At 37.3% G+C, this 1,153,433-nt stretch overlaps 2 protein-coding genes, 2 long non-coding RNA genes, 1 other non-coding gene and 1 pseudogene across 5 annotated transcripts; 2 read left to right on the forward strand and 4 right to left on the reverse strand.

Moving 5' to 3' along the window:
* Nucleotides 1-48,229: 48,229 nt before the first annotated feature.
* Nucleotides 48,230-49,363, reverse strand: LOC100990894 (non-histone chromosomal protein HMG-17-like). The gene has a single exon (XM_034937368.3). The coding sequence runs from the start codon at nt 49,330-49,332 to the stop codon at nt 49,060-49,062; it is 273 nt and encodes a 90-aa protein (XP_034793259.1). The 5' UTR covers nt 49,333-49,363; the 3' UTR covers nt 48,230-49,059.
* A 164,729-nt stretch (nt 49,364-214,092) lies between these two features.
* On the reverse strand, nt 214,093-215,819 carry LOC100991224 (glycerol-3-phosphate acyltransferase 4-like). Its single transcript, XM_034937366.2, is given in 1 exon segment — nt 214,093-215,819. A coding segment is annotated over 1 exon segment (867 nt). The 5' UTR covers nt 214,960-215,819.
* Nucleotides 215,820-391,032: 175,213 nt separating this feature from the next.
* LOC117975783 (uncharacterized) lies at nt 391,033-657,020 on the forward strand. The gene is made up of 4 exons (XR_004666116.2): nt 391,033-391,118; nt 549,260-549,356; nt 655,948-656,137; nt 656,904-657,020. It is a non-coding gene; the product is annotated as an uncharacterized LOC117975783 (long non-coding RNA).
* LOC112437102 (small nucleolar RNA SNORD37) lies at nt 579,847-579,911 on the reverse strand. Its single transcript, XR_003025764.1, has one exon. It is a non-coding gene; the product is annotated as a small nucleolar RNA SNORD37 (small nucleolar RNA).
* LOC134728883 (uncharacterized) lies at nt 599,608-919,362 on the reverse strand. Its single transcript, XR_010109741.1, has 7 exons — nt 917,778-919,362; nt 902,125-902,375; nt 900,786-900,844; nt 611,643-611,713; nt 610,313-610,395; nt 609,033-609,158; nt 599,608-602,089 (listed from the first exon to the last, which is right to left on the reverse strand). It is a non-coding gene; the product is annotated as an uncharacterized LOC134728883 (long non-coding RNA).
* Nucleotides 919,363-982,955: 63,593 nt separating this feature from the next.
* Nucleotides 982,956-983,425, forward strand: LOC100991556 (cytochrome b5-like; annotated as a pseudogene).
* The last annotated feature ends 170,008 nt before the right edge of the window (nt 983,426-1,153,433 follow it).

The raw sequence follows: 1,153,433 nt of genomic DNA on the forward strand, positions 1-1,153,433 counted from the left end.
GGAGGCTATCTGTGAGCCTTCCTGGAAGTTGGCTATCGCACTTTCTACAATTTTAATACTTTTTCTTGGTTGAGAATTGGGAAAAACGTCTTCCATGAATTGTCTTTTTGGGCAGCTTTTGCCCGCTTCTTCCATGATAATATTTAAAGGTTATCTAATTTGATCATTCTCTTGTTAGCTTAGTATCAAGCACATGTGCTGGAAAGAACTTTGATTATTACTTTTGTAGGGACTATTCAGGCTTCATATCCTGAACACTCTTTATAGAAAGAGATACGGAATTCTTATCCTGTATCTTATTTTAGCTCTAACCCCAACCCCAAACCTAAGCATCATATGCCTGCAAATTGCCTTAATAATGTTTAAAAAATCCAATCATATCTGATCAAATATAGGGCCATCTTTCTATTCTGGAGTATCTTTTCTATTACTCTTTGACTGCGGCAATTTTTGTTTTATCTCCAATTGTCTCAGAGTTGAAGCTGGCAAAGTGAGAGTAAATATTCTTCCCCAGTGCAATGCACTCTGCTATTTAGACCATGTGCATTTGGTTTAATACATAAGTGCCCAGTGAATAAACATGAGTTGATTGTCTTTAAATGACAGCTCCATCTTCTCAGGACATCCAAGGTCCAAAAGACCATCTGTGTCATTGTGGTAGACGTTGTAGCTTCTCCCTTCCCATCTTAAGTGCAAGTTTTTACACCTCAGCTCTTCTCTACTCAGGTTGAGCCCCTTCCCTAATCCAAGGTGACCATTATCTCTCAGCAGCTTAGATAACTCACTCTAGGGATTCTAGTGTCAGCTTTTTATAAAGCTCTCTGGCCTCTCAATCAAAGTAGTCCAGAAGCCCATATCAAGAATATTTTATCTTATTATTTGTCAAAGTTCTACCTTTTGGAAGGTGGGAAAACACTTGTTAAAAAATGCACATTTCTAGGCCTTCTCCAGATATTCTGAATCAGAATCTCTGTAATTGGGTGGGTAGGGAGACTCAGACTACATCTGTGATTTTTTTTTTTTTTTTTTGAGAAAGGGTCTCTCAGTATCACCCAGGCTGGAATGTAGTGGCATGATCATAGCTCACTGCAGCCTCAACCTCCCAGGCTCAAGCAGTCCTCCCACCTCAGCCTCCTGAGTAGCTGGGATTACAGGTGCACACCACCACTCCTGGCTAATTTTTGTTTTTTTGTAGAGATGGGGTTTTGCCATGTCACCAAGGCTGGTGGTTTTTAATTTAAATAATACATTTATTAAAACGAAATTTCATACAAATAATTTACCTTTTTAAAGTATACAATTCAGTGGTTTTCAGTATATTCACAAAGGTCGGCAACCATCACCAGTAATTAATTTCAGAACATTTTTCATCACCCCCAGAACAAATCTTGAACTCATTAGCAATCACTTTCCATATTCCCTCTCCCTAGCTCCTGGCAACCATGAATCTACTTTACTTTCCGTTTCTATGATTACTAATTCTGGTTATTTTATATATGGAATAATACAATATGTGTGGCCTTTGTATTGATTGGCTTCTTTCACTTAGCATAATGATTTCAAAGTTCATCAATGTTGAATCATAAATCAGTATTTCATTCCTTTTTATTGCCCAATAATAATCCATTGTATGGATATAGTATACTATGTTTACCCATTCATCAGTTGATGGACATTTGGTTTGCTTCAACTTCTAGCCATTATGAATGCTATGAACATTCATGTATAAGTTTTGTGTGGACATGTTTTCAGTTCTTTTAGATATTGTTATGGCCTAAGTTATGCCCTCCCCACAAATTCATATGTTGAATTCCCAACCCCAATATCCCAGAATGTGATTACATTTGGATACAAGGGTTTCAAAGAGATGATTAAATTAAAATGAGGCCATTAGGATGGACCCAAATCCAATCTGATGTAAGAAGAGATCATGACTACAGAGAGATACCTAGGGTACACATACACAGAGGGATGAACACCTGAAGAGGTGGCAAGAGGGCAGCCAGCTGCAAGGCAAGGAGAGAGGCTCCAGGAGAAAGCAGCCCTGGTTGGCACCTTGATCTTAGTTTTCCAGCTTTCAGAACTATGAGAAAATAAATTTCTGTTGTTTAAGCCACCCAGTCTATAGTATTTTGTTTTGACAGCCCTAGCAAATGAATATAGGTGTACAGCTAGAAGTGGAATTGCTGGCTCATATGGTAACTGTATATTTAACATTTTGAAGAATGGCCACACTGCTTTCCAAAAAATTACACCATTTTACAATCCAATTCCTTCACATCCTTGCCAACACTTGTTGTCTGCTTTAATTTTTTTTAGCTATCTTAGTGGGTATGAAGTGGTATCTCATTGCAATTTTGATTTGCATTTCTTGAATGATTCATGATGTGTGCATTATTTCTTGTATGCTTGTGTTTTAAAACAAAGTTCACAAATAATTTTTATTCATTCCAAAATTTGAGAACTGCTGTGCAGATTTATCATAATTCAAAGTTGTTACCCAGCTTAAACTCTTTATCTGGGACTTCAGTTGTCCAAATTAAAGTGACCTATGCTATAGTATGGTCAGTAGAAAATATCTATGTTAAAGTTAATTTATGAGTAGGCCAATCAATCCTTAGGAGTATATGTGATGTGACCTCAGAAACTTCACACCAGCTTGTTTTCTTGCCTGCATCTGTGACATCTAACCTCTGAGAGCAGTAAGTGGCAAAGTCCACTTTGTCTTGGGAGCTAGTTAGTGGGAAAGAGAAGCCATCCTTGTGTGATATCCTGGGTGTGACCCTTGTTACCACTAGAGACACAACCATCACTGTGCCTCCTCATGGATTAACTGTAGGGTGGCTGAGCCTTTAGAAACAAGTTCAGCATCCCCTAGTTTGGACTTACTGCTTTATCCAGGTCTAGCTTCTGCTTTTGGCTTCACTCACCTTTTGAATTTACATTCTTTTTTGTCCAATTCTGAGAAACGTAGGTGTTTCCAAATTTACACTCTCTAAATGTAACTGAGTGTTGATATAACGTGGCTCTGAAATACTGTTTGAGAGTCTGGGAAACAAAAAGTTGGGCAATCTCTTTGAGGAAATGCTGGGCGGTAGTTTTTACTTGTGTCTCTATTATAAGTCACATGTTCTTATAAATAAGCAAGAAAATTGCTTTAAAATTAAGTGCTGTGTAAGAAAACTGGATGGAAATATGTCACTTTTATTCCTCCTTACCATTGCTAGATTAAAGTGTGTCACTTAACTGCATGTTGGGGCCTTGAGATGCTGAGAATAGAAATCAAGTTCTGCTCTCTCTCCATGAACTTTTGGATCAGTAGGCCACCACTGTTAATAGCAGTAATACTAAACCCCTGAAAATGCAGTATTATTAGCTTGAAATTTCTAGGCAAGTTTTTTTTTTAAAGATTTAACAATTTTTGGCAATTTCTACACATTTATATTATGTGGATTGTTATTTCTAATTCCTGCTATTAAATATCTGGCACAAAAGTAGGGATGTTAAATCTTTGCATTTCAGAGCTCAGCTCAACACACGTGGTGAAGTTTCATAACAACAAGTGGGATGCTAGTCTGTCAGTTTTCAGCAAAATGCTATCTCTCTTTGTTATGATGCTTCTTAGTGATGATAGTTTCTCTGTAAGGCAGTCCTTGGTATTAACTGAACATAATTAAGCTTTACTTCCGCATTGTAGCAATTAAAGTAAAACAGAAGAAAAATCTGGCCTGATGCATGTTAGAGTTGTTAGATTTTCATTTCCATCCTCTATTTCTATTTGTGGAAAATTCTCCATTCTCCCACCATTCTCCTTCTAAAGAAGCTTCAAGGGCCCTTTCTTCCTTTTCCCACCCTCTGGCATTGAGGATAAACTAGATCCCAAGATTCAGCAGCTACCTCAGCTGCCTAGGAGCCACCTCAAGATTTTTGTACATGTTAGATTGAAATGCTTAATGGACTCCCAAGGGGGAGAGATCTAACAGGCAGTTGGACACATGGACAACACATTTATTTGACAAAGTTGGACAATGAAAACAATATATCAACTCAATGTTTCTGTTTCAGTAGCAAAATATTTGCAAGCATTATATAATAAAATATGAAATAATATAGAAGTAACCTGATAGATAATTTGTACATAATGTCCTAGTAATATCTAAGGAAAGTGGTAACATCAATCCAAATTACAGAATTATCATAATGGTTTAGTTATATGAAAAGACTGTTAACATTTCATTGGTCACCACTGATAATCTCTTTTTATTAGATTTATATTTAACAGTGATTAAGTACCACAATGTGCTGGCAACAGAATAGAATAAGGGCTCAGAAATTGTTCCTCTCCAGTGATCTTATAATCTTGCCTTATGCCCATGAATTTTCTTTTTTATTTCTTCTGTATGGACCATGGAACAGTTTGCATTATTACTGCTCATAAATTCTGCCCTGATGAGATTAGTTTTATAGATGTAGAATCAATAATACTTGAACACATTTGCAGCTGTGTACTGCCCAGTATTGCTCATTAATGGCTTTAAAAGAATCAGTGCATTTTGCTAGAAGCAAAGATAATGAGCCATTGATTATCCCTGCACAGCACAATTTACAGCCCATTTTATTTTTAATGCAATGTTAAATTAATTTGTAAAAGATCAGAAGCATTGCTTTATTTTCAAGCTGTGATTAAACAGTTATTGAACTTTTCATGGAGAGCATTAATCAATTCTCATCTCTTCTGATTTCCCAGAGTTCTCTGAAAATAAAGATGAATAGCTTGTGATTACCCACAGTTATTGTGAGGCAGCAAACATGGAGGAGAAAACATCCTTATGGGGTTCATCTCTATGTGATGGAATTTGTCAGGAAGGGTTCTAGTCCATGTATTTTTCCTTAAGTTCAGATTATGGATATATTCTAGATCAACGAGTGGGGATGGAAATTTCACTAGGGTTTTAACTAAAAGCACCTTGAAGAGTATGAAGATACATAGAAGTTAAGGCATGCACGTGTATTAGTTAATTCTTGCACTGCTATAAAGAAATACCTGGTCAGGCACAGTGCCTCACACCTGTAATCTCAGCACTTTGGGAGGCCAAGGTGGGTGGATCACTTGAGGTCAGGAGTTTGAGACCAGCCTGGCCAATATGGTGAAACCCTGCCTCTTCTAAAAATACAAAAATCACACCTGAGTGTTGTGGCACACACCTGTAATCCTAGCTACTTGGGAGGCTGAGGCAGGAGAATCAGAACTCAGAGGCAGACTTTGCAGTGAGCCGATATCGTGCCACTGAACTCCAGCCTGGGTGACAGAGTGAGACTCCGTCAAGACCTGAGACTGGATAATTTATAAAGAAAAGAGGTCCACAATTCCACAGGCTCCACAGGAAGCACGGCTGAGGAGGCCTCAGGAAACTTACAATTATGGCAGAAGGTGAATGGGAGGCAGGCACATCTTGCAAGTTCAGAACAGGAGGAAGAGAGTGAAGGGCAGGTGCTACACACTTTTAAACAACCAGATCTCATGAGAATTCACTCACTATCACGAGAACAGCAAGGGAGAAATCTGTCCCCGTGATCCAGTCTCCTCCTACCAGGCTCTGACTCTTAACACTGGGGATTAAAATTCTGTATGAGATTTGGGTGGAAACACAGATCGAAACTATATCAGCAAGAGTCATGCTTTTGCTTTGGAATGGTGTATGATTTAACTATGCTCACCTACCTGTATTCTTTCTTCTTAAATGTCTTTTAAGCTCACTTTAAAAATATTTACAAACTCATATAGCTTTTACCTTCTTATCATTTATTAGCAAACTTCTATCCTTAACCGAGTCTAGCTAAATTAGATATTAATTGTACAGAAGGACTAACATCATTGTGGTGAATTGCTTAGGCCACTAAAATGACCTTCAGACACCTGTTTGACTTCAGAAGTAAAGGACTGATTTACATTCTCAATGAAGTACTTCATAGTAGATACTAGGGAGAAATTACAGGAAAATGAGATGAACAGAGTAGAAGAAAGTGCTATATAGAGTCAGATGTCACAATTTTTGATTAGATGGTGATAGAACTCTAATAGGAAAGACAAAACTGTTCTATCTGGGAATTAGCAGGATGTAGAGGCTTCTTAATTACAGTGGGAAGAATAGATTTAGAGGGGCTAAGAACAACAACCAGACTTTCCTATTAAGGGAAGGGCAAGTTCTAGAATGGTTGGGATAAGAAAATTATCCTGTAAGGGCTGGAAGAAGGTCCACGTTAAAGTTAGTATCCACGGAATAAAGTCAATCAGGCAAGCAGTTACATTAGGGGCCCAGAAACAGGCTATAGAAATCCAAGTAGTTTGTCAAAACCCAGAAATGGGGAATGAGGGACAAATTGATCTTACAGGCCCCGCAGGACAGTTAGGGAGAAACTATGAGCTCAGGATTCCAATCCCTACTTATCAGAACTAAGTAGCAGTCCTGTTTAAAGTTAGAATAAATTTAGTGGTGATGTTCACCCACCATCAAGTATCTACGACACATGCTTTGGCAGGTCTGATTTGTTGGATTAGATAACGGCAACATAGGCTGAACTTTAGGGACCTAGAGATGACCTATGGAGAGTGAAATGCCTTCAAATAATACTAACAGGGAACACTAATGAAAGTGTTTACAGGCTGGCCCAGTAAGCAGGTAGTCATCTAAAGATGTGGTTCAATGACTGATGAAAGGATGATCTGCTTCAAAATGGCTCTTTGACTGGCTTGTTGTCTGATTCAGTATCTTCAGACCTTCCCCACTCCCCGCCACTTGCTTTCTCTCTCTTTCTCCTAGATTTTATTTACTCTTTGAATTATTGTTTCTGAAATATAGATATGTTGCTTGGGTAAAAAGTCTTAATGATTTGAGGTTGACATGTTTTAGACTGAGGCACAGAGAGAGTAAGACACAGAACAAATTTGCTTTGTGTAGGGTAGGAGAGGACAGAAGAAATTAGACACTTAGATAGATATCTCCACAGATTGCAAGCCTGAGTTAAAAGTAGTGAGTGGTGCTGAACATCTGGGGAATTGTGAAGGCTCTTGTTGCTCTGAGGGAGTGGAGAAATTCCAATAAAGGAATGCAGAGATTTGGTAAGGGCAAACTTCAGTTACCTTAAAATGTTGTCCGCGACTGTTCTGTACAGCAGTAAATCAACAGGTTAAGTAAGGTTTACATTGGAAGGAAGGATGGGTTGTGACTCTTTCTTGCTTGTGTATGTTTTTGTGTGTGTGTTGTAGTTCAAAAAAATACATAAATAAATGAAATTAGATTGAAATCCACAAATGGGAAGGCAGTGGGATGCACTAACATGAGAGGCACTAAGTGGTCACATGGGAACTGTTCAGGTAGTGGTGTTGTCAGAGTCAGATGTGTAGATTCCTAGGTAAAGGGAAGGCATGGTTAGACAAAGAAAAATGAGGGACACATAGGTTATATGCATTAAAAGGATGTAGTGAGGTGTGCCTTAAGGAATTGTAATAAGTGACTTAAGGAGAAATTGATATAAGATTGAGGAGGTGTTCAGTATTTATAGATTCAGGATATGGGGCTATAAAGTTACATAAAATATTTGTAGCAGCAAAGAGCTTGTGTGAAATCATTGTACTTGTTCAGCTTTGAACCCAGATCATTGCTATTATCTTTTCTGTGTCAAAGAGAGGTGTATGCTGTTTTGGGAAAACTGAATATACAAAAGTATATATTCATATATATAAAAATACATGTTGGAAGTGATTTGTTACGTTAGAAAAGGGTTCATTTCAGCATGACCATGCATTCTTGGGGGACTATTGCCTTTGAACTGGCATGGCCATAGGGGAAATCTGATCCAAGCTTTTACCAAGGCAGGGAGCCCATCCATAGCAAATCTGTTACACAGGTATTGCCTTTGTGTTAACACTTCACAGTATGCAGTAAAGAAATCACTGTCTCAGTTTTACAGATGGGAAACTAAAGTAAGAAGATATCTAAAGTTATTTAGCAAACTACCCCCGATTTCTAATTCAGAGCTTTTCCCAGCCGGCTCTCCAGTTGCTCATCTTCCACCAATATTATCAGATGCCTCTTTGCTCTGAGACTTTCCATTAGGTGGGGTATTATTGAGACAACTGGAAGATGATGCAGCTTTGGGCTCAGCCCTGGGTTTAGACATTGGCTCTGTCATCTATTAGCTACAATTAACTAAACCTCTTTGAGTCTATTTGCTCACTTTTAAAAGGGAATCAGATGTCTACTTTATTTTTTTCTACAAGGATTAAGTGAGATACTGAATATAAACTGCCTAGGACAGTACCTGACACTTAGTAGGTGCTCAAAAAATGTTTGATTGCTTGCTCCACATATGCCTCAGTTGTTCACTTTGTCTATGAATATATGCAGAGCTATCTTAATGACAGACTAATTTCTGCAATGACATGTCCTTTCTAAATATATAGTTCATTTCTTTTTAACACATGCCATTCATCTAAGCCTCTCTGTGGGCTGTAAAAGATTCATAAAATTCTTGATTTTGACATATTTCTAGTGATCGTTTTGAATTAGAGATTAAAGTTTGAACTACTGCAGAACTTTGCATAGGAATTTGACTTATTTGTCTTATACCTTAACTGAAATAAACTTGATATTAGACCTTTGCTTAAGTTAGCTGAATTAATTCTGCTTTAATTCAAGTTCATCTCTGCAGTGGAAAATGACAGGCATTATTGAGTTATATACACTTCTCATCCTTGCAGGAGCAATTTAATACACTGCAGAGCCTGTCAAAATTCAGTTCAAGGTTGAATGACTAATACATAAAAGTCAATTCCATATCCTATCACAGATAAAGCCAGTTATTTCTTTTTATCAAGTAGATGGGGATGCTATTTGGATCTAAGGTAGTAAAGGTTTGAAACTCCAAGCTTTGCAAAGTTAGAGGAGATGTGAGTGTGTGGAAAACTAGGGAGTTTCAGGAGTAACATCTGCCTAAAGAAATGAATGAACACAGACAGAGTTTGACTTGGTCATTTTGTCCTTTATGCAAGTACAATTTCCATAGATTTTGAATTTAGGAGTAAACTTAACACAAAGCCAAGAGCTGGAGGAATAAGAAAAGTTTTCTAAGGCTCTTACTTTCTAGCAATGCTGCTGTAATCTAAATTTATATGTGGGTATGTATGTGCATGTGTACATATGCATGTATATGTGTATTGGGGGAACCTGCCCCTGATAGTCACGTAGGTTCTTTTCTATTTTCCCTAAGTGTCGACTGGTCTGAGAAATAAAGGGACAGAGTACGAAAGAGAGAAATTTTAAAGCTGGGTGTCCGGGGAGACATCACATGTCGGCAGGTTCCGTGATGCCCCCTGAGCCTTAAAACCAGCAACTTTTTATTAGTGATTTTCAAAAGGGGAGGGAGTGTATGAATAGGGTGTGGGTCACAGAGATCACATGCTTCACAAGGTAATAAGATATCACAAGGTAAATGGAGGCAGGGGGAGATCACAGGACCACAGGACCAGGGCGAAATTAAAATTGCTAATGAAGTTTTGGGCACACATTATCATTGATAACATCTTATCAGGAGACAGGGTTTGAGAGCAGACGGTCTGACCAAAATTTATTAGGTGGGAATTTCCTCCTCCTAATAAGCCTGGGAGTGCTACGGGAGACTGGGTCTTATTTCATCCCTACAGCTGTGACCGTAAAAGACAGCTGCCTCCAAAGCGGCCATTTCAGAGGCCTACCCTCAGGGATGCATTCTCTTTCTCAGGAATGTTCCTTGCTGAGAAAAAGAATTCAGCGATATTTCTCCCATTTGCTTTGGAAAGAAGAGAAATATGGCTCTGTTCCACCCAGCTCACTGGCAGTCAGAGTTTAAGGTTATCTCTCTTGTTCCCTGAACATTGCTGTTATCCTGTTCTTTTTTCAAGGTGCCCATATTTCATATTGTTCAAACACGCATTCTCTACAAACAAATTTGTGCAGTTAACTCAATCATCGCAGGGTCCTGAGGTGACATACATCCTCCTCAGTTTACGAAGATGATGGGATTAAGAGATAAGAGTAAAGACAGGCATGGGAAATCACAAGGGTATTGATTGGGGAAGTGATAAGTGTCCATGAAATCTTCACAATTTATGTTCAGAGACTGCAGTAAAGACAGGCGTAAGAAATTATAAAAGTATTAATTTGGGGAACTAATAAATGTCCATGAAATCTTCACAATTTATGTTCTTCTACCATGGCTTCAGCTGGTCCCTCCATTCGGGGCTGCTGATTTCCCACAACATATGTGTATGTGCATACATGTATGTCTGTGTGTGTATGTATGTGTGTGCATGCACATTAGTGTGTGCAAAAAGGCACAAGCATGAGCATAGGTCCTGGCACTGCAGGCAACCTGCCTGACATTTTTCTGGATGCTGAAGGTATAGGAGTGAAGAAAAATTCCTACCCTATGGAGCTTATATTTTAGTGGAGGGAGAAATACAATAAATAATAAAAATAATAAGTATATTATGTTGTATGTCTGATACTGGTAAGCGCTACAGAGAAAAATAAAACAGGGGCAGAGGAAAAGGAATATTGTGGGAGGTACAGCTTTGTTAAATAGAGTGAGCATGGAAGGCTGAAGTGAGCCATGGAATTATTTTGGGGAAAAAGCATTGTAAGTAGAAAGAGCAGCAATTACAGAAGCTCTGAGGCTGGGCATGCTGGCATGTTGGGAGAACACCAAGAAGGTCAGGGTTGTTGAAGAAAAGTGAGTGAAGGGGAGCAGTAGGAGATGAGATGAGGGAAAAACAGGAGTCTAGATCCTGTCCGCCTATAGATGTGACTTTATGGACTTTGTCTTTCTTTTGGAGTGAGATGAAAGCCATTGGAGGGTTTTGCAGGAAGAATATGATCTGAATTCTATTTCTGTGGCTTCTGTGCTCAGAATAGACTTTAGAGGAACATAGAGAAGCAGGGACACCAACTAGAAGGCTAGGATATGACAGTAAGGTGACAATTTTTTCATAATGCCACTGTTGAAGCATGGCTACAGGAGGAGAGGCTGAAGTAGGAGGAGGACAAGTTAACTGGAGGGGAGGAGGTCAGCCCACGAGGCCATGTTATTGTAAGGGTCATCTACATGTGTGAGGCTAAATGTTACCTCTTGAGGAGATTTGCTGGATATGACTTGGGGCTATACTCCTAAGTCTTAATGCCTGCTGTCATTGGGCCTGCAGAAACCATCAAGAACTTTCATTGGAAAAGACTACAGCAGGCTGGCTGGCATTTTACCTTTGTTGATATGTACCCACAGTCCTTCTCATTAGCCATTTGGCCAGATAATACCCAAACTCAGAGTTAATACAATGTCGGTGCATTTATTTTTTGTTATACTTTAAGTTCTGGGGTACATGTGCAGAATGTGCAGTTTTGTTACATAGGTATACACTTGCCATGGTGGTTTGCTGCAACCATCAACCCATCACCTACATTAGGTATTTCTCCTAATATTCTCCCTCCTCTAGTCCCCCATCCCCTGACAGGTCCCAGTGTGTGATGTTCCCCTCCCTACGTCCATGTGTTCTCATTGTTCAACTCCCACTTACGAGTGAGAACATGCGGTGTTTGGTTTTCTGTTCTTGTGATAGTAATATCAGTGCATTTATGATGAAATATTCTCTTCCACCAATATTCTCTATGTCCTGTCTTGGAGATTCTACTGATTAAATACATTTCTCATTCTCTTGGCATTGCATTTTCATTTTATTTCTTTTGATGAGAAATTCACTTTTAATAGGGAAAGTGAGCCTTATGCAGGCACATTTTTAGAAGTAATTTATATGGATAATTGTGTGTCTTTAAAAATTTTTGCATCATACAAAATGTTCTTATGTGATAAATATAAGCCAGGGTTTCTTTTATCAGTCAGCAAATCAAAGCATTTAATTAATTTTTGTGTGTGGAGAGCAAAATATAGAACTCAGGGAAGAGAGCTACAAAGGGAACAGAAGATATAATTTTTTCCCATGAAACTTATGGAATAGTTTCAGCGTATACAGAGAAATCGAGAGAACAATAATTTTCAAAGGAGCCCACCAAGAGGTCATCTAGCCAAATTCCTGGTAGAGGTGTGAACAGAATTAGGCTTAATCACGGAAGCCTTCTTAGAAAGATGGACATTGATGGGGCCAGATTTTTATAATGAGCTTCTATCTTAGAGGTACAAAGGGAGAGGAAATTCCAAGGAGAGAATGAAATGAGTTCCATGCAGAAGATCCAAAGTCAGTATGTTTGGGGTAGAAAAATGCATGGAAGGAAAAATTTAGAAGTGAAGTTGGTGAGTCTTCACTGCTGCACTGGGGATTTGATATGAGAATCAAATAATGCTGGATAAGTAGTGTCATATAATGAAAAATGGTGCTGTTGTTTTTTTTTTGGAGACAGGGTACTCCAGACTGGAGTTGTAGTGGCCCAATCAAGGCTCACTACAGCTTCAAAGTCCTAGGCTAAAACCATTCTTCTGAATAGCTGGGATTACAGGTGTAAGCCACCACTCTTGGCTAGTTTTTTATTTTTTATTTTTTTTTCTTTTAGACAGAATCTTGCTCTGCCACCAAGGCTGGAGTGCAGTGGCACCATCTTGGCTCAGTGCAACCTCTACCTCCTGGGTTCAAGCAATTCTCGTGCCCCAGACTCCTAAGTAGCTGGAATTACAGGTGTGTGCCACCATGCCTGGCTAATTTTTGTATTTTGAGTAGAAATGGGGTTTGCTATGTTGGCTAGGCTGATCTCAAACTCCTGGCCTCAAGTGATCCAGCCTCCTCAGCCTCCCAACATGCTGGGATTACAGACATTAGCCACTGGGCTGCTTTATTTTCTTTGCACATTTATAATCAAACACAGTCTGAATGAGCTGTTTTAAAATTCCCTATATTATGCATCATTTTACTAGGATGTGAAGCCTGTGAGGCAGGAATTTCATTACTTTTTGTCATGGCCAGCATCTAGAACATTGTCTGCGCATAGTGGGTCCCAGCAGACACCTGCTAAATGAATTAGTGAATGAGCTGCAGAGTTAGCCAACAAAGGGAAGCACGTTAAGCCATAGGCCTGGTCTACAATGGATTAATGGATTTCCCATTGAACTTTCAGAATCTGCTGGCCTTCTATCACAGTTGCTCTGCTGCAGAGCACCATTTTTGCTATTATAGGCATTAAGCCAGCTAGCAAACAGCCATGCTGGGGTACTTGCCAAACTCAACAAATGCCATTTAGAAACAAAAGAACCTCTAATGGAGACATCAGCCGTTTGTTAAACAAACCATTAGTTTGGAAGCAGAAGCTGCACATGTGATGAATCTACTAATTTACAGAGCATTATTGGACATTAGTTAATTGCCAGACAACTTCATGTCCCAGGATACATTGAGGAAGCCTCTATCACTAAGGAGAGATTGGATGTCTTGCCTGTTAATGATTACAGGACACATATACAAGAATGAACGAGTGAGTAGCTCCTGCATCATCCTAGTGTTTCACTGCCACTTCTAGAATTATTTCTGAGTTTTTATTTTTAAATAAAAGTTATACTTACGTGCTGAATATTTATTGATATTTATTTATTTATTCGTTTATTTCTTGAGATGGAGTCTTGCTCTGTCCCCCAGGCTGGAGTGGCCTGATCTTGGCTCAGCACAACCTCTGCCTCCTGGGTTCAAGCAATTCTCCCACCTCAGCCTCCCGAGTAGTAGCTGGGATCACAGGCATGCGCTACTGCTCCTGGCTAATTATATATATATATATATATTTATTTATTTTAGTAGAGATGAGTTTTCACCATGTTGGCTAGCCTGGTCTCAAACTCCTGACCTCAGGTGATCCACCCGCCTCGGCCTCCCAAAGTGTTGGGATTACAGGTGTGAACCACCGCACCTGGCCTTTGCTGAATATTTAAATGGAACAGAAAGATAAACAATTAGAATTAGTCTCTCTACCCGAAGTCCCTTTCCAGATGCATATTTTTAGTCATTATCCACATATAAAATGTCACAAGCACTCCTCTTGAGATTTTACTTAATGCCACATTTAGGAGATTTTTACAGCACAAACAAATATAACCAATTCTTATTTAGTGGTTGCATAGTGCTCTATTTTGTGTGTGTTTAATAATTTAATTAATGGGACAGTACTGATAGTTGGTATTTAGGTTTTTTTTTTTTTAACTATTATGCAAAGAACAAGATAAATGTACCTGTAATATCCCATGACATAATGTCATGAGTATATTTGTAAAGCAAGTTCCTGACAGAAGTATTTCTGAGACAAGGAATATTTGTGTTTAAAAATATGAAACTGCTATATTGGCATCTTGAATAGAAAGTGGCCATGAGAGTGCCTATTTCTCTTCACTGTTGCTAAACTTACATATTGTAACATTTCAGTTTGTGCCAATTTGAAAGTTAAAAAATTATGTCTAATTTTTATAGTTTGCATTTCTTTAATTCTGAGTAAGTTTGAATATCTTTTCTGTATACCAGTTGGTCTTGTATCTCTCTCTCTCTCTCTCCCCCTCCCTGCTTCACTCCCTCCCTCTCTCCCTCTCTCCCTCTCTCTCTCTCTCTCTCTCCCTCCCTCCCCCTCTGTGTGTGTGTGTGTGTGTGTGTGTGTGTGTGTGTGAAGGCAAGGTTAATATGCCATTCAAAAGCTTTGCCCATTTAAAAGGTGTGGTTGGCCTTTTCTAATAGATATATATCTGTGGGTAGGACTTAGGTTCCATCCCTCCCCGCTGGACTGTGACTCTGTAATGAAAGGACTATACTGTATTTATCCCACAGTTTGGTAAATGGGTAGATTTCTTTTATGTATATGGATGGCGTAAAAATTTGACAAGAAGTCATTTGGTATAGTAAGCATCAGGAATAGTAAGGCTAATGGATAGAAAAATAATGAAGGAAATCAAGTAGCTTAAAGGAAGTTTGCAGCCAGTTGAAATGCAATTTGCTAAAAACTTAATGCAAATAAATAATTATATCTGCATAGTTTATGATGCTGCATCACATTTTCACTTTCAGTTTCTGACATTTATAGGAAAATAATAAAATTTTAAAATCTCCTTATTATTCATTTGAGATCTGTTACTATTTTTAACAGTAGTCTAGCAATGTTGATATTTTCTTTGTAAAGGGTAGTAAGCTCAGTGTGAGTTCTTAAATATCTAGGAACCCATTTTTTCCCTCTGTTAAAGCATGTATTTAATTTTATGAAGTAAGCAGAAATATAGAAATTATATGGAAAACAGAAAAATAGAAATTATATACTAGAATTTTATTTAACTTTCTGGGGAAATTTTTTAACATGGGTAGTGATGCAATCATTACTTTGAATAAACTTATGTATGTATTTAAATATTATTTATAATATTTAGAATACTTTTTCAGACCAAATACATGTTGGAATTAAGTGTATTGTACATATTCTCTGCTGTTGAGTGCATAGCTGCAACATAGATATTAAAATCTTCTTTTCAAGCAATAAAAAACTTTAAGCATTGCCAACATAATTTAAATGCATATGTATGTTTCATTCTTTTCTCTATCATAAAAGTAATCGAGAGTGTTAGATACCATATCAATTGTTTCAAAATCATGACTGCCCTCATTTTTGTTTGTGGTCTTAAAGTATAAATACGTGAAGGCTACATGTAAACATAAAGAGAGCCCCTTTGCAACCAATAGTCCTTAAAGTAATATACTGGCACATCAAAAACCTGACACAGTCTTAAATCTTTACCGAAGGTGTTGTAAGAAAAAGCAAACAGAAGAATGAAGTCGTATATATAAGAACATATGAGGTAGGTAAAGCAATCAGCATTGGTTCAAGACAATAAATCAGAGCAGGTTACATTATTTCCTGGCCACAATCCTTTTGAATGAAAAGCAAAGGAAAAGAAAACACAAAGCCGTGGAAGCATAGTTGTTTTGGGTTGAAAGTGAAAGTTGGTGGACCTAAATAAATGTGAACCTGCTTGGTAGACAGGCCTCTCAAGTGTGACTTATCTGCAGTAAATTTAACTTTTAACCGCATATTCTTTCCCAAATCAATGAGATATTTGTTTGTTTTATGGGCTGGAAAAACAAAATGATTGTTTTCTAAAAGCCAAAATATTTTATTTCTTTTCTGGATTATGGAAAGTAAAAAGCAAAAAGATGCAAAACTGAGAAAAAGCCCTAGAGCACAATGCTGATTAATTACTATAGCTAAGTGCTCTTTCTTCTTTCTTTCTTTCTTTCTTCTTTTTTTTTTTTTTTTTTTTTTTGAGACAGAGTCTCGCTGTGTCACCCAGGCTGGAGTGCAGTGCTGCAATCAATACCCACTGCAACCTCTGCCACCTGGGTTCAAGCAATTCTCCTGTCTCAGCCTCCCAAGTAGCTGGGACTACATGCACAGGCCACCACACCCGGCTAATTTTTGTATTTTTAGTAGAGACAGGGTTTCACCATATTGGTCAGGCTGGTCTCGAACTCCTGACCTCAGGTGATCCACCTGCCTCAGCCTCCCAAAATGCTGGGATTACAGGCGTGAGCCACCTTGCCCAGCCTGCTAAGTGCTCTTTCTATTCACGTTCTAAGTAGTTTTATTTAGAGATTATTTTCCCTTCTGCAATTTCTCTGTCTAGTCTTCCCTGTCATTCTTTAGCAGCCAAGATCACTTTTTGTCTAGGGCTCCAGGCCCTCTCAGTCATTTGGACTGGTCTCTGTGGGCCTTTGTTTCCAATGGTCAACACTTTCAATGACTTTTTTGCCTGATAGGTCTTCAAAGAGTTCACAGAAAATGCATATTATTTTAAAAAATGTTGTTCTTTGCCCATTTTTAAAATGAGGTTGCTTTTTGCTTGTTGACATGAAGAGACACTTCTCAAAAGAAGATATACGGCCGGGCGCGGTGGCTCAAGCCTGTAATCCCAGCACTTTGGGAGGCCGAGGTGGGCGGATCACGAGGTCAGGAGATCGAGACCATCCTGGCTAATACGGTGAAACCCCGTCTCTACTAAAAATACAAAAAATTAGCCGGGTGAGGTGGAGGGCGCCTGTAGTCCCGGCTACTCGGGAGGCTGAGGCAGGAGAATGGCGTGAACTCTGGGGGGCGGAGCCTGCAGTGAGCCGAGATCGCGCCACTGCACTCCAGCCTGGGCGACAGCGAGACTCCGTCTCAAAAAAAAAAAAAAAAAAAAAGACATACAAGTGGCCAATAAACATATGAAAAAATGCTCATCCTCACTAATCATCAGAGAAATGCAAATCAAAACCACAATGAGATACCATCTCATATCAGTCAGAATGGCTATCATTAAAAAGTCTAAAAACAACAGATGCTGGTGAGGCTGTGGAGAAAAGGGAATGCTTAAACACTCTTGGTGAGAATGTAACTTAGGTTAGCCACTGTGGAAAGTAGTTTGGAGATTTCTCAAAGAACTGAAAACAGAGCTACTGTTTGACCCAGCAATCCCATTACTGGGTATATATCCAAAGGAATATAGATCATTATACCAAAAAGACACATACTTGCAAATTTATTGCCATGCTATTCACAATAGCAAAGACATGGAATCAATGTAGGTGACATCAATGGTGGATTGAACAAAGAAAATGTTGTACACACACAACATGGAATACTACATAGCTGTGAAAAAGAATTAAATCATGTTCTTTGCAGCAACATGGATGGAGCTGGAGGCCATAATTCTAAGTGAATTAACATAGGAGCAGAAAACCAAATACCACATGTTCTCACTTATAACAGAGAGCTAAACATTCAGCACTCATGGACATAAACATGGGAACAATAGACACTGTGGACTACAGGAAAGTGGAGGAAGAAGTGGGAGATGGGTTGAAAAACTACCTACTTGGTACTTTGCTCACTACCTGAGGTCGATATACCCATGTAACTAACCTGCACATGTACCACCTATATCTAAAATAAAAGTTGAAAAAAAACCACAGCTATGCATAGATTTCAAAAAAAATTTTGTGCCAAAATTAACTTGTACTAACTTATAACACTGAACAGAATCTAGTTTGAGGTACTAAGAAAGATAAGACATGAGTTTGAAAAGAGCTCCTATCAGAACAGCATGACTTCTTCGAAAATTGAAGAAAGAACAAACACCAGACTTATTGTGAAGCTTGGGTGGAAGAAAGAATGGTAAAATCATTGATCCTTTATGAAAAGTTTATGGGGATAATACCCCAAAGAAATCAGCAGTTTATAAATGGATAACTCATTTTAAAAAGGGATGAGATGATGTTGAAGATGAAGCTCACAATGTCAGACCATCCACATAAAGTTTCCAGGAAAAAATTAATCTTGTTTGTGCCCTAATTGAAGAGGATTGATGATTAACAGCAGAAAAAATAGCCAACACAACAGACATCTCAACTGGTGTGGCTTACACAGTTCTGACTGAAAAAGTTGAGCAAACTTTCCACATGATGGGTAGAGAACTGTTCCACCCAGACCAGCTGCAGACAAGAGCAGAGCTTTCAATGGAACTTTTAAATAAGTGGGATCAATTTCCTAAAGCACTGGTTCCAAGAATTGCAACAAGAGATGAAACATGGCTTTACCAGTACAATCCTGAAGCTAAAGCACAACCAGAGCAATGACTATCAAACGTTAGAGGTGGTCCAGTCAAAGCCAGAGCAGATCAATCAAGAGCAAAGGTCATGACAACAGTTTTTTGAGATGCTCAAGGCATTTTGCTTGTTGACCTTCTGGAGGACCAACGAATGATAACTTCTGCATATTATGAGAGTGTTTTGGGAAAGTGATCCCAAGCTTCAGCAGAAAAACCCCCAGGAAAGCTTCACTGGAGTCTTTCTCTACTGCGACAATACTCCTGCTCCTTCCTCTCATCAAACAAAGGAAGTTTTGCAAGAATTTTGATGGAAAATCATAAGGTATCCACCTTACAGTTTTTATTTGATGCTTTCTTACTTATTTTGTTTCCTAATCTTAAAAAAAACTTTAAAGGGAACCAATTTTTCTTCAGTTTATAATGTAAAAAAGTCTTCATTGACATGGCTAAATTCTCAGGACCTTCAGTTCTTTAGGGATGGACTAAATGGCTGATATCGCTTATAAAAGTGTCTTAAACTTGATGGAACTTATGTTGAGAAATAAAGCTTATAGTTTTAATTTTTATCTTCTAATTCTATTATTCTATAACCTTTTTGAAGTTCCTTGTATTTGGAGTACTAGAAGTGCTTTATGCTGCCTGTAGCATTCGTTGCATGTGTATGTGGATGAGGGCGCATACACACACACACACACACACACACACGAGCTGAAAGTGAATCCATACATGCATATGTGCATGAGGGTACACACACACACACACATACACACACGAGCTGAAAGTGCATCCATGCATGTATATGTGCATGAGGGTGCACACACACACACACAAGCTGAAAGTGCATCCATGCATGTATATGTGCATGAGGGTGTACACACACTGACACACAAACACAAACACAAGCTGAAAGTGCTTGGAGTTGTATGTCCTCCAGGACGTCATGGGCTTTCATAGCCTTATGTGATGAGGGCTTTGAAAGTCCAGCTCCCTTACCTTCAGCTGAGACAAACTTTATACCCCAGAGCTGCCCTGAGAATCTGGCAAAGCCTGGGACTTGGCTTGTCCTCTTCCCCTTTCCTGTCCTGTTTCCTCATTCTTTTCCTGGTTTCTCTGGGAGCAGTTTCTTAATAAATCACTAGCACAGAAATCTCCCTCTCATGTTTACTTTTGGGGAATCTGATTAAGAGAGCTGGGTATATTGGAGCTTACCCTGAGTCAATGAACAGTAGCACAAGACAGTACATCTGAATGAGTCTGAACTACAATTTCAGGTTTTCTTCTTTGTGGTCTTATTTGGAGTATCACAGAAAATTTGTGAAATGTGCCAGACATAGTTGTGCTCCCAACTCACAGATGGGAAACAAAGGGCCAAATGACTTGATCCAGCTCGTGGAGCAATCACGGCCCGGGATGCCTGTTCTTCAATGTTTCATCTTGTGCTTGCTCGGCTTCACTGTTCAGCTTCTTCAAGTTAGAGCTTTTGTTCTCTCCCAGCGCCCCCATGAGGCACTGAAAGAAAACTAGGTCCCTTTTAGCTTCTCGACCCTGTACTGTCCAAAATAACAGCCCCTAACCCCATGTGGTTATTTAAATGTAAATAAAGTTAAAAACTCAGTCAGACTAGCCACATTTCAAGTGATGAATACTCACAACCTTGCAGAAAGTTCTTTGGATAGTGCTGTCTTAGACCCTTTACTCCTCAGAAGTTTTAAGTATTTTTCTCTTTGCGTGTATCTGCTAACTTGATACGTTTTTCTTTTTTTAAAACGATCTTGGGACCAACATCAGGGTGATTGCTACCTTGAATTCACCATTACAGGCATCTGAATCTGCATAAACACATGCTAGATGGGCTTTGGGTAAAAGAGAAGGGGAGTGGCCACAAATACACATGTAATTAGGAAAGAAAATTTCATAAGGACCCCATTTTTCTCTCCCTGAAATACTAGTGAAATAATTCCTGCTTTTGCCTACTACACAGATGTAGAATTGAGGTGAAATTATAGAAATAAATTAGAGCACCGAGAATGAATTAGAACAATTCTAAAACTTATCTTTGAGCTTATTTATGTAGGCATAATGTCAGTATATGGGATCATTAGATTTTAATTAAATGTTATCTGTTAATTAACAGAAGACTGCTATTTTCTACAAAATGAAGAATACATTTTTTAAACAGTAATAAAAAGATTTAGAAAAAAATGACAAACTTATGATTTTAACCTTTGAATATGTATTATCAACGAAGACAGTCAATTTTTTTGTGCTCTGGAGTAGAGTGAAAAAAACAACAGCATCAAACAATGGTAAAGAAGTGAAATGATAGGGATCATAAAATTCGGCAGGATGGTGACGCTTGCTGTGAGAATTTGAAGGCTGCCATATACCACCAGAGGCTGAGGAGGCTTTGTGAGATGATGGGAAGAATTAGAGAAGCTGCAAGTGGTAGGCATTTTTGGAAATGGAATTAAATTTAGAAACCAGTGTTTTTACAATTTAAGGCTAGAATGAAAATAAAGTGTTTATGCAAAATTTAAATAGAAGTTCTTTCTTTCCTCTTTATAAGTACTTTTAAAGCAAGAGACATCGAATTGATAGCAATAGAACAGAAAGAAAACATTACATATTTTGGAAAAAAATTAAAGATTTATTTTCAGAAAGCCCACATTACCCGCCAAAATTTCCAATACATAATTTCAACTATAGAGATAGAGATTTATCTTTTGGGCAAATTATTTTTTTCTAAGGCTTGGCAAATATTGCATAATAAGTCACAAAATGCTAAGACAAATGAAGGTAATTGAAATCACATTTCTCAGTATAATCACATACTCAGTTGAGTATAATGCTGGATAATGAGGACACACACACAAAATATGTATATGATGAAAAAGTCTTCATGTTTGTTAACATTTTAGTTTCAATGAGATGGACTCACTTGTTTATTTACTTTTAAATTTGATTTAATGAGGTTTTAAAAGCAGAACTATTCCATCTAAGTAAATTTGAGAACTAAAAGTGCTAATGACACCAGATGTCAGTCTCAATTTCAAAAAGTAAGATCAAGACTTCTGTAGGTAAAAGAAAAATAGTTACTGGGGAATTATTTTATATTATTTAAAAGAAAGGGCGCTATTAAGAGAAAGCGTAGCTATGTCTACTGAAAGGAATAAGAGAACATGAGAAAGCTAAATTGTTCTGCATAAAAAGGCCAAGGGGGTTGGGGGGATGGGGAAAGAGGAGTGGCATTACCTCTGATGATTCAGGAGGTAGGAAAGGTGCCTCTAAGCCATATAGAGAAAGGATGAAGAGGTAGGTGGCAGCTAGAGAGGAGAATTGGAGATGGGAGGTGTTCAGTCATTCAGTGTTGCATACAAATTACCCCCAAACTTAGTGACATAAAATGAAAATTTACTATATTCACAGATTCTGTGAGTCAGGAGTTCTTAGATTTGTTTGGGCAGTCTCTCATGTAGTTGCAGTCATATGCTGGTTGGGGCTTCACACACCTGAACATTTGATGAGGGTGCTGGAGAACTCACTAGCATAGCTGGTAAGTTAGTACTGGCTGTTGACTTGAGGCCTCAGTTCTCCATGTGGGCCGCTGCATGGAGCTGCTTGAGTGTCCACATAACACAATAACTGGCTTTTCCCAAAGCAAGCAATCCAAGAGGGCAAGTTGGAAGCCATGCTTCCACTATATACTCTTGATCACTCAGAGCCAGTGCTGATTCAGTATAGGAGGAGATTACTCAAGGTCATAAAAATCAGGAAACATGGATCAGTGGGGTCCATCCTGGAGGCTAGCCACCACAGAACAAGGCCACAGATATATTTATTAGAAATTTGAAAATTATTTTTACACATAATGTGCCATTAACCATTCCTCAGCCTCCTCACCCAATTTTCAGTAAATCTAATACACTCATTAATGTTTTGTGGAGTTGGATTTGCTCCTGAGGTCTGCTTTAAGTGGGCTTGAGACAAGAGGAGAGGACATCTACAGTTTTGGACACATCTGAGTTACGTACATATTTTGACATTTTTCCCAAATGAAGCAGGGAGTCTCTGAATTACGTTATAAAAACTCCTGTAAAAGTGATAGGAATATCTAAGGTTTCTTTTTCTATTCTTCTTGCAAGTGACAGATTACTCTCATTTTGTCACCACAATTACAGTGAGAACATCTAATTATTTTCCTTCCCCTAGGCAACATATACCTCAGGGTGAAGAGAATAGCTTTCTTCTATATTTGACCTTTTATATTGGCTTGAGACCAAAAAGCTCATGTAGGAGATTCCACCTAGTCTGATTTTTGCCATATACACATCCTCAGAGGGTCACTTAAAACTCTCTCCTTCCATGCAAGAGCACCTTCCCTCCCACCTCTCTTTTCCTGATACCTTCACAAGGAGAAACAAGAGCCATGAGGATCCAGAATGAGAAATAGGAAGACTTAGGGAGGAAATGTCCTAATCCCAGAAGTTCTGGGAAGTCAGAACTTCTCTTTTCAGTTCAGCTCATCTTCTGTTTCACAGGGAAAATGATTAGTCCTGAAGAATTAACTGTTCATCAAAAATAAAATCAAGTAAAAACAAAGGTAAAGGAAATTGACTCTTTACCATTGTGGAAAGGGCTGAAGATCTGTCATTCCTATTTCAGATTTAGTCAGAGAGAATTTGGGTAAGCACTGGCTTTCATAAATGCACTTCATGGCACACAGCTCCATGAATGTTCTCTCACAAATCGTCAATGTGAATTGATGTAATACTCAATAGCATTTCCCTTTGGAACCTGTTTTAAAAGAGCTATTATTGTGATGGCAAGAATATGCTAAGCACACAGACTATTATCCATTTGATTTTCTGCTGAAGAGAATTATTGCAAAGGTACCAAAGCAGTTTGATTATCACAGGGAGAGTTTTTATTTTCAGCTTTTTCAAGCTGTGTATTGAGTTGCTTTGCCTTCATTTAAACATTACATTCTATAATTAATTTACAATACACTCAGGGAAAAGACTCCTTGGTGTAAAGCAAAAAGCTACAAAAAAGTAGAAGATTTAATTCCCTCAAAGCCTTCAAATTAAATTTCAATTCAATGCAATTAACATTTATTGAATGTCTGCAGGGATCATGGCACTGTGTGGGTACTAGAATTCAAACTATGCAGAAGTTCAAGAGGGTTTCAAAGTTAATTTTATAAATATAGGTAGAGAAAAATCAGAATCATTTAAACTATATTCTTTTTGAAGTCTAGATTTCCTTTGACAGATTCTCAAAATGGTGTGTAATCTGATTGGGAGCTCCCTTGGAATACGGCAAAGAGCACAAAAAACATTCTTTCTTGAGTCTTAAATTTGGAGTAAATAAATTTTTATTACTACCTCAAGAAATGGCTTAAATGATAGAAGAAACTAGTTTAAAATATTTTAACTGTAATTAGTGAATGATAGTGTTGCTTTCAGAAAGATACCATAAAATAAAAAGACTCCTGTTATACATGGAATTTAACATTTCAGATTTGGAACATATTTACTCTTTAAGTGTCATTGAAAAAATAACAAGTAGTAGTCTGGTTATCACCAGGAACTAGGAATAATTTGGAAAAAGAGTAGAGATACTTTTAGAACTGCTGGAATTTTTCAAAAGACCTACCAAAATCTAGCAAAAGAAGTCCATCAAAATTTCTCCAGAGCCCTCCTTACCTAAGAATGTTTCATATATCTGCCAGCCCTTTTCCTGCAAAAGTCAAAGATGGGTCTAGATACAAAGCAGATGCAATGAGTTCCTTTCTTAGGATCAAAAACCACACCTCATCTGCAGACGAGATCCTGAACACAAAAACACTGTTTCTTTGTCTATGTTTTATTATCAATTTGTCCTGTTTATCCTGTGAGATTCTTTCTTAAAATTTTGTTAATGTGATTCTATGCAGCCATAAAAAAGAATGAGATCATGTCTTTTGCAGGGACAGGAATGGAGCTGGAGGCCTTTACTCTTAGCAGACTATTGCAGGAACAGAAAACCAAATACCACATGTTCTCACTTATAAGTGGCAGCTAACCGATGAGACCCTGTGGACACAAAGAGGGGAATAACGCACACTGGGGCCTATTGGAGGAGGGAGGGTGGGAGAAGGGAGAGGATCAGGAAAAATAACTAGCGGGTGCTAGGCTTAATACCTGGGTGATGAAGTAATCTGTACAACAAACTCTCATGACACAAGTTTACCTATGTAACAAACCCACACATGTACCCTTAAACTAAAAATTAAAAAAAATTAATTTAATTTTGAGTCAGTACTGTTTACTGAAAAGTACTTCCTTTCCCCCTGCCCTATGGTGGAAAGTGCCACCACTTTCACTGTATATTAGCCAACTGTATATTTGTGAGTCTGTTTCTGCACTCTATTTTGTGTCATTTTTCTATTTGTCTATCCTTGCATCCATTCCATTTTAACTGTTATTTATTGACCGTTGCAATCTGAAAATCCTCTAACTTTATTTTTCTTTTAAGTTTGTTTTGGGTGTTCTTAAGAGTTTTTATGTCCATACAAGTTTCAGTTCAGCATCAGCTTGTTAATATCAACAATTGAAAACAATAGCAACAACAATAACAACAACAACAACAACCAAAACCAAAAACCAACCAACCAGACAAATAAACCTCTTGGGATTTTATTTGAAATTGCATTTAATCTATGGAGCAATTTGAGGAGACCTGAAGCTTTACAGTATTGAGTTTTCTAGTATGCAGACGTGGTGCATTTTATCATTTATATGGGTAGCTTTAATTTTTCTTATAAATGCTTTCCAGATAGAAGTCTTGTGTAAGTTGCATTAGATTTATTCCTGTATTTGACTGATATTTTTGAAGCTATTATAAAGGGTAGAAGTAAAAAAAAATCCAATTGTTTGTTGCTAGCATGTAGAAATACAGTTGATTTTGTATATTGATTTTGCATCTAGAGACGTTTAAAAATCACTTATTTGTTCTAATATTTCACCTGTAGACTCTGCTGGATTTTCTAAGTACAAAACTATGTTGTGTGCAAATAATGGTAGTAATCGTTTTTCCCTTAAAATCTTTATAGTGTTTCTTTCATTTGCATTACTGTACTAGCTAGGATATCCAGATCAAAATCGAATAGATGAGGTAAAAGCAAACATCTCTATATCGTTCTTGATTTCCGGGAGAATGATTTTAATGCTTTACCATTAAGTATGGTATTTACTATAAGGATTTTTGTAGATAAGGATTGATTTTTATTATATCTATTTTAGTTGTTAATAATTGTTAATCGTTGTTTCATTTCTTTTTCTTTAGCCTACTTTCTTTCAGCCTGAGACTGGGTCCTCCTACACCCTCCAACAGCTTTGTAAACAGTTTTGTAAAATGCCTCTTGATTTTCCACATTGTCAAATCTGCCAGTTAATCAGATCCATTCCTTTTTTTCCTTTTCTGGAGACATGTAGATTGTTTGCACTCCACCTGGGTGCTTCTAGGACTCCCTTTGCCATCATTCTGGGAATTTCAGTTGCCTTTTTGTGATTTCCAGGGGCTGTTCTTGGTTCCTTCATTTTCTTTCTTCTTGGCTTCTTCCCATGTTTCCGTGGTAAACAACTTTAGCCATTTCCTGTAGGCACCCAAGCTCACAGTGCAGCATGGAGCATCAGGGTAGGTCTGTGGGAGACTGATTTGAGAAAACTCAAATGAGCAGAGGGGCTTTAGGACAGAAAGTGAGGAGGGGAAAATGGGAAGAAACAGCTGCTATGCTTCAATCCATGACAATAATGAGGCCATTTTGAGTAACACAAAATTTGGTCAATACCATATCTAAGAATGTATTTTCCATACCATTTATCAAAATGGCTAAAGCACATTAAAAAAATTCAAGTAAAATATTCACAGAATTCCTGAAAACCACTAAGATTTATTAAAATTTGAAATTAATTACCAAAGATTCCAATGAACTTTTCTGTAAATAATTAATATTCATTCAATAAATATTAAAAAATATTCAGTATTTTTATATGCTCCTAGATGTTTGAAATGCATAATTGAACAAAATAGACAAATCTCTGCTTTCATGGGGGAAGATAGGCAATAAACATAGTAAGTTACTTTGTAGCATAATAGAAAGTGATAAGAGATGTAGAGAGGATATGGATGACTAGGAGTCCTGGGCAGGATGAAAAGTGCAATTTTAAATAAGGTTGTCAGAGTAGGCTTCATGGAGAAGGTGGTATTTGAGCAGAGATTTGAAGAGGAGCACTGCAGGCAGAGAAAATAGCCAATGCAAAGGCCCAAAGGTAGGCACATATCTGGCATGTTCAGCAACATGGGGGGCCAGTGTGGCTGAAGTAGAGTGAATGAGAGACAGCATAACAAGAGGTTAGGTCAGAGAGATGATGAGGGCTAAGCCATGTTGAACCATAATGGCCATCATAGTACTTGGGCACTCACTCAGAATGAATATAGGAGCCCTGAGTAGCGTAGATTTGGAGCAGAGTGACATGATCTGGCTTGTATTTTGAAGCAATCACTTAGGGGTGGTGTTGAGAAGAGGCTGTAGGGGCCAAGGACAGGAGGAGGAAGGCCAGGCAGAAGCTACTGAAGTGATTCCGGCTGGTGGCTCCAATCAAAATGGCAGCAGTGCAAGTGGCAGTGCAGGTAGTGAGAAGTGAACATCATCACTGCTGGGTAACACTGCCCTAAAACCAAGTGGCTTAAAATAATTTATTATCCTCATTCTGTGGGCTGGCCAAGTGGTTCTTCTGATGGTTTCTTCTGGACTCATTCATGTGGCTGCATCTGCGGCAAGGCTGGATCCCTCACATGGCCAGGGGACCTTGGTTCTCCTTCATCCAGCCTCCAGCCTTTCATCCCCCAGTGCTAGGCCAGCCTCCTTATGTGGTGGCCTTAGGGAGTATTCCAAGAGCGGGAGTGGGGATGCTACAAAGTACCTACCTTGAAGTCACATAATATCATTTCTGCCACATTCTACATTTTTAAACCAAGTCACAAGGGCAGTTTAGATATAAGTGGTGAGGGAAATAGACTCCATGTCATGATGGGAGGAATAGCAAAGTTAATTGCAAAGGAACCTGCATCCTGGGGTAGGAGGAGTTTTTATCCAATTTTTTAATCCACCAAAGAAGTACTTAGCATGCTCTTTTTTTTGTTTTTGTTTTTGTTTTTGTTTTTTTTTAGACAGGGTCTTACTCTGTCACTCAGGCACAATCATAGCTCACTGGAGCCTCGAACATCAGGGCTCAAGTCGTTTTCCTGCCTCAGGCTCCTGAGTAGCTGGGACTATAGGCATGTACCACCATGCCCAGCTAATCAGTTAATTTGTCAGTTTTTTGTTTTTTTAAAGAAGGGGTATTTTTATATTGCCTAGGGTGGTCTTGAACCCCTGGGCTCAAGGGATCCTCCTGCCTCAGCCTCCCAAAGTGTTGGGATTATACTTTGTAAACCCAAAGTGTGAGCCATCACGTCCAGCCAAAAAGTATTCAGTATTTTGAGAGTATAAGTTGGATATGTGATGTGAGAGAAAGAGAGGAATCAGGGATGACTTTGAGATTTCTGGCTTAAGCAACTGGCAAGTAGGAGTTTTTAATCAACTGAGGTGGGGAAGACTGTGGGTAGACTAAGTTTTGGGTGACAAGAGCAGGATTCAGTCAGGGGAACCGAAGGGCAGGCTCTCTGTACCAGCACTCAGTATGCAGTTTCATATCAAGTCAAAGGCTGTCTGAGGCCAACACTGGTCTTTGAGAGTGGGAAGTCCAAGCAAGCAGAAGATGACAAGTAGGTGTCACTGGCTCTAATGGAAGATGGGCAAGAGAAGACCTCTACATTCTAGAAAGTGAACTTGCTATGTGGTTTGCCTGGCAACGGACAAGGTGAGGTAAATAATGCCACAGAAGTTCCAGGATGAAGGATTACAAGAGGTTTGTAAGAAAACTCAAGGGGTACGGTGGTTCAGAAATGGACATAACAGCCTAGAGGAAGACCTGGGAGAAGCCCTTGAATAACCATTGGTCCATTGTGCATCTAGGGTCCTTAACAAAAAGATAAAAGACAAGTGTATAATATGTTGGAAAAAAATTTCCCATTCCCACACAGGTAAGTGTCTACAGCAAAGCTATCCCTGGATCTTGTAAATGTGGAATATGGCCCACAATTTAAAGTCAGCTTCTTTTTTTTTGAGTGAGGAAAAATCTCATAAGGAAATGCCTGATCCTTCTTTAGGCATAAAAAGAGCATGATTCACACCCAAGGAAGAGAATGTTGAGGGGGAGTGCACCCACGCTGTGTGAAACTTCATTGTCATGCCTCTGTGTGAGGGTGTGTGGATACAGTGTCTGGGTATTTGCACACATGTTTATTTCGGCAAATATTGGTAACTGCCTGATTGACCTTTCTTTAGGGCAAGGACTCAGATGGTTAGGAGGGAGAAACAGGTTGCTCCTCAGGCTGGTGCACATTCTTGGCTACATTTTACAAATAAGCTGTAAAAGATGGAATATATTTGCTGGCTGGTTTGACAGTCTACCCAGAGGTAGGAGGATGGACTCTATGACCTTTGAAAGTCAATTTTCATCCCAAGATTTCATGTTCCAATTATGGCTGATGGACTATTTAAATAAATGATGGTTTTTCTATTAGGAAAGAAAATTGACTGGAATTCATTCTATTTGAGCCACAAAAATTTGAAAATAGGTCAACTCTTAATTACCCAGGGTAATAGGGAACATCTTGGATGGATTATCCCAAACCACAGGTAATTAACAAAATGTGCAAATTAGGCACTGATTCATAGCATTCATTAAAATTTACATTTAAACTACTACTTAAGCAGCATAGATTTATAGATGAGCAACTCAACATGGTAAAAATAATTTTAAGATGAATATACGCATTTTAAATAAAATGTAGAGTTGAAGATATTGCCAAAAGACTGGACAATCTGAAATATTTTCATACTCTAAAATTCAGAACATTTACCTAGTGCTCCATAAGACATTTGGCAGATTTAAAAAAAATCTCATTTTTATAAAAGGCAAGGGAGAGATCAACAGAGGTTTTTCACCCCCTGGAAACTCCTGTGCCCGCCCAATGCTGGACCCTTCCCTTTGTGCTGGTGTTCAGGCCCACAAAGCCACCTCTTTCTCTCCCCGACACACTTCTGTGAAAAACGTTGACAGAAGAACAAAGACTAGGGTGAGTCAGGAAGTGAGAAAAAGAAACTAGAGACAGGAATAATTATAGCACAATCCTTAACCGATTATGGAAACCAAAATTTTAGTGCCATTTCTATCTTACCCAAGGAAAACAATGAAATGAACTTTACTAAAATTTAATATGGGTTGGCACATAACACATACATTTATATATAAATTTACATACATTGGCTGCAGCTATTAAACCCTGGCTCACATAATCTTGGTCTTCCTTTGTACTCTATTGTATGGCATCCAGTCGTGCACAGGTGTGATCTGTCAGCCTCATGCTTCAGCTCCTCCATATCTCTATCATCTATTATTCTTTCTCTACCTCTCTCCAGCCATGCTCAAGCATGCACAAATATGGAAGTGTGAGAAACTTGACTCAATGGGAGCTGAGAGCCAATGGATAAATACTTACCTTTCCTGTGTCCTGGATGAACAATTCTAAAGTGCATTCTACATGGTTCTTCAGAGGGACCTCATTGGCCCTTATTGGCCCTTAATAGTAACCAGCCCAATGATGTCCCCTTTGAATTGGCCTCTGCCCTTCCCTGTTTTCCCTTTTCCAGCCCCTACTATCCTGTTCTCCTTGGTAGGATTATTCCTGCAAATAAACTCCCTTTATGGAAGCCATTGTCTTAGACTCTTTTTGAGTCTTAGACTCTGTTCTTTTGAGGAAGAAACCAGGCTATGCAAGATGTATACTAAAACATCTTTATGAAAGGGTATAAGACAAATATTTTTGAGACTACTAATCTAAAGCATCGATTGTCAATATATTTGTAAAAAATAAGCCCACAATATACTAATATTTGTATATGTGGCAAGCTATGTGCCACACATGTGCTGTTTTTATGAGCATATTAAGTATACCTCTACCCCTTTTTCTCCCACCCCATGCAGCATATTGACACAAATCAGAAAGAGTACTTCTATTATGGGGATGTTCTTACATTTACTCAAAGTTATAAATAAAGCTAATCAAGTGTAGGCTGTAGTACTTTATTATTAATACCAAATTTCTTTGAAGGCCTGGTAACTAATTGTGATTCAAAATGTTTTAGGTGGGATGCTTTGGTTGAAATCTCTAAAGCAAACAGATTCAGGTTTAGAACGTGGAACTCAATGCTAACAACTATTTTTCATATTTAAGCAACTTCTCAAGTTATTTACTTATAAGCTATACATATAACTTTACATCTTTATATAAGAGATTACATACAACTTTTTGCCATCTTAGTCCTCGCTCAAAAACAGCTCAGAGGTTTCCTTCATATATGCCAAGAATATTAAAAAATTAAGAGTAAGTTAAGAAAACAGCTCAGGGGTGTTATGAGAAGGGTACTTTACCTCTTTAGCATTTTTCGTCAAAATTTGTAACTTCAGTCTAATGAGAAAATATCAGACAATCCAAATTGAGGAGCATTCTACAAAATGTCCAGTACTCTTCAAAAGTGTCAAGATCCCCCAAAACAAGACAAGACTAGAAAACTGTCATAGATCAGAGAAGAATGGAGAGACCTGGTGACTAAATGCTTTGGGATATCCTAGATTGGATTCTAGAATAGCAAATAAGGTGAGTGGGAAAAGTGGTGAAATACGAATAAAGTCTATAGTTTAGTTTAGTATTGTTTAGTATTGTGCTAATATTCATTTCTTAATTTTCAAAAATGCAGCATGGTTTTATAAGTACTAACATCATGGGAAGCTGGGAGAAGGGTATAGGGAAATACTCTGTACTATCTTTGTAACTTTCCTGGAAATCTAAAATTATTTCAAAGATTAAAATGGAAATATATTTTAAAATAATGTCCAATTTAAAACAAACAAACAAAGCAACTCAGGTAGACAACTCTGGTTAATTTGGGCAGACTCTTGCCTGTAAGTCTTAATTAGGAAATACTTAAGGAGACATGGTCTATAAAAGCAGAAGTGTGTGTATAGAGAAGTGATGTCTACTCAGTCAGAAGAAAGTGCTCCCCTGAGCTTTAGAGAGCCTATTTGTACCATGAAGACCCAAAGTCTACTTTTTTCCTCATTTAGGGCATTTTTGTTACAGAATTATCTAATCACTTCAAGATGCCACTTGGCACAGCCAATAAATCCAGCTCTCTTTCTTCAGGGAGTTAAGTGGTAGCTCATCATTTTTTTTTTGTAATTATTTTTCTATTAGCAACTTTCAGTAAATACTTTTTTAATTGCCCATGAGTTGTCAAGCACTCATGAGATGAAGTTCCAACTCTACAGATGAAAGCCCTGTTTTTGAATCAAGCACTTCATGAGTAAGGATTTCACAAAGCTGCAAAATCTGCCCTTGAGAACCCCTGACAACTAAATATTCCATGGCTTCCACTGATAATCATGCTGTCAGTTAAGTATTTTGCTTTTTTTAAACAGCTGGGTATATTTTTTTCTCTATGAAATTCTGTGAAGAGAGTTTGATGTAGCAAATTTTTTTTTAAAAAAGGCTTGTCATATACCAGGAGGTATCAACAATCACCAAGCTCTCATGCATTAACTACCTGTTTCACCTCCATTGAGGGATATGTCTCATGTCAATAATTGGATCTATGGTGAGTTATACCAGCTGCATTTTTGGATTCATTTTTATATTTAACCCAAATATATGCTTAAACATTTTTGGTCATTTTTAACATCATAAAAAGCAACATTCTGAATCATAAAGTTATCTTTAATCAAAAACTAAACTTGGTTCAAATAAAATGTATTTCCATTTTAATCCTTTTCTTAGAAACCTGGCTGTGATAAATACCAAGGAATTCTATGCCAGTTCACAGCAGTAAGAGTGCAGAAGTGCCAGGTTAGTACAGCATGATCATTATGTTATATGACTAGATGTGTGTAAATAGATCCATCAAAATCTGTCTGTCCTTTGGTAGGTGACAAAATTAGATCAGGAGACCTGGTATCTATCCCAGATGATTTCCTTTTCTTTCTCTATCAGAAACTTGATATTGAAGCTTGAATGGATCTTGATTTTGGACAATTAAAAAATGAAATTGTGGGGAGAAGGAAAATCTTTCAACTTTGAATTCAGACAGAACCAATAGTGAACCAAAAAAACACTTACAATTTTGCCTATTATAACTTGCATTTTTAACATCTAATGGGCACTTAAAATTCATGAATTTAAATTTGTCATTTTGACTAACAGAAGGCCAGAGCAGAACTGCTGTTTTTGAGTACATCACATGAGTGGCAACCTAGATATGCACAACACAATGCTACTGCCCCAAAGGTCACGTCTCTCACATTTTATCAATGTGTTGAGGGATAACTTGGAGTCATGGGTTTTTAGGATGGTATGCAAGTTGACACCCTTTTGGCTGGTGAATATGCCATGCTTGCCACCCAGCAACTACATCTCAATTGACTTGTTATATATGCAGACAATATATTTGTAGATTATAAAAGTAAATTTACAGAGAAATCTGAAGCTGATAATAGTAGTGATGGAAGAGAAGATAAAGTTAATAAGCTGGAGGAAAAAAATGTAAAAATCAATTTTTCAGGTGTGTGAAAATCTCAGTTTTATGCCTGTCAAATGTCAGGAACTTCAGAACATAAAATTGCAGCCTGTCATTCCCTTTATTATCTAAGAAGGTAATCAGTCCATTAGTAAACACATCTTCAACAACTATTTTTTGTTTTAGCATGATTCTTGAGGCTTAAGACAAGTGAAAGAATGACCAGAGGTGATATCAATCATCAGTTCTTCAAACCTTTTTGAGAAGACAAAAGGAGCCTAGAGGAGACAGGAACAGTAACAGTGTTGTTATAAAAGCCTGTCTAGAAAAAAAAGAGCACTGATTGGGAGTCAGGAGAAGCAAATTTAAGTTCCAGTTCTCACAATAATTTTTCTCCACTACCTTCCAGAAGCTGACGTGCCCAAGAACTGAGCCCAAGTCTTAGCACAGATCTTCATCCATCACATAACTGTAATTTATCACCCAGACTGAGACATTTCTGAGAGTGAAAGGGAGCTTCATGAGTAATTATTCCAGAACAACTGGAGTATATTGGGACTGTCTTAGACAAACTAAAAGGCAAAGTCATTCTACTCCCAAACTTCTAGACTCTGGCTGATTCTCTCCACAGACCTCTTCCCAATGAAAATATCCTCCTCTTTGTAGCATATTTGTACTTCTACTGAATGATAAATGATTATATGCATTCCTTGTTTTTATGTAAGAAAATACAGTTTCCTGATATTGTTTGAGAATTTTAGAAATTATGTCCTCATTTTGGTATTTTAATCCATTAATGGGAAATTTCAGACTGGAAGAAAGAAAACCAGTGACCCTAGGGAGATATTTTTATCCAGACCAGTACCTTTGGTCACTTTCAAGTCTCCTGCCTAGGCAGCTGTCTGATCAGCCCATTTAAAATAATCACTGAGATAAGTACTAATAAAGTGAATTCAAGAAAATTGCTTTCTGGATGTTAAGTTGATAAGAATATATGCCTATTAATAAGTACCTGTGTGCTTACTCTGCACAGGGTTATGGTATATACAGTTTGTGCACATGGCATATATATGATCAATGAAAACATGAAACTTGTTTTAACAAAATCAGTAACAGGGAGTAACATATGCCAAATGTGTGTTGGAGAAAACAAGAACCACGGGACCCAGAAAAGGAGAGAAATTGAATTTGACATGTACCAGGAAGGTGGATGGAGCGTGTGTATGTAGGGCAGCTGGCGGGTGGGGGGGTGGGGGGTAGGTTCGGAGCATGCTGGCGGGAGGACAACCAGATTGTCTTTTAGTCTGCCAGTGGTGACATAAAAAAATTCTGCTCTTTAAATTTGGCTGACCAAATTCTATAAGATTTGAATCACATTTTCCCATCAGAAACTAATTCACATCACACCGAACTGTGAAAGTTCAATCTGCAAGACAGATTTGATTTAACAGTCCGTGCATTCCGCTTGTGTGTGTGACGTTATTGAAGTACGTGTGCTCTAAAGGCATTTTGTAGAAATGTCTTTGTCTAAACGGTGCTTAGGCACAACACGAGTGGCCTTGATGATGTACTTTACGCTAAGGTAAATGTGTAGAGAAGCCTCACGTGTGAATGTGTCGTAGTAAATCCACAGCAGACTGAAGATTTATGGATATCGTTATTCCGTTGTACAGACGGCACCTCCATTGAATTTAATGAGCTGAACTAGGTGAAAAGTTCATTCTAATCTCCTGGTGCCTGGAACTCAAGCACTCCCTGAAATCACAGAACATATGTCCTTCTCTTGTTTTAAAAACTGAAGGTGACTTTCTGATAAACAAGTCTCTCTTGAGGGTAATGACATAGGAAGTTATTTTGAAGACGTTTCCTTCAGTGTCTTGACTGAATATTAACCTACAACAGCTACCTGTTGCAAAGCTGAGAGGTGATTTGTCAAATTTAAGAACGATGGCAGATTTGCTTTAATTGATTTTTGTTCCCTAGAGTGAGTTTATTACTTTGAGAATGGCTTAGATTCTCTCACCCATGTTTCCTTTGCTATTCAGAATAAGCATTAGCAAGTGATTTCTCTTCTGCAGTCTTTTACATGGTAATTCTGAACTAATTCTAACATGTTTATCGTAATTAGGTAAAATGTTTATGAAAGATGTCTACAAAACTAACCTGATGTTCCCTCCATATTTAAAAAACACTCAACAATGAATTTAGGTAAAGAAGACTTTTTTGAGACAGTCTCGCTCTGTCACCCAGGCTGGAGTGCGGTGGCGCAATCTCGGCTCACTGCAAGCTCCGCCTCCCGGGTTCACGCCATTCTCCTGCCTCAGCCTCCCAAGTAGCTGGGACTACAGGCGCCCGCCACCACACCCGGCTAATTTTTTTGTATTTTTTGGTAGAGACGGGGTTTCACCGTGTTAGCCAGGATGGTCTCTATCTCCTGACCTCATGATCCGCCCGCCTCGGCCTCCCAAAGTGCTGGGATTACAGGCGTGAGCCACCGCGCCCGGCCTTTTTTTTTGACAGTCTCTCGCTCTGTCACCCAGGCTGGAGTGCATGATCTCGGCTCACTGCAACCTCTGCCTCTTGGGTTCAAGCGATTCTCCTGCCTCAGGCTCCGAAGTAATTGGGATTACAGGCACCAGCCACCATGCCCAGCTAATTTTTGTATTTTTAGTAGAGACAGAGTTTCTCCATGTTGGCCAGGCTGGTCTCGAACTCCTGACCTCGGGTGATCTGCCCACCTTGGCCTCCCAAAGTGCTGGGATTACAGGCGTGAACTACCATGCCTGATCAGAGAATACTTTTGTTGTTGTTATTGTTTGTTCTTGTTTTTTCCACTATCCTCCGCTAGAATAGAACTTTTAAGGTCTCTGATGGAAGCTTTGAATTCTCACAGTGCAGCATTCACACATGGGAAGCACATCAGTGAAGTGAAACAATGGGTGTATCTCAATGGGGAGGCTCCTGGCATTTTGTGGGTGTGGGGGATATTTTGTGTGTATGTGCAAGTCTGTCTACCTTATTAAAGGACTTTTACAATCACTGGACCCTACACTGTAAATGCCAGGATCACACTCCAGTTACTGCAACCACCAAAAACATCCCAACACAGCTATCTAGCAACTCTTAAGGTATAACTCATTGCAGATGGTAAAAGGGCAATGCTACCTAGATGTAAGTAATTTCTAACTTGAACAGTTTATGTTTTCAAAGATGACTTTGTTAAGTCAAAATGTAGAACACATCACTCTATATGTAATGCAGAATATAAATGGCGACTATGTCTCCAGGCTGGTGACACCTGCCTGGCTTCCATGACCCCTATTCACAATCCCTACTTCAAGTTCTCAGACTAAGACAACTTAATTCCAATCTTTCAGTCTCTTTCCCTCTTCCTAAAATAGGCTCTTCTTAAAGTCTCTTTGATCCAGGAGAATTTACGGAGCCATATTTCAGGAGTATATTGATTTCAGATCAGAGTTTTGCTTGATCAGAACTTGTTGTGGCTCTCACCGTATCCCCAGTGAGCTGGTTCTTTTCTTACATCCCAGTTACTGATGTAATCTCTATCTGGGTCTCATTCGCTTTATGTCCTGCTTTACTTCTCTCTTTGCTGCCACTGGCAGACTCCCGGATGGTTGTTCTTCATGTCCCACGGGGCCACTTGTTTGCCGCTTTTGTGGAGACTTTTTGTTATCAACACCTAATGGGGCATCTGATTATTCCTTCCTTCCAGGCTGAAGAGGCCATGTCCATCTGCTTATTGCAATTTCTTCCTGAAGATTGTTTTTGGGTGCTTTATCAATTGTCCACATTGTTCTGGGAGGTAGGTCTCTAGCTCCTGACTCTTTCCTAGGAAGGGCTTGCCTGAGCACCAAGCGTTAACAGCTATCTCACTCTGCTGCAGACATGACCCAGCCCAAATCAGGAAACTGGATAAAAAACATGGAAGCAATGCTATTGCAGTATGGAAATTAAATGAAACTGGAAACAAATCGAATAAGAGTTTCTAAATCTTTAAATCTGATGCATAAAGTAGTCTTAATTAAAGTAAAAGAGGAGATACCTGAGAATTTACTTTAAAAATTTGAATTTTCTGAGCCTTTAAGGCAAGGTCTTTAGAAACTGGTGGCAATGACTTTTTATTATGGTTAATTTCCCTTCAGAACTTGTGAATTTACTGTTCCTTCATATGGAAATATTAACACTACTCTTAGGCAGATCAGACATAATTAGGATAATTTTTTGCCACACAAGTGAAATGAAAAGATAGATTTCCCTATCCTTCCTACAAGATAATTGGGCAAAAAATGAAATAGTGAGCTAAATGAAGAAAAGTTTTAAAAATAAATGGGTGTGGGTAAGCAAAATGAACAGCTTGATGGGGAGATGGAAATAGCAGATAATGCACCTTAATACACCTTATTATTATTTTGTGGGTAAAATAATTTTGTCTTATTTGTTAAATAAGTCTGTATTTGCGAAATCAAAAGAGACAAAAAGATAACTACTGAAAAAAGTGAGTCTTCCTCATACCTCTTTAATCCTGCTGACCCAGTTGCTTTCCCTAGGAGAAGAGTGTACATTGTGGATTTATTATGTATCTTTCCAGAGATACTGTTAGTTTGTTTTTATTTCAATAGCTTTTGGGTTACAAGTGTTTTTTCAGTTATATGGATGAATTGTACAGTGGTAAAGGCTGATATTTCAGTGTACCAGAGATATTCTATGAATAGGCAAGTGTTTGTATGTATACATGCATTAACACACACACATATCTAAAAATCTGAATTACTTGGATAGATTTATGCGCAATTGGCATTGAAGTTGTTGAGGACCCGAAGGCTCTTGTCAAGAAGTTCAGTAAGATGGTTATGTCAGGCTTTATTAAAAACCTTTATTATTAGAAACATATTTTCTTTTTTTTTTTGAGATGGAGTTTCACTCTATCGCCCAGGTTCGAGTGTAGTGGCATAATCTCAGCTCACTGCAACCTCCACCTCCCAGGTTCAAGCAGCTCTCCTGCTTCAACCTCACAAGTAGCTGGGACCACAGGTGCCCACCAACATGCCTGGCTAATTTTTGTATTTTTGGTAGAGATGGGGTTTCACCATGTTGGCCAGACTGGTCTCAAAGTCCTTACCTCAAGTGATCCACCTGCCTCAGCTTCCCAAAGTGATGGGATTACAGGTGTGAGCCACTACACCCGGCTGAAACGTATTTCTTTATAATCTCATCTTTCAGTTGCAGCCATATGCCATCTTTAGTGTAGATAACATCAATAAAATGGTGGTTTGGTTGACCTTATCCACGTCTACTTGTTCCCTCTGAATGGATGGATGGCTATGATATGGTGCCTTGTGCTGTCCTTGGGCACAAATTTTCTAATATGTCCTGATCTAAACCAGTTTCCCTCTATCTTGGAATGCAGTGGTTAACCTGGATTCTTCCTTCCCCATTACCCTGGACATTCTCTTCACTGTTCTGTTTGGTTGAAGGCATTTTTTCTTACATTTTATATATTCTTCTTTCTTAGTTTGCTTCCTCATTTTGTTGGAACACATAACTACCAGTTATGTTTTGAGAAAGGATATGTGACAAATAAATTTGAGATGTTGTACATCAGTAAATATCGTTAGTTTACTTTTCCACCTGATTGATAATTTGACACGTATAGAATTCTATGTCGGAAGTAATTTCCTTTCAGAATTTTGCAGGTATTGCTTCACAATCCTTCAGCTTCCAGGGTTGCTGGTAAGTCAGAAGCCATTCTGATGCTGCATTTTGGTTTTGCAGTATATTATCTGTTTTTTGTTTTTTTAATTCCCAGGAGCTTTCAGTATCTTCTCCATGTCCTCAATGTTTTGAAAAGTTCCCACCTATTGTGTTGAGCAGTTGGTGGCTCCTTTCAACCTGGAAAATCAGGTCTATTAGTCCTGGGAAATTTTCTTAAATTATTTTATTTATGATATCCTCCCATCTGTTATTTTGCATTCTGGAACTCTTATTCAAATTAACCTAATATTTGAACATTATACTTTTTGCTTCCTTCTTCAATTTCTTTTTTTTTTTCTATTTGTTTATCTTTCTACTTTACTTTCTGGGAGATTTTCTCAAATTTATCTTCTAATCATTCTATTGATTTTAAAAACTTTTCTGTTACCGTATTTTTAATTTTCAAGAGCTTTAAAAAAAGGTAGCATCATACTTCATGGAAGTAGCTTCTCCTCTTATTACTCTGAGGGTAAGTATGGATTATTTTAAGTTTTTTTTTTCTAGTGGCATTATCTCTGTTTTCTGTAAATTATTATTTACAGAATAATAATTTGTTTTTGTCTTTATCTGTCTTATTAACTGATTTCTTCAAATGTTCCTTGACCCTTGGTTGTCTGCTTGGATTAAAAGTGAGAGCCTACAGTGCTCACAGAATGTGGGGTGATTTGAGTTTCACTTAGGATGATTTGGTTTTCTTTCCTTATCTTATTCTCTGAGGTTATTCAGGTAAATTTTTCAGCTCTTTCTAATGGGGTGAAGACTGGCTTCCAGAGTTGTGGGAAGTTAGGGCCAGGTGGCTAAAGGTCTCAGCACTTAGTGTAAAGCAATTAATAAGCATTTGATATCTTAATTTCCCTTTTATGTATGGCACCCAATTCTTCAATTATGACTGAGTTATTCCCTGGTTCAGAAACCCTGTTTTATCCTTCTGAAGGCAAAACTCTACGTTTCTCCTGGTGTTGGGAAAGACGGTCATCTTTCAGCATGTTGTGGGGAAAAGGATCTAACTGCTACACACACAACTATAATTAAATTTTCCTTATGTTAACCTCTTTGTCTTCATTGCTCACTCCTAGTTCTACAGGTAGCTGGAATTTACAGTGTAAATCATCTAATTTATCAGCTTTCTTAGCTGTTGGCTTTAGACATCTTTGCCTTGGGTTTGTAAGTCAGTTCCCTCTCATGATCTGCTTTCCATCTTCCAAAATTTTGTTGCTGTTTCTCCAGGACTTCCCATCTTTGTGGATTTATTTCTTTAAAAAATTCCTTTATTGTAGTTTAATTGTGTTGGATGAGGAAATAAAATATGCATTTTAATTATTAAATCACCTGAATGTGGGCAGCTCATTAGTGTTATCCTCTGTCAACCAGGCTGGAGGGTAGTGGCACAATCACAGTTCACTGCAGCCTTGACCACCTCAGCTCAAGGGATCTTCCCATCTTAGCCTCTTGAGTAGCTGGGATTACAGGTGTGGGCCACCATGCCTGGCTATTAGTGTTAGTTTGGATGGTGGGTTTAAATGTGATTTTTTTTTTTTTTACATTTTAAAATACTTTTACATTTTATCTTACTTTTTGTGATTTTAATTTGTGAATTCTATATATTCTGAATTTACTACACTTGTTAATATTTTACTTTGGTAAAAACAAAACAAAACAAAATACAAAATACAAGCTCATAGAATTATTTTGAAAATTCTAAACATTTTCTTGCCCCCAGAGATAGAAGTTACTTGAGGTGAAATAAACAGTTATGTGTAATGAAAGAGTGGAATCATTATTCAGTAGCATCCTTTTATCTGCAGGGCATGTGTTTCAACACGCCCAGTGGATGCCTGGAACTTTGGATAGTACTGGACCCTGCTGCCATAAATTAGAACACATTTCTGTTTATATCTTACCCACAAATTTAATGTGTTTTCTATCTTAACTAAGCACTTATCATTTACTGTGGCTGTAACTTTTGCAGTTTGAGGCAAGACAGCAAAACTAGCACAAATTTCTTTTTTCTTCTTTACAGTTTCATGGATGAAAGATTCATTCTTACTGTAGATCTCAGCAATTTCAGCATAATTTTTTTTTCTTTCTTAAGTAGAACATGTTCCACTTAATGAAAGCACTTGACAGCTTCTCTTTGGCATATCTGAATTGCCATTATCACTACTCCTGTGCTGTGGGGTCATTATTAAGTAAAATAGGGTTTACTTGAGCACAAACACTGTGATATGCAATAGCAGATCTGATAACCAAGACAGCTACTAAGTTATTAAGCGTGGACAGCATGAATACGCTGGGCAAAGGAAAATTCAGATCCCAAACTGGAAGGAGCAGGAAGGAGATTTCATTGCACTACTTAGAATGGCATACAATTTAAAACTTATGAATTGCTTATTTCTGGAATTTTCTATTTGATATTTTTGGACTGTGGTTGGCTGCAGGTAACTGAAACTGCAGAAAGTGAAACCACCAATAGGCTTGGGGACACTACTGTATGCACTTGATCTCCTGAGGAAGAAGGTGGTTTGGGCAGTCTTTTGTGGCAACCACCAGATGATGCCATTGACCAAGGTCAGCTTGGTTGTGGTTTAGCTTTGAGGGAGGGGGGTGGGGTATTGTTTTGAGATTCATAAGGATTGAGGAACATCATCTATCAACTTTCCATGTATGGTGTGTATGTAAGTTTGGCACGCTTTCATTCAGTATATTTGGTCTGTCCATTCTCAGATGTAGAATGAGTTTTGGTGGCAGTTTTTCAGTTGGTGTTTGTTTCAGCTGCTTTGAGATTTTGCCTTGAAGCTCAAGGGATCTAGCTGATTTAAATGATGTATTTTATTCAGTGAGAACCCTATTAAATGTATTAAGAGAGCTCACTTTTGATTAGTCATGGAGATAATGAATGAGGAAGAAAAAGCTGATGTAAATCCACCCACAATCCTAAAGTCTCATTTGTAAAGTCTGGTGTTTTCTTCCTTGATATTTTATGTATTTCTGCTAGGGAAACTAGTTTCTTGAATTGCATAATAATTGAAAAATAAAGAAAGTGAAATCAATAAAAACAATGCTACTAGCTGGTGCTAAATGTGACCTGAAGCTGATATCCTTTAGATAAACACGTCAGGGTTGGGAGCCCAACTCGTAACTATTTTTATAAATACTATTTTTTTAACAAAAAGATTCTTAAAAATCTTCTTCTTATTAAAAAAATTACTTTTCAAAAGGCAGCTCTTGATTTTTGTTTTTACCAGTTTTCATCTGGCTAAACACTGATTTACATAAATGTAACTAATGGTAATTTTACATAAACCTACAATGGGTCATTGGAAGGATTTAATACCTGCATAAATGAAACCATAACTGGGTCTGAGGGTTTCAGGCTCAATTTTATAGAAGCTGATAGTAATGAGCTTTATGTAGAATAATGAAGTTCTCTGAATTTCAACAATTTTTTCTTTTCCTTTTTCTTTAATTTTTTCCCCTTATCATACTTTTTATAGGAGAATGAGCTAATTCAGCTAATGAGAAACATATTAGCTAAAAGGACTGGAAAACAGGTTGTGGCCAGGTGTGGTGGCTCATGCCTGTAATCCTAGCACTTTGGGAGGCTGAGGCGGGTGTATCACCTGAGGTCAGGAGTTCAAGACCAGCCTGACCAAACATGGAGAAACCCCGTCTCTACTAAAAATACAAAATTAGCCAGGCGTGGTGGCACATGCCTGTAATTCTAGCTACTTGGGAGGCTGAGGCAGGAGAATTGCTTGAACCTGGGAGGCAGAGGCTGCAGTGAGCAGAGATCGTGCCATTACACTCCAGCCTGGGCAACAAGAGAGAAACTCTGCCTCAAAAACAAAACAAAACAAAAAAAAGCAAAAACAACAACAAAAAACGAAAGTAGATTGTAAGAGTTAAAGTGGTTGGGTGTGGTGGCTCACACCTGTAAATTCAGCACTTTGGGAGGCCAAGGCGGAAGATTTCTGGAATCCAGGAGTTTGAGTTCAGCTTGGATAACATAGGGAGACCCCATCTCTCACACACACACACACACACACACACACACACACACACACACACACACTGGGTGTGGTGGTGCATTTCTGTAGTCTCAGCTACTCAAAAGACTGAGGCAGGAGGATCACTTGAGCCCAGGAGGTTGAGGCTGCAGTGAGCTGTGGTTACACACTGCACTCCAACCTGGGTGACAGAGCAATACCCTGTCTCAAAAAAAAAAAAAAAAAAAAAAAAAAAAAAGAAAACTTTAGGTAGTACTCAGGAACAGATACGACAAAAGGGGTTTAGGAATATACAGACCATATAACATAAAAATGGATTCATAAACTAAAATAATTTGAACACAACTGTTCTTATGAAGCTTCTTGAAATTATGATTTTAGGAGTTTATCATTTTTCTTGCTTCACCTTCTCTTTCACATTTATAATGGAAATTAAATAGGAATGAAAATCGGTTGGAGGCTAACTGCCCAAATGAATTAGGTTGAAAAGATGAGATAAAGAAATGCTTCCTAAGTATTTCTTGGTAAGGTTTAAAGGAAATGAGAACCAGAGAGAAGATTGGAAACAATATATTTTGCCTCTGGTATTATTATACAGATTATTTACAAACTATGTAGTTGTGGTTCAAAATGCAAAATTTTATCTCTGCAAATACTACTACTTGGTAAATATGCTTTATCTACCAAGACTGGAAAATAGAAATGGAAAAGTGAAAATGTAGGTGCATATGCCAGATATGTACCTGTATAACCTGAGGAAGGAGCAACAGTGGGGCACCCCGATTGATCCTTGAATTTTCTTAACATTTATCTATATATAGTTCATGTCTGTGTCATATTCTACTTTCTGGGAGACTATTTAAACTTTATTTTTCAACAATTCTATGGACATATTCATTACTCATATCATATTTTTAATTTTCAAGAGCCCTTCTTTAATTTATTATAGCATATTCTTCTCACTTCATCTGAAGATATTAAAGGAACTTTTTATTCATAAAATTTTCTTTGGATCCCTACATTATCTCTTTTTCACCTGAATTTTTTTATTTGGGTTTATCTACTCACTGTTATGAATGCCTTTTTTTTTTTTTTTTGATACAGAGTCTCACTGGAGACCCAGGCTGGAGTGCAGTGGTGCGATCTTGGCTCATTGCAACCTCCGCCTCCTGGGTTCAAGCGATTCTCCTGCCTCAGCCTCCTGAGTAGCTGGGACCACAGGCACGTGCCACCATGCCTGGCTAATTTTTTGTATTTTTAGCAGAGACGGAGTTTCACCGTGTTAGCCAGGATGGTCTCGATCTCCTGACATTTTGATCCACCTGCCTCGGCCTCCCAAAGTGCTGGGATTACAGGCATGAGCCATTGCACGTGAGCCACTGTGCCTGGCCTTATGAATGCTTTTTATCTAAAATCTCATTTAATCTTTACAACAACCTTATGAAGTAAAAATCTTATTCTATTTTACAGATATGAACATTGAGGTAAAGAAAGATTAATTAGATTGACAGTGGTCACACACTTAGTAAGCGTTGGAGTCAGGATATGAACCTAGGCTGTCTGTCTCAAACATCTTGTGTCTTGTCTACCCAACCATATTTTAGAGTGGAGCTCTAAACTACTGTGAGGAAATTCTGTGCGCATAGCTGGGGCCTCTCAGCTGCCAGACTTCTCTGTAGGGAACAAAGCAAGAACCAGACGATTGCTGATGGACCCTGACATGCTGCATCTGGAGATGTTTCCTCAGAGAGAAACCCTCTGTTCCCTTGTGCTGAGAGACTGTGAGTCTAGGGAAGGGGTTGGCATCTTCATCATTCAGTAAGCAGATGGTTTTCAGCCTGGTGCCTCAGCCCTTCCCTCCACTGTCCCAGATTTTATCAAATTTGGAGCTTCCCTGGTTCCATTTTTCTAGAACATAAAATACTCTGCTCCTGTGATGATGGGAGAGGAGATGTCACCTGGCTACATAAGGTAAGAGAGGAGAACTGGCGGTCAAAGTCCTCCTTATCTAGACTTCCTATTGACCTGTTTTTCTGCCTTTTTCTGACACCACCTTCAGAAGTGTCTGTGGCTTCCAATTCCTGAGTCTACTCAAGTTCTGTGGTGTGAATTGATGTGTAGTTTCCTGTTGCTACTGTAACAAATTACTATAAATTTAGTGCCTTAAAACAAGACAAATTTATTATCTCAGAGTTTTCAAGTCCAAAATGAGTTTTAGTGGAGCTAAAATCAAGGTGTTGGCAGGGTTGTGTTCCTTCTGGTGGCTTCTGGATGGAATGTTTTCTTTTTTTTTTTTTTAATTAAAAAAATTTCACTAGTTTGTGGAGGAACAGGTGGTTTTCGGTTACATGGATAAGTTCTTTAGTGATAATTTCTGAGATTGTGGTGCACCCATCACCTGAGCAGTGTACATTGTACCCAATGTGTAGTCTTTTATTTCTTCCCCCGGACCCTCTTCTACCCAGGTCCCCAAAGTCCATTGTATCATCGTTATGCCTTCGTGTCCTCATAGCTTAGCTCCCACTTATAGGTGAGAACATACAATATTTGTTTTTCCATTCTGGAGTTACTTTACGTAGAATAATGGTCTCCAACTCCATCCAACTTGCTGCAAAAGACATTCTTTTATTCCTTTTTATGGCTGAGTAATATTTGATTGTGTATATTTACCACATTTTCTTTATCTGCTCTTTTTTTGTTTGTTTGTTTGTTTATTAAGATGGAGTTTCACTCTTATTGACCAGGCTGGAGTGCAATGGCATGGTCTTGGCTCACTGCAACCTCAATCTCTGCCTCCCGGGTTCAAGGGATTCTCCTGTTTCAGCCTCCCCAGTAGTTGAAATTATGGGAGCCTGCCACCATGCCTGGCTAATGTTTGTATTTTTAGTAGAGATGGGGTTTTACCATGTTGGCCAGGCTTGTCCTGAACTCCTGACCTCAGGTGATCTACACGCCTCAGTCTCCCAAAGTGCTGGGATTACAGGCATGAGCTACTATGCCCAGCTATCCACTCCTTGGTTGATGGACATTTAGGATGGTTCCATATTTTTGCCATTGTGAATTGTGCTGCTATAAACATGTGTGTTCAAGTGTCTTTTTCATATAATGACTTTTTTCCCTCTGTGTAGATGTTCAGTAGTGGGATTGCTGGATCAAATAGTAGTCCTACTTTTAACTTTTTAAGGAGTCTCCACACTGTATTCCATAGTGGTGTACTAGTTTACATTCCCACCAGCAGTGTAAAAGTGTTCCATTTTCACCACATCCATGCCAACATCTATTATTTTTTGATTTTTAAATCATGGCCATTCTCGCAGAAGTAAGGTGGCATCTCATTGTGTTTTTTAATTTGCATTTCCCCTAATAATTAGTGATGTTAAGCATTTTTCATAGTTTTTTGGCCATTTGTATATCTTCTTTTGAGAATCGTCTATTCATGTTCTTAGATCACTTTTTGTATTTCTGTGGTCTCAGTTGTAATATCTCCTTTTTCGTTTCTAATTGAGTTTATTTGGGTCTTTTCTTTTCTTGGTTAATCTTGCTAACGGTCTGTTGATTTTGTTTATATTTTAAAAGAACTAGTTTTTGGCTGGGCATGGTGGCTCATGCCTATAATCCCAGCCCTTTGGGAGGCTGATGAGGGCAGATCATGAGGTCAGGAGTTTGAGACCAGCCTGACCAACATAGTGAAACCCCATCTCTATTAAAAATACAAAAATTAGCCAGGCATGGTAGTAATTTTTGTATTTTGTGCCTGTAATCCCAGCTACTCAGGAGGCTGAGGAAGGAGAATCGCTTGAACCCAGGAGGCGAAGGTTGCAGTGAGCTGAGATCGCGCCACTGCACTCCAGCCTGGGAGACAGAGCAAGACTTAATCTCCTAAAAACAAACAAACAAACAAACAAACAAAAAGCTAGTTTTTTGTTCCATTTATCTTTTGTATTTCTTATTTAATTTTGTTCTGATCTTTGTTATGTCTTTCTTCTGCTGGGTTTGGGTTTGGTTTTGGTTTGTTCTTATTTCTCTAGATTCTCAAGGTGTGAGCTTAGATTATCTATCTGTGCTCTTTCAGAGTTTTGATGTAGGTATTTAATGCTGTAAACTTTTCCTTTAGCACTGTTTTTGCTGTATCCCAGAGGTTTTGATAAGTTGTGTCACTATTATTGTTCAGCTCATATAATTTTTTAAATTTCCATTTGATTTCATTATTGGCCCAAAGATCATTCAATAGCAGATTATATAATTTCCTTGTATTTGTATAGTTTAGGGTATAGAATAAACCCTAAATTTATAAATACATATATATTTATATATTAAACTATACTATTTTATATATATAAATTATACTATTTATATATTAAACTAAACTAATAAACTATACTATTTGTATAGTTTAGGGTATAGTTTAGTGTATAGAATAAACCCCTTTGGAGTTAATTTCCAGTTTTATTCTACTGTGGTCTGAGAGGATATTTGATGTAATTTCTATTTTCTTAAATTTATTAAGACTTATTTTGTGATCTATCATATGATCCATCTTGGAGAATGGATCCATCTCGGAGAATGTTCCATGTGCTGAAAAAAGAATGTATATCCTGCAGCTATTGGGTAGAATGTTCTGTAAATATCTGTTAAGTCCATTTGTTCTAGGTTATAGTTTAAGTCCATAGTTTATTTGTTGACTTTCTGTCTTGGTGACCTGTTTAGTGCTGTCAGTGGAGTATTGAAGTCCCCCACTATTATTGCATTGCCATCCATCTCATTTCTTTGGTCTAGTAGCAATTGTTTTATAAATTTGCGATTGTCAGTGTTAGCTGCATATATATTCAGGATTATGATATTTTCCTGTTGGACTAGTCCTTTTCCATTATATAATATCCATCTTTGTCTTTTTAACTGTTGTTGCTTTACAGTTTGTTTTGTCTGATATAAGAACAGCTACTCCTTCTCACTTTTGGCTTCCATTTGTGTGGACTATCTTTTTCCACCCCTTTACCTTAAGTTTATGTGAATCTTTTATGTGTTAGGTAAATCTCTTGAAGACAGCAGAAACTTGCTTGGTGAATTCTTATGCATTCTGCCATTCTGTGTCTTCTTTTTTTTTTTTTTTCAAACCATATCCAGCTTTATTAAAGATACTGTCCATAAACAATCATGGTATTTCAGGCAGGACATGGGCAGACAATCATTAACAGTATACAACAACTTTCAAACTCCCTTCTTCAATGGACTACCAAAAATCAGAAAGCCACTATAAAACCCAATGAAGTCTTCATCTGATGCTCTGAACAGGGAAAGTTTAGAGTAAGGGTTGACATTTCACATTTAGCATGTTGTTTAACAACTTTTCACAAGCCGACCCTGACTTTCAGGAAGTGAAATGAAAATGGCAGAATTTATCTGAAGATCTACTATCTAGAAATGGAACCACTGCTCTTTTGACAGGTGCCATCTCAGTGGCATCACTGGAAAGTCCAGATTGCCTGACACACTGGTAACGAATGACTGGGGGTCAGGTCCCAACAGATGTCTCGGCTTAAGGGAGTTAAGTCTATGCTGAAAGATGGAAAAGGAGAAGAGGACATAAAAACGAATTTGTTTTTCTATACCACAAGGCTTTTGTGCCAAGGTGGCCATGTGTGTCAGAGTCAGGGAATCCCTCCTCCTGGGAGCCAAGAGGAAGTCTCTCAAAACTAGAAGGGAAAGGTGTTTTCCTCCCATCAATCCAGCTTCGGAGACTTTCTATTAGTGACATATGCCCCTTCCCCCAAAAACAACAATGAAGTGTTCTGTGTGCTAACAACATAGCTTAAAAAAAAAAAAAAGTAAAACAAAATTCTGCATTTTTATAAAACTTGATAAAAGTAATATTTCAAACTGTATAGTCACCAGAAGTACACAGTTATCAAAAATGCACACACTTCACTTGGCATCTCCAGCACCTTCAGCTTTCTGTGCCTGGTCTGTTTTGGCATCTCCATTTTCTGCAGGGTTATTCCCCTCCTTGCCAGCATCAGCTTTTCCCTTTTTCCCTTTGGGTACCTTCTCTCCCTTCTTTACAGGGGCCTTTTTAGGCTTGGGCTCTGGCTTTGGAGGAGCAGGTTTAGCAGACAACCTCGCGGATCTTCTCTGTGGTTCGTCCTTCACCTTGGCTTTATCTCCCTTAGCATCCCCTTCAGCCTTTCTCTTGGGCATTGTGGTGGCCACGACAGTGGCGGGATGTAGGTGCTGGATGCCGGATGCAGCCGCCCGCGGGCTTTGGTCAGTCCGGGGGTCGTTCTCGCCTCTTCTTCTTCACACTGCTTCTGTAACCTCTAAGTGGAGCATTTAGGCTATTTACATTCAATGTTAGTATTGAGATGTGAGGTATTGTTCCATTCATCATGTTAATTGTTGCTTTAATACTTTTTTTTTCTCTGTTGTGTTTAGGCCTTGTGAGATTTATGCTTTAAGGAGGTTCTATTTTTGTGTATTTTGAGGTTTTGTTTCAAGATTTAGAATTCCTTTTAGCATTTCTTGTAGTTCTGACTTAGTAGTGACAAATTCTCTCTGTTTCTTTGTCTGAAAAATACTTTCTCTCTCGTTTATTTGTGAAGCTTAGTTTCACTGGATACAAAATCCTTGGCTGACAATTATTTTGTTTCAGGAGGCTGAAGATGGGACCTGATCCCTGTGGCCTGTAAGGTTTCTGCTGGGAAGTCTGCTGTCAATCTGATAAGTTTTCCTTTATAGGTTATCTGATGATTTTTGTCTCACAGCTCTTAAGATTCTTTCCTTTGTCTTGACTTTAGATAACCTGATGACTAAGTGCCTAAGTGATTATCTTTTTGTGATGAATTTCCCAGGTGTTCTTTGAGCTTCTTGTATTTGGATGTCTAGATATCTAGCAAGGCCAGGGAAGTTTTTCTCAATTATTCCCTCAAATAAGTTTTCCAAATTTTTAGGTTTTTCTTCTACTTCGGCAACACCAATTAGTCTTAGGTTTGGCTGTTTAACATAATCCGAAATTTCCTGGAGGCTTGGTTCATTTTTTAAAATTCCTTTGTCTTTCTCTGGTTGGGTTAATTTAAAAGCCTTGTCTTTGAGCTCTAAAGTTATTTCTTCTATTTGTTCTAGTCTATTGTTGAAAGTTTCCAGTGTATTTTGTACTTCTCTAAGTGTGTCTTTTATTTCCAGAAGTTGTGATTGCTTTTTCTTTATGATATCTATTTCTCTGTAAAATTTTTCATCCATATCCTGCATTTTAAAAAAAAATTTCTGAGTTGGTTTTCACTTTTCTTTGGTATCTCCTTTAATACTTTAATAGTCAACATTTTAAATTCTGTATCTGGCAATTCAGAGATTTCTTCTTGGTTTGGATCCATTGCTAGGGAGCTGTTGTGATTTTTTGGGGTATTATGGAATCCTGTTTTTTCATTTTACCAGAATTACTTTTCTGGTTCCTTATCATTTTATCATTTGGGTAGACTATTTCAGTGGAAAGTTCTGAAACTCAAGGTCTGCTGTTCAGATTCTTTTGTTTCATGGGGTGATCCCTTGATGTGGTGCTCTTCCCATTCCCCTAGGGTGGGGCTTCTTGAGAGCTGGATTGCAGTGATTGTTATTGCTCTTCTGGGTCTAGTCACCCAGTGGGGCTTCCGGGCTCCAGGCTGGTGCTAAAGGATGTCTGCAGAGTCCCATGATGTGATCCATCTTCAGGTCTCCCAGCCTTGGATACCAGTACCTGCTCTGGTAGATGTGGAAGGAAAGTGAAGTAGACTCTGTGAGAGTCCTTGGTTGTATATATGTTTAGTGTGCTGGCTTTCTTGAATGCTGGTCATGCTAGCAGTGAAGTTGTCACATGGACATACTCAGAAGCTTGGATTTGTCAGGATGTTGCAGGCAGTGGAGTTAGATGTTATCTTCTTCCTGGGATCAGGGTTATTCTGTCATGAGTTGCTGTAATGGCCTGAGTTGGTTGGCCTTCAGCCAGGAGGTAGTGCTTTCAAGAGACCACTAGCAGTGGTGGTAGTAGTAGCAGGCGCTAAGATTGCCCTAAGATAGCCAGGGTAAGTATTTTGGTTTCTCAGGCAACGGGCATGGCCATAAAGGTCCCAAGAGTTTCTATCTTTTATATTTGGCTACCAGGGTGGGGAGGGAAATTCCATTAGGTGGGGGTAGAGGTAGGCAGTTCTGGGCTCAGCTTATCCTTTGGTGGGGCTTGCTATGGCCACTGTGGGGATGGAGGGATTGTGGTTCTTTGGCCAATGGGATTATGTTCCAGAGGGGGTTAGTTCCAGAGTGCTGCCTCTGCTGTATCATATAGTTTGCCAGGGAAGTAGAGGAAAGCGGGTAGCGAGAGGCCTCACCAAGCTCCCATGGAGTTGGTAAGGCTGGTCTCACTCCTGCAGTGTGTTGCTCAGACCTTACCCCAGGCCATGTGCTACCCCACTGAGAAAGCAGTTATGGCTTTCAGATCTCACCCTTCCCCACCTGCCCACTCTATCGGCTGCTCCTGCACTCATACCTGCAGCAGCTCCCACTCATCCCCCAAACTTTGCTCAATAAAATTTGTACACAGTTGAAACCACTACCAATTTCAGTTGGGAGCTTCCTTTGCCTTGTGAGCCCTCCCCAATTCCACTGGCTGCCTTTCCCAAGGGCCTTTGTTGTATATAGTCAAGAATGGCTTCCCTAGTCTCGAGCTGGATACTGGGAGTACCTGCAAGGCACTTTCCTGCTGCTACTTCTACTTTTATATTTCGCACGACTCTCTAAATTCATTTCTTCTCTAGATAAGGTTAAATCCTTCTCCCATAAGCTGGATTTTCAGATTCCCCAGGAGGAATGTGTATTTGGAGGCTGGTTTTCCCCCGTCACACTCTGGGAACTCACAGCTTTTCACCATTTCATGGAATTTGCATCAGTGTACTGCCTCTTTCAAAGGATCTGTGAGTTCTTTCGGTTTTCCTGGTACATTCCTCTGGTGGTTCTTGGAGCAAAAGATTACAGTGTGAGTCTCCACACGATCTTCCATCTGTCCATGTGGAAGCTGCATGTTAGCCCTGTCACCTAACCACTATCTTCCTATCTACCCATAGGGTGGGCTGTTTTCTTGCCTTTTCTAGCTTGCAAAGCTTGCTGCATACCTTAGCTCAGACCTCGCATCACTCCAGCCTCTGCTTCCATCATCATGTCTTTTTCTCTATATTTGACTTGCTTATTCCCTTCTTTTTCTTTTCAGGACCCTTATGATTATATTGGGCCCACCCAGATAATCCAGGACAACATCTCCATCTCAAGATCCTACTGAATCTCATCTGCCATGTAAGATTACATATTTACAGTGCCAGGGATTGAGATGTGGATATCTTGGAGGCCATTACTTATCCTACCACAGTTGGGTTGCTTCTTACTGACTTTCTCCTGTGCTGACAATTTGGTTGCAGTTGTGTGTCTCTGCAATTACCATCATCTATCTGCTATTCATCCTCTACAGTCTCTTATCTTCTGTTGTCTTTTCTCCCATTCCCTGTTTTTGTGGATTTATAGGTTTTACAAACTTTTACTATCATTTTGAAGTATGTTCAACTTTGGTTTTTAACAGGAACTCCTCACTTATGGGTCATTTCAGATGCATAGTGTCTTAGTCTGTTTGTGTTGCTATAACAAAATGTCTGAGACTGGATAATTTATGAAGAACAGAGATTTATTTCCTTATAAATAAATATGAGAGGCTGGGAAATCCAAGAATAAGTCAGTTATCTGGTGAGGGCCCTGCATCTTCTGGAGGGAAGAAATGCTCTGCTCTCACATGGTGAAAGGTGGAAGAGCAAGAGACAAAATGCTATATGAAGCCTTATAAAATAAGGGCCTTAATTCCATTCATGAGGAAGGAGCCCTTGAGACCTAACTTCTTAATATTATCACATTGGCAACACCTAAATTTTGGAGGAAATATATTCAAACCATAGCATAGATAATTTACGTGACTTGCTCAATGTCATAGAGATAATTAATGGCAGGAATAAAAAGCAGGTGTGCAAGACTCTCAGGTTATTTAACAGTCTTTTAAAAACTATATATGCTGCTTCCCCACCCCAATGGCCCAAGCTTTCTATGTATGAGCTAAAGAAACTATATTGATGCAACTAGGAGAAAAGATAAGAAATTTTTACTTATGGGCCTCCATGTTTGCAGACTCTCCAAGATAAGGGTCATAATAACTAATATTCACTGAGCGTTCATCATGTGCCATTCTGTCTTCTAAAAGCTCTATTTCTTGTGACAACCTTATGAAATATGTGCTTATATGATCCTTATTTTTCAGGTAGGCAATGAAAGCAAGAAGAAATTCATTTACTTGCATAGATTGTATAGGAATTACATAGAATGTATAGGAAGGATGTGACAGAGAACATATTTGAAGGCAAGCATTCTGGCTCCAGAAACTTTGCTTTTGATTGCTATCCAAGGTTGGAGCCCTAATAAAGGATGGGAGAAGTAGACAATGCAGTCTACTTTCATATACCCAGTGCTTTAGTAAAACTGGATTAGAAGTTCTTCCTGTACACATTTTGTAATTTCTCAACTCTATACCTTGAGTCATACATTTCTCTTTGCTCAAAATGCCTTTCCTTCCAAATACTATATATGCTTCTCTTTATATACCCTCCTCCCAATTAAAAAAAATAGCCAGTATTAGAAGCTTTTCTAAGATACTTAGTAGGAATTAATTGCTCCTTTCTCTGAACTCCTGAGGCATTTTGTTTTCCTGTTTAGTGGTACTTACTATTCTCTACTTTTTATTTATTGAATCTTCTCCATTAAGTAGTAAATTACTTGAAAACAGAGGCATTTACTTCTGTATCCTTTTAAATTCCAGATTTAGGCTGCCTACAAGTTTGTTTAATAACCATTGCTGATAGACATTTTCAAATTGCATGTCATTTTCTTGTAGGGAAAATCGAGACCCTGGGCAGTGGTTCACATACACTCTCTCTGTCTGTGCCTAGATAAAATTGCTTCCTGTGTAGTAGTCTCATTGGGGCAGTAATGTGATTTTCAGAAAGATATCCATGGATACAGTTAGAGGCCTAAAGTTTATTTAATTGCAAAAAGAATAGGTAGATTTTCAGAGATATTTACTTAAGGCAAGTGATAACATAGAGATTAGACAGAGATATGGTTTCCCCAGTCTTCCAAAATTTCCTATAGGGAACTATAGCTGTGGATCGTATCATATATAAAGAATGAAGATTCAGACATTTAACTGTTCTGGAGAAAGGCTGCATTTCAGCCTCCCTAATAGGTAAAATTTACCTTTGCAAACAGCCCTAGCATATTCCTCAGAGGATTGTGAGACTGGATAAAGCAAAGGCCAGTTTTTAATGAGATGCCTCAATATATTTCAGCTTTATCCAAAGTCACTGCTAAAAGATGTAAGTTCTGAGAGTGGGCCTCTCTTACCCTTGAGATTTCAAGACATGATTTTTCTAAATAATTTCAGGTGAGGTCTTGAATGCATATTGAAGACTTCTTAATTTAGCTGTCTTAGAAAAAAAACCCCACAGTAGTGCATGCTGTTTCAATTGTTTCTCTTAAGGAAGGTATTGCAATTCTTGACCAAAAATACCTTATCTGTTAGGGTGCCTGGTGTTTCTCATATTATCATCTTTCCTTAATGTTCTTTAGCCAATTTCTTAAAATTATGCCATTCCTCTTCCTTCGCTACAATTGCATGCAAACAAAGCTGAGTTGCCAATGTAACTGAAAGTTTTTCTGGGACAATGGGAAAGACTTTAGATATTTCTGTTTTCAGTTAGTAGAGAAAGCAACTTGGCATTTAATTCACAGCCCTTTCAGACTGCCAGCCATGAAGTATTCCTTACCAGTCTCCCACTGCTGAGTCTTGGTTCATCTGTCCCCTCCAGTTGAGTCTTTGTTTTCCTATAAATAAATTCATCTGGTTTACCTTTTTTTTTTGTAAATCTGCCTTACATTGGCTAGACCTAAATAAGGCCAGACTTCCTGAAAATGGAGGCAGTCTCAGCTCTTAGGCCACTCAAAGACCCCTGAGAGAACTTGGGCTGGACTTGGTGCATGGGCGTGGGGCTGCCCTTTCCTCCTTTCATCAGGAGCACTCAGAAGTGGGGCGGCAGCTCTTCTAGACAAGACAATTCTTAGTGCCTTAATTTTTTTTTAATTCAAGGAGTCAACTTTCATTGGAATTTCTAACACATTAGAGTAGAAATTAGGTTTAAAAGAGTAGTACCCAGAACTGAGAAATTGTGAGGGGTCAAAGAGGTCAGGATGAAAAGCCAATCAGGAAGCTGTAATGAAAGGGCACTGGTTGGGCGGGGGGTGGGATGTGGTGAAAGAAGGCATGGAAAAGAGGTAGTGAGGGACATGTGCTCAGCACAGAGAATCACCAGCTGTTCTCCTAGTCTTGGGGGAGTGTTGGGATCTGTGTGTACATGAAAGCCATTAATATTTGTAGCCAGGGGGACTTGCACTGAGGCTTAAATACAGATTTTATATATATATATATATATATATATATATACACACACACACACATATATATACACACACACATATATATACACACACACACAGAAATATATATCTATAAAGAACATATATATACACACATGCATAATATATATATATTCAACTTTATGACCCATTAAGAAGGCCAGGTTTTTTTTTTTTTATAAGGGGTAGGGAAAGAAAGACTTTTTTTTCCCCTAAGTACTACTAGGGAGTTAATGGTCTCCTGTTTGTTTGAACTCTTCTAGCTACAAGTCTAAGAGGAAAAAATGAGACAGCATGGAGAGGGGCCTGAGAGTTGAGCCAGCTGGCATTTACCTGACATGACACATTCATTTCCTTCCTGTCTCAATACTAAGGCTAGACCTGGAAAACCTTTTAAAGGAAGCAATACCCAAGAAAAGAAGTGTAATGCAAAAAAAAAAAAAATTATTTAGTGCATGCCAATCAGGATAGACTCAAAAAAATCCACTTTCAGATACGTCTATAATTAAACTGTTGAAAACCAAAGACAAAGACAAAGAATCTCGAAAGCAGCCACAGAAAAACGAAGCATTGCTTATAGGGGAACAATGATTGGAATGACTGTAATTCTTTATCAGAAAACCCAGAGACCAGAAGACAGTAGAACAACATTTTTTGAAGTGCTTCACACAGAATTGTATGCCTAGAGGTTCCAGAGGGAATGTGGTACAGGTGGCTATTTTATAATTTGACTGGAAGAGGTGGAAGAAGCAGCTCATGGAGACTGCTTAGTTGCTCTCTTGTTCTGCTGTTTTGCAGAGTGTTCCGCTCTTGTGTTTTGTAGAGTTAAAGCAGAGAAACAAATTTTACCAAATGATGAAACACTGGTAAATGTGAGCACCAACCCGCCTCAGCTGCTTGCTTCATTTCATCCAATCCATGTTTTTATGTAAACATTCTTTCTTTTAAATTTGCATCCGCTTTTCAGTTCTACTCTTCTCCCTCTTATTTTCTTATAGCAATTTATTTTCATTATAATTAACGTTCCTCCGGGTCCCTAGTGTCTATTCAAAGGTCTGCTGCTCTTATGCAATTTCATCTTTTCCAATATCCTGGGGACATTTTCATTCTCTAGTTTCCCTCCTGCTTCAGTTACTCTTTTGTTACTCCCATTTCACTTCTTTTTCTTTTTTTGCTTTTTCTCAGATTGTAGCTGGAACCAATAATGGAAACACTTTCTTCATTGTAGCATCCCTTCTTCCCTTGGGAAAAAAAATTCCCTGTATGACTATGAATAGGGTCTGCAAAGAAAGACCCATAACTTCAAAACATTCACGCAGTTCATAGGGGAGAGCAATAAGTTGGTAGTCAGGAAGGCAAGTAAACAACATATTATTCTGAAAAACCTTCAATAGTTTTGAAGCAAGTGCCTGCTTGGTGACAAATGATACAAAAGGAAGTAGGAGAGAGGGCACTTAGCTCTCAGATATTGCTGAATCTCCTTCCAAACCATCAAAAATAATGATAAACAATACAGTCTTGTCTGTGGAAGAGATATTATTTTGTTCCATAATGTTATATATATTTGTCAAGTGCTGTAAGCCTTCCATGCTTTAAAATGTTTTGGTGCTTTGGGGTAATTGTTTTGAATGGTTATGTTAAAAAAAGAATTCACATAACCAGCTTCTCCTTTAACTAGGGTCACTTTTCTACCATGATTAAGGTCTGTAAGCATCGCCTACAGTGAGCCTACCCCATTTTTCAAGATGGTAACATTCTTTACGACTTAGCTTATTACACGAAATTAGCTACAATTCAAAACACCCGCCTAAAGTGCCTAAAGTGAAACAATCCCAAATAGGCTGATGTTATACGACTGGCTTCTAATTATGCTCTGTATTTGGATTTGTTACACAAAACCATTTGGGAAGAATTATGGATTCCATTGTTTCAAGCATTCATTGGTTATTTTTCAGCATGTTTATTACCAGCTCTGCTGATACCCAGTGCCACATAGATGTCTTGCCCACAGTGATCAGTGGGACTGGAGAAGGAAGGAAAACATCTTTGGTTCTTTCTGTAAGAATTCTTTACAGAAATGGGCAAGTGTAACATCCCTAGGTGTGTCAGTTGACATTGCTAGTTGTAATTTTTTGATGTAAAAATTAGCAAACTGTGATGAAGAGATGGATTTCCCATGTTTCAGAGTGTATGCTTAAGTATTCTAGGAAAAGAAAGTTCTATTCATGTTCTGAGCCTGCCAGCTATATGGGGGCCTATATTCTAACTGGTAGGAACAGCACAGAGTAACTGAATAATAGAATGAAAGCATTTAGCACGGGCAGATGTATGTTTCCAGTCAGGCGTAAGATTCACAGGACTGCAGGTAATATTTTCAATGCAGCCAATGACTGGGGAGGCCTGGTATGAAATAAGGAAAAAGACCTCAAATGAGGATGATGAAGGGAAGTGTCTGTGCAGGGCTTTTAACCCTTCAGGGGTTTGGCCCAGTTCATCAGAGAGAAAAGGGTGTAGGTACTTGTCACAAAGTTTGGCTTCAGTATCAAGTTTTCATATGGCTGGCTAGAACCTGTATAAGGACCCAGGAATGGATAGAGCTACTTTGTAATGAGAGACTTTGACACAATTGACCCCACTTAAACTGAAGCTGGATGTCCTCTTAGTTGAAAAATACTCTAAAACATAGAAAACCCACTTCCAAGGTGGGTATCTTTAAAAAAAAGATACCTTTTTTATCTTTAGTGGGTATCTTTAAAAAAAAGATACCTTTTTTTCCCTAGAATTTTACATCATCATGCATATCTCAGAATTTGGAGAATCTTATTATCCAGATATTCAAAAATTTTCCTTCTAGCATTTAAAATTTTTTCTTGTGTGCATATGTTTGGGTATTTTATGTATTTTATTAATTATTCTTGGAATCCTTAAACATTTAAGTTGGTTTTGACTTTTTAGTATTAAAAATAATGTTGGTATAAGCAAATTTTACATAACGCTTTGTATTTAAAATTACTTTTCCTGGCAAGATAACTATAAAAAGAATTACTGATTTAAAAGCTATAAGCAATTTTAGGCTTTAGATGTATATTGCTATTTTTTCCCCAGAAAGAATGAATTAATTAACATGTCTATCAGCAGAAGAGAATTGCCCAGTTTATTGTATCCTCATCAGCATTGGGCATAATCTGTGCTAATTTAGTTATTGTTTTTTAATTTTGATTTTGGGTTATTACTTGCATTGAATATTCTGATATGTTTATTACCTATTAAAATTTTAGTTACTTAACTGAGATTCAAATATATATTATCTATTAAAATCTTAATAGATAATAAACATATTATGTACTTGAATCTCAGTGAATTAACTTTTTATATTTCCTGTTGAAATGTGGAAAAAATTTCCTGGCACATCTCATCTGACCATTAACATTTCTTGGATTTGTATTTTTTTTTAAGAATACAAAGATTGTCTATTTTAATAATTCTGCAACCTTCATATAATAAGAATTTTAGCTTTCTTAATTTTGACTGATGTTCCTATAACTCTTACTACAGGTAAAACTCAACTCATCAGGGTAACTAAAGTATTTATTAAATGCCTACTTTCATATGACATTGTGCTAGAGGCAAAACAGAAGCAGTTTTTCCAGCCACATGCCCTGTTAATTCCCAAGCTTGGCCCTTGTGGTAATAACAGCTGATGAATTCACGCACTTGTTTTGAAAACTAGTTATTCTGTGCCCAGTATTTGAAACTATTAATGAGTACTTTGGCCACCTTGGGATGCTAGTGACTTTAAATATTCTCTGTATTTATTTCCCCCCCACTTTTCAGCTTTGCCACACAAGCTGAAAACCATCACCAGGCATCTACGATTGCATGTCAGTTCCCCTCCAACCTTAAGATATATTACTCACCATCCAGAATGAATGAGGAACAACAGCTTTAAATAAAAGGGAGTTCCTTGTGTTAACTTTGACGGCACTTCCCCCCGTTAAATTTAAACATTCCTCAATACCCACAGGGATGAATACGTGTCTGGGTTATTGGAACATTACTGAGGCTCCAGCTCCTTGACCTTGGCATGCAAGCTTCTTCACCTTTGAACTAAAAGCTTTCTCTGGGTTGTGGGTGTGATGATGTCTTTCCAAAGCCATTCAAAGCAGTGCTGCCACTTGGGAGCTGTTTTAAGGTCTCTCATAGAGCCTGAGATGTATTTCTTTGCTTTAACAGTGACCTGTCAAAGCCTCTGTGCTGTGGCCAAAGACTTCCCTCTGCTCCTGGGATCCTGTGTTGCTACTGGAGGAAACAGGGGTACCAACCATCCCGAGGTGGCCACACTGGGTCACTGCCTTAGCAGAGGGCACACTGAGCCACATCACACCACGCTCTGATTCTTGGTGACTACACTTCAGATATGTCTCTTAGCCTCAGTCTCCTCATTTGTCAAATAACAGAACAGGAGTAGATAGTTACAAAGATTTCTTCAATCTGTATGAAAGAATCAATGAATGAGTTTATGAATGAATGAATCTAACTCTACCGGCCTCTGTAGTCTTAATTTAAAAAAAAAAAAGATTCACATCCTCTTACCGCAGAACATTAATTATTTTAATATACATTTCTTATAACCATGTACCAACCATGAGCATCAGTCAGGAATCTAGTTTTTACTCTCCCCCAATTATAGAATCAAATCAAATGTTTCTTAAAATATGTAAAGAACCAACAAGGTTGAGCAATCATACGGTGAAGTCATAGTTGTCAGATGTGGGCTGTGAGGCTGTGAGCCTAGATGATGGTGCATCCATGACGGTAGACACAGTCAGAGGAAGCTTAGGCAGGAAGGGACAGCGGTTATGGTAGAGAAGTCCTGTAGAAACTATTTCTATGATTAATACAAGACAGGTTTTGCATTGTAAGACAAGATATTCTGTGGAATTATAGGGCTGACAGCTCTCTTCCACAAAGCTATGAAGAAAGTAAATGTAGAAGTACAGATGAAACATTGGAAACCAAAGCAGCTCTGGGCCACAGAGCCAGTGGCTTGACAGCAGGACTTGAGAGCCTATTTTGAATGGTGTATGGAATGATTTGAAATGTTTAAGGTTTAACAAATTTGTAATTGGTTTATCTAAGTTGTGTTTTTTTTATTTTCGAATAATTTCCTTGTTTATAAAATTTCAATGAAAGTTTTAGTTAAATATAGTTGGAATTGAGAAATGTAATCTTAGGTAGAACCAATCATACATCTGATATTAAGTTCCAGTAGTATCAACAGACAGCAGGCACCCTGAGCATTAATGTTACCCTGACTAGGGACCCTGTTTAAACTGGCACCTGCAAAGATGGTCTTATGACTCTACCTGTAAGCACAGTTACTGGGTTTATTTGTTAATGCAATATTCGGAAATGTTATCAACTAAGAACAAGCCTTCAAAGTAAAAAGTAAACTAAATCACTTTCTTGAGCTGTCTTATTTTAAGTTTGATTGTAAATAAGTATAACTGCAAAAGATAAACACATGTTTAAGATTATAGTAAAAAAAATTTGGAATCCTACCAAACAGCATTTAAAAAATTCCTGATTGTTTTGAGTGTAAAGTCCACATTAAGTACATTTTGCTATTTAGTTGTACATTTAATATTGGTAGTTTGAAAGGAAATTTTTCACTGGGATTGAAATAATGAAAAAAATTAACTTAAATTTGTATTCCAAATGAATTAGGTATTGGAGTACTTGAAGTATAAAAAGCACTGGGAAAGCTTATAGCTCTGTATCCATACCCATACCTTTATCTATACTTTTAAAATAGTTATCAATAGTCCGTATGATCAGATAATAGAAATACTGTATAAAAATATTTCAAGGAAAATCAAACAGATTTCTACTTTTTAACTTTAAGTCTTTGGAGGAAGTATAAGTAGTTTGACCCAGGGTTAGAGCTGAGCTTGAGAGCATTAGGCTCACAGAAGTGAGGAAGTCTGTTGTCCTGGCTGGTTCTGCCTGTGTCAACCCTTTTGGTATTTATCTCGTTGAATCCACTAGTCTTGATCAGTTTGAAAAAGATGAAGCCATTTTATACAGCTGATTGTCCACTGCCAAAGTCCACTGTTCACAAAATTGACTAGAATTTAACGTCTTATATGGCATTTTGTACTACATTCTAACTTCTAGAGAATATAGTTCATTTATTTTGAAAGTATTATAAAATAAGAATTCTCAAATAAACTCTTTGTGGTATTCCACTTAGGAAATATAGAGCCCAATAGCTTAGAGATGCTCACATCTGGGGCTTTATTATTTGTGTTTTAGGTTCAGCAATAGTAACTGCCGAGCAACTCTTAAAAGTTTCGATGATTAGCTTAGCCAGTAAGTTCCCAGACAGCTTTAAAACACTGATCTATGATCTTACATCTTCTACATCAGCTCACAATTCTATGGCTATATTTTCTGTGTAGTAGGAATTAATGTTTAGAGAGAAATGTGATGGCCTAATTGATTCTGAACCTAGAACCTCAAGGTAGCTTTTGCTACAGTTATCTGAAAATGTCTCTCCCACTCTGTATTAGACAATTCTACCCCAGATTTTTACACACTGGGTAGAAAGCAGTGTCCACCTGCTTTCCCTGTTAGGCTCCAGGCCATCTGCCATGGTACTGCCCTGTCCCAATGGTACCACCACTTCTGCCCATTCCTGCTGCTGCTTTTCCAGGCACCACCACCAAAGCTCCCAGGCACCCCTGCTGATTCCACTGGGAATGGCTGTATTTGTTGGGGCTGTGATTGCCCTGGATCACTGGAGGGGCAGAGTCTCCATCATTTCATATGGTAAAACTTCCCAGCACTAAGCTCAAGGTTGGGTACAGAGCAGGCACACAATGCTTTACTCCTCTTCCTTATATATTACTCTGCTAAAGGTGTACCAAAGTATTTCCACCTTGAGGCCATGTTTTAAAGAAACTTTAGTGTAAGCAACTCTTTTGCTTTTCTCTAACAAACGACCTTCATTCCCATAGAAGTAGTCCGGAAGTTCCTGGGAAGACAGGTTGGGGCAGATCTGAGAGAGATTCTACCCTTTCTCAGAAGTATCCCTAATGCCTCATGACTAATTATTATTTCAAGCTGACTTACCTATCTCCCTTCAATATCATTTTTCTCCAGTGGGATCTCCAGCACCTTACGAAAATAAATTTATGTGAAATTTAACACACATTATGTGAAATGTAACAATATCAAAACAAATATAAAATTTGAATATCTTCCAGGGTATACAAGCAAATCATCTAAAGAAGACCAAGAATCAGATTGACATCAAATTTCTAACAAGAATCAGAATGATATCAGATTTCTCAATAGTAGCAATGCATACAAAAAGATAATGAAGAAATAATTTTAAAGAAGATAAGTAACACTGAATTTATTATTTTATATCCATCCAAACTGTTATTCAAATAAAAGGGAAGAATAAAAACATTATCAGGCATGAAGGACCTCATACAATTTGCTATGCAAAGATTCACATTAAAGACATTTGGAAGAAATACTCAAATAATAAGAGAAACGAATCCAGAAAATGATCTAGGAGATGTGAGACCACCAGTTAGAATGGACACTGGCCATAAACAACTGTCATGGCTAAACTGGGGCATGTTGGCAGAATATCAGCCTGGGCGTTAGGGAGATCAGATAACTTAGTAAGATTTATGATTGTCTTAGGGGAAAAAAGTTAGGACAAAAGAAGAGACATAGAGAAAGCATATAGAATGCCTATGCAAACCCAGAACTGCAGTTTTGGACTATCAGCATGATGGAATTTGGGGTGGGCAAGTTAAGTGAGCAAGTGATACAAGAGCTTGCAAAAGGAATTTTCTTGTTAGGGGAAAATATAGATATTGATTGACTTAACATATCTGTTTTTACCTTCATGAATCTCTCCTCCACTTTTTCTATCATTAACATTATTATTATTATTATTATTATTATTATTTTTTGAGACGGAGTCTCACTCTGTCACCCAGGCTGGAGTGTAGTGGCGCGATCTCGGCTCACTGTGTCATTAACTTATTTACTTTTTCCTTTCACCTGCATCCTTCTTTATTTCTTCTTTTCTTTATCTTTACCTTCTAACTACCATTCCCATTCAAAATTTCTACAATCAGAGGTGTTTATTATAAAATACAGAATGGAATATCAAAGGTATAGTTGGTGTCTTTGGAAAGAGTACAGAAAGGTGAATGTTTGATAAATATTAATCTAAAGTAGAGGGCTCCATAACCTATAGCCCATATAATTTATTTAAAACATAATGCCAGAAACAGCATGTATACTTTTATTCCCTTTTGTAATTATTGCTTCCTCTAACAATTACATATACTCAGTGGATATTTCCATCCGCAAAATGATTCTTAGATTTACTTTTTTTTTTTTTTTAAAGATAGGGTCTCTGTCTGTCACCCAGGTTGCTGAGATGCAGTGGCACAATCATAGCTTCAGCCTCCAACTCCTGGGCTCAAGGGATCACACCCCCACAACCCCCACCTCGCCAACACTCCTCTTCCTTACCTGCAGTCTCCTGAGTAGCTGGGATTACAGCAGGTACATTCCAACATGCTTGGCTCCAAATGTTTCTAAAGCAAAGGTTTGTTCAATCAAGTTTAGCCTAAAGCTGCCTCCCTGTGTATTTTAACCTCAGCCTCCCTGTGTATTTTAACTTCAGCCTCTGTACATAGTGAACTACAACCTAAATAGAGATGTAAACAGACTGTGACAAACTATTGTGCCAGTTACCGAGTTTTGGCCAATCAAAGGGGGCCGATTTTTCAAAATGTGTTCAGATAAGGCAAATGCCAAGTTGTAACCAATCTGGCTATTTCTGTCCCTCACTTCCCTTTTCTGTACCTCACTTTCCTTTTTCTGTTAATAAACCTTTTTCCACCATGTGGCTGTGCTAGAGTCTCTCTGAGCCTACTCTGGCTTGGGAGGCTGCCTGATTCTCAAATTGTTCTTTGCTCAATTAAATGCTGTTAAATTTAAGTTGGCTAAGATATCTCTTTTAACAGATCAAGCCTTAAATCATTGCCACACATCTATTAGGCTATGTATTATAGATCACCTTTTATTTGCCCATTAACATATAAAGAGAGCACATTGATTTTTCTTACAATATTAGCCCAATGTTTAGGCTAACCTTACTTACTGTAATCTTTCCTAAAACTAATATTTCAATGTGTCTCAGTGGCAACCACTATATTTTCAGAAAATCCACTTTGGCAGGGTTCTCTTAGAGGGACAGAACTAATAGGATATATATATATAGATCTCCTATTAGAGAGATACATATATATCTATATATCATATAGATATAAAGGGGAGTTTGTTAAGTATTAACTTACATGATCACAAGGTCCCACAATAGGCTGTCTGCAAGCTGATGAGCAAGGAGAGCCAGTCTGAGTCCCTAAACTGAAGAACTTGGAGTCCAGTGTTCCAGGGCAGGAAGCATCCATGTGATGCAAGGGAGAAAGATATAGGCTAGGAGGCTAGGCTTGTCTCACCTCTTCACATTTTTCTGCCTGCTTTGTATTCACTGGTGGCTTATTAGATGGTGCCCACCTGATTAAGGGTGGGTCTGCCTTCCCCAGCCCACTGACTCAAATGTTAATCTCCTTTGGCAACACCGTCACAGACACACCCAGGATCAATACTTGCATCCTTCAATCCAATCAAGTTGACACTCAATATTAACCATTACAAGTCCACCACTTGTCAACTTCAACCCATACACATCTCCTGAGATAACACACAGTCTTCAGATAAAGACAATAAGGTCAAAATTATGCCTAACACAATACAACTATCCTTCATACAACCAGAAACCCACCAATCCCCAACCCAAATACTATTACATAAAGTTAACAATACTTAAATGCTGATATGAAGTTAGTAAATCTTATGTCACATGATAAAGGAAAAGAAAATGAAGATATTTTCTTAGTACAGGTATATACACGCACAAACATGTTTTTAACAAAAGAAGGAGGAAATACTTATGGTAGTTACAGTCCTCGTTTCTGCAGCTGGTCATGTGGTCATAGCTGGTATTGATGACTACCTTCTTCTACTACCCATTCTGTATTCCCTTTGTTTTCAGCAAACACCCCAGCAGGTTGTGGTTTCTTTCCTGGTGGAGTGACCCAAACCTTCATTCCTTAGGGGTCTGGACCATTTGTAGTTCTGCCTGGATTGGGCTGTTGTAGTTTTCCATTGAGCTCAATCACAGGGCGTGGTAATAGTAAGAGACACCCTAATGGATCCCCTGTATTCCATGCATACTCTTCCTTAGCTCTGTTTTGGAGCAGTAGATTGATTTCATCTTGATAGTCTGGGTCAATCACCCCAGCAAACACTGTATTTCCCTGCTTAGCCTGTTGACTTAAAGGTAGGGGGAACCCAAAGTGTCCAGGTGGCAATCATAACTTTCAGTTTAATTGAATAGTTGTGTCTGCCGGTGGTAGCATTCCTCCCTCTGGAAGTAAGACCTCTAGGTCAGCAGAACGTAATGTCACAGGAACAGGAAGCAAAAATTTTGATAGTGGATCACTATGGGTGATAGTGAGTGGTGCCACTTCCACTTCTACCCCTTGATTCCTGACTTGTGAATTCTGGCTATGGGAAAAACGGTAGTGTATATTGGACCCTGATTCAGAGTATACATGGCCTTCTGGAGAACTTTGCCCCAGTCCGGCAAAGTATTGTCACCTAGTTGGCATTGTAATTGTGATTCCAAATGGCCATTCCACCGTTCTATCAACCCACCTGTTTCAGGATGATGGGGAACATGGTAAGATCAGTGAATTCCATGAGCATGAGCCTACTACCACACTTCTTTAGCTGTAAAGTGAACGCCTTGGTCAGAGGCAATGCTGTGTGGAATACCATAATGGTGGATAAGGCATTCTGTGAGTCCATGGATGGTAGTCTTGGCAGAAGCATTGTGTGCAAGATAGGCAAACCCATATCCAGAGTAAGTGTCTATTCCAGTGAGTACAAACCTCTTTCCTTTCTATGATGGAAGATGTCCAATATAATCAACCTGCCACCAGGTAGCTGGCGGATCACCCTGAAGAATGGTACCATATCAAAGGCTCAGTGTTGGTCTCTGCTGCTGGCAAATTGGGCACTCAACAGTGGGCGTAGCCAGGTCACCCTTGGTAAGTGGAAGTCCATGTTGCTGAGCCATGTGTAACTTTCATCCCTGCCACCATGGCCACTTTGTTCATGGGCCCATTGGGCGATGACAGGGGTGGCTGGGGAAAGAGGCTGAGTGTTGTCCACAGAACAAGTCATCCTATCCACTTGATTATTAAACACTGCCTCTGCTGGGGTCACCCATTGGTGAGCATTCACATGGGATACAAATATCTTCACAGGTTTTGACTATTCAGAGAGGTCCATCCACATACCTATTCCCCAAATTTCTTAGTCACCAATTTTCCAATCATGGTTCTTCCAAATCCCTGACCATTCAGCCAAACCACTGGCTACAGCCCATGAATCAGTATAATTCCACATGTGGCCATTTTTTCTTCCATGCAAAGTGCACAACCAGGTGCACTGCTCGAAGTTCTGCCTACTGAGGAGATTTCCCTTCACCACTGTCCTTCAGGGATGTCCTAGAAAGGGGCTGTAGTGCTGCAGCTGTCCACGTCCAGGTGGTGCCTGCATATTGTGCAGAACCATCTGTGAACCAGGCCCTAGTCTTCTCTTCCTCTGTCAACTGATCATAGGGAACTCTCCATGAGGCCATCGGTGCAGGGGAAGAGAAGGCAGGGTGGCAGGAATGGAGACCATGGGCATTTGAGCCACTTCCTCATGTAACTTACTTGTGTCTTCAGGACCTGCTCGAGCCAGATCACATATATACTACTTTCATTTGATGATGGAAGGCTGCTGTGCACAACCCACTTTATGATTAGGTGGGTCAGACAGCACCCAATTCATGATAGGCAGTTCAGGTCGCAAGGTGACTTGATGACCCATAGTCAAACGTTCAGTTTCCACCAAAGCCCAGTAACAGGTGAAGAGCTATCTCTCAAAAGGAGAGTAGTTATCTGCAGAAGAGATGGCAGGGCCTTGCTCCAAAATCCTAGAGGCCTCCGCTGTGATTCACCTATGGGAGCCTGCCAAAGGTTCTAAATAGTATCCCTATATGCCACTGACACCTCAAGCAAAGCACCATTGGATCTGCTGGGTCATATGGCCCAAGTGGCAGAGCAGCTTGCACAACAGCCTGGACCTGTTGCAGAGCCTTCTCCTGTTCTGAACCCAATTCAAAACTGGCAGCCATTTGGGTCACTTGATAAATGGGCCAAAGTAACACCTAAATGAAGAATGTGTTGCCTGTAAAATCCAAATAGTCCCACTAGGCGTTGCGCCCCTTTCTTTGTTGTAAGAGGGGCCAAACGCAGAAACTTATCCTTTACCTTAGAAGGAATATCTCGACAGGCCCCACACCACTGGACCCCTAGAAATTTTACTGAGGTAGAAGGTCCCTGAATTTTAGTCATTTATTTCCCATCCTCTGGCATGCAAATGTCTCACCAATAAGTTCAGTGTGTTTGCTGCTTCTTCCTCACTAGATCCAATGAGCATAATGTCATCATGCCATGCACCAGTGTGATATCTTGCAGAAGTGAAAAGTGATCAAGGTTTCTTCATATAAAATTATGACACAAAGCTGGAGAATCTATATACCCCTGAGGTAGGACAATGAAGGTATATTGCTGGCCTTGCCAGCTGAAGGCAAATTTCTTCTGGTGGGCCTTATGGACAGGAATGGAGAAAAAGGCATTTGCCAAGTCAATGCCAAGTCAATTGATGTGTTAATTTGCTCAAGCAATGAAACCACATCTGGTACAGCAGCTGCAATTGGAGTCACCACTTGGTTAAGCTTACAGTAATCCACTGTCATTCTCCAAGATTCATCAGTCTTATGCACAAATGGAAGAGTTGAGTAGGGATGTGGTGGGAATCACCACCCCTGCATCATTCAAGTCTTTGATGGTGACACTAATCTCTGCAGTCCCTCTAGGGATGAGATATTGTTTTTGATTTACTATTTTTCTAGGTAGGGGCGGCTTTACTGGCTTCCATTTTGCCTTTCCCAGCATAGTAGCCCTCACCCTACTATTCAGGGAGCCAGTGTGGGGGTTCTGCCAGCTGGTAAGTATGTCTGTGCCAATTATGCATTCTGGCACTGGGGAAATGACCACAGGATGAGTCCGGGGACCCACTGGACCCACTGTAAGTCAGACCTGAGCTAAAACTCCATGTTACCTGACCCCCATAAGCCCCTACATTAACTGGAGGACCACAGTGATGTTTTTGGTCCCCTGGAATCAACATCAGCTCAGAGCCGGTGTCCAGTAGTCCCTGAAATGTCTGATTATTTCCCCTTCCCCAGTGCTCAGTTACCCTGGTGAAAGGCTGGAAGTCTCCTTGGGGAAGGATGGGAGAAAGATTCACTGCATAAATTATTGGTAATGGGGTCCTTCCTCAAGGAGACCTGGCCTCCCCTTCATTCAACGGGTTTTGGGTCTGTAAACTGGCTCGAGTCTGGAAATTGATTGAGGGGCCATGATTCTCTGTTTTTATAATTCAAGTTAGTCTTTTTTCCATTCGACCTAGAAGTTTTGTTTGTATAATTAAAGTAGGAATGCAGTAAGCTTCCTATCAATTTCACTTCTAGGAACACTGTGATTAATTAGCCAGTGCAAGAGCTGTACATGATTCTGATTGATGCTTTGCCTCTGCTGTCCATTACAGTAGCTATGCCCACCTTGCTTTTGAAAGTTGAATACTGCCACTTGGCTCCTGTGACCTTGGGATCCAATTATTCCCATTGTATTTACATTTTGTAGTTGAGTGACTGTGGTTCCCACCATTAGATCTGACATACAGAGAAGAGCAATTATAGGGCTCTTCAAAGATGCAAGTGCTGCCCTCACAACTCTGTTTTGCAAGGCATTTGTCAAGAGTATATCTTCTGGACCCTCCCAGCTGGAATGAATAGGTCTAAAGTGACTAATCTATTCAGCCATCCCAATCTCTCTAAGCCTTTGGATCCCTTCCTCTACATTAAACCAAGGGATATTAGGCATTTCCAGCTCCTTCATAGTGGGCCATCTTTTAATCCATATTTCAGCTAACCAAGCAGATAAACTATTAGAACCATTTTTTAGCCCCCTAAGCTGCAACATTAAAAGCAGAGTCCCTACTTAGTGGGCTCCTTTTCGAGGGTAGCACACCTCCTCATGGGTCACACTCTCAACCTCACTTGTAGGGGCCCACTGGGATTTTATTCTAAAAGCAAACAGAGGTGTTGGGGGTGGCTTCTGAGGAGAATCAACATTTTCCTGCCTGGCAACTGCCTCAGGGGAGGCCATCACTGTTGCCTCAGGCAGCACAGACTCTATCTCCTTAGACAAAGGTGGAAAGTCTGATGGCAGCATGGGTCAGGGAGGGGATGTTGCCACTACTGGGGATGGGGAAGCTGTCCCATCTGGCAAAAATGTTTAATCAGAGTTTACAAACTCAGTGTCCCCAGTGTCATCAGGGTCCTCCCACACATCCCTATTCCAAGTTGCATGGTCCCATTCTTTTCCAATCAATGTTCTCACTTTAACAGTAGACACCTGGTGAGGCTGTGCATGCATCTTTTGTTGCAGGTCAGCCACTTGCATGATAAGAGCTTGTGTCTGTTTTTCCACAATTTCAGCTCTCACTCAAGGCAGTCTTAGCAGATTTGAGGCTCAGTATCTGCTTCTGAACCCGGGAGGCAGAATCCCTGAGTTCATCATTTTCTTTTCTCACTTTGTCCACTGAACTTAGGAGCAACCAACCAGCTTCATTATATTCCTTGGTTCTCCAAATATGGTCAGAGGTATTATGTAGAGGGTCACTAAACTCCTTGCCTCTCACGAGTGGTGAATCAGGAGTGTCAAATCATTTATTTTGCATAAGTCTCTAAACAGTTTCCACCAAGGACTATCAGTGTTCTCCATACAATTAGAAGTAGAGTCCTCTGTTCCTGTAGAACCACTCCTAGTACCAAAATCTGTATTAGTCAGGGTTCTGTTAGAGGGACAGAACTAATATATATATATCTATATGTGTGTATATATGTGTGTGTGTGTGTATATATATGTATATACACACATACACATACACACATACATACACACAAAGGGGAGTTTATTAAGTATTAACTTACATGATCACAAGGTCCCCCATAGGCTGTCTGCAAGCTGAGGAGCAAGGAGAGCCAGTCTGAGTCCCAAAACTGAAGAACCTGGAGTCCAATGTTCCAGGGCAGGAAGCATCCATGTGATGCATGGGAGAAAGATATAGGCTGGGAGGCTAGGCCCATCTCATCACTGCACGTTTTTCTGCCTGCTTTATATTTGCTGGCAGCTAATTAGATGGTGTCTAGCCAATTAAAGGTGGGTCTGCCTTCCTCAGCCCATTGGCTCAAATGTTAATCTCCTTTGGCAACACCCTCACATACACACCCAGGATCAATACTTGCATTTTTCAATACAAGTTGACACTCAGTATTAACTATCACACTTGTCAACCGTATGAACCACAAATTCAATGAAGTTTAATTCAACAAATACTTATTAAATATTATTATGCCCAGAGCATTCTGTTAGATACTATGGATTAATATGAAGAAGTCTTAGGTTTTGCTATTTTATTAGGAGAGACATATATAAAATACCATTTAGTTCAGTTTAATTGAGTAAATTTTACTGTGAATGAACCATATGGTAGGCACTGTTTGGTGCCGGAGACACAAACAGAGTCTATGTGCTTGAGAAATATATAGTCTAGCAAGGAGAAAACAGAAATCTGTGGAGAACATTGATTTTTCTCCATACATGGAGCAATGGTGGAGAACAGTAATTTTTGTCATGATTGCCATATCCATAAACATTGTAGACACGCACACACACATATACACACACACACACCACTTCAGACATCAGTATTGCAATTGAGACTAGGCTTAATCTTGTTACAGATTGGTGATAAACATACTAAGAGGAGGAGACAACATTTCATCTGAGCCTTGTGCTATGTCTAATACTGTGCTGACTGGACAAGAGAGAGAAGGACATTCTAAGTAGACTGAACTGCATGAGTTAATGTAAAAAGGCAGAAAATATATTACAGCCTCAATGCATGTGGTCTGAAATTGGTGAAATGGTAGAGCAGCAGACTGCCAGAAATCTATTTAGACAAAGAATTCAGGAGACTCCTGGGAGATAACTCATCCCAGGAGGAGAACATTGAATGGACAAGCTTGACTCAGGAATAAACCACTCCCTCAGTTATTAAAAAGTGACTTTGAATGCAGTTTCATGGATTGCTCTTGTCAAGGTTGACTCAGTAATAAAGCATTTGGAAAATGAAAATAAGTTTAATTGCTAAGATTGCAAGAGAGATCAGGCTTTAAAAGTTTTAACTCACAAACTTAAATATAAAGCGATTCTTTAAAGAAAACACTCTCTACAAGATTACTAAGGTGACCATGTTTATTAGCCAGCACTTATCAAAATGCTGTGTAACAAACAACTACAAAATCTGCTGGCTTAACAAGCATATAAGTACATTAGCTGAGGTGTATTAGTTCTAGTCAGGGTTTGGCTGGTGGCTCCAACCTTACGATTGGTCTTAAGCCTACTCCAAGTGTCTTGCATCCTGTCTTCCTTGGTCCAGTGGGCTAGCTGGGGCCTATTCTCAGGTGATGACTGAAGCTCAGGGATGAATAGATAAAGGTGATGTCTCTCAAGGAATGAGACCTAAACTAGCAAGCTGTCACTTTCACTTACTTCCCATTGGTCAAAACAAATTATGTGGTGAAGCCCAAAACCAATGGTGTGGGGAAGCATACTCACCTCCACTGGGTGAGACTGCAAAGCTACATGTCAAAAAGCAAGGTTGGAGGGAGGGTAAAGAACTGAAAACATTCTGCTATGCTGACAGTTCACGGTGGAGAACAGTAAGTTTTGTCATGATTGCTGTATTCATAAACATTGTAGACACACACACATATACCTTTCAGACATCGGTACTGCAAAAGTTAAAACGAACTTTATTTTTGTTTGGGAATCAGTTATGGGAAAGGCTTAAGGTGTCACTTATTTTGGAGACTAGAACTAGACAAGGCAACCCTGTTTTTTTTTAATTTTTTTTTTTTTTTTGCTTATTTGGGGATTATTGCTTGTTTGTTTTTCCTGACTGTGAGATGTGATGGTCATGCTTCTCCATGAAGGTAGCAGGTACCCTCTGTTCTGCATAAAGACCTCCTGCCTAAAGCTGACTTAGGGGTTGGGATAATATAACATGATATGAGGCTGGAAAAAAATTGGCTGGGATCAGGTTGTAAATTATATGTATATCAGGTTAAGGAGGTTGACTTTACCCTCTGAGGAGTCTTCAGAAAGCTTTGAATACATTGAATTTGAATATATCAGATTTATATTGTAGAAATTTGACCCTAATGATAATTGAATAAAGACACAAGGAAAAATACATGAATAGAGACAAATGTAATTTGGTGCAAGGTAGACAATAATTATTATTTTAAAAATACAGCAGAGGGAGAACAGAGAGTGGAAGAATTAATTCCATCGGGGAGATTTTGGGAAGATCAATAAATAAGATAGGCATCAAAATGACTTTCATAAATGGAAAACAAGTAATGGGGAGGGAAAGCAAACAAGAAAGACAGTAGAACATTCATTTATTTAGCAAATAGTTACTGAGTACTACTAGATTCTGGGTACTGTATTAAATATTGGGGGTGTAATTTTGGGCAAAACCAAAAATATTTTTTGCCGTTGAAAAGTTTATTTCTATTGGAGTCAAACTTTAACCAGACAATAACTAAAAATAAATGTAAAACTGCATATGTAGCAAGCCCTGTGAATGATAGCTATACAACGCTAAGACTTTTCAACAAAGAGTTTTCCATGGTAGGGTCAGGGAGATCAGGGAATTCTTCCATGAGGAAGCAACACTTAAGCTGAGACCTGGAGGATTAAAAGGGGTTAATTAGGTAATGAGTGGAGGGATGGTGTCTGACAATGTGGAGGGCTTACTCTGTACCAGATGTTTACTAAATGCCTTACATATAACCAATCTTTTCATTTTCTGAATAACTCTATGATATAGACTGTTATTATCCCCATTTTGCAGATATTAAAACTATGGTTTTCAGAGAGTTTAAGATTATACAGCTAGTACAGGGTACACCTGGCATTTGAACCCTTCTGTTTCAGTGATTCTGTTATCTCTGTTTTTATTATGTCATCTTTCCAGGTAAGGAGGAGAATTTCAGGCAGAAGAAATGACATGTTCCAAGGTCTAGAGGTAGTGTTTCTAAAATGAGGACCTGAAATGAGGCAATGTCAAGCAAGCAAAGGTAGTAAGCAGCAGGGAGTAATGGGGTCAGGCAGGAAAGGCAAATAAGGAGCATGGATACAAGCTCCGTAGTCCAGCTGAAGGAATCTTCTTCCCTCCCCTCTCGTCCTCCCTCCCTCCCTCCTCCCTCCCTTCCTTCCTTCATCTCTTTCTCTCTTTCTCTTTCTTTCTAAAGGAAATGTAAGATATTGAAGCATTTTAAACAGAGTTCACATTTTTAGATATTCATTTTGAAAATATTGTGGGGAGAGAGTGGGGGGAGCAGCAGAGATACAACTGGGCCATTTCAGGGCCATTGTGTCACGCCAAACAAGAAGTTATGGTAGTTTAGACAAGGCTGCTGCTGCAAAAAATGGGAGGTTGGCATGGATCTGAAAGCTTTTCAGCAGGTAAAATTGCAAGGACTTTGTGAATTGAATTTTAGAGAGGCAAAAGAAGTGTCAAGAATGACTTGGTTTCTGGCTTGTACAACTGGGTGGACGGTGACACTACTGAGGACAGACTTGCTTAATGGATTATTTTTGGGACTAGGTTAAGTCCACTCTGGCATGTTTGAGGATTGAAATAAGGGGAAAAGAAATGCAGTCTAGGATAACTAGCAGAGAGAGTCCTGTTTGTCTATGGCTTTTCCTCTTACTGTTGCAAATTAGTAGTTGTCAGTTGCCACAAAAATATAGATACAATTAAAAGTAGAGAAAGAAATTCACTTCCTCTGGTGAACAAAATTAAATATAGAGACAAGAATTACCTTATTAAGTTCAGGATTATTCTCATATCCATTATACAACATATGGCTTTATATATAATGTAAGTATAGAATATATAGATCATATAAATTATATATAGATTTTTTTACATAAATGGTAGAAGAATCATAAAGCTGGATAATTGTAAGTAGTTTTGATTCAAGATGAGTTGTATTTTTTCATTGTCTAGAATCTGATAAAATAGAGGGCCCTAAGATTAGATCACAGCTCAAGAGATTAAAGTGTACTCCTTTTCCTCCAAGCTCAAATGCATTCAGATTGCCACAAACTATTTTTCCCCTTAAACATAGCCATAGAAAACTAGCATTTATTTACTTATTTATTGGCAGAGTATTTGCTTTCCAAAAATGAGAAGAAAAAAATCTTGCTAGCTCCTTTCCATATGAAAACCAGATGGATTGAAAGCAATGCTTTGCCTTAAAGAACAGACCTACTCTGTTGCAAAAATTTAATTAAGCTTAAAAGTGCCATGAAATGCAATTGAACATTGCAAGCAAGTGGATTGGAATAGTACCTTCAGGTGATAAAAAGGGTAGTAAATGTATTTCAAAGTAAGGTTCAGATATAAAAGGAACTGCCTCACTAGAAGCTGTTTTTAATTAATGCTTTACTTTTGGCTCACTTGTTGTATAAGAGCTAATAAGGATACTTAAACACAAAAATTTAACTTTGCTTTTATGCCCTTTCTTGAGACACAAATTATCATGAACTGTAAAGCACATATGGGAGATTATTTTCAAACTCTTGATTACATTCATTGCAAGAACTTCACAGCTCAATCAAAAACATGGTCTAGGCAGTTTTTCAGTGAATTTGGGTCACACAGATAAGCAAGATACTTTAGACCACTGGTTCTCACAACAATGCCATTATGATCCTATGCAGATTGTTTTAGAAATTTATGGAAGTCTTCTTTTGAAAAGTGTCTGTTCATGTCCTTTGCCCTGGGTATATACCCAAAGGAATAGAAATCATTCTATTATAAAGACACACGCACACATATGTTCATTGTAGCACTATTTATAATAGCAAAAATGTGGAATCAACCTAAATGCCTAGAAATAATAGATTGGATAAAGAAAATATGGTACATGCACACCATGGAATACTATGCAGCCACAAAAAAGATGAGATCATGTCCTTTGCAGGAACATGAATGGAGCTGGAGGCCATTACTTTTGGCAAACTAACACAGGAACAGAAAACCAAATACTTCATATTCTCATTTATAAGTGGGAGTTAAATAATGAGAAACATTGACACATAGAGGGAAACAACACACACTGGGGCCTATTGGGGAGTTGAGGGTGGGAAGAGAGATATGATCAGGAAAAGTAACTAATGGGTACCAGGCTTAATACCTGGGTGGTGAAATAATTTGTACAACAAACCCCCATGATACAAGTTTACCTATGTAACAAACCTGAACGTGTACCCCTGAACTTAAAATAAAAGTTAGAAAAAACAAATATGTGGAAGTATTTTGGGCTGTCACAATGACTGTGACACTTTACTGCTGTTCGATGGGTGGGATCAAGATGTTGAGTATCCAGCCATGTGCAGGACAGTTTTATAAATCATGTAATTTTACCCTACATTGCACAATTTCTGAATATTCTATTCGTCATTCACATAGGTGAGAACCTCCTTTACACTTATTTGAGCCTAAAACCTAACTTGGTTTTACATATCAACACAAAGTCTTTTTTTTTAGAGCTTTAATATACACTGAATATTTCAGAATAACAGTTGCAATGTATACTGAAGAAAAATTTTATATTATTTTATTTTCAATTTTACAAAGATGTGTTTTCCGCTTTGATAAATCATGTCATCAGTGGGAATATGTGCTGCTTATAGTAGATATCTGAGTAACTAATACACTGCCTCTCATCAGTCTGCATTTACTGCTATTGTCCAGTTCATGGTGATTCTATATAGAGGTGTAAGAATCTGACTTCTTCATTATGCCTTCCAGAGTAGGTGCAGTATTGCAAATGTAGCTACCTGATAACTTATATCTCTAAATACCAATTATTTTAGTATTCATTGTTTAAAAAGTTTAATATATATTTATATATATTTGGTAATGATGAATATAGACAAGTTATATTATCTATGAGAGTGCTCATTACAAAATGTATGTTACAAAACAGGAGTTTTTGGTCTAAAAAGGTTGAGTTTTAACATTATGCAAACATATATGTGACATATATCAATTTTAAAAGGCCAAGGAGAGATATTTGAGCCCACTGCAGTCAGAGACTAGGTTATAGACAGTATAAATCAATACCTGAACTTTGTATATGGGTATTTGATTGAAATATCAAATTCAAGTAAAAAAATACTAGCAATTATTTACGTTATACTACACATATATACATCAGAATATTTTGAAGGTGAGCACATATTTGGCAAATCATGCATAAATCTATATGCATTTTAAATAAAGGCACTCAAATTTCTACTCTTAATTAGACACTATATTTAAATTTGGTTTGGACAGTTTCTCTGTCTTATTTTTAGAGCACTCCATTTAGAGGTAAAATAAAACTAATTTATAAAAAGTTAGTGTTTGACCTATTATATTGAAAATGTTAATATTGTTTCAAAAATGTACTATTGAGCAGTTAGAATATTTTGATTGACATAAATATTGCATGTACATGCCAAGATGATATAGGCACACTCTTTTTAGCCAAATTGTTCAAGTCTTGACTTCATGACTTTGATGCTTTATATGTATTATTTATATATAAAACAACACAACACGACAGAATATATTTTAGATGAGGGAGTAGATTTGGAATATCTGAGACAAAATCTCCACTTCTTATCACAGCTTTTTCTCCATTTAACCTCACTAATAATCTCAATATACACTTTGTTTGCCTAGAAGATTCAGGTCATGAACGAATGGGTGAGACAAATAAACTCTAAAATTTGGGAGCTGAATTATTATGTTAAATTCTGCCAGAGCTAATATTCAGACTGAGAATACATATCGCACTATAAAGTAACATGTTATAGTTATGTAAGAAAATATGCAGCTCTCAACTCTCATAATTCCACATTCTTATAATCAACATTGATACAATCAACATAAGCATCTTTATACTGTCTTATCTATACTAAATTCAGATTTTCACTACATCAGCTAGACAATACATTTTTAAAAATATTACACAGAAGTGACTAGCCATCACGCCATCTTACTAAATGTTTCCTTTGCTTACTAGCTATGAAATCATATGCAAATGACTTTAACTTGCTAAGCTTCAGTTTCAAATGGAACAATTGTGGCATCTTATAGTATTGCAGTATTAAATGGAATAATGCATATAAAGTTGTTTTATATAGTCCTTACATAAAAGAAACTCTTAGAAAAATTTAATACTAGGAATATTAACTATTGGTAGTAGCAAAGTTCACAACTATCTGAACATTTTACTTTATTTTCTTATTTTTTTAAGAAACATGAGGAATAATAAAAGTTAAGGTGCTTATATTATTGCTAAAATGCTTAGTCTCACAAAATTAAAATAACACAGAGTTGGAAATTATTAGCTAAAGGCTTAATGTGTCGAGTTGTTAGTATTCAACTCACACTCATTGAAGCTAAGCTCAAGTTTACATACACTGAGCTTATATATGAAGGAAAATATCAAAATTAGAGATGATGTATGAAATATGGAGGCTATATATTAGAAAAATTGTTTTGGAAAGATAACACATAATTTTATTTTTATAGTAGTTTTTAGCTCTTGGAATAAAAGTTTTATCCTTATAATATCTACTAAATGTTTTCACAGTAAATTTTTGTTTTAAAGAAATATATTATATATGAAAATAAAGAAAAGCCTGTATAGTAAATTCTAATTACAAATTTTTCTTTTCTTTTCTTTCTTTTTTTTGAGACAGAGTCTTGCTGTGTTGCCCAGGCTGGAGAGCAGTGGTATGATCTCGGATCACTGCAACTTCTGCCTCCCAGTTTCAAGTAATTCTCCTGCCTCAGCCTCCCAAGTAGCTGGGACTACAGGCCTGCACCACCACGCCTGGCTAAATTTTTTTGTATTTTTAGTAGAGATGGGGTTTCACAATGTTGGTCAGGCTGGTCTCGAACTCCTGATCTCAAATGATTCGCCTGCCTCAGCCTCCCAAAGTGCTGGGATTAAAGGCGTGGGCCACCATGCCTGATCTTATTTTCAGTTTTAACTCATGGCTATGCTCTAACAATAAAATTCTGTTGCTAGTAGATGTGAACATACAGAAGGAACTGAGATAATATGTATGTGCTAACAGAATTTCTTTCCTTTAAAAAATTGAAAAAAGAAGTTATTAATGTAACTATCTTCTTATATACTGGCTTCCCTTGCAGAGGATGCTGCATAGGACACCCTATTTCTCATAATCTTATAGCGTAGTTTTTGAAATTCTGTATTTTACATAATATATGGCTTTAAATTAAAAAAAATCTCTTTCTCAATTTACTTGTATCTTCCTGAGGGTCAAAGATGAAATGTTTTTGAAGAATATTACCATTATATTTCAAAGCAGCACATTTTCCCCCAGGAGTTTGGTTCTACATGGTTTCCAATGTGCCAAATTTTTAAAATATTTGCATGTACATTGTATTAAAAACCTATTACGTACCTCTCATATAGTGAAACTAAGAAATATTCTTATTCTTCAAGGCAAAATTGTTACATGGTAATTTAAAAAATTGCTGAGAGTGATAGTAAGAAATTATGTATATTACCTACTCGTTCTTTTCTTTGAGTGAAGGGACACAATTAATTTGGCCCATGGTCCCATTGATGATAATGTATATGGATCTAGAAAGTCAATGGTCAAGGTTTAATAAATGAGCCTATTTGTAAAGGCAATAAGCTAATAGACCGACTTAAAATACAGAACGTCTAACAAAGAGATGGAAGAACAAAAATTAGAGAAGTTAGTTATCTTCAGGGGATGAATAGTAGAGATCATATTGAAGTTGTCACCGACAATGTAATGATCAAATGCTGGCAGATACTTCATGGCACAAAAATGATAAAATCTATATATTTAATTGGCTCTGGTTTTAGGAAGTAATTTCTAAGTTCTGTATTTTAAAGCATAATTGACTTAGGGCAATTCTATAGAATGTACTATTTGTAAACTGTTGATGTTTTGGTAACGACTAAATTTTCCTGAACTTATTCTCTCCATTTTATCTTCATCTATAAGTGTGTGGGACCTGGGAGCCAATGTGGGGATTCTGCTGAGAGATGGGCATGTCAAATTTCAATTACCTATTCAGGAACAGGGGATGCAACCACAGGGACTGCACATGGAGACATGGGGCACACTGCAAATGTAAGAAGAGCCTGAGCTTAAAACTCCAGGTATCGCCAATTACTGGTATATCACCACAGGTATCACCACTTTGACTGGTGGACCACCTTTGTGCTTTGAATCCCTAAGGAAAGGCCAGGCTTAGTGGCTCATGCCTGTAATCCCAGCACTTTGGGAGGCTGAAGCCAGCGAATCACTTGGGGTTAGGAGTTCAAGACCAGCCTGACCAACATGGCAAAACCCCATCTCCATTAAAAATATAATTAGTTGGGCATGGTGCTGTACGCCTGTAATCCCGACTGCTCAGGATGCTAAGGCACGAGAATCGCTTGAACCCAGGAGAATCGCTTGAACCCAGGAGGAAGAGGTTGCAGTGAGCCAAGATTGTGCCACTGCACTCGTTTGGGCAACAGAGTGACATTCTGTCTCAAAAAATAAAATAAAGAATCCCTAGGAAACAGTTCATTGAGAGCCTGTGTCTAGAGACCTCTGAAAGATCTTGGTATTTCCTTTCTCCTGTGTGTGGTCACTTAAGAAAATGGGAAGTTACTTTAGGGAAGAAAAGTAAAAAAAGTCAGTATGCATTTGTATAGTGTTACACAGCCCTTCCTCAAGGGCTTCTTCAAACTTTTCTTCAGGTAAGAAACTTGAAGTCCATGAACTGGCTTCGTTGTGAAAACTGAATGGGAGGTTTTGGCTCTCCTGTGTGAAACTTAAAGTCCAGTTTCTAGCCCTGGGTTTTTCTATTAAACGCATCAGGCGACATTTTAGAACCTCCCCATCTATTTCCTTCCTTGGAAAAACATAATCAGTTAACAACTGTCAGCTCTATGAGGGTCAAAACATTCAGATTACCACATTATCTCTACTTTCTGCTGCCCCTTATGGAAATCATTTTTACTTTGCTTCCCATGGCTAACTATTGCCATCTGGTTTTTGCCACTTGGAGATCCCATCAGCTCCACTAAAACCAGGGACCACATCTCGCTACTGACACATCCTTCTTTCATCCTGGCCTACACAGACAAACCCCATAGAAATTTCCAAAGATATTGGTACTCCTATCACTGATGTATTTTTTCAATGTCTTCATAAAGTAAGTATTTTTTTTCCAGGAAGATATAGCGATCATGGGGATGTGCAGTTTCACAAGACAAATTTACTGCAACATCTCTATCTTCTTATCTTTTGGTTTCCTTCCTCTACATGATGTTAAGAACGCTATGGCTTCTCAACTCTACCAAATAAACTGTTACAGGCACTTCCAGCTGCTAGAGCTAGCACATGACATCCAGGATCTCTTGCAATGCCCTCACCAGTAAATTTAAACTTAATATTAAATTCCATTCTCCTTGATTTAACATTCTTAGAGTCCATTCACATGTATTTCTCAGATTTCTGCCAATACAAATTGGCATAGCCTTGCAATTCCTTTGAGTATAAGTTATTTTCTTCTGCTCGTACTTTGCAGTTTTCTTTCCAGAGCATGATGAGATCTGACTCTACTTATTGGTCTAATGGCCTTGAGGGATGATGGGGTCGACTTTGAGGAGAATGGGTATCCCTTTGTAGGATGGGACTGGAAAGTTAGGATCAAGATCACATGTGAAAGAGTTACTATCTTGTCTCAGCAGCTTCTTCCTCACCCTGGACAGAGGCCTGGGCCTCTGAGCTCACGTAAGCATCCCTGTGCTTGGAAAGGGAGTCTTACCACCTTGGGGTTCCAAATGGTTACCTAGATTGATGGGACCCTGAAATCTTTTGAAACAAAATCTAAAAGCCTGATGCCACTGGTACTGTCAAGGAAGATTTGTTCTTGTCTGCAACTAATTGGCTTTTACATAGCTTTGTATGTAAAATTCATCACGGTTTTATTAGAATTTGGGAAATGCTGAATCAGGGAATTGTTTGAATAAGAATGATGTAAAGGATGCTATCACAGAAGGATAATATCATTATCATCAACTAATGGTCAGGTAGTTCTCAGTGAATTAAAAGTACTGAGGCTGGGCTTAAGGAATATATCAAGGTTGCCTGACTCAGACACTGACTGGCTGTGACTTTGGGAAAATCATTTAATCTGAGCCCCAAGTATTTTTTATGTGAGATGGTAAAGTAATGCCACCTGACTACCCACAAGACAATTATAAGGATAAAATAAGGGTGAGGTTTGCTAGAATGGTACACAGTACAGGGCAAAGGATTTAAGGATAAAAATGTGGATATCTACACAAAAATAATCTGTTCTAATTCTTATTTTCTGTTGTGAGACAAGAATGAGATTGATATATGATTGCAGTGGTCATGCATTGATTTTATTTTATTTTAAGGAATATAACTCCCTGTTGAAGCATATGGGAATTTGTTATATTATTCTGTTTTTGTGTATGTATTGATTCTACATGATAATGTTAAGAAGTTAAAAAACTACAGGTCCATAATTTAGAATCATTCTATATTTGGAGTGGTGTTAAGGAATAAAGCTTTTGTTACACAAGAAAGATGATTAGAAACAATTATGAAAAAAGTAAAAGTGTAAGAAGGAGGGTGATGAAGATAATAATGAATCAAAAAGTAAGAGTTATGCTTGATGCTGGAAAGGAATTGAGAAGGGGCAAATGAAATCTATTTTTTTCTAAAGAAACAAAGGGTAGAAAATAGTAGTAAAAAGAAAAGAGAGGAAATCAAAAGACATTAAATACAATAATTTAGTGGATGGACAGGCAAGAGGCTCCCCATCCATGCCCAAGATTTCTGCTACCATATATGTGTGGAAGAGTTTCAAATCTATGAGACTTTAACCTGGACTAGTTTCCAGAAGCCTATGCCCAATGGGTTACTGGATATGTCTTCTTAAAGTCCTGCAGTCCTTCAAACTCGGCATGTCCGAGGCAGCAATTATTTCCAATTCCTCCCTGCCCCAAAATCACACACACTTGCATATGCACATGTGTGCACACACATGCACACATACTCACTTGCTCTTCATTCTTATTCTCCTTGTCCTGGCTAGTGCCACCCAAACATTCACTCACCCACACACTTTTTCTTCTCCATTCCTCCCCGTATCCAATTGGCTATCAAGTCTCACTGCTTCTGCCTTCTGAACATATTTGTCATATTTGAACAAATTTGTCATATACTTAATATGTATTCTTTTCAGATGTATTACAGAATGTTCCTAGCTGATCATCCTACTGATCATCCTTTCAGTGCTAACTTTGTCTAAAGTGTGGTCTTTCTAAAGCCCAGATCTGATAGTGCTACGCCTCTGCTTAAAAGTCAAACAGTTTTGCTTTATAGGCCCTCTATGATCGATTCCTTGCCTGCCTATTTAGCATTATTAGGTGCTAATTCACACTTGCCACCTTTCTACTGGTATAAGACTAATTGCAGTTTTTCCAACATGGCATGCATATTTATACTTATGTGTTTTTACACCTGCTTTTTTCTCCACATGGAGTGTTTTTCTGTCTAGTTGATGAACTTTTGCTCAATCTTTTAAGAGCAGATTTAATAACCCCTTTCTCTGTGAAGCCTTCATTGACACAAATACCATGCCAACTCAAGCATAACATAATTAATATTCCCTTTAAGCTAACCATTGTCTCTTGTACATACCACTGATATGATACCTGATGCCATGTGTTTTCATGTCTGTCTCATCTTATAGTCTGAACTTGTCGAGGTCAGAAATCTTGTTTTGGATATTTCTATATCCTCAAAGACCAGCTCAATACCTGGTACATAAAAGGCTTTCATTCAGTGTTTAATGAGGAATGAATGCATACCTTCAATATCTGATTACTGGAGTTTGACATTAGCAGATCCTATCGATGTTTTTATGTCCTGAGCATAGTGCCATTTGTAATGAGTCCACATGGCTGCTTTGAGACTCCAATGCCACCTGCTTTCATCACTGGTTATCTCTGGGTGCAGTTGCTCCATGGCAGAAATAACATATATTTCATGGACAACAAAGATATTTCAGAGTGAGTCCTCAAAGCCAAAGCCCTTTCACTGGTCATCCTACCTATCTTTGTGGTCACTGATTGGTAACTGTTTAGAGTTATTTCCAGATATGAATCCTGTGCCATTCTCACTTAGGAAGTGATATTTTGTCGTTTATCCTGGTTTTTGCCGAGGTAGGGGAAAATCTCTTGTTTAGCGAGAGAAAATGCAAGTGCTATAGATAGCCAGAAGAGAGATGACAGTCCTAGATCTAATAGTTTATAGTGCCTATTTCCCAGCTACCCTCTCCTGATAGTTGACCTCAGGTCTGGTGAAAATGTTTGGCTGCATTTTTCCAGCCCCATCACAAATGTTAATTTAATTATCAAACACCAGTGATGTCAGCATTGTCACTCATCCTGCTTAGGCTTAGGTGCTTTTTGAGTTACTTTTATAACACTTTTTCAAATGGTAGGTAAAGTAATTGGGGAAAGGGTTACATTTACAAGTTAGCTATGCTTCCCTCAGTATGCTTTCTCTGATTTGCTTGTATTTGACTTGAAAATCAAAAGTCAGTGTTCAGTGGTACTGCTATTCATTGGCTGTGATATTTATTTTATGAGATACTCATAAAGGGAGGGAGTATTTTGAAATAGAGCTATTTACCTTTAGTAGCTCCAATGCATGTGCTCGTTAATGGCACTTTCTCATTATCCAAGATAGGGCACTTGAATTGATAAACTGATGCTGCTTGGTTTGGATAATCAACTTCTGTGAACTGAGTGTGCAATACACTTAGCAAGCACAGTGTGGGAAGCTAGAATTTTGAGGAATATGCTTCCTAGGTAACTAGTTTTCAAAGCAGAATCACTACACTTCCTTAATAAAAATAAGACCATAGAGTATGCAAAACATACTAACATTTTAGTTAATGTATCCTTGCTTCTTGGAAATACAAAGCTAAAATTTACCTTTAAAAGTCATCTTGTAAAGAATTCTGAGATGGAAAATCTGTAAATGTTTGAAGGGCATGGAGAATTTGAGATATTTCCTAGCCAAGAGTTTAGATGAAAATCTAGGCAATTATGGTGGCCTTTTATAGCCTTCAAGCGTATCTAAAGACATATTAAGCACACAGTGCTTTGATGAAGCAGGGGAAAAATGTAAAATAATTTGTTGGAAAATGTTTTGTAACTAATGGATTGTGGTATTAAAAAGTGAGAATGGATTAATATTCATTGAAATCTCAAAGGAGTTTATAAAAATCCTATGGGACAATTGAGTGACAGCTACAGGATAATGACTTAAAGATGTGATTATTTCCTGTGAAATCTTAAACAAGGGGATCTTTGGAACCAAAGGATTCTAGGACTCTTGGTGCCAACAGAGCTACTCTACTATTTATTTGAAGCCAGTTGACTGAACCTACCTTATACCACAATCAAACCCCCAAGGGCATCAAATAGGATAAAAGAAAAAAGCACCCATCCAAAAGATAACAGCCTCAAAGCCTGAAGAAACATCAGCCCACAAAAATGAGGAAAAAACAGCACAAGAACTCTGACACTCAAAAAGTCAGAGTGTCTTCTTTTCTCTAAACAACCACAGTAGTTCTCCTGCCAGGCTTCTTAACTGGGCTGAGACGGCTGAAATGACAGAAATAGAATTCAGAATATGGATAGAAACAAAGGTCACTGAGATTCAGGAGAACATTGAAACTCAATCCAATAGGAACAAAGATCATAAAGATTCAGGAGAAAATTGAATCCTAATTCTTAGGAAGCTAAGAATCACCATAAAATGATACAGGAGCTGACAGACAAAATAGCCAGGATAGAAAAGAAGGTAACTGACCTGATAAAACTGAAAAACATAAGAATTTTATAATGCAATTGCAGGTATTAACAGCAGAATAACCAAGGTGAGGAAAGAATCACAAAGCTTCAAGACTGGTTTTCTGAAATAAGACAATCAGACAATAATTTTAAAAAAGAATAAAAAGGAACAAATAAAACCTCCAAGAAATATGGGATTATGTAAAAGACTAAATCTATGACTCATTGGTGTCCCTGAAAGAGGTGAGGAGAATGGAAGCAACTTGGAAAATATATTTAAGGATATAATCCATGAAAACTTCCCCAACCTAGCTAGAAAGGCCAAAATTCAAATTCAGAAAATGCAGAGAACCCCCACATGACACTTAACTAAAAGGTCACCTTCAAGACACATAATCGTCAGATTCTCCAAAGTCAAAATGAAAGAAGAAATGTTAAAGGCAGCTGGAGAGAAAGGACAGGTCACCTACAAAGGCAAATCCATCAGACTAACAGCAGACTGCTCAGCAGAAATTCTACAAGCCAGGAGAGATTAGGGGCCTATATTCAACATTCTTTTTTATTTTATTTTATTTTATTTTTTATTTTTAGAGACAGAGTTTCACTCTGTCGCCCAGGCTAGACTGCAGTGGCGCGATCTCCGCTCACTGCAAGCTTCGCCTCCCGGGTTCAAGCCATTCTCCTGCCTCAGCCTCCCGAATAGCTGGGCCTGCAGGCGCCCGCCACCGCGCCCGGCTAATTTTTTGTATTTTTAGTACAGACGGGGTTTCACCGTGTTAGCCAGGGTGGTCTCGATCTCCTGACCTCATGCTCCACCCGCCTCGGCCTCCCAAAGTGCTGGGATTACAGGCGTGAGCCACTGCGCCCAGCCCAACATTCTTAAAGGAAAGAAATTCCAATCAAAAATTTCACATCCAGTGAAAATAAGCTTCATAAGCATAGGAGAAATATCCTTTTTAGACAAGCAAATGCTGAGGAAATTTGTTACCACCAGACCTGCCTTAGAAGACTTTCTGAAAGAAGCACTAAATATGAAAGGAAAGACCATTACCAGCCATTACAAAACCACATTTAAGTACACAGACCAGTGACACTATAAAGCAACCACAGAAACAAGTTGGCATAATAAGCAGCTAAACATGATGACTGGATCAAATCCATACATACTAATACTAACCTGGGATGTAAATTGGCTAAATACCCCAGTTAAAAGGCACAGAGTGGAAAGCTAATTAAAGAAGCAAGACATAATGGTATGGTCTTCAAGAGACCCATTTCACCTGCAATGACAGCCGTAGGCTCAAAATAAAGAAATGAAAAATAATCTACCCAGGAAATGGAAAACACAAAAAAGCAGGGATTACAATCCTAGTTTCTGATAAAACAAACATTAAACCAAGAAGGATCAAAAAAGACAAAGAAGGGAATTACATAATGTTAAAGTATTCAATTTAACAAGAAGACATAACTATCCTAAATATATATGCACCCAATATAGGAGCACCCAGATTCATAAAGCAAGTTCTTAGAGACCTTCAAAGAGACCTAGACTCCCACACGATAATAGTGGGAGACTTCAACACCTTACTGACAGTATTGGACAGATCATTGAGGCAGAAAATTAACAAAGATATTCTGGACTGCACTTAACACTGGACCAAAGGGATGTGATAGACATCTACAGAACTCTCCCCACCAAAACAAAAGAATACATTCTTCTCATCACCACACAGCACGTACTCTAAAACTGACCACACAATGGAACATAAAACACTCCTCAGCAAATACAAAAGAACGAAAATCATAGCAACCACTCTCTCAGACCACAGCACAATAAAAATAAAAGGACCAAGAAAATCACTTAAAACCATACAATTACATGAAAATTTAACAACCTGCTCCTGAATGACTTTTGGGTAAATAATGAAATTAAGGCAGAAGTCAAGAAGTGCTTTGAAACTAATGAGAACAAAAACAAAACATATCAGATTCTACTGGACACAGCTAAGGCAGTGTTAAGAGGGAAATTTACAGCACTAAATGCCCACAATACAAAGTTAGAATGATCTCAAATTAACAAACTAACATCACAACAAAAAGTACTACAGAAGCATGAGCAAACCAACCCCAAAGCTAGCAGAAGACAAAAATAATTGAAGTCAGAGCTGAAATGAAAGCGATTGAGACACACAAAAGAATTGTCTAAAATATCAACAAATCCCAGCTACTCGGGAGGCTGAGGTAGGAGAATCGCTGAAACCCGGGAGGCAGAGGCTGCAGTGACCTGAGATCATGCCACTTCAGTCCAGCCTGGGCAACATAGTGAGACTGCATCTCAAAATAAATAAAATAACAAATCCAGGAGTTGTTTTTTTTTACTTAATAAGGTAAATAGATCACTAGCTAGACTAATAAAGAAGAAAAGCGAGAAGATCCAAATAAACGCAATTAGAAATGACGAAGGGGATATTACCATTGATGCGACAGAAATACAAATATCCATCAGAGACTATGATGAATACCTCTATGCACACAAACTAGAAAATCTAGAAGAAATTGATAAATTTCTGGACACATACACCCTCCCAAGACTGAAGCAGGAAGAAATGAAATCACTGAACAGACCAATAATGAGCTCCAAAATTGAATCAGTAATAAATAGCCTAACAATCAAAAAAATCCCAGGACTGGATGGATTCACAGATGAATTCTACAAGATGTACAAAGAAGAGCTCATGCCATTTCTACTAAAACTATTAAAAAGCAATGAGTAGAAAGGACGCCTTCCCAACTCATTCTATGAGACCAGCATCATCCTAATACCAAAACATGGCAGGGCCACGACAAAAAAAGAAAACTTCAGGCCAATATTCTTGATGAACTTTGATGCAAAAATCCTGTACAAAATACTAGCAAACTGAATCCACCAGCACATCAAAAAGCTTATCCACCATGATCAGTTAGGCTATATCCCTGAGATGCAAGGTTGGTTCAACACACTTAAATCAATAAATGTGATTTATCACATAAACAGAACTAAAAATAACCACATGATTATTTAAATAGATGCAGAAAGGCTTTAGATAAAATCCAACAACACTTCATGTTAAAACCTTACAACAAACTAGGTGTTGAAGGAACATACCCCACAATAATAATCACTATCTATGACAAAACCACAGTCAACATCATACTGAATGTGCAAAAGCTGGAATCATCCCCCTTGAAAACTGGCACAGGACAAGGATGCTCTCTCTCACCACTCCTACTCAACATAGTAGTGGAAGTCCTGGCCAGAGCAAACAGGCAAGAGAAAGAAATAAAAGGCATTCGAATAGGAAGACAGGAAGTCAAACTATCCCTGTTTGCAGATGACATGATTCTATATCTAGAAAACCCCATAGTCGAGAACAAAAAGTTCTGTAAGCTGAGAACCAACTTCAGCAAAGTCTCAGGACACAAAAATCAATGTACAAAAATGACTAACATTCCTCTACACCAACAATAGCCAAGCAAACAACCAAATCGGGACCACAATTTCATTCACAACTGCCACAAAAAGAGTAAAATACCTAGGAATACAGCTAACCAGGGAGGTGGAAAATCTCCATTATGAGTAGTAACAAAACATTGCTCAAAGAAATTAGAGATGATAACAAACAAATGGAAAAAACATTTTATGCTCACAGATAGAAAGAAACAATATAATTAAAATGGCCATACTGTCCAAAGCAATGTATAGTTTAAATGCTATTCCTATCAAACTACCAATGTCATTCTTCTCAGAACTAGAAAAAAAACTATTTTAAAATTTATATGGAACCAAAAAAGAGCCCAAAATACTGTTCAAACCAGAAATCCCATTACTGGGTATATGCCCAAAGGAATATAAATCATTCTATCATAAATACATGTGTACTTGAATGTTCAATGCAAAACTATTTACAATAGCAAAGACATGAAATCAACCTAAGTACCCATAACAATAGATTGGATAAAGATAATATGGTACATATACACCATGGAATACAATGTAGCCATAAAAAGAATAAAATCATGTCTTTCGTGTGCATGGATGGAGCCGGAGGTCATTACTTTTGGCAAACTAACACAGAAACAGAAAACCAAATACTGCATGTTCTCACTTATAAGTGGGAGCTAAATGATGAGAACACATGGACACAAAGTGGGGAACAACAGACACCGGGGCCTGCTTCAGGGTGGAGGGTGGGAATAGGAAGAGGATCAGAAAAAATAACTATTTGGTACTAGGCTTAGTATCTGGGTGACAGAATAATCCGTACAACAAACTCCTGTGAGTTTACCTACATAACAAACCTGCACATGTATTCCTGAACCTAAAATAAAATATTTTTTAATGAAGTGAGAAAGCTCAGGACCTTCCAATTATGAGACTGGTGGATTTGTTAATAAACTTGACTTAGTCATTTACAATGTATACATGTATTAAAACATCATGTTAAGACCATAGATATATCCAAATTTTGTCAATTAAAAATAAATAATTTTAAGAAGACATGTATGTAAAAAGTGAGAATGCAAAGATGTTACTTATGAATCTTATTTAAAGAAAAAGATAAGAATTTATAGTGCATATTCAAATTATGTTCAATCTTTTCTAAGTAAGAAATCCTGATTCAGTCCCATAGAAGTTGTAATAAAAGCTCAGTTTTATTATACTCTATTATGTTAATAATACCCTCTTGTATTATTTATGGTCTCATGATCCTGTCCACAGAAATAGAATAACAGGGTACTAGATCCAAGTTGAGACAGGATGGCCTTCAAGATTCCTGGTGAGGAGCAAGTACAAACGGAGATATTCCAGGAGCAAACCTAAAGAGAAAGCACTGTAGGAAATATAGCCAAGACATCAGTCCACAGGGGCTTCGCTAATTTCATAAGGGGCCTGGGCCCTTGATAAGCATGAAGGGTGAACAGTTAAGAGTCTTAAACTGGCTCAGACAGCAGTCAAATGTGTAGGAAATGTGTATAAATGGCATTTAAAAGAGAATTCTTGAATATCATATGTGACAATGATTTCAACATACAGTTAAGAAAAAAATAGAACATAAAGTTGTGTATGCAACATGATCCAGATTTTACACACACACACACACACACACACAAGTAGCCATAGGGAAAAAAAGCTAGAAACCATCTCTAGGTAGCATTATGGTTATTTTTTATGACTTCTTTGGCAGGTTCTGTGTCCCAAATATTCTATTACAAGCACACATTACTTTTGAAATCAATAATTAAAAAATGCAAGTATGGAAACTAATGGAAAAATGGCAGATAGGAGACAGGACTAACACACAGCTCCCACTTAGATGGACAGAACAGCAGGTGGAGACTCACACTATGAACTTTTGCTCCAAGAACCAGTGCAAGAACATACCAGGAAAACTGAAAGAACTCACAGTCCCTTTGAAAGTAGTAACTTGCCACTGCAAACTCTGCAAGAGAGCTGAAAAACTGAGTTCCCAAAATGTGTGAGAGAGAAAGTCTGTCTCTGAACACACATCCCCACTGGGGAACCTGAAAATCCAGATCGGGGAGAGGGATTTAACCTTACCTAAGATTTAGCGGGGCAAGTGAAATATAAAAGTAGGAGAAAAGGCAGGAAGAGCCCTGTAGGCACTCCCAGTTCCTAGCTCAAACCCAGGGAAGCCACTCCTGGCTTTATCACACAGGGGTCCTTGGGGAAGGCAGCCAGTGGAATAGGGGAGAGGGCCACAGGATGAAGGAATCTTCCAACTGAATTTTGTAATAATTTTGACTGTGCATGAACTTTCCTGAGCAGAATCTGGGAGGGCAAATTGGGAGTGCAGATACAAGAGTAGAAGCTACAGCCAATGGTACAGGCAGGCAGAGAGGAGTGAGGCCTGAGAGCCCTGCTTGGTTTCTCAGCTGGGAGGCTTATAGCCTAGGACAGGATCTCAGACCTGCTCCCAGCTGCTTGGATATAAACTCAGTGCTCTTGTTGGGCACTGGGGGAATGAGACAGGCCTTGCTGGCTGTCTGAGAGCTGGGCGAGGCCTGTCACTTCCGGCTTTCTCTCAATTCCCTGATAACCTGTATGCCCCAGCAGAGGGAGCCGTAATTTTCCAGGAAACACAACTCCATTGGCCTGAGAACTAGCCCTTCATCCCCAACAGTGGCTGCAGCAAGCCCTATCCAAGGAGAGTCTGAGCTCAGACCCACCTAACCCTGCCCCCACCTGATAGTTTTTCTCTACCTTCCTGGTAGCTGAAGACAACAGACATAAACTCTTGGGAGCTCTGTGGCTCTGCCCATCACCTGAGAAAACAAATACTTATCCTGGCCAATGTAGGGAAATATTATATCCTTCTTCCACTACTGTAGCTGGTGCTCTCTTGAAAGAACCACCTTCTGGTTGAAGGCCAACCAATTCTAGTCATTACAGCAACTCATAACAGAACAACCCTGCTTCAAAGAGGAAAAAAACACCATGGCTAACAAGAGGTCCTGAGTCTGTTCACGTGACAAATTCACTACTAGCATCACCAGCACACTAAACCAAACTACAACCAAGGACTCCCAGATGGTCCAGTCCACTCACCTGCCACCTCTACCAAAGCAGGTGCTGGTATCTACAACTGGGAGACCCGAAAACAGATCAAATCACAGGACTCTTTGTAGCCATTCCCTAGCACCAGCCCAGAGCCCAATAGCCCAGCTGGGTGGCTAGACCAGAAGAATAATAGCAATCACTGAAGTCTGGCTCTCAGGAAGCCCCATCCCTAGGGGAAGGGAAAGAGCACCAAATCAAAGGATCACCCCATGAGATAAAAGAATCTGAACAGCAGCCATTGAGTTCCAGATCTTTCCACTGAATCAGTCTACCCAAATGAGAAGGAATCAGAAAAGTAATTCTGGTAATATGACAAAATATGACTCTACAACACCCCTGAAAGATCACACTAGCTCTCCAGCCATGGATCTAAACCAAGAAAAAAAATATCTGAATTGCTAGGTGAAGAATTCAGAAGATTGATTATTAAGCTACTCAACAAGGTACCAGAGAAAGGTATAAACCAACTTAAATACATTTAAAAATATATAGGATATTGATTAAAAAGTCCATCAAAAAGTGGGCTAAGGACATGAATAGACAATTCTCAAAAGAAGATAAACAAATGGCCAATAAACATATGAAAAAATGTTCAACATTACTAATTATCAGGGAAATGTAAATTAAAATCACAATGTAATACTACCTTACTCCTGCAGAAGTGGTAATAATTTAGAAGATCAAAAAATAAGAGATGTTGGTGTGGATATGGTGAAAAGGGAACACTTTTACAATGCTGGTGGCAATGTAAACTTGTACAACCACCATGGAAAACAGTATGGAGATTCCTTAAAGAACTGAAAGTAGAACTACCATTTGATTCAGCAATCCCACACTAGGTATCTACCAAGAGGAAAAGAAGTCATCATGTGAAAAAGACTCTTGCACATGCATGTTTATAGCAGCACAATTCATAATTGCAAAAATATGGAACCAGCCTAAATATCCATCAACCAATGAGTGGATAAATAAAATGTGGTATGTATATACCATGGAATACTATTCAGCCACAAAAAGGAATGAAGTAATGGCATTCACAGGAACCTGAATGGAGTTGGAGACCATTATTCTAAGTGAAGTAACTCAGGAATGGAAAACCAAATGTTGTATGTTCTCACTTATAATTGGGAGCCAAGCTATGAGGACACAAAGGCATAAGAATGATATAATGGACTCTGGGGACTCAGGGGGAAAGGTAGGAAAAGGGTGAGGGATAAAAGATTACACATTGGGTGCAGTATGCACTGCTTGGGTGATGGTGGCACCAAAATCTCAGAAATCACCGCTACAGAACTTATCCATGTAACCAAAAACCACCTGTTTCCCCAAAACTATTGAAATAAAAAAAAAAAAAGCATGGAAGCTGAAATATCTAACATTTTGTGACACCATGGTTTGTGAATTTTAGGGAATGGTTCAATAGAAGATATAGACAAAAATGGAAATTTAATTAGAGAGCTGAAGAAAAAAATATGAGTTGCAAGTAAAGTAAGAATGTCTCATTAGGAGAGAGAAAATATTTGGTCATTTTGATGAGGACTTAATTACATAGAGGCTGTTAAAGAGGGTGATAGCTGCAAGTTTGTGGCAGTGGGCTATGGTGATTCACTGTTAGTTAAGATTATAGGAGGAATAAACTGTTTAAATATGCCATGACTTTTTCCACAGGTAATGAAGGCAAATTATAATGCTACATAAAAGGAGCAAATAGCATAATTTAAAAGTAATAGGAAAATAATATCAAGGTAGGTCACAAAATGAATATGACTGTATCTTTGAAGTAACAGCCATACATATGGGCACTGAAATGAGAGACTAGGAGCAAGTTTATGTGAGAAGAACACACTTTTCCTACTGTGCAATTTTGCCAGATATTGGCTCTAATAATGTCGAAACTAATGATACACCATATGACCCTAAAATCCTACTTAAATGAGTAATGTTTTCTTCCAAATCATGTAGCTAGCAATTTTCTCAAAATAGAAAACAACTCACTTTTGAAAAATATAAGAAATTAACTTAGAGATAATTTAAATTTCAATGAGGAAAAATAAAAGTCCAATAATGGAGAAAATACTGTTCTAACTTTGATAGGAGGAAATATGTTTTTTTTTTCCCCCAAGGAAGTTCCTCAGATAAATGTTTAAATGTGTTAAATTTTTCCTCCAGATACCTTCTTTTTTCAATCCCTTATCTGCTTGATAATTTTTAGTTTTTCTTCTTCCCACTTGAGTGGTTTCACTTTTGCCTCATCTTTCTTAGCTCACTCTTTGGAAAATGTCTACTGTTATTTACAATGCATCCTGAAATTAAGTTAATTATTTCAGTAGTATTTACTCTTTCGTCCTCAAAACTAATTTTTAAAAGAAGTATGTGGCCTTCACTCCTCATATTTTAAGTCTTAGGCAAAAGGAGGCTTGGATATGCAATGGTAACAAGAAATTCCAAAATCTCAGAGACTTGAAAGAACCAAGTTTATTTCTTGCTCACACTGCCGGTTGGTTCATTATGGGTTGACAGGGTATCTGCCCATTGTAATGAGCGTTGCAGGCTGACAGAAGCTCCATCTTAACCCATGCTTCCATAATAATGACAGGGAAAAGAAAATATACAGTGCGTTCTGTGTTCTTTTATGTGATGGTTAGTCAGGTGGGACCATGAGAGAAGATGCCGGATAGGCTGAGGAGAACAAAGTTTATTATACTCACAGGTCCTAGCAACAAGAGGCATGGCATACCACCTAGGGCCACATGTGAAAATACCTGGGTCAGTCTGGAGGCAGAAGGGATAGGCATGAGGGGAAGGAATCGGACACAGTCTTTATTGTAGTTTTAGAGGGAACAGCAAGGCAGGACAGGATAAACATCTTAGGATTGGCTAATTTAAAAGAATTCCAGTGAGCTCTAAGCTGTAAGAATGGTCCCTAGTTGCCTGGAACCTAGCCCTGGGATGGTTAAGGTAGAGGAATATTGCCCCTTGAGGTGTATGGAACAGATAAAGGAGGTATGCGTCTGGATTGGTTAGGTTGCATGTTGAAGGCATGCTCCCAGAGAAGCCCCTTGCTATCTCTAAGGATCGACTAGCCCTGGGAGGAGCAGACTTTCCAGCCAGAAAGGCTTTTAAGATGTCAAAACCTAATATACAGAAAATAAAAATATAAACAATACATAGGGAAATACACACTGGCTTTTAAAATTTCTGCTTGGAAGAGACCCACTTTATTATTCTCACTTTTTAATGGCCCAAGCAAGTCACAAGGCCATGCACGAGTTCAAGTGGACAGGATACCTTCCCCATGCATGTGGATATTGATGAACAATAAGTTTATCATAGAGGGGAAGTTGTATTTGTTGCAAGTGTTTTCACCTAACCCCTTGCTCTTTCTCCAGTGCAAGATTACCTGTTGCTTCAGTTAGACTGATCGCTTGAGCACAGACACAATGGATGCCATTTTACCCAGCATGGCCTCAAGAATTTATTAGGCCCATTACTTCTTTAAGAACTTGGAAGAGTGAGAATTTTTTTTTCTTGTGGGGCTTCAGTGGTCAATAGGAAGTTACTTGAATACTAGGCAGGATCTGTCCCTACTTTCATTTCTGACTTTATTTGAGTACTCCTTTTTGTTTTTATTTAGTCTAGCTAAAGTTTTGTTCATCTTGTCAATCTTTACAAAGAACAGGTTTTGATGCCATTAATACTCTCTTCTGTTTTTTATTCTCTATTTCATGTATCTCCATTTTAATCTGTAATATTTCCTTCCTTCTACTAGCCAAGTAAAATAAATTTCTAATTATTGTTTTATTCATTTTTCTTTTAAATTTTGTAGAGAACAAAAAGAGGAGTTACATAACAAAAATGCAATGTTAGTGGCTTTAATGTTTATCTATGTATTTACCTTTACGTAAGTTTTTTATTTATTCATATGGCTTCAAATTACTGTCTAATATTTCTTTAATTTCAGCCAGAAGGACTCCTTTTATCATACTTAAAGGGAAAGTCTACTATCAACAAACTCAGTTAAGGTTTATTTGGGAATGTCTTAACTTTCTTTTTCGTTTTTGAAGGATAGTTTTACTGAATATAAAGTTCGTGATTGATAGGTTTTTTTTTTTTTTAATCTGTTTCAGCACCTTCAACATGTTATCCTAATGCCTCTGGCCTCCATGGTTTCCAAAGAGAAACCAGATGTTAATCTAATCAAGGATCCCTTGCATGAGATGAATTGCTTCCCTCTTGCAGTTTCCAGGATTCTCTTTGTCTTTCAACAGCTATAGTGTGTTTCAGTATGGACCTCTTAGAGTTTATTCTGCTTGGAGTTCATTCAGCTTCTTGAATATGTAGTTTTATACCTTTTATTATGTTTGGAAAGCTTTTATTTATTATTTTTTCAGATGTTTATTCTCTTCTTTTTTGTCCCTTCTCTTTTTCTTCCAAGACTCCCATTATATGTATGTTAGATATGCAATGGTAACAAGAAATTGTATACAATTGTTGATGTCCTAAAGCTTTCTTCAACTCTGTTCAAGTTGTTTTTCTTTTTGTCTCCCTGCCCTCAGACTGAATAATTTCAACTGACATATTATCAAGTTCACTGGTTGTTTCTTTTGCCTACTTAAATCTGCTATTAGAATGTTCTCAGCTTTCCATTTCAGTTTATAGTACTTTTTAGCTTCAAATTTTCTGTAAGTTTTTTGTTAATGCTTTTAAAAAATTTGAAGTTCTTTTTTCTTATACCATTCTCTTGGTGTTTACTCCTGGTTTCATTTAACTCTTTGAACATGTTTAAAACAAAAGTTTTGAAGTTTTTGTCCAGTAATTCCAATGTCTGTGTTTCCTTAAGAGCTGTTTCTGTTCATTTCTCCTGTAAATGGGCCATACTTCCTTATTTCTTTGATGCTCTCTATTTTTTACTAAAAGCTAGATGTTTTGTTTTTATAGTGTGGTAACTCTGGATAAGAAATACTTTCCCCTCCTTGGAGTTTGTCCTTGTTTCCTGCTGTGTGCTGTAGCTATTCATTTATTGACTTGTCTAAACTATTTTTGTAAAATATGTATTTGCATGTGTGGTCTCTGAAGTCTCTGTTTCCTTAGCTTATGGTCAGCTTGTGTTTTGAAGGACTTTTCCTTGAATGCAAGGAAAAAAAATTGGGAAAGGAAGCAGTGAAGGAAAGAAGAAAAACAGAAAGAGTAAAATGAGAAAAATACTTAATTCTTGGTGATTGGTTTTCTTTTGGGACACCTTTTTGATACTTAACCAGGCTGTTTATAACTCTGCCTTAGCCCTCACTTGCTGATGGTGCTGAGTATAGAGATCAGCCAGAGGTTAAAACTTAGGGAATTTTTAGGAATTTTCTGAGCATGCCTCCTGTTCTGGTCATGCATGGGGCTTTCTAAATTCCCCAGCATACATGGGTATAATTGAACCCTAATTTCTTAAACCCCAGATTTTCCTGTAAGCCTTTCAGCAATCTGTTTTTTGCCTCAACTGTAATATTTGGCCCCAGGTGATAACTCGCTGTTTGTTTGGTTTACAATGTCTTTAAGAAATTTCTTTTGCGTTTTCTACCCAGAATGAGTTTAAGTTAGGTGGAACCAACTCGAGTGCCTTGTTTCAGTCCTTCTGGTAGTTTCTCATAGCATCCAGACAGGTAAAAATAGAGAACAACATTTATTTGAAAATAAGGTCTGCTTGGCTTCCTCCATAACTAGAGACCACACGGGGGAACATACGTTATCATTTCCATGACTGATGGTGAAACAGGGTGGTTGATGGGGTTAAGAACATATTAAAATAGCAAACGGCTTTAGTTTTAAACTTCCTTTATTTATGTTAAAAGTTGTACTCTATAAACATTTGACTGTGTTCCAGAGTACTTATGAAGGTGATGCTGACAGATTTTGATTTATATTTTGATATTTCTGTGGAGGGCAGACACTTAGAGCTACCTAGCCCTCCATTATTGCTGATGTCTTACCCTACATATGCCTTTATAAATGAGCATAAGACCTGCTAGGTTTGTAAACCAATAATGGTAACATTTTTAATACATTCTATGTAATGGATATATATCATATTATATAGTAGTTTAACTATTTAGAATCAATAAGATATGAGATGAATACACCCCACCAGCAACAAGCAAACAAACAAAACCCATCAAAATTGTGCAAATATGTAAAATCTTCTTATCTCCCAGGGCTTTGCTGAGGACTTGTCAGCTCTTTTCTAGTTTTCCTCCAAATGCAGATCAGAAACAGCAAATTAAAAGGTTAAGAACTGGAAGCCTTAAGAAGGAGAAAAAATCTGCACTAATGGAAGAAGTATACAGATAAGTTAAAAGCAGACATGGACTCAAAATACAGGAATTTGTTCAATTTTGTGTTTTAATTTTTGTGGGTACAGAGTAGGTGTATAGACTCACATCAGGTTAAATGGGGTATCCATTGCCTCAAGCATTTATCCTTTGCGTTATAAAAAATCCAATTATACTCTTTCAGTTATTTTAATATGTACAATTAAATCATTTTTGACTACAATTGCCCTGCTGACCTAGAAAATACTAGGTCTTATTCTTTCTATTTTTTTTTTTGTAACCATTAACCACCCCACTCTCTCCCACCCTCTACTATCCTTCTCAGCCTCTGGTAACTGTCCTTCTACTCTATCTTGATGAGTTCAGTTATTTTAATTTTTACTTCCCACAAATAAGTGAGAACATGCTAAGTTTGTCTTCTGTGTCTGGCTTATTTCATTTAACATTATGACCTCCAGTTTCTTTCCTTTTTTTTTTTATACTTTAAGTTTTAGGGTACATGTGCACAACGTGCAGGTTTGTTACATATGTATACATCCGCCATGTTGGTGTGCTGCACCCATTAGCTCGTCATTTAACATTAGGTATATCTCCTAATGCTATCCCTCCCCCCTCCCCCCACCCCACAACAGGCCCTGGTGTGTGATGTTCCCCTTCCTGTGTCCATGTGTTCTCATTATTCAATTCCCACCTATGAGTGAGAACATGCGGTGTTTGGTGTTTTGTCCTTGCGATAGTTTGCTGAGAATGATGGTTTCCAGCTCCATCCATGTCCCTACAAAGGACATGAACTCATCCTTTTTTATGGCTGCATAGTATTCCATGGTGTATATGTGCCACATTTTCTTAATCCAGTCTACCATTGTTGGACATTTGGGTTGGTTCCAAGTCTTTGCTATTGTGAATAGTGCATTATGGCCTCCAGTTTTATCCATGTTGTTGCAAATGACAGGATCTCATTCTTTTTTATGGCTGAATAGTACTCCATTGCATATATGTACCATATTTTCTTTATCAAGTCATGTGTTTATGGAAACTTAGGTTGCATCGAAATCTTGGCTATTGTAAATAGTGCTGCAATAAACATGAGAATGCAAATATCTTTTTTACATACTGATTTCTGTTCTTTTGGGTATATATCTAGGAGTGGGATTGCTGAATCATATGGAAGCTCTATTTTTAGTTTTTGGAAGCTCCAAGCTGTAGTGGTTGTAATAATTTGCATTCCCACCAAAAGTGAATGAGGATTCCCTTTTCTTTACATCCTCACCAGCATTTGTTATTGCCTGACATTTGGATAAAAGCCATTCTAATTGGGGTGAGATGATATTTCACTGTAGTTTTGATTTACATTTCTCTGATGATCAGTGATGTACAGCACCTTTTTCTATACCTATTTGCCATTTGTATGTCTTCTTTTAAGAAATGCTCTATTCAGATATTTTGCCCATTTTTTAATTGGATTATTAGATTTCTTCCTATAGAGTTGAGTTCCTTACATATTCTGGTTATTAAACCATTGTCAGATGGGTAGTTTGCAGATTTATTTTTCCTATTTTGTGGGTTGTATCTTTACATTGTTAATTGTTTCCTTTGCTGTGCAGAAGACTTTTAACTTGATATGATCCCATTTGTCCATTTTTGCTTTGGTTGCCTATATGCTGGTAGGGTATTAGTCAAGAAATCTTTGCCCAGTCCAATATCCTGGAGAGTTTCTCCAATATTTTCTTGAAGTAGTTTCATAGTTTGAGATCTTACATGTAAGTCTTTAATCCATCTTGACTTGATTTTTGTAAATGGTAAGGAATAGGGTCTAATTTCTTTGGCATATAGATATCCAGTTTTCCCAGCACCATTTATTGAAGAGACTGTTCATTCCCTAGTGTATATTCTTTGTACCTTTGTGAAAAACAAAATTACTGTAGATGTGTGGGTTTGTCTTTGGGTTCTTTATTCTGTTACACTGATCCATGTTTCTGCTTTTATGCCAGTTCCAAGTTGTCTTGGTTACTATAACTCTGTACTATATCTTAAAGTCAGGTAGTGTGATTCTTTCAGTTTTGTTCTTTTTGCTTAAGCTAGCTTTGACTATTCTGCATCTTTTGTGGTTTCACATAAATTTTAGGGTTGTGTTTTCTACTTCTGTGAAGATTGTCATTGGTACTTTGATAGAGGTTGCATTAAATCTGTAGACTGTTTTGGGTAGTATGAACATTTTAATAATATTAATTCTTCCAGTCCATAAATATGGAATATCTTTTGGTGTGTCTTCTTCAAGGTCTTTCTTCAGTGTTTTATAGTTTTCATTGTAGAGATCTTTCAATTATTTGGTTAATTTCTAACATGTTTTTCTTCATTTGTTGCTATTCTGAATATGATTACTTTCTTAATTTTTTTCTTAAGATGGTTGGCCGTTGGCATATAGAAATGCTCCTGATTTTTGTATGATGATTTTGTATTCTGTAACTTCACTGAATTTGTTTATTAGTTCTAATAGCTTTTTGGTGGAGTCCCTAGGTTTTTCCAAATATAAGATTATATAATCTATAAACAAGAATAATTTGACTTCTACTTTCCAATTTGGATGCCTTTTTCTTTTCTCTTGTCTGATTGCTCTAGCTAGAAATTCCAGTCCTATGTTGAATAACTGTGGTGAAAGTGTGCATTCTTTCTTTGTCCCCAACCTTAGAGGAAAGGCTTTTATTTTTTCATCATTCAGTATGATACTAGCTGTGCTTCTGTCATATATGGCTTTTATTATGTTGAGGTATGTTCCTTCTATACCCATTTTTCAGGGTTTTTATAATGAAGAGATTTTCAGTTTTATCAGATGTTTTTTCAGCATCAATTAAAATGATCATATGGTTTTTATCCTTCATTCTGTTGTTATAATGTATGACATAAATTGATTTACATATGTTGAGCCATCCTTGCGTCACCCACTTGGTCATGATGAATGTTTTTAATGTGTTTTTAAACTTGGTTTGCTAGCATTTTGTTGAGAATTTGTGCATCAATATTTATCAGAGATATTGGCCTATTGTTTAATTTTTATATGTATTTTTGTCTGGTTTAACTATCAGGGTAAAGTTGGCCTTGTATAATGAGTTTGAAATTATTCCCTCTACTCTATTTCTCAGAATAGTTTGAGTAGGATTGGTATTAGTTCTTCTTTAAATGTTTGGTGTCATCCATCAGCGAAGTGATCAGGTCTGGGCTTTATTTTATTTTATTTTTTTGCTGGGAGACTTTTTATTACAGCATCAACCTCATTTTTATTTATCTGTTTAGGTTTTGAATTTCCTTGTGAGTTCAATATTGGTAACTTGTGAGTGTCTAGAAATTTATTCATTTCTTCTGAATTTTCCAATTTACTGGCATATAGTTGTTCATAGTAGCCACTAATGATTCTCTGAATTTCTGAGGTATCAGTCATAATGTCTTCTTTTTCATCTCTGATCTTGTTTATTTAGGACTTCTCTCCTTTTTTTTCTTAGTCTGGCTACATGTCAATTTTATTTATCTTTTCAAAACACCAGCTTTTTGTTTTGTTGATCTGCTTTTTTCCTCATTTCAAATTTATTTCTTCTCTTACCTTTATAATTTCTTTTATTCTACTAATTTTGGGTTTGCTTTGCTTTTGCTTTTCTAGTTCATTAAGAGGCATTCTTAGGTTGTTTATGTGACATTTTTCTCCTTCTTTGATGTAGGCATTAATGGCTATAAACTTCTCTCTTAGTACTACTTGTATTATATCCCATAGATTTTGGGATTTTGTGTTTTTATTATCATTTGTTTCAATAAATTTTTCAATTTCATTCTTAATTTCTTTATCGAACCACTGATTATTCAGGAGCACATTGTGTAATTTCCATGTGTTTGTATAATTTTTAAAAATTCTTTTTGTTATTTATTTCTAGTATTATTCCATTGTGGTCAGAGAAGATATTTGGTATTTCAATATTTTGAATGTTTTTAGACTTGTTTTTTTATCTAGGATATGATCTATCCTTGAGAATGATCCATGTGCTAATGAAAATAATGTGTATTCTGCAGCTGTTGGATGAAATGTTCTGTAAATATCTATTAAGTCCATTTGGTCTATAGTACAGATTAATTGTGATATTTCTTTTTTTTATTTTCTGTCTAGATAATCTGTTCAATGCTGAGAGTGGGGTGCTGAAGCCTCCAGATATTATTTTATTGGGATAAATCTCTCTCTTTTGCTTTAATAGTGTTTGCTTTGATATATCTGTGTGCTCCAGTGTTGGGCGCATATATATTTACAATTGCTATACTCTCTCTTGCTGAATTGACCCCTTTATCATTATGTGATTACCTTCTTTGTCTCTTTTTATATTTTTTGTTTTAAAATTTATTTTTTTCTGATGTAAGTATAGCTACTCCCACTCTTTTTTGTTGTTTATTTCAATTGACATGGAATATCTTTTTTTTTTTTCAGTCTATGTGTGTCTTTATAAGTTAAGTATGTTTCTTGTGGGCAACAGATCATTGGGTCTTTTTAAAAAAATGTATTCAGCCACTTTAGTTTATTTACATTCAATGTTATTATTGATATGTAAGGATTTACTCCTGCCATTTTGTTATTCAGTTTCTCTTTTTTAATGGTCTTCTTTGCTCTTATTTCTTTCTTTCATTCCTTCCTGTCTTCCTTTCAGTGAAAGTGATTTTATCTGTTGGTATGATTTAATTTCTTGCTTTTTATTTTTTTGTATGCATTGTATGAATTTTAATTTGAGATTACTGTGAGACTTGCAAATAATACCTTATAATTCATTATTTTAAGCTGATAACACTGTTTTCATAAACAAGCAAGCAAAAAGAAAACTAATAAAAATGCTACACCTTAACTTTGTCCCCTTTCGGCTTTTTAACTTTTTGTTGTTTCTATTTATATCTATTGTACTATATCATGAAAAACTGTTGTTATTATTATTTTTGATTAGTTCATCATTTAGTTTTTCTTAAGATAAAAGTAGTTTACACACCATAGTTACAGTGTTATAATATTCTGTAGTTTTATGTGTACTTACTATTGCCAGTGAGTTTTGTAATTTCACATGATTTCTTCTTCCTTATTAATATCCTTTTCTTTCTGATTGAAGAACTCTCTTTAGCATTTTTTTAGGACAGGTCCTGTGTTGATAAAATCATTCAGTTTTTGTTTGTCTGGGAAAGTCTTTATTTCTCCTTCATGTTTGAAGAATATATTTTGCCAGATATACTATTCTAGGGTATAAGTATTTTTTTCTTCAGCACTTTAAGTATGTCATGGCACTCTCTCCTGGCCTCTACAGTTTCCACTGAAAATCTGCTGCTAGATGTACTGGAGTTCTATCATATGTTGTTTCTTTTCTCTTGATGCTTTTAGAATCCTTTCTTTATCCTTGATCCTTAGGAATTTGATTATTAAATGCCTGGAGCTAGTCATCTTTGGGTTAAATCTGCTTGATGTTCTATAACCTTCTTGTACTTAAATATTGATCTCTTTTTCTAGGTTTGGGACATTTTCTGATATTATCTCTTTGAATAAACTTTCCATCCCTATCTTCTTCTCTACTTCCTTTATAAGGCCTGTGAGTCTTAGATTTGCTCTTCTGAGGTTATTTTCTAGATCCTGAAGGCATGCTTCAGTTTATTTTTATTTTTTTCTTCTCCTACTGTATATTTTCAAATAGCCTGCCTTCAAGCTCACCATTTTTTTCTGCTTGATTAATTCTGCCATTAAAAGACTGATGCATTCTTTCTTATGCCAATTATATTTTTCAACTCCAGAATTTCTGCTTTATTATTTTAGATTATTTCAATTTCTTTGTTAAATTTATATGATAGAATTCTGAATTCCTTCTCTGTGTTATCTTGAATTTCTTTGAGTTTCCTCAAAAGAGCTATTTTTAATTATTTCTCTGAAAGGTCACATACCTGTTTCTTCAGGATTAGTCCCTTGTGCATTAGTTAGTTCATTTAATGAGGTGGTATTTTTCTGGGTGTTCTTGATGCAGGTGGGTGTTTACTTGTGTCTGGGCATTGAAGAGTTAGATATTTATTGCAGTCGTCACAGTCTGGGCTTCCTTCTACCCATCTTTCTGGGAAAGGATTTTTGGGTATTCAAAATGACTTGGCTGTTGTAATCTAAGCCATATCTCTATTAGGGTGCACCAAAACTCAGTAATGCTGTGGTTCTTGCAGACTCAGAGAGGTACTACTTTGGTCATCTTGGATAATATCTGGAAGAAATATCTGCATTACCTGGGAAAGAATCTAGTTCTCTTTCCTTACTTTGTCCCAAACAAGCATAGTCTCTTTCCCCGTTCTGAGCTGCCTGGAGCTGGGGCTGTGGTGTTACAAGTTCCCCTGTGGCCACCACCACTAAGATTGTGATGAATCAGACCTGAAGCCCACTACCTGTCCTTTGCCTATGTTTGTTAAGGCACTGGAGCTCTACTATCACCAAGTGGTGAAGCTAGCCAGGCTTATGTCCTTTGTTTCAGGGCAATGAGCTCTGTCAGGCCCTGGGTGCGTGTAGAAGTGCCATCCAGGAGCCAGGGACTGGAGTAGAAAACCTGGTGTTCTACTGTACTGCAACTGAGCTGACACTCAAACCATGAGATGCAGACCTTCCCACTCTTCCTCCCCTTTCCACAGGCAGTGGAGCTTCACTCCATGGCCACCAGTGTCACAGGCCCGTGGGGAGTATTGCCAGACTACCAGTGATGTTCCCTTCAGGCCCAAGGGCTCTTCAGTCAACTTTCAGTGAATGCTGCCTGTTCTGGGACTCGCTCTTCAGGGAAGTGGGCTTCCCTGTGGCACAGAGAAGGTCCAGAAATGCTATCCAAGTGTCACGGCCTGGAATCAGGGACCCCAGTAGCCTTCTTGTTCTTCACACCCCTGTGACTGAGCTAGTACCTAAGGTGCAAGACAAAGTCCCTTTTCTTTTTCCTCCTCTTTTCTCAAGCAGAAGGAGTCTCTCCCCATAGCTACCATGCCTTGGAATGTGCTGAGTCTCAGTTGAAGCCAGCAAGTCTCACAATCTCACCTAAGTCCCATGGTGTACTACCTAGGTATTGCTGCTGGTTATTCAGGGTTCAAGGGGTCTTTAGTCAGAAGGTGATGGGTCATCCCAGGGCTGGGTGATTCTCTTCAAGGCAGTGGGTTTCCTTTTGGCCTAGGATGTGTCTAGAAATGTTATCTGGGAGTCAGGGCCTGGAATGGGGGACTCATGACTCTGATTGTTGTCTTATCCTACTGTTGCTGAGCTGGTATCCAAGATGCAAGACAAATATCCTCATCATTCTTCTTTCTCCTCTCCTCAAGTGAAAGAAAGGGGTCTCTTTTGGAGTCATGAGCTATCCAGCCTGAGGTTGGGGGGTGGGTGGAACCCTGGAAGGTATCTGAGTATGTCTCATGCCCCTGAAGTCCACTATTTCTGAGCCCAATTCAGCACCAGAACTCACCTGGAAGTTGCAGTCCTTGTGGCCTAGGGTACCTTTCGAGTTTATAGGCCCTGAGCAAATTAGCCCACAGTGGCAAGGCTTGCTGGAACTCAAGTTCTGACCACTGGGATGTGCAATTTCCCTCTTGATAGGCCTGGTTTAAATAATCTTTCATGGACAGGCATCAGCTGAGTTCATCCAGGTTTTGCTTTCTGCTGTGACAAGGCAGCACTGAGTTTAATGTAATGTCTCACAGTTGCTGCACTTTTCCTCTCCCAAGAGCACAAATTCTCTGTGCTGTGTGGCTGTTGCCAGGAGATGGGGGAAGGGTGGCATTGGTGATTTGAGACTCTTTCCTACCATCTTCAATGCCTCTTTCATCGATATGAAGTTAAAACTAGGTACTGTGAGTGCTTACCTGATTTTTTGGTTCTTATAAAGGTGCTCTTGTGTGTGTGTGTGTGTGTGTGTGTAGATAGTTGCTAAATTGGTGTTTTTGCAGAGGGAATAATTGGTGTAGCCTTCTATTCAGGCATCTTGCTGTGTCCTGCTTTTCAAGATACAGATATTTGGGTGGTATATGTAATATATGAGTGAAAAATCAGTAGCCATCAAGGATATTATTATACAGTAGGGCTCAACTAAAAATTAAACAACTGATATCTTTTGCAATGTGAGATCTCACAGTAATAAGTATAGACTAATGATGTTAACAATAATAATAGCTTATGGTTTGATTTTCACTTTATTCCAGACTGTGATCTAAGAGTTCTATATCTATAAACCTATTTAATCATCATCAGGTGTACTGATAGTAGCCCCTGTTTACAGTGAATGCACAGACATGTCACAAGGTCACATAGCAATGTCAGAGAATGGCCAAGAAGGGATTCAGACCCAGGCTTTACAGCCCATGCTTCCAAACATTTCAGTGTGTCAATAAACATGGAATTTGAAATCTGATTATTATACCAATGACTACCAAGACCGAAGTATATCCAATTCTCAAATGAATTCTACATCCATTTATCTCTTGGTCCCCTTCCCTTTTCTCACTGCCACAGAAAAATTATAATTTTTAATAGTTATTAATAATCAAATTTTATCCTTAGTATTATACTTAGACCTCCTGGAACCTCATCTCCACTCCAAGACAATGCTTGAACTAGACCCTTTTATGCAGAGTGAGGTTACCAATAGACTGGGAAGATTAGCTCTGAATACAAAAAAGAGATGAAGGGTGGCTTCTGGGTCAATTGCATGGAGTATTCCAGAAAGTTAGAAACAAATCATAGTAGGTTATTCAAAGTCCTAAGTTATAATCTTTTTTTTTTAAAGTTTTTTTTTCTTTTATTATTATACTTTAAGTTTTAGGGTACATATGCACATTGTGCAGGTTAGTTACATATGTATACATGTGCCATGCTGGTGCGCTGCACCCATTAACTTGTCATCTAGCATTAGGTATATCTCCCAATGCTATCCCTCCCCCCTCCCCCCACCCCACAACAGTCCCCAGAGTGTGATGTTCCCCTTCCTGTGTCCATGTGATCTCACTGTTCAATTCCCACCTATGAGTGAGAATATGCGGTGTTTGGTTTTTTGTTCTTGCGATAGTTTACTGAGAATGATGATTTCCAATTTCATCCATGTCCCTACAAAGGACATGAACTCATCATTTTTTATGGCTGCATAGTATTCCATGGTGTATATGTGCCACATTTTCTTAATCCAGTCTATCATTGTTGGACACTTGGGTTGGTTCCAAGTCTTTGCTATTGTGAATAATGCCACAATAAACATATGTGTGCATGTGTCTTTATAGCAGCATGATTTATAGTCCTTTGGGTATATACCCAGTAATGGGATGGCTAGGTCAAATGGTATTTCTAGTTCTGGATCCCTGAGGAATCGCCATTACAAGAAAAAAACAAACAACCCCATCAAAAAGTGGGCGAAGGACATGAACAGACACTTCTCAAAAGAAGACATTTATGCAGCCAAAAAACACATGAAAAAATGCTCATCATCACTGGCCATCAGAGAAATGCCAATCAAAACCACAATGAGATACCATCTCACACCAGTTAGAATGGCAATCATTAAAAAGTCAGGAAACAACAGGTGCTGGAGAGGATGTGGAGAAATAGGAACACTTTTACACTGTTGGTGGGACTGTAAACTAGTTCAACCTAAGTTATAATCTTACACTATTTAATCAAGCTGTTCATTTGTGCAGGTTACTAAACCTCTTCTCTGATATTTCCTAGACAATAAAATGGGGATGCTAATACTTAACTAGTGGCTTAATTATTCATTTTATAAATGTATTTTGAGCATCTATTATGTCCAGGAGTACATTAAACCAATCATGTTTGGGCCCTCACTCAACTTACAGTCCAGTTGAGAAGACAGAAAAAGTATAAGCAAATCAATAATTTCAAAGAATGATAAGTACTCTGAAAGAAATTCAAGAACAATGGGATGAAGTGAATAGTGGGGGAGGTCAGGGATAACTTATTAGTTAAATGAAGTTTGGACTGACAAATAAATGATGTGATGGAACTGATACAATAATGATGAGAGAGAAGACAGCAGAAACAGAAGGAATAGCCTGGGGAAAAGCATCAAGGTGGGGATGCACTTTACATACAGAAAATACAAAAACAGGCCAGATAACTCAGATGACATGACCCAGAGGGAGTAAGGAGGGAGGTGAGGTTGAAGAGAAAGCCCAGAGCCAGACCATATTAGTTGGAACTTAGGGTAACATTTGCTGTGAAATCATGGTAGGCATCATTATGTTTTGAGAACATGGTAAATTTATCAACAATTTTATATAAAATTTATCTTGGAGAGGATGGGCTAAAGGTGGGTTGCACTAGCCTTCCTTATATGTGGTTATCCTCTGTGTAGCATCAGATGTTATTTTCTTGGCAGTCCCCATGTTTCCGCACATTGACTGTTGTTGCTGCTACCTATACTATCATGCTTATTTTGTGTATTCCCATTTTAGCACTTCACAGAAATCATATAATCTTAATGCTGGAAGGCCTCCAGGGATCAGGTAGGCCAATGTCTTAATTTTACAGATGTGGAGACAGAGACCCAAAAGAGGAAAAGTTTTCAATGCTTTTTGCAGAACCTCTGCAGTCTCTGTGAGAGTTTTTTTCTTCTGTTTATGAACTTTTAAATCCTTCAGTACTTCTGTGCCTTTAATGGTTCTGGTCATTTCCACATCCCCAGGGCAAGCATCCTGAATACTGATTCTTTCAGATATTTTGCAAACTCACTTCCCATTTTAAGATGGGACAAGAGCAGTTTCTCCCTAACAACTTGTTATTGTACCTGCTTCTGTTCAAATTTAGTTAATTTTCTCATGAATAGTAAAATTTCCAGCACCGTAAGCCAGCTCCTTTTCTCTTGCTCTCCTTCAGGTTATGGCTGCTTAGTGAAGCAGAACCCATTTTTTTTGTAGAGACCTGTGGATTTATCAACTGTCTGCAGGAAAAGTTCTTATTCACATTGCTCTTTTTGCCTGAGCTATAAGTTGTTGTAAATGTCTGAAGTCTCTTGCCTGGGTGGGAAAATAAAGTGATCTTTTCTCACTTGCTTAGTCTGACTCCAGCAGTTTGCACTTTTGAAGTGAAACATTGCTTAAATTGTTCCCAGTTTTCTTTGACATTTCCTGAAAGGCAGAGTTTAGGCAGGATTTTTCCATTATCATTCTTTCTTTGCTTGTGCCATTTCTGGTTGTGTTGAAGGAGATTGATAGATACCAGCATAATATCTCACAAATGGAACTGTTGTTGAAAGACTGTTTCTATGTGTGGCACTGGGCTCATTCTACCTGAGTAAACGTTTCTAAACCATTTGCTTCAGGCTTGATTCTCATGTTTGTCAAATAGAAAGTATTGTTCTACTAGCTCTGGATCTGAACTCAACTTTTATGAACTTCTTGAAAAAAGGAAATAAAGACTTTAGACATGACATGGTTTCTAGTTCACTTATTTATTAAAAATAAAACTTTATAGAAAATTTGCAAAAATGTAAATGATATAGAATAGGGAAAACATGATGGACCTATGTAGAAAACAAATTACTTAGGTACAACTTCCCAAATAATGCACAATGTCCCTTTGTATCTTTTCTTTATTGTTATTATTATTGTGTAAGTTCTGGGGTACATGTGCAGAATGTGCAGATTTGTTAAATAGGTATACACGTGCCATGGTGTTTTGCTGCACCTATCCACCCGTCATCTACATTAGTTATTTCTTCTAATGCTATCCTTTGCCTAGCCCCCCACACCCCAACAGGCCCCAGCATGTGATGTTCCCCTCCCTGTGTCCGTGTGTTCTTATTGTTCAACTCCCACGTATGAGTGAGAACATGTGGTGTTTGGTTTTCTGTTGTTCTGTTAGTTTGCTGAGAATGATGGTTTCCAGCTTCATCCATGTCCCTGCAAAGGACATGAACTCATCCTTTTGTACGACTGCATAGTATTCCATGGTGTATATGTGCCACATTTTCTTTATCCATTCTATCATTGATGGTCATTTCGGTCGGTTCCAACTGTTTGCTATTGTGAACAGTGCTGCAATAAACATATGTGTGCATGTGGCTTTATAGTAGAATGACCTATAATCCTTTGGCTATATACACAGTAATGGGATTGCTGGGTCAAATGGTATTTTTGCTTCTAGATCCTTGAGGAATCACCACACTATTTTCCACAATGGTTGAACTAATTTACACTTCCATCAGCAGCGTAAAAGCGTTCCTATTTCTCCACATCCTCTCCAGCATCTGTTGTTTCCTGACTTTTTAATGATTGCCGTTCTAATTGGTATGCAGTGGTATCTCATTGTGGCTTTGATTTGCATTTCTCTAATGACCAGTGATGATGAACTTTTTTTCATGTGTTTGTTGGCTGCATAAATGTCTTCTTTTGAGAAGTATCTCTTCATATCCTTCACCCACTTTTTGATGGGATTGTTTTTTTCTTGTAAATCTGGTTAAGTTCTTTGTCGATTCTGAATATTAGCCCTTTGTCAGATGGATAGATTGCAAAAATTTTCTCCCATTCTGCAGGTTGCCTGTTCACTCTGATGCTAGTTTCCTTTTCTGTGCAGAAGCTCTTTAGTTTAATTAGTATAATTTAGTTTAATTAAGTCCCATTTGTCAATTTTGGCTTGTGTTGCCATTGCTTTTGGTGTTTCAGTCATGAAGTCTTTGCCCATGCCTATGTCCTGAATGGTATTGCCTAGGTTTTCTTCTAGGGTTTTTATGGTTTTAGGTCTTACATTTAAGTCTTTAATGCATATTGAGTTAATTTTTGTGTAAGGTGTAAGGAAGGGGTCCAGTTTCAGTTTTCTGCATATAGCTAGCCAGTTTTCCCAACGCAACTTATTAAATAGGGAATCCTTTTCCCATTGCTTGTTTTTGTCAAGTTTGTCAAAGATCGGATGGTTGTAGATGTGTGGCATTTTTTATGAGACCTCTGTTTTGTTTCATTGGTCTATATCTCTGTTTTGGTACCAGTACCATGATATTTTGGTTACTGTAGCTTTGTAGTACTGTTTGAAGTCAGGTAGCATCATGCTTCCAGCTTTGTTCTTTTTGCTTAGAATTGTCGTGGCTACGTGGGCTCCTTTTTGCTTCCATATGAAATTTAAAGTAGTTTTTTCAATTCTGTGAAGAAAGTCAATGGTAGCTTGATGGGGATAGCATTGAATCTATAAATTACTTTGGGCAGTATGGTCATTTTCATGATATTGATTCTTCCAATCCATGAGCATGGAATGTTGTTTCATTTGTAGTTCTCCTTGAAGAGGTCCTTCACAGCCCTTGTACAAACTACCATCAGAGAATACTATAAACACCTCTATGTGAATAAACTAGAAAATCTAGAAGAAATGGATAAGTTCCTGGACACATATACCCTCCGAAGTCTAAACCAGGAAGAAGTCAAATCCCTGAATAGACCAAGAACAAGTTCTGAAATTGAGGTAGTAATTAATAGCCTACCAACCAAAAAGAGTCCAGGACCAGGTGGATTTATGGCTGAATTCTACCAGAGGTACAAAGAGCTGGTAGCATTCCTTCTGAAACTATTCCAAACAATATAAAAAGAGGGAATCCTCTCTAACTCATTTTATGAGGTCAGCATTACCCTGATACCAAAACCTCACAGAGACACAACAAGAAAAGAAAATCTCAGGCCAATATCCCTGATGAACATTGATGCGAAAATCCTCAACAAAATACTGGCAAACTGAAACCAGCAGCACATCAAAAAGCTTATTCACCACAATCAAGTCAGTATCACCCCTGGGATGCAAGGTTGGTTCAACATATGCAAATAAATAAATGTAATCCATCACATAAACAGAATCACTAATAAAAACCACATGATTATCTCAATAGATGCAGAAGAGGCCTTCAACAAAATTCAACAGAGCTTCATGCTGAAAACTCTCAATAAGCTTGGTATTGATGGAAGGTATCTCAAAATAATAAGAGCTATTTATGACAAACCCACAGCCAATATCATAATGAATGGGCAAAAACTGGAAGCATTCCCTTTGAAAACCAGCACAAGACAAGGATGCCTTCTCTCACCACTCCTATTCAACATAGTATTGGAAGTTCTGGCCAGGGCAATCAGGCAAGAGAAAGAAAAGAAAGCATATCCAAATAGCAAAAGAGGAAGTCAAATTGTCCCTGTTTGCAGATGACATGATTGTACATTTAGAAAACCCCATCGTCTCAGCCCAAAATCTCCTTAAGCTGATAAGCAATTTCAGCAATGTCTCAGGATACAAAATCAATGTGCAAAAATCACAAGCATTCTTATACACCAATGACAAACAGAGAGCCAAATCATGAGTGAACTCCCGTTCACAATTGCTAAAAAGAGAATAAAATACCTAGGTATACAACCTTTGTATCTTTTCTCTGCATCTTTTGTTTTAGTATCTGTACGACTTGGAAAAAGAAATGTTTATTTAGGAGGGGCTTCAAGATGGCTGACTAGATGTATCTGGTACTCATCTCTTGTATAGTGGGGACCAAAATACCAAGTAGATCATCACACTTCATATAGATCATCTAAGAGAGAACACTGGAAATCAACAAAGTGATGGGAAGTCCTAACAGCAAGAAAGGAGATGGAAACAAGGCAGCCTGTTTGACCAGGATCCACTGGGCATCTGAAGTGGCTCCCTAATAAGGGGGAAAAGTAAGTGAAAATCCCCCAGCAATCCATGTTCCTGCATGAACTCCTATAATATACACTGTTGGAGAGCCTGTCAACTCTCTTGAGCCTCTAGGGAACTGCCTGGAGACTGTGAGAAAGCTTTACTCCAGAGAGAGAGCTCACACTGGATCTCACAAACCCATAAGTCCTGAGCTGCTGCAGCACAGCACCATTTTGAAAGCACAGCCCCTGGCAGCCTACATCCTGCCCTGCGGCCAGGGTCAAGGAAGGAGCCATGGGCAGCAATCTCATTTCCCCCTACCTCCAGCAGAAAGGCAGCCATGCATTTTCATATGTCCTAAGGACAAATTCCACTGCCTGTGTAACACCAAGACTGCAGGGTGCTGCAGGGCTGAGGAGCAGCTGCCTGCCTATGGCTGCATCCAGGGATAACATCCCTCCTATATCTAGCAGCAGGGCTGCAGTGCAGCTGTGGCCGCCCCTACTTGAGCATTCCACTGGTTTCCTGGGGATTGCCCCATTCCTATCACAAGGAGCACCTGCATGGACCATGGGGGAGCCTGAAGGCAGGTTTGCCCAGCTTTGCTCCACTGCCTCCAGTACCTGAGCATACCATCCAGGGGTCTTACAATTACCCTCACACACCATCTAGGGGCTTGGGGAATCACCCAGCCCGGTTTACTAACAGTGGCACCTGAGAACTCCTCCAAAGGTTTGAAATCAGGCCCACTCAACGTGCCACTACCCCTGTAGGTGGCACCCACCCACATGCACCACCTATAGGTTAGAGAAATGGCCCACCCAACACATTGCAACCAATGCCAACTTCAGCGTGGGTTGCTTGGGTCCCTGAGGGTTGTCCCACCACTGTTACTGTCATTGCCCATGCCATGCTTGTTGCCCAGGGGCTTGAGAAACCATTCACCTACTTGACCCACCATATCCAATTTTCGTATCAAAAAAAGCCAGCTGGAGGCTTAAGAATTGACCTGTCTATACCTACCAATGCAAATTCCAGCATACACTGCCCTGGGTCCCATGAAAAGGCACTCTCAGTCCACAGCTGCCATTCCTGGGGCCTGAAGACTGGCCCACTGAGCATCCCAGTTCCCAGAAAAAATTCATCACAGCCTCCACTAACAATTATACCCTAAGCCACCAGGAAATCACAGACACCACTGACACTGTTTACAGCTAAAGAAAATAGAGACTACACTACTGAACACACCCAGAATAAAAACCAAAGTGCCCTACCCAGCTATCATTATAGATACATCATCAGGAAAAATTCTTCCCCTATGACAGAAATTTTTAAAAATTGGAAGAAGTTACTGTTACAGCAGGTGCACAGATATCAATTTAAGGAAACAAGAAACATGATAAAGCAAGAAAATATGACATCTCCAAAGGAAAATAATAATTCTCCAGTAACAGATTGCAACTAAAAAGACATTTAGAAAATCCTGGGGAAATAATTTGAAACATTAATAGTAAGGAAACTCAGTGAGATACAAGAGAATTGTGGAAAAACAATACAAAGAAACCAGAAAAACAATTCAGGATATGAATGAGAAATTTACCAAAGAGATAGATATAAAGATGAACCAAACAAATTCTGGAGCTAAATAATTCATTGAATAAAATACAAAATACATTTGAAAGCTTAAACAACAGACTAGATTAAGCAGACAAAGAATCTCAGAACTTGAAGACAGGTCTTTTGAAATAACCAAGTCATATAAAAAATAAGAAAAAATAATAAAAGAATGAGCAAAGCATTCATGACATCTGGATATATGGGACACTATAAAGTGATGAAATATTCAAAATTTTGGCATCCCAAAAGGTGAATAGACAACAAAAGGGTTAGAAAAACTATGTAACAAATAATAGCTAAAAACGTCCCAAGTCTAGTAAGAGATTTAGACATCCAGATACAAGATTTCCAAATAGATACAATGTAGAAAGGTCTTCTCCATGGCACATTATAGTCGAACTGTCAAAAGTCAATGACAAATAGAAAATTCTGAAAACAGTAATCAAAAAGTATCTGTCACCTATAAAGGAATCCTTATCAGTAACAGCGAATTTCTCAGCAGACACTTTAGATGCCAGGAAAGAATGAGATGATACATTCAAAGTGCTGAAGGAAAAACAAAACAAAACAAAAAAACACTGTCAGCTAACTTACTCTCTTCCCCCTTAGAAGAAACAGAATGGCTAAATAAATTTTTTAAAATGACCTAACTGTATTCTGTCTACCAGAAACTCATCTCACCTATAAAAACACATATAGAAAAATAATGAGATGGAAATAGATATTTCATGCAAATGGAAGCCAAATGTGAGCAGGAATAGCTATATTTATGTCACATAAAACAGATTTTAAGCCAAAACAGTAAAAATTGAAAAAGTCATTATACAATGATAAAGGAATCAATTCAACAAGAGAATATAATTCTGAATATATATGTACCCAATATTGAAGCACCCAGATATATAAAGCAAATATTATTGGATCTAAAGCAAGAGACAGATTCCAATACAAGAATATTTGGGGACTTCAACACTTCACTTTCAGCATTAGACAGCTCACCCAGACAGAAAATTAATGTGAAACATTGTACTTAAATTGCACATTAGATCAAATGTACCTAACTGATATTTATAGAATATTTTATCCAACAGCTGCAGAATATATATTCTTCTCTTCAGCACACAGAAATTTCTCCAGGATAGACCATATGTCAAGACACAAAACAAATCTCAACAAATTTTTTTAAGTTAAAATCATATCAGGTATTTTCTCAGACCATAGTGAAATAAAATTATAAATCAATACTGAGAAAAATTTTGAAAACTATAAGCACATGGAAATTAAACACTGTACTTCTGAATGACCATAGGGTCAAGAAATAAATTAAGGAGGAAATAAAAAAACTTGAAACAAACAAAAATGAAGATGCAACACACTAAAAACCAATGCAATACAACAAAATCACTGCTAAAGGTGTTTATAGTAATAAACACATACCAAAAAAGTAGAAAGAGTTAAACAATTTAAGGAGGTACCTCAAGGAACTAGAGAAGCAAAAACAAATCAAACTCAAAAATTACTGGAAGGAAAAATAATAAAGATCACAGTAGAACTAAACAAAATAGAGACTAAAAAAAGTACAAAGAATCAATGAAATAAAAGGTGTTTTGTGAAAAGATAAATAAAATTGATGAATCACTTGCTAGACTAATCACAAAAAGGGGATACGCAAATAAAACCAGAAATGAAAAAGGAGACACTACAACTGATACCATCAAAATACAAAAGACCTTCAAAGATTATTATAAACAACTGTACACTAACTAGAAAACCTATAAGAAATAGATAAATCACTAGACACATATAACCTGCCAAGATTGAATTAGAAAGAAACAGGAAACCTGAACAGACCAATAATGAGTAATGAGATTGAATCAGTAATCATCTCCCAAAAAAGAAAAGTCCAGGACCAGGTGGCTTTACTGACAAATTCTACCAAACTTTCAAAGAAGATCTAACACCAGTTCTCCTTAAATTAGTCCAAAAAATTGAAGATGAGGAGTTTCTTCCTAACTCATTCTATATGGCCAGCATTATCTTGTGTCTTGGTCTATTTGTATTGCTCTAAAGGATTACCTGAGGCTACGTAATTTATAAAGAAAAGAGCTTTATTTGGCTCATGGTTTTGCAAGTTGTACAAAAAGCATGACACCAATATCTGCTTCTGGTAAGGACCTCAGACTGCTTTGACACATGATAGATGGCGAAGGGGAGCCAGAATATCACGTGGCAAGAGAGGGAGAAAGAATGACAAGGGAGAGAGGTGCCAGGCTATTTTTATACCATCAGTTATCACAGGAAGTAAAAGAGTGAGAAGTCACTCGTTATGGTAAGGATGGCACAAAGCCATTCATGAGAGATCTACCCCCATGATCCAAACACCTCTTACTAGGCTCCACCCTAAACATTGAGGATTAAGTTTCAACATGAGATATTTGTGGAGGGACAAATATCTAAATTATATTACTTTGCAACCAAAACCAGACAAAGGATACAACAACAACAACAACAACAAAGAAAACTAATATCCCTGGCTAACACAGACTCAAAAATTCTCAACAAAATACTGAATCCAACAGCACATCAATAAAGTAATACACCATGATCAAGTGGGATTTATCCCGGGGATTCAAGGATAGCTCAATGTATGCAAATGAATAAATGTGATATATCATTACACAATGAAGGACAAAAAACACTATGATCATCCTAATAGATGCAGAAAAAGCATTTGGTAAAATTCAACATCTTTCATTATAAAAGCCTCAACAAACTAGGCAAAGAAGGAACATACCTCAACATAATAAAGACTATATATGACAAGCAATAGCTAACATCATACTTGCTGGGGAAAAGTTGAAAACCTTTCTCCTGAGAACTGGATCAAGACTAGAACGCCCACTTTTACCACTGCTATTCAACAAAGTACTGGAAATCTAAGCCAGAGCAATCAGGCAAGAAAAAAACGAATAAATAAAAGGTGTCCAAATTGGAAAAGAGAAAGTCAAATTGTCACTCTTGGCTGATGATTTCATCTTATACCTAGAAAAACATAAAGGTATTTCCGAAAAAAAACAAAAACCTCTTTGGTCTAATAAATAAATTTAGTAAGGTAGCAAGATACAAAATCAACATACAAAAATCAGAAGCATTTATATATACCAATAATATACTGTCTGAGAAAGAAATCAAGAAGGCAATCCCATTTACAATAGCTACAAATAATAAAATAAAATGCCTAGGAATACATTTAACAAAGGAAGTGAAATACAAAGAAAATTACAAAACCCTAATAAAAGAAATTGAATAAGACACAAACAAATGGAAAAATATCCCTTGTTTATGAATTAGAATAATTAATACTGCTAAAATGACGATACTGCTTAAAGAAATCTACACAGTCAATGTAATTTCTATCAAGATAGCAATGTCATTTTTCACGAAGTAGAAAACAATCCTAAAATTTGTGTAGAACCAAAAAAGAGCTTGAATAACCAAATCAGTATGGGCACTGTATTAATCCATTTTCTCACTGTTAATAAATACATACCCAAGACTGGGTAATTTATACAGGATAAAGGTTTAATGGACTCAAAGTTCCGCATGGCTGGGGAAGCCTCACAATCATGGCAGAAAACAAGGAGGAGCAAGTCATGTCTTATGTGAATGGATGGCAGCAGGCAAAGAAAGAGCTTGAGCAGGGAAACTTCCCCTTATAAAGCTATCAGATCTTCTGAGACTTATTAACTATCATGAGAACAGTATGGGAAAGACCTGCTCCATAATTCAATTAACCCCCACTGGGTCCCTCCCACAACATATGGAAATTCAAGATGAGATTTGGGTGAGGACACAGCCAAATTATATCGGGCACAAAAAACAAAGCTGGAGCCATCTTCACACTACCTGATTTGAAAATATGTTTCAAGGCTATATTAACCAAAACAACATGGTATTGGCCAAAAAAAAAAAAAAAACACAAAAAACAAACAAAAAACCCCCAGACACATAGAACGATAGAACAAAATAGAGAATCCAGAAATAAATCCATTGATTGCTCTTACAGCAATCTGTTTTTCAATAAAGACATCAAAAGCATACGTCAGGAAAAGGACATGCCCTTCAATAAATGTTGCTGGGAAAATTGGGCATTCATATTCAGAAGAATGAAACTGGACCCCATTTCTCATAACATAAAAAAAATGGACTAAAGACTTAAATATAAGATTTTATAAAACTATAAGCTACTAGATGAAAACATAGGGAAAACATTTTAGGACATTGGTCTAGGCAAAGATTTTATGGATAAGACCTCAAAAGTACAGAAAACAAAAACAAAAGATAAATGGTACTATATTAAAGTATTAATGTGGTGCAAATTAATTGCAGTTTATATTGTTACTTTTAATGGCAAAAACCACAATTTCTTTTGCACCGACCTAAGAAAAGGCTTATGCAAATAAAATTAGTCAACAGAGTGAAGAGACAGTCTGTTGAATGGGAAAAAATATTTGCAAACTATGCATCTGACAAGGAATTTATATCCAAAATATAAAATAAATTCGAATAACTCAACAGAAAAAAAAAGAATTCCATTAAAAAATGGGCAAAGGACATGAAGAGACATTTCTGAAAAGAGGACATACAAAGGCAAACAGGTATATGAAAAAAATGCTCAACATCTGTAATCATTAGAGAAATGCAAACCAAAGCTACAATGAGTTATCACCTTACCCCAGTTGGAATGGCTGTTATTAAAAAGTCAGAAAATTACAGGTGCTGTTGAGAATGTGGAGAAAAGTGAACTCATACACTGTTGGTGGGACAGTAAATTAATACAGCCACTATGGAAAACAGTGTGTAAATTTCTCCAAAACTAAAAGTACCATATGATTCAGCAATCCCACTATTGTTTATCCAAAGAAAAAGAAATGAGTATATTAGAGGGATACCTGCACTACCATGTTTATTCCAGCACTATTCACGATTGCAAAAATATGGAATCAACCTAAGTGTCTGTCAACAGATGAATGGATAAAGAAAATGTTGTATACACACACAGTGGAATATATTTGGCCATAACAAAATGAAATTCTGTCATTTGCAGCAACACAGATGGAACTGGAGATTATTCTGTTAAATGAAATAGCATAATATTTATGTTATGTTATTAGGCATAGAAAGCTAGGCAGAGAAAGACAAATTTCCCCCATGTTCTCACTCATATGTAGGAGCTGAAAAAAATTGACTTCATCAAGGCACAGATTAGAATGATAGATACTAGAGGCTGGGAAGGGTGTGTGGGTTGGGCCAGGTGCAGGCGGTGAAGAGAGATTGGTCAATGGCTACAAATACACAGTTAGATAGAAGGTATAAGTTCTAATGTTCGATAACAGAGTAGGATGACAATAGTTAGGACCAATATATTGTATATTTCATGGCAGCCTGAAGAGAGATCTTGAAATGTTTCCAACACATAAAAATGATAATTACTCAAGATGACAGATATGCCAAATACACTGACATTATCATTACACATTCTATGCGTGCAAGAAATATCACATGTACCCAATAAATATGTAAAGTATTTGTATCAATAAAAAGTATTATATAGTATCTCTATAATATATGTATCCATAAAAATAAGCTTATCAAATAAAAAATAATAAAAATATTTATTTGAATTAGTTAATTATGAATTAAAATTTTAATTCATCAGATCATCTCTTTTCCTTTTTTAATTAATTAATTTTTTTAACATTTAACAAATCATTTATTGGAAGTTTTTTAAAAAAATACTTTAAATTCTGGGATACATGTGCAGAACATGCAGGTTTGTTAAATTGGTATACACGTGCCATGGTGGTTTGCTGCACTCATCAATCCGTCATCCTCATTAGTTATTTCTCCTAATGCTATCCCTCCCCTAGCCCCCCACACCCCGACAGGCCCCAGTGTGTGTTATTCCACTCCCTGTGTCCATGTGTTCTCATTGTTCGACTCCCGCTTATGAGTGAGAACATGTGGTGTTTGGCTTTCTGTTCTTGTGTTAGTTTGCTGAGAATGATGGTTTCCAGCTTCATCCATGTCCCTGCAAAGGACATGAACTCATCCTTTTGTATGACTGCATAGTATTCCATGGTGTATATGTGCCACATTTTCTTTATCCATTCTATCATTGATGGTCATTTGGGTTGGTTCCAACTCTTTGCTATTGTGAACAATGCTGCAATATACATATGTGTGCTGTGTCTTTATAGTAGAATAATTTATAATCCTTTAAGAATATACCCAGTAATGGGATTGCTGGGTCAAATCATACTTCTGGTTGTAGATCCTTGAGGAATCACCACACTGTTTTCCACAATGGTTGAACTAATTTACACTTCCATCAACAGTGTAAAATTGTTCATATTTCTCCACATCCTCTCCAGCATCTGTAGTTTCCTGACTTTTTAATGATCACCATTCTAACTGGCATGAGATGGTATCTCATTGTGGTTTTGATCTGCATTTCTCTAATGACCAGTGATGATTAGCTTTTTTTTTTTCATGTTTGTTGGCTGCATAAATGTCTTCTTTTGAGAAATGTCTGTTCTTATTATTTGCCCACCTTTTTATGAGGTTGTTTGTTTTTTTCTTGTAAATTTGTTAAGCTCCTCATAGATTCTGGATATTAGCCCTTTGTCAGATGGATAGATTGCAAAAACTTTCTCCCATTCTGCCTGTTCACTCTGATGATAGTTTCTTTTGTTGTGCAAAAGCTCTTTAGTTTAATTAGATCCCATTTGTCAATTTTGGCTTGTGTTGCCATTGCTTTTGGTGTTTTAGTCATGAAGTCTTCACTCATGCATATGTCCTGAATGGTATTGCCTAGGATTTCTTCTAGGGCTTTTATGATTTTAGGTCTAATGTTTAAGTCTTTAATCCATCTTGAGTTAATTTTTGTATAAGGTGTAAGGAAGGGGTCCAGTTTCAGTTTTCTGCATATGGCTAGCCAGTTTTCCCAACATCATTTATTAAATAGGGAATCCTTCCCTCATTGTTTGTTTTTGTCAAGTTCGTCAAAGATCAGATGGTTGTAGATGTGTGGCGTTATTTCTGAGGCCTCTATTCTGTTCCATTGGTGTGTATATCTGTTTTGGCACAAGTACCATGCTGTTTTGGTTGCTGTAGCCTTGTAATATAGTTTGAAGTCAGGTAGCATGATGACTCCAGCTTTATTCTTTTGCTTAGGATTGTTTTGGCTATACAGGCTATTTTTTTGGTTCTATATGAAATTTAAATTAGTTTTTTCTAATTCTGTGAAGAAAGTCAGTGGTAGCTTGATGGGGATAGCACTGAGTCTATAAATTACTTTGGGCAGCATGGCCATATTCATGATATTGATTCTTCTCATCCATGAGCATGGAATGTTTTTCCATTTGTTTGTGTCCTCTCTTATTTCCTTGAGCAGTGGTTTGTAGTTCTCCTTGAAGTGGTCCTTCACATCCCTTGTAAATTGTATTCCTAGGTATTTTATTCTCTTGTGAATAGCAATTGTGAATGGAAATTCACTCATAATTTGGCTCTCTGTTACTGGTGTATAGAAATGTTTGTGATTTTTGCGAATGGATTGTGTATCCTGAGACTTTGCTGAAGTTGCTTATCAGCTTAAGAAGATTTTGGGCTGCAACGAGGGGGTTTTCTAAATATAAAATCATGTCATCTGCAAATAGAGACAATTTGACTTCCTCTCCTTATTTGAATACCCTTTATTTCTTTCTCTTGCCTGATTTCCATGGCCAGAACTTCCAATACTATGTGGAATAGGAGTGGTGAGACAGGGCATCCTTGTCTTGTGCCGGTTTTCAAAGGGAATGCTTCCAGTTTTTGCACATTTGGTATGATATTGGCCATGAGTTTGTCATAAATAGCTCTTATTACTTGGAGGTATGTTTCATCAATACCTGGTTTATTGGGAGTTTTTCACATGAAGGGCTGTTTAATTTTATCACAAGCCTTTTCTGCATCTATTGAGATAATCATGTCGTTTTTGTCATTGGTTCTGTTTAACTGATGGATTACATTTATTGATTTCCGTATGTTGAACCAGGGTTGCATCTCAGGGATGAAGCTGACTTAATTGTGGTGGATAAGCTTTCTAATGTTTTGGTGGCTTCGGTTTGCCAGTGTTTTATTGAGGATTTTCACATTGATGTTCATCAAGGATATTGGCCTGATATTTTCTGTTTTTATTGTGTTTCTGTCAGGTTTTTGTATCCAGATTATGCTGGCCTTATAAAATGGGTTAGGGAGGATTCCCTCTTTTGCTGTTGTTTGGAATAGTTTCAGAAGGAATGGGACCACCTTCTCTTTGTACCTCTGGTAGAATTCGGCTGTGAGTCCATCTAATCCTGGGCTTCATTTTTGGTTGGTAGACTATTAATTACTGCCTGCATTTCAGAACTGTTATTGGCCTATTCAGGGATTTGACTTCTTCCTGGTTTAGACTTGGGAGGGTGTATGTGTCCAGAAATTTATTTTTTTTCTAGATTTTCTAGTTTATTTGCACAGAGGTGTTCACAGTATTCTCTGATGGTAATTTGTATTTCTGTGGGATCAGTGGTGATATCCTCTTTGTCATTTTTTATTGCATCTATTTGATTCTTCTCTCTTTTCTTCTTTATTAGTCTGGCTAGCGGCCTATTTTGTTGATATTTTCAAAAAATCAGATCCTGGATTCATTGATTTTTTGAAGCATTTTTCATGTATATATCTCCTTCAGTTTTGCTCTGATCTTAGTTATTTCTTGTCTTCTGCTAGCTTTTGAATTTGCTTGCTCTTGCTTCTTTATTTCTTTTAATTGTTATGTTAGGGTGTTGATTTTAGATCTTTCCTGCTTTCTCTTGTGGGCATTTAGTGCTATAAATTTCCCTCTAAAAACTGCTTTACCCATGTCTGAGATTCTGGTATGTTGTGTCTTTGTTCTTATTGGTTTCTAAGAACTCATTTATTTCTGTGTTAATTTTGTTATTTACCCAGTAGTCATTCAGGAGCAGGTTCATGCATGTTCAGTTTCCATGCAGTTGTGCGGTTTTGAGTGAATTTCTTAATCCTGAGCTTGAATTTGATTGCACTGTGATCTGAGAGACTGTTATGATTTCCATTCTTTTGCATTTGGCCTCCAGACACTTTTAAGTTTTTCTTTTAATGTCTTCATTGACCCATTGGTTGTTCAAGAGTCTGTTGTCTAATTTCCATGTATTTGTGAATTTTTTGAAGTTCCTTCTGTTATTGAGTTCTAGTGTTATACCATTATAGTAAGAAAAAGTATTTGATATTGTTTCAATCTTCTTGAATTTGTTAAGACTTGTTTTCTGACCTAACATATAATCCATCTGTAGAATTTTCCATGTACAGTTGAGAAGTACTCTGCGGCTGTTGAATGGAATATTCTGTATAGTCTGTTAGGTTCATGTGGTCTAGAAGAGTGCTTAAGTTCAAAGTTTCTTCATTGATTTTCTCTCTGGATGGCCTGTTTGTTGCTAAAAGTGGGGTGTCAAAGTCCTCTGCTACTATATTGCACTCTCTGTCTTCAGATCTATTAATATTTGCTTTATATATTAAGGTGTGCTGGTGTTGGATGCTTATATGTTTTAAACTGTTATATCTTCTTGCTGAATTAACACCTTTGTTATTATATGATCTTGTCTCTTTTTGCTGATTTTGACTTGAAATCTATTTTGTCTGATGTAAGTATAGCCATTCCTGCCCTATTTTGGCTCAGTTTGCATAAAATATCTTTTTACATTCCTTCAATTTCAGTCTATTTGTGTCCTTGAAGGTGAAGTGAGTTTCTTAGAGGCAGGCAGCATATGGTTGGGTCTTTTTTTTATTCTTCTTCTTCTTCTTTTTTTTTTTATCCATTCAGTCACTCCACGTTGTTTGATTAAATAATTTAATCCATTTACATTCAAAATAATTATTGATAGATAAAAGACTTATTGTTTCTACTTTGTTAATTGTTTTCTATTTGTTTTGTGGGTTTTTTTGTTTCTTTCTTTTTTGTGGCTAAGTGATTTTCTCTAGTGTTGTGTTTTCATTGCTTGATTTTTATTTTTTGTGTATGTACTATAGGTTTTTTTCTCTGTGGTTAGCATGAGGCTTAAAAGTCATCTTAATAAACAGATTGTTTTAAGCTTATAACAAACTTAACTTTGATCACAAAAAACTTTATATTTTTACTCCATATCCTCACTAGCATTTTAATTTACAATGTTACAGCTACATCTTTTTATATTGCTTATCTCTTAACAAATTATTATAGTTATTATTATTTTTTGTAGTTTTGTCTTTCACTATTTATACTAAAGATATAAATGATTCATACACCATCATTACAGTATTAGAATGTTCCAAATTTGACTGTGTACTTACTTTTACTAGTGAATTTTATACTTTCAGCTATTTATCTTACTCATTAACTCATTAGCTCCCTTTAGCATTTCCTTTTTTTGTTGTTGTTGTTGTTGAGATGGAGTCTTGCTCTGTCACCCAGGCTGGAGTGCAGTAACCCAGTGGCTCACTGCAACTGTGTCTCCTGGGTTCAAGCAATTCTTCTGCCTCAGCCTCTGAGTAGCTGGGATTACAGGTGCCCACCACCACACCCAGCTAATTTTTGTCTTTTTAGTAGAGGCAGGGTTTCACCATGTTGGCCAGGCTGGTCCCGAATTCCTGACCTCAGGTAATCTGCCTGCCTTGACCTCCTAAAGTGCTGGGATTACAGGTGAGAGCCACCATGCCTGGATAGCATTTTTAGTAAGACAGGTTTAATGATGATAAACTTCCTTAGCTTTTGTTTATCTGGGAAAGTCCTTACCTCTCCTTTATTTTTGATGCACAGTTTTGCCAGTTATAGTATTCTTGTTGACAGGGTTGGTTTTTTTTTTTTCTTCTTCAGCACTTTGAATTTATCATCCCACCATCTCCTGGCCTGTAATGTTTCTAATGAGAAGTCTACAGCTAGCTGTGTCAAAACCCTTTTACATGTGATTTGCTTCTTTTCTCTTGCTGCTTTCAGAATCTTCTCTTTGTCTTTGATTTTTGACAGTTAGATTGTAATATGTCTTGTGGTAGTCTTACTTGGATCAAAACCGATTAGAGACCTTCTTGTACCTGGATACTTACATATTTCTGAAGGTTTGGATACTTTTCTGTTATTTTTAAAATTATATTTCTACTCCTTTATCTTTATTTTCTCCCTGTGACTTGAAAATTTTCTCCTTTATTTCCTCTTATGACTTGAAAATTTGCTCTTTTGATGCTGTACCATAAATCCTGTATGCTTTCTTCATTTCTTTTCATTCTTTGTTCTTTTCTCTCCTCTGACCATATATGTTCAGATAACCTGTTTTGGGGTTCATGTATTTTTTTCTTCTGCTTGATCAGTTCTGCTGTTGATGCTATCTATTGCATTTTCCATTTTAGTCATTGTATTTTCCAGCTGCATAATTTGTTTGATGTTTTACAATTCCAATATCTTGGTTAATTTTTTTGTTCTGGCCACTTACTCTTTTCCTCATTTGGTTAAACTGTTTCTTTGGATTTTCTTGAAACTTGCTGAGCTTATTTAAAGAAGTAATTTTAAATTTTTTGTCTAGGAAGTACATATATCCATTTTTATGGTGTAAGTCATTGGCATTTTATTTTGTTCCTTCAGTGATGTTATATTTCCCTGATTGTTCTAGATCCTTGTGACCATGCATCAGTGTCTGTGCATTTGAAGAAGTAGGTACTTATTTCAGTCCTTGCAGACTGGCTGTATCTGGAAAAGACTTTAAGTAGTTTGTCTAGCGGGACATGGTTGTGGGCGCCTGTAATCCCAGCTACTTGGGAGGCTGAGGCAGGAGAATCACTTGAACACAGAGGTGGAGGTTACAGTGAGACAAGATCACGCCACTGCACTCCAGCCCAGGGTGACAGGATGCGACTCTGTCAAAACAAACAAACAAAAAAAACAAAAAGAAAACAGTTTGTTGAGAGATTCTGGGCAAATCAAAATTCTCCTGTATCAGGGGAACCCGCCCCCAATATTTCAATGTAAGTTCTTTCTATTTTCCCTAAGTGTCAGCCGGTCTGAGAAATAAAGAGAAAGAGTACAAAGAGAGGAATTTTACAGCTGGGCCGCCGGGGGTGACATCACCTATCGGTAGGTCTGTGATGCCCACCTGAGCTGCAAAACCAGCAGGTTTTCATTAAGGACTTCAAAAGAGGAGGGGGTGTACGAACAGGGAGTAGGTCATAAAGATCACAAGGCAAAGGGCAAAGCAAAGATCACAAGGCAAAGGGCAAGATCAAAAACTCCTGATAAAGGTCTATGTTCAGCTGTGCATGTATTGTCTTGATAAACATCTTAAACAACAGAAAACAAGGTTTGAGAGCAGAGAACCGGGCTGACCTCAAATTTACCAGGGCTGGGGTTTCCCAATCCTAGTAAGCCTGAGGTTACTGCAGGATACCAGGGTGTATCTCAGTCCTTATCCCAACTGCATAAAACAGACACTCCCAGAGCGGCCATTTATAGACCTCCCCACAGGAATGCAATTCTTTTCCTAGGGTCTTAATATTCCTTGCTAGGAAAAGAATTTACCAATATCTCTCCTACTTGCATGTCCGTTTATAGGCTCTCTGCAAGAAGAAAAATATGGCTCTTTTTGCCCGACCCCACTGGCAGTCAGACCTTATGGTTGTCTTCCTTGTTCCCTAAAATTGCTGTTATTCTGTACTTTTTCAAGGTGCACTGATTTCATATTGTTCAAACACATGTGTTTTATAACCAATTTGTACAATAGTGGTCCTGAGGTGACATACATCCTCAGCTTACGAAGAGTAACAGGATTAAGAGATTAAAGTAAGACAGGCGTAAGAAATTATAAGAGTATTATTTGGGAACTGATAAATGTCCATATTAAAATGAAATCTTCACAATTTATGTTCAGAGATTGCAGTAAAGACAGGTGTAAGAAATTATAAAAGTATTAATTTTGGGAACTGATATATGTCCATATTAAGATGAAATCTTCACAATTTATGTTCCTCTGCCACGGCTCCATCTGGTCCCTCCGTTCGGGGTCCGTGACTTCCTGCAACACTCCTGCGGCCACGGGAGATGATGAGGTGTTGGAGAAGAGGATCCTGCAGCCTCTGAAGCTGTGGTGATGCTGGAGCATACCTGGGCTTGCTGCAGCTGGCAGAACCCTGAGGTGGGCCAGAGGTTGATTGTGCACTTCAAGCATGAAGCCTGGGACTGTGTGGTTCCACTTGGCATTGAGATTGGTCTGAAGGCTTTGTCTGCTGGTATCAGCCTGGAGTTTGGGGCCAAGAGGGGCTGCCTGGTGCTGGGTTTTACTGTGGTGGGCCTGGCGTTGAGGTCTGATACAATGTCCTGTGCTCATTTATCTCTCTTTTTTCCCATTGGATGGCCTGTCTTTGAGGTGGACAGAAGGGGAATATAGGTAACGTAAAACTCCTTCCTTCCCTCTTCAATGCATCTCTTATTATTGTGTTATGCCAGGTACTGTGATCTCTCACCTGATTTTCTGAGCTCTTATGAAAATATTTTTCTGCATGGATAGTTGTTCTAATTGATGTTTCTGTGGATGGACAATTGCTGGAGAGTCCTATTTCACCATCTTGCTCTACCCCTTTCTAATCTCCATTTAAAAGATAAAATTAAAGAATAGACTGATTAAATAGCTTGCCTGGGTCACATATTTCATATCTGCTGGGTGGCTACAATACCTGTGCTCTGAGTTTTAGATGCTTTTCTGAACTTTAATGTTTGTTGTTCTAAACACTTTTTAGACCACTTGAATATAGATTAAGCTCCATGTATTTAGAAAGGTTAAGGTTGACCTTTGTGCCAGTCATTCATTTGTTCACATGGTTTTGGTTTAAACTTGACCCTAATGTCATTTAAGGTGAAAGGTTGAACTGGAATGGCTTTTTTTCATTAAGGAATTAAAAGTAAGAAAATTATTGCATTTCAAATATGGCCATGTTTTAACTCTTCTATGGTAACATATATGAAGCCAGACTTTCTTTCTTTTGCAGAGGAAATTACTTCTATAGAATCTGCTTATCATTATGCTGTGATAAACCCAGCTACTGTGACAAATCCCAAATCACCATACACATCTGGTAAATGTCAACTGACTTTACTGGCTTTCTAGGTTTAGGAAAACATAAATTCATATGTAAGAAGAGAATTTTTTAAATAATTAAGTATATCTTTAAACTGCAAGGGTTCTAAGCTACAACATCACTAGAATGGAGTAACTGCCAGGAAAGCTTCTCTGTTTTATCAAAATTCTTCATTTGTCTGAAATTTAGAAGCATTTGCTATATCAAGTTCAGGCTAGGATCAGAGTTTATGATAGGAACATTTCTAAAATTGCAATTCTATATAAGTCAATCTGATTTATTAATAGTCCATTATTCAGTAAGACAACCCCAATATTAATGCTCTACAGGAATTTATGGAACCAATTACTCTTCAGAGATTGTCACTTGTTTACTGTGTACCATGCAGTAATGTTTGGTTAGGAATAATTCATAAGTCAACATAAATGTAGTATGCAAGTAAATCAGAGAGGAAAAGTTTTGGAATGAAGAGAGAAAACTTCCACGATAAAGGGTTACAATATAAAGTTGAAAAGACATGAGAGCCCAAGGCAGGAGGATCAGTTGAGACCAGGGTTTGAGACCAGCCTGGGCAATATAGCAAGATTGCATTTCTTTATTTTTACTTTTATTTTAGGTTCAGAGGGTACATGTGCAGGTTTTTTATGCAGGGAAACTTGTGTCATGGGGTTTGTTGTACAGATTATTTAATCACTCAGGTACTAATCCTAGTACCCAACAGTTATTTTTTCTGATCCTCTCCCTCCTCCCACCTTCCACCCTCAAGTAGGCCCCAGTGTCTGTTGTTCCCCTCTTTGTAAGACTCTATTTCTTAAAAAAATATATATATAGTCAGGCATGGTGGTGCACACCTGTAGTCCTAGCTGCTTGAGATACTGAGGTGGGAGGATTGCTTGATCCCAGGAGTTCAAGGTTATAGTGAGCTATGATTGTGCTGTTGTACTCCAGCCTGGGTGACAGAGTAAGACCCTGTATGAAAAAAAGATCGAAAAGAAGGTCAACCAGAATATTAGGGAATAGAATAGGATAATTACCTATAAAATCATTAGTATATGAATATTTTCTGTTTCTGATGAAATAGAAACTCTTTGGAAAGGTTGGAGACACATTGAGGCCATAGAAATAAAATAACAGTAAAAGAGTGAGAAGTAAATTAGTGTATTTCAGCCCTGGATGAACATTAGCATCACTTGAGGAGCTATTTAAAAATACTAATCAATCTGAGACAAGACTCGAGCACATTATTTGAAAGTCCCAGGTGAGTCTAATGTTCGTCTAGAGTTAAGAAACTCTAAATTAAATGATGCTTTGAAGGCTATTTATAGGTCTCTTACTTTTGAAAGATCAAAGATGTGAGCCATAAACAGCTTTATATCAAATTTTATCTTCATAACATTTCAAAATCTTTGTTTTCTGTGAAAGTTCTTAAAAAGAAATCTGACTTATTAGAACAATAAAAGCCCCTGATGGCTTATATTTCAGAAACTTTTATATTTTATACTTTTATTAGGGTGATATATTCTTTAAAATTTGTGGTAACCCTTTCTTATTCATAGTAGCTATGGAAGAAATTAAAGAAAAACACAACCCTCATTTTAGAAACAACTTTAAAAAGACTATAGCTCTGTTTCTTCATGTTGATTTAAACAACAGCTGCCCTGCTTTTTATTCTTCTTTCTAGAGAAATCATCAAAAATTCTGTTTGGTATTTATATGATATGAAACATCTATTTTGTGTAAACATAGAATAACTTTCTACATGACATTATACATTTGTCAAAACCCATAGAATATACAACTTAAGAGTAAACCCTAACATGAATTATAAACTTTGAGCTATAATAATGTGATAATATTAGTTCATCAGTTGAAACAAATGTGCCACTATGGTGGGAGATGTTGATAGTGGGGGTATGTGGGGATAGGGAGTATATGGAAACTCTCTGTACTTTATGCTCAATTTTGCTCTGAACCTAAAACTGCTCTAAAATTGAGTTTATTAGTTAAATTTTTTTCTTTACTTTTCTTAGGAATTTAAATAGTAGTAACCAGGACTATTGGCTTTTTAAACTAATTTACAGTCAGTTATAATTATAATGGCCAAAGATACTTTATTAGTTTTCTATGATTGCTGTAACAAATTGCCAATAAAGTTGTTGACTTAAAATAATATATATTTGTTCTTTCACAGTTCTGGAGGCCAGAAGTCCAAAATCTGTATCAGTAGGCTAAAATCAAGGTGTTGGCAGGGTCATGTTTCCTCTGGAGGCTCTAGGGAAAATCTGTTTCTTGCCTTTTCCAGTTTCTGGTGGCCGCCAGCATTCCTTGAGTCACGGCAGCATCATTTCATTCTCTGCCTCCATAGTCACTTTATGTGTGTGTGTGTGTGTGTGTGTGTGTGTGTAAAACCTCCCTCTGTTTTATTCCCATAAAGATACATGTGGTTGCATTTAAGGCCCACCTGGATAATCCAGGTTAATATCCCCATCTCCAGATCCTTAACTCAATCACCTCTGCAAAGACCACTCTGCCCCCAATTTTTGCCTTATAAGATAACATTCACAGGGTCCAGGGATTAGGAAATGAACATATTTGGGGGTGGGGAGGGACACATTTTTCAGCCTGTTGCAAACACCAGGTAAAAAACTTGACCTTAGGAAAGTTTACTTTAAAACGTGTGCCATGGACATAGATAATAGAAGGATGGCTACCAGAGTCTGGGAAGGGTAGTAGGGATTGGGGGGATGGTGGGGGTGGTTAATGGGTACCACAAAAATAGAAATAACAAATAAGACCTACTATTTGATAGCACAGTAGGGTGACTATAGTCAATAATAATATATTTTAAAATACAGAATGTAATTGGATTGTTTGTAACTCAAAGGATAAATGCTTGTAGGGATGGATATCCCATCTAAAACAATAAAAAGTAAATAAAATGTGTCCCAGGTTAGAATGCCACCTAGTATCCTTCCATCATTCCTGATGCATCAATGGGAAGCATTGGTAATGTTCTCTTTTTATCCATTGCCTGAGCTTGTCTGTCTCTTTACATGGAAACCAGAGTGTGTCCTCTCCCCATCTCCAGTGACAGCTTCTGAGGAAAGTATTATATTTCATAAATGCTTACCTTCTACTGTGTTTCCTAGGCACATGGTGGTTATATTTATAATAATCATAATTACAATAATACATATTTATTGCATTAATTAAATAACAAGATCCCCATCCTTATCCTGCCTTATTTAATGGAAAAGGCAAATCTTGATGAGGTATTCCTGTATGTATGATAACCAATGTAATAGAGAAGGCCTCAGGTTTGTAGGAAACAAAAGAAATGTTTCCATTTAGAGTAGCTGCAAGATAAAATTTAACGCAATTTCCAAGAACCCTGCCAATATGAGAGTTGCTGCTTGCCGGTCTTGTCAGTCTGTTGCCTCTATAATATAACTAGTAAAATTAATTAAAATAAAATGGACTTTCAACAGAAATCATTCGGGAATTAGAAACAAGTGTTAGCCATTGAGCTTTTTAGGTTGTTAAAGCATGACCTTAAAATGCATAAACCTGAGTGAATTTGGCAACTTGAAAAAGGCTTAGGAAACTTTTTGAAGCATCAGTAGCAGTCTGACCCTTGGTTTCAGAAGATACTATTTCCAGTACTTCAGAGGCGTGTGGGTGGACTGAGTCATTCTCATTCCCTCCCAGTGCAATCTCTCCTTTCCATCCTCCCCCAGCACCCATGAGCAATTGGCTCCCTTCTGTCCAGCAGAAGGCAATAACTGACTGAGAGTGCTTCTGAAAAAAAACTTAAAAAGCCAATCACACATATAAACATATAGCAAATCAGGATTCATTAATTTACCATTTATCAACTCTGCTTCCTTCCACTACTCTGATCCAAGCTGGAATATTGGCAAGAACACTTGGATATATCAACATCAATAATGCCAGGCCATTTTTCAGGTTAAACCCTACTGTAGGGTAAGAAGATGAATAATGAAGCATAGAACAAATGGTACTGGGTGCTCTGTTCTGTTGGCACTGTTGATTTTCTTTTGTGCATTCTCAAGAGTGGGATTTAATTCTGAAAGAGAGAACCTGAAGGTCTTTGCATCTGTGAATCATGAAGTCTCAGCAACCCACAAAGCCCCAGGCTCCTTTCAAAAATATTTGTTGGACACGCCAGGAGATTCTCTATACCAATAAGGGCATGGTTAGAGATGACACTTTGCTGTCAGTTTTGTGCTGCCGTCTCTGCATCTAGAAGTTATGCTCCTTGGGTAGCACTTGTGTCAATTAATTAGATATTAATAGTGGAACATATGTGCTGCTCTCCCCTGCTGCCTCTTGGCTTTAAACGGGCTGCTGAGGGTCGGTGAGAGATTACTGATATGTATGAAGACTTTGGAAGGATGTGAGAGGGGAAACATATTATGCTTCCAATAACTTCTAGATGCTTGTTCCCAGCTCCTGCTGCTCTGCTTTGCCAGAAGATGACTCCCTCCTGACCCTGCCTGTCATCATTTTTGTCCTTGAAACTCTCCCAGAAACAATTCATTGAATCAGAGATACTGTGGCTTTCCAGAGGCCTGCCTCTTGTAACATTCTTGAAGATAAATATTTAGGGGAAACAAGAAAGGCCATTAAGACTTTGTTTTCAGGGATATTGAGTTGGGAAAGCTAAAATGTGCCTCAGTGCCTGACAGACAATGGGACATCCTCCATTCTTGTGTTTCCTAATGCTTGCATGCCAAGTACAATCCCTTGAATGCAGCTTCCTAATCAGGGTTTTGAAGTGGAGGGACTTCTAGGGAAATACCTAAAGTTCCACTTTTCATTTGTTGTTTTGGCAACCCCTATTGTGATGGTTAGTATTAGGTGTCAACTTGATTGGTTTGGAGGATGCCTAGATAGCTGCTCAAGCATTGTTTCTGGTTGTGTCTGTGAAGGTGTTGCCAGAGGAGATTCACATTTGAGTCAGTGGACTGGGAGAGGAAGACCCACCCTCAATGTGGGTGGGCACCATCCATTCAGCTGCCAGAGTGGCTAGAATAAAACAGGTGTAAGAATGTGGGATACATTGGCTTGCTGAGTCTTCTGGCTTTTATCTTTCTCACATGCTGAATGCTTCCTCTCGTTCCTCCTGCCCTTGGATATCAGACTCGAGGTTCTTCTGTTTTGGACTCTTGGGCTTACACCAGTGTATTGCCAAGGGCTTTTGGCCTTAAGCCACAGACTGAAGGCTGCACTGTCAGCTTCCCTGCTTTTGAGGCTTTTGGACCTGGGCCGAGCCACTACTGGCTGCTTTCTTCCTCAGCTTATGGACAGCCTATCATGGGACTTCACCTTGTGGTTTTTTGAGCTATTTCTCCATAATAGACTCCCTTTCATATATACGTATACCCTATAAGTCCTGTCCCTCTGGAGAACCCTAACTAATACACCTATTCTGTTTATCTAAAAGTCTAGCTAGTGGTCAGATCACTCACTGTGCACTGCCTATGATTTACCCTGCCTGTTCCAATAGATGACAAATCCTCAGGATGATAGCCTATTCAAAAAAGAGCTATTTTGTCAAAATTTCCATAAGACTACTTTAAGTCTGCTGCTCATGGCGACTGGGACTGCCTCCTTTCATCACAAGCATACTTTTTCTCTTGCAGTATCTTTGCCCTGAGTGAAGCCTGTCTGCTCCAGTCTAGTCTGGGTGATTCAGATATGAGGACACTGGGAGTCATGTTGGCTGGTTCCGTTTCTGCACCACCTTCATGAGTTACTTGGGTGAGTCAGTTTTGAGTTCAGTCTTCTGATCTATTAGATGATTGGGTTGGATCAAATGATGTCTCAGGTTCCTTCCAACTTGATTACCTTTGGATCAAAAGAGCTTTTTGAGTTACTTGGTATATTCTCAATAACTGTTCACTTATTTGTTATACAGAAAGTTCTAGGAAAAGATCTAGGACCATCCCTATTCTTTAAAACCTGATATGTTCAAAAACTGGTGATGAACTACATGTTCATCACCATGATAATTCCTACATTTATACAGAGATAAGTAGTTTTGTAAAATGTGTTCACATTTATTATCTCAAATGGCCTGCTTAGGGCAGGCAAAGCTGGGGTTCAGAAAATTAAGGTGCTTATTCAAGACCTTGAGGCTAGTTGTTTTCATCTGTTTTGTGTTACTATAAAGGAATACCTGGAGCTTGGAATATATAAATAAAATAAGTTTATTTATCTCAGTTTTGTAAGCTCTACAGGTATGGCGCTGACATCTGCTTGGCTTCTGGTGAGGGCCTTAGGCTGCTTCTACTCATGGTGGAAGGATAAGGGGAGCCAGTGTGTGTAGATATCCTATGTCAAGAGGGGAAGCGAGAGAGAGAAAGGGGAGGTGCTAAGCCTTTTTTAACAACCAGCTCTCATGGGAACTAATGGTGTAAGAACTCATCACCGAGGAAAGGGCATTAATCTGTTCATGAGGGATCTTCCCTTGTGACCAAAACACCTCGCATTAGACCCTATCTCCAACATTGGGAATCAAATTTCAACATGATTTTTGGAGGGGTCAAACATCCAAACCATAACACTAGTAAATGAGCTGGGACTAGAATCCACTTTTTCTCACTTGAAGTTTGGCACTCTTTCCACCTCACTGTAATAAAATAGTACTGAAACAATGCAAGCCAGAATGCAGTAATATCATCCAAATGGTATAGACTATGCTCTGTGTATGTCTTCTGTAAAGAAGGTAACAAGTGAGTGGAAAAAGGTTACATTTTAGTTTCTCTTAAAAGATATTACAAGTGTCAATACTATTGCCATGGTGAACATTCCTGTTAGTTACATTTCTTAAGTACCATAGTCACCAGTGCAGCATTTATTTTGTTTTTATGAGCTAGACTTTATAGTGCTGGTTGTTTTCCTATTCTGGGCTGGTTTTTCCACCACCAAGGATCTTTATTTCTATACCATTTTCTTATTTTGGTGCTTGAAATTAATGTAAGTTACCTTGATAGAGAATGTTGATACCTGTACAAATTAGCTTTTCTCCTACTGTATAGAGGTCATCCTTATCAGAAATCTAATCTATAGCACTCTTCTTTGTTCTAAGAAATGGTATAGAATCAGATTGGCTAGATTACTATTTAAGTCTCATCAAAGACCAATTGGTAGGATATCTCTTAACTTGGCATGACTAAGCTTACAAGCACTAGAGGGTAGAAATTAATGAGCAATTTATAGTTGTAGAATATTTTTCTTATTAGAATTGACTCCTCTTCTAATACCATTTTTTATTCTGTGCCTTTGTAAATTTTAATTGAATTAAATTTTACCAAAGAAGGACAGTAGCATTTGAGGTATACAGAAATGTTTAATACATTGGGGATGGGAAAAGAGAAAAAAAAACAATACAGAGCCCAATTAATTTCTTCCCTGTGAACTCCCTATGAACCTTCTACAGTTAAGAGAGCAAACTGTACTCAAAACTCCATTGTTCAGGAAAGAGTCTTTGTTTAAAGAACTAATGCAAATTCCAAGACTTCAGCTTATTGAATTTACTTCAATGGCTTGTGGCCAAAAATTTAATGAGGACTGAAACAGCTGATATCTCCCAGCATTCAACTCTGTACCACCGGGACTACAGCTGAGAGAGAGAGTTGTCTTAAAGTTCAAGACAGAGTTAATATATTCTGTCTATTTGCAACTTTCATCAGACTGAAGTCACCTTCATAACAATGACTTGTAGCATTAGTTTGTCCTCATTTGCCACTTTTAGCTGAAATTCTGAGTGAAAATAAAGGAAAATAAATCACTCTGTCCTTTTCTTTCTCTTTTTACCTTACAGATTTGGGGACTGCTTTTAAATTTCACAGTAACAGGGATGAGAGCAAAGGAGAAAATATCTTTTTAGTAATTTGCAAAGCTAATTTGAGTGATTAGCTTCATGAATGCTAGAAGAGTAAACTTGAAATTCTTAGTCTCACTGAATAATTAATAAGTAATTCTGAGTGGACCAAACCAAGATGAAGAATGAAAAATGAGAAGGCAAGGAGCACACAGTTCTTAGATCTCCCTGTTTTATCTCTATAAGCAATACACTGCTTTCAACATTTTTCAGTATCTACCATTTATTGAATATTTAGAACGTAATGCACTACTATGTCATGCTTAGGGTATCTGAAAGACAAAGAGATGTGAATCCCAGTCCTTTCCATGTGGAACAGAGCTAGATTGATACAGAGAAATTAGGTTATTATTAGCCATTGTATGAGTCTGTGCATATGTGTTTATGTGTATGTATGTATTTATATGTGTGTATGTATGTGTTTATGTGTATGTATGTGTACATATTTTCCTTCTGGGATCTTGACAAGTATCTTGGGAATTACAAATTGTATTATTTTCTCTGAATCAAAAGTGAGTAGGAATATTAGCAATCAGCATCAAACTCTTGGATTTCATTTCAGCACAAGAACAGGCAGGAAGCTTCCTACCTTGCTCTTGCCTTACAGAATCTGGATAGGGTAAAATATTGGGCATTAGGTAACAATAGGAGATAAACCCGAGATTAGAATGTTACTTGGGATCTTCTAACTTTTTTCCTAGAGATGTATTTTTTCATGCTGAGCATACAACACTAACTCTAGTCAAATTAATACCAGCTTTTAATCTGAATTGAAACTCTAGAGATGATGGCTCTAATATTCACATGTAGAATAGCTGAACCTCAGGCACTGATGCTTTAACAAACAACACAGTTCAGCGGGAATAGACTTTTAGTGTATATTATCAAGCAGGTGAATTTAATGTGAAAGTTATTTCCATAATTAAGGCTATTGAGAGTGTCACTGTAATTATAGATACTTAAAAAAAGTTCCTTTCTAATTATCATCTGAGGGGTATGTGCTCTCAGTGGATTAATGATAGTATTACCCACTGCTGAGCTAGACTTAGGATTAAATAGACCTAACATCTGCTGCTGTGACATCTACCCAATGCACTCTATGGTAATATATTGGGTCAGGCCTCTATTGACTTGTCTTTAAAAGCTATGTGTGCTTCAATTAGCTAGAAAGTTCTAGCATAACTGGACTTAATGCCTGAATTAATGGGAAACCTCTTTCAGTTTTCCACTTTATTTTGCAAATAGAAATGGAATTTCAATGCATGGCACAGGGTAAATGCTAAATATTAACTTTATTGGGGATTTTATTTTAACTTCAAGCATTTCTTTTTTAATATCATAGAGTGAAATTGACTAGGATAGAGAATAGTTTTTAATCTTTAAAATTTTCATTGTGGAAAATATAAACTGACTGAGGGAAAATAGGGATTCCTTGGGGAAACGAGGTGGCTTTTTTGTAAATCAAGGCCATGAAACAGTGCGGCAAATTATCTCTGTACATATAGGTATTGTGAGTCATATTAATTAGAAAGTGACAGTTTTTGGGGCAGGTAGGTCTGAGTTTGACAGCGTCCTCAGAATAATTATTATATGCAAATCTATTTTTATTAGGTAATAAAATCTATAAAATATTCACTGTTTATTTTTAATTATTACATAAATGATTGTGTTTTTTCCGAAGCAGCAAGCTCAGAATGCAAAGAGCTGAACTTGATAAATAAGTTAGTCAATTGGCATGAGAATTTCTACCTAGAAAACATATTTTTTCCAATATGAATTTATTTTGATATAACTGGCTCTAATATCCTGCTGAGATAGGTTTTACAAGAGATGTTCCAGTGTGTGGCAAGGTAATGAGATAATGGAATCCTTGTGAGGTTTTATATGCTGGAAAGTCTTTTGGGGGTTTCCAGCCCAGCATGTAGGGAGCTTAGAAGTCACCACTTCTTCCTGACAACAACAGAAACACTCAACAAAATGAAAAATCAACAGCTCTTCTTAGTTTCATCAGAGAAGTGAGGTCACAGGGAAAACCAGTGTCTCCCCAAGTTGGAGAGACAGACAGTCAGATACAGAGGATTACAACTTACCAGAACAGAAACCCACAACCAGGAAATTCCTTCAGAAGCAGTGATGGGGTAGGACAATCTGAACTGCAATTGATGTATTACTAGGGGCTCGGTGTGAACAAGTCTGGAAGAGACCCCAGGGCGGGGGCTGAATCATGGAAGACTCTAATTTTTGTGAGTTTCACCTCCAGTAGCTCTACTAGGTCCTCATGTAAATATCCCTTTGTACTTCTGTCAGAGGTGTATGAACCAGCACAACTCCATCTTGAATAGGAGCTGGGTAAAATGAGGCTGAAATCTACTGGGCTGCATTCCCAGACGGTTAAGGCATTCTAAGTCACAGGATGAGATAGAAGGTCAGCACAAGATACCGGTCATAAAGGCCTTGCTGATAAAACAGGTTGCAGTAAAGAAGATGGCTACAACCCACCAAAACCAAGACAGCAATGAGAGTGACCTCTGGTCATCTTCACTGCTATACTTCCACCAGCACCATGACAGTTTACAAATGCCATAGCAATGTCAGGAAGGTACCTTATATGGTCCAAAAAGGGGAGGCATGAATAATCCACCCCTTGTTTAGCATATCATCAAGAAACAACCATAAAAATGGGCAACCAGCAGCCCTCCGGGCTGCTCTGTCTATGGAGTAGCCATTCTTTTATTCCCTTATTTTCTTTATAAACTTGCTTTCACTTTACGAACTCTCCTTGAATTCTTTCTTGTGTGAGATCCAAGAACCCTCCCTTGGGGTCTAGATCTGGACCCCTTTCCTATAACACTTCCCGCAGGTGGGAGGGAAAAAGGAATTATTTTAAAATATGCCAGAGCACTCTGCTCTTCTTAGTAAGGCCTACCCTCAGGAGAAATTATTTTACCAGAGTCTAATTTGCTGGAATTTAATTACAGTGGAATCCACCTGAGATGAGACTGTAGCCATTTTGTCCCACCTAATGGGGAAAAGAGACAGAGAAGCACTGATGGAGTTCACAATACAGAGGCACAGGCTTACCAAAAAATGCATACCCAATCAGAGTAGAAAATCTCACCTCTCTCCATACCATTAAATACCTATTTATTGGTATTCAACTTGTATTAATACATCACGTTCGGATTTGAAAGAAAAATTGGAAGGCATGTAAAAGGCAGAAACAGTTGGAAGAGACTGAACAAGCATCAAAACCAGCCTCAGATATGGCAGAGGTGTTGGAATTATTAGACTGATAACTTTCAACAACTATAATTAATATGTTAAGGGCTCTAATAGAAAAACATAAACTGGATGTGGCTGAGGTAAGAGTCTCTGAGCTTGAGGATATAACAACAAAAAACTCCAAAACTGAATAGCAGAGGAAAAATAAAACTGAAAAAGAAACCCAAACCCCAAACCAAAAATACCAGAATAGGATATTTAAGAACTGGGGAACAACTACAAAAGGTGTAACATACATACAATGAGAATAACAGAGGAGAAGAAATAAACAGAAGCAATATTTGATGTAATAATTACTGAGAATTTCTCCACATTAATGTCAGACACCAAACCACAGATCTGGAAATCTCAGAGAACACCAAGCAAGATAAATGCCAAGAACGACACATGAGCATATCATATTCAAACTTCAGAAAATCAAATATATAAAAGAATCTCAAAAGAAGCCATAGGGAAAAAAATACCTTACCTACAGAGGATCAAAGATAATAATTACATCTGACTTCTCCTTATAAAACATAAAACCAAGAAGACAGTAGAATGAAGTATTTAAAAGATTGAGGCAAAACCCCCCCCACCAAACTAGGATTCTGTATCCTATGAAAATATCCTTCAAAAGGAAAGGCATAACACTTTCTCATACAAACAAAAATTGAAGAAATTGGTTGCGAGTAGATCTTCCTTGCAAAACATGTTTTTTTAAAAAAAGGTCTTCGTAGAGAAGGAAAATGATACAAGTCAGAAACTTGGGTCTACATAAAGGAAAGATGAGTATCACAGAAGGAAATAAGTGAAAAATGAGTCTCAGCCACATGGGACCAAAGAATCTAACTCGTGTTTTGGAATTCTTCCTCCTCCACTTCTTAGATGACTTGAAACTGCAACCTTTCCTCTTCAGGCTGTCCGTGAACCATGCACCTAGTCACAGTGCTTGGGAACTTGCTCACATCCTTCTGATTGTCAGCTTTGCCCTCACCTCCACAACCCCATGAACTTCAACCTGTCCTTAGCTGACATTGGTTTCACCCCTGCCACAATTTCAAAGATAACTGTAGACATCCAAACTCACAGCAGAATCATTTTATACATGAGCTGCCTGAAATAGATGTCTTTTAAAATTATTTTTGGATGTTTGCACAATCTACTCATGACTGTGATGGCCTATGACCCATTTGTGGTGACCTGTCATCTCTTGTACTATACAGTGATCAGGAATCCCCACCTCTGTGGCCTCCTGCTTCTGGTCTCTCTCTCTCTTTTTTTTTTTTTTTTTTTTTTTGATCAGTCTTTTGGAAACCCAGCTGTACAGTTCAATGGTGTCACAAGTTCTCTCATGCAAATGTAGACATTCCTCATTTCTTCTGTGACCCTTCTCAGTTTCTCCACCTTTCCTGTTCTGACACTGCCACCAATAACACATTAATGCATTTTATTGGTGCCATCTCTGTGGTCCATTCTCAGGGATCCTTTACTGTTATACTCAAATTATGTTCTCCATACTCATAACCCTATAAAATGTGGGAAGTATAAAGCAAACCTTCTCCACCCATCGCTCTCATCTGTCAGTTTTTTGCTTATTTTATGGAACAGGCCTTGGAGTATACCTTAGTTTGGCTGTCTCACCTTCCCCAAGAACGGGTGTGGTGGCCTCAATGGTATATACCACAGTCACCCTCATGTTGAACCCTGCATTCACAGCCTGAGGAACAGAGACATCAAGAATACCTGGTGGTGGCTCCTCAGCATAACTGCCTGGTAGCAATACCTGTGCTATCCTTTATGGAGTGTAGTTAGAAAAAACAGCAAACTCAAATATCTGGAGCCAGAAACGCTGCATGTTTGGTTACATATTTTTTTCAGCTCTTGTGGCTTTCAATCCTCTTGTTGTTTCATATCTGGATATTGCTTCTTTTTGTAAATCTTTAATGGGATCAAGAGAGTATTCTGGAATCCTACCTACATTATAATCATGATTGAAACCTATTACAGCTGTAGAGCCCTCTTTATCTCTCTTTTGTGATCCAGGCATATTGGATAAATGTACAACTCTCTGTTCTAAGAAATACTATTTTCAGAGCAGTTTTAGGTTCACAGCAAAACTGAGAGGAAGATATAGAGATTTCCCATATACTCTCACACATGCATAGACTCTCAAATTTTCAACATCCTCCACCAGAGTGGTACATTTGTTACAACTGATGAATCCACATTGACACATCATAATCACCTAAAGTCTGGAGTTAGCTCAAGGGTTCATTGTTGGTATTGTACATTCTATGGGTTTGCACAATTGTACAATGATGTGTATCCATCATTCTAGTACATACAGTATTTTCACTACTCTAAAAATCCTCTATGCCCTGCCTGTCCATTCCTCCCCTTTTCCCCACCCCAATTCCTTGTAACCACTGATCTTTTACATCTCCAAAGCCATGTAGTTGTAATCATACAGTATATAACACATATAGTCAGTTGCGTGTAGTAATTTGACCAGCTGGTAGCTTAATAGTCTGTCACTAGGGGGAGTGGCATAAAGTAAGACAGATGATGAAGAGAGGCAGTTATTTATAAAGCAAATTTCTGGGAAAAAATGGCTAGTGCTCCATATTTAGATCAGATTGGGGTAAGTATTTCATATGGTTTCTGAGCAGTGATGGTACCAATCATTGCGAGGAGAACAGTGTGTAGGTTCTGTGACACTTCTGGATTAGGTGAGATCACAGCTAGTAACTGAAGATACAGGAACTGGTTCTAGTTTCAGAGAGGGCATAGATGAAGCTTAAACAGATTTCAAATGTCTTCTATTCCCAGGAGTCCATATTACTGGAATTGAGAAAAGGGAACAAATCTGGAGATTCAAAGGTCCTAATGTACATTTAGGCATTTTTTTCCAATCATTAGAGACCTGCTAGGCTGACCTGGTAGCTAAAGGTCTTCACTACCTGATGGAATTGGAGTGATTAGCATATGCAGATAAAGTAATACTATTAGCTACCATTTGTTATACTCCTACTATGTACCAGTTATCTGTATGTTTTAAGTCTCATAACAATACTGAAAGATGTTTTATTACTTCATTGGACGGTTTGTCTTTAAACTGTCCAATGAAGTAATGAAACACCTTTTTCTTTCTGCCTTCAAGAAAAAGAGAGCTATATTTTTAAATTGCTAATGATAAGCTCTCTAGGTATGTGGGACTACTGGAAGAATAAGAAAAGGATAGAATAATAGAAGAATAATATTAGAGGAAAAATATAGGAGGAAACAGGGCCTGTGAAGAAGGTAGAGGAAGGAGAGAAAAGATGTACTCTGGGCAAAACAAAGAAGGGCAAGAGCATTTTCACCTTTGGAAAAGAAAATAGGAGATTACCAGAGAAGAGTACTAGTGACCTCGGAGCTAATTCTGAGAGGTTGGTTGGAGAAATGTTTTAAGATTGGGCTGGGAAAACTGGCTAGGCATATGTAGAAAGCTGAAACTGGATCCCTTCCTTATACCTTATACAAAAATTAATTCAAGATGGATTAAAGACTTAAATGTTAGACCTAAAACCATAAAAACCCTAGAAGAAAACCTAGGCAATACCATTCAGGACATAGGCATGGGCAAGGACTTCATGTCTAAAACACCAAAAGCAATGGCAACAAAAGCCAAAATTGACTAATGGGATCTAATTAAACTAAAGAGCTTCTGCACAGCAAAAGAAACCACCATCAGAGTGAACAGGCAACCTACAGAATGGGAGAAAATTTTTGCAATCTACTCATTTGACAAAGGGCTAATATCCAGAATCTACAATGAACTCAAACAAATTTACAAGAAAAAAACAAACAACCCCATCAAAAAGTGGGAGAAGGATATGAACAGACACTTCTCAAAAGAAGACATTTATGCAGCCAAAAAACACATGAAAAAATGCTCATCATCACTGGCCATCAGAGAAGTGCAAATCAAAACCACAATGAGATACCATCTCACACCAGTTAGAATGGCGATCATTAAAAAGTCAGGAAACAACAGGTGCTGGAGAGGATATGGAGAAATAGGGACACTTTTACACTGTTGGTGGGACTGTAAACTAGTTCAACCCTTGTGGAAGTCGGTGTGGTGATTCCTCAGGGATCTAGAACTAGAAATACCATTTGACCCAGCCATCCCATTACTGGGTATATACCCAAAGGATTATAAATCATGCTGCTATAAAGACACATGCACACGTATGTTTATTGTGGCACTATTCACAATAGCAAAGACTTGGAACTAACCCAAATGTCCAACAATGATAGACTGGATTAAGAAAATGTGGCACATATACACCATGGAATACTATGCAGCCATAAAAAAGGATGAGTTCATGTCCTTTGTAGGGACATGGATGTAGCTGGAAACCATGATTCTCAGCAAACTATCGCAAGGACAAAAACCAAACACCGCATGTTCTCACTCATAAGTGGGAATTGAACAATGAGAACACACGGACACAGGAAGGGGAACATCACACACCGGGGACTGTTGTGGAGTGGGTGGAGGAGGGAGGGATAGCATTAGGAGATATACCTAATGCTAAATGATGAGTTGATGGATACAGCACACCAACATGGCACATGTATACATATGTAACAAACCTGCACGTTGTGCACATGTACCCTAAAACTTAAAGTATAATAATAATATAAAATAAAAAGATTGGGCCCTTTAGAAGCAGAGCCTGAGAAGAGGATTCTTATGCAAATATTTAGTGAAGGAGGGCTCTCCAGTAGTGGAACCTGTAAAGAAATGAGGAAAGCAGGGTAGAGCAGAAGAAACTAAGAAAAAATATGAGTTCATGTGAAGTGTAGTCTCATCCTGATTGAAATGAACCTTGGAGCTTGTGTGGCCAGCAGCAACTGGGCTTGCCTATTACGGCACGGTATTATCCACTGGCTATGAGCTACTGGGGGTTGGTGTGTGACCTCCCAGTGTCTCCAAGATAGGCAGGGTTCAGAAGTGAGCCATTTGCATCCAATACCCACAGACCAGGCTTATATAAGGGGATCACGCTGAGACACCAATAGCATCTGTTATGGGAAGGGGAGAGCCTGCTGCTTGGGAAGAGTCAAGTGGATGGGCCTGGAAAAGACCACAATAAGAGGCATCAAACAAGTTCTCAGGACCACATGGAAAGCAGGTCTTTACTTGCAGACCTCCTAGTCTTTCATTGAGCACTTCCCATTATCTGTATCTAGGAGCTCTTTCAGCTCTTGCCCTCATGCTGTCTGGTAAGGATCTTATTCAACTGCATCTAGAACTTTGCCTGTTGGTGGACCAGCAGGGCTAGTATCAGTCTGTTCCATAGGAATATACTCAGTGCTCATCACATTGCCCACTGTGGATATCCCTATACTTAGTGTCTAATAAAAACAAAGAATTGAGAACTAATGGTATAGTGGTAGGCAGACTCCTTATACTTGTAACTGGGGGAGGTGCTGAATTAAAGCAGCTTAGACAGCCTTTACATTGGAAAGTGATTAACAGTTAGTTCCCTTGTAGTTATTAATAGCTGCTCATGTAGCTCACACTCCTGGAAATGTAAGGCCTCTGGTAAACTGAGTCAGAGAATATGGCTTACCTGTGAGATCATGGAAGTCCTCTTTTTCTCACATTTAATGTAAATCCTAGAACACACATACTGGGACTATTGCCCAGAATTTCAGATTGTTAAAACTAGGTTGAAGAAGAGATGCCAATACTCTTGGCCAAACAGCAGCAGGCCACTAATAGCAGGCCTGTCTCACCACCTCTCACACTCCTGTGTAGGAAGATGGGACTTGGATAAAAAGTTTTTACTCCCAATGGCCCAATGCACAAACCAGAGGAAAGAGAGAGAAAATTGTTCTGTGTTCTGGTCATTGGGTAATGCATCTGAAATCCAGTTCAAAGTGTCATACTTACGGTAACTGGGTTTCTCCTTTTCTGTGAATAAGTAAAGAAGGCAATATAGACTTGGAAATATATCTCGTTAGACTGAAAGGTAGGAAACCTATTTTCTGTTATTGGTTTTGTCCTTGTGTAACCTTGAGAAAGTCATTGAACTTCTCCGTGCTTCTGCTTCTCCACTGTAACTGTGTAACTGTTTCCTAATCATCTTCCTAAATAAGAAATCAGGATGTGATTATTTTGCAGCCCAATTATTTTACTAATGATAAATGTGCTTGGGATGAGCTCAAAACGGGACATTCAGGTGGCCTGGTCAAGGTGTTATGGTCATGCTGGGCTGTCATTAGAAGCAAGGAGACAAAGACGACTATGTCAAGTTACTCAATTAGGCAATTGTGTAAAATAATTCAATCCACTCAACTGAGAAAGAAAAATAGTCAACAAATTACTGTCATAGAGATAACTATGTCTAAAATTTGTTTAAGTGGCTTTTCAATTTTTGACTAATTTTCTTGGCAGCAAGCAAACTTTTTGGAAAATATGTTAAAATGCATTTTTATAATCTTTTGAATTCTTAATTTTTCATTTTATGAAAATATTATGAAAATTATATATTTGATTCTGATACTTGATGCTAATAGCAATGATACAACTCCAGGTTTCTAAATTACATCTGTTTAACTTGACCTCACAGAATTTTACATTTATAACTATCACACAGGTGGTGGGTATGTGGTTTCAGAGACATTAAGTTATAAAGCACCTGGGGTGTGTACTAGTATTCACTCTCAAATTAGTTTAACGATGAACAGAAACTGCATATAAACTGTTTTGTTTTTTTATTGTCCTTTTCTTTAATCTGCTAAATTTCTATAAGTATCAAGAGAATATAAACGAGAGAAAAAAATAAGCAAACGCTCTGGATCAATTACCAATCATCTCTGAATTAATTCTTTTCTTAAGTTAGTTTTTCTTAGACCATTGCCCTTTTTATCCCTCTTTAAGATTCTTGAGGGCTTTCTCCTTCCTGACTTTTGTCCTCAAGCATTGTCATGAGGTAGACTTGGGAAGATGGTAACAATTGTATGTAACACTTGTGAAACATTTCTCAGTTCACCAACTCATACATATGGTCCCATTTATTCTTTCAGAAAATTGGTAGATTTGGTAGAATAGGAATTATTACTCCTTATCTAAATATGAAGGAATTGAAGGGCAGTTTTCCATGTGGATCAACCCGTGGCCCAGTGCACATGGATAAATTTGGAAAGTGGCACAATAAGGAATGCCCACAAATGCCAATGGGATATTCAAGAAAGGATTCTGTTTTTGCTGGTTTGCTCTGTTTCATATCCCTTTTTGAGTTGCATTCTCATTTAATTTTTTTAAATTTATTTCTTAGGAAATATTTGATACTTATAAAACAACAGTATAAAATACATATGAGGATTATGAAGCATACTGATAAGGTGAATTCCCATGAAACCAGCACCCTACATAAGAGTTAGAACAATACTAATAGAATTTTTTTCTTTATGTGTTACTCTCTTGCTTCTCTGCCTTCCTGATTGCCCCCTACCTAGAAATGACTACTTTAGATTTCGCATTTTTCTCTTAAAAAGTATTTAAAATCGTATATGTAGATACTCCTCAACAATTCATTGTTTAATTAGTTTTGCATTGTTTGATTTTGACCTTTACAAAAAATGACAACAGCTTATAGTCTTAGGAGATTTGCTTTTTTCATTCAATAGTATGTTTAAAGATTCATTTCTGAAGTTTTGTTTGATGTGGTTTATTCATTTTTATTGTGGAAGGATAGACTTTACTAGTTTATTCATTTGTTTATCCATATCCTTGTCAATGAATCTTTGGATATTTGAGTGGTTCCCCAATCTTTTTTTTTAAATTTTTAAAAAATACTTTAAGTTCTAGGGTGCATGTGCACAACGTGCAGGTTTGTTACATATGTATACATGTGCCATGTTGGTGTGCTGCACCCATTAACTCCTCATTTATATTAGGTATATCTCCTAATGCTTTCCCTCTGCCTCTTCCCCCACCCCACAACAGGCCCCAGTGTGTGATGTTCCCCTTCCTGTGTCCAAGTGTTCTCATTGTTCAATTCCCTCCTATGAGTGGGAACATGCGGTGTTTGGTTTTTTGTCCTTGTGATAGTTTGCTGAGAATGATGGTTTCCAGCTTCATCCATGTCCCTACAAAGGAGATGAACTCATCCTTTTTTATGTCTGCATAGTATTCCATGGTGTATATGTGCCACATTTTCTTAATCCAGTCTATCATTGTTGGACATTTGGGTTGGTTCCAAGTCTTTGCTATTGTGAATAGTGCCTCAATAAACATACGTGTGCATGTGCCTTTATAGCAGCATGATTTATAATCCTTTGGGTGTATACCCAGTAATGGGATGGCTGGGTCAAATAGTATTTCTAGTTCTAGATCCTTGAGGAATCGCCACACTGTCTTCCACAGTGGTTGAATAGTTTACAGTCCCACCAACAGTGTAAAAGTGTCCCTATTTCTCCACATCTTCTCCGGCATTTGTTGTTTCCTGACTTTTTAATGATCACCAGTCTAACTGGTATGAGATGGTATCTCATTATGGTTTTGATTTGCATTTCTCTGATGGCCAGTGATGATGAGCATTTTTTCATGTGTCTGTTGGCTGCATAAATGTCTTCTTTTGAGAAGTGTCTGTTCCTATCCTTCTCCCACTTTTTGATGGGGTTGTTTGTTTTTTTCTTGTAAATCTGTTGGAGTTCATTGTAGATTCTGGATATTAGCCCTTTGTCAGATGAGGAGATTGCAAAAATTTTCTCCCATTCTGTAGGTTGCCTGTTCACTCTGACAGTGGTTTCTTTTGCTGTGCAGAAGCTCTTTAGTTTAATTAGATCCCATTAGTCAATTTTGGCTTTTGTTGCCATTGCTTTTGGTGTTTTAGACATGAAGTCCTTGCCCATGCCTATGTCCTGAATGGTATTGCCTAGGTTTTCTTCTAGGGTTTTTATGGTTTTAGGTCTAACGTTTAAGTCTTTAATCCATCTTGAATTAATTTTTGTATAAGGTATAAGGAAGGGATCCAGTTTCAGCTTTCTACATATGGCTAGCCAGTTTTCCCAGCACCATTTATTAAACAAGGGTTCCTTTCCCCATTTTTTGTTTTTGTCAGGTTTGTCAAAGATCAGATGGTTGTAGATGTGTGGTATTATTTCTGAGGGCTCTGTTCTGTTCCATTGGTCTATATGTCTGTTTTGGTACCAGTACCATGCTGTTTTGGTTACTGTAGCCTTGTAGTGTAGTTTGAAGTCAGGTAGCATGATGCCTCCAGCTTTGTTCTTTTGGCTTAGGATTGTCTTGGAAATGCAGGCTCTTTTGTGGTTCCATACGAACTTTAAAGTAGTTTTTTCCAATTCTGTGAAGAAAGTCATTGGTAGGTTGATGGGGATGGCATTGAGTCTACAAATTACCTTGGGCAGTATGGCCATTTTCATGATATTCATTCTTCCTATCCATGAGCATGGAATGTTCTTCCATTTGTTTGTATCCTCTTTTATTTCATTGAGCAGTGGTTTGCAGCTCTCTTTGAAGAGGTCCTTCACATCCCTTGTATTCCTAGGTATTTTATCCTCTTTGAAGTAATTAGGAATGGGAGTTCACTCTTCACTCATGATTTGGCTCTCTGTTTGTCTGTTATTGGTGTATAAGAATGCTTGTGATTTTTGTACATTGATTTTGTATCCTGAGACTTTGCTGAAGTTGCTTATCAGCTTAAGGAGATTTTGGGCTGAGAGGGTGGGGTTTTCTAAACATACAATCATGTCGTCTGCAAACAGGAACAATTTGACTTCCTTTTTTCCTAATTGAATGCCTTTTATTTCTTTCTCCTGCCTGATTGCCCTGGCCAGAACTTCCAACATTATGTTGAATAGGAGTGGTGAGAGAGGGCATCCCTGTCTTGTGCCAGTTTTCAAAGGGAATGCTTTCAGTTTTTGTCCTTTCAGTATGATATTGGCTGTGGGTTTGTCATAAATAGCTCTTACTATTTTGAGATATGTCCCATCAATACCTAATTTATTGAGAGTTTTTAGCATGAAGGGCTGTTGAATTTTGTCAAAGGCCTTTTCTGCATCTATTGAGATAATCATGTGGTTTTTGTCTTTGGTTCTGTTTATATGCTGGATTATGTTTATTGATTTGCATATGTTGAACCAGCCTTGCATCCCAGGGATGAAGCCCACTTGATCATGGTGGATAAGCCTTTTGATGTGCTGCTGGATTTGGTTTGCCAGTATTTTATTGAGGATTTCTGCATCAATGTTCATCAGGGATATTGGTCTGTTATTGTTCTATTCAGATTCAACTTCTTCCTGGTTTAGTCTTGGGAGACTGTGTCAAAGAATTTATCCATTTCTTCCAGATTTTCTACTTTATTTGCATAGAGGTGTTTATAGTATTCTCTGATGGTAGTTTGTATTTCTGTGGGATCGGTGGTGATATCCCCTTTATCATTTTTTATTGTGTCTATTTGATTCTTCTCTCTTTTCTTCTTTATTAGTCTTGCTAGTGGTCTATCAATTTTGTTGATCTTTTCAAAAAACCAGCTCCTGGATTCGTTGATTTTTTGAAGGGTTTTTTCTTTCTCTATTTTGTTCAGTTCTGCTCTGATGTTAGTTATTTCTTGCCTTCTGCTAGCTTTTGAATGTGTTTGCTCTTGCTTCTCTAGTTCTTTTAATTGTGATGTTAGGGTGTCGATTTTAGATCTTTCCTGCTTTCTCTTGTGGGCATTTAGTGCTATAAATTTCCCTCTACACACTGCTTTGAATGCGTCCCAGAAATCCTGGTATGTTGTGTCTTTGTTCTCATTGGTTTCAAAGAACATCTTTATTCCTGCCTTCATTTCATTACGTACCCAGTAGTCATTCAGGAGCAGGTTGTTCAGTTTCCATGTGGTTGAGCAGTTTTGAGTGAGTTTCTTAATCCTGAGTTCTAGTTTGATTGTACTGTGGTCTGAGAGACAGTTTGTTATAATTTCCTTTTACATTTGCTGAGGAGTGCTTTACTTCCAACTATGTGGTCAATTTTGGAATAAGTGTGGTGTGGTGCTGAGAAGAATGTATATTCTGTTGATTTGGGGTGAAGAGTTCTGTAGATGTCTATTAGGTCCACTTGGTGCAGAGCTGGGTTCAATTCCTGGATATCCTTGTTAACTTTCTGTCTCATTGATCTGTCTAATGTTGACAGCGGGGTGTTAAAATCTCCCATTATTATTGTGTGGGAGTCTAAGTCTCTTTGTGGATCTCTAAGGACTTGTTTTATGAATCTGGGTGCTCCTGTATTGGGTGCATATATATTTAGGATAGTTAGCCCTTCTTGTTGAATTGACCCCTTTACCATTATGTAATGGCCTTCTTTGTCTCTTTTGATCTTTGTTGGTTTAAAGTCTGTTTTATCAGAGACTAGGATTGCAACCCCTGCCTTTCTTATTGTTTTCCATTTGCTTGGTAGATCTTCCTCCATCCCTTTATTTTGAGCCTATGTATGTCTCTGCACGTGAGATGGGTCTCCTGAATACAGCACACTGATGGGTCTTGACTCTTTATCCAATTTGCCAGTCTGTGTCTTTTAATTGGAGCATTTAGCCCATTTACATTTAAGGTTAATATTGTTATGTGTGAATTTGATCCTGTCATTATGATATTAGCTGGTTATTTTGCTTGTTAGTTGATGCAGTTTCTTCCTAGCCTCGATGGTCTTTACAATTTGGCATGTTTTTGCAGTGGCTGGTGCCGGTTGTTCCTTTCCATGTTCAGTGCTTCCTTCAGGAGCTCTTTTAGGGCAGGCCTGGTGGTGACAATATCTCTCAGCATTTGCTTGTCTGTAAAGGATTTTATTTCTCCTTCACTTAAGAAGCTTAGTTTGGCTGGATATGAAATTCTGGGTTAAAAATTTTTTTCTTTAAGAATGTTGAATATTGGCTCCCACTCTCTTCTGGCTTGTAGCGTTTCTGCTGAGAGATCTGCTGTTAGTCTGATAGGCTTCCCTTTGTGAGTAACCCGACCTTTCTCTATGGCTGCCCTTAACATTTTTTCCTGCATTTCAACTTTGGTGAATCTGACAATTTTGTGTCTTGGAGTTGCTCTTCTTGAGGAGTATTTTTGTGGCATTCTCTGTATTTCCTGAATTTGAATGTTGGCCTGCCTTGCTAGGTTGGGGAAGTTCTCCTGGATAATATCCTGAGGAGTGTTTTCCAACTTGGTTCCATTCTCCCCATCACTTTCAGGTACATCAATTAGATGTAGATTTTGTCTTTTCACATAGTCCCATATTTCTTGGAGGCTTTTTTCATTTCTTTTTACTCTTTTTTCTCTAAACTTCTCCTCTCACTTCATTTCATTCATTTGATCTTCAATCACTGATACCCTTTCTTCCAGTTGATCGAATTGGCTACTGAAGCTTGTGCATTCGTCATGTAGTTCTTGTGCCATGGTTTTTGGCTCCATCCGGTCATTTAAGGACTTCTCTACATTGGTTATTCTAGTTAGCCATTCGTCTAATCTTTTTTCAAGGTTTCTAGCTTCTTTGTAATGGGCTCGAACTTCCTCCTTTAGCTCAGAGAAGTTTGATCATCCGAAGCCTTCTTCTCTCAACTCGTCAAAGTCATTCTCCATCCAGCTTTGTTCCATTGCTGGCGAGGAGCTGTGTTCCTTTGGACAGGGATAGGTGCTCTCATTTTTAGAATTTTCAGCTTTTCTGCTCTGTTTTTTTCCCATCTTTGTGGTTTTATCTACCTTTGGTCTTTGATGATGGTGACGTACAGATGGGGTTTTTGTGTGGATGTCCTTTCTGTTTGTTAGTTTTCCTTCTAACAATCAGGACCTTTAGCTGCAGGTCTGTTGGAGTTTGCTGGAGGTCCATCCCAGACCCTATTTTCCTGGGTATCAGCAGCGGAGACTGCAGAACAGCGAATATTGCTGAACAACAAATGTTGCTGCCTGATTGTTCCTCTGGAAGCTTCATCTCAGAGGGGTACCTGGCCGTATGAGGTGTCAGTCTGCCCCTACTGGGGGTTGCCTCCCAGTTAGGCTACTGGGGGGTCAGGGACCCACTTGAGGAGGCAGTCTGTCCATTCTCAGATCTCAAACTCTGTGCCGGGAGAACCACTACTCTCTTCAAAGCTGTCAGACAGGGACATTGAAGTCTGCAGAGGTTTCTACTGCCTTTTGTTTGGCTATGCTCTGCCCCCAGAGGTGGAGTCTACAGGGCCAGGCAGGCCTCCATGAGCTGCGGTGGGCTCCACCCAGTTCAAGCTTCCCAGCCACTTTGTTTACCTACTCAAGCCTCAGCAATGGCGGGTGCCACCCCCCAGCCTCGCTGCCGCCTTGCAGTTTGATCTCAGACTGCTGTGCTAGCAATGAGTGAGGCTCCATGGGCATGGGACCCTCCGAGCCAGGCGCGTGATATAATCTCCTGGTGTGCCGTTTGCTAAGACTGTTGGAAAAGCGCAGTATTAGGGTGGGAGTGACCCAATTTTCCAGGTGCCATCTGTCACCCCTTCCCTTGGCTAGGAAAGGGAATTCCCTGACCCCTTGCACTTCCTGGGTGAGGCGATGCCTCGCCCTGCTTCAGCTCACACTCGGTGGGCTACACCCACTGTCCTGCCCCCACTGTCTGATGAGCCCCAGTGAGATGAACCCAGTACCTCAGTTGGAAATGCAGAAATCACCCGTCTTCTGCGTCACTCACGCTGGGAGCTGTAGACAGGAGCTGTTCCTATTCAGCCATCTTGGAACCGCCCCTTGTGGTTCCCCATTCTTAATGAATAGGAACAATGTTTCTATGAACTTGTGCTTGTATGCAAGGGTTCTGTACATATTTATGCAAGAGCATGACCATAAAATATGCATCTACTAAACTTCAGCAGGTTATGGCATGGTGCGTTCCAAAACGGTTGTATAAGTTACACTCTTACCAATAGTGTAAAAGAGTTCTAGTTGATCAACATTCTCACTATTTTATTGCTATTATCATATTTGTACATCTTTTCCCTCTTGTGGGTGTATATAGTGCTTTGTCTTGAAGTTTCAGTTTTAAATAGAGGTGGTATCTGCTTCTTTTAAAGTCCTTAATCTCACCTAGCAGTTGCCACCTCTCCTAATCCATTTGTTTGCAGAGAAATTGGACTGTGCTTCACGATTAAATAAAATCAGGGTCTGCTGCCCTACAGAGAAAACTTGAATTCTCTCATGCCTTCCTCCTGCTTCCTCATTAATACATTGTACCTTCACCAGAACACAGGAAGAAGACACAGCTTCTTAGTCTTAAGACTGTCTCTTCTGCCACTCTGCTTACTCAGATTGCACAAACAAACATATGTGAGGCACATCCAGTTTTTCTTGCTTTTGGTCTACTGCAAGCATGACTGCTCTGTTGAGCATATTAAGATCTGAAGCTGCATGGTTGGTAATATGTTGAGTGAAAGAGTCAGAAATTCGCAGTGGGGCATGAATGATGGATTTTCTATAGCAGCAGGGATAGAATCTGCTGCTCATCAAAGGCTGAAAAACAAGCCTCCCTTAGAAGTCAAGACAGAAGAAAAATGAGATTGGAATGAGAAAGTACATGATAGAAATGTGGATGTCTTCAAAGAAATATGAAAGTTAATGATTACGGGCATATGCGAGCTCCACACTGAGATATGCCTTTCCAGATAGCAATATTTTCATAGGTATTTAAAGACCCTGGAGATGTTCTTCAGCCCAAGAGAATATCAGCAGATATTCTGAAGCCTAGAAACGGTGAATGACTTGCTCAGGATTACACAGCTAGTTATTCACAGACCTAGACTAGACTCTGGGATATTTGAGTACCACATAAGCACGCTTTCCATTAAAACACAAACTATTGCTTCCTCTATTTGGCTCTCTGCTTTTCCTTCTCCTGATTAAACTGAAACAATGCCATAGTATACAAATTCACAAATTAGAAATATATATTGTATTCTGTTAGAATAAAAGTTCATGACAAAAATAAAATAATTTTTTAAAGAATTTATATTTGAACTCTCACAACCAAAATATCTTCTTCCTTTCTTACAAGCCAGTTGTGGTACAGGGACTTCTGTGAAGTGTGACTTGTTAGAAAACCTTCCCAGAACATTTTATTGGAATGGGAAATTGGTCAGGGAAAGGAAGGAGGCCAGGCAAGCAGGACTCACAGGGAATGATGGTCCAGCTCCACAGGGAATCTTGAAGATAGAGTAGACCACACCTTGGAGTTGTTTCCAAGAGGAAACAAGGAAGCTAGGGTATTTATATACACTTACAAGTCAGTCTTTGGTTAAGGTTATCCCTGTGGTGAGGGGAAGTGAATCCCCAAGCACTTATGGCTTTCCTTTTGCACAAAGCAGATTCCAGCAGCATGAAAGAAGCCCAACAAAGACTCACAGCTGGCTGTCAGGATTAAAAAGCACATCAGTAGTTGGCGTGCATGAACGTGGTAAAGAAATCCAAAGAGATGTAGCAGAGCACTGACTGCTTCCGTGGCTGCTTTAAACTAGATCTTTCCTATTAACAGAATTCTCTGAAGCAGGGTGGTGTAGTAAAACTCTACTACCTAATATATGTCCTTAGGCTGTCTCACACATGGCTGATAAAAAACCAAATTCATACAATATTTTTTGGGGAAAGTTTGGCAATATATCTCAAAAGTCTTAAATGTAGAATTTTCTAATAAAAATAAAACATATTACTTATCAAGTGTTTAATATGTTGCAGATATCATACTATGTGGTTTATTTGTAGGATCTTATCTAAAACTCTCAACTACCTAATAATATAGATATTATTACTATCCTTATTTTATAGATGAGGAAACTGAGTCTCATTGATTGATTGAATTGCCCAAGTCACACAGTTGGTAGGTGGTATAGCTAGAATTTGAACCAGGTCTGTTTAATTCCAGGTACTGTACTTGATTCCAGAACCATTTACATTAAATGATTAGGAATAGGTACACAAATTTTATCCATAGTAAATTCCTTACAGTGTTTTATATTAAAAAATTTGAAACTACCACAAAAACCCAAGAGGACAGGGTTCAGTGAGCTTCTGGATAGCTGAACATATGGAGGTTACTAAAGGTGGCACACTCAGGGAGGACATGGAAGCTTTGTACCCTTTCCCCCATATCTTGCCCTATGCATCTCTTCATCTGTATCCTTTACAATATCCTTTATAATAAAACAATAATGCATTAGTCCATTTTCACACTTCTATAAAGATACTACCTAGGACTGGGTAATTTATAAACAAAAGAGGTTTAATGGACTCATAGTTCCACATGGCTGGGGTGGCCTCAGGAAGCTTACAGCCATGGCGGAAGGTGAAGGGGAAGCAGGCGCCTTCTTCACAAGGTGGCAGGAGAGAGAGAACACATGGGAAACTGGCACTTTTAAAACCATCAGATTTCATGAGAACTCCTTCACTATCACGAGAACAGCACGGGAGGAAACTGTTCCCATGATCTGATCATTTCCCATTGGGCCCCTCCCTCAACACATGGGGATTACAACTCGAGATGAGATTTGGGGGGGATACAGGGCCAAACCACGTCAAGTAAACATTAAAAAAATCTGAAACTATTAATATTTACATGTCTAAAAATTGAGGTCTAGTTGAAGAATTTGTATTAGAACTATTTGATGGGATAATTTTTAACACAAAACTAATATTGAAAATCTGTATTTTGTTTGACATGAAAAACTGTTCGCTATACAATATTAAATGAAAAATCAGGTGAAAACAGCTATAGATTATGCTTCCATTTTTGTGAAAACAAAATAACAAAACAAAACAAAACAAAACTACACATGAATGGTTAGTGAGCTATGTGAAATAACAGATCTAAGCACTGGATGGTATTTCTGACCATTTTTTCTAAAGGTTTATGAAATGCACTCACCTCTTGCTATGGTTTAAATGTGTCCCTCAAAGTTAATGTGTTGGATCTCCAATGAATCGGTGTTGTGAGGTGGGGCCTAATAAGAAGTAATTAGGACATAAGGGCTCTTCCTTCATGAATGAATTCATGCTATTAAAACCAGAGTGGGTTAGCATTGTGGGAGTTGGTTAGTTATGAGAGTGGGCTTGTTATATAAACAAGTTCAACCCCTTCTTGCTCCCTCTTGCCCTCTCTTTGCCCTTCTTCCATGGGATCATGCAGCAAGAAGGCCATCACTAGATGTTTTGTTCTTGGACTTCTGAGCCTCCAGAACTGTAAGCCAAATAAATTCCTGTTCTAGAAATTGTCCAGTCTGTGGTATTCTGTTATGGTAGTGTAAAATGGACTAATCCACCTTTCTAATTCCTTTTCAAGGCATCTCCTCAAAGTAGTGAGGGGCTAGAATTTTTCTACAAATATTTTGAATTTGATAACCACAAATGGATGAAGAGGACCCTACTAAAACCTTGCCTATAGAGTAATTTAACCTGTTTTCATACTCACTTCCTAAGATTTGAGCACTGTAATCCTGGTAGCCTCTACTTGGAAAGTTCTTTCCCTCTAAACCACCCTATTAATTCATAACCATTTTTCATATCTCAGCCCCAGGAGGGTCAGCCATCCCTTCTTTTTCAGCATTTCTTTTCTCACTTAATAAAATATGTAAGCACAAGATACTATGCTGGGCACCAAATAGGACACCAGAAAAGAAATTAGCTTAGGGACTTGTGTTCATAATATGTCACAGAACATTTGGACAGGAAGAGATGTATGGATGAATGAGATTCAAAATGAGATTTTTCAAAGGCTTATTCTGAAATGAATGGAAGGGTCATGCGTGTATTTACAAATAACTCATAAGCTGTCATGCATATCCATTTTTAAATGACTATTAAACTACCAAAATAATAATAATAACAACTATAAGCTGTCATGCATATCCATTTTTAAGTGACTATTAAGCTACCAAAATAATAATAATAACAACTAAGACCGTAAAGGGCCCTGTATGGTTTACAATTCTTCACAAATATTACTCCAGAAATAACAGGATATTTGGAGGAAGATCTCCAAAAGATAAAGATTTTAGTCTTTGTTACTTATTTCCACAACTAAAGCAAATGGCTATTGAGTATAAGCATCTGCAAATATTTTCTTGAGCATGTTGTTTAAAGAAGGAGGACTTGGTTACTGGGCTAGTTTGAGGAAAGCACTTTGGGCAGAATTACTTACCTTATTACACTTGATAGATGTATGGTGACATGCATCACTTTGGGTACCACTCACACAACCATCCTGAAGGACAACCACAGAGGACAGCAGAGGAATAAATAGAACTTTAAACAGAGAACTTGGTGTTACTTCAATAAGTCTCACATGTGAATGAGTAGGAGGCTCTGAAAGTTGATGTTCAGAAGGATATCATAAATCAAAATTCATTTGGCTTTGAAAAGTTGTCTGGAAGAAATACATAATATAATTTATCCTTATTCTTCTTTTAAAAAGCCTAGAATATCATTTGCTCTTATATACTGTATTGGAATCTATTCAGATTATTCAAGTGTTATAGTTCAATAATCCTTGGTGAAAGGCCAGGAAAACCTGAATGACAACACTACATTTGTTTTACAGGTAAAAATGGAAATTGTACAATCAAAATCGAGCTTCAGAAATGCAATTCAGCATGAGAGAGTTATGCAGAAATTAGTGATCCCATTAAAAAGATGCACTTTAAGAATAAATATGATTTTTGTTAGTATTTAATTTTAAAAAGTTTAAATAAAATGTCAAAAATTGTGGTGTACATTGGTGCACTCATCCCATTTGAAGTTTTATAGACTTAAATTTCTGCTTTCTACTGAATTATTTTTTTGTTTACCCTATTTTTCTACTAACTTTGTGTTATTCACATCCACATATCCAAAGGTAATTAAAATATTGATGACTATTAATTTTATGAGAATATCTATACTGATATCTGTCACTTGTTCATTATGAAGACCTAATGGAGGAGCGATATCATTCCCTTTGATGTTAGGAGATCTAATTTCTAGGTCCAGTTCCATTTGTAATAAGCTCGATGACCTTGGGTAAGTCACATAATTATATGTTAATCTTCAATTTTCTCATCTATGAAATGAAGTTGGACCATATGATTTTGAAAGTCCCTTTTATCTCTGAAATTATACTGTCAGCTCTCATTTTTACTAATTTGGAGGAGCAATGATCTGCTGTTACGACACAGTAGATTAATCCCCACTGTATTTGCCTAATTGGCATGAAAAGCGACAGAGACTGAGGAATGGATGCAGCTGTCTTTGGTGCAAGTGGGTACAGGCTGAAGCTCCTCAGTGCTCACTCCTGAAGCTTTTCAGTGCCTTTCCATTTTTCATTAGCCCCACTGTCCACATGCTCTTGACCATTCTCAGAGTCGGGATCTGACCATGACTCTAGTGACCTTCAATATATATAATCATAAATTGATGTCCTTTGTCTTATAGTTGTTTCCTCAAGAATCGTCTCAAATGTATACAAATCCTGGCGTTTAATTGTGGGAATGGATCTGCTACTGTGCACAAAAGGGGAGTTGCTTAAGAATGCCTTATTTATTTCACATTGGAGTGCTATAGACTGTAAATCTATGGACATGATCTTGGGAAACCTCTCTGACCTATCTCAGAGTAATGTTTTTAAACACACAAAATACGCAGGATTGCAAAGAAATGAAATAAATAGAAATACAGTTTCATTAATAAATCAAAATTTAAGACCTGTATGAATATCATTTTCACCTAGACTGTAAACTCCCTGAGATCAGGAAGTATGTCTCATTCATTGATTTATCCTAAGTGCTTAACACAGTGCATAGTTCAGTCAGGTTGCTCTATAAATGCATGCCTACTTATTTAGTGACACTATTTCAAAAATCTTCTTTCTTTTAAGTCTGCATCCTCATCAGATTTAAGTTCCTTGGGGATAAGGGTAGACGCTTATCCACTATTGCCTTTCCAGGTCTTATATGGTGTTCCAAACTTAGTTGGTGCTCAACTAACATTTATTAAAAGGACATATAGATGAGCTAGCCCTGTACATTTTCTGCTCTCTTCTGGCTACTTTGAGTACTGGGTTATTGGCTTATTGCTGGCAATTCTGTTCTCTGGAGGTGCAGGTTGGCCTGAAGTCTTGAAGAACTAAGGAGGAGGGTATATTAGTCTGCTAGGGCTGCCATAACAAAATCTCATAGACGTGATGACTCCGACATCAGAAATTTATCCTTTCATAGTTCTGGATGTTGGAAAGTCCAGCATCAAGGTTCTGGCAGGGTATGCTTTTTGGTGAGAGTTGTTTTCCTTCCTAGCTTGCAAATGGTCACTTTCTCAGTTTCTCCTCATATGGTAGAGAGAGAAAGAGCTCTCTTGTATCTCATCTCATAAGGACACTAATTCTATCAGATCAGGGCCCCATCCTTATGTCCTCATTTAGCCTTAATCACTTTTATAAATGCCATATCTCCAAATGCAGTCACGTTGGGGGTTATGGCTTCAACATATGGATTTTGGAGTGATACAGTTCAGTTCACAGCAGAGAGTCAGTGTGGTGCACTGAAATATGAAGGAGACTTCAAAGTCTCATTCTGGCTGTGCCATTAACTAGCCAAAGAGAAAATCCACTGTTTTCTCACATGTAAACTTTTTGACTAGATAATCTGAAGTTTCTTACGTACATTCAAATTCTTTGCACCTGTATGAAGATCCCAGTGAATCTCAGTAGAACAAAGTTGCTGCCCAAACTGAAAATTGTCTTTTAGAATATTATCATACATCATTTCTGAAAATAACACACAATCAAGTTAACTTTTGATTGAAGTGCTTCAAAGCTTGTCAGTGAAGTTTAATACACAATATGGGTTGGTAAATTAATGCCAAATCAGTAGTTCAGAGATCTGTACGGCTTCCTGGAGAATGAAATGGCTTGAATTTGTAACTGGCATTAGGAAAGCTAGCAGTGCTAGAAAACTAAACTAACATTCACTTTTACTTCTTAAAGTTACTTCTTTAGATCTTCTCAGGGTCATATTGATTCCTTCTTTGTTGTTATTCAAATAGAAAGAGGTAACAAAATAACTTCTAGAGTGTATTTTTTGAAATAAACTTATATCTAGGAAATTAATAAACAAATATGATTAATAGAAGTGTTCATTAGACATTAATCAAATAGTGACTTCAACACTTTTAAAAATGTTTATTTCTGTCCACATGCTCTTCCCCTCTGATTTCTAATGTGTTTAATATTCTTCATAGTAGTATTATGCAAGCTAAACTAACTGATATGTACTGCTTTGCTGAGAATTTCAATATTTTATAGATTGATTAGAACCAGTGTTTCTTTTCTCAGAAAGAAAAAGGCTGACAACGTTTAATAATTTTTTATAGAGTGTTTCCATGATTATTAGTGTTTTAAAAAAGGTCAGACATTTGAATAGGTTTCATAAGTCTTAAAAGCAGCAAAAGCTTTTGAATTGATTAATTTGGGCTACTAATTTTACAGAGTACTAGAAATAAAAGGATTTTGAATGATAGTATAATCCAGCTTTGATGGTATAATCCAACTCTCATACATTACAATGCCCACAAATTCTCTATGACTTGAAGTTATACTTAGCTGCAGTTATTTAATCAGTCATTCAAACCACTCATTTATTTATGTTTTCATTTATTTATTCATTTGATGAATGAGGCAGTACAGCATAGTGGTTAATAGAATGGGCTTAAGTTAGAATCCTGGTTTCTCTATTATTAGTAGTGTGTGACCTTACTCAACTTCAGGAAAGCTTCGGTTTCCTCATTTTTAAGAAGGTGCTAATGGAAGTGCCGACTTCTCAAATTTGTTTCAATGATTAAATAAGATTGTATTTTTAAAACATTTAAAAAGAGTGCCTGACACATATAAATGGCTCAATAAATGTTAGTCCCTCATATATACACATAAGGCTCTTATAAGGATTAAATAGACGATGGGTATAAAGATTTCAGCCAAGTACCTGGCAAATAGAATCCATCAACAAAGGTGAGCTAGTATCATTAGGAAATATACACGTAGGTTTTGGGGACAAAAAGATGAATAAGTATCATTGACTTTTTAGAGTCCCTTCAGTCTTTATGTCTTATTTCTTTAGGAAAAACTAGGCTAGGAGAACACAATTCAGGTTCTCTCCAGACGCAGAAGATAACTAGAAAATGCCGAACAGAAAAATAACCAGAAGAGTTCATTATGGTTTTTTTCCAGAACGATTACTCAGTGGCTTGTCCCACAGATGAAAGATATTAACTCATCTTCATTTAGGAGCTTCAGACTAGGGGAAATAAAATTATGGAAGAGATGACGTGGAGATAGATAAATAGTCTTTGAAGATAGACTTTAAAATTTTAATTTGTTTTAGAAAGGTTAATACTTAGAAGGGAATTGACTAGAGTCTTAAATTAATGAGCAATGTGACTAAGGAGATAAAAGAAACACTAAATGCTACCAAGTCCCAAAAATTAAAAAGAGGGGTATCTTTGGAAATCTTGTGGAGTTAAATTTGAGCAAATTAAGAGCATAACTTTCATACATAGAAGCTAATATAGCATAAAATTGATTATTTAAAGAAGTAGTACTGCTATACAGGATTCTGGGAAAATAATGAAATGGTCATAAATAGTTATTCAGAGAAGCTGAGATAAAGGGTAATATCTTCCATATTCTCACAGGACTTCTCATGGGACTTTTGGCAACAAAGTCTATATTATATGGACTGAAAACCTAATCCAATAAGGTTATACTATGCTCCCATATTTTTTCCATTGCTAGTTAAGTGGATAATTGATTATTGTTATTATGATAAACCGGTGAGCTTTTATTGTAGTTTGGAGAATTTACATAGAAAAATTCTTTCTCCAGTTTAGCAATTCAGTATGTAAATCTCTCACAGGACATTCATGTTTAGGGTAAATCTAAAGCCTTCATAATGCAACTGAAGCCATTTTTTGCTTTTCTCTCAGAGGATGTTGAATTCTATTGCTCTAATATCTCTTAATGGACAAAAAAATAAGGAATAATATGATTTCTTCAGCCTTTTTTGCAAGGATGTTATTCTGTATTTATTTAATTATCTAGGTGGCTGTCAAAGGTTTCCATAGTTCTCAAATCAGAATATTCCATAGGGTTCTGAACTGTAGGTTTACATGGTCATTATTAAGTTCTGTAAATAAGCACATCTCATTGTACCTATGTCCTGAATCAGTAAACATGTACTGCAAGATTATGTATTCTTCCAGGTGTGCATCTTTTAATGCTTTCATTATACCTTCAACTGATGCATTATTTAAAACTTTAATATGCCTCTCATGTTCCTGTTAATACATCCATCTCAGTGCAATTTTTAAACCATTGCATCTCATTTTACATTTTTCTTCATGCATCTCTGTGCTCACTTCCATTTAGCCATTTCATTATACTTTCTCACTATCATGCTCCTTTTTATTAGTTTTGGATTTCTCCCTGAGAGTGGGGAGAGAGGTGTGCTTTCCTCCTCTCCTCTCCTCTTTAATATGACCTCAGTAAGATTTTCTAATTTTTTTGTAGCTATCCTCTCCTATCTGAGAGGATCTCCAGGGATCATTCTAGAAGTTTCTTTCCTGAGTGAATTTTCTGCTTTGGCTCTTTTTCATTCTTTACATGAACTGTTTGTTTTCTAAGGAAACTGCTCCTACATACTGTTTATTCAAAGCCCTCACAGACTATATTCTAGGAACTTCTGTGGCAGGAGAGGTGGGGGAGAGTGTTCACATTTATTGTTTTACCAGGTATTTTAAGTTTCCTTGTATTCTAGCATTGTTGAATAAAAACTGACAGTATAGACTCTCTGTGTACATTACTTTGTGTGATCTATATTAAAAGAAAAAAGTGATGAGAAGGCAGCTCTTATTTATTTTCCACAACATTTCAAGCCAATTTTATGTTTTGATTTGTCAGTCTTTTATTGCGTCCTAAATGGAACATATGAGGCAGAGAAAACACCTTTGCAATATTATTTGTTGATATTTTTCTCAAAGGCAGATGTCTAATGTTCATATTTCCCAGTAGACTTCTGGGAACCATCAAACGTGAATATGGGTGATAAGTAGGACCAAAGTGCTGCCCCCATTTTTTCCCCTTTGTAAGCCACCATGATTCTTGAAATTACCAAAGCTAGTTATTGGTGAAACATTTTCTATGGTATCAATTAAAGGTTCAGACAAAAATTAGCATTAAATGATTAGGGAAATATAGCTGATTTTAAACGGTATCTGTCTGGCAATCTTTGGAGCCATCTCTTCTAACTTTCTTTTTAAAGTTTCATTTATTCACTTATTTCCTTATTCATTCATACTCACTGAATGTGTGACACATGCCATGTCTGTGATTTCTACCCAAATTGAAAAAAGATAGAATTTATATTATAGCCTTCAGTATAGTCAAACAGACACTGAAAGTCATTCTACTGATGAAAATGAAAGAATTTCTATTATTTCGAAGGACAATGAAGTTGCACGCAGAAAAACACTTAGTGATCTGTGTCTGCTACCTGAATCAAGGCAGCCCTGTCAACCTGAAAGAAATTTGGAGGATATGTATTCTTCTGTCTATGTCTGCCTTTGGGTGAGGCCTGAGTTATCCTAAAGTTGGGCAGCTGTCCATCATCAGTAAGACACTTTTCAGTATCCATTTAGAAACAACATGCAGCTCAGGGTGTATTTCCCTCCTCCACAGTAGGGGTCGTAGACTCTATGATATAACTTGCTGGAGATTGTGGTTTTTGATGTGTTCCAGTGGAAACAGCAAATCATAAGATCCCAACGTAGCTAGAGAAGCTCTTCCTCCTGCAGAATGACTCAGAGTGAACACTGATCACCCCAACACTGGAGGCTATGTCACTGGAGTCTGGCCTGAAGTCAAAATAGACTTTTTTACTTCGTACTTCTAAGCATGTCAGCTTGCGTTTTCATTATTTTATTATAGTAAACATAATTGTTTTATAATCTTTCTGATAATTCCTATCTGACATCTGCTGCTATTTGTTTTGTTTTGTTTTGTTTTGTTTTTCCTTGCAGGTTCCTTGTTTTCTTTTGTGTGTCATTTTCATTTTATTTTTCTCAGTGTCCTTAAAAAATGATTTGCGGTGGTACTCCACAACCTAGAATTATAGCATCTTAGTTTGGACTGAATAACAAAATACCATAGATTGTGTGGCTTAAACAACAAATGTTTACTTCTCACAGTTCTGGAGGTTGAGAAGTCAAGCTCAGGGTGCCAACAGATTCACTGTGTGGTGAGGGTCTTCTTGGTTTGTAGACTAGCACCTTCTCACTATATCCTCACATGGCAAAGGGAAAGAGATCATCTCTTTCGTTTCTTTCTTCTTTTTTTTTTTTAACTTTCAAAGGTCCCAGCTCTAAATTCCATAATCTTGGGGATTAGAGCGTCAACATATAAATTTTGGAGAGAGTCAGTTCATAGAAGATGGTGTCTTCCTCTAGAAAGAATGTGGATTGCCTTTTGTTTTAGTGTCTTGAGGCTCCTATAATAAAATACCTTATCCTGAGTAGCTTATAAACAGCATAAATTTATTTCTCATAGTTATGAAAGCTGGAAAGTCTAAGGTCAAGGCTTAGATCTGGGGTCTTGTGGGGCCCCTTCTTCATAAACAGCACCTTCTTGCTGTATCCTCATTTGGTGGAAAGAACTAGCTAACCCTCTGGGGTCTCTTTTACCAGGGTACTAATTCTATTCCTAAGGGGGCAGCCCTTATGACCTAATCACCTCCCAAAGACCCCACCTTCTAATACCATTACCTTCAGAAGTAAAATTTCAACATACGTGTTTTGGGGGGATACAAATATTCAGACCATAGCAGTTTCTGCCAGATGCTGAGCGCACTCAGGGACCAGTTTAAACCAAGTTTACAGATTCAGGTTTCCTTGACCAGGCAGAATATGTATATATGAATGGCCAGCTTGTGTAAAGTTTGGATTATGGCCACTGCCACTGATTCTAAGGGATTTTTTTTCTCATTTTTGCATCTGTGACACAGCTATGTTTTTTGAGTGTCTGTGGCAGGAAGGAAACAAACAAAACTCCCCACAATCTTAATTTTTGTAAGCCACTAAATTTTGAGGTTGTTTGATTAACTTGGGCTAAGCTGAGAATAATGAGAATGCTATACAAAAATTTTTGTTCAGGGATTTTTACCTTTATTTTTTAGTAGTGTAAAAAGAGTTTCATTAAATTAACAAGAGGTTTTAAAATTAATTATTCATCAACAAGATAGAACACTAAACATTCATTAAAAATTCTGTGTTGGAAGAATAATTATGGAAGCAATGCTCATGATATTATTAATCAAAAGCACTTTACCTTGTAGTATGTATCACATGATTCTATCTGGGTAAAATGAAAATAAATTAAATGTATATCTCCTTTTCACATTTTTTTACATTTTCCAATTGTACAATAGTCATGAGTGACTTTTATGTTCAAAAATAAAATACCTTCTTTTTAATGCCATCTTCTATTTTCCTAAGCAAAATTTAGTATCTTTCCTCTCTGAATATATGTTGTTCTGTATCACTTTGTTTAGTGATAAGATTTTATTTTATCCTGTCAATCTCTTAAATAATAAAAACCATATCTATCTAACATTATTAGGAGAATCAAAAGAGATAATTCTTATAAAGCAATGAGCATAATGTCTTGCATATAGTAACCACTGAATAAGAATACTTTGTTTTTATGATCTTATTTTGTGTTTTGGCAGTTTTAGAGATGGATATAATTTTAAGTCGTTTGGCAAAAGTGGAGTGGCAGGATGATTTTTTGGGTGAGCACTTACTCCTCTTTGCTCCTGGAAAGTTATCATTTCTTGCAAGTGAGTCTTCATCTTCTCATCGGGAGTTTCAGAACCCAGATTCTTGAATACACACATGCACTACCCATTTCCAGTATGCTCCACTGGAAGGTGCTGCTAATGTAAAAGACACGATTAACATACGATTCATGGGAGATGAATCAAAAACAGTTTTTTGTTGTCTTCAATAGTCTCTTAAAAACGTATTCAGTAATAGCATCTTTTTTCTTGCCACTAGGTTACTTTTCTTCTTCCTCATAGATAATGAATAGTTTAAGTCTAGAAACATATTTTCAATTTAGAAACTTTCATTGTCCAATCCAAAACATAAATCAGCATTTCACTCTTCATTCAGAAGAATGACTTCTCTGTGTCCTCCTTTAGTTAATGCTGAAAGTTTGATTTGGCAATTGCCCACTTTTGGGGAAGGAGCTATATTTGTCTTTTTGTTTCCCCTCTGTACATGCTCACTGGCTACTTTTTAGACACCATCATGATCCACAATCTCCTCTTGGAAATTCCTCTTCACATTCTAATCACCTTTTAGATTCTTGGTCTAGCTGAGGGTTCCAAAAGTGACAGAAACATTTGTTGAATATTTCCTTGTAAATTCTGTATTTTGCCTTGGCACTTCACTTTGGTATGCAAGCATGATTGTGTCTTGGTGGCCGGATGAGCATTTCGGTGCTGACATCTTTTTATATGACTGTTTTAAGGAAATGGTAGAGCACAGCAGTGAGACAAAGGCGTTGGGAGGAGCAGAACTCTAGCAGTGCTGGAAAGCTGACGGGAAGTAGTAAACTTAGTGGTTTAAAAACACATATTTTAGAACTCAGGTAAGCTCTTCCACTGACTAGCTATAATTTTGGGCAAGTAAATTAACTTTAGATTTCTCATCTGTAAAATAGGATAATAATAGTACCTGTCCTATAGTCTGTTATGAGGATTACATGGGATAATGCATGTAAAGAATTAGCACAGTGTCTGGCATATGGCATGATAACAGGCCATAAACAGATTTAGCAAATATTGTCAAAATAACATCATGATGTCCTTGTGGCTTTGCAACTTTGAAGTTGTTTCAGGTAGTATCCTAAAGGCTGTCTGTTTCTGAAAGCCACCCTCTCCTCACACTTTTTACCTGACACTGACAACTATATTCATCTATAGTTCCCATTGCTATAGAAATAGAAAGTCTCCATCTATTAAAGCTTTTAGCCCAAGGAACACTTGAGACTTGGTTCAGGTAGAGTCTGAGACCTGGCTTGGTTATCTCAAGATCATTATCTCCCCATTAACATGACTTTAGGTGTGATTCTACACTTCCCCCTAACTCCCAGCTATAAACCATATGATTTTCTACTCAGCCTTGATACTAAAATGACCTTGGATAACTTTTCCTCTCTGCTTTCTTTTCTGAATTCTGCCTCATAGTCTAAAACCATACCACATTGATTTGACTAAAATGATAGCCTTTTCATTTAGAATATTTTTACGTGTTTCTATAATGCTCTTTCTAAATCACAAAGCAATTTTGTCATTAAATCATGCATGCTCTCTTTAGTTCCACTTCAAAATGGCTTTCCCAGAGTCAGATGAAAGTCTTCAAAATGACTTCTGACAACTATCAAAGAACAACGGCATTCTTGCCACCACGTTGTTTCTAATCTATGAGAAAAGGGTGACAGGCATTGAAGAAAGAATGTAACCACTTTCACTAGAGGATTGCTAATTTAGTAAAGTTATCAAAATTCCCCAAATCATCAGTTAAAATACTTTTTCAAGATTTTTGTCATCCAACTTGTTTCACACATACTTTGTGTGTGGAGGTGGGGGTGAGGTAGGGATTGGGGGGGTAGGGTAGGGTAGGGGTAGCTTCTTATTTCCAAATAATCAAGCCTAAACATCTATTGACACTAAATTAGAACACCGTATATTTGGATCAGAGGCATGGCATGGTGGTTCATTTTCACATTAAAAAATGTGTGGTGGTTAATGGATGTGATGATATGCATCTTTTTAACCACCTGAGAAAATGTCTTTAAGCTACTGTTTTCTTTCAACCTTAGCTGCTGGAAATATACAAAATTTTAAATTTTACAGGTGTATTAAAAGATACATTTAAGATTAGTATCTGTATAATAGGCCAAGATATTTGTAATTTTTCTCTCCAAGTTTTCTCCATTTTTTTCATTGATACAGTGGAGAAAGAACCTTGGCATTTGGGTGCATTGCAGTTGCCTCTATTATCTGATTCAGTGTGATCTAATAATAAAATATAGACTATGTTAGCCGCACCACTGTCATAGAATTTCAAGGAATAAGAAGTAGCAGGACTTAGGGAATATTACAATCTAATAGAGGCCAGTGAATCTTTTATAAATGAATGACTATTCATGTAAAAATATTTGCCTTAATTTTGTGTTAATAGTATGAGAAATGATGCTCAAAAACTCCTAATATTTGGGGAATCTGTATTCTAGGGTTCTGCCCTTGCCCTTGTGTCTCTCAAGCACGTGGGTTTCTGTAGCAAAACAAAGGGCGGCAAAATTGAGTAGGAGGTAACATGATACTTTGCAACTTTTTTCAGGGCAGTAATACTTAGAATGATTTTCCTCTATGATTTTGCTTCACTATGATGTGCTTAGGTATGGTTTACTTTGTATTTATCTTTCTTGAGTTTCATACTTTTTGAATCTTTGACTTGACATTTTTCTTCATTTTTGAAAAATTATTGGATATTGTCTTCTCAAATATTACCTCTACCTTTTTTTCTACCTGTGCCTCCTGGAACTCCAATTATGTTCATGCAACAACCTTTTCATTGTGTTCTATAAGTCCCTTTCCTTTTCTCTATAATTTCTAATCCCTTTTCTTTAACTGTTTCAATATGTATATCCAGTTCACTGATCTTTTCTCTGGCTGTGTTCAACTTGCTGGAAAAGGAATTTTTTCCAAATATTTGTTAGTTCACAAAATATGGAGAAACTGCTATATGTCAGGAACTATTTTAGGCATTGGGGGTGCATTAGTGAACAAAACATATAAATCCTGCCCTGGTAAAACTTATATTCTGTGGCGGGACACAGACTATAAATAAAAAGTATAAGTAAGTATTTTATGCAGTACTTTAGAAAGTGTTGATTACTGTGGAAAAAATAGAACATGGTAAATGTCACCAAATCAGGCCTCATCAAGAAGGTGACATTTGAGCAAAGGCTTGAAGGAGATGATAGAGTGAGCGACAACGGGACAGGCAGTACAGAGAGCCTATGCTTTAACAGGATCACTCTGGCAGCTGTTGAGAAGAGATTATGAGGTCAAGACTGAGAGCAATAGACAAATTAAGGGCTACTGAACCAGAAGTAGCAGCAGATATGGTGAGAAGAGACTGGATTCTGAAAATATTTTGATTGTAAGACTAACAGGATGTGCCAGTTGACTGGGTAATGTGAGAAAAAGAGAGATGTTGAGGTGGATTCCAAGCTTTTTTGCCAGTAGCTGATACAGAGAAGAAGTGTGACGGGAAGACAGGAGTTCACTTTGCAGCATGGTTATAAAACACTCAAATGCCCATGTAATTAGGCAAGTCATCACACTCTCAATCACTTTACCCAGTTTTATTGCTCATTAATCTTATTAATTTTTTCATTTGTTGTTTATTGTTTGTTTGACTATTAGAATGTGAGTTACAAGAAAGCAGGGATCTTTTCCAACTTGTGTACCACTGGATCTTAGGATGTTTCTTGGCAAAAAAGTATGTGCTTTATAAATATTTATTGAATTAATTAATGAATGCATACAGTTTTCCAAATTTGCAGTGGGTAGATTGATACTTGCGTTGCTGAATTCGTCACTGTAGTTGCGAAGGTTAAATAGCATATAAAAACACAAGCAGAATATAGAGATAAATGCCTCTATATCTCTGTGACTTTTAAAATTAATGTTGATTTCTGTATGGCTTAAAAAGCAGGCTGGCATAATGATTTAAAGCACAGGCTTTGGAGCCAGAAAGACCTTGATTTGAATCCTAGTGAAGCTATTTTCTAATTGAATAACTTTGGGAAAATTGATTAATTTTCTGTGCCCTTTGTTTCTTCTATAACTTGGGAATAATGATATTATCCTTAGTTTTTTGGTAACTATTCAATAAAATTATGCTCATAAAGGATATGTGAGACATAGTAATTGTTCAAAGTCAGTTATGATTATTATTATTATTCTGTCTCCTAGTTGATATACCTGACTGGGAATATTTATAATGTTTACAAGGCACCATTATATGTCTTCTATGCAGACCTCATGTTCTGTCTATCGCGTCTTGTTTTTTTTTTCTCCTATCTGGTAGAACTTTCCTTTTATCAGCCTCTTCATTCCAAAATTTACTCCATAATGCACAATTTTGGATGATGGCATTTTCTAAGGACTAAAGATTAATGGAAAGGACAGCTAGGGACAAAAGTAGCCAGACATGTTAGGCAGTAGAATTGAGCAAAAGTTAGTTACCTGACATTAAATTCAGGTGTACGGGCTTTTCATTTCAAAACCAGTAAACCTGCTAGAATTCTTAAGGAAAAAGAAGTCCCAAAGGTGAAGTTCTGTCTTCTTTGCTTTACACAGTTACAGGTGGGAAAATCAATGAGGTGGTATAATCACACAGAAAGGATTAATGCCACATGAATATTCTCCTATGATTGTATAGCTGGTGAGCCTCCTTATGCTTATTCTCGGAAGGCTGTCTTGATAACTTTGCCTTACAAACCTCTAATGAGTGAGTGACAGAGGATGAGGGAAAGTGGAGGAGAGGGCAGCAAGTGAAGGTTGATCTACTGCCAATAACTAGCCAGGCTCTGAGCAGGGATCTACCCATTGGGAGCAAGCCTGGAAAAGCGCATTAGGACTTTTTCTGGAGGGTAAGCTCTAAACTGTCAGCCATAGCTGTTTTAAATGACTAACAACCACCTCCAGGGTCTCCTTTGTCCTTTGAAGGAAGATTATTTTTGGTCTAAAGTTTGGAATAGTAAAGCCATGTACAATGTAGTGTGTAAATGAAACAGTAAAACTAACTTTGGCACTTTGGCATACAACAATTAAGTGGAAATTGATGAATATCACTAATGCTATTTGGTATCTTTTAAGAAGGTCCTTGTCAAGGGGCTTTATAATTTAAATAAAAAAGTGCTCTGTCCTTGTAAATTATATTCTGGTGAGCTCTCTAGTAAAATGCTAATTATTTTTCAGGTGCCAAAAAAAAAGACAGAATACAGGAGCCGGGATGGTATGCACAGCAGGGACAGAGGTGCTCTTAGTGGAGGCTGGATCTGGGGCTCATGGGTCTGCTTGTCCATCATGTTGACAGCAGTAATTAAGCTTTCTAGACACAATGCAGTCAACTAAGTGTGTTAATTTTTTAATGCAACACTGCATAATGATACAATGGAGGGCATTATAGCAAAGGATAAACTTCCTACCCTAAGATGCTGGTGCCCTGAGAGGAGTTAATGGCATAACAGAACAAATACCAGTTTGCTGTGTGCTCATTAAATTTTAAAAAACTTAACAGGGAATATAGAGATAGAAAGTAATAAAATGAGATAATTTTACCTTCTGAATTTTTTTTTAACTTTTCTTGTGTTGCCACAGGTACTCAGCATTACCTGCATGAAATACATCAAGGAATAGCTGCTCTGTTAGCTATGTAATTGGGCACTGTAATTCACTTGTCCTTTTCCTTCCTCCCTCTGACTCTTAACTACCCCATCTTACTAAGACAAAGGCAAATCATATATGGGTCCATTAATTTTGACACAGAAAAAGTTGGAAGTCTGGCATTTCTTCCATTTACTTCGGACAGTGATGGCTAACTTTCAGAGGTTCTTGCGCTCATGTTGTTTAGCTGGAAGAGACAAAATGATCATGCTGACTCAAAAGATTGAATGTGGGCCAAGGACCCAGGAGAATGCTCAGAGTTCTGTGACCTCTCCGAAATTACAGCAGTATTTCAATGTATGAACATGTTGGAATTTTTCTGAGAAGTTTTAAACTTTCAGCCCTTTGAAATTATATTCAGTATTTTGATGTATAGACATGTTTGAATTCTTCTGAAAAGTTTTTAACTTTCTGTATATTTTCAAATGTGTCCATAAACCTGTAACAGTTAATGCCTCTGGTTTGCATGCCCTTACACACTCCTTTCTACATATTCAAATTCCACACATCTTCCAAAATCAAATCTCATTGTTCATGAACTTTCCCTAACTATTCTGACTCACAATGCATACTTCCATCTCAGAACTTGAATGAAAAAAGTACAATTGTGGTAAGTGTCCCCAAAGAAAGTTATTTGGTGTGTGAGAGAAAGGAAATGGGGATGGGATGTGGTTAAGGGGTCAGGAAAGTCTTCCTGGGGAAGTGATGCTGGAGCTGAGGTCTGAAGGAAGGTCAGCAAGGAACTAGGAAGAGAGAGAGAAGAGTAGATGCTTAAGGCACATTTTAAACTGATGACTAGAGTTGATCTGGTGATGGTTGGTTGAAGAAAATTTTCAGATATTCATTATGAAAATGGTTGTTTCCCTTTCACATATAAATACTAGAGCTAGGGGCTAGGACTATGACAAGACAGTCTTGCACACAATTGTGTAGATTCTGCCTACTTGGGGTAACATCTCACTTTGCAATTGAGAATATTTTGTGTGACTGTGTTTTCTTCTAAATTTATAGTTTCTTTCAGGTGAACGTCTAGGTCTACTCCTGAGATTCTGAATTATGTCATTGATGGGGCCCAGGCATTGGCACTTTTCAAAAACTCCCCAAGTGATTTTAGTGAGAAGCCAATGTTGACAACTACTGTTAGAAAGCCACCAAAGAAACATTAACAGGATTTACAAATTATAATACCCAGTGTTGACAAGGGCATAGGACACGGATACTCTCTAACACTGCAGCTGAGAGTTTAAATCACTATGAACTTTCTAGAAGACTATTTGACAATACATTTCAAACACTATACAATTTCATATTTTTTTCCCCTAGGAATTCTGCTTAAGGAGTCTACACTAAAGAAACCATTTAGTATATGGACCAAGATTTTATACAAGGTTGCTCTTCAGAGTGTTTCTATGACAAAGGCTGATTGAAAACAATTTAAAACCCTGGCAAAAGGGGATTAGTTAAATTAGTCAATTCTTTTTAGCAGTTCTTTTTATAATGATATACAACTACTGGAGATGATATAGCAAAATGCTTAGTGATATGTGGAAGTGTTCAAGGTATAAAGTGAGGAAAGCAGTTACAAAGTAGTATGTATAATGCCTGTACTAAAGAAAGAATTGGAAAAGCCACAACAAAGTATTTAACTATATCACTGTTAAATAATATTTTAGGCCCGGGGCGGTGGCTCACGCCTGTAATCCCAGCACTTTGGGAGGCCAAGGTGGGTGGATCACCTGAGGTCAGGAATTCGAGGCCATACTGGCCAGTGTGGTGAAACCCTGTCTCTACTAAAAATACAACAATTAGCTGGGCGTTGTGGCAGGTGCCTGTAATCCCAGCCGCTTGGGAGGCTGAGGCAGGAGAATTGCTTGAACCTGGGAGGCGGAGGTTACAGTGAGCCTAGATCGCTTCCCCTGCACTCCAGCCTGGGTGACAGAGCGAGACTTCATCTCAAAATAATAATAATAATAATACTATTTCAGATGATTAAGTTTAAAAAATTTTTTTTTTATTTTCATAGATTCAGAGGATAAATGTACAGTTTTGTTACATGGATATATATGTATAGTGTTGGGGTTTGGGCTTCTAGTATACCCATCACCCAAATAGTGAACATCATACTGAATAGGTAATTTTTCAAACCTCACCCCTGCTCCACCAATCTCCTTCATTCTGGGATCCCCAGTGTTTATTATCTTCTTCTGCGTGTCTGTGTGTACCCATTGTTTAGCTCCTACTTGTAAGAGAACATGGAGTGTTTAATTTCCTGTTCCCGAGTTATTTCACTTAGAATAATGGCCTCCAGCACCATTCATGTTGCTGAAAACAAAACAAAACAAAACAAAACATAATTTCATTCTTTTTATGGCTGTATAGCAGTCCGTGGTGTATATATATCACATTTTCTGTATCCTGTCATCTGTTGATGGACACTTAGATTGCTTTCATGACATTGCTATTGCAAATAGTGCTGAAATAAACATACATATGTCTTTTTGATAGAACTATTTCTTTTCCTTTGGGTACATACCCAGTCGTGGAGTTACTGAGTCAAATGCTTGTGCTATTTTTAGTTCTTTAAGAGATCTCCATACTGTTTTCCACATCGACAGAAGTTGTACTAATTTACATCCCCACCAACAGTGTATAAGTGTTCCCTTTTCTCCACATCCTTGCCAATGTCAGTTGTTTTTTTACTGTTTAATAATGGCCATTCTGACTGATATGAGATGGTATCTCATTGTGGTTTTAATGTGGTTTTAACTGCAGGATTGTTAGTTTGTTGGTTACTTATATGTCTACTTTTGAGAAATGTCTGTTCATGTCTTTTGCCCACTTTTTAATGGGGGGTTGTTTTATTCTTATTGAGTTGTGTGAGTTCCTTCTAGATTCTGAATATTAGTCATTCATTGGAGACAAAGTGCAAAAATATTTTCCCCCATTATGTAGGTTGTCTGTTTACTGTGTTGACTATTTATTTTGCTATGCAGAAGCTTTTTAGTTTAATTAAGTCCAATTTGTCTGTTTTTGTTTTTGTTGCATTTGCTTTTGAGGTCTTAGTCATAAATTCTTTGCCTAGAGTTTTTCCTACATTTTCTTCTAGGATTTTTATAATTTCAGGTCTTACATTTAAGTCTTTAATCCATCTTGAGTTAATTTTTGTATATGTGGAAAAATAGGGGTTCAGTTTCATTCTTCTGCATATAGCTAGCCAATTTTTCCAGCACCATTTAGTGAATAGACTGTCCTTTCCCCATTGTTTATTTTTGTTGACTTAATCAAATATCAGTTGATTGTGGATATTTGGCTTTATCTCTGGGGTCTCTATTCTGTTTCATTGATCTGTGTCGTTTTTATAGTAGTACCATGATGTTTTGGTTACTAAAGCCTTGTAGTATAATTTGAAGTCAGAAAATGTGATACCTTTAGCTTTGTTCTTTTTGCTTAGGATTGATTTGGCTATTTGGGATTTCTTTTGGTTCTATAGGAATTTTAGGATTGTTTTTTCTAATTCTGTGAAACATGACATTGGCAATTTGATAGGAATTGCACTGAATTTGTATATTGCTCTGGACAGCATGGTTGTTGATTCAGTAACAATGTTGATTCTTCCTATCATGAGCATAAGATGTTTTTCCATTTGTTTGTGTCATCTGTGATTTGTTTCATCAGTGTTTTGTAGTTCTCCTTGTACCTCCTTGGTTAAATTTTTCCTGGGTATTTTATTTTTTTGTGGCTATCACAAATCAGACTGAATTATTGATTTGGTTCTCGCCTTGGTTGTCATTGGTGTATAGAAATGCTACTGATTTTTGGCCGGACACAGTGGCTCACACCTGTAATCCCAGCACTTTGGGAGGCTGAGGCGGGCAGATCACGAGGTCAGGAGATCAAGACCATCCTGGCTAACACGGTGAACCCCGTCTCTACTAAAAATACAAAAAATTAGCCAGGTGTGGTGGCACATGCCTGTAGTGCCAGCTATTCAGGAGGCTGAGGCAGGAGAATCGCTTGGACCCAGGAGGCAGAGGTTGCAGTGAGCCGAGATCATGCCCTTGCACTCCAGCCTAGGTGACAGAGTGAGATTCTGTCTCAATAAAATAAAATAAAATAAAATAAAATAAAATAAAATAAAATAATATAAAATAAAATAAAATAAAATAAATGCTACTGATTTTTGTATGTTGGTTTTGTATCCTTAAACTTTTCTGAAGTCATTTATGAAGTCTAAGAATGTTTCAGAGGATCTTTAGAGTTTTGTAGGTATAAGATTGTGTCATCACATAACAGAGATAATTTGACTTCCTCTTTTCCAGTTTGGATGCCTTTTACTTTTTTCTCTTGATTGATTTCTCTGGCTAGGACTTTCCAGATGCTTTTTAATTTTTTTTTTTTTTTTTGCTTCTCTGAATTCTGTCAACATCTTTATAATAAACATGCATTATTTTTATATAGAAAAATTACAAAATTTTAAGAAGAACATTGACAAAGGAATACACACATTATTAGAAGGATAAATGCCTTACCTCATGAGACATACTTCAAAAAATAATATGAAAGAGAAATCCCGACTGGGCTGAATACCAGACAACCTGGGATCTTGATTAAAAAATGCAGAATCCTGGACTCCTTCTTTATCAAATTCTCCAGGAAGTTCTGATGTAGACTTTAACTAATAGGGTTTTGGAAATTCCCAGGAGAGTTCAATCTTGTGGCATCTCTATGATTTTAGTTAATATTTTTCCCTTACCTAAACCTTTCATGTTTCCAGACATAGTTTCAGAGAATCTCATTTGATGTAGGTTTATTTTATGGAATCAAGAGAAAGTAAGTGTCAAATCCTTGTTTGGACTTCAGTGATAACTACACCATTGGGCCTCATGGATAACGAAAGCCATCAGGACAAAATGCATCTAGAGTGGCCTGGCCACACCTCAGGAAGCAGGTGTCTGAACACCCTCTGCTAATTCCCCTATGGTCTCCCAGTTACTCTGGGGAGGCTGCTATGTACTCACTTCACTCATTAAATCAGGCAGCTTCTGCTTGCTTATGTCTTCTCTCCCTCATGGCTTCCTGGGTCCCATTTGCTTGTGCTTTCTCTTTCTCTCCTTTTATCTTTCTCCTTCTGTTCCTTCCACTGAATCTCTTCTTCACTCTTCAGTGCTGAATGCTGGGCACCTTGCCAAAGGCATCTGCCTTTGGGTGAGACATTCACCCATGGTCCAGTCCTCTGTGGCAGTGCAGCCATGTGTTACAGAGCATGGACTATGCTGAAGAAACCACAAATGCCTTCATTCATTCATTCATTCATTCAAAAAAGTGCTATGGAACAATTACTGTGTGCCAGGCAGTATTATTCTCTCAGAAGCAGCTGTAGCTTTGGAAGGTCCTCAGAGTGTTTTAGAGCTTTCTCTGATTTTTTCTTGTATCTAGGTTTAGCATTTAGACATTAGTGGGAGTGGCTTATTGACTCAAGGGGGAAATGATCCTGAAGGAGAGGAGTCAAGTTTCTTTTCAGAACTCTCTTGTCCCTCTTTGTTGAGTCTGTCTGCTCTGATCAACTGATTTTTTTTTCCAGAGAGAGGCTGCTGAGCAACATCCTGCTCATTTCCACAGTAGCCTAATTTGATCCTGGGAACAAATACTCCTGCCTGTGGTTTCTTCCTTCCGACACTTCAGTGGTTTGATTATGGAACCAATTAAGGGATTTACCTCCTCTTGCCTTGCCTATTTAGTGTATTTTAATATAATGCAAATAAGTTTTAATTGCTCATTTCTGTTCAGCAGTCTAGCATGTCCCTAATCAGGTGGAGGGAGAAGGCACTGTTCTTTCTTTGGAGCTGTCAGGGCTGTCAGCACTAGCGTGGGGTGGGTGTGTGACAGACAGCCTGATGTAGTGGCTACACAGAAGAAGGAAACTGCCTACGGAGGACACATACCTCTCTCTACCCTTACCTTCCTCTTGTACCTTTTTGATTCTTTGAGACCGTGATACTCTTTTCATGTCATAGAAATTGGAGGCTCAGAGAATCAGTGTTTCATTATCAATTGTCAGCCCAGAATTTGGGCTTTTTGACCTTGAAGCTTAGAATCTTTCTAGTGAGGTTTCCTGTTGCTGCAAGGGAGGATCCTATGGAACTCGCCTTTTTTCATGAATAAATGAACAATGAGAGGCTTTAAATTAAGTAGTGTGGGTAAACAAAGGTAAATCTGTCTGGCTCCTTCTCCTACTCCTCATTTGAAGTGTATATTATTCTCATTGTGGGCTCAACTGAAATTCCATTTTTCCACTGAAGCTTTTCAAGACCTTTTTAGCCTATGCAAGGTTTACCTGATTTGAATTTTTATTTTTTTATGATCCATTCAGGGCTCGGATTGTATCTGTATTATTGTCACTTATATTTTTATCATATGTCCTATCACAATAGACAGTTGACAAACTATTTGAAGGGCAGAGTCCAGGGACCTCTTCCTGTGAATTCTAGCTGTATATATTTGCAAGTGATCATTACTCAATGTTGGTTGGTTGACTGATTTTGGAAAGCTGCTGAAAACCTCTCACAGAAAGTCCTTCTTTTCAACTTCTGGGCAGAATAGCTACCTCCAATTCTATTCCCTAAGAGTTTTGGGTGGACCTTGAAGAGCAAGTCCCTTTAGACATAGAATATATTTTAGAGTTAGGGGGCTTCACTTGTGTAGGAATTCATTTTATGAATCATGAAACTGAGGGCCAAAGAACTTGCTGCTTTCCCGATTCCTGGAGCTAGTTAGACATTCATGATGACATTTTGGACTTGAAAGCTTGAAAAGGATGTAAGACTTGATGTTTTACATTAGCCCAGGGAAATCTCCTGCTGGGAAGCCAACACACAAAGCATTTTGGATGCTCCTGAGGATAAATAATACTCTCACAGACCCTCTAAGCTATGAATATTACTAAAATGGCCCTTTTGACTAATAGAAGTCTATTTTTGGAATGTGAAGCTAGAAGAGAAATTTGGAGCAGAGATCTGAGTCATTCTCTGTTATTCTGGTTAATTACCACAACTCTGCTTGAGGGATACTGACTGTTGCTAAGTAATAAAAATAGATAAGGCCCACAAAGGAAAGTGGGTAATTGTTATGAAATTTGCAAGCACTTTAGAAAGATAAGACTGAGGTGGAAAGGAAAATCTTACTGAAATGGAAATCTAGTAAGAAAATGAAACTAATATTCTATACAGCCTATGCTTAGAAATCAGTCAAAGCAACTAAAGCAAATAATATCTTTATTTCCTTGTAATTCAGACATTTATTGCCATTCCATTTATTTCAACTTAAATAGCTTATTAGTAAATTTCTATTTGAAGGCTTTTAAAATTGCTAAATCTTCAGATTTGCAAATGGAATAGGCCAATTTTACCCATTAGATTAATAGGAACAAAAATTTAGACCCTTTAATTCTTTCCCAAAGAGTAGTTATTATAATGACAGCAGTTATGGACCAACCCACTGGACCTTCAAAAATGAGAAATCAGCAGATGGAGGATAAAAAGCAGTCATAGATCTGTGAATGATGGTTAGTTTAGTTATGATTAGTTTATGCTAAGTCTAACAAATTGAACTATATATGCTTGTACTAACACTGTTGTTTTTTCTTCTTCTATTTATTGCTTTCTTCTCTTTCTTTTTCACCTAAGCTATTTTTTTGCTTTACTTTTGTCTTTCTACTTCTAATTTTAACTGCATTTTTGTGTGAATTTCTCTTTTTTTCTATTTTCTCTCTTTACCTTTTATCTTGCTCTTTTTTTTTCGTTATATTTCCTTTCTGATTCTCTCCTTTATTCCCCTTTCCTTTCTCTTCTTTTCCTTCTATTTGCAAAGTTAGATGGCCATGGGTATTTAGGCATTAATTATTATTTAATAGAATTTGATTTTCCATATTTAAATTTTAAATCAATTTAGTTTATGGATACATATACATCTCATTTTGACCTCTTGAATTTGTAGAATTTTTATGCCTATCACATATGAGCATTTATGAGCAATTACCATTTTCCAGGGAATGCATTAGGTGCTGGAGCTAAGAAGATACAATATTTTCTAGTCCCAGGCCTTGAATTGCCCTTAAGGTATTGGGAGACTCAGACTTGTGAGCCAATAATACAATGCGAAAGTATCAAGTACTCTAGTACTAACAAAAGCTTGCCTTTGGGTAAGAAGGGAATGGATACTTATCTATGCCTAGGGATGTTGAGGGAAGTTTCCTAGAAAAGAATCTACTCAGGGGAGGGAAGTCTTGAAACAAGAACAGAGCTGCAGGTAGAAGACTGAGAAGAGGATATTGGGTTTTATTACCATGTGACCTTCCACAGATATTCTCTGGAAAGTTAGTGGCCTTTATGAAAATGCGTCCCAAAGGGTAAGCAGTGGACACACTCGATTGTGTGTGCTGGGAAAAAGGCATACAAATAACTTCTGACAGGAATAAGAGTTTTATATGTATATGTGTGTGTATGTATGCATGCATGTATGTATGTATGTATTTATGTATTTATTTATTGAGATGGTCTCTCACTGTTGCCCAGGCTGGAGTGCAGTGATGTGCTCTCAGCTCACTGCAACCTCCTTCTCCTGGGCTCAAGCTATCCTCCTGCCTCAGCCTCTTGAGTAGCTGGATTATAGCCATGCACCACCATGCCTGGCTAATTTTTGTATTTATTGTAGAGACAGCATTTTGACATGCTGTCCGGGCTGGTCTCAAACTCCTGACCTCAAGTGATCCACCCACCTCAGCCTCCCAAAGTGCTGGGATAACAGGCATAAGCCACCTCGCCTGGCCTGGAGTTCTGTTCTGGGTTACATGGCAGCTTCAGGCCATCATGAGGAGACAAAAATTAGCAGAACCTCCACTAGAGCAGAATTTCCCAAACTGCTCCAGAGAGATGTTTATAGATATTAAGAAAACTAACATTCTATGGTTTAATAGTTTGGGAAATAGTGAGGTTAAAAAAGTTTATAAGTGGCATTCAGGACTATTCTAATATGCTAATAACCACCAAAAGTCTTCCAGAGGGATATATACTAAGAAGATTTCCAAAGTGACTTGACCTTGGCCTTTTTTTTCATGGGTTAGAATGGAGGGTTCCTGACATAAAAGCCCACTTTTTTTTGCTCTAAGCACAGAGAGATGTTTTTCCTCTCTGCCTCTTTCCTGGAGATTCTGTTCTGAAGCAAATATGAATAGCTTTTTATACTATGTGCCTGCCTGCTTGCAGAGCCCCCCCAAAAAAGAAATATAGTCAAAGCTAGTTTCCTGGCTCATTCTGAAAGTTCACTCAGCACTGCAAGGATTAGCCACCTATAAGCTGAGTAACCATACACAAACCTCATTACCTCTCTGAATTTCTGCTTCCTTCCTTGACACTTCATCCAAAGCAGTTAAGGGAATGCAAGTACTGCTAATAAACCCTGACTGTTGGACCTTTCCTAGGGGAACTAGAAAAATAAGTCTTTCGTGCCAAAAGAAAAAAATCTTCTAGAGGTTGATTTTTAGGCATTTTGTCAGACAAGAATAAGCTTGTTTGAAAATAAATGGGTTAACAGAGAGTTCCAAATTCCCATAGAACAATATCACATAGTGAACTGCTTTATCTCTCTACTTTTCAACTGGGCCTTTGGTGAACTTTGGTTTCCTAGTCTCTTCTCTAGAAAGGGATGCCCAACAATATCTTGTTGACTAAAGAGTCAAACGAGGACATGCAAACCCAATTAGTACTCACCCCTTCCGAAAAGGGCCATCTGGAGGCTCAAATCTTGTGTCTTAAAAAATTGGCAGCTTTCTTCTTAGAAAACTACATTTGGTGGTGTTTAAAGAATTCATCCAATGTGGCTTGAGTTTTATGGAGCTCTAAACATTTGAGCAATATTTGGGAAAATGGCAAGCTTAAAATGTTTCTGAGTAAATCTACAGCTATAGTTTTTTCCCCCGACTCCTGAGTCCTAAGGATGAGTTTTCTGAGTAAAAATGGAATTATAGATGGACTAAACAACTAAATAAAACCTTCGGCTTTGTGGAAAACTTCCAGGGTAAGTTAAACAGTCCATTTAAATTATTTAATGCTCCTTATATAACTGAATTTTTATGTATGGCACCTATGACCTTTACTGTGTAATGTCTTGGCAAGATAAGCTACTAGAAAAATAACTCAGTGAGGAGCGAATGTTTATAAGAATTTTTAATTGCAAAGAAGCACAAGGGTCTTTGCTTTGAGGTCAAAGGGTTATTGAGAGGTCACCTGTGTATTTTCTTAAGAATCTTAAAAGTCCACCTGTATTGAATTTTTTAAAGCCCTCTATTCACATGGAGATCTATCTGCAAACCTCATGGTTAAGTCCAGATTTGAAAAATAGAATGCCTACATTTAGGATCAGGAGTTAAAATGAGATAAAGTGAAATAAAATAAATTTGAGGGGAGCACAAGTTTTTACTTTGTCATTCTCTGAAATACCTATAGTTACTACGGAACTATGAATTCTTGGAGACCCCTAAGGCATTTTAAAGTGTGTTCACTAAATTCATTTGAAGCATAAAAGGTAGAAATTTCATCAACCTTCCTCAGTTTTCTGCTCTACAACCAACACTCAAAACTTCTACATTTCCTCGTTACTGGTTACCATACTCATCCTAAGTGTGCCCATGCCACTAGTGCTTAAGTGTGTCCCTCTTCAAAGCATGAACAAGGTATTCCTTGTTTCCCGAGAACTCTGTGTGTTTATGGGGGAGAGGCAGCAGTATTTAAAGGACATGAGGGGACATTTCTCATTCATCCAGGGACTACTGTGTCTGGGAGGGAGGCGAAGGGTGCCACAACAACTTTAAGGTTCTAAGCTTCACAGAAGCATCCCTAGTGCCATCAGTGACGCAGGGAGACAAGTGTTATTGTTGAGGTCACCAATCCATTAGCTACAGAGATAGTCTTGTAGGTAAGAAGTTCAGCTACTTTTCACTTGACTCCAGTTTCTTCTGCTTCTAGCCACAGATACGGTGACTTTCACCCTCACTTAGCTCTTGTTGAGTGGTACGAAATTTAAGGAGGTAACCTGTCTGGGTACTAGATATGCTGATTTCCCTCTTCTTTTATTACTTTAGTGACATGGGAGGTAGGGTTGACGTGAGCTGTAAGAACTGAATAGGTCTGAAAGGATCACTTCCACATGGTAGAATGCTGGCTATGCAGGGTTCAATCGGGACAGCAGCAGAAAATGAAGTATTCTGGTGATATATGATTTTTTTTTTCCTTAAATCAAGACCACAATTTGCCGTTGGTGAGCTTTGACTGATGTGTTATGTAAGCATCCAGATTTCTATTAAGATGGCATAGGACAATTATATCAAATTATAAGAGGACCAATTTTAGTCATTTGATTGTTGTGAAGATAGGAAATAAAACTTCGCGTTGACTACTGATAAGAAAGAGTGCCATCTAGAGGCGCTGCCTAGAACTCCACTTTATTCTCAAGAATCATCCTTCGATGTGACCTTGAGCTGTGTTGCTCTATAACTGTGGCGCTGAAGATTGATAATGAGCGAAAGGGAGAAGTACGCGCTGCCATATGGCAATAGACTCAGATATTATAAGGACTAAATTGTGTTGACACAAAGTGAGGGCTTGGTCCTTACTTCGTTCCTAAATAATGCCCTTTCTCCATCTTTCCAGGGATGCATCTAGTCACTTGACAGCTTTTATAGTACGGTAGTTTGCTTTTAGTCTTTATATTTTAAAGTTTTTTTTTTCTATAACAGAAATAAAATGCTTAGAAATCATATTATTTTTCCTTTGTGTTAGGAAAAGTAAGTTGGTCAGGTGATTACATCGTCGTTTTTTTAAAGCTCTAAGAGGAGAAACTGGAAAATAAAGAGCAACATGGGAGGTGCAATGCCATCTCTAATTCTACTTTGACACATTTAATTTGACTAATTGTTAAGCCAGGCTCCTTAATCTTCCTGAGGATTAGTTTCTTTCCCCCATCCTGAATCATACTACTTAATAGTATTAAAGTAATTCCCAACCTAGTGCTGATGTTTGCTTTCCAATCTTCAGGCCCACAGTAAACCACAGATTTGGATAAGAGACCAGAAAGAGGTTCGAAGTCACACGACATGTCACCATTATCATGCTATAGATATGTGGCAGGATTTTCCTACGAAACCAAATAATACACCAATAATGACTTCACCATTATTCTGATAATACGATGGTTAACAACACGTGAAATAGTGGCCAAGGTAAAAATTAACCCCCATTCCCCGCGAAAGAAACACAAATGAAGTTGGCAGTAGACCCTGAAGTCTAGAGTCCTTGACTAACAAACTACTTCTAAAATGAATGGCTTTCTCTGCAACAGAGAAAACAGGCAGGTGTGTTTCAATTAAATATCTACAGTATTGGATGTTTCTGTTGTGACTTTCACATAAGAAGTTTGGACAAATGCCTTTGTTCTTTGGGAAAAGTCTGGTTCTTACGGTAGATATTTCTGGATTCTGCTATGATAGGTGAGCTAGAGTGAAGCAGTGCAGACTCCACAATCTTCAATGATAATCTTTTTGAAATTTGTTCAGGTTGATCCACACCCCTCGAGATGGTGATTAGTGGTATTTGGCTTACCAATGACACGTTAAAAAATGATTGTATCATTTGTCTCCAAACTTCGGTAACCAATTGTAAAAGCTCAGTTTGTTTGCCTCCTTCTTGCAGTTAATTAAAAAAGGATTTTTATAGCCTCAAGTGTAGTGTAATTTATAACAGGCATTTCTTCCTCCTGTTTTTAATTACCATCTTTGCATGGTGATGTTGGACCTTTTCCCTTTTATTGACTACTAATGCATAGTTTCCCGAGACCAGCTCTATGGCTGTTAATTAGAAAATAAAGAAATTTTATTTATTTTTAACCACTTTCAGCTAGGCAGAAGAGTAGAATTGTCTGATGGGGGTTCACTTCCCCTTTATTTTTCCCCATTAAAAAGGCTATCTTCCCTATCAAATAATGTTTTCTATTTCAAAATATGTTATGGATAAAAGTTTAAGAAGACTGGAATGTGTGTCCAAATCTAAGTTATAAATCTTTTGTCACCCTGACTATTGCATTGCGTAGGCAAAAACGCAGAGTTTTTCAGTGCTCCCAGAAGAACTCTTGGCATTTCTAATTCATTGAATAAATACATGAATGTATTTCTTTGCTTGCTGATCAATATAACCCGATTCATGGAGGAGTGGAGAAAAGAAAAGCAAGAAGCAAAACAATAGTTACTTAGATATTTTGGGAATCTAGAGTTTCAAATAATTGAAACACTGGAGTAAATTCCTTGGTGTCAGCTTTGTGCAGCAAGTGTTAAATGGGTGTGTGCAATCAGTAGAAAGGGGTACTGCCACAGCTTGGCCATTGGCCTGTCTATTTACTTCAGGTTTAGAAGTGGAGCTGGAAAAAGTTTCAGAGGAGAGAATAATAGCACTGTCAGTCCAGGATATAGGGCTGCAAGTCTCTGATATTTGTATGCTTTCTTTTTTATTCTTTCCTTCCTTTAGAAATAAAGAATAAACCCAAAATGGCAGAGGAATTTGCTTTTTATTCCCACAACCATATCCCAAAGCAATCTTATAAAAATAAGGTAAATTCATCTTTAAGTGATAAATGTAACTGATTACTAGGATAGAATTGCCCGTATTTCATGGAGCAATTGGAAAGAATACATTTTTAATTTAATCACTATAATCTACAGATACTATTTTTCCACTTTAGAGATTTTAAAAAATTAGTGAGTGGCAGAGCTAAAAGTCCAATCAGCCTTGTCTACTTGCAAGGCCTTTTCTTTCTCTTGCTGTACGGCTGAGATCACAGGTGTGAGCAAACCTTGAATGGCTTCATTTCCTTTCTCCTTGGGAAGGTAAAATCAAGTTAAGACTTCACCTTGCCTGAGCTTCATTGGTAGAGTCACAAATGTGAGCCCGACAATGGCAAGTGGAGCTGTTTGGAGCCCCCAAGGTAGAGCTAGGTGGCTTGGAACATCTCCACTATGCAGGTTTGCTCAGCAGCCATAGCGAGCTATAGATGGGAAGAGATGCTCGTCCTTTTCTCTTTCAAGCAGATCTTTAGGCCACATGTGTCTGTGGCAGCATTCACTTTCAAAAGCACATTCTTACTTTCTAATGAGAATAGAGAGCTTCAGTCTCTAAAATCCTGTGGATAGTTTTTATCTTAATGTTCTTAACATGTTGTATTCTGTACTCATGGTACCAGCATCCCAATGATGTCCTAACTCTGTGCTTCAAACATCAAAGGCAATGTAACTGAAATCTGATGCTTAGGTTTTAGGGATGCACTAAGATCTGTAGACACGATTAAACAAACTAATGGGCTTGGTGGGAAGAAATCCTGGCAATAGGGTTTTTGTCTTGTCCCAGGTCTTAGCAACATTTTGGAACATGAATTTTTTTTCAGAAAAAATAAAAGCTAGGATTTTGATAAGGATTGTGTTGAATCTGTAGATCAACTTGCAGAGTTTTGTTATTGTCTTATACTATTCAGGCTGCTATAACAAAATACCTTAGACTGGGTAGTGTATGAACAACAAAGATCTATTCCTCACAGTTCCGGAGCTGGGAAGTACAAGATCAAGATGCCAGCTGACTCAGTGTCCAGGGAAGGCCTGTTTCCTGCTTCATAGATGGCACCTTCTTGCTGTGTCCTCACATGGTAGAAGGGCTAGCCAGTTCTCTGAGGCCACCTTTATAAGGTTACTAATTCCAATCATGAGGGCACTGCCTTTGTGAACTAATCACCTTCCAAAAGCCCCATCTCCTAATACCATCACCTTGGGGGTTAGCCTATCAACATATGAATTTTGGAGAAACATATTCAGACCATAGCAGTCATCTTAATAATAAGTCTTTCAATCCATGAACTTCGAAAGTTCTTTCCATTTATTTAGGTCTTCTCTACTTTCTTTCAGCAATATTTTGCAGTTTTTAATATACTAATTGCTGACCTCTTTTGTTAATTTTATACCTATGTGTTTATTCTTGTAGGTGATATTGTAAATTAAATTGCTTCCTTTATTTCATTTTTGGATTGTTCATTGCTAGTGTATAGCAGTGCAATTGAGTATTGAACTTGTAACCTGCAATTTTGTTGAACTTATTTATTAGTCTCAATAATTTTGATTTTTGTGTGAATTCCTTAGAATTTTTTATATTATGAGACCATGTCATCTATTAGTAGTGATGGTTTCACTCCTTTCTTTTCAATATAAATACCTCTAAATATGTAATATTACTTGTCTATTTAAATTTACTCTTTCTTTTTTTATTATTATACTTTAAGTTTTAGGGTACATGTGCACATTGTGCAGGTTAGTTACATACGTATACATGTGCCATGCTGGTGTGCTGCACCCACTAACTCGTCATCTAGCATTAGGTATATCTCCCTGTGCTATCCCTCCCCCCTCCACCCACCCCACAACAGTCCCCAGAGTGTGATGTTCCCCTTCCTGTGTCCATGTGATCTCATTGTTCAATTCCCACCTATGAGTGAGAATATGCGGTGTTTGGTTTTTTCTTCTTGCGATAGTTTACTGAGAATGATGATTTCCAATTTCATCCATGTCCCTACAAAGGACATGAACTCATCATTTTTTATGGCTGCATAGTATTCCATGGTGTACATGTGCCACATTTTCTTAATCCAGTCTATCATTGTTGGACATTTGGGTTGGTTCCAAGTCTTTGCTATTGTGAATAATGCCGCAATAAACATACGTGTGCATGTGTCTTTATAGCAGCATGATTTATAGTCCTTTGGGTATATACCCAGTAATGGGATGGCTGGGTCAAATGGTATTTCTAGTTCTAGATCCCTGAGGAATCGCCACACTGACTTCCACAATGGTTGAACTAGTTTACAGTCCCACCAGCAGTGTAAAAGTGTTCCTATTTCTCCACAACCTCTCCAGCACCTGTTGTTTCCTGACTTTTTAATGATTGCCATTCTAACTGGTGTGAGATGGTATCTCATTGTGGTTTTGATTTGCATTTCTCTGATGGCTAAATTTACTCTTTCTATAGTAGGAAGATTCCTCAAAGAACTGAAAGTAGATCTACCATTTGATCTAGCAATCCCTCTACTGGGTACCTTCCCAAAGGAAAATAAGTAATTATATCAAAAAGACACCTGGATGTGTATGTTTGTTGCAGTAGAATTCACAATTGCAAAGATACAGAATCAACCTAGGTGCCCATCAACCAATGAGTGGATTTAAAAATGTGTATATATACCATGGGCTACCACTCAGCCTTAAAAAAATGAAATAACATCCTTTGCAATTCTTGGAATGAACTGGAGGCCGTTATTCTAAGTGAAGTGATTCAAGAATTAAAAACAAAATACTACATATTCTCACTTACAAGTGGGAGCTAAGCTATCTACTGGTATGCAAAAGCATACAGAGTGGTATAAGGGACATTGGATACTTCGAAGAAGGGACGTTGGGAGGACAACGAAGTACGAAAAACTACCTGTTGGGCACAATGTACACTGCTCAGGTGATAGGTGCACTGAAATCTTAGACTTCACCACTATACAATTCAGCCATGTAGCTCAAAACCACTCTTACCCTTAAAGCTATTGAAATAAAAAAAAAATTTTTTAAGCTACTCCTTCTTCTTCAGTAAGGTTTGATCATTTGTGTCTTTCTAGGAATTTGTTTGTTTCATCAGGTTATTTCATTTTTTGGCATACGATTTTTAATAATATTTTCTTGTAATTATTTTTATTTTTAAAAGGTCAGTAATGATGGCTCACTCTTTCATTCCTCATTTTTGAGCCATACTTTCAGCCTTTGCTTCTTTTCTCTTGGTTAGTCTATGCTAAACTGATTCTATAACCCATGAATAGATTTCAACCTGCAGTTTAAAACTTAGCCCTGGGTGCATTAAGTAATCTATCTGGCCCTCTAGCTCCCCTCCATAACATGAAAACCCCACAAAGGGCCTTTCAAGTTCTAACAGTTTAAAATTCTATAAAATTTTATTCTAGAGCATTGTGGGTTCTTGTTACATTGTTTCCCAGATGAAGTCCTATGTGAGTAGCTGGTGCATCTAGAACAGTGACGCCCCAAAATGTGATTCCCTGCCAACCGCATCAGCATTACTTGGGAACGTCTTAGAAATGTCAACTCTGAGGCTCAACCCCAGAATTGGAAACTCTGGGGTGGGACCCAACAACTCGTGGTTTTTATAAGCCCTCGCATTAATTCTGACATATGCGAAAGCTTGAGCATGACTGGTCTAGAACAACTATCTCCTCTGAAATAGATTCCCTACATCTCTAGTCTTCTGATTTTAGCGTCTCTGCTTCTATACCTCATCCCCTAGCCCCCAATATTCCTGGAGAAAACAGTTCCTACAGTATCTCTGGGTGCTAAGACAGTGCAGTGAGGCACTTCAGATAAAGTAAAAGTAACTCCAGCCTTTCCTGGCCCATTGTGCACAGAGTTCCTCTTCCTACAGAGATACCCAATGGTGAGAAGGGCATGAGTCCAATTTAAAGAAGAGTTTCTGCGCCCTCTAGTGGAAAAGACCGCAGTTTCTCTTCTCTTCCATCACATTTTATGTGCTGATGGAGGCGTCAAAATGCTGGGCTGCTTGATTGTTGCTGATTTTCATAGATATATAATACAAGGATTGTTGCTTTTTTGTTTTTATTACGTTTTTAATATTTTTGCCATGTCAGGTTTTTCCAGCATAGGTATTACCCATTCCCTGGGTCAGAAAAAGCCCTCTTGAGATATCTAGTTAGATATCTTAGCTATCTCCTACGTAAGAAGGGTCCTCCAGACTAGTGCACGCTCGTGATGGATTGCAGAAGAGGGAGGTTTCAATAAGGTACTTGATAATCCTCTGTGTGTTTGTCTCCATTTCACTTTTTTTATTGAAACATTATGTAGAATATAAGCGAAATTTTTATATTGAACAATCCTAAAGAGAAAAAGGAAAAGGATGATATTTAGCCCACAGTTCTTTTTCTTTTTCAAAAAGAAGACTGCTGTATCTGTGAATTTAGCCATTTTGATTTGTTTAAAGCTGTATTTCTAACTGTTGTCCCTGCCCTATGACATTATCACACAGTTAACAAAGTCAGCTGATCTACATGCTAATCCAAATATCAGAAAATGATAAATTAGCTATCTATTAACTTGCACTCTTGAACAAATTACAAATCATTCTGATTCTCAATTTCTTTATCTATAATGTAGAGGTGATACGTCCTCAAACCTACTCATAGCATTGCTGTTGGAAATTACTTGATCAATTAGTTTAACATATACAGCACCCCCTGTGTGCTAGGCAGTAGGGATAAAACAAAATTGGGGTGGGGGAACCCTGTCCTATTAGGACATAACGTAGAGTGGATGGACAATAAAAGACAAGCAAAAACTAGATAGTATATCACCTAGTGGTAAGTATTAGGGAGAAAAAATGTCTGACCATGGGGATAGAGAATGGTTCAGGGAGGAGATGAATATACTTTCTAAAGAGTCAGTCATGGAAATCCCACTGAGGACGTGACATTTGAGCAATGATCTGAAGGACATTAGGGAGTAGCTGTGATGATATCTGGGAGAAGAAAATTCCACATGAAGGGAAGAATAAGCCCTTGTTGAGGGCGTGCCTGTGGTGTCCAAGGAGCAGAGTAGGGGCCAGAGAGTCTGGTATGGAGTGAGAGGGGGAAGAGTGGCAGGAAGTTAGGTCAAAGAGGTGACAAGGGCAGGAGGAGAAGACATGTCGGGTCTTGGGGCCACTACAGGATGTTGGCTTTTACTCTGAGATGGAAGCCACTGCAGAATTTTTTTTTTTTTTTTTTTTTTTTTTTTTTTTTTTGAGACGGAGTCTCGTTCTGTCGCCCAGGCTGGAGTGCAGCGGCGCGATCTCGGCTCACTGCAAGCTCCGCCTCCCGGGTTCACGCCATTCTCATGCCTCAGCCTCCCACCACTGCAGGCTGTGGCACAGTCTCCTTTCAAATCCTGCAGTAGCTGGGACTATAGGCCACCACGCCTGGCTAATTTTTTGTATTTTTTGTATTTTTAGTAGAGACAAGGTTTCACCTTGTTAGCCAGGATGGTCTCGATCTCCTGACCTCGTGATCCGCCCTCCTCGGCCTCCCAAAGTGCTGGGATTACAAGCGTGAGCCACCGTGCCCGGCCCCGCCACTGCAGAGTTTTAAGCAAGGGACCACCATGATCTGATTAATTTTTAAAACGATTACCCTTGGCTTCTTTGTTAAGAACAAACCATTAGGGCACAGGGTGGAAGGAAGAGACCAATTAGAAGGATGATGGTGGTTTTCTTCAGAAAAGTAGCCAAGATCATGGTGGGAAGTGGTCAGATATTGGCTCTGTCTCTAAAGGTAGATTCAATAGATGTTGCTGATGGGTTGGATGTGTGCTTTGAGAGAAAGAGAGGAGTCAAGGATGGCACCAGGACATCCGGAGTGAGCGAATAGTAGGATAAAGTTGTCTCTCCATTTCTACGTTTTCCCTTAATCTGGACAACTAATTAGAGTGAAGATCTGTAGATGTCTTCTCTAAAGTGTCATCACGTGTCACTTGTTTTCTTCCCTAGTTCAGACCTTTTTCTCAGTCATCAAAAGTCTGTATCTCAGAGTGCTAGTTCCACCAGCTACATAACGGAAAAGCGGTTCAGTATTCAACTCAGTTGGAAAATGCTGTATTTCTGTCTCTTTTGTAGGTTTGGCATGAAGGCTCTGAGAAAAAATGCAACAAAACACATCTGTTTTACTTCATTCAATTTAGTATATCCTTTCTTTCTTTGACTTGAAATATCTTTGATTCACTTACCTTCTATTTATATCCCCGAAAAATTTAAGATATATGTTGGGAAATGTTGAAATAAAACAACCCCACCTCCAGGACATCCTCTAAGCCTCCTGTTAACTGTTACCACATTAATTTCTCTAAAATACACTTTTGCCATATCATTTTATCCTCGAAAGTCACATGGCTGTCCCCTTGTCTATAGGGTGAACTCTAGACTGTCTAACTCCACATTCACTCAGCAATGTTCATAGTTCAGTCCTGATATCTTCCACGTGCGATCCTAGTGCTCTGGTGCTCTCAATGGCCTCCAAAGCCTCTAGACATGTACTCTCACAACTTCTCCACTTAAATAATTTCTACTCATTAGCATTGCCCAGTGCAAGGGCTGTTTCTTCTAGGCAACTTCCCGTGACCACTGCAGGCTGTGGCACAGTCTCTTTTCAAATCCTGCAGCATACAGTGATCATGTTATTCATGTGCTTCTTAACATATATTACTGTGTGTTAATGTTAACACTTAAATTGTGTACCTTTGCTTCAAAATATATTCCTTTGAGAGCAACAATTATCTCTTGGTCTTCTTTGTATCACCTATGAAACCTAACACAGCAACTTATATAAAATACATGTTTAGGCCGGGCACGGTGGCTCATGCCTTTAATCCCAGCACTTTGGGAGGCCGAGGCTGGCAGATCACCTGAGGGCCGGAGTTCGAGACCAGCCTGGCCAACATGGTGAAACCCTGTCTCTACTAAAAATACAAAAATTAGCTGGGTGTGGTGGCATATGCCTGTAATCCCAGCTACTTAAGAGGCTGAGGCAGGAGAATTGCTGGCACCTGGGAGGCAGAGGTTGCAGTGAGCAGAAATCATGCCATTGCACTCCAGCCTGGGCCAACAACAGCGAGACTCCGTCTAAAAAAAAAAAAAAAAAAAAGTTTATATATATTTGCTGATTGATTTTAGTAATTTTGAAGCAAGTTACCTTGAATACGTTGTAGGAGTATAGTAACAGGATTTGCCATTTTCCAGTTTTATTATGCCATTATGCTACATATTTGCCCTCACTGTGACTCATGCTATTCTATTCTGTATCCTGGTGGGCTTGCATGGATTTCTGTGATGCATTTATTCTCATAGCGTGCTGGTAACGTCATGACCAGAGTAGACTTGGGTGTGAAGAACTTGGGGCCTTAGCAACTTAAGACAGTGGGAAATAAGAAAAATTGAAACCAGGAAAGAACAGATTGCTGGGAAAATTGAGTCAATTGTAAGCCTTATCTTTAAGGGAAGGGCAGTCAGTATATATGGTGTCTATGAGGCTTGGCACCTGTGGGCTTTTCTCCCCCACCTATGGTGTGCTTGAGGGAGGTGTATCCCAGGAGAACCTGCAGCAGAGTGCTCCTGGGGAGCAGATGAGCTGCCCTCTCACAGCTGGGGGATCCATCTGTTCAGAGCAGTGTATACACCAAGACCAAGTGATGTAGGAAACAGAATTCAGCTTCCTACGGAGGGACTTGCAGGTGTTAGACATGGCATCTCAGAGAAGCAGGCCAGTCTACTGTGCTAATGAGGACCTGGATGCTCAGCAGAACTTCCAGATGCACAAACTGAACCATCAGCGGTGGGTAAGTGGGCGACCGACAAGGCTCAGAGCTTATCAGAGGGAGTAATTCATTTTCTAGCCTTTGGAGTCACCAAAGGAAGTGTACCACTTGCAACTTTCCCTAAGACTCAGTTCTCTCCTTTCATTAAACTAGGGAACTTAATGCCTACCTTGGAGTGTTGTTGTATAAACTGAATGATATAATGTAAATAATGTGCCTTGTGCTGGGCACATAGTACATCCTTAAATGTCTCTATTGCTGGGTGAAGTGGCTCATGCCTGTAATTCTAGCAGTTTGGGAAGTGACGTAGGAGGATTGCTTGAGCCTAGGATTTCAAGACCAGCCTTGGCAACATAGGGAGACTCCATCTCTACAATATAAAATAAAAAAAAATGTTTCTGTTCATTCTGTATATCTACCCACTGGAGTACCAAAATTCCTATTTTGATCAGTATTACTCAGAAAATGGGTGAACCGAGCCTGTGGTTAAAATATATCAGTAAATAACAAGGGCTATATAGGCCTGGGGAAGGTAGGGTAGGCAAGTAATATGGCTAGCTGTGCCCAGCATGATCACTATATCTATTGAAACCAAGCAAATGAAAATAAGTGAGCTAAAAGAGCAGCCAGAAGACAGTAATAATACATGATAACACTAGTAACAAGCATTTTAGTGCTTACTAAGGGACAGGTAGTGCTCTAAGCACTTTACTTTCTCCAGTAAATCTACAGGGTAATACTGTCATATCCCCATTTATAGATGTGACACTGAGCTATTGGAAGGTTGGGTTATGCAGCTAATAAGTAACACAGCTGGGATTCAGAACAGCAAGAAATCTCTGATGCTTTTGAATTTTGGACACTAGAAGAAAAGACTAGAATAGATGTTTACAGCTTCTTTGGACTAGGCCAGACTTGCTGCATCAGAATCATCCAGAAGTCTTTTTAGAAATACCAGTTCTCAAGCCTTATCCCTGGAGGTTGTAACCCAAAGGGTTTTGGGGGTTTCAGAAGTCAGCTTTTAGAAGGCTGCCAAGGTGATTCTGAAAAGCAGCTGCACTCGGGAGCCCCTGAGCCACATGGTTTCCAAGCTAGTGTCCAGGTCACCTCCTTTATTCCCAGTTTGTAATTTAGAAAAGCAGGCTATGAGCTTGAGATTTGCTGAGATTGAAATAATAATTTATTTTAGCGCTGGTTAGTTTCCAGATTTAGAGCCTGCAGACTGCATTCTAGTGCTTTCCGTGGAGGCAGTGCAGTGGTGCCTGAGGATCTCACAGGCAGCAGGGCCACTGGCTGACCACTGGATGGCATCCCTGGCCTTCCTTTTCTTGCAAGATTCCTGCTTAGAATTCACAGCTCTTGCTAGAGTGCTCCTATGGCCTCTTGCCAGTGTCTGTTCTTACAACAATGAAATACAATCAGTGGAGCCCACCAAGCCCCTTGACCAGCAGGGATGTGATTTCAGACCCAGGTAGGCCCTGTGTGAATGTACAGAACAGGAACTTTTTAACGTGAGGGGAGGTTTTTCATTTACAAAAATAGCCTCCCCCTGTCTCATTCTGGAATATGTTTATAGGTTATGCTTTTAGTGATGGAGGATGACAATGCAAAAGAGAAGTCCAGGAGAGGTGATCAAATAAAGATTTTCAGCAATGAAAATCTCTGAACCTATAATGTTCAAATCCTGTCTCCTATAGGAAAATAAAATTTGTTTATATCTGATTTTAGAAGCAAGTGTGTTCTGTGAATAAGGATATTTATTTGTTTTTTATTTACTGCCCTCTAGTGGAAACACATTAGAAATTTAATTTACTTAAGATTTTCAAGATAGAGTAGGGTGGACTCCAGTAGGGATGTCTTTAAGACACAGAGTTCTGGGAAGTTAAATGAGTTTCTCATTAAAAAGTTATTTTGATACCAGGTCAATTGCTTTTCTCAGACAAACATTAAGCAGAATCTATCATTTAGTTTACATTTTTTACACCATTTATATGATCATAGGTCACAAAAAAGCTTGACCATAGAAAGATTGGACATTGAAATGTGCTTTTTAGAAACATGTATTCATGCTGTCCAGGCTTTTTCATTTCATTTAAATATGTGCTTAGTGAATATGCAGGAGCTTTTAAGTTATGTTGTATTTCTGACCTTTGCTTTTCCCCCTTACTGTTCTCATATTTTATTGAATGTTTAGCTTTCTTACAAAGTCCAAAATACTCTTTCCTGGGCAGCTTTGCTTTACTGGAAGATACTATGCTCCTGCTGGTCTTTCTTTGAGTTTGTCATGCTGACAGGCTGTAATTCTTATTGGAGTTTTGTTAATGTACTAGAAGGAAGGCCAAACCTGATTCTTGGAATTGAACCTCAGTCTTGCCATGGAGATACTTGGCTACATTCTGGATTCAGAGGAAATCTCAGCTCTCAGGACTGCTCCATATATTGGTGGGTACAGAGAGCTGGACAGCTCCCAGGTCTGCTGTCCATGCAACATTTTATAGTCTGCAGTTTCTTTAGTTGATGTTTTCAACTCCAGAATAGCAACAGAGAGAGCACCTAGCAACCAAGGGGAAATATTTAATCCCTCACCTTTTCTCTTCCTTAAAAAAATATTAAATTTTCTTGCCTTACCTTTCCTCTCTCTTTCTATTGCTGGGAATTTTACTTATTGCATTAGACTGCATACACATGCATGCTATAAAAACTAATCTTATTTGATATCCCCTTAAAAATGTAATCATCGACCCCTTTGCAATACCCAACACAATCAAATCACAATACAAACCATCCTATAGATTTCCTAGAGGATAAAGCGTCATTGGTTGTGTGTCTATTGCCTGCTGTGTCTTATTTTAAGCTCCTTGAAGCTGAACACAGTCTCATTTCCATCTTTGCGAGGGTACTAGCTTACCTCGTGTAACGTCTAGATGTGGTCACTTGGATTGCGTCTCTGTAGACATTTCTAGATTAGCGAATATGCAGGGGCTTTTAAATTATGTTGTGTTTCTGACCTTTGCTTTCCCCCCTTACTCTTCTCATATTTTCTTAAATTTTTAGCTTTCTTACACAGTCCAAAATACTCTTTCCTGGGCATATTTGCTTTACTGGAAGGTAATATGCTCCTGCTGGTCTTTCTTTGAGTTTGCCATGCTGACAGGCTGTAGCTCTTACTAGAGTTTTGTTAATGCACTAGAAGGAAGGCCAAACCTGATTCTGTCAGGTGACATGAGAAAAGCCACAACATTTTTTATCATAATGGGTATCGTTCAAACGTATTTGAAGGTTCAGAAACTTTGATACCAATTAAACAGAATGCTTGTTGAGGTTCTTGTGCCATGTAAGGTGTAATAGAAGAGACCTTGTATAAGATAATTCACAAGAATTATTGAGCACTTGCTATGAGCCAGACACTGTTCTCATTTAGTTCTCACCACCCTCCTTTGAGGCGAGGATGTTGAAAGAAGTTTTACCTTTATTGTGGTTCATGGAAGACATATAATACAGAAAATCAAGACTATCTTGCACAAGGAAGGACAATGAACCTCTCGGTTAGATGCCCATGGGGTGCCAGACTGTGGCCCTCCCATCTGCAGGCTTCGACATTTTGAACAAGGAATACCTGAGAGTAGATCTGAAGGTGACTCACATTTGCCATATTTGGGTACAGTTTTATGTACATCTACACACAATGAATGTCAAGTAATGATTATCTGTTTCACTTTGGCTCACCTGTCACCTTCCTTGAAACGAACTCTATGGGAAGCGGTGGTGCAGTGAGTCTGAGATTAGATCTGGAGGGAGTTTGATGATGGAGAAATGTTAAGGACACTTTGGGTCCCTTCATCCAGCAGGAAGTGAGTCTTACCAACTCTGTCTCTCTCAGACAGTGCTCGAATGAGAACTACAAATGTTTGTTCCTGCTACTCTTCTTTTAATTTCTGTCATACTTACAAGCCTCCTGCTGTTCACATGATCTTTCTTCAATTGTGGTTTAATGGAATTGCTTAGTTTTGTGCTTAACTAAATTAGAATCTCATTTTAACCTCACCTCACCTCCTTCTGATTCTCTCCAATCATTTAAGTTGAATTTTTGGATGTTCCCTGATTCGTTGTCACACATTTAGGCAATCTTTGTATCTGTTCCCTGGATGACTGACCATAATTCTCATCTGGGGATTTTGCTATTATTTTTAAACTATCATTGGAAAACTATATTTTTAAATTCTTAGGAGACAACTTGTAGTATATACCACGTACAAACAATAGGACTGTCATGCTATGCTGTCTCTTTTCTCATATTCTTATTAAAAGATAATGACTCCTTTAAAAAAGAACAGGCTGTATTCAGAGCAGTTTAATACTGCTATGTTCCAGAAACCTGGCAGAATCATTAATAAGGAAACCAGTTGTGTGTAGATTTAAATTAATCAGCAAGCATCTAGCAGCTAGTAACCTAAGGGGAGGGGAAATCTTTCTCCTTGAAAAGAGAAAATATACTCCCTTCTCATTGAGAAAACACACACAAGCACACAAGTGTGTGCACACACACATTTATGGAGAAACGGACATATGGTGTGACCATAATCTTTTCTCCTTCGTGGTTTCTGTCACACTGTATGAAAGAAAAAGTTTAATTCTTTAAAAGATGCACTGCACTCCCAGGAGAATGATTTCCTGAGGGATGGAGCAATCATGCTGGCTTATATTCACCATTGTGAAGAGACTTATTGGATGTCAACTCCAGTAGCACAGGGAGCCACATTCACGGTTCCACATCAAATTAGGTAAGAACAGAGATGCAGACGTAGGGAAGAGAAAGCATGGAACAGGCTGCAGGCAAATTAGGGCTTTCCTATCACCAAAACCACTGGCAAGGCCCTTTCTTGGAGTCTGGATTGATGATAGCTGAGATTAATTCTAACTCAGAAATTTTGTCTCTCTCTTTAATAAAGGCATATAAAAACCAAGAGCAATGAACAAATGGGAGTTTGACACTTGACAAAGTTGTTTAAGGCTGTAAATGTTTGAATAAATTCCATAAGAGCTAAAAGAGATTTAAAATAAATTGGAAAGCTGTTTATTTTGAGCTAAGCTATCATTAATTGAGAATTGAGGCACCCAATTTACCTCTTTACATTGTGATGTATCATTTAACCATACTACTTCTTTATATTAATGCTTAATTGTTAATATACTCCAGTTTTTGTTTTGAAGGAATAATTTAGTTGAAAAACATGTGGATATCTCTTCGACATTAGTAATTTGATACTTATGGGAAAATTTTTTACATGAATCAGAAGGACTTCACGCAATGGATAAAACATTGAACCATGTTCCAAGAGCCTGCATTCCAAAACCACCTCTACCCCTTACAAGAAAGTTTACTTGGGACAAATCTTCTTCCTCCTTGAGCCTCAGTTTATCATGAGTAAGCCTAGTATAAGGAAAAGACCCCACCTTATCTGAGCCATAAGGTGATTTTAATTATTGAATACAGTTAAATCAATTTAGAAGTTAGGAATTACCATAAAAGTTTAGTTTTTGTATCTTGAATTTTGTTTTGTTTTGTTTTGTTAGTGAATTCATAGCTCTGTTATCACCTCTGTGATCTTAGAGAAGCTGCTTCCATTCAAAGGACCTTAGTTCTTCCATCCATTAAATAAAAAGACAGGACATGGTGGCCATTTGGTGAGCTCTGGCCGTGAGGCAGGAGACTTGCTAGCTGTGATGTTTACACTGTGCTCCATTGCACCCTAGTTCAGCACTACCTGGAGAAAGACGTTGGTACCCTGTGTTCACTAGAATAGTTCCACCTTTATCTGATTTAATTGGTCTTCTAAATAAGCTTTTCTTTACTGAAATTCTTCTCCAGCCAAGCAGAAAAATAATATTTAGGAACCATTGGATTAGATAATCTATTATTTCATTTCACAAGTCCACAGTTATATTTCTATTATCATTTTTGCCATTGTTGTTAATACTACAGCACAGACATCACCCACACTGGTGGTAGCACATCTGAAGAGCAGTCATAGAACTTGAAAGAAAATGTCAGATCTTGGAAAGCTGGCTTGTTTTGCAAATCTAAATAAGCAGAATGGTAGAAAACATCCCAAGCCTTTATTTAGGTCTGTTTTACTAATCGTGGGCCACTACTTGAGTGAGAAGGTGTGTGTGGATTAGCATGCCCTGACTACTCTGGGTCTGCTGGTGACATGGTCACATTAAAGGAAATAATGCTTTCATTAAGGTACAAGCTCCTTCCTTCCTCAGGTGGCACTGACACATTCTCTAACACTTGCTCCTTTCACTGACTCTGTATGATGCCAATGTCCTGATGCTCCACCTTTTTAAACTAGCAAGGCATCTGATCTCTTTTGAAGATATTGACTTACTGGCCAGGCACGGTGGCTCACGCCTGTAATCTCAGCACTCTGGGAGGCTAAAGCGGGTGGATCACTTGAGACCAGCCTGATCAACATGGTGGAAACCCGTCTCTACTAGAAATACAAAAATTAGCCAGGCGTGGCAGTGGGCACCTATAATTCCACCTGAGACATGAGAAGTGCTTGAGCCTAGGAGGTGGAGGTTGCATTGAGCCGAGTTTGCACCACTGCTCTCCAGCCTGGGTGACAGAGCCAGAGCCAGACTCAGGTTCTCAGATTCTGTCTCAAAAAAAAAAAAAAAAAAGAAGAAAAGAAAAGATAAAAAGATACTGACTTATGTTTGTACATTTATAAAACAGAAAAGCTAATTGTGGATAAAATATTCCACAAATAAATGACAAGTTTGTGGATAGAGCCTGGTGGTAAAAGTAGGTAGAAATGTGACAAAAGGAATATTTACATCAAGTCTTATGTGATATGTGATTAATCTCATACCAACTTTCTTAACTAAAAAACAGCTGACATAAGAGCCTCACTTTTTAGGGCCATACTTAAACAAAAGCTCACTTTATGTCTCTCTCTCTGTCTCTATACCTATAGATATTTATATATATAGACATCTAGATTCATATATTAATATCTGTAGCTATTTATATGTCTAGATATCTCTATGTGGAGATCTATATATTTAGATAGATTTATCTATATGGACCTATACTAGCTCTCTCTATCTCTCTCTCTCTCTGTATATATGTATGTATATATATCCATACTATATATCCCTATTTATAGAGAGGCAGATAGAAAGGTAGATAGATATAGCTTGGGTTAAAATAATGGCAAGGCTGTTGGGGATTGAAATATATCTACCTATATAAATAAAAGGTAAAACAGTATAAGCTTAAAGAGTAAAACTGAACATATTACTACTCATTTTGGCCATATATTCTCAAACCATCAGCACCATTTCAGGTAGCATTAACTTTTTTCAGGTTAATTTCAGGTTAATTAAAAGATTCTTCAGATTCTTACAGAATCCTCCAAGAGATGTTCAACTTTCAGACGGAGTTCTCTTTTTCCCCTTTAAGGGGGAATTTACCTACATGTGATGTTCCTTGTGGTTTTTTCCTTCAGATTATTGTTCTCCATCATGTTTACTGCTTCTAATCCTCTAAGTTCACAAAGTTTTCCTCAGGCTGTTGTAGACAAAAATGACAAGCCTGACACTAATCTTATCAGTAATGGTTTAGCTATTGTGTTCATCTGAACCACAAAGAACATAAATACTCTAAACATTTAAACTGCATTTGATTTTTAAAAATATTACTATTCCATACAGTATAGCCCTGTCATACTATATTGAAGGTCTTTAATACAGTTTTAATGCAAAAAGACATTAAACACAAGTTAAAATAATGGCAAAACAGGTGTTGACATTCTCTGGTTTATTATGTTCGAATCACTCTTCTTCAGTCCAGTATAACCTATGAGGCTGACACGGTAGTTATTTAAAATTACTTCTTAGTGGCTCTTGTCCTAGACTTGCAATATCTATTAAAAATCTTAATGAGGGGATTAAAAACCTTTTTGGCAAAGGTAAATAATACAGACTATTTTATTAAAATGGATAAACTGAAATGAAATTTGAAGCTGGGATAACAACAGTGAGTAGGCTAGTGATTTAGCTCCTCTAAAAGACAAGCTTCCACCATTTCATTATGGAGTCTAGAAATTTGGCCCTAGACTATTTTTTAAAAAATGGGCCAATTTCATTGCATGGAGGGTTATTGACATATGTATCCCTTTAAGAAAATAACATCTCCTGTGTGCTCTGTGATGAGATTTCACATTAAAATCTTGTTTCTTATGTTGCTAAGGTTTTGAGACTTAATGTACTTGAAGTGCATATTTAAAAAGGTAATTAATGCTCAATAATTTTTATTTTCTTGTTGATTTTATTTTTAAAAAAGATCTTAAACTGCATAGCATGAAAAACAAGGCAGATGCAAGAAAAGCTCTGAATGGAACCAGTTTGAGTCAATATGTGTGTGTGTGAACACATGCACACATATAAAATATACCTATATGAATAGTTTAATACAAATAGAATGATATTTTATATGTTGTTTTTAACTTGATTTTTATCATTAGTTTATAGATTCTTCACATGCCAATAGAAAGAATACCACACCATTTTTCTCTTTTACATATTAAATATCCAATAAGTATGTTTTAAAGAAATTTATAGTGGTAGGATATATATTCAGTGGCCTGCATGATTTGACATTGTTATATCTTAAAAGAAAAATAGGAGTGTGTGTAGAATATGTGGCCTCCAACATTCTAGAATACAGGTGTTAAAAATGGACATATGTGTGTTAAATATATAATATGTGTGTGTGTATGTATATAATCACTGATATAAATAAAAACTGGTATCTATCTATCTACCTACCTACTTACCTTCTGAAATAGTCATTAGTATGGAAGAATGCTGAAGGATGCTTCAAAAATGTAGAAGGATCACGTGTAATTATATATAATATATATAAATATATATAAAGTTTTTATTAATATCAATGATATATTTAGATTTTTAAAAATCTGATATATATGATATAATTATCATGTATATATTTTATGATTTTTATGACTTATATGATTCATATAAAATGATAATATATTTATGAATCACATAAAATGATTTATATGATGCATATAAAATAATAAATTTATGAATCACATAAAATGATTTATATAATTCATATAAAATCCTTCCAAATCTTTGTAGCATCCCTCAGCATTCTTTCATACTAATGACTATTTTGGAATATATTCTCTTCTACAGATCTGGTGGTTAGGTACTTTGAGGACTATCTGAAGATCCAAAATAGATTTCTTGTGGTCTTTGTGGCAATTAGGTAATCAGTAAAGCAGGTTGCATGTGCATACCATCTTATTCTCAGCACTGATTAAGTACTGAAGAGGATATAGAAGATAAAAGACATGATGAGGACCGCCTTGGGTGATCTGTTTATGATAATCAATGTTACCCATTCTTCAGGGCTTAGCTTAGTCATATGTATTGATCCCATTAATCCTATTTTGTTCTTCTAAGACTTCAAACCAGCAATTCTTACCTCCTCTCCATGACTCTGTGATTTGACTTCTGCCTTATCATCCTCACACAACTTGCGTTTCAACCACATGAATCTATGTACAGTTTTCTAAAACACAATGTTTTCTCTAAGATTTTTTTTTCCTGGTTTTAATGACTTTCCTAACTCTCCTCTCTTTCTGGTAAGCTCTTAATTATGCTTCAAAGGTCAGCTCAAATATCATCTCCTTTGGAAAGCCTTCTCAGGACCTCTCTTAGTAAAATTAATCATTTTTTCCTCTTTCTATGTAAAATAGTATAAGCCTGCTTTTTTTAATTAACACTTATGGCAGTGCTGTGATTACTATTTGTTAGTGTTTGTCTCCTCACGTAGAATTCATCTTTCCATTTGTAGCACTGAGTACGGTTTCTGAAAAATAGGAAATACTAATACAACCAACATATGACCAGGTCTCCATGGAGAATCTTTGCTCTTGAAGCCAAACTCTGCATTCATGAAATCTTCAGAAAACATATTTAACTTCAGAAAGCATTAGCAGTAATATAAATTTTATAAATGATTTTGGGGAGAAAAGAGGATTAAGGCTTTGTATCAAACACCAAATCACTAACAACTTGATTAAAAACCTTTAGCTTTTTTCTCCCTATTTCTTTCTGTCAGGTTTCTCTTCTGCATCCTCCAAGGCAAGGGGCACATCAGAATCTTTAAGTGTGTATAATGGTGTTAGTGTTGGGGGCTGGTGCATGCAAGTTGTATGTCAAATGGATGCAGATTTAAAAAGTGTACAGGGTAAATATCCAGTCTGGTAATTATGCACAAGAATGTGAGACCCTCTATGACCTAATTTCTCCAACTTTCCAGCCCCATCTTTTGCAATTCCCTTCCTTGCCTATTCTGTTTGTAGTTTATGGTACATAACAGGACACTTCATGACAGAATTTCCTCACTCATGCACTTTGCTTTTTCAGTAGTGCGGTGTTTCGCATCTTTACCTGGATTATCTCAATTCACTCCTCAAATTCTCTAAGAATCCTTACTTAAAATGTTGCAAGTCCTCCTTCTCTGTGCACTAGTGGGAGAAACTGTTCTACAGAAAAGGAGAAGCACATGAGCAAGAAATCAGCATGACAAAGAGTATGTTGTGTGCCACAAATGAGAAAGAAGATTCGCTGAAAAAGGAGGTTCAAATATGGATGTGCTCTCTTTCATACTCCTGTTAGTCTATGAGCTTCTCAAAGGTGGACAGTAAATTATGGGTTTTTGCCTGACATATAATAACTGATTAATAAGTGTGTTGAAATGAACTATATTCTATCCCAAGTAGAATGTAGGCTTTTTCAGAGAGCATAGTTTGCATGTCTTTTAGCATATGCTGTACTGACCACAGTTCATTATTCGACAAATTAATTTTACAATTTCTCATTGTTTTGCTACCAAAAATTACAAACCATACTTACAGAGATAAATCTGTGAATTGAGTTTCCATAATGCAAAACTTATTGGAATAGTTCACAAGAAATTTAATTGTGATGGGTCAATTCAAAATGTGTAGCTTGCTAATGACAATCTTTGTCCTTAGTCTGACCAACTCAAAACTGTTAGTCAGACTAAATTAACTTCATCTTGATGTATTTTGGGATGATTATTTGGAGATCTGGCAGAGATCGTGATATACAATTTGGTGCAATTAGAAAGAAATTTTTTATTTATTCTTATTTCTATTTTATTATTTCTTTGAGACAGTGTCTTGCTCTGTCACTCAGGCTGGAGTGCAGTGGCATGATCATAGCTCACTGCAGCCTCAACCTCCTGGGCTCATATGACCCTCTGGCCTCAGCCTCCGAAGTAGCTGGGACTACAGGCATGTACCACCATGCCTGGCTAAATTTTTCATTTTTAAACAAATAGGAAAGCTGTTTATTCTGTTTGGCTGTAGTGAAATCCTTTAGTCACTTTGAAACTCTGTTGTATTATGTATAAAAATGGAGAATGTACAACTATAACTACATGAACCATATGACTCACTTAGGCTCCATTTAATTTGATACAGACACCATGATTATCTACATTATGGGTTGGTAAACTACATCCAGTGAGATATTTTGGGCTACCACCTGTTTTTTCAAATAGAGTTTTATGAACACTGCCAACCTCATTCTTTACATATTGTCTGTGGCTGCTTTCTTTTTCTTTTTTCCAACTTATTTTAAGCTCAGGGTTACATGTGCAGGATGTGCAGATTTGTTATCTAGGTAAACATGTGTCACGGTGGTTTGCTGCACAGATCATCCTATCACCTAAGTATTAAGCCAAGCATCCATTAGCTATTCTTCCTGATGCTCTCCTTCCTTCCACCTTTCACTTTCCAACATGCAGTCTTTGGTTTTCTGTTTCTGTGTTAGTTTGCTGAGAATTATGGTTTCCGACTTCATCCATGTCCCTGCAAAGGACATGAACTTATCCTTTTTTATGACTGCATAGTATTCCATGGTGTATATGTGCCACATTTTCTTCATCCTATTATTGATGGACATTTGGGTTGGTTCCAAGTCTTTGCTATTGTGAATAGTGCCACAATAAACATATATGTGCATGTGCCTTTATAGCAGCATGATTTATAATCCTTTGGGTATATACCCAGTAATGTGATTGCTGGGTCAAATGGTATTTCTGCTTCTAGATCCTTAAGGAATCATCACACTGTTGTCCACAATGGTTGAACTAATTTACACTCCCACCAACAGTGTAAAATTGTTCCTATTTCTCCACATCCTCTCCAGCATCTGTGGTTTCCTGACTTTTTAATGATCTCCATTCTAACTGGCATGAGATGGTATCTCATTGTGGTTTTGATTTCCATTTCTCTAATGACCACATAAACATCTACAGAACTCTCCACCCCAAATCAACAAAATATGCATTCTTCTCAACCCCACATCGCACTTATTCTAAAATCAACCACGTGATTTTAAGTAAAACACTCCTCAGCAAATGCAAAAGAACAGATATCATAACAGTCTGTTAGATCACAGTGCAATCAAATTAGAACTCAGGATTAAGAAACTCACTCAAAACCGCACAACTACATGGAAACTGAACAACCTGCTCCTGAATTGCTACTGAGTAGATAATGAAATAAATAAGTTCTTTGAAACCAATGAGAACAAAGACACAATGTACCAGAATCTCTGGGACATAACTAAAGCAGTTTTGAGAGGGAAATTTATAGCACTAAATGTCCACAGAAGAAAGCAGGAAAGATCTAAAATCGACATCATAACCTCACAATTAAAAGAACTAGAGAAGCAAGAGCAAATAAATTCAAAAGCTAACAGAAGGCAAGAAATAACTAAGATCAGAGCAGAACTGAAGGAGACAGAGGTACGGAAAACCCTTCAAAAAAAAAATCAGTGAATCAATGAAATGAGTTGTTTTGTTGTTGTTTGTTTGTTTGTTTTTCATTCACCAGTCAGTTTTATTTACTCACAAAAACAAATCCAAAGCCTGGTGCAGCAGCTCTGAGCTCAGACCTGCCCTGCCCTGTTTTGTGGGCCTGTACTTGAAACACTGAACATGACGTGTCCTTCATTCACCACAGCACTTTAATCCTCACAACAGCCCTGTGAAGTAGGAATCACCACCCTTCCCCCCGACTCATGTTACAGATGGGGAAACCGAGGCACACATTCAACAGAGTGCACATCACATGGGGAGTTCAGGGTTAGCCTGGAGTATGAACACATGTGACTCTTGGTTCTCACCACGGCCCAGTCAGTGGCCCACTTGGCCTCTTCCCCTCCCTTTGGTGGCCCCATCAGCAGCAGCATAAGAATCTAACCCTTCGTTTTGCTGAAAGCCCCTGCAGATGACAGTTTCCTTCCTATCATGTCTGCAGAGCTCCAAGGCTGGGGGTGACATTGAGGCCAAATTCAGCCACAGTGTCTCAGCTGTGCCTCTCCTCCAGAGTGGGTGGCCGCCCCAGCATGTCCCTGGCACATGGGTATGCATAACAGACTCCTGTCCCACACCCCTAGCACTTGAACGTGGCCACATCTCCCCAACCACTGAGCCCACACAGCGTGCACAGGTGGGGAGTTGACTTTAGTGGCATTCCTCCTGTCACACGCATCCATGTGAAGAGACCACCAAACAGGCTTTGTATGAGCAATAAAGCTTTTTAATCACCTGGGTGCAGGCGGGCTGAGTCTGAAAAGAGAGTCAGCAAAGGGAGATGGGATGGGGCAGTTTTATAGTATTTGGGTGGGTAGTGGAAAATTACAGTTAAAGGAGATTGTTCTCTTGCGGGCAGTGGCAGGGGTCACAAGGTGCTCGGTGGGGAGCTCTGGAGACTTATTGTCCAGGAGAAGGAATGTCACAGGGTAATGTCATCAGTTAAGGCAGGGAACCAGCCATTTTCACTTCTTTTGAGGTTCTTCAGTTGCCTCAGGCCATCTGGATGTATACGTGCAGGCTTGGGCTCAGAGGCTTGACATTCCTGTCTTCTTATATTAATAAGAAAAACAAAACAAAATAGTGGTCAAGTGTTGGAGCAGCAAAAATTTTGGGGGGTGGTATGGAGTGATAATGGGTGATGTTTCTTAGGGCTGCTTCGAGAGGGATTAGGGGTGGCTTGGAAACCTAGTGTGGGAGAGATTAAACTGAAGAAATATTTTGGGGTAAAGGGTGATATTGTGGGGTTGTTAGAAGGAGAATTTGTCATATAGAATGATTGGTGATGGCCTGGATACTGTTTTGTTTGAATTGAGAAACTAAACAGAAGACACAAGGTCTGAATAAGAGAAGGAGAAAAACAGGTATTGAAGGACTAAGAATTGAGAGGACCTAGGACATCCAATTAGAGAATGTCCAAGGGGGTTCAGTGTAATTATTTGTTTGGTTGGTGAGTTTTTGGGCTCTATCCTTGAGTTTTTTTATGTTGTCATATAGCAGGCCAGATTGATTTAGGTAAAAACAACACTCTTCATTTAAAAATGTACAGAGTCTTTCTTTTTCAGTAGTGAGTAAGTTGAGGACTATTCCTGTCTTTTTATATTAATAATAATAAAAAACAAAATAGTAGTGAAGTGTTGGTGTCATAAGGGGAATAGGAAGTTGTTCAGCCCTATTTGAAAATTGATTTTGGAGGGTAAAGTAAACTAGTGTACATGTGCCTGTCCAATTGATAGATAGACACATGTAGGTGGAGGAATCACAGAGGAAGAAGAGACCTTTGTAAGGCAAAACTGGAAATGTAAAGTGAAAAGATGAGAGGGAGCACCAAAAGGGCTTGACTGAAGTAATGGGGGCTGTCCCTGAAGCCTTGAGGCAGTACAGACCAGGTTAAGTTGCTGAGACTGATGGGTCTCAGGGTTAGTCCAAGTGAAAGTGAAGAGAGGCTGGGATGAAGGGTCTAAAGGAATAGTAAAGAAAGCATCTTTGAAACCCTGCACCCAGACTCTTAGGGATTTAGCGAGGGCAGCAGCCCTTAGAGGTTGTAATGGGGATTGATGGGGCAACTGGGTAGGGGGGAGGTTCTATTTTTATGGTGTATGAGAAAGCGCATAGTGTGTATGAGTAACCTTTCACTGCTATTCATGGGGCTGGGTATAAGCAAGCAAGGGGAGAGGCTAGGAGAAGAGTTCAAAGGAGAAGGGGAAGGTAGCCAAGGATGGAGTGATATGAAGGGCAAATGTCTTAAAGGAAATGAGAGGTTCTAAGAGGTGGGTTAGTAAGGCTTGTAACCTACAAGGTAGAGGTTATGAAAGGATGATAGAATGGGATGAGCCTGTGAGGCTGGAAAGAGGAATTTTTCTTGGTCCAAGAACCATTTGGCTTGTGTGGGAAGAGACTGATACGTGGAAGTTTCAGTGGGAGAGTAGGTGAGAGTGATAGAGGAGAAAGAAAAATACTGGCTGCTTCTTTAGCTGTCTTATCAGCATAATTGTTGCCTTGAGCAATGGGATCTGAGGCCTTTTGATGGCTTTGCAATGAAGGACTCCAGCTTCCTTTGGAAGTAATGCGGCCTTGAGATGCATTTTTATTAAAGAGGCATTAATGATGGAGGGCCCTTGTGTAGTGAGGAAACCTCTTTCAGCCCATATAACAGCATGGTGGTGCAGGATATGGAAAGCATGTTTAGAGTCAGTGTAAATATTGAGTTGGGAAAGGATTTAGGATCTATAGGGTCAGCTAGGTTTCCCTTTCTGAGTTTATATAATGGGTTTTTTAGGATAGCAAAACCAGGTATCCAAAGGCGAAAGTACCCAACCACGCCTGGGAAGGAAAGGAGTTGTTGCTTTGTAGAAGGGGTTGGGGTTTGGGAGATTAGCTGGACATGATCAGCAGGGAGAGCACATGTGTCTTTATGAAGAATTATGCTGAGATAGGTAATGGATGAGGAAGAAATCTGGGCTTCGGAGGGGGATATGTAATATCTTTTTGAGAATAGATGTTGGAGGAGCAGGAGGGTGTCCTGTTGGGAAGTTTCACAGGGGTGCTACAAAGTAGAAGGTCATTAAAATATTGAATAAGGTGAGAGGCAGATGGATGGAAAGAAAGTAAGTTATGAGAAAGGGCTTGACTGAAGTAATGGGGGCTGTCCCTGAAGCTTTGCAGCAGTACATCCCGGGTTAAGTTGCTGAGACTGATGGGTGTCAGGGTCAATCCAAGTGAAAGGAAAGAGAGGCTGGGATGAAGGGTATAAAGGAATAGTAAAGAAAGCATCTTTGAAATCCAGAATAGGATAATGGGTTGTGGAGGGAAGTATTGAAGATAGGAGAATATATGGATTTGGCACCATGGGGTGGATAGGCAAGATAATTTGGTTGATAAGTCAAATATCCTGGACCAGCCTGTAAGACTTGTCTGGTTTTGGAAAGGTAGGATAGAAAGGTTGTAAGGAGAGTTTGTAGGCTTTAAGAGGCCATGTTGTAACAGGCAGGTGATAACAGGCTTTAACCTTTTTAAAGCCTGCTGTGGGATGGGATATTGGCATTGAGTGGGGCAAGGGTGATTAGGTTTTAATGGGATGATAAAGGGTGCATGATCGCCAAGGAGGGAGTAGAGGTATCCCATACTTGTGGATTAAGGTAGGGAGATACAAGGGGAAGATACGAAGGAGGCTTTGAACTGGGGAAAAGGGTGGCAATGAGGTGTGACTGTAGCCCAGGAATAGTCAGGGAAGCAGATAATTTAGTTAAAATGCCTCAACCTAATAAGGGAGCTGGGCAGGTGGGGATACCTAAAAAGGAGTGCATAAAAGAATGTTGTCCAAGTTGGCACCAGAGCTGGGGAATTTTAAGAGGTTTAGAAGCCTGACTGTCAATACCCACAGTAGTTATGGAGGCAAGGGAAAAAGGCCCTTGAAAAGAAGGTAATGTGGAGTGGGTAGCCTCCCTATTGATTAAGAAGGGGACAGACTTACCCTCCACTGTAAGAGTTACCCAAAGCATCTGTGATGGTCCAGGAGGCTTCTGAGCTGATTAGGCAGTGTCAGTCTTCAGCCACTAAGTGGGAAGGAGTCAGTCAGAGAGCCTTGGGCCAGAGGTCCAGGGGCTCTGGGAGTGGCTGCCGGGTGAGTTGGACAGTCTGATTTCCAGTGGGGTCTTGCACAGATAGGACACAGCTTAGGAGGAATCCTGGGCTGTGGGCATTCCTTGGCCCAGTGGCCAGATTTCCAGCACTTGAAACAAAATCCTTGGGGAAGAGGTCCTGGAGAAATGCCTGGCCACTGCGGTTTAGGTGTTTTGAAGTTCTTGTGTGCTAGAGATGTGGCTGGAGTTTCTCTCACAATGAAAGCAAGTAATTGCAACTCAGAAATACATTGCCACTTGGCTGCCTCTTCTCTATTATTGTACACCTTGAAGGCGAGGTTAACTAAGTCCTGTTGTAGGGTTTGAGGGCCAGAATCTAATGTCTGGAGCTTTTTCTAATGTCAGGAGCAGATTGGATAATAAAATGCATATTGAGAATAAGACGGCCTTCTGGCCTCTCTGGGTCTAGGGCAGTAAAGCATCTAAGGGTTGTTGCCAAAAGGGCCATGAACTGGGCTGGGTTTTTATATTTGATAAAAAACAGCCTAAATGCTAATTGATTTGGGAGAGGTCGGATAAAGAAAAAGGAGCATTAATCTTGACTATGCCTTCATCTCCAGCCACCTCTGTAAGAGGAAATTGTTGGGCAGGTTGGGGGAGGGCTAGTTGCAGAAAGAAACTGTAAGCCAGACCGGGTGTGAGGAGGGGAGGTGATAGAAGGATTATAGGGTGGGGTAGTGGAGGCTGAGTAAGAATTGGGACCCGGCGCGGCTTGGTGAGGAGCAGCCTGGGGAGGAGGGGAGAGGTCAGATGGGTCCACAGAAAAGGAGGATTTTAAGGACTCAGAGCTTGGGGTGGAGATTGAAGGAACAGACAGGAGAGAAAGAAAGATTTGGGACGAGTCACATTGGGAGCAGAGACTAGGGAGGGACCGATGTGTAAAAGAATGCCTGGACATCAGGTACCTCAGAGCATTCGCCCATTTTTCAACAAAAATCATCCAGGTCTTGTAAGATGGAGAAATCAAAAGTGCCATTTTCTGACCATTTGGAACCATTGTCAAGTTTGTATTGGGGCCTAGCGGTATTGAAGAAGAAAATAAGGCATTTAGGTTTTAGGTCAGGTGTGAGTTGAAGAGGTTTTAAGTTCTTGAAAACACAGGCTAAGGGAGAAGAAGGGGGACTGGAGGATGGAAGCTTGCCCATAATGAAGGAGGTAAGTTTAAAGAGAAAAGTAGAGACACGGAGAAGGCGGTGGTGAGCAGCCCTGGGCTGTAATGTGAGTGAGCAGCCAAAGCGGGCATTCCCGCAATTGACTTGCCACCGAGGAAATGTGGATGAATGATCAAGGCAGGTGTCCTCGCGGTGATCAGACACCAATGGAATGTGGGTGAATGATCAAGGCAGGCATCCCCGTGATGATCAAACACTAAGGGAAGACTGTCTTCCTGAGTCCATGACCAGCGTGGGAGTTTGGGGTCCACAGATAAAATGTGTCTCCTTTGTCTCTACTAGAGAGGAAAAAGAACTGGAATTGGAAGGACAGGGAGACTGAAGGGTAGCGAGAGAGGCTGGAGAAGAGAGTGAAAAGACCACTTACCTGATTTGAAATTGGTGAGATGTTCCTTGGGCTGGTTGGTCTGAGGACCAGAGGTTGTAGGTGGATCTCTTCACAGAGTGAGGGCAAGGACAGGGGACCGGTGTCCCAGAGGAGTCCCCCGTCCTGGGTCTTCGGCACCAAATGTCACGCGCGTCTGTATGAAGAGACCACCAAACAGGCTTTGTGTGAGCAATAAAGCTTTTTAATCACCTGGTGCAGGCGGACTGAGTCCAAAAAGAGAGTCAGTGAAGGGAGATGGGGTGGGGCAGTTTTATAGAGTTCAGGTAGGTAGTTGAAAATTACGGTTAAAGACGGTTGTTCTCTTGCGGGCAGTGGGGCGGGGGAGGGGGGTGGGGGGTGGTCACACGGTGCTTGGTGGGGAGCTCCGGAGACTTGTTGTCCAGGAGAAGGAATGTCACAAGGTAATGTCATCAGTTAAGGCAGGAACTGGCCATTTTCAACTTTTGTGGTTCTTCAGTTGCCTCAGGCCATCTGGTTGTATACGTGCAGGCTTGGACTCAGAGGCCTGACACCTCCAACAACTTATTGTAAAAGAAACAAGGCATCTTATCCTGGGTCGCGACACCCAGCAGCATCCGTTCATACCGCCAAGGGCAGGTAGCTCCGGTGCACAGGGATCCCACTGTGCTTGGCGAAATCCAGAGTCCTGGGATCCAGAGCAGCCCAGGGAGCCCTGGATTCTGGAAAGGACGCAGCAGTGGAGGCAGCGGTGGCAACTCCAGCTCCTAGCCCAGGATCACTCCACACGGTGGCCCCAGCCAGCTCGAAGCAAGCTCATGAGCGACTCCTGTCCTCGTGGTTCCTCACAATCATCTTTCTGTATAGCTTCTGCTGCTCCTCCTTGAACATGTCCTTTACCTTCTCCCTCTTCAGGCCCCCATCCCACAGCAGGTCGACAAGTTCTCCCTGCCTGGCGATGGCGGATTTTACCATATTCACAAACTGGACGGCATCTTCATCTGCCCCTCTGGTCATGGAAGGCAGGTACCACATGCTGCAGATAATGGCCCAGCTGGTCATCATTCACAGCAGGCACGTCATCATCCCCTATTTGCTGCTGTTCCAGAAGGCATTGCCGAATTGATGGTCATACTTGATAGCATCAGGGTAAACTGTGGCTCCAATTTCAAAACTTCCCTTTTTGAACATCATCACCGATGTATTATTGATGCAGATTCCTTCTGGGAAGATGAGGATAGGCAGCTGGCTTATATCTTGCACTTGTTCAGTCAGTCTCTTAGCCAGCAGGTGGCGATCCTTCACTTCCAAGCGCTCAAACCAGATGTGTGGGCAAGTCTTCACCATGGCTCTCTGAATCAAACCTATGATTCCCCCATGCATTTGACCCACCGTGGCATAATAGCCATCACTGGCCAAGACGATCACATCGATTGGCAAGGTATGAAGCAAGTATCCCGCTACAGTCGTGCCCACCACTAGAAGGCTAATCCCTGTCAAGGCCAGCGCTATCCTGAGCAGCAGCAGGAAGCAGTACCAAATTAGCCCTGCTAACCCACACAGGACCGTGACCTGAAGGGTGATGTACCTGAAGTTATAATTGGTTCTGCTCAGCAGGTTCCAGGACTCCAGTTCTTCTGCTGAGAATCTCTTTGTCACCTCATCATCCATAATGGTCTCCATTCCTTTCCGGCAAAAGTAGAAAATGTCAGAGAGCTGGAACTCTGGAGTGTTGTCCAGAGCCTTACTACTGCCACTTCAACGAATCTCTTTGATCTCTTCTTCTAGTGAAGTGGGATCCTTTGCAATATTTCTGTTGGTGTAGGGCTGGTAAAGCTGGTGCTGCTTCTTGGCTCTTTGCCAGGAGCTGGTTTTTTGAAAAGATTAACAAAATAGGTAGACCACTAGCCAGACCAACAAAAAAGAAAAGAGAGAAGAATCAAATAGACACAATAAAAAAATGATAAAGGGGAGACCACCATTGATCCCACAAATACAAACTACCATCAGAGAATATTATAAACACCTCTACACAAATAAACTAGAAAATCTAGAAGAAATGGATATATTCCTGACACATACACCCTCCCAAGACTAGACCAGGAAGAAATTGAATCCTTGAATAGACCAATAACAAGTTCTGAAGTTGAGGCAGTAATTAATAGCCTACCAACCAAAACAAGCCCATGACCAGACAGATTCACAGCCGAATTCTACCAGAGGTACAAAGAAGAGCTGGTACCATTCCTTCTGAAACTATTCCAAGCAATAGAAAAAGAGGGAATCCTCCATAACTCATTTTATGAGGCCAGCATCATCCTGATACCAAAACCTGGCAAAGATACAACAAAAAAAGAAAACTTTAGGCCAATATCCCTGATGAACATAGATGGGAAAATCCTCAATAAAATACTGGCAAAGAGAATCCAGCAGCACGTTAAAAAGCTTATCCACAACAATCAAGTTGGTTTCATCCCTGGGATGCAAGGCTGATTCAACATATGCAAATCAATAAATGTAATCCATTACATAAAAAGAATCAATGGCAAAAACCACATGATTATCTCAATAGATGCAGAAAAGGCCTTCGATAAAATTCAACAACCCTCTTGCTAAAACTCTCAATAAACTAGGTATTGATGGAATGTATCTCAAAATAAGAGCTATTTATGACAAACCTACAGCCAATATCATACTGAGTGGGCAAAAGCTGGAAGCATTCCCTTTTAAAACCAGAACAAGACAAGGATGTCCTCTCTCACCACTCATATTTAACATATTATTGGAAGTTCTGCCCAGGATAATCAGCAAAAGAAAGAAATAAAGCATATTCAAATAGGAAGAGAGGAAGTCAAATTGTCTCTGTTTGCAGATGACATGATTGCATATTTAAAAAACCGCATCATCTCAGCCCAAAAGCCCTTAAGCTGATAAACAACTTCAGCAAAGTCTCAGGATACAAAATCAATGTGCAAAAATCACAAGCATTCCTAAACACCAATAACAGACATACAGAGAGCCAAATCATGAGTGAACTCCCATTTACAATTGCTACAGAGAGAGTAAAATACCTAGGAATACAACTTACAAGGGACGTGAAGGACCTCTTCAAGGAGAACTACAAACCACTGCTCAAGGAAATAAGAGAGAACACAAACAAATGGAAAAACATTCCATGCTCATTGCTAGGAAGAATCAATATTGTGAAAATGGCCATACTGCCCAAAGTAATTGATAGATTCAATTCTATCCCCATCAAGCTACCATTGACTTTCTTCACAGAATTAGAAAACAACTACTTTGAATTTCATATGGAACAAAAAAGAGCCTGCATTGCCAAGACAATCATAAGCAGAAAGAACAAAGCTGGAAGCATCACGCTACCTGACTTCAAACTGTACTACAAGGCTACAGTAACCAAAACAGCATGGTACTGGTACCAAAACAGATATAGAGACCAACGGAACAGAACAGAGGCCTTAGAAATAATGCCACACATCTACAACCATCTGATCTTTGACAAACCTGATGAAAACAAACAATGGAGAAGGATTCCCTATTTAATAAATGGTGTTGGGAAAACTGGCTAGCCATAAGCAGAAAACTGAAACTGGACCCCTTCCTTCCACCTTACACAAAAATTAACATAGATTAAAGACTTAAATGTAAGACCTAAAACCATGAAAACCCTGCAAGAAAACCTAGGCAATATCATTCAAGACATAGGCATGGGCAAAGACTTCATGACTAAAACACCAAAAGCAACGGCAACAAAAGTCAAAATTGACAAATGGGATCTAATTAAACTAAAGAGCTTCTGCACAGCAAAAGAAACTATCATCTGAGTGAACAGGCAACCTATAGAATGGGAGGAAATTTTTGCAAACTATCCATCTGACAAAGGGCTAATATCCAGAATCTACAAAGAACTTAACCAAATTGACAAGAAAAAAAAAAAAACCCATGAAAAAGTGGTTGAAGGATATGAAGAGACACTTCTGAAAAGAAGACATTTATGTGGCCAACAAACATATTTTAAAAAGCCTTGATTCTCTTCTAGGGTTTTCATAGTTTTGGGTTTTACATTTAAATCTTTAATCCATCTTGAGTTGTACATGGTGTAAGAAGAGGGTCCAGTTTCAATTTTGTGCATCTGCCTAGCCAGCTTTCCCAGCACTGTTCATTAAATAGAGAATCCTTTCCGCATAGCTTGGTTTTATCAGATTTGTCAAAGATTAGATGATTGTAGGTGTGTGGTCTTATTTCTGGGTTCTCTATTCTTTTCCATTGGTCTGTGTGTCTGTTTTCATGCCAGGACCATGCTGTTTTGGTTATTATTGCCTTGTAGTATAGTCTGAAGTCTGGTAGCTTGATGCCTCCAGCTTTGTTCTTTTCACTTAGGATTGTCTTGGCTATTTGGGCTCAGTTTTGGTTCCATATGAATTTAAAAAAATTTTTTTCTAATTCTGTGAAGAATGCTAATGGTAATTTAATGGGAATAGCATCAAATCTATAAATGGCTTTGGGCAGTATGGCCATTTTCATGATGTTGATTCTTCCATGATGTTGAACTTCCTGAGCATGGAATGTTTTTCCATTAGTTTGTGTCCTCTCAGATTTCTTTGAGCAGTGGTTTGTAGTTCTCTTTGAAGAAGTCCTTCACTTGCCCTGTTAGCTGTATTCCTAGGTATTTTATTCTTTTTGTGGCAGTTGTAAATGGAACTTCATTCACAATTTGGCTTTCTGCTTGCCTGTTGTTGGTGTATATGAATGCTGTAGATTTTGTATCCTGAGACTTTGCTGAAGGTGCTTATCAGCTTAAAGTTTTGGGCTGAAAGGATGGGGTTTTCTAGATGTAGGATCATGTCATCTGCAAATAAAGACAGTTTGACTTCCTCTCTTCTTATTTAAATATTATTTATTTCTTTTTCTTGCCTGATTGCCCTGGCAAGAAATTCCAATACTGTGTTCAATAGGAGTAGTGAAAGAAGGCATCCTTGTCTCGTGCCAGTTTTCAAGGGCCATGCTTCCAGCTTTTGCCTTTTCAGTATAATATTGGCTGTGGGTTTGTCATATATGGCTCTTATTAGTTTGAGGTATGTTCCTTCAATACCTGGCTTATTTAGAGTTTTTAACATGAAGGGATGTTGAATTTTATTGAAGGTATTTTCTGCATCTATTGAGATAGTCATGTGGTTTTTATCTTTAGTACTGTTTAAGTTATGAATCACGTATTGATTTGCATATGTTGAACCAGCCTTGGGGATGAAGCCCACTTGATCATAGTGGTCACGCTTTTTGATGTCTGGTGGATTCGGTTTGCCAGTATTTTACTGGGGATGTTTGCATCGATATTCATCAGGGTATTTGCCTGAAGTTTCCTTTTTTTGTTGTATCTTTGCCAGGGTTTGGTCAGGATGATGCTGGTTTCATTGAATGAGTTAGGGAGGCATCCCTCCTTTTTAATTTTTTGGAATAGTTTTAGTAGAAATGGTATCAGCAATTTGTACCTCTGGTAGAATTTAGCTGCAAATCTGTCGGGTCCTGGAGTTTTTTTTGTTTGGTAGGCTATTTATGACTGAATGGCTGCTTTCAATAGCAGAGTCGAGTAGTTGCAACAGAGATGCAAAGACAATATGGCTCACGAAGCTTAAAATATTTATTTTCTGGCCTCTGATCACATTCCAGTTTCATGTATAGTGATCAAATACAAAGAATAGGTGTCAAATATTTGCTTGGAGTTTTATAAGGTTTTCCTCTGGTCCACAATGGAAACTAAATATAATAAAGCAAAATGAAATTAATTTTAAAAACAAAATGTTTGATCTGTATAATATTGAATAAGAGAAAATTTTTAGATGATTTTATTTTTATTTCTATCTGGACACTTGTGCACCAATAGCTCTGGGATGCCATGTGACTTGATGTGAAATTTGAAGATCCAATAACAATGTTCCTTATCATTAATAATGAACATAGTCTCTCCTCTTATGCATGACAGCCATTACTTTACTATATTTTTGATTCCTGTTGTATTCTCGGTTGCTTTAGCCCTAAATGCATGGATGATCTCACAGGTAAACTAACAAAACCGAGAGATCCTTTTGCATGTTGGATTATAAATTAGATACAGAACATATCAATTGTGCCTCTTCTCCAAATTAAAATAAGCATGAAGAATACAGAGGAAACAATTAAAAAAATTGAATGCTGAGAAAATAGTTGATATTTATACCCCCAATCAATGACATCATTCAACTAAAATTATAAATCCACAGTCACACAACAAATGTCTGCTATGAGTTATCTCCTTTGGCAGAAGCATTATAGAGCTATTTAAGAACTTCACTCAGATGCATAATTTGTATATCTTTGAAAAAGTGTGATATTTATTTTCATTGTATTCTGACAGCCTACTCATATGATTATGCATTATGATTATTCTCCTTTTTGGAGCCTTCTCACACTTTACAAAATTAATGTGGTGTATCCTTCATCACCATTTTCTAAAAATGGAGTATTTTCAATCAATGGATCTAGCCAAACAAATAGCCTTATATTCTTTGACATTTTTTAAATCATGGCAGAATTGAGTGCTTTATTTTTTTCTTTTGATTTAAACAAACAAAACAGAAAAAAAACAAAAAAACCACCTGTCAACAAAAGTAATTAGGATGTCAAAAATAAAAGCTTTATTCATAATCATTACAGAAATGCTGAGGTGTGTTTAATTTAGAAGTCAGATATTTTGAAATGAAAAATCTTAGCATTTTGTGGAAATTCATACTTGCCTTGTGATTTTCCATTTATCTCCTTCCCTCTTGTGTTTGAGTCATAGAAGAACTATATGAGCTATCAGGCATTTCTTTCTGAGGCTTTTTTTTTTAATTGATTTGCTCTTCTTTTGGGTAAATAGGTCTAGAAATGAAAGGATCTAAGAAAAGAAATATTAGATTCAAGAAAAATACTGTCAAAAACTGAGTTAATATTTGAAATGTATTGCAAGTACAATTTGGAATTGGTCTTAATCCTCCAGTTGTTGCCTCCTGTTCAGCTCTGCCTGGGCAGGCTGGCCTTCGTTTGTTTAGAGACTGGCATGATGGATGAACTGGTGCTAGGCCAATGTGTTTAAGTAAAACCTGGGAGTTCCTGGGTTAGCGAAACACAATTCATGTAAAGCCTTGGGAACATCCAGCAGCTGTATTGCTATTTGCCTTATCAAGGAGACCGATTGACCCAAACCACGTCCAATTTTTATTTTTGAAAGAGGAAAAGAAATAATTTGAGGGCATTCTCCCAAACTTTGAACTTGATTCTCATTCAAGCAGAAAACTTTGAACATCTTTCTAGAAAATAGTAACAGAAACACATGGAGAATTTATGGTGAGGAATACTCTAGGCTCCAAACTCCTTACAGACTTTCCCATCTGGCCTGAAATGACAAATAGAATTACCTACATTTCACAGGCAAGAAAATAGAAGTAAGGAGAGAATAAATGGTTTGGGCAAATTGGAAAGGAAGGAAATCAAGCTTCAGTTTTCTGGCATTCTTTTATCTGCCCTAGAATAGTAAACTTTCAATTGTTTGAAGATGTTGTTTTGTTTTTGTTTACACAGTCCAGATGCTACAGAATACATAAATATTACAACATCCTCACGTGGACATCTAGTCAATGGTTAAAAACCTGTAGTGGGGCAACCCACTTAATTTTGGTATGCTTTTGACTATAAGAAGATTCCTCTTCAGATTAACTATGATTTCCCTCTTTTATCTTCCATTCACTTGTTCTAATAATTCTACTCTTTGGAGTCATATGGAACAAATCTAACATCTGTGTTACATCCAAGCCATTCAAATATTTGAAGATAGTAATCATACTCTCTTTGGATTAAAATGTCTTATGTCCTTTGATGTTTCTTCAACAAGTGTGGTTTTAAGGCCCATCCTTACTCTGATCTATCTTGTAGGTTTCGTTTTTTTCTTCTAACTAAAATCCGTTAAAATAATGCAAAGCCTAGAACAAAAATGCAACAATTTAGCTATGATCTGATCATGAAAGAGTTGACATAAATTCCTTAATTCTAGATTGTGTGCTTCTGTGAATTTAGCCTAGGCTCACTTTTTTTTTTTTTGAAGCATCACATTACTTAAACTCAGCTTATTGTAAATTAAAATCCTTAAGACCTTATGTATGATGTTGCTGGGTGATATATTACCTCATCTTTTCAGGTAGGGTTGCTTTTCCAGTCTAAAATGCACATACACCTATCTTTGTTAAATTTAATCTTATTAAAACCAATGTTTCAGGTTCAGTCTAACAGACATTTTGGAGGCTATTTTGTTTTTATATTTTAGAGTCAGGGACACACTATGTTGCTTAGGCTGGAGGGCAGTGGCTATGCAGATGTGCAGCCATAGAGCACTGCAGCCTTGAACTCCTGGGCTCAAGGGATCCTCCTGCTATGGTTTGGATATTTGGCCCCTCTAAATATCATGCTGTAATTTGATCTGCAATGTTGAAGGTGGGACTGAATGGGGGGTGTTTGGGTCATAGGGGGAGATCCCACATGGATAGATTAATGCCCTCCCTGGGGAAGGGGGAGTGAGTGGATCTATTAGTTCCCACTAGATTTCCCCTGAGAATTGGTTGTTGAAAAGAGCCTGACCCTCTTCCTTTCTGTCTTGCCATGTGATCTGTATACACCAGCTCTCCTTCTCCTTCTGCTACAAGTGGAAGCAGCCTTAGGCTCTCACCAGAATCAAATGCTGGTTTCATGCTTCTTGTACAGTCAGCAGAACCATGAGCCAAATAAACCTCTTTTCTTTTTAAAATCACCCAACCTCAGGTATTCTCTTATAACCACACAAACAGGCTAAAACACTCCCATCTTAGCCTTCTGGGCAGTTTGGACCACAGGCCTGTGCCATCACAGCCAGCTAAATTTTGCAGTTTGGTTGTAATATCTAGCATGCACTTTATCCATTTTGAGCCTTATCTGCAAATGTGATGACCATGCCCTCTATGTCACCATCCAAGACTTTGGAAATCATTTTGCATGCTACACAACTAAGGGAAAATGCTCTCCTTCCTAATGTGTATCCTTTGCTTAGTACCATTTTAGTCTGGATATTTAAAAATTGTAATTCTCCATCTAAAATGCCCTTATTTCCGAGTCCAAATCTCTTAATCTTTTGTTAAGGCCATTGTTAGTGACCTCATTAAATCCCTTGCTAAAGTCCAGGCATATTATGCTTATGTTTGCTATGTAAGATTATTCAATCTAATAATTCTTTTTAAGAAAGAAATTAGATGCATCAGCCATAACTTGTTGATAATGAACCTAAATTGAGTCTGGTAGTCCTAACTCTAGTGAAACTTTATGGCGTGTGAAATGCAGTAAAGACTCAGTGAAATGCATTAGTCATGGCTCAAATATGACCTGAAGCTTTGAGCTTTCATGGATTATTCAACCAACTACTAAAATATTTTATTTTACATGCTTTGAAACAGAAGAAAATTAAGCTAATAATACAAGTATTTTAAAATAATTTCAGCAAGTAGCTCACAGATTTTTCTGGGTATTGAAATGCTGTATTCCAATTATCCACAAATATAATATCAAGATCTAAATCGGAATTTCTTCATACTGAAGAGTCACACATCCATTAAGAAAGAACACACTGATTAAATCTAGGAAATCTATCTCACCCACAAGAAGTTTGTCAAATAATTTTTTGAAAAGAATAAGAGAAAATATATTAATTAGCCAGAGAAAGATTTCTATTGTGTCTGGAGTTGGTTCCTTCCAGTGAGTTCGTCCTCTTGCTGACTTCAAGAATGGAGTTGCAGACCTTCGCAGTGAGTGTTACAGCTCTTAAAGATGGCATGGACCCACAGACTGAGCAGCAGCAAGATTTATTGTGGACAGCAAAAGAACAAAGCTTCCACCGTACGCAAAGGGACCTGAGGGGGTTGCCGCTGCTGGCTGGGGTGGTCAGCTTTTATTCCCTTGTTTGTCCCCACCCACATCCTACTGATTGGTCCATTTTACAGAATGCTGCTTCGTCCCTTTTACTGAGCACTGATTGGTCCATTTTACAGGGTGCTGATTGGTCCATTTTACAAACCTCTAGCTAGCCACAGAGCACTGATTGGTAAGTTTTACAATCCTAGCTACAAAGTGCTGATTGGTGCATTTTACAATCCTCTTGTAAGACAGAAAAGTTCTCCAAGTCCCCACCTGACCCAGAAGTCCAGCTGGCTTCACCTCTCACTATTATCATCAGCTTTTACATTTCCAAAGGTATGGGGGGATTATTGTCTTTATTTAGATTTTCTTTGCTTATTTTCCTCTGACTCGGCAGATGATTGCTCTGTTCTAGCAAACATGTACGTCTTGAACTATCAAAGAAAAACAAAGAGCATACGAATTTCGGAACAATTCTTAGATGTCATGAAGTTCAATTTTCATCTAGGTGGCATCTTTCTCTATGATATTCTTGACAGATGGCCAGTCAGTCTTTACCTGAATGCCTGATTGATATAGTTTGGATGTGTGTCCCCACCCACATCTCATATTGAAATGTAATCCCCAATGTTGGAGGTGGGGCCTGGTGGAAGATGATTGGATCATGGCGGCAGATTTCTCATGAATGGTTTAGCACCATCCCCCTTGGTACTGTTCTCGCAATAGTAAGTTCTCTTGAGATCTAGTTGTTTAAAAGTGTGTAGCACCTCCTTCTCATGCTCTTATCCCTGCTCTGGTCGTGTAATGTGTCTTCTCCTTCTGCCATGATTGAATGTTTTCTGAGGCCTCCCCAGAAGCTGAGCAGATGCCAGCATCGTGCTTCCTGTACAGACTGCAGAACTGTGAGCCAATTAAACCTCTTTCATTTATAAATTCCCCCTTCTCGGGTATTTCTTTATTGCAATGCAAGAACAGCCTGATACATTCATGTAACAGGGAACTCATTATCAATAAAGAAACTACTCTAAACATGAAAAAGTTTAAAAGTTTTAAGTATTAAAAATTTTTAAAATAATATTTAGAAAATATACCTTCCCGTGGCTTTCAGCTTTTACTCTGGGTCTTGTCTTTTGTGTGAAAATAGAATAAGTGTAGTCTTTCCTCTACCTGGCAGCTCTTCAGATTTTAAAGGTGACTATCTAATTTAAAAAACTGTTTGATATTCGAGTATGAACTGTAGATCTTTTCCCTCTGCCTAGGCCAAGGAAAAGGGAGAAGCAGTGACATGAAACTCCCATGGGAAGGCATAGTCGTAAGATGGTTAAATTAGAAATCAAAGGACTTGCAATCTACTCTAAGTTCTTACTTTAAATATGATTTGAGAGTCTCTCGTATCTATGCCTCAGCTTCACCATCTGTAAAATGAGACCCATGATATTTTCCTAAATATAGAAGAATGCTATTGAGATGTAATGAGAGAATAAATGTTAAAGATCTCTGTAAAGATCACATATTTTGTAAATATAAACACTTAAGACTTTAGAGGAAAAAAATAAGCAACAGAAGAAGTTATATCTGCACCTCTGGTCAGTCATCAGCATTCTCTGTCCCCACTTTTTTTTTTTTTTTTTTTTTTTTTTGCTTTCTCAATGCCTGGTACAAAGGATTTGTTTGCTCTGACTCCCTCTTTCCTAACTATGAGTCCTCCCTTATTCTTTTCATCGACGAGTATCCTTCATTCAGTTTTTCTTTGACTCTTGGCCCAGATCCTGAAAGCCCTTCTTTTAATTGCTCTGCTCTTCATCCCCTTATCCCTAATCAACTGTCACATTTTTATTAGGAAAATAATTTTTAAAATTTCAAATCCTAACTGCTATTCTGTCTAGTTCTATTCTGCTTCCTTATAATTTCAATGTTCACAAATACATTAAATCCCTAATTAAAATGAAATAAAATACAAGCTTCTTTTGGGTTTGCCATATATCACCTTATTCTTTCTTCTCTTCAAACCGCTTACTCCTGCTTTATAATCCTTGCTCCAAATCCTCCTTTTATATTACCAAAAATATATATATATATATATCAAATACCTAGGCCTCCTCCTGCTAAGACCTTATTTCCAGTTTTTTAGCCTCTGTAACTCCTCAATACCTAGCTCCATTTCCAATTTAAATCAGTCTTTCTATAAGAATAATTCTGCACTCATCTTTTAATCTGCATGCTATGAATACAACCAAAGGGGTTTAAAAAATAAAAACCAAAATGCTTTTAGAATTGGTGGAGAGAAGGGACTGTATGTTGGGGATTATGAATCTTTTTGTTTAAGAAATGCCAAATTTGGGCACCTGGGTGTAACATTTGGGATGACCCCAAGTTATCCAGGTCTTACTTACTACAGTCACTTCAAAGGAAGAAACAAAGGCCAAGGCAAAAAGGAAAAGTGTGTGTCCTAGCAGACAATATATTTTTCCTCCCATAATATCATTACTTGTGATGGTAATCACATTGCTCCGAAAAGAAAACAGATTTCCATTTTATTTTATGGTCCTAATGAATAGATCTCCATTTATGCTGCCACAAAGTCGTTTCAGGGTATGGGCTCTTCTTTTTCAGAGTAGTTAGAATAATGGATGATCTTTTCTGCAATTACTCGGGTGTAATTAAATCTGTGGATTTTGCTGACTACTCTAACAGTTGAGCACTGAAGCTTATTCCTGGAGGTTTATCTATCAATTGAATGGCAACTCTCCTGCCTAGCTATGCCCCTGTAGATGGGTTTATGAATTTATGGTTCATAGTACCCTTTTCAGAACATACTGGGTACAGCTGAGATGAATGAGGAAGGAAAGGGGAAGCGTATTTCTATGGAGACGTACTCTAGTTGTACTTTTCTTATATCTGGGTAAGGCAGAGACCTGAAGAGGTTTTATGTGAGATGAATCTGCTTAGATAGGCTGAAAACAGGTGCCCCTCTAACGGGAAATAGAACATCTGACTGACAAAAAGCCACATGATGTAGAAACTTTGTCCCATTCATTTTTGTATAACTGATACCTAGCATGGAGATTGGCATTTAGAAGGTTCTCAGTAAGCAATGATTGACCTGAACATGGCCTGGGATAAATCACACTGAAACAGAATCTTGGTCCTTAAGAAATCTAGAGCTAAGGCCAACAAGAATATTTCCCTTCTGACTTTGTCCTGGTGTCTATTTTAACAACCAAATGATTGTTCAACACATTGATGAACACTATGCAAATATTAAGTTGCATAAATTTAATGTTCAATTTCTATTTTCATAGCATCATAGGATTAGAAGATTTCATGACCCTCTCTATTTGGGTATGAGTGTTCCTACGTGATACAGATGAAGTTTTCTATTGTAGCATTGAAAACTTCCTTGCATTGATACCCACAGTAGCAGTAAATATTTTTAATAGTTGTACAATTATTCCAAATATCTAATTCAAATCTTTAAATATGCATCAAAGCCATTATTTTTTGTTTCTTCTTCCCTCAGTAGAAAATCTTTCTCTTCATATAGAACACCTGCAAATATTTTTTGCTAGAAATTAGCCTATTGTCTAAAAGCCTTGTCACTTCTCTCCCCAGCTTCTTGGAGATCAACAACAATCCAAAGGCAGAAGGGAAGATAATTAGAAATTGAGGATGGGAAAGAGGAAGAGAGAAGAAATAATGACTTTCAGAGGACTTTCTCTCCCTTAGAACAAAATGAAAAGGAACCCCTAAAATACTCAGCATGTGGTACTTTTATCTCTGCTTTCTTACCTTGGGCCCTGTGATTCTTATTAAGAATAGTGATTGTCCTATATGTCCAGCTTCCTCTATTTATGAGGTAACAGAATTAATTTCTTCCTCAAGTCCCATTACTGGCATTGCTTTCTTCTTGACCAAAGCTGAGTTCTGCACCAATGCTGAGTCTTCTCATTTTGTAAAATATTTATGGTCATAATCCACAGTCATATAGGATAGTGGTCCTATAAGATTACAATACTGTATTTTTACTATACCTTTTCTATGTTTAGTTTTGTTTAGATATACAAATACTTACCATTATGTTACAGTTGCCTATAGTATTCAGGACAGTAGCATGCCATGCAAGTTTGTAGCCTAGGAGCAATAGGCTACACTATATAGCCTAGGTGAATTGTAGGCTATGCCGTCTAGTTTTGTGTAAATGTACTCTTTGATGTTGCCTCAATGATGATGTCACCTAACAGTGCATTTATCAGAAGTGCCCCCATCAATACACATGACTGTATTTGGTCTTCTTCCTAATTTCCTGATATATGACTACTAAAACCTTAAAATCTCTTAAGTTATAAGAGCGTCTTTTTTATGCTAATGATATGACTGGTGGCAGGAGACCCCTAGATAGCTTCAGGATGGGAGCTGGTCACCAGAAAGACCAAGGGTTGATTAGAGAGAGTTGGGGCTTTCAACCCCGCCCTCCAACTTCCAGGGAGAGGAGGGAGGCTATAGGTCACAGTGATCACCAATGGCAAATAATTTGATCAATCATGTCTACATAATGAAACCTCCTTAAAAACTCAAAAGAAGAGAGCTCAGAGAGCTTCCATATAGCTTTACAATGGAGGTTCCTGAAGGGTAGTGCACCAGGAGAGGACGTGGAAACTCTGCACCCTTTCTCCCATACCTTACCCTAGGCACCTCCTTCATCTGGCAATTCATCTGTATCCTTTGTAATATGCTTTATAATAAATGGAGTAACATAAGTAAGTGTTTCCCTGAGTTCTGTGAGCTGTTCTTACAAATTAATTGAACCCAAGGAGGGGGTTATGGGAACCCCAATTTCTAGCCAGTCAGTCGGAAGCACAGGCCACGACCTGTGCTTGCAATTGGCATCAGAAGTTGGGGGCAGTATTGTGGGACTGAGCTCTCAACCTGTAGGATCTGATGCTATCTCCAGGTAAATAGTGTCAGGATGGAATTAAATTACAGGATCCTAGCTGGTGTGCACTGCACAATTGTTTGCTTGGTGTTTGGGGAAAAAATCCCCACACATTTAGTCACAGAAGCATTCTGTGTTGGAAGAGTGTAGTAGGAGAAACAGTTTGTTTTTTCCACTCATACATAAATAGTCTAAAATAGGACAGAGAACACTAGAAGTGTACTTCCACATTACTACAACATATACATCTTGACCACTGGCTTATCTCCAGTTGTTATCTTGCCACTTTCCAATCGCTTACTAATTTTCTATTACTGAGTAGAACTCAGTAGACAAAAGTGACTATTCTTCAATTTGATTCATTTTTAAGGATTAAATTTTAACTCCCTTCCACGTTTTTGCCATGGTGATCTAAGAATTTGACAAAATTTAGAAATAGCACTTGCTTGCTCCAATAATGAGTTCTCAAGAGAAAGCCAACTTGTTCTTTCTTTGCTGGGCTTAATATCTATTCCTAGGTTACTTATGAAAGAGGAATGAAAGTAAAGACTATGGATGAGATATTTTATTGGCTATTCTCAGGTTTCATTTTGAGGTAAGTAAGTAGAAATCTAGTAAGGCAAATAATAGAGAAAATTTGAGCTTTGTGCCAGGAGAGACTTCTTTCTTAGTACCAGTTAGCTGCATTTTCTTTTTTCATCCCTTCTGGAAGGTATGAGTTTAAGTAGGTGTCTGACAAGCCTCTTTGGTAAGATCCTTCTTTTAGTTCAAAATTTATAGAAGTAATCATAACTTTTTATTGTCCCTACATTACAGTGGAAATATGGGAAAGGTTCAGAAAAGTAGTGCTATCGAAAGAACCATGATATAGCAAAGTGAGGGCATGGTAGACCAAAGTGAGGCTATTTACAGATGGTACTATGGGTGCAAATGTTTTTGGTGACCAAGTGTAGTCTCTGGGGCTGGGGTTCTCAAAGCATGGTGCTTGGGTCAGCAGCATTAGCAACTCCAGGGAGATTATTCAAAATACAAATCCCTTTTCCTGTCCTAAAAATACTGTCCCAGTAACTCTGAGGGTAAGGTAATTCTGATGTGAGCTTAAGTTTGAGAACCACTGGTCTGGTGCAAGAAAGAGTTTTTGCATCATGTAGATTTCAATAACATCTCATCACTTGCAGTGTACACAAGCTTGAGTAGATAACAAGACCTCTGGATCCTCAGTTTTGTTATCAATGAAAGGGGATAATAACACCTCCTTTTTAGAGTTGTTGTGATGATTATAGAGCCAGGTAAAGATACCATTTTATTTACTGCTTCTTGTATACCAAACATTGTTGAAAAGATTTTATGAGGAATGACTTTTATTCTTCAAAACAACCTGATGAGACAGTACATTTTACAGCTGAGGAAATGGAGACAGAGAGGTTAAACAACTTGCCCAAGCTCACACAGCAAGTGAGTGTCAGAGCCAGATGTGAACAAATTAGAATTAGAACCTTTGCTCATGACCACCTGCCATTTATAAGGTACCTGACACATAGTAGGAAATGTTAACTCTCTTTCCTACTTTATTCTCTTGGGATGTCCTGATATAATCTATGGAAAATTATTACTTACTGATTCAGTCTGGTTATACTAATAGGAAAAATTAACTTTAATTTAGTACAAATTGAAAATCAAATGAATGGAGATTCAAATTAAGGCTTACAATATGGGTAATTCCTGGACATTTGAGAAACCAGTATTAGTCTTAGTCTTATTCTTGCAATCTTGACCATTTCTTTCTCTTTCCCTCTTTCTCCTACATGAGTTTAATGTAGAAAAATTAGCAAGCTAAGTCACTGGTTGTCAAACTTCTTGGCTCAAGGTCCCCTTTACACTCATACAAATTATTGAAAATCCAAAGAATTTTGTTTATATGGGTTGTGTCAATCAATATTTACAGTATTAGAAATTAAAATGGAAATTGTTAACATGCTTAATTTATTTAAAACTAAATTACATGCTAACATAAATAACATATTTTTATGAAAAAAATCATATTTCCAAAACAAAACCATTATCGAGAAGTGTGGTATTTTTCTAATTATTAAAAATATGTTGAAAGAGTGGCTAATAGAAGACAACTGGATTCTCACACTTCTGCATTCTATCTGTTGCATTATCATGCCAGGTAGCCTCTGGAAAACTCCTCTGTATACTCACAGGAAAATGTTAGTGAATGGAAAATGATTTCCTAGTATTATTACAAAAATAGTTTTGACCTCACAGACCCTCTGAAGGGACCAGGGGTCATTGGGTCATATTCTGAGAACTCTCTGGGCTAGCTGATAGTCGAATAGAGGTACACAGTTAATCCAGAAATCTCATGCTCTAAGGGTTTCTCTTTCCTCTTAATAACAATTTTTTGGTTACTGATTTATCGACCAAGAATTAATCAAAGTGAATTCATTTATATGGAACTATGACAGAAGCCCCAAAGAGTAAGATATATGATAATGTATGTAGCACAACAATTGTAAAATAAACTTTATGTTGATTAACTTATTATTAACTTTGACAGCTGAGCAAAACCATTTTTAGCACCAATAGAAATAGAGCAGAAATAAGATAGTGGGAAAGTGGATAGGTGAGCTTCCATGACAAGAAATAGAACTCTGTTTGTGTGTTTTTATTGCTCACAAGTGGTTTAGAATGCCTGAAAAATACACTGTGTCTGCAGCATCTACTTGTGTTAGGAGATATGTATAAGTTTAGCAATCCTCTCTCTTATTTAACAATGTGTGCTTGAAATTGAATTTAAGGAATATCTGAAGTTTGCTAATAGTAAAATAGATCTACTACAAAGAGTAATTATTTCAGTGTCAATCTTTTGATAAATAGGCAGCATCCCTTAAGTTTCTGGGGAGTTTATTTCTAGTCAACAGGGATAGTGTGGAATAAGGATGACGTGATTAAAGTGAAAGAAACATTTAGTAACATTTATTTTATATCAAAGCAGTTCACAACAATTATTCTTTTACTTATTGCTTCAAATAACCAGGAATTGCACTGCTAAGAAAAAACTTTAAATAAATGCACTATAGGATCTCTGTTCTTTTATTTGCTGAGTTCCTTAAACTTCTTGCTTTACATATGAATGTGACATGCTTATCAACCTCAGTTTTGATGTTCTTAAGAAAGATAGAATACACTGGGTATAGTGGCTCATGCCAGCACTTTGGGAGGCCGAGGCAGGTGAATCACCTGAGGTCGGGAGTTCAAGACCAGCCTGGTCAACATGGTAAAACCCTGTCTCTACCAAAAATACAAAAATTAGCTGGGCGTGGTGGCACACACCTGTAATCTCAGCTACTCAGGAGGCTGAGTGAGGCAGGAGAATCTCTTGAACCTGGGAGGCGAAGGTTGCAGTGAGTTGAGATCACACTGTACTCCAACTTGGATGAAAGAGCGAGACTCTGTGTCAAAAAGAAAAAAAAAAGATAGAATACGGTTTTCTATATAAGGACGGAAAAAGTTCAAATACTCTGTACTATAAATATGTATATACATGATATTCTAATTCAATTTCAGTGGCACTATAGAATGTGGTAAAATTGCAATAGGTTAAACAGGATGACTCATGCTATAATAATGCATAGTTTAGCCAAAAGGGATACATAAAATATATACAATAAACATAATAAACATAATGTTTACTATACTATAGATTATATTTGGCATGTTTGCTAGGTATTTTAAAAGCGTATCTGAAATTTTATATCATCTCCAACAGATGGGAAATAAACAGTAACAGGAGTTGTTAATTTTTTTTATTATACATTGGGAGAAAAAGAGTAATAATGCTAGGAAAAACATATTGAGGCTAAAAAACTAAATAAAATGTTTTTAAGACCCATTTTAAAATCTTGTGGGGGAAAGGAATAAAAAGTAAGTTGAAATGCTTCAACATCTGTTATCAGTAATGGCAGCCCTAAAAGTCAGTTTCTGTTAGGTAAGAAAAACACTTTTTGGTTAAAATGTAGCCAGCTGGCCTTTGAGATACTGGGGACAGGTATTTGTGAAGTAGATGAATTAAAGCAGAAGGAAACTATAGGACTCAAGTGAGAGACAAATTAGAACGAAGTTGAAGACTCATTTAAATACTGGTTTAGATCTGAAAGCAAAGGGTAATACACGCACACAGATACACACATACATATTATCTTTTGTAAGCAGGGCATTTTGAGACATATTTGGTGCTGCTTTAGGTCTTGACAAAACCACGTGAGGAATACTTTCATCTTGTCACCTTTGTTCATGAGTATAGTTCAAGCTTTCACCCTCTCCCTGATTTTTGCTTCCTCCTAACTGGTATACCAGAAGCACGTCTTTTCCAACTGTGCATAACCCTCCATATTTTCTCCACGATAATCCTCTTAAAAATATATATGGTGAGCTGGACATGGTGGCTCACTCCTATAATCCCAGTATTGTGGGAGGCCGAGGTCGGCGGATTACTTGAGTTCAGGAGTTCGAGACCAACCTGGCCAACATGGCAAAACCCTGTCTCTACTAAAAATACAAAAATTAGCTGGGCGTGGTAGATAGAGCACCTGTAATCCCAGCTACATGGGAGGCTGAGGTAGGAGAATCACTTGAATCTGAGAGGCGGAGGTTGCAGTTAGCCAAGACTGAAACCACTGCACTCCAGCCTGGGAGACGGAGCAAGACTTCATCTAAAAAAAAAAAAAAAAAAAGATATAGTCATGTCATCCCCAAGTTTTCAAGCCTTTGTTGGCCCTGGCTGCTCACAATCTACACTCAAGCATGGCATGTATGGATCTTCAATTCTCTGACCCAACACATTTCTCCAGCCTCCTCGACCACCCTCACTGCATCGGCCTATAACCTCCAAGCTATAGTCACCATGCCTTCTACTCTTTTCCACATACTGAGCACTTTTCAATTGTTCTGTATTCTGTACATGCTCTTCCTCCAGCCTGGAGAGATGTGCTCCTCTTGAACTTCTCCATTTATGGAGGTTCTGCTCATCCCATAGATATTGATCCAGTATTTCTTCCCTTGAAAATTATCTCCAGGCTGCTCAGGAAGAGTTCCTCTACCTCAGTCTTATCTTAACAAGAACAGTCTATTCACAAATTTATGGGGGTATTTATTACATAATGTATTTATTACATGTTTACAGTTGTCCCTGGGTTGTGGGCTCCTTCTGGACAGAATCTCGTATTTTCATCGCTATAGCCCTAAGAAGGATATTTTATTGGTGATTGGGAAATATTGACTGATGGTAAGATTAGCTGGTGAGATCTCTGAAATACCTTTAACAGTCATGGAAGTTTACCACTTCACAAATGGAAATGAAGCTTGGAATGTTAATCTCCATGATATAGAATAACTCAGGTGGTAGTGGTGGTTGTCAGATTAAATTGAATGCAAAGGCCAAATAGCCTTTTTCTGAAAACTTCAAGAAGAAAGAGAGAAGCAAGCATACCTGGGAGAAAGAATGGCAGCAGAGTGGGGAAATTCTATAGAAAAGGGAGGCTGAAGACAAGCAAAGTATGAGAAAGACCTCTTGGTTCACATTGGATTTCCTTCTTCCCTGAAGGGCAATCTGATAGAACCTTTAGAATTGAAGGGGAAGCATTTCATTCATAAATTGTGCTTCAAATTGTTAAATGTTTTGTTTTTGCAAAAGATGATAGACCTGGCAAAGAATTAATGCCATTTTAGAGAAAGGTGATAAGAATAGATAACTCCCATCTCTTGTTTCATCAGTGAATACAAAACCCAGGGAGGGTTATTGAAGGCAGATAGGAGAGACTTCTGTTTGCAGGAGTCTTCTCTGGGTTTGGTCAGTGGCTCCTGCTTGGCCCATGTTGCCTTCTGTGGGACCACAGAAAGCAAAGAGCCTGACCTGTAGTCTTAGGATTTGAAAAAGCCTCACCACCTCCCACTTTCAGGGGCTGGCTGATGAAATTGTGGGTTAAAGGTTGTAGCGTCTTTAATCCCCTTCAGGCTTTCTAGCCCACCCTCTTAGTCTTTAAGCTCCCACCTTCATTGTTCTCTCTTTCCCCAAGGTTAGAAGGTCTAGCTCTACCTGCACTTGACCAAGCTAATCAATTAAGATATTAGAGATCCAGTGTGCTCAATCTCATTCCCCTCAAATCAGTTAATCTTTCTCAAACCAGATGCATTGGGAAGAAAACTGTGAGCAGAGAGGTATAAAGTACTCATAACAGGCTTTCAAGCATTAATTGGAGGAAGAATTTGCCCTTCCATTATGCCATGTGGGTAGTGGCTTATGTTGTCTGTGTATAAGGCTGACCTCGCCCATTATCTTTACATTGTCTTGGTGTATAGTTCATATGAGTACTGAAAATAATAAAAAACATGTTTGCATGTGGAAAAATACTGAATGGAACAAGCTAAAGTAAAATGTAATCCAGTCTTATACATCCAGGCTAATGGGATTCTACTTAACTAGGGTGAAAAGGGAGAGCATGTGGATGACTCTGTCAACACAACGGGGACAGAAGTTGGCTGACCTTGGCATATATGAGAGCCTCCTGAGCAGCCAGGGGGATAGAGCAGGGGCTTCTGCCCGCAGCCCTCTTCTTACTGAGGCCTTAATGAAGCTCAGAGCTGCTCAGCTCTGCACAACCAATTGAGCTGTGCCTCTCCCACCACTAATTCCTAAGAATGTTGGAAAGGTAGCTGGGGAAGCAATTAGAGAAGAAAAAAAAAAATTCAGTCTTGTTGCTTTTTGTACAAAATCAGGGTTTTGTTGTTTCTGTTGTTTTTTCTGGCACAGACCAAAGGAAATAAAGCAGTTCAAGACTTTTATGTCAAATCGTTGCTTTCAAATTGCCAGAGGAAAAAATAAAACATAGATAAAAGAGCATGTACACACACATACCCCAGACACATATATTTCAAATTACAGATTTGCATACCTTTTCATTTTGTTTTCCATCATGTCAGATTAATTCATTTTAATTTAACAAATATTGAGCATCTTCTATGTGCAAAACACTAAGTTGAGTTGTAGGTGTGAAAAGAAAAGAAATTAGGCTTACATTTCAAAACATCAGCATCTAATAGGAGAAAGAGCCATAGATAAGAATCTCAGATACAAGGATTTAGCATTTATCATATTAATAACTATGATAAGAAAGTAATTATCACATGTTTTGAGCTCATCTTATATTTTCTTGGCCCCACCTCTTCCCAGCCACTTTTGCAGGGACTCGTTCTGTACTGGTCAGTCTGCTTTGCACAGGGCCAATCTGATGGTGCCTCACTTTGGCCTCTGCTTCTTGCTTCATGTCCAGAGTCTTATCTGAAGCAATTGTGTAAAACACCTGCAGGAAGCTGCTCAACTCATGCTTTAGCAACCTGGAAATGTGGGGGAATTTAGTTGATGCAGTAGAAGGCATTGTATATCTCTGATCATTCAAGAATACGAGCTAATGGATAAATGTTTCCTCTTGTCATCACCTGGAACACCATTCTAAGGCAGATCTCATAATGTTTTCCTGAAGGTCCCCTGCAAAGCATCCCCAGTCACTTGCAGTGGCAAAGAATCCTAGTATTGCCTTTCCATCCTCCCTGTATTCCTGCGTCCTAGGATTACCTCCCAAATAATGGACCTGCACATGGGTGGTCCTTTGCTTCAGGCTGTCCTTTCAGGTGAACCCAGACCAATAAAAATAATAGTAATTAGTATTTTTGAGTATTTACAATGCATCAAAGATTACATTGAGCACTCTATATGTAATATCTCAATTGATTCTTCCCAGATATTTATTAAAGTAGAAAGAGGTATTGCTTTTCTCATTTTACAAATGAACAGTTAAAAAAACTTCAGTAACCTGTCCAAGGTCATATTGTTGGTGACAGTGCCAAAATTTAAGTGTAGGTTTGTTTAACATTAAGGTCCAAACTCCCCCAGCAACCACACAAAGCTTAAAGGTGTATGGTTGGTGTGGTGGCCATTGCGTGCTCCAACATCTCTTCCATTTCTCTGTGTATAGCCATGTGGGAGTTGGCCTTGCCTTCCTTCCCCCACAACTTCAGAGGTGACCTTTGGTTGGTCTAAACCTGATTAATGTTTAGTGATTGTGTTAGACATGTCAGGCCTCTCCCCATTTAGAACACTACATTTCCCAGGCCACAGTGATTGGTTCATGTAGGAGCATATGACTCAAGATGTTTCCATTAGAGGTGGTTAACTGCTTAACACTGGAGCTCTCAGAGGTCGGTCCTTGGATCTCTTCTGTATCTATACTCATTCACTTGGTGACCTCATGCAGTCTCATGTCTTTAAATACCATTTATATATCACAGTCTCCAAAGGTTTATATCCAGTGCAGACCTCTTCTTGGAACTCTATACTTAAAAGTATAGTTATTCATCACATAGCAATGGGGATACATTGTGAGAAATGCATCATTAGGTAATTTTGTCATTGTATGAACATCACAGAGGTACTTACACAAACCTAGATGGTATAGCCTACTACACACCTAGGCTATACGGTATAGCCTATTGCTCCAAGGCTTGCATGTTACTGTACTGACACTGTAGGCCATTGTAACACAATAGTAAGTATTTGCATATCTAAACATAGAAAAAGTACTATAAAAATAGGGTATTGTAATCTTATGGGACCACTTTCATATATTTTGTCCATCATTGACCAAAACATTATGCAGCTCATGACTGTTTATCAATTACCTCTTAGATGCTTCCACTTGCATATCTAATAGATGTGTAAAATTTAACACGTCTAAAAGTGAACTCTGGATCTCCTTTTATCTCATCTCAGTTAATGCTAATTCCTACCTTCCAGTAGCTCAGGCAGAAACTTCAGAGACATCCTTTACTTTGCCCTTTTGCTCACACCTACTGTTGTTCATTCACAAATGATTGGCTCTGCCTTTAAAGTGTTGGCAGAATCTGACCATGCCCGTAGTTTACTGCCTCCAGGCATTCAGGCCAGCACACTTTAAGCCTGGATTCTTACACCTGGCTCTTCTGCACTCCCATGACCTCCCTCTCCCCTACTCCTAATTTAACACTTACCTGCTTTAACACTTTTTTTTTTCACCTTTGGAAAATGCTTCCATTACTCACAGAGAACTAGGTGGTTATAAATTCAAGGCTGTTGGCTATGAATATCCATGATCAGCATTTCGATTAGGCCTTTGGGGCAATATAGTTTTTGGTGATTGTTAAAATGCTCTGGAGGCTTACAGAGCAATATTTTAAATAACATCTGCGACAGGAAAAGGGGGATGCTGTTACTTTCTTGAATTAACTCATATCTGGAGAGGTCAAGTCATTTCTTGGGACAATTTTTATGTCTTCACCTGTAACTTGGGTACCTTAATACAGGGAAAGAGCTTCAGGCCAGTAGTCAGGAGAGCTGGTATTAGTTCTGCCTAATTAGCTTTTTCCCTTAGATAAGTCACTTACGTTTTTTGAGGTAAAATCCCCTCTTGTATAAAATGGGATAGATAATACTTGCTTACCTACCTCACAAGGCTATATATCATTTTATATCAGTTTAAAATAATATATCAATGATAGGTTTTTAACATTTCCCGTGAAATCCTGTTAAAAGATGTATGTGAATTCTCATCTCTCATCTACCCCGAATTGTATGTAAAATTGTGTTTGTGTATGTATATAATACATTGTTTCTTTTTTCTGAAAATAAGGTCTATAGCTTTCATCACCTTCCCAAAGGGATCATGACCTAAGAACGATCAAAGTATTTTGGCAGAGGTGCTTTGTAAACTGTAAAGTACTATTCAATAAAAAGACCATCTATTGGACTAATTCTTACCCTCAAATGTCCTAAAAGACTTAATTATATGTAAAGACAGGAATTTTTTAGTAAAAAATGGTGACCTTGGCCTTTAGAAATCAGTGATGAATCAACAAGCTTTATGTGTCTATAGCTCCTTAGCAAGATTGGTAAACATGGCTTTCCATACAATTGTCTAGCATATAGAGTTCAGCAATCTTGATACTGCTGTAATCAAGACCTGACTATGAAATTTTGATGGAGGATGACGTAGCTACCACTAAAATATCTGAATAGCTCTCACTGCAATTCTCCAGACACAATAGGTTACTACATTGAAAATTTCCTTCCAATATACACCCTCCCTCCATTTCTTCCTTCCTTCCCTCTGATGTGGTTTGGGTTTCTGTCCCTGCCCAAATCTCAAATTGTAATCCAGTGTTGGAGATGGGGCTTTGTGGAAGTTGACTGGATCATGGGGGTGGATTTTCCCCTTTGGTGCTAGTCTCATGATAGAATTCTCACATGATCTGGTTGTTTAAAAGTGTGTATAGCACCTTCCCTGTTTCTTCCTCCTGCTCCAGCCATGTGAAATGCTGGCTCCCCCTTCACCTTCTGCCATAATTGTAAGTTTCCTGAGGCCTCCTCAGAAGCTGAGCAGATGCCTCCATGTTTGCTATACAGCCTGTGGAACTGTGAGCTAATTAAACCTCTTTGCTTTATAAATTACCCAGTCTCAGGTATTTCTTTATAGCCATGCGATAACAGACTAACACACTTCCTCGCTCCCTCCTTCTCTCCTTCCCCTTCCTTCCTCCCTCCCTCCCTCCCTTCCTTCTTTGCTTCCTCCCTTCCTTCTGTCCTTCCTTCCTTTCTTCTCCAGGCATCTATTGAATACTCAGAAAGACTTGAACAGCACCATGTTGACATCACTTCCTCCAAGTGACTTGTCCTGTGAGTTTGGAAAGGGAACACCCTTGTCCTAGGAAATAAGTTCAGGACTAGGAGACTGAAGCATGTCTGGGGGCCCAGGTCTGCTATTAAAATCACTTTGTGACCCTCTGTCGGTCACTTAACCTGCTGTGCTGCTATTTGCTCATCTGTAAAATTGCTCTCCCTCTTGGGCTTATTGTGAGGATAAAAGAAAATAATAGGTGCCGAAGTGCACTGAATGGTAAGAGTCTAATACTAAATCAAGTATTATCATTTTAGAAGTTTATCCCTGAGTAGTGCTGACACTGACATATGGAAGTTAAAGCTGCAATTAGGGGTCTGCTTCATCTTTAATCCACCAATAATAAAGCATTCTCCAAGCAATGACCCAATTTCAAGTGCCCTATGGTTATTTGCAACTTTGTCTTCTTATTTTTGGTATAAGTATAGTAGCTCAAAATTTTTGAGGACAAATCCAATATCAACTAGTCTGTAGTATTGCATCTTTAAGTATGCGTTCAAAAAATGTACCAATAAAGCTATTAGGAGCCTTATTACTGGGTTTAGGTCTGTGTGATGGTTTTGTTTAGTTCAACAAATCTTTACTAAGGCCTGTTATGTGACAGATGCTGGGGATACAGAGATGGATAAAGCATATCCTAAACCTGAAGGAGCTAACTGCCTGGTAAGAAAAGACAATTAAGAAAATGTGTTCTAAGCAATGGGGGGCTATAATTAAAGCATCTCTCCTTTAGTAAACACACATTACATGCTAGGCATAGTGCTAGAACTTTTCATAAGTTATTATTTTTATACATTCCAATAAAATAATGAGATAGGTAATTTTACATTCATTTTCAAATGAGGCCTTTGAAACCTCAGAAATGTTAAGTAACTTGGTCAAGATCTCACAGCTAATTGGTTTTGGCAGGATACAATTTGGCCTCCTGACTTATAGATGCTACAAGGAAACAGAGGAAATCCCCCAAGGAGGACCAGAAAAGCAACTAAAGAACTGCACTGAAGTTTAAATTGAACAATGCACTTGTCTAGTGCTGAGGGTTGGGACAGATTTTCTTTAATAGATGCAGTGGTATTACATCTTGATTTTGGAAAACAAACTAAATATTGATCAAAAAAGCTGTATCATCATCTTGGATATTTCTAAGACACAAGCAGATATAGGTAACTCTAAAATTTTCATAAACAAAATCTCAGATGTTTAAAATAAAAAATAAAATGACTTTTTTCATGAAAACCATACATTTGGTAAACCAAACTAATCAAGCATTTACTGAATGAGTAGGCGCCTATTATATATTCTATTCTGACCATAAAATTAACAAAGACCAGTTCAGGCTAGCACTGTCATTTGTGTATTTCTTGCATTTACAATATTCTTTACTGACAGTTTTGAGACTTGGGTAAATCAGAGATGTTTCCTTAGTCTCCCGATAATTACATATTCCCAAAACTCCACAGTGAGAAGTGAGAACTTCATTGCTTTACCTGATATCTTTATACTTTATTGTCATAAATGCACTTTGAAAAGAATAAGCTTTTAAATCAGGAATTGGCAAACAATGACTCATGGGTGAAATCTGGACTGTGACTTATTTTTGTATGGCCTGCTAGAGCTAAGGGGTGTTTTTATATGTTTAAAATATTTTTTTTAAAGGGAAAGCATAACAGAGACAATATGTAACCCATCAAACCTAAAATATTTACTCCATGTCCCTTTAAGAAGTTTGTTGACCTTGCTTTAAGTTATAATAAGTAGTTATTTTCTCAGGGAAGGGCAAGTTTTCAAGCAGAAGAGAGAAAGGCTTTTGGGCCCTGGGTATATATGTTTCTCACCCACTGAGTGTAAGGTTCTCCCCGGGGCCCGAAAGCTTAAGGAGATGAATAACTCCTCCCTTCTCAGGCCCAGTCCCAAGGCACAAGGCCACCTGCGTCAGCAGCATACGTCAGCAGTGTGCACCAGCAACATAGCAGGAGCAGGAAAAGAGCCGGCCGGAAGACACGTACCCCTGAAGATCCAGAAAGAGGCCATCCGGTTACAACATAGCAGTTATGTCAGACTAAGACACTTCCTATTTACAGGAGATTATAAAACCTTTGTCCCATCCTCACTTGGTGTTGATGCCATTTTAGGCCTCAGCCCGCCCGCACCCAGGCGCTCATTAAAACAGCATGTAGCTCCACACCACTTCGTGTTGTCTGTTGGCTCACTCTCAGGGTTCGAACCGATACAAGAACCTTACACTGAGGGGCAGTGGGAACCAGACAGGTGCGCCACTCAGCTGTCCCTCCAGAAGAGAACTTGCCCTTACATGGAGTGTAGTCTCTGCCTGGGACTCTTCCAATATCTGCCCTGGCTTTTAGGCTGAGGCCTTGCTCTTCCTGGGCAGCCTCAATGTCTGACATGACAGTGTTAAATGGGTTATCCTAGGATAAACGGCTTTACTCACAATTTAACATGAGACTAGACATAAGAGGTGAGCAAGAAAAGCAATAAGATATTAAGATAATTTGGGGAGAGTGAAGTACAGTTGTTTCTCAGTGGTATACTAAGGGTTTGGTTTCAGGACTTCTCCCATACTCAAATCCATGCAACCTCAAGTCCCTCAGTCAGCCCTGAGGAACCTGTCTATGTGAAAAGTATGGAGCTGCCTATCTTATGAATACTATATTTTTCAATATGCATTTGGTTGAGAAAAATGTACATATAAGTGAACCCACACAGTTCAAATCCATTTTGTTTAAGGGTCAACTGCATAATTTTGCTTGAACATTGTATAACAGTCAGTTGCATAAACTAAGCCAGGCTTGTCAGATTTGGAAAATAAAAATATGGGAAACCCAGTTAAATTTGAATTTCAGATAAACAAATCTTTTAGTATATGTATATTTCTTAGCATAATTTCTGAAAGGGGAGTGCTGAGTGTATATGGCATGTAAAAGGAGTTCTGTACTAATTAAAAAATATATTTGTATAAGTGTGTCCCAAATATTGCATGAGACATTCTTATACTGAAAAATTATTCACTATTTCCATGACATTTAAATCCAACTACATATGTCCTACATTTTGTCTGGCAACTCTAGCTATAGTGTTATCTGCTTAATACTATTAAAATCATTAAAACATGAATCATATCTTAATTCATCAGAAAAACTAGTCTTTTAAAGTTGAATGGGAATTTGATATTCTTTTGTCTATCATATTTATTTTAAATGAGGGAACTCAGGCCTGGAGTAGGTGTCTTGTTATGCGTAATAGAGCAAGTTAACTTCAGAACCGTGTTTAAATCCAGTGTGCTCTTGTTACCGGAAAGGGGTCCTGATCCAGACCGCAAGAGAGGGTTCTTGGATCTTGCACAAGAAAGAATTTGGGGCAAGTCCACAGAGTAAAGTGAAAGCAAGTTTATTAGAGAAGTAAAGAAACAAAAGAATGGCTTCTCCATAGAACAGGGTGTTCCCGAACACCCAACCTTAGGCACAATGCTTGTTTATACATAAGATAACAAAGCAAAAAAAAAAAAAAAAGTCATGGGGGAAATGTGCTCTATTAAAAGGGCTAGTGACAAAGGATTCTTAAACTTTGTGTAACTACTGACTTTCACAAGAATCTCTATTATTGTCTTTAAAGCAAAACTTAAACTACAAGTACTTTGTCCTTAAGATATTGGAACATCAGGACATTTCCTGGATCTGTGAAGTCTTGAGTCTGTTTAATAAACATTATTAATCTGTTACCTTTAAAATAAATATCTTGTGACTAAGAATGCCTAACCTTCTGGGAATGAAGCCCAGTAGGTATCAGCCTCATTTTCCGCAGCCCTTATTCAAGATGGAGTCACTCCAGTTTGAATGCCTCTGACACTCTAACTTCCAGTTCAGAGTTCTTTCTACTCCATTATCAGTCCCCTTCCAAAAGGACACATTTCGGGCACCTGTGATTCTTTTGAGCTTCATTTGTTCCCTTTTATTTCTATTCTCTTTCTTATCAAATAGGTCTTTATCATGAGCTGGCTTTTTTGTTTTTGTTTACACATAGAATATGAATAGTTAGTAAATTTCACAAAATATTATACCTGTCTGCTTGGATCTGTACATCTACATTTCTATTTTCAACATTACAATGGTTGTTGTAAAAAGTTCAGAAAATATAAAACAGTACAAAGAAGAAAATACAAACTACTTATAAGTTCTATGTTTGCAGATAGCGAATACAAACATTTTGGTGGGACTTTTTTATTTTGTATTAAAAAGAATATTGACATATTCGCTCTAAATAAATATAACCTATATAGCCACATATAATTATATAAAATATGCATTACATATTTTATATATTTAATGTTATATTTATTTTAATATATTTTATGTAAACCAAAAATAAAATTCTAAGCCCCAAAACCTTCTAAATGGACGCTTCTCTTGGCCAAGGGCATTGCAGAGTTAACCTGAAAAACTAGTTCAGGCCTTGATAGAAGAGGGGATCTCCTACATGGCTCATTATACCCTCCACCATTGACATCTACACAAACCTTAAGTCTGATGATAAATATTTACAATCTATTCTCTCTGAAGCCTGCTACTTGGAGGCTTCATCTGCATAACAAAACCTTGGTCTCCACACCCCCTTATCTTTCCTTTCTACTGATAATAACTCTTAACCAATTGCCAATCAGGAAATTTTTAAATCTACTTATGACCTGGAAGCTTCCTGCCCACCATTTTCAACTCAAAATTGTCCCGCCCTTTAAGATTGAACCAATATAAATCTTGGGAGTGACTGGAAATATGATAATGAGGTTCCTAGGCTTCCTGCTCCTAACCTGATACTAGTTGTGACTCCCAGGGCTGCTAATAAGGAAATGAACTGTATTGATCTTTTTGGGCAGTTATGTAACGTAGCAGGGACAGGGAGTTCTTGGTTTGGAGGGACAAGGTTAACTTTGGGGGTAAGGTAGACCAGGGTGCAAGTGCCTGTCTGGTTGGTAGGGAGACAGAAATAGGTTGTGGATCCACAGAGGAAGAAGATGCCTGAGGTGTTAATGCAAACAGACAAATGGATTGAGAATAGGTGTTGGAGTGTGTAGGTTCCTCACTGGAGAGTCTCAGTTCAGCCTTGGCAACCCAGAGTGAGGAGGAAAGAGGGAGTCCTTCATAACGGGGGTGACAGGTTAATTTAGTAACCTTCCAATCATCACTAGATGAAATCACAGACTCCATCACTCACCTCCAAAACCAACTAGATTCCTTAGCGGCAGTCACCCTACAAAACCACAGAGTCCTTGACTTCCTTACTGCCGAAAAAGGAGGCCTATGCCTCTTTCTGGATGAACAGTGTTGTTTCTACCCAACCAATCCAGGTTAGTACGAATGCTGTCAAAAAGCTCGAAGATTGAGCACAAAAACTTAAAGATAATCATCCCACCTGGCCCCAGTGGTTCCATGACTCCTGGGCACCCTGGCTACTGCCTCTCCTAGGTCCTGCCATAATCTTCTTCCTCCTTTTAGCATTTGGACCTTGTCTCTTACGTCTCCTTACCCAGTTTTTACAGGACTGTATTAGAGCGTTCAGCCATGGAACAGTACAAGATATGAGCTGCTCCAAGAATACTGGCGGCTCCAGGAATGGAAGTCCCTATGACCCAGCCTCTCCCGCATACTGTCACCCCTATCCAGCAAGAAGCAGCCAGATGACAATGGTGCTCCTCTTCTATTACCTATCAAAAGGCTGGAATGCTAGGGACAAGCTGCCCCAGGGCCCCCCTGCCCTCAATGCTGCTGACCCTTACCCTAAATACTCTGCAGCTGCATTCCTGAACCCTTATCTAGGCACCACAGCAAGGTCACCAGAATTGCAGAGCAAAACCCTGATTACAGCTCCCCCAAGTGGCACAGGGGAGGTCATGAGAAATGTGGATAAACCTAAGTTACACCCTCTTGTACATTCCTGTATTGTAAGCCAGTCACGAGATGATATGTGGTAAAGTTAACTGACAACCCGAGGGTCTCTCTCCCCCATATAAACCCCTCATTTTGGAAGCTCAAGGCTGCCTCCTCTGACTGTGGTAGAGCAGCCCGGCAGGTTAATAAACTTACTCGCTTGACCTTGGGTCTCTCTCTCTCATCCTTTCTCTCTGCCAAACTTACAATATTGATTGATGTATTATGTCCCCCTAAAATGTATAAAAACAAGCTGTACACTGACCAACTTGGGCATATATCATCAGGACCTCCTGAGGCTGTGTCACTGGTGTGTCCATAACCTTGGATAAATAAACTTTCTAAATTGATTGGGACCTGTTTCAGATACTTTTGACTTCATATTATATTATGTATAATAATCATATACATATTTATAAAATACATATTTACATATTTCTAATATATAAAAAACATATCTATATATCTTATAACCTGTTCTTATAAATTAACATCTATATATATTTTTTCTTTGTTATCAAATATGTTCTACCACACAAGGCAATTAATGGCTAGATAGGGCCTCTATTACATGATTACACCATGTTTTATTCAACTACTTTTCTACTGAAATACATAAATACATTGAGTTTCTTCTATTTCCCCTGATGGTGATTGATGCTTTGATGAACATTATTATAGATAAAACTTTGTACACTTTACTGATAATTTCCACATTTAAAGGGTAGACATAAATTTCTGAGTTATAGAGGGAGCTTGTTTTAAAAGCTATTGATTTATATTATCAAAATATTTTACAGAAAGTTTGGGCCAGTAAACAGCTGACAAGCAATGTAGAGTTGGCCTCTTTTCTGTACCTTTGTTAAGCATGGTTATTGGCAATTAAAAAAACATGTTCATAAGAAAATTAAAATGATTACATAGATTACTTAATTTTTCATTTTGTTTCCAAAAGACAGGTAGAATTTTTTCATACATTTTTAGACCATTTGTACTTTTTCTATAGTGAATTGCTTACTTTTCTTTTTTGTTGTTTGTATGTGTGTGTGTGTGTTTGTGGGTATATATATATATATATATATATATATTTTTTTTTTTTTTTTTTCTGTTAGAAAGACAATTTTCTTACTAACTGGAATTTAAAAAATATATATTAAGGTTATTAATAATTTGTTTTATCATATGCCAGAAATATTTTCCTCTAGCTCATCAATAATCTCTTAATTTTATTTGTGAATATTTTTATTATGCAGAAATTCTGAGTTTGTATGTAATCAAGTCTATCAATTTTTCTTTGAAGTTATACTGAAAAAAGTCATGCTGGGAAAGTTACACCCTCCTTCATTTGCAAAATATACTCATCAGTATTTTTCTTCATTTTTTAAATAAACAAATTGAAGTGTTTGCACTTAACTCTCTAACCCAGACCAAATTTATTTTGGTGTGCAGTTTTCTTCTTGATTTGTCTGATGTGAGCATTTTAAATGCAATTAAAGAAAAAAAAAGTCTGTAATAAAAAGAGTTTTTTCACATACAGTCATTTTCTCCATTCCTGCACAGAAGTACATATGCAAAGAATGTGTAAATGTTATGGCCCCCAGGGAGATCTCAGGAGAGAACACTTCTTTAATGTCTTAATGCTTCAAAGGATCTGTGAACAAAGAAGGCTTTTCTTTTTCTATTGACCTATTATATTTGCATAATCTTTTCTGATGTCACAGAGAAGAAGAGAGAAGACTTGTTCCGGCATCAGGAGGCAGAATTAGGACAGATGGGTGAAAGTTATACAGAGACAGAGTTCAGCTCAAAGTAGGGAAGACAATGCTGCCTAGAAGTCATTGTTCTTTTTACCTTCTCCAGTGCAGGTCTTCACTCAGAGGCTTGGTCTGGCATTCAGAGAGATGCCTTTAGTAAGGATGCTTTGTGATGTGAGTTAATGGATAGGTATTCTACCATCAAGAATCTGGCGTGGGAACAATGTCTTTTAGTTAAGTATTTTAAATCTTCCTGTTACTGTTGCTACTTATTATCCCAATAGCAGATACTTAAAACAAACATTTTACTTTGCTCACAATTTTGTGAGTCAGGAAGTGAGGGTAATTTTGGCTTGGGAGCTTTTGTGAAATTGCAGCTAGTTGTTGGCTGTTGCAGTTAGTAGTTAGTGGTTATGCAGTCATCTGAAGGCTCAAGTGGGCTGGATGTTTCAGAAGGTTCACTCATGACTGGCAGTGCATGCTGGCTGTTGGCTGGGAGCAGAGCAAAGGCTGTTGACCTGAGCTCCTGCATGTGGTCTCTCAAGCATATTGATCTCAGAGTAGCTATACTTCTACTTGGCACCTGGCCTCCCCCAGAGCAGGTATTCCAAGAGAATCAGGTGGAAGCTAAATGGTCTTGTCTGATTTAGCCTTGGAAGTCACATAGGATAACTTCTATCATACTCTGCTTGTCAAAACAGTCACAAACCTGCCCAGATTCAAGAAGAGAGAACATACACTCCATCTCTTATTGGGAAGAATGTAAAACAAATGTGAGAACATTTTTTAAAAACTGCCACAAATATTTATACACATTTTTACCCTGCCTCTTCTTCAACCATGGTTCTTGTTTTGTGGCTCCTCATCTGTGTGACTCTACCAGCTTTGTTCCAATGCAGAAATACAGTTGGGGGGTGGGAATTAGCCAAAAGCAAACATATAATTTTTGTCTACAGGGCATTTCAAGCAAACCATTTAAAGAATTTTTTATCATAATTTTGCATTGAGTTACTGTCTTTTTTGGATAGATTTGTTAGACATCAAAAACATAATTGCATCCTAAATTCATTATATATTCATTTGTTTCCAGACAAAAGCTAATTTGTCTAGGAAGAGAGAGAGCAAATACTTCACATTGCATCAGGCTCTATTTACCTTCTCTATGCCAGGGTTCTGAAGTTGACCCTGGTTGCTGGCCTATAACTCTCTGGAACGACCTGCTGAATCTACTGCCCCTTTATGGATTTCTGGGATTGACCCTCTGTGACCACAGGCTTGGTTCAGCTCCCTTTGTTCAACATCCCTGGTGGGCAGGCTATATAAGGAATGCTATAAGAGATTCCTTTCTTAGATGGTAGAATTAACTAAATGCCTTCTAAGATTTGATATCCCTTGTATATATACCTTTTAGAGCTTAGATAATACACTTATTTAAAGTGGAGAACACTGACTTGTGGATGAGTTTATGTAACTCACATAAGCATTGCCATAACCTGGCAGCTGAGGAATCAGGCAGGCAGCCCCTTCATTTGCTGTCTGGCTGCATCTGCAGAGCTGTGTGTCTGCTTTAATTAGGACACGTTTCCAGTTCCAAAAGGGTATGAATGCAGCATCTATTTGTTGGTTTATGTCCCAATAACATCACAATGGCCTAGGGTTTATTTGCATCAACTGCTCTGGGGAGCGGATGACTTTTTGATTGTTACCTTGCTCAGTTTAGCTTGTCAGGGACCCACAGCAGTGGAAAGGGGAAGGAGTGAAGTTGTATAACACAGGTGCAGTGCTGCTCTGTGCTGCAGCCTCTAAGGGGGTGGCAGCCAAGACCATGGGATTTGGTCTAATGAGACAGTGAAAACTAGATCCATACAGTGAGTTAAATCTCCCTTTTTTGACCTGCTTTAAAGGCCTTCCTGCTGTTCAAGTTAAAAAAAAGAGTTTATGGATTGGGTAGAAAACTCTAGCTATGATACATACACTGTAGGTTTAACATTCCATTTTAAAGGTCCATTTCTTTCAAATAAAACATATGTTTGTCTTTTTTTTTTTTTTTTTTTTTTTTTGCTCTATGATATGTGGTCATCATCTAGGGATCAGAATTTGCCTTTGTAAGCACAAATCCTTGTATTTACTCTTTGCTTCCTAATCTAGCCATTTGTTTTCATGCACTATCATACTGGGGCTCCCATGCTTCCCAGGCAAGGAGATTGGTTCTTGCCCAAAACAGAAAAGATATTCAAGGTCTCTGGCATTAGCCAATAATGGTCTGACATTAAGGTCCTCCTGAGGACCTCTCACAACGTTCTGAGTCACAGTTACCCAAACTACCTCTTAGTTTTGCTGTTGATCCTGCACTGGCACTGGAAGCATGCCTAAATCCTCCTGCCTTTGCCCTTCTTTCCTTGAATTTATGACTTACTGCCTCTTAAGTCTCACTGTGACACCCAGAGATGCAGCCATTGAACACTGTTTGGCTGAAAGAGGATTTTTTTTCTTAGCATAGCAACATTCAGGAATATTTTTCTACCAAAGTAATGAATAGCAGAGTCCAGCATATTTCTCCACAGAAGCCAGGGGTTGGGGGTAAGATTGTACTTTATATCCTGTTGAGGTCTACAGTTCATTAATTAGTTCAACACACGTATTTATTGAGTACTTAGTGTGTGCAAGGTGCTGGGACATAGCAAGAAAATTTCACATCATGAAAAGTGCCATGAAGAATATTTATGCAAGACAACGTGACAGAGAGTGATTGGGGCCACAGAATTTATGTGGCCAGGGGTTGAGAAAACATTATAAATTCTGTGGCCAGGAAGGAGTTTTCTAAGAGAGTAGAGACCTGAATAGCAAGGAAGATTAGCCAGGCAGAGATGTGGGGGAAAGAAAATTCCAGGTAGATGGGGTGTGTAAAGGTCCTAAGGAGAGAAGGATCCTAACAAGTGCAAATGGCCAGAGGTGAAGTGAAACAAGGTAGAGAGTTTGCAGGAAGATCTTTTAAGGCCTTGTAGGCTAGGGTAAGAATTTCAACGTGTATCCTTAATGGTTATGCTAAGCCATTGGAGGTTTTTAAGTGGGTAAATGGTACAGTGTGAATTTATGTTGGGGCCAAGACTGGAAGCACAGAAGCCAGCTAAAAACCTATAAGAGTTTTTTTGGGTAAGAGATAATGGTGAAATTCATGAGAGTATAGTATCCTCATTAGAAAGGAGTGGTTAAAGAATGGATGGGACTTGATGGATTTGGATGGTGAATGGTAAGAGAAAAAGCAGGATCAAGGATGGCTTCTAGGTTTTCAGTTTGAACAATTGAACAAGGTGGTGCCATTTACAGAGATGGGTGAGGCTGGAGGAGAAGCAAATTTGGAGAAAGCAAATACTGGCATTTAGAGTCTAGAGGAAAGACCAGATTTGGAAGTTTGCCATTATATATGGTATTTAAATCCATGAGATTATATGCAAATGGTTCTGCAATTGAAGTGTTAGAAGGAAAAGGCCAAGAGACAGGTAAGGAAATGATTTCTTAACTTAAAAAAAGAGGAGTCTGAGAAGTGGAAGAGCAAGAAAGAAATGGACTTCACCTGAAGCAGAAGGGATTATTGGAACTACACAGACACATGAACCAAACTGGACACCTGAGTGAAAACTAAAACAAACCTTATAAAGATCTTTTAAAATTACATGTAAATAAAAAGCTGAGTGCACATATCATGTGTGTAGCTCACTGGATTTCCACAATATGAAAATATTTGTCGTACCAAAAAAAATTCTGATTTGGAGGCCACTAGACTAGGGTGGCTCTGACACTTTAAATTCCTAGCATTGAAAATTTGGTATAGTGTGACTATACCAAAGCCCAATGTAAACAGTAAATTGAAAATGAAAACTGAAATTGAAATCAGAAACCACCAAATAACCTCTAACTAGGAAATTTTCATTGTAAACAATCATAATTGTTCTCTTTGTTTGGCTTCTACAACCACTTAATAAAAGTTCCCTATCTTGCCTCTTCTGTTAAAGTGCTAGCCACTTGAGGTCTGATGATACAATGAGTGCTCACATAAATTCTTTAAAATTTAAATATGCTGAAGTTTTTCTTTTATCATTGATCAACACTCAGATCAGATACATTTACCAGCATCATAGAAGTAACTTATGTTCCTCACTATTAAAAAAGTGACTTCTAATAGCATAGATTAATTTTGTCTTTCTAAATTTTATATGAATAGAATAGTACATACTATTTAGTGTCTTTCTACTTACTCAACATTAGGTTTGTGAGATTTATTCATATTGTTCCATGTTCATTCTCATCGATGAATAATATCCTATTGTCTCTTACCTATCTACTGTTGATGGGAATTTAGGGAGTTTCTATTTTCTGATCACTATGAATAATACTCTTATGAACATTCTAGTGCATGTTTTGGTGAGCATATGTGCATATTTCTGCTGGGTATATAGCTAGAAGTGGAATTATTCATTTGTAGTGTATACCTGTGTTCAGCTTTAGTAGATATTGTCGAATATTCTCCAAGTTGGTTGCAGCAATTTTTCCTTGCATTAGCAGTGTATGAGAATTAAAGTGTCTCAGAGCATCACTAACACTTGATATTGTTGATCTTTTTAACCATTTTAACCAAAGTGTTGATTTTAACCACTTTGATGGGTACCTAGGTGGTATCTCATTATAGTTTTAATTTGCATTTATCTGATGACTGATTAATTTGAGAACTTTTAAGTGTGCATTCACATCCCACTGAAGTAGAATGTTGCTTTTGTCAAAAGTTAGGTGACTCTAGGGGCCAGGCACGGTGGCTTACACCTGTAATCCCAGCACTTTGGGAGGCTGAGGTGGGGGCATCAGTTGATGCCAGAAGTTCAAGACCAGCCTGGGCAACAAAGCAAGATCCTGTCTATACAAAAACAAACAAAACAAAACGAAACAACCAGGTCATTCTAAATGTGTGAGTTTACAAAGGTTTTCAACATTGAATCCAAGTCTCTCCTTTCCTCTACCAAAGGGTAACTGTAAGAAACAGATATTTAAAGTCAAAATATAACAAATATCTTCTAGTGCAGTGGTGCTTGAAGTGAGGCCCCAGACCAGCAATAACAGCATTACACAGGACCTTGTCAGAAAGGCAAATTCTATGGCCCTACCCAGACCTAGTGAATTAGACACTCTTTAGAGTGGGGCCCAGAATCTGCATTTCAACAAACCCACCAGGTGCTTCTGATACATATTCAAGTTGAAGAAAAATTATTCTAACTTATCTCCTATTTACAGATGAAGGTACTGAGAGCAAAACTAGTTAGAATTAATGATGCAAATATATTCATTTTACTAATATGGAGCAAATTTAGGAACTTCAAAATACTTGACATTTCTAACCTGAACAAAATAATTATTTTGTTTAGTTTGATATGAATTTCTTGTGAGCAGAGATTTTTAGAGGAATGAATAACTGAAGGGGTTTAGAATCTCTTTCCTTGAGACTCCCCTAATGCCGCTGCATGCCTTCAAGTACTGTTTGGGCAATCAAGAGAAATATCCCAAGGCAGAAAAGTGATGGACTGGGAAAATTCTCGAGGATATTTCAAGCTTTTGTTTATAAAACTCACTTACCTCTTTTGAATTCATTATTCTTCTCTACTTATCTGAATATTAAATGAGTGCAGCTCCTACTTTTAGAACCACAAAGATGGAAGCAGCTCCTCTGTGCCAGGCTCTGTGAGTTGTTTGTCCCTCCTAAGCAAACCCTTGGTGAATTATGTATGGAGAGCTCCTGCTCTGGCCTGCCACCTGGATGATCACTACTGTGGTTTGAATGTGTCCTCTAAATTCCATGTGTTGGAAACTTAATCCCCAAATTCAAATGTGGATGACATTCAGAGATGGGGCCTTTGGAAGGTCACTGGGATTGGATACGGTCATCAGGATGGGGCCCCATGGTGGGACTAGTGGTTTTGTGAGAAGAGGAAGAGAGACCTGAGCTGACATGCTCTTGCTCTCTCACCATGTGATGCACTTCAGCATGTTATGATGCAGTAAGAAGCCCCCGCCAGATGCCAGCACCATGCTCTTGGACTTAACAGCCTGCAGAAATGAGAGAAATAAATATATCTTCTCTATAAGTTACCCAGTCTCAGGTGTTCAGTTGTAGCAACAGAGAACGAACTAAGACAGTTACGTTCTTCAGCTCCTGAAATGAGCCATCACCTCAGAGGTGCCTCCTAATTAGAAGAGGAGATTTAGCAGATAACCTAGAAAGGTCATATGAATTGTTGCCCATTACTCCTTCCGTTCTTGAAATCGCATGGTGAAATATGTGCCTGCTGCATAGAGGCTACTTTCTGGAATGTAGATAAGATGGTCTGGGCACTGTCTCTAAAGTACTTCTACATTTCCTCTCACTAGCATAAGCAGAGAAAAGAAAAGAATAGAGAGAGGCACTCAAGGCTGTTCAAACTGAACTCAACTTCAATTCTTCTGTTTGCTAGTCAAATGGTATTTTGCCACTGTTTTGCCTCACTCTCAGGGAAGGCAACCTAGGAAATATGAAAATCAATTAAAAAGTGCTGGATTTCTCTTCCTCCTGTTCTGAGAGTCTGGGGCAAGCATTCAAATTAGACAAGATTGTAACTATTTCTTTACACTCAGCTTTGTGGGACTTTCTAATGACAAATGAGTCAATATTTCCAAGACTGAAAATAAAAAGATCTTGAGCTATCAAGTATTATTAGTATCGTTATTAAATTTTGTCTTCTTTTGAAAATTGCCCTTTCGTTGTTTGCTTCTGTTTTAATATGTTAGCTTTTCATGACCTTCACATTATTTGTTTGCAGAGTAAGTAGAGTTAATGCTTCACACTTAACATAAAACTTTTCAACTTCAAAGAACTCTTTAAATAAGCTATTTGAAAGCAAGCTAACGGAGAAATACAAAGTTAACATTAAAGAGGGCTCTAAATATGAATCTGAAAAGATAATAGCAAAAAGCAAATCATTCAAAAATGTATTTATGAGAATGAATTGAACATATCTGGAGGAAAATGTGAGCAAAGTCTGGAAGTCTGGATGGAGGATCACTGCTAATAAGGACTGCATGCATGCCTCTGTGTGTGTGTGTGTGTGTGTGTGTGTGTGTGTGTATGTGTATACTCTCTTGTTACTTATCAAAGTTAGGCTGTACAAACTTTGAAGAAATTCTGCCTGTGCTACTTATTCTAAATTCTAAGATGAACCTATTGTCACTTTTTCACCCTCATGGTAATTGTAGTCACAATTGGGTAAGTGGAAATTCATTTTAAGGTTAGCGGTAGGTGCTTGAAGAATTTTCAAACACAACTTCTACATACAGTTAGGGCTCCATTTGGATGAACAACTGGCCTGGCTTTTGTAATCATACTTGGCCTTTTTGATTTGCTAGTTTGATTCTGTTGGCACTATTCATAGGTACCTTCCAGCTCATGATGAAGGAAATAGCATGTTTGAGTCCGAGAGCTCCAAGGATCTGTAGGTAATGTGAGGTCACATACCACCATTGCTCTATCCCAGTGTCTAGCACAGTGCTCAAATACATTCAACTAATATTTTCAGTGTGATTAAATCAATTAACAAATCACTTTGGGCTACTTGTAAAACTTTTAAATGGTTAGTGTGAGAGGTCACCCTTGCTTGCTTGGCTGTCCCTTTTTATGGGTCTTTTAGAAAATATAACCCAATCAGCAGCTAGCTTTCTTTCTTTGTAACATAACAACTGAGTATTATGAATAATATCTATAGTTCATTCAAATTCTCCTTCGCTTGAAGCTCTCTGACATATAGGTGCCATTTGGACTGTGGAGAAGATTTGCATATAACCTCAGTTATTTATTTTGCAACAGAAAACAAAAAGCACCAAACAAGATTACAAAGTGCAGGTGTGCTGTTAACTCCATATGAAATATTGATTTTTCATAGGGGTCTCTTCTCTACCTCCAAGCCACATAATTGGCCATGATACCTCATATGAGGAAAATAACATCTTCTTATTAATAAATCCTGGACTCTTAATGGTTGATAATGGAAGACAATGCAAAAGGTCTTCTAGGTCCTAATTCTTCTGTCTTAAATTTCCCCTGACTCCTGGAGATCTCAAGTTCATTTTCCTGCTACCTCCATGCTGGCATTCTGTGTATTTCTAAGTAACCTTCTGGCCTAATGTCAATGCTTGATTCCTTATTATTCCATAACAGAACAGAGACAAGGCCAACAGGGAAGGGTCGATTTTCTTTAGTCCAATAAATCAAGTAGTTAAGAGTGTTTCTGTTGTCAGAAAGACTCAAGTTACTGTTCTGCCCATTTTTGGTTGTCTGCCTTTAGGCAGGTCATTTTACTCCTGAGTCTCACTTTCTTCCTCTCTGGAACAGGGATTCATATAATACCCATTTCCTGGGACTATTGAGAGCATAGAGTTACCAGGAAAACTTAGCATAGTCCCTTCTACATAGTAAGTGCTCAGTAAATGTTAGCTATTATTTTTATTACAAAATACAGTCAACCCTTGAACAACATGGGTTTGAACTATGCAGGTCAACTCACACATGGATTTTCTTCTGCCTCTGCCACCCCTGAGACAGCAAGTCCAACCCTTCTTTTTTCTCCTCCTCCTCAGCCTACTCAACATGAAGACAGCAAGGATGAAGACCTTTATCCCGATTCACTTCCCCTTAATGAATAGTAAATATATCTTATCCTCCTTATATTTTTCTCAACATTTTCTTTACTCTAGCTTATTGTATTATAAGAATATAATATATAATACATATAACATGCAAAATATGTGTTAATTAACTTTATGTTACCCATGAAGCTTCAGGTCAACAGTAGGCTATTAGTAGTCAAGGTTTTGAGAAGTCAGTAGTTATACACAGATTTTCAACTGGTTGAGGGAGTCAGTGCCTGCAACCCTCACACTGTTCAAGGGTCAAATATACCGGGAAGTGGTAAAGAAGAGATAAACACAAAAAGGAACATGGATCCAGATAATTGGATTTTAAGAAAAAAATGGACTTTCTGGGCTTACAGGATTGAACTCACTCTAACTCCTAGTATATTTCAGAGAGGGGATCAATATCCTGGCACACAGAGCCTAAGAACCTGGGCCTGGACCCAAGGGGTGGAACCAGAGCATGACAGGCTTTCTTCTCTTCCCAGTTTTGTTTTCCTCACTGAGAAACTGTCTCTGTCAAGATAATGGGAACTAGAACTGACTTGGTTTCTGAGAGAAGTACTGTGCGACATGGGATATAAATGGCTGGCCTCAGCAGGAAAGTAACAGAATACAGCAAAACAAGCCTAGCACCCATGAGAAATATACGTAAATAGCAACAATGAGGACATTTTATTACATCTAAAACTTTTTCTCATTATTCTGTGATTTTCCTTATTACCTTCCAATGTTTTCACCCACATACAATTAAGAGTTATTTTGTGCTTCACTCTCTTAAAATTCCATCTGGGCAGCTCCTTTCCTGGCAGGATAGCCTGTGCCTCTCCAGCACTAATGCAGAACCAGAGGATGAGCATTGGTGAATAAAGAAGGGGACCTCCCTGGCATGCCAGAGGGGAGAGGGCAACTCCAGGAGATCAGTGAGCAGCCCCGGCTCCAGGCTCCAGAACCAACTCGGACTCTCAGAGGGTCTAAAGAAGAGGAAAGGTAGGTCCCTTTGGTGGAGCAGACACTGTGAGGATTTTTAGGAATCCTTTCACCATTACCCAGCTCCAGGAAAGGCCAGATCAGACTTCATTTGGAAAATTACTTTGTGCCAAGCTTGGGGACTACCATGGAAATAAGATAATAAAATAATTATGACCCATTGAGAGTTGCTCTATACAGTCAAGCCTACAGGAAAGGAAAGCCTATGGAGAGGTAGATTCCATAGTGGTTAAGGCAGAGATTTTGGCTTGCCTGGGTTCAAATCCCAGCTGTGCCTCTTAGTGGATGTGTAATCTTGGGCACATTAGTTAATGTCTCTAGACTGTAGTCTTTAAAAGGGTGATATTAATAATATTTACCGTATAAGTATCTATGAATTAAATAAAATAATGTACAAAAGGGCTGGGTGCGGTGGCTCATGCCTGTAATCCCAGCACTTTGGGAGGCCGAGGCAGGCAGATCACGAGGCCAGGAGATTGAGACCATTCTGAAGAACACGGTGAAACCCCATCTCTACTAAAAATGCAAAAAATTAGCCGGGCATGGTGGTGGGTGCCTGTAGTCCCAGCTACTCGGGAGGCTGAGGCAGGAGAATGGCATGAACCCGGGAGGCGGAGCTTGCAGTGAGTCAAAATGGTACCACTACCCTCCAGCCTGGGCGACAGAGCGAGACTAAGGATATGAACAGACACTTCTCAAAAGAAGACATTTATGCAGCCAAAAGACACATGAAAAAAGGCTCATCATCACTGGCCATCAGAGAAATACAAATCAAAACCACAATGAGATACCATCTCACACCTGTTAGAATGGCGATCATTAAAAAGTCAAGAAACAACAGGTGCTGGAGAGGATGTGGAGAAATAGGAACACTTTGACACTGTTGGTGGGACTGTAAACTAGTTCAACCATTGTGGAAGTCAGTGTGGCGATTCCTCAGGGATCTAGAACTGGAAATACCATTTGACCCAGCCATCCCATTACTGGGTATATACCCAAAGGATTATAAATCATGCTGCTATAAAGACACATGCACACGTATGTTTATTGAGGCACTATTCACAATAGCAAAGACTTGGAACCAACCCAAATGTCCAACAATGATAGACTGGATTAAGAAAATGTGGCACATGTACACCATGGAATACTATGCAGCCATAAAAAATGATGAGTTCATGTCCTTTGTAGGGACATGGATGAAGCTGGAAACCATCATTCTCAGCAAACTATCGCAAGGACAAAAAACCACCAAACACTGTATGTTCTCACTCATAGGTGGGAATTGAACAATGAGAACACATGGACACAGGAAGGGGAACGTCACACACCAGGGACTGTTGTGGGGTGGGGGGAGGGGGGAGGGATAGCATTAGGAGATATACCTAATCCTAAATGACGAGTTAATGGGTGCAGCACACCAACATGGCACATGTATACATATGTAACAAACCTGCACGTTGTGCACATGTACCCTAAAACTTAAAGTGTAATAATAATACAATTAAAAAATAAGTAAATAAATAATGTACAAAAGCACCTGACATGTTGTAGTGCTCATTAATATTAATCTTCCTCTTTACTTTCTATAACCAAGGCATGGAACATTGCTTCCCAACTCATCCTCTCTTTTTGGCATAGTAACCTTTTAAGTAACTTCATGTCAGAAAGGTATTTTAGGGGCATGTTTTCACGGGCAAAGTAAATAAACCCAGGCAAATTTATCTGGCTCTATTCATTCAAAAAGGCCTGAGAGTAATTTCTTCATTTGGACGATTAACATTACTTATGGGGTCACAGTAGCTTGAACTTGCCTATAAAACAAGGTTTGTAGAAAAGAGTTCTTCTCCAATATCAGAGCTCATCCTCCGTTTTGTGGCTCTGATAGCTCAGACTCTGAGCCTTGCATACCTAGATTGGTAGAGCTTTTTGTTCTTCCTGATTCATCAGTCCTGTGTGGGTCAACTTCTCATCTGCTAAGTTCTCTGGCTGTGTCATCTCTTGGTCCCCCTTTGCCCACAGAGCATGACCTCCCGGTTGACGTATCTGGGTATGCTTGGAAAGCAGAAACTACTGTATGTATTTTAAGCCACAAGTTATTTAAAACAGGGAATGAGATGCTCCCTGACCTACTGGGAGGCCTGGAGAACGGGTTCTAAGCTTCGTCTCCAGGGATGGCTTCCAGAACACTTGCATTGCCTCTGAGGCTTTCACAAGAATAAATGGTTCCAGAACACATTGATGAGATTGCCACCCAGGGATGGGGCAGCCACTACTGCCACCACCGCCGGTGATAAATGCCCCCCAACACCCTGGTGATGGGGTCTGACTACTGCTTATGCTACAATTCCCTCTTCACATCCACAAACCTGGAGAGTGGACATTGAAACAATGTTGTAGAAAAGCTTGACATTTCCATGGCTTGTGTGCCAGTAAGAATAGCCCCAGAGGACTCTATTCTGCCTTTGAAATCTCATTGAAGGGATCTAATAGGTGAATTCTCATTCACCTGTAGCACGCCCTTGGATGCACAGAAGACTTAGAAATGTATTTTTTAGCTTTCCTGCCTCTTTAATATAGGAAGGCACACTGAAGGGGTTCCAAAAGGTAATTAGCTAGTACCAACAAAGGAGGTTGAAAGACTTGGGTGGGCCAAAGGTTAGGTTCAGGTTGTTTATCAGCTAAAGAGGTAGAGTAGAATGGTTACCAGGGATCCAGAAGTTAGGAACTCAGCCAACAAAGATGAAAAACTAGCTTTGGGAAATTGGGTAGCAGAAGGTTGTGAGTATAGGCAAAGAGCGTGGTCAAAAGTTTTCACAATCCAAGCATGTGTAAGTTCAGCAAGAGTAATGGAATCTGATTAAAATCCAGTGCTTTAGGAGCTGTGGGCTTCTGGTATCCTCCCTGTTCAGAGTCTCAACTTACCTAAAGTATTGGTAGGCCTGAGCATGCAAGTGGAGGGATACAGGCCCATTCAGCTGGAACAGGGAAAAGGAAAGGCAGAGAGCAAAGCAGTGTGGATACCAAGTACCAGATTCCACCTGATTATCAGTGCCTCTCTGGCCTCCTCCTTGCCAAAATGAGTTGGTACCTGTAACCATATTTATCTCTCCTACTTTCTGCAGACTTGCTTCATATGTAAACACTTAAATATACTATTCTGAGCTTTGTGTACTTACTAAAAATCATGTAACTGTGTTTGAATGTATTAAGAGAAGGTATTAACTTAAGACTGGGTTGTATGTTTACCCAACTCATTGATAACATGCATTAATTACTTACTTAGTAATAGAAACAAAAACACTAAGCACTTTGACAAATGATTGTTATGTAAAAATTTCCAGATAATTTATACCAACTGCAAAACAAGAGTAAACATTAACATGAAAATTCAGGAGATAATGAAAAATAAATTCATATAGGCAGACATACACATATACACATGTGCATATATTTGTACACATATGTATGTGCATGCACACACATTCACATAAACCTATAAACATATACACAGGTAAATTTTTTTAAGACAAATAACAATGACAACAAAAATTTCACCACCTGAATTCTCAGGACTTAAAAAGTAGTGAGCAGTATTCACACACCAAAAATCACCTCCTTGGCAAAATAAGGTATTTTGTGAAAGGAGGCTTTCAGCAAACAGATTTTGACAATTGACACTCCATGAGCACCATTTATGAAAAAACACATTTTTGGGGCTGTAATTTGATGAAGCAGAAAGTGGAAATCAATAGGACATTGCCAAATGCATTCTTTGCCAGTGCCCCTGTCTTTCTCTCCTTTGCTCCTGTTCTGTAGTAGATAAGAGATAGGAGGAGCCCAGAACACAATATATGGATTTTTAAAAAACTAGCACAATAAAGGAAGCTACAGAATACTTTTAACTTGAGAAATATATTCAGCAGCATGTTGCACATTTGCTATGTAGCAGAACACACTGATTTCAAGCCCAAAGGTGGGTTGGGAGTTTATATGATCCCCCAGAACTTCAGGGAGAACCTTTCTCACCAGAGCTCTTATCTTTACCTCTCGGCACTGCTAGTTTCCATGACAACCAGGCCAATGTCTAGTTCAGTTTTGCAAATACTTTCCAAAGCCCATTAGGCCTAAAATCTTCTCTTTAGACTCTCAAATCTGCCTTATTCCATCCAACCTTTCTACTGCATCCTCTTCCTTTAATCTTCTCAACATATGGGATGAGAAACATAAGACTTTATAGTGGCAAATATACCTAATAGCCATACAATGACAGGAGTTAGAGAAAACAAAAGAAAAGGAGGCTAAAGTAGTTTCCAGATTACCCTAAGCTTGGCTGCCTGATTATTTCTCAGTGTCTCACCTTGTTTTAGACCCTGGCATGTTGGTTCTGTGCTTATTTGCTTGGCTCTTCTGAGTGGGGATGCTCTGAGTGGGTAAAATGAGAAATGATGATGCAATGTAGTAGCGGGAATACTGTTCCGGGAGTGGAGACCTCATCTCTGTCTCTGAATTTCTGCCTCTATGACCTTGAGCCACTGTAAAAGAAGGAATGGGACAGAGGGTCTATGGGGGAATTTCTAGCTCTATTATTTCATGACCTAGTATGAGCAGGATTCAGTCTGTCCACCTTTGAGTAAGTTGTGTTTGCCTAATTAAATATTCTTTCTGCTGGTTGGTGATTAAATAGAGTAATTCTAATCTAAAATTAAGAATATGACAGAAAAAAAATCTACTGCTGCTTAGAGAGAATGCTTGTAAGTATTCCATCCAAAGGTTTCACTTCATTCCATAGTTCTGAGTGGAAATGGAACTTTTAGGGGCATCTCTAAAGATAGAATATTTATCCTACATTAACTCTCTGCTCAGACACATGCCGGAATTTACCTGATGAATTCATTGCTGATTTAAATATTTCAAAATTGTTACATATCTGATAACTAGACCACTCATAAAAACCTTATTAAAAGTGATCTGTGAAACAATGCCATTTTCAGGAGTAGTTTGTCCAAAGTAAAGAACATTTATTTCTCCTCCTGCAATTCTGCTCACTCCCTCCTGGGTGTGCCAACATCGTAATTATCTTCAGCCATCCACCAAACTGAACACAAAAGCCAGTACAGTGAATGACCTCCTTGAGGGGCCCACCATCAGTCATTTGTCCACAAAGCAGTGCACATTTGTCAGAGCACTGTGAGAAGAACGTTTTCTTAAGACAACTTATAAAGGCTTTCATTTTCTTGCAGAACTCCATATATAATACATACAAACACATACACATGTAAATTGCTTTAAGTAAGACAAAGAACAACAGCAGCGACAACAAAAATCCCACCACCTGAATTCTTAGGATTAAAAGTAAAAAGTAGTAAGCAGTATTCACACACCAAAAATTACCTCCTTGGCAAAACAAGGTCTTTTGTGAAAGGTTTTCAGCAAACAGATTTTGCAGTACAAGAGAGAGTTTCATAGTAGATACAATAGAGATTAAACCTGGGGGTCCAGGAGAAGTGATGCTGTGATGGGGAAAGTTGTAGCTAGAGGACAGCTTGTGAGTGCTGGGTCCCTGGTACATGGCAGGAGGTCTTACTGAGGGCTTGTTTGCCCAAACTGTTTGTGGTGAATCCTGCTTTTTATTTTCCTCACAGTTGAGGAGTCTTGATTATTTCATATTTTGTGGTTTCTGACTTTTCAGTTGCAGTGTATTGTGACTAAGAGAGGAGATACTATGAGACAGGCAAATTATATACAAGTGTTTCAGAAAATGTGCTACCTATGGGCACTTGAAAGATGTTGTCTTAGGAAGGTCTAGATCAGTCTCTTCCTAAATCTAGACAACCTGCAGAATTTGATTGGATAAAATTTTGAGTCTCATGCAATCTTGATACGCCATGTTCAGATGGCTTCTGCAAAGTGTCACATTTCATCAATAGAAATGCTAGGTCATTGAGAGAGAAGAAAAGTGAGTAGATACAAAAAGAGAGTGGCCTTTGGAGTGTTGGTGATAAATGGACATCTTTTTATTTTCTTAAGGTTACCTGTATTGCCTGAGAAGTAAGAGGTATTTTTGTAAGGAAGATTAAGGACTTGGCTGAATGCCTCAATTTTTCATTGCACTAGGTCCCAAGAACAGCTATTTGATTACATTTAATTCAGCTTCTCTCAGTCTTGGTTAAAACACACACACATACACCCACACACACCTACCTAAAAATATGGTGCCTGCGAGCATTGTTGCTAAGCAAAATGAGATCTTTAAAAAATGAGCGAAAGCCTCAATAACTAATCAGTTTTCAAACAACTGCATTAATCCAAGAAAGAAGCCATTTTACTTCTAATGTCCCCAAAGGGCAGATGTTCAACATTCTGTCGCCATCTTGCAAACCTTTGCTTTGGAAGGTACTTTTGCAGTGTTACTCAATCCATTTGGAGAAAATTCAGAAAGAGGCTTATACATCAAAGTGCGGGAAAGCCAACTTAAGCTTTAGAATAAATACTCAAATCTCTTTTCATATCCGTTATTTGCTGTAATCCTTGCAAAGTAACCTCTAATAATCAGGGGAGGGGCTGGGAAAATGAAGAGGAAGGGAAACTATTGGATTTGAATGGCTGATTAAAAACAAATAAGAAAATTCCAACATTCTTAAAATATGAATTGGAGAGTAAAAGTAGGTAGAGGAAAGAAGGAAAGAGCATTCAAAATCTATATAAGCTTCTTATAATAAAAACATATCTCCCAGCAAGAATAATTCTCCACAAGGCTTACTGTAACTTAACGGGTGGGTTTCAATTACCCTCCCAGGAGAACTAGAGACTGAATCCTTGTCATTATACCTATACCCCTCATGTTTGCAAGATAGAGATACAAAATAGTACTGACCTCATAGTTTTTGTTTGATTTTTGCTTTTTGTGAAGATTAAACTTGGTTAATATATGTAGTGATTAGAATAGAACCTGGTACCTTGTCAGTGTTGTGCAAGTTTGTTGTTGTAATTGTTATTTCTCATTGTAATAGTAACTAACATTTAATGATCCCTTAACACAGGATTTCTCAGCCTCAGCACTATTGATATTCAGGATTTAATAATTTAATCATCAATAATTATTTAATAATTTAATTAATTAAACAATTTAATTTTGTTGCTTGTTTTTGGTGGGGATGGAGGAGCTGTCATGTACATGGCACTATTTCATTTAGTAGTTGATATGGTTAGGCTTTGTGTCCCCACCCAAATCTCATCTTGAACTGTAATCCCTATAATCCCCACCTGTAAAGGGAGAGACCAGGTGGAGGTAATTGAATCATGGGTGCAGTTTCTCCCATGTTGTTCTCATGATAGCAAGTGAGTTCTCATGAGATCTGATGGTTTTATAAGGAGCTCTCACTCCTTCACTCGGCATTTCTTCTTCCTGCCGCTTTGTGAAGAAAGTGCCTTGCTTCCCCTTTGCCTTCTGCCATGATTGTAAGTTTCCTGAGGCCTCCCCAGCCACACTGAACTGTGAGTCAATTAAACCTCTTTCCTTTATAAGTTATCCAGCCTTGGGCAATTATTTATAACAGTATGAAAATGGACTAATATAGTAGTATTTCTGACCTCTATCATTAGCCATAAGCACTCCCCACTCCATTAAGTTGAAACAACCAAAGACATCACTAGACATTGTCCAATGTCCCTTGTAGAGGCAAAGTTGAAAACATTGCCTTAATGTATACCAGGTAGTATTCTAAGTTCTTGGCAAATGTTATCCATTTGATGGGCATTATTTTAATTTCTATTTTATAGATGCAGTAATTGAGGTAGAGAAGAGTTAGGTAATTTGCCAAGGTCATATAGTTAAAAATGGTAGAGTCAGGATTCAGATTTATATAGTCTGACATAATCTACTGTATGAAAATGTGTGTGAGCTCTTGGCAGAGCAAACAATAATAATTATTTATTACTATTTCCAAGATAGTTTCTTATTTTAATCTTGCGATATTGATAAGGCAGTAGTTGAGTTCTGGAAAACAGAGAGTAACTCTCATTCCCTGTGTCTTGGTAGTAAGGGGCTCAGCTAAAACACTTTACTAGTAAATAATGATATGGATACATCAGAGCCCCTCAAGTTTTCTATTTAATTCAGCTGTCAAAATAATGTCATTTATCACAAACACTTATTGAGCATCTAAAAGTATGAGACACTGCTAGAAAAGATTTTTTTAAAAAATGAAAATGTCTTGTTTCTATAGTAGATACTTGGGAGAGTTTACCCAGTACCTGTCTGAAAATCACTCCTTTTCCTTCAATCTTCATCTTTAACCAGAGCCTGCATGTTACTATAGTGTGACCCTGCCTCTTGGGAAAACCTGTCCCAGGCTAGAGCAATGATTCTGCAACCTGAGAATTTGAATCAGGATATGAGAGAGCCTCTGGTCTCCCATTTCTGGGAATGAAGGTTTGAGAGTGAATCTTTGGGAATTAATGGTGTTAAGGTTTACATTATGTGGAGAGAGATCATCTGCAGTGACAGAGACTAAAGTTGATATGCAGAGAGGAGCAAAGATGAGAAACAGAATCTTAGAGGTTTCTAAACCCCTGGCTTCAGTTGTTTATGAGGCTAGACTGAACTCCTGATCCTCAGACAGCTGGACTGTTCAACCTATTCTGAGACATTCTGTGCCAATGAAGTCCCTTTGGACTGCTAGCAAAAAGTATTCTGTCCATTGCAACCAAGAGGGTCATAATTGATATTGCAGCTATTATCAGGAAGCTTAGAGGGCTCAGGAGGTAGTTGTTGGTGCAAACCACTGAGGGCTTTGCACACCTATCATAGACAGAGGATTTATGGAGTCCATTCATAGAGATTTGATTATTCCTGAAGCATTACAAAGGCTAGATTTGTGAAGTAATAGGCTGGATATGCAGAAGTTCAGGGAGAAAGAAATGGAGTCTTATAGGTAAGATCAACAAGATAAATTGGAGGACAGGAGAAGACATTGAGTAAGAGTCTCGAAGTAACTGGAATGATACATGAATCAGGTAGTCAATGTTAATAGCTGTGTTCCTTTGGGAGCTTGTGGTAACGTAGTAGCCAGCAAACTCTAGCCTAGCTGTAAGTAACTTGAGAGATTTTATTAATCCTTGTGTAGACAGAGAACCACACTGGAGATGAGTAATGCATTAATTCATTTAACAAATATTTATTAAGAGCCTACCACATGCAGATACTTTCCTGTTTGGATAAATTAGAAAACTAAGAAGACAAAAATCTGTATGTCCTTGATCTTACATTATAACTGGAGGAGAGATAAACAACATAGACTTGAAAGTATTAGGGAAGGAGTCAAGGAAAATTTGCAATTTTAAATAAGGTAAGTCCCTTTGAAAAGATAACATTTGTCTTCTCAAAGATGCATTTTTAACCAAACCTTTTGTAGACATCAGGAAATCTTTATCCGCAGCCCATACAGTTACAATTTTTTTTTTTTTTTGCAATTTCAGCCCCCTCTAAACATAGCATAAATACCCATTTTTATGGCTAAAAGGGAGAAGAGGGTAGAGCTAGGATATATCAGCTCACTACTTCAATCTTTGCCCTTTGTCCTGGAAGCCATCTCCATCTTTTTCACGTGATCTCCTGCCATTTTCACAAGCACAGAAGAGATCTATCTTGATCATCTATACTGGAACTGGGACCCCTCCATGATTTAGGGTCAGTAGGTACAAATAACCAGAATTATTCCAATCTTGCATAACCAGTAGGAGGAAGGAAAGGAAAAAGCACAAGAGAAATGCTGAAACCCAGACTGTCATTCAGTATCTTGATCTAATACATAAGAAATGCAGGCAGGAGCTCACATATTGCTGTATATCAGTACTGTACAACAGAAGTCTCTGCCATAATAAAAGTGTTCTCTATCTGGGCTGCACAATACAGTAGCCACTATTCATAGGTGTCTGTTGAGCATTTCAAATATGGCCTGTGTGACTAAAGAACTACATTTTAATTTAAATTTATTTTAATTAATTAAAATTTCAACAGCTGCATGTGGCTAGTGGCTACTACATTGGCCAGTACAGCTTAAGCTTTTGTCACACGAGGAGTCCAGACTATTCTCCTAATCCTAATTGAAGCCACTGTAACATCATTTACCATTTATGATGAAACTTGTGGGAGCTGAATTATACTTTTAGGCAACTAGAAGCATCTTTCTGCAGAAATGAGCTCTATAATTGGTCTTCTGGATTGAGTGCTAAGAACAAATGGGCTCAATTGTGTCCCCCAGTATATGCAGCTGCTAGAAAGGAAGCCACATTTGCAGTTCGACTAACAGCAAAGTTGCACTCTCTACAGAACCCCGTTTAGGAACAAGCAGGTTCTTGGTCCCACTTCTAGTGAGAACACGCTATGCCCCTTCTGGAGGTTCCTATTTGGAGAGTCCCCAAGTGTGAGGGATTTATCTGAATGGCTGTAAAGCAGAGTCTGTCTGTTCTTCCCCTGTTAAGTTGCCAAAGGCATCTCCCTAGCTTACGATAGATTCCCCTACCTCCTTTTTCCTTTCTCCTCTTCCCCTAGGAGAGATAATTGGACTGTGTGATTTCCATTAAATGTAATGTACCACATGCAGATGAAACACAATAGCAAAATGCATTAAGATCGAATCCCTTGGAAAAAATGGCCTGGGTGTTTTTCCATTTGTTAAAATTAGCTACCAAATTATTTTTGTTTTTGCACAATTAAATGCAAAGATTTCATTTACTCTTTTTAAGAGTTATTTGCATTTCATAGTCTTGTGAACAAATAATCTTTTTTAAAAAAAACAGGAGAAGCATCACATTTTCTGGTGTTTTTTCATGTGTGTGGCATATATATATATAGACACACACACACACATAAAAAATACACACACAGTTTCACATACTCACCAACAGACCACATAGTGGTGCTCTAAACCTGCTGTAATCACACATAAGAGCTTCGCAGTTGTTAGATGAAAATCCAGTGAGGCTGATTGCAGTTAGAATTCTTTCTGAAATGAACTACTGATAAATTTCTCTTAAAAATGTCTTCTAGCATTCATCATTTTGCAAGACAGATCCTTTGTATATACTCAAACATGATGAGTTGAGCAAATAGCTCCAAAGGAGAAAGTCATTTGGGGAAGCCCTACACCATCCAAAAATCTGAAATAATCATTACTTTTTCCTTCCATAACTAGCATTTTATAGGGTTTTAATTAAGTTCATGCCACAGCTCAGCGGTTAGGTTTAGGAATCACGTGCTCTGGACAAATGACAAAATGAATTCAATAGTATCTATTTCAGGTTTCTTAGATAATCAACCCTTTTGTCCCATCCTCAAACCATTTTAGCTGACACTTGTATTTGGTGGGCTATGAAACAGTTCAGAATATCAGGGTCAGAATGTTCTAGTAACAAAATGTGGTATCAGGAACTAGGCAATCTACTTTATTCTTTGAAGGTGCTTGGGTTTTACCAATTATATGAAGGAAATATACACAGTGAAATTTGTGACATAGCCTACATGTAAAAGTGCAGTATGTAAAAGTGCAGCTGCTTTTTCAGCTGGCCTGAATTGTGGAGATTACCTTATATGTCAAGCCAACTGTCTTTTTTTTTTCATGACTGGCCTTAGCTATTATGACTATATCCCTGTGGGGCACTATAATTCACATGTAATTTAGTTTTGTTTATAATTTTGGAAGTGTAGGATTGAGAATGACCACAGTAAACACACCCCTTTCTGGAGAGTCAGGAAATGTATGGAAACTGTACACCAGTAGACGTTGTACTTTGTGTCTTGGAAAAGCCTTTGTTTCATATTTTGTGTATTTCCAGATCAGATGGTCTATGTATCAGCAGTTTATTGCCACATTACTCTGTAGCAATTAACAACAATCAAGTGGCTTTAAAAATAAGCATTTATTTATGTTGTGAATATGCATGTATGCTGGGTGACTCTTTGGTCTTAGCTAGATTTCACGAATCAAATCTTGCTGGGCTCTTCTGTGCATCTGTAGTTAGATGCAAGTCAGCTGGCTGAAGGCTACTCTAGGATAGGACAGCTGATTTTTCTTCCACATGGTCTTACATCCTCCAGCCGACTTGTCCAGGCTTTGTTTCTGGCAGCAGCTGGCTTCCTAGAGAGGAAGAGAACAGATGCATGCAAGGCCTCTTAAAAGTGCAGGCTCAGAACTTGCACCACTCTTCTGTCACATTGTGTTCACTAGAGCAAGTCATAGTCCAGCCCAGACTCAAGGGATGGAAAAACAGACTTCACCTCCTGATGGAGGGAGAATCAGAGCCATTTTGGCAATGAATCTACCATAACGTGTGTGCCCTCACAAAGGCAATAGAGAGAACTGGGCTCTAAAATTAAATTGATACCAAGCTTGTGAGAGGTCTAACTTAGTATGAGATTTAAATTCTGCCCATTGCTACCACAGCATTTGGAACACTTAAGAAAAAATAATGAGTAATTTAAAGGAAAACAATAAAACTTGTCTTATTCATTATATTGCTCACCTTGATTACTAAACTAGAGCAATTTATTCACATCTGCACTGTATTTCATAGTATCCACAGGCTAGCTCAAAACCAGTAAAGCCAAAGTATTATCCATTGAAGACAAAAATCTCTGTGATCAATTAAAACCGTACAGTTGTAATAATGACTATTTATTGTGGTAAGGGCAAACCAGAAACAGAAAACCATTAAGCAAGAATATTTACAATGATAATACTCCTGGAGAAATTTTAAGAATCCTGCTGCATCAAACTTTATGTAACACAGTATGAAAGTCACATCATAACCTTTGTGTACCAACTATGATAAACGGAGTGATCTTAATACAGAACAGGGTTAATCTTTGTGGCAGGTGTTAGACCTATTTGCCAATGGGTGGCTTTTATTATAATATTCATTGCCCTTCTGTTCTCAACATACAGTTATCAGAATTGCAACACAGGAGCAAAACCAAAACAGACAGCTATGGCTTTATCAAGCCCTTTTTGTTGTTATCAGATCACAATTCTTCACACACAAGCTACTGGAGACTGGTTGGTATAAATGTGAGCTTCCACCTATTTGTTGTAATTTCTGGCTGTCTAAAATGAAGACAACTCTACGAACATCCCATTGGACACTGGTTTTCAAATGTGGAAGAAAAGTGTTTCTAATGTTAACTAAGGCTGAGAGCCACACTTTAGGTAAATGTTCAAAGGGTACCATATTAATTTGATTCAGGGTTCAAGCATACTCATGTACCTGTTTCTTATTTTTATTTTTTGTTTGTAACCACAATGTTTCTTGAATATCTAGAACACAAGCTAAAAATACAATCAATTGTCTTTATGTATAGATAATTAACCCTTTTACTTTTCATCTAGATGCTTAGGTCCTTGGATTCAGATATGTGAGTATATTCAGTACCTAGCGTAACTTATGAATTCTTATGTGGGAAGAATTTAGAAAGATTTGCTCTCTGACAGCCCCCTTTCAAAAGTGTAATTAAAATAATACATTATGATTTGTAGGCTGTGTAGATCTAGCGTGGCAGGCATGAAGGTGATGCAACTTTTCCCTTATTATTACTCAATATTCCTACAAAAACATGAATAGGAAAAAACAACCCAAAGACAACAGCAAAACTTTTCTTCTCAGCAGCCTATGACAAAAGATGAAAAAGACTAGAAACCTAGAGGAAAAGTTCGCTTTTCATTGTTTTGGTTTATTTAGAAAAGATCCGCCTGCCTTGGACTCCCAAAGTGATGGGATTATAGGCATGAGCCATCGTGCCTGGCCTGGAAAAGCTTATTTTTAAAATATTCTCTTTTCTGTTTCAATCTAAATGGGAAGGAAAGACAGAAAAATAAGTAAGCATGTTAGAGCTTTATTGTCACTGTACAAAGTTATTTTATTGAATTTATTTATTCATGTTTGAGACGAGGTCTCACTCTGTCACCCAGGCTGGAGTGCAGTGGTGTGATCACAGCTCACTGCAGCCTTGACCTCCCAGGCTTAAGTGATCCTCCCACCTTAACCTCCCAAGTTGCTGGGACTACAGGTCACACCACCATGCCTGGCTAATTTTTTATTTCTTGTAGAGATGGGGTCTTGCCATGTTGCCCAGGCTGGTCCTGAACTCCTGGGGTCAAGCAATCCTCTCATTGAGGGCCCCCAAAAGTACTGGGATTACAGACATGAGCCACTGCAACCGGTCCACTATACAAAATTATGAGATTGACAACCGTGCTTAACCACACGGCAGGTCCCAGAGTCTGGGACCAACAGCCAGGCTGGCAAGACACACAGCTTTTTACCTCCCAAGCAAATTGGAAGAGACTAACATCTACCCTTCTGGTATGGTATTGAGTGAACTACACGACACCTTCTTGCAGCCTCATTGTCTAACAGATTTCTTCTTCAAACACTTCAGGTACTATCCCAAGGTTGCTGTTTCTTCCCAATTACTGGCCATTTCTGAGTTCTTCAACATATTGCTGCATATTAATGGAAGTAGACATTAACTAAGTGATTATTGTAGGCTGAAACTGAAATTGTGCCAGATACTTTTCATAAATAATTTTATTCATTCTTATAGCAGTCCTACAAAATAGTTATTGTTATTATCCACCCCTTATTATCCAGCTATAAAAATGAATAATTAAAAAGATCAAATAACTTTCCCAAGTGATTTAACAACTCTTTCAGCTAGTTAATACATTAGCTGCCTTCACCTGTATTGCTTTAAAGCATTATACAAGATACCTGGTTGCAATTGGAAATCTAACTCCATTTAAAATCAGAGAAAATGTTAGCTGATGTGGTATGACTTCTTAAATATGTTCTTTTGGCAGTGAATATGGTACAGATTTATAACACACACACAAATACACACACGTGTACATGCACACACACATACATCCGTCTAAAAGACACTGAAGAAAGATATATTCTTCCCAGCACTCATTATTATGGACTAAAATTTAGGTATGTAAAATCTACACAACTTAAAATTTTCATGAAAAAATATATCTCTTTCTCTGTCTTTTATACTGTGCATGCATGTGTGCATGCACACAAAAACACAATTATACCACCTCTGCCTTTCAGTTTATTACTTTCCTCCCTATGACTAGGAAAGTTAAGTGAAACTGCTTTTATATACATTTTCAAACTCTCCATTATCTTTGTACTCTTCAGTAACATGATGTATTTCTTCAGGTAAACTCTGTTCCTTTTACCATCTTCGACTTTCAGAACTTGGAAGTTTGAGAGAAGTTGCTTTAAATATATAATATAAGACTTCAAAGTGTATTTCTAGACTTATGAATACTGTAGAAGCTTGGGTAATTAGTTTGGTTTAGTTTCTTCTTTTTCTCCTTAAACAAAACTGGTCCCCAGTAAAATGACCTTTCTCTGTCTTCCTCATAGTTCCAATACACTAAGGAATTCCTTTCAGTGAATCATACTTTTTCTCAGTTCTAAGGAAGGCTCTTGTTTTTAGATATCCTTCATGATTTCACTTTGGCCAACTCAAATGGCCCACCATACTAAATTGAACCTCCTAGAACAGAATTTCCTCACTAAGCTGTAATAACTGAAATTTGGATGTGTTTGCAAAATAACAAATGTGTATTTTTGGAGCCAATTTTTGAAAGGTCAATACATTGCATTTTCAAAATCTGGACTACACTTTTGTTTCTACACACTTGTTCTGGCACATTTAGTTGTTCGTAAGGATAAGCAAAATAGTTTAGTCATCTCCTTTGTTAAATTATATATGTATGTGTGTGTGTACATGTACGTACATATGCCAAGATATTTCTAAAATGCAGTACAGAAACCTTTAGATGGAAAAATATCAAACCAAATTGTTCAATAGTCAACCTTTATTTACAGTTGGAATACAACTAGCCTCTGCTAGTGAGAAATTATTTGGTATACATAATTTGGTGGAGCAGGAAATAGGCTTATTATCTATAAACCGCTGTTGGATTGGCTGCATATTATACCAAGTTCGATTCTCTTCAATGATCAGAATATAGTTCCTCTATTATACTGTAAGCTACTTTAACTCTACTACACAAAGATCTATTAAAGAAAAATTATTATATCAACATGCATCATTTGGTGCAACAGAAATTAAGCCACTGTATTAGAACATTTTCTTACAATCAATGTTTCTTAATTTATCTCGATATTTAATTTCAGTAAATGTCTAGCTTTACCTTGCCATTTATCTAGCAACAGGGAACTACTATGACAATGTTCTAGTACAATGACATTATCGCTTATATGTATATTTTTAAAAATATGTGCAGTAATGTGGAATATATTAGGAAGAAGCAAAAAATTAAATGAAATAGCTGAGGAAATGATATTATTATTAAGATCAATATTTAGCAAGATAAAAACAAAACATAAAAATACATTGTGAAATTTGCCCAAATGGCTCCTAACACCTCTTATTTAGGTCAAATATTTTCTTGTATTCCTCCTCCTTTTTGTCTTTCTCTTGGCCACCATCAATGAGAGCTGTGCAATTTTGATGAAAATCTTCAAATAATTAAGGATGAGATCCTGAGAACTTATGTCTCATCTCATAGTAGATACATTGCACAGGCATGTAAACACACATAAATATTTACTTATTCTTGGGGGAAAAGATCAATAATTCACTTGTTTTGAATGGACAAATATATAATAGCTTCAGGGGTCCGTCAACTGGAAGGGGGACTTGAGCTTCTGCTCATGGGCAGAGAAGCCTAGAGGCTGTTGATTGTAGGATTGCTGTTGCTTGTTCCATACCTCTGGCCAATTTTGTCTTTGTTTTCTTCTTCTTCTACTAATGCTATTTGATTATATTATCTTCTTTGAGGATGATGGATTTACTTTAGCATTACACAGTACATGCACAGTGGATATGTGATATCTGTGTCCTCAAATAACCCAATTTAGAGGACTAGGTAATAGATTCTAAGGAGATGTGCATGATAAGACATATACTCCACTATTGATAATTAGCTGTGAAATTTTTGAACAAGGCACTGCAGCTCTTTGGGCTTCATTTTCCTGATCCATTTCCTCAAACTGGAGAGCCCTAGTTTATTTGATATCTAAAGCATTTTACAATGTTATCACTCTGTGAGTATATGGCATACTTCTATAAGACATTAAAATATCAAAATTATACTGAGTCAATAACACTGACATTCTGATAAAGTAAGTTGTTATTTGAAGGACCTTTCTTGCATCTTTTCAAATATAAATCTGTGTATTTACTCATGTAGAGCTACTGTAGAGGTCAGACCAAAGTATTGTTGCTATTCCAAGGTTTTGTTTTCCATTTTTCATGTAAATTAACTATCTTTAATTATCATATATAACACTGTTTTGCTTGAAGGGTCATAGTCCATGTTTAGATGATCAGGTTGCTGTATTCTATATCTTGTGAATTTGATAGCTAGGTGTGTTCCCTTTTGACTAGTAACTTATTTTTATAGATAACTGGCAGTGCATATATGAGGAATAGAATGAAAACCAGGGTTTTTGAAACCTTCTCATTTTTCATGTAGATGCTCAATCATTGCTGTTGGGTGAGATAATCTGCCAAGTTAAAATAACAGTGCAAGTAATATTGATGGGCCTATGATATGATTAATATGACTCAAGGTATTAGGACATCATAAAATAAAGAGAAAAAAAGCATCCTGAGTTGAGCCAGTTTTTTCACATGTATTCCTTTTGGAAAACTATGCTTTGAATATTGGGCTTCTTTGATTAGATGGGAGTCATATACCAGATGTCTTGACCATGATTCATTAATACATAACTTGAGAAGAAATGTTACTGGAGCCAGTGAAATTAATATGAAGAGAAGTTTTGTTTTCTTAAATAGAGGTCTTTGGTTAATTAAGAAGCATTTCTAGAGGAGTCTACTGTTTTAGGATATTTTTTAAAAAGGTTCTTAAGTGATGAAGGTACCAGACGAGCTACCTAAGAACAGCTAAAAGAGCACACCCGTCTATGTAGCAAAATAGTGGGAAGATTTAGTAAGTTAAGCAGAGTGAGTATCATCAGTTAATTATCCTTTTGTTAAGACAAAATAATGCATCACTTCTGTACTCCTGTTTCCAGCATATATAATTCCACTGTATTTATGTAATCAAGCATATCGCATTACATACCTTTATAGTTTCATAATTTATCTTATATATAAAAACAATTAGAGTATAATAACAAAGACCAAAATAGTGTCTAATTATAAAAGGCTGAATTTGCTCTAATTTCAATCTCCTTCTATTTGTTTGATAATAACCATCAGAACAATTTTTGGAAAATAATTCTGTGGCTAATGACTTTGTAGGAAATTTAAGGTGAATCACCTAATAGCTTCATTAGCTCAAATCGCTGGCTAAAGCCACATTCAGATCATAAGGCTTATAGTATCTTACCCATTAATCTCAAAAGCAGTCAGTCTCTCACAAACCCCTAAATACAGTTTTAAATATGATTTGGTTTATTATTTTATGTAACTTGATGACATTTTAGCCACCATCATTTCAAGAATGATCTTTTTTTGATTGAGCAGTGTTATTAAGTTCAAAGGAAGAAACTAGCCACTGTGTTGATCTAGCCTGTGATGTGGTATGTGAGGATCTCAGGCTGTTGAGAGATGAGCACAGGCAAACTGCTGGTATACAATTTAGTTCTATTTGACTCAACTTGTCAAATATTTAAATTTGTTATTTTATTTGTAATACAATATTTATATAAAATATTTTATTCACCAAATATTTATTTGGTTTCCAGGCCTGTAAGAGATAGAAAAATATATAAATTCTACAGCATAACCTCAAATAATCTATAATCAGTTAGAGGGGATATGATGAGTCCATATATAAAATAACAATTCAAAGTAAAGTATAAATGCTATAAGAGCAATAAAAAATCAAACTAGAGTTGAAAGGAGAGAATCATGCCTTTTAGTTGGACAGGTCAGAGATATTTCAAGGACTAATAGGATATGATAGGCAAAAATGGGGCAACATTAGGAATGGCAAAAGTGTTGTGAATCATATGTGGGCAATTAGGTTGTAATTTTGGTTTGGCAATAGTCTAGAACAGGGGTCAACAAACATTTTTTATAAAGGTCCAGATAGCAAATATTTTGGAATTTGTGAAGCATATGATCTCTGTCATAACTACTAAGCTCTGCTTGTGTAGCATGAGAACAGTCATAGACTGTGTATATAAATAACAGTATACATATTAGTAGTAAACACAGACAATTGTATAGAAGGGTACGTTTGAAGCTAACTCACATAAATGAGTGAGTATGTCTGTATTCTAATGAAACTTTATTTATAAAAATAAGGGCAATGTAGCCTACCCTGTGGAGTGGGCTTTAGTTGCCCAACTCCTGGTTGGAGGCTCAAAGTGGGAGAGAAAATAATTTGGGCTATATTTTTAAGAATCTTGAATATCCCATTGAGGACTTTATGTTTCAGTCAGGGGTAAATAGAGAGCTATTGTTAGTTACTGAGCAACAGAAATTAAAAAAATATCATAGCTGGCTGGGCATGGTGGCTCAAGCCTGTAATCCCTTTGGGAGACTGAGGCAGGCGGTCAATGAGGTCAAGAGATCGAGACCATCCTGGCCAACATGGTGAAACCCCATCTCTACTAAAAATACAAAAATTAGCCAGCCATGGTGGTGCGCACCTGTATTCCCAGCTACTCGGGAGGCTGAGGCAGGAGAATCTCTTGAACCCGGGAAGTGGAGGTTACAGTGAGCTGAGATTGTGCCACTGCACTCCAGCCTGGTGACAGAGCAAGACTCCGTCTCAAAAAAAAAAAAAATCATAGCTAACATTTATTTCCTGCTTATTATATATCAGGTACTGTTGCATGTACTTTCTAAAAATGGAATTTGAGATAAAGTTGGCTGACTAGTGGGGGGGATTCCCCTTGAGTTGGCTTCTTTCTAACTACCCCTCGTTACATCATGCAACGTGAGCGAAAGGCTTATACACTGGAACTAAAGGCCATCTCTAAATCTGCTCCAAGAATCTTGTAGCTCATTAGCACAAAATAAATAAATTAAGTGAGCATTTATGATAATCTTATTATGTGCTAGAGAATGTACTAGATACAATGGATACAGAAGTGAATAAGGCATAGGTCATGCTTCTGAGGAGCTCATAGTCTAGGAGAACATAATAAAATGTAAATAAATAATTATAATATTAAGTGGCATAGAGCAGGATGTACCAACTGAAAATGTACTAATCATAAGGGAGTGATTCCGTTTAAGGAGGTCAAGAAAAGCATTACAGAAGGGATAATATTTAAGGTGGGTATTGGAGAATATTTGAGCATGTCTCCAAAGAACAGTGACAGTATTCCAGGAGAGTGTATAAAAACATCAAGTGTCAGAGCAGATTAAACATGGCTACTCCTTCAGTGTATTAAAGGTTTTTAACTAGGCATAAAGTTGTTAACTAGATAACTAAAAAGAAAAAAAAAGAGCAATAACATATTATAGAGACAGTAATTGTAGGAATTAGGATTAGATAAACAATGGAAAGAGACTGGAATTATTAAAACCTAGAAGTCTGGAGAAGACGCCTGTGGGGCTGAGACTCAGATATCTGAGGAGGGGATGAGCAAGGTGGTTGATGCTGGTATCTCTGAGAGGCCCACTGTGAGGCTGGTTCTGTAAGTGGTGGAAAAATTGCAATCAAAATTCAGCTAATTTTATGAAAAAAAATTGGACTTCTGGGGCAAAGAAGCATTGCTAGGGTGATGCTTATAGGGACAGGAAACAAATAGGAAGTAAACAGGAAGCACACAGGAAAAAAAAGGAAAAAGTAATTCCTTTCTTCCTTCTCTAGTTTTGAAGTCCCCATACATCGCCACCTATTGGCTGAACTTAACAGGGAGATGCTGGTAATACAGAAATGCTATTTGCAGAATCCCAGCCTCAGCATCACAAAGCTGAGTATGCAGAAGGGTGGGTTTGGAATGGAGAGTCAAAGGCTTAATAACTGGCACCTTCAGTATATATTAGAAAATTAGGCAGGTTATGTAGTTTGATGCCAGGTGAAGGGTCTGGACTTTGTCCCGTCGGCAATGGAAGCCCCACTGCAGTGGATGGGAGAATTAATATGCAGCTTCAGCCTGGTTTTATAGCACAGTGTATTCTCAGCACTGGCACAAGCTTGCCTAGTGTCCCCAAAATGATTTGATAATAGTAACAAGTGTTTTGTATGTCCTCAAACAGTTACCAATAATAAGTAATGCCAAAGATTGGCGTAACAATGGCTTACTCATATGTTTTGGAGCTATTAGTGACTACAGTATTAAATTTGTTTTTACTGAAGAGAGAGATCCAGTGCTGATTCACTGACATATATGCACAATGTTTCTTCCCAATTCAGCACTTGTTCTTCTATTTGTAAATTGAAGCTATTTTTAGTTTAACCGTGTTTTAGAAAATTGAACTTAACATTCTCTATGCAGGGAGCTCAAAGCTCAGGTTAGGCTGTGCTTTTTCTATACCAGACAGATGAATTATAAGAACAAAGGGCAGGAGGGGTGAGCAAGCCATGGCAGGAGAGTGCAGCAGAACCGAGATGTATGGTTAGTGAGTGTCCAAAAACATTTGTACTTTCTCTTGTCTTCTCCAGAAATGTTATACTGGGCCAAGAAAGACTAAAAAAGCCTTAAGAGTTAAGAATTGAGGGGAATTCAAAGGAGATCTGTTCTACATAATTCAGTGGATAGGGGTAAATCCCATTCTCACTCATTAACTTGATTTTTTTTAATACCTTGAGGACTTTGTATAATTTTAACAGGGACATTTAAAATGTGATGGGCTAGAGAAAGATTGAAACTAGTAAGTAAATTCAGAATTGTTAACACAGAGATACTGATGGTCTTTATTAGTCTCAAATGTTTGCCCTATTCTCTTCTGTGACAAATCTTCTGAAATAATTATTAATGCTTCCAAATAACTTTAAAAGAACTAAAAAATTCTGAAGCAAAGTGATTTTTTCAGTATAGAATATTTTTCTATACACAATGTGTCATCATTTAATAGACTTGATATTAATAAATTATTGCAATAGGACCTAATAACAGTGGATTCCTATGTGACAAGAGCAAATTTTCATTGAAAGCGAGAACATATATTGTAATCAGAGACAGGGTGCTTGAATTGAAGATCACCACTCTATTAGAATAAAAAATAATGAAAATGATATTTGAAAAGAAAAACATGTCAAGTAGAGGTATCCTACAAAGTATAGATTAACTTTTTAAATTTTTCTATTAACTCTTCATGCTACTGGGGAGTTAATGCACCAACATTTAGCCCTAAAATATGTGCCAGAGCTGGTTACATGACATATCTTGAAATCACAAGTAATTTGGCTTGCTTTGATTTGAAACCTATAATGTCCTGTAAACAAATGGATAGCAAAATCCATAAGCCCTAATTAAAAAGCAGCTAATGAAGCAACCACAATATTAAGCTACAGTATGAGGAGTGGTGGTGTATTAGTCCATTTTTACACTGCTAAAGAAATAACTGACTGGGTAATTTATAAAGAAAGGAGGATTAATTGGCTCACGGTTCTGCAGGCTGTACAGGAAGCATGATGCTTGCATCTGCTCAGCTTCAGGGAAGCCTTCAGGAAAATTTTCAATCATGGCAGAAGGTGAAAGGGAAGCAGGCACATCTTACCTGGCCACAGCAGACGAAAGGTGGGGGGAGGGGCTACACACTTTTAAACAACCAGGTCTTATGAGAACTCTATCATGAAAACAGCACTAGGGGGATGGTATTAAACCATTAGAAACCACCCCCATGATCCAGTCACTTCCCACCAGGCCCCATCTCCAGCATTGGGGATTGCATTTCATCATGAGATTTAGATGGGGACACAGATCCAAACCATATCAGGTTGGTAAGAGACATCAATGGGCTCTGGAATTGAGTAAGCAAATCAGAAGCAGTGTAGCTGAAACTGAGAAGGCATTCATCCATAATGTTGATAACTTCCTTGACAGTCAAAGCCAGGACCAGATAAGAGAGTGAAGCAGAAGCTTCTAGGGAACTTCAAAAGGCACTGGGTGGCAGGACTGGAACATTTGTGACTTAGTGAGACTGCATCTCTATGGGGGCCTCACAGCTGTTTCAGTATAAGCATCCCCATTTCTCAGGTCATTTCCTTGTGTTTACAGCTAGACAGTGTGAGAAACTGCATTCTCCAGTTCACTAGTATTAGTTACATATCCTGGGTAGGAAGACTGGTTAAATAACTGCTGGGCACAGGGCAACATGAAAATGTGGGGCTCCCTGTTCAAAAATGATTAAGAATATCAAGACAATGACCACAAAGCATTAATCCAAGCATGGAGTCCTTCTAAGTGTGGAGCCCTATGCAACTGCATGGGTCACATGCCCATGAAGCTGTCCCTAATGAGGATGAAGTTACGATTTGTTCATTCATTTCATTAATCCACTCATTTTAGAAGCATATATTGAGCATCTGTTATGTTAAGGCATTGTGATCAGTGCCAGAGATATAGCAGGGCACAAAACAGAGAAGTGCTCTGCTGTTATGAAATTTATATTTTGTTTCTGTGATTGGGAGTCATGTTGCAGATGTCTTAAGACTACTACAGTCAACACAGGGTCTAATACATATGGCTTTATTATGGATGTGAACAATACTGTCTGTTTCAGCAATTATTTCTCTACATTCATCCTAAAATCTGTCATCCTAAGAACAAAAGAAAAATTCCAAACCATGCTTCACTTTTTTGAGACCATATACCTTTACTTACCCTTTAGATATCTGATCATAGATTCCTTTTTCTATCAAAATCCCTTCTATATCTTAGAATAAGAAAGGTAACACATTCATTTGGTTTTAGTTTTCAGGTTCTTAAGAGTATTTACTTAGTTGATTAACCAACAGAGATTTTCTGAGTACTTGCTCTGTGTCTGGCACGTGGCTAGCTACTGTGGGGACCACTCAGCTAGTGTAAAGTCTTTTAAGAGGCAAGACAGAACCCCCAAAGGGGCAACATTTAGATGCAGTAATGCCCTTATTGGGCACTGACCCTGTAATAAACTCAGTCATAAATACTGTCACCTTATAGTCACATATTCAATCTTCATTTCAGTGAGGTAGTACTTGTTACTAAAGATTAGAGAGAAAAATAACTTTGGCGGGTGTGGTGGCTCATGCCTGTAATCCCAGAACTTTGGGAGGCCGATGAGGGCAGATCACGAGGTCAGGAGATCGAGACCGTCCTGGCTAACACGGTGAAACCCCGTCTTTACTAAAAATACAGAAAGATTGGCTGGGCGTGGTGGCGGGCGCCTGTAGCTCCAACTACTCGGGAGGCTGAGGCAGGAGAATGGCGTGAACCCAGGGGGCGGAGCTTGCAGTGAGCCGAGATCGTGCAACTGCACTCCAGCCTGGGCGACAGAGCAAGACTCAGTCTCAAAAAAAAAAAAAAACTTTCTCAAGGTCACACAACTAGTAAGTGTCAAAGTAAGTGGCATATACTTAAGTGCTAGGTGGAACATCTTTTTGAGCTGGCTTCACTGGGAAAGTACTCATGAATGATGTGCCAGGATAGTTCCCCGAAGGATATTTCCCTACCCAGTCCCCTTCATCTGAGAGCTGCTTCTGCTCTTCCCATGTGACCCTAAGACCATGCTTGTAGCAGGAGACTCTACGTACCCTTCCATGACCTCAGTTATTTGAACTAAATATATGTGCCGAATTCAACCTGGTTCCATTAGGTTGTTTCTTTTGGTTACCCGAAATCTGGACTCAATTTAATTAGCCTGTGTTGTCTGGGAAGTAATATAAACAAGGCCTAGGGCTTCCTTGTTTGCTTTTGTGCATTTGGAAGCAGAAAAGCCAGTCTGGGATAGAGACAGAGAAAAGGGGGGAAAGTAGAACCTTGTTTTGACAGAAAGAAAGAGAGAAAGAGCAAGGGACAGATAGACAAACACAGATGCACACCCAGAGAGAAAAGCATAGAAAGAGACACAAGAGAGATAAATAGAGTCTCTCAAGCAAGGCACAGAGAGATTAATACAGACACAGAGAGACAAAAGAAAAAACACAGAAGGAGGAAAAGGAGAGGGAGTACCCAGGGCAGGGGCCGGGGTGGGGGAGGGGGGATGGGGGGTGTAGGGGAGAAGGAGAGAGGGAGAGAGGGAGAGAGGGAGAAGTGACCTTTTCACTGATACAGACCCTGTGTACCTTATGTGACTCTACTGTCAACTATCTGTACAATGAAGAGTACAAGATTCTAATATGGCGCCAAGGAGTTTATTTCCATACCCTCTTAACACCACAACCCATTGTCTCCACTTTACAATCTTTTCTATTCATTTTATATTAATGAGGTAGCAGTGAATTCTTTTTCTTCTTTCCATATTTTTTTTCCGTTCCTAGATAAACCTGCACAGCTGGTATTTATTTCAGTTTCCTTTTATAGCTTGAAAAATATTTAGGCATGTTTACCACATGCGGGAATCTGGAGGCAGTTTATGTATACATACATATTGACACATTTCTTTTTGAACCTGGATTATAATAAACATATTGATTTAATTTTTAAAATATTGGCTGATTAATAGACTGTAGCAATTTGAAATAACTCATTTATTTCCATCAGGCTCTTTCTGCTTCCAGTCCCAGTCCTTGAAAACCAATGCTGTTTTTTGAAAGTAATATTTGGAATATGTAATTGTGAAATCAAATGTGGAATATCTCTGCAAACTCTTTAGTTTCTATGGAAATAACTAAGTAAAATGTAATTCCCTTATCAGGCACTAAAAGCTTAACATGATTTGTGTTAAATTGACAAATGCAGTAGTGGATGCCTCTTATCAGAGGAGAGCATCATCTAGCTTGTTGTTCCATTATTGTAATCTCTGTGCTTTGCATTAAGGGTGCATTCCCTCAGATACAAGGGATAGAGTTCTTTGTCAGTTGGGAGTGGCACACGACACTTCATGGCAAAGAGTATGGGAAGCATTTGCATGGCTCTTTATCTAGTAGAATGTTGCAAGTACGGTTTCCTTTAACAGCTAGAGATGGATCCGTGTGGATCTCAGAACAATAGTGTGAGTAGAGACTGTACTATTGGCACCATGATGTGCCTTTTGTGGGAACTCTATGTTTACTCCTTGCTTGATGAAACTCTTGTTCATCATGTCATTGTTGAAAATGCTCTGCTCTGGTCTAGGGGCCTGCTTTGTAATAAACATATTGTCAAAAGTTTTCAGAGGCATCCAGTTAAAGGACCAAATGTTTACAGAAGAGCAAGCAGGCCATCACCTCTACAGGGAACCAAACAATATTGCTGTGGCTTAGAGGAAACTCTGAAAGTCAAGGTGTCACATCTTGAAATAGACTGAAATAACTGACTGTTGGTAATCACACCAAAGTCAAGTGAACTTTGGAGTAGGTAATCAAAGGATAAATCCAAATAGCTCCAAAGAGACATGGAGAACAGAAATATTATATACAAATTTGATGTACAGATTCAAGAGTCTCAAAAGAGTTTTTTGCACATAATCCCAAAGAGCCCTTTTGGTGCCATCATTATTATCTGTTGTGCTGCAGTCTGGATTTCAAGAGCCAATAATGCTCTTTGGATAACTTTGAACATACTGGGTATTTGGGATCTGTTTCATTTCTACCAAATGTTACGTTTTTAGTGTTTGTCTTTCCCTCTTTGTAATAATTACAACCAACATATTTTAGAATAAAAGCCAGTTTGCTAAATTATATCTGCCTTCCCAATTGATATGAAGTATTTCAAGTATTGTTCAGAATCCACCTGTTTCTAGAAATTTTTTTCTTCTCCTTTTTGACATCAAACAGATGGTTTGACCATATTTGGGAGGAACCAGAAGCATAAATAAAACGATGATTTATAAAGTTAGATGTGAGAAAGAAAGGGAGAGCTCCACTGATTAGATAAAGCCTAGTCAAATCACTTTTACAGGCATCTGCAAATATTACAATTAACAATTGTTTAAAGTTGAGCGGGACTTAATTTTCCTTGTGTGGCAACCTCATAATCCAGTTCCTCTCCATAACTTTATATATGTTCTTCTCTCTGTCTAAAATTCTCATCCCACTCAGTTGCTCTTTTAACTTTTATTCACCTACAAAATCCATATCAATTGCTACTTCCCCTCTGAAGCCTTCCCTGAACTCTCTAAAATGATAGTCCCTCTCCTCTGAGATTGGCAATCAATTACACACAGTGTGGTTCAAATTATTAAGGATCATAGTGATCACTTTACTCCCTGAGGTCAGAAAATATTTCTTATTCGTCTTTGCCACATTAGCGCCTACAACATGTGTCACATGGCAAATGCTCAGTACTATTTGTTAAATGAACAAACGGATTTATTACATAAATTATTGTTTGGCTATTTAACAGAAAACTTTGCAGCTATTAGAGATTGTGTGAGAAATATTTCTAATATTAAGTGATGACCACAGGTTATAAAACAATATTTGGAATATGGTCCCAAATATGTTTTTATATGTGTATATGTGCACAGAAAGGGATTCCAGAAAGCTATAATTACACTAAAATATTGCAGTCTTTATTTCTTGGTAATAATATCAAAACGATTTCCTTATTTTCCAAATATTTTCGCTAAGCATGCATTTTATATGCTACAAAAAAATTAATTATAATTAGAAAAGCAGGTCATTTAATAGCATCACCTGTCCTTTTTGACAGAAAGTCCCTCAGTGTTCTTACTTGGTTGACATTTTTAATTCCATGTAGCATTTTTCTTTTCTTGATGGGCTAGTATTTAGGTATGGTGACTGTCACTACTGGCCTAGGAGCTAGTTGTACAAATAAATATCCACTTTGAATTTTCTCTAGTTTACAAATGGGTCTGCATATAAATATAAATTACAGTCGAATATAAAGATATTCAGTCTATGAGTGCAGTTTAAACTGAGAGATGAAACACGAGAGGGCAAAGAAGAGAGGCAGATGAGGTCATGGCATCACGCAGGTATTTAACACTTCTTTGATGTTTTAATTTTCAATTTTCCAGTGTAAAAATCCTAGAATAAATAGTAGCAATCTCCATCTTTCTATTTTGTGCTATTGTTTTACCGTTGCTGCTTTGATAAAAATTGTATTCTCGCCATTTCAGAGAAGAATTAATACCTTCAAACCTCATTATTGTGCAATTGTCCCCTAGTGGTTTTTTTGTTTGCACATTGTAATTATGGATAGCATTAATTGCTCACAAAACTACCATTTCTCCTTTTTACTTTTGCATATATTTCAAATACCCATTATACCTCCTCCGTCTCTTATATAGTGAATCTGTTTCATTGCAGTATGACAATGCGTTTGCCTTTTGCACTGCCCTGCACAGGGTTAGAACAATTTGTAATAATCCACACTATTATTTTGGAGCAGAGCTGACTGTGGGTTTCAGTGTAAATCTACTCAAAGCACTTCTTGCCATAGAAGCACATTTTTTTTCAGAGATACTATGATTCTGGGTTGTATTTGTTGCTTCCTTTGGCAACGAAATGTCCCATCACTGCAAATTGATGGCAGTAAAATTGACCTTTATTATGGCCTTTTTATTCGCTTAACTCAGAAGGATTTACAGCATTATATTTTGTTACCACATTGACTGTTAATGGGAACTATAAAAGAATGACTGAATTCTACATATCCTTTTTATTTTCTAACAGCCTTGGCATTATTTACCAACTAGACTTTCAGATTTAAGCTTTTTCTCTTGGACGGTTCTGAAAAGGTTTTGTAAAACCAAAGCATCTTCCTTATGTGAGATGCACATTTTGCTATATACTGTCAAAATAATTAAATGCTTGTTATAAATTTGGGCACTTAAAATGACAAAGCCATTGCATGTAGAATAATGGAAGAAACAAACAAAAATCTGAAAAAAAAAAAACCCTTCAAAACTACAAGGTAATTCAAACTGCTTCATCTGTAAATAATGAGAATTTAATGAGGCTCATATTCCAAAATCTCTCCTTTCTAAGTATATAAAACATTTATGTTCATACTAATTGTCTTTCCTGTTGCATTCTTAGGATAGTGTTCACAGGGGAAAGGTTAAATTTTTTAGGCTGAAAGTGTTAAGGCTCAGCCCAGGACTCCTTTCAACATGGAAGGAGGACACTTGGAGTTTGCAAATCTGCACTATAAGGGATGAGTCTCTCATGTCTAGTTATCAGAGTAAAGGAGAAGAATCATTCCTGAAGGCATGAGAGTGAATAAAACCAGGAGGGAGTTGCTGGAAGGGATGGGATAGGTTTTGTATCTTAGTTCCATGCAGCCTCTGCAATGGCCATGATAAAAACCTATTAGAGAGGCCTGAAGTGAGAATGTTGGTGACCATAGGGAGAAATAAGTGCCAATTTCAGTCCACAGACTCTGTCTTTGCTAAAAAATCCAAATTTCCCTGTCAATCTGCTGCCATTTTAACCAGCAGTGTTGTACTAACTATCCAAAATTTTATCCAGTTTCCAAAGAGACAGGTTTTTAAAAACCTATCTTTCTTTCACTCTCTATATAATGGGATTTTATTTTCTGAATCTTTTAATTTTTAAATATAGTCTGAAGTGCACTAGATTAATACTTTTTTATGCTTTTGAATTGGTCTTTAGCTATTTTCTTTTTTTAACAAGAAAGAATTGTTCTAATCTTTAGATATTTCATGTTACACACTTTATTTTTAACTTATAATTTTAGTTTTTAAAAGTCATATACTTTCATAGTTTAAAAAAATGGTCCAAACTCTTCAAAATTTAATGTTATAGAAAAATGCAAAAAGTCTCAAAACTCAAACAAAAAAACCAGAACAGTAGTCCACAATAAAAATTATTAAAACAATATAACAAGAGATGCACTGAGAACCATTAATCTCACCTTTTCCTCTTCTATCTCATTTTCCAGCTCCACACACTCTGGATATAATTAGTAGCTTATATTTGTTTATCTGTATATCCAGTGGTTAATTTAACTAGCTATGTACTAAAGAACAATTGGGCTATTTCCATACATTTGTGATTACAACCAATATTACAATGAATTGGCTTGTATAGACATTGTCATGTGTGCTGTTTTATCTGTAGGATAAATTTCCAGAATTAGGATTGCTGTATCAAATGCTAAATTTATTTGTCACTCTGTTAAATATGCCCAAAAAATTGTCTTCCACTGGGTCAAATGCTAAATGCATTTGTCATTTTGTGAAATATGTCAAAAAAATTGCCCTTTCTAGGGCACTCCCACCAGCAATGCAAGAAAGTGCCCTTTTCCTACAGCCTTGCCAATGGAGTAACTTGTCAAAATGTTGGTTTTGCAAAATCAATACGTAAAAATGTACGCCAGGACAGTTTTAATTTGCATTCTTTTATTATGAATGAGGTTAGACACATTTTATATATATGTTTATATTGTTTTTAAAACTAACTGTTCATGACTTCTGCCCATATTTCTATTGGGTTGCTGGTTCTTATTGATTTCTAGAATCTCTTGAAATATAATGAATATTACATCCTTGGCTGTGATATGAATTGTTAGCATTTTTCCAATCATTTGACATATGTCTTTGCTTACACTGTTTTATTGTTGTTATTGTTGTTTTGCCAAGCATAAGTTTTAAATTTTCGTGACTTCAAATTCCTTAAAACACATATTGTGTTTCCGGGTTACCAGGAGAAGGATTCTGTGGTGTAAGACTGCCCAGGTAGCTTTGAGAGTTTATACTTCGAGGACTCCCACCTCTGTTGCTACAGAAAAAGGGAAGGGCTCTCTTTACTATATGCACAAGCATTCGTCTCCCTGCTGCTTTTTGGATCAGAGCACAGACTTTGAAGCCAGACTGCTTGGGTTGAATATTGGTGAATCCGTTATTAGCTGATGATCTTGGGCAGGTGTGTACCTCAGTTTCCTCATCAGTAAATGGGCATAAAAAGAGGACCTGTATCTCCGGATAGTTGGGATTAAATGAGCTGCTATATGTACGTGTGCTTAGTACAGTGCCCAGCACATTGTAAATGTTTGCCCTTGTTCTGCAATGGTGAGAAAATGCTGATGAGCCCAATAATTTTCACCTGCCCAACGTTTGCTTTCACCAGCTACAATACCAGTTCCTGGTTCGTGAGAACCCTGGGCTCCCTTGCTTTGTACTGTCACAAGATACAGCCCTTGCCCATCAAGGGAAGAATGCAGTTTTACAAGGCATTTTTGAAAATTCTTGCAGAGATTTGCCCACATTGGGCCCCCTAGTCATTTTCTGAGCCTTTTCTCCCTGTTTCCCTCACTGATAATACCCTGAGAGACCTCATTTCTGCTCCCAGCAGTCCCTCTGGTGGAGGGATCTTCTCCTTTAGGAGATGCCATTTGCTGGAGCTTTCTGAACTCTGCTCTCACTAGATCTTCTCCAGACTCCCTGGAGCATGCTCATGACGTCCAGCAAAGGTTTGCTTGTCAAATAAAACTGGAGCAATGCCAATGCACAACTTGGAGTGTGTGGGTATTTCCTGAACCCCAGCTTTACTGATAATTTGTGGTTTTCCTCACTATCTTTGGATTTCCAGGATAAACAGTAGGAGATTCTAGATGACGCTTCCACGGTGCCCCACTGCAATTGGTCTTCGTTTGTTTTTCTGTGGACTTTCTTTTAAGGACTTGGATTGTAGTTTTAATTTTTTGGCATTCCTTACAGCATCAAGCATAGTATAAAATAAATGGGTGGTTGAGTGAAGGATCTTCCATGAGAATTTCTGACTGAGGTCATGCACTTCCTCCAAGTTCAGATCTGCAGCACGTGATTCTAAGGGGCCACTGGAGAGTCTGGGCACCCTGACCCTTTGCATTGAGTTCTTTCTGTACTTCTGGTATTGGCAGCCTTGTCCTTGTCTAGCTTCACAAAGTCCCACCACCACTACAGAACAGAAGTTCATGACCTGGAAGTGACAATAAATATTCTCTCTTAGTAGTTTATTCAGTTTTGAAAAACAGGAACTCCCAGGACGTTTGCTAGTCTGGGAATTCACTGGGTTTCACAGCAGAATTTGCATTTTTCATTTACTTTTTATCTCCATCTACAATTTTTGATCATTTACATTGTTTTAGGCACCAGACTACCGTGCTAAATCCTTTCCATAAATAACTATTGTTCTCTTCACAGCAATCTTCCGAGAGGTAGCTATGACTATACTCATTTTATAAATAAGGAAACTGGGATGCAGAAACATTTATATAAAATTTTCCCAAAGCCGTATGGCTAATAAATGGCAAAGCTGGAATTTGAATTTAGGCAATCTGACTCTAGGACTCTACTGCCAACCAATACTTTATTCTTCTGCTCTGTTGTTTTGATACTTAAGATAATTTAGGACTATATGAATAACTCTGCCATTAGCCTCAAAATTGCACTTTAAATTAGACAAGTGAACAGGAGAATGAGTAGGATTCTAGAAATCCCAAGAAAGGTCTGTTTGGGTTGGGAGTAGCTGTGGCAAGTGTCACTTGGTATGTAGTTGAGAAAACTAGGCTGGCAGAGAATAGTCAGTGATGATAATAATAACTAAGAGTTGCTAAGTGCTTACTATTTGCCTGACACCTTTCTAAGAACTTTGGGCATTTACTAAGTTGACCCTGACAATACCTGTATGAGGTGGGCTGTATTATTTCAGCCATATCAGATGAGAAATCTGAGGTCAGGGAGACTAAGTATTTTGCCCAAGGGCACAAGGCTAGTATGAAGTAGAGCTTAGTGTTTCTCAGCAATTGGCCTGGGGTGCACTCCCTCATCCACTGTGCTTTCTTTTTGTCCTATGATGGTGAGCAAATGTGAATGAACCCATGGGCCAGGCAGTTTGCATCCACCCATAACTAGATTGTCACTGGTAAGAGATTTGGTTCATAGCCTTGACTGGAATGAAACCACTCTTTTTGTATCAAAAGAGAATGATAAACACTTAGAAAGCCACAACATAGAAATGTGTGTATTTTTAGAGAACAAGAAGTAATCTCAGAATAGTAAGATCATAATTTCAAGTAGTGTTTAGGAACTGCTTTTGTTAAAGAGCAGCTTCACCTTTCAGAAAGAGTTGCATATACAAATGATAGGGATGCGGCCACTTGAGGTATGAGACAGTATACTCATACTTTATGATCCCCAACTGTCCATAACCTTTATCTCTAAAGCATGTTCTCAGGCTTTCAACCAGTACTGATTTTCTGTTTCTACAGCAATCATTTAAAAAGACAATATGCCTCACCAGGTGAGGTCAAGGAATATTAGCATAATTTCACTTCAGTCTTTTATTCTTTGTTGGTGTAGTTTCTAGTGATTTGTTCACACGTGACTCAGAGAATATCGGTAAAGGAAAACAAGAATCAGAAGATGGTTAATTACTAAAACAACCTGTTTCTTTCTACACTGAAGAGAGAATTTTACTCAGTGCAGGATGTCAAAGATTTTTTTTTTTTTAAAGAAGTATGAAGGCTGAACACATCTGTTTCTTTGTTTGCTTTAAGAATAGTATCCATTTTTTTTCCTGCTGATTTCACAAGATAAGGCAATGAAGGAATACAGAGTCTTCATAAAGTAATTCAAAATAACGACACGTTTCATCTTTCTCCATTATTGTCCTACTCTCTATTCAGCCTGCAACAATTAGAAAGAGCCTTTTGTGTGATGAGCACTCCACTTGGCCTTTGTAGATGTACAAAAGAAATATGGACTCTGTCCTAGGAGGCTTACAGTCTAAAGCTGTTCGAATTATACTTAACTAAAATGTAAAACACTCAGAATATATCCTATGATTTTTCTTTGCAAAACAAATAACCATCTAGACATGAAATTAAATTGGCTGATTTAAGAATGGCAGGTATGCATAATGCATAGATATGCATGTCTGTATGTATGCATGTTGTTATTTATTGCTGAATTGCATAGGGTATTATACAGTCATAACATCAACTGTGGATAAAGGACAAATTAATTTGGGAACAATATAATAACAATTGCATCACTATGTTAAAATTTTTAAACTAGATTATTCCAATAGTTGCAAAATTGTTGTTTTCTTTGAATTTTGGCTGATATATAGAGTGTAAGTTAGGTAATATTTGTCAGTAGTTCAGATATACTGAAGATGAACTTAAATACTGAATTTCTTATATATTTCATTTTCATCTATCAGAATGTTTTCTATCAGTTATCCCTTGTCATCTGAAACCTTGTTGTGATATTTAAGTAATCATTAATCAGCTTTTCCAACTTGTTTTAACCATGTTGCACATGTAGAAAATTGCTGGAAGATACCATTTGGCTATTGACTAGCAGAACCATCTATTCACTCCTTTAGCTTGCAAACACATTGTTTATACATGAACGAATAGAGTCCTCCTCCTCCTTTTCAGTATCTTTATCTTTGTCCCTACGCCAATCCCAAGTGCTCATTCAAAGAACAAGTAACAAAAAGATCTAGGATAAAATCTAATGAACAAACCAACCTTATTCTTTTTTTGGATCTGCTTCTTATTATTGTTATACTTTAAGTGATAGGGTACATGTGCACAACGTGCACGTTTGTTACATAGGTATACATATGCCATGTTGCAAACCAACCTTATTCTTATTCAAATGGTAGCATGTTAGGTTCTATAGGAACTTGAGTGAAATATATGCGTAATCTTTTACTGCTGTAATGTATCCAAAAAAATAAAAGTAGTTAGATAATAGAACTCTTAGCAAGTGAACTGGAGGCAGCAATGCAAGATGAAGCTACTATGCCAGCTGTGTGACATAAATGAAGTACAGGTTCAAGCTGCTCAGAAGGTCACTGCATTATGACTTGGGGACTGCAAGGCCAGGGGCAGCCTCTCAGAGGAATAAGGGCTTAGTCTAGATTGTGAAGGAAGAGTGAGATTTGCATGAGAATTATTTTCATTTAATTTAGGCAAAAGATTAAGTTATGATTTATGCTTGTAGATGATTCCGTCTAAATACAATTTCCAGTCCTTTAAATGTTCATATGCATTCTGTGTCCAGCCATACCAGCTTCCAAACAATATTGAATCAAAAGAAAGTTTCAATCTTTCTGCTCTTGCATTATTGAACACTTTGAATATTCCCCAGGCCTACTCTTTCTGAAAACACTTTCCTACCATATGCAACTGTCTGAGAAAAATCTACTTGTATGCAGTAGATTGCTGTTATTCATTATTCATTACAACATTATTTAGTTGAACAACCTACCAAAGAAAACTTGGTTCTGTACGGGGAAATGTACAAACTCAGAGAACTAAATTATTTTACTATAAATGCTTTAAAAGGAGCAAGCTTTATGGTCCTCATTATTTGGTCTGTGCTGAGGAAACTAGTTGTCGCCAATGGAAAATAAGCCACAAAGGACAGAAGCTATGTGATCCAGTGTATTCAGTAAAAGTTGGAGATGTAGATTCTGCCAGCAATGCACTAAATGGATAAGGAAAGATCATTAAAGGTTTTACAGTTCTCAGTCAAATAATAAGCATTTAGTGGGTAGTTACTGTTTGCCTAGGACTGTTTTAATTTCTAGAAACACACATTTTATCATAGAATATGATTGACATAGTGTATTGCTTTCTGACTTTCCTTAGCATGTTGGGGTGAACAACTTCTTTTTTATGACTGTCCCTGCAAACATGCTGTTGCTTGTTTCTCCTTACTCCAGGAGGAAATCTTGGGCAGATCCTTTAGCTTCTCTGTGTACTCTCAGGTAATGAAGTGTCCAGTTCTGTCTAATATCAAAACTTCAAGCCATCATCCAATATTAAATGTCTTCCATCTCTCAGCTCCCTTCACTGTCTTTCTCACCCCACCTCCTGCTCCCCTGAGATGTTCTTCTACCTCCTGTTGGCCCCCTGAGTTGGGTGCATCAGACGGGCCACTATTCTCTCAAGATGGTCTGATCTGTTCCATGGAAAATTCATGCGTCCTTTGCCTTGATGATTCAGGATGAGTAGACCACCATAAATTAGCCACCTCTCCTTGTTCTAACATCAGAGCATCTTTAATGTAGCATTACTAGTTCCTGGGTTTCTCAAAGGCGAGGAGACCCACATAAAGTGCTGAGCAGTTCTCTTGAAATATTCCTCACTTGGCTTACCTTGCCCTCTGGTAGGGGGCAGGACCTCATGAAACACTGACAGTTCTTCCCATAGACCTATTTTCTACCTGCCTTTTTAAAAAGGATTGGATTATTAAATAGTCTAATTGTAGATAAGGAACTAATGGTTACAGGGTTAGTTTTGAATCTCTTAGCATGTGTTTTATAGATGGGCTTGTGGCTCAATTTAGGATCCAGGAGTACCTGGCATGTGCTTTATTGTTCTCGCTCTTTGGGCCAGAGCAACAACAAAATACATTGCGTTTAGCATTCTTCTACACAGTTTACATTTTCTCTCAGGTTGATGGCTACTACCTTTATAAGTTAAATCTTTATAATTCCTTCCTAAAGAGATGGAACCTGACCATGGAAATATTTTGTACCAAAGTTCATTATATTTGTTATGTTATAATAAATACTTAATTCCTGTCTAATGTAAATATATTAGGCAGTTTTCTATTACAAAGAGACAAATGTACCATATTATTGATCATCTGTGAAAAGTGTCTGTCATTAATTTATGACCTTGGGGATATTTTTAAAAAGTCATCAAACTTAATGTGTGTTTCATGTAAAATGTGACATGTTAATCATTAGTAAGAAATTACTTTTGAAAGAAATTGCTGTGGGGAGAATACTCTGAATATGAAGTTTTTAATTTATATTTTCATTCATATTTTACATTCATGTTATAAAATATTTGATTAGAAGCAACCTGTGCCACATATAACAATCTTCACATCTGTTCACTTAAATATTTTAGAAATGAAACCTTCCAACTGGTTCTGCAAATCTTCCAAAGAAATCCATTTCTTTTTAATCTGAACACTTTGTTAAAAATATGCAAATGCTGTATCTTCCAATTAGTTTTTCAGTAGAACTGACTGATATCAAAGAAGATAAAAATTTACAAGATGAATTTCTCAAATATGAAATTGGTGGTTAGGATTTAAAAATGTGTCAGGATTCAGTAAGCATATCCAAAGGGGGCTTCTGTCTTGCCTCTATGTATCTTTGTAAGGTGTGGAGGTGTGTTTTCCAAGCTAAGACAGCCATTGTAGCTAATATCCAAATAAGATGAGTTTTGAATCAGACTTTTGAATCGCTGTCTCCGAAAATGTTAAACTAACATTTTTGAATTAATAAAATATTGAATTCATGTTTCTTTCACTAAAAATGTTAATGATAATTTTAAGTGGCTGCAGAAGGTTTTTGAACTGATAATGAAATAACTTACTTAAAATCATGATTAACTGTATATCACTGTTTCAAAGCTTTTTTATGTGTTATACATTGGTATAATATTAGTACAGTCATTTGTGGATAAAGGAAACATATAAATAAATGAATGTATATGCAAGCATTGGTGTATGTGCCCAATTTTCACGATGTGGCACATAATAAGAAAACATTTGAAGAGCGCTGGTCTTCATTAGCTGGAGAGACTGCTCTGAAATGTAAGCTCATGTAACTCTCCACGTAATTCTTTGTGGCTCCCCACTGCTTCCAGGATAGATGCAAACTCCTTAGCATGACACACATGGTTTTTCATGCCCCGACTTCTGCTTATTTTTTCTACCATTGTCTCTGGCCTCGTTCTCCCTAGATCCTTCCTTCTCAACATACTGAACAATTTGTAGTTCTCTAAACTGACAATACTCTCTCATATCCCTCCTGTCTCCATGTTTTTGCAAATGTTCCTGTCTCAACCTGAAACTCACACCTGTATCTTAACACCCCTGCCTCCCTCATACTCCCAGGGTCTTCCTGTAACGGATTAATGTTTATACATTCCTCAACGTGTGCTCACTTTTCCCAATTCTAATATGGCACCTTTCACCCTACATACATAAAACCTTTTGCTCGTGTTCCTTTCTCACTAGATTGCAAGTTCCTGTAGAAGCAATATATGTGCTGAGCCTTTGTATCTCTGGAACCTTGACTGCATATATTAATATTTTGTAGTAATGAACACTTGCTGATTATTTACTATGGGTCAGGCATTGTTAAGTGGTTGTACTTTAGGTTGGATTAGGTAAGCCTCACAATTGCTCTAGGAAAGACATTTTTATTAACTCCATTTTACAGGTGGTGAAACTGAGGCACAGAGAGGCTAAATAACTTAGCTGAGGAAACACTGATATTAAGTGGCAGAAGTGGAGTTTAAACTGGGCATTTTAGCTCCAGGGGCACGTCCTTAGTAAGTCTAACTATAACAGGCTGAATAGTGGCCCCTAAAAGATATATTCAAGCCCTATGCCCTGGTACCTGTGAATGTGAACTTATTTGGAAATAGGGTCTTTGCAGATATAATTAATGTAAGGTTCTTGAGATGAGATCATCCTGAAATCAGGGTGGCCCATAGACCCAATGAAGAGTGCTTTCATATGAGAAAGAAAAGAAGATATAGAGAGATTCAAAGAAGGCTGTGTGGAGATGGAGGCAAAGATTGGAGTGATGCTGCCACAAGCCAAGGAGTGCCAGGAGCCACTAGAAGCTGGAAAAAGCATGGAAGAGTTCTCCACAAGAGCTTTGCGGGGAGGATCTTTTAGGATTGAAAAATGGGTGTCGGGATTCAGTAAGCACAGGCGAAAGGGGTGTATTAGTCCATTTTCACACTGCCATAAAGAACTACGTGAGACTAGATAATTTATAAAGGAAAAAGGTTTAATTGACTGACAATTCTGCATGGCTGGAGAGGCTTTAAGAAACTTACAATCATGGGGGAAGGTGAAGAAGAAGAAAGACACATTGGGGTCAAACATGGCAGCAGGAGAGACAGAGAGAGTGAGCGAGGGGAGAAATGTCAAACACTTTTAAACCATCAGATCTCATGAGCACTCACTCACTATTACAAGAACAGAATGGGGGAAACTGCCCCCATGATTCAATCACCTCCACCAGGTTCCTCCCTCAACACATGGGGATTACAATTCAAGATGAGATTTGGGTGGGGACACAGAGCCAAACCATATCAGGGAGCTTCTGCCTTGGCTCCATGTATCTTTATGAGATGTGGAGGTATGTTTTTCAAGCTAAGACAGCCATTGTAACTAATATCCAAATAAAGAGCTTTGGGGACCCTGGCCCTGCTGACATGTTGATTTTGAACTTCTGGTCTCCATAACTGCAAGAAAATAAATTTCTCTTGTTAGAGGCCACCAAGTTTGTGGTAATTTGTTATGGTAGCCTGAGGAGACTAATATGCCAATTTATTTTGCTTTTTAAAGCCATTCAATAAATATTTTTGAATGAATGAATGAATGAATGGTGAATGAATGCAATTTTTGACTGTCTCATATTCCAGGCACTATGGCAGACATCAAAAATAGAAAGATTATAAAAACTCACTCACTTTTTCCCTCAATGATCTTACTGTCCACTATCTTCTGAGTCATTCTCTTACGCTACTACTTTCCTGGTTGAGCTTTCTGTTATCTTTTGCCTCATCCAATACAAGAGCCTGCTAATGCCTCTCTTTGTCTTTCTTTTCTTCTCTGCAAATTACCTTCAATATTTCTGCTAGAGTTATTTTTCTAAAAATTCTTTCTTGTATTTAAAATAATAAGGTCTGAAATTGTTAGCATATAATTCAAGGCCCCTTTAATCTGGTATTTCCATGACACCTCTTTCTACCTGTCTGCAGGCATCCTTGACAATTACTACATAAATCTAGTGCCCACCTGTATAAGCCACCCTCAACTTGGACTTCGATCGCCATAATTGCCTTCTAACTGGCCTCCTAACTTGTATGTGCAGACATGAATTCATGCCACGTTTCCTCTACCTGAAATCTTCTAGTGGGTTCCATCTCACTCAGAGTAAAGTTCTAGTCCTTTTTTAGGACCTACAAGCTCCTCCTCCTAAATGACCCTTAGTTCTCTCTGCTCTAATACTCTAGCCTTCCAGGATGTCCTGAGACAGTCACACTCAGAGACTTTTCACTGCTGTTTCTTTGCCTATAAGTTTCAGAGAAATTCCCTGTATTAGTTCATTCTCATGCTGCTATAAGGACATAACTGAAAATGGGTAATGTATAAAGGAAAGGTTTAATTGACTCACAGTTCTGCAGGGCTGGGGAAGCCTCAGGAAATTTACAATCATGGCAGAAAGGGAAGCAAACACATCCTTCTTCACATGGTGGCAGCAAGAAGAAGTGCAGAGCAAAGTGGGGGAAAAGCCCCTTATAAAACCATCAGATCTCATGAGAACTCACTCCCTATCAGGAGAATAACAAGGAGGTAACTGCACCCATGATTCAATTACCTCCCACTGTGTTCCTACCATGACACATGGGGATAATGGGAACTAGAGTTCAAGAAGAGATTTGGATGGGGACACAGTCAAACTATATTATTCTGCCCCTGGCCCCTCCTAAATCTCATGTCCTCACATTTCAAAACACAATCATGCCCTTCCAACAGTCCCCCAGTTCATTCCAGCATTAACTCAAAAGTCCAAGTCCAAAGTCTTATCTGAGACAAGGCAAGTCCCTTCCACCATTGAGCCTGTAAAATCAAAAGCAAGGTAGTTACTTAGTAGATACAATGGGGGAAGAGGCATTGGGTAAATACACCCATTCCAAATGGGAGAAATTGGCCAAAACAAAGGGTCTACAGGCCCCATGTAAGTGCAAAATCCAGTAAGGCAGTTATTTAACCTTAAAGTTCCAAAATGGTCACCTTTGACCCCATGTCTTACATCCAGGTCATGCTGATGCAAGAGGTGGCCTCCCACTGCCTTGGGCAGCTCCGCCCCTGTGGCTTTGCAGGGTACAGCCCCCTCTTCTGGCTGCTTTCATCAGCTGGTGTTGAGTGTCAGTGGCTTTTGCAGGCACACGGTGGAAGCTGTCAGTCGATCTATCATTCCAGGGTCTGGAGGATAATGGCCCTCTTTTCACTGCACCACTAGGCAGTGCCCCAGTGGGGACTTTGTGTGGGGGTTCTAATCCCACATTTCCCTTCTGCACTGCCCTAGCAGAGGTTCTCCATGAGGGCTCTGCCCCTGCAGCAAACTTCTGCCTGAACATGCTGACATTTCCATACATCCTCTAAAATCTAGGTGGAGGTTCTCAAACATCAAATCTTGACTTCTGTGTACCTGCAGGCTCAACACCACATGGAAGCTGCCAAGGCTTGGGGCTTGCACCCTCTAAAGTCACAGCTCAAGCTGTGCATCGGCGCCTTTTAGCCATGGCTGGTGCAGCTGGCATGGAGGGCACCAAGACCTGATGCAGCACACAGCAGGGGGGCCTGGACCTGGAAAACCATGTTTTCTTCCTAGGCTGGGGCCTATGATAGGAGGGGCTGCCATGAAGGTCTCTGACATGCTCTGGAGACATTATCCCCATTGTCTTGGTGATTAGCATTTGGCCCCTCATTACTTATGCAAATTTCCTTTGCAGGCTTGAATTTCTCCCCAGAAAGTGGGTTTTTGTTTTCTATTGCATTGTCAGGCTGCAAATTTTTCAAACTTTCATATTCTGCTTCCTCTTGAACACTTTGCCGCTTAGAAATTTCTTCTGCCAGATACGCTAATAAATTATCTCTCAAGTTCAAAGTTCCACAGATCTCTAAGGGAGGAGCAAAATGCCACCAGTCCCTTTGCATAGCAAGAGTGACCTTTACTCCAGTTCCCAACAAGTTCCTCATCTCCATCTGAGACCACCTCAGCCTTGACTTTATTGTCCATTCACTATCAGCATTTCGGTCAAAGCCATTCAATAAGTCTCCAGGAAGTTCCAAACTTTCCCACATGTTCTTGTCTTCTGAGCCCTCCGGATCTCTAGGAAGTTCCAAACTTTCCCACATTTTCCTATCTTCTTCTGAGCCCTCCAAACTGTTCCAACTTCTGCCAGTTACCCAGTTCCAAAGTCGCTTCTACATTTTCTGGTATCTTTACAGCAGCACCCCGCTCTACCAGTACCAATTTATTGTATTAGTCTGTTCTCATATTGCTATAAGGGCATACCTTAGACTGGGTAATTTATAAAGGAAAGAGGTTTAATCGACTCACAGTTCTGCAGGGTTGGGGCAGCCTCAGGAAACTTACAATTATGGTGGAAAGGGAAGCAAACATGTCCTTCTTCATGTGGCAGCAGCAAGGAGAAGTGCAGAGTGAAAGCAGGGAAAACGCCTTATAACCATCAGATCTTGTGAGAACTCATTCACTATCATGAGAACAGCATGAAAGTAACTGCTCACATGATTCAATTACCTCCTACTGGGTCCCTCCCATGACACATGGGGATTATGAGAACTACAGTTCAAGATGATAGTTGGGTGAGGACACAGACAAACCACGTAACTCCCCTAGCCACTTACTCATGTCTTTTGTATCTTTACTCAAAATTCACCCTCTCAGAGAGGTTTCTCTGGCCTTTCTATCTAAAATTTCAACATCCCATCCCCATGGCAATTTATATCCTCCTTTTCTGCTTACTTTTTTGTCGGCACTTACCACTATCTAACATACTATATATTTTACTTATTATCTGTTTTCTGTCTACCCCTCAAAAATGTCAGTTCCATAAAGGCAGGAGTTTGTGTGTGTTTTGTTCATGGTTATGTCCCCAAAGCCTAGAACATGGCCTGGTGCATGGCAAGGGGCAATGAATATTTGTTGGATGAATCATCTACTTGATGTTTTTAATAGAGCAAGTTTCATTGTAACTCAGAGAACTCCTCAGCAAAACTCTGTGAAAAATAGAAGAATATGTCTAAAGAGGAAAGGGCTGAGTCCTAGACCCCTAGATGTCCCCAGCTCTGATGGGATGGGCATGCTGTAGATGCTGAGGATGAGTCAGATGGGCAGAATTCTGCTACCCCAGTGTATGCCAACCAACAATGGGGGTGGTGCTGGCAGGAAGGTCTAGGGATATGTGCTTCCTGATGTCTGGTGAAGTGTAGCAGCAGGGAACCCACCACCAGCAGGTGGTATTCAGAAAGGCAGGATTCACAGGCAGTTGGCACCAGGGAAATCTGTCAGCAGATGGCAGCATTCACTCCACTGGGTTGAGACTTGGGGCACCACGGGCTCTGGGTAGAGAGAGCAGTACAAGGCTGAATGCTAATTCCAAATGGTCTATGTAACTGGCTGGGCTGAACTGCATGCCTGGCTGGTTACAAACCTAGGGATCTAAATAAGCATTAGGAATGCATTAGGAACTCTGTTCTAAAGCCTGGGATGCTTTGAGGGGTCATGAGTTCAGGGTAAAGTTCTGTTATCATTCCTAAGGGAGCAAGGCCAAAACCAATAGGAAAGAAGTTTGAATGTTGAGTCCTAATGTGTGGGACTCAATTGTTTGGTCTAAATCCCAGAGGTTACAGGATTAAGAATAAAAGCGGGCTGGGAGAAAAAGGATAACAGTTAGGGAGTAGACAGTACCTGGCACTTAGTGCATTCTGCTTCTTCATCATACAATGCTTTCTTGATCATTCTATTTCTAACTAAATGAAGTTCATATGACAAAGGTAGGTCCAATAAGACCCACAATTATAATTTTGTTTGCCAAGAAATAGATTTTAAAATTGACTTTCAGATCCTTTTGATGGACATGGATGGTATAATTTTCCTCAGGCTCTAACTCTCTTGAATTTCTCATATTTATATCGCCTGGCTGGCCCTGAAGGCATTTCATTTTTCCACCTTTAATTATTTTTCTCTCCCTCCAAGTCCCAGCCCCAAGCCTTTTCTGCCTTCTCTCTCTCAGAATTAATTGCTCTCATTACTTATTATTACAACTTTATTTGGCAGGTTGTATTGTTCTTTGCAATGTGAATACCTGTTTATGTACTTGTCTTCTGCTTAAGATCAAACATTTCAAGTGAGGAACTAGGTGTGAGTCATCTTGTGTTTCTTCGGTGTTTAATACAGAATCTTGAACTTGGAAATGCTTAATAAATTTTTCAAGTAGATTTATTACTCAGTAATCTTTGGTTATCCTGAAAAAACAAGAGTTCTTCGGAAAGTTACCAGTTTATCCATTTTTGCATCACATTTGTTATTTATGTCATCATTAAAGTTAATCACAGAGAAAAAAAATCAATTTTAAAATGCTCAATTCAATCTGTCTGCTTCATGATTCAAATAACTGAATCATACTGGTTAAGGTCAAATGATTAAGCTAATTGGATTGGATGACCACCTCTTAATTGAGCAATCCCTTTCTCACCAACAACCTTCAAATAGCTGATGCAATCAATTATGTGAAGGTACAGATAATTGCTACATAAAGTGACTGCAAAATTAGACAAACTATATTTTGGGAGTTGCGTAGATATGGTTCTAGATTTACTCACTATTTTCTATTGTTTAAGGAGGGCTTGGGGAATGGCATAGGCATAGAAAAGAAGGGTGTATTGACAGAGAAACTTCGCCCTGGTCCTAAATGTCTGCTAGCCTGGTGCTGGAATGAGTACATAAGAGGTTTTTGAAATAGAAGAAAAAAAATCTGTCTGCATTGATTGCAAGGTAAACCTACAAATCATAAGGAATGCCCCCAGGGGGCAGCTTTGATCTGCTCTCTGCTCTGTGATGGGGTGGGGATGGTGTGGGTTATGCTTCTGAGTCTGCACTTGCTGCTGCTTTGCTCTCTAAATCTAGTCTTTTCACTTACATTGTTCTGGTGACAAGTAAATGAGCCACCTTATTAACTGCAAGAGTTACACTAAGAGAAAGACTGACTTATTAGTTAATAGGATGGAGAACAATGGTATGTGTCAGTTACCATCACCCAAATCATTCAAGTTTTATTGAACCACTGATGACTCCCAACACCACTTTGGTTGCTTTAAATTAAGCAAGGAAAAAAAAAAAACAAAAAACCCTTAGAAATGTGAAGTCACATTGTCATCTTCTAAAGTGTCAGCACATAATATTCTGCATGACAAACTCTCAATTTTTTATCCAATGAATGGATAAACTGCAAATATTTGTTTGGGGGATGCATCATACCTTTTCTGTTAAAAGTTTTTCTACTTAAGTATGATAGGCTTAGATTGGTAATAAAATAAATTCAAATTCTCTGAGCTCATCTGCCATCTGAACATGTGTTAGGTAACAGGGAAACCAGCCTGGGATTAACACAGTGTGGCAATCCCATATTAAGGCATAGACAGTTGATTGTGTTCTTTTCATTCAAGTATGCCATGGTTAGCTAAGTTTTTAAATGTGTTTTATTACTATTTCTGTACAATTTTCATCAAGGTAACATTCTCTAGTGGGGAAAATTGTAGCCGCTCCTTTAATTGACATCTTGAAACATAATTTTACATTCCTGGCTAAAACAGACAAGGGTAACGTATTCCATTTCACTTATTTCCTTTGGATTTATTGGCTCTCTTCTGCCCTCAGGGATCTATATGAAATCTAGGCAACTGTAGTTACAAGGCTTTGGGGAGAAATCAGCAGTTGCAATGGTGATAATCACACAGTAAATAAAAGCAGAATTTGCCTTTTATGTAAATTTTGATTTGTTGTATGTGAATAAAGGTTTGAAGTAAGAGCCAGGAAATCAATTTCAAAGGTGACAGCAGCTGCTGGGACTTTTATTGTTCTAGGGGTTAATTCCATGTCTTTTGTACCAAAGTGGGACTACATTTAATTGAGAAAACACTATAAAATATTCTTTTATTGGAGGTCCTCAGATTTAGAAGCTGGGATAGATCTTGAAGATTTTCTAACTCAACTCCTTATTTTCAAATGAGCTTAAAATGACACTGAAAATAGTTTCTCAAAGTTACATGTATTAGAGAATATCAGGACTGCACTGGATGTCTTGACTCCAAGTCCAGTTTCATTTTCTCCAGACTATGTTAAGAGATCCTGCTATATTTCTCCTCAAAAAGAAACATATAAGGTCCAAGTCTAAAGGTAAGTTGACCTTGAATAAGCAGACGTTAGGTCAGAGGACCAATCCTGCAGTTCTATTCCCACCCCGCTTTCACTCCTGTGATAGTGTCTGAGCGCACTGACTATCTCCCCCTAGGGAGCTGGGTAGTTTGCTTTTTTTTTTTTTTTTTTTGAGACGGAGTCTCGCTCTGTTGCCCAGGCTGAAGGGCAGTGGCGTGATCTCGGCTCACTGCAAGTTGCACCTCCCAGGTTCACGCCATTCTCCTGCCTCAGTCTCCCGAGTAGCTGGGACTATAGGCGCCCACGACCACTCCCGGCTACTTTTTTGTATTTTTAGTAGAGATGGGGTTTCTCCGTGTTAGCCAGGATGGTCTCGATCTCTTGACCTCGTGATCCGCCTGCCCTCCCAAAGTGCTGGGACCACAGACGTGAGCCACCCCAGTAGGTCCTTGTTCCTATGAAGCTTCCCTTTAGGAAACACTGTCTTGAGGGAGAAGATGGGGATTCTAGGGGTACCACCTTTCCCCAGATTATGTGGAAATGCTGCCGGACTTTCAGATCTTGAAGTCCTATACCTGCCCTTCCCTTGGCCATACCTTCTGCTTTGCAATCTTCTATGCCTAGGGCATTAGCATTAAAAAAAAAAATCACTTCTAAGAGTTGTAGAGATAGAATCTGGAAGGTTTGCAAACCTTCTCCTTCTGGACTGCTTATTCTGCCAACTTCCCTTAACTGTTTTGGCTGGTGTAGCCATTTGACTTTTCTGCTGGGCAGGTAGTAGTAATTTGGGGGGCCCATAATTAGATTCCAGCAGCTCAATTCCCTGGTTCATTTACCCTGAGCCACCTTCAAATTGAATTGGTTTTTTCTCAATGCCAACCCAAGCAGGAGTGGATCCTGGGGAATTACACAGAAATAACAGCCTTCTTCTCCCCTTCCCCTGTTTCTGACTCATTCGCCTGCCCTTTTGTGCCTCTCTTCCATTATGCCTTCGCAACCACATGCTCTGCGCCTTCTGCTTAAGCTGTCTGAGCTCGTTTCCTCCATGAACCATCGTGATATACAACACGTACAGACCCAGGGCCAGATGAATGGTTTTCCATTAGAAGTACACTGTGCCATCTGGGGCACCTGGGAAGATAATGCCACAAAGACGCCCCCATCTTTCAAACGCTCAGAAGGGAAGATTTGTACCGCTCTGCCTTGCTCGCCTCTACTGCTGCAGTATAACGTGCTGCTCCTCGGTTCTGAAACCTGCATTTTCTCTCTTATTCTCTGCTGTGTCTCAGTGTGCTGTGTAGCTTGGGGTGGGCAGTCTTAAAATGGGATTCTGTATGCACCAAAAGGTAAAACACAATGACAATGTAAACTGTCTACACAGGTAAAAGGATTTCCCTCAATTAAAGCAATCAGGTGAAATATTTGCCTATAAAAAGGTCTTAAAGAACAAGAAGGCTGTTTAAAAAGAGCAGGGTCCTCCACTGGGCCACAAAATTAGTGTTTTCTTATTTCAGCACATTAGTTATTTCTTCTGTGATGGAAAGTGATTGGTAGGGAGAAATCTTGGTTGCTACATAAGCTTTCTTAACAAATTTCTTTTGTGTGTGTGCCTGTGTGCACCTCTATTTCTTTTGAAACCTGTTAAGACAATGCGGTTTCCTTAAAAAAAAACCTTGATTAGTATTCTGCATAAGGTGCAGTCTTCATTGCAGTAGATACACAAAATCTATCTTCACTTTCACCACCTGTCACCTGAGAATTTTAGAATGATCTAGCTTTGAGATTGCAGGAAGCAGCCTTTCTGATTCTCATCTTTACTTGCCACCTCCCCCACCCCCTCCTTTTTGTCATTGGCACTGCATCTACAGTGAACTCCGGTCCATTTTTATTCCTTTGTCAAATGCTTTTATTCACGGGAAACTGAAGGAACATGTTTACTAGGGATAGAAATAGAAACACAATAAAAACCAGTTTGATAGATGATCTAGCCTATTCTCCACACATCCCTGTTGTTTTATTGATTTACAGAACACAAAGACTAATCCAAATTTACATTGCTTGTATTTCCCCTGATCTCAAAGGAGTTGTTCCCCTTTGCTCAGATGAACCAAGCCAATTTTTTCTTTGTATCCAGTAGCCTCTGTGACAGTCAAATAGCCTGTCAACTCATCAATTTATGCTGCAAAAACTAATTTTTACTTTAAGCAAACACCCTAACATTGTGTTGACACAATTAAATGATTTCTGCGTTACACCATATATCTAACACACACCCTAGGGAGCAGGTAAGAGCTACAGCTGAAATCACACACACGTGCTCCTGCATCAAATTAAATATTTTCCCCTTAATCCTACCACCAGCAGCTGTTAGGTACTGTGGCTTATTGCATATGGCCTACATAATGAGACCGATCCAGGCGGTTCCGGCTTCTCCACCGAATGCTGAGTAGCTCTCTTCTCCCCAAGGACACTAAGAGTTACTGCTATTGAAAGTTCTCATGCCAATGAAGAGCCTCAGCATACATGTTTGGAGATGAGGAAAGAAAGCATTTAAAGCTGGGGCTTCTACCTTGATTAAAATAAAAGGCATTGGCACTCTGCAGTGACTTGAAGCTGGCAAACTCCCCAGAGTTATGGCGAGATGGAGAGGGAGTAAAGGGAGGTATGGTGAGAAAGGAAATCTTTGCTCTCTTCAAAACCTGTCAAAAAATTAGGTCAACATAATTTTATATTTTAATGAAATAACTTGAGGGTAAGCCTGAGACTTGGAGGCCACTAATACTTTTATGCTACAGTGGGTTGTCATGCTTGACGTAATGTCTGGCTCTGTCTAAGAAGTATGGAAGCTAATGTTCTCCATGGCTAATCGGCCTCTAGCTGCTCCTGTCCTTTTAAATTTTCAGTTGCTGGAGCATCAATATGGATGTTCCTATCTCGAACAGTATAAACACAGTGCAGGCTGCACATCATCATTTCAATTGTCAAAACAGATGAAAGGATTTCTGATACTCCAATTAAACTAACCTGGAAAAATCATTTTAAAATATGCTCCATAAAATAACCTGAATGTTAAAACACCAGAACCCTCCAACTGTTTCCTCTGGCTGCATCATTAGCATTCCCCCTCCCTCCTCAGTCCTTATCTGATTTGATTACTTTTAGAATGAATTCAGTTTAGGACATGAAAGCTGAGGAAGCTAAATTGGAAGAATAATGGCTTGGCATTTTATGTCATTTGGTTGAAATTGCAGGTGTGGGAGTCAGTCCTGCTCCTCCAACTCGTGCTTGGCTATTTCCCCTTTAATTTTTCGAATTTGAAATGGATTGCTGGTTCCAAATTATACCACACTTAAGGGACTTGCAAAGAATGCTTGTGATTTAGGATCCTACATTATTGCCTTGATGAAAAATTATGCAGACACACTCACGGTCCTACAAGAAAACTACTTCTTGTAAAACAAGAGTATTTGACAAACACCAGGAAGCTGAAGATGATAAAACACATTCTAAGCTCCTTTTGTTATTAATCAAGAAAGGGTATTGTGTTAGTGACTGCCCAAGATGCTGAATGGGAGTCAGTACAAGAGGGTATGTAATAGAGGATGATGATGGCCAGAAAGAGTAATCTGTTGTCTGGATGACCGTGATTAAACCCTCTCATTTCTAGCCACTTGGATTAAGAGATAGTTTCTAAATACCAGGATTGTAATTACTTTCAATTACCCAAAGTAACTTGCATTATAACCAACAGTATTTTAAAATAGAAGGGGCATCTTTAATGAATGGGTAATACTCATCTTGCTTTGCTTAAAAGAGATGTATAAATCTTTGCTTAAAAGAGATGTATAAATTTCAAGGGTTTTTGCTTTTTTACTCTGACTTTAGCTCATCTTTTTTTTTTTTTTTTTTTTTTTGAGACGGATTCTTGCTCTGTCACCAGGCTGGAGTGCAGTGGCACAATCTCGGCTCACTGCCAACTCCGCCTCCTGGGTTCAAGTGATTCCCCTGCCTCAGCCTCCCGAGTAGCTGGGACTACAGGCATGCACCACCACGCCTGGCTAATTTTGTATTTTTAGTAGAGACAGGGTTTCTCTATGTTGGTCAGGCTGGTATCAAACTCCTGATCTCAGGTGATCCTCCTGCCTTGGCCTCCCAAAGTGCTGGGATTATAGGTGTGAGCCACTGTGCCCAGCCTAGCTCATCTATTTTAATATTAATTTGTACCTGTAAGATTGATACACTAGAAAATGTTATATTTTGATAGTTCAGAAGCAAATTTGACTTTGAAATTGTACAAGTTACAAATTAGTCACTTAACCCTGCATAGTCTCTTCAAGCAGCCGTGTTCACCCTGCCCCACATCATGTGTGTTAAACATATCAAAGATGTGGTCAAAAAAATTAGAAGTGTGTTGTTTAATTTCAAAACATGGCCCAGAATATGGCCTATCTTAGTGAATTTGCTGAGTACACTTGAAAAGAATGTGTATTCTGCTGTTTATAGATAGGGTATTCCATGAGACAAATTAAATAAAGTGGTCTGATAATGTTTTTCAGGCCTTCCGTATCCTTGGTGATTGTGGATCTCTGTACTATCATTTACATGTGGGATGCAAGAGGAGTGTTTATGTCTCTAAGTATAATTGTGGACTTGTCTATTTTTCCTTTTAGTTCTACTGGTTTTTGCTTCATATATTTCAAGTCCTCTGTTGTTAGGTGCATACACATTTGGATTTGTTGTGTCTTCTTAGTGAATCAATCTTCTTATTGTTATGTAATGCATATCTTTATACCTGGCAATATTCCTTACCCTGAAATCTACATTTTCTCACATTATAGTCAGAGCAGCTTTGTTTTGGTGAGTGTTTACATGGTATCTTTTTCTGTACTGTTACTTTCACTATTTAACCGTAATTAAAGTGGCATTTTGTAGTAGAAAGCATATTTTTTTTTTCAAATTCAGTCTGGCAATCTCTGTTTCTTAATTGTTGCATTTAGATAATTTACATTCAAAGTCATTATTGATATATTTAGATATAAGTTTATCCTTTAAAAATTTTTTTCAGTTTGTTCGTTTTGAATTTTGTTTTTTTTTTAATCTCTTTAATATTCTCTTTCGGGTTACCTGAATATTTTTTTGAGTATTCCATTTTAATTCATCCATTAGCTTTTTGACTAAATCTTTTTGTATTAAGTTTTAGCTATTGCTCCAGGGATTAATGTGTGTATCTAATTTTCTAGTGTACTTATAGTTAATATTTTACTACTTCAAGTAAAATATGGAAGCCTTACAGCCATATATGTCCCATTTAACCTCCTTTAGGTTATAGTTATCATGCATGTTACATCTGCAGACGTTAAACCATTCTCCCTCAATGTTATACTTTTTTGTTTCAGAAGTCACACAATAAAGAACATAATAGGAGAAAAAGAGTGTATTTACCCAAATATTTACCATTTCTGTTATTTTTCCTTCATTCCTATAGTTCCAAGTTTTCCCTCTGATACCATGTCTCTTCAGTTGACAAACTTCTCTTAACATTCATAGCAGGTTTGCTGGTAACAAATTCTCTTGGTTTTCCTTAATCTCAGAATGTTTTTATTTCACTTTCATTCCGGAAGGATATTTTGACCACTGATTTCTAGCAGTTATGATTTCGGATGAGAAATCTGCAGTTATTCTACCATTTATTCTCTGTACGTAACATGTGTTTTCTTCTACTTTTTTCTTTTTGTGGCAGGGTCTTGCTCTGTCACGCAGGCGGGAGTGCAGTGGTGCGATCTCGGCTCACTGCAGCCTTCACCTCCCGAGTTCAAGTGAGTCTCCTTCCTCAGCCCCCAAGTAGCTGAGACTACAGGCATGTACCACCACACCCAGCTTGGTATTTTTAGTAGAGATGGGGGTCTCGCCATGTTGCCCAGGCTGCTCTTGAACTCCTGGCCTCAAGTGATCTGCCCACCTCAGCCTCCCAAAGTGTGGGATTGCAGGCATGATCCTCCATGCTCGGCCTTCCTCTGGCTACTTTTAAAAATGTTTCTTATCTTTGGTTTTCCTCTGTTTGATTGTGAAGTGACTGGGCATAATTTTCTTTGAGTTTATCCTATTTGGGATTCATTGAGCTTCTCGAATCTGTAGGTTTGTACCAGCATTTTACTTTCATATAATTCAGAAAAGTGTTTTGTATGGTGCTTGCAAATTTCTCTCTAAGTTTGTAGTTACATAAGAATAAAAAAATTATAAATAAGCATGCAATAGAATGGATATTATTATAGGCAGATGGTAGCCGTTGAGCACACAATACTGTTGAGAAGGGAATTCCATTAAATCAAAGAAAACAGTGATACATAAGTAAGAAAAATAACTTGAGTTATGTCATAAAATTTATGAAAAACTGAACAAGTTGATAAGATTTTGTGAGGTAACAGTATAAATAAGGATGAGACTACTGAGTCCTTATGTTCTTAGTACCATAAATGTGAGATCAGACAAGAACTCAGTTGGAGAATGACCAAAGGATACAGCTGAGTCCAAAGTGCAAATGCATCACTCTTGATTACTGGTATACGACAAGGTATACCAGTCGCATACACATTATGACATCATAATGTGAAGGAAAATGCAAATGAAATAAATAATAGTTATAGTTGGCATCATACATAGTTTAGATATTCTACCTTATAAAAGTCTGGAGAGAATATGGGAAGGAATTATGCAACTGACAAAAAATGAGATTATGTGAACTAGTTTAAGGAATACATACAAGGGTTAACTGAGGTTGTATGCTTAAGAATCTCTGAGTGGTGTAAGTGTCTTGTATTTTCCACTGACTTTGTGATATAGAATATAAATTAACAAACTGAGAGTTTTGAATCCATCATAATTCATGGAATACCAATGAAATGATTACAAAGAGGAAAACTCTAGAGGGAACAAGGTGGATAATTAAAAAACAGATGCCATTAATTGAGCTTTTACTATGTTCCAGGCTGTAGGCCAGAAGCATTACACAGATGGTTTTATCCAGTTCTTCTAACAATTGCATGAGACATGTATTGCTATTGTTCACCTTTAAAAAAAATGAGGACGCTGGGGCAAGGAATGTAATTTACCTATCACAGTCCACCTACAAGGTGGTAGGGACAGATAAGAACCTGAGTCTGCTTCCAGAATATATGCCTTTAATCACTAGATAATAGTACCTTTACAGCTACTGTGGACTTCCTCATCAGGATAAGAAATTAATACCATAGTCCTGACATTTAATTTTAAAAATTGGCAGAGATAAAAGATATACTTGTTGGGGACTTTAATTACTGGAATGTCCTTTACTGGATATCTCCATAGAGTAAAAGCACAACAAATTATGAGACATAGTTAATTGCTGACAAATATCATCGCCCATAAAATGATGTGGAAAAAACTTCTTTTCTGAATCTAAATTGGTTGATTGAATGGAAGTTACAGAAATCTTGGGAGAAGTAAACCAGTTCAACTTAGAGTTTATAATCTCAAGACAGAAAGCTAGATATAGAAAATTGTATACACTAGATTCTTTCAAGAGAGGTTTCAAAACATTCAGAGAAAATATTAGAATGGATTCATAAGTTCTCAAATGGACACTGAATCAAGAAAATAAAACATTTTTAAAAACTTAAATTAATTTGACTATAATGTTTATATTTTTAAGGAGGGTCAAGAGAACTATCTTAAAAAGTCACCATCTAATTAGTTCTGATTTTAAAAGGAACAAAGAATGTTAAAGACTAAAAGGTGGCAAAGACACAAGTAGTCAGAACAAAGGAGATAAAGTTTCAAGGCTGGGCGAGGTGGCGCATGCCTGTAATCCCAGCACTTTAAGAGGCCGAGGTGGGCGGATCATGAGGTCCAAGAGATGGAGACAATCCTGGCCAACATGGTCTCTACTAAAAATACAAAAATTAGCTGGGCATTGTGGTTCGCGCCTGTAGTCCCAGGTAATCTGGAGGGTGAGGCAGGAGAATCGCTTGAACCCCAGGGGAGGCGCAGGTTGCAGTGAGCAGAGATCGCGCCCACTGCACTCCAGCCTGGCGACGGAGCGAAAAATGTCTCAAAAAAAAAAAAAAAAAAAAGATTAAAATAAGCAGAGATTTACAAAACTTTGAAGGAAAAATTGAAGCACAACATGGAAGGCTGGGTTTACCTCAGGGTACCAAGGCAGAAAATTAATGATTAAATGAAAGGATTCTCACTTATTTTGTTAGTTTTGCTTTCTCTGACAAGGAGAATTATCTCTGAAAAAGAGCAATTGGGAACCCCAAGGAAGTAAAGAAATTATATTTTATATTTGGATACTTAATAAAAATGCCAGACACTGTACTGTATGCTATGCCTTTCTGTTTAGTTATTCTGTTTAAACTCTCATGTACATGTACAAGGCCTAAAAGTTAAAAATTATTACACCCGCATTTTACAAATGAGGAAATGGAGGCTTAAGTAACTTGCCCAATATCTCAGAGCAAGTGAAAATTTAAGTTAATTAATCAATAACATCAACACTGGTGCATAAAAAATGCATAAAAATGTTGTATCTACAAAGGTGTTCAAAGTGAATTCAAGCTAGCAATTTTATACGTAATCATTGATAATGGAAAGTGTCAGAGACCTGAAGATGAGGAAGTATACTTTTCAAGTTTTAAAAAATAAAGAAGAGAAGAGAAAAATACATAAAAAATTCACAGAATTTGTCTTTAGTCTTATGCAAGTTTAAAAAATTTATAGTTGTGAAGATGTTAGGTACAGAGTTAAAGGATCATCAAGACCAGCATAAATTCACTACGGAAAGTTATGTCAGATAAACCAATTTCTCTTTGTATTAGTCTGTTTTCACACTGCTGATGAAGACGTACTGAGACTGGGCAATTTACAAGAGAAAGAGGTTTAATTGGACTTACAGTTCCAGGTGACTGGGGTGGCCTCACAATCATAGCAGAAGACAAGGAGGAGCAAGTCATATCTTACATGGGTGGCGGCAGGCATCCAGCTTGTGCAGGAAAACTCCCCCTTATAATAACCATCAGATCTCGGGAGACTTATTCACTATCATGAGAACAGCATGAGAAAGACCTGTGCCCATGATTCAATTACCTCACACCAGGCCCCTCCCACAACATGTGGGAATTCAAGATAAGATTTGGGTGGGGACATGGCCAAACAATATACACTTTCAGACTTATTAGGCTGTAATATTGGATAACTGATTATAAGTAACATATTCTTCAGTAGCAGAACAATGAGTTAGGTCTTCCACACTATTCCTTGGTGCAATAAAGAAAAAATGGAGAAAATACTAGCACAATTAAAAGTATCATAAATGTATTGGTAACATATCAAAGGGATACTGGTTAGCCAATCTATTTCAGCCCCGAAGAACCATTTATTATGCACTTGTCATGTCTTCTATTCTAAATTTGTGATTGGGTGAAACTATGAAAGCTGAAAGATATAAAATGAATATTTTGGATGACTGAGTCAAGATCTAAAATAATAACATTTACCATTTAATGAGGGCCTACAGTTTATGAGGCAGTGTTCCAGGGGCTGGAGATTGATTGGAGATAATGTACAAATCTTCAGATTTCTCCACATTTCAGGATAATTTGACAGAAGGTAGTGGTAAGTAAGTTCTTTGTCTTGAGACTCTGTACCTTCCAAGGTTTCACCATCTATGCTTTCCCCTCCTATCCCACTTGTCTCTCTCTCTCTCTCTCTCTCTCTCTCTCTCGTGGTATCCATCACTGTTTCTTTCCAATATTGGAGGGCTCAAGTATACTCTTCTCTATTCTCACTCTCAAGGAAACTTACCAATTCTCATGACTTCATATATATATATATATATATATATGTATATAATGTCTTTGAGTTTCCAGATTTATATTTCCAGCCTAGACTATTTTTCCTCCTGTATTCCTGGCCTGTATTTTCTACTCCCTACTTGATATTACCATTTAATTGTTTAACAGGCATTCTAACTTAATACATATAAAACAGACTTTTTAATGCCAAGTCTCCACTTATTATCAAATTTCTCCTCCTGTAGTATTTCCTAATTCACTAAGTGGCACTTTTGTTCTTCCAATTGTCTCTCAAAAGATAACTCCTAAATAATTGACATTTTGTCTCCTATTAACAAAGCAAAGTGAGAGTAGTGAGAGTAGTTTGTCAGCATCACACAACCAGTAATAAGCAGCATCAGGATCAAATCTGGGCTGGTCTGATGCCCACCAGATGTTTCTAGTGCCAAATTAGGTTATATTTAAACTCTGTGCTTGTATTGGCAAAATAAATTATATATATATAAAAAATTATATGGATCTACCATTCTGGTGTCTGGAGGACAGTGGCCCTCTTTTCACAGTTCCACTAGGTAGTGCCTTAGTGGGGACTTTGTGTGAGGGTTCCAACCCCATATTTCCTTTCCACACTGCCCTAGCAGAGGTTGTCCATGAGGGCTCTTCCTCTGCAGCAAAGTTCTTTATATATATATAAAGAAAGTGTGACTTTGCAGTAGCAATCCTTGGTAGAGTGGTTTAATCTCAATGTCCTTCTGTGGGAGGTCACTGCTGACATGAGATACTTTAATTCTGGGCTGTGTTGGTTGAAAAGTAGTCCCTAGTTCTATGGAGTTTTCAGTATACTATGCTCTGCACTTATAAAAACAAACTTCCAATATTCTGTTTTATTCTGGAGACAATATATTTAGAAAGAGACGACAAAAGTCATTCAATGAGAAGGTGCCAGGATGATTAGGAAGTTAAAGTCATAACTAAAGAAGTCTTAAAGGAACTGGGGAATATTTGGCCTGAAGAGAAGATGGCCTGGGTGACACAATTTTTATCTCTGTATTTCAATTTTATTCAATAAACACTTAATGAAACCCTACTATGTGTCGGTTGAACACTGTAATAAGTACCAACATACAAAGATTGAAAAGCACGGTCCTTGCCTTTCATTATCATAGAATAGGTATGGAAGTTCAGAGGGAATAGAAAGAGTTGTCCTTTAGATTGAGCCAAAATCTAATGGAATTACTCAAGGATGAAATGAGCTAGCCTTTTGCCACAGCTAAAGATATTTAAGCACATGCTAGAAGTCTACCTGGTACAGGAAGAAGGCTACGGAGTTAAATTAACCATCATATATGTGACTGAACTGCATGACCTTTAAGCACTTCCAACCTTAAGATGCTATGATTCTTTTATCTGTGCTATCCCTGTACCATAAATAATTGAGAGATACTGCAACAAACTGCATGCACATGGCACATGTAAATCATCCACTTGCTTAGGTAAGACTTGCCCTTCCTATTTTAATCTCACATCACTTAGTGTGTCTTTCTTCTGCCTTAGAGAAAATTACAGAAAGCATAAGCCAAAACAGGAACACCTATCAGAGTTGTGAATGGGGGTGGGGTCAAACTTATGAATGTCTGTATGTGTTTATTTTTTGCTTCATTTTTGGTACCCTGATTGCATCAAATAGATCCACATAAAACTATATAGATAAAGGATAAACATAATGTGTTTGGAAAGCATCTTATTTTTGAGAATAGGCCATGTGACAGTAAGTTAAGGACTAGTATAACTTTAGCTTTTAATGCTATGCCCCTGAAAAATCACTTTGCTCAAATTAAACCCAACAGTGCTCATTTTCTGATCATGGCCATTTTTCGTGTTCTCATCATTTTGGCAGAGGGTGAGTCTATTTCTCTCTATAAATTTTACAAGCAAAGACATTTCTGTAAGTTGATTTGATCAGGTGGGAAAAAAGCATAACAGAAGAAGGGCTTTGGAAAGAGTGTGGCAGGATTTGATCAGTTTCCATGGTTTCTGAAGAACAAAGAAATGCTCAGATTTGAAGTTTTGAGAAAAATGGTAAAGGCAAGAAGAGAAGGGCAGGAAACTGATTAAGTCAAAGTACATCTTGAACTCTTCTGAATATGATTATTCCCATATTCCATAGTAATTTCAGATCCTAATATGCTTTATTTCACAAGGCATTTTGAAATGGATGTATTACTTTTGAAATGGTCACTAAATGAATTAGTCCATTCTCATGCTGTTATGAAGAAATACCCAAGACTGGGTAATTTATAAAGGAAAGAGGTTTAGTAGACTCACAGTTCTGTGTGGCTGGGGAGGCCTCAGGAAACGTACAATCTTGGTGGAAAGGGAAGCAAACACATCCTTCTTCACATGGTGGCAGGAGAGAGAAGTGCCAAGTGAATGGGGAAGCCCCTAAGAAAACCATCAGATCTTCTGAGAGCTCACTCACTCTCACAAGAACAGCATGGGGGAAACCACCCCCATTCAATTATCTCCACCTTGTCCCGGTCTTGACATGTGGGGATTATTACAATTCAAGGTGAGATTTGGGTAGGGACACAGATCCAAAACATATCATTTTGCCTCTGGCCTCTCCCAAATCTCATGTCCTAATATTTCAAAACACAATTATGCCCTTCCAACAGTCCCCTAAACTTGTTAACTCATTTCAGCATTAACCCAAAAGTCCAAGTCCACCTGAGACTGTCTTACCTGAGACAGGTAAGTTCCTTCCATTTATGAGGCTGTAAAATCAAAAGCAAGTTAGTTCCTTACTGGATACAACGGGATTACAGGTATTGGGTAAATACACTCATTCAAAATGGGAGATATTGGCCAAAACAAAGGGGCTACAGACCCCATGCAAGTCCAAAATCCAATAAAACAGTCATTAAACCTTAAAGTTCCAAAATGATCACCTTTCACTCCATATCTCACACCCAGGGCACAATGATACAAGAGGTGGGCTCCCACAGCCTTGGGCAGCTCTGCCCTGGTGGCTTTGCAGGGTAAAGCCCCCATTCTGGATGTTGTCATGGGCTGGCATTGAGTGTTTGTGGCTTTTCCAGGCACTTGGTGCAAGCTGTCAGTGGATCTACCATTCTGGGGTCTGGAGGACAGTGGCCCTCTTTTCACAGTTCCACTAGGTAGTGCCTCAATGGGGACTTTGTGTGAGGGTTCCAACCCCACATTTCCTTTCCACACTGCCCTAGCAGAGGTTCTCCATGAGGGCTCTTCCTCTGCAGCAAAGTTCTGCCTGGACATGTAAGTGTTTTCATACATCCTCTGAAATCTAGGCAGAGGTTCCCAAACATCAAATTTTGACTTCTGTGCACCCACAGGCTCAACACCACAGGGAAGCTACCAAGGCTTGGGGCTTGTATCCTCTGAAGCCACAGCTTGAGCTGTACCTTGGCCCCTTTTAGCCATGGATGTAGCTGAATCAGCTGGCACACAGGGCACCATGTCCCCAGGCTGCATACAGCAAGGGGGCCCTGGGCCTGGCCCACCGAACCATTTTTTTTCTGCTAGGCCTCCAGGCCTGTGACAGGAAGGGCTGCCATGAAGTTCTCTGACATGCCCTGGAGACATTTTCCCCATTGTCTTGATGATTAACTTTCAGCTCCTTGTTACTTATGCAAATTTCTGCAGCTTGCTTGAATTTCTCTTCAGAATATGGGTTTTTCTTTTCTATCACATGGTCAGCCTGCAAATTTTTCAAACTTTTATTTTCTGCTTCCTCTTGAACACTTTACCACTATACCCTAAATCTTCTCTCTCAAGTTCAAAGTTCCACAGATCTCTAGGGCGGGGCAAAATGCTGCCAGTCTCTTTGCTAGAGCATAACAAAGGTGACCTTTACTCCAGTTGCCAACAAGTTCTTCATCTCCATCTGAGACCATCTCAACCTGGACTTCACTGTCTATATCACTACCAGCATTTTGGTCAAAGCCATTCAACAAGTCTCTAGGAAATTCCAAACTTTCCCACATCTTCCAGTCTCCTGAGCCCTCCAGGTCTCTAGGAAGTTTCAAAGTTTCCCACATTTTCCTGTCTTCTTCTGAGCCCTCCAAATGGTTCCAGCCTCTGCCTGTTACCCAGTTCCAAAGTCACTTCCACGTTTTTAGGTATCTTTACAGCAGCACCTCACTCTCTGTAGTACCAATTTACTATATTAGTCCATTCTCATGTTGCTTTGAAGAAATACCCGAGACTGAGTAATTTATAAAGGAAAGAGGTTTAATTGACTCACAGTTCTGCATGGCTGCAGAGGCCTCAGGAAACACAATCATGGTGGAAGGGGAAGCAAACATGTCCTTTTTTACATGGTGGCAGAAAGGAGAAATGCTGTGCAAAGGGGGAAGCCCTTTATAAAACCATCAGATCTGGTGAGAACTCACTCACTATCATGAGAACAGCATGGGGGAAACCGCCCCCCTGAGTCAATTATCTCCCCCTGGTTCCGCCTTTGACACGTGGGGATTACTACAATTCAGGGTGAGATATGGGTGGGGGCACAGAGTCAAACCATATCAAAGTTGAAGGAGGGAATAGAACTGCAGTATAGAACACACCAAGCTATTTTGACAATGCTTTATAATTGGCCAATGGCCAAGGGCAAATATATATGCATTGAGCAACTTCTATATGCTACTATATGCAGTTTCATATAATCCATACCAATTCTTTGAAGTTGATATTGCTACTGTAGTTTTACACATGAAAACCAATAATCTTAAATAGCATGTCAAGCCTTATTCAGATTCTAAATCTGTCATTCCCCAAGGTTCATGATGGCAAATTATGGCGTAGATTGAGAGTCAATTTAATTTTGCAACTAATCTGATTACTTGAGCATTTTACTGCTCCTGAGACATAGGCAAACAGGGCTGGCCATGTTCCTGCAAAGATAATGAAACAAAAAATATGGCCAACAAGTCAAACTGACTGTCCCTCAAGAGTATTTAGAGAGCCCACTGCTTAGTCTTACCTCAAGAGTATTCCGGATTCGGAGTCTAGCCTGTGGGCTAACAATACTATTCTTGAATTGAGGGTGGAACGGGTGAATGGGGTTATTGGCTAGATTGGGCTGGGAAGGAAAATAGAGCAAATGAACTAAGAGCTTCTTAGGAGGAAATTGGATTTGGATTTAGGCCAAAACTGATAGAGAGAAATGGCTACATAGCTCTCAGGGCCCAGTACAAAATGAAAATATGAAACTCCTTGTTCAAATTGCAGGAAAAAAAATGCCACTAAAAGTAGAAAAGCAAAGCTTTTTCCTTTTTCTGTGGTCTATGTCTCATCTTATCATGGTGTTTTTTAAGTTGCCACTTAATGTTGTTCTAAGTAAAAAATAAAAATTAAAATGTTAAATTATTAGCATGAATTTTACCATTCATCTTTCTATTGTGTAATGCCAGTTTTAAATGGAAATATGAGAGCTTTCAATTCATATAGAGAATCACTGAAATTATACAAATCATATGTTCATATGTATTTTGTTCTTGCCAGAACAGTGAAAATGCTGCACAGAACTAGCTCAACTGTTTTTATTTCACTTCTTGCTTTGCTCACATTCTACCAATACTTCCTACTTTGCACTACTGATGAGTAAGAGAGCAGAAAAGAAAAGGGACTATTTTATAAGGGAATAATTATCTTTCCTTCTAAATCATTATTTTTTAGTGTAAGTTATTAGCTAATATAGGGAAGAAACATGAGTAAAAAAGGATATAAGTTTCCCCGGTGCATTTATGTTTCTTAAAACACCACTGTCTTCTTTCTGTGTTCAAAGCAAGTTCTGTCTGACAGAGATTATGGCTATCAGCACCCCTTTTTACTCAGTTATAGATGTATTGCCCTGACCTTGTGCTTACTTTGAGTCTCACTGAACTCTCATGCATTATGGGTCTACTGAAATTTTATACTCACGGGACACCAAGAATGCTACATGCTAATGGGGACGGAAAGGATTGGTAGTGCGCATGGATATTCTGTGTTATCTTTTGCTCCTGCATGTGCACCATTAGTTCATGAAACTTCACTCACCCATGTTCAAAGATAAAATCATGAAGAATGTCAGGACAGCAACAATAGAGCATTAAACTGAGCACAGGGCCCTTCTGAGCACAGGACCACGTAGGACTGTGCAGGTTGTGCCCTCATAAAGCTGGCCTTCCCCATGGAAAGACATAGAAAAGAAGCTGGGACTTCTAGTATCTACCAAGAAGGAATAGGCCCTGTAAAGTCTATCCCAGTAATAACAGCTGAAGACCTGTTAGAAGACACACGAAAGACAACTACCTAATGACAGAAATGTAAACAATAGCAGGTGAATTGGAGCAGAAAACAGAACATGGAAAACTATTAAGGTGGTGGGAGTCTGAGCTGCCCCTCACCCCTTATTCCGTTCTCTCCCAGCTTTGGCCCAAGGGCAGGACAAATCAGGGAACTGTGCTTGGGTGCAAGCAACAAAATTTTGGGGGGAATCCTGTCTTTCTGACCAGAGGACTAGGAATGGGGATTCCTATGAGCCTGAGAGAATGGGGAAGATCTTTGTTGTTGTTTCTCCCCCTCTTTTCTCTCTCCTGGCCTGCCCTAAAACCAGCTCCAGTGACAGACATGTACTGCTGAGGTGGCAGTGGCAGCCAGGCAGACACCTAAAACTTAAGGAAAAACCTGCATTTCTGGATTGGCTTAGGTAGGAGAATATCCTTCTTTGTAGGAAAGGAATGCACACTAAATTATCCTAGGGTGATGGGGACATCATGTTGGCAATTGACTCAATCTGTATTTATTACTACATCTATTTATCTGTATAAGAAAAAATCTGATTTCACATGGATGCATCCAATCCAATACCACAGGGCTTTTTCTAGTGTTCTTTCTTTGTAACTCCTTTCCTCATTAGTGAGGAACCTGGTTCCCATTCACCCTTACATAGTCAATCTTTTGATCAATCCCTCTGTGTGTAATGCCCTGCTTACCTTGCTCAGTATGTGACATTTTGCTATGTTCCAGATCCTGCACCTGGACACCCTCCTCACCCCACTCAGGCTCTGATGCCCATGATGATCGCTCTCCCCCACCTTCCCCTTTCTTATTTCCAAGGGCTCTAATGCATAGCTTTGGGCCATCGTGGCTTCCCTCATTACTATCCCAGATGGTCCAACTGAATGGCTTTCATATTAAATTTTCCAGAAAAGGAGGAAACAAAGAAGAACTTTAATTTTCTTAATTTTTAATGCTCTCTAGTTCACTTCTGTCCTCAGGAGCATTAGTATCCATTCATACAGGCATTTAATTTGAATACCTTTATATAGTCTTGCTATTTACTGTAACATTGCACATAACTAGCAAAGTGCCCAACATATGATAGGCATTGAAAAATAGTATTAATTCAATTAATGTTGCCATGGCCTGTTAACTAGCCCTGGAGTTTCATGTTAACCTCTGCTTCATGTTGAAGTTTCTAAACTGTATGATTTATACTTGGATAATAATCATAGCAAATATATAGTTTGCTATGTGCTTCGGATTCTCCTAAATGCTTTCCATAAATTAACTTATTTAATATGCACAAAGGCTTATGAGATATGTCATATTATCATCCCTATTTTATAAATAAATTTGTAAGGCACGAAGAGGCTCCATAAGTTGCCCAGTACCATATATAGCTAGCGATTGGTGGGGATGGGATTTGAACCCAGCCAATGTAGCCCAGGAGTCCATGTTCTTAACAACTGTGTGAGTAACTTTGGTTTTGATTTTCCCCTTCAGCCCAAATTTCTCACCTGGTAACACATTGTTATTAGCTTGGCTTGTTTATCTATTACTCTTTCTATTCACACACTATCTTTTGAATATGATTTTTTTCGACATTAGTACTGATGCTGGACATTAATTTCATATGGTTCCAGGATTATGATCTCTCATCTGCATTCAGTACTTAACCTCTGGTTTGGATAAAACTCAGGGTAGCTCTGGGTTTTCTGGGATGGCAGAATGCTTTGCAGTAACAGCCAGTACTTACCCTGTCAACCCAGAGGCTTTTCTGCCCTCTAGAGGCCACTGCAGGAAGTGGGATATGTGTGTGGATATCCTCTTTAGGGCCATATTGAGTGGGGCTTACTAACCCTTCCTTCTAATGAGCTTTATAACCAAAAGGGAATACATTTCAGCTGGTATTTTAACCAGAGTATCAGATCATCAAATCTTAGTGACACCATATTCTTTACTCCTTTATCTTTCTTAAAATCTACTTACCATTACTTAGGGCTTCAAGATTGGTTGCAACTCTTTCTCAAGTATTTTTTCATCTAAAATAATTAGATATTCTTAACTCTAGTGTTCTTTTCTTCAGGGTCATACATGATTCCTTCCACAGTAGCTGGCTGCATAGTTACATCTGGGAGTGTTCCCCTATGTTTATTTTAAAGTTATTTTGATGAGTTTAACTGGGAATCCCCCCGTTTCTTCATAAGACACTGTCTCTCAGCTCATTTTCCCTGGGCAATGTGTACACTTCAGTTTCTCCATAAGACACTGTTTCTCAGCTCGTTTTCCCGGGGTGAAATCAGGGACCCCACATGCTACACATAGCTCATTAGAGCTACAATCTCTTTAGCCCCAAACCTATTGTTTTTAATGTGTATATTTTCCTTTTGACTGGAGTCAAAACTCCAGTCATTATTTGGAATTAGGAATGAATGAAACTCTGATTCCTCTCAGACTTTCATTGTCATGGCTCAGACTTCTGAGTTCTTAGGAGTTTGTCCTAAGTCTTCTCTGGAAGTGTCAATTGACTTCCATGTAGGATTGGGTACCAAATACACAATTGGAAGTAGGTCAGAAATCTCATTGCTACATACCAGATTTATGGGCTGGCACAAAACAAACCATTTAATTCTTCAAAACTTGGTTTTCTTTAACAACTACTATGTTTTTCTACCAAGGCTATTAGCAGTTTTTAGAATTCTTATTATTCTGAGTACCTTCTTCAATACATGAGCACATGCTGGGGGAGATACTTCTCTTTACCCTATGCCTGGTCAGGGTGTACCATGTGGGGTCCTTAATCACAGGCTATGGAACACATCGCCCAGGGAAAATGAGCTGGCAGACAATGTCTTATGGAGAAAGTGAATTAAAATCAAGAGAGACCATCAGACCGATTTGTCAGCCTGAGAAGGGTAGGCAGAGTGGGAGAAGGAAGATCACAGCTGAGTTGGGAGTGAGAAGGTTCAGAGCAGAGGGTGGGAGTAATTGTCTGAGCCAGTGGGGGTTTTTGTCAGGAGCCAACGGGCCCCTCAGATAAAGACAGGATGGCTGCTGTTAGAGCTGCTGACCCCGTCTGGGCACATGTCACTTCTGTGGTGATGTCCTCGCTTTCCTTTCTGTGGTCGCATTGCTCTACTCTTCAGTCTCATGAGTGATTTCCCTCCATTTTCTCATCGTGGTGGCATGTAGTACGAGCACTTGAAAGAAACTTTTGTATTTTTCTTCTTCTTTAAAAGAGTACTTGCTGCGTAATCCCTAACAGCTTCTTTGAGAACTCCAACCACCTGTACTCCCCACAGGATGCAGCTCATAAAGGTTCACCCTCTGGCTCCCTTGCTTCATCCACCGCCTTCATCCTGAATCACTTGCCCTGACCCATTTCCCACTCACACCCATCTTCTGACATTGTTTGTTTCCAATTTTTCATTTCCCGTCTGATCGTTCCCCTCAGGTCTCAGTACTACTTTTGCAGCTACAAACTTTGCTTCTCTTCTTGACTATGTTTTTGTTTTCCTCCAGCATCACTGCCTCCAGCAGTAAACAGTCTACCTGGTTGGTTCATCCCCAGAGACTGTCCACTAGCATAGCTTTTGTGGTCCCGTGCTCTTGAACTCTCTCGAGCTCTCCAAGTGGGTCTCAGCAACCTCTGTTCTATGGAGAAACTTCTCATTCTCTCACATTAGTAGGAGTATAGAAAAGGGACTCTTCAGATAGAGGCATCAGCGATAGGATTTACCACTCTCATGTTGTTCGCCTCTGGCAAGATGACAAACACAGCACACCTTCTGCAGCATACTAGAATTGACTCCTTGGACTTCTATATCTTCAGATTGTCAAATGGAATTATTGTTCTTTATGGCCTTTCCTGCTGGCTCCCTTACTGTACTTGCAGAAAACTGACTGTGTAGTAGAATTTCCCTATATCCCTACTCTCATGAAAAGTTAGCTTTAAAAAATTCTTTTTCATAATGTCACTCAATTCCTTTTTCTATTATGCAGGGGCAATTTAGGGGGACACATTTCAGAAAGTCACCACAATTATCTTTAGCCTGCTGGTGCATTTCAGCAGGCCTTACATTGTCTTTCTTCAGCAGACAATGAAAAGAACCTGAATAATCTTGGAAAAGTATAGATAATTCACAGTCTTTAGTTTCCCTTTAACTTTAGGAATTTTTTCCAACTCATTTCCTGCCTTAATGGTTAATAAGAAACCAAAAAGAATTACTTGAATTTTATTTTACTTCCTTTCTCATTCATAATAGTCGATAGCAAGAGAGAGAAGATGAATATGTGAATTTATCCGAGAAAATTTATTAGGTATCTCCTACATACTAGGCACAGTGCTAAGTAATGGCTTCATAGAGATGGAAGAACAGTATCTATTTTCCAGGAGTTCATGGCCTAGTCGGGGAAGGGAACTTACACACATTGTAATTTAACATACATACTGAGAGAAGACTATTTTAAGTGCATCAAGGATAGATAAGGAACACTTAAAAACTTCTTGGGAGAGAAGAAAGGTAGAGAACGCTTCCAAGAGAGGTGATGATGCCTGAGCTAAGTGATTTAAGAATTAGAAGAGATTTACCAAATATAAATTGACAAAATTGATGGGAGCATGGAGGCAAGAGAAATGGAAGACTGCGCTGGGTTTGCTGGAAATTTGGCATGGCTGAAGCATAGGGAATGTGAAGATGCTGAAAAGGAGTGAGGATGGGAAGGAAAGCTGAGGCTCAATTGTGGAGGGTCTCACATGTCTTCCTAAGGAATCTGAACTGTAGCAGAATGTGCTGGAAAGCCACTGAGGGCATTTCAGCAGGAGAAGGCCATTATGATGTTCATGCATTTGAAGATATATATGCTCCAATTTGGCTGATGGTTTAGAACAGGGCAAAAGTATAGGTAGGAAGATGATGACTACATTAATTTTGGGAAGAGTTATGAAGTCCAAACTAAGGCAGCAGCAATGGAAGTTGGAAGAAAAGGTATTCGGGAGATTAAGGCAATAAATTGACAGGTCTTGGCTTCATTCTGCCTGTGTGAGGTTAATAGAAATTGAGAAATATAGAATAATTCCCAGTTTTATATTTTCCTGCTTAAGTAACTGGATGGATTTCATAATAATGAAGGAATTGTGATTTTTAAAAGTAGCTGACATTTATTGAGTACTTTCTATGTGCTAAGGTATAGTATTACATATATTATTGGCTATATTAGGTATATTATCTCACTTCAATATAGCAGTATCTACTATTAAGTGCATTTTACCAATAGGATAATGGAGGAATGGAAAAGACAGACATTTTCCCCAGGATTGAGCAATAAGTGGCCAAACTGGGATTTGGATGCTGGTGTGTGAACCTCCAGAACTTTGATATTGAAACACTATTCTCTTCTGTCCACAGGAGTTGGATTTGATTTGGGGCAAAGATGGTGAATTCTGTTGTGGGCATTCAGTGGATTTCCAGGAGGCACTTGTGAGATGGGTTTGAAGGTCTAGTGAGTAATCTGATTGAGAGACAGATATCTAGAAAATGACACAAATAGACAACCAGGACTCCAATGAAGTATCCAAAATGTGACCTGACTTGCTCCTGAGTTAGTTCCTTGGCTTTGGTTACTCCACTAAAGAAGGAGGACATGCTCATCTTCAGAAGGACCAGGCTGAACTACCACAGCCCTTAGCCTAAACCTATCTCTCCACCTGCTTCAGTGACAGGAGTGGGTTAAATTTGTTCTACATTTTCCTTTCCTTATGATAATTCTTATCATAAGAACACATTAATCTTGTGGCATTTTCTGTTTTCATTACAATCTTTGTCACACAAGTAGAGCATCAGAATGTTAATACCTCATATCTTCAGTGAAGAATAGTAGAATTCTCCACTGCTTTGACCTTTCCAACGTTCTGCATTTCGATTGGGTCTGGAAGTTGATGATTAATGATAATTACAATAATTACACCAAGGGACTCAAAATATAAATTACCAAATGTTCAAAGGAAGCCACTTGAAACCTTTAATAGAATCTTGAACAATCTCTGTCCAAATGTTCCCACTTCCTCCTCCAGCACCTCCATCAGACATCCCTCAGTGAGTAGATTGGGAGAGATTTAGCCTAGGTTGCAGCCAGAAAAATAAAAGAGCTGTGATTTGTGAGCCATGCTTTAGTTATATGAAGGGGGAAAAAAGAAATCAATTTTTAAATCAATAGAATGGTCCTTCGCCCAAACAGCTTTGCTTAACAAAGAGTGAGCATTCCATAAAACAAGACTTCGCTTTTGATTCAGATCATTAACTACAATTCCCATTAGGCGGGAGGTGCCACAGGGAAAGGGGATATTTACTTGTCTCCTCTGCTCTGGTTTCTTGGCTTTAATTTTAGGGAGGTGTAGCTTTCCAGTATGAAAGTGTTAGCGTTCTATGCCACCTTTGCACCTTGACTCGCAGAGGACTCCCAAACTGAACACTGAAGTCAGCTCAAGCATATTCTGTGTGAGTCTTTGCAAGGAGCAAGATGCAGATTCCTTGAGGGTTTTATTTATTTCCTTTTTTTAAAAAAAAAAAAGAAGTAGTAAGAGACACTGAATGAAGCTTTCATTTGGAGACCCCTGGTTATTTTCTTCTTGCTGCAGTAAATTCTACATTATGTTGAGACAATAGTGCACCATATAGGGTATTTCAATCTCTGTCAAAAAGGTTGCTATGTTGCCAGGTTTCCAAAGGGAAGAATTAATGATGACAAGATGTCCGACAGTGGGTCACTACAGAGCATATTTTTATATGATTGTGGAATAGAAAGGTTCACCTCTTGCTGCAATTTTAACACACTTACACATAGGCATCGTATCTACTTTTGATTGCATCAGTTCATGTTATGGTATCAGCTAATTCTAATTAGCGTTAGCCAGACTCTAACATCTGGAAGCTATGCACTGAGAGTGTCATGAGGAGGTAGAAGAATGCCTAGGGGAAGTCATGGAAAGTCCCGATGGTGTCATTCCCTAGACGTATATAGGACACTGTGAGTTTTCACTGAGGCCGGGGTTGACAGAAACTGAGTACTACAAGTGATAGCCTTTCAACATGCAAAATGCAGATTTCTGGAGTTTTATTTTTAGTAAAAAGTACTAAGAGGTATACAGTCCAGGACAGGGTCTTTTGGCAAGTAGACAGGGGGCTCTCCCTCTTGCTTTTGTTCCGGGATCTGCAGGAGTCTGGTAGCACTATCAGTGTTCTCAGAGGCACACCTCTATGGTGGCTCTCAAGTCCAGGTAGGCTGACCCCTAGTTCAACAGCCTCTAATGATTGTGGTGCTTTGGAATGTGTTTTCTTTTCCTGGAAGATCCCACTGGATCTAGGAGGTCACTAATGATCTTGGAGTACACATACTAGAGCGTTTCAAGTAGTACTTAAGTTTTAAGAGTATTTTATATTTGTGAATAACTTGGTACTGAGTACGTGTGCATGTGATGTGTGTGTTGCATTCATGCATATTTCTACTCATCTTAAAATTTCCCCCTTTGAGGGAAGCCATACTTTTTTTCAGTCCTATATTACACCCCAGAGGATAGAGGTTTGAGATACGTGGTTTAGTCCATGATGGCAACTGGAGAATAACCATTTGAGGTAAGTTTCATCGTCATTGTTACCATCATTGTTACAAAGCAAAGGCTTTGGTAGCAGAAACAGAATGTCAGAAGAATAAACTTGAACGCAGCCTGACAGCCTAATCAGTTAGTGAATTAATCCAGAACCATTTGTTATGTTACTTTCTTCAAGTGGAGTTATGCTTTTTTTTCTTTTTTTGAGTATCTTATTCTGCAGAGATGTTCAGAGGCTATAAACATGAACTCAAGAAAATCTAAACTGTGACAGTTGATCTTGTAACCTGAGCAGTTTCTACTGCATTAAATTGCATCCTGATTATTTGGAAAGCACAATGCTTTTGATCAGCTATTGAGGTCATGCTTGTGGGGTCAAGTATCTCATTACACTTGTATTTTCTTCCAAATGGATTTGTACCTTTATTTTATTCTGCTGCTTGTTTTTCTGGGCTACTATTGCAGCTTATTATTGCAGTCTTAAAAAATAATGTATTCTCACTCCCATAAGTTAAAAAAAAATCATTAAAAAAGGTGGTTCCAATAAAAAAGTTAATAGACTTTATTTCCCTTTTATGTGAACGTGTGTATGTGTGTGTGTGTGTGTGTGTGTATGTGTGTATATGTGAAGAAAGTTAATACATATATGTATCTAAAAAGCTCATAGTGATTGAAGGCAGGTCTTTATGTTGTCTTAGCAAAGTGAAGAGAATGAGGGTTCAGGTTCACATGAAAGAAAAGTATCAACACCAAGAAGAAAATATGGCAATATTAAGCAATATGCAAAGAGTCAATGCAAATGTTAAAAGTCAGTTGCTGTTTGGGTGTTGCCAAATGAGTTTGAAAACCTACCTAACTTATAAGGTTCTGTAAGTGCCTCAGTTAGCCTTGATTTTTATAAATAGTCACAGTTGTTCTAAGCCCTGTCTCCTGTTAGTAATATTGGTCAATTCATATGTGTCCAGTGGGAAGTACATTAATTTAGATTCCCTAAACATTCGCTGGTCTCTAGATGGAGTAGGACCAATATTAAAATCATTAAGCCATTCATTCCACAAACATGTATAGAACATGTTGAGGCCTGATGCTGGATGTCAGAAGATTCCCTCAGCAAACTTAAGGTGCTCTGTTAGAGGAAATAAACATTGCGACAAAGAATAAAAAGCCCCCAGTGGAGTGGGGCCTAGAGAATGCATGCATCTCTTCCTTTGTGATCATTATTGTGCCCAAGACTTTGGTCTGCTATGGAGTCTAGATTCTTACTTGTGACTGGCCTTTTTTGGGTTTGTCTTTCTTTTGACTTTCCTCCTTTTGCTTCTGGATTAATTTCTTTTTTTCAGTTACTACATGTTTCTATCTAGACCCACTTGGTTTCCTGACTTTATACTCCAATCACACCAGCTTCAAACCTCACCTTTTTTCTCTTCATCTTTTTATTTTTTGAGATGGAGTCTCGCTCTGTTGCCCAGGCTGGAGTTCAGTGGTGCAATCTCAGCTCACTGCAACCTCTGCCTCCCGGGTTCAAGCGATTCTCCTGCCTCAGCCTTCCAAGTAGCTGGGATTATAGGTGCCCACCACAACACCTGGCTAATTTTTGTATTTTTAGTAGAAAAAGGGTTTCGCCATGTCAGCCAGGCTAGTCTCAAATTCCTAACCTCAGGTGATCCACCGGCCTTGGCCTCCCAAAGTGCAAGGATTACAGGCGTGAGCCACTGCACCTAGCCATCTCTTCATCTTAATATGTGGATATGTGTCCTGAGATTCAGTGGGAATACAACCAAGGCCCTCATCTCAAGGAGAAATAGACTGGTGCTTTCATCATGTAACAGAATAGGCTAATATTTTAAATGAGGCAGAAACAGCACGGCCTGAGTGCCTTCAGTAGTTCTGAGGTCATCTCAATTTGAAACAAGTGATAAGATTCAGTAGCTCCTTCTGCCATCGCCTATGTACACATCTTACAGTCAGTGCTGATAGTGCTTGGGCTTGGCCACGGCCCATTGCTGGGCATAAACTAAGTTAAATGGAACAAAAAGATGAACTAGCTTTCAATACTGGCTCTCTGCAACTCTGCTTTTACTTTCTTGCCCATATCCTGCAGGGTGTGATAATCACTTGCTCATCGACTGGTGCCAGGTTGGAAGCTATTGTAATCAATTAAGGTCATGAGGATTCTATTTGTGTTCCATGGCAGCAGCCTCAGGATGATACCCTACCATCATTAAATAGTTAATGCAGCTGTCAAATCGGCCCCACCTAAACCTGAGATAAACTGGCTTATTTTGCCTCTTGGTCTTTTATTTCAAAAGGTACTAGGGTATCAACCATTTTAAAATGATCACCATATGTGTATGCCAGTGTCATGTTTATATATAGAATATACACATTTACCAGTGTTGTAACATTTAACATTTGCAGAAGTTATGTATGCATTTTGTGAAAAGCTGTAGTTGTGGACTCTATAATAAATATAAAATAATCAACACTAGTGAATCCTCCAGGTCCAAATCACTCAATTCAGGGAACACCTTCCAGGATCTGGGTTCTTTCTTGCTGCCCTCCATAGTTTGTAAAGGTAACATTGACTTTCCAGATTCATATATATTAATATTTCTCATGGATGAGGTTCCTGATAGCTTACATCTTCCATGGCATTCTTTAGTAACAATATTCACTTTGTAATTCTTCCAAAGGCTGAAAACTGAAAACATTGAGCAAACTGAAAAATCAAAGCAAAAGACCCTCATACCCTTGATCATCACTCACCGGCTGGGTGTATGTGTCAGAACTCTTTACTGCTCTGATTTTTCTCCTGTGCCTTTTGGGCAGAAACCTCACCTTGTTTGCATCTTTTGGAGCACCTAGTACACTGCCCGAGCTCCATAAATAATTAATTTCACCAATAATAATGGGAAGCAGAGGCGTCCGAGAGTCTTCCTTCTCCCTGTACTGTGAAACTGGTGTGATGGTATTTTGACTATCAAAACAATGATTAAGCAGCTTTGGCACACTTTATATTTGGGCTAAATGTGATTTTACTAATGCACCATCTCATTCTTCCCTCCCCCAACACTCGTATTTTAATGATTTCTAATTAATATTGTAATATTTCTTGAATAATTCATGTTTTTAAACAAGAAAGCCTGGCATAAATTTATGCCAATCTGTTTGTGTATCACAGTGCTGTGCTTAACAAACAAACACAGTCTGCTTCTCTTGGAGAATGGGGAAAGGGGAACAGAGAAGGGAAGCGCCAGAGTGCTGAACTGGGATTCACATTTCTCTTCAAAAGAAAAAGCCCTCTTTGCTTGCTTTCTAAGGGTCAGAGGCAGGCACCTTTGTCTTTGCTATCACCCTTTATCATTTCATCTTTTCTCCTGACAGGTGCCCGAGGCCCTCAAGCTGCCCTTCATTACCCTGCACCCTGCTCGAGTGGCTCTCCAGATGTTCCCTGAATGCCACATCTCCTCACTCCCATCCCATCCCAAACTAATCTTTTAGCCTCTCTGGACATTGCTCAGGGATAGACACAGACTATAATCTGATCAGCTAGTCAGGACGAAGTGGATAACAACTGGGGGTGGGTTTATTCATTTAGCCAACAAATATTTAATGAGCACCTGCTGTTTGCCTGGAACGGTGCAAAGCCTGAGGGCACAAAGATGGATTAGTTATTGGGGAGTCTTGGCCAAATAACGTGATTGCTCCTTCACAGGGGCTTCTGAGGAGTCCATTTGGGGTCCTCTGGCAGGTTAGAGGGGGATTTCTTTAAAGGAAGGAAGACCTTTGAGCCTCCAACTGGATAGCTGCCGATTCTGCCTACATAGTTTGGACCACAGTCGTGATATGGTGAAAAGTCATGGATGGGTTTTTTGATTTTTAATTTTTTCAGGGAAAAAGCCCCAACAAGTTAGGAAATAGAGGAAAGGCTTCAGAATAAAAGCTTGGCCCATCCTGACTCCACATGGTGGTGATCTCCTTTGTTTGGGGCTAAACTCACGTTCTCTTAAATTAAACATAAAATTACTCAGAGGCTTAGAAGCAGGAACTCTTTTTCATACAGCACTTTCTCTTTTTCTCAGGTTTAAGAAGCCTGCTGCTTTAGAGAGGTTGTTTTTATGTGACATCTGCTGTCAAGTGACTTCAAGTTCCATCATCCCCCCATCCTTCCTTGAGGCTGGAGAAGAGACTTTAATATCTATCATTTCTGTCTGCATTAAGGCACTAGTAATGCTGTGTTGACCCTGCTGCTGGGGCCGTTAATGTGTGTCACTGTTAATTAGCAGCCAATGGAATACCCAAGCTAGTGACATGGTTCACTGAGATGGATGTGGTTGTTTTGATTGCATTGCTATTGCTAGGCTAACTATCATTTGTACTAATGATTTCCAAGTAGGTAGCAAAAGAGTAGGAGGGAAATGACTTAATTTGATTTTTCCCTCTACTATCTCTAAGAGCAATTTCAGTTGTGAAAACACTCTGCAGAAGCAACAGCTACCAAATTCTTTGCAGTCTTTGGAAAGATAGATTATTAACTGACCGTATCAAGATAGGGAGTGTTGGTGATTATGTACACAGTATAATCTTTCCAGAATGGAGATAGCATACCTGCCCTCTGATGTATTGCAAATGGCCTGTATGGACACAATCATCCTGCAAACAAGAGGTGTCATCTATGGCTGTTGCCAGTCCTAATGACCCTGAAAAATGGAAAGAAGAGTTGAAAGTACAAAGTGGTGGGAGTATGCAGCTGGTAGGAAGAAGAGACATTTGGCTTGTTTTTGCCCAAAGGGTATAGGAAAGCAGGATGGAATTTAGAGGTAGATGCTGAAATCTTTATGAGGGATGTTGAGCCTCTTAATAACTTCACAAGTTTTCAGAATGCACACTTGCCATTTTGTCTGCTTCAGTGTCCCCTTGATGCTTGAGTATACTGTTGCTGAATCTCACAGTAATACTGCCACATTTCCCAACCCCTAGGTCCAGGATTAAGAATGGACATCTGCTTACAACTAGATTGGAACCAGAAGTTTATGTCTCTAAGCACAGTACCACTTCAACAGTAATGGGCAATTATTATGCATGTCCCTATCAGTCCATTTCCTTTCCTCAGCCTTTTCATTCAAGGATCCTTCCAAACTTCTCTCTGTCCTCCATCTTTGTCCTGTCTCCTTCTTTCCCATGTCCAGCAACTTAGTTGTATTGGAAGAATACTCTCAGGTTCTACCCAACTGTTTAGAAACATCTCAGTTTGTACCCATCTTCCATTTGTTCAAGACTGTTATTGCCTCCAGTATTTGAGAATCCTTAGAGTTAGAGAATCCTCTCTTACTTCCTCTGGGCTGCGCCCCTTTTGCCATTTCTTCCTCTCCTTGGTCTTCAACCTTCCCAGCTTTACTGATATGTGGCTCTTAAGTTTCTCCTATTATAAAAGAAAAACCTTAATTTTACCTCGCATTTTTCTTGAGCTAGAAACCTATATTTCCCCTTACCTTCCTAGAAACATTTTTTTGAAATAACGATCTACAATAAATAACTCCACTTCTCACTTTGCATTCATTCCTCAAGCAATTAGAAATAGGCTTCATCTCTGTCTCTGTAGCTCCACTAAACTGCTCAGCAAAGACCACAAACAACCTCTTTGTGACCAGAGCCAGTGATGTTTGGTTCTCACCTTACATGGCTTCTCTGTAGAATTTGACTCAGTTAGCCACTCCCCATCTCTTGAGATTCTTTCTTCATTTGGTTTCCATGACAATTCTCTCTCTCTTGGGTTATTCGCTTACATCTCTGGTGGCCCCTTCTTAGTCTTGTTTTTGGAAAGTTTGTTGTATACTTTATCACTCAGATGTTGGAGTCCTTGAGGGCTTCCTCTCCTGCTCTCTTGTCTTTTTAACCCACGTGGCCCTTTCAAGAAGATATTATTCACAGCTTTAGGTCCCACATACAAGATGACATTGTCCTCTTTTTCCACTCTCCCTTTTAAAATTTTTGGCTCAGTGTTTCTTAGCATTTTATTCTAAAAGCATGAGACTTTTCTTTGGAGCCCCCAAATCTTCTGTAAGTATACTCAAAACCAAAACAAACACCTTTTTCTCAGAGCCCCAAATCTAATCTTTCTTCTATATTCTCCGCCCAGGGATTGACAAACATCTACCTGGTTGCCCAAGCTAGAAAGCTGGCCCTATCTTATCTCTTGCCCTCATTCATCAGGCCCAGTGTATAAGCAACTTCTGTTGACTCTGTGTTTCATCATAACCCTCACTGTCACAGTTTTAATTTGCCTCCTCCTCAAATTCTAAAATTCTTCCTAGTTTCTCGCAAGATAAATAGCTTTTTGGTCCTTCGCACCTCTCCAACTCCATTGCCAACCCCTATTCCGTCCTCATTGTATGCTCCACCAAGCTACTTGCAGCTCCGGGACTCTGCCATACCCTTTCCTGCCTCCATGCTTTCGTACATGCTGGATCCTTTCCCTGAAGCATCCCTTTTCTGGCTAGCTCCTGTTCTTCCACATTGCGACTAAAATGCTAGCTCCTCTTTGTGGCCAGAGTCATGCATTTTTAAGCACTCTGTGGCCCCATAGGAAAAATTGCATGTTCTTTCTGCATTTTTTTTCTCAAACTTGATGGTTATTGTTTTTTGTTTTGTTTTGCTTTGCACTTCTTTCCACCAATTGGACTCTTAAGCATCTTGTAGGAATAAATCTTTCTTTTTAATATGTATACCACCTGCTCACTGCCTAGAACAGAGTCAATGCTAAATAAATGTTTGTTGATGTGACATAACGGTTCCATCCCTCACTCAAGGTTATTCTGTTTTCTTCAGCACTGAATTCACATTTTATTAAAAAAAGAACAAGAACACCTACAGTTCTAGATTCAGAAAGCTGGATTGTAGTTGTGTCCTTGTAACTTGAAAGATTTGTTACCTCAGATCTTTATGGTCCTAAGATAGGGGCTAACATAAGATCAAGGATTTAAAATTGTGCTCTGAGGAGACCAGGATTTCTTGAAGGCAAGAGGGAGGATGAGGATGAGGGACTCTGTGCCTTCCTTACTTCTTTGTTTCAAATAGGAGCTTCACTTTCATCAGTTTTATATATTGTGATCTCATGTAGAATTTTCTTTAAACCATAGATTCCACTGCTAAAATATAATTTGGAAACCACTTCACAGGGTTATCTCTAATTCTCTTCTGACTGAAAAAATATCTGTGGATCTGTGAGCTGCATAGTAATATTGGCCTGACAAAGCATATCTCCCAGCAGCACAATGGAAATGCATTACATAATCTTTGTATAAACATTCAATTTTGCACTTTCTGCAGAGAAGAGAGAGGGAATGGGGATAGAGAGGGAGCAAAGAAGAGGAAAAGAGGAACTAGGAAGCCAGTGGAAAGGAGGGCAAAGAAAATGCAAAGGTGAATTAACTACAGGCAGAGGAGTCCACTGCTCTATTCCACAATCAGAAACCATGGAGAGAGCGTGCACCTCAGAGTGCAGGTGAGCTAAGAGCCTGGAATCTGCTGTTTCCAGAAGTCTTCCAAAAGTGAGCATCTAACAGTGCTCAGTTGAAGTCTAATATTCAAAGGTACACATTTTTCATGCAACACAGGCCCAAAATGCAAGCCAACTTAATTTGGTGTTTAATTAAAGAAAAGAGGCTTCAGTTCCAGAGCTGGAGGACAAACTGTGTTGGACTTCAAAATACACTGCCGTTCTTTAAAATGATGCTGTATGTACTGTGTTTTATGTGCAATGGGTGTTCAATTTTCTACTTAGAACTGAATATAACATACAACTCCACTATATGACATGTCTGAAATTCTCAGGTTCTGTGATTTTTCTGTGTTATCATAAATCATCCTTAATCTCTTCTATGCAGGAACTATTTTACATGCAAACTATAACAATTTTTATTCATTTGGCATAATAATGATTAGTATAAACAATGTAGAATGTGCTGGAATCTACGGAGGAGGTGCATAAATCGTGAGACCAAGAAAAGACTGCAGACAGCACTCATAGTGTCAGCTCTGATTTACATCATCACATTTAAATGCAAGAAGGAATGTTGACTCTAAAGAAAATCAAATACATTAAAACAAAGCTCTTTGCATTTTTAGAGCCATAGACAAAACAAGCCTGAAATCTATATCCTATTTAAGTGTCCTTGATAGAAAATATAGAAATTCTGCCTAATCATGGCACTGGGGAAAAGAGGAATAAATCCAGATACTGAGGGGGAGAAAAAGAAATGCTAAATAATGGCTTTATAATACAGAAATCTTTCTATTCAAGAAGTGCATTTTAAAATCCCATTGAAAATGCCATATAAAGTTGAATTGCCCTTGGATTGTTCACTTTGAAAAATAATATGGAGGATGGCTGCAATTTTAGGATGGGAAATCATCTGTTTTTTAGAAACCTAATTTTATAGCCCAACTCTACTGGGGACTTTTCTGAGGTTTCTACCATCCTTTAACAAACTTATATGTTGTTGTCAGTTCCATTTATGGCACTTTTCTATTAACACTGTCCTTGGAAAATCAAGAATGGCTAAATAATAACAGATTTGAAATGTATTGTTTTGCTCTGTAAAAAATTGTTACAGGGTGAGAGAGATTCAGCATAAACTTTCATTAGAGCAGTCTATGTTTATCATTCTAAAGTAATGTTAACATGCTTCAAGCCCTAAATTAAATCAAGTGAAGACCTGTCAGAAGCAGCAAACCAATGAATGTATTTCTTGCAATGCATAAATTCAATTTCACTTGAAAACATTATAGTACATTGGAAAATTATTTCCCTTGTTTCTTTAATTGGCAATAGTCTCATTCCTGAGCCTTGCTTTGCCCAGACAAATCTAATGTGACATAAAAGATGTGATTTGGAAAACAAAGAAGAACCCATATGTGTGAGCTGGAGTACACATTGTAGTTGGTGTTCACAAGTCATTACCCGTGATTTCTCATAATGAAGGTGAGTTAGTGTCTCATGAGCAGATAGACCCTGTTTTAAGGTGTATGGAATTCCTTCTGGGAATGAGGGTCAGGACATATAATCCTTTCTCTCTCCTTCCTCTGAGGCTTTGCACATGACATCACTCCATTTGGAACATCATCTATCCTTTGTTTCCTCAAACCTTGCCTTTGCTTTCTTCAATATCTTAATAATGACGTAGGTTGTGGGGAAGCCTTCCAAATTATTTTCCAATTTATGTTCCTTCTTCTTTCTAGTCCTTTGCACCTTCCTGTTTTCTTAGAACGTGAAGTTCTTTTAAAATCAATCTCCGTTGGGTTGCTGGGTACATTTGGATTGTTATGCCCCTTATTTTATGTTTATTATTATGTTTGTGCTGGAACCTCCATATTGTTTTCCAGAATGGCTGTCCTAATTTACATTCCCACCAACAGTGTACATGGGTTCTCTTTTCTACGCATCCTTGCCAGCACTTATCTTTTGTCTTTTTGATGTGTGTGAGGTGATATCTCATTGTGATTTTAATTTGTATTTCCCCAGTGATTACTGATTTTGAGCACCTTTTCATATGTCTGTGGCCATTTGTATGTATTCTTGGGAGAAATGTCTATCCAGGTCTTTTGTCCACTTTTAAATCAGGTCGTTTTTCTCTATTGGGTTGTTTGAGTTCCTCACGTGTTTTGGATATTATCTTTTATTAGATTTGTAAGTATTTTTTTCCCATTTCAAGGTTGCCTTTTCACTCTGTGAGTTGTTTCCCTTGTGGTACAGAGATTTTTTAGTTTGATGTAGTCTCACTTATTCATTTTTGTTTTTGTTGCCTGTGCTTTTGGTATCATATCCAAAAAATCATTGTCAAAGTTAATATCAAGAAGATTTTTCCTTGTGTTTTCTTCTAGGAGTTTTACAGCATCAAGTCTTATGTTTAAGTCTTTAATCCATTTTGAGTTGCTTCTTGTTCATCCTGTAAGATAAGGGACAATTTCATTCTTTTGCATGTAGATATCCAGTTTTCCAAACACCAATTATTGAAGAGCCTATCTTTTCCTCATCCTTATGTATATTTTTGTCCTCCTTGTCAAAGATAAGTTAATTGTAAGTATGTAGATTTATTTATTTCAGAGTTCTCTATGCTTTTCCATTGGTCAGTATGTCTGTTTTTATGCCTGTACCATACTGTTTTGATTAACTGTATCACCATAGAATCAGGAAGTGTGATGCCTCTGGGTTTGTTCTTCTTTCTCAAGATTGCTTTGCCGTTTGGGGGCCTTTTGCAGTTCCATGTAAACTTTAAGGTTTTACTATTTCTTTTTTAAAAATTGGCATCTTGTTAATTCTTTTAAAACTTCGGGTGATTATTTGGAAGAATCCAGAAAATAAAATCAACCCATTTTTAATTTTTTGAGTTTAATTTTTCTCTTTTAAGAAAAAAGATAGTCCTTATTTTTTAGAGCAGTTTTAGGTTCACAGCAAAGCAGAATGTATGGAGATTTCATACACAGCAAAGCAGAATGTATGGAAAATGCAGGAGATACCTCCTGCCCCACATATGCACACCCCTACCCCCACCATCAAAATACTGCACCAGAGTGGCACATTTGTTGCAACCTATGACCCTATATTGACACATCATCGGTCTAGTTTTAAATGAAGGACGTTTCTTTTTTTCTTTTTGAGGTATTATTACATGAGAATAGATTCTTGAAAATGTAGAGATCTCATTATGGTTACCTAAGTGATCCAATTTGAACTTTTCCAGGATTTAAAATGAAAGAGAAGCCAAAGAATCTAAGTCAGAGCCCCCAAGACATATTTAGGAGTTTTCCTTAGGAAGGTTGGTCATGTTTGAGGAGCAGGGTAAAGGGAGAGTCTTTGGATTAGAAAGGGTGGAAGATGGGATACAGCATGCTGTGCATGGCTTCTGTTCAATAGAGATGGCAATCTAAGATCACATGTGCAGTGCTGTGTTTAACTGTGGGCATTAAGCTTTAAAAGGGGTGTTGACTAGTTCCCCATACAGTGTTCTAGTTTGCATTTGGAGCACAGAATACAATATTTTAAAGAGGGTGATATGGTTTGGCTCTGTGTACCCATCGAAATCTCATCTTGTAGTTCCCATAATTCCCACATGTTGTGGAAGGGACCTGGTGGGAGTTGATTGAATCACAGGGGCAGGCCTTTCCCATGCTATTCTCATCTTAGTGAATGGGTCTCAGAAGATGGTTTTAAAAATGGGAATTTCTCTGTACAAGCTCTCTCTTTGCCTGCTGCCATCCGTATAAGACATGACTTGCTCCTCCATGCCTTTCACCTTCTGCCATGATTGTGAGGTCTCCCCAGTCATGTGGAGTTGTAAGTCCAATAAACCTCTTTCTTTTGTAAATTGCCCAGTCTCCGGTAAGTGTTTATCAGCGGTGTGAAAATGGACTAATACAGAGGGCTTTTCCCCCCAAGTGTCTGGGTGTGTATGTTGGGCTACCTAGTGAATGGGAAGAACCAAATCAAAGAAGTTCAGGAGGTGAAAATGATATCTCTGGCTTGTATGTGTTCTAGTTTTAACACTATATGGGGAAAAGAAAAATCTGCTACCAATGTCATCGAAAAAATCTGGAAAGAAATGTTTAAAAAGAATTAAGATTGGGGAACAGGTATAATTGTCTTCAATTATTAAAAAGATTATGATATAAAAGGATTAGCCTGTCCTGTGGTCTTTGAAGTAGAATAAGGAACACTCTATGAAAGTTAAGCTAGGTAGCTCGCACTGTTAAAAGTGGAAGAGAAGCCTTGTAACACAGTAAATTTGTTCCTCCGACATTTACTCAGAGTCTGAGTGAACACCTGCCCTTATAATGGGAGCAATGCTGGATTAGGCTCTGAGAGTCAGGGTTTTAGGGCCCTGTGGCACCTGGGCGTAGTCCTGCCCTTAACATTAACACCTTGGTCGGCAGTCATTAAACCTGCCAATACTCAGCTTAGTCATCTGTAAAATATAAAAAGTACCACCTATGTCTCCAGACTCTGTGAAGACAGAATATGATAATATATAGAAATTTGAAAGCACATTATGACTTTTACAACTGTACTAGGCTAAATAGATATCAGATATTATTAAATGAAGATGAATGTAATTTTCTCTTGATTTCAAGTTTTGACTGTAAGTGTAAACTACACATTAGATTTTGAAGACTTAGTACAGAAAATGTAAACTAATTATCTTTATGTCAATGTTGAATGGTATGTTGAGTTGAAATGTATTATTAAAATTAATTTACTTGTTTATTTTTACATTTAATGTGGCTAATAGAAACTTTAAAATTACAAATGGGCTCAGTTTTGTGGTTTATATTATATTTCTGTTAGAAAGTACTGGGCTAGATGTCAGGAATCAGGCAAGCCAATGTAATCTTCAGAGATTATTTTTGTTCCAGATACAGCTCAGATTCTGGTGAAGGTAATCTTTTAAGTACATTTTGGAGAGAATTTTTCTGAAAATCTCATTTGGTCTTCTGATCTCAAGCTGTACCGAGTATCTCAGATTTTTTTCTAAACAATGCTGTTGCTTAATTTTCAGAACTCTATCACTCCCCAAAGTAGCTATAGACTAGACCAGTGCTTCTCAAATTTGGCATGCATAGAAGTCATGGGGGCAGAAGGAGGCCTTGTTTAATATAGAATCTGAGTGAGTTAGTCTGGGAAGGGGCTTGAGATGATGCCAAGGCTACAGATCTGGAAAATACACATGAAGAAGCAAGGCCTAGAACACATTAAGTCCATCAGACATACAAATTTGGGAAGAAGGGAAATGAGGTGATTTTCATAAACCATCAGAAGGAACCCTCTATCTTTAATTAACTTACTCTTCTTTCTCCTCTCAGATTGAGCTGTATCTATAGAAGGTGAAATGAACAGGCCATAGCACAATTAATCTGCTCAATTCCAGTGTTGCAAAGATTGATGGATACCATTGAGTGATCAATTTGGTCATGACACTGGGTATCAGTCATGAGCATGACTGAAATGAATGGAATCACTTTACTCCAATCTGGTTTGCTTTCATTGTGTAAACTTAGCTGATCTTGAGGTTTGGGGTCAGGGAAATCAGTGCTACACCTAAGTCTACTAACCTTCTTGGGAAAATTTATTAAATTATAAATTTATAAAGTTTATTCATGCATATTAGTTATTATAAGGGACAATCAATCAATTTGCCTGCCTTACTGATGTTCTCTTCTCAAAGGTATGCTTACATTCTGTTGAAGTTAGAAAAGTCACATTTTAATGTTTATAAAAGTTAAATTTTATTATTAGATAATAAAATATATCGCCAAATTAATTTGTGAAATCAACTCAAGGAAAGAATTACTAAGATTTAATAAAAAATGTTTGGAACAGTTATACAATGTTTTGAATAAGTTTATAATCTCCCAAAATGGTTACTTTGAAGAAAAAGCCCTATGTGATTTTATAATATTAAAAATATTTTAGAATAATCTCATTACTTATGTCTCGATTTATACTTCTTTAGAACATTTTTGCAGTGTGGATATGAGGCATAGTCAATCATGTCAAATCTAATAAATAAATTCTGCATGACTGGGGTTTTTGAGGTTTCCTGGATGGAAACTTTAATTTCTGTGACCTTGAGTCTCATTTTCCATCACTCATAACGTCAAATTACTTTACTGTTGATTCCTTTTCTTGTTATTCCTGCAGTAGCCTCCTTATTTTAATTCAGATCTGGTTCAAAACGTTGGCTGCCACTTTGACCTACACTGACATTTCAAAGGCTGCAGAATAATTAGTGAAATAAAAACCTCATAATTACTTTCTAACACACACCCACACAAAGCCTTTTGTTGAGCTGGCAGAATGGATTGAGATTTTTGTTGTGTTGTGTTTTGTTCTAAATGATTGAGCATGGAACTAAAGTGAAATGACAGACATTTCTTGAATGCACAAAATGATCTGAAAGCTAAGATACTCAATGTTTCACATAACAGTATTGAAATCTTACTAAGAATCAACTTCATTTAGTATCTGATTTTAAACCTTAAGCTCTGACCAAAAGAAGTATTTCTTTGAAAATAACTGATTGCATGATACCATATTAATAGCAGCAATCTTTTTTTTAATTGTTGTTGGCTTTTGAATTGGTTGGAAATGACTAAACTCAGAATTCTTCTGATCCAGACATTAAGATGGCTCTAACTGTGAGTTTAACTATCCTAGGATAATGTTTTCTACAGCATAGATATGATAAATATGTTTGTATTGCACCTGCTCTTTCCTTTAAATCTGATTTGTTCACTGGGCTTAGGCGTGTGCATGGGGATCTACACATATTTAATGTAAGCAAGTGAGATCTTGCTTGTACCTAGTTTCCTCAGTCAAAAGAAGAGAAAATTAGCTGGTTCCTGTTGATTGTGTATGAAGTCCAGTGTGAAAGATTCACCATTGGGTCTTTGTGGTCTATACATTTTTTTCTGTAGAAAAAATTAATTTTGAATGCTGGGCATTATCTTACATAAAGCTTTTAAAAAATTTTTTTTTTCTTTGTTTTGTTTCTTTTTTTGAAACAGAGTCTCACTTTGTTGCCCAGGCTCGAGTACAGTAGCGTGATCTCAGCTCACTGCAACCTTGACCTCCCAGGTTCAAGCGATTCTCCTGCCTCAGCTTCCCGAGTAGCTGGGACTACAGGCACTTTGCCCACCCAGTTAATTTTTGTATTTTTAGTAGAGACAGGGTTTCCCTATATTGGCCAGTCTGGTTTTGAGCTCCTGACCTCAAGTGGTCCACCTGCCTCAGCCTCCCAAAGTGCTGGGATTACAGGCATGAGCTACTGCATCTGGCTTATAAAAAGCCTTTTAGAGTACTACTCATTTGTAAGTCAGACACTGTTTGCCCTGATGAGATTCTTTGCAGTACAGGTGTTATTTTGTCTGTTTTGTTTTGATTATTTCTTATTGCTGTTGTTTTATTGTTTGCAGAGTCTATAATAATAGCTAACACAATCTATATGTTGAATAAACATACTCTTTTCTAAACAAAACAAAACATAATCTAAAGTGGTACTTCTCAAACTTTTTGATCTCATTTACACTGTAATAATGACTAAGAACCCTGAGATGTTTTGTATGTCTGTTATGTTTACTGATCTCAGAAATTAAAATTGAAAAATTTAAAAATATATCTATTAATTAGAAACAAAAACAGCATATCACATGTTAACAAAATAATGTATTTTATTAAAAATAACCATATTTTTGAAACAAACAAATAGTGAGAACAGTATCATTGGTGTTTACATTTTGCAAATTTCCTAAATACCTAACTTGTTGGAAGACGAATGAAGATATTATAGCTCACGTAGCCTCTCGAAAATTCCACTGCATAGGACAGTGAGATCAAAAAAGACAACTTTATGTCACAAAATATTATTACAAAAATAGTTTTGACTTTGTGGACTCTCTGAAAATGTCTTAAGGTCCCTCAAAGGTCCTTACACCATACTTTGAGAACTGCTAGTTTAAAGATGAAAGCGAGAGTATGGCTGAACAATTCTTTATTAAATAAGGAAGATGTAAAGTGGTTCCTCAAATGGAAAAAGAAAAGTTCCTTTAAGAATCTGAAGGGTGTGCTTCACAGATCTCATTAAACAATAGGGCTTCACTGATTATTAAGTGTTGGCCCATAGCAGCTTTCCAAGAATCTTAAGCTAGAGAAGGGCTTGTTTGTGGGTGTAGATTTTGTCTAGTGAAGTGCAGCCAATATGAAGCTTTATAGGAAGCCCATAGGTTTTTAAAAGAATTATACTGGGGTAAACACTGTCACCTCGAATTAAAAGTTACGGAGAATACAAAATAAAAAAAGGCCCTTGGATCTCTAAATTGCTGTAAGCAGGAAAGAGGCTGAGAAAATTATTCAGCTGCAAACACTGACCATTTACCATGGAAAAGGAAGGATGACTCAGAGGATGGAATAAAGAGGCCAGAGGACAGAACCAAGAGCTTTGAAGAATCATTTCCAGAGAATAGGGCCCTGTCCTAATTAAGAAACTGCCAACACATCTGGCTGGATTTTAGAATTTCTATAAACCAGTGATTCCTATGTGCCTTCTGTTTTCTTTTTTTTAAATTGTATCTACAGCAGTTATCTTATGTTTCTCCCTTTGTTGTATGGTGCGTGTGTTTGTGCACAAGTGCCTGCAGGCAGGTATCTTGTTTCTTTCATTCACAAGTCTTGACATTGAAAGGCAATCTGCTCAAAGAGTAGAGGAACCACAGCTAAAAGCCTCATCTATATCTGGACCTTATGAATCATTGGAGACTATGGGGAAGAATGTGATAGTCAGCCTGCAAGTTTTCTTTCAATGATAACTGCCACTTGGTCTTCACGCCCTTATGCAGCCTCCTCTCACATTTAATTAGGACTGGTCCTGTGTGACCAATAGAATATGGTGGAAGTGATTGTATGTCTTCTGAGGCTAGGTTATGAAAGGCACTGAAGCCTTAGGCTTGGTCTCTTTCTCACTCTGTGTGAAGCTAACTGCCCTGTTGACAGGCCTATGTGGAGAGGAACTGAGGTTCTGGGCGATAGCTAGCAGCAACCTGCCAGTCTTGTGAGCAAAGTAGACTTGGGAAGTAGATCATTCAGCTCAAGCCTTCAGTTGATTGTGGCTCAACCCAATAGCTGACTGAACCTGATGAGATACCCTGAGCCGGGATTCCTCAGCTGAGCTGCTCTTAAATTCCTGAAAGATAATAAATAATTATTGTTATTTTAGGACATTAAATTTCAGCATGATCTTTTAATGTAGTAATAGGTGATTTATATATAGGTCAGACAGGAAGGGTCTTTCTGTAATGTATTATAGAACATGAAGCAGGAATTTTGAGGACAATGGTTGTGATTCACACACAGTAGCACAGAACTTGAAGGGAATACCTTGTATTTTTCTCCACGAAGAATCAAGGCTCTTTTCTAGTCCTATGAATATCCAGGAGTATTAATCTTTCCAAGCCTTTTGAACTTTTAAAAACTGGGACTTAATTTATTAATCTTAAAAATAAAAGATATCGACTATGATTTCAAAGGATCCCTTATAATTTGAAAATACCAGATTTTGTAAATCTACTTCAACACATCAAAAAAAAAATCTTGTTAGAAAACTTCTAGCATTTTTCCCCCCTTGGCAGATTTGGTATAATTTCTACCAATTTAAATGAACTACCATTTTTTGTGTCATTTCTTCATCTATCATTAGTTGAAACCTTCTACCCAGCTTCATTATATGTAAGTGTAGAGATTTTTTCTTCCAGTTAAGAGTTAAAAATATACCATGTCACTGAATTTATTTTTAACTTGAAAAAGACAGCTTGACATTTCAGTTTCACATTAGCAATAGCCTTGCATTTTGCTTTTTATTGTTTGAAAATATATTTCAAACCAACAAAATGTGGTAGAAAATACGGTCAAGTCAACTAAATGTAGATACAGATAAAAGTATCAGTCATGAAATTGTATAAGGATTTTTTGTTGAAAAGATGTGTAATTAATTCTGGCATCATTATGGTGTTAATATTTATAATCTGAACTGGCAGATTTATTTCAATTTATTCATAGTGTTTATTATGTGTGCTATGTTTTTACTCAATAATTGGTAAATTCTAAAGGTAATTTGGGTATTTAAAAATTTCTTCCTTATTATAGCAAAGAAAGGTAATGAAGAGGAACTACTGTCTTTTCATATTAAGATCTCTTTAATTCAACAATAAATATTCACCAAAGTGCATGCTATCTTGAGATAAGGTCACTTTGACCATCTATTCCATTAAAAATCTGTTTATTTTACTTACAGGTGTCATCCATTAGGACAGGCAATTGACGTTTCGGCTAGTGGCCTTTGTCAAGGAAATAAAACTTACTTTTAATGGAATGGAAGTTTCTAAATGACCCAATCTCAAGAAGCATGCACTTTGGTGAATATTTATTTATTATAAACTAGTCAGCTGAAAATGCAATTTTCACTGCTGAAGGTGATCTGGTTATTTATGAATAGTAATATCACCCATGTTCATCTAATTAGAAAAAGAATCTTTGAAAATCATGCAGGCATTCAACAATATCTTTAATTTTTGCTCTCATTTATCTTTTACTTTCCTTCTCGATGCTTTTTTAAACACTTGTATCTTCTCCCTTTTTAATGTATTCAATTTTGTTGCCTCTCATATTGTCCCTCTCTACTTTTTCTCTCTTCATTAAATTAAAATCATTCTTTTTTTCTTCTAGAAAAAACTCAAGAGGCTACAGCATAAGCCAGTTTTCTTTTGCCTTTGCTTTTCCTCTTCCCTTTTCTCCTGCCTCCCAACTTCTTCCCATTTTCAATGTCAGACAAGCATCTTACCCAGTTACTCCAGGGAAGGCAAAATGACCACACCTTTTCAAGAGTAGCCCAGCTCACAGACAAAGACATATGGGGCAATATCTTAGCAAAAATAAATAAATAAATAAATAAATAAATAAATAAAGGGAGAAACCAATTATTATTCTGCAATCCTCAGCTCATTAACATTTTAATCTTAATATTTCACATGCCATTTGACTTTGATGACAATGTGTCAACACAACAACCAGAATTAGATTTTTCCCTGCTGCTTAAAATCAAACTAAGTAGCTCACCTACAAACTTCTTCCTTAATAGCAATTGAGTAGAAATCTTATGATTTGTGTATACTGGCTAATGAATTTGTGGCCAATGGCTACTTCTAGTCCTGTAAAATCCCCCAAATTGACTTTATGCTGTCTATTTAAGGTACAAAGGCTATGGTAGCAAAAAAAAATCCCTTAATTTCAGTGGCATAATTATAACCTATTTTTTATTAGCATAATGGATACTGATTTCTTTTGCACCGTGGGTTGGCTGAAGGTTTTTATCCACTACAGTTACTCAGGGACCCAAGCCAATGGGGGTTCCTTGGCATATGCTTATGTAACTCTGTGGCATGTGGTACATAGTGCACTGGCTCTTGTATCTTTCACCCAGGGCGACACATTATTACTTCTGTTCATATTTCATTGGCCAGAGAGTCATATACCCTCACCTAACTTCAAATGGATTGAAAAAGTGCAGTCCTATCGTGAGTCTGAAAAGAGCTGAGAACAGAAACATTTATGCATGGCCCCATGCACTACATGGGACTCTAACATACTCATAGAGTCACTAGAATTGTGGATTATGGGTTTAAATGTAACCATACCATCAGAAGACCAGTTCTTTTACTTAGCTTCGCTTTGGGTTATGGATGCTGAATTATATGTCATTACGTTGTAGTGGCTGGAGGAGAGCAGCTAGGGATGGTTCAAAGTGAGACACTGTCAGTCTATGAAGTCACCATAAGCTGGGACTCATTTTTGCTTTTAAGCTGAACCTTTGTGTTTGGATCAAATTATTCTAACTCACCTTGTTTAATTCTTGGGTTATTTCTTTTGTTTTTGGCAATCTCATGAAAAATGTAACAAATTCATACGGTTCAAGGGAAAGAAATAGGTAAAATAGAAACCCAATCTCTTAGCTAAAAAACCATCAGATAAAATGTTACTTCACATTTCTTGTTAAAATGCTTTCAGTACTTTATAAACTATTATAGAAAATTGATTTTTTCTTTTATTCATTTGGATAGCACTGACAGCCAGTGAGCATATTATTTTTGTAAATTTATATATTGTAGCAATCAAATCATGAGACACAAAATTTTATCTCAGGTTTTTAAACAGAAAAATTTATATCATTTGAGAAATATCATTATTTTAAAAATCTACTTTTTTTTTTTTTTTGAGACAGAGTCTTGCTCTGTTGCCCAGGCTAGAGTGCAGTGGTGCAGTCTTGGCTCATTGCAACCTCCGCCTCCTGAGTTCAAGAAATTCTCCAACCTCAGCCTCCCAAGTAGCTGGGATTACAGGCATGTGCCACCACACCCAGATAATCTTTGTATTTTCTGTAGAGATGGGGGGTTTCACCATGTTGCCCAGGCTGGTCTTGAACTCCTGGCCTCAAGTGATCCGCTCACCTAGGCCTCCCAAAGTGCTGGCATTGTAGGTGTGCACCACTGTGTCTGGCCTTAAAATCTTTCTGATATGTTAACTTATTGTTTTTGTTTCATCTCATTATATTGGACAGAACTTCCAAAATCATTGACATAAATATGAACTATTAAACATATTTACTTGGTCTTGATTTTTTAAATTTATTTTTATTTTTTGTTGGTACATAGTAGGTGTTTATGAGGTACATGAGATATTTTGGTACAGTCATGCAGTCCGTAATAATCACATCATGGAGAATTGGGAATCCATCCCCATTTTATCCCTGTGTTATAAACAATCCAATTATAATTTTAGTAATTTAAAAATTAAATTATTATGGACTATAGCTGCCCCACTGTGCTATCAAATACTAGGTCTTATACCTTCTTTCTAACTATTTTTTTTTGTATCCATTAACAATCCTCACATCCTCTTGCCACACCCCACTACCCTTCCAAGGCTCTGTAACCATCATTCTATTCTCTATTTCAGTGAGTTCAACTGTTTTCATTTTTACATCCCACAAATAAATGAGAACATGGGATATTTGTCTTTCCGTGCCTGGCTTATTTTACTTAACATAACGGCCTCTAGTTCCACTCCTGTTGTTGCAAATGACAGGCTGTTATCCTTTTTTATGGCTGAATAGTACTCCATTATGTATAAGCACCACATTTTCTTTATCCATTCATCTGTTAATGGACACAGGTTGCTTTTGAATCTTGGCTATTGTGAACAGTGCTGCAACAAACATAGCAGTGCAGCTATCTCTTCAATATACTCATTTTCTTTCTTTGAGGTATATACCCAGCTGTAGAATTGCTGGATCCACATCCTCTCCAGCAATTGTTATTTTCTGACTTTTAGATAAAAGCCATTTTTAACTGGTGTGAGATGGTATCTCATTGTAGTTTTGATTTGCGTTCCTCTGATAATCAGTGATGTTAAGCATCTTTTCATATGCCTGCTTGCCATTTGTATGTCTTCTTCAGAGAAATGTCTATTCAAATCCTTTGCCCATTTTAATTGAATTATTAGATATTTTTCTATAGAGTTGTTTGAACTCCTTATATATTCTGGTTGTTGATCCTTTGTCAGATGGGTAGTTTGCAAATATTTTCTCACTTTCTGTGGATTGTGTGTTCACTTTGTTGACTGTTTCTTTTGCAGGGCAGAAGCTTTTTAATTTGATGTGATCCCACTTGTCCATTTTTGCGTTGGTTGCTTGTGCTTGTGGGGTATTGCTCAAGAAATATTTTCCCAGACCAATGTCCTGGAAAGTTTCCTCAACGTTTTCATGTAGTAGTTTCATAGTTTGATGTCTTAAAGTCTTTAATCAATTTTGATTTTATTTTTGGATAAGGTGAGAGATAGAGGTCTGGTTTCATTCTTCTGCATATGGATATCCAGTTTTACCTGAACAATTCATTAAACAGACTGCCATTTGCCCAAAGTATGTTCTTCACATGTTTGTTGAAAATGAATTCACTTTAGATGTATAGATTTATTTCTGGGTCCTCTGTTCTGTTCCTTTGGTCTACATGTCTGTTTTTATACCAGTACTATGCCATTTTGGTCAGGTAATGTGATTCCCCCAGTTTTGTTCTGTTTGCTCAGGATGGGTTTGGTTATTCTGGGTCTTTTGTAATTCCATATGAATTTTAGAATTGTTTTTTTCTATTTCTGTGAGGAACATCATTAGTATTTTGATAGAGATTGCATTTTAAATCTGTAAGTTGTTTTGAATAGTATGGGTATTTTAATATTAATTCTTCCAATCCATGAACATAGAATCTCTCTCCATTTTTTGGTGTTCTCCTTAATTTCTTTCATCAGTGTTTTATAGTTTTCATTGTAGATATCTTTCATTTCTTTGGTTAATTCCTAGGTATTAAGTTTTATTGAAGGCTATTGTAAATGGGATTACTGTTTAAATTTCTTTTTCAGATTGTTCACTTTGACATACAGAAATGCTACTGATTTTTGTATGTTGATTTTTTATCCTGTAACTTTACTAAATTTGTTTATCAGTTCTAGCAGTTTTTTTTTGGTGGAATCTTTAGATTTTAGCAAATATAAGATTGTATCATTTATAAACAAGGATAATTTGGCTTCTTCTTTTCCAATTTGGATACCCCTTATTTATTTCTCCTGTCTGATTGCTCTAGCTAGGACTGCCAGTACTATGTTGAATAATAGTGGTAACAGTGAGCATCCTTGTGTTCCAGATCTTAGAGGAAAGGATTTCAGTTTTTTGTCATTCACTATGATACTAGACGTGAGTCTGTCATGTATAGCTTTAATTGTGTTGAGGTATATTCCTTCTATAAACAGTTTTTTGAAGGCTTTTATCATGAAGGGATGTTCAATTTTATCAAATTCTTTCTTCAGCATCAATTGAAATGATCATATGGTTTTTGTCCTTCATTCTGTTGATATGATATATCACATTGATGATCTGCACATGTTGAAACATACTTGCATTCCTGGGATAAATCCCACCTAGTTAGGATGAATGATATTTTTAATGTATTGTTGAATTTGGTTTGCTAGTAGCTAGTTGAGATATTGGCATGTTGTTTTCTTTTTTGATGTATCTTTTTCTGGTTTTGGTATCATAGTAAGACTGGCCTCATAGAATGAATTTAGAACTTTTCTCTCCTCCACTATGTTTCAGAATAGTTTGAGTAGAATTAGTATTAGTTCTTCCTTAAATATTTGGTAGAATTTAGCAGTGAAGCCATTGGGTCCTGGGCTTTTCTTTACTGGGAGACATTTTCTGATGGCGTCAGTCTTGCTACTTGTTATTGGTCTGTTCAGGTTTTGGATTTCTTCATGGTTTAATTTTGGCAGGTTGTATATGTCTAGGAACTTATGCATTTCTTCTAGATTTTCCAATTTATTGGCATAGAGTTGCTTATAGGTAGCCACTAATTGAGATCTCAATTTCAAATTTATTTATTTCAGCTCTGGTCCCTATTATTTTTCTTCTGTTAATTTTGGGTTCAGTCTGCTCATGCTTTTCTAGTTCTGTAAGATGTTTCTTTAGGTTATTTGTTAGAAGTTTTTCCTTTTTTGACCTAGGTACTTAAAGCTATAATTTTCCCTCTTAGTGCTGCTTTTGATATATTCCATAGATTTTGGTATGTTATGTTTACATTATAATTTGTTTCAAGAAATGTTTTAATTTTCTTATTAATTTCTTCATTGACCCACTTGTTATTTAGGAGCATATTGTCTAATTTTCATGAATTTATATAGTTTCCAAAATTCCTATTCTTATTGATTTCTAGTTTTATTCCATGGCGATCAGAGAAGATGCTTGATAGTATTTCAATTTTTTGAATGTTTAAGATTTGTTTTGTGACCTGACATATGGTCTATCTTTGAAAATGACATGTGCTGAGGAAAATAATGTATATTATTCACCTGTTGAATGAAATGTTCTGTAAATATCTATTAGGCGTATTTGTTTCATAGTGTAGATTAAGTTTGATGTTTCTTTGTTGATTTTCTGTTTGGGAGATCTATCCATTGCTTAAAATGGGATGTTCAAGTCTCCAGCTATTATTGTATTGGAGTCTATCTCTCTCTTTAGCTCTAAGAATATTTGCTTTATAAATCTAGGTGTTCCAGTGTTCAATGTATAAATATTTACAACCAGTTTATCTTCTTGGTGAATTGACTCCTTTATCATTATATAAAAACCTTCTTTGTCTCTTCTTAGTTTTTGTCTTGCAATCTATTTTGTCTGATATAAGTACTGTTACTTCTACTCTTTTCTTGTTTCCATTGGCATGAAATCTTTTTCTACCCCTTTATTTTCAGTCTGTGTGTATCTTTATAGGTGAAGTCTGTTTCTTGTAAGCAACAGATCATTTGGTCTTTTTTTAAAATCTATTCAACCACTCTATGTCTTTTGATTAGAGAGTTTAGTCCATTTATAACCAATGCTATTATGATAAATAGAGATCCTTCCTCCTTTTCATTATTTGCTTTCTTCTTGTTTTGCTGTCTTCTCTATTTTCCTTTCTTCCTGTCTTCTTTTTAGTGAAGGTGATTTTCTTTGGTGGTATTTGTTAATTTCCCTTGCTTTTCATTTGTGTGCGTGTGTGTATCTGTTGTATGTTTTTCAATTTGAGGTTACCATGAGGCTGGCAAGTACTATCTTATATCTCATTATTTTAAACTGATAACAATTTAACACTTATTGAGTAAACAAACACACAAAAAGAAAACTAATAAAAACTCTACACCTTAACTTTGTCCCTCTGCTTTTTAATTTTTTTGTTGTTTCTCTGTCTGAGTGTACTCTCTATGTATAGAAAAGTTGCTGTAGTTATTATTCTCAATTAGTTCATTATTCAGTCTTTCTACTCAAGTCAAGAATACACACCACAATTACAGTGTTATATTATTTTGTGTTTTTCTGTGTGCTTACCACCATTACTAGTGAGTTTTTTAACTTCAGATGATTTCTTCTTGATTATTAATCTCCTTTTCTTTCAGATTGAAAAACCTCCTTTAGCATTTTTTTTTTTTTTTTGTAGGACAGCTCTGGTATTGATAAAATTCTCAGCTTTTGTTGTCTGGGAAGGTCTTTATTTCTTCTTCATGCTTAAAGGATATTTTCACCTGATATACTATTTTAGGGTAAAAATGTTTTTCCTTTAGCACTTTAAATATGTCATGCCACTCTCTTCTGGCCTGTAGGGTTTCTGCTGAAAAGTCTGCTGCCAGATATATTGGAGCTCCATTGTATTGTAATTGTTTCTTTTCTCTTGCTGCTTTTAGGATCCTTTCTTTATCCTTAACTTTTGGGAGTTTGATTATTAAATGCCTTGAGGTAATCTTCTTTGGGTTAAATCTGCTTGGTTCTATAACCTTCTCATACTTGAATGTTGATATCTTTCTCTAGGTTTGGGAAATTCTCTGATATTATCCTGTTGAATAAACTTTCTACCCCTATCTCTTTCTCTACCTCCTCTTTAAAGGGCCAATAACTCTTAGATTTGTCATTTTGGGGGTATTTTCTAGATATTGTAGGCGTACTTTATTGTTTTTTATTCTTTTTTCTTTTCCTCCTTTGACTGGGTATTTCCAAATAGCCTATCTTCAAGCTACTAATTCTTTCTTCTGCTTAATCTATTTTGCTATGTGAGACTCTGATGCATTTTTCGGCATGGCTAATTGCATTTTTCAACTCTAGAATTTCTGCTTGATTCTTTTTCATTGCTTCAGTCTCTTTGTTAAATTTATGTGCTAGAATTCTGAATTCCTTATCTGTATTACCTTGAATATTTTTGAGTTTCCTCAAAGTATTTTGAAGTCTCTGTTTCTCCAGGGTTTGTGCCTGGTGCCTTATTTGGTTCATTTGGTAAGGTCTTGTTTTCCTGGATGGTGTTGATGCTTGTAGATGTTCATTGGTGTATGGGCATTGAGGAGTTAAGTCTTTATTTTAGCCTCCACCTTCTGGGCTTGTTTGTGCCTGTCCTTCTTTGGAAAGCTTTCCAGGTATTTGAAGAGACTTGGACCACAAGCCCAATAAGGCTGTGGTTTTTGAAGTCTCATAGAGGTACTGCCTTAGTGGTCTTGGATGAGATCTGGTAGAATTCTCTGGACTACCAGGCAGAGATGCTTGTATTTTCCCATTTTTGCAAACAAACCTAGTCTCTCTTTCTTTGTGCTGAGCCACCTGGAACTTGGGAGTGTGGTGATGCAAGCACCCTTGTGATCACCACTAGTGGGACTGCACTGAGTCACACCTGAAGCCAGAACGGCACTGGGCCTTGCCCAAGGCCCTTCCCTAACTGGTGGTGAGCTCTCCAAAGCTCAAGGTATGTCCACAATCTCTGTCCAGGAGCCAGAGATTGGAGTCAAAAGCCTTGGCCATTTACCTGATGTTCTATTCTATTACATCTAAGGTAATACTCAAACCACAATACAAAGTCTTTCCCACTCTTCCCCTTTCCACAGGCAGAGAAGCCTCTACCTATGGCTACCACCATCACCAACAGACCATGAGGGTTCTGCCAGGCCATACCAATGGTCTCTTAGAGCCCAAGGAATCTTGCCTCAGGTTGTGGGTTAATGCCGCCAGGCCTGGTACTTACCCTTCAGGGCAGGGGGCTCCCCTCTGTCCCAGGGCAGGTCCAGAAATGCTATCCAATAACCTAGTCCTAGGCTTGAAGATCCCAAGAGCCTACTTGTTGCTCTGCCCCACTGTGGTTGAGCTGGTACCTAGGGTGCAAGAAAAAGTCCCCTTTACTTTTCTTTTTTTTTTGAGACGGAGTCTCCCTGTCACCCAGGCTGGAGTGCAGTGGCGCGATCTCGGCTCACTGCAGGCTCCGCCCCCCCGGGGTTCACGCCATTCTCCTGCCTCAGCCTCCCGAGTAGCTGGGACTACAGGCACCCGCTACCTCACCCGGCTAATTTTTTGTATTTTTAGTAGAGACGGGGTTTCACTGTGTTAGCCAGGATGGTCTCGATCTCCTGACCTCGTGATCCACCCGCCTCGGCCTCCCAAAGTGCTGGGATTACAGGCGTGAGCCACCGCGCCCGGCCTACTTTTCCCTCTGCTTTTCTCAAACAGGAATCTTTCACCATTGCCACCACAGCTGGGAATGTGCTGGGTCACACCTGAAGCCAGCATGTTTCAGAGCCTAAGGCCCAGAGCATACTCCCTGGGTATTTCTTCTGGTTATTCAGGGCCCAAGAGCTCTTTAGTCACCAGTTGATGAATTCTTCCAGGACTGGGGTCTTTCTCTTCAAGATAGCAAATTCCCTTTTGGCCAAAGTTATGTCTAGAACTGTTGCCAGGAGCTAGGACCTTGAATAGGGACCTGACAACTCTTCCTGGTGCCCTATTTTACTGTGGCTAAACTGTTACCCAAAATGTAAGACAAAATCCTTTTACTCTTCACTCTCCTCTCCTTAAGCTGAAGGAAGGAGTCACTTTCATTTCTGTGAGCTTCACTGCCTAGGCATGGGGAGGGATGGCATCAGCGCTTCATTAGCTACCCTGGCAGGTGTCTCCCTAGGTTACATGCCTCCCTAGACACTGGCTCTAAGCCCGGCCTTGCATTAGGAGTTGCCTGGAAATTTCAGTCCTTGTGTCCTAGATTGCCTTTCATGTTTACTTAGAACCCCAGAGCACTTCAGCTTGTAGTCATGAAGCTTGCAAGAAACTCAAGTTCTAACTGCTGGGGTGGGTGACTCTCCTCTGGCTAGGGCTGGTCCAAATGCTTTCTCCACGGTTGGCACTGGCTGCACCCAGCGTGGCTTTATTCTTTACTCTGACAGGGCAGCACTGAAATGCAATGTAAAAAGTTCCCCAGTAACTGTGCTCTCCCAAAGTGCACAGATTCTCTGTCCATGCCACACAGCTGCTTCAAGGGGATAGGGAAAGAATGGCACTAGTGATTTGAGACCGTCTCTCTTCCCCTCTTCAATGACTCTTTTGTTATAAAAAGTTAAAACCAGGTACTATTATTATTGCTTACCTGATTTTTGGTTCTTGTGACAGTTGCTAAAATTTGGTGTTTCTAGCGGAGTGGCAAACAATGTAGGCCTCTAGTCCACCATCTTGTTCCCCCTACTTTTGATTTTAATGGAAATAATGGAAATGTTGCTAGCATTTTCTCAAGAGGAGTGTTGTAGTCTTTTTTCCTATTTTCCTTCATTTTTGAATGCTTTAAAGTATCAGTAATGTATACTTCATTCTATTAAATGTTTAATAAGGCATTTGGTTTGTCTTATTTTTGCCATGGAATTGATACAGACTTTTAATTTTTTAAGTCTTTATCACATCTTTTTGTTTTTGCCTTCCTTTTGTTTCTTATTAACTCTCATTTTATTTTTGTTTTTACTTTCAATTGGGATTGTGCTGTTGAATATTTCAGAATTTCACTTACTCATATTTTATTCAGGATATTTATTTATACCTTATTTTCTGCAATCTTGGTAAGATCGTAATATTGGGGAGCCATACTTGAAAACTTGTGAGAAACAATATATTATGTAAGGCCAGTTTATTAATGCAGTTTCTATTATAAATAAAATATATAGAGAGACAAACAAACTTGGAAGTAGTTCTCTACAGCCAGGTGGACACTAGTTTCTGCCCATATCCTTTCTATTTGGAAATAATATAATCCTTAAGACAAAATGCATCTTTAACTTTAGAATTATTCCAAAACGATCCTTGGTGCTCAGAGTATGAAGATACCTTCCAAAAGTATGTAGACCTCCTAGTAGGAACTGTTTTCTCAGCTTAAGTTTGGAATTGGTCTATAAAGAAAGTAAGCCACAGTTTTAATTTTCTTCTAACAGATATGCTAATTAGTGTATTTAATTTAAAATCTCATCTTGGTAATATTCATGACCAGAAATTAGTCAATTACCAGGTATTCCGTAAGCTCTCTTTGCCAGCAGTATGCTAGGTGGTAGATAGGAAACCGAGAGGCCAGTGAAAGGAAGTTCTTCCTCATCCCAAATCAAGAAATCATCTAATAGCAGATACTTCTGAGAAAGAACAGGGACTAATGTCAGTACTTTGACAAGAGCTCTAGAGTAATTAGGAAGAAAGACAGGTTTCAAAGACCACTGGGAATCCTTAGGAAGACTGATCATATAAAAACAGATTTTAAGCCGCCTCCCTATTTCAAATAAAGAACAAATAGTAGAGCTATAGGATCTTTGAATTAAAAGGGCAGTTGTTCTTCAGCTTTATTGCACATTAGAATTAGCTGAGGGACTTGTAAAATTCTGATTCCAAGACCTCATCACAAATCAACTCATTTAGAATCTCTGTTGGTGGGACCCAGGCATCAGTAGTTTTAAAGCTTCCCAGCTGATTCCAAAGTGGAGGCAAGTTTGAAAAACACTGTGTTAGGATTACTTATCAACTATACCACATCATATTTGGGGTGAAGAAAGGTTGCTTTTACAAATTACCCTTGCCTTGGCATCATCTAAGATTGTGTGAATCAGAATCCCTAGATCTATGTCTGAGTCCCTCAAAGAATCAGTTTGAATAGTTAAAAGAGCAGGTTTGCTATCTAGAGACCACATTGTAAATACACTTATAATTAACTGAGATTCTCACAGCAGCCAACTTTTCTGGTAAGTGCTTGGAAATAATAATGAATTCCCTTTTAAGGTATTATTAATTCTTTTGTATAATATATTTGCATATGGATGATCTCACGTGATGACTACAATTGTTTGCTGAGCTAGTCAACACAAGGATTAGTAGTATCATTTGCACAGGTGGTAAGAAATCAAGACCATTAGTTGTATAAGATCATTCTTATTAGTTGTATAAGATCATTGAAGACATGCAGTAAGGTTTTCTATCCTCTAGGTCACTACCACATTAATGCATGTATGATTGTGTAACTTCTGGTTTTCTATCATATGACAGGATCATAATCTACCATATATGCTAAGATTTGACAAGGTTCCTAGAACATGGACAAACTTGTGGCGCTTAGGTACAATCTCTCTTTTTGATCATATAGGGAGATTATGTGTCTCCTTTATTTATTTATTTATTTATTTATTTTTAGATAGGTCTCTCTATGTTGTTGCCTAAACTGTTGTTGAATGGCTGAGCTCAAGCATTCCTTCTACCTCAGCCTCTAGAGTAGCTGGAATTACAGGAATGCACCATGGCACTCAATTTATGTGTCTTTATTTAATCCTGTATTTCTGTGCACTGGGAATCAGTTGATACACAGTAGTAGCTTCACAATCATTGGTCTTAGCGTGACATATAAGGGTCAAAATAAACTTATTGATAATGGCTACTTCTTCTGTGCAAGAGATTGTGGTAAAACTTTTCTGTTTTCCATGATTATTCATTCCTAAAAATAATATTATGAGGAAGTATTATCACACCATTTTACAGTGGAAGAAATTGATGCTCAGAGAGGTATTATGTCTTTCTTCAAGATCATTAGATATTGGTGGGAAAGGGATTCAAATCCAGGTCTGTTCAATGCCAAGCTTGTCTTCCAACCATCATGTAAACAACTTCCATATATTGCTAGCACTTAGATAAGAAGCTCAACTCACTGGGAGAAATCACCTGCATGTCTTTGTCTAGTGGCTAAGGAGAAAGTAGCCACTATAATTGAATTGTTATGATTTCATAGTCAGGGCCCATGTCTTCTTATATATCTGTTTGTCTTCATGTATTCTTATGTAGAGTATGATACAGTAAGTACTCAGTAAGGCAGTGTTCCCAAACTTTGATGTATATCAGGATCACTTGGAGAGCTGATTCAGCACACAAAAGCCCAGGCTTGCTGAAATAGGTTGAGGCCAGGGTCTTTGTATTTTTACCAAGTTCTTCAGGTGACTCTGCTACCCACCAAAGTCTGAGAACAACTATATGAGGTCAATGAATCACTCATGGACGTATCATTAGTTCTAGGAAGCAATGCAGAGCTGAAGGTAAAATATGTGGTGGTAAATATATAACTGTATACAGATGTGAATATATGTGTCTCTCTCTCTATATATAAAATATTACAATCAAGCCTTTCTTAACCTGTGCCCCATGGGACACAAGTTCTGGGTGTATTTAATGTGTAGGCTGTAAATAAAATGTGTGGCAGATCGATCTGAGAAATACTACAGGCTGGGCCTCCTTCATGAATATTTATAATTGTCAATAGAGTAAAAAAGGCTTTGAGAATTCCTAAGCTAAGAATGCAAGTTTTTTATTTGATTACTTTTTAGTAACCATGTAAACTTACAAACTTTTTTACTAACCCAGACTTATTTGAACTTGTTTTTTTACTGCATATCTAATAACATCCCAGGGCACCAGTCTGAGAAGCATCAGTATAATAACAAAACAATTTAAAGATGTATGAAACACAATTTAAGAAAACTCCCTTTTAAAATATATAGTCATTCTTTTTAAACACAGAAATGTGAAAATGTAATGAAATACTGAAATATTAGTGAAAAGAAACTGTGAGGAACATATAATAAAGGAATATGTTAAAATAATAAATATTTTAATGAGATGTGTAGTTGTGATGCTGTGACAAGATGCATAAGATAGAACAGGATAGTAATATGTGTATGTTCCAGGATTGTAATGAGATTCATGAAGAGTTCTATGTAATAAGATGTATGTGTTAAAACGCTGTAATGAGGTGACTTCGTGAGCTGGTTTAATGAGCCATGACTCAGGAAGTGTCCTGTAAGATGGGCATCCTTCAGGGCTGAAATGAGATGGGTGAAAGAAAAAGTGTAATGAGCTGGTCACATAAAGGAGAAGCAGGATAATTAGATGCATAAAGGAAGGACGGGAGAGTATATAAATTTTCAAAATATGTAAGATATAATGGGAACTAGGTTTTAATGTAATAAGATACAGAAATGAAATGACAATGAGATACAAAAACGGAATTGTGTAATGAGATATGTAAGGACTATGTAATGAGATGTGCATGTTTAAGGGTTTTGTAATGAGATGCAAGATGGGAAGGTGTAATGAGATGAGCACGTTAAATAATCTAATGAGGGGCATGAAGGAAATGATGTCATGTCACATGAAAATTGAAGAAAGTAATGAGATGTGCATTTTTAAGTACTGTAATAAAATGCATAAAAGAAACTAAGGAGAATGAAGAGATACAGAGATCAAATCTTGTTATTATAATGTGAAAGAAGAACAAAAAGTAATGAGAGAAGATGTCTCATACCCATCATTTCTAAGACCATTCTCTTCCACAAACTTATTCTGACCTGGACAAACATTTTTTTCTGTCCAACTACATACTAAGCACTTTCTGTGGGAATATAAAGACTCACATGATTCCCATCAAGGGCTCACAGATACATGCAAGTATATACAAAATAAGGCAATGTATTATAAATGTTAATAAAATAGTACAAAAGTTCAGAGAAGAGAGATTATTTTGGGTCAACATATTTTACACATCACTAGAAACAGATGTTCCCTTGTGTTCTTTTCAAGTTTTATAATTCCACTATTATTCATTTCTTTATTCCTCTGATCCCTGGATTTTCTCCCTGTACTATCTATTCTTGCATAAGTAGATCTTACTTAAAAAAAAATCTGGTTAAATATCCCATTCTCAAATACTGTATTTTAATCTGACTCCAACTTAAAAAGCAAAAGACAACCAAAATAAACTTTTACAATATTTTACACATTTCTTACACATTACATACATATTACATAGGTACAATGAAATACATCACAATATAACATGTTTTTCTGAGTAATGAATATTAAGTATCATCTAACTGTCTGGGTGCTCTTTCTAGTGAGAGTTAGATCTGATTCAGTTTTATTCAGCAACCAGGTCTAAAACTTTCACACAGTAGGTTCTTAGTAAGTAATTCTTGAGTAATTGGTAGGACATAGACCCTAGCAGACCTTATTCATGAGAATGCAAATAAAATTAGTAAATGGATTCCTAAGATTGATCCAGTTTGAATAAAGTTGCAACGGTCCCCCTACTTCAAGAGAAGCCTTCCTTCCAAAATCAGAATTCTTCCATATGAAAGAAATACCTTCATTCATGAGTTTGTTGAGGGGATTTGGTTTCACCATAAAGACATTAACCCCTGTATAAGCGTGCCCTGCCTTGTTTTTCACCAGACAGCTGTTTGCTTCATTTAAAAGCACTTCAGTATATTCAGGAACTCAAGTGCTATTTTAATCAGTCTTGGAAGGAAATAACAGAGCGATTCATTACTGAGCTCATCAACCTGAGAAACTATTGTTTCAGATGTCATTCTTGAGTATTCTTCATTATGAAATGGCCTTCACATTATAACAAGCCTAGATGGAACTGCATTGATCTAACTTTTAATTTTATTTTATGTGTCCTATATTGAGTCCACCTGGGAGGTGAATCTTTTTCAATTATTTATAAACTGGATACAGCTGTGAAGTGCACAGTGCAGTAATCCCAATCATTTATATGGAATTTTTTTTCCCACAGGTTATGCATATGATGAAATAACATTCATAACTGATCAAAGCTCCAGAGACAGCCACATATCACAATACATGAAACATATTTACTTGTCAGATGGAAGAGAAAATCCACCCTTACTCCATCAGGGTATTGGCCTTCTGTTTTCTCTCCAGGATTCTCTCAGCAAAAATCTGCTTGCCAGCTTGGTATTCATGAGTTCAAAATTCCTCTGTGTGTCTGAGGTATTGATTATTTTTCAAATTGTTTCTCAGGTTTTTCTCTCTATCCTCATTCTCCTTGACCTTTATGTTAATTCTGAGGACACTTATCAAATACTTCTACCAACTCTTCCAAACAGGCCTTTGCTCTCTTGCTCTGGTCAGGTTTCTCTTTGTTTCTGCTATAGAGTGGGATATTTCCTTTCATTACATCGAATAGCAGGAATAGCAGCTGCAGAATTAAACGTTTTGTGAACTGTACTTTTCCCATGGTCTTTTTGCTTTTTTTGTCCAATCTTGACCCCTTAGCTTATTCCAGACATCCATAGATATGGGACAGTTTGACTATTTCAGTCTCTCTACTTCCTGCTACTAGAATGTTCAGAGAAAACTGCAAAATTGTTGGACAAGGGCTATTCCTCCTATTATTATGGATGACATCCTATCTTCTCACTTGCCAACAACCAACATGCCTGGTCTATTTAAATAAGAAGCTACACTTGCTCATCTGCCCTCCAAACCCCAAATACATTAGTTTGTAGGTTTTAGAGAACAATTTTATTCTAGAAGAAGACAGAACACATGAGTTAATTTAAGAGAAATTAAGCATGAGTTAATTTAAGAGAAATTAAGCATTGGTTAATTTAAGAGAAAAAAAAAGCCATTCACCTGGCTTGGACTCTTATATTCTACACTGAATGTTAGCAAAAAGGTAAAATTATACTAAGAAAAGTGATCAATAGATTATAACTTAAGAGTCGTAGACCCAGCCAAGATATTCACGTGTTAGAGTGAAAGAAAAGTATTTGTGAATAGAGAATATATCACTTACACACACATACAATATGATGAACATACTCAAAAAAAATTCTAAATAAGTAACACATGACTCAAATCTGACTCCTCAAAATTGGAAAAGATGAAATACAAAAAACAAAGACATGTAGAATCAGTCTCTCTCTTTCTTTCCCTCTCTCTCACTCTTTATCCCTCTCTGTAAATGGATAACAATACGTAATGGGATATATAGTTAAGTCAAAAAATGATTCTTAAAATATAAAGACGTAGTACAAGGGAATAAAGTTGAACTAAAAGTACAAAACTATCTTAGCATAACCTAGGATATGAGATAAAGTGGGCTTAAAAAAAATGCTTTAAAGGTCTCATCCTATTGGCATGAGAGAGGAAAATGGGAGAAAATTTAGCAACTTTGTGAGAAGAAATAGTTAAATAGTATATTATTATTAATAGAAAATCATGTATTTGAATGTGAGAATTTGAAAATAAGTTAAATGCTAGAGAAAAGAAAATGTATAGCACTTACATATTGTAAAGGTGAGAGAGGAATAGTTATAATTTTAAAACCTAGACAAAAAAGAAAGAAAAACAAAATGTTAAACAGTAAGTATCAAGTAAGGTAGAAGGAATAAAATAAAGCACATTACTGGGTGTACTAAATGTGAGGCTGCTAATTTCAACTAATATAAGATGGATACTATAATATTGTGTTGGTCATCAAAATCCAGTTATGTATGGTTTATAAGAACTACACAGACGGTTGAAAAATAATGGAATGGCCTAAGAGATACTAAGAAATGCAAAACAAAAACAAACAAACAAAACAACAACAACAAAAAACCCCAAGGATTTACTATGAATATTACACAGGGTGAAATCTAAGAATAAAAAAGACTAAACTGGATAAAGAGAGATTATGTGATCCCTAGAGCTGTAACTTATAAGAAAGGTATGTCAGTTGTAAATCTTTTAGGACCAAAAACAGTACATCTAAACTTATAAAGTGAAAATCATCAGCAACACAACAATTTTATTAATATATTTTTTAGTAGGACACTTTAATTGAAGTCTTTTATACCAAATAGGAGAAATTTATTAACAAAAAGTAAAAACAGAATTAAATAATACAATCACTAAGGCTATTTTATATTCATCTTGAAATCCTTTAAAATGGAAAATATAATTGTGTTATGTGTCCTTAGACATTATACAAAAATCTACAATGTATTTGGCACAAAGAAAGCCTTAACACATTATAAAAGAGAAGAGACATGGCAGGGGATGTTTTTGATAATAGTCTAGTAAAATTACACAAAGTAAAAATATGACTAAAGAATTTACTCATTGAAAAATTAAGCCTTTTATATAGCCTTTTATCCAAGAGGGTACCAAAAGTAAAATTCTAAATCATTTACACAGCAATGAAATGAAAACATGCCATGAGAAAACTTACAAGACACAGAAAAGCTCAATCAGAGGAAAACGTATAGTATTAAATGCCTTCATAACTTAAGAACAATGGCTGAAATTAAAAACATTGAGAAAAAAATGCTTGTGATTTTAATTAGCAAAAACTATGAAGCATGTATATAAAAATGTCTAAAAACTGGAAAGGAAAGGATATAATTATAGCTGTGAAAGAGATGATATGAATTATGTGAATCCTTAATAGCATGGAATTTGAAAACCTACAAGAAATATACTTTCAATTGTTCCAAGAAGTAGAAAATGTGAAAGAGCAATTATCATAGAAGAAATTGGAAAGGTAATTATCTAAAATTTAAAAATAAAATAAACACAAGACAGACACCAAGATTGTTTCACAGCTAAGGTCTACCAGTCCTTTAAAAATTAAATACTTCTGATGTTAACTAAATCAGAAACTTCCCCAAATTGATTTTATGAAAGGAGAAGAATCTTAATTCAAAATATTGTAATGATAGCACAGAAACTCTGTATTCAGACTGAACCTATTAATACAGAGGAAAATTTCTCTATGTAATACAGTAAGATCAAGAAAAATTCATCAGAATATCAATACAAAAACACAATATAAAAAAGTGGGGTAATTTGAGTAATGCAAAGATAGTTCAATATCAGAAAATCTTCCAAGAAAATTCACCTTTTCCACACATTAAAGGAGAAAAATCATGTAAATAGGTAAAAGAGCATTGTTAAGATTCTGCAGAAAGATCTAAAATAAATTCTAAGTAAAATTACCTTGAAAGGAAGCTTATTTTACATTATCTTAAACATAATAATTTGTGAAACAAATTAACAAACAGCAAAATCCTAAAGTGAAACTCTAATGCCATCCTATTAAAAACATGCAGAATACACAATGCTCATTCTTGTAAATGTTGCTCAATACCATTTGGCATGTTTGACAAATACAATTGCTGCCAGCATCTTCAAATGTTCTAAGGGCTTCTGTATGTGAAAATAATTTACTACTATTATCATTTAACTTAATGCTAAATGTATTATACTTATGAATTTAGGTAATAAAATCCATCTAAAACTTTAAACAATACTTCTATAATATAATGTAGTAATTAAAAATTATATAAGCTTGTCCACCAACTTTTCCTAAATATTTTTAAGTTAGAAGACAGAGTTAAATTTCCAACTCTATTTAAATGCTTCAATTCTTAAGTACAGACAGAACAGAGTATTTCGATATCAATTATAAAACTTACTATTATAAGGCACTTAACATACAACCAAAGTATTGATGCTATTTACTGACTGTCTTCTTTATTAGTTTTATAGTGTTTGTGATCAGATGCCTAATTACTTGCAGGAAGCACACGTTCCACTCTGCTGCTTCATCGATGTTTTAAAGGGGGCTACTCCCACATAGAGATGTTCACATTATTTGTGGCTGCCTGTGGGTGAATTTTTCTCATTCTGTGGCTCAGTATCACGAAGCCCACTTGCCAACAGATTTAAGCCGTATTTTCAAATATTAGTCATATTTTGTTTTCCACGTGCTTGAACCTTTCTTGACCATATTTTTTTAAATTTTTTTTTATTATTATACTTTAAGTTCTGGGGTATATGTGCACAACGTGCAGGTTTGTTACATAGGTATACATGTGCCATGTTGGTTTGCTGCACCCTTCAACTCGTTATTTACATTAGGTATTTCTCCTAATGCTATCACTCCCCCAACCCCCGACTTTTCAATGGTCGCCATTCTAACTGGAGTGAGATGGTATCTCACTGCGGTTTTGATTTTCATTTCTCTAATGACCAGTGATGATGAGCATTTTTTCATATGTCTGTTGGCTGCATAAATGTCTTTTTTGAGAAGTGTCTGTTCATATCCTTAGCCCACTTATTGTTGGGGTTGTTTGTTCGTTTCTTGGAAATTTGTTTCTTTGTAGATTCTGGAGATGAGCCCTTTGTCAGATGGATAGATGGCAACAATTTTCTCCCATTCTGTAGGTTGCCTGCTCACTCTGATGATAGTTTGTTTTCCTGAGCAGAAGCTCTTTAGTTTAATTAGATCCCATTTGTCTATTTTGGCTTTTGTTGCCATTGCTTTTGGTGTTTTAGTCATGAAGTCTTTGCCCATGCCTATGTCCTGAATGGTATTGCCTAGGTTTTCGTCTAGGGTTTTTATGATTTTAGGTCTTACATTTCAGTCTTTAATCCATCTCGAGTTAACTTTTGTATAAGGTCTAAGGAAGGAGTCCAGTTTCAGCTTTCTAGATATGACTAGCCAGTTTTCCCAGCACCATTTATTAAATAGGGAATCCTTTCCCCATTGCTTGTTTTTGTCAGATTCGTCAAAGATCAGATGGTTTCAGATGTTTGGTGTTATTTCTGAGGCCTCTATTCTGTTCCATTGGTCTATATATCTATTTTAGTACCAGTACCAGGCTGTTTTGGTTACTGTAGCCTTGTAGTATAGTTTGAAGTCAGGTAGCAAGATGTCTCCAGCTTTGTTCTTTTTCTTAGGATTGTCTTGGCTATACGGGCTCTTTTTTGGTTCCATATGAAATATAAGGTAGTTTTTACCAGTTCTGTGAAGAAAGTCAGTGGTAGCTTGATGAGAATAGCATTGAATCTATAAATTACTTTGGGCAGTATGGCCATTTTCATGATATTGATTCTTCCTATCCATGAGCATGGAATGTTTTTCCATTTGTTTGTGCCCTCTCTTATGTCCTTCAGCAGTGGTTTGTAGTTCTCCTTGAAGAGGTCCTTCACATCCCTTGTAAGTTGTATTCTTAGGTATTTTATTCTCTATGTAGCAATTATGAATGGGAGTTCACTCATGATTTGGCTCTCTTTTTGTTATTGTTGTATAGCAATGCTTGTGATTTTTGCACATTGATTTTTGTATTCTGACACTTTGCTGAAGTTGCTTATCAGCTTAAGGAGATTTGGGAATGAGACAATGGGGTTTTCTAAATATACAAACATGTCACCTACAACCAGAGACAATTTGACTTCCTCTTTATCCTAATTGAATACGCTTTATTTCTTTCTCTTGCCTGATTGCTCTGGCCAGAACTTCCAATACTATGTTGAATAGGAGTGGTGAGAGAGGGCATCCTTTTCTTGTGCTGGTTTTCAAAGGAAATGCTTCCATTTTTTTCCCATTCAGTATGATTTTGGGTGTGGTTTTGTCATAAACAGCTCTAATTATTTTGAGATATGTTCCATCAATACCTAGTTTATTGAGAGTTTTTAACATGAAGTGGTGTTGAATTTTGTCGAAGGCCTTTCCTGCATATTGAGATAATCATGTTGTTTTTGTCGTTGGTTCTGTTTATGTGATGGATTATGTTTATTGATTTGCGTATGTTGAACCAGACTTGCATCCCAGGGATGAAGCCGATGTGGTCATGGTGGATAAGCTTTTTGATGTGCTGCTGGATTCGGTTTGTGAGTAGTTTATTGAGGATTTTTGCATCGATGTTCATCAGGGATATTGGCCTAAAATTCTCTTTTCTTTGTTGTGTCTCTGCCAGGCTTTGGTATCAGGATGAGGCTGGCCTCATAAAATGAGTTAGGGAGGATTCCCTCTTTTTTTCTATTGCTTGGAATAGTTTCAGAAGGTATGGTACCAGCTCCACTTTGTACCTCTGGTAGAATTTGGCTGTGAATCCATGTGGTCCTGGACTGTTTTTGGTTGGTAGGCTATTAATTATTGTCTCAATTTTAGAACATATTATTGGTCTATTCGGAGATTCGACTTCTTCCTGGTTTAGTCATAGGAGGCTGTTTGTGTCCAGGAATTTATCCATTTCTTCTAGATTTTCTAGTTTATTTGCCTAGAGGTGTTTATAGTATCCTATGATGGTAGTTGGTATTTCTGTGAGATAGGTGGTGATATCCCCTTTATCATTTTTTATTGCATCTATTTGATTCTTCTCTCTTCTTTATTAGTCTTGCTATTTGTTGGTCTATTTTGTTGATCTTTTCAAAAAATCAGCTCCTGGATTCACTGACTTTTTGAAGGATTTCTTGTGTATCTATCTTTTCAGTTCTGCTCTGATCTTAGTTATTTCTTGTCTTCTGCTAGCTTTTGAATTTATTTGCTATTGCTTCTCTAGTTCTTTTAATTGTGATGTTAGGTTGTCGATTTTAGATCTTTTCTGCTTTCTCCTGTGGGCCTTTAGTGCTATAAATTTCCCTGTAAACATTGCTTTAGCTGTGTCCCAGAGATTCTGATACATTGTGTCTTTGTTCTCATTGGTTTCAAAGAACTTATTTATTTCTGCCTTTACCCAGTCGTCATTCAGGAGCAGGTTGTATAGTTTCCATGTAGTTGCATGGTTTTGAGTGAGTTTCTTAACCCTGATTTCTAATTTGATTGCACTGTGGTCTGAGACACAGTTTGTTGTGATTTCTCTTCTTTTACATTTGCTGAGGAGTGTTTTACTTCCAATTACGTGGTCAGTTTTAGAGTAAGTGCAATATGTTGCTGAGAATAATGTATATTCTGTTGATTTGGGGTGGAGAGTTCTGTAGATGTCTATTAGGTCCACTTGGTCCAGAGCTGAGTTTAAGTCCTGGATATCCTTGTTAATTTTCTGTCTCATTGATCTAATATTGACAGTGGGGTGTTAAAGTCTCCCATTATTATTGTGTGGGAGTCTAAGTCTATTTGTAGGTCTCTAAGAACTTGCTTTATGAATCTAGGTGCTCCTGTATTGGGTGCATACATATTTAGGGTAGTTAGCTCTTGTTGTTGAATTGATCCCTTTACCATTATGTAATGGCCTTCTTTGTCTCTTTTGATCTTTGTTGGTTTAAAGTCTGTTTTATCAGAGATTAGGATTGCAACCTCTGCTTTTTATTTTTCTTTCCATTTGCTTGGTAAATCTCCCTCCATCTTTTTATTTTGAGCCTATGTGTGTCTTTGCACGTGAGGTGGGTCTCCTGAATATAGCACACTGATGGGTCTTGACTCTTTATCCAATTTGCCAGTCTGTGACTTTTAATTGGGGCATTTATCCCATTTACATTTAAGGTTAATATTGTTATGTGTGAATTTGATCCTGTCGTTAAAATGCTAGCTGGTTATTTTGCCCGTTAGTTGATGCAGTTTCTTCATAGCATCAATGGTCTTTACAATTTGGCATGTTTTTGCAGTGGCTGGTATCAGTTTTCCTTTCCATGTTTAGTGCTTCCTTCAGGAGCTCGTGTAAGGCAGGCCTGGTGGTGACAAAATCTCTCAGCATTTACTTGTCTGTAAAGGATTTTATTTCTCCTTCACTTATGAAGCTTAGTTTAGCTGGATATGAAATTCTGGGTTGAAAATTCTTTGCTTTAAGAATGTTGAATATTGGCCCCCACTCTCTTCTGGCTTGTACAGTTTCTGCTGAGAGATCCACTGTTAGTCTGATGGGCTTCTCTTTGTGGGTAACCTGACCTTTCTTAGTGGCTGCCCTTAACATTTTTTCCTTCATTTCAACCTTGGTGAATCTGTCAATTATGTGTCTTGGGGTTGCTCTTCTCAAGGAATATCTTTGTGGTGTTCTCTATATTTCCTGAATTTGAATGTTGGCCTGCCTTGCTAGTTTGGGGAAGTTCTCCTGGAAAATATCCTGAAGAGTGTTTTCCTACTTGGTTCCATTCTCCCCATTGCTTTCAGGTACACCAGTCAAACGTAGATTTGGTCTTTTCACATAGTCCCATATTTCTTGGAGGCTTTGTTGGTTTCTTTTCACTCTTTTTTCTCTAATCTTGTCTTTTCTCTTTATTTCATTAATTTGATCTTCAATCACTGATATCTTTTCTTCTGCTTGATCGAATCAGCTACTGAAGCTTGTGCATGTGTCCTGAAGTTCTCATGCTGTGTTTTGCAGCTCTATCAGGTCATTTATGTTATTCTGTACACTGTTTATTCATGTTAGCCATTCTTCTAACCTTTTTTCAAGGTTTTTAGCTTCCTTGCAATGGGTTAGAACATGCTCCTTTAGCTCAGAGATGCTTGTTATTACTGATCTTCTGAAGCCTACTTCTGTCAACTCATCAAACTCATTCTCCATCCAGTTTTGTTCCCTTGCTGGTGAGGAGCTGCGATCCTTTGGAAGCAAAGAGGCGTTCTGGTTTTTGGAATTTTCAGCTTTTCTGTTCTGTTTTTTTCCATCTTTACGGTTTTATCTACCTTTGGTCTTTGATGTTGGTGACCTACGGATGGAGTTTTGGTGTGGATGTCCTTTCTGTTGATGTTAAAGCTATTCCTTTTTGTTTGTTAGTTTTCCTTCCAACAGTGAGGCCCCTCAGTTGCAGGTCTGTTGGAGTTTGCTGAAGATCCACTCCAGACCCTGTTTGCCTGTGTATCACCAATGGAAGCTGCAGAACACCAAATATTGCTGCCTGATCCTTCCTCTGGAAGCTTCGTCCCAGAGGGGCACCTGCCAGATGCCAGCCAGAGCTCTCCTGTGTGAGGTGTCTTTCAGCCCCTACTGGGAAGTGTTTCCCAGTCAGGCTACATGGGGGTCAGGGACCCACTTAAGGAGGCTGTCTGTCTGTTATCAGAGCTCGAACGCCATGCTGGGAGAACCACTGCTCTCTTCAGAGCTGTCAGGCAGGGACGTTTAATTCTGCAGAAGCTGTGCCCACAGCTGTCCCTTCTCCCAGGTGCTCCATCCAAGGGAGATGAGGGTTTTATCTATGAGTCCCTGACTGGGGCTGCTGCATTTTGTTCAGATATGCCCATAGAGGTGGAATCTAGAGAGGCAGTCAGCCTTGCTGAGCTGCAGTGGGCTCCGCCCAGTTCAAGCTTCCTGGCAGTTTTGTTTACACTGTGAGCATAAAACCACCTACTCAAGCCTCAGCAATGGCAGACGCCCCTCCCCTCCACCAAGCTCCAGCATCCCACGATGATCTCAGACTGCTGCACTTGCAGTGAGAATTCCAAGACAATGGATCTTAGCTTGCTGGGCTCCGTGGGCATGGGACCCACTGAGCCAGGCACCGGAGGGAATCTGCTGGTCTGCTGATTGTGAAGACCATGGGAAAAGTGCAGTATTAGGGCAGGAGTGTACCTTTCCTCCCAGCACAGTCTCTCAAGGCTTCCCTTGGCTGGGAAAGGGAAATCCCCTGACCCCTTGCACTTCCCAGGTGAGACGATGCCCTGCCCCGCTTTGGCTCACCCTCCGTGGGCTGCACCCACTGTCCAGCCAGTCTCAGTGAGATGAACCAGGTACCTCAGTTGGCAATGCAGAAATCACCCATCTTCTGCACCGATCTCACTGGGAGCTGCAGACTGGAGCTGTTTCTATTCGGCCATCTTGGAAGCTGTCTGACCATCTTTTAATTATTTCACAACCTGAGATGTTATAGATGTCATATTTATTGGATCCATTATTAGAGACAGAAAGCATATAGGCAAATCCAAACCAACGTGAAATTTAAATAACAACAGCAATAGTAATATCTAATTTTGAGGATTAGAAAAGATAGAATTAAAATACTTAAAAAAGTATGTAGTTTATGAAGGACTTTAAGTCGTTGGACTTAAAGTGTTAAAATTGTAAAATCTAAGTGTATTATTTGGGAGGGGATAATTTACTGCTTAAAACTAGAGATCATTAAATTGGTATGTTAACATGTCAAGGTAAATACATAAAGAATAGAAGCAGAATGTTTAACTTCCAAACTAATATAGATATTTTAAGAAGACAAGAACAAAAAGGAAACTCAATCTTTCTAAAAGAATGTAGGAAATAAGAAACAAAAAGAAGCATAAAAAAAGTGAAACAATCTGATAGGAGTTAATCCAAGCAAATCGGTCATCAAGGTAAATGTAAAAATTTTTCAGGTAAAAGACAAAATTTTCAGACTGAGTAAAAGTCTTACAAAAATCTAGGTTTATGCCCTTTAAGAACAAATAAAGATTGCAAATTTACAAAACAGATATGCCAGACAAATACTATTCACAAAAAGCTGTTTGTTCATTTTAATCTCAGATAAAATAGACTTTAGGACCAAAAAATCTATTATTGGAAATAAATAGAATCATTACATATTGATAAGCTATTCATTCACCAGGACGATTCAGCAAGTCTAAAATTGTATATAATGGGTGTCTTTAAAATATATAAATTTGATTAAATTATAAGAAAACAATAAGTCCATATTACATTGAAAGATTATAATTCTCTCATTTATTTATGAATAGAGCAGCCCCAAATCAGTAAGAGTGGAAATTATTTTAATTATAAAATCAAGAGGGTTGAACAGGGGAATTGTGTCTCATGCAACCTTAATGACAAGGCTCAAGTGGGAATGAAAACCCAGCTCTCTAAGCCATACATACTATTGTTGGAAGGACTACCTCTCTTGTAATTGATCTACTGTGCTGTATATGCTGGGGTTTTGTTGTTTTCTTTTCTTGTTTTTGTAACTGGCATTTATCCCCACTTCTCTTTGTGCTTCTGTTGGTTTTCAGAGAAAGTTAGTGTGGCAAGCATATTTCCTAAAATTCCTTGCTCTAAGATTTCCAGATTAGATTCTGCCATGAGAAGTAGCCCTCTGACATTTTGAAAAGAGGAGTAGCACAGGAGTTTACTGCTCTGGATATAGTGATGGTGAGTGGGCTTTGGCAGACAAGAGAGGCATCTGAGCCTTCTGTGAATCACCCACCTCAGGGTTGCAGGAAGCTAAAATAATCGCGACATTTTCATTCATTTCTACAGTATTTTAATTTCCTAAACATTAGCAATAATTTTATTTGACCTTTAATCTGTCAGGCCTTCTAACTGTTTTGGTGGTGTGTAATTCCCTATATTACATTTCCTCTTGCTCTAAATACCTAAAAACTACTAAAAGGAGCAATAATTTTTTTCTAATGGAATCAACAAGAGTGTCTGCCTTAGTAATTTGTCTTCACTAAGGTCCACATTTTATAATTTGCATGTATGTACATATAACTACAACTAATGATTTGATAATGTACATTTTTTTCAAGCACACCTGAATCATTTATGAAAACTGAACATATATTAGTTCAGGAAGCAAGTTTCAAAAGTATAAAAAATATCATATACATGAGTTCTCTGTCCACAATACAACTAGATTAGAAATTCATAATAAAATATTTGACAATATAACTACATATTTAAAACATCTTTCCAAGGCCAATCACAATGGCGCAAGCCTGTAATTCTAGCACTGTGGGAGGCTGAGGCAGGTGGGTCACTTGAGGTCGGGAGTTCAAGACCAGCCTGACCAACATGATGAAATGCCATCTCTACTAAAAATACAAAAATTAGCTGAGTGTGGTGGCATATGCCTGTAATCCCAGCTACCTGGGTGGCTGAGGAAGAAGAATCACTTCAGCCCAGAAGGTGGAGGCTACAGTGAGCCGAGACTGCGCCACTGTACTACAGCTTGGTCAATGGAGTGAGTCTCTGTCTCAAAAAAAAACCAACCAACAAAACAAACAAAAAAACCCCTATCTTTCTAAATAAATAATGGCTCCAAGAAAAACATAATGGAAATTAGAAAGCAGTAATCACTGTGAATAGAGTATATATCAAAATATGTCAGATGAATCTGAAGTGTTACTGTATACATATTTCAATGGTAATAACAGTATATAAATAATTTTATACAAATAAGTTGATGTGATAGACTAAAGCTTCCTTGATGTTTGTATCAAAATATCTATGTCTATTACCTTTAATCCTGGTAGGGATCTGTGATGATTTTATCAATAGAATATGGAGAGATAATGGGATGCTTGTTGCTGGACTCAGACTTTAGGAGACTGGCAGCTTCCATTTCCTGTCCGTTGGAACACTTATGCTTGGAACCTATCCATCTTGCTTTATTGAATTCAAGCAGTTCCATGGAGATGCCCACATGGAGAATAACTGAAGCCTCAGTCCAACAGTAAGGCTCAGGTCCCAGCAGGGAGCTTACCAGCCATGTGAGTGAGCCATCTTGGAAGTGAGCCACTCGGCTTCAGTAGCCTCCCCTGCTAATGCCATGTAGAGCCGAAAAAAGCCTTTCAACTAAACCCTACCCAAATTGCAGATTAGTGAGCACAATAAATTATTATGTGATTTTAATCCACTAGGTTTTGGGGTGGTTTGTTACATAGCAGTTATGGAAGAGTAAAGAACTTGATGAAATTGATAATTCCATAGAAAAATATAATTTTCCAAAATGTACTCAAGATACAGTAGAAAGCCAAAATAGTCTCTAATGCTATTAAATATATCACACCAGAAGTTAAAATCTTTCATAAAGAACAAATGAAAATTGAGGTAGTTATACAGATGCCTTTGCCTTTTACCAAATAGTAGACAGACCACTTCAATTTTATACAAACTCCTCTGAAGAATAGAAAAAGGGGAGATATGTTGCTGCTTATTTTATTAGGCAGGTATTATTTGATTATTAACCAAATGTAGTATGAAAAAAATCATAGACCAATATCACTCATAGTCATATATATAATAGTTCTAAAGGAAATATTTGCAAACCAACCAACAAAGTGTATTAAAGTGCTAGTAAATCATGACCACGTTTTTTTATCTCAGAAACAAAAAAATTGTTTAGAAAGGAAAATTTAGAAATAGTCATCAAATTAATAAATTAATTACATACAAAATTAATTAAGGTGGAAAGTCACCTTGCTTGATCTGAAGCGAAAAAAACAAAAACAATACAAAACAAAAAATGCTGAAAATTACTCAACATCCATTTAAAACAAAACAAAAAATCACTCCAGAACACCAAGCAGAGAAGGATTTCCTTAACTTGATAAACTGTATCAAAGGTATCAAATAAGTTTTATTTATTTAAATATAATTGGTTCATTTGGGATCAAACTTTATAGTTTTTCCAATTTTCCAAAACATTACCCTATTGTCCAATACTATTCATGAATAGTTTTTTAAATATAATTTATGAAGTTTCTATGATTTGCATATTTTTCTGGCACTCTCTAAACTTTTTTTGGTTAACAGCTTGTTTTAATATGTGTCAGGAATATACTTCCAACATTCTTTTTAATTTTTTTATAGAAATTTCCTTATGAACTTTAGAATTAGACTGCCTGACCCAACAAAACAAAACAATCTTTATTTTTATTAGGATCACAATAACTATACTGACTAAACTGAGTAAAATGATACTTTTATGATATTGAGTCTTCATATAAAAGAATATGCCATCCTTTTTTGTTTATTTTTAAATATTCTTCATAAGCTATGTAGAGTTTTTCCATGTCCCCTTTCTTGCCAAATTCTCTGTTATTATTCAGTCTACTTCCAGTTTTCTCTACCCACTCTACTTAGCCTGGCAGAGAAAATGTGTATGTATTCTCTGCAAATATACGCTAAGTAGAATAAGCAGAAATCAACATTTCTTTTTGTTGCACCAATCAATCAATACTCTCTCATTACAATATAAATCAATCAATTTTTATTATATTTACCTTTACATTTTTCCTTTTGAGTATCATTACAGATGGATCTTTTTTATTTTTTATATACCTTAAGTTCTGGGATACATGTGCAGAATGTGCAGGTTTGTTACATAGGTATACACGTGCCATGGTGGTTTGCTGCACACATCAACCCATCGTCTACATTAGGTATTTCTCCTAATGCTATTTCTCCCCTTGCCCCCCACCCCTCGACAAGCCCTGGTGTGTGATGTTCCCCTCCCTGTGTCCATATGTTCTCATTGTTCAACTCCCACTCATGAGTGAGAACATGCGGTGTTTGGTTTTCTGTTCCTGTGTTAGTTTGCTGAGAATGATGGTTTCCATCTTCATCTATGTCCCTGCAAAGGACATGAACTCATTCCTTTTTATAGCTGCATAGTATTCCATGGTGTATATGTGCCACATTTTCTGTATCCAGTCTATCATGGATGGGCATTTGGGTTGGTTCCAACTCTTTGCTATTGTGAACAGTGCCACAATAAACATATGTGTGCATGTGTATTTATAGTAGAATGATTTATAATCCTTTGGGTATATACCCAGTAATGTGATTGCTGGGTCAAATGGTATTTCTAGTTCTAGATCCTTGAGGAATCACCACACTGTTTTCCACAAAGGTTGAACTGATTTACACTCCCACCAACAGTGTAAAAGAATTCCTATTTCTCCACATCCTCTCCAGCATCTGTTCTTTCCTGACTTTTTAATAATTGCCATTCTAACTGGCATGAGATGGTATCTCATTGTGGTTTTGATTTGCATTTCTCTAATGACCAGTGATGATGAACTTTTTTTCATACGTTTTTTTGTCTGCATAAATGTCTTCTTTTGGGAACTGTCTGTTCATATCCTTCACCTACTTTTGAAGTAGGCGAGTTTTTTTCTTGTAAATTTGTTTAAGTTCCTTGTAGATTCTGGATATTAGCCCTTTGTCAGATGGATAGATTGCAAAAACTTTCTCTTATTCTGTAGGTTGCCTGTTCACTCTGATGATAGTATCTTTTGCTGTGCAGAAGCTCTTTAGTTTAATTCGATCCTATTTGTCAATTTTGGCTTTTGTTGCCATTGCTTTTAGTCTTTTATTCATGAAGTCTTTGCCCATGCCTATGTCCTGAATGGTATTGCCTGGGATTTCTTCTAGGGTTTTTATGCTTTAAGTCTTACATTTAAATCTTTAATCCATCTTGAGTTAATTTTTGTATAAGGTGTAAGGAAGGGGTCCAGTTTCAGTTTTCTGCATATGGCTAGCCAGTTTTCCCAACACCATTTGTTAAATAGGGAATCCTTTCCCCATTGCTTCTTTTTGTCAGGTTTGTCAAAGGTCAGATGGTTGTAGATGTTTGGTGTTATTTCTGAGGCCTCTGTTCTGTTCCATTGGTCTATATATCTGTTTTGGTACTGGTACCATGCTATTTTGGTTACTGCAGCCTCGTAGTGTAGTTTGAAGTCAGGTAGTATGATGCCTCCAGCTTTGTTCTTTTTGCTTAGGATTGTCTTGGCTATACGGGCTCTTTTTCACTTCCATATGAAATTTAAAGTAGTTTTTTCTAATTCTGTGAAGAAAGTCAATGGTAGCTTGATGGGAATAGCATTAAATCTATAAATTACTTTGGGCAGTATGGTCATTTTCATGATATTGATTCGTCCTATCCATGAGCATGGAATGTTTTTCCATTTATTTGTGTCTCCTCTTATTTCCTGCAGCAGTAGTTTGTAGTTCTCCTGGAAGAGGTCTTTCATATCCCTTGTAAGTTGTATTCCTAGGTATTTTATTCTCTTTGTAGCAATTGTGAATGGGAGTTCACTCATGATTTGGTTCTCTGTTTGTCTATTATTGGTGTATAGGAATGTTTGTGATTTTTGCACATTGATTTTGTATCCTGAAACTTTGCTGAAGTTGCTTATCGGCTTAAGGAGTTTTTGGGCTCAGACAGTGGGGTTTTCTAAATATACAATCATGTCATCTGCAAACAGAGATAATCTGACTTCCTTGCTTCCTATTTAAATACCTTTATTTCTTTCTCTTGCCTGATTGCACTGGCCAGAACTTCCAATGCTATGTTGAATAGGAGTGGTGAGAGAGGGCATCCTTGTCTTGTGCTGGTTTTTAAAGGGAATGCTTCCAGCTTTTGCACATTTGGTATGATATTGGCTGTGGGTTTGTCATAAATAGCACTTATTATTTTGAGATACGTTCTATCAATACCTAGTTTATTGAGAGTTTTTAGCATGAAGTGGTGTTGAATTTTGTCAAAGGCCTTCTCTGCATCTATTGAGACAATCAGGTGGTTTTTGTCATTGGTTGTGTTTATGTGATGGATTATGTTTATAGATTTGCATATGTTGAATGAGCCTTGCATTCCCGGGATGAAACCAACTTGATCGTGGTGGATAAACTTTTTGATGTGCTGCTGGATTCGGTTTGCCAGTGTTTTATTGAGGATTTTTGCATTGATGTTCATCAGGGATATCAGCCTGAAATTTTCTTTTTTTGTTGTGTCTCTGCCAGGCTTTGGTATCAGGATGATGCTGGCCTCATAAAAAAGAGTTAGGTAGGAGTCCCTCTTTTTCTGTTGTTTGGAATAGTTTCAGAAAGCATGTTACAAGCTCCTCTTTGTACCTCTGGTAGAATTGGACTGTGAATCCATCTGGTCCTGAGCTTTTTTAAATTGGTATGCTGTTAATTACTGCCTCAATTTCAGAACTTGTTATTGGTCTATTCAGAGATTCGAATTCTTCCTGGTTTAGTCATGGGAGGGTGTATGTATGCAGGATGTTTTTTCTTCTAGATTTTCTAGTTTATTTGCATAGAGGTATTTATAGTATCCTCTGATGGCAATTTGTATTTCTGTGGGATCAGTAGTGATATCCCCTCTATCATTTTTTATTGTGTCTATTTGATTCTTCTTGTTTTCTTTATTAGTATGGCTAGCATCTATCTATTTTGTTAATCTTTTCAAAACCCAGCTCCTGGATTCATTGACTTTTTGAAGGATTTTTCATGTCTCTATCTCCTTCTGATCTGCTCTGATCTTAATTATTTATTGTCTTCTACCTTTTGAATTCATTTAACCTTGCTTCTCTAGTTCTTTTAGTTGTGATGCTAGATTGTCAATTTTAGAACTTTCCCAGTTTCTCCTGTGGGCATTTAGTGCTATAAATTTCCCTCTAAACACTGCTTTGGCTGTGTCCCAGAGATTCTGGTGCATTTTGTCTTTGTTCTCATTGGTTTCAAAGAACTTATTTATTTCTGCCTTAATTTTGTTATTTACCTGGTAGTTATTCAGGAGCAGCTTGTTCAGTTCCATTGGTTGTGCGGTTTTGAGTGAGTTTCTTAATCCTGATTTCTAATTTGATTGCACTGTGGTCTGAGAGAGCGTTTATTATTATTTCCATTTTTTGCATTTGCTGAGGAGTGTTTTCCTTCCAATTATGTGGTCAATTTTAGAGTAAGTGCAATGTGGTGCTGAGAAGAATGTATATTCTGTTGATGTGGGGTGGAGAGTTCTGTCGATGTTTATTAGGTCCACTTGGTCCAGAGCTGAGCTTGAGTCCTGAATATCCTTGTTAATTTTCTGTCTCATGGATCTGTCTAATATTGACAGTGGGGTGTAAATATCTCCCACTATTATTGTGTAGGAGTCTAAGTCTCTTTGTAGGTATCTAAGAATTTGCTTTATGAATCTGGGTGCTCCTGTATTAGGTGTATATATATTTAAGATAATTAGCTCTTATTGCATTGATAGATGGATTTTTTTTCCCCTTCAAATATAACTTGTTCCAGTCAACCTGAATTTCTGCTTTCCTTCTTATGCCCATGTTGTTCTAACTGGCCAGTGCAAACTCCTTTAGACATTCCTTTGTGTTTTCAGCACTACCTCAGGCATTTTTAAAACATCCTTGTTTTCCAGCAGTAACATTTTCTAGGCACATCTTGCTTTTTCTTGTTTTTTTTTTTTTTTTTAGAACAGGATTGGTTCTAATGAAAAATATTATCAAGGATCAAAATCTAAGTCCTAGAGGAACAAAGCAACTTGTTCCACATCGATATTTTGGTTGGTGATGTGACTCCTCTGCTAGTGATTGGCCATGATCTGTCTTTCTTTGTTAAGGTCCTTTTTTAGTCTATGATGATATATAAAGTTTATATGGTTTAACTGTAGCATTGCTAAATCCTTTTATAGTACTTCTAATATAATAATGTATTTATTTTCCCCATAATATTTGTTTATACCTTTACCTCCTCATCCAAGTTGCAATTTTGCTGCCCTCCATAGTGTTGCCCACCAAGACTGCACTACAGTGATTGATTACAGTAAGACAACAAAATGGAAATAATTTCAATAACTACTATGAAAAAGTTACAATTATTTTTTATTCTAGTGGTATAATTAGATAGCTCAAAAAGCAATAAGTTAAGAAAACTAGTAGGTTTAATATAGGAATTTGATAAGGTAGCTGAATATAAAGTTAACAGGCAGGAATTATTAGCTTTATCCTTACTGGCAAGAGCAAGCTAGAAATAGAAATGTGAAAATAGTCCATTTTCAATAGTGGCAAACCATGTGATAAAGGACTTATTTAAAGAAAACTTCAAAATTATATTATAACATATAAAACAAGATCTAAATAAAGTGCAAAGACATAATACAATTATAAATAGTAAATGTTATGGCTTTTCTATTTTTAACCTTTGAATTATAGGTGATATTTAACTTCATATGAAATAATATACAACTGAGTATAACTAAAATACATGAAAAAGAATAAGTATGGGTTTTCCTGTTAGATATTAAATTATACTATCATTATACTGTACCAATCACAGTTTGTTGCCATAATGATGCATGAGACACCCTAAAACTCAGGGACTTATAGCAGCAAGCACTTCTTCTTCTAGGCATGTATTTGTAGGTTGCTAGAATCTCTTTGCTTCATGTTTCATATTATCTGAGCTTGGATCTGGGTTTCAGTCTGTTGTCAGATCTACTTCAAGTCTTTACATTCTTGGATCAGCAGCAATCAGGTCACGTTCTTCTCATGGTGGTTCACAGAAGGACAAAGATTTTGCCTTGAAACTAGTACTTCTTCCAATGTTCTCTTGGCCAAAAAGTCACAGGCTCAGGCCCAACATCTTTGTATACACTGTCATTAATCTGCAACAACTCTCTACATTTGAATAATGCTATCACCATTTTAAGTTTGATAAAACATCCATAGAAAGATAAGTAATTTGCCCAAGATCTCATAGCTGGAGATCTGAACTGATGACAGACTCTCAGTTCTCTTTACTTCACCACACTGCCTTCCCCTAATTCTACTTGTTTTTGATATTGTCTCTGTCTTTTCTTCTAGAGAAGTTGTTCTCAGGCTATGTGACTATGAGAAATATTTTCTAACATCAAACAATATTTTCAGACCAGCATCAGATAGTAGTTATATTTTTGTATTCATAATTACTGATAAAATATGTAATTAAAATACGTTCATGAATTCAATAAATCATAAATTAATTTTAAATTAATTCATATTTGATTATTCTTGTGGAAGCTACAGGTATTTGAAAACTGTAGTGATAAATGCAAGCATATTTTCTTATCATTTGAAAATGCCTAGAATGCATATGGATCTGAAAATTCCTAAAGATAGTTTGGGGTCTCCTTGATAATCCACAATCTCAACTGGAAATTACTGTTCTGTAAGATGTTAACATCTGTTCTCCTAAGTTTTCAACCTCCAGTTTGCAAAGGCTGACTCTCACTTTAATCTTTATTAATATTTAACTTATTAATTTGTTCAGTTCTCATTCTCCTTTTGCATTCATTGTATGGTTACAGCAGCTAAGTAGTCTGCTCAAGACAATAAAACAGGTGATATTGGATCCAACTATCTGTGTTCGTGAGCACTTATTGGTCCTGGAGAAACCATTGAGCACAGTTGCTCTTACAGTTTTGTTTTTTTTTCTTCCCTCACCTCCCAACTTTGAGGCAACACTCAAACTACTATCTTCCACTTAGCCAACTTCTTAGCAATTTATTTCAGAAAAGTGTTATCTCTCTGTGCCTTTAGGCCCTGACTTATTTCCCTGGTCCATCCTATTTATTTACCACCATCTCTACCAGCTCAATCCTAATTACGTAGGTGTCTGTTCTTTGTATAATCTGGGCTTTAGACAAAGGCAGGAAGTAGCAAGGGAGTTCTAACCTAGTGTTTGTTAAACTTTGGTATGGAATCATGCTTCCAGTTTGTTCTGTAATTCTAGCCTAATTGATCCCTTTTGGACTCTTGTTCAATTGACTTTCTATTATTTTCAGACTTTCCTTTTGAGTCATACAGTTTTCCTTTAGGAACCCATGCGTGTAAGAAGACCTTATATCAGGGCTTCTAAACCCAAGTTCCACCACCTCCACTGTCATTTGGCTGTGTAAGCCAACTCACAATACTAGGAGTCTGCTTTTGTCCCCTTTCTGATTAGGTTCCAGAAGCCAAACTATTTTCCCTTCTCTCACTATTCAGTCTCATATTCATACACAGACAGCTGACCTGCCTTGCTTTGTGTTTGCCAGTCTCTTCTCCAGCTGCTGGGAAGTAAGTTTCTAAGCTATATCTGCTTGTCAGGAAACTTGTGCTGCTGCCATTTTATCTTAGACTTCCATTCCATTTACCCAAATGATGAATGAAGAAATTCTATTAAAATAAATCAACACACAAAAGAAAAATGCTCTAGAAGTTGTCACAATCCTGGAAAATTGTTGGTTATAGTCTTGGAAAATCATACCTAATATCTCAATATGAGGGGGCATCTCTGCAAAGCAGCAATTTTCAATAGTAGGTAAGAGTAGGATTTTTCCAACATAGCCTATATGGGTCAATGAAAAGAGATTGAAGAATAGTGGTTCTTAAAAGACTTGTATCTAAGATGGGGAATTTATGAAGACTCAATCAATAAATCCAAGGTGGGGCCAAAAAAATAAATCCAAGTATGAACAAGCCATAAAAATCCAGGTTGTCAGATTCAAGGCAATCAGATAAAAAATGGAATTTAGGTATAAAGTCAGCATCTAAAAGCTAAGACAGTATATTAATGGGGGTCATGAGTAAATGAGCTGATGTGGGAAATTGTTAAGATTCATTTTATTTTATTTAATTTTTTGAGACAGAGTCTCGCTGTGTTGCCCAGGCTGGAGTGCAACGGCACGATCTCTGTTCACTGCAAACTCTGCTTCCTGGGTTTAAGTGATACTCATGCCCCAACCTCCAGAGTAGCTGGCATTACAACAAGTGCCACCATGACCAGCTAATTTTTGTATTTTTAATAGAGATGGGGCTTTGCCATGTTGCTCATGCTGTCCTTGAACTCCTGTTCTCAAATGATCTGCCCACTCTGGCGTCTCAAAATGCTGGGATCAAAAGTGTGAGCTACTGCACCCAACTGGAAATGGTTAAGATTCTTATAGAGCCCAGATAGTGGGCAGGTATGGCAGTGCTTCAATATGTTCAGTGGTCATGAATGAATGTATATGCACAGTAGCCAAAAAGTGTATTAGGAAATGCCAAGCTTGCCAATGTAGGTGCTACCAACACCTACCAGCACCTGATCTGCTTTTGAGAGTGGATCCAGTGTCAGAAAATGTATTATGTCTGGCTGTGAGTAAATTGCTATGTTTCACTCCTAAATTCTGAGATAGGATTTCAATTTTTTGACTGTAACCCATAGCAAGAAATATATTTTCTGTTCCTCCACCATACCTCTCTGTGCGTTGTGTATGTGTGTGTGTGATGTGTTTATCTATATCTATGTATCTATATAACAAAAACAAGTTTATCAAAATATTGCCATTTACATAAGAAATTATTGATATATTTACTTAATGAGCATTTTTTTCTTTTTATAAAATCTGATTGTGATTTGATAAATGACTTCACTATTGACTAGTGGGAAAAGATCTTTAGGTTAAAAAACATTGGTGTATGACTTATTAGAAGTAAAGGAGACATATTTGTGCAGATGAAACTGCCTCTTTTCTTACTATTTATTGACAAATACCTTCCAGAGCATCTTTCTTTTGAGTGTTGATTTCTTTTTTAGAATTTCTTTTATGGCTCAGATCTGAAACCTGTATTTTCTTTGGTGACTTATACTTTCAAATTTAAGATGTATATTTTATCTACTCAGTTATCAATGTTTTTATATTTTCTGAATCATATGTTATCACTTCTAAGCCACTATTACAACTATTAAGGGTTATAATTTTAACTTATAAATTATCAACTTCAAAACAACTGTTACTGCTTTAGATGTTTTAGGGAAATGTAGTAAACCTACTTCAATTCCATCATAGAGAACCTTACTTCCCTTAACTCTCATTAACAATCTCTTTGGTTGGCAAAGAAATGACAAACAAAATAATGGAGAATGATCTAACATCTGGCTGAATATTTGTTTACAAGTGCTCATTGGTGGAGTTAATTCAAGCAAGGTTTCTATTGTTTTACTAGAAATATTTTTAGTTAGTACTAGTCAGAATAACTTAGTGCTAGTAAATTTATTGATTGAAGATATAGATAATATGCTAATTAAAGTATTAGCTGGGACAGAACTGGCAATAATTTATCATGTTTTTCATAACATAATTAATATTAAAATCTGATAAGTGGACTTAAAGCTTAAAAATGATGAATATAAAGTCCTACATTTAGGTTTAACCAATTAAAAGCCTAAATACAGAACTTATTGGTGGCTAGTTACAATATAATAGATAATGGCAGGCTACAACTCCTGTTATAACTGAAAAGAGAAAAAGCAGAGTATTCATAAAATTTATATTTTTGCAGACATAGGAGAGCTTAAGAAGAAAAGATAAACAAAAGGGCTAAAAATATGGAGATGGAAAAGCTTTCTTTCATGAGCTTATGTCAAGATATATTATTTGTCATGCTTGGATATGGACTGTGGATGTGCTTGCCATAGGGAGAGGATTCAACTAGAGGAGCTAGAAACCAGCAGTTTCTGATGGCCACATTAGCTGGTATTGAGAGGTGAAGCTGGCTGGCCTTCTGGGTCAGGTGGGGACTTGGAGAACTTTTCTGTCTAGCTAGAGGATTGTAAATGCACCAATCAGCACTCTGTGTCTAGCTAAAGGATTGTAAATGCGCCAATCAGCATTCTGTAAAAATGCACCAATCAGTGCTCTGTGTCTAGCTAAAGGATTGTAAATACATCAATCAGCACTCTGTAAAATGGACCAATCAGCACTCTGTACAACAGACCAATCAGCACTCTGTAAAATGGACCAATCAGCACTTTGTAAAATCGACCAATCAGCAGGATGTGGGTGGGGCCAAATAAGGGAATAAAAGCTGGCCACCCGAGCTTGCAGGGACAGCTTGCCCATGTCTGCCTCCACGTTGTGGTGGCTTTGTTGTATTGCTCTTCACAATAAATCTTGCCGTTGTTCACTCTTTGAGTCCACACTATTTTTATGAGCTGTAACATTTACTGCAGAGGTCTGTGGCTTCACTACTGAAGTCAGTGAGACCATGAACCCACCAGGAGGAACAAACAACTCTGGACGCACCACCTTTAAGAGCTGTAACACTCACTGTGAAGGGCCGCAGCTTCACTCCTGAAGTCAGCAAGACCAAAAACCCACCAGAAGGTAGAAACTCTGGACACACCATCTTTAAGAGCTGTAGCACTCACCACAAGGGTCCGTGGCTTTATTCTTCAAGTCAGTGAGACCAAGAACCCACAGAAAAGAATAAATTCCGGAGACAGATTGAAAAGTAGGGGGATGCCAAATTCATGACATGTTTTCGCTACAGGATATTTGTTGAGTGATAGGGTATTATAAGGGTCATGGGGGACGAGACGAGAGATGGAGTAGAATAAAATTTGCAAGAGCTTCATGTTGCTTAGGAAAATTCCCAATAGAGGGAGAAGCATGCCACAAACGGAAGACAAATCTCTTTCTGTAATACTTGAAACTAGACGTGGAAAGATTTTAACTAAAAAAAAAATAAAACAGCTTTGACTAAACTCAATTCCTGATAGAATTATTGTGATCAGCACCTCAACTCATCTGCCCAATGCAAACAGAAGTAAACCCCTTTCTGGAGAAAATTATATCCCTATTTGATTTTTTTATTTATGATATCTAGTATATAATAAAAAATTAAAAGATATGCAAAGAAGCACAAAATATGTCCAATAATTAAGGAAAAATGTCCTAAATAGAAGCAGATATACACATATGTAAATATTCAGCTGACAAATACTATAAAATGACTAGTATAAGTAGGTTAAAGAAATAGAAGACAAAACTGACAAAAGGATAGAGAGTTTTATTAAATAATTGAAAGCTATAAAAACAGTCTTCTATAATTAAAATATTTAATACTTTAAATTTTAGCATCAGCTTGGGTAAGGCAAAAGACATGAGTATGGAACTTAAAAACCGGTCAATACAGTGTTCAAACTGAAGCACAGGGACAAAACAACTAAAAATAACAAAATACAAAGCATAAAAGTCATAAAGGATACAGACAGACAATGTTTTCACACATATGTAGCTAGAGTATCATAAGAGGTAAGAAAGAGAATGGCAGAGAGGCAATATGTGAAAAGATAATAGTTAAGAACTTTCCAAAATAGGTACAAGACATCAACCCACAGATCCAAGAATCACAGTAAACGTGCCAGCAGGATACATGGAAAGAAAACTGATGAAAACTTCATAATCAAACTGATGCAAACCAAAAATAAATAGAAATTCTTAAAAACAGAGAAAAAAGTCACATTATCTTCACAAAGCAGTAATAAAACTTACATTTTTCCCCCATACAGTATGAAAGCCAAAAAATGACAGAATAGCATCTTTATGGTGATGAAAAGGAATTAAACTAGGTATCCACAACAGAAAAAAACATTCAAAAATGTTTAGAAACATGGTAGATGGTTGATGATCTAGAAAAGCAGAGGGCATTTAGGACTTGCCTACCACTTGAAATTCTGGAGAAGGCTTCCTGTTAGGTATAGAACATGAAAACATACTGTGGCAGCCGAAGTGCAGTAGAAATGCAGTAGTGTTGTCATCAGGCAGAGAGATTGCCTGGGATAGCACTCATTTTTTCCTACAGCTTGTGTTTAGGAGGGTGGACATCCAGAAGTTCTGGTGTTTCTTCAGAATGAGGGGCATGGAGATTTATGCTGTGGACCAGAGAAACCTAGGGTTAAGCTATAGTAAGGTACAAATAGGGTTGCCACAGAAATCTCCACAATAACACACATCTGAGGAAGGAACAATAAGTCATTGATGAACACACCACATCACACCACACATACGAAAAGAACACTGAAGATTAGTGTGCACGTCAAAACCTCCCTTTGGTATATTACACCAATGAAGCCCTCTTTTTGTTGCAACCCATGACACCTTTCTCTTTGTATACATCATTCTATTTCCTCTCATGTACATTTTATCATGGTGGACCATTTTACATTTTTAATATTTTTCTTCAAATAGCTCATAATGCTCCTTCAATATTTATGATACACAGTCTTTCCTTTCTATCTCAATCTATGTTATTCATTTTACATACTGGTTTACATAAATATTTATCTGTATGAATGTGTTAGCTACAAAAGACTAGTCTAAGTTCCATTGCAAATAGCCTCCACGTGTCAGTTACTTTGAAAATCAAGTCTGTTTCTCAGATATAGAAAATCTGTATCAGATCTAAGTTACTCCTAGGGCTTGCGCCCCCTATATAGTGACTCAGCAATCCTGGCTGCTGTAATTGTGTGGCTTTGTCTTATCAAAATGAGGCTTCCTGCATGACTGCTTTAGCAGAGTGAATCACTCAGGGCTTTTCACTGCCTCAGCTCACATTTCATTGGCCAGAACTAATCAAATGACCATATATAACTGCAAGGTGTTGAGATGAAAGGAAAGGAGAATGCATAGTGGTGACAACAATGATTCTCAACATGCCTACATATGCATATCTCATTATTGTGCTTTTAAACTTAATCTCGTTAAATCACTCTGTCTTATGTAATTCACTTCATTCTTTAGGACTTTTTACAATAATCTCAGATTGGCTTGTTTGTTGAAAAAAATATGAAAATATGAATTTGGTAAGTTTCACAAATGGGACTTACTACCACCTTTATTTTCCCAGCTCTTGTATCTTGTGTTCTTCCACTGAAGGCATTTGACTTACTATAGAAAATGGACAGTCACCTCCAGTATTATCAGACTTACCTTCTCCCTTTTCTGAGTCTTCTGTTTTTAGATGGTGCTCAAGCAAAAGGCTGTGCCACTATTGATCATTCCTATGTGTTCACTGAAGTATTTCTATATAATATATGTATATAAATTTTTATACAAATATACAATAAATATAATAAATATATTATGTATATATATGAAGATACATATATCTGCAACAAATATATGTGGGGCACCTATTGAGTGTCATGTTCTAGTTATAAGTACAATATATTTTATATTATTGAGAAGACTGGGAAGGAAAATGGAAGGTTACAGTTTTAAATATGGTAGTCATGGAAGCCATCCCTGAGAAGTGACATCTGAAGAAAGTAAAGGAGTAAACAAGGGGGCTTTCTTGGGGGGAAGAAACATTTCAGGAGGCAGGAACAGCAAGTAGAAAGTCCCTGAGGTAGATTGTGTGTGCTTGATGTTCTCAAGGAACAATAAATGAGCAAATGTGACAGAAGCAGAATGAACACTATGTGTGTGTTAGGTGTAGGATGTGGAGAGTGAGGCCAAAGGCAAAGTTACAGGACCAACGGATTCGTATACCTGCTCCACAGTAACAGCACATTACACTGAGACAGCAGTGTTTGCAACAGAGAACCTTTAAAGATGACAGGCTGCCGAGCAAGCAGATGGAAGGAGACTCTCAAATCCATCTCCCTGAGGAATTCTGGGCTGGGATTTTTAAGAGGATCATGGTGGGTGAGGGTTTGGAAAATTATGGTTGTTGATTGGTTGGGGTAAGGGGAGTGAAATCATCAGGATATGAAAACTGCGTTCTTTGGTGAGTCAGTTTCTTGTGGGGTTTCTGAGACCAGCTGGCATTCGTGGGGTCCTTCAGACCAGCTGAGTCAGTAGTTTCATCAATATTCAGGACCTGAAGGAATATCTCAAAAGGGAAGCTTAATGTTTCATAATGTTTAAGTTGTTATCTATAGAGTAGTTAAGGGTAATTGTAATTTAAGGTCTACCTGACTCTAGGCACCAGACAACTATGAGGAAGCAGGCCAGAGACCAGGCTGACCTTGTGATTAATGCTCAGTGTGCTGCAAGCTTGGTTTGTTTTTATTTTTTACCCTCCTCTTCCCCCTGATTAATTTTATAAAGTTCATAGGAGCAGCTTCAGAAACACAGGGCAGATACAGTAAGAGGCTTGTGTGAAATCATGATCATTGGCTTTTTCTAAGGGTTAGATAGAAACTCTGGAAGGTTTTGAAGTGACATAATGTGACTTAAATTTTAACAGGATCATTCTGACTTGTGTGGAAAATAGAACAGAATCCAGGACAGAAGCTGATTCAACAGTTAGAAAGCAATTGAAATAATAGTTGGATATGGTGGTGGTTTAGATCAACTATGAGTACTGGAGCTGGTAACTATTGAATTCTTCAATATTTGAAAGTAGGGCTGGTGAATATATTGATCTATGGATGTGGAGCATGAGAAACAGAAGGAATTTGGAGGAATTGGCCTGAATAATAAGAACAATGGAAAGACCATGTTGAGGGTAGGGAAGGGATTAGAAATTCAGTCTTGAGCTTGTTAACTTTGCGATGCCTATTACACAACCACTGAGAGGCAGTTGAATACAGGAGTTGGAATTCGTAGGAGAGGTCCTAACTGGAGATACGTATTTGGACACTGTCAGCATATGATTGATTTGAAAGTCATGATATTAGATCATTCTATAAGGGGATTATTTTAGATAGAAAATATACTATACTTACCCAAGACCTAGGTTTTGAAGCCACTTTAGTAGTCTTTAGTAGTGTTAAGAGGTCTAGGAGATAAAGAGGAACCAGCCAGGAGAAAAAGGAAAAGAAAGGGACTGTGTTGTAAAGAAGGTGCTTCAAAGAGGATATAGTGATAAACTTTGGCACATGTTGCTGATATGCAGGTTAAATAGGGACTGAAAGTTGACCATTAGCTTTAACTACCTGGAGGCCATTCATGATGATGAGAAGCAGGACCACAGTTGTTGTGCAGGTTATACCTTGTATGAAGATAACCAGCTAAATGGGTAAGTGGTGGTCATGTGCTCCCTGCGTCCTGCTACAGCTATTCAGAGAGCACAGCTATTTGTAATTCATCCATCCAGAGGAGGACAGTTTTCTAATTTATACAGAGGCATAGTATTTGCTGTCTGAGGCCCTATGGACAATCTTTGATCCAAGTTTCCAGACCAAATCTTGTTTGGAGTAAGTTCAAAAAAGGGCGGGGGAGGAATTGAAGACACTAAGTAGGGACAATTCTAATCAATAAAGAATAGTAGCCAATAAACAGTACGCGAAAAATGAGTTGGTAAATGAAAAGGATGTGGAATAAAGGAAATTTTATTATTATCATTGTGAAAATAGGAAATTTAATAATATATTTGAATACTGGTGGGAAAGATTCAGTACAGAAGGGTGCTGTGTACTTGCTTCCTACAGATGTTTCTTGACTTATGATGGGGTTACATCTTGATAAACACAATGTAAATTGCAAATATCTTAAGTCAAAAATGTATGCAATACACCTCACCTGCCAAACATGATAGCTTAGCCTGGCCTAATTTAAATGTGCTCAGTACACTTACATTAGCCTACGGTTAGGCAAATCATCTAACACAAAGTCTATTTTAATAAAGCATTGAATACTGTACACAGATGGACATTTTGTAGACATCATGGGATGGGAAAACACAAAAGACAATATCCAAAAACTGCTGTCAACAATGTATACTGTAGAATATCAGTTGTTTACTGTTGTCACTGATGGAACTGTGGTTCATTCTGCTCGTCAGAATCATGAGAGAGTATTGTACCACATGTCATTAGCCCAGGAAAAGATCTGAATTCAAAATTTGAGGTACAATTACAACTAAATGTACATCACTTTTGCACCACTGTAAAGCTGAAAAACCTAAGTCAAACCATCATTAGTTGAGGGTCCTCTGTACTGGATACTTTATATCTTATCAACTGCTACTTGGAAAGGTAAGAAAAAAAGAGCAGAAAGATTAAAACCATATCCAAGGCTGCACACTTGTTTGTACACTGCTGTATTCCCTGTGCCTAGAAAATGCCCAGCACATAGTAGGCAGTCAATTAATATTTGATGATATTAACTAAGATTTGAACTCACATAATTTAATTCCCAATCCTGAACCTTTAACTGTTGGACATTGGTACTCTTTTCATAAATGTCTATCTATGTAGCAGCAGTTTATTTGCATTTCTTTTGTCAAGAGACAGAGGAGAGGGCACATTTATTCACAAGACTAATCCCCTGAGACCAGGAACATGCTTATTCATGTCTGGATGTAGCCTAATACAATGTCTAGCACAATTTAAATATTCAATATAGATCAAGGATTTGTACATTTCAAAGCCAGTTGATTGTGTGAGATGTATCTACATTTATTTTCATTCAATAAATTTAAATTTAAAATATTTTTAAAATGCTGATGTTTTAGTGATTATAAATAATAATGTTCATTATAGAAAATGTAGAAAAGTAGTAAAGCAGTTTAGCTGTAATCTTTTTTTTTTTTTGAGACGGAGTCTTGCTCTGTCGCCCAGGCTGGAGTGCAGTGGTGCGATCTCGGCTCTCTGCAAGCTCCGCCTGCCGGGTTCACGCCATTCTCCTGCCTCAGCCTCCAGAGTAGCTGGGACCACAGGCACCCACCACCACGCCCGGCTAAATTTTTTTTGTATTTTTAGTAGAGACGGGGTTTCACCGTGTTAGCCAGGATGGTCTCCATCTCCTGACCTTGTGATCCGCCCGCCTCGGCCTCCCAAAGTGCTGGGATTACAGGCGTGAGCCACCGCGCCCGGCCGCGCTAATCTTATTATTAAGAGAAAATCATTTTCAATCAATTTGGTGCATCTTCTTTCACCCAATAATTTTAACTTCATTGTTCTGGAAGTCATTGCAAAAATAGTGATATTGCTTTTGCACATACAAGGTGCGTTATCTTACTTAAACTTCACAACCAATCTATGAAGAAGGAATTAGTGTTGCAGTGTTTCATAAATAAGAAAAATGAGGTTCAGAGACATTGAGCCACTTGCTCAAGGCTGCAGGTACAGTGATATTAATGCCCTGTAATTCACCCCTCTGATTTCAAGTGCTGTTAAATCTAATTTTCTCTCAGATTGATAAGGGTTTGTTCCGCTTTTAAGTGTCTGTCACACGCCCTTTCACAATAAAACATTCTTCTTGAAAGCCTTCATTGATTGAGCCCCTTGAAGATTCAGGGACTTGCTTTGCCTCTGCTCTCTGATTTAAGCTCTCTCCTTTGTAAACATGGGCCTTTCGTCCTCTTTCACAATTCTCAAGGAAAAAATGCTTAATTTGGATTCTCTATTTATTTTATTAATATTTTTTCTTTCACAGAACCTGATACAAATTCTTGACACAATGGAAGTACTAAAAAAAAAAATGGTCTCATTTGGTAAACTAATTCATGCCTGGAGCTTAATCTTTATGCTGCATTTTGAGTCTACTTACTCTCTTTCTGCCATTGGGGTCAGCGTAGGATGAGGTAAAACAGAGAGAAAGAATTTTTGAGGAGCTCCCTTTCTGTTGAACGACGTCTTTTAAGGTTTTATAGGAAAAAATAAACAGCCCTTTGAAGGCAGAAAGCAGAAGGCAGAGGTAGAGACTGTTGTTAGGCATGGCTTGGGCATTTAATGCGTCGTGTGGATAATGACAATGGTCAGTTGTTAACAGCATCAGTGATTCTTGCATTGGAGCATTGTTAGGCTTATTTGCTGTAAGTGATCCCTGCTGTGTTAAAAAGGCAAATAAATATCCCAGTTTCATTTTAATATTATTTTTGCTAGGGAAGAGAGAATCATTTTTTGAGATACCCAGCTTTTGCACAGCCTGCCACAGTTACTATTACCATCATTTGTTACACTGGCTTTAAAAAACAAAACAAAAAATTCCTATATTCAGTGTGTCTCTTCAGAACCTATTTTATTTTTAACACTCAGTTATGGCTCTTTGCTGATCTTTTGTACTGCTGCTGTGTTGGCATTAGCTTTGCTATTTATGATTTCTGCATTTCCATTATGATGCTTACATGTTCTGTATTTCACTGCAAAAATATATATATTTGACCTGTTCTAAAAACTCTGCTCATTTAAATCCAAATCTTTCTGTGGCTGTTTTTGCATGTGTCTTCCAAATCTTGGTGACCAAATCCAGACCCAGGAAGGGAGGAGTTTCCACCTCATTTTAGTCTATTAAAGCGGAGTGTTCAGCATGCCTTCTCAGGTCTCCAAAAGGGCAGCAATCAATTTTGGGGAAATACTAAACCATTTTTCACTTTTATGAACCACTGAAATCTATTTGCATATTAGGTGAAATCACTGGAGTACATTCCTGCCCCATTTTGTGTATGTCTTCAGATTGTCCACCTGTGATCATGCGTACATTGGGGAATACATATACTCCTCTGCTTAAAGCAAAAGACCAATGTCTTTATTAAGCATAAAGATCAGGGTTCAAAGCTCAGCTCCACTACTTACTAACTTGGACTTCTGTTGTAGAGAGAAAACATTCATGTTTCTGCATTGCTTTGACTTCACATGGAGCCCTTTCTTCTTTTACTGCAGGCCCCCGCATTGCAGTCTTTCTACCTGGGACCACTGTCTACACATTGAATCCCTCTCTGCTAGAGGGTAATGATGGGATGATATGGTAAGTTCTACTCTTTCCTGCCATTGCTTGTCACACCTAAAAACCAATATATATTCTTATTAATTTCAAGTACTTTTTTGTGCACAGATATGTTTGTACTAGGCCAGTGGTTTTCAACCAGGTTGATTTTTGCTCACAAGGAGACATTGGCAATTTTTGATTGTCACGCTGAGGTAAAGGAGGTAATACTTAGAGATAGAAGCCAAGGATGCTACATGCAACAAGACACAGGAGAGCCCCTCACAAGAATTATCTGGTCCAAAATGTCAGTAGTGCCAAAGTTAAGAAATTCTGTGCTGAGCACTGAATATAAAAATTATATGAAGCATAGACATTTCATCAAATAAAGCAAAAAAAAACAGATTTTATAGGTGGTAGAGCATAAGACAATACTGACAAAGATACAGAGGACATAAAATACATTATCCTAAGACTGGAGTGGGAAAAGATGTCAGAAAATTTTCACTGAAGAGAATGCTTTGTCTGAGACTAGAAGAATGACCGGAAATTTTCCTTGGTGAGCAGGAATGGAATAAAGAGTGCATTGTAGGCCAAAGAAGTGAATGAAGCAAAAGCTGGAAGGCAGGCGAGCAAATCAAGTTTTGAGAACAATGTAGGGAGAAGGCATGGCATGAGCGGCTATTGGAAATCCTGTCATGGGAGGACATCATATACAATTTTAAGTCATTGCTACCTTTTCAAGAAAGAATACTTTGCAGCAATGTGGGGGAGGGGGTCTAAATTGAATATTTGGAGATTGGAGCCAGGAATCCAATTAAGAAGTTATTTCAATAGCCTGGTAAGAAATGATTGGGCTGGAGAGAACCTGTGCTGAACTGTCAGCTAATGGATGAACATGATGAACATCCAAGGGCATGGAAATTTTCTTTGAAACCCTCTCCTCCACAGACTACGTGGGTGAGATGACAGATTGCTACAGGTGAAATTAACTAGATCATTTTCTTTTGGGTCAAAGAAACAGTTACTAGAAGGAGGCTGTAAAGCATGCAGTGAAGGGACAGTTTGCTCTTGTTCAGCTGATTGTACTATTTCTCTTTAAACTAGAACTGTGAATCCAAAAGTTTATTATGGCTCTTTGTTCATCATATTCTGAATTGACTTCCCAGCTTTTGGCAAGGGGGTTGAGTGAATGATGGTGTCATTCAATGAGAGAGGAAGTGAATGCAGACAAGGGGCAGTTGTGGGGGAAGACGGTGTGTTCACTGGAAACGTTTCTGTGGGACATTTAGGGAGAGATACTGTTGGGCACACAGAGAGAGGCTGTGTCAGTGATATTAGATTTGGAAACCACAATCTAAGAGGTAATAAATGAATGCAAGATCAAGCAAGAAAATATATATATGGCAATATAAGAAACTAATTTAAGATAGACTACTGAATAGTGACTATTTTTGGGGCCAGAAGAATCAGAACTGCCATTGAAGAACATGGAGAAAGGTGGTAAAGAAAGAAAAGAGTGGTATATTAGTCCGTTCTCATGCTGTGTAAAGAATACTACCTGATACTGGGTAATTATAAAGGAAAGAGGTTTAATTGACTCACAGTTCTGCGTGGCTGAGGAGTTTTCAGGAAACTTATAAACTTGATGGAAGGTGAAGGGGAAGCAGGCACCTTCTTCATAAGGTGGCAGGAGGGAGTGCCCAAGCAGGTGAAATGCCAGGTGCTTATAAAACCACCAGATCTCATGAGAACTCAGTATCCTGAGAACAGCATGGGGGAAACTGCCCCCATAATCCAATCACCTCCCACTAGGTCTCTCCCTCAACACCTGGGGGTTAAAATTCAAGATGGGATTTAGGTGGTGACACAAAGCCTAACCATATTAAGTGGTAGCAAGGAAATAAAAAGAGATGAATCTTTTAACCTTTGCTTATGCCAGGGAAGTGAATTTTGGGTGGGCAAGATTATTAAATTTTTAATATATTTCTATACTCTGACTTGCTATAATAAGTACGTACTAAAAAGATATGCTCTAACTTTATCAGAGTATAACTTACATAAAGTGTAGCCTTTCAAGTGAATAATTTGATGCTCTTTGACAGTTTTTTTCACCCATGTAATCTCACTCTAATCAAAACATAAACTATTCTGTCATCCTAAAAAGTTCGCTTGTGATTCATTGAAATAAGGGCTCCTGGCTGAATTTCCTGGGAGTTTGTCCTACAGGTTTTAGACTTAACCCACAACCACATGAGCCAACTCCTTAAAAAATAAATGTCTTTGTATATAATATAAATATAATTGTAAGTTTGCTTGTCTTTTCAACTCTGTTATTAGTTATATACACATTTAGAATTGTTATGTTTGATGAATCAATATTTCTGTTAAGAAATGTTCTTCTTTTATAGTATTTCTTTTCCTGAATTCTAATTAGTCTGCTAAAAACATAGCTACATCTTGATTAATGTTTGTATGGTATATCTTTTTATATTCCTTTATATTTAACATATTTTGTTTCTTTATAGTTCCATGTAATTCTTTTAGACAGTTGAATTAGGGTTCTCTTAGAGGGACTGAACTAACAGCGTGTGTGTGTGTATATATATATGTAGTGTGTGTATATCTATATAGTGTGTATATATATACACTATTAGTGTGTGTATATATAGTATATATATACTATTAGTGTGTGTATATATTATATATATATATACTATTAGTGTGTGTGTATATGTATATACACTACTAGTATATATATATATATATTAGTATAAACTCCCATATATATGGGAGTTTATTAAGTATTAACTTACATGATCACAAGGTCCCACAATAGGCTGTCTGCAAGCTGAGGAGCAAGGAGAGCCAGTCTAAGTCCCCAAACTGAAGAATTTGAAATCCAGTGTTCAAGGGCAGGAAACAACCAGCATGAGAGAAAGATGTAAGCTGGGAGGCTAGGCCAGTCTCTCTCCCTTTCATGTTTTTCTGCCTACTTTATATTCGCTGGAAGCTGATTAGATTTTGCCCACCAGATTAAGGGTGGATTTGCCTTCCCCAGACCTTGGACTCAAATGTTAATCTCTTTTTGCAACACCCACACAGACACACCCAGGATTAATACTTTGTATCCCTCAATCCAGTCAAGTTGCCACTCAGTATTAACCATCACAGCAGTATAAAGTTGGATGTTTCCTTTTTTTAAATCGAATCTGATACTCTCTGCCTTTGAACTGGGATATGTAGACAATAACAGTCAATAATATGATTATTGATATGGCTAGGTTTACATCTACCATTTTGCTATTTATTTTAAATTTGTTCCATCTGCTCTTTGTTCTTCATTTCTGTTTTCTTTTGGAATAATTGAGTATTTTAAAATACAATTTTATCTGCTTTGTTGAGTTATTAGCTATGACAATATTTTTTATTTTGTTATCATAGTGATTGCTTTAGGGTTCCTGGTATACATTTTTAACTTAACACAGCTTACCTTCAAGTGGTGTTATACAATTTCATGTACAGTATACGATCTTTACACTAGTACACTTTCATTTTTCTTCTCCCAGCCACTGTGCTACTGTTCTCATTTATTTTACTTTTATGCAGGTTATACATACAATACTACATTGTGACTATTATCTAAACAGGGAATTATCTTTTAAAGATCTATCTATCTATCTATCTATCTATCATCTATCATCTATCTATCTGTCTATATTTATTTATTTATTTATTTATTCTTCCCAACTTTTATTTTAGGTTCAGGGGGTATATGTGCAAGTTTCCTACCTGGGTAAATTACATGTTGTGGGGGTTTGGTATACAGATTATTTTATCACTCAGGTAACAAGCGTAATAGCCAATAGGTAGTTTTTTAATCCTCACCCTTCTCCCACCCTCCACCCTCAAATAGGCCCCAGTGGCTATTGTTGCCATTTTTGTGTCTGTGTGTATTTAATGTTTAGCTCCCCCTTACACGTGAGAACATGCAGTATTTGGTTTTCTGTTCTTGTGTTAATTTGCTTAGGAAAATGGCCTCCAGCTCCATCCACATTGCTGCAAAGACATAATTTCATTCTTTTTTTATGGCTGTGTAGTATCACACAGTGCATATGTACCACATTTTCATTATCCAATCCAAAATTGATGGGCATCTGGGTTGATCCCATGTCTGTGCTATCATAGATAGTGCTGCAATGAACTGTGCGTGTGTCTTTATGGTAGAGCGATTTATATTCCTTTGGATATATACCCAGTAATGAGATTGCTAGGTTGAATGGGATTTCTGTTTTAAGTTATTTGAGAAATCTTCAAACTGCTTTGCACAGTAGCTGAACAATTTACATTCTCACCAGCAGTGCATAAACATTCTGTTTTCTCCACAATCTTGCCAGTATGTTATGTTTTTTGACATTTTAATAATAGCCATTCTGTGGGTGAAAATATTTGCAAACTATGCATCTGACAAAGGTCTAATATCCAGCACATCTATAAGGAACTTAAACAAATTTACAAGAGAAAAGCAAACAACTCTATTAAAAAGTGGGCAAAGGACATGAACAGACATTTCTCAAAAAGATACATATGGCCAACAAGCATATGAAAAAAAGTGAAATATCACTGGTTATTAGAGAAATGCTACCATATCACACCAGTCAGAATGGCTATTAGTAAAAGACAAGAAACAACAGATGCTGATGAGGTTGCAAAGAAAAAGAAACTCTTATACACGATTGGTGGGAATGTAAATTAGTTCAACCGTCGTGGAAAGCAGTGTGGCAATTCCTCAAAGAGCTAAAAGCAGAACTACCATTCAAATAAGCAATCCCATTACCTATATTCCAGAGGAATATGAATCATTTTACTATAAAGATACATACACACAAAATGTTCATCACAGCACTATCCACAATAGCAAAAACATGAAATCAACCTGAATGGCTATCAATAACAGATTGGATAAAGAAAATGTGGTACATATACACTGTGGAATACTATGAAGCCATAAAAAAGAACGAGATCTTGTCTTTTGCAGGAACGTGGATAGAACTGGAGGCTATTATCTTTAGCAAACTAATGCAGGAACACAACACTAACTGCCACGTGTTCTCACTTAAGTGGGAGCTAAATAAGAACTTTTGAACACAAAGAAGGAAACAACAGCCACTGGGGTCTACCTGAGAGTGAAGGAATGGAGGAGGGAGAGAAGCAGAAAAGATAACTGTTGGGTACCGGGCTTAATACCTGGGTGATGAAATAATCTGTACAACAAACCCCCATTACACAAGTTTACCTATGTAACAAACCTTCACATGTACCCCCAAACCTAAAATAAAAGTTTGAAAAACAATAGCCATTCTGACTGGTGTGAGATGGTGTCTTATTTTGATTTTCTTCTTCATTTCCCTGATTAGTGATGTTGAGCATTTTTTCATATGTTTCTTGGCCACTTGTATGTCTTATTTTGCAAAGTCCCTATTCATGTCCTTTGCCCACTTTTGAATGGGGTTATTTGTTTTTTGATTGTTGAATTATTTAGGTTCCTTATAGATTCTGGATACTTGGCCTTTGTTGGTTACATAATTTGGGAATATTTTTTTCCCATTCTGTAGGTTGTCTGTTTACTCTGTTGATAGTTTGTTTTGCTGTGCAGAAGCTCTTTAGTTTAATTAGGTCCCATTTGTCAGCTTTTGTTTTTGTTGTGATTGCTTTTGGAGACTTTGTTATAAAATCTTTGCTGGGTCCTATGTTCAGAATGGTGTTTCCTAGTTGAGCACTTTATCATTATGTAATGCCCTTCTTTGTCTTTTTTGATCATTATTGGTTTAAAGTCTGTTTTGTCTGAAATTAGAATAGCAGTCCCTGCTCTTTTTTGTTTTCCATTTGGTTGGTAGATTTTTCTCTAACCCTTTACTTTGAGCATATGACCCATCTCACATGCATGCCACCCATAGGAGGCATGTTTGTATAGCATACAGTTGGGTTTTGCTTCTTTATTCAGCTTGCCACCCTGTATTTTAAGTGGGGTGTATGTCCAAGGTTAATATTGATATTTGTGGATTTGATCCTGTTATCATGTTTTACCAGGTTGCTATGCAGGCATGATTGTGTAGTTGCTTCGTAGTGTCAATGGTCTATGTACTTAAGAGTTTTTGTGGTGGCTGGTAATGGTCTTTTGCTTCCATGTTTAGCACTCTCTGAAGGACCTCTTACAAAGCAGGTCTGGTGGTAATAAATTCTCTTAGCATTTGCTTGTCTGAAGAGGATTTTCTTTCTCCTTCACTTATGAAGCTTAGTTTGGCTGGATATAAAATTCATAATTGAAACTTCTTCCTTTTAAGAAGGCTAAATATAGGCCCCCAGTATCTTCTGGCCTGTAGAATTTCTGCTGAAATGTCCACTGTTAACCTAATAGGATTTCTTTTGTAAGTGACCTAACCTTTCTCTCTAGCTGCCTTTACTATTTTTTCTTATATGTCATCCTTGGTGACTCTGATTACAATGTATTTTGAGGATAGTTGTCTTATATAATACCTCACAGGGGTTTTCTCAGTTTCCTGAATTTGAATGTTGACCTTTCTAGTAAGGTTGGAGACATTTTCATAATCAATATTGTCAAATATATTTCCCAAGTTGCTTGCTTGCTTTCTGCTTCTTTCAGGATGCCAATGAGTCATGGGTTTGGTCTCTTTACATAATCCCATATTTCTTGGAGATTTTGTTCATTCTTTTTTCTTTATTTTTGTCTGACTCAATTGTTTTGAAGAACTGGTCTTCAAACTCTGAGATTCTTTCCTCAGCTTGGTTTATTCTGCTATTAATACTTCTGATTGTAATGTAAAATTCTTGTTGTGAGTTTTTCAGCTCTATCAAATTACTTCCTTCCTTCCTTCCTTTGTTCCTTCCTTCCTTCTTCCTTTTTTCCTCTCTCCCTCTCTCTCTCCCTCCTTCTCTACTTCTCTCCCTCCCCCCGTCTCTTCCTCCTTCTTTACTTCCCTCTCCTTCCTTCCTTTCTTTCTTTTTATTCCTTCTTTCTTTCTCTCTTTTTCCTTTCTTTCTTTTCTTTTCTTTTTTCTTCTTTCATGTCTTTTTCTTCTTTCTTTTTCTTCCTTCTTTCTTTCTTTCTCTCTTTTTCCTTTCTTTTCTTTTTTCTTCTTTCATAAATTTTTCTTCTTTCTTTTTCTTTCTTTTCTTCTTTCTTTCCTTCCTTCCTTTCTCTTTTTCTTTTTTCTTGTCTTTTCTTTTTTTTCTCCTTCCTTCCTTCTTTCTTTCCTGCCTTCTTTTTTTTTTTTTTGAGACAGAGACTCTCTCTGTCACCCAGGCTGAAGTGCAGTGACACAATCTCAGCTCACTGCAACATCCACCTCCTGGGTTCAAGAAATTCTCCTGCCTCAGCCTCCTGATTAGCTGGGACGACAAGCATGTGCCACCATGCCCAGTTACTTTTTGTAGTTTTAGTGGAGACAGGTTTTTGCCATGTTGGCCAGGCTGGTTTCAAACTCCTGACCTCAAGTGATCTGCCTGCCTCAGCCTCCCAAAGTGGTGGGATTATAGGCATGAGCCACTGTGCACAGCCTTCTTTCTTAAAATGGTTATTTTATCTTTCAGATCTTGCATTATTTGACTGGATTCCTTACATTCCTTGGATTGGGTTTTGACCCTCTGAATCTCAATGATCTCTTGTTGTTATCCAGATTCTGAATTCTATGTCTGTCATTTTAGCGATTTCAGTGTGATTAAGAACCATTGCTGGGAGTAGAATAGTTGTTTGGAGGTAAGAAGACTCTGGCTTTTTGAGTTGCCAAATTCTCGCACTGTTTTAGTATGTATGTATGTATGTATGTATGTATTTATTTATTTATTTATTTTTTCATATGTGTGGGCTGATGTTCCTTTAATCTTTGAAGGTGCTGTCCTTTGGATGGGGTTTTTTGCTTTTATATTCTTTGATGCCTTGAGATAGGAGAATAGAGTCTAGAGGCAGGGCAATTCACACTGCCTTTCTAGAACTAAATCAAAAGGAAAACCCCAACTTTCCATGCTCAAGTAACAAAAGGACCAGAGGCTATTCCTTTTCAACCCCCTCCCTGATTTTTCTGCATGGCAGATGAAAAATTGAAAGTATTCCCTCCCACAACCAATCAGATTGGTCATAGGCCTAGTCTTTATTTGCACAGGAATGTAAATTTGTAACTTCACTTCAGCCTCTGTTTGGCCCCCTCTTGCAAATCAGATGTTTGCATAGGGTGGAACTTTGTAACGTCACTTCAGCCTATGATTGATCACTTTCCATAACCAATTCGACTGGTTGTGGGCCACTCCTTCATTGACATAGGGTATAAACCAAGAACCCAATGGGAAATCTTTACAGGGTATTTAAACCCCATAAAATTCTGTAACCAGGACTCTTGAGCCACTTGCTGTAGCCCACTCCCACTCTGTGGAGTGTACTTGCATTTCAATAAATCTCTGCTGTCATTACTTCATTTATTCTTTGCTTTGTGTGTTTTGTCCAATTCTTTGTTCAAAACACCAAGAACCTGGATGACTTGTAGTCCAGACCCTCCACTGGTAACAGTTTGATGGTGGTATAGTTGGGTTCTGTCAACTGGCTTTGTTTCTGGACAATTTCAGGGGGCCAATGCTCAGTTCACCACTTCCAAGCTGCATGTTCTAACCCTGGGTGACTGATACCAGGCCCACGGCTTTGTTCTCTGGCTGCTTGGGGTTAAGTGCCTGCTGTGCTGGAGGTCTTTTCAACCTGCTGAGGTCTTCCCAACCTTCTGGCAATCCCAATCTGATAGAGGATGCTGTAAAAAGCACTTATTTGGGGCAGTGTCAGCTGGGTCCACACACATGAGTGTGCATTAGGACAGCAAGGACTGAACATGTACATGCATGCCAGTGGCAGTAATGTGGCAAAGTGTGTGTGTGTGTGTTTGTGCATGTGTGCGTGTGTTTGTGCATGTGTGTGTGGACCGGTGGTGAGATACTGCACGTAGGCCTGCAGGAGCAAGGTAGTGGCATCTATATGTGTGCACTCATGCTGATGCTTTTAAAGATATTTAAAGAGAAAAATCTTGTAGATTTATAGAAGAAAATCCCATGGAGCTATCATTTCCAGTCCCTTCATTTCTTTGTGTAGGTTTATATTTCTATAGGTTATTATGTACCTTTTGCATGAAGACTTCCTTTAAAATTTCTTATAGTGCAAATCTGATGGTGATAAATTCTTTCAGATTTTATATTTCTGGAAAACTTTTTACTTTATTTTTATTTTAGGATATTTTTGCTGGATATGAAATTATAGATTGGTAGAATTTTTTTTCTTTAATTTCAGTACCTTAAAAATTTTAAGTACTGACATTTCCTCCACTGTCTCTTTACTTGTATTGTTTCCAACCGGAAATCTGCTGTCATGGTCATTCATGACTATGTCTTTCTTTGTGTAATACACCTACCTTCTTCCTCTACACTGGCACTTTAAAAATTTTCCATTACATCTGAGTCTTGAGCAATTTGGTTCGATGTGTCTTAATATAGTTTTTATCATATTTCTTGTACTTGAGATTCATTGAGCTGTTTGGATTTTTGGGTTGATAGTTTTTCTCAAATTTGGAAATATTTCAGCCATTCTTTCTTCCTATATTTTTTCTCTTCCTCCCTTTTAGAAATTTCAATAACACATATATTATGGCACTTGATGTTCTCTTACAGCTCATTGTTCATTTATACTTTGTTTAATCTGTGTTTTATTTTGAATATGTTCTATTGCTATGTGTTCAAGTTCATCAGCCTTTTTTTTTTGCAATGGCTAATCTTCCATTAATCTCATGGAGTGTAATTTTATCTCATATATTATCATTTTTATCTACAAAAGTTTAATTCTGATCTTTTTTATGGCTTTCATACTACCACTTGACTTTTTGGACATATATAATTGTTAAAATAACCGTTTTAATATCATCTGCTAATTTGTGTCACATCTCTGTTGGTTTCTATTGAGTATTCTCTTCATTATGGGTTATGTTTTTCTTTTTTTTTTTTTTGCATGCCTCATTTTGACTGGAAGTTGGTCATTGTGAATTATACATTATTAGTTGTTGAATAATGAGAGCTTTCAGTCTGCCTGACGTGAATAGGCACTATTTTTAGCCCTCTCTGGGTGCCTTGCATTGTTGCGTCTAATTTTGGGGTGTTTTCTTTCCTAGCCTCAGGTAGTTTACTCATACATATGTACTAACTAGAACTCTACTGAATAGCTAAGCATGGTAATGGTCAAATTTTCAAATTCCTTGGTCCTTTCCAGGGGATTTAGAGGACTTTAAAACTATTTTCTGATATGGAATGATTACTGATACTTTACAGGATCAGGAAAAAGACTCTGATGCCACTTCCTACCCCTTGTGTCACTTACATTCACTTATTTATATTGGGTGGAAAGATCTCTTTGAATAAAATAAATGTCTTAAACCTGATCACTAATGAATTTCAAGTGTATACTCACATATCAAATAGACTGCTATAACTCTAATGAAGGCCTTTTCAGGAGAGAAAATAGGACCCTTGAGAGAGATTTCATTATAAAGAAGAGTCAAATAGTGAGCCAGAAAAAGTGGGTTGAAGGGAGAAAGGCAGTAGTGATTCTGATATAGGTAGATGGCAGGTACCAGAAATCATTTAAATTCAGCCATACATGGGATGAGAAATGAGGCAGTGGTGGGGCATACCTGGGAGAAGATAGTTATACATATGTACAAGTTGAAAAAACTGAATTGAACTCAGAACACTCAGATATCTTTGTTGGAAACACATTGTAAAGAAATATAAAAGAGAGCTTCCAGATGGTCCCTCACCATACCATCTTTGCTCAGGTGAATGAGTGGACAGCTGTATTACAATAGCTCAGTAAGCAGCTTGATCAAGTAGCACTTTTTCATGTTAAATGGGCCTAAGAACTGCAAAGTGACCCAACAAGACTAGTGACAATGCTGGTGATGCCTTTGGCCGCCATCTTGGTGCAGTAGTGGGGAGCAGTGGTGACAGCAGCAATGGTGCTAAAGTTTAAGGCAGTCTATCAGCCGAAAGCAGCAGCAAGACCAGACAGCTAGATGTGAGTGGCTGTGGGACTAACAGAGCCTAGGATGCAAAGTTTTACTAGCTGTAATAGTGAATAAAAGTTATTGATAGCTGCTACAAGGCTTTGTAGTTCTGTGGCCTAATTAAAGAGCTCACTCCCACCCCCACCTATACTCTAATCTGTTAAGTGTAATGCAGAACAAGGTTTCTTCTTCTCAGTTCTAAAGGCAATGATGAGGATTTCTGCAGGAATAGATTTAGGGGTAAAATTCCAGCCTTGAATGGCTCCATAATAGGACTGTGATGCCTGGGCTGCAGGGTCACTACTAGGAAGTAGTTAAATTCAGTGACCATCAACACAGATTTATAGATACATGTCAGAACTGTTGGAGATTCTCAGAAGTATTGGGGTAAGGAAGCTTTGTAAAAGATCCAAACCTCCTTCAGCAGCTAGGGGCACTGAAATTTGAATTCAGACATTAATGGCAGTACATCTATATTCACTGTAAAGTCCCCCAGCAAGCCTAATGGCAATGCTAAAGTATTGAGCTATACAGTTTAATTATATAATGAGATGCTTTAATAAGTTAGATAAATCTTGATTGAGGCCTGTTTTGTGCAAGTCATTGTGATAGATCTCATAAAGAATTAATGAGTTAATTCATGGTCCCATCTGAAAAAAGTGTTCATAGTTTTGTAGAAGGGAGTAGATGAGTGTAAAATATCCATAGTATAAGGTAGAATACAAAATGAAATCAATGTATTTGTTTTCCAAGGACTAACTATATGCAGGCATTTAATTACATCCTTAGGATTTGGTTTTAACAAGGCAGGTGATGCGGGAAGTTCAAAATCTTGAGGAGGAAGCTGTTTAATCTATTTCTTGATTCAAAAATGCTTTGGGGAGGAGGTAGGATCTAAGCCAGGACTTGAATGGTAGATAGTAATTTGAATAGCACAAATGAGGAAATGAAAGCATTTCGGGGAGAGGAAGTCATGAGAGCATGAAGTGGAAAAGTGTAGGCATTTTGCAGGTTGAATAGATTACTGGGTTATACATAGGGGAGTTGTCAAAGGCAAGGCTAAAAAGGTAGGTTGAGGGACACGGTAAGGATTTCATTGACAATTAAAGGCAATAAAGCCATTGAGTATTTTTGAGCAGAGAAATAATAGGATTATCAGCCTCTGCATTATTTCCCTAGTTCCACAAGATTGTACCTACTGAACTTCCTCCTTGACAACATAACCCTGCCCAAGTTCTCAACAGCCTAAGTAAAAAGCAGGCAGTATTTAAACAGACTCAGCATTTTTATCTTTAAACCACTGGAATGAGGCATTGTTCACCCTCTATGACCTCTGGAGTTACCTGTCATTCCCATTTTTATTTCTAATGCATCACATTGGGAAACTGATTATTCCTCTTGGAATCTCTGGTGTTGTATATGGTCTGAATCCTGACTAGCTCACCATGCCCTTGAAACACTATGGACATTGTGATTTTTCCCAATAACTGTGGTGTCCTGTCTATGTTTTTGGTCATCAGTGTCATGCCAATTTATATTTTTCTTCCTCTTTTTCCTATTGTGTTTGGTAAAGAATCATTCATCTTTGGGTCAGATTCATAAAATATAAAAATAAAGAATATTAATTTGGCATCAGTGTAAGGGTTGGTTTGATATGAAGAGTGATAGCTGGGAAAGTAATATGGAAATACAAGCAGAAGGTAAAAAGAGTCTGGGCCAGGCATGGTGGCTGATGCCTGTAATCCCAGCACTTTGGGATGCCAAGGCGGTGTGACTAGCCTGGCCAATGTGGTGAAACCCATTTCTACTAAAAATACAAAAATTAGCCAGGGCTGGTGGCACACACCTGCAATCCCAGCTGCTCAGGAGGCCGAGGCAGGAGAATAGCTTGAGTCTGGGAGGCAGAAGTTACAGTGAGCTGAGATTGCACCATTGCACTCCAGCCTAGGTGATAGTGTTAGACTCAATAAATAAATAAATAAATAAATAAAGGTAATAAGGGTCTGAACTATGGCACCATCCAAAAGAAGAAAAAGATGGGAAGAAATAGCAAGTAATGAGAATGGCACATAGAAGACGCTGTTGCTGAGTTAATAAAAAGAAATGAGAAATATGTGGAGGGAGGGTGATTCAGGGTTTGGTAACAAAGTGTAGGGGATGGTGAGGGAGAAGTTACAAGTGACTTGAAGTTCTATACTTGGGCAACTAGAAGAGGAGTGATGTGATCAATCAGACCACGGTTCTACTCATTCAGAGATATGTAGCTCAGAAAAGAAATGAATTTTGAGAGTCATGTAATGGGGCTTGGCTTGAACCACTCTCGGCTCAAATAAGTGAGAAACTAAAGGGTGTACAATGGAACATATTGGGCTTGATAATAAAATTGTTTAAGCAAAAGAAAAGCCTGAAGGAATATGGGACTACATGTGTGAAGATGACAGGTAGCATATATAATAATTTGGGAATCTCAGATTTTTATGTTATAGCTAAAGCCAATGTGATCCTATTGGGTACCATGTTCACTATCTGGATGATGGGATCATTATAGAAGCCCAACTCAGCATCACACAGTATGCCCTTATAACAGACTGCATATGTACTGCCTGAAGCTAAAATAAAAATAAAATTTTAAAAAAGAAAGATAATAAAAGGTCTGGGGGCAAAAAGCTGGGGCATGCCTGCTTTTAGTCATGTATATTACAGAAAGAGCTAGAAAAGTGGTCAGGATGAGTGGCAAGGACTCACAGGTTGAGTGAGAACAGGAAGAGGGAAGCATTCCCAATAAACACTTAATCTAAGTAAAGGCAGTGTGTTTGCTAAGCAGAGTAGTTTCAATTCGTTACTGGTTTCTCGGTGTGTCTTCTCCCCTGCCTTGGCCAGAATCTTCTAATCCCTTCTTATACAGAAATTCTGTAGCCATCACTCTCTGGCTTCCACAATCCCCAAATAGTCAATTATACGTTAGATGACACAAAATTGCAATTTTAGTAGGCCAAAAATTATTGAACATTTGAAATTTTATATGGTTCATCCTAATACTACAGTGGTTTTCCAGTGAAGACACGCACAGGAGATCCTTCAGGCAAGTAAGCGTTTTTGGTTATCCAACCTCACTTGGGTCGTCTATGCTGACAAACAGAGCTGAACTACTTGTAGATTCTAAGAACTTGTTTTTCATGAGAGAACAACGCACTGCCCTAGCTTAAGTGTGTCTTTAACTGGCTCCATTTTTTGCTGTCCATTACACACTGTCCTATATGTCAAGACATCATGCTTCTTGTCTTGAGCTCTCAGGTGCTCAGGGTTCTAGTGGTATGTGTGGCAAATGAGGGATCCTTACAGGTTGAGTGTAATGTAGACTGGACCTGGACAAGCATCACTCCAGCTGGACCATCTCTGGGAAAATTATTGTTTGGAAAGAAAGGGAAATCCTCTCCAGATATAATAGAAAGAACTACCAGCCTAACACCTAAGTGCATGTGGGGGCTGGGTGATCTGCTGTGTTGACTTAGTTGACTTAGATCGCAGACAACTTCTGAATGCTCAGACAATGACATTCAGGGAGCTGCAATGCTTCCTATAGATCATTCTGTGAAACAGAATGTAACAGCCTGCCCATCTTCCAAGATGTACCATAACAGCAATTCCCCTCTCTCTTTTCCTTTTCTGAGCCAGGTAGCACCTCTTTCTAGATTGACAGGATAGCTTATCTTCTTTCTAATTTTGTAAGATATTTAGTCCAAGATATTTAGTAAGTACCCAGATACCTTCTTGTTTGTCTTCTCCGTAACACTTCACCATTCCTCAGGTTCTTTTGCAACAGATCTTGTTGAACCTTTATAACCAAAGTTAATCAACCAAAAAATAAATTTCTTTCTCCTTGAAGGAAAGCATCACTTAACTTTAAACTTAAACTTCTGCAGCAAAGGGAGGAAGGAAAAGTTAAATTTCCAATTCTGAACATTTATAACCTGTCATAATAGGTTGTCTCTAAATGGTGGTATCATGTCTTCATAACTCTGTGAAAAAGAGTGGTTTGAGATGAGTTGTCTTGCACCCATGACAGCTGCATAGCTAGAAAAGTTTTTTTTATAAAGTCTTACTAAGCAAGGAACAAAAGGTTCCTTGCTTGTGGTAAGCTGTGTTTATCATGTAAAGTTTGGAAAGATTCTGATCTGCTTGTTGAAGGGATTTGTCATTTTTTTTTGTTGCTTCTTTTATCTGATTGACCATTAGTTGATGTCTTCTGAAATAAATGGAAATTTTCAAAATTACAGTACTTAAAAAAATTGCTGGGTATTTTTTACTTCAAAACTGACAAAATACAAGCCATTTTGTAAGTACTCATTCTCTAAAGAAATGTATGGGCCTGGGGATTTGGACCACAAGGGCTGAGAGACAATTTTTTTCCATCTACCACCCTAAATTTAAATATACCTACCATGACGTGTTTCCTTAGATGGAGGAGAGAAAAAGTGGCACTTTATTTCTGGCCAATTATCTGAAAGAAAAGGCAGGATTTCTACAGAGGAAAATAATGTCTGCTTTGTGCATTACGAAGAATGGAGATTTAAGCAGTTTAGCTATACTGCTTGTTGTCTTGGGGCAAAGGAAAGTAGATAGCTAGTTTTGTTGGAAAGGAAGGTGGCCCTTATATTTTTCTATTCCTTCTCTGACTCACTCATTCCTCTAAAATGCACACATACATGCTACCAGGCCACTTGTATGTTTCTCTCAGCCAGGTGGGAGGATTCAGTGCCCGTTATGGAGTAAATATTTGTGTCTTCCCTAAATTTCATATGTTGAAATTTCATATGGGGATGTAGATTTCAACATCCCCAATTTGATAGTATTGTAAGGAGAGACCTTTGAGAGGTAATTAAGCTATCAGGGTGGAGACCTCACAAATGGGATTAATGCTCTTATTAAGAGGCCAGAGAGCTAACTTGCACTTTTCCTATTATATGAGGATATGATTAGAAGCTGGTTAGTCTGCAACACAGAAGACAACCTTTACCAAGAACCCTACCATGCTGGCACTCTAAACTCAGATGTTCAGCCTCCAGAACTCTTAGAAATAAATTTCTGTTGCTTATAAACCATCCAATCTATGGTAATTTGCTATAGCAACTCGAATTGACCTAGAGCCTTTTGTGGGAAGTCAGATATGCAGTGTTCATTACTATTAGCACAAGAAATGGATTCTAATCCATCCAGAGTGATCCTGATGGTAGCTGGCTGACTTCAGAGCAACTGGTCGTTGGGCAAAGGTGACCATCTGAAACCACTCAGATGCTTGCATGGTGCTTGCTGTCTTTCTATCTGCACCTTGTTAGTCATGGTATTCACACTCTGAGGTTTTTCCCAGATATTCTCCGTGTGACTGAAAGTTATGCCCCCTTTTTAAAATAACATTTCTGGTTTCTTCGTAGTCCTCAAATATTTCTTCCCTCAGGAGGAAGGGAGGAAAAGATGGAGTTGGAGACACCGAGGGAAGACAATTGAAGAAGACATGTCCACACCTGAAACTTAACCAAGCTTAGTGTCATTACTAAAACATCAATTAAGTTTCATAGCTGAAACAGGCCATAGGAATCCAATAAACCATATGTATGAAGGCCATTGTATTAGTCTGCTTTCATACCACTCTAAAGAACTGCCTAAGACTGGGTAATGTATAAAGGAAAGAGGTTTAATTGACTCACAGTTCGGCATGGCTGGGGAGGCCTCTGGAAACTTAGAGCCATGGCAGAAGGCACCTTCTTCACAAGGCAGCAGGAAGGAGAAGTGCCAAGAGAAGGGGGAAGAGCCCCTTATAAAACCACCAGGTCTCATGAGAACTCACTCACTATCATCAGAACAGCATAGGGGAGACTGCCCCCATGATTCGGTTACCTCCAACTGGTCTCTTCCTTGACATGTGGGGATTATGAGAATTGCAATTCAAAATGAGATTTGGGTAGGGACACAAAGTCTAGCCATATCAGCCAACAAGGGGACAGATTTCCAAAATAGATTTTTTTTTGGAGGTAGGGGAGATCTGTGATCAATCAATAACCCATTTCTCATAAGAAAACTTTATTATTTTTTTTGAGACAGGGTCTCACTCTGCCACTTAGGCTGAAATGCAGTAGTGCACACACGGGCTCAGGTAATTCTCCCAACTCAGCCTCTGGAGTAGCTGGGAAAGCGGGTACATGCCACCATATTTTGTATTTTTTGTAGAGATAGGGTTTCACCATTTTGCCCAGGCTGGTCTCAAACTCCTGAACTCAAGCGATCTGCCTGGGATTACAAGCATGAACTCCTGTACCCAGCAATTTTTTTTTCTTTTTAATACAAGCAAGTGGCTTATTTTTTTTTCTAACATTCACATATTCTCATGGGAAGCTGAATTCCAAGCATTTAACAATTATCTTCTGAGTTTACAAATGGACCTTCCTGAAAATCAACTAAATAATCCTTTAGAAGCCAAAAAAAGGAGAGGGTAGCAAAACATAACTTTTTGTTGTAAAAAGTAGCTTCTGCCAAATTAAATGAATCTGCACAACTGGAGGTATGACCCTACTTAGGGGAGATATATTAGATTCATTCAGCTTGTGTCACAGCCATCAAGCAATAGCAATCTGGCAACATCTCTGCTGGTGCCTTACTTTGGCATACATCCTTCTGGAACCCCTAGAGGTCCTCTCTTCTCTATATGGACATTATTAATGTCAGAGCTAAACTTTAATCTTAAAATAAAGTGGGCATTTCAGGTTGCTCATATAATCCTAATATTTATGGCTTCTCTCCTGTCTTGAAATTTTCTCTTTTAAACAGAATGTGGTATTTCTGTGTGTGTATGTGTGTGTTGGAGAAGGGAGAGGCAATAGCTGGGAAAAGTAATCCCTTTCTTTGTTTCCAGGATGTTGGTAGTCACTGGTTATTTACCCCTGAATACTGTGGTTCATGAGGAAGATTTTTAAAATAAGAAAAAAAATAGCACCTGAAGATGCTATTGAAAATTCCTAGTCTGCATAAAGCTGAACAAACCAAGGAAACCAGAGGTTAGGATTCTTGCCTAGTATCTTGCCTATTGTTCATTGCTGAGCCACTGTGAAACAGCAGCCTGTTTTCTCCCAGAAATCTCAACAATTTTTTTTTTAACTCTAGTATGCTACCTGAATAATGGTAAGAAAAATGAGAGCTGGCTGCACTACTGTGGATTAAATGATCTCAGGCAAAACACTTAGCTTCTCTGAGCTTACGTTTGCATCCATAAGATGGAAATCATAGCAACTATCTTAATGATTTCTTGGCGTTCTATCTTCATATTCTGTGAAGATGGAATGAGATGACATGAGTGATGCTTTTTTGAAGAATTTATAATGCTTTGCAGATATTAGAATCTCTTGCTTCAATGAAACCTTCTTGTTTTCTGTATTTTGGAAGTAGGGTGGTGTCTGTGCTTAAGCTTTTGAAACAGACTGACAATATTGTGTAAGAAACACCAAAGTTGAATGTTGGTTCTAATTCATACTCCAGAGTGTTTGTGTAGGGGTAAAAGTCTCAATCCAGCCTTGCTACAGTGTGAAGATGGGCAATTAGAATGGGGTGTGTCACTAAAAATAAAATTTTATCTAAAAATATAGAGTGAGGAAAACACAGGTCTCCATTTTTCTTGGCTAGATGAGGTGAGTATTCTCCTGCCTGTGAGTTTTCTTAAAGCCATGTTTTTTAATGGCTATCCCTGAAGCAGCAGCCAGCTGTGACAGCAGACACCGACATGTTCCAGATGTGGAATGCTATGCAGAAGAACCAGAGGGCAAGTGTTACACACCAGGGAAAGGGATGCAGTAAAATGATTTGAAAACATTTTAATTTATTCACCTTCACCTTGAGCATTCCAAAATGCAGGGTTCTCTACTTGCATATAGAGTCAAAGTCCAGCAACAGACTATAACCCTCAAATTCTAAATCAATATGGCGATACGCAATACAATAGCTCCCCCACATCCCTGGGTGTACTTTTTGCAGTTTCTTTCAGCTACCACTGTCAACTGTGGTCCAAAGATAGGGGAGTACGGTAAAATAAGATGTTTTAAGAGAGAGAAGGAGACCACATTCACATAACTTTTATTACAGTACATTGTTAAAATTGTTCTGTTTTATTATTTTTGTTGTTAATCACTTACTGTGCCTAATTTAATAATTAATTATTTTTTTTTTGAGACAGGATCTCACTCTGTCACCCAGGCTAGAGTGCAGTGGTGTGATCGCGGCTCACTACAACCTCCACCTCCCAGCTGTGCCTAATTTATAAATTAAATTTTATCATTTGTATGCATGTAAAGGAAAATGCATACTGTATATAGGGTTCAGTACTGTCTGTGGTTTTAGGCACTCACCAGGGGTCTTGGAACATATGCCCCGAGGATCAGGGAGGATTACTATACAAGCAAAAGGAGGAGGAGAAGGGAGTCTTTCAAGCAATCATCTTTTATACTTTTCACAGCAACTATCTCATACGAAAGTCTTGTGATATATGCTATTTGTTTACATCTAAACAAGCAGTATGGCATTCCATCTATGAAATGCTTTAGTGAGTTATAAACAAGGAAGGAATAGAAAGGCCAGTGGAGTTCTATTGTGGCCATCAGACAATATGTAAAATATTTGCACATATTGGCTCTATTAGAAAGTCTCAAATATGGAAGATTATTTGGAGGAGGTGAATACTCTGTGTTATAAGAAAACATTCAGGAAAACAGTGGAGGGGGAAGCAATACCATTAAAAAGAAATAGAATCAGAAAAACAATATTACCGTGTTCTTCTTCCTAAATTTAGACTACCATAGCTGAATATGAGCAGAAAACAGAAAAGATGGTATGCAGAAGGCAGGCGTTTGTCCTAATATCCTGGTGCATTCGATATAAGAAAGCACCAGCTACATGCCGTAAGATCTAATTACCAAGAATTGCCTTTCCTGCCCCACAGCAATCATTTTGATGACAGGCTTCTCTGCACTGTAAAACAAAATGGGGATTCTGTGCTGTATAAACTGCCTCAGCGCTTCCTTTCCTTCCTCTGCTATCAGCCTCCCCATCTCATTTATTTTCCACACATTAATGGTAGCAGTCACCTTGAGCTGGTGATGCAGAGTAATTTTCACAGAAACCTTGATCAGAAACCATAAATCAGCCTGATGTGCTTTTATGGTCTAATAACATTCAGGTTGCTCCTACAGGCCTGTATGTAAAACTGCATTGCAGTGAATCCTTTTGAGTTTTTTTTTTTTTTTTCCTCTCTGGCTGTGCTCTTACTCTCCTTCTCATGCACACACTCTCTCTCTCCTTCCCTCTCTTCTCTTCTCACCATCTCTCTAGGCACATATGTATGCATGTTCACCTACGTCACATGGATACAGTTCATTTTAACAAAACCACACTAAAATGGCATTATACATGCTCCCTCACGGTGGCAGGGGTGTCACGTTCTTTCAGGAGGATAAAATGATGCATTTGTTAGAGTCTCAGTGGTTTGTCGTAACAAATGAACTGTCTCTGACCAAAAACTAAAATGATATAACTGTTTTAGGCACCGCTGAGTCTGTCAAATGATTCAATTATTTTTCCTTGTTAGGACAATTGCATGCTGCATCCATATTGGCTCTTTCCCTATTCCTCAGAGCTACACTGTGGCTTGGTTGACTTCAGGCTGAGTTGAATCTGACTCTGGCCCATGATCTGCAGCGCCACAGACCACCTGATGGTCTTGCACTCCCACTCTACTCCCTTGGAGAATGAAGCAATATAGTATGGAAAGGGATTTAGTGGAGTGGCAGGAAGCAGATGGATGGCTTTGAGGTGAGGGGAGGAGTGAAGACTGGGTAAATGTGTCAGGGAAGCAGTGATGAGAGCAGTGGGGTTGGCAGCTTAGCAGAGACTGTTGAGATGAGGTGCTGAGCCTGTCACTGGGGACAGCAATGCTGGGGCTTGCGAGGAAGCCCTGGTGTCTAATTGTACTGGTGTAGGACTAGGGGTGGAATCAGCACATGTATCTGAGTTAACCATATTGATCATCCACCTCAGCCTGCCCCAACAATCTAAACAGATCCATGCACATCAGCTCAAGAGCTAACAACAGAAAATGCAAAGCAGCTCAGGCCCAATCCATACCATGTTTACCTACCTGTGACCCTGCCAGCTAGACATCCCCTAGGTAGATGCCCTGCCTGGAGCATGTGGCAACTTATATTTAGAATAAATACCTTGCATCCATGTTCTGTACAGAATAGAAGTACCTGCAACAGAAGACAGGGTCACTCCTGCATTGCTATTTGGTAAATTAGTGCAAGAAATTAACAAAGATCATTTGACTCAATATTGGAGAATGTTTAGTTTGGCTTTGGAAGTGAGAAAAGCTGGCAACAATTTCTGATATTTCACAGTAGACCTACATAAATTCCAACATTCTTAACTGGTGCTTCATGAATATACCAAGGGAAAAAAGTACCCTGGGGCATTAATCAAACTTTCCAAGATACTACTCCTTGCTCAGTTAAAAGATACATGTCCAATTATTTATACATATATCTATTTTTATGTCTACTAACATTGCTTGTGTGTGTGTGTACACACACTCATTTGGTGTAATAATATAGCAAGCATTTGTGAGGATACTTAAAATGCCAATGTAAGGATAATTGCAGAGCACGGATCTTGGCTTCATCTGTAGGGCTCTTTGTTTGCAACTGTAGATCATGATGTCTAACTCCCTCGCTCACATGCAAAGGTGCTCAGTCTCGGCAGCAGTAGCCACAGTCTCATTTGTTAGAATTCATTTCCTGTAGTTAGAAAGTTTTTTCATCACCAATATCTCAGGGAGCTTCTACCAGTCCTGTACCCTGAATCTGCAGTAACAGCTCAGTGTTGAATTTTCAGAAATTGACAGGCAATTTCTCCTTTTGCGATAGCCTGGGCTTTTCAGTATTGCAGTAGCAGAGACTACATGTGAAAAGGAAATGGGGGTGAGCAAAATTCCTTTCTCTCCACAGTGTCCACTGCCCTTTGATTCACAGCCCAGCATTTGTTGTCTGTTTAGGAACTATTTCTAAACCCTCCTAGCTGGAGGCAATGTACACCAGACCAGTGGGATGGGAGCAATAAAGAACAAATGCAGTAAAGAACAAATTCTTTTCAGATTAGCTGATTGGCAGTTGTGAATAATGCAGCTCCAGCACTAAAGCAAGAAAGAGCAGCCTCAACCTTGGCACTCATTATTTAGCTGTAAGCCTTTTTTGCTAGGAACATTTTTCTCTTTCAAGTCTTAAACTAGGTTAACTCCTTATGATCCAGCTATTCGTCCAAAAAAGTGAACTCTAAAGACCCTTTGTTGAAACTTCCAAGTCCTGGATGTGAATTGATAGCAAGAAACCACAACATCCTCAAGCAACTTTCTTACCTGCACTGAAATTATGACAGAAAAAACTTACCCAGTGAGTTAAATAGCATGCGTTCTACATCAGACCTGACAGGCATTAAAAAAAAATAAATCAGGCACATATGTAGTTTATATGTATGGCTACGTAGAGAATTCAGGCCATTAAAAAGCGGGAAGAGAAAATGTGAAATGATCATTTGGTGATTCTAAAGCTCTCTCCATTCTTGGCAGTTATGAGAACACAGTCAATCAGAAAGGCTTTCTTTAAATCCTCTGGCCTAGATCAGATTAATAATAGGCTGGATTTATTTCAAATTGTTATAAAATAAACAAAACAGAAATTATCCTTTTTTATTATTCTTATGATTCAGCAATATGTTTGTGTTATTGTTAATTGTGAATGTTGACTATGACATTTATTGAGAGACAGGAATTTTTTTAAATCATTTGTCTCTTCACATATTTTCCTTGTTTTATTGAAATATTTCTTTAGATATTTTAAACCAAATATTTTTAAGTCCCAAAGATTATAATCTTTAAATATTGCTGCTATTTCTTATTATAAAAATCAATACATTTTTAAATAAAATACTAAATGGCTAAATATAGAATTTGTCTGAAAAATTTGCTCTGTCAGACCCTATGATTGTCAAAAATAAGTGATTAACTAGTTTCAGCGCTATTAGTGGCAGTATTTGGGGAAGGAATTAATGGGTCCTTAGTGGCATAACCCCTTCTACTGTTCATTTTCTTTCTTGCATCCTAGGTTGTGAATCTTTATGAGAAGGAATACTGTTTCAGTCATCTGCACAATTACCTCAACCTTTCTTAAAACTTGACTCATATTTGGTGATCGATATGCAAGTTTTGAATAAGCATACACATAAATAATATAGAACAGGTGATTAACAGCCTGGGTAATATACTATGTATTCTTAAAATATGCTGATTTTCTTAATTATACAATAATATATTTCTAGATATCTTTATACTAACGGCCATTTAAAAAAAAATTAATCTTTTCCAAAATGATTTGCATATACTTGGATCAGGTTCTTGCTTTATAGGATTGTTGGAAGTTAAAAAGCTCCACTCCTGTGAGCTAATATCAAATATTGGAGATGGGTATGTACTTATTATTTTTTAGTCTGTAGCTAAAGAATAGGACATTATGTAAGTCTCAATGGTCTGTCAGTGAATAATTATTGAACACTTAGTGTATAACCTAAATTTCCCAATTTATAAAGAATGTCAGAGCCATGACACAATTGACTTAAACTCTTTTTTTTTTTTTTTTTTTTTGATACAGATACATCTGGGTCTTTAACCATTTCGGTTGGTCTTCTATAGGTGCTTCCATTGCAAATGTAGGTAGAACATTTCTTGCTTGGTTTAGCCTCTGAGACCCTGGCTTTAATTGTGTCCCATCAATTAATCTTCTACTCCAATTCTTGATGAAACTGACAATTCAAAATGCTAAGACTTTCCCCCTCTTTCCTCTCTGTACTTTGGTGGCAGTAGTTGTTCCGCCTCTCCACCATGCCATGTTATGCTCCTATCTTTTCTTGATAACATTCTACCCATCCTTATAGGCCCATCTTAAATAATATCGCCCCCAAGAAAGCTGTTCCTGTCCCCTCAGCTAAATGTTCTCCATCCCTTGCTTCAAGCTCCAAAAATGTTTCATTACACACTTACAGCTCACATGCATGGGCCTGTGGTACAGTCATGGTAGGCGTTTGATCTTTTCAACATTAATTGTCAATGTTATCTTTTACATATTTGTCTATATCTACACAGACAGGGAAGTGAAAGGTAGCTTATGATGTAATTCTTATGCCTGTTGATGCACATTTTCTATGTGTTTACTGATACCCACAAAACCTAAACTTTTGCTTTTATTAAAATTATCTTACAGTAGTTTTATTTTTCTCTTCTGACCTTTCTCAAGACAGAAAATCTGTTTAGTTCATCTTTATTTATTTATTTATTTATTTATTTATTTATTTTTTCTGGAGCAGGTAGCACAGAGTTTTATGTAGATCTGAGATTCTATAAAGATTTAAGTTTAAATAAATTGAATATAATTTATGTAGAAAGCATAAGGTGGAAGAGGGAAGACATTAGTGTTTTATTTACACATTATTTACCAAGCACCCACTATAGTGGTTAAAGATACAGAAATACATGGAATATAGCCTTTTCTCTCCAGAAACTTACTGTCCCATAGAAGAAAGCAGACTGATAATTATAGGCAGTTACAATTCAATGTAAATATTACAGTGGTAGGGATAATCACAGTCTTTTTTTTATTATTATACTGTAAGTTCTAGGATACATGTGCACAACATGCAGGTTAGTTACATATGTATACATGTGCCATGTTGATGTGCTGCACCCATTAACCTGTCATTTAACATTGGGTATATCTCCTAATGCTATCCCTCCCCCCTTCCCCCACCCCGGATAATCACAGTCTTATGGGAGCTCATAGAAGAACAACTATGGGAAAGGTTTGTAATTTATTCCTCTCTTCCAAACCTTCTAAAGGTGCTTCAGGCTTGTAAAAAAGAAAAAAACAGAAATACTAGGTAATTATGAAAAAAGTACAATAAAACTAATAAGAGAAATAACAAAAAGAGGATGAGTGAGAGGAGTGTAACCCAGAGAGAGTTGTGCACGTTAAATACATACATGGGGGAGGAGCAAGACTGGAGTACTGAAAGGCAAACTTCTACAGAAGCATCCTAGAAGGAAACTCTTCCCCCAGAACTCAGCAAGGCATTGCAAGCAGGGCAGCTACTGCACTGTGATTTTGCATCCCTGGTGTCAATATTTTCATTAGTTGCCAGTAACAACTCAGAGTTGTACAATCTGTGCTCTGTTAAGTGTTGACATGGAGCTTTCAAATTCTATCTGGAAAAAAAAAATCCCTTCATTTCTTCAATTTTCATCCTAATTACATGTGGCGGTTTGTTTAGCTTAATTTCTATAGCAGCCACAGCAAATTCAGTCCCTTGCCCAACGTTCACAAATAGTGTCACTTAATAAATACTTGTTGAAAAAATAAATGAATGAATGTGAAGATGAGACGTGTCAGCCTATTAAAAAGGTTGATCAATACATTTTTCACCTCAGGACAGTTTAGGTTATAGGATCAAGGAATTCAGTGTCCTTTACAATTCACCAATAGTCATTATTATCCCAGGCAAGTGAGCATGTGGACATTTGTCAGGATGAATCAGGCCATATTTTAATAGTTAGTTCTGGTAGTTCAAAGTGGAATGGATTTATTTCAAGAGGCTCAAAAAAACCTCATTTTGAAGGCTGTAATGAAAAGTAAGGATGATAAAGAACACTGTTTTTCATGATAAGGAAAATTCTGCCTTTCAAGAGAGACATCATAATTTCTTCTAATTATAAGAAAAATGTTGCTGCCTTGAGTGCTCTCATTCATGTGTACAGCCAAAGGGATTTTCTGCATAAAAGAATAATTAGGTTCTATCCCTTCATACTAAAAAAAATCAGCTATCTTACTTTTCTTTTATACCTTTACCCCCCTCATATTCTTTGACCTCTACTCTGCTGAATCTTTTATATGTCATACAAGGAAGTTTTAGAGGGGCTTTGATTTCTCCAATTCCTTTGGTGGCTGGCAGTGTTTGCCGTGCTGAATTTGGAAGTGCCTAATTTGGGAGTTCTGCTCGTGTTAGGCTAAAAACTGATCAGATTTCATTTTATGTGTGAAGATCATTTTCAGTCTGTAGATTTAAACATTCTATTTGCCTGAAATACATTCTAAATAATGCACTGTGGGCTTTTATTTAGGAAAGTTTTTAAACAACTTAGTTTTAAAGACAAAGAATGTTCTAGAAAGGCTCACCTTTTAAACCATTTAAATAGAAAAGAGATGCTAGGGATGTTGATGGGCTGGAGCCACCCGGCAGTTCTGAGACAGTGATTTCAGATTACATCTGGAGTTACTGAATTTTAAAGGAAGGTGTATAAGGAAGATAGCAGAGCACAATTAGAACTTATCATTGACCTGATTCGTGTGGTCCATAATTCTCAATTGCATAGATAACTGCTGTGAGAGGGAAGATGTGTACCTGCAATGAAATAAATTCAAACCAAAATGCCAGCAAAGTAGAAAGAAGGATTGCTCCAACTCATAGTGAATAAAAATATTGTTTGAACCTTCCGAGAGATTACAATTTTTTTGACTTAGAAATGGAATATGATCATTGGCTTTCAAATGGAAAGATCAATGATAAATATGGATGGGAACGAAGTCTTAAAAATTGAATTTTTCTAAGAAAGTTTAGTGGCTTTTTTGAAATAATGACAATAGCCACTACATATTGAGTGCTAATTCTGGGTTGGACTTGATTTTAGGGATTTAAGAATACTATCTGCACTTCCTACAGTGGCCCCAGAAAGTGGATAAACTGAAGGGGAAGAGAGAGAGGGGGGTGGGGGTAAAGTGACTGATTCATCCAAGATCACATGGTCAGAAAGTGGTTGTCAGACCTCACACCCAAGCTGTTTCATATCATTATGCTATCCAGCTTGGCACTGAAAGAAAACCAGGACTGACTCTTTCTCTTATAGGGTTTTGTTACATGAGCTAAATACTAATGTATAGACATGAAGTAACAGGCTTACTTGTGCATAATGACTCTTTGCTGTCTATGGTCAGTAGATCATTAGTAGACTGAGTCACCACATCTAGCTCAATCAGAAAGACACACAGTGCACTTGTTTGGTGAGGGGTGTGACATAGTTTGGATGTTTGTCCCCTCCAAATCTCATGTTGAAATATGATCCCCAATATTGGAGGTGGAGTCTGATGGGAGGTGTTTAGGTCATGGAGACAGATCCCTCACGAATGGCTTGGTGCCATCCCCTTGGTGATGAGTAAATTCTCACTCTATTGGTTCATACAGAGTAGGTTGTTTAAAAGAGCTTGGCACCTCCTCCTCTCTCTCTTGCTCCCTCTCTCATCGTGTGACATGTCTGCTCCCTCTTCACCTTTTGCCATGAGTAAAACTTTCCTGAGGCCTCACCAGAAACTAACCAGATGCTGGTGCCATGCTTGTATAGCCTGCAGAACCATGAGCCAAATAAACCTTTTTTCTTTATAAATTACCCAGTCTCAGACATTCCTTTATAGCAATGCAAAACAGATTAACACCGTGTGAACTCCAGTCAATGGTTTGGGAAAAGAAGGTCTTTGGCTCTTTCTTTGATAGCTGGCCTTTACAATTTTTTATTCTCTATTTCACGGATTTTTTTCTTATTAAGTTAAGAGTTATCTATAGAGTTTCAGGGGCTATTCCTGTCATATCAGAAGAGGCAAAAGAAATTGCTTTGTACATGAAAAAAGTGCAGTACTCTCCTAGATGAGAAGGTAATAGTCTTAATGTGCTTGTGTGCTGTGCTCAGCATGGCAGTGCAGCAGGGCAGTGGAGAGTAGGGACTGGTGATCTAGAGCAGGCTGAGCTGCCCTGACTACATGCATGACTTTAGACAAGTTATTTAACCTCCATGAGCCTCAGTTTCCTCACCTGTAAAATGGAGATGACGATTAAAAATAGTGCCTTTCTCATATACATATATGGAGGATTAAATGAGTATTTCATATACTTAAAATGCTGAGAACAGTGAGGACACATAGTAAATCGGACACAAATATAGGTGAGTATTTCAGGTCCATTATCTCATTGAATCTGCACCATATCCCTGTGTAAAATGTCATATATATATATATATAATATATATATGTATTTATTTTATAGGTTAGTAAATGAGTCTGAGAGAGATTAACTCATCCATAGTCATTTAACTCAAAAGTATTTAAATGTGGGTGGTTGGAGTCCTAGCCAATTTGATCCTAAGCCTAGTTGAGATATGAACCCAGGCTTGTGTGATATATGATTTTATTCTTTATATTTCCAGCTGAGAATAATTTTTCCTTTATATTTTTAATATAGCATGTATATTATATACATATCCACACACATACATATATTATTATTACACATATATATGAGAGAAATATCAGGAGACTTGTATCCTGACCCTATGACAGGTACGAGTCATGCCTCAGAGCTTCCAGCCTTACCCAATGTCACAGAGTTCCTTGTCCTCTAATCCAAACCTTTCATAGTGTGCCAGTTAAATGTACACTCTCTGGTCCCAGATTGCCTGGATCTGTATCCCAGCTCTTCAACTTACTATGATATTGGGAAACTCATTTAACTTCTCCATGCGTTAGCTTATTTATTTACAAAACAGAAATAGTACCAATAACCTTTGTCTTAGAATGTGATTGTTGAGTTTATGTATTTAAAGCACTTGAATTGGTATATATTAAATAGTATGAAGTGCTTATTATTATTACTACTCAATGATTTCAGATTAATGGTTTAAGAAGGCTTGGTTGACTATACTAAGACCTCTAAAACAATGACATGAATGAAAGAAGAATGAAAGAATGTTCCCATGGGTAGTATCTGAAAGATTATAAAAGAATGGGGAAGACTTAATTCGTTTTTGTTTGTTTGTTTTCGGAGACAGAGTCTTGCTCTGTCACCCAGGCTGAAAGGCAGTAGTGCAATCTTGGTTCACTGGAACCTTCATCTCCCAGGCTCAAGCGATTCTTATGTCTCAGCCTCCCAAGTAGCTGGGACTACAGGCGTGTGTGCATGGCTAATTTTGGTATTTCTAGTAGAGACGGGGTTTCACCATGTTTGCCAGGCTGGGCTCAAACTGCTGGCCTCAAATGATTTGCCTGCCTGGACTTCCCAAAGTGTTGGGATTTTAGGCATCAGCTACCATGCTCAGCTGGAGAAGACTTAATTCTGATAGGGTAAGAATAACATATATTCTTTCATAGTTAAGAATTGTCATTTATTTTAAAAGTCTTGAGTATCTCCTCCCTTTATCATCATTTAAAATATCAAACAGTTGACTTGAAACAATACATATATTAGATTTTTATCTAGTATATTTGAGAGAAATTTCAAGATTCTCTATAGCTAACCAAAGAAGTGATTATTAGTTGAGAGTTGAGGAATGTTAATGTATCTAAGGGAAACCTATACATTCTATATTTGGAGTTGCCTAAAGATTGTTCTCTGGACTTGGCTACCTATAAACTCTAGACCAATGAAACAAAACATATTCCATGCTTTTCTCTTTACCTCTTCTTTTGCCTAGTAGTTTTGCTTTTGTGTGTGTGTGTATGTGTGTGTGTGTAATTTTCTAGCTTTTTAAATAGTCTAACATCCTCCTTTCCTTGTTTAAGTCAGAAAATTGGAATATAATCCTAATTTTTTTCTCCCCCTCACCTGCCACATCCAATCAGTGATCAAGGCTTCTCCTCTAATAAAGCTTGACTTTCTGCAGCTTCTCCATTCCCACTGTCATTACTTTATATTAGGGTCTCATTATTTCTCACCTGGGTCATTGCAATAATCATTCCTCCCCCAGCATTCTTTTTGCCCCCAGTGTTGCTCTGTTCCAAAAGATATCCAAGGTAAATTTTATACTTATTATGTGAAACCCAGTACTCAAAATATTTCAATAGCAAGACTTCCATACATGGCTCTTCCTACCTACTTTTCCATCTCTGGACCTACCCTTGCTTCTTCTTCCCTCTCTCCCACCATTTCCCATCCTCAAACAAATGCAAATCAATTGTATTGAAGTCCTGATAATTTCTCAAATGTGTCAATACCTTTGCCTCTGTCATTGCTGCTCCTTCTGCCTGGAATTATCCTCAGAACCTCCCCTTCCACTCATATATGATCACCTGGATAACCCCTTCCAATCATCCTTCAAAACCCAACATACCATCACATTTTCTAAGATTTCCCTGATGTTCTCAGCCTTAACTGGCTACACATCTCCTACAAACTCACAAATCTTTATCACTCTATACCATGGTTATTTATTTGACTATCTTCATTCGAGGCTGCAAACTTCTGAAAGTCAGGAATTAGATATTTTTTCTCTATATCCTCGAGCCAAGAACGTCTTTCAATGAAAAAGGGCTCAATAAATATCTGTATACTAATTAAAACACATAGTAATAATGAATTTAATCTTCTTGAGTCTCTTTGTAAGTGGAACAACTGTTTTCTAGGCAAGTCAAATAATTAAATTGGAATAAATATTTTTCTGGTTTCAAGTTTGGAATGTCTAATATGTCAACATACCAATATCAAAAAGGAAAGTTTGTGACTATCTCCTATGAGTAAAGTATAATGCTTGAGAGAATATTTTGTATTTTTTTAAAAAGTTTCTAGTTTTCAAAGTGCTATTACATGCGTTATTGAGGTTCATAACTGTGAAGTAAGTAACACAGGTATTATTATCCTCATTTTACAAATGAGAAAACTGAAGCCCAAAAAGAAAGCTGGCATATATAAAATCACTCACACAGAAGTAAGGTAATTTGAAAACCATTTTAGGACTCTAAAAATATAAACATTTAAGCATTTACTACATGCAGTTGTTATTTCCACTGTATCATACTCCTCTCACATTATTTACAATCAAGCTGGGGAAAATATAGAAAGAAGTAAAATGCATTAATTTATTGAGAACTACCAGGAACTTTATGTGCATCTTCTCATTCTGTCTTCAAAATAGCCATGGAAGGTTGGAATTATTAATCCATTTTACAGATACAAAAAAAAATGAGGTTCAGAAAGAGTAACTTGTTAAGGGTTGCAAAATTATTAAGTGGTAGAGTCAAATTTTGCACTGAGATTTGTCTGATTCCGAAGTCCAAATATGCTTAATATGGAAAGAAAGTGCCAAGAAGGCTAAGGAAGCATGACAGTCTTTAGACTAATTGAGAATGGCATTATATCCAATGAGTCTGATCTGGTATATGGAAGGGACTGAACACTAGGAGTTTTCTGGGAAGAGGTTGAAATAAGCTTCATCCCAGAAGATGGGTGGATTGAAGCAGAACTCCTGTTACTAGCTAGTGGAAAAGGAACAGTGTCTAGTCTTCTCTAAAAAGGGACTTGTTAAGCAAGGTCTTACAGATTTTCTGTGCACTAATAAAATGGTCTTAGGGTTTGAAAGAAGGCTGCCGTCCTAGCAGGAAACTGAAATTAGAAACAGGTGCTGGAACGGAAGACAAATCATACACAGAGAGAATGGAAGAAGATGCAGGTCAATTTCCTGTGATGGGAACCTCTTTCTCTGAACATCTCTTAAGCTTTCTATTATCATCATTCTTCATGGTGAAATTATCAACTCTAGGATTTCATTCACCATCTCTATGTTGATGACTCCCAAATGTCTCTAGTTCTCTCTTGAGTCCCAGACTCTTATCACCACTGCATTCTAGACAGCTCCACTTGGATGTTCTGAAGATGCCTTCACAGTAAATATTCACAAAGTTAAACTTATATACCACCTTCCAGAAAGCCTAATTTTCATGTAATCTCTAGTTCAGTAAAATGCATTGCACTTACTCATTTGCCTAGGCAAGAAACTTGAGTGTTATCCTTTACTTTCACATTTCATTAACATCTCTCTGTCCTTACCCAATCAATTTCAAAATCTTATGATTCTGCCTCCTTATCAGCGCCTGAAACTGTCTCGTTCCCGCTCCTTCTCCTTTAATACTTCTAGATGATTGCCTTCAGGCATGCTTATCTCTATACCATGATCCACAATGAACTTAGAGAGGTATTTGTAATATGTCCATCTGGTCATGTCATTTTTGTGCTTAAAACCTTCCATTGGTTTCATGTTGCCCTAAGAATAAAGGCTGACCTCTTTGCTGTGGAATAGAAGGATCTTTCTATTTTGGCCTCTGTCAGCCTTTCTAACCTCACAACTTACTTCCAGACCACAGCATTAATCCATGCCCTTTATGCTCCAGTAAAATATTTTAAAGTCTCAAAAAGTCTTCTCTGACCCCTGTCTCCCCCGGGATTTGATATGTATCCTTTGCACCTCTTGTGATATTTACCTGAACATAGCACTTATGGAAATTGTTTAAAGTTTTTCTACTCAATGAACTGTAAACTCATTAAGAGAAGGAATGATGTGCTTTTGACTATTGTTTCCCAAGCACCTCTCAAGGCAGTTGGCACATTAACGTGATCAACCAATATTAGTTGAGTAAATGAAATGAGTCCCGGGGGACTCACACTAGCTTGAGGGTCATGGGCCAATTCCAAACTCACTGTCTGTAGGGGGTTAATGACTCTGATGATAGACACGGTTCTCACTGGCTCAGGGCCTTAGAGAGATTGAATCTGTAACTTGGAGATGCTCAGTACCAGCAGTTGGCCAAAGCTATAGCAGAAAGCCATTTTAGGGGTCTAAAATATTCAGGCACAGCTCATTTTACACCAAAAGCTGATATCTCTCTCCTAACTTTAGACTTTAATTTCTTTGATCTTATCCCTAGAAAAACTAAAGCAGAGACTTGACTTCTTCTTTGGGTCCTGGTCTATGTGAATCTTACAAGCTTGGACTTCCCTTGGCTGTTTCATCTTCATAAGCCTCATTTGTAATGAGTAATTTCATGGGCTGAAATAAAGGAAAAGATGATACTATCAGATAAAATGAAATAAGTTCACAGATCTTACAGTAAACTTTAGACTTTTATTCCTTTGTTCTTATTCCCAGAAAAACTAAAACAGAGCCTTTCCCTCTTCTTTGAGTCCTGGTCTATGTGAACTTTACAAACTTGGACTTCACTTGGCTGTTTCATCTTCGTAAGCTTCATTTATAATACATAATTTCATGGGCTGAAATAAAGGAAAAGATCATGCAAACAGATAAAATAAGTTTATCACTCTTGCAGTATTTATTTTATTCTATTTATTTCATATCTGTTTATATTGATACCAAATAGTGAATTAGTAGATTCACAGAAAAATAACAGATTCATATTTCTAGTTTATTTGTGGGCCACATATCCCAAACCCTGGTTTAGTAAGGATAAAAGCATCATGGAGAAAATCCACCCATTGGCACACGGGGTAGATTCTGTGTTTCCTTTTTTGCCATATAATCCCTTGGCTGTTCCTTTGATCAGCAGTGCAAATCCTAATTAAGGTTTCATCTGATAATTTGATTTCATGATAAAGATCTATTCTCAGTCAGGAGCTTTGCCTCTTTAAATTCCCGAGGTTAATGAAAATCACTAATCCAATGGATAAACAGGCAATGGAAAAGTCAAATCATAACTTTCATGTTTTCAGAAATACTGTGATTTAAGGGTTTTTGGAAACTCTTCTAATGAAGAAAGATTAAGATGCAAATTTTACTGAGAGGGAAGAGAAAACTTCCTAAGTAGGAAAGGAAATTATGAAAATGACATTGCTGTCTTCAAAGTACAGTAATTTCTAGTGCCACAAATCTCCCAGGTGTTGAGGTAGTTCCCCTCCAAATGACAGGAGAGGGCAAGAAGGTGAAGTTGAACCTTGTAGAATAAGAATAATGCAAATAATTCTGAGAATGAAACCTAGACCCTTGCTTCCCATCCACTTGTCATGTGGCCCCTGAGTTTCTGAGCAGATCCCCTCAACTCTGAGTTTGATCAATGACGAGTTCATCAAGAAAAGGTCACATTCTTTTATCGAGAAATGAACAATGAACAAACTAGGGAAGTAAATTGATGGATTTTTCTTTTTAGAATCCTATTAGTTCTGGGAAAATTCCAAAAGACTTTTATAACATTCCCCAAATGGCCAGAGCTAATAGCAGAGTTCAGCATATTAACATTCAGAGGAATGAATCCATATTTATTTCATGAAATTTAATTATATACTAGAAGAAAAAAGAACCAAGAGGGACATAAAAGAGATAATACCAATGTATTGGGAAAATAAGCAAAAGAACATTTTCTGGGAGACAGAAAGAAAGAGGATAAAACAGAAGCTAAGCTTAAATATACCCATGACCAGTTGCTTTGAATATTACTGGGAAGCACTGGGAAGACCAAATGAATTTAAGAAAATGTGTTCTATACATTTTCATTTTATTTTACTAAAACATTGAAAATCATTGAAACACATGTTTGCCTTATGCCATCTAAGAAATTACCTGTCAAGAAAAACACACATGGAACACATTTACACAAACATATCCTCAAAATCTAGATTAAAAAGTAAATACATCTGCATTTGTATGATTTACCCTGGAAAGTCACTGGTTCTAATTTTTCTCTACAAGTGTGTATACATATATAATTTCCAACTCATTTATGTGAAAACTTTTTTTTTGAGCAGTGGAGTTGGGAAATAGGATATGGAGTATACTTTTTATTTAGAATTATAGAAAGATCAGTAATGATGGCAAAGTTGCTGCCTGCTGCAAGCCCTTGGGTGCATTTTATGACAGAGGTTCGTGGCTGGAGGCTATTTTCAAGTAAATGTAAATCATCAGTCATTGAAAAATCTAGTACTAATTGATCCTCTTGTCAAAATGCTCAGCTAAGAATCTCCCTGCTTTCTCATTTAAAAACAGTGGCTCTTTCCTAGCCAAGTAAAGAAGGGAAACTATCAGGGAAACATGACATGACCCAATAATGAAAAGAAATTTATTCTCCATTCTTCAAGCTGAAGAAATAGCTTTGACTCTGACCTGAAAACAAGGTATATATGTATTGGGCTGGGGCAGTGGTGGTGGATATTGATACCTGTATACCTTTTTGAACCAAGCACTCAGTGCTCTCTCTTTTGGGGAGAGAAAGCCACAGCAACATTTATTCACATAACACATCCAGAAGTTTAACTTATCCTCCTTTTAAAAAGTGGTTTGCCTGTTTTTCTCTATCAGACATAGTCCAGGCTCCATCTAAATCTAAATGGCTTAAATCATGTACAGTGGACTCTAAATAGAGTACATCTAAATGCAAAGTGGTTACAGGAATAAAACAATTGGGTTTTATAGTAGACTCTTTATTTCAATCCAGAAGTAAACAACTCTTGTGTAAATAACTGCTCCATGGGAACCAGTCTCCCCACCCTTGAATAAAATAGCTTAAGGTTTAGAACCAAGAATATTTGCAGATTGAATAACTTTTATAAAATTCAAATGACCAATACAATTACTGTGTATTGATATTGAAATGAAATGAAAAGTGTTTATTTAAATTTTTCTATGGACAAGGCATTTTGCTAGGGTAAGATAAGAAGATTCAGCGTAGATTCAATGACATCAGCCTTCTAATAATGCAAATATCTGTTGTAAGGAAAATACTATTCCCAATTGCAGTAACCATACAAATATATATATATGTGTGTGTGTATATATATATATATATATATATATATATATACACATACACATGAGATAGCAAATAAATGGATAGAAGCACCTATACATATATACATAAAAGCTATGTAACTGAGAGGCAGTGTGGTATAGTGGTTAAGCATACAGATTTGAACCATACTACCTATGTGTGGATATTAGCTCAAAGAATTTCTAACTATGTGACCCTTAGGCAAGTTATTTAACCTTCGAGCATCTCAGTTTCATCATCTGTATTGTGTCTGATATACAGATGATGAAACAAGAGTGTTATGATGCATAAATAAGTTAATCCATGTGAAGTGCTTATTGCAGTGCCTGGGAAATGTAAATGCTCCAAGTATCTGCCAATATGATTATTATAAAAGTCACAACAAATATTAAATATATACACATAGATTATATATATATATATATATACTATTTACAAGAACACTTATGATAATATACCTGTTTTCCAGTTAGTTAAATCTAATTAGAAAAGAGATGCTATAATTATTGGCATTAAAGTGGAGAAATCTAAATTTAAAAATGAAATAGTACTAACAGTTAAACATGGTGGACTGAACTCTTGCATTTATCTTTGCATCTTTCCAAAACCCCATTAAAATGAGTATAAACTAGTTTTAAAAAATTGTTAACCAATGAAAACAGAGAAATGGAAGGTGTCTCTATAAGTGAACCAGCAAGAGCATTCTTGCTTGTGCTCTAGAACCTCAGGAAAATTCCAGAACTAGGAGCACTATGGACATAGGAAAAGAGTAAAACTGGCCAAAAATATTGTTACCCGAAAGGTGTCCCAATCCGGATCCCAAGAGGGATTCTTGGACCTTGCACAAGAAAGAATTCAGGACAAGTCAGTAAAGTGAAAACAAATTTATTGAGAAAGTAAGGGGATAAAGAATGGCTACTCCATTCCCCAACAGCCCCAAGCTGTTGGTTGGTCATTTTAATGGTTATTTTTTGAATATATGCTAAACAAGAGGTGGATTTTCATGTATCTTCTTTTTAGACCATATAGGGTAACTTCCTGACATTGCCATGGTATTTGTAAACTGTCATGGTGCTGGTGGGAGTGCAGCAGTGAGGATGACCAGAGGTCACTCTCATTGCCATTTTGGTTTGGTGAGTTTTAGCTGGCTTCTTTACTGGAGCAAGGTCTTTATGACCTGTATCTTGTGCTGACCTCCTGTCTCATCCTGTGACTTAGAATGACTTAACTTCCTGGGAATGCAGCTCAGCAGATCTCAGCCTTATTTTACCCAGCCCCTATTCAAGATGGAGTTGCTCTGGCTCAAGAGCCTCTGACATATCCCCCCTTCCTTTTATAAGAGAACCCTTAATCCTAACAGTTGCAGAGGGACGAAGATCCATCTTCTGTAACTTCTTCATGCTGAATAGGGGTGATGACATTCCTGCCTAACTATTAGCATCTCTTCTATTCAGGGTAAAGAGTAGCTCAGTCAGAAAGCATCAGTATGCTGAGGGGCCATTCATAACTCTGAGTTCCAGCAAAAGGTGATATCTGGAAGATTAATAAGTATTTAAGAGAACATTCAGTAAGCTTATTCTGCATTCCTACACAAAGAGTAAAACAGCAATATATTCCACAACAGTAAAGCAAAATAAGTAATATTATTCCAAGTAAACTAAATTAGAAGGCTTCTCATGAACTGGGCAACTGTTGGAACCAAGTTGATATGGGGTTGCTAGCTGATTCCAATAGAATTAGAATGCTGATCCAGATTTTTACATTACCCATTCCTCTTGTTTCTTCTGAGCTGCAGCCAGAGATCAGAGATCACTGATTGTTTCACAGGAATAAGCAGTCAGTCTAAATTGCAGAAACAAACTTTAAAACAACTGATGATACTAGAATCTAATAATAGGTATACCATAGTTCTTGAAACAATTTTTCTCTCTCTGGTCTCCAATTTTTACTAAAGACAAATCATGCTAATACTGATTTACTTTATTACCCTTCATCTGATTATTTGTATAAAGTGCAGCAAGATTAATTATTTTTCACATAGGCATTTTAAATTGGCTTTGATGGAACTTTGTTCCACAGAAGGAGTTTCAGATAAAGCTTTTTTTAAAGCTGAGACCAGCCATAAGTTCGTACCATCAAATACCTATGAATTGAGTAAATTTCTCTCTTCTTAAGGTCCCAAGATAACTTGGGGCTCCTGGGCCTGTGAGAAAGTGACATTCTTTACTTACCACAGATTAGGAACCCTGCACAGGGACTGTGTTGTATAGACAAGGGATGAGGCCAGTTTTCCCAAGGGGCTTTTATTGGCTCTACAAGTCAAGTTTTATTCCTTAAAGGAAAGCAGATCATTCCAGCCAAAGCCTTGGTAAAATAACCATTTCAATTGTGCCCTGTTGCAAAAGAAAACAGATTCTTATTGCATTTATGCAAATATTGCCATAAATTAAGAATACTCACAAAAAGTTTCCAAATTCTGGAGAAATTAAGTAGACAGAAACAAATATTCTCCAAATTTTGTTTATAGGAATATACTTTACTCGATTGTTAAAAGCTGTAAACAGCTCAAAAGAAAAGTTTCCTTGACTCTGAAAAACAAAACAATGGACCAGCAACATTTTAACCAAAGCAAAAAAATATTACTTCAGTCTTCTCTCAGTTTAGTCAATATAGTTAACTCCTTTTCTGCTTGACATTCATGAACATTTCAGCTCTCCATGAGAGTCCTGAAAGTTTTTCCCCTATTTTGATGTTACAATTTCCAAAGTTATCAGAAATCTGCATTTAAGAATACCTGTTAGAGTTCTATAGTTGATTATAAAACCATCTTTTAAAGAGGATTGAAACAAGACAACAATTGTTTCTAGATGATAAGAAGTCTTAGGATAGCCTCTCTTAAAGCCACAATTGATATGGAAATTTTTGTTACTTTTGTGGCACACATAATTTATTATAATTATAATTATTACTGATAATGTACACTAAGTCATATCAGAATTATAGTAGTTACCCATAATTTTGGAACACATACCAATAATATATTTATATAAATACAGCCCAAAGAAAGCCAAATACCATTTCTTATTTGACAATGCTTCCTGTATGATTTTTATACCAAATAAGCCAAATTTTACCTTTACATTAGTACTATTAATGTTAATCCTAATTCTTAATAAAACCTTAGAAACCAATCTATTTAACCTTACTCACTTTGAACATAAGGTAAGATTCTTATAAACCTTTTATAACACTTACAATTTTTGTTAAAGAACAGATAAATGCTCTAAGAAAAACCTGTTGTGCTTTTATTCCAATGTTCAATTTATGGAAAAACTGAATAACACCTCGTTTACTTTAGCCAATATGTTCACACACACAATTTCTTTTACAAGCTTAATTTTTCATAAACCTTACACAATTTGCTCAAAGCTTCAGCTTATCTAACTTAAAACAATCCTTTAACCCTTGAAACTTAGGCAAGAAATCCACATTCCTGTGCCTTCTTATAATCTTTTACCAAAAACACATTTCACTTTTCTTATACACCTTGCATGTAAAACTGTTTTTTAAGTAGTCTCAATTACATATTATAATGTTAACTCTTAGTGACTTTTACTTTTGGTGAAAACCTTGGTAAGTCAGCGATTTTAATTATGAACGAGGTGTGGAGCCTAGGACCCAGATGGAAGTGCACATAACGTCTCACTGTTTCCAGCATAGCTAGGAGGCATGGCTAACTCCACATGTCCCAGGCCTTACCTAGCTGCAAAGCAGGCAAGCTGTATGGTTAAGAGTCATAGTGGCATATTATGAAGCATGTAGGAAGCCTGACAACCCTCAAATTGTACAGCATTTCATGCATAAATTCCTTTCACAAATTCTTTCATGACTTACACAGACAGTATACAATGTGCTTGGACTTTCTGACTTGACCTAAATATCTTTTTAAGCAACCAGTCATTTTACTTTAGAAATAGAATTTACCATACATGATCCTTTCTTATATAAGATCACTTTCTCTTTATAACCTTCTTTGCATAGCTAGGAGATATGGCTATTTCCACATGTCCCTAGGCCTTATCTAGAATCTAATGGCTTCAAGGTAAGTAAACTGAACAATTTTCAAAAGTCAAAGAAGCAGTTTATCATGATAAAGCATTTAGCCTACCTTATATCTGACCTGCACAATTTAGACCAAATGTTTACATTTTTGAAGAAATTTTTATTTTACTAATAATCTTTAAAACTGTTTTTATTTCCCAAAAATTACTAAAAGTCACATGAACTAAAAGGGATTACACTTTCTACTCTTCTGACAAAATATTTTGTTTAAGCTCTTATTATTAAGCCAATTAATCAAAACTCTTTCATATTACACACAACACATATAAATACACCGACAGAAAGAAGACCCTGTAGTTGTAAGGCTTATCACTTGCAAATTTTTATGTTTCTCTTTAAAGCATGCAGTTCCTAGGGGCTAATAAGCAGGCACAGCTGGAACTGACCAGTTCGCTGGGCCATTCTGAACAACAAGCTTACGAGGTCCTAGGCTCACATTTTATCTTAAGGTATCCCTCTTTATGACAGAGCAATACAGAAAGACACACAAAGTACACTAGATTCACTACAGCTCAAGATGAGTCTCATGAATCCTTCTTCCCATTAATCAAAACTTTACAGAGGTGATAAACAGTGATTTTTGCCATTCATTCAACCAGTTTGCAGAGAGAGAGAGAGAGACAGACAGAGAGAGAGAGAGAGACACCAGAAGTTTGGTAAGAAATTTTTACTAAGCCAGGCTTCTGGGTTCCCCTTCCCTGAGCAAACCTGGTAACCCAGCAAGCTGTATCACAGCCCTGGGTGCCAAGCCACAACACAAAGGAAAATTATGTTTTTCTTTTTGGCCAGAGCAAAATATGTGTGACAAAACATAGACATTAGCCACTCTGCTTAGCCCTCAATATCACATTGGCAAGGCTCAAACTTGCCCCCAGTTGGGCTCAGTCATTGGTAATCCAACCTCTGACCAGGAGTCTCAGCTTGTGTTCTCTGGGCAAGATGGTCACCCTGAGTAATAGAAAAGATAAGAAAGGGAAATGATCAAGAGAAAGGCAATGCCTGTTGCTGAGTGGGGAAGGCGAAGAGCTCAGGGAGGCCAGAGAAAGACCTACCCATTGCAGTGACACTGAAAATTTCGGGCAGCCACTTTTAGGTAGCCACTTTTAGGTAGCGACACTGAAAAGTTCGGGCAGCCATCAGCTTCAAGTTTCCCCCTCTGAGGAGGAAAAACTCCCCATGTCCCATGGTCCTGTATATGCTTAATCCTGTTACTCACAGCTGTCAAAAAAGAGTGCAAGGGAGATTATTCCAAAGAGCAGAGCAGTTAACATCCTGTAGTGCCAAACCTGTTCTTAGCTGAGAGGGACTTTACTGAGAGAGACCTCTAACCTTCCTAGGATGGGCCTCAAACCCAAGTTTGATCAAGTGTCCTTGCCTTTTATTGAGAGGACTCTTTAACCCTCTCTGTATTAGGAAAGACTCTAACTCCCGTAAGTTGGGCCTCTAATCCAATCCCATCCTTTACCCGGGTATATGCACCCCACTTACCCAAAGTCAGCCTATTGGTGCAGGCAGACGATTTTCCTTTGGGTCGGGGAATCTCTTCAGTATCATCCCTTCAGGGTTCACCAGAAAGATGTTACCAGAAAGGGGTCCTAATACAGATCCCAAGAGAGGGTTCTCAGATCTCACACAATAAATAATTTGAGGCAAATTCATACAGTAAAGTGAAAGGAAGTTAATTAAGGAAGCAAAGGTATAACAGCCCTTAGGGTTGCTGATTGCCCATTTTTATGGTTATTTCTTTTTAGAGATAAGATCTTGCTATGTTTACCCAGCTGGTCTTCAACTTCTGGCCTAAAGTGATCCTCCTGCCTCTGCCTCACAAAGCACTGGGATTATAGGCATGAGCCATGTGCCCAGCATTTTATGGTTATTTCGTGATTATATTCTAAATGGGGTGGATTATTCCTTCCTCCCCTTTTTAGACCATATAGCGTAACTTCCTGATATTTGTAAACTGTCATGGCACTGGAGGGAGTGTAACAGTGAGGATGCACAGATGTCACTCTCATTGCCATCTTGGTTTTGGTGAATTTTAGCTGGCTTCTTTACTGCAGCAAGATCTTTATGACCTGTATCTTGTGCCAAGCTCCTATCTCATCCTGTGACTTAGAATGCCTTAACCTCCTGGGAATGCATCCCAGCAGGTCTCAGCCTTATTTTACCCAGCCCCTATTCAAGATGGAGCTGCTGTTGTTCAAACACCTCTGACAGTATGTATAAAGAGCCTTGGAGCTCCCCTTTTTCCTCCCTAACTCTTGCAAACAGGTGACTAGCACTTCCCTCTATCTCCCCCATGACAGATACATAAGATATGCACACACACACACACACACACACACACAAGAGTTTTGATGCACACACACACACACACACACACACACACAACAAGAGTTTTGGCTGGAAAATTGAACCAAAGAAACCCTGGACTTACCAGTATCAAGCACACAGAAATAGAAACTGAAAACAGGGGTCAAATCAGTCTCTATATCAAATCATTAGCTTCCTAGCTTCCTAGTCCCCTACACTGAACCATACCCTCAGCACCCAGAGTCTTGCTCCCTGGCTTACACCCATAGGTAGGAAGCTGTAGGATTTCTCATTGATAAAGTGCAATTGAAGATAATACTGTTTAGAAGTCCACTAATTAAATGACCACATTCAGTTGGTGGAAACCTCTGAAGGAACACACGGAAATTTCCATCTGCCTTCAGTGCCTTACTTTTAAATATGAAGGGGGAGCCAGGCTTTCATTGTAGAATAAAGCCTCTATGACATAGAGAAAAGAACACAGACAAGCATAAAGAAAACTTGGATAAAATAGACATAAGAAGTTGAAAAAAGTATAAATATTCTGAGAATAATAAAAAATTCATTTATAAAAGAGTTAATTGTGAAATTTGGATACCAAGAAGACAAAACAATAAATCAAACAGAAAACAAGGCAATTATGGAGTTGGAATCTGAGGATTAGTAGTAAATATATTCATCTGGCATCTCTCTTCCTGGGATACCAAAAATCATTGTTTTCTGCTGGAAAACACACACCCTTTCTTTCCCCTCGCCCTCCATGCATATGGCCAAAAAAGTGAGAATGTAGAAATCTGAAGACAGACATCTGCCCTAAAGTTTCTGGAGAGTCAAAGACACTCTTACATGTACCTCCAAACAAACAACTTACATCCTAAGGCAGTAATAGAAAGACATTTTAAAATGATGAGAACTTTAGTAGAATTTCGTTTTGCAAATGACAGAAACCCAAGTCATGAAGCAAAGACGGGAATGCTTTAGGGATTAAGTGAGGGACTAACGTGGGGCTCCCAATAACCCATGTGCATAGCAATTCCTAGAAAATGAGTGGCAGGAAATGTTAGATGTTCATTGAAATGGCAAAACAGGGAGGTACAATTTTCCGTTTAAAACAAGATCATAGCTATGCCGAAGTGAGAGCTTTCAAGTAACATGTGAGTAATTCAGGTGTCATTAAAATAACAATAGCTAAAACTGATGTATTTGTCATTGCTTACTTTATTCTTGTTGAGGAACATTGACTTTAATCAATTTTTTTTTTCATATAACTTGTAAAGGAAATATTGCACCAGAAAAGTTAAACAGGTAGAGAAGACATTATTGGAAGACTATTCCAATAGGGAAAAGGGACTGTTGTAATTGGGAAGAGAGGTGGAACTCAACTCCACTGAAACAAAAGGCAGGAGCATTTTTAAGTGCTGGAGGGTGTTAGTGGGGAGGCAAGACAATGTGATAAAACCATCTGAGTTCGCTAATTGGCACTTATTGAAGTTAGGCTCTTATCCTCCCACAGAGACTGAGACATAGGGACTCTTTCTTGATGATTGCATTTCAAAGGGATGGCTCCCAGGTCCACAACATTTCTGGATGGTAAAACTGGCAAGAGACTGGGACAAGATTTACATCTAAAAGGTTCAAAGAAAGACTTTATAATTACAAGTTTTCTAAAGTAAATGCTTTAAGAAAGAGGAGGTCAGGGGCCTATAGTCAGGAAGAAACCAATCTGTAGTGTAGTCAAGCTGAGGTGAATGTGAAGGCCATTTTAGTGAAACTTACATGTAGAGACGTAATAATACTCTTTATTATAAATAAAATAGAAAAAGCATGGCATTTTGAGTCAAAATGATGAGGAATTCAAATTCTGGATCTTATTTCACCAGTCATGTGAATTCCCATATAGTAGTCATAAACACAAATGTGCTAAATTAAATAATATACGTAGAGTGTTTGGCACAGTTCCAGACACAAAGTAAGAATTCAATAAATGTTAGGGTTTGCTATTATGAAAGACACCCTGAAAATTAAATTCAGATAACGTTTCTGGGGTCTTCTGATATGATGCACTGGAAAGAACACAATATTCCCTTTGCAACATTTCCACAATAAATGCATAACCTGATTCTGATTATGAGAAAATATCCCACAAACCCAAATTGAGGGGCATTTTACACAATAACTGACTTTTACTCTCAGAAGTTATCCATGTCATTAGAAAAAGGAGAAACTCTCTTACAAATTAAAGTAGCCTAAAGAGACATGATATGATCTCGGATACAACATATGATCTGATATTTTCTTTTGCTATAAAGGATATTACTGTGACAATTGGCAAAATCTGAAAAAGATCAGCAGATTGGCTAAAATAGTAGTACTTTGCCCAGGCTAAATTGTCTGATTTGGATAAATTATATGGCAATTAAGAGAATAAGCTTACTTTTAGGAAGTATACACTGAGTATTTAGGAGTAAAGAGGCTTCCCGTCTACAACACATTCTCAAAAGGTTCAGAAAGGAATAATATGCATATGTAGAAAGAGAGGAAGAGTAAATTGTAGAGAAAATATAACATTTGGGGGCTATGGGTGAAGGATACATAAGGGTTTTTTATACAATTTGTGGTAACAGAATAATTCCTCCTCCCAAAAAATGTGTTAATCCTTAGAACCCGTAAATATCTTAATCTGCCTGGCAAAACAGAGTTTGCAGATGTAAATAAGTTAAGGATTTTGAGGTGGGGAGATTGTCCTGAGTTATCCAGATAGGCCCAGTGTAATCACAAACATTCTTACAAGTGAAAGATGATGCAGGAGAGTCAGAGTCACAGAGAGATGTGAAGATGCCATAAAGGTGCCACGAACCAGGAAGTGCAGGTGCTTCTAGAAGATGCTAAAGGCAAGTGAAGGGATTTTTCTCAAGAGCCTCCAGAAGGAAGGCAGCCCTGCTGACACCTTGATTTTAACCCATTAAAACTAAATTTGCGATGTTTCAAGCCACACATTTGTGGTTGATACAACAGCAATAGAAAAGTAATACACTATTCTTGCAGGTTTTCTATAAGTCTGAAATTATTTCAAAGCAAGTTTTAAAAAAGTTTCTGGGGGATTTTTTTTTTTAAAGTCTTCTTTCAGGGGTTTTGTTCTAAATGTTCAGAGATGGAATTTTAGTTAAAATTGTGAAATAGCCATAAAAACTAAAGGTAATTACACCAGACTCTAAGTAGGTATAACCAGGCTCTATTCACTAAAAGTCTACATTAACATGTACCACTGAGAATGTTTAGTAACTATTTTTAACTAATTTTAATAAAAGCCAGCATGCCAAAGATTATGGACAATGAATATTAGCATTCTAATTAGCATAACAGAAGTATTTATAACTATCTTATTATATATTATTTCTTTCAAAAGAGAAATTAATTGGAATAAAGTTCTCTTTTGTTATTATCCGATCCTTCCTCCCAACCAAAACGCCGTTATATTTTGGACAATCATTCAAACCTTTATTCTTCAGCCCCAATTAAAACAAAGAGTAATATTTAACCTTTTATATTCAACCAAATAGGGGAGATAAGGTAATCAAAACTGCACAGGTAAATACTAAAGGGATCAATGGACATGGACACAAGGCTAAAATATAATTGTTTCACTGTGTTAAAAAGTGTAATGACTCAGAAGTTGCAGGTAAATTTTTGGTATTAACTGAGCAAGACTTCTTTAAAATGTCAGTTTCGATCTATGACTTGAAGTAGATGAAGAGTATGGTTTAGCATTTAATAAGCTAGTAAATTGGTAAAATTTATATAGGTCAGGAAAAAGTTTGAGAGGTAGCTGAAAGAACTGAGTGTAGGAGAAGACAAGATCTTTCAGGGTTTTTATAGGCACATACCAAAAGATAAAAATAAATATGAGGTGTGATTGATGCCAAAAAAAAAAAAAAAAGACTTAAAAGCTCAAAGTTAGGATTGAGTTAGAGTTCAATGGGAATTAAAATCCTAGAGAATATTTTAGCTTCTGAAATCATGTTGAAGTATTGACTGCATTATGCTCTTTAATTTATAGTAAAGGTCTAAATGGCTTATTTGTCATTTTGCTGTTACTTCCCAATGCCACAGCTAATTACCTATTAATTACAGGGGACTGAAATAAAAGTATTTACCAAATTGGGTTTGTGCTGAATTGTCGGCAAGAGAAACAGGCTACAATTTCTTTCTTTAATTAATACTTAAACTCTATCATGTTAAAACCTGGACAGGCTCTGTAAGTTCATTTGTGCTGCTATAAAAGAATATCACAGACTGGGTAATATATAAAGAAGATAAATTTCTTTCTTATTTCTTCCGGCTCTGGAGGCTGGGAAGTTGAAGGTTGAGGTCTCCACCTCTGGTGAGAGCCTTCTTGCTGTGTCATCTCATGGCAGAAGGAAGAGAAAGCAGGAGAGAGCAAGATGGCACTGAGTTGCTTTTATAACAAGCCCACTCTTGCAGAAACTAACCCACTGCCTCAATAACGACACGAATCCATTCATGGGGGCTCTGCCTTGATGACCCAATCATCTATTTATTAGGCCTCACCTCCCAACACTGTTGCATTGGGTATTAAGTTTCCAGCATACCGGCCGGGCACAGTGGCTCACGCCTGTAATCCCAGCACTTTGGGAGGCCGAGATGGGCAGATCACGATGTCAGGAGATCAAGACCATCCTGGCTAACATGGTGAAACCCCGTCTCTACTAAAAATATAGAAAAAAAATACACACACACAAAAAATTAGCCAGGCATGGTGGCAGGCGCCTGTAGTCCCAGCTACTTGGGAGGCTGAGGCAGGAGAATGGCGTGAACCCGGGAGGCAGAGCTTGCAGTGAGCCGGGATCACGCCACTGCACTCCAGCCTGGGCGACAGAGCGAGACTCCATCTCAAAAAAAAAAAAAGTTGCCAGCATACCAACTTCAGGGGATGCGTTCAGACCATAGCAGGCTCTCAACAGTGCCAGAGACCTCCGAAAATAACCCTGTCCCTGAAGAGCAAGTTTGAAAAGGAACATTTCAACTTTCTATGGGGATGTTTGAGTCTTTGTTGGTTTAGGCTAGACCCTTGATATTATTTAAACATGGTTTATTGTACATAATTAGATTCTAATTTCTGGAGAGAGAGACATTTATTTTCAGCACTGAATTGGTAATTCGAGTGAGGGTAGTTTTAAATCCAGTGTGAGCGTTATTCATGCTGTATACTAACATACTTTAGAGGTAATTGTTTCTACTGCTTTTTAGGACACAGCTTGATGAATAAAATAAATTTGGAAAAGGAGAGACACAAAATGCAGAAATATAGACCATTAAAAAGCTTATAAACCCACAACAAATACTTTAATTACATTGGATGAATGTAAATCATGAATGCCGAGCAGCTGGATGCTATGAAAATGTAAATGCAAACTAATCAGTGGAAGTAGAATAAAGCTGGAAGCCCTATAAATCAAAATATCCATTGGGGAAAATAGGGGCTGCCATCAGGCATTTTTACATAACTACATCCTGAACATTTCAGCACATATATACACATATGGAAGATAATAGAAAGATTTTGGATTGGGCGTCAGCCTTAAAATGACCCTATGGATTCTTATTTTCGTAATGTACTTGCTTGAAATATGTGCCTGATTTAATTTTTATGAAGCCACTAGCCACTGTAGCTGTTTTAATGATTTGGCTGGACCTGAAATTTAAAAATTGAGTTTTCCTGGTGGTATTCTTAACAGTATGTGAGGTGAACAAAGGGGAGAAATGGGTTTGAGAATATTCTTGATCTCATTAGCCAACCTACAATAAATGTTAGTTGAGAAAGTAATCTAAGTAAATATGAAGGTTACCAAAATTCTTGTTAGTCTTTCTTGTGTCATTTTAACTTTCAAAACAACTTCTAATTTTTTAAAACCCAAATGAGTTCTCCACTCTGAGCCACTCTCTTCAAAATTTTGATTTCCTCAGCTTTTTAACTGAAACCTTCACCTCTCCACTGTTGGCATAAAACTCCATTTCTCTATCTTCTCTACCAGTTTTCTTGTTGCAACCAAACCAGTCCTTTCTTCCTATCAGTCCCTCAGCCCTGGATGGCCATCTATAACACAGGAGAATCAAATAGCAAAACCTGTTAGATTTCTGCCTTAAAACATCCAGCACAACAAAAATCTTTCTCTGCATTTCTGCAAGTACTTAGACCACCTAGTGATTCTCAAACCTGGCTATACATTAGTCACCTGGGGAACTTCTAAAACTAGGGATGCTTGGATCCCTTCCACTAGTGATCTTGTTATTAAACAGTCTGTTGTAGGGCCTGGGAGTTAAACATGTATTTTTGAAACTCCCTGTGTAATTCTGTTGTGCACCAGAATTAAGAAAAGTGCCCTGGGTCTTGTATGTTACAGCCATGCTTATGAAAATTATCTGTTTGAGGAGCTTGCAGAGAAGAGAACCTTCATTTCATTCTGATTGACCCAAGAGGCTCTCTCCCGTTCAGAGGGAAAAAAATCTCTATCTTTGTCTGAGACCCAACTCTTGATCTTTGTTTGTCATCTTGAAAAGCAAGCTTTTGTTACAGTAGGTGTGAGCCGGGCAGGGGAGGGCTACCCTCTACACACACCAGAAGGTGATGATCAGGCTGTTAACACTCTCTGTAAAGTAATGATTGGTCACAGCTGGTACCAGCGAACTGCAGTCTCCTACTAGATAGAAAACACCTTAAACTGTTGATAAGCAGCTTCTCAATAAGATCTCAGGAGTTTGGAGAAGTAATGCAAGACTCCAGAAGTATGCCAATGTATGAAAACCCCAAGTCTAGAGGTCAAACTAGGCACTTGTCTTTCAAGTTGCTTGCTTGGCCTTCTTCCAAGTGTACTTTCCTTCCTTTCATTCTTGCCCTAAAGCTTTTTTGTAAACTACCTCTCCTGCTCTAAAACTTGCCTCAGTCTCTCCTTCTGCCTTATGTCCCTCAAATTCTTTCTTCTGTGGAGGGTGGGGGGCAAGAATTGAGGTTGCTGTAGACCCGTACAAATACGGATTTGCCACCGCTAACACTTTGACTCCTCCTCTTAAAATGATTTTTTCTTTCCTGCTATGCTCATCTTTAGACAGTTCCTATAGACTCAATCATAGATGCTATTACAATCCATGCCTACTAAATTCATCTCAGTATCTACAGACACCTACTAGCACAATGGTCTTAGGAACCTTGTTTCCTCTGAATCACTTAGTTCATAAATGTTAGTAAGGATACATGAATTGGGAATGCTTTTCATCCCTCTTTCCTTTCAGTCCTAGCCATTAGGGTGTCAAAGTTTTTATTTAATAGCCAGGTGAATGCCTAATAACTCTCTAAATGCTAAGCTGCTGATACATTTTGTTGGACTGAGAAGCTTACTCCTAAGATTATGAGATCTTTCTTATTATTTTGAATCTAAGTGTTTATTTAACATTGGATATTAGCAGAAAGCTTCCTCTTCTAGGGGCTAAGATGAAAAGGTAGGTAAAAGAAAAAGCATCTAGCTATAAGGGAAAGCCAGGGTATTCATTTTGAAACATAATAAAACATTCAGCACACTTGGACGTGTAATAGATATTTCTATCAAAGAATGTAGAGGCATTGCTAAAACAGAAAATAATCCTTTGACCCCAAGATATGAGCCTTAAAATAAAATTAGTCCTGAAAGAGACCTTAATATTATCTGATTCAGTGACTATTTTTTTTTTCAGTTGGCTCCACTAAGCTTTAGGGATTCCAGGACCCTCCTTCTGGGACCTCTGGAGGAGGGGGCACCCAGGAGTAGCTAACGGGGTTCTAGATTCCCAGCCCTCTGTTTCAGTCAGAGTTGTTCAAAGTTGAACTTTAAGATCTAAACATTGAGATATCCTTTAAAAAGAATCTGGAAGACCTTCATTAAAGAGTGACAAGCTTAACTACCAAGAAAATTAGAAAACAAATCACTGTGCAAGGAGCTGTAGAAAACCTTGAGGGACTTTGCAGCACATGGCACACATAGTTCAACATCTCAAAGGAAATGATTCTGCTTCAGTAAGGGGAGAACCGCTTGTCAACTGAAGTAAGAGAACAATAGAGAAGCAAGAAAGAAGATCTCTTGGTTTACCAAGTCCCCACTACTTTCTGATTGAGGAATCAAGGGGGACTTCTACTTAGATTAAATCATAAAAGGGGTTTGATTTTTAGCTCTGTCAATACAAAGAAACCTTAGAGAACAAAACTTTACCTAGAAATATTTTCTTCTTGTAACTTATAGGAACTACACCAACTTGGCTTTTATCCTTTCCTGCTACAATAAGAATAAGCCATGGCATAAATATAAGATATGAGGGTTCTAAGTGACGCTTGTGAGACATCGCCTATATCAGGGATCAGCAAACTTTTCCTTTAAAAGACCAGAGGTAAGTATTTCAGCTTTGCAGGCTGAGTAATCTCTATAGCAACTTTACAGTAGAAGAGTGAACGTAGCCACTGACAATACGTAAGAGATTAGGCATGGCAGAATTTGGCTCATGGCCTATAGTTTGTTGACCTCTAATGCACACAACAGGGCTGTTTTGTTCATTAAAATTTTCCATTTTATGCTCCAGTGAATACACAGCTGGCACCAATATTTTATAGAGGAACATGCCTCATAAATCCATAAATTTCTGACTTGCTTACCATGAGCAAGCTTAGATATGCCAGGTACGTGCTGCCTAAAACACACCATAAGTAAGGATTCACCATTAGTAAATACTACCAGGAAATTTGATTAGCATATTTGCAAAAATATTTGACACATCGCTTTTTTCTCTCCCTTCTCTGACCTTCCTCCTTTGCCATTCCCTCTTAATTTTCGTCCTCCCCATGTGGTCCCAGGGTCAGGGTGGATTAAAGATCAGCTAATAATTCTTTCCTATCCTGCTACACTGTGAGCTCTGTAAAAACCAGAGTTTTTATTTACTAAAAAAAGTGATTCATCTGGGATATGTGTCAGTTCCATTCAAAAGATAACACTGTTTCTTCCAGAGTAGAAGGGATATAATGTAATCAACTTTCTAACAAGTAGCTGGTTGGCCTCCTTGAGGGATAGTGTCATATCTAGAGATCAATGTCAGATTTTTTTTGTGGTCAGGTTGGACATTTGGCAGCTGCTAACTCATCCTTGATGACTGGGGGGCCATGCTGTTTGGCCCATAAGAACTTCATTTATGCAAACAACATGTCAGCGCTGGAGTGGCTGATGGCAGAAGCTGGCTAATATCGTTGGGCAAGCCAGTCTTCTGTCTACCTGGCTGTTTATTGCCTCTTCCATGGGGGTGTTAAATCTTACATCAGAGAAGAGTGCTTCACTTTTGATAAACTCTCCCTTATCTAACTTTCAATCCCATTTTATGCTTTCTTAGCTCTTGTTGATACATGCTGCTTGGATCCTGCAACTGCTTCAGATTACAGTCCCATTCCTACCTTAGCCAGCCCAGTGATTCCCTGGCTATTGTTGTGACTTAACCGTAGTTATTGGTTTGGTGGCAAGGAGATAAGGTGGAGATAGATCCTGAGGTTGGGAGAGGTGTGTCACATTTTCATTAAAGACAGAGATCTCGGAATCTTTTTTAAGGAAGAGGTGGAAGAATGCTAGACTTTAAGGGAGAAGATTGGGTCACTTCTGCAGTCTCAGAGGATTCAAGGGATTCTGAGGGTTCAAGATATTTGAGCGCATTGATTAGCTAGTCCTACGTCAAGCCTCAGGGCCCCACTGTTTCCAATCAGTGCCTTAATTTTGCCATAGCAGACTTGCTAGGGCTGAAAATTCAGCCTTCTTTGAGCACTGTTACCTTTATAGTTGATCCTAAAGTTAGCCAAAGGTTATCTGCCCTTTGGCTGCAAGAGATAAAAGTTAATTTATAGAATTCCCAGAACACCATCTGATTTTAACACTTTGTCTTAAATTGGTGCTTAATCACCCTCAGGTTTTCTTTGTTTTTCAATGATATGGCATCAGCAACAGCTGTTTAAATTCTAGTGTCCTTATGATTACCTCCCCTGAACCTCTCAAGTACTTGAGCCATTGCAGCTGCTAATGCATTTCCTTACACAGCTATACAATCTGAGTTTAGCACTAGTGAAAATTTTAACTGAGTCATTACAGCATGTCAGAGAACATCAGACTTGACCTACTATCAATGATAAAAATCATTCTTGTCAGACTCACCAGGTAGGTGATCCAGCTTCAAAATGTTTCGTTGGTGTACTCTTGGCATCACTGTTCTCATGTCTCCAGTCAGGTTTCCCAGCTAAAAAATTGTGAGATGAAGGATTGTATGCAGTAAACAGATTGGTCATGCTTTTGGCAACAATACCTGTGAGGGAGTGAAAGACTCAGGATTGGGAGAAGTTGAACAGCAATAGAATAACAACAAATTCTTAGCTGATTCCATAGGGAAATTCTGGCACTGGAACAGCTGTTCTTAGTTTTCTCAGATTGTGGAAAGAGAGTCAAACCTTTGTACCTTTGCACCAATCAGTAGTCAGTGAGGGAGGGGATATAAGGGATATAACCTTAGGTTAGGCAGTTCTCTTTGAGGAAAGCTTTTGGTTGCGGGGGTTTTCAACTGTGAGCCATCAGGAGGCTAAGTCTTAGCAGCTAAGAGGAATGAGTTCTTTGATCCGGAATATAGAGGTAAGTTGTGAACCTCAGCATCTAATTAAGTCAGTAGTAGTGTAAATGAAAAGGGGGTATATTTGGGGTATAACTTGGGAATTATAAATAATACAGTTCAGACACTGGGCTTGAGGAATTAGGGAGAGGAAAGGGTATAATGTGCTAGACTTTCAAGTTGGGTGGACTTGAAAATCCTAGAACAAAAATCTATAATTAAATCAAAAAGCCTACAGAACAGGCTTTTCTCTAATGGTTTCCAGACCAAAATATTCCAAACAACTATGTCAAACATCTGGTCGGTAGGATGCTTTCAAGATTTTCCAACTCTTCTCTGTCACCCTTCAATTGCCACTTCATTGTTTTTGCCCTTTTATTCTGTTACATAACACCAATTCCTATCTAACCCCCAAAACCCAAAGCCGTGCAAATCATGACTATGCTTTCTAGCTTCCTCTCACACAGTCACTTAACAATTGCTGCTGATTCTACTTTGTACATCTTTCTTAAACCTAAGCTCTCTTCCCCAACTCTTGTCTCCACATCAGTGCAGACTCTTCATTTCTTACTGAGATTATTTCAAATGTTTTTTTGGTCCCAATCTTCTTTCCTCCAATTCATTTTCCATTCTTCTTCTAGTGATTTTTTTTTCCAACTAAAAATATGCCATTCTCCTTGCTTAAAATTCTTTGGCAGGTTCCCATTACCTAAACAAAACATCCAAAATTCCTGGCATTGCATACAGGACTCTTTATCATCTCACCCCTGACTGCCTTTATCATCTCACCCATGACTGCCTTTCCCTAACGATTTTCCACTCAGCTCCAATAACACTCTACACATTGGATTTGAACGTGATGACTTGAAACAGGTTTGTACTGAAGTATGTCTGAGTTCTGCCAGGAGTTTTTAAAGATAATTAATTGTCTTCATTTGTCTGCAACAAAATTCGCCCTTGAAACAAACGTGAAAAGTGCACAGAACATTTGTATCCTACAGTCAATGAGTTTCTGAAATAATCAGAATTGTATTCTAGGAGCAAGAGATGAAACATAGTACAATGACTGCAAACCTACCGATCTCTTGGAATTTAATTTTGTGAACTTGATTTTATAGACAAGAAAGCAAAAACCTTTCAAATCATTTTTATAAAAGAAAATAGACTTTACTTACTTCTGCAGTAAAAAAAAAAAAAAATAGACAGTGGGGAGGAGTAGGAAGATATGTTTGAAGCATCTTTCCAGTCCTCTTTAGGGCCTAGATGAATTTTGAAATTCAAAATATCTCCTTTTGAATATTATTTCCTCTTGTGGGATGTGCTCTGCCTCTTAAATGCATGAAATAATGTAAAAAAGTAAGTCTATCACATGTACAGGCCGGATAGGCTGCAGAATATTGGAAGTTTGTAATCATTTTTCATTACTAAAATTTACATTAAAAATCTTATTAGATAACATTAGCAATATTTCAGTACAGAATCTTAGAGAAAATCATTTGAGTCTTTGAGTTTATTTTCATGGATCTATACATAAATATTCCTCAATGAATTGCTATCTGACCACTTCTGCTTCTCCAAAAATGGTTGGGCCATAGGACAGGAGAATCTGAACATCGAAATGTATTCTTTATTCAATTCTGGGCACATTTTTACAATCTTTGAATGCATTTTTAAAAAATTCTAGTTATTTTCTTAAGTGGTGGGATATTAACATACACTGAAAGCTACTTGATGGGAGACTGGAGGTTGGTTTCACTATATCCTTCACAGATAATATTACATTGCCTTGAGCATAGTAGATGTTCAATAAATAATAAATTCGTATAGATTCAAGTTTAATTATATTTCACAATGTTCTGTAGGAGATTTTTGACATTTGGATCCACTGCAAAGCTGATCCTTCTATTCATGCAGTGCTATTATTCTTATCCCTGTGGATGCACAGAAAATATGACAACATATTTGGTTTCTTTACAATTTCCCCTTAAAGTCAAAATTAGAATTCATTGTGTTGCCAAAAAAGTTCTTCCTTTAAAAAAATATAGTATTTCTACTTTATTGATAACTTGACAGGCTGCATGAAATCAAAGAAATAGAACTATGCAATGGTATTTGAAGAAGCCCACTCAAAGAAAATTTCTATTCAAACAAGCACCCAGATTACCTAAGTAAAGATACTGAAATAGTGCATACACTTACATAACAAACCACAGGTGATGATAATTGAGGACCAGTGGTTCAGGAGAATGTGTCTGGCCATTCTCTGCCTGTAGATATATCCAAGGTGCTGATTAGGCTTCATGAAAGACAGCCGTTCTCCTTGAATCTTTCCTTTAACCTTAATTATGCTCCTTCAACTTGCATTTTCACTGTATTTGACTAGACAATGACAATCTAAGTACATTTTCACAAAATGTGCAATTTCCATAGAAATTGAAAGTGCACTTGTAAATTTAAAGTTCAGCTTCTTGCTGATCATTTGATACTCTATTTCCCACATAAAGTGTCCCACTTGCTTGCAGGGCTGAGAATGACTATACTGAGACCAAAATCCCTCTTATTATAAGAAAGGACTCAGTTTCTTGGAAAAATACCACTAAAACCTTTACTTCTTTGTGTTCTTTTTATAAAATGACCTCTATGAAATTGAGTTTTTCTTAAGTTTTATGCTCTGTACTTTGAAAGACCATGTGTAATTAAGAGTAAATTAAAACATGACAATTTTTAAAAGAACATAGCTTATTAAGGTCATGTATTAAAAATAGCATTTCAGAGAACTTAGACATTCACACTGAATTCTCTAGAATAGGTTGCCTAAGAAAAAAGGTCTAAATTATCTGGATTTTCTTATAAATTGTTTTGCTTATAAACATAGCCATTCTTTTGCCATGACATGGCCCCCTCATTTTCTCATCTTCTCCTTACTAGATCATATCCAGTATAGATTTAGAAATATCCATTTTTAGAATAGACTTAGAAATATCTATTAATGTAAGAAACGTGTACTTTTAATGTGCAAGTCTAACACATTAACTGTCACTGACTACGACACAAAACCTGAAATACAGTTATCTTAGAAAATATACTGTAACTTTCCACATAAAACAGATTATTCCAGCAAAGTGTCCAGAGGTCCTTGGTTCCATCTCTGAGGCAATTCTTTAATATAGTTCTAAGAAGAGCATTAATTACTCATTAGGTATTTACTAAGCATTTATTCTAAACTAGGGACCATTCATAGAAGTGGATAAGACAGATGGAGTTCACATTTAATTGAAGATGGTGACTAGGTGGAACGAGATGATAAACATGACCCTTGTAGGTTGAGATATTATATCAACTAAAACAAGACAGTGTGTTAGAGTAAAAAGATGTTCGTCTTCGATTGCTGCCCAGCCAATCAACACACACTTAGTGGGTTAAAACAGCCACAGTCATTTATTTTACTCACTAATTGCAATGTGGTCAAGACGTGACTGGGACATCACATTCCCACTCTAAATGATGTCAGTTGAGGTGCCTTTACTTGCATGGATTGCAGTTTGATACTGGCTGTTGGTAGTTCCTCTCCATGTGAGCCTCTTTACAGCATTACTTTGGCTTCCTCATTGCATGGCAGCTGGGTCTAGGAGCACGTGTTCCAAGAGGTAAGATGGGGAATCCATGAGTCTCTGATAGCCAGAGGCTGTAACCTAGAAAGGCATTGAATAGCAGTTTCAACTGGCTAAGCACTCGGGAGTCTGCCCTGATTCAACGGAAGGGGTTAGACCCACCTCTTGATGGAAAGAATGGCAAATGATTTAAGTTAATCTTTAGTTTATTACAGACAGCAACTGAAGGAAGTGGTCAGAAGAGAATTCTTTGAGAAGTTGACATTTCAGCTGAGATCTGAGGAGGAAAATGAAGCTTGAGGATAAAACTCATTAAACATTCAGTAATAACTCTTGAATCCCTCTCACTCACAAGGCACTTTTAAACACATCAGGTATACACGTGTAAATACAGTTTTGGATTTCTCCTGGCATGCTTATATTCAAATGACAAAGTAAAACATACACATGTAAAAGAGTAATGATAAGGCAATGTAGTAAGTGTGCCAAAGTGTAAGTATAAAGGTATGAGATTACAGAGAAAGGAATTTTTAAATCTGCTTGGAGAAGTCAGAGATGGCTTCTTAGAGGAGGTAAATTCTGAGTTATACTTTGAAAGGTAAATTTATCAGATAGAGAAGATAAAGAGAAATGTCAATTTTGGGAAGGGATGAGTATTTGCAGAGATGAGGCACAGGGGAAAATGGAAACTGTGTGTAAACTAAAATGGCTTGGTTAGAGGCTCAGTTAAGAAGAGTGTCTGCAGCTGAGGCTGAAATGGAGGCTCTGGCTAGATCATAAAGGAACCTCAACATGTAAAGTGTAATGTGCCTGCTAAAGATTTAGGATTTTATCCTGCAGGTTAATGAAGAGCCATAGGAGTTTCAAATTCTAGTTTTATTTTGTCATTGGAATCAATACAGCAAATATAATTATATCTAAGAATTTAAAATGTCTGATTTTCTTCTATTTTTATGTTGAGTTCTCGGCTGCAACCACTGCCCCTGGAACCAAAATATTTGAGTTAGAATCCTGGCACCATGACTTTCTTGGTGTGATCTTGGACAAGTCACTTAATTTCTGTGTCTCAATTTCCTCCTCTGTAGGACAGGAGCAATAATAGTCCCTTTTCTTGTCGATTTATTGTGAGAATTTAAGGAAATCATTGTATGTAAAGTGTTTAGATAGAACAGCACTTGGCTTGCAGTAAACACTTAGTGCTCTTATTACTACACTGGTAGTTTCCTTTTGTGAGACTGTGCTGCACCGACCTCCTTACCCCCTCCTTGAAGTTAAGGCAAAGTCTGCTGGAGGACCTATACCACTGAAATGGTCACCCCATGCTTCTGGGATTAAAATTACCGTTGTAAAGAGTCAATTATAAATACAAATCAGAACATTTATCTATCTCTACCACATTTAACATAAACAAAGATGCTGTTTTGCCCTTTAGTAAACCTTCTGGGATGAATTATATTTTTCCAAACACCAACTCAATTTAAGCACAGCTGGTGAAATAGACAAAAAAGTAGCCAAAAAAGTCCTGTTTTTCTTTCCCTTACCTGCCCTCTTAATACTTCTTCCTCAACCCAAGTCACCTCTTACCCCTTTCTCCTGTTTCTCTGCCCCACTGCCTAGACTCCTTCCACCCCTTTCTCACGTGTATTTCCTTTCTTAGACCTAGTTAAAATCTATTAATATCTTCAAATTAAAAAAAGATGCCCACTGGTCCTATAGTCAGTTTCTAATTGATAGCAACTATTTTAACTTGAAGCTAAACTCTCTGTTGCCAAGTGATACTTTTATTGTGAAGAAATCCTCATATGAAAGCGAACTTTCTTATAAAATAACCAACTTTAAAAAATGAAAAGGCATTAAAAATCCATCTCAACCCAACCATTTCAAGTAAATGCTGACCACTAGGCTGAACTTGTGGCTAGTTTGCTGGTCATGGTTTGTGACCAGAAAGGGCTCTAAAATAATCCATGATCTTTCCTTACTAATAGCCTCTAGTGCACATTTCTGCTGAAATGGGTGGCACACTTGCCAGAGGTGATATTCCAGGGCTGTGGCGTGCATCAGAGCTTCTCTTTTGAGGGCAGTGGCTTTTTGTTTCTCCTTGTGTTTGTATGTGTTTGTGCATGCATGCAGTTCTCAATCTCCAAGAGCCCATTGCCCTCTGACACATGCAGCAGCTGATTGGTATGGTTAGCTAGTAGCGGCTGTTTTATAGAGTATACAATGTGTAGCAGCTGGCAGGAGTCAGATGATAAGAGAAAAAGGCATCAAAAGCCAGTGCCATTTGTATGGAGATTCAAATCATGAATTTCACCTCATTTTTTGAAACTAGAGGCTCTATATAATGTTTTTATAGTTATATAACACTAATTAAATGCCAACTGTAAAGTAGGCTCTGAATGGAATATTAAGAAGAAGTGACAGTCTCTGCCCGGTGGGTTGGCAACTTAAATAAGGCAAACAAAACAGTAAGTAAATTGCAAGGGGAATAGCTCACATGGATAGAAGGTAGTATTAACTGATTCCTCTTTTCACCATGAGTCCTTACACTTTTCAGACTGTTTTTTCCCCCACCCTCCATCAGTCACCTCCATGGTATGTGTGTGCACTCCAACCTCACTCCTTGTATATTGCATAGTGAACAAGTGCTTCAGAAGAAAGTGGCACTATTCAAGTCTGCTGGGTCTTGAAGTGCCGACATCAGCTTTCTAGGGAACGCATTTTGTATTGATAAATGTCAAACCCCAAAGAACAAATTTAATTTCAGGCAAGTCCAAATTTGACTTTCCCAGACAGTGGCACAGCACCTAACATCACCAAAGAGTGTGCAGATGGAGCCTAATTATGACAGTATAGGTGTTTAATAATACTGGAAAGATTTAAAGGCACTATACTTATTGCTTATCATTAGTCATTTTGAAAATTTGTGTTGTTGTTTTTAGTTAAATCTCCCTTCATGTTTGTTTGTTTGAATTTGAGATGTTTGTTCAAGCAGAACTGGCACATTTATTTAATGCAAAGCAAACTGACTCGTCATATTTATTATTTAGATCAATAAAAGGACACCCTATATACTTTTTGCCAAAGGGCACAAGTACAAATCTTGAAACACTGGAGTCAGCAGCGTTACAAAACTCCTATTTCAAAACCAATTCCCTCAAAATAGCCCCCTCTCAAAGATCACCAGTTTGGAAAGTTATGCCCTAGGCTTTACAGGTCACTTGACTGAAGTTCTACCAAATTGAAAGGGAATTCCATAAGCAAATGAAAAGGTAAGACCTAAACTAGGGGTGGTTGTTTGGATATGAATATTTAATACTTTCCAGGAATGAGGGAACTTGGTTACATCTTGAAACACAGCTTTCAAAACTGTTACCTGTATAATTAATGGGTTTTCCAAGGCTTGTCTGTAAATCCCTGGTAGTGGTTATGGTGGTAGGTATGGGAACTAGCAAGTTATGCTGAATTAGCTTAATGTCTAATACATCAAATTAGACCTCTTTTGGGGCATGAAAAATTAACACAGAAGACATTACATCTGAAACAAAGAAACCAAAAAGTAGCCAACACTGAAAAAAGGGAGCAGAAGATGGTAGGGACTCCCTGTCCTTGTGCATGGGGTTCTTACAGGAATGTTAAATTATGATCACAGGTTTTTCTTTACTGCACCTCAGGCATATGTCACATGTAAGAGTTATAATCAAGGGCCATGTAGGTGACCCTTTCCACCCCTTATATTTTCAGTTCCATGCCCCTCTTAAGTCACTCACTCCCTTGACCATTCTGTAGCATTTTTTTTTCTGACTTGAAATAGAATTCCACAGTGCCATTTCTTTACCAATAACTGCCTCATCCTTAAAACCATATGTTCACATTTCTCTCCTTCAACTTGCTCACCCCTTTATTCCTTTTGGGAGTGTGCCTCAGCCCCAAGACCTCTTTTCCTTGACTCTTGCTTGGGCTTCCTTTCTCATTTCTACCTGTCTGCAAAAGTGCTCATTCCCTGCGGATTTTCCCTCAGCACCTTAAACATGCCTAAGCTTGCTTATCTCATAGACAAAAAAATCCTCTCAATATTAGGCACATCCCCAGGTGTTACATTTCCCATCCTTCCCAAACTAATATCTTGAAAGAGTCACCTACATGTAATAGATCTACCTTCCTCCCTCTTTCAGCCATTTCCATGCTCCACTGGAATTGTTCTCTGGCCAAAGTCATTGACAATTTTTAGAGACTAAGAGGCATTAATCTGAAAGTTTTCTACCTTATGCTGATAGCTCTGCTGTTCTATTTGATGTGGTCTGCATATCGGCATCATCAGTGTCTGTGGAAGTAGTAAGCAGCCCTATTAAAAGGAGAACTAACTACAAACACTAGGCCCTCTGGAAGGCTCTCCTGGCTCTCTCCTGGACAGGTGACCCTCCCTGGACAGCACATTCTGTTCACCTGCCCAGCCTTCAGACCAGCTCCTCTCTACTGCTCTGCTGGCTCTGCATAGGTCACAACCTTCATTTTAACCATCATGGCATTTTATTTTTTATTAACTTTTTAGACAGGGACTCACTCTGTCACCCAGGCTGGAGTGTGGTGGTACAAACTTGGCTCACTGCAACCTCTGCCTCTTGGGCTCAAGCAATCCTACCCCATCAGCCTCCTGAGTAGCTGGAACTACAGGTGTGTACCATCATGCCCAGCTTATTTTTATAATTTTTGGAGACCGGGTTTTGCCACATTGCCCAGGCTGGTCTGGAACTCCTGAGCTCAAGCAATACACTAACTTCAGCCTCCCAAAATGTTGGGATTACAGGAGTGAGCCACCATGTCTGGCTAATAGCATTTAATATACCTTCATCTATCTCAATTTTCTCCCTTTTTGGCTTTCATTGATATCTTTAGTTTTGTTTTGCTTCATTCTTCCTTGGTTGCATCTCTTTATCAGGATAACTTCTAAATATAATGTGTAAAGAAAAATTTGCATATTTAAAAAAATTAATCTTGATAAATACTAAAATTGTCAATGAAATACAAATGTGTCAAGATGTTCACACTATAAGAAACTTAGAGGAATTGAAACCTACTGAGGGAATAACATTCATGTCTCTCTCATGCCCCATTGAGACCAAGTCTACTTAGTAGAATCATATCACTATTTACATTATTGTCTCTCCCTACTGTTTTCTTCCTTTTTCTTGACTATGTACATGGAATTTTTGTTTGATAATTGGATTGGTTTCAAACTTACAGAGAAGTTGCAATTATAGTATTTTTTTTCTGAATAACAGAATAAATTGTTCACATGATACTTCATTATCCTTGTGCTTTGTTTCATACAAATCAAGGCATTCTCCTACATAACCACAATATGGCCATCAATATCAATAAATTGTGATACCATCATACTGTAGCCTCTGTGGGTATCACTGTTTCCTCATATGGTCAATTAAATATAACTTCTCTTTGGAAAACATAAATTATAGCAGAATATAGAAAGCTTCTGACCAATCAATAATAAGGATCATAAGAACTCATTATAACTGGAGTCATAGTAAAGCTTAGGAAAAGGATGAAAACTAATTCCACAAGAACTAGTAAAAAATAAACTGATCTAAATATAAAAAACTATCAACTAGGCCCTCACTTTACATATTTTAAACATTTTTAGTAATTTGTAGATGCTATAGTAGATACTATAGAAGCTTTGAGTTTTAGTATTTTTGTCCATTTTTCTCTCAGACTTCAAATTTTTTAAGATTCTGTTATTTCAATTATGTCTATTTTGGCTAATTATTCTGAGTTTTAAAATTTTGTCTTTCCTTTAAATAGATTGCATTACGCTAGTAGATCTCAACCCAGGGTAATTTTGACCCATCCCCCGGGTTGCCTAGAGATTTTGCAATGTGTGAAGACGTTTTTGGATGTTATAGCATTTGGATGTAGAGACCAGAGATGTTATGGAACATCTTCCAGTACACAGAACAGTCTCCTGCAACAGAGAATTATCCAGTCCACAATGTCAATAATGCTGAGGTTCAAAAATCTTGCTCTAAAGCAAATTGGTTCAAACTGAAGATTTTTCAACCTCAATGAAACATATTGATAAATACCTCTGAGGTACAACTTTTTAGTGCATTTTCTGTTTTTCTTTTTTCTTTTTTTTTTTTTTTGAGAGGGAGTCTCGCTCTGTAGCCCAGGCTGGAGTGCAGTGGCGTGATTTCAGCTCACTCCAAGTTCCGCCTCCCAGGTTCACGCCATTCTCCTGTCTCAGCCTCCCGAGTAGCTGGGACTGCAGGTGCCTGCCACCACGTCTGGCTAATTTTTTGTATTTTTAGTAGAGACGGGGTTTCACCGTTAGCCAGGATGGTCTTGATCTCCTGACCTCGTGATCCACCCGCCTCGGCCTCCCAATTTAGTGCATTTTCAAGTGAATTTTACTGGTTTCTAAATCTTTTTTTTTTTTTTTTTAATTGCTTAGAGTTCAGGTTCATGTAACTTCTGTTGGCCAAAGCTCAGAACTCACAGGTGGGACCCATGTGGAAGAGTGGAAATCTACAGCTAGACCCAGTAAGACATGGTAGGGTTTACATCTACTTTTTGGTTGAAGTCAAAAAATATATAGATTCTGGAATCAGGGTGAGGCCAGTCCTCAAAAGTAGACTGTGCTTCTATCAAGGAAATTTTTTAACTTGTACATGTATAAGAGGCAAAAGAATGGAACAGGTATAGGTTTTCAGATGTCACTAACAATAATAAAGTCTATCAAACTGTCATACTTCTGTAAAGACAAAGACCCCAAACACCCAGAGCAAATATTTCCCCATGGAACGGTTACCATTAGCAACTACATCCTGTTGCTAGGCAAGCTCAGGTCAGTTCTGGGAGTGAGTTAGTACCCTCCAGTCACAAGAAGCGTGGGAAAGATGTGCAGCACCCTCATCACGACCCATGAAGCATATTTCGGTACCCATTGGTTTGTCACAGCATAGGTGAGAGGAGATGTGTTAGAGCTCCCCAACTAATTATATTATTTGTGCTTTTTAAATATGAGCTGGCTTTGAGGACATCACAAAGTTGTTTTACAGAGTATTTTGTTGGATGAAACTAAATTTGAATGCTGAATTTAAAGCCACCATGAGGAATCATTTTTCATTTATCAAATAGCTAAGATGTATTTTTAAAAATGAAAAGCTTGAGAAGTCAGTATGGAAAAGTAAGAAACTTCATCCCCAGCATTGTAACCCCCAAGGCAAACTGTGACTTGGATGATCAATAACCGTTTCCTTGGGGGGCAAATAAAATTTTACTAGCAGTGGCCAAGCAGAGTAAGCCTGTATATAATATAATCTGTCTTCATGTTACTAATGGGGAAGCTATTTTGAAACAACATGATAGGCTGGGTCAGATTGTCAAAAGCCCGGCATAATTTTCTTTCTTTCGTTGCTTTCCTTCCCCAGGCAGGGACCCTGGCTTGCCCCTGAGCCCCGGGAGTGCTCTGGGTAGGGGGTAAAGCCATTTACAAGAATTTTCAAAGATCACATATAAAATGTAAAATAGGATATATTAAAATTTAACAGTTTGTAGAGGGGTGCTACAATTATGAATGGTTTTAACTTTTCTCATTTTACTTGAGTTTTCTAAATTTTCTCTAATAAATATGCATTATTACATTGTTTAAACAAATTGCCTCCTGTATATCACTTTCTCTTAGAGCCCTCCAACCCTCAGGCAATAGAACTAATATACTTGAGCTAAAGGGCTAGTAGATTAACCCTCCCAGCAACTCTTTTATTATAACTGAAACCTTATTGTCCTGACAAAAGAAGAAATTCTAAAAATGCTAGACAGAACAGGAGCTGTCAAGAAATAGAATAACTCTCATGTCCCTGAAATATTCCACACTATATGCACCATCTACCAAAGTTTGTTCTATTCTGGAGAGATCTTTCTTTCTCAAATATGTGTCTACACGCACACCCTACAAACAGAATGAAATGAGACAGAGAACGAGGGAGGGAGGGAGAGAGACCCCGAGACTCTCCGGCTTTTAACTAGGCAGCAGAGTGTCAGAAAGCAGTACTGCTTGGATAAACATTGAAGCACATGTCCTGTGATTCTTATGACAATCTTTTAAATTAAACACACCTAACCCAGGAATCCGTCATTTGCTGGTTATTACTTTTTTATCTTGGAACACAGATTCTTAAACCGGACTTTCTGGATCTCCTTAATAGGTCCATGAGGGGTCAGGATGTCCACAAACCACTGAAATTACAGGTTAAGTAACAACTTTGTGCTATAACAACACGTTTTATCTTCCACCATATATATATATATATAAACTTATTCACTAAGAATTTTATCTAATAAAAGGCAATCTGTGACAATCTAGAAAAGGAATCTAGATTAAGCAATCCATACAGTGAGTTCTTTTTTTTTTTTTTTCCTTTTTTAAGAGACAGGGTCTCTGTCACCCAGTTTGGAGTGCAGCGGTGCCATCATAGCTCACTGCAGCCTTGAACTCCTGGGCTCAAGCCGTCTCTGGAGTTGGTAGGGACTACAGGAGTGTGTCATCATGCCTGGCTAACTTTTAAAAAATTTTTTGTATAATTGGGGTTTTACTATGTTGCCCAGACTGGTCTTAAATTCTGGCCTGAAGCAATCCTCCTGCCTCAGTCTTCGAACAAACTGGAACTACAGGTACACCGCCATTCCTATAGCATATCCACTCCAGAGACCTGCAAGATATTTTGTGTTCCCCCTCATAGCAATATAGATGAATCCTAACCTAGAGAGACAATAAGATTATTAAATGAGAAATCTAAGGGATACAGAGAGGTGGGTCTAGCCAGGGTTCTCCCTAATCAGACCAGCCATTTCTGGATGGAACCACTGCCAAGAACACCTTAGGACTTCCTTGCAGTTAGTTCTGTTAACACTATACTTTATTCTTCATAAACCAGCCAGATTTATCCTCAGAAATGCAACTCTGATCTTACCCCTCAGTTTAAAATACTTTAATGACCACCCATTGCCTTAGAATTAAATATAAATTCTTTAATTAGTCTTAAAAAAATGGCCTCCAAGGTCTGACTGCATTTTCACTGTCACCTTACCCCTTTTTGCCCATATCAGGCTTCCCAATTAGCTCCCAAGATACACCCTGCTCATTCATGTCTTGATGCTTACTTCCCTGGCTGGTGATGGCCAGCGTGATAAGAGCAGTAATTGAGGTACATATCAGCCTATGAGTATACAGAGAAGGGAGACGACTGACTGCATGGAGAAGCTGAGAGAAGAATCAGAAACCAGGTAGCGCTGTCAAATATTTTTTTATATAGCATAAGGACTTAGGGTCAGAGCAGTTAAATACTTTTCATACATTCGACATTTATTTAACAAATACTTTTCAAGTGCTGCAAATGTGCCAATGCTAATCTAGGTCCTGGAGATATAATGAACTACAAGCAGTCTGTCACCTTACATATCTAACATTGTAGGGTAGAGACAAACAGTAAACAAAGAAGCAAACATATACAAAGCATAAGGCAAGGAGTGAAATTGTTATGAAGAGAAAAAAACTGGATAATAGAAGTAATAAAGTAACATGTGAGAAAGGCAATTGTGTTAGAATGTCAGGGAAGGTGCCTTGAGAGGTCCTATTTGAAGGAAAATCTGAATGAAGAGAAGGATGGAGCCATAAAACTATCTCGGGAGATTGCTCAAAGACATGGCATCTTCAGCTATTCTGAGCCTAATTGTACTTGGCAGGTTGAAGAGCAGGGGCAACAGGGAGTGAGAGGAAGAGAGTGGTAGATCAAGTTTGGACAGGTGGCCAGGGTCAGATCTTTTAGGGCCATATATTCCTTGGTAAGAACTTTAGATTTTATTCTAAGGATGAAGAGAGCCAGTGGAGCATTTTAAGAAGTGGTATGTCTTGTTCTGACTTGTCATCTGTGAACACAGCTTACTGAAGGCAGACCTCGTACTAGAGCTAGGATGTGTGTATGCCCAGATTTCCCAGGCGCAGTCCCCATTTACACATATTGTCCTGGTGTAATTAGTAAAAGCACCCCCTTTCACTCTCAGTGGTGTCCTAGTATGGACTATAAATCGTATGTTTGCCCTGTCTAGCACCCAAGTGTCCCCTTTCCCTGGCTAGTGATTTTTCTGCTGCACTGTATAGTGCATCTTAATCTGTTTGGCACCAAAATTTCAGTCTGTTGGGAGATTTATTTTAAAAGAAGGAATCCATTTCTACCATTTCTAAATATACAATGTAAAATTATGAAAATAAGATACGCTTTAGAACTTTGGGCTAATTTGTATGGAATGAACTTGTTCTGTAAGGTGAAGTATATTTACTACGAGTAGTAGATGGACTCTACATACATCTTGACCATTGCGCCTTATTCAGTGGAGGCTTTGGCCAGGAAGAATCAGTCCTAAATAAAATTATGACTATAATATGCAGAAATAAAGTCATTATCTGCCCCTGAGTGCAGAGACCACATCAAATTGCATTGTTTGTCCTTCAGAGCCAGGCACATTGGTAGGCACAGAACAAGCCTTCACTTAATATTTTTTAATAAATGGCCAAACAACGTGAATAATGTCAGATGCTGGAATTTAAAGATACCATGGAAGGTTTCAACACCAATCTTATTAGGCTGGCACAGTACAATAACTAGAGGGTTAAAATGTATGATTTTTTGCGTTCTATTTTAATGAAATGTATCTTATATAACATTGTTTTTGTACTCAGTGTTTTTTTTTCCTTAAATGTGATTAATCTTTCAATTTACAGTTGATAACAACAGTTAATTAACCATAATTCCTAGACATAAAGGTAACTGATATAAAATTCCTCATAGTGATGGCATTTTATTTATGTGAAATTATTATGACACTAATTTCAATCCTGGTTGTTATATGTGTGTGTCTGTTTAAGGGTTAAATGAATTAAATGGAATAGTAGGTTATGGAGGCATCTGAATGGTACTTTGATATATATGATCACAAATTTAATCAAATGTAAAATGCAATAACCTAATGTGGGTTTTCACAGATAGACTCTAAAGTATCATTGTTTTTCCTTATATTGGTATTTCCTGGCTTTTCTTGGATTGCAAACTTTCCTCTAAGTTTTCTAGAAGTAAAAGGGACCTTGCCAGATGAGGTTCTCAAAGAATTTTGGAACCACTTTCCACTGAACACACCACTGCAGTTTTCTTTCAACTTCCCTAGTGTTTCTTAATTAATGTCACTGACACTTGTTCAGAATGAAACATGTTTTCTTTGCGTGGACTCTTGAGATAAACAGAACACCACTGCCACCCTGGGCAAATTTATCCTTCTTTGTATAAGCTTAGTATACACCTTTTATGCTAAACTCCAGTTTAAAGTCCCAACCTGGGCTAATTATCTGTAACATTAGATTTAGAAATTTATGATTTTCCTCTTGAGACAAGACATTTTTTCTCTGCCTGTTTCAAAGTCCAGGTCTCAGGTTAAAGACAGCAGCCATCCTGCTCCCCATCTTGCAGACCTGCTTTCTACAGGAAAGTGCTGTTTAGCACTCAGGACTGCCCATTTTGTTGATATAATACAATGTGTTTTTCTGAGCTTCCAAACAGAATACATCTGTTCTGTGAAAATGGAAAGAACTCTTGGTGTGCAGAGAAGACTCTTTGGTACTGCTTCAGGGTATGACAGGAAAAGCCGCAAGCCTGTGTGCTGAAGCCAGGGCCCTGTGTTCAAGCTTGACTCTCCCCGCAGCTGGCTGTATGACCTCGAATGAGCTGTCTGAGCTCTCAAATTGTTTTGGTTTCCTTACTTCTAAAAGAATTGCAACGGATGATCTGTAAGGTCTTTTCTGGCTCTAAAATTTTTTTAATGCTCTATTTAGTATAGAAATAGAGGTCTTTCTTGTGGCTTATATCTGACCTGGTGCTTTAAACCTTTTTGCCTTGCAGCTGATTCTCTATAAAGTTAAATGTTCATTCTTGCGTATGCCATGGTTTATTAGAAATGACTGTCAGGAAATGTAGAGAATCCTATATTTAACATCTCACAATTGGATACTAGTTTGATATAAATAGCAAGTTGTTATCTGAGTAGATTACAATGGATTTACTATCACGCAAATTAAATCACTGGGGACAGATGTGTTTTTAGAATTGTCTGAGACAATCAATCTGTAAGCAGAAAATTTTTGGTACCTGCCAAGCTGTCCTGTATAATTCAAAAATATGTCACCTAAATATTTCTTTTTCTGTGGCCGGTAGAGAATGTTAGCAGGAAAGGCATGATCACAGAGGAGCAAGCTTATGCTAATCGAAATTGTACACTACAGGCTTTCTGGAGATTATGAAGCAATTGGAAGAATGAGAAAGAGTGAGTAGAAAAGTTACACAGGAAGCAACAGGATAACAAAGGATGCAGGAAGGAGATGAGGGGGAAGGAAATAATTTAATACTGTGTGGCCAATGAAGTATCTGAGTTTTATATAAAGAGAAAAGAGGAGAAAGCCATAGAAGGGAAATGACCAAAATCATGAGCAAGAAAGATGATCTGAATTCATTAGAATGGAAGAAAAATGGTGATGTGGAGGCAGCCTGTGATAAAAATGGTAGTTTTTAAAATCAGTGGTAATGCATAGATATAAGAGATTAGGAATATGCATATTGAGAAGTCAATGGAAAAAAAAATTCTTTTTTCCCAAATGTTTTCCCAGTGGGATTTGGATAATTACATTATACTACTGACAATATTCAGGTCTTTATATTAAAAACACAGCAAGGATGTCAACATATAAATTTGGGGGGAACACAACTGAGCCTTAACCATGACTCTGGTTATATCATTTTAACTAAAATGGATATTAGTGAAATCATGCAAAATTAGACTGAAATTCTTCTAGTATTAAATAGATGTCATCATATTGAAACATTACTATTAAATCATGTCTATGAATTTAAGGTTTATAATCTGATACAGGAATTTGTTTTGAGGAAAAGATATGTCAAAGGACATTTATTTTGCTTTATCAGCATTCATTTCTCTCTTTCTCAGGTGAATACTTGGGTAATTTGTATCCTGGCCAACCATCTGATTTTGGGAAGCCTACTAACATATTGCCTGCTCCATTGGTGTAAGCAATCGGCACATTCCACAGTCTACCTTATTCCTATTACTATATCAAGTGGTCCAGGACTGGGACTAATTTCTAGAAGAGGGGAAAATAGAAAGCAAACAAACAAAAACTCTTCCCTAGAAATTAGTGCAGCAGTAAAGATTTTTTTATCTCTGGTTGTGAAGATGTGAGTTGTGGCCCCAGAATTTTTGATGAGTATATCTGTTCCAGGTTAGATTTGCCGAAAGATGACTTTAAACTGGAGTTTAGCATAAAAGGTGTATACTAAGCTTTTTTTCTTTTACCCTTCCTTCATTCAAAAAAAAAAAAAAAAAAAAAAACAGCCAAAACTTAGCCAAGTAGAACCTCTTTATTCATTGTCTCAGAGAAAATACGCTATCCCTAACCAGAATCACCCCTAAGAAAGCATGTTTGGTAGACCAGGAGATAGCAAACATACTCTTCAAGGATCAGAGTGAATATTTTAGGCTTTCCAGGTTGGATTAGTTTTCTTTTGCTGCCGTGATAACATTACCATGTAATTAATGGCTTAAAACAATACAAGTTTATTATCTTACATTTCTGGAGGTCAGAAGTCCTAAAATGAAGATGTTGGTAGGGCGGTGCTTTTTCTGGAGGTCTTAAGAGAAAGTCTATTTTCTTCCCTTTTCCAACTCCCCACCTGCATTCCTTGGAATGTGACCCCTTCTTCTGGTCTTTGAAAACAGCTAGAGTATCTTCAAATCGCTCTCCTTCTCTGACCTTGACATTAGGCCCACTCAGATAATCTTCCCATCTCAATCCTTAGTCACCTCTGCAAAGTATCTTTACCATTTAATAGATTCACAAGTTCTGGGAATTAGCACATGGAAATCTTTGGAGGCTACCACGTGAGCCCTTTGGTCTCTTGTTGCAACTACTCAATTCTCTTTATAGAGGAACAACAGCCACAGACAATATGTAAATCAATGGCAGTAGCTGTAACCCAATAAATCCATATTTACAAAAACAGCATAAGCCAAATTTATCCCTTGGGCCACAGTTTTCCAACCCTTGGGGTAGGGGTAGATTGATTTTTTTTTTTTTTTAAAGACATTGTAGATACTTTGAGTAGAAAATTGTAATACAGAGAAGTAGAGGCACCAGGAGTGGTGCCTCACCCCTGTAATCCCAGCACTTTGGGAGGTCGAGGCAGGTGGAGCACTTGAAGTCAGGAGTTTGAGACCAGCCTGGCCCATGTGGCGAAACCTCGTCTCTACCCAAAATACAAAAATTAGCTGGGCATGGTGGCGGATGCCTGTAATCCCAGCTACTCGGGAGGCTGAGGCAGGAGAACAGCTTGAACCCAGGAGGCGAAGGTTGTAGTGAGCCAAGATCACACCAATGCACTCCCGCCTAGGCAACAGAAGAGAGGAATCCCAGAAGCCCTGCCTTTACTTATGCACCTACCCTCAGCTAATGCTAAAAACAGTGGTCTGTTCTTTCCATTTGCCTCCCAAATCCCACGTAAGAGCTTCTTATGATGGAACATAACCAAAGCCCTTTTGGTAAGGGAGCCTAAGGAACATAATTTCCAAGGGTTTAGCTCCTTATGGAAGGGTTTGTGTAGTTTTCAGTGAGCGATGCCATGATACTGTGTCCGGAATTGGTGGGTTCTTGGTCTTGCTGACTTCAAGAATGAAGCTGCAGACCCTCACAGTGAGTGTTACAGTTCTTAAAGATGGTGTGTCCGGAGTTTGTTCCTTCAGATGTTCAGATGTGTCTGGAGTTTCTTCCTTCTGGTGGGTTCGTGGTCTTGCTGACTTCAGGAGTGAAGCTGCAGACCTTTGCAGTGAGTGTTACAGCTCTTAAAGGCGATGCGTCTGGAGTTGTTTGTTCCTTCTAGTAAGTTAGTGGTCTTGCTGGTCTCAGGAGTGAAGCTGCAAACCTTCCCAGCGAGTGTTACAGCTCATAAAGGCGGCGCGGACCGAAAGAGTGAGCATCAAGATTTATTGCGAAGAGCTAAAGAACAAAGCGTCCACAATGTGGAAGGGGACCCCAGCGGGTTGCTGCTGCTGGCTCCGGTGGCCTGCTTTTATTCCCTTATCTGGCCCCACCCACATCCTATGGATTGGTCCATTTTACAGAGAGCTGATTGGTCTGTTTACAGACCACTGATTGGTTCGTTTTGACAGAGTGCTGATTGGTACACTTACAATCCTTTAGCTAGACAGAGTACTGATTGGTGCGTTTACAATCCTTTAGACACAAAAGTTCTCCAAGTCACCACCAGGTTAGCTAGATAAAGTGCGGACTGGTGTGTTTACAAACCTTTAGCTAGACACAGAGTGCTGATTGGTGCGTTTACAATTCTTTAGCTAGACACAGAGTGCTGATTGGTGCCTTTACAATCCTTTAGCTAGACACAAAAGTTCTCTGAGTCCCCACCAGATTAGCTGGACACAGAGCGCTGATTGGTGTGTTTACAAACCTTTAGACACAGAGGGCTGATTGGTACATTTACAAACCTCTAGCTAGACACAGTGCTGATTGATGTGTTTACAATCCTTTAGCTAGACAGAAAAGTTCTCCAAGTCCCCACCTGACCCAGAAGCCCAGCTGGCTTCACCTCTCAATGGCACTTTCTGCAGGACTTTGCGGCACCTAGCCCGGGCACTCTGGCAGCCCAGAGGGAGCTTGACACCCGATCAAGCCCAGCAGGCGTCTGCCGGCTGCATCGAGTGCAGGGGCACCCACCGGGAACTTGTGCCGGCCCGTGAGCGCCGTCCCGCGCACCCCCAGCTCCCGCCTGTGCCTCTCCCTCCACACCTCCCTACTAGCAGAGGGAGCTGGCTCCGCCTTGGTTATCCCCAGGGAGGGTTGCTAGCACGTTGTCACCTTTCAATATGGCAGATAAGAGAAATATGTGTTGAAACATGGATGGGGTTCTTTCTGTCAGAGAATATTTCCCAGTTCCAGTGTGGCTGATTATAAATTACTAGTGTATGAATGTGTCTGCTTTTGTTTGTCTGCGTCTTGTTTTTACTGCTGGACATATGTAGCCTGCTACTCAAGCTATGAGTTAAGTCCTAGCTGGATCCCTACCCTGCCTATACCCTCTTTCCATCTATGTGACCTTGGACAAATTGTCTTAACTTTCTCTGCCTTTGTTGTCTCAGGCTTTTAAACACTAAAATATTTGTGACAGTATCTAACATATGGTTTAGATAGGAGGGGAATGAGATAATATATGTAAAGTGCCTGGTACAAAGTTAATGCTAAATAAACACTGTTTACCCTTCATCACCTCCTGAGACCAAATATCTTAGATAATTTTAAGTAAAGAACTGGTTGTTCGTTAGGTGTTCTTACTGGGAAAACTTCCAACACCAACTTTATCGAGCAAATATATAAGGTTTATGACTGTGGCAACGATATAAGAAGCAACCATTTATTACTTACTCCTGAATCTCTAGCTATAGAAGGGGAAGTATCTTTAGTTGTAGAAGGTGAATGACCACTAAAATTTGTAAGTTCTGGTGGACAAAACCTAACTTTCAAGGCTGGGCGCAGTGGCTCATGCCTATAATCCAAGCACTTTGTGAGTCCAAGGCAGGCAGATCATGAGGTCAAGAGATCGAGACCATCCTGGCCAACACGGTGAAGTCCCGTCTCTACTAAAAACACGAAAAATTAGCCAGGCGTGGTGGCGCATGCCTGTAGTCCCAGCTACTTGGAAGGCTGAGGCAGGAAAATAACTTGAACCATGGAAGCAGAGGTTGCAGTGAGCTGAGATTGTGCTACTGCATTCTACCCTGGTGACAGCAAGACTCAGTCTCTAAATAAATAAATAAATAAACCCTACCTTTCACTCTCAAACATTGAATTGAAAGTATGGTTAAAGTTTTTTCCCCAAAACTTCTAATATCTAAACTCGAGGTCTCATATTTTAACTAATTAGAATGCCAAATTAGGCATCAGCAAGTACGAATTTCAGAATCCTAGACTGAAACTATCATTAACATTCTGTAAATTAGAGTCTCAGGTTCCTCATGAGAAATATATAATCTGCCTTATAAAGTTACTTGTGAAAAGGCCAAATTATATAGTAACTGTAATGACATTTTGAGAATCTCCAAAGTGTTATTAAAATATAGAATATATCATTTTAGAAATCCATTTCATCTTTCCTTGTACATAACATTGGAGTAATGACAGGGAGTATAATCCATGAAGGAGTTAATCTGAGGGAGACTTCTGGTTCAGACTGCAAACTCAGGAGTGACTCAAGAACACACTTCACATGGATTGAGAATAGCATAAGAGACTACGAACAGATGCAAAAGCAAACTATTTGTGTTTACTTGGAGAAAGGTGACTACTGGATGCCACAAGTTGTGATATTAAGCTTGATTTTATTCAGCATCTTTATTAATCCAGAAGATGAGCAAAACAGCACATTAATTAATTCTGCAGATGGTGATAAACAGGGAGACATTTCAGGGTCTATTGTGGGCAAAGGAACAATATGAAAAGACTGGGTTTAGAAGGAGGCAGAGCAAGACACTAATGAGTATTTGTTTTGGTGCAATAAAGACTTGAAATACACCTGGAAGAGTATGAAAATGCTGCTGAAGGCCTTGAACAGTGTGATAGAAAACAATTAGTGGTGATAAGGGTACAAATTAAAATATTATTGGCAGCAAAAAGAGCTGTTCTACTGAATTCCCATTTTGTTTGTCATGTCATGTCATCACTTTGCTTGACATCCAGGTGGAATTCACTTCACAGATGAGGCATGCCAGACGAGATCAGAATCTGCAAACTGTGATGTGAGACTGAGAGTGTAAAAGAACCACACTTGGATATCCTCTCAAATATGCATTCTAAGACTGATGTCAGTAAGGTAGTTACCACTGGCTTGCTAAGTCATGGACCTCTTATTTCCAGGGCCTTGGGTCACAGTTTACTCTGCATAAAGTTACCACTAGAATCATATTCCTCTAACAGTATTCAACATGCCATTTCCCTGTTGAATGAGCTAACATACAGCAGGTCCTCCAATAATGTCATTTAATTCAACGTCATTTGGTTATAACGTTAAGGGGAAAAAAAATGGATTCCCTGCTAGGGTCACTGTCTGTTAAGTTTGCACATTTTCCCCATGTCTGAAGAGTTTTCTGTGGGTACTTCAGTTTCTTTCCACATCCAAAGATGCACATGTTAGGTTAATTGGGGTGTCTAAATGGTCCCCGTCTGAGTGAGTGTGGTGTGGTTGTGAGTGTGTCCTGCAATGGGATAACATCCTCTCCAGAGTTGATTCCCACCTTGTGCCCTGAGCTGCTGAGAAGGGCCCTGACCACCTGCCATCCTGAACTTGGAATAAGCATTTTGAATGAATGAATGAATGAATACAAATTGTTGTAAAATGAAAATTTGTAAAGTATATAATCAAATGCATCACAATAAGTGATTTGGTAGGAAAGCGCTCAACAAGCCCCTATATGATTGTTTTGAACATGTTTTGATATGGTGGTAGGAGATGCACTTTACCCCTTTACTTTCTCTTTTCAAACATTCATTTCTTGAATTAACCCACCACCATGACTGTTGTAACTCACTGATGCACCAAAAATTGGGCAGATAATTTTTATTAATCTTTCTTAAATGTAGGCATAGTTCATTTATTTCAGCATTTAATAGAATTGTTGTAGATCTTTATTTAGAAGTTTGGTAATGTTTTTGTTACCAGAAATATGCCATAGGAACTTAACTCTTTTCTTACATCAATTAGCCTATGGTAAAATTGGTTTTGTTATATGTCATTTTCTTTAAAGCTGCAGTTTCCAAGAACCTATCTATGATGATAAATGAGGACTTACTGTATAGGTGGTTAAATGTCTCTGAATTAAGACCCTTGCTTGCATTCTTACCATTTTTCCTCTTTTTTCATTTTTAAGGTGGTCATTGGGTTCTAAATAAAGTTGATTGTCCCTCAGAATAGCTTTATATAAATTTTTAACTTTTGATATGTCTTCTCACCTGATTTTCTTTCCATCTCTCTCCATTTATATCAGGCAAAGTCTCAAGAAGAAATAGATGGCATGTTAAAAATAGACTATTTCAAAAGGGGATTTATTACAAAGGGATTATTTATAGAGGTATCAGTTTAGGGGAACCACATATTTGACACAGCAACCTAGGGTTTAATGAGTTGACATCAGATGTTAGGCCCTCTGGGTCCAAAGGCGTGTGAAAGTTACCAGAACCTGGAAGAAGTTATGGAGAGTTGGCAGCCTTGAAAAGGAACAGTGACATTTAATCCAGGGACACATAGCCAGCTAGAGACAATACTATTGGGAAGGAATGAGAGATACCTTGATCTCACTCTCCTCCCTCCATCCAGTCACTTTTGGGGACTCTCCATTGACTCAATCAACTAAAAGTCAAAGTGAAAGGAAACTTATTCATGTAGCCCATATAGGTCACCCTCCCATGGCAGATAAGAGTGTAGAAGGGTACAGAGGTGTATGTGGAGGGGCAAATGGAAGATTTCCAACATGACATTTTTACATAGAACTTTGAAAAGATGAAAGGTTTGGGATGAAGCCATAGGCATGTGAGCCACCCTGAGTATATTCTAGCCTCTTCTTGCTTGAGAATATAGTCAATAGGACATATAAATAGTAATTGATTGACCAAAGTATACCTTGTTTTATTATAACAAACTTGAAACCAAAAGTTCTATCATAATTTTTAAAAGATTATGAAATACATGGTAGATACAAGAGCATATATGCAATGACTAGGTAAGTTATAAAGAATAATAACAAATGTATACCCAAGCATCCATAACAAATCTTACATAGATAATTATTCTTACAGTAAAATCCCCCTGTGTGCTATTTATGGCAATATCCTTCAATCTACTGCAGAGAAAAACATTTGCTCTGTTTTATGTTTATGGCTCACTGCAGCCTTGAAATTCTGGACTCAAGTGATCCACCCACCTCAGCTTCCTGAGTAGCTAGGACTACAGGCACATGCCACCATTCCCAGCTAATTTTTAATTTTTTTTTTTTTTTTTTGTAGAGACAGGGTCTCACTTTTTGAACTCCTAGCTTCAAGTAATCCTCCCGCCACAGCTTCCCAAAGTGGTGGGATTACAGGCACGAGCCACCGCTCCCAGCTTATATAGACTCTTTTACCCCTATATGATGTACATTTAATATTGCCAACTTCTGAAATGTGTACAAATGGTGTCATACTAGATATGCCCTAATATGATTTGTTTTTTTTTTATCATTTAACATTGTATTTCTAAGATTCATCCATGTTATTGTACACTGTTCATTTATTTTCACAGAGTTCTTTATCACATGAATATTTTATAATTATTCTCCTTGCTGGACATATGTTTTATATTTGTTGCTGCTGAAAATAAGGCCACTATGCATATTCTTATTTGTTTCTTGGCACCTAGTACCAAAGACATATCTAAGACCTATGAGACTAGGTCAGGGCATATGTGTATTTTCAGCTTTACTAGATAATTCCATGATTTTGTATGAATTTACTCTCCCAAGAGCAGTATTTAAGAGTTTCTATTGATTCTCATTCTTACCAACTTTTGTTACTCATTTAAAAAAGAAAAAGTTGTGAGCTTATGTGAGAGAGTATCCCATTGTGGTTTCAGTTTTCAGGTCCATGATTGGTAATGAGTTTGAGCAGCTTTTATTGCTTATTGACTATATTTTTTTCCTTCTGTGGGAAATATTTGAGCTATATGTTTTGCCCTTTATTTGGAGATTGTTTTTCATTTTTAATGTTTGTATAATTTCTTTATATGTTCTGGACATGAAACTTTTGGTAGGGGTTGTGTTGTAAATATAGTCTCCTAGGTTGCATATGTACAACTTTGTTTCCTTTGAGAATCAGAAAGTCTTAATCTTATTATACCTAAATTTCTGGATTTTTTCTTTTGTGGTTTACATTTTTGCTGAAGGAATCCTTCTCTTTCTTGAAAAGATAAAGGTAATGTTCTTTACTTTTTCAAAGATTTTACCTTTTAAAGTATTTAATCCATTATGTACATCTCATTCAAGAAATGTTTTTGTTACTGCACTCCAGCCTGGGCGACAGAGCGAGACTCCGTCTCAAAAAAAAAAAAAAAAAGTTTTTGTTATTCTCAGCCATTCATCTATACAGATTTTAAAATTCTTTTAAGTTCAGCAGTACATGTGCAGTTTTGTTATATAGGTAAATTATGTGTCACTGGAGATTTCTGTACATTCTTATTGAGATTGGTTGAAAGTGCATTCAATCTTTAGATCATATTGACAAGAACTTAGGACATCCTTAGGATATTTTGTCTGCTTATCCATTCACATAGCATGTTTCTTCTTCATATATTCTTTTATTTCTTTCAATAAAGCATTATATCTTTCTCTTTTTTGTATATTTTTTTTTGTTATTTGTTTGTTTTTTGAGACAGGGTCTTGCTCTGTTGTCCAGGCTGGAGTGCAGTGATACAATCATGTCTCACTGCAGCCTCAACCTCCTGAGCTCAAGGGATCCTCCCATCCCCATCCTCCTTAGTAGCTAGAACCACAGGTATGCACCACCACACCCTGCTAACTTTTGTGGATTTTTTGTTGTTGTTGTTTGTTTTTTTTGGTAGAGATGGGTTTTTGCCATATTGCCCAGGTTGGTCTCAAACTCCTGGGGTCAAACAATCCTCCTGCTTTGGCCTCCCAAAGTGGTGGGATTACAGACATAAGCCATTGTATCTGACCTATATTTTTCTTGTAAACAATATTATTTTTTAGATTTACTTCTAAGTATCTTATACATACATATTTTTGCTGTTGTAAATTTATCCTTTACACATTTTTATTTCTAATCCTGGTAGATAAAAATGCAATTGACTTTTTCCTCCCTTTTTTGGTCTTTTATTTAGCAAATTTGCTAATCTTATTAGTGTAGTTATTTTGTCTGTAAACTATTTGACGTTTTTGATGTAGGTAAAACATCTGTTAATGGTGCTTTTGTTTTATTTCATTCCAATGAATAAAGTTTTGTTTCTTTTATTCCAATCCCTATGTCTTTATTGCTTTTTCTTACCTTATGATGCTATCTAGGAGCTTCAGTATGTTGTATAGATGAGGCAGTCATGGAAATCCTCATCTTTCTCCTGAAGTTAAATGGACCGTTTCTCAAATTGTTCACCATCAGGTAGAATGTGTGCTGTCAATAAGAGTAATACTTTGAAGCTAGAATTTTGTTACTAACCAGATCATTTTAATGTCGGTTCAGGAATCACTTTTGTTGAGAACATTGACAGTTAATGTTACAGAAATTGATGCTACACAGGCCTAAAATTAAGCTTATGATGACCTAATAGTCAAACAGATTTAGAAGTAAACTGGGAGAACAGAATATCTTTTTTCCTTTTCTCTCTTCAACTTCCCCCTTCTTCATCTCCTAGGACCCTGACCCACCACACCCCATTATAATTAACCCAAATATCTAGAGCTGCCATTGTTTGATATGATGAAGATTGTGGGAGAAATAACCTTGAGGGTAAAATATCAGGGGTTTGGCTTTGATGTGTTTAATTAGAACTCCTTTTTAAAAATGACCAACTGGTGATGATGAATAGGCAGCTGATTGCAGACTCTAGAGTTCAGGGTAGAGGTCCAGGCTAAGGACTGAAATCTGGGAGCACTCACTCTAAGTAGGAAGTAGTTAAGCCATAATCCTAGGTGGAATCACTTAGGAGTGAGTGGAAACAGAGGAGAGAGAACCAAGTACTGAGAACTGGGAACTCTTATATTTTAAGATTGGGAATATGAAGAGAAACAAAGGAAACAAAGAACTGTCAGTGAAGAAAGACAACACAGAATGTCTGGTTGTTCTGAAAGCAAGTGCCACAGCTGTATTAAGGAGGAAGGTGCAATCACCTGTGTCAAAAGATGGTGTTAGGTCCAGAAAGAGTATTGAACTGAACACTACATTTTACAAGGTCATTAGTAATCTTTGCATGATTTGATGAAATAGTTGATGACAGATTCAATCAAGAAAAAGAAGATGGGACATTATTCCATATATAATTGTGTGACCTAATGTCTTCACTTAAGAATACTTTATAAGCAGTTTCTTTGTGCTTCTATGTTGTCAGTTTTAATAAAAGAATAGTAGTCTTATGTGTAGATGTGTCATAGTGCATGTAATTAACTCCATATGTTTAGATATAGATGGTTTCCTTCATTTTTTTCTGCTTCTAAAAGCACACTTAAAAACGTAAATGTAAAATACATTTTCTATTTATGTAATTCTATATTTATTTCATTAGGCTAAATGGCTACAGGAAGACTTCCTGGCTCAAAAATACATGCAACATATGCTATATCATAGCATATGAAAGCGTGTGATGCTATGATATTTCACAAAAGTAATACAAATAGCTAATGAAATTAAATACTATGTTTATCTACTATCAATCCAATAAATGCAAATTAAACCTGTTGAGGAGGTTTAATCAGAATTTTGAGAGCTATTCTAAGGCTCCCTGCTTAAGTGAAAGTAGTTGAGAGTTAAATCTGGTTAATATGTCTTTTTTTTTCTTTTATTCAATAGTTTTTTGAGTGATTACGATATGCTTGACCCTGGGGAGACAATGGCTGTAAGACAAACATAATCCTATTGAACTACAGCCTTATAACGCCCTGCATTTCCTTAGCTAGTAAACAGTGTAGAAAATCATTTAGTCTTTATCTCCTCTTCTGCCAGTTGATAAGTAGGATTTATGCAATTTTTGGTGTTTAACTGATCTCTTGATGTTAGATAAGGACCATTTATACCAGGGATTCAAATAGAGCTTTGATTGAGCTGGAAAATTATTTTGAGGTTAAGTAGTCTTGTCCCTTCTATTACTCCTGATAATTACCCTACCATTTATCATTGGATATGAATTTTTACATTTTGAGGACAGGGTTTGGGGGATGAATGTCAGAATCATAAAATGCTCCAACATGGAGGGTTAGGCTTTTATATTTGTTGGTAGTTATTGGGGATTGGTGGGGCTGTAGGGGTGTTTATTAAAGAAATGGTTTAAATCATAATGTAAACCCCTTGGACAATGTCTGAAGTATACAATCTACTCCTATGAGAACAAAAGACCAAAGAGGAGTAAATAAAAACTCTCCAAATTCTGCAAGGCAGATGGGTTTCTGTCCTCTCTGTTACTAAAAGAATCAAATGGGTTAAAGATGGAGTGTTTGGTTCTTGTAACAAAAACAAAGATACCACCACACTAGTGAAGAAAGAGAGAGGAAAAATCCTGTATGGTTGGAAGGGTGCAGGGAATAGGAGCTGCATGTGCTGCTGGTGGGAACATCAATTGGTGCCTCTCTGGAGGGTAATTCAGCAATAAGTTTTTAGAGCCTTAAAATGTTCCACTCCTTGTAATTTATCCTGGGAAGATATTTGGAAGAATTCTCAAAGATTTATGTATTGTGGTATTTATTACAGTGTTATTTATAAGAATAAAGAGTTGAAAACAATATATAAAAGTCCACCAATAGGCACTTGGTAAAATAAATTAAGATATATATATATATATATATATATATGTGATTTATTACTATGCAGCAGTTTATAATCATATTTCCAAAGACGATTTGATGGCATGAGGGAAATATTCACAATATAATGCTAAGTTGAAACTGTCAGATACAAACAAACAGCATTAAATAGCAACCACTTATTGAACATTAATTTTGCACTAGGATGTATATTTAGGGCTTTATAAACACTTCATTTAATAATCCTCCAAATCTGGAGGATAGCTATTGCTATACTCAGTTTACGCATTATAAATTTGAGATTAGAGAGTTAAGCTGCATTTCAAGACCAAACTGTCCAAGTAAATAGAGCAGCCCCAAATATGCAAGGACATTTGGGTGAAAATGTGTGTGTCTGAAAATCGGAGAAACTTTATCTGTTTCAAGTGTAAGGAATAGAGAAAGTAAGTCTGTATTTTGGAGAATGTTACATCCCTCAAAATACTTTAATCTGGTGGGTGATAAAGATACCTTCAAAGATTTTAAGTAAGGGAGTGAAATGATCAGATTTCTTCTGAAGAATGATAACTGAAGAACAATACCAAGGATGGGACTGCAGTAGGGTACTTGGCAATCATATAAACACCAGTTGCTAAAGGTCTAGCGTCTGGGGAGTGATTGTGAAGATGGAGAGCGAGGGGCAGATTAGAAACACATTGTGGGTAAAGAATTAACTAGACTCTAAGGTAAGGTGTTACGTTCTAAGCTACAGGAAGGGGAGAAGTCAGTAATAACTAGTTTCAGGCTGCTCTGTCTGTGGAGTAAACATTCTTTTATTTCCTTGCCTTTTTAAGAGAATAATGTCAGTGGCTATAGGCACGGAAATATCTAATGATATAGGATACCCCAGGGAAAGTTCATATGTAGAACAGATGACCCCGTGTTTCGTTTTGAAGATATTTTATGTGAGGAACCACTTTAACTACACAATCCAGAAGCAAATGGTTTTGGAGTTCAGGGCAAAAACTGTTGAAAATATATATTTGACGGTTATTTGCCAATAAATGTTATTTAAAGCCATGGGAGTTAATGATATTTTCAACAAGGATATAGAAAGGTTCTCAACTGGGCATGGATAAGTGTATCAGAATTGCCTAGAAATAATTTCTAAATTACATATTCCAGCATTATCCACTTCAGAGATTCCGTCACGTATTCCACTTTTTAATGGGGGATGGAGATAGTCTGGTTTGAAGGGGTACATAGGGCTGAGCTCATATTTTTTAAAACTGCTAAACACAAAAATATGTACTAAATATAAATTTATTAAATAAATGAGTAATTTATGGATGCAATTAGAATTCTTGAAGCAATACCACCTGAATGAAGTGTTGAGGTTAAGCTAACTCTGATCATGTACTTAACTGGTGATGGGACAAATCAGGAGAGATTTCCTTTGTAGGAGCAATAAGGCCTGAAAGCACTTATTACTTAGTATGCCTGAACTTGCATGTGGTTTGCATTTCAATGTCATATTTATAATCAGGTATTGAATCTTTGAATTTATTTTCCCTCAGGAATAGTTTTCCAGGCAAACTAAAAAGAGCCAGATTCATCCCCAGTATGTCCTAAATAGTGTGCATTTTTAAGGAAAACTAGTACCAAATCATATTTAGGTAATATTGCTATAATAATTAGACAAAACAAACCATGAAAAGCAAACAGGATAGACTGAATTATATAAGAAGTATTCCTGAGTTAAGAAGATGAAGGCTAGAGAAAAATGAGTCATAATGGATGAGCTACTAAAGAAAAGAGATGAGAGTGAGGTTAAATAACTCCTCAAGTGGTCCACTAGGTAAATATTTCAGCCCAGAACATCTTAGGTGCTCTCCAGAGAGGTGTCAGTTACAGGAATGAAGGAATCAGATGTTGGCTGCAGTCATCCCCTCATATGAAACATTTGCAGATATCCCTAATTCACAAAGGTTGATATTATAAAGAAACACCTTTTTTCAGACACAGAGGGACCATCAGAATAATAAAAAGTACATAGAAGTCCATTATTGTATACATCTCGCCCATTTAAGCTATTGTTGGTTTTAATGTGACAGTTAATTATCATGTATTTTCTATGTTATATGTAAGAGTTATAGTGAATTGTAAGACTTGTAATTTATTTGCTTTATTATAGCTTCTAAATCATCCTCACGGGAGAAAAGAATTTTGATGGCAAATTTGGAGGGTAAACTTTTGTGGAGTCATATTTGACCATATTTAAAAAAATAAGATGATTTTTGGCATTAAGAGAGTTTTGTCATTTAAAAAGGCAGTCTATTTTAAGCAGGCCAGACTAAAACTGAATAAAAATACAGTGGAATATAATTTATACTTGAGTCATTTGGGTGGGGTAGGGGATAATCAACTTAGTCCAGTTAGATCCTAGAACAGAAAATGAACTTCTAAGGGCACAGTTGCAACATTTCATGCATCGGTTGATGAAGGAGAATCTGGATTTCATCTGTGTAATGAAGATAGAGATTAGTGGACGGATAAAAGACACAGTTTGGTGATAGAATTAACTATACTCAAAGACACCCCTTCCAAATCTAGCTTTAGACACAAACACACTCCACTGCTAGCTAGACTTCGCTCTTTCCTGTGTGAATCAGAATGAGCATAGCCTCAGGTTTAGTGCATAGAAGGTTCTTAAGGTACTTGGGCACATTCCAAAGGCAGACATCAGGTTTTCACAATTGCTCTTCCAATCTGAACTCTCCCATGAGGGTCAGGTACTGAAGCTGAATACAGTACACCTGGAGCTCTGCCAGTGTATGTTCTGGTACCCTGTCTTGGGCTGCCAATGAGGGTTTCGAGGAGAAGGATAGAAAGTGAATCTTCTCTGGGCTACATGAAGCGAGGAGATGTGAAACCCAGTGTTGGAAAATGTTTGGAGTAGACTTTCATTGTTTTCTTAGGGCTCTAGCATGGATTCTTCTATTTCCTACTATGAAAAGAAATAGTGAACTTTGTGAGGTAAACTTTGTGAGATTAAAATTGGTACTACATAACATGTTTTTTGATGCTCTCTTCCTCAGGGCCAGGAACTAGTTAAAGTACTTTGGCTAGTCCTTGGCCTTTCTGAGAGCATCCTGAATTCTAAGCTCCAAGTTCTATGTTTTGGGCAGGGTATGGGGTAGCAGGCATTCTCCTATTCAGCTTGTTAAACCATAAAATGGCATAAAGATTTAGGAGGGAAGTTTGGTTTTATGTATCAATAGCCTTAAAAAATATGCAAACCCTCTAATCTGGCAAGGTCTCTTGTAGACTTCATGTGGCTTCTTATCTGACACCAAGGTTTTGGTACAAAAGATTAATGCACCTGAACTGCACCTGAGGGAACTGTTGAGAAGACCTTGATGCTGTTTGTCACTGTTCCCCTAGCTATTTCATTGACCCTCAGCCCCTTCTGGCTAGAGGTCCATAATTCAGCCATCTCCTAGCAGACCTAGGCCCTCCACCTCACCTTGACTTCCTGACACTGGTCTTGCTCAGGTCCCTAATTCAGAGTGCAATTCTTATTTGTCAATCTTGTGGTTATATCAATGTTTTAATTATAAGAAGACATTTGTTTTTCATGGAGGCAGAGTTTTCACCAGCTTTCTGTTTCTACATCTCATTGGAGTTTATAGTCCCAGCCTCTTGCCCATATTCTCCAAACCCTGTTGGCCTGGAGATCTATTAATGCTTTCAACAGTCACTTGGCATACACATTGCCTGAGGATATTATTAATATGCAGGTGTATCATTCAGTAGCTTTGGGGTGGGGCCCAGGTAATGTGATGTTAACCTGCAAATCAAACTTTGAGCAGCAAGGAATTAGACTGCTTTTGCTATATGTTATTTTCATACAAATGATATATTCAACAGTATAAGCAGCCATAAAATAAACATCAGCCTACATGCCCAATCATTAATATGACTTGAAGCTTATTTTTGTTGCATTTAAAAGGAAATATGTGCCCATTATAGAAAAGTGACCATGTGGGAGACCTGAAAATAGGTGTAAGTGGGGTTGTAAGGAACAGGTCCACATGTTTAGTTTTCACAACAGAAAAATTTCAGGGCAAATAGAATTTCTGTGGACTTGATTTTTATAGTAATCAAAAAACTGTACTGTGCCTTATGTGGACAGGAACAAAAAGGTCTTTTCTTGCCTTCCATAGCATAACATTACCATAGTTCTGAATTATCTGAGAGTATCTTTGCATAAGGGAAGGATTTGAACTTCCTAAGAGGCCTGTACAGCATACTTTGGCACCCTTCCTCCAAGAATGTCAATATTCTCTGCAAACTTTGGCTGAATCATCATCATTGCAGCCCACACGATAGGCATCTGAACATCTCGCAGTATATTCTTTTAAGTGCATAAAGGGACTTTAAATTGGGGCATGGAATGTCATGACTCGGGGAAGAGTGTCAAATAAAGCTTTTTCGAAAGGGAACATTGAGCCCAATATCTAACAGAGGAGACAGAAATAAGGGGGTGTCAAGGCTTTTTCAAAAGGGAACATTGTGCCCAATACCTGAAGAGATAGAAAAGTATTTTTCTGCTCAACGTGACTAAATGCTCTTTACTGGTTGACAGAGAAAGTGAAAATTTTTACAGTGCTTTGAAGCACGACTCACTCATAGCCTCAAGGTGTAGGCATTTCCACAGGAATGGATTGGAGGCTGTGGCTATTGTATACCCCTGCATGCTTTCACAATAGTTTTTCATTTTCCTATTTTGTGTATTCTAAGAACCTAGTCTTAACTCCTTAGGTAACCCTGAAAGCCACTGAAGAGTCTAGTTTTCTTGAAGAATAAGATCTCCAATTCCAGATAAGTGTTTATTTGCCTGAATGTGTTATACACTTGAATTTAGTCAATATTCTCTACAGGAAACAAAGAGTTTCTCTCCTTCAAGTGCTAAAGGACACCATGTTGAAGTATCCAGAGGACAAGTTGTTTATACGTTATCTTGACATGTTTTGTCATCTCTGGTAACCTTGTGTATGTTTTCTGTCAATAGAATATACATTTTAAGAGGTGAGAAAATGGTGTTTGTAACTGCACTTTGAATCCAGAATGAATTCAAATATATTAATAAATGACATTGACAATCACCAATATTAAGGATATTTGGAATAGCTAATCTCCAGTTTATGAATAATAAGTTATCTTGGTTTTAATAATTTACTTAAATATTTTCCCTCTATTCTTTATCTGTAAAGTTGCAAGATCTTTCTACCTCCCCTTAGATGATTACTAGTTATACTCTTAGAGGGCAGATATAAGTTAATGAGCTCCAAGGGAGGGGACAAGAAAGCAAGAACAAAAACAGCATATTGCCTTCAAGACTATTAATGTCCCTTTGTGGAGGATGGCAACAGCTAATGTCTGGCAAGAGCAGTGGAGGAAGAAATTGCTGCAGGTTCAGGTGGGAGAGTGAGTCACCTTGAGGCTGGCACTGCTGATGAGGTTTGGAGAATAATCTTTCCATTAGGAGTAGAATCCTCCTTTGAGGATGGGGGTGTTATTAATGTCCAGTACTTGAAATGTTTGATTTACTTCTGTGTACTACAAGGAAAGAAAGCATTAAAACCCCACACATCACAGATCCACAGAGAATTTCTGTAAATGCATTGAACCTCAAAGATATTAGGAAATTTTAGAATCGTGGAGCATTTCTTTTCCGTGTGGGGGCATATATTACAGCACAGAGATATAAGTTACTGAAATAGACAGATAAGTTGCAGGTAAGTATATAGGGTAGGTAGATATATGTCACCAACTGTGATTTTTAGTAGAATAATATCAAATATTCACTTGCCCTATACTGTGCCACTTTGAAAAGTTTTATCGTTTATGGAAAAATTGTAGATATTATCATAGCTAAATAGTCATTTCTAATATCTTTATAAGTACAGAAAATATCTAGTAGACTTTATACATAATAAAAGTGTGATTTTCATAGGGCTAGATTTAAAATTGTGTGCCTATCTTAAATGCCAAGTCATTGTAATGAGGTATTAGCTTGCTGTTGCTTAAATTTGTATATTTTATTCTTACTCACTTTTAAATACCTTTTCTTAATCCCTTATTTTTGGCTTATTTGATATGATTATCATTCCAATTTCTTGCCTCCTGCATAATAGATTCTAAATCATTCTCATCTGGTCTTTGATTCCTTATTAAAAGTCCTGAAGCCTAGCAGCTAATGATGCTGTTGATGCATGGCAATGCTGCATTTAATCAAGGATTTTTTTCATTATTGCACAATATCCCTCTTACCTCATCAAAGATAATTTGCCTTTCTATTGCATTTCTTTTTGGTATTTAAGAAGTTTGGAATCGTAGTTCATAGGTTCAAGCCCCCAAAATGACCTTATGCCTAATAGGTGTTTTCACTTCTAATTGGTATAATTTTATGACTGACACTACTTTATTGAGGAGGCATTGGGCATTATATATGTATTTTATATATATATATATATGTATATATACACACACACGTATATATATATACACACACACATACACACACACACAGTCGTTATGTCCCTCCAGTCTTTAGTAATTGGATTCTTTTAGTCAAAAAAAAAGTATGCATAGGAGGCAAGTCATTTCAGACCCAGGCTGCCCAGTGCTTTCGAAAGCTATAACAATTCTATGTATTTCATGACCATATTTATTTTCCCAAGGAGCTAATCACTTAAAATATCCCAGATCCTCAATGTGAGATAGCTGCCATTTGGTTTCAAAGTAGTCAAATGGGTGTTGAAATTGGTCTTATTGTACCAGTTAGCATAGTTGGACAGTAGTTTAAAGAAAACCTGTGGTCAGCTGTATAGCTGAAATGTACAAGAGGAATTTGCAATGCATTTGTAGTGTTGATGCCTTATTTATTTCATGATAAATCACTCCATAATAACATTCTAGAGAGCATGAAGGATGTTCATTAAATATTAGTATGTGCAAAATCCATGGTTTATATTTAGCTAACTTAAAAATACCCTGATCATCTATGAGGACATATTGAGCTCTCAACACTAATACAAACAAATTTATTGATTCAACTTGAGTTTCCTTGTTCTGTTCCCAGATTTGAATGGCACAAGTGTGTGCTCAGGTCACAGGGAGGACCATGCCACAATGTGAATAAGGGAAGGAAAGTTCATTTGATTACTGAAAAAAATAATTGACCAAGGCACATTTTCTACTTACTGTTAAAAAGGCATCATACTTTCTTATGAAGAAAATGAAAGAGCTGACACCACTTTATACTTGCAAATGACAAATATCAAAAAGGCATAAAGTATGAAAGAGGCAAGAGATTATTGGTAGCTTAAAGAACTTATTATCAAACCTTGCTGATACATTTGCTGCAGAACGATTATTAAAAAGGAGAAAAACAATTAAATACCACCGCTTAGATGTAAATTCTCAGTCCCATGTGCCTTTCTCCAATGGTTTACTAAAGAAAACCAATAGAAAATTAACAAAATTAGGCTATGCAAAAACTTTTTAAAAATGAAGTAGCTCTACATGCAAGGCCTGCAGCTAACCAAGTTGATAATAATTACACATTTAAAGAATATGAACAATCCAAATGTAGGCTGGTTTACACAAAAGGTAGACTGCTAGAAGTGCCCATTTGTTTTAAATACTATCTAGGGAAGAACAACAGTGACTCCGGGCTCTAGATAAGAGTACACTACAGGGCAGGTCACCTGGTTTTATTCACCCAGTAAAAATATCTATTAAGATTCTCTTCTCTATTTTCTGACTTCATCTGTACCAGTCAACCTACTGGTTACTAATAGACTTCCCAGATTCTTAAATACTGCTCTGGCTAAGAGCAAAAAAGAAGATTTCTGATTAAAAATAAATATTCTATTTTAAATTTCTATCTCCTAGAATATTGTTTTCCTTCTTTCATCGAACAAATATTTTTAGTGACAACTATGTGCCAGGAATTTTGCTACTTGTCAAAGATTTAGCAGTAATCAACAACAAATATGGTCACTGCCAGTTTTCCAGTGGGTGAGAGAGATAGTTATGATCCTGTTTCTCCATGCTGCTCCTGCCAACATTCCATCAGGAAATCTCTGTTATCTTTATTTTCAACATGTGTCAATAAACTGATTACATCTCAATATCTTTTCTGCATCTACCTCGCTCTGAGCCACTCATCTCACATGTGGGTTTTGGCAATAGTTTCCTAGCAGGTCTGTTTTTAGTCTTCCCACCTTCCTGCATGGCCTATTTTCAGCTGAGCAGCAACATTGATGCCTTCAGAATGCGGGTCAGACCACATTAGTTTCCTACTGAAAATTCTGCAATGGCTTCCATTTTACTGAGAGCAAAAGCTTGTGTCTTTGCCCTGCCCCATCCTCCGGCTTCATCTTTTCATCCCTTCTCTTTGCTTACTCTACTCCAGCCACAGCAGCTTCCCGGCCCTTCCACAGACCATATACACTCAAACCTCAGGACCTTTGCAAGGGCTGTTCTTCATGACTGGAATGATCTTCACCCAGAAATTGCTCCAAGTTTTTCTCAAATGTTACATTCTTAATGAGGCCTTCCCTGACCATACTAATTTAAAATTACAATCCACTTATACTTTTTATTCTGCTCTATTTTATTTTCTATTTAAAAAGCACTAACATACTATATAATTTTCTTATCACTTGGATTATTTATTTTCTTCTCCCTCACTACAATGTTAGCTCTTTAATGGGAGAGGTTTCATTCATTGATATATCCAACAGCATGCTTGGCACATAGTAGGCGTTGAATAAATGGTTTGAATGCTTAATGAATGAGCCAAGTAAAGTAAATGTATACTTAAAAATCATGATGATAATAATAATTAACATATTGCTCACTATTTGCTGGCATTATTTTAAATGCTTTACATATAAATTTCTCTAAAATTACCTTATTTTATCCTCAAAACAATCCTATGCGACAGGTAGATATTGTTATCTCTATTTTTTGTTTTTGTTTTTGAGACAGAGTCTTGCTCTGTCACCCAGGCCAAACTGCCGTGGCATGACCATGGCTCACTGCAGCCTCAACCTCCTGGGCTCAAGCAATCCTCCCACCTCGGCCTCCAAAATAGCTGGGACTACAGTGGTGCTCTATAATGCCAGACTAATTTTTTTTTTTTGGTAGAGATGGAGTTTCCCCATGTTGCCCAGGCTGTCTCCAACTCTTGGACTCATGATCCACCTGTCTCTGCCTCCCTAAGTGCTGGGATTACAGGTATGAGCCACTACACCTGTTATTTCTATTTTAAATATGAAGCAACTGAGACATAGAAAGGTTGAAAGCTTGCCCAAGTCATATGCTAATAAATGGTAGAGTTGGGGTTCAAAGGCAGGCATCTAGGCTCGCAAAGAGTCCACAGTCTTTACTGTGACTCTCTCCTACCTTCCTATTGTCATGAAGTTAGCAGTGTGAAGAAAAGACTTATCTAGCAGGGGATCTGGATCTGGTTTGATGAGAAAGATGAGTATCATTTAGTTGTTGGGAAGAAGAACCAGTCTTTCTAGGTCAGCTCAGCTTTGGAGACCTGAGATGAGGGGAACTTTTCAAGTTGAGGAGTCTTTCATGGCACAGTCAGCTAATGCCACCCAGTCAGTGAGTTTCTTAAGAGCCACACCGTCTCTTTTCTACAATGTGGTGCTCCAAAAAGATGAAATTATTTTGTAGTATGGTTGGTTACTGATGATCTTGTGTAAAGAATTCCTCACATTGGACTGCATAAATTAAGAATAATGTCACTTAACTTTTCAAATTATAGCACAACGCTTATTTCGAAAAGGCAAAATTGAGGGAAATTTTGTACATTCTGTTAAGTGGACTGCGGAGGGTGCTGTTAATGAGCTTGAGTACGATCCCTTGTGACTGAGTGGGCTTTACCAGCAATAGAAATAGACTAATTGGTTCCTGGAGGTTGCTTTGACTGCCCTGGTGAAACCTCAGCTGCACTATTCTGAGAAGTAACAGCATGGGGTAGTGGGTAGACACTCATTTATAATTCCGTGCTTAGTTACAGCTGGGGAAAGTAACTGGAGCATGCATATATCGAGAGCCTGAGGTGAGTGTGGAGTCTAGTTTCCTCTACCCAGCGCCCACCTCACTTCTGCTTCTCTCCATTTTCATGGAACCCTTATAAGCATTCACTGTGGTTTTAGGCCATTCTCCCACAGGCATAAGAAGATAACCACAGAGGGTTTCTAAGAACTATATTACAACCAGCTCTCCTAAATATCCCGTTCTATGGCTTTTCAGATGTCAAGCAAGTGATTTAATACTAATATATTTAAGAATCACTGGCAGAAAAATTTACTCTTTGTTGCATCTCACATAGAGCAGCTGTTCAGGCACATTTCTGGGCATCTTCCTCAACAAAATGGAAATTCAAATATAGGGACTAAAATTGATATCATGTGTTTCAGTCAGGATCTTATAAAGTTTTTGGTAAGACTCTTATTTAATACTTATCTTTTAAAAATATCTTTAGAAAAAAATATTGCGGGTACTAATTGTTAATATTATTTAAGGATCCATGTTTTACAAACTGATGATTATTATTAGGCTGGTAAGATCAAGAATTTAAACTCAATTTACCTTACAAGGCTTATTTCTGTTTGGCATCCTAATGAATTCTCTGCTCCAGCAAAACAGGTCCAGTTGCTGTCTCCTGAAATATGAATTGTACTTTTTAAACTCGTACCAATTTCCTGCCTAGAAAGCCACTTCTTCTCATCTCTGCCTCTTAAAATTCCATCTCTGAAGACCTTCTCTTATCAGTCTGATAGAAAGTGAGGGTCTCATGCATTTTCTATGCTGATTGTGACATTGATAAAATCCTTCATTCATTTATTCAAGAAATATTTTTTATGCACAGTATTTTTCAATACTGGCATAGATCTAGAGACAGCAATGAAGAAAATGGAGTTAGTCTTGCAGTTACAAAATATATAGAAATAGATATATTAGTTTATAGATATATTAAGAAGCACAGAAATAAGAATATATAAGCACAGAATAAATAAGTTAATATATATATTAAATAGTTAAATAAGCACAGAAATATAGAAAAAAAATGTGATAAGAATTCTATTGGAAAACTAGAGGGTGCTATGAAAAAAATAATATTAAATAAAACAAGAATGTGAGAAGACACTCCTGAGTAAGTGACATTTTAAGATCTGATGAATGTGAGTAAAAGTAATTCAGGCTAGGAGTAGAGGGAAAAATTTTCAAGGCAGAGATAATTGCATTTGCAAAATCTGAGGTAGGAAATGTCTTGGTGTATTCCAGGAACTGAAAGAAAGTTGATGTGTCTTTTAGTTATATATGCACCTTTCTTATCTCTTCTAGATGGATGAGAACTTGTTTTTCATTTCTTTATATTCCATAATGATTAACATAGTGTTTTATACATAATAGTTGCTCAAAATAATGTGCTGGAGGACTTCTGCTTCCAGTAACTGGAGTTAGCTGATGTTAATGTTACATCCCTTTGTAAATAATTATAAAAACTGGACAAAATATAAGAGACAACTGATTTCAGGCATTGGAAACAGAGCAGCCCTATCATCCTTGAGATATAGAAACCTGTGAAATGGGCTTTGTTAACCCCCCAAATTTATGCCTGAGACAATTTCTGGAACTTTGCAATAGGGGGATGGATTCCAAGTAGAAAGCAGAGTCTTCTGGAACTGAAGTGATAGAGACAAGAATTTGAGGGGCAGCTGGAACTGGAAGAGCAGATATAAAAATGAGGCTTCTGTGGAGAGACGACAGCCCAGAAATTTGTATGAGGGTTTATCTGTGACCTTTGTTGAGAGCTAGGGTGCTTATGCATGGGCATTGAGTCCAAAAGGCCTAGCAGAGTGACTTCTAGAGGGAGCTAAGAGCAGTACAGAGGTGCTAGAGGATGCACAGGGCTAAAAGATGTCAGAATTCTGACCCAGTTGGGGTGGAGAGACCTCACTGAAGAACTCAGGCATTTGATTAAGATTCCAGAAACATGATGTCCTAGGGGGATGAGAATACCCTAGATCTAATGAGAAAACTGAAATCAATCTACCCTACAAAGCACAGAACCAACACCAATAGATGTAAGACAATCTATCCATAAATTAACTGTCTGATAAAACAAAGCTTAACAAGATTAAAATAAAAACAACATAAATCAGACTCCCTGCAAAGTAACATGTACAATAAAAAAAAAAAAAATACCAGACAGGAGAATAAGCAGGAGAATGTTACCCATAATCCAGAAAAAAAGCACCCAATAAAAACATGTCAGAAATCACAGATTTTAGAGATAATGTATATGGATTTTTGAAAGAGTTATTATAAACCCATGCAAAAATTTAAAGAAAAATATGGACAAATTTCAGCAAAGAAATAGAAAATATAAAAAGAAACTAAAAATTTAAAACTCAAAAATGAAATATTTGAGATAAAAAATTACTGAGTGGTTTAGAAAAAGATTAGATACTGCAGAAGAAAGGGTCAATAACATCCAAACTGAGCAAGGGAGAGAAAAATAAATACTTGAAATATTAACAGCACTTTAATGGCCTGTGAGAAAATATTGAGCAAATATAATTAGAGTCCCCCAAAATGATTAAGAATGCATCAGGATAAAAAATTGAGTAAATGAATGAAAATTCTCCAAATTTGGTGAAAAACAATACCACACAGATTCAAGAAGTTCAATGAACTCCAAGAACCATAAGTCAGAGAAAAAACATCTAAGTACATCATAGTCAGTTAAAAAGGGATATTAACAACTTTGTGCCAGTAGAAGACACTTTGACAAGTTAGATGAAATAGACAAAATCTTAGAACAACAGAAACTCCCCCAAACTGACATAAGAATAAATAGAAAATCCGAATAATCCTATGCCTATTAAATAAATATAATTCATAAATAAATACTTTCCTATAAGAAAAACCTTAAGGTCCAGATAGCTTCCCTGGTGAATTCTAGCATATATTTAATAATGGTTAGTATCAATTTTACACAAACTATTTTAGAAATAGGAAGGGGTGGCAACATTTCCTATAATTTTTCATATGGCCAGCATAACCATGTAACTATAATAAATAAGGGCATGAATAAAAAAATAAAATTATAGAACAAGATGTGTTATGAAATACTTATAAAAATGTTAAATATTAGCAAATCCAACAGTATATAAAAGAACATATAATCAAATGGAATTTATCTCAAAATTGTAAGATTGTGACAAATTAAAAAAATGATGGATATTAAGAAATTTATATAATTGTCTTAACTGAGGCAAAAAATTGACATATAACAATCATTTATGACAAACTCTCACCAAACTAGGCATGGGAAAAACACTTAATAAATACATAAATGGTATCTGTGAAAAACATCCAGCTAACATTGTATTTAGTATTGATATACTTTTTCCTTAATATCAACAAGGCAAGGGTTTCACTCTTATCACTTCTAATAAATGCTCTACTAAAGCTTCTACAATAAGCAATAAGGCAAAGAAAAAATGATATAAAGATTTGAACAAAAGAAATAGTCTATTCAGAGATGACATGATTACATGATTGTAGAAAATCCTATGAAACCAGAAAAAGATACTATGACTAATGAATGAATTTAGAAATATTTTAAGAAACAAGGTCAATATGGAGAAATCAATTGATTTTTATATATTAGCAATAAATAATTGGAAAAATAACATTAGTAAGCCATTCAGTAGCACCAAAAAGCATACTTTATATACTTAGGAATAGACTTAACAAAAGACATTTAAGTAAAACTTTGTTGAGAGAAAACTTTAAAACTTAAATAATAAAGAAAAATGGCATGTCCATGAATTGGAAAACTCAATATTTTCATTCTTTCCAAATTAATCAATATATTCAAGGCAATTGCAATAAAAATCTTAACACAGACATTGAGAGGCTGATTCTAAAACTTATGTAGAATAAAATATCTAGAAAAGACAAAGCAATCCCCCCAAAAGGAAAGAAACTTGGAGGTATTGCATTATTTAATTTCAAGAATTACTGTCAAATGACAATAATATTTGAGACATCGTGGCACTTGAATATGAATTAGCAGATAGATAAATAGAACTAAACAGTTCATGCAGAAATAAGCACCTCCCTATATGGTCAGATGATGCTAATGCAGTTTATTGGGGGAAAAGAAAATCTTTTCAACAAACAGTATTGCAATAACTAGATAAAGTAAGGAAAACAGTGAACTTTGTTCCCCACCTCACAACATATACAAAAATTAAAAGCTAAAACTATAAAGTTTCTAGCACAAGAGGTAGAAGAGTTAATATGGTAATTTTGGGCTATGTGAATATTTTTTAGCCAGGTTACAATGAGCTCTAAATATTAAACTAAAAAAGATAAATTGTGGCCAGGAGCAGTGGCTCACTGTTGTAAACCCAGGTCTTTGGGAGGCCAAGGTGGGAAGCTGAGAGTTTGAGACCAGCTTGGGCCACATAGCAAAACCTCTTCTCTGTAAAATTTTAAACATTAGTTGGGCATGATGTTGTGTACCTATAGTCCTAGCTGCTTGAGAGGTTAAGGCAGAAGGATTGCTTGAGCCTAGAAGTTCAAGACTTCAGTAAGCTCTGTACCACTGCACTCTAGCCAGGAAAAAAAAAATTGAACTTAAATTAAAAATCTTTACTCAACAGATATTATAAAGAAAATGGAAAATAAGAGATAGATGGAGGGAATATATTCACAATCCCTGTATTTCATAAAAAGTTATCTCGAGAATATATTAACTACTCTTAACAACGAATAAAAAGCAAACAACAAAATTAAAAATAGGCAAAGGTCTTGAACATTTCACAAAATAAGACGTATAAATGGACAAAAGTACTGCATGAAAATGTGCCCAATGTCCTTAGTCACTGGACATGTTTAAACCATAATATTATACTATTTTACTCCAAACAAAATGTCTCAAAACAAAAATAATGACAATATATTATATGTTGGCAAGGTTGTGGAGAAATAGAATTTTTATATATTGCTGGTGGGAGTGAGTGCGAATTGGTATGATTTTTTAAAAATTGGTGAATTCTTATAAAATTAAACATATTCCTACCATATGACTTAGCTTTTCCACTTTTTGATATTGTATTACTTTCATATTGCTGCTGAAACAAACTATCACAACCTTAGTGGCTTAAGACAAAGTAGTTATCTTGCAATTCTGAAAAAAGAAGTTTGAAATGGGTCCTCTTTGGCTAAACCAAGGTGTCAACAGGGCTGCATTCCTCTCTTGATACTCTGGGGGAAAATTCATTTTTGTGCCTTTTCCAGCCTTTAGAGGCAGCTCACATTTCTTTGCTTGTGGCTCCCTTCCAACTTCAAGGCTAACACTGGTCAGTCAAGTCTTTCTCACATCACATCACTGTGACACACAGTCTTCTACCTCCCTCATTCACATTTAAAGATGCTTGTATCCAGGAACACCTGGATAATACAGGATTAGCTACTTATTTTGAGGTTAGCTGATTAGCAATTAATTCTACCTGCTACCTGAATTCCCCTTAGTTACAGCTAATATATGTGCAGGCTCTAGAAACTTAATGTGGACATCTTTGAGAGGCCATTATTTTGTCTACTGCAGGTATTTATCTAAAAGAATGAAAAATATGTGCTCATGATACACTTGCACAAGTTTGGTTGAAACATCTTTATTCATAATATCCTAAAACAAGAAACAACTCTAATGTTTACCATTAGCGGAATGGATGACCAAATTGCAATGAAATATTGAAATGGAAAACTCTTTAAGAAAAAAAAGTTGTTAGAGATTTAACAAATTAATCATTCCCCAAAACATTACATTGAGTAAAAGAAGTGAGACACACAAAAGAGTAAATACTATATAATTCCTTTTCATGGCATTTGAGAACAGCAAAACGATCTATCATTAGAGAAAGAAAAGTACTAGTGTTTTTAGGGGGCAAAATTGACTAGAAAGGGGAATGAGGGAAATTGCTGAGGTAAGTAATGGAAATATTTTATTTTTGGTTGAAGTTGTGGTTACAGGTAGGGTGTGTGTGTGTTTGTGTGTGTGTATATATATATATATATAAAACATGTATATAAAATCTGCATCTGTGTGAATTTTACTCTATTCAAAAAATGTAAACATTGGAGTAATATATGTAATAAATGAACAATCCACCTGTATTTCTATAATTAAGCAATCAAAACAAAAAGAAATGGCAATGGTCAAAACATGACTGTTGCTTGTTTCTATGAACTTACAAGTTTAATTTTTAAAAATAGACCTTTCGTGTTCAAATTTAATGTCTAAACATTGGGAATAAATTTGAACATGAAAATTCTACCTTTTTATCTTGTTAGAGATACTTTAGAGCTTTTAAAAATATAAATCAGATATAATTTTTGAAAATTTGAGGGGAAAAAATCTTTATGAAATATTCCATGCAACAATGAGGTTACATTTGTATGTATAAAATGAGGTCAGGGACCTTAGTGGTCATGACTACATAGATTAGGAAGGTTCTCCAAAGACTCCTGTGCTGCCACTTTGCAGTTAGTGTCCCATGGTGATTTGGAGCATTACTGGCTCTCTTATTGTAGATCTCTCCCTCAAGGACTGAGGTTTAAGTCCCTGGGGCTAGGATACAAGGCAATCTGAATGACAGATACAGTGTTATGATTAGAATTGCCGCCTCAGCCTCCAGAGCTTTGATCTTAGAAAAATCTAATGTGTCTTTGTGCTGTCTACTCTTTTGATTGTTTTACCCTCAAGAGTCTCCTCAGCAGTTTTTGAAAATAGACTGTCAGATGACCATTTGTTATGTGTTTGAATCTAAGGTAAATGCAGTCTAACTTGACCAATTGGAACCACTGCTACATATAAAAGATTTTTTACAAGATTGCTGGTTGTCTTAGTCCATTTTGTACTACTGTAACAGAATACCTGAGACTGGGTAATTTATAAAGAACAGAGATATATTCTCGTTCTGGAGGCTTGGAAGTCCAAGGTCGAGAGGCCCATATGGTGAGGGCCTTCTTGCTGCATGATCTCATGGCCAAAGGCAGAATGGCAAGAGAACACATGCTATAACAGGAATTAATCTGTTCTCTGGTCTGCTGTCATGACCAAATCACCTCTTAAAGATCCTGCCTCTCAACACTGTAGCATTGAGGATGACGTTTCCAATATGTAAACTTTGGGGGAAAAATTCAAACCATAGCAATAGACCATCAAGAAAGCCAACTGTAATAAGATGAGTTAATTAGTAGAGTGTCTTCTGTAAAGCAGAAGATTAATAAACTTTTTTTGCTGTAATATGCCAAGAGAGCTTGGTATTGATATTCTCTCCAGCTGCAGTTCCTTGGTTAGGGTGCTGATTCAGAAATGGCAAAAATGCTCCAGAAATGCGGTATTCCTGGATATATTACTTTAGCTAGTTTACTGAAGAGTCCATGAAATTAAGGCACTGGTTAGTCAGCATTAAAACACCCCAAAATAAAATCATAAATAAATGGTTTGGGTGAAGAGAGAAATGTTGAAAAAAATAAAGTTCTCATCAAATTCAAGAGTAAGTATCATGCATGCAAGACAATGCCTCATAACAAGTATGATATGAAAGGTCTCAGGCATATACCAATTTGGGTGACTACTGATGCAGAAGCAAAACTTAGCCACATGACTGCACAGTGCAGAAACACAGAGGGGGTTGCAGTATTGGAGAATCAACATAAGCAACATTAAAATATCTGAGAATGAAGGAGGAGGTTACATGAGGAAGAAAAATTATAGTGAAATTGGCCATTAGCACCACCACCATGTGCTGCATATTAGAAAGGCTGGCAGAGAAGAAATGCTGATATACAGGGATTTATGTATTTTTTTAGGAATTTACTTTACCTTTCTACCAATCTTAGATATAATCATCCTTCAAAAGTTTGCTCAAGTTACTTTTCTTTGAGAAGTCTTTTCTAGCTATGACTCCAGCTAGTTTGTTAGCTTGTTTTTTTATTTGCTCTTACTGAATGTGGGACACAGTGATATCCAAATCCTTCCCCTAGACCAGAGGAAGCTACACTTCTAAACCTCACCTTGTTACCTGGAGGCCTGCAATGCAGTGGAGGAGGAACAAGGCTGACCTATGAATGCAGATCACAGAAATGAGAAGTCATTATGGAACAAAAAGAAAAACAGTATGCCTTGCAGGCAGCCATGAAATCCCCGGTGGGGAAGTGCCTTCAGTGCAAATAAAATTCAGGTATAAGGGTAACAGGCCATTGCAAAGGTTCAGAGCAAGTGAGTAGGAGTCAAGATTAGCAATTACTAAGTCACCAGGCACATTAGCCTACAACCTATGTGTATTAGTCTATTCTCACACTGCTATAGAGAAGAAAAGTGGTTTAATTGACTCAGTTCCACAGGCTGTAGAGGAGGCATGGCTGGGTAGGCCTCAGGAAACTTACAATCATGGTGGAAGGTGAAGGAGAAGCACACATATGTTCACATGGTGGCAGGAGAGAGAGAGAGAGCACCAAGGGGGAAGTGCTACACACATTTAAACAACCAAATCTCAAGAGAACGAACTCACTATCATGAGAACAGCAAAGAGCAAATTCACCCACATGATCAAATCACCTCCCAAGAGGTCCCTCCTCCAACATTGGGAAATACAATTCAATGTCAAATTTGGGTGGGGACACAGAGTTATACCATATCATTCCACCCTGGCCCCTCCCAAATCTCATGTCCTTCTCACATTTCAAAACACAATCATGCCTTTCCAACAGTCCCCCAAAATCTTAACTCATTCCAGCAATAACTTCAAGTCCAAAGTCTCATCTGAGACAAGGCAAGTCCCTTCTGCCTATGAGCCTGTAAAACAAAAAACAGGTTAGTTACTTCCAAGATACGATGGTGGGGATACAGGTGTTGGGTAAGTGGTCCCATACCAAATGGAAGAAATTGGCCAAAAAAAGGGGCTATATAGGCTCCATGCAGGTCCACAGCCCAGCAGGGCAGTCATTAAATCTTTAAGCTTCAACATAATATCCTTCGACTTCATGTCTCACATCCAGGCCACACTGACACAGAGGTGGGGTCCCAAGGTCTTGGGATGTTTCACCCCTGTGGTTCTGCAGGGTACAGCCCCTGCAGCTGCATTAACAGGCTGGCATTGAGTGCCTGCAGTTTTTCCAGACACATGGTGTAAGCTGTCAATAGAACTATCATTCTGGAGTCTGGAGGACAGTGGCCCTCTTTTCACAACTTCATTAGGCAGTGCCTCAGTAGGGACTCTGTACGGCGGCTCCAACCCCACATTTCCCCTCTGCACTTCCCTTTTAGAGGTTCTTTGTGAGAGCTCTGCCCCTGCCACAGACTTCTGCCTGGACATCCAGGTGATTCCACACATTCTCTGAAATTTAAGCAGAGGCTCTCAAACCTCAGCTCTTGCCCTCTGAACACCTGCAGGCCCAACACCACATGGAAGCCACCAAGACTTGGGGTTTGCACCCTCTGAAGCAATGCCTAAGCTGTACCTTGGGCCCTTTTAGCTACAACTGGAGCTGGAACAGCTGGGGTATAGGGCATCATGTCTGAAGGCTTCACAAAGTAGCAAGGCTCTGGCCTGGCCCACAGAACTATTTTTCTCTCCTAGGCCTCCAGGCCTGTGATGGGAGGGGCTCTCATGAAGGTCTCTGAAATGCCCTGGAGTTATTTTCCCCATTATCTTGGCTATTAACATTTGGCTCTTCTTTACTTACGCAAATTTCTGCAGCCTTGAATTCCTCTCCAGAAAATGGGTTTTTCTTTTCTGCTGCATGATTGGGCAGCATGTTTTCCAAACTTTTATACTCTGCTTCCCTTTGAAATGTAAGTTCTAGTTTCAGATCATTTCTTTGTTTATGTAAATGAGTGTAGGCTTTTAGAAGGAGGCAGGCCACATCTTGAATGCTTTGCTGCTTAGAAATTTCTTCTGCCAGATATCCTAAATCATCTCTCAAGTTCAAAGTTCAACAGATCTCTAGAGCTGGGATACAATGCTGCCAGTCTCTTTCCTAAAGAATAGCAAGAGTGACCTTTACTCCAGTTCTCTCTAAGTTCTTCATCACCATCTGAGACCACCTCAGCCTGGACTTCACTGTCATATCACTATCAGCATTTTGGTCATTCGACAAGTATCTAGGAAGTTTCAAACTTTTATCTTCCTGTCTTTTTCTGATCCTTTCAAACTGTTCCAACCTCTGCCCATTACCCAGTTCGAGTCACTTCCACATTTTCAAGTATCTTTATAGCCATGCCCCTCCTCTCTGGTACCAATTTTCTATATTAGTCTGTTCTCACACTGCTATAAAGAAGTTTTATGATAATTTATGCAGAAAAGAGGTTTAATTGACTCACAGTTCCACAGGCTGTACAAGAGGCATGGCTGGGAAGGTCTCAAGAAACTTACAATCATGGCGGAAGGCCAAGGGGAAGCAACCATATCTTCACATGGTAGGAGAGATCAAAGGGAGAAGTGCTACACAATTCTTAACCAGATCTGATGAGAACTCGGTTATGAGACAGCACTAGGGACATGGTGCTAAACCAGTAGAAACCAGCACCATGATCAAATCATCTCCCACCAGGTCCCTCCGACAACATTCAGCATTACAATTTGACATGACATTTGGGTGGGAACACAGAGCCAAACCATATCACTATTCAAGCGTAGTGTTTTGTGACTCATAAACCTCTTCACAGTTATATATACTGTCATAAACCTTTCCACAGTTATATATACAGTCATAAACCTTTTTAAAATTTTTTGAAACTATTTCATCAGTATTCAACTCCTAGGAAGTTCCAAACTTTCCGACATGTTCTTGTCTTCTGAGCCCTCCAAGTCTCTAGGAAGTTCCAAACTTTCCTATCTTTTCCTATCTTCTAAGCCCTCCAAACTGTTCCAACCTCTGCCTGTTACCCAGTTCCAAAGTTGCTTCCACATTTTCAGGTGTCTTCACAGCAGCACCTCACTCTACTGGTACAAATTTACTATATTAATTCTTTCCCAGGCTACTAATAAAATCATACCTGATACTGGGTAATTTATAAAGGAAATAGGTTTAATTGACTCACAGGTCTACATGGCTGGGGAGGCCTCACAATTATGGCTGAACACAAAGGGTAAGCAAGACACATCTTACATGGCAGCAGGCGAGAGAGTGTGTTCAGGGGAACTCCCTTTATTAAACCATCAGATCTCATGGGACTTATTAACTATCATGAGAACAGCATCGGAAAGACCCACCCCCATGATTCAATTACCTCTCACCAGGTCCCTCCCAAGATACATGGAAATTATGGGAGCTGCAATTGAAGATGAGATTTGGGTGGGGACACAGCCAAACCATATCATCAACTGTACCATCTGACAGGATTCCAATGTAGAAAGAGCTGGAGGGGAATGAGGATACCACTCTTGTGTAGATTACTTAATGGAGACAGGGTGCCTAATGGCTGCATATAAAAAATGTCAACCTTCCCCCAAGGCATAGAAGGGACATAATTCCCTTTTTGCTCCTGTAGTTTAGCAAGTTCACTGTATGGTGAACTTTATATATACATAAAGTGGAGGAAAGAGACTCTAACCATTTTACCAAGGACTGATGGTGTGAGGTGGAGTTGAAGACAGATAAAATGATACAAAGATAGAGGCAGAAACTGGTTATGGGGAATCAGAGATGGGGAGAATGAAATATATATATATATAATCTATATAAAAAATATATAAATATATAATCTATATAAATATATATATAAATATATGTAAATAATTCTATATTGATATTTATATATTTATATATTGATATTTATATATTTATATATATATATTCAGTTAAAGAATGAGAGAAGGAGCTTTGATTTTTCAGTGGTTTGGGCACAGTAACCAAGTGGGGAATAGAGTGGCTGGGAGCTTTCACTCTCCTTTTATAGTTGCCATCAACTGTGTCTTCATATGCCTCATTTTTTAATTTGGACAAAGGATTTGTTACTCTTAAATAAAATGCTACCCAGTTGCAGTTTCAAGGCAAGATCCACAAGCCTATCTTTCAACCAGATTGTCCCTTAATGCCTTCCTAGACAGTTTCTGGTTTCTGTTTAAGGACAAAGAAAGCTGGAAAGAGTGTTGCTCCTACTCTCACAGTTAAAAAAACAAAAGTGAAAATAAGCTGCAAATTCATGACTTTTCTCAAATCTATGGGAGAAAGAGGAGCAGGGCAATCAACTGGCTCCAAATCCAGGGAGACTCTCCACTCTGCTTGCCATGCTATTCCCTCCACTGACCAACCAACAAGCTGCCAGTAACCAGTAACAGCCAAATTCTCTTGAGAGACCTACAAAAGATTCTCTTTGAGGAATAGCACAACGTTCAAAGAGAAGACCTGAAGCTGAGGGTGAAGCAGATACTGCTCCTCAGCCCCAAGCACAGTCACTACAGGAGTTAGATGGCTGTGGTGCTCTGAAGGTAACCATAGCAATAAAAATAAATAATAAAACCTTAAACCCAGTCAACCTCCAAAATAGAAACACTCAAATACCCACATTAAATCCCTATCAGAAAGATATGCTTATTTCCAGGCATAAAAACTTTTCCTCATTCTCCAGTGTCTGGCTTTCACAAAATGTGATACAAAAGTACATAGAAAATCAGTAAAGATATAGAAGATCTAAAGAATGCTGTCAAACAACTAGACCTAATTCACATTTATATAACACTCTGCCCAACAGCAGAATATATTTTGTTTACAAGGAAACATGAAATAGTCTCCAAGATATATCATATTCTGGGTCATAACAAACTTAAGTTTAGATAATATAAATCATGCAAAGTATATGCTTGGACTATAGTCAAATACGTGGTGTATTTTATTAAATATAATCCATAATACAATTAAACTAGAAGTGTAAATAGCAGAAAAAATCTAGAAAAGCATTAAATATTTGGAAGACAAACAATATGCCTATAAATGCCCCAAGGGTTAATGGGAAAGTCTCCATGGAAATTTAAAAATATCTGAGTTGATTAAAAGTAAAGAATAAAATTTGTCAAAATGTGAGGGATGCAACTGGAGCAGTATTTAGAAGGAAATATATAGCATAAATACTTAGAAAAGAAGAAAGATCTCAAATCAACCATTATGAAAAACAAGTTTCTTAAAAACTAGAAAAAGACAAACTAAATTCAAAGAAAGCAGAAAGAGAAGAAAAATAATGAATATAAGAATAAAAGTTAATAAAGGAAAATATATCACTTCAATAGATACAGAAATAGTATTTGATAAAATCCACCATCTATTTATGATGAAAACTCTCAGCAAATTGGGAATAGAAGAACATTTTCTTAACATTAAAAGTAGGACCTACCAAAAAATCTACAGTTAACATTGAACGGTGAAAGACCAAATGCTTTACCCCTAAGAGCGTTTCAATAAGAAAATGAAATATTACTCTCTCAACACTGCCATTCAACATTGTGCTGGAAGCTCCAGCCAGTGAAATCATGCAAAGAAAGTGGGGGAGTTGGTGGAGGGTTGAGAGGAGGAGGCAGGAAAATTGGAAAAAAAGAAAACTCTATTTATAGATAACAGGACAATCCCAGTGAATTTACAAATCTTCTCAAACTAGAAAGTGAGTTAACAAGATTGCAAGATAAAAAGCTCAATAGGCTGGGCTCAGTGGCTCATGCCTTTAATCCCAGCACTTTGGAAGGCCAAGGTGGGTGGATCATTTGAGGTCAGGAGTTCAAGACCAGACTAGTCAACATGGTGAAATCCCCTCTCTACTATAAATACAAAAATTAGCTGGACATGATGGCACATGCCTGTAGTCCCAGCTACTGGGGAGACTGAGGCAGGAGAATCACTTGAACTGGGAGGCGGAGCTTGCAGTGAGCCGAGATTGTGCCATTGTACTCCAGCCTGGGTGACAGAGCAAGACTCCATCTCTCTCTCTCTCTCTCTCTCTCTCTCTCTCTCTCTCTCTCACACACACACACACACACACACACACAAAAACACACACACACACCTCAATATAAAACTATCAATTTTTTATATATTGGTAATGAATAATTGAAATTCAAAATTTTTAAAAATACACATTTAAACAATCCCCCCCATGGAGTACTTAGCTATAAATCTAACAACATATATGTAGAATTTGTATATTGAAAAATAAAATACACTGATAGGATTTTTTTAAAGATCCCAAAATCAGAGAGATATATTTTGTTCATGGATTGTAAGACTCAATATTTTAAATCTGTGTTTTCAAATTTGATCTACTGTTTTAATGCAATCTTATTTAAAACCAAAGCAGCCTTTTAAAAATACATATTGACAAGCTGATTCTGTAATTTATATGGAAAGAAAAAGAATAGCCAAAATATTTTTTTAATAAAGAGGAATTTTGAGAACTCACATTGCCTGATTTCTTATTTATTTATTAATTATACTTTAAGTTCTAGGGTACATGAGCACAATGTGCAGGTTTGTTACATATGTATACATGTGCCATGTTGGTGTGATGCACCCATTAACTTGTCATTTACATTAGGTATTTCTCCTAATGCTATCCCTCCCCCATCCCCCTACTCCATGACAGGCCCTGGTGTGTGATGTTCCCCACCCTGTGTCCAAGTGTTCTCATTGTTCAATTCCCACCTATGAGTGAGAACATGTGGTGTTTGGTTTTCTGTCCTTGTGATAGTTTGCTCAGAATGATGGTTTCCAACTTCATCCATGTCCCTGCAAAGGACATAAACTCATCCTTTTTTATGGCTGCATAGTATTCCATGGTGTATATGTGCCACGTTTTCTTTATCCAGTCAATCATTGATGGACATTTGGGTTGGTTCCAAGTCTTTGCTATTGTGAATAGTGCTGCAATAAACATACGTGTGCATGTGTCTTTATAGTAGCGTGATTTATAATCCTTTGGGTATATACCCAGTAATGGAATGGCTGGGTCAAATGGTATTTCTAGTTCTAGATCCTTGAGGAATTGTCACACTATCTTCTACAATGGTCAAACTAGTTTACACTCCCACCAACAGTGTAAAGGTGTTCCTATCTCTCCACATCCTCTCCAGCACCTGTTGTTTTCTGACTTTTTAATGATCGCCATTCTAACTGGTGTGAGATGGTATCTCATAGTGGTTTTGATTTGCATTTCTCTGATAGCCAGTGATAATGAGCATTTTTTCATGTGTCTGTTGGCTGCATAAAGGTCATCTTTTGAGAAGTGTCTGTTCATATCCTTCACCCACTTTTTGATGGAGTAGTTTTATTTTTTTCTTGTAAATGTGTTTAAGTTCTTTGTAGATTCTGGATATTAGCCCTTTGTCAGATGGGTAGATTGCAAAAATTTTCTCCCATTCTGTAGATTGCCTGTTCACTGTGATGGTAGTTTCTTTTGCTGTGCAGAAACTCTTTAGTTTAATTAGATCCCATTTGTCAATTTTGGTTTTTGTTGCCATTGCTTTTGGTGTTTTAATCATGAAGTGCTTGTCCATGCCTATGTCCTGAATGGTATTGCCTAGGTTTTCTTCTAGGGTTTTTATGGTTTTAGGTCTAACATTTAAGTCTTTAATCCATCTTGAATTAATTTTTGTACAAGGTGTAAAGAAGGTATCCAGGTTCAGCTTTCTATATATGGCTACCCAGTTTTCCCAGCACTATTTAGTAAATAGGGAATCCTTTCCCCATAGCTTGTTTTTGTCAGGTTGGTCAAAGATCAGATGGTTGTAGATGTGGTATTATTTCTGAGGGCTTTGTTCTGTTCCATTGGTCTATCTTTCTGTTTTGGTACCGGTACCATGCTGTTTTTGTTACTGTAACCTTGTAGTATAGTTTGAAGTCAGGTAGCGTGATGCCTCCAGCTTTGTTCTTTTGGCTTAGGGTTGTCTTGGTAATGCGGGCTCTTTTTTGGTTCCATATGAACTTAAAAGTAGTTTTTTCCAATTCTGTGAAGAAACTCATTGGTAGCTTGATGGGGATGGCATTGAATCTATAAATTACCTTGGGCAGTATGGCCATTTGCATGATATTGATTCTTTGTATCAATATCATGGAATTGCATGGAAGAGCATGGACTGTTCTTCCCTTTGTTTGTGTCCTCTTTTATTTCGTTGAGCAGTGGTTTGTAGTTCTTGAAGAGGTCCTTCACATCCCTTGTAAGATGGATTCCTAGGCATTTTATTCTCTTTGAAGTAATTGTGAATGGAAGTTCACTCATGATTTGGCTCTCTGTTTGTCTGTTATTGGTGCATAGGAATGCCTGTGATTTTTGCACATTGATTTTGTATCCTGAGACTTTGCTGAAGTGGCTTATTAGCTTAAGGAGATTTGGGGCTGAGACGATGGGGTTTTCTAAATATACAATTATGTCATCTGCAAACAAGGACAATTTGACTTCCTCTTTTCCTAATTGAATACCCTTTATTTCTTTCTCCTGCCTGATTGCTCTGGCCAGAACTTCCAACACTATGTTGAATAGGAGGGGTAAGAGAGGGCATCCCTGTCTTGTGCCAGTTTTTAAAGGGAATGCTTCCAGTTTTTGCCCATTCAGTATGATATTGGCTGTGGGTTTGTCATAAATAGCTCTTATTATTTTGAGATATGTCCCATCAATACCTAGTTGATGGAGAGTTTTTAGCATGAAGGGCTATTGAATTTTCTTGAAGGCCTTTTCTGCATCTATTGAGATAATCATGTGGTTTTTTTCTTTGGTTCTGTTTATATGATGGATTACATTTATTGATTTGAGGATGTTGAACCAGCCTTGCATCCCAGGGATAAAGCCCACTTGATCATGGTGGATAAGCTTTTTGATGTGCTGCTGGATTCAGTTTGCCAGTATTTTATTGAGGATTTTTACATTGATGTCCATCAGGGATATTGGTGAATCTGATAATTGTGTGTCTTGGGGTTGCTCTTGTCGAGGAGTATCTTTGTGACATTCTCTGTATTTCCTGAATTTGAATGTTGGCCTGCCTTGCTAGGCTGGGGAAGTTCTCCTGGATAATATCCTGCAGAGTGTTTTCCAACTTGGTTCCATTCTCCCCATCACTTTCAGGTACACCAATCAGACGTAGATTTGGTCTTTTCACATAGTCCCATATTTCTTGGAGGCTTTGTATATTTCTTTTTACTCTTTTTTTCTCTAAACTTCTCTTCTCACTTCATTTCATTCATTTGATCTTCAATCACTGATACCCTTTCTTCCACTTGATTGAATCGGCTACTGAAGCTTGTGCATGCATCATGTAGTTCTCGTGCCATGGTTTTCAGCTCCATCAGGTCATTTAAGGTCTTTTCTATGCTGTTTATTCAGTTAGCCATTTGTCTAATCTCTTTCAAGGTTTTTAGCTTCCTTGCGATGGGTTCGAACATCCTCCTTTAGCTCAGAGAAATTTGTTATTACTGATCTTCTGAAGCTTACTTCTGTCAGCTCGTCAAAGTCATTCTCCGTCCGGCTTTGTTCTGTTGCTGACGAGGAGCTGTGATGCTTTCGAGGCGAAGGGGTGCTCTGATTTTTAGAATTTTCAGCTTTTCTGCTCTGGTTTCTCCCCATCTTTGTGGTTTTATCTACTTTTGGTCTTTCATGATGGTGACCTACAGATGGGGTTTTGGTGTGGATGTCCTTTTTATTGATGTTGATCCTATTCCTTTCTGTTTGATAGTTTTCCTTCTAACAGGTCCGTCAGCTGCAGGTCTTTTGGAGTTTGCTGGAGGTCCACTCCAGACCCTGTTTGCCTGGGTATCAGCAGTGGAGCCTGCAGAAGAGCAACTATTGCAGAACAGCAAATGTTGCTGCCTGATCCTTCCTCTGGAAGCTTTGTCTCTCAGGGGCATCCAGCTGTATGAGGTGTCAGTTGGCCCCTACTGGGAGGTGTCTCCCAGTTAGGCTACTCGGGGGTCAGGGACGCACTTGAGGAGGCAGTCTGTTCATTCTCAGATCTCAAACTCCATGCTGGGAGAATAGCTGTTCCCTTCAAAGCTCAGTTGGAAATGCAGAAATCACCCGTCTTCTGCGTTGCTCACACTGGGAGCTGTAGACTAGAGCTGTTCCTATTCGGCCATCTTGGAACCTCCTCACATTGCCTGATTTCAAGGCATATTATAGAGCTACAATAAGGTATTGCTTAGACAATAGAGTCATAGATCAATGAAACAGAAGACTCCAGGAATAGATGCACACAAATATAGTCAATTGATTTTGAACAGAAGTTCAATGCAATTCAGTAGAGAAGGGATAGTCTCTTTAAAAAGTTACGTTACAAAAATTGGTCATCCATATGCAAAAATATAAACTTTAATCTATATGAAAATTAATTGAATTATAGGCCTAAATTTAACATGTAAAATTACCAAACTTTAAGAAGAAAATCTTGAGTGGGAGGGCTTTTAGATATGACTGTAAAGGAATGATCCCAAAAACAAAGAGATGGTAAATTCTACTTTGTCAAAATGAAAATATATTGTTGTATGAAAGACATAGTTAAGAGAATAAGAACACAAAGTGCCAGTGAGAGAAATTTTTTGCAAATTATATATCTGACAAAGATCTTATTTCCAGAATATATAAAGATCTCTCAAAACTCAAGAATAAGAAAACAAAAAACTCATTTAATTGCCCAAAAGATTGGAACAGACACTTTATCAAAGAAGACATATAGATGTTAGCTAAGGACATAAATGATGTATCATTAAGGAAGTGTTAATTAAATGCAAATTAAAACTCAATGGGATACAACTACACACCTATTAGAATGCCTGGCATAATAATAATAAGTGTTTAAAAGGCAATAATAAGTGCTGGTGAGGATGTACAGCAACTGGTGCTCCCATACACTGCAGGGGGAAATGCAAAATATTGCCACTTTAGAAAACAGTTGGACATTTACTTGTAAACTTAAAAATACATTTGTTATATGACCTAGCATAACATTCCTAAGTATTTATTCAACAGCACTGACAACTTATTTTTACGTAAAAATCTTTACATGGGTGTTTAATGTCAGCTTTATTCAACAGCACCAATAAGTGAAAACAATTCAGTTATGCCTCATTCAACCAGTCAATGCATGAACTAGCTGTGGTACATTTATACAACTGTATACTACTCTGCAATTAAAAGAAATAAACATTTTTCTCGTACAACAATATAGACCGAACCTAAACTCACTTTATTAGGTAAAAGAACCCAGACTTCAAAAGCTACGTAATGCATTAATCCATTTATATGGCACTTTGGAACCAAAGACAGATCAATGTGCCAGGGATTGGAAGATGAACAAAGGAGTTAAGAAATGAAGGGTAACACACGGGAATATTTAAGGCGATGGAACTATTCCATCTAGAACTATGGTGGAGGATATATGAATTCATGCATTTGTCAAAACCCATAGACATGTATTCCACAAAGAATAAATTTTGTTATATGTAAGTTTTAAAGAATCAACCAGGATGAGAAGGGAAAGATGAAATGCAGACTGTGACAAATGAAACAAACTACATTACAAATGATTAAAGAGGGCAAGGAATAAATGAACTCAAGTAAGTAATTTTAGAAAAAAAAGTGATTTGACTAGATACTACAAAAAGAAATTTGTTTTGAGACAAGTTCTTGTTCTGTCACCCAGGCTAGAGTGCAGCGACATGATCATGGAGCCTCTACTTCCTCAGCTCAATTGATCTTCCCACCCTGGCCTCCAGAGTAACTGGGACTACAGGCATGTGCCACCACACCTAACTTATTTTTGTATTTTTTGTAAAGACAGGGTTTCGCCTTGTTGCCCAGGCTGGTCTCAAACCCCTGGGTTCAAGCGATCCTCCCACCTTAGGCCTCCCAAAATTCTGGGATTACAGACGTGAGTCACTGTGGCCGGTCCAGAAATAGTTTTATACTACTATTGAACTCTAGTTGGTAAATTTGTTTCTTCCAGAAATGTAGTTTATCAATTCTGAGACTATACATTTACTAGGCTGAAACAAATCAGTAAATAGTTGTGATAATCAGATCTATATTTCTCTAGAAGAAAGAAATTACAAATAAGGAAGAAATGCAAGTAGGAGCCCTGTGGTTCTGGATTGGAGTCAAAGGTATCCGTATGAACTCATGATGGCTTAGATTGGCACAACCTGAGCAACATAATAAATAATAATATTGCATTATAACCCCAAGAATAATGTAGGTACCCATGAGTTCATATGACTATCAGTAGAAAGCTGAATAAATAAATAGAAGAGAAGCAATACTACAATAATTGCTGCAAGCAAGATTCACTAATTGCTGCTAAAACTAGTGAGTGAAAATTTATACAGAAACAGGAATATTGTATCTCCCTCCAGATATTTGTTAATTATGAGGCATACCCCCATATTGATTAATTGCAAATGGAAAAATAGTAGCTTTATAGTGAATAAACCTGGCAGATACCACTTTATCTGAGTGATCAAAGTTAATATTAACAGTAATATATGTTGACATTATGTACCTTCTGAGAGGGGCACATCACTTCTATGCTATCCTTCACACTACTGTACTGCATAACCTCAATTTAATCATGAGAAAACATCAGACAAATCCAAATTGAAGGTCATTCTACAAAAGTATCAAGGTCATGAATTGATAAGAAAATAATGAACTGTCACAGATTAGAGATCAAGGAGAAATGACAACTAAATTCAGTGCAGGACCCTGGACTGGATCTCAAAACAGAAAAGGGACATAGATGAAAAAACTGGTAAAATACAAATAAAGTCTTAAGTTTAATTAATAGTATTGCACCAATGTTAATTTCTTAGCTTTGATAATTGTTCAGTGGTTACATAAGAATAAATAAAATAGGTGAAGGGAATTCCAGATACTCTCTGTATTTTAGTCCTTCACAGTTTTTCTAATTTTAAAATGATATCTAAAGAAAAAAAATGACAAGAAATCTACATACTATAATCCTAGAGATGCCATTTAAATATATACAACATAAAAGTATACAAAATTGTTTAACATTCTGAATTTTGCACTTCAAAAATCAATCAGCTTATTTCTATAATTTCCATTTTTTAATGATGAGATAAAAGGAAAGGTTTTAAAATAAGATTTATAAACTATTCAAGTAACAGATTGTGGGGGTGTAGTTTTTATTCAACAAAATGAAAAGCCAAATTAGATATAATCGTCACCAGATTTTTTTCTCTCTTTAATTTTTAAACTACTAGAGACATCTTTCTATGCAGAGCAGAATTTTGAACAGATAAATGTTAACTTATGAAACTGGTTCATGTGAATATCACATTGAGGCAAATTTGCAGTTATTGTTTTTATACTTCTCCCTAACTTGGACTTCAGCATTGGCATGTCTTATGTCTTTTTGTTTGTTTTTGTCTCAATCTGTCACCCAGGCTGGAGTACAGTAGCACCATTTCGGCTCACTGCGACCTTCCCAGCCTCCCAGGCTTGAGACTCTTAGGCACAAGCGATTCTCTTGCCTCAGCCACCAAGTAGCTGGGACTACAGGTGCATGTCACCAAACCTGGCTAATTTTTGCATTTTTTGTAGAGACAGGGTTTTGCTGTATTGCCCAGGCTGGTCTTGAACTCCTGGCCTCAAGCAATCCTTCCACCTTGGCATCCCAAAGTGCTGGGATTACAGATGCGAGCAACCGCACCCAGCCCAGCATTCCTTATGTCTTTTTTATCTATCCAATTGTTCATCCTGGGTATAAATTAAATAATATATAACTAAGAATAAAATCAACATAACTAAGAATTATGATGGTCCCAACATTAAATAAAAGTTCGACTGTCATCAGCAACCTCATTTTATTTGGGCTTATTAACTGCTATGAATTCTCATTTCATAAGTATTCAGAGGTTCTCCAATTATTCCTTTTTTAAATAAAATAAAATATATTTTTTGTTTGATTCAAAAATACACATTATAACAGATGGCATCTGGATGTTTGCAAACTGTTTGAAAAACACCAGCCTGCTTAGTAGATTAAAAATCAGCCATTTTGAACTCTCAGCTTCTTAAAGAAAATCCATTTTCTAACATTGAAAATAGTTTTAACTACAGATAACAAGACAAAAACCCCCAAAGTAAGATGATTCTAGAGTTTATTTCACTTAATGAAAACCTTAAAATCCCAGGTTCTTTATATATTTCTTTTGCCACATTTTCCGGAAGCATTTCCAGACATAATATTGTCCAAAGAAGTCTATTCCTCTGTGTCACCTTTTAAAACTGAAGAAATCTTTTCAGACGTTTCTCCCCATCCGGTTGACATCCTTTCTTGTCTCATTGGCCGGAATTATGTCACTTTTCCACTCCTAAACCAGTTACTGGCAGTAAACCAATATGCTAATCTAGGATTGACTCCTTAATTGAGAATATAGTCACTTTCCCTGAAAGCTGGATCCTTAGATAAAGCTAGTTTGTGTTGACAAGAAAGACTGGGTTAATGGGCATTGAGTGGGCAGCCTACTGTGTCTACTGAAAGTATCCTGTGGAAGGAATTTGAGTTTACAAAATTCTCCAGGGACGGGGAGTGTGTAAGTAATAAGCAAAATTCAGTGTTTTGAGAGCTTTGAGAGAACTATGTCTAATAATCTATGAATGTACCCAAACTAGGAAGACTTGGGGGTTTATGTCATCAGAAATAGCTGCCTGGAAAAGGTAACGCATGGAGTGAATGGGGCTGGAGGGTTGTGGGATTGGAGCCGCAGAGACGGGGGAGATCATGAAGGGCCTCCTATTTTACACAAAGGAATTCATGAGCTACGCTGGAGTAGATTGAAGGCAGCTGAAGGATTTTAAACACATAAGGGACATTATGAGATTTGCTTTTAAGAAAAACTGCACTGTGCAGCAAGGACAGACTGCTCCCCCCTCTGACATTTTATGCTCTTTATTATCTGATCTTATTTAGCACTTAGCATTCACGTTCTGATATGAGCTAGTTTTCCTGTGTGAAATAAATGGAATCTTATCTCCTAAACTACATTATAAATTCTAAGAAGGCAGAAATGATCGGCTATTCAGTCGCATGCCTCTCAATACATAGTAGAGTGACTCGCATCTAGAAAGTGCTCATTTTGTTGTCCTTTGTTAACTACTTCCTTCTCATTCCATCTACAAAGCTGCACTAACCACAGCTCTGGATGTCAATGAAGTACATTTGATAAAGTTAGGAGCTGGACTCAGCCAGATTAGGGTTTGTACCTCAGGTTCCTCATAGGTAAAACTGGTCATCATTGTAAAAGAGATCATCATCCCTTTATTTTAGAGTTTTAAGAATTACACATCTTTCAGGTACAGTATCTACATGTCAAGGACTGGATGAATAAAGATTTATCTTGCTTATTTCTTTAATTATATTCTCCCTAATTGGAATATAACCTCTGTGACAACAAGGACTTTGCTTGTCTGGCTCACTGTAGTATTTAAGGGCAAAGAGCAGAGACTGACACATAATAACACTCAATAAAATATCTGAATTATTAATTGAAGGAAAGACTGCAGAAATGACTCTCTATACAATATTTAAAGATAATGGCACATTGAAGTGAGACTTGGGCAAATAGACAATGATCTTAGGCCTTTAATTTGGTAATCCTACATGAAATAAAATTATTAAAGGTCATTTTATTTTTATTTATGTAAGCAGGAAAAAGCCTTAGGTGCCTATGTTATTTTCTAAATACCCCTGAATATTGACTCAACTAATTACCCCTCCTTTGATCCCACAATGTCTATGCATCTTCCTCCTCCACTTTGTTTCTGCAAGGATCTACAAGACTAGAGCCCGAGCCATTCAGCTCCTTGTCTCCTGGTCTACATAAATGTGCAGAAAATTAGAAGAGCATTCTGTAGAATAGAACAGTGACTCTCAAACCTGGCTACATATGAGAATCACCTCGTAGCCTTTTAAAATAAAATACCCTTGCTCCACTTAATATCAAAATCTCTGAGGTAGAGTTCTAAAAATGTTTTCATATGATTTTATTTATTTTGTTACATTTTAAGTTCTGGGGTACGTGTGCAGAACGTGCAGGTTTGTTACATAGGTGTACACATGCCATGCTGATTTGCTGCACCCCTCAACCAGTCATCTACATTAGGTATTTCTCCTAATGCTATCCCTCCCCCAGGCCCCCAGACCCCTGACAGGCCCCAGTGTGTGATGTTCTCCTCTCTATGTCCATGTGTTCTCATTGTTCAACTCCCACTTATGAGTGAGAACATGTGGTGTTTGGTTTCTGTTCTTGTGTTAGTTTGCTGAGAATGGTGTTTTCCAGCTTCATCCATGTCCCTGCAAAGGACATGAACTCATCCTTTCTATGGCTGATAGTATTACATGGTGTATATGTGCCACATTTTCTTTATCCAGTCTATCATGGATGGGCATTTGGGTTGGTTCCAACTCTTTGCTATTGTGAACTGTGCTGCAATAAACATACATGTGCATGTGTTTTTATAGTAGAATGATTTATAATCCTTTGGGTGTATAGCCAGTAATGGGATTGCTAGGTCAAATGGTATTTCTGGTTCTAGATCCTTGAGGAATCACCACACTGTCTTCCACAACGGTTGAACTAATTTACACTCCCACCAACAGTGTAAAAGTGTTCCTATTTCTCCACATCCTCTCCAGCATCTAGTATTTCCTGACTTTTTAATGATCACCATTCTAACTGGTGTGAGATGGTATCTCATTGTGGTTTTGATTTGCATTTCTCTAATGACCAGTGATGATGAGCATTTTTTTTTTTTTACATTTGTGGGCTGCATAGATATCTTCTTTTGAGAAGTGTCTGTTTATATCCTTTGCCCACTGTTTGATGGGGTTGTTTTTTTCTTATAAATTTGCTTAAGTTCTTTGTAGATTCTGGATATTAGCCCTTTGTCAGAGGAGTAGATTGCAAAAATTTTCTCCTATTCTGTAGGTTGCCTGTTCACCCTGATGATAGTTTCTTTTGCTGTGCAGAAGCTCTTTAGTTTAATTAGATCTCATTTGTCAATTTTGGCTTCTGTTGGCATTGCTTTTGGTGTTTTAGTCATGAAGTCTTTGCTCTTGCCTATGTCCTGAATGGTATTTCCTAGGTTTTCTTCTAGGTTTTCTTCTAGGTTTTAGGTCTTACAGTTAAATCTTTAATCCATCTTGAGTTAATTTTTGTGTAAGGTGTAAGGAAGGGTCTCAGTTTCGGTTTTCTGCATATGGCTAGCCAGTTTTCCCAACAGCATTTATTAAATAGGAAATCCTTTCCCCATAGCTTGTTTGTGTCAAGTTTGTCAAAGATCAGATGGTTGTAGATGTGTGGTGTTATTTCTGAGTCTTCTGTTTCTGTTCCATTGGTCTGTACATCTGTTTTGGTACCAGTATCATGCTGTTTTGATTACTGTAGCCTTGTATAGTTTGAAGTCAGGTTGTGTGATGCCTCTGGCTTTGTTTTTTTTTGCTTAGGATTGTCTTGGCTATGCAGGCTCTTTTTTGCTTCTATATGAAATTTAGTTTTTTCTAATTCTGTGAAGAAAGTCAATGGTAGTTTGATGGGGATAGCACTGAATCTATAAATTAGTTTGGGCAGTATGGCCATTTTCACGATACTGATTCTTTCTAATCATGACCACGGAATGTTTTCCCATTTGTTTGTGTTCCCTCTTATTTCCTTGAGCAGTGGTTTGTAGTTGTCCTTGAAGAGGTCCTTCACGTCCCTTGTAAGTTGGATTCATAGGGTTAAAAATTCTCTTTGTAGCAATTGTGAATGGGAGTTCACTTGTGATTTGGCTTTCCATTATTGGTGTATAGGAATGCTTATGATTTTTGCACATTGATTTTGTATCCTGAGACTTTGCTGAAGTTGCTTATCAGATTAAGGAGATTTGGGGCTGAGAAGATGGGGTTTTCTAAATATACAATCATGTCAGTTGCAAACAGAGACAATTTGACTTCCTCTCTTCCTATTTAAATACTTTTATTTCTCTCTCGTCTGATTGCCCTGGGCAGAACTTCCAATACTATGTTGAATAGGAGGGGTGAGAGAGGGCATCCTTATCTTGTGCCGATTTTCAAAGGCAATGCTTCCAGCTTTTGCCCATTCAGTATGATACTGGCTGTGGGTTTGTCATAAATAGCTCTTATTATTTTGAGATACGTTACATCAATACCTAGTTCATTGAGAGTTTTTAGCATGAAGGGGTGTTGAATTTTATCGAAGGCCTTTTCTGCATCTCTTGAGATAATCCTGTAGTTTTTGTCGTTGGTTCTGTTTATGTGATAGATTATGTTTATTGATTTGCATATGTTGAACCAGCCTTGCATCCCAGGGATGAAACCGACTTGGTCATGGTGGATAAGCTTTTTGATGTGCTGCTGGATTCGGTTTGCCAGAATTTTATTGAGGATTTTTGCATCGATATTCATCAGGGATATTGGCCTGAAATTTTCTTTTATGTTGTGTCTCTGCCAGATTTTGGTATCAGGATGATGCTGGCCTCATAAAATGAGTTAGGGAGGATTCCCTCTTTTTCTATTGTTTGGAATAGTTTCAGAAGGATTGGTACCATCTCCTCTTTGTTGTACCTATGGTAGAATTCAGCTGTGAATTGGTCTGGTCCTGGACTTTTTTTGTTGGTAGGCTATTAATTACTGCCTCAATTTCAGAACTTATTGTTGGTCTATTCAGGGATTTAACTTCTTCCTGGTTTAGACTTAGGAGAATGTGTATGTCCAGGAATGTTTTAATGTTTTAATGAGCATCCAGTTTAGAACCATAGGAATAATGTTTTCCAAAGCATTTGGTTTATGTATAATTTTAAATATACCCCAATACATCATTTTTGCTAGACAGGCATGCACAAAGTATATTTTCACTTTCTATTTAAATATAGTAAACATAAAGGTAATTACACATCTCAAAAATTTTCCAAACAAACATATCCATGTAACACTAGTGAGATCATAAATATAACATACTGGGCATCCCAGAAGCCCCCTCATGCCCCCTTAATTAAAACCCCCCTTTTCACTCACTACCCCTCCAATGGTAGCCACTATCCTGATGTTAATTAGCCTGAATTTATTTTGCTTGTTTTTACTTTCTATAAATAAAATAATACAGTATGTATTATTTTGTTTCTGGTTCAAGATGCCTTTTTTAAGTAAGAAATGAGGTAGTCCAGATCACTTGGTTTAATAATCTCATTTAAATCCAATAAAATCCAGAAAGATGTTGAAAAGTTGTAGAGACATAGTAAGGAAGAATGATTTACAGCAGGTGCTAGGTTGTATGAATTTGTGTTTATACCCTTGCTTTTCTACTTGTAGGTGTTGTGACCTTGGGCAATTATTTAGCTCTCTAGGCCTCAGTTTATTAATCTGTAAAAGATGGTTAATAATAGTGCTATATCATGGGATTGTTTGAGGTTTATATAAGGCAATATGTGTAAAGTATTGAGCACTCTGTTGGGATAAAGGAAGCTTTACTAACAGTTAACATTTATTATTTGTGATTACTTAAGAAAGACTAAGTGAAAGTCATTAACCTCACATTAAAAATAGGAATATAATCTTAGAAATCGGAGGCCAGTGCATACACAGAGTGTAGTTTGAAGTTAGCCATGGATTAGGTAAACTTCTCATAAGACTGTTGCAGGCAAGATAGGGAAATTGGTCTTAATGACATCTCTTCTAAAAAAAAATAGTATTGGGTTCCAAATCATGGACTGTATCAAAATCACCTGTGTGTGTGTTCTATAATAAATAAACATGTCCTGGCTCTAGTCCCACCATAAACCAAATGAATTAGAATTACTCGAGGTGTTCTATGGGAATTTACACTTTGAACAAGCTCCCTTCATGACTCTGATTCACTTCCAAACTTTAAATACTGATCTGTACTGCATAGTTCCAAAGAGCAAGTGCTCCATCCTGGATGTTGTTAAAGCTTCAATGATTAATTTAGCGCTTGGTGTATAATCTTTTCTCAATAAATGTGTATTTGCTGAACTGTGAAAGAGATGTCTGAAACTCTTAATGCATATCATTCTGCTATCCAACATTATCATCAGCAATTTGAAAGAAAACGCTGATGGCATGCTTAACAGATCTACTAATGTCAGAAAAGAGGGAGTATATAAATGACAAATGTAAGGAAAATACAAATGTGGGTAGATACACTTAAATTTTTTAAAATGTCATCACTAATTAATCAGCATTTCATGTAAAATGGAACTAAGGATTTAGTTGAATACATTACCAACAAAATAAATGCTATCTTCAAATGCATTAATAAATGGGGCATAGCTTGCTATTTGTCTATTTAGGGGTCAGTCAATAATAAGGCAAAATCTGTCCCATTCTTGTTTATATAAATAAACTTCTATTGGAACACAGTATATTTATTCACCTATATATTGGTTATGGCTGCTTTCTCACTACAATGGTAAAGTTGCGTATTTGTGATTGAGACCATATAGCTGAAAGAATTTACTATATGTCCCTTTTTTTAGAAAAAAAAAGAATATACTTTAAGTTTTGGGATACATGTGCAGAACATGCCAGTTTGTTACATAGGTATACATGTGCCATGCTGGTTTGCCGCACTTATCAACCCATCATCTACATTAGGTATTTCTCCTAATGCTATCCCTCCCCTAGCCCTCCACCCCCTGACAGGCCTTAGTGTGTGATGTTCCTCTCCCTGTGTCCACGTGTTATTTTTGTTCAACTCCCACTTATGAGTAAGAACATGCGGTGTTTGGTTTTCTGTTCTTGTGTTAGTTTGCTGAGAGTGATGGTTCCCAGCTTCATCCATGTCCCTGCAAAGGACATGAACTCATCCTTTTCTATGGCTGCATAGTATTCCATGGTGTATATGTGCCACATTTTCTTTATCCAGTCTATCATGGATGGGCATTTGGGTTGGTTCCAACTCTTTGCTATTGTGAACCGTGCTGCAATAAACATATGTGTACATGTGTTTTTATAGTAGAATGATGTATAATCCTTTGGGTATATACCCAGTAATGGGATTGCTGGGTCAAATGGTATTTCTGGTTCTAGATCCTTGAGGAATCACCACACTGTCTTCCACAATGGTTGAACTAATTTACACTCCCACCAACAGTGTAAAAACATTCCTACTTTTCCACATCCTCTCCAGTACTATCTGCCCTTTTACAGAAAAAGCTTGTCAAACTCTAGCCTCTTCCATGTCTCATTCTCTGCATCTTTCTTAGTAATAGGAGCTCCAAGTATTTTGTGGGCATATGGATACCTAGGTTAAAGATTACATTTCTTGGCATCCTTTCTATCAGGCATTTCATGTGACTACATTCTGGCCAGTGAAATATAGACCTGATGGCTGAAGCTATAGCAGCCGTCTTGATCCATGCTTTGAAAGCATAGGTTTGGCAGTCTGGACCTGGAAGGGACCAAAGTCCTTAGGTGCCTGATGGCTTTGTGGAACCACTGTACCAGCCCTTTCTGCTAGCTTCAAGACTTTTTTTGTACATAAAGGAAAACAATATTGGGTGTTTGATCCACTGTTCATTTTGGTGTTCTGGTACTTACCTTTGCACCTATTCTAACTGATACAGATGTATAATGTCCAGATCTTAGAATTGATTGTGCTGGTTCAAGCACATAGGGGATATTTTTTGCCTTTTAATGTCACAGAACTCTCCATCATTAGAAGATTTTAAGAAGATCTAGAATACCACCTGTCAGACAAGTGATGCAGAGTTCCCTGAATTGGATGGAGGTTAAACTACATGACCTCTAAGATTTTAAGTTAGGTATTCCTGGATCATATTTTTCCTTATTAATGGAAAGTGTTAAATGGGTTCTTAGTTCAAGCACTTAAAATGATTAAAGTAACCAGCCAGAAAGCCAAGCTGCCAAAATGGAAAGTGCAGAGGGAGTAAAATATCAGTACAATTCTAACTTTCTATTTGCAGAAAAGCAATGATTCGAATGGTACATTAGGCTCTCATTGAGGAAAACATTGACACTATAGCAGATGACAAAACCTCCTGTCCAATAAATTGGAGATACCCATTTCCATAGAATTTCTGGGACAAGTGAACAATATCATTATTCCATGTGGATGATTCTTTTCTGCATAAAATGTGTTTTATTGTATTTTATGTTTTTATAGAACTATAGTTAAATTAAGCTCAGCATGAACACAGATAATCTATAAATAAATTGATGTATCCTATATTAACTAAACATAAAGAAACAGGAAATTATTTGACTAGTAAGAATAATAGTTAAGGATTGTGTGACTTTGGTACAAACATACCTTCCTTCTTTTGTTGATGACCCTTTATTTTTATTTTTGCAGGATTTATTGTAAATATAATTTCTTCAGTCTTCCTGCCATAACCCAGCAGGACAAACCCCATTTTCTCATTTATTTGTCCTCATAGTATCGTGTATTTACTTTTCAGAGTAGTTATTGCAAATATAATTAATTGATTATTTGATCCCCTCCTAGCAGACTGTAAGCACCTCGTGCACTGTGGCAATGTTCGTCTCAATCTCTTTGTATCCCCAGACCCTAAAGCAGTGCCTGGCAAAGAAAGACAGTCAATAAAAACTTATTGAATGATGATGATGCAATTAGGAAATATAATTCAGTTCTTTATTATACACTATATCCATGTTGTGATGCAGGTTCAGTTTTCTTAATTTCAAACAACCAGAGTCAGAATTAGCCTTCTTGAAAGAAAAAATGTGCATCTTAACTAAGAGCAACAGCCACATCAACAACAGAAAACAAGATATCCTAGTAAACATCTTAGAAACCCTTTCTATGTTTGGGGACTTCCCCAACTAATGAGATTGCTTCCCACAAGTGAAGCTCACAATGGCAGACACTGAAGCTTGGGAGTAGATAATTGACCTAGATTGAGTGATCTGATTAATAAGCTTTTTTAAAAATCCAAGAAATAAAGGCAGCTTTTGTTGCTTGGATTAAGAACACAAATATAAAATTTGATACCAGAAGTGGGCTATTCCACAGCAGAAGGAAAAAGGTTTGAAGTGATGAGAATGGAAAGAATAAAAAGACTAGGAATGGGCTCAAAACCTGAATTTCTTCTCATTAAGTTTCATCAACCTACTGCCATTGATGAATTTTCATTTTTCAGTAACACCAGCTAATCAAACCTTAACTCTTTGGGGGGCCAGCCAAGTGGAGGGTGTCAAATTGATTGCATGTGACACATTTAACTATTAAAGGAGCTTCAGTTTTTCCATATTGGAACAAATAGTTATATTGGTTTGGACTTTCTTGCCCCGCCTATCCTGCTTTTTCCAATAACAATCCATGAAATTACTGAATGCCCTATCCCACACAATGATATCATTTATAGAATTAATTATTACTTACAGTTATGCCTAAGACATAATTAAGGCAATAAAATAATTGTCATTGACTTTGCTAGTCTTACCACTTACTGCTTCATCCAGAAACAACTGGTTGCATAAAGCAGTATGATGTCTTATTAAAGTATATTTTACAATATTAGCTACAGACAACTTACAAGACTGATGTATCATCTTACAAAGTGATATATACTCTGAACCAAAACCAAATACCCTTACTTCTTTACTTCTAAAGTCAATATTTAGAAGGCCCCAAATCAGTGTGTGGGAATATAAGCTATTTCTTTTTAATCAGAGTATCTTTGAAAGAAGGACCTGAAGCCGGGTGCAGTGGCTTACATGTGTAATCCCAGCACTTTGGGAGACCAAGGCAGGTGGATCACCTGAGGTCAGGAGTTGAAGACCAGCCTGACCAACTTGGAGAAACCCCATCTCTACTAAAATACAAAATTAGCTGGGCGTGGTGGCGCCTGCCTGTAATCCCAGCTACTCGGGAGGCTGAGGTAGGAGAATCGCTTGAACCCAGGAGGTGGATGTTGCAGTGAGCTGAGATCACACCATTGCACTCCAGTCTGGGCAACAAGAGTGAAACTCCATTTAAAAAAAAAAAAAAAAAAACGTGAGAAGGACCTGTATGAAAGCTTGTGTACGTTATTTGTTTGCTGAGTGAACTTGGGATCAGGAAAGAATAACAGAAGGAATGAATTAGAATGAATGTGGCAAACCAATACAAGGATGCGTTTTTAAGTTAGTCACCACTGTGGGCAAAAAGTACTTAAACTTGCAGTACATTCTAAGAAGCCTTATGAAATGCATCTCAGAAGTGGCTCCTGGGGACAAAAATTATGGAAACTTTTATTCATGGGCTTCCACTCCTACTGGAAAAAGGTGATTTAAGAGTTTTGACTCACCCTTCTGGACTCCACATGAATGATTGCTGAATAGACTCCTGTATTGTCTGTAACATAGCATCAGAGATGCTCTGGTACAAGAAACAAGAAGGACATGACACAGACTCAAGATGAAGGGTTCCATGTTGTGTCTACTCAAAGCCCACTGAAGCCTGTGTGGAACTGGTCACCACTGCAGGGGCTTGAGTGAGAGTTGGGCTTGAGTGAGAGTTAGGCCTGAGAGAATTTGAAGGGCACACTAGGAATGTTTGACAGAGTTACTGTCTCAGATTCATTTAACAACCCATGAGTCTCAAAAATATTTGTTCCCAGGTCTATGACTCTGAGTTTGGATGTCTTGGAAATCTTAGTACTAAGGAAGAAATGCTTCTGTTAGGGGTCACAACAATATCTCAACTGAATTGGAATCACCATCATCAATTTTAGAAAAATGAGTGTGAGTTCTTGTTCTTGTGCTTTCTTGTGTTTTTCTCTTTTCCTTTCATCGATCCAGATATTTTAGATGTAGTATGTTAATGATGGGTAACATTACAATTTAACCTACAGATTATACATTATTGAGAGAGGATTGCAACAGAACTATAGAAATAATTAGCCAGAGTCCTGGCCTTAGTGCTGAATGAAGTGACTGAGGAAAATATGGGCCATTATCTGCTATTAGAAAAGACTATTTTTGAATTACAAGGGACAATTGCATTGTAGGTTAGGCAGGATTTTTTATTTAATATTTATGAATTTGAAAAATTACGTTGGTGTTGGTCACACAAATGAATAGATTGTAGATATAGTGAAATTCTGTTTGCTGCCATGCCTGTGGATTCTCCTTCCTATTTGTGGGAAATTCTCTGCTGTATGAGTCCGTTGGGATGCAGAGTCTCTTTCTCAGTAGGCTAAATAAAAATGCCATGAGCTTGCTTTTTCAGCCTCCCTTCCAAGATATGGGCTGCTTATCTAGATTCTGCCAGAATTTTCATTTGCTCTAGATATAGAATACAGGGTCAAGGTTCTTTTCAATTAACTACAATTAAGATTCCTTATTGATACACACATTAACATTAAGTTGGGGAAATAAGACAAGTTCTACTCTGATTGACTATATATATAGGATTTATATATACATATATAGAGTTTATAGATATAGGTCATTTTATATATGTAGTTTATATGTGAAAAACAGATCTGTTAATTAGCTTGACTGTAGTATTCATGTCATTATATATGTATATCAAAACATCATGTTTTCTATCTTAAACATATACAATAAATATATTTTAAAAAGCAGGCCATTTCCTGTATGAACTTCGTTAATGAAAAGAACCACATACCTGGGAGCATAAATTAGTACAGCGATTTTGGAAAATAGTATGGAGATTTCTCTTAAAACTAAAAGTAGAACTACCATACTATCCAGCAATCCCACTATCGGATATTTATACAAAGAAAAACCAGTATATCAAAGGGATACCTGTACCCTTATGTTTAATGAAGCACTGTTCACAATAGCTAAGATACGGGATCAACCTAAGTGTCCATCAACTGATGAATGAATAAAAATGTGGTATATACCACTGACCCCAGAAATACAAATAACCATCAGAATATTATGAACACCTCTATGCACATAAACTAGAGAATCTAGAAGAAATGGATAAATTCCTGGACACATACCCCCTCCCAAGACTGAGCTAGGATGAAACTGAATCCCTCAACAGGGCAATGATGAGCTCTAAAATTGAATCAGTAATAAAGACCCTACCAACCAAAAAAACAAGAAGTCCCAGGACCACATGGATTCACAGCTTAATTCTACCAGACATACAAAGAAGAGCTGATACTATTCTTACTGAAACTATTCCAAAAATTGAGGAAGAGGGACTCCTCCCTAAGTCATTCTATGAGGCCAGCATCATCCTAGTACAAATACCTAGCAGAGACACAACAACCAAAAAAAAAAAAAAATTCAGGCCAATATCCTTGATGAACATAGGAACATAGATGCAAAACTCCTCAACAAAGTACTGGCACAGTGAATCCAGCAGCACATTTAAAAGCTGAAGTTGTAATTCAACACAATCAAATAGGCTTTATCCCTGGGATGCAAGCTTTGATCAACATACACGAATCAATAAATGTGATTCATCGCACAAACATAACTAACGACAAAACCCCACATGATTATCTAAATAGATGCGGAGAGGACTTTCAATAAAAGTCAACACTCTTTCATATTAAAAACTCTCAATAAACTAGATATTGAAGGAACATATCTCAAAATAATGAGAGCTGTCTATGACAAATCCACAGCCAACATCATACTGAATGGCCAAAAGTTGGAAGTGTTCCCCTTGAAAACTGGCACAAGACAAGGATGCCCTCTCTCACCACTCCTATTTAACATAGTATTGGAAATCCTGACCAGAGCAATCAGGCAAGAAAAAGAAATAAAGAACATCTAAATAGGAAGAGAGGAAGTCAAACTGTACCTGTTTGCAAACAACATGATCCTATATCTAGAAAACCCCATAGTCTCAGCCCAAAACTTTTTAGTTGATAAACAACTTTAGGAAAATCTCCAGATACAAAAATCAATGTACAAAAATCACTAGCATTCCTATATACCAACAGTATTCAAGCTGAGAGCCGAATCAGGAATACAATTGTATTCACAATGGCACAAAAATAAAATAAAATACTTAGGAATACAGATAACCAGGGAGGTGAAAGATCTCTGCAGTGAGAATTACAAAATTCTCCTCAAATCATAGATGAAACAAACAAATGGAAAAACATTCCATGCTCATGGATAGGAAGACTCAATATCATTTTTTAATGGTGATACTGCCCAAAGCAATTTATAGATTCAATGCCCTTCCTATTAAACCACCAATGAAATTCATCACAGAACTAGAAAAAACTATTTTAAAATTTATATAGAACCAAAAAAGAGCCCGGATAGCCAAGGCAATCCTAAGCCGAAAGAACAAAGCTGGAGGCATCACCAGTCTCCCTCCCAACTGCTTTCATGGGCTGGTGTTGAGTGTCTGTGCCTTTTCTAAGCGTACAGTGCAAACTATACTACCTGACTTCAAACTATATTACAGGGCCACGGTAACCCAAAGAGCATGGTACTGGTACAAAAACAGACACATAGACCAATGGAACAGAATAGAGAGTGCAGAAACAAGGCTGTACACCTACAACTATCTGATCGTTGACAAAGCTGACAAAACGAAGCAATGGGGAAAGGGTACTCTATTCAATAAATGATACTGGGATAACTGCCTAGCCAAGTGCAATGATTGAAACTGGACCCCTATTTATACCAAATACAAAAATCCACTCAATATGGATAAAAGACTTATGTGTAAACCCCAAAACTATAAAAATCCTGGAAAGAAACCTAGGTAATACCATCCTAGACATAGACACAGGCAATGATTTCATGATGAAGATGCCAAAAGCAATTGCAACAAAAGCAAAAATTGACAAATGGCATCTAATTAAAGACATTCTGCACTGCAAAAGAAACTGTCAACAGAGTAAACACACAACCTACAGAATGAGAAACTTTTTGCAAACTGTGTATTAGTCCACAGTTTTGCTGCTGATAAAGATATACCCAAGACTGGACAATTTATAAAAAGAAAGAGGTTTAATGGACTTACAGTTCCACATGGCTAGGAAGGCCACACAATCATGGCAGAAGGCAAAAGGCACTTCTCACATGGCAACGGCGAGAGAGAGAGCTTGTGTAGGGAAACTCCTGTTTTTGAAACCATTAGATCTTGTGACACTTATTTACTATCCCAAGAACACAGGAAAGAACTGCCCTCATGATTCAATTACCTCCCGCCAGGTTCCTCACATGACACATGGGAATTGTGGGAGTTACAATTCAAGACGAGATTTGGGTGGGGATACCATCAAACCATATCATTCAGCACCTGACCCCTCCCAAGTATCGTGTCCTCACCTTTCAAAACCAATCACACCTTCCCAACAGTCCCCCAAAGTCTTAACTCATTTTAGCATCAACTGCAAAGTTCACAATCTAAAGTCTTATCTGAGATGAAGCAAGTCCCTTATACCTATGTTCCTGTAAAATCAAAAGTTACTTTCTTTCTGGATACAATGGGAATACAGGCATTGGGTAAATACAGCCATTCCAAATGGGAGAAATTGGCCAAAACCAAGGGACTACAGGCCCCAAGCAAGTTCAGAATCCAGAGGGGCGGTCAAATCTTAAAGCTCCAAAATCATCTCCTTTGACTCTATGTCTCACATCCAGGTCACAGTGATGCAAAAGGTGGGTTCCTATGGTCTCTGGCAGCTCCACCCCTGTGGCTTTGCTGGGTACAGTCTCCCTCCCAGCTGCTTCCATGGGCTGGTGTTGAGTGTCTGTGCCTTTTCCAGGCATACAGTGTAAGCTGTCGGTGGATCTACCATTCTGGTATCTGGAGGATGGTGGCCCTTTTCTCACAGCTCTGTCAGGTGGTGCCCCAGTAGGGATTCTGTGTGGGAGCTCCAACCTCACATTTCCCTTCTGCACCACCCTAGCCGAGGTTCTCCATGAGGGCCCTGACCCTGCAGCAAACTTCTGCCTGGGAATCCAGGTGTTTCCAAACATCTTCTGAAATCTAGGTGGAGGTTTCCAAACCCCAGTTCTTGACTTCTGTGCACTTGCAGGCTCAACACCATGTGGAAGCGGACAAGACTTGTGCCTTGTACCCTCTGAAGCCATAGCCCAGGCTCTTCATTGGCCTTTTTCAGCCATGGCTGGAGCAGTTGGGATGAAGGGGGTACCAAGTCCCTAGGCTGTACACAGCACAGGGACACTGGCCCAGCCCACAAAACCATTTTTTCCTTCTAGACCTCCTGGCCCATGATGGGAGGGGCTGCCGTGAAGATCTCTGACATGCCCTGGAGACGTTCTCCCCATTGTCTTGGGGATTAACATTTAGCTACTTGTTATTTATGCAAATTTCTACAGCTGGCTTATATTTTTCCTCAGAAAATGGGGTTTTCTATCCTATTGTCAGGCTGCAAATTTTCTGAACTTTTCTGCTCTGCTTCCCTGATAAAACTGAGTGCCTTTAACAGCACCCAAGTCACTTCTTGAATGCTTTGCTTCTTAGAAATTTCTTCTGACAGATACCATAAACTATTTCTCTCAAGTTCAAAGTTCCACAAATCTCTAGAGCAGGGGCAAAATGCTGCCAGTCTTTTTGCTAAAATATAACAAGTCACCTTTGCTCTAGTTCCCAACAAGTTCCTCATTTCCATCTGAGACCACCTCAACCTGGACTTTATTGTCCATATTGCTATCAACATTTTGGACAAAGCTATTCAACAAGTCTCTAGGAAGTTCCAAACGTTCTTATATTTTTCTGTCTTCTTAGCCCTCCACACTGTTTCAACCTTTGCCTGTTACCCAGTTCCAAAGTTGCTTCCACATTTTCAGGTATCTTTTCAGCAGCATCCCACTCTACTGGTACCAATTTACTGTATTAGTCTGTTTTCATGCTGCTGTTAAATAAGTACCCAAGATTGGGCAATTTGCAAAAAGGAAATAGGTTTGATGGGCTTACAGTTCCACATGGTTAGGGAAGCCTCACAATCATGGCAGAAGGTGAAAGACACTTCTTATGTGGCAACCATGAGAGAGAGCTTGTGCAGGGAAATTCCTGTTTTAAAAACCATCAGGTTTCCTGAGACTTATTTACTGTCAAGAGAAAGCACGGGAAAGACCCACCCCATGATTCAATTACCTCCCACTCACCAGGTTTCTCACACGATACATGGGAATTGTGGGAATTACAATTCAAGATGAGATTTGGGTGGGGACACAGCCAAACCATCTCACTATAGATCTGACAAATGTCTAATATCCAGTATCTATAAGGAAGTTAAATTTGGAAGAGAAAAACAACCTCATTAAAACTTGGGCAAAGGACACAAACAGACACTTTTCAAAAGAAGACATACATGTGGCCAAGAAGCATATGAAGAAAAAAAGCTCAACATCACTGATAATTAGAGAAATGCAAATCAAAAATACGATGAGATACCATCTTATACCAGTCAGAACAGCTATTATTTAAAAGTCAAAAAATAACAGATGCTGGAGAGGTTGCAGAGAAAAAAGAATGCTTATACACTTGGTAGGAGTGTACATTATTTGTTCAACCATTGTGGAATGCAGTGTGGTGATTCCTCAAAGAAGTAAACACAGAACTACCATTTTACCCAGCAATCTCGTTACTAGGTATATACCCAAAGGAATATAAATTGTTCTATCGTAAAGACACATGCACATCTATGTTAATTCCAGCACTATTCACAATAGCAAAGACATGGAATCAACCTAAATGCCCATCAATGCTAGACTGGATAAAGAAAATGTGGTACATATACAGTATGGAAAACTGTACAGCCATAAAAAGAATGAGATCATGTCCTTCACAGAAGGACATAAAGCTGGAGGCCATTATCCCCAGCAAACTAATGCAGGAACAGAAAACCAAACACTGCATGTTCTCATTTATAAGTGGGAGTTAAATGATGAGAACACATGGACACATGGAGAGGAACAACACACACTGGGGCCCTTTGGAGGAGGGTAGAGGATCAGGAAAAATAATTAATGGGTACTAGGCTTGATACCTGGGTGAAGAAATAAGCTGTACAACAAACTCCCTCTGAACTTAAAATAAAAATGTGGTGTATACACACACACACACACACACACACACACACACACACACACAATGAAATACTCTTTGGCCATAAAAAAGAATGAAATCCTGTTATTTGTGGCAACATGGGTGGAAATGGAGGTCGTTATGTTACAGAAATAAGCCAACCCCACAGAAAGGCAAATATTGCCTGTTCTCACTCGTGTGCAACCTCTCTAGCATCTGTTATTTTTTGGCTCTTTAATAATAGCCATTCTGACTGGTGTGAGATGGTATCCCATTATAGTTTTGATTTGCATTTCTTTAATAATCAGTGATGTTGAGCTTTTCTTCATATGCTTGTCAGCCACATGTATGTCTTCTTTTGAAAAGTGTTCATGACCTGTTGACGAACATGTATGTTATGTTCATATGTGGGAGTCAAAAATGTTCTCTTATGGAGATACAAAGTAAAATGATAGTTACCAGAGGCTGGAAAGGGTGAGTGTGTTGGGGTGGGGCACGAAGAGAGGTTAGTTAGTCGACATATAGTTAGAAATAATTTCTTATGTATAATAGCAGAATATGGTAACTATAGTTAACGATAATATATTGTATATTTAAAAGGAGCTGAAAAAGAGGACCTGAAATATTTCCAACACATAGAAATGATAAATGTTCCAGGTGATGGAAATTCTAAACACTGTAACTTGATCACTACACATTCTATGCATTTAAGAAAATAGCATATGCTCCCCATAAATATATAAAAATGTGTATCAACTAACCCACATGCCAACCATATAGGAAAAAAATTTAAAAGAAAATCTAAGGACAATGTTCTATCTTGTTCTCTCTCTCTCTTTTTAACAGAAAGCTTATAATACTGCTACTTTGACTTGCTTTTTCTAATTTTATCTACAACTAACTTTTTAATAGCTTAATAATAATTATTGTTACAATTATCTTTTCACCCATCTTTTTGTGGAAAGTAAGAGGTCAAGAATATCTCTAGAGGAAAAGGAAAGATGAAGGGAATTACCCTGTAACAGTTAAGCACAGTCTGGACATAGTCCATAAACATTTTCCAGATTTTAATTTGGATTTATTCTCTATGTCTAGGTGCATTAGTGTTATTTTGGAGGATTCAGGATTTTAAACCTTCTTCATACTTTTTATAGGAAATCTCGATTGAAGGGAAATGTCCCTCTAAGTGTACAGGTATCTATGTTAGTAACTAAACATCATTTTTCACCATCATGCTGGAAGTAAATGTAATTAATGCTCTGCTTCACCTCCAAATTTCCAGGATGGAGGCATTCAATACTCTTAGCTACTGACAGCACACAGCTATACTCCCGGGATTGCCCTCAGACAGAGGGAGCTATGACACCCAAAGTTACCCCCTCCCTCCCTGGACACCCCACATCTAGTGAATGGTTGATGCAGGGTACAAAGACCCACTCTCTTGCCTTGACTGGGAACATTCAACATTCATTGAGAGGCCATTTGTGTCCTGGCTCCTATGGGATTGACTGAGGCCTTGGTAACAACTGCACCATGCTTCACCTTCTCCCTCAGCTCTCCTGCATTCTTTACTTCCATGTCTCTTTCTTTCTTTTTCTTTCTTCCCTCCCTCCCTTCTTTCCTTCTTTCCTTCATTCCTTCTTTCCTTCTTCTCTCTTCCTTTCTCTTTATCTCCTTCCTCCCTTCTCTCTCTCTCTCTCTCTCTCTCTCTCTCTCTCTCTCTCTCTCTCTCTCTCTCTCAGAGGCTCACTCTGTCACCCAGGCTGAAGTGCAGTGGTCTGACCACAGCACACTTCGGTCTCGACCTCCTGGGCACAAGCCATCCTCCCACCTCAGTCTCCAGAGAAGCTGGGACCACAGGCGTGTGTCACCATACTCAGCTTATTTTTTTTAATATAGAGAAGGGGTCTCACTATGTTGCCCAGGTTGCTTTTAGACTCCTGGGCTCAAACGATCTTCCTACCTCAGCCTCCCAAAGTGCTGGGATAACAGGCATGAGCCACCATACCTGGCTCATGTTCTTTTGCACACTTCTCAATAACTTTCTAACTCAATCTGTTTCTCATTCTACAGTAGAGCCTGCATTATAACCATGCCCACAAAATGGAGAGATGGACTGGTAAACCTTTTCTCCATGATGCCACTGCTCTGTACAGGGAGAAACTTTGTGGTCCATGGACCATGAGGGATTTCATCACGTGGGCTGAGGTTCAGACTCTCACGTGTTAAATACATGATAGTTAGAAGCATAAAAACTTAGAATATAGTGAAGGTGAAAGAAAAGGTAAAGTTAAAGTAGGTCTCTCACGAGAACTGGGATTTCTATTTTCTTTGCAAAGAGAATTGCTTTGTAGTAGTTTTTTGTTGTTGTTTCTAGCAGAAAAGTAACTAAAATAAATGTTTTCAGAAATGTGAATGTAGTAGTGATGGTTCCAAGAATTAAAACTGCTTTGAGAATGAAACAGTAAATTGCTTCTGGGTCAAAGGCCAGATTAATAATCCATAGACTGTTGCTTTTGGAAAGAATTTGTTATAACAACAAAGAAGGAAAGTCCTAAGATAGGAGGAATGGTCTGGGTTAGACTATGGTTGAGCTGTGATGGTGAGAGGGATAAGAGCTAGATGGTGAAGGAGCTTTTCAGAGATATTGTGACATTTGGCAAAGCCTGGTTGTGAGCCTGGTTGTGGAGCAAGATCCTGAACTGGGAAGAGCATATTTCCCCTTTCCTCTGAATGGAATACAGCTCACCAATGATGGGCAGCTGTAGACAAGGGTTTTGGCTTTTTGTTTTTTTTTGCCACAGTAGCGTCTCATTAGATGAAACTCTAAATAGAAAAATTACTGGAGTTTTCTTCTCTCTGTCCTCCTTTCTTAGCTTTTATAGCTCAGTGGTTAAAACTACTGACCTGGAGTAAATATACGTGTGCATGTGTCTTTATAGCAGCATGATTTATAATCCTTTGGGTATATACCCAATAATGGGATGGCTGGGTCAAATGGTATTTCTAGTTCTAGTTCCTTGAGGAATCACCACACTGACTTCCGCAATGGTTGAACTAGTTTGCAGTCCCACCAACAGTGTAAAAGTGTTTCTATTTCTCCACATCCTCTCCAGCAGGTGTTGTTTCCTGACTTTTTAATGATCTGGGCCATTCTAACTGGTGTGAGATGGTATCTCATTGTGGTTTTGATTTGCATTTCTCTGATGGCCATATATACACCATGGAATACTATACAGCCATAAAAATGATGAGTTCCTGTCCTTTGTAGGGACATGGATGAAGCTGGAAACCATCATTCTCAGCAAACTATCGCAAGGACAAAAAACCAAACACCGCATGTTCTCACTTATAGGTGGGAATTGAACAATGAGAACATGTGGACACAAAAAGGGGAACATCACACATCGGGGACTGTTGTGGGGTTGGGGGAGAGGAGAGGGATAGCATTAGGAGATATACCTAATGTAAATGATGAGTTAATGGGTGCAGCACACCAACATGGCACATGTATTCATATGTAACAAACCTGCACGTTGTGCACATGTACCCTAAAACTTAAAGTATTAAAAAAAAAAAAAAACAACTACTGACCCAGGAGCCAGAGTGCCCAGGACGTCTTGGCTCCACTGCTTGCTTACTTAGCCGATGTGTGATTTTGATCATGTCCCTCTCCATGCCTCAATACCTTCCTCTGGTAAAATGGGAGCAGTTATAGTATCATACCTACCTTGTGAGTTTGTTTTAGTGATTTAATAATTTCTACATATAAGGCACTTCCTGCCTGGCTCATACTAAGCACTTAATACATGTTAGCTAGTCATTATTACTATTGTTATATTAACATTTTTTAAATTTTCAATATTTTGGAGGGTTATATAGATATTTACTGTCCATAGATGAATAATAATAATTTTTGCCTTCTTTCTAATTCTCGTACCTGTTGTTACAGTTTCCTTATCACATTTGCTCTGTTATAAATACCCGTAAAATAGTTGCATGATAAAAATAGCATCGTGTCTGATTAGCTGTAACAAAGATGATTCAAACAACTGACAGGTAAGAGACCAAGGGGATAGTGAAGTGTTGTTAATTTGGGTGAAATGTGTCAATAAACTTTAAAAAGGAGAATAAGGAAGTAAGTAGGAAGAAGCATGGCTGAAAAAATTTTAGATATTTCTCAGAAAATAATTCAGAGGAAAAAAATAGAAAGGACTTCAAGCCTTCAAACCTGCAGCAAGAATATCTAATTGTTATATGTTTAATAGGAACTAAAATCGATTAAATTCAGTCATCTAAAAAGAGGTGAGAAAAAAAGGACATTAAATTAGACTTCATGGTGTGTAGTTTTAAGTATGTGGTTTCAAGATAAATTAAAGACTATTTCAATTGTACATTAAATAATCTGTACTCTAGTTATATTAGAAATATGATAATTAACATTAGCAGTATTCTTTCATAACTTCCAAAGCATTTTACATAGATTGCTTTGTACATTTTGTGTGGCATAGTAAATATAAGAATGCTTTTTGCTTGTGTAGCACATAAACTATCCCATTTGATACTTCCACTCCTACCATACATTTCCTCTTAATTTATTCTACTTATGCATCATTAAAGCTTTTGAACTTGTACTTATCTGGACACAATATGCTGCTTCACACTTTCTTTGATAATCCACCTGTCTGGAGGATTTCTAATTCATCCTTCAAACCCTTGTTACTGCAAGGCGTGGCCTTCGTCTGCTGGATGTGTAAATTTGTTTATGTTCGTGGGGATCAATGTAAGTCTTCAAGAGAGCAGAAATTGGTAATACCACCCTTACTTGGTTCCATGAGATCAACTAGGAAGCTTTGGACTTCCCGTGGATCATTCCTTGCAATACCCAATGTCCTCCAATAAGCCAAATCCACATTCACAGGTAGAAAATTCACTGCTGAAAAAGAAGAGCCGCTTTTCTTGGGGCACTTAGTTTAGCCAGGAAGCCCAATTTTGATAAGTTATGCAGATACTTAATGGTCAGTGAACTGAATTTTTTTTAAATTTCATGAAAACTTAATACATTTAACATTACTTAAATTTAATGATAGCAAAGAACCTACAGTAAATCTAAAAACACTGTCTAAACTTTGTTTCTTCAACAAAATACATGTTATTTTTCATAAAATTTTTCCAAAAATATGATTCGTAGCTTGAGTTTATTCTTGTTTAAATTATATATTTCTTAAATAGGTTAAGTTTCCAAGGAGTAAAATTGAGTCAGGAGTCCCATGGGAAGGAGAAAAGATTATGTTTACATAAAGATCAAAAAATGTGAAACATTTTTTAGTTTGTGAAGAACAGCTTTTAAAACTTACGTTTATTTTTAGGAGAATTTTCCAAAATAAATTGAGAAATGTTGATCTCTAAATAAAATATTCATAAAAGAGGTAAACGATATTCAGAGTAACAAACAAATACGTCATGGAGAACTGATTAAAAATTGTATCAATTATAAGTATGTCATTTTGGATTTATAATTCAAGTATCATCAGTCTTTCTAAATTACCAGACCACTGGAGTTTGGGTTTCCTTTTCAGGAGACTCTGAGACATACATTTCCATCAAGTATGCAGATTCAGCCTTCATTTTAGCTTGCTTCACATTTGGACTATGACTTTCTTACATATGTTTATTTTTCCTTAGAATTTTAATTGTCTTACTGACAGAAAAGGCATATGCCTTCCTCTTTTTATATTAATCATAATCATTTTAATCATAAAATTTATGTGATGGCATCATTTATTCTTGAACATATTCTTCATAAAGCCTACTGACTTTTGGTTCGAATTTGTACCAACTTAATTTATGAATTTACACTTGTGCCAATTTCATTTATAAACCATGAATCATAGTCTAACCTCTGTCTCTTCTCCATGTAACTCAAAGAAAAGGATAATTTTCTGTTTTGTCTAAAACAATCAGAATAACCTTATTCTTCTTGCCCATGATTGGTTTAGGGATATGTGTGTCAGACAATTCTGGCCAATGAGAAATAAAGCTAAATCTGCAAAGACTTCTGGGATAGTTTTATTTACTGATTAAAAGCAGAGAGAGGGAGTGGGTGAAGAAAAAGAGTTTTGTTTTTTTTTTTTTCTGCTGAACTTGCTCATATTTAAATGTGATATCTGAACTGCACTGGCCATTTTGTGATCCCGAGGTGAGCTTTTCAGAAAGTGGCAACATAAAAAGTTGAAAAGAACTTAGCTATTTGGTGACAAAATGGAACCAATGAATTAACCAACTCTGGTGTTTCCCTAACTCAGGATGTTCTGATTTCTTAGATTGTTTTAAAAAATTGTTTAAACCAGTTGAATTAGGGCTTTATGGTGCTTGTAGCTGAGAACATTTCATCTAATTTGCAGACAATTCAGAATTTCTTTCTATCAGAATTCTAGGTTTATTCTCCAACTCTGTCTCTTATGTCTTGCTTTTTCTTTAATTTCTTTGTTTCACCTAAATTTTTTAAAAATATGTATTTTTCTCTGAGTATGTGTGACCTATATTTCCTGGTTCATTGTATGTTTGAATATATATTTTATATATATTATAAATTTATATATTATATATGTTATAGTTACCTTCATGCCTGATTGATATTTTAAATGGACATACTATTTTGTTTTAAGTCATTTTCCTGCAAAACTTTGAAGGCAATGCTCCGTTGACCTCCAACTTCCAATGTTACTGGTAACACACCTCCTGCAACCTTGATTTTCATTCATGTGTGAATAAGCTGGACAATCTTGAGATTTTTTTCTCTAGATTCTTATAGTTTTGAAATTTCACAAGACACTTCATTTGTTCTCTTTCATTTTGTTCCTTTGTATCAGGAATCTCTTTTAATCTAAGAACAAGTATATTCAGCTTAGAGAAATTTCATACTATTCCTCTGATTGTATTCTAATTTCAATTTGCTGTTGGAAGTCTGGTTAGATAGATTATCCTACCTTCCATATCTCTTAACATTTTCCCTTTTTCTTTTTTATCTCTTTTATTCATTATTTTTATCTTATTCCATATTTTCTTGTACTATGTTCCTCAACTTTATCTTTCTAATAAATAATGTTATAATAATAAATACACACAATGATTACCTATGTGCTAGATTAATGTATTATAGAATATTCCCAACAACTTCAAGTGGTAGAAACTAATATAACTCCATTTTAAAGATAAGGAAAGTGAAGTGTAGAAAGCTTAAGTGACTGTCCAATGTGACATAGCTACTACGTGACCAACTCTGGATAAATGTAGAGATTATGACCACAGATTTGTATTTTTAAGAGTTATTCCATTCTGGTTCACTATCTGCCAGCAAAGGGGTTGTGTAGGAGACATGGAGATCATCATTTAAGAGGTTAAGCAAGACACTGCTCCTAGTTGTCTCAGTACTTCCTCAGAGAGTCTTACTGAAGTCAGTGGTTCATGACTACCACATAGAATGAGAAGACTGCCAGGTAAGAGAAATCTAGAATTGTAGTATCTGCTTTTTATTAAGCTAAGGAGGAGCAATCACAGCAATCACAGTAATAGAAGCTTCCCTATTAACATATTGGGAATTTGTTGTTATATCACTGGTACAGTTTGGCTGTGTCCCCACCCAAAATCTCATCTTGAATTGTAGCTCCCATAATCCCCACAAGTCGTAGGAGGGACCTTGTGGGAGGTAATTGAATCATGGTGGCAGGTTTTTTTTCCCATGTTGTTCTGGTGGTAGAGAATAAGTCTCCTGAGATCTGATGATTTTATAAAGGGGAGTTCCCCTGCACACTCTCTCTTACCTGCTGCCATGTAAGACTTGACTTGGTTCCTCCTTCACTTTCCACCATGATTGTGAGGCTTTCCTAGCCATATGGAACTGTGAGTCCATTAAATCTCTTTTACTTTATAAATTACCCAGCTTTGGGCATTTATTCGTACATAGTAGTATAAAAATAGACTAATACAATCACTGTTGGATTCTTTCAAATTTTTCCAAATCACTAGGTTGTAACAGTCTAGGCTATTGCTTACCACATGTTTGCTATAGGTCTTTGCTTTCTTTCTTTTCTCCTTTTAATCCTAAGACTTTTTTCTAGGAAGCATCCTTATTCTCTGTGATAACTTTTTCCTATATGTGTTTTGAGTTGCAGTCAGTAACAACTCATCTGCTTTCTAGTTTCTATACATTACCTACACTGTTCTGCGCATTTCAAGAAGTATTTATCATTGTTAGAGCTGTTATGAATTTATTAATCTTTGTATAATTGTATTGTTATTTAGGTAGGAGTAGTGGAGAATGGGGAGATGAATGTGCTTGGCTATGCATTTCCAACCATGTGTGATAACCTAAATTCCTATTATTCCTGAAATACTGATTCAAACACTCATCCATTCTTTTGAAAAAACTTTTGGACCCTGGAGTATGGAATAAGGAAAATCTTTCCAGGAAACTCACTTCTAACATTATTTATGAAAAAGAAATAGACAAATTTACAAACTCGGCACAAAACTAGTGCATATGCTCCTGGAATGCAAACTCCAGGAAAGTACATCTGCCTCTGCTGGATGTACGGACCACTTATGACAGTACACTCTACACAACAGAAATTCTATTCTTCTACTTTGAGTGAAAGAAGGAATGCTGAGTTCTTGGCTTAAAACGCAATTGCATTTGGCAGCAGATATATCATTAAATCATTTTTTAAAAAATTTGGCCATTTTACTTTATTAGTCTCTATTAGTTCAGGCAGCACTTTTAGAATGATGATTCATCTCTTCCCTATATAAGAAAAAGTAGAGATCAAATCCAGTAAATAAAATATCTGAACCATCAACAAAAAAGAAAGAATATGTGTCACTACAACCACCATTGGCTTTGATGTATTCTTACTGGAAACGTTACCACAATCTTTGGCTCACTTTTAATCAATTATATTTCCCCGTAGCATGTCAAATGCTTTAATTTAGTTTTGGCATTTAATATACTGGAAAAGCCATTTATTTCTATTTCTGTGTATGCCCCTGAATCCATAAACATTATCCTTTAAATAACATTACTTTTGAATCCAAATTAAGGATACTGTCAAGCATAGTTAGACCACTTCATTTGAATTGTTCCTAGATATTGTGTTGGGAATTATAATCAAACTTGACGGAGGAAGATCTTGGATGATAGGCAGTAATTGTGGCAGGTTGCAGAGATTCTTTTTCACTTACCTCAAGGATGCTGAGAAAATTGTTCACCAGCTGTCCTACCCAATGTTGACTCTACATATTGGCCAAAGGGAGCTATCACCTGAATTAATAGCTGGCTCTTTGTTAGACTGGGAGGATGTTGTTGCTGCTGCTTTTTGCCAGAATGCAGATACTTTGACACTCAAAACTCTTTGTTTGCCAGATTCCAAGTAGTGAGGAAATTTTTATATTGCTTTATTTTTTTTTCTGTTGTGTAGACCACAGGTAATTTCACCAACTAGAAACGTGAATGAATTGTTTGCTCCATTAGTGGTCTCCATCAGTTCAGCGCCAGTGACATTTAGGCAGAAAGACCATTTGTCTCCTGATCTTTCCATTTCTAGTCCTCAAAAGAGTAAGGCTTCAGTATGAATAAAAATAGTGAGTTCAAAACATAAAGCAACTGCTGCAATAATCTTAATAAGAAAAAAACGCTGTCACTTTACACTTCATCTCTTTGCATTACTTTTTGAAATATAAATTTCATATGGGTTCATTTCCTCAAATATCACTCTTTAGTCTATTTTTATTCCTCATGTTAAAATAATGTAATACGTAATATGGCAATCTTCATCACAGGATGATTTTTGATTATATTTTGCTGCCTTGTCAAAACCATTTCTTTAGTTCCCTTTGTCAGATTGAGAGTGAGGTATTTTCTCTGCAGCAAAACTATGTGTAGTTTAAGAACCTCAGAGTAAATTTTTCTAACTATGGACTGATATTTAGATTGAAGCTTCCTTAATGCTGTATGATAATGTTTGTCTTATATATGCATATTTTCTTTGCTCATTCTTGTCTATTGCTACCCTGTACTTAAAATTACATTTTAGTTTACCTAAGCCGATATGATATTTTGTGCAGATGTTCACACCTATTCATTATCTTCTCCATAAATATTAATTTTATATATGTACAGAAAGAACCCTTAGGGATTGGAAATAATTATTTTTTCACTAATGGATCTCCTGCACTTACTGGTATAAAATATTTGGATAATTACACTATTAGAACTAAAATTCCTGCTTGTCTTAATTTTTGTACTATAAATAGAATGTCTGCAAGAATGCCATTGGAGACAATTTTATCTCAAAAAATAAATACTGAGGAAAATGACTACAGAAAACACAAATGTAATAATATTGTTAATAACAGCAATAAACATATACACTACAGCTTGAGCAACAGGGGGGTTGGCTTTTGCAGCAATATTTGATTAATTGGTTTTTTTTTCTTCCAACTGGAAAAGAAAGTGATAGAGGAAGTGTGTAAGACAATTTTTTTTTCATAATGAGCCAATCTAAGAAACAAAAGCCACATTTTTCCAAAGTATGCAACTACGAGTATTTAAAGTTGCCATACTGTGTGTCAATATCTTTTCCTCTGTCTCACCTGGGAGTCAGACAATTAGCAGTAATTCATATCTAGGACCTATATACATGGCATAAATCTGTTTATTGGTTTGTTGATTTGTGCCTTGTTCCAGAAAGGATTAAAAAAAAAAAACTTAAAAAGACGCACATAAGATGCAATTAGATGGTATACATTGGGAATAAGACAGTAAAGAAAAACATAAAATAGAGCCAGGCATTAGGTTAAAAATTCATGACAAAATCAACCACACAGTTCATGTTAGTGGGTTTATGGCAATTATTGAGGATCCTCCGTAGGAAATTCTGAAATGAAAGATCTATTTTTTTATTTATGTACTTATTTTTTACATATTGAAGGTGTAATATAAAGAAAGAATGCTTTTTTTGTAACTTGAAAATCTTGGATTCAAGTTTCAGTTTTACAATTGTTAAAAGAAAAACCTTAGATAAAGGTAACGAAGTTTAATTGAGCAAAGAATGATTCACGAATCAGGCAGCACCCGAACCAGAATAGGTTTAGAGAGACTCTGTCTGTGCTGTGTGGTCAAAGAAAATTTATGGACTGAAAAAGAAGAGTGATGTACAGAAAACAGAAGTGAGCTACAGAGAACAGCTGGATTGGTCACAGCTCAGCGTTTGTCTTATTTGAACATGGTTTCAACATTTGTCTGCCTTTGATTGGCCGAAACTCAGTGATTGGTAAAAGAGTATATTACAGCATGTTTACACATCCAGTTAGGTTACAGAGCACTATATATGGGGAAACCTTCAGGCCAAACTTAAAATATGTAAGAAGGCAGCTTTTGGCTAAAGTTAACACCACCCAAGGAAATGGAGGAAGTTGTAAAGCAGTCAAGAAAGCGTAGTTTTCTATGTCTCTTTTAAATAGCTTAAGTTTTGAAAACCTGAGACACATATTTTAATTGAAATGAATATTTTAAACACATCAATTCAAAGGGTAAAATTATGAGGGTGATGCCCAAAAAGTAAAAATCCTTCAAAAATTAAGTAAAGTTCAAGAATAATATACTTTGAAATGTTAACAGTTTTTACTTTGGGTGAAGTGTATCTTCTACAATGAAGATGCATTAATTTGTAACAAGAGAAAGCTAATATTTTTTTGAAAATGAAAAAGTAAACATAGATTTGGCATCCAGATGATATAGAATACATAATAAACACAAATACATACATACCACATACACAAACTCAATAATAATAAAATCACATGCAGTATAGCATAAACAAAGATGAAATTTGTACATATATCATATTTTATCTTTTATGAATTTTCAGGTCACCTCTGTTCATTATTGTAAGATTTATTATCCCCATTTTATAGTTGGATTCATCAAACTGCCTGCTCAATTTTTCAACTCGGATACCTAGTAGGAATCTCAAACTGAAAGTATGTTCAAAAGTGAACATTTAATATTTGCCCTTCTCCCCAAATGGTTTAACCCACGGACTTCTACATCTCAATTGATCTGACTCCATTGTAAGTTGTTTAGCCAAAAATCTTAGTTATTCTTGACTCTTTTCTTTATTTCCATTCCACATTTAATCTACAAGAAAATCTCATTGGCTCTACCTTGAAAATATAGCCATATTTTGACCACTTCCCATTACTTTTATTACTATCACTTTAACCTAAACCATCGTCATCTCTTACCAGATTCACATAATATACTTTCCTAATAGGTATCCTTGCTCCTATCTTTGCCTGCACAGTGTAATCTCGACAGAGCAATCAGAATGATCCTTTCCAAATGCAAGTCAGATTATGTCACTCCTTTACTCAGGATGTGTGAAAAACTTGCAGTTTCTCCTGTTTTACTGAATGGAGTCCTACAATGAACTAAAAACCTTCCAAGCTCTTCCTTCTGTCCTGATTATTTCTCTGGCCTCATTTTCTCTTTCTTCCTTGCTCATTCTATTCCAGACACACCTGACTCTTTGCTCTTTATTGAACAGCACAGGCCTCAGGGCCTTTGCATAGGATGAGATTTCCTTTGCTGAGGTTGCATGTTCCCCAGGTAGATATGTGGCAAACTCCTTTATCTCCTTTAGGTCTTTTCTTAAATACTGCCTTTGTAAAGAGGCCTAACAACCAAAGTTAGAATTGCAACCTGTCCTGATTCCCTCATCCCCTTTACTCTATTTTTTAAAATCACACTTACCAACATATAGTATATTATATAATTTACTTATTATTTACTTTGTGTATTTTGAAATGTCTAGGTGTCTGTTTCCTCCCTCTAGATTGTAAGGCTTTTCTTTGTTCATTGATGCATTTCAAGCATGGAGTTGGCTCTTACTAAATTTTGCTGAATTTCATTATGTAAACTTTGGTTTTTGAAAGTTTAAATATCTTGCCTGAATTCAAAAGAGACAGGTTTAAATAGCTCTTATTTCAAGTCCCTTCAATATTTTAACTGTTCTATAAGGTTATGATTATTACCTTAAGAGAGGTACAAATAATGGAGAATTATGTTCAGTAGGGTGAAGTCAAGAAATGTTACCTGAAGGAATGACTGACCTTGGAGGATGGAATGAATTCCAAGTTAAAGTGAGGGAAATGGCATTCCAATAACAAGGAAAAGAATGAGCAGAAGTGTAAATGGAACTGTTCAGGAGATGGGTCTAAGAAGCAGTTCATGGGCTGGCTGGATAGATCAGAGTACAGGGGGGATAAAAGACTACTGGGAAATAAGGCACCAATGGTTGGCTGCTGCTTGCTCTGGGGAGCCTTGGGTGCTAGGGTGATAACTTAGCATTTCATTTAGTAGTCACTGGAAAGCCTTTTGACATTTTCAAGCAAGGGGGTGACACAATTAAAGATAAGGTTTAGAAAGATTAATATGTTGGTTGAGAGTAGGATACATTAGAGTTTGAAAAGGATAGGTGGGGAGTGAGTTAGAAAGCTATTATGGTTGTCCAAGTGAGGAGTAATGAGGGCTTCTGTGAGGACTGTGTACGTGAAAGTGGAAAGCAGGGGAGAGATATGACCTTGTGAAGGCACAATGAATAGAAGGAAGTGGAAGCAATATAAATTGGCAAATAGTATAAGGAGTGCTAGAAGAGTGGCTAAACATGATGACAAAGGTTTTAAACTAGAGTGACTGAGCAAATAGAAAATTAGAAGGAGCTAGTTTAGGAGGATCTGTTATGTCCTCTTTCTAGATGCTGCACTCAAACTATTGAGAGCTCAGGTTGGCAAAAAAATAAAAAATAAATAAGCCCTCCATTTGACCTGGAGGGCAGCAATCCTTCCAGCATTCTTCTATTTCTCCATTCACTTATATAAGTGTTTCAACCACTTATATACTGTGAATAGAAAACTGTCTTTTACAAAATTGTTTTCAAGCACTGGTATAGTTCACTGGGTATACAAGATGCAAATTTTACACTCTAATATATAGGAAAATGTTTCTAGGGGATTTGCATGCTTTGTGTGTGTGTGTGTGTGTGTGTGTGTGTGTGTGTTTCTTAATGCATTGTAGTTGAATGTATCAACCCCAAACTCTGTTACTAACAGCACTTGTTCCTAAGGTGTATTAACTCAGCTGTAGTAGCCTTCTCCTTGATGCCTCTTTTTATTACCTTGTTCCACCTCAGCTAGGTCAGGACAGGACTACAAAAATACCTTAATTGCTACGATGATGGGAACTGAATTAATCTATAGCAGATGAACGAGGATAATGAAATCATTTTCTTTTCTCTCAATGGTCTGTGCAGCATCATCTCTTCTGATACACTTCAGTGTCTGACCTTTTTAACTGACAGGATGTTCACTGCTGAGGCTTTTTAAAGACATCTATCTCTCCACAGAAAAATGGAAGCCAGACATCCAAGACCGACTTATATTTGTCTGTGAATCAAGCTGTCATTTTTGTTCTGCCAGAGTCTGTTATCACGTCTGGACAAGTAATTATTCTCTAGGTTAGGTTCTTACAACCTTGAATTTTTAGGAAAGTCCTTGAGACTGAAAGCAGTCACTCTCTTACTGCTACAGTTCATGCATACTGGTGAGTTATGTGGTGGCTTGGCAGCTATTACTGCGATTAAGCATTTAGTCTATTAAGCACACAATTCTTTTAACTTTGCGAGCTTCTAGCCTCCATCTGTTTCCCTTCTTTATTAAAATCCCTATTTAGTTCTCCTGCTGCATTTAGGCAACTGGTAGTACATTCCCTAAAGAGTAAGTGTAAGCTGGGACACCGAAGGACATGATGGAGCAAGAACAATTCACAAGCCTCTTTAAGTTCCTTGTGTAGCCCAGCTGGAATCATGAAGTGGAAAAAAAGGGGGTTTCCAACTTTCTTCTTTCTCTACTGGAAACAAAGGAAACCTGTTACATGTTGCAAAATGAAGCATGGGCACAGCAAAGTCAGGTGGAGTCAGTGACAAAGAACAGGAAGTCACGGATTCATTTGCAGATGTTGGAAACACACTTCAGTACTAAGAAAATGAAATCAAATTCAGAGTGATGCAGCTCACTTAAGTTGCTAAGCATTCCATATCAACTGAGAATTCAAGGGTTTCCAATGAGAAACCTTAGGTCAGATTTCAGGGGAAAAATTCCTCAGTGAGAGATTTAATAATGTATAAAGAGGCCTGCACCTCCTACAGAATTCTGTTTGAAATAGAGAATTTCTAAAATACAATTCTCATTACCTACTTCTTGGAAGAGAAAGCATTTGCAGGCAGTTAGTCACTCAGTCACAGATACATTGTAGTGTGAATTTAAGTGTAGTAGTTTGATAATATTTTGACTACATTTTGAAAAGACCTTCCTCCTTTATCATGCTAACTTTTCCTTAGAAAGTCACTTTCATAGGCAGAAGCTCCCTCTACCCCTTCCTGCTCTCCAGCCCCAGTGACCCTGCTCCTGAGGATGTCATGATCAGTAGGAACTGGCGCATTATCCAGAAATTTAATCTTTAAAATGTCATCAATAATATAAGGTCACGGCCAGCACCCAAAACAAAGATTGGAAGGGACAGGATTGAGAGTGAGAGTGGCGGGCTCAGTCCACGTTGTAGATTGCTAAGAATGAAAAGGAAGGCATGTTTCCCAGTTCCAAGGAATGACAGCACAGGCAAAAGGGCTGCATAGATCCTGGTGCACATCTTCATCTCCAAGTGATATATGACCTTGACCTCTCACCTTCTCTTCATATTTCAGGATGAATGACAGCCATTTCTTCTCTTGTCATTTATGCATGAAAGGCCCAAAGAATCTGTATTATTAGATAAAACACTATTAAAACAAAATATAACATCACTAGTTTTTCCCATATGGATGTCAGAAAGGCACTAAATTTGAGAAAATTAGTCTGCTTCTAAGAATTGCACTTTCTTTTCTAAAATCTGCTTCCCTCTTTAGCCTAGGAACTAGCTATTTTGTGTTGAGATAGCCTCATCTGAACACTTTATAATAAAACAAAGAATATAGGACACTCAATTCATTAAAAAGATTCACACGAAACATGACTAATATTATGGGTATCTTTATAAATGTACGTATTTGACAGCAATTATTCAGTGATACCAGTATGACACAGGTACATACTTATCAGCACTTCCTGGCCCCAAGGTTGCATCACTTGTGTGGCATTTGTTACATGGCTGACTTGTGTCCCTCATTTCTACTTTTCTTTGTGCCTCTTTCACTTAGGACTAGAGCAAGAACAACTGCCCCTTCATTGGTTTTATTCTTAGTCTTGGGACATACGGAGCAGTGATTTTCAATGCTTTGCCATTTGTTTGCCAATTATTGAGTTTCCAATATTAACAGACTCTCATTATTTCTCATAAGTAATCTTTGTCTACCAATATGTCCAACCAAAATAAGGAGGAAATTCTAAGAGCAAACCTGTTTTCTGTACCATGTAATCTAAACAATTTGGGGAAAGAAACAATTTTTAGTTGTCTTTTAGGCTTAAATTCTGTGAGATTAAAAGAATTCTTCTTTATCTTCTTGTTCTATAAGCTTGTGGTTAAATTTTTTCTAAATATTGGACTCTGAAGGCCTTAATTATTCAGAAAGAAAATTCAATTTCTTTAGGAAATTATCTTCCTCCTTCTTTTAGGAATCTGAGCTTTGCCAAACAGAAACAATAAATAGGAAATAGGGTGTCTTTTTGAAGCAATTGGAAAAGCCAGAATGCCATCTTTCAACTTGCAGTGTGCATTACCAAATGGGAACTGTTTTCTACAAAACATAAAAAGTTATTTTCCATGTGTTACTTGGCTTAGTGCTTGAAAAAAAAAACCATTTTGTATTTAGAAAAAAAATTATTAATTGCACTCCACAGCGTGTCTCATCTAATCCTCAGGAAAATGCTCTATTTTTGAATAAGGGCTGGGGAGTGTAGCAGTTGTACATGAGATCGATATAAACAAACATGCACCTTGAGATACCATATACCGGTTGGCATTACAGCAATAATGAAACTGTAATATAAGCTTCAGGACAGATTTCTCTAATAGGCAACTTCAAAAAATATTTTTGCAGTTGAAAGCTGCTTTCAGAAAACTGGAGGGAGAAAATAAATGTTATTCCAAGGTCATTATGCCCAAGTTCTGCTCTCAATTTGGGTGCTGTTTTCTTTCTTTTTAAACTCTTTCTCTGAAATATGGGGATGTCTAGGATTCAGTTGTTTTAGGACATAGGCAAACCTGATACATCTACTCTGTTTCATGCTGTGTGTTTATAGTGAGATTTGAGCCCAATGTCCTCAAAAAGTGTTTCACTTGAGCTGTCTGGATTCAAGGAAGCACTTTTAAGATACATCACTGACTTTTACTTAAAGCTGTATATTATAGTGGCTGCTACCTAAGACTACTGTGTAACCATCGCCCTTGGTTTGTGAAAGGACATGTCTGTCTTTGCTCTTGATCATACCATCTGCCCACAGAAGGAAAATTTCCAGGCCAGTAATTATGTTTTGCAACATCCACATTTTTACCATCCCCACTCCATAGCAGCCAAAAAGCTACTGTTATACCACAGAGATGACTGTTTACAATTCCGTCCTTTCCACTGGGGATTGAGCCCTTGGCAGGTGGTGGCTACTTAGAGAGGCTGACATTTGGGATTTCCCTTGCCAAGGCAGAGTCAGGTTCAAAAGGGCTAGGGAAGTTCTTGACCTAACAGCAGCAACTGATCCTACCAGTGTGGACGTTGCAATAATGCCACGCAAGCAATCTGTACAGAAATGCCTTTCTTATCTTTTACAACATTACCACTGTGCTGAAGTGATGACTCCTGAAAGAAGCTGAAAACATTTTCTAGACAGTGCTCCCCTGAATACAAGAATACTTCCAAATGCCACCCCCTGCAACTTAAAACCCAGCTCCAAACAAATAGCTCAAATCAAGTTAGAGGAAGTTAGTCAATATCTCTCTCTCCATGACACCGGGGATTTTCTGGTAAGTCATAATTCAATCCTTCGTTAGAGGGAAGAAAAAAAATGTAAATTGAAAATATCTCAGCCAAGCCATTCCCAGCAGCAATAACCGAACTCTCTGCTGGCTAAACAAGAGGCAACCAGACTGCTATCAGAACCTGTTTGCTCTCAGTTTAGACCACAATTAATTTAAAATTTCTGCTTCCAAAGTAAAGTAAGGGAATACAATAATCCCAATTTACTTTTTTAATAAAAAGCTTAAGTGGAAAGAGCCCACTGGGAATGGTCAGCCCGGGCCAAGGTAATTCTCATCATGAGGAGAGGCGCCCGTTTAAAATGCACAGTCACAGGGCAGCCGGCGTCTCTTCCCAGAATGCTTCCTCTGGACTTAAGTGGGTTCTTTTATCTGTTTTTCTCTTTTTGGTTTTTAAAAAAGTAAAGTTGGACTTGCAAACACTAGCAACAATTTCCTTAGAAAAGCACTTCTGAAAAATCAGGAGTCCCTGTTCAAAGAATGCTCTCCAAAAGCTATCGGGGGCAGAGGAATTAAGGAGCAGATCGTAAAACAAAATACATCAAACATATAAAGCATCCAAGTAGGAGGCTTTGGATCTCCATGAACAGTTGGACACATCAGCCATAGCAGAGCAGTACTGGGCAATTGGATATATGCAGAGAAATGGGGGCAGGCATCCAAGAGGCCTTGCTCAAGAAGGTGGTCGGGGTCAGCAAGAACCAAGCATGGGTCACAGATGGCATCTGAGAAGGTACAGATTTCTCCTGGGAATCTACTATCTGGGCTAACTAATGAGAGCAAAACAGGGTCCTTCTCTGCAGCACCAGAGCTAGTGTAGCAGGCTAATTATTCAGGTTTGTTCTTAGGCATAGCAAATGGGAAATAGGCAGAGCTAATGAAACTTGGTGCAAGATGGAGGCATTGTCACAAAAACAAGTTCCCCAATGAAATCCTAATGCCTATATTTAATGGGTAGAATTTTTATTTGACCCTTCTGTGGATGATGACAATCACATCCCTTGTTTCTATGCCCACAGAGTTTACGGTTTCTCTTCCCATCCTTCTACCCATACTCAGTCTCCTTCACTCTGTACTCCCATATGGCCATGTTTCAGTGTTTCCAAGAGATCTCTCAGTGGCTATCATTCTTTCACATGCTCCACTCCTCTATAGGTTTATTAGCAATAAATAAGTGACTGTCTAATCAATTCCCCCCCTTTTGAAAGCATTATACATACATAACCAATGATCTGCCAGAAATCTTCACCTGCATCCTAAAGGCACTTGAAATTAATCATCATATCTAAAATTAAACTTATACTCTTCAATCTTTCCCCCATCCTTCCTGGGCGAACTTGCCTTTCTCCTTCATTTCTCTGTACAGTTTTCACATTGTCATCTGCTGTGGACAGAGTCATGTCTCCCCTTAATTTGTATGTTGAGGCCGTAAACGCTCAAGGTGATGGTATTTAGAGATGGAGCCTTTGAGATGCTACTGGGTTCCATGAAGTCAAAAGGATAAGGTTTTCATGATAGTGATATGAGATAATCACTTACAAAAAGAGATATGAGAGACCCTGCTGTCTCTTTCTCCCTGCATGGGCAGAAAGAGGAGGTCATGTGATTGTATAAGTGGCGCCATCTACAAACCAAGAGAATTGGCCTCAGAAAAAAACCTTGGTCTTAAACTCCTGGCCTCAAAAACTGAGAAATAAATTTTTGTTGTTTAAGGCACTCAATCTGGTATTTTTGTATGGCAGCCCAAGCTGACTAATACACCATCTTCAGTCACCTGGGATAGAGAGCAAATATTAATTTCAGTTTATTTTGTCTCACTTACCTTCCATATTCAATCAACTTCTAAATTATTGACTCTTCCTCTCTGATTTTTAAATATGTCCTCTTTCCTCCGACTCCACTGCTTCTTCTTTAATTCAGGTCATTTTATATATATATATATATATATATACACACACACATACACACATACATATATATGTGTGTGTGTATATATATATACATATATGTGTGTGTATATATATACATATATGTGTGTGTATATATGTGTATACATGTATATATGTATGTATATATGTGTATATATGTATGTATATATGTATAGTGTGTGTATATGTATGTATGTTACATATGTTAAGGACACAGTAACATACAGAACATCACAATGATATTAAATTAAGAATTAACAACAATTAATATTAGAAATTAAACATTTCTACATTTGGAAATTGAAAACACTAGCAATGAACTAACAAAGTAATCACAGTAAAATTACATGTTTTAAAGTTAACAAAAATAAAGGGATTACAAATTAAAAGTTGTGGGAGTCATCTATTAAAATTTATTTAAAATAATTATAGTATTTTAAATATAGTCAGCAGAATGGGAAGGACTATGATGTTTGGGGATGTACAATTAATCTGGTATTATAAGATGATATGGCAGAAGATAAAATTAGAAAATAAGACAGTTTTCTGTCTGGTGATCAGACAAGGAAGTTTTTGTTGTCATTGTTTTAAAGAACACAGAATTATTCAGATTTTACCCTAAAGCTGTTGGTAAGACATTGAAGTGCATTACATGGTCAAACTTGCATTTTGGAAAGATCAGTCTGTTACCATTATGGAAGACTGAGAAGTATGCACATGGATTGGGGGCAGTGTAAAGGAGAGCAGTCAGAAGGCAGAGAGATAATTTATGAGGCTATCAAAATAGTCCAGATAAATATAATAAGTCCTGAATTTGGCCACTCACAGTGATTCACGCCTGTAATCCCAGCACTTTGGGAGGCCAAGGTGGGTGGATCCGTGAGGTCAGGAGTTTAAGACCAGCCTGGGCAACATAACAAAACCTGAATCTACTAAAAATACAAAAATTAGCCAGGCATGGTGGCAGTGCCTATAATCCCAGCTACTTGGAGGCTTAGGCACAAGAATCGTTTGAATCTGGGAGACAGAGGCAGAGGTTGCAGTGAGCCGACATCACACTACTGAACTCCAGGCTGGGTGACAGAGCGAGACTCCATCTCAAAAAAAAAAAAGTATATATGTGTGTGTATACATGGGTGTATATATGTATACACGCACACACATATATATAATATCTATGTATATATAATATATAATATTGTATGTATTATATATAACATAAATATTTATGTTTTATATAATATTAATAGCAAAAATAAATCTATACAACAAACCCATGTTATGTGAATTTACCTATATAACAAATCAGCACATGCACCTCTGAATCTATTTTGTTTTCTTTTGTATATATATTCTTTTACTTCTATTAATACCTTTTGTGCTGCTAGGAAAAGTTCAATATTTTCTTTGAAGTTGTAATTTTTTTTCCTCTGAATTAAAGGTTCATCTTTTTGAAGGTTTATATTTAATAGAAGTTTTCATCATTTTGTGTTTGTGTTGTTATTGTTTTGTATTTAGTTTTAGATTTCCTGCCTGCCTTTTTTCCATATCTTTACACAAAATTTTTCAACTTTGTAGTAGTCTCTAACCTCACCTGTCTTACCTGCGATTCAGACATAGGTTTTAAAAACAATTTTTCAGGATTCCTTATGTATAATATTTATGTTATCACAGGTAAAATTACTTGCTTACTCTTCCATTTAGTAGAGAAGATATTTTTATTTTTATTTATTTTTATTCTTTATTTTTTTTGAGGCAGAGTCTTGCTCTGTCCCCCAGGCTGGAGTGCAGTGGTGGGATCTCAGTTCACTGCAAGCTCCACCTCCCGGATTCATGCCATTCTAGCCAGGATGGTTTCCATCTCCTGACCTTGTGATCTGCCCGCCTCGGCCTCCCAAAGTGCTGGGATTACAGGCATGAGCCACTGCGCCTGGCCCAAGAAGATATTTTTAAATAATTTTTCTGATCATAAAACTTAATAATACATGTTTGTTGTCAAAATATAAAAATTTACTAAGAAGAAACAAAAAACTCAAATTCTACCATACAGATATAGCTACTTCTAACTATGTTTTTGTAATTTTCTGAGCATACCCATCCACTTACATAATTTTATATTTGGTGTTTCAATGTATAGTGTTATGTAAGCATTATTCAAGACATCTAATCTCTTTTTAACTTTTAAGTTCAGGGGTGCATTTACAAGATTGTTACATAGGTAAACTTGTGTCATGGGGGCTTGTTGTACAGATTATTTCATCACCCAGATATTAAGCCTTGTACCCATTAGTTATTTTTTCCTGATCCTCTCCCTCCTGCCACCTTTCACCCTCTGAAAGGCCCCAGTGTGTGCTGTTCCCCTCTATGTGTCTATGTGTTTCCATCATTTAGCTCCCACTTACAAGTGGGAACATGTATTTGGTTTTCTGTTTCTGCATTAGTTTGCTAAGGATAATCGCCTCCAGCTCCATCCATCTCCCTGCAAAGGACATGATCTTGTTCTTATTTATGGCTGCATAGTATTCCATGGTGTATAGGTACCACATTTTCTTTATCCAGTCTAGCATTCATAGACATTTACATTTATTTCATGTCTTTACTATTGTGACTAGTGCTGTAATGAACACACATATGCACGTGTCTTTATAATAGAATAATATTTTTTTTTTTGAGACAGAGTCTTGCTCTGTCACCAGGCTGGAGTGCAGTGGCGCAATCTCAGCTCACTGCAACCTAGGGTCACGCAACTTCTGCCTCCCAGGTTCGAGTGATTCTCCTGACTCAGCCTCCTGAGTTGCTGGGACTACAGGCAAGTGCCACCACACCCAGCTAATTTTTGTATTTTTAGTAGCGACGGGGTTTCACCATGTTGGCCAGGATGGTCTTGATCTCTTGACCCTGTGATCCACCCGCCTCGGCCTCAAGTGCTGGGATTACAGGTGTGAGTTTCTATTCCTTTGGGTATATACCCAGCAATGGGATTGATGTGTTGAATGGTATTTCTGTTTAGGTTTTTGAGTGTATATTAGTTTAGCCATTGTGGAAGACAGGGCAACATTTAATCTTTTGTGAAAATATAATTTTAAAATACATATAACATTAAAAGCTGGAGGCACCATAATCTATAGAGCCTTTGCTCTATTGTTGGATATTTAGATTACTTCAATTTCCATATGGCTGTTAAAAACGGCTGTCAGTTGCAGCATATAATTGCATATATATCCTTTTCATATGTTTAATTACCTGTTTAAAATTATTTTCAAGTAGAATTTCTGTTTTAAAGATGGACACTTTAAACCTAATTTTTATATTGTCAAAGTTCCACAGAGAAATGTCATACTACTATATACTTTCATCAACACTACAGACTGTTCCAATAGCAACATATTTTATAACTTGCTTCCAATGCTATTGAATTAAGTACTGTTCATTCTGTTCTATTTTTTCTTATTTCTGTGGCTTAGAAGGGGCAAAAAAAAGAATTGTTCAGGAAACATTGAAATATTGAAATGGTTACACTCATATTTCTTTTGATTTTATATTAAAGAAAATTAATTTATATCCTGCTCTTACTGTCTGTATTCACCCATAAAAATGTAAAGAAGCAGTTTAGATGACATTAGATGAGAGTCGAATACATACCCGTTCCTAAGAGCCAGCAACACTTGATGCTATAATTTACTTAGGACTTCTTTTTTTTTTATTTTTGTATGGGCTAAGACTATAAGACTGTCTATCAAAACTAAGCCTTTCCTAGACCTGTGTACATAGCAGTATACCATAATGAATATTTTTGTCTTTTTTTAACAGTAATGGGAAGAGTTGATTATATAAATACCTGTTTTATGTGATTTTGATCAAGGGGTTGAACAAACAGATGAAACATTCTTCTTTTTTGCTATAAATACTCTTTCTTTTTCACAAGCAAAGTGAACCTGGGTAACAGCTATCTTGAAATGTGCTGACCTTGGCACTATCCAATTTTGGATTAGTGTCTGGCATTATATACGTCTAAACAACCTAGACTTGGGAGTATATGCTGACGTCTGACAATTGTTTCATTTATTTTGAGGTCACAGAATCTGTGGGTAAGGTTTGATTTCACCAGAAAGAAATGGAGATAAATATCTACTTTAAAACATCTAGAGAACCAATCAACCCAATAACCTGTAGTGGTGACCTTAGCCAGAGATGAGGCAAAAAAAATCTTCCTGAGTCTTGGGATTTGGGTAGGTTCAGAGCTAGAAGTGGACATGCTCCACTGTTGCTGGGACTTGGGGAGAAACTCTTCTTAGTTAGAAGTCAAATACCAGAGAGAAATGTCGGATATTTACACAATAAAGGGCAATGTGGAGTCCTTATGTTATTCTCTGGTAGTTCTTATCTTTTCATGTGTTGAATTCTACAAAAACAAAAAAGTCTTATGAAATGTTACCACCCCCTCAATGTGGTCTGCAGGGGATTAAAGTTAAGGCCTGACCCATGTTTAGAACAAAACAATACAGGAGAGAGAAGCAGCCTGCAGTGTATCAATTCATGGTGGCCAAGACAGTTCACAGGATCCAGGAGTCCAGAGCCAGAGAGCAGGATTAGGATCCATAGTGCAATGGGTATGAATTTATAAACATGCCCCAGGAGGTTCCAGAAATAATTAGAAAGAAAATCATAGCAGAAAAAAATGTGTCTAAAGTCAAATTAGGTGAAGATTTATAGTGTTAAGAGATGAGTATAAAAAGAAAGTGTGACCCAATACTTAGTGTAATCTTGAATAATCTGTTTAATTCTCCCATACTATTACAGTAAACTTAATCTCCCACACTTTGTTTTCAGTATAAATAGTAATTTTACTTCTTTTCACTTTTTTAAACCCTTTTAGGATTATCTGTGTAGAGTTACCAGATTAACTATTTTGATTAACCAAATTCAATGACATGATTGATTTAGCTGAATTATATCTCATGGTAGAGACATATTTGATCAGTTGTTTTGGAGTGGTAAAAAGACAATTAATTCTACCTTAGGTCTCTACTTGCCAAATTAAAACATGCAGGTTACTCAATGTTTTCTTCAAATAAAATTAACAAACCCTTTATATCTTCCCCTGGGTTTTTACTAAATTATTTAAAACTCCTCATCAAAAATGTTGAGTTGTGAAAATTAAATTTGACCACTACATTCTAAGGAGTGGTCTGGCTAGCTCTGAATACAAGGAATCACCACTTTCTGGATCTATTTGAGATCAGCAAGTAAAAATAATAATAATCATCATCAAAGTTTGTATGTTTAGAAGCTTAGATTGTTCATAGAAGAAAAATGTCATATATGAGACTTCAGTAGTCAGTTTCCTAGCATGCCAAAGATAAACAAGATAAAGGAAAAAAATGCTATCTTGATTCATCACTAAGAATGCAATAAAAATATTAATTCACACATGTATTGAAAGTATTTAAGTAAAATATATCTGATATATACAACACACTGATGGAGTAAAGGTTGTTCATGAGGATCGAGCCTGTCTACCTTCCTTGGAAGCAAAAATTGAAGAGATTATTTTTTTTCTTTCCTAAAGCTCTTTTCATTGCAACAGAACAAACAAAAAGTAATTTAGCTTGTTTCTTGATCATTTCTTTGGTTGTAAAAAGAGAGAGCATTAGGTGAAGTATATCCTTAATAAAAGACTCTGCCATAGGGTGAAACCAGCATCTTCATTATGAACACAGTTATAAGGGAAGACAATACAATCATTGAGAGAAAATGAAGTTTCACCTTCCCAAAAAAATTTTTTTAAAAAATAAAAATAAAGTATGTATTAGCTTTGCAAAAGATGGTCTCATGGTCTTGTAAGACGCCTCTCATTATTGTGTTTCCGTGAACACACAATTTCCAAAGGCAACTTACTAATGTTTCTATATTTGATCAACATTAGATTTAAATTTGTTTTAAGATTTAGAACAAAATATGCTCATTCACTTTCAAGTTATAAAAAATGTTAGATAATAACATTTCATTCTTTTTAAAAAATCTACCTCCTATGTGCTACTTTAGCTTAAATGTTAAAATTTTAAATACCATTTATGACGAGATTATCATTCTTAGCAAAGCAAGAAAATTAACTTGGGTTAAAGCCTTTAGCTTTTTCAAGGGTTGTCAGAATTTCAGCAGGAACTGGATTCTTGTACAAGATGGTCCAGGAAAAACACAGCCACTCTAAACGACATTCTTTTTTCCTCACCTTTTGTATGAGAGTCAAGAAAGGATATGGCCAAATCATAACAACTCTTCAGATCCTTCTTAGGCCCCATGTTGTATATAAAGATTTTGAGATTCAGCAACAACAGCAGAGGAATAAATGTAGGATGAGACACAGAGTGAATTGAATTCATTGTTTTCTACAAGAATAAACATAAGGATGAAAATACAGACCAAAGGACCATTATCTGTCAATTCAATGTGGCTTCCTTGGATATTCTAACAAACCAATGACATTTCCAAACAAAAGTATGGAGTGGGTAAAAACTTCCACAACAGTGGCCCTCTCCTTCTGGAAGATAAATATTGTCCTCTTTGTATGTCCCACTTCCAGACTTTATGCTAGTCTCTCCTTTTTATTTCATATTTTAAGATACAAATGGAAAACAAATGAATAAACAAACTTCTACACTCAGGTCAAACAGTCCTTACGTAGACAATGTAAATACCAGTAAATGCCATATTCTCCACCATTCTCAAGTTTATGTTAACTGAAACCACCCAGCTAGAGATGAAACACAAATAGAGGCCCCAAGCTGATGAGCCTAATTAGAAGGAGTTAAAATTTTACAATGTTAGAATATTAACTTGCAGGAAGACTCTTTTTATTACCATGAAATCCACACTAAATTTAAGATGCTTCTCTCAGCCTCTATATCTCCTTAAAGGAACTCTCTTCTTGGTTCAAAATCACACTTAGAGAGTAGAATTAGTCAGATTCCCCAGGGAGATGAAATAGGTCTTCTGATTAATGTTTTGTTTGGGTTTATATCACTTACCCGAAACAGAAAGGCTTGTTGCGGAATTGAAATGTCTTTGATGTAGGCTGTTTACTGTCATGTTCACACTTTCCCAGGAGACTCTAAAGTGGCTCTGCTCTTGATGGTTGCCTTGCTCGCTAAGGAGAGACCTGTTAATCAACTATCAGAATCAGTCTTAATGTTAATTTTTGTTGGACCATGGATTGACAGAACAATTGGTGGTGACATGAATTAAAATGAATCTGTTGCCTGCACCCAAAACTAAATACGTCTGTTTAAAAAAAAGTGAAAATGTTAAATAGAGCACAGGAAAGAAAAAAAAAAAAACATGAACTCTCAAGAATTAATTGAAGACGTTCTTCCTAAGAAAGCTAAAGATCAATTGAAATGATACAGGGAAACTAGCTTCCAGAGAAAATGGATGTTTACTGAGAATCCCAGGTATTAGATAGAAATGCTCTATAATCAGCAAAAAACTGAAATCACACTAGTTCATAGAGCTCTAGGCTTGAATGGCACAGAATATGCAATTTTGCAGCAGGAACTCCAAATGCCAATATTACCTTCATTCAGAGACTTGAACCAAGTGATACAGTAAAGTTTCTATTTGTTTTGGAAACATATTTCAAATGCTTCAGAGTTTTTCTTTAACCATTTTTTTAAATGCATGAATTTGGTTCTGATTTGTATATGGGATAAGATGTCGTTCATGATTAAAACATTAAGTATTGAATTTGTTTTTAGTTTGCTTCAAAAGTCTTTCTAGTTTGATCTAACTTGGAGTTTAAATTTTTCTAGGCGAAATATTGCTTCAGTATACTGATTCTAAGCAGGTAGATGGCTGACCACAAAGAGATACTTGGAGGAAGTGTGAGCCTAATATACCATTCTAACTGTGAGTAACGGATTCTGTTAATTATATTCCATTAGATCAAGTACATACAGTATGATCAATGGTATGCCAACTAAGCAAAGACTTAATTCCAAAATCAGGTGGTGAGGATGTGGAGGAATTGGAATCCTCAGGCCCTGTTGGTGAGAATATAATGGTGCAGTTGCTGTGGAAAACAGTATGGCAGTTCCTCAAGAAGTTAAAAATAGAATTACCATATGATCCAGATATGCCACTTCTGGGTATATAGTCAGCAAAAATGAAAGTCAGGACTGGAAAAGAGATTTTTACACTTATGTCCATAGCATATTATTTATAATAGTCAAAAGATGGAAAAAACCAAAGTGTCAAATGTAAACCATTGACTAATAGATAAAATTATGCATATATATATATATATATGCAATTGAATATTATTCAACCCTAAAAAAGAAGGCAATTCTGACATGTGTTACAACATGGATGAACCTTGACATTGTGCTAAGTAAAATAAACCAATCACATGAGGAAAAAATACTGAAAATTTCATTTGTATGAGGTATTTAGAGCAAACTCATAGAAATAGTAAGTAGGTGGTTGTCAGGGGCTAGCGGAAAAGGGATATGGAATTTAATAGGCATAGAGTTTCAGTTTTGCAAGATGAAAAGGTGTCTGTGGATTGACGGTGATTTATATAGCACAGCAATATGAATATACTTAATGCCACTGACCTGTATACTTAAAAATAGGTAAGATGGTCAATTTTACCTGATGTTCTACCACAGTTGAAATTGGAAAATTTATTCAGATGAAATTATTAAAGAAATTTTTGTTCCACGTTTTATTTGTGTCATTACCATAAAATCTTTCTGAGAGATGAAGAAAAAATAATTTTCTAAGAAAATATTGAAACCCTGTGTATTAGACTCAATTACTTTTTTAAAAAGTAATTAACTTTTAACTTCACAGATGTGCAATATCGAGCAGAATAAATATCTGATCAGCTTAAACTAATTTTTTAAGAATCATTCAATTACTTATCACAATATAAGAAATATGTTTTCATTATTTTTGTGGGTACTGAACTCTCATCATAGAGCAAGAAGTGAGAAAATATATTTTAAACAAGATATCTCAAAGTAGGGCCTACTTAGGTATTAAACCTTTGGGGTGAATTTCAAAAGTTGTATTTCAAATGTTCTGATCATGAATGGGAATACTGAAGTGTTGTCATCTTTTGAAAACCTATTTCATTTTTTATTTTTTATTTTTATTTTTTTGGGGGGGTGTTTTTTTATTTTATTTTATTATTATTATACTTTAAGTTTTAGGGTACATGTGCACAATGTGCAGGTTAGTTGCATATGTATACATGTGCCATGCTGGTGTGCTGCACCCATTAACTCGTCATTTAGCATTAGGTATATCTCCTAAAGCTATCCCTCCCCCGCCCCCCACCCCACAACAGTCCCCAGAGTGTGATGTTCCCCTTCCTGTGTTCATGTGTTCTCATTGTTCAATTCCCATCTCTGAGTGAGAATATGCGGTGTTTGGTTTTTTGTTCTTGCGATAGTTTACTGAGAATGATGATTTCCAATTTCATCTGTGTCCCTACAAAGGACATGAACTCATCATTTTTTATGGCTGCATAGTATTCCATGGTGTATATGTGCCACATTTTCTTAATCCAGTCTATCATTGTTGGACATTTGGGTTGGTTCCAAGTCTCTGCTATTGTGAATAGTGCCACAATAAACATACGTGTGCATGTGTCTTTATAGCAGCATGATTTGTAGTCCTTTGGGTATATACCCAGTAATGGGATGGCTGGGTCAAATAGTATTTCTAGTTCTAGATCCCTGAGGAATCCCCACACTGACTTCCACAATGGTTGAGCTAGTTTACAGTCCCACCAACAGTGTAAAAGTGTTCCTATTTCTCCACATCCTCTCCAGCACCTGTTGTTTCCTGACTTTTTAATGATCGCCATTCTAACTGATGTGAGATGGTATCTCATTGTGGTTTTGATTTGCATTTCTCTGATGGCCAGTGATGGTGAGCATTTTTTCATGTGTTTTTTGGCTGCATAAATGTCTTCTTTTCAGAAGTGTCTGTTCATGTCCTTCACCCACTTTTTGGTGGGGTTGTTTGTTTTTTTCTTGTAAATTTGTTTGAGTTCATTGTAGATTCTGGATATTAGCTCTTTGTCAGCCGAGTAGGTTGCAAAAATGTTCTCCCATTTTGTAGGTTGCCTGTTCACTCTGATGGTAGTTTCTTTTGCTGTGCAGAAGCTCTTTAGTTTAATTAGATCCCATTTGTCAATTCTGGCTTTTGTTGCCATTGCTTTTGGTGTTTTAGACATGAAGTCCTTGCCCATGCCTATGTCCTGAATGGTAATGCCTAGGGTTTCTTCTAGGGTTTTTATGGTTTTAGGTCTAACGTTTAAGTCTTTAATCCATCCTGATTTAATTTTTGTATAGGGTGTAAGGAAGGGATCCAGTTTCAGCTTTCTACATATGGCTAGCCAGTTTTCCCAGCACCATTTATTAAATAGGGAATCCTTTCCCCATTGCTGGTTTTTCTCAGGTTTATCAAAGATCAGATAGTTGTAGATATGCAGCATTATTTCTGAGGGCTCTGTTGTGTTCCATTGATCTATATCTCTGTTTTGGTACCAGTACCATGCTGTTTTGATTACTGTAGGCTTGTAGTATAGTTTGAAGTCAGGTAGCATGATGCCTCCAGCTTTGTTCTTATGGCTTAGGATTGACTTGGCAATGTAGGCTCTTTTTTGGTTCCATATGAACTTTAAAGTAGTTTTTTCCAATTCTGTGAAGAAAGTCATTGGTAGCTTGATGGGGATGGCATTGAATCTATAAATTACCTTGGGCAATATGGCCATTTTCACGATATTGATTCTTCCTACCCATGAGCATGGAATGTTCTTCCATTTGTTTGTATCCTCTTTTATTTCGTTGAGCAGTGGTTTATAGCTCTCCTTGAAGAGGTCCTTCACATCCCTTGTAAGTTGGATTCCTAGGTATTTTATTCTCTTTGAAGCAATTGTGAATGGGAGTTCACTCATGATTTGGCTCTCTGTCTGTTATTGGTGTATAAGAATGCTTGTGATTTTTGTACATTGATTTTGTATCCTGAGACTTTGCTGAAGTTGCTTATCAGCTTAAGGAGATTTTGGGCTGAGACAATGGGGTTTTCTAGATATACAATCATGTCATCTGCAAACAAGGACAATTTGACTTCCTCTTTTCCTAATTGAATACCCTTTATTTCCTTCTCCTGCCTAATTGCCCTGGCCAGAACTTCCAACACTATGTTGAATAGGAGTGGTGAGAGAGGGCATCCCTGTCTTGTGCCAGTTTTCAAAGGGAATGCTTCCAGTTTTTGCCCATTCAGTATGATATTGGCTGTGGGTTTGTCATAGATAGCTCATTATTTTGAGATACGTCTCATCAATACCTAATTTATTGAGAGTTTTTAGCATGAAGGGTTGTTGAATTTTGTCAAAGGCCTTTTCTGCATCTATTGAGATAATCATGTGGTTTTTGTCTTTGGTTCTGTTTATATGCTGGATTACATTTATTAATTTGCATATATTGAACCAGCCTTGAATCCCAGGGATGAAGCCCACTTGATCATGGTGGATAAGCTTTTTGATGTGCTGCTGGATTCCGTTTGCCAGTATTTTATTGAGGATTTTTGCATCAATGTTCATCAAGGATATTGGTCTAAAATTATCTTTTTTGGTTGTGTCTCTGCCCGGCTTTGGTATCAGGATGATGCTGGCCTCATAAAATGAGTTAGGGAGGATTCCTTCTTTTTCTATTGATTGGAATAGTTTCAGAAGGAATGGTACCAGTTCCTCCTTGTACCTCTGGTAGAATTCGGCTGTGAATCCATCTGGTCCTGGACTCTTTTTGGTTGGTAAACTATTGATTATTGCCACAATTTCAGATCCTGTTATTGGTCTATTCAGAGATTCAACTTCTTCCTGGTTTAGTCTTGGGAGGGTGTATGTGTCGAGGAATTTATCCATTTCTTCTCGATTTTCTAGTTTATTTGCCTAGAGGTGTTTGTAATATTCTCTGATGGTAGTTTGTATTTCTGTGGGATTGGTGGTGATATCCCCTTTATCATTTTTTATTGCGTCTATTTGATTCTTCTCTCTTTTCTCCTTTATTAGTCTTGCTAGTGGTCTATCAATTTTATTGATCCTTTCAAAAAACCAGCTCCTGGATTCATTAATTTTTTGAAGGGTTTTTTGTGTCTCTATTTCCTTCAGTTCTGCTCTGATTTTAGTTATTTCTTGCCTTCTGCTAGTTTTGACTGTGTTTGCTCTTGCTTTTCTAGTTCTTTTAATTGTGATGTTAGGGTGTCAATTTTGGATCTTTCCGGCTTTCTCATGTGGGCATTTAGTGCTATAAATTTCCCTCTACACACTGCTTTGAATGTGTCCCAGAGATTCTGGTATGTTGTGTCTTTGTTCTCATTGGTTTCAAAGAACATCTTTATTTCTGCCTTCATTTTGTTTTGTACCCAGTAGTCATTCAGCAGCAGGTTGTTCAGTTTCCATGTAGTTGAGCGGTTTTGAGTGAGTTTCTTAATCCTGAGTTCTAGTTTGATTGCACTGTGGTCTGAGAGACAGTTTGTTATAATTTCTGTTCTTTTACATTTGCTGAGGAGAGCTTTACTTCCAACTATGTGGTCAATTTTGGAATAGGTGTGGTGTGGTGCTGAAAGAAATGTATATTCTGTTGATTTGGGGTGGAGAGTTCTGTAGATGTCTATTAGGTCCGCTTGCTGCAGAGCTGAGTTCAATTCCTGGATATCCTTGTTAACTTTCTGTCTCATTGATCTGTCCAATGTTGACAGTGGGGTGTTAAAGTATCCCACTATTATTGTGTGGGAGTCTAAGTCTCTTTATAGGTCACTCAGGACCTGCTTTATGCATCTGGGTGCTCCTGTATTGGGTGCATATATATTTAGGACAGTTAGCTCTTCTTGTTGAATTGATACCTTTACCATTATGTGATGGCCTTCTTTGTCTCTTTTGATCTTTGTTGGCTTAAAGTCTGTTTTATCAGAGACTAGGATTGCAACCCCTGCCTTTTTTTGTTTTCCATTTGCTTGGTAGATCTTCCTCCATCCTTTTATTTTGAGCCTATGTGTGTCTCTGCACGTGAGATGGGTTTCCGGAAGACAGCACACTGATGGGTCTTGACTCTTTATCCAATTTGCCAGTCTGTGTCTTTTAATTGGAGCATTTAGTCCATTTACATTTAAAGTTAATAACGTTATGTGTGAATTTGATCCTGTCATTATGATGTTAGCTGGTTATTTTGCTCGTTAGTTGATGCAGTTTCTTCCTAGCCTCAATGGTCTTTACAATTTGGCATGATTTTGCAGTGGCTAGTACCGGTTGTTCCTTTCCATGTTTACTGCTTCCTTAAGGAGCTCTTTTAGGGCAGGCCTGGTGGTGACAATATCTCTCAGCATTTGCTTGTCTGTAAAGAATTTTATTTCTCCTTTACTTATGAAGCTTAGTTTGGCTGGATATGAAATTCTGGGTTGAAAATTCTTTTCTTTAAGAATGTTGAATATTGGCCCCCACTCTCTTCTGGCTTGTAGAGTTTCTGCAGAGAGATCCGCTGTTAGTCTGATGGGCTTCCTTTTGTGGTTAACCTGACCTTTCTCTCTGGCTGCCCTTTACATTTTTTCCTTCATTTCAACTTTGGTGCATCTGACAATTATGTGTCTTGGAGTTGCTCTTCTCGAGGAGTATCTTTGTGGCGTTCTCTGTATTTCCTGAATCTGGATGTTGGCCTGCCTTGCTAGATTGGGGAAGTTCTCCTGGATAATATCCTGCAGAGTGTTTTCCAACTTGGTCCCATTCTCCCCATCACTTTCAGGTACACCAACCAGACGTAGATTTAGTCTTTTCACATAGTCCCATATTTCTTGGAGGCTTTGTTCATTTCTTTTCATTCTTTTTTCTCTAAACTTCCCTTCTCGCTTCATTTCATTCATTTCGTCTTCCATCACTGATACCCTTTCTTCCAGTTGATCGCATCAGCTCCTGAGGCTTGTGCATTCTTCACGTAGTTCTCGAGCCTTGGCTTTCAGCTCCATCAGCTCCTTTAAGCACTTCTCTGTATTGGTTATTCTAGTTATACATTCGTCTAACTTTTTTTCAAAGTTTTCAACTTATTTGCCTTTGGTTTGAATTTCTTCCTGTAGCTCGGAGTAGTTTGATCATCTGAAGCCTTCTTCTCTCAACTCGTCAAAGTCATTCTCTGTCCAGCTTTGTTCCGTTGCTGGTGAGGAACTGCGTTCCTTTAGAGGAGGAGAGGTGCTCTGCTTTTTAGAGTTTCCAGTTTTTCTGCTCTGTTTTTTCCCCATCTTTGTGGTTTTATCTACTTTTGGTCTTTGATGATGGTGATGCACAGATGGGTTTTTGGTGTGGATGTCCTTTCTGTTTGTTAGTTTTCCTTCTAACAGATAGGACCCTCAGCTGCAGTTCTGTTGGAGTTTGCTAGAGGTCCACTCCAGACCCTGTTTTCCTGGGTACCAGCAGCAGAGGCTGCAGAACAGCAGATTTTCGTGAACCGCGAATGCTGCTATCTGATTGTTCCTCTGGAAGTTTTGTCTCAGAGGAGTACGCGGCCGTGTGAGGTGTCAGTCTGTCCCTACTGGGGGGTGCCTCCCAGTTAGGCTGCTCGGGGGTCAGGGGTCAGGGACCCACTTGAGGAGGCAGTCTGCCCGTTCTCAGATCTCCAGCTGCGTGCTGGGAGAACCACTGCTCTCTTCAAAGCTGTCAGACAGGAACATTTAAGTCTGCAGAGGTTACTGCTGTCTTTTTGTTTGTCTGTGCCCTGCCCCCAGAGGTGGAGCCTACAGAGGCAGGCAGGCCTCCTTGAGCTGTGGTGGGCTCCACCCAGTTCAAGCTTCCTGCCTGCTTTGTTTACCTAAGCAAGCCTAGGCAATGGCAGGTGCCCCTCCCCCAGCCTGGCTGCCACCTTGCAGTTTGATCTCAGACTGCTGGGCTAGCAGTCAGGGAGACTCCATGGGCGTAGGAGTCTCTGAGCCAGGTGTGGGATATAATCTCCTGGTGCGCTTAAGCCCATCGGAAAAGCGCAGTATTAGGGTGGGAGTGACCCGATTTTCCAGGTGCCATCTGTCACCCCTTTCTTTGACCAGGAAAGGGAACTCCCTGACCCCTTGCACTTCCAGAGTGAGGCAATGCCTCACCCTGCTTTGGCTCCTGCACGGTGCGCTGCACCCATTGTCCTGCACCCTCTGTCTGGCACTCCCTAGTGAGATGAACCTGGTACCTCAGATGGAAGTGCAGAAAACACCTGTCTTCTGCATCGCTCACGCTGGGAGCTGTAGACCGGAGCTGTTCCTATTCGGCCATCTTGGCTCCACCCCCTATTTCATTTTTTAAACTGCTTTTTTGAGGTATGTGTACATAAAATACAACTATTGTAATTGTACAAATTTAATTATTTTTAGTATATTTGAACAATTGTGCAACCATCACCACAATTTCATATTAGTTCACACTTTCCCAGGAGACTCTAAAGTGGCTCTGCTGTTGATGGCTGCCTTGCTCACTAAGGAGAGACCAGTTAATCAACTATCAGAATCAGTCTTATTGTTAATTTTTGTTGGACCATGGATTGACAGAACAATTGGTGGTGACATGAATTAAAATGAATCTGTTGCCTGCACCCAAAACTAAATACCTCTGTTTAAAAAAAAAAAAAGTGAAAATGTTAAACATACAGAGTACAGGAAAGAAAAAAAAAAACATGAACTCTCAAGCATTAATTGAAGATGTTATTCCTAAGAAAGCTAAAGATCATTTGAAATGATACAGTTAAGCTAGCTTCCAGTTTCATGACACCATAGTGTTCCTTTACCTCTGTCTGTTGTCAATTCACCTGATCACCCCCAGGCTTAGGCAAGCACTGGTCTGCTTTCCTTCTCCATAGTTTGCCTTTTCTGGAAATTCCATGTAAACATAATTATATAATATGTGGTCTTTTGTGTCTGGCTTCTTTCACTTAGCATAATGTTTTGAGGTTCATCCATGTTTCAGTAGTCCATTCTTTTGTATTACAGAATAGTATTCCATTGTAAGAATATACCACACTGCATTTATACACTTTGACAGGCATTTAAGTGTTTCTAGTTTATTATTATGAAGAATGAAGTTATTGTTCACATTCAAGTCTTGGACAAAAGTTGTCACTTTCTTTGGGTAGATACTGATGCATGGAATTGATGGGTGATATGGTTTGAATCTGTGTCTCCCCAAATTTCGTGTTCAATTGTAATCCTTAATGTTGGAGATGGGGCCTGGTGTGAGGTGATTAAATGATGGGGGTAGATTTCTCAATAACAGTCTAGCACCATCCTTCTGGTGCTGTTCTTACGATAGTGAGTGAGTTCTCTTGAGATCTGGTTGTTTAAAAGTATCTGGTACCTCCCTCCTTGTTCTCTCTTGTTCCTGTTCTGATCATACAACATGTCTGCTCTGCCATTGACTTCCACCATTATTGTAAGCTTCCTGAGGCCTCCCTAGAAGCCAAACAGATGGTCAGCATCATGTTTCCTATAAAGCCTACAGAACCATGAGCCAATTAAGCCTCTTTTCTCTATAAATTATTCAGTCTCAGGTATTTTCTTAAAGCAATGCAAGAATGGCCTAATACAATGGATCATAGGATAGTTTTGTGTTTAACTTATGAAATTTACAAGCTGTCTTCTACAATGTGTATACCATATTTCATTCCACTTTAATGTTTCTTCATATTCCTACCAATGATTGGTATTATCAGGCTTTTTGATTATAGCCATTCTAGTGACTGTGTAGCTCACTGAAATTTTAATTTACATTTCTCTAATGACTGATGACATTGAGCATATTTTAATGAGATTATTGGCTTTTTAATATTTCCTTTGATAAAAAATTTTGCCAATTTTCAATTGGATTGTCTTCTTATTAATGGGCTATAAGTGTTCTGTAAATATTTATGATTAAATCCTTAATCAGATATATGATTTGCAAGTATTTTCTTCCTGTTCGTGGCTTGTTATTTTATTTTTAACAACGTCACCAAAAGTTTTCTTTTTTATGAAGTCTAATTTGTTACTTTTTTATTTCATGAAATGTGCTCTGTGTGTCTTATCTAAGAAACATTTGCCAAACCCAAGATCACTGATATTTTTTTCGTATGATTTCTCTGAAAGTTTTATAATTTAAGCTCTTAACACTTAGGTCTATAACACATTTTCACATTTTTAGCTGATTTTTATGTAGGACGTGAGGTAAAGATGTGAGTTCATTTTTGCAGATGAATATTCAATTGTTCTAGCACCATTTGTTGAATAAACTCTCCTTTCATCATTGAATTGTCTTTGCACCTCTGTCAAAAATCAACTGATTATAAACTTGAGGGTTTTCTTCTCCTGCCTATCCTTAAGCAAATACCACATTGTTTTGATTACTATAGATTTAGAGTTTGTTTTGAAATGGAATGGTATAAGTTATCCTATGCTGTTCATTCTAAAAATTGTTTTAACTATACTAAGTCTTTCATGTTCAATCTATAGATAAATTTGAGGAGAACTGCCATCTTAATAATATGGAGTCTTCCAGTCTGTCAGTATGGAATTTTTCTCCACTGATCTTTCTTAATGTGTCTTCCAAAGTTTTGTAGTTTACCATGTACAGGTCTTGTATTTCTTTTGTTATATTTATTCTTAAATGTTTTGTTATTTTTATATTATGAATAAACAACTTTCTTAGTTTTACATGCAAATTTTTTGTTGCTAGTATTTACAAATAGAAGTGACTTTTACATTGATCTTTTATCCTTTGATTTTTAAAATCATTTATTAGTTCAATTGTGTTTTTGGTACATATCTTAGAATTTTCTATATGTAACAGTATATCACCTTTGAATACAAACTGTTTCGCTTCTTCTTTTCAAATGTCTGTGACTTTAATTGCTTTTTCTTACCTGAATACATGGGCTAGAACCTTCTGTGTGTTAATAATAGACATTCTGGCCTTGTTTATGATCTAAAAGAAAACATTGTCTTGCATAGTTAAGTATAGTATTAGTTGCAGTTTTTCATGAATACTGTTTAGCAGATTGAGGAACTTTCCTTCTAACATTTTTGAGTTTTTATCATAAATAGGTGCTGAATTTTGCATTTTTTCTGTTCTTATTAATATCAATAATTCTACTAATTGGTTTTGAATGATAAACGAACCTTACATTCCTGGGATAAATCCCACTTGATCATCATGTATAATCCATTTAATATGTTTCTGGAATGTTTGTTAAAATTTATTAAGGGCTATTGCATCTATATTTATAAAGAATATTGACCTATAGTTTTATTGTGATGGGTTTGTCTGGCATCATTTTGAGAGAGATATTAGACTCATTGATTTGGAAAGTATTTCCTTTTTTTTTCTGAGTTTGAGTAGGATTATTTCTTCTGCAAATATTAAATAATTCACCTGTGAAACCACTTAGTCTTGGACTTTTCTCTGTTGAAACATCTTTAATTGCTAATCACTAACTCAGTTTCTTTTTTTTAATTAAAAAAATATATTTAGGAGGTACAAGTGGAGATTTCTTACATTTATGCATTGCAGAGTGGTAAGGTCTGGGCTTTCAGTGTACCCATCACCCAGATAGTGAATACTCTACCCAATAGGTAATTTTTCAGTCCTCACATCTCCACCCACCCTCCCACCTTTTCATAGTCTCCAGTGTCTATTATTCCACTTTGTATGTCCATGTGTAGTCATTGTTTAGCTCCCACTTATAAGTGAGAACATACAGCATTTGACTTTGTTTCTGTAACTCAGTTTCTTTATAAATCCTTCATGTCTCTGTGGATTTTCTATTCTTCTTGAGTTAGTTTTGGTAATTTGTGTCTTTCTAGGCACTTGTCCATTTTATTAAATGTCTACATGGTCTAATTTGTCTACATTAACATGTTATGATATTCCTTTGTGATTATTTTAATTTCTCTATGTTAACACTGATGTTCCCCATGTTATCCCTGATTTTTGTCATTTGTCATTTGGTCATTTCTGTTTTCCTTGGTCTCTAAAGCTAAAGTTTTACCTATTTAATTGATTTTTTTAAGGAATCACATCTAGGTGTCATTGATTCTCTGTTGCTCTGATTTCTATTTCATTGATTTTACTCTGGCCTTTATTATATCCTTCCTTCTGATTACTTTGTGTTTCTCTGGTTTTTCAAAGTGGAATAGATTATTGATTTGAGATTTGTATTCTTTTCAAACATAGGCCTTTGAAGCTATAAATTTGCCTTTGTGACCTTGAAAATAATGTGTATTCTGCTATTGTTAGGTGAAGTGTTTTATAAATGTGAATTAGGTCGAGTTAGTGTTGTCCAAGCCTTTTATATCTTTCCTGATTTTCTGTCTAGTTGTTCTAGCAATTATTGACAGGTACTAAAATCTCTAACTATAATTTTTTGATTTATCTATCTCTTCTTTTAATCCTGTTAGACTTTGCTTCCCGTATTCTGGGGCTTTTGAAAATTAACATGGCCATTATATTTATCTTATAATTACAATTTGCAAAAACTATATATATATTTTATATATATATATAAATATATATAAATATAACCTTTTACTTTCAATCTGTGTCTTTGAATTTGAAGTATGTCCCTTGTAAAGAGTGTATCATTGGGCCTGCTATTTTGTTTAGTTTTACAATCTGTCTATTGACTGGTGTTTATCCCATTCATACTTAATGTCATTGATACATGAATTTACATCTGCCATTTTGTTATTCATTTTCTTTAACAGTCTCATATTTGTTTCTTCATTCTTCTTTCATTTCTTTTGTATTAAATACTATTCTGTGTATCCTTTTAGTTTCTCTGTCAATTTTTTAAATGACATGTTTCAAAGTTATTTCTTAGAAGCTGCTCGAGGGGTTACAATATATATCTTAATTTATCAATATCTATCTCATACTGAAACTCCTTAAATACAGTTAAATGTAGCAATCTTGCTACGTTATACCTTCATTTCTTCCCCATTACTTTTTGCTAGTTTGTACATATATTTTTGCTAGAAATATAGATTTAGAAGAGGAAACACATATTACTTAATGTTTTCGATTTATTCACATATTTCCCGTTTATTGTGCTCTTCCTTTCTTCTCATGGACTTGGGTTACCACATCCTTTTCTTTCACCTTTTCAGTGCTGCTAACAATAAAGTCTCTCAGCTTTTGTTTATCTAGAAATGTATTGTTTTCATATTCATTTTTGAAGGATAGCTTCACTTAATATAAAATGCTTGACTGACAGTTTTTTTTCATTCGGCACTTTGAATATGTCATTTCACGCCTAATGTTTCCTATTGTTTCAAATAGGAAGTCAGCAATTTATGCTATTGTTGCTCTCTGTACATGAAGAGTCACTTTTCTCCTGTTGCTTTCTAGAGTTTTTGTTTGTTTTTGGCTTTCACTAGTTCAACTATGATGTGTCTAGGTGTGAAGTTCTTTGTTTTGTTCTGCATGGGATTTGTTAAACTATTTGGATCTGTTGGTTAATTTTTAAAAATTCAAATCTATAAAGTTAGAATTATTTCTTTTTTTGCTCCCTTTTCATTTGTGGCCCTCCTAGGACTCCATTACAAATATGTTTATATATGTAATACTTACTACAGATTTCTGTGACTTTCTTCATCTGTCTCTCTGTATTTAAGATTACATAATTCCTATTAATCTGTTTTCCAGTTCATTCTTTCTCTTGCTGCTGTATACAATCTGTCATTAATCTGATTTAGTAAAATGTTATTTCAGTCATGTGCTTTCAACTTTATAATTTTATTCAGTTCTTTTCTATAGTTATTATTTATTGATATTCTCTATTTGAGTCATTATCATTATATATTTCTTTATTTTTTTAATTCTTTGGTTATATCTATAATAGCTGCTGTGAAGTTTTTTTGTTTGTTTGTTTGTTTGTTTTTATTTTTTGAGACAGAGTCTCACTCTGTTGTGCAAGCTGGAGTGCAGTGGTATGATCACAGCTCACCACAGCCATGACCTTCCAGGTTCTGGTGATCCTCCCACCTCTGCCTCCCAAGTAGCTAGGACTACAGGTGTGTACCACCATGCCTGGCTAATTTTTTGTATTTTATGTACAGTCAGGGTTTCATCATGTGCCCAGGGTGGTCTCAAACTCCTGGACTCAAGCGATCTGCCTGTCTCAGCCTCCCAAGACGCTGGGATGAGGCGTGAGCCACCATGCCTGGCCAGAAGTTTTAATTGCTAAATTCATCATTACCCACTCTGAGAGAATTTATACAGACTTCTTTTCATGTTTACAGCACATGTCATACTTTTCTGTTACTTTACCTGATAGTTAATTTTATGTGTTAATTTGCTGGGTTATGATGTCTGGATGTTTAGTCGAGCATTATTCTGGATGTTTCTGTAAAGATGTTTTTGAATGAAATTGAGATTTAAGTCAGCGGACTTTGGGTAAAATAACTTACCATCCACAGTTTGGGTGGACCTCATCCGGTCAGTTGAAGGCCTTAATAGGACAAAGACTGATCTCCCTGAGAAAGAAGGAATTCTGCCAGCAGACTGCCTTTGCACTTGAACTGCAATTCTTTCTGGAGTCTCCAGCCTGCCAGCCTACACCATCATATTTTGGATTCACTAAGGCTCCGTAATTGCAGAAGCCAATTTCTTAAAATAAGTCTCTCTATATATTTACACATCCTGTTGGTTTTGATTCTCAGGAGAATCCTGACTAATATAATTTGCATATCTCATAATTTTTTGTTGAAAACTAGATTATATGATATATGTAGTAATTCTGGAATCTTGTTTTGTTTGTTTTATTAATTTGACTAGATTTAGTCTGTGGAATCTGTTTCCTCCACACTGTGGCATCGGTATCTCTGCTCAATTTTTAAAATGCTATTCTTATTTTTAAGCTTGGTTTTCTAGGGTTGCTCCTGTTTTATCATAGTTTAGAGGTCAGCCAATGATTAATCACAGGTTGTGCTTAAAGATCTTGAGACTGCGTAAGGCTTCCAACCTCCGCCAATGGATGTGTGAGTCAGTCAGAGAGCAAATTCAATGCTATGATAACACGACTTGGTTTTCCTAACTACACTTCATATCAAGTCATCCCCCTCTAGCAGCAATGCTGCTAGTTTTCATGGCTAGCCCCATCCTGGTTACATTAACTGTGCCAGAGTTACAGAATCTTTCTGTTCTTATACAAAGTTAAGCAGTTTTTCTTGAATAAATGCTTCTAAATTTATTGCTTGCCAACGGTTAATTTCCAGATAACTAAAATGGTTATGGCAATTTGGTCCAGTTTTATGAAAGTTTTTCTGGAAGAGGGCTGGCTGATTTCTCTACTCTACTATTGCTTGATGCTTCACTCTGAAAATCTATTTATTATGAATCTGCATCTTTCATGTATAACATGCATCTCATTCAAGTTTGAATGGGCACTTTTGACTTCCTTCAATCTACTTTCTGCTCTGATCACTCAACAGCAAGTGTCACAGAGGTCCATTCTTAGCTCTGGTCTTTCAATGTTAACTCTGGCCTATATGAAGTTGTAGAAAGCAAACTTGTCACATTTGCTGAGATCCTACGGTGTAAAATGGAAACTAATTATATAGATGACAAAAATCAGAATTTTATCAACTGGTTAAAAAGCAATAAGGATTAACATAAAAACAAGTGTTTAGGTTCTGAATTGCACAAGTATCGTTGACTGGTTTGCAGCCTCTCTGCATTACTTCTTTCCCCTATATATCTTCCTAACCGCCCAACCAGGGAAATCATTTAATGCCTAGGTTCAGGTTTATTTCCTGACTATCCATATGATGTTTAAGCTTTCATGTCAGGTAAATGTTCATGAGTGTGTCTATTTCCTTGCTTGCTTCATATATTAGGCACTCAGTGAATAGAAGTTTTATTATTGCGAATCAAGTGTTTTTGGATTCCTCCTCTACTTCCTCATGCTTTCTAAAAATTCTAAGCATCTGTCTGTAGAATCACAATTTTTCTCTGCTCTGTTGTTAAGAAAACGAGGAGAAATGCTGGCTTCTCCTTATCTTTCATTCCTTATATCCATTCACTTTGCTATCTTATATTAGTTATTTTATCTATAAAATATTGCTTCTTGAATTTCTGTTTCCACTAACCTAACCAGGCTCACACCACCTTATACCTATATTATCACAATCACTTTGTAATGGTCACCTGACATTGGTCAGAACATGTAGTGGGGTTTTCAGGGATAGGCAAGAATGAGTAATTCAAGTTCTTTTCTTTTGATTTACTCTTGAAGCAGCTATAAAGCAGGAGGCAATGTATATGAAAAAGACAAAAATGCAAATGCTTGGTCACAGTTTTTAGATTTTCTTGGTATCTTGTGGAAGCATGTTCAAATTGCATTCTTGGCATCCCACATGGTTTGAAACATCCATCAGGACAAAGAGTTCAAGAATAATGATATCGCTGTCTTTTAGAACTCAGTTATATCGGCACCCAGAAGTGAAGTATTTTTATCATATAATACTATAATTCTGCTCCTCGGTTTGCCTGATATTCAAACAAAGGGCTTGGAAATTCTTGCTATGTTTGTAGACATTATCTATATTCAATGCCCCCTATTCTTTTTCCATTCACTCCTAGCCTCTTGCTAATCTAGCTTTTGTCTCCAATATTCTGTTCCAAATATATCCCCTTTTTAAATTTTCAATTAACTCCACATTGTTAAATCTTATGGCCAAATTTCTGTCTTCACCTTATTTGTGCCACCTAAAAAATTGACGCAGTATCTCATTCCATCCTCCTTGATATGTGGTCAATTAGCTGCCAAGATGCAGGTGCTGCTGATCTTCTATTTGCTCTTCCCAAGGCACACTTGATTCATCTCCCTTCTCCTGTCTGGCCCCGTGAGGCTAACCTGCATGGATTACAACAGTAGGATCTTGTGCCTTCTGGCTTTCAGTGACATCCAGTCAATAGGAAGCCCTAGTAAGACATGAGAGGGAGAAGAATGAAGTCAGGTATGTATTTTCTTGACTCCCTCCCTTGAAGGTTGCCTTGAGCTGATTATATGCCTTCTCTCACAGTAGTGAAATCTACCCGACTCCCTCAATTTATAATCAACTCTACCCAACTGTCTCCCTCAATTTATAATAAACTCCCTCCTTGACTCATGAAGTCTAGAGACAACTAACATTGGGACACTTTACTATTGCCTGTGATTTCCGGAACCCACATCTTTGTAAACAATTTTCACTACCTCTATTTCCGCTGGTATCACTCTACTCCAAGCCTCCTATTTTATGTGGATTATAGCACTAACCTCATCACCTGTTTTCAATTTGTGACCTCTTAACTCTATCCATGAGTCTATTCTCAACACAGCAGCCAGAGTAACCCTTTTGAAATCTAAGTTAATATCATGTACCACTCTGTTTCAAAGCCTTTTAGGAAAATTTATTAAAAGTTCAAACCAAAGTTCTTATTGTTTTCTGAAAGCCTTACATTCCCTGGCTTTTTTAACCGCTGTGATTTGATTTTGAAGGGGTGGCCTGCCCCTCCACACCTGTGGGTGTTTCTTTTCAGGTGAGATGAGAGACTGAGAAAAGAAAGAGACAAAGTATAGAGAAAGAAAAGTGGGTCCAGGGGACCAGCGCTCAGCATACGGAGGACCCGCGTGGGCACCAATACTGAGTTCCCTCAGTATTTATTGATCGTTATCTCTACCATCTCGGAGAGGGGGATGTGGCAGGACAATAGGGTAATAGTGGGGAGAAGGTCAGCAGGAAAACATGTGAACAAATGTCTGTGTATCATAAACAAGGTTAAGAAAAAGGTGCTGTGCTTTGATGTGCACATACATAAACATCTCGATACATTAAAGAGCAGTATTGCCGCCAGCATGTCTCACCTCCAGCCCTAAGGCGGTTTTCTCCTATCTCAGTAGGTGGAATATACAATTGGGTTTTACACCGAGACATTCCATTGTCCAGAGACAAGCAGGGGACAGATGCCTTCCTCTTATCTCAACTGCAAAGAGGCCTTCCTCTTTTACTAATCCTCCTCAGCACAGACCCTTATATATGTACATATATGTATGTGTATATATATATAGATATATGTATATATATACACATGTGTATTTATATGTGTATTTATACATATTGTCTTTGTTATTTGTAATATATATACACATATATGTATTTATAAGTGTGTATATACATATTGTCTTTCCAATCAGCTTATAAGCTTCTCAGTGGTAATTATGCCATGCAATTTTTTGGTGACTTCTGAATGTCATATAGAGAATGTTCAAAAATATTGTGAAATTAAATAGAATTTGAAATTTTTTTCTTTTAACAATAATTAATATAACTTTAATTCATTCAAAGATACTCAAAATACTTTCTCAAATATAAGATCAAATTTTGCTAAATTTATGTGACTTTGTATTTGCTTTTGATATAAAATTCATTATATGCTTGCCTTGAAAACTTAACTTCTCATACATTTGTTCTGAAACTTTAAAAAAGAAGATAGATTTTTTGAGGTGTTTAGATTTGAATAAAATGTTAGAAATTTATAAAGACTAAGGTCCTCAGAAAATATGTCATGTGCATGGTCTGGGTCAATCACGTATTTGCAAACTACATACGGATACAGAATAATATCTAAGAATTCTTGTCTTGAATAAATTACCTGCTCATTAATGTTCTAAAAGTGATTCCACATGTGTATTGGGATATGGAGTCACTTGTCCGATTTGTGTTTATTTCCTAACTGGGTTAATATATTGATTCCACATGGGATTTGGGAGGCTGGTGATTTTTCTTACAACATCTATGTTACTTTAATAACAAATCTCTATTTAACAATAAAATATTATTTTATAATATCATTATATATATGAATATGATAGGCTCTGTGAGAAGGCATTCAGAAACAGTATCTCCAAGTTATTGTACTGCCCACTGAATTTGATTCTTTACCATCTTTGTTTCTAAAGCATAAAGGAATAAAAAAGAAGTGGGAGAGATGAAAGGACAAAATTACAGGTGGGCTATATTGACCAGCACTATGGAACATATGTCTCTTTTCTGTAATTTAGATTTCTATCCTTTTCTTGATTGATATTTTGTTTACCATTTGATCATTCCAGAATTGGTCACTTCATTTTATTAATCCCTTTCAGTTCTCATTCAAATTGCTTAAGAACATGAGAGTGTCTTAATCTCCTGTTTAAAAAAGTGTGGTTGGTTTAATTTTTAATATTTTCATATTCTAACCATCTGATACCTAAGTGAAAATTTAGTTTCTGTTGTTTTGAAAACAATATTTTAGAATAGATTATTTAGAACCATGTAATTTTCTTCCCAACCCTCATTCTAGGTCATATGTTCAAAATGTTATTGCTATTTGGCAAGTGCCCAGAGTCACACTACTTGAGACTCCTACCTGGTCTACCTCCCGTCCCTAGTCATTTCACCCTGCTTTCCGAGCCCAACCCCACAACCTCTTGCCTGTTCCTCTCTGTCTCTTCTCTGCTCTCAACCTCTCTTTCAGACCTCCTATACTTCTCCTTTCCAGACTTCAACAAAGTTCACATAAAAGAGACACAGGGCTGAGAGAACACATAAGTGAACTCCTTTCAAAACCAAGTACAAATGCCAAAGCTCTCTCTTTTTAGTTTATTCAGCAGCAATATAACCCAGTGGCTAAAAGCACGGACTCTAAAGTTTGGGTTTGTGTCTTGTCTTTGCCTCTGTTATCGGAATCTTGGTTCATAATTTCTAAGAGCTAAGTTTTCTTAATTGGAAAATGAAGATAATAAAAGTCCCCTACGCAAGTCTGCATGAGGATTCAATATATTAGTATTTGTGTTAATATATAAATACTTAATTTTAACATATAACACATAAGTACTTAGAATAATACTTGGCCCATAGTAAGTGCCACTTATGCTATTACTATGTAATTATCAGCATGTTAGTACACTATTACTATCACTATAGCTACATTATAGATACATACATTTTAGCTGATACTATTATTATTAAGCTTGTTCACAATAATGAAGGGGAGAGTATTCATGGAAAATCATGCTAGATTATGTTCTCTGTTATAGAAATATTTTTTAAAAAAACTTACGAACAATCTCTCCTTGATCTTTAAGCACATATATGGAGTCTACTAGGACAAAACAGGGCTACAAAGCATATTTTTATTAATCGTAATAATTTGTTACAAACTCTTGATTGCTTCTTCTGTTCTTTGTTAAATTTTTTTAAATTGGCTTTTATCTTTGAGGAAACATTCCAACATCTCCAAATCTATAATTTTACTGTGGTCTGCAGTTGTAACTAAGCAGACTTAAAAGAAAAAAAAAAAGATAGCAAGTACATTGAGGGAGAGATGCCAAAACTATAGACAATTTAAGTCTTCTGGAATTTTCACTCTTCACAGTTTGCCACAGTCATGTGAGAAATCAGTGTCTTCCTTTCCAATCGCATTATTATCACTGGGTCTTTTTCATTACTTTTGCAATTTGGGGCATCTTGGCTGCAAAATTAAGAGATTATTTTCTCTCAAAACTGAATAGATAACAAAATAAAAACATAGACATGTATAAATTGTACACTTTAGTATTTACGGATTGAGATGTCAATCACAATATTAGAGATATAAGAAGGGACAATTACAATAATTTTACCATCAAAGCATCTACTCACATTCATTTTGTACCAATAAAGGTTAGGCTCTGTGCTAGTCAATGCTGTGGTGGATAAAAATAGATATCATTCACTTTATCATTGTCTTAGGCATTACGCTAGGTGCTGGGGAGAAAAAAAATGAATAAGACACAGTGCAGGTCTTCATAGCCTGGTGGGAGAAAAAGCCATAGCTATCAAGCATCTCCAGCTTAGTTATCAGAAAAAAAAAAAAAAACACATGTAAAAGGCTTGGCTTGAATTTCATTACCAAAAATCTAAGGCTTGCAGACTATCATGAGCAAAGCTTGAGTGAGAGAAACTAGACCTGAAAGAGTACATTCTTTGTGTTTGCATTTCAGTAAAGTTCAAAATGAGACAGAACCAAGCTATGGTGTTAGTAATAAGGAAAGCGTCTGCCCCTTGCAGGGGGTGGTGATTGGAAGGGAGCACAAGGGAGGCTTCTGTGATGCTGAGCTGAGAATAGTTATTCAGTTTCTTGATATGGGTGCTGCTTATATGAAGTTGTTCACTTTGAGAAAAAACACTTATGATTTTTACACTTCTCAGTGTGCATGTTATACTTCAATTAAAAAAAAATCTCATGACTGGTTAGAATTCCAAAAGGATTCTTCTGATATTCTGCCAAATGTCTAGAGAGAGGCATAATAGTATCCTCTTGTTTTTCTCTTTCTCCAGGACCCCTGCATTTCCTCAGGGCTAGCCTTGTGTCTTCCTGGGCTAACTCAAATATAACAGATAGTCATGTCTTTAGGGCCCACCGAATATATATTAGCATGCATGTTTCATTAACATTGGCTTCACAGACTTGATTGGAGGCTTGTGAAGCATATAGAAAAGTGGTTTACACTGGGATCACGCACGGAACTTTAAATGTGATAGGTATCATTGTTCATAGACACGTTCTTTGTCCACCTTTATGGAGTTTTCCTGCATCTAGGTCTAGATTCTCCCCATTTTTCTCATTCTGACTTTTCTTCTCTATATTCTCTTCCCTCTGTATCAGGTGCTCCTTGTGCACTTCTATCCTCTCTCATTTACCTGACTCCAGCCATCACTGCAGGGAAATGCTCTTTGTAGGCTTTGACTCCCTGCATTCTGGCAGCATCTCACCCCAGTCACACACACCAAGTGTTGCATGAGGCTCTTCTGATGCTGTGGCCTGGGATGCCAGGAGAAGCCTGCACACATGCAGGACCCGAGAGTGCAGGAGTTAACATCTGACACAATCCTCAACCAATAGAGAACTGATAGATATTACTCCTTGTCAGTCTTCAAGCGGACAATCCTGAGAGGCATTTTATATGTTTCTCAGAACTTCCCGGAGTGATTGACATGCTGTTGTTACAGCAGTGATGGACTGAATAACACCCCTCCTTTTCTTCTTACCTGTTTCTGTTATTGATTTCTTATTCCTGCTCACTGCGATTAACTTTCACATAAACTATCTTACTAAAATCTTTGACTGAGGCATTGCTTTCTGGGGGCCGTGGTTAGGACCAATTGGTACTAAAAAGTAGATGTGCAGGATAGGATTCCAGAGCGGATGGAAATAAGAGCCTTATTGGGAGCAGACAGTGGGATGAAGATGAAGCCTAGGCATGTTGTGGCATCACAATTAGTAAGTTTCTCACTTTTGGTGGAATAGGGTGAGGCTGGGTGAAGGGTGAAGCGCTGGGGGATTCAGGGGCTCTAACAATGCTTTGGGGGCAGTAGTAATTTGAAGGATTCAGGAATTTACTGGCCGCTATTTACAATTTTAGAAGACTGAGCCTATACAGAGAGTTAAATTACCAACTCTCAAATTAAGGCCTTCAAGGTAGCATCTAGAAAAACTGTCATATCCTGCAGCCACAGAGCAGATTTTACTCATAACCGGATCAAGGAGCTTCAAAGGAAAGTCCAGCCTCGAAAAGTTTCCTGTGCTTTGTCTACTGGGCCTCAACCAGTCTCTTTCCCATCATTGCAGTGCTTACACAGTGGGCTGTGAAAGTAGAGACCAAGGTGGAAGCTATGCGTGGCTCTAGAAATATGTACGCCCTCTTCCCAAGGCTGACCTAGCTACTACACTTCTGAATACCCAACCTGTCAACCTCAGAGATTGATGACGATTCTCCTATGTAAGATCATCCTGAAGAGACTAGTCAGCCACTTGGATGTCTTTCCACCCTGGAGGAGGCAGCAAGAGTTTATCCAGGAATTGATAGGGACTCCAGATCTGCTTTCATTTCCTTGCTCAAAGTTCCTTTACCCCCAACATCATCTAAGAGCACAAACAATGCCTTATTCATTGGCATGCATTTTTTTCACAATATTGTCTCCAAACGAAGGATTCATTTTATAGCTATGGATATGTGACCATGGAATTCTATGGCCCTCATATAAATATATGCATGCAATCCACAGAAGCAGTCAGCTTAATTGAATAAGACTAGTCTATTCAAATATTTGCTAGCTGCTAGCTTGGAAACAAAACCTTGCAGTGTTAGAGTACTAAATCAGTGTGCTGTTTCCTCAAAAGCTAGAACACCTAGGTTGATAAACTAGCACTGGAAAAAAGGATTGGCCCCTCTTGCCACCATTTCCAATGACCCGTTTGTGGATTTTGGGCTTTCAAATTTAAGCTACGTACTTTGAACCTTAAATGTCCACATTCCCCAATATGACTCCTTGCACCACGGGATAGACTAACAAGGAGTAACATTTATCCATCAACTCCCTTTTTGTTGAGGATTATAGTAATAGGTGTTAACTTTCATGCATTTATAGGCTTTGCATGTGTGCAGGCCTAGCAGGCTTCCCCTAGAGTCTCATGCCATAGTTTGTTTTCTATTGGACACAAAATTTCTACTGAGCTTGAAGCTATGACTATTGGCAGATCACTTTAGGATCCTCATGTCAGTGGACTAGAAGACAAAGAAAGAAGCTCCTAATTAATTTGAGGGGATAGGGTGTTGTTATATTAATGGCAACAGAAAGGAGGATATCTGGAACTCAAGGTATTAACTGAAGCATTTCTTGGCATTTGTATGCCCAGTGATAATAGTGAATAGGCAATTGAAATAATTCTCAATAAGGGCAAAACTAATGACGGCTCAGACCCTTCAGTAGTGAAAGTCTGCATCACCCCCATAGGCAAGCAGCCAGATTAGCTGAAGGCTTAGCATGAGAGAAATTTAAAATAGGTGATAAAGACAAGAGATGATAAAGATCAATTAAGACTTGGTGATCAATTGCATTGGAAAAGGGGGAGAATTGTGTCTTGTTTCCCAAACTGCCCTCTACTAAGTGATTTGAAGGTCAGAACCAAGATGACTCAATTAAAGATTGGACTTAATGAAAGGCAGCAACACAGCAAAGAGTAAACTGTATCATGACTCTTGTTCACTAACTCACATTTTCTTGACCTCGTCTCTGATTCCAGTTATAGCTCCATCAAATTAGTTCTGTGTAAGCTTCAGTGTAGCTTGAACTGACAGTATCTTTTCTCAAGCATGCACCAAAATATCTTTCAAGCCTTCATTGACTCTGCACCATGGGATGCTGATGGAGCCTATTTAGGGCATATGCAAGCACACCTGAAATGTGAGGGTATTCATGCCCTCTGGGCAATGCTCTACCAATGGGGGATGGAGGATGATCAATTAATGCTTATTGTGTTTTTTTTTCCATCTTCAGGTGGAAATTTGAGATGCAGCAATATATTGGTTTTTCTTCCTTCCTAGTTTCAATCTCTGTGGTCCCTTATTCCTGCTCCCTGGAACCACCTTTCAATAAACTCCTTGTATCTAAGTTTCTGACTCAGGTTCTACATTTGGTATTAGAAACATACTTTCTTCCTCTCATTCCATTTAAAGCATTTTCCTCCTTTTCTGATGTCTTGGTACCAGCCACATCTCTGCCCAGAGGATCTCACTTGTCCCCAGAAGACTTTTGAAATTATATTTTCCAAATACAGAAATGTCTCTCCTGAAGCAGAATTCAAGCATCTCTTTTTGTTTATTTACTGGCTGATTTTCCTTAGCCTACAACTATGCTCAAGTTATTCCTATCTAAAATATCCATGCACACATACATACCTACCAACATCAATTCTAAAACAAAACAAAGTCACAAAGGGCACAAAAACTATTCATTTGACTTTATGTCTCTCTTCTCAAAATAATAGTGACATTTGTTGAGTGTTTACTATATGCCAGGTGCTATTTTAGCCAATTACATATAACATCTCGTTTTATTTTCACAAATCCTTGGGAGATGTTATTACTATCCCAAATTGTGAAGACAAAAAGCTGTGGTTCCTTGATGTTAGGTAACTTTCTCAAGGTCTAATCTTAAATGTGCAAGCATGGATTAAAACGCAGGTCTACGCAGTTCTCTGCCTCTGGAGTATGCATAATTACCTAGTACATCAGGGTTGCCTTAAGAACATGGATACTGTTTTCAACTCTTCACTTCTCACTTTCCTCTCGATTCACTACAATGACTTCCCATTGAAATAGCGTTTGCTAGGGTCACCAATATGCCCCCAACATGCAAAATCCAATGGATGCTGTTTATCCCTAGTCTTATCTAGACGTCTGTAGTGTTTGATAAAATTGATTAGTTCCTCACCTTCTTAATTTTTCCAGACTTGTATCTCTTACTGTTTGTTCATGATCTTTTTCATAGGTTTTTCTTTTTCTCACATTTTAAGTATTATGATTACAAGCTTCAGTGCTCAACATTTCTTTTCATTTTATAATCTCTCTTTGGGTGACTGCAACTACTTTCTTACATTGACCTCTTGACTGCATTTACAAAAACCAAAGTTTTACCTGAGTTTTCTACAACTAATTTGTGTAAAATTTAAATAATCATTGTCTCCTAAAGTTATTTTTTTTCTCTTTCACCTTAGTCATCTCCTTGTTAAAACCAGAAATTTGGAATTTTTCTTGAGGTCTGTAGGAAAGTTGTTTCAGACTGTCCATTTTCCCAAATATTATCAACTTTAGGGGACAAAGCCAGATGTCCTTAGAGAAACCTTAACTCAGTCAAAGTCTTAATTGCAGGAGCTAAGACGTAACTGAATACTTTATGCTCAGTGAGCGATAAGAATGACTTCAATGGGATATGACGCGATGCTTTAGACTTACTTTGCAGGTGATTGCCAAAATACAGTTATTTTGGAAGTTGAGGAAAAAAATCTTCCAGGGAAAAGGAGATTTCTGTTAGTCTCTAACTGCATGCTATCATTTTTACTAAATAGTGGTATTTTTTATTAAAACATTTTCTCATGGTCTGCTGCCACCTAAAAGCTTTGAACTGTGGATATATAGAAAAAATCTGTTCTGACTTGCCTTAGCCTTGGGACCAATCTTAATAGAATATGCAGCAGTGTTTATTTGCAAGCTGATTATGAAACTTGTTTTCATTTAAACTCTTCTTGATTTATTAACCTCATTTAGAATTTTAGAGTTTTAGATTCTTTGCAACTGATTAAAACAAAGTGCTGTTGTCCTTCCAAGAATAGAAACTGTTCCTTCCTTCTCTTCCATGTGGAAGTCAGTTTTTTGAGACCATGTTTGTTTTTATCTTGATATCTCTATGGTGCGAACAGCTTTACTTTGACAACTGCTAACCATTTGAAGTAAGGACAATGAAGACAGCCACAAAAGCTTTCTGGAATTACAAAATGCATGTCCCTTTCTGTATTGTCTTTGTCAGCCTTGTCTACTAGTCAAATAGCAGTTTAAAAAAAGTTAAATTATTCCACCTAAGAAGAAAAGCATACCTATAAACTCTTATGAATAAAATCAGATTAAACTAATTATTTGGATGGCAGAATTGTTTTTCATGTGCTGCAACTCATCTCTTCCTGGGGCATTTCACACTACATGGGAACACATGGACCTAATGACAAGGTCTTCTTTATGTGGCCCCAATGAAGATGTATTTGGATTGCAATATAGACCTTGTGTTGTTCTGCATGTTCTTTGTGCTATGTTGACTGCAAAGGCATTACAGTTACCTGATTATTCATATTATTAGGATTAATATTATTTTTTAAAGAATAAAACAGTCTCATTGGCTTAATGAAATGCTAACACTTGCTTATTTCATTGGTATGTGTATATAATAATTTTAAATATATATATATATACACACATATATGTATATGTATAATCAGTGATTGCCCTTGTAACTGAAGCAAAGAGTATGAGGTGATGTGAAGTTATTTTCATACTTACAGTCTTACTAAATTGATATTAAGAATTTGGTTCTTATTTTACCTGCTATGCTCATTCCATACTATATCGCTATTTTCAAATATCATTCCCATAAAACAGTTGTTGACTTTTAAATCTTTTTTTCTGCTCATAAGCAGAAGATACAAATAACTTACATGGCCAATATTTTTTAAATGTAGACTAGAAGTATTTTTAAGCAAGGATCATTTAGTCTAACCCCATAAGAAAAATTAAGGACTTAAATTATTAAATTTTCCTGTGACCTCCTAATCAACACTTTGTGCTTTAGTTGTAGAAGAAAAACCTCTCTTTATCTCTGTTTGATAAATACTCTAAAATGCAATGTCTATACACACAGTTTGGTTCTTCAATTACTTTTCCTCCACACTGAAAAACCATCTAACACTATTTAATGGTCTCTCCTAGAGCACTTCATGATTCAGAGTCTTCCAGCTGTGACAAATCAAAAGGCACCTATATATTCTTTGGGGTTTTTATTTGCAAAAATGTCAAAAATTCAATTTAGTTTGGATTTTGATGTGCATTAATCTTCACAACCTTTTATGCATCAATTAACTGGTAAAAGTTACCAGGGCATCTCTTCACTGAATGTGTCATGAAGGCCTTTAGTCTTTTTTTTTTTTTTTCCTTGTATACATTCTTTGCTGTTTTCACTGTGAAATACTTGGGTTTTTCATTCTGGAAACGTGATTTATGTAAAAACAAGTTTAGCTGGGTTTTCTAAAAGTGTATGCTCTCTACCCAGCATGGCTTTCGTGAGGCAGGGTCATAGTGGGAGCCCTTACAACAGAGCTTAAGGGAAGTATATGTGTGCATGTCTGTGTGTGTGTGTGTGTGTGTGTGTCTGTATTTATTATTTATAACTTATAGAACTGGAACAACTTCAGAAGGCATGAGCCCCAACCCTCTCACTTTGCAGATGAGAAAAATGCAGCAAAATTAAGTTGGGTGTTTTGTAAGATCAGCCAGTTAAGAGCATATTTAAGACCAAAAAACTCAGCGATTTTAAGCCCTTCTAGAATATCACAGTACCATTGTCACTTTAAGACAGGGTTTGTGTTTAGAGGTTATAATCCAATTTTACCCACCTTCTTTACCTCTGCTGAGTGCCTCCAGATCTTTCAATGAAGGTGATGGCAAAATCACAATGAGTTTTGTCCAACCTAATACCTTTAGTCTTGCTAGCAAGAATGAGGTGATTCCTAATTGTGAGAAAAATTTGGAGCTGCCTCAGCCCCACTGAAAGGAATGAACATCCTATTAATTTTATATCACCACTTCAGCTCAAAACTTCTAGCATAGGAAAGTGGTGTGGTTATTTGGCTGGCCTCCCTCAAACTCATCAGTAAGACATAAATCATTTCTGAATACTTCTAGCTTTCTCCCCATTCTTTAACTTTTGGAGCCAACTTTCCACTTAATCTATTATTCCTGGACCCTAGACATGGTAATTAACCTCAGAGATGGAATTTAGTCAAAAATGCACTCTGCAAACAGCGTTACATTTGAAAAATTTTAATTGTGTTCAGCAACATTTCTTAATTTAATCTGAAAGGTTACACTATCTTCCATATGAATCAATAACCATTTAATTTCTGGATGAAGGTTAAAATGATTTTCTCTGACTTACTAGCTTAGCATAAGGCTGTGCTTTGGGCCATTAATTCACCTTGTAAAGTCTTCGCTTGAATTCCTCTGAGCTCTAAGAGAGTGGAGCATCTTTTAAGAAATAGGTCATTTTATTAAATGTTAAATTGTAAGACAGACTCAACCACAGTTTCTCTCTTTGAAGAGCATTAGCTCTAAGATAATGGAGCATTTTTATTTTGTGCAATACTTGGAATGAGAAGATCCACAACTCAGGGGCAAGACTATGGGATGAATCATTTCTCTCCCTCATTGAAGAGATTTCATTGTTAGAATTCAATGTCTAGCTGAATCCATAGGTTATTTCTTATTAGAACATAATTCTTTTGATTTAAAATTTTTTTATATTATATAAAGTCTCTGTTTATAGACATTATTAATGATGACCGTTACGTTAATAAATTACAGTGATGATTTGGGAAAACTTCCACCTAGTCCCGATGACTTTTGTTTCATTACCAGTCTGTTGCAACATCTTTTTAGTGTAGAGAATTTGTTCTCAGTTGTAGAAAGAGAAAGAAATATCCATGACTTTGAGTTATAAAAGCTTGAAAGCTCGATAGTCATGAAGTTAGAATTATCATTAATATTTTTCTTATCACTAATACTCGAGGAGCACGACACTATAGCCTATAATATCATGTAATATATACTTCAATTAAAATACTCTAAATAAATGAGTGAGAATCATTGCATTTGAAAGCAAGAAAGAGAGACCTTGGAGATCTCCTAGTTCCACAGATCAGGATGCCACGTCTGAGTTAGATTAAGTGACATGTCAAAGGTCACATAATTAATGGCAAATTTGGCACTAAAACCTTACTACGTCAGAACTCTTTCCACTAAAACTTTACATTTCTTGAACATTTATTTTAAGAAAGAATGGCATAAATTCTGGGCAAAGACATGCCAAGAGTTCCATTATACTTAAGTTTTTAAATGTTGCTCTTCTGGCCTCTGCTCCTTGGCTAGCTTTTCATTTCCCTGTGTACAATTCTCCCTCTAATATCTCATGCAAATACTGATGACCACACTGCGGGTTTTGCCCAGATATCCTGTATTGATAAACAATACAGGAAATTATTTCAATCCACTCTGCCTCACAAAGTAATGACCTAAAGCTTCTCAAGTATGCACTAATTTGTCCTCCAAGCATACCATTAGCCACCAAAGTCTGCTAATTCCACTTCAGGAAAGACTCCAAAATTGGTGCCTTGATTTCTCGTGCTTCTCCTGTCTTCCTCCTGGGATCACTGCAAAGCCCCATCATCTTCAGTCTTCCTATCACATGATCACATGCTTTGACTTCCCAAATACAGCCTCTATACTCTTCTAAGTTAGTTCTTCCTAAAGGCAAATTTGAGCCTATCATTTCCTAACCTAAAAAGCTGCATGACTCTGCAATGCCTTCATGTTCTGGCTCATCCCACCTCCCCAACATAGAGTTCCCCTACTACCTGGCAGACCTATGCTGTCATTGAGTAGACCACATCTCAACCTTCTCCATACCAGCCATAACTCTCATAACCCTAGGCTTGGCATATGATTTCCTTCCTCTGGAACACCTTTTCTTTCCATTTATTGCTTCCAAAACTTTTATCCTGGCTCAAAACAGCAAAGAAAAATACTACTATGCTATATAACATTCCTTGAGACCTTTGATGGTAGTGATTCCTGCTCCCTACTGCTACTTCATTTTATTCATACATTTCTTATGGCATTTACTGAATTATTTATTACAATTAGCTACTTCTCTTATGTTATTCGACTCAAAACTTCCTATGGCCTTGTGAATAAAAGGCAGGCAGCAGAGTTGAGTGGACCTGCCAACCAATCAGCAATGATGTGACCTTGGCAAAATCTTGGTAATCCTCAGTTTGTTAATTTGCTGAGGATTGATAATGAAACTTACATGTAGATCTGATGTGTGGGATGGTGATGATGCCTGGAATGTGCCTTAAACTGCTTTGGCACCAGTCATGAGTCAATACATAAGAGACATGCATCGCTGTATTCCCAACTCTTAATTAAGTGCCAAGCACATTCAGCACATTTGCTGAAATGAAAATCATACAGTATTTATACTGTTATAAACTTAGCTATGTAAAAAATATGTCTTCCTTTGTTTCTTTATACCTGCATACATTCTCAAACTCAGATTTTTGCTGACGGTGAGTGCTTGTCAATCCAAGATCACTCAGCCACTTTCGTTATAAGAAGCAGTATTTTGGAAACTAGTGCTCAGTCGATTCAAGATTCCCTCCCTGATTCACCTTTCTGCCCCACAGGAAACATAAGCAGGATGTGTGTGCTCCAGGCATCTGGGGGATATTGCATTTGTTTGCCATTTGTGCTCCTGTCTTCCTTTAGCTGAGCTATAGCAATTGTCACCTGGTCTTGGAAGTCAGTCTGTAGCCTGCTATATTCACCACTGATGTCCTTAGGTCACAGAAAGAGCAGTGAAAATCCTGAGTAAATTTGAAAGGATTCTAGAACACAAAGAACTGGGGTCTGGCTTTCCAGGCTGTCTTTCCTCTGGAAAACTGTAAACTTTGTAACTAAATCCCATTTCTGCATGACACCAGGGGCTAGAAGTCTGAAATTAAAGTGTCAGTAGGGTTGGTTCCCTCTGAGGGCTGAGCAGAGAGTATGTGTCCAAGCCTCTCTTCTTGTAGATGGCCATTTAGTCCTTGTGTCTCTTTCCATTGTCTTCCCTTTATGCACGTCTGTTTCTTTGTCCAAGTTTATTCTTTTTCTTTCTCCATGCGCCTCAGATGCTGGTTTTCTTCAATACACATCAAGTCAAATTGAAGAAATGTTACTTATCATGAACTCTTTTTTTTTTTTTTTTTTTTTTTTTTTTTTTTGAGACAGAGTCTCACTCTGTTGCCCAGGCTGGAGTGATGTGGTGCAATCTCAGCTCACTGCAGCCTCGACCTCCCAGTGTCAAGCAATCCTCCCACCTCAGCTTCCCAAGTAGCTGGGACTACAAGCATGCACCACTGTACCTGGCTAGTTTTTGTATTTTTTGGTAGAGATGGGGTCTCACCATGTTGCCTAGGCTGTGTTCAAGTGATCCACCCCACTTGGCTTCCTAAAGTGCTGGGATTACAGGTGTGAGCCACTGCAACTGGCCACAAACTGTTCCTTTCAGCCCAGCTGGAGTTCTGGACCCTTCTCGGGGAACAACAGTTATCTCTACATCAGTTATGTCCTTCCAATTCTCTTTCTGTTTTGCTGGCCAAACACATAACCCTTTTTGAGCAGAAAAATGACTATCTCATCATGTCTTCTTCTCCATGATAGGGTTTAAGCAGAGCTACTCAAACTTTACAATGGATAAGGAAAATTGGGTTGTATGTAAAAATACATTATCCTGTCTTTGTCCTTGTAGACTTAGGGTATGGCTCCTCAACCTGTAATTTATGACACATACTACATGTCTGATACAGATGGCTTGCAGATCATTCTTGTATAAACAGTGGTTTTACATTGTGGAAAACAGTGTGGCGATTCCTCAGGGATCTAGGACTAGAAATACCATTTGACCCAGCCATCCCATTACTGGGTATATGCCCAAAGGATTATAAATCATGCTACTATAAAGACACATGCACACATATGTTTATTGCGGCACTATTCACAAAGCAAAGACTTGGAACCAACCCAAATGTCCACAAATGATAGACTGGATTAAGAACATGTGGCACATATACACCACGGAATACTATGCAGCCAAAAAAAGATGAGTTCACGTCCTTTGTAGGGACATGGATGAAGCTGGAAACTGTCATTCTGAGCAAACTATCGCAAGGACAAAAAACCAAACACCGCATGTTCTCACTCATAGGTGGGAATTGAACAATGAGAACACTTGGACACAGGGTGGGGAACATCACACACCAGGGCCTGTTGTGGGGTTTGGGGAGGGGAGGGATGGCATTGGGAGATATACCTGATGTAAATGACGAGTTGATGGGTGCAGCGCACCAACATGGCAAATATATACCTATGTAACAAACCAGAATGGTGTGCACATGCACCCTAGAATTTGGAGTATAATAAAAAAAAATAGTGGTTTTAGTTATAAACTTATGCCTTGAACTTTCAATATTTTTAATATTTAAAACTGAATGTTTGGAATAAGAAAATAAAAACAAACTTTTTTTTCTTAAATGCTTATTTATTGAAAATAAAAGTTCCAACTTTCAAGTTCATTACTTCCACTAGATATTTTCATAATCTATCTGAAATTTTAAAATCCAGCAAATTGGACCTTTATTCTTTTGTATTATCTCTTCTCGTGTTCACTGTACATGGTAAGCTCTTCTTTCTGCTTGAATAGTGAAGGAAAAGACAGAAGGAAATAATTTTTAAAAACCTACCTAGTTTATTTTTGTATATTGTCATGCTACATCCTCACCCACATGTGTATGTAGCACGTGTGTGTGTGTGAGAGAGAGAGAGGAATGTGGGAAAAAATGTGAGGTACAGTGTGTAAAGAGAATGGTATATGGAACTCATCACAACTAATTTGGAATCCTGGCTATACTATTTTTCATTTGGGCCAAGTAGGAGAGTCATTTGATTTATCTTAGTTTCAGTTTTCTTCCACTGAACTTTAAGATTCTTTTAGAATGCAACTATGTTTTAATCTATATCTCTTCAATCTGGCACATAGTAGAGAAATTGTCATTATTGAATGAATAAATGAGTAATGTCCTAGCTATCAATACAAGGCATTACAAGGGTTCATTTTACTCCCAATTAATTTACGTTCAGTCCAAAATACCGTGTTTAAGAAATGAGCCTCAATTTGGCCTTGTCTTCCTTTCAGAAGCTGCATGTGCCGGTCTTCAGGAATACACTGATTTCCTGGCTGCTTTAGCAAATATTAGATTGCCCTCCTATGACTTCCAATAGAACTTACTTCTTGTACTCATGATTTAATATGTGGCAATAATGTTATTTTATCAATTTAGATCTAGTTTTGGATATTTCTCTTTCTCTCTATGAAATGCTCAGCTCCTTAATGGCAGAGACCACACAATATGCCTCTGTTTTTCACATTACCAGCAAAGGGCCCCTTTCCTAGGAAGTGCTGAGTGTGTTCTTGTATTTAAGAATAATAGTAATGACAGTAAAATTAAACTATTGTACACAGTTCTTTCAAGAAATAAAAAAGACTATGCTGATATAGTTCTGTCGGATGAAGAGACGTAGACTCACAGAATTTCAGTGACTTGAGATATGCCCACAGCCAGAAAGAGGCAATGACTCAGTTGTTCAGACTCTGATTCCAGGGCTGTTTCCACTACACCATGATAAATAAGGTCTCTGTTTTGTGTTAAACATTAGGACATTTGGTATGAAGTTGTTAGATCTGACATGAATTTGTTTCTAATAGGATTGAGATACCCTGAACAGGTCACCAGGGCATGTTATGTAATTTACCTTTGCTTGATGCCTTTAAAAGGAGGATCAATACCTGCCTTTTAGGCAGGGTTTAGGCATTGCCCTGCCAAAAGGAAAGAAATTAACTACATGTTTTTAAAGATTCCTTTTGGTTCTATAGCCAAAGGAATCTTGGTTCTTGTAACTTAGTTATATTTACTTTTTTAACTCTGAATTCTGCCTGTTCCTGGGCATTTTGTAAATATTATGCAAATCTAAGGTTAAATCAGCAGTGACAAGTCAAATTTGGGAGGTCAGGGAAGGCAGAAATCAAGTTACCATCCAGAAGAGCTAAATATACATGTCACTACTAATTAGATGAGAAGGAATAACAGCACACAATATTAATCTTCATGTCATGCTTCAACACAGGATTTTTAAGCCACTCTGACAAATTCTAGATTTTAAACACAAATGAGTGGAAGTTTGTGGAGAACCCTGAGAACTTGGAAGTGTCTTTGTTGTTTGCCTTAGTCCACCTCCATTCCGAGTTTTTCCTCACCTTGAACATTACTTCATTTAAATTCTTAACCCCCTTTCCAACCATTTTTACTCATTTGTTGTTAATATGCAGATTACAATGGCTGGTGTTCGGAAAGGGGATCAGCAAAACATTTATCATTCAATGCAGCAACTTGAGGAGTTTTGAAAAGCAAAGCATGTGGAACCCCATTAACAGATAAAGAACACAGGATTGAAAGAACCAAAGGACAAATCATTTATTTCAGTACATCTTGCATAGCAAAGCATTACCAGAGGCAATAGGTACAAAAGATCAGATCAGCTTCAGAAGGGCTAAATGATATTCATTTGCCATCTTCACCAAAATAAGATTGCATGGAAATATTTTTTATTTTGAATGTTGAAGATAATTTTAATAATGTGATTTTTTGACCCACAGTCTAAGGCAAAGCCTTATCCCGGAAGATAATAGAGATGAGATGAATTAGAGGACTATAGCCAGATACAGAAAAAAAAGCAGAACCTTTTAATACTAACAGATAAAACAGGCAGTTCAATGCCGATAAATGCAGAATAATGATGCTTTTGATGGGTCTTTATCACAGAAGGCCATGTTCTTCATAAATTATGAGCCATAAAAAAAGGAATTTCAGTCAAAAGACAAGTCTGTTTGTATCATCAATGAATGATGAGAAATAGAAAGACAAAAACCAAATAGGAATGCATAAAATAACTGCTTGATGACTTTATCAGCTAAGTTTCTACACTGAAAAGTATAGAAGAACAAAAGACTACCCAGAAAAAAACATTCAAAGATAGCCCAAAATGATAGAAATACTTTTATTTTGAAAAAAATGAAACCATTTTATTTGTGGAAAATTGGTTGATCTAACAACTACTGAAGTCAATTTCACATGTAGATGTTCTTAGTATTTTCTTACCTCAAAGGGCATCTAAAATGTATTTGAAGTGATTATTTAATGTGGATTGACATTCATTCTTTTTGTGAAGGAGGTATCCCAATGTATATACATATGTGCTTCTAAATATTTTGTCACAATTATCTTTAAAAAGTTAGCCAGTGAATTTTTTTTGGTGAAAAATATAAATTGAATTTGAGCTTCTGATTGATGTATTTTCTAAAATATAACATTTAGCTTTCTGGTGACGTTTTTGTAAAGAGAAAACAATGTGTTTGAGCTTCTGTTATATATTTTTTCTAAAATATAATATTTATTACCATTACCTAGTTCAGATTTGTAATATTTACCATCAATAAATATGGGTTAAATTTGCCAATTATATTTTTGGACACAGGTCCTAATATTTCAGGTATTATATCTATAATTTAAGTAGCAACCTGCATGTGGTATCTTTTATAGATCATGATTTGGTACTGAAAGTGGTAATAATTCATCAAGTAATACTTTTCCTATAACATGCAACTTTATTAATATATCATGATGGATCTTTGATCTTTATTAATATGTCATGATGGATCAAAGTAACTACTCTTATACACCAGCACTAAGAATCAATATTATTTGGAGGAAGATATTTTTAAAAATAAGAAAGCAATGTGTCTTAATGAAATGGGCCATGGTTCGAGAACCAAGAGCCCTAATACCTGACTTAACAGACAAGCTGTGTTAACTCTGAGAATGTGCTAACTATTTTTGCCTCAATGTCTCCAAACTTAAAATAAGAAGGCTGAGTAACTAAATTGTTTTTGAATTTTATAACGTTATATTTTACTGCTGGTATATTTTTTGTGACTCCTTTGCTTAGTCAGTACTTAACCTTACTTTTGAAATTTATTTTAACGTGTCTACTAACATCAAAAGCAGTTGTCTTTTGAAACTGACAGGTGTTGGGGAGAAAAGTATTTGAATCACCTAAAAGGCTTTTCCAGCCCCCCTCGCTCTATTCTGATCTACCTCCAGAACTCAGAATCACTACTTCTAGGGGACATAGTGTTGATGAGCTTTCTTCTCATCCCTCCAGCATGCAGGGTTGGGAAAAGACGGAAGACCATTGGTCTAACACCTTCACAGAGAGCCTTCTCTGAGGACACAAGTGCTTGTCAAGCATATGTGTACAGGGAAACGTCTCTTTGGGAGATACTGTCTTCTCAGCATCACATTTACCTCTTGAGACTCCCATAGTGAGTCAGGGCCAACAACAAACAACTTTCTTTTTTAATGACATGATTCAAAATTCTGTGTTGATGACATTGATCCTCTCTTTTTCTTACCACATTTGATGTTCTCTCAGTTTCTAAGCTGCCTTAAAGATTCCATATTTCATAATTATTTTGTTGAGAGCAACAGAAATGGTTTTGACTAACAAACAAAAGCAAATCTATTGGAAGGATATAGTGAGCTCAAAGAATGTATAGGAGCCTGGAGACCTGGGCTTGAATGGATGGGGAATCAAGGCAGTGCTGGAGACAAGAAAGACAAAACTACAATAGTGGTCTGGTAGCAATGAGGGCTGACTCTCAGAAAAAAGAGAAAGTGAAACATTTTCTTTCTTTTTATTATGTCACTGTATATTAAGATCCTGGCAGTGTACATCCAGTGAAGGATACTGGATTTCTGTTAGAAAGGCATGGGGGCATTGGGTAGACATTAAAAAGACACACATTCATGTATGTTCATATGAGCGTCTTCCTCCTGCAAAGCAGGGTCTGCAAATAGCTACCTATTTCATTTCTTCTTTTGATAAATTGACTAGATCTCTCTTTGTACCATCTCTTTTTTTAAAAGTATGAGTTACCTTCATTTATGATCTCAATTTCATCCTGATCATTGTTTTTCTTGGAAAAGTACGGGTACCCCTCTTAAAAAACCACTATGTAATTGTGTTTAAAATCAGTTCTCCATTATGGTGAAAAGGAAGTTAAAATATTCAAAAGTTAAACTGGGAAAACTTCTATTAAAATAGGAATTATTTGATAAATTAACACTTATAATCCCTAAGAGTATTGCTACCTAAACTGATACATAAGGTATTCTCAAGTTAACAACACTATAAAGGAATATGGTGTGTGGGTAACATCAAGTGGGACTGCTGTGTGATATTTCAGATGAGCTCTATATTACCCCACATCTAATACTTCCACAAAATGATGGTGTTTTTCTCCTGCTTTCTGATCTCTTTTTGATAGAAATGGTCTGGCATCTTTTTCCTACATCAGCTCTGTTCATCTATTGAAATTTAATGATATGTTTTTTTTCCAGTCCTCTAACAATTTCCACTAGATGTAGCTACTTTTTAAGGAGCTTCTGTGTTTCTTATGGCACTCTATTATTTTCTTTGATCATCTAGTACTTTTTTTTTTTTTTAACTTAGGGACATTTTCATTTGCAAAGATCCACCCAAATTGTACTCAGCACAAATCCAGTCAAATAGAAAACCCCCTACAAGTGAAATCTGACTGCCAAATAATTTCTGTCAGCCTTAACACTGGAATTTGCTAAATTTTGACATGATTCTGATAAAAATTAGAAATTATTTGAGTTCCCCCCAATACTGGACTTTTCAGGGGTTTGCTATCCAGCTGGTGGGCTTTCCAGCTCTTTTGCTTCCCTCATTTCCTCCTGCCACCTCTTTAGACTATTTCCATCCATCAGACATGCCTTTAGGGATAAAAAGAGAAGGTGAGATGAAATGCAAGCTGATCCATTTTGTTGTTTAGCTACAGTTCTGGTTAGAGAGAAAGTAGAGGGTTTGTTGAAGAGAAAAGATGAAACATGGCAACTATTGGCTAAATTGAAACCAGAGAATTAGCTTGGGAAGTCGTTGATTTATGCAACCCATGCTCCCATTTGCATAGATAATTGAGTTAGCTTTACAAGAGTTTAGAGTTCCCTCACTCATCGATATTTTATTCATGAGTTATTGCCCTTAAAAATACGTAACCATAAAAGAAGTCCTCTAAAGAAAACCCAGCCTGTGAAATGAGGCTCACAACCATTACACTGATGATCTGAAAGGCACACTTGCCTCCTTCAGTTTATGATGATATCATTGCCTTGGCCACAATCTCACTTTTGTTCATTTAAGTGGCATAGGAATAAACGCTACTTGCATCGTAGTTTGTACATTAATAGGCACAACATAAAACCAAATTACAAGGCTGTACTCTTCCTCAAGCTGTTAGCTACCGCTAATGTTTCTCTGTGGCAGTGACAGATGCTCTGATACCTATATAACCTCCAGAATAGGAGTTTAATGAATGTAGTATTTATAGTATTTAACTTTGGAAACCTTGAAATTAGTGAGATTTATTTTTGTGATGCTTTAGAGTAAGAAGTTAGCATTTCTTTAAAGACAATCATTTCATATGGAAAATCTCATATCTTATGGAAAATCTCAAGATTGCTTAAAACTCTGTTGAAGAAAGAAAAAACAAGGGCAGTTCAAGCAGAAATATAAAGAGGTATAAAAGAAACTTTTATATGGCCAAGAAACATATGAAAAAAAGCTCATCATCATTTGCATTAGAGAAATGCAAATGAAAACCACGAGATACCATCTCCCGTCAGTTAGAATGGTGATTATTAAAAAGTCAGGAAACAACAGACGCTAGCAAGGATGTGGAGAAATAGGAACGCTTTTATGCTGTTGGTGGGAGTGTAAATTAGTTCAACCACTGTGGAAGACAGTGTGGCGATTCCTCAAGGACCTAGGACCAGAAATACCATTTGACCTAGCAATCTCATTACCGGGTATATAACCAAAGGATTATAAATTATTCTACCATAAAGACACATGCACACATATGTTTATTGCAGCACTATTTACAATAACAAAGACTTACAACTAACCCAAATGCCCATCAATGATAGACTGGATAAAGAAAATGTGGCACATACACACCATGGAACACTATGCAGCCATAAAAAAGAATGAGATCATGTCCTTTGAAATGACATGGATGAAGCTGGAAGCCATCATTCTCAGCAAACTAACACAGGAACAGAAAACCAAACACCATGTGTTCTCACTCTTAAGTGAGAGTTGAAAAATGAGAGCACATGGACACAGGGAGGGGAACAACACACATCGGGGCCCATTGGGGGCTGGGGACAAGGGGAGGGATAGAATTAGGACAAATAGCTAATGCATGTGGGACTTAAAACCTAGATGATGGATTGATGGATGCAGCAAACCACCATGGCACATGTATATCTATGTAACAAACCTGCACATTCTGCACATGTATCCTGGAACTTACAATAAAATTAAAAAAAAAAAGAATCCAGCAGCCTTTCCCACATTGCCATGTTCAGTGAACCACACTACTGCACTGATAAATGTGAAAAAAATTTGGCAACCTAAGTACTTTCTATCCCACACCCTATCACTGCCCTGTTTGTCAAACAAAGAAAGCACCTGTTGAGACAAGCCTTGCTGGGAGTTTCCACAAAGTTTGATGATCCAAAAGATGTAATATCCTGAGCAACAACTGCACCGTCAGAGCATTATCATAATAGCCCGACCTCCTGAGCTTTTCCTGATTACCTGGATCTTACCTCCCAAAGGGAAAATGACTTCAAAGACTGAAGTTCTTGCCTGCATTTTTCAAAGATTCAGCAACTTGAAGCTACAGCCTCTTCCAGCTTGTTTTCAACATGCACAATAATGCCAGAAAATGACACCGAGTTCCCCTAGGAGCCCAAGAGGACATGGAGCAGCACTCTCACGGCTGGTCTTTTCAGACAGATCTGAACAGTCCTCTGTGTTTTCTTAGATACCAGAAAGAGGAAGGCTCCGGGTTTCACTGTTTTTTGTTTGTTTTCTTTTTCGCCTGTTTGTTTTTAATTCAATAGTTTAAAAACAGAGCCTTAGCTTCCTAAGTCCATTTTGAAAGTCAAATGGATTAAAAAGAGTTTCAAAACAGTGCTAGCCCAAATCCGGCTGAAACTTTTAATTAGTCTGATGTTATTTTTAGACTCTCTCAAATCTCTGTAATTGAGGCCTTTGCAGTTGTACAAACAAATAGAAACCTTGTAAGATCTTGAAATTCATGATAGTTTACTAATGAAGTCAGCTTGGCAAACTCTTCATTGAATATTGTAATTTGATTGCCATCTTATTCTGATTGGACCCTGGTTTTGCATTTAAATGAGTATATATTATTTGAAATGCAAAACAGCATGTTATCTGGGGTATTTTGCAAGAACAGACAAGATTAAAAACATCTAATGTTCCATTTTATAAAAACATTACAAAATGGAAGTGCAGAGCTGACTTTTAAAATTTATTAGTAACAGCTTACAATAATTGGACATTAATTAATCCCAAATTACAAGACATTTCTGTGGAAATGTGTATTACATCCTTTCCATCAGTATTCAGCAGATTCATTAGTATTATTTTTTGTTTGGAACACTGAAGGCATTAACAACAGTTTCTTACTATAGCAGGCATTGTTACAGAATTCACTGTTACGCATGTGAGTTTAACACAATGCATTATCAATTACTGATTCTACAACTACTGACCTTGAGTATCCAATTAAAAAAAAAAAGTGGCAGCAGTAGCTAAAGCAAGCTGAATTTGTGAATTGGGGTCTGTATTGACTTGTTCCAAGCTTTGACTTTTATCAGCCTTTGTGGTAGATGGATTGGAAAGAATTTTCTGATTCTATAAACTTTTATTTCTCAACTGTGGTTTTTGTGTCTTACATAGAAAATTGTTTTCAATTGCATTACCCCAAAAAAGAAGATTTCCATTTGAGAGAAGCATGGGGGCAGCTATCTCTCTATTTGATTGTTTGGCTTTCTGAAATTTCCATTTCATCTATTTTCAGACACATATAGTAACCCACAATCTAATATGCTGGACTTTTCTCTCCCTTTAGTATTTTGCTGACAAAAGACTGTCAGAATGGGACCTTAAGTTTATAAGTGTATTATCCAGGTCTTTGGAATAATTTTTAATCATTTAGGTATCATATCAAGTGAGTTATAATCTGGGAATTAATACTTTATGTGGAATTTGTACTGTGAAAAAAAGATTTCTTCACCAATTTATGTCTCTGACCTCAAATAAAGGGAAAGTCTTAGTGTAATGGAGGCATTTGGTTCCTTAGGGGTGTCTAGTGATGGAAGAAAGTGGCAGCGACAATGCTACAACAGAGGGAAGAGGGAGCAGAGAAACAGCATGGCTTTGCACTTGTCTTCTATTGCAGGCCTGTGCAATCCCAACCACCACATTAATTCAACCTAAGTCCAGCCTGATGGACAGTTTTAAGAGTTTTACAGAATTGCTCTGTCACCTGTAAAATGCATGCAAGTACCACTGCCATGTAATCCATTTGGTGAATTCTATCAAAGTAATTTTGATTTCTGATATTCTAAGACTAGCAAGGGCTGCACTTAATCTTTCTCTCTGAACTCAGTATCCATAGATGACATAAAATCCTGATTTTTAAACTAGGAACAGTTAAATTTTCAGGACTAAAAGATTAAAATCAACTTTCCTGGCTGAAAGAAAGGATGCTTAAAATTTGAGAGCAAATCTTTATAAAGATTGGTCATTCTACTAAAATAAGGATCAAGTGTTGGGTCTGGACTGATTTTGGCTTGAGGTTGGTGCTATATAGGTCCTCATTTTATGGATCTTGTTTTATGCAAATGAGAGCTGTCAGCTTCTTGTATGACCCTATATGCACAAGCAATCTGATGGATTGGGATATTGGGGGAGCAGTTAGTATTGGATGAATATTCTTTATCTGAAATTCTTGGGACCAGAAGTGTTGCAGATTTCACATACATATATATTTTGATTTTGGAATGTTTGCACATACATAATGACATATCTTGGGGATAGAACCCATGTCTAAACAAGAATTTTATTTATGTTTCGTATACATCTATACACATAGCCTTAGGAAACAATGTTTTGTCTGCATTTTGACTGCAACTTATTGCATGATTTCAGGTGTGTAGTTTTCCTCTTGTGGCATCACGTTGGTGCTCAAAACTTCTGGGTTTTGGAACATTTCAAGTTCCACATTTTCTGATTAGGGAGGCCCACCTTGTATATCTCCTGAACTGGCCCTACAAAAGTCTTTTCTACTTTCTTTTTTCAAATTGGAGCTACAGGAAACAGATTTTTTTTCTGTGTTGAAGGAAAGGAGATTAGATGAACCCAGACTTCAAGTTGCCATGATTCAAGTATCGTCAAAAAAGTTAACCAAAGAGAACATAGTTGAAGTGAAAGAAAAGTATGGTCAGGGGATAAGAAATAATCAGTTGTTCTAGTTTTCCCAGAGCCACTGCTTCCCTTTCCCAAGTGTAATCATGCCTGCGAATACATCCCCTACTTTGGCCTAAGCTTGTTTGAGCTGGATTTCTCTTGCTTGCTACAGAAATGATCCCTCATTACAAAAAACTTATTTCTCCTTTTTCTCCTCATAGTAGGAAGGGAGTAAATTGGAGCTTGGGCATGAGAAATGTATTTTCTCTGAACTAAATCCCCACCTAGCTGTAGAAGCAGAAGATAAATATGCCCAAGCATCATCTCACCTGTTATATGTCAACTAGTGAACTACTTTTCTGATTTTTATAGCTTTAGCCCCATTCCTGATTTTAATATCTGACTCGAAGTTTTCCAGAGTATATTTCTAGAACATCTTAGGCACCTGAAAAGAGACTGAGATGTTCAAATTGAATACTAGATGACAACATGGCAAGTTAAATGTGTCTCTTCTCCCCTGAAGTACACTTCAGGACTTGGGGACTGATTGCACAAGGGGTACAAAGTAGAAGGAAGAAACAAAATTGATTAGAAATCTGTGTGATTGAGAGTGTGGGATTAAGGAGGAGCCACAAATGGGAAGTAGGTAAGAAGTATTTGAAAGGGTAATAGAACAAAAATGTGGCAGTGTCAAAAAAGTTACTGTTACAAAGAATATAAAATAAGTGATAAACAGCACTGAAAAATGCAAGGGTTTAAGAGGAACAGAATTTAGAAACAGCTTGCACTTGCCAATTGTGAGCTCACAGTTAACATTTGAAAGAGCTGCTGTAGATAAAAGAAGCGAATGAAAGTAAGACAATAACAAACAGAATAGAAATGGAGAGGAAAAGAGAGAGAGGGAGGATGAGTGTAAGAGAGAAGATGAGGGATTCAGAAAAAAGTCCCAGGGATTATGGGATGGGAAGGAACAAATGAACAAATAGATCAATTAGATAACAAAGATGGACAAATAAAAATAGAAAAATAACAATGCAATGATATTTTAAAAAGGGAAATAGGAAATTAAGGGAGCGAAAATGAGGTTATTTAAATTTCATAGGTGGATTAGTTCATCTAATAAGACTGAAGAGTGTGGGATGTTGGGAAACTGAAGATTCTAGAGCATTTGGGGAATATGTGCTATGATAGAACTGACTGACTAGAAGTATTATACTATATGTCTGTGAAGTATCAGTTACTATTTTACAGAGTGTATTTGCTTTAGAACACATAAACATATCTTCAAAACTTCTAGTTACAGAGCTACTTCTGGTCACCCTTGACAGTCTGGTAACTTGGCAAAGACAGATGAGAGAAAACGAAATGCAAGAATTCACTAAGATGGCTAATGATGGGGTTTGAGTTTGGTAGTGAAGTAAATGAACTCAGAAATAAACTGATGTCCTAGAATGAGAGGAAGGGTTGACGTACTGGAGGCCATCAATCATTTAAGTAACTATAAATAGCTTCTACAGTGCAGAAGTAACATGCTTAGGAATTGGGGGAGCAATAATGCATAAGATGTGCTCTTTTCACACAGTCACAATTTGGTGAAGGGTGCAGCCACCCATAAAAGCAGAGAGATTCAGTAGCAGTGAGGAACTGGGAGGACCAAAAAGACAGGACATGGTGGTAATAGAGACAAGGCTTACAGTCAGATGTCTGAAAAAAGTAGCAGAAATGGTAAGCAGATTTTTAGGTCTTTGTTGTAATTGCATACTTAGTATTTTGTAACCAGTATATGTACCAAAACAAGAGTTGGGGCAGGGGTGGAAAGAAGAGTAGCTCGGCTTAAGAAACCAATGCTCTCTTTTTAGTGTTGTTCTTGTCACCACAAAGGAATTGGCTCCAAGTCATTTGTGGCATTCTTGTTCCTTCTACTCTAAACTGAATTATGATCCAATGTCAAGTCCTGAATCCATAAATCTGGCCTGACATTTCATGTGCTCCTAATAGATGGTGCTGGAAAAGCAGTTTCTGACCTAAGCTCCATAAAGGAAATGAGGAAAATGCAGAGAAGGCTTCAGGCTAATCTCTAAAGCTATTTGAGGCCTATTCCAGAAGTCTTCCTCAATTCATCTCTTTAGGTGATCTAAAGAACCATCACTTCTTTGTGATACACAAAGGTCTAAGTCCACATTAGAAGTTCATAATACATGCAGTAACATTACTATGCCTATAGAATCTCATCTGGAATTATTGGAAAGTAAATAGTTAAACTGATTATATGACATCATAGAGCCAGTGTTCTTCCCCACTATTTGTGGTACCATTGGAAGCGTTCCACTTGATTTTGAGAAAGGTAAATTTAGACCCATCAGCTGGGATGTGGACAAAGTTTAAAGGCAAGCTAGAGTTACAAACTCAAATATCTATGAATGTCTAACAACTAGTAGAAATGAGTGAGTCTGGCCAAGTGTGAGAAGACAAGAGCAGAAGCTAAATGTTGAATACTGCCAGCCTCTGAGTCCCACTGATGTCAGGGAGGTTGGGAACTGCAGCAAACTGGACGCAGTCCTGGGGCAGCTGCTGCTCAGTATTAGCCTCTTGTTGTGATGGGGAATGCCAATCTGGTGTTGCCAGATCTTCCAATTTTTGTTCTACAGTGGCCAGAAAACTGGATTTTTATCTGAAAAGTACTGATTTTAAACATTAAGGCTTTAAGTGGTCAGTCTGTGTTCCCTGTTTTAGAATTCACTTCTCAAATGGGTGTTTGGATACCGCACGGCCACAGCCTGAAGCACTCATGTGCACAGTCAGGTTACCTTAAACCAGTCTTGGACAAGCAGCATGGAAGAACAATCAGACAAAAAGGATGGTTGCTTTTTTTTAATGTTGTTTTTTAGTCTCTTCTACTTAAGAAAATGTCTCAGTGTATTGTATAAAGCCTCTTGAGATGCATAGATAAATTATAGGAAGGCTCAGCTCCAAACATGTAACAAAGACAGGTAATTTCTGTATTCATAAGCCGTCTAGAATCAGCACGTCTCTGGTATTGTTTTCTCCTGTTACCTTGGTTTCCATTCTGAGAATTAGCAGCATTCAACACCTCCCTCCTATTCATCTTCAAAGAGGAGGGGAATCACACTCCTCTGCAAGAGAAGAAGAGCTTGTACAATGCACTACAAAATTCAGTCCACCCCTTGGCCTCCAGGAGAAGATTAGAAATGTTGACTCCTTAAGCTTGACCACCCTTCAGGCTTTTTTAGTTCAGTCTCCTTATATATTAGATAAACAGAATTGAGGGCTGAGACATTTTAGTACGTAGATTATTGGATGTCAATGCCCACACTCATCTGTAATCAAATTAACACTGCCAAGGCTTCTGAAATCATATGCTCCTAGATAGAGTCGCATTTGGACTAGGACTCAAGTTTTCTGACTGGTGCTTTTTCTGTTGTATTGGTAGAATGCCCAGGTGAGGCTGCTCAGCCTAGCCTAAGCACTGGATCCATGTAAGTTGAAAATAACAGAACAACCAAACTCAAAAAGAGTTAAAAAATAAAAGGGGTTTATTGACTTCCCAATCTAAAATGTGCAGGAGTAGGATGGGCTTCAGGAAGGATTTAGTCAAGTCCTAGCTCCATTTCCTCTACCACCATCATAACCAATACTTAAATTGTGTTTATATGGGACAGGTGCTATTCTAAGCACACCCTCATGAGGTAGATATAATTAACTGCATTTTCATACATGAGAAAACTGAGGCACTGGGTTTAAATACCTGTCCCAGGTTTGCATTTTAGAGTCAGGATACAAACTCAGACTGCTGACTCCAGAGCCCTTGCTCTTAACCTCTGTACAGATTCTGATTAAATGGACTAGGAAATGGCTTAGGGATCTGTGACTAAAAAATACTTCCCAAAGATTGCAATGCACATCCAGACTTAGAAAAACAAATCTGCTATGCAGTTGGCTAAGGGTACCATCCATGTTTAAAAAAAAAAAATTCCCTAGGTTCACTGCAAAGAACACTATGGTGGAATTTAGTCCCAAATTCTTCTCTGCAATGCTTACATCCCAATGGAGAAGAGAAGTAAACGCTATCTACTGATGAAAGAAAATTCGGGATGGAACTGCTGAGCACTGCTGAACACAAAAGCCTGCCACTGCAGGGCCCCTTAGCCTGAAGAACCCAAATATTACAGTCACAGTATGTCTTCAGGGTGTTTATTACCTAGGTATTATCATTCTTGTGTGATGGCAGTCAGAGACTGATTATAATCAGGGGAGAGAGAAGAACTTCCTGGGGACACAGTGCTTCACTATAGATTCCCTGCCTCTAATTCTCAATACAGAAATCCTTGCAAGAGTACTTTCATGGATGTCAATGACAACAATTAAGCTTGAAGAGCATGAGAAGACATTTTAATCAGAAGCTAATTAAGAACAATGGGGGCATATGTATCACTGATTGTGTCTCAAGTACTCTGACTGATCTGGAAGATTATTCCATTAATATATGGATGTAAACAGACACCAACATTTTCTCAGGATGAGGCAACTTCACTTTGAAGGTTCCACCTCCAAATCTGGCATTTATTTATTAGATGACAAATAAAAATGAGCAACATTTACCTACCTAGGGAAGACATTTGGTGCTGGTTTCTTGTCTTTGGGTAGGACAAGCATCAAGTGTAAGAAATAAGGTGATAGGAGTCAATAAACCAGAATGTTTTTCATATTTGACTATTAAGTGTTGCTCCATTATAAAATGAGACTAAAAATATGTCTGGCCCTAAAGAAAAGGGCATAGATGTTATGAGTAATAGTAATATCTAAGAGCATATCTTGAGCTCTTCATAAAAGAAAAAAAAACCCAAACAAAAAAAGCCCACAAAGTATCAAGCAAAGCATTATGTGTAGTTTTCACTTTCAGATAGTATGTGGCACATTACAAATACAATGTGGTGTTTTCAGGGTAAAGGAAATTCTCCTAGCTTCCTTATCTAATCTCCACTTAAATCAAGCATCAGCCCATTGCTCCCCCACTTACCAACACTGTTGGGTACTGTTTTTTGTATAAATAAGCTTGAAATGTTTTTAGTTCATATTCTTGACTCTTGCTGATTAACAGTGCTTGCTTTGTGGCCTCACTATCCGTGGCCATGTCCCACAAAGGAGCCCTCCAGGGAATTTTATTCTACTTTGTTCTGTTGGTAACAGAGCAGAGAGATCCTCATCACGTAAGGAGTGAACTTTCCATATGGAGAACTCTATCATATGATTTTAGACCAGCTTCCCAGCGTTTTCTTCCAGTTCCTTCCCAAGTGAGCACTGAAGTATATGTCAGGCAATCTGGGTTGTAATCTTAGCTATGCCAGTATCTCCCACTATAAGCTATTTAAACTCCTCTGAGCTTCAGTTGTCTTTCTTCACAAAACGAAATATAAATGAGATGATCTCTTAGTGTTTTCCAAAGTCGAGGTTGTTTGGATACTATTTATCTTTCCTTCTGGCTTGTCTGTCTCTTCTTTAGTCCGTGACTGTCATACTCATTTGGTTTCCATGTCTTGCCGACTTGTTTTTGCCCAAATAGTAACTTCTGCTCTCATGCTCCTTGACTTAATAGTCTAACCATCTTTTATAGTTCTTCTCCAGTCCCAATTCTTTTAAATACCCTTCCCATTTTGTGTGTGTGTGTGTGTCTGTGTGTGTGTGTGAAGAGAAGATGCTTGTTGGACCATATATCAGGGATGTAAAGATGACTGAGACAGACTTGGCTCTGTCCTTCATGAAGCTACAGACTAATTGATAGTAGCTAACATTTTTTGAGATGATATAGTATCTTCACTTTTTAATTGAGAAAACTGAGGCCCAGAGAAGTTGAATAAATTTCCTAAGGTCCCAGAGCTAACAAGCAGCAGAATCCAAGTCTAGTACATTACAACCACTTTTCTTAACTGTCATGCTACATAGCCAGCACACCATGAAAAAGACGTAGCAAACTGCTGATGCTTCTGATTCTTGTGACATGACCAACATTGGCCCCTAAGCTGTTTCCTTCTGAGTCTGGCAGTCACATAATCACTGGCAACACAGTTTTCTAGGCATCTACTTCCAGTTGATATGAGTGGCACCTGAGGTAAAACTTTCGGTATTTGCTATCTTTGCTGATGTTTTTTCCCAGAACTTCAAGTCATTTATTAAACAATTCAATTGTATTTAATCATATATTTCATTTTATTTTTGTTTATTTCTACTATAAGATACATCTTCAACTATTTTTAGCTCCCACACGGACAGGGACACTTTCTTTAATAGATCTGTTTCCTCTAACATTGTTGACTTGGGTTGTGCATTAGTCTGTTCTTACGCTAATAATGACATTCTCAAGACTGTAATTTATAAAGGAAAAAGATTTAATTGACTCACAGTTCCACATGGCTGGGGAGGCCTCACAATCATGGCTGAAGGCAAATAAGGAGCAAAGTCATATCTTACATGGCGGCAGGCAAGAGAGTTTATGTAGAGAAACTCCCCTTTATAAAACCGTCAGATCTCATGAGACTTACTTTCATGAGAACAGCAGAGGAAAGACCCACCCCCATGATTCAATTACCTCCCACTGGATCTCTCCAATGACACATGGGAACTAGGGGGGTTATAATTAAATATGAGATTTGGGTGGGGACACAGCCAAACCATATCAGGTTGTGAGGGCACAGTTAGCAGTGTGCAGGAACACACAGTGAGGAGGAGTAATTGAATGAGTGAATGAATGGATGCATTTGTGCTGCTTTCATGGTGTTAATAAGGAATACCCAAAGGAAAGTTTTCTGCATGTGACCCAAGTCTCTAACTTCTGAGTTGGACAATCATTATATTTTTTCCAGTTCTCCGAGCATTATAGATGTGTGGAAGGATATGTTTTTAGGATTTATTGACGAATGAGAAAGAAGACTTTGTCTTCTAACCAGTTGAATGTCAAACAACGAAAGAAAACTGATGCGTGTCATTAAACAACTCTAGAAAAGTCTACAAGGATATAGGGAGAAAACCTTTCCTGACACCATTTCCTCCCCTACATGAGACTGATTTAAGCTCTATTTTCTGGTGCTCCCATGCTCCCCAGTGAATACTCAGCATCTACACTGCCTTATTTATCTTTGTGCCCCCAGCATCCAGGAGTATCTGACACTTCAGTAAATATTTGTTGCATGAATGACTGTATATTGCTGTAACTTCAGGGGCTTTGGCTGTGGGCTGGGGTAGGAGTTTTCTCACCACTTGATTATTAATGCTGTGGATTTCTTAATAACTTTTAAAGAGTGTTTTTCTTTTCACAGTGAAAGACGAAAGGAAAGATAAAAAGGTTTTGGACAAGGGCAACATTTTGTGAGGACACAATTACACAAACATAAATGACTCGAACTCTTGCTAGAAATACAAGTATGCAAAAGGACAAAAATAATATTGGAGACATTTAAAATATAGAATGAGGTACTCTGGAAGTAGGGATATTTACTGAATTAGCAGAGTGGAGGCCCTGAAGATTATAAGAATAGCTAACATATATTAAGCTCTCAAGTGTCATTATTATTCTAAGTAATATTTCATGGATTAACTCTCCATATCCTTATGGGTTAAGTAATTGTATAATTCCCACTTTATAGATGATGAGCTTGGAGCATGAAAGATTGAGCAATACATCCCAAATCACAAAGCCAGAAAGTCTTCAAGCAGAGTTTCAAATCCAGATGACTTGCCTCCATCTCATGCCCTTCACCACTGTGCTGTCCTGTTGTAGATGAGCTTTTCCTGCTTAATTCTGCCTAAAGCCAGCCCTAAAATAGTTCCATCGGATAAGTCCAAGGTTTCTGTTTCTAATATAATATGAAGACATGCTCTGCTTTACAATTATTCTTTTACTATTATTCCTAATTATTCTGTTTATGTTTACTTGGAATGCCTGGGGGATTCAGTAAAGATATTCCAATACATGTGCACAATCCTGAAGAAATCAATAGATGGAATGAAAATGAAGTCAGATGTAAGCAGGCTTTCTATATCGAAATCATATTGTTCACTGGAGACTGTGCCATTCTGCTTCTTCGGGAAAACAAGCAGCCTTGTGCTTCTGTGTGTTAGGAAAGCAGAAGTCCTGGTCTGGAAAGCTGTTCTAATCAACCAGTAGCTGCAAGCTATATTACTGAACTTTGTGTTACAAGCGATGGTGGGTGCATTGTGACACACCATAGTTTTCATCTGATGATCTCAATCTGCTTAGAGTATAATAGTTTCTCTCAACCTTTACCATCTTAAGCACCACTAAGGGATTGAATCATCACAGGGAGGCCAAATGGAATGCATGCAATAGATTGTATAATGGGATGGTTGTTTCTGTTATATAATGTAACAATCATGCCAAATAAAAAATGCTTGGTGTTGCTCTAAGACATATATTTATGCTAGAGCCCCCACATGGGCTAAGGTCACTGCAGGATAAGCAGAGCAGGCAGCTGTCTATGGGATCCGTCTGCGGAATATGATTTTAGGCCTTTTTCCCCCTTCCCCAAGAACTCTCTCCCCTTAATATTTATGCATTTATTCTGTCAACAAGAACTCATTGAGTACCTATTATGGACCAGACACTTTTATCTTAGAGTTGCAGACTTATACATGAGCTAGTTTTTAATTGTAAATAAGGTGTGATGAAAGCTATATTAGGAGGTGCAGACTGTCCCAGGATCCCAGCATGTCATACAAGGCCTTTGCTTTTAAATGCAGCTAGCTTTGTCTTCCTTGCCTCCTCCCAATTCAACCTAGTTTTGCCACATTGAAATTCTGGAGGTATCATTAAAAAGCCACAGTTTTCACATAGCATGATTTCTACAAGCTTCTTCCTTTACTTGAAATGATAGCCCCCATCTTTTCTGTTTGATGAACTCTTATCCAACAATACAGATTTAGTTGAAATGCAGCCTCCTTTTTGAAACATTCTCTGATTTTTCCACCTTTTTCTCCTTCCTCTCTGTCAACCTGCCTTTTTTAAAACTCCAAAGCATTTTGTTTTTCTCTATGGCATTTTTTTATTATATGTCACAAGATATAACCCTGTAAACAATTTTTTACTTTTATTGGTTTATAAACTCTTTAGAGCAGAGATCATGTATTTCTTCCTCTCCAGCATTTATTGTAGAAAATTGCATACTGTTCAATAAATGCTAATTAACATAGCGAATAAATTGAAAAATAAATACCACTTGCTTAGGAGCTATTGTGAAATTTACATATTTCATAACATTTAATTTTTAGAATTCTGCAAGATAAATATTATCCTCACCATTTTACAAATGAGGAAACAAAAATGTTGATAGGCTAAATGAGTTGTTCAAAGCCACACAACTTGGAAATGGTGAATTTGTCTGGTTTCAATGGTCATCTTCTATTTTACTATCCTGCAGAGAATAAATGAGAATGGTTGTGTAATTATATAAAGGGTCCCTTCATTCTTGCTACTCAAAATGTATTGGACAGATCAGCAGCATTGAAATTACATGGAAGCTTGTGAAAATGTAGAATCTTAGGCCCTAGTTTACATCTATTGAATAAGAATTTGCATTTCTAATGTGACTTTCAGATTATTTTTATTGACATTACAGATTAAGAAGTATCTATTAAGTTTTTCCTAGATTTATCTTGTGACCTAGCCTTTATAAGACTTCCCAGTCTATACAGCTCATCTCAGATACACAGAATATTGATGCTAATTATTACATCCATCCAATAAGCAGAAGGAAGCCTACGGTTATCAGTGAGGGTCTGTCCTGGATTCTGGAAGACTAGTAAGACCTTACCTAACTTTCTAGTATCCTTCCTTCCTTGTTTTTCCCTTCATCTCCCTTAATCATCCTTTGAGAGAAGAGGGCTAAGTAATGCAAAAAACAAAACATCTTTAACTTACTCACAAATGTGAAAATACTCCAAGTACTTTTCACTAGGATTATTTGATTATGAGGAATAAAGTATTACTTAAGCTAGCTAAAGAAAAGCCAGCTTAAGAATACATATGGAGGGCCAGGCGCGGTGGCTCACGCCTGTAATCCCAGCACTTTGGGAGGCCGAGACGGGTGGATCACGAGGTCAGGAGATCAAGACCATCCTGGCTAGCACGGTGAAACCCCGTCTCTACTAAAAATACAAAAAATTAGCCGAGCGTGGTAGCGGGCGCCCATAGTCCCAGCTACTCAGGAGGCTGAGGCAGGAGAATAGCTTGAACCTGGGAGGCAGAGCTTGCAGTAAGCCGAGATTGTGCCACTGCACTCCAGCCTGGGCGACAGAGCAAGACTCCGTCTCAAAAAAAAAAAAAAAAAAAAAAAAAAAAAAAAAAAAAGAATACATATGGAGTGGTTTCAGTAGTGGGCTTTCATAGATATCTAAGTAGATGATCAGTAATAGGACTGGCCCTCAAGGAAATGGATCCAAACTCAAGGTCATTTAAGGATTTTAGGAGTTTTAGGGTCTTCTTTTAGTGATTTACCATTAATAGATTTCAACTACCACATCTCTGTCCTCACCACCATCACCATTGTGTGCTCCTCTGTCATTTCCTCTTCTCACCATATTTTTTTTTTCTTTTCATTCAGGTTCTAAAGATTGACACTATGAGTGGCTATTCTCATATATTTTGTGAGGCCACATGGATCCTAGATCATTGGGTAGTAGTATATGAGTTGTGAAAAAACTTCTGTGGTCAAATTGCTATTTCCGGTTCCATACCCATGGTTTGAGGTATATCATCATTTCTTCTTTTATAAATATCCTTTTAGCTTCTGAAGAGACTTAAGAAGACCGGTTTCCTTTAAAAGGGTTACATATAGATCACGCTGTGAAACATGTCTAGGGTAAAAAGGAATGAAATAAGTTAACTTTTTCCAAGTCAGTGTTGAAGAACTAGCTAGCTTATTATATACTCCGTGGATATGACTAATTGTTAAAATTCTGCAAGATATGGTGTTACATTAAGAGACAAAACATAGGTCACAATGTCCCATTGGCTTAATTTTTTAATCAAGTATTTATTGAGTACCTACTACTAGTCAGATATTCTGTCATCTGAAATTATAGGGATGCAAAAAACCTAGCTGAGTCCTTCAGGAGTGTTATAATTTACTGGTCACAGCTATACAAGGAAATTTTTCCAAGATTTATGTCAACTAAAAAAATACGTGCATAGCCCATGAGCCTAAGATGTGGCTTTTATGTGTATCGCTACTCTTGTTCAATTTTATTCAAAATTTTGTGTAGTGAAATTAACATTAATTTGCTGCTAAGATAACTGTCTTCACTGATCCAAGCAATATGGAAGGAGGCAAGAATGAGTAACTCTAGCTTATGCCTGAAAAACATTTAAAAAATATTGAAAGACTAAGAATTAAATACACCGTTTCTTGGTGGCTATTTTAGGGGCTGTCATAAATGTTAGGTCTAGGGTATTGCCTTATCCTTGGATAAGGAGGGCACATAATGTAAAAGTAATAGTGCTCTGTTCTGTCAGCTCTTTGGAAGTATCTATTCTAAGAACTGTTTGGGGTACGGTTTATTTGTAATGAATATTAGTCCATTTTATTCCAATATACACAGTCAAGACAACTTTGTAACTCAGTTACAATTGAGGGAGATACGCTATGAGTCCTTGCATGAGTATGCATCATGCATGAGCCCAATATTTACCCTGCCCAAAGTACTAGCTTTCAAAGATTATCACAATCCTGTGGTGATTTCCTATTTCCAGGTAGGGTGAGTTAGCTGAGACAGTTCTAGTTATTCAAAGTCTATTTTCTAGCGTGGCTAGAGCTTGGTGATGATTGAGCTATAGAGAATATTAAATATTGCTAGACCAATTATACCATAATAACAGAGTATTATGCTGCTATGTATTTTCAGGGAAAGTATTAAAAGCACTCCAAGAAAAGAACGATTAGAACTGTGTGATAGGTGAAAAGAAATATCTGGTAAAACCTTTTCTAGGATTCTCCTAGATGTCATCTATGTTAGAGAAGAATTAAGCGTATACTAAATATATAGGCATGGGTTGTTCTTATTTTTGCTTTCTCTTCCATCCAGTTGATTAGGAGCAATTACCAGCACAGAATATTCTCCACAGAGCTCCAGAGAGAACATAAGGAAAGTATTAGAATCTGCTCTTGACTTCTTTTTCTCAACATTAGAATTGTTATTTTTCTTCTTTTCTTTTTTTCTCTCTGGTGGGTGGCTTTGTAAGGAAGAATCTTAGGGCCTTGTGGCACCTCAGCAGGGATGAGAAATTGATGTACTCAGTGATTGGTTTTTAGTTTATTCTTTGTTTCAAAGAAAGCTTATGCACTATTTCTGCTCCTATATCACCAGTAGCTGGCATATTTGTGTCAAATTTGCCCAACATGCTTACTGCTTTCTTGGTCCAATGTAAATGGCAGTTCATTCTGGCATATGGGCCCAGACAATGGAAGCTGCTTTGGGAATTAGACTTAAGAGCACTAATTTGGATCTCATGAAGAAACAGGAACGGAAGCCACTGGCATACAATAAATATTTTGTTTGGTTTGTTTTCATTAGGTAGGTTAATTCAAATGGATATTCCTTATTGCTATCTAGTTTTATGTTACTGTACATATCATATGTCATAAAGTATAGAAACAGTTAACAAACAGTAAACTTCCAAATTGGTCCATCAAACTAGCAGTGAATATGCAGAGGGGTGCCAAGAAGTAGGGATGGAAGATTTTTGCCATTGTCCATAATCCCCTTCAGGCTATCCATTATTATTCCTGAATAGGTATACAATCATACACTCTAAGTAAAAACCATATGATTGCAATTCTTTAATTATCTCTCCCAATCAAATTGCTACCCATAATCTTTTCCAAAATGGAAATTTTGGAAATGCTACTGTTGCTGTTTCATCGACAACATTAGCTGGGACTTCATTAAGTATCAAAAATATATTTCTGATATTCTGCTTTCCTTTTCAGGACAAAAGAAAAAAAGTCTCTGACAAGTTCTATAGTTCAGAGACTTGGTCAAAGACATTTCTCTCTCTTTCTCTTGGCCATGTCATAGCCTTTTCCAAATATGAGAAAAGCAATCATCAGTAGCTAGAAGAGTCTCTAGACTGAGGTATGTTGTTATAGTCGGGTCAGTTGAGCCTACTTTCAGCTTATTTCACATCACAAAGCTGTCATAAGACCAATACTTTCTTTGGAACAGGTACATTCAAATGCCACCAGGTTGCAAGCCTGGGGCAAAGGAAGGTAAACTTGTGTCAGTGAGCACATCATGTTGCAAAGGCATCATAATAATTGTATAGACAGCAAAGGATTGCATTTCACCACTGTGTAGCATCAAATACATAAGGCAAATGCAAACAAACTACTGTCACCTACCAAGATTGGGAACCCGAGAGTAAAAATCCTAAACTGTTCATTACAAGCCTAAATGAGCCCGTTAGACTTACATTAGACTTAAGACAAAAGAGAAAGTAGTGCTACTGAACTGTCAGGGATGCAAAATTTCCTAATACCAGAGAAAGATCACCACAAATTCAAAAGCTGAGTCTATTGTATTAACTATGTTATTTTTAATTTGGAAAATTAATAAGGCCAATATTAATATTAGTATTGTTTTTATGAACTTATTAATAGAGGTGACGGAAGAAAAACCTGAACAGCATCATTTCCATATTTGTCTTTTTTTTCTTGCTAGGAGTATTGCTAAAACAAAATGAGATTTTGGAGAAACTTGTTTGTTTCTGGTATATCTGGTGCTGATCAAAAAGAATCAAACAGAAAAGAAACTTCCGGTAAAATTTTGAAACCTGATTTTCATCAGAAGTTTATTTTGATTTTATTATGTTTGATGCTACTGAGAGATAAGACAATCATGAAAGGTTTTGAGTATAGATTTTTAGAACTGAGTGATGAGCAAAACTGACAATTCATATTATTATCAAATCCTTTTGAGTCTACAAAATAGAAGGTTCCTTGAATTTTCTGACATCTTCACATCTCATCCTGACCCAGACTTAGAGGCTCTGACAAACATAAAAGTTGAAAAATACAAGCAAGAAAAAATTTTCAGCTGCAAACCTGTAAAAAACAAAGCAAAACCCACCAACCAACTAACCAAGCAAACAAAAAATAGTCTAATTCAGTTGAGGCTGAATAGTCTTTTTAATATAAGGTGGCTCCACAAGGGCATTTGATCTAAAATTGAACTAACATAAATAAGAAACTGAAGTAGAATGTAAATTGCAATGTTGAGAATTAGCTTTGCTTTGCTAGTTTCAGGTCAAAATGCAAACTCAAATCAGGAGAAGTATTTGTGTTGCCTAAAAATTTGTTGTACTTTTGTGTGTCCAAGTAATCCCAGGAAATCTAGCTAATTACCTTTAGTTTATTAAAAACATGATAAAGCAAAGGAACATCTAGATAGTCTCATGTACTCTGCACACAGCTCACAGCAGTACTACAACCTCTTTTGATTTGCTTCAGCAAAATGAAACCTCTTCCATTCAAGGATGCTTTCTTTTTTCACCATTGTCATCATGTGGCTATTATTACCACTATTATGACTACCACAATTATCTGAATATTTGATAAGTGTACATTTAATGAGAGACATTAGGCAGGGGAAGCATGAAAAGCCTCCACCTCATTAGCCTGGATAACTTATCAGACTTAATCAACAACTGACGTCTGTCGTTTTTCCTGATCCTATTGCATCAGCAACATGGATACCATATGATTCAGACAGCTCCCTGTTCAAAGAGAGCTCTAAGCATATCATTGCTTCCTGGAACAAGACGGGTGCTAACACTTAGGAAATTCTATGTTTCTTCTCTGAAGCATCCCACCTCTTTAGGAAACAATCCCAGAAGAGAGCAAAACAGTTCATGAGTCGGAATGATGAGGCCAATAGTGAAAGGAGTTACAAACAAGTAACCAAGTAATCTTCATATTTGAGATGCTATTTATTTACTCATTTATTTATAAGGTATTTTCTCTAATCATAAAGGAATTAGAAAAGGGGTTTTAATTATTTAACTTCTTTGAGGACTAGCAAAAGAGTTGTTTCTTGTATTGTACTGTCTGGTAAGGGACTAGCTTTAACCATATTCTCAATGCTATGACAGATTTAAAGGGTGTTAGCACCACCAATGCTGAGTTTCTAACCTACCTTTTTATGCATGATGCTATTTAGAGCACTGTTTGGAACACTACAGGAGAAATGTATGGGGAAAGGAGCCTGGAGGGACACTGGCTTTAATTTTAATTTCTTCTGAATTAGATAGCATTTTAAAATCCCAAGTGTACACATTAGTCTACGAAGCAGGAATAATTATGAAAGTGCTCCAGCCATCGCTGCGTATGGGCAGGCTGCTTGCTAGAAGCAGGGATAGGGGACAGTGCAGAGTGGTGAGAACATTGTGTCCTGCATTAAGTCCTGCTTCCCTCAGAGGCTATGTGTCAGACGACTGGTACCCCGGTACTTCGGGCGGGTGAGCCAATTAGCACATTCCCTAGTCTGGAACTGTAGTTGCTGTGTATGTGATCTGCATACTAATTCATCTGAGATTTGACCTTCTGGGCGGAGAAAAACAAGAATCCCAGGTGAGAGAGAACATTGGCCTAGATTTTCCTATCCCTTCTCCTCTGTTCTTTATTTCCAGGCATCTTAACCCAGCTACTTTTTATGACTAACTCTGAGACTGGAAAAGTTTATTTCCCTTGAAAATTCAAATCAATGTATAGGATAAAAACTACCAAAAAAATCATAGTTTTTACCTCCCTCTGCTAATGTCAAAAATGCAATGCAGGTGCTCCTTGTACGATTGACACCCTTGGCCCACATGGGGGCAGTACTACGTAGTCAAAAGCCTCTGGGAGCTTTCAGGGCGTACAAAGAGTCTGGTTGGAGACAAATTTGAATGCATAAGGCAGAAGCAGGATAGTTTTTCATAAACACAAGATTCCTTAGAGCCAATCATTACAGCGTTCTAAATGTTCTTGCTGAAGGAATTAGGAAGGAAAGATGTCTACCAAATTTCCAGCTGCTGTTGCAATCACTTGCCGGGAGATGTTGGGGAAATTTTTTGATTGATGATTCCAGTTAATGCTACTTCTTTTAACATACACAATATGAAACAAACAAATTTTCATTGAATTATCAAATTATATTCCAGGTTTGTTCGGAACAGCAACAATATGTCTTAGATATAGATTTTTAGTTTCTTACTGTATGATATGATGAGTTGCTTTTTGGCAAATTTTCAGATAAAGAATTTCTAGGGAAGCTGTAAAAGTAAGAATGCATTCATAGCCAGTGGACCAGTATATTGAGTGCATGGAAGTTATTAGTGGCTTGATGATACTGAATAAATGTTTCCTTCAGATCTCTTTTAAGTTACAACAGCTACATAAATAAACATTGGCCTTATTATGCACTCATCTTATCTGAAGGGTTTTTGATATTGGGAGGGGAAATCTTTTCCACCAAGATACTTGGGATTGATTAAGTTGGTTACTCATTAGGCATATTTTAGAAATCCATGGAAAGAGCTATAATGGTACATTGAGCTATAGTATCCCAAATCGTATAGTACTGAAAGACACAAAGTCACAAAGCATTTGTTTCCTTACTCAGAGGTGAGACTATAGCAAGTACACCTTTAGATGGTGTCTCATTTCAACCTTCAGAAAACAAATTTTGAGTTAGCTGATGAGCTCCTGATCATGTTAGGTTGTGTCAAAAGAGGGACAATGAGTCATTAAGACAGTCTGAGGCATGGTGTCATGGTGCAAACTATACAAATTCTTACAGAAGAGTCAATGGGCTCTCGTGCTAGTTTCACTGAACAGAACAGAGGAGTATCTGCCTCTGACACCATCAGCGTTGGTTCTTGATACCCTTCCTCTCTGTACTTCTTTTTCTTCCTCTGTCTCTTATCTTTTGGATAAAATTAAACACTGATTTCTCTCCGTCTTCTTCCTTAACTTTATTCCCCCTTTCTGCTGATACACATACCAGAACATCCAATTGCACCCATGGAAATTGTTTATCCCTGAGGGGATCATTTGGTACCCAAATGGCTATGGATCCTGTGCCAGAGCAACAAGAGTATTAGAGAAAATTCAGTGTTTGCTTTTGCATTCATTTGTTTTTTTCAAAATCTCATTAGTACAAAGGTTATTTCTCCCATTAAACCAGCTACTTAGAATAAGGTATATTAAAAAGCACAACTTTTTGCTTGCTTTAAAATGGTAGCTTGAACTGGCATGATGGAAACTATCTTCCTGTTTTGTGAGTGTTTTAAATATGGAAGAAAGCATCTGCTTTGCCTCAGTCTGGGATATGGTAGATGAAATTTCTCGGACTGATTTTTCTATTCTAGCTCAGAAAATGATTTAAATGGCTATGGATTTGAACCTCGCCATAATGTCACCATAGAGTCATCTGGCAAGTTGTGATAAGCAAGTGTTATGCAAAAATTACTGTGTCCACCCCAACCCTTCTGGAAGTCAGTACACGAGATCCGCGTGACACTTAAGCAAAATTATACAATTGCTTTGTCTGTGTGGTCTGGTCTATTTTAATGAGCATACAGGGAAGTGAATTGCATAGATGATATAGTGATAAACAACAGATTAATCTTTTTAATAACTTGAGATTTTGCTTGCTGGATTTTAATTTTTCTCTCCTCTAAAATACTAAGTAGAACTTATAACATAGTAACGTGGTTTTCTATTGCTTTTGGTGTAAAGAAATAGGATTAAGTTTAACTTACCCTTTTTCACTTATCATGTCCCTTAGGGCACCCACCTAAAAGCACGTTCTTCTTTGTGCTTTCTGCTCTGGCAGCACCAGACTCCCACCTCTTCCAACCATACTTACTTCCTCTTCCTACTTCCAACTTGATCATTAGCAAGAGAGAGGGATGAATAAGAGGAGAAAGACAAAAAGTAATTAATTCACTGAAGTGCAGCTGCAAATGAATTTTTGAAATAAATTATTAATTTTCTCTTTAATATTTCTGCATTGATACTGCTCTGTATCTGGGGATTGGAAGTGAGAGCTGTTTGGCTTCACAGCAGCAATGCCCTGGGTAGAGACAGCAGCGCCTCATTGTAACTAGAATGCATTGTGCTAACATGGTATTTCTCTAATCCATCAGCAACATGCTTTTAGCCAGAAGCATTTTAAATATGCGTGGATTTTTAAGTTTATGGCAGGTAGGGGAGGCATGCAGGATGGGGGCAGTTGCAATAAAGGAGGTCAAGTGCCTTATTTTCTGTATCTCCTGGTGCCAGCTTCCTAAAGCACTGAAATCAAAACAAAAGCCAAACATGTATAATGATTCTTGAGGAAAAGGTGGCATCACAAATCCAAAATCTTTTTTGCTTATTTAGGAGGGAGAAAAGATGCTGAACTGTATAGGAGATGTTACAGTTGGGAGTATTGACTATCAACAACATGGAAAAGAATTATAAGTCTTTGTACTTCCTGACCAACCCAGGGCAGAGATCATGGAATGGTAGCAGGGTGACAGCACAGGTCTGCTCGATTATCTTCACTGGACTCCACGTCTTCAGTCGGCTTTGAATCCAGATTACAGAACGCACCTTTTATCACTCCCTTTGCTCAAATCAAATGTTATCAGGAAATCTGCTTTTCTTGACCTCTGTGGCATGTGGTTGGAAGGTAAACCTTAGCATTTTATGGAAAAACTATTTTTAGCAACAGAAAGCAATGGTGCTGCTGCTTTGTTCAAAGATGTTGGCTCCAAATGGCAGAGGAATGATTGTTTCCACTTAAAGTGATTGATATGTCTACATACACTTGAGAGATAGAATTTCATTACCTATTCTTTCTATGGGGACTGACTGAATACAGTTTCAAAAGAAATAGGGAGCAGATTTGTGTAACAGAGTACCATTTTCTTCAATGAAATGAAGAAAAAAATGCCAGTGTATGACTATGTGAGGGGAGAAATGGTGGATGTTAAATAAAGTGAACAAAGATATGGAAAGAGTGAAGAAACTAACACAAAAATTGTTCAATACATACCGTAATTAGGTTTTTAGCTTTCTGCTCAATGACAGTGAAATATTTCTATTGGTTCACTTGCAAAAGTATTTATTTTAAATTACCTGTAATGATTAAGCACAGAAAAAAAATAAGTATTATAAAAGGCTACCTAACAGAATTCAATTCATTCCATAATAATACCTAAGAATGAATGCTTTCATTTTGTATGGCATTTGAAGACTTGGAAACTCAAGTTACCAATACCTTGCAGATGATTTTAGAAGAGAAAATTAAGAAATCCAAACTCTAATTTGGGGTCGAACATAAAGGAAAACAACTTAATGAGCTCTTAAAAATGTAATGCTCTTTTATAAAACAAGAAATACTTCTGCAACATAAAAATCTGTTTTCTCTCAAATGTTTTTCTCTAATGCTGTTTGGTTACCTCCTAAAGCCATTATTTCCAGCAGAGTCACAGAAATCCTCAGCTGTGTAGGCGGTCCCAGTAAATTTAGCAGCCAAGCCACATTTTGACATGTTAAGAATAGGCGTCTATAAATCTTCCCCAGCTTCTCCTGAGAAGATTAAATCTTTCTTTTCAAGAATTTGCTAAATTTCAGGAAATGCTGTAATGTAACAAATGACTTGTAGACAAGGCTGAAGAAAGAGTAGAAGATAATGGAATCTCTTTGTTCAAGAACCAAGGCCCCAGAAACTGAAGGAAACTCCTGAAAGTTCTACATTATCTACCAGAAAAGAGACAGAGGCTGGGGTAAATGAAATCCATCTTCCTGCAGTAGCAGTTGGACTCATGAACAGGGACATGTCACAACCTCTAAAGAAGCCCCTATGTTATCAAGGGATATTTCTGCTTTCACGACCCATTTCTTTAGAACAGAGATGCCACAAATAAACTTTCAATTAAAAGAGACCTTCAAATAGTCTGAATTGCCTTGTTTTTTTCTTATACCTAGCCAAACGGGGACCCAGGGCCCTGCCCTTTGTCTCCCAAGTGTACTTCAAAATGCATTTCCTAACCTTTCTCTGAACAAGAAGAGCTCCTTGGATCGAGTGACATCTGGAAGAGACTTAAGCTACTTAATATGAACATAATGAACTTAGAATGTACAGCATAGAGAGATAAGGAACTTATTGCAGGAATATTGAGAAGAAAAGTGAATTGAAGAAAGGACTAAGTAGGCTGTGGGAAGGTGAGAGCCAAGGTTGCCCCAAATACCCAAATGAAGGGGCATTACACTAGGGAGTGACTTTGCACCAATCATTTCCCAGGCATATATTATTTTTCTTCAATATTTCTAAATGCCAAGAAAAGATAGTCTAATTGGTTTTCCATGAGTCTTGGACTTACCCACAGGCTGAGGATAAAGGTGAGAAACACACAGCCATCAGAACCACATCAGATGATGGTGGAGTAGTTCTCTAAAAGAAAAATAGACTACTGTTACCAACAGAAGAAAAATAGATCTTGAACAGGAAGAAACAAACATGAGAAAAGAGAGAGAATGCCATTAGACAGCAAGTTTAGCTTCCTAGTCAGATCATTCTGGGGTGCAAAGCTGATCTTTATCTCTCTTATCAGCACTTGCTCATCTCCCCAGTATCTTACTTTTCCTCAGTAAGTAGGAAAGTTGCTTCATAACTCATAGAAGGATAACTTATATTCTATTGGATGGGGCAGGTGGAAAAGAAAGAGTAGGGATGCTCCAGAAATACGAACATCTGAGTTAGTCTCTACTCAGATTCATGCACATGGGACATAGATACCTAGGCAGAGCTCCATATCCTCAGGAAGACCCCAGAACCACACGTTTATCCTTCTCTCATACCTTTGATTACCTATCTCCTACATCTACCTTCAAATTTTGAGTTTTGCTGTTTTAGATCACTGTCTTACAAGAACGTCTCTAACCATTAATTATTGGTACTGCTCTGCTAAAAGCCCCTAAAGTGTGGTTATTTGTGTCCCTCAGCATCTGTAGTTTCAAGATTACTTTCTCAGGATATCACTTTGGACAATAAATGCTTTTGTTCCTCTGCAGTGACCTCCAAACCCATATGCCAAGCCTGACTCATAAAAAACAAAAAGGACCCACAGCTTGAAGAATTCGTTTTTGAGAAAATATGTTTTCACCTAAGGAAAAATGTATATCTAATTTTCACTAGTTTCTGAGCTTGTTATTTATCTGTGTCCAGGGCACCTAATTTGTGTTTAATACATGTTCATCAAGTAAATAACTGAATAACTGAGATAGAAAATGAATACATATTTACTTGTATCTGACTATCAACCCCTTCTAGAAAGTTTAGAGGAGAAATCTTAGAGGTTATCTTGTCTAACCCTGTCATATGTTATAAACTTGGGCATAGAGGCCAAGAGAAGGAGAATGACTTAATCTCAAATCTAATCTGTGACAGAGCAGAAAATCAAAGTCAGATGTTCTGAGTTTAAATCCAGTACTTATGACACTGTAACACCCAAGTAATTAAAGTTCTTTAAGTATGATATCTCATGTATATATAAATAGATACCCTTGAATAGACTAAAAACCCAGTGGGATTTAAAGGCATAGTGTTAGAATAATAAAGGCAGGCCTTGAGGTTGAGGTTTAGCCCAGAGAGTGCCTAATTACAACATTAGTCTAAACAGAACAAGATGACCCATTCATGTAGAAGGAGAGAGTCCTTCACTCCCCTCTCATCTTACCCATAATCTTCATTGTTCACTTTGCAGACTAGAAACATCCATCTCAGGGGAACATTTCCAGGACATGTCATGATAACAAGTTCCTCTATTTATTGATAATCGTGACCAAGTTAAGGAACTCCAGAGCAATTGTTAGGAGAGGAGAATGACCTTTTATTCTTTCCTTTTGCCTCAGGCTTTTGCCCAAACTCAGAACAGTGATATGTGTCTATGCTTCAGTTGTAAGAATGAGTAAGAACCACCCCTGCAACCTCTGAAATGTCCTGGATCATCCTCCTAATGGGGCAGTGTCTCGTCTTCTGCACTTTCTTCCTCTTCTCTCCATTAAAATGTCTCGTCTGGCCGCATCATATTTAATCTCCTAAAGACTCTTTAATTTAGATTATATGCTGATGACTCACAATTATCCATTTCAAAAATGGACCTCCTCCTTGAGCTCCAGACCCATATATTATATAATATGCCCTAATAGACATCTCCAACTGGATGTTTCAATGATACCTCAAGTTCAATTAATTTAAATGGAATTCATGACCAAACCTACTTTCTGTCACCTGTTCTCAAGCCAGTAACATGGACTTTGTCCTAGATTCCTCCTTTACCTCATCAACTACTTTCAGTTTGTAACTAAGTCTCATCAATTCCACCTCTAAAATGTTTCTTTGACATTTCCATCATTGTCCTACATTTCCTTGATCACCTGCAGCTTGTTTTAGTATAATATTCGTCTAGCTGGCATCCCTAAGTCTACCCTTTTCTCCCTTCAATCCACCGTTCATACTGCAAAGAGGGTTACTGTTTTGAAGTGTCAGTCTGATCCAGATACTCCGTGGCCTCCATAGTATTCCATCACAGATGGGTTGGAATCAAGCCCCTTGGCAGGCCAGTTAGGCCCTTCCATGCTTTATCACCCAGGCAAGATCTTTTATCTCACCAGTCTACTCAGGGCCTTACGTGACTAACCCTCTGACATCGTTGTAACCATCCTCCCTGGAACAAACTGCTTCGTGTTTCATTTCTGAGGACCCACTAGACGTTTTGCTTCTGTCTTTATAAAATTATTATTCTTACTTATTTTTGAGACAGGGTCTCACTCTGTCAGGCTGGAGTGCAGTGGCATGATCATGGCACACTGCAGCCTCTATCTCCTAGGCTCAAGCAATCCTCCCACCTCAGCCTCTCAAGTAGCTGAGACTACCGGTGCACACGGTCATGCCTGACTGATTTGTTTTTTTTTAATTTTAAGCAGAGACAAGGTCTCGATATGTTGCTCAGGCTGGTCTCAAATTCCTGAGCTCCAGCAATCCTACTTACCTCAGCTTCCCAAAGTGCTGTAATTGCAGGTGTGAGCCACCACACCCACACTTCTTTTTATGCAGTCTTCCCTTGCTTGGAATGCCCTCCTAAATTTTGTCTAGCTTTGTCTCCACTTAAGTATCACATTTTCTGTTGTTTTTTTAAAATTCCTTCAGCAACTTTCCCACCCTACTCTTCCTTAGATATTCCTTGTTTATATAGCACCAATTACCCTCCATTGCAATTCTAACCACTGTTATTATTCATCTTGTTTTTTTTCTCAATGACTAGCAGAGTGCCTGGCACATGCTATGGTTGAGTAATCAGTTATATCATAATGGGTGGTTTGGAATTAACTTGTTACAAGAAATATGCATTGAACTACAAGAAATTCCTAAAATAGTGCTCTAATCCAAAGGCCTGGATTTGCTGTCACTATGGTAAGACTGGGAAACATGTTACCTCTGGCAACAGTTTGGATGCTTATGAAATTTCTTAAAGGCTAAAGACTGTCAAAGAAATCCATTTCTCTTACCATCCTACCTCTTACCTTGGATTTGCTAGAAATCCAATACCAGAGGCCAGCATTAACTAAATATTTAACACGTGCATTTTGTCAACCATGGCTAATACCTATAGAACTTCTAATGCTCTACCTTGAAGCTGATGGTTCTAGGTCCTTCTGAAAGGCCAAGCATTGTGCTAGGGCAGCAGGTCCACTCACCAGCTCTATTCTGTGCACTATTTAACGCAAGGCACATTGCCTGGGATTAACTAGAATCATGTAAAGACACATGGAGTGGCACCTAGGGGCTGGGAAGCCTAAAGAGGAGTTAGACAGTCAGTTTAATCCTCAAAAACAGTTTGAACATATTTGGTTTGAATAATTGCTTTCAATAGGCAGCATTTCTCATTTGACTATGGAGTACTTTCCTCATGGTATGGGTATTGACATAACAAAGATTTGGCTAAAAAAAATGGCCTTATTACTCTGATCAGTTATTGACCTACTTTCCCATTCCCTCAAACCTACCCAAAAAGAGCTAGTTTTTTCACTTGAATAAATTTGTCATGGGAAATGTGAAGAAACAATTTTTATCAAATACTTTAATGAAGGAAAAAGAATTTTTCTGACCCCCCTTTTGTGTTAACAATGCTGTGTTGGTTTGAGATCACCAAATCTATTCCTAACACTGACAGGCAGCATGAGGTTTAACCATCTGATATGTGAAGTAGAAGGGTCATTTTAATTTTAAACCAACTGTCTTTACCAAACTCCAGGAGGATAGAAATCATATCTGTTAAACTGTTTTGTTTACAGTAACCACAATGCTATGGGAAAATGGAACATTAAACATTTATTTTAGAGATTATATCTTGTTTTCATTTAGGAGTGTAAGAGCAAAAAAATATTGTTTTAAGATACCTAAGTTGCTACTGTCTTTATAATAGTCACTATCTTTATATCAGTTCTAAATATGAAAAATTAAAAATCAAATTATATTTACTTATATTGCCCATGAAGTGTTCTCTATTGCCTCCAGAAAGCAGAGCCTTGTGATCTTATCTGTCAACACAGGAAAATAATACAGGTATAAATCCCAAGTCCCAACAGTCAAGGGGTTGCTTAGATCTTGTTCTTGTTATTCACCTTGGAAAATTGATGTCTAATATAAAAACAGACACGTTCCTCAAATAATTTTTTATCAGTCTCACAATTTAGAAGATATTTTCAAGGCAATTTTCAGTCCAACCTTTTGATACAAAAAACTATTCCAAACCCATTCCCTGCCCATGCAGTGAAAGTATGTCGACACCATTTCAGCCTGAACTGGAAGTATCACTTTAAATCTAATCCATTCTTTGTCATTGAAATAGTTGTGTAAAGCTCTTTTTCTTTCTCCTCATCTGCTAAATGAGATCATCTTCACCCACTTAAGACATCTTGATGAAGTGTTATGGCTTTTAAGGAAATTTAAATATAGGAAATATATTTTTAAGAACACTCTGAGTATGATTTTATGTTTTCTACCTAGAGATGTAAAATGATTTTTAATTTTAGATTTGTGTTTTTTTCCAAATAATATTCATTTCCTAAAATAACATTTGCTGGCTAGGGCACTGAGGTTATGAGTGATTTAGTCCCTTTGAATTCTAAACTCTGTATAATATTTCGAGATATTTAATTAAATGAATTTTAAAAAGGTAAAGGAACAAATTATACACGCGTGTATATATGAGAGACTCTTTTTCTACATCAGGCTTTGTAATAGATAATATATATTTGTTCTATAAGATATAAGCAATAATGAGTAAGAAGTGGAGAAGACCAACAAAAAGATGACTAATATATAGTGTGGTAAGTACGACAGAATCATGTGAACAGAGGGATATGCTCTACGAGAAGAAAGAAAAGTCTAAATGATATTGCAGATTTCAGATGGGCTGTTCCTTTGTTTAGGATTTCCTACAATTCTACCTTCAACAGCATTGTGATTAAAAAAGCTTGTTTCTCTCATGGGGGGGAAATATTTTCCTCCAAAGGAGAGCCAAACTGACTTCCATATGTACATAATTCCTAGGAATAAATCTCAAGAAAACATTCTCAACAATGCATATTTTGTCCCCAAATAAGCACAGCTGTTTAGTATTAGTCTTTCAGTTTATGCTCATCTTTTTCTAGCCTCTTTATAGACAAGGCACTGCAGTTGCACCACCAGAATATAAGTTTCAGCTGTATCTGTGTTCCCATCTACTGTTCTGTTACTAAGCTTCAAAGAGAGGTCTAATTTAAGACCTACGGTGTGCTCAAACCTGTAGTTTCAGATAAGGATTCTCCCTCTCATATAATGCATTTTAAAATGAGAGCAAAAAGCCCACATCCGTGTTGGATTTCCACTGTTTAGCTTTGAGTATTCTTGAAGCCTTAAATTGAAGAAAGAGTACAGGGTTTGTGAGCTACAGTAATTAGTGCTGGTGGCAGCAAGGCTTGTAGCAGTGTTGATGAAAAGAAACCATAATTCCTTTTAAACTCCTTGGGGTCTCCTTTCTGAAAGGAAGACTTGCAATGTTTCTTTTTAAAGCTTGGATCAAATAACTTAAGCAGACGCTGTGACAATACCATTTGCAGGAAACAAACCTATGGTATGACTCATTCACCCACCAAAATGACACTCTATACACCTACTTGTTCCTTGCCTTTGCTTTCTGAGTCCTCTGAGTCAAAGCATTTGAAAATCAGTCTGCATGTCAAAGCCCCATGAAAATTTACTTGCTGACATCTTTTCTGCTCATCCTGGTCCACTTTACCTTCTCCAGCATAGGCAGAGTTATGAACAATGTAGTGATTATTCATTAATAAGGTCTACATGTAACAGAGAACTCATTTTCCTTTCTAAGTTAATATAGGTAATGTGACTTGCTTTGCCATGCTTCATTACTCTGTTCCCTAAAGGCTGAGAAAAGATTCTTTTACCCTCAGAATTTTACTAATCCTCCAGTTTATCTCAACTCTCCTCCCTGAGAGCATCTGCCAATGAAGAGACAAACTAGCAGACCAAGGTCAGCACATTGTCCTTTGCAGCTTTTACCATATAATACACATCAACTAATTTCATTTGCCTTCGAGAATATTGGGGAAAATTCTGAATCAAATGGTGGTAAATTACTTTTAAAAATTAAATTTGGTACTCATGTCATATCCAAATACCACTGCAAATAAATATACTGCCTGGCACATAGTAGGTTTGTCAAATTAATGCTGGAACAAATTGTGGAGCTCATGTCTGGGATTAGGTTGTGCATTCTTTTATTCCAAAAAAATTGTATTGATCATCTGTGGGCAGACAGAGAGGCACTGTGCTGTGCACTGTGACCTTGAGTTCATCATCCTGCCTCTAGACTGGAGAGTGGTTTTGATCATTTTATTAATAGATGGATGGAAATTTATATTAGACATACCTCATCTTACACAGTATGTCTGATTCTAAAGAGTATTAAATGCCCTTTATTTTATAAATCTAGACACATTTTAATCAGAAAGAAACCAGCTACCTAAAATTATACTAGAACTAAGTTAATTCAATAGATCCCATTATATACGAGGAGACTTGGACCAAATATTTAACTTACCTAGGTGAAAAGGATAGTTACAAATTCAGGATAAAAATAGCTGTACTCTTTCCTCCATATTAGGCTAGCTCTGTAAACCCTTTCTTCTTATTAATAGTTTTTTAAATTAATCTAGCAACTTCCCATATTTGTCATCTATTATCTTAGGATGTTAGTATAATTGTAGGTTTTCACTGATTTTGTTGGCTTGAATTGGGGTTATATCTGCTTTTCCATAAACTTCTGTGCATTCTCTCCTAGAAAAATATCCTAGATTTTAACTGTTATCATCAGGAGGTTTTTCTTTGTACATTACTTCATTCTGAACACATTTTACTGTGGCTTTCAGCAGAGGTGAAAACTAATAGGAAGCCATAATTTATTGAATGAAAACAGTTCATTTATTTGAGGACAATTAACTAACCCCTTTTTAGTATTCTATTTTTTCCAGTTAATTTATCTCAATTACCTTGCTTCTATATGAGATAACTTGTTGATATATTTTTGACCCAGAGTGAATGCTTATTAAAATAGGATTAATATATCAGCATTTTTTCTCTTTACCAAGTATTTCCAAGATATTATTTTATTCATGAATATCAACAAGAAATGAGAAAAATAGGACATTCATTGAGTGTCTATTATGTATCAGCAACGTTTTAGTTATTTAGTCGTATCTAACCCTCACTGTATCACTGTGAAAATGGCTTCTGGAATGTTTAAATTTTCAAACACGAGAACACTGAAGCCCAGGAAGGTAGAATAACTTGCCCAATGTCACACAGTTAATGAGAGGTGAGGACGAGATACAAATCCAAGTCTTCCAATAACAAAGCCTATTCTCTAACACAACACTCTGATTCATAGACAAATGAGAAAAATAAGCCTCCTCTAAGGATGAGATTTGGAGTCTGGGAAGGTTAAATGACATATTTCAAAGGGCCACTTGCAAGCCTTCCTTGGAGCACCAGGTCCCATTCCTGAGTTCTGGACTCCGAGTCTGCCCAGAAAGTATCCTTAAAGCCCAATTTTCCCCATCTGTGCCTGAGAGCTGGAGCACTCAGGAGAGGTTCCAGATTGACATCTGGCGATTTAAAGTTCCCCTAGAGTTATATAGAATGAGAATCTGGCTTATATTTTCTTTTCCCTACATAGCAGCTCATAATGACTCGTCTGTCGCTGGCTGTTAAAGTGGTTGGCAGGCCTGGTGTATGCAAGAAGCCGGGGTAACAGAGCCAGGATGTCTCAGTTGGTTAAGGGCGAGAGTGGAGGGCCCAAGCATAGTCTCTGATTCCAGCTTTTGCTTTGGGCAGTCACTTAACGTCTCTCTGCCCAGTCCTCCCATCTGTAAAATGGAAAGAGGAATACTGATGAACCTCTCAAAGAAGCTGTGAGGCAGAACCCATCCATGATTAACACAGTCTTTTGGATACAGAAAGGGCAGTGGAAAAGTTTAAAATCACTTCAGTATGGGATCATTTGATATAAGTGTGTTTAAAATTACTATTTGGAAATCCTTGTGCAACAAACCTTTAATTTGGCATTGGCTGTTAGATGTAGCCAGTCTTTTAGGAACTACTGCAGCAATAACTGCCCTGTGGAAATTGTGTAGGAAAATAATAGAAATACATCAAACAAGAATGTGCATTAGATACTCCATTCCCCAGCCCCTCAGCAGGCTTCTGGAGGTCATACTCTATGTGTTCTTCATTTGTTCTTCATGTTTCACTTGCCCCGTAGTACCTACTTCAGGGCCTTGCACCAAGGAAACCATCGGCTGAGAGTCATTCTTCATGGCATGGTTCAAGGCCACGAGAAGCCATACTGAATGGTCCTGGGACTTTAATTTTTAGACAGAATGGCTAATGGCCTTGATTTGCCTTGTGTCACTTTGATAGATTTTCTAAGTGCCAAATTGTTAAGAGATTCCATATTTCTAGTTTCCAATTTCTCTGGGCTCTCTGAATATGCAGTTGCACAGGTGTATGGCTGGGGCACACACCCAATATAGCTTTACTTTACCCTCGAACTCATTAGAAAGTAGCCAACTACACTTGTTTAGGCCCGGGTGAGTCCTCTTTTACATCTTTATTTTTCTCATCCATATGAGGAATAAGACTTGCTATTGGCAAGATGTGGTTTATATACTGTGACTGCACTTTGGACAGTATTTTTTTTTAATGTCTTATGAGGGAAAGATAAAAATAAAGGCTGTTTATTGGACTTTACTGTTTCCTGGCCCTGCCAAATTGTGATGCAGTACCATGCTACTGCAGAGGGAGTGCTTGTACCTACAGCACTGATATCAGTTGGAAACTATCAATACTCAGTCCAACCTAGAATTTCAGAATCAGAATTCTTATTCCAATAAGATCTCCAGGTTATTTGTGTACACATTAGGAGTAAGAGGCACTGGGCTAGGATATGGGCTTTAGAATAATTAGGAAAGGTTAAAAACCCAGGTGTCTTTGGAGTTAGCAGTGGTATTGAGTTCTATAACTATCATTGTGGCATAGTCTTATATGAAAAAAAATTAATTAATGAAGCATAAAGACTGAGTCTTCCTTCCTGTGAAGCTATGAAGATCTCCCCTCCAGAGTGTCTGTTTCTGCTTTGATACTTGGTTTCTCCTTCCACATCTGATGCCACTTCTGCCCTCTCTTCTAGGTAAATCAGAAGCCAGAGTATCTCCTTAGCCTCCAATACACTCTTCTGCCTTACCTTCATTGAACTGACAATTCTCTGAAGAGCTCAGACTAGTTTTCCTTGTAGATAACTTTGAGTCCTTTAGACTTGTCACAGGAAGAGGGAGAAAGAAGCAGTGCAACTCCCTAACTAGCTTACTTTGGCTCCTGGATGCCAAGGCAGATGTTACAAATGACACGACATCTCTGCTCAGGGCCTCAGTGTGGAAATTACTCAGCAGAGCAGACATGGGCCTTTCTGTTTTACTGCCAGTTATGAGCTTGTGAATAGCACAGCACACTGCCCTGATTAGTGGACGTTTTCACTCCCTCCTCATAATCACAGGACTGGAGCGGAATGATAAGGAGAGCTTCCATGATAGAGTTGGTGATGTGGGGCAGCTCTCTCTCTTCTCCTTTGTTGTGCTTCTCTTAATGCACACAACCCTTTGAAGCCTGATTCTTTATTTTTGCCCGACTCACCTGAGCCATCAGCAGCCCCTCATTTCCAATATAGTTCCCTTATCACTGTCCTGATTGAGGCTTGAAAGCACCCGTGGGAGCGCTTCGATGTTAGCGCACAGCTGGTGGGTTGTACAATTCCCTGCTGCCTACCAGGAAATGTTGATTCTCCTATTGTACTGCAATGAATAATCACCTTAATTTTTATTAGAGGTTTATCTTCAGACCTAGCCTAACTTTTCTGAAAAGAAGTCCAAGGGAATTGGGCAGTTGATTAAGAGTCCAGTTAGTATTACTAAGGGATTTCTTCACTGGGGGCAGGGGCGGGGGGCTCATACAAGACTTCAATTCTATGCTTTTCTTTTTTGAGTATGCATGCAAGGGCTGATGAGTGAGCAACAAAGGATGTCTGAACTGGAGCTCATAGTGCTCAGGTGGGTATGACTCATTTTCTTTGCATCCTAGTGGCATAGAACTCTGACTCTCATCTTCCTTTGACTTACTGAAGGGCATAGAAGAAAAACAAGTGGCAAGTGGCTGCATTTAGGTTCTGATAAGAGGGTAAAGATGCTGTTTGGTAATGGAAAATTTACCCAGTCTGTGTAAGGAGGTATTGAGTTACCTCTTACATAGAATCAGACTATTTTCCTTATGATAATAAACATATATGTAATCTTAAACATCTATGGATCAAAAGCCTGCTATTTCCATGTATAAATCTTTCTAAAAGCAAAAACAGTACTTCGTTGTTTACATAGATGAAATTTACTTTAAACGAGAGAAGAAAATTGCTTCATCTTAAATTGTTAACCGTGATCAATTTGTAGTGGCTATTTGGAGTCCTGTGTTGAAAAGAATATTGAAGCAATATTCTTTGGGCTCCATGGAAGAGAATGCCATGCTAAATTGCAAGGAAGGTAGTGGCAGCATTTCTACTACATGCTTTCTTTATACCATTCATACATATTCCACTTACTATTCAAATAGTAATAGTATTTGTCCTTCCACCAGCAACAAATTACCATTTGGAAGGAAAAATATCTTCAACTGCTGATAGAGAGTTAGCTCTGATTTACTCATAGGTGCTTTCTTATTTCAGAATACAGGGTTTACTGAATAAAACAAGGCATCTTGCCTGAATAAATGCTACCAGCCTGTCTTAAATATACCATACAGTTCATATAGATTAGGACATGCCTAGTATTCAGAATTCTATGTACTTTCTTTTGTTCTGTTTCAATATTTCTCTGGATTTGGTGTCAGAGGGTTTAGCCTAACAAACACTCTGGCTAAAACACAATTTAAGATCTGTATGACCTTGGGTGAGTTCCTCAACTTTTTTGAGCTTTGATTTCTTACTTTGAAGGTGGATGGAAAAGATATAAAACAAGATATGTTAATATAGTCACAGTAGAAGTTACTAGAAGTTACTGGAGTTGTAAAATAGGAAAGGGGGAAAACAGGATGGTGTTAGGGGCACAGACAACGTTAGTTAAATCTAAATCTTAATAGTCTCCTTATGAAAGCGAAACACTAAAACACCAAAAATATAAGGAAAAGCAAAGTATTTTAGCTGTAGAATGAGTGTTAAATATTTGAAAAGAATATAACCATTTACGTGTGGGCTAGGCCCCTCTGATGATGGTAACAGATGTCCATAAACAGATTAGTCTCTAGATTGCCTGGAGTCTCGTAGAGTTTCTGAGATACTGTGTCTTTTCTTCGAGTGTGCAGTGGCAAAGCCTCTTCTCCAGTTTATATTGAACACACACATAAATGTGTCTATCTTTTACATGGCTGAATAAGTTGGGAGTCACTGTTGGTAAATTTCATTGTAAAAGATCATCTGTGAACAAGGCAGCTAAGGCTAAAGGAAGAGATTCGGTTACGTTTACTTGACCAAACTAAGAAAAGATAAAATACAAAGTACAGGAATGGATGTTTATAAAATGGACATGAACTACATTAAGGTAATTAACACCTATGTATAAATGGGACACGTTCTTAGTATTTATTCATGCAAACAACATAACCTTAATAACTTTCCATACACTCTTTCTTCTGGTGGCTTACCTCAGATGTCCTGGGCTTCAGTCCCTGGGCAGTGCTTCTTCCCCATGCACGCCTACCTTACTTCCAGGAAAAGGTCCGAAGGACAGTTCTGGTTTTGCCACCAACAATTTCGTGATCTTGTGCAACTTTCTTGACTTCTCTGTACCTCACATTCCTCACTTGTGAAATGGAGACAATAATAGTATATAACTCAGAGTTCTAGTGAGGATTCAAGAAAATGTAAAACTAAAAAAAAAGATGTGGCACAAATAATGTCGGCTGCTATCTTTTTTCTGAGGGGAGGCAATATGCATTACCTTAAATATTTGTCTTTTCTATTTTGTATTTATTTTTAATTATTTTTAAAAATTTATACATAACAGATGAACATATTTTGGTGACAATTTGATGCATTCATATTGTAAAGCTCAAATTATGGTAATTGGGACGTTCATCACCTTAAATATTTATCTCTTCTTTATGCTAGGAACATTTGACTTATTCTCTTCTAGCTGTTTTGAAATGTACAATTGGTTATTGTTAACTATAATCACCCACCTGATCTATTGATCACTAGATTTTTTGTCTTTTGTCTAACTTGCTGCTGTCGTAATCATTAACATTGCCATTAACCTCAGCACCTCCATAGATAAACACTGGCCTGATAGTGTAGATCAGAGGTCCTCAGAGTATGGTCTGCAGATCCACGGGTATCTCCAAGGCCATTTCGGGTCTGTGAGGTCAAGACTATTCCCATAATAATACTAAGATATTATTTGCTTTTTTAACACTGTTCATTTTGCACAGGTGATGCAAAAGCTGTGATGGGAAGAGCTGCAGTAACCTTAATAGTAGACCAACACAGTGCCACCAAATATATACTAGCAGTTACAATCTTCACCATCACACACTCAGAGTTGAAAAAAAAAATCAGTATTTCTTAAGAATCCCATTGAATGAAGTAGTTAAAATGATTAATTTTATTAAATCTCAACCCGAGTAAACATCTGTTGAGTATCTGTTATAAAATAGAAATATGCACAATGTACACTTGCTGCGTACTAATGCATGTGTGTAGTTGAGTTGCAAGCTGAACTAGCCATCATTTTCACAGAGGAACGTTTTCCTTTCTTTAACTACAAAGAACAACTCACAAATTGTGGTTACTGGACTTATATATTTGGCCATCATTTTCTAAAATGAGCTGAATTTGACACTTCAAGGAAAACAATTACAGAATTTGTTGTAAGCTATGAAGTTTAAGCTTTCAAACAATAATTACAATTGTGGAAAAATTTTATTCACTATCATGATCTTGGTAGTGTCCCGGTGTATTAACACTTCTCTAATTACATCAGCAGTGAAGTTAATATATGTGATATGATTGACGTCTAACAAAATGTATCAACATTTAGCTCTGTATAACTTTAAAAAGAAGATTTTGCAAGTAATAAATGTTTACCATTACAAAATTATGAATTAGTGCAAGATAGGCCAATAGATTTTTTTTAATTTTATTATTATTATACTTTAAGTTTTAGGGTACATGTGCACAATGTGCAGGTTAGTTACATATGTATACATGTGCCATGTTGGTGTGCTGCACCCATTAACTCATCATTTAGCATTAGGTATATCTCCTAATACTATCCCTCCCCACTCCCGCCACCCGCCACCCCACAACAGTCTCTGGTGTGTGATGTTCCCCTTCCTGTGTCCATGTGTTCTCATTGTTCAATTCCCACCTATGAGTGAGAACATGCAGTGTTTGGTTTTATTGTCCTTGTGATAGTTTGCTCAGAATGATGGTTTCCAGCTTCATCTGTATCCCTACAAAGGACATGAACTCATCATTTTTTATGGCTGCATAGTATTCCATGGTGTATATATGCCACATTTTCTTAATCCAGTCTATCATTGTTGGACATTTGGGTTGGTTCCAAGTCTTTGCTATTCTGAATAGTGCCGCAGTAAACGTACATGTGCATGTGTCTTCATAGCAGCATGATTTATAGTGCTTTGGGTATATACCCAGTAATGGGATGGCTGGGTCAAATGGTATTTCTAGTTCTAGATCCCTGAGGAATCGCCACACTGACTTCCACAAGGGTTGAACTAGTTTACAGTCCCACCAACAGTGTAAAAGTGCTCCTATTTCTCCACATCCTCTCCAGCACCTGTTGCTTCCTGACTTTTTAATGATTGCCATTCTAACTGGTGTGGGATGGTATTTCACTGTGGTTTCGATTTGCATTTCTCTGATGGCCAGGGATGATGAGCATTTTTTCATGTGTTTTTTGGCTGCATAAATGTCTTCTTTTGAGAAGTGTCTGTTCATATCCTTCGCCCACTTTTTGATAGGGTTGTTTTTTTCTTGTAAATTTGTTTGAGTTCATTGTAGATTCTGGATATTAGCCCTTTGTCAGATGAGTAGGTTGCAAAAATTTTCTCCCATTCTGTAGGTTGCCTGTTCACTCTGATGGTAGTTTCTTTTGCTGTGCAGAAGCTCTTTAGTTTAATTAGATCCCATTTGTCAATTTTGGCTTTTGTGGCCATTGCTTTTGGTGTTTTAGACATGAAGTCCTTGCCCATGCCTATGTCCTGAATGGTATTGCCTAGGTTTTCTTCTAGGGTTTTTATGGTTTTAGGTCTAACATGTAAGTCTTTAATCCATCTTGAATTAATTTTTGTATAAGGTGTAAGGAAGGGATCCAGTTTCAGCTTTCTACATATGGCTAGCCAGTTTTCCCAGCACCATTTATTAAATAGGGAATCCTTTCCCCATTTCTTGTTTTTGTCAGGTTTATCAAAGATCAGATGGTTGTAGATATGCGGCATTATTTCGGAGGGCTCTGTTCTGTTCCTTTGGTCTATATCTCTGTTCTGGTACCAGTACCATGCTGTTTTGGTTACTGTAGCCTTGTGGTATAGTTTGAAGTCAGGTAGCATGATGCCTCCAGCTTTGTTCTTTTGGCTTAGGATTGACTTGGTGATGTGGGCTCTTTTGTGGTTCCATATGAACTTTAAAGTAGTTTTTTCCAATTCTGTGAAGAAAGTCATTGGTAGCTTGATGGGGATGGCATTGAATCTATAAATTACTTTGGGCAGTATGGCCATTTTCACAATATTGATTCTTCCTACCCATGAGCATGGAATGTTCTTCCATTTGTTTGTGTCCTCTTTTATTTCATTGAGCAGTGGTTTGTAGTTCTCCTTCAAGAGGTCCTTCACATCCCTTGTAAGCTGGATTCCTAGGTATTTTATTCTCTTTGAAGCAATTGTGGATGCGAGTTCACTCATGATTTGGCTCTTTGTCTGTTATTGGTGTATAAGAATGCTTGTGATTTTTGCACATTGATTTTGTATCCTGAGACTTTGCTGAAGTTGCTTATCAGCTTAAGGAGATTTTGAGCTGAGACAATGGGGTTTTCTAGATAAACAATCATGTCATCTGCAAACAGGGACAATTTGACTTCCTCTTTTCCTAATTGAATGCTTTTATTTCCTTCTGCTGTCTGATTGCCCTGGCCAGAACTTCCAACACTATGTTTGGAACTATGTGCCAGTTTTCAAAGGGAATGCTTCCAGTTTTTTTCCATTCAGTATGATATTGGCTGTGGGTTTGTCATAGATAGCTCTTATTATTTTGAGATACATCCCATCAATACCTAATTTACTGAGAGTTTTTAGCATGAAGGGTTGCTGAATTTTGTCAAAGGCCTTTTCTGTGTCTATTGAGATAATCATGTGGTTTTTGTCTTTGGTTCTGTTTATATGCTGGATTACATTTATTGATTTGCGTATATTGAACCAGCCTTGCATCCCAGGGATGAAGCCCACTTGATCATGGTGGATAAGCTTTTTGATGTGCTGCTGGATTCGGTTTGCCAGTATTTTATTGAGGATTTTTGCATCAATGTTCATCAAGGATATTGGTCTAAAATTCTCTTTTTGCATTGTGTCTCTGCCAGGCTTTTGTATCAGGATGATGCTGGCTTCATAAAATGAGTTAGGGAGGAGTCCCTCTTTTTCTATTGGTTGGAATAGTTTCAGAAGGAATGGTACCACCTCCTCCTTGTACCTCTGGTAGAATTCGGCTGTGAATCCATCTGGTCCTTGACGTTTTTTGGTTGGTAAGCTATTAATTATTGCCTCAATTTCAGATCCTGTTATTGGTCTATTCAGAGATTCAACTTCTTCCTGGTTTAGTCTTGGGAGGGTGTATGTGTCGAGGAATTTATCCATTTCTTCTAGATTTTCTAATTTATTTGTGTAGAGGTGTTTACAGTAGTCTCTGATGGTAGTTTGTATTTATGTGGGATTGGTGGTGATATCCCCTTTGTCATTTTTTATTGCATCTATTTGATTCTTCTGTCTTTTCTTCTTTATTAGTCTTGCTAGCAGTCTATCAATTTTGTTGATCTTTTCAAAAAACCAACTCCTGGATTCATTGATTTTTTGCAGGGTTTTTTGTGTCTCTATTTCCTTCAGTTCTGCTCTGATCTTAGTTATTTCTTGCCTTCTGCTAGCTTTTGAATGTGTTTGCTCTTGCTTCTCTAGTTCTTTTAATTGTGATGTTAGGGTGTCAATTTTAGATCTTTCCTGCTCTCTCTTGTGGATATTTAGTGCTATAAATTTCCCGCTACACACTGCTTTGAATGTGTCCCAGAGATTCTGGTATGTTGTGTCTTTGTTCTCACTGGTTTCAAAGAACATCTTTATTTCTGCTTTCTTTTCATTATTTACCCAGTAGTCATTCAGGAGCAGGTTGTTCAGTTTCCATGTAGTTGAGTGGTTTTGAATGAGTTTCTTAATCCTGAGTTCTAGTTTGATTGCACTGTGGTCTGAGAGACAGTTTGTTATAATTTTGTTGTTTTACATTTGCTAAGGAGTGCTTTACTTCCAACTATGTGGTCGATTTTGGAATAGGTGTGGTGTGGTGCTGAAAAGAATGTATATTCTGTTGATTTGGGATGGAGAGTTCTGTAGATGTCTATTAGGTCCACTTGGTGCAGAGCTGAGTTCAATTCCTGGATATGCTTGTTAACTTTCTGTCTCGTTGATCTGTTTAATGTTGACAGTGGGCTGTTAAAGTCTCCCATTATTATTGTGTGGGAGTCTAAGTCTCTTTGTAGGTCACTAAGGACTTGCTCTATGAATCTGGGTGCTCGTGAATTGGGTACATATATATTTAGGTTAGGTCTTCTTGTTGAATTGATCCCTTTACCATTATGTAATGGCCTTCTTTGTCTCTTTTGATCTTTGTTGGTTTAAAGTCTGTTTTATCAGAGATGACGATTGCAACCCCTGCCTTTTTCTGTTTTCCATTTGCTTGGTAGATCTTCCTCCATCCCTTTATTTTGAGCCTATGTGTGTCTCTGCATGTGAGATGGGTTTCCTGAATACAGCATACTGATGGATCTTGAATCTTTATCCAATTTGCCAGTCTGTGTCTTTTAATTGCAGCATTTAGCCCATTTACATTTAAGGTTAATATTGTTGTGTGTGAATTTGATCCTGTCATTATGATGTTAGCTGGTTATTTTGCTCATTTGTTGATGCAGTTTCTTCCTAGCCTTGATGGTCTTTACAATTTGTTTTTGCAGTGGCAGGCCTGGTGGTGACAAAATCTCTCAACATTTGCTTGTCTGTGAAGTATTTTATTTCTCCTTCACTTATGAAGCTTAGTTTGGCTGGATATGAAATTCTGGGTTGAAAATTGTTTAAGAGTGTTGAATATTGGCCCCCCACTCTTTTCTGGCTTGCTTGTAGAGTTTCTGAGAGACCAGCTGTTAGTCTGATGGGCTTCCCTTTGAGGGTAACCCGACCTTTGTCTCTGGCTGCCCTTAACATTTTTTCCTTCATTTCAACTTTGGTGAATCTGACAATTATGTGTGTTGGAGTTGCTCTTCTTGAGGAGTATCTTTGTGGTGTTCTCTGTATTTCCTGAATTTGAATGTTGGCCTGCCTTGCTAGATTGGGGAAGTTCTCCTGGATAATATCCTGCAGAGTGTTTTCCAACTTGGTTCCATTCTCCCCGTCACTTTCAGGTACACCAATCAGACGGAGATTTGGTCTTTTCACATAGTCCCATATTTCTTGGAGGCTTTGTTCATTTCTTTTTATTCTTTTTTCTCTAAACTTCTCTTCTCGCTTCATTTCATTCATTTCGTCTTCCATCGCTGATACTCTTTCTTCCAGTTGATCGCATCAGCTACTGAGGCTTGTGCATTCGTCATGTAGTTCTCGTGCCATGGTTTTCAGCTCCATCAGCTCCTTTAAGGACTTCTCTGGGTTGGTTATTCTAGTTAGCCATTTGTCTAATTTTTTTTCAAGGTTTTTAACTTCTTTGCCATTGTTTCGAAGTTCTCCTTTAGCCTGGAGTAGTTTGATCTTCTGAAGCCTTCTTCTCTCAACTTGTCAAAGTCATTCTCCGTCCAGCTTTGTTCCGTTGCTGGTGAGGAGCTGCGTTCCTTTGGAGGAGGAGAGGTGCTCTGATTTTTAGGGTTTCCAGTTTTTTCTGCTCTGTTTTTTCCCCATCTTTGTGGTTTTATCTACCTTTGGTCTTTGATGATGGTGATGTACAGATGGGGTTTTCGTGTGGATGTCCTTTCTGTTTGTTAGTTTTCCTTCTAAAACAGTCAGGACCCTCAGCTGCAGGTCTGTTGGAGTTTGCTGGAGGTGCACTCCAGACCCTGTTTGCCTGGGAATCAGCAGTGGTGGCTGCAGAACAGTGGATATTGGTGAACCGCAAATGCTGCTGCCTGATCGTTCCTCTGAAAGTTTTGTCTCAGAGGAGTACCTGGTCGTGTGAGGTATCAGTCCGCCCCCAGAGTTAGGCTACTCGGGGGTCATGGACCCACTTGAAGAGGCAGTCTGCCCGTTCTCAGATCTCCAGCTGCATGCTGGGAGAACCACTACTCTCTTCAAAGCTGTCAGACAGGGACATTTAAGTCTGCAGAGGTTACACTGCCTTTTGTTTGTCTGTGCCCTGCCCCCAGAGGTGGAGCCTACAGAGGCAGGCAGGCCTCCTTGCGCTGTGGTGGGCTCCACCCAGTTGGAGCTTCCCGGCTGCTTTGTTTACCTACTCAATCCTCGGCAATGGCGGGCGCCCCTCCCCCAGTCTCGATGCCACCTTGCAGTTTGATCTCAGACTGCTGTGCTAGCAATGAGGGAGGCTCCCTTGGCATAGGACCCTCTGAGCCAGGTGTGGGATATAATCTGGTTTGCCGTTTGTTAAGCCAGTTGGAAAAGCGCAGTATTATGGTGAGAGTGACCCGATTTTCCAGGTGCCGTCTGTCACCCCTTTCTTTGACTAGGAAAGGGAATTCCCTGACCCCTTGTGCTTCCCAGGTGAGGCTATGCCTTGCCCTGCTTCGGCTCACGCACAGTGCACTGCACCCACTGTCCTGCACCCACAGCCCAGCACTCCCCAGTGAGATGAACCTGGTACCTCAGTTGGAAATGCAGAAATCACCCGTCTTCTGCATGGCTCATGCTGGGAGCTGTAGACTGGAGCTGTTCCTATTCAGCCATCTTGGTTCCACCCTCCATAGGCCAATAGATTTTAAGGTAACAGAGAAGAAAATGTTTGTTTATATGGTTTCAGATTTCACGTGGTAACTAACCTTTAAGAAACTGCCACTTGTTGAGCTTTGGTATAGCATCAAAGAACAATGTCTACAAATATATGAAAAGGTTATTGAAATGATATTTTATTGTCCTATTACGTGTTTGTTTGAGGCTGGGTTTTCCTCATGTGGTTCAACAAAAACAACATATTTCATCAAATTGCATGTAGACATATATATGAGAATTCATAAGTTTCCTATGAAGCCAGACACAAAGATGTGCGAAATTGTAAAACAAGGTCTTCTTATCACCAATTTTTTTGGTGTAAAAATATTGTTTTTAGAACTCATTAATTTACTTAACAGTTTATTATAATCGTAAATGAATTAAGTAATTTTTGTATTCTCAGTATTCATTTCCAATATAATAGTGATAGATATAACCCACATGAACAGAAGTTCATTGGTGTCCTCACTGATTTTTAAGAATAAAAAGGGATTCTGAGGCAAGAAGTTTGAGAACTATTGGGCTATATGATCTAGTTTAGTATTTCTCGAAATGTATTCTTCAACAAGCCTCATCATAAACATCTGGATTTCTTTTTATAAACTGAACTTTCCTAACCCAAGATCTACTGAATCAGAATCAATAGGTGGGGGCCAGTCCATTAAACCTGAATTGCAAATAAACCCTGCTGGTTCAATCTTATACATAATAAAATATTACAACTTACACTACAAATAAGAGACCTTCCATACTTTCTAAGATGTATAATTTAATGAGAATCACATCTCATTGTGAGTTCTTTTCCTTTAATAGTTGTAGTCTGCAACTCCATTTCCTTCTCATAGGTAAGTGGTAATTTTTATCCTATCATATCTGGCATCTGAAGCCCTGCATTTAAAAGCTAGGATCGAATCTTTTCTCCTTCACTCAAGTACACATGTATACCTTAAGCACATCCCACACATGTGTCCCTGTTTCTATGGATACCCTCAGAAGGAGACATCTTCTGTGAGAGGAAAAGGGAAGACCCAGAAGGATCTGGTAAGCAGTTTTTTATGATGAAGATTTCATTATGGATATGCTGACCAAATTATTGAAAATGCCCAGGGGATGAATTTAATCACTCAGAGTGAGAATATCTGGGTTTCTCTTTTTAAATTTTTTTCTTGTGGTAAAATACACAGAATGAAATTTACCACTTTAACCATTTACAAGTACACAGTCTTGTGACATTAAGTACATTCACATTGTTATGCAATTATCACCACCATCCATATCCAGAACGTTTTCATCCTCCCCATGGGTAAAACTCTGTACCCATTAAACAGTAATGGGTAGTAATGGGGTAGTAATGCTCCTACCCTAAGTCCTGGAACCACCTCTAAATTTCTTTTTTGGTCAACCATTCAGTCTGCAGGAGGGATGTTACAGGTGGTAGCTAGGATAATTGTGCTTCAGCATACCTGCATCAAAGTGTGTAAGCATAAAGACCATTCTTCCTTGACAGGTGCATTGTTATATCACCTTTAGAAGTGAAAATTTTAATAAAATCTCCTCGTTACATACACTGGGTAGATAAAATGGAAGCTCCATATTTTCCATTGTTCAGATGCATTATGAATTATATATTTTAATGTATCAGTCCATTATATATTTTGTAGCCTTTGGCCAGGGATATTATGGTTTACTCTAGAAAGTTCTAGAATCATAATTATAAACTTTGTTTAGTAGGGATCTCAAAGACTAATTACCCATCTGATACTTAGATCTAGCAATGGAGAAACTCACTACCCACAGAAGCAGTACATTTAATCTTTGGACTGCCCAGATTGTGAAAATTGTGTATTACATAAAAATCTGGCTCATATATCTTCAAAACATCAGTCCTACTTTTATCACTAAGGAAACAGTGAAGACAACTATTGTGTTTTCCCTTGATCTTTTTTCTCTAGGCTAAACATCACTAGTTCTGTTAGATGTTCTCAAACTAAAGGATAGGTGTAATTCCTTTAGCACTCTGCTCATCTCCCTGGAATAAACTCATTTCCTACTCTCTTTTCCAGGAGATTCTATATCAAGAAGTGTAGGTGATTTTTAAGATCAGACAAGTGAGACTGTTAGAGAATGTCTGACCAGATAGATTACATCCAAACTAGCACCTTCTTTATTCAGAATCCCGTAATTATGTGAATGCAGCCTAAGGCCATGTTTGCTCCTTTATCAGATGTGATACATAGCAGATTCATATTGATGTTGTTGTTATAAAAATCTATAAAAATAATTTTCACACCTTTCCCAAGCTGTTCTTTCACAACTATGTTTAATTTTTTCTAACCTAAGATCAGGAATTTGCATTCTTACTAAATTTAATTTTGTTGGCTTTAGCCATCTTCCCAAGATGTTAATATCTTTTTGGAACCTCATCCTATTGTACAATATATATTTTATTCCTTATAGCATATACCGTCTGAAAATGTGGTAACCATTCTTTTGATTTTCTCATTGAAGTAACTGGCTAAATCTGTGAGGAGGGCAGGGCTACTGAAAGCGGAATCCTTTGACACCTTTTAGAAACTTTCCAAATTAGTAGGGACTTAGAAAATCTACATACTTACGATTCAATCAATTAGACTTCATTTTTTAAAATTTTATCTGTAAGCTATCACGTATCCTCTTTCAAAAGACTTGATGAGGCCATTTGCTATCTCTGGGTTTTATTTACCCATAGCAATTTAATAGAAATTTAAAATGTATCACTTCTCAGGAGTAGGGTAACTATTTGTAAGATAAGGTCAATTAGATGTTGTGAGTTCCTTGGAGGAAAAGGGTTATATATACCTATGATTATTAAGAATAACACAATAATTTACTCTGAAGAGTTCTAATCCTTCTGTAACTATTCTCATTTACTGGGTAAATGACTACATAGAACCAGGAGACTAAGCTAATACAATTCTGAAACTCATATTGTGACCAGTAGATTTTGAACTTGAGTGTTTTTTTTTTTTTTCCTTTAAGATCAAGGGCTTTCCTTTTCTAGTAAAAAAAAAAAAAAAAAAAAAGAAAGAAAGAAAATGAAGAGCATCACTAGCTGTTCATCATGTTCTCATTAGTCCCTCACTTATCATTTATGCACACATAGATCAGTTATTGCTAGTATTTCTTCATGGAGGGGAAAAACAATCCCAGACATTTTTATATGAGGGCCTGATTTTTAGGCTCAAGTGAATCATCTAGTTATAAACACCAGGAAAATGGGTCATATGGCAGAGAACCTGACAGACCCTTTAATGACTGGGACAGACCCTTTGTTTATTGGAGTGTGCTCTAGATTTGAAGGTCAAACTTCTCATGTATTTTTCTTGGTCCACTTAACTGTATTATCTAAACTTGATTAAAAATGACCTTACGATGGCAGTTATTTTCTTGAAACTATTAGGAAATACTGGCAAGCAACTGAGAATAGTAGGAAGGCAAGCACTTAATGGGTTGGACTATCATAAAGACTTTGAGTTGAAGAGTGTGGGGAGGTGACTTTGCTGTACAGAATATAACACACTCTCTCCTTCCAGGTCTGGGAGCCCAGAAGCCCCTTCACACCAGACTAAGGATGCCAGGAAAAATCAATAAGCTATTGAATTGGGTTCTCTGGGGGAAAACAGTGTATTTTGTAATTTCAAAATAGCTCTTTTATTAGAGAGATGAAGAGGGTATAGCAGACATTACATTTCTATAAAATATAAGCCTGGCAACATTCAGATCTGTTTTAAAATTAATAGAGCTTCAATCTTTTTTATTTTGGCAGTAAATTGAGTTGTGATGCCTGCTAACTCTGTCTTCATTCTGATTTAGTAAGCATTTATTAAGAACAGTTTTGTATTTCTCTAACTGCATCACCAAAGCTTCTTTCTGTCCCCTGGACACTAAAGTATAAGAGGGATTGCAGCAAAGCTAAATAAATAGATCCTTAATTTTCCCAAGCAACACACATAGACACACACACACACACACACACACACACATCTATCTATCTATCCATCTATCTAGCTATAAAGTTAGGTGTTGAGCATTGGAAGTGGAGGGAAGACGGTTTATGTGTAGGTTTAGTTATCAAAATCCACAGCATATAGGCTGACAGCTTTTGAAATACATAAACTGTTTCTCCCTCTCCTGTTTCCATAGCAACAGAGTGCACAAAGCCTTAGTTTTTGCACATAGAGAAAAAATTGGGAATGGAGTCTGGAATTGTCTGGAACAAAAGAAGTACACAGAAAATGGAAAATGAAGCATCTGTAGTCTCGAGAGCCTCACATTTCTTCACCGCTCCTTGATGTTATTATTCAAAATATGTATTTGAAGGCATGTTGGGGTAGCTTTGAAGAGTTTGGTCAGGATCTGAAAGGTTAGGGCATCCGTGCCCACCTTTGACAAGCGAGAAGAGCCAGCACAAATAACTCACTGTCGTCTTTGTCTTGAGCACTTGCATTATGACTTCCTCTTTTCAGGTATTCTTCATGATGTATTGTCCCTTTACCACACTGCAGGGTGATTATTAAGATCTTTGCATTTTCTTTTTTTTCCACCCATTTGATTACTTTAAAGAGCCAATGATAATGTCCTAAATTCAATAAATGGAGGATGTGACATATTCTTTAAGCAAGAGGGTCACAAAGTGAGATATAATGATCAGCCAAGCAGCCAAAATCCAAAGCAGGGCTTCCCTGGTTGGGCAAGGGTTTAAAGGGCTGTATCAACCTTGTATGGATATATCTCATTTATTCCCATATAATCTACATGCATCTGTCTGGAGTTCTCTGTGTCGTTCATATTGATTCATAACAATTTCTCTGAGTTTGACTTAAATTTCTCTTCCCACAGGGCTAGATATATATGTGGAAAAATTTACCCAATGCAGTACATATTTTACCAAACTATCCTTTCTGCAGATGCAAGAAAGTAAACTACAATTCAGTGTGGAATATCAGCTTTCTTTAAAACAAACCAGAACATTTTTTTTTTTAATGGAGAACGTAAAACTAAATGACTCTCTTATAGGTAGCCCAGTAGACATTAAAAGGAAGTGAGCATTGCCAGTTCCTAACATCTCCTCACCAGTCTGGGAGCACTGAAAGTGGTGTAGTGGTGTACTTCATATGCCCCTTACTAATTAGTTGATGGCTAGTTTGGTAGACAACAAATGTGCATCATATTCTCCCTCACCACCCCCTTAGTAGCCAAGAATAAATAATTGTTGCCTGTCCAGTTGGGGACATTTCCTGAAGCAGAGTCATCATGACCAGGTATTTGAATCGGTTTTGCTTGAGTACTCCTGGAGCAAGAAGTTAATTGCTGATCCTCTCTAGGGTAAGGATGCAGATAATACTGCATTCGGCAAGTTTAACGAATCTTTCTGTGGCTCTTGGCAGTTTGTACAGAATTCTTAAAGGGAGTTTTCTAAATGCAGGACATGCCCTAAATATATAATGGCATGATAAACTGGATTAGCTCAGATGAAGCCATTACTATCTATTCGTAAATAATAAAGCTTTTAAAGAAGCATAGGAATGAAACCATACTTAGCCAATAGACTACAATGGCTCCTAAGGGGCTTTTTGGTTTGATTGGGGAAATAATAAAACATGTTTTCCAAAGTTGCCAAAACATATTGACCCACTGGTCCATAAGGAAAATTACTAGGTTAAAAACAAACTTTTATTTAAAAATAAAAAAAAATAAACCAAAATACAAATTCTACTTAACCAGCAGCCCTTAGAAAAGGAGCTTTAGAAATTTTCCACTTTTTAGTACTGGAGACATACTACTGTTTGGATAACATGGGTTTTTGCTAGAGATGAGAGTAACCTATAGTAGTCTGTCTTCAAATAGTGAAGGTCCTCCTCTGGTACTTCTGTCTGTTTCTCTTGACATAAGTTAATATGAACTGAGAGAGAACTTGTTTTCTTAGCCTCTTCCTTTTCAGTCCTTGAAATCTTGTTTTATCTCCACTACTAAAAGCAAGACCAAAGGACTCCTCCATGTGAGTCGAGCTGATCCCACAGACTAAGGACACACCTGGCCCACATTCTTTGAGACACTTAGAAGAGGCGAAACTCAGGGGTCAGTTGTCCTGGTATTGTTGGTGTCTCACAAATCAATAGTGGTCCTATGGCAGTATCTATTTACCCTATGACAGGCTGTCAGAGACATGCCCCTGTGAGGAAGGAATACATCTATTAGGTTGGTGCAAAAGTAATCACGGTTTTTGCCATTACTTTTGCACCAACCTAACAGAATTCTTTCATGTGGCCCAGATCCCACCCTGTCATGACTGACCCTGGTGACAGTCCTCTCGTTTCTGACTGTATGAATATCGTCTCTCTTCTCTTTAATCTTCAGTATTTAAAACCTCTTTTTCAGGTCCCTAAATCATGCCTTCTAAAATCATTTCTGGCTTTTCTATGCATTCTTTAGCAATTTTAAAATTGTTCACTTCCAAGGGCCTGTGTCATTCTCTCCTTGTCATCACATGCTCCTCTCATTCTTCTCTTTTCCCCCATTCTTTTTAACCTCTCTCACAGGCTCAGTGAAGTGGCTGAAAATTACTTGTGCTGAAAATCCAGAAGGTATTACTGCACTGTGGATTCATTTGCAGGCAGTTCAGCTGGAAAATCTGAAAATTGTGTTACTGTTTTTCTCTGATTCTTACCACTGGATATAGCATTCCTATAGGCTTTCTTAGCATTTTTTTCCCTTTCCCTATTCCTATTTCAGGAGCTTCTATGAAAGCGTATCTCGAACCTCCTGGAAAAGTTAGCTGTTCCTAAAAGTCCCTCTTAGTTCCTTCTTGAAAGTTACACTAAAATTTACCAATGTGGTCAATTTGCCTCTGTATCTGCTTCTGGCTGAATGCCTTTAGGTAGGGCTATCTGTAATATGACCCATACAACATTCCCTCAACCTCCTAGAAATACAACCCCCTTTCCAATAAAAATCTTCATAGAAACCCAAATGTTGTAGCCTACACTGCGGAGACTGGGGAAGGCACTAGGAACACTATCTCCTTGGTCTCCTCATAGTCTCACCAGCAGTGCTCCTTAAACACCCACCTTAGGCCTAGGTCTTCTAGAACAATGTTTGAAAAGCATTTCTGTAAACTATAAGTGATCAGCATTAGTCCAGTATTAATTAAAGTTAGGATTACATAAATCAAATCCTATTATCAGCTACTTCCTAAATCACACCTGCTGCCATACTGCTCTTAGTAGTTCTGATCTTGGCCCTCCCACCATGCCTTGATGAGTGACATAAGACGGCTTCTACTGACCCACTTCCAGGTGATTATGTGGGTCCACAAAGAAGTCCCTCTCACAGCCATCATGAAACAGCAGCCACTGGTTGCCACATTTTCAGTTATCACATTTGTAGAACATTCAACAAATGATATATTAAAGACTTTAATGCTAAATATAGTTTTCAAATTGCCACTAGGAATTTATTATTTGGGGAAAAAGCTATCTTATCCAATTATAAAAATAGCCATAATTTCACCTTCTCCCTAGATATTATCCACGATGGCACTCTTTCTAAACCCAGGGGACAGTCAGAGAAAGCGCAGGTAGTGAAAGAAAAAAATGTACAATAAAATCAAGATATCTATGGATACATTTATTTTCTGGCTTCAGAGTCTCATTTCTTTCCCTTGTTATTTGTATTGCTTAATTATCATACAGTGAAATTGACTTTTTGATGTATAGTGTTATGAACTTTAACACCCGTATACAGTCATGCAATCACCACCAGAATCAGGACGCAGAGCAATTCCATCATTCCAAATACTTCTTCTGTAATACATCTTTATTTTACCTTCATTTCTGAAACATAATTCTGGGTTTACAGTTGTTTTCTGTCAGTGTTTTAAGAATATTTGCCACTTTCTTCTCCATGATTTCTGGTGAGAAATTCATTGTCAGTTGAACATTGTTCCCCTATAAGTAATTGATCGTTTTTCTCTGGCTACATTCAAAATTAGTTTCTTTTTTTTCTGTCTTTAGTTTTCAAGAGTTTCATTATTATATTTCCATGAATTTCTTTGAGTTTACCCTGATTGGTATTTGATGAACTTTCCCAAACTGTATACTTACATCTTTAAACATAGTTTTCAGCCATTATATATATATATATATATATATATATATATATATATATTTAGTGCTACACTCTTCTTCCCTTCCTTCAAGACTCTGATGACACAAATATTAGACCTCTTGTACTGTCGCACAGGTCTTAAGGATCAACTCTTTTAAAAAACTCATTTACTCTGTGTTATTCATACTGGATAATTTATATTAGTCATTCAGGTTCACTCAAGTTGAGATTCAAATCTATCTCCAATCTACTGTTGAGCCCAACCAGCGAGATTTTTATTTTATTTCTTATATTTTCCATTCCATAATTTGTATTTGATGAGATGGAAATAGAAATTATTTCCTCTTTATTTGCTAGATTATTTTTCCATCCACTATTAGCGTGCTTTTTATTAGTTATTAGAGTATTTATGTAATGACTACTTCAAAGTATTTGTCAGATAATTCCAACACCTGTGTTTTCTTGGCATTGTTGATTGTTTGCCTTTTCTCATGAGAGTCAAGGTTTTCCTTGTTTTCTCATATCTTTAGCAATATTGTACACTGAACATTTTAAATATGAGAATGTCAACCTCAACCTTGTTTTATTTTAATATTAATATTTTTATTTCAGTAAGTGATGTACATGGTTAGGTTCATTCTGCAAGTCCCAACCAACTTCCGTGGGCTGTGGTTCCTATAGCAGTTATGTTTTCAAAGCCTTTGTGGTGCTATTCATACCCACCTCACAGATGCACCACTGTGGGTAGTGATCTATTTCCATTTCAAAAGCCTTTGGTATGCTGATTCAACCCATACATGCCAGCTTGAGTGAACCCAGGTATTTCTAAGAAATTTTATTGGGTAGCTTTCCTGAGGTTCTTTCTGTGCTATGTCTCTGTGACTTTCCAGTTCCCTGGGACTTCCCTTTCTGGTTGTCCAGTCAGAAAGCTGAGTTTTAGTTGCTTTATTTTGAATTTCTGTGACTAAACTGGGAGTCAAAAGGTAGAAGGGCAAAGAGAAAAGAAGGCACCAAAGCTTGATGCCACTCTTTCAGGATCACAACTCCACCAATTAAGAGTGGACAATTACCCTCCTTTTGCTTTCTGTGCCCTCCTCTTGCATTGTGGCGTGTTCCACTGCCATGATATGACTGCTTGTAGGATAAGGAACAAGGAAATAGTGGTAAGAAAAATACAACAGGGAAGCCTACACTCTCTCTGAGAATGAGAAGCTCCCTTTTTGATTCCCTGAGCCAAAACTAGTAAGCTTCTCCTGGAGCTCTCTGTTCTTTCTAATGCCTACTTTAAGGTTTCAGACTGCATTACATTCAGGCTAGGAGATACTGGAGAAGAAAAATGATAAATTCACCACCACTTTGGTGGTACTTCTTTTAATTCTTGTCTTCTTCCCCAATCTGCTTACTACTATTTTCTTTTCAGGATTCTCAAAGAGCTGCTGCATGCCTTCTGTTCACATATTATAGTTGCATTCAGTAGGAGAGACCAGACATCTTTTGCTGAAGCAGAACTCCATCATTTCCTAAACGTGGGAAATCTCCGAACAGGGCTATCACGTATAATTGTACGAAGGCACTTTGCCCTCCTTCATGGGGATTTTATCACATCAACTATGCTGTGAATGGCATCTTTCTGGAATTAAGTAGTAGATAAGCTCTAACAGCTACACAAAGGAATCTCCTTACTTCTATCCATGTTTTCTTCTCTCTCTTTACATACCTTCCCTCAGTGATCATATACAGTTTTATAATGCACCTTTGAAGTTATGCACCTGAATCTCAGATTTATTGGGTCTAGCTCCATCCTTACAGTGAGCTCTGATCCCACATTTTCAATCACCTGATGAATATTTGTACCTGGATACCTCACTTTTACTTTTACATACAACAGGTGAAAGACAAACCTTGTCATCTTTCCCATAATTGCTTTTCCTGACTTCGCCATTTCTTACTGGAGCATAATTATTCTTTTACTATCTATCAAGCTGAAAGTCATCTTTGACTTATTTTCCCTCATTCAGCAAATATAACCAGTCAAGTACTATTCATTTTCCCTTTTGAATTTTCTAATTCACCTGATCACTTCTATTTTCTGAATATTGGTCCAAGTCCTTTATATGCTGAGTCAAGATAATAACAGTAGACACTATTACTGATATTATTGCTATCCCTATTCACGATCACCGTCATCACCACCACCATCCTTATCATTCATTGGATATCTGTTACAATCCTTTTCTAAATACATTGGGTATATGTGCTAACCACAATCTTGGAAGGTAGGATAAGTGAAACACAATTCCATTTGTAGCTGTCCAGTGCATGTAATGCATAAATCTTCCTAAGTGGAGAATGAAGGCTAAAACAAAGCCAGGATTATACTCCTCTTTCCTCACATGCAAATAATGTTGCAAAATCTACTCAGAGACCTAGAGGAAAGTTTTTCTGTTTTTTTTTTGTTGTTGTTGTTGTTGTTTTGTTTTGTTTTGTTTTTGTTTTTGGCACAAAGGTGCTGTCTGCTTCCCAAGCAATGTAGTGTGCTCCTGGGCTTCCCCAGCCCTATGGGGTTCCTTTTTCTAATTCACATAAAGATATGTTTATATTGATGGTAGATTACACAGAAAGGACAGGAGACACTTTCTCAGGGCAATATTAATAGTCAAGTTATTGAGATACATTTGGAATTCTGGTCTGTCTCTTATATAATCCCCTTAGATCTGGTTTCCCATAAAAACCTTTAGCACATTAACATCAGAATAATCATCTTAACCTGTTATTTAAATTGTGTAATTTTGCAACTCCAAGACCTTCACTGACTTCCTCTTCCCCATAAGATGAAGTTTAGATACCTTGGCTTGAAACTTAGAACACGTGGTGGTTTGATTTCGGCAAAACCTTTTGTTTGTTTGTTTGTTTGTTTGTTTGAGACAGAGTCTTGCTCTGTCGCCCAGGCTGGACTGTTATGGGCTCACTGCAACTTCTGCCTCCCGGGTTCCAGTGATTCTCCTGCCTCAGCCTTCCAAGTAGCTGGGATTACAGGCACCAGCCACCATGTCCAGCTAATTTTTTATTTTTTTTTTTAGTGGAGATGGGGTTTTGACATGTTGGCCAGGCTGGTCTTGAACTCCTGACCTCAGGTGATCTGCCTGCCTTGGACTCCCAAAGTGCTGAGATTATAGCCGTGAGCCACTGCACCCAGCCTGGTATTTTTTTTCAACTTAATGTTTTGTTCTAAATAGAAGAATCTAGTATTCCCAGATATGACATAATTGTTTGCTTGATTGTTGCCTTTGCTTTTATTTTCTGTATCAGAAAGTCTTCCCTCTCCATTCTTACCAACTGTACCTGTTCTTATTCTCCAGGCTGCCTTTCCATTAAGCCATTCCTAACTACCCTACCAGGGTAATCCTCTCTGGTCTTCTATCAGATTCTTTGTGCTTCTCTTATAGTTATATCATTTGCTGTCATGTTGCTTTATCTATGATTAAGATTTATGATCTCCTTTCTGGGAATGCAACTTAAGTTTAGATTAACATGTATCTTTGAATTCCTATTACACCCAGTGTTGTACTGGATATATAGTAGGTGTCAATAAAGATCCTCTGAATAAAGAACTCTATTACATTGAAATATCAAAAAATGGATGGGGTGCAGTGTAAAGGCCCTCAAAATGCCATCTGCACATTTCAAAGATAGTTGTCAACTACATTTCCTCACAGGTTGCTGTGTGTAGACTTAATAGAACCCCAACTTAGGCATAAGTTCTTTAAATCACCTGCTTCAGTGCTGAGAATGGGAACAGGTTCACATATCCATAGTCTAGTGGACATAAAATTTTAAGTCCTAAAAAATTGCCAAAACCTTGGTTTCCATTTTCCCTGAGGATTATTTTTGTAGTTATTATCTCTATAGGAGTTTTGGAACTGTTTCTTTGACATCAGAAAAACTGTAAAAGGGTAAAAATTAAATATATCCAGTCAAGCAATTACTGTGTTTATATAATATCAACTGCTAGCTTGATGAATTATCTGTCATTTCTTCTATACCTGTTCCCTAAAAGCACACATGCAATGTGAATTGATTGAAAAAGTTTATGTAATAAAAATAGTGCATAGTAAATATAAAAAATTAAATATATAAAAGTAAGTAAAATTATCTTAAAGATTATTTTTACTACTTGGGACATTTTATCCTAATAAGATAAATTCATATTATATATTAAGTTTCTGTCTTTTTATCTCTCTAAATTTCATATGGTTAAATGTATAAAATATCACATATGTATCATATTCTATACTGGAGCATGTGTGTTAACCTTCCACCACAAATGGCTATTTGGTTAGTTTTTATATTTTTTGTAATAGTATGTTAAACATATTTATATAAAAATATTTTTCCTCACGCCTGTAATCCCAGCACTTTGGGAGGCCGAGGCGGGCGGATCACGAGGTCAGGAGATCGAGACCATCCTGGCTAACACGGTGAAACCCCGTCTCTACTAAAAATACAAAAAATTAGCCGGGCGTGGTAGCGGGCGCCTGTAGTCCCAGCTACTCGGGAGGCTGAGGCAGGAGAATGGCGTGAACCCGGGAGGCGGAGCTTGCAGTGAGCCGAGATCGCGCCACTGCACTCCAGCCTGGGCGACAGAGCGAGACTCCGTCTCAAAAAAAAAAAAAAAAAAAAAAAAAAAAAAAAAAAAAATATATATATATATATATATATATATATATATATATATATATATATTTTTCCAAATCTCTGATCAAGGCAGTTCTTGTAGTGATCCTATAAGGTCAAAGTATATATACATATTTGGGAATCCACTGCATACTAAGGCTCTTCTGTTTCACCAGATTTGCTCTGGAGGATAGCTGCTTTGTTTTTGTCCATTGAAATGCAAGTTTGAGATGACAAGTTTTTCTGAATAAAGTTTCACCCTTGCATTCCATTATATTAATGTACTGTATTTTATTTAGCAGTATATCTTAGTCCATTTTCTGTTGCTCATAATAGAATACCTGAAACTAATTTTTAAGAAACAAAATGTATTTCTTTCACTTATGGTGGCTGAAAAGTCCAAGGTCAAGGAGTTGCATCTGATGAGAGCCTTCTTGCTGGTGGGACTCTGCTGAATTCCAAGGCATTATAGGGCATCATGGAGCGAGAGGGCTGAGGGTGCTAGCTCAGGTCTCTCTTCCTCTTTATATAATTCACCAGTCCCATTTCCATAATAACCCATTAATTCATCAGCTCATGAATAGATTAATGAATTCATGAGGGTGTAACCCAATCACCTTTTAAAGGCCCCACTTCTTAATACTACCACATTGGGGATTAAATTTCAACATGAATTTTGGAGGTGCCAAATATTCAGATCATAACATAATACTACTATTTTGGTCATTTGGGGTGTTGCAAAGTTTATTATAATCAATACTACTTCTGTAATAGTCATTTTGATGCATAAACTATTTTTAGCACATTATTTTATTTTTTAAATAGATTCCCAGAAGTGAAGTTACTGAGTTTAACAGCAAACACTTTTTAGGGTTCTTAACACGTATATCTAGAAACTCTAGAAACCAAGTACCACATATATCTAGAAACCATTTTATTCTCTCGCTACCAGTATATCATAGGTGTACCTTCCCCATCGCTAAGTATTGTAGTGAATAAACAATAATATTAAGTTTACCAATATGACAGGATGTTTTTTTAATTTTGCATTTTAAATAATAAGGGACTGAGTCTTTTTCAAACACTTATGGCCCATAATTCTTCTAGGATGATTATGTGGTTTTAATAATTGATACATACAGCCCAATGTTTTATTTCTGGCAGTGAATTTGACTCCCATAAATTAGTTTACATTGACTCAGAGGAGGGCCTTGAAATAATACATTAATAACTAAGATTAATCACATAGCACTTCATAACTTATGCGCCATTTTAATGCATTATGTATATCATTTGATCTTTCAAGAATTCTAGGAGCAATAAAATTAAGATAATTCTCCTGTGTAGGTGAGGACACTTTTGAAGCGTTGTTCACGTCAAGGCAGAGCCACATGGAGGCATTTATACATATCTAATAGCACCACACAGCTAAATTCAAACCTTATGACCCATAGGCTGGCAATCTTTGTTCAGTCTATAGTAGAACCATTCAATAGCTGGTCCCCAGAAAAGCAGCATTGGTATCACTGAGAAGCTTTATTTATTTTTTTAAGATACAGTCTTGCTCTGTTGCTCAGGCTGGAGCGCAGTGGCATGATCTCGACTCACTGCAACCTCGCCTCCTGGGTTCAAGCAATTCTCCTGCCTCGGCCTCCCAGGTAGCTGGGACTACAGGTGCCTGTCACCACCCCCAGCTAATTAATTTTTTGTATTTTTTAGTAGAGACGGGGTTTTGCCATGTTGGCTGGGCTGGTCTCGAACTCCTGGTCTCAAGTGATCCGCCTGCCTCGGCCTCCCAAAGTGCTGAGATTACAAGCATGAGCCACTGCACTCGGCCTACCGAGGAACCTTTTAGACTTTTTTAGAGCTTCAGGCCAGGGTCTTTGGCCCAGGTATTTTCTATGCACACTAATGTCTGTGAAATACTACCTTAGACTAACAGAGTATATGTAAAATCAAGCGTGGATAACTTTCCTACAAAATTTGTATGTAATACCAACAAGGAAGAAATAAATGATGAGTTTGAAGATTCTTCAAATAATAAATAAACTACTAGTGGAAATTTATAGGAATTAAATTTTTTTAAGAAGGAAATTATAGATTAATAAGTGTTCTTTAATATCCATCAATTAGTCTTTTTCTACAGACAAATGTGGATATTAACCAGGAGCTCTGCCTACACTTAGACATTTTCATGGGTCTAGAAGAAATATTTTTCTTTCTATGCAAAGGAATCATTGGTGGAAGTTTTTCAAAATGCAGAGGTAACTTTGCTAGGCTTCCACTTTAAGTAAGTGCCTCAGGACCCAGACACAAACACAGAACAATAGCATCTATGGCTGTTTGCATTTCCAGTCAGTAACACAGACTCCCAGCCTCAGGATTTACCAGCCATTAATAAAAACAGTCCTAGAATTAAGACATAATGCATCTTATCAATCAAGAAATGAGGTGCTTTATTTGAGAATGTGCTATGAAATACAGTAGTTTCCCCTATCTGGAGTTTTCCTTTTTTGCAGTTTCAGTTACTTGTAGTAACATAATTTTAGAGGGGGAGATCACATTCACAAAACTTTAATGATAGTATATTGTTATAGTGGTTCCATTTTATTATTAGTTGCCATTAATGTCTTATTATACCTTATAAACTTTGTGTTAGGTATGTATGTAAAGGAACAAAAATATATAATATTTATATAAGGTTTAGTGTAATCCAGTTTCAGGCATCCACTGGGGGTCTTTGAATATACCCCCACATAGATAAGAGGGGATGACTCTTTTTTGGGATGTTGGTCATCTCTGCTAATGTGTCAGGATCTCTTTTCTTACAAATAAATAGTTTGATGACTAAGTTAGAGGGCATTCCCAGGCTCGATATTCTGTTGTTTTCCCTTCTAAAGAAAATGAGCGCCCTAGATGACAGGGCCTGGGTTGGAAGGAATGAAGTAGCCAGTGGACAAAGGGAATACGATTTAAGGAGTAGAGGAAACAAAGATAAATTTTGTTTGAGTTATAACTTTGCCTAGAACCAGACCTCAATTTTGAGCAATAGGTTATAATGTGCCATCACTCTGGGCACTATATTTTTAATTACAAAGCTTGTCACTTTTATATATAGTCATTTTGAGATTCTTTAATGTACATTTGATGTTTCTCCAAATATAGGAATAGTGGAGTCTCCCATTTTGTGAAGAAATGCTTTATTTTTTGTTCCTGAAGGACATTATCTGCTTAAATGTGTTCTGTTCCTGAAGGACATTATCTGCTTAAATGTGTTCTCTTTGGCATTCAAACAGAAGTGCTTGATATTCTTATATCCTGTGCATATGAATCTAACTAACATGTCTCAAGAGACCAGTACATAGGAATTTCTTGTCAGCAAAACTGCGCCTTGTGCGATTCTGGTAGATTTATGGCTGCACAGTCCCCTGGTCAAGTTTGGCTTATTATTCTGAATCCATTTTTGTAATAATGATGCTGGTAATGCTGTAATATATTATTTTAATAGCATAATACATTGAACTCTAATTTCTACAGCATAAATACATTATTCAGCCACTGCATTGTGTGCAAACAAGGGAAGAGGAAACTAAAAAGATGTCTCACTAAAAATTTCTATAATTGTCAATTATGTAAAAATTTATAAAAGTTGATTGGACTATTACATAATTTTTATATGTAATAGCTTTCCAATCAGAAATAAAAAGTTCCTGATTTTTATAATATTGTCCACACTAGTTTTTGAATTGCTATTTTGGGCAAACCATAACCCAAAAGAACAAGAGTAAGACTAACTACAGGACATGGCAAGTAGAATATACCTTCTCTGGGATTAGAAAACTTCTTTTTCAGAAGCAATAATTGTATAATACGTGCTGAGAACTTCAGGAAATGCACAAAGTATTCTAGCAGCTTCTCTCTAAATTCTTTTTGCTAAGTCTTGCCAGACAAAATTCATGTAAACAAAATATCTGTCTTACTCTGACTTACTTGGACTTTATTCCTTTTATGTTATGAGTGAGTCTGCAGAGCTAGAATAAATGGGGCTTGTGTATGTTTGTGTGAATTGTGTGTGTTTTCTTATAATTTAAATAAAATTGCCAACAGGCAAGTGGTTCTATCTGACTAATCCCATTTTGAAAAGGTATCGAAACTTCGTTGTCTTTGATAACATTAAATGGGTAAAATATAGCATGCTGTTTCATACAACTTTACTATATCAAACATTATATTCTACCTATTAAAATCCATGAGTACAAAATTTTGTATTTACAATGATTTAAAATTTTTACAAATGAAAAATTAAATAACAATCACCTTACTGTTACTCTCAATCTTTGCATAGCTTAGACCTGATTTTATATCTATTTGAGATGCCTCAAATAACCCCAAAAACAAATTAATAGAAAATTAAATCTTACAAAGAAAAATTGGAATAGCCTCCATTTTCATGCTTTTTAAGATGGAGAAGTTCTAAATCCATTGATTGTTTACTCTGTATAGGCATTTTTGCAAGTACTAGAAAATACATTACAAGAGCCTCTAATGTTTCCTTGCCTTCCTTATATTTTTAAGAGAAACAACATTACATTCATCCAAAGAGAAAAAAATAAAAAATTTGGACAACTAATGACCATTCAGTAAATACAAAGGCTTTGGGGTTTTTCCCCATTGCCCTTGTAGGTATTTTCAGGCCTTTACTTCAGGGAAGTTTTCTTCCATCTCTGCTCTATGCCCTTTCTTTCTTGCCCAGTCATTATTCTCAATTAGCTATTGCTATGGACAGTCATTATCTAATCTATTGAACCCATTTAGAAACTTAGCCACAGACTTTATTAACTCCAAGCTTTCAAAGATACTGACTTTGCTGGCAAGAAGCATAACCTTTGAATAAACAAGCCAGGTTTGCTCGTAAGTATCACACTTTTAATTTCAACCAACATTCTTCTTTTTTCTGAAAGTTAGTACCTGATGAGAGCTGTTCTCTTTGCTAATTCAGCTCTCTGCGTAATAAATATTTTATCTTATCAATAAACATGAATTTCTGTGATCCAAAGATATTTAGATCCTTAATTGGATAGTACATCTAAATTGGTTAATCAGAGTGTTTTCTGGCAGTTTCTGAGTCAAAGTTATACTTCGTCTCTGGTTAGCCTTTGTAATATTCAAGATGAACAACTTAAAATTCTTAGTTCAAACTACTTACAATCTGTGTTAATCAAAATGCTGTAATTAAATTGGGCATGGACTTATTCTGTAACCTTACCCACTTTGCATTTAAGTTGTCTCTACATGAATGTTTGACACTAGTACAGTCTTTAAATATTAATGCATAGGGGAAAAAAAAAAGAAGATGAAAGGAACAGTTGGAGCCAAGAAAAAGTAAAAGATAGCAAGGAACAATTGTTAAAAAAAACTAAAAACAAAAAACCCTTAAGAAAGTTAGGAGAGTATGCAAAGAAAAATAAACTTGTCAAAGCAGTTACTTACCAGCATAAAGTAGCACAATTTATACACAATCTAAAGCTCTAAGGAATGAGTAGCCATAACAAGCTTTTGTACAATAAAGATTAGAATACCTGTGAAGCAGTTTCTCATGTTTTCCTTTCTCTGCTTTTGTATTTTACTTTTAAATGATCACAAAGCTACAAAATATGTTAAAATTGAAACAAAGCAAAACAAATACAAAAACTTTTTTTTTTTTTTTTTTACTTTCATGTATAAGGAAAAACAGCACACATCTAAAAGTCTGATTTTGCCCCTCTAATAATCAGGCTCCCTATGGTTTTGGTATAAAATGGTGTAGATCCAAACAACATCACAAAATAATGTTTTGTGCCCCACACACAAGAAAAGGCTTCATAGCATAATCTATAAAAGTTTCAAGTGGTTATGTTGCCAAATAGCTTGGCTTTTGCTATAAAGAAAAAAGAAGGAGAGTGCATGAATCTAAATGTATAGCTAGTGTCTCTCCTTCCTCCAGATAGAGAAATTATATTTGTTGAGACACTGCAATGTTGAGATTCGTAGAGAGAGTATGCCCTCAATTTCACTGCACTATGCTAGTGTTCATTCAGCTGATGAAGTTCTCAACTCAAAGGGCAACATCCACTTTGTTCTAAGTTCCTGCTGGAATGGAAAAGCTGACAAGGGAAAACTTACACAAAGGATATTGTGCTGTTAAAGTTTGTTCAAAGCCACACTTGTCAGATCTCTTTGAAATGAAATTGAAAAGGAAAAACCAATTTTCTTTGAGGACAAAGTTCATCTCATTTGGTGTGCTGCACCTGTCTAATTTTCTTCTTTGAGAAAGAAATTTTGACTAGGAAAATTTGAAAAAATAGTTTATAGCAGTACAGGTATGTATCATAATGTTTAATTCAGACCAGTGTTACATTCTGAGAAAATAAATATAAGTGAATTACTGCCTGTTTGAAGCTGTGATAAATACCTAGTTTGGCTGAAATTATTAGACACCATTATTGTGTCTCCAAAATGTCTCTGAAGGGCAATAGTCAGAACTATCCTGAAATGAGAGTGCTCTAATGTTTTCTTTTGTCAGTAGTGTGCAGATGCCCAGTATGATTCAGTACATTATCAAATTGAAAACCAAGATCCTTCAGAAGAGTTCCAGGTAAATATCTTGTGTGTTTCCAAACTTGAAAAAAAAAAAAAAAGCATCTATTTCCAAGGAGCATATTATTAAAAATAGAGTTATATTAAAAATATACAGTTATATTAAAAATAATAACTGGATGTTTAAAATGCCACCAAATGATGCTTTGAATAAGTTTGTATCAATAGCAAACAAAAGAGCTTTCTGTGTTTGATTTTACAATTTCCTGTAAATAGGAGTGTTATAAGATTCCAGGTCAACTTAAAATAAGAAATAAAAGTGAATATGTCACTTAAACTAGAAAGAAATACAGCTGTGACCCCCAGACAAGGTCTTATATTCAAGACAGAAAAATGTTATTTTAGTCAACAGACAAAAAAATGATGAAAACAAACCCAAGGGTAATCCTCTCCTCTAATGCATTTTGTCACCTATTTCTCTCTTTTAGTCTGTGTTTCTATGTCAGCCTTCCTTGTTCAACCTCACCCTATGTGATTGGCTACATGTTTATAAATAAATATATAGATAGATGGATAGATCCCATTTATTGGCAATAAATGATTACAAATGAGGAAGTATTTTGAAAATGGAAAGGAGAAGCAAAATTATATCTTATCTGTTAGATCATGGGAAGCAGAATATCTTAGCTTTTGCCAGAATCTCTCCAGAAATGTATATTCTCTAGCTTTCTTCTTTGTGATGTTTTCCACTTGGAACTACATTGCCAATCCCTTTTTATTTGTTCTGTGTCCAAATGTGAATACAACTGGATTCTTTTGACTGTTATTATTCTGCTTGTATCTAAACAGATTTTTTTAACATATCCACACCCTTTGGGTAAAGTTTAATTCCTTTTAAATACAGTGTTCACCATGAACTTGAGAGCAGAAGGAAAAAAAAAAAAAAAACACTGGCTATTGAAACATTCAGACAGCAGCTACCTTCCTTTTAGAATTAAAATTCAAATGACCAGCTGGGCGTAGTGGCCAATACCTGCAATCCCAGCACTTTGGGAGGCTGAAGCAGGCGGATCACTTGCAGTCAGGAGTTCAAGACCAGCCTGGCCAACATGGTGAAGCCCCGTCTCTACTAAAAATAAAAATAAAAATAAAAAAATAAAAATTAGCTGGGCATGGTGGTGCATGCCTGTAATCTCAGCTACTCGAGAGGGTGACACAGGAGAATTGCTTGAACTCAGGAGGCAGAGGATGCAGTGAGCCGAGATCCTGTCACTGCACTATAGCCTGGGCGACAGAGCAAGCAAGATGGTCTCAAAAAAAAATAAGTAAACAATAAAAAATAAAAATTCAAATGACCAAAGTCCTGAAAAATCAATGGAGAATCTTCTCAGAGTAGAAATTATTTAAGTGAAAAGCAAGCTTTCTGATTTTCATCCCATTTTTGTTTAATTTTTATTTCCTTTTTGCTCCATCTGTTATAGAGTAAATGTGTTTCAATTTAGTGAAAACATCTTCGGAAATTAACCATTCCTGTTATAGTTTAAAAATTCATTCTATTTGTGCTCAATATTTGTAAGAATCATAATTTATTATGTGCCTGTGTGTAAATTAATCTGTTGTCATATCCTTCAAAGTCCATGAGTCCCAAGTAGTGTTTCTGGTGGAGCACCATCTTTACTTCACATGCACTGTGCATTCCTCTTGTGCCTTCTTATATGCCCCCTAAATATTAATATTTGCTGAATGAATAAATGAAGATATATGGCTTTCCCTCTTCCTTTTGAACATCACTCTTTGTTTGTTTTTCCTTTTATAATGCCCAGTGCACTAAAGTCATGTCAAAGGAAAGAATATTCCCTTCTTCACAGTCCGTATACTAATTAGATACTCTTCTTTTTGGCCCATCTTCCCCAAAGGATAGTAAATGAAGCACCCACTCTATGAGACCCAGTTCTTTCCTGACTGAGATATTGTCTATAGGCTTCATGTTTACTTCACTAATGAGTTTTTTCTCTGTAGCTTTTACATCTTTATAGTAGGTCATAAAGAACCTCTAACAGAAAATGAACCAATAGTAGCTATATTTTATTTCATGTTTCTATAATGCCCCTGGTCACAACCATGTCTGTTTCCTGTCCTTTTCTTTCAATAAAGGCTTACAACTTGGGATCAAATCATGTGTCCACATTTGCTGCATAGAACATAGTATCAATGCATTGGTGCAAAAGCCATTCTGCCCAAACTCCTGTACACACCACTCATTCAACAATATTTCTAGACTCTACTGTGGGCTTAATGCAGTGCTTTGGAGACTATAAAGAGGCACACTGAAATAATCCCTACCCTTAAAAGAAGAGATAATTTTTTGTTTTCTAAAGTATTTTCACATTAATTACCTCATTTGATTTCCTATAACAACCAAGAGAAGCAAGGAGAATAATTGTTACTACAGACATCTTCCAAACGAGAAACCTGAGCCTAGAAATTGAAGTCACACTACCAGTTATGCCAAGACCTCTACAAAAGACCTAGGACTTTGATTATACCATTGAATAGCTTCTCCTTTCTACAGCATAGAGAGCCAAGCATCTTGAGTGGTGAGTTGCTTCTCAAGCTGCACAAAAATATTATAAATATTTCTCACTTATAGAATCTATAACAGGTCATACATTATAGGTATTTTAGACCTAAATGGAACCATTCAGTTCCCAAGGTTTGTAGTTTCTAGCCCTGCTAAGCGTCAAACAACAATCTATTATTTGAAGATCAGCAATGATAATTCTCAAAGCTGGAGAGTTTAGAAGATAACTACGGTTATATATTCCCTCATTCACCTTCCTACTTTTTTGGTCCTACCTCATTTCATTATCCTTACTGCAATAGCCTTTTAAAATTATCTATCTTTCAATCTCCCCTCCCACACACCTATCCATTTACATTCTGTTGCCCGGTAAGCCTTTCTAGAGTATAATTATATTTCAGTAATTAAGCTTTGCAGAACACTTGGAATGTTCCCCATAGCCTACTGTATTAAGTTGAAACTCCTTAGCCCCTTCATAAACTGACCACAATTTACCTTTCCATCCTTTGCTTAGCCTGCAATGCAGATCTACAACTTCCTGCTTTCTGTTCACTTTCCTCCCTTTCCCACTTTGATGCTTTTCTTGCTATTTTTTCTGCCTAGAATATTTACCTTCATCCAGACCCTTTTCCATGCTATTTTTAGCATAAATAACAATAAAATCTTTCTTTATTATAAGCCTCCCCTGAGGCTCCAAATAGGGATAAATATAACTTACTTTGAACACACACACAACTTTATTTCTTCCCTGGTATTTATGAAAATAGCACAGGTTTACAGACAAAACAGACAGGCAGATGGAATTAAGTTTAAATCCTGACCTGGTCAAACTTGGGCAAATTATTTAACTTCTCCAAGTATTCATTTTCTTATCTAGAAAAGCTTTGCATGTTTTTTGTAAGGATTGATGGTTGTCCACATACATGCTTTTAGTCAATTCCTAGCATATATTAAGACTCAATGAATGTCAGCTCTTATTTTTAGATTGTTTTGCATTATATTTATATCTGTGTATATTATACAAACATCAGTATATTGTCTGCTTTCTGTGAGGGCTGCAACTATGGTTGCTATTTTCATTTTTCATCTTTGTATCCATGTAGCTCTTGAGAGCAAAACCAAGTTTACTGGCAGTGATTATTAGTCCCACTGCACACCTATTTATCATAGCCGAATTATGGACAATATCCATATCAGTGAATTGCAAATCCCTAGTAATCCTTAGTAGCAATACCATAAAATACACTGTCCTTTCAGTTCCAGAATAGCAAAATCAGTTGGGTCAACTTATAAATCTTCTAATTATAGTTTCTTAGTTAAAATTTGGTCAGATAGGAAATCTAGGAAAGCCTAAAATGCAATTAATATAGCTGAGGAAGTCAGCCATTTAGATAACATTGGCAGCTATAAAGATAGAATGAGACTAGAAAATTGTTTGCTCTATTTCTCCAGGATATTACTAGGTCTGCTTTTATGTCAGTCCAGGCTGTGCCAACCATGGAGAACATGAAGTGGTAAACCAAAAAGGTTGTAAAGTTGACTGCACCCAAAGTAAATTGGATAAGTTCCATCACAAATGTGCTTTTAGTTGGATTGAAAAGAAATGGAATGTCATGAAGACTTATGGAGGGGATTAGATGATGTCATCATAGCCCTCTCTGCCGAGGGTCTATAGGTCATACGTAATAATTATAGATAATTATATTTATATATGTATATACACACATATGACCATTAAAGGAATAATATAATTACCAATTTCTTCTCAGCTTTAAAATTGGTATACCTAACAGAAAAACATACCTTTTGGACTAAAGTATCTGAGAAAAAAGGCACTATCTATCTCTGTTTTTAAGTGAGGGCAAATTTTTTTTTTAACATATAATGTGTTGGTGAAAGGACTTTGTGGGCACTTATACATCTAGAATTTGTTTTAAAGTGAAGTGGGAATTAATTAAACCTTCCTATTTGGGGATGAGAGTGGCATTTAAAAGCCTCTAAAATATTTACAATCATTTATTCACTTTGTCATTCTCAAATACGTATGGCTAATTCTAGTTATTGTGTGAATCATAGACTAAGGTTATAAATCCAGGGCCAGAAATACTTGCTACGAGGCTATTAATGTAACCGAGGTAAGAGGTAACGACAGTCAGATTTGTGGTAAGGGCACAGGGTGGGGCAAAATATGAAGTAGCTGGGCCATGTGATTGTGCCTCAAGCATAAAGGATTCTCAAATTTTGGCTGCTGCCTTTGTAATTTGTATCAGAGATCTGTGCCTCAAAATACATATAAACTAATGTGGAATTATGTTCATACCCTTCCTCTAATCCAAGAGAGAGCTAAAAGCGATAGGAATATCAAAACGAGAGGGAACTCAAGCACTCTACCATGTTTCCTCGCCCTTACTGATACTCACATAGGCCTGAAATTAGAGAGAGAGAAGCAAAGACTCAGGATTCATTCAGGTAAAAAATAAAATGAATGGGAGTTGATATGTGCTTAGACATGGGACAGAGGGGGAGAAAGTGAAATATAAGAATCTAACAAATTTCTGGCTTTGGTAACTGGATGGACTATGGCACCATTTGTGGAAATGGAGAGCAGAGGAGGAAGAGCAGATTTTGGCGCTGATATTTTATATTTACTTTTGGACACGTTAAAAGTTAAAATAGGGCAGGAAAATACACATATCCTGAAGGCCATTAGGCTTTTTGAGTCTGAAGCTTAGGAAGAAGTTGTTGCTGGATTAAGGAGTCATCAATGAATGTTGAATTATATTTTCTACAGGAAAATTGTTTAACTCAACAAGAGGACAGAACCCTCAGTAAAATAAACGTTTGATCTTCAGGCAGAGAAAAGAATGCCTTAAGAGGAAATGACCAGGGAAATGGGGAATAAGGAGTGACCGAGATCACGAGAATGAAGTATGTTCAAAAGGAGGAGGTCACTACAGTGCTAAATGTTGCTGAGCTTTCAAGTAAGTTAAGTTCAATAAGGTTTCCATTTGCTTTGCTTTAAAAAAAAAAAATGTCCGTAGACGACTTTAAAAGAAGAAGCATCAGTGGCGTGAGGGGCCTGGAGTCTGGCTTTCTGTATGATGAAAAACATCTTATATAATTTTCCATAGTTAAGAAGCTTGGCTATGGAGGGGAGCATAAAGGATTTGAATGAGAAGAAAGTTTTTCAATTTCTTTATCCCTCTGTTTCTAATATATTGTATGTTCTTTTATTTATGGGTTCACTGATACAGGAATTGCTTAGTTTGTACTGGCAAGTAAGAACTATATATATAGTTGGCATAGTTCTAGTTTTGACATTTCACACTAGGTACCCAATGACTAAGAACAGAGAAGTTTTTATATTAACTTTGTGTTGACGTCATAGAATAAAATAATCAAATTTTTTTTTTTTTACTGTACTATATTCAGCAAGTCTAGTCATTGGAATTTGCCCCCACATACCTTCAGACAATGAAGAGATTCTTTAATAGATTTCCATATTAAAGGTAATAGATATTTTATGCTCTTCAGAAAATAAAATGAGAATAAACATGTTAGCAATAAAAATTGTTAATGGTTTTAATTATAATTTTTCAGTTTTTAAAAATAGGTGTTGGAAGAAATTTTAGTAAATTCTATTAAATAGTGTACCATGTCTCACCTTTATAGTAACTTCCATGATCCTGGGTGTAGAATTATATGATGTATGCTGCTTAATGGAAAACTGTTGTTTTTTTTCTTCAGAGCATGAAATAGATTTCATCAATATGAAGAAATACATACAAATCAATTCTCTTGGTCTGTAAGCTACAACTAGAATTATGTGAAGTACTTTAGAAACTGCTTACTTTTTCATACCACAAATAAAATACTGTGAGAACCAACTGTTTGGCTTGTGACCTCATTGTATTAACGCTATATAAATGAAAAACTACTTATAGGTGTCAGTTATCACAATAATAATATTTAATATCTATATAGGGATTTACAACTTATGAAAAAGTTAGACATCTGATATCTCAAGTAAGCCTCAGAATGATCCTATGAATTAGTCAAGGCAAGTATAATTATTGTCATTTGACGAAAAGGAAACCGAAGTTCAGTATTATTGTGTGGTTAGTCCAACTGCACTGGGTTTAGTGAGTGACAGACTTGGAAGTGTTTAGGAACAGTGAAGCAAAATAAATTTTTCTCTTGAATTGTTTCTAACTATTTGGGAAGACCAGCCATGTGAAACCTTAAAGAACACTATAGGACTGTATACAATCAAGTGCTAAATGAGCTTCACTTTATACAAATCCAACTTAACAGGTATGACAACCTGTAAGGTCACTTCCTTAGTAGTGCTATAATTACTGGTTTCTAATGCCTTCCACTAACAGATATTTCTTTTTTAAAGAAAAAGACAAAAGTTTCCAGTATCATAATCAGATTATTTGAATCTTGTTACATCTGAAAACATCTATACTATGCAGGAACAAAGCAAAACTTGGGCCTATGATGTCAAATGGAGAATTGAATCAGAGCCAATATGTGTGTTCATTCCTAAAGCCAGAGTATTTGAAAAGTCTTAAAAATATGTTTTTATAAAAAGCCTCATAATTTTTTTTAAATTTACTAACCTCTCATTTCCAAGATGCTTCTTTATCCATTCTAGAGACATCTTATATTTTTTTAAAAGGCTTACATTTATTGATGGTTTAATCCAAACAGTATTTAGGATGACATGGCCATAGGATCATATCCAAAGCTTATTCATGCTAACCATATTTTATTAAGGCTTATCTCTTAATTAAATAGGAGATTATAGACTATGGTAGTAGGTTATTTGATGAGGCCATGCACTAGATTTTAAAATATGGATTAGCAGACAAGTCAGTCACAAGTAGTGGTAATACAAATAAGAAAACAAAACACAAGATACTAAAAAATCAGCAACACAAGATGTTGTTTTGAGCTCCCTCTGCCTTTTTGTTCTGAAGGTTTACTTAAATTAATGAAATGCTGCTATGTGGACTTCAGTTTTTCTCAGGGATAATACAACTAGGCCTAGGCTACGTGGGATATGCTACCTCTGCTCTGTAAAACCAATCCAGTTTTGCTATCAGACTCCTCTTTTGTTTTTACAAACTTTTATAAATAGCCATCCCTATTGTCATCTAGATTATTTATGTCTGGCCTCCATGTTCCCTGAGCAGCCTTCTGATCTGTGGAAGGTCTCTCTGTAGCTTAAAGAGCAAAAGCTATTGAGGCAGAAAAGCAAAATGGCATGAGATTAGCGAGAGCAGAGTTTCCTTCCCTTTGTTCACCATGTCACTTGGGCTGATGACTTGACAAGACATCAAAAAACAGTACCTGGACAGGAATCAACAATGAGAAGATAAGAGTGGTAAAGGTAAATGGAGCTGAAGAGAACAGAAGCACAAATACATTCAGCAGTGTAGCTGAGAAAAGTCCATTTAATATATATTCACCATCAGGTTGGTGATGGGTTTATAAAGTCAATGACAAATGGTCTCCTCATTGGCTTACTTCTAATTAGACGTATGCCTTAAATATGGTGTCATTTTACAAAATATGAGGGTCCTGAAGTTATAGTCAAAACCTGAGCTGTGTGCTCTTAAAAATTCTTCAAAGGCCATGCTCTTGTCTTCATAATCAATCAAAGAATTTGAATCTCTCTTGGTCCTGTGTTCTAAGAACGCAACCAAATAAAGGAATTTCAAACATGTATTGGGTAACATGCTAAATGTTTTAGGAGTTTGTGAGGAAGGTGAGATGTGAGAGAAGTACAAGTCATTGCTCCTGCTATTAAGGGAGAAATAAAACATGATTCAACCAGAGTTGAAAGGACGATAACTTTAACAGGAGACCGGAGAAACACAGAAGGTACATTTTGTGTTGGAGGAGCTGGAAATGCCTTTTGGAAAAAGTGGGATGTGACTCAGGTCTTAGTACATGAATAGGATTTTCTTAAACATTGGTGAACAGAGAAAACTTTCCAGTTACATGGAAATAGGTGAATGAATCATGACGTGTGGAATACTCATACTGTGTGGGAGGTCAGCTGGTAGAACTTTGAGTAGATTAAAAAAAAATTCAGTAATAAACATTTTAATAATTATGATTACATTTGAGCACTGATAACAGAAGCTTTATATACTTCATTATAGACCCCCACAAGAACCGTGCAAATAGGGATTATTAACCCTTTTTTTGTCCCTATGTGTTTTCTCTATTAAGTATGCATGACTCAGAGAGGTTAAATAAATGAATCAACATCCTGTAGTAAGTGACATAATAAGGATTTGCATGCAGGTCAAGCTGATTGACCTAGGGGAGCCTACTTCAGTTCTTCCTGCTGCCTCCCCCTATTATACAAAAACAGTCTCCTGAGCTATCACAGAATTTCAGTGACTCTAGCCCCTAAAATTCAGAGCCAGTAACATAATGATGTAAAAGCAGAATAAGGCTTGAGATGAATTCCACCTTTGTTTTTGTTAAAATGGGGCTTCAGTGGAAGAAAGAAATCTAGAAATGCAGTTTCCTTTATTGTGGGCCAAGATAAGTGTAATTCCAAGAGCATGTGCCCTGTCAGAAAACAAATTAGGAAGAGTTAAGAATACTCCCAATAGTATTAGGGTGCAAACCCGAATCATCTCCAATCACTTCACTCAGAGACTGCACAGGGTCTTTGATTATGGTCACACGGTTAAATGTCAAGAGACCAGTTGCCCTAAACCTCATTAACCTCCACCATTTCCTATCTTTTACACACAGTAGATGTCTACATTAGTCTTCATTTTCAGATTTTCTGTTCCCAGACTTCATAAAAGAAGAATTTGCAAATAAGTTTTTATCATCATTAACAATACTATCGCTAAAGGGCATATGTGAAGTTTTATGATGGTTTAGCACATTATTATTTTACAATCAGGCTTTAACATGCTTTTATCTTTTTTACACAAGATTAATATCCTGCCTGAATTAGTTTTATTACATGCATTTGCAATTTTTACTAAGCTGATTTTCCTGCACTAGAATTTGTTTTTTTCCTACAACTTTTTCATTCTCATTTGTAGGACTTAATACATTTTATCCATCTTAATTTTTTTTCCCACAGTAATGCAAGGATTTTCCTGTTGCGCTGCCATTTGCAATGCCGTCCCATTAGTTAATCACACCATTCGGTGTTAAATCTTTTATTCCACACAACATTTACAGTTTTGTTATCTCCGAAGCCTATACGATTGCTGTCATGCCCATGAAGGTTAAGTAAGAATATAGATTTAGCAAATAACTAATTTGATAAATACCGGCGATCAAATCAGGTAATTTAGGGTTATATTTTTACTTTAAGGAAGATTACGACTTTCATCAGAGGAATGCAAAAAGTAACACATTATTTCATATTTAGAACCACCCTAAAATACTAGAAAATATTTCAAAGGTGTTCAAAATAAATTAAAATCTTGAAGTTAGTGCTTTTTATTCTGAAAAGTCTGATTTGCACTCTTACACCTCTCCAATCTCTAATTTATTGAATAGTAGAGTGTAGACATAGCCTCACTCCTGGCTTGTTTTAGTATATCAGAATGTGGAAATCAAAGTTTGGAGCCTCAATTGGACCTGAAAATATATACTTGATTGAAGCCTAGCTTTGTCTAAGCAACACTTAAGGATAATAGACAAGGTATAAAAGCTTATGAGTCAAATAACAAACAATAGCAGGAAACGATACTTACACAATAAAGGAATTGGAGACACATCGATGCAAATTTGATCTTGAAAAAGAAATCAACCAGTATGTTCATATCTATCTTATCCCCAACAGCTACTGCGATCTCTTATACTGGCCTCTGAAGCAATGCCTCCAAAAACATACCCCTACAGCAAAATTTTCCATGCTGTGTTCTGGTATTACTGGGCCACCCGCCAAATGGTTGGGGAGACAAATTAATATTCATAATGATAGTTTTAATGATTAAAAATTATATAACATCCCTCACCCTCAAAGGGAACTTATTGTATGACTGAAACCTCTCAGTGCCTTGATCCAGAGGCCCAAGTCTTCATCATTTTTTGCAGGCCAATGAATTAGTTACTTTGACAGTGAACAAGAATAATTTCAGATGGCAATTAAAGTATGCACACATAGACAAAGGGGTGAGTGAGGCTACAGGTCAACTCCATACACGATGTTTTCTATTGTCTCAATTTTCCCTCTTATTCTTAAGTGATTAATTAGTTTAACCCAATTGGCCTTAGGTTAAACTTAGTTAACATCCCTCTGCCTTCATTTTTTATTTTTATTTTTTATTATTATTATTTTTGCTGGAACTGTTTAAGCAGAACAAGATAAATAGAATTCCAGCTAGCAAAATCTTTACTTCTCAACTCCATTCTTCCCACTGACTAATCTTAAAACAAGAAAACTAGTCCATATAATCAAGGTTGAAAAGAACCTGTATACTGCAGAAATCATCTATCATCATACTCCCCCATCCAAAGAGAGCATGGCAATCAGAGGCAGAATAATTTGATTGGCTGGAAAACCTACATCAATAATCTTCTCTGTTCTATAAAATAAAACAAAGTGTGCTGAAAATATGATAGGAGGAAAAAATTTTATAACAAAATTCCACTTTTAAGTAGGATTTCAGCAAGTATTCTGCATGACATGCGATAGGTGGGATCTGCAAAAATGCACATAAAACAGAAAACTTACTTGTGGGAAACCAAATATTTTTGAAGATGGAGTTGACAAGAATCAAGCTCCAAGATTTTCACCCAGATAGAGTAAGCAGGACCATGTATCTGAGTTATAAAAAACAGAAACCTTTGTTCTTTTCATAAAACAGGAAGAAGAAATCCCCATGGCAGTTGGTATGTGTATTAGCTGCTTCTTATGTGCTACAGAAACAGATGCCATTTTCTTGAGGGATAGAATAACTACTCACTGAACCCCATTAGGATAGCTGAATGCCTCTCCATGCATACTAACTACTTTGCTCACAAACAAGATGGTGGATGAGAGGCATAATTAATATGATGTGGACTGAGAGAAAACACTGTGGGGAGTTTTGAATTGTGGCAAGGCAGATAAGGTAACTCCTAAGTGCCAATTCAATTACTATTAGAATTCATCTGCTACTCTCCACTCCACTTCATATTTAATTATTTCAATAAAGAAGTGTGAGTGATTTTTATCATTTCTATTCAATTCCCCAATGCACTTATTTCTTCCCTGGACACATTTATTCTACTATATTCTCTGCTGCTTTTGTGTATAGATTTGGAAAATGAACTCAAAAGACCAGAGAGCTGAGGATAGTTGGTATCAGATGTCTCTTCCCTGTAGATTTAAGGGGAAAAAAAGGAAAAAAAATGTTTTGCCAGTTGTGGTTGATTTTTTTCAAAATGTAGAAACTATTTAACCAGAGCAGCCCAGGTTTTTGTTTCTCAACTCTGTTTGTAACCCTGTGCATTTGCTTGTAGAAAGTCAGACTTTGCTTATCAGTGGTTTTTCCAAGCTTCTGTTTTGAACACTGTGTGTTAATTCTAGCCACTTCCATTAATTTTTTTTGAAAAAAAAAAACAAAAGGAAAAACAAGAAATCAAACATTCAGCAGCACCTTACCTCTGAAAGTCTAATTATCTCTATGCATATATTATCTGCTTATTCTCAGACTCCCCATGAAATGATGGGGTACAGAAGCTATTAATTTCCTGTTGATAATTCTGGGTGTTGGCAGACAGGGAGTGAGTCTTTGTCAACAAGGGGCTTCTCATCTAAATCTGCTGGTACCTGGAGGGCAAAGTGGAGATACCATATAGCCTTATTCTATGGTTTTCAACTACTCCATAATCATCATAGAGTATTTGACTTTCAAAATTGTCTTCCTCTCTGAATTCTTGGTCTATGAAATTTGCAATTAAGTAGTTCTAACTTTGTAATTCGTTCTACAAAGACTCAAAACAGCCTTTTCTGCCTTTAGTCTCTAGAGTCAGCAGTAATGCAACCAAAATTGGTGAAAATTCACTCTCTCTCTTAAATATCAAATGATAAATTCAGAACCTTGAGAAAGGACCCCAAATGGACCCCCTTCTGTAAAGCTAAAGCTGACACTAACAATTCATATACCACTGAAGATCAGAGCAATCATTGAGCCATTCTTTGTGTTGCTAGAAAGAGTAGATGAGATTTAAAAGAGATCTTTTCTCCAGGGATATGAAACATGGCTTGGGAGTCAGACCACCTTGGCTCAAATCTCGACTCTTCCACTTACTGAGGATACAAATGTGGATTGAATAAACTAAGGATTAGTGCTATTGTACAAAAACATACAGAAAAGTAACTGGCATGTAGTAAGTGTTAAAAATAATTGGCTGCTATTATTGTTGTTGGGGTTCAGAAACAAACCAAAATATGGCACTTTGACATGCTGAACCGAGGAAACCTCAAGGTCTCCCTGACTGCCCCTCCACACCACCCTGCCACCCTGTCTCTTAGTCTTCTGCCTCTCAGGAAGCACAGGATGAAGTCATTCTCTGAAGTGCCCTCATCTGTCTAAAATCTTGACCCACCAAGGAAAACAGTTACCTCTGGTTCCTTCCCCGAGTATTCATTAATTAAACTCATATAACAGGAAGAAAGACTAATCTATCAACACACCTGGACAGACTTGTTGCAAACCACTGTCTGCTCTTCGAGCCCAACAGACTTTGTCCCAGGCAATTGTATGTTCTTTAAGCCCATTCACTTTCCCAAAACATCATTTATTATACTTCTAAAATCATCTACATTTCCACATCTCCCTTTCCTCTAAGAAGAAGGGTATATGTAACTACTCAACGGGTTTTTCCTGCTTGTGGCACAAACAAAATCAACTCACCAAGACCATGTCATTGCATGCAGAAAAGAGTTTAATTGACACGAGACCACCCACACCACATGGGAGACAGAGTCATTACTCAAAATGATCTTCCCAAAGGCTTGGAGGTTAGGGATTTTTCAAAGACAGTTTGGTGGGCAGGGAGCTAGGGTAGGAGGCATACTGACTGGTTGAGTTGGAGGTGAAATAATAGGGAAATTAAGCTGTCCTCCTGTGCTGAGTCAGTTTCTGGGTAGGGGCCGCAGGACTGGTTAGAGGGCCCAGATGGGGTTATCCCTTGTCAGAAATGAAAGAAAACCTGAAAGTACATCTCTAAAAGTCAATCTTGTGTTCTACAATAGTGATGATGTTATCTGCTCAAGTAACTGGGGAAGTTGTAAGTAAATCTTACGAACTACAGAATAATGGCTGGTAATTATTTAGAATTCAAGACCCTCTCATCCTCCTTAGTTTCATTAGTTTTATAAGAACAGTTTAGTTTTGGGGAAGGGCTATTATCATTTAAACTGTAAACTACATTTCTCCGAAAGTTAGCTTGGCTTACACCCAGGAATAAGCAAAGACAGCCACCCTCTGAGGCTAGAAGCAAGATGGAGTCACCCATGTCAGATATCTCTTACTGTCATAATTTTGCAAAGGTGGTTTCATATATGAGCATCTGTACCCCATTGGCTGAGGGGTGATTACTCTGTAATTTCTCCCTAGGACCCTCCTGTGCACATTAACAAACCTGTATGACTTTTCTCCTATTAATCTTTTGTCAGTTGTGATTTTCAGTAAACCTTCAGAGGATGAAGGGGAAGTTTTCCTTTAGGTTCTACATTGTTCACAAAGGTTGTCTATTGATGACTTGTTTTCCCTTTATGGGCTGCCCTCTATGTCCATTTCATCCTATGAAATGCATTCGGGCTCGAGGAGGCAAACACACAGTGGACATGTTTTACATCTCCCATGCTTTATTTATTCTACCCATGTCCTCATTCTTGGCTCTGGTTGGGGAATGTATCATATATATGTATCATATATAAGTATCATATATATATATGTATCATATATATATGCATCATATATATGTATATATATATTATATAGAGATGGAAATTATCTGGAGCTAGAAATTCCTCCAACTCAATCACCCCTTGATATCTCCAATAGTAAGAATGAAGATGGACACAAAGATATCTTGATAGAGACATATAAGTGTTTTTGCGAATCAATATTGCTAGTTCTGCTGAGAAATGGTAAAATATGATTTAATTGTCCTGAAACCCCCAGCAACTTATGAATCCACATCTGTCTTTGCTTGTGCTCCTGTGGATCCTCTTTCTCTTCTTCCCTCTCTGGAAGGCCTTATTAGAAAAGAAAACCCAGAGTGGTTATGTCCCTGCCATGGCAATACTCAGTCTTCCCAGGTGAGATGAAATTCCACAAAAGATGCCCTCTGAAAGCCAGAATCTTGATCCTATTGGTCAGAGTTCTTCAGTCAGTCCAAGTATGTACACACAATAATATTGCTAAATGATACTCTAACTTGACATTGTGTAAATATGACAAAAATAAAGTTCTAAAAATGGCTGAACTATCCATCTTAAAGAAAAATATATAGACTTCAACAGATATATTTATAGAAAATCAAATTTGAAAGATAGTGTATCCCTAAATAAAACTCCAAATTCCTCACAGTAAAAAAAAAAAAAAGGACAATAACTTTTAATCAATGAGACTAAGAAAATAATTGTCCAATCTGAATCCTCGTCTCTGAAATATATGCATTTTGTTTCTTTCTACATAAGCTGGTCTGCATTTGCCATTTTGTGGCTTGGGATCATCGATACCAAGCCTTGATCTTTTCTAAAGCATTTACCAAAAGTAGAGTTGTAAGGTTTGAATAATTAGATTTCCAGGAACACTTTTCTTCCACCCTTAAGAGAGATTGTGTTTAACTTGAATGCTTTAAGACTGCATGCACATTTTACGTACATTCATCTATTTTGTCCACAACAAAGCTATTGAAACTGCCTTTGCAAGAATTATAACAGTGAGAAAATTATGACAGTGAAAGGGATCTGATCTAGCCAACCCCCATCTTGCCTTTATTCTCCAAACTGCCCTTAATAATTCCTGGGCCTGGGTCAAGCTAACTTTAGGAGACATTTAGTTTATAGTTTAATTGATAATTGTTCTTCCCATAAACTAAACCATATTTGTTTAGTTAATAAAAGACCATCAGGTTAGGAGGATGAGAGGAACCTGAATTCTGCTAATGTGCAGACATAAAAGATTACCAGATATTATTTCGGAGGTCCCAAGATATGCAACTTCTCCAATTACTCCTGCAGATAACATCACTACTGTAAAACGTAAGATTGGCCTTTGAGATGTCTTTTCAGGTTTCCATGTTTCTGACCCATGGGTGGGTGGACAACCAGTGACTCCATGTGGACCCACCAAGGGGTTCTGCAGCCCCATGCAGAGAAGCAGATTCCCTGGCCTGCCAAACTTTCCTTGAAACACCCTAGCCTCCAAATTTTCATGGAGATTGATTTGAGTAATAACCATCTCCCACATGGCACAGCCAGCCTTGTGTCAATTAAAGTCTCTTTACTGCAATGCCATGGTCTCAGTGAACTGGTTTTGTTTGTGCAGTGGGCTGGAAGAACCCCTCAGGCAGTTACACTATGAATATCTCAAGAAAGAGGCTTTTTCTACTAACTTTGTGTCATCATTTTTATCACAGTCCCTGGCACATAGGGCTCTATAAGAATTTATTAAATGAGTGAATGAATAAAAACAGTCAGACTTACAAATTTTCCATGTGTTTTTCCCAGTGGCCCAATGAAGGGGTATGCCAAAGAAACTTCTCCAATTCCAATCCAGACTTGATTCTCAAAAGGCCTTTTCAACTAGGCCTAAGATTTCCCAGCTACTATTGGTTTCTCTCTATTACCTACCAAAAGTCACTTGACAATATTCCAAAGAAGAAAACACTACCTCCTCATCTAGAAGGGAGAATCTTTATCAAAATCAAAAGATCCATTTCTCCCCATTTTATGAGGGGCTACTCAATACCAGCACAGTGATCAAATGGTGGAAGATGTCCTAAAATACTTTCCGGTAACAGGGTAGTAAAACTGTCTTGAATGACTGATAAAGGAATGAAAGTTTTAAAATCTTTACTCATTCATCAATCCTACATTTTAGAGTGTCCCATTTTATTGTACTGATTAATCATATATGCTCAGAAGAAGTTGGCAAAAGCTATCAAAAGCCAACCAGTATAACTTGAATGCCAACTTCACAAAATAATCAGGCTCTGGTGGGATATGTCATAAAATATGCCAAGATGGGTCATTCTAACGCACTCTTGAAAGAATTATACATATTCATTCTCCTCGTTTAGCACCTGAATGACAACAGACAGGTGAAAGCATCAGAACCAATGCATCAAACCAGACAGTTACCATTGTGAACAAAATATAAAAAGAGAATGACGGGGCTGAAAAATGGTTAAGTCTTCTACTCAGACATTGCACGCATTGCTCTCTTTTGATAGGGAAATGAAGCTTGCTGAGGGAGAGAGACCTATGTCTTATTGTCATTCCTGCTTACAGTTTGGTGGCAAATTGACTTGAAATATATATTTCTTAATATAATTCACCATAACTTTTTAGTTTGTTTGTTTTAGAGACGTGGTTAGGATAGAAAAACCGTCAATCTAAACTAAATGCTTTCCTTAAATATCTAAGATTGTCTTTGAGCAATGGAGGGCCCTATTAATCACTAATGAACTGCTAAATGCCACCTTCGGCTGAAATAATGATAGGTAAAATTATACCGTGACACACTGAGTGACAAAAAACAGCCCCTTTACCGAATTTCCTGGTGTGATATTGGACTACAAGGCATTGTTTTTAAAAAATGAAATAAATATCTAATAGAATCTGGTAGAATCAGATCTATTTCACTGTATGTATATGTATGTGTTGTATGTATATGTTCTTCACCTAGTTTTGACAGTTGTCTATAATCTATCAGGCCACTAACACTAACCTCCACCTGTTTACCTGTCAGATCTCAATGAAGAGAACCCTGTTTTCTGTAATTAAGATAACCCTACTCATTCTGGAACTATGTAATTTTACACAGATAAGTTAAGCAAAAATAGTAATTCAAACTCTGGAAAGTGTTAATATTTTCAGAGACCTACAAGTATTCTCTTAATTGCTCTATATAGCTTTCAGGAATTGGACGAAGTGAGAAAGGATCCAACTTCCCAATAGTACTTTTGGACCATAAAATAAAGGGTGGAAGAGTTGGTTGCCTCTTTGAGTGGAGTTTGCAGAGGTCATTCTTAGGCATTCACAAAGAGTATCAGTGCTGATAAATTAAGGAGAATGTTCTAGACTCCCCTGAGTAACGTGAGCTCCTGCCCTTGGCTAGTTTTTGCCCTACTTAGCCTTCACACAAAGATGCCCTAGGGAGTCTGCCTCATGTATTTCATTCCTGGAATTCTGGTATCTGTAGTATTCCTGGAATTCTTGAATCCTCTAGGAATGGCTTCCTGGCCAGGGCTTCAAACTTCTCTCCTTCCGTGGGTCCTGGATTTCTTATTCATCTATGGCCTTTTGTATTCTCTTGTTTTACCTAGCTAATGTCTAGAATAGATGGCTTGCCTCACAGAGACAACACTAACACTGATTTGATGATCAAAGCAAGGAAATCAAACAGCAGACTAAATTGGTAAGTCTAACTAAGAATAATCTCTGCACTTCAGTGAAAAAATTTCTCAAAGAAAAAAAATCTGTGTTGCATAGATTAAGAAAAGTTTTTTGTAGATATTTAACTTTAGCCTTTTATTTTTTAGCTTTCAGTGTTTCCTTATGGTCTAACCACATTTTACCTCAAGTAAATTTTTTTCTTTCCCTCTTTCTGTTAATTTGAAGATATTTAAAGGATGGCAATAGAAAATTCTGAAGTTATAACTGTCGCCTATAAACTGCCTGGGCTACTTAATTCCCCCCTGAGTTTCTCACCTTTATTTTTTTTCTGCTTTTTTTTTCTCCAGTTATTATGGCTCCTTTTAAATATCATTTAATTCTAAAAGCACAAATATTTTGAAACTACATGGCCTGCTGCCTAAGTTGAGACAGTGAACAAAATCCTCAGCCTCTCAAAATATCTACAAATTTTCACACACAGTATTTAAGGGAAGCATTTAGTTTCCTATCCTTGGGAAGGAAAATGGTTAATGTGAAACCTCCTCCCATGTGCCACTGCAAAGCCGTGGAGGAGTCTAAGACTTAGGATTCTCCTGCAACCCTTCCCCAAGAGGAGAGGTTCAGAGAAGAATGAGGAAAGCTCTATCATAGCACTTCCTGGTTTTATCAGTCTCCTATTGAGGTCTGAACCAACTCAGTAACTCAGTCTTTCTGCTGGGCAGCCCGTAATTGTGCAGCAGGTGCATAACCACAGGTGGCTTTCAACATTTCTTCTTGTATTCAACTAGAAGTCTTATTACAGTGGAAGCAGCTGAGAGAAGTAGAAGATGGCAAATAAGAGAACACATTGAGTGGAGACTTGTCTATGATTCTGCAGCTCTTTCCTATCTTCATTTTCTGCTGCCCTTGTGCCAACAAATGTTTCTGCTCTGTCTTGTCTTTTTCATCTCCTTGCTTGTAACTCTAGCCTTAAAAGGATAGACCACTTTATTTGTCTCTTGGCAAGCTATCATTAATTCATTCATTTAATAAATATTTGTTAAGTATCTATTTTTATCATGTATTATTTTCAATGTTGCAGAAATAGCAAGGAAAAATAGACAAAGTTCCTGTTCTGTAACATATATTTTAGTGGTAAAAGATAGAAAAAAGGCAAAGATAGATTTGTTGAATCTTGCATTACATCCATATGTTGCATTTTTAATTACTGTTATTGTAATTTTCAATTACATAATTTTCATTTGACTCTTTTTAATAGATTCCCCATCTTGTCATCTATATTCTTAGACATGTTTATCATGTTTATTTAAAAGTCTGTATTTAGTAACTGCAAAATATGGATGTCCTGTAGATCTCTTTTTACTGTTGCTTTTATTCTTTTTTTGTGTGTGTGTCATTTGGCAGTGTCTCTTGGTATGTATGTAACTTTTGACTAAATGATAATTACTGTGTGTGAAAATTTGTAGAGATATTTCGAGAGTCTGAAGGATTTTGTTCTCTATCAAAGATTTATCTTTTTGCTTTGTTTTTGGTTTTGACAAGTCTTTAAACCAGGGATAAAACAGATTAACCCAATCTATGATTGAGCTGATGAGAGCTAGATGTCAATGCTATAAAAGCTGATACATTTTCTGATTTGCTCTGACTCACAAGATGCTCCGTGGTTCTCTTACTCTCACTCTCATAACAGGTACCCTCTAGGAATCCCAACTAAAAGCCCAAGCATCCCGCTTTGACAGTGCCCAACTCCAAGTTTCATCTCTCAAGCTCTAGGAGACTGAATAAAGGTCTGGAAGCTTTTTAGCTGTTCAGCCACCATTTACAAATGAGTAAACTGCTGGAAGGGAAAAAACAGAACTGAATATTAGGCTCCCCTCTCTGTTAGTCTCTTCTTTTCAGGATTTCTTTGAGATTTTGGACTCCCTAGTCCTTGCTGACTTTCCATTTTGTTTCCAGTGTATTCAAATAGATTCCTCTTTGTCCTATCCAGCTTGTATAATTCTTAGATGAGGAAAGGCTGGTCTTTACAAACTAATTTGTCATAGCCAGAAATATAAGTTCCTTACTGTAAGATTTTAATCTTTTTATGTAGCCAAGGTTCATTTTATCATCATAAGGGCCTGGTAGTTTTATCCTATTCTCTGGCTAACGACTATAGCTCTCTCCACGAACACTCATAAATAAAGGCTATTATACTAAGGGACAACTAGGTGTGGATGGATCATCTATCTTCACCACTGAAATAAAAATGCGGAGTGCTTACACTACTGAATAGGCATTGGGAACAACTTCAAATGAAGATAACAGTTTATTTTAGCTTCTAGAGTCCTACAAATATTTCCAGACTATGAAAACTGAACATTTTTTAACACTTCAAGTGATTTTATGACTTCTGAAAAATGACTACAGATCAACAATTTTGTCACCATAGAGATTTCAAATACTAAAATATACTCTTCTTTTTTTGCCTGACAGTAATGTCAAATAAGACTCAGGACTGGTTAGTAAACCTTTCACAGTGTTCCAATATCTGTGTAACTTAGCCGATTCACCGTGAGATTGACGTTAACTTATCCTCCCTGGCATGAACATGATTTATCATTTGAAACACACACATACACACACACATACTTTTTCAGTTTCTGTTTCCAAATTTTGAATAGCTATTATATTTAGTGATCCTCTTAAATCTATTTCAAATACCCAAATAGGAAACATTTTGAGCTACAGAGAATCCTAGTTGAACTATCAACTAGAAGTACATTTCCACTGAAATGCGAAATTTGTATTTCAAAAATTAGAATTCTCTATTTTGGGTCATTTACTTTTCAGAGGTAAGTGATAATTATTAGAGCTCTTCACAGTCTCCTGGCATAAGAGTTTGAGTTACCTGACTACAGTAGATACTGTTGAGGGTACTCACAAGCCTGACAACTACCCCTCTCCCCGCAAGAAAGAACTGAGCAAGAGGTAAGTGGTACAGGGTGTCATGGCATTAAACAATTGGATTATCCAACTCCATTATCCAACTCAATTGCTATGACTAAATAAAATGTAGTATGGAAAATGAAATCCTGCAGGGTTACCAGGAGTTTATATTTTACAGCACTTAAACGTTTGGAAATAAACTACTTTTTGTATTCATAAACAGGCCTAACACCAGGTTGGAGATCTAGTACACAGTGGTGGATAAAGCCATAATATCCTTCCAATCTCTGTAAGGCACCCTGCAAAGTGTTGGGTTTAGGGTGGGGAAGAAGAAAGAGAACCTTAAATTCTACTGATAAGAACAGACCAAATAAATTTAAAATTAAATAAAAACTCAAGAGGCCAGTATAACCACAGATGATGTTTCAAAATACAGCAGATAGATACATTAAAAGAAGTATTTCAGGAAGTAGAGGTAGGGGTAGGAAATGAAATGAGTACTAGGGGTACTCAGGAACTAGGGGTAGGGGTAGGAAATGAAAATGAGTAAAAAAAAAAAAAAAAAGGAAATGCTTCACTAGCAAAAGAGGGATTTTAAATAATGTAAAAGAAGGAAGTTTAAATGCTATTTTTAAAAGCATTTTTCAAATGCTGCTTTCCATTAGGAAGCCCTAAAACGAGCCACAAAGACAACAGAAAAATTGGGCGGACCTGAGGATGGGTATCTGGCCCTCCAGCCTCCACTTCAATTGTTGGACTTATGTTCGCATTTTAAACTTTATAAGATTGTGTAGAAACAAAGGGGGAGTTCCATGACTCTCTCACTCTTGCCCTTGCTCTCTCACTTGTCCATCTCTATCTTTATTTGTATTTAAATCTATATGTATATATAAAATTGGAATCAGAACTTTATTTGTAAAAGCCCTGCTTTTTGTTTGACAGTTCTCTTTCCACTCCTCCCTGCCGTCAATTTTGAGTAATTTAGTACTGAGTGACCTTTCTCAGATCTGTTACAAAGGCCTCTGTCTCTCTCAACCTCTTTCTTCTCTCTCCCCTCCCCAGCTCTCTATCTACACACACACACACACACACACACACACACACACACACACACACACACATCTCCCTATGTCTACTCACTTATCCATCTACCTATGCATCCTTATTTCTATCTCTAATCTCTCTCATTCTCTCTCCATCTCCCCCCTACACACACACTCGCACACATACCCTGTCTCTGTCTGGTTGGTGCATCATCTATCCATCTACCTATCATCTATCTCTCTCTCCCCTCCTCTCTTCTGTCCCCCCACTCTCTCTCTCTCTGCATACACACACACACACACACACACACACACACACCTCCCTATGTCTACCTACCTATCCATCTACCTATCCTTATTTCTATCTCTAATCTCTCTCTCTCTATCTCTAATCTATCACTCTTTCTATACCACTCTAGCTATCTACCTCTATCCATACATCTAAAGAAAGCATGCCTTGAAAAATATATGTATAAATTTATTAGATTTATTATATATAATAAACTACTAGTCTGCTCCTTCTTCTGTAGTTGAAAGAACCCAGAGCTCAGAGGGTTGAAGCACTTCTCCAATTTGTTTAGTTAAAATCCAAATAGAAACTTCCACTTCTCCCATCAGTCACTTTGAGTAACATCTACCACTCTTCAGCGCTCCTCACATGTCCCTCTTACAAAGGCAGACAGTGACATCTCTATTCTGCTATCTAGTCTCAGACTTCAGTGACTCTTTATTCAGTGCCCACTGTTTCATGTATTAATCATTTCCAGAAGGTTCTGAAAGGAGGTGTGCATGTTTGTCAGAAACTCAGTATATGTATACGTAGGAAACTTCAAAGTAACTGGATTAATTCCTCCTTTAACTCAAACATCCATTCTGATGAAATAGTGGACATTTTCAAGTAGTTGAAGTACCAAAGCTTAGTGGGAATAATAGTCTGACTAGAATTTATAAATATTTTATTGAACCAAATATTTGATATAATTACAAAATGAATAAATGCATTACAGATTTTAAAGTGAAAATGTTTATACTATATATTAAAATAGGTTGCCTTTCTAATATAAATTATTTAGAGATAAAATAACACATTCCTAAGATAACACACTAAATACTATATAAGATAAAGGAAATTTAATGAGTCATTCAGGTAGAAAATAAAACAATATTAATCTTTTTTAAAGTGTGAGATTAAAATGAAAGTGGGTTTAAAATGTCATTATTCAGTTATGAAAGTATTTTTGTGCAGATTGTTCTAGCTGTGGATAAACCTCTTACTTTACACTGGGAAGGAATCAACTTTTACAAGAGTTGATAGAACAATGAGAAGACAGTTATTACTGTAGTTCAGAGTTTAGCAAAATTTTTCTGTAAAAGGCCAGGTAGTATGTTTTCAGCTTTGCAGGGTGCACTACTTAATTCTGCTATAATTGTAATAGTAATTGCAATGCAAAAGGCAACATGTAAAGGCAGCCATAGGCAATGTGTAAGTAATTGGGCATGGATTTGTTCTAATACAACCTTACTTATAATATGGCCAATGGGCCAGATTTGTCCTGTTGGTCATAGTTCTCCAACCCCTGCTCTAGCTCTAAGTATTTTCTCTTGAATCCACTTTTAAATAATCCCCTCATAACTTGCATGAGATATTTTTTTGAAAAACCTTTTAAACTCAGTGAAATATGAATTTTGTAAAAAAAAAAATCCAGTTTTCTTCATTTTCTTTAGATTTAGCTTAAGTAGATGGAAATTCTATTGCAGAATTGCCTGTATCAATTTCCATACTTGTTTGGAAAGCCTTCAAATTCAAGAAAGAATTATTCTTCCAATAGAAGTTTATTGTAATGCAAATATACACGAACATATCTATCTAAGCTTTTAATCTATGTGAAGGACTGTGTTTTACCATATTTCTAATGAGTAATTGATTTTGACTTTAAGATATAACTAAGTGTGTTTTCACATTTTATTTAAACACCTAAATAAGAGCTTTTGTGGCAGAAATAGAAAGCTGAGTACCAAAGATTTGTGATCCCATTTCATGGTGTAGAATTGTTGCTTGGAAGCAGCCCCTAGATTCCCTTAAACTAGATGGGACCATGTGACTAGTTCTCACTGCTTTGTGCCAATTCCAGGTGAGAAATTTTAAGAAGTGAGTGTGATTTCTCCATTCTCTTCTAATCAGCAGGCTGAATATCACCTGAAAAGGAGACCTGACAAGAACACCCCTACTGTCAAATGAGTTTTACTTGACTAAAAAATAAACTTCTATCAGGTTAGGTCACTAAGACTCAGGCTTTAATTGTTGGAGTAACTAGCATTGCTCAAACTAATAAAATTCTAAACAACAAAAAAATTCTGATATTTTTGGTGATGTATTACTGTATATTTTAGTATTTAAAAATGCACATTCTATTTGAAATGCTAAAATCCTGGAAATACATGTTATAATCACTAGACTTGTTCTCCAATGTAATTTACCTCTTGCCAATAATTGAGGTAGTTTAATAAAGAATAGATTCAGAATAGGTAGAAAAATGTAAGAAGGAAATTTTACAAAAAAGGAAACTGAGCAAAAGTGTAGAAACTTTACATTTAAGTATGCTTGACATTATAAACAAGCTTAATATTATATTTAAACATAAAACATCATTGCTTAATGTATGTGGAATGGTTTAGAGATGACAGTTGACTACATATATAAAGAAGCTAAATAAAATATCACAAAAGAATAGATAATTTCTCTGTAGAAAAAGAACTGGGAGTCTTTTTTTTAATTTATTATTATTATACTTTAAGTTTTAGGGTACATGTGCACATTGTGCAGGTTAGTTACATATGTATACATGTGCCATGCTGGTGCGCTGCACCCACTAACTCGTCATTTAGCATTAGGTATATCTCCTAAAGCTATCCCTCCCCACTCCCCCCACCCCACAACAGTCCCAAGAGTGTGATGTTCCCCTTCCTGTGTCCATGTGTTCTCATTGTTCAATTCCCACCTATGAGTGAGAACATGCGGTGTTTGGTTTTTTGTTCTTGCTATAGTTTACTGAGAATGATGATTTCCAGTTTGAACTTTGCTTCGTTAAATGGAGCTAACTAGTTCCACAGACTAATTTAACTCCTGTGAATCCTTTTCCCTATGCCCAGTACCAGGATAATCTGTAAAGCCCAGTTTGAATGTTTAGCCCAGCTATGTAAACACATACAGAAACTGGCGTCTGTACCCTGAGTGCCTAGAATGGCATGTTCATCTTGTTTTTTTTACCCTAAAATAGTATTTGAAACAAAGAGAATGCCCTGGTTATAATATAAAAAACTCGGAGAAGGTAGCTCAGCAAAGGAATGAGAATATATTTCCCTCTGAATTACATGTTTTCTCCCTTGACTACCTGTGATGCCAACTGATGCTACAAGGAACATTAGGAATCCTAGAATTTTCCCTTGAGTGGAGCATAAGAAGTAACTGGCTTTACTACTCTCTTCTTGAAGTTTCTAGGAGGCATTTTGCCAGACAGGCTCCCAGTGTTGCCAAAAATATAAAAGTGAAAGAAACCGGTAGGAGTTGTTTTTGATTTAAGGATTGAGGAAACATAAGAAGATAAGTAAGCCCAAAATGAACTGGGAAAACGAAGATTAAGTACTAAGTCCTGATCTAATAGAGATTTTTAAAAGACCATGAATGGAGATACTCCATTTCTCTCTTAAATTCTCTTTCATTTCATTAACATCACTTATCTTAATAAGCCATTGTAAAGCCACTATTCAAATAGGTCTGGGCCACATTCTTCTCCTATTACTATTTTTCTTAGTTATGTCGACGTTAAGAGTTCTGCCGTCTCCTTAAGTGGTCAAAACCAGTAGGGTCTTCTATAAAATTATGAATCTTGTTAACTTGCACATTAAGAAATTATTTTCAGTTCTAGAATGGCAAGAAACTATTATGATCATACAGACAATGAAGAATTGTTGAAGATCTTTTAGGGCAGGAATGTGCTCAAAGTAGTATTTTGGAAAAATTACCAAAGATCTGTTTTGAACAGGAAAAAAAAATGAAGGTGGAGAAAGTGGTTAAAATAGCATGCAGGTAATAAATCAGTAACAATAAACATGCAAAGGGCATAGTGAATATATAAGAATCATTTTTAAAAAGGGTAATATTTGTTTTAAAACAGGGTAAATTGTGTGTAAAAATGGAATACCCAGCTGAAGGTGTTCAACAGACAACTGAAAATTCAGGATTTCAGCTTGTCAAAGACATTAGGTCTGAAGATACTAATTTGGAAGATAACATGGTAATTGCATTCAAAATGATCTAATGTGCCCTTCAGCTTGACTAAACATTAGACAGTTTTATTCTGGTCTAAATACTCTGACCTCAACCCTCCCCCAACCCGCCCCCCACCCCCTTTTTTTTTTTTAGAGCACTTACTTTAGAAAATGCAATTGTAAATTCCCCTTCTGCCCCTTTGAGATGTAACTTTTCTCCCAACCTCTTGCCAGTTTTACAACTGAGAAATGGCTTTTTCAATGATTTGGGAGCCATCCCTTGGAAATGTAACCATCCAGAAAGACAGAGACATTATCTCTCAATCTCTGTGGGAAAGTAGGAGCCTAACTTTAATAAATACCAATTAGCAAACAATAATGGCCTAATCACATTGACCACTCTCCCTCTTCACATCTTCCAGCACTTTTCCACTAGCTCATCCCAGAGCTTAAACCTCTCCCGCCTTTTGTTTTAGTGGATTTGAGTTCAATCTCTCTCTCCTATTATAATAGTCTTAAATAAAGCCTGTTTAACTTGTCTAGTGCAGTTTTTCTTTGACATAATCATTGGAGCCATAAAAGTATTGGAAATATTCAAGAAAGTGAGAAAGAAAAAAAAGGCCAGTTAAGTATCCTGAAGAAACTCAGCCTTTTAATTACAGGACTAGAAAAGGAAATGAAAATGTAGAAAGAAAACCCAATATGTGTAACATAGAATTCAAAAGCCAAGAGAATTTCAGGAACGGAGATGTCAACAGCATCAGTTCTGCATATGGGAAAACAATTATTAAAAAACTGTGAGAAAAAGTAATTGGGTAAAATGAGTAGGAGATAAGGATTGATATTTATTCTAACATCTTTATTAAGTGTGTACCATGTGTTAGGCAATTTCAAAGCTTGGGTCTTAGAGATAAGACAAACTAGGTCCCAGCTCTCGTACAACTTAAAATTGAGTTGGAAGAGAAAAAATAATAAGTACCAGAAATGTTAGATACTATTCAGGAATTTGAAGAGAATGTTTGAATATAAAGTGACTCGTGGATATTTTGGATTGGATTGGAGGGGAGGTGGGGACAAGGAAGGCCTGAGGGGAGGGATAACTTGGCTGTAATCTGACTGACCAGAAGGAACCAGGAACAAAAAGCAGGTAAGTTACAGCAAAGTTCCTACTGCAAGAAAAAGCTGGTAAAGTTCAAAGATGCCAAGCCTGGCAATAGCACAGTGAGCAAGGCTGAGAATTATATGAGATGAGGTTGGCAGAGTCCATAATATTGTAGGCCAGTGTAAGATGTTTGGAATTTATTTTCAGTGTGATATGAAGCCACTGGAGGGATTTAAACACAAGAATGGCACCAAGTTTGTGTTTTAAAAGGATAACTGACAGTTTTATGGAGAATGCATTTTAGAGATGTATGATGGGAAACAGAGCTATTGCAACCCTCCAAATTAGAGACTGACTACAGTGTCTTTGACTAAGGTTCACTAAGAAAGCAGTTTCATTGAAAAAGAGGGGCTGGGTGCGAAATTTGCATGGGTCCAGGGACAGCTGAAATCTTTTTTGTTTATGTGCTTCAAATGTGAGATATGGATGCTTGAAATGAGGAGCATATTACTTTTCTACATGTAAAACAATATGGAGATTTTCAGAAGAGAAGAATGAATATAAAAAAGTAAGTTCATTGCAGAAGGAGTTTACATTTTGAAAGAAGAGCAAGAATAACAAAAGCAGTTCTGTGAAGATGGTGCTTGGAATGTAAACCTTTTCATAGTTTATAAATAAGCATCTCTTTCCATTCTTTCCTTTCTCTTTTAGAAGAGAAGAGTGTACATGGTGATTAAGAAAATAGCAAAGCCCAGCAAATGTTAATTTGAGTCCCTAGAGCTTCGGTCTTTCTTTTGGGATTTGTAGATCAATGTCAATGTATATTTCTTGTATTAGGTGCCACTGGGCTGTCTCCGGGTTTCAGAGGAACTGAGCAGAAAAGTCGGGATGTAAGACCAAAGCAAAAACAAAGCAAAACAAAACTAATAATAAAAACACATTTTTTTCCTAGGAATTTTCCTTCTGAAGAGGGCCAGGTTATGAAAATAGGCCTAGGAACAGCGTACACTGGGCAGGAGACTAGTGAAGCTCTGAAAAGATTCAGAATATAAAATTCCTGCTGAAGAGTGATTTAGCGCATGTGACCAAGCACTTCACTAATGTGACCTTCCAGCTCCTCAGCTGTCTTATATAAGATCATGAATACAATAATCAGAGGGGAACCCTTGTTTCATAATCTACTGGTAATGACTTTCAAGAGGAGAAGAAACTTTTGCAGCTGCAAGAGCAGCTACAGCCCACAGGATGGAATTTTTTTTTTCCTTGACAACCCAAAAAGACAAAGAAAGTTGAGCTTTGATGACATGTATTTTTCCTAGAGGATGTTCTTTCAAGTAGAAATTAATCTCTTAAGTCTCTTCGTTCCCCCCTAATGGATTCTTTCTAGGAGCTAGACAAAGAGGTGAAATATTTTGGTGGCATTATGTGAGCATATTGTAATTCATTTTAGAAAATGTGTCATAATAAAGATTCTTTATTAGATATACCATTTGTTTCAAGAACATTGAGATCTGCCAGATTTCCAGAGATAGAAATTATTATCATGTTACTGACAAGAAATGAAGAGATCTTTATAGTAGCTGGAAAGTTGGCCCAGAATATCACCAATATCTCTTGTGGTTCTAAGATTATATAAAGTCCACGGCTCCTATTGGAAGCAAGGGATTGAACCTGTCATCTTGACTCCTGAGCTAAATCCACAAAGTCTGACCTTTTGGAAAATAGTTTGTGTGCATTGGGGGCGAGGGGGAGTGGAAGATGTTTTCAAATACTCCAAGCACAGTCTGCTACTTGTTTTTTAAAGCTCCCAGGACTTCTAGATGTTATTTTTTCCCATAATAAGCATATGAAAGGTGAATTTTTATGGCTTGGGGATTGGTATGAGTTTCATTCATGGTCTGCTCTGCTGTACTACTTTTAAGAGCTGAAAGTGTATATGTCATCTCTAATTGGAACTCCCAGGCAGAAATGATGCCATCGGGGAGCTTAAAATATGTAGCCATATGAATCACCCTGCAGACCAACCATATTGCTATAAAGCAAATAATTTACATTTAAATAACTTATCTGCATTCACCTAATTTAAAAGTAATCTTTTTTCTTTCTCAACTAATCCCCAAACTTATGGACTAGTTTGATCATATTTGTGCAATAAAATTGAAATTTTCAGATATAGTAGGTAATCAATTTTAGTCACCTCATCTGCGTTTCCAATCTCATTACAGATTGCAATTTTCAGTGCAGATTACATGATGACCCATCAGTGGCTTTGTTGTTTCTGAATTACCGATTCCTTGCCTACTGCCAGATAAGAACAAAGCCTATGCATCAGCCTGACAGCTTGCAAACAGAAAATGGGCTTGTAGGATTGGATTTAAATCCCAGGTGTAGGGGATAATTACCACATCACTCATGCAGTAACTGAAAAATGGTATTTCAACAAGAAAAATTACATTCCTTTTATAGTGCCAACAGAAATCATTATTTGAGGCTTCACACTGATTCACTGTATCATTACATGTGCACTGTACTCATTAAATGTAATGTTTGTTGCAACATAAAAAAGTTATTGTTTTAGGTACTTTGGTGGAGAAGGTAGCTTAAATTTAAGGCTTATAGAACCTTGATGGTGTAGAGGTCGTTTGGACTCTAATATATACTGTGCAAGAGAAATGACAACCCAGACATAGAGCTTTCAACCGGCTCCTATTACAGGAGGCGTGGATGGATAGTACAAAGAAAATGGAGTATAAATCTTTTGTTTCAAAAACCCCAGCCATTTAACCCTACAGTCTGTCCAGAGAAAGAGGACAAATAATGATTCAAATCTCGACAGAGCGGTGCTGAATAGTGTATATTTTACCATTAGCTTTGAAATCATTGAAGCCCAACATATACATTCTAAAGAACAGAAGGACAGAGACCATATTCACTTGAGAAATCATTAAAGAAAACAGTGGCAAACACACTGGAAGTGCACTCCTCACCGCTGGCATTCGGTCCATACCCACAAAGCTGCGGTTGTTTCCCAATGATTGTGCAAGCAGCACAATAATGAACGCGAGATTCGGCAGAGTCGTTCATGTGTAGGTGCAGAAGGCTATGTGTCAACTGCTGAGAGCAACAACTTAGGCTGCATTCATCAGAGTCCTAGTTATGTTTATGGCCAACTGGCTTTCTCATTATGATGATCAGAATAGTGTAAAAAATATGACTTCAAATTTGCTGTATTCTTGCACGAATACCACAAGGAGCCATTGACTATTTGATAGACATAGGTAAGTAAGTAGGTAGGTAGGTAGGTAGGTAGGTAGGTAGGTAGGTTGGATGGATGGATAGACAGACAGATAGAATTTTATGTATCAGCTCATAGCGTCTTTGCCTGGAATTCCTAAATTAATATTTTTAGCCTATCCTCCCATGTGCAGGGAGATACTTTTGTGAAGAGGCTTAAAATGCAATTGTGAAGTGCTGAAATATGTCTTTCTAATCTTCTACTCCTGTCACCTCTGTAGTCTTTTGTCTTGACAATATCTTCAGGATGGCTGAGGCCTTGACAAATACTGAAGCAGGCCTGAGTGTGTGGAAGATGTGCAAGGTTTTCAAATTCTCTTTAAGCTTAGGAAAGTACTTGAGGCAACAGACTTATTTTTCTAAGAGCTGGTTCCTATTCCTTTATATCCTAAGGAAAAATTCATTAGGGGAGGGGTGGTTTATGCAGATCTGCTGCCTGTTCTCAAAGAGGCTTCACTCTAGGTAAGGAAAAGGAGGACATTAATGTAAAAAATAAAAATAAAAAAATAAACAGTAACGCAATTACGAGTGTTGGGGCTAAAAAAGTAACAAGTTCATAGATCCTACAGAGGAGGCAGTAACCTCTGGTTAAAAGTTGCTGAGCACAGAAAGGGAGACAATAAAGGAAGATAAGTCCTTAAATAAACTAAAAAGAGGGCTGAAGACCTCCAACGTCAAATCTTCTTTAGTGATAAGATGAAAAGATAATGTGCTACTTTCCTAGTGGTAAGGTTTTCAAAAACAGGAGCTGGCATGTTGCTGGTAGTTCTCAGGCATTCAGTCATGTTAATCTGAATCTTAATCATAATAAAAATGGACATTTATGTGCACTTTTTCTCTAAAGCACAGTGCTAAGCACTTAAGATGACTTATTTAATTCTCACACCCATCCTATGAGGTTGTTGTCACACCATTTCAAGCATGTGAAAATTGAGACATGGAGGGATGAAGTAGTCTGCCTGAGAGACGGAGCCTGGATTTGAACCAAGTCTTTCTACAGAGCCTGTACTCTTAATCCTTAGACTACATAGTTATTATGCTGTCACAGTAGATAAGAAACTGAAAAATTTTTTAAAGTCCTCTTTGTTCTCATGTACAAAGCTAACACCACCTAGCCCCAGTCATTTACCAACTAAAACACAACAAAGCTACTAAGTAAATACGCACTGTGTTGATGGCCATTTTAAAATAATGACTCAAAGATCCAACTAACAGTCATAAAGACTCATATCTCAGGTGTGGGTTAAATCTTACATTTTCTTTAAAGAGCACGCTCTGAGCTCTGGCAATGCCAGTATTGAAATTCTGTGTTGTTGGTGGCATTTCATTCTGTTTCTTGAAATGCAAAGCACAACCTATTCCACCCACTCAGAAACTCAGCAAACTTAAAGAGATAAGTCCCTTTGCAAAGATGCCTTGGAGGAATTTATTCCCCAGTCTTATCAGGGAGAACAATGTGGGTTTGGTTCTGGATCAGGTGGTCATATTAGAAAATACATTAAAATGCAGGCTGACAAACAGAACCAAATGCAAAATTACCATTCTGTTCTGCTCCTGACAGCAGTGTGGAAAATGTGATTTCTCTGTATTCGTGCCATCAGGGCCTTACATGGTATGGTTTAATTGGAGGTCAACATGTGGTTGAACTGGAGATCGTAAGCCGTGTTCAGAAATTAAAACTGACCAGACATGAACGTTGTTTCTCAACTGCATAGTCCTTATGGTACACACGCCAAATTTTCCACATATTACCTGTACCTTCTCAGCACCCCATCTCTGGTCACACTTGCTCTGCAGCTCCTAATTTAGTAAGAAACCGAACAGCCACATTCATCTAAGAATCTCTGTGCAGGGAGGCTGATCAATTGCTTCCCCTATGTGAATAAATCTGCTGTGTATTCTTAAAAGGAATGCGATCAGAGCATGTGTGATTTACAAACTATCCAGTATTTTCATTGAGACATAAAAATAAATGGATTTGGTCCTCATTGCAGCTCAGCTCTTTCTCCTGGGGCTGGAGGGATTGCTCGTTTGGCCCCATGGCATGCCCTTGTGAGAGCCGGTGAGAAAGCAGCTGCTTACATTACCTGAGAGAACTCTCTTTAAAAGCCTCTGTTGCTCTAAAGAGCTTTGCTGCTTAATTTTGTTTTTCCTGAACGTGTTAGATGTCGCCCGTTGGTGCTGCCTCCTGCTGCCTCATTGTTCACTGCTGGGTTGTGCAATGTCTCCATGCTTGAGAAAGGTGCTGTACAAATTGCACAGAGGATATCTCATTGTGTGGGAATCTGGGCCAGGCTGGGGAGATCTCGGAGCATTAGCAACTGGCATGCCTGTAGCCTGGGAGGTAGGAGTAGGAGGTTGGGAGGTGGTACTCTCTGCAAGCCATGTATGAATAAGTGAAATGACTAGCCTGAAGTCATATAAGAAAGGAAAGACATGCACAGAGCTAAGGGAAAATCTTGCACAGAGTTAAGCAGAAAAGAAATCATACATTTGCCTTCCCCATTGCAACATTGCACCTCTTCGTTCTTTGTTAACTTGGCAAAATGGCTTCATGTTTTTCATGACAGGCAGCAGGTTTTCCTCGCTTTCCTGTTGCTGGTCTTATAACTTTCAAATGCTTCACATTTTTTTTAACTTGCCCTATGAAACATGATTGTGTGAAGAGGAAGAATAAAATTTGTCCCCTCTGGGCAAGACCAAATGTGGCAATGAAGACTGAGACATTAACTGGCTATCCTAGGTTTGTGGGTGGCAAATGTTGTCATGTGCCATCAAAGATGAGCTTTGAATTGTTCAGTGGTAGAAATGTGAGTAAATTGTTAGACCTTGTAAAATGAGACACAAATTCTTTTGCAGTTTTTAGAATTCTGGGGCAGCCAATAAGGCCATATTGGACATAATTATTGCTTAGCTTAATACATGAAATTTAAATTGTCATAGCATCTTTAAGTAGAATATTTTGTAAGACCTGAAACTAGAGATGAGCTATAACCAGTAGACTATTTCTGAGCTTTCCCTAACTGTTCTTAAACCCAAAGTTTCAGTAGAATTGCTCCAGGGCTGTCTTGTTCACTTAATATTTATTAATCACCTGCCAGCAACAAAACTCTATGTGTTTGGTGAAAAAGGAACAACACCAGAATCTGTTTTCAATCATTTTATAATCTAGTAATGGTTAAAGCCTCTCATGGACGTTATAATATCAGATAGATGTCTGGATTACAGACCCTAGAAGACAGAGGTCATTTTCAGTGGGTGTGACTAGAGAAAGATTCCTACAGCAGGTGCCTTTGAGTTAGGTCTTAATGAGAGGGTGGAATTTGAAAAGCAGAGATAAGGAAAAAATATATAGGTGGAAGGAAAAGCAAGGCAAAGCTTTGTAGCTAGACTAGAACATAGGCTGTATATTTAGGTGTAGAGGAAGAGGGCTGCCAAATACCAGCTCATATTTCATTTGATAGATGATAGGAATGGAAGACAGTGGATTCTGCAGTTCAAGAAAACACCATAGGCAAAAATAGATTTTAGGAAAATAGAGCTAGAACTAGAGGCAGGGGACCAGTTAGGAGGCTATTGATGGCCCAGGTGAAAATAACAAGGCCTGAAATGACAGTGGGAACATTGGAAGAGGAAAAGAACAGACAAAGATGAGAGGCATGGAAGGGTTGCTGGACCCTGCCATAGTGCATGAATAGTGGCAGAACTCTGTGTCAGATGGGATGCCCATATCTAACAGAAAGCAGGAGAAGGATGCACCAAAAGGAAGACATGGAAAAAACAAGAGAGAATTCAAATCAGCATTGAAATATATCAAAGGACCAAAGCAAAGAGAGATTTTTCAAATAGGAGCTCAAGGTCAATAATATCAAACACTGTAAGGTTAATGATAAGAATGATAAATAGCCATTAGAATTCAAAATTGGGAAGTCAGAGATGTAGATCAATGGAACAGAACAGAGCCCTCAGAAATAACGCCGCATACCTACAACTATCTGATCTTTGACAAACCTGAGAAAAACAAGCAATGGGGAAAGGATTCCCTATTTAATAAATGGTGCTGGGAAAACTGGCTAGCCATATGTAGAAAGCTGAAACTGGATCCCTTCCTTACACCTTATACAAAAATCAATTCAAGATGGTTAAAGATTTAAACGTTAGACCTAAAATCATAAAAACCCTAGAAGAAAACCTAGGCATTACCATTCAGGACATAGGCGTGGGCAAGGACTTCATGTCCAAAACACCAAAAGCAATGGCAACAAAAGACAAAATTGACAAATGGGATCTAATTAAACTAAAGAGCTTCTGCACAGCAAAAGAAACTACCATCAGAGTGAACAGGCAACCTACAACATGGGAGAAAATTTTCGCAACCTACTCATCTGACAAAGGGCTAATATCCAGAATCTACAATGAACTCAAACAAATTTACAAGAAAAAAACAAACAACCCCATCAAAAAGTGGGCAAAGGACATGAACAGACACTTCTCAAAAGAAGACATTTATGCAGCCAAAAAATACATGAAAAAATGCTCATCATCACTGGCCATCAGAGAAATGCAAATCAAAACCATTATGAGATATCATCTCACACCAGTTAGAATGGCAATCATTAAAAAGTCAGGAAACAACAGGTGCTGGAGAGGATGTGGAGAAATAGGAATACTCTTACACTGTTGGTGGGACTGTAAACTAGTTCAACCATTGTGGAAGTCAGTGTGGCGATTCCTCAGGGATCTAGAGCTAGAAATACCATTTGACCCAGCCATCCCATTACTGGGTGTATACCCAAATGACTATAAATCATGCTGCTATAAAGACACATGCACATGTATGTTTATTGCGGCATTATTCACGATAGCAAAGACTTGGAACCAACCCAAATGTCCAACAATGATAGACTGGATTAAGAAAATGTGGCACATATACACCATGGAATACTATGCAGCCATAAAAAATGATGAGTTCATGTCCTTTGTAGGGACATGGATGAAATTGGAAACCATCATTCTCAGTAAACTATCACAAGAACAAAAAACCAAACACCGCATATTCTCACTCATAGGTGGGAATTGAACAATAAGATCACATGGACACAGGAAGGGGAATATCACACTCTGGGGACTGTGGTGGGGTGGGGGGAGGGGGGAGGGATAGCATTGGGAGATATACCTAATGCTAGATGATGAGTTAGTGGGTGCAGTGCACCAGCATGGCACATGTATACATATGTAACTAACCTGCACAATGTGCACATGTACCCTAAAACTTAAAGTATAATAAAAAAATAATAATAAAAAAATAAAAAAGAAAAAAGAAAAAAAGAAAAAAACAACAACAAAAAAAACAAAATTGGGAAGTCAGTGTTCACTGCCAAGAGAAGAGTTTCCAATTACAAAAATTCAGGGGGGGAAATGGTAGGGAAGTAGACATATAGCTCCTTCAGGAGAGTTTATAATGTAACTTCGTGAGGATGTGAAGTAAGCAAGCACAAATATGCAGATTACGGTAATGTACACAGGCAGTCTTCCTGGAGAGCATTCTGGTGATGAGAACTTGAAATGGGTACCCCTTTGATCCTGCAAATACTTCTTTAAATTTATTTTAAGGAAATATTGTTGCTCATTAAAAAATGATCTACAAGGATGTTGTAGGTTTTTATATAATACTGAAAATTTTGAAGTAACTTAAATGAATGTTGATACATGTGCCATAGAATGTAGAACCATATAATTCTATGAAAATATATTGTATTAAAAGATTCCTGGCACAGAAAAGAGTTTATAATGTGTCTGTTATTAAGTGAATTAAACAGATTATAAACCAATAAGGTGGGATTTCATTTTTAAATGTAACTATACATATCACAATTGTATACATGTACACATATTTGTGTAATACACACATGTGCACATGTATGCACATATATATACACACATATATGCACACAGTTATTATACATATAGCCAGATATTTTTTGTCTGCCCGTTCAGACTACATCTCTCCCTTGCACTCTGCCTCCTATTTTCTAACATAATTGGGCCACTTCCACAGGCTTGCTTATGCAATACTTGGGTTAGGGCTGTATGAGACTAAGGCATGAGAGTGGTGGGAGAAAATGAAGTGAGGATCTGTATAGTATTCCCCCAACTGTCCTTCTGTTTATTCTGGTCTCTTTTGCATTTCTCAAAGTACATAGCTCCTCTCCAGGTTAAGTCTTTCCTATAGGTTCATTTCTTTTGGGTTCTAGTTAACTGCTATCTCCCCTCACTCCTTAAGGCCCAGGGCTGGTAACAGGTAGGTAATAGGTATGATGCACTATCCCTGATACCCACTATACTCTGCCCACACTTTATTGAATTCTCCTTGATTTATCCCTACTTGAGTTTGCCTGATGTGAGTGGGATCCAGAATAATATGTGATATCAATCTTTATACAGACTGTTTTTTCTACTTGGAAAATTTCACGTTTGCCTGGAAAATTTAAATTTATTTACCCTGATTTATACTGCCTGAAGTTTATATAATTTTGGGAGCCCTCTTTGAGGAAGATGATATATATTTATAAATGTAAATTTAAGTATAAAAAATAACATGTATTTAGAAGGAGAAAATCAATTATATATTTTAAAAGCTAATGAATATTACGTTTTCCAAATCTGAAAAAAAGCATGTTTTTATAAGTTAACCTCTGATATAGTTCTGTATTTTTCCAACATTTCTTGCTCACATATTCTTTTTTTATAATTTTGTAATCTTCAGTAGAGAGAATACAAAAAGATGTTGACTTTTAGCATGGATGAAAAATTTTTAATTGATATTTTAGAAAATTTTATTTAAGCTTCTCGTTTCATTACTGATAAGATCATGCCAGTTTTCAAGAATGTGATAAGATTTGTGAAAATCTATATTATCATTTGTATTTATAAATTCTAACATCTTAAGAAGTTATTAAGTATATTTCTTGCAAGAGAGAACTTTCATTTTGACTGTTTATCAATGAGATCAAATCTTCTTCCTTTGTTTATAATTTTACATATCAAGTGACTGGAACTCTCCACCTATTAATTTCTGGTTCTGCACATTTTAGATCTTGTTTCTCCCCTACTACCCAACACACCTACCACATTCTGATTGTGTCAGGTCCACATCATAGCTAGATGTGACCTCTAGGCTCATACCTTTGTGTCCCAACCATAGGCGAGTTTACACAATATATGGGAGGAATATTCCTGAAACATATACCTACCGTGGGATGGCTTGCTATAACTTAACTACATATGGCTATGATGGCAAACCACAGAAATATATGCCACTAACCCAAACTGTCTCCCAGTCAACATTCTTCTAATCATGTACCGCAAAAGCCTGTGGCCTCTCCAAGCCACCTGAGCCAGGCAGGGTATATGGGAGGAGATGTTGGAGTAGAAAGAGAAAGTGATCTTAAATAGCAATGGTTGACAGACCCACTTTTGTAAATAGTACAAAAACATATGACCATAGGAACACATTGGAAGAGACCCATGCAAGTGCAGAGTCCTAAAGTTAAGTTTCACTGGGAAACCCACTTTGGGGTTTATCTCTTAGATGCTGTCTTAAATGTTCCCATTGAGTCTCTTATCCTCCAGATCAAGCTCCTTACATTTCACATTACAGGCAAAATTAATCCCTCTTCTCTGTATTCTCATCATTCATTGAAATTTTTCTTGCTTCACTTTTTTGGAAGTTCTTTATAAGTATTTTTTGCATTATAATTAACAGTTACAAAATATTTTTTCTATTGTAAGACCTTGATTTTGTCTTAGTCACTGAAATGGTTTGGCTCTGTGTCCCCAGTCAAATCTCATCTTAACTTGTACTCCCATAGTTCCCATGTGTTGTGGGAGGGATCCAGTGGGAGATAATCTGAATCATGGGGGTGGTGTCCCCCATACTGTTCTCGTGGTAGTGAATAAGTCTCATGAGATCTTATGGTTTTATCAGGGGTTTCCGCTTTTGCATCTTTCTCATTTTCTCTTGCTGCCACAATGTGCCTTTCACCTCCCAATATGATTCTGAGTCCTCCCCAGCCATGTGAAAACGTAAGTCCAATTAAACTTTTTATACCCAGTCTCAGGTATGTATTTATCAGCAGTGTGAAAACAGACTAATACAGTAAATTGGTACCAGTAGAGTAGGGTGCTGCTGAAAAGAAACCTGAAAATGTAGAAGTGACTTTGGAACTGGGTAACAGGCAGAGGTTGGAACCATTTGGAGCACTCAGAAGACAGGAAAACATGGGAAAGTTTGGAACTTCCTAGAGACTTGAGTGGCTTTGATCAAAAGCCTGATAGTTATATAGACTATAAGATCTAGGCTGAGGTAATCTCAGATGAAGATGAGGAACTTGTTGGGAACTGGACCAAAGGTGACTCTTGTTATGTTTTAAAAAAAAGGCTGGTGGGATTTTTCCCCTGCTCTAGAGATTTATGGAACTTTGATCTTGAGAGAGATGATTTAGGGTATCAGGTGGAAGAAATTTCTAAGGAGCAAAGCATTCAAGAGGTGACTTGGGTGCAGTTAAAGGCATTCAGTTTTATAAGAAAAGCAGAGCATAAAAGTTCAGAAAATTTGCAGCCTGCCAATGTGACAGAAAAGAAAAACCCATCTTCTAAGTAGATATTCAAGCCAGCTGCAGAAATGTGCATAAGTAACAAGGAGCCAAATGGTAATCCCCAAGACAACGGGGAAAATGTCTCTAGGGCATGTCAGAGGTCTTCACAGCAGCCCCTCCCATCACAGGCCTGCGGGGGCCTAGGAGAAAATGATTTCATGAGCCAGGCCCAGGGTCTCTGTGCTATGCTGTGTGCAGCCTAAGGACTTGATGCCCTGCCCCACAGCTGCTCCAGCTGTGGCTGAAAGGGGCCAACATAGAGCTCAGGCCATGGCTTCAGAGGATGCAAGTGCCAAGCTTTGGCAGCTTCCACATGGTGTTGAGCCTACAAAGGCACAGAAGTCAAGAATTGGGGTCTGGAAACCTCTGCCTAGATTTCAAAAGATGTTTGAAAATGCCTGGATGCCCAGGCAGAAGTTTGCTTCAGGGGCAGGGCCCTGATGGAGAACCTCTGCTAGGGCAGTGCAGAAGGGAAATGTGGAGTCAGAGTCCCCACACAGCGTCCCTACTGGAACACCCCCTAGTAGAGCTGTGAGAAGAGAGCTACCATCCTCCAGCCCCCAGAAATGTAGGTCCACTGGCAGCTTGCATAGTGCACCTGGAAAAGACACAGACACTCAATGCCAGCCTGTGAAAGCAGCTGGGAGGGAAGCTGTACCCTGCAAAGCCACAGGGGCTTCCCAAGACCATGGGAACCCACCTCTTGCATCAGTATGACCTGGATGTGAAACTTGGAGTTAAAGGAGATCATTTTGGAGCTTTAAAATTTGACTGCTCCACTGGATTTTAGATTTGCATGTGCCCTGTAACCCCATTGTTTTGGCCAAATTCTCCCATTTGGAAGGGCTATATTTACCAAATACCTGTACCCCCATTGTCTCTAGGAAGTAGCTAGCTTTTGATTTTACAGGCTCACAGGTGGAAGGGACTTGCCTTGTCTCAGATGAGACTTTGGACTTTTGGGTTAATGGTGAAATAAGACTTTGGGGGACTGTTGGGAAGGCATGATTGGTTTCGAAATGTGAGAACATGAGATTTGGAGGTGCCAGGGGAAGAATAATACGGTTTGGCCTGTGTCCCCACCCAAATCTCATCTTGAATTGTACTCCCATAATTCTGTATTGTGGGAGGGACCTGGTGGAAGATCTTTTGAATCATGGGAGCAGTTTTGCCCATATTGTTTTCGTGGTAGTGAATAAGTGTCACAAGATCTGATGGTTTTATCAGGGGTTTCTGCTTTTGCATCTTCTCCATTTTCTCTTGCTCCCACCATGTAAGAAGTGCCTTTTGCTTCCCACCATGATTCTGAGGCCTCCCCAGCCATGTGGAACTGTAAGTCCAATTAAACTTCTTTTTCTACCCAGTCCAGGTATATCTTTGTCAGCAGCATGAAAATGGACTAATACAGTCACAAACACATAGAACTTAGCAATTGATGAAACTTACACATACAGGTAGGTGTCCATTTTTCTTTTAAATTAATTAAGATGTAAAACTTAAAAAGAAAACCAAGCCGATAGAAAAATTATAAGTCTCAATGTTGAAGGAAAGAAGTCAGATAAAAGAGGGTAAAACAAATCTTAAAGAAACAGAGAAATGATGCAGTGGAGGAGAGGAAAGTTGAGTAAACTCACCAAAAATACCATCATTCTTCTTAGCAAAGGAAGGAGAGTAGCTGGCATGACACAGAATAACTGAGATTTAAAGAGCAAGAGACTAACCAGTTAGAACAGTGATAAAAGCATATTATGAAGTAAAAAAGGGAGAAACAATAGATGGCGGTAGAGGACTTAGGGTTATGTCATAACTAGCTCAAAATATGAATATTATTTTATAATTCTGCCTTTTGTAATAATCCATTTTGACAGTCCAGCCACTACTGTTAGAGAAAGATTATCAGAATATTGCAGTGAAGAATTCAATGTCTTAAACTACTACCAATAGAACCAAAGCTTTCCATCGAATTTCTTGACAGAGTTATGAGAACCAAGTAAAATATATCTGCAGACTTAATCCCGCTCACAGGCAACTGGTGTGTCACCTTTACTTTGGAGCCATTCAATATATATAAAAATTATAAAGAAGGACTTTGTTCCCTCCCCATCATCTCCTCCAATGAACATCATTGCAAATCCAGAAATGGAGCCAGTGAAGGCTGGGAAATCTCACTATCCTTAGAAGTTTATTAAGCATGTTCATTTGTTTATGTCATAGTGATATACTCATTATTCTAAAACTAATGTGATTAGCCCTCAACAATTATGTGTCAATACAAGTGATACCAAAATTAAAAATTGATGAGTTAAAAAAAAAAACAAGAATGCAGTTGATTTGTCTGATTTTCATAGGACCTCTGACCAATGAAGGTTGAAAACAATGGGTATGCATGATAAAGTAAGTTCTGTTTCCCACTTCTTAGACTACCACAAATAAAGAGCTCTACCTTGTTGCATGCAGAGTTCTGTTTCTGATTATATACCCCTTGACTGATAGAAACTAGGATTCTGCTGGAAGAGTGCCTGTGGGGAAAAGAGATTTGATTTCATTGTTACACTTATTAGAAAACTAACTCAATTTAACAGCATTATCAACAGAAACTAAATGCTAAGTGTGTACAGATGACTCCACTAGGGTTTTTTTTTTTAAACAGTCATAGACTAATAGCTTCAAACTAATTCCTTCAAAACAAATGTTTAATTCAGAATTCAAAAGAGATATGAGTTTCATCACTAGTGATAACTCTGGTACTTAAGCCTTATTCTCCAGAATCACAAGTTAACGCTTAAGGAGAATAGAAGGGGGGATTTTATAGGAAGGGCCATGAAATGCTTCCTTTCTATACGGTGTTAAATATCAGGCCCAGGTAGTATGGATTCCCTCTCTCTACTGTTTCTTAATGTAGGGGGGAAAAAACTGGATTGCCTACTGTGAAATATGAGATAGTGACTCTTGTTGAACTTTAGTCTAACTACACTAGAAAAAAAAAGAAAACTTACAATGAAGATATTTCTACATTCTCAAGGGAAATTGTTCCTATGTCTAAGTGACCTTTTCTCGACACATTTCTTTTAGTGTTTAACCTGAACCTCCTATTGTTTCAGTTTAATCCCATTTATCCTGGTTCACTCCCCAGTGGCCACACTGACTAAAAAGTAATGCTACCTCTGGGAATGAAGTTACAGTCTTGGATAGTTAGGTTTATCAAGTCTACCAGTGCAGGACAGGAGATAAGAGGAAATGTCTCACAAAGTCACACATGGTTCAAAATCCAATATAGGTGGCATTACACATTCAGTATTTATGAAAAATTATCTAAGCTAAAAACTAAATGTTTCAGTGGAAGTAAATAGAAAAACAAGAAAATGAGAGACTATTTAATATATCTGTATATTTTACAATGGTTCCCTAAAAATTTTCTAGAAGATTCTTACATCAGTACTTTTTGATTTCAGGAAAAGAAGCTTTAATAACCAGAATAGATTCACTGAGAATAATTCAAGTTAAGTAAACTTATTTTCTTATTTTATAGGTTTCTAGACTGATAAACTAGAGAAATGAACTATTTTTCCCAGGTCTCTGGTTCATTCCTACTTGTTTGGTATGGGATAATAGTGAAATGGTGAAGACTAAAGGAAAACAAGTTTAGGAGAAAGAATACATTAAATTCATGGTATCTTGAGATATATCTGTAGTGATGTGAGGTAGAGAGTTGAATACAAAAATGTGAAGATTAAAAGTATTGGTTGGAGAAATATATTTTGAAAAGGATGGAGAGGCAGGAGAAACAAAGTAAATGGAGAGGTAGAAAAAAATTGGATCATGAGGTCTCTTAGGATTTGGAAAAGAAATGTTTCAAGATTATGGTAGTAAACTGCGTTGTTGAGTTCTGCTAGGGAATTTAGTAAGGTCAGGAAAGAAATGTTTCCATTAAGTTTGGAAACACGGTATTTCTCTAATGACTTATTATTATGTCTTCAATGTAATTTTTCTCTTATTTGTAACTTCAGTTTCTCAGTTGTTACCTGAAATAAGTACAGATGAAGTTTGTCAAAAGTAATATACATCTCTTTTTCTTATAGAATATCACTCGTTTGCCTGAGGAAAATTCACATCTTAATTACTTTGAGGAAATCTCCAAGTGCACTGACATTATCAATAGGTCAGTACAGGTCATTCCTTGCTACCTGTAGAAATGGACGCCCACCGTACCTGATGCCAATGAAACACAACTGTGGCACTCAATGCTGGAGACCTGTGATGCTTTTGTGAATAGAGAGGCAGATGGATCCCTCTGCTTATGCTACAATAAATCTGCTTGTATACAAAAGTATACAGAGGGTAGTGAGGCACCTCTATCATTTCACATACATTCAGTCCCATCCTCAGAAAGCACAACTATCTTCAGTATAGCTAGGCTAGCTTGACCTGTGGCTTGTCCTCCATTTCCATAGTTGGGAAATGTTAGACCTGTGTATACCACCAGCTAGTCTCCTTCTTCCCTATTGGGAAGTTCCACCTCTAGGGAGATTCTCATTATCCTTCCAGCAATCTGGTTTCCTTTATTGCCCTGCCAGTCCATCAGACGTATGTGAATATGGCAGAAGATGAATGGAGAACAGGGACTATGTGTCCGCTGCAGAAAACTTCTCAGCCCCTTTGCAAATTAGTGGTTACAAATGGGGAGGATGGAGTTTGTACAACTTCATCAGCATCGGAGATCTCTCTTTTACCCATCTAAGACAACTTGTTACTTACATTCACATCACTTCTGTGAAGTTTGAAGGGATTCTAAAAGAATCAATTTAAAATAAAAATGAAAGGTTAAATAACTTGTCCAAAAGCACATAGCACATGAGTGAATGTGGTGAGCTTTAAATCTAGATATAACTGACTTCAGACGTATATTCTTTATATAACAACTTTATTGAAGTGTACTTGTGCAATACACTGCACATACTTAGTGTGTACATTTTTATAAGTTTTGGTATGTTATACACTTATGAAATTATCACCACAGGAAAATAAGAGTATATATATACATAACAAAAGTTCCCTCATGTCTTTCTTTCTGCCCCTCCCTGACCACCACCCTCTGCATCTCAGGCAACTATTCATCTATTTTCTGTCTATTGATTAGTTTGCATTTCCTAGAATTTTATAACAATGAACATTCATAGTACACACTTTTTACCTCAATTTCTCTCATTTAGCATGATTGAGATTATGTTGTTTGTATACAAACAGTTCATTCCATTTATTGCATAACAGTGTTCCATTATACTGATATGACTATTTATTCATTCACCAATTAATGAATATTTGGGTTGTTTCCAGTTTGGAACCATTGCAAATAAAGCTCCTATAATCATTAAAGTGCAAAATGCAATCTTCATTTGAAGATATGCTTTTATTTCTCTTGGATAACACAGTGGGTGTATGTTTAATTTCTTAAGAAACTGCAAAACTGTTTTTCAATGTGGTTCTACATTCTACATTCACACCAGCAGTGTTGAGAATTCTAATTCCTCTACATCTCAACCAATACTTGCTGTGATTAGTCTTTTCAATTTTAGCTATTTGAATAGGTGTGTTGGGGTATCTCATTATGATTTTTGTGTTTCCCTAATGACTAATGACAGCATCTTTTTTTGTGCACTCACTTGCTATTAGTGTATCTTCTTTGGTAAAGTGTCAATTCAAATCTTTTGTCCATATTTTATTGGGTTGTTTTCTTATCATTGATTTTTTGAAGCTTTGTGTGTTAATACAATCCTTTTATCAGATGTTTGATTTTCAACTACTTTCTACCAATCTGTGTCTCACCTTTTCATTCTCTAAACAGTGTCGAAGAGTAGAAATTAATTTTAATGAAGTCTAATTAATATTGCTTCGTGTATTATGCTTTTAGTGTCTAATCAATGAAGTCAGCCTAACTTGAGGTAACAAAGATTTTTCTCATGTGATTGTCTAGTTTTTAGTTTTCGTTTTTACATTGCATACATTTCATTTTTATATTAGGTATATAATATATACCTAATATATAATTCACTTGGAATAATTATTGGTTTTGGCTTAAGTAAGAATTACACAATTTGATAGGAAGACTATCCCTACTCCATTGAATTTGCCTTTGTTGTTGTCTATATAGGTATGAGTCTATACTAAACTTTCTATTCTGTTCCTTTCTACTTGTCTATATTTAAGCCAATTCCATACTTTCCTGATGACTAGCTTTATACTAGTCTTTTTATATGTTATGAAAATAACTATTTTTAGCTTCCCAGCATTTTTATTATTCAAAGTTGTTTGTGCTATTCTAGCTCTTTCATATTTTCATGTCTTTTAGAATCCATCAGTTTCTTCAGAAAAGCTTCCTAGGATTTTGATTGTGATATGATTGAATCTACATATCAAGTTAAGGAAAATTGATGTCTTAGTAATATTGAGCCTTCTAACCCATAAACATGGTTATTTTTTCACTTAGTTTTTCTCTAGACAATGTTGTATAATGATTATCTCTAAGTAATGTTCTATATTTTTCAGGTTACAGATTTTTACATATTTTTGTCAAATTTATCTTACGTTTCTCATATTTTCGATGTTATTAAAATTGTTTTTGTTTTCTGTTATTCACTGCTAGAATACAGAAATGCAGCTGGGTTTTTGTATAGCTGATATTGGATCCTACAACCTTGCTAAGCTGACTTATTTGTTCTAGTACCGTTTTAGATATGTCATATATTTTCTACACAAATGGTAATGTCTGTGAATAGAAAGAGTTTTACTTCTTCCTTTGTAACTAGATCCCTGCTACATCTTTTTCTTGCTTTATTGCACTGGCAAAAATCCTTCACTTAGTCATTTAAAAAATAATTTTGATTGCCTATTATTTGTCAGACATCATTATATGTGAGATGAAAACAGTGTAAATGAAACAAGCAGGGTTCTTGCTGTCATGGAGCTTAAATAACTATTCAATTGTCTGGGAAAATAGATGTATTTAAACATGAGTTTTAATATGTGTAAGGAATAGCTAGTGAAAATAGGGTTATTTAGCCTAAAAAACACACACAAAAAATAATTCTGCCTTCAAATATGCAAGAGATTATTTTGCAAAAAAATGATTAATTTTTGTTTTGTGTAATTTTGGAGGACTTAACTATGATTAGTGGTGAAAAGTTGAGAAGGAAAGAAATTTAAGAATTTGCTGCCTGCCATAGGCCGGGCACGGTGGCTCATGCCTGTAATCCCAGCACTTTGGGAGGCCGAGGCAGGTGGATCACGAGGTCAGGAGATCGAGACCATCCTGGCTAACATGTTGAGACCTTGTCGCTACTAAAAATACAAAAATTAGCTGGGAGTGGTGGCAGGCACCTGTAGTCCCAGCTACTCAGGAGGCTGAGGCAGAAGAAAGGCATGAACCCGGAAGGCGGAGCTTGCAGTGAGCCGAGATCATGCCACTGCACTCCAGCCTGGGTGACAGAGCGAGACTCCGTCTCAAAAAAATAAAATAATAAAAAAAAAAATTGCTGCCTTAAAAAAATTATTTGAAATTGAAACAAGCTGCCTCATGAGAATCCTGTGAAAAGTTTATTGAGAGGCTGGATGATCCTTTATTAGTATTCCATAGAGAGGCATCATTTTCAGGTAGAAGACAGAGTGGTTTCTGATTTGGACAATCAAATTCTATGAAAGCAAAGATGAATGGAACAAAAACCCTGCTTATGTTTATAATCTCATTGGAAAGAAAAATAGATTTATGATACTGATAAATAAGTCAAATTTTGGTTTGATATCAAATGAAGACATTTACAAAGTAGGGAGTAATTAATGGATATATAATTTTACAAATTATATATTCAACAAGAATTGTCTTGGCCGGGCACGGTGGCTCACGCCCGTAATCCCAGCACTTTGGGAGGCTGAGGCAGGAGGATCACCTGAGGTCAGGAGTTCGAGACCAGCCTGATAAACATGGAGAAACCCTGTCTGTACTAAAAATACAAAATTAGCTGGGCGTGGTGGCACACGCCTGTAATCCCAGCTACTCGGGAGGCTGAGGCAGGAGAATCCCTTGAACCCAGGAGAGGGAAGTTGCAGTGAGCCGAGATTGCGCCACTGCACTCCAGCCTGGGCAGCAAAAGCGAAACTTCGTCTCAAAAAAAAAAAAAAAAAAAAAAGAATTGTCCAAACATTTGCTGTCAAATCAAATATATATATAAATATAATCTTACTTATTTCATACACTCTGGTTACTCTCCAATTTTCCCATTTTCTTTGTCTTGAGTGCCCTTTCTTTTCCTTTACATGGTTTCCAACTAACTCGTAACTCCCACTTCAGTGTTGATCTTGAATCCCAAGAGCTTCTTTTATGAAAATCTCAAAGCTCTAGTCCTCTGTGGTCATTCTTTTTCCCCACTGATTATTTACACTTCAGTTAGGTCATCAGGAGAGAAACTATGTCTCACATCTCTAAGTATGCCTGATCCCTGCAATAACATTGACAGCATAAACTCCATAAACAGGAGCTAATATTAACAATGACAATAATGCAAAAAAGAGAAGAGGGAGAAAAGACTACCATAGCTTCAGGCAACACAGTCAGATGTTTTTTTGAAAAGAGGTGACATGTTTTATCTCCTACTTTTCTCCTGATTCATTGATACATTTATTCATTAAATATTTTTTGATGACTCATAAGTCTCATCTTGCCAGAGACTGGGGACACACACACATACAAAAATGAGGCAGACATGGCCGCTCCACTCAGGAACTTGCATTTTTATTGTAGAAATAAGAAAACAGGCAAATACAGCGACAAATAAACAAATTAAAAATTGTGCAAGAAATAAACCAGAGACTAGCTTTCTGTAGAATGATCAGGAACAGCCTTTCTGAAGAATTGACAGGCTGAAATCTACAAAACAAACATGCAAAGACTGATGGGAAAAGGGAAGCAGGGGATATATTTTAGGCAGAGAAAAAGTTTCTACAAAACGTCCTGTGAAAATGACCTTAGTTTTCGGGCATGAGTGGACAATGATCACGTGACTGGCGCATATGGGGCAAGGGGAAGTTCTAGATGAGATGAGCTTCAAGAGGTAGACAGCCCAGCTTGTGCAAGGCTTTAAGAGCTATGGGGAAGAGTTCACATTTCATTTTAAGAATAAGTCAAGATGTCAAAAGAATTTAAGCAATAGTGTGATAGGACATGATCTTGTTTATACTTTGAGAACATTTATTGCTCTATGAAAAATGGATTGACAAGAGTAGAGTTGGAAGGCAGTTGGCAGTAACCCAGGGAAGAAATGACACTTAACTGAGCAAGGATTAAGTAGCAGATTTGGAGAGAAGTTGACAACTTTCTATTTTGTGACCTGATGTAGCCCCTTTAAGGAGCCCTTTGAACTTTAGGAATAACTGAATTATGCAATTCTATCCTGAAGTCCAAGCATAAAGAAGTGCTTTGTTTGCCTAGGAAGCACATTGTTCTTTACGTGGATGCTATCATCTTATGTATAATTTTTTGGAAGAAGGCTGCTTTTGAACCAAGTTTATGGATGTCCCAGGCCTCCACCAGCCATGCTTTTGTGACACTTCAAATGACCCTTCCAACACAGCTATCTGCCACTCTGTCAGCAATAGGGCCTGCTTCTCTGCAATGCCAAGAAGTGGTATCTGCTGTGGAATATAGTTTGCCATAATACTTGCTTCATTAAGAAGATCCAGCCAGGTCCCTTTGTTATCAAAGGCACATAATCTAGCTAAGATGGTAACCTCATTATGAATAGCTGGAGGGCAGACTGGATACGTAAGCATACTCTCATGGATTAAACAATGAGTTTCATAGCCTGGGAAACATTGTCCCCTTTCCAACACAATGCAGGCATTGAACAGAAGCCATTTTAGAAGGGCAAGAAAGCCACATACTTTGAGATTCGGCTACTCCTACAACCAGAAAATACCCTGGCTCACTGGTAAAGGGAGTTTATTCTAGTCTAGCCATTTTTCCATTTTTTCAAGCCCAACCTTAGGTCCAAGTATTCTTTGGCTACCTTGGAACAATATATGTCAGGGCTGGGCCCACTTTTCACCTTATCTACTGCCACATACACTGCTTGCAAAGTAAGTAAGTGGCACGGTCTATGCCACTTATGCTTGGATTTTAGCTTACTAAAGTCTTCTGATGCTAGGAGGCAGAAAAATTGCCCCATAACTCCCAGGACGAATGCTGCTAGCCCAGATAATTTGTGTTAAACCACCCTCTCCAAAACGTGTGCAGATCTGCGTAGAGTAAGAAATCTATTCCCCCTATAAAATATTGTAGCAGTGGTTTATTTGCCATGTCCTTATTACCTCCTGGTACCCCATATAGTACACAGAAACTGCCTACTAAGCCTATTATCATAATTATCACCACAATGGGTTGTTTATCTCTAACGTGCTGGACAAATTTGTCTTTATTTGGGTGCTTCAAAATTGGACCTCCAGGAGGTATATAACATGGCTCACATCCAAAAAGAAGGTAGTCGAGGCCGGGCGCGGTGGCTCACGCCTGTAATCCCAGCACTTTGGGAGGCCGAAGTGGGCGGATCACGAGGTCAGGAGATGGAGACCGTCCTGGCTAACACGGTGAAACTCCATCTCTACTAAAAATACAAAAAATTAGCCGGGCGCGGTTGCAGCTACTCGGGAGGCTGAGGCGGGAGAATGGCCTGAACCCAGCAGGCAGAGCTTGCAGTGAGCCGAGATTGTGCCACTGCACTCCAGCCTGGGCGACAGAGCGAGACTCCGTCTCAAAAAAAAAAAAAAAAAAAAAAAAAAGAAGGTAGTGGAAAGCTGACCTCCAAATAATCCAATTCAGGCAATTCAAAAACTAGCCCTTAGTGGACACAATGAGTTATAAGGAGGAGGCTGCTAGGCTCTTCCAGGAAAGTTTTTCTCATTCTTCAAGTCACAGGAAAGGAGTGGGCCCACTTCTGCCTCTGGAGATCCTGCCTGAACACGATGCTTAGAATGGCTACAGCAGCGTCAGCACACAGAAGGAAGTGAGCTGGGGCTGAGAAAAAAGGGGACGCCTAGGTCCTAGGCATCTTTGAGCCTTTCCAGTGGCTGCTCCGCTTGTGGACTCATTTTACATGAGATAATCCCCTTATTATTGAAGCCAGTTTAATTTGTTTTCTGCTTTAAGATCAGATTTAAGTTTTCTACCTGGTGGGGTGTGTTAAGAGAGGATTCCCAGGGTGTTCTGGAAGGGCTTTGGGTCTCTGAGGACTATCAGGGTAGCCTCAGAGTGTTATACACTGGAGGGACCAAACCAACTTAGGGATGCTCCCAGTGAAATCAGTGCGTCTTGGTGGCAGGCGGTTCCTCATCTTTCGGCTGATTTTCAAAAGATCTTGAATCTTCTCAGGTGAATCCAAGACCTGCTGCCCCTGATAGTTCTCCAAGTGCCTTCAGACCTTGGCATGCATTCTCTTACAGGCATCCTCCATTTATTGATGTTTTGTGTTTTCTGATTGCACAAGCTCTTTTAACAGGAGAAAAATATAAAATTTTTGAAAAAAACACTTGTAATCCTCATATTCAGACAATGTTTAACATTATCTTGATATATATACTGTGTATGTGTTTGATTCATATTTACCCTTTTAAAATGTGATCGTCCTACTATACATATTTTGTATCCCATTATTTGAATTCATACCTATATCATGAGCATCTCTACATAATATTAAACATACACCCAAAGCTTTAAAAAAGCCCTTCAGTCTGAGAACTGCCTCCAGGAGATTCTAGTCCTGATGAGGATACTAAGGGATGGGGCAGGTAATTTTCTATCTTAAATATTTTCTTTAAATCTATTTCTTAGTACCATTTCTAGATTTTATCTAGAAAAGTGGATTGATGATTCTGAAGGCTCCTGTTCTACGCCATATAATCTCTGCTGAGGAAGCTGGAACTTTTCCAGCCACTGAAATGACAGTCCGTGTATTGCCCACACAACTCTGTGGAAGAAAAACATAATGTGGTGCTGGAGAGCACGTCTGCAGGCTTTCTGGGTTCCCCAGCTTTGCTGGTTGCCTGTTGGGGGAACCCGGGCCTGCTATTTGCCATCCCTAATTCTCCTTTTCCTCATTGGTGAAGTGAAAATAACGATAGCATCTATTTCATCAGGTTGCGGTAAGAATTAGATGTGGTAACTCTGCATTCAGTAAGCTGTCAAATGCTGGCTTTTTCTATTATTAAAGTTTTAGGGGTATTAACATGAATTTATACTCACCATACTAGTCTAACTATTCTTCATAAAAGGAGGGATTAGGGATTCAGTAGATATTTTCTTCATCTTTGCCCCAACACCAGCTGCCCTGATCTAGCCCATCTGCATTGCCTCTGACTCTCACCATATGTAAATTCACATCATTCCTAGAGTACAACAGACCTTTTCATAAGTGATTTCATAATCACTTGTCTACACATGGTTTCTTCTGATAGAGTATGCACCCCCTCGTTTCTTCACCCACCTGCCAAATGCTTGCTCATCCTTCAATATCTCCTCCTCTACGGAGCATTTTCCCAAATCTCCAAAGAGGAGTTGTTCTACTCTGCACTCCCACAACACCATTTTAAAGCCAATATCCCTAACATAGCACTTAGCAGCGTGTATTTGTAAACTGCTCTGTTTACATGTCTGATTCTTCCACTGGAGCATATGCTTTTGGGGGTCCAAGGACCATGTCTGTCATCTCCAAAGAGTACAATAAATGCTTAATGAAAAAAACTATAAGCTGTGCATTCCCCTCAGGGGAGAAAATATATGAGCTTTTAGGAGTCCAAAGGGCAGATCAGTTCCCCTGCTTTGTTCTTTATGTGTTTAAGACAAGAAAAAGCCCCCGATGGAGTCAGAAGGAAGGGTTCCATTCAGCACACACCTAATTACAGTCCTCACTCGATTCCATCTTATAAATGACAACCATCAGATGCCAAGTTGTGGCAGAATGACATCTGGCTCTTTGGCAGACACCCCCGGCAACAGCGTTAATGACTTCGGAGATGGCTCTGGATGTGTAATGCTGTTAAGTTTGTTGTGTGGATTACATTATCCTCTTCAACATCTTTTTACATTGTCCTCTAACTCACTTCAGATTCTGATTCTGTGAAACCTGGACACATTTATCCAAATTTGCCCAATGCCCTTCATGGCCTTGACATGGCGGTCCTTTAATACATTTTCATCATCTCCTGTACATTTTTCACAGAGACTTGTGAATGTACTTCACAGCCAGTTTGTGTTCTCATAGGCAACTCAAAAGGGGAAGGTTTTAGTCGTCTGGGAAAAAGCTCTTTAGTACTCGACCAAATTACATTTTCTAAGATGACCACATTTGGGGCTCCTTTTGAAATCATGCTATATAAAGAAAAAATCCCTCAGTCAGTACATATGCTTTGAATTTGAAACCAATATGCAATGCTTCATTAGCTCCCAGGATGAACTATAAAAAGGCAGGGGTTGCAACCATAACAGTCTTGCCTCTGACTGAGAAAAATATATACATTTTAATTTTTTCCTAGGCACTAAAAATAAAGCCTTTATCTGAAATTTCATCCAGTTTTCAGAAATGATGCATTTAATTTTAATCTGAGTTCTTTTTTGTCTCTTTTTTTTTTTGCCTCTACCATGAAGAAACATGAGGCCAAACTGTGGAAAGATAATTATATGAGAAAAAAACATTCCCTAATGCTTTCTTTTGCCAGTTATTGTGATTTTGAAAGAAACTGAAATTAATCAAATAGGAGATATATGTTTATATTCAAAGGTATAAAACATTAAGAGAAAAATTAGGACCCAAATGATAAATCATTATAGCAAGTGATGATAATAAACAACACTTTTAGTATAATAAGCCCCTGGAATTGACAAGCTGAAATGTTAACTTTATTTTATAGGTATTTTGACTGTTTGCTTACAAAATAACTGCAATACTCACAATTGAAAAAAAAGGGAACATGATCTAGTGTTTCAACTTATTGGGGAAACATTTATGTGTAGAACCAATGCATTTATCATGCTTAATTGGAAATTAATGAAAAAATATTTATATTGCTTGTGTTTTTACTTTTTTAAAAATTTAGGCATACCATTTTAAAAATGGATTACATTTATTTAGAATGCTGATGGAAATCATAGATATAGAATTACAAAATGTCAAATGTAAAATTAAAAAGGGAAAGATAATTTTTTAAAACTACATACAGTAGTTCTCAATTATACCATGGTACTCTGTAATTCCTCAAAATTCTGAAGTGATTTGTAGGAAATAGGAATATCTATGGTTCAAACATGTGAGTTTCAAATACTTTTTTTAATAGAAAAGACAAGAGACATCAGAACACAATTGTTCAGGAAATTGCAAAGTGATTTTTAATTTATAATAACTAGCTGATGAGGAATGAAGGGATCTTTCACTGAGTTGTCAAATATTTGGCCAAAGTCTCCTGTGCCTTGGTTAACAAACTTTAGTCCCCATAAATATACTGATGTCTTCACGAAAGGTGTGAACAGATGCTTTATCTCCACATTGTGTGCATAAATGTAAGTTCTGAGGTGTAAATTGATCAGACTGTAGAAACAAATCATTTAAGATTTGTGCAGTGATTAATAACAGAAGCCAGTAATCAAATCTCCCTGCCACCAGCACATCTGTTACACAGAGTTTCTAGTTTGCCCTATTATGCAAATGTGCAATAAAACAAATACATTACTTAATTTAGCAGCTGGTTCAAAAACATTATTTTAGGTGATTTCTTTATGCTTTGTGTACTTTTTGCCATTGATGGTGGTTAATGTGAACTAATTCAATTGTTTATGAGATGAAGGCTTCCACATAAAAAATAGCCCTCAGGAAAGCCAGCTTTGAAGAAATTCATTGTGACCCTGGTCTCTAAGAACCAAACAGTGCAGCAAACACGGGATATGTCATGGCTCTCAGCCCTCCATTCGAACAGCTCAAGAACCTTTAAGCGCTTAAATGTGAGCTCATATGATTTCTATATCCTGGAGGATCGAGGAAAGTCTCATGACTAGTTCTAAAACTTGTATGATTTTAAGTTGGTTGAAACCTGGCACCATAATTGGACAGCAGATAGTTGAAAAGTACTATATATGCCCAGTTCATATTCAAGGTATCTCGGTTAATATTCAGGCTTTCAATCCTTTCCATTATAGACCCATAGGGCAATTTCTAAAGGACCATCTAATTGGTCATTTATAAACCCACTTTCACCAATGACCAAAGTGAGGAATTACAAGCATGCTAACATAATAATACCTACAGTAATAAAAATAACCAACATTGAATGAAGACACATTTGCATAGGACTATGAAACATCCTTAAATGCAATAGCCTTTTCATCTTCATATTTTACCAATGAGGGTAGTGGGATTCAAAGTGACTTGCCCAAGGTCACAGGGCAATGAGACTGAATGAAGGTCTGATTCCAAAGCTCATGCTCATAATTACGATATCTTGTTTCATAAACCAAGGTTAAATTTCAATAGGAGACCTGAGGATAAAGAATAGGTGTAGAGTATGTTCTTAGCACCACAGAAATAAGAGGGAGAAACTCTAAGTTGCTAAATAAATAGTATTCACTTGCATCTTCTGCAAAGTAAGTAAGACCAGAGTGAATTGAGAATTCAGAATTCAGACATTAACATTAGGAAAGAAAAGGCATGGATTTAGGACACTTGACTGAGAACAGGCCTTTCTGAAATGTGGATTACTTAACACAGAGAATTAAGTTCTCCAGAAGAGAAAACAAACAAAAACATAAAATAGAATGTGAATATACATAGAAAGAAATTTGTTATAAGGAACTGGCTTATTGATTCTGGAGGCTGGCAATTCTAGAACATGCAGTATGGACCTGTGGACTGAAGATCCATAACAGCTGATGGTACAGATGAAGTCCAAAGGAATTCTGCTGAGAATTCTCTCTTGTTTGAGGAGACTAGTTTGTTTTTGTTTTTGTTTTTGTTTTTGTTCTTATTTGGGCCTTCAATTGAATGGATGAGGTCCACTTATACTGGGGAGGCCAATCTGGCTTACTGAAAGTTAATCAGTTTAAATGTTAATCTTATCAGAAAACACCAATCAAATTGACAGTAAAATTAACCGTCACACAGACCAAATTTATACTCTGGATACCAGCAAAATGAGGTACATAAAAATAGTTTTTGAAATAATGTATTTCAGAAAAAGCAAACATCATAGACAAAACTAGGACTCTGGCGAACTTATTACTATTTTTCAGTTCAGCATTGTTTATATTTTGAATTACTTAGAGGGTGAAAAGAGACAAAAAAAAAATTCTCCATAATCACCACAATATTTTAGTGCTTAGGAACTCTAAAGACCCTGCCTTCTAACCATTGCTGGAGGTTTCAAACCATCATTATGAGTTTGTACTGTCTAATCCTTTAGAAGTTATAGTAAAAGTGGCATGAATTCATTTGGCAAACATTAGGCCTAACAACAACATTCTTACTTTCTGTAGAAAATGTGAGGGCAGCATCATATAACGGGCAAGAAGGAGGCATTGAAGTCAGAAAGGCTCATTTCCTTACACTTTCTATCAGTGTGATTTTTGGCAAGTTACATAACTCTCTAAGCCACAATTTCCGTCTATATAAACGAAAGATAATTGAGCCCATTTTCCTAGGGCTACCATGAGGATTAGAGGAGTTAAGGCATTTGGAACTCTGAGCACAGCATCTGACATGTGATAACTCAATAAATATTATACTTGTAATAGCCATAGGAGAAAGAAAAAACATTAGAGTAAAAGGCACAATAGTAGAAACAAACCCATCCATACTTTCTACATGTTGAGCAATGAATATTCTTGGCAAAGGGGCTATTGAGTTAGTAACAGGATCATTGAAGAACCATCATAGATAGACCCTAGGCCTCTATTTTTGGCAACCACACTTCTATATCATAGCAACATAATGCATAGCAAAATCATAGCCAGCATACTCAAATTTCACATTAAAAATAAATTTGGAATAGGAACAGTTTCGAAGGTTTTTTGCTTCTGAAATTATTTGGTTCTAAACTAATTTGTTATTTATTGACTGCAAATTTTAGGAACTATATGCATGGAAATTCCCTCAAAGGAAAAAAAATTAATGAAGTAGAAGTTTTATGGTCTTGAAATTTAATGATTGTCAATAGTATGTATTGTAGACATTTTACTACACATTTTTAAAATTTGCAATTTTTGTTACATACTTTGGAGTCAAAGTTTCTTTACAGTTTACAAATATTATGGAAGTTTCTTGAAAAGTTAACAGATCCTAGATATTATTCATACAGTGCATAGTAGTTAAACTCTCTTGCACGAATTTTGATACTATAGGAAGTTACATGGAGAAAGAAATATAGAAAGGTACACTTTCATCATTAGATAAAAACGTCTTGAATTAAAGCAAGATTTTTTTAATCATGAAGCATTTTAAACATTTTGAAAGGTATTTTAAAAATGAAGTACAGTCTATCATTTATTGTATTCCCCACCTTAATTTTCTTTTTTCCAGAAATATTCAATAACTATTTTGGGTTCACAGTTGGATGCTAGGTTAGCTGAATATAAATTTCAAAACTAATAATTATACTTAGCACTCTAAAGGTATTTCATTGTCTTTTGACATTTTATTGCAATTGAAAAGTTTGCTGTCAGTGGACAGTGAATTGCCTATTAGCTTCTCGGGTTTGCTGTCTTTGGCATTCTATAGTTGGTCTATAGTCCGCATAGGAATGAAATGAATGCATAGATTGATTGATAGATCTGTGTGTTTTAAATCTGAAGATTCTGGTCATTTATCAATTCTGTAAATTTTCAGACATTTGGTTTCCAAATACTTCTTATATGCCTCATCTTTCCTTTCTGAAATCCTATTAGCAGAATGTTGAAAACCTTGACTCTTTAAGCCTCCTTGCATTTTTTTTTGTATTATTTCTATTACTTCTTTCTAGTAGTTTACTCAGATTTGTATTTCAAATGACAAATTTGCTCAAGCTGCTTTGTTCTCTCCTTTGCTCAGTTTACTACTTAAACCTACTGTTTTTTTTTAACTTAGTGACAAAAATTCTTCATATCTACATGTTCTATTTTTATCAATTTGAAATTGTGTATTTCATGGTATCTTATATTCTTGGATTTCTTTTTAAAATTTCTTTAAACTTTTTAGGCCCCCTTTTTTCTTTGTGTAATCTTTAATTTACTATTTCAAGTTCCTGGCTGCTAATATTCTTGGTTTTGTATCTGTTGACTACACTCATGCTGGATTATAATTTGTTTTTACAAATTCATTTTTCTCTTGAAACCTGGGTTGTAGGAGAACCTCTATAGAACAGTTTTTCATTTATTTCTGCTTGTCTCAGGGATTCCACCACCAAGGATAAATTTTTCTCAGACCATGCAAATTCAGTCAATTTAAACGCCAAACTTGCATGATTAGTGGGTCCATGATTAGGACCCACTAAACAGGTGCTTTAGGACCTGTTTTTCACCCATCCATTTGGGAAGTCAAAGTCAGTAGGTTCTGTTATTGTCTGAGATATTGGGTGGATTTTTTTTCTAGCCTATCCTTTTAAATTCTTAGATTTCTACGTACATATTAGTGCCAACATCCTGCCATGTACAAGTCAAAGTCTCATGTTCGTTATCTGGTGGGGAACTAAAATCCAATCTATTATATTAGTTGGACAATAGCCCACTCTAGTCAACCTCATTGTCAGTACACCTTATAGTTTAAATTTGTTTTTTAGCATCTGAAGATTTACTTTCCTGTGAATTCTACTGACATTTTAATACTTTTTGTCAATCAAAATGAGCAGTTTCAAACATTTATTGTTGGAGAATATTTTTGTTAGTGCTATGGAATGAATTGTGTCCCCACTCCCAAATTCATATGTTGAAGCCTGAGCCTCTAATGTGATGATATTTGCAGATAGGGCCCTTGAGACATAATTAGGTTTAGATGAGGTAATACATGTGTAATCGTCAGACCGGATTAGTGCCTTTATAAGCAGAGATACCAGAAAACTCTGTCTCTCAGCCACGTGAGGGCACAGGGAGAAGGCAGCTCCTGCAACCCAGAAAGTGAGCCCTTACAAAACCCACCAGTGCTGGGACCCTCATCTCAGACTCCCAGCTTTCAAAACTGTGAAAAAATAAATGTGTTGTTTAAGCCAGCTAGCTGATGTTATTTTGTTTTGGAAGTTTAAAGAGACTAAGACTATCAGCCATCTTTCTGAAATGTTGAGTCTCCAACTCCAATCCTTTGCTTGTTCAATTAATACAGATGACTTTTAAAGAAATAAAAAAAAATTATTGTGGCTTTTACCTTTAAATCAACAACAGGGGCCCACTAGTATGAATGCTGCATTTGATTCTCCCAGGATTTAGGTAAACCACAGTATCTGAGCAAGTGACATACATTTAAAAAAAAAAAAAAAGTCTACTAATTCATTTGGAACAAACAGTTTAATTCCTGTAAATCCCAAATGGATGACAAGGGAAAGAATTAAATTCAGAAGAACAGCCAAGAACAGAATTATTTTATTTTGTCAAAGCAAAAAGAAAAAGAACAACAAACAGCCTCTATACGAATCCAGAAACCAACTGCTTTGGTTTAAATGTGTCCTCTAAAGTTCATCGGAAACTTAATCCTAACACAGTTTTGAGAGGTGGGGCTTTCAAGTGGCAATTAGGTCATGAGAGCTCTGCCCTCGCATAATGGATTTAATACCTTTATCAAAGGAGAGGGTTAGTCATCATATAAGTGAGTTCCTGATAGAAGGAAAACATTCAGCCCCCTTTCCTCTCTCTTGCACAGGTTCTTTTACCATGTGATGCCTTCTGCCATGCGAGAAAGCCCTCACCAGATGCAACCCCTCAGTCTTGAATTTTCCAGCCTCCAGAATCATGAGACAAATTTATATTATTTATAAATTACCCAGTCTGTGGTATTCTGTTATGGCAACAGAAAACAGACTAAGACACCAATCTATTGAAGCCTAATAAAATAAAAACTTCTGTATTGAAAATAAAATATCTTGGGGGGAGTTTGTTTAATAAAAATGGAGCTATAATTATTGTTGTAGCTATAAATTATTACCAAGAGTCCTCTAGCTAATTTGAAGGCTTTAATGTGTCTATAGTTAGAAATGAGAAATTTACTGCAATAAACTACGTAGTATCTGTTGTTCTTTGAAAACAAAGAAATCTGTTGTATGGCAGCCGTATAACCCTGGAGCATCCTGATGAACTGTAAACAATCCAGGCTCTACTGTGTGTGGGGTAAAAAAAAAAAAATTAGCTGATATTTAATATAAAATTGTATTCTAGCCGTGTAACCAAAGGCTTTAAAAGCACCTTTTCCTTCTCTTTCAGAGGCTGGTATTAATAAAATTACTTGGTAATTTGGCAGTTGTAAATTGTGACCCCCTGTCAGTGGCTAGGTCACAGATGTCTTCCTCCTTTCCTTTTTAAACACTGATGGGTTCAACACAGTAAACATTGACTTCATAAATAAGCAGAGTCAGAGTACTAGGTTCTAGTCACTTCCATAATGGAAAGTAAGCAGAGCAATTTAATAGTGGGTGTGGGAAGTGGAAGGAGGGGGGACCAGGATCATAGTCAAGCAAATAATGGAATGAATACCCTATTTAAGTATGCCAGACATACTCGTGTAAAAGAAGCTTGTGGGTCACCAGATACTACAGGAATGGCATGCTGGGTTGATCCCATAATTAAGGGAGAAGACGTAAGTCAGGAGCATCTCAGACCAAATGTCTTGCGCTACCATACACTATAATTATTACTCTTATGAGTCTTACTTCAATAGGCACTTTGCACTGATGATATGAAATGCCTTCTCCTTTCAGTATCAAAAGTTAAAGAGTAAAGTGTATGGCAGATTGGAGAGTCAGCTAATACTCCCTCTATTGCAAAGACTGTGACCATCACTCTGTTTTGCAAAGCAGAACAAAGCAGGGATTTTTACAAGGTAGCATAAAAAATGTTGGTTCTAAAAGTATCCATTACTTTAAGGACATCACATACCAGATGACTTTATCCCAGTCCTTTCCAAAATCAGGCAGTTAGTAATCAAAGAAGAAAATGGTTAAACTCCCACTTCCACTAACACTATTACTACATATGCACGCACGCACACAACACATATTTATGTCCAGTGGAAGCACTGACATATTGGTTTTTCTAAAATCTTGTCCCTCAAAACATTTCCAGATATTTTCATGTGGAATATATGATTAGATGTTATTTTTCCTTGTTAATAGTGTCTGGATTTGATTTGGGGCAGAGTATGCCCATTCCTAGGCAATGAAACACGATTGACTGAAGCCAATCATAACAGTTCTGTCACTTTCAAAACTGCTAGGAATAATCATGTACAAAGTTCAATGAGACCCGAAAGGGAGTCTACCCTGTAGGCTCCTGGGAAAACACCTTTCCAGGTAAAAGAAAATAGATACCACAACAGGTGTTACCCCTCCTCTTCCCTAAGTATTCCTTTCTAGACTTCTTCTAGCTGGAGCCACTGCAGTTGTGTCTGATCATGAGAGAAAGGTAGAATGAGCTGAAGAGATATAGACCCTGACTTCACTGAGCTGCTGAACAATACCAGCCTTAGCTAATCTCTGCTCTTTGCATTATGTGGGAAAAATAAATTGTTTAAACTACAGTTAGCAAATTTTTGTTACTTGCAGTCAAATCCATTTTTAACTGATACAAAATATATAGCACTATTTGATAACTGCCTACTATCTAGCTAGCATTAACAGGCATACAGTATTTTATTTTCATAACCCCAAGGTAAAGATAGCTCACTTCAAATCCCAGGTTTACATATGGGAAAGCTGACATAGACAAAGTTATTGAGTTACTTTGGGTTACTCAGTTGGAACATGGTAGACACAGACTTGAAGATGTGGCTTATGTCATTTTTTCTTTTTTTAGTCATTCATTCACTTATTTGAAAGACTTTTAAGGACTTATGAGGCAGAAACGTCTGTGCTGTGTACCAGAAATATGAATGTTAGTAATTAGTCTGTGCTCCCAAGGACCTCACAGTCTACTGAGTTCATAGTCTTTGAACTCTTAGTTCAGTTGTCTTTTAATTTTATCAGTCTGACTTTTTGTTCATTGCCATAGTTGGGTGAACTATTTTTTCAAAAATCAAAATGCAGGTGATCTCAAGGACATTTATCTAAACAAAAGATGTATCTTTTATTCACTGCTAGGACATGGAAATAAATTTCTAACATAATTTCAAAGCCAGAATTTTCTAAACAGCTCACCTTCCTTTTAATAAAAGCTAACCTGCTAATTTTTCACCCTAACACTTCACCTGAATGGCTACTGCACTGAGCTAGGGTGAGGCAGTCACAGGTCTAAAGCTCAAAAATCACATTGCATAGTGACATAGCATAGGTTATAATCCAAGAGAAGGACTGAACACAGAGGTGGAGGAATATAGGCCAAAAATATGCCACAAAATCCAGAAAGATGCTGGGCTCAAATGCTGACTTAAATAAAGGGTCAAAACATTGTACCAAATTCACAGAGGCCTGGAAAATAAGGATATACTAATGAAAGTGCCTGTAATATGTAGAAAGAGCACATAAAATGAATTAGGCCAAGAGTCAAAGGACTAATTATGATAAATATTTCAATCAATCAATAATTTAATCTATTGTCAAAGCAATTAACTAAAAATAGATTTTTGAAAATTATGTGCTTAGAAATATGCTAAGAGCTATAGAGAAGAGCAGGACATAAAATAATTATAAAACGTCGCCTTTTTGGTCAATTAAGTTAGAGTTCAGTTGGAGATGCAAGTGGGGCAGCAATGCATATGGAAAAACTTAGACAACATTCCAATGGGACAGAATGCAATGCCAGGAGATAAGATGCAAAAAGATATTTCAGAACTGAAAAAACATAATGTATGATGCAGAGAGTCTGGGATTGGAATTTGATAACTTGACCACAGTTGCAGCTCTACAAACCTACAAACTTTATGATCGAAAGGTCACTTTAACCCCTGCTTCTTGAGGAAGATATAATTTAAGAATGCAAAATAAGAAAATATATAAGACTTTTTGAATTGCTAAATATTCATTATATGTTATTTTCACTGGAGGCTAGGGGAAGAATGTTTTATAGAAAAAAGAAACATCTAAAAAAAAGAAGAAGAACATGAGAGAAAGGATTTACACACCCTAGAAAATGAGAGTAATGTTTCCTGAGAAAATCTGAGCAAAGATGAAGGATACAGACGGAAGTCCTGAGCTCTGATTTTAACTCTGTCCCTTAATAACTCACTGAACCTGCTTTTCTCATCCACAAAACAGAAAGAAAACACTGTCTCTTCAGCATCTCCTATAGGACTTGAGGATGAAATAAAATCAAAAACATGAAATTGCTCTGCAAATACATGTTCTTTTGGCTGTAAGGATTGCAGCCTGGCTGGAGCAAAGGCATTAGCTGGAGGTTAAATGAAATAAAAGGATGGTACAAAACGAGGTAACTATTGCTAGGCAAAGAAATGCTATGTTGTGTCCCTGCCATAAAGTGATATCAATATGACAGCCTGAGTTGCCCAGCCTGAACCACAATCCAATGGAACTCAACTATTATGAATGGAAAAGAGTCCCCTAGCAATGAAAGTGAGATACATAGTTCAATGCCTTAAATTATGCAAATTACACAGGTCAAAAGAGAGATAAGCACAGATACTGAACTTTTCCCACTACCCAATCACAGCTCTGCAATGGATCTACTGCCCCAGGTGCAGGCAATAAGAAGGTGCATTGTTCGCACCTTCTAAAACGAACTAAAAGACTGTATGCTGGATATTAGCCCTTTGTCAGATGAGTAGGTTGCGAAAATTTTCTCCCATGTTGTAGGTTGCCTATTCACTCTGATGGTAGTTTCTTTTGCTGTGCAGAAGCTCTTTAGTTTAATTAGATCCCATTTGTCAATTTTGGCTTTTGTTGCCATTGCTTTTGGTGTTTTGGACATGAAGTCCTTGCCCACGCCTATGTCAAACAAATTTACAAGAAAAAAACAAACAACCCCATCAAAAAGTGGGCAAAGGACATGAACAGGCACTTCTCAAAAGAAGACATTTATGCAGCCAAAAAACACATGAAAAAATGCTCATCATCACTGGCCATCAGAGAAATGCAAATCAAAACCACTATGAGATATCATCTCACACCAGTTAGAATGGCCATCATTAAAAAGTCAGGAAACAACAGGTGCTGGAGAGGATGTGGAGAAATAGGAACACTTTTACACTGTTGGTGGGACTGTAAACTAGTTCAACCATTGTGGAAGTCAGTGTGGCGATTCCTCAGGGATCTAGAACTAGAAATACCATTTGACCCAGCCATCCCATTACTGGGTATATACCCAAATGACTATAAATCATGCTGCTATAAAGACACATGCACACGTATGTTTATTGCGGCATTATTCACAATAGCAAAGACTTGGAACCAACCCAAATGTCCAACAATGATAGACTGGATTAAGAAAATGTGGCACATATACACCATGGAATACTATGCAGCCATAAAAAATGATGAGTTCATATCCTTTGTAGGGACATGGATGAAATTGGAAACCATCATTCTCAGTAAACTATCGCAAGAACAAAAAACCAAACACCGTATATTCTCACTCATAGGTGGGAATTGAACAATGAGATCACATGGACACAGGAAGGGGAATATCATACTCTGGGGACTGTGGTGGGGAGGGGGGAGGGGGGAGGGATAGCATTGGGAGATATACCTAATGCTAGATGACGAGTTAGTGGGTGCAGCGCACCAGCATGGCACATGTATACATATGTAACTAACCTGCACAATGTGCACATGTACCCTAAAACTTAAAGTATAATAAAAAAAAAAGAAAATTAAAACAATTAAAATGTAAAAAAAAAAAAAAAAGACTGTATGCTTTTTTTCATTATCAACATGCTCCAGCAGTTCTAAACAATGCCAGTGATGAAATACTCGTTCGCAGAAAAGTATCTTGTTGGTCTCATTTCTAAATTACTGAGATTACTGTTGACTTTTAATAATATTCCAGTATGTGACCTTCAAATTAGCATTGTTCTTTAATAAAATCTATGTTCTTTAAAAAATGCCATATTCTACATGAAATTTGAAGTACTACCAGTTCATAAGACATTTGTAATGACTCAACATCCTTTGAGTTTGCCTCTCCAAATGCTGTTCTACATATTCCTGAATTTAAACACTAGACATACAGTGACTGCACATGATTGTAAAAATAAAGAAAAATAACATGAGCTCTTCAGTTTTGTCATTCTAGGTGACTACTTGAAGTTCATGTTTAAAATTTCCAAGAAGGAAACAATGGAAAACTGCACATCATTAAGTGTCTATTTTAGGTCATACATGAAATACTTCATTGAATTTTCATAACTTTTTCAAGTTGAAATTTTATCTTTCTTAATTGTTCATTTTTAAAATAAAGAAGACATCAAATTAATGATTATCACTGATTATTATTAGATCACTGCTGAAGATACCGTTATATAGAAGGGAAGGGTGTAAAAAACCGATCCACTCTGAGAATTAAATACTCCAAGTACACCAGAAGGAAGGAAAATTCAACAATCCCTAGGCACTGTTCTTTGAAAGAAGGTTAGTGCTTTAAGTGTATTACTGACAGACAGTGCTACTGGACAATCAGTACATTTTAATTCACCACCACTCTACACCAGGGCATGCCCTAAGAGGGAAATGCATTCTCTGATACATTGGATATGCCTTCCCTCCATCCACTTAAGACAAAATCTGCGACACTGGAAAACCCTTCAACACCCCATTTAAGCTGTGACCAGAAAACACAGTGCAGTATTGAAAGATTACTTTTGTTTGGAAGCTATAATTGTGAGGCTTCACCCAGAAATATAGGTCTAACTATGCTATCTAAGCTCAGAATCTCACTGTTCTCACACATTGTTGTGGACAAGAACCACCTGGGATGTTTGTTTAAAAATACAGATTCCTAAAACCCAGTCCCAAGGATTCCAGTTTAGATCTGAGGTAAAGTCTGAAATCCGTGTTTTAAATGAGCATACCAATGATGTCATCTAGGTTATTCTTGGGCCAAGCTTTAATAAGTATTTAGAAACTGAAGTTCTCTGAAAAGTAGAATGATTTTTATGATTTTTTTCTGTTGTCTGTTAAGACTTTTAATTCAGCAAGTCAGCATGTTTGCACGAAGGATAAACAAACATATAAATGCATAAATTATATCCACCACCCCCCAGAAAATAAGAGGCCAGAACAAGCATGGTAGACAAGAAAAGTTTCTGTTGAGAGATATAATTCGGAGAAAAGCACCTGGAATAGTGACATGGTCTGAAAGTACCTTGCCAGATTCAAAGGAAGGAGAGATCATTTTATTTGGAATTTATAGATTCTGGCCTTAAATTCCACTTCTAAGAGATTTTAAAGTAGTTATAAACAAGAAACATCATTTTTTTTCCTTAAAAATCTTCTCAAATTTTACTTTAACTAGTAATGATTTTTATATTTGGTCAACACTTTCATTCATAATTATCTATAAGGCCCCCATTAGGTTTCAGGAATAGATAAGCTGTCATTGCCCTTACAGAGCTTTTAGGCTAGTTGCAGACATGGACAACTAAGGGAGTAGAGGCCCACCAAGGACGGTGCTTGGCAGACACCAAGCAGCCCAGATTATTACCACCATGCATTGCTGGAGTTGCTGGTTCAGGCCTCCCTGTGGTTTAGCATGATGTGGGGAGGCCATATGTTTGTGTGTACACATATGATCATGCATGCTGGTAAGATGTACTAGACACATGTTTCCCAGGGGTAACATCTCTCAAATAAAATCACATTGCCATCTGAACTGAGTCCCTGAAGGAAGTATTTACCAGTGAGATCGAATATAGAAGAGGATATGCCAGAAGAAGGATGAGCTGGGAGAGGAAATTTTTTCTTCTGCAGATATAAGTCCCACTTAGGTCCTGTAGCAGCTTCTCATTATTACCTACCTGGGCCTGGGGGAATGTAACAACCTGCCTCAACCATTGGACAGATTTGTGAAAAATTTCTATTAGATATCCTTTTCCTTCTTGTCACTTATCATTTTGCCACAATAGCCAGATGATGCTGTTTCTGCCATGGGCCTCTCCTCAGCTATAGTCAGGCACCAGGAAAGCAGGGAGACCATCTTGTTCTTATATTAAATATAAGCCCCAAGGGTGATGTACACAACACACTGTATTCTTTAGAGTTGTTTCAAATGAAACAAAAATGTGTGTGTTGGTTAGTGGTTTTAAGACATTTCATTTCTGAAAACATAGAGATGATAACAAGCAACAAAAGAAAGGTTCCCAAAAGCAAATATTCTTTTTTTTCTTCTTCTTCTAATAGAGCCCATTCTTCTCCTGAGGGAGCCCTTTCCTGCTCAGCTGTCATTGAGCCTTCAGGGGAGTTTTCCTCCTGGTAATTTCTCAGAGCCTAATAGGTCTGTTCCCGGCCCACTGGGTTCTTCTGAGGGCTGATGTATTCCTCTCTTCTAGATTTATCCTCCTTCTCATTTGTTCCTCCCAACTCCAGTGGCCAGAAAAATCAGATTCGCTGGGAACATCTGAGATGCCAGAGAGCTCTGATGTGGGAAAGGAAGGGCATCGTGATCTCACAGAAACTCTCCTGTGTAGAGTAAGTACAGGGTCACTCTGCCTTACCACACCTGCTGTCTCCCAGAAATTTCCTACCAACTTCACAGCAGCAGCTCCTGCCAAGTTGCCAAATATGACAGTATTTCATTACTAAGTTAAAGAATCTATTCCTCCCAAACTCTAGTTTCTGAAGATTCTGACATTGATATTTTACTTTTACAAATTATTTGAGAAAAAGCATTTGAATTCTAAGCACACAAACATGACAAAAAGGACATAGCTACAAAACGTCCCTTCCCTGGGCATTACAGTCTGCCCCAGCTGCCCCCTCCTCATCCAATGAGGTGTGTAGAAAAGAGGCAGAAATTGCCTATAATCACGCTATGCCTTTCTACTGTACATCCAATATGTGCTGTCATTATTTCAGTTTTTGAAGCTTCATGGCAGCATTGCCAGTGAAGATAATAGGGCCTATTATTTTCAATGAGCTCCATCAGGAGGTTTCAATGGGCCTGCTATCACTCGAACAAAGACACATTGGGAAGCAACCCTGCTTTCTTGTCATCAAAATGGCCGTTACTTTGTGTGAAGCTAAAGAAGACCCCTTTTCCTTTTCAGTCCTGTTGGATTTGAAAGGGCCAAGAAAGGCAGTTTAGAAAGAAACAAGCCTGACTCCTTGCCTGGCTAGATGTATATATGAGCAGCTTTCGTTTTATAGAATCAATAAGTTCAGCAAAGTAAAGCCTGCCTACCATTGATTTCCTATTTACAGCCAGAAATATGTTCCCATGGAAAAATATCTTCAGATAAAAACAATAGAAAAAGCAAATAAAAAACCGAAAACCCTGCCAGCAAAAAAGTCATTTAGCGATGGTTATGTTTAAGCCAAATTAAGTGATTCTTCACCATTTGTTGGCTCAGACTTGAAATCTCTTTTCTACCCCATTCTTGCCTGAACTTGAGTTTTTCCTTGTCTTTACATCCACAGCAACTAGGCTCCATCCCAAAGCTCCTTTCATCTGTGTATTACAGTGTCTTAATACTAACCCTTTCTGAGACCACCATAACAAGATTACTAGTTTTACCCTTCCTAATAGTGGGCAATTTCAGGATTGGTATAATGTATTTTTATGAGTTTGTTAAGTAAAAAATAAAACTCAGTAAAATATTTCAACTCTTGAATACTTATGTACATGTTTATAAGTATGTTACACACTTATTTAATTCTCATAACAGCCCACGAGAGAGTGCCATCATTATCCCCATTCACAGAGAGGACATCCTTGAGGTCTAGAAAGGTGACTTGTTGAAAGTCACTCAGATAACAAGCACCAGAACAGGAGCTGAATTCTACAATCTCATTCTAGGGTTCATAAAACATATAGGCGTCTACAGAAAATTCAGCTGTTATAGAGTTGTTTGAAGTACTAATACTTTTGCTTGCTGTATATTCCCTTACCACCTCCCCACCTGTTCCTTTTCCCTAAATATCTCCATACATGTGGTTAACAGAGTCCTGGTCCATTTCCTCAAGTTTACCAGGGTAGAAAGCAGAAATAGCTTCACAATTGCTGTCTCTAGTGTTTTTAAGTTTCTAAATTCCATTAGATGAATTGCTTTAGATGCTTCTATGTCAAAAATATAAAAATGGAGGCAGTGCATTTGAGAGGAGAGGAATAAAAGATAAGATGTTTGTGGATCTGCATGTTTTCTACAGAAATGAGCAATGTCTCAGGAAAGCACTCCTGGCAGAAGGATTTTTGTTGTGTTCAAAAGCCCTGTGGATGCCATATCATAATTTGCAGACTGTCTAGTCTTCACTCCAGTGAGGTCCATCCAAAGCCAGAAGCCAAGGCTTCAACGGTTCTACCTTCCCATCACCTGCAGGGCAGCACTGACCTTCTCTGGCAGGCCCCAAACCCCACTAAGTCCCAGTGGATGTGGTGCCCTTCTGTGCCTGCTGACCTAGCTTAACCGTGTCCAACTTATCTCTACTCTGCAACATTAATGAATGCCTGTAATCCCAAGAGAAGGAGAGACAGTGGAAGAAGGGGTGGTACTGAATAGAGCCAACTTAAATTTTCCTGGACTGGGACAGTGGTTAGATACAGCTGTATTATACCAGGTTCATCTTCTGCTGTGTTTGAAATAAGTACAATCAGGTTTTGACTTACTTAGGCAGGAAAGAATGCTGCACAGCTAATCTCACCACTTCAGTTGTCTCTCTAATAAATATAAAGTACTACAAAGTTAACTGACTCTTAAAAATCGTGTTATCTATGAAGAATGATTGGAAATGTTTGGAATGACCGTGGTAAGGTAGCGAAAGATCCCAATGCCACTTGACTTCTGGTTTACATGTGAGGCTAAAGGGCACAGACAGGAAAAAATGTTTTATTGATCAGTGTGTACAATATGCATAGTTAATTCTGGATAAGGTATATTTGTTTACTTATGATCTCATTAAAAAACATTTCAATATCTGAGTCTAGCAAAAATAACTTCCACGATGTATAAATATGCCCCAAATTACTTTGTACCTTTAACTAGCCTTATCCCCACCGGTATTCTTGTCACCCTTGCACCAGTAATTGTCATCTGCTTTTAAGAGACCAATAATGCCTACATGTTTAAAAACCTATTTTTAGGAGAAAACATATTACAGTCCCCAAACTCCTTTCATATCCAACAGTCAGGTTACTTCTGATACCTACTTTCTGAGAAAGTAGGTAAGTACATAACAACTTTACAGGTTGGAAATCACTGACTTGTCCACAAGCCAGTAAGATGTCATAACCTTGGAGTCTGTGCTGTGATTGGTAGTTTAAGCATTTGTTATACTTCTGGACTCTAAATTTCTTAAGCAAAGACCATGTCTTTTTAATGTTTTCTCAGCACTATTTAAACACAGTGCATGGGATATAGTGTGTGTTTAATAAATGTTTCCTGATGAATGATCAAATATTCTTATTCAGCTGAGGGCAAGCTAGACAACAGAGAATATGAGTGAGATCCTCGCTCATCTCCATTACATTACATTAGTTATTTGTAGTTTGTTACATTAGTTTGTTGTAGTGGTAGGAGAAAATGATACTTAGCTAACAACTATTTGTCCTGTTCTTTCTCAATAGTATTTTTTATAAGACTGGCAGAATTCTAATTATTTTTAAAATATGATTATTTAATCCTCATAATGACCCCATGAAATATTGTTAATGTTAGTATTGTCTGCCTATTTTACAGATGAGAAAACTAAGGCATATGAGAAGAGATCTACCCAAGGTCACATTATAAGCTTAACAACAAGAATCCTTAGGTGATTCTTCACAGAAATTATCATTATGTCACATTATACTTGTACAGATAGTTTAGGTTGATGAGAAATTATGAGTGAACTGGTTAATTATCTACGTTTAAAATTAAGTCTAAATATATTTGTTGTAGACAGATTCTCCACTTGTCAATAAATTTCTGTAAAATAGCTTGGCTAGGGGTGAGGCTGGAGGGATTCCAGGTTAGGTGTTTTAGGCTCCAGATTTAAGGTAAATGTTTATGAACCATGATTTACTCTAGAAGTCTACATCAACAACTTACTTAGATGTAGTTATTCATAAGTCACTCTCAATTATTCGCAACATAAGTAAGCTATTTTAAAATATAATCGTCCAAGGCTTTTATCACACACCTGCCCACCTAATTCAGCCTGTCAATATATCAATGTATATGGATAAAACTTTGCAAATCATATGTTAAAAGGTGGCATGACAACAGTTAATGCAAAAAGGATCTGGGCATATTCATTAGCCACAAGTTCAAAGATGCCAAGATTATGACAAAATGAACAGAACAGAGCCCTCAGAAATAACGTCACATATCTACAACTATCTGATCTTTGACAAACCTGGGAAAAACAAGCAATGGGGAAAGGATTCCCTATTTAATAAATGGTGCTGGGAAAACTGGCTAGCCATATGTAGAAAGCTGAAACTGGATCCCTTCCTTACACCTTATACAAAAATTAATTCAAGATGGATTAAAGACTTAAACGTTAGGCCTAAAACAATAAAAACTCTAGAAGAAAACCTAGGCATTACCATTCAGGACATAGGCATGGGCAAGGACTTCATGTCTAAAACACCAAAAGCAATGGCAACAAAAGACAAAATTGACAAATGGGATCTCATTAAACTACAGAGCTTCTGCACAGCAAAAGAAACTACCATCAGAGTGAACAGGCAACCTACAAAATGGGAGAAAATTTTCACAACCTACTCATCTGACAAAGGGATAATATCCAGAATCTACAATGAACTCAAACAAATTTACAAGAAAAAAACCACAGTCCCATCAAAAAGTGGGCAAAGGACATGAACAGACACTTCTCAAAAGAAGACATTTATGCAGCCAGAAAACACATGAAAAAATGCTCACCATCACTGGCCATCAGAGAAATGCAAATCAAAACCACAATGAGATACCATCTCACACCAGTTAGAATGGCCATCATTAAAAAGTCAGGAAACAACAGGTGCTGGAGAGGATGTGGAGAAATAGGAACACTTTTACACTGTTGGTGGGACTGTAAACTAGTTCAACCATTGTGGAAGTCATTGTGGCAATTCCTCAGGGATCTAGAACTAGAAATACCATTTGACCCAGCCATCCCATTACTGGGTATATACCCAAAGGACTATAAATCATGCTGCTATAAAGACACATGCAAACGTATGTTTATTGCGGCACTATTCACAATAGCAAAGACTTGGAACCAACCCAAACGTCCAAAACGATAGACTGGATTAAGGAAATGTGGCACATATACACCATGGAATACTATGCAGCCATAAAGAATGATGAGTTCATGTCCCTTGTAGGGACATGGATGAAATTGGAAATCATCATTCTCAGTAAACTATCACAAGAACAAAAAACCAAACACCGCATATTCTCACTCAGAGGTGGGAATTGAACAATGAGAATACATGGACACAGGAAGGGGAACGTCACACTCTGGGGACTGTTGTGGGGTGCGGGGAGCGGGGAGGGATAGCTTTAGCAGATATACCTAATGCTAAATGACGAGTTAGTGGGTGCAGCACACCAGCATGGCACATGTATACATATGTAACTAACCAGCACATTGTGCACATGTACCCTAAAACTTAAGGTAATAATAAAATAAAATTTAAAAAATTAAAAAAAATAACTGAGAGGGGAAAAAAATAAAAGATAATGTCATTTTATAATAAAGGATAGCTGTACAGTGTCTGGTTAGGGGTGATGGAGTCTATATTTGAAGTGTGGGTTTCAATTTAAGAACCTATTTTTAAAGAAGAAAAATGACAGATTTAGATTACTCACCAAAAGCATGTTAAGGAAGACAAGGATATTTCTAAATTGAAGCAATTAAAGGAGTGGGAGATGTTTGGTCTGAATAACTAAATGATCTAGAAAGCTCAAAACAGTGTCTTCAAATATTTGAAAGAGCTTCTGTGGTGTGGGATAAATATTTTCACTTCAGACTCCTGCTTTTCTTTTCTGAAATACACCTTCATCTCTCTATTACCACTGCCTCTGACCTAAAATGCCTCCTTACTGAAATAATTTTCTAATTAGTGTCTTGGCATCTCATATTTCTCCCACATAAACCCTTCAGAACACACCAGAATTATCTTTCCCAAACAAATCTTACTGTGACATTTCCTGGCTTAAAAACCTCCCAATTGCTCCTTAATGACACAGACTAAGCATGAACTCTCTCAGCCTTACTAGGTTTAAGACTAAAATTCACATTTATATCCTGATACATCTCTCCTATCCCAATACCCCAACCATCAACCTTTCCTCAAGCCTATCCTTAGGTTTCTTAGAACAAATTACTCTGAAAGACTTTATACTTTCAAATCTGTATTCCTTTAAGCTATTATTTCTCTCTGTCAGCAATTCACCACCCCACATCCCACTTCCAACTGATGAGATTCTATTCATCCTTTAGAACCAACTAAAATATGTCATCTCTTCTGTGAGCCCTACCCACCCACAACAGTCAGAATTCAGGGCTTCTTCAGCATACCATTCGCCCTTTGTACTTCATCACTAGATTATTGTTATTCGTGTGCAAGTCTTTCCACTTGACTTATCAAACAAATAAGTTTGACAAATCTTCAACTTATCAAACTGATGTCTTCACAACCTATGACAAGTTTTAGGTCAAGAAAATTAATTTTTCTTGAGTCAATGAATGAGGATAACACATGGAAAGACAATACATGTGGGCTCAGTAAAATGATATCAATTATGATATTTATAGTAATAGCTACCATTTTGAACCACTTACAAGGTACAAGGACCAAGCAATACTACATACACACACACACACACACACACACACACCCACCAGCTTTACCCACACAACCCTAGGCAGTGGGTTATTTACATACAACAAATCTGACAGACAAAATGGCTTGCCCCAGGTCACACAACTAATTATAAAACTGGGATTTGAGAACAAGTCTGTCTGTCCCTACAATTCACTCCCCTAATGATACACCAAACTGCCTCTTTAAACCTCCTAAGAATGGGAAGTATCCAGTTGATTCTGTGGCTTCCTCATGAGGTTTGTTTCTGACAGCTGAAAGTGAGTGTTTCTCAGATATAATTTAGAATGATCACTCTTTGGAAGACTGGACTCTACACAGATATGGCACCAAAGGAGGCATGACTTAGAAGGGGCACTACCCAGCCACCATCTCACGTAATCTCCATCAGTACCTTCCTAGATGCTTTGAATATTTACATTATTTAAATAAAACTATGGTGCAGGCTTACATAGGAGATACCGTAGGTTCAGTTTAGACCACTGTAATAAACAGAATATTTCAATTAAGTGAGTCATAGAAGTTTTTGGTATTACAGCATATATAAAAGTTATGTTTACACTATTGTGGAGTCTATTAAGTATGCAAAAATATTGTGTCAAAAACTGCATACATCTTAATTTAAAAATACTTTATTGCTAAAAATGCAAATGATCATCTGAGCCTTCAGTAAGTCACAGTGTTTTTGCTGGTGGAGTGTCTTGCCTCAGTTTTGACGGCAGCTGACTGATCCGGGTGGTGATTGCTGAAAGTTGCGGTCGCTGCAGCAGCTTCTTAAAATAAGACAACAGAGTTTGCAGCATTAACTGACTACTCCTTTCAGAAAAGATTTCTCTGTAGCATGCAATGCTATTTGATAGCATTGATAGCATTTACCCACAGTAGAACTTCTTTCAAATTTAGAGTCGATCATCTCAAACCCTGCTGTTTATCAACTAAGTGTATGTAATATTCTAAATCCTTTGTTTCATTTCAACAGTGTTTACAGTGCCTTCAGCAGGAAAACTTCATCTCAAGAAATCGCTTTGCTCATCCATAGGAGGCAACTCCTCATCCATTCAAGTTTGATCATGAGATTGCAGCAATTCAGTCACATTCTCAGGTTTCATTTCTAATTCCAATTTTTGCCATTTCTACAACATCTGCAGTTCCTTCCTCTACTGAAGTCTTAAATCCCTCAAAGTCATCCTTGAGGGTCATGATTAACTTCTTCCCAACTCCTGTTAATGTTGATATTTTCACTTTCTCCCATAAATCACAAATGTTCTTAATGACATCTAGAGTGATTAATTCTTTCCGGAAGGTTTTTTATTTACTTTGCCCAGAGCCATCAGAGGTATCACTATCTAAGGCAATTATCGTCTTACAAAATATATTTCTTAAATAATAAGAAACAACCATTCTGCACCCCATGGATCAGTTATTTTTATTTTCAAGTCTTATTATTTAAGAAATATATTGTTTAAAGCTATAGCTTCCTTAGATAGTAAAAACATTAATCTCTTTGTACATCTCCATCAATGCTCTTGGGTGACCCATTGTATTGTCAATGAGCAGTAATATTTTGAAAGAAATCTTTTCTTTTGAGCAATAGATGTCAGTTGTGGGCTTAAAATATTCAGTAAACCATGTTATAAACAGATTTTCTGTCATCTAGGTTTTGTTGTTCCATTTGTAGAGCACAGGCAGAGTAGATTTAGCATCATTCTTAAGGGCCCTAGGATTTTCAGCATGGTAAATAAATGATGGCTTCAACTTAAAGTCACCAGCTACATTGGCCTCTAACAAGTGAGTCAGCCTGCCTTTGAAATTTTGAAGCTGAGCACTGACTTCTCTTCTCTAGCTATGAATGTCCTAGAAGGCATCAATAAAAGGCTATTTTGCCTACAATGAAAATCTTTTGTTACATCTTGCATTTTTATCTTACAGAGACAGCTTCTTTCCTGAAACCTCATGAACCTATGCTAACTTCAAAATTTCTTTTGCAGCTTCCTGACTGACCTCTCTCAGCCTTCATAGAATTGAAGAGTTAGGGCTTTGACCTGGTTATGCGTGGGCAGTTGGAAATGTTGTGGCTGGTTTGATTTTCTATCTGGACCACTAAAACTTTTTCCACTGAAAGTTATTTCTCCGCTGAAACTTATTTCAGTAATAAGGCGGTTTCACTTTCTTATCATTTATGTGTTCACTGGAATAGCACTTTATTTCAAGGAATTTTCCTTTGCATTCATTACTTAGGTATTTTTTTTAGAGCAAGAGGCCTAGCTTTTGGTCTATCTCAGCTTTCAACATGCCTTCCTTCCTTACTATGCTTAATCATTTCTAGCTTTTGATTTAAATGAAAGAAATACAAGTCTTCCTTTCACTTGAATATTTAGAAGCCATTTCAGGATTATTAATTGGCCTAATTTCAATATCATATGTCAGGGAATATGCAGGCCCAAAGAGAGGGAGACAGATGGGGAAATGGCCAGTTGTTGGAACAGTCAGAACACACACAACATTTATCCATTAAGTTCACCTTCTTTATGGGTGTGGTTTGTGGTGCTCCAAAACAACTATAATAATAACATCAAAGATCACTGATTACAGATAACCATAACAGATGTAATAATAAAGAAAAAGTTTGAATTATTGCAAGAATTACCAAATATGACACAGAGACACAGAGCAAGCATGTGCTGTTGGAAAAATGTCAGTGCTAATAAAATTGCTCGATGCAGGGTTGCCACAAACATTCAATTTGTAAAAAATGCAGTATCTGTGAAGTGCAAAAAAGCAAAGGGCAATCAAATGAGGTGCGCTTGCCCATACTTGTAAATGATCAGAGTCTCCAGACACATACTCTACCTCCATTTGCCCTCTTACAAGATTAATGCCCCAATCTCCTCCTGTTGAGAAATGTGGGAGCTGCTACTGACTGCACAGGCCCTAAGGATGCCTTCACATCTAGCATGCATTGAAAAACAAACTCAATAGGAAGAGCAGAGATGTAGACAGTATTAATTTTTAGATCCTCTGCTTTATGTTCATTGTGTACATTCTGTGTCACTCTCTTCTCACCCTCCACAGAGAGCTTTCTTTCTAGATCTGCCAAGGACTTCTTTAAGTTATTAGGACCATAAGTTCTTGCTTGTATTCTTGGCTATTTAAAAACCTAAGAAACATTTTGAAGTCATTTACTAAACTATTGCTTTCCATTTACTTCTCTTCCTACCAGGGGATATAAGCAAGGAGAAGTTTAATGCATTTATCTTTCCTCTCTGATCGCATCTTGCCATCTGTGGTGCAGCCAAGAGGACCATAGAGGACTGCATCTGTAATGATTTTGCTTTAATATTCTGGATGCTACTATATATACCAAATAGACTTAGGAGGGAACTGAAGCCTGGGGTCTAGATGGGTAAATTCAGCTCAGTTACCTTTCTTTAGATGACTTGCCTGAAGTAGAACATACTAAAGTTTCAGGTTTGTATGTGACATCTTTTAAAATAGCTCTACATGTGTGGCCAGCTCTGTTCAGAAAATGGAACGTCAAAGGTGACTCAGCCTAGCTGAGGCAAGAAGTTTAATTCAGAACATAATTTGTTTTCCTTTATTTGCACACTGCAGTTCTGGGGAATAAAAGCCATTATGGAATCAAAGGACAATTTGCTTTTTTGTTGCTGTTGTTGTTCTGCACTGAATTTTTAAAGGCTTTTTTTTTTTAAAAGAACGTAAACAGATGAATACTACCAGATTCAGTACAGCTTAAAACTAAGTACCTTGAGCTCTTTTCCATGATAAACAGAAACCAGTCTTGGCTCTCTGCCCCCAAGCGCAGTGCTGCTGCATGTACTCAGTGAGACAGATTCCCTTCCTTCTCTGGGGGAAGGAAGTCCAGTCAGACATGGGCAATGATTCTCAGAGAAATGAGAATTTTAAAAGATATTCAATTATAAATGTTTTGGTATTCTCCCTCCCCTCACTCCTCCAAAGCTAAATCTCTCACTGCCTTTTAGTTCTCTCTCTCCAAACTTTTAAGGGCAATTTTGAATCTATCAGAGAAGTCTCTGAACCTTTCTATGCATCCTGTGAGGTGGGAAGAGTATCACTGGGATGGTGATATCAGGGGAACATATATCTACACCAAAAGGAAAATAGAAGAGATGACTTAATCGATTGAGGAAGACAGCAAATATTCAAGAGCTGTATGCAATGTGCTTTTTTTTTTTTTTTTTTTTTTGAGACAGAGTCTTGCTCTGTAGCCCAGGCTGCAGTGCAGTGCAGTGGTGCGATCTCAGCTCACTGCAACTTCCGTCTCCTGGGTTCAAGTAATTCTCCTGTCTCTGCCGCCTGAATAGCTGGGATTACAGGTGTGCACCACCACACCCAGCTAATCTTTGTATTTTTAGGAGAGAAGGGGTTTCACCATGTTGGTCAGGCTGGTCTCGAATTCCTGACCTCATGATCTGCCCACCTTGGCCTCCCAAAGTGCTGGGATTACAGGAGTGAGCCACCATGCCCAGCCTGAAATTTGCTTTTTAAAGATTTTTGTTGTTGAAAATGGATTATAAAGCATGGACCCAGAGGTTTTGGAGGCAGTGGCAGAGTGTGAGGATATTGATATTAATTATCTATTAAATCCTTTGGACCTTCTTCAAGAAATGTCAGTAAAAGGTGGGGTTGCTTTTAATTACTTTTTGATTGTTAGTCTACTTCTCTGAATGTGACACTGCACAGAGAATAGACAATGTCAGCTCCCATTTTATAATAGAAATTAAAAAAGAAACTCAGTCTACACTAGGAGGGAGACAGCAAGTCTCTATAGTATTTCTTGAATCAATGATGCTGCATGTATCTCTAAAAAGCCTGTGAAACCTTGACCATGGAGGAGTCCCCAAGGAGAATGCTGACCTGGAACATGGCGAGGGCCTTGGAAAACTTCTCTGTACCAAGCACCTATCTCTACAACATCAGGACTCTCTGCTGGCCACTGGGTAGCAGGATTCATCACTACCATTAAGAGATCCCTTGCTGTATTCAGGAACAAAAGATAAGAACAATTAATGATACATCAGGTATCTATCAAGGGCCCAGCACTGGGGCAAAGATGAGTACAGTGTAAAGTTCTTACAGCTGCAACCACTCAGGAAGCTTACAACCTGGCTAAGGAGTCATGCTTACACACAGGGCACAGCTGTGGACTAGAAAGTACTGGAAGAGTCAGGAAAGACACATTCAGTGCACATCTTAGGAAGGGCTTCTTACCTACCCCTAAGCCAGTCTCCAAGTATGTTTCAGAGCAGAAGTTGCAATTGCTTGGGAGTTACCCATCACTCTGGGTTGGGGTTGCTGGCCTGTCAGAAGTGGAGACTGACTTCCCTGTTCCTGGTCAGAGTCGCATATTTTCACTGCTCTGAGCACTGAAAATTATTTAGTTGGCTCTGATGATGGGTAATGTTCATATAAGAAAAATGGAAGAAGAGAGAGGATTGCAGGCAGCGAAAATGCATGGGACTTGGCATGGTAAGAAGAGGAATTACTTCTCTTTGTATTTACAAAGATTCATAAGTGCTCTCAGATCAAGATAAGAGATGATGAAAACATAATTGTTTCCTATATAATTACACCGTTGATTGACTCTCCAGAACCTGCTTGTGATTATTTTCACCCTTGCATCATTCTACCATAAATGCTGGAAAGAGCAAAAACTCAATTTCTCATTCTACCTTCCTGCCAGGATTAGGCTTGTGACAGATGTGGCCAACAAGATATCATTAGTAGTCCCTGAGGTTTGCATTACCTCCCAAATCAAAACACAAAATTCACTACTAAGGCTTAGTCCTCACCCTTCTTCTTGTCAAAAATGCTGACATATGTGTTCATCTCCCCTGAGACAGGAAACATAAGGGCCAAGGAATGGATAATAAAGATAGAACTGAGAGATGGAAACAACTTTAGTTCCTGATGGCATCATTGAGCCACCATGACAGTTCTGAGTTTCTTCAAACTTCCTGCTTTATGAGACAAATAAAACTTTAACTCACAGTAATTGTTTGTTATTTGCCACCTAGTGAATTTATAATGGAAACTCAACAGGAATGCCACTTATTCCCTTGCTCAGGTCAATGAGTTATCATCCCACAGGGGCAAATCTAGTTCTTTAGGCTCCCATGGCTCCTTCTGCAGCCCATAGGGTCTCCCTGAAATTAGAGCATAGCTTCCACTTTTCACAGGAAATACGTAACACTCAAAGTCCGTATTGATTGCCAGATGTTTCCAAAGGTACGTCCCATAGTCTATGAAATTATAAGATTATATTTAGCCCCAAATGGGCCCTAGATTCTTTCAAAGTCAAGCTTATATTTTAAGCTAATAGCAAAAGACATGCCATGTATTATTAATTTTCCAGTAAATAAGGTGATAGACCATGGAATAAATATATTAATTTATGACTGAATCTATGTGATTTTAAAACAGCTGGTTTATAAATACCAAAATTATTCAAGCTACTCTCGATTAATACAAGTAAAAATCAACTTAAATATTTTCTAAATTCTCTCTCTCTACATATATATATAGTCAAACAAGTTTATATTATTTTGACCATATCAAATATATTAATACCCAAAAGTTACTATTTAAATCTGTACTTGTTACCTATTTCGGATTTTTTGAAATGTATTTCCGTATTATGAGATGTTGCGATGTTTATTCATGATTTTTTCTTGGGTGGCAGGGGACAACTGATCTGTCTCAGGATAAATTCAGCTCACTTGGGATGCAAATTTTGTGTCTTGAGCCACTACTTAAGAACATCATTGTTTATTTACCAAGAATTTTGTAGGTCAGCAATTGCAGGATTGGTTTAGCAGCTCAGTGATGAGACAAAGGACACTGGCTCTTTCCATTGCTCAAATCCTCTATCCTGCTTGTGTTCACCGTCATCCTTACTTTTGTCACCTCATGGTCACATTATGGCTGCTATCAGCACATCCAGGCATGCTATCTTTACCCAACAGCATCCAAACAGGAAGAGAAGGAGAGGAGAGCCAAAAAAGACATGCTACTTATTCAATCCTCTTTCACGAGAGAGGATTAGGTTCTAGATGCCCTCAACTTCCTCTTTAGGAAATCATACCAGAATAATCTCTGTAAAGGGTAAGACGACAAAAGAAGTGTGATTATTGGCCTAGAGTAATCATGACACACCCCTTGGATTAGCTACAATGCCATATAGATTCTGCTAGCAAGGAAAACATGTTCAAGGCCAACCAGATAGCCAGTTACAAAGCTATAGGACCAGCAATGGGTCCTTCATTCCCTGACCATTGGAATGTTATTATCATCTACCATATTCTTATATCTTCACCAGAAGTTAAATGTCAATAATAAATTGTTATATAAGCCTGTAATCTATATTTTATAATGAGATAGTATTCACCTTAACCATAGCAAATCTAAAGATTTTAGATGGTTATCAAAATGCAAAGCCGTATAATAAATGGTATATTTTCATTTATTTGTTTATTCAATAAAACTTTACTTAATAGCTACTGTATGCAAAACTTTAGGTATTTAATATTTATCAGGAGAAAAATATATGAAGAATCCTGTCCCTAATGTACTACTTGGGAGAACAAATAATAAATAATAAACATGAATGAGTATTAAGTCCCTTTCTATGGGAAGATTACACTTTCTACATTTCTTACCTCTAGCTTGGTCATATTATTTGTTTTAGTTAATGAAATGTCAGTGGAAGTAATGGATGCTACTTCCAAGAAGAAGTTTCTGCTCTTTTCTATCAGGAGAAAGGCAATTCAGCCTGGAATATTCAGAATGAAGACGACACTGAAGTCAAGCCCATGGAAATAAAATGTTTTTGTAAGTGATTGATTGAGGTCATTTGGTACCATAGCATGATAGACTAAGCTGGTTAATACTGTAAATTATATAGAGAGAGTATATAGACACTAAGTATTGTGAAAAGAAAAACAGTTTTGCAAAATATGGAGGAGAGTAGTAATGTAGGGTTGTGTTCAGGTAGCAGCATTAAATAGGACAGTCACAGTAGACCTCACTGAGGAGATGAGATTTGAATTTGCATTCTAGAAAAAATGTGAGGAAATTTTTTCCAAGAGAATATCTGAGGAAGGAGTGTTCCAGGTAGAAGGGCCAGCTGGAGGAAAGACCCTCAGCTGAGAAGATGTTTACAATATTTGGGGAATATCAAGAAGTCTTCTGTGGCTATAGCAAGTAAGAAAGGAGAGAGTAGAAGGCGAATTATAGGCTCATGGAATGGGGCTTTAGGGTTCGTTAGAAAGACTTTGGCCATCACTCTGAGCTAAATGGGGAGGCATGGCAGGGTTTCCAGCAGGGGAATAGAATAGTACCACAGTGACACTTAAAAAGTGTCACTTTGGCTGCTGTGTTAATAGACTACTGTTGAAGGGTAAACGTGGAGCAGAGACACCAGTTAGAAAACCACGGCAAGACTCCAGGCTAGATATGATGGTCACTTGACCAAATAGGCAGCTGAGGAGGTCATAAGGTATAGTAAGATTCTGGATCTGTGTTGAATATAGAGAAAATAGTATATATGTGGATTGGGTGTGGGGTGAAGTAAAATAAGGCTCCATGCCCCTCTGACAGAATGAAATTAATTCTCTCTCTAGTCATGAGGAGAAGCATTCAACACTGTCATTCCTGCTCACTGCTTGGTGTGACCGCCAGTTGTTTCCATTAGGCCTGTAAGATACAAAATGCCACCAGATCACTAGTTAGAAGTGTCCATGACCACAGTGGTTTGTGGGTATTAGAAACTGTCTAAGCATGTATAGATGAGAATCTGAGCATTCTTGCTACAGTGGTTTTATTATGGATCATATTACCACATGTCATGTATGGTGTGGCATAAATCTAAAACTGTTTCATTATTTTGTACTGCTTTGTGATAGCTTGTGATGAACTTCTTTGGCCTCACTAACATAAAAAATAAAACAAATTCATGTTTAATAAAAAAATACTGAATATTCATTCCTCAAAGTTGATAAATATGGAACTTACACAAACTCATTTACCATCCTCTGTGGGGGTCATCAGGGTACCACAGGTCAAATGAAAACCAGCACACAAAAATATAATGAAGAAGCATCAGCATCTGCTTTAAGTCAGCTGTTAGTTGAGAAAGACTGTTACCAAAAATGATTTAATATGTGTACCTGCAAAATGTCGTTTTATATATCACTAAATGAAGAATGACTTTTCCTTTAGATCAATGTTCGTTATTTTAAATTACTTTTGTTCAGTTTCTAATTCAAGCTTTCTTTAAGTTCATTACATGAGGGACTTTTTGAATAATTAAGTGATGCTGATGTTATATGAGTGTCATCAGATTCTTCAAATAGAAAAATCAGTTAACTGAGTAATGGTTTGATTATTTTACTCATCTAGTTCAAAGTAAAGCTTTTTAATTGTCATAATTTTGAAGGTAAAATTATTTAAATGCTATTATTTCACATGCCCTTTGGTTAAGTGCAACAATAAAGATTGTTGTATAATAAAAATGTGAATGCAGATTTTGTAGGACACAGTATCATAATGAAAAGGACAATGTCCTCACAAATTAAGGTCCATGTGAAGTAGAAATATATATGGAATTGATTATGGAACACATGTAATTCAGACTTGAGTTCCAATTCGAGGTGATGGTCTAAAAATCAAAATGGAAATTGTCAAAATTGGCAGTTTTTATACATACAGAGAAAAAGTGAGCTACAAAGCTGATATTTAATTTTAAAAAATGTTTTTAATTTTAGTAAGTCAGTTCATGCCACGTTTGATCTTTTGAAAAACTATTCAGTGGTTTGTGATAGCAATAAACTTTTGTAAGCAAGTCTTCTAAGTTTTGAGTGATGTTGCCTCAAAATTATTTGGAAATTTTTAATGGAAGTATTTAAGGATTGGAGAACAAAACCAAACCAAACTAACAAAAATCCAGCTTCTAAAGATTTTAATGAATTACAGCTAATTTTTTAAAAAATAAAGCCTAAAACCACAAAAAAAGAGTCACATTTATCTGTATAAAACAGTGAATAACAAAACAAAATAAGTGATTATAGGTCAAATGAAGATTTAACTTTGAAATTTGATTTTTATTTTATTTTTTTAATTTTATTATTATTATACTTTAAGTTTTAGGGCACATGTGCACAATGTGCAGGTTAGTTACATATGTATACATGTGCCATGCTGGTGCGCTGCACCCATTAACTCGTCATTTAGCATTAGGTATATCTCCTAAAGCTATCCCTCCCCCCTTCCCCAACCCCACAACAGTCCCCAGAGTATGATGTTCCCCTTCCTGTGTCCATGTGTTCTCATTGTTCAATTCCCACCTATGAGTGAGAATATGCGGTGTTTGGTTTTTTGTTCTTGCGATAGTTTGCTGAGAATGATGATTTCCGATTTCATCCATGTCCCTACAAAGGACATGAACTCATCCTTTTTCATGGCTGCATAGTATTCCATGGTGTATATATACCACATTTTCTTAATCCAGTCTATCATTGTTGGACATTTGGGTTGGTTCCAAGTCTTTGCTATTGTGAATAGTGCCACAATAAACATACGTGTGCATGTGTCTTTATAGCAGCATGATTTATAGTCATTTGGGTATATACCCAGTAATGGGATGGCTGGGTCAAATGGTATTTCTAGTTCTAGATCCCTGAGGAATCGCCACACTGACTTCCACAATGGTTGAACTAGTTTACAGTCCCACCAACAGTGTAAAAGTGTTCCTATTTCTCCACATCCTCTCCAGCACCTGTTGTTTCCTGACTTTTTAATGATTGCCATTCTAACTGGTGTGAGATGGTATCTCATTGTGGTTTTGATTTGCATTTCTCTGATGGCCAGTGATGGTGAGCATTTTTTCATGTGTTTTTTGGCTGCATAAATGTCTTCTTTTCAGAAGTGTCTGTTCATGTCCTTCATCCACTTTTTGATGGGGTTGTTTTTTTCTTGTAAATTTGTTTGAGTTCATTGTAGATTCTGGATATTAGCCCTTTGTCAGATGAGTAGGTTGCGAAAATTTTCTCCTATTTTGTAGGTTGCCTGTTCACTCTGATGGTAGTTTCTTTTGCTGTGCAGAAGCTCTGTAGTTTAATGAGATCCCATTTGTCAATTTTGGCTTCTGTTGCCATTGCTTTCGGTGTTTTAGACATGAAGTCCTTGCCCATGCCTATGTCCTGAATGGTAATGCCTAGGTTTTCTTCTAGGATTTTTATGGTTTTAGGTCTAACGTTTAAATCTTTAATCCAACTTGATTTAATTTTTGTGTAGGGTGTAAGGAAGGGATCCAGTTTCAGCTTTCTACATATGGCTAGCCAGTTTTCCCAGCACCATTTATTAAATAGGGAATTCTTTCCCCATTGCTTGTTTTTCTCAGGTTTGTTAAAGATCAGATAGTTGTAGATATGCGGCGTTGTTTCTGAGGGCTCTGTTCTGTTCCATTGATCTATATCTCTGTTTTGGTACCAGTACCATGCTGTTTTGGTTACTGTAGCCTTGTAGTATAGTTTGAAGTCAGGTAGTGTGATGCCTCCAGCTTTGTTCTTTTGGCTTAGGATTGACTTGGCCATTTGGGCTCTTTTTTGGTTCCATATGAACTTTAGATTTTTCCAATTCTGTGAAGAAAGTCATTGGTAGCTTGATGGGGATGACATTGAATCTGTAAATTACCTTGGGCAGTATGGCCATTTTCACGATATTGATTCTTCCTACCCATGAGCATGGAATGTTCTTCCATTTTTTTGTATCCTCTTTTATTTCACTGAGCAGTGGTTTGTAGTTCTCCTTGAAGAGGTCCTTCACATCCCTTGTAAGTTGGATTCCTAGGTATTTTATTCTCTTTGAAGCAATTGTGAATGGGAGTTCACTCATGATTTGGCTCTCTGTTTGTCTGTTTTTGGTGTATAAGAATGCTTGTGATTTTTGTACATTGATTTTGTATCCTGAGACTTTGCTGAAGTTGCTTATCAGCTTAAGGAGATTTTGGGCTGGGACAATGGGGTTTTCTACATATACAATCATGTCATCTGCAGACAGGGACAATTTGACTTCCTCTTTTCCTAATTGAATACCCTTTATTTCCTTCTTCCTGCCTAATTGTCCTGGCCAGAACTTCCAACATTATGTTGAATAGGAGTGGTGAAAGAGGGCATCCCTGTCTTGTGCCAGTTTTCAAAGGGAATGCTTCCAGTTTTTGCCCATTCAGTATGATATTGGCTGTGGGTTTGTCATAGATAGCTCCTATTATTTTGAGATATGTCCCATCAATACCTAATTTATTGAGAGATTTTAGCATCAAGCATTGTTGAATTTTGTCAAAGGACTTTTCTGCATCTATTGAGATAATTATGTGGTTTTTGTCTTTGGTTCTGTTTATATGCTGGATTATATTTATTGATTTGCATATATTGAACCAGCCTTGCATCCCAGGGATGAAGCCCACTTGATCATGATGGATAAGCTTTTTGATGTGCACCTGGATTCGGTTTGCCAGTATTTTATTGAGGATTTTTGCATCAGTGTTCATCAAGGATATTGGTCTAAAATTCTCTTTTTTGGTTGTGTCTCTGCCTGGCTTTGGTATCAGGATGATGCTGGCCTCATAAAATGAGTTAGGGAGGATTCCCTCTTTTTCTATTGATTGGAATAGTTTCAGAAGGAATGGTACCAGTTCCTCCTTGTACCTCTGGTAGAATTCGGCTGTGAGTCCATCTGGTCCTGGACTCTTTTTGGTTGGTAAGCTATTGATTATTGCCACAATTTCAGCTCCTGTTATTGGTCTATTCAGAGATTCAACTTCTTCCTGGTTTACTCTTGGGAGGGTGTCTGTGTCGAGGAATTTATCCATTTCTTCTAGATTTTCTAGTTTATTTGCATAGAGGTGTTTATAGTATTCTCTGATGGTAGTTTGTATTTCTGTGGGATCGGTGGTGATATCCCCTTTATCATTTTTTATTGCATCTATTTGATTCTTCTCTCTTTTCTTCTTTATTAGTCTTGCTAGCAGTCTATCAATTTTGTTGATCCTTTCAAAAAACCAGGTCCTGGATTCTTTAATTTTTTGCAGGGTTTTTTGTGTCTCTATTTCCTTCAGTTCTGCTCTGATTTTAGTTATTTCTTGCCTTCTGCTACCTTTGAATGTGTTTGCTCTTGCTTTTCTAGTTCTTTTAATTGTGATGTTAGGGTTTCAATTTTGGATCTTTCCTGCTTTCTTTTGTGGGCATTTAGTGCTATAAATTTCCCTCTACACACTGCTTTGAATGTGTCCCAGAGATTCTGGTATGTTGTGTCTTTGTTCTCGTTGGTTTCAAAGAACATCTTTATTTCTGCCTTCATTTCCTTATGTACGCAGTAGTCATTCAGGAGCAGGTTGTTCAGTTTTCATGTAGTTGAGCAGTTTTGAGTAAGTTTCTTAATCCTGAGTTCTAGTTTGATTGCACTGTTGTCTGAGAGACAGTTTGTTATAATATCTGATCTTTCACATTTGCTGTGGAGAGCTTTACTTCCAACTATGTGGTCAATTTTGGAATAGGTGTGGTGGGGTGCTGAAAAAAATGTATATTCTGTTGATTTGGGGTGGAGAGTTCTGTAGATGTCTATTAGGTCCGCTTGGTGCAGAGCTGAGTTCAATTCCTGGGTATCCTTGTTAACCTTCTGTCTCGTTGATCTGTCTAAAAACTTCAACAATAGTATCCCAACTGTGGAAATTTTTTTTATGGAACTCTTATTTTAATTGAATGTGTGCATATTTTGTGCCAGTGGAATGAAATTGCAAAGTCCTATGATTTTGCTTCATCTAAATTTTGTGAAACACTAAAAATTATGTGTAGACAAAATCATTTTGCAATATTTTCTTGTAAAAATATTTATCAAAGAAAGGTCCTCTTTGACAGAGGCAAAAACAAAGAACATAGCATATTTGAGATATACCATATATACTTTAATAAAATATATACTTTAATAAAAAATAGAAGTTAGATATCCTCCACTTAGAATTTTCTCTGATTTTCCTATGTACTGTCACACTTATAGTATTTTTCTCACTTAAAAATATTATATCATAAGAAGAATCCATTGAATATATCAGCAGTTCAAAATTAGTTTCATATTTTTAATATAGAATATGTGTTAATTTTATGAATAATTCCATTGTTGAAAAAAGTTTTGAATAAAATCTTTTCTAGATCCTTAATAAAGTCAAATCATCCATTGGAAAAATCTCTATTTCAAAAATTATTATTATTTCAATTATTTTCACCTCCTTTTCCTCTCCCAAATGTGTCCCAGTTTGGATTACAAATTATATGGTCACTTTAGTCAAAGGTGACATTAAGGATTTTGCCAGAACAACGAGATGGGTGGATTTGTCATGAGTTATGACGGGGAAGCTGGTGGATCTCCGGAGTGGTTTCATCATTGAAAAGAAGAGGGGTTCCGTTTTAGATATTCAATTTGGATGTCCATGTAGAGACGATAAGTCAGCATTCAGATATACAAGTCTAGGCCTAATAAGGATATATGGGCAGAAGATGCAATTTTGAGAGTCACTGTCACGTAGATTTTTTCTCCCTGTGGATTGCCCAATACAGATGTAGATTCATGCTATCCCAATTTGCCTGTACTTTTGTGATGTGACTTTGCCCCTCCTCCCATTAAGAGATGAATTTTCATTAGCCTTGTGACTTGTTTTGACCAATAGACTGCGGCAGAAGTGATGTTATGACTTCTGAGGCTAAGTCTACATAGGCCCTTCAACTTTCCCTTTCACAGTCTTAGAACACTGCACTGAAATGCCATGTAAGGAAGCCTACCTGACATCTAGGAGGGTGAGAGACAATGAGGAGGAAAACCAAGGTAACCTAGCTGGCAGGCAGCATCCACAGCCAAATCAGTGTGTGAGGCCAGCTTGGACTTCCTGCCTACCTTCCTTCTAAATGCAGCTAAACAAGTGATCCAGGTGACACCAGGAGAAGAACCATCTAGTCAATTCACAGAAACATTAAAAGAAAAGTTGTTGTTTTACACTGCCAAGTTTTGGAATGGTTAGTTACACAGCAACAGAAAACTGATAAAGTATGTAAGCAATGAAATTGATTACAATGATTTAAAAGAGATGGATCAGGAAAGGATGAAGATCAAGGACTCAGCTCTGGCCCATTCCAATACGAATATTATAGCAAATATCTGTATTATATTAGTATATATCATATCTACACTATGTGAAAGCATGACTAAATCATTGGGAAAAAATATGTATTTGTAGTTAAGAATAGCCATGGGAGTGATCCTCTGTTATTACAAAACTGTTAAGCTGATGTGATGATTTATAGTGACAATGTAACCCTGTGTTTACCTATATGAGGCTTACAAATCCTAATATAGGATTAGAATTGTAAATATGGACTGCCCATGTTTGCAAAAGGGCACACATGAAAGTTTTATTGAATACACACACACATATCAAAAATTTTCCAATGGCTAAACCATAGGGGGTATGTGTGTGCATGAGTATGAGCTTGTGTGCATGTAGCCTGTAAGAACTCTAGTGGGTAGCCAGGGATATAATGACAAAGACATGTGGCTTTATGCCATTATGAAGTGTTTGATTTAGTGAGGGATACAGATAATCAAATTGGCAATTACAATGCAAAGGGAAGTACAACTTGCTGTGGGAGGACATAGAGCACCTTAACCTTAGGTTTGTGAGAGGACGTACGTCAGAGAAGTTTCAGAATAAAATAATGTCTCAAGGTAGTCCTGGATAATACACAAATGCTAACTAGCCAGCCAGAGTCACGAGATGTGAAATCCTGAAGATGAGAGAAAGAAAGAGATCTTGGGTCTTCTAAAAACTCCAAGAAGCTGTGGTACATTGTGTGTGTGTTGGGGAGAGGTACGGGCATAGGAATACTGTGGAAGATATGGCTAGAAGTGGGAATCAAAAACCAGGCTATACTAAGCTGTGCTGTCAATTCAGACTTCAGCCTAAGATTTAAAGTTAGGGTTTCAGTGTAGCGGTAGGAGCAGAAACTAGAATAGAGTCGATTGAGAAATGTTTAGAAGAAAAGAACAGGCACAAAGGTGGTCAACACTTTCAAAGTCTGTGTCTATCAAATGGGGGTGATAAAGAGAGGAGTGGCCGGAGAGAATGTCATATCAGGAAGAGGATTTCTTTTTAGAAGTTAGGCAACACATGGACATGTTTAGTACTGATGGAAAGAAGGAAGCTCCAAGTAATGGGAGAGTTAAAGATACAGGAAAAGGAATTCTCTTCATTCATAAAGTGAGAACACTGAAAAGGTGAGAAGGACGGAGATCTGGAGCACAGGTAGAGAGATTAGCATTAGGCCATTAGTTAATATCCTAAAATGAGAGGGAGAGAAAGGAAGATAAGTGCCGGCAAATAAGCTGCTTTGGTTGCATGAAGTTGAGAAAGTTATATTAATAGGCGTCTATTTTCTCCTTGAAGTAGGAGGGTAGGACATATGCTGAGGGGTAAGAAGCAAACTGGCAGGAACAGAGGTTTAGGAAGAAGGGAGAAGGTTGGAAATAGCTGTTGCAAAGAATGAGGGTGAGGACTAATTAGGAAACAATAGCAGTCCAGTTGAGGTTAGATATCACAAATTTAAAGTAGAGTCGATCTGCTAGGTGCGCCTCATTAGTGATCAGCATTAGGGTATAAGTCCAAAGAAAACAGGAAGTTAAATTTAGTCAGAATTAGCTTTTTCCAGGTGGATTTTTTAAAGGGTGATGGAGTCATATAACAAGCATGCTTTCCATATAAGGCAGATTAAGATAAAAGCCACGTGAGTAACACAATGTGGGTAAATATAGAGAAAAGACACAAGTCAGTATTGGCTGCATTTGTTAAATAGAACAGTGGAAATTTTCTAAGATACATGGGAAATGGCACAGGCATTTTAGGTAAGGAAAACTCATTTGTGATGGCTTGGGCATAAAGAGAACACAATGTTCCTACAGACAGGGTAAAGAGTTGCAGCAATGGCAGGTCCATGGTGAGCCACAGTGTGAACTATATTCAACAGGTAGGTGTGCCTAAGTCTACTAAGCCTTAAATGTGTGTGTGTGTGTGTGTGTGTGTGTAAAAGTTTGGAGCTACTGAAAGTTGAAGTAAAGCAGTGATACACCGTGGGTAGTAATAGTGAATAAATAACATACAACACATATACACACACATTAACTTGTATCCCTTTATCAACATCACTATTGAAGTAGACACTGATGCTTTTACTTAATAGATGCCTACAAATCTGAACAAAAATGTGATACCCATACAACTTACAAGATACCATGATCTAGTAAAAGTACTTTTGAAAACTCAATAAATGTTTTGGTTTCTGCAGAAGTCTAGTTTCTCTCAGTCCTTCAACAAATACTAAGTATCAGTTACTGTTCTAAGTAAGCTAAGAGCATGAAACAAACAGAAAAAGACATATATATCTTCTCTCAACAAGCTCAACTTTAATAGCAAAGATAGACAAAAATAGTAAAAATATACGTTATCCAATAATGTGGTACATTCTTTAGAAAAATAAATAAAGCATGGAAGGGAAGTAGGCAGTGGCCAGGCCTGGAGGATATTTTACAATTTAATATCAGTGGTCAGAAAAAGCCTCACTGTGAAGTCAACATTTGAATAAAAGCTGTAGGATGCAGTGAAAAAAGCCATGGGACAATTTGAGATGACTGTAAGGACTTTGGCTTTTATTCTGAGTAAGGTCAGGGCATTAGTGTTTTTTGAGCTGAGGGGAAACATCTAATTTAAGTTTTAAAAAGAACCAACTTTTAGCAGCCGTACAGAGAATAGAGTGGGCAGGAGAGAATACAAATGGTGAAGTGAGCAGTAAGACTATTACAGTTATTCAAGTGAGTAGTGATGCTGCTTTACACTGAAGGTAACACTGCTGTTGGGATAAGATGTTTGAATATGGATATATTCTGAAGATTATGCTTAAGGAATAAAGTATTTATCAAAGGGTAAAGACAAGGATTACTCCAAAATTTTGGCTTGAGATAAAGGATGGATTTATCATTTACTAAAATGGGGAAGGCAGCAGGTTGGGGATGAAAATTAGGAGTTTACTTTGGGTGGGGCCTGTAAAGTCTGAGATGCTTATTAAATATACAAATAGAGGGAGATATTGAGTAAGCAACTAGGTAAATGTATCTGGAATTAAGGAAAAAGTCCAGAGTAGGCTAGAGATATTAATCTTGGGTATGATTTCTTGTAGAGGAATGTAAATAGAGCATAAAAGAGCTCTGATAAATGGGCTCCAGGGCCTTGCAAAGTGCAGTGGGAGATTGAGGAAAATAGCAGTGAGGTAGGAAGGCACAAAGAGGAAGGTGACATCCTGAAGCCAAGTGACAACAGGGTTTCCCAGGGAAGAGGATGATCAAATTTTTCATGCTACTGAGAGGTTGTGTCAGACGGCAGCTGAGATTTGACTGTTGCTTTTAGCCAAATGGATACTATTGCTAAAATTGACCAGAGCATATTATGTAGCGTGAGAGACTTATTGGTGTGGATCCAATACAAAATAAAGGAAGAATCGTTAGAGATAGCCCATATAATAGCTCTTTTGAGGAGTTTTGCTATAAAACAGTGCATATAAGAAATGAGGCATTAGCTTGAAAGGGACGTAAGAGTAGAAGTTTTAAAAGTTGTCATAAATTTCAGTACTTTTGAATGCTTATAGAAATGATCTGGTATAGGAAGAAAAAGTCATGATGTGCAGGGAAGCAGAGACAGGCTAGTGTCTTACCTTTGAGTAAGGAAGAGGGAATGAGATCTAAGGGACAAGTGTATAAGTTGGTCTCAAACAACAGTATGGACACTGCATCCATAGTATCAGGCAGATAGAAGAGGTGTATGAATAAAGATGCAGGTAAGCCAGACTTGTGGTAGTGAGAAATTGTGGAAATTCCTGATTGGTTGAATTTTCTTAGTGAAATAGGAAGTGATTTATAAATTTAAAAATAATGGTATATTGGATACAATCAGATACAAAGAACCAAGAGCCCATTTGAGGTTTAGTCATCATGTATTAAAGGGTAGGTCAATTAGCAAGTCATGGGTTGTTTTTGTTTGTTTGTTTTGAGATGGCGTCTCACTCTGTTGCCCAGGCTGGAGTGCAGTGGTGCAATCTCAGCTCACTGCAACCTCCACCTCCCTGGTTCAACAATTCCCATGCCTCAGCCTCCTGAGTAGCTGGGATTACAGGCGCACGCCACCACACCTGACTAATTTTTTTGTATTTTTAGTAGAGATAGAGATGGGGTTTCACCTTGTTGGCCACACTGGTCTCGAACTCCTGACATCAAGCAATCTGCCTGCCTCAGCCTCCCAAAGTGCCAGGATTGCAGGCATGAGCAACTGCGCCCAGCCTACTTTTTTGTATACACATTGACTTGTGTGATTTCAAGAATAGAATACTTAGGAATTTAGATGTAAGTGGGATTCAGATTTTGTCCAGTGAATATGATAAAGCCAGAGGACCCCAAGTGAATTGGAGATACATGCTATAAAGTGAATACATTTTCTCTTGGTAAGAATAGGGAGAACATGAGGTAGATGAAAGACAGGGAAAAGACTGTACAGTTGTTGAACTGTAGGTCCTAATGGGGCAGGAGAATTTTATTATTGCACTGACAATTACTGAGTTTTTATAGAACCGTTAACAGGTTAGCCAATGAGTGAAAGACTAATTTTTAAACTCAGGTATTAGTAAATGTCCTGATTTCATCACAAGATAATTCTAAATTGAGTCAACTTCTGGTTCACCCAGGATTCCTTTTTCCCCAAAAGGAGAAATCTAGAAAGAATGTTCCAATTTTGTTTTATGTTAGGAAATAATATATTACCTCCTCAAGAGAGGAAATACCACATAAATTAAAAAGGGCATGGTTGTCGCAAATACTTTCAAAGTTTAAAAACTTCTATTTCATAAATACTGGCAAACACTGCCTCTTAAAGATAAAATTATGGTTTTCAGTTTTTCTGTACTTCATCTCTTGTCTAGCTTTCCACCCCATATAGGTAGTACACACATGCATTTTATATGTGTTCAGGATACAGGGACTCCACCTATTCTTGACAAAGTAAGTACAAAAGTTAATATAAGCTTATGGACACTACATAATAATGAGGGAGCCTAGGAAGTGGTACAAGGTGATAATTTTTACTGTCTGCTCACAACAGTGCAAATGTATGTCCTCCTGAAATCGGTATGTAGAATCGAGCAATTCTGGGTCACAGTAGTCTTTTTCTCTGGGATGAGCATATGGTAAAAATCTTATAAAAGAATTTAGAAATTGAAAATTCTTTTCCAGCAATTATGCAGAGGCATAGATATGAAAACCAGAGACATGTTATATGGTACTGACTTCTCAGCTTCTTTTTGCTGTGATTGACACACTCAGGTAAAAATCCCTACCATTCCCGCTGTATCACTTGACATCTACTTGAGGGCCTAGAAGTAAAGCTGTGGGAAGTTTCATACACTTAATTTTCCTATTTATATCTCTATTTTTTCCTCTTTTTATACAATACACTTGCCTTCACAGTCTTGGGCATTACTTCAGAAGTAAAATAAGTTGGATTCAGATATAAGATTAGCTGTAGGCACAAATATCAAGTAGGTATTTATTTTCGGTGACTACTCCTCATAGAAACTTTGTACTCTTTGAAACAACTATAAAAACAAATAGGCAAAATGTATGAAATGACAGTTTTTGGAAATTAGGAAATAGGCAGGCAGGGCAGTAATCCATTAGGAAAGGGAAACAGGTAAGGAGAGCCCTATCACTGATGAACTTGCTGCAGAAAGGCAATTTTCAGGTCACAGGGCAGAATAGGAAATAAAGACCCACTATCTCACTGGGAGGAAGAGATAGAGTTCAGAGTTTGGGGAGCCGAAGGCAGCTAGAATTTATAAGGCACAGTACTAGAGAGAAGAGAGCTATGTAATAAGAGAGATCTAGAGATCATTAGAGGCTTCTCCTTGAATATTCAGCACAATAAATGCAAATGAAGAAACTAGCAAGCCTGGGGCAACAATCACCAAAAAAGGAGCAGAGAAGACATGAATTTTCCTATCTTCATAGAGATATAAATAGGAAAATTCAGTGTATGAAACTTCCCACAGCTTTACTTCTAGGCCCTCAAGTAGATGTCAAGTGATACAGAGGGAATGGTAGGGATTTTTACCTGGGTGTGTCAAACATCAGGAGCCCCACAGGCTAGAAAGTTTGATTTCCAAACAGAAGGATGGAAAGACCTCTAACACATAGGTCATTGAATAGGGTTCTCAAAATGGTAATGCCTCATAAGTAGGCCAAATTAGTCCTAAACCAAGAGCTGCTCTGGAGCTGCCTAACAAAGCATGAAAGCAAGCCTTGAAAGGATCAAACTGTTCCCAAATAACTATATCCCAGAGCAAAGCCCCCAAATATTAAAAGAATAGAAAAAAAAATCTACCTAAAAAAACAAACTTCACAATGCCTGCTATCCAATCAAAAATTTCCCAAAACCATGTACATCTTTTATGTATCCATAAAAGTAAATAATTACTATGCATGCAAAAACGCAGGGAAATAGGACCCATAATAAGAAGAGTCAATCACTAGTAACACCTGGAAATGACACCAACGATTGAATTCGAGGAACAAATAAATATAATAGCATTTATAAATATACTTTATGTGTTCAAGAAAGTAGACAGAACAGAGACAATTATACATGACACATGCGCACACACACATATATACATGCATATATAAATATATACATATAGATATCCAAATCACACTTGAGATGAAAAATATACTGAAAGGGATTTACAGAAAATTAGACACTGCAAAGAACAGAGAAGTCATCAAGAAACAGCAATATAAACTATACAAAATAAAATAGAGAAAGAAAAATAAAGCATCAGTGGCTTGGGAGACAACTAGAAGCAACCTAACGTACATGTAATTGAAGTTTCAGAAGGAGAGGATGAGGAAGGGGAAGTTAGAAAAACATATTCCAGTAAATAATGGCTGAAACACTTGCAAGGTTCATAAAAACTATGAACACACAGATCCCAGAAGTTCAACAAAGCCCAAGTAGAAGAAACAGAAGAAAACTATACTCAGATACATCATGGTCAAACTGCTTAAAATAGATACAAGAACAAAATTCTAAAAGCAGCCAGAGCAGAAAGACACATTATATACAAAGGAATAAAGATAAGAATGACCATGAATTTTCCTTAAGAAATAATGCAATCTAGAAGACAACAGAATATTACCTATAAAATTCAGGGAGGAAAACTTTCAATCAACGTAAATTATCCTTCAGAAAGTGAAAATGAAATGAAGACTTTTTAAGAAATGTAAAAGCTGAGTAAATTTATCACCAGCAGCACCTGCTTATTTGTTATTAAAAAAAACACAACCTCCAAGCATTCGGATAAAAATACTTCATAAAAATAAAAAGTCAGTAGAATTCATTATAATTATCAACTAAAGAAAAACCATATTATCATCTCAATAGATGTGGAAAATGTATTTGGCAAAAGTTCAACATCCACTTATGATTAAAAATCTCTTAGCAATGTAGAAATAGAAAAAAATTGCTTCAGCCTGTTAAAAGTCCTCTACAGAAAAAAAAAAAAAGCACCATAGTTAATAAATATGGTTTGAATGTTTGCTCTTGTTATTGGGACTAGGACAAGAAGGTCTATTCTTACCACTTCTACTTGGTATTGTGCTGAAAGTCCTAACCAGTTTAATACGGCAAGAAAAAAAAAAGACATAAGTGAAGGAATAAAGCCACCTTTATTCACAGACTACATGATCTTTTATGTGAACAATCCTAAGGGATCTCCAAAAATTTTTCAGATCTGATCCATTGGGTTAGCAAGGTGGCAGGACTCAAGGACAATACAAAAAAGTCAATTGTATTCCTATACATTGACAACAAACAAGAGGAAATTTAGATTGAAAAGCCAGTACTATTTAAACAAACAAAAAAAAATTAGCAGATAATTTTGACAAAAAAGGAGCAAGACCTCTATAACAAAAACAAAATTTTGCTCAGATAAATTAACCAAGTGGCAATAAATAAGGGTGATATAACATTCTCATTGATTAGAAGACTCGATATTGTAAGATATCAATTCTCTCCAAATTGATCTATAGATTGAATGCAACCAAAACAAAATCCTGCCATTTATTTTAGAAATTAACATGATGATTCTAATATTTATATAAAAATGCAAAAACAGAATAGCTAAAACAATTTTTAAACAGGACAATGATGGAGCACATACAATACCTGATTTCATGACAATTTATAATGCTACAATAATCAACAGACTGTGGCATAAAAGTAAGTAGACATGTGGATAAATGGAACAAAATAGAGAGTCCAGAGATAGACCCAGACATAAATGATCAATTCATTTTCAAAAGAGGCATAAGGCAATTCAATGTGAAAAGAACACTATATTTAAAAGATCGTGCTAGAACAATTTGATGACTCAATGGGAAAGTCAACCAACCAATCTTGACACTAATTTCATACAATATACAAAAAGTAAACTCTATCACAGAATTCTAAGTGCTGAAGCTGACATTTAAAGCAGACAATATAGGAAAACATATTTGGGACTTTGAGTTAGGCAAACATTTTCTAAATAGGACATAAAAAGCACCACCTATAAAAGAAAAAGTCAATGTTAGACTTCATTAAATTAAAACCTTTTGCTCTTTGAAAAACACTAAGAAAGTTACAGAGTGGGATAAAATGTTTGCACAACATATATAACCACAGATTTGCATCTAGAATATATATAGAATTCTTACAACTTTAAAGAGGCAAAAAATTCAATATAAAACGGGTGAAAGGTTTGAACAGGTACTTCATCAGAGGACATATGGAAGGCAAAAAAATCACATAGAAAGATGCTTAACATCATTAGTCATTATAAAAATGCAAATTAATATCACAATATAACAGCTGTAAACATCCAGTAGAATCTCTTTTTTGGGCTATGTGGTCTTCTGTTGTCGTAGCATAAAGGTAACCACAGATAATACAAAAATGAATGAATATGTCTGTGTTGGGGTAAAATTTTATTCATATACTTTGTATATTGTATGGTTTACATTTTACAAATCTGATTTGTGAATATCTTTTACATTTACAAAACCGTTTTCCCCAACAATTTAAAAATATAAAAACAATGTCTAATTCAGGGGCCGTACAGAAACAGATTGCAGGCCAGATTTGGCCAGTAGAACATAGTTTGCAGATCCCTGGTGTAGAGCAACACTGTTGTGGGAATTTAACAGTACAACCATTTTAAAAACAGTTGTGTATTTACCCAATAGACGAAGTATATAAACACATAACAATTTGTACGTGAATGTTCATAGCAACTTTATTTGTAGTAGCCCCAAACTGGAAACAACTTAAATATCCATCAACGGGTGTTGGTATTAAAGTAACATTGTAATACCTTTTTTTTTTTTTTTTTTTTTTTTGAGACAAAGTCTCACTCTGTCACCAAGCTGGTGTGCAGTTATGTGATCTCAGCTCACTGCAACCTCCTACACCCTGGTTCAAGCGATTCTCCTGCCTCACCCTCCTGAGTAGCTGGGATTACAGGCATGCGCCACCACACCCAGCAATTTTTTTCTATTTTTAGTAGAGATGGAGTTTCACCATGTTGGCTAGGATTGTCTCCATCTCCTGACCTCATCAGGACATCCATCAACGGGTGATGGATATTCATGCCATAGAGTTTCCATCATAAACTATCAATACACACAACATAGAATACATCTTAAAATAATTATGGTGAGTGAAAGGAGCCTATTTAAAAAAAAGAGTCCAGGGTCATTTGCTCTTAAATAACAATATGACTTCATTTATGATCAATTCTACTTAATGGAAGTTCATCTATTGTAAAAAAAAAAAAAAAAAGCAGAACAGTAGTTTCCTGGGCAGGTGAGAGAGAGATGGAATACAAAGGGCCACAAGGAAACATTTGTAAGAACTGTTCATTATTTTGGTTGTAGTGATGGTTTCTGAAGTGAATACATATATCAAAATCATCAAATTGTATACTTTAAATATGCAAATTGTATTTTACATTCACTACAACTCACTGTAAGAAACAAACATGTCCTTAAAACAATTTTATAAATTTTACTTTCTACTGTAAATGTAAGTTAATTATTACGCATCTGGGACACTCGCTTTTTAAACTTTGCCTCTAATTACAGAACAGCGAGCTTTAATTTCTTCAATATGGCACCAGTTTTAGCAAGTAGATGAGGATTATACCTGGAGAATCAAGCAAATAAGAGGCAAGCATAATGATATCTGAAGGAAGGAAGAAATATGTTGTAAGAGAAATATATATACCATTTACAAGTTTACTTTTTAGACCGTGAATAAAACCAGTCTTCCAGGGAAGTGAGAATTTAAGATGGTCTCTCTTCCTTAGCAATTTTAAGATCAATTTGATTTTGCCATGTCTTAAGATTGCAAATGAGACAAGTTGTTGTCAATTATGCCAACTGGTGGGTAGAGAGTGAAGAATGTAAGTTGCACCACTGAAAATTCTAAGTGCTAAGTGAGAACTCAGAGGTGATCTAGCCCAGCTCATTCATTCTGAAGATAAGAAAACTGAGATAACAAGAAGGTAAAGTAACATCGTAATACTTTTTTTTTTTTTTTTTTTTTTGAGACAAAGTCTCACTCTGTCACCAGGCTGGAGTGCAGTTATGTGATCTCAGCTCACTGCAACCTCCTACTCCCTGGTTCAAGCGATTCTCCTGTCTCAGCCTCCTGAGTAGCTGGGATTACAGGCATGTGCCACCACACCCAGCAATTTTTTTTTCTATTTTTAGTAGAGATGGGGTTTCACCATGTTGGCCAGGATTGTCTCCATCTCCTGACCTCATGATCCACTTGCCTCGGCCTCCCAAAGTGCTGGGATTACAGGCGTAAGCCACGGCGCCCAGCCTGTAAAACCTTTTAATTAGTTTCTGTTATACATTAATCAGACATCAACCAACTGGTACTATGGACAAGTAGTAGTAGACAAGTTTATTTAGTTCTTTTAACAAGAAAAATATGAGATTATATCAAAGATCACAATGGTCAAAATGAATCACTGCCCTGGCCATTTTTCCTCCCTATATGTGTCTGGAAGCTGTTAACACATGTACATCTGAAATGTGCATAGAGTAAGTTTTGGTATAAGAGATGGTGTAGATTTCCCAAAAGAGTCCATTTAAAATAGTTTGATATACATGTGAGCTTAAAAATTGTTGGACCAATATAAATTTAGGACACATTGTTCCTAAAAATCAGTAACAGTGGTTTAGATTTTAATCCTGAGAGATAAGTTGGGTGTAAGGTGATAATATAGAGCTTTCTGCTATACTTAATGACACTAGTTATATTCAGCACTGATTAAAAGGTTGAAGTAAGTTCAAATATCATTGCTTTCATTTTTGTTGGTGAACCCCAAATGGAAACTCTGAAGCCCAAATTGATTTACAAAGTCTTTTTATTCTCAGGCATCTTTGCTTCTTAAATGTATAAGCCGCACAGCATTACTTCACAAGCAAAAGCTTTGCAAGGTTATCCTTTTTTGTCTGTTTTTCCTGGTAGCTCCCTTGTCTCCTATGCTTGCATTACACATTCTGAATAGGACCCTGTGAATGTAATTAAGGGTCACACATATGGTATAAAGAGTAGGGGATGAGGAATTAATTTCTCAGTTTTGCTTTCCTGGGCTACAAATTGGTTTGCAAGTTACTATTCAATTCAGCAACACAGAGCTCAAAGGAAAAGACCAAACTGCTACAGCTGCTCTGCATTATGAAAAAGCAAGATGGGGAAGGGGAAGGGAAGATTAGATTTTATTTGCACACAAAATGAACATCTACAGTCTGCACACTCTTTTTGGGAATGGCTCTGTGTTTTGGATTAGGTAGGGTTTTTAAAATCTTTATCTTTTCCTCCCAAGTTCTACTCAGTTCATGAACATCATTAAAACTCAGACAGAGTACTCTTCTGGGCCTCATTCATGCAAATTCTGGACTATTCAAAAGGAAGAACATAAAGATTACACAGAAAGCCCAGGAAAATGCACTCTGAGGGTGGTTATTAATGACATCAATGAATTTGGGGAGCAGGATTAAACCACTGAGCCACTTTCACAAACGTAATTCCAAAGTGTGGTTTATTGCAGAATACCTATGACAGTCACCAAGAAAATGAAGATTAAAATGCTTTTAAAGACAAAAAACAAACAACAACAACAACAACAAAAAACACCACACCACCAACGATCTTTAAAATGGGTGTACCTGTCTACTAATTGATTACCTTAATGGAGTTTGTCATGCTTACCATTTTGTTCCTATTCATAGTCAATTGGTTAGGCTTCCAGGAAATCAAATAAAACTAGCCTGGCATCCTTTACATAATTATATTCACCAGCTGGTTCAAATGTGTTTTTAACATCTCAGTAACACATCAATAGTACCGCCTTAACTTGTAAAGTTCCATCTTAACATTTGCATCTATTACATAACATTAGTGGAAATTTTACAGGTTTTCTCCTACAAAAGGTATTGTCATTTCTGGGCTCTTCCCCAAATTGTTAAGCAGTCAAATCTTGATTTGATTCCCTCTTTTTTACAGTGTACTCAGTTCCTCCCATTTTATCCCAAATGAGGTACCATAGCAATCTAAGCAACTTTTTTCCTTTCTCCCATACTCACACCAACTTTTACCCTGTCTTCATCTTTATCCACCTGCTGCTCAACGTAACAGACCGCGGACATACATCTGTTTCCTTCCACCTCAAGAAGGGAAAGACAGAAACAATATATGCAAACAAAAAGAAACCATATAGCTCTAGGGAAGTTGGAGGGTGAGAGAAGGAATAAAAAGAAGGAATAAAAGGAGCAATAAATGAAGCACAGTTTTGAGGACTTGCTAGAAGACAGTATATGTGAATCAGACTGATAAAGCAGAGATAAACTTTTGGAGAAGACAGTTGATGCATGGATAGGTAATCCTGATGCTCTGAAAAACCTACAAAAACTCAGGTAACAACAATGTGCTGTCAATAATAATTACTACAAATTAAAAATATAATGGCAGATTTATTAATCTAGTGAGTACACAAAATAATTAAACGGGAAGAGCAAAAAGAAGTTGTCAACTTAGAAGATAAAATTGGGAAAATTTCACAGAATGAAGCATAAAAGAGAATGAGTAAGAAAAAATACCAAAATTCATGAATGAGATCTAGAAAATTTAATGTCATTTAGTCGGAATTATAGGAAAAAGCAAAGGAGAAGAAAAGGCAATCTTATTACATGAATACCAAATAATTTCCTTGAGCTAAAGGATAACAGCCTTCTGATTGAGCAAAATCACTAAGTATCAAGCAGAAAAAAACTTTTTAGAAATCCACATTTATATAGATCCTGATGAAATTTCAGAACTCAAAGCTACAGAGGAAATGTTAAAAACAACAAGAGGTGAGAGAGTAGTTTCCCTACTACAGAATGAGGATTATGTCACAATCAGACTCTGCATTAGCAATCATGGTTGCTAGAAAACAATAAGACAGTCTTCAAAGTATTAAAAAAAAAAAATTGATCGTGACTGGCAGGATGGCCAAATAGGAGCAGCTCCAGTCTGCAGACGAGAGCAACAACAAAGGCAGGTGATTTCTGCATTTCCAAGTAAAGTACCCAGCTCATCTCATTGGGACTGGTTAGACAGTGGGTGCGGCCCACGGAGGGCAAGCTGAAGCAGGGTGGGGCATCGTCTCACCTGGGAAGTGCAAGGGTTTAGAGAACTCCCTCCCCTAAGCCAAGGGAAGCCGTGAGGGACTGTGCCATGAGGAACGGTGCACTCTGGCCCCAGAAAAGTGCACTACGCTTTTCCCACGGTCTTCACAACCCACAGACCAGGAGATTCCCTCGGATGGCTATACCACCAGGGCCCTGGGTTTCAATCACAAAACTGGGTGGCCATTTTAGAAGAAACTGAGCTAGCTGCAGGAGTTCTTTTCCATATCCCAGTGGCGCCTGGAATGCCAGTGGGACAGAACCATTCACTCCACCTGGAAAGGGGGCTGAAGCCAGGGAGCCAAGTGGTCTAGCTTAGTGGATCCCACCCCCATGGAACCTAGCAACCTAAGATCCACTGGCTTGAAATTCTCACTGCCAGCACAGCAGTCTGAAGTTGACCTGGAACACTCAAGCTTGGTGGGGGGAGGGGCGTCCGCCATTACTGAGGCTTGAATAGGTGGTTTTCCCCTCACAGTGTGAACAAGCCACCCGGAAGTTCGAACTGGGCAGAGTCCACCACAGCTCAGCAAAGCCACTGTAGCCACACTGCCTCTCTAGAGTCCTCCTCTCTGGGCAGGGCATCTGTGAAAGAAACGCAGCAGCCCTAGTCAGGGACTTATATATAAAACTCTGATCTCCCTGGGACAGAGCACCTGGGAGAAGGGGTGGCTGTGGGCACAGCTTCAGTAGACTTAAATGTTCCTTCCTGCTGGCTCTGAAAAGAGCAGTGGATCTCCCAGCACAGCGCTTAAGCTCTGCTAAGGGACAGACTGCATCCTCAAGTGGGTCCCTGACCCCTGTGCCTCCCTGACTGGGACACACCTCCCAGCAAGGCTCGACAGACACCTCATACAGGAGAGCTCCAGCTGGCATCTGGTGGGTGACCCTCTGGGACAAAGCTTCCAGAGGAAGGAACAGTCAGCAATCTTTGCTGTTCTGCAGCCTCCACTGGTGATACCTAGGCAAACAGGGTCTGGAGTGGATCCCCAGCAAACTCCAGCAGACCTGTAGAAGAGGGGCCTGACTGTTAGAAGGAAAACTAACAAACAGAAAGAAATAGCATCAACATCAACAAAAAAGAATGTCCACACAGAAATCCCATCCAAAGGTCACCAGAATCAAAGACCAAAGGTAGGTAAATCCATGAAGATGAGGAAAAACCAGCACAAAAAGGCTGAAAATTCCGAAAACCACAACGCCTCTTCTCCTCCAAAGGATCACAACTCCTTGCCAGCAAAGGAACAAAACTGGATGGAGAATGAGTGTGACAAATTGACAGAAGTATGCTTCAGAAGGTGGGTAATAACAAACTCCTCTGAGCTAAAGGAGCATGTTCTAATCCAATGCAAGGAAGCTAAGACCTTGAAAAAAGATTTGATGAATTTCTAACTACAATAACCAGCTTAGAGAAGAACACAAATGAGCTGATGGAGATGAAAAACATAGCATGAGGACTTTGTGAAGCATACACAAGTATCAATTGCTGAATCTATCAAGTGAAAGAAAGGATATCAGAGATTGAAGATCAACTTAATGAAATAAACCATGAAGACAAGATTAGAGAAAAAAAGAATGAAAAGGAACGAACAAAGCCTCCAAGAAATATGGGACTATGTGAAAAGACTAAACCTACGTTTGATTGGTGTACCTGAAAGTGACAGGGAGAACGGAACCAAGTAGGAAAACACTCTTCAGGATATTATCCAGGAGAACATCCCCAGTCAGCAAGAAAAGCCAACATTCAAATTCAGAAAATACAGAGAATACTACAAAGATACTCCTTGAGAAGGGTAACCGTAAGATATATAATTGTCAGATTCACCAAGGTTGAAGTGAAGGAAAAATTGTTAAGGACAGCTAGAGAGAAAGGTCAGGTTACCCACAAAGGGAAGTCCACCAGACTAACAGAGGATCTCTCAGCAGAAACCCTATAAGCCAGAAGAGATTGTGGGTACAATATTCAACATTCTTAAAGAAAAGAATTTTCAACCCAGAATTTCATATCCAGCCAAACTAAGCTTCATAAGTGAAGGAGAAGTAAAATCCTTTACAGAGGAGCAAATGCTGAGAGATTTTGTCACAAGCAGTCCTGCCTTATAAGAGCTCTTGAAGGAAGCTCTAAATATGGAAAAGAACAAACGGTACCAGCCACTGCAAAAACATACCAAATTGTAAAGACTATTGATGCTATGAAGAAACTGCATCAACTAACAGGCAAAATAACCAGCTTGCCTCATAATGACAAGATTGAATTCACACATAACAATATTAACCTTAAATGTAAATGGGCTAAATATTCCAATTAAAAAACGGACTCACAAATTGGATAGAGTCAAGACCCATCAGTGTGCTGTATTCAGGAGACCCATCTCACATGAAAAGACACACATTGGCTCAAAATAAAGGGATGGAGGAATATCTACCAAGCAAATGGAAAGCAAAAAAAAAAAAAAACAAAAACAAGGGTTGCAATCCTAGTCTCTGATAAAACAGACTTTAAAACAACAAAGGTCAAAAAAGACAAAGAAGGGCATTACATAATGGTGAAGGGATCAATGCAACAAGAAGAGCAAACTATCCTAAATATATATGCACCGAATACAGGAACACCCAGATTCATAAAGCAAGTTCTTAGAGACATACAAAGAGACTTACACTCCCACACAATAATAGTGGGAGATTTTAATACCCCACTGTCAATATTAGACAGAGCATCAAGGCAGAAAATTAACAAGGATATTCAGGACTTGAACTCAGTTCTGGACCAAGTGGAACTAATAGACATCTACAGAACTCTCCACCCCAAATCAACAGAATACACATTCTTCTCAGCACCACAATGGACTTATTCTAAAATTGGCCACATAATTGAAGTAAAACTCTCCTCAGAAAATGCAAAAGAACAGAAATCATAACAAACGGTCTCTCAGACCACAGTGCAATCAAATTATAACTCAGGATTAAGAAACTCACTCAAAACCACCCAACTGCATGAAAACCAAACACCCTGCTCCTGAATGACTACTGGATAAATAACAAAATTAAGGCAGAAATAAATAAGTTCTTTGAAACCAATGAGAACAAAGACACACGTACCAGAATCTCTGGGACACAGCTCAATCAGTGTTTATAGAGGGAAATTTATAGCACTAAATCCCCACAGGAGAAAGCAGGAAAGATCTAAAATGGACACCCTAATATCACAATCAAAAGAACTAGAGAAGCAAGAGCAAACAAATTCAAAAGCTAGCAGAAAACAAGAAATAACTAAGATCAGAGCAGAACTGAAGGAGACAGAGGCATGAAAAACTATTCAAAAAAAAATCAATGAATTAAGGAGCTGGGTTTTTTTTTTAAAGATCAACAAAATAGACCGCTAGCAAGATGAACAAAGAAGAAAAGAGAGAAGAATCAAATAGACACAATAAAAAATGATAAAGGGGATGTCACCACTGATCCCAAAGTAATACAAACTACCATCAGAGAATACTATAAACACCTCTATGCAAATAGACTAGAAAATCTAGGAGAAATGGATAACTTCCTGAACACATACACCCTCCCAAGACTAAACCAGGAAGAAGTCAAATCCCTGAATAGACCAATTACAAACTCTGAAATGGAGGCAGTAATTAATAGCCTACCAACCAAAAAAGAAAAAAAAAAAAAAGCCCAGGACCAGAAGAATTCACAGCCAAATTCTACCAGAGGTACAAAGAGGAGCTGGTACCATTCCATCTGAAACTATTCCAAACAACAGAAAAATATGGACTTCTCCCTAACTAATTTTATGAGGCCAACATCAACCTGATACCAAAACCTGGCAGAGACACAATAAAAAAGAAAATTTCAGGCCAATATCCCTGATGAACATCAATGCGAAAATCCTCAATAAAATACTGGCAAACCGAATCCAGCAGCATGTCAAAAAGCTTATCCACCACAATCAAGTCAGCTTCATCCCTGGGCTGCAAGGCTGGTTCAACATAGGCAGATCAATAAATGTAATCCATCATATAAACAGAACCAATGACAGAAACCACATGATTACCTCAATAGATGCAGAAAAGGCCTTCGATAAAATTCAACATCCCTTCATGCTAAAAACTCTCAATAAACTAGGTATTGAGGTAACATATCTCAAAATAATAAGAGCTATTTATGACAAGCGCACGGCCAATATCATAGTGAATGGGCAAAAGCTGGAAGAATTCCCTGTGAAAACTGGCACAAGACAAGGATGCCCTTTCTCACCACTCCTATTCAACATAGTATTGGAAGTTCTGGCCAGGGCGATCAGGCAAGAGAAAGAAATAAAGAGTATTCAAATAGGAAGAGAGGAAGTCAAATTGTCTCTGTTTGTAGGTGACATGATTGTATGTTTAAGAAACCCCATTGTCTCAGCCCCAAATCTCCTTAAGCTGATAAACAACTTCAACAAAGTCTCAGGATACAAAATCAATGTGCAAAAATCACAAGCATTCCTATACATCAATAACAGACAAACAGAGAGCCAAATCATGAGTAAACTCCCATTCACAATTGCTACAAAGAGAATAAAATACCTAGGAATACAATTTACAAGGGATGTGAAGGACCTCTTCAAGGAGAACTACAAATCACTGCTCAAGGATATAGGAGAGTACACAAACAAATGGAAAACCATTCCAGCTCGTGGATGAGAAGAATCAATATTGTGAAAATGGCCATACTGCCCAAAGTAATTTATAGAATCAATGCTATCTCCATGAAGCTACCACTGACTTTCTTCACAGAATTAGAAAAAACTACTTTAACCTTCATATGGAACCAAAAAAGACCCCGTATAGCCAAGTCAATCCTAAGCAAAAAGAACAAAGCTGGAGGCATCACAGTAGCTGACTTCAAACTATACTACAAGGCTACGGTAACCAAAACAGCAAGGTACTGACACCAAAACAGATATATAGACCAATGGGACAGAACACAGGCCTCAGAAATAACACTACACATCTACAACCATCTGACCTTTGACAAACCTGACACAAACAAGCAATGGGGAAAAGATTCCCTATTTAATAAATGGTGTTGGGAAAACTGGCTAGCCATATGCAGAAAACTGAAAATGGACCCCTTCCTTATACCTTATATAAAAATCAACTCAAGATGGATTAAAGATTTAAACATAAGATGTAAAACCATAAAAACACTGTAAGAAAACCTAGGCAATACCATTCAGGACATATGCATTTGCAAAGACTTCATGTCTAAAACACCAAAAGCAATGGCAACTTAGGCCAAAATTGACAAATGGGATCTAATTAAACTAAAGAGCTTCTGCATAGCAAAAGAAACTATCATCAGAGTGAACAGGCAATCTACAGAATGGGAGAACATTTTTGCAATCTATCCAACTGACAAAGGGCTAATATCCAGAATCTACAAAGAACCAACTTTACAAGAAAAAAACAACCCCATCAAAAAGTGGGCAAATGATATGAACAGACACTTTTCAAAAGAAGACATTTATGCAGCCAACAAACATGAAAAAATGCTCATCATCACTGGTCATTAGAGAAATGCAAATCAAAAACATAATGAAATACCATCTCATCCCAGTTAGAATGGCAATCATTAAAAAGTCAGGAAACAATAGATGCCGCGGAGGATGTGGAGAAATTGGAAAGCTTTTACACTGTTGGTGGGAGTGTAAATTAGTTCAACCATTGTGGAAGACAGTGTGGCGATTCCTCAAGGATCTGGAACTAGAAATACCATTTGACCCAGCGATCCCATTACTGAGTATATACCCAAAGGATTATAAATCATTCTACTATAAAGACACATGTACACGCATGTTTATCGCAGCACTATTAACAATAGCACAGACTTGGAACCAACCCAAATGCCCATAAGTGATAGACTGGATAAAGAAAATATGGCATATAAATATCATGGAATACTATGCAGCCACAAAAAAAGGATGAGTTCATGTCCTTTGCAGGGACATGGATGAAGCTGGAAACTATCATTCACAGCAAACTATCACAAGAACAGAAAACCATACACCACATGTTCTCACTCATAAGTGGGAGTTGAACATGGAGAACACATGGACACAGGGAAGGGAACATCACACACTGGGTCCTGTCAGGGGGTTGGGGGCTAGAGGAGTGATAGCATTAGGAGAAATACCTAATGTAGGTGATGGGTTTATGGATGCAGCAAACCGCCATGGCACATGTATACCTATGTAACAAACCTGCATGTTCTGCACATGTGCCCCAGAACTTAGAGTATAATAAAAATATATAATCAATATTGTGACATGTGGAAACCATATGTAACTCAAATCTCAATGTACATAAATAAAGTTTATTTAATATAGCCTTGATCATTTGTTTCTGTATCATCTATGGCTGATTTTGTGCTACAATAGCTGAGTTGTGACAGAGAACATACAGCTTGCACAGACTAATATATTTACTCTCTGGTCCTTTACAGCAGTGGCCCCCAACCTCTTTGGCACTAGGGATTGGTTTTGTGGAAGACAGGTTTTTCCAGACCGTGGGGTGTGGGGATGGGGGATGGTTTTGAGATGAAACTATTCCACCTCAGATCATCAGGCATTAGATTCTCACAAGGAGTGAGCAACCTAGACCTCTGACATGCACAGTTCACAGTAGGGTTTGAGCTCCTATGAGAATCTAATGCCATGGCTGATCTGACAGGAAGCAGAGCTCAGGCAGTAAGGCTTACCTGCTGCTCACCTCCTACTGTGTGACCTGGTTCCTAACTGGTGGAGAACCAGTACCAGCCCACAGCCCGAGTGTTGGGGACCCCTGCTTTACAGTGCCAGCCCTTGTTTTAGACCCTTTGTTGTTTAATCACATTCAGGTTAATCTGCCTACCTCCCACAATGTTTTTATTTCTTCAGGGTTGCCTATATCTTACTAAGTAACAAATAGCAATGAACACTGTAGCAGGACTCCAACACGCAAAAATGTAATAGGATTCTAGCTGAATGAACGGCACAATCAAATGTAAAGGCAAAATAATTAATTTATAATGAGCAGTGAGGGTAAACAGACGTCACTTTCATCACCATTTTAGTTTTGGCAGGTTTTGGCCAGCTTCTTTACTGCATCCTGTTGTTATCAGCAGGTCTCTGTAACCTGTATCTTGTGCCGACCTCCTATCTCATACTATGACTAAGAATGCTTAGTCTTCTGGGAATGCAGCCCAGTAGAAATCATCCTCATTTTACCCAGGACCTATTGAAGATAGAATTGCTCTGGTTCAAATATCTCTGATACTTTTCTCTAGTTAACCTGTCTTTTGTTAAAGGAGTGTTGGCCATGACCCTCATGATGGGTGGGGAACAGTATCACAGCTTTCTGCACTACACTCTTCTGCTGTCAAAGAATTACAGAAAAGAAGTGGTTAATAGGAAGCAGAATATATGAATCAAAGGATTATTATTTCTGCGGTAAGCCAAATTAAATTGGGGTTTCATGGCCTAGATGGGTATGTAGATAAATGGACAACAACTGATTGTGAAGGAAGAAGTGAATCTGGTCAGTTACAGGTCTCTGATGTGATTTTGGCAACTAGGTAATGGCTCCTGGACCCCGATTTATCCCAAATGTTCTGTAACCAAACAAGGACGCCATACAATAACCCATCCCAATATGGCCACTGAAGAGACTCCTGTCATCTTGAAGTCAAGATCTCTCCTTAAGGGTGCACATTAGGCTGAAGTCAAACAAGTTCCTGGTGAGCTCAGGGAAATAGCTCACTCAGCTTGTAAAAAGTACAGCCCAGCAGGCTTCCACCCTTCAAATGTTTTTCTCTTGACTAAAGCAACATGAAATGGAAAGAGAATAGCAATAAAAAAAACAAATAGTTCAAGCAAATGCCTTTTGCAGATAAATTACCCAGAAAGCCAGGCTGCTTTTCATGGCTACTCTCCTCTCAGCCCTGTTATTTCTTGGCCTCACCCAAATCCATGGGGTAGGAATCTATCTTGCAGGATTCATGCTTTGTTTATTGTCCATGCCTCTGAACAATTTTGTGAGCAAGTCTAAATCCTTGAGGGGATTTTTCCTTGCTTGTTTTTATTGACTTTGGCCTTGCAGTATTTTAAAAGTCATTTTTGTTTCCAATTATCAATGCTACTGACTTACTGAATTCTACTTCCTCCTGATTTTCCCACTTCCTCTTCTTCCCTTGAGCAGTTTTTTGTGCTTCAGGAATAAAGTTCTGACTTTTTCTCTCACCTCTTCACTCCAGTTAGCTTCCCCCTGCTGGTCCCAACTGCTAATCGGACCATTTCTCCACACTAAATTACAGAATTATCCTGAGGCAACAAAACTTTTACATGAATGTTTCTTTGCAGTTCAAAAGTATTTTAGGCACTAGGTGAATGCCTAGTGAGAGTCTGTCCCGAAATGTACACAGCAGTATTCTGTGGGGCTTAATTTAAGCTATGAAAGCAAAAGATAAAGAAACATTCCGTCACCAACATGGTTTCCCCTGCTTTGCTTGCTGATTATCAGTGCTTCAAGGTCACCTTTTGATATGGGCAGTGTTCAGCTTATTCTAAGTCTCCCTCTATTAATAATGGCTCTTATGACTCCTACCCCTTAGCTTGGCAGGTTCCCCCTCTCACCTTCTGTGAGTGAAAAAACAACTAGGCAGCCTTGCTCTTTTTTTCTTCCATCTCTTAGATTTGCTTCTGAAGCTCTGCTGAATTATATTTGAATAATTCATCCAACTCAATTTTTACTGAGGGACTAATGTGCTAATTAAAAGAGGAGTCATTTTAAGGTTGGATTGGGTGCTCATTACTAAACATTGCTGTAAAATATTCATATTATATTTGGGAATTTGGGGGGAAATACAGAAAGGACAAGCATGTGCAAGCAAGTTAATACCTTTTCAGAAACCATGATTAGCATCATCATTTTTTTTCTGATTCAGAGAGTGTTTATGTTATAAATCCTGGGCTCTGCCATTTCTTGCTGGGTAAAAAGGCATTTAGGTAATGGATGATACAATTTAAAACAAAAATATCCAAAAACTGCATCTCTGCCTAAATTGCTCAAGTGTCTAATTGGATCCAGTAAACAAGGCTATCTTGATTCCAGGAAGGCCTCTTCATTTTTGTAAACCATGTTTTATATGTAGCAACACATTTCTATATTTTACTGTGCTTCATATGTATCCAGACACCCACCATTGTAGAAATAACGCCATTTCTAACAAGGAGATGAAATTTTAGTGACAATTGTTTAAAGATTGTATGTGACATTCTGCAGGCAAATAATATTTTGACCAGAGGACCTTCCCTAAACGTCATGGTCTAAAAACTTTGAAAAGCATATTTGAAACTTTCGGTGAGTGACATACACTGACTTCTCAGATAGCCTTGATTAGGCTTGCTATCTAAAAGCATAGTAAAACCTTGATTAATGGAAATGTTTGAAGAATGGGACGTTCTGGCTAATTCTGCAAATTTTTTTTCAATGACAAAATATTTAATAAGTAATTGTCTGATGCATCCTCCCAACCATACATAAGTCAGTGAGGGGTGGGGACTAGTTTGAACTGGAAGAGATTAAGTTGTTTAGTTTTGATTTAATTTAGAGATTTAGAGATTTAGTTGTTTATGGCAGAGTTCCCTCCCATGTAGCAGTTTATGATTAGAGTCAATGACGTGACCTGGTTCATCTGAGGACACTGAAGTGATCCGCCACAGAACTGTAATGAGCACCAACTGTGGATGGGTTGAAGTTCAGTTCAAGGTTGAGACTTCAATATCAAGAGTTCAAAGCTAAGTGCAATTGGAATAAAAACAAAGTCAGTCAGGGATCATGCCAAAAGGAACCCTGGGCAGTGGCTGCAAACACAGGCCACTGTCCAGGACTTGCTTTTGTGGGCTGGTGTGTATGTGGTGTACGAAATTACCAGGCTCATTTAGAGTTCCAAGGAGGAGACTGAAGTAGTTAATAGGAACCTAATGACTGGAATACATAAATAAACCTCCCAGTGAATGACTTAATTGTTTCTGAATTTCAAGAATCATATAGAACACTTGGAGATAGAAAGAATCCTAAGTATCACCCAGTTCAACTCCCACATTTTACAAATGAGAAAGCTCATTTGCCAAGAAGTCAAATAATAGCAAATCTGCTATAAAACCCCAGGCCTCCTGCTTCCTAATCCAATGCTCTGTTGTTTCACAGTAGGAATCATGGATTACAGTATTTTTTGCTGCCTAGGTTCTGCCAAAGTGTTCTACATGCAAATACATGTCCTTCCCTTTCCCAACTTTTACCCTTAAATTTCTAAGTATTATAGAGAGGTGAGAATCAAAATGGAGGTGAGGTGAAGAGAGTCTAACAGAGAGAAAGAACAAGAGATCTGATTAAAGTTATTCAGAAATATTTGTGCCCCAGAATCAGGTCTTCTCTATCTTACTTCTTGCTATTTACCTCTACCATCCACATTTTTTTTCCTAAAATACCCATAAGTTTAGCAATTGAAATTCTACTCCTTGGCTTTGCTGTGTGCCCTGGCCAAGGACATTGTTAAATAATGCTCTGTTATCAGCCTAACAGGTAAAATTATCATGACTCTCTTCACTAATTTAGGTCTAAGAAATATACTATATAAAATAATGCATTTATAAGATGTGGAATTTTCTCAATTCTCTTTCTGGAAGTGCTTATTCTATTGATATTTTAAGTAGACTAGAACAGGTTTAAAATGTACTTGAAGAATGAGGTGTGCAAATATGAAGTATAAACATAAATGTCTTTTAACACTTTAAAGTCAATGGAGGAAAACTTGCTACTTGAAATAAAAAGATAGTTACATCAATTAAACTTAGGAAAAATACCAATAACACAAGGAGAATGCAATATAGTAAAGGAGACTCAAAGAAAACAAGGGCATTTTACCAATACCACAGTGAGAAAAGAAATAACAGAGAGAAAACAGGTCCACCAATAAATGAAGAACATGAAATTAATGATGAGTCTAAAATGGTAGAGATAATGAACTCATTTGTAAAATCGGTCCTTAACAAGAAAAATGAAGATAGGAAGTTTCAACAATTAAGTAGTCATGAAAATCTTGCAAAAATAGATGTTGACAAAGAAACAGGAAAGAAAAGGCCAGTTCTATTTTGGGCTGGATCAAAAGAATTATTCCACAGCAAAGAGGGAATTTATATGTCCGCGATCACATACCTAAAATCTTATGCTACGTTTGTGGCAATTGTGTTCAGCTTTATTCTCATATTCTTCACAAGTAAGTGGAGAGGAAGAGCTTATGAAGGTACCACTTGTCAGGTTTATGCACATGCAGGTGGTGGTAGATATGCTTAAAAGGATGAAAAAGGAAAGGTTGTTTCTGTGTTGGTTCCACCCTCCAAGCAGTATTGGTGGGCATGGTGCTGTGCTATTAGTAGCTGAAAATAGGTCTAACATTGATTTTTTAAACTGAATTAAAAAGGTATAAGTTGAAATGTTGATTGACAATCTTACAAACGGCAACAGAAAGCAAGGTAGGATGACATCATGATAGATTATCTTCTCTGCCCTATGAATACCTCTTCTTACTTGTTGACGGGTAGAAGTTATATGACTATGAAACATACTTAGAAAGAAATAGATAGTCCCTTACTGTTGTTCCACATGAGTTTCTAACTATACAATGGTGCAAAGTGATACACATTCAGTGGAAATTGTAGTTCAAATTTTAAAATTTGATCTTTCCCTGGCTTAGTGATATGCAGTATGATATTGCTCACCAGTCAGCCATGCAATCAGGAGGGTAGACAACCAGTGCTTTATGTTATACCATGGTGTCAGATGATTTTGCCCCACTGTAGGCTAATGTAAGTGTTCTAACCACGTTTAAGGTAACCTGAGCTTTGATGTTCAGTAGGTTAGGCGTGTTAACTGCATTTTTGACTTAAAATATTTTCCACTTACAATGGGTTTATCAGAATGTAATCCATTACATCAGAATGTAATCATAAGTTGAGGAGCACGTCTACTTGATATCCCTGCATTATTAAATCTTCATTGCTTTTTCCTGATTTACCCACGATACATCAGATACTAGTAATGCTTAAAATAAGATTCTGCCATTATTGTTCTCTTTATCAAACTGTAATACCATGCATAAAACTAGCGCCTCCCAGCCTGGGTGACAGAGTAAGACTCTGTCTCAAAAAAAACTGCTAGGGCCTCCCAGTAAAACAGCAACAGAGAAAGTATAGGCTCTGACGGAGCCTCCTGGCAATGCGTAGAATGCCATGGCCCACCTCAACGGTCTTTCTCCTTCCTCCCACCTGAAATTCTTGGACTATTTTTTAAAGAAGTATACATCAGATGACAATGTCAACAGGAACAGAATGTATGCTATACAGAAATTAAGCATGTTGGCAATTTTTTTTCTTTCACTGTTGCCCAGGCTGGAGTGCAATGGTGCAGTGATAGCAGCTCACCACAGCCTTGATCTCCTGAGCTGAGGCGATTCTCCCACCTCAACTTCCTGAGTAGCTGAGACCACAGGCATACCACCACACCTAGCTTTCCCTCCCCCCGACCACCCCAGTAGAGATGGTACCTCAGTACATTGCCCAGGCTGGTATTGACCTGCTGGTCTCAAGTGATCCACCCACCTTGGCCTCTCAAAGTGCTGGGATTACAGTCATGAGCCAACGCACATGGCCAACAATTTTTAATTTCTTAAACAAGTATTTATTCAGAGTGTGGTATATGCCACATATATTAGTCCATTTTCATACTGCTGATAGAGACATACCCGAGACTAAGAATAAAAAAGAGGTTCAATTGGACTTACAGTGCCACATGCCTGGGGAGGTCTCAGAATCATGGCGGGAGGAAAAAGGCACTTCTTACATGGCAGCGGCAAGAGAAAATGAGGAAGAAGCAAAAGCGGAAACCCCTGATAAACCCATCAGATCTCGTGAGACTTATTAACTATCATGAGAATAGCATGGGAAAGACCGGCCCCCGTGATTTAATTACCTCCCCCGGATCCCTCCCACAACACGTGGGAATTCTGGAAGAGACAATTCAAGTTGAAATTTGCGTGGGGACATAGCCAAACCTATCACCAAGGAAGACCTGAAAAGGGGTGGCTGACATTTGAGCCAGGATGTGATTGAAATGAGGAAGTCAGCCTTTCTAAGATCTGGGGAAAGAGCCATCCATGCAGACGAAACAGAAAGTAGGAACAGCGAAGACCTTAAGGCAGGAATGAACTTGATGAGTCTGAGACTTTAAAGGACGGTGTAGTTGTATCATGCTAAGTGAAAGGGGAGAATACTCTTAGGTGACACAGGAAAGGTAAGCAGAGATCATATTAGGCAGAATTTTGTAAACCGTAACTAGTTTATATCATAGGCTGAGTGTAGTAGAAACCATTGGAGTATTTTAAAGTAAATCACAAGGCTGTTATTTTGAAAATTAGTCTCATTTTAATAGATAAGGATGACTGCATTCTAATTCAAGGGTAAGAAATACATGTTTTAGATTAAAATTTAAAAATAGACTAAATAAATAAAAACTTTAGATGCAAAATTAGGCATTACTGCCTGTTGGAGAAACTCTGTTCCAAACATATGGTGGTATCTGAGAGGTTGGTACAAGATATTGAAAGGGGTCTTGGGTTTAGGACTAAATCTACAAAAAACTCCTCAGCTTGAAGCAGGTAATTCCCTGGGGTGGCAAATGAGTAGCCACAGGTAGGTGAAGAAGTAGATGAGTTTCAAGAGAAAAAAAGATGAGGGAGTATCGTACTAAAAACAACAGTAGCCTTCCCTCCAGGAAGAACTGATTAAGTTCTTTCTGTATTTGCCATTTTCAATGCCAGAATTCTTCCTCGGTAAAAAAGCACAACAGAACAAAACCTTTTGACTATTCCAAATAATTCTCAGGCAGGGTAATTTCCACATATAATCCGAGAAGAACCAATGTTCTGGAAAAATAAAATGTGGCCTGGAGCAGCAAAGTGAAAAAAGAATTTTGTCTCCTGTTGAGGGTGAATTTGATCCCAGATTCACCATTTGCAAGTCCTTTTTTTGAACCATCCTACAGAAGATCCTGTGGAGTCACGGGGAGTAAAACACCATTTGACAGAAGAGATACTAGCATACTGAGAATACAACTGGCTGGGATGCCAAAACAATGCATATATAAAATATACTAATGAGAGAAAACAAAATCAGAAACAGAGAGGAACTAGGCTGTTAACAACTAGAAAACTACAGAGACACTTAGGTAAGTAGAGAAAACAATGAGGGGTAAAAAGAAGCGAGGGAAACAAACAGAAAAAGAAAGATGTATACAGTTTTGATGACAGAAGATAAAACACACCTCTTTAGGGTCTTTGTGTTTGAACTCCGCTTTACAAGAAACATATTCCAAGTATAAGGCATGCTTCTGCAGACTGAGTTAAAAGGCTGTTGCCACAGGTATTCAGAAGTATCTGACTATTAAACCACAACAGCCTGAAAAGAAAGGAGTATTTAGTGCTCACATAGATTTTGCTCTTTTAAGAAACAGTAATCAGTCTGTGTATGTAATTTGGAGAGCAACGTAAATTCAGATGGGGCTTGTTTATAATTGAGTACTAATGTGGGAGTATTGTGCTAATGAAAGAGTCAAGAGGGAGGCAGAGGCTGCTTTAATGGATGGTTTGTAATAGTATTAATAGTAAGACACAGCAAATTTGCCTAACATGTAAGCCATTGGTTGGTTTCTAAAGGCTTATTACATTTTTCTACGGCATATTTTTAATCATGGTGCATTGGTGGTGAATTGGCTTAGGTTTAGCTGGAGGATGGATGCATGGAGTAGTTATTTCTTTCTGAGAGTAGAATGTCTCAAGAAACAGGTGCCCTAGGTGATGCCAAATATCACTACACAGAGCAGTAACAGCAGAGGGTAATTGCCGGTGTAAATGAGAGGCAGTGGAGAGATGGCTGCATTACCAAGGCAGCTTTTATGCACATAAGGGTCACTGTTTCTTGCTCTCTGCCTTGCCCTTGGCTAGAAGTTTGGAGCCCTGATATTGAAAAAAAATGGAATGAAATGAAAGTTGGAATTCAGTAAAGGTAGGCAATGCAGTGTAATAGAAAAAGCACAGAATCGGAGTTATAAATACTTGTGCTGGAATTCTAGCTCTGCTATGGACTAGCTCTTGCCTGTGCGAATAAAACCCTCTGAGCTTCAGCAATAACATAGGGATAAAAATACACATCTCCTACCATTATAAACTTTAAATAAATTAATATGTAAAGTGCTCAGTTTCAGTTCCTAGCTCATAAGATCAAACTATTATTTTTATTGTCAACATTTTCAGAACATTTTAGATGTTTCACTTAAAAATCTAGAAAGTGTACTCACCAACATATATGAATCTAAAAAACCAAGTTGAACAAAAAGAGCAAGCTGTAAATGGCTGTAATAAAAAGCATTATAAAATGTGTACAGAGACAAAAAAAAACCAAAATACTATCATGTATTATTTAGAGATTGGAGAAATAAATCGGGATAATAAATCCCAAATTCAGGACAGTCTTTGCTTCCGCAGGAAGATGAAAGAAAGAAGGTGAGAGGCAATATGAAGTTCAACGGAAAAGTACATGTGACGGGGTGAGGCTTCCACTGTCTCTGAAATGTGTCATTTCTTAAGCTAAGTTGTGGGCATGCAGGTATACACTATTTATTATATCTCTTCATAGGTCAGGTAAATTTTAAATTAATTTATTCAGTTTTTTACTTCCATTTCCTCCGTGTTGTACAAAACATATAGGAAAAATAACACTGCATTAATATACAGTTTGCTAATATTTAATAATTTATAGATACTTGTGTGTACATTGTCTCATGGGACCTATAAGCATCACCACATTTAGGCTGGGAAATACGGTAGAAAAAAAACCCACACAGTTTTAAGTTTTGCCTAAAAGCTTGCCTTTGGTGAGTCAGGCCATGTGATCATAGCCTATGTCCGTGTTCTTCATTGTTGCTTCTTAATCTATAAAACAAGAATAATGCTTACTTCACGGGAAGATCGTGATGGTTGCATAAAATAGCCCATAGATCAGCATATAGAAGGCTCTTAATTAATATAAGTTCATCTCATACCTAGCTTGCAGGATCCCATAAGGACACTATGCTATGCTGCAGTCGTCATGGGTAAATGTGGATTTGGGGGTATTTTCATATGACAAGAGGCTGCAAAATACAGTCTTTTGGAAAATAACCAGAGCAGAGGTCCTGTGGCACTAAAAAATCTAGAGGGGGAAAAGGAAGTGGAGATTCAAGGATGGGTCAGAGGATCATTACTAACATCATTTAGAAAGAATTAAACTATTATTTTACTTATGTGACATTCACGTTCCGTCACCGAGAGTCAGGAATAGACAAGTATTGAATGTAGTTATATTAACAGATAAGATAAAAACCACATGAGAAAATACAGTAGCAACTCTAATTCTGAAACACAGGATTCACTTCCTTTACTCTGAGAAACCTTCCTAACTCAATAGGATGCCAGCACCAGAGCACCTAATATAATGGAACTAAGGTTCCTTCTACCTAAGCCATTTCCCCATATCTTTCTCTGTCTTTCTCTCCCTTTCTCTCCCTTTCTCTCTCATTCCAAGAGCTTGTAAGAACTTACTTGCTTTTATTCCTGGACAAAGAAACACACTGGATAAGAAATCATTTGAACTTGAAATACTACAACAATTATTAGAAAATCTCTATGCTAATCAAAGTATAACCTACAAAAAAAGGCAAAAGAAAAGTAAAGGTAAAACCATGAGTCAGAATCTGGTTCATAAAATAGGTGACCTTTAGCTATGCCTCACTGGCATTTTCTCCTCACAAAATATGACCACTTATGTAAGATACCATGAAATTACATACTTGTAATAGTTACTTTTGCTCTTTGCAAATGGAGCTGCTCAAACTAGAAATCAGAATAATATTTTGTATCTAAGTGCATGCTTTTTAAAAGAACCTAAAAGTATGTTTAAATTTTACTGCTGAGATATGACAATGAGAATAGAAAATTTAAACATACACACACATGTACACACAAAAAACCACACATATCTTTTTCCTTTAAGCTTCTTTCATAGAAAATTAAAAGAAACTGGTATGTTGAATTTTTCCCCCCTGATTGGAGTGATGCTGCAGACACCCCACAGAAGGTCACCTTCATTCTTCTACGTTTTCATCTGCAAGGCTTCAGTGTTTGGGTAAAAGGTGGTGCAAAAGACAATAACAGTGCATTTTCTTTTTACCTTGTCTTTTAACTGAATATACTTCTTCCAAAAATGTTTCAGAGTTCTCTAAATCTCCATTTGAGTATCATTAGAATGACACTGTGTATTCTTCCAACAATCCATGTTTTGACTTCTGGTTTCCAGTCTGCCTTATAAGAAGACTAGAAGTTTCCATTCCAATTTAACAGGAAGAAAAAATAAATAAAAACAAATAAACTGAAAAAAATCAACAAATCTTCTTGGCTCTATCAAAGAAATGAAATCACAGAACAAACTGTTGGCCCCAAAATTGGAGAGCAGCAGGCAGATTCAGAGAATCATAACCTCCCAGAACAGACAGCTGTGAGCAGAAACCTCAGCAGGAGCCAGTGCTATAATAGGAAAACCTGAACTCTAATTGACAAATTGGTGGAGGCTCAGAGAGGACACATCTGAAAGTTAAAAACTCCAGTGGTGCCCAGTCACCAGGAGCTCCCACATTTTTATGAGTATTATCTCCAGGAGTTCTACCAGGTTCTCACAGTGAATATCAAAGAAAAGTCCTCTCTTGCTTCCAGGAGAAGGAAGGGAAAATGAACCATTTAAAAATATGTAGAGTATTCTGTTCTTAACAGGGCTTACCCTCAGGAGAAACCATTTTACCAAGCCTAACCTGACTAGAGAAAGGAAAATGCCCAACTGTAGCCCTCTGTAGCCATCCCACCCCACATGATGCAGGGAAAAACTGAGAAGCATTGATAAAGTTCATCATTCAGGGGCACAAATTCACCAAGAGACTGAGACCTAATCATAGATTAATCAGATCACCTTTCAACAAAAAATTTACAAGCCACTAAAGGCAAAAACACAGTTTTAAGTGATTGAACAAGCATCAGAACCAAAGTCAGATATGGCAGAAATGTCAGAATTATCAGACCAGGAATTAAAACAAATCATGATTGCTATGCTAAGGACTTTAATGGAAAAAGTAGACAATATACAAAGCAGATGGATAACTTCAGCAGAGACAGAAATTCTAAGAAGTATTTTTTAAATGATCAAAAAGACATTGTAACAGAATTAAGCTATTGTAACAGAAATGAAGAATACATTTGATGGATTCATTAGTAGAATGGACACAACTGACGAAAAGACCCTCTAAGCTTCAGGATATAACAACAGAAACTTCCAAAACTGAAAAGCAAAGAGAACAAAGACTGAAAAACAAAAATAAAACAAGACCAGAATACAATATCCAAGAACTGGGGACATCTATGAAAGGTATAACATACACATAATAGAAATAGTAGAAGAAGAAAGAGAGAAAGGGGCAAAAGCAATATTTGAAAGAATAATGACTGAAGATTTTCCTGAAATTAATGCCAGACAGCAAAGCACAGGTCCAAGAAAGCTCAGAGAACATCAAGCAGAAAAAATGCCCCCCAAAACACTTATGCCTAGGAATATCATATTCAAATTTCAGGAAAGAAAAAATAGAGAGAAAGAGAGAGAAGAAGCCAGAGGAAAAAAACACCCTACCTATAAAGGAGAAAAATAAGGACTATAGCCAACTTCTCTGAAGCCATGCAAGCAAAAGAGTGAAGTGAAACATTTAAAATGTTAAGAGGAGAAAAACACCAACCTAGAGTTCTGTACTCTGCAAAATTATCCTTTAAAATTGAAGGAGAAATTAAGACTTTTCCAGACAAACAAAAATTGAGGCAATTTGTTACCAGTAGACATACTTTGTAAGAAATGTTAAGTTTTTCTGAGATAAGGAAAATAATATAAGCCAAAAACTTGGATCTATATAAAGAAAGGAAGAGCACTGGATAATCAATAAAGGTAAGATAAAAACTTATTTTTCTTATTTTTAATTGATCTAACAGATCAATTCAAAATAGTAATAGCAACAATGTATTCAATTGTGTGTGTAAATATATACGAGGGGTTTTCAAAGATTTCATTAAAAATGTTTATTACAAAATCATAAATTTCAAAATTGTTTACACTAAAATAAACTTGTTTTAACTTGTTACAGCATGTCGGAATAGGATCTATTTTAAGGCACTGAGAAAGAAAATACATCAATTTGAAAAACTGAAGCAAGAACATCAAATTTATAGTGAAGCTTGGGTGAAAGAAATGGTGAAATTGTCGATCCTTTATGAAAAGCTTATGAGAACAATGCCCCAAATAAATCAGCAGTTTACAAAAGGATAACGCATTTTAAGAAGGGACAGTAATTTGGAAGATGAAGCCTGCAGCAGCAGACCATCCCAATTTTCCAGGAAAAAAAAAATTAACCTTTTTCATGCCATCGTTGAAGAGGACTGATTATTAACAGCAGAAACAAGAGCCAGCACTACAAATATCTTGATTGGTTCAGCTTATGCAACTCTAAAAAATTAAATTTGAGCAAACTTTCTACTCAATAAATGCCAAAACTGCTGTGCCCAGGTCTGCTGCAGAAAAGAGTAGAGCTTTTAATGAAAATTTTTAACAAGTGATATCAAGATCCTAAAGCATTTCTTCAAAGAATCACAACAGGAGATAAAACATGGTTTTTCCAGTACAATCTTGATGACAAACACAATCAAAGTAAGGGCTACCAAGAGGTAGAAGTGGTTCAGTCAAAGCAAAAGAGAACTGGTCAAGAGCAAAGTTCATGGCAACAAATTTTGAGGATTTTCAAGACATTTCATTTGTTGACTCGCTGGAAGGCCAGAAAACAATAACATCTACTTATTTTGAGAGTATTTTGAGAAAGTTAGCAAAAGCTTTGGCACACAAATGCCAAAAAAATTTTACCAGACATGTTTTCTCCACCACGACAATGTTATTGCTCATTCCTCTCATCAAATGAGGACATTTTGTGACAGTTTCAGTGGGAATTCATTAGGCGTTCACCATACAGTTCTGACTTGGCTCCTTCTGACTTTTTGTTCTCTAATCTTAAAAAATCTTTAAATTTTTTCCCATCTTATTCTTCAGTTAATAAGGTGCAAAGGATTGCATTGATCTGGTTAAATTACCAGGATGCTCAGTTCTTTCTGGATGAACTAAATGGCTGGTATCATCAGTTAGGAAAGTGTCTTGAGCTTGATGGAGTTTTTGTTGAGAAATAGTATTTTTTAATCTTTTAATTCAATTTTCCACGAAGTTTTTAAAGTCCCCTTGTGTGTGTGTGTTTGTATGCTTATGTACAAGTGAAATGAATAACAGCAATGATACAAAGAACAAGAAGGAGAAGTTAATTTTGTATTACAAGGTACTTGCACTGATTGTAAAGTGGGATGATAGTGTTAGTTGAAAATGAACTTGGATTATCTGTAAATGTACTTTGCAAACTCTAGGTAAACCACTAAAAATATTAAAAAGTATAACTGATACACTAACAGAGTAAATAGAATAATGTAAAATGCTCAGTTAAAACTACAAAAGGCAGAAAAAGTATAAGACAACAACAAAGAACAAGGGTAACAAACAGAATAGAGTATCAAGTACGATATATATTAATTCAATGGTGTCAAAATAATTTTAAACACTAATGGTCTGTATATACCAATTGAAAAACAGATTGTCAGTTAATCACAACACAAACTGGCCAGGGATGGTGGCTCAGCCTGTAATCCCAGCACTTTTGGAGGCCGAGGCAGGAGGATTGCTTGTGCCCAGGAGTTCAAATACCAGCCTGGGCAACACAGTGAGACCCTGTCTCTACAAAAATAAATTTAAAATTAGCCAGGTATGATGGCACGTGCCTGTAGTCTCAGCTTCTTGGAAGGCTGAGGTGGGGAGGATCACTTGAACCCAGGAGATTGAGGTGGTAGTGAGCCTTGATTGTGTCACTGCACTTCAGCTGGGGCAACAGAGCAAAATCCTGTATCGGGGGTGAGGGGGTGGAAAAACACTCACTTTGAATATAAAGACACATGTCAATTACAAGTAAAGGGATAGAGAAAGATATACCATTATACCATGCTAACACTAATCAAAAGTAAGTGAAAGTAGCTGTATTAATTGCAGACAGAATAAACTTCAGAGCAAAGAATGTTATCAAGAATAAAGGGAGGCATTATATAATAATAAAGGGGTTAATAACTCAAGAAGACATAACAATCCATAACATGTATATGCTTAACAACAGGGTATCAAAATACAGGTGGCAAAATAGAACTGCAAAGAAAAATGAATAAACTTACTATTATAGTTGAAGACTTTTAACATCCTTCTATCAGAAATGAACAGATCCAGCAGTAAGAATTAGTAAGGACATAGTTGAATTCAACAGTGCCATCAATCAACTGAATATAATTGACATCCACAGACTACTTCATCCCAAAACAGTAAAATACACATTCTTCTTAACTTTACATGAAACATTCATCAAGATACATCACACTGTGGACCATAAAACACACCTAAACAAATTTAATAGAAATTATACAATGTCTACTTTCAGACCACAATGGAATTAAATTAAAAATCAATAACAGATAGCTGGAAAAGCTCAAAATATTTGGAGATTAAACAACACACTTCTAAATAATATGGGTCAATAATAAAATATCAAGAAAAATGTGAAAATATAAACTAAATGAAAATAGAAATTCAATTTATCAAAATTTGAGGGATTCAGGAAAGCAATGCTTAGAGGAAAATTTATAAGACATATTTTAGAAAAAAAGAAAGATCTAAAATTTATCCTCTAAGTTTCCACTGCAGGAAATTACAAAATAAACTCAAAGTAAGCAGAAGAATTGACATAAAAATTAGAGCAGAAATTATTGAAATTGAAAACAGAAAATCAACAACGAAAATTAAAAAAACAACAAGAGCTAATTCTTTGAAAAGATCAGCAAAATCATTAAGTCTCTAGCCAATCCAAGAGAAAAAAAAAGAAAACACAAACTGCTAGTATCATAAATGAAAGACTGGATTATAGATCCCCTTGATATTGAAAGAATACTAAAGAGAAACAATAAATAACATGCCTACAAATTTGATTACCTAAATGAAGTGGACCAATTTTTTGAGAGACATAATCTGCCAAAAGTCACTCAAAAAGAAATAGATAATATGAACAGGCCTATATCTATTATGGAAATTGAAGAAATAACTTTCCAAAACAGAAAACACCAGTTCCAGATTCATTCACTGATAAAATTTCCTAATTATTTAAAAGAAGAGATTATACAAATTCTCTACAACTTCTTCCAAAAGACAGAAGAGAGGAAATACTCCCTAACTCATTCTTGGAAGCCAGCATTACCCTAATATCTGAAACATACAAAGACATTACCAAAAAACAGATCAATCTCTCTCATGAACATAGATTCAAAAATTCTCAACAAAATATTAGCAAATCAAATGCAACCATATATAAAAAAATTATACATCACAACCAACTGGGATTTATCCCAGGCATAAAAGGTTTAATATTCAAAAATCAGTTAATATTATCCATCATATCAACAGGCTAAAACATTATATAATATCAATAGGCATAGAAAAAGCATTTAATAAAATCTAACATTTTTATGATAAAAACTCTCAGTAAACTAGGAATAGAGGAGAATTTCCCCAACTTGATAAGGTATCTCTACAAAAAAAAAAAAAAAAAAAAAAAACCCTAGAGCTAATATCAACATCATACTTTATATTGAGAAATGAAAGTTTTCCCTTTTCACCGTCACTTTTCAATATTGTACTGGAATTCTTAGCCAATGCAGTAAGACAGAAAAGCGTAATAAAAGGTATACAGATTGAGAAGAAAGAAATAAAACTGTTTTTCCTTATAGAAGACATGATTGTCTATGTAGAAAATCTGAAAAAGTCAAGAATGAAACTACTGGAACTAATGGAATTATAGCAAACTTTTAGGAGAGAAGGTGGGTATATAAAAAGCCAACCACTTTCTTACATGCCAGCAATGAACACGTGGAATTTTTAATTAAAAACACTTTACAATCTATATTATCACCTTCCTCAAAATGAAATACTTCAGTATGAAACAAAATATGCATATCTATATGAGAAAAACTTTAAAACTCTGATAAAATATTTCAAATAAAAACTAAATTAAATTTAAAATAAAAACTAAATTAGGCCAGGCACGGTGGCTCACACCTGTAATCCCAGCACTTTGGGAGGCTGAGGTGGGTGGATCACTTGAGATCAGGAGTTCAAGACTAGCCTGGCAAACATTGTGAAACCCCATCTCTACTAAAACTACAAAATATTAGCCAGGCATGGTGGCAGGCACCTGTAATCCCAGCTACTCGGGAGGCTGAACCCAGGAAGCGGAGGTTGTAGTGAGCCGAGATCACACCATTGCACTCCAGCCTGGGCCACAGAGCAAGAGTCCGTCTCAAAAAAAAAAAAAAAAAAAAAAAAAAAGCAAAAAACAAAACAATAACAAAAAAAACAAATAAAAAAACCACCTAAATAAATGGAGAGAGAGAGTTCATGTTCCTGAATAGAAAGAATCATTATTGTCAAGATGGCAGTTCTTCCCAAGTTGATTTATAAATTCAACACAATCCCAAAACACCACCAAGTTATTTATTGGATATGAACAAACTTATTCTATAGGTTTTTATGGAAAGAGCCAGAATAGCCAGAATGAGATCAGAGGACTGACATCACCCCATGAAAGAACAGACAAATAAGTTAATGGAACAGAACAGAAAACCCACAAATAGTTCCATACCAATACAGTCAACTGATGTTTTACAAAGGAGCAAAGATAACACCATGGAGCAAAGCTAATCTTTTTGATAAACAGTTCTGGAAAAATAACATACACATGCAAAAAATGCAATCTATACACAGACTTTACACCTTCATAAAAGTTTACTCAAAGGGAGTCATAAACCTAACTATAATACACAAAAGCATACAACTCTTAAAAGATAACATGAGATAAAACCTAAATGACCTTGGGTATGGTGACAACATATAACACCAAAAAAGCACAATCTAGGAAAGAAATAATTGATAAGCTGAACTTTATTAAAGACTTTGCTCTGTGAAAGACAACATCAAAAGAATAAGAGAAGCCACAGACTAGAAGAAAATATTTACAAAAGACACATCTGTTAAAGGACAGACGTATAATTCTTAAAACTCAACAAAAAGAAAAAAAAATGGACTAAAGACCTGAACAGATGCCTGCACTTTGACACATGAGTTTTGTCAAAACTCTAAGAATGTATACTACCAAGAGTGAACCCCCATGTAAACTGTGGACTTTGGGTGATAAAAATGTGCCAATGTGTTCAGCGTTTGTAATACATGTACCACTCTGGTGTGGAATGTTGATAGTGGGAGAGGTTGTCCATACATGGGGACAGGTAGCATATGGGAACTTTCTGTATTTTCCACTCAATTTAGCTATGGACCTAAAGTTGCAATAAAAATAATGTTATTTATAAGAGTAGGATAAAATTCGTGGTTTCTCCCTTACTGCTTACCTAACTATAGACAATATTTCACAGATAAAATTAGGACAGTAACTCTATGTCAATTGATGTTTACAAGTATTTTATTTTTCTTTGAAATCTAGTATTAAAGCAAACTCCTCAGTGACCACTGAATCACTAGTCTAAGAACCCTACTTATTATATGTGGTAGTAGAACCTAAGCACTACTATTTTTAGTAGTTCAGTAAAGAAAGTATAGTCAAAGAGATTGTGGCAGAAGGACGTTATAGTTATGAAGTGATTATCATACTTTCCTACCATTGCTTCAGCCTCAAGATTGCCTAGTATTTGACTGAAATCCTTCAGCAGTGAAAAAGTTCTAGGTTACTCATTTCTTGCTATTCTTGATTCAATATTAGAGTTTCTTACATCCTATCGACTTTCAAGTAATAAGAAATATTTACAGTTATGAAAGCCAAAATCATTCACCTTCCCCTAGGTTAATTTGTGAACAAAATGAACTTTTAAAAAAAAGCCTGTATAAGAAACTATAGTGGAACTATAAGAAATGCAAATATTTTGGCTTAGTATGGGGAAAGCATTACCATTTAGATTTCTACATGATGTTGGGTCAACCTAATATTGAAAAATGCGTATTTTTGTTTTCCCAATGACCTTGAAATAGCAGAAAATACTACCAGCTTGGAAACATTACTGTTTACAACTCACCACACTGGGAACCACAGGGATTTACAAGGTCAGGATGACAGGCATGTCATGTATTTGCATCATGTTTGAAATGTTAGTGGCATATCACACACATGGCTGGCATATTCATGTTGAAATATTCACCTCAGTTCTTTCTGTCAAGCATGGTAAGTACAGGCAATATGACTCTCAGATATAGATAGTAAAAGAGACTTCCTTTTTAGCTACTTTGCTCAAAGACCGTGAATTCATGCCTCTAGAATGCAGTCACTTGGAAACCTTCGGTGATTCTGTGTTATAGCTCAATGTACTCATTGCTTGTCAATTTGTTAAAACCAGTGGCCATGTTTAGGAATGAACAGAAGCATAAGTCCAATTTTTAGCCACCTATGTGGTAAGATGTAAACAGTTTATATCTTAGCTTATTATGTCCCAAATGTATTCACCCCTACAAGACATTATGGTTTTATAGCCTGGCTCCTAAATTCTTCAGATTACCTTGTTTGGGTAATGTAACTTCATAGAGCCCTAAGAAGGCAGTGTACAGGTCAGGTAGATTACCAGTTGGAGGGGAAAAAAAAAACCATACTGGAGGATAAAGTGTGGTTCTGGAAGGCTGTCCCAAAAGGGATGTCTCCATGATAACAAGCCTGAATGTTCTAGACTGACTAAAGCAAAGTGAAGGTGCTAAAAGGGAGTGGAGAAATCATCAAAATGCATTTTGCTTCTTTTATAATCTTGTTGATTTTTCCAAGGGCTACTTAGTATACTGACATTTCAAGAATTCTGCAGATTATTGATTTTTAAAGCACTAAGTCTGGAATTTCTGGAATTGAAGGAGAAAACTGTTATCTTCTCTCACAGCGGTGGTAATTCATGGAAGTTCTTAAAAAGACAGCGAGAAGTTAAGTGTTTATAAATGCCTGTACTTAGTTGCTACTTTTCCTAATGAAAACACTTTCAGAGCCCTTCTTCTTATGACAATCAGTCTGAATTCCTTTCTTGGCTTTAGGACATTAATAACCTCTTTCCGAATATATTTTCCCTGTCCCAAATCTTTCTTCCACTTGTACCCACACAACTATGCTCAAAGTGTCCGCTCCTTTCATAACACCTTATGTTACCATTTATCCACCAATTTTCAAGAACTAGCTTAAGACACACCTCCATAAAGCCTCCCATATCTATAAAATTTTCCACAAATTTATCTAGTATTTAATCTGATCAAATAACCTAGCCTCATAATTATAGTGGTTAACAATATAGGCTCTACAAATATGGAAAAATGCTATAATTGGTGAATCTAAATGATGTTATATGGGTGTTTACTGTATTATTCTTAGCACTCTTCTGTAAATTTTTTTTCAAAAATTTGGGAAGGAAACGGAAGTCAGACAGCCTATTTTCAAATGCTAGTGCTGAAATCCACTCTGATATTTCCTTGAGTGAGATCTCTCTGTGCCTCAGTTCTTTTGTAAAATGACAATTACAGTGCCTACACCAAAAGGTTTTTGTGATAATCAAATGAGATAAGGGCTATTAAAAGTTTAGTACAATATTTGCAAAATAAGTTATTTAAATAGCTATAATTGTCACTGTGTGTGATACAATATAACAGTGATTAATAATTCATTCTCTGCAGTCACATGACTATACTCATGTCCTGACTCCACCACTCTTTAGCTATGAGACTGTGCATAAATGCTGAACTTCTCTGAGCCTTGGTTCCTCTTTTTCTAAATTTTTAATACTTTATATGGGGGGGGACTTTTTTGATGATTACAAAGTTAATATTTTTAGAGGATTTAGCACAGTATTTGGAAGATAAGCAATCAAAATTTGTTATCTCTATTGATCCTATAATAGTTCTTGAGAATAGTATTTAAAACCTTTTTATCATAGCAAAGTCTAAATTCCTTTAACTACTTTACTGAGGCATAATTGACACACACAAAGTTGTATATACTTGATGTATACAACTTGATGAACAAATTAAATTTCTTAAAGATCTATGTATCTAAATATGACATATCATTAAGTAAAAGGCAAAGCTAGGTGAATGTGAGAAACCTACTTTTTTTTTTTCCTCGCTCTGTCACCCAGGCTGGAGTGCAGTGGCACAATCTCAGCTCACTGCAAGCTCTGCCTCCCAGGTTCATGCCATTCTCCTGCCTCAGCCTCCCTAGTAGCTGGGACTACAGGCGCCTGCCAACACACCTGGCTTTTTTTTTTTTTTTTTTTTTTGTATTTTTTAGTAGAGACGAGGTTTCACCGTGTTAGCCAGGATGGTCTCGATCCCCTGACCTCGTGATCCGCCTGCCTCGGCCTCCCAAAGTGCCGGGATTACAGGCATGAGCCACCATGCCCGGCCAAAATCTACTCTTTTTAATTGGCATAATGAGTAACTTGCTCAGATTATGTTCTTAAATATTTATTGCAGTGAATTGAACAATTTGAAAATAATCTATTTTTTAATGGTGAGGAGAGAGGGTCAGAATAATACCCAGTCTGGGGGCAGGAAGATAACAACATCCATGAGGTAGGAATAACAAGTAGTTTTATTCTATGTGCCAACCATGATGGGAGGCCGTTGCCTGCTTTTAGTGCTGAAAGAGATTTGGGACTCATTAAGAAATTGAGTCTTCATACTCATGAGTATTAATTAAGATAATGTTATCTGCTAGAACAGATAAACTTCGAACTTTCAGTGGCTTAACACAATTGAGGATTATTTATTGCCATTACAATGTCCTAAAATGGGTGTTCCTGACTGACGGGCATTGGGGGGGGAAGGGGGGGAAGGAGGAGCATAGGGCACTCACTGCCCCATGAAGTCACCAAAGGACCCAGATGGAATGGATGAAGGTTTATCCATCTTCAATATGTATCTTTTGTGCTTTCAGTGTAAGAATTATAGATTAGAAAAATCTAGAGTGTCTAAAAGCACTATGACCTCTTAGGTTTATTTTTTATTTTTTATTTATTTATTTTTGAGAGGGAGTCTCACTCTGTTGCCCAGGCTGGAGTGCAGTGGCATGATTTCAACTCACTGCTACCTCCGCCTCCCAGTTTCAAGCAATTCTCCTGCCTCAGCCTCCAGAGCAGCTGGGATTACAGGCAAGCACCACCACACCTGGCTAATTTTTGTATTTTTAGTAGAGACAAGGTTTCACCATGTTTGCCAGGCTGGTCTCAAACTCCCAACCTCAAGTGATCTGCCTGCCTTGGCCTCCCAAAGTGCTGGGATTACAGGCACAAGCCACCATGCCCAGCCTATTTTTTTTTTTTTTTATTTTTAGAGATGGGGTCTCACTCTGTCACCCAGGCTGGAATACAGAGGCTCAATCATAGCTCACTGCAGTGGTGAACTCCCAGGCTCAGGTAATCCTCCTGCCTCAGCCTCCTGAGGAGCTGGGACTACAGATGTGCACTACCATGCCTGGCTGGCCTCTGAGATTTTTTATTGAAGTAGATATACTTTGAGAAGATTAGTGACAATGGAATGTCTTTTGTTTAGAGAGTATTTTTGGCTCTGTAAATCAGAAAACTAGAAACTAGTATGAGTAGAAGTGGCAAAAAAAATTAAAAATAATACTTCTAAGCCTTAGCGTTAGGCCCAAGAGACACAGAAAACTAGTAAGTTCATATTTCCTTCTAGATTATGAAGCTTAACGGACAGTAAAAAGTATAAGGTGGTACTGGTGTAGAACTTCACTGTTTTGTTGTTGTTTCTCTTAGGTAACTTTATTGTAGTGGCCAGTGCAGAAGATTCTATGCCCTGAGTGGAAGGCTCATAAATCAGCTTTAAATAAAGTCTCACTTTATTTGTATAGTTGAGAAATAAATTACCTTTTTTTAGTTCTTACAACATCACAAGCACTGGACAACTTGTAATCCCTCCAGAAAATCCACATAGCATCGTAGAAGCTCATTGTTAAGGGAACCATTTTCATCCTTTTCAGGCCAATGAAACAGACATTTCCTGTACTTGGAAACACTGGGAAAGTAGCTCTCATGCTTCTGCCTACCCAGCTCACTTGCGCCTCCTAAAGGAAAAGACTGCTTGTCTGACAAATGAGATTAGGAAAGTGCAGACACATAGCCTTCTTGAGCTTGAGCCTCTTGTTTAGGATAATCCATTCTTAGAGTTCCCAACCTTGAGGGACAAGATGGGGTATGGGTAAGATGGCCTGTGGTTCTGACTGTGACTTGGTGAGTCATTTAATTGAGTGAAATGTGCTATAGGGAACCCCTATTATAGTCATACTTTTAATCCATCTTTTCTAATTCAACTATCATCAGTAAAACCTGTATTTTGATATTTACTTTCCTGACTCTTGTGCATATTTCTCAACTGGTTCTTAAACATAAAGGGAGAGGGTGCCATTTATTGGCCCCCAATTCCAACATTTACCAAGATTGCTATTTCTTCCCCAAATCATTTCTAGCTTTTTCTATTGCTTTTATGGCTCTAAATAATAATAATTCTAACATCTGCAGCAACTTTATTATTCTCACAGTCTCAGAAGAATGTAAAGGAAACAGGGGGAAAAGCAGAGTATTTAATATTTCATTTTGGTGAGATCCAGCAGCTTGATTTCCCTGTAGACCTATTTTCTTTTAAACCTGCAATATTAGTATTAGCAAAGTCGAGGTGACAAGGAGATACATTTAAATTCAGAAAGCCATGGTCTCTTCAGTGAGCATTCCTGAGTAGTTTCATCTTCTACCTCTTCCTCATACCAAACCAAAGAGGATTAGATTAAGTGTATATTTTTAAGTTAAATTGTTGGCCTCTAGAATGTAACTTGACCCTTTGGCCTATTTCATCAGGGCCATAAGCACTGATGGAATGCAAGAAATAGTAATAAAGCCATAAGGCTGAATGAGGATCTGCTACAAATAGTCGACTTGTTTTACACATAAACACAATGATCAATTTCGATTGGTAAATTGATTAGATTGGAGGTGTAACAAGATGGCTAAATAGAAGCCTCAAGCAATCATTCCCCCTGCAATCCATCACAGGAACACCAAATTGAAAAACTATCCACACAAGACATTACCTACGTAAGAACCAAAAATCAAGTGAGCAATCACAGTACCTGGTTTTGGACATCATATAAGCAAAGAGGCACTAAAGAGAGTACAAAAGATTCTTGAATTTCCTACAGCACCGCTCCTTCATCCTGTGGCATTAGCCATGTGGCATGGAGAAAGAATGCATGCTTGGGGAAGGGACACGGAAGTGACTGTGTGACTTTGCCTTGGAACCCAGTGCTGCCCTGTAACAGCTGGAAGCAACAGAGGGCAGAATTCAGCCAGTGCCAATGGAGAAAGCATTTAGACCAGACCTAGCCAGAGGGGAATCATCCATCCCAGCAGTAGGAAGGAACCTGATTTCTGGATAGTCCACCACGGCAGGCTAAAGGGCTCTGTGGTTTTAAATAAATTTGAAAGTCAGTCTACACCACAAGGACTGCAGTTCCTGGGCAAATTCTGGCGCCATGCTGGGCTTCGAGTTAGTGGACTAGGGGTACATGCAACCCAGTGAGACACTGGCTGTGAAGGCCAAGGGGGTGCTTATGTGGCCTCACCCCCAACCCCAGGCAGGGCAGCTCACAACACCAGGAGAAACTCATTTTGCTTTTGGAAAGGAGAGAGAAGAGTAAAGGACTTTATACTGCAAATTGGATACTAGTTTAGCCACAGTAAAATAAAACACCAAGTAGAGTTCTAAAGTCCCCTTTCCAGGATCTAGCTCATGGATGACATTTCTAGACTCATCCTGGCCCTGAAAAGAACCCACTGTCCTGAAGGGAAGGGCCTACTGCTGGCAGGATTTGTTACCTGCTGACTAAAGAGTCCTTGGGCTTTGAATAAACATCAGTGGTAACTACACAATAGTTACCACAGTCCTTGGATGACACCCAGTATTATGCTGGCTTCAGATATAACCCAACACAGTTCCATTGGTAGTAGCCATACACGTGCTTGAATCACACCTGCCCCCAACTCCAGGCAGTTCAGCATGGAAAGAGAGACTCTGTATGTTTAAGGGAAAAGTAAAAGAAGAGAACAAGAGACTCTGATTGGTCATCCAGGGAATTCTCCCAGATCTTACCCAAGTCCACCAACATGTTACCTCTATGAGTCTACAAGAACCACAGCATTACTAGGCTTGGGTGGGGGGGGTCCCCTAATAGAGATATGGCTGCGGTGACCAAAGACTTAGATCACAACACTCAATTCTCTTTGAACACTTGGAAAGCCTTCTCAAGAAGAATGTGTGCAAACAAGCCCAGACAGCAAAGATTAGAATAAATACCTATCTCTTCAATGTGCAGGCATTGACAATACAACACTCAATTCTCTTTGAACACTTGGAAAGCCTTCTCAAGAAGAATGTGTGCAAACAAGCCCAGACAGCAAAGATTGGAATAAATACCTATCTCTTCAATATGCAGGCATTGACAATATCCACAATCATCAAGACCATCCAGGAAAACATGACCTCACCTAATGAACTAAGGCACCAGTGACCAATCCCAGAGTAACAGAGATATGTGACCTTTCGGACAGATTAAATCAAACTGGCTGTTTTGAGAATGCTGAACAAAATTCAAGACAACATAGAGAGGGAATTCAAAATAAAATTTAATGAAGATATTGAAATAACTTTAAAAAATTAAGCAGATATTCTGGAGCTGAAAAATTCAATTGACAAATTGAAGAAAACATCAAGTCTCTCAAAAGAAGAATAGATCCAGCAGAAGAATTAATAAGCTTGAAGACAGTCTATCTGAAAATAGAGAAAACAAAAGAACAAAAAAGAAGAAGAATGAAACGTGAAACATGCCTATAAGATCTAGAAAATAGCCTCAAAAGGGCAAATCTAAGAGTAATTGGCCTTAAAGAGAGAGTAAAGAGATTGGAGGAAACAGTTTATTCAGAGAGTTAATAACAGAGATCTTTCCAAGCCCAGGATATCAATATTCAAATACAAGAAGGTTAAAGAACACCAAGAAGATTAAACCCAAGTATGACTACCTGTAGACATTTAATACTCAAACTTCCAAAGGTAAAAAATAAAGAAAGGATCCTGAAATCAGCAGAGGAAAAAAGTAACATATCCAATACTATGGCGTCAGACTTTCCAGTGAAAACTTAATAGGCTAGGAGTGACAGGACATATTTAAAGTTCTGAAGAAAAAAAAAAACACCTTTTATCCTAGAATATCATAACCAGTGAAAATACCCTTCAAACATGAAGGGGAAGTAAGAATTTTCTCAGAAAAAAGTTAAGGCACTACATCAACAAATATTTTCTACCAGAAATGCTATAGGGAGTTCTTCAAAAAAAAGATGTTAACAAGCAATAAAACATTATCTGAAGATACAAAACTCACTAGTAAGTACACAAATACCAAATATTATAACACTAACTGTGGTGTGTAAACTACTCATACCTTGAATAAGAACACTAAAAGATAAACCTATCAAGAAGAATAACTATAAAAACTTTTAAAGACATTTCTATTTATCAGATATAAATAGAAACAAAAAGTTAAAAGCAAGAGAGATACAGTTCAAGTACAGAATTTTTATTAGCTCTCTTATTTGTTTGTTTGCTTTTGCAATCAATGTTAAGTTGTCATCAGTTTAAAATAGTACGTTATGTTATTTGCAAGCCTCATGGTAATCTCAAATAAAAAACCATGCAATATACAAAATATCAAAAGCAAGACATTAGAACATATTACCAGAGAAAAATAAGAAGATGGATGGATGGATGGATGGATGGATGGAAGGAAGGAAGGAAGGAAGGAACCACAAGACAACCAGAAAACAAATGGCAAAAGGGCAGTAGTATGTCTTTACTTATTAATAATAACATTGAATATAAATGGACTAAACTCTTCAATCAAATGTCATAGAGTGGATGAATGAACAACAACAATAACAACTCCTCCTCCCCAAATATCTGTTGCCTATAAGAAATGTATTTCATCTGTAAAGACACACAGAGACTGAAAATAAAGTGATGGAAAAAAATAGTTCATGCAAAACCACAAAAGAGCAGGAGTACCTATACTTATATCAGATAAAATAGATTTCAAGGAAAAAAACTAAAATGAGACAAAGAAGTTCATAATATAATGAAATATGGGTAAATTAAGCAAGAAGATATAAAAATTTTAAATATATATGCATGAAACATTGTAGTACCTAGGTATATAAAGCTAATATTATTAGTGCTAAAGAGATAGACCATAATATAATAACAGGTGGAGATTTCAACACCCAACTTTGAGCACTGGACATATATTTCAGACAGAAAATAAAGAAACATCAGACTTAATCTTCACTATAGACCAAATGGACCTAATAGATATTTATAGAACATTTCATCCAATGGCTGCAGAATGCAAATTCTTCTCAGCACATGGATCATTCTCAAGGATAGAGTATCTGTTAGGCCACAAAAAAGTCTTAATTTTTTTTTAACTTGGAAATAAAGTGTCTTCTCTGACCATAATTGGATAAAACTAGATATCAATAACAAAGAACAATTTTGGAAACTATACAAACACATGGAAATTAAACAATATGCTCCTGAAGGACCAGTGGGTCAATGAAGAAATTAAGAAGGAAATTGAAAAATTTCTTGAAACAAATGATCATGGAAACACAAAACAGCAAAAATCTATGGGAAGCAGCAAAATGAGTACCAAGAGGAAAGTTTACAGCAATAAGTGTCTACATCAAAAAAGTAGAAAAACTTCAACAACCTAATGATACATCTTAAAGAACTACAAAAGAGCGAATCAAACCTAAAATTAACAGAAGAAACAATGAAGATCAGAGCAGAAATAAATGAAATTTAAACAAAAATATATAAAAAGTCATCAAAATTTATCAATGATAACTGTTTTAGTTTTATTAGTCTATCTAACTAAAACAATTTTTATTAGTTTTCGCTTTCCTTGTTAGCTTTTGCAATCAGGGTTAAGTTGTCATCAGTTTAAAATAATAGGTTGTAAGATGTTATTTGCAAGCCTCATGGGAATCTCAAATCAAAAACCATGCAATGGATACACAAAAGGAAGTTGAAAAATTATTTTCAATTGCTCTAGCTAGGACTTCCAGTACTATGTTTCCAAAATTTGGTTTTTTGAAAAGATAAACAAAATTGACAAACCTTTATCCAGAATAACTAGGAAGACAGAAGACCTAAATTTTTTAAAAATCCAGAGATAAAAAGGAGATCCTACAAATTAAATTTAAAGGATCATTAGACATTATTATGAGAAACTATATGCCAATAAATTGGAAAACATAGAAGAAAAAGATGTACTCCTAGACACATACCACCTACCAAGATTGAACCATGAATAAATCTAAAACCTGAATAGACCAATAGCAAATAATGAAATTGAAGCCACTGGAGCCAAAAAGTCTCCCAAGAAAGAAAAGTCCAGAACCCTATGGATTCACTGCTGAATTTTACTGAATGTTTAAAGAGTAATAAATACCAATCCTACTCAAAGTATTCTGAAAAATAGAAAGGAAGTGAATACTTCCAAACTCAGAAGGTAGGCCAGTATTACGCCAATACCAAAACCAGACAAAGACACATCAAAAAAAGAAATCTCACTGATGAACACTGATGCAAAAAAATTCAACAAAATTATAAACACTGATGCAAAAAATTCAACAAATCCTACAAAACAAATTCAATAACATGTTAAAAAGATCATTCATCATGACCTGGTAAGATTTATCCCAAGGATCTAAGGATAGTTCAGCATATGCAAATCGATCTATGTGATACATCATATCAACAGAATGAAGGACAAAAAACATATGATCATTTCAACTGATTCTGGAAAAGCAAAGCATGTGATAAAATTCAGCATTCCTTCATGACAAAAACTCTCAAAAAACTGAGTATGGAAGGAATATGTCTCAACACAGTAAAAGCCATATATGACAGACTTAGAGCTAGTATCATACTGAATGGGAAAAAACTGAAAGCCTTTCCTCTAAAATCTGGAACAAGGCAGGGATGCCCACTTTCACCACTGTTATTCAACATGGTACTGGAAGTCCTAACTAGAGCAATTAGAAAAGAGAAATAAATAAAGGGCACCCAAGTTGGAAAGAAAGAAGTCAAGTTATCCTTGCTTGTAGATTATATGATCTTATATTTGGAAAAACCTAAAGACTCCACCAAAAACTATTAAACCGATAAAGAAATTCAACGTTGTAAGATACCAAATCAAAATACAAAAAGTTAGTGGCATTTCTATGTGCCAACAGTGAACAATCTGAAAAAGAAATCAATAAACTCAATAGCAATAAATAAAACAATATACCTAGGAATAAACTTAACTAAAGAAGTGAAAGATCTCTATGATGAAGACTATAATATATTGCTTCAGGAAACTGAAGATGACAAACACAGGGAAAGATATTTTATGTTCATGGGATTAGAGGGATCAATAGTGCTAAAATGTTCATACTACCCAAAATAATCTACAGATTCAATGCAATCTTTATCAAAATAGCAATGACATTCTTCACAGAAGTAGGAAAAATAATCCTAATTGGGACCACAGAAGACCTGGAATAGCCAAAGCCATCCTGAGGAAAATAAAACAAAACAAAACACCACACATACACAATAACAAAAACACCTGGAAGAAACATTATCTGACGTCAAATCCTACTACAGAGCTATAGTAACCAAAACAGCATGGTATTGGCATAAAAACAGACACATAGACCAACGGAACAGAACAGCAAACCTAGAAATAAATCCACATATCTACAGTGAACTCATTTTCAACAAAGGCGACAAGAACATGCACTGGAAAAAGGACACTCTCTTCAATAAACGATGCTCAAAAAACTGAATACCTGTATGAAGAAAAGTGAAACTAGACCCCTATCTCTCACAATATACAAAAATAAAATCAAAATGAATTAAAGACCTCAAACTATGAAACCACTACCTGAAAACATTGGGGAAGCTCTCTATGATGTTTGAATGGATGTAAAGATTCGTTGAGTCATACCGTACAAGCACAGGCAACCAAAGCAAAAGTGGACAAATGGGATCACAACAAATTAAAAAGCTTCTGCATAGCAAAGGAAACAACCAACAAAGTGAAGAGACAGCACACAGAATTGGAGAAAATATTTGCAAACTTTTCATCTGACAAGAGATTAATCAGAATATATAAGGAGTTCAACTCAAATAATTACATAGTAAAAATTCTAATATAATTGAAAAATAGGCAAGAGATCTGAATAGACATTTCTTAAAAAAATCACATACAAATGGCAAACAGGATACAAAAATGAGTTCAACATCATTGATCAGAGAAATGCAAGTCAAAAGTACAATGAGATATCATCTCACCCCAGTTAAAATGGCTTTTATCCAGAGACAGGCAATAATGGATGCTGGTGAGATATACAGAGGAACACTGTTAGTGGGAATGTAAATTATTATAGTCACAATGAAGAATAGTATGGAGTTTTCCTGAAAAACTTAAAATAGAGCTACTGTATGATCCAGCAATCTTACTGCTAGGTACATACCCAAAACAAAGGAAATTAGCATATCAAAGAGATACCTGCACTCCCATGTTTTTTCCAGTACTATTCACAATAGCCAAGATTTGGAATCAACCTAACTATTCATCAACAGATGAATGGATAAAGGAAATGTGGTACATATACTCAGTGAAATAGTATTCAGCCATAAAAAGAATAAGATTCTGTCTTTTACAACAACATGGATGGAATTGAAGGACATCATGTTAAGTGACATAAGCCAGGGTCAGAAAGACAAACTTCATATGTTCTCACTCATTTGTGGGAGCTAAAAATTAAAACGATTAAACTTATGGAGACAGTAGAATGACAGTTATCAGAGGCTTGGAGGGGTAGTGAAGGGAGGGAAAGAGTGGGGATAGCTAAAGGGTTAAAAAATATAGTTTGAACAAATAAGTCTAGTATTTGACAGCACAAGAGGGTGACTACAATTTATTTTACATTTTAAAATAACTAAATACTATAATTGGAATATTTGTAACACAAAGAAATGATAAATGCTTGAAGTGATGGATACCCCATTTGCCCTGATGTGATTACACATGGTTTGCTTGTATCAAAATCTCATGTACCCCATAAATATAAACATCTACTACGCACCCATAAAAATTAAAAATAAAAACTACTTAGATAAAGAACTTTGCTGTTAAGATTGCTTCTACTTAACTTTTTCATATTTGGTAAACTTAGATCCAAGTCCTTAACACTAATCTGTGGAGGAAAATAAAATTCTTCTCAAACCTATTGTGTAAACTAGCATTCATATCAACTGAGAACTTTTATATCTTTGCTTTTGCTTCATTCAGCTATAAATTATCTCACATGCTCCTCCTTATGCACTGAACAAATGGCACAATCTAAGAGTTTTCAGGTTGTGCTGAAAACAAACCAAGCAAGCATAAACAAATCATATATTTAAATTGTAACTGACTGCACAGTGCAGAACCTGATGTCCCTGGAGGTGGTCACCCACCTTATTCTAGTTTGGCCTGAAAGAGAAAACAGAAAAATGTAGGATGAGGGGCGGGAGGGCAGTGAATTTCACAAGGAAAGCAATCCCTTACTCTACATTACAAAGGAGAAAGTAGAAAAGCCTCCCTTTTTAATGTGAGTAGCTACACTGTTTCATAGTTTCAGTTCCAAAAAAAAAAAAAAAAAAACTCAATACATCTTTTAGCGATTGCTTTTCCCAGTCCTCTTGGATTTATTTAAAAAGTAATCAAACCTAATTAAAACAATCTGCTTTACTGCCAGAGTGGCCCTTCAATGCCCTAGAAAAAACCGAGGTTGCTCAGAAAGGGGCTAGAAGACAGAAGGAAACATGGAGCTTTGCAGCTCTTCATATGCGAGAAATTAAGAAGGAAGAAAGGTTAATGTTATTGAAGAAACTTAGAGACTAAGGACAGGTGTTAGGACTGGAGGCAAGAGTCGAGACTGTGGAAGATTGTGTCCCTGGTATTAGGGGGTCTGCTGGTCTCGGGAGATCCAGCCTGCAGCCCTGACCTATTTGCTCCATGGGAGTGACCATGTTATTACTTGCAGTTTAGCGTGTCAGCCTCCATGCTTACTGAACCCTGGATGCTGAAGGGTAGAGACTGTGTGACAAACCTGGATTCCTTAAATTGGTGGTTTAATTTTCCTGCTGCTCTCTAGAGAGTTTATTTCTATATTGTAGCATATTTATTATGAATATTAAGTGATAAAACTAGCTGTATTTGAGAAAAGAGTCATGCCTACTGAAGACTTCATGTTAATTAGCTGCAAATAAAGTCCAAACGTCTCTAGAAAACCAAATGCTTTACATTCTAATTCTATCAGCTGTTTGGTTTCTGTTTTCTCATCACTACACAGCCACTGGGTGAAGAAATTTCTCTGTTAATATATGTGGTAATCTTTTCAAAACGGTTCTTTATGCCTCTCCCTTCCTTAATTTAAAAACATATAGGAATGTTCTTGCTATTGCTGGGTAAATAGGCACATGTACCACAAAATTTTATGAAAGCATTAGATTTCATTTTAACTGGTAACTTGACACTTTATCTCCAAAACAAGTCTTTTCTGTGATCTAGCTCAACACAAAAGCCCCAAAGATAAAATTTTACCCTGATGTAATTATTCCACACAGTATGCCTGTATCAAAGTATCTAATGTACCCATAAAGACATACACCTCCTATGTAGACATAAAAATTAAAAATTAAATTAAAAAGAGGGGAACAGCAAAGGACACAGTGTGTGTATGTGTGTGTTGCTGTTGGGGATGCAGGGAATATAGGAGAGGCAAAGGGAAGGGAAATATGGTAAAGGGAAAGAAAGCAGTGTATTGGAAAACATCCCACCCAGGAAAATTGCCTTTGAGTAATAGCAGTAGTCATAAACATACTCAGGAAAGGATATCACAAGTTAGATTTCCTCAAGTTCATTTGTCTTTAGAAGGGAACATCTTTAAATTAGAGAAAATAAAAGTATTCTAAATGAGACTGCACAATTGGAAAGTAAAACAGGACTTTTAAAAACGGTAAAAAAAAAACTGTAAAAAAAATTAATGTGTCAGCCCTTTTAAAATCCCAGATATGTGGTTGAATTGCTTTCATTCACAGAAACTTTCAGCATAAAATGTTCAGTAAGATGTACTTTAGAATTTCAGAACTCTGGATTTCTCTGGCTATTATGTGCTAAGTTATAAAAAGAGTTTATTCTTTAGTCAACTACAGATTTGAAAATTTATTTACTTAACACACTGTAGCAAGAGGAATTGGTAAAAATACTAGTCCCTGTTGGTGAGGCAGTGACAATTTGGTAGGTAGTCCTCTTCATGTTCCAGGCAATCAACCTTTTGGAGATGTATTAGTTCGTTCTTATACAGCTATAAAGAACTGCCCAAGACTGGGTAATTTACAAAGGAAAGAGGTTTAATGGACTCACAGTTCTGCATGGCTGGGGAGGCCTCAGGAAACTTACAATCATGGCCGAAGGTGAAGGAGAAGCAAGCCACCTTCTTCACAGGGTGGCAGGAAGGAGAATGAACTCAGGAGGAACTACCAAATACTTATAAAACAATCAGATCTCATGAGAACTCATTCAGTCTCACGAGGATAGCATGGGGGAAACCGCCCTCATGATCCAATTACCTCCACCTAGCCTCTTCCTTGACACATGGGGATTATGGGGATTATAATTCAAGATGAGATTTGGGTGGGGACACAAAGTCTAACCATTTCAGGTTGTCTAGCTCTTTAGTTGTTTTTTGGCTAGGTTGCTTTCAGCCCTTGTTAGGTAATAAGAAAATTGACACAATCTCAACGCCTATGAGATTACGAGGCTTCACCTGTTTGTAGGTACAAATGAAATTACACTACATTAGAAAAACTGAAGTGTTCTTAATACATACCACCTGTTGGGGATCTGGAACCCAGATCCACTTTATCATCTTTTCCCAATCTCACAACTCCTGGTGCGCCTCAGCCTGGGCCTCTCTTCTCTGCCTTGAGGGTGTCAGGTAGCTGCTTACCATTCACTGGTCTCTGTCAGCAGTCCAGTCCTTCCCCAGCCAGGGATGGCTTCCTGTGGACTTTAACTTTAAGAGCTCCCTCAGGCCTAGGCTTACCGTCCAAAGGGCTCCTCATTCTAACACTAGGTACTCCTGTCCAAGCCTTCCCTTACTTCCTCTCTTATGCATGACAGACAGCTCTAACTTTTCACAAGGCCTGACTGAAGCCCCAAATTTCAGGGAAGGGAAGTACCCACAGAGCTGAATTCACAGCAGACTAGAGATGGGTGTTCTGAGAGGCCGCAGCACCACGCCGTTGCTTAAAGGCTGCCTCTTTGTCTCAGTGGTAAGGGAAATGAGTTTTGTTCCCACCAAACTTCTTCAAATTGGCTAGATTCCTCAGAGAAAAGACCCAAGCAAATAATCCTAAGGAGATGAAGGTATCACCTCCTCACCTCCAGACTAAGATTTAAGATTTATTTCCTGTCTCAAAATCTACTTCATCCCAGGAAGGCAGACACTGGTGAGCTCTACTCTCATATGAACAGATTCTTACCTCACAATTTCAACAGAGCAGTCACAGGAGAACACCATCATCCTGCTTTACAAGTGAGGCACACAGACAGCAGAGAGTGGTGAGACTGGGGAAGCCGGAGAAGTTGCTTTTTGATATCCCTTGCTTCCAAGTTACCAAGAAAAATTGATTGCCCCTTTAATCTTCAAAGTTTCACAGATTTGGGGTTTCTGTCTTTAGCTTATAACGTAGAGGGCTGTTTTATGGTCTTTTCTCCAGGATAAAGTGAGGGTGAATCCTGCATATCTTTTCTAAAGTCTCAGGGTCTCAGAGCCTGAACACCCCAAAGAAGATACCTAATATAAGACACAAGATATAAACTGTATTCTGTAGGCATCTAAATCCAGACTTAGAAAATAAACTTTTTTTCCCAGAAGCAGCAGCCTACAGAAATGCTATTCTGCCTACTACACAAATGACCTTTTCCATGATCACACAGAACAGTTTAGCTCCTTATAGCTACAGCTTCTCAAACACCTCCTTTTCTAATTACGACCTGTGATTTAGATTTGCATAACTGAAAGGCACACGCAATGATTTGCCTTAGAATTTAGAAATAGTCTGTATCAACACTGTGTTCAATTCCCAACTTCTAGAAAAACAGAAAAACTGCTTGCAGTTTTGAAATGACCTTTTTCGTAGGTTCCGTCACTCCCACCAATGTTTCCAATAGCTTGGGACCAAGCCTCCGCCAAATTCAAGCTCATGTGCTTTTGAACACTGCCTTCAGCAGTCTACGCAAAAAGCTAGCCCCAAAACGGGAACTCAACCCTGAGGTGACAGCAGCAGAGTCACTTTTTTTTATATCTTTCTTCAGAAATTGCTGCCTCTTCCTTATATAGTCAGAAAGTAACCTTTGAAGAAGGTACCCAATCTCATGTCAGTTCAATAATCATAATAACAAACACCTAATAACAATTACTATGTGCCATGCCCTGTTGCAGGTGCCCCCACATATTGACTTGTTGACTTAGTCTTCAACACAATAGCATGACATATGTACTAAACACACACATATATACACACTCACATGCAAACGCACACCTTGAGACACTAGGGCCCATTGTATAGGCAAGAGAGATGATGTGACTTGCCCAGATCATACAGAGAGTAAAAGTGGCAGGACAGGAATTTATTAAGACTGGTTCCGGAATTGATCTCTTAATCACTCCTCCCAGCTGCCTTATGCAATAGTATATCATACTATTTTTCATAGATTCCCAATTATAAAAGTGGCTATATTGACTTATGGTGTTTCAGCCATGATCCCCCTCATTTACTTTCTCCATCAGGCTTCACAGTCACTATAAGTTGATGGCATACCTTTTCAGGAGGAACATGAATAGTAATGCCTGTGCCCTTGTTACTGTTGTCAATCACCCCATAGCAGCCGCTGCTGTTTGTGGGACCCTTATTGTGTCCTAGCATTAAGCTAACTGCATATGATGAACAGTACCTTTTAATTTTCCCAAGCCATAGAATAGATGCCACTATTTTCCTCTATTTTGATGCATAGGAAACTGAGACTCTGAAGGCTTAAGTAACTTATTGAGAGTCCCATGGTTATTGAGTCTGAGAACCAAAATTTGAACCACATCATTAGACTCAATGCTTCTGACCACAGTGCTATACTATCTCCTGGTATAATTGTTATTCCAGGAATATGATATTTGATGTAAATCATCATGGTGTAAGGAGGCCATTATGAAAAATGAAAATTCACTTTCTCTCATGCATGAGAGAGTCTTGGATTTTTTCCTGTATGATTTACTTTTACATCACTTAATACATCATGTCTCAATTTAAAAGGTGAGTCTTATGGAGAAGAAGGACACCCTGACTTAGGTTATCTGAGATATGAACACTATGTTATTAGTTTTTCTATTTTTTGATTCATCTCATGAAACCTGAGATTGTATTCATTACCTCCTTGACAAGAGCCCCAATTTACATGCATGCAAGCAGTCTGGTATGAAAACTATTGTTCTTTGTTGTATAATGACTTTGACCTGGGATTCAATAAATAGAAACATGTTTATAAGATTGTGATGCTAATTGATACAAAAGTGGAAAAGTTCCAGAGTTAAAACATTTACAAAGGAAGTATAATATCAAGAATAGTTGCAGGAATCAAAATAGTATCAATACTGCTATGTTTATCATACCCTTATTTTCTCAAGGTTTTCTTATCTAAAGAATTCAAGTGAGTTTTTTATATACAAGTATATTACAGTCCAAGGGACTTGAACATAAGGTAATAGAGATGTGCAGGAGAAAGTACTATGTACAGTGAAATAGCCCAGTATAGTGAGAAGAGCATCGGCGTCAGAGGCAAGACATTTGGGTGACATTTAGAGAAAGCAAGCCTATCAAAATCTTACAGTTATTTTTGTCACAACAGGATTGCAGAGCTTAGTTTTGCTTGTCTAAATTGGCTACAAGAAGGCAGTAAGAACAAACCAACGGTCTCAAAGAACGACTTCTTTCAAATGGTTTATAGACACACGCTTCTTTCAAATGGTTTACAGACACACGCTTCTTTCAAATGGTTTATAGACACACACTTCTTTCAAATGGTTTATAGACACACACTTTCTCCACAGCTGATGCTGTTTCCCTGGGACCCATAGGGTCAGTACAATTACTCATTAGAACACATTTTAGTCACCAAATGACTGGAAAGATGAGACTGGGTTTTGCTCTTTGTCCTCCCTAACTAGCTTGGTGCTCAAGATGTGGATTTTAAGCTTGCAAAATACGTCCATACATACAAAAAACATCTGTACTGGATATTTAAAAATAAATCAAGTCTCATACACTACTAGTGGGAGTGTGTGACAATGTTCACTAAAGATGGATGTTTGTATACCCTATGCCCAGCAATTTTACGCCTAGGAACATGTCCCCCAAAAATGTGTGCATATTTCACAAAATTATACATATTATTTTTAGAGTAGCACCTTTTAACAGCCCCAAACTGAAAACCATTGAATTGAGATTTAATCGTTGAATGAATAGTCTGTGCAGTATTTTGTATAAGAGAATACTATACAACCATAAGAATGACTAAACTGTAGCTATGCAGCAACATGAGTGAATTGTAAAAATGTAAAGTTGAATAAAAGAAGGCAAACACACAAAAAGTGCATACTATGATTCAACTCCTATAAAGTTCAAAAACAGGCAAACCTAATCTGTGATATTAGTAGTCAGTATAGTGGTGATCTATGGTCAGAAAGGCTGACTGGACTGGGTCATGAGCAGGCTTCTTGAGTATTAGTGATGCCCTATTTCCTGAGCTGGCTAATGTGTTACACAGATGTGTTGATTTTGTGAAAATGTATTGGGATGTACATGTAAGGCTCTTGTACTCTTCTGCTTAGGCATTCAATATAAATTTATATTAAAATAATTCTATATAGATGTATAAACATTTCATATATTCTTTATTAGATTACCTTACAGTAAGGTTTCTCAGTTTGAGCATTAATCAAAATTTTTGGCTGGATAATTTTTTGTTGTGAGAGGCTGTTTTGTGCACTGTAGGGTGTTTAGTAGCACCCCTGACCATTACCTACTAGATGCCAGTTAGCACCTCCTCCCCAAATTATAATAACCCCAAATGTCTCCAGACATTGCCAGATGTCCTCTGGGAGGTAAAATTGTTCTCTGCCTTAAACTGACTTGCACAAAAGAGTTATATTTTACCAAGGTTACTGATCAGTTATGCTGTCCACATCATTTTCCTGTTAGTTAAATGCCAAGAAGAATTTTAATATCTGTCAAATGGAATCAGACTGGAAATTGAAATACAGAGTCACCCACATCCAAAAAACAGAATTATTCATCTTACATGTTGTGCAGATGAGATTGGAACAAAAGAAGATTCCAAAAATTACCCCAAAATTCCTTTCTCTGAGAAAACTACATGATAGTTAGAAAATGATAGGCCATATCTGGACCTAACTCAAACACCATCATTTGGAAACATGAATATTGGAGGGGAAGGTGGGCAGTAGACCGGATGAAGAACACACTTCTGAGAGCCTCCTTGGTCACTGCCATGTGCCAGGAGGTACAGAGGTCCAAGGAGCAACATCAAGTAGAGTTAGGGCAGGAAATCCTCCTAATACAGTTGAGCACCCTTTCCATTGCAAAACACCTGAAACCAAAACTTGTTCCTCTGTCTCTGGACTTAAAAAAGTAAAAATGTAAGGATGTGGTTTCCCTGTCAGACTGCTCTTGGCTTCAAAGCTCTCACCACCTCAATGAACTTCTCTACCGTGGACCAGCTCTCTAACCTATCAGAGAACAGTCTACAACAGCATTGTCCAGGAGAAATATAATGCAAATCACACATGAACGAATGAATGAAATATAATGCAAAACACACGTGAATGAATATATATATATTCATTCCAGTTGCCACATAAAAAAGGTAAAAAGAATAGAACAGGGGGTGTTAATTTTGATAATACATTTTATTTAACCTAAAAAATTCTAAACTCTCATTATTTCAGTATATAATTAATAGAAAACATTGAGTTTTTTTCTCACACTAAGACTATTTGTTCCTTTTATAATAATATATTGGCCCCTTTTATATAATTTTTTTGCATTAGAATCTTTTTGTGTAATGTTGTTAAACACTACCTTTTTATTAGCATTTGTTTAAAAAGCATTTTACAGATCTTAATTTCATTGAAGTTCAACTTTTTTATCATTATGTTTCATATATATTTCTAAAAAGCAATGTACAGCTAAATAACTTTAATCTGAAAGTTTTTTTAAACTTTGACATCTTTAAAAATTATAATTAGTGTGACTGTTGATATTGTTGGATTTATTTTGCCGGTATTCTTATTGTGCTTTTTTCATCATCACGGTTTTTGGGGTTTTTTTGTTTGTTTGTTTGTTTTTAGCTTGCTTTCTTCTTTTCTTGCCTTCTGTAGGACTGATTATTTTCATTCACTTCTTTCTACTGATTGCAAAATTACATTTATATCCACATGTGTGGTGATTATTCTTAAACCATTATCACAGAATCTCCATTTTAAGTGTAAAATTAATTAACAATTCTGGTTGCCATTTGTAAAATAAATATCCATAAAACACTTTAATTATAGCCCTCCTATCTTACCTTATTTTGTCTATTATTTTACTTTCTACCTAGTTTTTTTTTATTCTCCCCAAATTATTATTATGGTGGTGACTATTTTGAACATTAAATGCCTTGCTGGTTTACTGATTTATATGATTTACTCATTCTTTGCTCAATCGCGCTTGTTGTACTCCACTTTTTCCACTAAGATCAATTTTCTTGTTTCTCAAGATTAGGCCTTTTGTAGTACTTTCAGTGAAATATCACAGTCTTCAATACCTTTACTTCACCTTTTCTCTACTATGATACTTTATTCTTGTATATAATTCTAGATTGGTTATTTTTTGTTAGCACTACAGAGACATAATTTCCTTCATTTTTTGTCCTCCATTGTATACTCTGTCGATCTAATTCTGGTTTCTTTATAAGAGATCTATCTTTTCTGTCTAGTTGCCGTAATATTTTTAAATCTTTGGCTATGGTGTTTTGCAATTTCACCTCAATGAGCCTGGGTATTTGCTTTTATTAATTCTGTCCATTTAAAAAATATAAATCCGGGGATATTTGTAGTCATATTCTCTCTGAAAGTTGCCTTACAGTAATTATCTATATACTCTTAAGATGAAACTCCTCTAATATATGTCGATCCTCATTGTGTCCTACATATTCCCTTAACCTTTTTTTTCATTCTCCTATTCTTTTGTTGTTTCATTCTAGGTAATTTAATCAATTGCCAAGTTCCTTGCTCATTATTTAGTTGTGACTAAATAGTTGTTAAGTGTATTAATTTTATTTATAATTTAAATTACTAATATTTTCTAAATCTGTTTTCTATTTCTTCAGTCCTAGAGCATTTCATTTGATTTTATTTCTTAATTTAACATCTTAATCATTATAAATATACTAATTTTATTTTCTGCATAAGGCTATAATCATTCCCTAATCTAGTCATAAACATAAAACTGATAATTTTTTTAGATATTTTATGGTTTGTGACATTATTTTATACAGGCTCATATTTTCATTGGAAACACATGTAGTCTGTGTTGTAGGAGTATCCCTCAAGAATGGTTTTATGTTTGTTTCTAGCAGGACCTCAGTAGCGTTACCAGCCAGGGACCACTTTTTATTAAAATTTGAGGGTTTTCTTTTATAAGCTGTATGTGTAACAACAATTCAGACCTTAAACTGATTTTTGATTTCTAATCTCTTAGTGAAAGAGGAAAGTCTCTATCTTCTCTGTTCCACTGGGTAAATGTTACCTAATTTGAGAATGAAGCCATTCATGGGCCTCATCTTCATGAAGGGATATCATTATCAAATACCTACTTTGAAAGGGCCCGGCTGTGTTCTTCAAGTGGGATGAAACTGAAGCTATTTTTTCTCTGGTGACAATGTCTTTCAAAGGCCCCAACTTTCTGAGGGGATTTCACTACCAAATGCCTAGCTTGAAAGGAGCTAATGCTTCACTTCTGTCCTTCAAGTGAGGTGAAATGAAAGCATAGTTTACTAGCTGTTAGCTAATCACTCTATTCAAGCTCTCCTCCAGAACAACCACAGATTCAACACATGCACATAATTCTTGTTTTCAGTTTTACTTTTGTTCTTAGCATCTAGAGGTTTTTCTTTTTTATTGAAAGTTAAGCTATGCATTAGAGAAATGGTTTTTTGGTGTGTTTGTTTTGTTTTTACATTTATCTGACAATTCTAGTTGCCTGGTTATCTTGGTCTGCCATGTTGTTAGAATCCTAAATATTCTTTAAAATTTTTCTGTACTTCAACATTCATGAGGGTTATGCTCCTATCCATAATTGTTATTGGTTATAAATTACATCCATACAGGAAACATATATTTACAAAGACCCTCTCGATCTTTGATGGGCTCATGATTCACCTGGTGAATCTCATTAAAAATGCAGATTTTGATTCAGGAAGTAAATCAGGTGATGCCAAGCTACTGGAGGCTCATGGCTCACAGTTGGGCCATGAGGCCCAAGGAGGTTCTGATATGCATTCTTTAAGGAGGTACCTTCACACCAAATGCCTGCCAGTTCCAGGTCACTATTTAAGGAAAAATATTTATGGGTACACTCAGTGTTGATGACCAGATCAGTCCACAAAAATGTTAGTGTATTTCTTTAATAACACCATCTAGTTTACTTCTTAAGTTTTTGATGTTGTTTCTTGTTATCTATGTTTTTAAAGTCTGACTTCTAAACTTACAAAGAGATTTATGAACATTGATTATTTAACTTATTTGCTGTGGGCCTTACTTTCCTAAAATCCTGTAAGTAAATTCTTTAATTTCTGTATTTTCTGCATTCTTAATTTTGTCTACTTGGGGAAGACCACACAGAAGACACTCAGTACATGATTACTGATAACCAGAAATGAGCTAATGTACATTATCCAGAGACGGACTCACTGCCCTTGGCTTTTTTCTACAGTTTTATGAAAAGAGAATTGCTTACCATCAGAAGACTATTGCCTGTCCATTACCAATGCTGGGCACTTAAAAAATGAGGCACAGTCTGGAAAGGAGACACTGTGGGGAATGAGTCTGCTCTCTTCAAGGATTGTCTGTCTTACGTTCTTCAAGGTGAACTTCATTGCCTAGAGGGTAGCATAATAAATTGCTTCCTAGCTGTGTTGTTGTTTAAGGACACAGTTTCTGAGTCTACTGGCTTCATTACTGTCTAACCTGGTTGGGGAGGAGACCTCAAAAGGGATTCTAATGGAGCTCTCTTTATCCTTGTATATATCCTAATATACATTACTGATGGTTCCTACAAAAAAGATTAAAGGGCAGAAATAGACTTGGTACACAGAGCTAAATGTGCGCACCCATGAATCATGTTTGCATCCGTCTCCAAAGAAGTGCTTGAATAGTTTCTCACCTTTTTGTCACTTCATCTCTGAGCTCAATTTATAGTGTTGGAATACTTTTCAAAGATTCTTTTTTTCTTTGTGTGTGTGTGTGTGTGTGTGTGTGTACTCTATATGTAAACAATATGTACACACATACTTTTAAGAAATATTCCTTCACTACAAATTGGGCTCAGTGGTGAAGTGATGAAAGAGTGAAAGAAACTATCCAAATACTGCTTTATATACAAAGAGTGTGCGTGCACACACCCACACCCACACACACACACACACGTGTGTATCTGTCTATCCCTCTGTTGAGAGAGAAGTTTAAAGAAATTAAAATATCTGGCTCTCATTCCGTTTCTTCATTCATTTCCATTGTGGCACCTTTTGGTACTTATGAGAAAGTATTTTAGATAACACATACACACATAAATCCATAAAGTACCCTGGAAAAGCCCGTGTAATTTAAGTTGTATTTAGAACAGTTTATTGCTACGTGCTACAAAAACTGGGATGGAATGTAACCAACAAAGAAAGTGGGGAATCAGAAAGGCTGCACCTGGGTTCTCAAATGCCCAGTGGGCCATAGTTGTATCAACAAAGTAGAAAGTCGGAGCATCCAGAGGGAGCTCTCTAAACTGCATACTCTGTGCCCAGTATCTCCCCATACTGTGCTTCTATTGTCTATGTCTAATTTCAGTGATATCCTAAAGTAACTTCAATAAGAATAGCCCAGCATTCTTCACAGGAAGAAAGTCTCAGAGGATTTTATTCACCACAGAGGGACTCTAAGCTGTATTGGAGTTGCATTTCAGTGGTGCACAATGTACTTAAAGATGTCCACTCTCTAAATAACCTAGTCAGAAATGTGTTCATATAATGCAGAGTTGGTTATTTCTTCTTACTCCAGTCAGCATTTCAACTTTTTCTTACTGTCACTCTCTCCCAGTGGAGACAGTTATGATCTGTAACTGACCATTCTAAAAAGAGATGAAAATCAAAAAGAAAGTTCAATCAGAGTCTTGGCTGAACAAAGAATATTGGTTCCTGTAACCTGAGAATTAACCTATTGAACTTTATGGCTTTATTTTCACAGACAGCCAATCCTATGTGCCTAGAGACAAGAAGAAAATGGAGCACTGGCATATGAATGAGTCCCACATCTCACTCCAGTCAATAGCTCCTACCAGACTATTGACTACCCTTAACAGAAGAATTGGTTAATTGGTTACCCTTAACAGGAGAAAACCAAAGTGATTGATGGAATGCAATCTCCTCTTCCATCCCACCATATGGTGGAAAATCTTGAGAGAGTGGAACTTCCCAGAGGTGGACAGGCCCAAGAACAAGAGATCAGAATGCACAGAGAGAAAAAATGGTTGCTATGCTGTTAACAACAGACTGCACTTTGTGTGCACTGAAGTCTGAGGTCCTGGCATGGTTCAGCCTGCAAGAGAACCCACTTAGCAGACAGCTCCATAAAAACAAACCCAGTAGACTGTATGCTCCCAAGGGCAGGGATGTGTCTGTTTTAATTTTACCTCCCTACCTGGCACACTGTCTGGCACATGTTAAATACTCAACATACACTCAACCTAGTTTCAAAGAAGGAAAGAAGAGAAGGAAGGAAAAAGAAATGAGACATTTATGAGGTTATACATTAGATGTTGCAGCCTCTTATTGATGGAGCAGCATGATAAACTCTATTTTTAACTTCACAAAGCTGCTGGCATTTATTGAACATTACAGTATACTCTTGACTGATCCTTTATCACCATATGCCCTAGTCACCCATTGAGGTCTGAATTGGCAGTTACTCAGTGTGCCCTGAGTATAAGTTTGTGACCACAGGAGCCAGCGTTTTCTGTAATTATGCTCCTGGGCTGTGAAATCTGTTCCCTGTTGAGATTAAGAGAGGAGCATCTGTCGCAGAAATTAGGTTAAATAAAGGAGGTACATCTGACATCTTTAATCTTTACTATTGTTTTCATTTGACTTTCTCTATTCACTGCATAACCACATGATAAAATAATTATAATAACAACTAATACTTACATAATTTTGCCTAGTGCCAGAGATTGTTTAATCCTTATATAAACTGTATTAGAGGTGTTAGTGTCAGTTTTATTTTACAGATGAAAAAACCTGAGGGACAGAGAAGTTAAGTAACTTCTCTGTGGTCACATAGCTGGTATGCAACAAACAAGATCACTTGAGACAAGGAGTTTGAGACTAGCCTGAGTGAATAGCAAGACCCCATCTCTACCAAAAGTTTTTTAAAAATTAGCCAAATGTGGTGGCACATATCTGTAGTCCTAGCTACTCCAGAGGCCGAATTGGGACTGTCAGTTGAGCCTAGGAGTTTGAGGCTGCAGTGAGCTATGATTGCACCAGTGCTCTCCAGCTTGAGTGACAGAGTAAGATCCTGTCTCTAAAAAAGAAAAAAAAATGTGTATCAATATATGTTGTGCATATATATATGGGTATGTGTGTGTTGAATGTATAATATGTATAGTTTGAAATTAGATAGCACCATAAGTTTGAACAATGACTGACATTCTTGGATGTTGTATTTTATAGCAATATACGAGCAATTATACAGCAACAACCACTTCCGTGTATCAGGCACTTTGTTGTCTGTTTTATAAATTATATCTGAATCCATACAGGAGAGATTCCATTTTACAGAGTAGATCATCAATTTGTAAGGTACTCTTCCAAGGTATCATCGCATTGTTGCGAGTTAAACCCAGGCTGATTCCAAAGCCACACTTTTAGAAAATAGGAATGTGTGATAGAGTTTAGTCATATAATATTTAAAACCTAAGACTCGTTGTTAGGAAAGTGAGTTGAGTGTTGACAAATTGGAACATATTTTGGCAAACATAGACTTGGGGTCTAGTCTCGGATTTCTTCAACTCTTCATGCACAGTCTGTAGTCATCTCCATATATGTACTAACTACTACATACACACACACATACACATACATACACACACACATACACACACATGCACACACACAGAATCAGGTGAAATGAATCCCAAAACGTGACAGATTATAAGCCCTGAAAGGAATAGAAAATGAGGGGCTTTGGAAAAAGATGATTGAGTGTCAACTATTGGGAGTGCCTCTACTGCGTATCACCCTTTGTCTTTACCTTTTTCAAATTTAGAACTTGGCTACAGAAGTATTTGATAGTCTGAGAAAAGGGGTTCCAGAATGCCATACACTCTGGTCAGGTATTGTTCAGAAACTCCTAGCCTTTGATATTTTCAATCTGGTTCAATAACCAGGAAAGCTCACTGTTTATAAATATTCTTTTAAAGATAGACTGAGGCGTTGTTAGTTGAAGTGCTTCTGAAATGATATGGGACTACGTATAAAGAGACAGTAGTTAGGAAGAGGCCAGCTTCCCAAATGAGGCTTGATGAAGTGTACACTGCATAGACAGTTTCATTGCCATCGGGTGTCCCCAGCAAGAACTCTGGAAGGCAAGAAAATCTAGGCTGAGATATAGAACATCTGCATCTATCTGAACTCCATTCACTGCCAAGCTTTTAACTTTTTTTCACTTTTTATTTTTTATTAAACCTTTTTATTAACTTTTATTATTTGTAACTATTATTTTTAACTTTTCATTAGTTAATTCAGAACTTAATTTACTACTCAAGAGGGTGTGTGTGTGTATAGTTTGTTTTAGCCAACACAGACTCTTTCAAATAGAAGGAACAAGAATTTCAAAGGCCTTGATGGGTGGGAGTATTTGGCTAGCTTGAGAAATAGGATATTTTGTGTCTGGGGTGGCTGAGCAAATAGAAGAATGCAAATGAAGAAGTAGAGAAGGTAAAACTAAATAAGAAGGCTCCGAGGACATAGCTTAGCTAGTGTCCTCGCTAACTTTCCTACTGTCTTGATAAAGCAGAACTTGGCTCCATGATGATCTTTCACCAGGAAGTGGAGTCCTAGTCATCCAGCCCCGCCGTGTCACAGGGATGTTACAGGGGGAATGCATGTTACAGGTGTACACATATTAAGAGGTCTCCTTCCTTTTTAGACAGGGGAACACAGAGAAAGAACACTAAATAGCTTTTCACTTGTGCCATCAGAAAGCTCAGAGCTATAGCTCAGTGGAGATGGGAAAACAATGATCGAAAAGGAGTCCGGTGGCCTGATTCTACGTAGGGTCAAGGAGATACCCAGATGAGTCTAAAAGGTGGTTCTTACTTTTCAGGAGTTCCCAGACTTGGAAGAAAGAAACACAGAGGCCCAAAGTTCCAATTCCTAGAAATGAGAGAGATGACAGAGAAGGATCAGAGGAGAGGAGCCAGTGAGTGTCCTCTGGGTAGAGGTAGGCACTTCCAGGGCACTTCCAGGTATAAAGATGTCTTTGCTTTTGTTTTTTAATCTGTGTAGCGTTTCCTGTGACCAGGACATGGTAACTGGTACACAGAGGAACCCTGTAGACTTGAAACCTACAAAATTAGAGGGATTGAGTTTGTTTTGTGTGTTTGTTTCAATTGCTTTATTGAAATATAACTGACATGATAAACTGAATATATTTAAAGTGTAAGATTTTATGAATTTGTTATATGTGTACACCTGTAAAACCATCAAAATCAAGATAATGGACATATTTATCACCCACAAAAATCTCATGTGCCCCTCTGTATCCCTTCCCCTCTCCCCTCCCATCCTCTCAACCCCACATCCCCAGGCAATCACCAATCAGCTGTCACTACAGATTAGATTTTCTAGAAATGTATATACATGAAGTGAAACAGTTCTATTTTTTGTCTGATTTATTTCATTCAGCAAAATTGTCATCCATTCTGTAGTACATATTGGTAGTTCATTCCTTTTTAACACCATGCAGTATTCAATTGACTGAGTATACCACATTTACTTATCCGTTCATCTGTTGATGGACATTTGGGTGATGTCTAACATTTTTGCTATTACTTTCATGCATACTCTTCTAGCTCCTGCTGGTATATATTGGCTAGGTCCTACAGTTTATTCTTTTTTTAGCAGGTCTAGCACTTCTCTAGTAAGATTATGCTGTGACCTCATCCTAGCTACTTGTCTAAAGCTAGAATCGTAGGTGGGCTATATCTTGGTTAGTCCATGTTAACTTGCAAGATGCACATTTCTCTGTGACCTCCAAGCAAGGAAAAATTGTTCATTTTTGCAAGTTCAGAGATTGGGGAATATCTGAGGCTTTAAGGATTTTGAGTACATCAAACATGATATTCTCATCTTTAAGATCCTACTCCTTTCCAACCAGGACCTTGACCTGAGCATAGCAGATTTGCTGATACTGAAAATCAACATTGTCTGGAGTTCTGCCTTTATAATTGAATCCTAATTCTCAGCTTTTTTCTACCCTCAGGCTGCAGGAGATAAGAATGTCTTAATAGGCTGCCAAAGAATCCCTTCCACTTTCACACTTTGCCTTGAATTGGTGATTAATCATCCTTACCCTTTCATTGTCTTTCTCCCATGCTTGGATAGTATTAAGTAGCATTCCTGGGTTCTCGCTGTCCTTATAATGCCTACTACCCTAGAATCTCTCAGATGCTTGGGATATTGCCCCTGTCAATATATTCCATTTATCAGTATCTCAATCCAGTTTATCACTGGTATAAGTTTTAACAAATTCCACCACTGTAGCATACCAAAGATTATAAGAGCTTCACTCACTACTAGTAATGGGTACCCCATTGTCAATGAAACTGTGGCCAATCCAGCCTCCAACTCCCATTTTTTGAGTCTATTCTTAGAACCACACCTGTCTGTCACAAATTGTCTTGGGTCACATTACCCAGGAAATGGATTCTGAGACGGAGATGCATATGCAGGAAGTTTCTTGGGCAATGATCTTTGGAACAATAGCTGTGAGGTAGTAAGGGAAGCATGCCTGAGCAGAGGAAAACATTGAACTGAGATACATTTACAACTGAAAATCTAAACTGCTCACAATGGAAGTCTGAAGTTTAAATTGCCCTTTATAATTTTCCTGAATTGAGCTAAGGTGGACAGGTTTTGGTACCGAGTCATTGCACTCCGGCTGCTCTTGGGGAGGAGGAGCATAACTCCGAGCAAGGCACCTCCCTTTGCCCAGGTGAGTCCCCAGGAAATTACTAAATTGTGAGTTGTCAACAATTGTCACTTCCACTAGTTGAAGAAATGAATCCTGAAGCAGGGATCTGAGTAACCCTTTTTTTTTTAACTAGTAGATGGTAGAAACAGGCATTGAAACTAAACTACCTCATTTTATGTTTTTAATTACTGCCTCCTGCAGCTCTGATGCATTTTGTTTCCATTTCACCCTAACTGTCATAGTCAGGACCTTCATTATGTCTTTCCTGGAATATTATGATATGATAAACAGTAAGTGGATCAGTGAATCAGTGTGACTTTCTTTCTCTTATCTAAGTACACTTTATGTGTCCCATGAAATTTTTATGTAAATACAATCAGTTTTATAGCAGTCAAACACATTGTCCTTCCAAATATCTTTCTAAAGGCTTGATTCTATATAATGATAATTTAACCTTTCCTGTGTTCAGTTTTTCTTTTCCTTCTAGCTGCTACTGGCCTTTAGAATATGTATATAAGTTAATAGAGCAAGTGAAACAGTCAACAGGTAAATTAGTAAGAATAAGGTCAAAAAAAAAGAAAACTGCTTATTGCTAAGGCCAGCCATATCACCGCAAATCTTAAATACCACCACACTTGTAAAATCAGTAAAGCAGACAGAAATGCATTTTCCAAATGCATTTCATCATCCAAAGATAACCACAATTTTTCTGTTGCTGTATTTTCTTCTGGTCTTTACATGTATTCGCATATCTTTACAAAGTGTGAATAGTACTATGTATAAAGTTCTATATACTGCAATTTTACCTACCATTTTGTCATGGTCATTTCCTCATAACTTTCCAAACATGAATTTCGATGAACACATAATTTTCCTTTGTGGAGTTTGTATTATAACATTTTGATTTTCTAAGCTCAAGAAGGCAAGTTATATTGAGAATGAGATGGCTATCTAATACCTACTAGGATAACTCAAGTGTGTCAATTATTACCTGCAATATAGAGAATCAAAAGGAAAAGAGAAATGTTGAATCTAAACACACAGATCTTTAGGTTTTTCTCTCCTCACAGAAGGAATTTATCGGTTAGCATTTTCTTGATCTTAAATAGTGAAGAAGATTTTAGCAAGTTACCTAAAGGTCTTAAATTAAGGATTGATTAATATTTCTATATAACTTTTCCCCATCTCATTTCATCAATATGGCACTTTAGGCCTTTTCTCTCTTGCATCATTATGCACTGACCTTTCCATTGTTAATGCGTCTATTCTATGCCTGAGTAGACAGAATTTTTTCCCTCTTTTCAGAGATTAGCTGCAAAGAAAAATTATGTGACATTCAAAGGAATTATTTTCAGCCTACCCTTTCAAATGCCTTTCTGACATCTAGTGATGTAATTGAGCTACATTAATTTTACGAAGCATCTATATTTGCATAATAAAAAATTATTTTAATGTACTTCAAAATTAATGCAATATTTTTTGCAAAGAATACTAAACCACATTTAATTTTGTTACTCTGTTATTACAATATACTTTGCATTTCACGTTTGTTATAAAATTCTAGTTGATGTCAATATTGTAAATTTTAGTCCTTCTATCCTGTCACCAATATGCACATTTGCTCATTAAAAGCCATTTGGTGCTGTTCAGGGCAACTAACACCACCAAAAATATTTTTAAATAGATTATGTAAAAATAACATTCTCTAAGCCCAAGCTTCTCAGTATCTGTCTGTATAGATGTGACTACCTCTTTAAGATAATGAAGAAACTTATGTGAAACAGGGATTTTTTACCCTAAGTTAGGATAAGACTAGGATTAAAAAGTATGTTCCTTTACTGATAGTACTTCTTGGAGCCACTAAAGGAATAATAGAATAGGAATACGGAAGAAAAGGGAAGATTCACTTTGAATCTTAAAAAGGAAGCCGTACTCCCTCTTCTTCAGCTATTTACCAGGAAACATTTTCTTGTATCATCAGACTGATTATTCTGGAGTATACTGGTCTAGGCACATCTTTACTATTTAAAACAACATTTCCATTTTTCAGTTTTCTGTTTGATTTTATGGATTCCAACTGACATGGTAAGACTTATGTGTGTTATAAGAGAAAAGAGTAGACCGAAACAGACTAAAACTGTGTGATCCAAATGTGTATCAGGGAAGAGCTTTTGGCTAGGTGTCCAAAAATGGCTGTGTCACGTGCCTGTCTATCCCACATGTCAATCCACATGTTTCTACCCATACCTAGTTTGAGACAGTTTCCACTTTAGAACAACTTAAGATGTTTTTCTCTTCTTTGAAATGCATTCAACATTGTATTTTGAATCTATTTCTTGCCACTTCTTTCCCTATAATTCTAAGCCCAGCCACCATCATTCTCTAAGTATCACAACAGTAGTCTTTTAGTAGGTCTCTGGACTACCAACATTGCTGTCTAGAACCTATTCTTGACATGGCAGCTAGAGTTCCTTGCTTAAATGTAAATCAGATTTAGTCTGATCTTCTCATGTCTTAGAGTAAAAAGCAAAACCTTTATCATAACGTAGAAATACATATATGATCAGCCCTTGCTCTCCCCCAATCTTATCTCCTACAAACATTCCTTCTCAGACTTACCTCCTCACTATTCCTCAGGTATGCCAAGCATGCTCCCATCTCTGTCTTTGCACGTGCGTATCTCTCTTCCTGCAATGTTCTCCGTGCAAATATCTGCACCACTTTTTCACTTGCTTCTTTAGAGTAAATGAGTGAATAAACAACTTTAAAAAATTATACAGTTTTATTTCCCATGAGGGAAGCTGATCTGTGTGTTGGAGTTGACAGCACAACCTGTTTGGTCTTAACACTGTATGACTATATAAATTTAAAAGTAAGAGCCCCGCCTACCATCCCCCCAAAAATTCCAAAAGGTAACTCTCATGTGAATATAAAAACTATTTAGGGCAACAAAATTGAATGGAAAAAAACTAAATATTCTATTCTTAATCTAGAATTATATATATACATACATATATATATATATCATGATAGGCTGAGAGACAAATATAAACATTCTTCTGTTTTTCTTTTTCTTTTGATTCACAGAATTCACTGTGTTAAGCCTAGAAATGATCCTGGAGATCATCTACAATAACCTCCCCATTTTCAAAGTAGACCGAGATATGGAAAATTAAATGATTTCTAAAAATTCTTATAGCTACTATTAGAAGAATCACCACTAGGATGTATATTTTTTACCTTCCATTCCAATGCACTTTCCACCATCCCAGATATTTTACAATTTGTGCTATATAACAAGATATTCAGAGGTTCATGCATTGGCCACAGGACATAATGATATCTTCAGGGTAGAAATGAAATGAGTATTTGGCTGGATTTCTTTATTTAGGGCTGAGAAGGAAAAACTGCTAAGCTGGGTATTCTCCTCCTTGCAACTTAAGGAAAATCTCCCAAAATGGATTCTGGCTTTGCTTCACTTTCTACAAAAAATTAATCTCAAGTAGAAAAGCATATGAAACTGTTGAAGAAACTCACAGATGTATCTTTTTCCATATCAATATTCTTTATGAAATTTGAAGTTTTATCAAAAGTCTATATATCCCTCTTGCAGAGAATACCCAAAATGTCAAGCCCCTTTCATGAATAATTTCTGAACATAAAGCAGAATATTTTCATGTGTGAGACACTCTTTAAAGCAACAGGCAGTTTTAAAGACAAGAAAAAAAAACATTTTGTTTCTGAGCAAATTTGTGGTTATTTTTGTGTACCTCCTCCCATACTCCCACTGACTCCCATTGATTTGATACTTCAGCTTTTAACAGAGCACTCTGAAACATAGCTATAAATGTTCTTGATTTTTAAAAAGCTACAACATACTCAATCATATACCATATAAGCCAATTGTAACATTCTTTTCTTCTCATAGAATGCTTTTAAGTCCCATTGTCAAGTACACAGGCCATCTCATATGCTACCCAGCTAATGTAAGATAGAAAAATATCAGAAGTATAAACTTGAGTGACTCTTGGCAGAGGCATTTATAAATAAAAACAAACTTGAGGGCATGGTATAGTCTTATGACAGAAATTTTGTTGAATTCTAAAAATAGCACAAAAATAAATGTTTCATTTATCAGAGATCATCATTGGATTTTCAGTTAATGGTGCCTTTCTCTTTCCATTTTCTCCGTTTCAATCTATTCTGTAGGATTATGACCAGGAAGAATAAATTTTAAAGTAATTGCAGAATGGACATGCCTAATTGTATTGATCAACTTGCATATAAGCATGTAAATTTTGTTTTCAATGACCAACATTAATATTGGTTTCTCTATAAAATGTTCATTGGAGTGGGACGGGGAGGGGGGCATTCAGCATTATCAGCATTTCCATCCACACACCAGGTAAGCTAAAGTAGCTACTTACGTGGATAGTCAGTTGCAGTTGGAATGAGGTATGTACCTATTATATCCCCTGCTGCCATGTTAAGTTTCAGTATGCCCCTACGGCACCATTTTGCAATTTATTTTGCTCTACTTAGCAGATCTGTTATATTGCTATTCCTTTGTCATAACTGTTAAATCTACCTGGTTCTACTATAATTCCATTGCTTTTTAAAAAAATTTGTTTGCAGTAAATGCAAATAGAATACCTGCTATGCATCCAAGAAACACACACAATTACTGGAGGGGCTAAGGTAAGATGATTGTAATTTTACATATATATGAAAAGATAGACATAGACATACACAAATATACATACATACAACTATTTTGTCAATACCTAGGAATTTCAAAGACAGCAGACAGGAGTGATGACATCCTTCCTCAAAGCCAGAAACCAGGAAAGAGACATGTGTCATTTACCAGAAGGTCTTTTGTTTGTGCCTAATTACAAACTCTAAGATTTTAATATTTACAATCTCAGTTGAGAAGTTACTGCGAGGATCGAGAGGGGTCAAATCCTTTAATTTTGTTTGTTTGTTTGTTTTGTTTTGTTTTTGAGTCGGAGTCTCACTCTGTCACACAGTCTGGAGTGCAGTGGCTCAATCTCAGCTCGCTGCAACCTCCGCCTCCCGGGTTCAAGTGATTCTCCTGCCTCAGACTCTCGAGCAGCTTGGATTACAGGCATCCACCACCACACCTGGCTATTTTTGTATTTTTAGTAGAGACAGGGTTTTGCCATGTTGGTCAGGCTGGTCTTGAACTCTTAGCCTCAGGTGATCCACCTGCCTCGGCCTCCCAAAGTGCTGGGATTACAGGCTTGAGCCACCGTGCCCGGCCTAATTTTTTTTTCTAATAATTGCTTATTTTGAAAGAGGCACTGCTTAGTAATAAAATTTAGAGTATCAAGAAAAAAGATCAACATTTGGGAAAGGGTCCTATAGGAAATCTGTGGAAGAGTTCCACGAAGAATGTATAAAATACAAATTATAGTACAGACATGGACTTTGTGGTTTATGTTTCCAGTTTCTCCCACCTGTTCTTTTCTACTTCCTCATTTTCTTGGTCCATTAGCGACAGCTTTTCACTTCTCTTAAATAAGAAAAATGTGCTTATCTCTTATTTTTCATTTCCAATTTAGCCAGAAAGGTCACGAAGACATTTTAAAATAGCGCTTTCCGGCAATATTTTAGGGCTGCTAAAATATCTTAATTCTCAAAGATTCCACTAGAATTACCACACTTTGTATTTGATGACTATCTGCAAGAAGAAATACCATTTCCCTTCTTCTTTCCATTTTTATGCAAGAGGGAAAAGTGTCAGAGAGAAGAAATGGGTTCTGAATGATCTAGGTTAGGATTCGGCAAGACTACAAACACTGACACATGATAATTTGTTTCAGTTATCAGATGAAATTCAGAAAGGGGTCACACAGTTCAAATACAGCCTTTAAAATTAAATCAGAAGGTTGTCCCCATTTCAACACTTTCTGGGAAGAATTATATTTTATCCTGGTTGCATGTTGATCCATCCTGTCCGCTAAAGCTGCTTCATTTTTCTCTCTGGGGGTTTCTTCATTCTGGAGAAATTACTGCAGACTTTAGGTATCTTCCCTGATCTTTCTCTTTCATCCTTGAAATTCATTCTTTGGCTCTGATGTGTGGATGGGCAAACTTAATGGGGTGAGGTTAATTGGAGTGAAGCTTTTGAGCATCTTTCCCAAAGATCTTTAAATCCTCCAACTGTAGTACAAATAAGTGATTCATTTCTGTCTTCTCGAGCTCACCATCTGGATGGCTTTAACTTGTGGCTTGAGTGTGAGTTTTAAAAAGAAAGCATCCAAGTGTCATCTTTGTTTTTGTTTGACTTTGTTTTTACTTGTTTCTTCAATAAACACTTCTAATTGCTTTCATGTTATGCTACCGTCCCCACTTTATTCCCTTCTGGTGACCTAAACGATGAAAACTATCAACAGGGTAATGTAATTGGGATCATTGTTGCACTGTCTGCTGCATTTCTTGGCTGAAATTGAAGTTGGTCATTCTGTACCCGTCAGCTACATACAACTACTCTGTGGGCAGAGCAAGTGGTAGAAGCAAGAGGGAAGGGGAAGGCCTCTTTGTTAAGTTCCTACTGTGCTAGGTGTTGTGATCCCTGTATTATATGTGGCATTTAGTTTTTAAAACAACCCTTTGAGTTAGATTATCATTACAAGTGTTGAAATTCAAGATCATACCCGTTGGCATGATACCTGCTTTCTGCACACAGCAGAAAGCCATTATTTCAACAGAAAGGAGTTGTTATGGACTGTTTGTTTTCCCCAAATTCCTATGATGAAGCTCTGATGCACAATGTGATAGTATTTGCAGGCAGGGCCTATGGTCGGTAATTAGGCTAAATGAGGTCATGAGGTTGGAGTCTTCGTGGTGGGATTAGTCCCCTTTTAGGAAGGAACGCTAGAAATCTTGCTCTTTCTCTCTCTCCCCTCAATGACACAAAAGGGTCATGTGAGGACGCAGCAAGAAAGCTGCTGTCTGCAACCCAAGGGGAGAGCCTACACTGGGACAGACCATAGTGGTACCCTGTTCTCAGACTCCCAGCCTTCAGAGCTGTGAGAAAATAAATTTCTGTTGTGTAATTTATTTTCTCCCAGCCTATTGTACTTTGTTATGGTAACCTAAGCAAACTAAGACAGGGAATTTCCTTAGTGTTCTATTTAGAAAGCGTTGGAAATAATCTGTGAGACTGGAATTCTATTCCTAAAAATATGGAAAATGGTACAGGGTAGCTAAAAATGTGAAAGAAAAAAATACTTTGTAAAATGTTTTTAAATTCACTGATTTGCTGTCAGGACATTAAAAGCAATTCACAGAGACTAGAAATCTGGAAGGCGGAAGCTAGAGAGGTATGAATGCACCAAAGAAGGATTCTGCCCGTGGGTATCTGCCAATTCTTGATGATCTAGAGATGAGATTTTACTGAAAAACTGAAGGGGCAGTTTAGGGCCCACTCAAGGAGGAAGGTTAGAACTCAGAGACCTGAGACTACGGACTCAACATAAAGCCAAAACTCTGGAAAGGAAACAGGTAAAAACAGGTAAAGAGGGTAAACTTAAAACACACACACACACACAGACACACACACACAATTTAGATCAAAATCATCGGAATAATTACCTATCTTTACCTTGGCTCTGAGTGAAATTGGGAAAAAAAAAATCTCTGTCCTGAAAATTCTTAAACACAAACCTACCCTTGTGCAAGTGGAGGCCAGAAATCCTATTGCCCATACAGTCTTCACTTTTCCCTGTCCAACAAAAATGCAAGCTGGGAATTGACTTTAGAGTGATTCTGAGTCAAGCTTTAGTTTACTTCTGTGGCTGTTATCAAGGTTCTACATGTCAACCCTTGGCAAGCTGACATAAAGTCATAGAACCAGGCTGTACACCTGGGAGAATGAGTGAGGGAAAAGTTGGATGGAAGGAAAAGGTAATGATCTCAATAATATACTAGATGTTTTATGCTCACTATTCTGTTTAATTCTCATACCCACCTGTGACATAAGCATTGTTGTCTTCATTTAAAGATTAGGTCACTGAAATTCAGAGGGGGTAGGTGACTTGCTAAGGTACACACAGAAACTACATGGTAAAGCCATAGTGCTAGTCCAATTCTGAGGTCTCCAAAGTCCTTCAATTACTTACAGCAAAACCATGTCACTTGATAACAGTTATAACATGTAGATTAAAGTCTGATGAATGAAGAGTGTATATTTCACATGGATAGCACTAAGATCTAAGTGGGGTTTGTTTGTTTTTGTTTTCCTGCTATATTGTCCTCAGGCAATACTGGAAAAATCTTTTAAAATTCCAGGTCCTCAGGAGGTCATTTTAGTGGTCTTGGAAATTGTAAAACAAATTGTTGTGAACAAGCTTTTTAAATTGTTTCTTGGCAGGAATTGAATAATCAAGTGCAATGAATTTAATTGATTACAGAAGAATGTTCCTTTGAGCTGACGCAGCAACTGTTTTTGGTCTGTCTGCGGCTTAAAATGTGAATTGATGTAATGACTACCAAGGTTAGCCTTTACTATTGGAAAAAATCTTCAGTGGGAAAAATTGGAAATGCTTGATTTCAATTGTTCTTAAACGATGTCTTTCAATATGTAGAAGTGATTATCTGCCTGTGGCCTCCCTACTTAAACCTTACCTTTCTTCCATTTTCTCAATCTGGAATTTGATTCTCTTAGTGGAGACATGATTAAAACCATACCAGTGCCCATTATTCTGCCACTAACTGGATGCGTGAGCTTCATCATTTTGCTGAGCATTTCTGCCTCAGTTCCCTGCTTTCCTTTTATTTTCCTTTTGAGGCAATAGGCTGGAGTCCAGAGGCATAATCACGGCTCACTGCAGCCTTGACCTCACAAGTTCAAGCAATCTTCCCACCTCAGCCTCTCGAGTTGCTAGGAACACTGGTGCAACTCACCATGCCCAGCTGATATTTTTCCTTTATACAGACAAGATCTCACTATGTCGCCTATGCTAGTCTTGAACTCTTGGGCTCAAGTGATCCTCTTGCCTTGGCCTCCCGAAGTGCTGGGATTACAGGTGTGAGGCACGGCCCTTCTCCTCTGCTTTCTAGAATGAGGAAAATGATAATTCCTGCTTTTATGTAATGTTGTAATAACTAAAGAAGTTAGTATCTTAATATGTTACCTGGAACATGGCAGGTGGTCAGTAAATATTAGCTAATACAGTAGTCCCCTCTTACCCATGGTTACACTTTCGATGGTTTCAGTTACCAGTGGTTAATAGCAGACTGAAAATATTAAGATATTTTGAGAGAAAGAGCAAGGGAACACCTTCATATGACTTTAGTACAATATGTTGTTCTATAATTGTTCTATTTTATTATTACTTACTGTTAATCTCTTATTGTGCTTAATTTGAAAATTAAGCTTTATCATCAGTATATACATATAGGAAAAAACATAAGGTTTATAGGGTTTGGTACTATTTGTAGTTTCAGGCATCTACTAGGAGACTCAGAACTTACCCCCTATAGATAAGGGGGGATTCTTGTATTATTAGTAAGAGTGAAAATTTTCAGCATCTCTTGGGTGTGATGATAACATCTGATGTTACTGAAAATTTGAAGATATTATCCTTGGACTGGCTAGTGGTAATTCTTCAAGATTAATAGAGAATGAGAGAAATTATAAAAATTGAAAGTAACAAAAAGGACGAACACAGAAAATAATATTGTGGCAAGCTTGAGGTGAATATCTATCTAGACAATGCCTGGAGCTGTCACTGGATCACATGCTATATGCGAATTTGTCTGTCCCATCTTCCAGTCTATTCAGCTTGGGGCCTGGCATCGTGTTAGTTTGCTAGGGTTGCTATAACAAAGTACCACAAACTGTGTGGCTTAACGACAGAGATTTATTGCCTCACAATTTTGGAGGCCAGAAATTCAAAATCGAGGCCTAGCTAGGGTTAGTTCTTTCTGAGGGCTGTGAAGGGAGGATGTGTTCCAGCCCTCCTTTTTGGCAAGGAGATGGTTATCTTCACATTTGCATGGTGTTTTCTCTATATCTTCAAATTGTAACCCCTCTGTGCATGTCTGTGTCCAAATTCCTCTTTTTTATAATGACATTGTCGTATTAGATTAAGGCCAACCCTAACAGCTTCATTTTAACTTGATTGCCTCTATTAAGATTCTCTCTTCAAATAAGGTCATCTGTAACACACTGCTCTCTGGCTGCCCCCACATTTATGTCCTTCTCACATGCAAATATATTTACCCCATCCCAACATCTTCAAAAGTCTTAACCCATTTCAGCATCAACTCTAGTCCAAAATCTCACTTAATGTCATCTCAATCAGGTATGGGTGAGACTCAAGGTTTGATTCATCCTAAGGCAAAATTTCTCCCCAGCTGTGGACCTGTGAGTACAGACAGCACACTGTCTGGCCAGGGACCAGAGAATATACGTACACAAATTTATAATGCAAGTATTGACCCATAAGGAAGTCATCTGCCATGATTTTTGGTTAGATTTTGGGGACTATAAAGAACATATTGCTTTATTTCTCAAGACATTTATTATAAAAATTGAAGATTGGAGAGGAGGGGACGAGGGACATGAGAAATTATATTCTGAAAAGCCTGATGTGTATACATAGAAAAATAATTCTGCAATGGAATATGAAATCTCAAAGACACATGAATCTCCAATCAAAGGCTGGGTGACAAAATTCTGAAGGACTATAGATACAGGGTATAATTTACATTGAATAGAAGAAACGATCATGTAACTGTAAAGTACCTAAAACCTAACTCACAGCCCTTCTTTCTATACAATACAATTTCTTACAGAAAGCACTAAACTACCTAATATACAATTTTGCCCACATAATCACCCTGAAAGCATTTATGTAATCAAAAGAACCTCTGGGAATGGAAACTGGAATCTGGAAGTGAAACTCAAGAAAGATTTCATCACTGCACAAACAATTTCAAATTAAGCACTAATCAGAGGGGAAAATTAGGTTTATTCACAGGGGCCATTCAAAATAACCCTCTTAATAATGTAGAAATTGGCTGTAGCTAAAGCCTTACAAGTCTAGACACAAATACATTTAAAATACAGCAAAGCCAGTCAATATAAAATGTAGGAAATACAAGAAGTCAATGTAAAATAGATTTCCCAGATATGAGAAACACGGCTCCAGGACTGTAGGCAAACTGCTCAGGAAGGAAAAAACAAAACTATGATTTAGCAAAACTTTAGATTTATAAGAAATATGTTTGCTTTTGTTAGTGTCCTAATAAAATGTCTTTAATACCTCTCTGTTACTAATCAGAAAAAATGCCAACCAAAAACTAAGCAGTCACTAGACTCTCAGGTCATAATCGTCAAGCTAAAAAAAAAAATGTAATTAGAAGAAAAGAGGAAAATAAGAAAAAGACACAAATTAGTAGCTGGTCTCCCTGACGGTGGCATTAAACTCACCTGAAGTTGAATTCTGATGGATTCTGGAGGATACATAAAATTAGCTGGCATCGCCTCCATCTTTGCCCCCAGAGCCACACCAAACCCTGAGATACAAGCCTCTGTGGCTGATTAAAGTAAAGGTTTTCTGGTAAGAGAGTCTATCTTCCCAGGAGTAGATAACTACAGGCAGAGCTGTGACTAAGATCACTTAGTACATTCTCACCCTTAATGTGGGTATTCTGACTATCCCTTCTCATTTATCTTCCTTCTTCTTTCCTACTATCTCTTTTCACATTCCTCCTTTCCCTTCTCTTTATGCCTTTCCCTTCTCTTTATGCCTTTCCCAGGCTCAAGACCCTTGCACCAACATTGTTTATTCCTGCAGATGGCCAAACAGTTTGCTGACCTCCGCCTTCACTCATGAAATTTTCATATATATCTGCTCCCATGCTTTGCAAATGAGCCCTATCTGAACCTCCAGTCACACAGGGGTGCCCTGCATCCCTAACTAGAGAATATCTAGTCTCCAGGCAACCAGAGGGAAGCATTCTGTCTTCAGAAAAAACACTAAGTATTACTGGCCCTGAGAGCCCTCAGAAGTTGAGGCGAAGGGTTTGGAAAAACTTGAACCAAACTTTGCAAGTTGGATCAAATTTCTCTGGTGATAAATGATTTTTTAAAAACAAAAAAAATAAATGAGCTAAAGAGGTTATCACCTCTCAGTCACCAACATCTGAGTAATACATATAATGTTAGACATAATCAGTTGGTCTAAAGATGCTCTGGCCAATTAGTCAAGTGTGGTTATTCAACTTTAAATTGAATTAAATTTAAAATGCCATTCCTCAATCACACTAACAACATTTCAAGTTCTCAGTAGTCACATATAGTTAGAAGCTACTGCATTGATCAGTGCAAATGTAGACTATTTCCAGTTGTCAGAGAAAGTTCTGCTGGACAGCACTGGAAATGAGAGAGAGAAAGAGAGAGAGAAGAAAGGGAAATAAAGAGAGAGAAAGGAGAAAAAACAAGAAGAGAAAAGCAAGACAAAGAAGAAAGAACAAATAATAATTGAAAGAATGAAACTGGAGGTCTGAAATGGAAACATTTTCCTCCAGGCTCAAGTCACTCTCTGAGTCATGTGAATTATATATTAAGAGAAGCACACTTTCCCAAGCGTTGATTTTAAGAGGCTGTCTTGAGTCTAAGCAAATGAGCGTGGGGACTTAACCTACATGGGAGGTTAGAGTTCTTGCAGCAATTAGCTGCTTTGACCTGAATCTACTTATTTTCATTTAGACGTTTTTCTTGCAGCCTACCAGTAAGCATCCTGGATCACTTCCCCACCTGGTCCCTCTGAATCTGGGAATGATTATGGCAATGAGGCTGGAAGAGCACAGGTATTAGAAGTGAAGAGCATCACTGAGAATTTAGACACTGTATCTAGTTTGGAAGAACCCAAGGGAACTTCAAAAACAGTAATCAGAGTGAGTAGGGATGGATACATAATGCAAAGTGTTCCCTCCAGAAACTTTACTTCAACAAGAACAAGAGAATTTCCCTGAAGGACATGAGTAATGTGAAGTGTAACTGTTCACCATCCTTCTCCAAGGCACCAAATGGGCTTTTAAGCCACACATTCCTGGGGGCTAACAATGGATTCAAAATAGAAACTGTAAATTTGTTCCTTGTCTTTCTAAGTTTGCAATGAGAAGCAGACAATGTTGGGGTTGTTGTAAAGCCTGCCTTTATCAGCTTATAATACAATGGGAGTTTTATTTTTAAAAAAATAGATTAGTGACACGTTAGAGGTTTTGGTATTCTTGACCCTCTAGTTTATGTAGTCAACCACAGGCCCCAGAGCAGACTCTGGCAGCCTTTGAAAATATCTGCAGAGTACACTGTGGAATGTAGGCTTACTTTATGATAAAACAACAATAATAAATATATAATTTTCATTTATAAGCCCTAGGAATTAATGAGCCTATGTGTTAGTCATTTCCTCAGAAGAGAGATCAGCACAAGGTATAAACACTCTATGAAGACAAAGAAAATCACTCCAAATATGTCCAGATACTACTGTAAGGAGAACTAGCCTCAAAGTTCTTCTGCTTCACTTCTGTACCTCTACTTCTAAAACACCATTTTGGTTCCAATATCCTCTTTCCCTATTATTTTTCAACAAGGATCCCTGTGAACCACCAGTGGTCAACAGAAACCTCTTGCTGCAGACATAACTGCTTTCTACTATTCCTAGTCATAATAATTTGCCCTGTTCCCATTATTTTTGGATCCTGATCTCTTAACATCTTGAGTGCTGAACATCCAGGCCAGAAAAGGCTGGAGTAGAAACTCTGCAGACTCACTCCCTGGGTGTGAGTTCTTTGTTCTGCCTTATCATGTGTGTGACCTTAAGCAAGTTATTTAGTCTCTTTGAAATCGGGTTCCTCCTCTCTAAAATAAAGTTGTTAGGAAGTTTAAATGAGTTAATGTCTCTATAGCACTTAGAACAGTGCCAATAGTTAATTGATTGATAGATAGATAGATAGATAGATAGATAGATAGATAGATAGATAGACAAACAGATGGACAAACTGACAGGCACTTGGGAAGTGTAGTCAAAGTACGGTATTTATCCTTATTCATTCATTCATCTGCTACATGAAAGACACTAGAGGATGTGAAAATAGCTAAGACATAGTCCATGCACTTAAGCAACTCAAAATTTAATGAGAGACAGACACTTATAAAACATTATAATGGCTGTGGTAGAGTCAGATACTAATTCCTTTATAAGTACAAAGAAAGAAGTAATTAATTCTTCCTGAGGGTTTAGGGAAAGATTCACAGACAAATCTGTGCTACTCTACAATTTCAACACACATCCAGAAGCCACTGGGTATGATGTCAAGGGAAAGGTGAGTGAGAATTAGATATGACATGTCTATAGATTATCCTTCTCTTAGTATAATCCCCACTACAAGATTATTCATACAGACCTCTGCTCCCCAGTTGAATGGACACTTGGCCCTCTCTTTGCCAACACTGGAGGAGTTAAAGCTCCTCTGCAGCCCTACTGCTTTGAAAGTAGCCATCATTTCTCTGTTAAGCAGTAAGCAATCATTAGAGCCATGAGGAGCCACACAGTCAGGTGTGTATGAATACACACATGTATAGGTACGTGCATGTATATATGCATACACATGTATTTTAGTAAATAATATACATATACATACATGTGTATTAAGAAAATATTCATATATATTGAGCATCTGAGTGGTTGGCTCTTTATTAGAACTCAGAGGATAAAGATAAATATAAGATGCTTTCTCATAGAGAGTTTGTAATATAGTGAAAGATACTACATGCCATAAAGAGCATAGACACTGTTCGCACAAAAGGGAAAAGAAGAGAAGGGTTGGATTTGTAATTCTTTAAACCACTGTCATCAATAGATGATTTTAGTAATCTCTACCTGTAAGCAGTATTACCACTAAGTAGCAAATAAAAAAGTAGCAAATAAAAAGGTACATAGAAAAGAGAAAAACTACCAGAAATTGTATGGTCTATAGCTATACACATCCTGTGACTACATTGAAGCCACACTCTCTCAGCAATGTCGCACGGAAGATGTATGCTGTCTCCCCTGTCATACGCATTCTAAGAGAGAACAGTTTTCTATTTAGGGTCCATGAGTGTAGAAGAGAAGTCTTCATTTAAGGACCAAGAAATCCACATTCTAGACCAAGCATGGCTACAAAACTAGTCGAGTGTCTTCTGCTATTTTTACCTTTTTTGTTTTACTATCTAAAAATGAATGGATTGGGCTAAATGATTAAAAAAAAAAAAGACTTCCAATTCTGATGTTACCCTAAAGACAGAAGGCAAGCATTCCTGGGAGCGGCACCCAAATTGCACCTTCTTTGTTTCTGTGTTCCTCTTTTTCTTCAGCCAAAGTATCCTTGTTTTATTGCATTGCCACATAATTCAAACTACAGATCCTCTTGGGAAGCCATCTTGGACTTTTAAATTGTTTGCCAATTCAAAATATATTTATGTGTTTACTTTCAAAAAATATCCTGGCAAGGAAACCACAAAAAGAAAAGCACTTTTCCCATGAAATTTTGGCAAGCTGCAAGCAATCCAGATTTTAGTTGATTAGAACTACATATTCAAGTTTATATGGCTTACAATACAGGGATATTCATAATATTCCATTGGGACATTTCAAAACTATATATATCAACCCTAAATTTACTACTGGTCATGTTCCCTGAGTGGGTTACTCCAGTGGACAGAGCCTTTAGTGTGAGTTTCACAGAGGCCTCTAGTCCTCCAGTGATAGTAAACTAAATCTGCCGAAGGCCTTGAATTCTCTTGTACTTTATACAATATGGGGTTCTAACAGCCAATGTGCTTTGGAGTACGTCATTTTCAGAATCTTTGCACTGTATCTTCTCTCACCTCAAACCACCCACCAACAAGAAGTAGTTTCTGCCAATGTTCAATGTCACATTAGGCATGAAACGATAGATATAAAATATTTGGTTTGGCTTATGTCTTTTTCTGTTACCAAAAAGAATGATCTCCATTGGTTTGTTCTCCGACAGTGTCTCTTTCCAGATACCTTTGATGTGGGGAGGCAAGAGGTATGACTAGGAGAGTTTGCTAGGGGTCGGCATCCATGGTATGACACTAGCCCAGATGAGGTTTTGTGTCCACTAGTTCTCTCCAACCTACGCTAAACGGTGAATTCATGGTTAGCCAAAACATCCATTTCTTTCTTATGACATATGACTTAGCCTTTACCAGAATGTATGTCGATGGGGGTTTTGTCTCGTTTAGATTAGGTTTTCTATAGCAACAATCATTAGCAATAACAGCTATGATTGTTCCCATTCTTTGAACACCTACTATGTTCCACAGCCTGAATCAATTACTTTTCAAGCAGTATTTACCAAAGTCTTCTTAACGTTTTTCTCAGCTTGACCAAACTTTATGCAGTCTATTTCCTGCCTCTGGGCCTCTGACCTCCCTTTCCATAGAAAACTTTCTTTATAAAACTTGTAATTGTAAATTCTTTCTCTGTCCCTTTGAGGTGTAAATATTCTGAAAGGCTTCTTACCAGGTGTGCAACCTAGGAATGTCATTCTCAAGTTTCTGGGAGCCATCCCTTTGAAATGTAAACCTTAAGGATGATAAGACAACAATCTGTTAATATCTCCCAGTTAGAGATAGGAGATAGGAGCCTAACTTTTATTGGTACCTTGCACCAATTTGTAAAATTACCTGCTGTCATGAAGATACAAGAAAGTTTACTATTACCTACAAGTAAAGTCAATCAGCAAACCCTGATGGCCTATAATAACCCACCCCAGCATTTAAAACTCTCTGGCCCCTTGCTCAGCAGAGTTGAGCTAAGTCTTCTATCGCAAGTCTTAAAGTCTTCCTTGTCTTTTAAACTTTTTCCCATACATTTTTTGTTTTAATATTATCTTTAATATTTAAAATATCATTTTATACGTAAAGAAACTGAGATTCAAAGTAGATAAATTGCTTGCTCAGGGTCATGTGATGTACAGACTTGAATCCAGGTCAGTGTGACTCCACTGCAGCATGCTTCCCACTACACTTCACTCTACTTATTCTCCTCAGAACACATTAAATGTTAAATCTTTATTTCTCTGGGCTTGAAATCGTGGCTCTCTGGAATAAATCTAGCTTCCCATATGGTACATATATGATCATAATACCTGTTTCAAAGCCTGGGTTCATACTTTTAAAAATGCATCGAGGTCAAGAGATCAAGACCATCCTGGCCAACATGGTGAAACCCCGTCTCTACTACAAATTTTAAAAATTAGCTGGGCGTGATGGTGCATGCCTGTAGTCCCAGCTACTCAGGAGGCTGAGACTGAGGCAGGAGAATCACCAGAAACCAGAAGGCAGAGGTTGCAGTGAGCTGAGATCGCATCACTGCACTCCGGCCTGGGCAACAAGAGCGCAACTCCATCTCAAAAAAAAAAAAAGCATCGTTTCTTAAATTGAGTTACTTACTGACTCTATACTCTAGCAATCTTTGTATTTGCCTAAAATTCCTAAACCATTATTCTACAAATGTCAATTTCCCAAAAAGGAATTAACATTTCAAAACTGAACTCTTGAACTTTCTCACCAAATGTCCTCTACCTACATCACAATTGATGTCAAATGTACACAGCTATTTAGACCAAAACTGTTGGAATCGCCTCTGACTCCTCTGTCTCTCACTCCCCTCTTCTAATGCATTAGCAAATCCTGTTACATCTTCAAAATATATCCATAATATGACTATTTCTCTCCATCTCCACTGTTGCAACCCTGGTCTAAGCCATCAATACTTCTTACCTGGATTATTGCAGGAATCCTAACTGGACCTTTCATCTCTACAGTCACTTCTCAATGCAGCGACCAGAGTGATACTGTTAAAAAATAAGTTAGGTCACATCATTTCTTTGCTCATAAACCTCCAATGTCTTCCCATCTCATTCAGGGTAGGAGCTAAAGTTTTTATAATGGTTGCAAGGCCCTACATGATCTGGCCCTGGGTTACCTCCTACATGACTTTCTTTTCCTCTCCTCTCCTCTACTCACCCTGCTTTGGCCACACTTACTTCCTGACTGTTCCTAAAATAGAGTGATATGCTCTCCCCTTAGGGCATTTGCATTTGCTATATCCTGAGGCTGCACCACTCTTCCCTAACCTTGGCAAACCCTTACCTCCTTCAAGCAATCACTCAATGGTCATCTACACTAAAGGAAACTTTATCCCACCGTCCACCTCCCCACACCCAGTACATCCCAGGTCCACTTTATTCTGTTCTAATATTTCCCCAAAGTACTTATTACCGTCTAACACTACGTAATTTTAAAATTATGATTATTATTCATGGTACACTTTCTCTGTTAGTGCATAAGCTCCACAGTGTTAGGAATTTTGTCTTTGTTCATTGATCACGAGCATTAGAACAGTGTCTGGTTTGTGATAGATGTTATGGGCTGAATTGTGTCCCCTCAGATTCATTTGTTGAAGCCCTAACCCTCAGTACCGCAAAATGTGACTGTATTCAGAGATAGCACCTTGAAGGAAATGACTAAGGTAGAGCCATTAGGGTAGGCTCTAATCCAATCCGACTGATGTCCTTATTAGATTAGGACATACAGATAGACACCAAGAGGATGCATGCAGAGGGTGATATATTTTGAATATCCTTTCCAGTTCTCATGTTGAAATGTGTTCCCCCATGTTGGAGGTAGGGTCTGGTGGGAGGTGTCGGATCATGGAGGAAGAGCCCTCATGAATGCTTTGATGCCATCTCTTGGTGATGAGTGAGTTCTAATTCGATTAGTTCACAGGAGAGCTAGTTATATAAAAGAGCCTGGCACCTCCTCCTTTCTTTCCACATCTCTAACCATGGGACATGCCTGCTTTCCCCTCACCTTCTGCCATGAGTAAAAGCTACCTGAGACCTTCCCAGAGGCCAAGGAGATGCTGGTGCTATGCTTGTAAAACCTATAGAACCATGAGCCAAATGAACCTCTTTTTAAAAAAAAAACAAACAAACAAACAAACAAACAAAAAAAAAAAAAACAGATTACCTAGTCTCAGGTATTCCTTTATAGCAAGGCAAAATGAACTAATACAGAAAATTGGTATTGAGGCATATGGGGTGGTGCTAGTAAACTACCTGGAAATATGGAAGCAGCTTTGGAACTCTGTAACAAGAAGAGATTGGAAGACTTTAGAGGGCCCAGAAGAAAACTGGAAGATGAGGGAAAGTTTGAAACTTCTTAGAGACTTGTTAAATTACTGTGACCAAAATGCTGACAGACATATAGACAGTGAAGGCCAGGCTGAGGAAGTCTCCAGTGGAAATGAGGACCTTATCGAGAACTGGAGCAAAGGTCATCCTTGTTACATCTTAGCAAAGAACTTTTCTACGTTCTGTCTCTAACCTAGGGATGTATGGAAGTTTGAACTTAAGAGTGAAGACTTAGGTCATCTGGCAGAAGAAATTTCTAAGCAACTAAGCCCTCAAGAGGTGGCATGTCTGCTTCTAACAACCTAGACTCAGATATGGGAGCAAAGAAATGACTTACAGTTGGAATTTATATTTAAAAGGGAAGCAGAGCACAACAGTTTGGAAAATGTGCAGCCTGGCCCTGTGGTAGAGATGAAAAAGCATTTTCAGGAGAGGAATACAAATGGGCTCCCAGGTGCTAATATCCAGAACAATGTAAAAAAGGCCTTGAAGACATTTCAGAAATCTTTGGGACAGTTCTGCCCATCACAAGCCCAGAGGCCTAGGAGGAAAGAATGGTTTCAGAGGTCAGGGCTGGGCCCTCTTGCCCTGCTCAGCCTTGGACACTGCTCCTCCCATCCTGACCTCTCTAGCTCCAGCCTCAGCTCAAAGGGCCCCTCGTACAGCTTGGATTACCACTCAGAAGGGCACAAGCCATAAGCCTTGGTGGCTTCCAAGTAGATTTCAGAGGATATATGGGAAAACCTGGGTGCCCAAGCAGAAGCCTGCCATAGGAGTGGAACCCACACAGAGAGCCTCTACTAGGGCAGTGCTACTAAGAATAACCAAGTGAAGAGGCAGCAAGAATATGGCCATCGGCAAGCAAAGAGAGAGGCTTCAGAGGAACCAGCACTGCCAGAACTTTGACCTCATACTTCTAGCCTCCAGAATGGTGGGGAAATTAATTTCTACTGTTTAAGCTACCAGGTCTCTGGTATTTTGTTATGGCAGCCCTAACAAACTAAGACACTCAATGAATAAAAATGAATTAATATCTTCTGAATCACAGATTCTTTGAACAGCACAAGTCTGTGTATAAAAATTTGACAAATTACCAAGGAGGCCAGGAGACAGAAATGCCCAAATAAATGATTTCAGAATATAGAATGGTCCACCCACATGCCATTTATACTTAGAATTATTTTCTTGCCTTTATATAGACAAATACCACATCATCAATTCAAATGATCACTTTTGAAGGACCAAAAATATCAGAATAATTAGACCCATATAGAAACCTGTCAAATATATGAGTTCTCCTAATGTAAGAACTGGCTACTTTGTAAGCTACTCTTAACTCTAAAAAATATTACAAGATGATCTGATTTAGCGTGCTTTGAAATCCCCTGAGAAAACCTGTCCTCCTTAAGTACAACTTTTTTTCCCCCTCTGGCAAAGTTTGTTTTAGCAAGTTTTATTCAGACCATCCGAACTAAAGCACAGTTGTGATTTGATTGATACTTACTTCCAAGTAGAAACCACTGAAAAGTTTCTTTCGCATTGATTAGTGTCTTCCAGCTGCCTAAAAACCCACAATGAATTCACAATGCATTAGGGATCGCATCGGGGGTTATTTATGAGTGAGAAACAGGCTTATCTCTACCTCTATTGTGCTATGGATATGCCAAAGGATCAGAGACTTATTATAGAAGCATTCTTGGGCATTATTCCCACCCAGAGTGAGTGGCTGGTTTTGATTAGTCTTAAATTAGCTTATCTGCAATTTATTTTTACATAGGAAGCACTCATTTGCTTTCTTATAAATAAGAGCTTACATATATCCATCACCACGTCTCACCATAAATTTAAGCAGAACTGCCTGTGGGCCCAATCTACAGCTTAGTCACCAGCATTAATGGGTTACCCAATATGCTCCTCACTGAGGTGTAAACTCAGTCAGTCTCTTATCTGGATCTCCCGCCAAAATAAGTAGATAATCAAACTGCTAAAAATAAATGGAGCCGTATCTTATACAAAATGTTATCTGCATCTGCTGAGGAAGAATACAAGGGGATCTGCTTTGTTGTGAAGTGTTTTGTGGTTTGAAAAGTGATAGGGTATTATGCCTGAGAAGGCAACACATTCAGAAGCCAGCCATCCAGTATCTGATTGGAGTTTACATAATGTGAAGGACGGGTGAACTCCTGAGTTTTAGCCCAGAAACAGTCCTGCGTTTTATTATGGGTATGGTGATTTTTAATGAATGGGGATGGATAGGTGAGTCTAAATGTAGGAAAAAAATGAATCTGAATTAAACCGAATTTCTGTTTTCTGAGAGAAGGTATTCTATTTTCCCCAAGCCAAGATATGTGTCTGATTTATGAGTGCTGTGGGGTAATCAATAATCAAAAGCAGAAATACTCTCAATTCCGAAAGTTTCTAAAATAACAAGAGAGGGAGGGAGGATAGAAAGTAGAAAATAAATGGAAAAATTAAGTCAAATTCTATTTTAAAGTGGTTCTTAAATGCAACCTTCCCTAATGTGGGCCGACTGCCATATTGAGAGAAAAAAATAAAGAAAAATAACAATAACAAAAACATACACAAAAAATTCTTTTGATTACATTTTCTAAAACATACAGCTTTTCCAACTACCTTCTCTTTGAAACAGCTATAGTGAAGTGTCTCTGAGTGTATACATTCAATCTAATGCATGCATTTTAGTAATTCTGCATCTTTTATTTCTGCTGGACTTGGGGCTGTACAGATATCCCTCTAGGTTAATATCTCACTGTCAAGGATGGTGCCCCATAGGGAAGTTCCGCCACTTCTTTCAGAAGTTCTTTCAGATCCTACCACTCACTGTCAAAAATTGTGGCATCTTCTATTGGTTTTTCATTCCCTTTTATGTACCTTCTTTTTATTGATTTTTTTTCTTCTTTTTTATATGTTTTCCCTCTCTCTCCTCCTGCTGTTCTTATTATCTCGAGTCCCACAGGTTCTCAGCTGTAGTCTTCTTTGTTTTCTATGTTTGCCTGGTAGCTCCTTTGACTCCTTCTCAGTATCTCTTGGATTCTCTTTCAGCACTTGCTTTCCCTCGAATCAATGCCTTTCTTGTTTAAAGCTACAGTGGTCTTTGGTTTGTCCTGTGAGCTATTTACCTTATTGTGACAAGAAGGATGAATTGTCTTCTACTTTTCCGGCAGACCTAAAGTGCTGCCATCCATCAACCTGGAGATGATTTCATGTATTTAGGATGTCAAGGGCTGGAATGATACTAAATAAACAGTACTAGGCTGAAAAGTCCCAATGAGATTATGCTTATTCTCTGTGGAGCCCCTATCCCTAGCTAGTAGTATCTGTCAACAGAGAAAATGAGTTTTAATAAACTTTATCATTATAAATGTAATCTTTCAAACATTTATGGGGAATGTGGATCTGCCAATGTTTTTCAAAGTATCAATAGGAAAAATATGTATTTATAATATTCTTTTATATAAACTAGCTGAGCTTTTATTCATGTGCCTGTGTATAATTGGTATGACTTAGAATTCTCTACACAGACATGTGTGACATAAACTGACTTTATTCCCAAAGTTAGAAAATATTATTCTAATCCTTCAACACCCAGATTGCTGAGATGAGACATTTTCTTCATTTGATCAATTCCCAATCAAATACTGAACTAGTTCAATGATTTCTGCAACATAATTTAGTTCTGAATATCTCAGTCTTTCTCAGTAATTATTCGGTCAAATTAAATTATAATCACTTATCAGCCAATGATCACAGCCTACACTCTTATCTCTTCTTGGATATCGCCTCTGACCCTAAAACCCCCAAGGGGCCTTTCTCACTCTCATCACTCCCCTTACCCCCAGAAGCAAGAGCAGCATGGAAGGAAGATTCTGCTTGTGCAACTAAAATGTTGTTGTTGGTTAAAAGATATCTCAGTCTTAATCTGGTTCCATTTCATATCTATCACCTCTCAAAGGTGAGCCATGCTCCATTCTTATCTTTGTGTGTAAGTCTTACGACACAATTTAAAACATCCAGTAAATCAGATGTGTGTCTTCTTTTTTACTAACCTCCTCTCTGCAAATTCTGAAAGCCAAGAGGTAACTGGAATGGACATCTCCTTCTATTCTTTTTTTGGACATAGTAACCTGGGCTTCTTTATGTCCTGCTCATCTGGGGCACTCTAGTGAGCTCCTAGGCTTCAGATAAGAAGGTGCTAGTCTCTATATTCAACTATTCCAAACTCCAAAAATATATGCCAGTGCCCAGAGGGCACATGTAAAATAAAAATGCAGAATGTCTTGTTCAAAAATTATTAATAACTTCACGATGGCTATCACAGAATATTAAATCACACTTCTGAATGCAACCCCTGTGTGACTGCATAAGTAGCACACCCATGATGCCAGCCCTGCCAGAGCCCCATTTCCTGCATTATCTAGAAGCTCCTCCAAATAGTTGCTCTAAGAACAGCCCCTCACATATTCTTTTCTAGCCCATCTGGTTCATCCTCTCCCAAATCTGGACTTCATCTGAAAATTTCAAATGACAAACAGATTTCTTTGAAGTTGGATGGTGGAAATTAATGAAACTTGCTTTCAGAAATACACAGTCTTTATCTTGGGTATATTTGAAGTACCTGACCATTTTTGTTGCTGTTGTTGCTGTTGTTCAGTAAGCTAGTTTCTCTCCTTACTCCCTGGATACCATTACAGTCTCAGGATGAGGTAGAGGCAGATACCATTTCAATAAGCAATATCCTGGCCCTAGAGCAAAAGGAAGGAGGCAGACTATCTTTTCTAGTCCCATGGTTATGTGACAAAAATGGATATATATATATATAGACAGAGAGAGAGAGAGAAAGGGGAATAGTCATAAGTATGTTCTAAACTGCTCTTTCCAGGTTTGCTTCAGAAAGAGGAAATAGAGTCTTTTGCCCTGCCCACTGTTTGGAACTTGGGAACATGACTGCTGTGTAGAGCAGTCCCACATACACTAGCATAGTCAGGAAGGAGGAGTACAGACGTAATATCAAGACATAGTTCGGTTTGCACACTGCGTCAAATGTGATTTCTAGGTGGTGTGAACTTTAAGAGCTAGGGGACTGTCATTGGGCTGAATATGATGGCTGTGTGGGGAAAGTGGTGAAGTGATCCTGTTGCAGAGGCCATAAGGTAGACAGGTAGGCCTTATGCCACACAGATCACATGGAAGGGACTCTGAGGGGCTTGTAGTGGCCACAAGAGAATAGAAAAGGCTAAATCAGTGTGGTAGGTCCATTAGGCCCTGATCAAGCCAAGAAAGAAAGCAAGAGTTGATTGTCGTCAGGTATCAGTAGCAGATGACAACAGTGTGCCACGTACAAGATCAGGTTACTATCTCTCAGGGGATATGAGCCAATACCACATCGAAGGACAGGCAGCAGACTGTGGATCAACTGTCCTTACTTCTACAACGTCATATAGGCCTTTTTCCCATGAACTAAGAGTCTGTTGTTAGAAAGAGAAGGGGGACAATATCTCAGATGCTCCCTTAGTATTTTGCCTAAAGAAACTGAGTTATTCAAAAGAGATGTCTTATAGTAGTCCTGATAGGCAGTTACATTTTAAATAGGATAAATACTGAAATGAGCAGGAACTTGTTTAAACCAGCATAAAAGGGGATATTGCTACTTAGCCCCAGTGCAAGGTACATCTAAATAAGGAACTATACAAGGTCAGGGACTGAGACATGAAAATATATATGGGACAAATATTTCAAGCAGAGAGAAGAGCAAGTGCAAAAGGTCCTGAGATGGGGGAAATGACTGGAATGAGCAAGAAATAGCATGGGGGCTCAAGTGACTGGAGCAGGCTGACATGAAGGAGTAATAGGAGATAAAATTAGGGAAACAATGGGAGAACCCGATTCTAAAAAGCTTTGTGGGCCATTTGAGGAAACTGGATTTTATTCTAAGTGAGAAGGCAAAACATTAGATGATTGGTTCATAGGGGTGACATGATCTGACTTTACACAGTAGGAGTTAAATAAGGAAAGAAGGAAAGAGATAGTTTAGGAAGATACCACAATAATCCGAATGAGATATACTGGTGGCTTGAACCAGGGTGATTATGATGAAGGAGTGAGAAACTTAACTTTGGGTATTTTAAGCTTGAGGTGCAGATCATGCATTCAGGTAATGACACAAATCTGAGATTCAGGAAAGAAGTCTGGAAATCTTCAACTTGCGTATGGGATTTGATGCTATAAGACTACATGAGATTATCAAGGGAGTGAGTATGAAGAGAGAAAAAGAAGGCATCTAAGGACAGAGCCCTGGAGCAATTCTCTGTTTAGAAGCCAGGGAGATGAAGAGGAACCAAAGAAAGAGACACATAAAAGATGTCCGGGAAAGTGAAAAGAAAGCTAAGTGGAAGCTGGTGTCTTAGAAACCAAGTAAAGACAAACTTTCAAAGAAGAGAAAGATGGTATGATGCTGTTAAGTCCAATAAGGTAAAGACCAAGAACAGATTGTATTTAGCTACGTGGAGGCCACTGGCAAACTTACCAAGATCAATATTTGTACATGGCTGGAGGGGATCCAGGGGAAATAGAGGAGAAGGATTGGAAATTGTGGGTATACATCACTCAAGATATTTTGTTCTAAAGAGCATCAGAGAAATGAGGCAATAACTAGTTAGATATATAAAGTCAAGATATGGTTTTATTTTCAAGATCAGAGAAATGATAGCATAATTGTATGTTGATGAGAATAATTCAGTAAAGAGGGAAGTTTTTATGATGCTGAATAGAGAGAGGAGAATTGCTGGAAAGGCTGAGAGGAGATGGCATATATTGTACAAGTAGAGGAGTTAGCTACAAAAAAATGCCCAGACAGTTCATCTGCACAATGGAGAGAAGGCAAGTCTTGGCATGTTCACAATTTTCCAATATTCTACGAAGTATAACAGGAAGAGCCAATACTGTCATTTTTGTTATCAAGGTGAAGAAACCTGTAATAGTGATTTTCAAAGACCAAGAAGGCAATTTAGCATTGTCTCTAAAAGCACAGATTAAGTCAAAGAATGAGTCCAGCTCTGCCATTCTAAGCTCAAGTTTCTTGATCTGCAAAAAGTCATTGGGAGAATTAAGTGAGATATTGAGAGAGCTAAGCATAGTGTGACAGAGCTCACTATGCATAATCGTAGTTGCTCAACATTATTCATGTCCTCTCTCCCTTGGCACAGTGCTTTCCTGTGTTTCCCAGCCATAGTTGCACATACATAGGGTCATGTGACTGAGCTCCTTCCACATGAGTGTAAGAGGAGTGATAATCATCAGTTCCAGGCCTGGCCCACTGAAACCTCAATCACATTCTTCTTCTCATCTGCTGCCCTTATCATTCTGCCAGCTGGATGCAGGGTATGTATTGAAGTACTCTGAGGCACTGGAAGATGGCAGAGCCACCAGTTGGAAATAGGTTGGGTGCCTTCTGACTTGATGTAAGCAAGAAATAAACTTTTATTACCTTAATCCACTAAGATTCTTGGCTTATTAGAGGGGCAAAAATTAATTCCTCTAATTAATACAATAAGCCCCTGGTAAATGTTAAATATCCCTATTAATGTGTTAGCCCAATACCACTTTAATTAATGATGGAGGTTCACAAACATCTACATTTTCTCATTCCTAGTTTAGTGCTTTTCTATATTATGTATTAGATTATCTATTTTTTTGTCCACTGTGCATAAGAAGCCATTATTCCTTTCAGATTACAAGCTCTACTGTGTTGAAAAAAAAAAGGAAAAGCAGTTATATCTTGTCGGAAACTCTATCTATAAGCCATCTTAAGCAGCAAATGTTGTTGCTTTGACTCTCTTCTTTCAAGTTGAAATGTAACTGAAAATAAATAATTGAGGTTATGCATCACTGAATAAATCAGTTTATAAGTATCTGATCTATTGATGCAGAATATCTGGTACTCTGAGATTTATATTGCAACTAGGTCACAAGTGAAAACATTTCCAGCTACCATCTCTAAACTTTACGTGGACAGACAGTGATTGATATTTTTCAATAGCAAGATAGTAATTGCTATCTTAGAATTTCCTTAATTTCTCCAATTCAAAAGGAATCAAATTTTCTTTTTTATATCTTTCTGTTCATTTAATTGGAGCATAACATTAGGAAAAACTCTTTAATATTCAAGAAGCATATCTCAAATAGCATCATGTCATGAATATTCCCCACTGTAAAGTCATACTTTTGCTTTGACCTTGTTGTCATTGTTTTGTTACATAAATTATTCAGCCTGGTATGTCTTATAGATTAAATACTCTGGAAACAAATTAAAAAGCATCCCAGTGGCTTAGAAATGTCAAGTAACGCTTCTTTTCTCTGAATACCTCTTGTAAAATGGGATAGTAAAAAATAACCCCACAAAAGTAGGCAAGATGATTTGTTAAGGGATCAAATTGCCAACTGAAATAAGCATCTCTGCTTCTTAAAACAAACCTTATAACTCATTTTTCATTGTTGAATTCGAACAGGGATATGCAACTTGCCCATTGATGTGTAGAGTAGAGAAACTTATCCTGACCCAATACCACAGGCCTTTTATAATTACGAAGTGAGGCTGAAAGAAGACACATTTTCCCCAGAAGGTAGAATGCTCAAAGCTTCCTTTGCCCACAGAAGAGAGTTCCCAAGAAGACAATAGAGTTCCTTAGCAGAGCTTTCCAACTATAGAATGGGCTGCTATACTATCAGTTATGATTAATGGAAGTTTTCACCTCGAAGCTATTAATAGATAACCAATCATGGCAGAAGGTAGAAAAAGGCTTCTTAAATAGAAGGCTTATTCACTTATTTTTAAAAATCCTCTATTAAGCAACTAATCTGAGAATATTCATTGAGAATACAAATATAAAAAGACAATATCTCTTGAGAAGCTACTAACACTACCAAAATATTTTCCCTGTACCAGGGGTTGTTCCGATTTTATAGGTATTAACTCATTTAATTGTCACAACAACCCTATAAAAGTGGTCTTATTATCATATTTATTTTATAAACAATAAAACTGAGGCCCAGAGAGATTAAGAAACTTGCCTGAGTCACATAGACTGCATGGGAAGGAGTTTCAATGCAGGCAACCTGACTCCAGAATTTGGGCTTCATACCCTGCCGCCTCTGTCCATGAGGCTCCAGGGCCCAGCAGTTTACCAGGAGTGACAGCTGAGACATCCACAATTACCCTGTGATAAGGGCAAGAGCAAAAGCATGCACAAAGTGCAGGCATACACCTGTTGATATGGTTTGGCTCTGTTTCCCCACCCAAATCTCATCTCAAATTGTAATGCCCAGATGTCGGGGTAAGGACCTGGTGGGAGGTGACTGAATTATGGGACACACTTCCCCCTTGCTGTTCTCGTGACTGTGAGTTCTCAGGAGATCCGGTCATTTGAAAGTGTGTGGCACTTCTCACTTTTCTCTCTCTCTCCTGCTCTGTCATGGTAAGATGTGTTTGTTTCCCCTTCGCCTTCTGCCATGATTGTAAGTTTCCTGAGGCCTCTTAGTCATGCTTCCTGGTAAGCCTGCAGAACTGTGAGTCAATTAAACCTCTTTTCTTCATAAATTACCCAGTCTCAGGTAGTTCTTTATAGCAGCGTGAAAACGGACTAATACACCTGTCTAGGGTGTATTTTTCAGGGTGCTTTTAAATCTGTATATTTAATTTTAAGACAGACTGGCTACAATATAGAGGGAACAAAAGATAATTGATTTTTGACTTATGCAATTTGTTCTAGACTTATAAGATAGCACTGTTCTTGAACGGAGAAGATCCCAAATAGAGCCCCTCCACATGTGAAAAAGGGTATCCAGCCTTCTCACCTCATAACACCACTCCTGTATTTTGTAAAAGCATGTTATGGTGCAAAAAAGTCTGTTATGAACACTGACTGGTGCCAGTCAAGCCAGAGCTCTTTCCCCCAAGATAAGGAGAAACAGGGCATGACTGTAGGATTAAAAAATAATAATAAAATAATTAGTTTAAGCTTTGGGGGTCATCTTCACATTAAAACGAATTGATATGAAGATCACAAAGATCAGCCGTATAGAAAATGACCTATCAGATGCTCCAAAAAACTAATTCTTCTAAAATCCAGCTGATTCTGAGGTTATTTATGACCAGCATGCCTGCAAAAGGTAAAATCTGCAAAGCCCATCCAATAAGTGCAGCTTCAATAAATATTTCTAATAAATTTATGTTCCACCATTCTCTTTTGCAAGCCCATTATATACCCTGATAAAGATTGAGATGTATTATTCAATTCTTTTAAAAGCTGGTTCCTTTTTAAAGGTGGCTCTGGGTAGTTTTGATGTAGAGGTGTAGGCAACAAGTTTGTTGGGCTTTTTTTGCTTCACAAATAAACCTTTCCATTTAAGAATAATAATTACCATGGTAACCCTAACAGCTTAAGAATCATTCAGGCATGCAGTTCCTAGGGAGAGAGAGAAAAAAAAATCTCAGCATTTCTGAAGCTTGTTTAACCCTTCAAGACTCAGTGTCCATTTCTTTGGCAGTCAATTTGGTTTAACCTTTCTGTCAAAATATGTAAGAAATCTTTTCACTGGAGGCATCAGGAGGAGACGAAAATGAACAGAATCAGAAATGATACATTAAATATTAATCTAACCTTATTTAAAGAAGTACACACCAAATACTGCATTTGAAATAGCGTTTGCCTCCGACACAGGCAGCACTCTCTTGCATATCCCAGTTCTGAGAGGAGGGTACGACTAATGAACAGCGCTGTCATTATACAGTCAATGGGGATGTTGTACTGCGAGCCATTCAGACTTTTCTTTTTCCTCATGTAGCATAAAACTCAGACCATGTAGGAATTGAACAACCTTGATGGCATAATTTGCCTGTAACTGTACCTCGGGAGGAGAAGTCTGAAGATGGACCAGGTTTTGTGAATTTTCTGTCTGCCTTTTCTTCTTGCCCCCCTCTGCCCAATGGCATTTTGCCTGCAGTGCCAAATTTGAGAGCTAAATTAAAACCTGAAATGTATGCAGCAAGTGTCCTTTAATTAGGAGCAAATATATACCTCCTAGAAAAGTACGAGTCATACTGAACAAACACTGAACTGGGTTTTCACAACCATGTTAAAATAATGAACTCTTAGGTTACCTAATAGACTTGCACAAAATCTTAGGAAATACTTAATATTCTTGCTAGCATTGCTTTTTAGTGGTTAGGAGGCATTCTTACTCTAAATCTCTCCCTAGTTAATACTGCATTCTGTTGGTACATTTACTAAATCAGAGTAATATCAGAGGAAGAAATGGAAAATTATACTGTTCATGTACAAATGCATTCATCTTGCCTCCAAGTAAACCTAAGCTTGATTCATGAGCCTGTGATTAATATCTCAGAATACACACACACATTTATATATTACATTAATACATATAAATGTATACATCCATAAATATATATTCATTTTATTCCATTGTTTATAATGTTATTATATAATTTACATTGTATTGTCTATTATCTGTATAGCTGATCTGTTGAATTTTTTTTTCTGTCAGAAGGATTACTTCTTTTCGTATACCCATTAAAATTTTAAGAGAAAGGTCCACCGCTTAGCAAGACAGCGGTACTTTCAGAATTATTTAGTCCATATTCCTCATATCAATGGAGACAGGAAAAGGGCAGGTAAAAGATGGAGAAATCCAATAATGAGTTCACTCTTCTAACAAAGATTTGATGATGATGATGATTAATGCTATTATCATTACTATTTTCTGAACATCCCCTTCCGCTAGCTATCCTCTCCAGAAAAGAAAGAGAAAACTTATGAAGAAGAATCACTGGCAATTTTCCCCCCACAGCCCCTTTATCTTCCCATCAAATCTTGATGCTCATATAGAGCAATGAGCCTCTGAAAATAATGGTTTGTGGCCTTGGTAACTGAAGGCAATAAGCAATATAACCATTGCCGAATCTCATCATGGGAATGAAATAAACTTCTGTCACTACCTTTTATCTTTTTTTTCCTATTCTTTTATGCCTTCAAATCATTCTTCATTTTCCAGCCTGTAGCATTGCACTTCATTATTGTTATTATTATTTTACAAAAGTGTTGTGCCAGGTCCATAGCCAGAGGAAAAGCCTGCAGTAAACTAAAGAAGATTCTTTTTCAAAGCTGTTTTAGGTGAGCTTTTTTGCCTTCCATTGGTTTGGGTCTAGGAGGTTGAAATGGGACTGCATACATGACACCATCTCACACAGTATTAATCTTCATGTTGAGACGAAGATGGTCTAAAAGAAGCACCTTCCACAAATGACCCCAAGGTGCCTTTAGGTGGTATTCAATTTCTCTTGCCAACTCTTAGCCCTTCCCTACACGCATCTAGCTTGAACACCAAGAAAGGTGGTGTTTTCAGATTCCCTTTTCTTCTCTCTGTCATAGTGCCTTAACTTCCAGCATTAGAGGTCCATTCTGAGTATTATACCATTTTTTTACAGCAAGGCTTCATTTCTTTAAATGTAAATGTCCCAGACAGATAAAAAGGCATTGAGCTAGTTATGTCTGAGTCCACATGAATGGCTCCATCTGAACTCATTTTCCTCTCCTGACATACGGCTTAAACAGAGCACAAGGGAATAGTATTTTATTACTAGAAAAAAAAATAGGAAGGCTCTTGTGGCTATTTTAGAGCATTGGGCATTTTCATGGGAAGGCACAGTTAGGTAAAAAACCTTCATGAGAACTACAGAGGAATTATGGAGATTATATTTATAAGCAAAGAGAAAAGAGGCCTAGAAAGGAGATGAGAGATGGAACTACGGAAGCTCAGTTTCTTATTCTGTTACCGAGATCCACAGGATACCTCAGGACACTATAGAAAAACTTTGGGAATGTAAATTTGAACTAAAACTATTTTGTGCCCTTTAAACCCCTTAACCTAATAATCACATCTCTGAAATGATTTCTAGCTTATTGGAAATACAAGTCTATTGTTATGTCTTAGGGCATGTATTGAATATGTATAATAACTGTACCATCATACTGGTGTTGAGGATTTATCAACTTTTTCTTTTGTCTCCACCTGACTGGCTTCCCTGAAGTTAATGGGGGCTACATGATCCAAAGTTTTCTGTAGGCAAAAAGAGTCAATAATCAGACCCAGATAATTTAATAATTTTCTACTCTAGGGTAATCATTTAGCTTTCTTCAACTGTGTACTGAAGAGATGATGATGGTACAATCGAAGCAAGTAATAGAACATTATATTATCATACAATCTATTCCTTTTGAGGATAGTTGTGGACAGGCATTCTGGTAAGACAACTGGATAAAAATACATTTTAAAAAGAAAAGGTAAGAAATTGGGTAAACAATATATGGAAACTCCTGTACTATCTCTGCAACTTTTCTGTAAACCTCAAATTAAACCAAAATAAGAAGTTAAAATATCAGGAAAGAAGGAAAATAAGATGGAGATGGAGACATAAGAGAAGGAAAGAGAGACCACAGTATTAGGGTGAAAAGTGAAGAAGCATGAGCAATGTTCAATGACTTCTCACTCTCTGCCAGGCACTCTTCTGGCTACCTTATAATTTTTGCTCATTAATTCTGACATAATTCTTATGAGTAGATACTATTATTCTCATTTTAAAATTAAACGAATTAGGATTCTAGGGGATAAAAAATGTATCAAGACTAAACAAACAGGAAGTGCCGTAGCTAGAATCTGACTCAATTTGTCTCTGATTTCAAATACTCTGACTTTTCCTGTGGTCGCTTTTCACCTGTTTTTACTCCCCTGTGGACTTTTCTTTTGCCACAGAGCTTTTTGATAGACAGGTATCCAATCAAATCCTCATCCTATTCAGTTGATCTAATTTTTTCTATGGCATAAAATATGCTGTCCTTGTGAAACACCCAGGTCTGTGTTTAACTTGGTAAGGCAATGAGTTCAAGAAAAACCCAGCTGAGGTATCCAACCCTCAATGCTGTGATAGTTGCATTTTATATCAAATAGTCCTCTAATATTCTCTTTGACAAGTAGAATCCACACTCCCTCATGTTAAATTGTTAATGGCTTCCCTTGTGGTTGGCTGTTCTGATTTCATCATAATTTAGACTCCTCATTTTATGTTGGCCAAATTGTCTAGAATAACATCACAGCCCTTGGCTATAAGCCCTTGATGTACCCAAGAAACAGAAGTGTACGCTCCCATAAGGACATCGCTTGCTTTCTTGCTTTCACTCTTTTTCTCTCACTCCCTGGCTGTTTGGTTTTTGACATGTTTTCTCTGGCTTTTCTTTTCCCTCATTCTGCTTCTAATGTTTCTATTGTTCCCTAAAGCATACTCCTAGTAAATCAGTAACATATCCATGTTATTTTTTGGCAGATATTCCAAAAGGATGTATCTGATCTGAAAATCTTTAGTTGCAATTGAGTTATGTGTTTCATTTTAAATTTGTACATCTTTGTTCTGTAAATGTTAGGTATCTCGATCTTTGGAAACAGGGAAAAATATCAACACAATGCCTTTCCCTTCTGGTGCTGTAGTTTTTTGTGTGTTTGTTTGTTTGTTTTAATGCTTGAAGGATTGTGTTTAGACCATGACCTTGTTTCAATTTGAGTACACAAATTCATCCACTTTTCATAACCAGCATCCATACTTTGGCATGACCTTCTATAAATGCAGCACAGGAAGTATTACGCATTCCTCTCAACATTCTTTCAAAGGTTGAAGTTCCTGAAGTTTTTGTAGTTGTTGTTGTTGTTAATCTTCAGAGGTCCTGGTAACTACTGGAGATGATGCAGGGAATTCTAAAATTCTATCCTTTTAAAACACAGATTAACAGTGTTCTTCTCAGATGCAAGATGTATAAACCCACATGCCATACTTAGAAACAAAAATAAAACAAAACAGAAAAACATAAAATAAAAGTAGAGAAAATTTTGCTGTTCCTTCTTTCAACCAGTCTATTTGTGATGATCAGGCATATTTCCATCAAAAGACCCCTCATATCTATTTCCCCACGGAAATTCATGTTGTGGAGTTCTGTTTAATAGCACACCTAGAAGGGCATAGGGCAAGGCCATGGTTAATTAGTCCTATAGGTAGGGTGACCATACAGCTCATCCTCCAAATCAGGACATTTTGACAGTAAAACTGAAAGTTATTAATAACAGGTGCCAGAAAAACAAGGAAAACAAGTAACAAACTGGGATAAACATCCAAGTAGGCTGAGATGTATTTTCACTTCATTGTCTAATGTAATTATTAATACTGTCTCCTTTCACTCTCAAATTGTCCCCATTCTGGGTAATATGAGTAGTTCCCAATCAGTTTGGTCTCAAGACTACATTACCCTATTAAAAATTAGTTAGGACCCCAAATGGCTTCCATTTATGTGGGTCATATCTCTTAGTATTTACATGTTATAAATTAAAACTTAAAAAATTTTAAAATATGTATTAACTTTTTAGCAATAAAATTGCTGTATACGTTCACATAAATAATACATTTTACAAACTCTCTTTCCCAAAACCTACAGTGAGAAGGGTGACATTGTTTAATATTTTTGCAAATCCTTTTAATGACTGACCTAATAGATAGCTGAATTCCCATGTTTGCTTCACAATTCAATCTGTGGTGATCGAATACGTTATGCAGCTTCTGGCAAACTCTCATCAGAAAATTAGAGTAAAAAAAGCAAATAACATCTTGGTATTATTGTGAAATAGTTTTGGCTTCGCAGATTCCCCGACTATACTTTGAGAGCTTCTGGGTTACACCTTCTCTTTATTCGGGAGTAAAAGAACACTTTTTCATGGAGCTTCCGAGAGCTGGCAAAACAACGCTTGCCTTTTCTTCTTGTTTTCTCTGTTTAGAACACACTCCTGCCTCTCATCCTCAGTGGCTACATCCTTTTTATATTTCATGTTTTAATTTTAATGTTGTTTCCTACAGATGGTCTTCCCTGACCCTCTGGAGACTAGGTCACTTTTTTTTTTTTTTTTTTTTTTGAGATGGAGTCGCGCTCTGTCGCCCAGGCTGGAGTGCAGTGGTGCGATCTCAGTTCACTGCAACCTCCACCTCCCAGGTTCAAGCAATTCTCCCATCTCAGCCTCCCAAGTAACTGGGACTACAGGTGCATGCCACCATGCCTGGCTAATTTTTGTATTTTTAGTAGAGACAGGGTTTCACCATATTGATCAGGCTGGTCTTGAACTCCTGACCTCAGATGATCCACCCGCCTCAGCCTCCCAAAGTGCTGGGATTACAGGTGTGAGCCACCACGCCCAGCAGGCTAGGTGAGATTCTTTTGCTATTTGTTCTAAAAGAGTGTAGTGCTTTCTTTGTCATAGTACTTATCATAATTCAATGTCATTGATTGTAGAAATATCTGTCTACTTCATTCACAGACGGTAAGTCTCAAAATGGTGAGGATGCATCTATGTTTCTAAATACATACTGTGTTCCTACTACCAGAATAGTGCTTGACACAGAAGAAAAGCTTAATAAATATTTGATGTTCAACTAGCTTGTTGAATAAACCAATTAAGCATATTCATAACATTTATACACTTAAAGGCAGAGCCTCTGTTTGTGACTGGCCAGAGATGAAGCTACTGTCTGTAAGAGAATAGAATTAAATGTCTGGCATAGATCTCATAATCTTAGCTTAAATTGCACTGAAAACTGAGAAACAGATCTAATCGTAATTAGTACAAATAAAAGCAGCCCAAAGACTGAAACAATGATAAGACCTGTGCTACTCCAGAAAATTTTTATGAATATAAAGCAGCTTGACTGTAATATGTGCACATTGCTTGTCTCATATTACATGGTCCTTCAGCATCTCATCCTCAGTGAACTCTTCTGCTTCTGAATTTCTGTACTACTGAATGTTTTATAAATGTAAGGTCCATTTCATAGTGTCCATACACTGTCATTATGTTTCATGATCTCTGTCATATTCTTTATTAGATGATAAATTTGAAAGCTTATACTCCATGGTTTGTAACTTTTCCTCTTCCCATAAAACCTGTGTAGGGCAACATCTTGCTGATAGTAGGCACTGACATGTAGGTGTACCTGAATGTGGAGGTATGCGTTAGAACATGAATTGCCTCAATTTTACCTTATTAAAAAAAGCAAAAACATTTTTTTATGTGGAGTACACAAAAGTTTGAAGGTAAAAAAACCTAATCTTGAAACCCTGCCATGTCACCTGACTGGAACCCTTTGTGATGAATGCCTAACCTTTAGCAACTTTGATACCCATGGGTATTCATGAAGGAACAGAGCTCCAACCGTACAGTACATTCTCAGCCTCGGGGTTTAGCCCATCTCATCCTCTTTGAGTTATGGGTCCCTGTTCTTTTACTCAGATTTATGAATTCAGAGAGCATCATAGGAGTCAGGTACAGCATATAAATCAAATGACACAGGCACATAGGACAAGCTGCAGAATTATCATCGTCCCTTTCTACACTTCACAATGTCAGCGAGGATATGTCTAGTAGCTTAGTAGCTTGAAACAGTTAACCTGACTAAGTGCTTAGCTTATTGTGTGGGTTTCATTTGGGCACAAGAAAAATACTAGCTTCATATATTTCTGCACTCGATAAATTTATAACCTAAATGCATAATATATAACATGTGATTCTATTTGCTAAAAAATGGTGTTGGATTAGACAGTCTCCAAGGTTTCTTGTAGTTCTGAAATTCTATAATTCAATGAGCTTATATTTTAAATGTTTTATATTGTCTGATAACAAGGATCCTTTTAATGATTTTTAATGTTTGTGATGAGACCATTAAAAACATTTTCTCCCACCAAAAACAATAATATTTAGTGTTTTTCAATTGGTCTCTAAAATATCAATCTTCATTGTTCAGGGAATAAACAGTGATGTGTCAAATAAACCATTGTCTTTATATTAACAGATTTTAAATACTCTATATCAAAATAACTCCATATAAGGGTAACACAAGTCACTGGTTTTCCAAAGACTTGTGCTCCCATCTATGGGTTTAGAGCAGTTGCTAGGAACTAGTTTTACAGACAGTGTTTATAAATCCAATTTCCCCTTGCCTCAATATGGGTGGGGGGCGCTAGTACAATTTGGACATAAAGGACATGTATCATTTCTAGTACTAGCCTATGTAAAATTCCCATATAATCATTCATGCTCTGTTTCTTAGAGTAATTGTTGAAACCACACAATGAAGATAATGAAGCCACCATTATCCTGGGGCCCTTGAATGGAACAGAGTATTCTTCCCTTTCTATCAACAACCTGTCCCATCCCAATAATTAATTATTAAACTTTATATGAATGGGAAGTATGCTTCCATTTCATAAACCACTGATACTTTGGAATTTATTACTTATACAGCAGGTATTATTAATGTAGCCAGAACAATTGAGCTTACACTACTTCTTTCAAAACAAACTACTACTTTCAAAACAAACAAACAAAAAGCACTATTTTTTTTAGAACTTTAAAGAATGTTTCATTTTTCCTTCCATGAATCTTGACACAGAAACACATCTATGAAAAGTAAAAGGATGTGTTTTGGTTTAAAAGTGTGAAATTTTGTTTTTGTTTACTATAAGTGCCTAAAACATATTTTTAACAGTCTAAACATAATTTAATGTCTATAGAAAATGAGGTCATACAGAAATAGGTATTCTACCCCATCCATGATAATTTTTTTTTTTTTTTAAACCCTTAGCAGAGTTAGACACAGACAAGGTCTCGTGTACTCTGAAGTGACTACATTTCCCCCCAGGATCTTTCTGTTATTTCAATTAAACCAACTGATGTTTCCAGGTTGGTAAAACTGAAATCTAGGATAACAGTTCCCCTGTCACATTTTTCTTATAAAAGGTGAAAAATAACTTTTTGAATGCTCTATTTTTAACTGGACAAAAATGTTTACACCTGCCTGGAGAGGTGAAGCCCCTCCTCAATTCTACTTGGGTTCGAGTGCCTGCACCAGTACTCGCCATGTTTTTCCTCCTTTGCTGAGGTCGTCTTGAGCCCACTGTTATAGCTCTATAGTAGTTCCGCTTCCCTCTGCTTTTATCCTCACTCAAAATTTCCCGGGAATGATCTACCTTCATATCTGTGAATTTTCTAAAGGAAATTTTCTAAACACATACTACTCCTCCTAACATGCCAGAATCTTTGGGATTTAGTACCTCTTTCATTTGAGTTATTCCTTTTACAGAATTTTATCTCTACTCAATTTTATCTATACTGTCATATTTGCTTTATTACCTTCTAATCTCAAGCTCACTTTTTTATTGGCTGTACTTTGTGCTGCAATTTATAGAAAATAAAGTCACTACATAGCATTTTTAGACCTCATCAATTATTTTTTTTCTTGTGAGCACTTTGTTATTCTTATATCCATATTGTATGATAGTGTTAAACTATACAGTTTCTTCTGAGAATTCATGGGACAGTTTGTCAAATGTTTGAAGAAATCAATTGTTCTACAACATGTTTTCCCTGAAATATCAACCTGTTAATTATCTCTTGAAAAGAAACTGAAGTTGTTTTAACTTGAACTACCAACTTTGAGATTCTTCTTTTATATCTTAGAATACATGTGTTTATTATTAATGATCACCATATACATTTTTGAAACCTGTTTACTACCCAATTAATATTGAATTTATGTGCTTGAATTTCTATATTTTGCTTGTTAGGAGATTTGGATATTTATCCATTTCTAGTCTTCTGACACTGTTTCCATTTTTCATTTCTCACCATAATTAATTCCAATGGCTGTGAAATTATATGCAACTCCATATAAAAATTAATCTGAATGCAGTGTTTTCTTCCTATATTTGATGATCTAGTCAAGAATTCCTTGTACCTAATCCTGACATTATCTGAGCAACAATTTGAAGGCCTGATTCTTAAATGAAAGTAAGAATTTGAGTGAGTTGTTTCTCCTCCTTTTTTATCATCTTTCCCAACAATAAGCCTATTTTTTCCTTGTCAGCCTTCCTGGTTGGATGATAACTGTAAAAAACACTATTTTGGATTGATGTTGATATGGATATTAAACAGGTCATTTGGCATTCTAGCCAAATGTACATTATTGTGCTAGTTTTGGAATACTTTTTTGCATCCTTTGTTGTTTACGGTTTTTTCCTACCAATTGCTCATATGCTTTTAAAGTTTCAGTTCATGTGAAAGCTTTTTTTAAAAACCATTATACTGATTTAATGAAGAGATTTTTGGAAGCCTAGAAGTTAAATGACAAAATAATGCAACATGCAAAGCTGTGTGTTTAGAATGCCAAAGAGGGAAAGAAATCCTTTAAAATCCATTATCCTGACCATTGTTTGGGTTTTACTTGTATCCTTCTTTAAAACAATCTCACTCCATATGTGTTCACATAAGTATTCTGTGTGGTTATGCCCACAAGTGTGCATACCTGAGAATTTCAGGAGTAAAGGTGAGTTTCAGTTCAATGGTGCTTGATTAGCACCTACCTGCTTTTCATTTTCCTTGCCTTTTTCAGTTTCCACAAAATTTCTACCACAAAAGTTTACCTGATTTCGGATCAAAACCTTGAAAAAGATTATGTTGTGAAGTTTCTGAGGTAAGCTTAGGTAGGGTCTTTAAATTTGATACCTTTCAAAGATCTTCCCAAGATCTAGAATTTCTCTTCATTGCAAAAGATATGTTTCATAAACAGAGGAGTTTTCAACTTTATGGCTTACAGTTTCATTAGAACTATATTACATTCAAAAGCATGTTTTGATTTTGATTTTGGTTTTACATTTATACCAGGATCACTGTTCTCTATTAGGCTACATACACTGTGCGAGCTCTTTCAAAGTGTCTTTGGAAAGGGGAAAAGCCTTTCAAGCTTTAAAAAAAAATTAATTCTTAGGGAGAAACGAATACTGAAGCCTGTAGATACAATGACTACAAGAGTTTTTTAGTTGTTGCTCCAGGCCATCATAAAAAGAAAAAAAAAAAAACCAACAACAACACTGGCCTTTGTGATTTTAGCAATCTTGTTTTTCATTACTTCCTACTGCTGTTTACACACCTATTTTCACTTGTGTTGGCATCCTCTTCAGAACAGCAAAAAAATCATATTGCTTTCCTCATTTTGTCCAATATGTTAAATAGAGACTTGGTTTCAACAAATTCATATAAAAATGAGAATAACTCTACATTTCTTCCTGAACAGGGTCCTAAGGAAGCTCTAAGCATGGCAACAATTTACTCACTAATTATATATTAACTGTGAAAGCAATATTAGAAATTTCTTTTCATTTCTCTAAAACACACTGCTTCCAGGCTGGTAATTTATTTTAATTGAATGCTGAGAAAATTGTTCACTGAGAAACAGAAAAACAGTTCATTTGGGTCTAAAAAATATATGCAAACCCAAATGCTCACAGGGGTCAGGCAGATAATATAAATGAGTGAAATGGACCAACGGATTTATCGGTGGGCAGGAGATCTTTGGGCCTTGTCTAAGGGGGTACTAAGAACAGGCTAGCGGGCGAGCACCTTCAGGACCGAGGCTTCTGTTTCCAGGTCTTCCCATTTTGAAAGGGATGCCTGGAACTTAGATTTTTATTTGAAACATTCTGCTGCTTTTCAAATCTTGGCAATCAATTAAAACATATTTTAAAACCCTCTGCATATCAGAGGAAGGAAGGAAGAAAGGAAGGGAGGAAGGAAGGAAAGGAGAGAGGGAGGGAGGGAGGGAAGGAAAGAAAGAAAAAAACAAAACACACTTGAGGATAGGTTGGACACGGACATCACCATTTTACAACCTTTGTTTTCGGTGGAAAAAAAAATGAGTTTTCCTCTAGGTAGAAATGATCTTTAGCTTTTGGTTATGACTTCATTCTATTTTGTTGCATCTTTTTTTCATTGTGTCACTATTGAAAAGGTTCTCGATAATAAGAAAACTTAAAAGTGAAATTAGTGAATTACATATATATGTATATGGTATATGTGTGTGCACCTACATATACACACACACACACTATATGTGTACATATAGAGTACATATGTGGAGGCCAAAAAAGAGAAGAAAATAAGTGCTTACTTTCTTAGAAATCCTGAAGTAGGAAAATTGCCTGAACTTTTAAAAGGTAGTTACATTCAGGAGACAAGTAAAGTTCAGCACACTCCATCATTTTGAAGGAAGGCCATCAAATCTGAGTATGTGTGGATCTCCGTGTTTATTTATAGTAGGAAACTTACAGCATTGGATATGCTCTGATTAGTTTGCACTGTACCATGGCAATTTATTCCATTGTGGGATTCAAAATAGCTTTCTGTATTTTTTTTCTCTTCAAGTCTCCATTTCAGAGATTTTCTAATTATGTGATAGTGGTATTATTTTGTGTATGTGTGAACATTTTCACAAAGCCCAAATAAGATTACTCTAAATATCCATAAATCTAATTGATTCTCATTTTTCTTTTCTAGTATTACAAATTATATATTTACTATGTGCCTCATATTACTGAAAAATGAATTAAATTTGCAAATTAGAATTCTTTATTCCTAAGTCAATTTCTTTCTTCTCTCAAGGTACATATAGAATAAAACAAGAATATTAATATCAGTTAATTAGATGTCCACATTTTGAGACATTTTAGTTGGTTTCAGATTCATTCTTCAGATTGCAAAGTAACTGGCCAATTTGATCAACTGATGCTATAAAAGAATCTTCAGAGAAAAATGATCAAATGATCATCCAAGTCAGTTTTATTTGGTACTTATCAATTAATTATTATAGTCCATACCCCTAAAATATTTTGGATAGTATAAGTACAACTCCATGTATCAAATGATCAGTTGATAAGTAAAAACACATCTATAAATTGGTTTGTTTGTGTAAGTTAAGCAGCTGTTTTTATTAATAAATTATTGAATTATCTTATTTTCATGAAATAGCCTTAATTTTGTTCATCTAATTTTAAATATTAAATTTAGCACTTGTAGAGATAATTATCTTCCCATATATATTAATATTGTTATGTTTTAATTTTATTTAATTTCCCTTAGTCTCTTCTTTGATTTATTCTTTTTCTTCTTAGAATCATATTATTGATGAGTCTTACAGCTACTTTCTACTTAGTTATGGTAAAAAGTCATCTGCCCCCTCCACCTCAGCTACTTACTATACCTTGTCTCGAATTGTTATTTACTCATTTATCAACACCCAGAAGAAAACATGCATACATCTTCACTACCTTGAATTATTTAGTGGTTTCTTAGAGATGATAGCAAAAGTGATAATAGAAAAAAAAAATTAGACCTTATACAAGTTAAAAACTTTCGTGTTGCACACAATGCCATTAGAAAGTGAAAAGATAACCCACAAGTTGAGAGCAAATATTTGCAAATCATGTATCTGATAAGGAACTTGAATCCAGCATATATGAGAATATGTCACAATATATAAAGAACTCCTATAACTCAATAATAAGCAAATATTCCAGTTAAAAATAGGTAAATAATTTGCAAAGACATTTCTACAAAGAAGACACACATATGGCCCATAAGTACATGAAAAGATGTTCAATAGCCATTAGGGAAATACAAATCAAAACCACAATGACATTTCATTTCACACCCTCTAGGATGGCTATAATAAAAGAAGATGGAGATTAACAGTGTGAACTGGGATGTGGAGAAATTGGAACGCTTATACATTGTTGGCAGGGATGTGGAAAAGATGCAGCCACTCTTGACTCCTGACTTATCCCCAGGAATTTTTAAGATTCAAGTGCAATTAATAGAAAATGAAAATAGGGAGGGGAGATATCATGTTCTTATATTAAGTTGGTAATAAGATTAAGTCCCCAAGCTCAATTTGACAGTTCCTCAAAGGGTTAAGCATAGATTAATCATATGACACAACAATTCCATGACTAGCTATAAACCACAAGAAATGAAAACCTAAGTCCATCCAAAATGCTGGACAAATGATCTTAGACAAAAAGTGGAAGCAACCCAAATTTCCATTAATTTTATAATTTTATATTCCATTAATTTATGAATGGCTGAATAAAATGTAGTATGTATACACAATGAATGTAGAATGTTGAACATAAGCAGTGAGAGCAGGTATCCCAGTCACTTCCTGAACATTGGGGTAAACAATTCATTCTTTTGTGTTAAGTATTTGTTAGCTATTCGTTTTCAGTTATGAGGTTCAGTATTCTTATTCTAGAGCAGTAAATACTCCTTGTGGAACATCATTTCGAATTTTATTATCATTGTGGTGCATATACTGGAGTGAAACCCACATGGTTATTTGTAGTCTGTGGAAGCAAGGAGTCTCCGTTGCCTCAGAACCAAGACAACTACACATGCATCTTCTATTACTTTCTTCTCACTGAATTTAAGATGGAATACAACTGATAATTTTTTTCTCTATTAGGTATTTTGTTGCAAAAACTATTTATCATTCTGCTATATATATTATATATATAAATATATATATGGGAAAAAAATATATATATAAATATATATACATGGGAAAATATATATATATATATGTTTGGTGAATCCTGAACTTGTTGCTATCTGAGAACTGAATGCAGAAAATTAAACAGGTCTGGCTTCTACCCACTAAGAGATTATAATCATTTACTGATATGAGTGTAGGCATTAAATTTATTCTGCAGAATTGCAATGTCAAGGTATGAAGTATGGATTACAGAACTTCACCTAGCAGTCTGGCAGAAATGGCACTCTTAAAATACTGGTAGATATTGGTGAAAAACCACCAACTAAATAATGGTAAAATGGGTTACTTGTTTTTATTCTACATTAGTTAAGAGACATTTGATATTTGAAATCATGCTCTGAAGATGACATAAAGTGAGAAGCAACGTATAAAAGATACACACAGATGCGTATCTTTAAAGAGGTGGAAGACTCCTATTCTTAGTAATATGGTGTCTTTAAGAACAGGGTAAAAAGATTTGTTGAATCTGGAAACTCTGCATGGGATAATTAATACAGCAATGAAAGTTTCTGCTACTGTTCACATATGAATTCCCTGCAAAGCTTTTGTTGTTTTGGAACAGCAGTAATCATACTTTCAAATGAGCAGCATCTACAGAGACAGAAACAATTAAATAATGTTAACCAATTATAAATTAGTAAAAAAAAATGCATAACTCCAGTTGAAACCACTTGTGTGCTAACGATTTCAACTATGGGATAAATTGGTTACTAACATTTTGCATGTCTACTCTGCATATGTTACAGAAAATGGTTGTCAAGATGTTTAAGCTGTTAAAACAAACAGATTTGTGGTTCAAGGAGTGAAATTTGAGAACAGAGTTGGTAGAGAGCAGATTGCCATAGAGACCACTCTGCTGGGCAAACCCCTCAAGTTCAAAATCTGCAGCTGGTTAGTCTCATGATGATAAAATAGAACATTCCACTGAGCAGCTAAAAGCAATCTACTTGGCTCCAAATGTGAGAGACAAAAGACCTACTTGCTGAATTCTGAAAAATGGAAATTTTCAGTTCTGAAGGGAGGCTGACTTGAATGAGCTTAAGCCACTGAGTGAGAAAAAAGAAGAGAAAATTAAAAGCCGAACACAGAGAGACTCGCCAAGCTGAGGAAGAGTTGCCAACCTTTCCAAACTCCTAACTCCTGATTTAGCACCAGGAAGGTTTAGGATTGAAGTGCAATTAATAGAAGGTGGAATGGGGAGGGGGGAGGGTATAGCGGGTTCTTATATTAAGTTGGGAATAAGATTAAATCCCCAAGTTCATCAAGGAGAGGTAACAAAGATGTATTTAAAATTTGCAAAACTCTTGGGAAGATAAAACCCTTTAAAAATATAAAAGAAATATGAAGGATCTAGTTCCTTTTCCTCTAAGAAAAGGATGAGTGCAGTTTATTACCCTTAATTATTATTGTCACTCTCCTTTTATTCACCTGGCAACAAATTGGCTTATTACCCAGGGACTATTAGTTGTGTATTAACATCAAGTTAAACACTGTATCAGTCTTCAATAAGCTCAATGAATAATAACTTTACATTTGAACGGAGCTTTATAATTTAAAAACTATTTTTCACATTTTTTTCTTTTTTCCTTTGTGACTGAATTGACAAACTATGGCCCACAGACTTAAATCCAGCCAGCCACCTGTTCTTATCAATAATTATTTATAGGGGTAAAGCCATGCTCATCCTTTTACCTATTGTTTATGACTGCATTCTGTGCTCTAAAAGCAGAGTTGAGTAGTTACAGCAGAGATTGTATAGGCTGTAAAAACAAAAATAATTATTATCTGGCCTTTTAAGAAGCAGTTAACTGAGCCCTGCCCTGTGTCTCTGTATTGGTACCCTCTTTAAGCCACTTACGTTACTGGCATTTGTTTTATAATGATATTAGTATATGTAATACTATTTCTAAAGTACAAGCTACTTGGAGGCAAGAGCTGTGTTAGATTCATTTTTGTAATTCACCGGAATACTTTTAAAAGTAAATAAAAAATAAATTATTTGGTTTCTCTTAAAAATTCTACAAGATTACAATCCTCATTTTTCAGATAAGGAAATAAAGTGCAATAAAATAGCGGTTTCCCTTATTCTAACATGTAGCAGGTTTTTAAAATGATATTTGAATACATTAAAAGTGTATTTTTTCTTTGTTTTCAAACATCAATGAACACAGCATGTTCTTTATGTTTTAAGACAATTTGTTGGCAGTGTTGTACTTTGTATCTGCAACCAGCACTTACAAAGTCAATGTATAATCAATATTGCATTACCCACTATGCACATGGATACTGTTTCTCTGGTTTATAGCTGCAATAATTGTTTCCAGGCTTTTCTCTTACTCTATATATGCACCAGTTAGACTCTTTAAAACAAACCCTTCTATGTTTAGTCATTACTAGCAATGATTAGTTATCAATAGACTATGGCAACACCAACAGAAACTGTAAGTTCCCAGTAAAGCTGATCTTCCCACCTGGACCCCATTGAAGATAAGCTGTCGCTACCAGTCCCATATTTCTCTTCACTCTCTGCCCATCAGCACCTGAGGGCTCCCAGCAAAACATATCCAAAAGGGAAATGAAAAAAGAGGGAGAACAGTTCTCCATAATCTCTTCCAGAAAATAAAGGCAGAAGGAATACTTTCTAACTCAGTCTATGAGACCAACATGACCTAAATAATAAACCTAGAAAATATATTAGTAGGAAGGAAAATTGCAGTCTAATCTCTCTCATGACCATGGATGCCAAAGTTATCAGCAAAATATTAAACCAAGTCCAACAATGAATAAAAGGAAATAAATATACAACATAACCAAGTCAAATTCATTTGAGTATACAAGGCTGCTTCAATGTTAGAATAACTATTAATGTAATTCATCAAATCAATAGACTGAACAAGAAAAGTTATATTATCATATCAATAGATGCATAAAAAGAATTTGACAAAATCCAATACACATTCATGATTAAACCTCTCAAAAAACTAGGAACAAAAGGAATCTCTTCAACGTGATAAAGAACATTTACAGAAAAACTAAAGCTAACATTATACTTAATGGTAAGAAACGAGATACTTAATCCCTAAGGTTGGGAATAAGACAAAGATGTCTCCTCTCACCACTATTATTTTCTGTCATATTGGAAGTCCTACTTAGTGCAATAATAAAATATAATAGAAGGTATGTAGATTAGGAAGGAAAAAATATAATTGTCTTTGTTCATGGACTATATGATTGTCTATAAAGAAAATCCAAAAGAATGGACAAGTGAAATAATTGAACTAATAGACAATTCTAGCAAGGTTACAGGATACAAGATCAATATAGAAAAGTAGATTTCTGTCATGTGTGTGTCATGTATGCGTCATGTATGTGTCATGTATGTGTGTCATGTATGCGTGTCGTGTATGTGTGTCATGTATGCGTGTCGTGTATGTGTCATGTATGTGTGTCGTGTATGAGTCGTGTATGAGTCGTGTATGAGTGTTGTGTATGAGTTGTATATGTGTGTCGTATATGTGCGTCATATACGTGTGTCGTATATGTGCGTCATATACGTGTGTCGTATATGTGCGTCATATACGTGTGTCGTATATGTGCGTCATATATGTGTGTCGTATATGTGCGTCATATATGTGTCACATATATGTGTCATATATGTGTCATATGTGTCATATATATGTGGCATATGTGTCATATATGTGTCATATGTCATATATGTGTCTCATATACATATAAAATTTTTTTTTTGAGACGGAGTCTTGCTCTGTCACCCAGGCTGGAGTGCAGTGGCACGATCTCAGCTCACTGCAAGCTCCGCCTCCCAGGTCCACGCCATTCTCCTGCCTCAGCCTCCTGAGTAGCTGGGACTACAGATGCTTGCGACCACACCTGGCTAATTTCTTTTTGTATTTTTAGTAGAGACGGGGTTTCACCGTGTTAGCCAGGATGGTCTCTATCTCTTGACCTGGTGATTCGCCCGCCTCAGCCTCCTAAAGTGCTGGGATTACAGGCGTGAGCCACCGTGCCCGGCCTGTATATTATCAATAACTAATTTGAATTTGAAATTTAAAACAAAGTTCCATTTACATTAACATCTAAAAAATAAATTAGGTATAAATCTTTTAAAAAGTACAAAACCTATATAAAGAAAATCATAAACTTTAATAAAATAAATCAAAGATCTAAATAAATGAAAAAATATTATACATTCATGGATAAGAAGACTTATTAAAATATCAGTTCTCCCATATGGATCTATAGTTTCAATGCAATCCCTACCAAAATCCCAGCAAGTTGTTTTATAGATATCAACATAAAGGTTCAAAAATTTATATGAAAGGCAAAAGACCCGGAATAGCCAACACATGAAAAAGAACATATTGAAAAAGAACAAAGTCAGAAGACTGATATTACCCAACTTCTCCACTTACTATAAAGCAGTAATGATCGAGACAGTATGGTATTGGTGAAAGACAACATACAAATCAATTGAAAAGAATAGAAAGCCCAGAAATAGACCCACACAAATATAGTCAACTGATCTTTGACAAAGGAGCAAAGCCAATTGAATGTAGAAAGGATAGTCTTTACAGCAAATGATTCTGGAATGACTGGACATCTACATGCAAAAGAAAAACTAGTATAGATACAAACCTCACAACTTTCACCAAAAAAAAAAAAAAAAAAAAGCTCAAAACAGACCACAAACCTAAATATACAATGCAAATATCAAATTTATGGAAGATAATATAGGAAAAACATGTAGATAACTTGAGTTTGGTGATGACTTTTTAAGTAAAATACCAAAAGCCTGATTCATAAAGGATAAAATTGCCAAATTTGATTTCATTAAACTTAAAATTTTATGCTCTGTGAAAGACACTGTTGAGAGAATGAAAAAAACAAACCACAGGCTAGGAGAAAATATTTTCAAGATACATATTTGAATTAAAAAAAAAACTTGTATCCAAAATATACAAAGAACTTTTAAAAAACTCAGCAAAAATGCAATAGAAAATGGGTAAAAGATCTGCATGAACACCTCACCAAAGAAAATACACAGGTGGGCTGGGTGCAGTGGCTCACGCCTATAATCCCAGCACTTTGGGAGGCCGAGGCAGGCAGATCACGAGGTCAGGAGATCGAGACCATCCTGGCTAACACGGTGAAACCCCGTCTCCACTAAAAATACAAAAAATTAGCTGGGCGTGGTGGTGGGCCCCTGTAGTCGCAGCTACTCGGGAGGCTGAGGCAGGAGAATGGCATGAACCCAGGAGGCGGAGCTTGCGGTGAGCCAAGATTGCACCACCGCACTCCAGCCTGGGCGACACAGCGAGAATCTGTCTCAAAAAAAAGAAAAAAAAAAAAATACACAGGTGACAGTTAAGCATAAAATGATGCTTGCCATCATATGTCATTAGGAAATTGCAAATTAAGACAATAATGAGCTACTACTGTATACCATTACAATGGCCAAAATTCAAAGTACTGACAACACTGAATGCTGATGATGATGTGGTGCAACAGAAACCTCTTATTTATTGCTGGTGGAAGTGCAAAAAACACAATCACTTTAGAAGACAGCCTGGCAGTTTCTTACAAAGTTAAGCATAGCTTAACCATAAGATTGAGTAATTGTACTCCTTGGTATTTACAGAAATGAGTTGAAAGCTTATGTCCATATAGAAACCTGTACATTAATGTTTATAGTAGCCTTATTCATAATTGCTAAAAATTGGAAACAACCAAGACGTTCTTTAATAGGTGAAAGAATTAAAAAACTGTGGTATATTCATACAATGGAGTGATGTTCAGCAATGAAATGAAATGAGCTATCAAGCTATAAAAAAAGTGCAAAAAACCTAAATGTATGTTGCTAAGTGAAAGAAAAGTCTGAAGAAGCTACATATTGTACAATTCCAACTACATGTGACTTTCTGCAAAAGGCAAAAATATGGAAACAGTAAAAAATTAGTGCTTGCCAGGAGTTTAGGGGGAGAGGGCAATGGATAAATAGGTTGAATATAGTGCACTTTTAGTGCAGCGAAACTATTCTATATAGTACTGTAATAGTGGATACCTGGCATTAACTATTTGTCAAAACACACTTGTCAAAAAGTGAACTGTAATGTGAGCTACGGTCTTCAGTTAATATCAATATTTGTTCATCAGTTGTACAAATCATCTCACGTTAAAACAAGATGTTAATAGGAGAAACAATGGGGGAAGGGATATGAAAACTCAGTACTTACTGCACAATTTTTCTATAAACATAAAATTGCTGTAAAATAATATTTATTTTTAGAAAAATACGGAAGAGTTTCTTCTCTAAGATCAAAGGTCACTTACACTAATAAAACTAGCCCCGAATTTTGACTACCCAAATTCTGTCCTTGACAACTTTGACCTTTCTATACTGATTCCTCCAGAAATGGATATTTTGCCTTGTAGCCTGGAACACTTTTCAGCCCTTTACCACCTTGCCAAACATCAGTCTTGGCCTTGGGCTCTCTTGTCTAGATTTGTCTGGATGATGAATAGTCATGACCATCTTGCTATACCTCAAACTTATGGCAAATAAATATGATCTGCAGTTCTGCCTTTTAGACACTTAGGTTATTGGGCACCCAAAGATGTCACTGAACATACAGAAAGAATTATTATTGCACAGGTCTCTGACCAAGAAATAGTGAAGGCTGCTGCTTTCTGTCCTATCCAGGGGTGCAGACAGATTATCTTAGGCTCAACCAAATTTGAACTTATGCCTAGTCTGTCTTGGCCCAGCCCTTCAGGCAGCATTGCCTTTGAAGTCAAAGGTTATTTAAGTCAGTCAGGAGTTAAAAGCCATACTGGTATTCAAGAGGACCTTTTCCCCTCTTAGTTCTGCATTAAGTATCCAGGATGCCTTGAGCAAGCCACATTTCCTTGTATAAATTTCAATCTTTAAGTTTTTTTTGTCAGTCATGATTTCCCTTCATCTAGCAGCATGTAGAGGTTTATTTAACATTTTCTTGAAGCATTTATACTATTTGCCTCATATACTATTACTTATTCCAGCTTGTTCAGATGTGCTGTCTTTAATAACTTATTGTCATGTAGCCTTTTCACAGACCTGTCCCAGGGGAGTTCAAGCAAAGAAAGTATCAGTCCAGTGCTGATACAGGTACCAGTGCATTCTTCATGAGCACTCACTTGCCCATTTAATGCTAAGTGTGACTTCAATTTTAATATATTTGTACACTATATCCTTTCAGAAAATATTTTAAATCAGCTTCCAAAATGACAAGTATAATAAATAAATAAAACACAAATGTAAGAAACATGGCTAAGAGGAGAAAACAAATGCACCAATAGGAAAGCTCAATATAGTTTCTGGGATTGAGCATCCAAATCATTTAAGTTTTCTAGTATCCAAGTCAAGGAAAGAAATGTGCCCAAGAGCTGAAAGCACACAATTTCCTTAAGAAAAAATAAAGACTTTTCTACTGTTTAACTTTAAAGTAAATGTCCGATGTTAGGGTACTGTACAGCAGACATTGAATGGTAACATATGCAACATCCTCCATAGCAGTTTCAAAGTAAATGCAAAAGCTGTATAGTTATTTGTCTCTATCTACCTTTAAACAATAAAAGACACAACAATTCACTTAATGTTATTATGAGGATAAAAGGACCAATGATTTTGTTTTCTTATACTCTCAGTTAGTTCAAGAATAGGTTGTAGAAAACCTAGAAGTGGTAAAAGATGATAGAGGACTTGAATTTTCTTGCAGCTTTTTGAGTTACTGACTATAAATGGTTGTGAGATAATCCAAGATTATTCTCCTTAGAAAAAGTCTGGGGTAGTATAGATTGTGATAAGTTAGAATAGATCTAAATTTTTAAAATCAAAGTAAAATAAGTGTTATAGCTAACATTCTATTATTCATATAAGGAATATTAAGTCAGTATTCTTGTGTATCTGGAAGTATACCCAACTATGATTAAAGCTTGTCTTTAATGCAACTAAAGATACAACTATTACTTATTATATGAGTACATAGTAATAGGAGTGGACAGCTGAGTTTTCTTGATTGGTGCCTGGGACAATTCCCTGTGGTCCCTTTGCCCCACTCAGTCACCTCGTAGGAAGCCTCAGGTGGTAACAGCTCACTGGAGGAGGAGCACTACATCCCTCTGAAATGCTGCCCACTTTTATCCACTCCTTGTAGTAATTCCTATTAGATGCAACTCTACATAGTTTAATATCAATAATTTTTACATTATATATAAAACAAGAAATAGTTGTAAAAAGAGACACACAAAAATGTATTTATGAGATTTGTAGCCATCTCTATGACTCGGTCCCTTCTTAGAAAATAATTTTAAGGCATCTACTAATCTCCCAGTGGAGTGAAAAAGACAATAATTTACACAGGAATGAAGAGAAAGGAACAGTCTCAGAGGGTCATGAGAGTTGAGCAAAGCTGGTGAGGGAAGGGAAACTTGAGCTCAACTTAGAAAAAGGAGATTTAGTTAAATAGGGGGAAGGGAGCTCTAGGGGGCAATCACTATTTGTATTAGTCCATTCTCGCACTGCTATGAAGAAATGATCGAGACTGAGTAATTTATAAAGAAAAGAGGATTAACTGACTAACAGTTCCTCATGGCTGGGGATGCCTCAGGAAACTTACAATCATGGCAGAAGGCACCTCTTCACAGGGTGGCAGGAGAGGGAATGAGTGCCCAACAAAGGCGGAAGCCCCTTCTAAAACCATCAGATTTTGTGAGACCTCACTCACTATCATGAGAACAGCATGGGGGAAACCGGCCCGTGATTCAATTATCTCCACCTGGTCCAACCCTTGACATGAAGGGATTATTGCAATTCAAGATGAGATTTGGGTGGGGACACAGAGCCAAACCATATCACTACTACAAGTTGATGATGCACAAGAACTATAGTCTCAGAAGGATATTGACTTCCTATATGCAGTTTTCTTATTTTTATTGAGTTAGTAGAAAACTCCTTATTAGAATCATCTAGTTCATCTCAGGCTCTTTCACCAAGCCATGACAGTCTACAATTTAGATCTCTTTCCTTGTCCTTTGCTGTGTCTTGAGAATGACAACGAGAGGTCAGTGGCCTGACAGACTGATGTGGCTAGTATTTTCATCAGAATCTCATTTTCTCCAAGCACCAACAGCCCCATAACTGCATGGGCAAGGACTATCACTCCTGTGATAGATGACAAGGTTTCATGTGAAGAGTAGAGGAAGATGTCCCTGTAACAATTAAGAGTAATTTTTGTCTTAACCCTTGCAGCAAGTGTGGCTGCTCAGTTTGGCATAACAACTTAAAATTTCATCTTCCATGGTACTCTCCAAGCAGCCACAGTCTATAATAATTTGAATGTCTTCTAGTTTATGCCCTTCAAAGGCAGACATCAGTACATATATGCTCCTGGAAATGAACTCAGGGAATCTCAAGTTAGCCATAGGGTTTGGAAGGAATTTTCAAAATTTTCATCCCCTACAGCTGGCAGTAACCCTACTGCACTGAAGCAAGAATTGAAGCTTCAATCTGTTTCAATATGTAGCATAACTGTATCTATCTGCCTTATTTTCTATGCCACATTAAAGAAATCCAACACATTAGATGCCAGGGGTTTGGAGTAGGGATAACTGTGAAAAGGAGAAATATGTTTGGGTGATACACTTACTAGGCAGCTTTACAGAAGACTGTGTACTAGTCTGAAGAGAAAGGATTGAGGTGGAAAGAAGGCAGAAGTTAAGATAGTAGTCTTTGGAAATCTGGCTTGGAATCTTGTGCCTACCACCCACAAACTCTCAGGCTTATTAAACTCATCAGGCTTATTATTCATAGTAGTAATAGCAGCTGTCTCATTTTTTATGGTCATTGTCTTTGTACTCTGATATTGGAATAAACTTTTTAGGAACAGCAGATATCCCTATTCAGCCACCAAGCTTCCCTAGCTTTCACACATATTTTGTGATGTTTTTAAAGCCCACGGATGACTCCAGCTATAAGTGAAACAACAGTCTGAATCCAATTTACCAATTTTCCTGGGAGCTACAATTAGTCAGAACTTTCCTTCAATGCCTTGGGGGACCAAGCTGTTTACTGAGATGACACTGGGAACACTTTGTACATTAGCTCCTTGTCAAGCCAAAGTTCTTTCACTGGGGTGATCGTTCCTACCCAAATATTGAGGATGCCATTGTCTATCTCTATTTTTATGCTCATTTCCTCCCAAAGGTTCAGATCATCAGATCAAGTTTTACCTTTTTCATCAAACATCTACTGGTAAATTCAGTTTCCTTGGATTTTTTTTGCGCATTTCTTCAATCAAAAAGCACTGAGAATTTGCATACACACATGTACACACAGACCACACACCCATATGCATACTCACACATATACTGAACCCAGTTAACTACATAGTCTATGTTTAATAAAGACTTTTTTGGCTGATTAATTTAAACATACAGGTTTTTGAGTGAGATTTTTAACAATGTTGTGAAAAAAATTTACCACGTAAAATTAGATTGCAATTTTTATCAAATAACTAAATGCTGGGTGTAACTGAAATATCTTACTAGTCTTAATGTGGAAACAAAAATAAGAAATGACTCCTTCTCTCTAGAAGCTTAATATCCAGAGGACTAAGCAGATATGGATATTGATAAATGAAGTAAAGGCAGTTAATGGCTGAGCAGAGGTTGAATAACAAACGAGGTAATCTCAAGATTCCTTTCAAGATGTTGCTATCCTGACCTCAGGCTGGCCCCAATAGTCTCCAGGAAAACCTACTGGCAAATTCATGGCCCCCTACTGTCAACTTTACTTACCTAAGTGGTCATAATGTCACACAGTCAAGTATCAGGTTCATCCTTCATTATGAGACAAGAGAAGAGCTGTTTCAGAATTTGAATCAGAGCTGTTTTGCCAGTGATGCCAAGACAGCTTTTCCCCACCCTGCCCCCCCAATAAGCCCTGTATTCAAATCTGTCAATTGTGAAGCACAGCAGGGATCCTCGAAGTGCTGTATTATCACATCACACAAGTTCATGGTGTGCTTGCCAAGGTTGTAATGAAAAGTGGCTTGGTGATGTAAAACTTGAATTTGTTTGCCATGACATCTAGTTCAACAGTCTCAATTAATTGGTTAAGAAAACCTTTCTTATCTTCCAGAAGACTCAAATACTTGAAAGACAAATACCTTAGCATAGGGTTTACTTAGAGCTGATCTCTATGTCCTGCTATTACTTTTAATGAACTTACAACTTAAACTTCCTGAAAATTTTTTCTAAGAATAAAATCTGAATGAACTTTCTATCCATTCTACAGCAGAAGAACATGAGGGAACTACTAAAATTACATAAAATACAGACTTCAAGTATGTTGTATCTGACTGTGCTCATTGGTATGTACCAAATTGTAATTTGAAGTCATCAATATTTGAGGAAAGTGATAAAGGAAAAAAAATTAATGAATTGCTTACAATAGCAGCTGGTGACTGTAATTTTGAGCTAGAAATTATTAAATAGAATTATTTGCTTGTAAAATATGGAAGTTTAATTTGTAATTTTAAACAAATATTTTGAACAAAGACTGAATAAAATCCTGTCTTTTTTAATTTTAAAATTGTATTACTCTACAATTTTTGCTTGATATTTCTTTTTGCAAGATGACTGCAAAAAGTATTTTTAAGAAAATATTTCAAGATGTCATCAGTTTTCTCATAATCTTTATAAATCTTTCATAATCAAATTATTTTTGACTCATTGCTGCTACTGGCTTGCATTACATTTTCTGATGTTCGTAAGAAGATTAATAAGCAAAGGCTTGGCAGGCATGGGTAGATACTGGTGTAGGGAGGGCTGTTTAAGTAAAATTAGATCGCTAGTGAAAAAGAAACTCTCTTAAGGTAACTTTTACTTCTTTATACAACTTGTGTAACTGGAAGGACTAAAATAGGAGTGCTGAAAATTCAGATGATGAAGATGCTCTGTATAATTACCCCTTGTAGCAGCTGCTGTAGTACACCTCTAGGTTCTCCCTTTAGAAATGTGGCACCCATTCCCTGTTTCTGGGGGTGTTACCTATTGATGGCTCACAGTAGAGCCCTCACCAGAAATGACTCACAACTGAGAAGCCTTATTGCCCCTTTCTGAAGTTAGCCCTTGTAAACCAAAAATAAAATTCTAAGCCCTGCCAGCCAAACAAATGGACCACTCCTCTTGGCCAAGGACATTCGAAAGTTAACCTGAAACAGCCCTTCAGGCCATGGTGGGAATGGGTAGTCGGACATACCTCATTATACCCTTCTCCTTTTGGAATTCAGGCGCACTGACAAGCATTAACATTAAAACAGAGATCTTAAGACAATCTATTCTCTCTGAAGTCTGCTACCTGGAGGCTTCAACTGCATAATAAAATCTCGGTCTCTACAACTCCTTCTATTGATTCCAGTCGTTTAGACAAATGCTTTTAACCACTTGCCAATCAGAACATTTTTGAATCCACCTATGACCTGGAAGCCATCCCCTGCCCACTGCCGCTGCCCCTGCCCCCAACATCAAGTTGTCCTACCTTTCCAGATTGAACCAATGTATATCTTGCATGTATTGATTGATGTCTTATGTCTCCCTAAACTATATAAAACCAAGCTATAGCCCAAGCTCCTTGGGCACATGTTCTCAGGATCACCTGGGGCCATGTTTCTTGCATGTCCTTAACCTTGGCAAAATAAACTTCTAAATTGATTGAGACCTGTCTCAGATAGTTTTGGTTTATACCCTAAATCAATGACTAGTTAATATAGGAGGACAAAAGCCCAGGAAACTGACTTACTTAAATTTGGGGCAATTCTGAAGAGCCAATGCCACCTTTAGATTTCCCCATGGGATTGGTGGAGACCCTTATTATAATATCATCACAATTTCAATTTTCCCTCTACCTAATCCTACTCCCCTTGGTCTTTTACAGTCTTGTTCCAATGAGCACTCCTTAATATATCTCTGCAAACCTCCATCTCAGAGACTTTTTCCAGGGAACCCTGCCTAAAACTGTTGGTGTTCTGAGTAATCCCATGAAGGAAAATGTAAAATTTAGGAGTTGGGAGTTGGATCACATACAATCAGGCTGGCATTGGAGAACCATCACTAGCTGTAAGTGTAATACTAAAGCCTTGGCATGAAGTGAAAATAATTATTAAAAGAGTTACTGGTGGTGAATGGAACAGGATTCTATAATAATGGAGAACGCTTTCAGGAGTAATGTCTCAGTTCTTTCAGAGAGCTAATAATTATGTGGATTTTCATATGGGGTCTATTGATGCATGGAGAAAGGTGAAGAAAAACTGGGTGAATTCAGAAATAAATCCACTTATTTACAGCCAACTGATTTTCAACAAAGGTGCCAATAACATACACTGGAGAAAAAAGTCTCATCAGTAAGTGGTGCTGGAAAAACTGAAAAATCCATATGCAAAAGAATGAAACTAGACCACTCTCTCTCTCATCATATACAAAAGTCAACTCAAAATGAATTGAAAATTTAAACATAAGACCCACATCTATAAAACTACTAGAACAAAGCTTAGGGAAAATGCTCCAAGATATCAGTCTATGCAAAAATTTTATGGCTACGATTTAAAAAGCATACACAACAAAACCAAAAATAGACAAATGGGATATATTAAACTAAAATGCTTCTGCATAGCAAAGGAAACAATCCAACAGAGTGTAGAGGCAACCTACAGAATGAGAAAAGTATTTGCAAGCTGTTCATTGAAGAGGCTAATAACCAGAATATACAGGGAACTCAAACAACTCAATCGCAAAATATCAAGAAATCCCATTAAAAAGTGAGCAAAGGATCTGAATAGACATTTTTTTTAAAAAGGCATATAAATGGCCAACAGGCACATTAAAAATGTTTGGCATAATTATCAGAGAAATGCAAGTCAAAACCACTATGAGATATTATCTTACCACAGTTAGAATGGTTATTATCAAAAGACAAAAAAAGTAAATGCTGGTGAGGATGTGGGGAAAAGGAACTCACACACTGTTGGAGGAAATGTAAATTAGTACAGCCATCATGGAAAACAATATGAAAGTTTTTCAAAACCTAAAAATAGAGCTACCATACAATTCAGCAATTCCACTCTTGGGTATTTATCCAAAAGAAAGGAATTCAGTATATCAAAGGAAGATCTACACTTGCATATTTATAGCAGTACTATTCACAACAGCCACGATATGGAATCGACCTAAGTGTCCATCAGATATGAATGGATGAAGAAAATGTGATATATATATGCAATAGAATACTATTCAGCCATTATAGAAAATAAAATATTGTCTTTTCCAGTAACATGGATAAAACCAGAGTCATTATGTAAAGTGAAATAAGCCAGTCACAGAAAGACAAATTTCGCATGTTCTCACTCACATGTGGGAGTTTTAAAAGTTGATTTTATGGAGGTAGACAGAAGAATATTAATTACCAGAGGCTGAGAAGGGGTTAGGGAGGGGTATGAAGAGAGATTGGTTAATGAGTACAAATATAAAGTTGACTAGAAGGTATAAGTTCTAGCGTGTTCTAGCATAGTAGCGTGACTATAATTAATGACAATACATTGTATGTTTCGAAATAGCTCAAAGTGAAGATTTAAAATGTTTCCAACACAAAGTAATCATAAATGTTCAAAGTAATGAATATTCTAAATACTCTAATTTGATTATACATTGTATGCACATATCAAAATATCACAGGTATCCCATAAATATATACAAATATATGTTAAAAATTTTAAACTGTGGGTGAATAATCACTGATTCAAAATAAAGTGTAAAAGCAGAGGGCTTTCTTAGCTAAAACTCATGCTTATTATTTGTAATATGTATTTATAATTAATTGATTAATACTTATTATTTTTAATATAGTAAAGTTTCTGAGAATATTGAATGTGTAACATTAGCAAGTCTGCTTCACCAAGTCAGCATATAGTTGAAATGGCATGGGACTCAGAGATTGGGATGGGGACCCATGATCAATTCACTCCCCTGTACCCTTTGAGCTTGAGAACTGTGCAACATCTTTTTGGTAAACATAGGTGTTCTTTCCTTGCTTAAAGACATCTGGAGTCCTCTGCTTTGCAATTTAACATACCCCCTGATTTCAGGGTCTGCTTCACCTTCCCTCCTGGACAACAAACTACATAACTAAGATCAAGCCACAACAAAACCCAATTAGAGATGTGTTAGAAAAGAAAATATAATCCAAAGGAACATCAGGACTTAGCCAACATCTCCTTGTGGGAAAGAATGTGTAGATGAAACAAAAGTTAAAGAAAAGCTTGTTGATACAAGAGCCCTTCCTCGTGCTACAAGATTCAAAATCCTGGCAATGACCCTGGAAAATGATGCTAACACACTGCTGGGTTGGCTTTTAAAATATTTTAGAAAGCAATACTTAACACCAAGTGATAACAGAAATGCCAGACAGTTAGAAGTAGTGATTAGAAGTCTCAAGAAAATTGACATGGCATAATGGATGTACTATGTGTATTGGTTTGCCATAACAAAATTCCACAGCCTGGGTGGTTTAGCCAACAGAAAGATACATCTCACAGTTTTGGAGGCTGAAAGTCTAAGATCAAGGTGAAGGTAGGTTTGGTTTCTCCTGAGGTTTCTCTCCTTTGCTGGCAGATGGCCACTTTCTTGATGTGTCCTCACATGGTCTTTCTCTGTGTGTGTGCATCCCTGGTATCTCTTTTTGTATAAAAATTTCTTCTTCTTATAAGGACATCTATCAGTTTGGATTAGGGCACATCCTAATGGCCTCACTTTAACTTAACCCCTTTATGCTTGAGGTTGCAACTTTCTGAATTTTTGCAATCAGACCTTGGCAATAACCTTGAGCAGTAGGATACAAATAATTCCCACATGCTTAGCATTCCAATAATGGAACACTAGGCATAAATGAGAGTTATTTAAAAGGCTTATCTCCAAATATAATCACACTGTGAAGTCCTGGGGTTAAGATTTTAGCGTTTGCATCTAGAGAGAAACACAACTCAGCCCCTAATACTATGTAAAGCTGAAAACTCTTCAGCCAATTACGTTCCAGGAAAGCACCCAGAGATTACTCCTTTTGCCAAAGTAGTCATGCATGTGATGGTGAGAAGGTCACCTACACCGCTGAGAAGTTCCATAGTAGCACATGTGAGTTTGAGCAGAGGCAGAATTCAAGAGTGAGTTTCTCAGCCACCTATGTCATTACCTGCACTTGCACTGATGTTCCTTTCTCAGATCACACATGTGGCCATATGAGGGGTTCTTGATGCTTAGCTGAGAAAGGAAAAAATAAAATGGGTAGCTGAAAAAGTGCCACTACAGCTGCACATGGACTCAACTGAGGAATATTCCTGAAAGACAGTGGTGAGAAAAAACCTTCACCTGATTTTGCACTCTGTGGAAAAAAAAAAAAAAAAGTCTGAAGTAAGAATATGCATGGACTCATGGGTAGTAACAAATAGTTTGACTGGTTTGTTACAGACCTTAAAGGAGAAAGGCTGAAATACTAGGTATAAGGAAGTCAAAATCTCACTTACCATCACTCTCAGTGACCCACTGAAAAGACTTCATTTTTCTTATTCCCATAATTCTATGCCAAGAGGAACCAGAGATTTTGGTTCCTAGGATGGAGTCCCTTCTACTAGGGTACATTGCAAAAGTCTCATTAAGCTTTAAGCTATTCTATCATCAAATCCTTTTAGGCTTCTTGTGCCAAGGAGCCAGCAAACAAGAAAAGAACCATCTTCCTCGCAGAGGTAGAAAGGTTATGTTTGCACCAAGCTGACTAGTACTCTTTTGCATAACTTTAATTTTCAATGGACAAGTACAGTGGACAGAGTCTGAGAAGGGCATAATGACCAATGCTCAGATCCCTGAGGATGGGAGTCCAGGACGTATCACTCAGTAAGCCAATGAAATTAGAACAGCTAGGAAACCAAAGACAAAGGGAAACTGGAATGGGTAAGAAGAGGAGGGAGGTGAAGAATGTTACATATGGTCCTCAAACCAGCTGATATGATGGGGACTGTACTAATTCGTGTCTTGCTTTGTTTTTGTAATTTTTCCCAGAAAAACAGACCAACCAGAATCCTGGAGGAGCTGTTCTTGGATTGTGTATGTGTATATATATATATATATACATACATATACATATTCAGCAACACGAGCGGTGAACTGTAGTCAAAGCTATGGTGTTTGCCACCCAGAACCCCACTCAAAAATTGCTAAGGCTGAAGAAGGCTGCCTTGCCCAGGGGCGTGCCCTGCTGTAGAAGCAGCCTATATCTACTTGCTGATGGGTTAAGTCCAAAGGCCCCCAGCTCCTTTGCATCCATTTGAGATAATCTGAGGTGTTTCTTAAGGGCCTTCACAGCTTCAGAGATCTCCCTGAAATGGTTCTTGGTGGCAGCTGCATCACAGCTTAATATTTCCCTCTGCTTAATCCTGTTTCCTTTGCTCCATCCATTGCAGGTCCTGTTTCAGAAAGCACTTTCTAACAAATCTCTGCATACAAATTTCCAACTCAGGGTCTGTTTCAAACTCTAAGATCCCACCACTATTACCACTACCACGATCACGACCACTATTACAAAATATTTACCAATTATGAATATATGACATTTATTCAAGGAGTTAAAAGTTCTCAAAATCATACATGTGTTTTAAAAATACACGTGCTTACAATTACTTAATAGTAACACCTAACATTCATTGAGTGCTAAGGAGGTGCCAGCAAGAACTTTGCATACATTAAATCATATTCTTACAACTCCATAAAGAGATTCTATTAATAGCAAGCCAAGATATCACGAGGTTAAATAAATTACCCCAAACTACACAAGATGTAAATGGCATCTGGAATATAAACACAGGCTCCAAAGCCCGAGCCCTTAGACCATCACTACCACTCTCCTTTCTCTCTACATTGTATGAAGTGACATCATGGCTTGACAAATATTTTTCTTTCTAATCTTTTTGTATTCCACTTTTGTATCCTTCCAGTTTTGTTTGATGGAAGAAAGCTTAGGATGCCAAAATGAGGCATTCTCATTATCAGTATGGACTGTATTTTTCCTTCTAGGCTATTGCTTTCTTCATGGGAGCGCCATGTTTTGTTTGCCTGAACAGCATAGCCATGATGGTTACAATGTGGTTATCATCTGCTCTGTCTATCAGTTAATATTTGAAACTGTTCAGTTACACTTTTCTCTTTTAAGAAGGCTCAAATTTATAAAGAAGCCCAAAAATTTACCTTAGCTAGTTTGTAGCTTTGTGTTCCTGTAATTCTATGCAGGACCACGGTAATATCTTTTCTAGTATATTTAGTACGTTTGCTAATTAAATATCAAATGAGGGGGGTTGATGCACATGATCAGTGAAATGTTTTCATTTCTAATGTTTTCTTTGGCTATATTTTCTACTTTTCTTTGCAACTAATGGGAATGTCAACTGCCGGCCAGAGGCGTAAACACAGAATATCTCTAGCATGTATTTTTCTAACACATATTTTCTCACAAACATGTTTTATGCCTTATTACTAGCTAATGTTATGAGCCTACTATAATCTGACTCCTTGCCAATCATATGGAGGAGAGTAGGGAAGGCTTACATTGCAGTGGCCATAGTACACTTGGATTATATAGAAATCAAAAGCAACAGAAAAGGAAGATAGTCTTCACTCTCACCAATTTTCCGTTGATTCTTCTATACCAGCTGACTTCTGAACAATGGATTGAATTCCAGCCTCAGATTCTAAATCTTTGTGGGGTCTGTTGTGAAATGCTTTCTACCGTCATAGATTCTGATAGCTGCCCTCCCTCCTGGAATGCATCACACTCTGGTAGCACTCAGAGCTTTTAGCTTGTTAGTGCAAATCAACTTTTATTGCCTGCATCTGAGAGAAAAGGACAGTGAAATTGCACATCCATACATTATTTTGGCTATTTGTAAAAGGTTAAAAAAGAAGAATGGAGGCAAAAATGGCAGCATTTTTCTGAAGGCTTAAGAAATTACTTTGAAACACACATGCACACACACAGATGCACACACAGGCACGCACACACAGGCATACACACCAGCTGCTAGTGGTTTCTGATAGTACACCAAAGGCAAACTAAATGTTAGCTAAGTGATTTACTGTCAACATGGCATGGCATTTTGACATGCACTGTTTTTATATTTTCCCATTTCCTGTATGAAATTTGTGGAACTTTTAAAGCTGTTTGACTCCAGAAGCCTGCTTAGCTGGTCTGACAGCTCAAACCCTGCAGACAGTAAATGGCAAGGGGTGGTAAAGAATTACTGATAAATTGGGAGTTGAGAAGCAAGAGTGATGAGGGAGGCAAGTGTTGATATTAGAAACTTTGATTTGGGGGTTTATAAAGGTAACTGAATGTGACATTCAGTCATCTCAATTCTGAAATGGGTGAGTGCAAGGATTACAGATGATAGCTTTTAGTGAAGGGCAGAATCTTTTAAATCTTTTATGGCTGAAATTTCAAGGCAAAGTCAAAACTAGATTAGAAGATAATCAATACTCTGAGACTTACTAGGAGGTTCAGAACATTTTTACTCAGAATGCCTATCTTAAGAAATGGCTTTGGAAAACAGCCTCAAATAGAATCCATAAAAGGAGCTTTTTAAAAGAGATAACAGAAAAGTGTATTTTAAAAATACAAAATAAGTGTAATAAACATATTATTAGCCCAAAAAAGCATAGTCAAAATGGTTATCTGTATATAATTATGGCACTTCTGATATGCACATGTACAAAGCTTCTGTTGAGTAAATTTGCCTTTACCAGCTTTTCTCACACATATTAGAAGATTTAAGCTATTAGAAGATATATAAAGCCAACTGTTTTCTTCCAGCCTAGGAGTTTGATGATATATTCTCTAGGCTATGGTTGGAAAAAATTGGCAAGTGTCAGTCTTATAATTGAGCCTTTAGGAGATTTTTGCAAAAACTGTTTCAAATTAAATCTGCTATATGCAAACTTAATTTGAGGTTGCCATCTGAAAATTAATTGTGAGTGAATCTATTGTTATATCTAAAATGCTATGCAATGCCCTGTTTGCCCAATAACACGTATGGAGCCTCTACCCGAAGATAGAACAGCCTTGTGTGTAAATGTGTCCTAAAGCTTCCTCCAACTTACTAGACATTTCTCCTCTCTCCTTCAATTTTCTGCACCAAACTTGCCCAATCTCTTAGGCCATGATGTTGCATCACATCTAAATGATAAAATTTAATAATTCTGATTTTCCACAACAAAACATACAAACCTCCTTGTATCTATACCTATCCAACCTCATTAGTTATTATTGAGGAAATGTCTTTCATCTATTAAAGGTAAGATTCCCCATCTGCCCTAGCCTTCTCACAGGCTTTGCATCTCTTTCTTAATTGCACCGGACTCTGCATCTGTCTTACCGTTGCCATTAGCAACACACGCAAGTGTCTTTTCTATTCAAGAAGAATCTTCTGAGTCTCGTATTCCCCTCCAGATATCACCTTTTTTTTCTATTCCCCTTTACTGTGTAACTTTTCAAGAAGTGTTTATTCCTGCTGTCTCCGTTTTCACACATCACATCTACCCCTCTTTCCACTCCAGTTTGGGCTACATCTTTCCTTCCTACCCCCTTGTGAAGCTACTTATTCCAAGGTTGCCGATCATGTCTCTGCTGTTAAGAAGTAGACTTCTTTTTTGTTCTGATTTTATCTGCCTTTCGGCAATATTCAGCAGGGTAAATCGCTTTATTTCTTGAAATATTATCTTCCCTCAGCTTCCAGGATACTACCCTCTCATGGTTTTTATCTGACATTTTTTACCTCACTCTCTCAGTTTCTTTTGGTTTTGTCATTTCATTTTATTTTTTTTCCTGATGCCCCCGCTCACTATACTTCTCTCAATAGCTTTTTCATCAATTCCTGTGGCTTAAAATATCATTTTATCTCCAGCCCAAACCTTTCTTCTCAGCTCCAAACTCAAATATTCAACTACAGCTTGACAACTCCAATTGGAAGACTCACAATCATCTCCAACGAAACACTTCAAAATGGCTTCCTTGATTACAACCTCTCCACACTGATTTCTTGCCCACACTTCATCTTCTCACTAAATGGTACCATCTACCCATTTGTTCAAGCCCAAAGGCAAAAAATCACTTCTGATATCTCTCTCTGCATAATTTCCTACATTCATCTATTGGCAAACATTGACACTTTTTCCTGCAAAGTGTATTTAAAATCCATTTGTCCACCTTGATCACGATTTTCATTACCCCAGTCCAATTTCTATCACCTCTTGCCTGGTTCAGTGCAATCCTCTCCACTGTGTCTCCCTGCCTACTTGCTTACCCTACTACAACTCGACAACCACCAGATCAGTTGTTTTAAATATAAATCACCTCCTATCACTTCCCTGCCTACAAAGCCATTAATGACCTTCCATTGCACTTGAATAAAATCCAAATTCTTCACATGGCTGGAACTGTTTTCTCCACTTGCAACATGTTTTGTCCCCAGTTTTCATTCTTTAGACATAAGCAGATGTCACCTTCTCAGAGAAAACTTCCCTCACTACCTAGATTTATAGATATCAGGACTTTGTTTATTTATCTCATGGTAACCACTGTAATAATTTGTCTTCATTTGTTGATATCAAGCTGCAGAGAACAGGGACCATGATTGTTTTATACATTAATACATTATTCAGTGCCTATTTTCACATCTGAAACATTTAATAATTCAATAATTATATTTCAATTAAGGGAGAAAGAAAGGGAGGAAAGGGGGGCAAATGAAGGAATATCATTTCTAGCAAATTTACCAGCCCTCGCTCCAAATCATTTTTAAAATTAGAAATACCTTGGGCTCAGTAAGTTATTTGGCCTGATGACACATTTCACTGAAGCAAGAGTTGTATGTCATTCATGTCTCCCGTGTTTCAGTCCACAACTTCTTCAATTATAGCACATAGTCTCTCTCTATATCTATTACTCTAAAATCCATTTAATCAGCTTAATTTATCAAAATGGTCATTCAATTGCCTTTCTTAGAGCAAACCTGAATTTCATATGCATTTTTGTTTCAAGTAAAATATAAGTACTACTATATTTATAATTTAAAAAAATAGCCTTCTCTAAGCAATTAATCTTTATAGTTTGTATTCAGTTTTAAGAGCTCATCAGATTTTTTTTTTTTTTTTTTTTTTGAGACGGACTCTTGCTCTGTCGCCCAGGCTGGAGTGCAGTGGCGTGATGTCTGCTCACTGCAAGCTCCGCCTCCTGGGTTCACACCATTCTCCTGCCTCAGCCTCCCAAGTAGTTGGGACTACAGGTGCCCACCACCACACCCCACTAATTTTTTTGTATTTTTGTTTTTTTTGTTTTTTTAGTAGAGACAGGGTTTCACCGTGTTAGCCAGGATGGTCTTGATCTCCTGACTTCGTGATCCACCCACCTCAGCCTCCCAAAGTGCTGGGATTACAGGCATGAGTCACCACGCCCGGCCGAGCTCATCAGATGTTAAACATAATGAAGGTTTTTTTGGTTGTTGTTGTTGTTGTTTGTTTTGTTTTTGTTTTTTTTGAGACGGAGTCTCGCTCTGTTGCCCAGGCTGGAGTGCCATGGTGTGATCTCGGCTCACCGCAACCTCCACCTCCCAGGTTCAAGCAATTCTCCTGCCTCAGCCTCCTGAGTAGCTGGGATTACAGGGGCCTGCCACCATGCACATCTAATTTTTGTACTTTTAGTAGAGTCAGAGTTTCACTATGTTTGCCAGGCTGGTCTCAAACTCCTGACCTCATGATCTACCCACCTCACCCTCCCAAAGTGCTGGGATTATAGGCATGAGCCACCGCACCCAGCCGAAAGTTTTCTAAATTCTACTATTTTCATGGATTTTATCTTTCCTTAGCAGTTGAATTATTTATATGATGTATGTATATAAATCTGACAATATAAGTCTAAGAATGACTAAACTGAATCACCAGTTTTCAGACAAGTTAATAACAATCCTTTTGGCAACTGAATATTATTAAATATTATTAGATGCTAGAGGCAGCTCATATTGAATGAAATTACATAAAAATTATTGGATGAGGTTTAAACTTCAGTGTGTGATATGCATCCATCTGAAATTAGATGGCCTATATCAAAAGCAAACCAGTGTTGGCCTGATGAGGATCCAGAAGAGACCTCATGGGCATTATCATATGCCTCCACTTCTTTGCCCTTTTCATTTGGTTTTGGAGTGATCAAAAGGTAGTATTGATATGTGACTCCTATTTCCATCAAATCAAAGTTTTTTCCTCCTGTGATCCCAATGGTCAATGCCTGCATCATCAATTGGATTGGACACTTCATCAATATGACTTAGCAATGAAGAAGCCACTATTAATCATATCTATATTTCTAAATGCTATTTCTGGCTTACCATAATATCTGGCTTAAATTGATTTTATTTTGGTAAATGTTTGCCTTGACTCAGCATTTTATATGAGAAAAACAGGGGCACCTACCAAAGTACCAAATGTTATTTAATAGGGACCAAAGCAAAGAACCTTATAGCTGCTAATATGAAACTCTGCTTGTTGCATGCCATGCCATATTTCTGTATCATAACTTTCAGCTTTCTACCTAGACTACATATTCTCTAAGACAGTTTTATAAATTGCGTTATTATCAAAAATATTCACCACCTCTCACTTTCAGGTCCTTTTGATGGGAGAATTATTCTTCCTAACCCACTGATAATTGGCTTGTAGGTGTGACTTCATTTGGCTAACGAAGTGTGAGTTAATATAACATGCCACTTCCAAAGAGAAATTTTAAAAGCCAGTACATTCCTGCCACTGCTGTTTTTTCATTACAATGAGACCAGCATGAGTGGACAGGGGCTACTCCTTCAGCCTAAATTGCAACATGAAGATTGGTATGCAGATGAGTCAAAAAGCTAACCTTCACAGTTATATGAAACAAATAACAAATAAACCTTTGCTTTGTAAACGTCTAAGATTATTTTGTTCTTCATTGTTATTGGAGTGAAACCTTTCTTCAACTGCCTAATATAAATGTTTTCTATGTTATCCACTATATAACCTCAAATCCTGGGAGAATATATAGTGCAGAGAAGATGATAATGTGTTGAACAAATAAATGAACCAGAAAAAGAGACACTAGTATGCATTTCTATTAATTATAACATTTTATTCCTTTACAAATCACCACCGGTACTGAGATACAATATATTCTAGTTAATAAGACAGAATTCAGTTCCAAAGTAGAGATCTATTTAAGAATAAGCTGTTACTACCATGGTACTTTAAGAAAACAAGCAGCAATTTTCATACTTATTTGAAATGTGAAGGTTTTAAACACAGCAAAATATTCAAGTATGTAAATAATAAGTATTGCTTAATAAAGATCCCAGTTCTTTTAGACTAGATGGTAATCTCTATCTCTTAATTTTAGCTGCCTGGGGAGCTTTGATAAAAATAAATGATGTTGTACTGCCTATGCTTATCAGACATGACCACACATTTCCTAAGGAGAATATTTGTCAGGCACCCCTACTGCCTGTGTGGGTTATATTCAATGTCGCCTTATTAGCCCCACACTTAATTTTGGTAAATTCTTCGGTATCTTTATTTCCCCAGTTTGAATATGTTAAACTATTAGTATTTCACAATCTGTCACAAGCAGCATATTGATGAACTTCTGTGTTCCATGATCTTTGTAACCCCCTTCATTATCTTCATAGGATTGAATACTAGTCTCAGAGTCTTGCCTATTTCACTTAAGTGTCCTACTGAGGACAATCATGCACTCCAACCATACACAATGTAGAAGTTTAAGTCTGGATTTAAATATCACAGGATAAGAAAGAAATCTGGCAATCATGTGGTAAAGTTCATCTGTTTGTACAAATATATTCGGATCTAAATTAGGATATCTAAAAGATTGGCCACTAAAGGTTTTGTTCATGGTTCTAATTTGGTCATCTTGAAGATTTCTGGATGATCACAGCCAGCCATCAACAGAGAGTGATCTTTGGCCTCTTCTATAAGAAATATGTAACTATAACCAAACACAGTACTAGGGAGAAAAAGAAAAATCTATCTTTTGGCTGTCTCTGACAGTTGGGTCAGGAGCCAAGTTAACAACAAAGCAAACTTTCTGTACACCCCTGCCTTTGATCTTTAGCAATGCTTGGTTGGAACAAAAGTTGGATTCAACTATGATAAAAATGAAGCTACTTATTCAGTCATATAGTAATGTGAGTGAGTTACTGTTCTGGATAAAAGAGTACGCCTCTGGCTGTTATTAGTTTAAAAATATATAAGAAAAAGAAAGAAACAAGTCTGGCTTCAAATAATACTGAATACCCAGTTACCAATTAATCATTTGAATTCCTAATGTCTCATTTGGGGAAGTTTGACAATAGCACGCAGGCTCAGTGCTCCTGTTTATGTCTTCTAACAAAGCACAGTGAAGACCTTCTTTGGTACTTTTCCTTCCGCTGTATTCCACTCATGATTGAAAGCAAGTAATTTATAATGAATGATGCCTTCAAGGTAGAGTGAGATAGCTACCTGCTTTTACAGCTGGTAATGGAAAAACTGCAGACATGGTGGGTAATAACTCACCTCATTAACTTTCTCAGACATGTTTTAGGCAATAAACACCTGATTTAAACCTTTGGGTGTACAAAAACACCTTGGCCTTCAGTGGAACATATCTGCTTCCATAATACCCCAACTCATGACACTTCTCCTATTTCTTGTCCAGTGCATTAGGACATTCTGAGTATGGCTTTACCTTCTATGGGATAATATACATGAGCCACTTTGCCTTGTTCTCATCATGTACTCCCATATAATGAGAAAAATGCATTTGAACAGTTTGTGAATGGAACACAAAGGTAATTTCAGAACATTTGTCTGTAATTGGAGAGCCCCTGCCTATGAAGCTACAAAGACTGGGTGACCCTGCAGACCCTTGTTTTGAGAAAGTAGCTAAAATGCTTACATTCAGCCACTGTCAATGCGTGAAGGTTTGCTCTGCTGGGTGATTCAGAGAATAGCAATAATGATGATAATGACAATGATGATCATAATGAAAGTGGGAGTTGTTTTGGAAAACAATATTCCATCTCACTCAAAGCCAACAAAACAGGGACACCAGGGGAGTCTGTCAGGCATAGAAACTGTCTACAAAGAGTCTCTGTTCCTACTGCCCTTTTCAGCCAACCCAGCTACTGTGACTCAGCTCCCTCAAACACCTTCCCGATATCCATGAAGCCCAAAATATTTGTTTTTATCAAAAACAAAGCAAAGCAAAACAACCAAGACTTCCCTTCCATTAGCACTATCTTGACAGAAGAGAAAACTTATTACCAGGGCTCTCCCCATCCAGTCGACTTCTAGGTTGGATTTCCTACCAGGAGGGAAGTCTCAGAAAGTTCTTTTCCTAGTTTCTCAAGAGTGCAAAAGTCTTTCCTCTATCCTCAGGACTATAACCCTAACGGTTTGCTTATTGATAAGAAGACAAATCTATACTCACAGCAGGTAATGGATGTATTCAAACATAATAAGAGACCTCAAATTGACACTGAACATTAAACTGGGGAAGCAAGAAATAACTTGTACATTCTCAAGTCTAGGTAGGAAATCCAAATATACTCTATACCGCACACAAGGAACTCGAGGAAATTGTTAAGTTAATCTTTTTTTGACCTTCTACATCTCTTTTTTCTTCTTCCCCTTTGAAAATGTATATTCTTTCTCCAGCCATCCAGCTATCTCTTCTAGGACTGTGCTCTCAGTCAGCTTTCAGTATAAGGTAATAAAATACAGAACTATGGTAGGATTAATATTGACCAAGATTCAAGCTACAAGGCTGGATAGTACCACCAAGAAAGACCTAGAACATTCTCATCATGTCAGAAGTAATAGCCTGCTGCTTTTTCTTTCTTTTAACTTGTTTCATAATAAACTATAACATTAAAAACAAACGAATCGATCTAACACTCTGATTATCTCCCAGTCCACCTGGCAAATATATCACTGTGGTATCAATGATCTACCCCTACAGCAGCTACTCCCCAAGATCTATCAAATTATTACCAGGTGCTATGAAAGTGTGATGCCCAGGCTTTTGTCCTCTTGGGATTTATAACTGGGAAGGCAAGAGGGAAAGGAATGCGTAGTCGCATGACAAAGAAAACCACCAGCAAAGAAAATGCAAATGACTATGATTAAATGTAAACATCGCTTCAGAAGATTAAAAGAGTACATAAAACTGGAACATGGCAGATGGGGCCATAGTAGAGTAAGCAGTTCTGGAAAGAGAGCAGAGGGTTGAGTAATGCCATGGAAGAAACAAAACAAGCAAGGCAGAGAAGCAGGAGGACTGTCCTGGCATAGTTGTATAGTACACTCAAATTAAAGTTGAAGGTTCATATATAGAACTAACTAGAATTAATGTGGAAAGTATATTTGGATTAGATTGTTTAAGAACTTAAATTCCAAATAATGAGCCATCCTATATTTTCCCTTCCAATTCATTTGACAAAAAGAAAGGGAAGACAGGAAGGAAGCCAGGAAGGCAGGAAGGCAGGAAGGAAGGTAAGAAGGCAGAAAGGCAGGAAGGAAGGCAGGAAGAGCAGTTTGGGCATTCTCTGGTCAAACTAGACAAGGAAACTCTTGATTAAACTAAGTATAAAAGATTTATTGGCCAGAATGTTGGCCTCTGTTCTATAATCTAAGTGCTTTGGGAGGCGGAGGCAGGAGGATCACTTGAACCCAAGAGTTCAAGAACAGCCTGGGCAACATAGTGAAACCCCATCTCTACAAAAATGAAAAGAAAAATAGGTGGGCTTGGAGGTACACACCTACAGTCTCAGCTATGTGGGAGGCTGAGGCAGGAGCATCACTTAAGCCCAGGAGTCCAAGGTTATACTGAACTATAATTGTGCCACTGCACACCACCTTGGGCAACACAGCAAGACCCTAGCTCAAGGGGGACAAAAAAAGAGATTTATTTGTAACTGGAAGTTCATGTTCAGGGTGGGTCTCTGAAAAGAGAGTAGAGAGTGTACAGTGTTTCCCAAGGCTGCCTTCTCATGACTTTCACATTCTATGGAAAGACTGATTTATCCAGTATCTCACTATGCATCTGCAGAAATCAAAGGACGAAGGAAGCAAACCATCTAGCAGAGGCCAGCCAGCTGTGGGGAGCAGGGCCAGAGCTGAAACCTGTCTCCTGGCTTTCAGTTAAGGGACGTTTCCATTTTTCTACCATGCCATTTATTAATAATTAACAGTGTAGGTGCTTTCTTACATTGTTGGAATAAGTTATCTGAATGGACAAGAGTGATGAGATAGAAGTAATTTTTCATAGTTCTTTTGCTTAGGTAAGTGTTACTGACATATTTTTGGTGTGAGGAGCATCTTCTTTTTTCCTCCCTCTAGCCCTGAAATCTCTGTAGGATTTGTGGTGGGATGAGGTTGAGGGGAACCATGGCGCATTGCGAGATGCAGAGCAGAGAGCCAGCTCTATAGTTCAATATAATAGAAAGCAAGCAGTGATAATAGATGGGTGTTTCTACCCTTCCTCCTAAGAAGCCAAAGATGAGTGTGACCCTAACAGCTGACTTGGGGTACCATCCTGTATGACTCATTACCTGTTCCTTTGTCCTGTATTGCAATAAAAGCTTAATGTTTATTTGGCATGGTAGAAGCTCAAAGTATTATGACATAGCCTCAATAAATCTATCCTGATCACTGGGCCTGGAATAGGAACAGCTCCGGTCTACAGCTCCCAGCATGAGCGACGCAGAAGACGGGTGATTTCTGCATTTCCATCTGAGGTACCGGGTTCATCTCATTAGGGAGCGCCAGACAGTGGGCACAGGTCAGTGGGTGCAGCACACCATGCGCGAGCCGAAGCAGGGTGAGGCATTGCCTCACCTGGGAAGCACAAGGGGTCAGGGAGTTCCCTTTCCTAGTCAAAGAAAGGGGTGACAGACGGCACCTGGAAAATTGGGTCACTCCCACCCGAATACTGCGCTTTTCCGACGGGCTTAAAAAACAGCGTATCAGGAGATTATATCCCGCACCTGGCTCAGAGGGTCCTACTCCCACGGAGTCTCACTGATTGCTAGCACAGCAGTCTGAGATCAAACTGCAAGGCGGCAGCGAGGCTGGGGGAGGGGCGCCCGCCATTGCCCAGGATTGATTAGGTAAACAAAGCAGCTGGGAAGCTCGAACTGGGTGGAGCCCACCACAGCTCTAGGAGTCCTGCCTGCCTCTGTAGGCTCCACCTCTGGGGCAGGGCACAGACAAACAAAAAGACAGCAGTAACCTCTGCAGACTTAAATGCCCCTGTCTGACAGCTTTGAAGAGAGCATTGGTTCTCCCAGTACGCAGCTGGAGATCTGAGAACGGGAAGACTGCCTCCTCAAGTGGGTCCCTGACCCCTGACCCCTGAGCAGCCTAACTGGGAGGCACCCCCCAGCAGTGGCAGACTGACACCTCACATGGCCGGGTACTCCAACAGACCTGCAGCTGAGGGTCCTGTCTGTTAGAAGGAAAACTAACAAACAGAAAGGACATCCACACCAAAAACCCATCTGTACATCACCATCATCAAAGACCAAAAGTAGATAAAACCACAAAGAGGGGGAAAAAACAGCAGAAAAACTGGAAACTCTAAAAAGCAGAGCAACTCTCCTCCTGCAAAGGAACGGAGTTCCTCACCAGCAATGGAACAAAGCTGGACGGAGAATGACTTTGACAAGCTGAGAGAAGGCTTCAGATGATCAAATTACTCCGAGCTACTGAAGGACATTCAAACCAAAGGCAAAGAAGTTGAAAACTTTGAAAAAAATTTAGAAGAATGTATAACTAGAATAACCAATACAGAGAAGTGCTTAAAGGAGCTGATGGAGCTGAAAACCAAGGCTCATGAACTACGTGAAGAATGCAGAAGCCTCAGGAGCCAATACGATCAACTGGAAGAAAGGATATCAGCGATGGAAGATGAAATGAATGAAATGAAGTGAGAAGGGAAGTTTAGAGAAAAAAGAATAATAAGAAACGAGCAAAGCCTCCAAGAAATATGGAACTATGTGAAAACACCAAATCTATGTCTGATTGGTGTACCTGAAAGTGACGGGGAGAATGGAACCAAGTTGGAAAACACTCTGCAGGATATTATCCAGGAGAACTTCCCCAATCTAGCAAGGCAGGCCAACGTTCAGATTCAGGAAATACAGAGAACACCACAAAGATACTCCTCGAGAAGAGCAACTCCAAGACACATAATTGTCAGATTCACCAAAGTAGAAATGAAGGAAAAAATGTTAACGGCAGCCAGAGAAAAAGGTCGGGTTACCCTCAAAGGGAAGCCCATCAGACTAACAGCGGATCCCTTGAAAAAAACCCTACAAGCCAGAAGAGAGTGGGGGCCAATATTCAACATTCTTAAAGAAAAGAATTTTCAACCCAGAATTTCACATCCAGCCAAACTAAGCTTCATAAGTGAAGGAGAAATAAAATACTTTACAGACAAGCAAATGCTGAGAGATTTTGTCACCACCAGGCCTGCCCTAAAAGAGCTCCTGAAGGAAGCACTAAATATGGAAAGGAACAACCGGTACCAGCCGCTGCAAAATCATGCCAAAATGTAAAGACCATCGAGACTAGGAAGAAACTGCATCAACTAACGAGCAAAATAACCAGCTAACATCATAATGACAGGATCAAATTCACACATGACAATATTAACTTTAAATGTAAATGGACTAAATGCTCCAATTAAAAGACACAGACTGGCAAATTGGACAGAGTCAAGACCCAACAGTGTGCTGTATTCAGGAAACCCATCTCACGTGCAGAGACACACATAGGCTCAAAATAAAAGGATGGAGGAACATCTACCAAGCAAATGGAAAACAGAAAAAGGCACGGGTTGCAATCCTAGTCTCTGATAAAACAGACTTTAAACCAACAAAGATCAAAAGAGACAAAGAAGGCCATTACATAATGGTAAAGGGATCAATTCAACCAGAAGAGCTAACTATCCTAAATATATATGCACCCAATACAGGAGCACCCAGATTCATAAAGCAAGTCCTGAGTGACCTACAAAGAGACTTAGACTCCCATACATTAATAATGGGAGACTTTAACACCCCACTGTCAACATTAGACAGATCAATGAGACAGAAAGTCAACAAGGATACCCAGGAATTGAACTCAGCTCGGCACCAAGCGGACCTAATAGACATCTACAGAACTCTCCACCCCAAATGAACAGAATATACAATTTTTTCAGCACCCCACCACACCTATTCCAAAATTGACCACATACTTGGAAGTAAAGCTCTCCTCAGCAAATGTAAAAGAACAGAAATTATAACAAACTATCTCTCAGACCACAGTGCAATCAAACTAGAACTCAGGATTAAGACTCTCACTCAAAACCGCTCAACTACATGGAAACTGAACAACCTGCTCCTGAATGACTACTGGGTACATAACGAAATGAAGGCAGAAATAAAGATGTTCTTTGAAACCAACGAGAACAAAGACACAACATACCAGAATCTCTGGGATGCATTCAAAGCAGTGTGTAAAGGGAAATTTATAGCACTAAATGCCCACAAGAGAAAGCAGGAAAGATCCAAAATTGACACCCTAACATCACAATTAAAGGAACTAGAAAAGCAAGAGAAAACACATTCAAAAGCTAGCAGAAGGCAAGAAATAACTAAAATCAGAGCAGAACTGAAGGAAATAGAGACACAAAAAACTCTTCAAAAAATTAATGAATCCAGGAGCTGGTTTTTTGAAAGGATCAAAATTGATAGACTGCTAGCAAGACTAATAAAGAAGAAAAGAGAGAAGAATCAAATAGACGCAATAAAAAATGATAAAGGGGATATCACCACCGATCCCACAGAAATACAAACTACCATCAGAGAATACTACAAACACCTCTACGTAAATAAAATAGAAAATCTAGAAGAAATGGATAAATTTCTGGACACATACACTAACCCAAGACTAAACCAGGAAGAAGTTGAATCTCTGAATAGACCAATAACAGGATCTGAAATTGTGGGAATAATCAATAGCTTACCAACCAAAAAGAGTCCAGGACCAGATGGATTCACAGCTGAATTCTACCAGAGGTACAAGGAGGAACTGGTACCATTCCTTCTGAAACTATTCCAATCAATAGAAAAAGAGGGAATCCTCCCTAACTCTTTTTATGAGGCCAGCATCATCCTGATACCAAAGCCGGGCAGAGACACAACCAAAAAAGAGAATTTTAGACCAATATCTTTGATGAACATTGATGCAAAAATCCTCAATAAAATACTGGCAAACCGAATCCAGCAGCACATCAAAAAGCTTATCCACCATGATCAAGTGAGCTTCATCCCTGGGATTCAAGGCTGGTTCAATATATGCAAATCAATAAATGTAATCCAGCATATAAACAGAACCAAAGACAAAAACCACATGATTATCTCAATAGATGCAGAAAAGGCCTTTGACAAAATTCAACAACCCGTCATGCTAAAAACTCTCAATAAATTAGGTATTGATGGGACGTATTTCAAAATAATAAGAGCTATCTATGACAAACCCACAGCCAATATCATACTGAATGGGCAAAAATTGGAAGCATTCCCTTTGAAAACTGGCACAAGACAGGGATGCCCTCTCTCACCACTCCTATTCAACATAGTGTTGGAAGTTCTGGCCAGGGCAATTAGGCAGGAGAAGGAAATAAAGGGTATTCAATTAGGAAAAGAGGAAGTCAAATTGTCCCTGTTTGCAGACGACATGATTGTATATCTAGAAAACCCCATTGTCTCAGCCCAAAATCTCCTTAAGCTGATAAGCAACTTCAGCAAAGTCTCAGGATACAAAATCAACGTACAAAAATCACAAGCATTCTTATACACCAACAACAGACAGAGAGCCAAATCATGAGTGAACTCCCATTCACAATTGCTTCAAAGGGAATAAAATACCTAGGAATCCAACTTACAAGGGATGTGAAGGACCTCTTCAAGGAGAACTACAAACCACTGCTCAATGAAATAAAAGAGGATACAAACAAATGGAAGAACATTCCATGCTCATGGGTAGGAAGAATCAATATCGTGAAAATGGCCTTACTGCGCAAGGTAATTTATAGATTCAATGCCATCTCCATCAAGCTACCAATGACTTTCTTCACAGAATTGGAAAAAACTACTTTAAAATTCATATGGAACCAAAAAAGAGCCCACATCGCCAAGTCAATCCTAGGCCAAAAGAACAAAGCTGGAGGCATCACACTACCTGACTTCGAACTATACTACAAGGCTACAGTAACAAAAACAACATGGTACTGGTACCAAAACAGAGATATAGATCAATGGAACAGAACAGAGCCCTCAGAAATAACGCCACATATCTACATCTCATCTTTGACAAACTTGAGAAAAACAAGCAATTGGGAAAGAATTCCCTATTTAATAAATGGTGCTGGGAAAACTGGCTAGCCATACGTAGAAAGCTGAAACTGGATCCCTTCCTTACACCTTATAGAAAAATCAATTCAAGATGGATTAAAGAGTTAAACGTTAGACCTAAAACCATAAAAACCCTAGAAGAAAACCTAGGCATTACCATTCAGGACACAGGCATGGGCAAGGACTTCATGTCTAAAACACCAAAAGCAATGGCAACAAAAGCCAAAATTGACAAATGGGATCTAATTAAATTAAAGAGCTTCTGCACAGCAAAAGAAACTACCATCAGAGTGAAATGGCAACCCACAAAATGGGAGAAAATTTTCGCAACCTACTCATCTGACAAAGGGCTAATATCCAGAATCTACAATGAACTCAAACAAATTTACAAGAAAAAAACAAACAACCCCATCAAAAAGTGGGCGAAGGACATAAACAGACACTTCTCAAAAGAAGACATTTATGCAGCCAAAAAACACATGAAAAAATGCTCACCATCACTGGCCATCAGAGAAATGCAAATCAAAACCACAATGAGATACCATCTCACACCAGTTAGAATGGCAATCATTCAAAAGTCAGGAAACAACAGGTGCTGGAGAGGATGTGGAGAAATAGGAACACTTTTACACTGTTGGTGGGACTGTAAACTAGTTCAACCATTGTGGAAGTCAGTGTGGCAATTCCTCAGGGATCTAGAACTAGAAATACCATTTGACCCAGCCATCCCATTACTGGGTATATACCCAAAGGACTATAAATCATGCTGCTATAAACACACATGCACAAGTATGTTTATTGCGGCATTATTCACAATAGCAAAGACTTGGAACCAACCCAAATGTCCAACAATGATAGACTGGATTAAGAAAATGTGGCACATATACACCATGGAATACTATGCAGCCATAAAAAATGATGAGTTCATGTCCTTTGTAGGGACATGGATGAAATTGGAGATCATCATTCTCAGTAAACTATCGCAAGAACAAAAAACCAAACACCGCATATTCTCACTCATAGGTGGGAATTAAACAATGAGATCACATGGACACAGGAAGGGGAACATCACACTCTGGGGACTGTGGTGGGGTGGGGGGAGGGGGGAGGGATAGCATTGGGAGATATACCTAATGCTGGATGACGAGTTAGTGGGCGCAGCGCACCAGCATGGCACATGTATACGTGTGTAACTAACCTGCACAATGTGCACATGTACCCTAAAACTTAAAGTATAATAATACATAAATAAATTAAAAATAATAATAATAATAATAATAAATCTATCCTCTCATTTATGACGTAAGGTTCTCCTAACTTTTTTATTGACATTTTAACTTAATGTCATATATAAAAATTGCTTACATTTTTGAAATTTTATTTACTTGAATAATTAAAATTTTTAAGAAACATAAACATGGACCAAACCTTTGTGAGATTTCTGAGAAAACATATAGAGCAAAATATTGAAAGGTGTCACATAGATGATACAATCAAATAGAAACTCTGCTGTGAAATCAATAAAGAATACTGATAAAAGAAAAGCCTAAAAAAAAGAAGAGCATAACACTATAAAAGTTATCGAACAGATCTAGTCCATGTAAATAATTTCCAACTACGATATGTATGAGAGAATTAACTAGAATATGTGATTCATTGGTAAGCACTGCCTTATACATGTTATCAAGTTTGAGTCACCAAATTATTTGCTTTACTTGAAAAGAAGATGTTTGTTTTTATAATAAAGAATTCAAATATGTAAATGAATATATTTTATTGATAATGTTTAAGACATGCTAGAATGTTGTTATGCTAGCTATAATTGTTTAAATTGTAGGACGCTATAGTACAGATTATTCTCAATAACTTCTATGTCATAGGATTTAAATTTGGCCATCAATGTTTAATGTGTTCAATCTTTCAGGGCAGCCATCTATAACACTGTAGTCTGTAAGGAATGGGGAAGCACAGAGAGTTTTAAGCAAGAAGTAATGTGGAGAAAACTGGACTTTAGTAAGAGTAGCCTGATGACAAAATGCTAGATAAATTAGAAAAGGGAATGTGACTAGTATCTCCCTACAGTGAAACGACCCTCATTAGCCAACTCTCAGCATTTTCTTATCATTTCCATCACCAGTCTACTGACATTCCCTTTTTGTTTTGTTTTGTTCTACACAAATTCATATTTGCCCCAGTCATAGTGGAGAATGACAATTTGAATAGCTAGTTTATAAAAACTTCAGGAAGACACTGTTCTGATTTTTTTTTAACTCCTGCCCTGACTTTTCCAGAAGATTTATGAATGTGAAGTTTAAAGCTGCTCTCCAGCTCTCCCAGGTAGTAACTGCATCCCCTATTACTGACACTATCTCAGCATCAGTACAGAATATACGAGGCTGCCAGCTCTTTCTTCTCTTGTGTCTTTGATCACTACTCCTCTAAATAATATAAGAGATTTTCAGTATTGGGCTTTAGTGTCAATTTATCACAAAGGAAACACTGTTGCTTGTTATTGGTTCAAGTTGCATTTCTATGGAGTCCTATTTTTATACCAAAATTATTACCAACCTGGTAAATGATGAGGCTTTAGTGTTTTCAAGTGATGTCACGTCACTGGGAAAAATTCACCTGAAGAATACCTTTAGGTATCAAGCCTTTGAAGGTTCTCTAGACTAAGTAATCTCCAATTTCCTACTTCCCAAATAAATGAGAAGAGATTCTTTTAATTTAAGCTTTAAAGTTTCTATTCAGTTCCCTGGGCAAAAGGTAGAGAGGAAAGAAAAATAGAGGCTTTCAGGGAGATCTGTATCTTTTTTGCATAAGATGAACCAACCAATGGCATTAGTTTAAACTGTGGCAGTTTTACAAGCTAGCTGATTCAAGACATTTCAACTTAACCTTGGATGACACCAAACTCCGTGAGTTCCCTGAAACTTTTAAGTAATGGTGATTAACATGAAAATGAAACTGACTAAATAATGGAGCCCTTGTATGTTAATGACACAAGATAATAATCCTTTTCTACCTAGCAGACACAGAGGAGTAAACCACTATTAGGGTTTTGTATTTTTATTATTCTCTCCCTCCCTTTCCCTCTTTCTCTCTTTCTTTCCTTTCTAACATTAAATATTAAAGATTTCCTAAGGATTCTCCTCCCAGAAGTGATGAAAAAAATCAGCATACAGATTTGAAGATATATTGTTATCATGGGGTTTTGCAAAGCAGTATTCAATCCTCACATACACACACAAAATAATTGCTCTGTTCATTGTACCACTGAAGAAAATAGACTCCTCATTCAGTCTAAGCTCCATCTGGTCTAAATAACATCTCAGCTGGTGTTGCTTTCTGTCTAATGAGGAAGAACCTCAATATATAGATGGGTTTTCCCATATTTTTGCAAGCTAATTAAAGGCAGAAATTTTTCTAAAATGCAATGAATGGAAAAACTAAAGAGGTTAACTCACCACTCTTGTTTTTTTTTTAATATTTCCAAATTGCTTAAAACTATTTAAAAGGCTTTAAAACTTTGAATTTATAAAATGCTTAAAAACCTTCTAATTGTGTATAATCCAGCTACCATTTAGTAATAATCACATTTTCTATAAAACCTATTTTAGACCTGGGAAGTCAGCAAGTACATTATTTAAACCATCTAATGGTATACTGTTTGTGAAGGGTCAATGTCTATTAAACCATTATTTTTCATTCACCACAAAGTTTGAAAGCTGTGAATTTGAAATAATCTGCTCAGCAAAGAAGAATGAAAAAAATGCCTGTGTTTAAAAAAGAGCTTTGCTGTTGGGTAGAATTTAAAACATGGTTTGAATTTGATTGGTGACCTCAAGAAAGAGAGAAAAATCTAGTGTTGGCTTCGAATCAGTAAGTAATTCACACTTCAGACACCTTCCTAGCTGATCCCTGGTGGACTGGACATCTTTGAACAAAGATTCCTAAGGTCTCATTAGAGTTTTATCTTTCTGAAAGTGGAATCATTTCCCAGATATGAGAGAAGGCACAGAAGAGCACTGGGGGAATATGTGGTTGGTAAGTGAGTTGCCCAGTTAAAGACTTTAAATGGAGTTGATGAGTATATGGAAAAATGCATTGCACACATAGATTAATTTTAAAAAGTAGATTAAATGGAGGACAACATACGTGACATCGAGTGTGCTAGCATAATACAGGTTTTTTTTCCTATATATACTCAGGTGACAATATCAGAGAATCTTATATGAAAAATAGATTTCTGATTGTCATTGAATATATACCAACACATAGACTAGGTAGCAAAGTTAACTTGAAATTTTGAACAAGAAAGTAAATTTTATATCCTCTGAGACTTGATGACATGAGATTAATGTTCATAATGAGATAATGGAAATGTATCACTTCTTCTAAAGATATAGTTTTAGTAGAAGAAGATCGTTAAGAGTAGCAGAATCTGAAGCACCTGCAGCCATGACCACATAAGAAACAGGCCATGTGGCCAATAGAAACTTCGAAAATTTTATTGGCCTGGTGATACTTTCCATGCCCCTGGGTTAGGTGATGTCCTAGACAAAAGCTGACAGAGTAATCACCAAATATTTTATTACTACCTATAGGACAATAAACTCCTAAGTTTCTTCCCTATATAACCTCTTTCCAATACTACCCTTTCAACATCTATATGTAGTGAAAGGCTGTTTCTCTGAAAAGTCACCTTTAATATTCTCAATAGTACATGGCAAGACTCTTATTCTCTCTTCCAAGTCTCAGAAATTCTAAATATAGTTTGTAGCATAAAAGATTCTTCTTACCTTCTCTCCTATAGCTTTGTTTATTAAATGTGTTTTAAGAAGAGAAAGTGAAGAGAAAAGTAAGAGGGGGATTTGACTATGACTGCTTGAAAAGACACATTCTAATTCAATAAAATAGATTGGAAAAAAGAACAACTAAATTGAATATAGTAATATCTATGTTGTCTAAATAATAAAAGAGATAATCAAATTAAGTATTTGGCACAGATTTGCTATAGTCAACACTTAACAAATGATCCCTGCTACCTCCACATTCCCTTTCCAAATACTGGTTCCATCATTTGAACAGAGGCAAGAAATTTCAACTCTGCTGGAAAAATAAATAAAAAATTTGTAAAATTCTTTGCCTTTTTACAAAGTTACAATCTCACAGAAGACAAAAAGGTAAGGCAAAAAATAATAATTATGTAATATATTATTTTGTTTAATGAAGAAAATAAAACTGGATTTAATTCAAACGTACAGAAATTTGAGTAGGGATAACAATATTAACCAGGACTTTGTGATAATGAGCAAAGATAACACTAGATGTGGTTGGACTTAAACACAGTGTAATAGAGTGGAAGTATATGACTGGAGTTGGAAAGACCTGCAGTATTTACTTACTTTCTTTAAATTGTAGTTTCCTCATCAATAAAATAAGAATGCCAGCTTTCAAAGTCACTGTAAGGATTAAATCAGATACTGTTGGCAAAAGCTAGGTAGCATATAGTAAATACCAACAACTCAAGTTTACTTTCCCTGGAGGTTAGGAGCATACATTTCAAATAGGTTAAAGAAAATATTAGTATGGCACCATGACAGGAGACGTTGAGGGAGAATGTGGCCTGTAGAAGATATTCTAGAAAATGGCATTGGGACTATACAACTGTGAATGATCCATGCTAAATAAAAATGTGTCCAAAAAAATTCTTCAGTTGCTCAGAGGACTATCTCATTAACTTAAATTTTAAAAGTGCATGTGTATAATTTGGGAGAGAGACACAAAACCAAAAGCCTAAACAAAAGGTTGGTATTTACCTGGGAATTATTTTTTTAATGAACAACCAAAATGATCTAACACTTTTGGGGGGCAAGCATTAAAAGAAATGAAAGCAAGACTCTTACATCTACTCTCAGCAGGATGACTGATACAGAAGAGAGAGATGTGTCTGATGCTTAGAGGAAACCGTAGCAGGACATTAGGTGTCTGTCTAAGAAGATGCAAACCAATAATCACCTTCAGGAGCATGAATGGCCATCACACTAGAAATGGAAGAATAGGATGAAGAAAAATTATACCTTAGGATAACGGAGGAGAAAATTTAAGAGCAACATTCTATTTTAATTTACTCTTCAGTAGAGATTTATCTCTACCAGGCATGTAGAGATGTGCTGGAAATAAAATGAAGAACACAGAGGTGGCTGCTGTTTTCACAGAGCTTATAATATAGTGAGGAGATAGTAAATAAATAATCACATAGATAAATATATACAGATTTGTATCTAAAAATTGCTAGGCGAGAAGTAGTTCAAAATTCACAATTTTTTAGAATTCAGAGGTAGTATGAATATTGGGTATTCAAAAAAAATACAAATACAAAAAAAAGTGCCTGAGGCAGCACCCATAATCAAATACTTTACAATGTATTCAATAAACTATATGAATAATCATACAAACTCAGATAAAAATATAAATATTACAGCTTATATATATAAAAATATATGTCATGATACATGGTGTAGAGGTAGAGATAAGCATATTGCTTTCTATTTTCTTAAAGTTTCAAACAGACACAAATTCAAACTAACTTTACTTGTACTGTACATTCCATAACTGTTTACAGCATCTCTTTGCCTGAGGCTATTAAAAAAAGGCCATATCCGATTATTAAAAAGTGAAAAAGTCATGGATGCTGGTGAAGTTGTGGAGAAAAAGGAATGCTTTTATGCTGTTGGTGGGAGTGTAAAGTAGTTCAGCCATTGTGGAAGACAGTGTGGCAACAATTCCTCAAAGACATAGAGATAGAAATACCATTTGACTCAGCAATACCGTTACTGGGTATATACCCAAAGGAGTATAAGTCATTCTATTATAAAGACACATGCATGTGTATGTTCATTGCAGCGCTATTCACATAGCAAAGACATGGAATCAACCTAAATGCCCATCAATGATAGACTGGATATAGAAAATGTATGCATGGTAAATATATACCATGGAATACTACGCATGCATTAAAAATAAAACACAATGAGATCTTGTCCTTTGCAGGACATGGATGGAGCTGGAGGCTATCATCCTTAGCAAACAAACACAGGAACAGAAGACCAAATACCATATGTTCTCACTTATAAGTGGGAGCTAAATTATGAGAACACACATAGTGGGGAACAATACACACTGGGTAGAGTGGAGGGTAGGCGGAGGGAGAGGATCAGGAAAAATAACAGGTATTAGGCTTAATACCTGGGTGATGAAATAATCTGTACGACAAACCCCATGACACAAGTTTACTTATGTAACAAACCTACACATGTACCTCTGAACTTAAAAGTTTACAAAAGGCCATATTAATGTCACCAATGTCATTAGTATCAGGTTGGAGTGGGACAGAGTAAAACTCTATAATCACAAAGCAAAATGTTTCACTGGGGAAAACTAAATGCCAAAACATTTATTTATACAAGAATTTCAAGAGAGGGATTTGTGTCCAGAGCAGTAACATTTTACAGATTTTTCCAGTCTAGTTTTCTTGCAATGAGCTCATGCTGCTAGAAAATAGGTTTTGTCTGCATAATAATGCACAGGTAAATTAAACACCTCTTTGAAAGATCTCAGATGCTAGCTTTCTCAATCCCTGACATCTTCATTTGGTGTGTGCCCACAGGGTTAGATTACAAGAATTAGATCCCTTATACCCTGTTCTGTTGGTGTTTTCTCATGGGCCATGTTTAAGGTTTTTGCAGGAACACGGTACCAGTGCATCAGCATTACACATTTATTCACAGCTCAGGATTTTTTTTTCAGATATTTTCCTGTCAAATGCATCAGTGTGGTTTTCAGCTGCATCATGATCTACATAAACCCTTTTTCAACAGATTTTCTGAAATTTTACACCATGACATTCTTTAAATTTTGTGTAGATAACTTTCTCTTTTTTTTTGAGGAAGGATACCCCAAATTTATTTTATTTTATTATTATTATACTTTAAGTTTTAGGGTACATGTGCACAATGTGCAGGTTTGTTATATATGTATACATGTGCCATTCTGGTGCGCTGCACCCATTAACTCGTCATTTAGCATTAGGTATATCTCCTAATGCTATCCCTCCCCCCTCCACCCACCCCACAATAACTTTCTAAATATCCCACCACCTTCAATTTTCTGTTCTTCTTGGTGTGTTCTAGTTTTTCCATGGCCAAAAAAACCAGTCAGTACTTATATTCCCTTCCTAACGTCAAACTCACTTGATCAGTCAGTGGTTAAGATATTTAGGGTTCATCGTATGCAATTTTTTTTCCATTTTTCATGGTCTTTGCATCATGGTCACTGAAAAAACCTCCAACAATCTGTCTCTCTCTCTCTTCTTAATGTATTACGTCATGGTGATTCCAATACTCTTTAGTAACATGTCTCATAGACATGCAACATTAAAGTATCTTACACTAACTCCACTTTCTGAGCTTCTACAGATGCTTCCTTTTCTTTTTCTTCTCACTGTTAACCATAAACAGATTTTACCTCTCTGTCATTTCTTAACACAATTACATCCAAAGCCACAAAATAGTCACATTCAGCAGAGGCATGAAGGAGGTGGTAGTGTACTGAGATACAACTGTCTTACATAAGTTCATGTTAAAAAATATATATATGTGCATATATATGATATATATGTATGTGTATATATATGAGATGTGTGTGTGTATATATATATACACACATATATATATATACATATACATATGTATATATGAGAGACACTAAGAAAAATTGATTGATACAGAGCCCTTTAGGTTTTGGGATTCTGTGGGATCATTTAAACAAACTGTTCAAATGTGTAGGACCAAATAAGTTATATCTTATGGGCTGAAACAATTTTCAGATGCAACCTGAGTCACCATTTAGAGTACTTGAAAAATCATAGATATTTAAAGAAGATCATTAAAACCATCAATACACAAAGTCCCAATTTCTCAAATAAAGGGAAATGTGTTACGATAAAGTTATTGAAGAAATGAATTTTGGGTGTCTACAATTGGCCATACTCTCAATCTTCTGAGGACCAAGTCCATAGATAAATGATGCTAGAGCAAAAGTTGATTTTCGCATTAGGTTTGTTTTGGACTCATGCCCCAAAATGAATCTTTTCTTCACTTCTATCTATGCAGCAGCTGACCAACAACTTCCATCTCTCCTATGCCTACTCTTTTATTATTGTCATTTTCTGGATGTGGACACTCTATTCCCCTCCATCTCCAACCCCCTCCAAACCACGTTTTCATTTTACAGTCCAGGCTATTCCTCCCTTCACCATTTCTCCATTTCAGGCTGAATGGCCACTGTTTTGCCTCAGGACTCTTCCTATATGATTTGTCCCCTGTAAGCAGATCCAAGAGTTGAAGTCCACTGTGCTCTGATCCCACCTCTCAACCTGGACTGCAGCTTCCAGTGAGTGTCACATAAGAGAGTAAATGCACCTGCTGTCAGCACAAGTGCATTCACATGGTCATACCAAATTAATTTTCTCTATCCTTTCTTTTTTTTTCCTTTGGTATTGCCATGGCATTATAAGTTGGTTGGTCAAAGAACTGTGATCAGAAAGTAATGAAAAAACTGTTTCATGGTAAAATACTAAAATATGTACTAAATAATTATTCCTTTGTGAGTTTTCACATGCTCCCACAGATTCTTAACAACTGGAACCCTAAATATGTTGCTATCCATTTTTATATCAATAACAACCAATAACCTAAAAACAACATTTATAAAGTTGCAAATGACACTAAATTATAAGACATGACAAAATAAAGACTAGGTCACAGTTACAAATAACATTTCATGAGAATAAATGTAAATGTTATTTGATTCCAAAAATATTTCTAAACTCTTTAATGTGAAAAAATAATCTAGCCCAGAGCCCCATCAAATGAGCTAATAACATGTCAGTCAGAAATTTTTCTCTTTTTTAAGCCATCTGGGACAGGTAGCTCACTGTTGCCCAAAACTGCCCATGGCATTTTTGAAAAAAAAAATAATAGCGAGACAATTCTTTGTAATATTGGGTTCAGTTTTGCCTTATTTTGCCTTATTTTAACATAAATTACTTTGCATTCTACCTTCCGACTGAGGCCATTCAGATATTTGAGGAGAGTTCACAAAACAGAAAGCTGTCACATCATTCTTCTTTATGGTGCCTTTCCGGTTCCTTTGACAGTTCCTCATAGAACATTTCCTGTAATTCCATGACTATTCTTATCTTTCACCCCCTAAAATACTCCAGTATATTAATATGTCTCAAAGATCAGGATGCAGAAATTAACACATACTTTAGGGGAGAAATTATAAGCATACAATATAATGATTATCTCCCTTTTCCTGAACATTTTCTCTATTACTATAATCTTATGATACATAAAGACAATACAGGAAAGCCACAGTCAGGCAATAGAAATGTGAAAAGTCTGAAGCTGTTGACTTCAGGATTACTATGGGCGAATTCTGCAATACAGTGATCAGCCACTTAAGCAAATTCAAATGGCATTAGTAGAGGTGTAATATCTAAACCTTAGTAATCAATAACCCTGTTACATGCTGCATTGATTAAACCATATCTGGAATATTGTTTCAATTCTTGAAAAATATTTGCTGTTGAAATCTTGAAAAACCAGTGTGCAACTAAAGAACAGTACCCAGAAAGATAAGGATGATCTCAGAACCATGTAACCTAGAAACCTGCTGGAGTAATAGTGCATCTCAGGCCAGGAGAAGAGGAACTTACTAGGGAGGACTGCTGTCAAAACTCTGAAGCATGACACCTGAAAGAGTCTTGCTAATTGTGGTTGTTTCATAAGACAGAACCAGAAAACTGAGTAAAAGCTACAGAGAGGCAGGAATAACTACTTCGTGATATGGTAAATTCACTGTCACTGCAAGTATTCTGGTAGAGGTAGATTTCTATTTAGCAAGATTAATGTACTACAGATTCTGGCATTAGGTGCCTATTTGAGCAAATCTCTAATTTTCTTTCAAAAGCTAAGCTACCATGATTACTAATACTAAAATTCTCCATCAGTTCTAGAGAAAACAGGTATACTGACAGTAAGGTAATAAAGAGGCAGAAAAGAAAAGCTATGCATTTATCATGCCACATTACCACAAATCATGGAAAAAATGAAGGTGTCCTGGGTTTATCTGTGTCATTGGCCCATCTTTTTCCCCAGCCCACTTTGATGCTTCCCTCTGGCGGATCATTTTCTACCAACCACTTCTTAGTCTTTGGACCATGCTGTCCTGTACTTCCTGGTATCTTATGCTTCGAGAAGCTACAACTGAGGGAAGCAACAGGGAGGAGTCATTTAATTCCCTTAATTGTCTTACCATTCTAGCCTCTGGAGGCCCTGTTGTTAGTGTTTTTCTATATTCACTTTTAATTATTTGATAAAATATGTGTCATTTAAATCACTAAGAAAAAATATATATGTTAATATGCATTTGTGCATGCATTTAATCAAGTATATACAAACATTTCTTTTGAATAGCACTGTGAAATCATCTCAAAGCAGGCAAAATATAGGATTTTTCATTTCTTTGTTTTGATTTTGTAAGTTAGAAATTAATAAAAACAGAAGTTAGGTATGAAATAACAAAAAGAGTCTAAGCAGATTATGAATTGGGTAGGCTGGTCAAAAATAAAAGTCATGAGAAACTCATACACATAACAGACACTGTGATTTACAATACTTTTTAAATGTTAGTAAAGAAGCATCATAGCCAATACTTGATGTAACTATCTTTTTACATACAAATAGTTTGCCTTTAGGTAAATAAGTATTGTAGATATTTCTTTCTTCTTTCCACAAAACAAACAAAAAACCAAAACTGTAGTGACAACTCATTGGTAGATTTAACATTAGATAATTATTTAAGAATTTCCATAGTGTAAAATGCTGAAATCATTACAAGTGGCCTTTCTCTCTCTTGCCATTTTAATCATGTCTTGGTATAAAATTAATAAGGAGACTGTAAAGATACAACCCCTATAGAAATCCATATAGAGATAAATGCTTATGGATGCAGAGCTTTGTTTACTTAACCATTAAGCTCCTGAAAGCATTGTGTTGGTGAGAAATATTGGAGAGACACAATGTATGAGAAAAGCAAAGAACTCAAGTATTTACACCCTGATGGCTTTACTTCTCTAATTTAAGCCAACAACAAAGGAAAGTGCCATTGTCCTGCTACATTCCTTTAAAGTAACAGGTGCTTGCTGGATAAACAGTATTGATCCTCCAAGAATTAAATAATGACACCACCATCAGATGGCAAATAAGACAATAGAACGTGTAGCTGGGGATAGCAATGACTTGACTATTGTGAAATCTATGTGCTAATATTTCTTTTTCTAAAATTATGCATCAATAGTTCACTCAGCAAGTAAATTTGAATAAGTTATATTGGAATGCTAACTCATCAAACTAATTATGTGCAATGGCATAGATTGCATGCTTTTGATATATCTGATAAAACTGTAGTGCTAACTGATCATGCAGTTCTACTAAGTAGAATTATTTCTAGAACAAACACGGTAAAGAGAAATAAGTATGCCTGTTTGACAAAGGACCTGGAACAAATTTGAAGATTGAGATGCATCAAAGTGAAACTCATCATTTTGGTGACAGGTATGGCTGTGCATGCACTAGTTAAACATCTTAAATTACCGGGGATTTGTTATGCATGGGTTGCTTTTGTTAGTTTAGAGTCATCCTGGATACGTGTGGCAAAAAGGTAGAGAACTGTAATACCAATGATAAATAATTGTAAAGATTTATACTTGAACATTATTTTCATTATTATGAATAAAAAAAACAAGAAAAGCAAATGAAGATCTAATATTCTGCTCACAATTAGTCAGACAGAAGCCTGCAGTCTTATTCTCTATATATCTCCATGACAAGATAAGATTCCAGGGCTAAATTATGTTGTAAATACCTTACAATAGTATAGAATGTTCAGAACGTTAGTTTCCTCTACTGTACTTTCCACTTTACCTCTGTCCCTTGTCTTCTCCAAGTCCTGAATGCTACTGATGTGTGATGGAATCTGTTCCTAAAGTATTTCAAACCCAGAAGTATATATCTGTTCATTGAAGCACACTACAATATTCTTAGAGCGCTTCATTGCCTTTTAGTTCCCTTCTGAAATCATTACCAAATAGTCCTTCTATTTCTGGACTCTTCATCTTGAATTTTACTTCTGCTAATTTCATCCCAGGAAAAAAACAGACCATGATCTAGTGGTTATAACACAAAGTGTAGCAGGAGCTCATTTGACGTCTCTCTTCCCTGAGTTGGGACTGATTCAATGCATGGCCTTGGGCAAGTTACTTAGCCTCCATTGCCCCATATGAACCTGAGTCTTAATAACACCTACCTCACCAGGGGTTGTGAGAATTCATTAATAAACTATCATTATCAGTCTTCATTATGCACCTGTGTGCAACCTCAAACAATCCCTCTTGTTCTAATTGAGCAGTATAGTGTATGTTTTTTTCAGGGGTTTTATTTTTTATGTGCAGGGAGAGATTATTGTGTGTTCTCTCTACTCCTGTTCAAGACAACTATTAGAACCAGACCGCTTTATCTAGGTAATTTGGCTTAGTGGAATTTTTAAAGCCATACAGCAACCTAGATGTTGACACTGAGAAATTAAAATGATGATTATTAGGCTGGGTTCCCATCCACTGCCAAGTGACAGGCTCATTTTTCTCTCTTCAAACCTGCCAGCTAGCTGGCCCCTGTGCTTCTCAAAGCAGCAAAGTTTTAAAGAACCGAGGAACATTACCCAAGCCACAATGCAATAACTCTAATAAACTGCACCTGTGGATGACTCTCTGGTTTATTTATATACTGTATCACAGGTCATTAACAGAAAATAACCCACTGAGATACAACGTTCTTGTTTACAGTGAGGTTCTGGTGGTGACAGCAGGAATATAAAATACAAAATCAACAGGGAACACTGAACTAATAAAAAGACAAGGGTCTATAAAGCATAGAAAAAAATAAAGCCAACTGTGCAGGCAAAAATAAAATAAAATAAACTTCCATCATAAAACAATCAAAAGCTATGGTATATTTATAGAGACTGGGGAACCCAAAGACCCACTGAGCTGGAATATTTATGGGTGTCAGATTGAAAGTCAGGAAATCTGTATGCTGTCTGAAGTGAAAGCTTGATCCGTTGGATATATCCTTAGAAAAACAGATTTGTTTCCCCTTCTTCTGATGGTCCTTACCAACCTTTCCAGCCAATAAGCTTTCAGATATCTTTATTACTTTGATATGAAATTAGCCTTTCCAAACAGTCATGTATATTAACTTTAGAAAATGCTTGCTCAGAAATTCTAAGCTAAAAACATAAAATTTTGGCCACTCTATTTACTATGATATCATTTCTCTGTCTTCATTGCCAAGAACAATGGCACCTCTCTGTACAAGCCGCTAATCACTAGTAGGTAGCATAATTTTAGGCGTCAGTGATTTTATTGAGAAGATTTGCCTCAATAGAACGGTCTCTACTCCTGAATCACCATATTTGAAATACTATACTTTAATAATATATATTAACGTTACATCTCTCTGCCACTCATCTTTTAAATACCAACACTTTTAAGATAATTAGGCAAAATTCACAATAAATGCTATTACAATAAGTATTTAGATGAGTTTGGAAGAGGACGGAAGGAGGCAGGTAGGCAGACGAATTGGACTCAGATAAGGAAGCGTTTACTTCTCAGTATTTCCTAGGACCAGTTTTAACAACATCTTTTCCGTGTGGATACAGTAGCTTAGTCTTACTGTCTCTAGCCTTCTACATTTTTGCCATGTCTTATTCTATTTTGTGCTGCTGTAACAGAAACATTCGACTGGGTAATTTATAAAGAACAGAAATGTATTTCTTACAGTTCTGGAGGCTTGGAAGTCCAAGATCAATCAGCCCACATCCGATGATGGCCTTCATGCTGTGTCATCCCATCGCAGAAAGCAGAAGGGCAAGAGAGTGTGAGCAAGAGAGAAAAAGAGATTAAACTCACTGTCTCAACCACTTTCTCATAGTTAGTAATCCATTAATGAAGATAGAGCCCTCATGACCTAAACACCTCCCATTAGGCCCCACCTCCCAACACTTTTGTTGAGGATTAAGTTTCCAAAGCATGTTTTTTGGGGAATACATTAAAACCATAGCATGTCTCTTCAACACAAGCTTCTAGTTATTTAACAAAAATTCATTTTCTACTACATGCAAAACAAAATAAAAACAAACAAAAATAACAAAATAGGCCCTGTCTTCCAGCAGCTTATTATCATCTATTTAGAAGCTGACTCCATGAAGTCAGGGACTTTTTTTGTTCACTTCTGTACCTCCAGCATTTAGAATAATACCAGGCATATGCTACATGGTCAATAAATGTGTTAAATGAAGCAATAAGTCAATGAATGAATAAAATAGATATGCAAAATGGCATTGGGGTTATAGAAGTCTAAGCACAGAGAGACTGTATGTAAACAAAGAGCCTGGTTCCATGTCTGTCATATCTAATTGCTCAATAGTGTTTTTTTTAATGGAAGATAATGTGATTGAAGAAATATTAGTGTATGAAGTAGCAAAGTTTCTGGATCAATAAGAGAAGTTTGGCTTAGGGTGGGTAGAGATTAGCAAGGGACGGCAATCTCAGTAAAGAAAAAGTATATGATCTGAGGAAACAAGAGGTTAAAAATGTACTCTATGCATCTATGCAGGTAAGTTTTGCTAACACCTATAAAATGGTCACCGATCAGCCTATCTCCAATATTAGAAGCTTTTTATAAAATGTCATTTTTGAGAAGATACAGAATCTTTAGCTAATAAAAGCCATAAGTAGTAAAAATAGGACATTCCTTATAAATGTATTAATTATTCACATGTGTCTATGGATCTTAATTAAGCAAGGTTGGCCTCAGCTTTGTAACATTAGAAAGGGGAGTTCAGGCTGACTTGTGATTATCTTTTCTTCATAGTTTTGAAAGTAATAAAGTAAGGTGGTGTCGATGTAAACACAAAAAAGGAGCTAGAAAACCAGCGTCAGTGCACCAGGGTGCAGGCCCCATAAGGCAGTTCACCAGTAGAAATCCCAGTGGCAATCACAATGGATGAGAGAAAAATAATTTTTACTATCCCCCTCTGTCTTAGTCTGTTTGTGGTGTTACATCAAAATATCTGAGACCGTGTAATTTAGAAAGAACAGAAACTTATTTTTCTCACAGTTCTGCAGGCTGAGAAGTTCATAATTAAGGCACCAGCAGGATTGATTATTTGGTGAGGGATGTTCTCTGCTTCCTTCCGATATGGCACATTGTCGCTGTGTCTTCCAGAAGGGAGAGGGGAGGAACACTGTGTCTTCACATAGCAGAGAGCGGAAGGGCAAGAGAGCTGAATACTGCTTGAAGCCTCTTTTGTAAGGTACTTAAACCCACTCAGGAGGAAGGAGCCCAATCAACTCTTAAAGACACCACCTGTAAATACATCACATTGGGAACACCTGAATTTTGGAGGTGGCACATTCAAACCATAGCCCCTTCTGAGTTCTCAGCTGGGACCCCTGTAACAAAGACAGACTATCAAGAGAAAAACAAAAGGAAGTTTATTAATATATGTATATCATAAATACATGTTACTCAGGGAAAGAGTAACTCTCAAAGAGGTGACTTAGAACTCCAGCTTATCTATCCTCTTCAACAAAGAACTTTAACGTTTTAGAGAAGCAAAAAGACCTAGGAAAAAGACCTTGAGCTCTAGGGGCAGCAAATTGTGGGAAGTCAAATATAGGAAAACCTCATCATAGAAAAAGGCTACGTAGTAAAGTTATTTATGTAGATTCCTCTGGTGCCATCTCCAGGCTGATAAGCGTCTAAAGTCATCTCTGTACCCCCGATGTGATATGATGAGAAGGGGAGTTTGCCTCTGCAGTATTCATTCCTGAAATCCATAACCTCAGGGTAATCATGAGAAAACATCAGCAAACCAAAATTGTGGGCTATTTTACAATAACTGACCAGTATTTTTTAAAGTTTCAGGGTCATGCAAGACAAAGAAAGTCAGAGACACTGTCACAGATTGAAGGAGACTGAGAAGATGTAACAGCAAAATGCAGTGTAGGAACCTGGATGGAATCTGGGAAAAGGAAAGGGGCATCAGTGGAAAGACTGAGGAAATCCTAGTAAAGTCTAATTTAGTTAATGTTGTTACTTTTGATAAATGTACCATGACTCTGTAAGATGTTAACGTTAGGGAAACGTGGGTGAAGGGTATATAGAAATTAACTCTGTGAACTAATGTGCCAACACTTCTGTAAACCTAAAATTGTCTCAAAGTTAGTTTTTTAAGCCGGGCATGGTGGCTCACGCCTGTAATCCCAGCACTTTGGGAGGCGGAGGCTGGCGGATCACCTGAGGTCAGGAGCCTGAGACCAGCCTGGCCAATGTGGTGAAACCCCATCTCTATTAAAAACACAGAAATTAGCTGGCCATGGTGGTGCACCCTTGTAATCCCAGGCACTCAGGCGGCTAAGGCAGGAGAATCACTTGAACCTGGGAGGCGGGGGTTGCAGTAAGCTAAGATGACGCCATTGCACTCCAGCCTGGGCGACAAGAGCGAATCTCCGTGCCAAAAAAAAAAAAAAAAGAAAAGTTTTTTAAGATAAAAAGTAAAATAGCCTTCAATGATCAGTCTTTGTCCTTCCTGGTAGACAGGAAAAGGGACACCTTTGTAAATTAGTGTCCTGCTTTAAGGCAAATGGAGGCGGGGGTGGGGGAGTGAGTGCAGAAAGTTTTTATTATATCTTCTTCTTTCCAATTGCCTTCAGCTTAAAAATAATCCTTATGTCAAAGTGACATATTTTGGAGTGGCATATTTTCCTACCCTTCAACAGTAACTGGCAAATTGAAAGCATTCAATACATTTGAATAAATGAAAGAATAACCAGTTCAAACTGCTTTCTTTTACACAGGCAGAAATGGAAGCCCAGAGAGCTTATGTGGTTTGCTAAGAGCCACAGAGCTTATTAGTGGCAATGTTAGGCCAACTCTTCTGATTCTTGGCCCAGTGTTAGTCTGCATTTCCCTGTTTATTCTAGTTTACAGTGACGCCATTAAAGGAACCGGACCCACTAGCAGCTGCTCTCTAAATATGTTCCTGATTTGAGTCTCTAGCCATGAGACATACATCTCTATTCTTGTTTCTAGTGAGAGATGAACTGGCATTTTTGTGCTTGTTTCTGAGGAGGAAATCATTTTGAGTTGAAACACAGCCAAACTGAGGAAGTCCTGCTGAGTCTGAAGGAAGTTCACTCATCCTTTGCAAATGCTCTGGAAGAAAGAAAAAATAATTCTTGTCTTTGCAGTTTTAGCTAGCGTATATTGGGCAACAATCCACTGGATTATTTCTTATGCACCTGTATGTAAATAATCTGAATAGAACTGATTAACATTTAAATTCTAAGTTACTGAAGTATCCAAGGGGAAATTGATTAGATTGACTTGATTTGGTGCCAATATGGTAAATGCCTTAATGTTTTAAACAAATTGAGGCAGCAATCTCCGATGATTTTGAAACATCACACTTTTTAAAAATTCTCACTTTGAAATCTGGAAGAAAGTAACTTATCTCAAACGTTTGTTTTCCTTCTCCTTAGTATCAAATAAATGTTAACATTTATTTTCATAGTCAGGAGATACTAGCAATGGATCACCATTGTATTCCTCTAGTGGATTATTTTTAACCCGAATGGCTTTTTTGTTGTTGTTTGAAAAAACCAAATGCCTGTGGGGCTCAATGTACTTGGAAAATATGTAAATGATGGCTTTCCTCTGTCAATCTGGGAGTGACAATTCAGTAAACCCTTCATCCACATCATCTGTAGCATAATAGCATTTTAATTTAGAGTGAACCTTTTTGCTTAGCTCATATGTATCTTGTGCATTTTAAGATAAACTATTTACAGAGAAGTATAAAAGTCCCTGGAGATGCAACATCTCATTTTCAATTCTGTTGGCAGGAATACTAATTACATTATCACATATTCAGCAGCATTCAGCAAAGTTATTTATTCATTCATCCTTAAGACCTGGGATGCCTACCAGGTCAGTTTCAATAAGCAGTACCTTGAGAATCTCTGCTGATGGTACATACAGATAATTAGGCGTAGAGTTGTTAGAAAAATCTCACCCCAAAAAGCTCAACCTTGGAGATTTGCCTGCTCTTTCATTCTTTGAGCCAGAGAGAAAATCGAGTGGTTGCTAGAAATGAGGAAACACTTATCATCCAAATCTCTCACCCCTACAGGTTCAGTTTCTTAATTGAAGTTTGGTTTTAGTTCTTAGAATAGCAAGAGAACTTGTTGACAGTTCAATATTGTGAAAATATTCAGAATTTACATGTGGAACAATTTGGCTCTTCAGATGATTTTGAAAGTGAATGTGCTCTGATTAATGCTGCCTACATTTACCTTTGAAATCTTTAATAATCATTGGTTAACACTAATCATTTACACTGCACATCATCTTCCAGTAATCTTGCTCTACTGAGATGTTAAAGGAACTAGAAGAATATAAATATTCATATTGTATTATATACGTCAGATTTTCCTAGTAGTATTAAGTGTTGAGAAAATGAGCACCTGACAATGACTATGCCTTGGAAGAATATAGTTTGATAACAAACAACCTGATCTGAGAAATTGCCCAATTTCACAAAGCAAATGATAGCTTTGCTATTATTCCAGGATTGTAGCAAAACTGTCTTCTGGTTTGTGTCACTCAAAATGTAGAGAAAAAGTAAATCACAGACCACAAAGCAAATTCCTTGTTGGGTCATTAGAGCTTGCTTTTGTCTCGGGTTTGGATTTTCTACCTTTTTTCCTCAAGGCATTTGTGAGTTACCTTAGATTAGCTGCAATATTTGGGCTAAATCCTATCCGATCCTGACCCCAGGCACCCCCTCCTTTAATATAGGAGAATTCTATCTTCTCTTCCTACCACGAGAGCCAATGGAAATTCAGATGTAGGAAAGGAGTTTCATTCTCAGGGTGTTGCTACACACTCAATGTCAAAAAGCAACTGGAAACCCAGTAAGAAATCTGACTTTTGCACATCTTTAATGTCATTTTCCCCTAGAAATAGAAGATAAAAATGGTTAGGCAGAAAAAACCCACTGAAATACATTTTTCTGAAAATGGTAATGTTAGAAATCTATTCCTTAGGGATTTAGAGTTCATAATAAAGATCCCAGAATGCCGAAGCTTTTTTGGTAACAGTACATGATGATGGAAAGACATTTTTCATTTTCTGAGTTCTCTTTTAAATGATGATTTTCTTTACTATACATAATAGTGATTTTGGGGTCAAATATTCATCTTTTTAAATTGATATTGTAAGTTAAAAGGCCAGAGAATTTTACTTGGTCAAAGAATACATTCAACTTCTCTTTACAAATAGTTTAACTTGTTTAATGGCTTAATTTTCTGGCTTCCTCTGGCAATTGTCTCTTGAGAATGTAACAACAGATCACCCAACACTGGCTATGAGATGAGTAAGCTGTATTCCCTCAAGCTGAATTGTAACTATACAATTCAGACTCCATCGGGAAGTTTTCCTTCTAGTAATAAGATGGAATGCAATATCTTCCCAATCCTACAGTGGAGTCTAAACCATAGTAACAGATACAGAAAGCATAAAAGTTTCACTAGAGAAAGAAGAGGGCATAGGGTAATGCAAGCAGGCATGCCATTTCTAGGATAGTAGAGACGGACAAAATTTTAGAGTTTATTTAAAAGAAACAAAACTTTTGCCTAGCAAAATAATCAGCAAGTGTTTGATATGTAAAGTCAACATTCAACAGCTGCAAATGGATGTCAAAAATGTACAAATATCAATAATGGTTCTAAGAGGTAAAAGTGATGGCCAAGCACAGCTTTGTATGGGGAAAGGAATGCTGTGGAAATGAGGAAAAGAAGATGAGTAAGACTTGGATATTGCAAAAACAGGAGGCAGCCAGACTGAACTCACATTGACATGGTTCTCTTGGAATAAACTAAAGGTTTCTCAAATTCTTTGGTGAGAAATGGTATAAAAATAAATGTATCCTTTGTCATCTGTTGTCTATGATTATGCTTGACAGTACAATGCTTACAACATTTTTTCTGTAGTACAGATTAGGTCATTCCAATGAATCATTTCACTGTTTGCATTAAATTCTACAGCTATCTGGACTGGTAGGGACCCCTGATTATTACAGTGAAGGTCTTGGTGCTAGAATTTTTGCAAACAAGGAAACAGCTCACCATTCAGAGGGCCCTGCGTTGCATGTTTCTACATTTTTATGATACCAACCAAAAAAACTCATGGGATCCACATGTGATTGACTCTTTGGTTCATAACTCTTCTTGCAGGTGCCATGACACCTGGAAGTTTAATTTGAAGAGATCAGAACATTTTTCAGCAATAATTCTTGTGGATTTATGCTTGTCGTTTCCATTATTTAATTAATTTTAACTTATTTTCTAAACTCATTTGAGACAAAACCATTTAGTTTAACTATGATGTGTGTGTTTGTGTGTGTCAGTGTGGATGTGTGTGCAAGGCGGAAGGAGAGAGAGACAGAGAGAGAAACACATTAATGTCAGACAAGCCCTGTCGACATCAGTCCAGGTGAAATTGAAGTAAGAAGATACTACCAACATTTTGGATTTGTTACTTCACGTTGGCAGAATATAAACCAAAAGAGGGGCTATGTCTAACATGATCTATGAACTAAGTACTTTTCAATGGCATCATAGTTCAGTATGTGGAGAGGAGCATCATTGGAGTAGAGTAGTATCTCAGATAGAATTTAGGATCCAAAGCCAAAATTACCTTTGAAAATCTCTTTCATCACCCACAGAGCGTTAGTATTAAACCCTCTCTTAGTAAGTCCAACTCAGTTTTTCTTTCAGCATATCAATAGATCACTATTTCCTTGGCTGGGCATTGAATGAAATAATTTACACTCACTTTTAAGAGCTATACTGAATGGGAGCATGCAAACATCTTCAATTATAAGAAGTACACTCATAACAGTGAGAATGTTGCATCAGAAAATTGCTTTAGAAATGATGTTCTCATAGCACATTCATATAGGGGCATTCTTTCATCAAGTAGAATGCCAGGTGAAATACAGGTTGTTATAACATTGATTATTATGTCTGTGTGTATGTATCTGTGTATGTGTGTTGCCTTTAGCTGGGCATGTAGAGTAAACACACTGTGTTGTAAATGCAATGCCACCATAATGGATTCAGTTTGGTGACTTCGTTGGGTGCATTTTTGTAGACTGTTGTTCAATCTGTTCGTTTCTGAATCACACAGACATTGCCTAATGTTTATGCAAACTTATCAAGCTTTAGAATATTCTTTAACCTTCTTATAACAGGCCCCACTGTTCCACCTGCTGAGACTCAAACAAACACCAGTGTGTCTTAAGAATGTCTTTGCTGCTGCTGCAGTTAGATGCTTCCTCAGGGATCCTAGGAATAGCAACAGCCCAGGAAACTCCATCAATGTTACAGCTATGTGCCTGAGCTTTGGTTAATCTTCTAGAACTTGTAGCTGAGGTAGAAGGAATGGGTGGTAACACACCTGAAACTTTAGTTTGGAATAGATCAGAACATTCTTTTCTCTGTCTTACAAGTAAAGCTTCTGGCATACTGCACCCTTTCAAACATCCCTACTCCTGTTCAAAATAAGATCATGATAGCTCTATCTTCATAGAATACTTTCTCTCTGTTTAAGAGGTTCCCACTTTAAAAAATAAAAAGGTCCACAAGGCTTGAATCCACTTGAATTGTCTAAAACAATTATAGTGTCTTCTATCTGAGAAAAAGTGTTTGTGTCCATTAAATGTTATCATTAGTGGCCTTGATGATAGTGAGTCTAAGCCAGAGCTTCTAAATAGGAAAGGGTTCATTTGCTGAACAGGCCCTTGTGGGTCAGGGGAAAACTGTCCCTTCATAACTGATGACTGATATAATTCAGCAAGCCTGAGCTTAATATGAATGTGCTGGCCTCTTTGTAGTATAATCTGATAGTGTGTACCGCAGGACTTCCGACAGTTACAGCAAGAGATGTCGCTCATTTATATTAAAAATAAAAATGGTAATTTTTCATTTTTACTTCTCTTGGATGATTGTAAAACTAACAACTACATCTGCATTTGACATGAACAATGATTTATAAAGAACAGTCTGTAAGTCTCAATAACCTTTAGAAGTTAATAAACTTTAAATGATATGCAAATGGAGAATGAAGACTGTATATACATTCTAAAAGTAATAGTGCAGAAAGTAAGCATAAATGGATCATAAATGGATCATGGACCAGAAACTAATATATCCACTAGGATGTATTAATCTCCTAGTCTAAAAAGAAGAAGGAGTGGAAGGTTGAGGGGGAGGTGGGGAAAGAAAAGAAGGAGGAGGAAGAGGAGAAGGACTTGCTTAAATGTGTATTTAAATTTCAGTTAAATAACACTAAAATCTTTGTGAAAAAAAGTAGACATTCACATTTTTTAAATTAGGAAAAGAGCAAAATAATAAAGGAACTGTATTAACCCAAGGGAAACTTTAATCAGCGAGTAATCTTAGTTTTCACACAGGCAGTATACAGTGTAGTAAGAAGAGCATGAAGCTCAGAATCAGAGGAACCAGGTTACACTTCCAACTTTGCTTGACAGTAGGTAAGTCACTTCACCACTGGGTCTTTGCTTTTTCTTTGTCTTTCTCACAGGGTTTGGTTATGCTCAAAGTAGAGTATGTACATCAGAGTATTCCACAAATTATTCTTTTTTAGTACATTGTACTTAATTGAGTGAAAATGAGTTCAAGTCCCTACTCTGCCACTAGAGAGAAGTATGATCTGTGGCAATTCCCTACATCTCTAGGGACCTGGAGAGGAGGGGTTCTGTTGTCACAGAATCCATGTGGTTTCTTCCAGTTCAAAGCTCTGGTTATACAGTACAAAAACTACAGGCCAGTAACCCTTTCCATCAATTTTCTCAGTGACCGGTGAATTTCTAGGAAAAAAAAAAAATACGAAGAGCTCTTGGTGGCCTGAAAGAGTTAATGTGGATTCCTGAACAGCCTAGTGACAACCAGAGAATAATTATATTTGGTTGATTATGACAAAGAATCTGATCTCATTTGTAGTGCCAAAGCTGTCAAGCCCCATGGACCAGAAGCCTATCACCAAATATTAATTTACCTGTTGTGTGTATCTCATAACTGACAGCTACGAATCCCATATCATTTTTGGTGGCCTTCCCACTGACATGTTCTTTGATTAAGAAAATAGTAAGCCAGAAAGCCAGTGTGTCCGTAATGTGGCCACCTCAGTTTAGCCTCCTTATTATGCTGGAATATTTTCCCCTAAATTAGATTTCCTGTCTTCATAGTGGCAGTTTACATGAATTTAATACATTACAAAATGTGCAGTCCCTTGAGATTCTGTGATAGATTGCAGTATTTGAAACCCATATTTCCATGGGAAATAAAAACCTAGGCCATGGCCAAATATTTTATCAGCTTAGCATTATCTTGAGATAATGGCACTATTAACGCTTGTCAACCTTCTCAGCTTCCCAGGTCTTGTGTTGGCTCTTTTCTTGCTTCTGACCAAGGTGTTGAAAGCTTTAAAGCTCTGAGCTACACCAGCAATAACCAACCTTGATAGGTACCCTTTGTACTATGTTGTCTGGCATATAACAATGCACAATGGGCTCCTCTTTTCTTTTCTCCTCAATGATACTGAATCTGATGATCAATTATGCTACATAGGATGAGATTACTTTATATTACACCTTGGCTGTGATTGGCTGCTAAAGCCATGTCAAGGGATCACAGCACAGCTGTGAGCTCTTACTATAGGATGTCTGAAAGAAGGGACATCATGTAAGAAAAAGGCAAAACACAAAATCCAAAGACTCAGCAAAGTGAAATCTAAAGACCCAGGAACAACAAATTACCAGCTAGGAAACATCAGAAGCTCCTAGATGAAACCGAAATGGGAAATTAGAGGCAAATCTTTCATTGGTTTATTCAGATCCATTTAACTAAATGAAAAATAAAATAAAAGATCAAGACTTATATAACTACATACACTTATTTTGGCTCTTTCCCTCTTCCATATCTGTCTTTACTTTTAGTTGTCTGTCCAGGAGTTGGGTTTCTATAGGTTGAGAGTTGTTTTTGATTTCCAAATTACACTACTTTTTTTCTTATCTCACATTTTCTCTACAGAAAGCTTCTGTCTGGGCAAAGGGTACATTGCTCCCTAAGGAATTCAGAAAGTCATTTCTCAGTACACATCTCTGCTTTGCCCTCAAATTTAAATTCTCGTGCCTTAATAGTCACCAGCTAACTTTTATTAGTAGGCTGTGCTCTACATACTGACTGACAACTGAAAATTGACTTTTCTATTTTTGGTAATATTCCAACCATGGCCTAAACAACAACTGCATATGCATATGCATGGTAGTAGTCTAGGTGCAAGGAGAATGTTCAATTAGAGCTAAGCTTTCACTTGATATTCTGTTGTAACAAAGGCATGAAAGAGTTGAAATCAAAGACATGTTAGATTCACAAGCAGTGACTTAGAGATTGTTTTTATAATCTTTATGTAAAAGGTAAAATTTGGAATTTAATCATATGCCAAAAAATATAACTTTAAAAATGAGGACTCTGGTTTTAATCAAATGTCATCAGAATTGGAAAGGGATCAATGTAAGTATTTCTTGTAACTGCAATGAGTCAGTCATTCCCCTCACATGTTCTGCATAGTCTCAAATAATTTGAATGAGAATTCTACTTCCATTTTCTGAGAAAATCGGCTCACATATACTGTCATGCATAGTAGCTATACAATTTGCATCAGTTTAAGGGAATCACTTTGTGGGAGGAAGACAACAAAGTCTGTGCCTCCCTGTTCATGGAAATAATTTATTTTGCTTGGACTTGGAAGTAAGGAGGGAGAAAAATACAGTAGTAGTAACACCTTTGATATGGTTTGGCTCTGTGTCCCCACCCAAATCTCATCTCAAATTGTAATTCCCAACGTGTCCAGAGGGGGAGCTGGTGGGAGGTGATTGGATCATGGTGGTGGTTTCCCCCATGCCGTTCTTATGATAGTGAGGGAGTTCTCATGAGGTCTGATGGTTTAAAAGTGGCAGTTTCCTCTGCATGCTCTCTCTCCTGCTGCCATGTAAGATGTGTCTTTCTTCCCTTTTGCCTTATGCCATGATTGTAAGTTTCCTGAGGCCTCCCAGCTATATGGACTGTGAGTCAATTAAATTTCTTTTCCTTATAGATTACCCAGTCTCAGGCAGTTCTTTATAGTGTTAAAATGGGCTAATACAACCTTACAGCTAGCTTTAGCATTCACAGTAGGTATTGAAAGTTTCTGTGAAAGTATGATAGCATGCTTCATGAGGAACACACAAGAACATGTTGCATACTTCTGATAATCATTTAGTTCGCAACATGATGCAGGCTGCAGGTCAGTTCCTTGAAAAGCAGACTCTAAAGCAGAGATTTTCATAGAAGTTTATTGAGGGTAGTTCTTCAGATAAATAGAGAGATATCATAGTGAAGAGAGAAGGACTAGGTAGAGGGGAGAGTTGAAGTGTAATGTAGGCCCAGTCTTAGCCAGTACTGTCAAGATCTCTGGAGCTGAGATGTTATTCAAAGTAATCCCAAAATGGCACAAGAGGCTAGGCCTTTATACCCTGACATGGAACAATCAGTGGATGTGAATTGCTCTGGGAAGGGGACATCCCCTTAGGTGAAGATGCTCTCTTCAACTGAGGTCAAGTCCCAGAGAGGGACACAACACTCTCAACCACAGACTCTCCCAAATCCTGGGAAAAATGGCCACCTAAGTCCTCAAGGGGAAATCTGGGCAGCACATTTTAGTATCTACTACAGGAAGAGTGTATAATAAGAAGGCAGCATGATAGATTTGGGAACACATGAGCTTTGAATTTAGACAGACCTACATTCAAAGATTGGATCAGACAATGACAAATTATGATAACCCTAGCCAAATTGTTTAACCTTTAGAAGTCTCTGCTTTCTCATCTGAAAACTGGGAATGAGAATATCTCCCTCACTCTGCTGTTGTGATTATTAAGTTAGACATTATATATAATATGCTCCCATTGTGCCTGGCACATGTTAGATGTTCAATAAGCATTGGTTCTATACTCCTCACTGCTCATTTTATATAAAAAGAAAATTAGTCAACTAATTTTTTGAGCATCTACTACCTTCTGAGCACTATGCTAGTACTGTTAGAGGGTAAGAATAAATATAAGGCATGTCCCTGTCCTGAAGTACTTATCACTTAGTTAGAACAAATAAGACTAACACAAATAAAATCAGTGCAAATAATAACATTATAAAATCATTGAATATTAAATTAAATGTTTGTTTATAGAAAAAGATCAATGACAGCCAGACTAATCAGGCAAGGAACAAACAAACAAGTTTTATCAAAGAAGTAATTCTTGACATGGGCTTTAAAGGGCAGGTCAAATTTAAGTACTTGGCAAGAGAAATAAAACATTCTGAAGAAGGAATACTTACAGAGACAGATGAGAAAGAGCAGGGCTTTCTCTAATTTGAGTGTCATTGTGTATATGGAACTACGCAATTTTGAATAGCCATTCATAAACTGCCACCCTGCAGTTCAGCCTAATCCCTCTAGAGCTGTTGCAAAGCTGACTCTCTTTAACCTATTAAAATAACATGGGACTAGTGAAAACTGAGAATGTGTGTCAGAAAGAGTGAAACCAACGTTTATTTGTATGGGTACACATTGATCCCTGACTTCTACTGACCTTCCTTTTATACCTTACTCCCCTATTAGAAAAGTCACTTGCACACTAAATCTGGTTTATGCAACTACTAAAATGCTTAGTCATAGGCTGAATTGTATTAGCATGAGCTGTGTGCAGATAAGTCCTTCATTGACTTCCTGTATATCTGGCACTGATCTGCTACTGTCAGGATCTGAAGGGCAAAGGCCATGATTTGTTCATTTCTGTATTCTCAGCATCCAACATAGGAATGATTACCTAATCAGGAATGGACAAAATGAATTTGTTGGCAGTGAGTGAATTTACCTAATCAGAACATGTTGTAAAGTAAAATCATAAAAGATCATCAGACAGGTAGTGAAATTATGAAAGACATTGACAAGTGACAAGTAGGTAAGGTAGCTTAGACTTGAAGTAAGAGTGATTGTGATTTTGAATCAGAAGAGTTATATAATCAAAGTTGTTTAAGGTGGAATTATTTAATAGCCAATTATAAGATAGAAGAGACAGCAAGAAGCTATGGGGAAAAAAACAGACAATTTTACTGGTAAGTTGGATGTAATTTACCAATTATAATTAGATAAAAAGTTTAATACTACAAAGACAGCTCCTGGATGAAAGTTCAAGACATAAGAAAATTTGAAAGTCACAGGCACAAATTTAACAGTTGAAACCAGTGTAATAAATGTGTTCTCCAAAAATGGGAATTAGAAGGAGAGAACTCCAAACTAAGAACTAAGCCTTGGGGAATGCTCACAGTTGATCAGATACGCAGTAAGAAAGATCTGGCATTGACTATAAATAAAAAAGAAAAGAGTAGTTCCATGAGGGTGGAGGTGACCAAGCATACCAGAAGTTACCAAAAGGCCCAGAGTAGTCAAAAAGTCACTAGAATTAGTATTTTAAAAAAAACCCTTTGGGCCAGGTGCAGTGGCTCATGCCTGTAATCCCAGCACTTTGGGAGGCTGAGGCGGGCAGATCACTAGGTCAGGAGTTCAAGACCAGCCTGGCCAGCATGGTGAAACCCCGTCTCTACTAAAAAATACAAAAAATCAGCCAGGCCTGGTGATGGGCACCAGTAATCCCACCTATTCGGGAGGCTGAGGCAGGAGAATTGCTTGAACCTGGGAGGCAGAGGTTGCAGTGCGCTGAGATCACACCATTGCACTCAGGCTGGGCGACAGTATAACGAGACTCTGTCAAAAAAAAAACAAAAAAAAAAAACAAAAAACACCTCCTTTATGCCCTTTGAAAAAGTAATTGAAATTGATGGGACTGGAATGGTAAAGGCTGGGCAAGGAAGCAGGTAGAGAAGACATGGAGGTCATGGGCATTGTGATGATTACTTTTATGTGTCAACATGGCTAGGCAATGATACCAAGTTGTTTGGTCAAACACTAGTCTAGGTGTGGCTGTGAAAATATTTTTAGATGTAACTAATTGTTTACATTAACAGACTGAGTAAAACAGTTTACCCTACATAATGTGGATAAGTCTCATCCCATCTGTCAAAGGCCCTAAGAGAAAAGACTGAGGTCCCCTGAAGAAGAAGGAATTCTGTCTCTGATCTTCCTTTAGACTCAAGACTATAAAATCAAATTTTCCCTGGGTCTCCAGCTTGCTGGTCTCAGATTTGCTAGCTTCCACAATCAAATGAGCCAATTCCTTCAAATAAGTATCTATTTAGCCATACTATTGGTCTTGTTGTTCTGGAGAACCCTCAATAAAACAGGTATCAACCATAATTTGATACAGTTTAAAGTGAAAAGCGATAAACAATGGTAGAGGAGTAGGAAATAATATTGTTTCTGAGATATAGAAGATAAATTTGAGTAAGAGGACTTAAGATTGCACTTTGCAGATACATATTGTAACCCAGGTCCTGTCCACCAATTAGGAGAGACAGTTGACTCTATCCAATGAGGTCAGAGCATCCCCAAATCCACCTAAGACAAGGACCACATCCAAATCAGTTCAGGTAAAGGTTTAATGGACCATTCTCATCACAGGGCTTCTGTGATTAATTCTTTGGACAAAATGTGTACAGCTAGATTCACTGTGTTTCATTCTTCGTTATTCATTACCATTCCCAAAGTGTAGCACCATCTTACTGTACACTAAATGTCTGTATTCTCACTTCCATTATGCTTTACACTTTCTTTTTCACTGAACAAATCTCACATTGCATACTTGTCACCCGGTTACATCCAGGTCAGATGTCATTGAGATATGTTCCTAAGCACCTTTACATCCTTTATTTTAACATCTGTTATACTACTTTGTCATTACTATTTACTTGTATATATCTTACACTGGATTGTAAACTCTATGAGACCAGGCAGTATTTAGCAGCACCCTGATAAGCACTTGACAGATGTTTGTTTTATGATAGAATAAATGAAATGAATGAACCAAGTTTTAATAAATCCATCAGTACTTCTATAAGAAAAGTTGTAACAGGAAATGGAACGTATACTCATATCAGTAAAACTCTACAAGAGTTTAGTTATAAAAATATGAATTACAATGAAGTAGACAGAAAATGGGATATTACAAAGCAAGCTTGTCCAACCTTTGGCCCAACACAAATTTGTAAACTTTCTTAAAATATTATGAGATATTTTTGTGAATTTGTTTAGCTCATTAGCTACCATTAGTGTATTTTATGTGTGGCCTAAGACAATTCTTCTTCCAGTGTGGTCCAGGGAAGCCAAAAGATTGGACACTCTTTCTATAAAGGAATCATCCAAGAACCTGGACCTTTCAACAGAAGATTTGTTGCCAACCTAGACCTAAAGCAAGAAGGTAAGGGAGAGATTGCTAGAACCTAGATACAAAGAGACTCAGGGGTAGAACAGGCCACAATGTGAGGAATAGTGAACATATTCATCAATGGACACAACTGGCCCAAGACTACCTCCTAGGGAGGAAACTTGGGAAATAATGTCTTGATTTGTTTCCTCCCTCCTTCTAGTATTTTCTTGGGGAATCCCATTGGCTGGAACCATAAGAACCTATTGATACCTTCCATACAGGTCAACTCCTGCAGCAGACAGCAAGGTAGAAAGAAGTCAAAAATGTATCTCAGAGGAAAGCAGATATCTATCTGGTTTAATGCCATTTACAACTGAGAATTGGATCTTTTAGCACTCAATAAACGAAGTTTCTCAAATATGTTTCCTCATATTTTCTGCTAGAAATGCCTTTGTCTTCTTTCCAACAAAGAAATGGTTTAATCCTTCAAAGCCTGAGTCAGAAATATCCTTCCCAGTATCTTCTCCAGTCCTCTTCCAGATAATATTAATTGTAATATATACAAATGATGCCATAGCATCTTTCTAGAATAACTATGGTGGCAGTAATGGTGGAAATAATCACAGTAGTTAACACTTATTTAAAATGTATTATGTGCTGGGCACTTTTTTTGCTTTATGTATATACACATACATGATCTTATTTAATCTTTAATTTACAATCCATGGGACATATCCACATTTCACAAATAAGGAAACTGAAGACAAGAATCTAATTTACTAAACTTAATCCTTTAAATAATGTAGATGATAAAATCAGAATGTGAATCTCTCTCTCTCTCTCTCTCTCTCTGTCTGTCTCTCTCACTTATTCCAAAAGCCTATGCCTTTTAACAACTCACTGTTACTGCCATGAGTTGTGTGGCTACATATTAGGCTAATAGGTTCACATGAGAAGGGGCCATGTCCTACTCATTTTGTAAACTGCAGTGTTTTGTGTAGTGTCTGCTCCATAACAGACATCCACAAATGTTCCTAGAATTAAATATGAATGGTATAGAGAAAACAAACAAAAAGAGATTATAGAATCAAAGCACATTTATCAACCGTAAATAATAGAAAAATGCAAACTATAGAATGAAAGAAAAGCAGGCAAAAGCTAAGTACAAGAAACAGTCATTGCTCTTTTCCTAGACATGCAGTAGGTTTACTTTGATCCACTTCTCTCAGCTGGATTCAAGTTAATATTTCTTTTCTACTCACTATTTTGCTAAGAGCCATAAGATCAGCTTTTTTGAGTTTGAAACAGCCAGTCTCTCTTTCCTTGGAACAGTCTTCTCCTGAAGCAAAACCTCTCTTTTGGAGCAAAGCTTCCCTCCTAGGTTTCTTTGTTCTGCCAGTGCCGAGTCTCTTTGAGCCTCTCTCTGCAGCAGGTCTGGAACCAATACTTCTCCATTCTTTTGAAAGGCTTAGCAAGTTGTCTCTCTTCTGGGTTGCCCTTGCAGTGCTGGAGGCCTGTGCAGTCTCTGTCTAAACTCATTTCAGTAAAACCCCTCCAGAAAAAGCTAGTTGCATATTTAAGCTGGTTAACTATTTTTTTTTTTTTTTTTTTTTTTTGAGGGGGAGTCTCACTCTGTCGCCAGGCTGGAGTGCAGTGGCTCGATCTTGGCTCACTTCAACCTCCGCTTCCTAGGTTTAAGTGATTCTTCTGCCTCAGCCTCCTGAATAGCTGGGATTACAGGCGTGCACCACCACATCAGGTTAATTTTTGTATTTTCAGTAGCGAAGTGGTTTCAGAATGTTGGCCAGGATGGTCTCAATCTCCTGACCTTGTGATCTGCCTGCCTCAGCCTCCCCAAGTGCTGGGATGACAAGTGTGAGCCACTGCACCTGGCCTGGTTAACTATTTTTGAAGGTAGGAATATTTTGATATAGAACTAATATCTTACATAAAAAATAAATCACTTTACTACACACAACTTGACTTCTTCACAAGCAATGCAGATAGATACAGGATTCAACTTCAATGATAGGTAGAAAATGAATCTAGTGATTACAAACTTAAAATTTGGAAAGGATTTTAGGCATCTTTCAGAGCAACTGCCTACTTAATGAAGAAATTTCTATTGCAGTAAACTAGGAGTTAGTTGTCCAGAACGAAAATCCTACTTTGAAAAAAAAAAAAAAAAAAAAAAAAAAGAGCCTGATTCTCTGTAGGCAGCTCTGTTAACAGAGTAGTTTTTAATTAAGCAAAAATCTCCCTCTCCTGAAATTTATTAATTATCTAAAATAACATTGACTAACCCTGCTCAATTCATGGGAAGTGTGCTAGATGCTGCATTATGTGTAATATTTATCTGCTAAAATGCTGTGCAGTAGCTCTACTCGATTTCTTATGTTGTCAGTTGAGTGGTTCAAAAGTGAACTTGGAGTAGAAGATGGTAGAGAGCCTGCTGGTGTGGGCAGTAGGATATGACATGTTAGAGGAGGACAAGGTGAGAAAGTGGAATAAGTTTTACATTATGGAAATAGAAAGCCAATGAAGAGCACATCAAAAAGAGGTAGGAGGAGAGAAGACATTTGGGTGTGGGTGATCATGGTTGGGGTTGGGTGTGAACTGGATGGTGAGAGGCAGATGCAATAAGCAAAATAAATTTTCCCAAGAGTTACAGATTAACAGGAGTAGAAGGTATGTTGGAATGGAAAGCAAAATACATTTCTATATTGTTATAGGTCTTGAAATAGAAGCATTTCATAAATTTTCTCCATCTCTCTTTTTCACATAATAACTGTTTTCCTTTGTTTAGTGGTGCTAGACCTACAGAGTGCCACTCCCTCATTTCTCACTCCTTCAACCCGCAAACATTATGGTTATTGGTGGAATCTGAAAGTAGCAGGGACAGCAGGGAGGAGACAGTACACCATGCTGTCTGCCCACCAGGATTGACCTATCCCACGATCAGGCAGCTTTGTTTGATCTACTCAGTTATCATCTTCCTCCTTCATTATATAAACAGATGCATATAAAATGTTCTTATTGGCACCAAATCAAAGTGGCCTAAATAGATAGCACGTAGTTTTATCTAATTCCTATCAGAAAAAAAATCCAGTGTTCAAAACCATTGTCATTATTTTTAATAAGTAGCCTCCTAGACTTAAAAAATATATATTCTAAATATTGGATAATCTCCCTAACAACATGAACATATACTGAAGTATTATTTATCTTTCTTTATTATCTATATTTATCTCACTATCTATTGATATTATATATCTAAAGAAATTTTCTGATCATATTATCCTTATTTATAACCCCAAACACGGACAAACTTATTAAAATATGTGTTTCTATACTTACATTTTATTATCCTTTCTCCAATTTCTCACTCTCTATTTTCCCCTCAAACTACTCCATTCAAACTACTTTAGTGAACCATTTTCATTGAGTTCACAGATGACAAAAATGAATGCCTCTTTTTGTTTCTTAAGTTTATTTTAAACATAGTAAGTACTATTGCTATGACACTCAAAAATGTACAAAAAGGGTCAAAATAAAATTTCCTCCCTACCTCTGCACGTACCGTTCAGTTCTCCTCCCTAGAATAAATTACTGTGCAGGTTTTTAGACATGCATCTGATGATATTTAATACTCATACTGAGATTTTCTTTTTACATTTTGCTTTAATGCTAGCTTGCACTCTTCTGTCCATTTCTTTTTTAACCTATTATATGCTATGATCTAAATGTTTGTGTCCTTCCAAAATTCATGTAGTGAAATCCGAACCCCTATTAAGAGGTAGAACATTTGGAAAGTGATGGTCATGCTTTTGTAAATAGAATTAGAGCCCTTAAAAAGTGGCCTGAGGCCGGGCGCGGTGGCTCACGCCTGTAATCCCAGCACTTTGGGAGGCCGAGGCGGGCGGATCACGAGGTCAGGAGATCGAGACCATCCTGGCTAACACGGTGAAACCCCGTCTCTACTAAAAATACAAAAAATTAGCCGGGCGTGGTAGCGGGCGCCTGTAGTCCCAGCTACTCGGGAGGCTGAGGCAGGAGAATGGCGTGAACCCGGGAGCCGGAGCTTGCAGTGAGCCGAGATCGCGCCACTGCACTCCAGCCTGGGCGACAGAGCGAGACTCCGTCTCAAAAAAAAAAAAGTGGCCTGAGAAAGACTCCTTACCCCTTCCATCGTGTGAGGTCACAGCAAGAAAGCACCATCTATGAACCAGGAAGTGGGCCTCACCTGACACCAAACCTTCCTGCACCTTGATTTTGGATTTTTCGGGCTCTAGAATTCTGAGAAATAAATTTATGCTCTTCGTAAGTTACCCAGTTTATAATATTTTATTATAGAAGACTGAACAGACTAAGACATATATCTTCAACATTATTTCATATAAATACATAAAACAAAATTTTCTATACTTTTCCTCTTCCATTGTGTAATTTTATTATTTATTTGATAAGTCCGCTATTGATAAACATTTTACTATTTTCAATCTTTTGCTATTACCAATTATGCTACAATGAATAACTTGTACACATGTCATTTAAAACATGTTGGAGTTTACAGGATAATTTTTTTGAAATTGAACTGCCAGGTTAAAGAATGTATTTATTTTTATCTTTGCAATATACTGCTAAATTGCACTTCATATAAACCATACCAATTTATACTGTTTCCCAATACATTTGTCAGTATAGTGTGTTGTCAATCTTTAGATGTTTACCAGTCTAAGAAATGGCTCAGACCTGTAATCCCAGCACTTTGGGAGGCCGAGGTGGGTGGATCATGAGGTCAGGAGTTCAAGACCAGCCTGACCAAGATAGCGAAACCCCGTCTCTTCTAAAAATACAAAAATTAGCCGGGTGTGGTGGAGGGCGCCTGTATGTGTGTGTGTTCCTGGTAATTTGCAAGACTTTTTTTTCTAGTTAAAAGGAAGAATGATTTTCAAGTGGTTATTTCCACCATTATGATTTAACATAAGGACTACAAAGTTTATCAGAGTTGTACACTTAAATAATTACTTATGGCCAGGAGTGGTGGCTCACACCTGTAATACCAGCACTTTGGAAGGCCGAGGAAGGCAGATCACCTGAGGTCAGGAGTTCGAGACCAGCCTGGCCAACATGGTGAAAACCTGTCTCTACTAAAAATACAAAAATTAGCCAGGCATGGTGGTGCACACCTGTAATCCCAGCTACTTGGAGGCTGAGACAGGATAACCGCTTGAACTCAGGAGTTGGAGGTTGCAGTGAGCAGAGATCATGCCACTGCACTCCAGCCTGGGTGACAGAGTGAGACTCTGTCTCAAAAAAAAAAATTACTTACATAGTTCCTTCTGACATACTTCACAACCAGTAATGAAAGTATATAGAATAAGTTTTCTTTTTTCCCAATTCCTCTCTCCTTCATCATCAATTTTAGCAGATTATATTACCTTTATTAGTATTTAACATTTTACTATTAAATATCTTTGTACTTCTATTACTAGTTTATCAGTTTTAAGGGTATATTGTATTTCATGGCTATTTTATTTATAGCCATGGAATAAAATCAACGATCACATTTACCTTTTTTTCTGTATACTTTCACTTTCTTCCCAAGTTTTCTTAGTTATATAAGTTATTTATTGTCAAGATTTATGACAATTACACTCTATTCTATAACTATAAACTTCACATTTTTGATTATTAATTCTATAATCCTAATATTCTGAATCTTCCAATTGTAGCCCTACAGTCATAGCCCTACAGTTCTAACATCGGAGTCTTGTATTCCTGATGCTTTTCAGGAAGTCTTTCTATTCATTTCTTGATTATCTGAATATCAACCTCTAGTAATGTCTTCAAAAAGATTTCAGTGTAATTACATTATCTGTGGTCTTGCATGTTATAAAACGTATGTTGCCTTTATCGTAGAAAAGAGGTGCTGCTATGCTGTCTGCTAGCATTGAATATTGCTGTGGAGAAGTCTGGTTATGGTGAAACCATCAGAAAATATAGAATGATTTAGGCTAGATTGCAGAAAAACAATAGATATTAACATTCCTATGTATTTGGGAATACAGACTGTCTATGGGACTGTTTTTGTTGCTGCTGTTATTGTCAAAATATTTACTCTTATATCATGCTTTCATGAAAATTGGCATGCATTAAATATACCGTTCAATACCAAAAAGCAAATGTTAAGCAATGGGTACTACAGCATTACACATTTAACATTTGGAAAAACAAAAACCAAAAAGAAAAAAAATCCATTCTCATTAAAGACTTAAGTGTAAAACCCAAAACTATAAAAATCCTAGAAGAAAATCTAGGCATCAGCATTTAGGATATATGCATGGGCAAAGATTTCATGATGAAAATGTCAAAAGCAATTGCAACAAAAGCAAAAATTGACAAATAGGATTTAATTAAACTAAAGAGCTTCTGCACAGCAAAAGAAACTATCATCGGAGTGAACAGACAAACTACAGAACAGGAGAAATTTTTTGCAACTTATCCATCTGACAAAGGTCTAATATCCAGAGTCTACAAGGAACTTAAACAAATTTACATGTAAAAAACAAACTATCCCATTAGAAACTGGGCAAAGGAGATGAACAGACATTTCTCAAAAGAAAACATTTATGCGGCCAACCAACATGAAAAAAAGCTCAACATCACTGACCATTAGAGAAATGCAAATCAAAACCAGAATGAGGTACGATCTCATGCCATTCAGAATGACGATTACTAAAAAGTCAAGAAAAAACAGATGTTGGCAGGGCTGCAGAGAAATAGGAATGCTTTTACACGGTTGGTGGGAAAGCAAATTAGTTCAACCATTGTGGAAGACAGTGTGGCAATTCCTCAAAGACCTAGAAACAGAAATACCATTTGACCCAGCAATCCCATTACTGGTATACCCAAAGGAATGTAAATTATTCTATTATAAAGATATATGCATGTGTATGTTCATTGCAGCACTATTCACAATAGCAAAGACATGGAATCAACCCAAATGTCCATAAATGATAGACTGGATAAAGAAAATGTGGTACATATACACCAGGGAATACTATGCAACCATAAAAAGGAATGAGATCATGTTCTTTCCAGGAACATGGATGGAGCTGGAAGCCATTATCCTCAGCAAACTAATTCAGGAACAGAAAACCAAACACCATATATTCTTACTCATAAGTGGGAACTGAACAATGAGAACACATGGTCACAGGGAGAGAAACAACACAGTGTGAGTCCTGTCCAGGGATGGGAGGGAGGGAGAGCATCAAGAAAAATAGCTAATGTATGCTGGGTTTAATAGCTAGGTGATGGGTTGATAGGTACAGCTGGCCACCATGGCATACTTTTACCTATGGAACAAGCCTGCACATCCTGCACATATACCCCAGAACTTAATATAAAATAAAATTTATAAAATTAATCCTCTGTACTGTAGAATTCTTGCTGTTAAACCCAGTGATATCTAACTTGAGTTTTCTGTCACAAAGATTCCACAAGCAGCCCGTAGTCTGCCCTGAATTAAGCTATAATTCTGGCATAATAAGGTCGTACTTTTCTTCTACTGAAAATCAGAGAGTGCTAAACATTTCTAACATCTCTTAGTTTATTTCTTTCCCTAATTCACTTGCTGCATTACTTTATTTTGTTTTAGTGAGTCAGTAGAGATCTTTCCTTTAATCACCAAGAAAATCATTTTGTATTCTAGTATATCCAAAACTTATTTTACTAAGTAGTAAGTGCCTGGCATCATACTAAGCCTTTTAATACACTTTATAGTTAAATAGCATATTTAATCCCAACAATAAAAATAAGGTAAGTACTGTCAATATACACATTTTACAGAAAAGAAAATTGAGTACCACAAAGTTTAATTAAGTAGCTCACCTAAGATCAAGCAGCTAGACAATACAGAGCCATAATTAAGCCTGGCATTCTGATTCCAGAGCCCAAGTGCTTTAAACTTCACTGCCATTTGAACACAGCCACCAGCTAGCATCTGGGATTACAGTGTTACTAATGTACTTTTCATCATGTATACTTTTGATATCATTGAGAGAGGGATGTTGTGGCTTATCATTGGACCCACAGATTTCCTCATTCTGGTGCATATTTATACCAGATATAATTGTTAACCCAGAAAAATGGGTGCATTTCAGTCAAAACAGTTATTCGGTGTTTGCTATTGTTTGAAATTTTCACTTTTCAACTCATTGGGTGTTAGTATCTCATGGGAGGTTATTCAAGAATAAAAGGTGAACACACACACACACACACACATCCCTCACTATACAGGCAGATTTTGATTTTGAGAATGGTGCTATAAATTTCAGGAGTGTGCAAGGCTCCTTTATGCTTTAGATTATGTGTTAAGCCTGATTGTTTACTTATGCTTACCTCTTGCCTGTGCCCTTTGAGAAACAGTAGTTACAGCATAATTATCACATTCTCCTGCTTTTCAACTTATGGCATGATGAAGTTGTAGTGAGTGCACTTTCTTCTGGGAGAATAAAACTTTTGCCTCTTCTCTTGCAATTTGAAAAAAAAAAAAAAAACTAAATACAAGCAAAACAAACCAGAGGGAAAAAACTGAGCGAGTTGCTCTTGCTCTAAAAAATATGCTCCAATAGAGAATTTTTTAATTTTAAAAAAATTGTTATCAGGTGAAAATAACACACTTGAGTAAACATTTATGTATATTTTCATAGTGTTCTGGCTTATTTCCCTTCATGTACCTTACAGGCAGTTAAAAAAAACTATAAATCATAAATAAGGAATAAAATGAACTCCATGAAAGTCTCTGATTACTCCATGACTGAAATCCAGCTTAGCAATCATTTCCTTTTCTTCTCAGTATATTTCTATAAACAATCCAAAGCAAACCTGTAGGATTTATAAAATGCATTTGATATAAATGAAAGTAGAACTATCACAGCACTAGCAAGAAATTAATTCGTATTTCCCTCTGGAAAAAAAAAAAGGTGTGCTGGAAACACAACATATTCTTAAGGAGAAACACCATGGAAGAATTTAAAATAGCTTGAGATAAATGACATAGAGTGTTTCTAGGGCTATGAAATAAACTAGACAATCATGAACTAAGCATTTTAACATTCTTTTCTATCATTGATTCTTGTGTGAACGTGGGGATATCATTTTACTCTGGTGTCTTTAATGATAAAAGTGATTAAATGAGCAAGAGCCACGCAAGCTGAAGGACTGACAAAAATTAATCTATCAGACACTGAAATGTGTAGTTTTGTCTGAGAAAGGCATCCTGAAAATAGTCTGTCACAGCTATAGAGCCTTCATATCCTAACTGGAACCACCAAAGATCATACAATAGAACCTAATTCTTTCCTTCATTTAGATTTACTCAAAATAGTTACTTTATTATTCTTATTTATCCTGGTTTAACAGAGAAAAATCTAGATTCCTTCTGTTAGAGAATCTTCTAGATATCTTTACTTCTACACAATTTTTCTATGACTAAACCTACATACATCTCATCCATTATGGATATTCACTCTCCAAATGTAATACAAAAAAAAACAAGTGATTTGTAAATCACGACTCTGGATTATAACCTTATAAAAACTTTATTGAATATTAATCAAATATACATATAATTTTAAGTGTATTAGAAATACATAAGAATGCCTGATAATGCAAGATGATCCTGATGCTTGTAGAAATATTATTTCAAATAAATTGTAGTCATTGCCAAAAATGTATTTTAGAAGTAACCTAATACTCTGGCTCTATTTTTAAAAAGTAAGGTGAGACGTCATGAGTGAGTTCACAGAAAAGTGGAAACTAACATCTATTTTTCTCAAATGTGTGAGACAAAGCCACCAGAAACTATGTTCGTGGCTAAGATTAGCCATTGTAATAAGGCACGAGGTAATACTGTTATATGCTGTCACCGTGTTCCAATATATAATATGTTCTAATTCAGTAGCTTTTAAAAGTTGGGAGTCATCCAAGCAATACTTTTTTGTCTATGTATGTGATGCTAAACAACTTGTTTTGTAGACTTAGAAATTTTTTTTTTTTTTGAGACAGAGTCTTGCTCTGTCACACAGGCTGGAGTGCAGTGGTGCAATCTCAGCTCACTTCAACCTCCACCTCCCAGGTTCAAGCGATTCTCCTGCCTCAGCCTCCCAAGTAGCTGGGACTACAGGCGCGTGTCACCAGGCCTGGCTAATTTTTTGTGTTTTTAGTAGAGATGGGGTTTCACCGTGTTAGCCAGGCTAGAGTGCATAGCAGTATTATTCACAACAGCCAAAAAGTAGGAGAAACCCGTTTCTATCCAGCAAAATGTGGTATATACCTACAATGGAATGCTATTCAATCTTAGAAAGAAAATTCTGACATATGCTGTAACAGGATAAACCTTAAGGACATTATTCTAAGTGAAATAAGATAGCCACAAAATGTCAAATCCATTTATGTGAGATAGCTAGAGTCGTTAAATTTACAGAGACAGAAAGCAGAATGGTGGTTGCTAGGGACTGGGGGCAGGAGATAATGGGGAGTTGTTATTTAATGGATATAGAGTTTCATTTTTGCAAGATAAAAAGAGTTCTGGAAATTGGTTGCACAATAATGCGAATGGACTTAATACTATTGAACTGTATATTTAAAAATGATTAAGATGGTAAATTTATGTTATTTATATTTTATCACAATTAAAAATAAAAATAGAAAAAAATTAAAATTTCAGTATAAACATGTATTCAGTTTTTGGTAAATAGACCTTCTCTGAACTATGCTGCATTCTCATAAAGAGGTGGTCTGTCCCCTGCATTCATTCATGTTTACAAACTTTTATTAAAATGAAATGAATGGCACACATACAAGTGCAGCAAGGAGGTAGCTTCTCTCTACATTTAGCAAGTTCATATGTATCAAATTTAAGGTCAATATTTTTTGCGTCATGTTGCAGAAATGCCCCTGCCCTTGTTCTTCCTTCAGTAATCACATTCTTATAATTATAGTGAATTTGAATGGAAGACACCTTAGAGATCAGCTAGTTTTTCCTCTCTCCACTCTTTTTGAGTGTCTCTTTGCTGCTGCTCTGTGATCAATGCTTGAGATTCAGCTTTGAAAGGAGTCCTGCCTCCATCCAGACTCTTTTTTCCTCTCTGGCTGGTATTTAGGGTGTTGATGAATTTTCCCATCCTCAAAGACAGAAGAAAAGAGAGGTAATAGCATGATAAAAGGAGATTGGATATGAAAGTCAGAATATAGGACTCAGAAAGAAATTGTCAGGTAATTGTTCTTTTGTTTCAGAATCATACAGAATTATTGTAAATAGCAGAAAAGCAATAGAAAAGAGGTATATGTTTATGTTTCTCCTGTCACCACTACAAATGCCCTGCTGATGTTAAAAGGACTAAGAGAAAAACATTACAAGAATTATTGAGACAGGTCATACTCTTCAAAGAAAGGTACACAAACACAAAGAAAATAGGATTCATACAAGATATTATGTATCACACAAGGTAAATGGCATTGGATAAGAGTGTAAGCAGCCAGGGTAAGCTTCTGCCCCTTTGCATATTAAGAAAACAAAAGTTCCAATCTAAGTAACATGTGGACAGCAAAAATATTACTGCATATAAGCACCTGTCATGGGATAGATGAATGTTCCTATAGTTTCCTTTAAAATGTCATGCAAATATTAGTCCTGTTTTTTGTGAGTCCCCTTTCCCTGCCCTGTGTCACCTCTTCCCATAGCTCTACATTTAAAATTCATCTGGTAACTATTCTTACCCAAGATTTTCCTTACTGACATTTGGCCGCCTGCATGCCTCTAGGTGAAAATGCGAACTTAGCACTGCATGGGTTTGTACAGATTCTCTGCTTGAGTCGCTAGTCCCTGTATCGTTGTCTCTCTCTCTCTTTCTCCCTTCACCCGCACTCTCTCTGTGCATGTTTCTCTCTTGTTCTCTCTTTATCCACTCAACCTGAACTCTTCCAAGTCCTAGGCTTTATTACTGACATTTTATCGCTACCTCAGAATGTATACCTGAGCCTTCATATTCTCGAAATTATACATCTTGCCATATTAGATATTCTTTGATCTCCTACAATTGCTCTCCAACTGCTTTCCACTTACTTAAATGAGTTTGTCTTTGTTTACTGCTCAACTTTCTGAAGCTCATGTCATCATGACTTTAGTCAGTTGGAGGATTGTCATTTACAAGTCAAGAAGCCAGTAGAATCCGTTAGGAATTTTGTTTTTATTATTGTTTTCATTTCCCCTTCACTTCCTCCACATAAGATATGGAAGCTTATACTAGAAAAAGAAGTTTTGCAAACAGGTAACACGCATTCCTAACTAGTAGATCTGTGCCATTCTTCTCATCCCCTTTATAGTGCATTTTCTCCTTTTCTTTTACCTGACATGGTCTACAAATAATTTCACACTGTTGCTTTTCCATACACCAGCCATGGGAGACTGTCCCAAGGTTTACAACAGTCTCTTATACAGCAGGATATTTATATTTTCTGATTTAAAGGAAAGTTCCAGGGCCCCGTTAGACACCAATAAGTCATTTTTAAAACACAAATTTTTATGTATAACACATACAGGCTTTGTTCTTCAACTCCAGTTCCACTGTCTATTGCTATTATGGGACTACTCTCAAGAAGTAGCTGTTTAAGACTTAAACAAGAACGTCTTGAGAGTAAAATATCAACCTCTCTAATAATTAAGGAGCCAGGATTCACTCTCCCTAGAACAAGTCCGGAAGATTTAGGGCCAGGCTGAAGCAACAGGGACAGTTGTTACAGCTTTTCTCTCTAGGATATTATGACCATAGGTCAGTTGGTGAACTCTCTGGCCTCTATAGCTTCACCTGCTTTATGAAGTGTATAGTTATAAGGTGTCATATTCTAGGGAGAATTTATAACTCCAGTGGAAGAAACAGGTGCATCACCAGCTTTGTAGACTGGGCACATTATATCAAGTGTTTTTTAAGCATAATTATGCTTCAGTGCATATGTCTGTGTCTTGCAGTGTGCATAGTTACTATAATTTGAATTGTACTATATGTCTATATAGGTCAATTGATACATAGGTATTGGCAAAAATAAAATAAATGTCCTCATTCATATGCCATTCAAGGCCACCATTCTTTCAACATAAATGAGTCTTATGCCTTGGAAAGTATAATACAAATCCTCTTAGAGTCTGATGTTTTCTCTTGCTTGTCCCTTTGGCCCAAGTCCAATCCCATAAAATAGTCATCAAAACATAATAAGCTACAATGCTAGGCCGTATTCAGAATATTATAAGATTTTATTCGAGAGTTCTAATTTCTCTGCAGTCACACCTCGTACACACACATTATTTTCAAAATTAGTGGTAACCCTGGGAAATAAAAATGTATTATTGGAGAGATTTAGACGGATGTTAGGAATAGCATAATGATGCTAGCATAGTCAAATTCTTCTAGAAACAGAATGGACAACTTCAATTTAATTTCACTCATTTCAAAATAACCTTATATTAATCTCTAAATGTTCAGTTCAGTCATATAGCAACTAATCTTGAAATGCTTGACCTCATGAAGTTTTCAATTAAAAGAACTGTCCTTTTTCTTTTTGTTACTGAAAAAATCTCATAATTTCAAGTTTCCCCAGGTTTACTACAAATTCTGCAGTACAGTATGCATACTGAGTGCTGATGCAGAGGGATTAGAGCTCTGAATTGCTAGTAGTTACCAAGTTGTGCTTTGCCTTGCACATAATACACTTTCAATAAATGCTTCTTGTTAAATTATACTGTGCACATATACTATTCCAAAAACTGGAATAATGGGAAAAATTTAAAATGCACATATTTAATTATTAACACACATAACGCATTGGCTCACACTAGCACTTTGGGAAGCTGAGGCGGGTGGATCATGAGGTCAAGAGATCAAGACCATCCTGACCAACACGGTGAAACGCTGTCTCTACTAAAAATACCAAAATTAGCTGGGCATGGTGGCGCACACCTGTAGTCCCAGCTAGGAGGCTGAGGCAGGAGAATCACTTGAACCTGGGAGGTGGAGGTTGCAGTGAGCCGAGATCACGCCACTGCACTCCAGCCTGGGTGACAGAGCGAGACTCAGTCTCAAAAAAAAAAAAAATTAAAAATTTATACAAGAACTAATTTAATATTTGAATCACATTTGTGGTTTTGTTAATTTTTATAACAGGTTCTGTCTAATGTTGCATAAGGATTAAGAATATAAACTTTGAGGTCAGACATAGCAAGATATGAAAACAGCCCTGACACTGCTTATTCACTATGAGTATATTAAACATCTTCAATCCTCCAACTTTTATTTTTCTGTCTCTAAAGTGAGAATAACAATATGATATATCAGGTTTAATTTTGTAAATGTCAAACTGGATTAGGTATGTAAGGCCTCCAGTTAACTATATTTTATGTGGTAAGATCCAAATTATCAGATATATATATTTATAATATATATCATATAAGAGCCCAAGTATTATATAACTTTTTAAAATTTCTTTGTTCTTTTTCCTTTGTCTTTGTGTCGTAAAAATTACTAAGAAACTCTAGAATAGATACCTTTGACATTTTTCATGCTAATAAGCACTTGAATTTATCAAGAAAATCTGACAGAGGCTTCCATTCCTCTAAGGCATGCTGTTGGAACCATAGGAAGATGCCATGAAATCTCAACAATATTAAACACATAATCAAAACCAGAAACTCTTTAACTTTTTAGAAAAGTATTGACATCATCTTAGAGTTTGCATGTAAAAGACAATACAGTATACTAAAAAGAATACAGTTTGGGGTTAACATAGGCTAAGTTTTAAATATCAATTTCAGCAAGAAGTATATGCTTTGAAAAATTAGCTAAGCCTGTTTCTTCACTAGTTAAATGTGGAAGGCAATTATATCTCATTAACTGATATCCAGATTAAATGTAGGCTTTTAGTAAAGTGTCTGGCACTTAGTAGATATTCAATAAAGATAGATACTAATATAATAGTATTATACTTAAGAAAAGAGATATTAAAAAGAATATTTCAAGCTACTTGGAGTAATGGTATATATGGTCTCATGATAATACCTAAAAGATAATAAAAGATAAAAGCATTAAAATAAGTAAAACAATTCCTACATTTATTTAAAAAAAAAGAACAACTAAGAAAAACAGTAAAAGAAGAAAGTCTTGGTAGAATTTCATTTTCCTAGTATGCCAACAAGAAATAAATTCAGTAGCATATAACTGCAAATAGAGAATTATGGTCATATATGTTAAAATAGTAATGATGTAGATATTAAAGTTAGAATGAACTTAGACTCACAAAAAAAAAAAAAAAAACCGTTAAGGACCCAGAATGATTTGTGTGAGCATGTGTGTATATGTGGATTTATGCGTGGTTTCCAAATAGGAAGCAACTCCCTGATGGCTAACTGCCTGGAAAAGTTCAATGGCAGAAAACTAACCTCTCCAACTGATTTATACCTTTTCAGTAAAGGCAAGTGACGTTTTAAATCAGGAGATTAGAATATACAATACAAGAATGCTTAAAAGTCCTCACAATGTAGGAAAAGATTGAACAGAGCCTGACAGACATATGGGACACTGTGAAGCTCACCAGCATAAATGTAGCAGGGTTACCAGTTTGCTGATTTTTCTGCCTGATCAAATCTACTGCTGAGCCCCCTAGTGAAATTTTAAAACATTAGTTTTTACAAATATTTTTTCTTGCCCCTTCATCTCTCTTCTCCTTCTGTTACTCAAATATTGGTGCACTTTATAATGCCCCACATTTTTGCGAGGTTTTCTTTTTTCTTTATTCTTTCTTCTGTTTTTTTTTTTTTAAGGAAATTTCATTTTGTTGTTGTTTTTTCAGACAGGGTCTCATTCTGTTCAACCAGGCTGGAGTACAGTGACACAGTCTCGGCTCACTACAATCTCTGCCTCCTGCCGGGCTCTAGAGATGCTCCCACCTCAACCTCATGAGTGGCTGGGACTACAGGTGTGGGCCATGATGCCCAGGTAAATTTTGTATGTTTTGTATGTTTTGCCATGTTGTCCAGACTGGTCTCGAACTCCTAAACTTCATCAATCCACCCACCTGAGCCCCCCAAAGTGCTGGGATTACAGGCAAGAGCCACTGTACCCATCCTCTCTCTGCTCTTAAGACTGTATAATCTCTATTAATCTATATCAAATTTGCTGATTGTCTCTTTTGTCACCACAAACTATCATTGAGCACTTCAAGTGAATTTTTCATTTTGATTATGTATTTTTCAATTCCAGGATTTTCATTTGGTTATTTTTACAGCCTCTATATTGGTATTTCTATCAGATAAGATATAAACATCATACTTTAGTTTTTGAATGTGTTTTCATTTAAGTCTTTGAACATATTTTTAATAGCTGCTTTTAAAAAAAATTAACAAAGTAGATCTTTTTATTTTTATTAATTGACAAAAATTGTGTATATTTGTAATATACATCATGATATTTTAATATATGTCTACTGTGGAATGGCTAAATTAAGCTAATGAATATATCCATAATCTCACATACTTACCTTTTTATGGCAATGACATTTGAAATCTATTCTTTTAGCAATTTTCAAGTATACAAAACATTGTTATTAACTGTAGTCACTATATTGTTTAGCAGATATCCTGAACATATTTCTTTTGTATAACTGAAATTTTGTATCCTTTAAGCAACATTTCAGTCATTGGTAAGCACCATTCTACTATCCGCCTCTATGAGATCAATTTTTATACACTCACACTTAAGTGAGATCATGTAGTATTTGTTTTTTGTGTGTCTGACTTATTTCATGTAACATAATGTCCTCCAGGTTCATTTATGTTGTGGCAATTGACAGGATTTCCTCCTTCTTTAAGGCTTAATAGTATTTCATTGTATGTATGTACTACATCACCTTTATCCATTCATCCACTGTTGAACACTTAGGTTGACTCCAAATCTTGGCTCTTTTGAATAATGCTGCAATGAACATGGGTGTACAGATATTTCTGTGGAATACTAATTTCAATTCCTATGGATATATATAAACTCAGCAGGGGGTTGCTGAATCATATGATAGTTCTATTTTTAATCCAGTGGGATGCCTCCATACTGTTCTTCATAATGACCTTAATAAATTATATTCCCACCAAGAGTGGACAAGTGTTCTCTTTTATCCATGCCCTCTCCAATACTTGTTCTCTCATGTCTTTATGATCATAGACATCCCAACAGATGTGAATTGATATCTCATCATGGTTTTAGTATGTTCTTCCATGATGATTAGTGGTGTTGAGCATTTTTTCATAAACCTTTTGGCCACATGTGTGTCTTCTTTTGAGAAATGTGTATTCAGGTACTTTGCCCATTTTTTAATTGGGTTATTTGTTTTTTGCTATGAGTTGAGTTTCTTACATATTTTGGATATTAACTCCTTATTTGATGTGTGTGGTTTGAGAATATTTTCTCCCATTCTGTTGGTTGTCTCTTCAGTTTGTTGATTGTTTCCTTTGGTGGATAGAAGATTTTTAGTTTGACACAATTTTATTTGGTGATTCCCTGCTTCTCTTGACCATGCTTTTGGAATCATGTTGAAAAATATTGTTGTTCAGATGTCATGGAATTTTCCTCTGTTTACTTCTACATTTAAATGTAACATATGAACCTGTAAAACATATCCATTTTGAGTTGATTTTTGTGCATCGAGTGGTATAATGGTCTAATTTCATTCTTCTGCATGTGGATATCCAGTGTTCCCACCACAATTTATTGTCCTTTCTTCACTGTGTGTTCTTGGTGACCTTGTTGCAAATCTGATGACTACAAACTTGTGGATTTATTTGTCGGTGCTCTATTTTGTTCCACTGGTCTCTGTGTTTCTTTTTTCGGTCAGTACCATGTTCTTTTGATTACTATATCTCTATAGTAAATTTTGAGATCAGGTAGTGTGATTCCTCCACCTTTACTCTTTTTATAAAAGATTGCTTTGGCTACTAAGGGTCTTTTGTAGTGCCATACAAATTTTAGGATTATTTTTTCTTTATCTCTGACAATTTTCCTTCAAATTTTATTAAGGATTACACTGGATCTGTAGATCATTTTGGATTGTATGGACATTTAACCAATATTAATTCTTTCAATCCATGAACACATGATATCTTTGTATTTATTTCTTCTTCAGTTTATTAATTTTTAAAATAATTTCAACTTTTATTTTAGATTCAGGGGTAGATGTGCAGGTTTGCTATGTGGGTACATTGTGTGATGTTGAGGTTTGGGATATGATAGATCCTGTAACTCATGTAGTGAGCATAGTACCCAATAGTTAGATTTTCAACACTTGTCACTCTCCCTCCCTTCCTGATCTAGGAGCTCCCAGTGTACATTGTTGCCATCTTTATGTCCATGATTACCCAATGCTTAGCTCCCACTTATAAGTCAGGCCATGCAGAATTTTGTTTTCTTTTCCTGCATTAATTCACTTGGAATGCATCCATGTTCCACTCCAGCTGCATGTTCCACTCCATGTTGCTTCGAAGAACATGATTTCATTCTTTTTTGTGGCTGTGTGGTATTTAATAGTGTATGTGTACCAAATTTTCTTTATCCAATCCACCATCTATGGGCACCTAGATTTATTCCATGTCTCTGCTACTGTGAGTAGTGCTGCAATAAACATATGAATGCCTGTGTCTTTTTGGTAGAATAATTTATTATTACTATTGGATATATACCCAGTAGTGGAATTGCTGGGTTGAATGGTAGTTCTGTTGTAACTTCTTTAAGAAATCTCCAAACTGCTTTTCACAGGGACCAAACTGACTTACATTCCCACCAACTGTATAAACATTCCCTTTTCTCTACAGCCTCACCAACATCTGCTGTTTTTTAATGCTGGGTGATGCTGGTATCAGGCTTCATAGAATGATTTAGTAAGAAGTCCCTTCTTTATTTTCTGGAATAGTTTCAGTAGAATTGGTACCAGCTTCTCTTTGTACATCTCTACCAGACTTTGGCTTTGAATTCATTTGGTCTAGTGCTTTTATTAGTTGGTAGGTCTTTTATTACTGATTCAATTTTGAAACTCAGTATTGGTCTATACTGAAAACCTATATTCAGTATAGGGTTTCCATTTCTTCTCATTCAGTCTTGGAAGATCATGTGTTTCCAGGAATTTATTCGTGTTTAGTTTGTGTGCATAGAGGTGTTCGTCATAGTTTCTGAGGTTCTTTTTTGTTTCCGTGGAATCAGTTGTAATGACACTTTTGTCATTCCTAATTGTGCTTATTTAGATCTCTTTTTTTTTTCTTTGTTATCTAGCTAGCAGTTTATCAATCTCATTTATGCTTTCAAGAAACCAAGTTTTGGTTTCATTAATTCTTTGTATGGGTCTCAAATTCATTCAGTTCTGCTCTGATTTTAGTCATTTCTTTTCTTCCATTAGCTTTGGAATTAGTTTGTTCTTGTTGTTCTAGTTCCTCTAGGCATGTTTTTAGATTGTTATTTTGAGATCTTTCTTTTTGAAGTGCGTGTTTAGTGCTACAAACTTTTTTCTTAACTTTGCTTTTGCTGCATCACAGAGATTTTGGTAGGTTGTGTCTCCGTTTTTAGTCATTTCAAATGATTTTTTGATTTCTGCTGTAACTTTGTTCTTTACCCAAAAGTCATTCAGGAACAAGTTGAGTTTATTTATTTATTTATTTTTGAGACGGAGTCTCGCCCAGTCGCCCAGGCTGGAGTGCAGTGGTGCGATCTCGGCTCACTGCAAGCTCTGCCTCCTGCGTTCACACCATTCTCCTGCCTCAGCCTCCCGAGTAGCTGGGACTACAGGTGCCCGCCACCATGCCCGGCTAATTTTTTTTTTTTGTATTTTTAGTAGACACGGGGTTTCACCGTGTTAGCCAGGATGGTCTTGATCTCCTGACCTCGTGATCTGCCCGTCTCAGCCTCCCAAAGAGTTTTTTTTTTTTTTTTGAAAGATTTCTTTGGTATTAATTTCTATTTTTATTCCACTGTGGTGTAAGACTATAATTGGTATAATTTGATTTTTTTAATTTGTTGAGGTTTGCTTTATGGCTGAGCATGCAGTCAATCTTACAGTCTATTCTGTGTGTAGAAGGGAAGAATGTACATTCTGTGCTTGATCAATGGAGAGCTCTGTAGATGTCTATTAGGTCTGATTGCTCAAGTGTCTAATTCAATCCCAAATATCTTTGTTGATTTTCTACCTTAATGATCTCTTTAATGCTCTCAACAGCGTGTTGAAGTCCCCTACTTTTATTGTGTGGCTATCTATTTCCCTTGGTCTAGAAGTACTTGTTTTATGAATCTAAGTGCTCCAATGTAGGGCACATAAATATTTAACATAATTAAGTCTTGTTGAATTGAACCCTTTATTATTTAGTACTATTCTTTGTCCTTTTTTACTGTTGCTGGTTTAAGGTCTTTTACCTGATGTCAAAATAGTGATTTCACTCTTTTTTCCAGCTGCATGATAGATCTTTCTTCAACTCTTTCCTTTGAACCAATGGGTGTCATTACATGTGAGATGAATCTCTTGAAGAGAGCAGACAAAAGGGTCTTCTTTATCGTAACCAACTTGCCACTCTGTGTCTTTTATGTGGGGTATGTAGACCATTTATATTCAATATTAATACTAATACGTGAGGTTTTGATCCTACCATGAAGTTGTTAGCTGGTTGCTTTGTAGCTTGTATTCTGCAGTCCCTTTATAAGGTTTGGGGTCTATATACTTAAATGTGTTTTCGTGGTAGTAGGTATCGTTCCTGTTTCCATGCCTAGGACTCCCTTAAGGATCTCTTATAAGCTTCCCCTAGTGGTAACAAATTCCCTTAACACTTGCTTGTCTGGAAACAATTACTTTTTTTCTCCTTTACTTTCGCAGCTTAACTTGGCAGTATGTGAAATTGTTTATTGGAATTCCTTTTCTTAGAGAATGCTGGAAATAGGCCCCCAATCTGTCCTGGCCTGTAAGGTTTCTGCCAAGAAGGCTGATGTTAGCCTGATGGGGTTCACTTTGTAGGTGATCTAGCTACCTTTAAGATTTTTTCTTTAGCATCAATATTAGACAGTCTGGTAACTATAGGCCTTGGTGATATTCGTTTTGTATAGTGTCTCACAGGTGTTCTCTGGAAATTTTGTATCTAAATGTTTACCTCCCTAGCAAAATTAGGGAATTTTTTTGAATTATTCCCTCAAATATGTTTTCTAGGTTGTTTACTTTTCTCTTTCTCTCTTAGTAGTGCCAATAATTCATAGGTTTGGTCACTTTCCATAATCCCATATTTCTTGAATATTGTGTTCACTTTTTTAACTTTTTTTTCTTTGTTTTTGTCTGACTGGGTTAGTTCAGAAGACCTTTCTTCAAGCTCTGAAATTCATTCTTCTGCCTAGTCTAGTCTATTGATAAAGTTTTTTGTTTGTTTGTCTGTTTGTTTTTTGAGAAAGGGTCTCATTCTGTTGCCCAGACTGGCATGCAGTGGCATGATCACAGCTCACTGCAGCCTTGACTGGACCTCCCTGACCTCCCAGGATCAGGTGATTCTGCCCCCTTAGTCTCTCGTGTAGCTGGGACCACAGGCATATGCCACCACTCTTAGCTAATTTTTTTTTTTTTTTTTTTTTTTGGAGAGACAAGGTTTTGTCATGTTGCCAAGGCTAGTCTCAAACTCCTGAGTTCAAGCAGTACACCCATCTTCGACCTCCCATAGTGTTGAGATTATAAGCCACCATGCCTGGCCAATTGTATTTTGAAATTCCTTAAATGAGACTTTCAATTTCAGAAGCTCTGATTGGTTTCTTTTTTTAAAGATGTTTATCTCTTCCTTCATCTTCTGGATTGCTTTAGAAGTTTCTTTGTGTTGATTTTCAACTTTGCACTGGATTTCATTGAGCTTCTTTGCTATCCATGCTTTGAGTTCCTTATCTCATTTCCAAGTTCCCATTTTGGTTAGGGACCATTGCTGGAGAGCTAGTGTGATCCTCTGCTGGTGTCACTGCATTAAGATTTTTCATGGTGCCAGAATTCATGTGCTGGTTCCTTCTCATCAGGAGATGCTGGCACTTCTAATTTTTGTAATTACTTTCTGGCAAGTATGATTTTTTTTCCTTCTTTTCCAATAAAGTTTTTTTTCTTTCCCTTTCCCTTTCCCCTCCTCTTTAGAGAGTGGGACTGTAGAGAATGTTTGGCGGTGTCTTTTGGCTTTGCTTATATAGCCCTATATACTTGTCAGCTTTATATTGGTCTGTGCAGTTTAACCTACAAGCCAGTAGATGGAGCTTACAGGTAAGAGCCAGCTGTGGCCAATAGAACTGGGTATATACTTGATCCTTGTTTACTGGGATAAGCTCTCGGTTGCCCCAGGCAATAAGCTGATATGTGAAGTGTACAGTGGTCTGAGCTCCCTGCTCAGCCCTAGGGGTTGGGGGACAAGGTAGGTGCTGCCAGATCAGGCAGATCCACCTCAGGTCCCCATATGGCTAGCACAAGCACCAGTGCCAAGAGACAATCCAGTGGGTGGCCAGCAAGGACCCAGAGGTGTGCCTAGGTGTGAAGCTGAGAAACTGCTTCAGCCACAAGTTTTCTGCAAGGGGAAGGGAAGCAGCCTAAACTCCTAATCCAGCAGAGTGAGTGTTCCAGATGCCAGAAAATCTGCCTGGGCATGGTGTATAGTGAACCCCATTGCACCACAATCTCTGCACAACAAGGGTTGGGTGGCTCAGGCTGCTGTTCCCAGTGAACAGGTGTTCTGGCTGCCTGGAGATCTGCCTGGGTGTGGAGTGTAGACGGCCCAACTTCACCAAGATCTCTACACAAGATGGGTAGAGTAGCTGAAGCTGCTGATCTGAGCAAGCAGACTTGCCCAGACTTCCTGGAGATCTGCCTGGGCACAGAACATAGTGGACCCCCTGCACCAAGATCTCTGCACAGAAGGGGTGGAGAAAGTCAGGCTGCTTGCCCAAGCAAGTAGATGGTCCAAAAGCCTGGAGTTCTGCCTGGGGATGGCGCAGAGAGGGCCCCGCTGTATGACAATCTTAGGGGAGCAGGCTGGGGTACTCAGCAGTGATACACACAGACCAGTTCCAGGTTGTCAAACTAGCCCTGGCGGCTAGCATCTTTGCCTAGAATAAACCATAGCTCTAGGAGCTTTCCTCCTATCCTAGGCCTGCAAGTGGGGAGAGCACAGTTCCAGTGCCTATTGCTGAGGTACTTTCCCTCCATTCTGGCTGTGGAGGTCCCAATTTTTCTCCAGAACAAACAGTCCAGCCTCTGGCTCAAGACTAAAATGCTTGTATGGCCATGCTGCTGGGTCACCGGAGAATGGCTGACTCTGTATGTGCCCCAGTTATAAATGGTATCCTATCTCAGTCTCAGGTATGGGAAAATGCCTGCAGTTTTCCCCAGTGTCTTTCCCTCTCAGTGTCTCCAAGCATCTCCCTAGATTAGTTCCAGGGCTTGGAAGAAGCAAAGTGCTCTCCCTCAGTCTGGGTTGCTTGTATCCCCTGTGGAAAAGTGAGTCAGAGAGGGAGGCTCTTTGTCTCTGACATGTACTGTTGTGTTAATTTTGATGCTATGTTTATAAGTGCATGCAAGCTATTGATTGTTATATCTACTTTTCAGGTTGTTCCTTTAAATGTCACCTATAATACAACTTCCTTTTCATACTGTTTTTAACTGTGGTTTATTATTTCAAATTACAAATATTATCACATGCTTTATTTTGATTAATAAAGAAATAATAGAGCCTTTTTTAATCATTTAATTTTAGTCTTTTTCATAGTCTCTTTTCATACTTACCTTTACTTGAAACTCCTTTAGTATTTTGACTGTATTAATTTCTATTAAATTATTTTCCTCTCTCCTGATTTAGAAGCTATACAATTTAGCTACATTTACTTATGGTAATATTTTTTAAAAGTATACAGAGTTAACTATGAATTAATGTTACATGTATCTACCTCTCTTTTGAATATAATAAGAAACTATGACAGGGCCTAACCTGTTATTGAACAAACTCATTCATGATGTTAATATTACTACTAGATATTAAATTTCTATTTAAAGGTGTTTGCAATTTCTTAATTAGTTTTCTTATATTACAGTATACAGTTAATTAAATTTACTAATTTTTAATCAAATATCTTGGTTCCCTATTTTTGTTATCAGTTCTTACATTTAACAGCAATTATATTGAGTATCTCTAGTTGATAAAGTTCTTACTTTTGGATATATTATGGGTCTTTTTTCATCCACATTGTATTGTTTTAAATATATATAAGTTATATAATGAAATGTGTACATTTTCAATTGGAGTTTGATCTTGCAAAATCTAAGATGCTTTAAAAGGCAATCTGTCTTGGTCTAAATGTCACAATCATAATATATGGCATAAAAGTCTAGAAATGGCTACAAAAATATTTTCTCAAGGATATACTGCTTATATTCTATGGCAATGGCAATTCTGATTTGAGCTATGGATTATCAATTGTAAGAATCTCCAAAGGAGAATCTTTTGGCTGATTTAAATAAATCTAAAGAGTATATGTATAAATATGAATGCAATATGTTTTCTACAGCAAATATCTAGAAAGTTTCTTGTTTTACCTCCAATATTGGATGGTAGTTTAGTTGAGTATTAAAATATGTAACACACACACACACACACACACATACACACACATAAATTTGTAAGTTATTTCTCCTCAGCCTGTTAAAGATTCTTTTTAATTGCCTTCTGGTTTAGTTCATTTTAAACTGCAATGAACTAATATTTTTTATAAATAAATCTCAATTTCTAAGTAGCAGCACTAGTCATATGTTGAGTACCCAACAGCCATATGTGGCTAGTGACACTAGCAATGAAGACAAAACATGTTTGTTAGTGCAGAAAATTCTATTAGACAATGTTTCCCTGGAAGCATTTAATATTTTTGATTTATTGTTGTGATTCTTTAGTTTCACTCTAAATATGTCTAGTGTGAACTTATCTTTGTCTTAGATTATCATGCAAAATGTTCTCAGTGATACATATCTTTAATTCATGGAAATTCTTGGAGCTTTTTTCAAAGAACATATATAAAAATGTCTTCATTTTCCTTTTTTGAGAACTCCAATTAGGTATATGTTTGAGCTACTAAGTCTAAACTTCATATTCTATAAATGGCCTTTTTTCCTCTTTGTCACTCAGTAGTGAAATTCACTTAAGTAGTCAGTCTTCAACTCTATTCAGTTTATAGTTTACACTTCATATAGATTTCCAAAATTTTAAAATGCTATACTTTCTATTTTTCAAGAATTATAGTATTTTTCTCTCCTAATCTGTTTTATTTCTGCCTGCTTTCTTTTTAAATGTCTTGTTTTTGCTTAATAAACTGTACCAGAATACCATACCTTGCGTGGCTTATAAAAAGCACAAATGTATTTCTCACAGTTCTGAAGGCTGGGAAGTCTAGGATCAAGGCCCTTTAATGAGTGGTGAGGGCCCATATTCTGTTTTATAAATGACTGTCTTCCTGCTGTGTTCTTATATCAGGGAAGACGCAAAGGGGCTGTCTAGTGTCTCTTTTATAAAAGCATTTATCTCATTCATGAGGGCTCCAACCTCATAGCTTAATTACCTCCCTAGTGTCCCACCTCTAAATGCCATCACATTGGGAATTAGATTTAAATATATTAAATTTGGGGGTACATAAAAGTTTAGTCCATGGCAAGCATCCTAAGATTATAATTTTAAAGGCTTTGTCAGATTTTCAGAAAGGTAAATTTCACCAGAAGTTAACTGATTTTCCAACCTTTTACTTTCTCCCATGTCCTTGTTAAGATTACATGCATTTGTAGATTCCACATATATTTTAGATGTTTGGGTTTCATTCATTTTATGTAGGATTCTAAAAAAGTATTTGTGTTTTTTATTAGAGTATTTAGCTATAACCACAATCCTATTCAGTAATAAAATGCCACAAACCTCAGTGGCTTAAAATAACAATTATTCACGGGTCTACAGGTCAGAAGTTGGGGATCCAGAATCTAAAACGTGTTTGGGCTTGGCCCTATGCTTACATTTTTCTCCATGTCTACCTCACATTTCTTTCCTTTTCCTTGGACCAGCAGGTAAGACCACACATGTCCTCATGGAAATGATGGAAGCTCAAAGACAGTCCAACCTAACAAGAACAGTTCATACTCTATCTTATCTGCCAATATTTCATTGGCCTAAAGAAAATCACAAAGCCATGCCCTATATGTAGGTGGTGGGGAGGTGAGGAAATATATTTCTTAAATGTTGTAAGGTAGTAAATATTATTAGAGAATAATGTAGTCTGCTAGTTCATTTGGTTTCTATTTTTGTTTGTCTTTTCCTCTGGATCTGTAGTTTTGTGATTGCCTGATGCATTGGGCTCCCACTTCCTACTCAAGTTTTACAATGGCATTTTGGGGTTCCTGTTCTTGGTAGTATTGGTAATATTAGCAGAACCAGTCAGTGAGCCATTGAATGACTTGAATCAGTTTGTCATCCTGAGGCTCTGTCTTTCTCTTTCTGCCTCCCTAAGCCTAAAGCTTTCCATAAAGCCCTAACTATAAGCAGTAAGTCAGCAATTTCTTAGCCTCCTTTCATAAGCAGGAGTGCATTTCAGGCTCCAGAGTCTACTTACTCTGGCACATTTTGTACCTACTAAACTTCCAGCTGCTGCTGCCTTCATCTATACCAGAGGGCCTAGGATTCACCCTACTCACCACTTTATATGTATTTGATACCGAATCGCTTATGACATTTTAAGGCAAGCTATGTATTTACAGTTTTATCCTTATTATTTCATCTAGTATTATTATGTGTCTAAAGAATGGGGGAGGGGAATTCTATTTACAATAAATTATGTTATCCTCATTGAAACTCCAACTTAAAAAGAAAACCCTAATCTTACTTGATTTACTACTTATAGGTCTCCCTAGGACACAGATGATCAGTGTGAACGACAGGGTTACTAGGTAGAGAGAATCTGACACCACGATCCAAGTGTTGGGGCCAGGGAAAATCTGATAAGTATATGTTCCCTTATAATTTGACTTCATCACCAATACAATGCCAATCCTCCTAGTTGGCTTAATTTTCTATTCTCAATTGAAAAATATCCTACAGTTAAGTGTAGTATTTCTCAAAATGTAATCTTTAATAATATTTAAAAATGTGTGACTTGATTTTAATAATAATCATAAAAGTTAAAATAAGCATACTCTAAATTATACAACTACTTACTTTATAATTAAATACCGCCATGTGATTCCAACGGACATGTTTGCATGTATGTGTACCATTGTGTATGTGCGCCAAGGAAAGTCCAAATGAAGTTGGACTAAATTTCTAAAGTAATTTAGATAGAAGAATTTGTAGAATAATTGAAGTATTACAGGCATATAGTTGTGTCAACAAGCAAAGATCAAAAGGACCTGCACATAGGACAATTAATCTTATTCTTGTAATTACCAACAATTCATTAGCACTTAGAATAGGAGAACTACTACGTAAACGTATTTTTCATTTCTGTTTGATACTAGCAATAAATAAAGTAGAACTTTATCTAATGTTATTTTCAATAATGCCCAAAGATTACCATATCTTCACATGAATGAGAATGCTTTACAACATTATCAAGTGATACATCATCAAAACTACTATGCAAGAATCTCTCAAAGATGAATTTAAATGGTACTGAAATATCCCTCTCCCTATGCCTTCTGTCTCAGTCCATTTGTGTTGCTATAAAGGAATATCTAAGACTGAGTAATTTATAAAGAAAATAGGTTTATTTGGCTCATAATTCTGCAGGCTGTACAAGAAGCATGGTACCAGCATCTGAGGGCCTGAGAAAGCTTCCACTCACAGTGGAAGGGGAAGGAGAGCTGACAAGTAGAGATCACATGGCAAGAGAGGTAGCCAGAAACACAGAAGTGGGAGGTGACAGGCTCTTTTTAACAACCAGCTCTCCTGGGAACTAGGAGTGAGAATTTACCCACCCTCCTGGCAGTAAGGGCATTGATCTTCTCATGAGGGATCCCCTCATGACCCAGACATCTTTCATTAGATCCTACCTCCAACATTGGGGATCCAATTTCAACATGAGGTTTGGGAGGGCAAATATCCAAACTATAGCATCTTCCCACAAAAATGCATAAAGTCCAGATCATTGTACATATGGAGTTGACCAAAATCTACAAGAAAGAGATACTTCCTATCTTAAAATTGTCTAGACAATATAAGAAAGAAAGCTACAAAAGTTATTAATGAGGTTAATATATCATTAATATTGAAACAAGAGAAGGAAGAACAACAGTACAGGAATAGGAAACAAAAAACCAATCTTATTCGTGAGTTTAGATGCAAAAATCTCAAATAAATTATTAGCAAAGTAACTCTAATAAGAGATTGAAAGTTGATAGCATATATGCATATAACCTATATGCATACATACATATACTTTCCAACTTAAAAACAGTGAGTCTTTTTTTAACCTGATAAAAATATTTATCAAAACCTTAAAGCAAACTTTATACAAACTGATGAAGCATTAGAAGCATTCCCAGTAAAGTTGAACACAAGACAACTATATTCATTTCCACTACTAATATTCAAGAAACTGATAAAATTAGAACTATACAATGAAGATAAAATTTGTATTATTAAATATAACATTACTGCTTTATATTCAATGAGACAAAAATATTTCTCTTTTAATTACTGTTATTGATTTTATTTCTCTTTGGACATTTTGTAAATTTTTTGCCTTATATGTGTATAAGTGTTTTACATATAAATAAGTTTGCTTATACCTACCTAATCAATAATTATAAAAACTTAAGTAAATGCTAAGGATAAATAATTTTTTCCCTTAAAAAATGTTAGTTTAATAATTAAGTTTAACAAACATCATTCTAGAGGGATCATATTTAGTGATATTCCCCAGACCCCTATTTTTTTCATATTCTATTCAATAATTGTATCAATGTTTAATATTCATGAATAATTTAGATGGAGACATGAAAATCATCTTGATCACATTTATGTATATTCTAAAGTTGGTAGGGAGAGCTAAGGCTAAATGAAGAAATGAGAATTTTAAAAATCTCTTTTAGCTAGGATTCTGAATTTGAATCTCCACAATGAAAATAACAAATGTAATTTTCAAATTCTCTGTTAAGGTTAAAATAACCTTAAAAATATAATACTTGGATTGAAAGCAGTTTCTGTGCAAAGGCTTTTAAATGAACTGAACATATGCTCAATAATATTCAATAAGAGTCTCAGCTTGTGAAGGACCCAAAAACCATATCACAAATAACAGCTGATCATGTCTTAACCTGAGCAAGAAAACTTAGAAAGGGATAAGCTAGCTCTCGTCATATATTTAAAGAACCTCTTATGAAACAGGTTTTTAAACAATGTTATAAATACCATTCACAAGAATAAATCATTGACTCATATGTCTTGAGGCTGGAGGAAATCATACAGAACCTCATGCATGCTAACCAATAAATTGGGTTTTCTTTTCTATGCTCTATCAGAATGTGCTATAGATAGAAACCAGATCTACTGTTTTGACTGAATTGAGATATCAATTCATAAAATTTGAGAGTTTAAGACCTTATTAATTTTCACCACTTACAACAATTCAGCAGCTATAATGAGACAATCCATCCAATTTTTGAAAACACTTATGAAAAAGGTATCCTTATCATTAAAGGGGGGAAAAATACCTCAATGTAATAGTCGGTTAATTCAGATAATCAGATTATCAAATAGTAACTTATTAGTGTTTGATTTTGTGACTAGTCAGTTTGATTCACATGGATAAATTGCTTGGGACCTGTGAGAAAATGTTGTAGACAGCTAGCTGTGGAACTGTATTCCCTTAACCAAGAGATTCAGGGAACACTAGACTAAGGAGGAGAAGATCACCTCTTTCTGAGGGTTGAAAGAGAAATACTCAGGGTATAACATTGCCAGGTTCAATGCAAATTTTGTAGCCAGAAAAAAGTATGGCACAAATTGCATAATTTTTGTCAACTAGTCTCATGGCTGACACCAATCAAAACAAAGGAAAGAAGATATTTTGGGAAAGGAGGGGGTAGAGGAGTACTCTCTAAATGTCTTATTCTCTAGATATTCAAGAGCAGAATAAAGCATTCCTTTCCTAACAAACAAACATTACCGTTCTTATAGCATGTTGTCTCTCAGATTACTTAGAAAGTAAAGGCCACAGTTCAGGACCTGCACTTAACATTCTGTGACCAGTAAATGCAGTCATTTCAATATTCCATTTTCTTTCTAATGTAAGGTGGCTAAGAAGAAAGCATGCCATCAAGCCTGGAGCACACAATCTACCACCCTTCATTCTCATCCTATTAGCTAGATAATGATGTTTATTATGTTACTTTTATGATCCTACATGCTTTATTATTCCCATTTCATCATATAAAATTAAGGCAATTACTGTACTTACATTTGTATCTCATTTTTCTAGTTATTAGGTTGGTGCAAAAGTAATTGTGGTTTTTGCCATTACTTTAAATGGCAAGAACAACAATTACTTTTGCACCAACCTAATAGATATTATCAATGTTCCCGTTGGGATAACAACTAGATTTTGAGGCCTATTGAAGAATTTTGTCCTTTTCTGTGACCTGATTGGAAGATGGGAGATGAAAGGATGCTGATTTAAAAGAGAGCAATGCCCCTGGTATGCAAAAACAAGAAAGGGGGAAAAAGTACTTTTTGTTAAAAAAGAATTGTTCTGTTCTTGTGCTTGTCTTTACTGTCCAGCATGCTACACACAAAATCTATATAAAACATAAAGTATCTCCAAAACACCAGTCTCCACAGCCCAGGTGACTCTTCATGCTATAAAAAAAACATGGCAGTTCTTAAAAAATTAGACTTTAATGGAGAATAAAATACTTCACTTTGCAATGCATGAGGTAGAGTGTAGATGGACTGAGTAAAGATGTAATAAATCTATGTAATTTGTTCTGCCCTTGGAAGAAAAGCTCTCTATTGAAAGTAGAAGATATTAAGTCCCTAATCTCAGAGAATCTTTGCTATTTTTCATCAAGAACAAACATATGTAAAGGACAAAGTAGGGTGCTTACATCAAGAGCTGGACTATTTGTTCCTTGTTAATTGTATTGCTCATTCCATCAGCATCATTAGGCACCTTTCAAAATGCTGTGGCTGAGCCTGCTTTAGTCTCACGATGACCGAAAGGAAAATATGGAGAGCAAAGGCCGAGGGAGAAGAATAGACTCGCTATGTCAAGCTGGAGAGAGAGAATGAGAATGATACCATGATTTCAAGATATTGAGCACTGATTAGTTTTTAAATATTCCAGGTCATTTGGCAACACTTGTCCTAGCCCTACCAATTGGCTGCTGCTACCTTGCTTTTATTAAATAGTAACTATATAGATGGAAGCCCTTAAAGAGAGATGCAATGGATCCCAGCATATTGCACACAATGCAGAGCCTAACATCATAGGAGAGCATTATGCTCCAAACAAAACATATTCCTGGACATGTCACTTTGCTTGTGGAGACTTGATTTTGTTATTTTTAATGGAGTGAAAGTTTGATAATGAGGTTACCTCTCTCATATTCATCTGCTTGCTATTTTCCTTTTGTTTTGAAGCTTTTAAGTGAACTTTTTATTTTTGTAGCATCTTATCAAAGTGGAAAATATGGCAGTGAAGGAGTCAGAAGATATGGGTCTGAATGGGGCAACATGCACCGAAATCTCTTCATGATGGAGAATTTCCCTCCCCTTTGAAGTTACTTCCCACTAATAAGAGAAAGTAGGATGTAAGGTCGTTGAAAAGTTGATTCACAAGAAAACTTTTTACTTTTGGTCACTATCACATGGGTCACATGAAGAAGTGGAAGAAGAAAGTTTGCATTCTCTGAGTGCCCTATAACTTCCACAGAACTGTTTTCCAAGTGTCTGTTATGTAAATAAACTCAAATTAACTAAGATGACCCAATGATGCATATATCATAAACAGAAAGAGTACAGGAAAATGTCCCATTCTGTGCCCTGTGTTTCCCCATCTCGGAGGCCAAACTTTGCCCTTGAATGAGCACAAACACCTCATATCTAAATGACTCACTGTCAGATGCTGGCTCCAAGTCTATTAGATTATCATCATGTCATCTTCGTTTTTGGCAGTGTTTGAAAGCACCTCTAGCAGCTTTATTTGAACACTGTTTTCATACCTCAAAGCTTGAATCTATAAAACAAACACACAAACATTTATAGACATCTTTATATCACTTCAAATTGTTGTGATTAGTGTACACACTTTGAATATTATTACTTAACCTCCAGCTGATGTTTAAAAAGTAACACTTTGGAACAAGCCATTCTCCAAATGTTCTATTAAGGATGCTGTTTATTTATATCAGTGTATAGAAAAGTACAGCTGTACAAAACATAAATCAATGTCAAAAGTAAAAGGCATTAAAATTCATAAGGTTCATTTTCCGACATCCAGAGCAAACTGTAGCTGAGAGTTTGTCACAGACTTAACATCAGCAATAAAATTATATAACTGCTGATGTCACATTCTTTGAGGTACACTCAAAGGCATCTAAAATTTTATAGCTTAGTTTTGCTTATTTTTAAAATGAACATATATTACTTTTAATTTTGTTTCTTATGATACCTAGAAGACCTGAATATAAAAACAGCATCAGAGGAGAAATAATTTGCAGTCCACAGAGTTTTAACCAACATGAAAAAAATACATACATATGCATCCATTTTGCTATTGATCAGCAAACCACAGGAATTAGTGTTGGTTTAACATCTATTAAGGGAAACAGTACTTTCTATAGCAGAATTAAGAAGGGTTATTACTGAGTAAGGAAGAACTAAAAATGAGTCATGCAGCTACTGACATACACTCATGGTTAGCTAATATTTTGTGTTGGCTTTCAGTTAGGAAAGCTAGTGCCGTTTGCCTCGTGATTTCTGAGATCTTGATTTCTTCTTAAATACTCATCTTATTTGGGAGGATATTTGTTTTTCCTGTTATCTGAAAATCTTATTTTTCCCTTCAGGTTCAAATTTCCTTGAAGGCAAGGACCATATAGCTACATCTGCATGTTCCCAAGAACCTGGGATACACTCGTTATTGTTTTCTTAAGGGGTGGAATGGTGACATTTGAGCGAACACAGACTGAATAACAGTGAGCTATTACTGTGGAGGTAGCCTAAGGTAGATCAGCACATTTTCGAGTTCAAAAAAAAGGAGTAATAGCCACCACTGCTTACACTGTCACTGTCGACCAGATACTGTTCTAAACAAGTTACTCATAGAAACTCTAACCCTCTTAGCAGTTTTACAAGGTAGGGACTATTATAATTCCCATTTTACAGAAGCAGAAACGGAAGCACAAGGAGCTTTTGTAGCTTGTCCAAGCCGCACCAATGGTGTGTGGTACAGCTGGGATTTGAGCCAGACATTGTGGTTCAAGAGTTCATTCTCTTAAGCACCACTTTATATCACCTAGCTCAGAGATTCACAAGTGTCCAATATGAGGCAGGAATTAGGTATTTTGATCTCCAATGTCTTTTCCGAAGACAAAAATGTAGCGTACATTTTGTAATATACTAAAAAGTATATGTTCTTGCACCGGAAAGAACTGCAGAATAATTTTTCCTTTGGAAGATGCATATACCATACCCATTTCCCCTTCTCATGGGACTGTTAATGTTTTTGTGAGAGGTTTTATGTAAACACATTAGACACACACTTGAAAAGCTATGTTTATGTGGCAAAAACTTAGACTTTATGTGTGAAATTACTAAGGACTCACAGAGAACCTGAATTCAAACGCCTTTCTTATGCACATAAAAGAGACAATAGAATTTTAGAGGAGAGGGAGGCAATTCACCCACAGTCATTACATAATGAGCCAAAGCAGGTTTCAGTTTTTTGTTTCCTCCATTTACTATGTAGCATTCACAACATACAGCTCTGCGATTATTAATGTAGTCGTAACGCTCCGTTTCTTATTCTCCTTGGCTCACATCTTCATAAAAATGACAACGAAGAAAGACTGCACAAAGCACGATTCCCTTATACTAGGGCGCATCCTGCGGCTGCACCCTGCGCATGAGATGGACATGAAGGGAACTCAGCTCCACCAAGATCCGCCTGCATGACCAGACCCTGATGCGGGCATTAGAGACGCGCCCGTGGAATGCAGCCTAGTCTGACTGAGAACAGCGCTGTGAATACAAATGTGTCTAAAATGGCTGACTCTGTACAAGAGTAAATAAGAACCTTTCCAGCTTTTCATTTAGTCACAAGATCAGGAGGTCTCGTCACCCCAAATAGAGTAGAGAATTGAGGTAGTTTTCCAGCTGAGCCAGGCAAAGTGAGAAGATGGGGGAAGGTGACTTTCCCAGCAAAGACCTTGCTTTTTAATGTTCTTTTTAAAAGAATACAGCTCAGACTGAACTAATCCCCCGTGAATATATGCCTTAGGAAATAATTTTTATTAATAGCTGAATATTTTTACTTTCTTTCCCAGGCACCCAGATATTAGGCTTGTGATATTTAGTTGCATGCATATATCATTGTGTCAAAGAAAAGGGGGAAATCCAGCCTTAATAAAAAATAATTTATTAACTTTTCCAGGTCCTATAAATTTAATATGCTGTGGGTTCCTGCTCTCACTGCAGATTTCTTTTAGAAGTATATTTATGAGTATGAGCTTATAATATTTTTCAACAGTTTATCGGTAAATACCAACAAAACAAAGATCTCTGATGCACATAATCCACAGAAACATGGTTCAGGTGACTACATGTCAGTTAGCCATGCTATTTGTTTTGTATCATTTTTCTCTCAACCAGTTCATTTCTTTCCCCAAGAGAAATAGCTGAAGCTGGTTTATATTGCTCCATAAATGTTAAGCATTCATGTATTCATTTTCTGAACACAAAATAACAATAATTTTTTGTCACCCTCCTTCTAAATCATACTCTCTGTTCTTAACGCTATGTTTTATGTTGTTGTTGTTGTTGTTGTTGTTGGGATGCAAGTTTATTTTATTCTTTTTCGCAGTAATAATAACCACAAAATATAATCTCTGTATAAATATAATTTTTCTTCTCCATAATTGCACATAAAATCTATCCTACTTGGAAACTGCAGCAAGTAGAAGAATCACTATAAATGCTGGCCTCAGGGAATCTACGATTTCTTCAAGATTTAAGGCAGAAATATTCAGAGGCCAGGTTACTCAAACAAGACCAACCATTTTTTGTTAGTTTTTTTTATTTTTCTTTTCTGCAAAATATTACCTAAAGGTAGCCCTAAGCACTAAGGGATTGAGGTTTCTATTTAGTCTACAACTGAACTAACAGGTTTTTGCTACCTGTGGGTATCAACTTGGGATTTCAGTTAGTTAAGCAGCTTTGGATCTAAAATAAAACACTTAAGGGACCAGTGAAAATGTAGATTGCAAGAAATCTGCAGACTTTGGACCTTATCTATTTATTTATAAAATTTACTTTTTTTTAGAACAATTTTAGGCTTACAGAAAAACTCTAAAGAGAGTATAGAGAATTCCCATATATTCTGTACTTACATTCCCCTTCCTGTCTGACTGAAACCCCATCTGTGTGCCCTCTCTTTACATAAATGTAATAAAACCTAGGCATTATTATATTTTTGTGTTTCCTACTGTGTCTATATGTGCTCATTCATGCTATGCCCTAACAATTATATGTGTATTATATATACATATACACATTACATGCATAATATACATATATATATTATATGTATGTATGTGTATGTGTTGTAGATATGAAAATTGATATTTTGTATTTTAAATTTGGGAATAGAAATCTATAGTACTGCCCTAATAATGCCATCGCACTTGGCTTAAGAAACCAAGAACAGCTTTGAGAGGTGAGAGAGTCCATGGAAAGCTGGAATCTGTCCACCTTCTGATGAAATTTGACCCTCTAGGGGGAACTACCAATAGGGTAAAAGATGCCACCTCTGCTGTGAAACCGACACCACAGCCTTTGCTCTTTGTATTAATTCTGGACGTATTTCTAAGGATCAAGGATAGTGGAGCATGGTAGAAAGAATTTTGTAATATTATCAAATGTTTCAACCTCTTATCTTTGAAATATAGGCTTGGGACTAAATAATCTTTAAAGTCCCTTCTCAGTCATAATATTGCGTGGGGCAGAGGTGAAAGGAGTGCTTTATATGGATAAAGAAAATTCTCATCAATCTGTATCCTTTCATCCTGTGCATTATCAAAGAAAGACAAAAATATAGAATTTGCTTTAAGCCATGTTTATTCCAAGCTAATGTAAAATTGAGAAGTTTGATTAAAAATCAAACATGTTGAAAATACTTAAAAGTATAATGGGCCATGGAGAAACATTAGAGATTTTGTCCTTAAAAAAGGTAAAAGTCTTTGAATAACATTTACTTAATAAATGATTTGATGTTTCTTTCATCAGAATTATTGTTTGTGCAATTGTCTTTTCACTATGCTGTTCTTATATTTCTTCAAAGACTTTTTGCCTATTGAGGCACTTTCATATGAAACATCTTTGAAGACTTTTCTGAAAACAGCATGGTTTATATGCAAGAGACAAATTTAAACATTCTCTTGCCTTTTCTTCAACCTTATTGAAGACAATAGCTCTGAGTAATATCAGCCAGAGGGTGTTCTATTTCTCCCTCGCCATTTGTCTATGTTATTTTCCTATTAGGAAAATAAACAAATTCCAAAACTTTTGTTTCTGTGTCCAAGACCCTGACTATGCAACAGGGAGCATAAAAAAAAAAAATACTAACTGACAAACAAAGTTACCCTGAGGATGTCTGCCCACTTTTATTTTGTCCTTAGATTGGTTTTTGGGATCTGTAGTCTGAGCTTCCACAATATAGTTAGAGGCAGCAGAGGTACTGTATGCATGATTTTTACTTGTACCTATTTCCCAATTCCAACTGTTTTTAATATATTCTCTTGATAAAAGTTTATCCCTTCTTTTCAGTCAGGCTTTTGCCTGATTTGATAGAGAGTCCCTCTGGCTCATGTTGAAATTGAAATGTATATCTTATTGTTTGCCTATATACCCAGATGTCCAGACATTGAGTTTACTTTAATAAATGAAATATTGAAAATAAACATAAAGCTTTGGGGATGCAGTTGCAAGGGACAGGATCAACATTACTACATTAGAAATGGTCAACATAAGACAGGAAGCTGCTATATCTCAGGTGCAGATCCATGGGCTTCCCTGAACATATCTCTAGCGATTTTTTTTTCTCATTTCATGAACTTTTGACAGGCTCTAGGCAGCAAATTTTCAGTATAATAAAGTAGCACAGCAGCGTTGCAAAGAAGAAAAAACGTAGACTTTGGGGCCAGATTTGGATTTTAATTCAGGTTCTGCCATTTGTAAGATTTTGTGATTTAACCTACCTGAACTTAACTTTTCTTACCTGAATTTTAATGTGCACCTTGTGGAAACATGGTAAACATGAAACCAAACAACACACTGAGGAGATATTAGTAAGATGCAGGCAATATGGTAGGCCTTAGGACTGCAACAATGAATGAGAAAGACACTGTCTCTGTCCTCATGGTATTACAGTCCAGTCGGGGGGGGGCATAATTCATAAACAGGCAATTATACATTGTGATCTACAGGAGCTGAGGTAAGAGTATATGGCAATGTAAAACAGGGATAAGTAATGCAGACCTGAGTGATTAGCAAGGTTTGTTGAATGCAGACAGTGATATCTAAGCTGCTAATTAAGAGAGTAAGGAATACCCGTGTATTTATATGAAGTCCAGCACTGTACTAGGTTCATTATAATAGTTCCATACATGACATTTCTCTTTACCTTCCCTTTTTCTATGTTCCCTGAAGCCCTCTGAACAGAACCCACATAATGAGTTTCATTCACTGATTTTAAAATTATTTGTTGAGCACCAATCTACTGAGCCTAGTGCTAGTGACTAAGGATGTGCCTGTAGACAAGGAAGCAATGCTGCCCTTTGGGAGTTTACTATCTGATGGAGTCAACACACCAAACCCTAGAGACAATTACCATTCATCTGGAATGTGTAAATAGGTTAATCTACTGGGTTCCTTAGAAAGTACTCAAAGACACCCAAAATTTGAGAGCCACTCCAAGAACCACCAGTGATGGAACACGACTTAATGCACTGACAACAAAGATTTTGATCTGTTTTTAAAATATCTTTCTATTTTTTTTAAAGAACAATGTTAGAAGGCTTAGAAATACCAGCATCCTTGACTTCATTGCTCTCTTGGCAAACATGGGTACAATTCAGCCATTTCCTGGAATCATACTCATTCTAAGGGGAAAGTTAAAAATAAAATTAGGGTAGTGGGTAATTTTTTATTGTAGAATCTATTTTTTGTTTTGTACAGATACAGCCAAAAAAGGAAAGAAAGACTGTTTTCTTTCTTTTTTTTTTTTTTGAGGAATGCCTATTCTGATTTGCTAGGTATATTAATTTGCTGCAATTCACTGCAGAAGCTAATTTTTATTTTTTGGAATTAATTGAGCTGAAAGCTGGACTCATGACAGCGTATCCCCTCAGTGGCCAGCACAGAAGCTGAGGACAGACGGCCATTTCAACTTTACTAGCCTGACATCCTGCATAATCAATGCATGTCAGCCACAAAGACTGGCTGCCTATGCTTATGCCCATTTGCAAGTTGGCTGAATGCCCACTCACAAATTGGGATGCCAGTTCCACTAGGGCACAAGTGTCAACAAAAGATCACTTCAGACAAGAAGCCTGCTCAGTTTTGCCAGAGCCATCATTTTCTTTAGGAAACAAAGAAAAAGATTTAAGGTAGTTAATCCCATATTGCTGACAAATGGCTATTTACATCCCATCATACCTTCAGCCTCAAGGGACGTTTTATTTAATGACTTAATGCAATCTTCTATATCCTTTAAATTTGATTTTCAACGTCTGCATTTCAAATGAGGCAAGAAGGAGACAGTATGTCAATCCTGAGAGTCTCTGGAAATGTCCATTTTCTTTATTCCCATTATATGCATTAGAGATAGAAAGAGTAAGCAAAGCATTATTATGTGCATAATGTCTCTAGACACTAATTAGAATGGTGAATAGTGCACCTAACAAAATGCAAATACATTCCTTAATATTCAATTAATTCAGCAAACATCAGTAAAGCGCCAGGCACCCAGTAGGGATTGGTGTCTCTGCCTGGAGTCTCTTCTCTTCCAATCAAGCCTGCACACTTGCTGTCCTATTAATCAATCTCACTAAAGCATGGTTCCCATAGTATTAATCCCACACTCAAAATACTTTCAAGGTTTGCCACTGACTATGAAATAATTTCAAACATTTGACAGGCAAGTAAAGACCCCTCATTGAAGAACCCTCGTATTCTAGCCGAAATCAAAGTGTTTATTTTCATAAATTCTTGTAGGCTCTCATAAAAACTAAACTGATTATTCCAAAATTTTTTCCATCTATGTCTTGACCTCATTGCATCTTTGTATTTCCCTATCTTCTCTCTAAATGTTGAAATTCTTATCATCTTGGTAAAGATCAAAAGTCCCCTCAGCTTCCCCTAATTTTTTTCAAGTTATATTATCAGGCAGCACAAACCAGGTGCTTTTACAAAAGTTCCCTTATTTAATCCTCAATTAAAACTAAAAAGGTAGATATTATTATCCTTAATTTTCATATAAGTAACCAAATACTGAGAGAAGCTGAGGACTGACAAGGTATCAATTGATCATTGGCCATGTTTATGCCTGAACGCAGGCTTTCAGAGTTCAGTGATCTTCCACTATCGGGCTTCCATCTTCCTCATGGGGCCTTCCCTATCTTCATCCCCTACAACACGTCCTTCTTCTGAATATTTATAAGACTTAATTCATGCCATTCTTGAGATTTTAATTGCTTTATAACTTGTATTATTCAACAGTTCATTAAAGATTTAGTGAGCAACTCAATCATTTTAATGGAAACTGAGGATGATAATAACGGCAAGAAAAAAAGAGAAGGGAAAGGAAGAGAAGAACAGCTAGTCATTTCTCATCTCAATATATGTGTCAGAGCTGTACTGAGTACTTTCATAGACTGTCACCTTGTATCAGTACAACAAACCTCAAAGAAGGTATTATTATCTTCAAAATAAATATGAGTTGCTGCCTTCTACTAGAAGTGGAAAAAAATTAGTTGGAGCTGAGGGGACTTGCCAATTTTACCAAGATGATAAAAATTTCAACATTTAGAGAGAGGATAGAGAAATACAGAGATGCAATGAGAACAAGGCATAGACAGAGAAAATTTGGAGTAATCAGATTAGTTTTTATGAGATAAGGAAACTGAGGCTCAAAAAGGATAAGCAAATTTCTCAAGTTTGTGTAAGTCACATAGTTATTGGGTGATGATTCAAATCTATTCATTCTTTAATTCATTCAACAAAATATCTGACTGCCGTCTATGTGTCAGGCTCTGTTCTAAGTGCTTAGTACCCAAAAGTGAACAAAATAAGCAAAACTCAGTCTTCAGGAGGAAAGTGATCCTAGTAGGGAGGATCAGCCAGTGAAACTGAATATACAATATGCAAGAAGACGAGAGGGGGCATAAAAGTTGAGCAGAGTAAGGGAAGTCAGAGGTGGAGTTTGGGTTTGCAGTTCTAAATGTCATGGTCAGTGAAGGCTTCACTGAGAAAATGAAGTTTGAGAAAAGATATGAGGAACTAAGTGTAAAAAGGAGAAGGGCATTCTAAGCAGAAGGAAGAGTCACTACAAAGGCCCAGGGTGGAAGCAAATTCACCAAAAGTAAAATGGATGAAAATAACACAACCTGGAAATGTTTTAATTTGCATGAGGAAGAGGTTTCCTCAGCATCCAAAAACCAACAGACAAACAAAAACTTGCTAAAATGTTAAATACTATTTGACAGCTATGTGTCAAGTACTCTTATAAGGGATTGACATGTATTTATGTTTAATGCTTACAAGAAACAATGAGGAAGGTACTAATATTACTCCCACTCGGGATGAGAAAATGTGGTAAGGCATGTTAAGTATCTTACTCTTGGTCACACAAGTTTTAAGAGTTGGAGCTGAAATGCAGATGGAGTTTATTTTATATATTGATTAATATATAAAATATATTGATTATATATATTTTATAATATAATACAATATAAAACATTGATTATATATTGATCAAGATATAAACATATTGATTATATATTGATCACTATATAAACATATTGATTATATAGTGATCAATATATAAAACATATTGATTATATTGATTACATAAGATATAATTATCTATATATGTTTATATATGAACACATACCTAAATGCATATTTTATGTATATACGTTTTAATAACTTTTTATTACATTTACGTTGCATAAGTCATATCTAAATTTACATGTAAATACTTATACCCATATATATAAATTTAAAGGAGTTGTAGCAAATTGATTATAAAAATTGTCCCAATATTCCACCCTTCCCTTTGCAATATGACTTCAGAGCTTCTATCAACAATAAGTAGAGTCGATCTTTCCTTCTCTTTGGTACGTGCTTTGATAAACAGAATTCAGTGAAATTGACATTGTGCTATTCCCAAGCATAGAGCTCAGGAGACCTTACACATTTTTCCTTTGTCTCTTGGAATTCTGGTTCTGATATGAGAAGAATAAACCGTGGTTAGCTTGCTGGAAGATGAGAGATCATGAGGAACAGAGACAAGTCATCCAAACGGACGGAGGTCATCCTAGACCAGCCAGGCTAGAGGAAGCTGACCCCAAATGCCCTGTCCATTAATGACAGATACAAAAATGAGCCAAGCGCAGCTCACATGAGAAGTATTGTTCAGTTGTTCTGTAGACCCATAAACATTAATGAACTATTATGTTTATGTCATTAGATTTTGAGAGGTTAGCAAGAACTAATTAAAATAGGAATTTTTTTAATATTGGAATTAGAGGGATTTTAGTATCATATCTGTTTTTTATTTGCTTATGTTTTCATCAATAAACATTTATTACATTTCTGAGAAAAGTTTAATAAAATTCCACAGATATGTCCCAGTGGTGGGAACTATAAATAACTTCTTAAAATATACTTTAAATAAATATGTACTATTTTGAAAATATATTCACACCTCTACAAATATTAATCATGCAGCTTCTATGCACCAGCATTATGCTAAATGCTGGGACTAAACAGTGAAAAAACAGCTCCCTGAAAAATTATTATCATGGCAATGAGTGTAACCACAAAAATACACGTTTCTTCCCCCACTCCCCCGGCCCCAACAAAAAAAGCCACCTTATAAGAAACCCAACCCGGTCTTGGGGATTCAAATTTAAAAATTAATTTTTAAAAAATATGCATGGTGGGAATAGTGAGGTGATGGTGACTTAGAGAATGCTGATGGAGAGGCTACTGTAAAAAACAACAACAACAACAACAGGGAGTGGGTAAGGATGTAAAAAAAAAACTTTGAGTAGACAGTAAGATATTTGGAGGAATTCATTTCAGATGACCTAGATTTCAATAAAAATCTTCAGTGCACAGAAGTTCAAAAACAGCATATTAATAACAGTATCTGCAGAAGAATAGTGAATGTGGAAGGATGGCATTCGACTAGAACTCTAGATCAAAATGTTGACAGATATTTTAAGTGATTTTGTCAGTACGGCTAGAAACTTTTGCAAATAAAAAAAAAAAGTGTACAAGCTCAGACCATCTGTTAGAAAGACCAGGAATGCACTTGAGTCCAGAGTTTGGTGCAATCATTCCCTGGTACCACCTTTTCCGCATTATAGAGCCCTTTCACCGAGTGTCCAGCAGTCCTCTTGGTCTCTTTTCTTCTTTCTTTTCTTCCACTTCACCCTTCCCAGTGTCTCAGCTTCAGCCTGATGCTGTATGTACCATGTGCAGACACTCAGTTTCTACTTCATGCTGCTGGCCCTTGAATTCAAGTTAGTTAATCATATTAGTACTACATCTTCATATTTTCCCAAGGAATGGAGTTTGCAGGGTGCAGTTTCCTCTTCCTACTATTATGTACCACTGCTATCATACTTCTGAAGCAATGTTACAACACCTGCATCACACTTGGAGAGAGAGTGATGACGGGGAAGGGTGACAACAGAAGCAGAGAAACAAGTATTATTCCTCTTGTGGGAATGATTAAAGTGGTCAATAGAGTAGAGCACCCTATCCTTCCATGCCTATTAAAGGAAGACTTGGGACATGTTCTTTCCTGGTTATGGGTGAATCCTGTACATTTCTATTTGTTTCTCCTTTTTGCGTCCACAGACAACATTATGAAAATGGGTGAGTCTCCTTTGAGTAAGTCATTGTTTATATTATTGGTATCCAAAAACTGGCCTAGTCCCACAGTGGAGTGAATTCATTTTCCCAGGTGCATAGCAAATAATACTTACACTAATTTTTTTTCAGCTTGCATTTTATCTTTTACCATTTTCTCCTCCATAATGCAGTAGTGAGAGTAATAATGGAGTGTGCCTACTCAAGATTATGTCAGGGACTATTCAGAGCCAAACACAGATACTGGATGCTATGGTTTGAATGTGTCCTAGCCAAAATTCATGTTGAAATTTAATACCCAATTCAACAGTATTAAGAGGGAGTGCCTTAGGAGGTGATTAGGCCATGATTGGGATTAGCACCTTAAAAAAGACCTATAAGGAACTAGCTAAGCCTTTTTTGCTCTTCCACCTTTTACCATGGGAAAGCACAGCAACAAGAAACTATCTTGGCAGCAGAGAGCCTTCACCAGACATCAGTCTACCAGCACTTTCCTCGTGGATTTCCCAGCCTCCAAAACTGTGAGAAAATAAATTTCTGATCTTTATAAATTACCCAGTCTCAGGCATTTCATTATAGCAGCACAAACAAACTTTAAAGAAGTCACTAAACTGGGTTAAGCTCAGATTCATGTGAACAGAAGGAGAGAAGCAGAATGCATATGAACAGCAAGAGAAAATGGATATCTGGACCACTTCTACTGTGGTGAGTAACCTCTGGTGATAACTGAATGCAACAGATTTAAAATTGCCAGAAGCTCCATTGGCATGTGTAAACTCTAAGCTGGCATAAGGCACAAAAGAGTTGTACCAACCAAACAACGACAATCAAAGGGGGTTTGGAGGTGGAACAACTGAAAGCGACTAGAAGATCACTTTTATTAAGAGCTGGCTGGCCACAAAGAAGGAATCTAATTAGTGGTGATGGATTCACTTCTTTTAGGGCTGTTTGATGGGAAAGAAGCTTCCAAAGAACTCTTGAATACTTACAATTATACAACAAGATGGACAAATATGAAGGTTTGCAGGGAGTGGCTCATTCTTGGAATCTCAGCACTTTGGGAGGCTGAGGTAGGGAAACTGTTTGAGTCCAGGAGATTGAGACCAGCCTGGGCAACATAGCAAGACTCAGTCTCTACAACAAGATAAAAATTAGCCGGGAATGGTGGTACATGTCTGTAGTCCCAGCTACTCAGGAGGCTGAGTGAGCCCAGGAGGTTGAGGCTGCAGTGAGCCATGTTTATAACACTGCATTCCAGCCTGGGCAACAGAGAGAGGGCCTTTCTCAAAAAAAAAGAAAAAAAAAGAAAAAAAAATTGACAAATATTAGATTCAATCCCATTGGCAAAATGAGATCTTAAGTGGAAGTACATGCAGTTTCATTTTACTATTCTCTCTACTCTAGCGTGTTTGAAAGTTTTCATAAAACGTAAATGAAAAATAAATTATTAATCAATAGTAGCTAACAATAGCAAAGAAAATCTGTCAGTTTCAAAATGTTCTCAATGGGGCATCAGGTGGACAGATGTACTCCTCAAATCCCCACTGAAGTGGTAATTTTTTTCTTAAAATAATATACATTGAGAAATACAAAAGCAGCCCCCATTTTGAGTGGGCCCACTTCTATAATAGAATATTGTTGCCTTTTCTTTTCTGGATAACCACAGAGTCTTGATAGATAGATATAGATAGATAGATAGATAGATAGATAGATAGATAGATAGATAGATGATAGATAGATATTCAGTTGTAAACCTGCTTTATGGAGACCTTTCTCATCATCTGAACTTGAAACATCCAGTTGTCTTCAGGATGTCAAAAATAAGTGAAACTGTATGTCTCAGCATCTTGACTCACAGGATGCCCAGAAGTAGCCCTAGAGGGGAAAATGGTACAAGATAGAATTATAGAAAGGGCACTTCATTTCCAGGAGTAACTGGAGGGATTTTTTAGACATTTTAGCATAGTCTCTGCAAATATATTCATAATTTTTTCATAAAGAAATAGCATGAGCAATACTGGTTTTCAGATGAGCTATCTATGGAATTAATCTCTCAGCCTTTTAGAAACCTATCATGAGAGACCTGCTTCCTCTTTTTAATTTGTGATCTTTCCTGAGACACTTATACAGAATGTAACTCACTTGTGTACAGTTATATGGAGTGATAAAGAAAGGATTGTTACACAACTAGGTATAATTTTGCATCCACTAAGTCAAAAGGTGACACATTTCAGATTGCTGGCAAATTTATCATTGCTCCTGACATTGTACATCGTTTGAATAAGAAGCCTCTTTTTGCTTCAAACTCTTTTACAAAAATGAAAAAGGAGTTAGCAAGACCAAAGCAAATATTAATTCTCTTCTGTTTCAAATCTTTTTCAGGCATGTATTGATTGGAAACCAACTCAGCAATTTAATTAGAAATACAAGGTTTTCTCTTTCCCTTAGGTTCAGATCAAATTTACCATTTTTTCTCTTATATTTTCTTATGCTGAAACTATAAACATCAGCAAAGGCCTGAACTCCCAGGTATCCTTTAATTTAATTCTGGAGTAGTTATGATCTAAACATCAGAGATGATAACCCAGCTACCTTTCTCCACCTCAACTTGCCCCAGAGCAAATGATTGGTGAGAATGTGTGGACAAGGGGAATAAATAAACCTGGAACCCCACAGACTCCACAACCATCGTCACTCCCAGTCATTTACTAGTATTTTCTTAGAAAATCTACCTGGGGAATGCTGAATGAGGCATTTAGAATAATTTCTATTCATCAGTCCCAATAGATCATTTTTGTTTCTTTGTAAACACAATTCCATTTTTTTAGAACTCTTAATTAACAGAAAAAGAAAGGAAAAAACTTGGTGAAATGAATTCAAACAGATATTCAATTTTGAAGCAAAATATGAAAACATACTTGATTGTATTTGGGGGTTCTCTTACTAAAGCTGGGCTAATTACTATGGATTTTTGTTCAAAGGCAAAACATTTCATTTATCATAGCCTAGGCATTCATAAATAGTAGAGCAGTGAACATATTTATCTAGTGACTTGAAATGGCACGAGGAACTCATGGTCAAGGAAGGCAGGGGACTCTTGGGTTGCTGCCAATAAGAGCCTGTGAAAGGCCTGAAAATACATTGATACCTGGGCCTTTTCATCCCCTGGATTCACCACAGCCAGATAAAAGCATGTGACTATCCACTGCAGTCAGGCCAAGAGACTAGAAAAGGGGAAGAAGGTTCCAAGTACAAATTGTACTCATTTATTTAATCCAGTAAGCCAATCAGACTATAATATGTAGTGCATCTTTATTACTTCCAGATGTACATGTGTTCTTCCCCACGTTGTCAACATGATGTGAGATCGCAGAGGGTTCCAGTCTAGTGATTGCTTCTTGCTTGTAGTAAACAGTAACTGTGTGAGACTGTTTCACCAGCAAGTACAAAGAGGAGAAAAGGACATTGCTCAGAATCCTACAACACATTAAATATTAATTCTATAGCCCCATGGTTAAGAAAACAGACTCTGAAACCACATTTCCTGGTCCCGAATCAGAACTCCAAAATGTCCTACAATTAAGCAAGTTAACCAAGGTCTCTTTGTCTCAGCCTCCTCATCTGTACTGCAGGAAAAGTCCTATAAATATGCCACACAGGATTGTTGTGTGGGCTAAATGAGCTGTTACAAACAAGGCCCTTAGAATAGTGCCTGACTTACAGTGAAATTTCAATAATCATCTTTATGGTTATTGCAAATCCTACTCATCACTTTTGTTCTCCGGCCTCTTCCTTTCAGATCTCAAACTAGGGAGGTGAAATGCATGAGACCTCCTTCCCCAGCAAAGATGAATTTCACAAACTTTAAAACATCTGAGTAGATATTATGGTTCTCCAGGATTAGGCATGAGGAAAAACAGCCTAAGAAATAATAGAGACTTGAAAAAGCACAAAGAAAGCCTCAGGGAGCAGAGAAGCCTGGAGGCAGAGAGAGAGAGAGACATCTTGAATGCCAGCAGAAATTAGAAAATAATATAAGGAGAGAAACAACTCCCTAACCAGGAGCAAGGTGGAAGAAAACCTGAACCATCCACATGGCACCAAAGCAAAGACAGTTGTTATTTATGCTTATTTTCAAGACAGTTTTTTTTTTTCTTTTGGTATGAGAGTGGGAAGGGGTGAAGTAAATTACTAACTTTTGGGTTTTCTTCTTACTCTTACTTATTTCTGTTTGAGAATTTGCTCCCCATTATAATTTTTCAGAAAAATGATGGCCACCCTCCCAAAAAAACCCAAACAAACAAAAAATTCCCAAACCTGAAGAATGTTTGCAATCGACATGTGAACAAGACAATAGAAAAAAACAGCACAGGAGGTTACAAAGCTGGAATTTCTCTCTTATTAAGCCATAACTTATAAAGTAAATGAAAATTGAGCTCACATTGCTCTTCCTCTGTTAGTTATTTTCTGGAAAGCACTAGGGCAGGAATTTTTAGCAACTAGTTTTTTTTGCTATGTCAGATAATATTCAAAAACGTTTATTACTTGCTTTACTTCTCTGTTGAACAATAACCAATGATATTTACATCCTTCCAAATAATTAGCAAATATCTCACAGAACATCTGGAATTCTGCAAAACATGACAAAATGAACGATAAACTCAGAAAACTTCCCTAAAATGAATTAAGCCCCTCCACTCCTGTCACTACTGTTTACAAAATCTGACTTTCCACCAGACATAGCATTTCTTTTCATTTTGATTTCCTTAAAAGAAGAAATGTAGAATACCTTTAGCAAGTGTGTTTTCCATGTTTTGAAACAGAATTCCAAATAAATTCTCATGAACTAGAATCTTTATCAGGCACCTGTAAACACTCCACGTGTTGACTGATCTAGCAGTTCACCCATGACTGACGGGCTGTTCTCTACAGTTCATTTGTAGCTTTTCTATAGTTAATTTAATACTAACTACAAACTTAGCAGTTACTGGTAATGGTACATTATCTTTTCCCTACCATGCCCTCAATACCTTTTGAAAATCTCACACACTGGATAGAATTATGTAAGAGGTTCAGGACTGTAGCTCCAGAAAGTATGCATTCAATTGTCTGAATTATGCCCTAATTCTCTCTCTTTCCTAATGCTCTATAAACACTACATCCCTGTGAAACCAATCATTTTTTAAAATACAATTGAAAAGACATGTGAGGAATGTTTTGGATTTGTGTAGCTAAATAAAATATTTCTCCTTAGCATCCTGCATTCTTTCATCAAGAAAATTATTTAGTCAAAATAAAATTTTACATCACTAACTCCCTCAGCAAATAAACTACTTTTAGATCCCAAAAGTGACTTTTACTACCTATTTTTTAAAATACTCTTTGACATGTTAAAAACTGTATCTCAAAGGAGCAAGGGCAAATTAGCCTTTGATTAGAAAGCAAATAATTCATCATTCTTTCTTTAAATCATCTTCTGTAAGTAAACATTGATGTGTACATTAAGATTTTTAATGTATTTTTCTTGAAAATAATAACAATAATGTGAACCATATATTTTATAGTTATTTTTATCCATTGAATCCACTGTGTCCCAGACACTGTATGAGGCATGGAGTCTCAAAAAATGAATAAGATCCAGTTCTTGGCATTGGTGAGTTTCCAGTATCACAGGAGAGAGAAAGAAAATCGACCATCACCATATGGTTTGATTAATTCTATGCTAGGGGAACACGTGGGACATCATAGAAGTGGGGCTCTCAGTTCAGCTTCAGGAAGAAGTCAGGGTGATTCAGGCCAGTTATACAGTCAACAATTACTCAGCACTTACTGAAATATTTTCCTGGAAACAGGAAAATGTTCTTTAAGCAGAGCCCAGCAGGCTCTTATTTAGTTATCTACATAAAAGAAAACTATATTGATAATGTGGGAGTAAAGAGATTGAGAGAAAATTGTATGCAAAGGCATGGAGGAGAGAATATGCTATGTTTAGGAGACTCTAAAAATATTATCATGGCTGGATGATAAAGTGGTATATACAAGAAGGGTCACTGTATGCATGTTCTTTGATGTCATCCTAAGGATTCTGAAGTTCATCCTGAAGGAGACAGTCCAGATATGCCACTTGTCAACTTATTGCTGTTCAGCTCCAAATCCACTTACTGTTCAGCTCCAAATCCACCCTTCTTTTCCCTGCTTGTGATATTGGAGCATTTTTCTTATGCCTTATTAGTAGAGGATGCTAGAGGGTGCTAGAGGGACCCTGTTCCTACATTCTGGTATACATTTTTATGGCAGGATTCTGAGTACTTCCGAGAATGGCTGTCTATAGAGTCCAGACAGAACATCTCAGCAAACTTCTCTGCCATGCAGTGGCCCATGTTCACGCCCTTCTCAGTGAAGGCTGAATATCAGTCACGGTGGAGGCACAGGACCTCTTCCAGTTTTGTTCTTATTCTACTTCAATCTTCTTAGCAGGGGCTGCTCCCTATCCTCTCTAGATCTCCTAGTCCAATAACTCTAATCCTCTGTTATGGTTAATAAGTCTTAATGTTGGACTATTTCTGTTCAAATTACTGTGTTTATGTTTCCTAATTAGATCCTGAATTGACTCAGAATTGGTGCTGAGAGAGGTCCCAGGAGATAGATCTGCAAAGGTATGATTTGGGAATTGGTTTGGTTTTGCCTCTGGTCTTGAGCTGAGTGCTGAGCTCCTCAACAATGGGAAGTGGATGTTACTAATCTATGGCATGCAGTGGCATCACAAGTATTCAAGCTGTCACCTGTGGTTGCTTGTGATGAAGTGCCAACTGAAGCATGTGCTTTGGGAGTTCAAATGACTACAGCACTTGACCTTATGACAGTAATCCAAGGATTACTAAAGAATTAGGGTATGCGATGAATTCTCCTGAGTGCACTAGAGTGCTTATAGAAAGACAATGACAAGCTCAGGTCCTTTAACTATCAGTCAAGGTTTGAGAACCAGAATCCCTTCTTAATTATAGCTATTAGATGCTATCACTGAAAATGAAAGGTAAATTTATTTGTGTAAGGTTTTATTATTATTATTTACAACAACAGTTGAAGTCACAATATCACAAATATATTTTGTGAATGTTAGGATATTGGTTGGGAAAGCATGGGACCTTAAAAGTCTGACTGGTAATATATGGTTGGACTCAAATGAAACTGACATTCTCGAATCCCAAATCACTTTGAATCTTCTTTGCCAGTGAAAGTAATTGCCCTACATTGTCTGAGGAGACTAGCTTTTCTCTGCTTAAAAGCCCTGTGATAATCCCGCCTGGGTCAGATATATTAAAAGGGGATACTCGTTCTCCTAAATACCCTCCACCTTGCAAATGTCTCATGCTGCCACTGGACCCACAAGTAGGTTGAAATCTCAGCATGCTCAAGGGGGGACAGGTACATACTATGATTCAGGATAAAATAGCTTACACATCCAACACATTACCAGACTTTGCTTACATATATTGGCAGAAACATGAAGAGTATGGGAGTAGATTCTAAGGATGTTAGAAAAGACGGAGAAGAGTGAAAGGTAATGCTAGATCTGGCTGAATTAATTGATATATCTGCACTTACTAGAGAATATGGATTTAATGTGTTAGCTTTCAAGATGAAGGTGGCTCTAACAGCTTAATTGGCTGGTTAGCTAAAATTTGGACTTAATGATGACCAGCTGTTAATAAGCTCAGACTGCTCTGGCGTAAAGTGTAGGAAGGAATCTAAAATCTTGAAGATGCATGTGCAACCTGCACACCCATCCCCAGCTGCATTCCACAAGAAGACCCAGGAAACACTTCTTCATTAACGCATTGAGAAATACATTAGAAAACAGGGAATCTGCATCATTTAAAACTCTATGAATGTTATTTTTTATAGAATAGGTATGACCCTAGGGGTGGGACTCTGATTAATCCCTCAAGTTTGGGGGAAGATATTGGTGTAAGAATGTAGGATAGAATGTAAGTGGTAAGACTAGAAAGAAATCAAATAGTAAGTTAGGCCTGTAATGCAAGTGAAAATTTTATAAAAGCTTAAACTAAGGTAGGAAAAGTGAGGATGGAAAGAAAGAAATGGATGCAGAATGTAATTGGTCAGTAGACTACATACTACTTAGACTTCCATCTAACATAAGGAATGAGAAAGAATTAGTCCAATCTACTTCCACTTTTCTCATTCTCATTAGATGATGACAGGAATCATGTTATGATTCAGAATAATTTGAAATAAAAGAAGCAGAGTGTTTTGGAAGGAAATTTGTTTTGGGATATTTTGAGCTTACAAATTTAGGTAGAGGTAGGCAATTGTATATGCAGATCTGGACCACAAGAGAGAAATCTGACCTCAAAAAAGAGTTGCAAGCATAATTACTGTGTAAGTTAAAGCCTTAAATAGATGTGAGATAGTTTCGATAGATTGTGTAGAAAGAAGAGAAGGAAGGGCAGAGAAGAAACCCCAAGGAGACTTGTATTTAACAGGTGGGTGAAGGACAAGAAAACCAAGAAACACGGAGAAGGGGCAACCAGAAATGCAACTGAAGAAACATGAGAGAGCTCAACACAGGGTCACCAACAGTGAAAACACCACAGAGATGCCTTGAAAGAATATTGATGACCTTAGCAGGTCACAGAGGACAGGGGACTAAAGACAGATTTTAGTGGGTAAGAAGTGACCAAAAGGTGAAGAAGTGGAGACGCTGTGGTAGACACCGTGGCCACACTAAAACTAACCTCAACCCTCTTCTCCTTTACCCATCTCCACACTATAAGCTATAACACCAAATATCTACTCTCAGAGTCTCCTTTGCAAATAGGGATCATTGCTTATAGGCAATAAACTCTAAAGAGAAATCTGCTGTGAGTCTTTAATGAGATTTATTTTTTCTGTTAAATAAAGATAGTCACTGAGGAGGAAAGGGGACAAGGTATGTAGGGTGAAGAGCACTGGCTATATTCCTACTTATGTATTTGAATTCAGTTGTGATGTTGATGCTGCAGCAGCTGTATTGGCATTATGAGGTAACAAATCTACATATTAAACCAATCATGTTAAGGATGGTAAAATTGTAAGACGGAAAAAGAGCGTCAATCCTTAAGGACACAAGAGGCCAATACCAGCAAAAATTTAACTCCAGATTTTTTGTTTTGTGAAAAGAATAAACCTTTATTTGTTTTGCCTTGGCTATTCAGGTTTTTGACAATTTGCAGTACAAAACATTCCTGGAGACTCTCTTTAAAATCTTTTTTTGTGAGAGTAAACAGGACAGTAACTGGGACATAGGACTTGAAATTTATGGGAAGGTGTTTTGCTTTTTTTGTTTGAAGATTTAGGTATTTGTTTACATTTTATTTTTTATTTTAGGAAGAAATGTATCTGGGCTAACTTGTAAGCTGAAGAGAAGAAATCAACAGAGAGGAAGAAAACGAGTGTATAGGAAAGCAAGATAATGCATGATGGAGAAAAATCTCAGATAAGACTAAGTGATGGACAGTAAAGGTAAAGAGATTAGCCTCATATAGATGGAGAGAAACATCTCTTCCTCTAGGGGAACAGAGATAAATTTGGAAAAAGAGTTGGAAAGAAAGGGCAAAGGGAAGCTGAGAGAATTGTCATTTTATTACCCTGTAATAGTTCCCAGATCGGCCAACCTTGCCACTCAGTTCTACTCACCCAGCCTAGAAAGTCTTTTCCACTCTGTCCAAGATCCAAACCAGCTCCAAAAAATCAAATCTCAGTTAGACCAGGGATGGATTAATTTCTTACACCTCCCTCCTCCCCACAAGCTACTTTGCAGTTTAGTACAGGATTTAGTACAAAAGAATAAATCTACTAGTAGAAATGAAGGCAGGCATCGGGAAAAGTAATTTCAAGGACCTTCAATCCAGGCCTGTAATAGGCAGTGACCTACTTACCCTGCAGGTAAGACGAGTCCTGCCAAAAGACTCAGCATGTGCTTCTGTACTGTCCAGGAATTTAGAAAGGTGATGTGAGATCCCTGGGCAAAAGATGCAGTGTCAGAACAAGTTTGACTTTCATTATTTGTATCTCTGGGTTATCTTTGGCTGCAGTGATTTAGTATTCTAAAATGAAACCTCAGTAGGACTACGTAAAAATAAAATAAAATAAACCTGACTTTTTGTCTACAATGAATGTGGGAGCAAAAAGTCAGCTACTGCTGAACTTTGCTGCTCACCTCAATTGAGTCACTAAGTTTGCACACTACTTATTGACCTTGAGGTTTAGCAATTGCAAAGGCTGATTTGATCAAAGATGGAACAAACTGTCTTATATTCTGACCTCTAGCAGTCACTTTGCCTCTTTCTAGATTTTTAGCATCATAGCAAATGGCCCAGTCTTTCACATAGCTGGCAAGTTCTCCATTGTCATTCTCAGGAGCAGGTTTAAAAACAATGGAAAGCTTTAAGCCTCTCCTCTTGGCTGGTAAAGAACTTTTAGGGAACCAGAATCACTGCTACCATTCACCCTCCTATCCCTGGAATTGGCTTCAAAGGACTCTATAGCTTCACATTAAATAGGTCTTAATACATAGCTCTTTCAAGAGGATTCGTATGATCTTATGAATTATTATTCATGGCTGGGCTGTTTCTAAGCCAATTCAAGGGCATACTGTACTTTACAAAGCCAAAGCTCACACCCTAAAAGTCTACCCATTCCATTCAATTCTAAGCATTATTCAGTGCTTATAAAGAGAGAAAAAAAAAGTAGTGATGACTCTTTATACCCTTATTATAGATTCCAAGGAATAAGTGGGTGTTTAGCCCCATTTTAAGAAGGCAAAGAGAAAGCTGTTAAGCACTGATTAGTAAGTTAACTTTCTCAGATACAATGCCAGACCCATCACAACCTCCCCTGTGCAAAAAGGAGAAAGCCAGAAAGCTGAGCATGTAATATGAGAAAGTTTTACTGGAAGGAGATGTGGATATTACTAAGCACTGACAATGTTGAACTTTGCCTGAGCCCCGCGCTCCTGGAAAATAGCTACGGTCAAGAAGTGCTCCCACGCTTTTGTGTTCTAGGAAATGGCTTCCTCTAAAGAAACACCCTTTCCAGGATGACTTGGAGAAGACTCTCACAGATGACCACTTTGTTTACCGATGACAAGGATAGACACAGACCCTCTAAATTCCCATTCTTATTACCTGAACTGTTTGTCCTCACTGGCCAATCTGGACAAAATATCCAGTAGTCTAATTCATTCCAACTTCCAGGCTCCTCTCCTCCCCTCAGGACTCTGAACTTTGAGCTACCTTCAGCCTGTGCCTGCATGGGAATGTGGAACAGTTCCTCCTCAAAGACCCCCTCTTGAAAATCAACTCACTCTAAATGCATTATCTCATCAACTGTACAGTCACACTGTCGACTTGTCCCACATCCCCCCACCATAGTTCTTCCTAGCCTTGTTTATTCCTCCCTATAAAAAGTCCATGTCCACATGACCTTCGAGATGCTTAGAAACCTTCTTGATTGAGCATTTTCCCTATTGCTTAAGTCCCTCCTGCTGTTGCAAAGGTCTTCTCCCCCATTGCAATAATTGTTTCAAATAGTCTCTTCTTACCTACCTCTAGATTTGTTTTTATTTGGCAGGACTTAGTTTAGTTGGCTTCATGTCTTTCTTCAAAGAGAGCAGGTTAATCTGCAACCATGTTGCTAAACTAAAATCAAGGCCCAGAAAGATGAATAATCTGAGGGAGCATATTCTACCTCAAAACTCAAAGAACTTCGCTGTCTGATAGAATTAGTGACCAACTTTGTACTGACAAAGATAGTACAATATAACCTGTGCATATTATGAAGCTGTCACATAATACAAAGCAGGGGGAGTGAGGAGACAGTGTGATAAAGTGTATCACTTAGCAGGGCAGCATGATATAGAGAGAACCATCCCTGGCCTGCAGATCAGGCACCCCACGTTCCTGTCCCACCTCTACTAAATGACCTTTGGAAGATGACTTATTCTCTTTGGGGCCTCTGTAATTTTATCTGTAAAATGAGGGGATTGAACTTCATGATCTCTAACCTCCCTTCCAGCTCTAGAAGTCTATGATTCTAAAACAATTTAGAGTAAATCATAAAGACAAACCTTCAGGCAGTCAGATCAGCAAAGGTGACTGCAGAGAGGGCTACATGGTGTTATGGCCAGGGCTGTAATGAGATTTGTAATTAAATATAACAACATGGGGTCATAATCAGATCTCATGCTTCAGAAACCACATTAATCATGATAGGGATCAGGTAGGTCACTCTCCCCAGAACGCAATGGGGACTTTGAAAAGGAAAGTGAAATGTCCCTTTCCCTCTCCAGCACCAAGCAGTATGCTTTACAGGGAGAAAGCCCAGGCCGGGCCGGGAGACTTGAGCTTTAATTCTGCACTGTCCTTTAGTTTCCACCTCGGCAAAATGAGAAATTTAGATCTATGTTCTCAAACTTTCCTAAAGTATCTCTAAAACAAAGAGGAAGCTATTGCCCCGAAGCCTGCCAAAACATGTCAAGTTTTTATTTTCTTAAAAAATGAGTTAGGTATTTACTCCTACTCCATATTCTATTTGAGTCTGTCTCAAACTTAAAATATTTAAAATAATTTATCACACTATAAAACTAATAACCCATAAAGACTGTAAACTTTGGCTTGCAAATTCAAGACACCGAAGTGAGGTGGGTGGTAGTTATCTGCAAAGAGTAGATGTAGGTGTACCCCGGCTAGACCCTTCTAGAATTGATATTCTATGATTCTTAGAAATATTTTTGCTTTTGTACTGATCTGTCTTTTGTTAGATCATAAACTGTGGTGTGTGTGGTGGGGGGCTGGTGGGGGGGCATTGGGAGAATAGCTATTGGTTAGGATGATAAAAAGGGAGCAACCCTGGATGAGTGATTGCCAGAAAGGAAGCCTTTATAATGAAAATGTTGATTCCTAGGAGAAGGGAAAAAGCAGGAAAAGCAGACATAGTGAGGCTTCAGACTCCTTGGGGCTCAGATCAAAGGTAGCAGATCCGCCAAGCCTGAGGCCAGCCCTGAAGGACAGAGACAATAAGATGGCGCAGCCTAATAAATGCCACAAACCCTGCTCTGTCTGATTCAAAACTAGCATTTTACACAGTGACACAATGCAGTTCCATCTATATTTAAAATGATGTGATTTAGACACATTTAATTCACACATTCCCATACTCATACCATTAATTAGGCCACTTTGATGGCTCACAGTGAGCTACAGCTAAGATCTAGCCCTGCAACTGCCTAGGTCTGTACCCATGTATTGAAAGACCCTGAGGTTATTACAAAAGTGAAGTGGTTGATCATTAAGCTGCCCTTCCGTGGATCATCTCAGTGTACCCTATGATCTTCCCAACCAATTCTCCCTGCCTTCAAGACTATTACATCATCTACCCCTCCAACTTAAAACTTACTTAGGACCCACCTTAAGATAGGGAAATGAAATCGAACAGGGCACAGTTCCTGTCCTCAAGTAAAATACAGAAAGTTGAACGGCTGATTACAAGCAGTTCAATTTAATAGAGGTATAAACTCCTTCTACTCTTGTCTTAACTCCGGAGCAGAATTAGCAAAAACAAGATCCTTCTGGATGCTTGCTTCTGTGAGAAGGTGGATGCTAATTTAGATTCAACCTGAAGATCTTGGGGTGACCCTGGTACCTTATAACTGTGGAATCTACTTCAAACTGCCACAAACTAGACATCATAGAGGTACTTGGGAGCATTGCAGTCTACCAATAATTTGATATTCATTGGTTGAAATATTTTAAATAATCATTGTACTACTTGAATGTGTACAGCATTGTTCAGGAATTGGTTCAGTATAAAAATTGATATAATGTCACCTCTGCCTCCCAGATCTTAAGGTCAGGATTCAGCAAATTGAACCTTCCAGAAGAGCCTTTAAGTTTGTAGAGAAAATGCTACCAAATCTAGTGAAAACAGCTATTGCAAAGATTACAGTCTCCTGAGATATAGCTGCATTGATATAATTTTACATACTGTATTGGATAATCTTTGTATTTTCCTAGGTGGAGTAGACAGAAGAATGGTCCCCCAAAGATATCCACATCTTAATCCTTGTAACTTGTGAATACACTATGATATTTGGCAAAGGGGAATGGAGATGACAGAGGGAATTAAAGTTGCTAATCAGCTAACCTTGAGATAGAGTGGTTATCCTAGATTATCTGCTGAGACCATCATAATTACAATGTATAAGTGGACGAGGGAGGCAGAAAAAGGAGAACTAAAGAAATAGAAGCATGAAACGCCAATATTGCTGGCTTTGAAAGTGGAAATGGAAGATAAAGAATCAAGTAATGGGGATGGCTCCCAGGAGCCGAGGAATAGTTTCTTCCCCAGTGCCTCCAGAAAAGAAAACAACCCCCACACAATTTTACTTTAGCTCGGGAGACCCATTCAAACTTCTTAGCTCCAGAACTGTGAGTTAGTAAATGTGTGTTATTTAAAGCCATTAAGTATGTGGTACCTTGTTACGGTAGCCATACAAAACGAATATACTAGTTACATGGAAAAGAGAGAAAAGCAATTGAAGCAGCCAACAACAGCTCAGGTAGAGAATAGGGAGTCATAGAAACCAGAAGCAGACCCACAGATGGCTGAAAAGATTGCCTAAAGAGAGAAGGGACTAAAACCACCAATTAGGAGAAAATCATACTGTGGGGAGACCACAAACCACAATAGCCCTGAGAGAGAGGAATGTGGAACCACAAAGTAGTCAGCCACAGAGCAATGGGAGTTGTTAAAAACTAAACCAGTCCTGGCCTACAACAGCTGCCTCCGAAGGCATAATTTAATTCTAAAGTTGACTGTCTTATGTTCCTAAAACTGACCAAGTCAACATGAAAATGTTAAACTGCATTCTCTATGTTCTTAGAAGGAAGGAAACTGTGGACTATTTAGAGTTATTTTCTCTTAGTTGCCAGAGCCAGCCACTTGCATGCATAAAAACCAAACATTAACAATAAGTTATTCTTAGTGTGGGGACCCACTAGAAAAAAAAAGTAAATTCAAATGTCTGTGAAGGCAAGGGCATGTATAGCTTGAAAAATATCCTTTGGTTTCCATGACATCACTTAGTCATCTCTTTCCCACACTGACCACGTCTCATTTTTCTTCCCCAGTTTCCTTTACTCATTACATTTTGGTTCTCCCAGGTATACTATCTCCAGATTTTTTCCTCCTTCTTCTCTCTATGTGCTATGTAAAATCTACCAAGCTGGTGGCTTTCACTACCCTGTACATGACAATGTTCTCAAGCCTTATCCCTAACTCAGAATTTTCTTCTGAGTCGCCGATCTGCATTTCAAGCATTTGAATGCCCAGTAGCATGAAAAACTAAAAATGTGCCTAAATAAAGCTTATAATTTCTACTGTCATTTACCTTAAAATTCTATCTAGTTCTTTATTCTTTACTTCATTTAATTGGAACACCATCCATTCATTTGCTCAATTCCAAAAGCTGGACATTACTTCTCTTTGAGTTGCACGATCCTGGCATTGGAACTACTGGTAGCAGCCCTTTTCTTAGGACTTACATGCACTTTATTACAGCACTGTTTTGACTATTATTACCGTTTAACAAACATTTTAAAACCAAGTGACATAAAACAACATTTTATTATGGTCATTTATTCTTTAGATCAGGAATCCGGAAAGAGGACAGTAAAGACGGTTTGTCTTTCCTTCATGATATGTGTGGCTTCAGGAAGATTCGTAGGCTGGGGATAACTTAATAGCCCTGTGCTGGCATCATCATGAGTCACATTGTAGCTATCTTTGGAAAGCATAATCTGCAGCAAACATCACACTTTTATGAATCTTTACATACCTGTGGCATTTGTCACATTAAAATTGTTATAGAAATTTACACTGATCGCAACTTTTAAATTATGGCAATTATTACAGCCATTGCCAGATCTTGTCAATTGAGGCATTCATTTTGAAAACACATATATATTATAAATTTGGGAAAATATTTTGATAAATGTTTTTTACTTTTTTTTTTTCTTTTTTTTGAGATGGAGTCTCACTCTGTCACCCAGGCTGGAGTGCAGTGGCGCAATCTCAGCTCACTGCAAACTCCGCCTCCCAGATTCAAGCGATTCTCCTGCCTCAAGCCTCCCGAGGAGCTGAGATTACAGGCATCTGCCACCAGGCCCGGCTAATTTTTGTATTTTTACAAACAGGGTTTCGCCATGTTGTCCAGGCTGGTCTCGAACTCCTGACCTCAAGTGATCTGCCCACCTTGGCCTCCCAAAGTGCTTGGATTACAGGCATGAGCCACCATTCCTGGTTGATAAATGTATTTTTGATGTGTCCATTGTAATCTTACGTAGGTTTTTTTTTCTTTGTACTTAAAAACATTGTTTTTAGAAAGATTCCTCAGATAGCAAATGGGATTTAGGCACAATAAAAGGTTAACTCTCAGTATTACTTGAATGAGTAAATAAATGAATAGCAGAAATAAAATTTTGCCATTTAAGTGGTAATTTCTAGTTAGGTAAATTTTTAAAACGCAGATCACCACACTTCCCAAGAATGCGAAACAAATGTAATACTCTTTTGGACTAAGAATACATTTTATTTTGTCTGTTTGGGTCCCTATTTCATTAGTGTTTAGGATATCAGTAAGTATAATTATGTAATAATTAAGCAATAATTAAAATACCATATTATGGTTTCTGTATTATAACACTCTGAGCAGGTCTGATTCCATGCATCGAAGCAAAATAAACAAACACATGAACCTGGAGAATGTTCCTTTAGTCCTGCCTTTCCCACAGTGAGTTCTATAAAATGCTGGTTCTGTTATATATGAAAATAAAAGGAAAGAAGTAAGGAAGGGAAGGAGAGAGAAAAGAAAAGAAAAGAAAAATGTTGGGGTGTTTGCTGGTCAAATTAGATGGAGAAATACATGGTTCAACCAAGCGTAAAATATATCTTTGTAATTGAACATTCATGTTGATGGCAGGTCCCTGAGAAGAGAGAACACAGAGCACAGTGTTTTCCAAGCCTTCCTTCTCCTGAGCATCACATTTTATGGAAAAACTGGTCCAGTCCAGTTTCCTCATGATGCGCCTATAGAAACCAAGGTCCAGAAAGGCAAATGACATGCCCAAGGACAATCAGCTATGAGGAGCAGGGCCAAAACTGGAATCTGTCTCCTGGTTTCCAGTCAAAAGCTGTTTCCACTTTCCCACCATGCCAAATAATTAACAGTGCAGGTGCCTCCTTGCACAGAACAGAGTAATATCGATAAATCAAAATGTCGGTTGCAGACTGGTTGTTGGAATAAGTAATCTGAATGGGCAAGAATGATGAGACAGAAGTAATCCTTCATAGTATTTCTGCTCAAGTAAGAGCTGCTGACATATTTTAGGTATGTAGCCTCTCTTTGAAGAACATCTTTTTACCTTCCTCTATTCCTGAGACCCCTATAGCATTTGTGGTGGGATGAGGCCTGGGGCCTTCAAGCATGGCACTTGGCAAGATGCAGAGCAGAGAGCCAGTTCTATGGCTGCACAGAAAGCGAGCAGTGGTGATGACTGTCTCCTCTGCCTTCTGAGAAGCCAAAGATGAGAATATGACCTGAAGAGCTGACTTGGAGTACCATCCTGCAGGATTCATTACATTTAGGTGTGAAGTGTTGCTTTGTTTTGTTTTTCATTCACGTCTACAGATTGGAAAGAGTTTCTTCTCCTTTCTCCTCTTGAAATAATCACTTTCGGCCAGGCACTGGGGTTCACGCCTGTAATCCCAGCACTGTGGGAGGACGGGATGGGCAGATCACTTGAGGTCAGGAGGGAGACCAGCCTGGACAACATGGCAAAACCCCATCTCTACTAAAAATAATACAAAAAATTAGCCAGATGTGGTGGCATGTGACTGTAGTCCCAGCAACTCGGGAGGCTGAGGTAGGAGAATCGCTTGAACCCGGGAGGTGGAGGTTTCAGTGAGCCAAGATCACGCCACTGCACTCCAGCCTGGGTGACAGAGCGAGACTGTCTCAAGGAAAAGAAAAAAAGAAAGAAAAGAAAGAAAAGGAAAAGAAAAGAAAGAGAAGAGAAAAGAAAATAAAAGAAAAAAGAAAAGAAAGAATCAATTTTAACATAATAAAGCAGAGAAGAAACCTATGGGATTGTTAATTTGACTTGTGGACAGTCTGTGTATCTTACCAATTGCACATCCCGAGGGCAGCCTCCTTCCCTTCTTTTTTTTTTTTTTTTTTTTGTTTTACTTTGTTTTGTTTTGTTTTGTTTTGAGATGGAGTTTCGCTCAGTCGCCCAGGCTGGAATGCAATGGCACCATCTCAACCTCTGCCTCACTGCAACCTCTGCCTCCCGGGTTCAAGCGATTGTCCTGCCTCAGCCTAGTGGGGTAGCTGAGATTACAGGCACCCGCCACCATGCCCAACTAATTTTTGTATTTTTATTAGAGATAGGGTTTCATCATGTTGGCCAGGCTGGTTTTGAACTCCTGACAGGTGAGCCACCTGCCTCAGCCTCCCAAAGTGCTGGGATTACAGGCGTGAGCCACTGTGCCCGGCCCCTTTTCTTCTGCACCCTCAGAATCTAACTTGTGAATAGCTAGTCAGAACTTAAGAACTGAGAACCAGCTAAAGAAAATGAGGTTCCCAGGTAAGGTACAAAAGACGATCAAAGATTCAAAGGCCCTGAGAGAAGAGGAGAAACAGGTGGGCCAACAGAGGTGGGCCACAGCCCTGAGAGAGTAGACAATCCCAAGGTCAGAGAATGGAGGCAGCCAAGAGTAAGTGAAATGGGGTGGAGGGCCAAGCAAGGGAGCTGAAGAAAGGTGGCACGCAAAGACTGTTTGAGGCCTACGTGTACACACTTGAATGGCTAACAAAATAGGCCATTTGGGTTACGAATTGCATCGCCCCTTCCTTCCAATTATGAATTACAGTGTTAGAATGACGGTATCTTGTCAAGGAAATGGTATGACAGTTTTCAGATACTGCAGTAATCTCATTCAATCTGTTCCATTCTTTGCTTCTACTGCAGCCACTTTTCTTCAAAATTTAATAGTAAAGGAGTATGTGATTGGACTGCAAGGTAATCCTCAAGGGACTCTTAGAAATTCTCCTCAGAGATAATACAGAATAGTTGACCATGTTCCAACAGAAATACCAATTTTGAAAAAGATGTGTGGAGAGGAGGATAGTGAGACAATTTGAAAAATAAGCTAACTTAACTGACAAGTTTCCTGCCCCCAAAGAAAAGAAAAAATATATATATATATACACACATACACACACACACACACACACACACATATATATATATATATTCCCCATCTAAAAAGAACGTAATCCCATAATGTGAAAACCATCCAACCCACACTGCTAGGGTGAAGGGGAAACATATTAGCAAAAACGATACAGAAAACGATTCTGAAGTGCTGACTGTTCCATAGAGTAAGTGAAAGCAGAAAGCAATTCAGGTATAATTTTCTTGAACAGGAAACAACGGCCAAATTCTTATTCAGAGATAATCCGGTCTCTACGAATTCCTTCTTTCACAAAATCTCCTTTTCCCCATCTTTTAAATTGGGTGACTGGGAATTATCCTTCTGGAGAAACTCAGCAAGATTTCTCGGTTTGCCTTTTTACAAAGGAAGTCAGCTAGAAACCGCCCCGTCACTGACCGGGAGGCAAAGGACTCTCGGCGGCCAGGCCCTGAAGCCGCATTGGTGGGTCTCCATTTAGTTTGTCCTTTAAAGTCCGGAGAATGATTATTCCATAATTCTCTCACCTGATTAATTCTTAACTATGAACATAATTACACTCTCCAGAAGGTAAATCGGTCTTATAAATCAGTCGCCGCTGACAGTTCACTATGCGCAGCGCGATCGCCCGGGGTTGGGGAGCTGAGCTGAGGGTGGGTGTTCGCCAAGTCGCCGGTCCCCTGCGTCCCCGCCCGCCGGTCCCTTCTTCGACCCGAGACCCCCGCCCGCCGCAGCCCGACTCTGGGGCCTTTGGGAGGCGGGCCTGAGGTTTGCCTAGGACTCGAGTTCCTTTCAAAGGAAGGCGAGAGGGAGATGGGGAGAAGGAGACTCGGAGACTTCTCTATTAAAGCCGCGCTGAACTCTAGCCTTCTGGCAAGCCGCCAATTTGAAGTGTGTGAGCTTTAATCTGCTCCTAGCCTGATGGGCTCCCGTGTCCACAGGGAGCTGGGAGGCATCCATTACGCCGGACCAAGGCGATGGAGCGTCTAGGAAATATGTTAATGCCGGAGCCCTCCCCGCCGGCCCGAACCTGCCCTTGCCAGTCTCACAGCCTCGGAGAAAGTGACATTTCGGGAGAGTGTCACTCCTAGCAGGGCTCCCAAAATTCACTCCTATTCGTTGCATTAAACGGTTTTTTTTAAAGACTTCAATGATCCATTCATTTGCTAAAAATGCGATGTTCTGTTTGTTTTTTTGTATTTGTAAGTCCAGGATGGGTGGTTTTTGTGCACAGAAAAACCCACTTAACTTAGTAAACAATGGCTTTTAAATTAACACACGAAATATTAAAGTTATACATTTTAAAATCTAGCTTTTCTTAAGCGTTTGATTTCTACATATAAATCTTCTATTCATAGTATAGCACATTCAGCAACAATTTTTTAGGGAGATTGGCTAATATTTGGTCCTATTTACAAACTTTTTTTAAACCTCTTCAAACATTTTAAACCTGATTTGTCAATTGACTATATCCTATTACCTATTTAAGTTTCTCAACGATCTGATGGACAAACTTTTCTAGATAGTTTAGTATAATAGCTTTTACAAATTAATTACATGGCATGGTGAACCCCAAATTCTATTAAATGTCCAAACTGAATGTATAGTTGGTAAGACGTGAACTAAAATGACAAGTATGAATCAGTTACACAATTAACATGTTTAACTGGAATGACAGATTTACCTGTTATTCTAATAGGTCCAATTCTCTTAAATACCGTAATACTTAAAGTATGAAATATACTCATATTTCTTAATAATAAAACATCACTATTACATATTTGATTTCCTTAAATATTTCTATACTTATTTCTAAATCTTCCTCAAGCTAACAAAACATCTTTTTCATTAAGAAAAATAAATGCAGTTTGGTGGTTGTCTTTCTAAAATGGCCTCAGCTTGTTGAGATTTCTTAAATAACAAAAGGATAACAGTCATACTTAATGGTCTGCAATCCTGATAGGAAATAGGGAGTGCTATTTATAGTAGCTATAGCAATAATTCCAAAATCTAAAGAAGATGGCACGTAGCCCACGTCCTTTGGTCTTGAATCATACCATTACCTAATTTTCAAATTAGTTTAGTTTGCATTTACATTCAAACTGACTATAATACTCAAGTGAATACTTTCATATATTTTACTTTTAAGTTATATATGCCTTCCAGTTGTTAAAAAGTTTAGCCTAAAACTACCTCCTTACATATTTTAAGTTTGGCCTAAATGTTTCTCCATACATAGTCAACTGTAACCTAAGTGGAGATGTAAGCAGACTGATACCTACTCTTTTGGTAATCACTGAGTTTCATCCAGTCAAAGGTGGCCAACTGTTCAAGCCCATGTTCAAATAAGGCAAATGCCCAGCTGTGCCCAATCTGGCTCTTTCTATACCTCAGTGCCATTTTCTGTACCTAACTTTCCTTTTTCTGTTCAAAAATGTTTTTTCTGCCACGTGGTAGCGCCAGAGTCTCTCTGAACCTATTCTGGTTCTGGGGCTGTCTGATATGGGAATTGTTCTCTACTCTATTAAACTATTAAACTTAATTTGTCTAAGGTTTTTCTTTTAATGTAGTCGAAACCTAGAGTTTTTAAAAGACATTTTAAAAAGGCTTTTTAAAAAAAGATAGAGAACTTCAAACATACACAAAATAAACAACATAATGAGATCCTGATTTCTCCATGTGTCAATCACTGAGTTCCAACAACCATGGTGAATCCTACCCCATTCATACACTTATCCACTTCCCCCCTGCTGCTTTATTAGGAAGCAAATCTTAGGTACCCTATCCTTATATCTGCAAATGAACAATGAGCACTGCTTCTTAACACAATCAGTTACCATCACCACACCTAAGAAAATTGACAAATTTCTTAAAAAGATATCCAGTGTTGAAATTTCTGATTCTTTCATAAATGTGAGAAAATTTGTTGTACAGTTTATTTGAATCAGGATCTGGACAAAACAAAAATCCACACCTTGAAATGGTTGATGTTTTTTAAAATCTCTTTTAATCTGTAAGAACCTCCTCCAACCACTTTTTCTTGAATTTATTTATTGAAGAAATGAAGGGTTTGTCCTGTAGAGTTTCTCTCATTCTAGATTTTTGCTGATTGAATCACATTGGGGTAGATTTACATATTCTTCATTCTCTATTTGGTACAAATTACAGTTTTCATAAGACTACTTTATAAACATTGTATCCATCCAAATAGAAGTGCATAATGCCTACCTCCTTGTCCGTCTCTCTCTCTCTGTTCCCCTCTCTCTCTCTCGATTTCTCTCTATGTTACTAGCAACCACTAATGACCAGTGCCTGGATCCATTAATTCTTCTGTGAAAAAAAATTACTCCTCATCCACTATTTGGTTACCTAGTGGTAAAGTTTGCATAAGAGAGCAATATAAGCCTTTAAATTCTTACTTAATTTACCAATTTTCAAACTATTGACTCAGTATAGTAGCATCCTCCAATGATGATCAGTTAATTTTGTGTTTGTTTTTTCAATATGAATGAATGAATTTAAAAATAAAAGACCTGCATACTGGGCCGGACACACAGGACATGTTTCTGGCAGAGCTGGCTGTGATGCATGCTCTGTTCCATTCAGCATGTCTGTGTGTGCAGGACCTGGCTCGCTTCATACTGAGATGGCTGAGCAGTCAGACAAGGGCATAAAATACTACACCCTGGGAGAGATTAAGAAGCACAATCACAGCAAAAGCACCTGGGTGATCTTGCACCACAAGGTATATGATGTGACCAGATTTTTTCATGAGCATTTCTGTGGGGAAGAAGTCTTCAGGGAACAAGCTGTAGGTGATGCTCCTGAAAACTGAGGATATCATGCACTCTACGGATGCTACAGAATTGTCCAAAACATATATCATTGGGGGGGCTTTATCCAGATGACAGATCAATCACAAATCTTTCAGAAACCCTTTTTACTACTGTTGATTCTCACTCTAGTTAGTGGACTAATTGGGTGATCCCGGCCATCTCAGCACTCACCGTAGCCCTGAGATATCACCTCTACATGGCCATATCTCAGAAGCCCATGAAAGAAAAGACTGCTTTGGACAAAGGAGAAAAAAAAGCCAATGTTAACTACTTTGACTGAGAGAAAACTTCACCTGAAATAATAATTTTAATATGTCCATTTCCCTTTCCTCTTACATTAAAAACAAAAGAAAAAGAACTGTTTTATTCTTTCTACTCTTGAATAAGTGTGCCTTCTTACTCGTCAACTTTATTTTGATCTTTCTTCACTACATAATTTACTTATTGTAAGTATGATCTTTTAAAAATATATCTGGCTTTTAAAATATACAAAATAAATAAAAATGAAAGAGGTACATAGTCCTGCTTTCAGGTGGCTTGTTCTCCAGTGAAAAGGCATAACTTGAAGTTTGTGCAGCCCACCGGTCTATGCTTCCAAAGTCCTGATTTTAGGAAATGGTTAACAGGAAGACATCGAGGGAAATAACCTTAATGAAACTTTCATATCTTGTGCTGTAGAAAATTTTTAGAAATATATTTAATATTGTTGTGTTTGGGTAAATAAATGACAATTTCATTGGTGATTTTTATGTGTCAGGATTGGCTCAAAGCATTTTATTTGTATTACACACATTAACTCATTTAATTCTTATACTGCTGTATCATCCCCATTTTACAGATAAAGATACCGAGGCACAGTGTAGTTAAATAATATGGCCACTCTCATCTACTATATAAGTAGAGAAGCTGAGATTAAGATTCAGAGCCTGAGCCCATCACAACATGTTTTGCTATTGAAACTTACTTCAGTGTAGAAATTTCAAAAATGAAATAATTCATCTATGTTTTGAATAGCAAGGAACTTAAATCCCTGCACAACATTGAAAAAACAAATAAAGCAATTCACACAGACCAAGTACCAGAGCAATCAAAGAAATTATTTATAGCAAAAGAGAAAATAGGATATTATTTCGAAATGAAATATGGAACTCTGACTTTCGAAGGTACAGAACTAAAACATTAAGGACATTCTGAACTCAAAGACAGTTGGAAACCAGCAAGGTAGGGTGGAAAGTTCAGTCAGAATCAAACATACCCAGATACAAATCCAGCCTTAACCACTTACTAGCAATGCATCTTTGGCTCTTACTAACATCCCTGAAACCTGTTTTCTTCCCCTGTAAAATGAGAAACAAAATAATCTTTAATCTTAATATCAGTCTCTTCAGTTGATTAGTAAATTGCTAAATGGCTTCCTATAGGCATTCAATGAATGGTCGTTTCTGATTCTTTAACTTATTCAGTGTTTTAATATTTCATTTTATATATTTTTCAGTTAACCACTTTTTTTAAACTCTTCCGTGTAAAATTAAATGAACTTGAATGAGTCCCTGGATGTAAGCTTTGCTTCTTTTAACCAAAGAATAATTATTTTTGTCATCTTAACCTGGGCTAATTCTTTTAATTTCTGCTGAATCTCCTAGGAAATACGTAGGGGAAAAATACTAGGCAATATAACTTTCATTAGATGACAATTTGGTGTGACTATAGGGAGTACTGAGCAAAGGGGGAAAGCTAATTGTATAGAGTAGAGAAGTCTAATTCAGAGAAAAGAGGCCTGTTTCGAGTTCCTTCATCAAAATTATGCAGTGATACAAGAAGAAACTTCCCTATATATCAAAACAGAAAAAATGGAAATGTAAGTTTTGACACAGTCAATAACAGAGTCACCAAATTCACTGGCCAGTGGTACACATGTGCAATTTATATTTCTTAAATCGCATACACACTGCTATTGTTTGGATGTATCTGTCCCTCCAAAATTCCTGTGTTGGAACCTGATATCCAATGTGATAGTATTAAGAGGTGGGGACTTTGGGGAAGTGATAAAGTCATGATGGCTTCCTCCTCCTGTATGGATTAGTGCTCTTATAACAGAGGTTGAAGAGAGCACCCCCCTGCTCCTTTACCCACACCTTCCACCATGTAAAGATGCAGCAAGAGAAACCATCCAGAAGCAGAAAGCAGCCTTCACCAGACACTGAATCTACTGGCAGCTTGATCTTGGACTTCCCAGCCTGCAGAACTGTGAGAAATAAATTTATATTGCTTACAAATTATCCAGTCTTAGTGTTTTGTTTTAGTAGCATGAATGGGCTGAGATACACTCAGATGCACACACACATGGCATACTCATTTGCAGTTCTCTATCACCTAAGTAGTGGCTAGTATTAAAATGCTGACCCTTTGCTCCCTGTGCTAGTCCTACACACTTACCATGGGCCACTGGTCACAATAGCAGTCCTTAATGCATTTTCAAGCCAAACGTGGCAAGTCCTTAATGCACTTTCAAGCCAAAAATCCAGGATATACAAACACTGGGGCATGAAATAACAGGATGAGACCAGGAAGGCCATTGTGCCCATTAAAGATAATAATAATTTGCTCAAAACACTCAGGTGCAAGAAATGACACATCTTCTCTATTAAAAAAAAAATCAAACTTTGTGTGACTCTCTGCTTCTTGTTGCTCAGTTACAAGATGCCTAATTCCTGCCAGAAAGCTTGAAGAGAAGGTTTTTATTCTGAAGGCCAGGATTTCTACTGAGATTCCAATTGTCCATGTCAATAATGACAATGGTCAACTTAAATGAAGGAGACTCTACTCCCTATTTGTCTAGTTTGGGCTGAGGAGATTTGTCATTATTCATTCATTTAATGAATATTTATGGAGCACATACGATGTGCTAGGCACCATCTTGGAGACGAGTATTTAATAAAACAGACAAAAATCCCTTCTCCCATAGAGATTGTCTTTATTCTCTATTTCCCTCTGTTCCCCCCACCCCAACCCTGCACCTCTAGAAATTAAGTAAAGAATAATCAATGCTAAGGGGAAGTAGTGAAGCAGGGAAGACACACAGAGTCAGAGTGAGAGGTTGACATTTCAGAAAGAATGGCCGGGGAAGGCCTCATGCAGCAGGTAAATAAGACTGAAGGAAGCCAGGGAATTAGCCATGTGGCTCTAGGGGAAGTGCAGCCTACATAGAAGAAGCATAGAGCTCTAAGGTCATGAAGAGGGAGTAAGCCTGGCTGTCAAGTACTTGGGAGGCGGGTGCAGCTGAAGGGAGTGAAAGAGGGGAAAAGTGATAGACGGTAAAATCAGATTTTAAAGGCACTGGATAAGAGAGAGTCATGCAGTCTCTAGGCAGGGACCCTTAAGGCTCTGGAATGAAAGTGGGATGCAAATCTCGGTCACCCACTCACTCTCCACCCCCAACAGTCTCCCCATTCCAGCAGTTCTGCCTGAAGCTCTCCTTCTTTCTCATGGGTCAGCTTCTCTACTCAAAGTACCCAGTCCATTCTTGCTCCCACAGGGAAGGCCGGGTTCAATCTCAGTTAATCAGGCTAGAAACCTAAATAAATCCTCTGTGAAGTGCCAGACTCCTCTGTTTTCTGCCTGAAGGGAAAAGGCCATTTAAAATGGCCCAAAGCAAAAAAGATTAGATACCCAGACCTAATCCCAAAGGAAAAGGAAGGGGAGGTAAACATTACTCTCTATGGAAGTGAGAACACAGAAATCAGCATCTCACCAAATTATTCTAGTACCCTGGGTACATGGCGGACTCTGAGGACAGTGTCTGCTATATAGCATGGCACTGACCATGGCCTATAGTAATTACTGATTTACTCTCTATGTCACCATCTTTGAACTGTCAACTCTATAGGGGAAAAGACTGAGCTTTATTTAATTTTCCATCTCTCACTGCTATGACATAACTTGCAAGGTCAGTGCACACCAAATGATTGTTAAATAAGTGAAATAAATGAATGACAGGAATAATAAATAAATATTCGTGTGCTTTGTAAAAGAATTGATTGCTCGTGAAAGCCAATGCAAGAGAGAGGGCAGCCTGATATGGCACAGCCCAGCTTGAATGACCACCTCCAAAGTGTCATAAGGGGTACTGTGTCAGAAACTACTGATTCTTCCCCAGTATCCATTTTCTTCTTCTTCTAAAGTCATATAATTTTTAGCAGGGCCCAGGAACACTCAGAAAAAAAAAATATTCTCAGCATCCCTGGCAACTTAGTGTGGCCTGTGGCCATGTTCTGGCCAACAGGATATTTGGACAGATATGAAAATTATGTGTGTCCTTCAAGGAAGGAAAGTGTAGCACTTCACAGTGGCTGGGATGAGGATATGCCATGAGCCACTTTGGACCATGCTGAATGAACAGTACCCTGTGGCTGACAAACCAAAGGGAGAGGAGACTGTATCTCTAATACAGTGAAGTCTTTAAAACAGCATTGGACTTCTTATGTCTAGCCTGTAAAAAATCATTATTATGTTGGGTCTCAATTACAGAAAGTGAGTCCATATCCTTATGAACATTGATGATTATTCAGTTTCCTACTTCATTAAGATTGACCCCCCCCCACACACACACACAAGCAGTATAGAGCTTCTTGCTTAAGCTGAAAATAAACATTGAGAATGTATAAAAGAATGTTAAAGCCATCAAAATGAATAATGATTTAGAAGAGATTCTGATGCTTTCATCTTAATTTGCCACAGGAGAGCTGGAAAAATATAAACTCTGAGTTCTGCCTCATATGAATTAAAATACACTACCAGTTATACGTTCTGTAATTCTTCTTCAATTTGGCAAGATTTGTTGAGTTCATAAAAAACAATGTCCATTTCCCCACTCTGCCTCCTATTTGCTTTATATTAAACGGGCCTGTGGATTTGTGTTGACACAGCAAACAAAGGCAAGGTCAAACATTATGTGGTAAACTTAATCAGTATGGAAAACCAGGGTAACTCTGAGTCTGGTAGATTCCATAGTCTAAATATTTTTCCCAATTTATTTCTCCTCTGCCACCCCACTGCCACTGCCTCTTAGTTTCTTGAAAGTAAATTTATTGCCTCTAATCCCAGCACCTTCCAATTAAGCCACTGAAAATAAGAGTGCTTTTTACAAAATGAAAACCCGACAATATACATTTGCTGCTCAAACATATTCTAAAGATCCCTAAAATCTTCAAGATAGGGCTCCAAATCCAGAAAGAACAGACTTTTGTGATCTGGTCTCTGTCCCCTCACCTCCTACCCTATTGAACTACTCAGTATTCCACAAATTTCTTACCCTTGTTGCCATCTTCGTGTTTTTATGTTGCTCTCCCAATTGACATGAGCAGTATCTCTCCCAGTGTGTCTTACGATAATTTCCTATTCTTCATCCCCTTAAAAATGTTTCTCAGATTTTCCCATGGTAATTCTTCTAGCCTGCTCCCAACGCAACTTCTCAATACCTCTATAACGGGATTTAAACTGTACTGTTTGTTTCCTCTTCACTAGCTTTCACTTGCTCTTGAAGGAACGTGTCATAAGTCTCTATCTCTCCATCTCTGGCATCTCGCATCCTGCCTGCCATAGAGTAACCACTAGGTAAATGTCAGATAAATGAATGAAACCTAATTATACAACCCTTTCTGCATTTCAAAAATATCTTCCATTTTTTAAGTTTTTATTTTGACTTGAAATATCTGGAAAATTGACTCAACTCTCCCTTTTAACTCAACACTGTTAAGTCAAATCAGGGCAGTTCCAGAAAGGACAGAAGGCATCTACAAAGGGCCCCTGCCAACACTGATCACTTAACCAACTGAGAAGGGTGCCTGTTTGAAGGCAGAGCCATTGCCTTTACTATTACAGAAACCCAAATTGGAACAGAAGGATTTATGTGAGCTCAGAATTCATAATAATGACTGTTAATAACACAGCAGAGGAATACAATCAAAATTGTCATAGTTGCATGCAAAATAACAACTTTAATTGGCAAAATTAAACTTCTAATAGCCAAAGCTCTATCAAGGTGGCTGAACTCCTTTTGGAGCCAAAGTGACTTGGATAATAGAAACTACATCTGATGTATTTTAAGGTCTTCTGTTACCATATGTGCTCCACTCACTGTGACAGATGGGTATTGATATTTTTTCTCAACTGCACAAAAGCTAGCTGAAGCATATGCAAAACTCTTAATGGCATTAAAGTTTTGCCAATTAAAAACATGTTCAGGCATTTGATACAGTACTTGATACCATGTTTTGCAAGTTCCATTCTAAATTTTAAATCATGATTTTTATTACATTGTTTGTCAAGCTAATGTGACTAAAACAATTATCACATGGATCATTTTGTAGCCATTTTATCATTTTGGCACCTGTCAGAATTAATGATGAAAAAGCAGTAGAGTCACTAAAGAGTTATAGAAAAAATAAAATATTGCTACAAATAATGTATATGAAAAGAGAACATGTTGCATGTTTTCAATGTGGCTCATACATTACTAAAGATAAGCAGATTTGAGGGGGATACAACTATGCCATTAACATAAAGGTAGATCTCTCTCAACTGATTATTCAAAGTTATTTCTTTCTTTCCAGTAACCACAAAATTCAGAACAATTTCTATTGGATGAAATGATTTTAAGAGACTGAAGTATTCTATATTGTCTTAGTTAATCAGTTTTTATTTTATGCTTGTTTGTTTCATATCAGCATTTTAAGGGACTTTTAATTTGCTCCCTGCTCCTTCAGCTGGGCTGTACACATAGTTCTCTCTCCGGATGTTTAAGACCTTGAGAAAGACATTTTACCTTTTGATCGTACTGTTTTTGCAGTGTCTATGAATATGTATTTAAATGAGTCAGTGGACTTTCTCCTAAAGATAGTGGAAACTTTCAAATGTGTACACTTGCTTATGTCAGTATGGGTTCTTGTGTTTTTGTTAATTGATTTCATAACCTTCCCTTTACCAAGTTGCTACCTCTTTTGTAATGACCTCAAGCAGATACTAGGGGAAAGGAGGTAAAGGAGAGGAAAAACGAATCAATAAAGAAGTTTCAAAATGAGTTAGTATTAGATTGATTTTAAATTCCTCCAGAATCAATCAGGTACATTTACTGAAGTGATGTTTGGAGTTAATTCAGTTAAGGAAACATGATACCCAAAGAGCTTACATACATAGTTGCCTAAAGCCTCAGAAACAATTGACAGACTCCAGGATTAGAACTGCCTTCTGATTCCTATAGTGGAAATAGTGCCTTTTTCACTACAGTACAGGACACTACGTGGCACTGCCTGATAGATACTGCTGTTCTGCCTTCCAAATGGAACAATCGCTTTCTGGATGCAAACAATGCCTATCTGTTACCTGGGGGCAGATAATTCTGATGATAGGACCCAAAAGCCATCTAAGTCCAGCAACAACAACTATTTTCGCAACCTACTCATCTGACAAAGGGCTAATATCCAGAATCTACAATGAACTCAAACAAATTTACAAGAAAAAAACAAACAACCCCATCAAAAAGTCGGCGAAGGACATGAACAGACACTTCTCAAAAGAAGACATTTATGCAGCCAAATAACACATAAAAAAATGCTCACCATCACTGGCCATCAGAGAAATGCAAATCAAAATCACAATGAGATACCATCTCACACCAGTTAGAATGGCAATCATTAAAAAGTCAGGAAACAACAGGTGCTGGAGAGGATGTGGAGAAATAGGAACACTTTTACACTGTTGGTGGGACTGTAAACTAGTTCAACCATTGTGGAAGTCAGTGTGGCGATTCCTCAGGGATCTAGAACTAGAAATACCATTTGACCCAGCCATCCCGTTACTGGGTATATACCCAAAGGACTATAAATCATGCTGCTATAAAGACACATGCACACGTATGTTTATTGCGGCACTATTCACAATAGCAAAGACTTGGAACCAACCCAAATGTCCAACAATGATAGACTGGATTAAGAAAATGTGGCACATATACACCATGGAATACTATGCAGCCATAAAAAATGATGAGTTCATGTCCTTTGTAGGGACATGGATGAAATTGGAGATCATCACTCTCAGTAAACTATCACAAGAACAAAAAACCAAACACCTCATATTCTCACTCATAGGTGGGAATTGAACAATGAGAACACATGGACACAGGAAGGGGAACATCACACTCTGGGGACTGTTGTGGGGTTGGGGGAGGGGGGAGGAATAGCACTGGGAGATATACCTAATGCTAGATGACGAGTTAGTGGGTGCAGCGCACCAGCATGGCATAAAAGTATCTGGTTAAAAAAAGATTGAACTTTTCAGATTGAGACATCACATTGTTCTCTGAGGTTTGGTGATGCTTAACATTTGTTAGGGGGGATCAAGCGGCTGCCCTCCAAAATCCGTTTACTGCAATGATTAGACATGAGCAGGACAATAGAGGGAAAAGGGGAACAAGGTTGAGTGTTCTCCAGTCTTGTACCAGTTTTGCAGGCAATGTAGACTCAGTACCTCACTCTATGCTCCACAATGCACATCACTGAGTTGGTAAGCTAGAGCTTTTATAAAGATCAAGAGAAATTTTCATTTCATTCTAGCCATGGAAATGCCGCCAAAATCTGAAAGCCTGAACTCTGCAGGAATGAGAGAACAGTTGGCTTCTGCATCTGAAATAGACTCTGGCAATGGTGTGAGCATGTAGCTAGGTCGCATTTTGCAAAATAGAAGCCATTATCTTTAGCATATCAACCAGACAGAATTAAATTGTAATTACATGGAGACATCCAAAAGCAAGCTATTTTGTCTTCAGTTAAATTCAAAGAAGTGTAATCGAGATTACCAATTTGAAAAGAAGTTTAGACAGGCAATAAATGTGGCTAGAAGAAACATGGAATTAGAAATTTAAAAACCACAGTCTGAATTTTAAAGACTGGTAAATAATATTTCGGAAACCCAAGTAATGTGCTATATTGAATTTTTCCATGCCTAGATTACGGAAAAGAGATGTGAATTTTCTGCAAGTTTCACTGATTTGTTAACCAACTTCTTTCTTTATCACAGAGTTTCATTTGCTTTTTAAGAAGTAAATATGAAGATACTCATGTTATTAAAATGTTGTAAAGAGTCATATACTCTTAGAAAATTGCTTACCCAAAGAAACAGATTAATTCCACTTTACTCTCAGTCCTCTTTAATATGGGAATTAGGCCTCTGCTGTGGGAGAAAAATATTTTTAGAATAGATAAAAATCGGGTCAGTTACTGTGCAGAATGAAAAAATAGCCTGTATCTATTTAAGATGACCAAGAAGGAAAGGTAAAGACAAGTTCACCCACCAGCACATTTCCCAATAATCAAATCATTCCCAAGGGAAACTTCAGTGGTTTTCTGCTTTACAACCACTTGATTAGATTCTGATCAAAGAAGCTAATAGCTAGTTAACTTTGTAAACCTTAGTTTAAAATTTTGACCCACCAGACTTGAAAGTAAACTGCAAATTAGGTTTTGTTTTGTTTTGTTTTGTTTTTTAATTCCACATCTTTCAGCAATCTGATGAAGTGGTCATTCTGGCCAAGCTAAAAGGGGAATTAGCAATTCCCCTTCAGAGAAGCCCTTTGTTCTCCTTTCAGTGCTGAAGATGAGCAGCCTGGCTCCTTCCCAAAGTGTGTTGCAGCAATAAAATATGGTGACAAAGGCATTTTCATGAAGATTCTTTACAAAGTCCAGTTAAGTATGTGTAACGTACATACATGAACATAAACTAATTAGTTGAGAGACAGAAACTAAATTCACCTTGAAAAAAAAATGAAATCGGGTAATATGAAAGATTCCAGAGTAATTCCAGAGTAATTTTAAATGCCATGTTATTCATTGTATGGCTAATGTGAACTTTATATCCAGAAAAAATTGGAGTCTAATTATTTCCATACATATTTGCTTTCGTAAATGTCACAAATAAGGCAATGGGCAAAGCAATGTCTGAACAATGTGCTGACATTTTTCTCCTAGTTCAGGTGCCTCTCAGCACCTTCCATCTTAGTAGCCTCTGTCCAGAGCCTTTTAATTCCAATGGTACAAATGAAGAATTTGAATATGTTATTTCTATCAAAGAGCTTCAAATCCAAGAACAAATACCTCCCTTTCTGCCACTTAGGTTACACAGAAACTTATACTTGGCATCACTTTGATAGATCCAGGTACCGTTTTTCTTACACATAAATAACCTTAACCTCCCCTTGACTAACCTTTTATAATTCATGTTTTCATTCTTCTATTTACTCTTCAGTTTCCATTTGCCCTCCATAGCAAATCCAAGTTACTAAATGCAGCCAGAAGGCCTTCCATTTATCACCTCTACCAGGTCAGTCTGAGTGTGTGACAATTTATAATGCTACCTTTAACTAAATAGTGAACATTTGAAAAAGATAAGGCAGCTTCCAAAGCTGGCCATTATCCAAGATAGTGAGTAGTTCATTCAGTAGGAGAAACTTGGGTTTGAGAGTATCTTCCAGGAGCAAAATTTCCTATGGGCACCAGAAAGAGAAACCCATGGGATGTGTATGTCCGTTCACCCCGACTATGTAAGCCTTTCTGAAAACAAACCAAGCAGGGAACTAAAAGCAGTCCGTTTTTTTTTTTTTTTTTTTTTGTTCTTATTCATAAGTCTATCAAATAGCTTAGCTAACAAATGCATCAACTCATTCTCTGGCTTGGATTTGCGTTACATTTGGCCTTCACAAATACTGTCCAGATGTTGGCTAAATTGTGTCTGCTTTCAACAGAAGGTCAATAAACTGAGAAAACTGGCTTTGTGTTTTCTACAAATTTATTGATCCAAATCCTAGTAATGAAATTAAACCACAGTAGGGATAACCAAGGCTTGAGATGGAGGAAAGGAGCCAAATATTTTTCTCTTGTCTACTCCAAGCATAACTATAATTTCTCCACAAATTAATTTACATTTTGGAGAGGGCCAGTGGTTGTTAAGGAAGAGAAGAGGAAGAAGAAAATGATGGTGGGGAGATTAGGGTGAGAAGAGAACAAAGAGAAGGAAGTGTGAGAGGCCGATAAAAGGACAAGATGCAAGGTAAAATTAGAACAGGCTTAATAATAGTGGCTACTCACCCTCAAAACAATTACATAGGAGTTCCACTGCTCCTCATGCCCCACTGTTGCACATGTACACACTCTGTAAGTTGTAGGGCTGCCATAGATGTAAGTAAAGTCCTGTGCAAGTGCCTGTGTTCCATTTTCTTAACCCCTATAGAAATAATCAGGTGTTTTTCTCACCTATGATCCCAGTGCTTAGGATTCGAAAGCCAGGTCAATAAGTCAGAGAGATATAGTATCACAAGACATCTTTGGGTGTCATGTAATTATCATTAAAACTGTCTTAATTCTTTCAGATTACCAAGGAGTTATTCAATATATACCATCTTATTATGCCAAATGGCATCTTGCAAAGAGAAATGTACCATGATGTAATAACTAAAACACTAAGAACATCTGACTTGGCTGGAATTTGATTTTTAAAGACTTATAAAATATATACAAAAATGGAAAAACATTCAAATTATTCACAGTCATACTTTGTAATGACTTTCTTAATGTAAAATATATATGATAAAGTTGCACCAGGCTTAAAGAGATAGTATGTGGAAAAAATGATAAAAGTGTTATTTTATATTTTGATTTATTTGAAGATCAGTCTACCACAAATTTAATTATCCTGAACAGAGATTGAAACCAGAATTACATGAAGAAAACCTTTCAGCTCAACTAAAGGAGTCATAAAATGCAAGATTTTACTCATAAAAATGTCTTGAAGCCAAGAGATTGCATTCAGTTAGAATTGCTTGAAACACATGACAGCCAATTAGAAGCAGGAAAAAAACACAAACTGATAGAAATGAGAAATAGCTGTTTAAAGAAGAGACCTAAAGGGGGGAAAAGGAATAAAACTATAATCTGGGCTTATTTGGAGAACAGGAACATAACCTCAAGACCCTTAATAATTTCTGAAGGATCATGTTTTTTAGTGCATTTTGACAATATTGAATGATGAAGAAAATATTTGATATTATCAGTTAGATTAAAGGAAACATGACATTTTGAAAATAGTTTTATTTTAAAAACTATTAAAATACACTGTTGATGCTTAAATGGGTGAAAATAGTGACATAATATGAATAGGTGTAAAAGAAAAGGAAATGAAAAGAGCAATCAATCAATCAGATATTAGAGGATTACAGGTACCCAATTCAATCAGTGAATCCATAAATTCCCCTTCCCTTGTTTCACTGAGGAGAGAATGTCCTGATGACGGCAATCTTAAGTACAATATCACTTTGTATATATGGCACACATCAAATCCAGGGATGAAGATCAAAGATGAAGGCGGGAAGAGAATGCATCTTTATCCTGCTGAAAAAAAATTATTATCCCCTCCACAATAGAAGGAATGCCTGGTTGAAAACAACAGTAGACGAGAGGAGAGTGCAAAAAGGTAGGAGCGGTATGAGATAAAGCCCGAGATGCCAAGTAGAGACAAGACCATGCAGAGCCTTCTAGGCATATTAAAGGCATTTAATCCTGATCTTTTAAGCAAAAGGAACCCACCAAAGTGTTTTAAACAGGGAAGTGACATGACTAAATATGAATTTACAAAGGCTCATTCTGGAAGTAGAATAGAAAGGGATATAGGATTCTGGGAAAGAATCCAGGAACAAACGGATGGTTATGGTGGTAATGGAATGGCAATATGGAAAGTGATGGTGAAGGATTGAATAATGTAGCTTAAGTGCAGAGAAGAGTTAAGAATGTGCTTATGTTCTGAGGTAGTAAGTGGTGCCTGGTATTAAAATAGTGGACATAGAGATGAAGTGAAGATCATGGGTTTAGTTTTGGACATGATAAGTTTAAAGAAGCTTCAAGACATCCACGAACTAATGGAGGCTGTTGGACAGACAAGTCTAGAGCTTAGAGAATGAGTTTGGGGTAGATAGATAAACGTGTTCTAGATACAGAACCACAGAAATACTGACTATGGTTTTGCTTAGGATGACTATTTTCCTTCTGTGCCATAATTCAGTTACACTCCAATAAAGATTGTGGTATTTTAGCAGTCTGCTTAGAACTGGCACCAGCTATTACACGAAACAATCCGAAAATCCTCTAAACTGAAATAAGAATTCACCAGGATGAAATGCATCTCCATTCTGATGACATTTTAGGTTATATTGCAACTGGGAATCTATAGACCTGTGAGCAAATTTATTTTTTTGGAATCTGATATGGTACTTTATTATCTCTTTGGGCCCAGTCTTATATGTCCCATAGCAGAAACCACTGTTTGTTGATCCAAGGATTCCTTATCCTTCTTTGTTAATAGAACCAACTTCTTTCTATATTCAGGGGAAGGAGACTCCCTTTCTAGTTCTTGCTTAGTCTAAGACAGTAATTGGCTTAAAAGGGCTTTTTTAAATTCCTAATATTTTTTACCATAACTAATGAAAATAAAAACCACTCAACAAGCTTATTGTTACATATTCTTAACGTATGTTAATTCAAGAAACACTGCGTTCACTTTGTTCCCAGTGTGAGATAAGTGTATGATAAGCTCCATGAGGCAGGACTGTGCTGTCTTGGCCAATGGCCCTCAAAAGGCACTCAATAATTGCTACCTGAAAAGAGAATGACCAAGTGGGATTTCTGCATAAGAAAACTGAGGCTTGTCATTCACTTTAGAAAAAAATCTAAAGGCTTCTGGAAAATATTTTCTTTCCTTTGAGAAGCAGATACCAGTAAAAACTATCTGCATTTTATATTTCTGGACAATACTTTGTCTGTATTGACACCAAAAACTGCTGCATTTATTAAGTTCTAGCCTGAAGATAAAGGTGACACAAGGAAGCAGAGTTAAGAGAGCCACAAAGAAGAGAGCTGGAGCTCCAGCTTGGAGTCCCAAACCTATGTAAGCTGCCCAAGTGAGATAATAAATTTCATTATTGTTCAGGTCAAGTTGAACTAGTATCCTGTTATTTGTAGCCTTAGGCATCCTAACTTACAAAGTACCATTTCTACTTGAAAACAACACACTGTTAGGCATGACTAACTTTGTGAATATGTCAGATGACATCTGGTTCATGAAACTTATCCCAAAGTTTTGGAGAGAATATTCCAGTATGCATTAAACTATTAAACCCAAAGAGACACAGTAAATGGGAAGGGATAGGAATTCTGTGTTTTATCAGACTTTTCTTTCACCATTTTTACACATATGATTTATCAAAACAGCTAAAGGAACTGTCATGGGGTTTTTTTGCTGCAGGGATTATCAGAATTAGCATCATTATTATAGTAAACCTGCATGATGTACACTAGCATGATGTACACTAGTAAGATGAGGTGGTCAAGGTCCCTAAAAATCAAATCATGTCACAGACCCCATTGTAGAGTATACTTCTCCATTGGAAGTACAATAATAGTATTCATCTGCCCTGCCAAGTGAAGGCAAACTTTGAGGATTGATAGATACAAACAAAAGGTTAATGGAATCAATAACTATGTCCCAAGTGTCATGATTTTTATTAATTTAGAGCTAAAGGAAATTATTTCCAGAACAGAAGCAGCATTAAGGTCAACCTTGATTACTATACTTGTAATCCATGGCTGTTCCTAGGTGTCATCAAGCTTTCTGTATTAGCCAACATGAATTTAATGGGAAGGTGATAGAAATCACTATGTGCAACGGATTGCTTTTTTTTTGTTTTTTTTTTTTTTTGAGACGGAGTCTCACTGTGTCACCCAGGCTGGAGTGCAGTGGCGCAATCTTGGCTCACTGCAAGCTCCGCCTCCCAGATTCATGCCATTCTCCTGCCTCAGCCTCCTGAGTAGCTGGGACTACAGGCTCCCACTACCATGCCCGGCTAAGTTTTTTGTATTTCTAGTAGATACGAGGTTTCACCATGTTAGCCAGGATGGTCTCGATCTCCTGACCTCGTGATCCACCCGCCTCGGCCTCCCAAAGTGCTGGGATTACAGGCATGAGTTACCATGCCCGGCCCAGACTGATTTTTTTTTAATGGGCCCTGTACTCCACCTCTCTCTGTAGCCACACTCTTTGCCATATGACTTTATAATTCTTATTAAGGATACATAGTCGCTTTTCCCACTCTTTGGCTCTGGGATGGTCTTATGACTTGTTTTGGCCAACAGAATGAGGCAGAAATTATGGTGTGTCACCTCTGAATGTAGTTCTCAAGAGAACACGTATATTTCTGCTTGCTTTCTCTGTTGGTCCTTTCCATTAAAATATGTCCGTGCTAGCCAGGTGGACGATGAGACACATGGAACATAATTGAGTTGCTCCAGTCATCCCAGCCTAGTCTATTCTAGATCAGTCCCAGACATGTGACTTGATTTGACCATAGCCCAAATCAAGAGTCACCTAGCTGATCCATATATTTTCTTCAGCTATGCAAGCTGACATCAACTGAACTCAACCCAGAGCAGTTGAATCTCGGATTCATGATCAAAATAAGTTACGATTATTGCTTGGCACTGAGATGTTGGTGGTCATTTATTATACAGCATTATTTTGCCAAAGGTTAATTGATACTCCATGCTTTCCTTTGCAAGTCTTTTATGTTAGTGATGTTTTCCACAATACCCCATGATTGCAGAATTTATTGTTTTTGATTCTATAATGTAGTACACTGCTTGTTATGAGTGGAGATCTTGAAGGTCCTTCAGCTGAATCCTCTTACTGTAATAGCCCTTATCTTAGAGGTCAGTTTGTTAGAGGGATGATGGGGACATTCTGGTAGTTGCCATTAATTTTCCAATCTCAACTCTCTCTTGTACTGCATAAGGCCTACAACCTACTGATTGTGGCAAAGGTATCTCAACTCAATATGTCTGTAACTATATTCATGATTTTTTCAGTGAACCTGTTTCTCATCCCTTATTTCCTGTCTCAATAAGTGTCACTATCATCCTTGCATCCTTTGCTGAAGCCTGGAAATGGGTATCATCTTGAACTCTTCATCTACCTCCAAATCTAGTTAATCATAAAATGCAATGGATCATCAAAAAAAAAAAAGCCTCTCTTTGCCTCTCTCCACATTGAATGCATTACCCTAGTCCAAATAACTTTAACCCATTTGAGTTACCACAACATGCTCCTAACTCACTAACTAATGCACATAGGTAATTCACTGGAAGGATGTGGCTCCACCACTCAAAATCAAAGGCAACATTTCAGATACTAGCTCAGGAATGACAGGAGCCAGAGCAGCTCTGGAGATCCAGGCAGTAGGCATAGCGGTGACTTGTGCTTGGGTAGCACAATAATAATATTCATCTGCTCTGCCATTTTTACTTCTTCTTGTTACTCTATTCAAAATATGAAGCCAAGACAGAGAGTCTGACTGACTTATCTTAACGTCACATGCTCACCATTGCCTAGAAGAATGCAAGGGACCCAAACTGACTATTCCACCTAAAAAGAAACTAAAATGCTATTAACAAAACAACAAGAGACCAAATGCTGCATAACCAAACAACAATATTGTCAATTCCTCTGGTATATCTGATCTTTCTCAAATCTTCTCATTTTGTCAGAATTTCTGTTAGACTGTGTTTACACCTTTATCACAGAAAGCTGGCACTACAAGAAAACTGCAAATTGGTGTTGCAATTTGACACTTTCCAAGATCATTTTCTAGTCTTATATTTAAGCAGCTTCAGCATGCTGATTGCAGAAAGATGCCCTCCTGCCTCAAGGTCATGTATAGCATGGATTGCTAGCTTCCCTTCCTGGAATATGGAATGGGGTCTTGTTCATAAAAATCTGATAATCAACATCCTACACATTCTATGCAGGTTTATGGAAACTCTTCTGTTATGGTCAAAGAAAATGTGTTGCAAGAAATGGAAGCCCAACTCAAAAGTAGCTCAAATGAGAATGCCCCAGATATGTGTGGATGTAAGAGTTAGAGGAAAGATTATTGTAAGGATAGATACATGATTTCTCATGAGTAATCAGAGTTCAGGAAGTGAGCATCAAGCCAGCCCAGTGGAACTCAGCAGCAAAAATGTATAAACTCATTCACGGGCTTCACTAACTTATCTCAGATGCTCCACACATGTGTGCCAATTTCATCTGCTATCAACTGAGGCAGTTCTTGATGTCCCTTTCCAAATTTCTTAAAGATAAATTTGGCTGGTTCAGCATGGGCAGAAACACTTCATAGAGCTCTAGGAGGTGCAGCTATGGTAGACACTGTTGATTGCCTTCTCAATAGCCATTTCTTTACTAACAGCCAGTGTGCCCTAAACAGGAAATATTGCTTGAACTAAGTGAATCGCAGTGTACTTTGACAGTAGCTGGCTTGGGCATGCGATCCAGTTCTGCCCAATGAGATGTAAGGGAAAGTCTTCCAAGAGGACTCTGAGGAATGTCTTCTGTGATACAAGGAGATCCTAAGAAAGAATTATCTCTTTGTTCTTTAACTACATATTGCCCAAAACTGTAAGATCTATGGCCATAAAGGGAGAAGTCTGAGGACCGAAGTGATATTCTGATCATGTTGAACAGAGCTTGATTTTTGATAATGTTTTCTATTTACTGATTTAATCTACAAGTCTTCTATCAGGACATTTCTTGTTACATAAGGCAACAGTCCCTACGTTAAGCTACTTTTAATTGAATATCTATTTCTTATAGTAAAAAAATCTCGTTACAGCAGAATTTCTGTTTTCTGGGAGCCTAGGTAGGAATGGAACCCTAAGATGTGTCTAATGTAGCAGGATTAAAAAATAGTGCTTAGTCGTATGTCTACCTAATTATGATTATCTCCTTTTCTGAAGTCATATACGTGAATGTAATTTTCAGAACCTCTTTATCTTACAATGTTTTGCAATAAATATTTTCTTTGGTACTGTATAGTGGTAGATAATTGCAGATGAGTCCCATTAGTTTTTATTACTCATTTCTTTAGTCAGGATTTAGGAGCATTACAGATATATTTTGATTCTCTAATTTTTATTTATTTCTACCAATTCACCATCCTCTTCACTACTTCCTTACTACCATATAAAGAGGTATCTTTTTAACTTATATAAATTTATCTGTAAAAACCAATTTTTTAACCAAATGCGTTTTCTGCTCTGATAGGGGTGTGGCCATCGCCTAGTTTACTTATTTAGAACCATATACATATATGGAATTGATGAGTGAAAACAAGTATCCTGAATTAAAAATCCACTTTTGTAATTTGACTAATTTTTTACTAATGTGGTAGTCCCACCTCCCACTGTAAATAAATAGAAAACTGGTTAAACACAATATTAAAGTTGCTTTTTCTATATAACTAATAACAAGCAAACAGTCACAACACAATGTCAGGGCCATAACTGAACCCCCCTGTATATAGAATAAAGCAGAGAAAAATTACTTTTTTTGTGGAAAAGGGAATTAGAAAATTTCTACCCAGTGATCTGGAATGGCCCAGGTAAGCTTGCCCAGAACCAAGGGTAAGGAAAATATTGCCTACAAGAAATTAACACTGTAGACCAGCAGTGCACATGAGTATGAGATCCAAATTTATTATATCTGCTTTATTTGGTCTGACACAGACTGCTTGGTAGCCAGCCAATCTTCATTCTCCCCTTATTCCTTACAAAAAAATAAAAAGCCTATGTTATTGGGGTTGGGAGTGTGCTCAGTTAATATATAAATTTTTCAGATTCCCTTGCATCTAGGTAAGTTCTTATCACTTATACTTATCATTTATCACCTGATAACTTACCACTTCTTAAGTTCTGGCTAATTAGCTATAGTCAGATGTCTTGGAAGTCTTCTTAAATGGCAGGTAAATCTATTCTTTTTCCTCTGACTTTCTCCTGCTTTCTCACTTAGGAACAGATGACATAGTTTGACCTTTAAGAGTCAAAGAATGTAAGCTGCGTATAAGGCTGGTGAAATAGAAGGAAAATAAGACTTGAGGAGTTCAAGATGTAGAGCTAGCACAGACTTCCTACTTAGAGTCCTACTTACAAACTAATTTTATCCAAAAAAAAAAAAACTACCTCTATGTCTAAGTTCTCTAAAAATAGCAGCAAAATCAGTTCCCAATTATTTTATATAGGATTACTAAACTGAAAAATTTACATAAAAGTCATTCTTAGACTCTTACCAAAAGCAAAATAAAACAGCTTTATAGGAAAGCATTCACTATTCTGGACACCAAAAGTTTCTGAGCACGCACACACACACACACACACACATACACACATACACACATGTGCACGCAGAACAGAAGATCTACTAGGAATCTACAGCCTATTAGGAGAGAGGGTCAGCAGACAAAACAAATAAGAGATTGAGTACCCAAGAACCTGATACTTATAAAACAGTAAAATTATATAAAAATATTAAAAGTCGTAATCATTATAGAGGTTACAAACAGAATAAAAGCCATAATCAAAGAAAGCAACAGTATTATTTAAAAATAGAGAGCTTGAAACACAACCAAAGAACTTTCAAATGAAAAATTTAGCCACTGAAATATACATACACCACACACACACACACACACACACACACACACACTAGAGAGGTTAAACAACCAATTAGTCAGAGCTAAAACTAGAGATGAGAAAAGATTTGGCATGTAGTACAAAGTGATAAAGAATGGGGAATATGACAAAACTATGAGGAGAAATAGAAGAAAAAATAAAAACATCCAACATATATTAATAGCATTTTTAGAAAACAATGGTTCAGGAGAATTATGGAGATGCAACATTTGAAGAAATACTTGTCAAGCATGTTCTAGAATTAAAGCAAGACCTACCTAAGTGCTCCAAAAAAGCAACATGAAGACACAGTAGGAAAATGTAAAACTACCTAGCTATAATGTTGTGAAACAGCAGAACTTCAAAGACAAAAAATAAAAATATTAAAAGCAACCAGAGAAAAATGCAGAATACCTAAGTAAAAAAATCAGCAAATCTTGGAATAATATCTTCTTCAAAGTACTGAGGAAAATAATTGTCAGTGTGGAATCCATTACTTAAAAACTATTCAAGAGGGCCGGGCACAGTGGCTCACACCTGTAATCCCAGCACTTCGGGAGGCCAAGGCAGGCAGATTACCTGAGGTCAGGAGTTTGAGACCAGCCTGGCCAACAATGATGAAACTCTATCTCTACTAAAAATACAAAAAGTTAGCCAGGCATGGTGACAGGTGCCTGTAATCCCAGCTATTCAGGAGACTGAGGCAGGAGAATCACTTGAACCCAGGAAGCAGAGGTTGCAGTGAGCCAAGATCGTGCCACTGCACTCCAGCCCGGACAACGAGAGTGAAACTCTGTCTCAAAAAAAAGAAAAAAAAACTGTTCAAGAGGAAGAAAAAAAGTTAAACATATTTAAATATAGACTAAGATATTTTACTATTCACAAACTCTTGATGAAATAAAAAATTTAGGAAAGAGATAATAGAAACTAAAAAGATAGCTGGTTGCAAGAAGCAAGGTAAGCAAGCATTGATTAAGCAAGATTGATAAGCATGTTAGTATATCTAAATAGCCATTGGATGTACTGCTACTGCTAATGACTAATTTGGTAACCTCATAGGGAAAATAAAGATGTCAGATCCAAGCTGAAGCTATTTTTCAATTGCTTGGAAACAACCTAGAGATAAGAAATTTGGAAATTTTAAAGTCTAGTATGATTACTTACAAATTTTAAGGTAACCACAAAAGAAAAGAAATGTAAAAGCATAATATCTATCTTCTAAATCAATGGAGAAAAAAATAAAGACAGAGAAAAAATATATAATTTGGGCCTGGTGCAGTGGCTCGCACCTGTAATCCCAGCACTTTGGGAAGCCAAGGCAGAGAGACAGCTTGAACCCAGGAGTTCCAGACCAGCCTGGGCAACATAGTGAACCCCCATCTCCAAAAAATATATAAAAAGTAGCCAGGCATGGTGGCGCGTGCCTGTAGTCCCATCTACTCGAGAGGCTGAAGAAGGAGAATTGCTCGAGCCCGGGAAGTGGAAGTTGCAGTGAGCCAAGATTGTGCCACTGCACTCCAGCTCGGGTGACAGAGCCAGTCTCTGTCTCAAAAAATAAAATAAAATAAAAAGAAAGAAAGAAAGCTAATTCAATAGAGGTCCAGAGAGAAATAAAAGAAGCAAAAAATTAAAAGCATGACAATATAAAAAATTATAAAATAAGATGAAATGGTAGAAATACTTCAAATACATCTATAAGCACAATAAATATTAATGGATTAAGCTTGTCTGTTAACAGATTCTCAGCTTGAATAAAAATAATATGAATATTAAAATGTATTAATTTTATAATAGACACATAAAATAAATGACAAAAAAGATTGAGAGTAAAGAGCAAGGAAAGAGATATACCAGGGGAATAGTACTTAGGAGAAAGATGATGTGGCACTATTAATATTGGAGAAAAATAGGCATTAACATTAAAAAATTATTCTTGAATATGAAGGTATCATTACTTAATAACAAAAGAACAATTTACCAGAAACATATATCAATTCTGAACGGTATGCAACTTACATTATAACTACAATATATATAAAATATTGATTGACAGTATTTTAAAATTAATTTTAAAAATTGACAAGTATAGCTTAAGCGATCACATTCAGGGCACTGACAAGTCTGGGGAAGAAATGAAGGGAATAAGACTGGAAAGGATACAAGGAGCCTTCAGTTCTAGTTTTAACTTTTATTTTTAAAAAATGATCAGAAGCAATGTGGAAAATGCTAACAGTTTAAAAAATCTGGGACGGAATACATGAGTATGTGTTACATTGTTCTCTGTAGCTTTCTATGTTTGGAATACTTCCTATACTTCAAAATGGTATTCAAAATATAATGAAACTAAATATTGTTTTCAATATCAACCTCTGAATTGAATTTTTAGTCTTATTTTAGTCTTATTTTCACACAATTGTAAAAAATGTATTCTACATTATAAAATAGTCTAGTATTCATCTCCTGTATTTTTTCCTTTTTCTTATACCTTCTTTAAAAACTGAGAACATAGCTTGCTACCTTTCCTTGGAACTTTAAAAATTGTTGTTCCTTTCTTTGCTCCCCTTTTCCCCTCTTCTTCCTTTCTTTTCTTCTTCCTTTATCTCTTTCTCCCTCCCTTGCTTCTTCCTTTCTTTCTTTCCTTCCTTCCCTACCTTTTCCAAAGGAATTATAAGAATCTAAACTCCACATTTTTTCCTAATTCTTTTCATAATTGTTAGAGTTCCCAGATAAGCAACAAGAAGGCCAAATAAATTTGAATTTTAGATAAACAACAAATATGCCCCACATATTGCATAGAATATACTTATAATGAAAAGTTATTGGTTTTCTATCTAAATTACAAATTAATTGAGAGTCCTAGGTTTTTATCTCAGAATTCTGTCAATCCTAAACACTTTATCATAATTGCAGTTTATTTTCATGGATCATCTTTCTCACAAATATTCTCTAATTCTCAAATATAAATACAGAATAGATCTGATAGAAGGTCTTCTCATCTTAAATCTGATGAAAAAGGCTATCTATCAAGGATAGATACTATCAAGTTATACACTATCTATAAAGGATACTAGTATCCTAGTACCAGTACTGTTATCAAGGATGCAATTTTGACTGGTTTGGACACAAATTAATTGGATCTTAAGTACAAGATTGCCAGAGGTGGTTTCAGGTCTTCATACCTTTGTTTGAAGCAAGTTGAAAAACACTGTAAATTTTACTTTGCAAGTGAATTAATTATTTGGCTTTTCCTCTAACTTGGCTTCAGATTTTCTCTAAAAGAAAAATTTCTTTCTCATTTGTTGAATTTGTCTTGTTTTGTCTCTTTCTCTAAGGAAATAAGAATCATATCTCAGATTATCTTTAAAATGTACCACGGTTGCATTTTCTTTCAATCGGGTGATTTCAGAATGTGATCTTCCAAAGGTTCCTCCTTGGTCCCTTACTATCTATCTTCCTAGTTGAATTCTTTTCTTAACAGTTCTCTTACAGAGATTCTTGGTTACTGAGCATCATGGAAAAGAAACATCACTGAAAGATTTGAGTAAGAGCAATAGAGTAGGGAATCATTACCAATTGATTAAATGAACTAAAGAAAGAATGATCCAAAGAACAGATACAATAATTATCATATGAAGTATCAACAATTTGCAAAGAAAATAATAGCAGTCTTTAAATGGCTAAACAGAAAAAAAAAAAAAACTAGGTTTGGGGTTCTGTATCTCTTTCCAAGTGAATCCTTTCACAGTATTTTTGTAGATGTGTCTTGTTATGTGCCTTTCTTAAAGAGTACCACTATTTGCTTTAAAATTGCCTATAACTTAAGAAAAAATAGAAATCACTAAATTAGAGTGGTAGTTTCTTGTATGCTTCTTCTTCTTTAAAATATATTTTCTTTTTGCAATAAACAAATGCTTTGGTCTGAATGTTTTGACCCTCCCCAAAATCATATGTTGAAATACTGACCTCAAGGTGATAGCTTGGGAGTCAGGATCTTTGGGAGGTTATTAGGTCAGGACAGTGGAGCTCTCATGATTGGGGCAGTGTCCTTATAAAAGAGACACTAGGGGGCTAGTCCGTCCCATCTACCATGTGAGGACACAGAGAGAAGGGGCTGTCTAAGAACCAGGAATCCATCTTCCACCAAACACCAAATTTGCCAGTACCTTGATCTTGGAATTGCCAGCCTCCAGGATTGTGAAAATAAACTTTTGTTGTTTATAAACTACCTAGTATATGATATTTTGTTAGAATAGACCAAATGGAGTAAGACACCAAATAAAATAATAAATTTCTTACAGATAATTTATTTTCAAATTGGTTTTTGTTTATGCAGGCTAAACAGTCTAAAATAAGAACCATATGGTATTTGTTAGCCCTGTGTTGTTTGTTTTTCTTTTTGCCTTTACAAATTTCTAAATCTTGTTGTAAGATCAAATGTATTTATAAATAAATTGAAAGAAAGAAAAGAAGATAGAAAAAGTAAGCAACCATTTATAGTATATATGTTATACATAAAATAAAATTGTTATAAAATTAAATATACTCTCTATTTTGGATTTTTTTCTTAATATATGAAAACCATTTTCCTTTTCCATGAAATATTTCATCATGTTTTTTCAATAGTTTCCTAGTACTATATTATCTGTTAAAAAATGAAAGCTTGACTTTTTTGAAAATTTCTTTATCCTTTGAAACTCTGAGCTTTTATCTATAAAATAGAATTTGTGGGGAGAGAGAGGCAACTAAGGCTGAGCTATGATGGAGTGTCTATGAAAAAGAGTATGTTCTTGTCAGTTTAACTAATTCTACTGAGGACTAGAGGACAGTCACAATGTGAGACTATGTTTTACAACTCCAGGGATAAAAATCAGTGAAAGGAAAGGTGAAAATGATGAAAGTCAATGTGGTGACACTGTTAAAGATTTACCTCAATGTGCCTTTGTTGGTAGAACTCACTGTGCCCTCTGCAAACGGAAAAGAAAAAAAAATTGATTCCCTTTATTGCACTCATCTGTCATAGATAATACCCTGTATAAAAAGGTGGAAGGAAGTGGTGAACTTATAATCAGTCTGTGTACACATACAATAGGACAGCAGTCTGGAAACCCAGCAGGCCTGGGAAATGAGTGGCTGTCATAAAGAGGACAGTGACACTCAACTGAGATCAGTAAGCATGAAGCTCCAAAGAGAGGGGACAGCCAATTTGATCTTTCTTTGTGTGCACACTGTTGAGTGTGCCACATGCACCTTCAGACTTCATGGGGCATCACCATCAATTGCCAGACAAATGCAACCCACTCTGCCACCAATAGGAGGAAGTGAACTTGTTGTAGCCTTTTAAAGCAGTCCACAGAGAATACATCCCTCCTGTAATAATGATAGATGGAGCCTGCCTCTGTCTGACCAAGGGGGTATATTCCAAAGCTGCTGAGATCAATGCCTGTGTGTCAGATGTTACTGTTAAAAGCAAGATTTCTAGAAATTTGTGAAAAGACTAATCAATTAGGCAATGCCTAGAACTTTTTAGCAATCATTACAATAAAGGCACCAGAATGGTTTTGTTATGAATTTCCCTTGTTTTATTCTATTATTATGATTCAGAAAGCACTGATAGTTTCATTTTTCCCTTCCAAACTCTGTATATTGCATATGTACTTACTTTAATGGCAGTAAGTTATGTTACGAAGTTTAACTGCCGGACAGTAATATCTAGCAATGCTAATTCATTGTCTGGTAAATGAAGTAGTGCTAAATTTTCAATCTTTAAATAATTTCTTTCCCTCTGGATGGTCAACTTTTCAGCCTGTCTTAGTCTTTTTGGGCTGCCATAAAAAAATACCTAACTGGGTAATTTCTAAACAACAGAAATTGATTGCTCCTAGTCTGGAGACCAAGAAGTCCAAGATGCAGGAACCAGCAAATTTAGTGTTTGGTGGGGGCCTGTTCCCCATAGATGGAGACTGCTTGCTGAGTCTTCACATGGCAGAAGGGGAGAACAACCCCCTTGGGCCTCTTTTATAAGGGCACTATTCCCATTTATGAGGCCCTCATTGTCTAATCACCTCCTAGAGACCCCAGTTCTTAATACCATTGCATCAGGTATTAGATTGCAATATATGAAAATAGAGGGGAGGAGCAAGCATTCAGACCATAACACAGCCTGTCCCCTAATACTCATGTGCATGTCACTTAGCGCTTCCGCCTAAATCCCTACTAACTCCACTTTGCGTCACTCTGAGACCCTCAGGCAGTCTGAAAACCTCTGTAGAGTCTTCATAGATGTTTCATTCTCTTTGGAGTCTTCATACATGAACAGACCAAAAGGTGGATATCTGAAATATTTTGTGAAAAAGGAATGGTGGGCCCCTCTCTTTAAATTGCTGTCACCTTCTCCATCATAGAAGCTGCTTGCTCTCCTCCACGCCTTTTTGGTGAGTAGAGATTCACTTGATCTCCCCGTGGAGGCTTTCCTCAATGAAACTATGTATTCCTCTCTGTGAGAGCCCAATATCATTGACACACTGTAATTAAGATATTCCATCATAATTATTGATGAGGAAATACCTGATTTTTCAGAACTGTACACTCTATTTCTTGTACAAGCCATGTTTAAATGTTCAAGTCTGTATTCCACCAGACAAATTGACCATTTAAGACACTGAACATTCCTTGACCTTCATGTAGTACAAAGCAAGCCAAAGAGTCTGAATTTACAATCACACAAAACAAGATGACAAATCAGATATAATTTTCTTCTTTTTGTTTTGGAGGAAAATGTTTAAAATTCTAAAAGAAAGGTGTTTGGGGAATGCTGTTGTCAGAGAAGCAACAGAGGATACATTTATCCAACTTACCATCAGGACAGGGCTCCTTAGAGAGGCTGGCATAGAGGCAAGGTTTTGATAAGGGAATACATGTGGCTTTGTAGACAAGGATTAGAAAGCTGTTCTGAGCATAAAGTAGAGCCATCCTTTGACAGGAATAAGAGAAAAGAAATAAAAAGGTGGCGAGGGTGAATGGTTTCTCTTTACCCCTTGAATCTCTCATTGTCCACCTGACAAATCATATCTATCCCGTTTTCCAAAGCTCTCCTCAAGGCTTAGGAAAACAACCGAAATCAACTCACATTATTGTATCTGTCACACCATGAGCCTTCTCATTCCCCCTAGATTGTGTCTTACAGTTTATGCAAAAGCTCATTTAAGTTTTGAACTGACTAGTTGGAGAACAGGCATACTTCGTATTTTGTGGGCGTGTATATCACATTTGTGAACGTACTACATGTTAGCTCATGTGCACACATGGGCTCTGGGAAAGGCAGGGCTTATATACAATACACTGAAGTTTTAGTTTTGTTTCTGATATTTTCCGATGATGTAAGTTTGGGGCAAGTTATTCATTCTCTGCATGTCTCAATTTTCTCCTTTGTAAAATAAAGGTAGTTAAGCTTATGCCAAGAATGTTGTGAGGATTAAATGAGATCATGTTTGGGCAGCCTTTAACACAGTGACAGATAGTTAGCTATCAATAGGTGGTATTTTTATTATTGTTGTTTTCTTGTTAAGATGAAAATTCTCCTCTCTTAAGGAGCTTGATCATGAATGATGAGTTTGGAAAATATAACGGTGGGTTCATATTTTGAACACCAATTATCCATGACTTTGGAAAAGCTACTAAAATTTATCTGCTTCTTCCTGGAAAAGGATAAGGTCAAGATATGTAGTTTGAATACGTGGAGATAGGTATATGTATCATCTAATATTGTGAAATTTTTATATTTCCAGTTGGTTCCTTGATAGTTTTTTTATTATAATCCTTGAATTAGGACTCTGATTATTTAGTAAGTACCCATTAAGTAACAGTACTTTTATCTTCAAGAAAGACAGTTTTAAAAAGTGACTTTGATTGAATAAATTGGACTTCCCCTTTCACACTGTGCACATGATCAGTGATCCTATTTCCCAGATGCTTTGCAATCAGCCCCTTGACCAGGAAAGAGTTATTACTGCTCAGTGAAGTTTGATACAGGAAGATTATTTGGACAGTTTGTGCTTCATTAATACAAGTTTGGTTTGTGAAATCCCCAAGCTTTGCTTTACAAGTCTTCAGATTAAAAATTAATTACAATGATTATCAACAAATAAAAAGTCAAGAAAATAATGAAAGCCCATCTGTCTGTTTGGCTTTGGAAAGCATAGCACAGTGGCAACAACTGAAAACTACCAGCTTTTACAGTAAGTTCTAAAAGTAATCCACCATGTATAAATACTTTTATTTCTTTTATACAAAACAAACTAAATTCTTTCTTTAAACAAATGAACTTTTCATCTATTTGCACAATGCGTTCTTTTCTCTTAAACACAAATTCATCATGTAGATCACAGAAATTCCCTGGCATAGAAATTTTTGAGATAGTTGATTATTGCTGGGTCACCATTTGGAGATATCTTGTGCACAAGTACAGGCAAAAGCCCTCTCAAAGATTGCTTCTATTGTCATTAAACTTCTAGGACATTTTGACTGTATGTAAGGCATTATACATATGTGTGCATGGGAGGAGAAATATGCTAAAATAGATCATTTACATAAGATTAATTCTAATTATATTTAAAGTGGTCATTCATTGACAAAGAGTGATAATGTGCTCTTGAAACAACCGTTGTTTTCAAATGTATTTTATCTCTGGGTGTCATGCATTTTCCTTTAAATAAAATGAAATAATAAATACTATAAAGATAAAACTGAAGAAATAACTCTTTTGTAGTCAGAGAAAAAATAAAAATTTTCAAATCAGTAGTTTCATGGATTTTGGGTTTATTCCCAAGTTATTCTACTTCCCCAAAAGAAATCCTTTGAATATTAAAGAGACGTAATTAATGAAAAGGGAAACTAATAAATATATCAGAAACAATTTACTATTAGTTTGTATGTATTCTAAATGCCTCAACTAGAATGCAAATGAACTTTCAAAATTAGATTATTAAGTTCTAAAAAAGATTGTCCTCATAGTTATAGAAAAAATTATCACTGGTTTCTAATATCTAGAAATTGAATAACTTTTTTAAAGATGTTGGCTTAATTTTCAAAGAAATTTAAATACTGATCAGTGTAACAGCCAATTGGCTAAATATGATATAATTTTCTACATGGATCAAATATAGACTTTTTAACTCACAATTAATTTATGATAAATATTGTATAAGTTTATGATAAATAAAAATTCAACCTAAATTGAAGTTTTCAAAACTGAATGGTACAGTGTTAAAGAACTAGTGAGAAAAGCAAAAGAATGGCCAGAAGTCAAATGAGTTACCCTGAAAAATCCTCCTGCTAAAATGTAATCATAGTTTGGATAAATTAAAACAATTGTAGTTTTTAATAAATTACTGAGTTTGCTAAAATAATGGAAATTTCTAAAATGAGAAAAAGTAGCTAGCTGAAACTAGAGCAGAATCAATAAGCAGTAGAGGTAAACAGAGCAGGGGATTTTAAGGGAGATTTACCTTGAGGCAGATGCCTTCATCAGCTCTGTCATCCAGGGACTATGCCTTAGGGCTCTGGCAAGATTGAGGCAGAACTTGAAACTCTTGCTTAATCATAAATTCATTGAAAGGAGCTAAGTGGTCCCACACCAGTATTGAGCCTGGAACTTGCAGAATCCAAAACTTCTATAAAATAGAAGGTCTCCCATTTATGCCCTCAGAATTCCTGCAGATTAGGTTCAATAAGATATGAGTCCACAATGAAACTTAAATAAGCAATAGAAATGGGCATCTGTAAGTGACGGTCAACAGAAATAAAGACAAACAGAATTAAGTGTCCCGGCCCAGGCATAGTGGCTAACTCTTGTAATCCCAGCACTTTGGGAGGCCAGACCAGGAGGGTTGCTTGAGACCAGAAGTTTGAGACCAGCCTGGGCAACATAAGGAGACCCCATCCCTACAAAACTTAAAAAAACAAATAGCCAGGCATGCTGTTGCACTCCTATAGTCTCAGCTACTTGACAGGCTGAGGTGGGAGGATCACTTGAACCCAGGAGGTGAGGCTGCAGTGAGCCATAATTGCACCACTGCACTCCAGCTTGGGTGAGAGAGTGAGACCTTGTCTAAAAAATAAAAAAAAAAAAAAAAAAAAAAAGATAATGTTTGATTTTGATTTCAGAAGTTAAAATTGAAATGGAATTAAAATTATTAAAACTACCTGAAACAATGGAAAGTTTGAATAGTTCTGCAGTCATTAAATAAATTTATTTATTAGATAAAAATTCTACCATAAAGAAAGCCCCAGACCACTGGGGTTTTACAAATAAAATCTACCAAACTTTTGGATAACAACAACAATTTCGCATATGTTTTCCCTCTAAATATAGAAAGAGGACCCTCTCAACTTTTTTAAGACAAAACAATATAAGGAGAAGATTAAGAAGAGAAAAAGACACTCTCATTCATGAACATAGATACAAAATATTTAAAAGTTATTTGCAAATAAACCTCCATGGTATATTAAACGAAGCTGAGTTGACACCAGAATGTTTTAGACTGATAAGATTTCTAAATATAATGCACCACAAGGACAGAATATAGGAGAAAATTCAGAAGACCATCTAAATACCTATAGACAAAACATTTACAAAATTGAACACCCTTCATGATAAGAAACATGTTTAAAATGCAAAATGGAAAAGAGAACATTCTTAATCTGATAGAGGGCATCTATATCAGACTAAATATCATTCTTTTTTTTTTCTTTGAGACAGAGTCTCACTCCATTGCCCAGGCTGCAGTGTAGTGGTGCAATCTGAGCTCACTGCAGCCTCCATCTCCTGGGTTCAAGAGATTCTCCTGCCTCAGCCTCCTGAGCAGCTCATATTACAGGTGCCTGCCACCATGCCTGGCTAATTTTCGTATTTTTAGTAGAAACGGGGTTTCACCATGTTGGCCAGGCTGGTTTGGAACTCCTGAGCTCAAGTGATCTGCCAGCCTCAGCCTCCCAAAGTAATGAGATTACAGGCGTGAGCCACTTCACCCTACATAAATATCATTCTTAATGAAGAAATTGCAAAGAAAAATGATGTTATCATCAGAAACAATGCAAAAATGCATCTTACTATCACTTCTATCCAACACCGTACAAGAGGCCTTAGACGGCAAAGTAAGACAAGAACAAGAAAAGACATAAAGAATGAAAAGAAACAACCAGAAATAAACTTATTTCCTAATTACAGATGTTATACCTGCCTGTGATTGTCTACATACCCAATCTTAAATAATCTACGAATTGATATAATTAATAAAAGAGCTGCTGATGGCTCAACAAGGTAATTGAATATAGAATGAATAGAAAATATAAATTGCATTTTCTATGTACTAACCAACAATAATAACTGAACAGAGAACATCTCTATCAAATTCTTCAGTAACTCACTCATAAATCTTATTCTCAGTAAAAATGTCTTTGATTACTTTATTTAAAACTACAACCCACTACCAAGATCACTACAAGATCACCACTATTCTGCTTCCCTTTTTCTTTTTGATCGCTCTTTTCACTGTTTTATTTATTTTGTGTATTATTCATCTCCCTCAGCTAGAATGAAAAGTCTGTGAAAGAAGAATTTTTTTTCTGTTTTCTTTCTTAATTTTTTAAATGACTCTGGGTTTTTAAATGACTCTGGGGTCCTGGGACCCAGAACAGTACCCGACACATAATAGAAATTCAAAAATAATTTGTTGAATAAATGAATATATATACAAATGTATATGCAGTATTTATAATATCAACAAAATCTAAAGTACCAACTAATTTTGTAATAAAAGATGAAGAATCTTATAATTATACAATTTCAAAGGTAGACAGACGAGGGATGATATATACCAAGTTTACATACAGATGTTCTCAATATTGAAAGATATAATCGATGTCCAAATGAATCTTGTAGATTCAAGGCAATTTTAACCAAATCCCAGCAGCATTTTTAAGAAATGTGTCTAATTTTAACATTTCCATGAAAGATTAAAGGCTCATGAATAGCCAGAATCCTTCCAAAGATAAGAGGACGAAGATGTTACAGGAGCTTGCCTTTTAGATTGATACTTATAGTAAATATGTCTTGTGATAAATATAGAAAAGATGACTAATAGAACAGATTACAGAACTCAGAAATAGCTTATTACATACATGGAATATTAAAATCTAACATGATATTGGAAATCATTGTAGAAAAAGAGGACTATCCAGTAAATTGTGCTGAAACATTGCTTTTCCAAATTGAAAAAAAAATACATAAAATGAGACCTTTCTGTTTTCATTATACACACAAATATATTCCAGAAGAATTATAGATATAAATGTGAATGACACATTTTAATACATATAGAGTCACATATAGGAAAATATATTTTGACCTTTATAAAAGGTAGAATTTTTTTTTTTTTTTTGAGACAGAATCTCGTGCTGTCACCCAGGCTATAGTGCAGTGGCACGATCTCAGCTCACTGCAACCTCTGCCTCCTGAGTTCAAGCAATTCTTCTGCCTCAGCCTCCTCAGTACCTGGGGCTACAGGCACGTACCACCATGCCTGGCTGATTTTTGTATTTTTAGTAGAGACAGAGTTTCACCATATTGGCCAGGCTGGTCTCAAACTCCTGACCTTATGATCTGCCTGCCTCAGCCTCCCAAAGTGTTGGGATTACAGGCATGAGCCACCGCACCCAGCCCTATAAACGGTAGAATTTTTTAAACAAACCACAAACACTTTTAATATAAAAAATATTTATGAATGCCATATAAATCAACAACTTCTGTTTATCAACAGATGCGACAATTAAAGTGATCATTTATGTCACATATTAAGAGAATAAAATTAATAACCTAATACATGGAGAATTACAAATCACTGAGGAAAGACAATGTAATAAAAAAAATAAAGGACAAAAGAATTGATAGCCATACTTTAGTAGAAGAAACAATAATGGTAAACAATCAAATAAAAGGATGCTGTACCTCATTAGTAATCAGAGAAATATAAGTTAGGATGCAAAGCAGATAATATTACACTCACTAAATAGACAAAATGATAAGTATTGCTAGGTTACGGAGTAATGTGAATCCTAATATTGTACCAATAAATACATAAATTGGTTTAGTAATTTTGGGAACTAGTTTAGCATTATTTGGTAAATTTGTTCATATCCATAGTCTAGTACTCATGAATTCCACTTCTACATATGTGATCCGGAAATCACTTAACATGTACCAGTAGACATCTGCAAAAATATTCAAAGCCTTATTGTTAATAATAACAACCCAAACTTCTATTGACTGGAAATGGATAAACTGTGGTATACTTAGCTAATAAAATATTATAAATAAGTTAAAGAAGAGATAGAGTTATAAGCAATAATATGGATAAGCCTTAGTAGCATAGTGATGAGAGAAAACAAGTTCTAGAACACTACATACAATATGATACCATTATTATAACACTTTGTCTAAAGTAAACATATTTAAACTATATATTCTGCAGCATAGCTCACATATGTGGGACTACAGAAGGTCTAGTGTATAGGACAGGGAAGGAGCACACAGGTGATGCAATGGCATTAGTGATGTTGACATTTCAAGTTGGCTGATAAATAATTTTAGGTATATTTGAAAGTTTTATTATGCTATTATATACATTATCAAATATTACATAGTATAAAAGAAAATATAAACAAAACTCCAATACCTAAAAATATTTTTCCAGTATTCCAACTGTTGGAAAGTTAAGTAAATATTTATTTGTTAACATTTTCTAAAAGATACCAAACATCAAGTTTTAAGAAACTTTATTGCATTATGGGATATATAAACTGTGTAATAAGATAAAAGTTGATATTTCTCTACTATTTAGACATTATTAAAGGAATTAGAAATGATTTATCAAGTCTTTTAAAGAAAAATATCCTAAGGAAGACATGATTTCATCACCAAAAAACTCATAACCTTATGAGTTATGGAATACCTTAGGAAGATCACTGATTTTAAGATAGTTGTACATATACTTTAACAGAAAAATTAAGTAGTACTGGAAATCAAAGTTAAGAAGTAATTTGGGGATTTTCTTTAATAGCCCCTTACATTTTTGTAAAGGTAGAAGGATTGATTGCATAAAATATTTTTATTATTACTAGTTGCTGGCATCTGAAATGGCCACATTGTAAGATAAATTCCATAAAACTTTGGAAAAACAACAACATAACTTTAAAAGATATGTGCAAACGGTTAATGAAATAACAAAGTCAATTATTCATACATTACACAGAATCAAAGTGCATTACCATATGCAGCAGAGATTCACAGTATCTTAAGTTGCAGGAATGACTCCAGGACAAATCAATAATACTGTGGAAAAAATTTACACAACAAAATCAGCACACAAATGCAAGTAAAATAAGGTATCTCTCAGCTATGCTCTGTGCAACTTATACTTTGTGACCCTGGGTCTCCTCTTTCAATATAATCTTGAGGCTACAGAAAACCAATCTTTTATTTCTTTGTTATGAAAATCACCCCAAACTAAGCTTTTTTTTTTTTTAACCAAACAGCAAAACCAGCTTTCTTTATTTTAATTCTGTCTTGGTACTACTTCCTTCCTTTATTACATAGACAGTGGGTTCTACAGCAACCTTTTCCCCAGCTTTTGAATGATTGAGCCTCTGGGTCAAAGAGTTGCCCCTCTTGCCAGATCCACTCCAATTAAGAATGATGGTTCTTTTTATGAGCAAGGCTTTTTGTTATATGAATAAAATGGAGACACTATAACTTAACCAATAGATGATATTTTACCATACACGGACATTGAGATTGCGCTGGAGAGAGAACAGACCAGAGTAAGAGAATTTGAGAAAGGATGTCATGTTTTGCTACAGGACACAAAATTATATTTCATAAGGAGTTCTTCTTAGGGTTCAAGATATTTCAGAAGATGAATAAAATAAAGAGAAAACACAATAGAAAATCAATCAAGCAATAGTTATGCAAGAAAAATGTAAGTTCCAATTCACAGCATAATAAACCAAAGTGTTTACATTGTCAGTATTTGAAAAAAAGAATTCAGTATGCTTTAATGCATATTATCTTACCTGTGGAAAAAAGTAAATGGAAGATTCTTTTCAGATATATTTTTGATAAAGCATCACAAAGGACAATCAGATTTTGAAGAAAGGAACATACTAAAAGGCAAATATTTAAGCATTCAGAGGGCTGCGCCAATTTTTACAGGAAAAAGGAAATATAGATAGTAATGGAAATTTTATTTCCAAGAAGAGACACGTATAAGACAGAAAAAGCACAAGAGAAGATTGATTTGGGAGCGAGGAGACAAAATGAACTATAGCAGATGTAAAATTGAAAGCTCCTTCCTCCCAACATCTTGGATGAAGGAAGACCAGAAACAGCAACTTCACAACAGGTACCACCAGCCCTTTCTAACACTGGCTGTATGTGCTTCTGTAAAAATGGCTATGTGTCAAACAGTGGAGAAATATAATCATTATTTTTAGAAATTTTTAGACATTTTCTATTTCCTAGCTGACTATCATAATTTATTTCCCACAGGGTTGTTCATCATCCATAAAAATGGTGTAGGATTTGTGAAGCAATCTTGAGTTTCTATCCTATGGGACTTCTTAGTGTAGAACCAGAAGAAACCTACAGTGATTTCAGTGATTTTATTTTATTTTCATTCAACCTGGAAAAGAAAACTATTTGTTGACAAATTATATTGAAGACACTTAGCATAGGATCATAATTTCAAGGGCTTTATTTTTAATCTCTTGAAAGCTTAAAAATTTGGAGGTCGTTTGATAGTTTAAATGCTATGCAATTAGTCTGCGGTGTTCAAACAGAGACAGCCAAATACTGCAAGGGAAATGGGGTGGAATGGGGGTTTACTAGAAGAATGCAGCTGAGAAGTAGGTCTGATTTTTGCTGCATTGTGCTGCAGACTCTGTCAGAAGTACATCTTCGTATTTTGCCTGAAGAAAGCACATAAATGGCTGTGAGACTGGAGATTAGAAACCAACCCCCATTGCTGCTAAAGTGTTAGTTTGGATTCATATGCCAGGCAGATTATATTCGTGTAATCTTTGTGTGAAATGTTGAGCCTGAGAAAGCAAGTTGTTAGCAACGGATTTTTCTCTAGTCCCGTTGAAGTAATATTCATAGGGCCTTAAATAATTTGTATTTGCAAAATTAGACTACCTGAATGCAGTATCAGTTGACTGGTCCTTTTTTTGCTTTGTTTTGTTTTTTTGATGCAGTCTCGCTCTGTCGCCCAGGCTGGAGTGCGGTGGTATGTTCTCAGCTCACTGCAACCTCCACCTTCCCAGTTCAAGCCATTCTCCTGCCTCAGCCTCCCGATTAGCTGGGATTACAGGCACCCGCCACCACACCTGGCTAATTTTTTGTATTTTTAGTAAAGACAGGGTTTCACTGTGTTAGCCAGGATGGTCTCGATCTCCTGACCTCCTGATCTGCCCACCTCAGCTTCCCAAAGTGCTGGGATTACAGGCATGAGCTACTGCACCTGGTCTATTTCTAACACAATTGCCAATCTGCTTTTGCCAGTTGAAAATAGTAAAAAGTTAAACAAAACCGAATGCAAACATAACTGAATGCAGTGCCACATGCCTGTTGTTCCAGCTACTCATGAGGACAAGGTAGGATCTCTTGTGACCAGGAATTTGAGCCTGGCCTGGGCAACACAGCAAGACCCCCATCTCTAAAAAAATTAAAAGTTAAAATAAAAAATACAAACAGAACAATGGAACAATGACAATAGAGCGAATTATCTGACTATTTTATATTTTCTTCATGCTATTTTTTCTCAGAAAACTAGGGATAATTCAGGAAGATTCTCCAAATTTCTGGGTGTTGAATCTATGTTGATCAAAGATGGTGGTACTTTGTGTTGTATTTATTAGAGTCTTATTCCACTATTCCCCCAGAGCTTTAAAACAAGAGAAAGAGAACAGATTAGGCAAACTTGGGGTTAAATTCTGGCTTTGTTTCTGTGTCTTCTCAGCTGGAGCACCTGGGCTAACTTTTTTCTCTACGCTCAATTTTCTTATTTGTAATGTAGGTGTATTCATCTGTTCTCATGCTCCTAATAAAGACATACCCAAGACTGGGTAATTTATGGAGGAAAGAGGTTTAATTGACTCACAGTGCAGCATGGCTGGGGAGGCCTCAGGAAACTTACAATCACGACAGAAGGGGAAGCGAATCGGTGCTTCTTTCCTTTGCAGCAGGAAGCAGAAGAATGAGAACTGAAGGAAGGCGGAAGCCCCTTATAAAACCTTCTGATCTCATGAGAATTTACTCACTATCACGAGAATAGCATAGGGGAAACCACCTCAGGATTCAATTACCTCCCACCGGTCCTTCCCACAACACCTGGGGATTATGGGAACTACAATTCAAGATGAGATTAGGATAGGGACACAGCCAAATCATATCAGTAGTATAGTAAATAATATAGCCTAGACATGTTGCCACTGTATTTGGTGTACAGTAAAAGCTGATATATACAATGTTTTTTGGCTTAAAATTAGTGTGCTGTATTAAATTTTCTATTAGGGTAAATACAATAAACTTCCTGAGATCATAAATATTCTAAGCATTAAATGAGAAAAAAAATGATAGGAAGCTAAGGACAGACTAAGATGTATTTGGTTGCTAATTGGGTGGTATATGTCTAAGAGTGATATTGTCTGGTTAATTTCAGTATCAATTGTATGGCTGTAATAGCTAATATTTATTGCATACTTAGTCTTTTAAATATATAATGTAGTATAAATTAAATCAACAAATCCTCAAAGGAACCTTAGGATGTAAGTACTATTAATATCTTGCTTTCACATAGGAAGAAATGGAAGCACCAAAATGTTAAGTAACCTGCCCTCAATCTGGCAGCTACTGAGTCCATGCTTGAATTACAACCCCCGTAGGCTGGCACCAGTCTGGTAGCCACCATGCCCTATGGCCTTTCCATGTATTTTTCCCAGTACAGATTAGATGCATATCGATGATGTACATATTGAATAATCACACTTTGGGTGGGTTCAAATTAGGGTGAAGATTAGGGTTACATCTAAAATTAAGTCTTTTCCATATATTGCTATGCTTCAATTTCTGATGTGGTATCAGCTAATATTTAACAGTCACCTTTATCAGTTTTTAAAAACTGATACTAATATTGAGCCAAAAAGATGAGAATTTTTTTTTCTGATATTTAAGAGTTCACAAATGGCCAGGCAGGGTGGCTCACACCTGTAATCCCAGCACTTTGGGAGGCCGAGGCAGGCAGATTGCCTGAGCTCAGGAGTTCAAGACCAGCCTAGGCAACATGGTGAAACCCCATCTCTACTAAAATGCAAAAATAGCCAGGTGTGGCAGCACATGCCTATAATCTCAGTTACTCAGGAAGCTGAGGCAGGAGAATTGCTAGAACCCAGGAGGCAGAGGTTGCAGTGAGCCGAGATTGTGCTGCTGCACTACAGCCTGGGCAACAGAGCGAGACTCTGTCCCCCCCCCAAAAAAAAAAAAGAGTTCACAATCCACTCACTTCCTTTGAAGTCCTTGGGGGATGAATAATGCCCCCCTGAGCTTAAGTGAAAGTCATCCTACTTTTGCATGAGTGGCATCAGGTAATATTTAGTCTGATTAACCAGTTACTGAAAGGCTGATAGATAGGAAGAAGGAAAGGGTTGGAAGGGACTGTATCCATTTTCAAGAAAGGAAGATGAGAAGAGGGAAGATTAAGAAAGGATACTGGGAGTAGGGCATCCATAGGCAAAAATCCTGGAGGACTTGGGCAACGTGATATTTTGGGACATGGTCAGTGTCCAGCAGTGTTTTATGCCAGGACTATACTGTATGGACTAGGTACAAGATATATAGTATGCACCCAAAGTCCAATGGGACACCACTCCCCAACATGCTAGTAGAAGGAGCCCACTGTTTGAGGGAACTTGAGATCAGTTCTCTCTCATTACTTGAGAATATTAACTTTTCCAAGGGAAGACATTTATTTCTCTTTTCTCTTCTTGCTTTTTAAAAAAGAAGCAACACACTTTCTTGAAAGTTTGTATTGAAAAAATCACTTAATACCACCCTCCATGCCATACCTCATTCTACCCCCTGTCTGAACAATCAGAATGAGCTCCCCAAAGTGGGGGCATAAAACAGCTTTTAGTAAAGCCACTTTCTGAGGGGACACTGAAAGAGGAAATCAACAAACCTTTTGAATGGTCTTTATGTCAACATTCATAAAATTAACTAAAATTAACTAAGTAAAATGTGATAGTCTTCTAAAATTAAAATTCTAACTAAAATATGATGGTCTTTCCTATGTCTTAGCACCATCGTTAAACATGGGAGTTTGGCCTTAGCAAATGCTCAAGTTGAGAGATAAGTGGTAAAACATCAGTGGTCTCAGTATCTAATGATACAAAACCAAGACTAAATAATTAATGCTACTTTAGTAGGACTATGTTCTGGCTACTGGGACAGAGCTGTTTAATGGTCTAGGGAGACCAGCAGGTACGTTTTAGATAACAGAAACACAGGTAGTACCTTATTTGTATGTCATATTTTCCATTTCAGACTTTTTTTGTTATTCATAGTTGGGTTATAATATGATCCTAAGATTTTAATCAATGTTAAATGTCTCTGAATAATTTGGTTTACAGTGTGTGCAAATGAAATAAAATTAAAGACCTGATATGGTTTGTCTGTGACCCCACCCAAATCTCATCTTGAATTGTAGCTCCCATAATCCCCATCTGTCATGGGAGGTAATCAGATCATAGGGGTGTGTTTTTCCCTTGCTGTTCCTGTGATAGTGAATAAGTCTCATGAGATCTGATGGTTTATAAAGGGAAATTCCCCTGCACTTACTCTCTTGTCTGTAAGATGTGTTTTTGCTCCTCCTTCACCTTCCACCATAATTGTGATGCCTCCTCAGCCATACAAAACTGTGAATCCATTAAACCTCTTTTTCTTTATAAATTACTCAGTCTCGGGTATTTCTTCATAGCAGTATGAAAATGGCCTAACACACTAAATTGGTATGGAAAGTGGAAGGTATCCAAAAACGTGGAAGAGACTTGGAACTGGGTAACGGGCAGAGGTTGGAACAGTTTGGAAGGCTCAGAAGAAGACAGGAAGATGTGGGAAAGTTTAGAGTTTCCCAGAGACTTGTTGAATGGTTTTGACCAAAAAGTCCAGGAGAGGCAGTCTCAGATGGAGATGAGGAACTTACTGGAAACTGGAGCAAAGGTGATTCTTGCTATGCTTTAGCAAAGAGACTGGCAGCATTTTGCCCCTGCCTTAGAGATGTGTGGAACTTCGAAGTTTAGAGAGATGATTCAAGGTATCTGGCAGAAGAAATTTCTAAGCAGTAAAGCATTCAAGAGGAGACTTTGGTGCTCTTAAAGGCATTCAGTTTTATTCATTCACAAAGATATGGTTTGGAATTGGAACTTACGTTTAAAAGGGAAGAGAGCATAAAAGTTCAGAAAATTTGCAGCCTGACAATGCAATAGAAAAGAAAAACCCATTTTCTGAGAAGAAATTCAAGCTGGCTGCAGAAATTTGCATAAGTAAGGAGCAGCCAAATGTTAGTGCCAAGACAATGGGGAAAATGTCTCCAGGGCATGTCAGAGGTCTTCACGGAAGCCCCTCCCATCACAGGCCAGGAGGCCTAGGAGTGAAAAATGGCTTCATGGGCCAGGCCTGGGGCCTTGCTGCTTTGTGCAGTTTCTGGACTTGGTGCCCTATGTCCTAGCCATGGCTAAAAGAAGTCAACATACAGCTCAGGCTGTTGTTTTAGAGGGTGCAAGCCCCAAGCCTTGGTGGCTTCCACATGGTGTTGAGCCTGTGGGTGTACAGAAGTCAAGAATTGAGGTGTGAGAACTTCCACCTAGATTTCAGAGGATGTATGGAAATGCCTTTTTCTTTATAAATTACCCAGTCTCAGGTATTTCTTCATAGCAGTATGAAAATGGATGAATACAAGACACTAACACAAACCAATAGAATATTCTGACCTTAGACAACTGGCTTTTTAATAGCATAATAATAATACTTAAAAAGCAGGAAGGCCAGTTGGTTGTAGTTAGTCTTGTTTATTCTGAGTTCTGTTTACAGGATACAAAATGCAAGAAGAATTGGACAATTATCCATCTGATTTGATCAGTGTAGACAGCCAAACCAGTTAATTCAGCAGGGAAATAGAGCCCTGACTAGCTACACTGATCAAATCAAGAGAGTAACTGCCAGATCTCCCTTCATTTTATGCCAAGTAGATGCTGCCTTGGGGAATGGCTTAGATTCAAAGACTCTGACTGTTTGAAGTCCCCCTAAAGTCTGTTAATTGGGACTCTTTGGACAGTTAAAATTGTACAGTTTGGGTTGGTTGGCTAACCAGTTCTCAGACACAAAAAATTCAGCTACCTTAAAATGGCAAAAAAAGGAGACATTTATAAAATAATTATTATAATAGACTGATTTTGCTGTTAAAAAGGAAATAAAACAAACTTGCATTTGGAATAGTTAGTAATTCTTTCATTTGGTAAGGTAGGTGGGAAATGTAAAGATGAATTTTTCAGTTCAGAGTAGTGTTTCATGTCTGAGTCCTATAAGCACAGGGCCAAATGATAATTCCTTTAGTGAGCACCAAGGTTTATTAATATTAGCAGTTAACAGAAGACTAAACAACAATTTTGGGAACACATTCTAATTTTATCCCTAAAAATTAATATGGTAACATTTTTCAGGAACATGTCAAATTATTTTTCAAAGAAACTGTCTTCTTCATAAAATAATGAGAAGATAGAGTGAGCAGACAGTGCAGGATAGATGTCAACAAAGTTAAAGAAAGATATCCATGGTGAATGAAACTAACAGAATTCAATGCACGTAGTTGAAGGGCCATATGTCTGAGTTTATTACCAAGAATAGTCCATTCTACTACAAAACACAGATTCCAGTCAAGATTGATTAGACTCTTCTTTGCATATTTGGATGTTTACACAAAACACACACACACACACACACACACGTATTCACTCTGTTGCACTCAATTTTATGCCCTCATTTCCCTCAATATTAATACCACCAAAACAAACACATATAGTAGTTTTTTAATTAAACTCTGCAAATCTTCATGCCTGCTAGATTATTGGGACAGAGGAATGGGTAACTTTGATATAATCTTTCTGGGATGATTTCCAATGGAGATGGTATTTCTGTGTACCTGAATAGTAAATTAGTCCCTATTACATCTCAGAAGGCTTGATCAGAACTGAATCCTCTCCCAAAAAATAGCAAAATCAAGCAACGATGTTTATTCATTTGCAGTGTAGTTGATTATCTCCTAAAGACTATGGGACTAATTCAACTTCATCTAGAATCTGAACATATTTAAGTTATTTCCAGAGATTCTCAGTGTCAAAGGGAGTAGAAGAAGAAGCAAGAAGAACTGAGAGGAAAAATGAAAGGAAGAGAAGGAATAAAGGAGGGAGGAAAGGAAGGAGGTAGTCAGGAAAAAATAGATGAAGTAAGAAAAAAAAATGTTAGAGAAGGGTAACTTCTCAGAAAGGAATAAATTAACCATTCATTTCACCAAATTTTTATTGAGCACCTATTAAAATTCAGCATTGTTTTAAGCATACAAAGCATATAAAGGATACAATAAAGCATAATTTATACCTGCTTATATAGTATTTAATATCTAAACATTTTCATTTCTTTAATACAACAACCCACTGAAATGATTATTATTACCATTGCCATTTCATAGATGAGAAATTTACAGCTCAGGGAAATTAAGTTACTTGAACAAAATTGCTCAACAAACTTGCTTACAAAGTTGGTAAGAAATGCATCCTGACTTCAAGGAACCCTCACAAAGAATTAACTAGCAATGAAACTAGTAACGCTATGGCATTTGGAAACCTGACACTATGAATGAGTCCACTATAAGTGTGGACTTAACAGCAATAAGATTTCAGAAGCAGAAAAGATCAATAAATATTTTATGCCAAAGCCAGGGCTTGAGGACAAGCAATAGAAATGGCTGGGAATAGGATAAGCAGATAAATGGTAGAGACCATTTTGGTTAAGGGAAATACTGTGAGCAGAAGTGCTGACTAGTTCCAAATTTATAACACTGGAGGAATGATTTGCTAAAGTTTTCCAGGAGTAAACAGTAAAAGGAATAATGGGTGAAAGAGATTGTGCTTCAATATCTAGATGATGGATAGGCATTAAAAGTTTTGAGCAGGGAATGGACATGAAGAAAATTGAGTTTGGGGGAAGCTCAATTTGGCAACAGTCTGCAATATATATTCAAAAAAAAAGAAAGAGATTAGAGGCCGAAGAATTTGTTAGGAGACTATCAGGATATGTTTCCCTAAAATAATCGAGATTGCCCTGAGGATATTTCCCTAAAATAATGGAGTTTTCCCTGTAGGCTTCCTCAAGCAGGGATGGAGGGTCAGGAAGGATAATTCAAACTGGGTAACAGCAGAAAAATTATAAAACTAGGAGTTTATTTTATGAGAATATTCTACCTATTATGTAAGAGTTTATATAAGAAATATCACATTTATAAAGGCCCTGAGAATTCATGGGTATTATGAGGGGAATCAGTGCTCATTGTTAAAATGTGTGGAAGAACTGGTGGATGAGGAAAGAATAAAAAAACTAAAGCAAGCCAGCAGTCCCAGCTACTCTAAGGTAAAAATGGGAGGATCGCCTGTGCACAGGAGTGTGGGGATAGAGCACACTATGATCACGCCTGTGAATAGCCACTGTGCTCCAGACTGGGCAACATAGGGAGATCCTGGAAAAAAATAAAAAAGGAAAAAAGAAAAAAGGAAGGAAGGGAGGGAGGGATGGAGGGAGGGAAGGAGGAAGAGAAGGAAGGAAGGAAGGAAGGAAGGAAGGAAGGAAGGAAGGAAGGAAGGAAGGAAGGAAGGAAGGAAAAACTAACTAAAACTACAACAAAACAAAGAAAATCCCACATTTAACAGTGTAGCTGGTGACTGAGAGGCATGAGAAGAGTCTGAATGTAAAAACCCCACAGAATGGGGAATCCTTTCACCAGAAGACTAACAGAAGGAAATAAAGGAGCATGACAGGAAGACCACAGGGAATGTGACCTGACAGACAAAACTACTGGATGATGGAGTAGGCTCTCAAGGGAAGCTGAGGACATTTCATCAGCCGGGACATTTAAGGTGAGCCTGAACAAAGCTCCAAATGGCTGCTGTGAGAGCAGCTATGCAACTGCATGAAAAGACAGGATGGTTGCACATTCTGCACATGTATCCCAGCACTTTAAGTAAAATTAAAAAGACAAAAGACAAGACAGGATGGTCATGTGGATCATTCCACCTCTAATATATTTGACTCCTCGTTGATTTAAATCGAACATGAAAATAACATTTCTCATGCTGACAGAACTTTTCATGTCTCCCAAACAGTTAGAGTACTCTCAGACACATATACCCCTTTTCTCAATCCTCATAAATGCTGTTTACATGTTTATCACCTTCTGAAAGCCTTGAGCATCCTTTACTGTTGACCTGGCCACCTATTTCTATATTCAGAAAAATTCCTTTCTTTCTTTCTTTCTTGCTTTCTTGCTTTCTTTCTTTCCTTCTTCCTTCCTTCCTTCCTTTCTTCTTTCTTTCTTTCTTTCTTCTTTCTTTCTTTCCTCTCTCTCTCTCTCCTCACTTCCCCTCCCCTTTCTCAAACACACACACACACACACACACACACACACGTACATTCCTTACTTACTTCCTCCTAGTGACACACACTATTGGTTACTTACCCAGTCATCAATCATTTTCATGCTTATAGAATCCAAATCTTTTCAGGGGCTGGGTAGTCTGAGCCCAACACAGAGAGGACTCATGCTGCAGCCTCAGTAAGTAACTCATGGTTGATAAATGCTGGGGTCATTCATATTATTCATCCCGTGATAGGTTTAATAGTGGACATGGGTCACAATTCTGGCCAAAGATCATTAACGGAAGTCTGTTAGGAAGTTTCTGGAAATGTTTCCTTCACTCTTCAAAAGGGCACGGTTCTAACACAAATTAAGCTATATGTAATAGGATAACCAAAATCTAACAAACCCTTTGACCTCTTTTCAGTCTTTATCCAACTTGGAATCTTCTGGCTTGGAATTGCTTGCCCACTCCCTCTTTCAATGTCACTTGTTATTATTCTCTTGTTTTTTTCTGGTTCTGAATCTCAGGATCCTTTATGACATCTTCCTCCTATGCTTACTCTTTGTATGTTGTTGTTTACCAGATTCCATCTTTTTTATTTATTCCCTTCTTTCTACTTTCCATGCTCTTTTTATTTTTCTAAATGATTATGATTATGATTATTATGATTATTACTTGAGACAGAGTGTTGGTCTGTTGTACAGAATGGAGTGCAGTGGTGCAATCTCGGCTCACTGCAACTTCCACCTCCTGGGTTCAAGCGATCCTCCCACCTCAGCCTTCCAAGTAGCTGGGACTACAGGTGTGCACCACCACACCCAGCTAATTTTTGTACTTTTAGCAGAGACAGAGTCTTGCCATGTTGGCCAGGCTGGTCTCAAACTCCTCTCCTCAAACGATCTGCCCACCTTGGCCCCCCAAAGTGCTGAGGTAACAGGTGTAAGCAGCCATGCCCAGCCCTTATCATGCTCTTTTAAGGTGATCATCTACGTTTCCCTGGCTTCTACAGTGGTTATAACCTCATTCCTTCTTTCTTGGGTCCTGGATCCATACTTCCTTCTAGTTACCAGACATTTTAATGCAGATTTCATGAAAGTAACCCAGTTCATCTTTAAAATAAATCCAAATTAGGTCTTCCTATTGACATTTCCAGGTTAATTTTACAACACGAATAAACTGGAAACTCTGGACTTATTTTAGACTTCTCCTTGTCTCTCAAATCCATGCTTCTAATCAGCCAACAAATTTTATAAATTCTGGCCCAAATGTTTACTGAATCTCTCTTTATGTTTTATTAATATTAATGCTGCTTCTCCTTTGGGTGAGATGTTTATTTTCAACATGTTAAAGTGTGCCCTAAAGTAACAGGTTCAGACTCTTCAAGGTGCTGATGATGTTGCTGAGACACAATCCTATTGGAAGTTGAACAGAATCATATAACACTGATGTTATCAGGGTCTTGTTAATCTCATTCATGGTATAATCTTGAATAATTACCTTTTGCCTCAAGAGTCAGAAGTCTTCAGTATGGTAAATAGGAATTTTTACTTTGATAGCCATTTTATCCACACAGTGCTCTGAGATGATCATAGTCACATTTTCACTACTGCATTCTACAATTAATCAAGATCAGGAGGCATATGTTAACCAACAGCTGTTTTCTGTGAATAAAGTAATAAAGCACTTTTATTCATACAGCAAAATCCTCCCTTCCTGCTGGTGTACCTTTTCTACATCACAAGCCCCAAAATAACCCTTAATGATATAAAAATGTATTATCTTGTATAAACAAAAGAAAAAGTCATTAAGCGCATCTTCCTCTTATATGTTATACACATATGCCAAAAAATAATTCCAACTCTGAGTATCAGTGGTGTCATCCAACGATACATTCACGGTCCTGGAAGACTAGCCTACTTTATATAGAATGTTCAAGTGACATTTAAATCAATCTCATACAATGAGAAGGAGAAAATAATTCCAAGTACAATGAACGAATAGGATAACAACCCTGAAGTAGGGGTGATCTTGTTCAAAAACAGGAAGAAGGTCAGTGTGGCCACATAGCACATTATGAAGAGAGGGGTAAGGATGAAAGTTTAGGAAGGAAGACAGGAACTCCTTTACAATCTTTTGGCAAAAGTAAAAATGTGGTGTTTCAAAGTAAGGGTGTAGCAGGGGTGTGGGATGACACAATTTGCCTTTTAAAGGTATTACTCTAAGCTGCTTTGTGGAGAAGAGACTGGAAGAGGGCAGCAGAGAGACAATTAGGAAATAACATGCAAAACAAATTAGAACAGCTCAATTTAAGGTCAAAGCAGTGGAGGTAGTGGGAACTGTTTGGATTTAGAATAACTTTTTTTTTTTAAATTACAGGCACATTTGATGAACTGCATGGAGTTTAGAGAAGAAGATAAATCAAGGGTATTTCCTAGTTTTCAATCTCATAGTTCAAGTTTGACTGGAATTTCTTACAAAAATCTCAATTTCAATGTTTGAACTCTAATCTGTTACGTTCTTTCCCAAACCAGCTCCCCTTCCTGCACTCCATTCTCCAGAACTGGCTATTCTATGGATCCATCTACTCATGTTAGAAACTTGAGATATATCTTTGACACATTTATTATCCCTGACATGTCTGTCACCATTAGCCCACCCAATTCTAATCAATTACCAAGCCCTGTCAATCCAACTTCTAAAATATCTTGATCCTATCCACTTCTCATGTGTCTACTAAAAGCATCCTGGTCCAAACTACAACTATCTCTTTCCTGGAAATGTAGACTAATTAGTTAATTTACCTGCGTCTGATCCTCAACTGCATATGTTCATCATATAGCAAGCAAAATGATCCTGTTAAAAAACAAAACTCATTTCGAATATTTTTTAAAATCCTTCAGTGGCAGCCATTTGTTCTTGAATGAGATCTAAACTCTTTTAAATGGTCTACAAGGTTGTGCAAGATCTAGCTACTGTTCACCTCTCCAGCACTACCTCATGCAACTCTGCCACCCACCCCCAATGCTCCAGTCACATGGACGTACTTCAGTGACTTAAAGCCCCATACCCCTTCCTGCCTCAAGGCATTTGTGTATACAGTCCTATCTGCCTGCCTCAACACTTCACTACTCACACTCTCCCTTAAGATCCCGGGGTAAATGTTGTTTCTACAGGGAAGAAATTGCTGTTACATGTTATCCTAGCACCCTCTATTTTTCCTTTATCACACTACTAACGATGGCAGTTATCTTTGTGAACATCTGTTGAATACCAGTGTGTCTCCCAAATCACTCTAAGCCCTATGAGGAAAGAAAATGTTCCGGCTTACTTTGCTATTCAGTCATTTTTTTCTCTTCTTCTTTATTAACTGTTTCTATTAAGTGTATAACAATATCGGCTTTTAAGTAAAATTAAAGTCATTGAATATTTTTAACCAGGGAACGTTATGATCCAATGTATATATTAGAAGCCTAATTCTCCAGTTCCTCTGTGGGGAATGGCCAGGTAATCTAGAGGGAGTGTGGTGGTGAGGAAATTAGAGACAGGTGAGGAAGTAGGGAGGAATGAGTCTAGGATGGGTACGAGTGGTGATGAGTATGTGCAGGAGGAGTAAAGTGTAGGTATAAGTAGCCATGAGGAAAGATGGTTAGGCAAGATATTTTCATGACAATCTAATCTTTCCACTAAAATCTGACCATGAAGGCAAGGAGAAAAATGAGAAAATAGTTTAACAGGGATGTGGAATCAAGGGAGGTTATAAAGATAAAAGATGTTAGATTATGTCTTCATACTTCTTAGGAATGATCCACAGAGAGGGAAAGTTTGATGAGGTAGGAGTCAAAGAGGGTTACTTAAAAAGCAAGTTCCTTAAGCAGGTGAATGCGGATGGGACCCAGAGTACAAGTGGAGGAATGGATTCCTCCATAGAGTACATGCAGCAAGCTTCCCTGTCACTGGAGGGAAGGAGAAGGTGGTTGCAAGTGAAAGTTAAATTTGGTGATAGAGAAATGAAGGCATTTGCATTTGATGTCTTCCAATGTCTCAATTAAATATAATGTGAAATCACTATTTGAGAATGAGAGAGGAAAGGTATGGAAGCTTTGAGGAGAAAAGATATAAATAGTTTTGTGATTTTTTGTTTGTTTGTTTTGTTTTGTTTTGTTCCTGAGAGTAGGAAACCTACTAGGGAAACATACTTGGAACTCCAGGCAGTGTTAACTGACTGAGGATTGTGAATATGAATTTAGAGTAAAACTTGTCAACAGATAATTTTTTTCCAGCAAGATTTTGCTGTTTTGGTGCAGGTATAGAGAAGATAGTTAACTCCATTGAGGGTGGTATGTTAGAAAGTGATTACAATAGGAAGGGAGGATGACAGAGTTGAGGGCATCCATAAGGAAGATTGTATAATGATGTTATAGAAAAAAACGAAAGCAGAAAGATGTCAGTAGGGTCAATGGATTGGAAATCTGGATGAGATAAAAAAATTGCTGGAGTGAGAGACCTTGAATAAGTAAGCAGGAGGGTTCAGGGATGATAGCGTAAGAATTGAATGTTTGATATTTATATTGAAATTTAGGGGTGGTTCAATTTCTCATGATGACAAGAAGCAGGGTATGGCAAAGAAATGGGTGAATGGGATGTAGTGGGAGAACAGTAAGTGGAAATATGCAGAGTGCAAGGTATTGGATAGATCATCCAATTGCATGTTGTGATTATGAGAGCAATGATGGGACTTGGAGTCAGGAGAAGGGCTGTGAACCAGGATCAAGGTTTCAAGGAAATAAAGAAATATCCCAAGTCTGACACAGCAAAGGGGAGACAGGAGAAAGAATATAGCCATATTGCATGCATGTCAAAGAAAGAAGCAGCTTTGTTTTGTTTCATTTCTATCTTGTTTTGTCTTATTTTGCTGGAGAGTAGAGGAGTAGTGGTCTGGAATTAAAGTGTAACAAGTAAGTCAAACAGACATAAATTCTGCCTTTGTGGAGCTTACAGACTAGTGAATGAGAAAGATATGAATCAAATAATTAAATAAATAAGTCTATAAATTACAAACTCTGGCAAGTGCTATGAAGAAACAGTACAGGCCAGTGACAGCATGAAACACAGTGACCAAACTGATCTGTGGAGTTGGGGTAAGCCCTGATGATGTGATATTTGAGCAGAGATCCAAAGGATGAGTGGGAGTTAGGGAGGCAAAGGATGATTGAGGCAAAAGGTAATTGAGTTTTTAGGGTAGGTATGACAGAAAAACAAAAGGTCAGGAGAATGAAGGGACATTTTGCATTGAAAGTGACAGACACGATGGATCAAGGAGAAATCTGAACCATCAGGAGAAAATGAGTTAGTCTGGAAACTAGGGCTGGCACTAGATTTAAGGAGAGGGCATATGGAAAGTAAGCACATGAGAAAGCTATCAGAGAGAGGAGGTTGTATCCAGAGATTCTTCTTCAGAAGTATGAAAGGTAAAGATTTTCATAAGGTCAAAGATTTGTCCCTATGAGTGGGTTGTGTGAATGAAATCTTCAGATGGTTGAAGCTCTATTCATTAATGGTTTGGCTAAACTGTTATACTTAAAAATAATATTATAAGTCACATGCAAAAGTCTCCAATAAATCTGGATACTTAGTGTGAAATTACAGCAAAAAGGTGGGAACAAAAGAAGTCTTTTATATGAGGTTGAAGGGATATATTCTGGACAAATCGTGTAAATTGCACAATATTTGAAAATTAACCTCAGTTTCACTGCATGCAAAATAGGAATAATAAGCCCTGTCCTGGATAGCTATTGTGAGGCCAGCTATAATGTGAACCATGGCAGAGTACCCAACCTCTAGGAGAAAATAAAAGATAGTAATATCAACTATCATATTAATGTTTATCAATAGAAATAGTTACTGGGTATGTTATTTATTGTTTAAAGAAGGCTTCTCCTTTATTTAGCAGCCTAACAAATATAGAATTGCTACACTTATGTGTATGAGAAGAAAGAGAGCAGCACTAGGAAGAATGCCTATCATGTAGATCCTTAGTAAGTTTCAAGGACATGGGTTAAGTTATAGAAGCAGAGCTGATACTACAACAGGGGCAGGGTGGGGTAGGAAGCGTAAGGGAGAAAGAGGGCTCACAATTCTTCAATAGTGCCCCTCTGAAAAGTACAGCCCTAGGAGGCCCATCAACCAGCAAGTGTTGTCATTTCCCTGTCAAGAACTTCAAAGCTCAAAAGACTTTGCACAAAGTCACAAATAACTCAATAGCACAGATAAGACCAAAGATCCACAGTCATTTTTGCCTCCTTTACTACTGTATCTACTGGACCATACAGTCTCTCTTGTAGTTGTTTTGTCATTGGATATGGTATCTCCATTCTTTCTAATATGAGTGGTTCAAACTGAGGTTCTTGGGTTCAGAGCCCCAGTAAACACTGCATATCATGGTATTCTTTCATGTAAAACTCACTGATATGGTTTGGTGTTGTGTTCCCACCCAAATTTCATGCTGAATTATAATTCCCAATGTTGTGGGAGGGACCTGGTGGGAGGTGATAGTGCTGTTATTATGCTAATCAACCCAGAATCATCACTGAGAAAGTTGAAATTCGAGATCGAATACAATGTAGAGTAGAGGAGCTTCAAAACACTGGACCCTGGGGCCTCCTCAGCCAATGGATGCCCTGGATTCTCCCCTTCTTAGGACCTCCAGCAGCTATAATATTGCTACTCCTCTTTGGACCCTGTATCTTTAACCTCCTTGTTAAGTTTGTCTCTTCCAGAATTGAGGCTGTAAAACTACAAAAGGTTCTTCAAATGGAGCTTCAGATGCAGTCCATGACTAAGATCTACTGTAGACTCCTGGATTGGCCTGCTAGCCCATGCTCCAATGTTAATGACATCGAAGGCACCCCTCCTGAGAAAATCTCAACTGCACAACCCCTACTATGCCCCAATTCAGCAGGAAGCAGTTAGAGTAGTCGTCGGCCAACCTCCCCAACAGCACTTGGGTTTTCCTGTTGAGAGGGGTTACTGAGAGACAGGACTAGCTGGATTTCCTAGGCTGACTAAGAATCCCTAAGCCTAGCTGGGAAGGTGACTGCATCCACCTTTAAACACGGGGCTTGCAACTTAGCTCACACTCAACCAATCAGAGAGCTCACTAAAATGCTAATTAGGCAAAAACAGGAGGTAAAGAAATAGCCAATCAACTATTGCCTTAGAGCACAGAGGGAGGGACAAGGATCGGGATATAAACCCAGGCATTCGAGCCAGCAACAGGCAACCCTCTTTGGGTCCCCTCCCTTTGTGTGGGAGCTCTGTTTTCACTCTATTTCACTCTATTAAATCGTGCAACTGCACTCTTCTGGTCCGTGTTTGTTACTGCTCAAGCTGAGCTTTCGCTCACCGTCCACCACTGCCCACCACTGCTGTTTGCCGCCATCACAGACCCACCACTGACTTCCATCCCTCCAGATCCGGCAGGGTGTCTGCTGTGCTCCTGATCCAGGGAGGCGCCCATTGCCTAACTGGGCTAAAGGCTTGCCATTGTTCCTGCACGGCTAAGTGCCTGGGTTCATCCTAATCAGGCTGAACACTAGTCACTGGGTTCCACGGTTTCTTCCGTGACCCACGGCTTCTAATAGTGCTATAACACTCACTGCATGGCGCAAGATTCCATTCCTTGGAATCTGTGAGGCCGAGAACCCCCGGTCAGAGACATGAGGCTTGCCACCATCTTGGAAGCCGCCCACCATCATCTTGGAAGTGGCTCGCCACCATCTTGGGAACTCTGTGAGCAAGGACTCCCCGGTAACAATAGGATCATGGGGGTGGATTTCCCCCCTGCCATTCCCATGATAGTAAGTGAGTTCTCACAGGATCTAATGGTTTAAAAGTATGTGGCACTTCCCTCCTTGCTGTCTCTCTCCCGCTCCACCATGGTAAGATGTGTTTGCTTCCCCTTCACCTTCTACCATGATTGTAAGTTTCCTGAGGCCTCCTAGTCATGCTTCCTGTTAATCCTGGGAAACTGTGAGTCAATTAAGCCTCTGTTCTTCATAAATTACCCAGTCTCAGGTAGTTCTTTATAGCAGTGTGAAAGCAGACTAATACAACCAGCATGTTGTGAGTTGAGCAAAGAGGTGGCCAAGCCATGACTTAGGATTGTAAATACCAATCAAGAGAGATTACTGATGAGCCCAATTCTCACACATTCCTCAGCCCTGGCTCCTCTGCTGTGGCACTTGGAGCCTCATAGTCACTTTGGGGTGATCTAGCCATGGTTACAAGCCCTTGCCCCTCACCTGGAGTTTTAGAAGGCTGAACTGGTGGGGCAGCTGTTAGAGGTGACAGCTAGCTTGTAAGGTAGCACTCTCCCTCTTATTTGGAAGCACACTTTAGGCAGAGAGTAGTGATGCTCCAAAGGCAGTATTCACTCCTCCTGTCTATAATATCCTTAGCTATTATCGCAATGAGTATAGCACTTTAGGGGGTAACCCACTGATACAGTCATGCTTGACTCTAAAATGTACAGTAATGAACTGCAGCAGCTGCAGTGCTCTAAATCAAAGATTCCTAGCACAGAGGCAAGGGAATGGGAAGGGTAGTGCCTCCTCTCTGTAAGAAGATTCTTTGCCAGGCAGCTTGCCTGCTACCTTAAAAGTAAAATCCTATTATACCTGTGAAACCCTGCTGCAAAGGGCAGAGTCAGACAACCAACACAAAGGAATGTGGGCAAATTCCTGGGATGCCAGACCACCAGGCAGAGCTTTCAGGGACAACAATTATCCCATCTGTTGAATCTCTTGAAAAACACTTAAAAAGTGCAGGTCAATGCATAAGCCCTGGGCAGTCACCACTGTTTTCTGGGCAATCCCTAAAGGCCAATCAGAATGACAAAGCCACATATATTGCAGAAGTTTTTACCTTTTTATTCCAGCTAAAGATGTATGTAGATTGGAAAACAAAACCAGGTTTTTGTAGATGCAAGCAGAAGATTTTAGAAAATTACTGTGATTTCTACTACGTTTATAAGAGAGTCCCTATGCAGTAATGAACAGGGGTGATTTGGAGCCAGTAGAAAGTAAGAAAGTAAAATTACTATTATAGATGCTCTGGGAGCCCTGACTATATTAATGCAAATTCATTTTGGAGGTTGCTAAATTATTTACATAGTTGTGGAACTTGTAAACTTTCCTATCCTCCCCAAAGCATTTCCTTATTAGGGTTCCCTGAAAATCAGAGGGGTAGCAAGCAAAGAGAAGTAGGTCAGAGCTTCTGGCTACCATCCATATTTTGACAAGGTAGAACAAGGACACGTCCTGAGCAGGGTGACACAAGGAACCAGAAGGATTATAATACTCATCTTGCTTCTTCTATGCCTTCCCTTTGAAATGTTCAGTAGTCCAGACCACAGTAAAAAGGTGAGGCAGAACAGGATCCAGCTACAGAGATCATATCTCTGCCTTTAGGGAAAACAGGAGAGAAGTAGCCAGGTGGGAGCATAGGACAAACAGAAACAGAAAACTTCTCCAAGCAGTAGTCTTCCCTGCAGAACAAGGGCCATGAAATTGCTATTCTGCAGAAAAATCTATTTTCTTTTTTTAACAGAAATCATCTAACCTCAAGATTAGAGATGAGAGCAGGGGAGAACTGTCTGTTCCTCTCTTCCTTCACCAGATTCTCATCTCAAAATTATTATTCTATCCTTCTTTTCTTCTCTCTCAATGTTTAAGCTGGTATGTTAATAACTTGTCAAGATGTCACCACTAACGGTCAGAATAAAAAGCAAATTATTACTAAGCTTTGCCCTTTTTAAAGTTTCCACAAATTCACACAGAAACGTGATTACTTACGCCTAAATATTTCAGATTATAAGTCCGTTGTCTACTTCAAAATAATGGCTGATTTGTAGATGGTCTTTCCTACTTTATCTCCAATGTCCTTATTGGCCCTGAGGGTTTTTCATAATTTCTACCAATTATTTCAGGTTACGTTGTTCAATCATGTCATGAGGTTATATAGATTTCATGAGCAAGCATCCTGAACTTTTTCTTCTGGTAAACCCAGTCATCTTTCTGGACTCACTCTGGCTCCATGATACCTCTAGCACACATCTTCGTAACATGTTCTCTGTGAATGGTGTGATTCTTGGACAAGAGCTAAGATCCCATTAATTGTTTCAGTTGTTTTCCAGGATATGTTGTCACTTAATTTATATCACGGTATCGTATTTCTTAGGTGTATTAGGTTGTTTGAAGATAGATTAAAAAGTTAACTTTATTTTCCATTCCTATTTTCACAAAGCCATCATGACAAGCTTCTACCAAGTTTAGATTTTTAAATTGTGCATTCATGGTATGTTGACTACAGTGTGATGAAGCTTATTTTTAATAACACTAGGAAGATAACTTCAGGAAGTTCATATTCTGTTCTTTCATTTGTACTGAAATTGAATAATTCTCAAGCTGACTAAAATGAGAAAGGCTAATTTTCTTCATGAGCAATGGACTGTAAACAACATTTTTATAAACTACTGTCTTGGATACAGAATACCATGAGTTTAAAAAATAATCAGTCTTCACTGCTGAGAAAGTGGGTCATCGTTATTTCTCTTATTTCACACATATCATTGAGAGTGTTATTCAGTAGAGTACATCTATCTGTAGCACCGTAACCAGAGATGTGGTGCCTGCCCTCCATAAGTTTATGATGGGCTGAAGAAAAGGTGCACACAGATGATGAAGCACAAATTCCAAAATTTAGTTAGGATTATTTTGTGAGCTGAGTGGTAAATCTCAGAGACCAGTAACTCAACCAAATGGGAACTCCAGGTCTCCTAGACTACTCTCATATGGCAAATCAAACTCAAATGAAAATAAAGTCCTTAATATTTAAAAAAATAATAAATTATAAATTTTTGGATAACATATTCACATGGTTAAAAATAAAATAATGTAAAAATATATAAATCAAGAGCTCTTATTCCCATTTCATCTCTATTTCCTCCTTTCTCACTCACTTTCTATTAGTTAGCACTTTGATTAGTTTCTTAAATATTCTTTCAAAGTTTTCTTATGCAAATGCAAGCAAACTCAAGTATTTCACTCTTTCTTACTCAAAAAATAGCATACTATGGACAATTTTTGTACTTTGCTTTTTCCACTTGATAACATATGCCAGAAATCTTTAAGATCAAGATATAGAGAAATTGTTATCCTTTTTACAGCTATGTATTATTCCACTGACAATTCATGTAATGTGTGGATGTGCTGGTTTATTTCAACAAGATCTAATCTGGATTCTGAGTTATGGTTCAAAATATAATCCTAAATTTTGTTAGGTAAGGTATTTACAGCAACAACACTTCTTTGGTGTTTGAATGGTTGTGGAAAATTTGATTTTTGAGGCATAAGGAACTTTTCCTTTTATCTGGGCTCACTCAAAGTCAGCTTCAGAAAGATAATCTAGACATCTCAAGAAGTTGACACATGCTGGTCCTTTGGTTGTGTTTATAAGCAGACTACTTTTTCTCTAATCTGGTTTAATCTTGGTGTGTTGGTACATGTACACACAGACACAGTGCATGTACTCTTTCTAGCCTTTAATTCGCACATATTAAGGGGAAAGGTGATGGGTGACTGGTGATGTAGGTAGTGACAATCCCTATGAAGAATCAGGGATACCGCAGTTCTTTATTTCTCCCCAGAGCAGCTGGCATGTTGAAGTTATCAGACCATATCAGACTTAAGGGACATTAAATGTCAGGAGAGCAGACCTGCTATAGAAAACTGATGGGAGCTGCGGGAAACTTTAGTATCAAATGTTCTCCTGTATAATAATAGGCAGCAGCATCAATCTCAGAAATGCTGCTACAAATGTCAAAGAAAACCTTCCCTGTATATAGATTAAAGTTGCAGATAAAAACAGAGGACCAAATCAAAGCCCTAGTGTTCCTTTTTTGAAACCACCCTGCCAAAAATGCAATTTCTGAGTTATCAAAAAATAGAATCTCTCAAACAGCATTCATAAAGCTTCACATTTTGGTGTTATCACAGAGGCTTATATTGAGAAAATGCTATTTCTTCCCTCCCTCCCCTTTCAAGGTTGAAGCAGCATCCTATCTTCTCTAACAATGTTTACTTCAGAACCGCAAGCTCAGAGACAATCAGCACTGTGTTTTGCAGAGCCAGAGCTCCACATACCAGTGTGTGTTTGCCATTTCCTAGGAAACCCCTCTTTTCAAAAGGATCCAGGAAATAAACTTTTAAAAGTGACTTTATGAAGCCAACATTTGTGACCCCTGAATAAAATTTCATCCAGTGAAGCAATTTAGATTGCTCCCTAAGTACAATGGAGTGTCAACTTAGAAATCTCAGTGTAAAAGCCTAAACAGAATTTAGATTAATAAGGCCTGTTTTGGCTGTGACAATTCAAACATTTACCATTAAGAATTTGATCTATCAAGTAGAGGGTTAGGCTGGGAAAACGTCTTTTTTTTTTTTTTTTGTAAGGGGAGAGACAATATTACAAAAAGAAATTTTCATCAGCTACGGTTAAGGCACACACACACACACATTCATATATACATGCAAATACACACATACACACATGCTTAAATAAATAAGCTATTGCTCTACGAGGATGCCTGCTGGGATAAGGTTAGCAATTTGCCACAGAGTTCAGAGTAGGGAACGTCTGGGAAACAGAGTCAGTGACTCTATTCCTTCTACCCACTTACCTAACTAAACATGACCCTGTCATGTTTCCCTGACAAGTGATGTTCAGCATAATGTCATCTCCCTTGATGTCACCCTCAAGAATGTCTTGCTCATTGACACATCTAGACAACCCTGGTTATAGAAGGGCTCTCTGTACATTTTTTTTGATAACCTGCATGTTTATTATAGAAGATACAGCTACAGGAGTTTTTAAAATAGCAAAGCATTTATGTTTAGAGAGCTTAGTAGTATTTGATTTTCTTACATTTCTCTGAGCTATGCTACTCATTTCCTATGCAATCTTGGGAATCTCTTAATCTTTCAAGTGACTCTGTTTCCCTTCTGAACACTGTGTGGAGGGCAGTTTTTTGAGGATAAAGATTCTTGATATTATCACTGAGATCAGAGTGGTTTCAAAGGCTCCTCTCTTCATCTCTGATAAGTGGTCAATAAGTGATACCACTTGTGAAGGATTTCTTTGCCATATTCTGTCTCCCAAGTTGCCTGCAACCTGGATAATTGTTCTTAGGGCCGTCAGGGTGGCAGTGCTACTTCAAATATCAAGTCTTTAAGCAAACTATTCCTTAGCTAAGGGATGCTGGGCTTACTATGTAGGTGATAGGATGATCTGTGCAACAAACCACCACGGCACATGTTTACCTATGTAACAAACCTGAACATCCTGTGCATGTACATCGGAATGCTCAGGAACAGAATAGCTCTTTTTTACAAATCAGTAGCTTCTTAGTACCTGCCTAAATTTATTGCCCCTTTTCCTCATATTCTGTACAATGTCACTTTATAGTTTCACTCTCTACATGTAATATTAATCTGAATTTATATCAAGTAGTTCCATTACTTTTGGTCCTTAACTTTATTTCTACAGCCCCATTTCAAAGATTTCCAAGTTTCCCAAAATTACATCACCAGTGTGGTTCAAAGCAAGAACTCATTAAAAAAGAGGCTCAGGCTGGGCTTCCTCTTAGCCAGATATCCTTCTAGTTTTTCCTCTTCTAGATAAGAAAAAAGAGAAACAACAAATTCAGGGCTTTTTTTTTTATCATGGAAAAATATATTGGTTTTACTCATCTTCCAATTCAGGCAAAGTTTTGTGAGTGATGATACATTTCACAACCCTTCCCTCCACCATTCAATTTTTTATTTTTCCCACGTTAGAATGTAAGCTTCATGAGGGCAGATGTTTGGCCTTATTTTTCCTCTGTGAAGTATTACAAGCAATTAGAGCAACGCCTAGCACATATAGGTACTCGGTAAGTATTTGTTAAATCAATGAATGTCTTACTCCTGTAGAGTTTTCTTCACTTAAACCAGCAGGCTTTCAAAACTTTAGGGCCAAATATTTTATTCATTCATTCCTGCATGCGTAAATATTTACTGAGTGTCTGATAGGTGCCAGGCATAGTTTTGAGGCCTTCTGTGATGTTAGTATGATGTTCATGGAACTTTCATTCTAGTGAATCAGCAGACAACAAACAAGCAAGCAAACAGATACAAAATAAAAATTGCAAACTATGATTGGGATTAAAAGTAATAATAAATGGCAGGGTGCGGTGGCTCACGCCTGTAATCCCAGCACTTTGGGACGCCAAGGTGGGCGGATCACGAGTTCAGGAGATCGAGACCATCCTGGCTAACACGGTGAAACCCCGTCTCTACTAAAAATACAAAAACTTAGCCGGGCTTGGTGGCGGGCGCCTGTAGTCCCAGCTGCTCAGGAGGCTGAGGCAGGAGAATGGCGTGAACCCAGGAGGCGGATCTTGCGGTGAGCTGAGATCCCACCAGTGCACTCCAGCCTGGGCGACAGAGGGAGACTCCATCTCAAAAATAAATCAATCAATAAATTAATTAATAATAATGATAAATAAGTGCTGTGACAGAGAATAATGGGAGTGCTTATGGTCAGACTTTCAGGAAATTATTTGTTTCTCTCTCTTCTTTTTTTTTTTTTTTTTTTTTGACCCTGGGATATTAAATGAGAGTTCTCCCTTTTTTCCTGAATCTTCTCAATAAAATAGACTATTTTCAAAAAAAGTTACAGACTAGTTTCTTCACTAAGGCATAAACTTTGTGAGCCATAAAAAAATCTTAAATTTAAAGGACATGAACTTAGTTATACACTCTAGATTAACTTAAGGGAGATAAATAGCGCATCTTAAAAGAACCATATCTTTATGCAATAAACAATTTTATTAGTCATAACAATTCTGTAAATAGAATTAAAAATGGTAAATTCTATAATGCCACTCAAATTGGTATTTTTCCTTCTATTGTTCAGATTCTCAAGAAAAGTTTCTATTTGCTCATTTACTTCTTAAAATGGCCCACGTCACTCTTTACTCTACAGTCTGAATTTCATTACCTTATAGTAAGTAACCTTTCGATAATCACTTTCTTTTTTTTACGTGAAAACATATTTTTTTTTCTTTTTATTAATTATACTTTAAGTTTTAGGGTACATGTGCACAACGTGCAGGTTAGTTACATATGTACACATGTGCCATGTTGGTGTGCTGTACCCATCAACTCGTCATTTAACATTAGGTATATCTCCTAATGCTATCCCTCCCCCCTCCCCCCACCCCACAACAGGCCCCGGTGTGTGATGTTCCCCTTCCTGTGTCCATGTGTTCTCATTGTTCAATTCCCACCTATGAGTGAGAACATGCAGTGTTTGGTTTTTTGTCCTTGCGATAGTTTGCTGAGAATGATGGTTTCCAGCTTCATCCATGTCCCTACAAAGGACATGAACTCATCATTTTTTATGGCTGCACAGTATTCCCAATACCCTTGAAATCCACCCAAAGTGTTGCATGTATCAATAGTTTATTCCTTTTTAATGCTTGAGTAATATTCTATAGTATGGAGGTACCCTGTTTTGTTTTGTTTTGTTTTTAACAATTCACCCATCAAATGAAGGACAACTAGGTTGTTTCCAGTGTGGAGCCATTACAAATAAAGTTTCTATGAGCATTCAAGAACAGATTTTTGTGTAGATAATTTTTCATTTTTCAGGGATAAATACCTAGGACCTTCTTCTGAGTTATATAGAAGAATATTGTATAGTTTTTAAAGAAAATGTCAACCTATTTTCCAGAATGGTTGTAGCATTTGACATTTCCACTGCCAGTATATGACAGATCCAGTTTCTCTGCTCACTTTGTTGGCATTGTATTGTGCTGTCAGGATGGTTTAAATTTTAGCTCTTCTAAAAGGCATGCGGCAATATCCATTGTGGTTTTAATTTGCATTTCCCTAATGGCTAATGATACTGAATATATTTTCATGTGTTCATTTTTTGTTATCTTTGATGAAGTGTGTAGTCATGGCACTGCTCATTTTCTACTTGAATTGTTCATTTTCACTGCTGTTTTTAATATTTCTTTACTCATTATCCATATGTGTCCTTTGTCAGGCCTTGTACCTACATGGTTTGCAAATATTTTCTCTCAAGGTGGAGTACCAAGTATTTTCATCCTTTAAACAGGATATTCTACAGAGCATAAGGTTTTAATTTTGATGAAGTCTAATTTATGGATTTTTTTTTCATTTATGGACCATGCCTTTGATGTCCTAAGAACTTTTTTCACCTAACTCTAAGTTTTGTAGATTTTTATTTTCTCCTGTTTTCTTCTAAAAGTTTTCTAGATTTATAATCTGCTTTTAAATCTATGTTTTATTTGGAGTTAATTTTTGCATAAGTTGAGATGTTTAAGTGTAAATGAGGTATATTTTTTTTCTGTTGTTTTGTTTTTCCTATGGATGTCCAATCGCTCCAGTACCATTTGTTGAAAAGACAACCAAAGACAATCTTTCTTTCATTGAATTGCTTTTGTAACTTTGTAAAAAAAAGCTTTTGGCTGCACTTTGATTGTTCTGCTTCTGGGTTCTCTGTCCTGTTCCCTCAGTCTGTTTCCATCCCTCCACCAATCCTACATCATCATGATTACTATAGCAATGTGGTGTCTTAAATTTGGATGCAGTGATTATTCTCATTCCATTTTTCTCTTAATCATTGTTTCAACTGTTATGGTTCCTTTTACATTTTTAAATAAATTTTAGAATAAGCTTGCTTATGTCTACAAAAATTACACTAGGAATTTTATGGGAATTACATAAAAAATTATAGATGAATTTGAGGAGAACTGAGGTCTTTACTATGTCAGGTCTTCCAATCTATAAACACAACGTATTTCTCCACTTATTTTGAACTTAAAATTTCTTTCATTAACACTGCAGTTTTCAACATATAACTCCTGTATGTAATTTATTACATTTTACCTAAATATTTAAATAAGTAATTATAAGTGGCCTTTTATAATGTTTTAATTATAATTTTGTAATTAAAGTATAATAATTATTATAATTTTATAATTAAAATTTTTATGTTTATTGCTAGTATATAGAAATATAATTCATTTTTTTATATTGATCCTGTATCCTGTGACCTTGCTGAACTCACTTGTTAGTTCTAGGAGGGATTTTTTTTTTTTTTTTGCTAGATTTCTTGGGACTTTCTGCATAGACCATCATGTCATTTTCACATAGGGACAGCGTTGTATCTTCCTTCCAATTTGTATTCCTTTTATTTCCTTTTCTTGCTTTATTCTGCAGGTTAGGACTTCCAGTACTGTATTGATTAAGAATAGGAAAAGAAGAAATCTTCCCTTGCTCCAAATATTAGGGGAAAGTATTTAGTCTTTCACCATTAAATATAATGTTAGTCGTAGGTGTTTCACATATTTTTTAATCAAATTTAGGAAGTTCCTTTCTATTCCTACTTTGCTGAGAAAACTTATCATAAATGGGTGTTGAAGTTCATGAAATGTTTTCTTTCTGTATCAATTAATATGATAATTTGACTCTTCTTTATCTTGTTGATGTGGTGGATTACACTGGCTGATTTTTGAATATTGAACCAGCTTTGCACTTCATTGTGGTGTATAATTACTTTTACATGTTACTGAATTACTTTTACAAAAATATTTTGTTGACTATTTTTCAGTCTATGTTCATGAATAATATTCATCTGTATTTTTCTTTTTTTTTATTATACTTTAAGTTTTAGGGTACATGTGCACATTGTGCAGGTTAGTTACATATGTATACATGTGCCATGCTGGTGCACTGCACCCACTAACTCGTCATCTAGCATTAGGTATATCTCCCAGTGCTATCCCTCCCCCCTCCCCCCACCCCACCACAGTCCCCAGAGTTTGATATTCCCCTTCCTGTGTCCATGTGATCCCATTGTTCAGTTCCCACCTATGAGTGAGAATATGCGGTGTTTGGTTTTTTGTATTTTTCTTTTTTGTACAGAGTTTTTCTGGTTTTGGTATCAGGCTAATACAGGTCTAAGAAAGTGAGTTGGAAAATGTTCCTCTCCTATTTTATGGAAGCAATTGTGTAGAATTGGTATTAATTCTTTAAATATTTGGTGCAGTTCTGCAGGGAAACCATCTAGGTATACCTAAGATTTCTTCTTCTGGAGTTTTAACCCTATAAACTCAATTTTTTAAATAATTATTCAGATTATTTCATGTTGGGTAGATTTTTTTTCTTCGTATTGTATCCATGCTGTTTAGGTAGAAGGATTTGTTTTATATCATATATTCCTACATAGCTCCAAAGAGATACTGCCTTTAAGATGATACAGATTACACCTTTTAAAATTGTCTAGAAAGAAAGTAGAAATTCTCTCCATCAATAAAACCTTCAGAAATAAACCAGGTAAAATGTTGGGGAAACAAACCCTCTCTTTTTTTTTTTTTTTTGTTTGTTTGTTTGTTTTGTTTTCCTTTTTTTTTATTATTATTATACTTTAAGTTTTAGGGTACATGTGCACATTGTGCAGGTTAGTTACATATGTATACATGTGCCATGCTGGTGCGCTGCACCCACTAACTCGTCATCTAGCATTAGGTATATCTCCCAGTGCTATCCCTCCCCCCTCCCCCCACCCCACCACAGTCCCCAGAGTTTGATATTCCCCTTCCTGTGTCCATGTGATCTCATTGTTCAATTCCCACCTATGAGTGAGAATATGCGGTGTTTGGTTTTTTGTTCTTGCAATAGTTTACTGAGAATGATGATTTCCAATTTCATCCATGTCCCTACAAAGGACATGAACTCATCATTTTTTATGGCTGCATAGTATTCCATGGTGTATATGTGCCACATTTTCTTAATCCAGTCTATCATTGTTGGACATTTGGGTTGGTTCCAAGTCTTTGCTATTGTGAATAATGCCGCAATAAACTACCATCAGAGTGAACAGGCAACCTACATAATGGGAGAAAATTTTCGCAACCTACTCATCTGACAAAGGGCTAATATCCAGAATCTACAATGAACTCAAACAAATTTACAAGAAAAAAACAAACAACCCCATCAAAAAGTCGGCGAAGGACATGAACAGACACTTCTCAAAAGAAGACATTTATGCAGCCAAAAAACACATGAATAAATGCTCATCATCACTGGCCATCAGAGAAATGCAAATCAAAACCACAATGAGATACCATCTCACACCAGTTAGAATGGCAATCATTAAAAAGTCAGGAAACAACAGGTGCTGGAGAGGATGTGGAGAAATAGGAACACTTTTACACTGTTGGTGGGACTGTAAACTAGTTCAACCATTGTGGAAGTCAGTGTGGCGATTCCTCAGGGATCTAGAACTAGAAATACCATTTGACCCAGCCATCCCATTACTGGGTATATACCCAAATGACTATAAATCATGCTGCTATAAAGACACATGCACACGTATGTTTATTGCGGCATTATTAACAAACCCTCTCTTGAAAACAGAAGCATTATTAACAAAAGGTTTGAAACTAATGAAATAAATTTTGCTGAGAACCAAAAAAAAAAAAAACCTCAGTGAAAAGTAACCTGAATTATGAGCCCTGCAATAATCACAATTTTAAAAATCTACATTTCTCCTAAAGACCAGTTGCTATTTGCTGGGCAGTTTCTGTAAATATATATATTATGTCTATTGGTAAGCAGAACCAAGGATACCTCACAAAATTGGACTTAGAAGACCCTAATAGGTAAAAGATGGGTACCCAACACTGGCATAGGAATAGGTCCTGGGGTCCTGCTTAGGTTGTTCATCAAAAACTGATAGAATCAAAAGTAAAATGACCTGATCATCACAATTCTTACATTCTTAAGTAAAAACAAATAAAATTTCTTGAAAAGTACAGAACCGGCTTTAGTCTAAAAAGCATCTGGTCCTGCTCTAGATGCTGTTTTGTTAAAATCCTGCAAACAGGACCCAGATTTACATAAACATTTGAAAATAATCAAAGATCAGAGTCAGCTCAAATACCAAACTCAGGCAAAGGTCAATTTCTCTCTCCTTTGCTTCAACTGAAAATCAAAAAGGACCAATTTTACTAGTATCAAAAACATTTTCCCTCCTTAATAACCCATGTGACCAAGGCCAAATCAAATGTAATATTTGCCTTTACATCAAAAACAAAGTGAGCTTTCATAAATCAGATTTTATGCAGCCTATAGTGTAAAGAACCAGTGAGAGAGATTTATCTCAAAATCCATAAATTGAATGCAAACTCACAAAATAAATTAAATCAAGTATGAAAGAAAATCAACATGTAGGTTTATGGGACAATAAATATGTAAAAAGGTGGGAAAATAATACAGCAGGGAAATCAAAACCTCAAGCAAAAAGGGTAGCAAGGAATGTATCATGAAGAAAAAAACAATAAAGTGAGATGAGAAGAAAATGGTATTCGAATAATTTCTGAAAGAATGGAATTAAAATAATTTTTACATAGAAATGGGAAAATAGCATGACATGCCTTGCAATATTGCAACAGGGGTAAAGTTTCTGAACAGTGATCTCTATAGGGCAGGGTCCCTTACTTGTCCTCTGGAAATGAAGCTTATTAGAAAATGACTTTAAAGCAACTTTTATTTCAAAAACATGCTTTGCAAAAATACTATGGTTGAAGAAATGAAAACTGTTCCAAAAGGGAGGTGACTATTACTATTAGCTGGCTGCATATTACCAAAGCTTTGATGCTATTGTTCTGACAGATGCAGCTAAACTGGCAAACCTTATCATAGTTTATAAGGAAACCCTTTGGAACAAAAAAAAAACAGCCTGAATTGCCAAGAAAGCCCTAAACAAAAAGAACAAAGCTAGAGGCATCACGCTACTTGATTTCAAACTATTCTACAAGGTAACTACCCAAAACAACATGGTACTGGTACAAAAACAAATAGACCAAAGAAACAGAATAGAGAACTTAGAAATAAGACCGCGCACCTACAACTATCTAATCTTCAACAAACCTGACAAAAACAAGCCATGGGGAAAGGATTCCCTATTTAATAAATAGTGATTGGAGAACTGGCAAGCCATATGCAGAAAATTGAAACTGGACCCCTTCCTTACACTTTACACAAAAATTAACTCAAGATGGATTAAAGACATAAATGTAAAACTCCAAACTATAAAAGCCCTAGAAGAAAATCTAGGCAATGACAGTCAGGACATAGGCACAAGCAAAGATTCCATGATGAAATCACCAAAAGCAATTGCAACAAAAGCAAAAATTGACAAATGGAATAATTAAACTAAAGAGTTTCCACACAGCAAAAGAACTATGATTACAGTGAACAGACAACCTACGGAATGGGAGAAAATTTTTGTAATCTGTTCATCTGACAAAGGTCTAATATCCAAAGTCTACAAGGAACTTCAACAAATTTACAAGAAAAAAACAAACTCCATTAAAAAGTGAGCAAAGAACATGACCAGACACTTCTCAAGACATTCACGTGGCCAACAAAAAAATTTTTTAAAGGCTCAACATCACCGATCATTAGAGAAATGCAAATCAAAACCACAATGAGATACTATCTCACACCAGTGAGAATGGTGATGATTATTAAAAGGTCCAGAAACAACAGATGCTGGCAAGGTTGTGGAGAAAAAGGATTGCTTTTACACTGTTAGTGGGAGTGAAATTAGTTCAACCATTGTGGAAGACGCTGTGGTGATTCCTCAAAGATCTAGAGGCAGAAACACCATTTGACCTAGCAATCCCAACTCTGGGTATATACCCAAAGGAATATAAATCATTCTGTTCTAAAGATGCATGCATGTGTATGTTCATTGCGGCAGTACTCACAATAGCAAAGACATGGAATCAACCCAAATGACCATCAATGGTAGACTGTATAAAGAAATGTGGTGTTTATACACCATGGAATACTATGCAGCCACAAGAAGGAATGAGATCATGTTCTTTGCAGGAACGTGGATGTAGCTGGAAGCCATTATCCTCAGCAAACCAGTGCAGGAACAGAAAACCAATCACCTCATGTTGTCACTTACAAGTGGGAGCTGCATTATGAGAACACATGGACACATGGTGGGTAACGACATACACTGGGACCTGTCAGTGGGGGGAAGGGTAGGAAGAGGGAAAGCATCAGGAAGAATAGCTAATGGATGCTAGGCTTAATACCATGTGATCAGCTGATCTGTGCAACAAACCACCATGGCACACTTTTACCTATATAACAAACCTGAACATTCTGCACATGTACCCCAAACTTAAAATAAAAGTTGAAGGAAAAAAAGAAAAAACAAAGAAACCCTCACAACATCGTGAGAGCATATGTCTTTAAGGTAATACATATTTTGTGGATGTGTGTGCGGTAGCACTGCAGAGGAGACTGGTGATACAGATGACATATAAGACAAAAGAAGAATGTATTTTTTAGTCATTTTATGGTGTGTGTATTTGGAAAGGGGGTGGAAAGAGAAAGGAGAAGAGAGAAGAAGAGAAAAATTAAGTGGTCTTTGACACTGCCATTCTAGACTGCAATTTTCTACGGCAATTAATATCTATATTACTATGGCAATTGCAAGACAGCATTAGTTCAGTAATAATAATAACAGTTAACATTTTTGAGCACTTGTCAAATGATAGAATTTGTCTAAACATTTTTGAAACATTATTACATCTAGTTCTCAAAACAACCCTACAAGGTATGTCTTTACAGATGATGAAACTGAAGTCTTAAGAAAGTTAAGAAGGTTGTAAAAGTTCACAAAGCTAATAAATAGCAAAGTTAAACTCAAAAATCCCCTTTTGTACTATACTAGCCTAATATATTTGTTGACTGTTATTTAATAAATAATATAAATTACTTATCTGTGTTATTTTTCATAATGAGGGCTTTTTTTACCCATGTAGATTAAAAGCACTTTCAGACAGTAATCAGACTTACATTAGCTTTGTTTCCTTATTTTTAAAATAAGGTTATACTTGATTTCAATATTCAAGACTCTTTCAAGATCTAACACTCTGTCTAGGTTTCTACTTTGTAAAACGCTCAGCACTAGGAGAGCTGCCATCACCATAATAGGTGCTTAATAAAGTATTTGAAAATGGCTGTTTAATAAATGAGTAAATCCTCATTTAAGGAAAAGAATGTCATAGTATCAACAATCACTGGAGTCTCCATTTGGCTTGAGTAACTTAAAACATTTAAAATGTGCTAAACTTAGTTGTTTTAAACTTCATAAATGAATGAATCTGAAGAGTATTTTATCAGATGCCTCTTCCAATTCTTTTAAACGATAGTACTTTTTAGCTTCCTAATCTTTAGTTTCCTTCTGAGCCCAATTAAATATCTCCAAGCCCACCTAAGATTCCCACTCCTGCCTAACATTTTGAAAAGGCAATACTCTCAGTGATTAAGGTATTTCAAATTATACTGTTTTTATTATCATTATATTTTGAATCACAAGACTTTTACACAATGAGATATCATTTCAAAATTATCCCAAATAACAATGCTGAAAATTCCAAACCATTCTCTGTTATGCCAATGTATAACATCTTCACATTTTAGCAAATATTTTTAAAATCACATAATATTTTCCTAAAAATATTTAGGCATGAATCATTTTATCCAGTGCTCTCATAATTCAGTAATGAAAGCTCTCCCAAACTATGCTGACTTGTTAGTCATATTCTATCTTTGGTTGTGACAGAAAAATATATTTACAACTTTAAAAATTTCTGATCACTTATTTAGGTTGAATAAGTATGCAGCAAATTCAAAATTGCACAATTTTATTTGCGCCAAAATACAATTCAAAGATAGAAATAAGTGGAAAGTTAGGTGAGAGGTTCTGGGCAGCAACAGGAACAGAAGGAGGGAGGTTGTACTCATGACATTCTCTCATAAAGAACAAAACTTTAAATTTTAGAACAAGTTCTTGAATAAATATTTACTGATAAAGCAACTACATCTATAACCATATAGATGGATTTACATCTTCTTAGGGTATTTACTATTGTGTGGAAACAGTACAGGCATCCAAATATGTACAAGTCTTGAAAATTTATAGAAGTTGAGTTACAGAGATCAACCAGCTAATAGTAACTTACAAAAGACTTAAGGCCTTACCTAGGCATTTGTTTAGGCTGGAAGAAATTGAAAAATAGCATATATTTATATACATATATTATTTATATTTTACCACTTAAATATATTTTACCACTTGTGAGATACTGTCTACTTCGTTAAATTCAAGAAGCTTTGGTTATGGCTATGTAGAGATTTTTAACTCTAGAAATCACCAAATATTTAATTCTAGCAAGTGTAGCCAGAGTTGAGACACAGCAATAATCCATGAAGAAGCAGAGGAGTATGATTCAGTGAAATTGATCATTCTATTACTGTAAGATATTGCAAATACCACAAGACTGAACAGAATATAGATGACAAGCAAATAGAAATGTCAAGTTACAAAGTGGAAAAAGAAATAGGACCTTGGGGGTCTGTGATGTTTTAGGTCTAGAGAAACCATGGGAGGAGACTGAAGAAGCCAGCAAAACAACAGAAATATTGTACAGTGTTGCAGGTTGAAGTAGCCTACTGACTGGCCAAGACTGGTGCTTTAAGCATAAACACATTGGTTACTCAAGGATTAGACCAGACCCACCAAGAAATTATGTTTCTGTCCCCAAAAGTAGAACCCACGTAATTCATGGCTGTGAGAAAAAAAGTTGATGCTAGATCTCAAGGTCAGAAGACTGACAATGAGGGAGACTGTCTTTAGTAATCAACAACCGCAACCGTTTCACAAGCTGAAGAGATTTGATATTCATTCTTGCCTATACATCACCAAATTCTGGAAGCTTTCTCATGCCTATAATTAAGTTAAAGGTGCACCAACACAAGCACCTGCGTACATGTAACAGGCCATTTTGGATTGCTGAGGGGGAATCTGCTGGAAGCCTGAGAAAGAGGAGACAGCCCCCTTGTGGATTTCTCTTTGGGTGGCAGCAGCTGCCTTGGTCAATCCAAGTTTCTTGGTTCAAAATCAGAGGGATTAACTTTGCTAGTTTACCACACCCATTAGTACTGACACTGCTACTTTGGGAAAATTCTCTACAATTAGAAGCATCTATGTATGATTGAGTGCTATCAGTTTACATAGGCTGGTAGTCTTTTTCAACTCTTTTGGAAGTTTGAAATATATAATAAATTATACATCTGTAAATACATATTCATTATATAATTATTTGAAAGCATCTGAATGATGCTAAAGTCCTGGGTGCTATTTTAACTTTTTTCCCTTTTAAAGCTCTCCAGTAATTAATTTTGACATGTTGACTCGATTTTGCATAGGACTCACAGGCTTTTGCACAGGCTCAGCTTTCTTCTATAATGGCTCCTGATAATATGGGAGACTACTGTATTTCAGGAAAAATTTTAGGGAAAGTTTGTTGAGGTTGGGCCATCCAAATCAAACAGCAGACACTGACATTCAATTATCTGAAAACTTTAAATAACTTCACATTCTAAAAGGCTTCCGTATCACACAAATGAAGAAAGTGTTAATTGGTATTAAGAAGTTAGAAAGTAGCAGGCCAAGGATCCAGTAGGTCTTTCAGGAATTTAACCTAGTCTGGAACTGATTCCTTATATTTTTACTGGGCCATTTTATTTATTGAGACCTAGGCTCCAAGAAGCCTGCTTCCTAAGCTATTTTCTTAGAAATATGCCTATCTTCTGAAAATCTTTTGGGATGAGAGCTAAGAAAATGAAAGAGAAAGCAGGAATCAGCAAAAAAGACATAAGAGAATCAAAGAATAAATACAGAATCAGATAAACAAAACAGTTGAAGTCTAGAAAATAAGAAAACCCAAGCTAAAAGAAAATCTCTTTGCCAATAAAAATCCAAAATAAAACTCCCAAGGCTTATTCTAAGATTCAAACATAAATATTACATCTGTGGCAAGGAGCAGAGCATTATTAAAATTTTAATATTCTAACACAATTTCTCTCTTCTTCCAGAATACCTAATTCCCATTTCTCTTATTACCTGCATTTGAGAATTACATTTTTTCTAAGTCAATTTACATTTTTATAAAAATGATATAAAATACCTGTTCTTTTCTTTCTTTCTTTCTTTCTTTTTTTTTTTTTTTTTAACGGGCTCTTGTTCTATTGACCACACTGGAGTATAGAGGCACAATCACAGCTCACTGCAGCCTCGATTTCCTGGGCTCAGGAAATCCTGGACTGAGTGATCCTCCTGCCTCAGCCTCCTAAGTAGCTGGAACCACAGTTATGCACCACCAAGCCCTGCTAGTTTTAAAAAAGTTGTAAAGACAGGGGTCTCCATATGTTGCCCAGGTGGGTCTCAAACTCCTGGGTTCAAGTATTCTCCTACCTCAGCCTCCTGAAATGCTGAGATTATAGGCATGAGCCACTGTGCCTGGCTTAAAATACCTTTTCTTAAATATTTGTTGGAAAAATGTTATAGAGAAGAGGAGATTTTTAGATAATAAATTGTGTTTATAATCAATCAAAAATTTCCTTTTCAAGTGAATAGGTAATACAAGTTAGATGTGTCTACTGGCTATTACATCAAAATGATTAAAGATGGTGAGAGGGCACTTTGGAAAAAGAATATTTGGCTGTGCTTTTCAGTAGCTGCATGATGCCAGGTCTTTCTAATGTTTTAGGATTTTTTTGTAAAATTACAGTCACAGCAAATTCTCATTTTAGGTTTAAATGAAGTAATAATTGCCTACTATCTGACAGGCAGTAAGTGCACAATGAATGCTAGATGTTAATATAACTATTGTTATTATTATCATTGTTTGTATTATTGATATGGTTAAATAGACAATGATTTTCTAGAGAAAAGGGATAAGTATATAATTTTGATTCCTCATGTTCTCCACTGATTTACCACTGAATCACCACTTCAAACACTGTGATTAAAAAGGCAGAAAAACATGGAATAAGAATGGGGAAAATAAATTTGCCCAGCAACTATTTTACTAATCAATATTTCCAAATTTAATTAATCGTACAGGTAGAGTGAAGCAGTTAAAATTAAGTAAGGCTTTTTTTCATAAATCGATTAATGTTTCACTAAAATTTAAGTTCTTTGAGAAACTGTGTGTCTCATGGGACCAAACATGAGACATACATGGCAAGACATAATGGGACATAGAATGACTGATTGTTTCCCAAATTCAAAATCCTCTCAACACTTTAATAACATGAAAGTTAAAGGAAAAAACAAAATCTCCATAATTAAATTTTTATTAGAACTAAGATATTCTCTATTAGAGATTTTTGTACCTGGTAAAGTATGAAATACTACATGCATCTCCAAATGAATCACTTCTTTGGTCACATTTGCCTATGAAATTGGGTATATTTAATTTGGATAACTTTATTTCCTGGGAGTTCTGCTCTAAAAACTTTCTAGAACTGAGAAATGACATCTATTGAGATGTGAAATAAATAAAATACAGAGAAGGAGGACAATAAAGGTAAAATATATTTGAGAATAAATGCAGGAAAGTAGACTGTGATAAGGATGACAAAGAAGATCAAGGCCTAAAGATAAAAGGTCATCTTGTTCCAGACTTAATTCATATTGCATAAGTTAATGGTAAAATTCCAACCCCATCTGTAGGCATATCACAGACATGCCAAAGGATATGGCAGATTTTTAATCAATGGAATTCTAATATGCTTTAAGCTCTATGCTCAAGTTTAGATCATTTCAGATGCAAGATATATTTCCAGCAAGATCTCTCACCAAAAGCAAAACATCTGCTAAGAGCTTTCCATTTTTGCAACACCTTCGTTCAACAGTTTCTATAATTTCCAAAAAAAATACATAAGCAGAGAATACAGCTAAATGAGAACAGCTGCATGAATTCAGTTTTTGAATCTATTCTTTCATTTCTCCCTTCTGTCCCCATCGCAGTTCTTAATATTATACGGAATGAAAGAGAAAGAAAAAGTAAATATGAGTGAGATTAAGAAATATATTTTATACCAATATCCTCTAAGCTAAAGTCTTTGCTTTAATAAAAATAAACAGGAGAATTTTAATGAGTCACCAGTTTTCTAAACTTTTTATAATTGCATAGTTCCATACATAAAAATCATCTGAAATACATAGTTCCAGTAGACTTTATAGAATGGAGGGAATTTGTAGGTGAGGAAAATGATGTACTTCCTAAGGATCATTTGGCAAGTCATTAACATCTGGGAAGGGATGCTCAGAATGCTTGATTCTCAAGATCATGGCTAAGTTCCTGACGACTGCTAGAGAAGTTTCATGTGGTGTCTGCTATGGGCTGAACTGTGTTTCCACAAACTTGACATGTTCAAGTCTTTAACCCCAATTAACTCAGAATGTGACTGTATTCGAAGACAGAGTCTCAAAGAAGTAATTAATAAATGAGGCCATTAGAGAGGGCCCTAAGCCAATATGACTGGTGTCCTTATCAGAAGAAAAGATGAGGATACAACACACACAGAGGGAAGACCATGTGAAGATTCAGGGAGAAGGTAGCTATCTACAAGTCAAGGAGAGGGGCTTCAGAAGGAACCAGCCCTGCTGACACTCAGACTTGATCTCAGACTTTTAGTGTCCAGATCTGTGAGACGTGTATTTCTGTTCTTTCAGCCTCTCAGTTTGTAGTACTTTGTTACAGCAGCAGTAGCAGGCTAGCACATGTCAGGCTAGTCAATTCTTAGTTTTTTAAAGATCAATGATAGTACACAGATTAGCCAGCTTCTTTATTTTTTTTCTATTTCTATTTTTTATTAATGTATTTCCTAGAAACTGAGTAGGAATAAAAAGAAAAATGAGTTTAGTAAAAGATTTGTTGGGGGGAGGCGATTTAAGAAAAAATATCTATTGTTTTCTCTCCTTGAATTCTAGCTGGGAAAAGTTAGGTGTTCTGTCCCCCGTACTCCTATTATGGCACTTGGAGTATTATATTATAGTTCTGTTCTAGATTGTGAACACTATGCAAGTAGGAATTCTTTTTATTTTGTATGTCTATAGATGCCCTCACAGTATCCGGGACAGACTATTCCTAGGACCTCAAACAGCTCTTGACACACACTGGACATTCAGTAAATGTAATAGGTGTTCCATAAATATTTTGTGAATCAAGGAACGCTAAAACAGTGGTAATTTCCCTCTCTTTCTTACTGACACAGAAACAGTAAGTGGCTTTCCCAAGATTACCTTAATTTTGGCTTCTGAAGCAGCCCAAGAAACCACACTCTTCTTTTCTTGACTTCTGAATGCTTAATGCAGGCAAAGGAACCTGAAAACGGAGAATAGATTATCACCTTCATTATTATGACTAGACTAGAATATGATATAGAGGTATAACAACCACTATATCAACCACTAGATATAGCGGTATAGCAACCACTAGAACATGATATAGTGGTATAACAACCCTAAAATTAAAGATAGAGTCATAACCAGGCACAGACAGAGCTTGATGGGCTGGAGCTCTCACCATGTGAAACATACCACATGGGGGATGGGACACAAAGCCTGTTCCTTGGCAGCTGGGTCCCAAAGAGGGGAGAAAATATGAGAAGAGGGGGCTTTGAAACTGATGAAAATCATAAGCCACTTCACTTCTCCTAGAGAGGCATATGCAAAGGAATAAAAAATCAGAAAAGTTGTACTAGTGAAGCACCCTCTGCAGGAAAAGAAACACCAAAAGCCTAGAGTAGGTGTTTCCCAGCCACCTCCCTTCCAAGGAGTTTGGTATGCCCAGCACTCAGACGCAGGGCTTCTGACAATATTTGCCTTCTCATAGTGACTCAGCAGAATTGAGGATAAAAAGAATGTCAGCTTAACCTGAGTTTGGGCCTCTATCTAGAGTCGAATTGAGGCTATGTAATCATCAGTCTTTCACAAACTTTTTTGCAGGCCTAACATAAAAGTCAAATTATAAAGCTCCACATTTGGCACATGGTAGAAACCAAATAAATAGTAAAATGTTCATTTTGTAGAAATACTACAAAAAGAAACAACCTTGGAGAATTTCTGATTTGGCACAAACTTGAAAGGGAAGAGATTCAAAAATGAGGGCTGGCATAAAAAGGAATGAGATCATGTCCTTTGCAGGGAGATGGATGGAGCTTGAAGCCATTATCCTCAGCAAACTAACACAGAAACAGAAAAACAAACATTGCATATTGTCATTCACAAGTGGGAGCCGAACAATGAGAACACGTGGACACATGGCGGGGAACAACACACACTGGGGCCTGTTGGGGTGGGGGCGAGGGAAGATAGAGCAACAGGAAGAATAGCTAATGGACGCTGGGCTTAATACTTAGGTGAGGGGTGGTCTGGGCAGCAAACCAACATGGCACGCGTTTACTTATGTAACAAACCTGCACATCCTGCACATGTACTCCGGAAATAAAAATAAAAGTTGAAGAAAAACAAAAGAAAAAAAGAGAATGAGGGCTGGGAATGAGTGAGATGGAGATGGAGAGGGAGTAGGGAAAAGAAATTTTTTTCCTAAAAGATTTTCAGCTGTATTTGTGCAGCTGCTTTCTGTTTTCAGAAACAAAAAGCAAGAAACATTTGTTCTTTGGGTTATCAAATATTTTTTCCAGTTAGCCCTCAGTACCATAGTAAGGAACTATTGCCTATTACCAGTGGTGTGCTAGTATATGTTAAACAGCTGGCTCTTAGGGTAGGAGAAAACCTGATTTGTGGTATTTGCTGATTTCTGTGGTATAAATACTCAAACCAGGACCCATTTCAAGCTCCTACATGACATAACCCAGCTCACGAAATTCCTGAAAATTTAACAATCAGTTCTCACAAGTCAGTACAGGCCAAGTTCAGGATATCACTGCCAACAACCAGATATACCAGGGAGAGGAAAGCTCCACTGCAAAAGGAACAGGTTGCCCCCGAAGGTCTGAGCTCTGTAGTAAACCAGGCGAAACAAGACTCTGGAGTCTACAGAATTAACCAGGAAACACACAGGTCTCATGCTTTGTTCAGGAGATGGACTGAGTTCTGGCACACTTAAGGACCAGATCTAGGTGGTGGGGCAGTCTTACAGCTCTTCTATGATTTTCCATTTTCAGACATTTGAGATAGGAAATGATTATAAAAAGGTAGAAGGAGCTACACAGGGACAGAAGCTCTCTCTGCCAAAAATAGCAATACTGATCTCAGTTACTACCTTAATCCTACTAACTAGGAGTTTAGTTATTATTTATCAACTTCTATGTTTGCTGGATGCTAAGAAGAGTTTGACAGAGATAAGGAACTTCCAAGGTAATTAGTACAAATATATACTGAACAGTTCCCCTGACCACCTACTCTGAGTGATAAAACTTATAATTTACATACAGTATGTGTAAAATGACTAAACGCAAGCATCTTCCATGTATTAAAGGCTTATATATGCACAGAGGCACAGAATGAAACTTAATTTTAATAGTGCTTTTTTTGGTTCTAATTAAGCCAATTGTGGATCTCTTTGTGCGTGCAGGGTGATTTTCCTTAGGTAGTTAATTAGAGGCTGCCAGTTTATACCTGTGTCTGACTAAGCACAATGGAGAGGAGTAAAGATAAATTAAGATTGGAAAAACCTCAGATGGCAGAAGAGATTACAAATACTATTAAAGATTTAGCAGTATGAGGACATAATGGGCTGCAAACTTTTTACAGTTCTTGGACATTTGTGTACTAGACTACTATTCTTATACTTGGAAACATGGCAAAGAATACGAAAGTTAGGTGAGAAGAGAGTTTTTGCCTCCTTGTAATTTGATAATACACTATCTTCCTAAACAGCAATGGATTTTGTGTGTGCTCTTCTTGCTTAGAATATGGTCAATAAAGTCCTCTTTATTTTTAAAAAGTCTTTGTATTTAGCCTTCCTGACATTTACTCTCAGGGATTATTCCACTCTTTCAAATGCCCACCTTCCATCTTTTACATAGGTGCCTTCTAAATTCAAACTTGTCAGAGATTTCCTGTGCCATTACAAGGACTTATATAGGTGCCTGTGAAGGGACATTTTAAGAGGGTTTAGACTTGTGAGTTCCTTCAGGTCACAGAGTCACACTCATAAAGCCTGAGCTTTGGAGCTAAACTGATGAGTTCAGATCATAACTCCAGCCTGGTTGCCTATGGGAGCTGCAGCAAGTGATTTAACCTCAGAATTGTCATTCTTCTTTTGTGATTTGATGATGATAATATGTTGTGATATAATACCTGTGAATTTTTTTAAAAAATATTAAATATTTTTGCTTAACTATGTAAGTATAGTTCAGTACCAGGAGCCAAGCAACTGCTCAACAATTATTAATATCCATCTCTTTGTTAAATTTTTCAGTCTATATTTCTACTACCTAGCACTATTCGACCTAGAACTGATTAAATACCTGATATGTTAAATATCTGATATAATAACCCCATATCCTGTAATCATCAATTGGCAAACCTCTAACAGTCAATAAAATACTTAATATTGCTTGGAAGGAAACCTAAGGTAGTGATTTTCAAATTTGAAGGAGAAAGGGTGTCTGAATCTCTGGGGGGATTTTGCAAAGATAAATCCTCTTCCTCCACACCCACCTTCAAGGGATCAACATTGATCTAGGATATCAGTTCTACTAGTTGTTTTCTCAGCCGTCTGAGGAAAGAAAAAATTATCAACTAAGCAAGGCATAATTTATAAACTATTTTGATTGTAGCAGAATGCAGCTTTTGAGTGTGAAGCCCTGAGTGCTGATGTTACAGCAGAATCATTTTCATTAAAGAAGGATCACATATGTCTCCACAAATAATTTATAGATTTTTTAATTCAACGTTATTGTATTTTCCACTTCTCTTATTACCTAAATATCTCTATCAGGCCTCTATCTTCAGGTATTTTCTAGGAAGCATGCATATGTGTGTGTTTGTGTGTGTGTGCACGTTTTAACATATTCTCCTTTCCTTTTCTTTGGATCTGCTTTTTAAACAAAACATTTATGTTTCTGCACTATGGTCAAGTGTCCCAACCCAAGATTTTGTTGCTACCTACCTGATGAGAATATTTAGCAAATTAAACTTAAGGCACACTTTATAACTTATATTGTACATTGACATTACACTTCTCTGAAGATATTGATGTTGCTCTTGAATTTCTTCTTTTATTCTTTAGAGAAACACTGCTCTGCTCTTTTATTACATTTTATGATATAGCCATTTACAACTATATGATAAGTTTTACAGTTTTCTCTAGTTATTTTTCTTCATTAATGCTTTCCCTTCAAATTCTATTTTAAATTTATTTTGATCAGAACAGTATTTTCCAGCCAAACAATTTCTTTTTAATTTTATTATTTGGGTATCCTCAGTGATGATTCAGAATATAAAATTCTGATGTTCTATGCCCGTCTCAACATTCTATTTATCTACTAAAGTCACAACCCGAAAATAAAAAAGGAAAGAAATTGAAGTAGTCTGCTTCCTTCTAATCTTTAGCTTTCTAATTGGACTTCAAATTTGCCGGAGAAATAAATGAGAAAAGTTCTCACAGTATCATGTAAATCAGCTAACCTGACTAGAAGTCCATTTGTAAAACTAGAGTTTTACAAATTTCCCTGGGCTCTCCAGCAAATCTCAGATATATGTTCAGGGAATACGATGCTCACCTTTTAATAAGTCATCTCAGGACTGAATGCAGAGACCTTTGTGTGCTTCTGCAGGGAAGACATCTTTTGGTGTCAGTACCTGTTCATTACATTTGCAAGTCCCTGTAAACCTTCCTTATTAGTCTCTGTTTCTAAATAGACTCAGTGGCTCAGAGTTTCCCTTTCTTCTCCTTAGCCACGTTCTTCCATCCAACAGCCACTTGACACTGGTCTCGATTGTTTTTCATCTTCACAGAGGAAGTTGTTTTCATTCTGCCTTTTTGGATTATTTATCACATCCTATCTGGAAGTAAGGTTACTTGCACTTACTTCCACATAAGCTGCAGCATAGAGGATGGTTCTCCTCTCTTTTATCTGCTTATCTAGCAGGCCGACTTACTCATATTCATAACAGTGGGATTATAAATCTTGGGATTTCTGCCTGAGTCTCTAGCTTATTGGAAGATTTACCCCAGTTGTGCGTATTTCTTAAACTTTTGCACAAAAAAGGAAGCGGAAATATGTTTAAGTCTCGTGTCTCCCTACCAAAAAAAAAAAAAAAAAATCACACCACATACACTGGGGAAAGTATTTGACAGCAGGCAACCACTCCATCAATTCACTGAGGGAAACAGGAAATTTGCCTCTAAAGACTGGTCACTTAAAAATAGATAAGATGTTGCGCTATGCAGTTTATCACTGGCACACAGCCTGGAACCTAAAAGAGATACTGTTGTGGACAACTAACACTTCATTAAAAATTGAAAACATATTACTCACATTAGTGGTGAGTTCCTTTCAGATACTTAGCCTGGGTGCATACATTCTATAATAGTGATCCCATTGAAGCCGACTGGGGTGCATTTTGCAAACCAGGGAAATTACATGTGCTTTTTATGATATTCCACTCTCCCACCCCAGTTACTTATAAGGTAACAATAACCAGGAATTTGAAGCAATGATTTGGAAAGAGCATGTACGGCTCTGAGAATAGCCAGACTAGCAAGGTTACAGACACCGGATTTGCAGATGCTATTAGATTTTAAAGAAGCTATTTAAGAGAAGCTTTTTGTTAGTTGCCAGAGATGTGATTTTTCTCTATTTTTCTTGGCTAGTGTTTTGGGGTTTATATTTGGCATAATCTAATCTGATATTAGCCAAAAAGAGTACTGAAGGGAGAGACTTTGCACTATGAACTCAACAACAAAATAAAAACAATAGCAGTGTCTCAGGGCTGTTTTCTTAGAGATTTATTGGGCCTTATTAAATTTGGAACCAGTCAAGAAGAATATAACAGCTGTTGTGAATTTCAAACAAAAGCAAAACAGTCTCTTCTCTGTTGTCCTCCTTTGTAGTGTCCCTGTGAGCTGGTGAACTCTCTGGGCAGGATCTACCTTACTTATGCTTACTCACTGGAAAGCATGTTTACATATACAACGTGATACCAGTAAGAAAAATCCAGGAAATTTGTTTTACTTCTCATTTCAGGGCATTTAGGAATAGCTTATAAAAAGGAAGCTGAACTATGAAGCTTACAAAAACTGATTTCCACAAAGCCAAAGATTTTGAAGCTGTTTTCCATGGCATTTCTTCTATCCTCCATGCACCTAAATCTTTACTAAAGAATTCTAAGAACAGATTAAAAATTGTAGGAGTGATATGTAGAGATATCAGTATTAATTTGAGCTTATGCCTCAGGAAAACTGAAAATGCTAACGCAAGCTCCCAGTTATTTATGTGAAAACAAAGCCCAGGATGCAATATGACTTGGAAATAGTAAACAAAACAACTGACAAAAAAACCCTCACAATACAAACTTTTTTATTTTGAATATTTTTTAAAAAGGGAATATTCGGTGTGTGACCTAAGATCAAACGGAGCTCACCTAGAATTTTACCAAAGGAATATGTTCTTAATTATGTTAGCATATGTTCCTTTTGAGTAATGTCTTTTCAGCAATAAATTCAAGAAGTGTAGTCTAAATATGAGAAAAAAGAGTTTGTTTGCCACATGGGGTATCTACAATTGTTTTTAAAAAGGGCAAGAGGACTTGAAGTTGCAAGCGGAATCTGACAACAAGAATTAGTACTCTTAAACTGCAAATGAGAAACCACATATTGTGATGGTAAAAGTAATCAAAGGTATTTCACTGGACTTGCTTTTTAGGAATATTTAGGAGATGTCTTATGTTTGAGTTCATTTTAGTGCAATCCTATGGGTGTGTCCTTGTGTCAGTCAGGTTCCAGTCAGAAGACAGACATCACACCCATTATTTTATTTTATTTGTTTTTCTTTTCACTTTTATTTAAGGTTCAGTGGTACCTGTGGAGGTTCATTATATAGGTAAATTTGCATCGAGGGGGTTTGGGGTAAAGATTATTTTGTCACCCCAGTTCTAAGCAAAGTGCCAGATAGGTAGTTTTACTATCCTCACCCTCCTCCCAACCTCCATCCTCAAGTAGGCCTCAATGTCTGTTATTCACTTCTTTGTGCCCATGTATTCCGGGATTTAGCTCCCATTATAAGTGAAAACATGAGGTATTTAGTTTTCTGTTCCTGCATTAGTTTGCTAAGGATAATGGTCTCCAGCTCCATCCGTTTCTGCAAAGGACATGATCTCATTCTTTCTTATGGCTGCATCGTATTCCATGGTGTATATGTACCACATTTTCTTTATTCAATCTACCATTGATGGGTGTTTAGGTTGATTCCACATCTTGGCTATCGTGAAAAGTGCTGTAATGAATATTCACGTGGATGTGTCTTTATAACAGAATGATTTACATTCCTTTGGGTGTGTACCCAATAATGGGATTGCTGGGTCAAATGGTAATTCTGTTTTTAGTTCTTTGAGGAATTGCCATACTACCTTCCACAGGGCCTGAACTAATTTACACTCCCACCAGCAGTGTATAAGCATTCCCTTTTCCCTGCAACCTCACCAGCATGTGTTACTTTGTGACTTTTTAATAGTAGCCATTCTGACTGGTGTTAGATGGTATCTCATTGTGGTTTTGATTTGCATTTCTGTAATGATTAGTGATACTGAGCATTTTTATATGCTTATTAATCACATGCATGTCTTCTTTTGAAAAGTGTCTGTTCATGTCCTTTGCCCACTTTTTAATGTAGTTGTTTCTTGCTTATAAATTTGTTAGTTGCTTACAGATTCTGATATTAGGTTTTTTGTCAGATGCATAGTTTGTAAATATTTTCCTTCATTCTGTAGGTTGTCAGTTTACTTCGTTTATAGTTTCTTTTGCTGTGTAAAAGCTTTTTAGTTTAATTAGATCCCATTTGCCAATTTTTGCTTTTGAAGATTTGATATAAATAATTTTTAGCCTAGGTATAAGGGAACTGTAAAGTTAAGAAGCAAATGCTAAGGCATCAAAGAAATTGTAATTGCAGGAAGCAGCTACTACCCCTAGGGTTGTGGGAGAAAGTAGATGAGATTAGAATTATTAAAAGTTAGAAGTTTGGAGGAGGAGGGGCACCAGAGAAAGGGCACTAAGAATCTCTGAGGAGGGGTGTCCAGCCATCTGGTATTGATATCGCCAATATTCAGAGGAGAGACCCTACGTAGGTGGAATCCAGACTTTGAGAAGGGGGCACTTGCCAGCTGTGCTGATATCTTTGAAGGTGTTCAATAAAGCTGCTGTGGGCCATTTTGGAGAAACAAAAAAATGATATACTTGTGCTATTAGAAAAACTTTTGCTGCCAGGGCGAGGAAACATTGCTAGGGTAACAACAATAGAAGCAGGAAATAAATTCAGAAATAGAAAATGATCAAGAAGGAGCTTGTCTCTTCCTTCTTTCTCCTCCAGCCTCCTACTCTCTGTCTACTCTTTTTCCTACTGTCTGTCCTACTCTCTGCCTCTTCAAGCCAAGTCCAGCAAGAAGTCAACTAGCAAAACAGAAATGCAGAAATTGCAAAACAGAAATTTGGCTCTGTTTCCCCACCCAAATCTCAGGTTGAAATGTGATCCCAAGTGTTGGAGGTGGGGCCTGGTGGGAGGTGATTGGATCATGGGAGTGGTTTCTAATGGTTTGGCACCATCCCCCTAGTGCCACCTCATGATAGAGTTCTCACAAGATCTGGTTGTCTGAAGGTGATAGCACCTCTCCCTTTGCTCTCTCTCTCCTGCTCCACCATGGTAAGACATGCTTGCTTCCCCTTTGCCTTTTGCTATGATTGTAAGTTTCCTGAGGCCTCCCAACTATGCTTCCTGTACAACCTGTGGAACCGCAAGTCAATTAAACCTTTCTTCTTCATAAATTACTTAGTCCCAGATAGTTCTTTATAGAAGTGTGACAATGGACTAATTCAGGGATATAAAAATAAAACGCCTTACTTTTTATCCATATAATGACCAGATGGCTCTAAGGTTTAGTTTTATTATATTTAAGAAAGAAAACACATTTTTACAGAGCCAAAAGTGGGCATATAGCCAGAAGTTACAGAATAGTTTGGGAATTTTCTATACTTATACTGTTTATATCTAAAATTGCAGGATACTCTGTCTTCTTGATAGATATACTTCTACTGGCAGAAAAAAAATCATCTTGAAATGATATGACAGATGCTTGACAATTCAGTCACACACAGAGGTTCACACTCCAAAAGCAATCATAGAAACTTAAAGCGTGATTCATGCTCAAAGATTGTAAACTTCCCCCAATTTTGTGACTGTATTTCCAGTAAATAACTCTGCAGTTCTTCAGTATCCATGGTTCCATTGATTGTAGGAAAGTTTAGCAATGAAAATGAATGGAATCTCCAATGGGCATTGGCCCAATCTGCATGAACAATTTGAGTGTGAATGTACTCACTTCCTAGAACAAATCAGCAATGTTCTTGTAATTTTCCCTTCAATTTCAAGTTCATTGTGCTGAACTACTCTATTGTATCAGTAAAAAATAAAATTTTGTAAACACTTGGTGAGCCAACATGTTGGAGGTCTCAGAGATATCTATTTCTAAAAAGTGTCTGATCTGAGAAAGCAGTTCAATGAATCTCTCCATCAGGTTTCAGTGAGTGTGTCAGTTATTAAACTATTGCCTCTCAGCATCAAAGCCACATGGCCATATTCAACATTGGGATGCTAAGGCTGGGGACAGAGAGCCAAATCATATAATTCCACCCCTGGCTCCTTCCAAATCTTATGTCCTTCTCATATTTCAAAACGCAATCATGCCTTCTCAACAGTCCCCCAATTCTTAACTCTTTCCAGCATTAACTCAAAAGTCCAAATCCAAAGGCTCATCTGAGACAAGGCAAGTCCCTTCTTCCTATGAGCCTGTAAAATAAAAAACAAGTTAGTTACTTCGACAATGCAATGGGGGTACAGGCATTGGGTAAATGCTCCTCTTAAAAAAGGGAGAAATTGGCCAAAACAAAGGGGCTACAGGCCCCATGCAAGTCTGAAACCCAACAGGGCAGTCATTAAATCTTAAAGCTACAAAATAATCTCCTTTGACTCCAGGCCTCATATCTAGGCCACCCTGGTGCAAGGGGTGTACTCCCAAGGCCTTGGGCAGCTCTGCCTCTGTGGCTCTGCAGAGTACAGCTCCCGCAGCTGCTTTCAAGGGTGGTGTTGGGTTCCTGCGGCTTTTCCAGATGAATGGTACAAGCTGTCGGTGAATATACCACACTGGGGTCTGGAGGATGGTGGCCCTTTTCTCACAGCTCTACTGGGCAGTGCCCCAGTGGGGACTCTGTAGAGGGGCTTATCAACCCTCTAAATCACAATGGAAATTTATTTCTCACAGTTCTGGAGTCTGAAAGTTCAAGATCAGGGTGCTATCATGTCTGGTTCTGGTGAGGGCCCTCTTCCGGGTTGAGACTTCTGACTTCTTCTTGTAACCTCACATTGCTGAAGGAGAGCGAGCTTTCTCTCTGCATTCTCTTTTATGAAGGCCCTAGCACCATTCATGAGGCCTTTACTCTCATGACCTAACTACCTAAGAACCCCACCTCCAAACACATAGGGGATCCGATTTTAACATATGAATTTTGATGGGGGGACACAAACATTAGTTTACAATAGTACCAAAGATAATTTTTGTTGAATTTTTAAAACTTTAATAACTAGCCATAGAACTTTTTTAATGAATAAACCAATTAAAAACTGTCTTTGGTAAACTGCTTTTACATTTTGATAAAATAATTTACAAATTGTATATTTTTTAACTTTTGACTTCAGGGGTACATGTCCAGGTAAACTTGTGTCATGGGGCTTGTTGTACAAATTATTTCATCACCCTGGTATTAAGCCTAGTATCCATTAGTTATTTTTTTCTGATCCTCTCCTTTCTTCCACCCTCCAAACTCTGATAGGTCCCACTGTGTGTTGTTCCCCTGTATGTGTTCATGTGTTCTCACCATTTAGCTCCCCCTTTCAAATGAGAACATGAGGAATGTGTTTTTGTGTTCCTGCATTAGTTTGCTAAGGGTAATGGCCTCCAGCTCCATCCATGTTCCTGCAGAGGACATGATCTCATTCTTTTTTATGGCTATATAGTATTCCATGGTGTATATGTACCACATTTTCTTTATCTAGTCTACCATTGAAGGGCATTTAAGTTGATTCCATGTCTTTACTATTGTGAATAGTGCTTCAATGAACTTATGTGTGCATATGTCTTTTTCTTTTTTTCTTTTTTTGAGACAGAGTTTCACTCTGTCACTTGGGCTGGAGTGCAGTGGCACAATCTTGGCTCACTGCAACCTCTGCCTCCCGGGTTCAAGCGATTCTCCTGCCTCAGCCTCCAGAGTAGCTGAGGTTACAGGTGCCCACTAACACACCTGGCTAACTTTATATTTTTAATAGAGGCAGGGTTTTGCCATGTTGGCCAGGCTGGTCTCAAACTCCTGACCTCAGAAGATCTCCCCGCCTCGGCCTCCCAAAATGCTGGGATTACAGATGGGAGTCACCACACCTGGCCCATATGTCTTTATAACAGAACAATGTATATGTCCTTGAGTACACACCTCGTAATGGGATTGCTGGGTTGAATGATATTTCTGTTTTTAGGTCTTTGAGGAATTGCCACGCTGTCTTCCACAATAGTTGAACTAACTTAACTCCACCAACAGTGTATAAGCATTCTTTTTTCTCTACAATCTCAGCAGCATCTATTATTACAAATTGTATATTTATTGTGTCTAAATAGACACAATGATTTACACGTCCACAGACCATCTCAAATTTCTAAGGCTAGACATGTTTCAGAATTCAGAAGCTTTCTGATTTCAGGAAAATACTGTGGCAGATATATTCAAATACCATTTGAATATTCCCATTAACTGAGATCAATATAGTTTTGTGTCAGTTCACACTAAATTAGGATTCATTACCATTATTACCAGATGAGTTACAACGAAACTTTTTAATTTGGGGAAGATGTAAGGTTTAGGAATTATGAATAAAGGTTGCAGACTTGTATGTTATTGGCCATTGTCATAAATAAACTACCTACATATCAAAAAATTGCTATTTCCAAACATGTGACCTTTTTTGACTACAGAGTCAAAGAAAATTTTATAAATGTAATTTTTAATTAAAATCTATAGCATGTTTGTATGTGAAAGGAGAAGTTAGTTGAGAGTCAAATATATGAAAAAGGTAAAAGTAACAGATGTTTTAAGAACATGAAAAATAAAAAGAGGAGGGAGTTTTATATATTTTTTTCTTTCAACCAGAATTTGCTAAGTGACTTCTACATGCCAGAATTGTGCCAAATGTAGACATTACAAAGAGAAATAAAGCGTAATTCTTATCATCTAGAAGCCATCAATATAGCTTTAAAATGCATTAAAGTATAAAAAATAATCCTAGGATAAAAATTCATAAAAGTACTGAAAGAAGGAAGTAATTGCTTCTTTTGAAGAAAAGAGTCAAAACATTTCATTGACAAGATGATGCTTAAAAAATAAGCAGCTATTTTTCAGGTTGGGATTGGGGAAACTGAGGGGAAGGAAAAGATTACTTTTAGACAGAGGGACAATTTGAGCTCATGCACATGGTTGTGAGACTATGAGTCACAGGAAATGTTTCAACAGCCTAGATGGAGTTATTTTAATCAGTATCTGTACAAAAAACCTTTTGAGTGCCTACTATGTGCCATATACTATGTGCTATGGTGGCTATTAGGCATGTGTTTTCATGGAGCACTTAAAATGTGACTAGTATGACTAAACGAATTTTTATTTTTAAAATGCTTATTAATTCACTTAACAATAACAGACCCATTATATTTTAGCAAATAACATGTTTTTATTAAGTAAATTGTTTTTCAAACCACCCGGAGAAATCCCACTCCGGTATCATTGCTAACATTCTGGTGTACGACTTCCCAGTTGCTCAAGGTACTCCTGCTCCAGCTTAAACTTTCAACCTTTCCTGAAAAACTGGATTTAGGCTATTGGATCTGTCACACACAAAGGTGACTGTAGTTTTGCCAGCTCCCCTGGGGATACACCTAGTGTGTTGTGGTGTATAAAAGACCAGGACCAGGTCAGATTCCTTAGTTCAAGTTGCACTCCAAAACTTCCCAGGGGATCAGGATGAAGTTAGACTTCACTTGGAACCATTCTTACTTAACTTTTAAACCCTTTCCAACTTGCTTTCTCCACTCTCTTACAGTTTTCTCTCAGGCATACTCCCTTAATAATTCTCTTGCTCCCAAATCCCCACCTCAAAGCTTATTGCTAGTAAATCCCACCAAAGAAAATGTGTGAAATTTGGTATGGCTACAGGCGATCCAAGAGGAGACGTTAGATTAATAGCTGGATCTTAATTTGCGTGCCCACAAATGAGACCTGAGCTTGAGATACAAATTAAGTCAGTCAAGTAACCATGAAAAGTTGGCATTTAAATCTAGGAGAATTTATGGCATCTTGTTGACAAATTGTCAAAAGACGAAGAGAAGATGGAACCCCAATAAAAAGTTGTGAGGTAAAGAAAAATGAGCTAACAAAGGAGAATGAAGAGTGACAAATGAAACAGGTAAAGAATCAGAAGATGAGAGTAGAATAAGAAAGTAAAAGAGGGTATTTTCAAAGGGAAGATATGGTCAATGTTACAAATGCTGATGGGTGGTCAGATAAGAGACAATCCGGACAACAGAGAAGGCACTATTGGATGGGGAAACGTGCCGGTTATTGGTGGCATTTTTAAAGGTAGGTAAATATTGTTTGCAGGAAAAGGTTTTGGAGAAGTTGACCATTTAGGGAGGAGATAAATGGAGTATAGGAGATTGATTCCATAGAAAGAGATATCAAATGTGAAAAAAAATAGAGTATATAACAAAATGAGTCACAGTTTTTAAGAAAACCAGGAGATTTGGGATCCAGAGCACAATACTGTACTGAAACAGAACCCAGCGGAATATCATGACTCAAAGAAAAGTATAGATTTGGTGCTGGGAAAATTGGGGAGACTCCTTTGTTGGCTATTTAATGATATATGAGAGGAAATTAGTAGCTGACAGCAGTGTACAGGAGGGCACAAGAGAGATTTGAGTAAGGATGAAATTTCAAAGATTTGGAAGGTGATTCTACCCTCAAAGTTAACAAAATTGTCCAACAGTATGCAATGCCAATTTGAGATTTGAGTTAATGTGCTTACCAAGTAAAAACAGTTTGTCTGGTAATGTGTTGGTAAGATTAATCTATGATGGGTATTTTCTAAGAAAGTTCAAACACAGGAAATGAGGAGTAGGAATAAAAATAGGAAAAGGGAAAAAAAGAAATAAAAATCAATGTAAATCAATTTATGATAGTATGGGGGAGAAAAATTGAGATATTTCATATTGTATGACTTTTATTTTTTCCCAGTGAGGGAATAAGTGATCTGAAAATTGTTAAATGTATTCCATTATTAATATGAAAGAATACATTATTGCTAAATAAATTTTATAATTAATGTTAATAACATGAAGTATACTGACAATATAATGTAAAATAAAAGGGGTAAAGTACAGCTGCTTATATAGTTAGAACTCCTTTATTTAGCCTATGTATAGATAAAGAACTAGAAGAAAATACACCAAAATGTTTAATGAATTATGGGATTTCATACTTTGTATTTTTATCTATGTTTCTGGAAACTCTTGCTGCATTAAAACTTACCCACAATTTAATGGTATAAAACAACAACCATTTGACTATGCTCATGAGTCTATGGGTCAGGAATTTCGGAATGGCACATCAGTGGTTGCGAATATCTGCTCCATAATATCAGGTACCTCATGTGAAGAGACTTGAACAATTACAGGTGTCTGGGATGTGTTGTCTAGGTCTATATTTCTGGGTCCTTGCTATGATTTGATTGCACATAATCCTCTAAAATTCATTTGTTAAAACTTAATACAGAATGTGAGAAAATTAAGAGTTGGAGCCCTTTGGGTAGTAATTTAGGTCATGAGGGTTTTACTCTCACGATTTCATGAATAGATTAGTACTCTTATAAAAGAGTACTCCTATAAAAGAGGTTGAATGGTTGCTCTAGGGCTTTTTCTTCTTTTCATTTTTTCCGTCCACCATGTGAAGACCCCCAGTGTGTTGTAGTATGTAAAAGACCCTTCCACCACATGAAGATGCAGCAAGAGGCACCATCATGGCAGCAGAAAGCAAGCCCTCACCAGACACCAAATCTGCTGATAACTTGGTCTTGGACTTCCCAGCCTCCAGAACTGTGAGAAATAAATTTCTGTTATTTATAAATTACCCAGTCTAAGGTATTTTGTCATAGCAGCCTGAATGGACTACACAGGCCTTGTGATGCATACTTTTCCAGATGGCATCTATTGGAAATGAGATATCTAAGATGGCTCTCGGGCTCACATGTCTAGCACCTAAGCTAGAATGGCTGGGGAAGCAAAGGGTTTGCTGCCATTGCTGTCTCCCAAAGTGGCCCATCCTCATGGATTGCTTAGGCTTCCTTACAACATGGAAATCACAGAATAGCCAAGCTTGTTCTAGGAAGCTAGCTTCTTCCAGAGTAATTGTTATAAGAAAAATACAATAGAAATTGCCAGTCTTCCTAAAGGGTAGGCTTGAAATTGGAATAATATTACTTTTGGCATATTCTATTATTTAAAGCAGTCACAGGCCAATCCAGAATCAAGGGAATGAAATAATAGACTTTACCTGTCAATGGAGGATGATATGTGCATAGAAGCAGGGGAGAAAATGATGGTTATTTTATAGACAAGCTAAGAATTAAAGCATTTTAAGCAGGTAAATGATGAGTCCAACTTTTATTTCATGAAGAGATATTTTATTACTCTGTAAAAGACAGGTCAGAGGAAAAGAAAAATGGAACCGATGAGAATATTTAGGAGAGTGTTACAGTAGTATAGATATGTGATAATGATGGTCTGCAAAAATGCAGTGATAGTAGAGATATAGAGAAGAGGATAAATTTGATGAAGGCCCAGTTTTCTCATGGCAAATAAGTCTCCATAGTTCTTATTTATAACATATGGGTTCATGGCTCTGCACTCCAAGTCATCCCTTTATTTGAAGAAATGGCCTGTTTACAGATCAGTAACTGTCATAACTAGATTTTTGCCTTCAGAAGCTTGGAGGTCTCAAGCACCCTACTCATTTTAAAATGTTCTATCCCTTCGGTCCCACCTGATGGTATATTTACCATTATACTTTTCTGAAAATCACTGTGTATTTCCTATAAATATTATTAGGATTTTTTCCATTAGACAAAAGCCACATCCACAAATGTCTTTAAACCAGGCCAATCTCTACCTTGTGCCAAAAGTCAAGGTACTATAAGATAACATTGTTAAAATTCTTAGAAGACCTTTTTCTAGCCAAGAGAGCCTAGAAGGCATGCCCTTAAGATACTCAAAAGTTATTTTCTATCTAGTTGAGGGAGCTAAAGAAGCATAGCTTTAAGGATGACAGGACTTTTTATCCATCTGAGTCACTTTACAAGATACTGCCTTAGAGTTTTCTGAAGTCTTAACAACTGATCTTACTGCTTCACATTTAAGATCTTCCTTCTGGGGCTGTCCTTATTGGTAGAACCCTGAATTTGAGTTTTTTCTTGAGTCCATTTCTTTCTTTGAAAGGTTTTTAATGAGAAAGGCCAGGGATGAGACACAGTTTCATTTTCTAGCCCAGCAAGTCCTCACTCTCTTTTATTTCCTCTAAATTCTGTTTTAAAAAACTGAACAGTTTCTTCTTTAGTTCACCTCTCTCTTCATATACTTTATCACAGGCAGATAGAATAAACAGGTTGGCTCTTTCAACATCCTGCCTGAAAATTTTCTTAGCTAGATCTATGTGGTCATCAGGTACTCATTCTCTTTTCCATGTTACTACAGGTAACTGTGTTGGAGACTTCTACCACAGCATAACAAAGGCCATCTTTTTACCAGTCTCCAATAAAATTATCTCACAGTTCTTCAAGCATTTATTAATATTCTCCTTAAGATCTTTTCATCCCTGCTGCTAAATCTCAATTCCAAGGACATAATTTCAGGTTTTTGTTATGGCAGCACACCGCTCCCAGTGTCAATGACTGTTAGTTACATTTAGAGTTCAATGTTAAAAAGCATAATATTATATGAGTAACATGGAATTGGGATTTATTATAGGGATTAGACCTTACATAGCAGTTGGGAGTTCTGAGGAAATAATGGTCAGGAAAGGGATGGTTGGATGTTCACTAACCAAAGACCACAAAAGAAAGTTGAAAAAAAAAATTGTCTAAGGGAGATTGCTGCCTTGGCATCTGATGGTGGTCCAGAAGTCACTGTAGGTTAACAAGGAAGAAAGATAGATACAGAACAGGGAAGAGCGAGGACAAACCGGAACATATGAAGAAAATTGGAACCCACAACACAAACGCTAACCATAATCTCTCTCTCAAAATATCTAACCCCAAAGTTACAAATGGCCTGCAGATAAAGCCGGTGCAGATTGCTATAAAATCACACACACACACACACACACACACACCTGGCTCAGGACCCAGAGAAGCTGTTAAGGGAGATCCAGCTGCTCCACACTGATGAGGTGAATCAGTTTGCATGAACTGCGACAGCACTTAGAGCCCTACACTCACTTGGAGCACAGGGTTCAGTACATATTTTTTCTATAAAATGCAATATGATAAAAACATATTAGGCCTTGCAGTCTGTACGGTTTTTCTTGTGGTCACTTAACTCTTACCACTGTAGCACAAAAATGGCAGAAGATAATACATAAACAATGTGGCTGTGTTTCAGTACAACTTTATTTACAAAAAAAAAAGCAGTGTGCTGAATCTGGGCCATGGGCCACATTTTACCAACCATGCTTTAGACTACAATGAGTACCATTGCACATTCATAGTCCAAATCCTGCTCAAATTTACCTTGTAGCTCACCCTGAACTTGAACCATACAGGGAGGAATACTTTGGAAATTATAGTTCCACATTAGGTATGTCAGTGCAGTACAAAGGCAACAAACTATGTTCCCAAATTTCTGCAATTTTCATGCCTCACTCCTATAATCATCAACAACAACAGCAACTCACAAACACCAAAAAAAAATACACTTGTAGTATGTAGGTAGTGCCTATTCAGGCCTTTAAGGCCAAGAGGGTTTTGGTAAATATTAACTAGCAGTCATATGCCTTGCAGGATTGAGGAACTTTCATGAGAACGTCACAAGGATGATGAACTCCTTCAAAGGACTTAATGTCTTTCACAGGATTATTCCCTCTGGAATAATCAACTGAAACAGTAATCCTTAATTCAAAGATTTTTAGAGGATTATATTTTACCTCATTCTCTCCCATATAATGTGTATAGTTCAGAGTTTTTAAAAAATAATTTTTTAGTAGTACAACCCTTTCTTCAGATGAAATCTTAATCAGAAGTGGGAATAAATAAAACATAAAGCAGCACTTCTACTTGGAAGTGTAAAGAAATAAGAAAGATAAAAGTTGAACACCTCTGGTTGAAACAGAGAAGGAGGAGTATTTGCATTACAAAGGTGGCTATTCACTGCAGATATTATCATTTTTCTTTTTTATATACTTTAAATTTTAGTACATTAGGGTACGTCTACAGGTTTTTGTAAGCACTATTCTCAGCCTATACTGTATACGGAAACCTCTTTCACCAATGAATACAGGTAAGAGAAAACAGGTAAGGAAAAACACAAAATATGAATTTGGGGGCAAAAGTGATTTGAAGTCTAAAGAAGAAAGTCGTCACAGTTTTCCCTAACACTAGCATTGCCATTTGTTCCGATAGCTAAGGCTACCTTGATATCCTGGGAGACCAAGGTAAACATCTTCTTTTATCCAGATTTTCATTATCTTGAAAAAAGGTATCAATTTTTATGAAACCTCTGCAAACCATTATTTCTTGTAATCCCCAGACACAACGGGTACGTTAACAACATTGTTGAAACAAGAACCGTCCTTTTTTGAAAATGTTTCAGATATTGCTACAGAATGCAGATGTTCTCCTGAAAAAGCTCCTAAAGATCTGAAAATTATATCCCCACATCCTCTAAGCACTGAGTAGATCTGCAAAACAATGTGTTTGATTGACAGGAGAGAACCATTTCAAATGCCAGTGGGTAGCCTTCCAGGGAACAAGACTACAACGATAATGTTTTTCCCCCTACTGCTAATGGCCAATCCTGGCATTGAGCCCTTGGCTGCTGCTCCCCAACATGGGCATCCTTTTAGGAAATGTGCCTGCCACAGCTTGCCTCAGACTGATATGGTGTCAAGATGCAGAGAAAAGAAATGAGTTTAAGAAAGAAACAACTGGACTCTATCAGCATTGTATTCATTAGTGTGCAAGGTGGAGTTAACTGGAAGGACAAATAGGTTTTTTCTCAGACAGAAAGTCCGTTTGTTCACTATGGTACATACCAGCTTCTGAAGATGGAACATTCTAATGTCCTAACTCCCATCTATGTTTAAATACAGAACACACTTCTCTTGTATTCATATTTTTGTCTTTATCTTTTTGAACTTTGATCTTAACAGGAATCCTCAGAAATCAAGGACAACAAAATATCTTAAACCAAAGTGGAGCTTATCTAGTTGTTTATACCCTATGCTCATATAGTTGTCCAGACCGTAAGATGACACTGATGACGGCAGCTGAGATCCAAATGTACAAACACGGATTAAGGGAAAATGCCCTGCTTCATGATTCCATAGCATATGGACAAAGATTGCCCTTTGCCTCATAGTTGTAGCTGCTATTTGAAAATCTTGGTGTGCAGGATTTGACTGTGCCTCCTAGGCTTAGAGTTGGCTCAAAGCCTTTTCTTGAAAAACTAAAAATAAATATAATAACTGCCATCGAGAATGGTAATGTAACTCAATAAAGAATATGATAAAAGGGACTACAAAAATCCTCCTTCTAAAAAGGCTAGTTTTCTAAAGGAGGCTATGCAATATTTTCGACATATTGATATGATGAGTGTAAGATTAAAATTGGGTCTGTTTTAACAGACACTAATCAGGTAAATTTAATACATGTTCCTAAAAATTATAATATTATACACTTCTTCAGAGTTTCAAATATCTGCAAGAAATGGTTAAATAATCTAAGGAAAAAAAACTAACTTTTCAAAATAATATTTTCCAGGTGTTTTTAAAGGTTAGAAAAATTGGTACTTGTCAAATAAGAATGGGTAGAAAAATCAGAAATATGCACACCACTCAAAACCATTATAATATGTGACTCTGGCATTCTTCCATCCATATATAATTAAATTACATTAGGCATTTATTGAAGTACACTGTATGTCCAGCATTGAACTAGATGCTAGAAATAGAAATAGAAATGACATTTATTTGTTGACTTCAAAGTAGAGCTCAAAATTTAATGGACGAAATAGAAAGCATCAGAGATTGAATACAAAGTTAAAATTCCTTTTTGGTTAGGCTCACTTGGTAAACCATACCATGAACAACCCACATTCCTTATTAAGGTACGTTTGTACTAACATGTTAAAAACATCATGTGACGAGTAATATACAAATAGTGTGAACCAAGTGCTCTGGCAATGTATTGGTAAGGCTTCCCAAAAGTCGGAAGAACTGAACAGGGGTTGGCCCAATGAATAACATTTACTCAGCTTAGAAAGAAGGAAGGAAAAAGTTGGAACAACATGATCTATGGAGATGTGAGAGTGTGTCATGTCTGAAGAAAGAAAACCCATTGTTTACATTGTTTAGAAATATATAACAGCAATAAGGGAATGTGAGGTTAATAAAAGATTACAGTCACACCATAAAGTAAATAAGTAGTCCAATTTACTGATAGAATAAATTGATCTTCTGAATTTTGTGGTTCTAGAATTGACAATGATAGAGTTCTTTGTTTCATTCAGAGTTTCTATTTGCTATCTCAAACTCCTACATGTTTGATTTCCATTTCACAATAAAGCAAACCATAAAGGCTAACCTCATAGCTACATGTCCTCATTAATATATCATAAACTTTAGCATAGAGTCTGAAGCAAAGCATAGCATACGTTTGAAAAAATAGGAAGAATTTGAAGATAACAGTTCACGGATTATTATGGTGTATTTCTGTTCAAAAGGTTAAAACAAAACAAATATTAGATGGAAGCAACTTTGACTGGGATAGCAATAGTGAAATGGAAAAGAAGAGACAAATTAGAGGAGCACTTTGAAATAAGAATCAAAATTAGTGTAAAGAGAAGTAGATGTCCTACATTCCAAATTCTGGGAGAATAGAATACCACTTGCCATTGGGAAAATTGAGAAAGATACTGTTGAGATGAAGTCATCTGCGTTTACTCTTTTGTCACTTGCCAATCTCTCTTGCTTGGTGGCTTCTAGTTAGAAGGAGGCACAGGGGGAAAAATGGAAGGTGAGTTGCGGTAAAAGATGCTCTCGGTCTCAAGCCTTCCCTTCGTCAGTATCTTTCAGCACTTCAGTATACACAGAGCAGAGTGTCTCCTCAGTCCTAGCACCAGTGTATATCATACCCCCTTAGCAATCTTGGACGCTGGCTGCCCAGATCTCCCTTGGCATCTCTAGCACTGGCTTCACAATACTTGCCCCGTGGTTTCAGAACTGTCTAGGTAGTGCCTCCTTGAGTACCAAGCTCTTGCTGGCGCTCCAAGTAGCACAGCACAGGGGTGTTCCCAGCCTCTTATAATGCCAACTCTTTTCCCTTGTTACCCCAGCCTGAAGTATTCTAAAATAGCTGTATCCTACATTAATGTCTGGATTACATCACCTTCTTCTTTTTGTTCTTTCAGCTCTACATTAACACATTTGTTACTAGTTACTTATTTGTAATCATCTCTGTTTGAAAAACAAAGCATTATTTCTCTTTTACTGACTAGACCCTAAGTTAGCCAGTGCTTATTACCAACAGTGGACCATGGAAATAGTCACCAAGATTGGATTCTTAGAGTGAGTTGCTGAGCTGTGTGAGTTTAAATGCAGGGAGGTCATAAATTCCACTAGAAAATGTGAAACTAGTAATATATAGCAAGTACTGGAATAATGGTTTCTTAAATTATTAACTGAGATTACTTGAGAGTAAACTGCCTATAAAAGGTAACAATTTGGGAGAATAATAGAGTGCTGCACTTAACTATTATGGTAAGGATGGTGATTTTAAATACTGTGGGGTGAGGTGTTGCTTCTGAAGAGTTTACAGAAATAAAATTTAAAACTCAAGGCTTTAAAATTTCTACCACAAGGTATGGTCAAAAAATATCCATAGCAGCCCTACAAGAACCACTTATTTATTTATTTTCGGTGCACAGCAGGTATGGCTGAAAATCAGGTTAAAAATCTAGTTGAGCCAGACGCTATATTATAAGCTGAACTCAAACACTTGCCAAGTATGTTATTTGAAAGTAAAGGTGTTGATTGGAAAAGAAGGTATATACTAAGACTTCAAATGGGGACGCTTGGATAGCTGTGGAAGAATCTGAGATATGTGAGCATCTTTGGCCAAGTAAAAGAAATACCTCCCTTGAGCAATAGCAAGATGGCTGAATAGGAACAGCTCCAGTCTGCACCTCCCAGTGAGATCAACACAGAAGGTGGGTGATTTCTGCATTTCCAACTGAGGTACACAGCTCACCTCACTGGGACTGGTTAGATAGTGGGTACAGCCCACAGAGGGCGAGCAGAAGCAGGGTGGGGCATTGCCTCACACAGGAAGCACAAGGGGTCAAGGAACTCCCTCCCCTAGCCAAGGGAAGCCGTGAGGGACTGTGCCATAAGGAACAGTGCATCTTGGCCCAGATACTCTGCTTTTCCAACAGTCTTCACAACCTGCAGACCAGGAGATTCCCTTGGGTTCCTATGCCACCAGGGACCTGAATTTCAAGCACAAAACTGGACAGTTGTTTGGGCAGACACAAAGCTAGCTGCAGGAGTTTTTTCTTCATACCCCAGTGGTGCCTGGAATGCCAGCAAGTAGAACCATTCACTCCCCTCGAAAGGGAGCTGAAGCAAGGGAGCCAAGTGATCTCATTCATCAGATCCCACCCACACAGAGCGCAGCAAGCTAAGATCCACAGGCTTGAAATTCTCCCTCCCAGCACAGCAGTCTGAAGTCAACCAGGGACATTTTAGCTTGGTAGTGGGAGGGACATCCGCCATTACTGAGGCTTGAGTAGGCAGTTTTCTCCACACAGTGTAAGCAAATCCCCAGGAAGTTCAAACTGGGCGGAGTCCACTGAAGCTCTGCAAAGCTGCTGTAGCCATACTGCCTCTCTAGATTCCTCCTCTCTGGGCAGGGCATCTCTGAAAGAAAGGCAGCAGTCCCAGTCAGGGGCTTATAGATAAAACTCCCATCTCCCTGGGACAGAGTACCTGGGGAAGAGGCAGCTGTGGGGGCAGCTTCAACAGACTTAAATGTTCCTGCCTGCCAGCTCTGAAGACAGCAGCAGATCTCCCAGCACAGCACTCAAGCTCTGCTAAGGGACAGAGTACCTCCTCAAGTGGGTCCCTGACCCCCATGCCTCCTGACTGGGAAACACCTCCCAGCAGGGGTCGACAGACACCTCCTACAGGAGAACTCCAGCTGGCATCTGGCAGGTGCCCCTCTGGGACAAAGCCTTCAGAAGAAGGAACAGGCAGCAATGTTTGCTGTTCTGCAGCCTCTGCTGGTGATACCCAGGCAAACAGGGTCTGGAGTGGACCTCCAGCAAACTCCAGCAGACTTGCAGCAGAGGGGCCTAACTGTTAGAAGGGAAACTAACAAACGGAAAGGAATAGCATCAGCATCAACAAAAAAGACATCCACACAGAAACCCCATCCGAAAGTAACCAACATCAAAGACAAAAGGTACATACATCTACAAAGATGAGGAAAAACCAGTGCAAAAAGGCTGAAAATTCCAAAAACCAGAACTCCTCTTCTCCTTCAAAGGATCACAATTCCTCGCCAGCAAGGGAACAAAACTGGATGGAGAATTAGTTTGATGAATTGACAGAAGTAAGCTTCAGAAGGTGGGTAATAACAAACTCCTCCGAGCTAAAGGAGCATGTTCTAATCCAATGCAAGGAAGCTACAAACCTCGATAAACAGTTACAGGAACTCCTAGCTAGAATAACCAGTTTAGAGAAGAACATAAACGACCTGATGGAGCTGAAAAACACAGCATGAGAACTTCGTGAAGCATACACAAGTATCAATAGCCAAATCAATCAAGTTGAAGAAAGGATATCAGAGATTGAAGATCAACTTAATGAAATAAAGCATGAAGACAAGATTAGAGACAAAAGAATAAAAAGGAACAAACAAAGCCTCCAAGAAATATGGGACTATGTGTAAACACCAAACCTACATTTGATTGGCATGCCTGAAAGTGATGAGGAGAATGGAAGCAAGTTGGAAAACACTCTTCAGGATATTATCCAGGAGAACTTCCCCAACCTAGCAAGACAAGCCAACATTCAAATTCAGGAAATACCAAGAACACCACAGAGATACTCCTTGAGAAGAGCAACCCCAAGACACATAATCATCAGATTCACCAAGGTTGAAATGAAGGAAAAAATGTTAAGGGCAACCAGAGAAAGGTCGGGTTACCCACAAAGAGAAGCCTATCAGACTAACAGCTGATCTCTCTGCAGAAACCCTACAAGTCAATATTCAACATTCTTAAAGAAAAGAATTTTCAACCCAGAATTTCATATCCAGCCAAACTAAGCTTCATAAGTGAAGAAGAAATAAAATCCTTTACAGACAAGCAAATGCTGAGAGATTTTGTCACCACCAGGCCTGCCTTACAAGGGCTTCTGAAGAAAGCACTAAATAAGGAAAGAAAAAAGCAGTACCAGCCACTGCAAAAACATACCAAATTGTAAAGACTATTGACAGTACGAAGAAACTGCATCAACTAACAAGCAAAATAACCAGCTAGCATCTTAATGACAGGATCAAATTCACACATAACCATATTAACCTTAAATGTAAACAGGATAAATGCCCCAATTAAAAGGCACAGACTGGTAAATTCGATAAAGGGTCAAGACCCATCAGTGTGCTGTATTCTGGAGACCCATCTGACAGATAAAAACACACATAGGCTTAAAATAAAGAGATGGAGGAATATTTACCAAGAAAATGGAAAACAGAAAAAAATGCAGGGGTTGCAATCCTAGTCTCTGATAAAACAGAATTTAAGCCAACAAAGATCAAAAAAGACAAAGAAGGGTATTGTATAATGGTAAAGGGATCAATGCAACAAGAAGAACTAACTATCCTAAATACATATTCACTCAACATAGGAGCACCCAGATTCATAAAGCAAGTTCTTAGAGACCTAAAAAGAAACTTAGACTCCCACACAATAATAGTGGGAGACTTTAACATCCCACTGTCAATATTAGATCAATGAGACAGAAAATTAACAAGGATATTCAGGACTTGAACTCAGCTCTGGACCAAGCAGACCTAATAGACATCTGCAAAACTCTCCATCTGAAATCAACAGAATATACATTCTTCTCAGCACAATATCACACAAATTCTAAAATTGACCACATAATTGGAAGTAAAACACTCCTCAGCAAATGCAAAAGAATGGTTATCATAACAGCTCTCAGACCACAGTGCAATCCAATTAGAACTTAGGATTAAGAAACTCACTCAACACCACACAACAACATGGAAACTGAAAAACCTGCACCTCTACCTGACTACTGGGTAAAGAGTGAAATTAAGGCAGAAATAAATGAGTTCTTTGAAACCAATGAGAACAAAGACACAACATACCAGAATCTCTGGGACATAGCTAAAGCAGTGGGTAGAGGGAAATTTATAGCACTAAATTCCCACAGGAGAAAGCGGGAAAGATATAAAATTGACACCCTAACATCACAATTAAAAGAATTAGAGAAGCAAGAGCAAACAAATTCAAAAGCTAGCAGAAGACTAGAAATAACTAAGATAAGAGCAGAACTGAAGGAGACAGAGACACAAAAAAAACTTCAAAAAAAATCAATGAACCCAGGAGCTGGTTTTCTGAAAGATTAACAAAAGAGATAGACCACTAGCCAGACTAATAAAGAAGAAAAGAGAGAAGACTCAAATATTATGCAATAAAAAATGATAAAGGGGATATCACTACTGATCCCACAAAAATACAAACTACCATCAGGGAATACTATACACACCTCTCCACAAATAAACTAGAACATCTAGGAGAAATGAATAAATTCCTAGACACATTCACCATCCCAAGACTAAACCAGGAAGAAGTCAAATTCCTAATAGACCAATAGCAAGTTGGGAAATTGAGGGAGTAATTAATAGCCTACCAACCAGAAAAAGCCCAGAACCAGATGGATTCACAGCTGAATTCTACCAGAGGTACAAAGAGGAGCTGGTACCATTCCTTCTGAAACTATTCCAAACAACAGAAAAAGAGATATGCCTCCCTAACTCATTTTATGAGGCCAGCATCATCCTGATACCAAAACCTGGCAGAGACACAATAAAAAAAGAAAATTTTAGGCCAATATCCCTGATGAACATCAATGTGAAAATCCTCAACAAAATACTGGCAAACCGAATCCAGCAGCACATCCAAAAGCTTATCCACCACAGTCAAGTTGGCTTCATCCCTGGGATGCAAGGCTGATTCAACATATGCAAATCAATAAATGTATTTCATCACATAAACAGAACCAATGACAAAAACCACATGATTATCTCAATAGATGCAGAAAAGGCCTTCGATGAAATTCAACAGCACTTCATGCTAAAAACTCTCAATAAACTAGATATTGATGGCACATATCTCAAAATAATAAGAGCTATTTGTGACAAAACCACAGCCAATATCATACTGAATGGGCAAAAGCTGGAAGCATTCCCTTTGAAAACTAGAACAAGACAAATATGCCCTCTCTCACCACTCATATTCAACATAGTATTGGAAGCTCTGGCCAGGACAATCAGACAAGAGAAGGAAATAATGGGTATTCAAATAGGAAATGTGGAAGTCAGATTGTCTCTGTTTGCAGATGACATGATTGTATATTTAGAAAACCTCATCATCTCAGCCCCAAATCTCCTTAGGCTGATAAGCAACTTCGGCAAAATCTCAGGATACAAAATCAATGTGCAAAAATCACAAGCATCTCTGTATACCAATAACAGACAAACAGAAAGCCAAATCATGAGCGAACTCCCATTCACAATTGCTACAAAGAGAATAAAATACCTAGGAATCCAACTTACAAGGGATGTGAAGGACCTCTTCAAGGAGAACTACAAACCACTGCTCAATGAAATAAAAGAGGAAACAGACAAATGGAAAAATATTCCATGCTCATGAATAGAAAGAATAAATATCATGAAAATGGCCATACTGCCCAAAGTAATTTATAGATTCAATGCTATCTCCAGCAAGCTACCATTGACTTTCTTCACATAATTAGAAAAAACTACTTTAAATTTCATATGGAACCAAAAAAGAGCCCATATAGCCAAGACAATCCTAAGCCAAAAGAATAAAGCTGGAGGCATCACACTACCTGATTTCAAACTATACTACAAGGCTACAGTAACCAAAACAGTATGGTACTGGTACCAAAACAGGTATATATAGACCAGTGGAATGGAACAGAGGCCTCAGAAATAACACCACACATCTACAACCATCTGATCTTTGACAAATCTGACAAAAACAAGCTATGGGGAAAGGATTCACTATTTAATAAATGGTGTTGGGAAAACTGGCTAGCCTTATGCAGAAAATAGAAACTGGACCCCTTCCTTAAACTTTATACAAAAATTAACTCAAGATGGATTAAAGACTTAAACAAAAGACCTAAAACGATAAAAACCCTAGAAGAAAACCTAGGCAATACCATTCACGACATAGGCATGGGTAAAGACTTCATGACTAAAACACCAAAAGCTATGACAACAAAAGCCAAAATTGACAAATGAGATCTAATTAAACTAAAGAGCATCTGCACAGCAGAATAAACTATCATCAGAGTGAACAGGCAACCTACAGAATGGGAGAAAATTTTTGCAATCTATCCATCTGACAAACGGCGAATGTCCAGAATCTACCAGGAACTTAAACAAATTTACAAGAAAAAAAACAAACAACCCCATCAAAAAGTGGGTGAAGGATATGAAGAGACACTTCTCAAAGAATACATTTATGTGGCCAACAAATATATGAAAACAAGCTCATCATCACTGGTCATCAGAGAAATGCAAATCAAAACCACAATGAGATACAATCTCATACCAGTTAGAATGGTGATCATTAAAAAGTCTGGAAACAAAGATGCTGGAGAGGATGTGGAGAAATAGGAACACTTTTACACTGTTGGTGGGAGTGTTAATTAGTTCAACCATTGTGGAAGATAGTGTGGCAATTTCTTAAGGATCTAGAACCAGAAATACCATTTGACCCAGCAATACCATTACTGGGTGTATACACAAAGGATTATAAATCATTCTACTATAAAGACACATGCACACGTATGTTTATTGCAGCACTGTTCACAATAGCAAAGACTTGGAACCAACCCAAATGCCCATCAATGATAGACTGGGTAAAGAAAATGTGGCACATATACACCATGGAATACTATGCAGTCATAAAAAAGGATGAGTTCATGTCCTTTGCAGGGACATGGATGAAGCTGGAAACCATCATTCTCAGCAAACTAACACAGGAACAGAAAACCAAGCACTGCATGTTCTCACTCATAAGTGGGAGCTGAACAAAGAGAACACATGGACACAGGGAGGGGAACATCACACACCAGGGTCTGTCAGGGGGTTGGGGGCTAGGGGAGGGATAGCATTAGGAGAAATACCCAATGTAAGTGACGAGTTGATGGGTTCAGCAAATCACCATGGCACATGTATACCTATGTAACAAACCTGCATGTTCTGCACATGTATCCCAGAACTTAAAGTATAATAATAATAAAAAAACGCCCTTACTGAATATGGAGACTAATCATCCATTGCTTGAATCCTGTAGCAACTTTACTGAAGGCAGTTGCCTTGCAAAGGGATAGCTATTTTCCTTATGATAACCTCACCATCCATCATTACTTTTATACTCATAACTAGAATCTGATCACTTATTCCCCAATAAGAAAAAGTACAAAATCTGACCCAAGAAGAGATAACTTGAACAGAAAAATATTTGCAAGATTTCTCTAATTTATATCAGCAAACACCTGAAGAATATGGATAGGAATAAATTCTAAGAACGTTAAGCAAAAATAAAAGGGAATACAATATTGTATTAGGCCAAAGTTTTTACTCTGGGTGCACTTACCTGACACACTGGAATTAATGTGTTAGCTTAAGCAACTAAGAATTGCTCTGATAGTTGGCTTTGTCAGTTGACTAAGGCGGGGCTCAACAGTGATCCATATTCAGTGGCCTATATTTAAAGTTTAGATGATGGAACTTCCCTAACATAATGAAGGGGGAGGAATCTCAAAACAGGCAGATGAAAATGTTAGAGTGGATTTACTGTATGTGACCCATCCTATTTCCAACTATTTCTCTGGAAGGCACTCCATTTTCTTAGACATTGAAAAATGCATTCGTGAGAGGAGAACCAACATCATTGGAAAACTCTGTGGTGCCTGTTCTCTGAAGGTTGGGGATGATAATGGGCCATATGCCACTGACCTGAGTTCCCTAATTTCAATGAGCAATATAGGGCCTCAAGTGCCAGAGGCCTAATGCCTTGAAAATATGAGCACACTTACTGTAACAGACAGAGAGGAACGATCAGATAGCAATCAGACAGGGATCTCTGTTTTGACAGGGATCATTGATGGTCGCTAAATAACCATGGTGTCCTTAGAATGAAATTAATGAATTAATTGTCAGTTAATTCATTTATAGCTAGAAATTAATTAATTGATATCTAGAAAAACTCTAGGAATCCCAAATGCAACCATCGTTCACTAGTCAAAGCAGGAAATGATGATGTTGGATGATATATGGAATTCTGGCCTGGATTTGCCTCACAATGTGCTTAGTTGTCCTTGGTTATTTCCTCGGTTCCAGGTTAAATAATTATAATAGGCTGGTAGAATCCTCACATTGATGCCCTGACCAGTGGAGTGAGAAACACCAGAATAGTAAACCTAAAGCAACATCATATTCTTATGGAAATTTCCAGGATTATTGTCATCATTAAAACTTGAAAAATACAGAACTGATGATACTTACAAACTCTCAATATTCTCAGCTGTGCAAAAGGCAGATGAGCATTGGTGAATATCTGTGGATTATGACAAACTTAATTATGTGGTGATTCCAACTGCAGCTGCTGTTTCCTATGTGGGATTTTAGATATGGGTCAGGCATGAGGAAATCAATGCAGAAATTGACTGTGTTGTTTTTCTCTATGCTGATTATAGAGAACCATCAAAAGCAGTTTTCTTTCACTTATGCCAACTCTTTGTCATTATCTCCACTTCAAGGACCTTAAACACCTTGATGCTGCACAGCTGTATTAGTAAACTCAGCTGGTATCTACCTGAATTAAACTATGATTGTTGACATATTGTATTCTTTGGAGCAGCTGAAACAACATTGGATAATCTATTTTTTAAAGGCTTAGTAGAAGTGAAGCCGTGTGAAATAGTAAATTGGCAACTTTGTTTTATCCACAGAAACTAGTCTAATTTTTCTTCCTTTTCACTGGTTATTTTTGGTAGATTATACATTTTCACAAAATCATTATTTTATTATTTTATATCTTTAATTGTTTACATCTATTGTGGGCAAAGAGGTGAATTAAAGTCTTCTGTTTATCTTGTAATTTTTGTTTTATGAGGTTGAGATATTTGGTTCATGGATATTCAGCACTACTGTATTTTCATTGTGAATGACTTTAATATTATGAGGTGCCCTTCTTTAATGTTACAAGGCCAGAATTCTGCCTTACAAGTAGATACCAAGCATCTCCATTTTTCTTTTGGTTTGCCTTTGTCTTGTATAATTTGCCAATTTGTAATTCTCAACCTTTCTAAATTACTTTGTTTTAGCTAATTATATATAGATAAACAAGAGTATATTTCTACATATTCATAGAGAGTATTTTGCTTTATTGAAGAAATCTTTCTGAAAATGCATGAGCTAAGTTCATTTACATTTATTGATGTAAAAGATATTTCTGATCTTATTTCTATGGTGTAATATCACATTACTTTTTTCTTCATACAATTTTTTAAAAGACAAATTAGTGGTCTCATTTCTTTGCTTTGTTTTATGTGTAGTTCCTCTGATAGTCAGGAAGGTCTGACTTTTTTACAGTAATTATTCCTATTTTGAATAATAATAAAATAGTATCCCATTTTTGTTTTTGCTTTCTTCACCTGTTCTCTACTTTATAATTTCTGTCAACATTAACTTTATCAACACTTACATTTGTACTTTTAAATACACCTATAATTATTTTTCTCAGCCTTGTAGGGTTCCTTTGACTTCTAGCTAACAGAGTACCTTTATAATTAGTATACTTATCTCCCATTTACTTTCTTCCTTCCCAATTTTAGGTAGCTGTGTGATTTCTACATATATAGGCATATAACTTTCACATTCTATTTTGTCCTAAATTTCGTATTTGTCTGAATTATGGTTTTATAGTTACATATATTCCATGCTCCCCATGAATTGTTTTGCTACAATTTCCCCCAGATCATCTCTGGGTTGAAATTAATTTTCTAGTAGTTTCCTCAAGAAAGACTCTTTGGAAAATGATTCCTTCATTCTTACATGTTCAGCACTGTTTATCTTACATGTTCAGCATTGTTGAATAAAAAGTTCTTGGCTCACAACTTCTTCCCTTGAGTATTCTGCAGCTCCTTCTCCACTGTCTATTGCTGTGGCCAAATCTATGGACAGCTTTATTTTTCCCCCCTAATAAGTGTCTTGTTCTTTTTATGCTACTGCCCAAAAGAATCTTTTTTTTTTTTCTTTAAAGTCCAGGAAATTTACTAGGCTTGGTCCCAACATTTAATTTTCTGGGTCAGTTTTTTTTTCTGGATGAAATGGGCCCTTACAATATCTAGATTCAAATTTTTGTCCATTTGTTTTTTGTTCTTTATCTCAGGAAAGCTTTTTTGAGGTATATCTTGAACTTATTGTTTGTTCCATTGTTTTGATTTTATTTTTTAAACACTGTAGCTATGCATCATTTGGATATCTGTTGCTTATCTTCTATAATCCCTTTTGCTCTCTCATTCTTTAAACCTTTTTATTTAATTCTGCATTATTTTGCTTTGTGGACTAGGCTATTTTTGGAAGCTTTTAAGTGTATTTTTGTATCTATGAATTATGCCTGTCCCCTAGTTTTATAGAAAATAGAGATTGTGGGTCTTTGTTCATTTTTTTAAAATTGTTATTAATTTTAACTGATTTCCAAGGAAGAGAGATGATGTCTTAGTTTCATGTTTGTATAAGAAGGCCCTCTAAGTATTCAAATTAAAATCAGTAATAAGATAAGGCTGCCCTCTATCACTACTGCTTATTTAAAGTCTTACTGCAGATTTGGACACATAGTTAAAAAAAAGGGGAAAAAATGTCATAAAGATTGAAAAAGTAGAAATAAATTAACATTCTTCACAAATATTCACAAGTGTATGATATTCTTTTCCCCCAAAGGAAGAAATATATTACTTTTCTACATAGAAAACTCAAATTAATTTATTTACAAATTATTAAAATTAATGAGTTATAAGAGAAGCTAGACAAGTTATCAATATGGAAATATCAATTGTATGTCTCTACCACAGAAATAAACAGTACAAAGTGCCATTTAAAAAGTTTGCAGTAGCCACAAAATATTTAAGGTACCCAGGAATAATTCTGAAAAGTTATAAAGCAGTTAAAGACTTATATGGAGAAAAATCGTAAAATTTTGTAGAACAATATAAAAGAGATCCTAAAAGGAAGTTGTATGCTCTTCATGGTTAAAATGATTCAATACCAAAATGAGGTCAAACCTGCCACAGATTGAGCTAAAGATTTAATATGGTTAAAGGCATGGCTGGATTTTATAAGGAACTTGATAAACTAATGGTAAAGTGTATATGAAAAGGAAAAAGAGTCCACTAGAGTCAAGGTGATCCTGAAGAAGAAGAAAAGGATGAGTTGCCCTACAAATTACAAAGACGTGAATTTACACTGACATGGGAGAGTATGATAATGGCATAGGGCTAGACAAAGGCTGGAAACATGACTGTGTATATACATTTATTTTATGACAGAGATTGCATTGTGAATCACTGAGTAAATAAAGAACTATTCAATAAATGAGGCTTAAGTAGTTGATTGTCCATAAGAAAAAAAAAATAAAAGAAATCTACTGGACTTCTACTTCAGTTCCAGATAGATTAAGACTTATATATGAAAGTATAACTTTTTTTAAAAACTGAGAAGATAATACAGAAGAATATCTGCATAACCTTAGAATAAGGAATAACTTCCTAAATAAGACACAAAACTACTAACTGTAATAGAAAATTAAACTATAATTAAAATTTAAAACTTCCATTCATCAAATGACGTCATTAAAAGAGTAAAACAATACGCCACAAACTGGTAGAAAAAACTTGCACACATTTAGCCATTAAGGGTTTATTCTTATAAATCAATAGAAAGGGATAATTCCTATAGCGACATAGACAAAGCACATCACGGAAGACTACAGACAGGATACAATCACTTCTCATAAAGCTCTAAAACAAGCAAGAGAAAATAAGTCCTGTTTGGGGCTACATATATTTGAATAAAAACTTTTTTTCATGAAAGGGAGTAAGAAAATTCAAATCAGCATAGTGATCACCTCTAAGAGGAAGAAATGGAGATGGATAAAGTAGAAGTACATGGATAAATAAATTCAAAGATTTGATCATTTTTAAGTTCTTTGAGTAATAATTTATTTTTTTTATAATTGTTTAAGGAAACCTTTAAAGATTTTCTGTATGTTTTATAACCAAAGTATGGTATTTATATCCTTAAAATCAAGTTTATTTTTGAATTATAATGTACAAACATAAAAATGCATAAATCATAGGTGTATAGGTCAGCAAATTACCACAATGTGATTATGTCCATTAACTACCACCCAAGTTAAGAAATAAAACATGGCCAGGCACAGTGGCTCACACCCGTAATCCCAACACTTTGGGAGCTCAAGGCAGGAGGGTCGCTTTAGCTCAGGAGTTAGAGACAAGCCTGGGCAAAATGGTAAGACCCTGTCTGTACAAATAATAAAAATTTTAAAACTAGTGGGTGTGGTGGTGTGTGCCTGTAGTCCCAGTTACTCAGGAGGCAGAGACAGGAGGATCCCTTGAGCCCAGGAGTTTGAAGCTACAGCTGTGATCATGTCACTTCGCCTCAACCTGAGCAAAAGAGCAAGACTTTGGCCCTAAAAAAAAAAAAGCAAAGAAATAGAACATTATCACACACACACACACACACACACACACACAAACTTTCTCACTACCTTCGCTTTTTTTCCATAGATAACCAATCACAAATATTCTTTTGCAAGAGTGAAATTTTACGTATAAAATATCAGAAAGAATTTTAAGCAAAGAGACTATGTTTCTGTTTACATCAACTGTTTCTAGGAAAATCTTCATCTTCCACCAGATAAGAAATTTTATATAGTAAGGGAAGAATCAGACACTTACCCTGCTTACAAATAAAACTGCTACACCCTCACAGCCAAAATGGTAGTAAAATTAATACAGTGCCCTAATATTTCCTGAGAAACTATGATGATAGTTTGGTCCCAAGAAAATCCTCAGATCAGCTCTAAAACACTTTCTACTTGAGAGTTCGTCAATGTTTGAACACAGCTGTACTGTGTCCCATAGTTTTCTCTTTTTTGATCTATCTATGCAAGTTCCTTTAGCCATTCTTTATGCAAGTTCCGTTCTTTATAGAACTTTACCATCTGGATGTATCCCTTTGGGTATACGGCAATTTGAAAATGCTCATCCTAAGACATGGTGCCAAGAACTCCATCCAATATATCAGCTGTGTTCTCACCATTGCAGTATCCACTAAAGCTATTACCTTCTTGGCACTATACTACTATTAATGTATCATAAAATTATACTGTATTATACTGTATTTTTTTTTTCTGAGATGGAGTCTCACCCTGTTGCCCAGGCTGGAGTGCAGTGATGTGATCTCGGCTCACTGCAACCTCCGCCTTCTGGGTTTAAGTGATTCTCCTGCCTCAGCCTCCCAAGTAGCTAGCATTGCAGGTGCGTGCCACCACGCCCAGCTAATTTTTTTATTTTTAGGAGAGATGGGGTTTCACCGTGTTGGCCAGGCTGGTCTTGAACTCCTGACCTCATGATCTGCCTGCCTCGGCCTCCCAAAGTGCTGGGATTACAGGCAGGAGTCACTGTGCCCGGCCCTGTTTTTTATGTAAGACTTGTAACTGTACTGACTGTTATAAACCACCAAGTCCATTTTCACATAAATTCTATCATGATTTTTACCTCTTATTTTGTTCTTATTTCAATAATCAACTGATTTTTGTCTGTGTTTGGCCTTGTTTCATTGCATTGTTAGTTATCATTGATAGTTTAGCCTTCAGTGTCCTGGTTTGGGAGATAGACATTGAATCATATACCTGTATGGTGGCTGCTTTATGTATTATTTTATTTGTATAAAGTCTGCTAGGATAGGACTGGGATTATTGTTCTCATTCAAAATATTAGAGAAACTAAAAACCAGGAACACACATAAACTTGCCCCAAATTTAGGTTTATTAAGTGGCAAACCCTACACCTGAGCCAAAGTATTTTGAAACAAAGATTTCTTTTCACTGACCTAGACTATCTCAAACTCAATGGTTCTAGGCAAATAAAATTTAGCTTTAAAAAAACTCATTTACTAGTAAGGATCTAGAATGAAGAAATATGCCCTGAGATGAGAGTAGTTTGAGGACAGAGCTTGGCAGAAGCAAACCTGAAGTCATTCCACCTTCATAAGTGCTAACAAAATTGGTGATTCCAAGAACCATGCAAAGAGAATTCTAATACACATTTTGATAGGGTACACCACAACACACATGTCAAGGGAAATAATTAGATCATCCTGGATTCAATTTAGGAAATTGTCAAAAGTTCACAGCCCTCTTTACTTGTAATGCAACGCACATGCTGATGTTTCTAGCCATTGCAAAAAAATAAATAGGCTGAAGTTAGGAAGTCTCTTCCAGGTTTACTGGAAGAAGGCCTGAGACCTCATACATCAGATTCCTCAGAGGCTGTATTAAAAGGAACCATGGAACAGGAGTAGTGTTCTGCAGCCTTGTTCAGAGGATATGTCTGTGTACAAAATATGTAACAAATAAGGTACTCAAATATCTCAATTTGGCGACTTTACAACAGATGGGTATGAATGATTGCAATGATCTTCAGATGTGACTTCATCAGTCATCACGGAACCAAAGGTAACAGGTGGTTCTTTAAGTTAAAGAAATCTAACTTGAAAACCAAATCGTAGTAATTAAAAAGAATCATAGTGCACTAGAACAGCCAAGAAATAGACTCCAGTGTGTGCCCTTGGTCAAGTCATTTCTCCATTCTGCATCTCTGTTTAGCATTTGTAAATTAAAGTGTAAATGAAACTAAGCAGAGTTATTTTTTCCAAGCGAAACTGCTAAGAACCTCACAATACATCCAGATAAAACTTGTGTAAAGAGGATGGGAAGACAATACCTCCATGGAATGCTAAGGTACAAAAAATAAATAAAAACTGAAAAGCTACTGGAATAGTTTCATCTAGCTCTAATATCACACTGCTTTCAGTAATTGACAGTGAGTTTTAGTTCTGTAAGCATTCTATAATTTAGTATGAACTAGCAAAACCATCCATGGTTAGTATCAGATTTGTATTCAAAAAGCAATCTCTGGCAGGTATGTGTATTGAAAAAACACACAGTAGGCAGATTGGAAACTTTTGTCTAAGAGGGAGAGACCAGGGCCTGAACCGAGGAAACATCCTGTCCAGAGAGATAGCCTACCTTTCCCAAGAGTGTTTATTCATTTCATTCATTGCAATGCTCCTCTGTCTACCGTGTGTGTGTGTGTTTCTCGTATTATCAGCAAGTCTCTAAGCCAGATTTACAAGTTCATGATTTCTTCTTGGCAGGCGGGGAGCTTTAGTGCAGTTTTAGGTACAGAAAAATTGGAAGGAAGGTTCGGAGTGTTCCTATATATCCACCTGCCCCCACACATTGGTAGCCTCTCCGTTATCCCAATCCCTCACCAGACTGGTGCATTTGTTAACGATTGATGAGCCTACATTGATACATCATAATTACACAAATTCCATAGTTTACCTCAGGATTCACCATAATTTCTTTTTTAAAAAATCCTAAAATCATAAACAGAGATAACATATATTGCCTTAACCTGAAATTTCAGTAAACACCCTGGCTAAATACAAAATTAGGCTTCAGATTCAAACTTAGTTTCACCTAGTTTATATTTTTTAAAGAATCATGAAAAAGCAGAACCAAACATATTTTGATTACCTCTCTGATAACCAGAATTTTCAGTTAATAAAAATATTCTAATTTTGATGGTTTGAAAGAGAAACAAAAGAGAGACAGAACAAAAGTTAGGATGTCCCAGCTCCATTCACACTGAGTTTTCTGCTTGGTTTGAAACATAAATACACTCCAACATATTAACCTGAGCCCTCACTGTTTGCGTTTTCATGATGCCTAGAGGAAACAATCGGAGCCAGGATTTGGCCAGAACTTACATCTGTGACGTCTCAGCGATTCACATACTCCAAGCTTCAGAAAAGACAAGAGTGATCTACCTCCCCATCAATTGCCAGGAGCATTGGCAGATTCTGTTTAACTCCAGCAGGACCACCTGGACCCCCGAGAAGGCCCACTTAATTAAGACATTAGCTTCTAACATACTGAACAAAGCTTCCTAAATTCATACACTGACAGTGAAGTGCGGAATTCCTCACTGAGACATGTTGAAATCCGATTTCAGCTCCCTTTTGTGTAGAGCAACCTGCACTGTGTAAACTGTCAGCCTACCCTTGCTAACTTCATTAGAGAGAAGGCCAATAACAAAGCTCAGCTGATTACAAAAGAAAGTGAAGGGACTCTGAATGATTATAGAATTCTTATAATGTGCATAGTGTTATTATGGCACTCTGCCCAGGGCTCATCAAAGATAAATGAGGTTTGAAGAGTAGATTTTTTTATGCTAAACTTAATAGACATTCCCTTTCTTTTCTTTTCTTTTTTTTAAACTGGCAAGGGAATGGAAAAGACGTCAAAGCAGTTTTCCTATAAATCTATACGAAAATGAATTTCAGAGTCAACTTTTCTGCTTTTATTACTTATGGTGTTTTTATTTTGGGGGGAGCTGAAAGGGAACATAATTCAATGCCTTTCAAGTTGCTTTGGAGAAATATAATAAATCCAACATATATGGAAAAGTTTATAGAGTTTTTTTTGTAAGATACATAACAACTCTAAGATCTTCCTCTGATATTAAAATTGTTTCTAAAAATTTTTCTTCAAAGTTTCTCATACATATTTCACTAGGTTTCCTAGACACTTAGTAATTTATTATTCTGAATTCCAGTGACAGGAGATGAGGTTTAATATTTTGACTATATGAAGCTGTTGTCTTTTCCAAACTGCTATTTCTAAAATCCTCATCCAAACTTTCAAGTACAATAACGTCTCTCATTTCAGTTTCTACAGCTAAGAATTCGGGGAGAGTGTCCACTAATATTGCAACATCAGCCTCTGAATGTGCTCCTTGTGTGTGAAATTATATTTTTATGACACTTCTCTGGTTTTGTTTGAATCAGCTCTGTTGAAAATCATCTTGAACCCAATTTTTATTCAGTAACTGCCTCTCAATACACATTACTCTTGTAACTGTTAAAGATATGTTGCTTCAGCTTTTCAGGCAAGGCTATTTGAATGCACAAGAGGGTTGTCACAGTGTGCTTATGAGCATGTCAAAGTTAAACAAATGCAAAGTTGCTTAGTTTCATCAGTAGTTAAATCTCATTACAAAACCAATACTTTAAGATAAAGTTCAAAGTTCACAGTTCTTAAAAAATGGAACTTAGCTGTAGTGACATAGTGCTACTTCCAAATTATTAAGCTAAAACAACCATGGATTCCAAGCAAATTTTCTCTGGGGGGGAAGGTAGCCTCAGAGTCAAGATAAACCCTTCTGACCAGAAAGTCTTGAGTCATGATTCTAATTGTTCCACAGACTGAACACTGAGTTTATCACTTTATAAATGGTTCACCATATGTAAAATAAATACAAGCTGCCACACACATACAATTAACACCTAAAATCATTAGTCATCTTTTATCTGCTGTATTCAAGAGAATGTTGTTTGTACTAATTGGAAGAACCCTGGGTAAGAGACAGACTTGTCTCCAGGTTTTCTTCATTTACCTAAATTTCAGTTGCCTTACAGAGTAGGAGGTAGAAATTAATAGATATGTGTGAAAACATAGGAAAACTCCAGGGCTTTACATCAGAAGCCAAATCATAGCACAGCAAGGAAAATCTTAAATAGATGTTAAGGAATTGAAAAACATGTACGCCTTTGAAAGTCAACCTTTCCTAAATGTGCAGAAAAAAGTTGACAGACATTCAGTGATGTTAATGGTATTGAAATGATCCCAGATTTAGAAGACTGTTGCAGACGTGGCTAACAGGAGCCTTTCCCCATGGACTAAACACTGTATTTCACAGCCCTAGCTAAGTATTAGAATAACCTGGACAGCATGTGAATTAACTGATCAGGGTTGGAAAAGGATGTTCTTTTAAACCTCTCTAGTTAACCCTAACGTACAAAGATGGAAAAGAATACAGATTGGAAATAGTGCAGAAAATGTTCAGAAGGTTCACATTCAGAACATAATGTTTGCAGGTTCCCACCACCTCCGCTACATAGAATGGCATGCCTTTAAAAGAAGAAATAGTTTGGGTGGAGTCCTGATTGCATCAGTAGATTGAAATCTGTTGAGTAGTAGTAGAACCTCTCCTTTTCATATAATATCCACCACACATGGCAGTGTTACAAAATTTAATACACTAAATTAGATATGCAGGTAAAATATATTGCTTTGATTGTATCTGTAGCTTCCTTCAAGACAACATCCCATGGGTAGCAGGAAAAGAAAATAATAGAAGTTTAAGCTTAGTCTGATTCAAAAATCAAATTAGTCCTCTTATAGTAATGTATTTCTTAGAGAAAAGAATCTGTTTCACAAATAACCTCCTTATTTCCTGCTTCTTTTTCCAAGACACTAATCAAACATCACATGGCATGTACCTGTGAGTTTTCATAACATGAGACAAAGGTAGAAGAGAACTCGTGTCATCCTAGTTCCACAAGCATGCACAGATAGCATCATCTGGTCTATGGCAGGACAATACACTGTCTACTGATACCATGCTTGCTTTGATGTTCACCTATGACCAGTGAATCCTCTGATGTTACATTGGCCAACTCAAACTGACTTGGCTTCTTTTTCAACCTTGCTTGTTGGAGACTCTTCAGTATCTGCCACATCATCTACACAACCTTAAGGTTTCATGATCCAGCCCTCCCTCCATCCAATGCTGTTAGCCTCAACTCACCCTGCCACACATTTTGGAAGGTGGCAATTCTGCCACCTCTTTATCTTTTTCCTGAAAAATATGATAATTTGATATTCAAAAGATATCTTTATATACAGTGTGGAATGATAGACATTGCAGACTCAAAAGGGTGGGAGGGTATGGAAGGGGTGAGAAATTACTTAATGAGTGCAATGTACACTATTTGGCTGATGGATACCCTAAAAGCCCAGACTTCACCACTACAAAACATACCCGTGTAACAAAACCACATTTGTACCCCTTACATGTATACAAAAAATAAAATAAGACGTCTAGAGTTGGAATGAAATAGAATGGCATTCAGATATACTTGGTACTGGAGGGCTCTAATTTCCTCACTTAGCTGCCAGCTTCCCTTACTCATCACTCATTTTTTCCTGTCTTGCCTCTTTTTCACTTTTTTTAACTTCTCCTCTGCTTGCCCTAGAAGCTTGAAGATATAAAGGCTGTATCAAAGTGTATCCAATTGAGTAGGAAAAAAGCAAAAGAAATTGCCTCAGTTTTTGTTTTTGTTTTCTCTTCCACTTCACTTTCTAGTTCAAGAGTCAAAGAGCCATGTCAGGACAAAGCCAAAAAAAAGGCCATGTGCTTGAGACCCCAGTCTCTATATGAGAAGTGAAAGATTGTTGAAGAAGTGAAGGGTGCAAAGTTAGAAATACAGACGCTACCACATTGTTGACCCATCTGGATACTTAAAGTTATTCATTTAGAAATAGGAGGAATTTGCTTACTATTTTCTAAAAATTATATTTTTGGAAGAAGTGGAACTTGTAACATTAAACACTAAAATCAAATGACTATTAGTATGTTCAAGGCTATATCTCTTAAAACGCTAAATAGCAGGGGGAAAAACTATTTTCCTGTAATTGCTTATCTGTGTAATTTTAAATGGTAGTTTTCTTAAAATATTCATTTAACCTTTCAGAAAACATAACACTTTTGGCAGGAATGCACTTACAATTTTGTAAGATAGGTAGATAATAATTAACGCACATGTGTGTATGCGTTGGGGGTGTAAGAGAGAGAAGAAATTTATTCTGGCTGAAGAAACAAAAGCTAGACTGCAAGATCACTCAATGAGTCAACATCACGGTGCAGATGAAAACTCTTTACATATTTACTTATTTAAAATCACCCTAGGGTGCAGACTGGAGCAGTAGGAATTAATTAGATTATACAAAATAGAACACGAATGACCGAGAACAATTCAATTCAACCCAAGATGAATTTTTAAATATCTCTCATTTTGCATTCTAAAAATGAGTATAAAATCCATTTGCCCAACTAACGCAAGCAGCTAATGTCTTTCATTTTTTGTGGCTCTGGTCAATGACTCCATTTCTCCAGCTATAATTTAGAAATTCTGAGAAAATATGTTCTTTTCTCCCTCACTGGACCACAGAACAAAAGTATTGATAAATATAAAACACCATTTGACCTTTCACCTTTCCCAGAGAAAATTATTATATATCATGATATATATATATGTATTTATGTATAGATACGTGTGTTTGTGTGTTTTTATATCTCCAAAATACTTTATTTTATGGCCTGAGTTTGTGAACCTCTCCAAGTAGTTCCTATGTGCCATGAGCTTGCTTTACCTCTAGACTCTCTACAGTTCTATGCTGAAAATATTTTAACTGTGAAACTAGCTACAAAAAGTTCACAAAGCTACCAGATATCTCTGTTAATCATTGATAGTGACCTGAATGAAGAGTAAATTGTGCTCCTTGTCAGACTCCGCCTTTTGATGTGTCCAGCTCTATCTCCCATTCACCAGAAAACAATCCTAAGGGAAAAGACTGAGGGAGGAAATAAGAAACAACATGACCACAACACATGCTATTTCCAAAGAGTCCGTGAAGTTTCACAAGTATACTATTGTTTTCCATGTCCACTGGGAAAAAAAACAGCAATATCTCTCTGTCACCAAAATATATATATATATGTGGTTCAACATTGTGGGAGATAATTTGATCATCAAGTCAAGAAAGCAGAGGAAGATCTGAGTCAGGGGAGGCATGGTTTCTCCATCCTAAGAGATTAAGTATTAGCTCAACTGCCATTGAAAGAATGGATTTAGATAGATCAGATGTTTCCACATCACAGGAGGGAGTGTGAATACAAGGCCGTAAGGTCATTTCAACAACTCTTTCCCACTGTTTTTATTATCTCATGAATCCTGCCAATTTCCTTATGAGGCTTTCATGTGGTATTATTAGATCTATTTTGCTGGAGGAAAAACCCTAGGAAAGGTGCAGTGAAATGATGTGTTTGAGGTCATGTGAGTTATCATCCAGGCCTGGAATTAGCCACCTATGCACTTTTCAGACTGATTTTAGTGTCTGTGGCCCCTCTCATAACAGAAGTCACAGGATGCTTGGACTCTAGACCCAGTTTTCTCCAAGTTGATCTATTTTTTTTTCCCAAAAATACTAATGTATTAGAAATTAGTCACATATGAGTAAACCTCATGCATGGCTCCCTAAACCGATTAACATGTCAGCTCTAATGTACTGTTAGACAAATAATTTGAAATATTTGTAAAAGAGCAGCATGAGAATTTAATCTCCGCAATTAGGCAGGGATCTCAGTTAACTTTTGATATGCCTGAGGGAGCTCACAACTAAGAAAGCACCACCATTTTTACTGCCTCTTGTTTGTGTCAGGAAAAGACAATGCTGGGATGCTCCAAAAGTTCCAAATCCTAGTATCGGAAAAAAAAATGTAAGAGCTCTTCGTGGCATCAGGTTGACAAGCAAACCAGCCAATCCAGAGACTTATCAAACCTAGTCCTAAAGATCACAGAGGTAGAAGTTGCAAATTCTTTACATTGGAGATTCCAAAAGGTGGCAAACTGTTTTCCTTGGGTCTTAAATTAGTTTCTTCTATGATAATTACAGCCTGTTTATCTTAATCCTGTGAAATGGAATGATTAAGGAATCTATAATTTCATATATAGCTCTTAAAAATAATTCCCAGTATAAAGAATCTCAAATTCCTTTTCTTCCTCAAAGGTATTTCCCATTTTATCATTTTGGTGATGAAAATCTGGAGTTTACAGAAAATCTTGAATAAATAGTTCATGAAATAACTGGCTTTTCATTGTTTGCCTATATGGCTTCCTGGGCCTGAACAGGTAATTGCCTAAAGATCAGAATTAAGGGAACTGAAAGGACCCTCATATTAAAATACCTCTCTCTCAGCATTCTCTTACAGTGCCTAAAATGGACATGTTATTTCTCTTGGGTAAGAAATAATACAAGAAAAGTATCTTATCAAAGTGAAAATACCATCTAGAATGATTTAAGAACTCAGCTATTAGCTAGAAGTTATTATTTATTACCTAGATAATTCTCTAGTTAAAAAGTAACTTAATCATATGATTTAGAGTGGGGTTTTTATTGTTGTTGTTATGAGATTTCATTAACTCTAGTTTCATTCCAGGCACTGAAAGTGTGGGACACTCTACAAGTATATTCTGAAGAAGGTCAGAGAAGATTCAGCACACCCACATGGAAATTTCCAGGAGGCTTGAGTTGAGTGCCAGTGTGTATATTATGACTGCACCCAAAGGGAGGTGAAAGACCAATGAAAGAGGAATAGGAAGATTTTGAAAATACATTCACTGACTTTATTCTTTTGCCTGGAGTTGACCCTAATATTATATATCTTTAACTGAAAGTGCTAATTACACATTGTACAGGGTGAAAAAGGAACTCGCTGTTCTCTGTGGTTTTCTTCACTTTGGTTCCAATGTTTATAGAATTGTACTATTAGAGGAAAAGGAACCAAATTATTTCCCCCTGTATTTCTTGTCCTCTATCCCATTGTCTGTTTCCTCCATCCCAATAATTTTTTTTTCTTATCTCTCACTTCCAAGTCCACAATACTCTTGCAAAACATACATACTTTTTATAACTTTACTTTCTCTGGCCCACATTTTAGCCTAGGACAGATTTAAATTTATTGTCAGAAAAAATAGGTCAATACCGAGGGAATCTACCTACTTCAAAACCTGAAGCTAAGTCCCCAAACTAAAGTAAAGGGAACACACATCCAAAAAATCCCACCACAGAGTAAACAGGCATCATTCTCTTGGTTTAAACGTCATTTCTTATCTCCCCATTTCTTTCCTTGCTTATTGACAACCCTTAGTAGTTTCAGAAAATAGGGTTTTCTAAAATATTTTGAACTATAAAGTCAGCAGTTTTGAAGGTAAAGCAGGAACGTTTCAAGGCAAACACAGTGGAGCTCCTTCCTCCTTCCTCTCCTATTCTTCCATCCAGCTAAGACAATTTGATTCAGGAATCTAAGCCCCAGCCACATGCTTGACCCAATGTTCTATCACCACATTCTGGGCAAGGCTACTCATTAACTGGCTTTCTGTGCTAGCTGGCTGTATGCAGAGAGCTATCAAGATGAGACTTTCCCTGTTCCTTAATTCTTTGACTAAAGTTAACCTTGGACATTCTATTAATTACTCCAAAGAATAATATGTGAAACAATAATCAGAAATAAAAGCCAAATCCAATGAGTTCTTTAAAAAAAGGTGCAGTAGGTCCTGTAATAATGTTGTTTCATTATAATGTTGTGAAAATATATAGATTCCCAGCCAGGAGCCACTGTCTGTGTGGTCTGCACATTCTCCTCACGTCTGCATGGGTTTTGTCCAGGTACTCTGGTTTCCTGCCACAAATGTGCACACTAGGTGATTGGGGTGTCTAAATGTTCCCAGTCTGAGTGAGTGTTGGGGGTGTTAGAGTGCACCCAATGACAGAGTAGTGTCCTGGGCTGGGTGGGTTCCCGCCTTGAGCCCTGAGCTGCTGGGATAGACTCCTGCTACCCATGATCCTGAACTGGAAAAACTGGAAAAATTTTTATCTTATTTGTTTTTATTAATCTTTCTTAAATGTATGCATAGCTCACATTTATTTCAATGTTTAATATTATAAGTGTTTTGTTTTTTATTTAAAAGTTTAATAACTTTTTGTGAGCAAAAATATGCCATAGGAACTTAACTTTTGTTTGTATCAATTAGCCTATGGTAAAATTAGTTCTGTTAAATATATATATCAGTTCAGTTAAAGTCACTGTTTCCAAGAACCTACTGATGACATAAAGTAGGGCCTTATTGTCCACCATCAATGTCAACATTACCCTTAATATTGACCACTGAATGCTGACCACTGGCCCCTTAATAGGCTGACCATACCATAAGTGCTTTTCCTGCTTTCTCCACTGGTTTCTTTGTATCATTTACATTTTATCAAGCATCAAGCCAGCCTCACCATGTGCAGTCCCTCACAGTGAATATTTAGCCATCTGTAGCACCTATGAAAGAAAGTGAAATTGCTAAAGAATCAAAGTTACTTAATAACTCAATTAACAGACAATAAAGGAAAGCATGGGTAGAACAAATAAATAAACATTGCATTAATGAATGAGCTTTTAAATGGCCATTTTTATTAGTTTCCCTTCTCATCAGGGCTCATTATAAATTCCATCTGGAGAAAGACATAACTGGGTGACCATCACCAACTTCCCTGATGCCAGTGATGAGGAAAAGCCATCAAAGGCAATAAGCCACTCTTGCTTCCCCCATATCTCTCTAAGTATCTAGTAAATAAAGGTTAAGTTCATGGAAATACCAAACTTCCATTTGTTCAGCCCCAAACTTTGGAGTCATTTTCTTTTACTTTCCCTCTCTCTCAGGCCATATCCAGTCCATTAGGAGATTCTGTTGGCCCAAGATTTAGATTAGATCCATAATATGGCCATGTCTAACCTTCCAACCACTACCACCCTGATTCACATCACCATCATCTCTTACGTGGAGTATATAATAGCTTCCTAACTTACCTCCTTGTTTCTCAACACAACCCCAGTGAGGTGTTCTTTAAAAAAAGGTGCAGTAGGTCCTGTAATAACATTGTTTCATTATAATGTTGTTGAACATAGATAGATAGATAGATAGATAGATAGATAGATAGATAGATTCTCAGCCGGGAGCCACTCTCTATGTGGTCTGCACATTCTCCTCATCTCTGCATGGGTTTTGTCCAGGTACTCTGGTTTTCCGCCACAAATGTGCACACTAGGTGATTAGGGGTGTCTAAATGTTCCCAGTCTGAGTGAGTGTTGGGAGTGTTAGAGTGCACCCAATGGCAGAATACTGTCCTGGGCTGGGTGGGTTCCCGCCTTGAGCCCTGAGCTGCTGGGATATAACAGGTAAGTCAGAACTCCTTATTGCTCTGTTTCCAACACCCCAGTAGATTTCTACATCTTCTGGAGTTCTAGCATCAGTCCTTCACAGTGATTCACAAGGCTCTTCATCATCATGGAACTCTCCCGCCCCAGCACAAACTGCTTAACTTTATATCCAGCTGATCTCACCCTTGCACACTCTGCTCCAGCCACCCTGGCCTTCTCACTGCTCCTTGAAAACACCAGGCACGTGCCTAACTCAGAGCGTGTATCGTGGCTGTTTCCTCTGCCGGGCTGTTCTCTAAAATATGCTCCCCCCAAACCTGTACATGGTTCACTCTCGTACGAACTTCAGGTCATTGCTTAAGTGGAATTTTTTCCATAAGATCTATACCAATCACCCTATTTAAATTTCAGCCTCCCACCCCCAGACTTTCCAAAACCCCTTATCGTCTTTTATATTTTTCCTCATCATTTGGCAACTACCAAATTATTTTCTTATTATATTAATTGTGACATCTCTTCCTTCTACCCCCAAGGGATCCAAAATGACAGAGATTACTGTCTTTTTTGCTTATATGTTTCTAACAAGCCTTCTGGAATTTTGATAGGAATCTTAACAATATTACGCCTTCCAGTCTGTGATTATGGGCTGTCTCTCCATTTATTTAGAACTCCTTTACTTTCTCTCAGGAACGTTGTGGATATTATGAACTATTGGTTGTGTTCACCAGTACTTCCATATTGCTGTAGTTAATAGACCCACTACTAGATCTTATTATTTAATACATTAATAAACATATGTATTACCATATCATAGATTTATTCTTTATATTTTAACGACTTAAATATAGTTGGCTTATTTAAGTAAAATCAGAGTAGACGTACAATCCCATACAAAGAAAGCTGTATTTACATTACTTATTTTCATGGCTGTAAAGTCGAAAAGAAAATTGAGATTATTTTGTAGTATCCACTGCAGATGCTAATCACCAGATTTGCTTTCTTCTTGTGGGAAAACCTTCTGCTTGGGGATACCTGAAGATTAACTATACATACATAGCATATATATACATGTATGTACCTGTCACCAGCATTTCTTACCATAAATGAGCTTCCTATCATTCTGAAATATCCAAAGATGCCTGAAACGTTCTTCAAAAAATTTCATAAATTGAGTAAGAGTAGGAGCTATTTTCTGTGGGATTTTTTTCTGTAAACCTTTTGTAGTCCTAGTTTGTTTATCCACAGAACTTTACTTTTCTCTTCCCCACAATCCTCTTTAAGTTATAATTGTAGATTTTTGCAGCTTTTTTGCTTATGAATTGCTCAAGTGGGCTGTCAGGTGAAGCTTCTCAATTTAAATTCTATATTTAGACATACACTTTCCACATCTGATTTTTTTTTCCTTGCATTTCTTAAGCAGCATTTAGCAGGATGTGTGTTGACGTGTGTGCAGTGTAAATATGTGCTTTAAATGACTAAGGTTCCTGGATAACCTAGGACTTATAGAGAGATTAGGTACTACAGCTTAGAAGATCATTTCTCATAATTTCTTGGAACTATAGTGTGTGGGCAGGAAGACTGGAGCCTTTTATCTTCCACCATGTCGTATAGCCATTTAAAACCTTCAGTGTTTTTCAGTAGCTTTGATTTTACACTGGGTCCAAGCCACACATAGATGTGCCATATATTAAATAAGACAAATTATATAGAAAATTTAAGTAGGAGATATGGCCACACCTATGACCAAAGTTTTTTATTCTAACCTTTTATGTTCAGAGAATGTCAAAATCTGTAAAAAGCTCTCATTTGAAGAAAGATGTTCCCTGTCCTTTCCTCAGCTAAAGATGATGACATTTTGAGGAATTTGATAAAAAATTAGTTCCGTAAGTATTATCACTACAGAGAAGCAAAAGCCATCTTCTGATGGTAAACTTGAGAGCCAGTCAAATGTCAGCCGATCCAAATGGCTGAAAATAAAATGTCAGAATGAGGAAACCTTGCTGAACACATTTTACTTTAAATAGCTGCCAAGAACAGGACTCTTTTAGGGGTGACTATGCCTGCTCTGCGGACAGGAACTACACTCCAGAAATAAAGGAACTATATATGCATTTCTCCTTCTGCTAAGGAGAAGCTTAAAGGCTAACCTCTGGGCCCCTTGACTTGCTCTTCAAGACAGACCACTTTCAGGGTTCATCAATACTACAAGCTTTCTGTCATCAAGGGTGTGTGCTGCAGGATCGGAACATCTGGGCATGGCTACTCCAGCACAAAACACACAGCCAGCACCGCACACACACACACACACACACACACACACACACACACACAGTGTTCTTGTTACTAACTAGATGCAACTAGTTAACTTGTTCCTTCACTAGTCATGCAGTACATAATGACACTTAGGTCAATGACTGACCACATACATAACAGTGGTTCCATAAAATTATAATACCTTACATTTACTGTACCTTTTCTATGTTCTGATACACAAATACTTGCCATTGAGCTACAATTTCCAACAGTATTCAGTACAGTAATGTGTTGTACAGGTTTGTAACCTAGGAGCAATATCCTATACCAGATAGCCTAGGTGTGTAGTAGGCCATACCATTTAGGTTTGTGTAAGTACATTCTGATGTTTGCGCAACAACGAAATCGCCTAAGGATGTGACTTAAACAATGCAGGACTCTATTTCATTTATATTTCTACTGGAGAGCTAGTATTTTTTGCTCTTGCGTAGTTCAAATTCAGTCTTTCCTCACTGGCCCCCGAACCTATCTGTTAATTCCAAGTTGAACAGCTCTCTCTCTGCAGGACCCAACCTTGACTGTGGGCTTCTATTTCTCAATCCTTGATTCCCCTTAAACCAATTTTAATCAAGTTTCCCTACTCTAATTTTTAAAAATGGTACTTCAAATATCAACACTCTGCCTCAAATCTCACAGAATAATATAGTTTCTCCTGTGATGATTGTTTGCTCTTCATATTTTTACCTTTAAAGAAAAAAAACCTCACACTAAAAATCAATTGTTTCTGAAAATGATATTAATCTCTTTCTTCTAGAGCCTGTCACATTTTAACTTTCTCTATTTCTTATTCTGTGTTATAAATTTCTCGTTAAAAAATGCCAAATATAGGCTTCTCACCTTCCTTGTCTTTAAAACCCAATTAAATTACTATTATTTTTCTCATATCTAAAGAGTGTTATACTAAATCTACCTAGGATTAGACCAAGGTGTTCGCCAGGTCACACTACATGTCTTCAGAAGTTGAAAATGTACTTACGGTTTTGAAAACTAGTCATTCTTTAAAATACTGTTAAAGTGCAGTGTACTTAAAACAATCTCAGAAAAACCTTTTTGTAATTTGAATTTCACCATCTAATTACCTTCCTTGTGAATTCTAATCTTAATAAATTGAGTTGTTGTAAAGCAAGTACCACCTATACTTAATCTCCACGTCCTCAGGAAAATATTTTGGAGCACTGGAGACAAAGGCTTTACGTTCTTTAGCTGCTGTGTTCTGCTCGCCCTGTAGACCAGAGATCTCAAATGTTTTGGTCTCATGAGTCCTTAACATTCTTAAGAAGTATGGAGCATTCCAAAGAGCCTTTTTTATGTTGGTTATATCTATTAATATTTACCATATTACAAATTTAAAACTCAGGAATTTTAAGGACATGTATTTATTAATAAATAGCTTAAAATAACAATAAACCCATTTTATGTTAACATAAATATGTATTAATGAAACATAACTATATTTTCCAAATGACAAAAAATTAGTGAGATGGATTTGGTTCCACGTTTTTGCAAATTTCACTAACGTCTGGCTAACAGCTGGATGTTCATATGTGCATCTGCATTCAGTCTGTTGTGATAACACACTTCACGTTTCATCTGCAAAACTCAACTGCACACTTCTTAGAGACTAGGAGTGGAAAGACAAGTAATATTACAAAAAAATAGTTTTGACTTTGAGAACCCCCTGAAGGTGTCTTAAGAACCCCTCAAGAGTCCTCAGATGACACTTTGAGAACTGCTGCTATAGAGTCATAGTATTTGTTCAAATTAAGAAGTAAAGTCTAAGTAGAGTGAGGAACAATGGTGGAGATAGTAAATGCAGAAGAGTGTAATGTGTCTAACTGAGAAAGGACAAGGTTATGTTAGGATGGAGCAAACCTGCTGGCCATTAACTGGTAGAATCATAATGAGATTTTTGTCTTAGGATAAGTTACAAACAGGGTTGGAGGATGTATTTGGCAAAAGGGCAAGATGTGTGGTAGGTGATGGTAGAGTACTCTAGAAAATTTAAGTGTGTCCTTTCTTCTTTCTCTGCAATTCTGTGGGGAATGAGCATCACCTTTTCCAGCAAAGGCTATCTAGTCTGAAATACTACCGTTTTACCACATTATTTTATATATTCTTAAGGACATGTCTTTGAGTTCCAAGCATCATTCTGCTCCCTTAGTCCCAATCGTATAGGAAAGAGATACTTGTCTTGCATAGTAAACACAAAAACCAAGAACAGCAACAAGAAGTAAGCAAACAAACAAGCAAAATATTGGCACAAAGATCATGTTTATAACCTTGTTTGTGGAGAAGAAAACTCAAGGGTATCATTTTTATTAAATTTCTGTTCAACAAATTTCTTCTTGACATCATAGTTTTCTATCACCTTACTTATTCAGTTGCTGTTTCAGTTGTTACTATGAAAACAGAACACACCTAAACAGATTTATCTCCAATGGAAATCAGATGTTTTCATGGGAAGGTGTGCCTTTTCTTCACCCTTTGATCACCCTCTTTGTGGGCCTCTGATTTCAGGCCCATGCTGTTGAGGAAGAGAGTACTTCCAGGTTTGGAGCTGGAGGCAGGGGCCCCAGTAATGTAGCAGGTCCTGCTTTCAGTAAGTGGGTGCCACTGCCTTCCCATAGCTACTTAAAAGCTGTAGGAAGTATAGTGTGTTTCCTACTAAGTCCGCTTGCCAGTCCTGGTTTTTTAATTATATGTTTAGAAATGAGTTTCTCCACTGAAACAATGGTTACATGGAGAGTTTTTTTTCCTATAGTCTTCATAGAATGACTACTTTTTTTAAAAAAATTAATTATTAGAGTCCTCTGTGTGCATGAGAGGGAAAGACTGAGACAGAGTGAGAGAGGAAAGAAAGGGTAATTTTGTTGTCAGGATTAAGAATCTGTATCAAAAAGATCTACTAAGCAAACTTACCAAAGCCATACTCTGGTTTGGGCTAAGAGAGGCCAATCTTTTGTTGAACAGCCTAATGTAATAAATTGCAATCGAAGAGCTTTAGATTTCTGTACAAAGTTTTCAACCAGATCTAATTGGAAGTGCAACTCACATAGCCAGGAGCATTCTAAAAAACAGAGCAGTGAATTAACACTATTTTTAAAAGTCAAGAAGTCTCTTCTCCTTCCAAAGGAGAGTTTTTCAGACATTAGCTTCAACTGCCAAACATTATACAGAAAGTCCTTTTATAGAGATTTTCTCCCTAGACCTTCTAGTTTTCCCCCTCTTTCCACTCTATCTCCACTCCCCTTTCCTGCTGTCTCCATTCCCTGCCAATTCTTCACCGCACTCCCAACCATCTGTGAAGGAAGCAAGGATTGTATCATAAATGACCTATTAATCAGCGGTTTCCTAGATATTTTTGCTGAGGAAAGTAGAGTTTTGGAGAACCTAGGCTGGTTTCCAGTCAAATAAGAAAATGTTCAATATGTATCTGAAGCTTTTGTTAAATTAGATTAAGGTAGTGATTATATCTGACTGCAAAAAAAAAACTTTAAAGTGTCTTTTTTCCTAAACTATGGAGTTTTTTATGTGATAACACTGGATTTACCAATGTATCTGCTTAATCTTAGCAAATGGCAGTGTAGACATACCCTTGTTCAAAATGACCCTCTTAGGTAGAGTCATTTAAATGGTCATTAAATTAGTCATTAAACTAATCTTTCTTTTTATCCTCCCTCATTCCCACCCTGCACTACATCCTCCTCGAATATTGGAGCAGTTCCAGCAGATGTCTTATGAAAATAAGAGCCAGAGGTAAGACGTCAGCAGTTTAAGTTAGCAAAATAAAGTTTGAAAATGGGAAGTAATACATAGAAGTGTGAGATTGTCTCCCGGAATTTTGTATTTTCCCTTCACAATATTTGCATTGTATGCAGAGGGTTTGCAAAACAGAAACCAGAATATTTTGATCAATCACACAAAATATAAGAGATGGCAGACTTTGCCAGAGGAAAACTGAATATATGAAACATTCAAAATGTGTGACAAAACCCCCAAATATTGATGTATCCTCAATATTCTCAGCACGTCTAGATTTTGAATGAACATTTTATTTTCTCGTCAGTGATTCAGAATTTCCATCGCTCCTGTTGAGCTACAAGGGAAAATCATGCCAACTGGGAGAAAGCTTTATTTTAAGGTTGAAGGCATGAAATAAGCACTAAGAAGACAATTGTACACCTGTTTTCAAGAGTAAAAAGGCATCTCAAATCTGCTTTGCTTTCGAAAATTTGGCCAAGGAGTGTATTTCAAAGGCCCAATAGCCCATAACATTATTCCCAGGACTCTGTGCTCTCTGCCTAATTGGGCTTCCACACATTTGCATAAGCATGATACTTCATGATTAATGCATAAGACCCAGCATGGAGCCCTATATCAATTCGTCTGTGGAGGCTTTTCCCCCAACTGAAAACAATCACTGTGCCTCAAATATAATCCATCATATTTGTAGGTATGACTGCGTTGCAGAATATCAGACTACATAAATGCCATCACAACACTTTTACAGAATTGTAAACCTCTTCTGTGTAAGAAAGTTTCGTTTTAAGATGCCCACAACACTGCTGCCTTGGGATCATTATTGAAGCCAGAAAAGGTTTATTTACAACGTGAAGTGTCAAGGCGGTAGATTCTTCCTGTTTGGCGCGGGCACTGAATAAAAAGGGTAGATTATGAAAATAACCACCTTATGATTATTTGTGAATTACAAAATAAACTATAGCTCTCCCCGTTGGCACCTTCAAACACCAAACATTGGCAAGCATGACTTCCAGAATAAGGGCTGCACAAAGGTGAAGGAAAGCTTAGTAAAAAATGCTACAAAGTGTTGAACTTCAAAAATGAAATCGGTTCTAGCTGCGATGGGTTGTCACATAATTAAGGAGTGCAACTCTCGGTGAGAGTCCAGGTGTTCCAAATAGTGTCACTTGTACCTTCCCTGCTGGCTGAGATGCTTAATTAGGCAGGAATCCATTCCCCACAGGGGGAGATGAGAACTTGGAGTTCACCAACAGATCTCAATGTGGACTTGGATACAGAAGACCCTTTGAGAGATCTCTTTCTGAAAGGATCTAAAATGATTTTTAAATAGTTAAATAAGTAATACATAGCTATAGGAAAAAATTAAACCATCTGTAATTTTTTGAAGTTAGGATGAACATCCTCCCTCCCATACCACTTCCCAGATGTGATCTCTTGAATGAGGTGTATATTCTTCCAGATATTTTGTTATTTTGTAGGTATATGAGTATGTGTGTGTAATCTTTACGAGTTTGAAAAAAGCATACTATGCAAATTTCTGTGACTTGTTTTTCTGTGTCACGCAGTTCATAAATGTTTCCCACAATAGTACATTTATACTTCTCTTATTTTTTTTAATAATTGTATGATATAATGCTGTATGTATTACCAACACACAAAGATTCTCCTACCACTCAGGGTTTTTTGTTTGTTTGTTTTTTAGTCATTATGAGCAACACTACATTTTAGATTGCACTGTAAGGGCAAGGACTTTGTCTTGGTCACTGCTATATCCCTGGTATTTAACATAGAAAAGGTCACATAGTAAGTGTTCATTAATATTTGTTAAATACATAAATGAGGCCGGGTGCGGTAGCTCACACCTGTAATCCCAGCACTTTGGGAGGCCGAGGCGGGTGGATCACAAGTTCAGGAGTTCCAGACTAGCCTTGCCAAGATGGTGAAACCTGACTCTACTAAAAATACAAAAAAATTAGCTGGGCATGGTGGCACGTGCCTGTAAGCCCAGCTATTCGGGAGGCTTAAGCAGAGAATTTCTTAAACCTGGGAGGCAGATGTTGCAGTGAGCCCAGATTGCGCTACTGTACTCCAGCCTGGGCAATAGACTCAGACTCTGTCTCAAAAATACATACATACTTACATACATGTATGTAATACAAAAATACATACATACATACATACATACATACATGAAATCTGCAGGGAAAATCCCAGCCGTGGTATTTCTTTATCTGATATCTGTATAGAAATTGTCTCTTTACCTCTAAAAAGGTTGTACTGTTTTATACTCTCTCAAAGTGTAATAGGATTATAGATTTATTTAATTTTTCCCATTGTAATGCATGAGAAAGTGTGTTCCATTATTTAAAATTGAATTTCATTAATTTTGAAGAATGTTGGGAATATCCCTAGGCTATTAGACATTTGTATTTCTTTCCCTTTGACTATTGTTCATATATTTTGCACATTTTCCTGTTGAATTGTTAGTCTTTATCACATTAATTTCAATGTACTTTTCTGAATATTTAGGGTCTCAATCCTTTTGCTTGACATGGACTTTACAAGTATTTTTTGTTCAGTGTAATATTTATATTTTGACTTTATTTATTTAACGATCTGTCTGTCTTTCCATCCGTTCATCCATCCACCTATCTTACCTAACAGAAAATTTAAAATATGTTATTATATCAGTTATTTTCTTTTAACATTTTTGGGTTTTATGTTTATTCTTAGAAAAGCTTTCTTCACTCAAAGAATACCAACTAGTTCACCTATGCGCACTTCTAATATTTATAATTTTTATTTGTCTTTTTTTTTTTTTTTTTTACAAATTTGGAGTTTGTTTTGATATGAGAGAGTAGTGTCTGGCATATTTAAGCTTACGTCATATGAGTAGCTAATTATCGTATTACTATATATTAAGAAGTACATATTTCAAAGATTTGAAATGTCAACTGTATCATATATTAAATTTTCATGGACACTTGAGTCTATTTTGAGATTTCTGCTCTGTTTCATTGTCAGCAAGTCTATTCTTGCATCAATGCCATACTGTTTTAATTACTATAACATTTATGGTACATTTTATATTTGGATACAGCTAGTCCACCCACATTACTTTTCTTTTTTCTCTTAGTACTTCTCAAATTTATATTCTAGGATTATTTTGTCAGATTCTAAAAACAGAAAATAAAATAAAAACATGCTTGTATTTTGATGGGAAAGTATGTTTTTTGTAGATTAAGTTACAAAGAATTCCTATCTATGCAATGCTGAACCTTCTAACCAACAAGGCAATATATATCTTTTCATATCTTCAGTTATTTTTTATGCCCATTGCCAGTGTTCTCAAGTTTCCTTCATGTAAATTCTGTACATTTTCAAAAGTTTATTTCTAACTTTACTTTTCTCTTTGCTTTTGTTATTGAGATGTTTTCTTTCATACTAGTTATTGTTTTTAAACTAAAAGCTAATTATTTTATAAATTAATTTTGAAACCAGTCACCTTATTAAATATTCATATTGTTTTAAATAACTCTTCAGCTGATTCTTTGGTGCTATAAAAGCACATTATCATAAAAAATAAACTTGTCTCCCCTTTCAAAAATTTACACCTGCTATTTCATTCTCTTGTAGTCCTTTGACATATTCATATGATAAATGATTTTGGGATGAGCCCTAGTTACCCATGATTTATTACTTTGAAAATTACCCATTAAATTCTGTTTTTATTTTAATATTTTATATTGCATTTCACTTATACGTTTCGCATTGACATTCATTAATAAAACCGGCTTTCAGTTTTATTTTTATGCTGCCTTTGTCAGATTATATGATCAATTTTAGTGGGCTTTATAAAAATAACTCAAAAGATTACCTTCTGTATCTGTCAGATTCCAGTAAGAAGAACAAAAACCACTCAGGGTATTACAAGCAAAGAAAGACTTAAAATAGAAAATTGGGTCTCAAAATATTTGGAAGGGATAGCAGGACAAAAGAGAGAAGTTAGTTTCATCATGAGGTTAAGACTGACGGGAAGCAGATGCAACCCGTGAAGGGGAGACCTCCGTGCACTTGTGGCCATCAGAGCCTCTGCAGCCCACATCCCTGCCACTCACGAGCCCTCTCACACCAGAGTTGGACCAGCCACCGCTGCCAGAGGCAGAACGTGGCTTCTCCACTGCTTTTCCTTCTTAATCTTGCCCTAGCGCCTCCAGTAGGCAAAAATCACCAGGACCCGGCTAACAAAAGTCCTGCTTCTAGACCCTCGATATATAGAGAATGCAGGTGGTCAGATAAGGAGCTGGATACCAATAAACAATAGCGGACACACCCTTTCTTACATTTCTGGGATCATGTAGATAATATTGAAAGTATCTATTGCATCAAGATTTGAAAAAAATATAATTGGGAAAACATTTGAACTGGTGCTTTTGTGGGAAATGTGATATTCTTAATTCCTTTCCATGGATAGATTTTTTTCTGGCTCTTTGCGTCTAATATTTAGCAAATTATGTTTTTCAGAAAATCATCCACTTCAGTCGGTTTTCACATTTATTTGCATAAAGTTGTACTTTATAATTTATTTTCTATTTTTCTGCATTGGTGGATATTTCTCTTTTCTAATTCTTTTATGATAGGTAAAATAGTACCTTCCTCACCGCCCACCGCACACTCCCAAGATACCCAGGCCCTAATCTACAGAGTGTGTGAATATGTTATGTTACACGACAAAGGGACTTGGCAGAAGTGATTAAGGCCATAGACCTTGAGAAGGAGAGATTTTCCTGGATCATCTTGGTAGACCCAATCATAATACATGAGCCCTTAAAAGCAGATTATTTTCTCCAGCTGGAATCATAAGGATGTAGCGGGAGGAATGTGGTAGAAGTGAAAGTGAGAGAGACTGAAAGAAGGCAAATGATGTGACACATTGCTGCTGGTTTGAAGAGGGAGGTGGAAGGTTGACAAAGAATGCAGGAAACCTTAAAGAGCCGAAGAAGCTGGACTGACAGCCAACAGGGAAACAGTGACCTTAGCCCTACAACCAAAAGGAGCTCAATTCTGCCAACAGAGCTTGAAAGCAGATTCCTCAGAGCTTCCAGATGAGAGCAGATTGGCAGACACATTGATTTCATCCTCACAAGACCTGGAGCAGACCAACCAGCTGACCACCTGAACCCCCCGTACTTCCGACCTGCAGAATTGTGAGATAATACATTTGTGTTGTTTTAAACCACTTTGTGGTAATTTGTTGCAGCAGCAATAAAAAACTAACACATTTTAATTGTATACACACTTGTGTTCTTTCTACTTTGTTTCTTGATTACTTTAGATGGTTTTATCTAGTTTATGGTTTGGTTTTGATTTTTCAAATCTCCAACTCATATTTGTTCATTGATTCCGCCACTATTTTTTCTAGTTTAATAATTATTGAGAAACCATCTTTATATAAATATTATAATATCCTACATATCCTGCTATGACTAGCTTCCCCCCTATATTATTTTTCTAAGATTTATCCAGTTCTTGCAGTAGATGTAGTTTATTCCTTTACACATGTTTCTAGGATTCAGTAGAATGTCTACATCACCAGGCATCCATCCATCCATTCTATTCCTGAATGATATTTGGGTTATTTCCAATGTGTTTGTCTGTTTGTTTTGCTTTTGCAAAGTGTACTGCTACAAACATGATTATATGAGTCCCGATACTCATGCGCCTCATTTTCTCTAGAGCGTATTAAAGAAGTGGGGTAGTTTTGCATTTATGAGGTAATGCAAGCTGTTTTCCAATATGACTATACTGATTTATATTCCCACCAGCAATGTCCAAGAGTTCTGATTGCTTCAAACCTTTGCCAACACTTTCTTTAAGATGTCTTTTGATAAACAGAAGTCCCTGCTTTTATTTGAGCCAAATATGTCTATGGTCTCCGTTTTGGTTCTGCCCTTTTTGTGTCATGAGAACTTTTTCTTCACCTAAGAGATTAAAATTATTCTTGTTTTCTTTTCAAATTTTATAATTTTGTCACTTTATATTTATGTTTTTAACCCACTTGAGATTTGTTTTTGCATAAGTAAAAGGCTGGAGTCCAATTTCTTTTTTGTGTGTCTAACCAATTATTTAAATACTATGCGTTGAAAAGTTCATTCTTCATGACTGCATGTGCAATCCACCCTGTCATAAGTAGAGTTTAGTTGTAATATGTTGATATGTTCAGGGATTATCACATGCCAATATCACATGGTCAATATCACATGGTCATAATTACTCTAGCACTGGAAAGGCAAATAATTCATCCTTTGTTCTTCAGTGTAATTTTTTTTTTTTTTAAGACAGGCTGGAGTGCAGTGACACAATCATGGCTTACTGCAACCTCAAACTCCTGGGCTCAAATGACCCTCTCACCTCAACCTCCAGCATAGCTGAGACTATAGGTACACATTACCACACCCGGCTAATTTATTTATTTTTTATTTATTTATTTATTTTAGTTTTTATAGAGACAGAGTCTTGCTACGTTGCCCAGGCTGGTCTCAAACTCCTGACCTCAAGCCATCCTCCCGCCTAGGCCTCCCAAAGTGTTGTGATTACAGGCATGAGCCACCCCTCCAGGATGTTGATGTAAATTTTTAAATTATCTTGTAAAGTTTCACATATACAGGAATATGCACATATCTGCATGTACATGAACACATACACATTCACAAAAACTTGAGGTTTGTAATGGCATAACATTAAATATTGAATCTACTATTCAGATTGCTTTTTTATCCTTTAAAAAGATTTTCTAAATCTAAAATCAAAGTTTTTGTTTGTTTATTTGTTTGTTTGTTTTTTGGTGATGAGGGTTGGGGGGAGGGGACTGTTCTTAAAATTCGATCATCTCGCAAGAATGTTTCTGTGCTCTCAGTCAATAGCTTTTATTGGTATAGAGGAAGACTTTTTGATTCACAGAATTGGATTTTCTTTCACTTCATGGGAGTTTTCTATTACATCTTTGGATGCATTCTATTTGAATTATGTTAGTCTACACTTTAGGGAATACCATGTATTGATGGGTTTAATCTCCAATTTCTGGCCTCCATACATATCATAGCCTCTTTACTTTTTTTTTTTTTTTTTTGCTCTATTTGTTATTTTCCTAGGAACTTCCTCCCTGTTACTGATTTGATTGCTACCCTCCTTGTTTCTGTACTGCCCTATTTCTAATTTTTAAATTAAACCAGTAATCATGCTATTTTTACTCCAGTGTTTTTAAATTGACTTACAGATATCCACATTTAATTTGTACAATCTTCCAAATTGCTTATCTTTTTAACCTTTTCTCCCAGGTATTCAATATTCATCTTAAATTTGATAGTTCCCAGCATTTGCTTTGGAATTTTTTTTTTTCTGTTTCCTGTAGCACATTGTATGAGTCTGTTCTCATGCTGCTAATGAGGACATACCTGAGACTGGGCAATTTATAAAGAAAAGAGGTTTAATGGACTCACAGTTCCACATGGCTGGGGAATCCCCACAATCATGGCAGAAGGCGAAGGAGGAGCAAAGTCACATCTTATGTGGCCACAGGCAAGAGAGCTGTGTAGAGGAACTTCCCTTTAAAAAAATATCAGATCTGATGAGACTTATTTATTATCATGAGAACAGAATGGGAAAGACCTGCCCTCATGATTCAATTACCTCCCACTGGGTGCCTCCCACAACATGTGGGAATTATGGGAGCTACAATTCAAGATGAAATTTGGGTGGGGACACAGCAAAATCATATCACACAGGTTCTTCTAGGATAGTCACTCGACCTGCAGTCTTTGCCATTTCTTTCCTTTATAGCTGTATGGTTTGTCTTTCATCATATTTTGCATATGTTTTATTCAGAACTTCTGTAGTAGCTATTGATTATGCTTCTCTAACACCTCTTTCTTTGCTTTTGAAATATGTAGTGTTCTGCACCAGGAGTGGGCTGTTATTCTTTTTAACCAGTCAGAGCATTTCCATTTCATTTTTCAGTTACTGATCAAAGGGTTTGTTCCATTTAACTCAATTTATACCAATTAATTTTGGAAAAATGTTTCCTGGAGATTCCAAATGTAGAATATTTCTTGCAATTCTGAGAAAGCTACAACAGCCCTCTCCTTTATTGTGAAGAGAGTTGTGCACATGAGAATTCTGGAATTCTTGTAGCCACTTTGCTGCCGTCAGGGAAGACTTACAGATGACACTGTACAAAGCAGAATTGAGTTTTTGATGACAGAGTTGAACCCCAGAACTAATCCATCCAAAAGCCCAGCCCAGCCCTAGAATGTTCAGTTAATGAACCAATGAATTCTCCATTGTTTTAGTCTGTTAGAATAGGATTTACGTTATTTACAACACAGAGATTCCAACTGATTTAACTGTTTTTAGGAACTATAGGTAAATTATTCTTGCAATTCTCCCCACCTTTTTCTTGGTCCTATGTATACCCTCCCATTATTGGTTAAACTGAAGGACTCTGGATGATAACAGTTCATTACAGTTCAAGTCTTCTTTTTTTTTTTTTTTTTTTGAGATGGAGTCTCGCTCTGTTGCCCAGGCTGGAGTATGATGGCACAACCTCAACCTCAGCTCACTGCAACCTCAGCCTCCCAGGTTCAAGCGATTCTCCTGCCTCAGCCTCCTGAGTAGCTGGGATTACAGGTGCACACCACCATGCCTGGCTAATTTTTTGTATTTTTAGTAGAGACGAGGTTTCACCATGTTGGCCAGGCTAGTCTCCAACTCCTGACCTCGTGTTCCACCCACCTCAGCCTCCCAAACTGCTGGGATTACAGGCATGAGCCACTACACCCGGTCATGGTTCATGCCTTAACACTACTTTCTATTGCCTATTGTTAAAAAATTTCAGACTCTTTGTGTGTGTGTGTGTGTGTGTGCATATGCATCTTTTTAAATATCATACATTGTGTTTGAAAATTTGGATAGCCTCCAGACAATATTTTTTGTCATCTTTCCCATTCAGCTAGCATAAAAAGAGAATGTCTCAGTCTAATCCAAGACAGATTACTTGAGGCTGGATTTCAGGCTTGGTAAACTTCCATATGCTTCTGTTTCACCTGCCACATACCATCACCAAGGGAATGGCACTAAGGCACCATGATCCCACACCTCACACTAGGCCCGACTTCCAACAATGGGGAGCACATTTCAACATAAGGTTTGGAGAGCACATACATCCAAAGACATAGACAAATGTCCACAGAGAACTGTTTCTCTAGGGACCCTGACTAAAAGTCTGGGATATTTACTAGGTTCCTTCTCTTTGACATATCCTGGACTTTATTTTTTCTCTTCATCAGATTATGAGACACTGCCAATAATCCCACTTTGTTTCCCAGTATGTTTTTGTTTAAGCTCTAACCTTGAGCAGTTTAAGAATTTATCATGTGGAAAAACACAGAGGGTCAAGCTTACTTTCCAGTGCTTCTCTTCACTCTAGTAATTAGACTCTCAGATCTTGGTTGCTTTGACAGCCCTGAAATCCAAGTTTTGTTTTTTCAGCGCCAGATTGTTGCCAAAGCTCTACAGGGTCCTTTGTCTTTTAGAAGGAGCTCTCCCCAAGTTGTCAACTGCACACCTAGCACCAAGAGTCACCTAAATTTCAGAAGGCATAAGCAAAGCATATAATGTTTGTTACCATCTGATGTGGTTTGGATATTTGTCCCCTCAAAATCTCATGTTGAAATTGTGATCCTAAGTATTGGAGGTGGGGTCTACTGTGAGCTGTTGGCTCATGGTAGTGTTTCCCCCATGAATGGCTTAGCGCCATCCCCTTGATGACAAAGTGAGTTATTGCTCTATTAGTTCACAAAAGAGTAGGTTGTTTAAAAGGAGCCTAGCACCTCCTCTCTTGCTCCCTCTCTTGCCGTGTGATGCACCTGCTCCCCTCTTGCCTTCTGCCATGATTGAAAGCTTCTTGAAGCCTCACCAGGAGCAGATGTCAGTGCCATGCTTCCTGTATAACCTGCAGAAACACAAGCCATAACTTATTTTCTTTATACATTTACCCAGTCTCAGATATTCCTTTATAGCAACTCAAATGAACTAACACACCTTCTTAGTGTGATTATGGCTTTTCAAGTACCGGTTGCCTCCCTCAAATGCCTTCAAACAGTTATTTATAATATCTTTTTCTGATGTTCTAATTGCTCTCATTGCAAATTTTTGTTTGATTCCAGATACTTTTTCACGGTTACATATGCAAGTCCAAAGTCTGAACTTCTCAGAACCTCCACCTTCTTACATCATTTATTTTTCCAGCCTTATCTCCCACTACTTCTAATATCATATGTAAAAAATGCAGAACACATTCGTCATGCAATTTCAGTACTAAAAGAGCATATCCTCTGACACAAGTGTCTTTTTCTCCAGATGAAGAAACAGAGACTCCAAAAGATCAAGTGTCTTTTCTCAGACCACGTAGCAGAGTTGATACCAGAGCCCAAGTTTACTTCCTCCTGCATACAAGCAAGCAGAACAAGGCAAAGAGCAAAGCAGAAGAACCCAGAATGGCAAACTTATCTTCATGTTTCATGTAAAGAAATATTCCAACTCCTTTTCCCAGTGAATAAGACTTATTGCCTCTAAAATACACTTCTTACTGACACCACATTTCTCTCCTAGCATAAACTATGACATTTTTCCCAAATTATTAATTATAACTGTCATTTCTGAGCTCAGAGCCAGAGATAATCATACTGCTGAAAACCAAGCTGGTTCTTATACTAAAAATGAAGAAATGTGGGAAAACATCTATAAATCACCCTCCAACCTATTTTAGTCAAAAAGAAACCTGTGTATCTCATAGTTGAAAGTCAAACTTATAGGATTACAAGCAGAACCATCATCTAATTTATTGTCTAAATGGGACACCTTTTGAGAGTGATGGAGAAAGCTATTTATAATTACTCTACAACAAGAACCATAAACCAATACTAGTCTGGGCACCCTAGCTATCAGATAATTTATTTCTGAATCACAAAAACAGTCCTTCTCTGATATTTTCTTAAGAATCCAATCACTTTCAGATGTGAAAAAATACATTGCTAGAGAATGCATTTTTAAAAAATTAACAGACTTTAACTTTTAGAGTAATTTAAGTTTATAGAAAAACTAGCACAAAGAACAGGGTTCCTATATACCCCCTGATCCACTCCTCCCCATTTTCCCTTATTATTCACACCTTGCACTGGTGTAGTACATCTGTCATTATTGATGAGCTAATATTGATACATTATTATTAACTAAAATCCATAGTTTACATTAGGATTCATTCTGTGGTGTACATTCCATAGGTTTTATCAAATGTATAATGACAGGTATCCACTGTTACAGTATCATACAGAAGAATGTCACTGCCCTAAATATCCTCTGTGCTCTGCCTATTGGTCCCTCCCTCCCGCCAAACTGCTGGCAATCACTGGTATCTTTAGTGTCTCTATTATAGTTTTGTAAAGAATGGCATATGGTTGAAATCATACAGTATGTATGTAGCCTTTTCATACTGGCTTCTTTCCAGTCATTTGTTTTTTAAATTTCAAATCCTTGGTGTTGAGTAAGAACACATCATTTTGAAGAAAGAAGTGATTATTTTAAATATACCATACGATTTAAAGACTCCTGTGCAAGAGCCGGGCACGGTGGCTCATGCCTGTAATCCCAGCACTTTGGGAGGCTGAGGCGGGTGGATCACAAGGTCAGGAGTTCGAGACCAGCCTGGCCAATGTGGTGAAACCTCATCTCTACTAAAAACACAAAAATTAGCCAGGTGTGGTGGTGGGCACCTGTAATCCCAGCTACCCAGGAGGCTGAGGCAGGAGAATTGCTTGAAACCAGAAGGCGGAGGTTGCAGTGAGCCAAAGAGATTGTGCCACTGCACTCCAGCCTGGTCAACAAGAGCGAAACACTGTCTCAAAAAAAATAAAATAAAATAAAAAGAAATTCTTGTGCAATAATATAGGGAGAAAGGAGAGGTTTCTTAAAAAGAAAGTATAAAAACCAAGGCTCCTAGAGGGAAAACTTGATAAATACTACTTTTAAATTAGAAACATTCGTAAGACAAATAAAGTAAAAAGACCAGCCACAAAGTAGAAAATATTTTTAAAACTTATATGTAAAAGAAGATTGTAATCCAGAATATAAAAATGCTTCTATATTTTTAAAAGACAAGTAACCCAATAGAAAAAATATGGCAAAAGTATAAAGAAACAGAAAAAAAAAACCTGACTTGTCAATAAAGCATTAAAACTGCTCAACCTCACAATAATCAAGGAAATAAAAATTAAACAATGAAACACCACTCCATATCCATTAGTTTCGCAGAAATACATAGGCTATTAATACTATGAAAATAAGGGTATTCGAAAATGAAAATTCGGACAAGAATGTAAATTGATACCACCATTTTGGTGAGCAATTTGAAATTATCTTATAATGCTGATGATACACACACCCTAAGACCCAGCAATTTCACATCTTAGATACCTACTTTAAAAGTCTCTCTATTGTATGCCAAAGGAGACAGAGAGAGGATGTTTACTGTAGCAATGTTTGTAATAGGGAAAAAGAGTAAATACCCAAGTTGCCCTCAATTAGACAATGCAGTGTAGCTTATTCATACAATGGAATACTACATAGAACTGTAAATAAATTAAATCTTTGCATCATGATATTGAGTTGGAAAAAGCAAATTGCCAATTAAAATATGTAACATAATGCTATACACACACACATTTTTAAATAATAGTATCTGTTATACAAGGTTAATGAGCAGGGTGTAAAAACATGGGAATAATATATTACAAGTTCAGGATAATTATAGGGTGAAAGGAGGGTAAAGGAAAGAGACAGAGAGACTTAGATGAAAATATTAGGCAGTACTAATTTATGTATTTAAAGATAGAGATGTGAAATGCAGAATTTCTGCATCAAATGGTAGTTCTGTTTTAAGTTCTTTGAGAAATCTCCACACTGCTTTCCACAGTGGCTGAAATAGTTTACATTCACAACAACAGTGCGTAAGAATTCCCTTTTCTCTGCATCCTCACAAGTATCTTGTTTTTGACCTTTTAACAATCATTCTGACTGGTGTGAGATGGTATCCTATTGTAGTGTTGATTTGCATTTCTCTGATAATTAATGGTGTTGAGCATTTTTTTATGTTTGTTGGCCACTTGTATATCTTCTTTTTAGAAGTGTCTGTTCATGTCTTTTGCTCATTTCTTAATGGGGTTATTTGTTTATTGCTCATTGAATTGCTTAAGTTCCTTATGGATTCTGGATTTTGGACTTTTGTAACATGCAGAGTTTCTGGATAATTTCTCCCGTTCTGTAGGTTGTCTGTTGATAGTTTATTTTTACTGTGCAGAAGCTCTTCAGTTTAATTAGGTCCCATTTGTCAATTTTTGTTTTTGTTGCAATTGCTTTTCAGAACTTATTCATAAATTTTTCCCAAGGCCCATGTCTAGAATGGTGTTTCCAAGATTTTTCTCTAGGATTCTTACAGTTTGAGATCTTATATTTAAATCTTTAATCCATCTTGAGTTAATTTTTGTATATGGTGAATGGCAGGGGTCTAGTTTCATTCTTCTTCTTTTTTTTTTTTTTTTTTTTTTGAGACAAAGTCTCAGTCTGTTATCCAGGCTGGAGTGCAGTAGCACAACCTAAGCTCACTGCAAACTCCACCTCCAAGGTTCAAGTGATTCTCCTGTCTCAGTCTCCCAAGTAGCTCAGACTACAGGTGCACACGACCACACCTAGCTAATTCTTGTATTTTTAGTACAGACAGTGTTTCACTATGTTTGCCCGGCTGGTCTCAAACTCCTGACCTCAAGTGATCTGCCTGCCTCACCCTCCAAAAGTGCTGGGATTATAGGCACAAGCCACCACACCTGGGCTAGTTTCATTCTTCTGTTTATAGCTAACCAGCATTCCCAGTACTATTTATTGACTAGGGAGTCTTTTCCCCATTACTTATTTTTGTTGACTTTGTTGAAGATCAGATCATAATCTGACTGCTTTCATTCTTCCAGCTCTTCTATCTTCCCCACCCCACCAAGCATTCTTGGCCTTGCCCTATTCAATTCCTGGCCTCTTCTAAATCACTCCACATTCTCTCACACTACTAAGGCCTTAGACATGAATATTCTCTCTCTTTAAATGCCTAAGAACATATCCTGTAAAACACCAGTTCAAGTATCTCCTTAGTAAAGCCTCCCTAAGTCAGAATGAGGCCTCTCTCCCCTAAGCTTCCCCTGCACTCATGTGTGCCTCTATTGGAGCATCATCACAACACCCACATTCACCATCATTTGTGGGGCACAGTCTAAGGCCAAGCAAACATTGTGCTAGATTATAAAATCTGTTCTCTTATCAAAAACAAAACAAAGACTTAACAAACTCAAGGTTACCCAGGTAATAAATGGTAGAAAACTACTCAAACTCTGATTTCTATGACTCCAAAATTCCATGCACTCCACTGTTTCTTAGCAACATGATTCCTAGTATACTCTTTTATGTTCTCCTATGTGATACCCTGAAGGTATTCATATTTGCATCATCAGTGTTTAGCACAGTATCTAGCATGTGATGGGCACTCAACAGTTATTCCATTGATAAATAATTGAATGGAGGAATGAATGACTAGGGCAGTGAGAGAGTATAAGAAGTGAAAAGTGGAAAGACTTTTGAAGACTTGGTAATTTGCCTATCAGTTCTAATTTCTAATGAGTGGAAGTGAGTCTCAATTACATGGGCATAGGGAAAAATAAATATTTATTTTAATTCATATTTTTTCTTTTATTTTTAATTGATAAGAATTCTATACATTTGTGGGTATAATGTAATGTTTTGATATATGTATACATTGTGGAATGATTACATCAAGCTAATAACATATCCTCACATACTTATTTTTTTGGTAGTGAGAACATTTAAAGTCTACTCTTAACAATTTTTAAATATATATTTTTAATCTATTAAAACTTTTTTATTGTGGTTTGATGCACATAGTATATTCAACAAGTATTCAGTGTACCACTGGATTAATTTTTTACATATATACACTCACACATACGGTCACTCAGGGACCCATCTTTGAGATGAATATAATAGAAAATTTCTAATAGCTCAAAAGGCTGCCTTATACCTACTCCAAGGCAATATCCCCAAAGGTCACAAATGCTAAACTTTATTGCCACTGAATGGTTTCACCTGTTCTTGAACTTAGTACAAATGGAAACATACAGTATGTACTATTTGGTGTCTGGCTTCTTTCACTCAACATTATGTCTGTTAAATTCATCTACACTATTGCATATATCAATTGTTTGCTCTTTTTCACCTCCCAATCACCCCATTTCCCCAGCTCTAGGAAACCACTAATCTACTTAGTCCCTATAGATTTGTCTATTCTTAGCATTTGATGTAAATGAAATCACCCAATATGTCGTGCTTATGATTGTCTTGTTTTACTTAGTGTGTTTGCAAGATTCATTCATGCTGTAGCATATATCAATATATTTCTTTTTACTGCTGAAAAATATTTCATTGTTTGAATATACCACATTTTATTTATCCATTCATCAGTTAATGGGCATTTGAGCTGTTTCCACCTTTTGGCCATTAAGAATAATGTTGCAATGGAGATTGATGTAAAAGTTTCTGTTTGGAGAGTAGACATGTTTTCATTTCTCTTGGGTGTATACCTAGGAATAAAATTGCTGGATCATATGGTAAACTTTATGGTTAAGTGTTGGAGAAATTGTCAAACTGTCTTCCAAAGTACCTGCACTATTTTATATTCCCACCAGTGGAGTGTGAGAATTCCAGTTTTTCTACATCTTCACCAATGCTTGTTTTCTGTCTTTTTTATTCTAGCCATCCCAGTATGTGTGAAGTGATATCTCATTGTGTTTTTGATTTACATTTTTATGAAGGTTAATGATATTGAACATCTTTTCATGTGCTGGCTGTTCATTTTGTATCTTCTTTGGAGAAATATCTATTTAGATTACTTGCCTACTTTAAAAAATGGGTCTACTATAGTCACCATAGCCAAGATATGGAAGCAACCTAAGCATCCATCAATAACAGATGAATGGATTGAGAAAATGTGGTATAAATGCCCACCATAGAATACTATTCAGACTTTTAAAAAGAAGGAAATTCTGTCATTTGCAACAACATGGATAAACCTGAAGAACAATATGCTAAGTAAAATAAGTTAGGCACAGAAAGACAAACACTGCATTGTCTCACTTATATGGGGAATCTACAAAAGTCAAATTCACAAATGTATAGAGTAGAATGGTGGTTACCGGAGGGTGCTGGGGTGGAAGAAAGTGGGACACAGAGGAGATGTTGGTGTCAAAGTGTACAGTTTGAGTTAGACAGAGGATATAGGTTTTAGTGATCTATTGCATGACATGGTGACTATATTTTAATATATTTTAAATTAAGGCATCATAGAAATTAAAATTGTTGATTTGGGATGAGAATGGAAATCAAATTAAGCAGTCAGTAAGTCTTTCTTGGATGCCTGTTGAACAAAAGTGGACCCAAAGCATGAGAGAAGTAATCGTCTAAAATATAGGTTTAAAAGAATTTACTGTACTTTTCTTCCTATGTCCTTCTATTCTTTTTGTATGTGTGTATTCTCTAAACAAAATGTTTGGTCAGATTTTATAACATTAATGTAGTACTTCCCACTTACCTCGTAATTCACTATTGTTTCTCCTGTTTTTGCCTGCCAGTTCCTTTCTTATTTATTCAATTGTGGTTTGATAAAAAGGAAAACAATATCTCAGCTGTTACTGAGCTTAAAATCCGATGATTAAGTTGGTAGTAATTAAAGATAATAAAATTAAAGCCTAGTATTCTAAATGTCTTGGTCACAAAAAGAAATCTTCTTTGAGTGTTCAGAACTATGTCAATGGAACCTTTATTCTGCAACTGTACATTACTTCCTTTAACCTGATGTTCACTCAGCCACTCATTCAACAAATGTTGACTAAGTACTTATTGTGTATATAAACTACTTAGACACTAGAGAGACATCAGTGACAAAGCCCAGCTTTGCCTTCATAGGCTTTATGTTTTGGTGGAAGATAGACAAAGTTTTGTCAGGGAGTCAAAATTGGGAAGTGAGCACTTGTGCCATTACTCTAAGTTTATTTTCTCCTTTTTTAAAAATTGATTTATTTCTGGCCGGGCGCAGTGGCTCACGCCTGTAATCCCAGCACTTTGGGAGGCCGAGGCGGGCGGATCACGAGGTCAGGAGATCGAGACCATCCTGGCTAACACAGTGAAACCCCGTCTCTACTAAAAAACACAAAAAATTAGCCGGGCGTGGTGGCGGGCGCCTGTAGTCCCAGCTACTCGGGAGGCTGAGGCAGGAGAATGGCGTGAACCCGGGAGGTGGAGCTTGCAGTGAGCCGAGATCGCGCCACTGCACTCCAGCCTGGGCGACAGAGCGAGACTCCGTCTCAAAAAAAAAAAAAAAAAAAAAAAAAAAAAAAAAAAAAATTGATTTATTTCTAACCACATTCTATTTTATGTTATTCCCATTTTCTGCTAATTACCTATTAAAAGTTTAGGTGATAACAGTTCTATCTATCCTTAATATATACTTGATTTTTAATAAAGGTACTTATGAAATGAAAGCTACAAAAATTAGAAATGTATGCACTAATCTCTGGTCCTAGTGGATACTTTAATGTATATAGCTTGTGATTCTGTAACTCAGATCTAAACGAGGGCTCTGCTGATATTTGTTGCAATGTGAAAGTTGGGAAGTCCCAAAGCAGAGAGGAAAATATGAAGGCTAAGGGGAAGCATTTAATTTCCCTTCTCCCCAGTCCTCCCAGAATAACAATAATAAAATGAATGCTTTGGGGTACTTGGAAGTAGGGGACTCAGGAGAACAGGCCATAACCCCCCACATTTTGGGCTATGTATGTTCTTGCCAAGAGTCCAAAATAAGAATTGGCAGTGACCTAGGCCAGAGTGTAGTCAGTACATGGAGTGAGAAGGTGAGTGGGAAGGACTCCAGGTTCCCTCAAGGTAGGGAGGGTGTCGAGAAAAGGCTAAGACCTGGCTCGGTGGCTCACTCCTGTATTCCCAGCAATTTGGGAGACCGAGGTGGGTGGATTGCTAGAATCCAGGAGTTCAAGACCAGTCTGGGCAACATGGTGAGAAATCCCGTCTCTACAAAACAATATTAAAATTAGCCAGGAGTGGTGGCATGCGCCTGTAGTCCCAGCTGCTCGGGAGGCGGAGGTGGGAGGATTGTTCGAGCCTGGGAAGTGGAGGTTGCAGTGAGCGAAGATCACATCACTGCGCTTCAGCCTGGGCAACAGCAAACTCCTGTCTCAAAAAAAGAAGATAAAGGCTCAATGGCAAGAGTGGCCCTGGGAAATCACAGCTATAGACATCAGCATGTTCGTGCTGTCCCACCTTTGCTTTGAATACCAGGATCCTCCACCCACCAGCAGCTGTGCTAGCCAGCACCGGACTAAGGTTCTTTAATGAACTCAAGACCCTCCTGTGTGCCGCCGCTCTGCCCAATGAAAATCTATCTGCTCTGCATCTTATTATACCAGAATTTTCCTTAGCTTTCTTCCACATTCAGAGGATCTGGCAAACTGTCCAGAAAAAAATAAACTTGGATGATAACAAGTTATCCCATTCAGGGACATGTTCATTTGTGACGTTACAAAAAAAATCAGTCTCTGCTGAGTCAGTTCACATTAGTGAATAAAGACTGGCGGTGGAAGTAAAGCACAGATGAGGGTCTTCCTCAGTTCTCAAAATGCGCTGCATTGGCAAAAATTCAGGCTTCTTACATCAGGCCAACCTTCCTCTGGAATATGATCAGTAGAAAGGGAGGAAGATAAGAGAGCAGTCAGAGTACAACCTGGAAACCAGTTCAGATGATGCCTACTGAATAACAGAGTACAATACACATATTTACAGTGTACCCATCAGAAATATTGTGCACCATCTGAGATGGTTTATCTTTCCATGAAATAAAGGGCAAACTGTACCCATTTGTCAATTTTCTGGACAAAGTTCATATGGAATCTGGTGATTATGAGTTAACTCTGTCAATTGCATTTGTATTCATGAAGGAAATTGCAGCTAAATTGGTTGCTGCAACTCCTAATCCTAACAGCAAATATTGTTGCTAAGATGCCCACATTACCTCATTCCCACAGTCCAGAATAGATTTGGCGCATTTGCTTAGAAACAAGAACACTGCCTAGGGCAAAATTCTAGCTCAAAAGCAATCAGGTCCAGTAGATGAGGGGATCACTACAACCATAAGATAGGAAGGTCAAATTAAGTAGAACATTTCTAACCCTCACAGGAATCTTATGAAATATTATTATCCCCATTTTTCAGAGGAAGACACGGTGGTTCAAAAAGTTAACTTACTACTAATTGAACATACAACTTATTAGTTGAGTGTGTGAACTCACACATCTCCATGAGGTAGCATCACAATATCTCATCCACCTAGCTCAGGGGATAAAGCAAGATAACACAGGTAAAGACACTTGGAAAATTAAACTGCCTATACCCATGATAAGCATTATTATTATGTACAAACTTTCTTGGATGGGAATAGACATTAAAATCTTGGTCATGTGCAAAATTGTTCTTAATTTGAGAAGTTGTTCAGCCCTGTTTTTAGCCCCAGGATCCTCTGCTTCTATGTATGAAGTGGGAAATGAAATATAGTCATGCAAGAGGCTATTTCTTTAATTTTCTGGATTGTCACATTCATTCAGCATGAAATTTTGTACAGAAAGTCAATTTTGGAAAGTTCCAAACTTAATTAGATCTTGCAGTTTTGTGATCTTCATTATAATTATCAAATACTGAAGAGCTAATAAAGGATCAACCTCTGGGCTGCAGAATAACCTAATATATTCATACCTCAATGACATCCTGAATTAGAACTGTGGGCTGATGAACTCCAGTGAACCAACCAGCCAACCATAGTTGGCAAATTCAAATTGCAATACACAACTGAGACTTGATCAGACCAAGATGAATACATGATATGTAAAATAACCCAATAAAGTTTATCAATAATACATGGGCAATTCAGATGAGACATACACTGGTGTAGCAAGTCTAATTAAGAGCATTTCTATGATAAACTGAAGCTCTACCTTCTGCTATCATGCAATGATTCATTTGAGTTTATTGTCACAAGAAGAATGAGCAGTGAGCATCTTCCTTATTACTGGTTCTTCTTCCTGATACTTGCAATTTAACCAAATAATACATATCACTCTTTTAATATTTCAAAGGATGTTTCAATACCCAGACATTTTTCTTAATGTAGATTCTGTGGAAGACAGAGTGGTGAATTCTGGATTATTTCTTTTGGTTTTTTTGTTTGTTTGTTTTATTTTGTCTTTTTAAAAAATTGCTGCAGATACTTTTCAGAAGCCTTTCTATAACTTTTTTGGACTAGTAGTATCTTAAAAATAAATGCTACCACAACAGAGCCATGATTTTAGCAATATTAGAAACTCCATTAACTCCTTCAGGTCCTTATCACCTTGATTTAGTATCATCTCTACAATTATCTCCTAGACTCTTGCTGAAATTTAACATTTGAAAGCCAAAGAAGTAACCCAGATATTGCATAGGAGAAAAATTCTAATTTAACTAAATATATTGATGTACATTGGTAGTAACTTTGATCCTAATTTTGTGGGGAACTTTAAAGATAGAAGCTGGGGAAAAACCCACAATTATTTAAAAACGTACCTCTTTTCTTTTCGAGGTATAGACTTTACATTTGGAAAAACTGTTTTATTTAAATCCCTTGCATGAGTTTCTGAGTTATGCATGCACTAAATGCTTTTCTAACTTATTTATTCTAAAATAAGCAAACCGAATTGTTTGTAATACAGGTGAACAAAGGCCAAGCCAGAGCCAACTCCGTATTATTTTAAGCCTTTTAGGGGTAACTGAAAGGAAGAGGTAAAAATTCTTGAGGACAAGGGTCATCTCATGTTCTTTGTCTGTAAATGGATAAAGAAAGCACTGTGCCTGAACTGTTGTTTGATTCTGTGAAACAAACAGGGTTTATTTTGTGTTGCTTGCATTTGTCCATCTGTCTATTTATTGGAAGCATTCAATTTTGTTTGAGAGAATCATTTGAGAGTTGCTTGCAGAAGCTAAAGAAAGAAAGAAATATTGAAAGGGCTGCTTTGAGAAACTTTGAGAAACTCCGAGCTTTGAGAAAGTCAGATGCTGAGCACAAGCAGTATTGTTTTGGTTCCAAGAAATAATGTATGCTTCAGAGTCAGGTGGAGAAACGTTCTCCCATCTACACAAAAAATCCAGCTGTGTGTAGCACCTTGATGAGTGGCAATTTTGAAAGAAAATAATAAAGCATTCTTGGCATAGACACTGGTGATCTCATGAAAGCAATATCAGAAATGGCAAAAATAGAACTTTTGCTCTTTTGAGAGAAGATGACTTTGGCCAAGGGCAGATTTGGTAGGAGCAAAAGAACATGGCATACCTCCAAGGTGAAAGTCATAGGCTTATTATTATATAATCATAGACTGGTTTAATTATTGATTTCAAACTGGGTTTTTGGCTAGTCTTCTATTCATTTTTACTTAAATAAAAGAAAATTCTAAAAGAAAGTTAACCTATTAGGTCAAAGTAATTGTTTATCTATTTCTTCCAAAGTGTGACTTTCCAGATGTATTTAAAATGCTTTCCAGAGAATGTGCCTTCCATTTACAGTCATAAGTTGCTTAACTATAGGGATACATTCTGAGAAATGTGCTGTTAGGCTGTTTCATCATTGTGCAAATACCATAGAGTGTACTTACACAAACCTAGATGATATAGCTTACTACACACATAGGTTATGTGGTATAGCCTATTGCTATATCTAGGCTACAAACCTGCACAGAAGGTTACTGTACAGAATACTGTAGGTGATTATAACACAATGGCAAGTATTTGTGTCTCTAAACATATCTAAACATAGAAAAGGTACAGTAAAAATATGGAACTATAGTCCTATGGGACCACTGTCATATGTATAGTCTGCTGTGAACCAAAACATTGTTATTGGGGCATATGACTGTAGTTAAAGGTGTTTCACTTTTTTATGAATAGGCCATAAAAACAGTTGTTTTGTTGTATTCAGCCAAACTGATTTGCTTGCAGTTTCTTGAATTGAACTTATAATTTTGCACTCTTGCTGGAAAGAATGTTCTTCTTTACATCTGTCTATCCAAGCCAATTCTTACTTAAGATTTCAATTTGAAATTCTAACCCATTAAAAAAACTCCCAGGGCCAACTGAGGACAAAGCCCTTCTCTCTCCTCTTAACTCATTCATTTATTTGTTTGGTATATATTTACTGTGGATGACAATGTGCAACTCATCTATTAAGCACTCACTTATGCTTTTGGATTGTCAGTTATCTTGTTACGGGTCTTGACTTTGTCCCCTATGACTAGGATAAACAATCAGGAAATGGACAGCATTTTACATATCTTTTCTCTCTGGTTTAGTGCCTAGTTTCTTAAATGTAGCCGGCATTCAATACATGTATGATGGATTTGATTCAGATTCAAATCTTTAAATAAAAGAAAATGTCAACTGAATTATATTCCTTTAACAAGGGTGGAAAGACAATATCATTGATTGAATACCTGTTGTGTGCCAAGGTGTTTTTATAAATGATCTCTAATCTTTATGATCGTCCACTAAGACAGAATTTCAGTCATCCTCAATGTGTCTGTAAGGAAAGAGATACTGTGAGATACTGTTAAAACATTTCTCTGGGATATTCTGCTGGTAAGTTGTAGAACTGGCTCTGAAACTCAGGCTTATCCCCTTGAAAACCAGGAGGGTATTAAGTGGGAAAAGATTCTGCCTCTGCAGTTGTCACCCTAACAGTTTCCTTTATAGATGAGCCAAGAGACATATATCTTAATATTATTCAGAAAATGTCATATTTGTCCAGCTCGTTTTGTTCTTTCACCTTTGTGTGTTTCCTTAGCTAAGATTCTAATGAGATTTATCTTTTTTAGAAAATTGAAATCGACCAAACAAAAAACATCACTTTCAGGCTGTAATATAAAAGCTACTGGGTTAATTATTTTTATTTTAAAAAGAAAAAAGCTTTATTTAACTGCAATTACATGCTCAATAACGGAGTGTTTTTCTGTGTTGCTTTGGTGTAAATGTACTCAAGACTGCTCAAATGTATCAAAATATTGTATCTGGGTTTTAATGATTGGATTTGTTAGACTTGCTTTGATACTGCAGAAACATAGGAAAACATGATTAAGAAGTATACATTGAAAAGAAGGAAGACACTAAACTGATTTTCAGAGTGGCTGCTGCTCGTTATATATGATAATACAGTAATAAGAGTGAGATCAAGGATAGAAAGAATCTTATCAATTCAAAATAATTGTTTATTACTTAATGATATTTTTAGTGCAGCATTTGTATAGATTATCATTTTAGTGTGTTTCTTTGTAAATGATGACTTTTTAAATGATTTCTCTAACTATTGCCAACAACTACAAAAGCTCCCTTACAGACTTGTGATGCCTTGAAAGCACCTAGAGGAGATGGGCTGTAACAGGAATAAACTTGGTTTAGTGGGAGAGGGAAAGTTTCTACAGTCGTTTAATCATGACATCTAAGGAGGCACGGAGAACTATGGCTCTATTCAAGTGGGTTTTGTTACTGAAGGACTAAGACTCAGTGGGTAAAACTAGAAAATATGTTTCTCAAGGTCAGTGATTCTTAAATAAGGGAAGAAGAAGGTGGCATGTTGGAATTGCCTGGGGATATTGGGGGCATTTTTCTAGCTATTCTTAGTCCTCCAGAGATTTTGGTACACCCACCTCCCTGCCAGTAGCTATTCATCAGTAGCTATTTATTGTCATAGTGATTCACTGTTTTTAGCCCTCTGGTATGTTACAGATAAAAAAATATATAGCTAATAATTGCTAGTCTAGTCACTGGGGAAATGTGTAGCAATATGGGCAGTATAGGTAGTAGAATCCACATAGCAAGAGATAATTCTGGTTTGCAGTGGGTCTATATCCTTAGTCCATGCCCTAAAGTGGAAGAATTGGCAAAGATTAATAGGACACTGGGCCAGAATGAGAGGACTCAGGCAAGGATCAGTTTTCAGCAGTTTGTTTCTCAAAAAACAGAGGGTTTTAGAGGAAAAGACCAAGGATCAGAGGCTTATACCACAGGCTTGGGACAATTTAATTTCCAGCTCACCAAGTTCTGGGAATGGCATTATAATATATTTCTGGACTTGGTTGTAGAGAAATAGATATAACTGAATTCTATAAGTTGGGGATAGCCAAGGACTGGAGAAGGCAGAAACAGAGATAAATAACATGTAGACTTGATTATGAATCATTACTATGGCAACACAAAATCTCTGGGCAGTAAAATATTATTGTAAAAATGTGTGTTAGGGAATAAAATAATGTGCACTGTCATTGCCTCTGTGCAAAACTTCCCTGGAGGTCCCAGCCAATGCAAAAAGATAAGAAAAAAAATGGAATGATATATCAAGATTCAGAAAGAAAAGTGAAATTATTCTTTACAGACAAAATGACTTTCAATATAGAAAATCAGAGATACTCTAGAAATAAATGATTATAAATAATAAGAAAATTCAACAATGATACTAGATACAAGATAACTACACAAAGAACAACTGTGTTTCTGAATGCCAGCAACAATCAGATAGGAAAGAAACAATAACAAGTATTCGTTCATGAGAGAAACAAAAATAATAGCTATATAGAGAAAAATATTAACAAATAAGGTGAAAAACATGTATGGAGAAAATTATAAACTTATATTTAAGGTTGAAAAGATAAACAAGTAAAGTTCTTCACACACAATATCATGAAGAGGTCAATATTTTCCAAACTAACCTCAACATTAACAAAAAATCCAACAAAAAATTCCAAAAAGGAATTCTACATTTCCTGAAGGGCACAGAAAAGCCAAGAAAAGTTTGAAGAAAAATAAGATATGAGACAGCTGAGGACTCTTCTACCATATGTAAAGACTTATCATAAAGTCTTAGTAATGAAGATAAGTTTGTATTGGCACAGATGTGAACAAATAAGCCAATGATATGGAGACAAACTACCCACAAACAAACTCTACTGGTATGAACAGTGCCCCATACCCCCAGCCAAATTCATGCCCACTCAGAACCAGAGAATGTAACCTTGTTCAGAAATAGTGAGCAGATGTAAATATTAATAGTTAAGTCATACTAAATAAGGGTGAGCCCTAATTCAAAGACTGGTATTCTTATCAGAAGGCCACATGAAGACATGGAGACACACAGGAAAATGGTACACGATGATGGAGGCAGACACTACAGTGATGCATCTGTAAGCCAAGAATATCAAGATGGCCAGCACGATCAGAGGTTCGGATAAAGCGAGGCTCTGCAACACCTGAATTTAGAACTTCTCACCTCCAGAACTGTAAGATTCCAGAACTGTAAGACAATTTCTGTTGTTGTAACTCACATAGTTTGTGGTAATTTTTTTTGACAGCCTTGGAAAACAAATACACAAACACATACATTAGAAATTTATACAGGGCTGCCACATTGCATAGTTCCAAGGGATGCCATTTACATTATATTCTATGTGCTCCAGAATTGTGCCATTCATCTTGAAAATGATGTGAATGGTGCCGCTTGGAATTGTGCAGAGCAGCAGTCTTCTTTACCTAGGAGAAAAGAGGCAGAACAAATTACTGGGTAGAGGACTAATTTTTCAATGAATCATGCTGGAACTAAGGGCTAATCATGGGGAAAAAAGATAAAGTTACAACCTCATCTCGTGTCATACAAGAAAATTAATTCTAGATGGATTGATGGCCTATATAAGGAAGTAAAAACTGAGAATTACTTTTTAAGCAAAACCAACACACACACACACACACACACACACAAACAAACCCAAAACAAGGTTTTGGTAAGATTGACTATTTTCAAATGTAAAATTTCTGTATAACAAAGGACACCATAAACAAATTAAATGTACAAGGAACAGAAGAGGACACATTTCCATTATGTATTCTTTATGAAAAATTGATATCCAAAATATTTAACTCCTACAAATCACAAGAAAAATAAAAATAGTACAAAAGAAAAGGAACCCACAAAGTATATGAACAGGTATATGAGGAAAGCCATCATATTTATGAAAAGATTTTAACTGTGTTTGTACTTAAAGAAACACAGATTTAAATACATGAGATTCTATTTTATACCCTGAAGATTAGGAGTAATTAAGAAGTCTGATAGGCCAGGCACGGTGGCTCAAGCCTGTAATCCCAGCACTTTGGGAGGCCCAGGCGGGCAGATCACAAGGTCAGGAGATTGAGACCATCCTGGAGAACACGGTGAAACCCCATCTCTACTAAAAATACAAAAAATTAGCCGGGCGTGGCAGTGTGCACCTGTAGTCCCAGCTACTCGGGAGGCTGAGGCAGAAGGATGGCGTGAACCCAGGAGGCAGAGCTTGCAGTGAGCCGAGATCGCACCACTGCACTCCAGCCTGGGCGACAGAGGGAGACTCTGTCAAAAAAAAAAAAAAAAGAAGTCTAATAGTAGTAATGGTTTGCAAGAATATGGACACATGAGAATTCTCATGCATTGCTAGTAGAGGTGTATAAACTGCTACCCTTTTGTAAGGCTATTTGGCAATATCTGGTAAAGTTAAAGATATCCATTCCCTATCATCCAGCAAGTCCACTTTCAATTATCAACCTTAGAGGAACTTGGACATGGGCACAAGGAATCATGCAAAATGTGTTGAACATGTACCATTTTTAATAGGAAAATTCTGTGCATAATCTAAGTGTCTATCAGTAGGAGAATGTATAAATAAATTGCTTTATAATTATATAATTAAATATTTATGTATTCTATATGTAATCATTGTACATCTATAAATAAACTAGAACTACATTTACATTAAAAAATCTCTAAATAATAGCATGTATTTTTAAGATGTGAAAAATACCTGCTGTATAACATCACCATGTAAAATTTTAAATCTCACAGAATAATAATAAATATTGCAAAAATATATGTTGTTTTTGAATAAATACATATGCTGTGATGATATAAATAGGGACTATAAGAATACAGTGGCTGGGTGCAGTGGCTCGCACCTGTAATCCCAGCACTTTAGGAGGCCAAGGCGGGCAGATCACGAAGTCAGGAGATCGAGACCATCCTGGCCAACATGGTGAAACCTCGTCTCTAGTAAAAATACAAAAAAATTAGCTGGGCGTGGTGGTGCATGCCTGTAATCCCAGCTACTCGGGAGGCTGAGGCAGGAGAATCACTCGAACCAAGGAGTCGGAGGTTGCCGTGAGCCGAGATCGCGCCACTGCACTCCAGCCTGGGCAACGGAGAGGGAAATTCCATCTTAAAAAAAAAAATGCAGTGTATACTAAATTCAGGATAATATTCACTTGCTGGAAGATGAGAAAGGAATGAAATGGGACACCTTAATCAAATATATAATGTTTTGATTATATTTTTAAAATCTAAAGGAAACATGACAAAATGTTAATATTTATGAACTCTGGTTTTGGGCAGTACATGGATATCTTATATATTATTTCCTAATATTTTAGTAGGCTTGAAATATGTGGTAAACAAAATAGAGACAAAGAAAGAAGAAAAAAGGGTCAAAGAGAGAGGAGAAAAGAGTTGGAGACGGGAGAGATGAAGGGGAAGAAAATGAGCATGGTCTTGGAGACAAACCTGCATGCTAATTGTGGCAGGCAGTGTGGTTTAGTAGAAGAAGCTTGGCAGTGTGCTCAGGTAAATTTATTTAATTCTAGCTTCTTTCTACTTGGACAAGTTAACTATTTTAGGACTCTATTTACCCATCAATAAAATGGATAGATTAAAATTTAACTGAAAGTGTCCTGTGAAGAATAAGCAGAAGGAAATACGTAAAATGCCCAGTGTTGTGCCTGCTGGGTATTGACTGAGTCTGCCATGAATAGTAAAGCCCTCTCTCTCTTCCTTAAAGCAGTGAGAAACAATAAAGTCTGCAGAAAATGTACTACCTTAACTCGCTGGATGGAATTGAATTCTTCCTTCTCATATAGCTTTTTTTTCTTCATCTCAGTAAAAGTAATTTTGAAAGGAGATCAAATGCCTTTTGCATAGAGAAAGATGCAGACTATGGAGAAAATTGTAGGGCTTCAGTTTCCACCAAAGTATCCATTAAAAGGGTAGGTGAGGAAGTTCCCATGGCTCTGCATTTAAGCCCAAGTTACTTATTTAGGGGATCATGGTTCAGGCCTTCACCCTTAGTTGTTAATGACCTTACATTGAAGTACTGAATGGAATACACAGTAGGGTCAATTGCAGACTCAATGACAAGAATTAAAGCACAAAGCTCCCTAATGAGATCTGTGCTTATTCCTTGTGGTTCAAGGAACACTGTGGTTAATAGTTTACAGCCTGCAGGGTCAATCCCCTTGCAGAAGCAGAGTTAACTTAGGCATTCCCTGGGCTGTATAAACAACCCTGTGTGTAGCTGGAAGCTTCACCCTCCTTTCATCATGCCAGAAAATTCTTGGCATGCTGCTATGGTCTGATATTTATGGTTCTATAAGCATTTGACTCTGAAAAGTCTCTTATTCTGGAAAATGGCCACTGGTCAGTTGCTAATACACAAGCAGTAGAAGAAAAAGTCACCCTTTAAGGAAGAGAACGAAGAGAAAAGCTCATGAGAATAACAGTGTCATGTCCACCAATAGGGTAAATGTATATGTGTGTTTAATACATATGTATGAAAACCCTATATGTGTATTTCTACACAAAAATGCTAAAATGGTAAAAGAAGTGCTTTTAAAAATTTAAAATTACCAAAAAAAAAACCCCATTTCCCTTTTATCTCTAGAAAAAGAGAAAAACTGTGGCATATGGTATTTATCAAAGTAGTGGAATAAAAGAGCCAAAACTTGTATAGGCTTCTGTCCCAGTATAAACTCACTTTCTCGAGCTCTATGGGCAGAAAGGAACCTTAAGGAGTTCTTTCATCTATGTATTTCTTCTCTGAACTAAAATGGCTTCTTGGAGCAACCAAACAATTGTTTATCCTATTTGTTAAATGGGGAAAATATTTAATAAACATTTTTAGACATAGTGTCTCCATGTCTAAAAAAAAAATTTCTGTATTTTTAAATCCATTACGACCCTTTCTAAGGATTTTTAAACTAAGTATAGAGAATCACATATCTAATAACTGAATCAGGTGTAGTGGTTACATACATTTTCTAAATGTCCTGTCTCCAAGGTAACCTGTTTTTTCCTGACAGGCTGGAGGGGCTAGAGAGAAGTGAGATGAGGGAGACAAGATGAAGTCGCATCCAAAGATGAGGTGGCCACTGGCTGATGGATCGATTCCGACAAGAATAAAACAATTCATAGAAATCAATGTCACTGACCCGCAGATGCATCTCAGAATTGATGCCAAACACAAGGGGTGAGCTGCAAACACTGCACTGTTTCAGTAACACTAGCACCTGATAGCCAGATTAGAAACTACCTATTAAAACTGAATCGTATCATTAAAAAGTCACCCAGAGACCTTCAGAATGTTAGTCCGATCTACAAAATCCAGGCAGGTGATAGAGAAATCAAAGGCATCTTGCTGGAATTTACTGTATCTTGCTATGAGTTTCTGATGTTATTCAAGGAAGAGATGGAATCTCATTTCTAGAAGCGCTTGAAAATATCCAACTTGCTTGCGCAGGAATGCTCTCACCTGGGTAGTGGCCCGGGCTCAAACAGAGCTGACTGATTATTGCAGGCCCATTCAAGGTGGAACCACCCCAAACCTGGGCCAGCCTTGTGCATTATGTGTTGCAGAGGTTAAAAAATACCAGGCACAGGCGTCTGAATATCCAGAGCTCACAACAGAATGAAACTCAGTTATTCGCCCGATGGGGCCCAGCAATTAATGAACTTATACTTGTTGGTCCTTTTCTGCTTCTATCTCCTTCACAATGTAACACCTCATTCCTACCTTTATTACCACCAGCAGCATGAAAACACACAGCTCCCAAACTGAAGGAGCTGTAGCATCTTGAAGACATCTGGCCTGCAGAAACAGAATGCTCAATAATACCCGTTCGTGGTTACTGAGAAGTCACTACACGTTGAGCACTAGGCTACATGTTGACATTTAAGAACTATAACATCCTAATGAGTAAGTGTTAATATTCTTATTCCTATTTTAAGGTTAAGGAAACTGAGGTTAAAGAAACTAATTTATTCAAAGATATGCAATGAGTAAGTGGCAGAGCTGGAAATCCAATCTTGGGAGTCTTATCTTGAAGTTCATGCTCTTAATGCCATATCCTGCTCTTAATACCATATCCTACTGCCTAAGACTAACTAAGACTTTGCCACTTGCTAGATGCAGAAACTTGGGCCAGTCATAGTATCTCTGAATGTCAGTTTTCCATAAAATAGGATAACTATCCATTCTTTTCTCCAAAACAATTTTACTAAGTCTCTTTGAGGCACTAGTCTAATTACTGGGATACATAATTTAACAAAAGAGGGAGGGGGAAAGGTAGAAAGATTTTTTAAAGTTAGAAAAAGAAACATACAAAATAATTTTTTGGAGTGTAAAAAACAAACTATGAAGGAAATAACTAAGGGGATAGTGTAACACGGTTGTGCATGACGAGTATCAATTTAAATGAGGTGGTCAGAGAAGCCCTCTCATGAAGGTGACATTTGACTCACTGAGACCTTAAAAATACAAATGTCCCCTGCATGTGAAGCCCATTTCTAGCAGTGGGTACATCACGTGCAAAAGCCCAAGGAAAAAGAAGAAGCAAATGTGGCAGTGTCTTCAAGCAGGGAAGTGAGGAGAATGAGGTTTGAGGGCTCTGGAGGCTAATCTGGGGAGTTTGGACTCAAGTCTATCCTATTCTATTGATTAAAAAAATATTTATCAGTCGGGTGCAGTGGCTCAGGCCTGTAATCCAAGCACTTTGGAAGGCCGAGACAGGAGGATCACTTGAGCTCAGGAGTTTAAGACCAGCCTGGGCAAGATAGGGAGACTCCATCTCCACAAAAAAAATTAAAAAAAAAAAAAATAGCCTGGAATGGTGGTGCATGCCTGTGGCCTAAGCTACTTGGGAAGCTGAGGTGGGAGGATTACTTGATCTAGGGAGGTTGAGGCTGCAGTGAACTGTAATCATGCCAGTGCACTGAAGCCTAGGCCTTTCTCTATCTCTCTCTACATATATATATTTATATATATGTATGTATATATAGCCTAAATTTATTGATTTGTAAGTGCAAACAAGGAAGACTAGATTCCTGTAAACAATAATGAAAAGTCTCCAATGTAGAAATCTAGCAATGTAGACATTGAGTGATGGTGAGGTGTGAAAATGCTTTGGGAAAGCTAACGTTTTAGAACAGTTGTTTTGATAGGGGTGGAGGAGGTATGTGTTGTTGTTTGTTCTTGTCCCTCTCTCTTTCATTGGAGGACATATGCAAACTGAGGTGGTTAATGGTGAGTGTGCATCTTATTCCAAGGAGGAGCCTGGAAGATGTTGTGGAGCTCTAATGTCAGCTCTTAAAACCTTTGTTAATTCATTTAACAAACTTTAATTAAGTGTGTTGCAGTCACTGACACCAATTGCCCTGGTATTTTTTGCTAATGGTACCCCAGCTTTTTTTGTGACACCAAATGCTGAGCCCCAAACAGCGTGCTCAGTTCCACAATTTCCCAGACTCCTTTCCAAGTAAGGAAGATCATATGCCCAGGTTCTGGACAACAAGGTGCCTGGTACAATTTGGATATGTGGCCACCCAAATCTCATGTTGAATTGTAATCTCCAGTATTGGAGGTGGAGCCTGGGGGGAGGCAACCAGATTATGGGGGTGGTTTCTCATGAGTGGTCTAGCACCATCCTCTTGGTGCTGCCCTCACCAGAGTGAGTGAGTTCTCGTGAGATTTGACTGTTTAAAACTGTGTGGCACCCTCTCCTCTCTTGCTCCTTCTGCCATGTGATGTGTGCTCCCCATTTGCCTTCCACCATGATTGGAAGCTTCCTGAGCCTCCCCAGAAAAAGATGCCTCTATGCTTCCTGTATAGCCTGGAGAATGGTGAGCCAATTAAACTTATTTTCTTATAAATTATCTAGTCTCACATAATTCTTTACAGCAATGAAAGGATGGCCTAACACAGTGTCAATGGAAAAAACCTCTGAAAACAACATAGGCTTTCTGATATAAAAATGCCTTACAGACCTTTAACTACAGGGCATGCAACTGACGGAGGCCCACAGCTGCTGTGTTCGGAAATCCATTTAGGACTTTCCTAGGAGTGTATGCATCCTTAGGTTGCTCCCAGCCAATGAACGTGGCAGGAACACTGAGGCACGCCCATTCCTGAGAGATGAGGGATTTCTCTGACAGGTGGCTCTCCTGAGGGCTCCAGGACAGTCTTATCAAACTGGATTACAGTCTAAGATACATCCACTTGGTAGAGTTTGAATGTTTGTTCCCTCTAAAACTCATCTTAAAGTTTAAGCCCCAGTGTGCTGATGTCGGTAAGTGGGGCCTAGTAAGAAGTGTCTAGGTCATTAGGGTTCTGCCTTCATACATGGTTTAATGCCTTAACCAAAGGACTTTCATGAGTGAGCTCTCTCTTGGCTCTCCCGCCCACCCCCGCCACATGAGAAACAATGTGTCTTCCATGCAGAAAATGCAGAGTTCACCAGGCCTTCACCAGACACCAAACTGGTGAATGCCTTGATGTTGGACTTCCCAGCTTCTAGAACTGTGAGCCAAGGCATTCCGGTTTATTATAAATTACACAGTCTCGAGTATTCCATCATAGCCCCACAAAACGAAGCACCACTCAGCTTTCCTCCCTTCTCTTTCGCTCAGAGTCAGATTTGCACTGTGGTCTGACAAGTCTTCCAGCCTCTCATGGTCACTTAGTATTTTCCCTTACAGACATTTCATACTGTAATTCTTACATGTTGGATACTATCTTGGCCTCCGCTTCTCAGAGCACCTGAACTAACACAAGAAGTGTATCATTTATATAACATTATTTTAAAACTCCCAAGGTATATTAAGTGAAAAAATCAAGGTTTAGAATAGTACGTAAAATGTGCTACCTGTTGTGCTAAAATGAAAGAAAAATGAGAATATGAATGTATGTTTGTTTTTATATGCAAATGTAATTTGGGTTTATACGTATAGGGGGGAGTTACAACAGAAACTAGAAGACAGGGAGATATATTTTAACTCTATATCTTTGTTTACATTTTTAATTTTATTGAAATGATATTACATATATGGTTTTTTTTAATAAAAGATTCAATGTTGTAAGAAAGAAATAGAGACTTTCTGGGTTCTGGTTGCTTTGGAACTTGTGACACATATTCTCAATAAGGCAATTTAAGAGTTAGAAAAGATTTTCTGTAAGTCATAATAAGACATCAATTATTCAACTTGGTTACATGCTAGAGCCCTAGAGCAGCGACACTCCTTATGAAGCTGTGAAAACTATTTAACACCCTTCTAACAGGATTCTACCACCACTCACGGCACACACAGCCACATCCACAGAGACTCCATTCAGAATTCGAAACTAACATCTGAATTGATTTGTGCCTAAATGTACATTTTAAAATATGGCTATACATCCCGATTCTAATCTAAAAATTCTAAAGATGACAGGTTTATATAGCACCACGATGACCTATTGTAACTTCCACTCTAGAAGGTGGTTGTTTAGTAAGGCAAAACGCTGTTTCCCATGCTCGGCACATCATTTGGAGCCAAAAGATGAGCTTTCATCTACCCTAAACCACCTTGCAAGATTATGATACTTATAAGAATGGAAGCCAAATTATTAATAACACTTTATTAATAGGTTCAATAAAGCCTTTATTAAAGCTTGAAAAATAGAATATATTTCAGAGGTAGACAGTTTGGAGAAAAAAAGACATTTATGATTTTCTGTGCCATTTCACACTAGGATTGACAAAAAAATTATTTGACCATGATTTGGGGAAAACATAATTTGCGGTATTGTCAAGCATAAATGTTTCAAAATTTCAAAATTTTCAGAAATCCATCCATTATATTTGGGAGAAAACTGAGAGTTTTAAGAGCAATGGTGTGGGAAATTGAGATCATACAATTTCCCTGTATTTCAAGCTTCCAAAAGTTATCTGTCATGTCTGTAAACACAAATTCTTATATTACAGAGTATATGTGTTCTGTAACGAAAATGTTATCCTCCAGAGCCCATTTCCCTACTAACTCTCATGAGAACTTGAGAGATATCTCGGGGATAGCACTGGGAGTAAGGACTATTCATTGAGCTCCCATCATGTTCTAGATCTGTGTTAGGGAATTTACATGTATCATCTCTAAATTTCATGACAACTCTATGAACTAGGCATTATTTTTCTTTTTTACAGTTGAAGTTCTGAGATCCATTAACCCAGATGAGGCAGAGCAAGGACTCAGACTCAAGTTGGTCTGCCTGTGAAGCCGATGCCCTTTGCCCTCTGTGAATTCTCACAGCACAGACAAGGGGAAAGAATCTTTCACTGTAGCCTTCGCAGAGCATATGACCTGCTAACCTCGATTTGTTACATGTGTTTTATTCTCTACGTACAGAATTCACTCATCTGTCCTGAAGTTGTCCAAATAATTGTATTTCCATCCGCTCCAAATATGGATATGTGGCAGGTCTAGGAAGCCACACAGGAGAGCATTGCTCTTTCCATGACATTGAGGTCATATTTTCCAGCCAGACTGGGTCCAGTGAAGGTGGGTCTCGCTCATTGAGGGGAGACTCCACCTTGTAGGCAAGACAGCTGAGCCTGTGTTACTGTCCAATGCTGGCCCCGTGGTACTTAAAGGGTTGGAAGTTACCCTGCAGTGAGTTTTTCTCTGCCGATACCAGGAGACATGCCATAGCAAAGCTGTTCAGCACAGGTGGGCATCACCGTGGTCCAGCTCTGGTTAATGTCCACCAGGCCTTCCAAAGAAAACTCAGTTCATATGAAAGTAATAGGAGCTCCAGAGAATTAAAAACCTCGGAATAAAATATCTTACAATTCTGTGGTCAAGTCAGGACACTGGGTACCACTTTATATTATTTATCTACTGTTTTATTGAACTATACAACACATTGCTATGTAGCAATAAAAAACACAATACCATAATACAGAAGATTTGTTCAATATGAAAAGTAAAAAACATTATTAATAATTTTTTGTATACCCTTCTATCTTGAAATGTGTAATCATATACAAAGACATATCCTCTTTTGCCCCATGTGTGATTATACTCTTCTCATTATTCTGCATCTTGCTTTTCATGAACTGTATCTTCGAGATTTTGCACTATGTATACATAAAGATTGCACCAGGCAAGGTTGCCAGTTGTAAGCAACAGAAATCTAGCTGACTAAGGCATAATGGCATTTATGTAAAGTACCTGGGGAGCTTTCTGAATGAGATGGCGTGAGAACAACAGCTGGAGACGTCACAATGGGAACTACTCCCAAACTTCATTCTTGAGCTGCTCTGCTAAAGGCACCACCTCTGGGTGTGGCCACTGCTGCTACTTCCTCAACCGACATGACAGTCACTGACCCCGGATGCTGCTGCCAGAAACATTGCCCCTGCTACCCCTGAAGGAAGAACAAGCTGCCACCTCTGTCACCACCCTGATGGGAATGGATTTTGTGCAGCCCTTGATACTTCACATCACAAGCTTCCAATTTAAAGTTTGTGGCAATTCACTCTGAGTGGAAAAGTCTAAGACCTATGCCCATGTCACAGTAAAGGGAAGCTTTAAAAGTGAGTTTCCAGAATTTTCTCCTTCTATAGTAAATGTGGGCCTGACAACTAAGGCAGGAATCTTCAAATATAGTTATAGGTTCAATGTTGGGCTTCCAAATAAAAAAGGACAACCATCAAGTAAAGAGATACCATTTTTTTAATTGGTGCATGTCATGTAGCTTTAATATGAAGTTAATCAATCCCTAATTATGACTCTAAATAGCACTTCAATAGGCATCCTTGTAGACAATTTTGCAATTATCTCCACAAAATAAATTCATGGAAGTTACATTCCATGACCATCAAAGAGCATGTGCATTCTAAGTTTGATAATTATTAATAATTATTACTCATATGACTTCTAAAATATTGTTCCAGGCTGGGCATGGTGGCTCACACCTATAATCCCAGTACTTTAAGAGACCAAGGCGGGCAGATCAGCTGAGGTCAGGGGTTTGAGGCCAGCATGGCCAACATGGCGAAACCCCATCTATACTAAAAATACAAAAATTAGCTGGTGTGGTGGTGTGCATCTGTAATCCCAGCTACTCAGGAGGCTGAGGCAGGATAATTGCTTGAAACTGGGAGGCAGAGGTTGCAGTGAGCCTAGATCACGCCACTGCACTCCAGCATAGGTGACAGAGTGAGACTCCGTCTCAAAAAGAATAAATAAAAAATAAAAAATAAATACTGTCCCAACACACACTCCCATGTAGCAGTGTGGAAGGGAACCTCACGCAGCATAACCTAGTCAATACTGAATTAAATGGGTTAATTTTTGCCAATCTGATAGACAGAAAGAAACTTGCTGCTCCAAGTTCAATTGCTTGAATTATAGAGTAGGATTGAGTATCTGTTTTTCATATCTCCATTATTTTCTATTAACCACTTTGCTATACTTTAATATGAGACTCCATTGCCTATTCCTAAACAGCTGACTTATTATGATGCAGGACAGGAAAGCCTGAAAATTGGGGCCTAGCCCAGGAGGGTTCTCGGATTTACCCAGGAAAAAATTCAAGGGCAAACCGGTGGTATTAGGCAGCAAGTTTTTATTCAACAGTACCGCTCCTTGCAGAGCAGGGCTAACTCACAGGCAGTGCGCCCAGAGTCAGCAACATATGGGTTCTTGGCAATCGCATTTATACTCTAGTAAACCTACTTTCAATTACATGCAAATTAAGGAACAGGTCAATGCAAATTGAGGGATTGGTCATTTAGCACTATCTTGGAAAGGGATGGCAACTTCTAGGTCATTTTTATGGAAAGGGGTGGTAACTTCTGGGTCATTGCCATGGAAAGGAGTGGTAACTTCTGGGTAGTCGCTGTGGCATTTGTAAACTGTCATGGCACTGGTGGGAGTGTCTCATGCTAATGAGCAATGAGGGCAGGTAGAGATAAACTTCATCACCATCTGCTGGTTCCTGCTGGTTTCTTCACTTTATCCTGTCTGGACCAGATCCTGTTTTGGTCAGCAGAGTCGTGACCAGAAAATATGTCCTGCTGGTCTCCTACCTCCGTTAGACTTAATTTCTATCCTGAAACTGCATTTCATCATTGGGAAGCTGCCAAGTTGCTACCTTCAAGTCCCACAAAAGGACACAGACCTTTACTGGTGAACGTCTTTCCCCAGATAATTATTTTAAGTCAGTGTCTCCAAGGACATATGGATTTAACATCAGGGACTATTCGTATATGTTAAAGCCCAGGTAAGTGGAGAATAGTTGGGGAAAGAAGGAACATGATCCTTCTTTTGCTGAGTCCAATATTTAATACTACAATGACAGTAGTCCTGCCCAAAAGGAACGGCCTCTTTCATAAAATCCCTTCATCAACCATCACAATTTTATTTCCTTCCAACCTTCTCTTGAAGTGGGGAGATTTAGAAACCCAAGTCCCAGCCATTCAATAGCAATATCTATAATTTAGCATTTTTCATCATGTGCTTTGGCATCAACAAAACATTTAACGTTGGGCAAATGGGAAGAGATGACTTGGCTTGCTTAAAGTGGAATAGTGTTTGCAACACACATAAAAACATCCAGACTGGATGAGCACAGATCATACATGGGTGTGCCTCAATTTTGCCCCACCCCCCTCTGGCCAGCAACATGAACATCACCTGACAACTAGACCCCACTCTAGAGCTATGGAATTCAAACCAACTCAATAGTCCCACAGACAGCTTTTTGTTTTTGTTTTTCAGATAAACATAGAAATTGACCCTTCTGGTCTTAAAGCCTGAATCTTACATTTGTTTATCTAAGTTCCTTCCTCAAGAAAGGTCTCTCAAGCTTCACCAAAAAAAGGATCAAAGAACTGAATTTCACCAGATCATGGCATCCAGACAATAAGATGTCAGATCCCTCATTCCTCATGATTGTTTCCTTGTTCCTCCCTAGTTCCTGTTTTCTTACACATTGCTACATTCCTTCCCTCCTATATAAACCCCAGTTTTATTTGGTTAGGGAGATGAATTTGAGACTGAGCTCCCATCGCTTCTGCTGCAACACCCAATTAAAGCCTTCTTTCTTGGCAAACTGGTCATCTTAATCATTGGCTTTCTGTGTAGTGAGCAGCTGGAACTAGAGGACCTAGACTTATCCTCTGGTGTTTCTGCAACAGAATCAGAAACTTAGGATGGGGTATGGGTCCTGGCAATCTACTTCGGGGAGCCTTTCAGATAATTCTAATGCAGGTTACAGTTTGAGAACTGGGCAGTGTAAAGAAAGCTGTGACGGTCCAGCTTTTATCCTTTATCTGGCAGTCCCTGTCAACATTTCTTCTCTCAGGAGAAGACATTAGAGGAGAATTTGCTGCCCCACAAAACAGTCACAGGTAATCCTAGATTCCTTAGATAACCTGTTCTATTCAGGAGTCATGGAAAACTGCTAAAGCAAATATCTAGAGCAAATTTTACTTTCAGCCAATCTTTTTAAATTTTTGCTGTGATTTTAACTCTGTCATATCTAATGTAAGAAAGGAGCATTGCGGCCTTCTATGCTTACGTATAATAGACACAACTGTGTCCATCAGTAAAATCACCACCTACAGAGCATAGCTGGCCAAGGGAAGTGAAGGATCTGCCTTCATTAAGTTTGCTCACTGTGTTGCCACTATATTTCTGGACTCCCCCTTATCATAGTGTGACATCCATTTGCACACCACATTTTTCCAGTGACTGAAAAGTGATCACTGCAGCTCGGCATCCTGCACTGCAATACAATCATTTATTTCTCACAGCACTTTATCCTGGACATTCCCATTGAGCATAAAGCCTTTGAAGTCTATGGTGCATATAATTCATCTGACAGTGGATTGGATTGGAGTCCTTCTAAATAAAGCCCAAGCCTGAGGAGGCATCAAAATTTCTCTTCCATAATTGGCAAGTGCTATTATGCTACTGGGCTATTAAAAAAAAAAAGAATTTACTTGGCCACATATTTTATTGACTTTTGCTGTAATAAATTTTTCTTTACTTTTGAAGATTTTTTTTTAATGTCTCAAAATTTCCATCTGCCCTAACAAGCTCTCAAACTTCACCTCAGTTTGTATTTAGCAATACGCCCACTGAGAAAACAAGGAAATGTTTGTAAGAATTTCCTTAGGCTTTTTGACCTATGAGGATTACTTTGGTTTCCCTTGAGCTTTTCTATCTAATTTGTGTAAATCCTTTTTAAATTGGGGTTCATTTACTTAATGTTAGATGTTTGCAATGACTTACTAATTTCAGAAGGCGGGTGGTTCCAGGAGAGACTGGCTTCTCCAAATGGACCTATGAGAAAGAGAGGGGACAGGAGGGAAATTTGGAAACACATAGACCAAGGACTTGAATTTATCACAGCCCTAATGTGGCAAGTACTGAAATAGTTACAATAACAACCCTTAGCTTTCAACTTCTTCCCCTTTATAGACTCTAAGATAAGATTTGAAACATTCTGCCTGTGTCACTATTTTTAACTCTGTGTTACAATATAAGTAAATCTGGCTTAAGAAACACCTGGGGTAATTCAATAATAAAGCAGGACACAGAAGATGGTAACAGTTGGCACTAGGGCATAAAAACACAGAGAATATAAAATGTAATAGCGATTGCAAAATGTAATACAATTGCATGAAAATGCAATTAAATCAGGTTGGATAAATAGCTTCCAGGATATAATAGCAAGAAGAGAGAGTTCATTTCAATGAAGTGAAAATGGCAAAAAACTGAATAAATAATTTAAAGCTGGAAATGAAAAAATTCCGCGTGGAGTTTAGAAGACAATTGAGCTCATCTGACCTTGTGCAAGTCAGTTAACCTCCTGGGGCCTCGCTTTCGTTATTAGGAGAAGGAGGAAACAGGAGGGAGCATTAGACTACTAATCTCAAAAGTCTATTCAAGTTCTCTCCCTCTCCCCTCTGTTCCTCCCATTCTCCTCCCAGCCACCTACCCCAGGCTTCCAAGTGAGTGGTCACATAGGGCATCGATACATTAGTGGCTGTAGAAAAGAAAATGCATATACACAAACTGTAAATTTGGGTTTCATGCAAAGCAATGATTTTTATACGCTCAGATTATTTGTCATTCTTTATAAAAACAAAAGATAAGAATAAATGCCTGCAATGGTTGAATTTCCCTGTTTTCATCTTTTTCTGGCTACAGTTTTCCCTTATCTGGGGTTACAAAAAGGCATACTGATAAAACAGCCCATGTGGATAATGCCATGCTGAGGTTCCAGGCTCAATCATTCTCTCCACTTTTCTTCCCATCTGGTGTTTTTCTTTCACCTGATCCTCCAGGGTAGAGAAGTTAGCTGGGTGCTAATCAGTAGGTAGGGAAAAGAGAAGCATGTGTTATTGCAAACTGGATGGATCATGGATCATGGGTCAATCAAGCAAGGACTCTAGTGAGAGCTGTTAGAGAGTTAAGTCATTTAACCATGAAGACATACGGAAAGAAAACAATGCCTTCATGCGACATGTAGACACCAGTCAATCACAGAGACCAAAGGGGAATGTTTTGTTTATCATACTTATTTATAAATTCCTGGGATCTTGAGAAAAACCAAAGAGGTATTTCTAATTTCCATGTTTGGCTTTGGGTTTCTTGGCCTGCAGTATAATATAAATAGTAAACTCTGTGTTCTTCCTTGTCAGCTGAGGATGCATATCCCACCCTTCTCCACTTCAAGTCATTTATCAGGAAACATGAATGTTAAAAAGGATCATGGGGCCGGGTGTGGTGGCTCATGCCTGTAATTCTAGCACTTCGGGAGGCCGAGGTGGGCAGATCACTTGAGCTCAGGAGTTTGAGACCAGCCTGGCCAACGTGGCGAAACCCTGTCTCTACTAAAAATACAAAAATTAGTCAAGTGTGGTGATGCATGTCTGTAATCCCATCTACTCAGGTGGCTGAGGCATGAGAACCTTTGAACCCAGGAAGTAGAGGTGGCAGTGAGCTATCACACCACTGCACTCCAGAGTGACTTTGTCTCAAAAAAAAAACAAAAAAAGGATCTTTGTAAATGAAAAGTTATTGACCATGACCAATAGTTTAATGATCAAATTTATGATTGGAAATGAATCTGTTAGTTATATGATGATTATAATGGTGGACTGTTTAACAGCATTAATAATTTCTCCTTAGTAGGAGACAAATAGAGGATGCACTGGTAATTTAAGTCACTATAACACTACAGCAAAGAGATTAGATGTTGGACTCTGTAGTGAGACTACCTGGGATCCACCACTTCCCAGATATATGACCTTAGGCAAGGTATCTCTCTGGGTATTAGTGTCCTCAAATGTAAGCACTGAGATAGAAATGTCAATAGCAACAGCTATCTCATAGGTTTACCCTGGATTAAATGAGCTACTATAGGTCAAGTATGGGAAACAGTCCTGGAACACAGTAAGTACTGTATGTGAGCAATTATTGTGAGAAAGAGGCTTTAGGAGGAACCACTAACAGCAATAACAATGGTCTTTATCTTAATTTCAAGGCACAGATAGCCTTGAATTATGTGCAAAAGTCAGAATTGCAGAGTGTCTATGTCTAGTATTCTGTTTTCCTACACAAATACTCCCCGCCCCAGTTAGATTATTTGATAAGGAATTTGAAAAGGATCCCTATGAGTGTATGCTCTGTGCTGTAGTTGGTGTTTTGTTTGTGGGAGCAAGATAGGGAAGTTATCACATACTTCCAGCAGAGGAAACTTGGGCTTGTTTAATTATTTCAGGATAACATTTTTTTAAAAGTCAGATTATCAAAAACAATGATTTAATCTTACAGGAATACATGGCAAAATGTAGCTCAGGAAGCAGTCTAGCTTTAGAAAACCAGAGTGAATAAAGAGTAGAATTCTTATTCAGAATGGAGCAGCAGTCCATAAGTCTTTTTTTTCTCATGACTCAGCTCCTCTGACTCCAACATCTCTTTCTACTTTTTCCAACTACCATTTGGTAACCTTAAGTATTTCTTGTACTCAGACTCTTCCAAAAGGATCTAACTGGTTCAGTTAGGTTTTGTTTTTATTTGTTGCTTTGTTTTTGTAGGAATTAATGGATCCACTGAGCAAAATACCCTAAGCCAATGTCTTCATAAATTCTCATCTAGTCCATTCATAGTCTTCAACTGAAGAAGCAACCCTGGTCTAATCAGTTGTGTTCAGTGTGTCAAGTGTCTTGCAGAATGAAGCATGGTAAGCCATACCCAATAAATGGTTTCTTGGTTGCCTTGTTTAGAAACAAAGAATTTAAACCAATTTTCCCATCAAATAACCATTTGGACTCACAGCAATTCAGTTAACCTTTGGGGGCTTTAATTTCCTCACGTATGATGTCAGGAGAGTGGCCTGAATAACATGTAATATTCTTTATAACTCTAAAATGTTAGGATCCATTTGCTCCCTTAAATTCCCTTTTACTAAATGGTTAATGGTTTGAAAATAAACATTCTTTAGCTTGTGTGCTTTTAACATTTTTTCTATCTTCAAAGATTTATATTTCCTTTATATTTAGCATATGTAAAAGCAAATATTGTAGTATGAGTTTGCTCAGTATACCCAATAAACTAAAACCAGGGTCAATCTCAAATCTTACCAGATAAATATCCAATTGGGTTTCTACTGTCATTGTCCCAATCTTATTATTTCCTTTTCTGTTGTTATCAGAAGGAAAGGGTGGACATTCCAGAAATGGCCCCTCTATTTTTCCATTAAGGATTTCCCTAAGAATCTCTTTCATGTCAAGTATTCTCAGGGTTCCATGAAAACAAAAGTATTTCCTCTGCTCAAATAGAAGGATTTGACTGAAGTTGACAGGAAAGAGTGCAAGGATCAATCAGAAATGTTTACCATAATAACACTATGAAGGAGTTGTGACATTTCAACTGTATAACTGCTAATGTGACTTTGGGTCATTGAAAATACATTAGTGAGAACAGGCTAGGTCGTGCTAAGTTAACAAGCAACACTATGATCAACAACAAAGGTTGATTTCTTGCTCAAGCTACATACCTATCATAGATCAACAAGGAGGCTTTGCATATCATTATCATTTAGTCACCCAGGCTAACAGAGTAGCTCCCACTGCAAACATCACTGTGTAGTATGCCAAAGAACACAGCTAGACTTGGAGGTCTTAGGCAATCAATTAAATGCTCAGCCCTAAGTTGACACGTATCATTTTCCTTTACGATGCCTCATCCA

The sequence above is a fragment of the Pan paniscus genome, chromosome 15 (assembly GCF_029289425.2).
Source record: "Pan paniscus chromosome 15, NHGRI_mPanPan1-v2.0_pri, whole genome shotgun sequence".
NCBI classification, from domain to species: Eukaryota; Metazoa; Chordata; class Mammalia; order Primates; family Hominidae; genus Pan; species Pan paniscus.

Coding starts and splice junctions, on each gene's coding strand:
- LOC100990894 (XM_034937368.3), bottom strand. CDS start 49,332: ATGCCCAAGAGAAAGGCTGAAGGGGATGCTAAGGGAGATAAAGCCAAG.